The 1153433-nt window shown below is 37.9% G+C and overlaps 2 protein-coding genes, 1 non-coding gene and 2 pseudogenes across 3 annotated transcripts; 4 read left to right on the top strand and 1 right to left on the bottom strand.

Moving 5' to 3' along the window:
- Positions 1-205912: 205912 nt before the first annotated feature.
- Positions 205913-701428, top strand: FBXL17 (F-box and leucine rich repeat protein 17). The gene is made up of 9 exons (XM_047090120.1): positions 205913-207262; positions 226664-226786; positions 231049-231306; positions 251383-251514; positions 358386-358493; positions 383911-384041; positions 538050-538126; positions 680011-680153; positions 699384-701428. Exons 1-9 carry the CDS (start codon positions 206279-206281, stop codon positions 699522-699524), a joined length of 2097 nt encoding a protein of 698 aa, XP_046946076.1. The 5' UTR covers positions 205913-206278; the 3' UTR covers positions 699525-701428.
- On the bottom strand, positions 503258-503364 carry LOC124523003 (U6 spliceosomal RNA). The gene has a single exon (XR_006964891.1). It is a non-coding gene; the product is annotated as a U6 spliceosomal RNA (small nuclear RNA).
- A 132246-nt stretch (positions 701429-833674) lies between the features above and the next one.
- LOC124509994 (H/ACA ribonucleoprotein complex subunit 1-like) lies at positions 833675-834336 on the top strand (annotated as a pseudogene).
- Positions 834337-858682: 24346 nt separating this feature from the next.
- On the top strand, positions 858683-859314 carry LOC124509988 (high mobility group protein B2-like; annotated as a pseudogene).
- A 22559-nt stretch (positions 859315-881873) lies between these two features.
- EFNA5 (ephrin A5) lies at positions 881874-1152488 on the top strand. Its single transcript, XM_047072681.1, has 5 exons — positions 881874-881998; positions 1108393-1108685; positions 1146606-1146671; positions 1147089-1147169; positions 1152367-1152488. The coding sequence occupies exons 1-5, from the start codon at positions 881874-881876 to the stop codon at positions 1152486-1152488; spliced, it is 687 nt and encodes a 228-aa protein (XP_046928637.1).
- Positions 1152489-1153433: the final 945 nt, after the last annotated feature.

The raw sequence follows: 1153433 nt of genomic DNA, 5'->3' as shown, positions 1-1153433 counted from the left end.
TCTATTTTATAGATTGAGGTAATCAGACATTAGATTCTGAATTCATCTCCTTGCCTCTAGGCACTTAGGCTATACTTTGTTGTCAGATCAGTTGCCCTAAGTCATAATTTTCACTATGTCACTTCCCCTTATCCAAATATTCAACAACTTGCCTTTGCTTGCATGATTAAATCTAGGTTTCTCCATGCGACAGGTATTGCTGTCTGCAGTGTATTTTAATGTACCTACTTTTATAGCCTTAGCTTTTGCCTTCTAGGGCCAGAAGACTCTCAGCCTGCACCTTCTTTTAATTGGAAAGCACTTTGCTACTCTAGGTCTCAGTTACCGAATCTATAAAATGAGAGTTTTGAGTCGATCAGTGGTTCCTAGGTGTTTTGGAAAAAAAAATTTGAAGACTGACATAGGGTTGCCAGAGTTTTAGTCCATGACTGATTAATTCTGATATTCATATAGTCTATTTTAATAGAATTGTGTTGCAAATAAAGTAAACAACATAAATAACAAGAAAAAACTGAATAGAATTAACTATATAAAAAGTTCAGTTTATTACTTTTACTGTTTTCATTTCACCATGGACTGTATACACTGTTAAGCCCTGGTTCTTAGATCAGCATTTGAGACCAATGGATGACTCTTCCTACTCAAACTGAAGCCTTAGACCAGGGGCATCATATCACCTGGAAGCTTGTTGGAAGTGCTAAATTCAGAGTCTACATTTTAAAATGATCCACACGTGATTTGTATATACATTAAAGTGTGAGAAGTCTTAGACCAGATGCTCTCCAGCAGGAACATTCTCTGTTACCTATGATTCTCTTATATGGACTTGGCTGCCAAACCATGACTTGCCCTGTGACTTGCATCAAGCTAATCTTATACTTTTCTTCCATATTTCTTACTGCTCAGCCCCCTCCCTGCCCTTTTACCTGTTCTTCAATGTCTGGCTCAGCTCTCATCTTTGTTTCTCTGTGTGTGACTTTAGGCAAGCTGATTTTCCAACCCAATTCACAACTGCCTCAGAAATATCTATTTCATAAGGCTGGTGAAAGATTAAATGAGCTAATATTTGTAAACTTTGTACCACAGTGCTGGCCATAACAGTCCCTCAATGAGGAGGAACTGCTATTGTTGCTGTCTTTGTCCTTACTGTAACTAGCAATACTAGTGTACCAAACAGGCAAAATGCCCTGCCCCGTAGAACTTACTTCCTAGCAGGTACTGCCGAATTAATGTTTGTTGGATACCGGAGTCACATCTTGATTTGCCAGGCAGTCACTCATCAGCTCAGTGGGTCCTGAAGATTGCCAGAGAGCTCGCTGTGAGATTTTTGTATGCTTATGAAATTTACCATATTATGTGTTACACTGTAAGTATTCATGTCTTTGTTTTTCACTTGTTAACCTCTTAAATGCCTTGCTTCTATGAACAGTCCCTTGGCACTTGATACACAGTGGGTATGCTTAGTGGATAGAAGAATTTTAGAAAGTTCTCAGCTCTCTTTATCCTTCTAGTGTGAGGCTGCTGTAGTCAGTGCAGTTCAAGCAGCCATTTTAGAAAAAGGTGTTCCTAGCTCCAATCAGACACTGTTCTCTGAATTCTCCTGTTTGTCCCAGCTGTTTAACATGGACATCTCTATTTCTAGCCTCACTGTCTTTAAGTTGCCTTGTCACTGATGCTGATGACTTCATGGAGAACTTCTAGCTTGAAAAACATAATGCCAACCACAGGCTGGTCCTGAGTGCATAGGTTTTTGTCCACTACAGATTATTACAACACACATTCATTCTCTCCGACTTTCTGATGTGGCCTTTCCTGTAGTTCACATGACTATCATTAAGAAAAAAAGATCTTGGAAAATTTTGGTTTAAATATAAAAACTATCACTAAAGCAATTTCAGGGAAATAAAGAACTGTCTTATCATTCCTTTTGGCCTTGTCTGCCCCATGATCTAATTGATATCCATTCTTTTTCAATTAAATCACCACTTGTTTTGGCCAATCCAAGACAGTTCGTTGTCTTTCTACTGCCTGTTTGGTAAGGTCAGGGCTGGTGTTTCTGTGCATTAGTTTCCTGAAACCAGGTCAACACGAGCAGAGGGGACTTGGAAACCGAGGTTGTCTGGTTCCCTGGAATAGCCTAAAATCACCCTTCCAACTGCAAATGCCTTCCTCACTAAAGTTTCATCATCAATTTGCCGATACGCTTCTCTTTCTCTAACAAGCCCCAGTAAAGCCGTATCCCTTATTCAAAACACCCATGTTCTCTACATCCTCAAATTCGCCATCTAAATCTAAGATGCTTGGGGAGATCATTAATTCAGACATTTGACTGAACAGAGCCCTTTATCCCATTTCCCCCCAAACAGCAAGCTATGCTAAGTGCAGGGTAGGAAAACTCAATAACTCATGGCAAAGGCATTCATTTTACTTTTAAATTTCAATCACCAGGGTGAAGGGTCAAAAAAGGCCATGACAGAAATTCTTACAGAAGAAAATCCCCCTGTTGCCCTGAAGCCAGTCATCTTCCGATTGAATAAATCATTACATTCTGTGGAACGTCAGCTTCAGCTATGATCAGAGTGCCAAAGAGAAGGGCTTTCTTTAGGGCTTTCTTTTCTTTCTGCCTATTTATTTTGGTCAGGCTGACAGATGAACAGCCTTTTCAAAACAGGAAGATTCATTAAAGACTCGTTCCTACACATGCACTTGGTGCTGGCCTGGTCCCACTGTAGGAATGAGGAATCTGCATTGCTGTGCATGGTCCCCACAGTAGCATACGCAGACCTCCTGGTCCCCTGCAAGGATATGGTGGCTATCCACATCCTCCTGCTTCACTCCTTTTGGTGAGATGCCACAATATTTAAAAGAGAAGGAGGAAATAGACTTTGACTCTAATCTGCAGCAAATGGACAGGGAGAAAGTCCTGCCTTTTGCCTCTCTCCCAGATGGCACCATTTCCTTTTCATCACCTATCTTCCCAGCTGCCCTGTACACCTGAGCTCATAACCCTCTCCCCCAGTACTCTGAGACTTCCACTGAAACTTCCAATGAAACCACACAAGAAACCAGAGAGACTGCTCACTCCCTGCTTCATGAATGCTCTTGCCTATTCTCTCCTTTCTGCCTCCTGGGATTACCTTGGTGCTTCCCAAAGTTTGGACTTGGCTCTGCTTCTGCATTTTGCTGAGACTTCGCTTCCCAGATGCCCAATAAAATCTCTACTGGGAGCACCACTTATCCTCAAACTCAGCACTGACAAGCTAAACTAGATTCATTCCCAGATAAGTTCTCCTCCTGACACCCCTGTTTCTCCAGTTGACTAGGTTTGAAAACAACAGTTATCTTCGATACCTCATTTTCTCTTCCAAAGAATGAAGCCAATAACCAATTGGTATGACTTAAAAATGTCTCTTGAATCCACTGCCTTTCAAACATCAGGGCCACATTTCTAGTTCATACCCTTATTTTCTTCAGACATTTACCACTGGCTCCTCTCATCTCTCATCTCACTTGCAGTCACTCCTAACTCTTCCTTGCCCTCCATCCTGTGAACAGCTCATTCTGGAACAGCTCTAATCCTGGTGCTTTTCTGCATAAAAACGTTTAGGGGCCCTCCATTGCTGAATCAGGTGCATGTTCTTCAGACTGGTTTCAGAGCCCCCAAAATATGGCCCCAAGATAGGACATCTGTAATTTTTCCTACCCAATAGGCAGTTCTTTTTTGGTAGATGCCTTTAAGTTTCCTTTGGGGTTTCCCTCCTCCCTAATCCATATGGTTTGGCTGGCACTGATCCCTCTTCTTTGGCTCTAGAAGTGGACATGTGACTTATCCTCCAAAACACAGTAAATAGTTCTGGGAGAGGCAGAAATAACTTAAATTGGAACAATGAGTCTCTATTCTGAGGCTTTTGCCTAAACATTTGAGAAAGAGAAACTCATTTTGTGTTGACACTGCTAGGAGTAACAATGATAAAAGATTGGAGCTGCCAGGAGTTAACAAGCATAACATGATAATGAAGTCAACAGAGAGAAAAGAAGTGGCATTTAGAGAGCAAGATGGGAGTCCCTGGATCTAGCTTTGATTGAAGCCAGAGCATCCCCTGGCCTCTCCAGTGATGTGGGACAGTGCATGTCTTTCTGAGTTTGTCCGGTTTTATTTATGCTGCAGTGACCTTCAATCTAAAGAATTCTGACCAGGGGCGCCTGGGTGGCTCAGTGGGTTAAGCGTCCGACTTCGGCTCAGGTCATGATCTCACAGTTTGTGAGTTCAAGCCCTATGTCGGGCGCTATGCTGACAGCTCAGAGCCTGGAGCCTGCTTCAAATTCTATGTCTCCCTCTCTCTCTGCCCCTCCCCTGCTCACGCTCTGTCTCCATCTGTCTCAAAAATAAATAAAACATTTAAAAAAATTAAACATAAAAATAAGAAAAATTAAAGAATTCTGACCAATGCAGCTTCCACTTATCCTTTTGAATGTTTTCTCCTCCTCTTCTACAGCTATGCTGAACTATTGGTCTTGCTTCAAAGTATAATGATTTTACATATTTGTGCTTTTGCTTGTGCTGTTCTATTTGGAACACTGCAGCCATCTATCTCCACCAGTCCAATCTTTTAAGGTCTCTTTCAGATGTTAACTCCCATCTGATGTCTTTTCTTCCCTTCAGCCCCATAGGGTCTTGCCCCCATTTGAATCCCCCCACTGCCACGGAGCCTTCTGTGCCATTAAACACTTAACATCCTTCACCAGTGACCCACATTAGATGCACAATAAACTCATATGAATTAAATCAAACTAAAAAAGAGGGGGCTTCCTACATAGAAATGAAGTCAATACTTGTTGAGTTGAATTGACTTTATGTCCTGAGGAAAATAACAGGAAATAGTTTATCCTTTCTACATTACACATGGCTTTAGTTTCTTCCAGCAGATAGGTAGACATTTTCACTGCTACTTCCTTAACCACACATGCCACTATAAACTATAATTTTGCAGCATAAAAGCACTTTAGTTTGAACGTGTGGGAAGCAGTAGTCCTTCTGGTTACAGAAAGGAATTTTATTTACTTTAATACTGGGTGCTTCCTTTGACATAGAGATTTTGTTGTTCTTTTGTTGGTGTCACCATTGTTTTGGTGTTTGGGATGTATTTTTCTCAAATTCAATATTGTGGATTTATTTCACTAATAATATCAGTATTTCTGAGGCTTTTGTATTGCTTTCTCCTTCAGAGTACTGCAATTCTTTGAGCCTTGTTGGTTTTACTACAGCCCTATTTGAAATGAATGTTTTAGTTGCATTTGGTGTTTATATAATACCTGCCAGTTGATCTTCTGCATGATTTTTAGCTCCTCTCTGGAAGAGGAAAGTAACTACACCATAGTCTGGCAGAAGAGGGGCTCTTTCTATAAATGTTAACTGACTGGTTAAACACGAAAAATCCAATCCAACGCCTTGAATCTCTTGTCTATGTGATGCCAAAGACCCACTTTTTTCCCCTTAAGTTAAAATAGTTACCTTGATGTCACATAAATACAACTTATGGAACCAGACTTTGAATTCAAAAGAAATCTTAGGACTGAAATCCAGGCCTTTCTTTCCCTCACTGCCATAGGCTCCATCCCCTTGAAGAGCTGCTTTACAGTTAAGTGAGGAAAAAAAAAAAACCCTCAATTTATGTTTGTCTTGGTAAGCAGCTTAGAAAGGAAACTCTAGATGGTCTATGCTCTTGTCCATATTCGGCTCATAATATCACTGGGAAATGTTTTTCTTATGAACACTGAAACATGGGGAACTTGTAAGTTTGGGGTTTCTATGTATGTGATGTGAGTGTCTGAACTAAAATGTTTACTGTTTCTACCTGATTTTACAAGCAATACATATTCACTGTTAAAAAACAAGGCCACAATGAAATACCATTTTATAACTGCTTTATGGGCAAAATTTAAGGAATCTAACATTCTGTGTATTGGGAAGGTGTAGATAAAGAACATCTTTCGTATGTTGCAAGTAGGAGTGCAAATTGGTTCCGCTACTTTGGAAAATAATTTGGCATTATCTTGTATAGTTGAACACTCACATACCCTATGGCATGAAACTATACTTTGTATATACCCAAAGGAATATGCACCAGGAGTTCTATACAAGAATGTTTATAGCAACCTTATAACAGCAATAAACAAACACACAAACAAAAACTGGAAACAACTAAAATACCCAGAAGCAAGGAAGTGTACAAATTATTGAATATTATACAACAGTGAAAATGAATGAATTATAACTACATGTAGAGTATATATGAATCTTGTAACATACTGTTAAATTAAAAAAGCAAATCTTAGAAGACTGCATACAATATTTTACTCTTTTAGCAAAGTTCAAAAACAATTAACATTTTGTTTAACCATACATTCACACAATGAATAAGAAAAGCAAGACAATGATAAACCCCAACTTTGAAAAACTTGTTATTTCTGGCAGTAAGGCAAGAGCATACTATGGGGAGGAATACATGGGAGAATCAAATAATTGTTAATGTTCGAATTCTTGGATTGTGTGATAGTTTGTGGGTATTTACTACCAAGAAATAAAATTAAACAGGGCTACGAATGGACCAATGATGGTAGTGTGCCATTAACCAAGATTTAAGGTGAATTCAATTCTGTGCATCAGAAGTCCAGAGTTAAGAAACAAAGGACAACAAAGATGAAAAGGAAAAACATGTCACTTGAAACTTTTCATTTTTCGATAGTGGGAAACTCAACTGCAGTGGCTTAAACAAGAATGAGATTCCTTATCTCTTCCTGCACTGATATTCGGGTGTATAGGACTTTCATTTTTATGAAAGGCTAAAGCCTAAGATGCATGCTGACCAAGGCTGTCCTCTTTTAAAAGGATTTGCCGTTGGGGCGCCTGGGTGGCGCAGTCGGTTAAGCGTCCGACTTCAGCCAGGTCACGATCTCGGTTAAGCGTCCGACTTCAGCCAGGTCACGATCTCACGGTCCGTGAGTTCGAGCCCCGCATCAGGCTCTGGGCTGATGGCTCAGAGCCTGGAGCCTGTTTCCGATTCTGTGTCTCCCTCGCTCTGTCCCTCCCCCGTTCATGCTCTGTCTCTCTCTGTCCCAAAAATAAATAAACGTTGAAAAAAAAATTTTTTTTTAAACAAAAAAAAATAATAAAAAATAAAATAAAATAAAAGGATTTGCCGAAGCCCCATCTAGCTTCTGTTGGCTTCATTCATTTACTTTTTATCTTTGCTTTTACTGTTCCTGCTGCTTCCCACCACCTTCTCTCTACTTTCCTTCTCTCTTCTACGTGGCTTCTATTTATTGCCCCTTATTGCTTCTGAGTATTCACAACTTCAGTGTCTTACCTTCTCTCTTTGTGCATTTCACTTTGTTCCCAAAATGAATGGTTCGTTCTAATGCCGTTAAGTTCAGAACTCCTTGAGAGAGACCTATTTAGCCAAAGCTCACCTGTTGGCCCCCTAAAGTGTCTCCAGTCAGGTTTATTGATTGGCTACCCTGCTTCATTCCCCTAAGGCATTATGCACCAGCAAGGCCCCTTTAGGGATGATCTCTCTGAAAAGGGTTGTAGGCATGGCAGACATTCCAAAGCTTGACCCATCAATGACAAGCCAGCTCATAATGTATAGCTGACATATACGGTCAACAATATGGTCCTAGAAGAGCATACAAATGGTAAAGGAGAGGGTGGATTTCTACATTGTTGTGGTATTGGGAAATGTTATGAACTCTTTTTAGAGAAATGTGTAAAGGATTCTTGAAGGAGATTTTTTTTTTTTTTGAAAGAGGAAAAGAAAGGATGAGTCTCACATATTATTATGGGTTTATCCCTCTTCTGGTATCTTTACTGTCATTTCTATGGGACACTGGAAAGGAGAAATAAATACAGGTTTTCAGTCAACCTCCTGAACCAGAAACCAGCTTCCGCATTTTGATGAGCTTAGTTCATTTCAACATCACCTGCATCCTTGAAAACAATATATTTTCACAAAATAACCCTTCTTACTGCTCTGGTATAATGAACAGGAAACTTTTAAAAAGGTGAATTTTGGGAAAGGCAAAGTCCAAACACTACTGCCGACAACCGAGTCAATGGGCTAATTTGTGGTCTCACTATATGGGGAAGAATTCATCCCTTGGCAGCTTTGCTGTGACTGACCATCAGTGGGTTTTTCCTGATCTACTTTGCACTTGGGAAAGAAATGCAGACTAATTTCTAGAAGGCTGAATCGTATTTTCAGGATGGGCTGGAGTGGGCAAGAAAAACCTAGAAACTCAGCTCAGCCAGCAAGAGGTATTTGTTGTCTTGTTAACTATCTTACTGTTATCTTTTTTTTTTTTAAGTCAGCAGTTGGTATTGAAGGCATTATAACACAATTACAGAGAAAACAGCAGCAAATTCCTCAAAACAAAAAAATAGTAATGAATGTAAATGCTTTTTGCCTCATCTCTTACTGACATTCTTCTTTTCCTCAGTGGTTTAATAGACTGTACTAAATCATCTACACGTGTTCAGCTGGTTCCTGCTCTAGAGGATCAGATACACTTGGAGGGAAATTAGCAAGAGTAAATATTTAGCCTTTGGCTGTGAGATGGGAATTTAATCTGAGTGAAGATTGTGACCCATTTGAGATTTAAATACATGATCTTGCCTCTAACCCATGGACCCTATATGGGGAAAAATCAAACAGTCCACCAGAAGTACTTATCTACATACATATTTATTTACTATTTTCTGTGGTGTGTTCAGTATTGTGGCATGTGTTAAAGATGGAGGAGTGGTATGGGATCAGCAATCAAAATGCAGAAACACCATTTATTAATTGGCAATCTACTTGGGTAGATAAAATATGAAGCAAATTGTAAGGTAGAATGCCAGTGGTTCTCTGCCTTAACTATCCACTGGAATCACCTAGGGGGCTTTTAACACTACTAGTGCTGAGGGGCACCTAGGTGGCTCAGTCAGTTAAGTATCCAACTTTAATTTGCATCATGATCTCATGGTTTGTGGTTTGAGCCCTGTGTAGGGCTCTGTGCTGATGGCGTGGATCCTACTTGGGATTCTCTCTCCCTCTCTCTCTCTGCCCCTCCCCCACTTGCTCGCTCTCTCTCTCTCACTCTGTCTCAAAATAAATACGTAAACTTAAAAAAAAATACCAATGCTGAGTCCTACCTCCAGAGAACTTCATTATATGATGTACTTAGTATATAGTAAAGAATTTGTCCGGTGAGGACTACAAGTCCTAGTGCTTGTTTTCAACATTAGTAGCATATTTAGAATCACTTGGAAGACTTTTAAAAGCCCATGAACCCAACTCAATAACATGAGGATCTCTGGGTATGGGACCCAGTCATTAGTATAACTTAAAGTTCTTGAAGGCTGAAAGCCATATCCTTAGAGAAATTCATAGCAAGAGAAAAAAAAACTAATGTCTGGTACAGTGAAGAAGATCCCACAAAGAAGGGCATAAGATGCTTTGACACAGAAGGGAGCAGACTTTTATGTGGGAATAAACATGGGCAAAGGCACAGAACTGGGACAGAGGCTGGTGGGAACCCAGAACACAAGCTAGACAACAGTGAAGGCTTTTGTTTGAGAAGAGTGAAAATACATTTTGAAAGACAAGGTGAATTGAAAGAGGGATTTTTTAAAGTTTATTTATTTTTGAGAGAGAGAGAACACAGGCATGAACAGGCGAGGAGCAGAGAATGAGGGAGAGAGACAGAGAATCCCAAGTAGGCTCCACAATGTCAGCACGGAGACTGATCTGGGGCTGGAACTCATGAACCATGAAATTATGACATGAGCTGAAATCAAGAGTCAGATGTTTAACCGACTGAGCCACCTGGGTGTCCCAAAAGATGGATTTAAAAGTCACACTGCACACTTATTAAAATGATGAAAACCCTAAACACTGGCAACACACCAAATCCTGGTGAGGATGTGGAACGACAGAAACTCTCATTCACTGCTGCTGGGAATGCAAAGTGGGATAGCTGCTTTGGAAGACATTTGGGCAATTTCTTACAAAAAAAAACCCAGGACATTCTTATACATTTCAGCAATCGTGCTTCTTAGGAGGCACCCAAATGAGATGAAAACTTATGTCCACACAAAAGCCTACACACAGATGTTTATAGCAGCTTTATTCATAATTGTGGAAACTTGGAAGTGACCAAGATGTCCCTTGGTAGGTGAATGGATAAATAAACTGTGGTACATCCAGACAATGAATTCAGCACTAAAAAGGACAAAAAGACATGGAAAAAACTTGAATGCACATCACTAAGTGGAAAAAGCCAATTTAGAAAGGCTGCATGATATAGGATTCCAGCTATATGACATTCTGGAAAAGGCAAAACTATGGACAGAGTAAAAGGATTAGTGGTAGCCAGGGATCGGGGAGGAAACAAGGGATGAATAGGCAGAGTACAAAGGATTTTTAGGGCAGTGAAACTATTCTATATGCTACCACATTGGTGGGTATATGTCATTGTACGTTTGTCAAAACCCAAAGAATGTGCAGCATCATGAATGAACTATGGACTTTGGGTGATAACGCATCAATGTAGGCTCATCGATTTTAACAAATCACCACTTCCATGCAGGAGGTTGATAGTGGGGAGCCTGTGCATGTGTGAGGTCAAGGAGTGTATGGGAACACTTTATAATCCCTGCTGAATTTTTGCTGTGGTCCTAAAACTCTAAAAAAATAGTCTATTTTTAAAAGTGGGGGAAACAAGTCAGGATGAAGAGTTGAAAATTTAGACCGGAAATAGCAGGGTGCTCTTGTATTTCTTGAGCAGGGAACGATGTGGTAAGAATGATGTTTTAAAAATACTTTTGTCACAGTGTATAGAGTAGATCAAAACAGCAAGACACTATGACAACAATATAAATGCAGAATGATGAGAGAGGGTTGAAGATCTGGTGATGATCTGAGACTCAATGGGAAGGAAGCCTTAATGTTGACACCTCGTCATCTTGAGTCCTGTGGTTCTCTTTTCATTATGTGATAAATAAAAGCGGTGTTGAGGCTATCTAAAAGGGAAAGGGAAGAGTATGAAAGAAAAGTTGAAATGTGTCCGAGGCTCTGAAAAATCTGTGCTTCAGAATGAGGCTGGAAGGCGGCATATGGAAAGCACTTGAGTACATTAAAAAGCCACCATGTGAATTATTTTAAAAATCTAATTTGCAAAGGCCATTGGCATTGCTTGGGTGCATTTGTAAATCAGGCAGTCGCTAAGTCATCTTGAACAGCTAAAGCTATAATTTCCATGAAAAGGCTCAAAATATTAAAACATTAATTGAAAAAGAGCACTTTGAAAATCCTGTTTGCAGAGTTCATTCAGCTGGGCAGGATAGGGTCAGGCTACTTTTTCATCTGTAGGATAGGCTAAGCCTTTTTGCATGATTGCCCTGGAAAACAAATCCTTCATATTGTAAATGAATGACTCCTTGGTCAGTTTGCTTTATTAAAGTCTATTGCAGTCCTTTTTATTTATTAAGCTCTCGGTTTCTAGTAAACTCTCAAACTTGAATATAAAATGTCCCGTGTTATTTAATCTGCTAGCTATTGTTTATCCCCTTGTCTCATGAAGCCAGGGCTGGCAGACTCAGCTTTTATTATAATGGCTGTAAAGTGTCTGTGGCATCTGTGATGGGGATAAGCCTGGCAGGACAGGGGTCTGCTGTTCCCTGCTCTTCTCCTGTGGGCTAGCAGGTGGGCACAGATGCTCCCCTAGCGCTCCCTCCCCAACAGCTCCTGCCAAACCTTAGATCACCTTTACAGAACAGAGGGTAACTCAATGTCAGCACCTCACACAGGCTAATCTTCCCTCTGAGGCAGTTGACAAAAGCTGCTGAGAACAGAAGATTGACTCTGGGCTCCTTCTCTGAAGGTCCTTGCTGTTTCAAGGTCAGGTAGGTAATGCACATAGTGTCTTAATTAGGGCAGACGCTACAAAGTCTGGAAGGGAATAGAAAAAAAGGAAAGGAGAACTATATGCTTATTCCAATCCAGGTACTTTACATTAGCATAGTTTATGCTCTTACCATCTTAGGAGAAAAGAAATATTATTTCCCTCATTTTATAGGTGAAAAAAAAAGGAAGGTATAAAGAAATAACCAGGAAGCAGGGCAGGCATGCAGATAAGAAGTTAGTAGTAAAAAAAAAAAAAAAAAAAAAAAAAAAGTTATTAGTAAGCAGCAGAGCTGCGGGGGTAAATCCAGGCCCGTCCAACTTCAGACCCTGAGTACTTTTCACTCCACTAACTCTTGTCTTGGTTTTGTTGCCAGGTCCGCCTGGACCCGCCAGTACTCTGCACCTCCTGTCTGTGTGGCCCATTCCTGCATTGCTTCTGAGATCCTTGCCTGAATGGCAGAGCCCCAGGGCTCACCCATGGAAAGTTACTTCTCTGTAGCTCCCAGACTGCAGGTCAGCTGGGAAGTCCACATTCTTGTCACACACACATCAATTTTGTCACTGGTAGGATTAATTTAGCTCATTAAGCACCTTCGCATTAGGCCTGTGGCTTAAGTGACGTGTCAAAATTTGATGACTACTATTTTATGAATTACACTGATGTGCTGCTTCTTTGATCCCTTTTCATAGCCCATGTGATGGCCATCTGGACACCTCCTTCTCTTGGAGTTTTTGGGATGGCAGCCAAAGCAAGTACAGAATGCTGAACAGATCAATATAGTTAAGCGCATTACCATAATCCACAGACATTAAAACGTCAATACCTCATCCCCCTGACAAAGCCTATATCAAACAGAAGGCTCGATGGCACAATAGATAGATTCATGAGGCTTTCACCTCTGGGAATGGGTTTCAACACGGCTTAGGTCACTTGAAAAAGATGAGTTTCATGGTGTTAACTTTGCCAAACTTTGTTTATTGGCATTTGGGCTCCGATCACAATCCAATCACATGGGCAGCTTTCCTTTACAAAGGGGACACTCTCCACGCTTTCATCAAACACAGGAATTCATTTGAGCTCTGTGTGACCAGTATCCTGTTCTATTAAAAACACTTATAAACATTAGACTGTGAAGCTTCACATATAACCATATCAATATGTTACACCAAGACGTGAAGAATTTTAAAACTCAATGAATATTTCTCAGGCACTTAACTTATGTGCCCAGCACTGTTCTAGGTGCTGGAGGTGTAGGAGGGGTATACAACAGACTAGGGGCTTCCTCTACAGAATTTATGTTGTGGCTGGGGAGACAGACAAGTAAACAAATAGATAAAGTAATTTCAAGTAACTATAGATGCCATGAAGAAAGCAGACCTGGAAATGTAAAGTGGGGTGGTGAGCTGAGTCCAATATATGGAGAGAATAGCCATGAAGAAGTTTGGAAGTTACAGGAGAAGCATCCTAGGTAGAACAGTAAGTGCAATGCCCTGAGGCAAGAATGAGCTTAATTCATGTAAGGAAAAGAAATAAGGCCAACAGGGACCTCAAAGTCAACCTGAAGTTGGCATGGGTTAGATCATGCAGAGCCTTCCTTGACATGATGAAGGACTTGGGGAGTCACTCGAGGATTCAAAGTAGTGAAGTGACATAGTTTTAATTTCATTTTTTATTTTAATATTTGTTATTAGTATTAATCATGATTCATTTTTTAGATACAAATTATTCTGGCTATGGCAGTGGTTTTCAACATGGGTGATTTTTCCCCCTAGGGGACATTTGTCAACGTGTGGAGATACTCTTTGGTCATCACAACTGGTGAGTGCTGCTGACATCTAGTGGGAAGCTGCTAAACATCCCATAATGCCCAGGACAGCCCCCACAGCAAACAGTCTAAAATATCAGTGGTGCTGTGTTTGAGAACCCCTGAACTATGGTATGGAGAATAGATCATTCAGGAATGGGGAAGAGTGGAAGCAGAAGGCTGGGGCAGGAACCAAGGAGAAATTATGGTTATTTGGACTAAACTGTCAGTGGCAAGGTAAAGTGACTCAAGATATATTTTGGAGATAGAGTTGATAGGACCTACTGATAAATTGGCTGTAGGAAGTAAAGGAAAAAGGAGTCAAGGATGACTCCTCATGTTTTCACTCTGAGCAAATGGGTAGACAATACAGTCATTTACCAAGATGGGACAGAATAGGCAAGGAATGGGTTGAGAGGGGAGAGATCAAGAATTTTATTTTGGGCACATTAAATGTAAGACCTGTTAGACTTCTCAGTGGAGATTCATTAATACATGAACCTGAAACTAAAGGTAGGGATCAGTTATTGAGCATGTAGATAATAGTTAAGGCCATGGGACTGGAGAGGGTGGCTAAGAGGAACAGAGAGGAGACTGCTGATCTCTCCAATATTTAGGGGCTGAACTGAAAAGGAAGATCCAGCAGTGAGCACTGAGAAAGAGGTGTTAGGGGAGCACCTGGGTGGCTCAGTTGGTTAAGTGTCCAACTTCATCTCAGGTCATGATCTCGCAGTTTGTGAGTTCAAGCCCCACCTCAGGCTCTCTGCTGTCAGCATAGAGCCTGCTTCCAATCCTCTGCCCCTCTGTCTGTCCCTCCCTCCTCTCTCTATTAAAAATAAATAAACATTAAGAGAGAGAGAGAGAGAGAGAGAGAGAGAGAGAGAGATGTTAGGGAAGCAAAAGGGAAACCAGGCGAATGCACTATCCTCAAAAATAAGGAAGGAAAGGGTTTGCAGAATGGAGCCATCATCTATGCTGAATGTTTCAGAGAGGTCACATACAACAAGAGAGAAAAAAAAAAGACCTTGAATTTGGCTGGCTCTATTTGGCCAACAAAGTAGACATGGCAGATATTGTGCCCTGACTGGTGTGGGTTGCAGAGAGCTTGTTCAGAAGATATAATCAAACAATATGAATTCTTTCACTAAATATTGCTAAAAAGAGGAAAGAAATGGGATGGTGACAGAATTCCAATTGCACAGCAACAAAGAAGTGTCTTCTTCTTAATAGAATCCTTTCTTTATAAGTCACAATGTGTTACATTTACTTATGAAATTCACCAGTAATCATTTAAACAACTAATTTCATTATTTCCTAGGCATTGGTATATAACGTGCATTTTATCAACAGTGGAACTCTATTTTATGAATGAAACTAAAATAAAACATCCCGGAGCCACTGAACGAGCTTCAGAACAGTAATTATTTTAAGAATGTAGTTAGAAAACGACCACATAAAGTTCATTTAATTGAAACAACAAACTTTCGTGCACCAGTCAGTAAGGGGGTAAACTTGTCCTCCCAGCAAGTTCTTTCTCCTGAACCTGAAATTATAGCAAGATTTTCATCTTGGCACCGTCACTTCTTAGTTCTCTAAGTTGCTTCATCTCTGGACACACAAGATTCCTCATTTATAAAACAGTAGAGGTTTGGGCGGAGATTAAATGAAATAAAACATGCAAATTGTGTGTGTCCTGCAGGCATTAAAAATCCATCTTCTCACTTCTTTCTGGCACCTTCACTCCAGTACTTTCTGACTTTCTTTACATGGCAGTGCTGGTCATCATGGGGAGTTCTGTTTTTTTCCCCACATCTCTCTTATGATGTCTTCCCACCTCGGCTAGCACACAGTCCAGAATGCAATGGAATTTGATACACTTGCTGCCTATTACCCTGAAGCATCTATATGATGTTAACACCGTAGCAAGATTTGTTTCCGTGGTTTCTGTATTTCAGTGTATGAAACATTGTGGATTACCAAATACGTAAGCTATGATGACTTCAGAGTGAGAACTCCACCAAATTGTTGGTTCAGAGTTTAGATACAGTCAGGACCATAAGATACAGCCAGGACCTAAATTATCCAACCACAAACAGAAGATTTTTCTAAGAATGAAAAAAAAAAAGACCAAAAATCATAATAACTTAAATTATTTATATAAGTAGAAGTGAGAAAAAAGCCTCTTCAAATTAAAAAAAAAATTGCTACTGCCCTAAATTGAGATTTTTGAAAAGAACTTATTTGTTGATTAAATTCTTATCAAAGATGGGGAATGCTAGGAGGAATCCATAAAGACAAGGAAATTGTAATAATGAAATCTTTGTATAATTTAAGCAAAGCAATCAGTTCCCATACACCAAACCACAGGCTCTAGAGTTCACCAGTTCAGAAGAATGGCATATTCACAAATGTATCATTAGGATGGGCTGAAGGTTTCTGGGTTTGTTTTTTAGACAATGCTGGGAATATCTGCCAAAGAGTGTTCATCCTTTTGTGCTTCCAATAAATGGATGCTGATAGTTCACTCCAAATCCCCAGACTTTTTTTTCCAACCATGGTATTTTGGAAATTTCTTTTATTTCTGAGTTGCCTAGACTTTCTCCTGTCTCTGTGCATACATTTAGGGAATTTTGATGTGAATGTCTCAATGACTGCCTTATTTTTAACTTATTTATGGGCAATTCCTAAGTTCTATCTAGTATTCAACTAATTTAAATGAATGAAAGACATCATTAAGTCATGAACTGTCATTGGAAGAAAGGTGATAAAGACAGAGGCCCATGTTTTCCTCAGCAAAGTCTATAACTAGTCAATGGTCATCTAGATCCCCATTTGACCCTCTAAAGATCTAGAACTGAATATCCAACTAGGGAGCCCATGCTGATCCCGATCTATTTGAATGGCTCTACATCTATCCTCTGAATCCACACAGAAACAAACTAATTTCCTTTTCTAGGCAGGCATTGCCCATAACACAACCCAGCTCTGCCTAGTACAGAGTGAGGGATAGGGAGTTCAGGGGATGAGAAGGAGCTGCTTGAGAGGGTAGGTAACCAGGTACAAAGAGAAGAACTCTTGCTTAGTCTGTGAGAAGAGCATAGGTGAATGGGGGTGGTAGGAGTAGACAATGCCTTCTGTTAATGTTAAATACTTTTCAGGTCATAGTTTGAACCCTGTGCACAGACTGAAGGATGCATGCCATTTTAGCCCCAGTTAACAAGTGATTTTCACACTTTTGTCCCTTCCAGTCTCAAATCCCCCACTACCGCTCTGCATTTCTTACATTGGAGCCTAAACATCCCAGAACAGCATCTCTGTGAATATTCTGAGATGTGCCTAATGGAGGGAGGATAATGTCCTTGGGTTAGGGTAAAGACTGTTTTGGAGATACTGACCTATGTTCAGCAGCCTTCCTAGGGCAGTTTCCACAATGAATGAATCCTATCTTTAAACATGGAGCTCACTTGGGCTTTTGAAATGTGAAGTCAGTGCCAAGTAGGACCAATCAGAGTCTGGTGTAATTTCTGCCATGCAAATCTCTTTTATGTAAATTGTGTCTTAGGGAGCTTCCAAACGCATACAGGTGGGGAGTGATTACAGAAAGCCCATAATTCTTCTCATATTATTAGCATCTTCAGTGCAAGAATTCTGACAGAGACACTAATGATGAAGCAGCCAAAAAGGAAATTAAGAAAACAATCCCATTTAAAATTGCATAAAAAATAATAAGATATCTAGGAAAAATTTAACCAAAGAAGTGAAAGACATGTACTCTGAAAACTATAAAACACTGATGAAAGAAACTGAAGATAATATAAAGAAATGTAAAGACATTCCATGCACAAGGATTTGAAGAACAAATGTTGTTAAAATGTCTATACTTCCCAAAGCAATCTACAGATTTAATGCAATCTCTATCAAAATACCAACAGCATTTTTCATAGAACTAGAACAAATAATCCTAAAATTTGTATGGAACCACAAAAGACCTCAAATAGCCAAAGCAATCTTGAAAAAGAAAAACAAAACTGGATGTATTCCAGACTTCCAGTTATATTACAAAGATGTATTAAGTATGGTTCGACACAAAAATAAACACATAGATCAATGAAACAGAATAGAAAACCCAGAAATAAACCCACAATTATATGGTAAATTAATCTTGGACAAAGGAAGAAAGAATATGCAATGGGAAAAAGTCTCTTCATAAATGGTGCTGGGAAAACTAGACAGCTACATGCAAAAGAATGAAATTGGACCATTTTCTTACACCATACACAAAAATAAACTCAAAATGGATCAAGGACCTAAATGTGAGACCTGACCATACAAATCCTAGAAGACACCATAGGCAGTAATTTCTCTGACATCAGCTGAAGCAACATTTTTCTAGATATGTCTCCCGAGGCAAGGGAAATAAAAGCAAAAATAAACTATTAGTACTATATCAAAAAAAAAAAAAAACAAAAAAAAACTTGTGCACAGCAAAGGAAGCAATCAATAAAACTAAAAGGCAACTGATGGAATGGGAAAAGATATTTGCAAATGACATATCAGATAAAAGTTCAGTACCCAAAATCTATAAAGAACTTACCAAACTCAACACCCAAATAATCAAATAATTGGGTGAAGAAAAACAAATAATCCAGTGAAGAAATGGGCAACAGACATGAATAGACACTTTTCCAAAGAAGACACCCAGATGGCTAATAGACATGAAAAAATCACTCATCATCAGGGAACTACGAACCAAAACCACAATGAGATAACACCTCACACCAGTCAGAATGGCTAAATTGAACAACTCAGGAAACAACAGATGTTGACAAGGATGTAGGGAAAGGGGAACCATTTTGCACTGTTGGTGGGAATTCAAATTGGTTCAGCCAATCTGGAAAACAGTATGGAGGTTCCTCAAAAAATTAAAAATAGAACTACCCTATGACCCAGCAATTGTGCTACTGGGAATTTATCCAAAGGATACAAAAATGCTGATTTGAAGGGGCACATGCACCCCAATGTTTATAGCAGCTCTATCAACAATAGCCATATTATAGAAAGAGCTCAATGTCCATTAACTGATGAATGGATTAAGAAGATGTGGTATATATATATACAATGGAATACTACTCCGCAACGAAAAAGAATGGAATTTTGCCATTTGCAACAACGTGGATGGAACTTGAGGGTATTATGCTAAGTGAAATAAATCAGAGAAAGACAGATATCATATGACTTCACTCATATTGGAATTTGAGAAACTCAACAGATGAACATAGGGGAAGGGAAGGAAAAATTAGATAACAGAGAGGGAGGCAAACCACAAGGGACTATTAAATATAAACAGGGTTGCTAGAGGGGAATGTGGTAGGGGGTATGAGTTAAATGGGGGATGGACGTTAAGGAGGGTACTTTTCAGGATGAGCACTGGTAGTCATATGTAAGACACAATCACTGGGTTCTACTGAAGACAAGACTACATTGTATGTTATCTAACTTGAATTTAAATAAAAAAGAAATCTTACCATTTGCAACAATGTGGATGGAGCTAGAGAGTATAATGCTAAGTGAAATAATTCAGAGAAAGACAAAGAGCATATGATTTCACTCACATGTGGAATTTAAGAAACAAAACAAATGAGCAAAGGAGAAAAATGAGAGAGACAAACCAAGAAACAGACTCTTAGCTCCAGAGAATAAACTGATGGTTACCAGAGGGGAGGTGCATGGAGGAGATGGGTGAAATAGGTGATGGGAATTAAAGAGAACACTTACCACAATGAGCACTGAGTAATGTACAGAATTGTTGAGTCACTATACTGTACACCCAAAACTAATATAACACTGTAGGTTAACAATACTGGAATTAAAATGAAAAACTCAACAACAACAAAAAGGACTTCTGATATAGAAAAGCTCCAAAAGTTCTAAGACTATTCATTCTTCAGGGGATGCTTCTCCATTTTTGGTCGTATTTTATTTCCCTTAGTATTATTCTATCTGCCTTGGCATCATTTTACTTTCTTAAAAAACTTTTTTAAGCTTCATGTGGTGTGGATGAATCTTTAGCCTTGGGGTAAAAGTCAATTCATAGCAATGTAGCAGTATCCAGTGATTCTCAGGATTGTCCTACTTGAGACAGGTTAAACTGTTCAACAGGTTAAAACTGTTTCCAGATCCCCACATTATCAGTTATATCCATTGATTGAAAAACCGCATAATGACAGAAGCAGACGCACTTGAACAGAGCATAGTAGCAACTGAACAAGTTCACTAGTTTTCAAGACAGTACAAATACATGTCATATTAATCCTACACTTTTCAGGAAGTGCTTAGTGTGCTATAAGAATGAGTCAATCTTTTAATACGGTGGCTGCTCAGGAGTCTGCCTCCATCCTTTCCTCATACTTCCCCACCTCCCCAAGAAGAGTTCCTTAAAGCCCTGATACCTTTGTTAAGCAGTGTGCCAACTCATAACACTCATTGGTTTTGCCCAGAATGCAAGATAACTCTTCTGGCTTGACCTGATTAGATCCTAAGTTAAAACCATAGAATGGTGCTAGGGGGCAGTAGAAATCATCTAGTTTTACCACCTTAATTCCCCAATAAGTAACCTAAGGCCAAGGCATTGGAGTGGCTAGCATAGGGCATGGAGAGTAGGACAGAACCAGGTCTTTCTGGTGCCCAGTCCCTGCCTCTGTCTTATATATAGAAGAGCCAGGCCTGCATCCTAAGCATTGGCTACTCCCTAAGGCCTGAAGATTCTCCAGTGTGTCAGGTTGTGTCCTGCTTTCAGCACTCTACTCATATAACTCCTCTCGCCCACAATCTATTTCTCTCCACAATTATCTGGCAGAAATGTGGTGCATTTTCAAGACTTGGCAGAGTAGAATCTTCCCATGAAGCATCTTTAGACCCTCTCAAGTCAAATAAGACACTTTTTTTGTGCTTCTACCGTAGAAAGAATAATGATAATGGCTAACATTTACTGAGCATTTACCATGTGCCAGTAATGTTATAAATTATATATCACTCAATTCTTATAACATCCTATGCCATAGGAACTATTACTTGTCTCCAGGATGAAAATGAGAAAACTGAAATTCAGAGAGATTAAGTAATTTTTAAGAAGTGCCTACAAGTGAGATGCCTCACTGGCCGCGTGAGTTAAGTATCCACACGCTTAAGTACTGTGCTATCAACAGTTGTTGAGGCACATCACCCATAACATGGGAGTGTACTTATGTTTGACATAGGTCTTTCTTTCCCACTAGACTGTAAACCCCACAGGGCTTGTGTTTTGACTTTTTTTGTCTCCATACCTAGCAGTTTCTGGCAGAGAGTAAGTTGTCAATAAACATTTGCTGAATGAATGCATGGAGGAAAGAATCATTTTTCATCAGGGGTTCTTAAAGTGCAGTTCCAAAACAGTCCGTGCACAATGGTTTATAAATGAGAGGCCCAGACTAGTGATTTTTTGCCTGAATAATGACTTCCCCAAATAGACACTACAGATTGTTGGCAAAAATGTCAGATACTTAAAAGGCTTTATATAGTAGCACAATCGAATACCTCTATAGGTCATTATGAGAATTTCAGATTTCTCTCTCTTCTTTTCTTGCTAAGGAAGAAAGGGGAGCAAGAGAGGAAGCAGGGAACAGTGGGAGTAGTGTCAGAGTGGAGGCCAAGAGAGACAGCCCCCACTTTCTGCTCTGTAGTCACTTAGCTTCCTGAGAAATGCTGGCGTGGGAGATAGCCATAAAAACAGCTCTTTCCAGTTTTAAAAAAGATATGCTTTTACATGCTCTCTAAGGCCTTTTAAAAGCAAATATTCTGGGATTCTAAAATTCACCTCTAAATTTCACCATGGCCCCCAGGTGGATCCAAAATTCAAGTCATAGGAAAAATCTTGGTTACTTTAGAATTCTTCAAAGTACGTATTTTCCATTGTACAGTTTTGAAGCTGCTTTTAAAAGACAGAAAATGAAAATTTAGAAAATGAAACTAAACCTATGCTTCTTTCCCAAGGGCAGAGCCTTCAAATATTTTGTGTTTGTGGTGCTGAGGACCAAAGATGCTCTCACCTATAAATGGTCATCAGCCAACAAGAGCTGAAGACACGCCGTGACCCCGAGCTAACCCTCCAGCCCAGCTTGGTCTGCCTGTCTGTCAAATGCAGGGTGGGAGCTCATCAAAGGTCTCTTCCAAGGCAAATGTTCCATGATTTCACACACTCCTGAAATCAACTCGTGATCTCCCTTTACAACACCAGCAAGGGAGGGCATCAGATCAAAACCCCCTGCCAAATATGGCCTTTTGTAGCAACATGGATGGAACTGAAGAGTGTTATGCTAAGTGAAATAAGTCATACAGAGAAGGACAGATTCCATATGTTTTCACTCCTATGTGGATCCTGAGAAACTTAACAGAAGACCATGGGGGAGGGGAAGAAAGAAAAATGGTTGAGAGGGAGGGAGCCAAAACATAAGAGATGCCTAAAAACTGAGAACAAACTGAGGGTTTATGGGGGGTGGGAGGGAGGGGTGGTGATGGGCGTTGAGGAGGGCACCTGTTGGGATGAGCACTGGGTATTGTATGGAAACCAATTTGACAATAAATTTCATAATAAAAAAAAAGCAAAAAAAACACAAAAAACAATCCCCCCCCGCCCCCCGCACCACATACCACTCCTTCTTCCACCGCCTTTCTATTAATGCTGTAGCTTTGGTCACAGCCATTATCTCTCCATGACTATTGGAAGTTCAAAGTCACTTACTTCTTTCTTTTGACTTTGATTCTCCTCATCCCCCACCCCGCCTACAATTTTTCTGGATGACTGGGAATTATCTGAGAACATGCCAATACTCACTTATGTCATCTTCTAGACACAAATCTTGAGATTCATACCCATTTCCTACCATAAGAGAAATACAGTATATATGCATTTAAAATACGACTTTCTTTGGAAAAAAAATCCTTAATTTCACAAATAGTTTATTTGGTGCAAAATTTGAAATTATCTTGAGTTTTTAGTTCTCGTGATTTTCTCATTAAATATATTTTGCTTTAAAAAAACACAGTAACAAAAAATTTAGTATTTGTAATTAATACTAAATGGTCAATAAATGACCATTATTTAATAAAAGAGGCTATGACATTTTCCAGTGCTTAGCTATGAAGCTCTCAGCATGCAAGTCCCTGATAGATATTTTTGAACAACTCACATAAGCTATTCTTAATATCATAAGCTTCCTTTTATCCTCTACCACTTTCTTTTTTAAACCTGTTAGATATATTCACAGAATATCACATTTTCCTCACAAGCTGTTTTAATTTGCATTTTTCTCAATGACTAATCTGACATGCCAGATAGGAGATTCTTATTTTTTTCCAACTTAGGAAATGCTACCAAAGTATTTTGTTTTGTTTTTGTAAATTCTGAGAAATCTAGCAATAATAGACAAGAAATAAAGAGTCCAATGTCTGCATGTTCTTGTTCTCAAGATGGTCATATTTTTGAGATTATCCTTTCTGCAAAATGGCAGTCCACGTTTCCTTTTCAGAAAGTCATAAAAGTGTTGCCAGAATCAATATTTTAAATTCTTGTGTTGGTTTCAGACAGCAGGATTCACAGTGGTAATACCGTATACCATGTGTTTCTATTTGAAATTATCTGAGTTTCTTATTTGTAGTTATGCTGCAAGATGGTGTGATTCTGAGTTTTCTTTTCTCCCAAAGATTTTATTGCCTTATTTTTTAGAAGAATGAATTTTCTTATTTCTAAGACATTGAGAAACGATTCCATTTCTCCATATTTGTACCAAGAAGAAGGAAGCAGTTATCCATTTCCATTTCTTCTGTGTCATATTAGTTGCCAGGAGAATCCTCCTTGTACTTTCAGTGGCCATTTGTCTCCCAGTTATTTATAGTCAACTAATGATCACTCTTCCGGAACTTTGTCTGTGTTCCACATGTTTGGTTGGAATAAGGCAGTCAGTTGGCAAGAAAGCTCAATGAGGAAACCCCTCAAAAACTGTCTTGAGGATTTTCCATGTTTATTGTTGGTTAGAAATAGGACTCAGGAAGCACTCATTCTGTACTCATCACCAGTAACAATCAGAGATTTACAATAAATGGAGAATCCCCATGTGAATGGTAGTTAAGTTCCTAAATGTATGTGATTGCACTTTTGCCATTGGCGTTTACATACCTTAAGTAAATCTTGCATCTGAAAGATAAGATGATTCTTCTAGAAAATTCTCATGACTGTGGCTGAAGAAACCACAAAGTTCAAAGGGGAGCCAAGAGTTGAGGCTGAGGGATAGCAAAGACTTAGAAACAGAGGCTATTTCAGTTTGCAGAAGGAATGGGACAAGTAAATGGCCTGACCTACTGGTGGCTTTACTTTTGAAAGAGTCATAACGGTTTCTTGAGAAGTTAGGCACAAAGACCTCAGACTGAGAATAGGGGTGACATAGAGGTTAAACAGACATCCCCAGACTAAGAGAAATGAGTAAAAATCATTTCTAAGGCTGGAGAATTCAAGACTAGTCCATCCATTCAGTAGCATTTATTGAGGATTTATTGTATGTAAGTCACCAATTATGTTACTATGCACACTCACCTCACTACTAAACAGAATGTTCCCCTGTCCCCTTCTCTTAGGAGTTGCTCCTCACTCGTCTCACGGTCATGAGATCGAGCCCTGTGTTGGGCTCTGTGCTGACAGCGTGGAGCCTGCTTGGGCTTCTCTCTCTTCTCTCTCTCTCTCTCTCTCTCTCTCTGCCTCTCCCTCACTTGTTTTCTCTCTCTCTCTCTCTCAAAATAAATAAACTTAAAAAAAGGAAGTATATACTTTCTGCTTTGTAATTGTACAAGCCCTCTTAAGCCTCAGCTTGCCTTTTTATTTTAGAATCATATTGAAGACCACATGGCATTCTAACCTACTGAATTTTTCTTACCAGGTTTTCTAATGCTATAGACTCAGTAGGCACATGGTCACAATTCCTATATTTAACTAATTGTTTTGCTATCACATGACAATGACTGCCAATTTGTAATGGTGTGTTCACTGCCTTCTACCCAGTTTCCAGTCAGCAAGTCTCACTTTTTATAGTCTGTTATTTTCAACACCTTATTTCTGGGAACAAATTCTGTTCCCGTTAAGATATATTTGGTTGGGATGTATCTGGGTGGTTCAGTTGGTTAAGTGTTCGCCTCTCAATTTTACCTCAGGTCACGATCTCACCGTTAGTGTGTTTGAATCCCACATCGGGCTTTTATCTTTTATGTCAAATAAACATATATTTGACATAAAAGATAAATTTGGTTGGAGGTAACGCAACATGCTGGACGGCTTAAACATCAAAAGTAATTTATTGGCTCATGTAATAAACAGTTTGGAGGTAATGTAGGCTTCAAGCATGGTTTGATCAGGGCTCTGGCCCCATTTCTCTGTGGTGCTTGGCTCTGCCCTCCTCTTTGTGTTAGTTTGGTCTTAGGTTGTCTTCCCTAATGGTAGTGAAATGGCTGCCAATGGCTACCAAGACTACGTGTTTCTTGTTTACAAATAATAAATTTCTCTCTAACTTTCACATCTTTTCTGTCACACAATAGAGAGAAGCTTTGGTTCACAATTAAGTTGTAGTTAATCATTTCCACATCTTCATGTACTAACTCAACAGGTACTCCTGACAAAATGTAATCCCATCACCAAATAAGGAGATAGGAGATCTCAGTCCACTCACCTATTTTCACAAGCATTTTATTTCATGACACTTCATGTTAAGCAGATTTTCTCTTACCAGACTCTAAGACCCATTTAAATTTTCCTCTTGCTCTTGAAAAGGACAATTTTCCTTATTTCCAAATTGATGTCTGAGAGCAAAGAGGACATATGGTTTTTGGTAAAACTGGAAAGTCTTTGGGAAAGAAGTTGTCCCAGGATAGAACACTCTTTTATGCTACTTTTTCCTTTCTGATCCACTCCTGCTCTTAGAGGTGTCAGTAGAAAGAGGAACAAGTCACCCTAAAGACACATATCTTTGGGATGATGTTACCACCTTACACATACACCCTGGAATTTAGATATCTGGCTGCAGTGAGATCTGCTCCTTCACTTCTATGCCAACTCTGCAGAGGGTCCCGCGTCCCTACTTTGTACCCAGCACATCTGTATTTTAGAATCAGCTCTTGTTGTTCTATTCCTTTTCACTAAGGCATAGGCAAACATATTATGGTCTCCAAATAGATTCAAACCACTTTCTTAAGAGCAGACTCAAGTATTAGATGTTCATGTGTAATATGGGTTTACTTAGAACATCCAACCACATGTTCAACTACAAAGGAAATCAGATTAGAGGAAGATGTAGTCAAAGTGGTACTTAGTAATCTCCCAAGGCCAGGGTCCAACACTCTGACTCTGTGTCTGTGAAATGTATAGAGGTGTACCAAAGAAGGCCTGAGGGAAGTCAGGAGGAAATGCATTGTCCGTCTTAAGAGAATTTCTGATAAATTCTAAAAGAGCAGAAAGGAATTTGGAAATTTGGAAAACACCACACAAATAGCCCAGAAGTTGTAGCAAACAATATATTTGGTGGTTCAAGTTCACAACTCTCTCTCTCAAAATGCCATTATTTGGGACCCTACATGGAGTTAGGCCCTACAATCCATCCTTTCCCCATCACAATGCCCTTCTTGATTTAGATATCAAAACCAAGCAGAATACAGTCTGACACCACCTTGGATACGACAATGGATAAAAGATTATGCCATCCACTCCTGGATTGGATAGAGCTGGAGTTCCGTTAGTGGACAATCCATCTAAATCATTCAAGGCTCTTGTGCTATGGCACCTTCGATGTCTCAGGACAGCTCTCACTCCTCTCCCAGATATCTCTCCTATTTCCCAAGCAGCTCAAATGCCCAGCAATTCAACCATGTGATAAATACAAATTAAACTTTTGGCTGTCCCCAACTTTATTATGAACACCTGGGGGGAGCCAATTTAAGGGAATAAGCATTCAAGGGAAGACATAGCTATTTTGTTACCATTGTGCACAAAAACAGGTGGATGCAAATTCCTCACTTTATTGCTTTGTTTGGTTTGCTTCATTTCCTCCCATCAAGACCTTCTCTCTCTTTCTATAACCTGTTTTGTATTCTGCTGGTAGATCTAGTTCCTCCTCAACACAGAAAGAAAGCTAAATTGTTTTGAGATAAAAATGTCATCTGCCTCCCTCAAAATGGGAAATTCAATCATACAAATGACTGTACAAATGACTGTGGAGGCTGGTTCTCCATTTCCAATGTGGTGTCACTTAGAATGAGATGTCCTTCAGCAGCTGTTGTGCATTATTATGGAGGCTGAAAGCCCATTCCTCCAATCACAGCAAAGGACACCCAAAGCTGCTGCTCCCTCCCTCAAACAAATCACTCCAGGCTGCAAATCTTAATTGTCAACAGCAACCAAGAGAGCAGACTGCACTGGGGAAATCCAGTGCACCCAGCTTGGAGTATGGGCCAGAAACACAAATAGGAGCAGAGACTTGCTGTGTAGCCTGGAGACACATAAGTACCTCTTCCAACTGTGACATTCTTTGTCAGGTGAAGGTATAGAGGGCCTGAGAGCCCCAAGAGGGGAAGGGGCCACAAAGCTCGGTAACACGTCAGCTGGCTTCAACCAGATTTCCACTCCTTCATTCCGACTAAATATTCCCTTGGGACTATTGCTCTTCTCTGTTTGATAGTGTTCTTTAGGCAAACTCAGAACATGTTTTTTTAAAAAAAGTGTTTATGTTAATTTATTTTTGAGAGAGAGAGAGTGAGACAGAGACAGAGGGGGAGGGCCAGAGAGATGGAGACACAGAATCAGAAGCAAGCTCCAGGCTTTGAACTGTCAGCACAGAGCCCGACACGGGGCTTGAACCACGGACCATGAGAACATAACCTGAGTGGAAGTCAGATGCCCAAATGAGCCACCCAGGTGCCCAAATTCAGAACATATTTTAAAGATCCTCCCTGTTGATGGGGGGTGGGAGGGAGAGGAGGGTAGGTGATGGGTATTGAAGAGGGCATCTTTTGGGATGAGCACTGGGTGTTGTACGGAAACCAATTTGACAATAAATTTCATATATTAAAAAATAAATAAATAAAGATCCTCCCTTTCAGTAGATGCAGTTTAAAGACAACTTTAGTTTTTGAAATACCCGTATTATACAGCCTCATGATTAGAAGGAAAAGGGCTCATTATTAAAGACGTCTGCTGGGCACCTGGGTGGCTCAGTCGGTTGAGCGTCCAACTTCGGCTCAGGTCATGATCTTGAGGTCTGCGGGTTCAGGCCCCACATCAGGCTCTGTGCTGACAGCTCAGAGCCTGGAGCCTGCTTCAGATTCTGTGTCTCCCTCTCTCTCTGCCCCTAACTAACTCGCATTCTGTCTCTGTCTCTCTCAGAAACAAATAAACATAAAAAAAAATAAAATAAACATGTCTGCCAAGGAACAGTCAATAGAGATCTACAACCAGTTCATTCTAATATGCCCAGATAACTGTTAACCCCACCAAGAATGGGAGCAATAAATTAAATGCACTAGTTGGTATCCACAAAAATGGTGACAGGAAGGGAAATACTTGTGTGCATATTTGGGGCCAGGCCTCAGTGTAAGGGATTTTCATGTGCATTATCTCCTATAGTTCTAGAAAACACTGTTAGATAAAATTATAACTTCCATTTTTACAGGTAAGAATAGTGAAGTTGACAATATTTAAATCGGCCAAGTTTCTACACAGAGAGTGAGTGAACTAGAATCTGACCTGTCTAGCTCTATGCTCTTTTCATTACATATTTCAATTTTGGGCATATGACTTCAAGAAAGCAGATTTAAGTAAACCTTTCCCACTGTGGGCCTGATCAATTTTAAGAATAAGTCCTATATGGGAATATTGCTTCTGGGAGGAGTAAATTACTCATACCTCAAGTAATAAAACTTTCTCTCCTGTTTTTCCATCTCTAAAACCTTCTCTTCCCTTTTCCTATTTGCATAAGCATGGGGATTTACAATAGCATAAAAACAGTAATTCTATGAGAAATGTAATTATATTCCTCTAAAAAAGTGGCCGCCTAGGGGAATCCATATAATTCTTTCCCTCATCAAAAGTTACCCTTCCAAAAAAAAAAAATACAAAACAAACAAGCAAACAAAATGATAGGAACACACACACACACACACACACACACACACACACACACACGCAAATTCTACATGTGTCTCCTAGCCTGGCCTGGTAAACTCCTTACAGAAAGAAATCATTGGTCTGAGACTTCATCATGAATTGAGGAACTCACATTGGAAATGAATGGTAGCTTGGCTGACTTAGACACTGCTCAAATTGCTGGCGGTGGATCTGAGGGTTTATCTTGAGGGAGCCCAGGGTTTAGAGAGACAAGGGAAGCCAGCCAACACTCTGCAGGAGAAATGCAGGACCGGGTCAGAGGTAGGAGTGAAGCTGAAAGTATAGAGCCAAGAGGTTAGAGTCTGGTGGAAGCAGAGATCTAAGTACAAGAAGGACAGAACAAGAGTGAGGACAATCACGGGACACCTGGGTGGCTCAGTGGGTTCAGCATCCAACTGTTGGTTTTGGTTTAGGTCATGATTTCACAGTTTCATGAGTTCAAGCCTTGCATCAGGCTCTGCACTGGTAGCATGGAGCCTACTTGGGATTCTATCTCTCTCCCTCTCTCTCAGCCCTCTGCCACTCACACTGTCTCTGTCTCTCTCAAAATAAATAAACTTTAAAAAAAAAAAGAGTGAGGACGATCACCATGAACAGCGTTGAAGAATACGTAAAACTTTTCACTTTGGGATGGCTCAATTTTTAAAGTATACCGCACGTAAGATGGGTAATATGTGGTAGATAGGACAAGTACCTAAAATGGAGACTCACAAAAATGATCCATAAAATACATGTGGGTTTTATTGTTGTTATTATCATATTACCTTAGGTCAGCAAGGTTTCCAATCTCAACAACAGCTCCATTCTTTCCCCTGGAGAATACATTTGTCCTTTTCCTTTCTGTGAGGATAATCTTCCTGATGCACACAGGTCATTGTGCTTCAATGTTACATATTTTCTTACCTCCCTTTTCTTGCCATGTTTTCTATCATCTACATTATTCCAAATGTGACTTGCATGGTTTTACATTTCCTACTGAGTTGTACAATCATTCATGTGCCTCCTTCTCACAAAGTTCCCTGAAAAAAGATTTATAGTCTCTGGAAACAGTGAATTATTACCTGTAAAGTAAAATTGAGACACTCAGAACATCAGCATGGAGATAATTCTCTAGCCATGGAGCCCATGGAAACCTGTCTTATACAAATATTCCATTTTAGTGTTACACAAAGAATAATCTAGTACATAAAGAGTCCCCCTAGAAGTTAAGTAAGCACTATTATAAACTTGTTTTGCAACACCTATGTAAGGGACATTGTGATTCAATATTGAATAATAAAACATTGAAATACAAAACATTGTGGAGCCTGCTGTTATGCTCAAAATAAAACTGACCCAATTCTTATTTTTTTATAGAAACCTAGCTTATTTTAATGTTTATTTTTGAGAGAGAGACAAGCACAAGCAAGGGAGGGGGAGAGAAAGAGGGAGACATGGAATCTGAAACAGGCTCCAGGCTCTGAGCTGTCAGCACAGAGTCCCACGCGGGGCTCAAACTCATGAACTCATGTGAGATCATGACCTGTGCCGAAGTCACTTAACTGACTGAGTCACCCAGGCACACCCACAATTCTTTTTTTTTTTAATTTTTTTTTTTTTGAGAGAGAGTACAAGCGGGGGAGGGGCAGAGAGAGAGGGGTACAGAGAATCAAAACAGGCTGTCAGAGCAGAGCCCAACATGGGGCTCAAACTCAGGAACCCCGAGATCATGATCTCAGTTGAAGTTGTATGCTTAACCAACTGAGCCACCCAGGCACCCCAACACTGATGCAATTCTTAAGTTAAAACTTGGAAAGTAGATTGTTACCACCTGGAGGTGGACTCAGGTTGGAATGGGAACCCTCTCAAAGTGTTTGCCTGACTCTGCACCCCTCCCTAGAGAAGAGTAGCTCTTATCTTTCCTTGGCCAATGCACTCATACTCTGTCAAGATGAAAAAAAAGTTCTTCAGATACATGTACCCTGAAAGGAATATTCTTGAAGCAGAGGAACGGTATGTCCATCCTTCTATTCCCTCTACGTACACTTCTTCAGAGCATCAGAGAGGCGCCAAGACCTTGAGCTCTGCAATCAGGTTGATTCCAGCAAGTCTCTGAACCAACTTTAAGTCCCATTTGGGGCAGAAATCGAGAGAGTGTTATTTTCTGCCCTCCAAAGCTCTGGAGCATGCTTTGATAGAATGTTTCAAATCAATACAATGCAAGTCACACTCTAAAGTTCTTGAGGATTAAAATGTGCCTGAGAACAGGTTGCCAGCATATTGAGCCAGAATTCAAAAATTTCTTCTTTTGAATACAGAAAACCTCCTGAGGTCTCTTCACTACATCACCACACAGTCTCCTTTAGAGGGTTCACAGTTGGGCTGGTTAAAAGCAACTCTGAACGCTATCACCCCTATTATATCTGCTTTGAGGGTGAAAGATTCTTCTAACTTAGTATTTGTTGTGTTTGCAGATCTTTTTTGGTCTCTTACGATTTGGAAATGGGAATGCACAGCTGCAGAGTGGCAATCAAAGTGGGGGAGGTGATCATTTACATTCTAACACACAGAGATTTCCTAGTCAAGGTTACTTATAAATCAAATAGACGTCATTTCATAAACACCCCCTAACAACTGTACTCCATTACCAAAATGGGAAGCAGTGCTGTTAATGGGTATCTAAGGACTGAAATCAATTTAACTTACAGGCACTCAGCTGCTACAACAGTTGTGAACATATCTGAATTTTAATAAACGCTGATTAGTATTAATATCATACAAGACTTTAAATGTGGCTGGCATGAAATTCTCAATCTAATGAACAGAGAAGCCTGTTGACAAAGATACATTCTCTATTCCCTTGTCTAAAGAAATTTTCCATAGGTTTGACAGTATTACCATCAGTTTCACAAAGATATCATGGCATTTAGTTAGTGTTTGATACTGTAACACTCTCATGAAAAGAGAGTAACTACAAGACTCACATGTCATTCAGAGACAACATGGAAATGATACAGAGCAAACCCAGGAGCAGCAAGTGGAATGTGAAAATTAGGACGAAAGACAGTGAAGATATGCAGGCCGTGATGACACAGAACAGCTGGGGAGTGAGGGCCTGCTCCTTAGAGAAGAAGCTGACAGCAGCCATGACCTGCATGAGGAGTGATAATGCTGGGACATGGCTCCACTTTTGTTTCCTTTCAACAGGAGTGTAAAGGAGCAAAATGAAGGGAAGTGTAACCTATCAATTGGAATTGCAAACATGTTTGATTTTAGCAAGTTTCATGTGAACTCTGAGCTCTGATTTCTTTCTATTTTCTCACTCATCATTGTTTGCCTTGACTACCCTGGGATGTAAGAAAACTGGACTCAGAGTGGATAGTTAATTGTTAGAATAGTATGAATCAGTGGGTTTTATTTGAATAATATCTATTGTCTAGGATATTTATATATATTTTAATGGATATATTGAAGTATAATTGACAAATAAAAATGATATATATCGAAAGTGTACTCCTTGATGTTTTAACATATGTATACATTGTGAAATTTTCACCACAATCAAAGTAAGTAACATATCCATCACTTCACATAGTTACCATACTTTTCTTTGTCTTTTTATTAATGATGAGAACACTTAGGCACATTTCACACGTACAATACACTATTGTTAACTATGGTCATCATGCTCTACGGTAGGTCTTCAGGGCTCATTCATCACAAAGGTGACACTGCAGTGAGATGGAGGAAAGGATTCTCTTTTCAATAACTGGTGCCAGGTAAAATGGATATCAATATGGAAGAAAAAAAAAGAATATGTAACCCCTCCCCCACTATATACAAAAAGAAAATTCTAAGAGGGCTGCAGATTCAAACATGAAAGGTACAAGTTTCCTTTTTTTTTTTTTTTTGAGAGAGAGCGAGTGGAGGAGAAGGGCAGAGAGAGACAGAGAGACAGAGAGAGACAGAGAATCTTAAGCAGGTTCCACGTTCAGCACAGAGCCCAATGTGGGGCTCAGTCCCACGACCCTGGGATCATGACCTGAGCTGAAATCAAGAGTCAGCTGCTCAACTGAGCCACCTAGGTGCCTCACCTTTGCTTTATATGGGTTTCTGGGGTCCTAATGACACACTGTTTCTTTATCTGGGTGCTATTATACAGGTATGCTCAGTTTGTAAAACTGCATGCAACTGCGCACTTACAATTTGTTTACTTCTCTGTAATAAATGTTATACATCTGTTAGAGCAGTTATACTTCAATAAGAAGTTTTAAAAATCAAGTAACATCTGAACTTAAATGTTAACGGGTCCTTACTCTCTCTTACAACCCGCAGAAAAGTTGAAAAATTGTTAATACCATAAGCACACATATAATGTACACCTATATTCACCAGTTGTCAAAATTTTACATTTGTTTTCTCCCTCCCTCCCTCTCTCTTTCTGTCCACCCACATACATATCCACTTTAATTGAACCAGTTAAGAGTAAATTGTACCATTTTAACTGAACCAGTTACGAGTAAATTGTAGACGTGACTACATTTCACTTCTAAATTCTTCACTGTGGATCTCCTAAGAACAAGGACATGACCACAACAGCACTACATAACCACATTCTATTCTCATATTTTAAAAAGTGTCTTATGTAAATTAAGTGTTCATACTTTCCCAATTGTCTCAGTAATGTTGTACAGTTTTTGTTGTTGTTGTTGTTTTTGTGTTTTTGAAGAGCCAGACTCCTAACAATTAGTTGTCAAGTCTCTTCAGGGGCAGTTGCTCTCTTCCTCCCTGCCTGCCCCAGGAGGGAGGCTTTCTACCGTCTCTACCTTGCCCTTGGTCTCTGCAGGCACTCGTGGCATCTGTGAGATGGACTGGAAGTGTTAGGACAGCCCTTGTGTTTGAAACTCCCAGAGGCCACGTGTTGTTAAGCTTGCTCACCCTCAACGTTCAGCAATTCATTAAAGCTTTGATCTCACTTGTAGAGTTAAACTCACTTGTAGAGTCACCCCATCTTCCCTGTGTCCTGCCCCAGGCAAACCAGTGTTCCTGTACCTTCTCTTCCTGGAGGTACCCATTTTTTCCCCTTAGATTTCACAATAGGTGGATGCACTGAAAAACTTAGCTTAGTCTGTTATCCAGTCTGTGGTTGAAGTTTCTCTGGATGTATCATTACCTTTAAAGTTGTTGTGTTGTTGTTATTGTTGTTGCTGTTGGTGGCGGTGGTGGTTTTGTGTGGGTATGTGTGTGTGTGTATATGTTTGAGGCTATTTTTTTCCTCCATTTTTGTCCTATCTGCTTTCTATATTCTGGGAATTTCCCATCTTTTTTTTATATATGTTGATAGCATGATTTGTAGATTTGCTTTCTTGTGCTGCTGAAGATTTATTCACAGTAAAATATATTTTCTATTGCTAAAAGGAATTTGAGCTAGGAAGAGAGAGGTAAATGCATGTGCTCAATCCATTGTTTTGCTCTCATTTCTATTTTGATTCTTTTAACTTTACATCAAGATTTCTTGCAATTAGGGCCAACTGTGTACAAGCAGATGATTTCATCAACTCTCAAGTTGTTATACCCACCCCTTCACTCTCCTAAGTTTTGTTCTTCCCTCTTTTGCTCCCTAAATAAAGAGAACAGAGAGAAGGCAGTTATGAAAATCATATACCACTTTTGCTTCTGTGTTCACCCATTGTGGGAAAAAGTTGATTTTGGTTAAAATTTCTCCCTAAAATGAAGGCCCTGCAGTATTAGATTTCCTCCCCACCTGAATACCCAATGCGTGGATAACAGAAGCACTGTCATAACCTTCAAATAACTGGAACATTTTGATGAAATGGGCTTATTCAATAAGCCATCAAAAGCACAAAGGAAATGGAATCAAGTTGATAACCTCTTTTAGGGAACTAAGATGGAAGTGGATGGCACAACCTCAGAGACAATAATGATATTTCCTAATTGGACTACAGAGTGCAGAATGTCTTATCAACAGATAATATGGCATAGTGCAGCCCATAATTAAAGGGAAAGATTTTAAAGAAGCAGATTTTGAAAGGGACATAAAAGTATTTACATCAAACGACACATACAACTTATAAATATATACAAATATATACACAAGTTGCTTGTCCAACTCACAGAACAAGACAGTCAGATTTGAACTAAATTTCCAGTAGAATTGTGCGCTAAATGCATACGAGAGACCAGAGCATAAATTCAAGCCCTGAGAGAGTAATAGTAACTGACATACAGGACAGAGGAGAGCTGTTTTACATGTTCTCTCAGCAGAAAGTATAGTAAAGGGAATTGGAGGGATAAATGTTTCAAAGAAAGCTAAGTCTTGCAAAATGGACCAGGTGAAAAGAGTATTAATTCTAATATACAAGGCAAGCATTCAAGGGTGAAGGACTAGAGATTGTAATCCATCCTTCTCTCTGCCAGATTGAGTGCCATCCATACCATGCCAGGAAAACATTCTATTTAGGGCCATGAACTCAGTGGAAAATTGAGTAGCATCTATAAATTCTATTCACTCCCTTTTCCAGATCATTAAAGGCATTAAACTAGACCAGACCCAACACAGACCCTTGCAACACCCGACTACACATCGCCCTAGAGTTAATTATGCTATCATTAATCATTTGCCCATTGTTTATAATCACCCAAGCATTTTTAATAGAACTAGATTCTTATTCAAGTCTGTTTTAAATTAATTTTGCCAATGAAATTTGGAGGGCTAACATACAATGATCAGTTGACACCTACATCCATCAATTATGCAGCATTCTCTCTTTTCCTCCTTGGGAATTTTTTTTGGTAGGATGTGCCCTCCCCACAGATCTAAGCTTTATGTTAGACATAGCTCCACTGTGCTCTACTTGTTTACAATTTTTCTCTTTCAATATCTGCACCATAACTTTTTAATCTGTTGACATAAGAACAACCAGATGATAGTGACTCGAATCACACTTGTTTCTTAAAAACTGATTACACGTCTGTTTTGTTTTATATTCATTTTTCCACCTACTACATTCCTGTCTTCATTTTCAGCAATATGTCCTAGTTCTCCATGGAAGTGATCAGTTCGTATATTTCTTTAACACCATTTAGGTCCTTTTATGCTTGGATGTGTGTCACATCATTGTCACTTTGGATTTATTAAATAAATGTCTTATACTCTTTTCAGACTGCATTTTGAAAAGGGTTATTTTTCATATTTTTTCCACAGACTTCAAAAACAGTCCATATCTTCCCTTTATACATCTGTGCATTAATTACTGGTTTTATTTTTCTGGACTCTATTCTTTTCCAGCTCTTTGTCTTTTTCTCTATTTTTAACTAATAAAACCTAATTTTAAATGCATATATTTTAGAATCAAACAGCTCTACAAAGTTTGTAATGAAAGAGAATACTCTTCCATCCCCACCCCAGCATTTACTTCTCGAAGAAACAACAGATTTGATCTCAGCTAAATATTTTGGTATTTATCTCCATGACTTGAAATAATGTACTTGAATTTCTACCATTGATTTTTATTTTAGACATTATGTAATGTCTTCCCATTATGGAAGATGGAAGTTTTACTCCTTTTCCTCCCGTGTTCCTACCATACATGTGTTACCTTTCCTTTATCTTATACTTCGGATATGATTATATCATAATTTTAATTAGACTAATATCAGTTTATTTTATTATGATTATGTAAAAGTTAGGTCTAGGAGAAATAAATGGTAAAGTCTGATGATTTATTCTTTCCTGTACAACTTTTTGTTTTCTCTGGAATTAACAATTGTCTTTGTTTTCTTGATTTTTTATTTACTTTTCACTAATTCATCCCCTGACTTCTCATCAGTTGTCAAAAGCTCCTCTCAAGACTGTCAGATTCATTAGCATTACCTCCATTTTCTCTTCCTAATAAAGGGCCTTACAGAGCCTCTGACTTCTTCCAGTCTGGAATGGTAGCACACCAGGTCTGATGGACAACTCTCATCCTGGGATTCCCCCCATTGGTTCACTCTCCTGGTCTCTTTGTCCTGGGTTTTTCTCTTTCTTGACTTAATCTCCAAGAGTCTTGAAAATACATAAATGGTAGGTGATGTTTTGAGGAAGCTGCATGTTTGAAGTTGCTTTATATTGCCCTAACACATTGTTGGCTGGGAACATAAATCTAAATTGGGACCGGTTTCTTTCAGATTGTTTGAGGCCCCCTATTCTATCAGCTTCTAGCTTTCAATGTTGCTGTTGAGAAGTCTGAAGCATTCTGATTCTAGCTTCTTTAGTATTTGATCAATTTTTTCCCTTTCTCTTTGTTTCTTTTTGTGCCCTGTGTTCTGAAATTTCACAGTGATGAATCTCAGTATAGTTCTTTTTTCATCCATTGTGCTATATACTTGGGGCACCCTTTCAATCTAGAAATTAAGTTGTGTAATTCTAGGAATTTCCTCCTCAATTACTTCATTGATGATTTCTTCCTTTGTATTTTTCTTTCTTTCCTCTTTCTGGAATTCCAATTATTTGAATATTAAACTTAATGTGCTTTTCATTTTCTCCTGTCTTAGTTTCCATCTTTTTGTTCCTCTGCTCTACTTTCTGGAATAGTTCCTTAATTTTATCTTTCAATCCTTCTATTGAGGTATTCACTTTTGCTATATTTTCAGTTTCTAATAGGTTTTCAGTTTCTAGTATTTTTTAAATGTTTATTTATTTTTGAGGTGGGGGGAGGAGCAGAGAGAGAGGGAGACAGAGGATCTGAAGCAGTCTCTGTGCTAATCAGGGCTCAAACTCATGAACTATGAGATCATGACCTGAGCTGAAGTTGGACGCTTAACTGCCTGAGCCACCCAGGCATTCCAGTTTCTAGTATTTTTAAAAATAAATTTAGTTCTATTAGAACCTTAATCCTGTTTTCAAATTTGCATTACCTTTTGTTATGTAAGCCTATTTTTCCAACATTTTAATCCAAAGATTTCAAATATACACAAATGGTGAAAGAGTAGAGTGATAATAATCATACACACACTACCCAAATTCAGTAATTATATACCATCCAAATACAATAATTTGTTAACATTTTACTACCTTTGTTTTTATCTATGTCTACATATGTATATATGTATATTTTGCTAAGACATTTGAAAATCAATTGCAGATACCATGTTACTTCACCCCTAAATTCTTTCATGGATACAATGTGATCAGTTTATCCTCATTTGCTATTGATTTTCCTAGGTTTTTAAAAATGTTTTATTTATTTTTTGAGAGGAAGGAGGAGGACAGAGGATCCCAAGTGGGTTCCATGCTGACAGGCTGATAGCATCAAGTCCATGTGGGGCTCGAACTCACAAAACATGAGATCATGACCTGAGCCAAAGTCCGATGCCCAACCAACTGAGCCAGCCAGGTGCCCAGTTGTCCTAGTTTTTAAACTGAATGCCCTGTGTCTTGAGAACCCCGCTCAGGACAGTCGATCATCCTCAGTAACTCATAGTGATGACATTCTCCTACATAATCATAAAACCATTATCAAACCTAAGAAAATTGGCAGAAATTCTATATCATCTTCATTCCACTCTACATTCGAATTTATCCACTTGTCTTTATAATATATATGTGTATGTTTATGCGTTTGTGTATGTGCATGTGTGTGTATATTAAGCTCTCTACCCTCTGCTTCTCTGACATTAACTTTTTAAGAAATCAAATGAGTTGTCTTCTAGAATAATGCCTCATTACATTTTTGGATTTTCCTGATTGTTCTTGATGTCATTTAGTTGATTCTCTGTCAACATTATATTCTGCATACAGGCAGTAAGGATTAAACTTTGATTGGGCTGAGGTTAAATGTTTGGTGTGAATACTCTATATGTTATACTATATACCTCAGAATGAATCACATCAGGAAGCACAAAATGTCACGGTTCCCCGCTATCAGTAATAATAGGTTTGAAATCTCAGGTAAGGTGATGATCACCAGATATCTCCATTGGAAATGCATGTTATCTCCTTTGCAATTAACAAATAATCCGTGGAATAATATTTTAGGACCCTTAATATATTCTGCTCCTCACAACTTTTCATCTCATGATTTTAGCATTCATTGATGATTTTTACTGGTAATATTATTTCAAATGGGACCACAAAATCGTGATTTTTCTATTTCACTCATTCCATATTTATTAGCTGATGTTGTTCTGTAATAAAGAACTTTCTCTAAACTGGGGATAAACAATAGTTTCTCTTAAAAAGAACTAGTAAGTCTTTGCTTTTTTCTCTTTCAATCCCAATTTTCAGAATAAGGAATGGTGCTATTGGCCCTCCAAAGGTAGCAAATAGGATCTTTCCCCTTCATCCCCAATCAATGAGGGGTAATAGGTTTTTTGTTGTTGTTAATATAACAGATTTTATAATTTTGTTTTATATATAATACAACAGATTTTTTTTATTTTAGAGAGAGAGAGAGAGAGTGGGGAAGAAGGGCAGAAGGAGAAAGAGAGAGAATCTTAAGCAGGCTCCACACTCAGTGCAGAGCCCAACATGGTGTTTGAGCCCATGATGCTGTGCAAAAAATCTCTTTAATTTCAATAAACATATATATGGATCATTTTTTATTTTTATAGGTTTTTTAATTTTTATTTTTTTATTTTTAGAGACAGTGCAAGCAGGGACAAAGGGGGAGAGAGAGAATCTCAAGCAGGCTCCACACTCAGTGGAAGAGCCCAGGACAGGGCTTGATCCCATGACCTGGGATCATGACCTGAGCCAAAGTTAAGAGCTGGATGCTGAACCAACTGAGCCACCTAGGTGCCCCTATATGGATCATTTTAAATGACAACATAGTGCTTCATTGTGCAACTAAAACAAAATCTGATCAGTCTTCTATGATTACAATTTTAAAGGCACTATTATCCTCTCCACTTGCCTATTTTTTTTTCATTTATTTTTATTGAATATCCAAACAGATTTTTGATTAGACAAAACTTGAAAATTTTCTTTAGAAAAAACAGAAACCCAAAAAGGCAAAAGACATACAATTAAATTATTAAAATTAACATTTTTACATTTTACTTTTCCATGGAAGCTCTAACAAGTTTGAACATGGACCGGAATTCTATCAAAGAGAAGTGATATCACAGCATTGATATCAAACAGCCTGTGTCCTGACTGGTATTTTAAAAAAAGATGGAGCCAAACAGCAGCTCTCTAAGTCTCCTAGCTTTGGCAGAAGAGTGTGTTTCTAGAAGCCAGATTTTAAAACTTGGATACTAATTATCCATAATGAAGATCCTTCTTTTGTAAGTCATATGTTTCATAAGTGCTTTACTAAAATGTCTTCAACCCTAAAATTAATTTTGTCTTTAACTTTCTTTTCAGTTAACCTTAATCCAGTTATGGGAAATTGGACTCAGGTAAGTATGGATGGTAATAGAATTGTTTATTTTTCTTTTTTAGCTCACTTATCTCATTATTAAGCTTTTAAGTATAATGGATACTAACAGCTCAGTGTTTGGCCAAATTGCTTATTCCAGATGAACTGGATATTCAGGGTTATTTTTATTTAGGAGGAAAAATGGCAGAGGAAAGCATGTGGTCAAAAAGAATGACAGAACGATGAGCCTAATGAAAGGGTTGGCTGGATGTTCTCCAGTATCTCTTTAAAATGAGATTCCTTGACCCAGTTATCTAAGAGAAAATTTAGAACTTCCCCCCCCCCAAATCCTCACTTACAAAATTGACTTGGATATTCCATCTGTAGGATTAATATTTTGAAACAAATTCATTCCCTTAGTCATCCCCAATGAATTGTGTTTAACCTGACTTAGAGCAGGGAATTAATTCTGAGTTATAGTAAATGTATTTTGAAATTTCTAAGTGTGTGGAAGTAAAGCTCTGTTCAAGAGCATGCCAGTTACTTAAAATATTAAGAAAGGGTGATTCTGATTTTTCTTCTGATGTTCTTCCACCCTGATTTTGTATATTGGTCTTTTTCATTCATGGTCAACTCTTTGACCCACCAATGAGCCAACTTAGGATCCTAGACTTTTCTGGAAAGATTTACTAGTGGTTCTTTCTTTCTTTCTTCCTTTTTCTTTTCTTTCTTTCTTTCTTTCTTTCTTTCTTTCTTTCTTTCTTTCTCTTTCTTCTTTTCTTTTCTTTTCTTTTCTTTTCTTTTTTCTTTCTTTCAGTACATAAAGATTTGCAGTGGGAAGTTCTTTCTTCCCCCATGTTGAGGCAGCATGTTGAGGTTGCTAAGTGACTGGGCAAGGAAATTACATTCATATTCATCATATGCCTGCACTTCTCTGCCTACATGAATTGAAAGATTGGTATCACGAAGAGGTTTATTGTCGGCATCTTCACCATCTGCATGCTTTTCACACTCTTGCTGATTGCTTTTCTCAGCTTCACATTTCAGCCTTCATTTCACATTGGCAATGCAAAGATATGAGTCACTGTGGCTTAACAGTTTGAATAATGGCCCCTCAAATAGGATCTCTGGGCACTCTGCTTAAGCAGGGGCTTTCCTTGCCACAATGGACATAAAGCCTATGCCCTCTGTAAAGTGAGGAGAACAGTTTTAAAAAGAGAGGTTAGATTTAGTATCTCGGTTGTCCTCTTTGAACTGGGGTTGACTTCATAAGAAGAATGTTCTTGGCCTGGTGGTCTGTGAGTCAGGGCGGCTTTGCTGTCATTTTGAAAAATTCAATTGAGTTTAATACCAAGTGTTTAATTCAACACATTGACTGACTTCTCAATCTGTCCTAGGCACGATGTGGGCATAGACATGAGTCTCTGCCATATGTTCATTCAGCTGACCAGGTGAACTCTTGCCTAAGTTAGAGACTTCTCTAGCTGTCCTTTTTCTCATTCATGGCTGTCTTGGGGACAGTGAGATGGCCTATAGGAGCTGTTGGGAAGTCCTGGGGGACAAATAAAAAGGATGTATAAGTCAGACAATAGATAATTAACTTGGCTCACTTTTCAAAATGTTTTCCACTATTTCTGGAGCAGGGGAGCAATTATCCAAGTTCTTTCATCTGAAAGCTCTAGTGCTCCACATTTATGGTATTCATGGGAGTCCAGACTGTTCCTGAAGTTACACTACATCAATGTCACTTGCAGTTAAACAATTTTACACATAACTAGTCCTTTCTTCCTCAGATCCTGTCATTTTGCATGCAGATAATTTCTATGGGAAACATGTGCCATATTCAAAATCAGCTTTCAGCCTTCATAAGTCCTATATGTACATTTCTGACGAGCAAGTGTCACTTCTCCAGAATTTGCAAATATCACAAAGGCATAACATTTTCTTCCAAAATGCACCTTTTGAGCATACTTTGGCACATATTCTGAAAAAAGATTTGAAATATGCTCTTTATTCAACTGACATTGGGAGGAAGTTGTCCAACAAATACATTATTCTCTATTTCTTTTTTGTATAATGTACAAGTCAGAGCCTCACTGGGGCATCTTTCTTTCCATTTTGATTGATCCATCTAATTTGCACTTTGGCTTAGTGGTTACTGAATCAGCCCAGCAACCATTGCCCGGCATCATATACTCTTTTCATAAAAGCTAGTGTCAAAAATGCACTTGTTTTTGTTTGTACCCAAATGTATAGAATGGAATCATTATATTTTACATCTGAAACTAATATAACACTGTGTTTTAATTATACTTGAACAAAAAAAGAAGAATCACATATAACTCTGTTCTTATTATGATACTATTTTAAAGGGCACTTTAAAAATTTGGGGGTATATATCTACAACTTACAGATTTCATTTGATTTCTAAATTTTATAGAAATCTCTATTCTCTGACTTAATGATACCAAGCCCATTCTTTAACATGCTTTACCTAATCAGGAAATAAGCCCCATGTTTTCACCTAACCAAAGGAGAATCACTTCTTTAAGTGACTATGCCACTCATGACTGAGCAAAGCAACTTTTTCAGCACTATTTTAAAATTAACAAACAACTTCTTAAATGAATATTCATGGTTCAAGCAAAGTCAATGGAAATGAAAATGTGAGAAATGTGCCTCCACTATCTTGACACCCAAACAAATAAAACTTTGAGTTCCTTTCCAGTTTTTATTCATACACATTGGCAAATTTGTCATAGTTACCAAGTGTAAACAAAATCTTATGCTCTGTTTTTCATGTAATGTTTCATAATAGTTTTCCTTCATGTTGAATGGTCTTCAAAAACTTAAATCATAATGACTACACAGTATCCCCAACAGTTCACTTTGAAAAATGCATAGAAAAGCCAATACAAAAGCCCACATCATTTCTCCCAATCATGCCTAAATACACATGAGAAATCTGAATGGAAGTGGTTATCAAAAAAAAAAAAATACACTTTTTTCCCTAGTGACAATTTCCCTAGTCACAGTTCTCCCTAATGTCAGGGAAGTTCTTCTCCCTGCTCATCTGTGGCTGTTTCAAAACATATCTACAAAATCTTTGACACTCCTCCTTTCAGAAGATGGAATCTAATTCTCCTCTCCTTGATTATAGGCAGGACTCACTTCTAACAACATGTGGTAGAAATAATGCTCTGTGACTTCTGCTTGGTCTTTCAGGATGCTTGCCATTGAAAACCAGTCACCACCATGTTGTAAGGAAACCCAAACTATATAGAGAGGCCACACGTGGGCCTATGGGCCTACAACCTCAGCTAGGTCTTCAGCCAATAGCCAGGATCATCCACTAAACATGTGAATAAATAACCTTCAGAAGACTCTAGCTGGTGAGTTTCAAACCTTGCACCTGAAGCTGTGAAGATTGTGGAGCAGAGACAGGTCATCTACACTCACAGAAACCATGAGAGATAATAAATGATTATTATTGTTCTAGTGCAGGCCTCTTCAGTGAGCCTGAAACAGAAAAACACTTAACTTCCCCCTGGTAGATGTGCTCAGACTTTCAGAAACTTTGTGTTGACCTCTCTTTCAGGAGTCAGGACAAGAAAAAAAAAAACAAAAAAAAAACAACGCACTATTTGGCTTTTTGTTTCTTAGCAAATCATCATTTTGTTCAGTTGATTGTTCATAACTCTTTTGGTTACAAGTTTCAGAAAATTCAACCCCAAAGTAGTTTACACAAACAAAGGAAATTATTGTTTCTTGTGTCTGAAAGGTCCAATGCAGATCTGGCTTTAGAAACAGCTATATGAAGAAAATGAAATGGGATAAGAGTGCACTTAACATGGTGAGCACTGAGTAATGTGTAGAACTGTTGAATCACTACCTTGTACACATGAAACTAATATAACACTGTATGTTAGCTATTCTGTAATTAAAAAAGAGAGAGAAGCAATGCCATTGGAACCTAGTGTGTCTCCAACTTTTTGTGGCTCTGCTCTTGTCCCTGTTTCTTCATTCTTAGCTTCTAGATGGTGACAAGACGGCAAAAATAATTACAGGCCACCCATCTTCCAGGTGCAAGTCTTAACAGAAAAAAAAATGTACCTCCCTGTCACACAAGTCAGCACAAAGTCTGATTACATTTCAGCAGCTCTGATTGTGTGTGTGTGTGTGTGTGTGTGTGTGTGTGTGTGTGTCCACCTCTGAACCCGTTACTATAAATTTCGGAATGTGCAGTGCTAACCGAGTCACCTGAACTTCTGTGTGGCACATGAAATGGAAATTGAGAAGATGATTCTGAGAAGAAATCAGGATGTAGTACCAGAGAAGGACAGAGAGGTAGGTAGAAATAACTGCACAGTAAAGTTAAATAAAATGAACATAACAAATAGGGCAATGAATAAACTGAAATTTTCTAAGACATACTAGCAAAACACCTTCTTTCCTCCTGCCTCCTTTAACCCAATGAACAAGTACAGAGAGTGTACTGTCCACTGAGGTGGTTTAGAATTCCATTTCTAAAGACTACATTTTCCATCAAGTTTTCAAAGCTGTTTACAAAAAGTGTTATTCTACTACTTCTGATTTTAAATCCATTAAGCACTTATAAATATCTAAAAAGACTACATTTTTCACACAAAAGCTTATTTACCCACTATGTATACAGCACTGTTAAAGAAAACTGCATGCATTTAACAATGGTTATAATCTGATGTATCTTCTAAATATAACCATTTTGGCCTTATAACATTCCCTCCTCACTTCCCTATCTTTTCCACCAATCCAGTAGACAAGCATAGGCATGTGTAATGCTTAGAGGTGATGCAACAAATTTATATCCAAAAGCCATTTACAAAAGACAAGCTTTTCTCTGAATTTCAAGACAAAAGGTACAAAATGTGCTAATTTTACTACTTTGTCATATACTGGTAAGCTCTTTAACATCTAGAGACTAGACATTGCAATATCAGGATTTGTTTGTTCATTAGTTAAACTATATACAGCCAAAAAAATGCACATAACATACAGAAAAACAGTTTTGTTGGGAATGTTGATGAAAACATTAGCCTATTAACTTTTGAAATTCGTTCCTTCCCACTTCCTTCAAACCATTGAACCAGTTCAAATAGTAGTACAATGCTCACACAGGTGATTTAACAATTTCATTCCCAAAAGACAATATTTCCTATGAGTTTTAGCAAAAAAAAATTTACAAAGTGCTACTTTACTACCTCCTCTACATTTAACATGCATCCAGTATTTCTACTAGATGTTTCAAATAAAGACTTCATCTGCCAACTGAATACACAGCAGTCTTGAATAAACCACACACATGTAATGACAATTATTATATGAAAATGTCTTCAAAATGTGAACATTCTGGCCTAAAATCCTTCCTTTCTCTCCCTCTTCCACTAACCCAGGGGACTGTAATGCTCAAATTTTCAGAAGACAATCTTTCCTTGGAATTTTAGCACAAATTTTTCAAAATGTGTTAGTTTACTAACTCTACTTTTCTCATAGACTGGCAACCTCTTTTAACATCTAGAAAGGCTGGATATTATAAATTACAACTCAATTGTCTATTTTATACACTATATATCCTGTAGAGTAATAAAAAATGCACAGACATAAGGAACAATGGTTAATTTTGCCCCATTATAAACACAGTGGAATAGTGGTCTCTGCATTTCCTCTCCCTCACCAGAACAGTGCACAAATACAATTTTCCTGCTTAAAGAGATATTTTCTCTATCCCCCCAAAACAATATTGCATGTGAATTTTAGTAAAAATATATTGACAAAATGTGAGATTTTATAATCTCTATTTTCAACACATATCAGGCACTTCAGAACATCTAGAAAGATAAGATATTTAATAAAGCACTCAGCACCATCAACTATATATACAGTGGTGAGGAACATGCACACACAAAACAATGATTATAATATGAAAATGTCTTCCAAATGTGACCAGTCTGGCAAAGAATCTGTTTCTTTTCTTTTCTTTTTTCTTTTCTTTTCTTTTCTTTTCTTTTCTTTTCTTTTCTTTTCTTTTTTTTCTTTTCTTTTCTTTTCTTTCTTTTCTTTTCTTTTCTATTTATTTATTTGTTTGTTTATTTAATTATTTATTTCAATATATGCAATTTATTGTCAAATTGGTTTCCATACAACACCCAGTGCTCATCCCAAGAGGTGCCCTCCTCAATACCCACCCTCCCCTCCCTCCCACCCCCCATCAACCCTCACTTTGTTCTGTTTTTAAGAGTCTCTTATACTTTGGCTCTATCCCACTCTAACCTCTTTTTTTTTCCTTCCCCTCCCCCATGGGTTTCTGTTAAGTTTCTCAAGATCTACCTAAGAGTGAAAACATATGGTATCTGTCTTTCTCTGTGTGGCTTATTTCACTTAGCACAACACTCTCCAGTTCCATCCACATTGCTACAAAGGGCCATATTTCATTCTTTCTCATTGACACGTAGTACTCCATTGTGTATATAAACCAGAATTTCTTTATCCATTCATCAGGTGATGGACATTTAGGCTCTTTCCATAATTTGGCTATTGTTGAGAGTGCTGCTATAAACATTGGGGTACAAGTGCCCCTATGCATCAGTACTCTTGGATAAATTCCTAGCAGTGCTATTGCTGGGTCATAGGGTAGGTCTATTTTTAATTTTTTGAGGAACCTCCATACTGTTTTCCAGAGTGGCTGCACCAGTTTGCATTCCCACCAACAGTGCAAGAGGGTTCCCGTTTCTCCACATCCTCTCCAGCATCTATAGTCTCCTGATTTGTTCATTTTGGCCACTCTGACTGGTGTGAGGTGATATCTGAGTGTGGTTTTGATTTGTATTTCCCTGATGAGGAGCGACGTTGAGCATCTTTTCATGTGCCTGTTGGCCATGCAGATGTCTTCTTCAGAGAAGTGTCTATTCATGTTTTCTGCCCATTTCTTCACTGGGTTATTTGTTTTTCGGGTGTGGAGTTTGGTGAGCTCTTTATAGATTTTGGATACTAGCCCTTTGTCTGATATGTCATTTGCAAATATCTTTTCCCATTCCATTGGCTGACTTTTAGTTTTGTTGATTGTTTCCTTTGCTGTGCAGAAGCTTTTTATCTTCATGAGGTCCCAATAGTTCATTTTTGCTTTTAATTCCCTTGTCTTTGGGGATGTGTCAAGTAAGAAATTGCTGCAGCTGAGGTCAGAGAGGTCTTTTCCTGCTTTCTCCTCTAGGGTTTTGATGGTTTCCTGGCTCACATTCATGTCCTTTATCCATTTTGAGTTAGTTTTTGTGAATGGTGTGAGAAAGTGGTCTAGTTTCAACCTTCTGCATGTTGCTGTCCAGTTCTCCCAGCACCATTTGTTAAAGAGACTGTCTTTTTTCCATTAGATATTCTTTCCTGCTTTGTCAAAGATTAGTTGGCCATACGTTTGTGGGTCTAGTTCTGGGGTTTCTATTCTATTCCATTGGTCTATGTGTCAGTTTGTGTACCAATACCATGCTGTCTTGATGATTACAGCTTTGTAGTAGAGGCTAAAGTCTGGGATTGTGATGCCTCCTGCTTTGGTCTTCTTCTTCAAAATTACTTTGGCTATTCAGGGCCTTCTGTGGTTCCGTATGAATTTTAGGATTGTTGTTTAAATCCTTTTTGATCAGTTCGCAAGCTCTTGTTATTTCCTGGAAATTCTTTTGAGGGGAATTCTTCCGTTTCGTCATTTTGGATAGTCCCTGGGGTGGTGCGGAACTGCATGGCACTTCCCCTGTGCTGTCTTGAATACCTTGAGTTGGTGGGTGGGGCCGCAGTCAGACCTGATGTCTGCCCCCAGCCCACTGCTGGGGCCACAGTCAGACTGGTGTGTACCTTCTCTTCCCCTCTCCTAGGGGCGGGATTCACTGTGGGGTGGCGTGGCCCGTCTGGGCTACTTGCACACTGCCAGGCTTGTGGTGCTGGGGATGTGGCGTATTAGCTGGGGTTGATAGGCAAGGTGCACAGGGGCGGGAGGGGCAGGATCAGCTAGCTTATCCTTTGGTGACCTGCTTCAGGAGGAGTCCTGTGGCACCAGGAGAGAGTCACACCCGCCGATGGAGGGATGGATCCGCAGAAGCACAGCGTTGGGTGTTCGCGCGGTGCAAGCAAGTTCCCTGGCAGGGACTGGTTCCCTTTGGGATTTTGGCCGGGAGATGGGCGAGGGAGATGGTGCTGGCGAGCGCCTTTGTTCCCCGCCAAGCTGAGCTCTGTCGTCCAGGGCTCATCAACTCTCCCTCCCGTTGTCCTCCAGCCTTCCTGCTCTCTGAGCAGAGCTGTTAACTTATAACCTTCCAGATGTTAAGTCCTGCTTGCTGTCCGAACACACTCTGTCTGGCCCCTCCACTTTTGCAAGCCAGACTTGGGGTCTCTGCTTGGCCAGCGGGCTGCCCCTCCGCCCCGGCTCCCTCCCGCCAGTCCGTGTGTAGCGCGCACCGCCTCTCCGCCCTTCCTACCCTCTTCCATGGGCCTCTCGTCTGTGCTTGGCTCCGGAGACTCCATTATGCTAGTCTTCTGGCAGTTTTCTGGGTTATTTAGGCAGGTGTAGGTGGAATCTAAGTGATCGGCAGGATGCGGTGAGCCCAGCGTCCTCCTACGCCGCCATCTTCCCAACCAAATTCGTTTCTTTTCGTTTTATACAACATAAACAGCTAACTCTCCTCTGTCACTCTTTCCTTGATATTTCTAGTCTTATCATACAACCTGCTTATGGCCAACATCATCAATTATCAGTGATGTTGAGACTAACTGTCTGATTCTGTGCTTACTTCCCCTTCCCAATTCTTGGCCGTTATTTGCTGTGATAGTATTAACCTAGTGGCCCTTCTGCAAGGCTTCACTTTTTTGGTCCCAGACTAAATCCCAACTTTGGATATAACATCCCAGTAGAAATCTTTACAGACTTTAAATTTCCCTAAATCTTAGCCAACATGCTTGTATAGTTTGCTTTTTTACAAGTTGAGGCTGAATTCCAGCGTAAATATAGAATTGGTTAGTCCTTTTGAAGGCCACCCTAATTGGATTTGATTTGAAGATTCATATTATAAAACTCACTCAACCAGACCTTTTAGTCTCTGATCCATAGAAGGATGAGAGGAAGTCAGAAGTGTAAATTCAATGACACTTTTTATTTTAACAGCAAGAAAACTGAAAAGCAATCTGAGAATTGGAAATCTATTTTCTTCATCACATGTAAACTTTTAAGAATCTGCTGTACATGACTAAATTTTTATTTGCAACATTATATAATTCAATTCACTAGAGTATTTAAAAGAGAAAAGTGGTCTAATATTAATTTTCAATCATTTATAATGAAAAAAATTCTATATTATAACTTTGTGAGTCAAAACAAACAAGTCTTTTATTTTCTTTAAAGGCTTTTCTGTGTTTTGTAATTACACTAAACAAATTTTCTACCCCTTCCCCCATTTTGAGAATTGTTTACTAACTAGCTAAGGAATTTATTATGTATAAACATAAGTGACATGATATTTTACAAGTATCAACCTATCTCTGAAATGCAAATATATTTTGCTCAGTACAGTGATACAAATATGACTATAGATTCAAGAGTAGAAAGAGGCTTACACTTATATACGTAATTCTTTGGAAATTGCATAAAATGCAATCACAGAAATGTGTTTATAATATTTACTTTTCTTTGTAGTTACATTTTAAAAATACATATTTTCCCAAAAAGTTTTCTGTACAAATTTGACCATTTTAATTATTAAATCTCTGCTTTCAGAAGACTGTTCCTTCATCAGCTATGTGCAGAAACCAAAAGAACCCTGAATTAGATAAATGGAGGCTATGGAGCTAACAAAAAGAAAAGCATATTTACACTCCGATCAATAATTACCTGATGCTATTTATGCCTCATGAAACTAGAGAAAGGGTTCAGCTCTAGAAACAGTGACCTCTTTCACTTATCAGTTAGCAAAACCAGAGAAGGATTCTAAATTGAATGTAATTCTGTATATTAAGGATGATTGGGCCAACCCAGCAGTCCAGTCTCTGGATAAACATATGTCCCTTTAGTCACATAGGTGTTTGCTTCTGGATTGCTACACGAAAAGGAAAGAAATTTCTATCTAATTTAAGCCACTGTATTTTGGGATCTCTTTGTTACCACAGCTTAACCTATGTCCTAACTGATGGAACAACCCAGAAAACCTCACCTACTGTGAGAACCAGCATAATCATCATCATTATCTTTGTCCTCATGATATAATATTTGCTATCACCTGATGTATCTACTAATACACTGCTCATGTCAAGATGATTTTATTTAAAAAATCAACATTAACAGCATACACTGTAATGCATGCAATACAATACACGGTGCAGGTTACAATGGTAAATGTGCACCCTGAACAGCATTTTTGTGCTGAGTAACGTGCATGTGCAGATTTCACATCTCTTCACTAAAGACTGGAGTGTCGGAGAGGAGGTGACGTGCCCCCGGATCCTTTGAAAAAGGCCAGAATGTGATTGGGAAATGAAAATGGAGAGATGTGGCTAAAGTGTGGAACCACAAGTTCTATCTCTCTTAGAAACACATTTGCTGCTAAGTAATTGGTACTAAATATATCTTTAGACTAAAATGGACAGTTTCAGTAAAACTTGCAGGCAAACATAGCACCCACAGAGGGCAAAAAGGCAGAGGAATAACATGCATCATCCAATTTGTGCCTGTAGGTAAAATCCATCACCTGTTCAGACTGCTGGGGATCAGGCCTCTTCTCTGCCACTCCTCACACTCCGGGCAGCTGCAGGCTGACAGGAGCTCCTGGCAGTGAAGTTGTCTTTAAATTTCTCTGCTATTACAATTCCATTTCCAAGGATTTTTAGTGCAGCAATGGAATATATTAGTATACTTGTATTATTCACTAGTCCTGCTTAGCTACACACAAAAGAGTTTACACTGGATTCAGAGCAATGTCTCTGGGTCTTAGAAGTTTCATAGATGCATGTATTCCTTTGTACAGTTTGGAAAAGAGGCCAATGTGAGAATTTCTCCTTGGAAGAGAAAACAGCCTCGAGCATCTGAGACCTTCCTGCCACAATTTTACCCTCTCCTGAGAAGCTCCAAATCTCCTCTCCAAATGTATATGTATGTATATGTATAGAGGATTTTGCCTTTCATGCCTGAATACACGGGGCATGTACTGCTGGAAATCCCTGAAAAAAAAAAAACCAGACTTAATTAATACAGGAATGTGCCTGAAAACACTCATATAGGGACAAATCAAATGACTCTAACTTTCTAAAACAGCAAACTGAATGCCTCCTGCACACAGATGTTGAAAATAGAACTTATTCATTTTAAATGCTCACATTTACAATTCACATTAGTGAAATTATCATATTCCATCAAGGTCACTGAAATTAGCATTACGGTGACCTCTCTATTGTGTCTCATCAATCATTCAATATATTAAGTCACTCTTGAGAGCCAGGCCCTGTGACAGGTCCAGGTCGCCATGTGAGGAATGCCTTCCCATTTATACCGTAAAATCATCTCTTACTCCATGGTAGGAGTTGGCTGGACCTAAAGAATAATGACAATTCATCCTTGCTTTTACAAAATCTATTGGATAGCTGAGGAGCAAGATACAAACATGACAAGTGTAACACTTTTTCAGAGATTTCAAAGCCCAAATTAATTAACTGCTAAATAGAATGAGTGGTGTAAAAAATTAGTCAAATTCCCAAACCTGAACAACCTCTAAAGGCATTGCCAGCCCCTCCGCCAAAGGAGAATGCTTGGGTGAAGCGAAGTTCTAACCCTCCTGCTCGATCTCAGAGCTCAGACACAGAGCAGCAGTCCCCTACAAGTGGTGGGGGGAAAGTAGTTCCGGCTCAACCATCTGAGGAAGGACCAGCAAGGACAGATGAAAGCAAAGTAGATGGGGTGAGTGTCCCAAAAGGCCAAAGTGGGCACTCCAGCCATGGTCCAGGACACGGAGGGAACAAAGACCACTGGAAGGGGTCAGATAGGAAAGATGGCAAAAAGCATCAAGACTCCCGATCTGCAGATAAGCCAAAGAACCTGAAGAAAGTACAGCTTCCAAGTTCAGTTCTGCAAGCAAGTATGCTGCTCTCTCCATTGATGGCGAAGATGAGAACGAGGGAGAAGATTACACCGAATAGACCTCTGCATCCTGTGCTTCCTCCTAGTCTCTCCACCCTGGAACATTCGAGAGCAAATCAAACCTCTGTCCAGACAAGACAATAAAACTCACCATCTCCTGGAGACCTTTCTTAACTTTAAAAAAAAAAAAAAAAACAAAAAAACAAAATGAAATGAAATTCTTTTGCATGCTGCTGCAGCCTTTAAAGTATTGAACTAACTGGAGAATCGCCAGTGTAGCCAGAGAGAAAGAGACGGACAGCTTTTAATGGAAAAGTTGTGCATTTTTACGACACATGCAGTTGCCTGTGTGATTAGTGCCTGCGGGCTTCCATTTAGCAAAATGGCAGTGACAGTGATGCAGTGTCTGGATCTGGTTGGGCAGTAGGACAGGGTTAAGGAAGAGTGAGATTTCTACCTTTTCGTTCTTAATATCCTATTGTGGCACATATGAATTCTCAAACATTACCTGAATAAATTTTCCATCCTTGGAAAAAAAAAATTAGTCAAATTCTTAACAAAGCACCCAGCTGGTGGCCAAGAAGGACTTTCTAGTTATTGTCTCACCTAATCTTCTCCACAACCTCTTAAGTATTATCCCCATTGTGGAAAACAGAGTAATTTGATCAAATTCATGCGATGAGTAAGTGAGGGGTCTGGGACTGGAATCAGACCTGTCTCCATCAATGACTTGAATTTAGAGGACCAATTAGACTCTCAGGGAGAAGTGACATGACCTATGCCAAGTCTTAGAGGAGGGCATATTTGGCCAAAAGAAGAACAAGGGCTTTCAGAGTTAGCATCTGAGGTAATTGGGAGCCTCAGGCTTGCCTGCCTACCCAGGAGATGCCTCAAATCCCAGGAGTGGTTACTTCTTCCTTTTGTTAGAGCATACAGTGCGCTAAGCAGTTGTCTGTACTATACTCATTTCCCACGTTTATATTTGCTTTCTCTTTCACTGGTGGTCTGAACGTATGAGTTAGTTTTGGGGACAGAAAAAGCCGCATTCTATCATTCAAATTAAATGCCTTCAGGTTTTTTTTTTTTTTTTTCTGTAGAAGGGCATCTGGATATTAGCATTTCCAATTGTGCCTAGGAGTCAAGAAGCAGATAAACACATTGAAAAGTTGACTTTTCATTATGTCCTTGAGCAGATCATTGCCATGAAAACTTTAGTCCAATTACGGTTTATGCTGCAGACCTAAGGTTCCAATAAAGCTACTAAATTTGTAAAGAAGATTCTGTTTTAAACCTGCTGGAAATTTCAAGCTGGTATCTCCTAGGGTTTCCAAGATACAGTTGTCTCCAAATTGGCCCTTTGTGTTGTGCCCTAGGGCAGCACAGCAGTGTTGCAATTGTGTCTAATTAACCTCCTGCTAAACACAAAATGTCAGAAAGGCAAATCACCAAGCTACAGCAAGATGCTGGGCTGTTGTTATTTTCAACAAGGGTAGAACTAGCTGTTTTAGGTTTGAGGCAACTACTCAGAAATTTGGCAGGATATTAGCACTTAGTATTAGGGTATTTGCATGTCAAAGATGAGATTTGAATAGGCCTTAACTTTGAGGAGGTTACGTTTTAAAACAAGTAGCTAAGAAAGACAAAGATTATTATAGATGAATATTAATTTAGAGGAGATTTTGTAACTAAGTTTGGTTGCATTCAAAATTCTGTTCTCTGCATAACTCAAGGTGACTATCATATATCGCAACTGAAATTTTTCTTTCTTTTTTAAAAATTTTAATTTTTATTTACTTTTTGAGAGAAAAAGAGAGACAGATACAGAGTACGAGTGGAGGAGGGGCAGGGAGAGAAGGAGACACAGAATCTGAAGCAGGCTCCAGGCTCTGATGCAGGACTTGAACCCACGGACCGTGAGATCATGACCTGAGCCCAAGTCAGATGCTTAACTGAGTGAGTCACCCAGGTGCCCTTGGAACTTTTTCTTTATTTAATAATGTAGGTAAACAGGTGGGGAAAGCAAAAGACTTGCATTGCAATTCAGCTGCTGTAGGCTAAACTATGCTTCAGCAACAGCTCCAAAACCACTGTAGTCTTAAATACCGAAGTTTTTTCTTCTTTTCTTTTCTTTTCTTTTTTTTTGGGGGGGGGTAATCTCTACACCCAACATAGGGCTCAAACTTACAACCTGGAAATCAAGAGTTGCACACTCCACCAACTGAACCAGCCAGGCACTCCTCCCCCAAAGTTTTATTTTTCAACAGCGCTCCATGTCCACTTGCTCAGCTGGGACCCAGTTTGCAGGAGGTTATATCTCTGTACTACCACAACTGCCAACTTGTTTTCTATTGTTGTATATCAAATTACTACAAATTTAGCAGCTTAAAACAGTACACACAAGAGTCTTGTAGGTTCTTTGGGTCAAAAATTCAGACATGGCTTAACTGGGTTATTGGCTTCTCGGTCTCTCACAGGACTGTAATTAAAACGTTAGCCAAGGCTAGGACTCTCATCTGAAAGCTTGAATGGGGACAGATTCACTTCCTCACTCATGTGATTTTTGGGAGGATTTAGTACCTTGCACATGGTTGGAATGGGGGCCTCAGTTCCTTGTCATGTCAGCCTCACCACAGAGCAACTCAAAACATAGCAGCTTGTTTCACTAAAGCCAGGAAGGAAGCGAATGTGCTAGCAAGACAAATCTACAATCTAATAAATATAATAATGGAAATGACTTCCCACCACCTTTGCTATATTCTATTTGTTAGTATCAAGTTACCAGAACAGCCTATACTCAAGAGGAGGGGACTGCACAAGGACACAGGATGTGAGGATCAGTGGGGGTCATCTTGGAGTCTGTCCACCACACAGTAAGACAAAAAACAAAAAACCAAAACCAAAAACAAAAACTAGTTAACATAAGGGGCCATGCACTGGCTCTTAAAGATACATCACCTCCACTACTTTCATCAGCCATATCAAGTCAAATGGCCATATCTGCTTTGGGAGAGGAGGCATGCAATCCCACTACATGCTTAGAAAGAGGAGAAACAAAACATTTGCCAATAGCCCCAATGACAACCACATTTTGTCTATGCAATAAAATCACTTTGGTCTCTGTAGGCCAATTCACCAATTACAAAAAGATCAGTGCATAAAATAACAAATTTAAAAAAATAATAAAAAAAGAAAATTATACCATCACACCATTGTCTTAACTTGGGTTCTAAAAGCAGACTCCGAGATAAGAAAAAGTATAAGTAGTTTATTTTAGAAGTGATGGTGTGAGGACGTGAGAGAGGCAGGGAAAAAAGCTAAAAAAAGAGGTGTGTGTGTGTGTGTGTGTGTGTGTGTGTGTGTGTGTGTGTGATAACAGTGGCTACTGTGGCAAATTGGGGCTCAAACCTTCTGAAAATATTTCTAATGAAATAAAATTCTGGAGACATTTTCAGGAGGCCTGGCTTCCAGGTCCAACATATTATTCTTTAAAGCTAAGACCTCTTGAATCTTATTTTCTTCATCTGTAAAATTGAGGAAATTTGCTCCAAAACTTTTTTTTAGCTCTTGTAAAAATAATTTACTTCTGACTCATATATGTCATGTTATTTAATATGAAATCTGCTTTACTCTGGTGCCTTTGATTGTTTCTGTCACATTAGGGAGAAACTGAAGTTCCACCGTTCCAGGTACTATGCTAGACACCTCTGGGGAGACATATGAGTAAGAATCCTAACATCCCTCCTCAGAAAAGCTTTTAGTCATATAGGAGAGACAGACATGTACACCTTAATTCCTCCCCCTTATCCTCTTTCTCCTTTCTCTTAATATCACCCATGTCTGTACTTGGTATTCAGACGAAATATGTGCAGCAAAAGATGCAATAAAGTGCTATGCTATTTCTCTATTTATCTTCATTATCTCCAGAGAGAAAAGATGCCAACGTGAAAATCAATGACAGGTTAACTGTCCCTTTCTCCTCACAAAGGAAACGTCTTAGATGGTTTCTTAGAAAAATTCAGACTTGGATTCCTTTCTGATTTCCTTTAAATGAAAATTAGCATAGAGAACTGAATTACAAATAAAATGCAGCGCCACAGGCAAGTTTGGACAAACCCAAAAACCAGTTCCAGCGTTAGAGAATTTCTGCATGTTGCAGGCAATGGATGAAACAGAGGGAAAGCGACTGTGTCCTCACACCCTATGCCTCTCCTCATGAGATGCTCAGTGTTTCCCAGGGCCAGGATTCCAGATGTTGAAGTCTTGAGAGTGGCCTGCTGAGCAGAGGTTCTCAAGAGATTGGTACCTCCATCTAGGGTATGGTTGCAGATTTAGTAAGTAAAAATACAGGATGCCTAGTTAATGTGAATTTCAGAGAAACAGTTATTTTTATAGTGAGAGCACGTCCCAAATATTTCACGAGACATATTTATACTGAAAAATATTTTGTTGTTTCTCTGAAATTCAAATATAACAAGGCATCCTGGATTGAATCTGGCAACTCTACTCTAGGGAGCTTTTCCAAAATTTGTGGAGGGAAATATTTTCATCACAGTGATGAAGGAGGGAGTAGGGATGCTGGATATTGTTCATGTGCTAAACAATCTTACATAATAGAAAACTGTCTCATAGCCACATGACTTTTGAATATCCCACTGGACACTCATGAAAACAAAGTAAGTTGGGATGGTTTTAATGTATAATGAGTTTAACATGCAATGGAATGTTAAAAATAAGAGTGCAACAACTATGTATATTAAGGGATAATTTTACTTTTTGTTCAGTATGTTACTAATGGCAATCCATCATCCCAGAAAACCATATCACCCGTGGCAACAGAGTTTGTGGAATTTGAGTCACCAATATATCACCTCTGAATCACTGGTGGCTGTCACCATCACAGTGCTTCTATGTGTATGTGTGTACAAGGATGTGATTCTTCACTATTTTTGCAGTATTATTGAGTGCAAGTTCTTATATGTTAAAATACTGTGCCATAAATTATTTCCTTCTATTTCTCTTTTACATTAAAATTAGGGCATTATATATTTTATTCAAAATATTTGCAAAGATAGATTATGTTACCTATGAATTTCATCTCAGGACAGTAAGGGGGTTTGGGTCCGATTGGACCAATACTCACTGCTGGAGGAACCTGGGACCTAGACTTGTCTACCGTGACACTTGGGTAGGCTCCGGCACAAAAAAGAACTTTGGAGGAAGAAGGACTCTAAAATTTTCAAAGGAAAATCAAAACAGCATGATTATGCAAACACACTGCAACCTCTTCACCTCCTCCTTTCTCATCTAAATCCTTCCAAGAAACAGAAATTCAATCTTGATTCTGCTTTAAATTTTTAAATGTTATTTTTTCCTCTAAGCTTTGGGACAAAAACTGCATCATTGCATGTTGGATGTATTTCTTTGCATTAACCAAAATTATGTTTTATGAATCCTAATAGATCTAAATGGAAAAGAAATCAACCCCTGAGGCTATTCATGGTTTATTAATACTAATACTTCCGTCAGCATAAGGAATGATAGTGTTGATTTGGCTTTTAAAAAATCTATTTCTTAGTGAACACAGTGTCTAACCAAATAGAAGACAGACCTAGATCCTGCAGATATCTAAACATAATTATTACAATTCACATTCTAGGCTATTAAGCAATTTGTCTGGCAATTAACTTTCTATACAGTTCCTTGAACCACTGTTATCATAATAAATAGCATTTCGATATAATCAATGTTGGGGATGCTATGAGACTGTCCTCAGGAGAAGGGAAAAAATGGATGCTGGTGACAAAGAGGAAGGACAGAGATGAGCCTGGGTGTTCTGGATATCAACTGCTGTGTAATAAAGTCCTCCTGAAATCAGTGGCTTAAAACAACATCCAATTTAATTATATCTCATAATTTGGGGGGTTAGGAATTCAAGTAAGGCTCAGTGGGGCAATTCTTCTGTTCCATGAGATATCCACTGGAGTCACTTGGGTATTTAACTGGAATTGGTCTGAATGGTTCAGGATAGCTTCCTTCACAGTCTCAATGCCTTGACAAGGAGAGCTAGAAACATGAGCTAAGCTGGACCCTTGTCCTCTCCGTGTGATCTTTTCTGGAGAGTAATTGGGTTGCTTACATGGTGGCTAAGATGCAGGAGTGTTTCCTATGAAGCAGAAGTAGCTGATCTTTTAGGGCCTTGACTCAGAAACTAGTGCAGTGTCATTTCTGCTGTACTCTACTGTTGCCATTAACAGACAGTGCACAAATTCAGAGCGAAGGAAAATTGACCTCACCTCTCAATGGGAAAAGGATCAAAGAATTTGTGGCCACTTAACGTACCAGATTTGAAGGGAAAAAGAAGATAAGCTGGTTGATGGGCACACATTACACCACCACAAGATGCAAAGCACCATGTCATTCAAGAAAGACATTGTAAAAAGAGACAGAGGGAAATGGCATAGCACAAAATAAACAATAAGGTCAGCAGAGGTGCTGCTCACTGTGGTTCTGAAGAAGTCTGACAACAGTTTAAATTTACAATGTTGTGAGAGATTACAGCATCACGTGACATTATATCATACTAGCTAACACAGAAAAGTACAACAGGTTCATATTTTGAAATATTGTATGATGGATATTTTATTCCTGTAAGATTACTTCTCTAAAGGCCCTCTTCAGAGTAAGGGAAGAGTACAGCAAAGATAAAAGATTTAATGTTCCTACTTGGACTTCCAAATTAAGTTCATGAAGTCCATTTCATGTAAGAATGTAAAAGAGTCGGGTGGTTTAGAGTAAGTAGAACTTGCAGTTTTAAATGAGTCTGAACTTAGTGGAATCAAACAATAGAGGCTATAAACTAGACCACAGAGTAGTACGGATAAAGATGTGATTGTTTTGTCAAGAACTGGGGACGTGTTATGCTCCTTGTACTTTTTATATGCGAATCCTATGGACATAAAGCATCTGGGAATTCTTTATTGATACAACCAGATCAACAACCAGAATAGGACTGCAGAGTCTGTCCCTCACACCGATCCCCCAGACTTCTCAATGAGAGCCATGGAATCTTTTAACTTAGGTGTGTGGGGCAGGGGCAGAGAATAATGGATTTTCTCCATTTATACACAGGAAAGAAGCTGCCACCTCTATGTCCTTCCCCAAATAAAAGATGAAAAGAAAGAAATTTAAAAACTTCTGATCCTTTGAGAATGGAAAGGATGCTGGGTTCTCACTCTATTTGGATTGTAAATAAAATCTCTCCAGGAGTCAAAAAGCCTGGTGTGTTCCAACCTAGAGAGGTCCTGGTTTTTCATCTCTTTTTATACATAAATTCCTAGGAGCTAATCTAAGTGCCTATCTCAGGATGTTTGGATTTGGAGGAGATAAGAGAAGTTGTATTATCCTTTCAGATCAGAACAATTAGCTACATCATTAGAAAAACAAATGGCTACAGATCTAATCCTTATGGCATGTGAAAATGCATCCAGGGGAAGTGAAAGCCAGTATTCTCTATCTTTGTATCTTTCACATTTGTCTGTCTCAGGCGACTGGAGCTTTTTGCAGGAGCACTGAGGAATCCAGAGAAGTTTCATTTCCCCACAATGATATAACAGCGGTTTCCTGACATATAGAATGTTAATAAAAACACTTGCTAGTCTAGGGGTACAAGTGGAAGTTGAAAAGTCACACATATTTAGAAGTGGCAAGACTAGGATATATATGGTGTCCAAGTTGATCATTTTTATTGCTTTTAGCTACAAGTACAAGTGACATAATCACAATGACTTACGTAAGTAGGGGATTATTTTTCCCCTCTAACAAGAAGTTTGAAGGTAAGTAATTCATCAACGTTCCAGACTTCTCCTGGCATCCGATTGCCATGTTAGCCTATGGCTGGTCAGTTACAAGGTGAGTACTCTACCTCCTGTCATCATGGATGCACTTCAATAATTAAGAAGGAGAAAAGTCAAAGGTACATATCAGCTTTTTAAGTTTTTTCAAGTTCTAGAAACAATACCTTCGGAGAGGCCTATCCAGTTATATCCATTTATATCTTTTTTTCCCCATTTATACCTTATTGCCCATCCCTAGTGAAAGGGAACTTGAAAAGGTGAATATTGACACTAACCACATTGGTATCCTGAACAAAACTGGGTTTCTTTTAGCAAGAAAGACAAGATGAAAAGCTATCAGAACAGCAACGAGCAATGTTTCCCATCCCCTGGGCCTCAGGCTAAGGAAGGAACATAAGACTACAAAAATCCCAGGTAACTTGGGAGTAGGCTGAACATAGAGAAGGTCTCTGCTCCACTTGCTGTCTGGATCTGTGAAAGGAGACTTCCTCTCAATGTGCTGGCATTGTCACAGGGTGGATGGAGTGGAGTAGGAAGGCAGGGGTGGTATGTTTAAGCAGGGAAATGACCTAAGAACAATACGGTGGTTATCCAGAAGTTCATGCATCCTTTATATGGCACTGAGAAGGGCCATAAGGGACAGAGGAATAAAAGAAGTCCCAGTCAGGGGCACCTGGGTGGCTCAGTCAGTTGAGCGTCCGACTTCAGCTCAGGTCATGATCTCACAGCTCCTGGGTTCGAGCCCCACGTCAGGCTCTGTGCTGACAGCTCAACACAGACTCAGGCTCTGTGCTGACAGCCTGCTTCGGATTCTGTGTCTCCCTCTGTCTCTGTCCCTCCCATGCTTGTGCTCTGTCTCTCTCTGTGTCTCAAAAATGAATAAATGTAAAAAAAAAAATTTTTTTTTTAAAGAAGTCCCAATTAGGGTGAGAAGGATGCAGAAGACATGGATCCCCTCACCAGAGGCTCTGGCAGGGACAATAAACATCAGAATCATATTTCTGTCCAAGATCCCCAACCAGATACATCAGCAACAGATAGAGTGCTTCAGAGGTAGATCCCTAAAAAGCCAATGGCAGCTGCTGAAGAGCTGAGGCTGGCCCGTAGACCAGACATGCTACCCCGACATAACAGTACAGAGTGGCGAATGGAAGGAAAGGTTACAAACTTTGAATTGTGTGCCTCTAAATCCTGAATTGAATATAATTAACTGAGAGGCTAAATTTTCAACTGAATGTGACTAAATTATGTCCAATCTGCAAAATCAAGATCATCTTTCCCTCTACAGTGAGTGGGGATAGGATAGAGTCCCGAGTTAGTTTAATTAAATCACGGAGATATAAAAACGTTGCACTTATAAAAGTTACACTTAAGTTACACTTACGTCATATATAAATTTAAAATCTACGGTCATAGGTAGAGTTATGATTATGGCATAAAAATTATTGAAAGTTAGAAATTGTGTTTGGCCATTTCTGATAGCAAAGTGTAATGATTAAGCTAATTCCTTTATTCAAGGCACAAACAATAACTGAGTCTTCTTTGAAGACTTCATGCTGGTGGCTTGAGCCTTCATGCTGGTGGCTTGATTTTAACCACCACAGTGGAGGCACAGACTGTCTCTGGGGCTCTCTGAGCATGAGACAGGAGGCTCTGCAAAGGTGAGTGAAGCAATATTCAGGTTCTGAGTAGGAAGACCCTTGTGGGGTGTGAGTCAGGCTGAGGAAATCTCAGCAGTTTGGGGTAAGTTTGGGAGATAGTCCACCCGAAGACAAAAGAAGAAATAGAATGTTTCTCAGAGCATGGTCATCACTGGGGAATTTGTAAGAAATTCTCAGAAGGAAGTATTAGGAGAGGGAGATGATAAGATAATAATAGTAGTAATAATAATCACAAATACTTATAACCGCTATTATTGGCTATGAATTTCTACTCTTTGGGAAACATGAAAAATAGTTATCTTCAATTCTCACAACAATTCTTGCAAGGTAAGTATTTTTATCCCCAATTTTGCATATAAGGAGACAGACTCAGAGAGATCAAGGCACTTTCCTAGGATTACACAGTCAGTAATAGGGTTGAAACCCAGGTCAGCAGCCCAACACCAAAGCACTGCTCTTTTCACTGTGTTGTGCCTACTGCACACAACCAGGGAAACAGTCTTTGGCCATTTACCCAAACCCTCCCATTCTGAAAATGGGGAGAGGTTGTTCAAGACAAGCAGTGGGGTTTTGCCCCTTGTCCTGAGATATCCTACCTCCCATTCCTGCCAAAAAGGGAGTGGCTGAAGGTCCCCATGCTTACATCTGAGTTTCAAATCAACAAAATCTGGGTGTGTAAGTAGGAGGAATAGGATCTTCAACAGTTTCATGTTCAACAAAAGACTCCTGATTCCTAAAAGATGCAGTCTTCCAGGGTAAACACAGTGAACTTTCTGGAATTCATAACCAATTACATATGAATTTGGGATTTTTCCATTACATTCTTTGAGCTACTCCCTCTTAACTTCATAACAAGTGATGTCACCCCTGGGGGGCCACCAGGAAGCAGAGGGATTTCATGTGTCTTAAATCTGTATCTAGACTGCAATGGTATAACTAAGTCACATTACAGTATTTGCAAATATTCAACTCATTGTTTTCTTTGGATCACTGAAGCGCAGCATTAAAATAATCCAAATTTCATTTTTTGGTTTATTTCCCAGAATAGAACTCATTATGTCCAGAGCCTTATGGGTCTCTTTAGGAAGACAAGGGCAGATCTCATTCTCCTCATCACAAAGGAAAACAACAATTGAAGATAACCTGTGGCTTGCATCTCTTATATCTAACTTCCTCCTTTGGTCCAAATTTCTAAGGGTTCCCTAGGGTGAAAAGATAGGGGAGCTTGGATGGAAAGGAGAGAATGACAGTTCAGGATGAGAAAGTTTGTCACTAGTTGACCGTATGCAAGAGGATCCAAAGCTTGTGAACTGATCTTCCAAATATTCTGTGCTTTTCATATAGAATGAAAATAGAAAATATGTGATATTTATTGACATGTTTCAGCAATTAAATTTAAAACTTTGTGTCAAGAGGCTCTTAACTGAAGTTATATATAACTTAGCCCACACTTACATGTCCAATGACATGGATTTATGATGGGATAATGTCATCTCTTGTGTTGCCCACAAGATCCTTAAAGGTGATCCTGCAAGAAGTGGGGACTAAGCCCAAAATGTCAGAATCAAGGTTGGGCATGATTTCACAATAGGACAAGGTACAGAGTTTTAGGGGGTGAGCACACCTGGCCTTGATCTGAATTGGATCTGGCAGATGAGGTTTACAGAAAGAATTTCTGGAGGAGACTAAGGAAAATTAGGCTTGCTAGGCCAAGATCCTAGCCAAGTGTTGGAATACAGCATGGGGTGGCCACAAGGAACAGATTCCACTCCCCTGGAAAAGAGAATGAAAATAACTAGGTGGGGCTTGGGTTAGGGTTCTCGTACAGTAGGACAGAATACATTCAGAAACCAAAGCAAAAGCCAAGTTATAAATTATATAAGCACACTATCAGGTGACATCTGTAGCTGGGTAAGTCCAAGAATGCCTGGAGGTTTCCCCTAGGTACCACAGGTCATGCCACAGGCAGGAAGGGGGCATTTAACAGGTTCATGAAGTTGATTCATGGATGGTGAACAACAAGGCTGCCTCATTCCACAACTTTCATGGGGCATGTGAAGGGCCTCGCTTGGCTAACTATCCAGTGGCCAGGACTCAAAGACAGTACAAATGGCATCCACTGGAGTGTTCCATGCAGTGGCTGAGTGTCAAATATTCACTCTGCACATTTATGGTCTTTAGAACTGTTAGCATGGTATACAGATAGAACAGAAGATACTGACCACAAATTTCTATTTATTTGTGCATATCTTAGACTGATTTAGAAATAATTCTAAAATATCTTGCTCTAAGTTGAACAGAGCATATTGCTGAATGTGAAGATCCAGAGAAACAATTCAGTTGAAGCAAAATTTACTGGTTAGAAGTAAGGACCAAAGATTTTTTGAACCACAGATTTTTGAATACCAAAGTGCTTTGACTCTGATAGTTAGATTTATTTGTACAAGTTGCTCACATGAATCTTTTAACAAGGGAGAAATTTTTAACAAGGGAGATGAACAAGAGCTAAGCTGTGAAGCTAAGGAGGCTGAAATTTGAACCCACAACATTTCCTTGTCAGAGACCACAACATCTGGCTAGTGGAGCACATTTATATCCCTCCATTGCTGTGTCTTCAGGGTATGCCTGTCCATAACTCCACTCTACATTTTTTTATGTTTTATTTTTTTATGTGAGTCCAAACTCACCCCCACTCAGACTAGAATATGATAAATGACAACCTGAAGAATTGTAAAGATATGCCCCAAAAATAATTCTCACTCAGATTTTTTTCTGGCATCTTGTTTGGTCCAGTGTCTGAAGCTGTGATTGATGAAAGCTGGGCGCAATGGCACAAAGCTGGAGTCGTGATCACTCAATGTTCCTTCACCTGAGAAAATAAATCAAGAGGAATAGCACCATGTAGCAGGGAAGTGAGGTATCCTAGAGCTATTTCTGTGGCAGGCAGGGGGAACAAGTCATAGTCTCCCACAGAGCTTGAGTCTCTCAACTTCATTTCCATAATCAGGTTAGCTACTTTTCAAAGATGCACTATGACACTCATATGGAGGGAAAGCTCATGTTTCTTGGCTCAGCCTAATATGCTGACAGTGAAAAGGTGAGGAAGGCACTTCCCCTCTTTTTTTCCCTTAGTGAATTGAAAGGCACTTTGAAAATATATTTAGTGTCTCTGAACATTTCTGGGCTCACTGCTGGTAGCATTTACAGAAGCCACCTGGTGATACAGAAGCCTCACTCTCAAAAGCGAGCTTGAGATGAGTGAAAATAATGATCTAAATATTCTCTCCTAACTTGGGTGAGAAGGGAGCTGAGATGACAGGGGATCCCAGTTACCTAGCACTCCTTCTGATGCCTTCCTCTCCCTCTGTACCCTTCCAATCTATCACCTAGCCCTACCGAGGTTTCCTTCTGAATATCTCTTGAACCCATCTGTTATTTCCATCTCCACCACTGAAACCTGGTCTTCAGTTCTTATCGGGACACACACACACACACACACACACACACACACACACACTGCACTAATCTATGGTCTCCTTCCTCCAGTTTTGTGTTCTCACAGTCCATTCCCCACACGGTAACCAGAGGTGTTTTTACAACATCAATCACTTATGCCACTCTCCTGAATCAAACTCTTTTATTGGCTTCCTTTCACACTCCAAATAAAATCCAAATTCCTCTAACCACAGTTTTAGGCTCTCAGTTATTTGACTTCTGCATCTTTCTCCATTTTCATTTCCTACAACTTTCTCCTCATTCATAGTGCTCCAAACACACTGACCTTCATCCACTTCCTCCTACCTTGCGCTTTCTTCTTACTCTTTCTAGAATGTGCTTCCTCCTGATCTTGGTTCTTCGGTACCACTTGGATAATCAGATTAAACATGGATGCTATACAGAGTTATTTCTCACAACGAATAGATTTTCACTCCCTGCCAAATCTGTAATGTTTTGTAGGTTACTGAATCATTTACCCATTTATTGTTAACCTCCAACAGACTATAGGATCCATGAGAACAGGTATCTCACCCTTGCACCTAGTAGTAACTGGCAGGTGGTTACGCACTCAATAAGTATTTATTAAGTGGAATGGACTGAATAAATGAAGGAATGACATTCTGGCTGTAACCCCTAACTCCCAGTTGCTGAGTCATTGTTCCAGCTAATTGGCTGGCCTGCTTCCCAATATTATATTATCTTGCTTTCCTCTGGTTTATAGGCACCCCAAGAGACACTTTGATATATCAGTCACCTTTTGACCAATTGCGCTTTGACTGATTCTGCTTGTCTCAGTGAGCTATGCCTATGTATGGGCTCTGACAATGAATACCAATGACCCTAATGTAGTTTCACTAGCTAACAGGGATAAAGGATGGTATGATGGATTAAAGATTGGCACAAATTCACTGACCTTCCTCCCTGGTATATGTTCAGGAATATATGTCTGCTCCCCTTGAATCTGGTGTGTTCTGTGACTGCTTTGACTGATAGGATGGGTTGGAAGTGGTGCCGTGCCAGTATGGGGTCCAGGCCTTATGAGACTGGTAGCTCATACTTCCTGACTCTAGGAACACACTCTCTTAGGGTCTTGAGTCACCATGTAAGAAGTTCAATTACCCTGTGGAGAAACCATGTAGACAGCCCTCAAACTATAAAAAAAGGGAGAGGGGCCTGGCTGAGCCCAGACATCAGTCAATACAAATAAGGCAACAGACACATGAATTAATCCATCTTGGACTTTCCAAATCTAAACAACCACTAGCTGAATACAACTGAGTGACCCTAATCAGGGCTCCATGAGGCAGAAGAGTTACTTACCTGAACACTGTCCAAATTCCTAGCCTACAAATTTTGAGCTTAATGAAATGACTATTGTTACAAGGCATCATAGGTATTTTTTGGTTTATTTATTTATTTTGAGAAAGAGATAGAGAGAGATAGTATGTGTATGTGAGCAGGGGAGGGGCAGAGAGAGAGGGAGAGAGAGAAATCCCAAGCAGGCTCCGCACCGTCAGCGCAGAGCCTAATGCCAGGCTTGATCTCACAAATCATGAGTTCATGACCTGAGACGAGAAATCAAGAGTAGGACTCTCAACTGACTGAGCCACCCAGGCACCCCTATTGTAAGTCATCATGTTTTAGGTGGTTTGTTAAGTGAGAGGATGGGTGACAGGATAAGCAAGTAGACTGAGTTTTATCCTTCAAAGAAGGCATGATCCTCTACTCCTTTGAAAAAGATACTTGTTATCAGTCAGTAATATGGAACAAATTAATCATAATCAATATTTGGGAGGGAGTGTGATATATGATGACTTCTCAGGTTCAGAAGAAGATTCCTGTGTGTTTTCTAGGATGCAAATCTAAACCACAGCAATATCAAGACTATCTTATCAGGACAACTGATAAATGAAAAAAACTGTCATAATATTCAATTTAATTCTAACTCAATTTTCCGCCAGGCCTATCTGATGAGTCTACCCAAACAGGATGTGATATAGTAATTATAGGTGCACTTTAGCATATTCTGACACAGGATTTGATTGCAATTTCTAGATTGAGGATATACAGCACTCTCAGAAATGAATCTAAAAACCTTCCAGCACTCTCTACCAACTATCTACTAACCCCATTAACAGCAGATAAGAGAGTATATCCAACGATTTTTCTTGCAGATTCCAGACTTTCTTAAGATTGTCTGAATCTGATATGCACTAGATTACAGTTTCTGTCTGTTTTAATCACTGATGTATCTCCAGCATGTAAAACAGGGACTGAAACATTGTAGGAGTTCAATAAATACTATTAATAAAATAAATCATTGAATTAGAAAAAAAATAAAAGAGGCACTTCTGAGCTGAGGTGGTCACTCCATAAAAGTATCAGATTGGGGCACCTGGGTAGTTCAGTTGGTTAAGCATCCAACTTTGTTTTGGTTCAGGTCATGATTTCATGGTTCATGAGTTCAAGCTCCACATGCGGCTCTGTGCTGACAGTGTGGAGCCTGCTTCGAATTGTCTCTCTCCGCTTCTCTCTCTCTCTCTCTCTCTCAAAATAAATAAATAAGCTTAAAAAAATTTTTAATAATAAAAAAATAAATAAAAGTATCAGATCACCAGCATTTCTTTAGGACCTCAAGCATGCCCAAGTGCTATTCAGAAGATTATGACACCAAAATATTTCATTATAGGGGCGCCCGGGGGGCTCAGTCGGTTAAGCGTCCGACTTCAGCTCAGGTCACGATCTCGCGGTCCGTGAATTGGAGCCCGCGTCAGGCTCTGGGCTGATGGCTCAGAGCCTGGAGCCTGCTTCCCATTCTGTGTCTCCCTCTCTCTCTGCCCCTCCCCCATTCATGCTCTGTCTCTCTCTGTCCCTAAAATAAATAAACGTTAAAAAAAAATTAAAAAAAATATTTCATTATAAAAGCTTTACAGTATATTTTATAATATTTAAGAGAGAAAAAAGAGGAATGAAGAATAACATAACTGAAATTCATGTACTACTCCCACCCAGCTTTAGAGACAATTATATTATCAAAATTGTTCCAATTTACCTAGGGTGGCCCTTTGTAGGTGCCTTCTCCACCCTGCCCTGCAATATTACCACTATACTTAATTTGGTGTTCATTAATCTCTTTATACATGTATGTATGTACACGGAATCTAAAGCAGGCTCCAGGCTCTGAGCCATCAGCACAGAGCCTGATGCAGGGCTCAAACTTATGAACGCAAGATCATGACGTGAGCCAAAGTCAGACGCTTAACTGACTGAGCCACCCAGGCACCCCTCTTTTTACATATTTTATACATAGGCACACACACATATGTAATATATACATACATATGTGTGTATATATATATACATATATATATACATATATATACATATATATATACATATATATATACATATATATATACATATATATGTATATATATACATATATATTACATATATATAATCTCTCATATATACAATCTCTTTATAATAATGGTATTATGTAGATAAGTATCTTTAAGTGCTAATAGATAGTATTGTTCCATGTCTTAAATTGTGTTACCTAACTATATGAATCCTTCTGCAATTTGTGTAAGTCTATGTTTAAGAGTTCATCCTTCTAGAAGTTCTGCACATTTACATAGCACAGATACATTTACATAGCACATTTACATAGCACAGATACAGACAGACATACCATATATGCTACTTTGTGACCTTGTTTTTATCTTTATGGTCTTTCATTCTAAAATAATTCACAAAACAAAAATATAACAAACTGAGGTGGCCATACCCCAAGAGGTAAAAAACACTGCACATATACTAGAAGTGTCCTTTTTTCAGTGCATTCACTTCCTTCACTCTCCCTCTTATCCTCCTCCCATAGGCAGAATTTGGTCTTTATATTTATATCTCCCTCCCCCAAATATCTAATACAAGTTTTTATTTTTAAAAACTTTATCTATCATCCTCTTCTAGAAAGAAAAAGAAAAATACTGACTTTTTGAGGGTCTGGACTTCATGTAGGTATGTGAGTTCCAGCTCCCCACGTGGAAAGGGTCCTATGCCTAGTCTTAGATCCCCACACAGCCTCTCCTCTCTTGATTTTTCAAGACTTGAGATGCCCCAGGGCGGCCTGTGGACATCACTACCCAGGGGCTTCTCTCTCTCCATTTTTGACACTTGTAGATTTCTACTGTTTTATTGTGAGCTCATGTATACAGTTTAAAGATGTATATTTGACCTTATGCAGCATTTCAAGGTGCTTATAGCAGGAGAGTTTTTCAGAACATCTAATCTGCCAAATTTCTGGAAGTAAAAGTTATGAAAGTAATTCCTCAATATTCTAAATATATTGTAGGCAGCACAAGCATACAGTCATTTCCCATAAGACTGTCACAATTTAAATAGCTGACAAATATTTACAAAACACGTGCTAGGTTTTTTAAGTTTATTTATTTATTTTGAGAGAGAGAGAGAGAAAGAGAGAGAGAATGAGAGCATGCATGCACATGAGTGAGCAGGGGAGGGGTAGAGAGAGGGAGGGAGAGAGAGAATCCCAAGCAGATTCTGTACTGTCAGTGTGGAGCCCAAAGTGGGGCTCAATCCCATGAACTATGAGATCAAATTGGACACTTAACTGACTTAGCCACCCAGGTTCCCCACTTACTAGATTTTTTAAAGACATGTATCAATTTCATCTAAATAACTCACTTTGTTTCAATGTGAATATCTTATATGATCATTTTTGTTTACATAAACATATTTTTAATTTTTTTAAATAGAGAATAACCACACATGCCTAATAGGTTAAAAAAAACTAACCAATTTTTCCTTCATTAGTATAAAAACAAAGGGAAATATTTCAGAGGCAATAAGTAGTTAAAAAGCAAAAGAAGAGAACAATCTCCAAAGTGGTTAGGCCAGGCTTAGTGAGAGGGAACATTCGTGAACTGGGTCGACTAACACAGATAGAAGGAGGGGTCCGATGTCTGGAAAGGGGGGGGGTTAGTGATGACAACATAAGCAAGTGTAACTCTTAGTCAATGCTAATGGAAAAAAGAACTCTGCAATACCTGGGAAGTCTTGTTCTGGAACTGCATATAGCACATCAAGTAGACTATTATTCTATCTGAAGTTATGATTATGATTGCTTTTTATTGGTTGTATAAGGTGGTTTTTATTTTGCTTTGATACTTTCTGTATTTAAAAATTCTTCCTGAGTTAGTAAATATCCTAGCTATCTTCCATTTGTCCCTTTGTCATTATCTAGCCTTCTCTGCCCTGTTCTGGAGGGTCCCTGGAGGCTGATGCATGGTCACAATGATCTCTTTTGGACCCTTGACTTTCGGTTGAGTTTAACCAATGAGAGGCACCAGGACGGGGCTAGAGGGTAGAAAGAGAATGAGTCAGATTACTTGCTCCCCCAGCACGTTCCCTGACAGGTAGTCATGGATTATCTGTCTCCTTCTAACCAAAGCCACATATTTCTATACAGTTACTATCTCCTTATAACGGTGACTCTTCCCCCACCTGCCCCATCAGACATCAGGTGGTCCCAGTATCGTTACTACTAGCCCCATGAGCCATTAACACTGCCTATAACTTTATTAACCTCTCTTCAAATTATCCAACTTGATTTTATCATCTAATTTATGAAGGAACTTTGCATGATATCCAGGGATAATTTTGGTGTGACGTGAGACTGAAGAGATAGGTAGGGAAACTAATATGATCAGATTTTTTTTTTTTTGAAAGATTTCTCTGGGAGAAGGCTGGGAAGATGGTGGAGTAGTAGGGCCCTAAACTTACCTCATACGACAGATATAACTAGATAACACTCACATCACCATAAATAACCCCAAAAATGACCCAAAGATTGGCAGAACCAACTCTACAACTAAAAAAAGGAGAGAGGAGGCCACATTAAAGAATGTAGTAAGGCAGAGATGTGGCTTGAGAGCTAAACAGACTATCTGTGGTCAGGAGGGAGTTGGTGGCGCAGAGAAGGGTGAGAAAATTTTAACTCATCATTTCCCCATTTTATCATTCAGTCTTTTTGCGGTAGCACTGTTTAAATATAATATGCCATAGAGTATTTTGGGGGAAAGACACTATAATTTTGAAAGAGGAAAACATTTTTTTCCTTAGCCTTTGTGAGGTAAATGGGTCTTAAAGGAATAAAATGACTATCACACCAGCAAGCCCACAAAGAGAAGACAGATTCCCATAACACTTTATTTTGAAAGTGAGAGAGACCAAATTTCATGAGTTCTTAAAACCAGTGGGACCTAGACCCTGGAATTTTAAAAATCAGTGGCCCAACTCTTGGAGAGCCCAGAGGATGTTAGGAAGCTGATAAACAAACCAGATGGGTGGTTCTTTAAAATTTTTTTCATGCACATTACAATATGATGAGGCACATATTCATTCCTTCATTCATTCCTTCATTCCACAAATGCTTATGATTAATATTTATGATCATCCACTATATGGCAGGCAGAGCTCTAGATAGTGGAGATATAAGCAAGAGTAGAGAAAACCCTGCCCTCGTGGAAGTATCATTCTAGTGTGAGAATGTAGCATTGAACTTGAGCTTTTAACACATCTTGAAAGGTGTTTGTAAAATAAACCTCCAGATGTGAGTTATGAGCTCCTACCAGTGTATGTTAACTCTTGACCTCATGGACTTGGTTTTGAATCCCCAGCTCTGTAAGCCCTTCCTTCCTCAATGTACTTGAACCTTAGCTTTCTGACATGGAATTATCACTCTGGATGTCAACATTTTGAGGTAGCTTTAGCAGAGCAATCTGCTGTAGCTCTTGACTGACAGCACCTATCTCTGACATCTCATATGGATGCATCCTAGATCTTCAGAGGGCAGGGTGGGGGTGAGCTGGTAGTGCTGAAGCAAGTATTCAGAAAGAATGAGTCCTACACAGCAGCAACAGTTAACAGCACATTGTGAGGATCTAAAAAATATTCATTTTATTAGTGTTATCAGCTACTTCCAACAAAATAAAGACATTAAATTGTTAATTGAGGGGTTGGATCAGCTGCAAAGGATGAGGGGACCCTGGCCAACTAGGGTCAGTGGAGAGGAAGGAGTAAGCTGGGAACACAGGTTGTGCTTGCTTGCCCGACAACCAAGAATGGTCTCCCAGCTCTACAACTTATTGAAGTTACCTCTCTAAAATTTCTCATACATAAAACAGACATGATAATGGCACCTAACTTATAGTGTTGTTGTGAAGATTAGCATAAACACATATAGAGCACTTAGAATAGCACCCTGGCATACAGTAAAAGCTCAATAAACATTAGCTATAATTATTTTTTAAGTCATAGGCTGTGTTGAAGAGGGAGTGTGCTACAGTTGTAGTTTGGTCAGAAGTACAAGCATCACCAAGTGATGGCAGATGACTCTCCATATTGTTACTGCCTCCTACTGGAATGGATTCCAAATGGGGTGGAACTGCATGTAAGGACAATTGTTTGAAGTAACTCGTGGGAGAGAAGAAAAACAAACAAGGAAATGAGTTACTGCCTGAAAAAGATAATTTGATACCTTTCCTAATAATTAATCCTAAAATTGTTATGATACTATAGTTTAATATTTCTCTGGCTAATCCTCCATGTGGTATTAATAATTGTCTTCCAACTTGTCTTAAATTATCCTTGGAAGCTATATTGCTTCTAGAAACTGCATTATACATTACAACCATCTGGAGTAATTATAAAACACACTGATGCCTAGGAGTTGGTTCAGTTATTTTCTCATAGGATCTGGACATCTGCATTTTTTTTTAAATGGCTCAGACGATTTCAGTGTGCAGCTAGGGCTAAGAACTTCTATCTTAGAAGATAGTTCCAGAATCAAACCAGTGGTTATCAAAAACTTTTTTCTCACAACTGCTAGCTCTGAGCACTTCAGCATGATGAATAATTACTGGGACTGGCCCTTTTTCTAACACTCTACTAATTTCTAATTTCCCTTTCTTCCACTAAACAAAAGGAGAAAGGGAAAAGAAAAACTTCATTCAACCAAAGTTTGTATCTTCATTCAACCAATATTTATTGGGCATTTGCTACAGAACAAGCATTTGTTGGGTTCTAAGGATCTAGTGATGAATAGTGTAGATTTCACAGACTGGTAAAGGACTGTTTGGTCTAGTACATTGCTTAGCCAATAGCCTCACATCTTACGTATGTGAAGTTCAAAGTGCAACCCTTATCTGGTTAAAATTAATCTGGGAATTCTTTATATAGATTTATATATAAAAAAAAGATTTTTTTTAATCCTTATTTATTTTTGAGAGAGAGAGAGTGAGCAGGAGAGGGGAAGAGACGGTGACACAGAATCCACAACAGACTCCAGGCTCTGAGCCCTCAGCACAGAGCCCGACACAGGGCTTGAACTCACAGACCATGAGATCCTGACCTGAGCTGAAGTCAGATGCTTAACTGACTGAGCCACCCAGGCACCCCTATAAATCTTTTTTCTTTAATTTTTTATTGTGGTAAAATACACATATCATAAAATGCTACCATCATAACCATTTTTAAGGGCACGATTCAGTAGTATTAAGTATTATAATATTAATAGTGTCATATTGCCGTGTACCCATCACCACCATCCATATCCAGCTCTTTTAATCTTGCAAAATTGAAACTCAATCCCCATTAAACAATAACTTCCTAACTTTCATCCCTCTAGCTGCTGACAACCACCATTCTACTTTCTGTCTCTGTGATTACGACTATCTGATACCTCATATAAGTGGGTTCATATGGTATTTGTCTTTTTGTGACTGCCTTATTTCACTTAGCATGTCTTCAAGTTCCATTCATACTATAGCACATCAGAATCTCCTTCCTTTTTAAGGTTGAATAATATTCCATTATATGTGTATTCCACATTTTCCTTCTCTACTCATCTGTCAATGAACACGTGGGTTTCTTCCATGTCTTAGCTATTGTGAATAATGTTTCTAGGAACACGGATATACAAATGTCTCTTTGAGATCCTACTTACAATTATTTTTTGTATACACCCAGATGTGGGATTGCTGGATTGTATGGCAATTCTATTTTTAATTTCTAGAGGAACCACTTTACTGCTTCCCACAGTGGTTGCATTGTTTTACATTCCCACCAACAGTGTGCAAGTGTTCCAATTTCTCCGCATTCTCACCAACACTGTTATTTTAAGGTTTTGTTTTGTTTTGTTTGTTATAGTAGCCATCCCAGTAACAGATGTGAAGTGATATCTCAGTGTAGTCTTGATTTGCATTTCCCTGATGATTAGTGATATTAAGGATCTTTTCATGGGCTTCTTGCCCACTCCTATATCTTTTGTGGAGAAATGTCTATTCAAGGCCTTTTTAAAATCTGATTGTTTGTTCTTTGTTGCTGTTGTTGAGCTTTAGGAGTTCTCCATATATTCTCAATATTGATCCCTTATCAGATGCATGATGTGCAAATATTTTGTTTCATTCAGCAGGTTGCTTTCCACTCTGTTGATCGTGCCCAATGATGTACAGGTTTTTAATTTTGATGAAGTGCAACCTATTTTTTCTTTTGTGGCCTATACCTTTGGTGTCATATCCAAGACCTCATTGCCAAATCCAGTGTCGTGAAGATTTTTCCCCATGTTTTTTTTTTTCCTAAGAGTTTTATAGTTTTAGCTTTTACATTTAGGCTTTTGGTCCATTTAAAATTAATTTTTGTATATGCTGTAAGGCAAGGGTCCAACTTCATTGTTTTGCATGTGGATATCCAGTTTTCCCAGCACCATTTGTTGAAAAGACTACTGAACAAATAGTCTTGCCATTCCTGTCAAAAATAATTGGATTATATTTGCAAAAATTTATTTCTGAGCTTTATATTCTATTCCATTGGTCTATAGGTCTGTCTTTATGCCTGTTCTTCAGATGAAATTTTAATAAGGGAAAGATAACGATACTTTCTGTAAAAAATCAAAGGAGGCATCGGAGCTATAGAAATATGGGCCAATATTTTATTTTTAGCCTGGCAACACTCAAGCCAGATATACCTATTATAACCCAGCTTCTAGCCACCTCCAGCCAACCTTGTGTTGGTTTCTTTAGAAGGAACAGAAGCAACAGAAATAGCAGCATATAACCTTTGATGATCTCTTCTCATTGTCCCTCTTCCTGCATGCTTATGTGGTCCCTGCTTTGCTCTGTCTTCCCCCAATTCCAACAGACAGGCTGAGATGAAGGACAGACTTTTATTTCCAGGTTTTGAACTTACTTTATGTGAAGTAAATTAACAAACCTGGTTGTCAGTCATTTATACTTCAGTGTAAAATACAGAATGCTGATACTCTGGGATACTTAGAGACCAATGAAATGTAGAAACATCTTAGCTGACATGTACTTCATTGTAGAGTCAGAACTATAAAACCTAGATATCCATTCAGTGTTTTCTTCACCCTTGCCTCTTCATGGTGGAGACAAGAGTGGGTGTTTTTGTAGAAGTGGGGTCAAGGATCCTCAATGATTTAGGCTGAGTTCTGAATACTAACAGTGTGGGTACAAACAAGGAAGACAGGGATGAAAAGCATTGCCTGCTTTTGTACTGTGCTGAGATCTAGCTCTTGATCAAATTTGACTAAGAGATATTTTAGTCAAATTTTGGATATTTTGAAATACTGAACTCGCCTCAAAAAAAGCTGATGTGTGCCCCTTCCTAGTGAAGTTTTGCAAGATACTCTAAGCTCTTCAAAGCACATATACAGAGCACATATCTGAATATCCAGTGAGGATAACGCTATTCTTGTCCTGGGGTTGAAAAGAGGATTTCTCGCTCATGATATCACATTCTGCTTGTTACAAAAAAAGAGAGGTGAAATTGTCTCACAGCTGGCAAAGCTCTTTCCTAATCTATAAAAATTCTTCCATGCATTATGGCTTCTAGCTATTCTCTTAATCTCTGTAGCCTTGATTTTCTGATTTCTTCATTTTTACAGGGAAGTCTTATTATACAAAGGACATCACCCATGATGGGAGTTTAAAATATTGCTATGCAAGAAAGGAGTCTTTGGTGTGTTTGATATGTAAAGCAAGCAAGAAAAAAAAAAAACCTAAATTTACAAAGTTGATACATTTTCTCCATGATTCCCCAGGGGCTCAGCCAAAGCCAAAAATCAAAATGATCAAATTTAGTCTGGAACACACTGTACTGCTACAGATTACTTGTACTTCCTGCAGTTGGAGCTCTTCTGTTCCTCATTTGCGATTTTCATGGGCTACCAAGCTGATATAAATTTGGGCATTTCTAAAATCCAGATTGGGTGTGAAGATTTCTTATTAAAAATTAAGTTAAAATGGGAAGACAAAACATAATTGAACCAATCTGAGATTATGGTTGGATTGTATTTGTTCAAAGAGTTCCGTTATCAGTCTTAACAGCCATTAGTAATGGTTTGAGGTCAAACTTCATGCATGCCTTTTAAAATCAAGATATTTTAAAGAGGCCTTTTTGATGCTGTGTGTTCAGCCTTGAAATTATTTGCTTGGATGTTGCTGCCACAGGCTCTCAGTGATGTACTTGAAGAGAAGTTTCAATGGACAATCATTTAGAACATTTAGAATACTCAGAGGAAATGAGCATTTGAATGAATCATTGACCCAAACAAGAAAAGCTTCTATGGTATTTAAAATGCTTCAGAAATCCTAAAATAATTAGTAGCAAATCTGAGTACAGTGGAACATCCCTAAATCTTGCTCTAAGAGCAAGTGATGAATCACTCTTCTGGGGCCCATCTAAAATTAATATTCTTCAAGCCAATCTCTATTGTACTTACTGTAGGGATGTTTTACTTATCAGAAAAGAATATGAGTAGGCTGGTATTAAAATGTGCAATGTAGCCAGAAAAAAAATCATTATTCCTTACAATTTTCTGTTTTATAAAATACACCATGTTGATAACACTATCCAAACAATTCCACTAAATAATGAAAATTAAAATGTTAATTGTCGATAGTCTCTAATCTGTCCAAAATGGTTTATCTGTTTGACTTATTTTGGCATTTTTTCTTGGAATTAACATGTCCATGAATGCTGAAAGTGTTGTATTTCTTGATCTGGATGGTAGGTACATGAGTGTCTTCACTTTTCTTTTAAAAAATCACTACTTTAAGTATGTTTTGTGTGTGTGCTATACCTCAATAAATTGTTTAATACTTGCTGTAAAAACGTCTACAATAATACACTTGGAAAAAATATTCTCAGTTTATATCAAAGACCAAGGGTTAATTTTCCTAATTATATATAAACCTTCTAAAATAAAAAAAAAGGAGGGGCACCTGGGTGGCTCAGTGGGTTAAGCGCCTGACTTCGGCTCAGGTCATGACCTTACTGTTTGTGGGTGTGAGCCCTGGGTGGGGCCGTGTACTGATAGTTTGGAGCCTGGAGCCTGCTTTGGATTCTGCATCTCCCTCTCTCTCTGCCCCCGGCCCCCCATTCTCACTCTGTCTTTCTCTCTATCTCTCAAAATTGAATAAACATTTAAAAAATAATAAAATAAAATAAAATAAAATAAAATAAAATAGGGAAAGATCCAAAACCCAAGGAAAAAGGTTGTGCAAAGGATATGAACTTAGTGTTCACAGAAAAAAAAAGAAATACAAGTGGATCTTAAACATATAAGATAATGTTAAATCTCATTTAGAACAAGAGAAATGCAAATAAGACTTTATTGAAACAGCACTTTGTGTTTACTAGCTTGTCAAAAGTCAGAAAAGGCTGGGGTGCCTGGGTGGATCAGTTGGTTAAGCATCCAAATTTGGCTCAGGTCATGATCTCACAGTTCGTGAGCTGGAGACCAGCTTCAGGCTCCACACTGACAGTGCAAAGCCTGCGTGGGATTCTCTCTCTCTCTCTCTCTCTCTCTCTCTCTCTGCCCGTTGCTCACGTGTGACTCTAAGAAAGGAAAGGAGGGAGGGAGGGAGAGAGTGAGGGAGAGAAAAAAGAGAGAAAGAAAGAAAGAAAGAAAGAAAGAAAGAAAGAAAGAAAGAGAATTATCCTAAAAATGAAAAAAACAAAAAGGTTCATCACACTCTGTGGTAAGATCAAGGAGATCAACAGACATACTTCTCTACTGTAGAGAAATGCAAACTGGTAACATTTTCATAGAGGACAATTTGATGGTATCTGTCATATTTACAAATGGATTTTTTTGCCATAGCAACTCCACTTCTAAATATTTAACCTACAGTTATGTTTAAGCATGTGCAAAGTGACACATATACAAGAATATTAATGGCAGCATTGCTTACAAGAGCAGAAGATGGAAAGCAACCTAAACATCTCTCAGTAGACTGGAGGTACAGTCACACAATGAAATATTCTCAACCCCAGAAAAGAATGGGAATGTTCTTTGTGAGTTGATATAGAAGGATCTCCAAGAACTACTGTGGGTAAAATAAAAACAAGTTGTGGATAGTGTGTACAGTATACTATCATTCACCCACGAGAGAGACAGTATGTATTAATATTTTCATGTATATTCACAAAATATGCTTGGAAAGATATACAAGAAAGTCCCACCATTGCTCAGAGAGGGGAACTGGGTGGTTTGGGAACAGAAACTCAAGGAGGACATTCACTATATGGCCTTTTACATCTTCCGAACATTGAACGTATTGTTTCGAAAATACATTTTTTATTTTAAACAAGGATACATTTTTTAAAATATGCCCATGAATTTCTTCCTTTAAGTGTTACTAAAATGCCTTAAAGATTGGAATAGATAAGAAGCACTATAGGTGCACAAACTGATCTCATCCTGCTTTAAAGGATCAGTGGGAGATGTAATTAATGTATGGGGCACAATTATGTGAAAATTCCAGAGATTCTGTTTTGTTTTGTACTGTATGCTGATTTTTAGAAACTGTTCAGACTTCTAATGAGGTGTTTCTCATCAGTCAAATTACCAAAAGACTACTAAATAGGTAAAAATTGTGGTAGGGAATTATGTAGTCTCTTTCAATATTAGTTTCATTAGTCTAAGAAATCCAAGAAATCAGTTAAAGAATGTAGATGCTCTAATTCAATATTCTAACTCAATCCAGTATTATTCTAATTTGAATTCTAATTGAATATTCTAATTCAATCTTATATTTATTAAAATATTGCTTATCTTTCTGAAGAATGCCCTTTACAGAATGCCCTAAATAGAAGCCATAAGACACAAGAAAAGACAGTCTTGGTATTAAGACAACCAGCTTGCTGGGTTGGTGTCATGTCTTATTTTGTGTTCAGCAGGTATCTAACACTCTGAAAATAATCAAAACTGGTTTTGGAAGTTAATTATCAAATGGTGGGGCTATACAGTCAATCTGAGTGACTGTGCCAATATAATTTATTAAAGTAGTTAGAAAAAAATCAAAGCACATGTTGCAATGGCCTTGACTGCTCTATGGTGGTAAGATAAATGCTTAGGAAAATTATTTAAATTTCTCATACCATTAGGGTAGAGAGATCACTTTATAGTGATTATATTTGGTTTTCTACATGGAAAAAAAAACTAAACAGATAATTATCAGTTGGTGTTCCTGCTGTCGAAGACAAGGCATTTATTGAAGGCCTTTCTGCACCAGGCACTTAAGTTTGGCTGAGTAATTTTTATAGCTACATGAGGTAGGTTTAGTTATCTACCTTTTGAGACAAGGAAGCAAAGACACAGAGATTGTACATTTAGGAGTGATGGACCTAGCATTAAAACCAATCTCTGGCCAATAGGATGGACCAATATTCTTCTACCACAGTACTTTTATGTAAAAACTACTTACTGCCCATATTTTAATTTTGCCAGCTGACCTGTATAGCACTTTCCCCTTCTCTAGCACAGGACTGAGTCTAGAGCTGGGAAACTGCATGCAATCACCATGCCTCTTTAGCCTCTTTTAATCTAAAACATCTCCACAACCTTTCTCTCGTTTACAACATTGACATTTTTATTTTTAAAAATTTTAAATGTTTATTTATTTTTGAGATGGAGAGACACAGGGTGTGAGCAGGGGAGGGGCAGAGACAGAGGGAGAAACAGAATCTGAAGCAGGATCCAGGCTCCAAGCTGTCAGCACAGAGCCTGATGCAGGGCTCAAACTCACAAACCGTGAGATCATGACCCGAGCTGATATTGGACTTAATTGGCTGAGCCACCCAGGCACCCCAACAGCATTGGCATATTTAAAGAATACTGTTGCTCTGTATACTTTTCTTTTTACATAGAAAGTTTCTCTTTCTGTGTTTGTCTGATGTTCCCTATTGATCAGATTAAGGTTTTGTACTCATGGGTGGAGTACTACACAGGACAGCAATGTTGTATTCTTAAAGCATATCATTGGGATGCACACAATGTGCATCTGTCCCTCACTGATGATCTTAATATGATCACCTGGTCAAGGTGTTGTCCAATTTTCCCACTCTGTAATTACTGGATTTTTTCCTCAGTTGCAACCAATAAGTGGTCTGTGGGGAGATACTTTAAGACTATGAAAATATCCTGCTTTTCCCTAAACTTTCCTCCTAAGTTTAACATGCATTGATGATTCTTATATGATTTAGTCTTTACCATTATGGTTGCAAGTGATAATTTCCTAAATCCAACATTCAGTCTACATTTACCAGTAAGGCCCAGTCATTCTACTTGAAGTAAGAGAAGTCATCTATCTACCTACCTATCAATCATCAGTAAGAATTCATAAGTTCATATTTTTCAATCATTGATGGCTTATTTTATTTAATTAGATGTTCAAATGGTCACAGATTTGGTGGTAGATCCTAGTGACATTTCCCTATCATGTGTTTTAGTATTTCTTTACTTTCTGGAGTAACAAAAGATGTTCTTGTATCATCTTGTACCTACTTGCTCCAATTCCAGAATCAGCTATTTATCTAAGAAGCTCTAGTTGTTTTTATTGACAATAATGTTAGAGACCAAAATCTGGATGCTAGGTATGCTGACTGCTACCGGCATGCCTTTACTTCTTAGCTCCTTCAGTAGACAGAGCTAGGCAATATATGTATGTGTATTCACATATACATACACATACATACAAACAAATAGACATACAGATATATACACATATTTTATGATACCCAGCTTCCAAGATGGCCCCCAACAATCCCTGTCTCTAAGTTTCGTGAGAAGTTTGGTCTGAGTGACCAACAGGACATGGCAGAATTGAGGATATGTCACTCTGAGATCAGGTTATTAAAGACACTGTGGCTTCCATTTTGATTTTCCTCTCTCCCTCTCCCTCTCTTTACTGTCTCTGAGAAAAGTCTGATGCCCTGTAAGCAGCATATGGAGAAGCCCACAGAATGAACAACTGAAGCTTTCTGCCAACAATCCTATGAGTAGGCCTGGAAGTGGATCCCCTAGCCTTAATCAGCCTTGAAGAGGACTGCAGCCTCGTGAGAGACAATGAGTCAGAACCACCCAGGTAAGTTATTCCTGCATTCCTAACCCACAGAAACTATAAACAATGATTGTTGTCTTAAGCTGCTAAACTTTAGGATAGTTGTAGGGCTATAGATTAATATATGCATACACACATACACACTTTAGAAATCATGAGTATATACTGGTATTTCCAATTCCAATCCCTTCTCACATTCCACAGTTGTGTGTCCCTTCTTCCTCATCAAGAACTCTTGCTTCTGCAATCCCTATCAAAATAACACCAGCATTATTCACAGAGCTAGAACAAACAATCCTAAAATTTGTATAGAACCACAAAAGACCCTGAATAGCCAAAGCAATCTTGAAAAAGAAAACCAAAGCAGGAGGCATCATAATCCTGGACTTCAAGCTGTATTACAAAGCTGTAATCATAAACACAGTATGGCACTGGCACAAAAACACTCAAATCAATGGAAGGAATAGAAAACCCAGAAATGGATCCACAAACGTATGGCCAACTGATCTTTGACAAAGCAGGAAAGAATATCCAATGGAATAAAGACAGTCTCTTCAGCAAATGGTGCTGGGAAAACTGGACAGCAACATGCAGAAAAACAAACCTGGACAACTTTCTTACACCCTACACAAAAATAAACTCAAAATGGATGAAACACCTAAATGTGAGACAGGAAGCCATCAAAATCCTCAAGGAGAAAGCAAGCAAAAACCTTTTGAACCTCAGCTGCAGTAATTTCTTACTCAACACGTCCCCAGAGGCAAGGGAAACAAAAGCAAAAATGAACTATTGGGACCTCATCAAGATAAAAAGCTTCCGCACAGCGAAGGAAACAATTAGCAAAACTAAAAGGCCACAGACAGAATGGGAGAAGATACTTGCAAATGACATATCAGATAAAGGATTACTATCCCAAATCTATAAAGAACATACCAAACTCAATACCCAAAAAACAAATAGTCCAGTGAAGAAATGGGCAAAAGACATGAATAGACACTTTTCCAAAGAAGACATCCAGATGGCCAACAGACACATGAAAAGATGCTCAACATCAGTCATCATCAGGGAAATATAAATCAAAACCACAATGAGATACCACCTTACACCTGTCAGAGTGGCTAACATTAGCAACTCGGGAAACAACAGATGTTGGTGAAGATGCAGAGAAAGAGGCACTCTTTTGCACTTCTGGTGGGAATGCAAACTGGTGGAGCCACTCTGGAAAAACAATATGCAGTTTCCTCAAAAAATTAAAAATAGAACTACCCTACAACTCAGCAACTGCATTACTAGGTATTTATCCTTGGGATACAGGCGTGCTGTTTCGAAGGGGCACATGCACCCTCATGTTTATAGCAACACTATCAACAATAGCCAAAGTATGGAAAGAGCCCAAATGTCCATCGACAGATGAATGGACAAATATATATATATACATACACACACACACACACACACACACACACACACACACACACACACACAATGGAGTATTACTCAGCAATCAAAAAGAATGAAATCTTGCCATTTGCAACTATGTGGATGGAACTAGAGGGTATTATGCTAAGCAAAATTAGTCAGAGAAAGACAAATATATGACTTCACTCATATCAGGACTTTAAGATACAAAACAGATGAACATAAGGGAAGGGACGCAAAAATAATATAAAAACAGGGAGGGGCACAAAACATAAGAGACTCTTAGATATAGGGAACAAATAGAGGGTTGCTGGAGGGATCGTGGGAGGGGGGATGGGCTAAATGGGTAAGGGGCATTAAGGAATCTACTCCTGAAACCATTGTTGCACTATATGCTAACTAACTTGGATGTAAATTAAAAAATAAAAAATTAAAAAATTAAAAAAAGAACTCTTGCTTCCAACATCAACATATTTACTCATTAGCTTAATCCTATTAGGCATCCAAAGTCCTCTCAGAACTTTTTGCCATACCATGACATAAATACACCTACTTAAAAGTGATCATAGGGGTGCCTGGCTGGCTCTGTCAGAAGAACACGTGACTCCTGATTTTGCAGTTGTGAGTTGAGTCTCACGTTGGGTGTAAACATTCATTACTTAAAAATAAAAAGTCTTAAAAAAAGAAGTGATCATGGCCTGTTTGCAATTCTTCCCCTTTTCCAGCCTTTCCCTACTCCAAACTGAGGGTATACAGGGAAATTCCATGTGCATAAGTTATTTGTATCACTTCTTTTTTGATTTCTTTGTTTTCTCTTCCTGAGTATGGTTCTGGTATTTATTTGAGGTAAAATCAGAATAAGTTCTTTCAGTTTTAAGGTTTTTTCCCTGTTCTCATACTTACTGATTTAGTTTTACTTTTGAATATATAAGATATTAACATGCCTTGGAAAGCCAAAACTATATAAAAAGTTACACTCAGAGAAGTATTACTCTCACATGTATCCTTTCCACACTATGCCCCCACACCCACACCTTATGGGTCACCATTAAAAAAAATTGGTTTCTTGTTTATCATTTCTGATCTTTTTTACTTTGTAATAACAAGATGCAAGTATGATTTTTTATTGTCTTTTCTTTTGCACATACCTATATAATTTCATAGAGATTGTTCTCATTCTTTTTACAGTTGTATAGTGCCCCCATTTTATGTACCATAGTTTATGTTGGAATATTTAGGCAGTTTCCAATATTGTGTAATTATAAATAATGCTGAAGTAAATAACCTATGCATACATATTTTTATTTATTTTTATTTTTTAATTTAAATATAATTTATTGTCAAGTTAGCTAACATATAGGGTATATAGTGTGTGTGCTTTTGGCTTCAGGAGTAGATTCTCATGATTCATTGCTTCCATACAACACCCAGTGCTTATCCCAACAAGTGCCCTCCTCAATGCCCATCACCCATTTTCCCCTCTCTCCAACCACCCCACCCCCATCAATCCTCAGCTTGTTCTCTGTATTTAAGAATCTCTTATGGTTTGCCTCCCTCTCTGAAACTTTGCCTCCCTCTCCTTCCCTTCCCTCATAGTCTTCTGTTAAGTTTCTCAAATTCCACATGAGTGAAAACATAGTCTTTTCTGACTGACTTATATCACTTAGCATAATACTCTCCAGTTCCATCCACATTTTTGCAAATGACAAGATTTCATTTCTCATTGCAAAGTACTATTTCATTGTATATATAAACCACATCTTCTTTATCCATTCATCAGTTGATGGACATTTGGGCTCTTCCCATAATTTGGCTATTGTTGAAAGTGCTGCTATAAACATTGGGGTACTTCTGTATCCTTTGGATAAATTCCTACTAGTGCTATTCCTCAGTCGTAGAGCAATTCTATTTTTAATTTTTTGAGGAATCTCCACACTGTTTTCCAGAGTGCCTGCACCAGTTTGCATTCCCACCAACAGTGTGAGAGGGTTCCTGTTTCTCCACATCCTCACCAACATCTGTTGTTTCCTGAGTTGTTAATGTTGTAGTGACACCTGTCACTCCGACAGGTGTGAGGTGGTATCTCATTGTGGTTTTCATTTGTATTTCCTGATGATGACTGATGTTGAGAATATTTTTATGTGTCTGTTGGCCATCTGGATGTCTTCTTTGGAAAAGTGTCTTCTCATGTATTTTGCCCATTTCGTCATTGGAATTTGTTTTTCAGGAGTTGAGTTTGGTAAGTTCTTTATAGATTTGGGATAGTAATCCTTTATTTGATATGTCATTTGCAAGTATCTTCTCCCATTCTGTCTATTGCCTTTTAGTTTTGTTGATTGTTTCCTCTGCTGTGCAGAAGCTTTTTATCTTGATGAGGTCCCAAAAGTTCATTTTTGCTTTTGCTTCCCTTACCTCCGGAATTGTGTTGAGTAAGAAGTCGCTGCAGCTGAGGTCAAAGTGGTTGTTGCCTATTTTCTCCTCTATGGTTTTGATGGCTTCCTGACTCACATTCAGGTGTTTCATCCATTTTGAGTTTGTTTTTGTGTAGTGTTTAAGAAAGTGGTCCAGTTTCATTTTTCTGCATGTTGCTATCCAGTTCTCCCAGCACCATTTGCTAAGGAGAATGTCTTTTTTCCATTGGATATTCTTTCCTGCTTTGTCAAAGATTAGTTGGCCATACATTTGTGGGTCCAATTCTTGGTTCTCTATTCTATTCCACTAGTCTATGTGTCTGTTTTTGTGCCAGTACCATACTGTCTTGATGATTACAGCTTTGTAGTAGAGGCAAAAGTCCGGGATTGTGATGCCTCCTGCTTTGGTTTTCTTTTTCAGGATTTCTTTGGCTATTCAGGGTCTTTTGTGGTTCCATACAAATTTTAGGGTGGTTTGTTCTAGTTCTGAGAAGAATGCCAGTGCAATTTTGATTGGGATTGCATTGAATGTATAGACTGCTTTGGGTAGTATTGACATTTTAACAATATTTGTTCTTCCAATCCATGAGCATGGTATGTTTTTCCATTCCTTTGTGTCTTCTTCAATTGCTTTCATAAGTTTTCTATAGTTTTCAGCATAGAGATTTTTTACATCTTTAGTTAGGTTTATTCCTAGGTATTTTATAGTTCTTGGTGCAATTGTAAATGGGATCGGTTTCTCGATTTCTTTTCCTGTTGCTTCATTATTGGTGTATAGAAATGCAACTGATTTCTGTACATTAATTTTATAGCCTGTGACTGTAGCTGAGTTCATGTATCAGTTCCAGCAGCTTTTGGGTGCAGTCTTTCAGGTTTTCTTTTTCTTTTTTAACGTTTTATTTATTTTTTGAGACAGGGAGAGACAGAGCATGAACAGGGGAGGGTCAGAGAGAGGGAGACACAGAATCTGAAACAGGCTCCAGGCTCTGAGCTGTCAGCACAGAGCCCGACGCGGGGCTCGAACTCAAGGACCTCGAGATCATGACCTGAGCTGAAGTCAGAAGCTTAACCGACTGAGCCACCCAGGCGCCCCAGTCTTTTAGGTTTTCCATGTAGAGTATCATGTTATCTGCAAAAAGTGAAAGTTTAACTTCTTTGCCAATTTGGATGTCTTTTTATTTCATTTTGTTGTCTGACTGCTAAGACTAGGACTTCCAACAGTATGTTAAACAACAGTGGTGACAGTGGACATCCCTGTCATGTTCCTGGTCTCGGGGGAAAGCTCTCAGTTTTTTCTCATTGAGGATGATATTAAATGTCGGCTTTTCATATATGGCTTTAATGATATTAAGGTATGTTCCTTCTATCCCAACTTTCTTGAGGGTTTTCATTAATAAAGTATGCTATATTTTGTCAAATGCTTTTTCTGATCTATTGACAGGATCATTTGGTTCTTATCCTTTCTTCTATTAATGTGATATATCACACTGATTAATTTGTGAATATTGAACCAGCCCTGCATCCCAGGAATGAATCCCACTTGATCATGGTGAATAATTCTTTTAATATACTGATTTGCCAGTATCTTGTTGAGAATTTGTGCATCCATGTTCATCAGGGATATTGGCCTGTAATTCTTTTTTGTGGGATCTCTGTCTTTAGGAATCAAGGTAATGCTAGCTTCATAGAATGAGTCTGAAGCTTTCCTTCCATCTCTATTTTCTGAAATAGCTTGAGAAGGATAGGTATTTACTCTGCTTTAAATGTCTGGTAGAATTCCCCTGGAAAGCCATCTGGCCCAGGACCCTTATTTGTTGGGAGATTTTTGATAACTGATACAATTTCTTCCCTGGTTATGGGTCTATTCAAATTTTTTATTTCTTCCCATTTGAGTTTTGGTAGTGTGTGGGTGTCTAGGAATTTGTCCCATTCTACCAGGTTGTCCAGTTGTTGGCATATCATTTTTCGTAGTATTCTCTAATACTTGTTTGTATTTCTGTGGTATTGGTTTGATCTCTCCTCTTTCATTCGTGATTTTATCTATTTGGGTTCTCTCTCTTTTCTCTTTAAGAAGTCTGGTTAGGGGTTTATCATTTTTGGTTATTCTTTCAAAAAACGAGCTCTTACATTCATTGATCTCTTTTATTGTTTTTTTTTTTTTTTTAATTCTATAGTGTTTATTTCTGCTCTGATCCTTATTATTTCTCTTCTCCTGCTGGCTTTGGGGTTTCTTGCTGTTCTGCTTCTACTTTCTTTAGGTGTGAGGTTAGGTTTTGTATTTGGGATTTTTCTTGTTTCTTGAGATAGGCCTGGATTGCAAAGTATTTTCCCCTTAGGACTGCCTTTGTTGCATCCCAAAGGGTCTGGACTGTCATATTTTCATTTTCATTTGCTCTCAAATATTTTTTAATTTTTCTTTTGTTTAATTGCCTGGTTGACCCATTCATTCTTTAGTAGGATGTTTTTTAACCTCCATGCATTTGGAGGCTTTCCAAATATTTTCTTGTGGTTGATTTCAAGTTTCATAGTGTTGTGATCTGAAAATTATGCATACATATTTTTAAATTGTTGGAGGTGTATCTTTAGGAGAGATTCCTAGAAGTGAGATTTCTAGTCCAAGGATAAATGAATGCGTAATTTTGTTTGACATTGCCAAACTCACTTCCATTTTGAATTCCAATCAGAAATATATGAAAGTGCCTATTTTCCCACAGACTTATCAACAGAAAGTACCATCCAACTTTTGAATTTTAGCCATTCTGTTGAGAAATGCTGTCTCAGTGTAGCTTTATTTTGTATTTATCTGATTATGAGTAATGTTGAACATCTTTATAAATATTAAAGAGCCAGTTTTATATCTATCTTTATGAATTGTCTGTTTACTTTTTTTTTAATTTTTTTAAGTGTTTATTTTTGAGAGAGATAGAGAGAGACAGAGTGTGAGCTGGGGAAGAGGCAAAGAGAGGGAGACACAGAATCCAAAGCAGGCTCCAGACTCTGATCTGCCAGCACAGAGTCTAACACAGGGCTTGAACTCACAAGCCTTGAGATCATGACCTGAGCCGAAGTCTGATGCCTAACTGACTGAGCCACCCAGACACCCCATGAATTGTCTGTTTACTTCTTTTGCTCAATTTTATCTATCAAGCCCTTTATCTTTTTTTCTTAATTTTTAAAAGTTCTTTATATATTAAGGATATTAGCCCTTCACCTGTGGTATATATTGCAATTTTTCCCCACAATTTGATAACTGTCTTTTGAATTTGCTTATAGTGTGTTTTGCCATGCAGTTTTTAAATTTTATGTCATCCAGTCTATCAATGTTTTCTTTTTATTGCCTCTGGACTTAAATTCCACTTAACTCAACTTTTCTCCACAGAGCAATTCACCTTTGTTTTAATACCTGTATTATTTTTTTACATTTATATCTCTGATCTATTTTTTTTTTTTATTTATTTTTGAAGGAGAGAGAGACAGAGCATGAGTTGGGGAGGAGCAGAGAGAGAGGGAGACACAGAATTTGAAGCAGGCTCCAGGCTCTAAGCTGTCAGCACACAGCCTGATGCAGGACTCGAACTCACAAACTATAAGATCATGACCTGAGCCAAAGTCGGACGCTTAATCGACTGAGACACCCAGGCACCCCAGATCTCTGATCTATTTAAAAGTTTATATATATATATGTTTGACTCAGTGATCTGAGATACCACCTTAATCATACACTATTATTTTTATATATTTGGTTCTATTTCTGGACTTTGTATCTACCCCACTGACCTCTTTATCCTTGTACCAATACCACACTGTTTTGATTATAAAAGCTTTTGGAGTATGTTTTAATTGCTGGTAGTGCTTGTCCCCTCTCAGAAATGTTACTTTTCAGTATTTTCCAAACTATTCTTTTGTGTTCATTTTTCCACATAAATCTTGCAACAAACTTATTTGGCTTCACTTAAAAAAAAAACTTGCTGGATCATGATGGGCTCTGTGCTGACAGCATGGAGCGTGCTTGGGATTATCTCTCTCTACTTCTCACTCTGCCCCTTCCATGCACATTCTCTCTCTCTCTCTGTCTCAAAATAAATAAATAAACTTAAAAAAATTGCTGGAATTTTTGTTGGGGTAATACAACACATATATATTAATTTAGTGGAGAACTGATATCTTGATAATGTTTAGAAGTTCTAACCAAGAACAAGGGTTTTTTTTTTTTTTAATGTTCACATCTACTTTTTGTTTCTCAGCAGTGTTTTATAATTTTTTTCATATAAGTTGCAGTAGGCATAAAAACGGCCTCCCAAAGATGCCTACATCCTAATCTTCAGAACTTGTGAAGATTTTACATTAAATGACAAAAGGAGAATTAAGATAGCAGATGAAATTAAGGTTACTAATCAGCTGATCTTAAAATAGGGAGATTATCCTGAATTATCTGGATGGGCACAACATAATCACACCAGAGGGAGAAAGAGAGAGAGAGGGAGGGAAGGAAAGAGGGAGAGATTCTGAAGTGCACAAATGTGGAAGGGAGAGGCAGAAGGGTCAATGTCAGAGTGACATGGTATGAGAAAGAATCAACCAATGGCTGGCTTTGAAGGTGGAAGTTGGCTATAAGCCAAGGTATGCAAGCAGCATCAAAAACAAAAAAGGCAAGAATCGGGGCGCCTGGGTGGCTCAGTCGGTTAAGCGGCCGACTTCGGCTCAGGTCATGATCTCACGGTCCGTGAGTTTGAGCCCCGCGTCGGGCTCTGTGCTGACAGCTCAGAGCCTGGAGCCTGTTTCAGATTCTGTGTCTCCCTCTCTCTGACCCTCCCCCATTCATGCTCTGTCTCTGTCTCAAAAATAAATAAACGTTAACAAAAAATTAAAAAAAAAAAAGGCAAGAACCATTCTCCCAAAGCCTCTCCAGAAATCAATTCAGCTCTGTAGATACCTTGATTATAGTCCATTTCTCACTGTTTTGGACTCTGAACTTACAGATCTGTGAAATAATAAATATGTAATTCTTACACCACTTAATTTATTGTAATTTGCCATGGCAGCAATAGGAAACTAATACATAAATTCTTAACATTTCTTGTTAGGTTTACTCCTAAATATTTTCTATTTTTTGCTATTATTGTGGATAGGGCTTTTCTGATTTATCTTGTAACTAGTTCTTATGCCTGTTTATAAGTTCTATTTATTTTTGCATGTTAATTGTATATGTCACTTCCTTTCCATGCTCTTTGTTTGTTGGTTTCATCATGAATCTCAAGAATTTTTCAGGTATACTACCATGTAACCTGAAAACAGAGATAGTTTTCTTTTTCTTTTTGTACTTATACCTCTAATTATTTTCTCCGGTCTAATTATATTGGCTAATGCCTCCAGAATAATGCTAAATAGTGCAGTGTTATACACGGAATGTTTGTGTCCCTCTAAAATTCGCATGTTGAAACTCTAAACCCCAAATATAATGACATTTGGAGATGGGGCTTTAGGAAGGTAATTAGAATTAAATGAGGTCATAAGAGTGGACCCCCCCATGAATGGGATTAGTGCCCTTATGAGAATCATGACTCATAACGTTGAGCCTTTGAAAAGTAAATATGTAGTCAAGACAAACTCTTGTTTAAAAACTCAGGATGGGGGCACCTGGTTGGCTCAGTCAGAAGAGCATCTGACTCTTGATCTTGGGGTCGAGAGTCTCAGCCCACGTTGGGTGTAGAGATTACTTAAATAAATAAAACTTCAAAAAATAAAATAAGTAGTACATAAATATAAATAAATAAAAATAAAAACTCAGGATTTTTAATCTCTCAGATCCTCATCTTAAGTCACTATGTTCTCTTTTTACCTTTTTACATCTTTTTTGTCTTTTTATCTTACAGTAAAATTGAACTTTTATTCATTTGGTATATAGTTCTATGGCTTCTAACTTATGGATAGATTTGGGTAACCACCATCATTATCAGAATATAGAGCAGTTTCATCACCCAAAAAACTCTTTGATGCTAACCCTTTATAGTCATTACTTTCTTTTTATTTATTTATTTATTTATTTTTTCCTAAAGTAATCTCTATGTTCAATGTGGGACTTAAACTCTTGAGCCTAAGATCAAGAGTCACTTGCTCTTCTTGACTAAGCCAGCCAGGCACCCAATTACTTTCTTTTTAAATGAAATAAATATCTACATAAAGATTCAATTTTTTAGCCTATACCTTCATTTACAAATATGTATCCTTTTAATTATTCCTTCATAGATAATATATCAGTGTTCTATTGCTACATAACAAAATACCACAAAAATTAATAATTTAAAGCAATAGCCTTTTATTATCTCAGTTTCTTCGGAGCTGGACTTTGGGTACGAATTACCTAGATTTTCTACTCAGGGTCTCACCAGAATGAAATTAAGATGTCAGCAAGAGATGGGGTCTCATGTAATGTCTGGGTCCTCTTCCCAACATCATTCAGGTTGATAGCAGAATTAAGTTCCTTGCAGTTGTGGGATCAAGGACCTCAGCTACTAGAAGACCACCTTTCACTATGGGCAGTTGACAACATGACTGTTTTCTTCTTCCTTGAGATTAACAGCAAGGAATCTGCTGTTGCTTCTTGTCTCTTTCAGGGCCCACTTGACTAGGTCTGGCCCACCTATGATAATCTCCCTTTTGATTAAGTCACAGTCAAACTTTAAGGAACTTAATTGCATCTATAATATCTCTTTTGCCAGATAACATAATCACAACAGTGACATCCATCATTTTTACAGGTTCAGACCACACTCAAGAGAGAAAATTATACAGAGTTTGCTCACCAGGGTGTAGGAATCTTAAGGTCATCTTAGAATTCTACCATAGATACCACAGATATATATATATATATTTTTTTAACTTAAAATACTCTATTTTTCTTTCGTTGTAGTACACTGAAGTGACTACAGAAGCTGGGCAGGTGACATAAATGAGTAACCTGTTACGATGTTTCAAAGGGACACATGCACCCCAATGTTTATAGCAGCACTCTCAACAATAGCCAAATATGGAAGGAGCCCAAATGTCCATCAATGGATAAATGGATAAAGAAGATGTGGTATATATATACAATGGAGTATTACTCGGCAATCCAAAAGAATGAAATCTTGCCATTTGCAGCTACGTGGATGGAACTAGAGGGTATTATGCTAAGCAAAATTAGTCAGAGAAAGACAAATATCATATGACTTCATTCATATGAGGACTTTAAGAGACAAAACAGATGAACATAATGGAAGGGAAGCAAAAATAATTTAAAAACAGGGAGGGGCATGAAACATAAGAGACTCTTAAATATGGAGAAAAAACAGAGGGTTACTGGAGGGGTTGTGGGAGGGGAGATGGACTAAATGGGTAACGGGCATTAACAAATCTACTCCTGAAATCATTGTTGCACTATATGATGACTTGAATGTAAATTTAAAAAAATAAATTAAAAAAAAACGAGTAACCTGTTGTGACAAATGATACAGCCATGCTCTGCTGAGCTGGGGGTGGGAAGGGAGGGAGTAGGTAGCTATTTACTCCCAAGCAAATGTCAGTCAAGCACATAGATAACTACTGCCAGATCACCTTTTTCAAGAGATGTCACAAATTTGAATTTGTACACATGATCTGCCATTTTAAAAAATTTAGGACACTAGATCAAATTTTAAAAGAAATATTGTGTGGGATGAACAACTCCTAATTAGGAATGCATTCAGACTATTAGTTTATAGAACTATGTTATAGTGACTTCATGATCATATAAGTAAAATAACTGAGGTTAAGAGACCTGCCCAAACATCACTAAAGTACTTAATGTCAGGGTTTAAATTAGAACTCAATTCTTGTGGGCCCTAGCACTCCCTTTATCTTAAGTAATCATTGAACTTGTTCCACTGTTATGTATTCAAATAACCCACTTGAAATTCACAGTGCTTTGAAGAGGCTGATCACTTCTCAAGACATTCACCTTTCAAACTAAACATTTCTAATAATTTTCCTTTCCTTTTATCTCAAAATCAAATACCAAAAGGCAGATTTTTATTCATGGTTCCTCTATTAAGACAAGGTATAATTTATCAAGTATTTGTAACACTTTGAGTATTGCTTTTGGAAAAAACATCTGCCAAGAGATAAATGATGTGATATCTGGATAAACAGTTGCCTGCAACTTGAGAAGCAAAGATTCTTCTCAATTAATTTATATCACATTAGACATTTGTGTCAAGTGGGTGCTTCATGGAATTTGACATCAGGACAAATATTATTAATAATAAATCTATCTTTCAGGTATATTGTAAAGTATAATTAGCTACTATCTGAAGAGTACTTTGTATGCAGAAATTGCTTTATAAATCCCAGGTATGATTTCTCATTAATAACCTTGAATGCATTTGACATTAGTCAAATGTGAATTAATTTGACATGAAAATTGCCTATGACCCATGAGTGGTTATAAATGATATAATTATACAATACAGTATTATTAACTACCATTGCCATGCTGTAAACGTGCTAAAAGAGTAAATCTTAAAAGTTCTTATCACAGGAAAAAACAAATCTGTAATGACATACAGTGATGGATATTAACTAGACTTATTGTGGTGATCATTTCATAATATATACAAATATCGAATTATTATGTTGTATCTCTGAAACTAATATAATGTTGTGCATCAATTATACCTCAATAAAAATTTTAAAAAATAAATGACATATTGTGAAACTCAATAATTCTAACCAAGTAAGAAAGAATAAATAGTGGAAATAAATATAAGGTTTTGGGAAACAGCTAAACACTATACCAAAAACAATTTTGAAAACTCAAGGAAAATTGTTGCACAGAACAATAAAAAAAATTGTGGGGGGAAACAGTAAGATTTAGCTATTTGACTATTACTTTTGATTAAAATGAGATTCTCTTCTTTTTTAGAATTAAACATTTGACTTCATGTGAAAACCCCAAAGGAATCAAAGACTCATAAAAACATCCCAGGTATTACAGACAGGCATTTTTTATTACTGAGCTGAAGAAGAGCTCCTTTCTGAACCATTGCCCAGTAGCTATGAATTGAAATTACTGCTGTTAGAATTTATATGACTCAATAATAAAAAGATAAATAAGCCAATTTAAAAATGGGCAAAAGATCTACATAGACATTTCTCCAAAGAAGACATACAAGTGGCCAATAAGCACATGAAAAGATGATCAATATCATTAAGTCATTAAGGAAATGCAAAATTTTTTCAATTTTTTTTTTTAAGTAATCTCTACAACCCAACGTGGGGCTTAAACCCACAACCTCACTATCAAGAGCTGCATGCTTCACTGAGTGAGCCAGCCAGGTGCCCCCAAGGAAATGCAAATTTAAATCACAATGAGATACCCACTAGGATGGCTAGAATCAAATCATCAGGTAATAACAAGTGTTGGCAAGATATGGAGAAATTGAAACCTTCATACACTGCTGGTGGGAATGTAAAGTGATGTAGCTACTTTGGAAAATAGTCTGATGTTTTCCCCAAAAGTTAGATATAGAACACACTTCATACCTACTAGGATGGCTATAATTTTTTAAATGATAATCACAGGTGTGTGTGAGGGGTAATCATAAATCACAGGCAGGAATATAAAATGGTAGAGCCACTATGGAAAACAGGTTGGTGATTCTTCAAAAAGTTAGACATAAAATTATCGTATGAACCAGTAACTTCACTCCCAGATGTTTACTCAAAAGCATTGAAATGGACACCTGGGTGGCTCAGTTAAGTGGCCAACTTGGTTTCAGCTCAGGTCATGATCTCATGGTTTCTTGTGTTTGAGCTCCGTGTCGGGCTTTGAGCTGACAGCACCGAGTCTGATCGGGATTCTCTCTCCCCATCTCTCTGCCCCTCTCCCATTTGCACTGTCTCTGTCTCTCTCAAAATAAATAAATAAACATTTTTTTTAAGCACTGAAAGAAGGAACTCAAATACTCATGTACCGATTTAAAAAAAATTTTTTTAATGTTTATTAATCTTTGACAGAGACAGAGACAGAGTCCGAGTGGGGAAGGTCAGAGAGAGAGGGACCTACAGAATCTGAACCAGGCTCCAGACTCAGAGCTGTCAGCACAGAACCTGACATGGGGCTCAAACTCACAAACCGGGAGATCATGACCTGAGCCAAGGTCACACCCTTAACCTACTGACCCACCCAGGCAGCCCTCATACCAATGTTTATTGCAGCATTGTTCACAGTAGCCAAAGGTGGGAATGACCCCAAGTATCCATCAACAGATGAACTGATAAGCAAAATGAGGTATATATACTCACAATAAAATATTATTCAGTTATAAAAATGAAGTTCTGATATATGCTTCAACATTAATAAATTTTGAACACATTATCTAAGCCAGGCATACAAAGACAAATACTATATGATTCCAAATATATGAGGTACCTAGAATAGGCAAATTCATAGAGACAGCAATTAGAATAGAGGTTGTCAGGGGATGGGGAGGGGAACTGGGAATTATTACTTAACAGAGTTTCAATTTAAGGTGATGAAAAGTTCTTGTGGTGATGGTTGCCTAACACTGTATTAATGTATGAATGTAATTATGTCACTGAATCCTATAAAAATCATTAAAATGGCAAATTTTATGGTTTACATATATATATTACGGTGTGTGTGTGTATGTATATATATATATATATATATGACCACAATTTTTAAAAATTAATAATGTAACATACCAAAAACTTGGCTTGTATATTTTAAATGGATGAATTTGTGTCATGTGAATAATATTCCAACAAATCTATTTTTAAAATTTTTTTTTTTTTCAATGTTTATTTATTTTTGGGACAGAGAGAGACAGAGCATGAATGGGGGAGGGGGCAGAGAGAGAGGGAGACACAGAATCGGAAACAGGCTCCAGGCTCTGAGCCATCAGCCCAGAGCCTGACGCGGGGCTCGAACTCACGGACCGCGAGATCGTGACCTGGCTGAAGTCGGACGCTTAACCGACTGCGCCACCCAGGCGCCCCAACAAATCTATTTTTAAAACCTATTGCTGGGGCACCTGGGTGCCTCAGTCGGTTAAGTGGCCATCTTGGTTTTGACTCAGGTAATGATCTCATGGTTAATGGGTTCAAGCCCTACGTAGGGCTCTGTGCCGACAGCTCAGAGCCTGAAGCCTGCTTCGGATTCTGGGTCTCCCTCTCTGCTTCTCCCCTGCTCATGCTTTGTCTCCCTCTCTCAGAAATAAATAATTTTTTTTAAAGTAAAACTGCTTAAGCCCCAAATACTCCTCAAATATCATTTACACACATGCACCCAAAAAAATATATTTGCATATGGTACCCGTGATCCCAAGCAAGCTTTCCTGAACACTGCTTGTCCATTCCGAGTTAATTCCATGCTTTTCCTTCATAGTGCTTATCACAGTTGACATTCGTTCCACTACTAGATTCCTAGCTCCATGAGAGTAGGGATCCAGTTTGTTTGCAATTCACTACTGCTTTATAGTGGCTAACACATAATTGGTGTTGAAAAAATGAATGACTGGGTTTGCATGAATAGCTGTGGGTCTTATCAGTTGATAAAGTAACCTTGCAAAATCTATGAGTTGACAGCACACAAAAAAAGTTTATATAAGGCAGTGAATAGCACATTTCTTCAAAACTGCCTTAGGAGTGCACCCCAAGACACCTATCTACAAGCACACTAAAAACATGTGCGTCTAGTAAAGGAAGGTTTACCCAACTGTGATTTGAAAGGTGGTGCAAGGGTTTCACTACCAAATGGTTAGGATGCTGTTTTATATTTGGATAAAAGATTCATTTATACATTTATGTGAAAATTGAATTTGGCAGATCGAATATTAAGAGAAACCTTAAATTCTAGAAATAAACAAAAACAGTTGCTAGTATGAGAAGAAAGCTACCAAAAAGAAGTCAAGAGATCTGATTTGTTTAAAGAAATGACATTTCAGGTAGCAAAACACTTAAAAAGAGGGACTTGAGAGGAAAACAGACTTTAGAGTGAAGAGGTCTGAAGAACAGTAAAGCAAGAGCAAAGGGCAGACTCAAACTGAAATTGGGAAAATATTCCTGGAGCTAATTATGGTCAGAAAGTGGAACCATTTTCCTAAAGAGGTAATTATAGCAAACCCAATAGCAACATTCAAATGGAAATTAAATGTTTATGGAAAATGTGGTATTCATTTTTCTGATACAAGAAGTTCTACTAGCTGACTCATGAATTCATTACCCTCTTCCATATTCTTTCATGCTTTTGCTTCCTAAGAAGTTTTCCATTTTATCTGAGCTTGGGTCTGATGAGTGTTTTACAATTGTGTGCTTAGTCAGCATTTTATATTTTACAGGAGGTACTTATCTGAATGCCATATTTAAAATTTCATCTAAAGGCTAGGCCAGTGAAGTTCATACAGTATGATTTTCTCAGCTTGGGTTCAGTGCAAGAAGCTCTATTTTAGGCCAAAATCTCTCAATCTAAGTGACATTGTCAATGAGTAAAATACTTAAATCTCTTATTCAAACATTTAACGTTCTATAGAAATATGATACACATATATTTCAAGATACAAATTGGGATTTCCTGTTCAACAGAAAATTTAGAACAAGTGCTTTTCTCCTCTCTTTCCCTAGACCCCAATAATATAGTAAAGGAATAAACCTAGTGAAAGATGATAACTACACTTATTATGGTAAGCACTACATAATGTATGGAATTGTCAGATCACTATGTTGAACATAATATAACAATGTATGCCAACTATACTTCACTTTAAAAAAAGGAAGAAATCCCTATCACATCAAGGGAGGAGAGATTTTGAGAAATTTCTGGAAGATAAAAAGAGGGACGCAGATAATATGGGAAGGTAGGAACCAAAAAGAGAGGGGTTGATAGACCAGCTTTCTCCTGAACAGCTCCACCTGGCAGTCTCCTTCCCCTGCTCTCCACCTTTCTGTCCAGGTTACTCAGAAGTTATTCCCAGGCAAAATCACGGGGACCTTCTCTTAAGAATTTAGTGAACTGCCTGAGGAGAATTAGAGTTATTAGGGTAGCTTAATAACTGCAGCCATTACTGTTTTGACATTTGGGGCCAACACAGCCTTATGGCCAGCTGCCTCCTAGCCTCTACCCACCATGTCTACACAACTCCCGGTCAGCCATTCTGATGAGGCTACAGAACAGATGGAAAAACAGCACAGGCACTCTAAACCAGTTATCTGGAACAATCAACACAGTCAAACATCACAGACATAGGAAGAAAACCATCAGCATGGAGGATATAGAAAAAAGAAACTGTATAAACAAAACAAAAATCCTATGAAAATGGAACCAACCATTAGAAGAAATGTCTTTGAGTAAAAATGAACAGACTCAAGACAGTAAACAGCAAAAGGGGAAGAGACGATGTTTGTGACATGATAAAAAAAAGTTTCCTCCTTCAAGAAGAAAAAATTATAAACTTCAGAAAAAAACAAACTATAAAATTCATGGTCCAAATAAGCAAACTAAATTATGGCTAGATTTAATGTAAAATATTAAAAGAGAATTCATGTGGGAACATTTTTTACAGGAATATTAGTCTTTGAGTGACCCAGAGGTCATGACATTAGGACCCAGCACACTCCTTTTCTATTCAATGGACCATATTTTACACAATGAAAAATGTAAATATTCTCATCTAATATAGTAGGAGTCAAGAAAAACTTTATTTTTAAAAAGTTTTTAAGAAAAATTTTAAATAAATATTCTAAAAGAAATACAAGGGGAAATATTTAAATAAATATTTAAATATTCAAATGTAACCAAAAGAACTAAAGTAATAATTATCAAAAATTGGAATAAGTAGAAAATAAGCTAAGGAAAAGAACTTATCTAAGTCCTTATCTTTCAAGGCAGGCAGTACAGACAATCATGTAACTGACAAATAAGAATGAGTATTATGGGTATATTTAGTGGCATGGAAACAATTACGGAGTTGGGGGCAGAGAGAGGACATTTAATTGGTTGCTTCTTTGGAAAAAATAGGCTTAGGTATCGTTACTTTTCATTATAAACCTTTATACAACTTTTCTTTTTTGGTGTTCTCGTTGCTACATAAATATACTGCTTAGATAAAAATTAAACCTGAGGGGAGGGGCCAAGATGGTGGAACAGCATGGAAGTTTTTGTGTGTCTTATGTCCATGAAATATAGCCAGACCAACACTAAACCATCCTGCACACCTAGAAAACTGATCTGAGGATTAACACAACAGTCTGCACAACCCGAACCACAGAATTCAGCAGGTATATGGTGCAGAGAGGTGAACTGGGGGAGAGAGAAGCCACGGAGGGCAGGGAGCCGCTTTTGCATGCAGAGAGAGGATGGAGACGGGGTGGGGGGAAGAATATGGAAAGGCACCCCCCTCAAGAGCAGCTGGAGAGAAAGTGGAAAAGTGGAAACAGCCCCAGGGACTGAACTAAAAAGGGAGATAGGAGAAAGGAGAGGGTTTAAATTCCATTAAGACTATAAAAAGGGTGAGCACAGAGTCTGAAACTCTGCAGCTCAATACCTGGCAGTGCTCTGGTGGGAAGGGCGAATCCCCAGGAGCAGAGTGGAGTCTGGGGTTCTTCAGGCCACATGGAGACAGGCAGTTCCCCTGCTGGAGGACACCTGGTAGAGGCTGTGTGGGTGCCCCAAAGGCAAGGCCCCAGTGGACCCGGGAGAACAACCACATTTACCGGTGCTGGAACAAGGCTGTTAAGGGTGAAACCTGGTTCCAGATATGTGTTGTGATTTTCCATAATCCCTGAAACACTTTGCTACACTATCTTGCGAACTTTTTCTGGGGTGGGCTGGCACCCAGCTGCAGTCTCTAGGCATCAGCAGCAGCACAGTCCTGCAAACGTTCCTGGGTGCAGCCAGCACCTGGACATTGCTCAGTGAGACCCTCCTGCAGGGGAGGGCAGAATGGGTAAAAGCTGCGGTCCCTCAGAAGTGGGAGTCAGGAAGAACAGCCTCGTCTGGGACAGAACTCAGGAGGGAGGTGCTGCCTGGGTTATGGTCACGGATTGTGTAAAAGCAGGAAGTGGATAGAGGTTAAAGACAAAGGATGGGTGTGCAATTGCTGACCGGGGAGAACAGAGTTCTGATTAACTAGAGACTGGGAAGCTGGGTGATGCCATTTTCACTGCTCCTGCACATGTGCAAACGCACCTATGAGGGCCACAGCAATCAACCCCAGGAAGCTAAGCAGCGCCATCTAGTGGAGAATGGAGCCATTACACTAAGCCCTGCCCAACTGGGCCAACTTCGCTCTTCAGGAACACAAGTCTCTCCGCTTGGCTAGTTTATGGACTACAAAGTGCTTCATAGTTTGACTTCAGGGTAAAACGAAGTAATTTCAGTCATATTTCAGTCTGTTCACAGGTCCATCTTTTCAATTTTCTTTCTTTTCCTTTTTCCTTTTCTCTTTTTTCTCTTTTTCATTTCTTTTTCTTCAATACAGAAAGAGAAAAAATTCATTTTTTTAAATTTTATTAAAAATATTCTTTAATTTTTTTTACTATATTTTTTACTTTTGTGTAAATTTTTTCAAATTCTATTTTACTTCCATCATTTCATTTTAGTCTCCCTCAGTGTATTCATGTTTTCAAATTTTCAAACTATTTCTTTTTTTTTCTTTTCCCTTTTTTCTCTAATCTATCAATCCCCTTTCAACATCCAGACCAAAACATACCTAGGATCTAACATCATTTATTCAATTTTTTTGGTGTGTGTTTGTTTTTAACTTTTTCATTTTAATATTTTTTAATTTTATTTTTTTACTTTAATTTTTTTACCTCATTAATTCCTTTTCTCCCTTCAAAATGACAAAACGAAGGAATTCACCCCAAAAGAAAGAACAGGAAGAAACGACAGCCAGGGACTTAACCAACACAGATACGAGCAAGATGTCTGAACCAGAATTTAGAATCACCATAATAAGAATATTAGCTGGAGTCAAAAATAGATTAGAATCCATTTCTGTGGAGATAAAAGAAGTAAAAGCTACTCAGGATGAAATGAAAAATGCTATAACTGAGCTGCAACCTCGAATGGATGCCACAGCAGCAAGGATGGATAAGGCACAGAGAATCAACGATATAGAGGACAAACTTATGGAGAATAATGAAGCAGAAAAAAGAGGGAGATTAAGGCAAAAGAACATAATTTAAGAATTAGAGAAATCAGTGACTCACTAAAAAGGAACAACATCAGAATCATAGGGGTCCCAGAAGAGGAAGAGAGAGAAATAGGGGTAGAAGGGTTATGTGAGCAAATCATAGAGGAAAACTTTCTTAACCTGGGGAAAAACACAAGCATCAAAATTCAGGAAGCACAAAAAAAGGACTCCCATTAGATTCAACAAAAACTGACCATCAACAAAGCATATCATAGTCAAATTCACAAAATACTCAGACAAGGAGAGAATCATGAAAGCAGCAAGGGAAAAAAAGTCCTTAACCTGCAAGGGAAGACAGATCACGTTTGCAGCAGACCTATCCACAGCAACTTGGCAGGCCAGCAGTGGTAGGATATATTCAATGTACTGAATCAGAAACATATGCAGCCAAGAATTCTTTATCCAGCAAGGCTGTAATTCAAAATAGAAGGACAGATAAAAAGTTTCCCAAACAAAAATTAAAGGAGTTTGTGACCACTAAACCAGCCCTGCAAGAAATTTTAAGGGGGACTCTCTGAGGGGAGAAGAGATGAAAAAAAAAAAAAAAACACAACAACAAGAAATAAATAAAGACCAAAAGCAGCAAAGACTAGAAAGGATCAGAGAACACCACCAGAAACTCCATTCTACAAGCAACATAATGGCAATAAATCCATATCTTTCAGTACTCACTCTAAATGTCAATGGACTAAATACGCCAATCAAAAGACATAGGGTAACAGAACGCATAAGAAAACAAGATCCGTCTATATGCTGTTTACAAGAGACCCACTTTAGACCTAAAGACACCTTCAGATTGAAAGTAACGGGATGGAGAACCATCTATCATGCTAATGGTCAACAAAAGAAAGCTGGAGTAGCCATACTTATATCAGACAATCTAGACTTTAAAGACTGTATCAAGAGATGAAGAAGGACATTATATCATAATTAAAGGGCCTATCCACAAAGAAGACCTAACAATTGTAAACATTTATGCACCAAATGTGAGAGCATCCAAATATATAAATCAATTAATCACAAGCATAAAGAAAGTCATTGGTAGTAATACCATAATAGTAGGAGACTTCAACACCCCACTCACAGCACTGGACAGATAATCTAATCAAAAAATCAACAAGGAAACAATGGCTTTGAATGACACATTGAACCAGATGGACTTAACAGATATATTCAGAACATTTCATCCTAAAGCAGTAGAATATACATTCTTCTCCAGTGCACATGAAACGTTCTCCAGAATAGACCACATACTGGGACACAAATCAGTCCTGAACAAGTACAAAAAGATCAAGATCATACCGTGCATATTTTCAGACCATAACACTATGAAACTCAAAATCAACCACAAGAAAAAGTTGGGAAAGGTAACAGTTACTTGGAGACTAAAGAACATCCTACTAAAGAATGAATGGGCTAACCAAGAAGTTAAAGAGGAAATTAAAAAGTTCATGGAAGCCTATGAAAATGATAACACCACAACCCAAAACCTCTGGGATGCAGGAACAGCGGTGATAAGAGATATCTAGAAATCCAGGCCTTCCTACAGAAGGAAGAAAGATCTCAGATACACAACCTAACCTTACGCCTTAAAGAGCTGGAAAAAGAACAGCAAATAAAACCCCAAACCAGCAGAAGACAGGAAATAATAAAGATTAGAGCAGAAATTAGTGCTATCGAAACCAAAAAAAACAGTAGAACAGATCAATGAAAACAGATGCTGGTTCTTTGAAAGAATTAACAAAATTGGTAAACCACTAGCCAGTTTGATCAAAAAGAAAAAGGAAAGGACCTAAATAAATAAAATAAAATAAAAAATGAAAGAGGAGAGATCACAACCAACACAGCAGAAATACAAACAATAATAAGAGAATATTATGAGCAATTATATGCCAACAAAATGGGCAATCTGGAAGAAATGGACAAATTCCTAGAAACATATACACCAACAAAACTGAAACAGGAAGAAATAGAAACTTTGAACAGACCCATAACTAGTAAGGAAATTGAATTAGTAATCAAAAATCTGCAAAAACAAGAGTCCAGGGCCAGATGGCTTTCCAGGGGAATTCTATCAAATATTTAAGGAAGAGTTAACACCTACTCTCTTGAAACTGTCCCAAAACATAGAAATGGAAGGAAAACTTCCAAACTCTTTCTATGAAGCCAGCATTACCTTGATTCCAAAACCAGACAGAGAGCCCACTAAAAAGGAGAACTACAGACCAAGTTCCCTGATGAACATGGATGTAAAAATCCTCAACAAGATATTAGCCAACCGCATCCAACAATACATTAAAAAAATTATTCACCATGACCAAGTGGGATTTATACTTGGGATGCAGGGCTGGGTCAATGTCTGCAAAACAATCAATGTGATTCATCACATCAATAAAAGAAAGGACAAGAACCATATGATCCTCTCCATAGATGCAGAGAAAACACTTGACAAATACAGCATCCTTTCTTGATAAAAACCCTCAAGAAAGTAGGGATAGAAGGATCATACCTTGAGATCATAAAAGCCATATACAAAAGACCCAACGCTAATATCTTCCTCAATGGGGAAAACTGAGAGCTTTCACCCTAAGGTCAGGAACAAGAGTGGTGTTCACTCTCGCCACTGTTATTCAACATAGTATTGGAAGTCTTAGCCTCTGCAATCAGACAACACAAAGAAATAAAAGGCATCCAAATCAGCCAGGAGGAGGTCAAACTTTCACTCTTCGCAGATTAACATGATACTCTATATGGAAAACCCTAAAGATTCCACCAAAAAACTGCTAGAACTGATTCATGAATTCAGCCAAGTTGCAGGATATAAAATCGACACACAGAAATCGATTGCATTCCTATACACCAACAATGAAGCAGCAGAAAGAGAAACCAAGGAATCGATCCCATTTACAAGTGCACCCAAACCATAAAATACCTAGGAATAAATCTAACCAAAGAGGTGAAAAATCTAGACACTGAAAAGTATAGAAAGCTGATGAAAAAAAATTGAGGATGACACACAATAAAGGAAAAAGATTCTATGCTCCTGGATAGGAAGAACAAATATTGTTAAAATGTTGATACTACCCAAAGCAATCTACATATTCAATGCAATCCCTATCAAAATAACACCAGCATTCTTCACAGAGCTAGAACAAATAATCCTAAAATTTGTATGGAACCAGTAAAGACCCCAAATCGCCAAAGCAATCTTGAAAAAGAAAACCAAAGAAGGAGGCATCAAAATCCCGGACTTTAAGCTATACTACAAAGCTGTAATCATTAAGACAGTATGGTACTGGCACAAGAACAGACAGATCAATGGAACAGAACAGAAAACCCAGAAATGGACCCACAAACGTATGGCCAATGAATCTTTGACAAAGCAGGAAAGAATATCCAATGGAATAAGGACAGTCTCTTCAGCAAGTGGTGCTGGGAAAACTGGACAGCGACATGCAGAAGAATGACCCTGGACCACTTTCTTACACCATACACAAACATAAACTCAAAATGGATGAAAGACCTAAATGTAAGACAGGAAGCCATCAAAACCTCGAGGAGAAAGCAGACAAAAACCTCTTTGATCTTGCCCACAGCAACGTCTTACTCAACATGTCTCTGGAGGCAAGGGAAACAAAAGCAAAAATGAACTACTGGGATCTCATCAAAATAAAAAGCTTCTGCACAGCGAAGGAAACAATCAGCAGAACTAAAAGGCAACCAGAAGAATGGGAGAAGACATTTGCAAACGACATATCAGATAAAGGGTTAATATCCAAAATCTATAAAGAACTTATCAAACTCAACACCCCAAAAACAAATAATCGAATGAAGAAATGGGGAAAAGAGATGAATAGACACTTCTCCAAAGAAGACATCCAGATGGCCAAACAACACGTGAAAAGATGCTCAATTTCACTCATCATCAGGGAAATACAAATCAAAACCACAATGAGATACCACCCTACACCTGTCAGAATGGCTAACATTAACAACTCAGGCAACAACAGATGTTGGTGAGGATGCAAAAAAAGAGGATCTCTTTTGCACTGTTGGTGGGAATGCAAACTGGTGCAGCCACTCTGGAAAACAGTGTGGAGGTTCCTCAATAAATTAAAAATAGAGCTACCCTATGACCCAGCAATTGCCCTACTAAGTATTTATCCAAGGGATACAGGTATGCTATTTCGAAGGGGCATATGCACCCCCATGTTTATAGCAGCACTATCAATAATAATCAAAGTATGGAAATAGCCCAAATGTCCACCGATGGATGAATGGATAAAGAAAATGTGGTATATATATACAATGGAGTATTATTCAGCAATGAAAAACAATGAAATCTTGCCATTTGCAACTATGTGGATGGAACTAGAGGGTATTATGCTAAGCAAAATCAGTCAGAGAAAGACAAATATCATATGACTTCACTCATATGAGGACTTTAAGATACAGAACAGATAAACATAAGGGAAGGGAAGCAAAAGTAATATAAAAACAGAGAGGGGGGCAAAACATAAGAGACTTTTATTATGGAGAACAAACAGAGGGTACTGGAGGGGTTGTGGGAGGGGAGATGGGCTAAATGGGTAAGGGGCATTAAGGAATCTACTCCTGAAATCATTGTTGCACTATACGCTAATTTGGATGTAAATTTAAAAAAAATAAAATTAAAACAAATAGCAAAAGGTTGTTGACCAAAATGGAAAAAAAATTAAATCCGAAATTGTTTTTCTGAAATTCAGGAAGGAAATAGATTTGAACCATCATGTTCTTATTCATGACAATGTTAAGTGTTCCAGTTACCTGGGGAAAATGAAATAACCTAACACATTTATTAGGGCTTTCTAGGGTTAACCCTTAGAAAGATCAAACATGTCCTTAGTACTTGAAAAAATGTTAAAAAACAACCAAAAAAAATCATCCCAGGACAACTATGATATTTGGAAAAAGATATAGCTACTGCTTCAGTACAAGATGAGGCCACTGCTAGAGCAGAAGAAACCTGGGAAGGTAATGGCCATTGTGGATGGAAGGGATATCAGGAAACCATCAGGTGGGATTGTCCATCCTAAGGCAACAGAGGCCAGAGAAGGCAGGGACCTCACACTGTATAACAAAGAGCAATGGGACTGCTCTTTTACACAACTTGGTCAGGAAGCTCCCTCACATAAGTTAACATTTGAACAAAGACCTGATCAAAATGAGGGAGCAAGTCATAAAGATACCTAAAGGAAGGAAATTTCAGACAGGGAAATCAGCAAGGGTAAAGGCCCTGGGTTGGAAATCTCATTTAATGCAAAACTTCTCCTTCAATATCTCAAAGGTGTTTCTAACTTAGTATATTCCAAACTAGACTACTTTTCCCTCAAACCAGTCCTCTTCCTGCACTTGAAACCTTGGTAAACAGCACAAACATATAGCCACTAGTGCAAAACAGGAACCTAGCAAACATCACAGATAAGGGTTTCTTCCTGTCCACAACATCTAATGCATCTAGTGCATCTGGTGGACAACCTTGCTAGTCCACAGCATTCTCACCATTAGCAAGGACTCTTGCAGCAGCTTCTCCATGGTCTCCATCCTGTGTGATCTGACTCTGGTGACCTCTCCATTTGCATCTAGCACATCCTCACCTTTGCTCTCTGCACTCCATTCACAATGGCTTTCTTTCAGATCTGGGAACACTATTTCTTCTGCCTCAGGTCTTTGGCATCGGTTAACTACCACCTCCTGTGGCCATCCCTTCAGTGACCTGTATTTTATCAAATCTTTAGATTTTATTTCAAATGTCACTTCCTCAAGAAGAACTTTCCTGATTGGGTCAGGCCCTGATTCTATCAATTCTTATGCTTTTCCTTCCTCATCAATCTCTTAAATTCTCCGATGGAAGGAAGAGTGTTTATTTTGCTTATATCCTCAGCACTTACAATAGTGCCTGGCATATAATAGGTCTTCAGTAAAGTTGACCTTTCTTTTTCAAGCCCCTGGCTCTACATCACTTCCTGGCACTTCCCTCGTAACCTCTAACTTCCTTTTAAACTAAAGGGACAGGACAAGCCACACCAGACTTCTCCCTAGTCAGTGAGAAGGTCACCATTTCTAAAATGGAGGTAAAGGGCAGAAACATGTTTGCCTCTCCTATGTCAGCCAAACAGGATCTTGCACTGTCCCACCCATTCTTTGATCACCCTCTGCACCACTGTTCTGCAGACCGGAGGTGGTAAGCATGGGCCAAAGAGAAGACAGTTCTCTCTGGTAAGCAAACCCCAAACAATGGTGCCTGACAGCCTGGTTCACTGATAGAAGACCACTACTGAGGCAAAACTTTCAGCTCCAAAGACAAAGCTCCCATGCCCTGTAGAATTGGGGATAACAGGTACAAGAGGCCATTCAGAAGTTTTTTAAATAACTGCAACAATACTTAATATTTATTGGGCATTTGGCATGAGATAGGCACTGAGATAAGCATTTTAAACATATTACCTTATTTAATCCTGTCAGCAGCCTGGGAGCTAGGAACTACTATTTTAACCATTTTACAAATTAGAAACACACTGAGTAAAGTCCAGTAATTTGCCTTAATCTCACAGCTAAACAATTGGCGGAACCAACTTTCCAGGAAAAACAACTGTGTTATACAGCATGGTTAGCAACATGGACCTTCTAATGGTAAAAGTGGTGTAAATGACTACAATTTGCCAAAGCCTGGATGTTAACTAGGCAGTCAAGAGAAACTATTAGGCAATTTTCTAGCAAACATAGACTCATGCTACCTTCTTTTTAAGTCACAAACTCAGTATCTTTGCCTTAGATATATTTGTGGTTGTATTTATTCCAAAATTACATATATGATCATAATATACACGATTTTATACATGCTAGGGGCTTCTGTAAGAATTATTCCACGTCACAGAAGCTGTAAATGTGTTAGAGAGGAAATGGATTCTAATATGTTCCATTACTGAAGAGTTTCTGTCTTATAGTCTTCAGGTCAACTAGCCCTACAGTTGCATCAATACTGGACCATTTTGATTGGGTTGGTTTCAAGCACCGTATCCGTGTACTACAATTGCTAAAATTCCCAACTGTGGGTGTGTGCAACATGGTGGAAAATGTCTCCCTACCCCCCAACTATGAAATGGCCCCATAGCTAGTCCCTGCCACTCCCAGGTTTCAGTAGTTTTCAGTCAATGTGGTCCTGGGCAGCACAGAGAAGTAGAAGAGTCCCCACAGGGGATTCTACAGAACAGAATTTAACCTTTCGCTTCTCTATTTTTTTCTAGTTTTGTGTTCCATATATGCTCTACCTTCAAGTAACAAGGGAGGTCTGCCCCATGCCTTTAACTTTATATAGACGGTGCCCTCTCCTGGCTGCCAAGGGTATGACATATAGAGCTAAATCACTTCTTAACTCTACCCCCAAAATGCCCAAAGAATTTAGAGAACTAGCTGACAAATCAACAGAATTACAGTTGGCCCATGAACAACACAGCATTTGGGGCACTAACATCCCCCCTCCTTGTGCAGACAAAAATCCATTTTGACTTCCCCCAAATTTACTTACCTGCTAATAGCCTACTGTTGACACAAAGCCTTACCAAAAGCATAACTGATTAACACATATTTTGTATGTTATATGTAATATATACTGTATTCTTACAATAAAGTAAGCTAAAAAAAAAAGAAAATATTATTAAGAAAACCATAGGGGGGGTGCCTGGGTGGCTCAGTTGGTTAAGTGTCCTACTCTTGATTTTGGCTCAGGTCATGGTCTCAGTTCCAGAGTTCAAGCCCTGTGTTGGGCTCTGTGCTGTCAGCAAAGAGCCTGCTTGGGATACTCCTCCCTCTAACTCTGCTCCTCCCCCATGCACATTTGTGCATACATGTGCACATTGTCCCTCAAAATAAATAAACTTTTTAAAAAAAGCTTCCTTAAAAGAAAGGAAATCATAGGAAAATAAATTTATAGTGATGTACTGTATTTATCAAAAAAATCCATATGTAAGTGGATCCACACAGTTCATAAAGGGTCAACTGTATTTACTGGTTGCAAGGAATTACACTAGGATTGGCATACCATACAATGCAATAAAAATACTTTTAAAAAATCTGAAAGCTTCCTGCCACGTGGTTTGTGAGTACAAACTATTATTATGAAAATAGTTCACCTTTGCTCTATAAATGAGAGAGTAAAAACTCCAAACCATTTGTATCAAACAAGGATCTGACAATTAAGTCTTTGTCAGACCAAAAAAATGAAAATGCATTTCATAGGCTCTGGAGCCAGCCAGCAGGTTGGGGTCTGAACCTGGCTCTGTCATTTATCATCTGAGTGACTTTGGGCAAGTTACTTTACCTGTATGAGGTTCAAATTCCATAGGGATCACATACACTACCTACCTACCTCACAGAGTTTATTGTACAGGTTAGATTTAAGAACATAGTGACATAAAGGACTTAGTACAGTCCCTAGCACTTATTAAATGCTCAACAAATGGCAGCAATTATTATGATATTGACAATGATATAAAGCAATGATCTCCAAATATCTTTGATTATTCACTTCTATCAGAAAAAATTTTTTGAATAGTGTATCTCCAACATATATATATATATATATATATATATATATATATATCTTTATAAATTATATCCACATACACCAATGTGTTAAAATAGAACTGTCTGCAGGATGCAACACAGTATTTCTATTTATAGACACAATTACAAATAAAAGTTCTATTTTCTTTCCACATCCCAGTGAACTGTGTTGTGACACTCCTAGTGTGTGTGCACCCTACTGGAGACTACTGATCTAAAGGCCCAAAATAAAAGGCTTTTCCCAGAGCATCTAGGTCCAAGTTCAAGATCATATTTCTCCTCCATAACCTCTTACCACCCCTCTCTCTAAATTTATCTTCCACAAAATATAAGTCCTATAGACCACGTGGGAGCTTGCTTTCTGCCTCTCCCGTAAGCCACATTCACTGTACTTGATGACTCAGCTCACGTCCAACCTATACCCCAACACCTGGCTTAGTAGTCCGTCCTGTCTATTGTTAGTTCCAGATGAATATGTGTGCTATCTCGATCTCTACTTGGTTTATATTTCTACACATCTTATCTCTCCAGCAATAAGACCTGAAGACAGGAACCATGTCTTAGGCTTCTGGTGATCTCTGATGCCGGTGAATATATCTTCAAAATACCTACCTGTTGAAACATTGACATGCAACTTACTTTTATTTTTTAAAAATATTACACTGGCTTCCTTGTCTAAAAGTGTGTTCTACCACATAAACTAATCATAAAAATTGAAGTTTCTTGCTACATGTTATTCAAACCTACTTCTTAAAATTAAACTATCTTAGAGGTGAAAAGAACTATCTTATTTTTCAAATGTGAAAACCAAGACTTGGAGATTAAGTGAACTCATTTGTTAAAGACATTTTCCAAAGGAAATTTTCAGAGTTCAAGATAGTTCTTAGTTCATCAGAATAAAAATATTTGGAGTGGATGGGGAGAGAATTTAGACATTCCTTTTATAGTTTGGTTCAAATGAGATCCTTCAGGACAGGAGAGCCTCTTTCTGTCTTCCTTGTCTCTGCACCTCATTTGTCTACAGCTTTAGGTTTTTTTTTTAATGTTGTACAAAAGCACGAGGCTTTTAAAATCTGTCAAAAAAAAAAAAAGTGGCCCTTGTTACAGAAGGTACCCTGAGAATTGAACATAAGCAGTACTAGGCAGTTAGATGACCTAACTATAAGATGATGACTATCGAATAGAGAAAATCAATTGCCTTTTTTTCCCTGCTCAGAAAGTGCCCTGTAGGGGATAGATAAGTGCAGGCTGTAAATAGTTTATTACTCCGGAGTTCTTCCTAATGGCAGGCAGCACTGAAGCTGACAAGGTAACAAGTAGTCACTCAGCCAAAGGTCACTTTCCGTAGCCCAGCAGCCTTCCCACTTGGAAATGCAATCTGGATCTAATGTTGATTTGAAAGGAGAGGTCATTATACCACCCAGCTCCAGGCATCAACTTTCTAAAGGTTTTTAAATTGTGCTTCTTTTAAAAATGAACTCAAACCTGTGATATTTGTGCTTTATTGCTAGTGAAAAGACCTGATTACCGTGGTCAGCTTAACTGCTTTTATTGAGAAGTGGAAGCCAAGGAGTGGAAAATAAATCTTGTGGCTCTGTGTAGGAAGTCTGAAATAAAATTCATCACTCCAGTTAGCTTTCAGAAATAAGAAGAATGAGGATGGGGCTCTGGTTTCTTTTGATTACAACTGTCTGTACAAGTGGATTGGGAGACTGTGTGGGGTCTGAAGGCTGCTGCCCTGGAGAAGGTCACTGGGATCCCTGAGCAGAAGGGAAGGACCTCCAGACAACACTGACTCTTGCACAGTAGCAAAAAATCAGTTCTGAGTCACCCTGCACTGGGCAGGAAGACTAGAATATACAGACAAGTAGATTTACATTTAAAGCCTCCCTGCCCCCACTCACTCCTCAAATATGCCTACCCTTGAGGGTAACCTAAGTAATTCTACTGGGAAAGGGAAGTAGAATCTACATTTAAGGATGTAATTTTTATTTCCATTCAGGGACAGCATTCTTTCACCTCTAGCTTTACTGGCATTAGTGGTGCTGCCACAGCCAGTTCAATTTCAGTCATTTGACAATGATTTGGGTTTGGCTGTTTGGGACCAACTAGCTCCAAGTTGAATAATGCTGATTATTACATATGATATGTTTTCTCTAATATGCCCTGTTTAATCTCTTATACTATCTATATTCACAAATTGTGTAACACCTACTTGAATATATCTCCCATACCTGTGAGTCTTCACAGCTACTCTTTTTTAAAGAAAAATTTTTATGTTTATTATTTATTTTTGGGACACAGAGCGTGACTGGAGGAGGTGCAGAGAGAGAGGGAGACACAGAATCCAAAGCAGGCTCCAGAATCCAAAGCAGGCAGAGAGAGAGGGAGACACAGAATCCAAAGCAGGCTCCAGGCTCCAAGCTGTCAGCACAGAGCCCGACACCAGGCTTGAGCCCTTGAACTGTGAGATCATGACCTGAGCTGAAGTCAGATGCTTAACCAATTGAGCCACCCAGATGCTCCTTCACAGCTACTCTTTTTTTTTCAATATATGAAGTTTATTGTCAAATTGGTTTCCATACAACACCCAATGCTCATCCCAACAGGTGCCCTCCTCAATACCCATCACCCACCCTGCCCTCCCTCCCACCCCCCATTGACCCCTCAGTTTGTTCTCAGTTTTTAAAATTCTCTTATGCTTTGGCTCTCTCCCACTCTAACCTCTTTTTTTTTTTTCCTTCCCCTCCCCCATGGGTTTCTGTTAAGTTTCTCAGGATCCACATAAGAGTGAAAACATGGTCTCTGTCTTTCTCTGTATGACTTCTTTCACTTAGCATAACACTCTCCAGTTCCATCCACGTTGCTACAAAAGGCCATATTTCGTTCTTTCTCATTGCCACGTAGTATTCCATTGTGTATATAAACCATAATTTCTTTTTTTTTTTTTAAATTTTTTTTTTCCAACGTTTTTATTTATTTTTGGGACAGAGAGAGACAGAGCATGAACGGGGGAGGGGCAGAGAGAGAGGGAGACACAGAATCGGAAACAGGCTCCAGGCTCTGAGCCATCAGCCCAGAGCCCGACGCGGGGCTCGAACTCACGGACCGCGAGATCGTGACCTGGCTGAAGTCGGACGCCCAACCGACTGCGCCACCCAGGCGCCCCTATAAACCATAATTTCTTTATCCATTCGTCAGTTGATGGACATTTAGGCTCTTTCCATAATTTGGCTATTGTTGAGAGTGCTTCTATAAACATTGGAGTTCAAGTGCCCCTATGCATCAGTACTCCTGTATCTCTTGGGTAAATTCCTAGCAGTGCTACTACTGGGTCATAGGATAGGTCTATTTTTAATTTTCTGAGGAACCTCCACACTGTTTTCCAGACACAGCTACTCTTAAAACAGAGGTGGACTGGAGTGCCTGAGTGACTCAATCAGTTAAGTGTCTGGCTCTTGATTTTGGCTTAGGTCATGATTTTGGTTTTGGTCATGAGCCCTGTGTGGGGCTCTGTGCTGACAGCACAGAGCCTGTTTGTGATTCTGTCTCTCTCCCTCTCTCCCTGCCCCTTCTCTGCTCTCTCTCTCTCAAAAATATATAAACTTAAAAAAAATCAGGGTTGGGCTAACTGCTTATTTCATAATTCAGCCCATACTACCTGAGGGAGGAAAATGGCTCAACCTCAAAATACATGCATTTCCATGGTTTACATTCTGAAACTTAACTGGGCAGATTATTCAGCATATCCAATAATTTCTTTTGGAATTTTTCTGATTATGTGAATACACTTCAGAGGTAAGTTATATGAACTAGCTTGGATTTGCGTGCTGATCTTGTAATAACTCCATTGGCCAAAATACACCAGCCATAATTATTTCAGGTGGCCAGCCCCTACTTGTCCCTTGCTGCAGCAACACAGCTTTGTCTTGAGGACATCACTATCATCTCCACTCCTCAGAAGTGCACCGTTACAGGCCATTTTGAAGTGCGTCAAGTTGAAATCAGAGCTGCAGTTTCTAGGTCTCCATGAAGAAAATGCATTCCTCAGTTTTAAGCTGACTAAAATGAACACAGAATTGGTTTTGTTTCGAGGAGAGTGAATGTATTCACAGCAACTTATGGATTAATAAAACCATAAGTTTTATTATGGGAGAAATAAATAAATTTCTTTGGGAGTTTTCTTTGGGAGAAACTGCCACAAAAATGACAGCAGCTTTATATGGGTGTTATAAAAAGGGATACGCCTCAATAAGAAAACCAGAAAGGCTCTAATAACTGAAGTATCAAATGCATGGAAGGACAACCCTCAAAAGAGTAAATTTAGCCAGTAAGCAAACCTGGAGAAATGTTCACTCCTACCAGTAACCCAATGAATGCAAATTTGAAAAAGAAGATATTGTTTTCATCGCTTAAATCAGCAAAAAAATTAAATTAAATTAAAATAACCAATGCTGCTGAAGAGGCAATCTGTCACTCTGATGCAAGCGACCACATTTTAATTGGCTCATCCCTTTAAAGAACATTTGACAATAAGCAGTGAGAATGTTAAAACTACCTATTTTTGGTTCAATAGTTCCTAAGAAGATAATCTAAAATGAATAAAAGAATCTCATGCATAAAGACATTCATTTCAAAATTATTTATGTTACCAAAAATTTGAAATAACCTCAGTAGTCAAAAATAGGAAAATGTTAAACAAATGGCATATTAGATAGCCATAAATTAATGCTATCACGAATATTTATTCACACCTAAAAAATATTTATGGCCTTCTGGTCAGTATGACAGTTTTGAGCTTGTGAAATATTTCTCCTCTGCTTCAAATACATTAAAATTTCACTTAAAAGTTAAAAAATTTTTCGGGCCCTGTGCTGACAGCTCAGAGCCTGGAGCCTGCTTCAGATTCTGTGTCTCCCTCTCTCTGCCCCTTCCCCTCTCATGCTCTGTCTCTCAAAAATGAATAAACGTTTTAAAATAAAAAAAAAAGTTAAAAAATTTTTAATATATAAATAATCTCAATTAAAAAGACTTTTAAAGCCTCAATACACAAGCTGAACAGCAAACTAAATACATTCTAAAAAGAAGTAATGAATTGGGAGACAGATCCAGGAATCTCACTGAGAATTCAAAAGCAACATAAAGAGATGGAAAAATATGAAAGAAATAATAAGAGACATGGGGAACAGAAAGATCAGTCCATTATCTAACTGAAGTTTCAGGATAAAGAATAGAGAGAATGGGGAGAGGCAATATTTAAATTTAAAAAATGGTTTAGATTCTTCCAACTGTAAAGAGACATGAGGTCACAAAAGGGGCACCCTGCGTCCTGAGGACAGTAAAACCAATGCACATCTAACCACATCATAATGAAGTTGAGAATATTAAAATCACAGAGAAAATCCTAAAAACTACCAGAGATAAGTCAGATTATCTACAAAAGAACAATAATGGGCTTGGGTAACTCGCCTCTGAAGTGTCTCCACATAATAAAGAAAAAATCCCAAAAATGTTACCAGAAATGCTAAAGCCCTTCACCCATAGTTGGGTTTTTCAACATTGCTTATCTGTATCTATTTCTATTTCTATAGAAATATTATTATATTTCTATCTAATTTTATACCCTACTGCCTTACTGTATCCTGTCAGTGTTGTTATAGTTTTTTATTTGTTTCTTTGGTGTTTTCTAGGTATAAAATGTATATAATGATGTACATATGATACTGTAATGTTTACAATTATATCACCTAGAAATAACAATGCTTTTATGTCCTTTTTACCAATGCTCATTCATTTGGTTTCTTGGACTTATCTAAGTGCGTTGACCAGAATTTCTGGAACAATATTAATAGGGACATCCTTGTCTTGCTTGTCACTTTATTGACTACTTCCAGTATACAATGTTCAATTAACATGATGTCACTTGAGGGTAGAGATGAATTCTTCCTTAACATGATAAAACATATCTATTGATTCCCACTTTACTTATTATTTAATAAAGAATTGATGTTGAGTATTATTAAATATATTTTCAGCATCTATAAAGATGATCACATAAGTTTACATTTTGAGTAATATGATAAATATTATTAGTTTTTTCTGATGTTAAATTATTCTTATACTTCTAGATAAAATGCCATTTGGTAATGATTTATTATCCTTTTAATGTGCTGCTGAGTTTTGTTTATTAATGTTTTATTTAATGTATTACATAGTCATAAGACTGATCTGTCATTTTCTGTTGTTGTGGGGTTTTTGCTGTCATATTTGGATTCTGGTATCAATGTTTGCTCATTTTATAAAAAGGATCTGGAAGCTTTAGTCCTTCTTCTATGTTCTGTAACAATTTACACAGCATTGGAACTCTGACTTTTAGGAGCTAAATAAAATGCGCCTGTGAGAACATTTGGACCTAATGATGTTTTGGGGTTGCTTTCTGACAACTTCCCATACTTCTTCTCTGCTAATTCCTGTTTGCATTTTCAAATCTCTTCTAAGATCAGTTTTGCTAGTTTAATTTTTTCTATGAAATTAAACATTTTATTTTTTATATTAATTGATATCACTGATAATAATATCAACATTATATATATTACATATATAAATAAAATCTCAAACTTACAAAACACTTATAAAGTGTTTATCTTTTCCATAAACCCTTTGAGTGTAACCTGTTGGCATGATACATCATTATCCCAAATATTAGTGTCATTTTCCTACAAACAAGGAAAGTCCCCATTCTAACCAAAATGCAAGCATCAAATTCAGGAAAGTAACACTGGTATATCACCACCATCTTATCATCAAACTTCATTTAGGTTTCACCCATTGTACCCAAAATGTCCTTTACAGCCAAATGATCTAGCCCAGAATCATGTGTTCCATTTAGTTATCACATCCCTTTGGTGTGGAAAGAGACTCATTCTTTCAGTGACTTTCATGATCTTGTTGCTTTAAAACATTACAGACCAGGGGCGCCTGGGTGGCGCAGTCGGTTAAGCGTCCGACTTCAGCCAGGTCACGATCTCGCGGTCCGTGAGTTCGAGCCCCGCGTCGGGCTCTGGGCTGATGGCTCAGAGCCTGGAGCCTGTTTCCCATTCTGTGTCTCCCTCTCTCTCTGCCCCTCCCCCGTTCATGCTCTGTCTCTCTCTGTCCCAAAAATAAATAAACGTTGAAAAAAAAAAAAACATTACAGACCAGTTATTTTGTAAAATGCCCCTCAATTTAGGTTTGTCTAATGTTTCCTTATGATTAAATTAGGGTTAAGTGCCTTTGGTAGGAATAGCACAGAAGTGATGAGGAAAAAATATTGATTTTGGGATCAAATTTATCACTTTTTTATTGTCTCTAGATTTTGAGTAATTAGAAAGCTTTCCCCATACTAAGATTAAAGATGTATTCACCCATGTTTTCTTTGTACTTAAATTGTTAGAATATTACACTTAGATCTCTGATGAACTTGAAGTTTATTCTTGGGTATATTGTGATATTTCATTTTATCTTTTCCCAGATGGCTACCCAAGTCCATCTTTGACCCAGTGATTTGAGATATACCTTTACCATATACTGGATTTGTGTAGGAACTTGGATCTCTGTCTGGGCTTTCTATTCTGTTCTACTTCTCTGTCTATTCATATACCAGTATGACATTGCTTTAATTATAGGAACTTTGGGGGCGCCTGGGTGGCGCAGTCGGTTAAGCGTCCGACTTCAGCCAGGTCACGATCTCGCGGTCCGTGGGTTCGAGCCCCGCGTCGGGCTCTGGGCTGATGGCTCAGAGCCTGGAGCCTGTTTCCGATTCTGTGTCTCCCTCTCTCTCTGCCCCTCGCCCGTTCATGCTCTGTCTCTCTCTGTCCCAAAAATAAATAAACGTTGAAAAAAAAATTATAGGAACTTTGTATTATGTTTTAATGCTTGGTAAGAGTAGTCCTTCCTCATTTAGTGGTTTTTTTTTTTTTTTTTTGGTTGTTTGTTTTGTTTTTTGGTCCTGGCAACTCTTATATGTTGGTTTTCCACAGAAACTTTAGGATCAACTTTTCTACCCCTATATTAAAGACTGGTGGTGTTTTTATTGGAGTTGCATCATATTAATAAATTCATGTAGTGAGACTGTCTTAAGTTTTCCTATTCAAGAATAGAGGATATACTTTGCATCTCTTCAAGTCCATGTTTGTGTCTTTCAGAAGTGTTTTAAAGTTTACTTCACATAGGTTTTGAACGTTTCTTTATTTTTGGTTTGTTTTGTTTAGAGAGAAAGAGAGAGCATGAGCCAGGAAGAGGGGCAGAGAGAGAGAGAGAGAGAGAGAGAGAGAGAGAATCTTAAGTAGGCTCCATGCTTAAGAGCCCAATGTGGGGCCGGATCCCACAACCCTGGAATCATGACCTGAGATGAAATCAAGAGTCGGATGTTCAACTGACTGAGCACCACCCAGATGCCCCAAGATTTTAGATACTTCTAAACTTTATTCTTAAATATCTGCTGCTATTATAAAGGGGTTGTTCTCTATTTTATGAAGACCTCTTTATTTTGAAACAAGGCAAAACTGCTTCACCTTTACAGTTCCCTTTCCTTCTTCTCCTACCTAATATAAATTGCGTACTCCATAAGTCATCCCTCCTAGGCACAGGGACATCACATCTGGTCTATGTAGGTGGTGCACTAGCTGTCTCCAGAGCATAGCAGGCACCTGTAATCTATGGCCATATGCCAAGGCCTTGCCAAGAAGCCAACAATATTACCTATGATATCCATATAGAAAAGATATAGTAAGGTCTGTAGAATATGACTTGTCACAGAATTACGTCTGACAATGTCTAAAACATTAGTCACTTCCAGGGGCGCCTGGGTGGCGCAGTCGGTTAAGCGTCCGACTTCAGCCAGGTCACGATCTCGCGGTCCATGAGTTCGAGCCCCGCGTCAGGCTCTGGGCGGATGGCTCGGAGCCTGGGGCCTGTTTCGGATTCTGTGTCTCCCTCTCTCTCTCTGCCCCTCCCCCGTTCATGCTCTGTCTCTCTCTGTCCCAAAAATAAAATAAAAAACGTTGAAAAAAAAATTAAAAAAAAAAAACATTAGTCACTTTTGTTCTCTGAAAAGCTCATCTAAACAGTTATAATTAATTATTTCATTATATGTCCATCTACCTTTGATCTGAATCCCTCTTTGAGAGGCATAATGCTTTAGTTATTTATGAATTAACAGTACGTGGCACATAACACTAGTTACTCAATAAATGCTTATAGACCCAATAAATGAATGAGTAAATTATGTCTATCATAAACACACCTTACCCTCTTTAAGACATAGATGTTGCCTCTTCCCAGGGTTTTATTTTCTCTCCCATGCAAATTTAAAATTGGGAACTTTTTTCCTCAGAGTAAGAGAATATAGCATTTTATCCTACTACATTATAAAATGTGATTATTTCTCCCGAAAGTAGGTCTCAGAGTGTGTTAGGTCCTCCCAGTGCTTCTCCTCAGTAGTCACCTGAGTGTGTCAGAGGCACTTGATCCCTTACAAGCACTTCACATGTTTTCAGACATCATGGTTTGTAGATTTGCTGTCACTATCAAAACTCCTCAAGCTAGGCAAGAAGGATTCCTCTCTAGGTATAAAGGCCAAGGACATTAAGCAAGAGTCCTTACTGAGGACTGAAACCCACTGACTGAGCACAACCAAATCTCTCACTCTAGTTTTGACCCCATCTAAAATCCGAAATTGAACTCACAGAGATTTTTTAAAGCTTCAGAAGAATACACTGCTTTCTGACATTTTCCTGGTTTTCTTCTCCAGGCAAGGTTGTTCTATCTCAATCTAAAAGCCATTCGATTTGGTAAATCTCTTCACAAATAGAAAAAAAAAAAAAAATCCCATACCTTTTATAAGCACATAGCAGTTTTCTTCCAAGAATCTTCAAGTAGTAAGCAAACAAAAGCAATATTAGAAATGATGATAAGAGGAAGTAGATGTTACCACTGAATTGCTTCTCCAGTTGAGAAAGTATTACATGAGAAGCTAAAGCAAAAAATATCAAAGACAAAGGAAAGAACTTCAGAATCTGATCAAAGTCTCTCAAGTATGTGCCATCAATCTTTCAGAATCAATATCCTAATGGTCATTTGTCTCAATGGGCTTCAGTTTTCAAAGTGTAGGAGTGGGAAACATGGGGGTGGGGAGGGATTGATTGTGATATGACTAAGGCCAGCTTGCTGAGGAGGGGCCAAGCAGGTGGTAGATCTTCAACTCTTCTGATTAGTTGGGGAAAGCCAGTGCTTCTCATGAAGCATGAGGAAGGAACATTACCACAATAACCCTTGAGACAGAAAGGAGAGGAGAGCATTCCACTTTGTGCTATGAGAAAATGCACTTGAAATGGCAAGACAGGACACACCTACAAAAAACAGTAGAAGATATGCCACTAGTGGCTAGATCCAGACTGAGGGCAACTAAACAGCAGCCTCTTTGTCATTCTTGTCCCTGAAAATATATTGTTATCTCCTGTCTTCTATCAAAAGGGTTTTTAAGAAATGTCAATTGAAAGAGTTGGTAGGAATGAATCTTCATCCTTATAATTTGGGAGAGAATATTACATTTTAGATTTCCTAAATCAATATTATCTTTGTTCATATTTTTTTAATGTTTATTTATTTGAGAGACAGAGTGCATACACAGAGAGAGAGGGAGAGGGAGAATCCCAAGCAGACTCTGTGCTTCAGCACACAGCCCAAGGCAGGGCTCAATCCCACAAACCTGGGAGATCATCACCCGAGCCAAAATCAAGAGTTGGATGCTTTACCGGCTGATCCACCCAGGCAGTTCATATTAAATACAATTAAATCACTGAAATTATCTCCAAATATTAGGGTGTAGGTTTCCTGTTATTTCAGAAAACAAAAAAGCAAAAAACGGTAGACAAGTTAACAGGTGATCTGAGCAGAGACATGCATTTGGGTATATAATTAATTCTACAACCACTATTGGATCTAAATATGCCTTCTTAGTTCAAAAATGCATAAAGCAAGGTTAAAAAAAATCATTTTCTGCAATCTGTGTTAAATCTTCCCATGTTTCAAAATGTAGAACCTAAAACTTTTCTTCGGATCCAGGCCACGTGTCTTTTTGAGAGATACGTGGGACTCATTTTATTGGGACTCATTTTACTCTGACGGAGGTTTACACAGTCTGTGATCACTAGAGGCTTAAAGGCATTTAAACTTATTATTTTCTAATTGCCTGAGAATCTAATTAAGTCTTGATCATATGATTAAAGGTTATCATCACCTCAATACTAAAATCAGGATTTTGAATGTTATAGTTCTATTCATATGTCTTAGTTAACTGAAAAATAATTTCATCCAGTTGTCTTCTAAATTATTGCAGCCATTCTTTTGACTTTCCCTATAGCAACAGAACTCAGGATATCACAGGGAGAATGGCCATTTTCTCTGCTTTGATTAACTTTATTTTTAGGAGTGCAAAACAATAAGTAACTGAGTCTACTTTAACATACATAAAAGTACCACGAGTTTTCAAATAAGCTTTATAAGGGATCCATACCTACTTCTCCCTAACTTGAAAACAAGCAGAAAACAAACAAGAAAATCAAAAAAAAAAATCTGGATTTAAAAGCCCTGTGGCAACTGGGAATCAGCAAAAATTGAACAGATTATCTATGGCTAAATTCATATTATGATTATTATGGTCAACAACTCACATTAAATTGTTTCTATTTACCATTATATAGCTCATATTCTTAGCTGTAGGGAAACAGCCAAACCACCTTTGCCAACTTTAGAGACTTGTGACTTAGGTTCAGTTTCACTGTATGGTATAGCCAGAGCTCCTATGATCAACAGCAATAACAAGAATGTTCTCTTGTAATAAATATTAGCAAAGGGTGTGTATATTTCTGCTCTTCAGATGACTGTGTCAATTTAATCCAATTTTAGTTCAAAGAGTCATTCATCTCTGGTTCTGCATCAGAGAAAAAATTACTTTATTTGATTAACTGTGAGGACTGGGAAGAAGTCTTCCATATATCTTAATATTCAATTCTAATGCATTCATTAGGAAGAAACAATTCCATAACCTCAAGTAAATCGTCTCAAATTGGAATGGTCAAAACAAAAATGCTAATAACCAAATAGAATTTAGTGTGTTACATAAGCATGTGCAATCATCTAAATTAAAACTAATCACTTTGTATCAGAAGCAGTAATAAAAGCCAAGTTCTGCCTCATTGTTCTCCAGCGAAGCATGAATAATTCATGACTCAGGTAAGCTTCCCACCTCTTCTGTGTCTTCCACAAGATTTTACCAGTTTTATTATTCAGACTGTGTCTCTTTAGAGCACTTCAGCCATGTCAGAATTGAAATGATACTAGGCATCACACCTTCTGATGTTACTATTTGTAGATCTGTTCTTAGGCCTTGATCCAAAGCCGAGTTTGACCAGGTCTTCCTGGACAAAGCAAAATCCCAGAATTTAGCCTTGCTTCAGGACTTCCCACTCTCCCTGAACCTGCCCTGATTCCTCTCCATAGTCTCCAACACTCTCCCTGAATTAAAAATCTTTTCTGGTATCCGGTCCCACCGTGTCTCTCCAGGAAGCTGCTTATAGTGGAAAATTTAAATTATCCTGTTTTATAGCCAAAAACTCTTAATAGCACTTTTTACTTCACAATAAATGCACCCACCAATAGTGTCACCACTTTTGCACATCACATTTATGCATTCAGCAAACATTTACTGAGTTCCTACGGTGGGTGATATGCTAAAGTCAGAAAAAGACTCAAGCTCTGCCTCCATGGGGGAACAAATATGGTGGACCAAATGTTAAAACAGCGGTGCTAAGAGGTACTAACTCACATGAACAGGAGACGTAGAGAAGGATTCCCAGAGAAAGACACTTCCACCTATTCTTAAAGGATGAGCAGGAGTACCTAGGTGGTTGCAGAGGAGGGAGAATAAGGGAAAGAACTCCAGCAGGAAGGGATGAACACCTACAAAGGTGGAAAGTTGAGGACAAGAAACAGATTCCAGGGGGTTCCAACGTCAGTTCCAAAGTCAGGTCCCAAAGTCAGTCTGGATGAGCAAAGCTGGCTCAGGGCAGAGCAGCAAAAACTGGGAGGCAGTGAGCTGACTGGAGAATGCAGGCCACTTCGAAGGCACCAGCCTACAGTGGCCATGTGGGATTGCAGGCCCAGAGAGGCCAGAGGCAGCCAGGAATTTGGATGTTTATGTAATATCTTAAACTTTTTCACTGTCAGCAACTTTTTTTTTAATACCACTCAGTAGGTGAAATCAAACATATTATGTATTTTGTGGTAGGCTGAATAATGGCCCCTAAGATATTCAGATGCTAATCGCTGGAACCTTAAATATGTTACCTTATGTGGCAAGAGGGACTCTGCAGATGTGATTAAATTAAGGACCTTGAGATGTGGAGATCATCCTGGATTCTTTGAGCGGACCCTAAATGTAGTATCAAGTGTCCTTAGAACAGGGGGAAATGGGGAGATTTGGATTACAGATGAGAAGTAGGAGAGGAGATGATGGAAGCATGAAGCAGGAGTGATGTGAGGAAGGGGTCAGGAGCCAAAGAATGCAGGCAGTCTCAGAAGCTAGAAAAGGCAAGAAAATGGATTCTCTCCCAAAGCCTCCAGAAGGAACCAACCTTGTAACACCTTAAATTTATCCCAGTGAAACTGATCTCAAATGTGTGGACTCTAGAACTAGAAAATAATTAATCTGTGTTATTTTAAGCCACCAAGTTCATAGCAGTTTGCTACAACAGCCACAGGAAAATAATAGATCTTCCAACCTGATTCAGCTCTTTGAGTTGTCCATGGCATGTGTGTTTGTGTGCCCAGCTTGACATTAGACTATAGAGGTGGCCTGGTCCAAGCTCTTGGTATTCTACCTGCTACCCCATTTGGAAACATTTGTTTATGTGTCATTCTACCCTATTAGATACTGTGAATTCACCAGAGACAGGGACTGCCTCTCACTCTCTCTGTGTTTCCATTGCCTAGCAGAGCGCTTGGCACATATTCTTTGCTTCTCAATAAATAAAAGGCAAGGTAAAAAGGGAGGCTGGAGCCAAATCACCAAGGTCTTATTTTTACCATGCCAAGAAATTTGAATTTTATATTGAAGGAGATGGGGAACTAATAAAATATTTTAAGCATAGGAAGGACATGATGGTTTTGCTTCTTAGAAACTGACAATACCTTAAGGACAATTTAGAAAGGACAACTGAAAACAGGAGATTGGTTAGAAAGCTGTTGCAGTAACACAGGAATCCTGTAAAGCAAGACTAAGTTAGTAGCAGTAGGGATATAAAGAAAATTGATCACATATTGGGGTTTAAATTGATGGGACTTAAAGACTGGTTCAGGGCCGCCTGGCTGACTTAGTCAATAGAGCATGTGACCCCTGATCTCAGGGTCATGAGTTCAAGTCCCACACTGGCCACAGAGCTTACTTAAAAAATTTTTTTGTTAATAAAAAATAAAGACTGGTTCAATATTGTAAGACAGAAAAGGAGAAGTCTTAATTGACTCTCAGGTTTGTAGTGGCAAAAGTAAGGTGTAAAAGGAGAAGTATAGGAAAGAAAATGAAATCAGCTTTGACAGGTTGAGATTATAGTGCCCATGGGACATCAAAATGGAACTATTCAGTTGATTATATTTTCTTGAGTTTACAAGGGCAGTTTGAGGTATAGATAGAGATTCTATCTATCAACAATAGTTGAAGCTATGAGTTGTGATGACATGACTTACAGGATGTGCATACATCAAGAGAAAAAGAGAGAAGGATAGAAGAGAAAGGAGAAGGGGTGAAGCTCAAGACTAGTGGCATTTAAGAGAAAAATACAGAAGAGTATCTCTTAAAGGAAATAAAGGACAAATAATCAGAGAAAGGAAGAAAAGTCCAAAGAAAGACAAGTTACTGAAACCAAGGGTATGAAAAAACCAAAAACAGCGATGTGGTTATCAGGGTCAAACACAGAGAATAACTGAGATTTTAAGACTGAAATTTGTTTAAGAAATTTAGCAACTACAAGAATATAAATTTCCTTAGCAAAAGAAATTTCAGTGGTATGACAAGATGAGGGCATCAGGCAGAATCAGACTGCAGTGGACCAACTAGTAAATGAAAAGGCAGGAGTATGAATACAGTGAGCAGAGATGGCGAGATCAGCTCTAGATACACATTGCAATTAAATTGGTAGGTTTCTTGGGGAAAACTGAAGAGGTTTCTGCCTTATTAATTCTATTTTGTCTGTAAAGTGGGAGTCAAGATCCTTTCTTTTTTTTTTTATTTTATTTTTTCAACGTTTTTTATTTTTTATTTTTGGGACAGAGAGAGACAGAGCATGAACGGGGGAGGGGCAGAGAGAGAGGGAGACACAGAATCGGAAGCAGGCTCCAGGCTCCGAGCCATCAGCCCAGAGCCTGACGCGGGGCTCGAACTCACGGACCTCGAGATCGTGACCTGGCTGAAGTCGGACGTTTAACCGACTGCGCCACCCAGGCGCCCCTATCCTTTCTTGAGAGCAATGATGAGTTAGAAGATATGAAGGGAGGGGCGGTTGTGTGGTTCTTCTCCATGGCTGGTACAGTGAAAACAAGGACCAAAGCGTTAAGAGTATCTGTAGATCATGGATCTCTGCCAGAAGGAAGAAGTGGACCCAGAACCAAGCTGATGGCCTGAGAAACAATGAAGGGATTAAGAGACAGGATATTAGGGGATAAGGCAGTAAGAGAACCAAAATGATAGGATGTCCTAGTCATATAAGAACACTTAGGGGTCTAGTGTTTAAGTGGGGTCCAATCTAGTTCAAGGATCAGCCATGGAGCAGGTGACTAAGTGGGAGGTGGCAAAAGTTCTTAGAGACACAGAGGGTAGGAATCCTAAGGCAAACATAATGCTAATAGAATAGATAGATACTGATGTCACACAGAAGGACTTCAGGTAAGGAATAATGCAACCATTTGATGAAGTAATATAAAGCCCCACTCTGCCTCAGGTACTGCATTAAGTGATGGGTCAGACCCTACATGAACTAAAAGAGTGTACAATATTGTTCAGAGTAAAAGTGGTAAATAAATATATCCCATTTAATATGTGATAAATAGTAATTGATATGGAATACCCACCTAACTGTAGTGGGCATACAAAGGAGAAGGTGTAGTCAACAACTTGGCAAGTTCAGAGAAGACTTCACCAAGAATGTAATACTTGCCAGAGTTACTAGAAAAAGTTACATTAGGAAGTAAATAGCTGACAATGATAAAGAGGAGTAAAGGGCAGCCAGTCCTAATGACATGCAAGTGAAGAGCCGCAGGCACCAAAAGTCTGCAACACAGAAATAACATCTCCCCTCCATATCTCTGGCTGCCCTAAGTGCCACCTAAACTATTCAGCACACCACTGCCACACCTATTGGCCTCAAATACTACTTTCAAGACTTCGGTTTCCTTCTTACATCTTTCCATTTCTTTCCAGTTCCTTCACCAGTTCCTTTTTAAAGTGAACAGTCTCAATTCTTATATCACAGAGAAACAAATGTGAAAAACATTTGTTTTACTTGCCCAACATCCCCATCCCAACAGTATTTCCCACTACTTACCTATCAAGTACTTCTGCAATGTGTCACCTGCTTCCCGTCTTTCTCATTCATGAACGCTCATGCTCATCCCATGTTCTCCACGTGTGTTCCCTGTCTGTAATATTTCTCCCAGTTTTCCCATCTAAATTAGTTCATTTCTCCTGGCCTAGGTGAAGTTCCATGACTCCCATGATGCCTTTCCTTGACCATCTCTGAATTAGTTTACTATGTATTATAGCCTTTAGAACTGTGCTGTCTCCTCATATTCTCTAACAGTTCACATGTGCTAGACCTATCTTTTCAAATAAGGTTCCTGAGGACAGAGACCTTGCTTTATACCCCTAGTGGTTTGTAGAGTGTCGAATACACATCAGTACCAAACTAATATGGTAGTAAGTACCTGAGTCAGATCTCATTTTTTAATTCAAGATTTGTTCCTCATACTGAATTCTTTTTATTTGTGAAATGAAGAACCTGTACCCTAATCACTCAGATCCCTTTCACCTGCTGCAATCTGAGTCTAACAAATGCTAATTATTTTATTTGATCAGAAGCTGTGATAGTACACATCAAGAATATCACATGGGCGCCTGGGTAGCTCAGACAGTTAAACGTCTGACTTTGGCTCAGGTCATGATCTCATGGTTCATGAGTTCGAGCCCCATGTTGGGCTCTGTGCTGACAGCTCAGAGCCTGGAGCCTGCTTCAGATTCTGTGTCTCCCTCTCTCTCTGCCCCTTCCCTGCTCATGCTCCATCTCTCTGTCTCTCAAAAATGAATGTTAAAAAAAAATTTAAAAAAAGAATATCACATTGCTTTGATTCTAAGATTCTATCACATAGCATGCACCATATTTAAAAGGAAAGTAAATATATTTCAATGTACACTTTAATTCTAAGAGTCAAGTTTAATAAATAATTATTAAATTCATTCAGCAAATATTTATTGAGTACCCATTACATGTCAGGCATAATTCTAGGCTCTATAGGACCTTGTAGTATATAAAGCAGACAAGGTCTCTGCTCTCTTGGAGCTTATATTCTAGTAGAAACAGACACTAAATAAACATATAATATCAGGTATGCTATGTCACTTACATGTCACTCAGTGCTATGGAGAAAAATAAAGCCTAGAAAAAGGATGCAGAGACATGGGGTTTGTTATAGATGAGGTAGTCATCTTAATTTTAACATCACACAGTAAAGATATGGGTATTCTTGTAGACATGGACACAGGTATGTATAGCTATAAACAGATACAGCTATGGATACATAGATAAGTACAGATGTCAATGTTCTAGACACAGCACTATGTGCCATGTAATGAGCTTAAGTGTATCATGCTCACAAGCTTATTTAATCTTTCCAACAATCCTTTGAAATGTACTCTCCCATTTTACAAATGAAAAAAAAAAAAACACCTCATATTCAGAGAGTAACATGTCCAAAGTCACTCAGAAAGTGTCAGTACTGGAAACCATACTGAATTTGCAACATACTGATTTTCTTGCACAAAAATATTTTAAATTAGAATGGGAAGAAAAACCATCATGTATTCTGATTGCCAGGAAAAGAAATGTATTTTCGTTTTAGGGACACCTGGGTGGCTCAGTTGGTTTAGTGTCTCACTCTTGATTTCGGCTCAGGTCATGATCTCACAGTTCATGAGTTCAGGCCCCCATTGGGGTCTGCGTTAGGAGGGCGGAGCCTGCTTGAGACCCTCTTTCTCCCTTCTCTCTGCCCCTCCCCAGTTCATGCTCTCTTTCACTCTCTCTCAGAATAAACTTTAAATAATGTATTTTTGTTTTAAATATGTCTTTGGCTTTGTTGGTTAATCATCTGACTTCAGCTCAGATCATGATCTCACAGTTCGTGTGTTTGAGCCCCACATTAGGGGCTCTACCATCAGTGCAGAGCCCACTTCAGATCTTCTGTCCCCTCCTTCTCTGCTCCTCCCCTGCTTGCACACTCTCTCTCTCTCAAAAGTAAATAAAATTTTTTTAAATACATAAATATGCCTTAAAAGGTCAGAGGTCTTTTGTGTATTTAAGAATTGTGATGGATTATATCACCATAAAAGCCAATATTATATCACCATAAAAGCCAATATTATATCACCATAAAAGCCAAAACACAGCTGAATATGAAGAAAATTCCAAGTTACATGGTTATACAAAAAACAAAGTTGTAAAAATGTAATATATCATGCTGCCATTTATACATAAAAGTGGACCATTTTCCTTATTTGTGTATATATGCACAATATATCTCCCAAGATTAAAAAAAAAAAATGTTGGTAACAGTGGTTACCCTAGACATGAGTAAGGAGACTTCCTTTTTACTAGTATATAACTCTTAAAATTTTTTCATGTGCATGTGTTGCTTATTTACAAATAAAGCTTTAAATTTTTAAATGGGATAATTGATGTCAATAGGACACCCAAAATTGCAGATAGAATAATCTTGTACAAAGAGATCCTTTTCTTAACAAAACATAAAAATTTTCCACAAGAGAGCTTTCATTAATGTATAGCCACACTGAAAATTGATGTTATGATAAGCTTGGCCTACTGTATGATTGTTGAACCACATTCCTCTATAAGCAAAGAATAAATGAACAATTGGAAAATAGCCAGAAAGTAGAAAGTGACAACATAAACAATCTAAGCACTGTAAAGTTTTTTTTTCCATCAGACATCTAAAGAGTGATAAGAGCTCAAAAGGTACTTGTAAGTATTCGAGAATAAAAATTTAGATTATTTTTCAAACCTTTCCTCCTATATAACATTTTCCCTTGCAACTTCCAAATATCCACCAAGATTACAAAGGAACAAGTCTTTCACAAGAAAGTCGTGGGAAATAAAAATGAGAATATCAGGGTTCTCTTTGTATAAAATTACAAGAATGCCAAATGCCAGCATTATCTGGTTACTTAATGTATTTTAAATGTAAATGGTTACTTAATGTATTTTAAATGTAAAATAAGTTTACACTAATCCTTTGCCCTTTTGAGTCATGAAATGTAAGTTTTTAGCTATAACGGGTATAGCAAAACGTTTTACCTAATTCAAATTCATGCCTCTGCATTGAAAAAGGAGGCGGAGTCCAGGGTACCTCAGTATAATCTATTGGGAATTTAGACCTGTAATTAGCTACCTTTGGTATCATCACTTGCTGTTCAATATCACTGCAACTGAGAAAGCATTTATCTGGCAATAAAAAGCTTTTTATATGTTATATGTGTCAGCTTTGTGTAGTTAGTCAGATCTGTAATTAACTCTCCTTTATAAGCTTTGTAGAAGAATGTAGGAGTACGGGTAGTGAAATCGTGGCAGGTTGATGCCCTGTGTCATTTTGTGGACTAGTTATGGTGCCAAAAAAAGAAAGGGGCCGAGTCAACACCAATTGGAACACAGCATCACAGAGATCTTTAATTTCTAGGATTATTTAGAAATAAATAATGATGGTATGACATACATTGACCCTGAATCTCTAGAATTGTGGGCACTTTGCTTCAAAATTTTATTCGCAGTGGTGAGGTTGCCACTCAAGTTTTCTTCCTTCCTGACAGGGCAGGTGGATCACTGAGATGGCTGCCTACACTGAAAAAACAGTGTACATATTTAAAGCAGAAATTTCATCAGCATAAAACTAACTGGGCAGAAATGAGGCTCTTTTGACCTTACCATCATTAGCATCTTGTAACCAAACAACTCAGATACCTTTGAATCCTTTGCTGGGTCCCATGAATTATTAAGTGGAGAGTCTGATGGCTTGCCCAATTAATGATATACATTTTATTTCCAGGAAGGATTTATTCATCTCTAATAAGTGTTTACCATGTTGTGAGATTAAAAAAATAATAAAACACTTGGAATTTGGTCAAGAAAACCTACAGGATTTATGTGACTCATTAATAAGTAGAGTAAAATAACCTTCATCTTGAATGTAAAAAAAATAAGTACAGCAAATTTTCCATTAGAGTCGTTTCAAAATGGAGAAGAAACATAATGGAAAAGATTCCCTTTGACAAAATATAAACATTGAGATGGGAATAACAATTACAAAAATTACCTATATAACTAGATATATAAAGGGTCCATGACAAGAGAGTGTATCAGTCATATATGTGAACCATATACTGGAGACAAGAAATCCTCTCATTTGAAAAAAGTGCCAGAAACCATCCAATGTCTACAAGTGGACCTGGTGTCTCACCTTCTGTGCATGCAACCAGATTTTTCGAACCCGTTTCCTTTAAAGCCTTGCACACATATACATGAGTGATTAAGTAATCATTTTTTCCCATCCATTCTGATGTAGCAAGACAACATTCAGACTCCTTTACACAAAGAAGGCTTGTGCCAGGAGAAGTAAAGATATATACAAAGAAGGGCAAACAATTTTGCTCAAATCACTAGCCTTCCTGTGTTGCTCCATCATCCCTGACTGAATAGACGTACCAGACATAAGACAAGATAATGGGAAGAATATAAAAGAGATAATAATATTCTTTCCTTCTGAAGAATCTTCCTACTGAAGAAGGAACATACATTTGTTCAGAGCAGATAAGAGCATACTCAAAGACAGTATTTGATCAGCTTCCCAATGGGAAAAACTATGCAGTTACAGGCAATTAAAAGGATGAGAAGGTAGGAAAATTTGCCTTAACTCAAACCAACAGTTTAAATATTACGTATAGGTAAAAGCAAGCAAGGGATATCCAGGAAACAATGAAGCCATGTCACAGATAGGTAGAGAAGGGAAAGGGGTCAATTTAGAAGAATAAGACATACAAAATAGAGACTCTAGATATGTTCCTTTTGACATTAAATACTCTCTTGACATTAAATACTTGGAAGGTTTGAGCAAGGTAATAACCAAGTGAAAATAACTTATGTACAAGTATAGAGCTTAGCTATATAAAAAGTCCCCAAAATTTTTTTTTTAATTTATTTATTCTTTTTAAGTAGGCTCCAGGCTCAATGTGGAGCTCCAATTCAAGATTCTGAGATCAAGAGTCGCATGGTCCTCTAAATGAGCTAGCCTGATGTCCCTGAAATTTTTAATTTGTTATAAAAGCATATTACTTAACCAAAAGTTACATCCTCATCTGGACATGGCTGAGAACATTCGAAGTAAGTAACAGGAGCCTTTAAATATCCAGGGGGTACAAATCACAAACCAATACACTAAGGTTACCCCATTCACCATTGGAAAACTGACTTTCACTCAGAGCTTGTTCACTCTTATTTTAGAAAGGATCTAACTCCCCTCCCCATTGCAGATTAGAAGCAAGAAATTAAAAAGGGTAGCTTCTAGATTCAGGCATTCTCACAGTTGTAATAATTGATGGTTGGCAGTGAGACAATGAAGGAAGCAGAAAAAGTATTAAAAATAGTTATTAATTGAGAGATGTGGGTATTTACTGAGGTCAATTACCTCAGTAAAACAAAAATCTTCATTAAATCATTTGAATGCTTTATTTTCATTCTCTAATAATTTTGTTCCTGTAACAGCATGAAGCAGTTCAAGCCAACCAATAATGATCTAAAAATGTACCAAAAAGCCAACCTTTCTCTGACTTTCTGACCAATTTTAAATGTTAGTTACATCCTTTTATTTAGTTTCCCATTATAACATGTGACTGCACTCACACTAGACATTTACAATATTTGCTCAAAGAGAGCTGAAAGAAGGCTACTGTCCAATTGCAATATCTTCCTTGTAATGCTGTAATCACGTTTTTGCAAGGAAATAACAAATTTTTAAATAACAGTGTTTAAAGGCATACATGGTCTAAGAAAATGTCTCTTTTTTACCAGGCAGAGTTCTTGCCAACACAGTTCTCTTCTCATTGATTTCATATCATACAAACTGGTGTAAGTGAACATATAAAAATGGAAATTGCTTCAAGGCTGAATGCAACCCTGATAAAGCAGTCATACTTTGTTGCATTTCTATATTAACCATTAACCCACAAGAAACTGAAAACATGCTAAAGTGTAGCCCAGGGTCTCTCTTTGTACCTTGGGCTGCCAGACTCCTGTCCAAACGTGTCAGGAAACACAGATGAGGATGGAATCATCGTGTACAAATCCAGAGTTCCTTTCTGGCACCACATGTTGTAATGCCTAGAAACAAGGGGGGAATAATAATCATAGCAATGTATTTTGACTACTTATTATGCCCAGGTACTGTTCTAAGCTTGTTCCTTAAATTAACCCATTTAATTTTTTTTTTAAAAGCACTATTAGACAGGATTATTAGATCTAAGTACAAGGCAAATGTGGCTGAGTGATTGAGTAACTTGACCATGATCACAAAGCTGGAAAGCAGAGCCTAAATTCCAAAGCATGTCTATCACATGGAAACTCTTAGGTACCTCAACTGAAATTTCCTCTTCTACTGATTAATTACTACACCTTTCAACCAAATACTAAGATTTGTTTTATGATTATAGAGTTGACAAGATGACACAGCACCAATATTTCCCTAATTATTGCTATCTGTCACTCTAGTTTTACAAAAAGGGTAAAGGACAGCAAAGCAGAATTCTAAAACACAACATGAGCAACCTAGAGTACACTTTTTGCTCTACAGGAAAATGTCAACAACTCACTTTGTGGCCCCCTCCTCAATATTAACAGAAGTCTTCATTGTAACTGTTTGCATCCTTGTTAAGGCAAATATAGGCATATCATGCTCTTGAGATTTGGTGTATGGTTTCACCATTGCGTTATTCAGGATTCTTTCAATTGCAAAAGGCAAAAACCAACTCAACTAACCTAAGCTACCATAATATTAAGGGTTCACTACTGGCTTCACATGAAGCTAGATCTAGGTACTCAAGCGGTGTAGTTTGTATATCCTCCATCCACCCCCCAGCTTGGCCTACCCCATGCTGCCTTCATTTTCAGGCTGGCTCAAGTAGTGGCAAAATGGCCAGAAGAAGGTATAGGCTTAGCAACCCCAAAAAACAAAAGAGAGTTTCTCTTTACCACTGGTTCCAGCAGAAAGTCTCAAACTGATATTTACAACGGTGACTGGCCTGCCTGGATCACATAAACTGCCTCTGAACTAGTCTCTAGGCCACGGCATATACTGCTCTCAACTTCCATGCACCAACCACTGGCTCTAGAGGCAGGTTCAACTCCAGCTGAACCAAAGGCCTCAACTGAATCAATGAAAGAGTTGAGAATCAACTCAACAATCTCCTATAGTTCCCTATAGGAGAATATTTTTACCCCGATATAGGGAAACAGATGCTGAGTACAGATAAGCCACAAATGTCCATTATTTCTTTCCTGGCATGCCAGAACAAGTTGCCATCTTGTCATCACTTTAAGCAGATTTTGAGTTCAAAATGACTTCCTGATAATGGACTAACTTGTACTGAGTCAAACAAGAGCAAGCTGAAGAACATTAACAAGGTTTCACTGAATCATATCAATGCAGATGTGTAGACACAGCAGTAGCAGCAGAAAACTTAGGCAACTATAGCAGTCATAGATGGTGGGGCTAATTTGGGCAAAGGCAACCTTTAGCAGAGAGGGCAAAGAGGCACTGCTAGTAAAGTACTTTGCCACATCACAGTCAACAGGTCAAACTCACATGATAACGTTTACTGTGAAAGTAACTGCAAATAATATATGCATCAGACTTTGTAGTTTTGCAAATAGGCAGAGAACAATGTTGTCAGCAGTAATATCTTTAATGCCGAGAATGCTATTTGGAAATAAAATAGGAAAGAACTTCAATATTCTCCTGCACACAAAAGTTACCCTAATTTAATCCAATTTGTCATGCTACACAGGTTTCCATTCATTGCTGTTACCCAATTTAAATAGTTCTCTTTTAAATATATTGTGTTAAGAAGTTTCATTTGGAAGAAGAAGGAGAAGAAGGAGAAGAGGAAGAAGCGGAAGAACTTGTTTCATTTGTAAGTCAGTGTTTTTAAAATTTGAGTCCATTTTCCCATTGAAAATGTATAAGAAATGGAGACTGGGTTCCAATGCTAGACCACTAGTATCAATCAAGTAATCTGTATGTGCTTAATATAGAGCCTAGCACACTGCAAACACTTCACAGATTATAGATGTTATTATTTGTTATAATATGGTAAGCATGAACAAAACGATCACAATGGTTTTTTAAAATACTAAGAGTTAAGCCAATGAGTATTTACAAAAATGACAGGAACACTCAGTTACTATGAAAAAATAAGCCATTTGTTTTAATTCCCAATTCCATTTCATATAAGAAGGCATTTAGGGGTGTCTGGGTGGCTCAGTCAGTTAAGCATTCAACTCTTGATTTCAGCTCAGATCATGATCTCAAGGTTCATGGGATCAAGCCCCTCTCTGAGCTAACTGTGCAAAGCCTGCTTGGGTTTCTCAATCTCTCTCTCTCTCTCTCAAAATAAATAAATAAACATTTTTTTAAAAAGATGGTATTTAATATATTTCAGCTTAATAAATGTTTATTATTGCAAAAAAAAGAAGTAGGGAATTATCTTAATATGTTTCAGAACAGAATACTATTTAAATTATGATATAATTAAATTTTGGGATTCTATGTAGCTGCAAAACTGAATTAAATATTTTGAGTACAACTAGATCCATACAGCTGGGAATATTTAATGAATTGCTTTTTATTTACCAAGAACTTTTCATAATTTCTCCTTCCACATGCTTACATCCGATGAAATTCCATTTATAAATTGAGGACACGGTATATTGCTATTACCAAAAAAAGAACTGTAATAGGGACACAGCCATAATTGAATTTACATCTTAATTATTTACACTCTTCTCTTTGCAGCCTGAATATTCTATGCCTCAGAGCTGTTTTGCAGACAAAATATCATCCAGGATTAGTAACGCAGATACTCTTTTGACATAAGTGACAAGTTCTTTTGGGTAACTCACATAATGTCTCAGTAAAATTTACTTCATTTAAGAATTAATTCCACAGATCTATTATAGGATAATCTGATGCTAATTTTGACATTTTTAAATTACTTAAATACTAAAGATACCTAACTGCTATCATTTATCTGACCATTTTTGTTTTAGGACGATTTGGGAGAGAATTTTTTCAATCAGAAGTCCTTAGAAAAAAAATAAATGTAGATAACCATGGGTGCCTAAAAAAAATTTAATGAGTTAGTGTCAATAAGACTGCCTCACTAGGGTTTAGACTTCTACTTTCCAAGTATCTGGCTTACTGCTACCTATAAAAGAGATAAAATAGAGATACCAGATTGACTGAACTTTGCTTCATTTTTTTTCATTCACTCAGTAACTAGTTCTGGAGCACCTATAATGTGTCAGGCATATTTCTAGGTTCTAAAAGGAGACAGGAGTAAATAAGACAAAGTTCCAATCCTCCAAGGAACTTAATTCTGCTTGAGAAAGACAAAAAATAAATTATTAGGTAGTATTATTCCTCCAATGAAGAAAAATAAAGAGGATAAGGACAAGGTTGGGGAGAGAAGGATAGTGATCAGGGAAGTCCTTTCTGAAGAACTGACACTTGAAACTCAAATAAGAAAGTAAGCCATGCAAAAATTAGAGTGCAAAGGCCCTGCGATGCACAAATCTCACTGTGTTACAGAACAGCAAGACCATGGTAGCTAGAACAAAGTGAAAAGGTCAGAGGGAAAATGATAAAAGATGAAGTCACAGAAGTGGGAAGAGCCAGACCCTACAGAGCATGCAGGTCACAGTAAGGAGTTTGCGTTTACTTTAATTGCAATGGGAAGCCATAGGATGGTTGGGAATAAGTGACAGGACAGGAAGTCCGGAAAAGAGGCTCTAAGGAGGCAAGGAGACCATTTCAATCTGGGCAAGGTATGACACTATTGCACTATTAAAATATTGACTCTATACTGCCTAATATCCAAGATGAAAATAAAATTGTTTCTGTGCAAGTGCCATGTTGGGAACAGAAAAATCAGCCATTTAGCTGAAGCGGAACAGATGCAGCTAGAATAAAATACCTGTTTCTATAATGACTGTAGAGAAACTGCTCACCTGAAGGCTTACCTGAAGTACCAATTTACAGAGGTTCTTTGTGGATGGATGCTAAATTAGAGAAGAGTGTAAAAGGTCAGAATATTCTGAAGTACATATAACACCTTATCTCCCACCCCCTCCTCCTGTGACAACCTGGCTTCTGCGTGTTGTTATGAATAGAAAAGCACGATGGGCACTACAGGCAATAAACAGCTTCTTCCAAAGTAAAATGCTGCCATCTTGAGGTTTCCAGAGAACAAAAATAATGTGAAAAACCAAACAAAAAAACCCTGTGTCTATTTGTTGTTTCTATATGCAAGGTATTCGATTTGGGGGAAAAAAATCATAAAGGCCATTAATTTAAAAGAATCAACAAGTCATCTAACCAGTCTCATGCTCTTGCTTGCTTGATTCAACCTGTGCTCTATAGTGGGCCTTAAATTCATTGTAGGTAGAGGGTATGTTTGGATTTTTTTTCTCCTCTGTAGCAGCTAACACTAGCCCTAGTACCTTTTCAAATGATAAATCTTCTGCATCCCTTTCATGATCTGGACCTATTCAGGTTTTTTATTTATTCAATTTTGGTAATTTATATTCTTCTACAAAAACATCAATTTCCCAGATTTTTAAATTGTCATAGAGTTGTACATAATATTCTTCCATAAAAGTGTGAGTCTCTCGTCTACCCATGGTTATGTATTATTTTTAATCATTAGTGTTACATCTTTTTTACTTTCTCATTTATTGTAGAATTTTGAGCAGAAAAAAATGACAAACTTGGGACCATTTAGGAAATAGCTATCTCATCTCTAATTAGTAATAACTGGAATCTGAACCAAAGAAAACCAGATTTAAAGGATCCTGCAAAACAAATAAGCAGGAACTGGTGACTACTGATATCTGTTTATAAGGAAAAGGTTAACATGATGTTGCAGTTTCTAGCCTAGGATGATAACCAAAAGGGGAGAATAATGATTTCCCCTGAGGACATCTGAATTTCAGGTGATGGAAGGATAGCCTTGTGAAAAAGTCCAATCAGTTTGGAGCTGTAAATACAAATCAAAGCTAGGGATTATAGCTGAAGCTGTGACAATGCATAGATCAGATGGAAAAAATTATACAGGGAGAGAAAAAAGTGAGTGTATTAAAATGTCAATAATTAAGAGTTTTTTCTAAAGACTTACACTTTTGGGCAGCTGAATAAAATCAGAGAGCATATTAGAGAAGCCAAAAAGGTCAAGAATTTTAAGGAAGAGGTTTAAAAAAAGCACAGCACAAAAGATGCAACAGACTAAAATGATAAAGATTTGACTACACAGAAAGAAAAACTTTAATGTGGAACAAAGTACCATCAATAACCACATTAAAATTTTGTTTTTATATAAAAAAAAACTATTTCTAACATGCCTGACCAGTCATAGGACTAATTTCCCTAATACATGAGCACTTAAAAATCAATAAGAAAGCCATAAAAGAATAAACTGATAAACTGAACTTTAACAAAACTAAAACATTTGCTCTGTGAAAGGCTCTATTAAGAAGATGAGGGGGCACTACCGGTGACTAAGTGTCCGACTCTTAATATCCCTTCAGGTCATGATCTCAAGTTCACAGGATCAAGCCCCACTTGGGGCTCTGTGGTGACAGCGAGGAGACTACTTGGGATTCTCTCTCACCCTCTCTCTTTGCCCCTCTCCTGCTTTCCTTCTCTCTCTGTCCACATGCAAGTGCACACGCGCACACTCTCTCTCAAAATACGTAAGTAAACTTTTTTTTTTTTTTTTAAAGGTGAGAGGCAGCTAGGTGGCTCAGTCAGCTAAGCATCTGACTCTTGATTTCAGCTCAGGTCATGATCTCACAATTGTGAGACTGAGCCCCACGCTGGGCTTTGTGCTGACAGTGCAGAGCCTGCTTGAGATTCTCTCTCCTGCTCTCTCTGCCCCTCCCCCACTTGCTTACGTGCTCCCCCGCAAGATAAATAAATGAACAAACAAAACAAAAAAAGAAGATGAAAAAACAAGCTGCAGACAAGAGAAAAATAGTTGCAAACAACCTACCTGACAGGGAATTTCATCTGGAATTTATAAAGAATTCTCAGATCTCAATAGCAAAAACAAATAAACAACTCAATAATGAACAACTCTAAAAGACATGGGTAAACAGATATTTTACCCAAGATGAATTATGAATGGTAACTAAGAAAGATGAAAAGATGTTCAGCATTATTAACGGTTAAGGAAATGCAAATTAAAACCACAATGAGGTATCATTATACACCTATCAGAATGTCTAAAATAAAAATTATTGATAACACCAAATACTGGCAAGTATGCAGAGAAACTACATTAGTCATACTTTACTGGTGAGATGTAAAATGGTACAGCCACTCTGAAAAATAACTTGGCAGTTTCTTATAAAACTAAATATGCATCTGCTATACTACTACCCAGTAGTCACACTTGTAGAAAATTATCCCAGAGAAATGAAAACTTACATTCACACAAACACCTGTGCATGAATGTTCATATCAACTTCATTCACTACTGTCAAAACTGGAAACAACCCAAATGTCCTTCAGTGGATGGATGGTTACAGAAACCTTGGTATATCCATATAATGGAATTCTAGTCAGAAGTAAAAAGGATAAACTATTGATGCAAACAACTTGGATGGATCTCAGGGTCATTATGCTTAGTAAAAATGCCAATCTCAAATGGTTACATACTGTACATTTGTGCTTGTATACATTCTTAAAATGACGAAACTATAGAGATGGAGAACAGATCGGTGGTTGCTAGGGGACAAGGATGAGTGTGGGAACAACTACAAATTGGAAAGTCCTTTTCAGAGATAAGAGTTCTATCTTGATTATGGTTGTGGTTACACAAATCTACATATGAGATAAAACCGCATAATATTTTATATGCACAGAGGAATAAAAATGGAATAAAGTCTGTAATCAAGTTAACAATTTTGTGCCAGTATCAGTTTCCTGGTTTTCATATTGCACTACAGCTATATAAAATGTGATCAATGGGATAAATTGGGTGAGGGGTTCACAGGGCTTTGTGTGCTGTTTTAGCAATTTTGTAGGAGTCTATAATTGTTTTAAAACAAAGATTTTTTTAAGTTATGAGGAAATATGTTATTGCCTGGAATGAAGGACTTCTAAATATGGAAAATTGCTTTTAACCTTAGTTAGATGGTATATGCAACTGTTTTTGCAATGTTTCATTATTGAATATGTGAAAATAAATTAAAAGAGGAAAAATATCACTATGAAAGTGACACATCAATAGGAAAATAAGCAAAGAACTAGAACAGACCTTTCAGCAAAAGACACACAAAATGGTCAAAAAACATGTGAAAAATGATCAAGCCCATTCCTTATCAAAGAAATACTAGTTAAAATCAGACATCATCTTTGCCTTTCACATTAGCAAAAATGTTAAAGGAATCTGTGTGACTATAGGGAAATAGGGATCTACGTCCTTGGAACATTTTTGGAAGGCAATCTGGAAATATTTACTAAATTTTTAAGAGTTTTTTTTTAACCTAATAAACTTTTTAAAAGTTTATTCATTTACTTAGAGAGAGAGAGAGAGAGAGAGAGAGCATGCACAAGTGGGGGAGGGACAGAGAGGGAGACAGAATCCCAAGCAGGCTCTCCACTGTCAGCACAGAGCCCAACACAGGACTAGCGATCCTACCAGCCGTGAGATCATGACTTGAGCTCAAACCGAAGAGTCTGTATGCTTACCCAACTGAGTCATCCAGACAGCCCTGTGGTCGTTTTTTTGTAATGCTACTATTCTTCTCAAGAATTTATCTAACAGGGGTGCCTGGGTGGCTCAGTTGGTTAGGCATCCACCTCTTGATTTCGGCTCAGGTCATGATCTCAGAATTGTGAGATCCAGTGCTGCCTCTGGCTTGGTACTGGGTATGGAGGCAACTTAAAAATCTCCCTCTTCCTCTGCCCCTCTCCCACTCATGTACACCACACAGGCATGCTCTCTCTCTCAAAAAAAAAAAAAAAAAAAAAAGAATTTACCTAATAGAAACAGAGACTGTTCAAAGATCTATGTACACGGATGATCATTGTAGTGTTTATCACAGAAGATTTTTACAAACATTTACAAACATAAATATCCAACAATAAGGGATTGTTTGAAAGTTAAGATATGGCCATACAATGAAATATAATAGGGCATTCAATTAATGCTATTTACCAATAACCTATTATTTGTTCTAGTTGCTTTATAGATATTAACTCAGATAACTATCACAGCATCCCTATAAGGTAGATACTATCATATCTCCATTTTTCAGGTGGAAAAAAATGAACTATAAACAGTTGAAATATCTCACCCAAGATACTCAGCTAGATGTAAGTAGTCCTGGCTTTACACAGTAATGTAGGATCATACAATGACCATAATCAATAAGAAAATAATTGATATAAAGTTTTTTAATCAAAATATTAAAAATACTCATGCTGTCTATTATAAATGCACAGAAAATAATACAAATAATACTTAATACACTCCAATTTATTTTTTAATTTTTTAATGTTTATTTATATTTGAGAGAGAGAGAGAGAGAGAGAGAGAGAGAGAGAGAGACAGCACAAGAGGGGGCGGGGTGGAGAGGAGACAGAATCCACAGCAGGCTCCAGGCTCTAAACTGTCAGCACAGAGCCCAACTCTGGGCTCAAACTCATGAACTGTGAGATCATGACCTGAGTGGAAGTCAGATGCTTAACCGACTGAGCCACCAAGGCATCCGTGTAACGTCATTTTTTAAGTTTGGATAACTTTCCAATATTTTATCCTTAATGCTTTCAATATTGTGAAATATTTCTCATGGTTTCTGTGCTGTGAAGTTTTTGTAAGTGTTACTTCTTCTGGGATATCTTCCTCCCTTCCTTCACAAGCACTTTCTTCATTTATGTCAATGCACCCTCACTGAGTTCCTTGGCTGCATATCTAGGGTCTCTCACATAGCCGCAATGTTAACATTCCCCTGGTCAGTCATTCCTTCTAGAAATTCTACTCGAATTTCACTTTCAGCACTATTGCTTTTTGTTTCTTTGCTGCCCTTTCATCTTTTTTAGCCAATTCTTTCTTTTTTGTACCCATTTTTCCAAAATGTCACATAGGTTTATCAATGGGAAACATGGAAGCAACATAACTATGTGTTTTATTGAGGCACCTGGGTGGCTCAGTTTGTTAAACATCCCACTTCAGTTCAGGTCATGATCTCATGGTTCATGAGTTCACGCCGTGTGTCGGGCTCTGTGCTGACAGCTCAGAGCCTGGAGCCTGCTTCTCTCTCTATTCCTGTGTCTCTATTCCTCCCCTGCTCATACTCTCTCTTTCTCTCTCTCAAAAATAAATAAATATTAAAAAAAATATGTGCTTTATTGTGTGTGTGTGAATTGGTAACAGATGTACAATGACCAATCATCAACAGATTTTGAAAGAAGTGATGTGATTGGTGACTGATCATAATATATATCTATTTTTACATACAGATGTGTGGTTTGAAGAGCTAGCAGCAACATTTTGTTCTTTATGCAATTATTCACATGGTAAGTGAAATATGAATTGTGTTGTTGAGTCTGGTATTTTTTTAACAAAACCATAGCAACTGAAATTCACGCAAAGAAAGAACTGACTGCAATAGCTTAGCCAGAATTTGAAGACTAGCAGTATGACACCAGAACATTTTCTCTTAACGACTAGGCAATAATACCTCTTAGAAAAGAAATGGTAGGTATATTAAAACTTTGAAATATGTCATTACAGTAGAAAAGAATTGCTAACATATAATATGATCTGATATTTGAAAAAATAAGTTGCAAAAATAGTCATTTGTGTGTGTATTAACATATTTAAAAAATCTGTAGAAATATTTACCAAACTGTTGATAGCAGTAATTATCTAAAGGTTGGGGTGCAGAGTCTGAGAACTTTATCTTTTATATTATATATTCTCTCTACACAGAGCCAGCATGAAATACGAAGACAATGAAAGGGAGAAGGACAAAAGAGGAGGAAGTGATGGAGGAGGAGACTGCTGTCAATATTGGGGACTGCGCAATGCAAGTAAGACCAGGCTTGTGACACTGAGAAATTGCCCTCATAAATCCTCTCGTCTCTCCTCCTCTTTCAGTCCCTCTCCTGTCTAATATGCTCAGGTATCTCTCGTCTTCGTTAAAAATTAAAAAATTCCTTTACCCTGTGGATTCCTCGAGTTCCCATTCTTGTTTTTGTTTGTTTCTATTCTTTTCATGGCCCACGTCTCAGATGCACACACTTTTTCTTCCCTATTTCCTCTTGCCCAGCGCTTCCCATCATGTCATAACCCCGTTCCCAGAACAATATCAATGTTGAAATTGTTCTCTCAAAGGTCAGCAAGGGGAGCAAAACAACCTCCTTCCCACTGCCACCCCCACCAAACCTGGTGCAGACATGGCCCGAGCAACCTTCGGGAACACGGAGCTAAGTACGCTGCGCTCTGCGAGCTGTTCTGGTGAGACCAACCCTCCAAGCAGAGGCCGCCAGTCACCGGGGAACAAGCAAGTCCCCATCTCTACACCGGAAACAGGAACTCTGAAGGGGACAGAGAGGCGGCAGCGGTTGCACAAACTGAGGAGTCGGGTCTGCACAGAGGATTTCGGCGTTGCTGCAGGACCCGGATGCTGTAAACGGCTGGTGTGCGTGCAGGAGCGAGATGGCCCACTGCAGGCTAAAAACGGGGATACCCCCCCGCTTCTGTCCTCCACCACAGTCATTGCAGGATGGGATGTGATTTTATAAAGAAGTCAGCAATGTTTCCTTAGAAAATGACGCCTTTATTACCAAATTCAGTGGACTATTCTTACCCTCTTTCCCAACATACATTATTACCACGAGGTAATCACAATACCTGTGTAATGCCCCAGAATTTACACAGGTGAGAACCTGACTCACCTTCCCCTCTGATGGAAGGAATAAAGGAAAAACCTGGTATCCGAAAACCCCTTTGCTGTGGCTTCACGTGCTTTTCTGCCTCATCCAAAGCAGCCCAGAGTGGCAGCCTCATGGGGCTGTGGCCAGCAGAAAGGGAGAGAGAAAGTCCTAGTAGCTGCAGCCACGGATTCTCCCCTCTTCCACACCAGTCGTCTGTCCTTTGATCAGGGATGGGCGTGAGGCCCTCCTGGCTGTGCAGGACAGAAAAGGATGGATCCAGAGAAGGGGCTTAGATCTCAGCAAAGGCCATTTACCACAGAGCCAAGGATTCAGGCAGTGATCTTGGGGAGGCCAGGTACCCCAAACCTAACCCAAAGTCCTGTGGTGCCTGGTCCCAAAGCAATAAATCCCATGCTGCTCTGCGGACCCCCTTCCTTCTCAGTGGACATAGAGCACATTCCAGAACCAGGAGTGATGTCACAGCCAAATATATTTGGACTCTGTGGGGATGGGGGAACAACTCTAGAAGAGAATTAAGTGTCACTAGGACCCTGGGATGGTAGTGAGAGAAGAAAGAGCTTCATGGGAATGGGATTTTCCCCTCATCTCTTTACATACCTGGCTCCTTCCTCTCAGGCCTCAGCTCATAAGTCACCTCCTCACTGAGGCCCTCCAAGCGCACCCAGACAAGGCCCACTCTCCTCTAACTCCTCAATAGTCCTGGTTATTACCTTCTTTAGGTTCTGACAATAATAAAAATAAAATTTCTTTCACTTTTTTATTGCCCTCTCTCCCAAGTCATAAGTTCCACAAGAAGGGATCATGTCTGCCTTTTTCCCTGTCTTAGTTTGGTTTACCCTCAAAATTGAAAAATATTTAGTGACGGGGAGGTAAGCCCAGGCAACACTAGAAGGGAGGGAACAGGGAAGAGAGACAGGGAAGGGAGGAAAAACAATAAAGAAAGCCTCAATGAGCAGGTCAACACTGGGAGGCAAAATGGACCTCAGTCCTCCAACTGTAAGGAGACTGGGGCATTTACCAAACATCTGCTGGGACCCACTGGTGAAGGAGCCTGTCAGAGGTGTTATCACATCTCTGAGCACATGCACAGGCCTGGCAAACACACTTAGCAGAGAAACTTAAGCAGCCATCAGCCTCTGTAGGAACTTGTGTGCCAGCAGCCTCCAGAGAACACTGGGCAGACACGGGCCAGGCAAGAACAGTGTAGACTAGGCCTGTTCCCAGATAGCCTCAGTTCCCAGATCAGGCTCTGGCACCTGGTGTGTGCTCCATAAATTACAGCTGAATAAACAGAAGATTGATACATGAATGAATAAAAATGAGGATGAATGGGATTCCAGTAATGATAATGTCAGGACTGTTTTTTTTTTCTTTCTTTCTTGGTGTTGGCCTTAATTTTGACCCAATTCCTAGATCTTTACATTCTCCTTCTGCCAGGTTGAGAAAGATTTATCAGATTTCTCCTGCCATGTGCATTTTCCTTCTCTTCCTCCTCGCCTTCCTGGTCAGTGATTCATACACCTTCCTCAGAGGTGTTTTCTTATGCTCATTCCACTGTCAGAAAAAAAGCACTTTATGATTGACTTCATTCCTGCTCACTTTTCAATGAGAAAAATATTACTAGGTTTCTTGGAAATAAATATAACATTACTTTATTGATCCAGTTTTCCTGGTATGTAAGCTATTGCCTATAAATTAGTTGGCCTACTTTTAGAAGTTGCATTAATTCTTTTGGGCCAATTGAGTACACTTTAGTGCACAAACAGCAAGAAAAGTTAAATTTACAACATTGCACACTGCAACTATTAATCTAGATCAACACATACTAGGGACCACTTTTTCCTTTCCCTCTTTTTATATCGTTTTCGTCTGCACTATGAATAGGGCATCTTGTCCTGGGCAAAGAAATATTATATCTTCAGGTTTTCAAATACTTGATTAAAATATTTTAATTTGATTTAAATCTTTATATTTAAATCAAGATAAAATAAATCTTGATATTTAAATCAAGATAAAATCTTGATAGTAAAAATCTTTTAAGCTTAAATTAAATTGTTGATGTACACATTCTTTTTGTTTTTCTCCCACATCTCTTGGTTTACATGAGCTTGGCTTAATTCTTTTATGTAACAAACGCTCTGTGAGAGTGAACTTTCTTTATATAAGCAGTAACAATGAATTTGAAGTTATCAAACACATTTGATTATGTTTCTAATTGTTTTCTGTAGGGCCTTGCTCTTATTTGTCATAATCAATTGTTTTTTTCTTGCTTCATGGTGACTTGCTATAATACTGAATAATAAATGCAACTTTCCTGGCCAAGGTCATCTAAATAATACTACATGAACTTAAAATTAGTAAATAAACTCACATCTCTTTATTGTTCCTCTTATGGTTAATTTTATGTGTTAAATTGGCTTGATCATGGTACCCTCGTTTTTGATCAAGCGCCAATCCAGATATTATGATTAGCATTTAAATCAACAGACTCTGAGTAAAGCAGATTACCTTCTGTAACAAGTTCCATCCAATGAGTTGAAGGCCTTAAAGAAAAAAGTAAGGGCCCCAAGAAGAAGGAATTCTGCTAGTATATTGCCTTGAGATGTGGGACTGCAGCATCAACTCAATCCCTGGGTCTCCAGCCTGTCATTCCATCCTGCAGATTTCAAACTTGCCAGAACCCACAACTCTATAAGCCAATTCCTTAAAGAAAATCTCTCTCCCTCTCTACATATAAATATATATATATGTACATATATATATGTACATATATATGTGTGTGTGTATATATATACATAAATATATAAATATAAATACATAAATATAAATACATAAATATATATATGTATGTGTGTGTGTGTGTGTGTGTATATATATATATATGCAGTTCCTAAATTGCAAAAAAAGTAAATCTTCAGAGGAAAGTCCTATACGAATTTTTGTATGTTTGGAAGAATTGTTTCCTTGTTTCACCTCCATCCTTCCAGTCATCATGTTGAGTATTAAGGGCACAAAGAAGAAAAGTCATGGGCACTGTTCTGAAGTTACAATATGATATGATGATAGCAGAGATATAAGGGATGCACAGACATATTCAAGGAGATAAGCACTACCCAATGCCAGGAGAAGCTGAGGTGGCTTGACAGAAATGTTTCAGTTAAGCTGGATCTTGAGAGATTAGTAGGAGTTGACTAACTGGTATAGGAAAAAGATCTTCTAGACAGGTTTAATATTTGATTCAAAAATATGACAGCTACCTGTTGTATTCATTAATCCACTCAGCAAATATTTATTGACTGTATGTTTTATGCTAGAGATGGTTTTTGTCCCCAATTTTAACTCCTATTTTTACATCTCCCTTTCCAGGCTAGGAAAAACCCATCATATTTATCCTCCTAGATGGCTGTCTCTCATAGTTCAGCTCCCATCACATCCTATAGCAGATGTTGGCAATAAAATGTTGAGCAAAAACAAGCAAATAAAAAAGGAATGCTTAGGATTCACTTTAACAAGCAATGACAGAAATCCCCAAATAACAATGACGTTAGCATGATAGAATTTTATTTTTCTCTCACCAAAATGTCTAGATCTATGATCTAGGGTTGGAATGATAGCATTAGGCTTCTTCTACCTCACTACTCTGTCAACCTCATCATGCAGCTATCACTTAATTCGAAATGGCTGCCCTAGCTCCAATTGTCTTGTCTACATTAAACCAATAGGAAGGAGAAAAGGAAGAAGAGATGAGCACTAATCTTCTCTTTACAGACACTTCTGGAAGTCACATATATCACTTCTACCAAAATCCCATTTCCCAGAACTTAGTTATACAACTACAACTAGTCTTCATTAGTGGCAGCCGTATACCCAGATAAAAATTGAAGAAGGAAAGGAAAAAAAAAAAAAAGAGGTTAGAGTGGGAGAGAGCCAAAGCATAAGAGACTGTTAAAAACTGAGAACAAACTGAGGGTTGATGGGGGGTGGGAGGGAGGGGCGGGTGGGTGATGGGTATTGAGGAGGGCACCTTTTGGGATGAGCACTGGGTGTTGTATGGAAACCAATTTGTCAATAAATTTCATATATAAAAAAAATAAATAAATAAAAAATATATATATATTAAAAAAAAATTTCATATATTGAAAAAAAAACTGAAGAACGAAAGATAAATATTCAGAGACGATGGACTGTGTTGCAGAAGGGAGAGAATCAGAATGAATATTATTCTGAACACTACACCCTTAGGCTGAAAAACAGAGTTGATAAACAGAAGTTAATTGTTGTTCTAATGTCTTTTAAAATCTCCACTATATTAGGGTGCCTGGGTGGCTGAGTTGGTTAAGCATGTGACTTAGGCTCGGGTCATGATCTCACAGTTCATTGGTTCAAGCCCCACATCGAGTTCTGTGCTGACAGCTCAGAGTCTAGAGCCTATTTCCAATTCTGTCTCTCCCTCTCTCTCTGCTCCTCTCCTGCTTGCAGCCTGCCTCTCTCCCTCTCTCAAAAATAAATAAACATTTAAAAAATTTTAATCTCCACTATATAATTTCATTGTTTTAATGATAGTCATTTAAAGCTAGTTGTTTAGAAGAAAAATGTACTTGAATTTCTCCAAAAATCAGGAAACGAATTTACAATTTCTGCATGAGTTAATTGATCAGTGGATAAGATAATTGGTTTTGTAAAGGTGAGTCCCTACCCAAAAGGTATATCCTCTTTCTTATTTTGAATCCTTTATATGATACATGGGAGAGGAAATCACAAACACTGAAAACTCAAAACAGAAGTCAACAGCATGGTTTCTCACTAGTAGCAAAAGCCTGAAAGATTTTTAATTATTGTATTAAACATATCTATGTGGCTGCCATGGAGGCACACTGTCCATTCTTCCCTTTCAGAGAACCTGCCATGAGGAGCATTATTGATGGACACACCTCTGGATTCTTGGTTCAAGACCAGATAGCCTCTGACTGTTCCTAGCCAATGGCTGAACACAGTGAAAGTATGAGAGATGTAACCTGTGAATTTCCAATCCTGGTCCTCAAGGATCCCTTCAGTTTCTGCTCTCATTTTCACATGCCAACAACACATGAAGAAGCCAAGGCATTCTCCTTGAAAATGAGAGACTATATGAAGAGAGCGGCTCAGTCAGTAGCTGACACTAACTGCCAGACCTATAAGGACATCTTGAACCATCTAGTGCCAAATTGCCATGTGACTTGCAACTACATGAATAATTCCAGGCAAGACCTGCAGAAAAACTGCCTTTGAGTCCAACACACATTGCTGACCCACAGGAACATGCGCAAATAAAACGGTTGCTCTAATAAGCTACTAAATTTTGGAGCAGTATGTTAAGGATCAAGAGGTAACTGATACACACCTAAAATATAAGGTATATCGTGGCTGAGGATTAAATATATCTATACATACATATACATACACATATATACATATATAAGGCAAATACTAACAAGATTCAAGTCCAACTTTCTACATTAAACAAATTAGATTTCAAGACGAAAGCCATTATCAGAGTTAAAGAGCGTCAACATAATTCTAAATTGTATACACCTAGTAAAATGGTCTCAAAGTATATAAAACAGAAAAAAAGCAAAAAATGGAACTACAAGAAGAAACAGATACGTCTATAGTCGACACAACTGCCATCAGTGACTAAAATAGATCAAGAAGACCCCCAAAAAAATGAGCTTTGAGGAGATTGGAATACACAGTTAAAAAGCTGGATTTAATTAACATATAAAGACCCTTATGCTCTGCGGTAGGAAGAATTTTAGCTTGTGCAGGGCCCGTGGATATGATGGGATAGTTACATCCTTGATTACACTATGTTATACAGGACTCCATCTTTTCAGACTGGAAAGAGATTCTCCTCCTGGCTTCAAAAAATGTAACCTCCTGTGTGTGAAAGGACCACATGGCTAGAACCAGAGGGGGCTCCAGGAGCTGAGAGCCACCCCTGGCCAACAGCCAAGAGCCAACAAAAAATATGAGGGCCTGTTTTATAACGACAAGGAATCGAAGACTACCAACAATCTGAATGCATTTGGAAGAAGATCCTGGGCTGCAGATGAAATCATTGCTGATAGATACTTTGATTTCAGTCTTGTGACACCCTGAGCAGAGAACCCATGCTCAGACTTGTGACTTACAGAAACTGCGCAATAATAAAAATGGATGTCATTTTAAGTCTCTAAGATTGTATTAATCTTAGCTAATATACACTCAACCATTAGAAAAGCATATTCTTCTCAACCTCACATGCAGTATTTATTAAAATTGATCACAAACAAGATCTCAGGGATAGTTTCCGCAAGTTTTAAATAACTGATGTCACATGAACTATATTCTTTGATCCCAGTATAATTAAAACAACAATCTGTCCATGAATTTCAGGGAATCCAGAAGGTTTCAGTGTCCAAATATAGCCTAAAAGTGCTAAGAGGGCTGGCTATACATGAGCAGGAGCCCCAGGTCAGGAGAAAGAGGCCACCATGAATGGAAATGTTGGATGCAAGGACAAATGATTGTGATGGTGGACTCTGCAGTGGTCCCTGTGCCCAAATAGCTCACAAGAAGCTAAGGACTAGCTTCCCTTCTGTAGTCGCCGGTCTGGGGCAGCAGAGTAGACACTTGGCAGCAAGACCATCAATGACTCTGAGGATGCTTTTCTCCCTACCATTCAAAGTCAAGGGGCGCCTGGGTGGCGCAGTCGGTTAAGCGTCCGACTTCAGCCAGGTCACGATCTCGCGGTCCGTGAGTTCGAGCCCCGCGTCAGGCTCTGGGCTGATGGCTCAGAGCCTGGAGCCTGTTTCCGATTCTGTGTCTCCCTCTCTCTCTGCCCCTCGCCCGTTCATGCTCTGTCTCTCTCTGTCCCAAAAATAAATAAACGTTGAAAAAAAAAAAAGTTTTCAAAGTCAAGAAAGCCTGCCAAACACCTAACATTATCTGGAAAGAAGCAGGTGAGAAGGAAGAGAAATCAAACACTGAGCACTAAGCCTAAAGAGGGTGTGCCTGGCTGGCTCAGTTGGTTGAGTGTCCCACTTGGGCTCCAGTCATGATCTTGCTGCTGGTGGGTTTGAGCCCTGCATCTGGCTCTGTGCTGACAGCTCAGAGCCTGGAGCACGCTCTAAGATTCTAGACGGATTCTGTCTCCATCTTTCTGCCCCTTCCCTGCTCAGGTTCTGTCCCCCCTCCCTCTCAAATATAAATAAAGCATTAAAAAAAAAGCCCAAAGAGAATAAACATCCTCAAAAGACAATTAAAGTGGAAACAGATACTACTGAGATACTATCAACCGATAAGTTTAAAATTTATTTTCCCTGCTATCAGCACAGACGACTTGTGAGGTATTTTTTTTCATTCCTGAGAGGAGTATAATTAAGAATTTTTTAGGGGTGCGTGGGTGACTCAGTCAGTTGAGTGTATGACTCTTGGTTTGGCTCAGGTAATGGTCTCATAGTTCATGGGTATGAGCCCCACTGCTTGGGATTCTTTCTCTCCCTCTCTCTGTCCCTCCCCCGCTCTCTCTTTCTCTCTCTCTCAAAATAAATAAACTTTTTTTAAAAAGATTTTTTTAACACACCACACAAAATTTTCTTTAAAACTCATTTAAGGGGCGTCTGGGTGGCTCAGTCGGTTAAGCGTCTGACTTCAGCTTGGGTGAAGTCTCGCGGTTCGTGAGTTCAAGCCCCATGTTGGGCTCTGTGCTGACAGCTCGGAGCCTGGAGCCTGCTTCGGATTCTGTGTCTCCCTCTCTCTCTCTGCTCTTCCCCCACTCATGCTCTGTCTCTCTCCCCTTGAAAAATAAATAAACATTAAAAAAAACTCATTTAAAAGATCAGTATTTAAATTATAATATATCATCTTCCAGCGGGTGTCTGTTAGACCTATCTCCATACTAGGATCTCAAACTCAAGTGCTTAACAAGGACCAGGCATATAACATAAATGAATGAAGCAGACTAAGTTTACAAGAATAGGATATGGTGGAGTCTTTGGTAACCTGAAGAACATGTACCCCAAGTCAAAGGATCTCAGATTCTGTAGCTTGGTTCTTGGCAGTGGGCCATCATTTTGTCTATTCCATAATATGCAATATGCATGCATATTTGTTATCTCTAATACATCGTGATCAAACTAGATCATAGTTAAACATTTTTATATCTGTTTCCCCTACTGTGAGACATTCCAAATGCTAGAACAGTTTCCTATTAATCTTTAAATCCCCAGGATATACCTTTAGCATACAGTAAGCCTGCAATAAATACTTGTGGTAGAAATCATGAATGAATAACTAAATGACCAGGGGCTCATAGCAGCAAATCATCCAGATCAATGCATTAAATGAATGATGGCAAGAGTAATCAAATCACAGACATGAACATGAGGCACCTCACAAAGTTCTGCCTCTCTGTGGTGTGACATGCAAACAGCTGACAGCTCTCTGCTTAATGACAGTCTGCAACCTGAGATTCTAGAAGCTCAGTGTTTGGAAAGGCACTAATTTCTTTCATTTTTAATTAGGTGACCAGTGATTAGATTATTATTGCTAGAGACAAGCTGATTAAGAAGTCACTGACAAGTCATTTGTCCTCCTCCAAAGGCTGTCACAAGGATACATTTACATAATGACAGCTTCCCAGATGGGAGCTCTACTCTCAGCTAGTGTCACTTCTGGCAATAAATGCCAGTCCCTCACTATTTGGGACTTCAGTAAATTTTTCCAAGCAGGCAGTTTTCTAGAGGAAATTCTTACGGAAAAAACTTAGGAATGGAAATGTACTGAAAGAGGATTTGCTAAGGCTTCTAGGTTTCTCCCTCTAGGTCTCTTTTTCCTAGAAAGTAAGTTTCTTAAGGTGGTGATGATAGGGTGGTGGAGGAAGGGGAGGGATCATCAGTTCTGTCTTAGGAAGAACCCTTTGGGGAATTAGTTAAAAGAGTATCACCTTAAAGGGGCAGGGAGGTGTAGGGGAGTGAGTGATTGGGGTGTGTGTTGTGTGTGTGTGTGTGTGTGTGTGTGTGTGTGTGTGGCTGGGGTAGGAGTTGGAGAGTTGGAGAGCAGGGAGTGAGTAGAAGGTTCTCTCTTAAATATTGTTGTATTTGAAAAGCAGAGGGGTGCCTGGGTGGCTCAGTTTGTTGAGCATCCAACTCTTGATTTCAGTTCAGGTCATGATCCCAGGGTTGTGGGATTGAGCCCCATGTTGGGCTCCACACTGAGCATGAAGCCTGCTTAGGATTCTCTCTCTCTCTCTCTCTCTCTCTCTCTCTCTCTCACACACACACACACACTCTCTCTCTCTCTCTCTCTCTCTCTCAAAAATAAAATAAATAAATAAAAAGAAAAGCCAAAAAACTTCACTTGATAAATTTTTCAAACTAGAGCAGCCCAAAGCCTCTATCTAGGTTGCTTTGTTACTTTTTTTTTTCTTCTCATTTTCAAAAGCCTTTCAAGGCTTATTGTGTTTCTCCATTTTTACATAAACAGTTGATTACATTCATTAAATGAAACATTCAATGGGATAAGACAAAGAGAGGGAGAGAGAGCAAGAGAGAATTCCACCTCTGATTATTTCAGATTAGTGAAGCCTCAGTTAATTTCTAAACGGAATGCCATTAATCAAGTCCCTAAGCTGAATCTCAAAAAAGACAAACAGAAAAACTGAACTTCAAACGCAACCTTCAAAATGGCTGAAAATGTACGAGAAACTAGCTTGTTTGGAGTAAGTGTTCCAAATTAAAGAAAATTCTAATTATGTAAAATAAAGCAAATTGTTTTTTCAGTGTTGCCAGCCAGGGATTGCTCTGAACTACTTAATGATATTCTACCCCCGCGTCTGAAATTTTCTGAAATAGGTGAAACATTTTTCATGCATTTTTTTTTTACATTATTAACTTGTTTGGTAAATTTATTTTTTCCCGTAAGAGATGATGATGCTCAGTAGAGTGCCCAAATTGTGGCAGTACATCAAGATAAAAAAGGGTACATTCCAAAAACATAAGGAGTTCAATATCAGAAAATCTAACGCAGTTCACCACCTTAACAGATTAAAAGGAAAAAAAAACATAACACTGATAATTTTTTGCTCATAAACTTGTAATTTGGGCTGGATTCGGTAGATACGCTTCACTTCTGCTTCATACAACTTTTGTTGGGGTGGCTGGACTGAGGCTAGCAATTCAGCTTCCAGGTGAGCTCATTATAGGGCCAGCAAGTTGGTACTTGCTATTGTCTGGAAGGCTAGTTGGAATTTTTAGGGGAGCCTCAGTTCCTTTCCACAGGGCTGCTTGAGCTCTCCCCCATGAGCTGGATTCCACAAGCAAGTGTTCTAAAAGACCTGGGTGGAAGCGGCAAGGCTTCTTAGGAGTTAGCCTTGGACATCCCAGAATGTCATGCCCACTGCATTCTATTCTTCAAGCAAGTCTCTTAGGCAAGCCTAGCTAGATGCAAGGGGAGGGGACTACATAGTCTGGTTTGGGGGTGCCAGCTTTTATAGGAGTTGTATGAGAACTAGCTGCTTGCAGCTGGGGATAATGGAGACTGTGGAAAGGCATAGGACCCCCTATTCCAGGGGACAGAAGTCACTGATCCCATGGGAAGCTGAACCTGGGTGCAGTCACTCAGTTGGCAGAGAAAGTAAGCTGGATTCTGGTTAGCTTGTTGACCAGATGACTCACAGTTAGTACCACAGTGAGAATTTTAGCTATTCCTCCCACTGCCCTTCCGTCTATTTGCCTATTTGCATCCATTGTTCTGGACACTTCTTGGTCCCCTTCAATCAGAAAGCTCACACTCTTCAGTTTTTTACTGATTCAGTTCTGTTTTCTCTTCTTGAAGTTCCTATTATTTGGACATTGGATTCCCTAGACTATTCCTCTAATTTTCTTATCTTTTCATTTCTATTTTTCATCTCTTTATATATTTGTTATGCTTACAGAGAGATTGCCTCAATTTCATCTCCTAATGTTCTGGTTTTTTCCCACTGCTATAATGTTTTTAATTTCCAATCTTCTTTCTTTTTTTGTTCTTTATAAAAATTTTAGTATCATATTGTTGTTTCATAGTTACAACATTCTATCTCCCTAAGAATATTAAAAAAATAGTTTTGGTTTGGGGTTTGGTTTAGTTTCGTTTTGTTTTTAAGTTTTTTTCTACCTAGATGGCTTCTGTTTCTTCCAACTTGCTGTTTTGTTTTCTGTTTTGTCCTTATTTTCTTTGTTAGCTTTCCTCATATGCCCGGAAATCCTTGGCAGCCTGCCCTTCATTAAGAATAGGAAACTAATAAAAATGAACTATTGGGACCTAATCATAATAAAAAGCTTCTGCACAGCAAAGGAAACAATCGGCAAAACTAAAAGGCAACAAGAAGAATGGGAGAAGATATTTGCAAACTACATAACAGATAAAGAATTAGTATCCAAAATCTATAAAGAACTTATCACACTGAACACCTAACAAATAATCCAGTGAAGAAATGGACAAAAGACATGAATAGACACTTCTCCAAAGAAGACATCCAGATGGCCAACTGACACATCAAAAAATGCTCAACATCACTCATCATCAGGGAAATACAAATCAAAATCACAATGAGATACCACCTCACACCTGTCAGAATGGCTGACATTAACAACTCAGGTAACAACAGATGTTGGCGAGGATGCGGATAAAGAGGATCTCTTTTGTACAGTTGGTGGCAATGCAAACTGGTGCAGCCACTCTGGAAAACAGTATGGAGGTTCCTCAAAAAATTAAAAATAATGGGTATTGAGGAGGGCACCTTTTGGGATGAGCACTGGGTGTTGTATGGAAACCAATTTGACAATAAACTTCATATGTTGAAAAAAATAAAAATAAAAAAATAAACGTAAAAAAAAATTAAAAATAGAGCTACCCTATGACCCAGCAATTGCACTACTAGGTATTTATCCAAGGGATACAGGTATGCTATTTCGAAGGGGCACATGCACCCCAATGTTTCTGGCAGCACTATCAACAATAGCCAAAGTTTGGAAGGAGCCCAAATGTCTATCGATGGATGAATGGATAAAGAAGATGTGGTATATATATACAATGGAGTATTATTCAGCAATCAAAAAGAATGAAATCTTGCCGTTTGCAACTATGTGGATGGAACTAGAGAGTATTATGCTAAACAAAAGTAGTCTGTCAGAGAAAGACAAATATCATATGACTTCACTCATATCAGGACTTTAAGATACAAAACAGATGAACACAAGGGAAGGGAAGCAAAAATAATATAAAAACAGGGAGGGGGACAAAACAAAGAGACTCATAAATATGGAGAACAAACAGAGAGTTGCTGGAGGGGTTGTGGGAGGGGGGATGGGTAAGGGGCATTAAGGAATCTACTCCTGAAATCATTGTTGCACTATATGCTAACTTGGATGTAAATGAAAAAAATAAATTAAATAAAATGGTAAAACACACACACACACACACACACACACAAGAATGCTGAAGAATGATTCTGCTAATGACAGATATGTTAAAAAAAAAAGAAGACTATTCAATTGAAAAAAAAGAATAGGAAACTAAAAAGAGGTTTTGGGCATGTGAATGAGACCTATCAACTATGGGCTTCTCTTTATCTGGACAGGCCATTTGTTAGGAAAGCCCTGGTGTTGATATATTTAGATATTTCCTCTTTGCCTAGTCATATTTCTAAGAATATTTTGACACTGACTGGAGAGTGAGAGTCTAGCTGACTCTTCTGGAGGCCACATAAGGGATGATGGCTAGAGGGTTCTGCATTCAACACTAGGCATATGGCCACCCATTCTCCTTGTTTTTAGTATTGTAGCCATGTTCCCTCAACTGTGTTTAAAATGCCCCTTCCCATCACCTCCAGGGCACTGATCCTGTTTTACACTTTCCAGAATTAAACCTCTAATCCTCTACGTGGATGGACAATGGACAGTTTACCCAGAGTGACAGAGAGAAGGAGGAAATTTTAAAATCCAACCATTTCTCGAACAGCATTCACCCATATTTGTTATTATAGCATGACTCCAATACACACATACCCATAAATGGATACACTTCACATGCAGTTCCAAATGCACCTGGCACTAACAGTTCCTGAACTTCTTCAAGACTCTGGAGTAAATTGTGAATTGTATTTATTCGCAGCCTCTAGGCTGTTAGCTTGAGATCTGGTCTTCTAGTTAATTTGCCCTCAACCACTAGCTTTCCACCTTACAAAATTCTGTTGTCACCACATTGAGGGGCTTTGATTATTGAAAATATACCTTGTGTGTAGTTTTAATATGGTTTGGGTAAGGAATTAAATTAGATGCACCATCTTATCCCAGTCAGTATTTTTTGTGGTTGTTTGTTTTGAGTATAGTTGACACACAGTGTTGGATTCGTTTCAGGTGTACATCAAAGTGATTCAATAAATTTATTATGCTGTGTTGACCACAAGGGTAGCTACCATCTGTCCCCATACATCTCTGTGACAATATCATTGTCATATTCTTTTCGGCATCTTAACCTAGCAGTGTTAATAGTTTTAATAGCAAATTTTATATTTTTTTTCTTCTAGCTGCTGAGCAGTGTTTAAGTGTGTTCCCTACTAGAACAAGTGAGTAGGCAAGACTGACACAAAAATAATCAAGCCTGTAAGCTGAGGTGTAAAGCTTTCTAATGTATAACCACACTTGTAAAATTACTCTAAAATGGCTAGCTACTCTATATTCTATAGTGTCCTAACATCTACAAATTTTTTAAAGTCGATTGGTATATAAAAGTTTACCGGATGGCATAGCAATAGGTCCCAGAGTCAGACTTCAGAAGAGTTTAAAAATCAGACCTTGAAGAGTTAATGGAATTCTTCTAAGACTCAGTTTGTTCAACTCTAAAAAAGAAATGATGAGTGTGGACCTTATAGGTTTATTGAGAGAATTAAAGGAGTGAAAACATAAAAATGGCTTTGGATAGTGCCTGGTATCCAATGATTACACAATAAATGTCAGGAATTAGAATTGAAATGCAATTTAATATATTGACATTAATTTGTTTTTAAATGTGCAGATCCTTAAGATAACTTTTGTATAACATTTATGAAATTAAATAATCCTACATAACATTGAAAAGAGTGATCTTCAAAAAGTTAACACTTGGTATTTCCTTAACAGGAAAATTCAAGACATTTATAAGAATTTCCAGTTTGTACTTAATCATTTCTGCCAAAACTTAGGAGAAAATGATACTTTAAATTTCCACCATAATTGTGCTAGCATAAATTAAAACTAGGAAGCAGCCACTGTATATGTCAATTTAATAAAACCAGTATATAATTAACAACAAGCTAAGCTCCATGAAATAATTTCTTCATTCCTTAGCTGACACATGTTTTAAAGAATTACCTCTTTCTTTTGATAATTAAAGCCAATCAGGAAGGGATTCTTTTTGTTTTGTCTTTCTAGTACCAAAATGAATTCCCTTTTATGGCTTATTGCTTAATTAGAGGATATAAGGCTTCTCTGCTGATAAAAATATTTCACCACTCAAAAACCAGCATTGCAGTTAACTTTTCTGTATAGACACTAATTGAAATATGGCATGGAGCAAGACTGACACCTGGTGGTCATATGAGTTCATCACACTTAATTATTCCTTGGAATTATTTCATTTAAGGCCCCCCTTTATATATATATATATATATATGAAATTTATTGACAAATTGGTTTCCATACAACACCCAGTGCTCATCCCAAAAGGTGCCCTCCTCAATACCCATCACCCATCCTCCCCTCCCTCCCACCCCCCATCAACCCTCAGTTTGTTCTCAGTTTTTAACAGTCTCTTATGCTTTGGCTCTCTCCCACTCTAACCTCTTTTTTTTTTTTCCTTCCCCTCCCCCATGGGTTCCTGTTAAGTTTCTCAGGATCCACATAAGAGTGAAACCATATGGTATCTGTCTTTCTCTGTATGGCTTATTTCACTTAGCATCACACTCTCCAGTTCCATCCACGTTGCTACAAAAGGCCATATTTCATTTTTTCTCATTGCCACGTAGTATTCCATTGTGTATATAAACCACAACTTCTTTATCCATTCATCAGTTGATGGACATTTAGGCTCTATGGCCAACAGGCACATGAAAAGATGTTCAGCGTCGCTCCTTATCAGGGAAATACAAATCAAAACCACACTCAGGTATCACCTCACGCCAGTCAGAGTGGCCAAAATGAACAAATCAGGAGACTATAGATGCTGGAGAGGATGTGGAGAAACGGGAACCCTCTTGCACTGTTGGTGGGAATGCAAATTGGTGCAGCCGCTCTGGAAAGCAGTGTGGAGGTTCCTCAGAAAATTAAAAATAGACCTACCCTATGACCCAGCAATAGCACTGCTAGGAATTTATCCAAGGGATACAGGAGTACTGATGCATAGGGGCACTTGTACCCCAATGTTCATAGCAGCACTGTCAACAATAGCCAAATTATGGTAAGGCCCCTTTTTATTAAAAAATAAAGGGCGGAACAGCATTGAAGCTTTTTGTGTGTCTCGCATCCGTGAAGTACAGCCAGACCAACACTAAACCATCCTACACACCTAGGAAACCGATCGGAAGATTAACACAACAGTCTGCACAACCTGAACCACAGAATTCAGTAGGTACGCGACACTAAGAGCTGAACTTGGGGAGCAAGAAGCCCCGAAAGGAAGGGAACCCCTTTTGTGGGCGGAGAGAGGACAGAAACTGGGGGGGGGGGGAGCATACAGGAAAAGCACCCTTCCCCAAAAGCAGCTGGAGAGAAAGTGGAAAATTGGAAACAGCTGCAGGGACCAAACTAAAAACGGAGAAATGAGAAAGGAGAGGGTTTAAATTCCGTTAAGACTGTAAACAAGGGGAGCGCAAAGGCTGCAACTCCACAGCTCCATACCTGGCGGTGCTCTGATGGGAAAGGTGAATCCCCAGGAACAGAGTGGGGTCCGGGAGGTTCTCGGGCCACACTGGGAAAAGCGGTTCCACTGCTGGAAGGACACTTGGTAGAGACTGTTGAAGCCACCTGGTCCCAGCAGACCCTGGAAGGCAGCCACATTCGCTGGTGCTGGGGCAAGGTTGTTGAGGGTGAAGCCTGGTGCCAGATGCGTGTTGCAATTTTCCATGGTCCCTGAAACGCTGAGGCTACACTGTCTCACGATTTTTTGGGGGGACAGGCTGGCACCTGGCTGCAGTCTCGGGGCACTAGCAACAGCAGGATCCAGCAGGCATTCCTGGGTGCAGCCGATATTCGGCTATTGCTCATTCGGCCATCGCTGGGTGAGACCCTCCCACAGAGGGGCGGAGGGGGTCAAAGCCGCAGTCCTTTGAAGTAAGGGGCCGGGGAAAACAGCTGCATCTGAGACAAAACTTGGGAGACAGGTACTGCCTGGGGCCTGGTCACAGAGAGTGGAAAAGTGGGGAGTGGACGAGAGCTGAAGACAGAGGACCGGTGTGTGACTGCTGATCCAGGAGAACAGACTGGGTGGCTGGGTAGCGCCATTTTTCAGCGCTCCCGTGCATGCGTATGCGCACCGAAGAGCACCGCAACAATTCATCCCAGTAGGCCAACAGCGCCATCTAGGGGAGAGCGGAGCTGTTACACCGAGCCCTGCCCAACTGGGCCAACTTCGCTCTTCAAGAACACAAACCTCACCGCTGGCTTGTGTGGACTATAAAGAGCTACATGGACTGACCTCTAGGGGAAAACAAAGCAATTTCAGTCCTTCTTCAATCTGTTAGCAGGTTCATCTCTTCAATTTTTTTCTTTCTCTTTCTCTTTTACAATTCTTTTCTTTTTCTTGAATATAGAAAGAGAAAAAACTCATCTTTATTTACAATTTTTATTAAAAATATCTGTCTTTGGGGCGCCTGGGTGGCGCAGTCGGTTAAGCGTCCGACTTCAGCCAGGTCACGATCTCGCGGTCCGTGAGTTCGAGCCCCGCGTCGGGCTCTGGGCTGATGGCTCGGAGCCTGGAGCCTGTTTCCGATTCTGTGTCTCCCTCTCTCTCTGCCCCTCCCCCGTTCATGCTCTGTCTCTCTCTGTCCCAAAAATAAATAAACGTTGAAAAAACTGAAAAAAAAAAAATATCTGTCTTTAATTTTTTTTTTTAATTTTTTTTCAACGTTTATTTATTTTTGGGACAGAGAGAGACAGAGCATGAACGGGGGAGGGGCAGAGAGAGAGGGAGACACAGAATCGGAAACAGGCTCCAGGCTCCGAGCCATCAGCCCAGAGCCCGACGCGGGGCTCGAACTCACGGACCGCGAGATCGTGACCTGGCTGAAGTCGGACGCTTAACCGACTGCGCCACCCAGGCGCCCCTGTCTTTAATTTTTATTACTGTATTTTTTACTTTTGTGTAAATTTTTTCAAATTCTACTTTACTTCCATCATTTTATTTTAGTCTACTTCAGTGTAGTCACCTTTTAAAATTTTCAAACAATTTCCTTTTTTTCTTTTTCTTTTTTTCTCTTTTTCATTTCTTTTCTTTTTCTTGAATGCAGAAAGAGAAAAACTTCATTTTTACTTTCAATTTCTTTTAAAAATATTTTTATTTAATTTTTATTACTATATTTTTTGCTTTTATGTAATTTTTTTCAAATTCTATCTTACTCCCATCACTTTATTTCAGTCTACTACAGTGTATTCATTTTTCAAATTTTCAAATGATTTTTTTGTCTTTTCCTTTTTTCTTTTTTCTATCTTTTTTCTCTTTTTCATTTCTTTTCTTTTTTTCTGAAATACAGAAAATGAAAAAATTCATATTTCTTTTTAATTTTTATTAAAAATATTTTTCTATGATTTTTTTCTACTATATTCTCTACTTTTCATGTATTTTAGTCTACTTTAGTGTATTCATTTTTCCAAATTCTCAAACAATTTCCTTTTTTTTCCTCTCCCCCCACCTTTTTTTTTGTTTGCTTGCTTATTTGTTTGTTTCTCTAATCTGTCAAACCACTTTCTACACCCAGACCAAAACACACCTAGGATCTAGCATCATCTATTCGATTTTTGTGTGGGTGTGTTTTTAATTTTTAATTTTAATATTTTTTAATTTTAATTTTTTTAATTTCAATTTTTCTACCTCATTAATTCCTTTTCTCCCTTCAAAATGACAAAACGAAGGATTTCACCCCAAAAGAAGGAGTATGAAGAAACGACAGCCAGGGATTTAACCAACACAGACACAAGCAAGATGTCTGAACCAGAATTTAGAATCACGATAATAAGAATACTAGCTGGAGTCGAAAATAGATTAGAATCCCTTTCTGCAGAGATAAAAGAAGTAAAAAATAGCCAGAATGAAATTTAAAAAGTTATAACTGCGCTGCAATCATGGATGGATGCAGCAGTGGCAAGGATGGACAAGGCAGAACAGAGAATCAGCGATATAGAGGAAAAACTTATAGAGAATAACAAAGCAGAGAAAAAGAGAGAGATTAAGGCAAAAGAGCAGAATTCAAGAATTAGAGAAATCAGTAACTCATTAAAAAGGAACAACATCAGAATCATAGGGGTCCCAGAGGAGGAAGAGAGAGAAATATGGGTACAAGGGTTATGTGAGCAAATCATAGCAGAAAACTTTCCTAACCTGGGGAAAGACACAGACATCAAAATCCAGGAAGCACAGAGGACTCCCATTAGATTCAACAAAAACCGACCATCAACAAGGCATATCATGGTCAAATTCACAAAATACTGAGACAAGGAGAGAATCATGAAAGCAGCAAGGGAAAAAAAGTCCCTAACCTACAAGGGAAGACAGATAAGGTTTGCAGCAGACCTATCCACAGAAACTTGGCAGGTCAGAAAGGAGTGGCGGGATATATTCAGTGTGCTGAATCAGAAAAATATGCAGCCAAGAATTCTTTATCCAGCAAGGCTGTCATTCAAAATGGAAAGAGAGATAAAAAGTTTCCCAAACAAACAAAAATTAAAGGAGTTTGTGACCACTAAACCAGCCCTGCAAGAAATATTAAGGGGAACTCTCTGAGGGGAGAAAAGATGAAAATATAAATAAATAAATAAATAAATAAATAAATAAATAAATAAATAAATACCAAAAACAACAAAAGATTAAAAAGGAGCAGAGACCACCAGAAACTCCAACTCTACAAGCATCATAATGGCAATAAATTCATATCTTTCAGTACTCACTCTAAACGTCAATGGACTCGGTGCTCCAATTAAAAGACATAGAGTAACAGAACGGATAAGAAAACAAGACCCATCTATATGCTGTTTACAAGAGACCCACTTTAGACCTAAAAACACCTACAGATTGAAAATAAGGGGATGGAGAACCATCTGTCATGCTAATGGTCAACAAAAGAAAGCTGGAGTAACCATACTTATATCAGACAATCTAGACTTTAAAATAAAGACTGTATCAAGAGATGCAGAAGGGCATTACATCATAATCAATGCGTCTATCCACCACAAAGACCTAACAATTGTAAAGATTTATGCACCAAATAAGAGAGCACCCAAATATATAAATCAATTAATCACAAACATCAAGAAACTCATAGATAGTAATACCATAATAGTAGGAGACTTCAACACCCCACTCACAGCAATGGACAGATCATCTAATCAAAAAATCAGCCAGGAAACAATGGCTTTGAATGACACATTGGACCAGATGGACTTAACAGATATATTCAGAACATTTCACCCTAAAGCAGCAGAATATACATTCTTCTCCAGTGCACTTGGAACGTTCTCCAGAATAGACCATATACTGGGACACAAATCAGCCCTAGTAAGTACAAAAAAGATCGAGATCATACCATGCATATTTTCAGACCACAATGCTATTAAACTTGAAATCAACCACAAGAAGAAATTTGGAAAGGTAACAAATACTTGGAGACTGAAGAACATCCTACTAAAGAATGAATGGGCTAACCAAGCAGTTAAAGAAGAAATTAAAAAGTATATGGAAGTCAATGAAAATGATAGCACCACAACCCAAAACCTCTGGGATGCAGAAAAGGCGGTCATAAGAGGAAAGTATATAGCAATCCAGGCCTTCCTAAAGAAGGAAGAAAGATCTCAGATACACAACCTAACCTAACCCCTTAAAGAGCTGGAAAAAGAACAGCAAATAAAACCCCAAACCAGCAGAAGACAGGAAATAATAAAGATTAGAGCAAAAATTAATGCTATCAAAACCAAAAAGACAGTAGAACAGATCAATGAAACCAGAAGCTGGTTCTTTGAAAGAATTAACAAAATTGATAAACCACTTCTTTTGATCAAGAAGAAAAAGGAAAGGACCCAAATAAGTAAAATCAAGAATGAAAGAGAAGAAATCACAACCAACACAACAGAAATAAAAACAATAATAAGAGAATATTATGAGCAATTATATGCCAATAAAATGGACAATCTGGAAGAAATGGACATATTCCTAGAAACATATACACTACCAAAACTGAAACAGGAAGAAATAGAAACTTTGAACAGACCCATAACTAGTAAGGAAATTGAATAAGTAATCAAAAATCTGCCAAAAAACAAGAGTCCAGGGCCAGATGGCTTTCCAGAGGAATTCTACCAAATATTTAAGGAAGAGTTAACACCTATTCTCTTGAAACTGTTTCAAAAAATAGAAATGGAAGGAAAACTCCCAAACTCTTTCTATGAAGCCAGCATCACCCTGATTCCAAAACCAGACAGAGACCCCACTAAAAAGGACAACTATAGACCAATTTCCCTGATGAACATGGATGCAAAAATGCTCAACAAGATATTAGCCAACCGCAGCCAACAATACATTAAAAAAATTATTCACCACGACCAAGTAGGATTTATACCTGGGATGCAAGTCTTGTTCAATATCCACAAAACAATTAACATGATTCATCACATCAATAAAAGAAAGGACAAGAACCATATGATCCTCTCAATAGATGCAGAGAAAGCATTTGACAAAATACAGCATCCTTTCTTGATAAAAACCCTCAAGAAAGTAGGGATAGTAGGATCATACCTCGAGATGATAAAAGTCTTATACGAGCGACCCAATGCTAATATCATCCTCAATGGGGAAAAACTGAGAGCTTTCCCCCTAAGGTCAGGAACGAGACAGGGATGTCCACTCTCACCACTGTTATTCGACATAGTATTGGAAGTCTTAGTGTCTGCAATCAGACAACACAAAGAAATAAAAGGCATCCAAATCAGCCAAGAAGAGGTCAAACTTTCACTCTTGCAGATGACATGATACTCTATATGGAAAACCCTAAAGATTCCACCAAAAAAACTGCTAGAACTGATTCATGAATTCAGCAAAATTGCAGGATATAAAATCAATGCACAGAAATTGGTTGCATTCTTATACACCAACAATGAAGCAACAGAAAAGGAAATCAAGGAATCGATCCCATTTATACTTGTACCAAAAACCATAAAATACCTAGGAATAAATCTAACCAAAGAGGTGAAAAATCTATACCCTGAAAACTATAGAAAGCTGATGAAAGAAATTGAAAAAGACACAAAGAAACGGAAAAATATTCCATGCTCCTGGATAGGAAGAACAAATATTGTTAAAATGTCGATACTACCCAAAGCAGTCTACATATTCAACGTGATCCCTATCAAAGTAACACCAGCATTCTTCACAGAGCTAGAACAAATAATCTTAAAATTTGTATGGAACCAGAAAAGACCCCGAAGAGCCAAAGCAATCTTGAAAAAGAAAACCAAAGCAGGAGACATCACAATCCCAGACTTCAAGCTATACTACAAAGCTGTAATCATCAAGACAGTATGGTACTGGCACAAAAACAGACACTCAGGTCAATGGAACGGAATAGAAAACCTGGAAATGGACTCACAGACATATGACCAACTAATCTTTGACAAAGCAGGAAAGAATATCCAATGGAATAAAGACAGTCTCTTCAGCAAATGGTGCTGGGAAAACTGGACAGCGACATGCAGAAGAATGACCCTGGACCACTTTCTTACACCATACACAAAAATAAACTCAAAGTGGATGAAAGACCTCAATGTAAGACAGGAAGCCATTAAAATCCTTGAGGAGAAAGCAGGCAAAAACCTCTTTGATCTTGCCTGCAGCAATTTCTTACTCAACACGTCTCCGGAGGCAAGGGAAACAAAAGCAAAAATGAACTACTGGGACCTCATCAAAATAAAAAGGACAGCGAAGGAAACAATCAGCAAAACTAAAAGACAACCGACAGAATGGGAGAAGATATTTGCAAATGACATATCAGATAAAGGGTTAGTATCCAAAATGTACAAAGAACTTATCAAACTCAACACCAAAAAACAAATAATCCAGTGAAGAAATGGGCAAAAGACATGAATAGACACTTCTCCGAAGAAGACATCCAGATGGCCAACTAACACATCAAAAAATGCTCAACATCACTCATCATCAGGGAAATACAAATAAAAACCACAATGAGATCCCACCTCACACCTGTCAGAATGGCTCACATTAACAACTCAGGTAACAACAGATGTTGGCAAGGATGCGGAGAAAGAGGATCTCTTTTGCATTGTTGGTGGCAATGCAAGCTGGTGCAGCCACTCTGGAAAACAGTATGGAGGTTCCTCAAAAAACTAAAAATAGAACTACCCTACGACCCAGCAATTGCACTACTAGGCATTTATCCACAGGATACAGGTGTGCTGTTTCGAAGGGACACATGCACCCCCATGTTTATAGCAGCACTATCAACAATAGTCAAAGTATGGAAAGAGCCCAAATGTCCATCGATGGATGAATGGATAAAGAAGATGATATATATATATATATATATATATATATATATATATATATATACACACACACACATACACACACAATGGAGTATTACTCGGCAATCAAAAAGAATGAAATCTTGCCATTTGCAACTACGTGGATGGAACTGGAGGGTATTATGCTAAGTGAAATTAGAGAAGGACAAAAATCATATGACTTCATTCATATGAGGACTTTAGGAGACAAAACAGATGAACATAAGGCAAGGGAAACAAAAATAATATAAAAACAGGGAGGGGGACAAAACAAAGAGACTCATAAATATGGAGAACAAACAGAGGGTTGATGGAGGGGTTGTGGGAGGGGGAATGGGCTAAATGGATAAGGGGCATTAAGGAATCTACTGAAATCATTGCTTTACTATATACTAACTAATTTGGATGTAAATTTTAAAAAGTAAAAAATAAAGTGAAATCAAAAATAAATAAAATAAAATTCAAAAAATATATAATAATAATAATAATAATAATAATAATAATAATAATAACTGGGGCACCTGGGTGGCTCAGTTGGTTAAGCATCTGACTTAGGCTCAGGTCATGATCTCGTGGTTTGTGAGTTTGAGCCCCACATCAGGCTCTGTGCTGACAGCTCAGAGCCTGGAGCCTGCTTCAGATTCTGTGTCTCCCCTCTCTCTGCCCCTTCCATGCTCATGCTCTGTCTCTCTCTCAATAATAAATAAATGTTAAAAAAAAAAAGGCAAAACATGTAAAAGATTATGAAAGTAGTAAGAGATTTGCTGTACAATGAAAATCAGCTAGGGAATATTTTGAACTTCAAAAGCACAAAAAATGGCAATTAGATACATCTTGTTTCATTGGTAGGAGAGGTGAAACTTGCTTTTTATGCTTTTTGTAGCATAAAGCATTCTTCTGAATGTTTCTTCTGAAACTATATGGGGATTTTACAGAAGATTCCTCCCGTAAATGAATTTAAAAGAATTCAAAACAAAAAAAATCCAACAACAAATAAAAGCAAAGTATACAGACAATATCATCAATACTAAACAAAGGGAACATATCTGATCTTGTCTACAAACTTCGTGTGGCATCAATAATGAATAATTCAATTTAGAGCACAGTAAATGTAAATACCAAAGTCAAAGAGGGCTTCCTTTGTGGGAAGGTCAAGATGGTAGTGTAGGATATTGTAAAACAAACAAACAAAAACTTCTGTCCAGTTCAGGAATACCAGAACTGAGGACAGTAGCATACTAAGAAAAAGATACAGACTATGTTCTGTGAAGTCCTCTAGCCAACCTTCCAACATAGAAGCTAGAAGAGAAACCAAACAAGAGAGGCTTTCCCCTAGATACAACACAAAGTGGGAGAGAGATGGGGGTAATTCCCAGGGACCACTATCTCGAACTTGAGTGATAGTGGCAAATAAAGGCAGATAAGTGCAGGGATATAGGTACAGCCACACACACTCTCTGTGTCTCTCTTTCTCTCTCTCTCTCTCTCTCACACACACACACACACACACACACACACACACACACGACAAAAAATATTGTAACTGTTCACCAAAGTGTTTCACTCTCCTGAAGAGAAGAGCAAAACCCTGAAGGTAACATATCCTCATACTTGGTTAGGAAATATCACTATCTCAACTCAGCTAGCCTTGGGTGCAGGAATTTCAACAGAATTATGAGGAAAGAGAGAGCAGAAATATATTTCCCCGAATGCGATTGACTATAGATGTAGCTTCCTTCCCATCCATCTCATACAGCTGCATAATTGAACAGATAATACAAACCAACATATCTAGTCTTCTGGCTGCAGGTGAAGACTCAAAATAGTACCCAAGGAAATAAGAAAGAAAGTCAAAAGGAAGCCATATATGGTATTAGGAGGGTAAATCATAATCCTGAATAAACTATTCTGATTCAAAGTTGAGAATAAAAGAGATAATCTTTAACGATGCAAAGTGCTATGCTATGCAAAGTGTAGCAAAAGGAAAAAAGAAAGTGAGTACTAGCATCCAAAGAGCATACTCTTGAAGAAGCTTATTCCAATAAATAGAAAAAAATAGAAAACAATGCTTAAAAATGTCAGAGAAAATTTGACATAAAAGAATAAAATAGTGGCATCTGGATGGCTCAGTCAGTTAAGAATCCAACACTTCGTTTCTGCTCAGGTCATGATCTCACAGTTCATGGGCTCAAGCCCTGTGTTGGGCTCTGCACTGACAGTGCAGATCCTGCTTGGGATTCTCTCTCCCTCTCTCTTTGCTCCACCCCCCTCTCAAAGTAAATAATAAAATAAACTTTAAAAAAGTTTTTTTAAAAAGAATAAAATAAAAATACAGTGAAGTGTTTTAGGAGAAAATGATGGCATTACAGGACGTCCAATTCATTAGGAGTAGATATTACCTTACAGTAAAGTGAACCAATGACATTGAGACACATTTAAGATATCCACACAAAGCAGAGGAAAAAGACAAAAAGAGGAATCCCTTTTTTTAGGAAAGAAAAAGAGATACAAAAAAATATAACAGAAAGGTACAAAAGAAAGACAGTAGAAAGCCAAATATAGGGGCATCTGGGTGGCTCAGTTGGTTAAGCATCAGACTCTTGATTTTGGCTCAGGTCATGATCTCGCAGTTCATGAGTTCAAGCTGGGCTTAGGACTCTCTGCTGTCCAAGGAGGAGCCCGCTTGGGATCCTTTGTCCCCATCCTTCCCTGCTTGTGCTCTCTCTGTCTCTCTCAAAATACATAAACTTTATAAATCAATCAATCAGTCAATAAAATATTTAAAAAGAAATTCACTGACTCCAGACACAGATTTTTGTAGGGGCATATTGTCCTTTGAAAGGGAGTGAGTGATCCCTCCCCTCAATGCTATCCCAGCCAAGTTTGTCCCCTCATTGGGGGCCTTGGAGAGGAATTTTTGTGCTCAGCTCTTTCCATTTTTCATACACAGACCTCTCCCAGCGTTTATCTTAGGCCAGTGATACTGAGGTGGGACCAGGTTCTGGTTTTGGTCTCTTCATAATGTCAGAACCATGCCTGCCTTTCACTACATGGAACAATCCACAAGGTAAGCAGCATTTTTATTTTTAATTCTTAAAACACGAAAGGTCTGATTATTAATTACCCTTTCCCTAAGCCATCCTCCCGCCATCCTCCTGCTACTTTTGTCACTCTGTATGCAGCAAGGATGGTCGGTCCCCATCCCCCTGCTACTTTTGTCACTCTGTATGCAGCAAGGATGGTCGGTCCCCATCCCCCGTCCCCTCAGCCCCATGTGTTTACTTGCATCTGCTGTGAACAGCTTCCAGCATGGCAGGGTGCCCACCCTCAGTGCCTGGGCTCACTTCTCTGCCTGAGAGCTTTGTATGGCACAGAAAGAGCTTACTCCTGGCCAGCAGGTGTAACTGGCAGTATAGGGGAGTTGCAGCCCCTGAGGGGCAAAGCAGAGAGGAAGGAAGTAGATAATTAAATGCTCCATCCTTCCTCCCTCCAGACTAAAACTCAGTGGTATTTTCCAAGCATTTACTCAGAAGGCTCTGCCAGGCCTGAGCCCCAGTTCTCCTGGTGGTGGCAGGCTCCTTAACGCACTCTTAATGACTGTCCACTTTTACTCTTCTCACTGTCACCCTGTCTCGCGTTTACCACTTTCTGCCTTGTGCTTCTTGAGATCACCTTCCAAATAAAACCACTTGCACCCAAACTGTCACAGAGTTATATTTATTGATATAGAAACATGTTCTCAAGTTATTCGGAACTGAAAAGAAAGCATATTAGAAAGCAATAGCACCAGTTCCTAGCAATCATGGGCTGTGGTGTCTTCCCCTACAAATGTGGTGCTGAAGCTAGGGAGAGGTTGGTTTGTCCCAGTGCTAACCTCCAAGTTGTGGGAAGCACATTGGTCATGGAGAATGTGCCTGGAGGGGATACCTTTGTGGAAGAGAGGGGAATGTGTAGGTTAGAGGAAATGAAGGCTAGATGCCAGGAACAACCATGGGCTGGGGAGGGCTTCCTTATTTCCTCCCTTTTTTCTCCCCACATTTCCCAGACAAGCCCAATGGATATTGCAACGCATTGTGTAGCAGCCCCATCCAAGTGCCAGCTGGGGATGTTGGGTCACTTTGGCTTGTGCAAGAACTCAGCTACAGGCCAGAGCTGATAAGGGTCATGTAGGCTTGTATTCTCCCATCTCACCCCCTTTCTATGTCATCATAGAAATAGGTATCCACCTCCACCCCCTCTACCCCCAATAACCATGGGCTAGGCAGTTATAATAAAGGGAGGCAGCCTCTCTTCTCTGAGCAGTATTCCTAGGAGATAAGTGAGTGGTCGAGCCCAGATTGCTTTATTCCTCAACACAGCACCACGCCTAACTAATTTGGATGGCACAAACTAGGGCCTACATTTGTACCTCTCCCCAGCTAAACATTTTCAGTCAAGGGAATCAGGCCCCAAGGAATATAAAATACTAAGAGGGGAGCTCTGAAAAGTGCAAACACTGTAAACAAGATTACTTTCATAATTTAAAAAATTAGAAAAAGGAATTATAAGACCCACTTCACATATTATTATGACGAAGTCAAAATGCGTGGCGAGGACTGCCCAGGTATAAAGTTCTGTGCCAGCGTAACAGGAGGGGTACAGAGCACAGTGGAGGTGGAGTTTGAATGTTTGGAAGGGGGAAGATAAGGGAGGGTCCCTAATTGCTTCCATTTTCTTTATGAAGTAAGGGATGAGGTCATTACTTAGAGCAAAGAGGAAGGTTTTGGGGGTTTGAGCGGATGCAGAGGGGAACCAGGTAGGTTGGAAGTTTAGAAATAGCCTCATAGAGCAAGACAGTGAACTGCCCAGACAAATAAATCCAGCAGGTTTGAGGCCAATAATCACGAGTTTGTAGTGGGTATAATCTCTGTTGTGTGACTTCTGTCATCAATGTTCAGTTGTACTTTTGCAGACATGAACAGAGTGGGTAGTTAGGTTTATCCAAGACAAAGGTTTTGCCAGACATGGGATGAAAAGATAAAAGGACATAGTTTAGAGAATGGCAAAAGGCAAGGCGTTATTAAAACAATAAACCACTGAAGTTAAGCTGGATAAAAGGAAATGTAGAAAAACGGCTGGCCAAGAGGGAGATGTGGAGAGGCTAGGACTACGTTTATCTTTATGCATTTCCATCTTTACAGATTTCCTACAACTCGCTGGATGAATCATTCTTCTTTTAAGAAAGTGAGGCTTTTATTTTATTCTTTATACTTTGCACGTTATATACTCTTGTTGATGTTTAATTTTTTTAATGTTTATTTAGTTTTGAGAGCCAGACAGCGCACACACAAGCAGGGGAGCAGCAGAGAGAGAGAGAGAGAGAGAGAGAGAGAGAGAGAGAGGCAGACAGACAGAGGATCTGAAGAGGGCTCTGCACTGACAGCAGAGAGCCAGACACGGGCTCGAACTCACTAACCATGAGATCATGACCTGAGCCGAAGGTGGATGCTTAACTGAGCTAACCAGGTGCCCCAACGTTTAATTTTAACTGCCAAATATTTTATAAAAAGAAAATGCAGAGGCAAATTACAAGGTTTCTCTAGTAAATATCTTCACAAGGCAGATTATGTAGTTAAACCTTTTGCTTTACAACTGATGACACCCATGCTTTGTTTCTTTTTTTTTTTTTAATTTTTTTTTTAACGTTTATTTATTTTTGAGACAGAGAGAGACAGAGCATGAACGGGGGAGGGTCAGAGAGAGGGAGACACAGAATCCGAAACAGGCTCCAGGCTCCAAGCTGTCAGCACAGAGCCCGAGGCGGGGCTTGAACTCACGGACTGTGAGATCATGACCTGAGTCGAAGTCGGCCGCTCAACAAACTGAGCCACCCAGGCGCCCCCATGCTTTGTTTCTTAAATGAAGGTTTTCCTTTTCTTCTGAAGACAATAATCATCCTTAGTTGATAATAGATTAGAAATTCTGTATCTTCAGGTGCCAGTTCTTAAGTAGCTTCCAGTTGGGGCAAGAATTTAGTTGCAGGTAAAATGGACAAAATGAATGTGATATTCCTTTTGAGAGCCTTGCAGATCACATGGTCACCATTTTCTAGGGGCTTTTCTTCACCGTGCCAAGTACAACCCGAATCACGCCAACAAACTCTCCCACTGCTGTGGTCTGTCCAGCAAGGCCAGGTGGAGTCATATGACTGTCCAGGTGATATCAAAATATAAATGACAACTTGGCATAACCCTGGGGCCACAGGGGAAAACTTCATAGACATTTGCCAAACCCCATGTGGATAACTTCAACTTCAGCCAATGCAGCATCTGTGAAGACAGCCAACCAAATCTGGGGCTTCATGTGATTCTGCAGATTAACAACACATTGGAGTCTAATCAGTGTCTTACTGTCATCTAGTGACCGTTAATGGAAATGCAGACCCTAAAACTCCCTGAAAGCCTGCAGAACATGGGATGGCTCTGGGTTGGAGTTGGCCAAAAGAGAAATAGGAAAGAGATCTAGAAAGTAGAAGTGAAGCAGCAGCCATTGCTCTCTGAAGGTCACTGTGGTTAGAGACCATGTAAGAGACGGACATAGAGGTGGGATCCAGTTTGTACTCATTCTTTCTGGCCCCAGTTCCCAGTCTTGCCCTACAGCTGGCAGTTCTGACCAATAGCAAAAGTTCACCAATTGTTTACTGTGAACTCAGAGATGTCAGCCAAGAAGAGGGAAGAGCTTTCCAGGGACTTCAATACCAGCTTTTCAGGGGCTCATATTAGCAGCTGCATGTGCCTGGCTTCCCATAAGCTCTGACTTGTCCACCTGTGCCAGTGCTTCAGAACCACTGTCCTTTTCCCTGATCTTCCAGTATTGGGGACATCTTTACTGGCACAGCCCTTCTCCTAATTGTGTACTGTCCAACTCCTATAATAAATCCTTATTTCGTATACTCATAGTGGTTCTGCTTCCCTGAATGAACTTCATTGAAACACTCCCTCTCCCATAATCCATGACAGCAGAAAAGATGTCCTGTACCCCACCTGTTTCCCTGCAAAATTCAGCCCCAAATGCAAATCCCAGAAGGTTACATCCTATTGGTAGAATCTCATTCATGTTTGCATTCAAGCAAACAAGGAAATCGGGACATGTGTGGCTTTGTCTTGCTTTTAAGTATTAAAATGTGGAGATAGTGTTTGTCAGGGGCCTGTTTGAAGAAGATGACACCCTTAAACAGGGTAATATGACAACACTTTAAGACATGGGTAGGATTTAAGGAAAGTAGGTAGAGGTTGGCAGTTATTGGCCTGAGAAATTAGTAAAGGGAGCAGATAAAACAAGCAGAAGGGAAATGGAAGGGGCATCTGACAGAAGCTGGGGCCTTCCACAGAGGCACACAGCTAACCACATCTACCTATCAAGGACAAAGATGCTGACCACTTTCTCTTCCTGCCCTCTAGACCTCCTCTGGGGTCTGTATGATTACCGCAAGTGCCTTTGCTCATGCTATTGCCTACACTTCTCTGTATAGTTAATTTCTGAACACCCTTTTGACTTTACAACATCTATTACTTCCATCACAAAGAAAAAGTAATTTGCTCTTTCTGCTAGAAAAAGACTTTTCTATATTTTCAGCAAAATCTTTAAAATCCATGTTGAAAATATTTTAAGGCCTTTATAATAGTGATTCTTGATTTTGAGATTTCACTTTATTGTAGACCAATAGGTTGGTAAATTAAAAGCAATTAATTAGAAAAATAAATAAAAATAAAAGCAAATAAAATACAAGCCAAAATATTTTACCATTAAATTCTATAGCACAAAATTATTCTGTCAAATTGGCCATAACAGTTTCTTAATACATATCCTCCATTCTGTGCTACCATTGGTCCTCTACCTCTGCTATGTCCACGAGAATAATTTGAAAGAATCGCCTCTGAATATTTTTTTTAAATAGTGTAAATTCTCTATACCAGACCAACTAAATCAAAATCTCTGGAAGGTGAGGACTGGCATATACATTTCATTTTTAATTCCCCTATGTGATTCTAATATGAGACTATGGTTGGGAATCAATTACCCAGACTGATAAGTTAGCTAAAAAGAGAAACTGAATCTTCTTTGTATTTGCATAGTATAAAGCCTAGGATGGGTTTGTTTTTTAATACCATATTAATTTATTTACAAAACATTTACATTAAAAACCCTCTCCTCTAAATGTATAGCTTTAAATACTACACTACATTTAGAAAACCTGTCATTTTGCAAAAATAGTTTCTTCAATACTCTTTTTTCTTTCTCCAGTATTTTCCCCCTCTGAAGTAGTTTATCTTAATTATTGAAGGCGCTGGGGAATTAATTATTTAGGAAATCTTGAACAATGGCTCTTCTTCTTTCTCTTCTTTTTCTTTCTTTTTTCTTTTTTTTGGGAAAAATTTTTTAAAGTAATTACTTCTGTGAACTTTTCATCCAACGCTGATGCCTCTTATCTTTCTAGCAGCCTGGCCTAAAAATGTCAGGTTGGTATAATCCATATCCTTAAACATCTCAGTAGATTTTTACATGAATTTACTCATTTTTTCCCACTAAATGTATTCTCTTTGTGTTGTCTTTGTGTTGTCCTCTCTTTATTTTGCACCTGGGCTTTTTTCTTTTCTTTTCTTGGAAGTTTTCATGGAGCTTGTCTATTTTCCCTACAAATATTCTTACTTACTCATAGTCTTAAAAGACCTAAGACTGTATGTTTTTAAGTAAGTTCTACCATTTTCTTCATTTGAGTTGTAAAAGGAGATTTTAAAGTGGAGCAAACAAGCCTAACTAAAAGAGTCTTTTTTTAAAACTAGGTTAAGGAGGCCATAAGGGAGGTGGAATTTATTCAAGTCCTCATCAGGGAAACCATGAACTTAAAAAAACAACTTTTCAGCCAGCTGTAGGTCCTCAGCCCGGACTTAACTTCCTCCTCATCAAGACACCTTAGTGATCTGCATTCTTCCCTTCAAAAGGAACCAGTGCCAGTGTTTTAAGAAGTTTCAGTCTCTCATTTGCATATTAATCCAACCAATCCCAGTTAACCTGGTTTTAATCCCTGATCATAGAGGGCCTGAATGAGGACTATACTAGTAGTCTTTTACCTGTATAACTCTGCCCCCTCCTTTTCTTCCCCGAACATGATCCAGGTTTCTACCTGAATCTCTGTCTCCTAAATTGCAAATCTAATTGCCCAAATAAATGCCTATTTGCTTAAATTTTCAGTGAATTCTTTCTTGATCAATGGAGCTTTAAACATTCTGAAGAGTCTTTGTGAAAGCTTTAGGGGTTCTGGAAAATTAGGAGAATTTTTAAAAGACGTTCCTCTTTCTTTGCCAAATTTATATTCTTAAAGACCTTGGTAGATTTTTCTAAATGAGAGGCTTCAGAGTAATTTGATTTTTTTTTCTTTCTCGGTATTTTCTTTCTTGTCTGCCTGACCATAAGGACGTAAGTTGAAAATTCCAAAGGAGGCCCTGGGGAATACTTTAGGAGGCTGTCCCGGAAACTACTTCTTTCTCTTCTACTTAATAGAAGTTTTTTTCCTTCCTCTGAGCTAGAAAGAGGTTTTTTAATGAAGGGTTTTCCCCTCCTAGTAGCCTAGTTTAAAAAGTGAGGGTGAATTTCTTAAACATGAAAATTTTCTGGGTCTCACAGCTTCTTTTTCACTTTTAACAGTTACTGGCTTCTTGTGAGAGATCTGCTTTAGTAAATCTCAAAGGCACTAGGGAATTAATTATTGAAGAAGTTTTGCATGAAGCTGTAGTCTTCGTTTCCACTTCAAATACCCTGTTCTTTCTCCAAGCCTTAAGACATGAGGTGGTGTTCTCTGATGAAGAACGACATCATGTAATGAGAATTGACTCAACCTGGTGCTGCCTTGTGGTTGTGAAATTGAGGGATAGATGAAAGAACACAGGTTTTAGAGTCAGAATACAGAGTTCAAGTTTTTTGTCACTACCCCCTGTTAACTGTGTATTTGTAATTGATTTGCTTGGTTTCTCTCAACCTTATTTCCTTTATCTGCTGAAGAGGGGATTATATCTACTCCCTCAAGAGATGTCAGGAGAATTAAATTTGATGATATACATAAAAGTGCCAAACACTGGACTTGGCATCTAGGAACGTGTCCAGAGGAGAAGTAATCAGATCCTGATACCGAAGAGAGTTGATCAGGTAGCTGCGGTATTGATTGGTGGGAACAGAGAATATCAAACAAGCCAGTTCCTTTGACTACTTTCATGCCTATAAAAGTCTTGTTACATGTTTTCTCCAACATGGTGGTTTTCATTCCTGGCTACCCATAAGAATCACTTAAGGAACTTGAAAAAAACAATTGGTGGGGGGGGGGTGCAGTGAAAAATGAAATCAGAACTTTGGAGGCGGCAGGCAAAGATATCTGTTTTAATGTGTGAGTCAGGATTAAGAATCAATGAACTAAGTAATTTTATACTAAGGAAAGATATAGTGAATTCAATAATAATTGTCTAATTGGAGCGCTTGGATGGCTCAGTTGGTTAAGTGTCCAACTCCTGATTTTGGCTCAGGTCATGATCTCATGGGTCATGAGATCGAGCATCACATGGGCTCTGCACTTACAGTGTGGAGGCTGCTTGGGATTCTCTCTCTCTTTCTCTCTCTCCTAGAATAAATAAACTTAAAAAAATAATTGTCTAATCATTAACAAAAAGACATGTCAAAGACTGGGAGAAAGTATTTGCACAACACAAATCTGTGTTTATCCAGAATTTACAAAGAACTCTTACCACTGAGTAGTAAGAAGACAAACAATTCAATTAAGAAGTGAGCAAAAGAGGGTGCCTGGGTGGCTCAGTTGGTTAAGCATCCGACTTCGGCTCAGGTCATGATCTCGCGGTCCGTGTGTTCGAGCCCTGTGTCGGGCTCTGTGCTGACAGCTCAGAGCCTGGACCCTGCTTCAGATTCTGTGTCTCCCTCTCTCTCTGACCCTCCCCCATTCATGCTGTCTCTCCCTGTCTCAAAAATTAATAAATGTTAAAAAAAATTAAAGAAGTGAGCAAAAGATATGAGCAAATAACTTGATTAATCATTTTTTAAAATTTTCTCTATTTTGTGATGTTTTGACATCTTACAAAGCTTGCTAGTGTGGGAGAGACTGACCCTCCCAGGACTAGCCAATTCTTTCAGAGGGCAAAGACTGGGCTGGGAGCACATCTTCTTATGCACACCAGTCACTCCCAAATCAATAGTCCCAACCAGCTCCTTGTCTAACTCTCACACCCCAAGCCAATGTTTTCCCTGCCTTAAACTATCCCAGGGCCAGGTACAGACAACCAGAGACCACCTCTATAGATCTGGGGCTGCAATTATTCAAACTAGGCAGTCCTAAACTGTTACTCTGCCCAAGAAAACCCCAATAAAGCTGATTTCCACTTGCCTTCTGTTTTGCCCAATCTCAAATGGAGGGGCAGGAAGGGGGTAGATTTAGTAGATGGCATTAGGGCTGCTCTGTGGGAAAATTGCAAAATAGTTGTGCGTGTTTGGGTTCTTCAGCAACCTCTTTGTGCTGTCTCCAAATTTCCCAAGGTCTTCCCCTCTCCCAGTCTTCCTGCTCTCCCGGCAGTGACCAAGTGCCCCTCCCAGTTCTCTAGGCCAATTGTTTTCAAAAGTTTTGAAATAAATATGGAAATCTGTGTACCCTCTTGCCCATTTTTAAGTTAACAGCTAAAATGTTATCATACATTTAAATGTTTATTGCTTGTTGATGGAAGATACCGAATATTAAATATTTTATTTATTTATTTAAAAAATGTTTTTTATGTTTATTTATTTCTGAGACAGAGAGAGACAGCATGAGTGGGGGAGGGACAGAGAGAGACGGAGACACAGAATCTGAAGCAGACTCCAGGCTCTGAGCTATCAGCACAGAGCCCGACGCAGGGCTCGAACTCACAAACTGTGAGATCGTGACCTGAGCCGAAGTTGGTCGCTCAACCGACTGAGTCACCCAGGCGCACCTTAAATATTTTATAAGATTAAATTGATGATTGATTATAATTGGAATCAATGAATGAAGATAAGATTTGATGAAACAGGTCTAAACTACCTTTTTGAATAAGCATATTCCACCTAAAGAAGTGATATTACATTTTTATCTGTGGGTTTTATCCAATATACCTCAAAATTTTGGTAGCTTCACAAAGCATGCCATTTCTGTTTAAAAGAATAAGAATCATTATCCACACTTCCTTTCCTATTGTGAATTCAATGCCTCAACATGGGTCAAACACCCTATTTCTCAGAACTTCACCTTCTTTTTAAAAAAGATTTTATTTTTAAGTACTCTCTACACCCAACGTGGGGCTTGAATTCACAACTCTGAGATCGAGAGTCACATGCTCTACTGACTGACCCAGCTAGGGGCCCCTCAGAACTTCACCTTTAAAAGAAAGGCATATAAGATACATATGCCTTAATTAATAATTGACAGGGGTTTCCTTGAACAAAAACTTGAATATTTCTTTGTTTGGCTCCTCAGAAGTATTTACATTTCAGAGCCAAGCACTGTAGTAAGATTTGAGATGGAGAGGAAGATAGGCATGCTATCCTTGTATAACAATGGGGAGTTGGCCATTTCAGGGAGCTCAATTTTGGAAAAACATAAGGATATTGATATCCTGTAAAACTATTCATGTAAATGCACGTACTTGAAAGTTTTCAGCTATAACCATCGTATGCATACCTATTGTTATCTTTCAAAACTTAACTCTATTTTAAACTTTATATTTATGGAATAAAAAGATTCATCTGTTTAAAGAAACTTCAGGTATCATGAATTGATAGTGAAAGTCTTTGGGAATGTGCTGTTGCTGGGTGAACTGGGGAGTCCCTGAACCCTGGGGCCTTGATGCAGCCAAACTACAAGGCATCACCCAAGGTTTTTGGTCCACAAGAATGAATTCAAGGAGACAAAACAGAGCAGATGGATGAGTAACACAAGTGGGAAAGTTTATTAAAGCAAAAAGTCCACTCTTGAGATATGAGGAGAGCCGGTGAGTTCTAAAGAAAGAGTTGGGCACCCTGGGGGTTGGGTTTCTATCTTTTATTGACAGTTTTTAACTAGGGTGCAGAATACTTTTTACTTGGGGTGGAAAGCAGGGTTTCCTGCTTTTTCTTCCTAATTTGGTCAAGGGTTTCCTGTCATGGTGTCTGTCATCTTGGGCCTGTCTGGTTAGATCTAACCTCTTCTGGGGTACTGCATGGACAGACCTCTGACTTTCGTGATAGCTGGCCATGACATCCTCCTTGCTGACCTCCAGCTATCTTGTTAGGACCTAATTAACTGCCTACTCTAACAGCACTGAAACTTGTCCATCACCCTGGAAATTACTCAGTGATGGTAGCCATCTATTGCCTAAAGTCCACTCTGGCATTAGATTCTTGAGAAAAATCCACATTTACAGCTTTATTTCTGGATATACCCTATGTTTTACTTCTGAGCTATTAAAACATAGGTATCTTTTTCAGATTACTTACGAAATCTATATATGTTTTCCTATTTTATATATAATCTTATATATTTCTGGCTATAAAGACTTAATATTGTATTCACCTAAGAAGATTTCAGTACATTTTCAAGTATGTTTGTCTTAAATATATAAACGCATTAGTCAAGAGATTTCAAATGGAATTAATTTTCCTCTTTCTGCCAAATTAATAAAAACCTAATTATTATAATAAGTTATGGTTGAGTCAGTTATAATAAGTTATAACTATGACCTGTGGGCCAAATCTGGGCCAACACATATGTCCGTATGGCCCATGAGCTAAGAATGGTTTCTACATTTTTAAATGTGTGGGGGGAAAATCAGAAGAAAAACAGCATTTCCTGATACACAAAAATTATATGAAATTCAAATTTCAGTGTCTATGAAGTTTTACTGGTGTTCCACATCCTTCTATCCACGGGTGCTTATGCACTACAAAAGCAAAGTTGAGTAGTTGCAACAGAAACTACATGGAACTAAATGTCTATAATATTTATTATCTGGTCCTTTACAGAAAATGTTTGCTGATCTCTACATCAGATTATTATCAAACAATTAAAAGTCTGCTCCAGGGTAGAAATAAAATGGTGTACAGATTGAGTTGATTTTCAGCATTTGTCCTTTTTTAAAGGAGAGAAATCCACCTGGAAATGGAATTCTGCGTAGTGGTTTTCCACACCATTCAGAATGAAGTCCAAAGTTATTATCATGGTTAAGAAGGTCATTCATGATATTGCTCTTACCTACCACTGTAACTTTTACTATACTCTGCCTTTAGTCACTCTGATTTAGTCATACTGTCTCCTTGCTGTTCTGGGATTCACACCTCGGGGCCTTTGCATTTACTGGACTCTCCATTCCCTCCCACCAACAGATAACAGCATAGCCTACTTACATATTGCATTCCTTGCTCTGTTCAAGTGTTACTTAATCTAGAGGCTATCCATAACCACCTTATCTAAAATAGCTCTCAGCCCCCAACATACATACTCTTTTTTCTACAATCTAAGTTCCCTGGGAGCAGGTACATTAAGAAAGTTTTATTCAGCACTATCTTCGAAGTGTTCAATTCTGAGTAGATGCTCAAACTATTTGCTGATTGAACGAATAAATGATCACCCAAACTGTATATATGTGAGTTACTAAATCAAACAGAGATTCATCTAAAATTCTGCAAGTTCCGTTGAAAAAATATATGCATGTGTTTGTGTACTACTCTGCTTGGTTAATCAAAGGATTTAAGGCAGAAAAAAAAATGAGTAAAATATCTGGGAACTGTGAAGACATTTGAGGATAAAACTCAATGACTGTTGGCCAGACCCCACAAACCTATGATACCAGTAGACCCTCAGAAGCCAGTAAGAGAAGATCCATGGTGTGCCAGAGAAGAGGCAGTTTCCAGCTGGGCTGGAGAAGAACACGGTGATTAAGAACCTGCAGACCTTGTGTTAGGTAAGGCCTCTCACTCTTAATTGCTCATTAACCTTTTAAAAGGTCTGTGGTGCAGACCTTTTTACAGATAAGGAAATTGACTCCAGGAGAAGTAACCTGCCTTAACTTTCTCCTACTTTCTTATGCACAGAAATTAGTGGGTTTATAAATGGTAGGATTACCAAATGGAAAAACAAAAACAAACAAACAAAAAACAAGTACATTGGTGAAATGTACTTTGGTGAAAATCATATAAAATTTAAGTGAATATATAGTGAAATTTCGCTTTATTGGAATTCTACCAAGCAGAAAATGTGGATAAAGGGGACTAAGGACTGACGTTATAATTTTCCTAATGATTCACCATAAAAGACAGGGAAATGGGTGGGATTTGCTGAAAACTGATAGCTGGCCTGGAGCAAGGAAGCGAATGGAGGAGATAAATGAGAAGTGTGAAGAGTTCATTTCTAAAGGATTAGTGGTAGTATCCGTCTTACTTAGCATCTTTATAAATGACCTGGTGGAGGCTCTATCAGAGAATTAATGGATTTAAATAGACTTTTCCTTTGCATAGCAGGAAAGGTATAGATTAGAGATAGCCATCATTGAGATGTTAATGAATCCTATCTCCATCTGAGGGATTTGGATAGCTGCCTTTAAACCAATTAAATGCACTATTACCATCCCAAAGAGGGTGTGTGTGTGTGTGTGTGTGTGTGTGTGTGTGTGTGTGTGTGTGTTGGGGGTAGTAGGGGAAGTACCCACTGACTGAAGTACTGACTAACTGACTGAAGGTAGAATCAAAATGGAAAAATTTTGGAAGGCAAGGGGCCAGAGTGAGTTTTGGGTTACACAAACTATTAGTATTTTTCCAAGAAGTAACTGAAACCTCTCCTAGGAAATTCTGACACTATCACCACCAATCACAAGAACAAAACTTCTTTTCCTACTCTTACGTACAACTGTGGGGTTGATACAGGTGGAAGATTGTGTACTTTTTATAATTGTTAATTGTGACAAATAGGATTTTTGAAGGGTCACTAAATTCACTGAAAAGCTGTGGGTAGTTGTGTGATAGCAGCTGAGAGAGCATAAAAATACTAACCTGGGAAGAGTAGAGAAATCAGGATATCGAGTGAGGAGAACAGTGACTTTTGTCTGGCAGGTTATGCCAGTCAAGATCTGCTAAGGTTTGCCTATCTATTGCTGATTCCTTAGGTGTAATTCCAGACTTTACATAACCTGGATTTAAATTACCTTTCCCAGGTTATCTTTCATTCCAGCCTTAGACCACCAATAGGCAGCATTGATGTGCGTCTCACTAACAAATGTTAATTGTTGTCATTATCAGTATCATCCTTTAAAACCCCTTCAGCTACCCTATTCTGAAGAAGTCTTTTCAAAAGATCTCTCTCACTCCCTCATTGGGATTAGTTGATCCTTTTTTTTCCGGCCTTCTGAAAGACTTGTTTTACTCCTCATCCTCAGTATTCCTTTTATTCTGTCTCTTTCCTAGCTAATTGTTTATTCCTGGCTGCTCCCCCTTGTTAGTTCTTCAAATGAGGGAATCTTATCATATTCAACTTCAAAATTTGCCATGTATATCCTTAAGATTTCTACCAGATGTATAAAAAGAGGAAACCTATTTTAGTGTCTTTCAAAGATACAATTGATATCTTACAAGCTTTGAGGATCATTTAAAAGATTTGGGCAATGGTGGATATTGTTTATGACTTTTTGACACAGCTGGGGTGAGTCATTAACTCCCGTCAGAGGCAAATGAGAGCAAATGAGAAAAATTTGTTAATGCTATGGCTTTGACATATACCTTTGGCACTTCCTCAAAATATTCTTAGAAATTCCGTTTGGAGAAAGGAAAGTGATGAGAGCTAGAAATGAATTCTAGCTGTCTGAAGATAGCAGATCATAAAATTAGGGATTGAAAAGATGGTAAAATGAATACTAATCTTTATTGATTGCTTTCTCTCAAAAATGACAATAATGAGAATCTTTTCTAAGATACCACCAGTCCTCACTTCTTTCTTTTCTTGTGTTTCCTTAATTAATGAAAATCAAATACATAAATTTCCTCACATAATTTCTCTCTCAACCATTGTTAAAGAAAATCAAAATCAATAACACTTGTTAAAGATGGTAAGGCAGACTTTATTCAGGACCATCAAGTCAGGTGTAGGGGCCACTGCAATGGGATCTTATAGTGAGCAACGGAGAGCTTGGGCTCCACTCCAAATACAGCACAGGCCGGTGGCAATTTATAGCTGGGAGGCAGAATGGAGGTCCATGAATGAAAAATTACTAAGGAAACATCAGAGGTGAGGGTGATTCTGGCTAAACCAACCTAACGGGATTCTTGCTGAAGACAGGCCAGGGTGATCAGATATCACGGGGGGGGGGGGGGGGGGGGGGTTGGGAGTAGGTACAGGATGGTGAACTTGATCAGATATCAGGGGCGATCAGATACGCAGAGTAGGGGGTTCTTGTTAAACTAATGGAGTTCTTGCTACAACTAGATTTTACAAGGAAGTACACAGATAGGCCTAGGAAAAGGTTCAGGAGCCTGACTAAAGTTTAGTGAAGTGAAGAAGCTGTGTTGCCATAATCGGCAGGAGAAAATTTTCCAATAGCTTAAAAATAGACATACATAGTAAGTTTCAATAAACTCCAAAATGTTAAAAATGCCAGGAGATGAAACAATGTGAAAATAAAAATAATATTAAATACTGTAACATTGAATTTTTAATTATTTAAAAGATTTTTTAGATGTTTATTTGTTTTTGAGAGACAGAGAGTGAGACAGAACACGAGAAGGGGAGGAGCAGAGAGAGAAGGAGACACAGAATCTGAAGCAGGCTCCAGGCTCTGAGCAAGCATTCAGCACACAGCCCAACATGGGGCTCAAACCCATGAACCTTGAGACTGTGACCTGAGCCGAAGTCAGAAGCTTAACTGACTGAGCCACCCAGGTGTCCAAAGTTTTAACCCTTTTTTTAAACTAAAAATAAAAAATATTACAAAATTAATCTAAATCACCACCTTAAAATATCTACTTTTGTTTTAAGTAGATAAAAAACTTCATGACAATTCCCCTACCTTCTACAGAATGGGAAACATACCACCGTAGCATTTTGTCACCACAAGATGACTTGCACCATGACTTAGTCATTTACCTAGTGATCACTGTCCCCTTCAAAGAACACACAATTCCAGGTTTCTAAACATGCCTTTTACCTAAGACCCACCAATATACCTGGGCTGCTGCTGACCTCGCCTTTACTTCCCTGACCACTAGAGATCATATAACCTTTGCTGTGAACTTGTCTGTGAAGCCAGAAATTCTGAAGGTCGAGAACAGTCCGGTTTGGACTGCCTATGTGTTTGCCCCACATCAAAAACTTGTTCCCTATAAACCATCTGAAGAATTTTCACTTCATTTTGCTACCCATTAAAAAAGAGTTTGAATTAGAGATTTCACGGAGGACAAGCATCATTACTATTGTTTCTTTTAACATATCCGCACTTTGGGGCAGGCAAGGTGTACAGATAGGGTTAAGAGCTTCTTGTAAAGTATTTCGTTTGTAGTGGTTTTTCCAAAAGTTAACAGAGACAAAGTAGATGGAGCCAAAGGGGAATGGGACTGATGTTAAGGGAGGAGAAGGATGGAGAAAGGAAAGGGTAGATCTCACTGAGCTGACTCTATGAGGATACTGGGGAAGAGGCATGCTGAGAGGTGGGAGAAAATCTGTCGGGAAAGAGTACAGAAGACTTCGAAAAGAGGCGTAAGAGATTACTGGGGGTTATATGGAATGCTGGGTGTTTTCTAGCCTAATCTTCCTTGTTATCTACATCTTTTGTTGTCTCAGAGCTATCTTATTGCTCTGTTAGTTGTAGTAAGCAGATAATAATATGATGGGGTTCAGAACACACTAACCCTAAACGTGGCAACTTGCATATTGAAAATTTTAAGCTCAGTTTGAGGAAACAGTGGAAGCAGAAATGTATCTTTGTCTTTCCCTTCCATGGCCTCTCTCACTGAAGTAGGTCATAAGACCCTCTTTTGAGAAGTGCCCTCCCTATACACAGAAGAAAGGAATTATCCTTCTCTCCAAGACAGAGGGACACCAAGAGGAATCTAAACAAGCAGGCCTTGCTTGGTTTCCCATATATGACACCTACCATTTATTACTCTCTGTCCTATCTTATTTCTCCATGACTGTTCACTTTTCATCAGATCTAGCATACAAACACTCAGGCTTAACCACTTCTTTAGGTCTTCATTTCCTTAAGAAGCCTCCCTTGTCATGTAAATCTAATAGTAAATTAACTCACAATTTTTTCCTGCTAATCTGTCTTTGTCAGTTTAATTTTCAGACCCAGTCAGGCACCTAAACTTGTAGAAGGAAACTTCTTTCCTCTTCGAAAAAACAAATAATTCTTCTTTATAGAAACACAAGTGAAGTTTTGCTACTGGTAATGTGATTGATTATTGCCCTGTGAATGTTACCCAGTCTTGATCTCTTACCAAATTCATTTCAGTGTATCTGATTGCCTATACATTTGGCTGCTCTCTGATTTCTCCTTTGACTTTTTTTTAACACCGTCCTGATTCTCTCATTGATTAATGGGTTGTAGAAAATCTTTGGCACGTGTTCATGTTACATTTGATTGACAACTGTGATTTTCCTTGTACAAAATTTTAAAGTTCAAAAGTTTAAGAGCTCATCCTCCAAGATGCCCAATGGCTTTACCTGACAGAGTCAGGGAACACGCACCATGGAGAAGCGTATCTCAAAAGCAGCCCCAGCAAAATGCTGTGGCTCCCATAGGTGAATACCAAACAACCACAAAACTAACTTTGCTGACTTTTTCCCTCATTGGCGTATACAGACGGATCAGGGCACTTATGGGAAAAATGAATGGTTTTTGGAAAGATAAATCAGCAATAGACAGGAGAAAAACTTCTCTGTTAAATGGTAATGTAGAGGTTCCTCATCTTTGGTGATAAGAGTCAGTCTTACCTGTTTGCTTCCAGGGATGGAATTTATGACAATTGGGTTCCCTTAAGTTTCAGAGAGGTTCTGCTTTTAGGCAGATAAGGAATTCAGAAACTCAAATGCCTTCTGCTCAAAGTAATTTTTATGCCACATTTTTATGCCATTTTTATGCCCTTTATGTACATTTTATTTTACTTGGATTTGTTTTTTTCCTAAGCTACAGTTTCATTAATCAAATAAGCTGACATCACTTCTACATGATTAGAATTTTTTAAGTGTAAATATTGTTTAACTAAGTTAAGTCCTTATTCTGACAAACTTTTAATTTCAACAGTAATTTTGTATTCCAGTATGTCACCTTCAAGATAATTTCCAAGATCTTAAGGTAACTTAAAACCTTGGACTCTTATTAAAGTTTATTTATTTATTTTGAGAGAGGGAGGGAGGGGGGAGAGAGAGAGAGAGAGAGAGAGAGAGTACATGAGTGGGGGAGGATCAGAGAAAGAGGGAGAGATAAAATCCAAACAGTCTCCATGCTGCTAGCGCAGAGCCCTATGTGGAGCTTGAACTCATGAACCTGAGATCATGCATGACCTGAGCCAATATTAAGAGTCAGATGCTTAATGACTGAGCCACCCAAGCGCCCCACTGGGAGGTATTTTGAAGATGTGATTAACACGTGATTTTAAACAACTGAGCCACCCAGGTGCCCCTAAATTGAGTAATTAATAGATAAGCATCATTCAACACCAGGACAATTTCTAGATAAACCAGAATACTGAATCATTGATTATGAAGCAAAGTTTGAACTTTATCTACTTCTCATCCTAGGTCATATGCTACAAAGAGGCTATATCTTTCATTCATGTTAATGAAGTGTTCCTTTTTGCATCTTAACAAGGTATAAAAGAGATGTATGTTGTAGAAGTTGTGTTATATGTGTTCACATGCTAGTTGCTCAAATGATGGTGTATGACAGACAGTTAAACAATTGATCCCTGTTGGGAGAGAAACTTTTCCTGTACTCACTAATGCTCATTTCATAGGGACATGCAAATTAACTAAAAATAGACAAACAGGAGAAAAGACAAAGTTTATTTACATACTCTCACAGAAGTCACCAGTAATGAATAACTCACTGAATAGCCAGAGGTAACTGTTTATATACCAGCTTCACAAAGAGATAGGTTTAGGGCTTCAACTGGAAACCATGGAAGGTTCTATTGGTCTTTATTATGCTAATGAACAGATAATTTTGCACTTCCCAGTGGTAAGGACCAATCTTCTTCCAAATGAGAAAATCTCTCAGAGAGGTCAATGGCAGCTATATTTAGGGGAGAACAGTAAAACCTTGGTTTGTGAGCATAATTCATTACAGAAGCATGCTTGTAATCCAAAGCACTTGTATATCAAAGCGAATTTCAAGAACCTTTGGCTCAGTTGTAATCATGTGATGTTCATGTACCACTTGTATTGCAAGACATCATTCATTTATCAAGTCAAAATCTATTAGAAATGTTTGCTCATCTTGTAGAACACTCAATGGAACAAGTTATTCGCAATCCAAGGTTTTACTGTTTCTGCTTCAGTTTAAATGTTTCCTTCTGTGGCTGCTGATTGGTCAGATGTTTGAAACTTAAAGTAATTTTAATTGCTTCACCCCATACCATCATTTTTCTCTTTGAAATAAAAGCCAATTTCTTTTTTTTAAGTTACAATTTTTTTTATTAAATTTTTTTAATGTTTATTTTTTGAGAGAGACAGAGACAGGGTGTGAGCGGGAGAGGGGCAGAGAGAGAGCGGGAGACACAGAATCCAAAGCAGGCTCCAGGCTCTGAGCTGTCAGCACAGAGCCTGATGCGGGGCTCAAACTCACAAGCTATGAGATCACGACCTGAGCCAAAGTCAGGCACCTAACTGACTGAGCCACCCAAGCACCCCTAAAGTTATAATTACTAGGAGTGGTTGAGACCATAATAGGGGCAAGAATGACAGAGAAATAAAATTATGTGTTTTTGTTTTTCAAAGAAAAAGAGTAGGGTTTTTTCCCTTAAGAAAGGTAATTTTGGGGACATCTAGGTGGCTCAGTCATTTGTGTCTGACTTTTGATTTTTGTTCAGGTCATGATCTTATAGTTGAGGGATCAAGCCCTGTGTTAGGCTCCCCACTGGGAGTGCAGCCTGCTTAAGATCTTCTCTCTCCTCTCCCTCTGCTCCTGCTTCAGTCACTCTCTTTGTCTCTCTCTAAAATAAATAAAAATAAATAAAATCTTTTTAAAACAAGGCAATTTTTAAAAAATCTCAATATTCCTTTACACTTAAGAAGTATTGAGGACTCCAGAGCTTTTGTTTATGTGAGAAATGTAAAAAATATTTATATTTTGAATCTTTGGAAAACAGCAATATCATATGAACCTATTGCATGTTAAAATAAATAACATTTTAATAAAAAATAACTGTTTTCTAAAACCAAAAAATTCAAGAGGAATGGCATTGTTTTACATTATTGGGAACCTCTTAAATGTCTGACTTACTAGAAAATGGCTGGATTCTCATACCTGCTACTGAATTTAATCTGCTGTGATATCACACTCTGTACTGTACAGTTGTGAGAGAATAAGAATGAAAGGGGCAAATAATAGCTTAATATTATTACGAAAATAGTCTTGACTTGGTGCATCCTCTAAAAGAGTTTTAGGAACCAGGGTGCCTGGGTGCCTCAGTCAGTTAGTCATTTGACTCTTGATTTCGGGTCACATCATGGTCTCATGGGTTGTCGGTTTGAGCCCTGCATCGGGTTCTGCGCTGGCAGCTCAGAGCCTGCTTGGGATTCTCTTTCCCTCTTTTTCTGCCCCTCCCCCAGCTTGTTCCCTCTTTCTCTATCTCTCTCTCTCAAAATAAATAAACTTAAAAAAAAACAGTTTTAGGGACCCTACGGGTCCTGAGACCATACTCTGCCCTAGCCATGGACTTAATGTTTGTGTCCTCCCAAAGTTCGTAAGTTGAAACCTAATCCCCAATGTGATGGTATTAGGAGGTGAGGCTTTTTGGAAGTGATTGGGTCATAAAGGTGAAGCTTTCATGAATGGGTTTAGTGCTCTCATAAAATGGACCCCAGAAAGCTCTCTTACCCCCTTCCAGCCGTGTAATGACACTACAGTTAGCTGTCTATGAATCAAGAAGAGGGTTGTCACCAGACACTAAATCTGCCAGTGCCTTTATCTTGGACTTCCTAGCCTCCAGAGTTGTGACAAATACATGTTTGTTATTTAAGCTGCTCAGGCCATGGTACTTTGTTACAACGGCCCAAATGAACTAAGATAATCCTTAAGAAAAGGGTCAATTTATTCTAGAATATAAAATAAAATAATAGAGAAGACTCATAAAGGGAATTTTATTTTCTTTGGTTTTATAATACTTCAGTCTGAAAGAGGCTATAAAATATGTTAAATTTTAGCAAAGATAACTCAGTTTTAATAGCTTACTTCCTTGGTTGACTGATTAATAACTATCATTTATAAGATGAAAGCTCACTCTTTATCTTTTATGTTATCTGACTACATAGGAAAGATTCTGTGGCTTATCAGAATAATTTTATTTGTGCTTTAAGTTGATTTTGTGTTCGTGATTAAGAAAAGAAAAAAGAACAGTCTTTCCACTTTTGAAAGAACTAAAGTTCTTTTTTTTTTTTTAATTTATTTTGGGAGAGAGAGCATGCATACCCACACATGGAGGGAGGGGCAAAGAGGGAGGGAGAAAGAGAATCCCAAGCAGCCTCTACTGTGGTTGTTAACTCAGAGCTCAATTCGGAGCTCCTACCCACGAACGGTGAGATCTTGAACAGAAACGAAGAGTCGGAATCTTACCTGAGTCACCAAGGCACCCCTGAAAGAGCTAAAGTTCTTTACAATCATATTAACCTTCTAGGTTTACCTTAAAAATCTTTTATTGTCACTTTGATTAAATAAGTAACTAAGTATTGTTTTTCAGCAACCCTTGATCCTGCCTTAAGTATCTACAGATCCTCTGACAAGTGTTTTGAAATTGCCTTCCCCAGGGGTGCCTGGGTGGCTCAGTTGGTTTGGCGTCAGACTTGGGCTCAGATCACGATCTCGTGGTTTGTGAGTTCAAGCTCTGCATCAGGCTCTTTGCTGTCAGAGTGGAGCCTAGTTGGGATCCTCTGTCTCCCTCTCGCTGTCCCTCCCCCAGGCTCTCCCTTACTCTCTCAGAAATAAACATTAAAAATAAATAGCCTTCCTCAAAGCAGAACCCTAATTTCATAAATAAGTAAACAAACAAGTAAATAAACATTTCAGGATAACTTTTATACCTGTATCTTTGAGATTTTCAAAGGATCCCAAGAAAAATATCACAAAGACTTGCTTTCTTATTTTATAAAAAGAGAGATGCTACAAATAATTAGGTTTGTTTGAAATGTTCTTATTGTGAGAAGTGGATGGGAAGAGTTGTCAGATCAGAAGAGATGTTCATCTTCTCTAGCATAGATTTGTATAGACAAATGTTATTATATGTTTTCAGAGCTTGCATGCTTTATGGGACATCCCCAGAGGTTTGTTAGTGTCCTTGCTGTATATAATATTTTTAGTTTCGGGGGAAATCAGAATACAATTCATGAAATAGTTATGCAGTGCACCCCAATAGAGAATTTTACTTTCTTCCATTCTGAAATTATTGGGTGCAGTAATAAATGAACCATAGCCATTGAGGCTCTGTAATCTACACATAGGTTCATTTGTGTAGCTTTGAAGCTTGCCTGAGGGCCAATTGCCTGGAATTTATGATTTGGGAATGGTACTTATTAAATGAGCGAGGATAGGTCATTTTAATGGAAAACAAAAGTTGACAAATGATAAGAATAAGTTCACTTACTGGGAGGCCAGAAACCTTAGCCTCCCAGGTTTTGGGGACCTCAGAAATGAGGAAATCATAAGCACTACAGAATAAATCTGGTGGAGAGAGGTTTTGAGATTTGATTTCTTTTTTTTAATGTTTATTTTATTTTTGAGAGAGAGAGAGAGAGAGAGACCATGAGCAGGATAGGGACAGAGAGAGAGGGAGAGAGAAACCCAAGCAAGCTCTGTGCTGTTGGTGCAGAGCCTGATGCCAGGCTTGAACCCATGAACCGTGATTGTGACCTGAGCTGAAATCCATAGTCGGACACCAAACCCACTGAGTCACCCAGGTGCCCCTTGACACTTGATTTCTTATCCTTAGGATAGTCAATAATAGGAGCTTTTAAAATTCCAATCTAAGATTCTTTATGAAATCTCCCAATCAGAAGTTTGTTTTGTGGTCTTAAAGCTTAGTGCTTAAGTTGGAATAGCAGCCTCAAGGCAGGTGATATAGTCGGTTAATAACTGTTGTTTATAAACTTTTCTCAGTAGTCAGTAATAAATAATTTAAGCCTTCAATAGGGCTAGGATCAGGGTGAGGCAAGTGAGACGTAGCAGTGTTTTGCCAAGCCATATTGGAACCTGAGGCAAATGGGAAAATCAGTAATACTCATCCTGTCATTGTTTAAAATTTTGACATTTGGGTGGTTTTTTTTTGCATTCCTTTTGATTTTTAAAAATATTGCATTAAGGGGCGCCTGGGTGGCGCAGTCGGTTAAGCATCCGACTTCAGCCAGGTCACAATCTCGTGGTCCGTGAGTTCGAGCCCCGCGTCAGGCTCTGGGCTGATGGTTCAGAGCCTGGAGCCTGTTTCCGATTCTGTGTCTCCCTCTCTCTCTGCCCCTCCCCCGTTCATGCTCTGTCTCTCTCTGTCCCAAAAATAAATAAACGTTGAAAAAAAATTTAAAAAAAAATTGCATCAAAGTATAATTCATTCATTGTTCATTACTAGTTTTTTTTTTTTTAGGTTTATTTATTTTTTTTATTAATCTCTACACCCAACATGAGGCTCAAACTCATGATTCCAAGATCAAGAGTTGCATGCCTTTCTGACTAAGCCATCCAGGTGCTTCTTTTCATTACTTCGTTCTTGGTGCCCCCTTAAATCTCGTGCCCAAGGCACCTCAATTGTTTCATCCTAGCTCTGGCCTTGTTTTGTGGACCTGTGACAACTTTTCAGCTCTGCCATTATCTAGAGAAAGCAGCCACAAACAATATGTAGATGAATGAGCACAGTTGTATTCCAATAAATCGTTAATTATGAAGACCAAAATTTGATTTTCACATAATTTTCATGTATCACAAAAAAGTTATGTATCTTTTGATGCTATTCAACCCTTTAAAAATGTAAAAATTATCTTTAGCTCCAGGAGGTACAAAAACAGGCTTTAGGCTGAAATCAGCCCACAGGTTGTAGCTTGCTGTGTTAAAAAAAACAAAAAATTTCAAGTGAGTACATTTGAAGATCAAATTGGCTTTATTCAACAATTCATGAATCAGGCAGCATCCCATCTAGCAAACAGAAAGCAGCTCTGAACAGCTGAACAGAATGGAAGACTTTTACAGGCAGAAAGAGGCAGGGACAAGAAAATAGCGGATTACCTCATCTTTCTTTGGGGGACAGGGGTCTATATGGTGGATTACCTCATTGATGTTGACCAGGAAATTCCAGATATGCTGGTTTAAGATAACATTCCTAGGAGAAGTTGAAATTGCAGTTAGGTTAGGTATAAGTCTCCCATCGGTGATGTGGGTTTAGCATTCCATTTTGGGTTTGCTGTTGTTTTTTTTTTTTAACAGCTAACTCCTGCCTTTGCTTCAACTATGTAAACAATGAAGCCAAACCTAATAAAACCAATCTTTTTGTGTGATTAAGAGTAATCTTTGAAATTATCATTCTCAGAAGAAGAGACTGTCCAGAAAGATTGTGAAAGACTTTGAAATAACAAAAGAAAAAGTATCTTTGAGTGTCCTATGAAATGCCAGGTGTTGTCTAGCCCACTCTTCCTCATTATTTGTATCGTTCATTGTGTCTGAGTCTTTACCACTGTTAGTTATAGTAAATTACTTCACTATTTCCCTGTGAATTTTGATCTTTTTTTCCATGTATTAACAAATTCATTTTAGCACTCCTGAATGCCTCTATTTGCATCTTGCCTTCCCAATCTTTTTGAACTGGCCTTTTATACTTCTCTAGTTTCGTCAATAACTTAGTTAAAACATTTTTTAACACATGCTTATTTTATTTTTGTACAACATATTCATGATATTATCTTTAAAGAAAAAGTATCTTTAGCAACAGGTTTAGCAACAGTAAGACAAACATAACTTACTATTAAAGTCCAGTTCCATACCCAGGTAAAGTGAGGATAGCTCTTGGATATTCTATTCATTCAACACTTACTGATTGGCAGAATGTTGGGGATATAAACATGAATAAGGAAATCCAGTTCCTTCCTCTTAGAGTTCACAATCTAGTGAACCTACTGGTCTTTCCTATTGATTTATTCATTCACTCACTCTCTCATACTATAGATATTTAGTGAAGCCTTCTATTAGCATTATAGCTCCATCATGCTTGGCATTCATGTCTTACCAATGTGCTTAACAACGTTGCTATGGGGGAAATGTTATGTGTTGTACATTCCAAGCAACTTCTGTTGATTAAATAAAAACATTGGTAACATTTCTACGGCTTTCTCAAACAGAAGAGGAAAAGGTCCTACTTTCATAATTTTGTCTCACTACAAGATTAGTAACAATTTACAAATGAATTTTCAACTACGCTGTTGCATTGGAAATTGCCTATATCATTCATGGATTGCATATCCTTTTCCAATGATACCGTTATTCCTGAAAAGATTTCTCGAAATTCTTAAGATTGCTTTGAAATGTAGAAGTGCTCTCTTATGAGTACTTAAATATAGATATTCATTGATTTTAGGAGGATTTGGTTTTACAAAGAGTCAAAAGTCTTTTGGAAAGAATTATAATCTCATTGTGCAGATGTGAAATTAAGGATCAAAAATAAGGTTTTAGATGACTTCCTCTCTACCTCCTTTCCACCTTGAGTCTTTTACCACAAAAGTAGAGATCGCCTAAAAGACTTTCAGCATTTTAAAGTGTATAAAGTGTTAAGTATAGAGTACTAAATAAAATTTCTACTTGGGTACTTCCAATTTCTGCTTCTTCATCTCATTTACCAGTAGGTACCTCTACCTACGTTATCATGTGTATCAACACCAAATTATTTAGGAACTTATAAAGATAGATCTATATACACTAATCACACACATATTTTTAAGACCTACAATCGTGCAATATATATTTTTCTAGAATTTTCCTTTTAATCATAACCACTGTGGACATTTGGTATATAATAATGGCTATTTTATTTTATTTTATTTTATTTTATTTTATTTTATTTTAAGCAGTCTCTACACCCAACTTGGGGGCTTGAATTTACAACTTTGAGATTAAGGATTGCATGCTCTACTGACTGAGCCAGACAGGCGCCCCAATAATGGTAGTATTTTAGATCAGACTGTTATCACTAAGAAGACATTTTTCTGATAAGCACAACTCAGGTCAACAGATTCCTCACCTAGTTTTGAAAATGATCAGTATTTGGGGTGCCTGGGTGGCTCAGCTGGTTAAGCCTTTGACTATAGCTTAGATCATGATCTCACCGTTTGTGAGTTCAAGGGCCATGTTGGGCTCTGTGCTAACAGCTCAGAGCCTGAAGCCTGCTTAAGATTCTGTGTCTACCTCTCTCTCTGCTCCTCCCCTGCTCGTGCTCTGTCTCTCTCTCAAAAAATAAACAAACATTAAAAAAAAAAAAGATCAGCATTTGTCATGTCTCCCTTCCCCCTTTTTTATAATACCATTTGAAAGTAAGTTATAAATATCATATTTTACCTTAAATATTTTAGTATGAGTCTCTTAACAAAAAAGGCATTCTTCTATATAATCATATTCTTTTAATGCCTAAGAAAATTAACAATAATTATATAATATCATCTAAAACCCAGTCTATATTCAAAAATTCCATATGTACAAAGATAATTTTCTTAGTTGTTTTGTTACATTATTTTAAACCAGAATCCATTCTAGGTTCATATATTTTATTTGGTATTTTTCTTTCTTCAGTCTATTTAAATATAGTTCAGATACCCTACTTTTTGTTTTTATAATATTGAATTTTTGAAGAGTCTAGGTTAGATGTCTCACAAATTAATGTCCTATGTTCCTCATTTTAAAGTTAAGTTTAATGAGATATAATTTATGCAGTGTAAATTTCATCTTTTTTAGTGGTTAGTTCTGTGAGTTTTGACAAATGCTTTTAGTCCTGTAAGCACCACCACAATCAAGTTATAGAATACTGCTAACTCCCCCCAAAGTTCCATTCCAGTAACCATGGCTCTATTTTCTGTCCCTACAGTTTTGCCTTTTTGGGAAAGTAATATAAATGGAATCGTATGCTATGTAGCATTTCGAGTCTAACTTCTTTCACTTAGCAAGATGTGTTTGAGATTTATCCATTGTTGTGGATATAACACAATGTATCCATTCACCAGTGGAAAAATGAGTTGTGTGCAGATTTTAACAACTATAAATAAAGCTACTATAAATATTTGCATACAGGCTTTTGTGTAAACATACATTTTTATTTCTCTTTGGTGAATACCTAGGACTAAGATTGCTAGATCATATGGTAACTGTGTGTTTAATTTTATAAGAAACTGGCAGCATGTTTTCCAAAGTGGCTACCATTTTGCATTTCTACCATCAGTACATGAAAGTTTTACATTTTCCCCATCTTTGCCAACACTTGCTAGATCAATCTTTTTAATTTTAGCCATTCTAGTAGTAGGTGTGTGTGATGATACCGCATTATGAGTTCAATTTAAATTACTTTAATGATTTTGAGGTCTATGTCTCAGGGACAGGAATTGATAGTTTCTGGACTGTGTGCCTTTGGAAAGACCCCACCAAAATGTTAAAGTCATTTCTCTATTGTCTTTTTTGTTTTCTCCTTTCAAGTTTTCTCTCTTTTGGCTGAGATTATAAACCCAGCCCCAATGCCTATCTCAGTCTAGTCATAAGGCTGCAAGAATTTTTCCAACCCTGAAAACTCTTACTTGCTTATATGTATCAGTTTCTGTACAAAATGAAGAGACTGAGTTAACGTTAGAAATTGTTTGGTATTTCTTGAAAATTATTTTTGATGGTAGCATAATACACAAGGAGAAGCCTTCTCTCTCTTTCTCGCTCTTTCACACATATACATTCCCATATACCTCCAGTAGTCTAAAAACTGATGGCTTCCCAGGCTCATATTTTATTTTATTTAATTTTTTTAAAGTTTTTATTTATTTTAGTAATCTCTACAAAATTTGGGATTCAAACTCATAATCCCGAGACTAAGAGTTACATGCTCCCATTACTGAGCCAACCAGGTACCCCCCTATTTTATTTTAGAAACCATTATTCCTCCATTAACCCACTCTTCAAAATGTCCATTCAGAGTAATCATTATCCAACTTGATCTTAGCAAATATTTCCTATAATGTGCCTGAAAAGGATTGTTAATTTTCTTCATAGACTCTTCTCCAAAACTACATCTCTAAGAAGAGACTATGAAGCAAATCTCAATATTGTTGAGGTATAGTCTGGAATAGCAAGGCATAGTCAGAAATGAGACAGACATTTCAGGGGTGGTGGGAGGCTGGTTGTTATGAAAGTAGATGAAACAGCATGAAATAGGCAATACAATTTAAACTAGGTCTTAGGGTTAATTTCCCTTAGAATTAGAGTTTCTCCTGGAATAACAAACTTTCTTGTAATTCTTTATAGATTCTAGTCACTTTCTACTGGCTATGTGTTTCACATACCTTTTTGGTGAAGATCCTAACACATTTTGGTGGCCCTAAGACTTCTAAAGTAAATTTTCTTCTTCTTCTTTTTTTTTAATTTATAAGAATGTGTACAGGGTTGGTGACTGAAGAACTATTATCCTTTCAAAATTGACATGGAAAGTGACTATCTTAATTTTAGAAATAGTTCCTCTAGGTCTACAGCCCTTAAAAATGGCATCTATCACTATCTGCACTTGTTACCTGTCAGTAGGCCAGCAGTGAAACACCTTTGATGTACAGTCTAATAAAGATTCAAATTATTCAAGCTAGACCTAATTCATTTATGTTTAGGGCTGTCAATTTTTACAAACATGGAAGAAAACAGAGTAAATATGTTTATATATCAGGGAAAATCACTGGGAAAACAATAGGAACTGGGAAGAAGCCCTGACTTCCCAACACACACACACACACACACACACACACATACACACACACACTCTTCCAGAAAATAAGACTGCAATTAATATACAAGGTGATGGGGAGAGGAAAAGAAGTCACAAAGGACAGTATGCTTCCTAAAAGAGTGGTTCTCAAGCTTTTGGGATCAGTTCTCTTGGCGGTGACAAAAGACCCTGACATCCACATTTTACACACACCCATTTTTCAGATGGGGGTAGGAGAGGGGACTCAAAAGCAAGCGTTACTGACCAAGCACATCTAAAAAAGATTATGTTTATGTTTGCTTTAACAACTGCGTTATAGACAACATAATTTTTAGTCCCTCTACTTGGATCTTAACATGTAGTTAGTAGAAAATAATGGACCCCAAACTGGACTGATGCATTTGCATTATCACATACTGTGAGCATAATGGACAAAGACACTAAACTAACAAACTAAATTTAAAATGATTAAAAAATGTAATACATAATTAAATAGCAAGTAGAACAGAAGTGAAACCCAATGCTACTTAATATAACAAAGGTGATATATTAATGAAGTGTCCTTCCAGAAAGTTGAGGGAATTTATGTAATTTATGAGGTTAAAGAGATTTCCAAATCATTCTTCCATTGCTTTCACACATGGGTATGACCCTAACTGTCTATTTTTAGAGAAGAAAAATAACTTAAAAAAATACTTTCATCCTGGGGCACCTAAGTGGCTCAGTTGTTTAAGTGGCCTAATCTTGATCTCAGCTCAGGTCTTGATCTCAAAATCATGAGTTCATGCCCTGTGTTGGGCTCCACTTAATTAACACCTACTTAAAAAAAAAAAGTACTTTTATCCCTTTCTATATCCAAGGCATATTATTCATTCCCTGAGACAAAGAACAATGTCTCAACACTTGGCTAAGGAGGCAACATAAACTTCCCCCAATCCAGGGATTAATACAGCCAGCAGTATGGGAATATCAGAGGAGAGGTGAGTTTGACCCCCACATCACCACTCCTGCCACCCTTCCTCTGTCCTCAACCTGTGCCAGGAAGGCATTACACATGTAACTTGAATGTTTTTTTTTAGTCCCTTCAGTTTGTGGATGCTGGTTATGAATGGGAATGGGCTAGGAAGAGGCAACCTGCGGCAAATAATCAGACTTGGAAGTGAAGCAAACAAGGCCAGAGCACTGACATTCAGTTGATTGTTGTACTGATGCCTACAAATTGTTAACATGTGGAATTGTGGCTTGCCATTTCTGAGTAATTAAAAGTAATTTTAATTATCTGGCCTTTCTTTGTTTATTGTGAGCAAGTAGGTAACTGTTTTAAAATTATATAATAAGAACTTTTAAACTTAAGAGGATAATATAAAATTTGTTAGGGAAACACATGTAACTCAATTGTTTTATCTAAAGTTCCTGTCTTGGCAGTAGAAAATGAGAAAATATCAATTACAATATAGAATGTAGCTGGACACAGAATTGAGGAAGTATAAATGGAAGAACATCTTTGTGGTGTATTAAGTAGAAGATAAATATGTGATTCTTAAGCAAAAGAGAGAAAGAAAACTAAAGCCCCAGCTTTGCCTCAATTATTACTTTAATTCATATAAAGGTGGGAGAACAAGGAATTCACTGTATTAAGTCCTGGTTGGTTGCTTTCATGACCCTGAATGAATCTTTGAAGAGGTATGAATTGTTTGCTTTCTCCTGGTACACTATCTTAAGTCTTGGTTTCCAGAGGACTATGTTTGCTGGCTGAATACATTTCCTATTCCCACAACAACAAGTTACCACAAATGGAGTATTTAAGACAGCACTTGTTTATTATTTCATAGTTACGTACATCAGAAGTTTTGGCAAGGGGCCAACTGGATTCTCTGCTCAGGTTCTTACAAGGCTGAAATCAAGGTGTCAGTGGGCCTGTGTTCCTTCTGCAGCTCAGGATCTTCTTCTAAGCTTACGTATTTGTTGGCATAATTCAGGATTCTACAGGACTGAGGCCTGGCCTTCTTGCTGGCCATCAACCAGGGCTACTTAGTTCCTCGGGGCCACATAGTCCTCTCCACAACATGGGAGTTGGGTTCTTCAAGGCCAATAGTAAAGCGTCTGTTGCTGCTTTGAATCTCTCTGACTTCTCCTTGACTCTGAATTCTAGACTTACTTTTATTTTTATTTTTTTTTTCAACGTGTATTTATTTTTGGGACAGAGAGAGACAGAGCATGAACGGGGGAGGGGCAGAGAGAGAGGGAGACACAGAATCGGAAGCAGGCTCCAGGCTCTGAGCCATCAGCCCAGAGCCCGACGCGGGGCTCGAACTCACGGACGGCGAGATCGTGACCTGAGCTGAAGTCGGACGCTTAACCAGCTGCGCCACCCAGGCGCCCCTAGACTTACTTTTAAAGAGTTTACCTGATTACACCATACCTACTCAAAATACTCTCTCTTTAAAATGCAACTGATGGGGCGCCTGGGTGGCGCAGTCGGTTAAGCGTCCGACTTCAGCTCAGGTCACGATCTCGCCGTCCGTGAGTTCGAGCCCCGCGTCGGGCTCTGGGCTGATGGCTCAGAGCCTGGAGCCTGCTTCCGATTCTGTGTCTCCCTCTCTCTCTGCCCCTCCCCCGTTCATGCTCTGTCTCTCTCTGTCCCAAAAAAATAAATAAAAAACGTTAAAAAAAATAAAATGCAACTGAGTAGCATCTGTAGGAGCTGGCGACTCAGGAGTAAACTTAATTTGGGAGTAGGGCTTAATTCTATGTAGGCAACAGTCAACCAATGCTGAAACACTGCAACTGCAGACTGCGGTAGCTGCTGTGAGGGAAATGAACAATGTACTGTGACAGAACAACTAGGGAAGAGCTCTTGTGACAGGTGATATCTGGGCTGAGACCCAGAAGATGAGCATCAATCAGTCATGAGATGAGCTGAGGGAAGAACAGTGCAGGCAGCAGCTGAACTTTTTTTTTTTTTTCTTTTTTTTAAATAAGCTCTATGCCCAACATGGGGCTTCAATCATGACCCTGAGATCAAGAGTGGTATGCTCTACTGACTGCATCAGCCAGGCGCCCCAGCAGCAGCTGAACTTTAATATCATGTCTGAAACAAACTATGGAAGAGTACAGATTGTCCTCCTGGGAGTTCTCCAAAAGCTTGTTTTCTCTATTATCTTTGACTTTGAGTATTTGAAAAGCCGATCTGTGTATTATCTTTGTTTTTGAGTAGTTCAAAAAGAAGGCCAATAAGGAATTAAATTTATTGAACGCTTAGGGTGCTGTATGCTTTTTCCACGCATAAAAGAAGGTGTTCTCCTAAAGAGTGTTCTTTTAGGTCATCTGTTGACCATACCACAATCAGTGGGATCAATAGCATGTTACTTGTGTTCTACTTGTATCCCTGGAGCTATAGGATGTTGTAGCTATTTACAACAACCATCATTACCCAAATGCAAGCATTAAAGCATTTTATACAAAAGTGTCTTCTTATAGGCAAATGTGAATTTCAAAGTAGGTACATTCTTGGTCAGCAAAGAAGAAAGAAAAGGCTTTAAATGAAAAGCTGTCCTTTCAACATTTTTTAAATGTTGAATTTTAAATCTATATACTGGCTTTTTTAAATCTATATACTGGCTTTCAGTGTGATTCTATGTCATAACACGTTTACCCTAGGTAAGAGCTTTATTCAAATATGAAAATATTTTATATTATAGAACTATTTCACAATTATTTATACATTAATAAAATAACTTAAATATACAAGTCACTATTTCGGTGTTCTTCATTCCCTCCCTATACATCATCCCCCCTTCTCTACCTTATTCATAAATTACAAAACCCAGAAAACTCCACATAAGAAATAATTTTCAATCCTACCCCTACTTCATTCTCCCCACAATGATTGCCTTAATTTATGCTTTTAAGTTCTCTCCATTGATCTTTTGAACAATCTTAACTAGTCTTCCTAAGAGCCTCTTCCTTCTCTAGCCCTTCTTTTATACAGTTACCAGATTATGCTCCTAAAAACTGAACAAAGTTCCTGTCCTCATGGAGTTTACATTCTAGTGGAAGGGACTGAAAGTAAAAAAAGAAAAAAAAAGTCAAAATAAACATGTGATATTGAATGTAAAGAAAATAGAATTAGGGTAAAAGGAAAGATTAAAGGAGGGAGTGATTCAGTTTTAATGGGATGTAACTGACATATAGCACTATAAATTCAGAGTGTGTGCATCAAGAGGGAGTAATTTTAGGTAGGGTTGTGACCTTTGATTATAACAAATGTTAATGACCTTCAGCCAATGTCAGCAGGAATACACCCATAGTCAAACCAAGTTGGGTTTATTGATTTGTCACAAGGACACAGTATAACAAGAGGAACTGTGGAGAATCTCAGTAAAACGGTGTTGTAAAAGATATATTATAACTGGGCTTGTGTTAGGTGATTCTAGAAAGGTTCAAGGCTTTCCTCTGGATTGGCTGCTGTCAGGAAGCAGAGGTAATTCTATGACGGAATATTTTATTTTATTTTTTAAAATATTTTGAATGTTTATTTATTTTTGAGACGGAGAGAGAGAGAGAGAGAGAGAGAGAGAGAGAGAGAGAGAGAGAGAGAATGAGCGGGGGAGGGGCAGAGAGAGAGAGGACACAGAATGTGAAGCAGGCTCCAGGCTCTGAGCTGTCAGCACAGAGCCTGACGCGGGGCTCAAACTCAGGAACCGTGAGATCGTGACCTGAGCCGAAGTCGGACGCTTAACTGACTGAGCCACCCAGGCGCCCCTGATGGAATATTTTAATAACTGTTTTCTAGTAGGAAGAATAGAGCAAGGGTAGGTTGTAATAGGTCAAGAAACAGGTCATTTATATTAACCAGAAATGCTTGGTCATTTTTGTGGTTTGAAGAATGTTCTTGTATTTGCTTTGTTTAGACAGAATTATAGAGGAGACTTTTCTTTTTTTAATTTATTTTTAGTTTTAGAGAGGTCATCATAGAGCCTGACATGGGGCTTGAACTCACAAACTGTTAAGATCATGCCCTAAGTCGAAGTCAGACGCTTAACCAATTGAGCTATCCAGGAGGGGTCTTATATTGGGCCTATTATGGTTACAGAGTGGCCATGACTGATATTGATGTTTTGTAAGATTGTTTACGTTCAACAGAACACTCAGACCTAGCTGAGAATGCCAGAGACACCAAGGCCTAGCTAAGAGTTCCAAGCCAGCTTCTGGTTGTTCCGAAGCTGCTTTTATTTTTCTAACAAAACCATCAAGTGTTACAATTGTTTCTAAGTTGCTACTTACAACTCTTACTCATAACTGTTTCCTGAATATTTATCAGTGTTATTATTTAGGATACTTAGTTCTAAAACTCATCACAGCTCTGATGACCACAGCAGTAGCTTACTTAATCATTACTAAAATACACAAGATTGCTACATGCTGTGGTAAAGAGAAAAACAGCCACCTGTTTGTGGTTGAATGCCTCTGGAATTGGAAGAATTAGTTCTGTGAATTTCAGAAACCCTTTCAACAATTTCAGTCACTTGCCTCATATTCTGAAAGCTAAGAAGTTGGAGTTAGATTATATGTGCAGTTCTGATAGATCTGCATGGTGTCAAGCTGGGTAGTGATCACGTGGGGAGCTTGTTAAAATCAGGTAGAGATTTGAGGGCCCCAAGTCGAAAAACTGATTTAGCCTAAGTTTGGGACATTTATCCACGTTTTTTTGTTTTTTTTTCCTTTCTTTTTAATTACTGAGTAGTATTCCATCAAATTAGTGTACTAGCTTATTTATCCATTCTCTACTGATGGACCTCAGGATTGTTTACAGATTTTGCTGATCATGAATGAAACTGCTATGAATATTTTTGTGCAGGTATTTTTGTGCATATAGGCTTTTATATTTGAGTAAATACGGGAGTGGAATTGTTATGTCATAGTGCATGTTTAATTAATAGGGAACTAATGGGTCCATAATCTTGACATTAAGTAATATAAGATTTAGAACATCAACTTTTGTTCAGAGTGCAGCTTGGTAGAGATCCCAAAGGACCTGTAGTTACAAGGCCTCAGGCAACCCCTGTCACCCCTTAATTCTCCTCCTCAGTATTGGACCTCTGGAGCCAGAGAAGATTCCTATACAGTCCCAGAGGAATGAAAGCTGTGTGTATAACATCTGCAGAAACGTAGTTTGGGCAGTGACTTCTGATAGTGATACGTAAAAACCCTCCGACAAGTATTTGCCTCTAGGATCCCAGGGATTCCACCTGGCTGTGATCAAGCTCAGAAATGGAGATCCCTGAGTGCTGGAAGGTCTAAAATAAGTCATTCTTGACAAAGAGGCTGTTATTAGCAAAGGTTGGATGGTATGTTTGAGCAAAGGCTGGGGGAGGTTGGCCACAGGGGTGGGAGTCACACAGACTCAGACCATGGTCTCTACACTGATTGGCCTTGAATCTTGAAATATTTGCTTCCTCAGTTTTCTCAAGTTATCCTTAGCAGCTTTTAAAAACACCTGCCACTTTGCCTCCACTCTTCAGCAGGTAAGCAAGCTCCACTTAAAAGGAAAATAGAGACTATGTGACAGGAACTTTCTCACTTTCATATCTCCCTATCTGTAGCCATTTTTTATGTATCTTTCCCTATTCCTCCCAATCAGTGAAGATGATACTCCTCCTAAGATACTCTGCCATTCCACCATCTCAGGGGCCTTGCTGGCTTATCTCCTCCTTATACTGACGCATTCCCATCATTTAAGCCTCTTCGAATTTGTCCCTCGTGAAACCTAACCTTCTCTCAATACTAGGTACTGCTCTCATCATTGTCCTACTTCTCGGATCCCATTACACTCAAACCTTGTAAATGGCTGTCTGCAAAGCCTATTCCCTCTTTCTCTTGGGGATCATCAGGGTCCGTTCAGAACGCTTTGTCCTATAGTAGGCACTGCACATTTTCAAGGTATACGATGGATGGTCGATGGGACTCCAGGAGTGCAGACGATTGTCCTCTGTAGCTTGTAGTCTGGAATGCCGGATGACTCACTCGGTTGGGAAACTTTGTATCTTTTTGGCGTGCAAAAGTAACGTGATAAACGCTTTCACTTTGAAATAAAGTTATGAACTCTGCAGTTGGCCACAAGCAACAAGTATAAACACAAGAGAAATACACAGCGGTTGCGGCACCACTAATTAGCCACTCACGTGAGAACACAGGGGCACACCACCCAAGGGCCACGCATCTAGTACTGCACCGGAGAGGCTACCAGGGAGCCAAGTGGGCTTCCGGCGGAACCCTGTTTACAGCTCCTTAGTGGTCTCGGTATCCGAGTCTGGGGGAGGGGGTGAGGGGAAGAGCGCAGCGGCTCCCGGCCAATGGCAGTTCTTGAACTTACACCTACAGACGTCAGCAAACGGATGTCACACAGCTGGCTCGGAAGCGTCTCCTCCCGCCTCAGAAAAGAGGCGTGGGCCCAGCGGCCTCCGCGAAACCTTGGGCGAGGCAGGGAGGGGCGCGCGCCGCTCCCCGAGAACCCCGCGCGCCAGCCGGTCCGCTTCTTCCCAGCAGTCCCTGCCTAGCGGCCGTCCCCGGTGAGCAGCCGGGCGCCCGCGCGCCCGCCCCGAGCGCGCCGCCGCCGCCGCCAGCTCCGCCCCCTCCTCGAGCGGGCCGCGCGCTCCTGCGGCTCCGAGCAGTGTCGCGGGCGCGCGCGCCGCCGGCGGAGCCGCAGTTAAAATGGTCCGAGCGGGACCTCGCGTTCCCCCCGCCGCCGCACTGACTGACTGAGCCGGCGAACCAGGCTTGGACTGGTCGCCCAGCCGGCAGGCTCGCTCCCTCCGTCGCGTCCCCAAAGCTCGCGCCCATCGTTCTCCCGGCTTCCCGGGGCAAAGCATGTAGCCCCCGTCGGGCGCCCGGGCGGCCCGCAGCTGACGCCCACCCCCCACCGTCGCGTGTGTGCCCGTGTGTGCGTGTGTGTGCGCAGGGCGGGCGACCCCGCAGCGGGCCTGAGGCCGAGCCAGAGAGCGGCCTGCCCCGCTGCCGGAGCTCGCCTTTCGGGGCCTCCTTACTTCCCTGTCCCGGTCCCCCTCCTCGGGGCCTTCTATATGGGCCACCTTCTCTCGAAGGAGCCGCGTAACCGCCCGAACCAGAAGAGGCCTCGCTGTTGCAGCTGGTGCCGCCGCCGCCGCCCTCTCCTCAGGCTGCCCCGCCGGACCCCGGCCAAGGCGCCCCCCCAGCCGGCGGCGCCCCGGAGCCGGGACTGCTTCTTCCGCGGGCCCTGCATGCTCTGCTTCATCGTGCACAGCCCCGGCGCGCCCGCCCCCGCCGGCCCAGAGGAGGAGCCGCCGCTCTCGCCGCCGCCGCGGGACGGGGCCTACGCCGCGGCCGCCTCCTCCCAGCACCTGGCGCGGCGCTACGCGGCCCTGGCTGCCGAGGACTGCGCTGCCGCCGCCCGCCGCTTCCTGCTATCCTCTGCCGCCGCCGCCGCCGCCGCCGCCGCCTCGGCCTCGTCGCCCGCCTCCTGCTGCAAAGAGCTGGGGCTGGCCGCGGCCGCCGCCTGGGAGCAGCAGGGCCGGAGCCTCTTCTTGGCCAGCGTGGGGCCCGTGCGCTTCCTGGGGCCGCCCGCTGCCGTGCAACTCTTCCGGGGGCCGCCGCCGCCGGCCGAGCCCCCTACGCCCCCAGAGATGGTGTGTAAGCGGAAGGGGGCCGGGGTCCCCGCCTGTACCCCGTGTAAGCAGCCCCGCTGCGGCGGTGGGGGCTGCGGCGGCGGCGGCGGCGGCGGTGGCGGGCCTGCCGGGGGAGGCGCCTCGCCGCCGCGGCCCCCCGACGCCGGCTGCTGCCAGGGCCCCGAGCAGCCACCGCAGCCTCTCTGCCCCCCGTCCTCCTCTCCCACTTCCGAAGGTACCCCCACAGAGGCCGGCGGGGACGCCGTCCGAGCGGGGGGCACCGCCCCCTCGCCCGCCCAGCAGCAGCGTGAATGCGGCGACGCGGACTGTCAGGAGCCCCCCGAAAACCCCTGCGACTGTCACAGGGATCCACCCCCCGAAACCCCAGACATCAACCAGCTGCCGCCATCCATCCTGCTCAAGGTGGGTCTGGGCGAGTGGCGCAGGGATGCGTGCTTTCCCCCAACCCCGGCCCCCGCCTCGGAGGTTTTCTCTCTCCTCCCCCTGAGCGTGGAGGAGGGGGTTCCCTGATAGCCAGAGAAGTCCGAAGGGGAGATTGGAAAGCCAATGGGGAAGATGCTTATGGCCTGCTCTTTTGAAGTAGAAAAACTTGGAGTCTCGTCAGTGGTTTTTAATAGTTTGGGTTTGTTACAACAATTCAGGATTCGTCTGTTATTCCCAGTGGTTTAGAAATTATTCGTAGACGTTCTGCGAAATATTTATCACTTGAAGCAATTTACATTTACTGGTAAAGATTTCGTCTATTAGTTTTTGACAGTATTCAAACCGTACTTTCCGACTCGGTAGCTAACTAGTTGAGGTCAGTTACGATGACCTTTAATTGAACATTTACTATGGTCAGGCAGTATGCCAGAGCTTTATATACATACCTCATTTAATCCTCCAATTAACGCTATGAAATATTAACCGCACTTTATACACGAAGACACTGATACTGCAAAATAGTAACTCAGGCAGAGGTGGTCTTTGCTTTGTGGAGCTTAGAGTCTAGCGAGGCTTGAAGAGTTTGACTTGTCCAAGGTCACACACACAAAGTAAGGGCACATCTGGGGGAATTTAGGCCTTTTGGACTTGAAAACCCTGTGATTTATTCTATGTTTTGTTGCATTCCTACATTTTAACCCTTATATAGAAGCATACAGTTTGCCAGAAAGTAGAGACAAATGTATTTTTCATGGGGGAATAGGTGAGTGGAGAAGAGGTGGGTGTCCTCTGGGAGACTACAGGACACTTTCAACTACTAAGTTAAATTTGCACTTTTGTTAATGCTAGTTGAGAAATTTAAGTGACAAAGTTAGTTTTAAGTTACTGCTAGCAAGTTATTTTTTCCTCATTTCCCAGCCCCTTCCTGGAACTTAATAAATATAAACCTTTTTCACTGTGGGTGATATTTAAGACTAAGATATTTAAGATACTTAGTCAAAAATAACCTAGATAAGAATTTGGCGACTTTTATTGTTACTGAAGTAACTGTCTTCAGTTACAGTGTTACTGCCACCAATATACTTTTCTGATTAGACCTTTTGAACATTTATAATCCTGTGTGTTAAGATTTGTTTTACTGTAATGTTCTTGTAACTGATACAGCAAAAGAATGGGAAAGCATAACCTGTTCTTGAGTCAAAATGTAATGATTTAACTCTTAAGGAGTTGTACTTGTTGGAGGAGTAATTGCCTCCTCTGTGTTGAGGGTGTGCATTTTAGGGCAGAGCGAATTTTCTTGAGTCCTTTTAAATCAGTAATGACAAAATATCAACAAATACTTGGTATAGAAGTTTGATTACTCTTGTTACTTGGTCAGTAAGACTGTTTAAAAGCAAACCAAGGGGCGCCTGGGTGGCGCAGTCGGTTAAGCGTCCGACTTCAGCCAGGTCACGATCTCGCGGTCCGTGAGTTCGAGCCCCGCGTCAGGCTCTGGGCTGATGGCTCGGAGCCTGGAGTCTGTTTCCGATTCTGTGTCTCCCTCTCTCTCTGCCCCTCCCCTGTTCATGCTCTGTCTCTCTCTGTCCCAAAAATAAATAAACGTTGAAAAAAAAAATTAAAAAAAAAAAATAAAACCAAAACAAAACCCAGGTACTTTCTACCCAAATCATAATTTCAGGAGGTAGAGAACATTTTAATTAAAAAAAAAAGTACATGGTCTTATAATAAAGAAAATTTGTATAGAATAAATTTTGCTAGAATAGAATATCTACAAAACATTTTTTTTTCATATTTGTGTGTGGACTGTTGAGAACTTGGTGTAAGGGATATTTGAGAATTTTACCTACTGGATTTGCCTTACACATGTTGGGTAGATTTCCTTGTTAATAGAAACGTGAATAAAGATTCTTCGTGTGGATCTCATGGTCTTAGTGGTATTCGGCACAAAGGAAGTTGGGACTGTTGGAGTATTGGAAATAGAGGTTTTTCAGTGTTTACTAATCCATTCCAACTTTTAGGGATAAGGCTTTTGGGAGCAGAGGCTCTGTCAACATATATTTTGTTTCTTGCTCTATCTCCTTCCCTAAGTGCAGTGGCTGGTGTGAAGTAGCTCTTAGTAAATATTTATCCACAAATGAATGGACAGGTGTTCAGGATGTCTAGGCTGATACTGTGGGTGACTGTGCCATGCCACTAAGCAGTCTCTAAGAAATGTTTATGTCCTGACTTGAGTTGTTTTGAGTCTCAATAAAAGCCATGTGATGGTGAAAAGGTTTTGGCTCTGTTTCTGGTAAGAACTGGAGGTGTTTGGCCTGGAGAAAAGAAGACTTTGGGAGCTATTACAATGTTTTATAGTACAAGAAGAATTGTTGGGTAGAGAAGTACAAATCCATCACCTCTATTGGAAACATTCTTAGAAAGCATGCCCTTCTTCCCTAATAGTGGGTCAGTAGCCTTTATGATTGTGTTGCTGTATCTTTGTACCAGAAGTTACTATAGTTGTAAAGGGGATGTGGAGGAGGGAGAGTTTGGGAGAGAAATGTAAGGAAATGTGATTTAAAGGTTGCTTTTAAGGGATTGTTTCCAGGTAAAAGTTTCTCCAGACAAACAGAAAAGGAGAAACACTCAATTTTTTTTATGGTGCTTCATAGGGCAGATTTTTGGCTCAATATCAACAAGATTTTCTTTTTAAATTTTATTTTTATGTAACTTGCCTTAAAATATTAACACAGGTAAGGCAAAAGTTTGCTTAGGTGCACCCCTACCCTCCCATCTAGTTTCCTATCCAGAGGTAACTGACCACTCTTACCAGTTTAGGTTGTACTTCTAGAACTGCTTCTAGAACAGTAGCTTAAAGTACTTAACATGAAATCAGATTTAAAATTTAGTTTCTCAGTCACAATTGCCATACTGGACTATACAGATCAGAACATTTCATCATTGAAGAAAGAACTGTGTAAGCCTTCATAGGTGTTTTGTTTTGTTTTGTTGTTGATAAATGGCACCAAATTGTGCATGCTCTGCTTTTTTTCTTTTTGTTAACAGTATGGTTTGGAAGTCTTTCTTTCCTAGTGAGCAGTGTATATGTTTTCTTTTATTGTTTTCTTTTTTTTTTTTAAAGTTTATTTTACTTATTTTTTTAAGATTTATTTATTTTGAGAAAGAGTATGAGCAGGGGAGGGAGAGGCCATCTCAAGCAGTGTTTAAGCTATTGGCACAGAGCCCGATGCTGGGCTCAAACTTAGAAACTGTGAGATTTTGACCTGAGTGGAAACCAAGAGTCGGATGCTTATCTGACTGAGCCACTCAGGTGCCCCTAAAGTTTAAGTAATCTCTACACCCAGCCTGAGGCTCAGATTCAAAACCCTGAGATCAACAGCCATATACTCCATTGACTGAGCCAGCCAGGTACCGTTTCATTATTTTTAACTGCTGCATAGTATTCCATACTGTTATACTGTATTTCTCTACTATTGAATGTTTCCAACCTATTGCCCCTGCATACAATGTTAATACATGTTTTCTGTGCACATAGAGTCCTTTTTTTTTTTTAAGGTAGCTTTCAAGAAGTGAAATTTTAGGATTGAAGAATGTATATATTTGGAATTAAAAAGTCCTTTCTAACAATAAGAACTGTGTGAAAATGTCCTGAAATAATGAGCCTCACCGAAAATCATAATTACGTAATTTCAGAACAGAAAGGGGTCTTTGAGATCATCTGGTTACTCCCCACTTCTGCATGAAAAAACAGGCATGGAGAAGTGAAATGGCTTCCCCAAGACATTTTAGATAATGAAAGGCAGACACTGGGCTGAAACCCCTCTCACTGTGTCCAGGTCTAGAGATATTTTCAGTATATTGTGAAAGAGGGTCTGAGTAATCTTCTTTCAGAGATTTTTATGAAAGAGATTCCTGAATTGGGGATGGCACGGAGGAGCTTACACCAGAAGACTGTAAGCTCTTATGAGTCAGAGGCTAATTTTATAATTGGGTCTGTAGGGTTGAATTGTGGCCTGTAAATATAAGCAATTTGAGAAGTAGGGAATGACTCTTGAAAGGTCAACTGTGGGAATAGCTTTTTGTTAGTACTTATGCCTGTTATAGTTGATATTTGACTGGTTGATGGATTGCTTTGAATCAAATAAGGTAGCTTCAGTCTCTGGTACCTGTTGCCTTCAGAACTTAAAGCAATTCTGCCTTCTGATATCACAGTTAGGTTTTTTTGTTTGTTTATTTGTTTGTTTTTCAAATAGGCTCCACACCCAATGTGGGGCTTGAACTGAGGACTTTGAGATCAAGAGTCAGATGCTTGGAGATCAAGAGTCAGATGGACTGAGTCAGCTAGGCACCCCCAACAATTAGATTTTTATATTGTGGAACCACTATGCAACAGTTTTACCAAATGATAGCTGTGAAATACTTTTCTTCAAGTAGTTACTATTTGAGTGACTGCGTATTTTGAGATCTATATTTAAGGCTTAGAGACTTTGTGTGCTTTATATTTAGATATTTTGCTTTGTGTCAGCAGACCTGTTTCTTTACAAAGGAAATGAGGTGAGAGATCCAAAGTCTATTACCACCATTAGAAAACTGCCTCACCATGTACGCACCCCTGATAATGTGTCATTAGGTATTAAATCTTTGCTTTTACAGCTTTATTACCAACAGGTTGCTTTAGTGATTGAGGAAGAATTTTGTAAGAGAAATGTGTTTTGGGGGAAGGCTTATGTACTTGCTATTTTTTTCCAGATATGAAAATAAGGATGAAAACAATGGAAGTGGGAGTCAAACAAAAGAAGTAATATCACTTTTCAAAGCTTTGAATGTAGATTACTAGTGAGTAAGAGAAACTAAATTAATATGTAACATTTCATGAATGCTTGACTTAAGCCTTCAGTACCAGATTACCTCTAGAAGGTATGTCTCTGCAGTTCTATGGATGATTTTAGTCAGCTCTGAAATGGAATGTTGTGAGGAAGTCAGGTTCAAGATTTTTCTTTGCTGAAGAATGCCAGATAATCTTGATTAACTTAATCAGGCATAAAAGGTGAGATTTGTTTTCTTCTTATCTTGAGAAGTCTATAAATTTTGGTGCCTTGTGATGAGTAGCTGTTAAGATGATAACCCTGAGCCAAATTTTTCTGCTAACCCTGGAATACCAAGTCCTATAAATGATAGGGAATATGAGAAGGTAAGTGAAGGCATATTTGGAAGTATTTAATTTAGCATAATAATTTCCTAAAAATTGTTTAATTTTAGCTAAATATCTTATTTTATGCTTGTCCGGAGTCTTGCCCAAGTCTTGGCCAGTTTGGAGTCAAGTGGTGTGCTAAGTGCATCTACGTGGAGAAAGAAGCTAGAATAGTGTTGAGTGATGGTTACATGCATACATTTATATGTAAATTCTCTAGTTCTGTCCATATGAGAGGGCCTTAGAGCAGCAATACCCAGTAACAATGTATGCACTTAGCATCCATATCTTAGCTTCTAAAAAACATTCTCTACTAAAAGGAATCTGTGCTCTTGGAGAAATGGCTGATTACAGAGCTGATACGAAGAAAGTACAAGATGAGCCTAGAACATTTTGTGCCAGAACACAATGAAGAGCTCAAAGGATAATAGATATGTGTCAGAAGGACACATTGTTTCATAGTATTTCCTTCCAAAATACTTAAAAAGAAAAGTTTTGTATTTTATTGAATTCTGTGACTGACTTTAGAACTCATTCTTGTGTAAATTTCGTAATACTTTGCTATAGAGTAGCACTCTGTAGTAATAGTTGGGATTTTGTAAGTTTGCTGTGCCTTAAATTTTAATCACTAAATTGTGAGAAATTATTTTAAATTATAGATTAGAAAATAGTTTTCGAGTCTGTGACTTCTGTGTGGCTATGTAGTTAGAAAAGTACCAGAAATGTTTTGTGTCTCTGTTTTTCCAAATGGTGCTTTATTCAAGAGACTGCTTAATAAATGTTGCTTTCAAGCTTTTGGCAGGTAATGCAAGTAGAACATGTAAGAGGCAAGGTACGATACACATGGCAAAAAAAAATGGAAAAGACCAGAAAAGTTGAATATGGTTGAAATGGTTCATGTTGAGAAGATTACAAAGAGGGAATCTATCTGAATCTTTAGAATATTACCTGCTTTGTTTCTGACTATAACATGTGATTGTTGTGTGTATGTGTGTATGTTTTCTCAATAGGAATCAAAGGTTCTGGGAAGAAAAATGATGGAATGATAGAAATACAGAGCTCATGGACTGTTAAAAAAAAAAAACACAGCTCTATTGATATTTAATTTACCCAATTTAAGTATACACTTTGAGTTTAGGAAGTATGTAGAGTTGTACAACCATCATTATAATTGAGTTTTATAACACCTCAAATAGTTCCCTTATGCTGCTTTGCGGTCAATTTTTGCTCATAAGGGGTATGAGCAACTAGGGAGCTCAGGCAACCACTGATCTGCTTTCTGCCTATATAGTTTCCCTTTTCTAGAAATTTCATGTAAATAGCATCATACACTATGTAGTCAAGAATATTGTGTTGTATCTTTAATATCGCTGTCTCTCTCATGACACCTAGCGTAGTCCCTGCCACAAAAGGAGCCCATATAAAATAGCTGCACAGATTTACTTCTTTTCAGGTATTTAAAAAAAAGTTTTTAAATGTTTATTTTTGAGAGGGAGAGAGGGAGACAGAGCATGAGTGGGGGACAAAGGCAGAGAGAGAGGGAGACACAGAATCTGAAGCAGGGTCCAGACTCTGAGCTGTCAGCACAGAGCCTGATACAGGCCTTGAACTCACAAACCACAAGATCATGACCTAAGCCGAAGTCAGATGCTTAATTGACTGAGCTACCCAGGCGCCCCAGTCTTTTCAAGTATTTCTATAACTTGCATGCTACCTGCCTAGTCATAAACTTTTGCAGTAATATTTGATAGCAGATAAGACCTCTTTATCAAGAAATAAAATGGCCAAGTGTAAGTGTTGGCTTGGTTGATTTTCAAGTACTCTAAGGTTCTGTGGGGTAGGTATGACCAAGTGCTAAGCAACAGTGCTTTCTCTTGAAGTTTCTTCGGTGTGAAGTCTTTGAAATCTTATACTGATGCCCTGCTTAAAAACAGAATCTTTTTTCTTTTTTTTAAATTTTAATGTTTATTTATTTTAGGGGGGGAGGGGGAGAAGGAGGGGCAGAAAAAAGAGAGGGAGACACAAAATCTGAAGCTGGCTCCAGGCTCTGAGCTGTCAGCACAGAGCCTCACCCAGGGCTCAAACTCACCAACTGGGAGATCATGACCTGAGCTGAAGTCAGATGCTTAACCAACTAAGCCACACAGGTGCCCCTAAAAATAGAATCTTTTAAAGATTAGAAATATTTGGCTATCACCTTGTGGTGATTAGTTCAGATTATATCTGTAATATGACTTGTACCTTTTCTGGTAATTCATATTTAAAAAAATTTTTTTTTAAAGTTTGTTTATTTTTGGGACAGAGAGAGACAGAGCATGAATGGGGGAGGGTCAGAGAGAGAAGGAGACACAGAATCTGAAACGGGCTCCAGGCTCCGAGCTGTCAGCACAGAGCCCGATGCGGGGCTCCAACTCACGGACCGCGAGATCATGACCTGAGCCGAAGTCGGACGCTCAACCGACTGAGCCACCCAGGCGCCCCTGGTAATTCATATTTTAGTTGTGTTTTCCAGATTCACCACCAAAGATCAAGAATATTGTTTTCAATCCAGGTCCTGTTTAGAAGTCACTGCTATTTTCTAGTAGCCATTCCCCTCGTATTCTTTTTAGTAACGGAATCTACCATGTTCTAGTGGCACATAATCACCTAATTAGAAACTGTTTCTCAGCCTTTCTTCTACATAGGTGTAGCTATGTGATTAAATGTTAGGTGATAAGATGTAAGTGGAAGTATTGTCCACTTTTATGGTATTCTTAGTCATACCATAAAAGTAGCTGTTTGTCTTTTGCTTCTTCCGTTTTTCAGGGCTAGACCACCTGGATTATAAGAGTAAGCCATTTTCCACTCTGTAGATGAGGGCAGTGAGGGAAGAGCAACAAGGTACAAGATGATGGATCCCTGGATCTTCTACATCCTTAGAATACCTACACCTCCTTAGTTTGGATTTCTGTTATGTTCAAGCTATTGCTAACAGGCCTGTGGTAAAGTAAGCAATTTCCTGGCTTGTTGCAAGTAACATCCAAGTTTTTTTTCCAATGTTATTTTTTCCCTTTGTAGTTTCCTTTATTCAACAAAAATGTTTCTGGTCAGTCCTTTACTGACCTGTGGTCTCTTTATTCAAAGCAACCTTTGGGGGCACCTGGGTGGCTCAGTCGGTTGAGTGTCCGACTTCAGCTCAGGTCATGATCTCTCACTCTGTGAGTTCGGGCCCCGCGTTGGGCTCTGTGCTGAGAGCCTGGAGCCTGCTTCGGATTCTGGGTCTATCTCTCTGCCCCTCCCCCACTCATGCTGTCTCTTTCTCTCTCTCTCTCTCTCTCTCTCTCTGTGTCAAAAATAAATAAACATTAAAAAAATTTTTTAAAAACAACCTTCGAAATACTCTTTCTTTTAAGTCTTAAATTATCCAAAGATAATTTGGAAATGCCTTTGACTATATAATCTTAAAGCCAGTGAATGCATCTCATGTCTTAATGTCTCCAGCAGAAACCTGGGTACATACACACAAATGTTGGTTAAATGAGTTAAGATAATTTGGGAAAGAGGTAGTTACTTTTTCAGGAGTTAAGATATGGGAGAGAGAGCATTTTAATGACAAGAACAGGAAAATTTTTATTTTAATTACCTATTTTTATGTAACAAATTATCCCACTGCTTAGCAGTTTAAAACCACAAACATTTATTATTTCATATTTTCTGTGGGATAATAATCCCTGTGAGATTGAGATGGGTCCCTTTGGTCAAGGGTCTCTTATGAGGCTGTAATCAAGGTGTTGGCTGGATCTGCTCAACTGCGGCTCCAGAATTCCTGTCCAAGCTTATTTGTGAAATTCTTGGCAGGCCTCAGGTCCGCATTGGCTGTTGGCTAGATGCTTAAGTTCCTTGCCATGCCCTGTGGCTTCTCCATAGAGATAATAGCAACATGGCAGCCCACTTCTTCCAGAGCAACAGATCCTAGAACACCCAAAAATGGAAGCATTTTTTTAACTTCATCTTGGAAGTAACATCCTGTCACTTCTGCCATACTCTGTTCGTTATAAGTGAGTCATTAAATCCAGCTCACACTCAAGGAGAGGATTACACAAGTGTAAATATCAGGAGGTGAGCTCATTGGGGACCATTGTGCAGGTTGCCTACCACAAACAATATGCAAAGATCTATTAAGTATGCGTTGGCATATCAGCTTAGTGTTTTTACTTTTTTACTCATACCCATCTTTCCTAGTACTGGTTTTATCTACACTTCACCTGCTTATTAAATTTCCTTTCAGCTGGATAACTAAGACTCATGTAGCTCCACCTAGATTTAGTCAATTATCTGTGGATTAGAACAATCATCTCACTTTTACAAAAGAGAAAACTAATGTTCAAGGAAGGTACAAACCAAATTCAGACATATTTATTTTTGTAAACTTTATTTTGAGAGAGAGCATGCAGGGAGTGGGGGTGTGGGCAGGCCGATGAGGGGCAGGGGAGCGTTGAATGAGTGAGTGAGTGAGAGAGAGAGAGGAAGAAAGAGAAGGGAAGTGAGAGAGGATCCCAGGCAGGCTCTGCACTGGTCAGCACAGAGCCTGATACGGGGCTTGAACTCACAAACTGGAACTGTGAGATCATGACCTGAACTGAAATCAAGAATCAGATACTTAACAGACTGAAACACCCAGGCACCCCCAAAGTCAGATGTATTTTAAACAAGGTGCTTTTTGGTTCCACTGACCATGTTCCACATATCTTCTACTTGTTAAGGGACAAATTAGCCCTTTAAAACCACATAAGTCCTTTAACCTTAAACAAATGATCTACTTTCCCAGAATCTTTATTTCTCATTTTATAAAATGGGGAAGGTGAGCATAAAAAACATCCACAAGAGAGGGACTTCCAGCTATGGCTGCATGAAGAGTTTGGTGACTGCTCTCCACAAAAATAAAGTAAAACTAGGTAAAATTGTCTGAAACTGTTTGGGCTATGGAAATTTGGCAGGCAAAAATTCAGAAGCACTTATTTTTAGGAAAACAGCTGGAGCTTTTAAGAACGGTTGATATCTACAGCATTCTTGCATGAAGACCCCTACTGTGTGCCCCACCTCTCCCCAGTTTCTGTGGCAAGAATGAAAGTTTGGGAAACCAGCGGCCCTGCTGGTTTGTGGCAGCAAGTGAAAACATGTATTTGTCAACTTAAAGTGATGAACTTGATGGGAAACAGGGAAAACTCACATTATTTGCAAGTGTGAGATTGTGGTGCTAATTGGGATGCGTGGGGGACCAGCCAGGTTTTTAACAGGCAGACCTTGGAATTGAGAATACCATAAAGGGATAAGTTCTCCATGTATCCCTGGTGAAACTATGCACATGTGCTGGGGACACCTGAAAGTGTCTAGCAGAAAGCAGGGGCCAAGGCAAACTTGAGAACTGGCCAAGGCTTGAATGTGCCCTTCCCATCCCACACACAGATTGAAGAGCAGGTTTGAAATGTGTGAGCATACCTTTGCCCAGATAACTAGCTGAAAACTAAGCTATGCAGATAAAGGGTAACCTCCTTAGGAAGCCATAGTGAGAAAAAAAAAAAAGGTAAGTATTAAAACCTGAGCAGAGACGTTGACACTGCAGGAGACATAGATCCCACTCTTTAAGGCCAGGGAAATTAAAAAATTCTGGGGGTGACTGGCAGGCTCAGTCATTAGAACATATGACTTGATTTCAGGGTTGTGATTTCAAGTCCCTTTTTGGGTGTAGAGGTTACTTTAAACATAAAATCTTTCAAAAATTCTGAAAAATTCCAGAGTTGGTATATTTTTGATAATAAGTTATCTAAAATGTCTTGTTTTTAACAAAAAGCCAGGAGACATGTCAAGAGACAGAAAAACGTGACCTATACTGAGAGAAAAGAGTGCAGTTAATAGAAAATACCTGAGTGGACTCAAATATTAGACTTAAAAGATAAAAACTTCAAAATGCTATTATAAACATGTTAAAAGAATAGAAGGAAACATTTTCAAATGATAGCAGAATATGATGATACTGACCCGACAAATGGTGACTCTCAATAGAAGGAAATGGAATCTATAAAAAAGTATTTTATTTTTTTAGTATTATAAATGGAAATGTTTTCATTTTTGAATTATTCATTGTTAATATGTGGAAATACTTGCTTATTAGCTCTAAATTATTTGTGTGTTTTTTAGGATTTTTTAAATATATAAGATCATGATATCTGTGACTAGAGAACACCTTAGTTCTTCCTTTCCTGGATACCTTTCATTTCTTTTTCGTGCATAGTTGCCCAGGCCAGAATCTCTAGTACAATGGAGACAGCAGACAGCCTTGTCTTGTTCTTTAGCTCAGGAAAAACCTTTCATCTTTCATCATTAAGTATAATGTTAGCTGTAGGTTTTTAATAGATGTGCCATCTATCAAGTTAAGGAAGATTCCTTTTATTTATAGTTTTATGAGTATTTTTATCAAGAAGGGGTATTGGATTTTGTCAAGTGCTTTTGTGTATCTGTTGTCTGTTGAGATGGTCATTAAAAAACCCCCTTCATTACATCTAAAACGGTGAGAGGAAAATTGCACTGTATCTAAACGGAACAATATTTTCAAAGGATCCATAGCTTCAAAAATAATGGATTTAAAAATTTTTTTTTTTTCAACGTTTATTTATTTTTGGGACAGAGAGAGACAGAGCATGAACGGGGGAGGGGCAGAGAGAGAGGGAGACACAGAATCGGAAACAGGCTCCAGGCTCTGAGCCATCAGCCCAGAGCCCGACGCGGGGCTCGAACTCGCGGACCGCGAGATCGTGACCTGGCTGAAGTCGGACGCCTAACCGACTGCGCCACCCAGGCGCCCCAAAAATAATGGATTTTAGAGGATATTGGACCAACATCTTTACAGTGATGAGTGGGAAAAAAAAAACACACACACACACACACACACAAAAAGCCCCTAAACTATCAACCCAGAATTCTATATACAATCAACAATTGTCTCAGGAAAAAAGAAACAATGATATTATATCATGAATAAAACCTGAGAAAATGTTCATCAACTCATTTGAGCTGCAAGAAATTCTAAAAGATGTATTTTAGTTTGAAAAGCAATGAAACAAATGGAGACTTGTATATTCAAAAAGGAATGCAAACCATCAAAAATGCTGTTGTGTCTGCCTTCTTGATCTAGGGGAGGAGGGTAGAATTCATAGGTATTAAAAATAAAAATTTATACAGAAAACCCCCCTTCATTTCAGTAATATGGTTCATTAAGTGGATTTATTTTTTACATTTTGGATCACTTTTGCATTTCTGTGATAAATCCTACTTGGCCATGGTATATAATACTTTTAATATGTACTGGTATAAGTTTGCTGATATTTTGTTGAAGATTTTTGCATCTGTTTTCATAAAAGACATTGGTCTGTAGTTTTTTCGTGATGTCTTTGTTTGGCTTTGGTATCTGACTCCATAGAATGAGTTAGGAAATGTTCCCTCATCCTCCAATTTGGAAGAATTTAAGGATTAGTATTAGTTCTTGTTCAGATGTATCACTAATTATGCCCTCTGTTCCTTGGCATTTCTTTGTTGGAAGTTTTTTGATTACTGATTTAATATTTTTACTTTTTATTCAGATTTTCTCTTTCTTCTTGAGTCAGTTTTATTATTATTATTTTTTTTTTGAGTTTGTATGCTTCTAGGAATTTGTCCATTTCATCTAGGTTGTTTAGTTGCCATAGGATTCTATAATTCTGTTTCTGCAAGGTTGGCAATGATGTCTATTTTTTTTTAATGGTTATTTTTGAGAGAGAACGAGAGTGTGTATGCATTAGTAGGGGAGGGGCAAAGAGAGAGAGGGACAGAGAATCTGAAGTGGGTTCCATGCTGATATCAGACAGCCTAATGCAGGGCTCGAACTCAAGAATCTCGAGATCATGACTTGAGCCCAAGCCAGATGCTTAACTGACTGAGCCATCCAGGTACCCCGATATCTCTATTTTCATTCATATTTTAGTAATTTGAGTGTTCTCTCTTTTTAATCTGCTGAAGGCTTGTTAATTTTGTTGATATTTCCAAAGGGACTTATGTTTTCTTTGTTTCTATTGTTTTTCTAGTCTATATTTCATTTACATTTGCTCTGATTTTTATTTTCTTCCTTCTCCTTGGCCTATATTTAGTTTTCTTCTCCTTTTGTAGTTCTGTAAGGTGGAAGGTTAGGTAGGTTATTGGTTTGAGATCTTTATTCTTTTTAATACAGTTATTTACAGTTATATTCCTTAAATTGTGGGATGTTGGGAGCACATGGCTGGCTCAGTTGGTAGAGCATGAACCTCTTCATCTCAGGGTTGTAAATTCCAGTCCTATGTTGGGTGGGAGAGATTACTTAAAAGTAAAATCTTTAGGGGTGCCTGAGTAGCTCATTAGGGTGAGTGTCCAACTCTTGATTCCGGCTGAGGTTGTGATCTTGTAGTTTGTGAGATCGAGTCCCATGTCGAGTGTGGAGCCTGCTTGGATTCTCTCTCTTTCTTTCTCTCTGCCTTTCCCCTATATGCTCTCTGTTTCTCTCAAAATAAGTAAACGTTAAAAAAAAATCTAAGAAAAAATAAATTTTGGGATATTGTGTTTTTGTTTTCATTGATCTTAAAGTACTTTTTACTTTTCCGTGTGATTTTTTAAAATTGTTTTCAAATGTGTTGTTTAATTTCCACATATTTCTATATTTCCTTTTGTTACTAATTTCTAATGTCATTCCGTTGTGGTCGGAAAAGATATTTTGTGTGATTTCAGTCTTTTAAAATTTATTGAGATTTGATTTGTGGCTAACATATGGCTTATCTATGTGCACTTGAGAAGAAAGTGTATTCTGCTGTTGTTGGGTGGAGTGCTGTATAAATATATCTGTTAGGCCTAGTTGGTTTAAGCGTTAACATTTTCAGTTTCCTCATTTATCTTGTGTCTGGTTGTTTTATCTGTTATTAAAATGGGGGTTTGGTGTTTCTCTTGTAGAACTATTTTTCCCTTCAACTCTTCAATCAGTTTTTGATTGATCTATTTTGGACTTCTGTTACATGTACATATTTAATTGTTATATCGTTTTAGTGGATTAACCTTTTATCATTCTGTAAATTTTTTTGGTCTCGTAACAATTTTTGTCTTAAAGTCTATTTTGTCTGACATTAATGGGGACACTGCAGTTCTCTTTTGGTTACTATTTGAATAGAATACGTTTTTCCATCTTTTTAATCCATTTATGTCCTGGGGTCTAAAGTCAGTCTCGTATAGACAGTATGTAATTTTATCGTCTTTATTGTTATTATTATTCTTTAATATTTTAATGTTTATTTTTGAGATAGAAACACAGGGAAACAGGGGAGGGGCAGAGAGAATGAGACACAGAATCTGAAGCAGGTCCAGGCTCTGAGCTGTTAGCACAGAGCACAAAATGGGACTCAAACCCATGAATGGTGAGATCATGACCTGAGTTGAAGTTGGATGTTCAACCAACTTAGCCACCTGGGCACCCCTTGATCATCTTTATGTTCCATTCTTTCATTCTCTGTTTCTGAATTGGAGAGTTTAATGTTTTTATATTTGATGTAATTACTGATAAGGAAAGATTTCTGCATTTTTCTTGTTTTCTGTCTTATACTTTTTGTTCATCAATTTCTCCATTGCCCTTTTTATGAAATATTTTAAGTGTAGTATTTTGATTCCCTTCTCTTTTCTTCTATGTATGTATATTTAGTTAGTTCCTTAATATTTGCTCTGGTGGATATAAGCATCATAATTTATAACAACCTAGTTTGAATTAATACTGTTTTGTTGGTCTTGAGCCTGTCTATGGTAGTACATTATGTCAGAAATGTCTGCAGTGTTCACTCAGGCACACATTACTCATGGCATACTCCACAGACATTTCACCAACCAGGGCCCCCGTTTATTGCTGGGCCAGCTCTGCTGGTTCTTATTATGATATATATAGCATGCCAAGGACCATGTAGCCAGGTTGAGAGCAGAGAGAAAGAGAAAGCAGACTTGGGGCTCAGCCTTTATTAGGGTCCAGTTGTGGAGTGTCTAGGGTTTTGCTCATTCACTCTATTGGCTAATTTAAAGCAGAAAGGCAGGAATTAGGGCCTGAGGAAGGAGAAAATAGGGTCACTCATGTAGTCAGTTATTTAGGTTACCTGGGGTTTTCTGACAGAACTTCACAGATGGGGCAGCCTCATTGCTTATGTGGTGGTTTTTCTAGTAGCTGTGTCATACAGCTGGCAATATGTTTATTCAAGATAAATGTTTTTTGAAATGGATATCATAGCGATCAAAAGCTTAATGTTAGACCCACTACAATAAAAAAATCTTACTGTCACCAAACTATGGAAAGAGCCCAAGTGTCCACTGACTGATGAATGGATAAAGAAGATGTGGTATATATACACAATGGATTATTACTGAGCCATCAAAAAGAATGAAATCTTGGCATTTGCAACAATGTATGGAGCTGGAGTATATTATGCTAAGTGAAATAAGTCAAAGGAAGACAAATATCATAGGATTTCACTCATGTGGAATTTAACAAACAAAACATGAACTTATGAGAAGGGGGAGAAGAGAGAGAAACGATAAAAGACTGTTAACTATAGAGAACAAACTGAGGGTTGATGGAACTTGGTGGGGGATGGACTAAATGGGTGATGGGCATTAAGGAGGGCTCTTGTATTGAGCACTGGGTATTATATGTAAGTGATGAATCATTAAATTCTATTTCAGAAACCATATTACACTGTATGTTAACTGAATAGAATTTAAATACAAATTTGAAAAAAAACATTATTGTTAGACACTTAACCTACAAATATAAATACCATGGTTTCAATGATATATAAAAACTTTGTTTCTATATTTATGTACTTCCTGTCATATATTTTTATGTGTTTTGTGCCCAGCAACATAGATTTATAATTATTATTTTACATATTTTTTTTTATTTTTTTATTTTTGAGAGAGAGAGAGAGAGAGAGAGAGAGAGTATGAGTGAGTGAGGGGCAGAGAGAGAGGGGGAGAGAGAGAGAGAGAGAAAGAGAGAGAGAGAGAGAGACACTACTCATGAGGGGCAGAGAGAGAGAGAATCCCAAAGTGAGGCTTGAGCTCATGAACCAGGAGATCGTGACCTGAGCCAAAGTGGAATGCTTACCCGACTGAGCCACCCAGACGCCCTTGTAGTTTTCTTCTCAATCATGTACAAAATAAAAGGGGTACAAGTCCAAAATACATTAGTTATAAATTTTATATTTACCTACATAAACACCTATCTTTACTGTTTTTTTTTTTTTTTTAACGTTTATTAATTTTTGAGACAGAGACAGAGCATGAATGGGGGAAGGTCAGAGAGAGAGGGAAACACAGAATCTGAAACAGGCTCCAGGCTCTGAGCTGTCAGCACAGAGCCCGACGCGGGGCTCGAACTCATGGACCGCGAGATCATGACCTGAGCCGAAGTCAGACGCCCAACCGACTGAGCCACCCAGGCGCCCCACTGTTGTTTTTTATTTCTGCATGTGATTTCAAGCTGCTGGCTTATGCTCTTTCATTTAAGTCTGAAGAGCTCCCTCTAGCATTTCTTACACTCAGGTTTACTAGTGACATACTCCCTCAGTTTTTATTTATCTGGAAATATTTTTTTTAATATATTTTTTTAAACATTTATTTTTGAGAGGCAGAGAGAGACAAGAGAATGAGCAGGGAAGGGGCAGAGACAGAGGGAGACACAAAACCTGAAGCAGGCTCCAGGCTCTGAGCTGTCAGCACAGAGCCTGATGCGGGGCTCGAACCCATGATCAGATCATGACCTGAGCTGAAGTCAGTTGCTGAGTCACCCAGGTGCCCATCTGGGAATATTTTAATTTCTCCATTATTTTTGAAGAATAGTTTTGCCAGATATACAGAGTTCTTGCTTAACAGTTTTCCTTTCAGCACTTTAAATATGTCATCCCATTGCCTTGTGGCAAAAAAGGTAGTGAGGATTCCTTGCACACTCTTTGGTCCACAGAGTTCTCTTTGCTGGTTCTTCTGGCCAGAAAAATGGTTTTACTTTCAGAGTTTTAGGTGTCTACACAGCTGCCACATTGCAGCTCTGTGACTTAGGCTGTATTGGGACATGGCCAACAGAGAGAGAAAAGAAAAGGGACAGGAAAGAAAACCCAAAATGAAGGTTCTCACATTTTCTGTCTCACATTCTGTCCAGAAAGATGGTTTTATCTCTGTAGTTTAGTTGTGTCTTATGTACAATTCTGCACAGGGTCCATCCTATTCCATGATGGGAGAAAAAACAAAAAAACTCAGTAAACTCCTTCCTATTACTGACTATTCTTTAAGTTTTGGCTCACTTCCCCAATCCATCTGTTACTAACATTTATTTATTTGTTTGATGTTTATTTTGAGAGCATGAGTTTGAGTCTAATGTTTATTGAGAGAGCATGGGGGAGGGGCAGAGAGAGGGGGAGAGAATTCCAAGCAGTCTCTGTGATATCAGTGCAGAGTTGGATTCAGGGCCCAGTCTCCCTAACTGTGATATCATGACCCAGCTGAAATCAAAAGTCAGATGCTTAACCATCTGAGCCATCCAGGCACCCAACTTTTTATTTATTTTTAATGTTTAAAAACTTTTTAAAAAGATTTTATTTTTAATCTCTATGCCTCCTGTGGGGTTCAAACTCACAACCCCAAGATCAAGAGTTGTGAGCTCTACTGACTGAGCCAGCCAGGTGCCCCTATTTACTAACCTTTTGGAGTCCTGAGTTAATTGCTTTTAGTATGTTGTCCATAGGTTTTAGTTGTCATGAGTGGGAGTGAGAGACTGTAGTGGGCTTAACGTCATCTTTGCTGGTGATTCTTACACACATTTTTTATTTCTCAGTAGACCCTTGGAAAAAGAATGGTAGTTGTGAAGAGAAGGTAGTTATTTTCCCCAGGCTTAAGATTTAAATATAGTAGAGATTCTAGCTGAGATGTCTACAACTTTTGCCTGCCCAGAGGCTTACCACTTTAGGTCATAGTAATGATAGGAATCATTTATATACTATTTACTCTGTTCCAGATACTGTTTCCAAAACTTTAAACTCCTTTAGTCCTCACAATAACTCTATCAGGTCAATACTATATTATCCCCATTTTATTTTATTTATCATTGTTATTATTTTTAATGTTTATTTTTGAGAGAGAATGAGAGCAGGGGAGGGGCAGAAGAGAGGGGGACAGAGGATCTGAAGTGGGCTCCATGCTGACAGCAGAGAGCCCAATGTGGGGCTCAGAATCATGAATGGTGAGATCATGACCTGAGATGAGGTCAGCCACCCAGGCAATCCTTATTATCCCCATTTTAAAGATAAATTGAGGTACAGAGAGAGTAAGTAATTTGTCCAAGGTTGCATGGATAATAAATGGTGGAGCCATGATTTAAACCCAGCATAAGACAATTTAGTGTTAGAGCACATGTTCTGGTTAAAATTTTTACTTATGTGTTATGGAAATTATCATATACAAACCAAAGTAGAAAATACTGTAATGAACCCGCCCTCCACCGTGTATCTTCAACCAGTTTTATTAGTTTTCAGTATTCTGCCTTTCTTGTTTTATTTTTCACTAACTTTTTTTTGTTTTTGATAAGGTATCTGAAAGCAAATTCTAGATATCATTTTATTTATAAACACTGAAGTATATATCTAAAATGCATAATACTTTTATAAAACGTAACCACAGTATGAATATAACTACAATATAATCAAAGCTTAAAAAGTGAATAATAATTTTCTGATTTCTAATATCTTGTGTTCAGTTTTATCTGATTGTCTCAGAAGAACCTTCTTATAGTTGGTTCAGTTCAGGATCCCAATATGGTCCACACATTGTATTTATAGATACATACCTTAATTGTAAAAATTTTAATACTGGCAAACACACATTTTCTCTCTCTAGAGAGAAATCCCCCTGCTCTCACACCCACTCTTTTTACATAGAAGGTAATGTTAACACACATTCTTAACTCTCATACCCTCTTTAGGCTGTCCCTAATGATGACTTTTCTAATAATGGCCACTTGTATTCAAGATGGTTTTCTGTTTTAAAAGTTAATTTTTTCTAATTAACAAAAACCTGCTCCTGTGCTTTTGAAGTATTTAGCACATATTATATGGTTCCTTTTTTATTTACAGATATTTTCCAATTTATCCCTGGATGAGCGTTGCCTTTCTGCCTCGTTGGTTTGCAAGTACTGGCGTGACCTTTGTTTAGATTTCCAGTTTTGGAAGCAGCTGGATCTTAGTAGTCGTCAGCAGGTATGGAATCTAATTCTAAGAAACACCTTGGCCTACTCAACAAATATCTTTATTTCTCTTCAGAAATCATTTCTTTCATGTTGGAGTTTTTCAAGATAGTTCGAATGACTGTAACTTATAATTCCATGCTTCAGTAATTTTTTTGTGTGAATTTACGTTATAGCTAGGTTCTTGTGGTGAAGAAGATATTTAATGTGGATTGGTAATTTTGGGTTGCTTCTTAATCCTTTTGTCTAAGTCTTCTTTGTCTTCTCCCTTTTTTCATTACGTTTAAAGAAAGTTATTAAGCTTTCCCCCCCTTTTTGTAGGAATTATATCATGAATTTTAGTTTAGTAGTAGAACATGATGGCATATGTTTATATAGTACTGCTGATATGCCATGTACTGTTCTCTGGGCTTTACACATACTAAAGCATTTGAATCTTGTAACAACGTTTTGAGTTGATACTATTATTATACCTTTTAATGTGTTATTATTATACTATTAATTATAGTATCTTTACACTGTTGTTATAGGTGAATAGTATAAGAATTTTTTTTAAATTTTTTTGTTAAAGATTTTAGTTTATTTTGAGTGACAGAGTGAGAGTGTGTGTGTGTGAGACAGAGAGAGAGATCGGGGCAGGGGCAGAGAGCGAGGAAGAGAGAGAATCCCAAGCAGGCTCTGCACTGTCAGTGCAGAACTCCATGTGGGGCTCAATCCTATGAACCGTGAGATCATGACCTGAGCTGAAACAGAGTCAGACACTTAACTGACTGACCCACCCAGGTGCCCCAATAGTTTAAGCATTCTCACACTACTGTTATAGATGAATAAATAGAAGCAAAATGGGCTAAGATATCTTGTTTTTATTTTCCTTTTGATTAATTTTCTAATCTTCCCTATTGCCTGGCTGCCCAATGTGTTCATATGGTGGCATAAGTTAGGAAAAAAGGTGGAGTTAATAGTGCTTATTGCATACAATTTGTTGGACTTGTTGTTTTTTTCTTTTGGACTTGGACTTGATTGTTAGAACTTCTTTTGGACTTGATTGTTAGAACTTGGCATTGAAATGCATAAAAATATTCAATAAGAATAGGATTTTATTGGAGTAGTGAACCTGTTCTAAATCCATGATACTGTTGGGTACTGGTGTGCTGCCACATGTTTAACAACTCCTTTCAAAAACAAACAAATAGAAAGCTGTGATTTGTAATATTTGCTAGTTTTTGTGGTGCATATGCTGCCACGATGGCCTATTTCAGGCTACGGATGTGATATCACTGAATGCGGTGATGTCCCTGATTTGGAAAGAGGTACACATTGCAGGCTCTTGTGAGTTGGTACAAGCCAACTGCATGCAGCATACCACTAGTAGTTTACGTGGGGTGTGTGTGTGTGTATCACTCGTTCACTTTAAACAAAATAAGCAAATCCTGGACATTTATGTGTAAGTTTTCTTTTTGTTTTTCTGCCTCATTGGTTAGAAGCTGAAATAATTACAGAGTTAGTCATTTCCCTGCCTGGGTCCATGAAATTTGTGTCCAGGGAGAATAGTGAGTATTTAGTTATTGTGGCTGGTAGAGTGGAAAGAAGTAATGTGAAATAATCCATTGGCTCTTTAGTACTCTTGGATATCTGAGCTGTTTGTTACAAACTCAGGCTAAGAATAGCTTTACCCTTCTATTGGTAGTTATGTCTGGAGATGAAAAAAGAAGAAAAGATAAAAGGAGAGCTATGTCCAGGTTTTAACTTTGAAGGTAACTGTCTGTATTTATGCTTTTTCCAGGGAGCATAAAGGTAGTTTCAGCCTTGTCTCTTACTTTTAGTGCTCCTCAGCACTGCAGTTCTTTACTTCTGTTCTAAATTTCGTCATGTGCATCTTCTTTGACCATTATTTGTACTCAAGGAACTTGAATAATATTAACCCTCTTTTTCTTTTTTATTTATGTTTACTTATTTTTTATTGAAGTATACTTTTACAGGTGTACAACATAGTGATATGACAACTCTATACGTAATGCTGTGCTCATCCCAAGTGTAGCTGCCATCTCTCACTGTACAAGGCTATTACCACACCATTCACTATACTCCCTATGCTGTACCTTTCATCCCTGTGACTTATTCCATGATTGGGTATAGAATATGTACAGGTTGATTTTTTAAAAATTATGTTTAAAATTCAGACGGCCATGTGAGTTTTTTACCACATGAATTCTAAGGTTACTCATACTTAGCTTTGAGGTATTTTTTTTATATAAATTAAAACAAATTTTGTTTAACATTTTTTAATTTATTTTTTTGAGAGACAGAGACAGAGTGCGAGCAGGGGAGGGGCAGAGAGAGAGGGAGACACAGAATCTGAAGCAGGTTCCAGTCTGAGCTGTCAACACAGAGCCTGATATGGGGCCTGAACCCATGAACCCTGAGATTATGATCTGAGTTGAGTTGGACACTTAAAGCACCTCTAGCTTTGAGGGTTTTTTTGATAAAAGGTATTTGATATGGACATTTGTATGTAATCTTGGATTGTTCATAAACAAAATGATGTATTTTATATATATATATATATATATATATATATATATATATATATATATGGTATTCTGATAGAAGTAGTAAAGGGACACCTGTTTGGCTTGGTGTCCTACTTCAGCTCACGTCATGATTCTACATCTGTGAGTTCTAGCCCTGTGTTAGGCTCTGTGCTGATACTCACAGCCTGGAGCCTTCTTCAGATTCTATGTCTACCTGTCTCTCTGCCCCTCCCTCACTCATGCTATGTCTCTTGTTGTGTCTCAAAAATGAATAAACGTTAATTTTTTTTTTTTTTTAAAGGGGCACCTGGGTGTCTCAGTTGGTTAAGTGGTGACTTCAGCTCAGGTCATGATCTCGCCATTCCCAAGTTCGAGTCCCACATCGGTCCCTATGATAACAGTTCAGAGCCTGGAGCCTGTTTCAGAGTCTGTCTTCCTCTCTCTCTGCCCTTTCCCCACTTGTACTCTGTGTGTCTCTTTCTCTCTCTCTCTTACAAAAATAAATGTATATTAAAAAAATAAAAAATAAATTTTAAATAAAAAAGTAGTAAAACAATTAAAATTTATATTTTGTGATAGGGATCATCTAATACAAGGTATAATAAGTTACAATTCATATAATGTGATGACTGATACACACTGTTTGCTGGGTTAAAAATAGAAAACAAAGCAATTAAAATCTCAGTATAATTTTGTGTATTCAAACTTTTTCAAAGTTTAACTTTGAAAGTTAAAGTAACTTTCCTGATAAGGATAGATCTTAGGCTTTCAACGAAAATTAACACATATATTTTTGCTTGGTGTTTTTCCATACCACTTCTGACACCAGATGTGTGGAGTTTTTTTCATTCTAAAAAATTCTCTGATAATAACTGGGTATCTAACAATTCAGTGCAATTCTGACACCAACTCCTGGGGTTAATGCAGACCTCACCGATTATGGGCTTTAGTCCTATAAGACTGTCCCCTCTTCATACACCCCTCACGAGTCCCAGGAGTCACCAGTAGTTCTCACTGACCAGCTGTGACTTCAGGAGTTCCCTCTAGTCTTTCCTCAGGTTTGAATAATTTGCTAAAATGACTTACAGAACTCAGGAAAATACTTTTACTGGTTTATTGTAAAGGATACAACTCAGGACTGGCCAAATGGAAAAGATGCCTAGGGCAAAGTACGGGGGGTGGAGAAGATGTGGAGCTTCCATAGAGTCTGTGGGCCTGTCCCCCTCCTGGCTCCTTAAGGTGTTTGCCAACCTAGAAGCTCTTCAATTTTCATTGTTGAAAAGTTTTTCTAACCTAGTCTCTAGCTCCTGTACCCTCCCAGGAAGTCAGGGGTTGAGGCTGACAGTTACCACTTTCTAATCACATGGTTTTTGGTTTTTCTGGTGACCAGACCTCATCCTAAAGGTATCATCTAGGGGCCCCAGTTTAAGTCATTTCATTAGTATAAACTCAGGTGTGGTCAAAAGGGGCTTGTTATGAATAACAAAGGACACTCCTATCAGGAAATTTCAAGAGTTGTGGAGGCTCTGTTCTAGGAATTAGAAACAAAGACTAAGTATGCATTTTATACTATACCACAGTTCTTGTTATGCTTTAATATTCAATAAGAAGGTTTTCTTTTGATTGTGGTTTTCATACTGTAATCTAATTATTACTTATTTATTGGGGGAAAGCTTAATAAAAGAATAGAAAGTAAGTTTCTACTTTTAGCAAAAGTTTAAACTTTTTTTTTTTTTCCTCCTAGGTCACTGATGAATTATTGGAAAAAATTGCATCAAGAAGTCAGAATATAATTGAAATCAACATTTCTGATTGTCGCAGTATGTCTGATACAGGCGTATGTGTTCTAGCATTTAAGTGTCCTGGACTTCTTAGGTATACAGCCTACAGGTGTAAACAGCTTTCTGACACTTCTATTATTGCGGTTGCCTCTCATTGTCCTTTACTTCAGAAAGTTCATGTAGGCAACCAGGACAAACTTACTGATGAAGGACTCAAACAGGTAAATATTAGCATCTATAAAATGGTTTTACTCTGATTAACTCAAAATGTTTGCTTGAAGCTACACTTTAACACATTATTATATGTTAAAAATAATGCTCAGAGACTAAAATAAGCCATCTTGTTTTTTGTACCCATGAGTGGTTGGTTCAGTAAAATTGATAAATAACTTTGGTGTGTTTTGTAGTGAGTGCCTGAACTTCTGGGACAAGCCATTTTATTTATTTTTTTGTTAGTTAAATTTTATACCAAATTTGGCTTTAGGTTCCAATAGTATGCATTTTGGGTTAGTATGAGGTTTTAAAAATTGACTTTTAATTCCCCTTTTACATTACTAGATGATATGCTTATGTGCTTTAAAATACATATTTTAAAGCATAAATGAAAGTCCAAATTAAGGAGTGTAGAATGAAGTAAAAGCTGCTCATTACCCATATTTGGAACAATAATTGGATTAAAATACTATATTTTATCTTTGATGCACTTCCTTTGGAAATGCCATTTAAAATTTTTTTGTCTCAGAGTAGATTATTCATTCATGAGTATTGAATGGATTCTATGTGCCAGGCTCTAGATTTGTGAATATTGTGAATATTTAGTAATGTTTCCAGTTTTGTACTAGGTACTTACTGTATTTTAACATGTAACCCTTGAAGTAACTTTGTGAAATAGTTGGTATTAAACTCATTTTGTAAAGGGAGAAATTAAAGGTTAGAAAGATTAATTAACTCACTTAATGTTTAGCAAGTGGTGGAACTGGGGTTTAAAGCTTAGATTCTCCAAAATCTCTTCCATCTTTTGACTTTCCCACTCCAAAAGACTTTGAATAAGGGGGCCTGCTCTGTGAGGGCAGAGGCCCTGCACGTTTCCCACTCCAGCTACGGTTTTCTTGACAAACATTTTTGAAAGAAAGAGTGAATTAATAATTTCATTCAAGAACTTGTCAGGATTAAAGTTTAAATTTAGAAGTGGGGTGTAGTCCTGACACTTCCCAGTAAAAGCAGAATATTGGCAAAGTCCTAGATTTAAATCTGATCTGAAATGAACTTAGAAGAAGGTCGCTAAATTTAAACATTACATATGAATTAATTGAAAGCTCAGTATTAGAAGGAATTTGGGGAGATTCTATCTTAAGCAGTACTGGGTGTGTCAATCTAATTTATGTATTAAAAATGCTAAAATGTATAAGGGAGACTGTTCTGTCTGCAAAGGCAAATTGTGCAATAACACCGTTATTTGTTTTAATATCTGTCCCGATCATTTCTGCTATATATATGATCACCCACTAGTGGAATGAAGTTCTTATATGTATTAGAACAAATTAATCTTTAACAGGAAATTATAAATTTTGTTGACATGGCATGATTTTTTTTGTGATAGAAACCTGTTGGCAAATTATACTTTATAATGAGACATTTATAGAGGTCTGTGTATTTATAAAGTTGACTAAATCTGTTGTATTTTTAAACATGATATAATATGAATAGTTGAGCAGACTGTTAAGGGTGTTTGTGGTAAGAATAAGATCATAACTATGATTGAAATAGAGGGAAAATAAAAAGTCCTTTAAGGAACAAGAGTTAATATGCCAATCAAGTACCGTGAATTTATCTAACCTCTACAACTTCTCTAGAATGTAAGATATCTTGGAACCTATAAATTTATGATTAGATGTTTGCTTCAGATTTTCATGGCTCTTTTTTAAATACATATATTTTTAATTTTTAGAAAGAGAGTGCACGGGAGTGGGGGAAAAGGGCAGAAGGAGAGAGAGAATCTTAAGCAGGCTCCATTCTCAGCCCAGAGCCTGGCAAAGGATCTCACAAATGGATCTCACAACCATGAGAGATCATGACCTGAGCTGGAATCAGAAGCTTAACCAACTGAGCCACCCAGGTGCCCCATAGGCAAATATTTTAAATCAATTTTTGGAAACATGCTCAAAGAGCTAGTGGAAAGTATGGACAAACAACTAAACGTTTTAGAAACTAAAAGAATTCTAGAAAATGATGTATCAAAAAATTGAGATAGTAATAAAGATCTAGAAATTATCAAAAGGAACTAAATTGTAATTCTGGAGCTAAAAAGTACAATAACTGATATTAAAAAATTTTCTAGAGGGATGCAGCATCAGATAGGGGTAGGCAGGAAAGAATGAGTGAACCTGGAGATGAAACAAAGTGAATTATTGTGTCTGAGAAGAAAAAGAAAAAAAGAATGAGGAAAAGTGAATAGAGCCTGAAGGACCTGTGGGATATCACTAAGGAGAACAACATTTGCATTATGATTGTCCCAAAAGGAGAAGGGAGAGAGAAAGAGAAAGAATATTTGGAGAAATAATTACTAAAACGTACCAAATTTGATGTGAAAAACATGAATCTGTATATCCAAGAAACTCAATGAACTCCAGGCAGATTAATTTCAAAGAAGCCTACAATGAGACACATGATAGTATGATTGTCAAAAGCCACAGACAAATAGAGAATCTTGAAAGCAGCAACAAGAGTAGTGTCTCTTAGCATACAAGGGATCTTTAATAAGATTAACAATTGATTTTTCATGCAAAACCTTGGAACCAGAAAGCAGTGTGCTGATGTAAGTTCTGACAGAGAAAATATCAAACAATTTGATATTTGACAAAACTATTCTTTAAGTATGAAGTCAACATTAAGATATTCTCAGGTAAACAAAAAGTGAGGGAAGGGGCACCTGGTTGGCTCAGTCAGTGGAGTATGTGACTCTTAATCTTGGGTCTGTAGATTTGGGCCCAAAATTAGATATTTTAAGTAATATCTAATTACTTAAAAAAAAAAATCTTCAAAAAAAAAAAAAGGAATTCATCATTAGTAAATCTGCTTTACATGAAATGCTAAAAAGAGCATGATAGCTATATACGTAAATATAAAAGATAGTTTTACTTCACTTTTGGTTTGTAACTCCTCATTTTTTTCTATGTGATTGAAGAAAAGCAAATGTATAGAATGAAGATTATAAATCTATGTTAATGGGCACGTAATGTGTAAAAGTGTAATCTATGATAATACTGTAAGTAGAAGGAGTAGACACATAGCACTATCATGTATACTGTTGACACTATGTTGGTATTGTTCAAATTATGCTATTATAAGTTTATGATGTTAATTGTAGTCTCCATGGTAACCATTAAGAAAATAACTGAAATATGTGTAGGAAAGTAATGGGAAGAGAATCAAATGGTATACTGCATAAAATCTATTAAATACAAAAAATGTGGTAATGGAGGAATTGAGGAACAAAAAACATTTAAGACCTACAGTAAGCAAATAGTTTCTAAATGGCAGAAGTAAATCCTTCCTTGCCAGTAGTTACTTTATTTTTTTTTTTAATTTTTAAAGTTTATTTTATTTTGAGAGAGAGAGAGCACGGGAGGGACAGAGAGCAGTGGGGAGAGAAAGAGTCCCACCACCAGCTCAGAACCTGATGGGCTTGAACACACAAACTGTGAGATCATGAACTAATCTGAAACCAAGAGTCAGACACTTCACCCACCAAGCCACCCAGGCGCCCCTATCAGTAGTTACTTTAAGTTAAATAGATTAATTGGAGCACCTGGCAGGCTCAGTCAGTAGGGCATGTGACTTTTTTTTTTTTTAAGATGTTAAGTAATCTCTACACCAAATGTGGGGCTTGAATTCATAACCTCAAGATCAAGAGTCACATGCTCTTCCGACTGAGCCAGCCAGGTGCCCTAAGCAAGCAGTTCTAACTTTTTTTTTTTTTTAACGTTCATTTTTTTTTTTAAGTTTATTTATTCTGAGAGACACAGACACAGTGCAAGCAGGGGAGGGACAGAGAGAGGGAGCAAGAGAGAGAATCCCAAGTAGACTCCACACCACCAGCTCAAAGCCTAATGTGGGGCTTAAACTCATGAACTGTGAGATCACGATCTGAGCTGAAACCAAGAGTCAGACGCCTAACTGACTAAGCCACCCATGCAACCCAAATAAATGTTCATTTATTTTTGGGAGATAGAGAGTGCGAGCAGGGAAGGGACAGAGAGCAACAGAGGATCTGAAGCAGGCTGTGTGCTGAAAGCAGCAAGCCCAATGCAGGGCTTGAACTCATGAACTGTGAGATCATGGCCTGAGCCGAAGTCAGCTGCTTAACCAACTGAGCCACCCTGGTGCCCCTAAGCATGCAACTCTTGATCTTATAGTCATGACTTCAAGCCCCACATTGGGTGTGGAGTCTACTTAAAAACAAGTTAGATTATACTGTAAAAGACAAAGATTGGCAGAATGGATAAGAAGATAACTGTACCTATCATGTCTATAAGAGACTCATTTTTTGATAGAGACAGAATGAAGTTGAAAGTAAAGGATGGAAAAAAGATACTCCATTCATTCCCACCAACAGTGTGAGAGGGTTATCCTTTCTCTGCATCTTTGCTCACATTTGTTGTTGCCTGTGTTGTTAATCTGAGCCATTCTGACAGGTGGGAGGCGGTATCTTATTTTGGTTTTTATTTGTATTTTCCTGATGATGAGTGATGTTGAGCATTTTTTCATGTGTCTGTTAGCCATTTGTATGTATTCTCTGGAAAGCTCATGGGGTGGGGGTTTCTCAGAAAGTTAAAACTAGAATTACTCTATGACCCAACAATTGCACTACTAGGTATTTATCCAAAGAATACAAAAATACTGGTTCAGAGGGGCATATGCACCCATGTTTATAGCAGCACTATCAACAATAGCCAAATTATGGAAAGAACCTAAATGTCCATCAACTGATGGATACATGTGTGACACACATGTATAATGGAATATTATTCAGCCATCGTTTCATTCAAAACGAATGAAATCTTGTCATTTGCAACAATGTGGATGGAACTAGAGAGTATTGTGCTAAGTGAAATGAGTCAGAGAAAGGCAAATACCACGTGATTTTGCTCAGATGTACAGTTTAAGAAACAAAACAGATGAGCATAGGGGAAAGAAGGAAAAATAAGATAGAAACAGAGAGGGAAGCAGAATATAAGAGACTTTATAGAGGACAGACTGAGGGTTGCTGGAGGAGAGGTGGGTGGAGGTATAGGCTGAATGGGTGATGGGCATTAAGGAGGACACTTGTTGGGATGAGCACTCAGTGTTACATGTAAGTGATGAATCCCTAAATTCTACTGATATCAATACTACACTATATGTTAACTAACTTGAATTTAAGTAAAAAAAAAAAAAAAGATATTCTGTTCAAATGCTAATAACCAAAGATGGTTGGAGTAGCTATATTATCATCAGAAAAAAATCAATTTTAAGTCAAACAAGCTTATAGTAGACACTGAAGCTCATTATATATTGATGAGTTTCAATTTCTCAGGAAGATAGAACATTTATAAGCATATATATACTTAATAACAGAGCTCCTAAATATAGGAAACAAAAGTGGAAAGGTTTGAAGGGAGAGATAGGTAATTCTCCATTAATAATTAGAAACTTTAATACTGCACTTCAGTGATGGCTACAACAACCAGACCGAAGATCAACGAAGAAATGGAGGACCTGAACAGTGCTATAAACCAATTATACCTAACAGACATATATAATACACTCTACAATAGAATATATATGCTTTTCAAGTACACATGAAACATTTTCAAGATTAGACCACAAACAAGTCTTAGTAAGTTGAAAAGATTGAAATCATGCAAGTTTCTTCTGTGATCACAGTGAAACAAATCTAGAAATCAGTAACAAAAGGAAAATTCGAAAATGTATGAATATGTGGAAGTTAAGCAACACACTCTTGTACAGCCATTGGGTTATAGAGGAAATGATAAGGGAATTGGAAAATACCTTGAAATGAATGAAAATTAAGACACAATACACAAAAAGTTATGGGATGCAACAAAAGTAATGCTCAGAGGGAATTTCATGGCTGTGAAAGCTTACATTACAAAGAAAGAAAAATCTGAAATTAGTAACCTAAATGTACACCTGAAGGAGCTTGAAAAAGAAGTTAGCAGAAGGGAGGAAATAATGATCTGAGATAAATGAAGCAGAAAACAGAAAACTAGTTTTTCTGAAAATACTAACAAAAATGACAAATCTTTGAGTAAGAAAACAAAGAAGACTCAACTCACTAAATCAGAAATTTAAGCATGAACATTCCCACCAACTTTATAGAAATAATAACAGTTCTACAAGAAAATTAAGAGCAACAATACACCAACAAACTGGGTGGCCTAGATGAAATGGGCAAATTCCTAGAAATACACAAATGGCAAAAACTGATTGAAGAAGAAGTAGAAAATCTTCTACAACAAGTAAGGAGATTGAACCTGTAATAAAAATCCTCTCCAAAAAGAAAAGACAGAAACCAGATGGCTTCCCTCATGAATTTCCTCAAACATATAAAGAATTATTACCGTTCCTTCTTAAACTTTTCCAAAATATTTAAGAAGCAGCAAACAGTACTTCCTAACTCCTATGAGACCAACATTAGCCTGATTTTGAAGCCAAAGACACTTCCAGAGAAGACAATTACAGAACAGTATCCTTGATAAGTATAAATGCAAAAAAATGTCAAAAAAATAGCAAGCAGAAGCCAGAAACATATTAAAAGGACTATGTATTATGACCAAGTGTGATTTATTCCTTGATTGCAAAGGTGGCTCAATCAAGCCACTGATGAAAGTCAATCAGTGTACTATATCACATAACTAGAATGGAGGAAGAACTCACATAATCATCTTACTTGGTGTAGAAAATGCATTTGGTGATTCTAGTATCTTTCCATGTTAAAAGCACGCAATAAACTAGGAATGGAAGGACACTTCCTCAACGTAATAAAGGCCATATATATCAAAACTATTGTTTATATCATACTCAATGGTGAATGACTGAAAAATTTTCCCTTAAGTTCAGGAATGAAACCACGATGCCCACTTTTGCTTTTTCTCTTCAACATTGTACTGGAAATTCCAGCCAGAGTAATTAGGCAAGAGAAAGAAATAAAAGCCTTCAAAATTGGAAAAGAAGAAGTAAAACTATCTCAGTTTGCATGGTTTTATATAGGCACACCTCAGAGATACTGCAGGTTCGGTTCTAGACCACCACAGTAGAGCAAATTACAATAAAGCAAGTCAAATGAATTTGAGTTCCCAGTGGATATAAAAGTTATGCTTATGCTAATTGTAATTTATTAAGTGTGCAATAGCACTATGTCTAAAACAATAATGTACATTTCTTAATTAAAAAATACTTTATTGCTAAAAAATGCTAGCCATCATCTGAGCTTTCAGGGAGTCATAATCTTTTTGCTGATTGCCTTGGGGTTGTTGGCTGCTGACCGATCAGAGTGGTGGTTGCTTAAAGTTGGGGTGGCTCTGGCAGTTCTCTTAAGAAACCACTTTCTTCATCCATAAGAAGCAACTCTTCATCTGTTAATGTTTTATCATCAGATTGCAGCAATTCAGTCACATCTTCAGGCTCCACTTCTGATTCGAGTTCTCTTGCTATTTCTACCACATCTGCAGTTACTTCCTCCGCTTAAGTCTTGAACCCTCAGAGTCATCCATGAGGGTTGGAATCAACTTCCTCCAAACTCCCATTAATGTAAATATTTTGACTTTTTCGCATGAATCAGGAATGTTCTTAATGATGTTTAGAATGGTGAATCTTTTCTGGAAGATTTTTTTTTTAATTTTTTTTTTTAAACAAGCTTTTTGCCCAGTGTGGGGCTGAACTCATGGTCCTGAGACCAAGAATCACAAGGAGAGTGGGGGAAATGGAAAACAACTAGTTGGTGGAGCAGTCAGAACACATGTACCATTTATCAATTAAGTCTGCCGTTTTATATGGGTATGGTTACATTGGAGTTCAATGATCACAGATCACCATACCAAGTATAATAATAATGAATATGTTTGAAATATGGTGAATTTTACCCAAATGTGACACAGAGACATAAGATGAGAAAATGCTGTTGAAAAAATGGTGCTGATAGACTTGCTCAATACAGGGTTGTAAATTTGTTAAAAAATAACTGTGAAGTACAATAAGATGAAGTACAATAAAATGAGCTCTGACTGTATATAGAGTAGACCCTAAAAAAACTCTTCCCAAAACTGTTTGAGCTAATAAAAGTATTCAGTGAAGTTCTAGGATACAAAATCAGTGTGCAAAAATTAGTTGCATTTCTGCAAACTAGCAGTGAAAAATCCAAGGAAGAAATTAAGAAAATAATTGCGTTTACCATAGCTTCACAAATAAAATATTAAGGAGCAAATTTAGCAAAGCACATGCAAGACTTACACACTGAAAACTACAAAACAGGTTAGAAAGAAACTAAAAAACACCTAATAAATGGAAAGACATCTTGAGTTCCTGAATTGGAAGACGGTATTTTTAAGAGGATAATACTACCCTACCCAAAATGATCTACAGATTTAATGTAATCCCCATTAAAATTCCACTGGTGGTTTTGCAGAAATTAAAAAAACTCATTATATAATTCATAAGGAATTTTAAAGGACCCAGAACAGCCACAACATTTTTGAATAGGAAGAACAAAGTTGGAGGAGTCCTACTTCTCAATTTTAAAACTTCTTATGAAGGTATAGTCATCGAAACAGTGTGATACTTAGTGGAAGAACAGATGTATAGAAAAATGGAATAGAATTATGAGTCCAGTAAACCCTCACATCTTTAGTCAATTGATTTTTTACCATAATGCCAAGACCATTCAGTGGGGGAAAGAACACTTTTCCAAAAAAAAGTGCTGGTAAAATTGGATGTCCACATACAAAAGAAAGAAATTTGATTATTTATACCATATACAGAAATTAAATGGGTCAGGGACCTGAATTTAAGAGCCAAAACTATAACATTCTGAAGAAGGGATAGGTGTATATCTTTAGGTCTTTGGAGTTGGTAATGATTTCTTAAATACGACACCAAAAAGGCAGGCAACAAATGTAAAAAAACAGATAAACTGGACTTGATTAAAATTAAAAACTTTCGTGTTTCTAAGGACATTATCAAGAGAGTGAACCGGCAACCCACAAAATATGAGAAAATATTTGCAAATCGTGTATCTGAAAAGGGTTTAATATGTAGACTATATAGAGGACTATTACAGCTCAACATCAACAGAAGCCCTCCCCAAAACTCAGTTGACAGGCAAAATGCTTGAATAGACCTTACCAAAGAGGAGATACAAATGGCCAAGAAGCACATGAGAAGATGCTTAACATCATTAGCTGCTAGAGAATTGCAAATCAAAACCACAATGAGATACCAGTTTATACCTATTCTCATGTAAATAAGCCCAAACCCACAAAACGAAATAACGCAGTGTGGCTTTGTGTATTTGGAGAAACTGGAACTTTGTACATTGCTGGTTAGGAATATAAAATGGTGTGCCTCGTGTGGAAAACAGTTTGGTGGTTCTTCAAAAGATTGAATACGGGGTTAACATATGACTCAGCAATTCTGCCCTCAAAATATACCCCAGATAATTGAAAAAGATGACTTAAGTAGATACTTGTTTATTAGTTTTTGTAGCATTATTCATAATAGTCAAGGTGTGGAAACAACCCAATGTCTATTAAGAGATGAATGAGTAAACAGAAAATATATATGCATAATGGAATATTATTTAGCCATGTAATAGCATGAGATGCTGATACATGTTACTTAGTGCATGAATGAACCTTGAAAATATATGCAAAGTTAAGTAGGCTAGATACAAAGAACAAATATAGTATGATTATACTTATATAAAATACCCAGAATAGAAAAATTCACAGAGATGTAATGTAAACAGGAGTTTTCAGGGGCTAGGGGAAGTCAGGAATGGGGACTTTTTGCTAAATGTGTAGAGCGTTGGGGTGCCTGGGTGGCTCAGTCGGTTAAGCATCTGACTTCGGCTCAGGTCATGATCTCATCAGGTCATGATCTCACTGTTCCCGAGTTCGAGCCCCGTGTCAGACTCTATCCTGGCAGCTCAGAGCCTGGAGCCTGTTTCAGATTCTGTTTCTCCCTTTCTGTCTCTGCCCTTCCCCTGCTCATGCTCTGTCTCTCTCTCTCAAAAATAAACATTAAAAAAAAATCAATAGGTAGAGTGTTTGGAGTGATAAAGTTTTGGAAGGAGGCATGGTGATGGTTGCTTAACACTGTGAATGTAATTAATGTCACTAAATTGTATATCTAAATATGACTAAAATGGCAATTTTTATGTTCTATACATTTTATCACAGTAAAGGAAAAAAGTAAAATATCTAATTGTTTTTAGATTCAAAATTTCTGTAAGATAAAGGAAAATGTCAGTCTCCCCTAATCTATCTTTACATGTTCCAATGATGTTCAGTCAGTTAGGGAATGAACAGGTGTATATTGAGCATGTACTATGTGTCAGGCACTGTTTATATATTCTAACTACATGTTCATATTAAATTTCTCTTTTGATTCACATCTATTCTGAGATGAGGAAGCAGTTATAGAGGGATTGTAAGTTCTTTATCTGAGGTTGAAGTAGTAAATGATAGGACTGACTCATATCCTGGGGTGTCTAGAATTCATACTAAATCTACTCAGTTCATTCCCTCCACTTTACAGATGACATGACACACATTTTACCCTCATAATGGTGATTGATGTTTAATAATAAGACTGAAAAACTAGAGATCTTGAAAAACCTTTTTTGGCAAAATGTGTTGTGTTTAGTTAAAGGATATTTTAGGTATTCTTTCTACATTAGCATCACAATTGGCAAAAGGAAGTAAATGTATATTGGGTTCTTTTTATATATGTTACACAATTTAATCTTCACAACAAAACTGAGGTGGTATTTCAAGATGAAAAATGGAATCTCTTGTAAGTTATTTGCCCAGGTTCACATAGCTAGGAAGGTATGGAGCTAATATTCTCTTTCAATTTTTTGATCTCTGAATCATGTGATAACTAGAAATGTAGAGCTTTTATATAAATGTCAAGAGGCTTTTTTTTTCAGGAAATTCATCTGTATAGCATTTCTAAAACATTCCTTTCCCATGGATCCTAATGAATAGTTTTCTAATAGCTTCCTTCTTTACCCATTAATAATGATTAATAATGATATACAACATTTATTAAGCACTTTTATTTGCCTTGCAGTATGCTAATTAACATTTCTATGTGCAGTGTCATTTTTAATCTTCTCAGCAACTCTGTGAGGTATAGGTAGGCATTATTATAATTCATTATAAGCCTGATGATGGGCCTGAGAATGGAAGTTGGTCAGTTAACTGAAAATCAATTAAATTAAGGAATCACAAAAATCAGTGTGTGTCATAAACATTTTAATTAAAAAGCAATATAAATGTAATTCATTCATGAGTCTTTTCATATAGGGTTAAGGCCTTTTTCTTGAGTTAGAAATGGCTATACTTTTGACTTTCTTTGGTTCAACTATTAGAATGGTGTCACCTTCATGATTTTCAGTTGTTTTTTCATTTAAGTGATACAGGAACTTAAAACTACTAACAGAGGAATATGAGTGCATCTTAATTTAGAATATGATCTTTCCTGTACAGCTCTTCTTACCATGGGATTGCATTCAATGAACCTGTTGTAAATTGAAAATACCCTGTCAAAAATGCATTTAGTATACATAATTTACCTGACATCACAGCCTAGCTGACCTTAAACTTGCTCAGAACCCTTACACTAGCTTACATTTGGGCAAAATCATGTAACACAAAATTTATTTTATAATAAAGTGTCAGATATCTCATGTAATTTATTGAATACTGTATGAAAGTGAAAAATAGAATGTATGGGTGCAGAATGATTTTAAGTGTACAGGTTGTTTACTGTCATGATTACATGGCTGGCTGGGAATTGCAGTTCCCCGCTCATGCCCAGCATCATGAGAATGTATCTTACTGCATATTGCCAACCTAGAAAAGGATCAAAGTTCAAAATTTGAAGAATAGTTTCTGCTGAATGTATATTGCTTTGGCACCATCTTAAAGTAAAGAGATCATAAGGCAAACCATCCTAGGTTGGACCATATGGTTGTCTTACCCAAAACTAATATGACAGCAGCTTTTTATGGCTTCCTTTCATTGAATGCAAACATTCAACCTAGTTTTTATAGCTACAGCTTTCTTTTTTCCTTCTCATTGAAGTCAGTTTATTTATTTTTCTTAATGCAATTGTGTTATAAAAATTACAATTAGAAAAAACAGATTTGGGAACAAGCATCCCTGCCTCTTGGCAGTTTTTTCTCTCAAGTTTTGTTGACATTTGCTATTTCAATGTGTTCCTTTTTTTCATTGTGATAAAATATACATAACATTTACCATTTTAATCATTTTGAAGCATATAAATCAGTGGCATTAAGAATAGAATATTGTGTGATTATCACCAATATCTATTTCTAGAACTTTTTCATCATTCCAATGAGTAACTCCATACCAGTTAAACATTTACTTTCTATTCCTCCTTTTTCCCTCATGCCCTAGTAAGCTCTGTTTTGAGTCTATGAATTCTAGGCCTATTCTAGCTGTCTCCTGTAAGTGGAATCATGCAACAGTAAATATTTTGTGTCTGGCTTGTGTTTTCAAGGTTCATGTATGTTGTAGCATATAATAGAGTTTCATTCCTTTTCATGGCTGAATAATTTTCCGTTGTATGTATAAACTACATTTTTTCTTTTCATCTGTTGATGGACACTTAATAGCTTTCTATGTTTTAAAAATGAAGTTGAAAAAGTTTTAATCACAGTATTTTCTTAGTTGAAACATTAGTCGTGTTTTTTGGTGTGTTTTGGTGTTGAAATAGCATTTTTGATATGGATTGAGTTTTATTCACTGTTCTCATTTGCATGTGGATAATAATTACAGCAGTGACACATTGGGAATGGAAAGTAGAAGGAATAACTTTCCTTTTCTAGTGAAGGCAGCATATTTTAAAAATATTTTCTTAATACTGATTTTGAGCAACTTTCATGTGACATTGGAAGACCTAATCTTGTTTTTATCCCACACCAGTTTTGTGGTTTCAGTTGTCTAAATTCATTGTCCGTTGAAGTATATTCTTCCTAAGGTGTTTTTTTTTTAATTATAAAAATAACCTGGTAATAACAGATGGCTTCTTAAAACAAATTCTCTTTTATAAATGCTCAAGGGTAGTATGCAATATTTTAATTAAAATTTGAGATGCTAGGAAAATCACCTCCCAACATTTTACAGAAAAATTTGAAAAATACCTTTGGATGTTTTAGAGCAAATTTGTGAATAATCTTGAATAATTATTATAAAGAAGAAGAGAATTAATCAAGGGCAATCTATTTTCTGTTATATTTGTTTACTTCAGTCCATTTGTACTCCTGATTACTGTCACATGTGAAAATGAACCATGGCTTCATGGGTGGATGGAGTAGCTTCTTTTTAGGTGATGGAGTGACCAGCAGCATGCTTTTCATTAAACACTTTCCTTCAGGGTTGACTGCTGAGTGCCTTTTATATATTATTGTTCTTCCTGAGTTAGAGAGAGGTCTTCTATTACTATTTATCTGATTTTTACCTTTCATGGGTAGCCAGATATTGAACTGATGTTGATAAAAATTCAGAACTTCTCTTTTAAAAAAATTTTCTTTCTTTATTTTGAAAGAGAGAGACAGACACATACACACATGCAAGTGGGTGAAGGGCTGAGAGAGAGGGAGAGAGAATCCTAAGCAGGCTCAGAGCTATTGGCTTGGAGCCTGATGTGGGGCTTGAACTCACAAACTGTGAGATCATGACCTGAGGGAAAACCAAGAGTTGGACGCTTTAACCGACTGAGCCACCCAGGCGCCCCAAAATTCAGAACTTCTTAAATGATAAACTTGGGTTCTATATCTTAGGTTACTAAGACCATTTACTTGAGTGAAGAGTGAGAGTTAGGATTGCACCTGACATGGGTGCCAGGTTCAAGTAGAAATAAAGGGCAGGTTGAATGAAAATGGAGAGGTGTGGTTGGAGGTAAAATTCCCCAAGGTTAATAATCTCCATTACCTAGGAAGGCCTTCAGGCAGCAGTTTTCCAGTATCCAGCCAAGGTAAGTATTGATATTCATCTAGTCAACATCAACCAGATAGGTATTCTTACCTGGTGATGAGTAGTTATCATTTCACAGTGTTCTTTGGTAAGGTGGGAAGTAATATGGAGATAATTTTGAGATGTTTGTAGATCCTTTAGGTGTTGATTTTTGCTGGGATAAGAATAATGGGGGTAGATTATTTACTTGATATAGGAGGAGATGGATTATAATTTAGTGTTTCCTACCCTAGCATTGGTTCTGGTAGAGGTGTCTTCTAGTGGGTTTCTGCTCTGGCAAGTTGTTTTTCTGTGTCCACCTTTTTGTCTCTCCAGTTTTGGAGACACTGGTTTTTCTTGTAACCTCATTTCTGTAAGAAGAGTTACTGATTTTTCAGTTAAGCTTTTTCCTTTCTTGTTAGTATGGAGTGGTGACTTCTTTAAAAAATTTTTAAAAATTCTTTATTTTTGAGATTGAGACAGAGTGTGAGCAGGGAAGGGGCACAGAGAGAGGGAGACACAGAATCCGAAGCAGGCTCCAGGCTCCAAGCTGTCATCACAGAGCCCAATGCGGGGCTCAAATTCACGAACCATGAGATCGTGACCTGAGATGAAGTTGGATGCTCAACCGACTAAGCCACCCAGGTGCCCCTGGAGTGGTGACTTCTAAATTCCTTACCTGCTGGACTAGAAACTGCAGGTTAATTTTTTTTAAAGGCATTACTATTACTGGATGATGATTTTGATCTTGTTTATACTCAGTCATATGCTTTAATATGGTAGATTAGTGAAAAGTCCAGCGTCTTTAACTTAAATAATCTAGAATAGTCCCTATACTGGGGCTTGGTTCTTACTCCATAGTACCACCTTTTCCATGTCTCATCTGAAAGCCAGTGTTCTTATCAAGATCTCTCCATTTTGGTAGGGCCAGAGCTTTAATATTTCTAGCACTCTCTTTCTGAATAGAGAATTCTGTTTTTAGACGAGTTGTATACAACTTCTGTAGTTATTAGATAGAGGACTAATTGTATGAAATTTAGGGAATCGTGACAGGGCTATTCATATAGGTTGATGCCCTCTCAATGTTTTCCTATGGACAGTGGACAAGATGATTGCAGCATTGAGAGATCTGAACAACATTAACATAACTGGGAAATATATTGGGTAAAATGATTGACTCTCCGGTGATTGGATGGTCTGGAACCTTAGGATACTTACGGTTGGGAAAATGATGATTAGTTCAAATAAGTACTGATGGAAATGCAGTCTTGCCTATCATGTCCAGTGATGATGTTTAAAACAGAACATCAGTTTCTGCAGTGAGACTAAATGACAGTAATTATCCCCTGAGGCACTCTTTTTTGATAAGTTTCTGAGGCTCTCCTGCTGCTGATGTCTCTTGAAGCCCTTGTTGCTTCTACTTCTATGGAAAGTCACTTGTTTTTATATAAAACCAAAAGACACTTGATAAGTCAAAATACCAGGTGATCAGCTTCAAACTCTTTTGCAGGCTGCAGCAGTGTGACTTACGTGTGTTGACATGAGATTCTACCAACCTGTTCATACAAACTAATGTCTACATTCCTACCAGAGACCTCATTCACTCCTTCTGTATAGACTCCTCTGTATTTTTTCAGTGGTCCTGGTTGGTGCACTAAGTGTTGAGGCCTCTTTACTTCCTAGGATCTGAACAAATTAACAAGAGAAGGTAATAGGGACAGAGGAAAAATATCAAGTCAACTTTATTACTCAGAAAGGCTAGATTGGAGAATATTGCTTAAAATGGAGCAGAATGGGCTTGTTAACTCTGGAGGTTGGCCAGCAGACCCACTCATCATCAACTCAGCCACACCAGCAGAGTGGCCTTGCAAATATAGAAGTGCATGCTTGTTTGCTGTGGGCAGTTTGTTTCCAGGGGGAAGAAGGATAGAGATGAGCTGAACATATTCAGTGTATTAAACAGAAACTAGTCAGTGGAGAGATAAGGAATTAGACTAATTGAACTTTCTCCAGAAGAAGGAAGCATTACTCTTCTAAGCCTATCTGTATTTTCTTGATTTATCCATTTTAGACCATCTAGGCAGATTCCTTGCTATGGAAGATGAGAATTTAGCTTACTTATCCTTTCCGGTCTCCTATTCACTCATCCTCCCAACATAATTCTTCCATAATTTTGATTAAGTATTTGGTATTTACATTTTATAATTACATACCTGCCTTTTTTCTCTATAGAATTTTGTGGTTCTTGAAATTAATCTTCTCATCCCATTTAGTTTACTGACTTTTTATGATTTTTTAAATGTTTTTATTTTATTTTTGAGAGAGAGAGAGAGACAGAGAGACACAGAGCACGAGTGGGGGAGGGGCAGACAATCCAAAGCAGGCTCCAGGCTCCGAACTGTCAGCCCAATGTGGGGCTCAGACTCACAAACTGAGATCAAGACCTGAGCCGAAGTCAGACACTCAACTGACTGAGCCACCCAGGCACCCCATTTACTGAGTTTTATAGTCTTATCGTGAATGGAGTCAAAAGCTTTTCCACAGTTGCATTAGTATATCTATATGTAGATACTTAGTTAATATATATCTTCATATAGCAGATTTGCCTGGCATAGTCTGTAGGGTTCACATTGGACTTCTTGTATACAAGTGCTCTTGCGTTAGTGGTCATCAAAGTATCTTAACCTTCACCATTATCCTTCAGGTTTTCCTGATCTTGTGGTTGTATTAGATATCCTGTTACCTAGATGTTATATCTTCTTTCTCTTGGTGTATTCTTGTTTTGTAGAGCACAGATTTTAGTAGCTTCCTGATAAAGAATATATAGGAGGTAAATCTTTTGAGAACTTGCGTGTCTGAAGATGTCTCCTTTTTATACTCATACTTAATTTATAGTCTCAATCCTGAGCATAGGATTCTAGGTTTGAAATACTTGTCCTTGAGAATTTGATGGCATTGCTCTATTGCTTTCTTTCAGTGTTGTCATTAAGAAGTTTGATGCCTTTTTAATAGCAGTCTTTTATATGAAATATGTCACTGGAAGTCTGTAGAATCTTTTTTTTTTTATACCCTTTAATTCTGACATTTTATGGAGATTTGCCTTGTCATTGGTCTGTTTTTGTCATTTGTGCTGGACATGTGAATGTGCTTTTTCAGTCCAGAAGTCCCTATCTTTTAATCCTGGAACATCTTACAGAATTCTTTATTTGAATTTCTTCATTTTCACCTTAGAAACTTTCATGTCATCCCCACATTTTCTGGAGTATGCTTTTGCTTTGAGCTATGCATGGTGTACCTCAGTCCAAAAACCCTGTGTTTTACTTACTCCAGTCTTTTGCTATTGTGAGAGAGTGGGCAAGATCAGGCTGTGCAGTCATGGGTAGGTGATCTGAGTGGTTAACCACTTCTTAAATACACTTTAAAGAATTCTGGTGTTTTTAATGCCATCCTTGCCCTCAATGCCAGACATATGTGAGCCTATGAGGAGTTTTGTAGTGATATCAAGTTGATTTTCCATCTTCCCTGCTGTTGGCTTTGGATTAGCTTTCTTAGGTGTAAGTAATGTGCCATTATACATTTGTTCTAGAAATATATGTGCCTCTTTTATGCATTATAAGATCTGGTTGTGAATGTAATGAATACTGATGAACAGAAATGGAATTTCATGATAGCTGCAACAGCAGTGATATTATAAGAAATTGTCTTTGATTTCCATTGTTTACAAAATCACATGTACTGCTAAACTATTGTGATTTTTTGTTTACATTAATAAGTGAAGTAAAGGCTAGAGTTCATTTAGAGGATAGTATGAAAATAAAAATGTACTCTTTTTTTTTCTCATCTGCTTTCCTGGAATCCCTGAAGTCTACCTGTGGACTCAATTTAGAATTCCTGGATTAACTGGATATGAGAACATAATCATGGTTTCCTATATTCATCCATTTTTCAAAGAGGCTTCTTTACATATATGTATCATCCTTTTCATTCATTCAGCGAATATTTACTCAGTATCAGCTGAGTTAAGCAGAAGACACTGGGCACCAGGGATAGTTAACAGGAAAACTTCTGTCTTTGTGGAACTTCCATTTCTAGTTGAATATGTAATTGTTTATAGTGTGGTCTAGATGAAAATAACATAATTTAACTATGTATCCCTGGAAAATAATGGAATTCGCATGTCTTTGTTATGTCATTACTTTACTTGAAACAGAACTTTAAAGTTTTTTTAAATTACTAAAGTAACATTTATTTTTAAAAAGATGTGAGAAGATTGATAGGCAGAAAAGAAAAAAAAATGCACCATTAAAACCTTGGTGTACATTTCAGTCTTTTTTTTTTTTTAACATTTTTTAAAAAAATGTTTTTATTTTTGGGAGAGAGAGAGAGTGTGTGAGCAGGGGAGGGGCAGAGAGAGAGGGAGGCAGAGGATCCAAAGTTGGATGCTTAACTGATTGAACCACCCAGGTGCCCCCACTCTCTTTTCTATACACATATACACATAGGTATATTTAAATGTGCATAATTTGTTTACAGAAATTCAATTGGATTATATTTTAAAAACATATAAAATTTTAATTTTTGTCAAGTGTTTACTTCAATTTTAATGGCTGTACAATATTCAGTTTTATGAAAACACTTATTTGTATCTTTAGGTTGTTTTCTCTATTTTACTATTTAAAAAAATCCCATTTGCTAATTGCTTGTAGCTAAAATTTACCAAAAACTTTTATTTAATTGTTCCATCAGTTTATTATGAAAAAATTTATATTAATGGAAAATTTGAAAGAATTTTACAGTGAATGCCCATATACCCACTATCTGGATTGTATAATTAACATCTTTTTTATATGTTTTAAAAGTTTTATGTTAATTCCAGTTAGTTAACATACAGCATTTTATTAGTTTCAGGTGTACAATATAGTAATTCAGCAGTTTCATACATTACCCTATGCTCATCATGACAAGTGCACTCCCTAACTCCCTAATCCCCATCACCATTTAACCCACCACCCTATAATTAACATTTTAGTATGCTTACTTTATCATATAATCTATCTAATTATCTATCCCTCTGTCATTAATTTTTTTGCAAATATTTATAAGCTGAGTTGTACATTTTTCAGTTACACAAATTTTTTTCATTTATGCTAGGTTCCCCTCCAAGGAAACTTTTCAGTACTAATTTTCACTCTTACCAGTGGTATATCATGACACTTTGAATCTTTGCTGACACTGAGTTTTATTATTTAATGTAATTTTTTAGATAATTTTTGATGTATAAGTTGTTACTAAAGGAGATTGCTTATTTTAACTCTAAAATGACTCCATTCATATGTAGTACTCATGAAACAGCATTCATTTATAGTTTGATCATCTACACTATGGCTTTTGAAAGGAAATGTATATAATTTGTTCTCTGTGATACTTGATGGTTTTAATGGGAACATTGTACCTGTTTGGTAACTAAGGTACAGTTGGAATTTCAATCAGGAAATAGTCCTTTTGTTTTCAGTTTATGCAGTACAGTGTGTAAATAAGTACTCTAAAATATTACCTACAGCATATTTAGACTTTTTATTTTTTCCCAGGGTAATGAGCCAGTGGAGGGAAATGATTCATTGGGGTCGTCAGGAGTAGAAGTAGATCTAATGAATTAAATATTCTTTCACTCATTAGACCTTTGCCTTGCTTCTTGGAACTTTGTTTTATTCCTTGTAACTGGGCTCCACCAGTGTAACAATATAATTGACTCAAGAGAAATACATATGTGATTTTGAGGTGTTAAGAAATCTGGACGCCTTAGGTGGGCATATAGTATGAGGTAGTTGAAGCAGGGAAGTAATTAGCAGATGAAAAGGCTTACACAATACTATCTTAAGTTATAGATCGCCTACATTCTACTTTATTTTAAAAGTAGTTTATAAGCAGTTAATTTAACTTTGGTATGGCTATTTAAAAAAATTATATGGAAATTCCACTAGAAATATGTTATCTTTGTTATTTTCTGAGCATTCAGCTAAATCTCTTTGTTTACAGCTGGGCTCAAAGTGCAGAGAACTCAAAGATATTCATTTCGGCCAATGTTACAAGATCTCAGATGAAGGCATGATCGTCATAGCTAAGGGCTGTCTGAAATTACAAAGAATATACATGCAGGAAAACAAATTAGTAAGTACTTGTTATAATCTTCATTTTTAAAAATTTTGTTTCTAACCTTTGATATCTTTATAACTTATACAATTTTATCTGCTTCTTTTGATGGTTTAGAGGCAAATACTACTTAAAAACAAGAATCCTCTCAAAACAATGGTTTTATAAATTGATCCTATAACTCTGTAGGTACTTGTATGTGGTACTTGTGTGTTAAAAATTCCTCATTAGCATGTGCTAATAGGTTTTTGTCTAAATTCTGGCAATTAATTAACTCAGGTAAATTGGAAAAAAATAAAATTTAGTTGCTAAACATAAGTCTGTGGTGGTTGTTCCTTTTGATTTCCTAGGGATTGGAATAATTCTAGGTAGTTAGATTTTTTTTTTTTTTATGGTTCAGAAAGATGTGTATGTGTGAACTAAAGCTTTTCACTTAGTGTGGTGAAAAATGAGATTCAGTAAACTGAGGCAGATAATCTTTTTAGTTATATAGATTTTATATTTTAATGACATACATGTGTAACTCATTCATACTTAATATATATATTTACAGCTGTTTATTTTCTTTTATTGAGATGTAATTCACCTGCCATAAAATTTACTCTTTGAAAGTATTGCGACTTAATGGTTTTTAGTATATTCACAAAGTTGTGTAGTCATCATCACTAATTCTAGAACAGTTTCATTACCCCCAAAGAAAGTCTGCTAATAAGTTGTCACTCTCCATTTCCCCCTTCCTCCAGCCCCTGGGACCTGGTAATCTACTTTATGTCTCTGTGGATTTGCCTGTTCTAGGCATTTTATACAAATGGAATCACACAGTATGTGGTATATTGTATTTGTCTTCTTGGACATAGCATAATGTTTTCAAGGTTCATTCATGTAGTAGCAAATATCAGAGCTTCAGTTTTTTTAGTGGTTGAATAATACTCCAAACCTTTACAATTTTGATTTGATGGGTGCTTAGTAAAAGTTAACAGAACAGGTTATCATTAGGGAGGTACTAGTAGATTTCTCAAGGTTGAGAAATCGTGTACTTTAAAATGTAGGCAAGGTGGTACTGAATATGTTGCATATTTTCAAAGGAGACCTGCTCTTAATTGTATTCCCCAAATAAAGGGATCTTTTTGTTGCTTCTTGGGATTAGTTTACAATATTTGATAAATGTGTCTCATAAATTAATGTAAGTTTTAAAAGGTCTCTAGAACCATCAGCACTTCAAATGAGATAATGTACTTTAAAACAAGATTCCAGTTAGAAAAATCAAAACACTATAAGTTAAAAGGAAATGCTTTTATCACCACATAGAATTATATTTTCCTCTGAAATTATATAGTAAAAATCCTCCACATTTCTCTTTACATTTATTACAAGTTTAATAATCTCTCTTAAAGCAGTATGATCTTATAGAATGAATAAGGTTTTCTGGGTCAGAGAGGGTGAATTTTTTAAACCTGGTGTACAACCACTTGTGATTCTAGGGAAATTGCTCTATGAACCTCTTCTGCAGAGAGGGTTACTAATACCTGTTTTCTTGCAGGTTGTATCTCTGAGGATTAAATGGCATAATGTCCTTACGTTGTCTAGTACAAACTCTGACCCATAAGAGACACTAAAACTAGTAATTTTTATGAAATCCTGTCTGTATTTGTTGTCTTTTGGTTTACAGTTTACATTCAAGAGAAATGAAAGGATGGTAAACCCAACTTGAGATTTTTATATTCTTCACATATTGGGAATATTTGTTGGGAGATTAATATTTGTTTCCTTGTTGAGTAAACACAGAGAAACATTTTTCTTAACACATTAACATTTTTAGTCCGTGGTTCCCCAGAGGAACTAATTGTATATGTTCTGAAGTTTCTACTTACATTCACATTTGTTTTTCCTTATTATTGTGGTTCATTAAAAAGATGATATACTTAAATGATAAGGAAATCAATTTTGTATGTCGTGCTATTCAGTAAACATTTGATTTCATTGGAAATTTGAAGTAATTTTGCTAAATCTTAAAGTTCGGTTCAATAAAGTTCCTTCAATTTAAAGTTCTAGAAAAGGAATCTTAGAATCGTTTGAGCTCTTCATACTGGACAGTTGAATTATTATCTATCCTCCCATAGGAGCTACACCTTGTTGTTTTAGAATTTATGGAACAATGAGAAATATTTGAATCCTTTCAAAGCTATAATTTTAAGTAGTTCAGGTTTTTTCACTCTGAGAACTGTTATTATTAGTCTTTTAACAAGAAATATTTTAAATGGGGTGAGTAGAAATAATAGCAGTCTGGCTAAAGGCAAATTATATTTATATACTTTTATATTTTTATGCAGTATATATTTATAAAAATATTTATACTCCATATGTAATTACAGGTAGGAAATATCACTAAACATCACTAAATAAGACAGATTTTGTAAGTTAACAACTAATAGAGATATTTAGGAGAATGCTGTGTCTGAAAGGATGCCAACAGAATTTGACCTGTGCAGATACCGATCATTAATGAAATTGTTTTGCTAATCTCTTATTAAATTGAATCATCTCAAAAGAGTATTAGAATTTTGTTTATAGTCTAAAAATAGTCATAGCATAGTGTTTCTTTAAAAGTGTAAACTTTGCTGCCTTTAAAATATCAAATTGTTTTTATATATTGGCAGTATTTGGGTATACATTTTTTTTTCATATTGTATCTTGGCCTTTAGATGGCAGCATTGTCTTTGTATATTTCAGTGACATCGCTTTTGTGTCCTTGATGTAACTATAAAGGTAGAATGCTTATACATAGTTTCTGCAGGTATTATGGTTTGTTTTCAATTTTTGTTCTTTAGGTGGTTTTAATGGGAAAATTTCTTAAAATAATTTGAAATATTAGTTATATTTAGAAGTTAAAAGATGAACTTGCTATTTTACACAAAGTAGAAAGATATTTGAACATTCTTATTTGTGGGACTGATTTAAGTAAGATAAACTTTAGGGAAGGATTCCTGTGTTTATCAGAGCGAGTTTTATTCCGGTGGAAAATGAGGACAATGACTTTACATTTTAAGACTCAGTGAGTTATGGTGAGGCAAAGAATTGAGGACTTCCATGTAAAATTTTACTCAAAAGAGATTTCTGTTTTACTTCTTTTTGAGTGATACAGATGCCATGCTCCTATATGACATGTTTTGTATTTGCTATACAACTGTGGTATAGATTTCAGAAATAGATTTGAGGAATGCAACTATAGTGAGGTTCTAGCATATTGTGTACAACTATCTCCCTTCTTCTAGTGATAGCTTTTGTATCTCTTCTGTGCAGTACTGGCTACAAAGTTATTTTTTAATCCATACTTACTTAAATGTACAGTTATTGATGATCTAGACACCTCTTTAAATGTATTCTCTCTGCTTCTTTACTCTTGTTGCTCCAGATTCCTCTTCTTTACTCTTTGGACAGAGAAGCTCTTTGGGCAGCTTCTTACTTAGTTGTGACAAGATCAGATGGATTACCTGTCAATTGTCATCCAACCTGATGCTTTAAAGTACTAAGATTTTATAATTTATTTAGAAAATAGCTTCTATGTGAAGTCTGAGGGTCAGTATATTTTATTTAGATCTATATGTGTTGTGTTTATTTGGTCTATTTTTTTAACACCTTCTATTCTATAGAGTTGGGTTGTGATCTAGTATAGGGTGTCTCAATTACCAAGAGAGTAGTAATGTATTATGAATAGATTTTAGAAAGTTTTAGGGAAGTGATAAATGTTTCCTGGTTAAAACTTGATGTCCTGAGAGTTAATTGTGAACTTTTATTTTTTTTCAATCTCCTGGTGAATTATTATTTTATTAGTTTTATAATTATATGGCATAGAGTTCTTTGACTGCTACCATAATTTTTTAATAATGTTTTTATTTTTTCATTTTATAATTTTTTGGAGGCTTACATGTATGAAGTAGGATATAAATTCACCTCTTCAGACCTCCTTCTTGTAGCCTGGAAGCATTTCAAGGGGTGATTGAGGCAAATGCCCTATTTGAGTTGAACAAAACTCAGTTCATACCTTGATCCTAAGGTTTCTCAGTCATGTGACTTGGGTTAGTTACCTTAATTTTTGTACTTTCATTTCTTTGTTTGCAGAAAGGATATAATGCTACCTCAGATGTGTTCTTATGAGTATTAAAGAGATTAAATGAGATTAAGAGGTAAAGTAGCAAATGTGTTTTATGGTCCCCAAAATAGGAAGTCTTCTGTAAAGTTTACTTTACTTCCTCTTCCTTCCAGAGTTTACTTTCTGGAATCTACCAATTTGAATTAAGACTATCATCTACTATATTCTGATTTCACACCTATTCACAGTTTAATTCCTGATTGCTGCTTGCTGTGATTTGAGGTTGTTGCAGCAGCTAAGTGAATACACTGGTAACCATGTTATCATCAACTGGAGTATGTGAGGTAAACATTTTCGTCCGAATTTAAATAGCAGTAGCTAATTCAGCATTTATATTAAGGCTTGCGTTTCCTGACTCTTTGCTTTTCAACTTAGAGTTAATATATTAAGGGATTTGGTTCCCCTTTTACCCCCAACACCCCACTACATTTCTTATATCTTATTTCTGAAATACTCCTTGTGAAACAAGTTTACTTGTAATCCCAGACTTAAATAATTTATATTTGTGAGGGATTCCCTTTTCAAAATACTCATTTCAACTTCCAGGTCTCTTACAGTAGATACTTGCCTTCATTGTCCTTTCCCCTCTTAATGGATGAGGCATTTACTTACATCCAGAGTGGTACTTACTTTCCAGTAGACATGGTGCATGAATGTGGCACTCTAAAATAGGTGACCTAAAGATACTGGGCTTTATCTTATTATTGAATGCTACATTTCAGGATTTTGCTGTCACTTGTTAAATTTAAAAATATTTGATAGTTAGGTTTTTCTTTTTGTATTTATAATGTGCCAGGCAGTGTGCAGTTTTACATAAGTAGTCCTCAAAACCATCATATGAGGTAGTTTATTTTTATTCTATTTTACAGATGAGGAAATTGAGACCTAGAGAGGTTAAGTAACGACAAACAGGTGTCAGGGTTAAGATTCTAACCCAGATCTGTTAGAATCCCAAACCTTTGTCCTCAAGCCCTTTCATGGACACATCACAGATGGAGCTAATAATCTATTTGCCTTTTAACCATACAGTAATTTCTAAAAGACATTTTCCCCCTTTAAAACACTTGCTGACAGGTACTTTGAGACATCAAAGAAAGAAATTATTATCATGAGCAGAAGATCTTTTTGCTAGGATGATAACTGATTTCAGGGGAAGTACCAATGGAGACATATTGAAATCTTTTCTAGAAAATGAGTAAACTTATCAAAGAAGAAAGGCGTTTCAAGATGGCATTTAATTTTCATCTTAATCCTGTATGAATATGATCATAGTTAACTTTAATAGAATTGCACTATTTATGCAAAAATTTTTTACTTGCAAAAGCATAGTAGTTTATTTTAGTTTTTTTGTGAAATTTGGATTCAGAAGCTAAATACCATTTTATTTTTGTCCAGTAGATTTAATAGAATTTGAATAAGTCAATGAACTGATTACCTTCTATTCTGTTCCTTAATATTGTTTCAGATGTTCATTCGGTTCATTTAATATTTGACTAGCGTGTGCCAGGCTCTGTGAGAAGTATTGAGAAATTAAGGTTTATTGCTAAAGGGAGGAGATTCCTGTCTAGTTATAAGTGCTGTGGAAATACCAATGACAAAAGTAGTTTGTAAATTGTACTATAAGTAGTAGGTGACAGTTGAGCTGAGTCTTGAATGAGATATAGTGCTGTGATATTATGATGCAGGTAACCATTTTTGTTGGGGTATTTGCATTTGTGAGAGACAGCACTAACAAAGACAAGGCACTGGGAAAATATGTGGAATGTTTAATATGTGGTGGGTGTTAAAGTAAGATTAGTTTTACAGGCAGGGTGGTGGGTGAAGTGTTGATATTTGGGTTTGTAAAGGAGGATAGGGATCAGGATGAGACTTCTGAACATTATGCTAAAGGAATTTGTATGTCTCGAGGTAATAGGGACTATAGCATGGGGTTTCAGCAAATGTGAAATGCGATCAGGTTTTGAGGTCTTGTATTATTTTTTTATTTTGAGAAACTGAAAAATATAGAATAATAAAAAGTAATAACATCTATATGCCCATCATCTAGACATTGACAGTTGCTAAACATTTTGTTCAATTTGCTTCTTTTTTGAGTTAATAAAATAAATAAACTTTGAGCCTCTGTTGTCTTGTACCCCATGTCATTCCCACTGTCTCCTAGAGACAACTACTATGATGACCTAAAATGCTTTAAAAAAAAAAAAAACTTTAATAGACATAATTGGTACCATGAATGATATAGTATTGTTTAGTTTGTAGTCACATATAGTTTATATCTGATATTGTATTGTTAAATATCTGTTCTTACAAATTATCAGCCAACAATTTGCATTTTTACTTTTAAACTTACTTATTTTTTAGTTTTTTAAAATATAATGTATTGTTAATTTAGCTAACATACATTTTATATAGTGTGGCATTTTTACTTTTTTAAGTTGTTTTTGAGATCTAGTGATAATATGTAATTCATTCTTTGTAACTCTTAGTGTTCTATATAGATATGTATATCCTGTTTATCCATTCCTTACTGAAGGACTCTTGTATTGCTTCCAGTGTTTTACTGTTACAGGTATTGCTGCAGTAAAATCCTTATGTAAGTCTCCTGCGCTTATGTATAAGAATTTCTCTAGGGTCTGTACCTAGAAATGTAATTATAGGGAGCTAAGAAATGTAGATTTTCCAATTTTTACTAGATCATGCCAAATTGCTCTTCAGGAGTAATTAAAATCATGCTTTGCAGGTTTATCTTGCTGATGGATTATGAACTCTTTTGAGGGCAGGGAGTATCTACTTATTCTTTTATCCATCATCCCTCATTGTGCACGTAATAGACATTCAGTAAGTGTTGGCTTAGTGACAAATGGGTTCCTACTGAATTGAACATGCTTTTAAAATGTATTTTTCCAGGGGTGCCTGGGTGGCTCAGTCAGTTAAGTTAACTGAAGTTAACTGAAACTTCACTTTCAGTTAAGTGTCTGACTCTTGATTTTGGCTCAGGTCGTTATCTTGCGGTTCGTAGATTTGAGCCCCATGAGCCTGCTTGGGAGTCTCTCTCTGCTCTTCCCCTGCTCATGCTCTCTCTCAAAAATAAATAAATAAACTTTAAAATGTATTTTTTCAAGTATTTTGGCGATGTACTTTAAAAAGAAGATAGATTTACGTATGTAAATAAAAGCTTGAAAAATAACTTACAGATTCAGAGTCAGTAGTTTTCTGACTTTTTAAAATCTTTTTTCATGTTTATTTATTTTGAGAGAGAGAGAGAGAGAGAGAGAGAGAGAGAGAGGGAGAGAGAATCCCAAGCAGGGTCCACACTGTCAGCACAGAGCCTGACATGGAATTCGATCTCATGAACTGCGGGATCATGACCCTAGCCAAAACCAACAGTCAGATTCTTAACCAAATGAGCCATCCAGCCTCCTCTGACTTTTCAAATAAGTAAATTTCTTTGATCTAGTTACTGTATTAATGATGCCATTCTTTGTGTATCAAATTTATCCAGCCATTGTCATTAAGCACTCAAGAGGTATTTTCTAGGATGGTGGATTTTTAACAACATGCAGTTTTGAGCAACAACTAGAATATGATTTGTATTCTTGTCAGAATTATGTGGACTTGTATTGTTAATAAAATTGGTTTTATTTTCTCAATGGTATTTGAAGGACCAATTTTAATTAAAAGCAAAAGTTATTTGGCATCCAAATAACTTGAAAACCAAAGTTAAAAGATTATTTGGTATATTTTTCAATCTGAAGAATATAATGAACTCATTATATATTCTTTGCTAAAGCTTATCCTGTGTCTTTTTAATCTATTGGTATCTTTCTCGTGTGGATATCTTTTTTTATGCTTTTTTTAAAAATTATTTTTTTCTCTTTCTAAAAATTAAAGGAATTTCTATTAAGTTTTGTTTTAATTCCACTGTAGTTGGCATACAATGTTATATGTATGATGTATAACATACAGGTGTATGATATAGTGATTCAACAATTCAGTACATTACCCAGTGCCATCATGATAAGTGTACTTCTTTGGGTATCTTTATCAGGTATTTTGGTAAGAACATAAATGAATTGTATTATGTCATTTGGAAGGTATAAAAAACCATAAAGTGTGTGTGTGTGTGTGTGTTTGTGTGTGTGTGTGTGTGTGTGAGTGTGTTTTCTTCTGTGTACCAGTGTGACACAGAGGCAGGCAGTGACTTGGATAATAACTAAATAATTTTTCTTTGGGATTTAGTAATTTTTTTTACCCAGCATATTTACTTGCCTAATTGTATTAGTTTAGTAGTATTAAAATTAGTTCACAAACTTGGGACTTACGACTGATGATAGGAGATGCTCAAATGCAAAAAGCATCTCAGGAGGAAGCTAGCCTATTATTAAGAACTCCAATACAGATACCCAGTGTTGACAATGCAGAATTTATTATGGTTAAAAATAGGAGACTCCAAGTGGTATTTACATATTCTTAGAAAAAAATTTGGGGTGATATTCTAGATTGCTAAAAATATCCAACTTGTTTTGGTTTAAAATTTATAGTTGGTAGGTTATTTCTAGTATTGCGGTTCTTTTGCTGATGTTATTTCACTTATATATTTTATACTTTAGATCTTGCTTTTTCTTTAAAGATGTAATTTTTGTTTACTTTTCTTTTGGCACTGCATATTTTAAAAAATCAGAAAGATTTGGAGCAAATCAAATTATCTCTCAGCTATAAGTGTGAAAGTGCTGTCTAGGGCTTTGTGCTCAAGTGTTGGTAACAGGAGATATTGGATTGAGATAAAGAGCCTAGTCATCAGACTTAGCAAATAGAAATTTTATAGTGTTGGATGGCATTGGGATGCTGGGAGTACATTAATTCTGTCATTTGTGAGCACATATTCTTCAGCTACCTTTCTAGACTGTCAGTCACCAAGTAAGATGTATTGCTTGGATCTAGGGAGAAGTTTTGCCTTATGTGTTTCTTTTTCCACAGTAATGAGGTGCTAGGGTCTTAGGATATCCAAGACTTAATCCCATTTATTATTTTAGTCGTTAAGCTTAAGGGGAAAAGAATTAGTGTTTTTGTTTTGGTTTTTTAGGTTTGCCCTTCTGAATATCATTAGTTGAGTCTGGCTACCAGGTGACAGGATGCATCTTTCCTAGCATTTTCTTACAGCTGTTATCAAAAAGATAAGTTGCCATGAAAGTGTTATGCTACTTGGGCTTTCACCAGTGATTCTTCTTCAGTCAAAAGGTGTACAGGTTGTGCTTCTGTCTAGGTAACTTGTGTGGTGAGTACTGTTCCTATTTCTGTTACATACTTTGCTTATTCATATTGCGTAGATTGTCTTCCTTTGTTGTCTTTCTTGAAGTTTTTGATAAAAGTCTAAACATGGAGTTGCCTCCTGGGTGGAAGGATGGATTGTCCTGAGAGTGTTGGAGTAAATTCTTTGCCTTGGACTGTGTCTTCTGGTTTTTAGTAGTTGAGAACTTGAAAAGCCAGATGAAGTCTGTACTATTTTGATATTTACTCACTTTTTAAACTCTCTTATTGCATCTTATTTATGTAGCCATATCAAATTTAGGTCGCAGAAAAGATCAACATGGTATTTTTCTTTAGTAGTTACTGTACTTCACTATTTTTGGTTTCTAAAATATAATAGAAGTAGATTACTTCAGAAGAGTTCTTGGGGTAGAAAATTTATAGTGTCTGTTGCCAGGTTTTTATGGGACTGACTGTTTCTGATTTAAGCGTAAAATCTAGGTGTTTATCATTCACTCTAAGATGATATATACATGGATACATTAAGAATATGTAATTCAAAGAAAAATAGTTATAAATCAGAGTCCTTCTAGTTGAACTACATTTGGGCGATGAGTAAATCTTTTATTTTTTTCTTTTTGAACATGTCTTTGTAAAAATAAAGAGGAAGGCATTTATTTATATTCAGTGTTCTTAAAATGCCTATCTGAATACCTACAGATTGTAAAATTATTTGCATGATGTTATGCTAGCCCTTCATTTTGACTCATCAGAGAACATGATAGAATTAGGTTAAGTTTTGATTTGTAGATTCTCTGAATGGGGAGTCAAAATGTATTTCTATGACTTTTCACTAAGTTGATGTTAACTTTAAATATTGGCATATAATTTGAATAGCTTAATATGTCATATGTTTTAAGTTGTTGCAGGACATAGTTTTGTACACACATGTACATACCCCTCTACCGCTGATCTATTAATAAATATTTTTCTCATTATATATAATTGTAGGCAGTTCTATTACATAATCTAATATACATTCCATAAATTAAAGTTGTTTTAGGCTTATGAATGAAGAGCTTAATGGAAAACAGTGTGAAAGGTATACCACTGAATTCAGTCATGACCTAAGACATTTCCGTAGATTGACCTTTTGTTTTTCACATCCACAACCCAGGAATGCTCTTGATAAAATACTATTTATCATTTCAGAAAATCTGTAATGGCTTCCTTCACAGGTTTCTCTAGTTACTAGTCTCTATTCTCATTATATTCTCAACTTGTTCATTTACTCTTCTTTTTCTGCTATCATCTTCTAATATTTGTTCAATACCTTCAAGCTCAGCTAAATATTTTTTGTCAAATTTTCTTTAGGAATTCCACATTTATTACTTTCCCATATACTATCAGCTTTTCCTGTACTTTATAATTTTTTTCTTAATCCATTGATACCTTGTTGTAGGTTTCAAGGTTTCAGTTTAGTCATGTAAGGTCTTTGTAAATGGGGATGATAATGTCTTTTTTAAAACATGTAGTTAAGTATCAGACTACATCTGCCAATGTTTTGGCTATTTAAATAGATATTAGAAGTTCTTAAAAATTAAAGATCTTCTATGTAAAAATTGTAAAGTTTTTGAAAATGACTGCTAATGAAGATGAAACATTTTATACTCAAGTCTTTTTGATTTAGTTCTGGAAAAATTACTTTTGTGACAGGAAGGAAAGCTATTAAAAATTAACATTTTCAATGAAACACATGTCAGTAACTTTAAAGATGATTATTTATACTTTGGTATGTACACATAGCCTAGCTTGTGGTACATAAATTTTTATTAACAAGTGAATTGGTGAAATAAGCTTTATTCTGCAGCAGTGTCAACTGATTCTTCATTAATGTTTATACCAGAAGAATGGCAGTGACAGCTTGAGGAAGTGCAACCCCAGAGAAGTCTACCCTCTTCAAGAATTAAGTAGTTTTTAGGAAATGATTTCTTAAAAGTGAACGTTGAACTTGTGTCTTTAAAATCTTTTTATTGTAAATGGCATTTCTTGATTTACATCTTGTTGAGAATATTTGACTTTAGTGCTTCCACCTATGCATTTTTTCCTGCTTTCTGACAACTGTAACAAAAATCTCTCCAAGACTGCTAAGAATTGTGTTTTTTTTTTCTTTTGTCAAACTTTAATCACTTGGATGTTCAGGAGATGAAAGTTACCAAGTTGTTTCTGTGGATGAGTTTGTTTAGATGAGTTTGATTTTGTTGCTACAATTAGAGATAGATAAAGTGTAATATTTGATGCATATCTTGGTTGCTTGATACTAGCTAAATGCACCAAATAAATCTGGTGTTAAGTTTAGTTAGAACACTGATACTGCATGCTTTGAGGGTAATATACTGTGCAGAAATGACACTGACATGTATTCTTTTAAAAATACTTCCTGTAAAAGTCATAGTTCTTACTTTCATAAATTGATTCCATTTATATTAGTATCTTTTTGTTCTTTAAAATGTTCTAATGGTTTTGTAGAATCAAAAATTGGGGAAAGAATACCCAGAAAGGAGCGTAAATAGGCATCTGACTAGAATAATCAATGCAATTTGTTTCTTTCTTTTCTTGGAGGAGTAAGTGCCATTTGGAAGACTTAAGGAAAAAAATGGGCAAGTATTTGTTCAACCAACTGTATTTTAACCTTGGATTGTGTTTTTTCATTCTGGAAGTGATATTTCTTTCTAGTACACCTAGATGGCTTTTGACTGTAAAGTAAGTCCAAGCATATAGGAATCCTCTTTTTTTCATATATATATATATATATATATATATATATATATTTCATCTTTTTTATATATATATATATTTCATCTTTTTCATATATTAAAGTCTATATAAACCAGTTACATTTTTTAATGTACTTTATATTATAATTTTTTTTATTACAGTCAAGGCAGTTTTGTTTTTTTTTAAAGATAAAGTACTTGTGCTGATTGTGGATCAGTGTAAGACTAGGAGGTATTTCCATATAGTCTTTTCCATAGTGGTGAATCATTTTCATTCTACTGTCTGCATTTCCCTTCTACTGTCTGCATTTCCCTAGTGTCACAGGTTAATTCTTCAGATGTTTGTGCTTTTCCCTTTTCTTTCTATTAAAGCATACCTTACTTTACCTGTTGTGGAAAGTAACTTCTTTCAGTTATTACAGCCAACTTGTAATCACCTCAGTGCTTACCTCCCATTCTTGAGATTCTATATTTGTACATGTCTAAGGTTAATTATTCATTTGTCTTAATACATTATATATATTAAAGGTACATTAGATTTGTTTGCATGTCTTATTGATAATGCACTTCCTTCTTCTGACCCTACTTATTAAAGTAAGAAAAGTCCTGTTTCTTAAGCAAAAATGGTAATGACTTAACCTTGAAAGTGACCTTAGAAGGCTCCCAAACCTACTTCCTACAAATTCCTTTAGTGCATGCCTGATAATGAGTTGTCCATCAATGTGCATCTGTGTCGAGAGGGTGATTTATTGATAAATATTCAAGAACTCATGCAATATTTTAATGACAGTTTAAAAATTATTAATAATATTCCAAAGTGATATTTGACCAGATTTTTCTTATTTCTAGCATTTAGGTTATTAATTAATGCCCTTTTTAAAAAAGAGGTTACATAAACTTAGCACATTATTTAAACAAGACTAGAGAAGCTTATTCTCACATCAAATTAGTCTGAAAATCTGTAATTTAACAATTGAAATCATCACCTTTTGTGATATGTGCATTGTTTTAGGAGACCTTTCCTTTTTTCGGTGGTGTATGGCAATACCCACTAAGTTAGTGGTTCCCGTAAAACTTCTGTGGTTTCATTTACTATTAACATGCTCTTTGACAGCTGGCCTTTACTAATCTCACACCATGGGCTTGAAACTTTTTCCTTAAAGCTTTATAGTTGAATTACAATACATTGTGTCCTTTATTTTCTCCTGGAAAAGGATTTAAACAAACTTTCTATTGCACTTGTTGAATATGTATTTCATAGTAACCACCATGAAGTTTGCAGCATTTAAGAAGATGAAGAAGCAAAGATAAAAGATACACATTCAAGAAGGCTTGGTTTCACAGTTGCTGCATAATCCTTTCTGCTGTCATTGGTACCCTAACCCTGTACCTACCAGAACAAAAGAAACTGAATTGGAAATTGTGGGAGCTGGGGAACATTCAGTTGGCAGCCCATCGCATGGCCCATAGGCGTTGTCAGGTCTCAGTTTGATGCCCTTTATTCTTTCTGACAGATGTGAGGTAGGGTCTATGAGGGGGAAGTCATTACTAGAGAGAGGGCAGTGTCAGATCAAAAGTAACCAGTGATCAAACAAGGTAAAGGGCTGTGGAAAATAGGCTCTCTTTCTGGCCTCAACACCTGCCTGATCACTGAAGGGAATAGTCCTTATGTGTCAGGGAAAGTTGATTTTCTTTGATGTACAGTGAATTAGAAGTCGGAATGGAAGCTTAACTGGAGTACAGAAGATTTTTACTTCCTAGTTCTTGGGCAATTTGGGTGTTTAAATTTTTTACTTTAATTGTCTAGAAGTTAGAGAAGTCATTCTCTTCTAAATATTAAAGCTTACCCATACTAACTTTGTTAACATTATATATTTAGAGGTAAGTACTAATAAACAAGCAAGTTTCAGTACAGTATAGAACAGGCTTTAGAAGTTACCAAATTCTTCTTTTCAGTATTGAATTACAACTTTACGCAGAGCATTTGTATGATTATGACAGTGAATACAAAGTGGATAGTGCTAAGCTTGTCACATAGTAGGTCCCTTCATTGCATAATTTTGGAATTTATCTAAGTCATTTCAAATGAGTTTGAATTAATTCTTTCTCCTTAAGTGCTTATTATTATATTTTCTCTTCAGATAACGCTTTCTAATCAAGTCAATTAAAAGAAAATTTAAAGAGAATCTTGTTGGGGTTTTCTATGTATGGTTCTTTTTTCCATACATATGTTTAATGCATATGACTAAAGTCTAGAAGAAGGATGCTATTTTTATCTTTCATTAGCTTGCTGTGGTGATAGATTGACAATTGAGACCTATTTCTAAAAATTTCATTTATGGTGTTTTCCTTTATATTAATAGCCAAGATTTAACCTTTACTAGTTCTTTACTGTCTCAACTTTTGGTATTTTAAATACTGCTGAATTTCATTCAGTTCATAAGCAATTAAAAGTCATTTTGTCCTCAAATTCTAGCAGTAAGAATGTATTAGAAATTGTTGATTTTCCAGTAAGAAGAATAAAGAGTCTTAGTGCCTCTGCCTTTTAAAAGTGATTTTTGGGGCGCCTGGGTGGCGCAGTCGGTTAAGCGTCCGACTTCAGCCAGGTCATGATCTCGCGGTCCGTGAGTTCGAGCCCCGCGTCAGGCTCTGGGCTGATGGCTCAGAGCCTGGAGCCTGTTTCCGGTTCTGTGTCTCCCTCTCTCTCTGCCCCTCCCCCGTTCATGCTCTGTCTCTCTCTGTCCCAAAAATAAATAAACGTTGAAAAAAAAAAAAAATTTAAAAGTGATTTTTAACCTAATAACTTGTCTGGCTCTACATCTTTGCATGAACTCTTACATTTGTTTTTGATACTATTAGGTAACCTAAATCTTCCTCTTTTGTATATTTAGATCTATAAAGAAATATAAAACATGATATACATTATGTTGTATTACCTTCATATTAAATTAATATTTGGCTTCTAGATTACTGTTAATAATAAATATATTTTATGCTTGAGAAATTTCAGAATAATGTATTTGAGCATACTGCTAACTACTGATATTTCTGATTTGGCTTTTAAACAAACTTTGCTCATAAATAATCATAAATATGTTTGTTTAGGGTTTTCTTAAGGTAGTTTGACTTAGGAGTTTTTTTTGTTGTTGTTGTTTTTTAATTTTTTTTTTTAACGTTTATTTATTTTTGAGACAGAGAGAGACAGAGCATGAACGGGGGAGGGGCAGAGAGAGAGGGAGACACAGAACCGGAAACAGGCTCCAGGCTCTGAGCCATCAGCCCAGAGCCTGACGCGGGGCTCAAACTCACGGACCGTGAGATCGTGACCTGGCTGAAGTCGGACACTTAACCGACTGCGCCACCCAGGCGCCCCTGACTTAGGAGTTTTTATGTTGACATTGAATAAGATGCATTTTAATTTTTTTATTTGATTTATTTTCTTTGAAGTAAAATGTGTTATAAATTAAGATTCTCTATTTCTGAAGCTTTATGAAATTTAAAAAATCTTAATAAAGATACATCACACATCTAAATACAATTAGACTCATCTTTTTTTACTTTCTTTTATTATATAAATTTCAGGTATATAGCATTATAACTTCTAACATGTTTGCCCTGAACAGCCTCTGAAGGACCTCAAATTGAAACCAATATGGTTATATTACTCTGATTAAAGGAGGAGAATAATTTTGGCTTGGGTCTTGGTTCTTTGAGAACATTTCTCCAGTCTGCCCTTCAGTCTGAATATTTGCAAAATGGATTTGAGTTTGCCAATATTTTAATACTGTTAGGAAGAAACATTTGTAAAAGGTAAATTTCTATAAGGAAATTCCAGTTTTTCAAAATGGACTTCAGTATAAAATTTTGCTAGTCATAATCTTTGGTTTTATAGCATGCTATCATTAGTCCATGCATGCTCTTATTTCCTTATAAAAGCCAATTTATCTAAAAATTATTTAACATTTACTCAAGAACTTATTCCTCTAAGAATAGCATATTACCAGTAACTTTCAACCACCCATGTATTCCTCCTTTCTCTCATCTCTGACTCCCCTTCAGAGGTAGCCAGAAGTAACCACTATCCTGAATTTTATGTTAATAATTTTTCCCATTTTGTTACATATGTATATGTGCCTAAACAATAAGTAGTTCAGTTTTTACGTGTTTCTTTAAATTTAAATTTTAATTTATCATTTTTAAAAATATTTATTTATTTTTGAGATAGAGACAGTGCGAATGGGGGAGGGTCAGAGAGAGAGGGAGACACACAATCTGAAGCAGACGCCAGGCTCTGAGCTGGCAGCACAGAGCCTGATGTGGGACTCGAACTCTCGTACCGGGACATCATGACCTGAGCCAAAGTTGGATGCTTAATAACTGAGCCACCAGGGTGCTACTTTTTTTTTTTAAGTACATTTCTAAAGGGGCCATTGAACTGGTAAAAACAGTACTTTCTCAGATATTTCAATGCATTATTTAAAAGTAATGTAATTTAGTCAATTAATATAAGGAAATATTTCTGAACTTAAACTTGATACTATTTAAAGTAAATCTAATTTGTGAGATAGTCTCTGCTGTATTTTCATTTTAGATCTTTTGATTGTACAGTATCTGTATGTTGGTCCCTTGCAATTTGAATCTTCCATTTATAAATTATAAATAAAGAGGATGAAGCCTTTTCTTTCTCAGTTTTGGTTTATAACAATTGTAGCAATTTCTATGACTTGTTGTACAGTTTAGAAAAATTCCTCTTTGGGGGCTCCTGAGTGGCTCAGTTGTGGGTAAGCCTCCAACTTCGGCTCGGGTCATCATTTCACGGCTTGTGAGTTGGAGTCCTGTGTCGGGCTCTCTGTTGACAGCTCAGAGCCTGGAGCCTGCTTCAGATTCTGTGTCTCCCTCCCTCTCTCTCTCTCTCCCTCTCTCTCTCTCTCTGTCTCTGCCCCTCCCTGCTCATGCTCTGTGTCTCTTTCTCTCTCAAAAATGAATAAACATTAAAAAAAAAAAAAAAGAAAAGTTCCTCTTTTTGGTGATAGAAATAGTTGATCAGGAATAGCTAAATAATTACCAGTTTGGTATGGAAGTAAGTGGATTTTAAGCTTACCAAATGACCTTTATGTTTTACTTAGTTTAATGTATCATTAGTAATATAATAAATACAACCATTGCCATTTTCCTAAGGATAAAATGATTGAGCTGAATTTCTTTGATTGCTAGATATACAATTGATCTAAAAACAGCTTTTGGTGGTGGGGGGGGGGTTGTGTAGAGAAAGCTACATTAAATATTTAGGTTGGTTTTTAAGACTTCCTATGATTTCAGAGCTACTAATTTGCAGAAAAGTGTTTTTTTGTTTTTTGTTTTCCTCTCTCAGCATAGTTCATTAGATTGGTTGGTAATTCAGTATTGGTCTGGTATACAAGTTTTGGTGAAATCAAATCAAATAGCATATTTGCTTGACTACAGGTGATTTTACTCTAGTTTCTATTTTTTTAACTGTAGTCCTTGTAAAATAAAAATCAATATTCATATTGTCTTCATGTTTTTGGTAATCCTTTGGGAATACAGTTGATAATACATAAGAATAGTCAATATTCAGAATGGCTAATGATTTGCAAATATATTGACTGAGCTAATTAATATTACTGGAGATCAAATTAGCACATTTCAACTTTGATTAGCACAGATTTTTTTTTCCTCTTGAGCAAGTTATGATCAATCACATTTACAAGAATGTAGAATATACATTTTTGTACCAGTCTTCATTTGCAGGAGACTTTTGATCTAAGTGGAAAACTCATGCACATCCCTTTGTGTGTGTGTAAATATGTGTGTATGCATGCAAGCATACATGTATTTGTATATGTATGTATTTATAAAATAAAGTTGGTAAAGTGATTTCAGTTAATGTAATTTGAATTTAAAAGGGAGATTTTTTTGTTTCCTTCTTTATACTGATGAACTATGCTTTTTTGCTCTATTATGGTGTCCAAGAGGTCCATATTGAATGTTGGTTCATCTTTTCTCTCCAAAATATATTTTGGTGAGATTGCTTATGAATGATAAATACAATTGGCAGAAAGTATGTAGGTTGTAGTTTGAGAAGCTACACTTAGTTCATTCCATTGAGCTTTATTCGCTGTTTTGTAATGTATGGTACATCTGAAGAAGCAAAATAATACTCCCTTGCATGCTTTTTTTTTTTTTTAAGTTTATTTATCAGAGAACGTGAGCGGGGGAGGGCAGAGAGAGATTCCAAGCAGGCTTCCCACTATCAGTGCAGAGCCCCACGTGGGGCTCAGACTCACGATCCCTGAGATCCTGACCTGAGCCTAAATCAAGAGTCTGAATGCTTAACCGACTGAGCCACCCAGGCACCCTACCCTTTCATGCTTTTTAAAAGTGTCAAATAGTTTTCTAAAGATATAATGATATAGTTCCTTGTTTTTTCTTAATTTAATCTAAAAAGTTATCACATGGTTTATAGTGGTCATTAAATACATTGATTTAGGGTTTGGGAGAATAGAAGCTAAGGTTAGAGGTAGAGATTGAGAGTGGAGTGACATTGTATGCTCTAGTAAATGATATTGAAAACGTGGAAATAAGTGATGCTGCAGTTTTAGGTGATATAATTGTGTAAAATAATTTTCCTTGACTTCTTTATGGTTATTAGCTACATGGATCAATTACTTTTTTTTATAAGGTCAATATTTTACCATTCACTCATTCATTTTAAGCATTTCTTGAGTACTAACTACATATACAGCACCATGTTTCTAGACCCATTTGTCTAGCGTGCCAACTCACTTTCTAGTAACTTTTAAGGATTATGAGAAATTTCTTCCTATCTTGTATTTATCTATGAAAGAGCCTGATGTAGAACGTAGTAATACCCCCTGTCAAAGCCATTGCTCTAGAGCCTGGACTCTTAAACTTTCATATATTGAATACTACATTTTAAGAGTAAGAATCTGAAAATTATGGAATGTAGATAATATTTTATTTGCTAATAACTTAATAATAATAACCCTGAAGTTATTTCATGTCTATTTCATCTTTACTAAGATGAAATATTTTGAAAATTAAAACTAAAGGAGATATTATTAAATAGCATAAAACATGATATTATAATGACTTGGTCTTTTTTTTTAACTTAAAATTTTTTTTTAAATTGAAGTTTCTATTAGCTGTTTATCAGAAGTTTTACTTAAAAAAATTTTTTTTTTCAACGTTTATTTATTTTTGGGACAGAGAGAGACAGAGCATGAACGGGGAAGGGGCAGAGAGAGAGGGAGACACAATCGGAAACAGGCTCCAGGCTCTGAGCCATCAGCCCAGAGCCTGACGCGGGGCTCGAACCCATGGACCGCGAGATCGTGACCTGGCTGAAGTCGGACGCTTAACCGACTGCGCCACCCAGGCGCCCCAGAAGTTTTACTTTTAAAGACTTGCTTCATTGAGCCATAGGAGTACTTGGGTAGTGTATGCGTTGTAATACTTAAAGAATTAAATATAATGAATTGAGTTTTGGCATTATTCCGCTGAACTGAATTTTAATTATTATTAGGATATTTAAGGGACATTGTTAACTATATCACAAAGAATCTTCCCTTATGAGAATTTTCAGCTAAATATTCCCTCTGGTCATAGTACTATGGAAAGCTAGACTTCTGAGCAATTATTTTCCTTTATTATTTTATTACTGTGAATTTTATAAAGGACATTTTGGTTTCCTTTCATGCTTTAGTGTGGCATCTTAGATATCAAGAAACAAGTTAGTAATTCATCTAGGACAAAACATTCACAACTTCCGTCTTTTATTGTAGAGTGACTTTTATTTTAACCCTTAATTTCCCTTGCCTCAGTTTTCTTCTGCTTTTTTTTCCTGTAGGGTTTATTTACATGAATTGCCTCAATTCTTTTTTGGAAAGGGGAGGAATAGATCTTAATACAAACAGAAGTACTTACATAAGCACATTTTAACTTTAAAATACATTCTTTGAATAGGCAGTTGTGGTATAATGGGAAACGCTTTGGAGCTTGAATTAGGAAGATACAGGTTTAAATATTACCTGTATCCTTTAGTTGAGTAACCTTGAGTGAGTGCTTCTGAGGTGGTTTTTTCATTTGTAGCATGAATGAAAATATTGTCTCAGGTAGTTTATGTTCAAGTGGTAGTCTCATGTTAAGTGATCAGTAAGATTTTTCCTTCAGAAATTTATCTGTCAAGCTGTTGTTATATATCAAAAGCTAACCATAATAAAAAAATATTTGGGAGGATTTTACATAATACTGGGAAATATAAGAAAATAGACCTAAATAACCCTTACTATTGTAAAAAAAATACATGTGCATGGTTATGAAATTCTAATATAGAAAAGTAGAAAATGAAAAGTGAAAAACTTTGCTAATCCTTCTGGTGATTATTTTCAGTCAACTTTTAATGCATATACCAATATGTATACATATGTCTTTACTTAAAAAATTATACTACATATTCTGTTCTACAGCACTTCATTTTTGCTGGGCACTTCTTTTCTTTTTTCCCCCTATAACAAATGATAAAGCCACAACTTTCAGTGGTTTTCATTAGAAAAATGTATCTTCCTATGTGCCTTTTTATGATATTTTGCTGATAATTTTAATAAAACCCAGAAGCATGTCTTTTCTACATATGGTCCTTTATCTCCATTCCTCATGTTTTTATTTTTTCTTTTAAATAGTGACCATATCTGCTGGAATGTTTTTGAGACCATCAAATAGTTTAACACCTGGAGGCAGAGATACTAGAATAAACAAGGTGCTTTAAAAAATATTTGATACTCTATACTTAGTCATATCATTAAGGAACATATTTTTTTTTTGTGAAAAGTAACTGATCCTTTTCTTTGGGCCAGACCAACGGACATTGTGACAGACCTCTTGATGTTTTATCAAGAGTTATGCAGAAAGGTAGCTTTTGTGTCAGACAGATAGAAATTCCAGTTCTAGCATTACCAGTTTGTAAGTTATAGATTCCTTCTTAAGCACTTAAATATTTTGGAGATTTGATTCTCTGTTTATAAATTGGAGATGATATAATATACTTTGGGCATTGAGAAAATTAAATGGACTGAGATATGGTATATGTAAATTGTCCAACAAAACATCTTGGCATCATGAAATAATAGCTTCCCCTCTTTTCTTGTTAACTTCCCAACTGCCATATCTCTTCTCTCTCTTCATAACCAAAGGAAATTAGGAAGGAAGTCATTGCTAGAGCTTGCTAATAGTGAACACTTTTGTTTTTTAGCAACTTAGAAAGGGGGAGAAGTAACTGATGGTTGCTTTATGTATTTGAGAGAGTTCAGTGAACCTTTCATCTTGTGGTGAATTTCTGGAAGAGTGATCTTTGACCTCTAGTGTTTGCTTGATATTTTCAAAACTCCACCTATGCTTCTTACTAGTTTTTTTTTTTTAATTTTTATATTTTTTGAAGTTTTAATTTAAATTCTAGTTAGTTAACATATAGTGTAGTATTGGTTTCAGGAATAGAATTTAGTGATTCATCAATACATTTAACACCCAATGCTCATCACAACAAGTGCCCTCCTTAGTACCCATCACCCATTTAGCTTATTCCCTATCCAACTCCCCTTCCAAGCCTTCAGTTTGTTTGCTATAGTTAAGAGTCTCTTATGGTTTGCTTCCCTCTCTTTTTTTCCCCTTCCCCTATGTTCATCTGTTTTGTTTCTTATATTCCACATATAAGTGAAATCAGTGGTACTTAGCTTTCTTTGATTGACTTATTTCACTTAGTATAATGCACTCCAGTTCCATCCAAGTTGTTGCAAATGGCGAGATTGTATTCTTTTTGATAGCTGAGTAATATTCCATTGTATATATACCACATCTTCTTTATCTGTCGTCAGTGAATGGACATTTGGGCTCTTTCAGTAGCTTGGCTATTATAATGCTGCTGTAAACATTGGGGTGCATGTGCCCCTTCAAAGTAAATTTTGTATCTTTTGGGTAAATAGCTAGTAGTGCAATTGCTGAGTTGTAGTGTAATTCTATATTTAACTTTTTGAGGGACCTCCATACTGTTTTCCACCATGGCTAAATCAGTTTGCATTCCTACCAACACTGTATCAGTGTCCCCCTTTCTCCACATCCCTGCCAACATCTATTGTTTCCTCTCTTGTTAATTTTAGCCGTTCTGACAGGTTTGGAATGGTATCTCATTGTGGTTTGGATTTGTATTTCCCTGATGATGAGTGATGTTGAGATCTTTTCATGTGTCTGTTTGGCATCTGTATATATTTTTTGGAAAAATATCTATTTGTGTCTTCTGCCCATTTCTTAGCTGGATTATTATTTTTTTGGGGGGGGTGTTGAATTGGTAAGTTCTTTATAGATTTTGGATACTAACCCTTTATCCTATATGTCATTTGCAAGTATCTTCTCCCATTCTGTAGGTTGTCTTTTGTGTTGTTGATTGTTTCCTTCAATTTGCAGAAGCTTTTATTGTGATGAAGTCCCAATAATTCATTTTAGCTTTTGTCTCCCTTGCCTCTGGAGATATGTCTTATAAGAACGTGCTGGTCGAGGTCAAAGAAGTTGCTCTCTGTGTTCTCCTCTAGGGTTTTGATGGTTTCCTGTCTTACATTTAGGTCTTTCATTCATTTTGAATTTATTTTTGTGTTTGGTATAAGAAGGTTACTAGTTTTATATTTTGTACTCCTAGTAACTTATGTACAGTGGTTATTCTGGTTGATTTTTTTTTTCTATCATTTTCTTATCTATTTGTTTATTTACTTACTACTTATTTATTTTTGGGAGAGTACAAGGCAGGGAGGGGTAGGGAGAAGGGGACAGAGGGTCCAAAGCAGTTTCTATGCTGACGGGCTGATAGCAGAGCCCGATGTGGGGCTCCAACTCAAGAACCGGCTCATGACCTGAGCTGAAGTTGGACGATCAACCAACTGAGTCACCCAGGCACCCCGTGTTCCTATAATTTTTTTTTTGTCTTGAATGCTCATTCTCAGAAGTTAAATTCTCTTACTTTTTAATGGGGAATATTGAAATCATTAAGTATGAGCTACCTCATATCATCTATAATTCATTTGATTGCAAGTAACAGAAAACCTGACTCACCTTGCTCAATTAAGTTTATTCATTTATTCATAACTATGTAGATGTAGTTAGACTTTAGGGTTGATTTGATTCAGTGTCTTTGACAGTTTATTTATAGAACTGGTTCTTTTGGACTCTTAGTTTTATGCTTTGTTGTCATCTTTCATCTAAATCTGAATCCACTTGTAGTTCAAAGATGGTTGACAACAATTCCTAAGTATATTTTGTGTGTATATCATCATTAATTCATTTTGATTGGTGAGAATGTTGTACTCAATTTGATGCTTGGTACAGAATGTAAACATGCAACAATTTGTTTATCTTCTCATCTGTTAACAGACATTTTGGTTATTTATAATTTTTTAAAATGATTTTCTTGAAGTTTATTTATTTTGAGAGAGAGAGTGTGCATGCATGTGCACGTCTGAGGTTGAGGGAGGGGCAGAGGGAAAAGAGAGAGAAACACAAGCAGACTCTGCACTGTCAGCATGGAGCCCAATGTGGGGCTCGATCTTATGAACTGTGAGATAATGACCTGAACCAAAATTAAGAGTTGGATGCTAATCGAATGAGCCACCCAGGTACCCTGGCTATTTACAATTTTTTAACTGTTATGTATAAAGCTGCTATGAACATTCATGAATAACTCTTTGAGTGGACAAAGGCTTTCATTTGTCTTTGGTAAAGGCCTAGGATTCATATAACTGGGTTGGATATTAAGTGTTTGTTTAAATTTTACCTTATGAGAAATTGCCAGAGAGTTTAACAAGGTGGTTGTGTGTTTCCAACAATGTTTGGTAGCTCTGTTTGACTATATCTTCATCAACAAGTGGTAATGTCAGACTTTTTAATTTTAGAAATTCTAAATGGGTGTGTAATGGTACCTTACTGTGTTTTACATTTTTTCCCTTCATGTCTAATGATACTGAACTCCTTTTTATGTGCATATTAGCCATTCTTGTATTTTCTTTTGTGAAGTATCTGTGCAAATATTTTGCCTATTTATTTATTTATTTTACAAATTTCGTTGTCTTACTGAGTTGTAAGAGTTTTTTATATGTTTTGGATACAGGTTATTGTGTCAAATATATGCACTGTGTTTACTTTGTGTCTTTCCTTTTCATTTCCGTTCATTTTCTTTTGAAGAGCAGAAGATTTTAATTTTGATGAAGTCAAATTTGTCTTTTTTTTCCTCAGTGGTAAGTGGTAAGATAGAGCCACCCAGGCGCCCCTATCCATTCGTTTTTTAAATGACACTTGGGTTGCCTCCATGTTTTAGTTATTGTGAATAATGCTTATATGAATATGGGTATACAGATATCTTTTCAAGACCCCTACTTTTCAGTTCTTTTGGGTATGTAACCAGAAGTGAAATTGCTGGATCATATGGTAAATTTTATTTTTAATATTTTGAGGAACTGCCATTTGCTTTTCCACAGCAGCTACACCATTTTCATTTCCACCAACATTGCAAAACAGTTCCAGTTTCTATGCATCCTTGCCAAAACTGTTGTTTTGGTTATATTGGTAGTAGCCATCCTGATGGGTGTCACATGTCATCTTATTGTGGTTTTGATTTGTATTTCTCTCATGATTAGTGATGTTAAGCATCTTTTCATGTGCTTGTTGGCCACTTGTATATCTTTGGAAAAATGTCTATTTAAGTCCTTTGCCATTTTTAAATTGGGTCATTTTGTTGCTATTGTTGAGTTCTTTGAGTTCCTTATATATTCTGGATATTAACAACCCCTTAGTAGAAATTAATATGGTTCACATATATTTTGTCCCATTCCATAGGTTGCCTTTCACTTTGTTGATTATATCCTCCAATGCACAGACATTTTAAATTTTGATAGAGTTCAGTTCATCTGTTTTTACTTTTATTTCCTGTGCTTTTGATGTCATATCCAAAAAATTATTACCAAATCCACTGTCATGAAGCTTTTCTTTTTTGTTTTTTTTCAAAGAGTTTTGTAGTTTTAGTTCTGTGTTTAGGACTTCGATCCATTTTAGTTAATTTTTGTATATGGTGAAAGTAAGGGTCCAGCTTCATTTTTTTTTTTTTTTTCCACACGGATGTCCAATTTTCCCAGCACCATTTGCTAAAGAGATTTACTCCACTGAATGGTCTTACCACCCTTGTTGTGAAAATCATTTAACTTACATATGTGAGAATTTATTTCTGGGCTTTGTATTCTGTTTGTATGTCTGTCTTTATGCCAGTATCATACTTTTGATTACTGTAGCTTTATAATAAATTCTGGAATGAGGAAGGGTGAGAGCTTTAACTTTGTTCTTTTTCAAGATTGTTTTGACTATTCAGGGTTCCTTGAGATTCCATATATGCTTTAGGATAGATTTTTTGTTTGTTTCTGAAGAAAGTGCCATTGGGATTTTTACAGGGAATATATTAAATCTCTAGATCACTTTGGGTGGTAGTGACATTTTAACATAATTGAATTTTTCAATCCATGAACATGGGGTTTCTTTCCATTTATTTATATCTTTAATTTCTTTTAGCAATATTTTGTAGTTTTCATTATACGGGTCTTTGACCTCCTTGGTTAAGTTTATTCCTAAATGCTTTATTCTTTTAGATGCTATTATATGTGGGATTGTTTTCTTAATTTTCTTGATTTGTTTATTTTTAGTGTAGAGAAATAACAACTGATTTTTGTATGTTGGTTATATGTCTTGTAACTTTATTCTAAAAGTTTTTTTTTGGTGTATTCTGCGGGTTATTTTATATATAAGATCATACAATCTATGAACAGGGATAATTTTACTTCTTGCTTTCCAATTTGGATGCTTCTCCCCTACCCCAAACCCAATTGCTCTGGTTGTGACTTCCAGTACATATTAAATAGAAATGGCAAAAAAGGGCATCCTTGCTTTGTTCCTAATCTTAGAAGGAAAGCTTTTACTCTTTCACCATTGAATATGATGTTAGCTGTGGGCCTTTTCTATCACTTGTTACTGAGTAGTATTGGTCACATTCCGTAATAAAGAGTACTGTTTCTAGCTATAAACTAGTTTTGCTGTATTGGCATTAAATAAAGTTTTGGAGTTTTGTTTTTTTGTTTTTTTTTTTGTTTTTTTTTTTGTTTTTTTTTAGCAGGCTTGCATACATTAAGTTCCCAAGTAATATTTTTTTATTCTGTGTGTGTGTGTGTGTGTGTGTGTGTGTGTGTGAATATACACATATTAAATAGGCTCCACACCCAATAGGGAGCCTAGTGCGGGGCTTGAACTTATGACCTTGAGATCAAGACCTGAGCTTAGTCAAGAACTGCTTAACGGACTGAGCCACCGAGGCATCCCCTCAAGTAATATTTTTAATGACAGTATAGGCATTGATATGGCACTTGCTACTTTATCATCCTGTTTGGAAACATGTATTAAATAAATTGATGGCAATATTACAAATGATTTGAGAGAACTAAAGTCTTAGTTTTTCCCACTCATATTTGGCAAAGTCACCACTTTTTTGGAAAGGTTACTGCTTCAAAAATAAAATTCTTTTTAAAAATACATACCCCAGGAAATCTTGCTCCCTATGTGTAACCAGTGTTTATGAAAATATGAGAAAGTAGAAGCCTATATTCTTATATATTTTTTATACAAAAAGTAGTTAGTATTTACAAAAAGGGAGGTATGCTAGTTACAGAAATGTTAAATTACCATGTGTATTATATTTCACAGATTTCTCATAACAGTTACATAACATATCACTCATTTTTTCTCTCCTCTTCTGTAACTAGTATATAGTAGTTTATTATTTGGAGATAGCATAATTCATTCAGCATGTGATTCTTAGATGCTTAGGGTGTATCCATTCTTGCTATTACAAGAATTTTCAGATTAGTTACACATACATTATTTTGTACAAATATAAGATTCTCAGAGTGGGATTGTTAGGTCAGAGGGTGCAGACACCTGTGATTTTGGTAGATACTATCAGATTTTCTTTTCTGGGGGTTGTGTCATTTTGTATTCCTATAAGTAGTGGAAATGGAGTTAGAGTGCTTGTTTCCCACAGCCTTGTCCATAGTATGTCTTCAGTATATTAGGTTTTTGCCATTTTGATAGGCAAGAAATGGTATCTTACTTAGTTTTGATTTGTATTTCCCTCTTTAAAAGTCTGTTTGGGCATCTTTTCATATGTTTAAAGACCATTGGGATTTCTTTTTCTGTGATTATTCATCCATGGCTCATTTTGCTACCAAGTTGCAGATCTTTCTCTTACGTATTCCTAGGCAGTTGTTATTTATTCAAGATATTAGTTTCTTGTATGTGATTAGAGTTCTAAATATTTTTTCCCAGTTTGTCATTTCACTTTAGCCTTGCCCGTAGCACTTTTACCATGCAGAAGTTTTTTATTTTATTTTTATTTTTTTAAGTTACATTTATCACCTTTCCTTTTTTGGCCTCTAAAGTTTGTTTTATAGTTAGAAAGGCAGAAACAGTACTTTCTGAATGGACTGGAATAGCCTCAGGTAATAGGAACATTAGCAACATAAATTGTACAACTGGTGGTGTGGCAGAGACATTGGAACATTTTTAGGGCAACAGTATGCAGATGTATTCTTACATAATAGCATTCAACACCAGTCTACATTTCTACAAACCAGAGGCCATTTTTTAATGTGAAAGAAGTAGGGAAAGGATGTCTAACCATTATTCTTTAAATCTGCACCAACAAAAGACATGCACTTAATTTTATCAGCGCTTGAGAAGAAGCCTCTTTATCCACTCATCTGTCCTCAAAGAAGCAGAATAAATATTTCAGAAGTTGTGACTGTATCTCTAGTTAGAGTCACTGATATCAATGTCTTGTAATTCAGTGCTTTACTGATAATGTATTCAGTAATTAAAGATTTGAAATGTTAGTATTGTTATAGATTTAAACATAACACAACAAATGCATGCATACCCATATGACAGGTAAGTAGTAGTAACGATATTAATAATAATGTTTTTATAAGCAAAAATTATAGGCAACATGAAAATTATTTTCATATTATTGAATACATACCCTTAGGACACCCCTGCTAAGTGAACTATTTGGTGATTATTTAATTTTAGATATCTATTATAAAGCTTTGTTTGCAGATAGGCATTAAACCTGTGCTTTTCCTTTAAATAAATTTTTATAATTCTTCTCAAATTAAAATAAGCATGATCTATAAATTGTTAAAAGTTAATCTGTTTTTAAAAACACTGTTTGAAAGTAGTCTACTCAAACAAGATTGTTGAAAATCAAGTTTTTAAGGCTTTGGGAATTATTTTATCTATTTTTTTTAGTTGCAAAATCTGGGGTTTTCATTTTTGAATAATGTAGTAATTACATATTTAGTAGTCGATATTCTTATTAGTTGGAGCAAAAATTGTGGGAAGCATAAAACAGTTTAGCTTTCCCTCAGATTTAAATGTTTAAATAAAATTAAAAATTTTCAAGACATTTAGAGTCTTAGCTTATAAAGACTTTATTTGAAACATTTTTGAGTTCAATAGACTTGTGAAAGAGATTGGATTATTATAGCCCAATTATGCTTTTAGTTCTCTTTTCTAGACAAGAGAGAAGAAATCAAAAAAAATTTTTGGATGCTTTCCAAGAGCTCTATGTGTGTGCATGAGAAGTTATAATCACTTGATTCGAGTCTGAGTTTTATTGGACAGGCTTGCTGGTGGGTTAAAATCCCCTCATCCTCTCCCAGATGGTAACTGCCTTGTTTATCTTCCCTTAAAAACAGTAAGAATTTGTTTTTTATAGCTATCTCAGACCTGGTGACATAGGTCACTTTGGCTTCATATGCTGCTGGCTTAAAGAAAGAATGAAATATGAAAAGACAAAAAGAAGGGCATAAAAGAAGGTAAGGAAAGGAATACTGTTCAAGGTAAAAGAACAGGAAAACATTGAGGATTAAAAATGATGAAATAAGTTCAAAGTAGTAAGGAGAGATAAGTATAGAGTGCTAAATGTTCTAAAGAAAGGTCTTATTATCATGTCAGAAAATGATTTTTGAGCTAAGAGAGTAGATATTTTTTAAAGAATATATTATCAAAATTGAGTACTTTTTAATGATGTATAAACAGCATTCAATGCCAATAGGTCACTTTTGGATCTTAGGGAACAGTTTTGGATCATGTTTGATAAACTTATTTTTCACTGCACACATTTCAGATACACTTATTTGAGGAAAAATATTGCTGTTCACTTTTTGGTAGTATCTAGCTTGGATTCCAGAGGTAATTATTCTAGGTTGTATATTAATAGTTGCACATTTGCAAATAGCTAATTTAAAAAGTGAAAGTTATCAAAAATTTAAATTGCTTTTCTGAGATAATTTTATCCAACTAAAATAATTACTTTTAGATTATTGATTTTTGTCTATTTAAAATATATTAGGGATGTTTATAACTATTTTCAAAATTATTTTGCATTTAAGAAATATTAATATAATGCTGCTATGAAAACATTGAAATCTTCATATTATTTCAGATGTCTTATAAAGTAAATTCTGCTGAAAAAGTTAAGTAACTCAAGTTGTCTCATTGTGAATACTTTCTGCATTGCAGTGCACAGATAAAATTCATTAGATATAACCTCTCCACAATGGTAGTTGTTTGTCCTAACCAAATTAGAAATGCTTTAATCCAAGAAATATGATATTTAATTTTGTTTTATTTTAGGAGTAATGCCACACTGTTAATTTTACTATCAAAGAAAATTTCAGAGAAAGTACATATTAATGTATTTAAAAATCTCTTAATGGGAATGGTGATTTTTTTTCCTGTTGCTAACTCTGCTCATGCTGTACTTAGATGATCAATTTCAAGAATGAGATTGATAATATAATTTTAACACTATTACATGGAAGAAAAAATGAAGTGGAATGGCTTATTTAAAATACTTCGTTTGTTGTCTGTATATGTAGAATAAAAACATTGGAAGGCAAGCACTGTTTGTCCCCACCTTGTGTCTCTAAGGGGGAGTAGACAAAGCAGAATGTTCCAGCTGTGTCACATCAAGCATAGTCAGTCATGGTTGGGTTTGGCCTTGCTTTGGGGATGTGCTATAACTTATTTTTTAAATGAATATTTAATTTCTGCTGTGGGTTTTAAAACAGTAGTGTTAAAAACCTTTTAATAATTAATTGCAATTGCCCTATCACAAATATGATGGATGTTAGACAGTTGTTTTCATAACCATTACTTGTTTGGCTTATGGTTTTAATGCCATGGATGAGAATGTTAAACATTTCATTCTGAGAGCAGTTGTATTGTATCTTTATCTTGTGTGCTGTTGATTCCATATACTTTAAATTCTAAGTCTCTCATGCCTATGATATATTGGGCTACTGTTTTCTGTTTATGATTGCATACAGTGCTCAGAAAGGCTTAATTAAACACAGTTTTGATGAGGAAGAACTAAAATAATATCTCATATTTGAAAATATCATATACAAATAGTAAAAGTAACCAAATGCTGTCAGTTTTTAAAACCAGTTTTCACTTCTTGCCTCAGAAATGTCAGGGCCTCTTTGCTTGTTGGTTATTGAAGAACATTGTTTTCTATATACTCTTTTTAAAACAATATTGGATTGTTTGGGATTTATTTAAAAATAAAAATAAAAATGATTGCAAAGATATTAACACATAGCACCGTATAATAGGAGTTTGGTAAATACTTTTGCTTGATATTTGTGCAACTTACTGTTTTGGTAAAGCTGTAGGAAGGGTGAAAACCTGCTAAGACATTAAGTTACTGGATGTGGTATTGCTCTGCTTTTGAACATGATATATGAGTATGTACCTCATTACTATTATTTTAAAATAGGTCATCTTTTCTTGTTTGTGTTGGTCTTTTTCTCAATATTAGAGAACCTAACATTCATTTGTTAGGAAGGAAAAACGTTCACAGTTTTTATAGCTGTCTATTAATTAGTATGTTATTTTGTTGTATGTACAGGCAATGAAATGTTTTGTGAATTGTTTCACGAAAGTCATTTTAGACAAGAACCATATATTTAATTTTGTTATTTAATGATCTATTAAAGATTTTATTTTGGAAAATACAGTCCCAGTAAAAACAGTTAAGTTTCATGTGATTATTTGTTTGCTAATACATAGACTGATAGATAGGATACATACATAAAATGCTTTTGCCTTTAAATCACTGGATATGTAAGGTGCATATACTTTTATACTAAAATTACTGTTCCATTTGATTGCTGAAATTCTTTACAGGTTTTGGGATAGATATTTAATATTGCTTTACGATAACATTTTTAATATGACTAAGTGTTATGTGGATACTGGCATATTTTTTTTAATGAATTTGACATGTTAAGATGTATGGAAATGCTTTCTTATTGTACTTAATTAAGGTGATTAATCTTCAATGTAACATATATTAATTTTTATACCAAAATACTTAAGAGTGTTTTCTTTAGCAGATTGCAGGAAAATTATTGTTATCATTAAAAGTGCTCGTTAAAAGTTATGACTAAGGTTTTGGTAGTATGATTGTAACAAATAAATGAATATACATAGGTTTAGTTTTTGGAGAACTAATATGTCAACTTCACATGTTTTTAAAAACTTTTTAATCGAAAATATAATACAGGAAATTAACATTTAGCAACATACCTGTTTCACTTAATACCTGATGGGACTTGATAGAAAAATAACTCAGAACTAGAAATTGAGATGATTTGTATGATTGGTAATTATTACTGTAAAGAATTTTAAATGTGATGGTTTTAATACATACACAAATTAAGTTGTAAAAACCTAAAATGGAACAATGTATATTGGCTCCATATCACAAGTGGTATTTTGTGTGATTAGTTGGGTTTACAATAACTTACAAGATTGCTAATAGTTTAATGATTTGGTGTGATTTAGTGATTACTGATCTCTAAAATATCAATAGTATAATTTCCATTTTGTGTTTATTCTATGGTATCTAATGGCGTGCAGTTATTTAATTCATTTGTTTATTGTATTTACAACATGGCCTTGCTGTTTAAAAATGACTACTTGATAGGCAAGGCTAAACTATATGGAATCTAGTTTGTTTAATAATGAGTGGGCATCATTCAACACGAGAAATCAGTGTTATCTTCTAAATGTGAAGATGTTTCTCACTTTTTTGTTTTGATATTTTAATGTTAAAAATTTTACAGTTCATATTTAAAGATAGCTATCATTTATGTATATATGTTATATATATGTTATGTATATATGTATATGTATATATATGTATATATATATGTATATATATATATGTTATGTATATATGTTATATATATGTATAAACTTTTGAATACCTGCCGTATAAAAGGTTCTACACAATGATGACTAGTGCTTGTGTTGTGAAAGGTAGGATTTTATTCATCATCTATTAAGTGTCTTGTAGGTTTAACTTGTGATCTATGACAAAAGAAATTTGTTGTTACAGGGAGTTATTTCATGAGAAATTAGAACTTGATTTTGCCTTATGAAAATGGGTTACATTTCAAATACAATTCTAGTACGTGTTGGTAATCTTTTAAAAATGTGTTTCTCTTGTAAGTATTTTAATCATAGTAGATCATCTTTTTTTCTTCTTTAAAGAGTTTAGAGGGTCAGGTAAGCAGGATGGGTTTTACTGAAGTCTTAATCTTTCCTAAGGGTAGAGTTTCATTGAGTTCATATTATGTCATTTTTCATGAATCATAATACATCCCATTTGGGATAGATCTGTGTGGAACTTTTTTTAAAGAGTCTCATTACTGACGACCCTTGTTAAATAGATGTCAAGAGATGGCCTCATCAGCAAGGTGTGTGTGTTTACAGGGCAGCATTGTGGTCAGACATTAGTTATATATTGTGTCCATTTTGGGACATTTAAAAATGAAGGCTATTTACTTATTGGACTTACTCTATATATCAAAGATAAATGTTTCCTATTATCCATTCTAAAATATTCTGTAGAGTTACAACGTGTTAATTTGTTTTTAAATACCCTCTGTATTTTAAAATATTGGAAGATGTTAGATTTATATCCTAATTGAATTATCAAATGATATACATTAGCAAGCAGAATTTTAATTGTAGTTGAAGAGTCTTTGAGTTTTTATGGGAATGTGGTGCCGAATTAAATATGTTTGATGCCTGGTTGCTTGAAGTGTTTTTCTTTTTTTTTTCTTTTTTTTTATTATTTTTTTGAAGCGTTTTTCTTTTTTGACAACTTTCATATTTTTGGAAGAAAAATACTGAGAGAAAACTGTTATCAGGTTTAATTAAAATTATGTAAGTTTGGGGTGATATTTAGTGTGCTATTTCACTTTTTTGATATAAGAAAACTATTTTGAAATATAGTACATTTAAAGTTTATTGACTGTAACATTACTAAAATTATATATAACTTTTCACCTCACCATTCAGATGCACAAAAGTTAAATTATAAAGGGGAGAATCTTCCCGATCTTACTAAGGTATTTCTGTTTTTAACAACAGATTCAAAATAAGTAAAACCAAAAATAGGTCGCTCAAGCACATTTTCTTCTTACTTCTCTAGATCTTATAAGCTCTAGATAGATTCTAAAGAAGATACATTACAATTTTTTTGAATGTATTTTTCTTTTTTGCTTCAATAATAATGTGACCTTACTGATATGCTCTTTTCCTAAGTTTTGATTATTTTTGCTTTCTAATGAGCTGCATTTTTGCAACCTTGTTACTTGATCAGTTTAAAAAAAATATTCATCTATCATTCTTAAGTGATTTTTAGAGATAGTTGTCATATTGAACATAATGATGTATTACATGGCACTTATATTTTTCTTCATAAAACTAAATAAAATGGAAAAACTTTTTAAAATAGGAAAATAAGACAATAAATGGTCTTAATATTTCAATGGGTTATAAAATTCACCTATTAAATTGCTGTTATGATACCTGTCCTACTTAGGATGTAAGATTATAGACTAAAACAAGATTAGAGCTTTTAAAGGATTTTATAAGCTATAAGTGTTATACAAATATATTATTACTCCAGATGTTAGGACTCCAGAGATTTTCTTGCCTTATTTTAGAATGATGAAATGAAATAAACATATTTTATCACTTTTATAAGTAGTAATTTCAGAAACTGAATGTTATTTTTTGCTTTTTTGTGGGGGCTAATATCTAGGTTGTATAGACAGACCATTTAACTTTCTAATACTATATTAATCTGAATTAAATTTGTAATGTGGAAGAAGAAATACTCAGATTAAAAACAAAATTTAGGATTAAAGTTAATAATATCAATTTGTGCTTTGTTAATTATAATATCAAATGTGCCAGTCATTATAGTAGAACATTAAATTATAAATTATTTCCCTTGTGCTATTTTTCTGAGTTCACTTATGGGAAAATCTTAGCAATTTGCTGTTTCACACCAAATTATAAATTGAATCTTTTTAAACATAGTTTAAAAACTTCTTGACTATACCATTTCAATACTGGCTGACAGTGTAAAGTTTATGGTTATTTTTAAGAGTATTTTTGAAGTCATCGATTTTTTCTCTTTACCACAGTTCAGGGGAATATATTCAGAAGACTGTAGAAAAATGTTAGTGTTTAAGGTTACTCAGTTACTTATTAAATATTAGTAGTATTTTAAGGAAAATGTTTTAAATACGGTCTTTTTTTTGGTTTCATTTTAGGTGTTTAAATTGTTGTATTTTGAAATAATTTCAAAGTAGAAGTGTTACAAAAATAGTACAAAGAACTCCTATACCCTTTGCCTAGAATTATTCATTTTTAGCATTTTGCCACCAAATACGGTATTTCCCATTATCCTCTATTTTGACTGTGAATGCATTTTTCATTATGGTAACTATTCATAGTACTATGATTTTTATTTCTAGATCTTTTATTATCAGAACCTTCTTCACATAGTTTTGGTAAAATTTTTATTATGAAGTTACTATATTGGATGTTCAAAAAATAGTTTTAGATATATTTGGGACTGAGGCATTAAATACAGTGTGCAGAATTATAAATGGTGATATGAACCTAAATATTTTACAGAATCTGTTGTGTTCATTTTCACTGAGGCTGATGAGTGAAATGATAGCTCTTATCTTAGTAGCGGGTACAGGAATAATGGAAATACAGTAATATATAAATATAAACAATTGAAGATAATTACCAAACTCAATACTAGACTGTTTCATCCTTCTTTTGCTGAGGTCTAACTCTTGCTGAAATGTAAATGAGCTGAATAGTTTAGTATAGCTACTAAGGTTATATTTTGCAGTTGTTAGCTTGCTATAAATGAATGACAGAACTAGGTCTGTCTGTTTTAATTCCTTCCTCACTAACACAGTGATGTACTTCCATGTAGCAAAAGGTAGAGTTAGCATTAAATGGCCTTAAGCTTCTGCTTTTTGAAGATACATGGCCCATTGTTTTCACATTGAAATATCTGCTTTCAAAGCATGTTTATCCAGTCTGGGTGCACAAGTTTGGAAGTAAATGTAGGTGTTTGGTAGGGCTTATTCCAGAAGAGTTGTGATCCCAGTTACTTACCTGAATAGAATGGCTTATACATACACTGGTGGTGTTAGAAGAATTATTATCAGGTAGCAAGTTGGGAGAGGTGAATTCTTCTTTCTAACACCTTGCAATTGTCTAATTTATGCACCATTTGAAAACAAAATTCTCCTGTCTATTCAATGGGTAAGAAGTGAAGAAGAACTGAAAGTGGAAGTTGGAAGGACAAATAAAGTAGTATGAGCATTGGATAGTTGTTGAATCTTTAGCAACTGAGATTTGGCTGTATGTAAATGTTCACTTCCACTTAAAAATATGACAGAAACAATCAGTTGGACTTTGTTAATTGATTCAATTTAAATTCAGTTGTATTTCATACAAGTAACTTTGGTCTGACCTGAAAACAGGAAATCGATGACTGCCATTAGCTTATTATGGTGGAATGCGGGAAGAGTATGCTGTAACTACTGGTATGACTAGGCACTAACTTAGAGATTGTCAGTATTGGGCATTTTAATTAGAAGGTCCTGAAAAAAAGAATATATATTTGTGAATGTTATATAGAATAACATATATTTGTGTTTCCTCAGAATAGTGAAAAATTTACATACTTGTATTTTTAAGGATAGAAATGATTTTACTCTATTAAAGTACTTTTTAAGTAACAAATTCAGGATTAGAATAGCAGGCTTATTTTCCTTAAGTTTTACAGGGCTCTTCAACTGAAACTTAGGTTTATAAAAGTTAGGGTTTTTTGCTCACACTTTGGCATTTGTGCAGTGTCGTAACATGTGTGACTGCTTAAATAGAAGATACGTGTGAAATTACTCTCATCCCACTGTTGGGTTGCCTTCCAGCAATGGCTTGTACTGCTATAATCAGGCAATCTGCTACTCAGGATATTTAAGTTTAGAAAAAGGAGATTCTATTTTTTTTTTTTTAAATAGGAATAAGGGAACTTGCTTTTCTACATGGAAAGGTTGCCATACTAGCTATGATTGCATCAGAAGTAGAGGTAGTTCATGACCTACAAATGAGCAGTTTCCAGCATTGAATTTTTAAAGATGTGCTTTTTTTTAAGGAGTTGAGTGGAACTAGGAACACCTTTTCCTAGGAGTGTTTTATGTAATGTGTTTCTAAGCTAGTCTATGTAGCATTTCCTATGAACTATAATACTGCTGCGATTATGAGGCCTAGCTGCTTTTGATAAGAATATTTCTATAGAAAAATATCTTCAGAGCACTAGGTTAGTAGATTCAGAGGACACATTTCTGTCTTTTCATGATGACTCCAAAGACCTGGACAGGAACTTCAGCAGTGAGCTAGCTGGGGGCACAGAAGTAGGTGTTAGAATCTGGGGAACAGGTTTTTTACTTTGGAAGCTAAAGGGTCTGACTAGAACTCTTCCATTGAAAATACCTAGAACACACTCATTATTTCCTGGCATTGGGCCTTCATCTCTTCTCTTCTTAGGTTCATTACTAGCCTCTTGTTATCATCCACTCTTTTTGTAACTAGGATTTTTTTTTCCTTTCTTCAACTAAGACACAAAATAGTGTTAGTATTCCCTTCTCTTTTCCTATCATCAGAGCAAGTCTTCTATCTTTTTGAGGTTTTCTAAGAGTTTATACAAATAACAGAGATTTGGAGAAGGAATAAAAAACACTTAGGGAAAGCTCAGTCGAAGGACAGATAGCAGTGGTGGATATTTGGGGATTCAGAAACCAAAAGTCATTTTCTGTATAGACTTCATTGTTGCATCTCCAAGGGAGATCATGAAAAGAATTAGTGTTAAAAATGTATGTGAAGGAAGGGTAGGTAGGTTAACTTTTTTGCAATGGGGAACTGAAAGTAGAATGCGATCATTTCAGTGGTGCTTACCTTTCCCTTATTTCCATTTCCTCTTTAGTCCCAAATTTAATTTGTGTTGACCTGGTCCTGACTTGTTCCCTGCTTGAAGCCAGAATGGTGATGGCTGGAGTTTTCTGAAGAAGTTTGCCGACAGTTTGGCTAGGAGAGGAAAGGAGATTAAATCTCTACAGGCAGCAGCAGATAGTGAAGGAAAATTATCTGTGGATTTTCAGTCTTGGGCCATGTAGGACATGTGTAAGTAGGTGATGCTTGCAAGTCACATACTGCTTTTTGTTTAAAGCAAAAGAAGCCTATGTTCCACACTTTGATGTTAAATAATGATGTAATGGTTATTTAATAGGGCAGTGGTAGAGGGCCCTGCAAGAAAATTAAGTAAGTATTCTAACATACATAATTTATTGATTCATCAGTAGATATAGCTCTAAATTGATTTTTTTTTGAGACAATTTAAAAAAATACCTTAAGAGTTCTAAGGGAATTTTTTTTAATGTAAGAAACTTGCTAAAGTTTCAAATGATACACGTTGCAACCATAGTTAGGTTATTTATTGAAGCTACACAGTTTAAATGGGCAATTTCTGACGTAATTAAACATTGTGGGATATAGATAGTCTAAGAGGATTATTAAATGAAAACAGGGTGGGTAAATTTGGAGTAGAGGATTTTAAAAAAAATGATTTCTTAGAGTAAAACAGTTTTTAAGTTTGGTAATAGGGAGCTACTTGGGTAGAAAAGGAATAGTTAGTTCATATATTATGGGTCAGGGTAAATGAATAGTGTGGAAAGTGCTTCTTTCTTAACCTCACTGTCCTTTTGCAGCTACTGGAAACGGTAGTCCACTCACAAATTTTACCTGTTTTGTGAGACCTTGCAGTTTTAAAACTGTGATCTTCTATAGGATATCCTATTTCAGAACATCCTGGTGATGGTTAGGAAGGCCTGAATAATTCTCAAACAATTATTTAAAAGTAGCTCTTAGTGCACAGAAATTCACCTGCCCTGAAAGACCTTAAATATTTAATTTATAGAATGATACTTTGCATTTGATAGAAATTTTAAATTTTAGAAAAACTTTTTAGTGATTTTTAACTGTCAGACTTATCCTAAATAGAATAGTTTTCGTTTGAATTATTAGATATGGAGTATTATTTTAAACATAAACAGATGAGAAGAGGTAGAGAATCCTTTTATTTCTTTATTTTGCTTTTTTAAATTACAAAATCAGTACATCGTCATTAAGGAAAGCTTGAAAAACACAAAGCCAAAATGGCAGAAATCACAAATCACCCAGAACCCAAAGACAAATCAATCACTGTTTATACCTGAATGAATATTGTCAGGATTTTTCTATGTAAATATAATTTGTATTTTCCAAAAAATGTTATGTTTTATATATGACTTCACTAATTAATATATTTTAAATGTTATCCTATAACAAGAAGTAATTTGGGAGAACATCTACAGAAGAGTTTACACCATAGACTAGATAACTAAAGGTCACTTATTTAAATTTAAACCTTTTTCAACCTTTCTAAAATACTTTGTTAAAGAGAATATATTAAGATAGACTTTTCTGGTTGGTTGAGGGTCATCACTATAACTATCAATACACTCAGGGTCAATCGAGAGGTATAAGAGTACTTGACTTGATAGTCAGTGGCCCCAGACCATTATTTTTTAGGTTTCATGATGGATACCTAAAAACAATGTGTTCAGTACAAAAGAGAGGGATAGTGTAATAACCAATAAATGACAGTGATTGAAGTAGACATAATCATGACAGTGAATTAATATATTTAATGGCATGGAACAATTACTAGTGTCAGTACTTTGGGTTTTTTGTATACCAACTAGTGAGAATGAGAGAAGAGAGAGAGTATGAAGGTTCAAGTTCTCTTTTATGTAAGACTTTCAAATTGCACATAACTTAAAATACTATGATTCAACACTCTGTGGACATCATGATGGAAAAATGGCAGCCTTATTCTTTATACTGAGAATGATAAAGTACTTGACAGACCCACAGTGAAAGGCCCCTTTATTTAAAAGAAGTAAGAGTCTGGCTAGATAACTTGCTCCAAGGTAAGTAATAATACTTAACATGTGAATCCAGCACTCTGTGATATACTTTACCTATTTTAACTAGTTTAATTTTCATACCATCTCTATGAGGTAGGTAATATTATGTCCATTTTTCATATGAGGAGACTTGAAGCACAGAGAAATGAAAGCTAGTAAGTTTCAGGGCCAAACTTAGAATCTGGACACTATCTCATTAAAATCCATGTGCTTAACCACTGCTTTGTGCTGCCTCTGTTACAGCAAATAAGGCCTAATGTTGTTTTAGGCATAAAAGTAGTAAAAATTCCTCTTGGAGACCTGTATCCTTTAGTAATTTATATTAAATGTATAACCACTATTGTGTCCTTCTCATTCATTTCATAGCATTACAAAATTAAATCTCTAGGCCTACTTGAGACACTGGGAAGTATGTTTTCCCTATATCTAAATGCTCATAGGATAATAACAATAATAAATATACTTACATGTTTTTCAAGAAAATGTATAAAAATTTACCCCCAAAGTAAAAAGATCCTTTAAAAATATACAAATTCATGTATCTCCATTAATGTAGACAATTATGAATAAGATTTAAAAATTCCAGTGTAATGGCCCTTAGATATCAGAGTCTGCTCTGAGTACTACAGTGGTACTTTTAGATCAGTTTTACTTTGCTAGTAAAGGCTCAAGCAGTAGGTTTTGATATAAATGTAGTAGATCCAAACTGTCAGGTTTGGTTGTTGTTGTTGTTGTTGTTGTTGTTGTTGTTGTTGTTGTTTTAAATAGGAATGGAAGTGAGCAGATGTATTAAACAGTAAAGGTCAATTTTTTTTTTTAAGTTTATTTATTTATTTTGAAAGAGAGCTGAAGGGGCAGAGAGAGGCAGAGAGAGACAATACCAAGCAAGCGCCATACTATCAGTATGGAGCCTGATGCGTGGTTTGAGCTCACGAACCGCAAGATCATGACCTGAGCCGAAATAAAGTGTCAGACGCTCAACTCACTGAACCACCCAGGTGTACCAAGATCAATATTGTTTTGAGAAACTTTAGTTTCAGAACTAGATAGGTAAATGTATGGATGTTTCTTTCTGTGGAGATTGCTCAACACTGTTGGAAAAGGACCCTTAGCAACTGCTTGAGTATTGACTCCAACTACCTCCTGTAAACGGAGACTGCTAAATAATTCTTAGTCTTATTCTCTTTCTGTATAAACCTTTATTTTCAGTTCAAACTGAGTAATGCTCAAAGCTCAGTTGGACTGAACTCATAATCTTATCTATCTCTTTGAATCTATTTTTCTTTTGAGTTCTTGTTCTTGGGTAAAATCCTTCAATGTTTGTTTCCGTAGAGATTCCACATTCCTTAGAATGGTTAGCAGTATCCCTCTTGGCTTGACTTCCACTTAGCAAATCTTGCTCCTACTATGCCCTTACAAACCTACCGTGCCTTAGCTGAATTCACGTGTAGTTTTCTGAACATGATGTTCACACTTACTTTCCTGCTCAAATTTCTCTTTCCCCTCTTTTCCATCAGGCTCATCTTTTAAGACTTGTTGGTTTATGACAGCTTTATCAGGTAGGTATTCTTATCTCTACATTTTTCATATGAGGAAATTAAAGCTTAGAAAGTTTATCTTTCTCAAGAACTGATCAAATTCCTGCCTTAGAAATTAGAAATTGGGAAAATGAATCAATTCCTCATAGAAAAATTTTATTGTAGACATACAGTAGAGAATCAGTTCCTAATGGAAAAACTTTATTTTTATTTTATCATAGAGCAAGATCAGGAAGAGATCTCCCTCCACACAGGGGAAGGAAATTGTTTTTTTTTTTTTATTATGTATGAGGCTGAGATTGAAGGTGATGGAAAGGAAATAATTGAATATGAGGGGTTGAAACACCATGTGAGGAGAGAGGGTAAGGGCTCTCTTGGTGGCTAGGTCTTTTCATTCTTGTGTTGATAACTGTAAGAGACTTCCTTTCTCTGGAGTTCATTTGAATTGATTTTTGGTTCTTTGTGACCTAAAGGTCCAAATTAAAGCAGACCTGTATATTTGCATATATTTGCTAGCTTAGTTTCAATTAAGTAGAGGAAATCTTGACTGAAAAGTGATTATATTCCAGAAGTGTATTTATGAATTTGATTGGAATGTAGAAAATGGTTTCTCATGAAAACAATTATAAGTGATAATTATATTCTTTAGTTAGTTCATATAGGTTATATCAGGTTGAACTACTATATATTATTATGTAATAAAAATAGATAACACTATTGAAATATGTTTATTAAAGTAAAGTCAGTGATTCAAATGAAGACTAAAATAGTTTTTCTCAAATGCTGGTACCTGAAGAAAAGCAGACTTAATTAAAGAAGTATAGGGTAGTAGATATAAATTTACATGACAGTTTTGGCTGCTTCATATTTATTTAAAACAACTGTATTGAAGGTGTTTAGTATCCATGACAGATAATTTGTGTTTAAAACTGTAATGAAATGAGAAAGGATGGAGATATATTTCTTTGGTCTGTGAAAGATAGAGGGAAAGGAACATGATACATGATCCCTACCTCCTATGTTAAAAGCATTATTTGTGGGCACCAAATTTCTGTTCATTGGTTCTCAAACTCTTCGGTCTGTGGACCACTTTATACTCTTAAAAGTTATTCAGGACACCAACGAATTTTTGTTTATGTTGTTATGTCTATTGATATTTTTTGTACTTGAAATTAAAAAAGAAATATTGAATATAGAAACATACATTCCATTAGTCATCAGAGTGATTATGTTATCACAAGATCATATAGTGTCTGAGAAACTCCACTCTATACTCAGAAAATGAGAGTAGAAAAGGCATTTAACCTGTTAGCCATATTATTAAAATAGTTTTGACTTTATAGCTATCCTGATCAGGTCCTGAGTGAGAAACCCTGGATCAAACTTTGAAGACTGCTCCTGTAGTTATAGTAATTCTGTTTTGAAACTCTTTATTTGAAATGGGAGAAGACTTTAGTCTTCTAAAGTTGATGCAAGAAATAAACCATTTTCAGAATGTGTATATTTTATGTTGAGCAAACTCATCACTCTTAAATTCAGTTATTTTACATAATGAAAGAAAACAATTTGAGTTGACTTTGTATTTAGTTTTAGATTGGAAGACCAAAATATGAAGAAAAAAAGAGATGTATAGTGTTGATTGTAGGTGTGTGTGTGTGTGTGTGTGTGTGTGTGTGTGTGTGTGTTGGGGAGAAGTGTTTTGGTCAAATGGAATTGAGCTGGTACTGGAAATGTGATCTCTGTGGCTCATCTAATGGTGGTCATTTTGCTCTGTTTTTAGCCATACATTGTGGTTCACTATATGGCTGTTACTTGAGTCCTATACCAGGTAATTTAGAGACCACAGTTAGTAAAGGGAGTATATTTTCAAACATTCTTATATATGAAAGAATCTCATGATCTTTCTGAGCCTTAGGAAGGATGTTTATATTAAGACTTAAGCACTTTGTGTTGTTACTAACACTAGCTGGATTTGAACCAGGGACTTTAATGTAATGGTGAAGCTGTACAATTTGGTGTACAACTGTTTTTTAAAAAAAGAAAATTTTTTAACATTTATTCATTTTTGAAAGGGAGAGAGAGACAAAGCACAAATGGGTGAGGGGCAGAGAGAGAGGGAGACACAGAAACAGAAGCAGGCTCCAGGCTCTGAGCTGTCAGCACAGAACCCAACGCAGGGCTCGAACTCTCAGACCGTGAGATCATGACCTGAGCTGAAACCGACTGAGCCACCCAGACACCCCTACAACTGTTTTTTTAAAAAGTCGGTAGTATTTGCCCCTTATATATTAGGTACTCTATTTAGTAAGTGCATGCAAATCACCTTTTTTTTCCCCTTTACATTGAGTTACATGTTAACTTAATTGTAACATTTTTGGCTGAGAGGAATTCTGTGCCTTCCTTTTAAGTAATCTGCACCCCATCTGGGGCTTGAACTACGACCCTGGTTTCAGGAGTCACATGCTCTACTGATTGAGCCAGCCAGGCATCTCAATTCTGTGGGTTTTTTATAAAATAAAAAAAATTATTTTGAACTGTGAATTATCACCAGTTTTTCATTCAGCATAGGTTTTTCTTAAAAAAAAAAAAAAACAAAAACAAATTATATCTACATACGAATTCCATAGAGTACATTGCAAAAAAATCTATTAGTGTGTATGTATATATATAAGGGCCATATGCCAATGTCTGTAAAACACTTTGAATTAAAATATCCCACAAATTACAAACATACTATTCCTTAAAATATTTAAATATAGTAAATATCACTTAAATTGAAATACTGCATATATTTCCTAAATGGTTCAATTAGGTTTAGGCGTTTTGATGAGGAAAATTATTATCTTAATTATAGTTGCTTCTTTAGAAGAAAGTTTTCAGGTTTTGTGTGTAGAATTACGTTTTCTAAGTATCTTAATTTTTCAGTGCCTCTCTGAGGCCTAGGCAATGATGAGCTAATTCACTTTTTTAAAAGGGCTAATTTGGAAGTGATTATTTCTTCAGGCTAAAGATTTGTTTGGAGAGTCTTGTAACAACTTAACTGAGTAGAGTCAGGAAGCAATCTGGATTTCTAACTTTCTTTTTGAGACTCTGTTTGAAGTAATTATTCCAAAAACAAAGATGAACCCTCCACTCACTTTTTTTAGGGAAATTACTCAATGACATTGTATTGATATAATTCATTTTTGAAGTATTTTTGACTAGTGATGACTTTATATTCATTTAGGAGTAATCATTAGACTATCTTTGTCTATTTTAGTGTAAACTTTTGTTTTTCCTTGGATGTGTCAATTTAGTTACATTGATGACATCTGTATTTTCAGCTAAATTAGCCTTGACCAACTGCTTTATTGATTGGTCCAAATTTGTGGCATGTTTTTCAGAAAGACTTATGATGGGTTGGCGCACAGAAATGTCATATTTCAATCACGACATGAGAAATGGTTGGATTGCCTGTCCTACTAGGAGGTATTCTTAAAATTAGTTATCCTGTTATATCAATACTTATATCTCCCATTAAGAATGAGAAATATTTAGATTTTGTTATTACCAGTTTATTTATAAATTCATAGAAATTATCATTCGAGGAATTAATGTGCCAAACTTCTTTGGATTCTGAATTTTTTACTCTTCTTCTAAATAGGAAAATATGTCTCTGAGTAAATAATAACCTACTCTGTTGATACTGATAACTTATAATTGATATAATTGACTATAACTGGTAACTCCATTTATGCTGATAACTGTAATTTTCCAGGTATAATGAAGCTTTATCACTTAGCATCGATGCAAGAATAAGTATTATTTCTCCAGCTTTTAATTTTTTTCTTAAGAGTAGATCTACAGAATTACAAATAAAAACAAAAATATAAAACTTACCTGAATTAAATTTCCATTATATAAAGATAGTAGTTAACATAGTATTTAAATCTTTGTCCATGAGAAATGTGACTTCAAGTGCTGTGTAAGAAAAATGTCAGAATCTTGCAGCATAGGTAAACTGTAGTAACTGTGTGCTAAAAGAAATGTTGTAAAATTACTGGCTTAAAATTGTTTTGTAATTCAGATGGTGCCAACAGTTCTTCATGAAAAGGTGACTTGTTTTAAAAATTGCATTTATTAATATGCATTTTAAAGCTTTTAAACTCATTTTAGGTTTTTATCACTTAATTTATCTATATAAATATGTGCCTCCTCCATTTTGAGAGTAGTTGATAGAAAACCGAGCAACAAAATAAAGCCAAAGGTCTCAGAATTAACAAGTGGTAGAAATAACAACTCAGAGATCCTTGAGTTTTATTTGTACTGTTTCTTACATTCAGTAGACAAAAATGCAGTGAAAAGCTATAATTAAAATTCTACAGTGGTTACTTTATGAATCAGTTTCATTTCATAGAAAAAACCTTTAGTAGGTATGTTGCTTTTTATTATGTTCATGTATACATATACTTTACTACAGTCTATAATCTAATTATAGACCATATTTTAAGCTATTATTTTAAACTATAAACATATTTAAACATACATATATTCTTTGATATTCATTTTATTTTCCTAACTGTGATCTTTAATTATAAATCATTTTGAGTCAACAACATTTTGGAACTAGCAGAGCTCTACCCTTATATATATAAAACAATTCCATGTAGGCCTTCATTATATAAATTCTAGGTAATAAAAATGTAGCCAAAAATACACATCTTTATTTTTTTCCTTTCTCTTTGTTGCTGTGTGTGTGTGTGTGTGTGTGTGTGTGTGTGTGTGTAAAAGAAGCTAAGTGACTTATTTCATACTAATGAATAATTTTTAGGTCTAGGAGCTGCCCTCTAGGTTTTCTCAAATTGCTACCATAGCAAAATAAAACTAAGTAAAACTCCATAGAATGAATACATCTTTTCTGTATATAGAACATTGTTAAACATATTTACTTTACAGTAAAAATCTCCATATGGAGATAATTAAGTAATATAAAAGAATCAGGTCTTTTATAGCCATTAATTTTTAACAACTGCCCTATAATACAGTAGGTAATTTGGTCTGCACATTTAATTAAAACCATTATCTTTCTTTTTGGACACATTTATTGTACAATTCCGAAAGTAGTACATGAAAAAAATTGTGAATCTATTTGTCTCTAAATTAGGCCACTTTGAACAAGTAGGGGAAAGAGAGTGTGTCTCTGTGTAAAGAATTATTCATTTTAGATTTTTGAATAGTAAAGTGTATATAAAATTATTTTAGTTATGTCACTAAAATTTCTTGAGCCAGAGATATAAAAATGAAACCATGTACTCTAATCATTAGCAGAACCAGTGATTAGTTTAAAACATTTTTTGAAAATTTCAAATGAGAGTCTGAAATGTAACCATTTATTTCTGGCTTTAGAAACTATAGATTGTACAAACTTGGAACTGTAATCAAAATTCCCTGTGAGAATGGACACATTACTTTTGAGCTCTAAGAAATTCATTTTCTGAAACCTTTAAGTTTAGGGTCTAAATTTGCACATTTAGGTTCATTTACCCATCATTTTAGATGTTCTGGGAAGAAATATCTAATGATTTTTCCATGACATCTACCCTTTTTTTCAGATTCTCGACTGACATTTTATCGTGTTATTGTGTTCCACGCTATTTAGTTCCTTCTGGAGCCTTCCGAATTTCACATGCACTACTTTCATCAGCTCCTGCAGAGTGGATAACTTACCTAGGGACCCAGGTCTTGCTGGACAAGCAGGCAATTGTGAACAGGGACAGACTGGCCTTTTTTTTTTTTTTTGACTTAAATTTTTATATTTTTTGCGTTTTAAAGTATAGATACTCATTTTGGCAATTTATTGAAAAGTAAAAGCCAGTGAGTTTTCTGTAGGAAATACATATCTTTATCTGAAGTGGAAAGATTGTGTAGAAGTGAGCCTAACTACCTGCTGGCTTTTCTTTCCATATTCAGTAACTTTTACATTGTAACTGAAACATTTTTCTATCTCTAAACTAAGTATATCTTTGTTTTCTGGTACATATTTCTGTAATGTAAACATGCTTGTGTAGATATGAAGAAAACAATGAGAAGCTGTTCTGTATGCACAAAATATGGTGTCTTGTGGGGGTTTACTAAGGAGTAGAAGGGAGGGATTTATTTGAGGAGCTTTAACCTAGTTGCAAACTGGGAATTTATCTTGTATATCATAAAGGTATAATTCTGCCATCAGTTTAAAAGAAAAACAAGATTTTGGTAGACTCGACTAAATGACTTTAACAATGTTAGAGAATTCTAAAAACTGGTATAAATCAGACTGCTGTAGAATAGCAGCAAAAAATTGGGGCTACTTTTTCGATGTGTACTCATTATAATTAGGTGTCTCTATTGGCAGTTAGGTAACAGGAAAATTTGATATGTTGTATTTTAATGAAATAATGGCACTTTATAAAACTGAAAGTTAATTTTAAATATTGTTTAGCTCAGCCAGCCAGAATTTTGATGTGGATGTGGAAGAAAAGAGTCACCTTATAAAGTGCAAGAATAAATATATATATTTTTAAATGCTAAAGTATAAAGTTTAAATTTTTTTGCTGCTTTTTGAAAATATGTAAGAACTAAATTAGGTTTTTGATTAATGACTAGTTAATAACAGGGAATAAATAAGCATGATTCTAAAAATCAAATAGAAGGAATTAGGAATTGTTAAGACTTATGACGCTTTAAAATTCTGTATGAGAAAATAGTGTATTATCAAGGGATGAATTGTGTTTTGTGTTGATCTGGAGCTTTGCTATTTTTAAAAATTTATTTCTATTTTCTGCAATTATAACATTGTTTCCCATCTCTCAGACTGAATTTGAACTGATTTCTTCTTAACACCATTAAGCAACTTAGTAATCAGTGGCATTTAATTTTTGTAAAGCAAAACTTAGGGCTTTGGGTGCTTCCAATAGAACTAAAAAGCCATTGAAATTGTTTTGTTTGGATTTTAGTTTAAATCTGTGTCTATCCTGCTTTATAGCTCCCCCTTTGACTAATAGATTAGCAGTGCCTTTTTCTGTGCACAGGTTTTATGCAAAAAAGTAAATTTTCTTAATGTCTTCTATCCTTCTTTTTGACATTCAGTAGCCAAATACTTTTTGCCTTATCTTTACATTAAGTAGCAAGAACAGTGTAGCTTGAATAGATTAAAGATTATTGTGTTGGAGTATTTTTTATCATATAATGCTATTAGCTTTTGCAGAATTTCTGTAGTACTCTGTTTCTCCCATTAGAAGAAGAAAGAATTAGTTGTATAATAGATAAATTTCAAATTGTATAATAGAAGCCCTAATTGGGTATTTGTGGAAATGCAAGACTGAAATTGTTTTATCATTCTTCTGGTAAGAAGTAAAAGCATTGCTTTTGGTGAGAATGGCACTTAGAGTTAGAATTCAGCCAGACAATTGGGGCTTCAACTCTTTTTACGAATAGAGTATAATGGCCTATAGAAACCTAAATTTTCAGAAATATACTGATGTCTGGCTTAGCTGAATTTCTTAGTTTTGTTTGTTTGTTTTTGTTTTTAAAGCTCTCTTTCCAGCAAAGGATAGAATGTTAAATACTTAGAATTCTGAAGCATGATTTGGTATAAAATGACCTAAAATTATTTTTTAATTTATAATAAATACTGGGTTAATTTTTTAAAGTATATTTCTGAGTTGTTTAACATTTTTTTGCAGTATTCAATGTTAATTTTGAAAAGAAATGTTTCAGCAAAATTTTAAAACTGTTTTAGCACTCTTCTGTAGATGAATGGGCAGTCAGTGTCAGTCTTAAAATTCTTTTGCAAGGTAACCAAAATTATTTTTCTCTGTGCAGTAGAAACAGTTAAAATAATGTTTATGCACTGGGTTTTCTCCTGATGTTTGAGTTTTTAAAATTGCCACATAGTCTGAAAATGATTTCATTGTGCTGGAAATGCTTTGGGGAAGATTTATTTTTTTGTAAGTGGAAATTGAGCACCACCTGTTGGTCAAACATATGTATTTTCATTTGTGATTTCAGCAAAAATATTTTGTTGTTAAGTAATTACATTTCTTAACAACAGAGGTCTTATATAATTCTGTCACAGTATAGATTTATGTCTAAAAACTCTATTTCATAAAGTTCACCCGACTGCCTTTATTATTACAGATTATAAAATGATCCACTTTTATCGTCTTTACTGTATAAGTAAGATATACTGTATAAGTAAGTTTTCCTAACTTTATTGCTATATTCTGCTGAATTATATGTTACCCTCTTAAGAAAGTGGATGGTCTTAACCCTCTGTGTACCTATTAAGTTATTAAAAGAAATAATTATTTTATTTGCCTTATGTGGAAACTATCAAATTGAGGAAGAACAGTTTGACGTTTCCTATGTTATCTATGCATTAGCTGAATGCTGCTGGATTTAATGTTTTAGAAAAAGAAATCCTTTTCTATTTGTTTTTCTTTCTTAGTTACAGTCTGAAGTAAAAAGAAAGTAAGAATTCTTACACTAGAAAAAGCAATTACTGTTTTTATTGCAGCTTTTAAAATAATTTTACACTGTCATGCTGAATGTTTTATTTTGCTTGAAATGGATACTTATAACTCAAGTAGACATTAATAAAGCAAATTACTAATTTTAAAATGTTAATTTTAATAATTGATATGAATACGAATGTTAATAAAACTACTCAGAGCAAAGCAAAAAAGGTCTGAAGTGACATTTGATACTCTCAGAGATGTGAAAACTATATTTTCATTAAGACTAGTTGCAGAAGGCAACTGTGGTACTTCTTTCACTACTGACATCAAAGTGAGTGCTACAGCTGTATCAAAGTCTTAACCCCTCATACATTAATAATGTACAGTAAATAAATCAGTCCTTTTGGGTTTTAGGGAGGTTGATCTTTTTATTTTAGGTTATACTTTCCAAGAAGAAATTCCATGCTTAGTGTTAGATGTATTTTTGCCAAGAAAACAGTATAAATACAGCCAAAAGAAATGTTTAAGAAATTTACGTTGGTATTTTATATATCATAACTGAAAGTAACTGACTTTTTATATAAAAATTAAGACTAGTAGTGTCAGTTATATTAGATTATTTCAAATCATGAATCATACCCCAATTCCCCTCAACTCCTGTTGCTTTTTCGTATATCCCTTTAATGTTATCACTTCTTGCTAGTTTTCCAAGCTAGAAACTTCAGAGTCAGTCCTGTCTCCTCTTCCCCATCAAACTCAGTTTCTAAGCACTGGCAAAGACTCTTCATTCTCTTCTCCATACTGCTGCTCTGCTTCAATCTTCCTCATTCCTCTATTTCCGGTAGCTACCTAATTTTATTGTTTTTAATCTCTTTTCTATTTCACCTTATCTTCAATAGCACTGAGACATTTTTTGTTTTGTTTTTCTACTAAAACACTTGGCTGGTCATATTAAAATTATTCTTTAGATCTCAATTGCCTCCTATGCAATCAAATCTAAATTCCTTCAGATGGCATTTTACTGGGACCTTAGAATCAGGTTCCAATCTATTGCCTTACTTTTTCCTCTTCCCTTTCCCACCCATTGAAACCAAATGTCCTCTCCTTTGTGAACAGTCTTTTGAAGAATTTAATTATACTAATTTGAGCTCTACCAGCAATTGGATCATATTACTAGAAGGTCTTTTGTTACTGAAAGAGTTGTTAGTTTATACTGGTATAAATAGTTATGAAGTCCCTGAAACCAATGACTATGTGGTTTTGTTTGTTTGTTTGAATTTTGAATTTTAAGTCCCAGGCATAGTCCTTGGCACGTAAGAGGCTATAAACTTAAAGAGTTTGTCTACTTTGTCTCCTAGAGCAATTTACTTAATTACTCAGTCCCTAAATGTATTTACATGTGTAATGTGCTTAGAACAGTGCCTGATACATAATAAAGGCTCAATAAATGTTAACATTTAAAAAACAAAATAAACCATTTAATATATTCAAAATTGGGGGAAGTACACAAATTTGAAGCAATTATTTAAAGATGCTTTTGTAGTAAAATATCACATTTTGAAGCTAATTTAAAATCTTGACTATATGAAAACCATTGTAACTGAGTAATGAATGGTTTAAAGTTTTAGTGAGTTTGCTCTTTAGAGTTTAATAAAATATGTGTACATATACAAATAACTGCTTAATCTTGTCTTAAAGTTGTCATATTATGTTAATATCACTCTAAACTGTTTACCAAAATGTTTTTTACAGCTACAGAGAAATATTGTTAAGAAGATAAATAAAAAAAATTGACACCTTTTTTTTTTTTAGGTAGACTTTTAAATTAAAAGATGAAGGCCTAGGATAGGTTCCCCCCACCTCCAAAGTCTGGATTATAGTAATATTAGTAGAAGGTTTTAAAAGACAACTGTGGAATGTTTGAAATAAGTCATTCTATCACAAGGCTTATGGCAGAAATAGACTTCCTTGTGACTTGACAGTCTTAGCTTTCCTAGTGTTTTTGGTTGTTTGTTTGTTTTTACTTTCTTCCATCCTTAATGACTTGATGAATTTCCTCATCATTTCCAGCCAAGTTCAAAGTAAATATTTCCCTGGTTTTCTTCCCATGGTTTTAGAGGGAGGATAGATGGGTACATAAGGAAATGTCAATTTTTTTATAATATATGATGTTATAGTTAAATTTTATTTCTTTAGTTAGAAATCTTTATTTACCATTTGGCATTGGGAGATAAAGGTTAAAAACATCCATTGGGAAATAGACCTCCGAATCTAGACAGTTCTCCTCAAAAATTCATAAAAGCATTCATAATGAATGAGAATCACTGAGTAATGTTAATATTAGCTTAGATTGTAAACGCAAGGTATTTTTAAGGAGTTTACAACTTCTTGGAATTATAAAAGGTGTTTTTTCAGACAGTGGGGTAAAAAGAAATTTGATTCTTTGTGGGGTTGGATCTTATATTTTGTAATCTAGTATCATTAACATATTGCATAACTTTAAAATATCTTTGTATGTATCATTTTCTTTCTGTGAATGCTTATGTTGGAAACAAGTATACCTTTGACAGTCTGTGTTTAATATTATGTGTGTCTGCTTTGAATTTTTTTCTTTTTTGATTGACATACATTACTCCTGAGTGAGATGCTTACTGTTGATAATATTCTTAAATAATTTGTGCAGTCTACAATTAATAATTTAACTGCAAATGGCTTTCTGTTGAATCTTTGTATGTTATTTCATCTTATGATTATAAAAGATGCCATAATTTAGTAAATTAATTTATTTGGGGAATTTAAACATTCAAGGATGAATACAGTCTGAAGACTTATAATCTTGAATTTTATTTTATTGTTTAGTAAATCGTATATTATTCCCTAAGAGTTGTGTATTCAGAATAACATAGGGATGTTAAAACTTAGAAGAAACAAATATTTTAAAATTATTTTCTAGGAATAGAATGATACATCTTTCCTTACTTGAAAATACCTTTTAATTATTGATTTAGTTTTCAGAGTTTTGTTTAGATCAGAAAGCTTTCAGTATTTCTTAAATGAATAAACCACTTAACATTAGCGTGAAATATTTCAATTTTATATTTTTATATTCAATATATAACCCATATTAATATGTAGCATTTCACTTTATAATGAAAATTTCTCATTGTAAGATGTAACTGTTATTCCTACCAAGAAATATTTTAATTTTAAAATATCAGTGATGACAATATTTTCAAAATAATAAGCTAATAGAAATACAATGTGTATTCAACAAATACTTCGGTGTCTAATAAACACTATGATTTAAGTTGGGGTATTTCTTTTTTTTAATTTTTTTAAATGTTTATTTATTTTAAAGACAGAGGGAGACAGAGCGTGAGCAGGGGAAGGGCAGAGAGAGAGAGAGATGCAGAATCTGAAACAGGCTCCAGGCTCTGAGCTGTCAGCAAAGAGCCTAATGTGCGGCTTGAACTCACAAACCGTGAGATCATGACCTGAGCCAAAGTCAGACGCTTAGCCGACTTAGCCACCCAGGCACCCCTAAGTTGGGGTATTTCTTAATGAAATATTATTTAGGAAGAGAAAAACATAATAGAGAATTAAAATGCAGTGTTACAAGTGCTATAAGAAGGGGTACAAAAGGAACTTAGAGCAGTGCTTAAGTCTTTTTAAGGATTCAGGGAAGGTTTTTGTGAGATTATTTTGCTTCAGCTCATTTACAAGGATTGAAGAATATTTCCAGGTGGTATTAGAAAATAAAGAAGGGGTTTGAGGTTGAGGGAGCAGTATGTGCAGAGGTGTGGGGACATTTAGAGAGCAGGGCTTGAAAGAGGGGGCTGTGGACCATGAGGCTGACTAGAGATATAGTCTATAAAACTTCTTGGGATGTTATGCTAATAATTTTGGATATTATCCTGGAGGCATTGGTGAGGCATTAAAGAATTTTAACCAGGAGAGGAACATGTACCCATTTACATGTTGAAAGATTATTCTGGTCATACTATGGAGGATGAGGGAAGAAAGGGCAATTTAGGAAATTACTGCAGTACAGGAAAGAGAGTGCCTGAACTAAATGGCAGTGAGAGTAGAAAAGGAGGGTATTAAGGAGAGAGAGTCAGCCAGCAGGTCTTGATGATTAATTGGTTGTTGAGATTCACAATGTTTTGTTTGTTTGTTTGTTTGTTTTGAGTACTCAAGGACAGGTATCTAGTTTGAACTACTACCAGTGACATTGGGACTAATGGAAAGAGGACATAGTTTTGAGATAGGGTTGGACTTTAGTAGTAAGCATGCCATTTTTGAGATGTGAGAGAATGCTAGCTTAGGTACGTCCAAAGATCTGGAGCCCAAGAGATAGAAATTTGGAAGTTAGCCAAACTGGTCCCCAACTCATTTTGTTGATTTTGTTTTTTAGCTTGTTAATGACTCTCTAAGAAAAACAGCAAAAGAGTAAGGAGAATTTAGAAATTGGGTCAGAGAAATTTTGGGAAAAGAAATGTCTGTGTATAGTCTATTTTGGATTTTAAGGGAACTATCTGGGATTTGTTTCTCCTGCCAGTAAATTCAGTTCCCTGCCACCATCTATCTCATGTGATCAGTGAAGTTGTCTTAAGGGAAAGGAGAGTGGATAATGACCCAGCTGTTCTGGATACCTACAAATTTAGGGGATGCCTAACTTTTTAGTGTACATTTAACTCATGTGGGCACAATATCTGCTTTTTTGTTGTTGTTGTATGTGTCAGTGTTTCTTTCAGTTGGTATGGCAAATGGGGAGTTGACAGAATAAAATCACTAAAGTGAGCAAGAATAATTGTTTTGATGCCATTATTTATTTCAAAATTGCAGAAGTAGATCTAATCCAGTATTTAATCCAACATTTTATATGTATTGTATATAATTTTGGATGCTATGTTATTTCCAGGACAGTTTATATCTGTGCTTTAGTTATTTTAAATGAAGTTGCATATGAGTTATGAATCTTTTATTTGGACTTTTGAAGTTGCAGTATTTTGTGTATCATGGAAATATTTTTGTTAATTTTTAAATTGTGATATGTATAAACATAGGAAAACAAGATTAAACATATTGTATTGTCTTATATACTTGAGATTGCTAAATATTCCATAAATTTACCGAACATAACTTAAACACCATTTATAATAACAGATCCCAAAAATAAATACCAGGGACTAAATTCAACAAAAGATGTACAAGACCTCTATGGAAAAAATTACCCAACTTTATTGAAAGATGTAAGATCTAAATAAATGGAGATACCACGTTTTTGGATGGGAATACAAGAATAGAAATTCTCCCCAAATGAAACCATTAAGTTCAATACAATTTTGATCGAAATCCCAACTAGTATCTTTTTTCAGCATTAGCGTAGATGGCCTACCTCGCCCAGCATGGTTTGCGCGCATATGCAAATAACCTTGCATTTCGAATGGGTGCTCTGCGCATGCGCAAACGCCCTTTCGCCACGAGGGGGCGCTGTGTGCATTCGCGAACAGCCTTCCTGCCTCAGGGGTGGTGTGCTTAGACAGTCTGATTTAAAAATTGACATAGAAGAGCGTCAAGAAGAGCGAATTGGTTTTGAAGTACAGTATGGGTGGACTCATCCTAGCAGATATCAAATTTATACTTTGCCACATAAAACAACAGTAAATTAGCTAGAATGATAATGACACAGGTAAACAAACTGATGGAACAGTCTACCTGTTCCATCCTTATATTTCCATCCAGGAAAAATCATCCTTATTTCCTGACTCCTCTTTGTATGCAACTATATGCCAGCCAACCCGAACTATACATGCCAACATCATGCTGGGAATTGCAACACTGTGCCTTGGGTATTGCCACTCTCTACAGAATTCCCTTCATCCATATATATTGTACTTTACTGAATCTAAAATGCATTATTATTTTATATACCACTAAAAAAAAGTTGCCAATTGAACTGACACATCATCATTGCTGGATATGTTGTTTCAGAGATGTTAAAACATGAAAATATGTGTCTTAGGATCTTTGGAACATGGTATTTAAAATGCCAGTGTCTCCAGAAAAAATATTCCCTGGTTTCTCTTATCTGAAGTAAGTTCTCTCACTAAGAATTTGCAGAGCATTTATTTGTGTCTTTTTGTGAAAATTTTACAACAGATGTGTACAAAGCCTTTTCCTCTCAGATTTCCCATTTCTCAGTGTAGGTATCATCAACAGTAATTCTAAAAGGACTGAACGTTAACAAATATTGAGGACCTACTGTATGTCCCATGGTAGTTGCTTTAAGGGTATTGTCTTGATCTTTAGGCAGCTCTGCAAGGCAATTACTGTTATCCAAATTTTTGCATAGGAAACAAGCTTGGAGTTTAAGATTGCAAAACCAGGATTGGATCCCCAGACTGCTTGACTTCAAAGCCATGACATACCACATCACACTGCATTTCTGCCTCTCTGCTTCCCTTACCCTGATTACAGTGAGCTAGCTGATTGCAGAAACCATGTGTTTTGTATCTCTGTATTCCCCATATCTTGTTATTTATTCCTTAAACCTACTAGGTGGATGTGTAAAATTAGAGGAGATTAAGGCACCTCTTCAATAATTCTTTAAATATTTGTTCAATGTTTATTTCTGTGTGGGATCACACAGGGTAGGTGTTAATTGAGGCTATTTTTTTGACACCACTAATAGATTAAATAGTAGATGCCACTTCTTAATTCAATGAACTTTGGAACATTTTGGAAAAATAATTTCAAGTAAGAATTTATATTTTCATGACAGAAAAATTGAAACGTGAGTAAAAAAGATTAATAACACATATTTTGGAAGAATATACTATGTACCAAGCACTTCACATGCATTATCTCAGTCCGCAAAGTAACATAATCATAATCATCAGTACTATAGTTATCTTTATTTTGTTACATGAGAAGACTCAGGCAACCAGCTGGTAAGTCAGTTAGTCCACCATGTCATTGCTAGTAAGAAGAAGAGTTACAGTTCGCCTAACAATGGCTACACTCCTCACTGTCTGTTTTGGTTGTTTGCTTTTAAACTTCAGTAGTGAACTCAACAGTTTGAAATTTTCCTTTTTTTTTTTTTGCCCAATACTCTTTTTGAGATTTTGTCAGTATTGATTCATGTAGCTCCACTTCAATTAATTTAAAATTTTTCAAAAACCAGTAAGTGTACTTAGTTTAAAAAGTCAAAGTATGTTAGGCTTAGAGTGAAAGATGGATACCTCTCTCTCCATTCCTTACTCCTTCTCACAGAGACAACTGCTTTTCATATATATATAAAAAAATGTTTATTTACTTATTTAGAGAGAGAGAGCATGCGTGAGCATGAGCAGAGGAGGAGCAGGGAGTGAGGTAGAGAGAGAGAATCTCAAGGAGTTTCCACGCTCAACATGGAGCTCCATCACTCGACCCTGGGATTATGACCTGAGTCTTATCAAATCAAGAGTTGGATACTTAACTGACTAAATCACCCAGGCACCCCTGCTCTCAACTTTTGGTGCTCTTTTTTCCCCCTTTATTTACTTCTATATCTGCCCCCTCCCCCACCCCCCATTGACTCTGGTATTTCCTGACTTTTCAATTTTAATTATGTCTTTCTACTGTGAAAGACAATGATTTAGCATTTCCAACCCCCCCCCCGCCCCCACACCATTTTGTTTTCTTTTTTTTTCTCTTCTCATTTTTTGTTGTATTTACATCACATTATTATAACTGTAAATATTTACAACAGAGCTATGTAAAGTTCTATGTTCACTTTTTTTCTCTTTTGTGAATTTTTTGAGTTGTTAACTTCCCCCCCACCATTTTCTTAGTTTTCATTGTACAAATTACTAATTCTTACCTTAAATTCTGAGCAAAACAGAACTCATCTCAATATGATCAAATTAATAACATAATTAGTATTTGTTTGTTTTTTTCTTAGAGACATTCTTTCTGGAGCCCTAAGCCCTCCTTCAATTCAGATTTCTTTAAAAAAATTTTTTTTAATGTTTTTTTTTATTTTTGAGAGAGAGAGGGAGACAGAGCGTGAGCAGGGGAGGGTCAGAGAGAGAGGGAAACACAGAATCCAAAGCAGGCTCCAGACTCTTAGCTGTCCGCACAGAGCTTGATTCAGGGCTGGAACCCACAAGCTGTGAGATCATGACCTGAGCCGAAGTCAGACGTCTAACCAACTGAGCCACCCAGGCGCCCCAATTAAGATTTGTTTTGTCTCTTTTCTGTGTTAGAGCCCTGTTTTTCCTGGTATCTGTATTTTTCTCTAACTTGTTTTAATTCTTCAATTTTAATTCCTCTAATAGTGTTTTGAGGAAGAATGCAGGGAGGTTACATTTTCCCCCCTGGAGAATTTAAAGTGATACATTGATGTGGAGTTAATTCTTCTGTAACTACAATAAAATCTGATATTTTTTTCAAACTGCCCAATAGTAAAAACAAATTGTTTCTTCTCCTATAATTAAATAATTTAGGAGGAAAAATATGGTGAACTGTTACCTTGTTGAAACTTTCCCCTCCAGTTTACTACTGTCAAAGACTTCAGGTTGAATTTAAAAAATGATGAAGCACATGAAGATTTAGAGAAAGCATGGTTAATATAACTCCTTATATAAAAGAGGTAATGTCAGTTGTAAAGAGTGTCATGGCTCTGTTTTCATTGATATAATGGCATTTACTTTAAATAATTCTTGATTTAAATGAAAACATCTAAATTGTAGTGTTTAAAAGCAATTATAATCTAATTTCCATATAAAGATGTCCAAGATACAATCTAAATATAGGTTAAGTGGGAAAAAAAGTCTTTTATAATTGCCTATGGAAAAAATTAGGCAGAGTATGCACGTTGGTTTATCTTTTATGTTTTTTAAGTGGAAGCTTTCTGTTTCTGACATTGCAGAGAAGCCTTTTCACATAAATAACCTCCCATAAATCATCTCAAAATGTCTAAGTAAGGGCCTGCATAATAATTTTTTTCTTGAGTAGTCTGCAAATGACATCTCAGTCATTAACTACTTTAGGATAAAAGCATTTTGCTAACATTGAGCTTCACTCAAAATTCTTAACTTGTTTAGATTGGCATATGCTGTTTATAGTATTGTATTTGACTTATTTGTTAGATGTCTTTTTTTTTTTTCCTTAGTAAGAAATTTTACTGTTAGTTAGCTTGTCAGACATCATTATAAATAGGGGGATAAAAATCTTGGTGGTAGATTGCAGTGTTTTATAGTGAGCATTATTGATCCATAAAGACTTACAGTATATTATTCTAAGGTTGTCATTGCTAGAAAGGACTGAGGAAGGATTAAGGAACTACATTGACAGAAGTCATCATTTTAATGACAGGCAATTTAGTTTGAGGTAACTGAAGCAGGGAAAAATGCAATCAATCATCACAGCAAGCATTTTCACAAATGTTTACCAGTCTATAATGAATGTTGTGTAGATCATCAAGGTCATTTGATAGCTTCTCTGAAAGTATTCATATTATAACAAAGCAATTCTAGTATTTTAAATAAACTACTGTGTCCAATTCCTAAAGTTCTGTGGTACAATGAAGTTGTGAAATACAAAGTTTTAAAAGGTTAGGAAACATGAAAAAAAAGTCCAGCTAATTCATTAAGCATTTTATTTCATCCTTGGAATTAGGCATATTGTTTTCTCGCCAGTGATAGTTTACTCAAGTGTTTGGCTAAGGAATACACATAAAAGATAATTTGATATTGGATCACATTCACTTTATTGTTAATTGTTTTCAAGTTTTAATACAGTGTTAAAAATTTTATGTTTAACAACTCTTCAAATTGTTTTCTCTGGATTATCATGAGGGGGAAATCTACATATAAATTCCCTTCTACCCAGATTCCCCATCCAATTAGTTCTGGGATAGTACATGAGGAGGACTGCTGAGTTAGGAGAGTAGTGCTGGTGAAGAAAGTGAGGGTAAATGTTGCTCACTGGTTGAGAAAGCTTTAGAGGTAGTTTCGGGTTCAAATTTAGGCTCTGTCTTTTGCTGGATGGGTGATCTAATTTAGAGGAATAAATACCGTGTTTTGCCCCTGCAGAATGAGAATAATAATAATACCTTGCCAATGTGGTGGTTGTGAAGATTAATCTCATAGCTTTTGTAGGAGACTTACAGTTCTGGACACAAAGTAGCATTTCAAAGATGTTTAGTTTACTTCTTCACTTCTCCTGTATGAGAACAAAGATAATAAAACAGTTGGTCTCTAAAATGCCAGTATTGGTAGGTAGAAGGGAGGCATGGTTATTATTTTACATTTGAATGAAAATATACTCAAGATTTAGTCACAAAAGGCTTACCATAGTCCAAGGTTATTAGAAAGTAAAAATTGTGGCTTAAAAAATTGTTTTAGTGATTTCATGTAATTGTTTTGATTTAAATTACTATGTATCTCCCTCTGCCCCCTCACCCCATACAAAACAAAAACCTGGATTAGCTTTTTGACCAAATGATTTGTTGGAGTCTTGTGTCCTAGGCACTACCTCAGTCAACTAGAACTATCACTGTAGTTATATGGTGAAGGAAATACCCTTGTCATCTACTTTATAAGTTACACATTTGCATTTCATTCAGCATTCATGGTAAGTAATCTTAAAGGTCATTAATTTCTGTCTTTCTATCTATCTATCTATCTGGAATTCTGAGCAAGTTGATAGCTGTGGAGGGAGTGTTCATTTTGTTGAGGAGCTCTGGTTTTGGGGTTGTACAGACCTGGATTTTAATTGTGAGTCAGTCACTTACCTTGTGTGGACTTAAGTAGTAGTTATTTAACCTCTCTGCTTCTCAGTTTCCTTATATAGGAATAGGATATTCCTAATTATATCCTTAATTAGGATACTAATAGTAATGACATTTGTGGTTCTGTTTTTAATTAAATAAGATAGTATATGTATTTTGAAAAAGAACAAAGCTGGAGGATCACACTTCCTGATTTCAAAGTATATTAAAAACCATAGTAGTCAAAGCAGTATAGTAGTATCATAAAAACAGACACATAGGTCAGTACAACAGAACAGAGAGCCCAGAAATAAACCCCACATGTATGGTCAATTAATTTATGACAAACCAAGAATGTACAATGGAGAAAGGATAGTCTCTTCAGTAAGTGGCATTGGGAAAACTGGACCCCTATCTTACATGATGCACAACAATTAACTCAAAATGGGTTAAAAACTTGAACATATAACCCAAACCATAGCGTTCCTAGAAGTAAACATAAATGGTAAGCTCCTTGACATCAGCCTGGGCAATGATTTTTTTGGATTTGATGCCAAAAGCAAAAGGCAACAAAAGCAAAAAATAAGTGGAACTACATCAAACTATACAAAGCTTATATAAACGAAGGAAACCATCAACAGAATGAAAAGGCAGCCTACTGAATGGGAGAAAATATTTGCAAATCATATACAGTAAAACCTTGGATTGTGAGTAACTTGTTCTGTGAAGTGTTCCTCAAGACAGGCAAACGTTTCTTTTTTTTTTTTTTCAATATATGAAATTTATTGTCAAATTGGTTTCCAGAGGCAAACGTTTCTAATAAATTTTAACTTGATAAGTGAGCTGTCTTGCAATGTGAATAGTATGTGACTCTGAATGTCACATGATCACAACTGAGCCATTGGTTGGTTCTTCCATCTCTCTTGGTCACTTGCTTGCTGGCTTGCTTTGGGATTGTGGGAGATCAGCAACACAGTGTTACATTTCTGCAAATACTCAAAAGGAGACAAAAGCAGGTTCATTGGATAGGTTCCTTGTTAAAGTTGCCTGAAAAGAAAAAGATTCCAGTCAGCCAATAGATAGCAGTGATTCCGTTAGTGATAGTGATAGTCCTGCGCAAAATCCTCCTCTCTCTTGTCTCCCTTACACCAGCCATGAACGTTTTCAAAGGTAAGTGCAGGTTAATTTATTTATTTCTTTATATTTTGGGTTTTCTTTATTATTTTGTATTATATTACAGTAATATAATCATTTTTATATGAATATTTTGGGGTTGTGGCATGAATCATCTGAGTTTCCATTATTTTTTTAAAAATTTTTTTGATGTTTATTTATTTTTGACAGAGAGAGAGAGGGAGAGAATGAGTGGGGAAGGGGCAGAGAGAGGGAGACACAGAATCTGAAACAGACTCCAGGCTCCACGCTGACAGCAGTGAGCCTGATACGGGGCTCAAACTCAGAGACAGCAAGATCATGACCTGAGCCGAAGTTGGGCGCTCAACCGACTGAGCCACCCAGGCGCCCCTGAGTTTCCATGATTTCTTATGGGGAAATTCACTTTGATATAAAGTGCTTTGGATTACAAGCATGTTTCTGGAACAAATTATGCTCCCAAACCAAGGTTTTACTGTATCTAATAAGGGGTTAATAGCCAAAATATATAAAGAACTCCTACAACTGCATAGCAAAATAACAATCTGATTAAAAAATGGGCAGAGAATCTGAATGGACATTTTCCAAAGAAGTCGTACAGATGACCAACAGTTTCATGAAAAGGTAGTCAACATCACTGGTTGCCAGGGAAGTGCAGATCAAAACCACAGTGAGATAACATCTCACCCCTTTTAGAATGGCTATTCTAAAGAAACAAGAGATAATAGGTGTTGGTGAGGATGTGGAGAAAAGGTACCTCTTGCACTGCTGGTGGGAATATAAATTGGTGCAGCCAGTATGGAGATTCTCAAAAACTTAAGCATAGAACTACCATATGATCTAGCAATTTCACTTCTGGGTATTTATCTGAAGGAAATGAAAAAGCTGACTTGAAAAGATACATGCAACCTTCATGTTCTTTGCAGCCATTCGTGATAAGACCTGGAAGTAACTTCAGTGTCTTACCAGTGACTGAATGGATAAAGAAAATGTGTTATATATACCATTGACCCTTGAAAACTCAGGAGCTAGGGATGCCAAATCTCTGTGCATTTGAAAATACATGTATACTTTTTAACTTCTCCTAAACCTTAACAGCTAATAGCCTACTGTTGATTTGATAGCAAATAGTTGATTAACACATATTTTGTATATGTATTATATACTGCATTCCTAAAGTAAGCTAGAGGAAAAAAATGTTAAAATCATAAGAGAAAATACATTTATAAAACTATATTGTATTTATTGAAAAAAAATCTGCATTTAAGTGGACCTATAAAGTTCAAAGCCATGTTATTCAGGGTCAGCTGTGTGTATATATATGTGTGTGTACGTATACACACAGTGGAATATTACTCAACTGTACAGAAGAAATCTTGCCATTTATGACAACATGGATGGACTTTGAGGGCAATATGTTAAATGAAATAAGTCAGGCAGAGAAAGACAAATAACATACGATCTTACTTACATGTAGACTCTAAAAAAAACAAAAACAAAAAACTCAGCCACCTCATAGATGTAGAGACTAGATTGGCAGTTAGGAGAAGTGGGTAAAGGTGGTCAAAAGGAGCAAACTTCCAGTTATAAAATAAGTCATGGAGTGCAATGTATAGCATGGTGACTATCGTTAACACTACTGCATTATATTTTTGAAAGTTGCTAAGAGAGTGGATCTTAAAAGATCTTATTATAAGAAAAATTTATAAATATATGTGGTGATGGGGGCACCTGGGTGGCTCAGTGGATTAAGTGTCTGACTCTTGATACTGACTCAGGTCGTGATCTCAGAGTCATGAGATTGAACCCTGTGTCCATGCTAAACATGGAGCCTGCTTGGGATACTGTCCCTCTGTCTCTCCTCCTGTCACTTGTGTGCATGCTAGCACTCTCTCTCTCTCTCTCTCTCTTTCAGAACAAACAAACAAAATATATGTGGTGATGGATGTTAACTAGACTGGTTGGTGATCATTTCACATATATACAAATAGTTGAATCATTATGTTGTATACCTGAAATCAATAAAATGGTATATGTTAGTTATATCTCAATTAAAAAAGATGACACATGTAAAAGTCCTAATATACACAGAGTATCTATTGTTAACTGTTAATTATAATTATGGTTTTCATACCATACTCTGGATTAATTTACTTTTATATACATGTCCACATGTATAAAAAATAACTATTTATAATGTAACTTTTTACAGTTAAGTCACTAATCATACATAATACATTTCTGACAAAGAGAGTATTAGTTTTATTGTGAGTGAAGTAAGAGACCCTGTTACTTGTAAAGTGTGGGGTAATTTGATATAAAAGTCATAGCATTTATTGGTTGCTTTGTATATGTCCCACACTATGCTAGTATATTAGTTCATTTAATCCTCACTATGACCCTGTGAGGTCCATGTTGTTATCAGCCACATTTTATGGATGAAGAAACCGAGACACATTAATTTGCTCAAAGTCACGTAGGTGGTAAGTGGGGGAGCCAGAGATCCTTGTTTTGAAGATCTTTGAAGAGTTCTTACTTTCACTTCCTCTTTAGTTCTCTTACCAAGTACTTGGAAGGTGTTTTCCAACTGGGTGAAAGGAACTCCATGAAATATTAAGATGTCACAAATAAGATAGATCCATGGCAAAACCTTGCATTTATAATTGAGTCTCCCTGAGCAGGTTATTTTATAGTTGTTATAGTTTGTAGTTTTTTGGCAGATATAGCCAACTCAAAGCATGTACCAGTCCATAAATATATTCTCATGAAGTTGCCTATAATAATAATTTCCTTCATGGTAAAGACTCATCTTTCACAATGTGTGCATTGTAGCACCTTCCAATATTTTCTCTAGCGTTTGATCCTGTGTTGTGATGAATAAAGAGTACTTCTATGGCTTTAACAGGTGTCAGGGGCTCATTAGCAATTTTAAGCTGTTTTGTGCTATCCACGCCTATGCGCATGTGTGGGTGCTACCTACCACCTGCTAGATTCCTGAATGGGTGGGGGAGGAACAGAAAAAGCATAAGAGAGTCCAGACTTATTCCATGGAGTTAGTCTTGGGTTTGGAGCAACCTCTCTCCTTTTCATTTTTCCTTAACCTCAGTAGTGAACCTTTTCTAGTTGAGGTTGGCCTGGAATTGAGAAGGCCCTTAATAAAAATGTGATAAATTAATATAAGTAAATGGGTGAAATGAATTTTCTCATCACGATCAAACAGATATTAGGTGGAAAGTGGGAGGAGAAGCAGCTGCCACATGTGGATGTGACTGGGACATTTTAGGATATTAGAGAAGATAGACCTTTAACAGACAGGGGAGAAAGCTCCAATTTGAATTGTTCATTTCAGTGGTTCATGAGGAACAATGAGCCCATCAGGTGTCATGATTTCTATTATAATTTGCTTCGTTATTAGATATTGATTTTCATTATTTATGTTCTTTGCTGTTGCTATTCTTATTTTTCTTTTTTTACATCATCCTTATTTACCAAATCATTTGTCTTCATCATTTCTACTACTTGCTTGGATGTAATTATTGGGAAGGGGTGTGTGTGCATGTGCCCACCAGGGGTAAGGGAAGGGGAGAGGAGACAGAATAGGATGTTTACCAAGAATTACACTTTTGGGGTGAATTTCAGTAATCTGTTATTCTTTAAGTAATTTTCCTCCTGGTAATATTGAAAGGGGATATGGGAGGAATAATTTAATAAAATATTGTTAACATAGAAGTGTATGTAAACTTTGTACTGAGAAAAGAAATTTTAAATGGGATTTAGTTTCAAGATTTATGGCTAATGAATGTTCTGTTGCTTTGGTTTTAATAGATAAATTTCCTTAGAAACGTGTGCTTTTTCAAACAAGGAATCTAAAGCTCTACTCTTTTTCATTTTATATAAATGGCTGTTAAATGCATGACTTAGCTGCATTTGGAAATGAGCTAGGGAGGCACCCTCTTTTCAGCTGAACACTGGAATGGAGTGTAAAGAAATCCATCACTTCTTCATAGGGCTCTACAGACATTGAGAGTTTTTCTTATTTAAGGTTCCTTTTTATTCTTAAGTGTTTCTACTGTTTTTAAGAATCTAACCCTTTGTCTAGTAACATGCCTGGCATCCCTCCTTTTTACCTCCCATGGATGTGGTTTTTTTTTTTAATTTTTAATGTTTTTAAATTTATTTTTGAGAGAGAGAGCGCACACGCGCATGGGCATGCGCGAGCATGAATGGGGGAGGGACAGAGAAAGAACAAGACAGAATCCTAAGCAGGCCCCAGGCTCTGAGCTGTCAGCACAGAGTCTGATGCGGAGCTCAAACTCAAGAACTGTAAGATCATGACCTGAGCTGAAGTCGGACGCTTTAACCGACTGAGCCACCCGGGCGCCCCTCCCATGGATGTCTTATAGATGATTGGAGATAATAAAAATTGTCTTTCAATCTACATGTTTCAAAACTTAGTTTCAGAGTTGTTGAGGAGACTTTTTCGCTTTGGATACTTGGTATTGCTGCTGTTTTTGGTTTTGTCAGGATTCACCTAGTCTCTCAGTACCTAGTCTCTCAGGCTACAGCCACAATACTTCACACGGATATTTGTAGTAATAGTAGGGGGAAGTGCGTTTCAGGGCAGTACCAATATTTTCTTTGGTATTTCAAGTAATAAATTAACGTGATAGGAAAACCTCATCTAAAAGATTTCGGTTAATATTCTTTATTCTTTGAATGTATATTTTATGCCAGTGCTGTCTTAGGTGCTGGAGTTTCAGAGATAACCAATGCATAGTCTTCTTTTTTTGGAAGATCTCTGGGTTGTAGAAGAGGGGTAGAGAGGGTGAGGAGGAGATCCAGTAATTGTATTTTCATATCCTTGCCTTACCTCAGATTGCTACAAGTGTGGGGAATCAAGATTCTTCTGTGCACCAGCCTTATGATCATGTGGGGCCAGTGCTGATGTAAAAAGTATATAAAATGGGGATGCCTGGCTGGTCTAGCCCGTGGAACATGAGACTCTTGATTTCAGACTAGTGAGTTCAAGTCCCATGTTGGGTGGGGAGATTACTGAAAATAAAAAATAAAAAAATCAACCTGCATTGAAAAAATAAAGTAAATAAAAATGAAGGAATTTGGTGGAGGAGGCACAAACAGGCAGAGCACAGAGGATTTTTGTCAGTGAAAATACTCTGTATGACACATAATTATGGATATATGCCATTATACATTTTCCAAACCTATAGAATGTATAGCACCAAGAGTGAACCATATTGTGAAATATTATGACTTTGGTCATTGTAAGTTCACCAGTTGTTAACAAACTTACCCTTCTGGTGGAGGATGTTGATAAAGGAGGAGGCTATGCATGTATGGGGACAGGAGATATATGGGAAATATTTCCACCTTCCCCTCAATTAGCTGTGAACCGAAAACTGCTCCTAAAAAGATTTTTTTTTTTTTAAGATTTTATATTTAAGTAATGTCTACACCCACCGTGGGGCTTGAACTCACAACCCTGAGATCAAGAGTTGCATGCTCCACCACCTGAGTCAGCCAGGTGACCCCAAAACAGAAATTCTTCATTAAAAAAATGAAGGAATCCACACATTTCTTCATCTGTCTCCAGTAACTAAGCTTGATGGAGTTAGCCCTGTTGTGTACATTCTTCTCATTAAATTCTTCAGATTATTCCCGTCTTGGATTATTTTGAGATAATGGTCTCAGTACTTTTGCTGTGATGATGGATCTCATCTAAGTTATAGATTGAAAACTTTCATAACACTATAAGGAAATAATACATTCCAAGGTAATTCCTATAGTCAATTTTAAAGTCCTTTAATTAAAAACCTATAAAAAAGAGTATAACATGTCATAAGTGATATCTACCTTTTTTGAGTAGTGTTTATATATCTTTAAAGAAAATGAGTTTCTCCCCTCTGACTTTTTTTCAGGGGTTGAATTCTAGCTTTTTAGTTTGATACGTAAATCCAGCATAGTTCTGATTGAACAGTTTATCGGGGAAGGAGTGAAGAATCAGGCTTTCTGCAGTAACTGAAGTATTGTGCCAAGTGGCTGATGCATCTCGGAAGAAAAACATGAGAATTTATATAATCTAAAGTTCTGGTCCTTTTCTGATAACGTTGAACCAGAGCCGTTTCATAGTTACAGATTTGCTTTTAAACCTTACACTTTGAGATAAAATACTTTGAAAGTAAAAAGAGAAAAGTGCTGGGTGAAGTTAGTATAAAAGACATGGCACATATATGCATGTGTGCATACACACACCCCCTACTCCATTAAAATTATTGCTTTTTTGGAATAAAATGAAAATAGAAATGTCATTTACTCATGATTTATTCATGAGCTGCTTATCCAGTTTATGGATCATCCAGACACTTTATTTCTCTTTCTTCTCCTGGCCCATCAGCTGCCTACTCATAAACCTCTAGTTTTTCTTTCTCATTACCAACTCTACTAGAGGGTGGGATGTGTCTGGCCACACAGCAATTTAAATTAGCCAACTTTGTTCCTTGTTGACAGTGATCAAACTAAGAACGAGAACTAGTTGAGACTTGTCTTTGATATATAGTTGTTTATGCTGTTCCTATTTATTATTATAAGGGATAAATGAAAGTTGACTTTCTTAAATTTTTTTTTTTTTTTTTTTTTAGAGAGAGCGTGAGCAGGGAGAGGGGCAGAGGGAAAGAGAGAATCTTAAGCTCCACGTTCAGCGCAGAGCCTGGCACGGGGCTTGATTCCAGAACCCTGGGATCATGACCTTAGCCAAAATCAAGAATTGGATGCTCAACTGACTGAGCCACCCAAGAACTCAGAAATTTGGCTTTTTAAATAATAAAATTCAGAAAATGTAGTTGAAACAACATGATCATTAATTTTTCATAACATCCTACAGGTAGGTCTCCACTGTAACACTGTATGTTACTTCCTCAGATAGGCTTTCCCTGATTTAACCCAGCCTAATAAAGCATACTTACTCACTGTTATCCTCTTATCCGACCTTATCCGTCTTCATAGGACATATTTAATTCATCTGTCCACCTGTGTATTGTCTTTTGGTTTATATTACAAGTGCTGTGGAGGTAGTTGGTCTTACTCTAGCATAGTGCCTGCTTCAGAGTAGGCACAAAATATTTGTTAAATAAACCATAGACAAAGGAAGCAATTTTCTCTGTGCTATAGAAATAAAAAGTAACAATTAAAGATAATAATTTACCAAGGTTAAATTACTCCTAGTGGGGGTAGGATTAAGTAACACCCTGAAACTTAACAATGCATATCTTAAGTGTTGACAATTTACATAAGTAAGAATTTCCAACTACCTAAATTTGTTAATCTGTGTATAAACTAGAAGTGAAATAATTTGTAATTATGTATCATTTCATAATGGAGTTTTTTGACTTTCAGTCCAGTAATAAAAATTTGGTCTATTTTATAAATATGTTCTAAAGCATATCTTGGAAATACTGCTTTTGCTATGTTTGGAGAATTCTGTATATAGCTCTTTCAGAAACTCTAGATTTTCTGTTATATGTTAACTGAGAAGTTTATTGAAAAAAGTAATCTCAAATATTGAGATTGGTGTGTGTAAATTTAGGAATAATAGTAAGGGTAAACATTTTAGAAAATGCACTTACAGACTTCACAGTATTTTCAAAGTGGCATTTGCAAGTGTTGTTTAACAAACCTTTAGTCCATACAATCCAGAAAAATAAAATTAGGTGTACACATTATGCAGGATTTTCCACAAATACTTTGAACATTTAGATGTAAACAGTTTTTGTTTGATATTTGGCTTATGTAACATAACGCAACATATACAAAGTATTGATAATAGAATTAATTTTTCTTAGTTCAAGTTCTTACTTTTATTTAGAGAAATTGGTTCTGTAATGCCAACTAGTTTAGGGATTCCCTACATAGTTACTACTACTCTGTTGTGGGAAAATCCTGAAAACATTATGCTAGTTAAAAATTTTTCCTAGTATAGTGTTAACTACCTTTAATAGTAAAAAACTGTTTTTTAATAATTTTTGTGAGAACTGTAATTAGTTGCAATTTATTATGCTGTAGAATAAATCTACATTTCCCAATCATTAGAGTTATTAAAAATTATTTCCCAGTATTCAAACATTAAAGTTAGTAATGTTACTGTTAGTAGTTGCACCTTACGTAAAGCTACAGTGTGAAATTTCAAGGAAATCTTGCTTCATATTTTTAAGTCTTGAAAAGATTCTTGTAGTATCTATATTTCAACTCTACCACACTCTCATCTGTCACATTCTAAAATTTGGAAAATTGAAGGAATTGGAATTAGTTCACCTGTGTGAGAGAAAGCCAAAGGACATTTAAGTATTTCTGTATATGAAGAGAAGTATATTACATTTCTGTAGAAGTTAAACTTAATTGCAGTCTTGAACCTTGCTATTCAAAGTATGATTTGAGGACCAGCAGCACTTTAAGGTTTGTTAGAGATTATAGGATCTCAGGCCCCCCATCAGGCTCAGCCGTGTTAGAATCTGCATTTTAACAAGATGTGATGTGTATGCACATTAAAGTTTGAGGTGCCCTGGTTTAGAATAAGCTGGTCAAATAAAAATGAAAACAGGACCTGACTTTAGGGTGGTGAATATTGTTTTTCAGAGATTTAGATATTTAATAATAGCACAAGTTCCATAAGTCTTGCTGGGAGTAGGCGTGTTACTGTTTATGTGAGCCCTGAGAACAGTGGTTGCTTCAGTTATCTCTTGTAAATGGTACAAGATTGACAAAAGTCAGTGGAGCTTTGAGAAATCACAAGTAGGATCTTTTCACTGTGTGCTGGTGTTTTCCATTAAATCTTTATTATAAAATAGTATTAGGTTGAACATACTCTAGATATAGTAAATGGGAATAGTTGAGAAGAGTAAGTAGTTTTGGGAATAATGGCTTCTGGCTCTGTCACTTGGAAATATATTGGGTCAGGGATGCCTGGGTGGCTCAGTTGGTTCAGTGGTCAAAATTGGCTCAGGTCATGATCTTGTGGTTCGTGAGTTCGAGTCCCGTGTCCGGCTCTGTGCTAACAGCTCAGAGCCTGGAGCCCACTTTAGATTCCATGTCTCCCTCTCTCTCTACCCCTCCCCCGCTTGTGCTCTGTCTCTCCCACTGTCAAAAATAAATAATAAAACATTTTTAAAAAATGTATTGGGTCAGTTGTCTAGATTTAAGAATTGTATCAGGATCACTGAATATCAAAATGAAAGTCCTTTCCTGAAGATGAGTACCAATAGTTTTGTTTTGTTCTTTTCCCTGATTACGTAGAATGATAAATCAGTATTTTAGGAAATCAGAGAACAACTGCCTGGGGTTAGTCATATCATCAAAGCAACTAAAAGGGCAATGAAATAGTAAGTGTCCAAACATGAAAAACAGAAAAGATCTTTCAATGTAGACAAATCATTGATTAAAACAAAATTCTAAATTATTCTATTGCTTTTCCTACAATAGAGTTTTGTGTTCTTGATAGTATTAATTCATCTAATAGTTTTTGAATATAGAACTAATCCATGGATCATGGATAAAAGAAATATGGCTTTGGCCCTATCTCAATGTCAATAAAAGTTGAAAATATATTCTCAACTGTTGTTATAATTCTTCACAATTTTTTTTATGTTTACTAATATTACATAGCATTAGGAAATGTAAACTAGGGAAATAGAAAATCGACTGGTGGTGTTCCTGACTGGCTCCGTCAGTAGAATATGTGACTTTTTTTTTAATGTCTATTTATGTAGGGATGCCTGGGTGGCCTAGTGAGTTAAGTGCCTGACTCTTGATTGAGACTCTTGAGAGTGAGGGAGGGAGGGAGGGCGCAGACAGCACTGAGCCTGTTTGGCATTCTTTCTTCTGCTCCTCCCTTGCTTGTGTCCTTTCTTTTTCTCTCTCCCTCTCTCAAAATAAATAATTGAGGGAGAGAGAGAGCGAGTGAGGGAGGGACAGAGAATTAGAATAGAATCCCAAGCAGGCTCCGTGCTGTCCGTGCAGAGCCCAACATGGGACTCGATCCCAGCAACAGTGAGATCATGACCTGAGCCAAAATCAAGAGTCAGACGCTTAACCAACTGATCCACCCAGGTGCCCGAATGTGTGACTCTTGATCCTGTGATTCACAGCAATGATGGGTGTAGAGATTGTGAGTTTAAACCCCATGTTTGGTATAGAGATTACTTAAAAAAATCTTAACAGAAAATAAAAGACTGGTTTATTCATCTTTCATGGATATTTGAAGAGTTATGATTGGTACTTTCATACTAGTAGATTTGTTCTACTGAAGTTACTGTCATGGATCAGTAAAGCTGGCAGAGCTTAACTTGTCTTTTCTTTCAGCCTTGAACCTTTTTTTAACAAATGAAAATCTATTTAGAAAGTCTTCCATATGAAAATCTTGCATACTTCGTAATTCACTTCAGTGTCAGAAAATTTTAACTTATTTTGAATTGGAATCACTTCATTTTCATTTTAACCCTATTTATTCCTATAAGTTTATAAACACTGAGCCAAAGAAGCAGCACAGAGACAGGGACTAATTTGTTATCTTTGTGTAATGATTCATAAATTTGGCTTAATATTTTTTTCTATTCATCACTGGTTTTCCCCTTATGTTTTGATCATTTGGGACAGAGCACCTGACCCATTGAATGTTGTGAGTGCTCTTAAATTATAGAGACCAAACTAGGACAAGAGTACCCGTTGTCTTTCTGACTCAGTTGGGACCAAACAAGTTACTGAAAAGAAATGTGTTAATGGAAAAAAGCTGTAGACATTCTTTAAAACAAATACTCCACATTATATACTGAATGTTTCTTTCCATTTTGGGTAGTGTGTTCAAATCAAGATAATTTTCTCTTTCTCCATAATTATGGTTTTGAAGAATTAATTAAGTGTTATGAACACTTTGACAATCTGGTGAAGACTATGGAAACTTTCTCAGGATAAAGTTAAAATACAAAGATATGTGAAAATACATAGATGTGTATTTTTTAATGTATTAAATAATAATATTGGCTAATAACTGATAATTTTGAAACCGTAATGAACATCAATGCCATTTCAAGATATCTGCAATAACTATAATATAATGTGGAAAGAACCATGATTTCTGTTGGTGATAACCACTGTATTTTGTTGCCTATATTCATAACTGAAGTAAGTGCTAGGTAGAGGAAAGTGAAAGTAAAATGTTATAGGGAAAGTAAATAAGTTACTGAATATAAAAATGTAATTTATTTTTCCATCCAAATGTACATATCCATTAGAGGTAACAGACTCTATGGCAAGAACCCTTTATCCAACAACTTTCCTGAACTCTTTTATTTGGAACCTTAAAAAAATGTCCCCCCTGCCCCAGGTGGATATTTATATCATCTAAAAATAATGGTTTTTTCCCTTCCTTTCCAAGCTTGACACGTTTCCTTTTCTTTTCTATTTTATTTTGACCATGACCTCTAGAACTGAATTTAAGAGCGGTGATGCTAGTAGTCTCCTTTCTTTCGTTCTCAATCTTAAAGATTCTTCATTAAATATAATGTTTCCTGTAGGTTTTTGCTATACGAGTATTCTTGGCTATCCAAGATTGCTTGGAGCCTGAATTTAAATAGTTGATGGTAGAGCAAGGAGATCTCAATTAATTGGTTATATATGGTTTATGACTTTTGAGTAGTGAGTGGTGAGAAGTAAGATAATGAGGAAAATTTAAAACTGAAAATGTATTTGAATTGATTTTGTTACTGAGTTTCACTGGTAGGGGTGCAGCTAAGTTCAGATGGGACAGTATCCCTGTATAGTTTATACCAACCTGAAGAAGTTCTTTTCCATTAAAAAAAAATCACGAATAAGTAATTTAATAAGTAATTTAATAAAAATTTACTTTATCAAGTATTTTCCTGTATTAATTGATATAATCATATGATATTGAACTGCCTTTGCATTATAGAATACCTCATGATGTCATTATGTATTATCATTTTTTAATATAATTGTAGATTCAGTTAGCTAACATTTTATTTAGAGATTCTTTTTGGTTTATTTTCTCTGTATTTAACTCATAAGTGAAATGGGCCTTTTTTTTTTTTCTTATAATATCTGATTTTAGAATCAAGATTCCATTAATAGCTTCTGAAATTGAACTGGGAATTTTCACCCTTCCTATTTGCTGGTACAACTCATATTAGAAAGTCATTATTAAAACCCCCCTTTTTTGGGTTTTGGTCTTGTGAGAGTGAGTGGAGTTTTGACTATTTCAAATTATTTCATGATATTTGGCATATTCATGGTCTTCATTTCTTCTTTTGCTAATTCTGGTATGTTATATTTTTCTAGGAATTTATCCACTTCATCTCAATATTAAACTTTGTTATACCACTTTAAAAAAATCTAGCATTTGATACTCCCCCTTTTCATTCTGTATTTTGCTTCTTTGTTCCACATCCCAACCTCACACCTATTTTTGATGAAAAGATTGTCAATATTTGTTAATATTCTTAATCCATGAAAAGCAATCTTTGTTATGTTGATATTTTGATTGGTATTTTGTTGATTTCTATTATTTATTATTTCCTAGCTTCTTGTTCTTGTTAATGTTATATCTTTGCTTCTTGTTTTTGTTTAGAGTTTTTGTTCTCAGTTGTGAGTATTCTTTGTTTTCCCCTTTTCTTTGTGTTTATTTTATAGGACAATAACAGTAAGATATTTGATAACCCTTATAATCCTGTGTATTTTCATTTTTTTCCTGATTTTTTTGTTTGTTTGCTTGTTTTAAGTTTCTTTATATTTTAATAATCTCTACACCCAGAGTGGTGCTCAAACTCATGACCCTGAGATCATGAGTCCCACGATCAGCCTACTGAGCCAGGCAGGCACCCCTGTTTGTTTTTAATTTGGGTACCTTCTCTAAGAGTGTTCTCAGTTTGGGTTTTTGTGAGGCAAACTGTCTGATCCATTGTATGCCTGAGTGATTTTTATTCTGCCCTACCTTTGAGAAATAATTTGGCTTGATATAAAACTCTAGAGTGAATATTACTTAAACATTTTAAAATGTTACTATATTATATTGTATCTAGTGTTGTTCCAAAAATTTATCTCCTTTCTCTCTGGAAGCTTTAGGAATTTTGTCTTTTTCTCTTTGGTCTCAAATTTATCCATGGTGTGTTATGGTATAGAGTCTTTATTTGTTCTTTTAAAGACTCTGATCATTTGGAGATATTTCATCTTTCTTTAGTTCTGGAACATTTATTTTAATTATTCCTTCAGAAATTTTCAGTGTTTCTCTCTACTTCCCTCTCTCCACCATTTTTCTGGGGATTCCTGTTATCTGGCTGTTCACATCTGCTTCCATCTATTGGCCTCCCTTTTGTGTTGTTATATCTTATCCTTTTGTATTGTCTTTTAGGAAGAATCTCCAATCTGATTTTCTAAGTCGTAGTTCATTCTTAGTGGTATCCATCCTGCTATTTATTTCCTCTATTGTATTTTCTATTACAGCTGCTATATTATATATATATATATATATATATATATATATATATATATATATACTCACATATATATTAAGTGTCTTTTTAAAAAATGTTTATTTTGAGAGAGAGAGAGAGCAAGTGGGGGAAGGGAAGAAAGAGAGAGGAAGAGAGAATCTTAAGCAGGCTCTGCTCTTTCAGTGCAGAGCTCTATGTGGGGCTTGAACTCAGGAAATCGTTAGATCATTACCTGAGTCAAAATCAAGGGTTGGAGGGTTAACCGACTGAGCTACCCAGGCAATACCCCTATACCAATATTTTAAATTATTTTTAATGATTTCTTATTTATGACTCACATTGCTGATATCTTTCTTTATTGCCATCGCTATATTGTATTTGTTTTAAATTATTAATATAACTATTCCAATAATTCTGCTTTAGTAGATACGTAAAACTCCTCCAGAAGATCATAAGAGAGTCCAAATTTTTAATTATGTAGGTGCAAGAATGTGTGATGTTGATATTGATAAAATAACTAGAGGAAGCCTGTGCAGTTTGCCATCCAGGATTTCTGGGTCTTGGGCTGACAGCCCATTCTGTCCTGGTCCTTGCTGTGGTTTGGTGCCCCCTACTGGCCATTGCCTCTTCTGGCTAAAATTTCCATGGGCACAATTTAGTTTTCTTTTGTGAGCTGCAAGGCAGCAGCAGCAAATATAATTTTAAGTTAATTGTCTTTCATTTTGTGGGGCCGATTGGAATGATTAGTCTGGGAAAAATAGGGGAGTATAGGAACCCACTCTCTCCCTCCCTGCTTCTAGGAATGGTGTTGCTCGGCATGGATTTGTCTTCCCCTTCACTCCTATCTCCCATTCTTTCCTTACTCATCCCAGAGAGGTAAGTCAATCTTAGATGTTTAGATTTGTGTATTTACTTAATTATGGATGTCCTTCATAGTTGTCCAAGTATCTAGATTTCTAGATCTAATCTTGTTCCTAGGATATAATCACTATGTTTCTTAATATGAATTGGGAAGGGCTGACGGCCAGCCTCTTGTGGTTGTTAATCCGGCATTGAACTACAGGCACCACCGACTTCCTGTTGATCACTCATTGCCTCTTTTCTGCCTAGAAGTTTCATCCCCACCTCACAAGAACTTTTAAACTGCCCCATATTACCTTGCTGACATTAACGACCAGCTACCTACTGCCCAGTTTCTATGATATGGTGAAGGTGAATGCTTTGCTTATCTCAGAGGAGAGGCAGGGGTAGAAATGAAAAGTTTTCCAACAGCCTGTTTCCTTCCAACATAGGCTCCAGGAGTCTGACTCTAACATAGTTTTTTGTTTTTGTTTGTCTGCTTTTCTTCTTCTTTTTTTTTAAGTTCCATGTAACTACTTCCTTCATCAAGCTATGGTTTTGCCCAGGATTGATTGTTGTGGAAGAAGTCAGTAGTAGAGGGAGTTTGCTATCTTGATAGGAACAAGAAAATATATTACCTTATAGGTAACCACGAAGCAAATTTTTTCTTAGCCTAGGTTAAAAAACAATTAGTCTCAAGTTGGTAAATTTAAAAATGGTATTTTATTGCATTGCCTTCTGGTATTTATATTTTGATTTCACTAGCTATTGAAAAAATTTTCTTTTAGGGTACTCTGTATCCTCATATGATTCTGTCACTTTGGGAATTCCTTTTGCCTTTTGTTTGGCTTTGTATTTTTTATATCTCATATTATCACATCTTCGACACTGAGAAATTGAACATGCCCTGGATTCTTGGAAGGTGTCACATTTTTTAGCAACAACATTTTTACAGAGCTCTTTCACATATATTAATTGTATTCATTTATAACTGACATTGTGTGGAGGAAACTGTAAGGCTCAGAGAGGTCAGGTTTTTGGACACAATGACACAAATGGCAAGGCAAGAAACCTTGGACCAGCTTCAGTTCCATGGCTCTGTCTGCTACACTACAACTACACTGGGAGTTTTTTTCATATTGGAATCCTCTGATTTCTTTGAAAATTATTCTTTATTCTTTTTTTGTGGAGAAATGAGTTTCACAGTTTTTGCCGCTTAGAAACTTTTAAGTTAAAGATTTTCTCAAACCCACATATTCTATATTGACAGGCATTTTTGATGGGTTGTGCTGTATTTCTTTTAAAAACCAACATACTTGCTTTGTACCTGACTTTTCTCCTAGATCAAATCTCTTCAATTCCCGATTTTCACAGCTTGAAAAACAGTGTTGTTTGTGTTGGAGAAAGAAATTTCTCCAATTCAAATTATGCTGAGAAAATAGCTGATAGCAGCCAAGGACTTCTTGTTGGTGGGGGGCACCTGCCACTTTTGAATCATAGAAACTGGTTATTTAAATGGAAATTGTGTAATTGTTTTCATTATGATCTATAGACTGCCTTGGAAATATGTAGTCTCTGGATTTAGCCTCTCACAGGTTTTTTTTTTTTTTTATGTTTAGTTTTTCTCTTGATTACTGGCATCTAATTTGTGTCATTGGAATTTCTTTTAAATTCTTTGTTATTACTCTAGGACTATATCTAGAGTAGACTCTTTGTTGATTAGTTTTCTACTACCTAGATTATAGGATCCTACAGTGTTTTAGCAAAAAAGAAGTTAAAGGTCATCCAGCCTGACTTCCTTGATTATATCTGAGCAAATGGAAAGATTAAATGACTTGGCCAAAGTCATCTTACAAATAAGGGCTTAAGCCTCCCCAGAGCTCAGGTTTTTTGACTCCAACTCTGGTTCTTTAAACTATACCACTTAATCTCCTTAATGAATGGTACAGAGAAAGTTTGTATTTTTTATTTGAATCTGTTTCTCTTGTAGGGGATCTCACATTTTTTTTTCTTTTCAACAACTGACTACTTCTTTGCTACTTATTTTTTCCCCCAACATGTGAAAGTGTAGAAAGAAAAAAGAGAGCTAACATTATTAAGTCCCTTCTCCATTGATGCTCTGTGTTAGCCTGCTTGACCTGCCATACAAAATACCATAGACTGGGTGGCTTAAACAATAGAAATCTATTTTCTCACACTTCTGGGGTCTGGAAAGTCTAAGATGTAGTTCATTGTCTGGTGAAAGCTTTCTTGACAGCTACTTCTGCTGTGTCTTCACCTGGTGGGGGAGGGGGATAGAGGGGGAGGGAGAGAGAAAGGGAAGGGAAGGTGGAGGGAGAGGGATGGGGGAGGAAGACAGAGAGAGAGAGAGAGAGAGAGAGAGAGAGAGAGAGAGAGAGAGATCTCTTTCCCTTTCCTCGCCTTGCCTCGCCTCGGCTAGCCTCGCCTTGCCTCGCCTCTCCTCTCCCCTCCCTTTTCTTTTCTTTTTTCCTTTCTTTCATCTCTTTCTCTTCTTATAAGGCCATAGTCTGGTCCCATAAGGGCCCCACCCTTATGACCCTATTTGACCTGAATTAATTCCTAAAGACCCTATCTCCAGATGCTGTCACTTGGGGATTAGGGCTTCAACATATGAATTTTTGAGGAACACAAAACAATCCATAGCATGCTTTGTGTATCATAACCCTGTGAAGTAGCTAGCATCCCTTAGAGCTGCTGACATGCCTGCCTTATAATTCTTAATGGATCACTGTTAAGGTCTGAGGAGATAGCAGATTGATGTAAGCACAATTTCTTCCACAACCTTTGATAAAGCACACACAGTTTCATAGGATTGTTCCCAATTCCCTAATTCAGGCAAGGACAGGGTTTTCCTTCAGAAAGTTATTATATGTGGGGCGCCTGGGTGGGTTAGTCGGTTAAGCGTTCGACTTCAGCTCAGGTCATGATCTCACACTCCATGAGTTCTAGCCTCACGTCGGGCTCTGTGCTGACAGCTCAGAGCCTGGAGCCTGCTTCGGATTCTGTGTCTCCCTCTCTCTCTGCCCCTCCCCTGCTCATGCTGTCTCTCTCTGTCTCAAAAATAAATTTAAAAAAACATATAAAAATTAATGTAAAAAGTTATATGTGTATGATTAGTTTAAGATCATTTTACCCATTTAAATCGCTGTTTAAATCTTAGTGGAAGTCATTATCAGGTCATGATTGAGTGCACATGTGCACATTCTTTGGTATGAGAATTCCTAGATTTGAATCCTTGTTTGGCCACTGAGTGTCTGTAAACTTGGAGAGGGTGTTTGTCACTCTGCCTCAGCTCATTGGTAAGGTGGACAAAATTACCTCTCAGCTGCTGACACTGAGGAATAAAGGAGTCAGTGCCTCCTGAATAGTAAATATTCAGTTAATAATGATTATTATCATCTTATTTTGCTACTCCTCCTGACTCTTGGGGCCCAAATGACTAGCTTATTTACTCTCTGTAGTAGACCTAAAAAGTTCTCCCTTTGTCCCTTAAGGCCTTGGTAGATTTCAATTAATTCTGTATTGTGTCTTGGAAGGGTAAATAATTATAGGCTATTTTATCCAGTTTTTTTTTTATTCTTAAATTATGCTAGTGGTAGAGACATCAGGAATCATAATATCCCAACAATTCCTGCTTTAAAAAAAATTTAATGTATATTTATTTTTGAGAGGACGAGCCGGGGAAGGGCAGAGAGAGAGGGAGACACGGAATCTGAATCAGGCTCCAGCCTCTGAACTGTCAGCACAGAGCCCGATGTGGGGCTTGAACCCACAAACTTTGAGATCGTGACCTGAAGTGAAGGTGGATGCTTAACAGACTGAGCCAGCCAGGCACTCCTGTTTTATAGATGAGGAAACTGAGTCTCAGGCTGAGCCAGAATTCTCTGTCAGGCCTCTCTGCCCCCATATCTTGTGCTGTTTCAATTACAGTTCATTAAAAACACTTCAGCACTTTCAAATGATATCTGATTAGTGTGAAGTTTGTAACATTTGAAATATCTGAAACTCGTATAAAGCCCAGGTAATTTGTTACCCAGACATAACAGAATCCTGTTCAGTGAAACAAGAAGTTGGTGACTAAAATACTGTTAAGAACAAATTAAATATTTGTGGTGCTTCTAAAAATGCCAAAGGGCCACAACAGTCATAATGCACATCAAACTAGTGGACATAATGAACATTCAAATAATCATCTGAAAGAACTGAAAATCCTTATTACCTTTTGGAAAGGAGAAATGAGGGTGGGGGTGGGGGAGAGAGGTCTGCAATTTTTTTTTTTTTAATAAACCTTCTGAAGTTATTTGCTAATTCAAGACAGATACATATATAATTTTAATAAAATGAAGCTAGAAATAAAGAATAAACAAACTTTTGCCCAATCATAAATATTTTGACTTTAAGTTAGCTGATGTTTTGTTTGAATGTCGAGATAAGCATTGATTTTCTTTAGAAGGCATCATAGTTAATTAATTTGCCCAATATTAACTGAATGCCTGCAATGTGCTAGGCATAGCAGGGGATATAAATGTAAATTAGACAATAATCCTTGCTTCCAAGGAAGTTGTGATCTAGTCAGAGATGAGATATATGCAAATAACCTAAATGGAAGATAGTACAGAATACCTACCAGCAGAGCAGGCTTTCCTGAGCCTTGTTGATTCTGAGCTTTGCCTCAGGCCTTGGGGTAACAATATAGCTCACATTTCTAGTGATATTGGCCTTGTTTGTGATTTGCAGACTTGGTTTAATTCTAGGTCTTCATCTGTTTCCAGTCTTGGTGATCTTGGCCCTTTTTTTCTCATGGCTTCTTAGCATTTTTTTTTTTTTTTTTTTGAGTGGACTTTACCTAGGAAGACACTTGCTCAGAGAAATCCAGTAGGCAGGATGTCTTCATCAGTTGCTCCATTTTCATTTCAAATTTTACTCTTAGACGAGAGCAGATGTTTCTTTATTTGTCAGTATGTTTTTTGAGTACCTATAATGGCAGAGGTAAAGGTAATTGAAAGGTTGTTTATAATATATGAGATAAGAACAAGACACCCTCTCAGATTTCCTTCCAGACCAGTCCTTTGAGTCAGAAATTCTTCTAACTGAAAGGGTTAGAATCCAGAAATTGGGTTTTACAGATGAGAAAACAGCCCTAGGGAGGTTTAATGGTTTACTTAAGGGCAGGGAGCTGGTTATTTTTGGAGTCAACAGAGGGGCCAGTATTCAAAGTTTTTGCTAAAATTTGTACATGTTTATCATGTGCCTGTTTTGTTTTGTTTTGTTTTTGCTAAGCACTTTTATATAGATTTCCATTCTATCACAAGATCTCTGTGTTTTTATTTCTGCCCCTCCCCAGTGACCAGATTAAAAAATGTGGAATCTGTTTTTAGTAACACCTTCAAATCTGAGTTTTCCCAAATGATTTATCTAAGGTTGCTTTGTTAGAAAGATGCTTTAGAAAAAAGGATGTGTTGTTTATAACAAAACCTTGGAAAAGTTTGCATCATTTTGGGTTTTAAGACCCTTGTTATTTGATTTACAACCAATTTAAAGTAATATAATCTGTGTAAACAAATTTAATGTGTGGAAATAAGTTAACCTGTCTGACATGTTAGAAATAGCATCCTAGGAACTGGAACTAGATCACATAGTGGGCCTGATCAGTCTTTTATGAGCACAAACCCAGAGGACTGCTTGGAGTTGGGACTAAATATGAACCCAACATAGTTCTGTTATATTCCCTCAAACCTTTTGTGGGAAAATAGGAAGTAAGAAAACCTTGCTACTGAATTAAAAGTCAATTTTTGGATTGTGTTGAAGAAAAAAAAAACCCAACACACCTGAAACCTATTCTTTCTCTTTTATGAATTTGCTTTTGAATCTGCCTAAATGTAGGGATTCGTGGTAGATATTAAAAAATCCTATCAATTTCTAAGTTTCTGATTTTAGAAAATACTACAAAGAAAAGATTATAGGAACAACCAAATGAAAAAGTTAAAATCTATTTTACAATGTATATATATTAAAATACTCTGGGGGCGCCTGGGTGGCTCAGTTGGTTAAGCGGCCGACTTCAGCTCAGGTCATGATCTTGCGGTCTGTGAGTTCGAGCCCCGCGTCGGGCTCTCTGCTGACAGCTCAGAGCCTGGAACCTGTTTCAGATTCTGTGTCTCCCTCTCTCTCTGACACTCCCCCTGTTCATACTCTGTCTTTCTCTGTCTCAAAAATAAATAAACGTTAAAAAAAATTAAAAAAATAAAATACTCTTCATGTTAAGCCTTCAGGACACTGGAACATACTTCTTTTTATTTATAAAATAATTATCTTCTGCCACAATTATGTTCTGCCTTAATGTTCTTCATGATTTTAGAAAAAATATATCTCTGTTTGCCAGAGAATAAACGATAAATGTATGTTGAGATATGTGTATATGGACCTTTCTTTAAGATTGATTACATAATCTCTTTGATGGAGATATTGCTCAACACTCTGTTCCATTAAGTTGTACAAGTTCTTTGTGCACTCACAGAAGCCACATTAATTATCTCACATAGCAGAGATGAGTGAGTAAAGCATCATATTTCGTATGCAGATTGTACAGTGCTCCACTGCAATAAATCTCATAGCTGAGTAGCATATGTGTAGCCAATTCGAGGAGGAGGACATTAGAGTTAATTTAAACATTGATACTAAATGGTTTTCTGAAGAGCATAATGCAGTACCTCTGAAAGCCCTAATGGAGGGAAAAGCAGAGGGTAGGGCTGTCCTTTGTTCTCTGTTCTCACCATTATAATTTATCTCACCTTTGTGGGATAAAAGTATATTTTTGTGAAATTATAGCTTATCTTAAATTATTAAATCTTATTTTTACAAATTATCATATTGTATCTTTCCTTGGAATACAATTAAATAAGAATCTGTCACTCTTCAATATTATAGAATTGATGCTTGAGAAATTAGAGGCATTTATGATTTCCATTTTCTCTCTGTTTGATTCACCCTTTGGGAATAACTGATGTCTTTAGGATGTCTTGATGATTATTTTGTGTCCTTACTGGATCTTCAAACTTAGTCACATCAGTGATTTAAACAGTGGAAGAAAGGAAAGCATGGGGGACAGAGTTTTCTCTCTAGGTGGGTATTGAATTAGGGAAGAAGCTATGTATAGGCAGAGAATTTTAGACATTAGTAATTGGTGTCTTGTGTCTTCTGAAACATAAGAGAATATGTAATTTAGCCAACTCAAGCTCAACTGGGGAAATGGACTTGAATATGTTACAATTTTTTTTAAACTTTATTCCTCTTTCTCTTTTAGAAGCACAGTTTACTGTTTAAGAGCTATTTTACTAGTAAGTTTCTCATTTACCAGTAAGTTTTTTTTTTAATGTAATGTACCTTGAAACTCTTTTAATTTGGAGTTTTAAATGTTATAAAAAGTATTCTTGTCTTGTTTCCATGAGTACAAAAATGCAAATTTACCTAAGCATACCTATATTGTGGGAAAAGGTGGTTTCACATTTATTAGTGCTTGTATCTGGATACTTCTTTACAAATTCTAAATTACTTTAATTACTTCTTAAAGTGTAGCTACTTCTAATTATCCCTATGACTACTGCTAGGTGTTAGAACCAAGGAGGATGGGCCAAGTAGGGGGGGTCATCTGGTGGCAAGATCCGATATACTTTATTCATTTTCTCTTGTAAAGAAAACAAAAAAAAAAAATAGGAAGGAATTAGTGGAGTAGCTCTCTATCAATCACTATGTCTACATCTCAGCAACATAAGGTTGAATGAAAAGATGAAAGCAAATTGTAGAAGGATATATATACAATATATGATTTATATAGATAATAAAACCTGTAAAACACCACTTATGTGATGGTGGAATATTATTTGGCTTTATAAAGTGCTTATACAATGTGGAGAAATGTGTGTTGTGTATAACAGAGTAGAAAATTGTCTATGATTATAGCTCCAGGGAAGTGGCTGTATAATGTGTTTACTGTTCTGCATCCTTCTGTTTGTAACTTGCTTGTCCTGTAGTTTTGCCAGCTTCTTTTGGCTCAGTGTCAAAGAATCTTGTGAATTTACAAAAGCAGATATTAGCTTGTATCAGAATAATAAAGTCTGGCTGGGGGAAGATTTCTATTAAACTGTTTTTCTATTTATCTCAGAAAGAATCAGGCATTTATTGAGTAGTTGCTATATATCAAGCTCCAAACTAAAGGGATCAGACTTGATTTTCTTGTTCTCACTAAACAAGATAATAATAATAACTGAAAACAGCCATCTTTGAATAAACATATGAGATTTGCATCCTTATTAATAATGAAGAAACCCTAAATGAGAACAATGTTGTTATCTTTTTTACTTTGGAGGTTGGTGAAAGTGAGAAGTATGATAATTCTCACTAGAGTCAAGGATGTGCAGGAAGGGGTATTCTCTTCAGTAGCTCGTATCAGTCAGTGTAGTCTGTCTGGAAGACAGTGTAGCAAAATCTCTCAAAATTAAAAAGGCACATATTCTTGGATCCAGGAGTCACACTCTAAGGAGCGACTGCCGATACCTTGCACATGCTTTTTAAATTGTACTTATAAATAAGGATATTCACAGAAGTATTGTTTGCAATAATAATACAAAATAAATAACAAAATGGGAGACAACTTAGATATCCATCAGTATAGGATTGGTTAAATAAATTTGTATTTTCACATGATAGAATACGGTGCAGTGATTAAGATAGACCTCTGCTTGTTGAGATAGAAGGGTCTCTAAGATACTGTAAGTGAAAAAAGAAAGCTGCAGAGCAGTGTATCAAGTACGAAACTGTCATTTTATAAAATTAAAAGGAAAAATAAACAAGTACATATACTATACACAAGCATATACATCGAACAATTTTTTTTATAAGCGATTATAAGAAATCTTAAGAATAACTTTTGGGTGATGAAAATGAAGAGGAGAAGGCTTTTACTTTTCATTTTGTACCTTTAATTACACTTTATATTTTTTAAACTAAGATGTGTTAATGTAATGTTTTTTAAAATGGCTATAGGATTTACCTCAGATTTTCTGTCTCCTCACCCTCCACCCTCATTCCTCCTTTAATGATAAAATGACACAAGCTACAACAAGGAAACAAACAAAAATCAGCAAGCGACTGAGGGGTTATATAAAACACAAAAACAATTATGTTTTCAGTGAGCAGAGACGGTGAAAAACACCCTTCAAAATAGGTCATTATTAATAGTTATTTATTGTCTTGTTAGTTTAAAACATGATGCAAAGGTCAGGACAGTAATGGCTAAAGCCAATTGGTCATTAACTGTGGTAATCATTGACCTTAAAAAGGAGAATTGGTCTTCTAAATGATTTTCAGAAGTTGTTAATAACTGTATTTGAAGATTAGCAGTTATATTGTGATGGTGACAAGCGTGCCAAAAGACATTGGCCCCATTCGTATGACAAATTATGTTTTTGGTGTGTAATTTGCAATAGTATTCGTCAAAATTATTCATTCTTTCTAAAAGGAAAAAATTGATTGGTAGCAGTCACAGTGCCAAGGTTAGCATTTTAATGGTGCTGAAACATCTAAATTTCCTGGCTTTTAAACCTTTTAAAAACCTTTGAAGAGATTTATATGGCGTCTTAGATATCTAACAGTTCTTAAAAAATAATAAGGTCACTTTTTTCTTGCATGCGAAAAATGTATTTTCCTAGATGTAGATGAGAGTTGTCAGCTTTCCTTAACTGTTTTTGCAATCTCTTTATTCATTGGGGTTTACTTTTGGGTAAAGGAAAGAGAAGGTGGTTTCCCTGCTCTAATGTGGTGGCTCTGGTGGGATTTTCCCTGCACTCATATTTTGTTAGTATAGGAACGTGTCTCATTATGGGCAGGTGACCTCTAATAGCATGTTCTAGAAAATACGGGTCTTAGCTCTGCACTGCTCCTCAGGGCATCTTGCTTGGAGTAGTGGATTATGAATGGAGGTGAGAGTATTTCTGAATACAGGAGAGCAGTGCTCCATTTTCTTTCTGTATATGTTGCATTCCTGTGCAAGTTGATGACCTTACAAAAGGTAGCAGATCTTCACTCTTCAAATAAGTTAAATGTAGGGGCACCTGGGTGGCTCACTCAGTTAAGTGTCTGAAATTGGCTCAGGTCATGATTTCACAGCTCTTGGGTTTGAGCCCCGGGTCGGGCCCTGTGCTAACAGCTCGGAACCTGATGCCTACTTCGGATTCTGTGTCTCCCTCTCTCTCTGCTCCTCCCCTGATTGCACTCTGTCTCTCTCTGTCTCTCAAAAATAAACATTAAAAAAATTTAAAAAACCGCAAATAAGTGAAATACAGAGTTCTCCTAACATGCAACAAAATATGCATGGTGCTGTATGTAATACTGATTAGATATGTTTCTGTAAATTAACATGCTGGTACAGAATAAAACAGTATATTTTATACTGTTTGGCCAGATCATAAGTAGAATCAGCTTTCATTTTTAACCCTTTGTTCCTACCATAGTTAAAAATAATGTTCAGGATTTTCTCTAAGTCAGGTGCCTTCCTGGCTTGTTGCGTCCCTTTGTAGCAGAGAGAGAGAGACTGAAATCCTCCTTCTTAAAGCTGTAAGCGGGGGTGGGGGTGGGGGTGGGGGGGGGTGGGGGGTGTAAAGTATGCTCAGTCATTACAGTGCAGGATCAGGAAGGAGTTAGGTCTCTAGGCCAGGAAATCAAGATCATGTGTCCATTTGCTGGTTGAGAGAGGGAAGGGAATGGGAAATGGAGATTGCAGTGGGCTTCTTGGTTGAATCTGGCTTTGAATTATTCTCAGCCTCCTCCTGCTTTAATGTTTTTATGTCAAATATAATTTAGAAAACTCAAGAGAAGGAAAATCTAGTGTATTAATCTATATTTTAACTTTTTCTCTTGCTCCTCTGTACTTTCCAATGTTCTGAGATTCTTTCTTTTAGTATTTCCTTTCATTTCAAGAACTTCCTCTTGTTCTTTAGAGTAAGTCTGCTGGCAACAAAGTTTGTTAAGTTTCTCTTTATCTGTGAGTGTCTTGATTTCCAGTTCATTCTTAAAGGATATTTTTGCTTGTTCCGGGATTCTGGCTTGCATTTCTTTTCTCAGCATTTGAACAATATTGTCCCATTTGCCTCTGGTGTCTATGGTTTCTGTTGAGAAACCTATTGTAATATTGAATTGTTTTTTGAATTCCACAATAGATTTAGCTGCTTTCAAGATTTTGTTTGGTCTTTAATGTTTAGGAGTTTGATTATGATACATCTTAGCATTTTTTTTTTTTTTGGTCCTGTTTGGGGTTCACTCATCTTCTTGAATTTGTAGGTTTATTTCTTTAACTAATTTTTTTAAGTAGCTAAATTCTCTGGATTATTTTTTGCCTTATATATCCCTGACTGGGTGCTGGAGAAGCCAGCAATCTGGAAACGTCAATGAGCACAGACAAAAAACAAACAAACGAAAAACCCCTAAGAAAATGGCCTCAGGAAAACTCTGCTGTCTTACTGTTTCTGGTCAAAGGATCAGAGTCTGAATGTGTTTGTTTTATATATGATGCCCAGGGTTTTTGCTGTACTTAGGAGGAAGAGTAGAATAGTTCATCCTATTCTGGAACCACAGTGCTAGCTTGAATGTTAATCCCTGACACCTGATGGGTAGGAATCATGTCCCTTCCTAGCTTTGTCAGAAGCCATGAGCACTCCAAAGATGTTTAGAAGGCAGTAAAAGTTAAGTGGCATGAATAAAAATTAAAATATGCTCAAAACTTTTTAAAAATAAAATTTGAATATCATAAATTTATATACATTAATTTTAAGGGCACAGTGTGTTAAAAATTTCAAATCTGAGGTTAGAATGAATCTGATATTAACAGAAAAAAATTTAATTATAATATCTTATATTTTTATGTGAGTGACCTTATTTATGAAAAAGCCTTAATCTTATCTTAAATGAAGATAAATGAAAGATAAATGAATCTTAAATGAAGATAGTCTTATCTTCATTTTACAGAAGGCAAAACTGGGGTAAGAAGATTCAGTAATGTATCCAAGGTGGCCACAGTGCTGCCTAGGGCAGAGCTGAATTTGATACCTGGATGTTTTCATTCTTTCCATATACTTTGTATATTTACATCTCTAGGCCCTTGAGCCTCTTATTTTGTTGTGGTCCTTCCTTACCTCCATGCCTGGAATGATCTTTTAAAGGTCTTTCCTTTTGCAACTTTTATGATACCATTTGGTCCCTTTACACATTTATAAAACAAATTGCTTTGTCTTCTGTGATCCCAAAGCAATTTTGCAAAACTGTTTTAGCATTTGTCTCATGTTATTATGGGTATTTGTGTATATTACCCTCCACTACCGCTGCACACACATACGTGTTAGACTGACCCTTTACATAGTTGATGACAAACTTTTATTAACTGAATTAAGATTAAAATCTGACTCCCAGCTAGGGACTTACTTTCCTATGTGGCATTGCATTCTCTGAATATAATGAAGTATACAGTGTTGGGTAGGTACAAATTGCCCAAGATTTTAAGAGACCAAGCCTCTTCACCTAACTAAACCAAAAGCCTGATTGAACAAAGATGTTCGTTTTGATGCTTTAGTGGTTGGTTTTCTTTATGAAATTGTGGAAACTTAGGTTTTACTCCAGATTAACATATAATATTTTCTATCTTTTGCCAAATTAACAGATTCGTTTGAAAGCAATTACATTGAGCTTGTATTATACTTGGGTCCTTTACATGCATTATCTCTTAATTCTCACTACAACTTGATGGGGGCAAATACTATAGTCGCTCTACTTAAGATGACAATATTGGAATTTGGACAGATTAAGTATGTGGCTGGTATGTGGTAAATTAGTATTTCAAATCCAATTTTTGTGACTCCAGATCCAAGTCTTAACCATCTGAAGTTGTAGAGATGCTGTTCACCCATTTCTTTTTATATACATGCTTATATGCATAGTGTTTGCCAGTGTCTGGTGTGTGCATTTTGAAAACAGGAAGAAGTGGGAAAGATCTATGGTCAGAGGACTAAGGAAAGGGGCAAGTTGTATGTCATCTCTTCCTCATTCAACACCTTGTACTTGGTTTTAATTTCTGTGGTTACAGGGAAGGGGCCTGAAGCTATATGAGAGACAGACATTGTGAGGTAGTCGGCCCCAACAGAAAAGCTTTGGTGATTCAGGTGAAGGGGGTTGGCAAAAGTCATGGAGGACTGATTCCCCTGGTTCCATTGGTTCTACTTCTGCTGAGATTCCAGGAATGGAATCTCAGGAGCTGCGGGAGATCACCCTGTGACACTGGGGTGGTCATGAGAGCCAGGACAAACCTGCAGCTCTGTTGAGAGGCTGTGCTGTAACAGACATGGAGCAACAGGAGCCAGAGCAGGAGGAGCAGAACAGGTCAGCACCTTATGGGAATAGCATCTAACAGATGGGCATTTGGGCAGGAGTGAGGCATTACTCCGGACACCTCACAAATGACTGTGGAGAAAATTTAGAGTTGCTAATTTCCATGCATCAGGCAACTGGGAAATTTTAGCTCCCTAATTAGGTCATGAAAAGCAAATTTGACCCTATTTTATAGTCCCATATGAGTGAGGTCTGGGATACATTTGATTTATATTGTTTTCAGACAAACTACAGGTGAGAAGCTGTGTGATACAAGCATATTATCACTATGTTGCTGAAGCGGTTTGCTTTGTGAATCCCTGGAATGCATCCCTCCACTAAACATCACATATTTCTGTACATTGGAAGTATCTTTTAATACTGAGTTCTAGCGTATATCTTGTTTTGTAATCTAGCTGTATGTTGGAAAATTTTCCTATTTGTATTTTGGTTCTAAATTAGTGAATTGACTATATAGTATTCTTCTTGTTCCTTAATAATTTTTAAAAATTTACATGTTTTTACTATATAGGAAAAAGATATAAGCAGATTCTTAAAAACTTGGCTTTGGTCTATGCAAGCAAAGTGTACTTAGATGTATTATATATTGCTTTATAGTATATTTTCTTCTTCTTTTTTTTAAGTTTATTTATTTTGAGAGAGAGAGAGCGAGCAAGCAGGGGAGGGGTAGAGAGAGGGAGAGATAGAATCCCAAGCAGGTTCTGTGCTGTCAGCACAAAGCCCGACATGGGGCTCAAACTCACAAACCGTGAGATCATGATCTGAGCCAAGATCAAGAGTCGGATGCTTAACCAACAGAGCAACCCAGTATATTTTCTTCTTATTGTGTAGTTTATAGAAGCAATTTTAGAAGAATAAAGGCCATTGGGGCACCTGGCTGCCTCAGTCAGTAGAGAATACAACTCTTGATCTCGGAGTTGTGAGTTTGAGCCCCACGTTGGGTATAGAGATTACTTAAAAATAAACTCTTAAAAAAATAAAGGCCAGGGAGAAGTATAGTACTAATTTACATTTAATATTTTAAAACTTAAAATAACTTATGTTCTATTTTTTCCAATTTCTAAGAAAATTTATGTTTTTTCTTAAATTTTCCTAAATTGGAGAATTTAGAAAAAGAATAAAGTTTAAAAAGCCCTCTCCTGTGCTTTTTCCTTTATTAGCAGTTTTCTTTTATGACTATAAGAGTAAAAATATTGATGTAGAACTTTGGAGAATGAGAAAAGCATAAAGAAAATTAAAATCACACTTAGATAATCCCACCCCAAAGAGGTAGTTAACATTTTATTTTTCAGTTTTTTCTCTCTGCATATATACCTAATAGAATCATATTTCTACTACTAATAATTATATATTCTGCTTTTTCATTTACATTATATTTTCCTACTTCATTAAATATTTTAAGAAATCCGATTTTTCCTGGCCATGTAGCACTCTATCAAAAATATATGCCATCATTCAACCATTTTAATACATTTGGGAGCTTTTAGTTTTTTCATTACTACAGATAGTGCTGCAGTGAGCATTCTGGTCCACAAATCTGTCTGCTTCTCTGCTTAGCCTGTTGTATAGAGGTCCCCAGAAGTGTTCTTCCTGGGTTAAAATGTGTAAACATCTTTAAGACTTTACACTGTAGTTTAAATAAATGTAAATGAAATCATCTAGCATAGTACCTGGCGAATAGGCACTCAAATACTGACTTTTTTCTTAACAGTAGAAATTCTGCATTTTATTTGTTGTTTCGTCCTCATTGATCATTGATTTTCCACTACCTGCCTTTCCAGGATTTTTTTAAAAAAAGTAAATTGTATAGCCAAAGTGGGGCTCGATCTTGTGACCCTGAAATCAAGAGTTGCATACTCTACCTACCAAGGTAGCAAGTTGCCCCTCCTGGATTTCTTTTATTCATTCGTTCGTCTATTCAGTAGATGTTTATTGAGCACCTACTATCTGTCAGGCCCTGTGCTACTGGTACATGTTAACTTGGACTTGGGGAAAGCATCATGGAAATACTTGAAAACTTCCTTGACCCCTATACCTAGAGAAATGAATCAGTTCTTGATCTTGTACAACATGAGCTCTCCCCTTCTGAGCTTCTAATTAAAAAAAAAAAAATGAAGTGAAACAGATTTATACAATTGACATTTTAATTTTTTTCTGCCAGAATTGACAAAGAAAATGCCTCCTTTGCATTCATGTTACTTAGCATGACTTCTTTTGTGAAGGTTAAGTGTGTGTACCAAGTGGACTAGGTCAAGGGTGGGTAATGGACTCACCATCTTACTTCCAATTATTGTGGGAACCTTATTAAACGAGGTGGGATTTCATAAGCTGTTTGAAATGTAAGAAAGAACATTTAGTGAGCTATGAATGTATTTGTCTGACATGATGAAAAATGTATAACCTAATTTTAGGTTTTGTTTTTTGATGATAGGTTTTCTTGTTTAAAGAATGTTAACGTGAATATGTAAGAAATGTTCTATATTCATACATTAGGGTGTTTGTACTCTTTTTTTTAAAACAAGTCATTATTGTCTTTCATTTATGATTAAAACACAGATTGTTAAGGCTTTATACCTTGGTAGATTTTATTCATCCTGGGAAGCATTTTCTCCTGTTAAAATATTAAAGCCTAATCTGAAATATTTTCACAAACACAAGTGACTTTTTGAAGGTTGTGCTCTTGCTTCTGTGCATTGTCTTTTTGCATATTATATATCAGCCTCTCAGAGAGGGGTGTGTTCTTTGTTGCTATAGAATATTGTACATTCAAATGAAGTCCACTTATATATTCATGACTTAAACACCTTTGTAGAAACCTTCCTTATAAACACAGGTGAAAAAAAATTTGCTATTCTACTTATTACCCAGCACCTTGTATATTTAAAAGCTTGTTACAAAGCCTCATTTTGGGTGTGTATACTTTGTTGTGCCTTACAAAGTCTTTAACAACAGTAGGAATATGCTGTCAAACCTAAGTGCTTAGAGTAGAATAATTTGTCAAGTGAGAACATTAATAATAGAATCAATGTACCCAAACAAAATAAAGTTATTTGGGTTATTTCCTTTTATTACTTATTATTTAAAATGTATTGCAAAATACAGGTAAACCTGTTGTGTACAGTTAAACTTGTTACTGATATTTTACCACCCAAAGACTCATTTAACTTGTGTTTTTTTTCCCTTCGATACCAAACTTCAGACTGGTGGACATGTATAGACTAGAACAGTTTAGGTATTGGTATTTCTATTTATAATGACTTGGTGGTGGATAGGTGGGACATATTATAACAGAGAGTTTCATTAAGTGCCGATTTACATTCTAGCAAGTATAATGATAGCAATAAAATTAACTTAGTATAGTAATGTTGTAGCTCCAAGGAATTGGGGAAAGGAAATGTGTACATTGAGTAGTGGCTAAATTTTTTGAGCACTTTGCATGGTAGGTGTGTAGCACACGTCTCTTGGAATGCTCATAAGAATTCCATTAGGTTCATATCTTATTTTCACACTTTTTGGATAATAAATAACTTCCCTAAAGTGACACAGCTAGAGAGAGGTGGATCTGGATTGCAACCCGGGCAGTCTGGGCTCACTGATTTCTTAGACAGCCGTATAATACTGCTATTTCTTTTTGAGATAAATAAAAAATGTAATATCACTGATTTGAAATTGTTGCAATAATTATATTTAAAAAGCTTTCATGCCACATTATGACCAGCCACTTATGAAAATGTATGACAGTGGCCATAAAAGATGCAGAAGAAACATGAGGAAAAGGAAAGGAAGGACCCAGAGAAAGGAGGTGAGGTGAGGTGACCGATTGAAAGGGGAGAGGACAACAAACGGAGAGGGATTCTGGCAGAGGTTGAGGAAGGAAGCAGAGAATGCTAGTTACATAGGTAAGGAAAGAACCAGAGACAGCTTAGAAGTCTAAGTAAAATTACTTTTTTCATGGCTGGCTTTTCCCTTGCTTTGTGAGTTTCAGCGTGCCTTTTGGAATACTGACTTTTCTGCAATTCACAGTTCTTTCACTCTTCTTTGTGTGTTAGCCTTCTGGGACTTAATTTCATTTCATCCTTTATGATGAAACTTCATTCAAAGTTGGATGATTCAGAATTCAAGTTGTATATATTCTTTTTTTTCCTATTTTCTTACATAACTCATGATACACATCTGCATAATGAAATTTTGGTAAGTGATCTGTCTGATGGATTTAATTTAGTCTTCAATCATACTCTTGTGAATTTCTCTTTTATACTTTTGAAATGAATCCTCAAACTAGCCATATCTGTTAATTTAAAGGTTTTATTTACAAACAAAGTTTGACAGAATAGAAGAGACTTTAAGAGAATGAAACTTTTTTTTTTTGTGATATGACCAAAGAATGAATTATATGTTTATGAAACAACTACTTTATTTTCAATTATGTATACTTATTACTTAATTGATTCCAAATTTAGTGCTCAAATAGATTATTTGGTTTTATTTTAAGTACCTTACTGATTATTTTGCAATGAAAAGAGCACTGGGCTGATATGTAAACTTGGACAGGTTACTTTATCTATTTCTTTATTTGTAAAATTGAAATCACACCTGCCTGTTTATCTTACTGGGTGAGTATACAAATGTGTATGTGTACTAGAAAATACCTTGTAGATATTGTTGCTAAATACACCTATGGTTGTTACATTAGTATATTGCTTTTAGATTCCCCTTTCCATTACTTAAAAGATGAGCAGATACAGAATAGACTAATTCTTCTGTTTCATTTAGATTATCCAAATATTGAATTTCAATAAACTAAAGCAGTATTAGTCAAAGAAACTTGGTCAGCAAATTGCAAGGAAGTGGTTAAGTCATACCCAGCCTATCATACATCTTTTTAATAGGGAAAAATATCTATGCCATTAGTTCTGGACCAATGTCTTTCCCTTTCACAAGACTTTTAATGCATAACTTATAAATCTCTTTATCAGCCAATCTGACTTTTCCAAACCCAGACTAACATTAAGCAAGATAGAATGAGTAAAAATCAGGGAAGGTCAAATAAGCAATCAAATGATCAGATTCTCATTGGACACTAATGGAATTTTAGACTTTTAGAAAATGATTAGTTATGAATTTCAATGCCCTGTTGACAAAGGGTCAGTTTTTGTAAAATTATGGTAAAATCTTAATGAGATTTTTAAATCACTGTGTTGGATTATTATCTGCATAAAAAACGATACATAGTTCATATTAAGTCTCACATGAACATTTTTACTGAAAAGATAATGGTATTATGGCTATGATTTTTTAAAGAGCCTTATCTTTTAGAGATCTTTTGAAATACTTGCTGATAATTGTGATGTTTTAGAAGTAGGTGGGGCTATTGATGAAACAAGGTTGGCCATGAATTAGCAATTATTGAAACTCGGTGATTGGCAAACGGAGGTTTATTTTACTGTTTTGTCTACTATTGTAAATTGTTGATATTTTTTATAATAAAAATAGGTGGGTGGGAGGATGGGTAAAATAGGTGAAGGAGATTAAGGGGATTAAGAGATACAAATTGCCAGTTATAAAGTAAATAGGTCACGAAGATGAGAAGTACAGCATAGGGAATATAGTAATAATATTGTTATAATGTGGTATGGTGACAGAGGATAACTACATTTATCGTGGTGAGCATTGAGTGATATATAGAACTGTTGAATCACTATGTTGTATACTTGGAACTGGTCTAACATTGTAAACTATAGTTCAATAGTAAAAAAAAACCTTAACATTAAATTTTAGTACTTTGTGTTTCTGATATACTTAGTGAAATAATTGTGTCATGCTAATTTAAAGTCAGAGTTGTACTGGCAAATGTGAAGTCTTAAAAAATCCTTGTCTTTTTCATGATCTATAAAATCAGGGGAGCCGGTCTGGCTCAGTTGGTAGAGCGTGCAACCCTTGATCTTGCGGTGGTGAGTTCGAGCCCCACATTGGGTGTAGAGATTGCTTAAAAATAAAAATTTTAAAAGTTAATATTTTTTATAGCTCTCTATTAAAAAGATATCAGACATGTAATTAAGACTCAGCTTAAAGTGTTTGGGAAAAACCTTATTTGTAACAAGTATAATTTTTAGTCATATTTTTGGTTCCTTTCCATGTGAACTACCTAAGTATGGCATATATAGAAAATAATAATTCAATGACTATATTAATAGAGTGAACACAATTGTAACAAATGTTTAACATTTGTCCTTCTCACTAAATTGTAAACTCCATGAAGTCAGTCTGTAGGTCTTAATCATTGTGTGGAACACAGTGTGTAGAATATAACATGTGCTCAGTAAATATTGTGTGGTCATGGTTTAAGAGAAAACTATGTTTAAATAATCTGCCTTTAGATTTCATTTAAAAATGTATTAAAGGGGCGCCTGGGTGGCGCAGTCGGTTAAGCGTCCATCTTCAGCCAGGTCACGATCTCGCGGTCCGGGAGTTCGAGCCCCGCGTCAGGCTCTGGGCTGATGGCTCGGAGCCTGGAGCCTGTTTCCGATTCTGTGTCTCCCTCTCTCTCTGCCCCTCCCCCGTTCATGCTCTGTCTCTCTCTGTCCCAAAAATAAATAAAAAACGTTGAAAAAAAATTAAAAAAAATAAAAATGTATTAAAGATACGAAATTATTATTAAATGAAGAGCCCAGTGATGAAGGTCTTACTGAAATGATTTATAAAGCAAAGCTATACTAAGTGTTTGTCTTCGTAATTAGGTATTTCCTTTAATGTGACAAGTGCCATTCTTTGCTGTTTTTTTTGCAATACTGTGTCAAAGGAGAAAGCTTTCTAATGCATTAATTGTGAGTGTACCTACTGCACTCTGTTGAAAGGTATAATATAGGAAAGCAAAGGAAGATGGAAATGAAATAGTTTTTGTAGATTTTCAAGATTTGAATGAACAAAAGGAGACATTTTATTCTGTTCTGATTTTTTTAATATTTATTTTTGAGAGAGAGAGAGAGAGAGAGAGAGAGAGACTGAGCATGAGTGGGGGAGAGGCAAAGGGAAGGGAGACAGAATTTGAAGCAGCCTCCAGGCTCTGAGCTGTCAGGACAGAGCCCAATACAGGGCTTGAACTCATAAACAAGATCATGCCCTGAGCCAAAGTTGGTCACTTAACCGACTGAGCCACCCGGGCACCCCTATTGTGTTCCATTTTTAAAGCTCCTATAAGTATAATGTATAGTCACTGGGTATTTAAATAAAATTTATTCCATTTGGGATTTTATCATTATAGTACTTGACATATTCTTTGTCAGTTGTCAGATGTGGGTGCTTACTGATTGTGGCATGTGTCTAGGCCTAACTGAGGTAACCTGTGGTGTGGTATTCTGCTGTTTCCTAGGGGGCATGGACCCTGCTGTGGTGATAGCCTTCTGGCCTGCTTCTCTGAGGCCAAAATCTCCCTTTGGCTGGTTCTGTGTGTACCTGCTGGACTTTGAAGTACAACTCTCCCTTCACCTTTCTCTTAGAGCCTTTAATTAATGGCTCTGTTAGTCATGGGCCTGCGGTATGTGTTAGCTTTGCATTTCATACATTGCCAATAGGATAGATACCCTCATTATCAAGTCATAAGTATCCTGTCTGTTTTTCAGCCCTCCGTAATCTGGTTACGTCTTCCATCTTGGCTTCAGATCTAATCAGAAGGCCTTGGGAAACTGAACTCCACTAAATTGGGATGCAGTATACAGACTGAAATATTCCCAGGAAGCTTTCTGATAGTTGTGGGAGCTAGATCTGTTCCTATTACAACCTGTAGCTTCTGTTCTTAGAGGCAGGGACTGTACCTTATCTTCATGCTGCATTAGTGCTTAACATGAGGTGGTATGACTATAATAGGTACTCAAATATTTGGTGATTGAAAGGGGCTTAAGAAACTGAGCAACCCTGAGTGAAATAAGCCCTTCCTTAAAAACACTGTAAGTGTGTCTTTATTTCTAAAGATATTGCTGATTTAGTAGACTCGGGTAGTCATTTACTACTGGGGTCACTTTTCTTTCTTAAACTTATAATTCATTCAAATGATTATTACCAAATGGTTATTACTCAGACAACCAAACTCTTTTCCACCTGGCTTTTGTCCAGAATCCATAAGGCTTTTCTTCTCTGGTGAATCTTGTAAACTGGAACACGTGGCAATATTTTGCCCTTTGGTTATAATGTTCAGTTAGAACCCAACCTAAGCAGATTGCTTTATGCTGGCTTTATTTTGCATTCAGAAGATGAGGGCACTCTACAGGCCCACTGACCACTCTGGCTGTAAGAGATGAAAAAAATAATTAAAGGTTAGCATTCCTCCTGAAAAATTCCCTAGGAAGTAGGTTGACTATGCCCTTGATCCTTGTTATTCTTTTTTCCTGGAGATAGAAAGAAGGCTTTGAATTGGTTCTGAGGTCTTGAGTGAGATTAGATAGTCATGCCAATAATTTCCCCACCTTAGTTTTCCAGTCCATTCCAGAATCGAAGTGCTGCTGTTGCTTTCTTTGAAAATCCTGTCCTTCACTTCATGACGCCGTTTGTCTCATTCTTAGACTCTTGGAACAAATAAGACCAACAATTCACATTTTCTTGGCATTAGAAGGATTTGTTTTTCAATACTGGGCCAACAAGCCATTAACATGCACCAAAACAGTAGTTTGTTCATTTTTATTTTTGGAACTTCTGTTGTGTGCCAGGTCCTGTGCCCAGCACTGAGGATACAGTTGTGAATGGGATAGATGGGGAGACCATCACATAGTGAACAAGGAGAGAGGACGGTGGGATGAAAGGAGATATAAGAGACAGGAAGGAGGCAGATCATGTATGGCTTTGTAGGTTATAGAAGGAGTTTGGATCTCATTCTTAGAGTAATTGGTACCAGTGGAAGATTTTGAATAGCAGACTGACATCTGATTTTTAAAATCACTTTTTTTTTTGAAAGATCACTGTGGCTTGATGGGTGGAAAACAGATAGGCGGAATCAAGGGCAGGCAGAAAGAGGTCCAGTGTGCAGGATATTGAAAATGTGCAGGAGAGGGCTGGCACATCGTGGACCATGGTGGTCTATTGTGGCAGTAGAGGTGGCAAAGAGATAACCCTGAAGTGTACCCAAGATCATCTTAAATACTAATATTTGAAAGTTGTAGTTAGCTATGGTTTTTAGATTTAGTAATAGGATTGTTTCTGTCTTGTCATTTGCAATGACATGGATGCAGCTAGAAAGTATTATACTAAAGTCAGTCAGAGAAAGACAAATACCATATGATTTCACTCATATGCGGAATTAAAGAAACAAATAATCAGGGGCCACTGGGTGGCTCAGTCTGTTAAGCCTCCGACTTCAGCTTAGGCCATGATCTCACTGTTCCTGAGTTCGAGCCCCGTGTCTGACTCTGTGCTGATAGCTTAGAGCCTGGACCCTGCTTTGGATTCTGTGTCTCCCTGTCTCTCTGCCCCTCCTCTTCTCATGCTCTCTGTTTCTGTCTGTCTGTGTCTTTTTTATCTGATCATTTGTTTCTTTTATCTTTATTTTTAAAAAATTTTTTAATGTTTATTTTTGAGAGAGAGAGAGAGAGAAACCAAGAAACAGACTCTTAACTAAAGACAACAAAATGATAGTTACCAGAGGAGAAGGAGATGGTTAAATAGGTGTGCACTTGTCATAATGAGCATCAGGTGTTGTATGTAAGTGTTGAACCACTAAATTGTACACCTGAAACTAATATTACACTGTATGTAAACTAACTGGAATTTAAATAAAATTTTTTTTAAAGACTGCAAAAATAGGGCTATTTCTGGATGGATTCTATAAGAATCAAGGAAACTTGTTAAAAGTGTGTATTTCTGGGTCCTGGATTAGTAGTTTTGGGATGAAGTTTAGGAAAAACATTGAAGTTTTCTGAGCAAGGTCAAGAAATAATTTTATATTATTTAGTGCATTCATGTACTATTTAGTACACTCGTACGTTCTATAATGCCAGCAGCATAAACGTATCGAAAGGTTGCTCTACCTTTTTAGAGTCACTACAAATTCCTTTCATTCCCAGATATGCTAACAATCATTCCCCAAAGTTAATCTTTCAGCTCAGATTACAAAAATCCCTTTCATTGAATCTATCTTATTCTGATAAAGATAGATCTCTCCTCCCAAGTTCCAAGAAAACTTTTAAGTGTTAAAATAAGAATAAATTGCATCTAAAAATAAGGTAAAACCAGAGAGACAAACCATGAGAGACTCTTAAGTACATCGAACAAACTGAGGGTTGCTTGCGGGGTGTTAGGTAGGGAGATGGGCTAAATGGGTTATAGGCATTAGGGAGAGCACCCAGGATGAGCACTGGGTGTTATATGTAAGTGATGAATCACTAAATTCGATTCCTGAAGTCATTATTACACTATATGTTACCCTGTCACTCTGCTTCTTTGGGGCTGAAGGGAAGGCCTTGACTTAGCTCTTGCATTTGAGTGAGATTAGCACCATGAAATGAATCACAGACACTCCTTACCACCAATGCTTTTTCTTGTTGTAACACTAAATGGATCTGCATCCTCTTTATGCAGATGTAGAAGTGTAGCTTGGCTTTTAGAATGCCAGTTTAGGGATAGGGTTCTAGTTTGCATAAGGTAAAGAGCATGGGTCTCAAAACCTAAAAGACTAAAGTGTAAGCCCCACTTTGCCACCTTCTAGCTGTGTAATTTTGAGGAAGTCAATTTCTAATAGGCTTATGTTAGGGGCCTATGAAATGGAAATTATGATGCTTCTTAAAGCTCTTATGAAGATCCCAGATGATGCATAGAGAAGACTTAGTTTGGCATATGGTAATGCCTTAGTAAATATGGCCATTTATTATTATCTAGCTGTTTTATTACCTACTCCCTCTTCAACTCTTTGGCTGCTAGTACCCCTAATCTTGGTTTAGTGTGAGCTGTGTCAAGAGATGAAAACACAATCCAAAAGCACATTTATAAACATTTACTCACCAAGCAAAATTGGTGACCCTGTACTGTCTATCTTCTGCTCTTTCTATTCCAGACAAGAGTTTTTCAGTCATATATGGCCATTTCTGCCACAGTGGCTATTACACTTCCCCTGTATTAGAATTTTCTAGGCCAATTCTTTCTTTTTTTATTTTTTAATGTTTTAAGTATTTATTTTTGAGTGAGAGATACAGAGTGTGAGTGTGGGAGGGGCAGAGAGAGAAGGAGACACAGAATCTGAAGCAGGCTCCAGGCTCTGAGCTATCAGCACAGAGCCCAACGTGGGGCTGGAATTAACCAGCTGTAAGATCATGACCTGAGCCGAATTTGGACACTTAACTGACTGAGCCACCCAGGTGCCCCATAAGCCCATTATTTCTACCTCCTGAAGATGTTTCTCTCTTGTCTCTACAATTAGATCTCAGAAGAAATATATCTGATTGAGTGTAGTTCCTAAGAGCTTATGAGAACCAACATCTTTTTCCTTTGTCCCTTTGTACCCTGGTTTTCATTTCTGGTTTTCATTTACTTCTAGGTTAGCCACTGGAGAAGGCCCTCTTACGATTCACAAACTAAGGGACACCTGGGTGGCTCATTAGGTTAAGCATCTGCCTCTTGATTTCAGCTTGTGAGTTTGAGCCCCTTATTGGGCTCTGTGCTGAGAGTGTGGAGCCTGCTTGGGATTCTCTCTCTCTCTCTCTCTCTCTCTCTCTCTCTCTCTCTCTCTGGTCCTCCCCCTCCCCCGCTTGTGCTCTCTCTCAAAATAAATAACTTTAAATAAAGATTCACAGATTGAAGCTCTACTAGAATCTTTGTGCATGTTTGTATTATTCAGGCTTTTCATGGTTCTCTCAACTCTGAAGACATACACTCCTTGCCATCATTGCTTTTTCTCATTGTAACACTAAATGGACCTGCATCCTCTTTATGCAGATATAAAAGTGTAGCCTGGCTTTTAGAATGCCAGTTTAGGGATATGGTCCTTCTCTAACTCTGCCATGTGAAGAGATAATGCTATTGAATCTGAGGTTCATCTTCCTCTTTCTCTCCATCACAGCTTTGACTCAAAGATTAAAATCTGCTTTGTAAGCTGATCTCATTCTTCCCTTATTTTTTGTTGCTTCTTTCCAAAACCTGAGCTACATTTCTGTTTGCATGGTAATTCCTATGTGCTGCCTGGTTTCCCACAGTCTTTGAGTTAGTGTGATCCTTCAAGGCCAACGATTCCAGGTTGGAGCTTTTTATCATTCCTGCATTAATAATAGAAAGGAAAGAACCATACAATCCTCTCGATAGATGCAGAAAAAGCATTTGACAAAATACAGAATCCATTTTTGTAAAAACCCTCACACAGTAGGGATAGATGGAATATGCCTCAACATCATAAAGGCCATATATGGAAGACCCACAGCTAATATCATCCTCAATGGGGAAAACCTGAGAGCTTTTCCCCTAAGGTCAGGAACATGACACGGATGTCCACTCTCACCACTGTTGTTCAACATCATACTGGAAGTTCCAGCCTCAGCACACAGACAACAAAAAGAAATATAAGACGTCCAAATTAGCAAGGAAGAAGTCAAACTTTCACTCTTCACAGATGACATGATACTCTACGTGGAAAACCCAAAGACTCCACCAAAAAATTGCTAGACTGATAACATGAATTCAGCAAATTCACAGGATGTAAAATCAACATACAGAAATCTGTGGCATTTCTATACACCAAGAATGAAGCACCAGAAAGAGTGATCAAGGAATCGATTCCATTTACAATTGCACCAAAACCATAAGATACTTAGGAATAAACCTCACCAAAGAGGTAAAAGATCTGTACTCTGGAAACCACAGTATGTAATTTTTTAAACAAATGGTGGTAGGACAGTTGGATATTTATATGCAAGAAAGTGAATATTTACCTTACTTGGCGCTGTTCACAAAAATTAACTCCTAGAGCACAATAGACCTAAAGGTTAGAGCTAAGACCACTATTAAGAAAATGAAAAGACCAGGCATAGAATGGAAGGAAATATTTATGAAACAAATATCTGATAAAGGACTTGTGTCTGGAGTATATAAAGCACTTTTAAACTTAGACAACAAACCAGTTTTTAAAATGTGTAAAAAATGAAACTTACATGACTCAGCAACTCTACTTCTAGATATTTATCCAAGAGAAATGAAAATATATGTCCATACAAAGTATTATATGTGAATGATCACAGCATGATTATTTATCAAAGCCCAAACTGGAGACAATTCAAATATTTATTATCAGGTGAATACAGTGGAGTTCTGCTCAGCAATAAAATGAGCCAACGACTGATCCATGTAGCAAGGGTGAACCTCCAAAACATTATGCTAGTGAAAGAAGATAGAAACCAAAGACTACTTATGGTATAATTGTTTATATGGAATTTCTAGAAGAGGCAAACTATAGAGATAGAAAGCAAGACCAATGGGTGCTTAAGGGTGGGAGCTGTGATTGCCTGCATATGGGCAAAAAGGATGAAGGGCATGTTGGGGATGGTGCAGTGGAGGCACTTTAAAAGGATTGTGGTGGGGCATCTGGGTGGCCAGTGGGTTAAACGTCCCACTCTTGGTTTTGGCTCAGGTCATGACCTTGCGATTTTGGGAATTTAAGCCCCACGTGGGGCTCTGTGCTGGCAGCAGAAGCCTGCTTGGAATCTCTCGCTCTCTCCCCCTCTTTCTGCCCCTCCCCCACTTGCACCGTCTCTCTTTCAAAATAAACTTAAAAAAATTTTTTTTAACTGCATTGTGGTGATGGTTGCACAACTGTATAAGCTTACTAAGACTCAATAAACTATATCATAAAATGAGTGAATTTTATGGTATATAAACTATACCCCAATAAATCTGTTTAAATAATTCTCCATAGCACTTGGTTTATGAGATAACTACCCAGTTTTTGCTCCCCTCTCCCCAAGAAGATGTCATAGCTCCTTGTCCCTTCAGTAGTATTTCTCAAGCTTTAAGGTACATGAGAATCACCTGGGGGGGGGGGGGAGATGCTATTTAGCTGGCTCAGTTGGTAAAGCATGAGACTCTTGATCTTGAGATTGTGATTTTGAGCCCCACATTGGGTGTACAGATTATTTAAATAAATAGTAAAACAAACAAATAAACAAGGAATCACCTGGAGATCTTACTAAACTGTAGATTAGGATTCAGTAGGTCTGTGATGGGGTCTGAGATTTTGCATTTTTAACAACCTCCAAGTTGATGCCAGTGCTGTTGGCCACATTTTGAATGAAAGGCTTTTGAACTTGTTCAAAACTCAGGCTGCATGTTAGACTCTCTCTGGGTTGGGGGGGTAGCTTTTAGAATAAAATTAAGGCATATCTCCACCAGAAATTAAATCAGGAAACTCTTCAGGTAATTCTGATGTGCAGTCAGGCTGAGAACCTTAACAAAATGGGATTCTTTTTACCATAATGGTTCAATAATGTTCTACCAATGTCTCCCTCACTCTCGTCCCACAGTTTAGCCCAAAACTTAGAGCCCCCAAATTATGATCAGAATGTCTTGGAATAAGTAGGAGGGTAAGCCAGCAGGCTTTGACTACACTTTTTTTTTTTGAATTATTTTCTTACACATGTCAACCCCTTAGTCCTGGCTAAGAACTAGAATACAGAAGAAAGGGGAGCCTGGGATGATTATGATGATAATAGCTAAAATGTGTTAAGCAATTACAATGAACCATGTCCTGTTCAAAACATTTTATATGCATTTATCTAGCCTCATATTTTACCCTGTGAGCTAGGTACTGTTATTTTCTCTGTGTTATAGAAGGAACAAAGTATAGAGACATGAAATGACTTGCTTAAAATCACACAGCTAATAAGTGGTCCACCTGGGATTTGAAAAGAGTTAGGCAGACTACTGGGTCCCAGAGAAGCTGATACTCACCAGTACCTGCTGCTTGCAGTCTATACTTATTTCTGCCTGAAACAAGTGAGATATTTAACCCCAAATTTCTAACATATCTTCTATTCTTTGGAATGGAGCCAGACCCTGCCCAAATCTTCAAGGCCCTTTGATTAGTCTCCTAAAACATTCCCAAGTGTAGTTAAGAGTGTTTCTATATCCCAAGGACTTACTCTGGTCTTGCTTGACTTATAGGACTCTGTTGGTGCTGGAGGCTCCTCTGAGTTCTCTTGTTCTGATTGCTTGAGCTGAACGAGGAAGACCCGCAAACCAAATTTTTAATACTCTTTTTTCTTCTCTCTGCAAGATTTAACACCTTGGACCTGAGCTTTCTTGTGTCCTTAATCCTTATCTGAGTTCCTCTCCCCTCCTTGAAGATGGAGGTAGGAAAGGCTAGATGTTAGAGTGAGATTGGGCAGGGTATTTAACCACCTGACCATATGTATTTAACCTATGTTAACCCCTACCCTCTTTTTAAAAAATAGAAATTGGTTTCCATTGAGGCTTCAGGCGATTTTAGTGCTTGAAACATTCTTTGTTAACATAATGTTTTTTAGAAAGCTGAGTGTCAGGAAGGCCCATTTTTAATTTATGAATGGCACCCTTAGCCTTAATATGCTAAAGCATACTTTACTTTTGAGTGCAGAATTAATCTTTTATCAGATGTACCATGGATGCTGTTGGTTTCATTATTTTAGGAAAATGTTCTTGTGATTGTTTTAGAATTAATGCTACCCACATACCTTTATTTTCCAATATCTATTCAGAATAGATAAGGAAGATACAAAGTGTCACCCATATTAAAGCTAATGCAAAAGAGATTTGTCACTGCTGTTTGAAAAACTAACAAAGGTGTTTAACTTGTTGATCTCATCTTGACTGTGAAGAAAATGAAACTGAAATTAAGCCTATGGTAGAGAATATTTGGACCTTCTTTTATAAACTACCACTTTGTGGAACAGTGAAGAGAATTTTAGCACAATTACAAGAGGATAATTTTATACACTGAAATTTTCTGGAGGTGGGGGAAGACAAAAAAGGAATTTCACTTTGCCCTTTGTTTAAAGCAGGGCCAGGTGGAAATGTCAAAAGTTGTCAAGGTAACTTCTTGGCAGCACTTGGGCCTCAAGCTTTTACATGCCTAGGAGTCACTCAGGGGCTTATTAAAAATAGGGATTCTTGGGCCTCACCCTTTTGGCTCTGAATATTTAATGAACTCCTCAGGGAATTCTAATATGTATTACATTAGTCAGGGTTTTCTTGAGAAACAGAATCCGTATGAGAGAGAGAGAGAGAGAGAGAAAATGTGTGTGTGTGTGTGTGTGTGTTTCTATAAAGAGATTATTGTAAGGAATTGGCTTACACATTTATGGAAGCCAAGAAGTTCTAAAACCTGAGGTCACAATCTGGAGACACAGAAAAGCTGATGATATGGTTCTAATCTGAGTCCAAAGGCATAAGAATCAGTAGAGTCAACAGTGTAAGTTCTAGTCCAAGTTTGAATCTGAAGGTAGGAGACTGATGTCTCAGCTTGAAGATAGCCAGGTAGAGAGAGAAAGAGCGAGAGTGAGAACAAAAGAGCTAGAGTGAGAGAGAGTGAGCCAAGTCTCCCTTACTCAGCTTTTTTGTTACATTCAGAACTCCAGTGGGTTAGATGAGGCCCACTCACATTGGGGAGGACAGTCTGCTTTACTCAGTACACCATCTCAAATGTTAATCTCATCACAAATATCCTCACAGACATACCCAGAACACTGTTTAACCAAATATTTTGGTGCCCCATTGTATAGCCATGTTGACACATAAAATTAATCATCACACCACCCTAATTTAAAGAATTTGAAGCAGCGAGGGGCAAAGTCAGATTCCTTGAAAGAAACACTTGAAGGTAGAAACCTTATAAAGAGACCATTGTTGTCTTTTAGGAACCAGTTATATAATTTCCATGATAAAAAATGTTCAGACCAGGCAAATCCATAGAGGTGGAAAGTTGCCAAGAATTGAGGGCAACTCTTTTGGGGGTGATAAGCATGTTCTAGGGTTAGATGGGTGCACAATTGTGAATATGCTAAAAACCACTGAACGGTACCCTTTGAAAGGGTGAATGTTATAGTGTGTGGATTATATGTCAATAGAAAATATGTATATTGAGAGAGATTGTTAGGAAGAAGTGGTGATGGAGAGTGTTGACATCTTGGGTGCCTGGCTGGTTCAGTCAGAAGAGCATGTGCCTCTTGATCTTGGGGTTGTGAGTTCAGGCCCCATGTTGGGTGTAGAGATTACTTGAAAAAGAAATAAAGTTAAAAAAACCCACAGGAGATATTGCTGTATGTTTGTAAACAGATTAAAATGAGCCAACGGAAAGGGAAATATTAATGACACGAGGTAGGGCAGAGGGAATTTGCAGGAGCCAAATCTTTAAACTCGCTGGGATGCCACTTTGAATAACTTTATTCGTGTCCCTTCCCTAGGTAACAGATCAGTCAGTGAAAGCATTTGCTGAGCACTGTCCTGAACTTCAGTACGTTGGCTTCATGGGTTGTTCGGTTACTTCTAAAGGAGTCATTCACCTAACCAAGGTAGGTTCTGTGGCTGCATCTCCTTAGCCTTTCTGTCATTCATATCAGCACCCTAGCATTGGTAAATGTATTTGAGTGAGGAACAGTCAGACCATTACAGGAGTGTACTAGGATTGGGGTGCCTGGGTGGCTCAGTTGGTTAAGCATCAGACTTCGACTCAGATCATGATCTTGCGGCTCCTGAGTTTGAGGCCCGCATCAGGCTCTGTTTTGACAGGTCGGAACCTGGAACCTGCTTCACATTCTGTGTCTCCCTCTCTCTGCCCCTCCCCTGCTCACACTCTGTGTGTCTCTCTCTCAAAAGTAAACAAACATTAAAAAAAAAAATAAAAGTGTACTAGGATTTGGTATTTGAGATCAGTTTAAAGCAACAATACAAAATCTGTCCTTTCTTAAATGGAACATTCATTTAAACAAGAAAGCTTACTTTCTTGCTTTTTCATTGCCAATGACTATGAGATAAATATATGCATTAAAGAAACTGATCTAACAAAAATTATTTAAATGTTAATTTATTGCATTTGGCTTTTAGGAAGTACATATGTCTCATGCATATGATTAAGCTGAAAATGTAAGGTGAAAAGAGAGGTGAATTTATGTCAAAAATTAACCTTCTAGGAGAGTTCACTTTTATACCAAATATATAAAATATCATATTTTGGCAATGATGAAAATGCCAGTTCCTTTGTAATCTCTCACTTATGTGTCATCTTTACTCCAGAGCTTTAAAATAATTAGGAGCTAATCCTTACATGTGTGTAATGAAGAATGGATGACTATAAAATTTACCTGTGTATTATCTGAAATTTGTCATTGGATAGATTTCAGCTGCATCATATTATACTTAGGATAATGGGTATGAGTCCTTGCCTTTCCCACTTTGTAGTTGAGTAACGTTTTCATTCACCTTTCCTTCATTTCACTACTCTTAGGAAACTGTTGTGTCAGCAGCACAATGTTGAAATAAACCGGTTGAGATCCCAGGTTTCTTAGGGCTTGGTCTCTTCAGGTCTCTTTAAGCTTACAGTTTAGTGGGAAATAATCTTTTTCTTTTCTTTCTAGGAAGAGAGCAAATGATAATGAGTTACGTGGGACTCTCCAATAAAGGCACAGGGGATAGGTGCCTGGGCTCTGTTGTTTGCTTGAGTTTGAATCTTGTCTCTGGCACTTATTAGCTGAGTAGACAAATATTTTTCGGGGTATTAATTGAAATAATACATGCAAGGTGCTTGCCTCAGTGTCAAAATTGCAGTAAATGCTAAGCTAATGTTACTCCTAGTATTAAAATGGATTTTGTTATATCTAAGTTGCTTGAAAATCAGAGCAAACTTTGAGAGAAGAATATCAAATCACTGTTTTGGTCTGGTGTGTCTGAAACAGATCCTGTGATTGTCCTGTGTCTTAAATGACTGATAACTGACCAACTTTAATTGTTTTTTGAGGATCAGAGACTAAAGCTGGTGGAGAGGAAAAACACATCATTCTCAATTATTGTTCTATCAGAATATCTTAGTGTAACCAAGACCATACATGACCATAATTTTTATTCATTTCCTATAACCTTGGCCTGGAACATCTTGGTGGATGAATGTTTTTCTAGTCACATCTAATGTTGTTTATAGTGTAGAGTAGAAATGCCTTTGGATGAACAGATTGTGCACAACAAGTGTTATAATGACCATATGTGGGATTTTTATGATCGCTAGAAATTGTACTCATTAAAGACAAAACAAGACTTATTAGATCAGTAAGTGCTTCCCTGAGCATTTTGAGATGGCCAAAAATTATGGTACACTGGTACTTAAAAGATCAGAATTACTCTCAGTGACAAAATAGCAGCTATAGCAAATAGCAAATGTCTGCGTTGGAAGGCTGAATTTGCTGAGAATGTTCTTCTGAAGATTATAGGCCAGAATTGGTGGTTTGGACTGTCAGTAGTTTGGATCTACTGGATTAATATCAAAGCCAGTCCACAGACTTTTGAGGATCATTCTTTGTTGGTCAATAAAGTCTTTTGCTCTGATGAGAAGACTGGTTGGTGGTATAATATTGCTTATTTTCCTGGATTCAAATAAAGGCAAGATAGAATTTTAAGCATGCATAGCTTCTCTAAAGCTATTTTAATTGTTTTTATCTCTTGAATACTAAGGGTAGAAATCATGTTTTAGGGGCACCTGGGTGGCTCAGTTGGTTGAGCGTCTGACTTCCGCTCAGGTCATGATCTCACAGCTCGTGAGTTTGAGCCCCACATGGGGCTCTGTGCTGACAGCTCGGAGCCTGGAGCCTGCTTCAGATTCTGTGTCTCCCTCTCTTTCTGCCCCTAACCCACTCACATCCTGTCTCTGTCTCTCTCAAAAATAAACAAACATTAAAAAAAATTAAAAAAGAACTCAGGTTTTAATAAAATAAAAGCTTTTGGGTTAAAATATTTGCATTCTGACAGTTTTCATACTCAGATATTGCACAAAATGTAATTTACATTCACAAAATGTTTATAAATATATAAATGCTCCGAGGAAGTTGTGTTACCCTTCTTATCATCGTGGTATATAATTTTTAAATTAATGATTTAAGAGATGTGAGATGCAGAGTGTTGAGAGCTATTGTTGTAAATATGTTTAAGTTTATATGGTTTAGAAATTCTTTCCAATATATTACTTTTCTAAGTCTCTGGCTCTCAGTTTGCTAAAAGAGGCAAATGACATAAAACCTCCATGATTTAGTTTCCTGTCTATGAAGAGATGTGTCTAAATTAGATGATCTATCTTTAGAGTTTTTTGTACCCAGAAGAACCTATGCATTTAAAAGTAATTGACCTATGGGGCCCCTGGGTGGCTTAGTCGGTTAAGAGTCCTACTCGATTTCGGTCAGGTCTTGATCTCATGGTTCTTGAGATTGAGTCCTGTGTCAGGCACTGTGCTGGCAGTGCAGAGTCTGCTTGAGATTGTCTCTCCCTCTCTCTCTGCTCCCCCCTCTCCTGTGCACATGCTTGTTCTCTCTCTCTTAAATAAATAAATTTAAAAACAGAATCATTAACCTAGAAGGGACTATGAGGGGGGGTTTCCCTGAAACTAAGAAACCAAATTAATAATTTAGAAAGGAAAATTGGGGATTTGTTACACCAAGGGCAAGAAGACAGAAGATTTGGAATAGGTGCAAAAATATTGATATCCTATTACTATGGTTCATTGGGCTCAATTTTACTTTGATGCTCTCAGCCTTGACTAGACTGTTACTCATTTTGCAATATTTATTGACGAAATACCCTTAGTCTTCAGATAAATTCTGCTAATATCAAATAATCTTAGAGTAGGAGGTCTTCCTTCTAGGCTCCTATGATTGCAAATTAGAGTCCAGAAATAGCTAAGACTGAATGCAGCCAAGTTGAGAAGATAAAGTCAGGTTAACTAGGCTGTGTTTGGAAACATTGAGACCCATATTTAAGAAGCAATAATAAGAACTTTTGAGGTCTCCATTTAACAGTTGAGAATCTTAGTGACGTGTCGTATGTGACAGAATTGAGTCTTCTCCAACACAGGTATGTTTGTTCTTTCACTGCAATGTATCTGTTTATAAATATAAAATATTTCTATATTGTTTCCCTCCTACTCTTCAAAAACAGATTTAGCAAATGCAAATATGTAATTAACCCCTAGCGTCTAGATGGTGGTGCCTAAATATCATTTGCCACTGAATGAACTAATAGAAACACATCAAAAGGACCCAAAGTAAACATGAAATGGTTCCCAGTGGCCTAAGTTGGCTTACTTTGAATATCAAAAAGGAAAATGGCTGCAATGGGTTAAAGCAAACCAAATGTACAAAAATCTTGAATTCATAATGATACATAAAAAACAGAATAAAATGATTTATTTTTCTAGCTAAGATGGAGCAATAGGGACCAGATTTACTCTTTTTCTTGAAATATCCCCCAAACCAGGCAAAATATATGTAACAGTAGTCTTCAAGACACTGGCTGTCAGACAACTAAGGACAGTGGTCCCTGAGATATGAGAAGCAAGAGGAATCCTATGATTGCTTCCATCTAATGCATTGAAAGAATTTCCAGCACATAGCACAGGGTGGGCATGGGCGGGGGGGGTGGGTAACCCAGGCAAAACTCAGCAGACACTTTTGAGTTAAGACAGAACAGGAAGTCCAGGGAGACCAAGGCAGCCAGAGTTCAGAGGACAGACCACCAGAGTGGAGAGAACCCCATAGAGAACTCATAGGGAATCCCAGAGGTCTGTAAATGATCTCTTTTGCACACCCAATCCTAAATAACCCATGAGTACAGAAGAAATCAAAAGAGAAATTAGCAAGTATTTTTAACTGAATGAGAATGAAAACACAACAGTGATGATTTAGTGTGATCCTGCTAAATTACCCTTTAGGTAAAATTAAATAGCACTAAACACCTATATAAGAAAAAAAAGAGCATCTGAATTTGGTGACTTTCTACGTTATAAACTTTTACCTTATGAAACTTAAGAAGAGCAAATTAAACTCAAAGTAAGCAGAAGAAAGGAAATAGTAAAGATCAAAGTGGAAGTCAATGAAATGGAAAACAAAAATAAAAGAAAAATCATTGAAATTAAAAACTGGTTCTATGATAAAATAGATCAAATTGATAAATCTCTACTTAAACTGATTAAGAAAAGGAGAGACAGAGAGACAAAGACAAGACACAACTTGCCAATATCATGTCATAACTACAATTCTACAGATGTTAAAAGGATAACAAAGGAATTTTGTATGTGTTTATGCCTATAAATTTAATAAATTAATGAAATGAAAAATTCATTTGAAAGACAGATTACCAAAGCACACTCAAGAAGTACATAATCTGAATATCTCTGTATCTGTTAAAGAAATTGCATTTGTAGTTAAGAACCTTCCCTCCAATAATACTCCAGGCCCAAATTGCTTTACTGGTGAATTCTACCAAATATTTGTTATATTTAAAAACTTTGAGGCACTTGGCTGGCTCAGTTGGTGGAGGCTGCATCTGTTGATCTCCGGGTCATGAGTTCACACCTCATGCTGGGTGTAGAACTTAAAAAATAAATAAACAATCTAACTAAAAAACTTTATCAGTAAGAGATACACATGAGTATTTACTGGTAACACAGTGTTTAGGCATTTGGTTTGAAGTATTTCAAAGAAGATAAAAAGAAGAAAACGTAGATTGGCCGATGAAAAATGGCAAACTATAGATAATTGAGCTAGATTATAGGACATGGAGGTTTATTACCTTATCCTCATTACTGTTGTTTGAATTTGAAAATTTCCATAATAATAAAAAAAGCTTTTAAGAGGTCAAAAATTTAAAAATGTTGATATTAATGTCACATGATAAAATCACACCATTCAGTATCATACTTTTTAAGAATGCATACGAACATGGGAAGTGTTCAAGATAATAATTAACAATAATTTATATTAGCATATAATATTAATTTAAAAATCAGTTGAACAGATAGATCTATGGAGTCTGAAATGTCAAAGTGACAAGTTATTTTTACCTGTAGTTGGAGTACAAACTTCAGAAATGCTGTGGGTTCGTGAATTTAATGCTGCAGATCCATTGTAAGTTTACATCAGATCAGCTAAAATGATTTTAATCTTTTATTAGGTCTACCTTTAAATATCTACTAACGGGGGCACCTGTGTGGCCCACCAAGCGTCGACTCTTGGTTTTGGCTCAGGTCGTGATCTCACGGTTCATGAACTTGAGCCCCATGTTGGGGCTCCATGCTGACAGCACAGAGCCTACTTGGGATTCTCTCTCCCTCTCTCTCTGACCCTCCCCTGTTTGGGTGCATGTGTGTACCCACGCTCTCTCTCAAATAAATAAACTTTAAAAAAAAATTAAAAAATAAATTACTACTATGGAAGGTGGGGAAGAATTTTTGACAAAAAGTTCACTTTTATTATATACCATGTAAAAAATTCATATTTGTCATAACTTAAAGGTAGATGTATTTTTTAGATTGCTGATATATTTTAAAGTTATGTGTGTTGATATTATTTTAAAATATGAATATAGTAAGATTACTAAATATTATAAAGCTGTGAGTATTAATTAGTTAATAATATAATTCTGATGCTACATTAGGTCTTATTGTTGCTTTAGTTATTCAGTTTATAAACATGACCTGAATTCTTGGGATATGTCAGGTATGGTTTTGGTTGAAGTTTTTAATGTTTGTTTCTGTTTTTAAACAGAATTTTTTGGGCAAGGTAACAGACAACTAAACAAAATGCCCAAACTTCTGATATTTTTTTGGACCATAATCACATTTAAAGAATTTAAAAAAAAACCACGTATTTTAAAAGTGCTTATGGTTGAAAGTATGAAATGTTTTCTAAAGAAAAACAAAATTGATTTTTTTCAGTCAATTTAACTTAAGTAACTGAAAGAATGTTCATTCATGCAACTAACTCAATTTTTGTCTTCCCTTTCTTGTGTATCCAGAGACTAGAAATGAAAGATGAACTTTCTTGCCTTTTAAATTTCCAAACAACTGATCAGTTTAGAGTACTTTATTCTACAGTTAGAATAAAATGTTTTGCTGCCTTAAGGATGATGTTGCTGTTTAGTTATAGATTATCATTTCATTTTTTTCTAAGTAATTATAGTAGTTGAGTGTTATTTTGAGATATGGAAAAATACATGTTCTTAAATTCATTCAGCTCTAAAATATTTTGTAGTAAGTATGAGCCAGTGAGTATTATGAAGATGTGTTTGTTAGATGACCATGCTTTGGTTCTATTTAGCCTCCAGAGTTAGGAGTTGAGCCCAAAACCTGAATGTTGAAAATATTGGCGATGATTATCTAGATCTGGTGTGATCCATTAATTGATTTTTTTTTTTTTTTAGAAGTTTGCAATGGACAGCAAACCACTTATTGCTGTCATCAAAGCTGATGGTATGATGACCAATTGTATGACCTGGGGCAAATCACCTAATTTCTTTGCCTCAATTTCCTCATCTATAAAATAAGGATAATAATAGCGTCTACCTGCTGCTTGGGTTGTAGAGGAAGTGTGCTTGGGCTGTAACTAAAGTAGTCAAAAAATAAAATAAATAAAGTAATGAGAAAAATATTCATCCTGGTGTCCAAAAGTTCCTGGTAACTCTTTAGTCCTAATCTACTCCTATTCTTTCATTAAAATAAAAATGTAAAATAAATTTTCATGAAAATAAATCTTATTTAAAATCTTTATGATCCTTTTATTTCTATCTCAGTGCCAATACTGAATCTTAAGATTAATAACCATATGTGTGCTCTTCATTGTTTTGTTTTGTTCTCTTCCTTTCCCTGCCAACACCCTTATGGGTAAGTTCATGCACTGAACAACTAAAATAGTATTTTTAATAAAATTATTAAAAAATTCTTACTGCAGCAGTACACTGAATCAGAATATACTCTTGTACCTTATTATTATTGCACAAATTAGTGACTTTGATTTTTACTTTGCTAAATTAGTATAGGCAGTATCTACATAAGCTATGGCAATTTATCACATTTAGTTTTTTATTCTGTTAAATCAGTAACACCTGTCCAATGAGGTTACTCTTTTTATATTTTATAACCCTGTTGCTCACATTCTAGTTGTAATATATATTTGTTTGTGCTACCTTTTCATTTCAACAACTACAGTGGCAGGATGTATCAATGTGACACGAGTAAAATAAATGAATTCATCTTTCAAATGACTCCATTTGTGAAAGTCCTAACAAGTAAAATGAACAGATGAGTTTCTTTGTTATATCTATCCTTTGATAAAATGGTTGCTTCAGGCTTTAATATAAATATATAATATAAAATGAAGAAAGTAGGCAATCTTTTTTGAAAGGGTCTTTCTTGGATCTTGGCTTTTATATTTTAAATATTGTTTTACATTGCTTATATTATCCTCATTTTACCCCTTGACTTTATATCACATACTTCTTATTCATAAATTGTGGTTTTGAGGCAGATATTCTTATATTCGTATGAAAAAGGATTTCAACTTTATTTATCAGGTCTCTAACACATGAGGTCAGTCTTTATCTAAGAAAGATTAGGAGATGTTGCTTTCATGCTTTCTTAGACTTTCAAATTCGTTCACACTGTTTTGTGAGAGAAATTTTATTTAAGGAACAGTGTGAGTCTACTTCACTCAGTCTTGTGGTTTATACATAAATTGTAATATTAGACATGGATGGGGCCCCAACAGAACAGACTGCCGGAATTAGAGAAACCATATTTGGGGCCTAATGAGAATAAATTATAATGAAACTTAATGAGGAAATATATTACTGGGAAAAAATAAAGTAAGCAGATCTCATTTATTAATTTAAAATAAACATTTATTGAGAATTAGAGCTAAATAGAAACCAAATTTATTTAAGGGACATAGTCAATTATATAAAACCATTGATAGTTATATTCACTTAATAGCTTTGAATGATTATACAATATTTACCAGCGTTTTATTTTTAATTAATTTAACTGTGTACTTAAGTACTAATTTCATTGCACCTGGGCAGATCTTGTTAGCCACAGGGAAGTGCCTATGTATGAACATATTATATTCATTCACACACATAGTGAAACATGGTACACACCCACACCATGCCAATCATTAATCATTACTCAGAAACCAAATAACCAGATTTTTCTTTACAATTTTGCTTAATATCATATGATGTTTATAATGATGAAGGGGCTCCTGGATACTGAAAGGAAGATAAATTATGTTGTGCCTTTTTTATAGTCGCATTCTTGGACAATAGGGAATTCATTTCCATAGTAACTCTCTGTTAGTCAAAAGCTAATTTATTTATGTGACAGTAGAGGTATGTGTTCTGAAATTTTAGCTTGAATCCTCAGTATTTAACCAGAATTTGAGCCAACATATTTTTACTCATTATTTTCCATAATTCTTTTTGGAATAAAGTTTGGTTCTGAGCTGCTTCTTCTCCAGACACCCTGGCCCAATAATAGAGGCCAATCGAGTCCATTGACTAAAGGCAATTGAGCTTCTCACATGTTTGCTATCCAGCCCAGAGGTATCACAGGCATTTACACAAAAGCTGTTGATCACACTGTATTTACAAAACCTTTAGGAATATAGCTGCTTCCCCTCCTGTAGACTTCCCTGCAATTGATTGTATCCTAGTGGGATGATTGGCCATCAACATTTTTTTTTTCCCAAGAGAAAGCTTTCCACTAGAGGAAATGCTTGGTTATTTCTCTTTTATATTCACTAGAGGAAATGGTTGGTTATTATGTTTGATCAGAGGTACTTTTTCAACATACAATTGGCTATCAATCTTGGATCTTTAAAAATGAAACAATACCCCCGTGCCTGAGAAGGCAGCACAAGTGATGACTTTTACAGGTCTCATCTAGCTGGAAAAGAAAACAAAGTTGGTTAGCACTGCGTTTCTCAGGCAAGTTGCAGGAATACTCTGGCAGTTAGGCTTCTGGGTTGTTATAGAGAACTCCCATTAGATTGACTACTTTTTTCTTATTTTTGGAAACTGGATCTCCTAACCCTCTCCTTTTACTTTGTTCTCACCCCTAGGTCTGTTAGTCCTCAGATCCTTTTTTTCTCTCTAAGCTATGTGCTTCTGCATCACAGAGGGCTTCATTCTCCAGGCTGCATTCAGTGGGAGGCAGCTAGGCCAAAGGAAGTGAGAAACTAGTGTATTTCTCTCCCTCCCTCTCTGTCTCAGGTAACATTACTGGCGACAGCTTTATTTCCTCCATGGTTCTAGCCCTGGACAGATTCCCCTGCAGCTCCAGCTTGTATTGGATGGCCATAGTGCATGGATTCCAGTAACACTGACCCGTCCTTTTGTCCTTCCCTCCTTGGGTGCATGTTCTTCCTGCTGTTGCAAAATCTCTGGCTTACACTAGCCTCTCCAGTTTTTCTTCTCAGCCTCTGCTTCACCAGAATAACCAATTTCCTTAATGAAATTCCCTTCGTGTAATTTTAATAAATACTTATAGTGGTTTCTGTTTTCCTGTTTGACCCTAATGCATCTTTCTTTCTGCATCATTCCATGTTTCTTACATGAGACCCCCTTTAAGAGAGTAGAACCAATAATTATTTCCTCTCAGAGGATCTTGTAATGGTGGCGATCAAAGCAGAAAGCAGAGAATTGCACATAATGTAAGATTTAAGTTATTCTTGACCCTTCCTAAAATTATCACTACCTGTACTTCTGCTCTGGATCTAGACAAGCTATAGCTAGAGAGATAGAGACAGCTAGCTATGTGACAGTTAAAAACAATGAAGCTACAAGGCCATGGTGAGTCCCCAAAATAGGATGATGGACTAGCTGCTTAATTCTCAAAAGATAGTTTGTATACATGCTCCTAGAAAGACAAAATTTAAATGTTTTCTCAGTGCTATAATCTATAATGTCCATTCATAGAGGAAAATTTGAAGAAAAATATTTGACTAAATAAGAAGTTGTGAACTAGTTATCTGAGTTATTGGTTATTAGTCACTAGTTAATTTAAGTTACATCTTAGATGGTTTTGACTGATAATTTAAAAATAACATGCTATCATGTCCACTTCTGTTTATTTTTTCATTTTCAAAAATCTTGGTCATGCTTTTTTTTACTGATATGAGAGGGCATAAGTGACTCAGAGTACATATTATTAAAGTAAACCATAATTTGATATTAAAGCTATACCTTAGATGTACACTGGCTATTTTATTTTAAATTCATCTCGGTTGAAGCCTTTTACTCATAGATGGACAAAATAGGTTGAGAGAGTAGCATTACAGATGGATAGTTCTTTGTATCAGAATGTGATACTTTAACATATAAGGCAAAGTTATAAAATTTTTGCAGCTTACTTTGGAAAAACTTGTATTTTCTATTTAATGATAATGTAATTTCATGATCTATATTATTTAATTACCATTTTTTTAAGTTTATTTATTTATTTTGAGACAGAGTGTGTGTGTGAATGGGGCAGGTACAGAAGGAGGTACAGAGGTACAGAGGGAGAGAGAATCTCAAGCAGTCTCCGCACTTCGAGTGCAGAGCCTGGTGCGGGGCTCGAACCCATGAACCGTGAAATCATGACCTGAGCCAAAATGAAGAGTCGGAAGCCACCGACTGAGCCATCCAGGAGTCCCATGATTACCGTTTCTTACTGATAACCGATATACTGCCTGTAGCATAGATATTAACTTTGATATTTAGATCATTCACTTTTAGCTCTTGAGTGCCATTAGCAGAGTGAGGAACTAAAGTTTACCAATTTCAAATTTAAATATATTTTAACCAAATGCTGTTGCTTCTCAAAATGGTTATTATAGAACAAAGGTAAAACAATTGAAATCTGATTTAGTGTTTGGAGAGTTCCTGACTTGGATTTTGAGTACACATCTTTACATGCCCTTTAAAAAGTTTGAGTCTTCTAAGATTTTTCTCATGTGGAAAGTGTTCATTCTTTCATTATCATAGGTGATTGGGGCACTTGGATAGTACCATGAACAATTAAATCAAGTACATTGCCAGAAATGAAGACTGTGGAAGAAATAGCATTTTTTCCCAACTTACATCTTGATTTCTTTTCGGATGGATTCAGTGACTCCTTTCTCGCTAGTAGTGGTGATCCAATTGATTAATTGTAAGTTTGTTAGTATCAGATATGTCTTCCAACTAGAAGGAATATTTGGGGTTTTATTTGGGTACTGTAAGGGGGAGTGTAGAAAGAAGTATGACATATGTGTTTTGGAATGTTTCTCCTCATAAAAATGGCTTTGAGATTGAGAGGAGAGAATGCTGCTGATGGATGCCTAGGTGAGCTGTTTTCTCCCTTGGTGACTCAGGGTGCTCCAGACTTATAGGGCAAACCTCAGAGAGAAGCTGCATGTACCTGTTGACAGAGGCCCCATGCTGTTCCGCCATGTGTGTTAGGAAGTCTTTTTCTGGTGGCATGGAAGGCGGAACACTGGTCGGTGGCCCCGCTGGTGGTTATTCTGGGCACCAACGTTTTTTTGGTTCACACTCCCTGAAACAGTACCTGCTCACAGAATAGGAAGAATCATTTCTGAAATTAAGATTTAAGCACTTTTCCCTCTGAGCTGTGGCTTTAGGCTGAGGCCCAGAAATGAGAGTGTAAGGCTATGAGATTTTCGATGTGAAGGTGAGTCCCAGTTGCATATTCTAAATTGGGAAGAAAGAAAAAAAACAGACATTTTATTTTACAGAGTAGGTACAACATTTCGGTAACATTTCTGGAATGCCAAAAAAATATATATGTCAGAATACTTTTTTAAGTTAAAACGCATTAATGGCATCCTTTTGTTTTTCAGCTGCATACATTTAAAAATAAAGACTGGAATGATAAGACTTTTGCCTGAGTAGCATGTGATCAAGAGGTCAACGTACAAGTTGCTTGGCTTGGATATGACAAGCTTTTGTCCTGGGCTAAGTTTCATTTATTTTCCTACTTTAAAAAATTAGGTCATGAAACTTTTATTTGGAAGGTACCTCCCAAACTTCTGACACACTGAAGTGTGGTATATGATGCCAGTCACTGAGATAGGTTCCAAATTCCATGGACTGTCTTTTGTTTTTATAATAGATCTCGGACCTTGTTGCAAAGAAATGAAGGACAAGTACCCAACCAGTCCCGTTAGATGAAATAATCTCTCCTTGTTTGCATTCACATTTGACTTAATTTGCCCTTAGTTTATTTAAGCTTTGATTTTTTTTTTCCTATGTGAGTGAAACAGTGTGAACATTTTATTTTTTTAATTGAGGAGAAGTTCTGTTTCTTAGCTCCTGCTGGGTAAAAAAGTGACAGGGCTGCTTAGTGCTGCTAACTTTAAGTGCTGTTTGTAGTTTGTTATGAGCTCCAGAAATCTTATGTGGAGAAAAGAAAGGGATCTGGTGGAAAGAAAAGTCCTAGAAAAAAGTCAATTAGAGACTGCTGCCTGCCAGAGTACAAGATGAGGAGCAGAGCATCCATTCTGAATTGGTACACCAAGACACAGAAATCCAATTAACAAATTCACATTTCTGCAGCAGAAGACAGTGATTACAATTTTGGTGAATTCTTCAGAATTCCTGCCACACACATCAAAATGCTGACAATTTACAGAGGCTTGAAAAAAAAGAAAAACTGTTCTTCACTTTAAAAACAAATATGTAAATAGAGAACTGATTGTGCTTCTTGTTCTAAAATGACCTTTAATTGTGTGGAATAAGATTTTTTTTCTTATTTAATACTTACGTCTTAGTGAACTTTATGTTCACTAATGTTCAAAAATATCATTTTTAAAAACACGTAGCTTCAGAGCCTTAGATCCTGCATTTGATAGAGTTAGAGGGACAGATACCTGATTTCTGGAAATGTAAATAAATGAAAATATCTTTAAAGTTTTGACCCTAATTTCAGATTTACTCAGTCAGCAAGAGCATTTAATGAATTGAGTTTGATGCACCTAATACCGTGTAAGGCACTGGTGACATGAAGGTGAATAGCCATGGCCCTGACCTATAGTAGCTTGCCTTTGACTCTAGTGGGAGGAACACTTACTAGACCAAACTGTAGAGCAGCGTGTTGAAGGCCCTGGTGGGAGAATGACCACCATCAGTGGGTGTACGTAGGGCAGTCTCTGACTCTGACAGTGGGCATCCCAGATGATTTTACAGAGGATGTGCCCTGGAGCTGTGAAGGCTGAATTATGCTTTGATGGGAAATGAAGCCAGCCTGTCACTGCCCCAAGGTGGCTCAGCCCCATTAATTGCTGTTAATGCATTTAAAAATTTTTTTAGGGGCGCCTGGGTGGCGCAGTCGGTTAAGCGTCCGACTTCAGCCAGGTCACGATCTCGCGGTCCGTGAGTTCGAGCCCCGCGTCGGGCTCTGGGCTGATGGCTCGGAGCCTGGAGCCTGTTTCTGATTCTGTGTCTCCCTCTCTCTCTGCCCCTCCCCCGTTCATGCTCTGTCTCTCTCTGTCCCAAAAATAAATAAACGTTGAAAAAAAATTTTTTTTAGAATCAGATTAGCCGACTATGTATTATATTCTATTACTATGCTTATGTATGCTTGGATATTAATTTAATCAATCAATTAATTTTTTTTCCCCTCACTGTTAATTGTACCCTACTATCATTGTATCCGGCTAACCCAACGAATTTAATCAATTGTAAGTGCCATTTGTGTGCTGATGACTTCCAAATTTTCTTGACATCTTTTCTTGGCCATCTAATGGGCATCTCAGGCATAGCATATTCAAAATCAAACTCTTTTCCTATCCGCTACCAAACCATCTTAGTTAATTGGAGCAATACCTTCCAGGAGCTCAAATCAAAAACCTTAGAATCGTCCTTGATTCTTCTTTTTCTCTCATGCTCCATAATCCATTTGTCAAAAAATTCTGTTGATTCTTCTTTCAAATATATCCAGAATCTGATATTCATACCACCTCTAGCTGCTATCACTGTGGACCAAGTCAGATATTGATTGACTACATTAATTCAGTATAGTCTCTCTCTGCTTCTACCTTTGCTTCTCTTATAGACTCACGCAGAAGCTAGAAGATCATTTAAAAATGTAAGTTAGATCATGTCATACTCCTACACAAAACCCTCCAGTGGCTTCCCAAATTCCTCAGAGTAAAGGCTAAAATCCTTACCTTGTCCTACAAGGTTTCATACAGTCTGCCTGTCTTCACTCACCTTTTGGCTATGTCTCCTGTTAGTTTTCTTTCTGTTCACTCTGCTGCAATACCTCTGGCTCCCCATTCCAAAATGCTCCTCCTGTTCCCATCCCAGGGTCTTCGCACTAAGTCTGGGCCCAGACATCAACATGTTTTGTGTGCTTCCTCGCCTCCTTCAAATCTGTGCTCAATGATCATCTTTTCAATGAGATCATCTTTGACTGCCTATTTAAAATCATACCCCATCTCATCCCTTCCCTCCACTGTTTTCCATCTGCCTTGCCTTGTTTTATTTTTTTCTATAGTACTTTTTTTTATATAGGACTTTTAACATACTATATAATTTACTTACTTATTTATTTTTCTCCTCACTTTTTTCCAAGTAGGAATATAAGCACCCTATGGACAGGGTTTTTTTGTCTGCTGTGTTCACTGTTGTATTTTTAGCAACTAGAATAGTGTCTGGTCCATGATAGGTGCCCAATAAATAGTTATTGATCATATGAATAATATCTTATGCATTCTTTTTTTAAAATTTTTTAATGTTTATTTTTGAGAGAGAGAGAGAGAGAGAGCGAGCATGAGCGGGGGAGGAGCAGAAAGAGAGGGAGACACAGAATCTGAAGCAGGCTCCATGCTCCAAGCTGTCAGCACAGAGCCCAACGCGGGGATTGAACGCATAAACGGTGAGATCATGACCTGAGCTGAGGTTGGACGCTTAACCAACTGAGCCACCCAGGTGCCCCTCTTCTGCATTCTTTATTTGAGTGATTGAAGAGGCTGAGCTTTATGAATTAGTTTTACACTTTCAGGATTTAAACCTCAATAGCTCTGTATTAGAGAAGTGGTTCCCAATTTAGGCTGCAGTCAGCTGGGTATCTTTTTCAGAAATACTAATGACTGGCCTTACCTCAAGTCAGTGAATCAGAATGCCTAAGGATGGGGCCTCGTTATCAGTATTTTTTTAGAAGTTCCCCATGTGATCCTAATGTGCAGCCAAGTTAGAGTCAGGTGTTGAGGAGACATTTAAGTAAGTATGCACAAATGAATGAAAATTCACAACTATCCAGATATGGACCAGCTCAAGCATTAAGACTGGATGGCAAATGTTTGGGGTGAAAGATTGTTCCTGAGCAGAAGAGCCTGGGAAGGGCTGGTTGAGTAGGAGGGGAGGTGGAGGGGAAGTGAAAGAGTTGGGAAAGACAAAGAGGGGTCTCCCAGGTACTTGTAGCAGGAAGGGAAGGTTGGACCCTGGTCCCTTGGCAGCTGCTGCCAATTGATGGTTCCTGTCTAAAGGGCATAGTTAATATTGGAGACTGTCTGGTTAATAATTTGTGTTAGGCAAGTAGATTGTATTTCCAATACTCACTAATTTTTACTCTCTCTGAAGTAATTGAGAAGGTTTTGTGGAGAAGTTGAGGTAGGAACTAGGCAGTTGAATAAGTGGCAGGGAGAGAAGAAGACACACTTCCAAGTTATCTGCATAAAAAGAGTGAAGTGAGAGCAATTTTAAAGTAATGAGCACAGCTCTTTGAGTACATTGAGACTAGCCTCTCAAAATTTGGGGAAAGAGATTTCAGCTAGCTTAACAGATTTCAGAAAATGGCAGTAATAGTGAAGGGCTTTGATAGGCAAGTTCTGGGGTTCTTTTTTGCAGTTGAAATATTTTTGTTTCCTAAAAGTTTCAGAGAAGGTGAGAGATACGGTCAGAGTTATTTAAGGAAGATTAATCTGGCTGGTGATGTGCCAATAAGGAGTTAGAAGGTACAGCTCTGAGACACAGTGCAGTAAAGTGTGCTAGAAAGCAAAACAGGATGTGAATAAAATGGCAAAAAATGTCAGATCTAGTAGGAGAATGGCAGAGTGAAACAGACCTTGGATTTGGAAATAATGCAAAGAAACAGCAGCCCAGTGTGATTAAGAAGGCAGTGGATGGAAGGAATACATAAAATGTCAGAGAATTAACATAGTAGCTACTGTGTGTGTGACAGCATTCAATACCCTGAAAGTCCTGTTTTCGTGGTTAGATTTAGAAATTTTTATTGTCGATGCCAGGATCTCAGGCTGTTTAAACGCTTTCAGTTACATCCTGAGGTTCTTGGTTCTGTGAGGTGCTGGGAAGGTTTCACCTGATTTCCTAAATGTAGCTTATCTAGCTTTTATTACCATTTCTATACTTGAGTGCAAGCCTTAACCAAGCTGAGATTCAGAGCTAGTTGATGAGCAGAAGGGATGCCGCTCATTCTCTCTTGTCCAACCAAATCCTCTAAATGTAGATATCAGACCCTGTCAAGATGTAGAAGCCATCCTATGCTCAGGGACAGAAATTCCCTCTCTGCCCCTTTCCTTCCCATTCCCAGCAATCTTAATTTTTCCCCTCCCCCCACTTTTTTTCCTGTTTTTCCCATGCAAGACCTGTGCTACAACTCCTTTCCTTTATTTCTTGTGTCTCCCTCCCTGTTGCTAATAGGAGACTCTTCCCCAGAGAAACTGTCTTTCTCTGATCCTTCTGTCTCCCTGTGCCTCTGCTCTCTCCCATGACCTCCATCTTGGCAGATGAGTATGTGGTGCTGATCTGCAGCCCCAGTAACCCTGATATCACAAGGCAGCCTGTCTTAACCCTTGACTTTGCTCCCTAAAGATTATGACTGATTGCTTTGAAACCCAGTCCCAATAAAACCAACATCTGTAGGGCTGGTAAGAAGTAATTTAGGACTGGTTGGCCTTTGAACATATTAAACTATGCAGAAGTCTTTATTCTTTTTAAAAATTATTACCTCCAATTGGCTTCATCTGAATTATCCTTGTTAGCCTGAATTGATGGAACATCCCTGCTGCCGCTGCCAAGGTCCCGTGAGTCCTCTTATGTTGGTTCATCCACCATAGTCAATTTGCACAATTGAGGATTTTGTTTAATTTTTTACTTTTCCAGAGTCTTACGAGAACTTGGAAGCCATTTGAGGTCTTTTTATAAACCTTCAAGACTGTTTCCTAGGTAACATTTTAGTGTCTCATTTTATACTTAAGTACATACATGGCCATACCAATCATTGACTAATTTTAGTCTTTAACCTAAATTAGTTACAAGTAATATTTTTTCTCAATAAAAGCAAAATTAAACTGAAAGTTGATTACCTGTAGTCTACATTCTGACTTGGGCTTCTCTTAAAATACCTTACTACACGTTTAAGAATTGGAGTGACGGGTTTAGAAGATCTTGGTTGTAAACTTTGTTTATTCAGATCCTCAGTGATTTGTATAACCCAGCTACCAGTGAATTTATAAGGAAAGTAAGTTTAATTAAAATGCCAGTTTCCTAAATGTAATTATTTGTTTTATACTATGAAGGATTATTTTAGGTAGCTTTTTATGAAACACTTGAGGGCACTATTATGAAATTCCCATAGCAAGGGAAGGAATGTGATAAATTTGACAGAGCTGTTTGTGGAGTTTTCAATAAAAAGTCCTCAGTACGTGTCTTGTAATAATGCTGGTTTCCAGGAATTAGCCTTCTGAAACTGCCTTTGGATACTGTTGTATTTCATGCTGAACTGGCCAAAATAGTCATAGGGAAGACCACATGAGCATAGTCAATGACTGTCAGCTCATAATAAAATGAGCCTTAATTGGATCCGAGAGTAAAATGCTCTTTTCAAGATCTCAGAATGCTACATGTGATAGCCAAAGTAAACTTGTTTCCCCATGTATGAGTTTGAGCTCCATTGTAAGAGTAAGAAATGTTCCATTTATGGACAATAAACAGGGAGGCATCAGCCACAGGTGGTGGGCCAGTGTCATCATTTGACCTGCCCTGCAGTGAGGAATGGTCCTGGATGCAGGATTTCTAAAAGCTAAAGAATCAACCAACTAAAATTAGAGGTTTTATTACATAGAGATAGTTTTTGGAATTGTTACTTCTTACTATTCCATTAATTTTAGAAGATATCTTTGGATTTTCTTAAGTCTATAAAATAATTTAGATTTGCTAACATCTCTCTCCCTGTTATCTGTTCCTTAATAAGTTATTCAAACATATTTGGTCCTCAGTTATGTTCCGTAATGTGAGGGGACTGAACAGCATAAACAGCTTTAAATTTTCTTCTTTACACAACTTTATTACAGACTCCTTCTATGTCCTGGTTGATGAAGTGATTTTTCTTTTGTATCTTGGCCAAATGTACCTAACATACATAGTTCACCTTTTTAACCATTTTTAAGCGTACACTTCTGTGGTACCAAGTACATTCACACTGTTCTGTTATGATAAAGATAATTTACAGCGAAGGAACCTAAGAGATAGGTAAGAATTCACATAGAAACTTTGTCTCAGAAGCTGTGGTAGACTCCAAAATATACATGTGTAGGAAATATTTATGTGACTGGGTAAAAATTTTATGAATTTGTGTCTTCCTAGGGACTATAATAAAGAATAATTGGAAATAAAGTGATGCTGTATATGTATTATACATGGCTATATTTAATAGTTCACATATGCATACGGTTACACATAGCAAAATTCATCCTTAACACTCAGGTTTAATAGTCATGCTTCAAAGTATTTTCTAGCATCTCTATGGGTCCATTTTGTGTATTTCTGATTTTGCTGTGGTACAGATATGTCAGGACATAAGCCCAGCAAGCCATCCAGCACCTGCAATTCAAAGAGGCTATTTGTTTCTTTATGCATTTCCAGAACAGTATATACTTAACAGTAGTACAGACTTTCGGGTGTTCACACCTAAAGGAACTAGGAAAAGAAAAAAGTTCGAAGGTAGTAGAAAGAAGGAAATAATAAAGATTAGAGCAGAGATAAATGGAATAGAGAGTAAAAAAAAAAAAAAAAACAAAAGAAAATGTCAATGAAACCAACATCTGGTTCATTGAAAAGATAAACACAATCGATGAACTTTTAGTCAGACTTATCAAGAAAAAAAGAGAGGCCTCAAATAATATCAGAAATGAAGAAGGAGAAATAACAACTGACACTATAGAAACATAAAGGAATATAAGAGAATATTATATATAAAAAAACTATATGCCAACAGATATATAACCTAGAAGAAATGGATACATTTCTGGAAACATACAATCCAAAACTGAATCAGGAAGAAGTAGAAAATTTGAATAGACCAATTACTAGTAATGAAGTTGAATCAATAATCAAAAAACTCCCAACAAATAAAAGTCCAGGATCAGGTGGCTTCATAGGTAAATTCTACCAAACATTTAAAGAAGAGATCTTACCATTTGTGACAACATGGATGGAACTAGAGGGTATAGTGCTGGGTGAAATTAGTCAGAGAAAGACAAATACCATCTGATATCACTTATATGTAGAATCTAAAAACCAAAACAAATGAACAAACAAACAAAAACAAACTCTTAAATGCAGAGAACAAACAAGTAGTTGCCAAAGGGAAATTGGGCATGTGTTGCGGGGTGGCGATAGTTGAAATAGATAAAGGAGATTAAGAGGTGCAAACTTCTAGATGTAAAATAAATAAGTCATGGAGATGAAAAGTCCAGGAATATAGTCAAAAATAACATAGTGTGGTGACAGATGGTGACTATACTTTTGTCGTGAACCTTGCGTAAAGAATTGTTGAATCAGTATGTCGTACACCTAAAACGAATGTAGTATTGTATGTTAATTATAATTCAGTTTAAATATACAAAAACATATCCTGTAAAGAAAACTAACTATAAAAATAATGTGGTTTAAGAAAATGGTTATTTTTTATATAGGAAATACAAGTATAGGATACATTACTAAGAGGAGCTTTAATAATAAGAGTATCAAATGTAACAGTGACTAATCCTTGATATGTACAAGTTCATCTTTGCCTAACTGAGAACAAGAGAACTTGACCAAAGAAACAATTAGCTACTTTTTTTAGTCCCTGTACAAATTCTTGTGAAAAATAAAAGATTTGTGAAAGTAAAAAGACAGGTCCTTACACTATTAAGATATTTATAGGAAATGTGACTGTTTACAAAATACAAATTGAGGGGGCACCTGGGTGGCTCAGTCGGCTGAGTGTCTGACCAGCTCAGGTCATGATCTCGTGGTTCATGAGTTATGGGGCTCACTGCTGTTGGTCTTTCAACCAGAGCTCAGTTCGGATCCTCTGTACTCCCCTCTTTCTTCCTTCCCTTACTTGCACTCTCTCTCCCAAAAAAATAAACAAAAAATTTAAAGAAATACAAATTGAGTAAAACCCAGGGGATATGCAAACATTTTCATGAAGCAATTCTAATAAATTCATCTTTCCGTGAGTGAGGATTGGTTTGAAAAATTTAACAAGACCTCCCCTCACTACAGTATGGAGCTAACAGGAGTGGCCAATTTGAGTTGCCTATTTTCCCAGGAAGTATTTTCTTGGCCTTTGAAGATACACCTAGAGGAGAAGGCTGAATGGACCACGCATCTCCTTCTATGCCTTTGTGAGCATATACATCTAAAGGAGGGAAGTGGGCCTCAGTGTTTAAGGTGGTTAAAGATATTACCCTTGTCTTAAGAGAAACTTGGCTTCTTTTCAAAGATAGAGAACCCTGAAGCTGTTCTGTATTAATTTTCTATTGCTGCATAACAAATTAACACCAATTTAGAACCTAAAACAATGTACATTTCCAAGGGTCAGGAGTCTAGACACTCCAATGTGGCCTTTTTTCCAGTGTTTCACAAGGCCATAATCAAGGTCTCAACTGGGGATGCATTTCTTCCTAGAACTTGGATCCTCTTACAAGCTCATGTAGTTGTTGGCAGAATTCAATTCCCTATAGTTGTAGTAATGAGGTCCCCATCATCTTGCTGGCCTTCATGCAGGGATTTCTCTCAGTTCCTATAGGCTTCTTGCAGTTCCTCTCACAATATGGCTGAGTAATGAATGCTTCAAGACCAGCAGGAGAATGTCTCTGACCTCTAGACCATTAGTGTAGACCCTGACTAGGTCAGCCCCATCCAGGATATGGTCTTTTTTGATTAATTCAGTGTCAACTGGTCAGGCATCTTAATTACTGATGCAAAATCCCTTCAGCTTCACCTTATAAGGAAGATACCCCCATTATATTCACAGATCCTATTCACACACAGGGTCAGAATTATACCAGGGCCTAGATCATTGGGTTATTTTAGCATTCTTCCTACCATACTTGTTTATTTTCTCACTGTGTTTCTCAGGGTCAGGAGGTAGGGGCAAGATCTTTGCTCTCAGCTGCTTTCAGATTATCAATCTTCTACCCTCATGAAAAATAATAACAATAAATATAATTAATAAAACACTGAGACTTTGAAACCTGTGCCATTTGGTGTTTGTTGTCTCCCATTTTACTGCTATCTTTTATACTCCTGGCGTCTCCTGCTCCTTCATAGAGATATTGGATGCCAAAGATTTCGGCACTTGACTCACAGCCTTCCATTTTGTTCCATGCCCAACTGTTACTCTGAATGACTTCAGTTTCTGTGCCCATCACATAGAGATATGTCAGAAAGAAAACATAATAAGGAACATATGTATTAGCCCTTTGATTCCTTATTAGAATTTTAGTAATATCAGAAAGACTATAAAAACTTAGGGGAGGCCTGCATGGCTCAGTCACTTGAGCGTCTGACTTTTGATTTCAACTCAGGTGATGGTTCAAGCACCATATCAGGCTCTGCACGAACAGCATGGAGCCTACTTGGGATTGTTTCTCCTTCTTCCTCTGCTCCTCCCCCATCTTAAAAATTAATAAACATTTTTTTTAACTTAAAAAAACATACTTTGCTGTTTGTTTTGTATTTTATGTATTTGTTTTTTGTTCCTGTAGATACTTCGAAAAGTTTTGATCATTGTTGTTTTATTTAATGCCAGTCTGCCTTATATATAAGGGGCAAAGGATAAGGATCAGGAGTCACGTTTGAGGCAGAATGTTAGAGCCTGAGCAGCTCATCTCTGGGCCCTGGGCTTGGTATTGGATTCTCGTCATCAGAGAGAGGAATGAGGAGAACCTTGGGGAAGGCGAAACAGGGAGGCTGCCCTGATTCTGACTGGTGAGCTATCTGGAGCTACTGAAGTAGTTAGAACAGTCTGTTTTATTTTAACAAAGTGAGTGCATTCCCTCTGTACTTTGGTTGCCAAGTACCGATCATATTCTGTTGTTGGTAAGGCTCTGAGACCATGGTAACTTGAGTAGGAACTTTGTTAGAACCCATTCCTCCCTCTCTCCCTCTCTCTCTCTTTCTTTCTTTCTTTCTTTCTTTCTTTCTTTCTTTCTTTCTTTCTTTCTTTCTTTCTTTCTTTTCCTTCCTTCCTTCCTTCCTTCCTTCCTTCCTTCCTTCCTTCCTTCCTTCCTTCTAAATGTTTATTTATTTCAAGAGAAAGGGCAGTGAGGGGCAGAGAGAATGGGAGAGAGAGAATTCCAAGCAGGTTCCGCTCTGCCAGCTCAGAGCCCGATGCAGGGCTCAAACCCACGAACTGTGAGATCATGACCAGAGCCAAAATCAAGAGTCAGATGCTTAACCAGCCGAGCTGCCCAGGTGCCCCTGAATCCATTTCTTCTTTCCTGGTTCTGCCTCCATTCTGGAGTGTTGTCCTGAGTCTCACTTTGGATTGGTGGCTTTGATTATCTGACCCTATAGGCTGATTATAGAGACATTTTCCTAAATCTTTTTATGAATCTTCAGAATGCAGCCCTTAGTGTACAGAAGCTTGCTGTCTCAATTAGAAAGAATGTACCTACTGTTGTGGACATTTTCATATTTCCTCTCTCTTAGCTATCTCTGTTTCTTTCCTCAGTTCTGCAGCATATATCAGGGAGCAGTGAGTAGTTGCTCTGTGTGAACCTTCTCTGTGTCACTACTTCCTTTGTGAGCTGAGGTGGAAAAGAGGGTTTGAGTGCTGCCTAGTGGACTCAGTTCTGTAGAGCTGCTCTGCCCAGCATTGTAGCCACTAGCCACATACATATATAAAAAGTAAATGTAAATTAAACAAAATTAAATAAGATAAAAATTCAGGTCCTCCCTCACATTGGTGACATTTTAAGTGCTCAGTAGCTGCATGTGACTATGGTTACCATATTGGGCAGCAACGATATAGAATATCTCCATCATCAGAAAGTTCTCTGGGACCGTGCTGTTTTAGAGCATTTCTTTCCCTGTAGCCTGACAACAGTGGAGATTCCAGTGTCTTAGGTTGTCTTGGGATTGAAGCTCAATGAACCTTTGGGTGGAACTTGACTGTCTCATTCCTCTGAGGCCTTTGGGTTGGGTTACACCTGCAGGTCAGCTTCCTGAAGGACTAACCTGATCCCTTTACGGAAGGATTTGAGGGTAAGCATAGAGAAGACTGGCCAGTTCTGGGAAAGCTCCCTCACAGTGCTAGAAATGCCCTATACTCATTTTCTACTGCTGACATAAAAATTACCGCACACTGAATAGCATAAAATAGCACAAATGTACTATCCCATAGCTGCATAAGTCAGAAGTACAACACGGGTCTCACCAGGCTAAAATCAAGGTGTTGGCTGGATCGTGTTCCCTTCTAGCAGCTTAAGGGGATGGATGATCTGTTTTCTTGCTCCTTCAGGTTTTTGATGGAATTCAGTTAAGGTTGTAGATCTGAAGTCCCTATTTCTTACTGGCTTTCAGCTCAGGGCTGTTCCAGTTTCTAGAGGATGCCCACAATCCTTAGCTCCTAGTTCTCTTTCTCCATACTCAAAGCCAATAAAGGCATGTTGAATCCCTTTCACAATTCTAATGTCTCCTACACCACCTTCCATTACATCTCTCTGACTTTAGCTGGGAAAGGTGGTCTGCATATAAAGGCTCATGTAATTAGATTGGGCCTACCCTGTTAATCCAGGATAATCTCTCCATCTCAGAATCCATAACTTTAATCACATCTGCAAAGTCTCATTTGCCAGGTAAGTAACATATTAGGGCTTAGACATATTTGGAAGGGGTGCTACTTGGTTTATCACTTGCATCCAGAATAATTCTTTACGTGTTATTAAGCAAAAATACCTTATTTGATTTGTAGCTTCTTTGAAGAGGATGATTTCCATCTTTGGTTAAATGATATTATTAATTTTCTTTGGAGACTAAACATCAGGGGAAGACAAACCTCAGGAAAGGAGGAGAGAAAAGGGAGAAATGGGGAAGGTGACACCTGGAGAAAAATCTTTACTTAAACAGCATTTTATATTGCTTTCCACTTGGTAAAACACACTACATGTAATAGTTCTATTTGGAGTTTATTGATAAAATATCACCAGAGTATCTCCGAATTAACCACTTACTCATATCTCATCTTTTAAAAAGTGCAAAAACCTATACAAAAGTGGTGTTATAATCCTGAAGATAAATATCTGAAATTGAACAATGTTAGAATAATCTTACTAAACTGTAGGTACTTAATGTGATGTGTTTAACAGCTTTCCCATGTATTATGTTGCTATTTTTGATTCTTATGAAATGTCAATAAAATCTATTTGATTTTAATATTTATTGCCATTCATATATATATATATATATATATATTGCCATTCATATATATATATACTTCTCTATTCATTTCTAATTTAGTACATAAAATATTATATGAATGAGTTTAACTTGATTAGACTGTTATCTATTTTCAGTATCATACAGTGTGATACTCTACTTTGTAATAAACTATATAAATTTTGAGAATGAATGTAGCATTTATCTTTCTCATCTTTCACTTTTTTTTTTTTATCTCATTAGCTACGAAATCTTTCCAGCTTGGACCTACGTCATATCACTGAACTGGATAATGAAACCGTGATGGAAATTGTCAAGAGGTGCAAAAATCTTAGCTCTCTCAATCTCTGCCTGAACTGGATCATAAATGACAGGTAACCATTGTAACATCTTGAAAACAGTTTTCCAGAGGGAAACATGTGTTCTACTGACCAAATACTAATTATCATTATAACAAGGCATGACAATTTTAAGGAAAATTTAATGTAGCCATGCCTTTTGAAATAGATATGTTTAAGATTTGAAAACCATCTAGACGTATACTTTTAATCCATCCACTGCTTATATTTACAACAAGGTTTTATGCGTTTTGATTCAAATGTTTGCCTAAACAGTTATAACAGCAGTCTATTGAATTTTTCTTTGTCACCCATCCAGGATATATTGTTTGTTACTTTAATATTTTTGCAACTTTTGTGCTTGATTTACTGTTCACTTATCAAGGAGAATGATTCTAAGAAATGATTTCAAATATTATGCATTCAGGTCCTTTCTCAAGGATGACATTTTGTTCTCTGCATCAATATAATTAGTTTTAAAAATGGAAGTCACGTGATGGACAGTTTAATACATAGTGTCAAAATGTATAAAATGGGTAGTTTTCTTCTTGTAAGCAATGATAAACCCATTTTTCTTTGAACTATTGCATGAAAGAAAATTAGATGGAGGAGCCCTTGAGAGTAGACTTCTTTATAATGAAATCAGATGTGGAGTAGGACTATTCCGGTGCTAATGATTAATGTAGGTAGGTTCTGAAATACAGACAAGAGACAAGATGTTGGTCCAGTAACTTTGAGGGATAAATTTTGTTTTTGTTTTTTTTTAAAGATAAGCCACCAAAAATATTTTGCTTTCATAATAGAAAGTACTATTTCAGTTAAAATTAGTACCTATTTAAATTTAAATACTTTTGCATAAATAGGATTTATTAAGTTTGTGTCAGATAATGTTTTAAATCAAAATACTTTTCCCCTCCTCTTTTAATTTTGTACTTAAAATTAAAGTTACATGGACTCCATTTTCCCCCATTATGGTAAGTTCTAGTGACAGTTTTGTAACTTAACCCGCATTATCCTTACAGTTATGTGATAGCCTTTGACTTGACTCTTTCTTAGTAAAATTTTTCTTGAAAAATTTTCCAATCCAGATCACATGGTCATCATTTATAAAAGGTATTTATTGTTTTTGAGTAATAGTTTCCATATAGGGTATATTGAAACCTACAGAAAATTGATAAAAATGTTTTTAAAAAAATTCTTCTTTATAATCAACATTCTTCTACAGTCAATTTTATGACATCTTAAAATAATCTTTTAAGTGTTTCTCATAACATCTAATAAGATAAAGTGCATAAAGAAACATCCTGTGATGTTTTGCTTTAGTTTAATATTGAGATAAACTACTTAGTAATACAACGAATTGAAAGGAAAAAACTGTTTCTTCAACAAAATGATTATGAAAATGATTTCCTTTTATTCCACAACAATTTTCTGTGTAGCTGACATATGTGGAAGAATCAGTAATTAAAGAATACAGAGGTAAATAAGAAGCAGCCCATGTATAATTAGAAAGGTTGTCTTCTAAGTAAACATTTTGCTTAGGTTTATATCATTTAAATAAAGATATTTAGGGATTTCTAATCATCTGGCTCTTCAAATGCATATTTAGTCCTAACTGGATATTTACAAATGAGAACATGGGCACCCCTCACTTTGCCTTTCCTTTCCTTTCCTTTCCTTTGTTAGGCTCCATCTTTTCAAAGCTCTTGCTATTTCAATAATTTTTTTTCCTACTTAACTGTAATGGTTATTTGGTATTTGATCCTAAATATATGTACTGTAGAGATTTATTTGCAAGGAATGAAAGTGTATTTTTATGTTTTTAATGGAAAAGTTTGGATTAATTGAGAAAACATGCATTTTAATGAGGGTGAGCGGTAGAGTTTTAAAAATCAGACTCTTTTAGGTTTTAATTACACTACTTGCACTTATCCTGTGTACTGTAATAGAAGTTTCAAACATTAAAACCCACTTTGCAGTATCATCTAAATTACTCATCTCATTGTTCTTACCATACTCTATCACTAAGCTAAGTAATATTCGTAATTATATTGGTATAAATCTAGGACTTCTCGTCAGACTTAATTATAATTTCAGCACTTAGCCAAGATGGGTTAGTAACCTTTCATATAGAGGGCAGTGGAATGCAGTAATGCATTTAGCCTATCAATTAGCGTCTGTTTTACATTTGTTCATTATTATTATCCTCTAGTAAATCAGGAAGCATTTATTAACCCCCTACTAAATACTTGGTACTGTGTCTCTGACTGTAGGGCACTGAGTCCCTCGTGCTCTCAAAGGTTGCTCTCTTTAGGTGACATAAGACTTAATGAGTGAGATAGATAATAGTGAGCCTTGTAAGGAGAGAAGGGAGGAAAGTAACCTTTACTACCCAGGTAATTGATAGGCACTTTATACATGTTCTCTTTTAATTCTTTCAGATCTTTTGTTTAGTGGAAGGTCATACTATTCCTATTAAATTTAGACCTTTGTATGATTTTTCTTTAGCTTTTCCAGCAGATGTATTTTTCCATCATTGCTGCATTAAAAACTGGGTGAGGACAAATGAGAAAAAGCACATGGTGGCTAATGAGTCAATTTTCCATTTCATAGTTGGGATTCACACACAACTGACATTAATATGTAAATTTCTTAATTTTTAAAAGGACCCTCATTATTTTCTTTTCTAATAAAAGTATAATAGAAACTTTAGATGTTGTTTTATATGTAGTACATCTGAAAAGGATCTATGTTTAATGCTTCTAGCCTTAAGAAAGGAATCCTTACATGAAGATAAACTTTGATATTCAGAACTTTACACATAAGATTTATCTTGAACTTAAAAATTCTTATCTGTAAGGTTTCTTTTGAAGTTCAAAAACTTAAAATATGTAGTAATTGAAGGTCTTTATTGTTATGCTCTTGGTATCTTTTAGCATTTTTTGGTTCTTCTATCGATGTGTGTGACTAAGACATGCTGTTCTTTATCTTTGTTTTTCTAAAAGCACTTTTTGTGTTTAGAGAGTTAAACAGCATGATATTTTCTTGTATTCAGAAGGATGGTCTAGTAGTCATTTGACATTTACCATTGCTTTTGAATACAAATAAAATCCAAGTGGTTTATGAAAAGAGGACACTATTTCTATCAGTGACTTAAATTAAACGTCTGGTTGTTATATCTACCCTACTCTCTCTGACTCTAAGTTTAGTGAAATGTTTATTTGTATTTGATATAAATCTTTTGTTATTTCACATCCAATTTGGTCTTCTTCGTTTTTGTATGTTTGGCACAGAGTCTAAAAGCAGCATGCTTTGGATATAACAAACTGATTTGTAAAAAACTGAACGGTTCTGAGCATCTTTAGTGATAGCTTATAATGGCTCTTTTGTTCCTTTTTGCCAAGAAGAATTAAATGAAATCTACTTGATTTTAATAGATCTTTACAAAAACTATTTAAAATTTTAAAATTGGTTATTAAAGACGTAATAAATCTCCCATTTTCAGTTTTTAACATTAGTCTTGAAAAAAGTTCAATCGCATGATATGTATACCCATTATCAAATATATGATCCACTCATTAACAGTTGACCATGCTTGCTAATGAATTAGGATAACAATATAAGAGAAATGAAAATTTCTCTAGCATCTATCAGCTAAAGTCACAAAACATAATAAATACCAGGTTGGTTGTTAAAGTAAGTTATGTTGCCAACCAGTTGAACTTGCCTAGCTAGCGATTTATGTTTTGAATTTGCAGTTAAAAAAATTGAATGTATTAAATTTGTTGAACATTAGTAACTGAGAACACTTTCTTTAAGGAGTTAATTGTGCTGTGTGAATCTGCTATTCATGTAAAGGAGTTAATTGTGCTGTGTGAATCTTCTATTCATGTCTATTCTATCAATGGACATTCTAAAATTTGGAGAATTTTAAATCTTAGACTATTGTGACCGATTTCTTTCAAACATAAAATAGCATCTATAATATGTTAACATTTCACTTTATATGTCCTAGTGTTTAGAATAGTAATTATGGATAGTTTCTCTTTAAATGACACTTTTAAATAAGTTGAAGCTGCAAACTGGTGGTCTACAGCTGAGTCCAGTCCATAAAGCTGCTTTGTTTGGCCTATAAAATATTTAAAAAGTTGAACTGGTTGCCAACACTTTAAAAATTGGAATAGTTTACATAAAAATTATGAAGTTGGGCTCTCTGTTGGAAATTTGCAGATCTAGCAACATTGGACTCAATCTTTCTGGGAAGACAAATAGGCTATTCTCTCTGGCGATTCTCCAGTCCTCCACCATTCCTACCAGGTGTGGTACTTTTGTCCTTTTTTTTTGTATTATCTGTCTATCCCCAGTCTACAAGCTGAAAAATCAAGAATGTAGAGGTTTTTAAAGGGTATTTCTTATTTCAAAACAAATCGTTCTTTTTAAGTCCAGTCTGACAAACTATATTAACAGACAATAGAGAGTTAATTGGTCTACTTAAATTAGTTCTTCATTATTTTAGGCATCAGAGCTTTGGCCAAAGGGTAGAAGTTGCAGCAAGAGACAGAATTCAGCTTAAAATTAGCTAAACACTTTAATTTCATCCACTGCCATCCAAAATGGACGCTTCCACTCAGTGTTCAAACAAGAGTGTTCTAAAAAAAGTTTCCTGAATTACAAAGAGAGCTGAGCTAGTTTATTAAATTCCCTCCAACTTCAAGGCTGTGATTTAAAGTTACTTATTTTAAAATGAAATGAATTTATTTTCAGTGCTCAGTATTTGAATCTTGATTTCTTTGTTTATAGCATTGAGAAAAATCTTAATACTATTCTTTCTCCTCTTCTTCTGTGGGTAGCCCTATTTAGTCTTCTAGGTGTACTTAGGTTGAAGTTGTAGAATGACAGATTACTCCACCACCCCTTTGAGGGAGACTGACAGCGCCCTGGCTCATGGAAAACTCAATGAGGCTTTCTATAAAGATTTTTCTAACTCCCTTGATCTTCTCTGGATGTTTATTCTGTTTCTTCTTTCAAATTTCCGTTGATTCAATAAAAAACGGTGACATTTAGAAATAAAGTTCAGAGAGGATTTGAGCAGGTGTTGGTGATATAAACTATTTGCTGAGTGCCCATTGTGTTTTATTTCTAAGAATTGTTTTGTGAGCATATGCTATATATTGTATTTATAAGTGTTCGAGGACTGGGTGGATAATCTACCATCTTCCTGTGAATGTCATGTCACAGTGGACTTAGAATTTTATTTCATTTCAATCCCCTAATATTACTTAATTCTCCTAGAGACTGAGGTTTAAAGATTGCCCAGGGGGGACAAACCTATCCATTAAATCCAGCAGGCATAGTTGAATTTGAGTTTGAGAATATTTTGTTTTCTATTAAAGTTAAGTGGTCTGGAGGAGAGGAATACTTTTCACCTTGGAGTATTGAGTGGTGTGAAGTTTGAACAATTTTGTCTTATAAAAGTCTGAAAACTTGGAAATAAAGAGGCAGCAAAAATAACACTGACTATTGAAGCAACGCTGTGGTGGCATTTACAGCAGCACTGCCCTGCGTGTGTAGAGTATGTGGAGCACTCCGTCTGCATACTTTTGGTGCCTAATATTGTGGCTGGGATGGTCAGCTCCAGCTTTTGTGCAACTGAATTTTAGCATATTTTTGTAATCTGAATAATCTTGTATGCTTTCTCTGATATTCATATTTTTTGCAAAAAGAATAAGAAATGTTTTATTGAGTTCCGAGGGAGTTCTAGGGACAGAACGGAGTCTTTCTGAGCTAGTGACACTTGTTTAAGCTTGGCATATTTTTTGACACTCTCTTTTATATTCACAATTATTTGTAAGACCGTCCCTAAAAGAATAGTATGATATTAGAGTAACTACTATTCAGATGCTCAAGCTATCTGTAAATATGTCTTCTGTGTCCTTCTATCTATTAGACCATCTTTTTAAAACTGTGATTGGTTCTTGTAATGTTAGAGAGGCCAGAGGGTATAATATTTTCTCCCTTTTGTTTTTTGGACCAAGGATAATGAAGATAGCTAATAATAGCTATCATTTATTATAGTTTGTGCCATACACTGTGCTAAGTGTTTACACACAGTGTTTCATTTGTCTTTACAACAGCCCTGAGGAAGAAATTAACCCCGTTTTCAAATGAAAAGATTAAGGTCCAGAGAGGTTAGATAGCTCACAAGTAGTAAGTGGTAGAACATATTAAAATGAATCCATATTAAAATGAATTCATTTTAATATGTTTTCAAAGTCTAAGCTCTAACCACGAGGGGCTCATGTTCTCCCAGTACCTCGTTCTGCCTCAGACCTGGAGTGACCTAGTGTTCTCATTTGCTAGAACATTTCCAGCCCATTCTTGTTATTTTGAAATTCTGTCAGGTTTAGCATTTGTGCTTCACTGTTCCCTTCTGTGGTCCAAAGTGTCCTGGTGTGTGTGATAAATTATATGGTCATCCTATCTCAGGCATCATGCTGTGCTTGATCACTCTAAACATCATCAGAATGCTACCTTCTCTTTTCCCTTCGGGATATTTGATAGGTGACAAGTTTTGGATATCTTACTGTGTACATAAAGTGGATTTACAAAACAGCTAATTTTGTAATGAAGAGCAAATTTTCCCCACTGGCTTTATTTGTAAATACTCTTCATTTCATACTAAGTTCCTTGAGGAGAAGTAGAAAGTCTTGCCCATTTTTGTGTCTTGTACGACACCTCGTTCATAGTTGGTATCAACAGGAATTTCACAAATGAAATTTGAATAAGGATTTATTTAAGCATGTGCTGACACACATTTGTTTTTACAGATATTTCATTATCTATAAAAGCTCCCTCACAGTTGTAGCAAATACTTAACCATTGCAGAGTAAAGGAGAATACTGGGTGTATATTTTGAGTAAGTTGTCTCTGGGTTAAAAAGAAGGAAGTTCATTGAATGTCTCAGTACCTTTGACAAAAAATAATTGCTATAACTAGTCTGTACCGGTTTCCCCGTATATGTGATTTTTCACAAAACTGATGATATTTTTGTACAAAAGGCAAAGTCTCTGATAAAATGATTTGTGCATCTATCCTCAGATGACATTTTTAGTGCATTCAAATGAAAGGAACTTTTTCATTGTTTGGTACATAGTGATACTGGATATTTGTTCTTTTAGTACATCTAGTGGCTAAGTCTCATTTTTAAGGAAATGTTAATTGATATATGTTCAAAAGTATTTAACCTAACAAAATCACTTGAAAGGAAAATCTGTATGAGATGTATATGTCTCAGTTTGCTTTAATTTTTAACTGCATTTCTGAAGATAGGATGGAAGCTGGATTTGATGTGGATGAGTTTGTCTTATTGATTCTCCATGTTCACATTATTTTGTCTTACAGAATAATGTGAATTTTTATGGTAGTTCTGACATGTAATGGCAACTTTAAATTTCTGCTTTGTGTGTGGTTCCTATTGTGTGATAAATACATAAGTAAAGATTTCTGTAAATAATAATTAACAGAGCTACCATACAAGTGTATCACTAGCTTTCCTGGATGTGGTACTCTAAACACTGCTATTGCTTTTGTGTTTTTCAGGCAATATAAATGTAAGTAAACATACATTAATCATTCAGTTTGGGGGACTAAAAAAAAACATATGTCTTGCATAGTATAAAATCCGAATTCATGATCAGATTATGGGAAGAATGGGATGTGTTTTATGCGATGATAGATGCAGTGCTATATGCTCATGGATTTAGAGGCTTCCTAACCTCAAACCTGCTTTAAAATTCCCAACAGTGAAGAAAATCTTCATTTATTGACAAAATGGTAATCGTTTATTGATTGCTCGGACAAACTTAGGACCATCCCTCCCTTCTCCATTTCCCCCAGGAGTTGTCTTTTTCTTAATCCCCAACCAGAAATGGTAATTAAAATAACGCACTGTTGTCAAAATTTTTGAATGTATGATAAATGAAGCCTAGTAAATAGTGAAAATATGAGAAAGGTGATTAAATCTGACAATTTTCCTGTAAAAGGCTTGAGATGATAAATATCTCCTGTGATTAGTTATTAATTTAGTGCAAGGGATTTGCATCAGCCTAAAATATTTTATGAACTGTGGCATAAAGAAATATTTTAGCAGATAGGTACACACATGTTTAACCAGAGGAGAAATTGCTGGAATTTGATTGGTAATAATTAAAAATGGCAGACCTGACACATATGTGCCTGGGCTATTTTCTGTGTGACAGTCCTTTCAGAAATTAAGAAAGAGGACACGAAGACGTGGAGACATGAAGAATGACAGAGTACTTGCAGCTTGAACCCTTTGCTTCGTGAAAACAGAAAGGTTTTAGGTATATTATTCCCCAGCTGATAAAATATTTAATTTAAAGTAGTATCAAATAACTCCTCACTTCCTGAAGCCAAAAGATCAGACTTGTTTCATTAACAGTTATGGTTGCACTACTGATGATTTCCCTTAAATTGAATGTGAATTTCTTTATATTTAAAGAAAAGAAGAAATGATGATGGTGGTTGTAATGAAGTGCTGTATCGTGTTACTGTCTGGCTGAATCCACAGCAGTCACTCTGTTGGTGGCGTAGATCATTTTGTGGCTGCATAATGTTTTGTGTATGAGTTTCTCTCCTGGTAAGGAGGACCTGTGTCTTCATCTTGGGTCCCCTGCCCCCATCGCAGCACCCCTAGCATCTCGTGTAGGGCCCAGCTCAGAGAAGCCATTTAATACCTGCATGGTGCAAGAATTATAAATTCTGCTTTTGTAGGATGTATAAATCTGCCTTTAAATTTGGCTTGAACTCTGGCTGAAATCCAGGCGGTTGGTTCAAATGCCCTCTTTCTTCCAGATTTATTTATTTCTGAATAAAGTTGAAACTTCATAAGGTGAGGATTTAATGTCATTGTCTGGATTCGGATAGAGCTTGCTTTATGTATTGCATGCTATTTATCTGAAACTCGTAGCCTCATTTTTTGAACAATAAATAGGATTTTAATGTTGAATCCTTGGGTTTGCCCTTTTAATAGGGTCTTTGGAATACTTCTAAATGAAGAACCAGAAACTTCACTTGCCTTTCATATGTAATGATACCTTGTGTTAATTGAAAAGATGCAAAGGAGACAGTTACAGCTTTTTTCTGCTTCTTGGTGAGAAAAGTATGACTGTCTGAGGGAAAAAAAAACACACAGTTTTGTTCTTAACTCGTCTTGTAGCACTTTTAAGTTCTGTTCTTTAAAGTATGTTTAATATTTGGTTAATTGCTACCATGAACCTAAACATACTGATTAAGGCCAGGTTCACATTAGAACAATTATCTGGTTAATTGCTCTGGTGCAAAAATAGGCTAAAAAATCATCAGAACATCAAGTTGTGAAAGCACTGGCAGGAGTTTCAAAACCACCAAGCATACCTACTGCAAATCACATCAGCAAAGCAATTAATTTAGGCTAATTGCTTTTCTGTTTGTTCAAGATGCACTTTGGAACTGTCTTTTGAAATCGTGGCAATTAAGATTAGTAAGCAGTATAATTAAAGAATGTTAGAATAGTCACTATTTTTCAAAAGTGGTAACTATTCCATACGAACCTATATAGTGTATCTATCACTCGTGTAGGGCTGCGAAATAATTAAAGCAAAATAAGAGTGTTTTAGATATTTACAAGATTTCCTACAAAAATAAATTGAGAAGTAGATTACCTGTACAGGAGCTGTAGCATGGGGTTATCTTTAATCTTTAATTATCAGTTAGGATTATCTAATTTCAATATGCATGCTAAGTTGCCTTGTTCACATAGGAGAAGAAATACCTAGCCACCGAAGATGGCACCGGCTAGTGATATTTCCTCTAGCCGAATGTGTATTTGGCTTCTCATGTGGCTTCTCATAAAGTAATCAGGATTTTTAATGTCTTAAAAACCAGATTAGGCACACTTCATGTTATTGAAGTTTTCCATTATTGAGTATTATAATTTTGGCAGCATCAATTTGTCTAAAATTGAAAACTACTTGAGTTTCCAACTGTTTCTCTATGAAGCTATGTTGTAACAGATTCTCAGCTGAAAAAAAAATGGCAAGTTTAGGAATGAGTTCTTCTTTGGAAAATGTAGAAATGTCAGTGGGGGAATTAGCCATTACCCGACCCCTCCTCTGCTCACCATATTGTCAAACAGCAAGTAGCTCTTTCTTTCACCTCTCTCCTTCCATAAGGAGCAATTCTTACCATTCAGTGTGTTTGGTGGCATATCCTGCCCCATGAAATTCTCCAAAACAAACAGATTTTATTGTATTAAGGACTGTGGCTCAAGATAAATCTTGCAGAGACACACATCTTAAAGAAAGTCTTGGTAGCAGTTATCATTTTGTGACTTTCCGAGGCTGTGATAAGAAATTTAGAAAGATATTCATTAAAATGAGATTTGACACAATAATTTAAAGATAAGTTTCAAGTTTTGCTTGGCATTATACTTTCTGTTGGATGAAAGATATAAAAATTGTTTTCTTAATTTATTTCTTTTTATTTTATTTCTCCTGAATTCAGGATGAATAGCTAGCTGACTGTATCACAAAACTAAATTTTTCTCTAATGATCATTTTCATGGAGAAGAACAAATGTGTATATACTTTTTACAGTGATAGATTTTTCTTTATTTTCTTTTACACATTTCGTAGTCTCTAGAAGTACTTCATACTCCATCCCAATTTCTTGGTGATGCTGTTTGTTGTGGAATCTTTAGTTAGACAGTTGCTTGTTGAAGGTAAAGCCATCAAGTCAGATGAAAATAAATGTATTGATTAATTCAATAGAAACGTGCTGAGGAGCTTTAGACGAGAAAAGCAACCAAAGAAACTTACATGATGATATCAGTCACTGGGACTGGTTGTTGGGTATCTTTTGAAATCTTTCATTGAAGCAGCAGAAGAAATGTTTGGTGGAAAACTCAACCTAGTACTTCTTGGCCTTCTACAAACTTGGATTCTACAATTATTTAAATAATAAGAATTTAAATAATTCTACAATTATTTAAATAATAAGAATTTAAATAATTCTACAATTATTTAAAGTTGTAAGAATTTGTCACTATTTTGCACCCTTCAGAAGATTGCAAATTACAGCCATAACTTTTTCCCATCCCTGTATGCATGCCTTTGTGCAGTGTGATGCTGCCTAGCCTCCCATCCATAGGTAGCATCCATTTCCCTATCCTTCTGCATCTAGGCAGGCTTTGTGACTTTTTCTAACCAATAGTATATAGTGGAAATTATGTTCTGAGGCTTCCAAGCTTTGGCTTAAGAGACCTAGCAACTTCTGTTCTCGCCTTTCTGGAATGCTGCCATCACCTGAAGAAGCCCAGGCCAGTCTCTTGAAGATGAGAGACCACATGGAGATGGAGGGCAAGCCAACAGCAAGGATCACCTGTCATATATGTGAACAGGGCCACCAAGACTAGCCTTAGTCAAGCCTTTGGATTCCTGCAGTCCTGTATAGTGAATGAGACCAGGAGAACTACTCAGCTAAGCCCAGTCCAAATTGCTGGCCCATGGAGTAGTGAGCAGATAAGCGCTGTTTTTTTTGTTGTTGTTTGTTTGTTTTGTTTTGTTTTGTTTTGTTTTGTTTTGTTTTGTTTTTTTAATTTTTTCTTTTTTTTAATGTTTATTTATTTATTTTTTTGAGACAGAGAGAGGCAGAGCATGAACGGGGGAGGGTCAGAGAGAGAGGGAGACACAGAATCGGAAGCAGGCTCCAGGCTCTGGGCCATCATCAGCCCAGAGCCCGACGCGGGGCTCGAACTCACGGACCGTGAGAGCGTGACCTGAGCTGAAGTCGGACGCTTAACCGACTGAGCCACCCAGGCGCCCCTGTTTTGTTTTTTTAAGCTACTAAGTTTTGGTGTAGTTTGTTATACAGCAGTTAATTACAGAGATTTTATAGCAACTCTGTGTTGAGAATTTTATATTGTTAGGTAAGGTACCAAGAGTGTTTTAGTTATTATCTTATTTCATCATCACATTAACTCTATGACATAGGTATCATTATACCCTGTTTTATAGATGAACTAAGATGAAACTCACAGAGGTAAAGTATCTTGCTGACGATCACAGCTAGTAAATGCAGAGTCAGGATTGAATGTAGATATGTCTGACCTCAATCCCATCTATCAAACTGCCTCCAACAGCTTATTCTGAGTTTAAAAATATAGTTGGTTGCCATAAGCAGTTAAATCTACCAGTGGAGTCTATTGAATCGAAGTGCTAGCTAAATAGCATTATAATAAAATAAATATCATTGAATGAAATAAATATTACAATAAAATAACATCCATTTGCAGTTTCTCATGATACTATTTAATCTTGAGTATTCATCTAAAAGATGCGTGGGAAAAAAGACAGCTCTACTGGTGTCATACGAGCTTTGAGTCTGAAGGGAACAGTGTGAATATAGATTTAAAAATACATAAATATAAGGTCTCAATTTTATGCATACAGTTGAGACTTGAACAGTGTGGGGGTTAGGAGTGCTGACCCCCTGCACATCTGATAATTGGCGTGTGTACTTTTGACTCCCCCAAATATAACTGCTAATAGCCTGCCATTGACTGGGAGCCTTATAGATCGTAAGAAGTCAGTTAACACAATTTGTCTATGTTGTATGTATTATATACTGTCTTGTTATAATAAAGTAAGCCAGAGAAAAGAAAATATTACTTTAAAACTCATAAGGAAGAGAAAATACATTTATAGTACTGTATTGTATTTATTTAAAAAATCTGTGTAAAAAACAGACCATTGTGGTTCAAATCTGGTTGTTCAGTGGTCAATTCCTATAGTAAAAACAATTTTAGGTGTTTTATAGTTTTAATAGTGTATTCTGTTTTAGTCAATTGTCACATTAGGGAGAAATGAAAAGGAAGAGACCCTCTCTTAGAAGGAAGTGTTGTGGCTGGAGCTTAATCACCATATTTTTACCTTCAGCATTTGTGTCTTCTAATAATAAGTCTTACAAGGACATAGCTTCTAGGGCATATGTAAGTAATGGCACTTAATACCTACCACAAAAATCCCACAAATACAAGCGAGGATCTTTTCATTTTTGAAATGCTTTTATTGTTAGTTTTAAGTATCACCTTAATAACTATACATCAATAAACCAGTTAATAGTAGTAGTTGATTTTGACATATGTATCAGTGCTCATCTTATCATTTACCATAACAGCACACTAATCGGACCTGCCTCAGGGTTTTATTGCCTGTTAAATAAAGTCTGGGAGCATTTCCTCCATGATTTATTACAGTATTTTGAGAACTGGTTTCGTTTGGGAAAAGCAGTTTCCATTTGTTTTCCTTCTAACTTGAATTTAAGCTGAATTCTTATTTTTGGTTTTGCTTAATCTCTTCTTTCAACCAGTAAATCACCGGTGTTTTTTACTATTTTGATATTTTATTGTATTACATGAACATGAACAAATATTTTGCTTTGTGTGAATATATATCTAGAAAATCTTACTTGATGTTTGGGGAGAGAAGAGAGAGAGAAGTTGCGTTTTTGTCTACTAGTTTTAATTTACACTCAGATGGTTTATACATTTCTTAGAATGTTACATTGATAGCAGCATAGGTATTGAAACTGTATCTAGACATTGTGACCTTTCCGTGTTCCTGGGCTCCTAACCGGAAGTTCAGTAAATCTGTGTTGATTGATTACATGGCAATCAGACCATAAGTTTGTGTTCAAGGTAATAGGAAAAAAAAAAAAAAAAAAAAAAAAAAGAACTGCTCAAATTGGTCCAGAAATAGAGCAAGTCAAAATAAGTCATTCAAAATAGTAAACTTCATTTAATGGGTATAGACATAACCTTTAAAAACACTTGCAGAGTTAAAGAGATTCTAACTGAAGAGTTAAAGAGACACTAACTGAATTCTCTAACAGAGAGTGGTGGTTTGTGTGTGAGGTATGTGGAGACAATTTTCGTCTAACTGACAACATGTTAACCTTACTGGAATAAGAAAACTGAATGAAGAAGGTGGAGTAGGGGGAAGAAAAACCCAGAAGAAACATGATACCCTTGTGACAGCCATTTATTGGGAAAAGGGATGACAAAATGTGTCAAGACAATGCCCTGGCTTCATTAAATTGAATAATCAATTTGGAAAAAAAAAAAAAAGAGTTGTGTTGCATAACATTTCTTTCTGCAGATTTATAGACATTTATGGGATAACTGTCTTTGAAAAATATATATTACTTACCATACAGTTAATATTTTGCTCATTATAGTCTTACTGAAATTAGAAATGTTTAGTAGTTTATGTCTTTAAAGAGATGTCCATCTTCTTTTTGGTTCCGAGATTTTTCTTCACAAGTTTATTCTCAGTATGGAGACATCATTATATTACAGAAGCGCTTTTTGGGGGGTGATGTCTCTTGGCAGACATCCATCTCCAAGTAGAATGTAACAGTGAAGCTTGTAAGAGGCAGAGAAGTAGAAAGTAGCACCAAGGAGGCCCTGACAGATATTTAGACATCCACACAGACATTGCTGCTACTGGAAGGTCCTCTCCCATTTTGAAAATGTAGCTATTTAGGAAGGGACAAGGTCACAGTAACTTCACAGTGTTACACCCCTGTTGATTCTTGTATGCACATTTATTTTACTTGTGATTCTTTTTCCATTGACAGTGTTTTTCTAATGTTTACTTTGAATGGTTGCATTTATCTTCACTAACTTGTCACTAAGTGTATTTCAGTCCACTAAGTTAGTTCTGTATGTGCATATTGCATTTGACAAAGTTTTTAGAATTTGTGATGATCCACACTGATGGGCTTGGGAGTGTATATGAGAGAAACATGGGATAATAGTTGGTAGCAAGAAATTCCAATGCGCACCTCTCTCTGCTTTGTTAACACTCATATTAGCATTCATTTGCTTCATTGTTGGGAGGATAGGTGTCCTGTGAGCATTTAGTTAGAACAAACTGCCTAAAATTAAATTTGGACTGTGGGTAATCTTCAGAACAGTTTATCCTCAGGCAGGTAATCAAAAGTGTAAATGTGTTATTTTGAAGGTTCTATTAAAGCTTTATTTAAAAGTGCCAATCATATGCAGATGAAAATTCCAGACTAGAAAAAAATATATTCTGATCATCAGTAATGAACTGTAATCATTAAAAAAAAATTTTTTTAAGTTTGTTTATTTGTTTTGAGACAGAAATCACAGGGGAGGGGCAGAAAGAGACGGAGAGAGAGCGAATCCCAAGCAGGCTCCACACTGTCAGCACAGAACCTGCTATGGGGCCTGAACCCACAAACTGTGACCTGAGCTGAAACCAAGAGTTGGACCCTCAACCAACTGAGCCATCCAAGAGCCCCATGAATTGCAGTCATTGACTTCGATAATCTCAACTGACTGAGCCATCCAGGAGCCCCACTGATTGTAATCACTGATTTCAATAATCACATTTGAAGCTAGGTACATTTTTTTTTTAATTTAATTTAATGAATTTATTTTTTAAACTAGGTCCATTTAGAAAAAAATCCAAAATCTTAGTGTAAAATAATTTTCTCAATAAAATCATGTATACACATATATATATTTATATAAATTTCAGAACGGTAAACCTATCCAACTGGATTGTTTAATTTTAAGTATTTTTACAAGTGAAACTTACTTCCAAAGACTGTAAAATGGGACAATCAACAACTTTTGACTTTCTATCTTAAGGGCAACAAGGAGGAAATTTTTGTTCAGTTTCTATTTAATTTTCTGTGACTGTTTATGACATTCACAAATTATGTCATTCATTTTGACATGCAAATGAGAAAACGAGTGACTTTGGGATTCAGATCTAAAGAGCTCTCACAGGTGCTCAGACATGTTGCCTCCATCTATTGCCTATTCTCATCCCTCCCAGAAAAAATAGCATGATTTCTAAAGGAGACGTAGTTTTTCTACAAGCCTCCATAAAAGGGGTCTTTATTCTCCTTTCTGATCCATTAGAGAGCACTGGACTCTCAGGTAATTCTTCCCCTTTGATTTGTGTCTTCTTTTATTTAAAGCTGTGGTCTATTTTTTGTTGCTGTAGTCACTGATGACATTTTCTCAGGTAGTTTTTTCCCCCTTTAACTTGGATCTTCTTTCGTTCCTTAAATCTGTAGAATATTTTCTTTTATTGTTGTCAGTGTCACTGATGACATTTTCATCTGATTCTTGACATATTTATTTTATAATATATGGCATTGTATGGAGTTTTTTGGTCAGTGACATTTTGGCAAACACTTGCCTGTGGCTACCAGAGAAGGTCAGTTAGAAATAAATTACTCTTGAAAGGCTTCTCTGCAATACTAACGAATAGGGGCTTGCAGTGGGAGTTGAGAGTCTGGGGCCCTTTGTGTTCTTGTTTTTCTGTTATTCCAAACTTTTGTCATTGAGTCAGTCACTGTATGTGTAACCTTGGTAAACTTATTTAAGTTCTCTTTTATAAGATTGGGGTAATGAGAACCTACCTTAGTGGAATGTTTGGAGGCTTAATCATGTTTCGAAAGCACCTTGAGTATGAATCATTAGTTCATTATTAGAATGGTGGCTTGGGTGGTACCAGTTATGACTGATGCTTCATCACCATTATAGCCTGATAGTTTCCTTCAAATTGACAATGGACATCTTAAGTCATATGGTTTTTAAGATAGTAGCAGACTCTTGAAGGTTACTTAATTGCTTATCGTATAGTAACACTGAAGTGTTTGCAATTTTTACAATTATCTGAAGAAAATAAGACAATTAGAGTGTACTAATTGTTATATATTTTCACAAACGAGTTTTCAGATTAAATGGACAAAGTACATTCAGATTCAGAAGTAGAGATTTAAAAAGAAACACAACAGTGTCTCCTTATATTGCCATAAAATAATTTATATATATAGCTACTTACCTTTGTGAAATGTTTTTCACTCACAGCTTTTATCCAAATGTATTTTAAGGAGTTACACCTTTCAAAAGATACTTTAACATTACACACACACACACACACACACACACACACACACACACACACATACATGCATGATGTGGGTAATGAGAGATTATGTGAAATTCAATATATTCTATGAAGCAGGGCTTTTAATTTCTAATTTCTAGTTCAGTTGAGAAAATGTAATGACTGAAAATTAAGAAAAATTAACTATTTACTTTGAATGTTTGTATGTTATTCTGAATTTAATATATTCCAAGAGTCACAGGATTTGATTTGGAAGTAGTTTCAGCCTTCTGTGCTCCTGAGCTCCTGGCTCTTCATCCATTGCATATATTCTCTCTCTGTGTTTCTCTCTCTCTCTCTTTCATTCCATCTTCGTACCACCTTTTCTTTCATCTATCATCTGGGTCTATTTAGTTAACATACAAAATCATACTCTGACTATATGACACTCAAAATGCTTCTTATAACTACAAGATCAGTTTCTTAAAGTGTTTTTAAAATCAGGTTATTTATTATTGATTTAAAAAAAACTGTGATACACCCTCCTAACTTTAGAGCTTGGACAGGTCTATGAGAGGTTTTAAAATCCAGAGAAGTCTCCGGAGTGTGTGTTTTGCGGGAGTGGAGCAGGGAGGACATAGTGGGCTGCCAAAGGGCAAACCGCTGGAGGGAAGACATTGCACATGCTGATTTCCCTTTGCTCTGTCTCGCTCTGTTTTTCCAGCCCTGTGGCTTGCAGGTTTATTAAAATGCTAATGATGTTTATTCTGCTTTTATTGGCAGCTCTCCAGATTTGATTATTGATATATCTGAATAACAGTGGAATGCAACATCAAAGTCTCACTTGACTATTCCTTAGATTTTTGTCAGTAGACAGATAAATACTGCAATGTCAGATAGATCATATAGACTTTTTTTTTTATCTGTATAAATGTGAAATGTTATAAATGAACTGTCAGCTGTTTGGAAATGAACTTTTATTGGGATGGAGAGGGTCTCCTGGGGGCTCCTTTCTTAGGAGAGTATACTATCCCACTCTCTGAGGAACAATCATATTTCCAAAAACAAGTTATCTGAGTGGGTTTGTGGGTTTGCACTGTTGTTCTCATTTTCCAGACTTTGATATTTCACATCCTTCACAAACAAATTCAAGTGTATACTAACAAACTGCAGAATAATCCAGGGCCTGGGTGGTGCAGTTGGTTAAGCGACTGACGCTTGATTTCGGCTCAGGTCATGATCTCATGATTTGTGAGATCAAGTCCTGTGTTGGGCTCTATGCTGACAGGGTGGAGCCTGCTTGGGATTCTCTCTCTCCCTCTCTTTGCTCCTCTTTCTTTCTTTTACCCTCTCTCTGTCTCTCAAAATAAATGAATAGACATTAACAAAAAGAATAATCTGGGGTGCCTGGGTGGCTCAGTCGGTTGAGTGTCTGACTTTGGCTCAGGTCATGATCTCACAGTTTGTTAGTTCGAGCCCCCCCTGTCAGGCTCTGTGCTGACAGCTCATAGCCTGGAGACTGCTTCAGAATCTGCGTTTCCCTCTCTCTCTGCTCCTCCCCCACTCACACTCTGTTTCTCTCTCAAAAATAAATAAACATAAACAAACAAAAAAAATAATCCACTTGTGACTAGCAAGGGATAGAGGAGTTGTCCTTTTCATATCTGTTCTTTCTGAAAATTTACACCACAAACCATTAGAAATGAAAAGAACTTCTGAGAATACCCCATGTAACTCCTTCATTGTGCAGTTCTGAAACAGGTGCAGAGATCATCTGTAACTTGTCAAGCTTTACTCAGCTTGCTGGTGGTGAAGGTGGTGCCTGAATGCTGCTTCCTCTTGACTCATACATAGGCTGCTGCATCCCGCTTTGCTTGAGCTCCTTTCTCATTGTTCTTATTAGCTGGCCACTTATTTGCCACCAACACTTATTTTCTTTCATGGCCTACAATGTGTCTCTGGATTGTAGGCTCTTGTAATTCTTGTATGCTCCTTTGAATGACAAAATAACACACACACTTAAGTAAATTTTTAGTAAATATTTTTAAAACAGTGAGACAACCTAAATTACTGCCATTCAGACATTTATACTGTTTACATTTTGATGAACATCTTTTCAGATGTACACATATGTATGTGTACTCCCCCTACTTCCTTTTGGAATTTCATTGTGCATTCTGTTTTGCAATCTGTGTCTGAAAGTCAACAGTGTACTATGGATTTATTTTTGGTTTAATGAATATAGATTTATGTCACCATTTTTTATGGTTTCATGTGTTTCAGCACAATGTATTTATACAATTTCTTATTGGTAGACATTCAGCTATTTCCACTTTTTATTCCTATAAATAACTGTAAAGTAAACATTCTTATACCTGTATATTTGTACACTTTTATTTTTGTCCTTAAGGTTAAATTCTTCAGTGGGAATTTCCGCATCTAAGTGAATACATACCTAAATTTCTTATACATCGTGCTTAACTCCCTGTAGAATATGTAAGTCTGGATCCCCGCAGAAGAGTGTCTGTTTCTCCATATCTACCAATTCTTGATGCTCTCACAACTGTTTTGGAGCATTTAAAAATGACTTTAAGGTTTAATAGCTGAAAAAATAACTTGTAATAAATTATGTAGCCACAAGTGTATTTTCTACTAAGAGACAGTGTAGCATAGTGGTTATAAGCACAGGCTCTGGGGCCACACAGTCTGGATTTATACCTGGCTCTGCCACTTCCTACACATTTGTCATTAGGCAAGTTACTTAACCTCTCTTATTTTCTTATCTGTAAACTTGGGATTCCAGTAATATTTACTTAGGAAGTTTTTGTACGATTTAAATGTGATTATACATGTAAAGTACTCAGAAAAGTTTCTGGCACATAGTTAATTACTCAACATATGCCAGCTAGAATAAGAATTATTATTACTGTCAGCCAGTGAGCATTCAATTTCTATCTACAGTGTGTAGCATATAGTATACGGTGCTGGAATGTGCAGTTTGAAAAAAAACCATGAGACATTGTCACAGTGATCAAAAACATTCACCATATACTAGAAGAAATAAGACATAAATAAATGAAAAGTTACAAATGTAAGTTAAATATAACAACACAAAACTGCATCATAAGAACAGACTTGGGCTAAAACATTACGAGTTACCAAATATGTGATATATTCATGCAACAGGACCCTCTTAGAGTACTTGGAAAGGCAATAGTGAAGTTTGCTCTCTGTTTTGTATTCTTATTTTGCACCTTGACCAAAACTTTTTGTAATGTAGGGTGATCGTATGTCTCAATTGGTGTAGCATGGTCCTGATTTATGTCTGGCTTAATGTCATGGTTGGATGATAAATGATACGGTTGCCCTGTTGCCAGTTGATATCTTCTTTCTGTGGTTGTCATTGTGATGACGATGTGATGTTAAATTCTTGTTGTAGCCTGGGAGTTCTTTTGACTATTTGTAGTCAAAATATAGTTCTTTTGACTATCATTGCTCATTTGTTCTCTTTTTCATTTCATGGTTTAACTTAGGAGACAGTCTTGTTTCTAGGTGCTCAGGGGAAAGCTCATTCTTACCTATCATGTACTGCTTAAAATGTTAGGAGGGAAACCACGGAAAACTTTTATTGCCAGGTTTTAGATGATTCAGCATGTTGTATTGAGGTAGCAATTGAGATTTTATTTCTCTAAAACCAAAGGGAGAAATATTTCAGGGTGAATAATGGCAGTTGGGTGGAAAATTTTAGATTTATAAATAAAACAAATCCACTCTTTCTTAGAGTTCTAACATATTATTTTGCACAGAAGTGTGCTTGTAATGCTGAACACTCTTTGGAGCAATGGATAGTTCTCCATATCTTCAGTACAGATTTTTAAAAATGTTTTAATGTCCTGCATTGTTGACATCTTAGCCCATTTCCCAATATTTGATTGTCAGTTGAACCTTCTTATCTGCTATCCTTGTCATTGATGTCACAGTAATACATTGAAAGGATTGAGAGTTTAGTTTTTGCATGATGAATAAATGGTAAGGAAGAGGATAGAGGAACAGAGATTGACTGTATGATGAGCCTTGGCAAAAATGAAATATTTTAAGCTCTTTCATTATAACTGTCTCTTAATTAGATATTATCAAATGTTAGAGGAAAATTCTTGTCACATCTGGATTTATTATGTAGGAAATTCATGCTCTGAATCATAACAGGCCTAGATGACTTTTTTCTGATGATAGTATTGTAATATTAGTGTTTGATTTGGCACAATTTGTATTCCTTTTTTTCTTTTGGACCATTTATTTTGTGCCTGGCATTGTGCTTAGTACTGGCAATACATAATTAACTAAGAAATGGGTCTGTGCCCTGGGGTCAGGAAAAGGGCTAATAAAACCAGTGACTGGGGCGCCTGGGTGGCTCAGTCGGTTAAGCATCCGACTTCGGCTCAGGTCATGATCTCGCGGTCTGTGGGTTCGAGCCCCGCTTTGGGCTCTGTGCTGACAGCTCAGAGCCTGGAGCCTGTTTCAGCTTCTGTGTCTCCCTCTTTCTCTGACCCTCCCCTGTTCATGCTCTCTCTCTCTCTCTGTCTCAAAAATAAATGTTAAAAAAAAATTAAAAAAAAAACAACCAGTGACTAGCCACAGGGTTTTAAAAACATCCTTGGACATTATTACAAAATAACAGCAGAAACCACTAATGCTTACTTAGTCATTGTTCTAACTACTTTCTGTGTATTAAACCCCTAATAATGCTGTCTGTCAGGTTGATATTGTTATTATTGCCTTTTTTTTTTTTTTTTTTGAGAGAGAGAGAGAGAGCGCACGCACAAGTGAGCAGGGGAGCCAGAGGGCGGGGGAGTGGGGGAAGAATCTTAAGCAGGCTCCATGCTTAGCGTGGAGCCTGGGATCATGACCTGAGCCGAAATCAAGAGTCAGAAGCTTAACTGACCGGGCCACCAAGGTGCCCCATTATTGCCATTTTTCAAGTGAGTGAACCAAGGCACAAGAGATTAGGTTGTCCAATGTCGCACAGGTAGAATACAGCATTCTATCCCAAGTGAATTCTTTTGAGAAGCATTCTTCACATGTGTCTGCTTTGTGTTTGAAAAGCATTATAAGAAGTAATTACTTGTGTAATCCAAGAGTATGTAAGGGAAAATTACTGTATGATATCACTTATTCTTCATTTATTCATTTATCAGCTATTTGTTGAGCACTTACCAGGACTAGGCATTTAGGATAGGGCCGTGAGCAGAACCATTTGTGTTCCCTGCCTTCACAGAGTTTATAGTTTAGTAATCCTTGCCTCTGATATAGTCAAGGGATTTCTGGATAATTGTATAATACTTCTGTTACTTTTCATTTTCATCATTTCTACTCACTCCTTTTAACTCTGCTGAGCACACTCTGAAGCCTTGTTTGCTATTCCTATAATTGGCAAAATTAATGGTCTCCAGTTTGCATGTGTGGATAGTTTTTAATTACTATACACTGCACTTTCCTATCACCTGGATTTTCAAATATTGTACAGTGACTTCAATAAACTGCCTTTCATATGCCAAATTTCATTATTCTAGCTGACAAAAGATGGTACCTGGCTCTCATGTAGATTTTCTAACTTATTTTCAGTGACACATAGGGATATACTGTTTAAAATTCCTATTCCAACTGTATTTCTTTTTACATGTAGAGAAAATGAGTAACTTTTTACTGTCCTAATGGGAAAGTAATCCTGAGTCTTGAGTTGGTTCATCATTGCCCAGTGGTGTGATTATTTGCCAGCTACCGCAGCTGGTAGGGAAGAGTCTGGCTTGTGTGGAAGCCTTGAGATGCCAGCGGCTAGCCACTTGCAGCAAGAACTGACCCACTGGTTGACTTGCATTGGTTTTTTTTGTTTTGTTTTGTTTTGTTTTTTTCCAACACGCCATGATTTTCTCCCCAGGGTCTCTCACACAGGTGATCACTGAAGCACAATCTTGGCTGATGAAAAAGACATCTGGCATCTTTCCTCCAGGGACCTCGTGTTTCCCACTGTGGAGTCTTGAAGGGTTGAGGGCTGACTGACCTTTTCTGGAGGCCCAGAAACAGGGTGGAGAAAAGGGTGGTTGCTTTCAGGTAGGGGATACTGCTTGCTTCACAGCCTGAGTCATGAGTCCTCTGGTATGACTGGCAGCTGACTTCTCTCCAGGGCCCCAGTCAAGGTTCTTACCTTCCTGTGGAATCAAGTAGGCCCAAGGAAGGCCTGCCTGCCTGGACCACAATTAGGGATTTTTATCATTATTATTTTTAGATCACTGGGACTCAACTTTTCCACTCCTACCCTTCTTACAACTGTCTCAAATAATATCCTTAATTCAGGTTTCTGACTTTTTTCTTTTTGTTTTTACTTTTTTTTTTTTTTTTTAAACCATGAGGCTCAAACTCAGGATTCTGAGGTCAAGAGTCACATGCTCTACTGATTGGGCCAACCAAACACCCCTTATCATTCAAACTTGTTTCTGGTACTAGTTTTTGCCCTCAAGTAGGGGGATTGCCTCTATGTATATGAAAAGGACTTTTCCTCTGGGATTTTTGTCCTTAATTCAGATGTTAAACTAAACATAGAATATAATTTGTGAAAACCCTTTTCTTATTGATAACTCATTTTTCCCCCAGTAGAATGCCAATCCCATTTTTACTCTGCATCCTCAAAGCTAGTGACTGAGAGCTTTCTTCCTCTACTCTTTATTTCAGAAGTAAGTAGTGGTTTGTCTAATTACTGTACTGTAGTTACAATTATAGAGAAAAGGTCAGTGTAGTCATTGCCAATTAAAGTAGGAAAAAAGCTGCATTTATAACCACTAAGAGCCATTATGTCAATTTAATGCTGTTCATCAGTGTGTAACCCATTTTCTAGGATATATAAATCTAATCTTGGTATTATAGTACACTCACCCTATTAAAGGCCTTTGGTACTGCAGAGAAGAGATTATTGCAAGCAACTTGTATTAATTGTGCATCCTTTCACTCATAGATTTTAGGATCTGGATTTTGTAAAACCCAGTCACCATAATGAGTAGAAATAGGCACTCCAAGTCACTGGTTGATTCTTTTATTTTTAGGTATTGGACAAAAAGTAAAATAATCTGTTGAGATTTAGGTGTTCTTACTTTTTTTCAGTGACTGTTTCAGGGATATACTATTTAACTAAAATTCTCATTGTGGTTGTGTTTTATTTTATATATGAGGAAAATGTATAAACTTTTACTATCCTAATGAGAAAATATTTCTGGGATCTAAGTTGATTTATCATTGCTCTTTTCACTTTTATATCTTCATGTAGTATTTATGGATTTTTAACAAGACATCATGGATTTAGTACAAGTTAAGAAAATATAATAGAAAATGAAATATTAGTGTTAATTTCACCCCTTATGAAAAGTCTGAAAATACTTCTCAATATATCTTTATATGCTATGTAGGATGTGTCACATTTCACCAGATTTATACAAATTGGAAAGGTTGTCTTCCTAAGTAATCCTTTTACTTCAGTAGTTTTTTTAAATCAAATTGCATAGTGTTTGGAACAATGAAAAAGGGGGTGGGAAAGTTGAGTTTGTCCAGCTTAGACTTGTGAGGGATATAAGAACATACCTACCACTTGATACTCTAGAGTAGATTTCTGTATTCAGGGTGTTTGTGATATTAGGGTAAGCACATTTTGATCTTTATTCTCTGAGTCCTTTATAAATCCAAAAGATGAATTGCTGATTGAAATACCACTATTTACTTTATAGGAACCTATTACTTTGGTTCCCTTTTCTTTTTTGAGTAGGGTTCAAGCTGTACTTTTGGGCCTTTGAAGCTTCCCATTGCTGTATTTGCCTGTTCTAGTGTCTTCTATCCTCAAGAGAAAATGTAAGGCTGAGTAAACTTATCAAGGCCTTCTTTTCTAGTTTTAGATTTCAGATGCTATTGTCTTGAACTTCCTAATCTGAATATGTCATGGTTGAGTACATTAAAAGTTTTTTTTAAGAAAGATCAAGGTTGAATTCACTGGTTATTGAGTCTTTATAGACTGTTCCTAAAACTCCATAGAGCACAATAAACATGATCTTTAAAATAAAAAAGGGTTGGGGTGCCTGGGTGGCTCAGTCAGTTAAGTGTCTGACTCTTGGTTTCAGCTCACGTCATGATCTCATGTTTCTGAGTTCAAACCCTGCATTGGGCTCCATGCTGACACTGCAGAGCCTGCTTGGGATTCTCTCTCTCCCTCTTTCTCTGCCCCTCTCCTGTTTCTCTCTCTCTCTCTCTCTCTCTTCCTCCCTCCCTCAAAATAAATAAGTAAACTTTAAAATAAAATAAAATAAGATAAGATAAAATAGTGTTGGATTGAGTTTTGTTACATTTTCTCTTTTAAAAAAAGAACCTTCCTGTAAGAGATACTTGGGCTATTTCCCTGGCTAGATCTTCCTAAAACATACTTTCCTAGTGACTTAGAGTTGTAGAATATTTGTTGACAGAATGTATTTTAATAACTCTGTTGCACAGCAAAATGAATTATTTGGAATGGAAAAGAATTTTGGAAAAAAATCATTCCCCCTTCCATTTGTTTATTTTAAAAAACTTATCCAGTTATTTCACATTTCTATGTTGTCCTTAGCTTACTATTTTTTTCTACTTTGTTCAGTGCCATTCATAGGAGTGCATGAAGTGAAAAATCAAATACTACACGATGCATATTATCAGATGGTGGATGTTTGCATATCTAACAGCTAGATCTAACTCTGTGTTTTAATTCATTATATAAAGTGAATTACTGAAACTCTTGTTTTTTATTTGAATAAAAAAACTCTTGTTTTTTATTTGATCATTTCAAGAATGATTAAAAATAAAAGTATATAACTTAAGAGATTTTAAATTTAGCCCTTTGTATAACTAATACTGATCCTCACTATTTTAATTTCCTTATTTTTTGGTGTCTGTTTGTCATGCATAAGAGCTAACTTGTATATTAGAATCAAATTATTATTCTTGGAACTTCAGAATAGAGCAGGAGTATAATTCCTACTATTATTTTTGTTTTTGTTTCTTATTTGACGTGTAAAGCTAGATGTATACTTTAAGAAAAACTTCATTTAGACAGAATCATAAAATGATTCCTAAAACTTGTCTGTATGAAAATTGTTGAAAACTTGATATCAAGTGCTTTTATAACAACACATTTATAATTTCTCTAAGTAAGGAAAAATAAACAATAGAGGTTGATTTAGAGTAAGATGGTAAAATACCAGCAAGCTTTGATACTTTCTGTACTCCAGAAATTTTTGAATCCTTAAGTTGTGAAAAAAAAGACATCTATTCTTTTTTATACTTCAATATAGTATATCTAGGATATACAAATAGGATTTTGTAGCTAGGACAACATTAATGTACGTGTCTCTGGAAATTATTTATTGATATCAAGTACACAGATTTTGTTTCTAGGTTGAATATATTTACATTTTATATTCCATAGAGTATTTTGTCCTCTCAGTTAACTTCAAGAACTCAAGAACTCTCTCTCTCTCTCTCTCTCTCTCTCTCTCTCTATATATATATATATATATATATATATATATATATATTGTTTTTTGTGGAATATATATATTCTCTATCTTAAAATCTTATTTTTTTAATGCTTATGCCCCATACATACACATACATACTGAGAAACTATTAGGCATTTATTCTAACACTGTGCTAAGTGCTGGGCACAAAAAGGTAAATAAATAATGTGATTTCTTGTGTTAAGTTGCTCACAGGTGTCAATAAGTAGAAAGGCAGATTTATGAATCAACAGCTATAGTATGATATGATGCTTATTATGATAGAAGTTATGAGAAGCAAAAAAAAACCCAAAACAAACAAAAAAACCTTAACAGGATTATAGCAAATATTCATCCTAAATTTTAATAGTCTCTGGTGGATAAGGCTGTACACAACTAACCAGGACTATATATAAGTTGCTTCTTTAAAATTAAAATTAAGTTTTAATCAGTGCCCCATTTTTTACAAAAGGTAGTCTCTTTATTTATAATCCTGTAGTAGTAGTTTCTTGACTCTAGTTTTGTCTTCTTTCAGAGCAGTCTGGGAAGATTATGGTCCTGCCTGATTTCTTTAGGCAGGTCTCTTCAGGGCTAATGGCTGGGCAAATCTCCAGGTTTCCTCTTTATACCCCTTTTATTCATGTTCTTCCACATCACTCTTTGGTCTCTTTTGTCATGTCTCCTTCCCACTCACCCCCATTTCTTTCATTTCATCTTTGAGATGATCTGTAATCCTTTTCACACCATTTTTTTTTCTTTCCTGTCTTGAGTTTACCTATCTCTAGTTCTATATTTTCCCTTTCTCTTGTCTGTCTTCCACCCTTCCCTTTTGAAGTTAATCTTGTCTTCCAAATCAAGTGTTCACACCTTGGGTGTTTGGTGGTGCATGGAACATAGTCAAGTTCGCCCCTTGCTACTGACATCATGCTGACATTCACCTGACGGTCCAGTTAGCAGGTTTGACAAGTGGGTCTTTGGAATGTGTTGAAGTCCCTACACAGCCCGGGGAAGAAAGTACTGCCTGCAAGGGAAACTTTTGCAAGTTGACTGAGCCATGGACACCAAGGTAATACACATGGACCTCAGTGTCAAAGTTGTTTGAGCATTTTGGACTTTAAAAAACAATTTTAAACATATTTTTACATAATAATTGATCCTCTGTCAGCAGTCCTGACAACAGTGAAAGTGAGTGTTCTTGTGAATTTTACCCTTTACTCAGAGGATAAAACTTTGTTTTCAAGACAGCAAGCTAGTCCTTGATATTTTTTCAGTGAAATTATCCAACTCTTAGTCACAGATGTCACAGTCCCTGGACCAAGTGCTATTCCATTGAATGGTGGGGTTACCGCCTGTTAGATTGGAAAGATGTTGGCTTCCACAATAAAACAATGCTTTATCTTAAAATCTTATTTCTCTAATGCTTATGCCCGATAAGGCATTTTCAGAAATATTAAGTTTCTTGAGCCTGTCCACTCTGTAAGGTATGTAGGGCAAATGATATTAAAATATTGAGTGGAAATAGTGAAGTTACACAGAAGTAATTTATCAGTGTTAGTCACCTAGTTGGTGCTAAAATTGTATTTGAATTCAGTTCAGTGCCTTGTGTCACAATGCTGCCTATTTGTTGAATAGTAGTTTCACAATAATAAAATAGAAATTTCTTATTTAGATCCGTATTTCATGATTCACGTTGTATACTACCTACCACTTTAGGATTGCAAAAAAAAATACAGGATGCCCAGTTCAATTTGAATTTCAGATAAAAAACAACAAGTATGTTTTAGTAGAAATATATCTCATGCAATGTTTGTATTTATATTTGCTAACTGTGGGCTCTACTCCACTTCTAAGGTTGTTTCCCTAATTCTAGTTCCCACCCCATTCCTGCTCCCAAACAGGAAGCTCTGGTCTCTTTGAATTCTAGGGTTTTTGTTTTCTCTCTATGGTACGTTGTATTTCATTTTACATTTTTGTAAAACTGACTCTCCATTTCTTTGAGACTGAAATCTAGAATAGAGGAATTTAGTTTTAGACATTTTGGTGCTTCGCCTATTGAAAGAATGAATCCTTGGGGCGCCTGGGTGGCGCAGTCGGTTAAGCGTCCGACTTCAGCCAGGTCACGATCTCGCGGTCCGTGAGTTCGAGCCCCGCGTCGGGCTCTGGGCTGATGGCTCGGAGCCTAGAGCCTGTTTCCGATTCTGTGTCTCCCTCTCTCTCTGCCCCTCGCCCGTTCATGCTCTGTCTCTCTCTGTCTCAAAAATAAATAAACGTTGAAAAAAAAAAAAAAAGAAAGAAAGAATGAATCCCTACTGAACCACATTAGAGCCTAAGGCATAATTATTAAAAAAATGTGTGCCCTTGTAAGTACTTATCAAAATATCCTCCCATATTTTGCATCAAGTGGAAAAAGCTCTCTAACAAAATTATGATTATATATAAAAGACATATTGCTTAATGTGTTGGACACCTTTCTCAACCCTTATAAATAAACCTTCCTGGCAGGAAACAGCCTCCTGGACTGGGAAATGCCACCTGATGGTAAATATCTGTTCCTGTTATACAGTAATTCAGGGTCATCAAACAAACAACGACCTGTCTTTGTTTATTAACATTTTGCTATTTTGTTTATCATGGATTTTTGCATTATTTTTATTTTTCAAAAATATTGTACTAAACTATTAATTATCTTGATTACTGAGTATTTTCAGTGCCTCTTTAAATCTTGTGCTTCTGGTTAAATCTTTTGGGGGGAATGCAAGGGGTTATTTTATTTGAGTATCAGCTTATATTTTTATATGTTAGTCAGCAATACATTTAGGTTCATAGATGACTCTGAAAATAACATCTTTCGAACTCATCAAATCTAATCCTCTTTTTCATAGAGGAAGAAATGATCACAGTAGCAAAGTTCAGACTAGAGTTCCTTGCTCACTGTGGTTTCTGCTGGTCAGTTAAGCTCCCTTGTGGGAGAATGCATAATTTAAATCAAACTTTTTTTTTTTTTATCTTTGGTATTAAAGTTCATGAGAATAAAGAATGTCATTGGAGCATATCGGTGTTCATTATTGGAGGTGTCAATGCACATTGTTCATCCCTAGATTACTTACTTAAAAAGTCTGCAGGTTTTTCTAGAGGAAAAAATATCAAGTGGAAAAATAGGTGTCTTTATTAAAATTGCTTTTCCATTTTGCATAATGGAAAGCTCAGTTTTGATTTTTATGGGTAACATTTGAGCCTAGGTCACAGTTACTTTCTGAAAAAGTTCTACTATTGTAATTGTATGTCTTAGCAAAGTTTCTTGTAGGTGTCTACAGATGGCTATGCTCTTCCTGTGCTTGCCCTCTTGACTTCTGATTTGGGAATTAAGATTTTGATAGAAACCTTATTTCACCTTCCTGTGTAGCTTGATTCATTAGAGCTGATAAAGTAAGATCCATAGCAAATACAGAACACTAAAGATATGACAGACAGCCTGGTACAAGTCTTTTAGGAGACAAGCTAAGAGCTTGATTGACAGATTGTCCTGTAATTTTGTGAAGCAAAGACAATTTTCTTTATTAACCAATGAGACAGACGGGCTCAAATTTGATGGGTTTAGTTTAGTTCTGCTTGTGTATGGATGATTTTTTTTTTCTTTTTATAGAAGGTAAGGCCAGCAAATAGACTAGAGTTTGTTCAGTATGAGCGATGAGACAACTACTGTGTAAAAAACTATATTTGAAGCTCTTATTAAAAGAAATTTCATAAGATTTAGAAAGGGGAAAAAAGGGAGGGGCTCTTTATACTGAGGACTTCAACAGACCATTACGCTAAAACTATAGGCCTCACAAAAGGACCTTATGGTGTGTTACTTAAGCAGGCATTCTGAGGACAGATTGGTTAATATAGCAACATAAGGAATGAGGGGCCCACGTGAAAATTAAGGTTGTCATATTCATCAGTGATGCGAAAGTCATTGTATGGAAAATTGTTGGGGAAAAAATAGTTTTATAATTACTAATTGTGAAGGGTAAATTATTGTGAAGGGCAAATGTACCTTTACAGTGGTAAAATCCAGCAGACTCTACTTTAATCGAGTGATCAATCATTACTGCCAATAGTGGAGAAAATGGCATTATGTACCTTCATTTGGGATCCTTTGGGAAGTACAGTATATCTTGCCAAAAATGCTTAAGCTGAATTTAATCACAAAGTAGTAAGACAAATTGAGATTACAGGACATCCAGAAAACAATTGACATGGACTCCCTAAAAATGTAGCTTAATGAAAGGCAAGAGTAAAAGTTAAAGAAACATGACAATTAAATGTAATGAATAATCCATCATTTGATCCCGGATTGAAAAAAACTTTTGTTAAGAACATGAGTGGGACGGGGCGCCTGGGTGGCTCAGTCGGTTAAGCATCCGACTTCAGCTCAGGTCACGATCTCGCGGTCCGTGAGTTCGAGCCCCTCGTCGGGCTCTGGGCTGATGGCTCAGAGCCTGGAGCCTGCTTCCGATTTTGTGTCTCCCTCTCTCTCTGTCCCTCCCCCATTCATGCTCTGTCTCTCTCTGTCTCAAAAATAAATAAACGTTAAAAAAATAAAAATAAAAAAAAAGAACATGATTGGGACAAATGGAGGTAGACTGTATTAGAGAAACATGATTGTATCAAAGTTAAATTTCTTGAGTGTGAGAAGATACTGTTATTTAATAGGAGAAAGTCCTGGTTCTAAGGAGATATGTTTATAGTATTTATAGATAAAGTATTTATAGATAAAATGTTTTAGTATTTGAAATTTACTTTAAATGATTCTGCAAAGGAAAAAATATATATTTTGAGAGAGCAATAGAGCAAATTTGGTGACATGTTAACAATTGATAAATCTAGGTGAAAGTTTTATAGGTATACATTTTCTTCTTTCGTCTTTTCAGCATGTTTGCAAATTTTCAAAAGTAAAAGCCAAAATCAAACAAGTAAGCTTCAGATCCCTAATTAATACAGGATTAAAATTTAAGGGGAAATCTCCCACGAGTTCCCTTCATTGGACTGTATGCCTTGGAGTTAGGGGCAGAAAAATAATCAAAGTAATGAGGATTGTTTTTAAAACACAAGTCATATGGTACATGAAAAAACACTTAGAGAATATGGGATATTTAAAAAGATTTTTTTTTAATGTTTGTTTATTTTTGAGAGAAAGAGACACAGAGTACGAGTGGGGAAGGGGCAGAGAGAGAGGGAGACAGAATCCAAAACAGCCTCCAGGCTCTGAGCTGTCTTCAGCACAGAGCCCGACATGGGTCTCAAACTCACGAACCCTACAATCGTGACCTATGCCACAGTCCTACGCTTAACCGACTGAGCCACCCAGGTGTCAAGAATATGGGATATTTTGAAGTTAGGGCTTTTTTCTAATTATAATAAATTAATGGATAATTAACTTGGACTTTAGTATGAGAAGAAATGCCTGTGACTAACTGAAAGTACCAAGAGTATGGACTGTGGTTAGCATCTGTTGGTAACCCTGGGGGATGGTATTTGGAATACAAAGCGGCTGCCCCTGGCACCGACTATCCAGAGACTCATGTGCCAAGGGTAGGAAATGAAGTTAGAACCAGCTCCCAGCTCCTTTATGCTTCACACATGCTTGACACACTAAAAAAGTGGAAAAAATTTGTAGCTATGACGTACCTCAGATGACAATTTCTCTTAATGTTTATATGTGACGATTATTCACGTTCACTTATTTAGTTGTTCTATTTCAGTTAATAAAAGTCTCCTCCTTCTCCATTAAAGCCTGTGGAATGTACATCATTAAATGACTTGCCCTAAGGCCAAAGTAGGTTGAGCATGGTGGTGGCATGGTTCATTCTGAGCCTAGACCTTCCAACTCAGCAGTCAGTATGTCTTCTGTGTACCTCCTCAGAGAAATTGTTGCAAGGTTTAAATGAGATCATGTGTGTGAAAAGGGTAGAGAAATTTAAATGTTTACTCCATACATAATTCAGGTATTTTTAAATTGAATGTTTATTTTGAAGGCTATAAGGACAGTGAATCCTACCCTTCGAATTTATAGGTTGTTGAATGAGATATGGAATGTTTGCAAATCATGGTTATCCTACAAGCTACACCGTGGTACATGCCACAAAACAATGGTGGTAAGAGAACAGGCTTTGAAGTCACATAAGTAGAACCCTATCATTTGCCATATACTATGTAACCTTGACAAAGTGACCTGAATCTTGGTTTTATCATGAGCAAAGTGAGAAACTCCCTCTTCACTTACGAGTCATGAGGAGCGATAATGTCCTACAATAGCACAGTGACTGACTCACAGTTAGCACTTCATAGATAATAATAATGATATCTTTGTGACCCTATTCTATATTTTCTCCAGAACCTATAGCATCAACTGCCGCTTGATGGCAGCTCTCAGAATTATATATGTTGATGTAGAGGTTGAAATTACTTGATGTTTTGTGCCCTTCGAAAACTCCCTGAGATAATAATCTCTAATCTGTGGGTGCACTTAATTTATCTATTTTATTTTGTATATTTGGATAGTTTCCAATTTTTGGGTCTTATGAGCAATGTTGCTCATGTGAATGTTCTCATGCATGTCTCTGAAGCACATATGCAAAAGTTTCTTGAGGTCATATACCTCAAGAATTGTAGGATTGTGCCTTTTCCCAATGGGATGCCAAACTGGTTTTCAAAGTGGTTGAATAATTTTACACTCAAAGCAGCAGTAGATGAGGGTCCCTTTGCCTCATATTCTCACAAATGCTTGTGAAACCAACTTCTTAATTATTGCTTGAACTAGTAAAGTTTAAAAAGAAATCTCATTGTAGTTTAATTTGCATTTTCTGGATTAGATAGCATGCTTTTCAATTTATTTAGTTCTCTTCTAATGTCCTACAATAAGATTTTATAATGTTCTGCATCAAGAACTGGTACATAGTTTGTTAATTATTCCTAGATATGGTATTGCTGCTGTAAATGGTATTTTTAAAAAAGTTTTGTAACTCTTACAGGTATATAGAAATACAGTGGACTTTTTACTGTTGATTTTTATATTCAGCAACTTTACTGTCCTCTCTTATTATCTTATCTGTTAGATTCTTTGGTGTTTTCTACATAGACAGTCACAACATTTATAAATGATGGCAGTTTTGTTTCTTACCTGTTGCTATGTAACTCTTTTTCCTTTGGGCTTTGTTACTAGAGTCTTACAAGTTTAGAATGTCGGTATATTTCTGTTGAAGAGAATGTTTTATTATTCTATCATGATGCTCTTTTTCTCTTTTAATGCTTTTAACGTCAGGTATCTTTTGTCTGATATTAATATAGCTGATTGGCTTTCTTTTTACGTAGTTTAATTTTAGCTGCTGAGTTATTTGCATTTGTGTGACTTCTAATATAGATCTTTCTTGACTTACAGTGGAGTTATGTCCTGATAAACTCATCTTAAGATAAATTTATATTATATTGAAAATGCATTTAATACACCTAACCTGCTGAACATCATAGCTTAGCTTAGCCTGCCTTAAATGTGCTCAGAACATTCACATTAGCCTACAGTTGGGCAAAATCATCTAACAAAAAACCTATTTTATAATAAAGTGTTGAATGCTTCAAGTAATTCATTGAGTACTATACTGAAAGTGAAAAATAGAATGGCTGTGTGGTGCAGAGTGGTTTTAAGTTTTGTGCCCTTAAGGGTTGTTTAGCCTTGTGATCACTTGGCTGACTGGGAGCTGTGGCTACCACACCCAGAGTCATGAGAGAGTGTTATATCCCATATCACTAGCCTGGGAAGAGATCAATATTCTAAATTTGAAGTACGGTTTCTACTAAACGGGTATCATTACACCATTGTAAAGTTGAAAAATCATGAATTAAACTGTTGTAAGTTGGAGACTGTCCATATTTTGGATATTTTGGACCAAGTTATTATATTTTTTAAGCTTTTTTAAAAACTGTATTTTGAGAGAAAGAGAAAGAGCATGAGCAGGGAAGGGCAGAGAGAGAGGAAGAGAGAATCTCAAGCAGGCTCCACACTGTGAGCACAGAGCCTGACTCGGGGCTCAAACTCCCAAACTGAGATAGATTATGACCTGAGCTGAAATCAAGAGTTGGACGCTTAACCGACTAAGCCACCCAGGCACCCCTGATAAAGTTATATTTTTTATTTTTTTCTCTCTCCCAGCCTTTCCCCCATCTCCTTTTGTCTTCTTTTGGATTCACTGACCTTTCCCCCCTGCCCTGGGTTTGTACTTTTAATGGTTACCATACCTATTTTTTTTTAATTTTTTTTAACGTTTATTTATTTTTGAGACAGAGAGAGACAGAGCATGAACGGGGGAGGGTCAGAGAGAGAGAGACACAGAATCCGAAACAGGCTCCAGGCTCTGAGCTGTCAGCACAGAGCCCAACGTGGGGCTCGAACTCATGGACTACAAGATCACGACCTGAGCTGAAGTCGGACGCTTAACCGACTGAGCCACCCAGGCGCCCCTACCATACCTATTTTAATATGCATAATTAACAAGGTATAAAGGTAATCAATATGTAATTTTTTGTCAAACTTAACCTTTCCCTCCCATCAGAAATTATTGTTTTATAAAATTGATGTTTATTTAGATTTATAATATATTTACTAATATTTTCCATTAACCTTGTTTTTTTGCATTTCTCTCTCTCTGGGATCATTTTCCTTCCTCCTTTAAAGTATTCTGTAGAATTTGCTTTGATGAGAAGCTCTTTCAGTTTTTGTTCTTCTGAATATGTCTTAACTTCTTCATTTTTCTTTTGGAAGATTGGTTGAGTGTTGAATTCTAGTTTATAAGTTATTTTACTTCAGCTCAATAAAGATATTATTTTAGTGCCCTCTGGCATTCTTTGTTGCTGTTAACAAGTCATTTTAGGTCCAATTAATATTTCTTTGTAGATGATCAGTCTTTACATTCTGGCAGGTTTGAACATCTCCTCTTTGTCTTTCTTTCTTTTTTTTTTTTAATGTTTATTTATTTTTGAAAGAGAGAGAGACAGAAGGAGGGACAGAGAGAGAGGGAGACGAAGGATCTGAAGTGGGCTCTGAGTTGACAGCAGAGAGCCCTATGCGGGCCTGGAACTCACGAACCTGTGAGATCATGACCTGAGCCAAAGTCGGACATCCAACTGACTGAGCCACACAGGCGCCCCTCCTCTTTGTTTTTCATATAGTGTGATTTCATGATGTATTGAGGTTCAGTTTTCTTTTTATTGTGCTTGTAATTCATTGAGCTCTTTAAGTCCGAGGATTGGTGTTTATCAGCTGCCAAACACCTTTGCCATTATCTCTTTGAAAATTTTCACTTTCCCACATGCTGTGTGTTTCTCTGGAGTTTTGATTACATATGTGTTGCTTCCTCCTATTTAACTCCTACTCCATATCTCTTTACCTCTCCTTGTGTCCATCTGTTTGTGCTCCATTCTGGATAATTTCCTCAGATTTATCTTGAACTATGTTGGTCTTGATTTTGATAGTCTCTAAATTACAAAAAAAAAAAAAAAATACAGTCAAGGCAACTGAGATTTAGTACTATATTCAATAAAATGTTAAGCATGAAAGTGAATTAACTTGCTCTTGTCTCCATAGCTTACTCCAGTAGAATAATCACACAGTCCTATAGAAAAGTGAAAAAATTACATTTCTTGCATAAATAATTATGTGGATTGAGATTTTTATTTATTGTATCTAAAATTATTTTCTACTTTCACAAAAATCTCGTATGTCACTTCTTAATTTGAAAAGCAAGTCAACAGAACCAGGGCTAACTTCAAGGTTTTCTTTCTTTCTTTTTTATTTTTTTTTAAATCTTTTTTACATCTTTTACCTTTTGTCTGTCATCTGTATCAAATTTTTCTAATGTGAGTTTAAAAGAAATCTTTTACTTTTTAAAGTCCTGCTTCAGCTAGAGCTGAATTTTTCTCTTTTTTTCTTCTCATTATCAGTGAACACTTATGTTTATTTGAATTTGAATTGATGAACAATTTGATACTCCTTTTAAAAATTCAATTAAATTTCAAGTAGGCATGTAATGAACAAAACAGAAAGGTCCTTTAAAGGAAATAAAAACCGTGGCCATAGATTTTATTTTAAAGAAAGTTCTTTTAAAGGGGAGAAAAAAACTTTAAAATAACAACACAATAATTACACATTGTTAAAAATTATATGAAAGTATATATACATATTTAAGAGACAGAAATAAGCCTTCAAAAAATGTAAATAGTTTAACAATACCCAAAAAAGGAATATCTGTAAAAAAAAAAAAGTAACTCTGTAGAGGGGCAGCTGGGTGGCTCAGTAATTTGAGCAGCAGACTCTTGATTTTGTCTCAGGTCATGATCCCAGGGTCCTGGGCAGAGCCCTGTGGTCGGCTCTGCCCTGAGCATGGAGGCTGCTTAAGATTTTCTCTCTCTCCAAAAAAAAAAAAAAAAAATAACTCTATAAAACATAAATGAAAAATAGGATTTGATAAATTATTAATGTTTTGTATTTTATTTTGAAAAGGTAAGAATGTAATTGTTTTCTTTTTTCTGTGCGGAAAGGTCATCAAAATTGTGTTCCTGCCAGTTTTCTCCTAAGCACAATATTTGCTACTGATGGTTTGGTGGGGGAGAGCAAGTGGAGAGTGAGAGAAGAGGATGTTGTTACGTTAGTAGATTCTTACTCTGCTCCCAGTTCGTGCTTCATGTGGAAACCTCTGAGTTTATAATCGTTTTTCTAGCCTTTGCTAGATAGGATCTCAGCTAGGTAGATTCTTTTCTGCTTGAACCTGTTTGGGGGTCTCTAGCCTACACTACCAGTGCACCCACCCCAGGACACAACATTTCTGAATTTATAGCTCCTCCTCTTGTGGGGAAATTTTAGATAGATTGTTGATTGATGGCGTAAACCACATAGCTTAAGTCTGTAAGACTTTTGAAACTTAAAAACCAGGTCATTGCAACTTAAAAGCCTGGGTTTGTGAAACTCAAAGAAGAGTTTGCTTCTTGTTTTCCTCAGATCCCTTCTCTAAGACTGTGCAGATTGTCCTAGCCACTTGGACTAGGGGAAGGACATGGCATACTAGCACCTAAGCTGGAAGGGAAAACTTTTGGTGTGTCCTACTTTAGTGATAATGAAACAGAAAGTAACCCCAGAGTTAATTTAGAGGCCATGAATTAAGATAATCCTCATGTAAATAAGAGGATTTGAAAATCCTTTTTTATGTTAAAGAGTGACAATTTAATTCAGATTCTAAGATTCTGCTTTGGCAGTGAGAGGCTTAATAGCTTATGTTTACTCTTAGTATCTTTGTGCATTTTTCTATCAGTCTTGATAGAGATTAACTCTAATTTGTAAGGTTTTTGTTTGTTTGCTTGTTTGTTTTTAATTAAGGTAACCAAGAGGTTGTCATCATCCTATATTCTAGAAGGGTTTTTTCTCTGTCCTTTAAAAAGACCCTTTGGAAACTTACTGAGGCGCCTAAAGTTCTAATTTCAAATAAGTCTTTAAAACTGACCTTTCTGTTATTTAGTATAATTCTCTTTATTTAATAATTCACTTTCTTTATTTGCAGAACTCAGTCTAAAAATATAACCTGTTTCATATCCTTGACTTCCCCACAGTAATAAACATTGTAAGACGCTTTTTAACGTTTGTGTTTTTAAATGAAAGTGAGTGGAGAATGAAGGAAATTGTGAGTTAGTATGTGTTTAATGTAGTATGTGTTTAATGAGGGAAATTTTTAAGTAGGCTGGTTTGGTGAGGCGATAAAATGGAATTTGTCTCGACCTATCTGACATTGGATTATACAAACTTCAAAGTTCTGTCTAGCGCTAACACTTCTGAGAGAGGGGATCTGAGATGCTGGTGTCCTTGAAGAATCGAGTTCTGCTTGTTGCCACGTGATCCCTACTCATTTACTTTTATGAAGTTGATTGTTTTGTTCTTGATGTATTTATTCTACAAGTATTTCTTAATGCACGATGACAGAAGTAGAAAATGATCTGTCAAGTAAACTTCATGCATACTTTTTAAGTCACAAATTATGTTTCTCAATTCATCATTGGCAAGTGCCATAAGCTAGAATACATCAAAGTATATGGAAAATTGGGTCCTGTTTTACCATTTAAAAAAAAAAGCTTTGTGAAACTCTGATAATGAAGCAACTGTTTTCTGTATTTAGTGCTATTAATTTCTTGGTTCTGGTGGGTTTGGGCTGAAAGTCAGTAATTCTAAAACAATGTGTTTAAAATGTTACTGTGCTTCTCATCACATTTACATTTTTAAATATAGAAAAGTTTGCAAAATTATCAGTCTGTGAGTGTAACCAAATTACTTGAATATTAAACATGTTTATTTTCAATATATATGGAGATTCAGTCATGGGCCCTGTTTTACTAGTTTCTCCAGGTAAAATAGGCCAACTAAAAGATTTTGTCAGTTTCATTCCTATTATGATTTAATTTAGTTTGAGAATTTCTGTAGATTGTATGTGTTAAAGAAGTTTCTGATAAGAAAAAGTATGCAAAATCTATTAGACATACTGTATGAGCAATGTTTATGAAATAGTTTAAAATATATTGGCAGTACAGAATTACTAGGTACAGTTTTTTGCCTACAGCAGTTGACTATCAAATGATTAGAATTGTTGGAATGCTTGGTATATCTTTGAAAGAGAAATCTGCAAAAGTCCGTATCTACCCTTGGCAAGTTGCCAATCCATGTATTATGCCATTTTAATACAATTTTATTCTCATATCAGATTTTTAAATATTTTTAGCTGTGGGAAATTGCTTTCTCCAGTTGACAAATGATTAAATGAGGTCTCTTTCATGTTAGAAATAATTCCAGTATATTTATATGGGTCCATGACAGTACATAAATGTGAGCCAAATAATTTAATGTTTATCATATCCTTTTAGGTTCATATAGGATTAGCTCATTAAACACCTTTTAAGAATCACCTTCCCTCATAGCACATGCATTAGCTCGTGGAGGGCATTGGAGTATAATCAAATGTATTAGATTACATTAATCTAGTGAAGTAGTCAGTTTCCTTTTTCTGAGAAATGGTTTGAATAAAAAACTTTTATTTAACTTTTGATTATTTTCAATTTGGTCTAAGTCTGTCAGAAATACCAAAGAATTATAAAACTAAAGAGAGGTTTCCAAAGGCGTCACACATCCTTGGTGCTACTATGACTTTAGAAACATGAGTTGCTAGTTGATTTTTTAAAAGCTGCAAATGAAAAGATGTTACAACATTTCTCTATAATTCTTCAGTCATAAGTTCTTTCCATTAGCTCAGTTGTTTTTTTTTTTTGTTTGTTTTTTTGTTTTTGTTTTTGTTTTGTTTTTGTTTTTTTTAATTAAGATCTCTTTGCTAGCTTCCTGGGACACAAATTCAAGAATTAAAGAATGTGAGTTGTGTTTTTCCTGCCAAAATAAGGTCTTCCCCCAGTTTCACATGGAGGCATATTGCAGAAGCACCCACAGGCAGGATGTGTGTCCATTTAAGAAGGAAGCTTGCGTATATTCTGTTTTCATGAAAAATGTAAGGTCACAGGTGTAAAGAGCGATAGAAACACCTTCACTTCAAGTAAGGGGCTCAAAGAAGGTTTACTGGATGTGATTTTGTTAGGGCTGTTGGGCTTCAAAATATATTTAAATATTCACATACATGAATGAGGATGGAGGGATTTTTGATGCAGATGTTGGCACAAGCAGAGGCAGGAGAGAGCAGGGTCTAGTCAGAAGGCCAAGTATTTCGTATGACCGAATGTCTGTTGTAGAAAGTCTGGGCATGAAGGGATGCTTGTTTGCATTTGAAATCCTTTATAAAACACTGTAGCAATGAATAAATAAATTAATGGCATGTTCTTCTTATGAATATGTGAATGCTCTTCTTCTGTTAAGACACGCTAGTAGTCTGTATTTGTTTAATATCTGAATAATTCTACATGGCAATACTTGCAACATCAGAAATTTCTTTTTTTAGCATTGGAATTCATCATATAAGTACTTTTTACAGTTAAAAGAAATCTTGCCCGCCTTCCTCATCAATACATTTTTTTCCTGTGTTTTTCCTTGTTTCCAATTAGTTCTTAAATGCAATAATTAGTATTACTTATGTATGCTCCAGGGGAAAAAATCAGTTAACAAATTGATATTTATTTATAAACAGACAGCATTTTTTGGACAGAGATGTTCTTGTGATTGCTGGAGAACTGCTGCTTTGAGTTGATTTAAGGAAATAATAAGGAGCATCTGGAAATTCAAGCCCAACTGATTTACCACTTACTGTATCATTTTTGGGTCTGTACAGATTTAGCTCATTAAACACCTTTCAAGAATTTCCTTTTCTGGAAGCAGAGTGGGAAAAAATTCCCTAACCAGTCTTTGAAAAATTACTGTTTGCAAAAAAGATTACCGGGGAAGCAAAATGTTGAATTCAAAATAATTATCATTAGAAGCATAGCCTCTTATAGTTTCTAAAGTGCCAGTGCTAATATGATAAGAATAGATGGGGAGGAAGGGGAGAATATTTTAAGTGTAGACAAATTAATGTCAACTAAAGTGAGTTAGAATGTGTTTGTATTTTTGTGTTTGTACAATGCTCATCTTCTTACTCATCCTTGACACTTACTCAGCCACGTGAAACGTAGGCTTTTGTGTTCCAGACATTTAAAGATAAATGTTACAGTCTCTACTCTGGAGGAGTTAACATTCTAGTAGGAGAAACAAACTTTTAAACAAATAAGTTAAAGTGCATGAAATGAATGGAAAATACATGAAAGGTATCCCAGAGAGCAGGTGAATCAACTTAGCCAGGGATGGCAGTAGTTAGGTCACATTTCTGACCTTCTGATGCTTTATAGAGGTGTGATGCCCAGACACTAAATGCTTCATAGAGGTGTAATGTCTTGAAGCATGAGGGGAATTTTTCTACTGGGACCCTGGCGGAATGAAGTATCCATGTGTGCAAGCCTGGAGGCATAAGACAACATGTACTCTGATATTGCTAGAATGTCTGGCTTAAGGGTAAGGGTGGGTAGAAAGGGATTGTGGAGAAGCAAACAAGGATCAAGTAGGTCATGTAGTGACTTGGATGCCAAATTGAGGTATTTGAAAATTTCTTCAAATGTTCCTCATTGCCTTTAGATTAATTAGGGGTGTAACCTGATCAGATCTGCCTTTAGAAGTAGAACTCATAGGTGTATGGAAGGAGAAAAGTAATCAGAAAGAGAAAAGATTGGTGCCCTTATTTTCATTGAAAAACTATTGATTGGTTCCTACAGTGGCTTGAGCATGATTTGAAACTCTGGGGTCACAAAGCAAAGAAAACCTGAACTGGTCCTGCTCACAGAATAGCAGGCAAACAGGCATTTCGACAAAATAGAATATAGTGTGGAAAGGTCTACAGTCAGAGCCGTCATTTTGATAAAAGGAAAAGAAATGTGGGGCGCCTGGGTGGCTCAGTCGGTTAAGCGGCCGACTTCGGCTCAGGTCATGATCTCGCGGTTCGTGAGTTCGAGCCCCGCGTCGGGCTCTGTGCTGACAGCTCGGAGCCTGGAGCCTGTTTCGAATTCTGTGTCTCCTTCTCTCTGACCCTCCCCCGTTCATGCTCCGTCTCTCTCTGTCTCAAAAATAAATAGACGTTAAAAAAATTTTTTTTAAATAAATAAAAAAAAAAAAAAAAAAAAGGAAAGAAATGTGAGAAACTGCCAGGTCTGTATGTGTGTTGGTAGAGGGTCAGAGGAGGGAATTCAAAGATGGTTTACACTGGACCTAAAACCTGGAAGCTGAGTAGAATTTTGTCAAGGAGATTCTGCCAGGTAAATAAGTCACTTTGGGCAGACTGAATTAGGCCATAGCAGGAAATAGACATAGATTACTGATTCTAGAGTATAAAGGGTAGGAGATGAAACAAGAGAGGTAGACAGGGGCCACCTAAGTGGAGGAGTGATGTCATCACATTTCTATGTCAGGACAAATAGAAGTTTAAGATCAGGATTCAGGATTATTGATGTAGGGAGACAATTTGGGTGGTCCAGGCAAGAGATGACAATGTCTAGGCTTAAGGCAGGGTTAGGGAGGAAGTATTAGGGGAAATACATTAAAAAATTAGGAGGTTGGGGGCGCCTGGGTGGCGCAGTCGGTTAAGCGTCCGACTTCAGCCAGGTCACGATCTCGCGGTCCGTGAGTTCGAGCCCCGCGTCAGGCTCTGGGCTGATGGCTCGGAGCCTGGAGCCTGTTTCCGATTCTGTGTCTCCCTCTCTCTCTGCCCTCCCCCGTTCATGCTCTGTCTCTCTCTGTCCCAAAAATAAATAAACGTTAAAAAAAAAAAATTAGGAGGTTGGTTTAATGAGTTTTGGTATCTGGTGTGATGTGGGGAGGGAGAAAAGGGATGATTCAAGTTTCTTGTGTGTGTAATTGGGTGGTGCCATTCACAGAATAAGGTGGGGTATCCTTGAGTTTATACCTACTTGGCTATTGAATCTAGGCAGTAGAACTTGGGAAATAAATCTGAGCCAGGTATTAGGAGATATCAATATTTGGTGGCTGTTAAAACCTTGGGTTGTGGATGTGCTCTCTTGAGAGTACCGTAATGTAAGGTTCCAGATTTAACCTCAGTGAATACCATTGGTTAACGAGTGGGTAGAGGATGCTGATGCCCCAGAGAGAGAGAATGAACAAGGGTTATCCGAAAAATAGGCAAGTTGTTGTTACTTGAAACCAAAGGAAGAGAGGTGTCAGATGCTTCTTGAAGCATGTCAGATGTTACTTGAAACCAAAGGAAGAGGGAGGTATCAGATGCTTCAGCGGTAGGTATGAAGTTGAGGACTGAGGAAAGACCTTTGGATTAAACATTTCAGAGGATCTTGCTGATTCTAGTGAAAGCTGTTTTAGCAAAGAAGTGGTAGGTGAAAAACCCCAGATTATAGTGGATTGAGGAGTTTTGTGTGCTTTTTTAAGGTGGGTGACACTTGAGTATGTTTGGCAGAGGAGGCAAAGGAAAGAAGAGAAGGAGAGAGATATAAGTAAAAGGGGGTGGTTCATGAAGTGAGGTCTCAGAGGAATTCAAGGGACCGGTTAGGAATACGAGAAGTCAGGAGGAATTAACCTTGAGAAGAAAGACCTCTGAGAAGAGAGGGTGGATGCTGATTAAACAGTCATAGGGTTTGTGGAGTATAAGAAATTGAAAGAGTGCAACTTGATGGCCCCTCATTGTTCTTTGAAGCCAAACAAGTTCTGAGATAAAAGCCTGAGGAAAGGAGGGAGTTGGGTAGGCCCCTGGGGACAGGAGCTAACATTTGGAAGAGCTGCTGAGGCAGAGGGAGCTGACCAGCAGAATGTAGAATTGCTGAGTGGTTGTGCGAGCTTGGAAACCATAAATTTGTAGTGGCATCAGTCCAACATGATTGTTGTATTTCCTCCAGCAGAACTCAACAGCCCAGTTATGAAAACTCAAAAAATGTTGATTGAAACTGAATCTGGAGATTCTGTGAACCAAGGATGGCATAAGACAGCTATCAAATTCCATGAATTCAAATTTGTAGATTTCAGAGTAGACTGAATAATTCTGTGAATTCTAAAATTAACAAATGTTGTATCTTGGGTCCTAAGTAGACATAATTTGTTTTCCACTTAGTGTTTCCTATTCAGGAATATCCTCAGTTACTTAAACACTGTGCATCATCACCACGCATGCCACCCTCCTCCCCCACTCCCCCAAGGATGTGATCTTAATTCTAAGTCCAGTGCCTATTTTATACCTGGAACTTTCCTTATTTCAGTCAGATCATTTCATCTGAGTATTAAAAATTTCTACATTGGTCACGTAAGAATAAGAGTTTATGTCTGGATGAGTGATGTCCCTTGAAGGGAGTTAAATGCTTATTACCAAATGAATTAGTAAATCTAAGACACTTTTTACCTCAAAGTCTAGCTCTTATGTGGCCCTCTCCTTAAAATCTGTCTCAGGTTTTTCCCCCTTTTGGACAAATAACCTGATCTCCTCTACCTGCCTTTTCTTACAGCCTTTTTTCCATACCTTTTCCATACAGCAGTTGTCACAGAATTTCATGACTTTTTCTGTATATTTTTGAATTCCATGAATACAGGGACTGAGTCTTACTCATCTCTGTATTTATTTCCTGTGTCTCCTTATTGCCTGGCCCAAATTAGACACTGAATCAGCAGTAAGTAAATAATAAGTACGTGAATAAAAAGTAATAATAAATGTATGAATAACTTATTACTTCTTCAGTATAGAAGCGATGAGTGAGAGAAAGGAAGAATAAAACTTTGTGATTCTAATTTCTTTCTACCTCTTTTCCCCACTGCAGTATCATCTGGTTTACCTGTAACCAATTCAAGAAGAGGTGTTTACTTATCTGTTTGATATCAGACCCAATTATTCTGGGCATTGGAATGGAGAAAAGCATAAAATCCATATACAATCCAAAAGCCCAAAGTCTTACCAAAGTTACTGATGGGCAAAAGAAAATTGAGAGTTGTAAATTTTCTCTTTTCTTTTCTATGCTTAAAATTCTATAAATAATGCATATTTTTAACAAAGCCAGTGAAAAATTAGCCAGACATATTAGGGAGAAAAAGAAAATGGGAAGAAGTAAAGGTTTTCTAAAAATGTCAGTAATCTTGAGGTTTGCAGTCTAAAACATATTCTCTTTGCTTGACCTTGTTTTGCTTATAAGACTGCCCCAATTAGCTTGAGTCTGTTTTTAAAATAACTTTGGACAAATTATTGAACAGTATTATCTTGCCAATAATCTTTTCCTTTTGATTTAGAATTTTTAAGTCATCTTGGTATCATAAAAGATGTTACTTCTGAAAACTTCTATGGGAAGTTACAAAAAATAGGCACAAAAATTCTAGAAAAATAAGGCAGCTTAAAATTCAAGTAGGAAGCAGTTATAAATAGTTTTAATAGCTCTGGGGCTTTTGTCTTAGAAGTGTTGTACCCAGGGGCCTGGCTGGCTGTCAGTAGAGGACGTGACTCTTGATCTTGGGAACAGGAGTTTGAGCCCCATGTTGGATAAAGAGATTACCTAAAAATAATCTCTTAAAAAAAAAAAAAGTGTTACACCCATATCATCAATAGGCTTCGTATATATCATGCCTTTTTTTTTTTTTTTTTTTTTTTTTTTTACAGAAAAACTATAGAAAACAGAAGGTTTATTTACATAGTATTTAGGTATAGGCCCTTTTGACAAAGTGACATTCACTAATGACATGAAGGCAATTTGATACCCCATTTTTTTGTTGTTGTTGTTGACTTGATATCCCACGGAAACTAATGACAATCTCTCTAAGGTTTTCTAATCTTTATTTTTTAAATTAAATTTACATTTTAATAAATGACCTGTTTTGTTTCATGTATATGTGGGCAAATAATATAGTGTTAAAATTTCCATTATTGATGTTAGATTCTATGCTGGTATTTTTGTATATAGTGCATCTCTTAATAACTCATCTGATTTTCACTGGACCAAGAGTTAAATGTGATGCTCCTCTTTTTCCCATCATTTGAAGTTTTAGTTCAACAGATATTATACAAAATAAATGTATAAGTGGTCACATTAGACTATTTATTATGAGGAAGAGGGGCACGGCTAAGATTCCTGTCCAGAAATTTTGGTTATCAAACTGTCTTCATGACTTTCACTGCAAATAGATAATTTACAAGTCTAGTGCATTTTATGAAGCAGATAATTGTCGGGCAGTGATAAGCTGGAGGATAATTAAGTACTCTCGTCAGTGGGCAGTTATCATCTACAGCAGCTTTTTCAAAAGTGGCAATGCCACTTTACTCTCATGCCTGATTACTAGCAGGTGATCCAATCATGCTAGTTTTTAAAAACACAGAGGTTATTAGTGATGTTCCTGATTTTGTGAATGTGGGTGGTGGGGAGATAAGGAGCAACATGTCACAGTGTGGAGGCAAAGAACAGGGAGGGGGCTTTTCCAAGTAATGCAAAAGAGAGAGCAGTGTCTGATCCTTGTACCCTCCCCCCCACCCCCCCACAGCCTCAGGTTGCCAACATGTGCTATATATCATGCACAGATAACCAATTTCTACAGAGTTAGAATGAAATAAAGTATACTTAAAAGAGATCATACTGAATGTACACTGAGTTACATTTTAGGATTTTTCCCTATTTCACAATTAACATTATGATGTTCATCATAGAGGAAATGTATTTATCTCCTAGGAAATTCCAGTTAATGGCAACTTTTACAATTCTAAGGTTACTATCTAATTTCTGAGGACTCTGGGTTTTTTTTACTTTTTTTTAATCGTTATTTATTTTTGAGAGAGAGAGAGAGAGAGCGCGAGTGGAGGAGGAACAGAGAGAGGGAGACACAGAATCCGAAGCAGGCTGCAGGCTCCAAGCTGTCAGCACAGAGCCCGATGCTGGGCTCAAACTCACAAACTGTGAGGTCTTGACCTGAGCTGAAGTCAGATGCTTAACCGACTGAGCCACCCAGGCGCCCCCTGAGGGTTCTGGTTTTAAATCTTTTTGTCCTTTGCTTAAAAAACTGGATGATGTTATCTGATTATTGAAAAGTTTCTTAGAAATTAAAGTATATGTTACTATATATATACATATAGTACATGTATATGTATATGTATGTATGTTATATAGTAACATGTATAAAATTTTAGGTTATAGCTTTAAAGTAATCAATACATTGAAGCTGGATTTCAAAATAATCTGGATTATTCCTGGATTCATTAACTTTTTTTGCTGTATTAAGAAAAACTAGAATAATCAAAACAGATTTTCAGGATAACTTAGAAACATGAGGTTCCCTCTGAGTTTAGACCACATACCTAATAATAGTCACTTCTAGAAAATTCTGTAATTACCAAGCACTCTTAAGTTTTTGATAGGTTGGGCTCTCTGCACACTGCAAATTTATTATGATTTTCGATGTTTTTTCCCCCCGAAGGATCAATTTTATATATCAGTGTGTGTGTGTGTGTGTGTGTGTGTGTATTTTTTTTTTTTTTTTAACGTGAGCAGAGTGCTACCAAATTGTGTTTGCATGGATTGGCTACAGTACTTTTTATAGCCACTTCTTTGGCCATAGTGTTTCATTCTGTATTGCTCAAATGGGCAAGAAAAACTAGTTATGTCCACAGCCCAAAGAAATACCATTGTTTAAACTTGATTATAGCATACCAAGAAACATGTTACTGAAACTTGCTATCACTATAACTTAGTGGTTATAACTTAGGTTTTGAATTTGATATTTGAATACTTAATTTTTTACATGCAGCAAGCTTAAAATACATTAGCCCATTTTCCCTTTTGTGAGAATGAATGAAACTTATTCAGAGGAAATGAATGATTTAAGAAGCATTAATCAACTTGGGATGACCACTGGGTGTTGTATGCAAGCCAATTTGACAATAAATTATATTAAAATAAATAAATAAATAAAGTGATTAATTAAAAAAAAAGAAACATTATTCAATAGTAGTTTGACTTAGTTCTGGAGTTAAGTTTATAAATAGGTAAATTTAAGAGGTTTAACCTATCTGCAATATTTTTCTTTTTCATATATACAACACACATGTATACATATATTTTGAGGTGAAAACAAAATGTTTTCTTCAAAAGTAATCCTACTTATGTTGAAACAGAAACCATTGTTGCTCATTGATGATTCAAATACCCTTTATTCTCAAGGTGCCTACAAAGACCTACGTTGGAGGCATTGACAAGTAGATGCTGTAAGAGGATAAGGTGAATGTTTTACAACTTTACAATGTTTTGCCCCTTTCCTGCTGCCTCATAAAATATTCATCTAATTAATTAATTTTTTTTAAGGTGTTATTTTTAAGCAATCTATACAACCAACATGGGGCTTGAACTCATGACCCTGAGATCATGAGTTGCGTGCCCTCCCGACTGAGGCGGCCAGGTGCCCCCAGATGCCACAATTAAGATAAAGATCCTTTTAGCCCCCTTTCTTCTCTGGTTTTGTCAAAATTCCATGTGTAACATAAGTTCCTTACTGTTTAAATAGAAAGAAATTTTTACGAGTATAAAAATTGTGAAGGAGAATTGACAGTGGAGAATCTAGATTTGTTCATTTCACTACTGATGAGTATTTAAGGCATTAGTGAAGGACTGAATCTCTTACAAACATGGTTTGAATCTCAAGGATGTGTGAAGTTAACCAAGGCCATTTTCTCATCAAAATCCGGATGCTTGCATAATTCTTACCCTTTTGAATGTCAGGGTACTATTACCAGGAACAAAAGCAGCATACTGTGAGTAAGCTTCTCTTGACTCGTACCTTCAACCCTACTCCTTATTGAAACCATCCCCTTTAAACATGAAGGAGCTGTATCAAGGAGTGATTTATGGGGGTCTTAGCTCTTCTCAGAACCACCACCAGTTTTCTCCCTCTAAGAGCTATGCTGAATGAACAGATAAAAGCTTTGGGGCAGTTATGTGAACACACGGGTAAGATGATTTCTGTGGATGCTCCTTCTCCCATCTGATTGACGCCACCCCCACCCCCCCGGTCCCTTCTCTAATGAAACTCTGAAGCTGCCATTAAAGACAATAGACTATATTAGATAGATGGTTGCTAACCTTTTTAACTCTCTGATCGCAAAGCATTTTCTTAGACGATAAGAAATAGCAGTAATATTTTCTACCTAAACATGGAATGACAAAAAAAAATCATTTAGATGTTGTTGTGATTATTAAAATACAAACTCATTAAACACTTCACTAAGTTCCTAGCAGCTTTATTTGTCAATAAGGAAGAGAAAGAAAAGGACATGCAATGCAGGTTTAACATGCAGCAGAATGGAGGGTAAGGAATCATAATCTGAGGATTTCTACAGAAGAAACTGCCAACCTGTGGGAGACTTTGGGAGCTAGGAGGCTGTTGGAATTAGGATTGGAAATCAGTGGATACATCCATATTTCACATGTCTTACACATATGTATGATTTTCAAATCGACTCCTTCATGGAGAACTTGCAGTATTTACTGTTGTCATAATGTTAGTCCCCTGTGGTGCCTCTGCATATACCGTGTGCTTTTCTTTTTCTTTTTCTTTTTTTGTGCTTTTCTTTTTTTCACTATCCTTTGCCAGACACTCCTTGGAAAGAGAACTCTGTTATTATCCCAGAAAGAGTGGCTACAGTTTGGTTACATGGTTTGAGGAAAAAAGCAGTTACATTTTTTATTTGTCATTTTCTGAAATTACATCTATCTGTTATTTTAAAACTTACGGGTAGATACACAAGTATGCCCCAGTTTAAGAAAAACTTGATATATTCAATTATAAACTGAAAAATGAGACAAAGTTAAGATGGGATTATTTTCATTATAGAATGATTTCTGAAAACAAAAAAGAAGAGTCACTCTTTGGATCCCCTGGTACATTTTCTATGTTTCTTACCACATATATATTCATATATTTGCTTTCAACTCAAATTTTGAGGGCTTTTTTTCCTTACATATAATTTCCCTCAGTGGGTTATTATAGTCATATATAGCAAGTACTAAAGTTGTTTGCTATTGGACTGATCAAAAATTTGTTCTTTATTATTTTGTGCCATTTTTGAAGAAATTAAAGCTAGGTCTTTGGGCTTTTCTAAGTAATGATTATATATCTTCAAAACAGCTAATAAGGACAGCCAGTGTTCAGCCTCACTTTACTTGTAGTGCTTAAATTTGTAGTATTGGAACAGTAGAAGTGATTTTAAAATACAAATTCTTCAAAGTATATTAGTAGGTATTAGTAGGGCAGTAGTAGTAGGGTATTACTGAGCACCTACTATGTTTTGGACTTCTGTTAAGCCTTTTACAGATGCCACCTCATTTGACTCTCATTTTAACTGGGAAGGAAAAGAGAGCATTTTAAATACATTCAAGATTTTCAACTGGTAAGAATAGATATAGAATCCAAGCTGAGATGTTTGACTACAAAGCCAAAATGTTTTTTCACTCCTTTCTTCTATCTTATCTTTCCCTTCTTTTGATTTGCTACATACAGGCCACCCTTCTTTCCTTCCTTTCCTCTCACCCCTCCATTTTTTTCTTCTTCTCTTCCAACAAATCTCTGTATACTGTCTGGATTCCTGACACTGTGGTTGGCATGAGGAATTCAATGTGGCTTGTCCTTGGGGGGTTTAAAGTTCAGTCTCCAGAATGGGCTGCTCATTCGTACTCTGAATGAGTGAATGAAAAAATGAATGAATGGAGAAAACAAAATAGAAACTTTAGATTTCTTTCGTAGCTCTGAATAGCTTATTATTGCTATTAGTAAATAAGACTAAATTGTCAGATAGAATTCAAATGCATAACCTATTAGGAAATATTTAAATTCGGTGTACTAAAATCTCAATGGTGGCCACTTCCTTCAGGCATAGTATCATTTGGTGACCCCTCAAAGAAAAAGCTAAACTTAATATAAAAATTTTTAGTTGTATGGGCAATCTGAAAGAGGATAGTTCAGAGAGGAAATAGTTTATGAGAGAAGGTTAAAATTTACCTTAAAAATTTAAGACTTTTTGGGGTGCCTGGGTGGGTCAATCAGTTAAGCATCCAACCCTTGATTTCTGCTCAGGTTATGATCTCGCAGTTGGTGAGTTCCAACCCCACATCGGGCTTTGTGCTGACAGTGTGGAATCTGCTTGAGATTCTCTCTTTCTCTGTCTCTCTCTCTCGTGCTCTCTCTTTCTTCCTCTCTCTCTCTCAAAAATAGATAAATGTTAAAATTTTTTTCAGAATTTTTAATGTTTTCTTCTTTCATCCCTTTATTGGTAGTGGTTTTTAAATTGTAATCATAGTGCTTATGCAGTTTCACTGTTTGCCTCCATGTTTCTGCAGGATTTTCAGAGTGATCATATTAATGACTAGATTGCTACCAGTTGTGCCTCTGAGTAGATATTTACTGCATTTTATGTAACCATTTCCATTTTCCTCTTTGAAGGAATAATTTATTTTATTATTTTTTTCTTTTTTTCTTTTGAAGATATTTATTTTATTTTTTGTATTTTAACTTGATTTATTTATTTATTTTTTAAAATTTACATCCAAATTAGTTAGCATATAGTGCAACAATGATTTCAGGAGTAGATTCCTTAGTCCCCTTACCCATTTAGCCCATCCCCCCTCCCACAACCCCTCCAGTAACCCTCAGTTTGTTCTCCATATTTATGAGTCTCTTCTGTTTTGTCCCCCTCCCTGTTTTTATATTCTTTTTGTTTCCCTTCCCTTATGTTCATCTGTTTTGTCTCTTAACGTCCTCATATGAGTGAAGTCATATGATTTTTGTCTTTCTCTGACTGACTAATTTCACTTAGCATAATACTCTCCAGTTCTATCCATGTAGTTGCAAGTGGCACAATTTCATTCTTTTTTATTGCCAAGTAATACTCCATTGTATATATATACTACATCTTCTTTATCCATTCATCCATCGATAGACATTTGGGCTTTTTCCCTACTTTGGCTGTTGTTGATAGTACTGTTATAAACATGGGGGTGCATGTGTCCCTTCGAAACAGCACACCTGTATCCCTTGGATAAATGCCTAGTAGTGCAATTGCTGGGTTGTAGGGTAGTTCTATTTTTAGTTTTTTGAGGAACCTCCAAACTGTTTTCCAGAGTGGCTGCACCAGCTTGTATTCCTAGGAATAATTTATTAAGCTTATTTCTAGTTTTTCCCACTGCTTTTAATACTGCAGGCAACCCCTTTATGCATATAACATTCCTTTCTCTTGGTTCCACGTTTATGTGGTGGGTTTGAGGTAAACTAATGCAGGATATCCAAATGGAGATGTTCTATTCACATTTGGGATTACAGAGTGTTGGTGAGATCTGGCTAAGTAAGCTTAAATGGTTTGTGGTGATGTTTACGCAGACTGTCCTGAGAATCAGAATACTTCTTGTTCTGTAAGACAATTGTTATTAGTTAAATGACATGTTTGTTAAGAAGAGGTAATAATGAAGGTAAAGGTGTGTTGCAGACCATGGTTTACTTGAATGAAAGTCTACTGAAATGTAAACTTTTAAATTTGCCAATCAAATCAATTAGAAAATCCTTCTAGTAATTCTTAAAGAAAAAAATATTATTTATACAAGTTTTGAATATTTGTTACAAACATAACATGTTATAAAAAGCAAAAAAAAATGTTATTCATTTATACAAAACACATCCAAATAGGGGGGTCTGACTGGCTCGGACCATAGAGCATATGACTCTTGATCTCTGGATTGTGAGTCCAAGCCCCATGTTGGGTGTAGAGTTTACATAAAAAAACAACACACACCCAAGTAATATTCCTAGGTGAAGTGTTCACTTTGGCCAATATCTGTTAATAGGCATAAATATTAGTGTATTAACTAATTAGGGTTTTCCATTATTTTGTATTTAGCATTAATAACAGCTCAGAGATTTTAGTCTAATATGGTCATTGTTATCTGTATATAAGAGATAACTTGAGTTTTCAGAGCCACATGTGAATTGTTCACATTTTTGCATTTCTTAAAGGGGACTACCTTCAGTCAAAGTTAATATAAAATAATTCTTTGGAGAAAACACATGATTATACTTCTAATAGAATACTAGTTTGAGTATGGTTGTACATGTAAATTAGTGTGCCAATTTCTCTAAATAACTAAAAGGATTTTATGAAAAAAATCACTAAAATTCAGCCTTGACATTTATTGAGATAATTTTAGAAATTACAAGAGAAAAATAGAGGTTATAATGGAACCATAATTACAATAGCTATATGATAATTAGCATTCATAATTATAATAAATACTATAATAATTATTTCTGTCTTACTAACCAGTCCATGTTCTAAATTCCCTCTGTAGTAAGAATTTATATTTTGATGAAAATATGGTCTCTTGCTGCTCTGAGAATGTAAGAGAATTCACAGTGGTGATTAGCTTGTGAGGAGTATATTCTCTCTCCCACTTTTTTTCCTAATGGAATGTTTTATTAGGATTTTCCTTCAAAGGTGTGGATTCTCATTATTAAAACCAATAGTGCCCATGTAAGTGGTCTTTCTATGGAAGCATCTGCCTCACTACAATTTTAAATCATTCATAGTCATCCTATTAATGAGGACTCTGGGGGTCTCTTCATTTGTGATTTTGGTACCTGAATTCTTGGGCTGCTTGCAAATCTTTCACAAATCACACTTAGAGCAAAATATTGTTACCAAACAGTCATGGATTTATTTATAATAGAATTCAGAACTTCCAATGGTGAATAGTCAAGGAAACACATTTATTATTTAAGATTCATTAGATGCTTAAGGAACCTTTTAATGTAACCAGGAAGTAATAATTTACTGGTGTCAGAAATAACTTGAACCAAGAAGTTTGTGTCAGAATAGACATAAAACAGGAGTAGATCTAAACCTGCAAAATTGTTCCTATTCCTGCCTGAAATATGTTATTTATTTCAGTAGCAGAGTCAAGAATTGCATAGAGATTTATGTGGATAGTATGTCTCTTGAGTTTTGCTGTTTTTCTAAAATTTGAAGGTTTAGAAAGATTGCAAAATCTGGAATAATAAAAAATATTGCTTAGTCTATTTTCATTCTCAGAAACAAAATCTAAGTAAGAAATAAATGAAAAATGAGAACTGGAACTTAAAGTCAGTCTTTTCGGTGAGGTCATAACAATACTGAGCTATTAATGAATTTGTAAGAACCATCCTAAACTTAGCACACCTGGCGAGTGTGGTTGTGGCCATCTTTGAGTACATAAATTTCATTATGAAGTTAGAACACAACCGACAGTGAATGTAAAGTTTAAAAAAAAAAACAAGGTGGGATATTAAAATGGATTTTTTTTAACCCTTTAAACCCTAGAAGTTGATAAATATGCCTTTAAAAAGGCGGCAATAGAAAAGAATTGGTTTGGGAAATTTGCAGCATATAGAAAAAGAGACTTTATAAATTTAACCAGCTGGAGTAAAATCTTGAACAGATAGCCTTTTTTTCTTTTATCCATATAGATTGAATCCGTGTATAATATCAGCCTTTGGTATCCTATCCATAGGATTGACACATAATCATTTCAGTGTAGTTTTAAGGACCTCTCCCCAAATTATATTACTACTTGCAGGTATTTATGAATATTTTTACTTTTTTATTTTTTTCTTTTTTTCTTTCCCATGCCCACCCACTAGGTGAGATATGTGATTTTTTGCCAGTTTTAAGGTTTGCAACTCTTAGGTTAGAATGGCAAGTTCACATGTGTATATGAGAGAAAGAGAAATTTTCCTTTTCTCATTTATTTTCTATTCCAAGTCTCACTTTTGATGTCATGAAACCTTTTTAGTGTTTGTTTTCTCACCTATAATAAAAATTACATTTCAAAAATCAGTTATATTTATTATTATGTAAATGGTTATATAAAAATGTATGACACGGTCTGGATGGGAACATGAAAAATACAAATAATTTACATATAATTATCCTTCCTTTAAAACAAGTTTTCTTCTGTTAAAATATTATTTTAATAAACAAAATCATGAAATATAGAATTGTTTATATAGACTTACCAGAACTTGTATAAATTCTTACATTTATACTGGTCATTTTTATTAGATTGTTAAGTATGTGTGATTAAAAGACATAGTTTATTTAGATAACAGACTATGAAGCAGACTGTTAAAAAAAAAACCTCTCTGAAAAAAAAGGTAATTTAACATTATTTTAAATTTAAAGGATCTGAGTATACCAGCCAGTAATTATTTTCATTTATTTTGAAGAATTCTTGTTCTAGTCAGGCTTTAGAATAGATTTAGCCATCTACCATGGTAATGAATTACTGCTTTAAGGAATACTATTTGATATATTCTCAGGAGTTACGTAACTACCATGACATATTTTTACTCAGTAATTTTCATCTCAGTAGAGACATATTTAAATAAGTAATGTTATTCAAAACTGTTCGTGAAGTCTTTTGACTCCTTTTCACTGTTTAGAAAATATTAAGGTTAAAACTGCAAAGTGATTGAAGCTAAATGGGAGCCTACTTTGATTATAAAGGAAAATGATATTCAATTAGACAATTTCATACCTGTGAGACTTTTCAACAGATAGTGGTAGGTTGTCTATTTTAAGAGCATAAATCAGACTGCAAATGGATTCCTTGGAAATATGTATGCAACCCTGCTCGAAGATGCATCCCCTTAATTTACAATACTGTCATCCTATGACTGACAACTAGTGAATACATTGCATTGATTTCATAATACCTGACACCCTATACAACTGCAGAACAAATTGGTAAAATCCTACTTTGTGAAAAGATGGTGCTAAAAGAGCCTTTCTTTTGGTTTTCTCTTTCTTAACTCATGTGCTCCGTCAGGAGGTAATATAGGTAGATTGATTGCTTACAGTTGAAAGAAAATACTTAAATTCAGATTTTCTGCTAACAATAATCAAGACTTGAGAGCATTTTTAAGTCAATCTATTTGATGCAATTCTCTGGGAATGCAATTTTCAGTAGCAATTGGTATCACATCTACTTAAAAATCACATCAACCAGAAAATTCCATTTAAATAGCTAGATGGGGAAATGAATTTCTACATACTGTGAACATAAATGTAATAATTGAACTTGGTTTAGCTTGTTTTTATATTGCAGATATTTAAATATCCAGATGTTCCTGCTGAAATTATATATCATATTGAAAAGTTTATTTTCCTTACCGTTGGCATTATCTGCAGAAATTATACATTGGTAGCTGTACTCCCCGGCGTATCCCAGTTGCATTCTTTAGCTAGTGTTCTGCGATCTATATCTCATTAAAATTTTAAAGTGCTTGAAAAAAATTGTGCTATGGATCTTCACATAATTTTTAACTGTGCTTTGTAGACCCTTGTTGGTTTTGGTATTTTAATCAGCTATCATGACAGGCCATCAGAAGTGCTGAATTAAAGGAAGTTTTCTTGGCTGTTGTTTTTATCATCGAGTTTCCGTGTGCCACAGGGCAAGGCATAATAAGGTGATAAGTTATTGTCGGTATCTTAACCCTTTCACTTGTCATCTGTTTCATAGCCTTCTTTCTTATTGTAATAGCATTTTTAATATTGAAGCTGGGCCAGGCTCAATGACTAAGGTATCCCCAGTAGCACTACTGACTGTTAATGTTAGACGAAACAATACCAGAAATGAAGAGCATAAAACATTGACCTTCATCACAGGAGAAATCCAGGGAAAGCAGAGTTATGACGGCAATGATTGAATTTTCTGGTTAATGGAAGGTTATGGAGGAATTCTTAATAATTGATAAGTAGAAAAAGCAGAAAAACAAATTGTTTCATAAAAACTCACAACTCTAATTAAAAAACCTTATGTGGGATTGTTATCGAAACATTTTTCAGTGTTTCAGTGAATTTTCCACATAGCGTATTTAAAAATCAACTTTTAATTGATGCTTGTTTTTTAGTAGTTTGATTTAATTAAAAGAAATTGGTATTAGGGAAGAAGTGTTTTTTTTTTTTAATGCTGAAAACTGTGATCTCTAGTTCATAGTTCTAGTTCTAGTACATAGAGTTCTAGTACATAGAGTTGTTTGAAGCAGAATTTTAAAAATATATTGAAGATTTTTTTGTTGTTGTTGGAAAAATGGCCTGCTACAGAATTTCCTCCTTCCTAGTTTCTTATGTTTTTAAGCACCTCTTCTCATCATCTAACACTAAAGCACCTCCCTTTCTCCAGGGGAACAAATGTGTGTCAATAACCTTTGAAACTCAAAGTCCTATTAGTTATGCTGACTCTGCAGCTCACTTATATGAGTGGAGGGAGCAGTGATGGCAGTTTTGAAAAGGGAATCAAGATGCATGACCCCCTGGAGCTGCACAGCTTTTCGACACTGTTTTCCTTCCTATGGTGTTTTGGACAGGACAATGACAGCAGTTTGGTATTCATCATCATTGTAGTTGAGTATCAGAATTTGACACTGTGGTCTCACCATTGCCTCACTTGTTCTATCGTGAGGATAATAGGCAATTTGAAAGCTCTTTCTACAAAGACATACATATCTGAATCTTCCAAATCTGTAATTATATTTAGACAAAAATGACTTTTTAAATTTCCAATTGATATCTTTCTTCTTATTCCTATTGGCACAAGCCAAACCACCACCACCACAAAGCACAATATAGAGAAGCAAAGACAATATTGAAATTGTATTGATTTGAGGATTTTAGATACCTAAAGGCTTCTGGTGGCTTTAAATAGAATCTGTCTGATGATGTTTGTAATACTGTCTTCACTGACCACAGAGATGTTTTCTTCTCTTCTTTGACCCTCAATGACTCTTTTCCCCACAAATGTGTCTTTCAGTGAACTAAGGAATAAACCAAACCTGGTGATCTAAAATGTGCCTTGTAAAGTCAGCAAGTATTTTCATCTGCCCCTTCTTTGAGAAAATATGCCTTTAGCTGACCCATACTACATGTTTGCTCTAAGAATCAATGATACACACACACACACACACACACACGTGCGCGTGCGCATTTGTGTGTGTGTGTGTGTGTGTGTGTGTGTGTGTGTAAAACAAATTATAACTATGATAAAAATACAAACTGGCAGTTTCTCATAGGGTCTTAACTGTCTAGAATGTTAATAAACTCATTTTTAATCTGAAGTAAAAATAGTCTGATTTGAATTATGAAAATTTCAGGTTTAGTACTTTAGCAGATAAATTTAAAAAAAATACTTCATGGCTTAACAAAAGAAACTGAATCTTAAATGAAAAGAGAGAGAAGTGAGTAAACCTTAGCTAATTTTACCTACAAAACCTCCAAAATAGTTTTTAAGAAAATGTGCCCTTGGGCTGATATCTCAAATGCCAGGTTCTAGGCGAGGGCCCATTTTTTTTTTTCTTACCTGATTTTTAAACTGATCAAATTAGAGGCTAAATTATGCTCTCTATTTTAGTTAAGCCATGTGCTATTAGCAGGGAACCTAGGACTATCTCTGGTCGACAGCTGACCAGAAACTACTTGCCTCTGCATCTCTCATAACTGCACATGATTGCTCTAGAGAAAACTCTCAAAAGCTCCATTCCATCAGAGCAATCTAAAATTAAGGAGTTGAGAAATAGAATTTTTACACTTGTGGGCTTTCAGAATTTTTGTTGACTCTTTGGGCCCTTTGGACTATGAGAATATACAGGTGTTGTGTTTCACTTGGTTACATTTCTCAGGAAAATAGAAGAACATGTATAGCTAAGGAAAGGTTTTCTGGTTGCTTCTGGGGTTTGGATATTATTTGAATGACAATAGCAGAAATTCATCTAACTTAAAAAGAATCCCCTCGCTCCCCTACACAAACTGTAAAATAGTTCTAGTAACACCATAAAAATTATATGCAAATGTCTGCCAAAATATCCATTAACATAGCCTACCAAAGCTATCACTGTTGATAAACTACCTGCCATTTTTAAAAGGTTTCATAGAATTCCATTAGCTAACCGCCCCCCCCTCAAAGATTCCTATAGTTACTCATAGATATAAATTTTGAATATCTCATTCAGGAAGTTCTTACTTCTGTCTAACTTATATTGTAATTGATGTTAGGTCTTACTCATTTTGTTCAGTTTTGACTCTGATCTAATTTTACTGATTTTTCTGGAACTTTCATGAAACTTTCAAATTTGTCTAGTTTATTTTTATTTACACTTATCTTGTTGTCTCTGTGAATAGTATGTGCAGAAACACAGGAAAGTCTCCGGTGATTACAATCCCTTCTTTATGTTGCATTAATTTCTTTTCTTGTATGTTCCATAGATATCTATATCTGTGATTTTAATTGTATTCCTTTTTAAAAGTAAAATGCAGGATTTTGTGGCTTCTAGTACCTTGATAACAAGGAAAAGTATTATTAACCAGGTATCCAACCCATAGCCCTTTTCGTTGGTAATTAGATAATTTCAGGTATGGTTTAGTTGGACATGGAGTTTTCTACTTCGGATATTACCCTAGTCGTTTTACTTTCTCAAAAAGAGGATATTTGATTGCAGTTAAATTGTGAAGTTCTAAAGCTATGTTAGCTAAATTTTTTACTATGTCAGCAAGCAGAATATTGTTTGCACTTCTTTGCTTTTTAAATGCTGCTCAGGGAGCTGCGTAAGTTATAATTGATGCACAGAAGAGATTTCGAATTTTGTATGCCTATAAATTGGCACTGCTACATAGACTAGAAAGATGAGATTGGAGAAGTTATTTTCCCGTGAGAATGATACAAATTACTGTCAAACTGTTTATGCTTGCTGTAAAAATATTTTCAATGTACAGGTATTTGCTTACTAGCTGGGTAGCACTCTTATTAAAGTAGAATAACATTTTAAGCCAAAGTGAAATGTTTTCAGTAGTATTGTATATTTTTGTAATAGGCCAATTTAGTCATTTCAGGGCTTAAATACCTATAATTATGTTTGTTCTTTAAAATGCTGATAAATTTGCTTAAATTTGAAGTTTAAAAAATTTAAGGTACCGTAGAGTTTATCTGGTCCAGCCTTTTTATCTTCCATAGGAAGAAACTGAGGCCTAAGGAGTTAAGGAATATATGCCAAGGTCAGAGACCTAGAAATTTGCATGAATGAAACTAAAATTAAGTTTTCTTTCATTACTTACTTTGGTTCTTTTCCGACCTACTTCCTACCTTAGGGAATTGCTATGCTTAGTATATGTTTATTCCAGGAATATGAATGCCTCTTCTTCTTATCAGCTTAATTTAACTTCCAGATGACCTGAAATTTGCAGTGGTTTAGATGAATTTGTAGAACTTACTTGAAGTTGGGTAAAACTTTAAAACCATAGAACAAAGTAAGCACAGGCAAATCCACTGTTTATCTCACCTTGTCAAGGCAGTTTAGTGATGTCAACAACGGGAGTCTGATTTTTTTTTACCCCAAATAAATTGGCAGTCACTGACTCAAACTTAGTACATCCTTTAATATAATCTCAAAAAGAATACTAGCAGGTAGGTGCTGTGTCATTGGGACTCAGGCGAGAAACTTACAGCCTGAGGTTACGTGGGAAATTGCAATTCTTCATTTTGTGAGTGGCTTCTCCTAATAATAATGTGATGTGTTTTGTATATGAAGATATTGATTTTGACTGACCATTTCAGAGTGTAGTTTCTTGGTTTTGCTTCCCCTTTACCCATGAGCAGAATCTAGGAAATCTCATGCTTTGCAGTATTTTTTTTTCTCTATTGGTATATAGAAGAGACACGGGAATAGGGAGCATCAGCTAATGAAAGGCGACAACGAGGCGACAGTTTGAGGTGTGTTGAAATAGGATGAAAACTAGGCTTTGCTTTCACTCAGACAGCTATTTTTTTTTTCTTTCATTCTGGAAAGTAAGCTCTAAGGGAAAGACTTCATGATATGTCTCTACTAAGAATTCAATAATACAAAAACACCAGGATGTAATTTGTTTACCTTAAAGTTATCAAATGGAAATGTACACATAGTAGCAGAATGTATCTATGCCCACAGTGATATTGAAGATTTATCTTTAGGAATTGGCGTGCATACTTAATTGCTAATCTTTAGGTAGCATCCTTGGATTACTTTAAGAGTTGCTTGAAGTTGCTTGATGTTACTTTTCAGAGCTTTGCCTGTGGAGAGGAGAATAAAGAGGTGAGGCTGAGGGAAATTAACAGGCTAATGCACTTCTCCTTAGAGAAAGCTATATTAAAAATAGAGACACTTGAGTAATTCCTACAGAATCTTGACTTTCCTGTGGAAGATTTTGCCAAAACTGTGTGGTGGCGATTAAAAAAAGAAAAAGGCAAAAGCTCAACCAAGTACATACGTGTACAAAGCAGCATCACCACAAAAACACCCTTTTCCTAAAAGATCCAGCATGGTAAAGTAGGAAATCTATGCAGCTAAGGAATAAGGAGTAAAAGTCAGGCTAGAGATGAGAAATAATAATGTTTGCATCCCTCAGCCCAGGTTAAGGTCGTGTGTTGGCCGTATCAAAAGCACATGCTCTCGTGAACTAAATGTTGGACTATTGAATGTGTGAGCCCCACCAATAATCAGGGGGTAACCGTGGGAGCATGCTGTCTTCTTGCACGTACTTTTCCGAAATACCGTAGGAATGAGAACACACCACGGGAAGAAGCCGGGCAATGCTGTCTGAGCAGCTCCTCGTGGGCATTTTCTGTAAAGCCTTTTGCTGACAAATAATGCAGCAGACACTATTGAGAGTCATTTGCGTTTGCCTCACTGACTTTGAGTATATGTTACTCAAAGGCCTTGTTTCTGTAGGAATACAAAATTGGCATATAGTTCTAAAGTCCTATAATGTTGATTTTTTAGTTTTAGATATTTGTCCTTAGAGGTTATTTGTTTCTTGCCTCCTGTATGTGTGTACCTCCTGTTTGTGGTAATAAAGGTTAGGTCCACATTTTAAGGGCAATTCATTAGTGGAATTATTAGAAGATATTACAAATATTTAACTTTACATATTCTAACAATGTACTTAATTTATGATACCTTCCCCCAAAATTAAAATCATTGCTTTGTGAAATACGGCATAGTGGTTTATATTATGAACTCAGGAGCCAGACTGTCTGAACTTAAATACTGGCTCTGTTATTTATTAGCTTTGTGACTTATTAACAAATTATTTAACCTCTGTGTGCTTCAGTTTCCTCATGTTTAAAATGGAGGAAATGATGGTATATACTTCATAGGATTTTTATGAGGACCAAATATATATATTTATGCATGTACATGTGTATGAATATGCATATGCGTATATATATGTATTATATATAACTTGGTATTTTATTTTATGTTATACAAATTATATAAAAAATTATATATAGCATAGATACTACTTATCCGGTACATAATAAGTTCTTCAAAAGAGTTTGCTGTTGCTGTTGTTGGTATTTTCATTCTGAAGGCCCAATATAGTGTCAACATTTGGCTTGTAATTTAGAAAATAGTATTTTAATACTTTCACAGATGTTTTTACTATTTATTAATTTGATTCCACTCTCTTCCAGTGCATGGAATTAGAGTATTACTTATCCAAAATAATTTAAAATGTTTAGGCTGAATTATCATAATACCAAGTGTAGTAGTAATAAAGTGTTACTTTTCAGGGACTTTAAAAATAACATGAAGAAAACATTTAAATTGTAACCACATTTTTGTATGCATTAGATTTATGTAGCCTTTTCCTTTTGTATAATGAACAGTTATACATTAAAATATGCATAGCCTCATTCATATGAGTTAGAAATATTTCTTTTCTTCTTTTCTGTTTTTGTCAAGCCTTTGTTTATGTGGGGAGTATACATGTGTGTCTATCTATTATCACTTTATATATTCCATTGCCAAAAAACATTAACATTTTATTAATGTTGTAGCCTATTTACTTGGAAAGTATGTAAAGTGACAGACTAAATCTGAAACCCCTTTATCCTTTTGAGCTTTTGCCTAATACAAAGAACATAATAATCATGGTGGTAAGGATAGACCCATTCATTCAATTAATCAACAAGTTAAAATTTGAACTATTCTAGGCTGTAGGATACATCAGTGAAAGTTTTGGGTCAGAATTAAACTAACACATTTTTTTTTCATGGTCATAATTGTTGATAACATCCAGATACATATTCAGGTCACTGAGTTCTTCTTTACCTGTGTTATGTAGTTCAAATGGTTTTTTATTCTCTTCCATAAAATACCTTAGATATTGTATGCAGTATCTCTTACAAAGGGGAGATTAACCACAATGGGATTGTTCATAGAACTTCCATCTTGACATGAGCCACTGTTTTCATCAAGTTTGAATAAGTGGTCCCTGCTACCTGATTTAAAATAGTTTTATTTAGCCCGTGGACCATCCTCTTTGTTCCAGTAGGCCTAGGAGCTGGGATTGGGGAATTTTCGGCCCCACAGGGAATTTGTGTTCCTCCTAGTAAAGATAAGTTACTTCTCTCAAGTCAATTTCTCTTTAGCACCTTGCTTTTGGAATGGGATGAAGGGTAGATGAATGTTAATTGTAAAGGCAACACGAATAGCACAAATGCAGCATATGTTAACACTATAGCATTTCAATGGTGAATGCACCATATGGAGCAAGGCTAATGCCAGGGCCTGATCAGGCAGTGCCCTGGAGCCGGTGGATGGCTCATCAGATACCACTATTTCCACGGCCACCTTCTCTATTTTGTAAAGTTCTATACCACGGAAATCTACACAGGGTAATCTTTTTAAAATCTGGTTCTCTGGAATTATTTGAAAATGTAGAGAAATGATCAGGAATTGTTGTTCTTGTTATGATGTAAGGGGACAAATAAATATCAAAATGAGTCGACCATGCTGGCCTGTATTCTCATTACATAGAAACTTCTGCAAAGTATCTAATGCGTGTTAACAAGTTACTATACAGCCAACTCCTCATTAGAGTACTAGATGTACTTATTTAATTTTCTGGCAAAAATATGAATGCTACAATTTTATTAATCCTTAAGGTCTACATTCCAGAACTTTCTTCATTGAGTTTTGGAGAGATGGAAAACACATTCTTTCCAAAGTTGAGGCTCCTGATTTTCACAGTGTTAACAATGGGCCCTATTATGCTGCTTCCAACTGAGCAAGGCTAGGAAGAACTTCACAGCTGGCTGGGCACCTGACATGCCCAAGGCAGGTACTCTGACCTGCTCATATAGCCCCGGTTCCTCCTGGGGAGAATAGCAGTTTCCATTCCCTGAAGTGCCTAATTTATTCCAGGCTATGAATAGAATGAGCTTGTTGACTTGGGACTAGTGGCATTCCCCTTGCACAACCTCAGGACATGATTATCCATGCCAGGGTCAGGTGGGAGCTTCCCTTCTGACCCTGCGCAGTCCTCACCCTGAGCACTTAACAAGAGTGATAAGAGGCTATTGGAATGTCACATTCTTTCACATTTATTTGTATTTTTAATAAGGTATGGACATCTTTTGCTTTTATCTGAGCCTGACTTTATAGTAACTTGATTAACAAAAGGGATGTTAACCCAGTGAGTTGTTAGATGAATGATATTAATACATGAAAATCATAATCCTGGAATATTGCCTTTTAGAACACATGTGTTCTTTGAGTTTATAATGTATGCAGAGCACTATACTAGGTTCTATCTGCGACAACAAAAATATAACAGGAAACAATGTTTCTGTTCCTGAGGCAAGAAAAACCTAGAGATACGGAGAAATTGAGAAATGAATGGAAGAAAACATATGAATGAATCAAATCGTACATACTGTGATCTAACCAAATACCTAAGTTATATTTAAACATAAAGGACACATCACAGAGAGAAGGTGACTAGGAAAGGTTTCTTGTAGATAGTAAATTGTACTAGAAGTCCTAGAATATTTCAGTAGGGTCCAAAAGAATGGAAGGCTAGCTGTCATGAGTAGTTTTTGGCCGGTAGGGTAAATTGTGTCTTCTTAGCTGGAGCTGCATCTCTCCTAAGAGTAACTTCTACTTAGTGGTTGTTCAGTAAATATTTGTTGAATTGAATCAGTTTTCTCCTTAAGGGAATAGAGACTGAGGTCTCTGACACTATCAGCAGAGTCAGCACAGGACCTCCAGATTCTCATATCCTTCAGGCATAAGGATTTCTGACCAAGAGAGACCCACATGAAAACTAAGGTATTTGAAACTTTAGTATATTTTGTGCTTTAGTTGTAGAAGACAGAAGGAGACATTTACGATTTATTATTGGCCAGGAAAAGAAAAGAAAAGAGAAGAGAGGGGAGGGGAAAGGACTAGAAGGGAAGGAAAGAAAATCAGTTGAGGGAATAGATGGAGGATGGGAGATAAGGATTTCTGCTCGAGTTTCGAAGAGGGTTATTAGAACAAGGCAAAGAAGGAAATGATCACATTGCAAACTTAGGATTTTAAAAACTTATTTTAGAGATACTGACTCAATGTAGGTAGTGTAGTAGATAATTAAAAACATATTTTAAATACCTAGAAAATAATCCATGCCACCTCAGTCTTAGTGGGCAAGGCAGTGATGTAAAGCAAATAATTGCAGCAGTTTGAAATGAGTGCCTTTTACATATTTGAATAAAGTGCAGTGAATTAGCCCAGACTGGGAAGTATGCAAAGGGCAGGGGAGGCTCCCTGAGGAGGAGACATTTCACTTGAGTCTTAATGAATGAGGTAGGAGTTTTTTGGAAGAAGGAATAATAGTAAGGGCACTCCAAACAGAGAAAGCCTCATGTGAAAACATTTAGAGATTTGGAGGGACATGGCAGATACTAGGGAGTGTAAGAAGTTGCAAGTGTCTAGAACACAGGGTTACGTGTGGCGGTCATAATGAGAGGAAAGTCTAAGTAGGTAAACAGGAGACAGAGCATGAGGGATAGTGATATCATACTGAGAATTTAAAAAATTATTGTGTATAGATTATGGGGAGGCATTGAATGTACCAAAAAGCCAAAGAGTTATATAAAGTAGATTAGAGGGCAGTCAGAAGCAGGGAGACGTGATAGAAGACTATTGCCAAGGTCCAGGAGAAATTGTAGACATCCTGAACATCAGTAGTAAAAAGCAGAATGGAAAGGAAAGGATAAATTTGAGAGTCATTATGAGTGTTCCAAGTCTTAGTGATATGAAGGCTTGAGGGACTAGAGATGTCCCTTAGGAATACCTAAAAAGTTTCATCCCAATCCAAAGATGGAAGTCAAACTGAAGATAAAGATTTTGAAGCCACCAGGATGTAGATGATAGTGAAAATCATGCATATGGATGGGGCTTAAAGAAAAGAGAAGGCTCGTGTATAATACTCAGGAAAGCACAAACACTGGTTGTGGACCCTGACAATAAATATATGAACATTATCCCATTTCATTAAGGCAACCTACCTGCCAACTGTTGTGTGATAGTACCAAATAATGGAAACCTTGATCTCCTATAACTGCTCTTTGATTCCTTATGGTTCCAGTATTCTGACAAAGAAGAATCCTTGAAGGAGTTTTTCACAACTATCTAGTATAGGGTTTCCCAAACTCTGTTCCGTGGAGCACCTTCTGCAATTCTGCAAGATGTTAAAATGCATTAAATGAACTTTCACGTTGAAAAAAGCAAAAGTGAAACATTACTTTATTCCAGGACTTCTTAAAACCTTTAAGAATGTACACTAGAAATTTCTAGGGGAAGGGAGAAAGTTGATAGCTTCTTCCTGAGCTTCTCTTTCTTTTTTTAAAAAATGTTTATTTTTGAGAGAGAGATAGAGAGTGAGTGAGTGGGGGAGGGGGCACAGAGAGAGGGAGACACAGAATTTGAAGCAGGCTCTAGGCTCTGAGCTGTCAGCACAGAGACTAACACGGGGCTTGAACCCACGAACTGTGAGATCATGACCTGAGCTGCAGACACTTAACCAACTGAGCCACTCAGGTGCCCCCTGAGCTTTTCTCATTTTAAGCAACAGGCCTTTCTCTTCATGCATTAAGTATTGATATCTCAAGGTATTGAAAAAAATGCTTATCGCTTGATTGGGGAAATTAATGTCATCTTCATACAGTCATTTGGGCTTTTAATCTTTGAGAGTTTCTTATATTTGAAAGGAAAACTCATATTCCTTGCATTTTTAATTATTATTCATTTTTTTAAGTTTGAAATCTTAAACCTAAGTTTTATAAGCCTTTAAGCTCAATTTAAACACCTTGTCATTTTAGGGGTGCCTGGGTGGCTCAGTCAGTTAAGCGTCTGACTTTGGCTCAGGTCATGATCTCCGTGGTCCATGAGTTCAAGCCCCTGTGTCGGTCTCTGTGCTGATAGCTCAGAGGCTGGAGCCTGCTTCGGATTCTGTGTCTCCCTCTCTCTCTGGCCCTCCTCTGCTCACACTGTCTGTCTCCATCTCTCAAAAATAAATAAACGTTAAAAATTTTTTTTAATCTTGTCATTTTAAAATTTAGTAATTTAGGGGTGCCTACCTGGCTCACTTGGAAGAGCTTAGGACTCTTGATCTCGGGGTCATGAGTTCAAACCCCACGTTGGGTATAGAGCTACTTAAATAAATAAGACTTACTAAAAAAAATAAAACTTAGTAATTTTAGTTTAGATTTAAATACTCACTTTCATGTGTACCTTGATTAATGATCAATTAATTAGCTTATAAGTTTGGCAAATTCTAAACATTTTACACCATTTTTAAACTTGATTAAATTCCTGTAAACATTTCAAACTTTAACCTCTAATATACTTAATTTTCTCAAGCATTTTAAACTTCTAGCAAGATAGCCTTAGAGATCTTCCAGAAATCTTCCTGAGCCCTTAAATACAATTTACAAATTGAAAGCTTATCATATATGTCAGTCAATTAGTTTTTCAAACACTGTGTATAAACTTAGTCAAACTATCCTTAAATATTTCTAATGAAAATCTCAAGTTTACCATTAGTCAACTTCTCTTAAGTATTTTAAATAAAAGTCGCAAGCCTAAAATGACAGCTTTCCTAAGATGTCAGAATCCCTTAAATGTTTCAGACACCCTAACTATCAAACAAAACATTCCTAACCCTAACAAAAGTATGATTTTTAAAATTGTTTTGATCTACCTCATGATTTTTGTATGTGCCCCTTCTCTTTTTGGGGTTGTAGAGTCACATACATGATGAAATATGTGAAAGAGTAAGTGTCTGAGCCTTGCTGAAGCTAAGGACTCAGGGTTGTTGGCCTAACTGGAAATGAAAAACCTGAGTGTTCATTGCAGGATGGATCTCTCTAAGCTGCTTGAACAGAGTGATGAGATTTTTTTGTGCCCATAACTTCTTCTGTAAAATGCGTTATGCATCCTTCATCCCTTATTCTTTATTTTAACCTCTTCTACTGTTGTTAATTACCTAGTCGAATTGCTGATATTCTTTACCCCCTTGTGGCTTGCTGGTAATCTCTCATGATCTGGCTTAGTTCTCACTTACTTCCTATTTTGCTTCCCCGTCTTTCTCATAGAGCTGCCTTCTGGAGTCATTTTATTGCTGTCCGGCTGCAGGCCTTCCCACCTCCCACACTGTGTGCTTCCTTGACTTTTAGGACTTCTCTTTCTTCTTTCTGTTTTCTTTCTGGTTCACTACATTCCTTCAAAGGAGATTTTATTCACAGTCCTCTTTATTTCAAAATTTTTGTTCTATCTTTTTTCAAGCCAGGACCATTTTAGTAAAATTTCTAAACAAACCGATGTTTGTTTGTTTGTTTGTTTATTTATTTTTAAAATATAATTTATTGTCAAATTGGTTTCCATACAACACCCAGTGCTCATCCCAACAGGTGCCCTCCTCAATGCCCATCATCCACTTTCCCCTCTCTCCCACCCCCCATCAACACTCAGTTTGTTCTCAGTATTTAAGAGTCTCTTATGGTTTGCCTCCTTCCCTCTCTGTAACTTTTTCCCCCCTCTGTAACTTTTTCCCCCTCCCCCTCCCCCATGATCTTCTGTTAAGTTTCTCAGGGTCCACACATGAGTAAAAACATATGGTATCTGTGTTTCTCTGTCTGACTTATTTATTTCACTTAGCATAATACTCTCCAGTTCCATCCACGTTGCTACAAATGGCTAGATTTCATTTTTTCTCATTGCCAAGTAGTATTCCATTGTATATATAAACCACATCTTCTTTATCCATTTGTCAGTTGGTAGACATGTAGGCTCTTTCCATAATTTGGCTATTATTGAAAGTGCTGCTATAAACATTGGGGTACAAGTGCCCCTATGCATCAGCACTCCTGTATCCCTTGGGTAAATTCCTAGCAGTGCTATTGCTGGGTCATAGGGCGGATCTATTTTTAATTTTTTGAGGAACCTCCACACTGTTTTCCAGAGCGATTCCACCAGTTTGCATTCCCACCAACAGTGCAAGAGGGTTCCCGTTTCTTCACATCCTTGCCAGCATCTATAGTCTCCTGATTTGTTCATTTTAGCCACTCTGACCAGCATGAGGTGGTATCTCGGTGTGGTTTTGATTTGTATTTCCCTGATGAGGAGTGACATTGAGCATCTTTTCATGTGCCTGTTGGCCATCTGGATGTCTTCTTTAGAGAAATGTTTTCTGCCCATTTCTTCACTGGATTATTTGTTTTTTGGGTGTGGAGTTTGGTGAGTTCTTTATAGATTTTGGATACTAACCCTTTATCCGATATGTCATTTGTCAGTTGCATTTTTATACACCAATAATGAAGCAACAGAAAGAGAATAAAAAAACTTATCCCATTCATAATTGCACCAAGAATCATAAAATACCTAGGAATAAATCTAACCAAAGATGTAAAAGATCTGTATGCTGAAAACTATAGAAAGCTTATGAAGGAAATTGAAGAAGATACAAAGAAATGGAAAAACATTCCATGCTCATGGATTGGAAGAATAAATATTGTTAAAATGTCACTACCCAAAGCAATCTACACATTCAGTGCAATCCAAATAAAAATTGCACCAGCATTCTTCTCAAAGCTAGAACAAGCAATCCTAAAATTTGTATGGAACCACAAAAGACCCCGAACAGCCAAAGTAATATTGAAGAAGAAAACCAAAGTGGGAGTCATCACAATCCCAGACTTTAGCCTCTACTACAAAGCTGTAATCATCAGTGTAGTGTGGTATTGGCACAAAAACAGATACATAGACCAATGGAATAGAATAGAGACTCTAGAATTGGACCCACAAATGGATGGCCAACTAATCTTTGACAAAGCAGGAAAGAATATCCAATGGAAAAAAGACAGTCTCTTTAACAAATGGTGCTGGGAGAACTGGACAGCAACATGGAGAAGGTTGAAACTAGACCACTTTCTTACACCATTCACAAAAATAAACTCTAAATGGATGAAGGATCTGAATGTGAGACAGGAAACCATCAAAACCCTAGAGGAGAAAGCAGGAAAAAACCTTCTGACCTCAGCCATGGCAATTTCTTACTCGACACATCTCTAAAGGCAAGGGAATTAAAAAGCAAAAATGAACTATTGACACCTTATCAAGATAAAAGCTTCTGCACTGCAAAGGAAACAATCAACAAAACTAAAAGGCAACCAATGGAATGGGAAAAGATATTTGTAAACCTATGTTTATATAGCTCAAAAACAAGCAAAGAAACAAAAAACAGTCATGGAAGGTGGCCAAACTGTGTTATGTTATTTAATTTCGGTGTGATTGTGTTTATTTTAATCCCTTTGAGCCTTGGTCATGTCAGCTTGTTTTTTTTTTTTTTTTAAATGTTTATTTTTGAGACAGAGACAAAGCATGAGCAGGGGAGGGGCAGAGAGAGAGTGAGGGAGACAGAATCTGAAGCAGACTCCAGGCTCTGAGCTGTTGGCACAGAGCCCAATGCGGGGCTCAAACTCATCAACTGCGAGATCATGACCTGAGCCAAAGTCAGACCCTCAACCCACTGAGCCACCCAGGTGCCCCTCATGTCAGCTTTTTAAACTTTTTAAACTTAGTCTTACCTGACTGAGGACAGGGTCCAAATGAGGCAGTATTTTGGATTTTTTTTCTTTCATTTCCTTTTTTTAATTTTTTTTTTGAGAGAGAGAGAGAGAGGGGGGCAGAGAGAGAAAGGGGGACAGACGATCCGAAGTGGGCTCTGTGCTGACAGCATTGAGCCCAATGTAAGGTCTCAAACCCACAAACTGCAAGACCACGATGTGGGTGGAAGTCGGATGCTTAACCCACTGAGCCAACTAGGCACCCCACCTTCTCTTTCATTTCTGATGGCTCCAATTCTTGTTCCTTTTCTTCTTGCTCAGTTGCTTACTACTAACGTGGTCTATGTATGTGGTCATTTTCTAGAACTACTCAGAGAAATAACTTTTTCAATTTTGAAATAGTTGCAATAATTTAAAAATTGAGAGATTTAAATTCTTTTCTTTTTTCCTAAAAATTGGAAGACGTGGAAATACCATATCTGCATTCCCACTTCTCCCCAGGCAACTTGAGCTGAATATTCATTACCACCTCTGGATGGATGGGTCTGTGCTTTCCAGTTTGCCCTAGTCCCCACCACACTCTTCTTGTAATGAAGCAAGCCTATGAGCTATACCAAAAAACAAGTCTAAAAAGTGAGGCAGTGTAGAAGTTAAGGATTAATGTTTATGTATGTGATGGTATGTGCATTTTAAAGAAAAAAATTTAATTTACTATAAAGACATTTTATATACCAGAATCAGCATGAATATATATTAAATTTTCACACGTAAAAAACTTAGTTTAAAAATCAATGAGGGGTGCCTGGGTGGCTCAGTCTGGTTAAGTATCTGACATTTGCTCAGGTCATGATCTCATGGTTTGTGGATTTGAGCCCTGTGTCAGGCTCTGTGCTGACAGCTCCGAGGCTGGAGCCTCCTTCAGATTCTTTCTTTCTGTCTGTCTGTCTGTCTGTCTCTTTGCCCCTACCCCGCTTGTGCGCTCTATCTCTGTCTCTCTTTCACTCTCTCTCAAAAATAAATAAACGTTAAAAAATCCAATGAATAAAAGCCCATGTTTTTCCTGTTTTTGTTTTGTTTCCCCACTAGTAAGAACTTTCTGATTTTACCATGGGTTCTTGGAAGGGGCAAATAGTTTTGTTTGCATAACTTGAATACTTACTGTTCTATCAGATTATTGCACCTGCACGTATATTTCCTAATGATTATTCCTCAGTTTTTTCTAATATGTCTTGAATTTGCCCAATTGTCGTGTGATTGATGCATTCTTTTAGAAAATTGCTTGGGGACTGTGATCTTGTATACACTGAAAAGAGTGCATACCATATTGAAATGGCTGCGTTTTTCAGACTGCATTTTTATATAGGATTAGAGGCACTCTATTAATATTCCAGATAAGAAAAGAAATCTGCAACATGTTTGTCATTTACCTTGGTTCTCTGGACTTAGGACATGAAATTCTATCCAGCAGCTTGAGAGCAATATTAAAAAATGATGTAGCATCACAAGTCAATGATAAATATGTTCACCCTAAGAATTTAAATTGTGGTGAGTAGATGCAGCAGTGTGATTAGCATTCAGTGGCCTATCTCTAATTCCCTTTTCAGGCATTTAAAAGTCAACCAAGCTTGAAACATTTTGCAATGTGCCAAGCATTTGTGTGCTCCATTCAGTATCAGGGTAAAATTTGCCCATTTGAATGTCTTTCTGATATACATAGTTTGAAAAACAAATGTCCACAGATACGAATATAAAAGTCACTTGATATCCTACACCATCACAAACAAAGAATGTGGGGCTACTGAACATACAACAACTTTATTCCTCATTATTGTCTATAAAATTATTTTCTTGCCTAATTTGTTTCAATCAGACATTTAGTGATGTGTACCTAATTGTCTTTCAATAATAATAACACTCAATTAATATAAATGATGATTTATGCTTGATGTCATACTGAATTTATAGTAATTTGGAAGCCAGAGACAACAACTTATAGGGAATTGAATGAAATGAATTCACTAAGACACTAACAAATCAAAAGTATTTTAAGAGTAAACACATCGTTACCATGCACAATAAATCTATAAACAATTGGGAAGTTCTAGGAGTTGGAGTATATACAATCTATACATGTTATAATCACAAAGTGGCATATAAACTGTTTTGGGGGAAGGTGTTTTCTAGTTTTTTTATTATGGATAATGATGATCAAGGTCAGCTTTATGACCTTCATGTATAACACTATCGTGTAATCCAAAGAGTTGTTGCCACAATTCTTTTTCTATAACTGAAAGAATGTAAAGGATTATTGTTTAAATAATTTACAAAAGTATTAGAAGGTTCTTCCCTATGCTCAAGTTCTAAAAGAAATGGAAGAAATTTAAACGATGTTTCATAATTATTTGTGCCTTAATTCTGTTTACTTTTTCTTTTGAAAAACCAGTTTTCTGAAGAATAGCTTACACAGCTACATCCCTAGCTTGCTTATTTCAGGTGTAGTCTTCAGGAGTTATCTCAAGGCAGAAGGACATAGTGTGTAGAGAGATTCTGGGGACAGACTTTTCAGTTTCTCAATGTTAACAAAAATTCAACTGAGTAAGTTTTAAAGATCAAATCAGCTTTACTAATTGATTCATGAATGTGGCAGTATACCATCTAGCAAGCAGAGGAGAATTCCAAAGGGCTACAGAAAAGGAAAGGTTTTTAAAGGTAGAGAGGGAGCGGAGAAAAGGAAATTATGAGCAAAGCATCCATTGTTTTAGACAAGGTCGCCCTCCTAAGGGGAACAGAGGCGGTTTATCAGTAAATTTCCTGGTGCTGACCAGGAAATTAAGTCTTGGTTTACTGACTTGGGACCTTAACCTAAGTGATGTCTTTGGGCCTGTGTTTTTCTTTTTAACAAACAAGAAAAGATGATTTTAAAATAGGCATCCCTAAAATTGGATTATTTTAATGTGAAGTGTGTTCACTTGTAAGGGGATATTTCTCAGAGACTCATCCATTTTTGATGGTGTTTTGGTGTCTGCTTGAGAGTCCCTTAGTTTTCCTGCCTCTGAGAAAGACATCGCAGAAGTATTTTTTTCTTTCCATGTGCCAGTATTTATTACTTATTGGATTGATTCATATATATTACCCCTGTTCATAATTCCTCTCATTCTTTATGTATTCAAAGCCAAATTTAAGAAGATAGAATTTTCCCAACACATGATTTTATATTATCTGCAATGGTTAAATGACTTCGTTCTATATTCACAGATACCAGCTTTAGTCATTTTAAAACTACTATGACTATTAGTAACAAATACTCATTGTTTAAATTTTGACTATATTAGGAATAAACTGGCCTATATATGGGACCTAGATTAGGGCAATGCAGCAATATTTTTCTGATTATCAGAGTGATATAGCATACTAATTTGATACTAATAAACACTCAATCACCCCTACTCTAATAAAAGATGGTATGTTGTTCCTCTCCATCCTTCCCATCTTTCCTCCTTCATCTACAACCTTGTAAAGGACAGTCATGCTATCATACACACCATTATATCCCATTGCCTCACCCAATAGCTGGCATATAGCAGATACTCAGTAAGTGCGTGTAAATGAATGAGTGAATAAGTCTGACATTGGAGGTGACTAGTGGAGATAATCCATAGTTTTAAAAATAGGTAACCAGAACTAGAAGGGATGGAATATGTGAGAAGGGATTTGTCTCATCCCTTCTCCTGTGCTTCTTCTCCAATACACCCATTCCAAGAGTAGGATGACATATGTGTGTCTTGCTTATTTAGCCTAAGGGACTCAGTGACTGGAAAGTATTTAAAATTGCTGATGAAAACAATATTAAGTTTTTGGGTTTTTTTTCTTTATATATATATATAGAGAGAGAGAGTGTGTGTGCATGAGCAGGGTAGAGGGGCAGAGGGAGAGAAAATCTTAAATGAGATCCACACTTAGTGCAGAGCCCATTGTGGGGCTTGATTCCATGACCCTGGGGTCATGACCTGAGCCGAAAACAAGAGTCTAGACACTCAACCAACTGAGCCACCCAGGCGCACCAAGACAATATTAAGGTCTTAATCTTAAAATCAAAGATTATCTTCTCAGGTAAAGAGACTGAGATCCGGCCACATTAGGCATATGCTCTTGAGGTCTTCAGACAGAGGCAGAGACCAGATGGGAGTACATGTCTCCTGATGTCCTACCCACACCTCCTCTATGACACCAACACATCTGGAGGATAGAGATCTAGATTAGAGTGAAAGTATGAGAAAGAGAGGGTGAGGTATTAAGAAAATCTAGATCGCATTCAACTGGATTACTGTATGCTATGTAATTTTAGAAGAGTAACTATTTACTTGCAAATGGGGGTGCAATGACGAGAAATATTAGAAAGAATGATTAAGACTATGAATATCAGATTAAGAGAAAGTTTGGAACCAACGGGCTGTGACATACCCCTACTTTACCCTTATTTTAGAGTTCAAATATCAGAGGAAATCAGAGGAAGAAGTTAAAGATTTATGGAAATATGAAATTTTTAAAATGTGGAATATTTTGACCTTAAAGCATATCAGCATATTATTTTATCTCCAGAAGTTCAATTTGGATCTTTTTTTACATTTTTCAGTTCTTTCACGCTGATGCTTCTCTTCTCCCTTCTGAGCAATGATACATTTATAACGCTGATTAAATATCCTTCTTCACTAATGCTATCATCTATGTCATTACTTTGTCTATTTCTGTTGATTGATTGTTCTCTTGGGTTATGGGATATATTTTGTTGTTTCTTTTCATGACTAGTAATTTTGATTGGATGCCGGACATCGTGAATATGAATTTGTCGAGTACTAGGTTTTTTGTATTCCTTTAAATATTTCTGGATTTTGTCCTGGGATGCAATTAAGTTACTTGGACACAGTTTGATCATTTGTGGCTTGCTTTTAAGCTTTGTTAGGTGCATCCAGAACAACCATTAGCCAAGGGAAATTTTGGCTACAGCAGTGAGGCATTGCCCTTCTGAGGCCTTGACTTGATGCCCTATATATAGATTAGGAGCTCTTTCTATCCTGGCTCTTGGAAAACTCAAATATTTCCAGGCCTTTGTGAGCTCCAGAGATTGTCCCAGTTGCTTCTTAATGATGATTCTTTCTCTAGCCTCAGTAGCTTTCTTTTATGCACAGTCAGACCAGTACTCATACAAATACTTGACCAGACTCCTGTGTATATTTCCAGAGCTTGCTCATTTGCTCTTTTTATGCAGCTCCTTCCTTTTTGGCACTCTGTCCAGCAGACTCTGGCCACCTTGGTGTTTCACAACTCTGAACTCTGTCTCCTGAACTGAGCACTGCTGTTGTGCTCTGTCTGGGATCTCCTGCCCCATGCATCATGCTGGAAACTCTCTAGGCAGGAGTGTTTTACGTGTAGGGCTTACCTGTTTTCTTTCCCTTCTCTCAGAGATCACTGTCCTGCATTGCCTGTTTAATGTATGAATACCAGTTTTGTTTGTTTGTTTGTTTATATATGTTGTCTAGCGTAGTAGTTTTCTGAGGTAGGAGGGTAAATCTGGTTTCTTTTCTCATCATGGCTAGAAGCAGAAGTTACAGAATCCACTGAAACTTTATTGTTATAACATTTAAAAATATTTAACATGAATTTAATTTATTTAAGATTTTTGATCATCTGATCAGAAGCCTGAAGTCAGAATTTTTAGTCAGTTCAAGATAGGTTTTAGGACCTTATGAATTTGTGACACAGAACTGTAACATGAGTCATGCAGTGGTTTCTCCATGAACAATGCCTGACCTTCTGTAAACTGAAGAGCTGGGACTAAGTAATCAATCCATTTGGCAAATATTCATTGAGAGTTCATTATGTGATCGGATTTTGTCAGTCACGGAGAATGCAGAAATGAATAAAGCATGATCCCATAGCCTAGTGGAGAAAGCTGGCGTGTATGATTTTATACATTGACTGAATGATTATGAGAATGGGGAAGACTCTTCCTGAGAGATCAGAAGGTCTTAGAACACTTTGTGATTGCTGGATGTAACATATAATTAGATCTTGCACAGAGTAGCACTCAATAAATGCTTGTGGATGAAGGATGCTGCAAATCCTTCAGAAGCATATTCTGCTCAGAAATGTTAACTTGTTTATTTCTTAGTTCTCTAGAAAAGACAGTTTAAGTAAATACACACTAGGAATATGATAATACATGTTTTAAGAAAAAATCTAACTTGGTTTAGCTAGTACTGTCATGGATATTATGTATTGATAATTTCAAAGAGTTTAAATACAACATTGACATCTAAGTTCTGCAGACCTGCTTTGTTTCTAATTGTCATATCAAACAGTCGAAAAGTACCCATTCAGTCAAACCTTCGTTTTTAACTGCTGCTCCCCCTTTTTTGGCTATTCCTGTTCGTATTTTGAAAAGCAGTGTCTGCAGATAGTTATTTATATGTATGAATTCACTGGTTCATTCTAGTGCGAAATAGGTCATTCTGGAACAGTGAGAAATGTGATTGCTGAATTTCAAGCAGTTTTTGCTGCTCAGCTGGATCGTAGAAAAAGAAAGGGGGTCAGGCCAGCACTTGTTGAAGATTTCTTGTTGCCATTGTCCTCATGAAAGAGGCTTGATGCTGGTGAATACGGACTCTTCAGTACTGGCTGAGAGGGGTAAGGAGGCTTAGATCCCAGGTTTAGTAACTATTATGATATTTTATTTGAACCACTAATTAGGATCAAGGAAATGCATAAAATGCCATCCTAATTAAAATGTGTGGGGCTTTTTTGTGTTAAAAAAATTAAGGTACAGCAAATGGCTGTGTGATATTTTTCAGGCACAGAATTGCTTTTTTTTCCCCTTTCTCAAAGCATGCCAGTGTACTAAAAAGAAAGAAAGAAAGAAAGCCGCAGTAGGATTGGCAAGTGATGATTCTCGTCAAAAATAACAAATTCTTATATAGTAAAATAAAGAATACTTAGAAAATATTCCACATTACTCAGCATTTGAAAATTGAAATCATTCTAAGCCTTCTTTTCATCTGTGTGGAAAGTAGGACTCTAAACAGGAAACTATTTTTAAGAAGTCAACTTTATTTACAAACTTGATAAAGGGTCCATTAATTAAAATCTAATTCCTACAGTCAGATAGCATTTTTGCTTATGATACATGTATGAATTCATTAATTTCTTTTTCTTTTTTTAATGGCATAGCTGATTATAATAGACTGTGGTTATTTCTATTAATGTCCAGTTAAGAAATCTCAGGAATCCAATATTTGGAAATATATATCTTAGTCCATTTCAGTTGTTAATATAAATAAATATCTGGCATTCCTGAAGAATTTGCTTCAAATTAAACTCAAAGAGACAATCTAAGAGATTAATTCAAAATTATACTTCAAGTTCTTCTGGGGTGTTCTTGAATCCACAGATCTTTTTCGTATCCATTTTAAGGTGAGTGAGAACAAGTGCTCACAGAACAGTGAGAGGTTGGTAAGGCAGGCCCGGGAACCAGGGTGAGATGGGGGTACACCCATCCTATCCAGGAGCTGTGAGACGAACAGGGGTCACACTTTAGCGTCTGTAAGTTATGATGTTAATTGCTTTATTGGTCTGTAAGCTAGAAGAGAGTAACAGCATTTGACTCTGTCATATGACAGACTTAAAATTTTTTTTTTATTTGAATATAGTTGACACACCATGTTCTATTGGTTTCAGGTGTACAACATAGTGATTCAACTTCTCTATACCTTATGTTATGCATATAACAGACTTTTAAAAGAAAATCTTTATTATGCAGAAAAGAATTCTTTCTCTGACTTTGACAGAATGGATGTATCTCGTGCCCCTCTTCCCCCAACTTTTTTTTTTAAATGAAAGGAAATATAAATCTTTGTAAAACCAGTTTGAATTTTGAAATCTTTGTGGTAACTATTACCTCAGTAGAAGAAGATTATGCTTTAAAAATAATAAAAATTAGAAATGAAAAATCACTCTAAATAATAATTATGGCTCCAACATAGTTGTAAATTATAACAATAGTGTAAACATATTAGGATACATCCTCAAGGTTACATCTATTTTCCCTCAACTTTACTGAGGGATAATTGACAAAGTATATAATGTGATACAAAGTATACAATGTGATAATTTGATATACATATTCACTGAGAAATGATTACCAAGATCAAGATAATTAACACATCTATCCCCTAACATAAATAATGTTTTATGTATGTGTGTATGGTGAGAATGCTTAAGCAACATTATATTTAACAATTTTTGAATCAGTTTAGGGCAAGGACAATGCCTTATTAATCTTTGGACCTCACATAATGCTTAATACTCCTCAAAGAGCATATATGCTCATGTGGAATTTTTTTTTTAAATAATTGAGTGGTTAATATTGATCTAAATAGGAAAGTATAATGAAAACATACTTAGTTTTATTTTATACTTTACCTTTAAGTTTGGAGGTACATAATGTCAACTTTTAAAGTAAAATTCTTATTAGAGCCTAATATTATTTTTCGGGTAAATTAATTAAAATATATATACGTGCATGACACACTCATACATTCACATTGAGAAATTTTATGTTACTATATTTTAACTTGTTATCAGTTCCATTCAGTTCTTCTTCCATTTCTTTTTAAATTTATTTATTTTAATTTGCATCCAAATTAGTTAGCATATAGTGCAACAATGATTTCAGGAGTAGATTCCTTAATGCCCCTTACCCATTTAGCCTTTCCCCCTCCACAACTCCTCCAGTAAACCTCTGTTTGTTCTCCATATTTAAGAGTCTCTTAATGAGACTCTCTTAATATGTCCCCCTCCCTGTTTTTATATTATTTTTTCTTCCCTTCCCTTATGTTCATCTATTTTGTATCTTAAAGTCCTCATATGAGTGAAGTCATATGGTATTTGTCTCTCTCTGACTGACTAATTTCACTTAGCATAATACCCTCTAGTTCCATCCATGTAGTTGGAAATGGCAAGATTTCACTCTTTTTGATTTCTGAGTAATACTCCATTGTGTATATATACCACATCTTCTTTATCCATTTGTCCATTAATGGACATTTGGGCTCTTTCCCTACTTTGGCTATTGTTGATAGTGCTGCTATAAACATTGGGGTGCATGTGCCCCTTCAAAATAGCATACCTGTATCCCTTGGATAAATACCTAGTAGTGCAATTGCTGGGTCGTAGGGTAGCTCTATTTTTAATTTTTTGAGGAACCTCCATATTGTTTTCCAGAGTGACTGCATCAGTTTGCATTCCCACCAGCAGTGCAAAAGAGATCCTCTTTCTCCATATCTCGCCAACATCTGTTGTTGCCTGAGTTGTTAATGTTAGCCATTCTGACAGCTGTGAGGTGGTATCTCATGGTGGTTTTGATCTGTATTTCCCTCATGGTGAGTGATGTTGAGCATTTTTTGATGTGTCGGTTGGCCATCTGGATGTCTTCTTTGGAGAAGTTCTATTCATGTCTTTTGCCCATTTCTTCACTGGATTATTTGTTTTTTGGGTGTTGAGTTTGATAAGTTCTTTGTAGATTTTGGATACCAAGCCTTTATGTGGTATGTTGTTTGCAAATATCTTTTCCCATTCCATTGGTTGCCTTTTAGTTTTGCTGATTGTTTCCTTTGCTGTGCAGAAGCTTTTTATTTTGATGAGGTCCCAATAGTTCATTTTTGCTTTTGTTCCTCTTGCCTCCGGAGATGTGTTGAGTAAGAAGTTGCTGTGGCCGAGGTCACAAAGGTTGCTGCCTGTTTTCTCCTCGAGGATTTTGATGGCTTCCTGTCTTACATTTAGGTCTTTCATCCATTTTGAGTTTATTTTTGTGTATGGTGTAAGAAAGTGGTCCAGGTTCATTTTTCTGCTTGTCGCTGTCCAGTTTTCCCAGCACCACTTGCTGAAAAGACCTGTCTTTATTCCATTGGATATTATTTCCTGCTTTGTCAAAGACTAGTTGGCCATACATTTGTGGGTCCATTTCTGGGTTCTCTATTCTGTTCCATTGATCTGAGTGTCTGTTTTTTGTGCCAGTACCATACTTTCTTGATGATTACAGCTTTGTAGTACAGCTTGAAGTCCATCTTACCCCATCTTCTATGGTAGAGGAAGGGGGGCAGTGTATTAATGTATTTGTTGTATAAAAAGTGATTAGATAAAAGGTAGTATTCCTAATATCATAAAGTGTTTTAATCATATATTGCCCTTCTATTGGTATATATTGCTTATATTAAGAATATACAATAAAAGAATATGGATCATAAAACGGCATGTTTGGGAATCCTGGGAATTGGAGCTCTGGCAAGTATTACATTCTATTACCCTTTGTCCTATCTTTTGCAAATCTCATGTGTTTCTCTGTCTGCTCTCCTTTCTGCTTTCCTAATAGGTCTTTGTCTGAGGGTGTGAGTCTTTTGGCCCCCCGGGGAATGAGATCTAATGGGTGTGCTTTCCCCCAATTTGTCTTGTTTTAAGTAAGGACACTGGTTATGTAAGGTGTGTTCTACTTAGTGCTGAAAAAAATGGAGATGAACAATTTTTTTATATATAATGGGAAAGCCAAAGGAAATTTTAAAACCCTTTAGTAATAGCTACTCATGTCTTTATTCAAATATATAGCTCAATCCTAACCTGATTGTATTTAAACACAATAACTTCATTCATTCATAAATCCATCTATCCATCCTTCAGAATTACTAGATGCTCAGCCCTAAGGGCACTAAGATGATTGCTGTATCTGAAGAGCTGATGATATTTCATAGTTTTCTAAGCACTTTCACTGAGACTCATCTGATTGTTTATTCATTTATTCAACAAATACTTGCTGAGCTCCCTATTCTTGGCACTGGAGTTACAACAGTGAACATAACAGACCCTGCCTTCGTGGAGTTACATTCTAGTAGGAGGGATGGAAAATGAACAAGTCAAAATGCTCTTTACATCAGATAGTGATAAGACAAGTGTAAGAGTTTCAGTGGATGTGCCTGTTATTGTTTGTGGTGGTGAGGATGTGCCTCATCAAGGAGCTGGCACTGGAGCAGAGACTTAAACCAGGACCACATTTGTATGTTTGAGAAACAGAGAGGAGGGCAGTGTAGCCAGAGCAAACTCAGTAAAGGAAGGAGGGGTGGTAGGAAATAAGATTGGAGTGCTAGCCGGCAGGCAGATTGTGTTGGGCCTCATAGGTCATGTGAAGGGGTCTGAATTTTAGATATGATGGAAAGTTGTTGGAAGGTTTGAATGAGAGAATGGTATGATCTCATTTATGTTTTAATTTTTTTTAACATTTATTTATTTTTGAGAGACCGAGAGAGAGCATAGGTAGGGGAGGGGCAGAAAGAGAGGGAGATACAGAATCCAATGCAGGCTCCAGTCTCCAAGCTGTCAGCACAGAGCCCAATGTGGGCTCAAACTCATGGACCTTGAGATCATGACGTGAGCCAAAGTTGAGCCACCCAGTGCCCCTCATTTATGGTGTAAAAGAATCATGCTGGCTGATGAGTTGAGAATACACAGCAAGGAAAGGATGGAAGCAGAGAAATTAGTTAGGCAGTATTAGCTTACATGAGATCTGATGGTGGTGGGGGCCTGGATGATAGCAGTGGAGATTGTGGCAAGTGGTCGGATAGAGTGTGCATTCTAAGGCTACAGCCTGGCTTGGGAACTAAAGAGAAGAGTAGAGAATGGCTTGTCTTGACCTCTCTTGGTACCTACACCAACCCTATGCAGCTGTTCCACATTGCAGCTAAGGAATGGAGTTTCCAAGGTGCTATTTATAGTTAGCCCTTAAGTAACTCCAGATTAAGGGTACCAGTCTCCTGCACAGTCAGAAATCTGCATATAACTAATAGCCTACTGTCAACTGGAAGTCTTACTGATAACATTAACAGTTGATTAGTCGATTCACATATATTTTGTATGCTAGGTGTATTATATAGTGTACTCTTACAATAAAGTAAGCTAGAGAAAAGGAAATGTTATTAAGAAAGTCATAAGGAAGAGAAAATACACTTATAGTACTGTGGGAAAAAAAAAATCTGTATACAAGTGGGCCCACAGAGTTCAAACCTGTGTTGTTCCAGGGTCAAATGTACTTTCCCAAGCCGCCTTCTGTTTCAGACCCTAGGCTAGCTCAGAAAAAAAAATGTTTAACTCTTTTTCTAATCCATCGTTTTTTCCATTTCCTCCTATTCAGGAAACTAAGACCATTCTGCATTTAAATAAGGAGGTAATATTGTGGATATCAACATTACAAATATAATGAACACATTATTTTATCACTGTGAAGATTACAGAAATTTTCATTTTTTTTTGAAACACACTCAAGATTTTAGATCAATTTCTTTAAGATTGTTTCCTCCCTTCTATTACATGCAACCATTTCCAAGTAGTATAGCAATGAGTGACTAACAGCCATGTAAAATTTTAGAGGAATACTTAGAAAGGACTCTTACAGAGCAGAGACAGAATAGAAAATAGAGGCAATAAATGCATAGCGAAAAGGAACATTGGGAATTTAAAATGAGTTTCTGTGGAGACTTTCTTTGCTGCATACTGTTCTCTCTCTAGTGATGGACCCAACATCTGTTCTCTCTGATATGGACCCACAGAGCAAAAGGTGACTCAGTGGTTTCAGTTGAGTAGGTGAAATAGGGAACACAGGTAATAGTCCAGCTCCTTGCCCTGTGCTCTGTCAGCCCAGATGCTCAGCTGGGATAAGGCTGACCCTGGTGCAAGCTGTAAATAAATTAAGGGACTGCAGATTTTTCCTGTTTTCATTATTAAGGAATTAGTTAACTCTTAGGCTGTGCTTATGTTGTATTATGTACATGGTACTGATCAAAGTGCTTTATGTATATTAATTCATTTAATCCTCAACAGCTTGCAAGGAAGTTACTATTATTTTACCATTTTAAGATGAGGAACCTGACCCCCCAGGGAGGTCAAGTGACTTACCTTGGGTTTATAGAATTAGAGCTAATGAATAGCACAGCCAGGATTAGAACCCAGGAAGTCTGGCTCTGCTGCTCTGCTCTTACTCTTTACACCATACATCTCACAAGGAATAAGTACATGTGTTGGATCAAATGAAACGGGAAAATGTTCCTTACATTTCATAGTACAGATTTTCAAGTTTTAGAAAAACAAAAAGGGATGTAAGCTTAGGAAAAAAATGTTGCCTAGGGTATAATTAATCAGTTTCAATAAAAACAGTATCAAAATAAGAGGCTTTGGGGGCAGACATCCATTAGAAGGATACATGTCATTGAAGAGAGATGAGCTGAATGAAAAGGTGGGAAGGACTTACATGAGTCAGTCCTAAGAAAATGGGTGCCCATCCTGACCCGTCAAAGTCCTCATGGCTCCCGAGGCATATTTACTTTATGTACGTGTCCTCTCTCCCTTTAAAAGTATTTTTCACTTTATCTCTCTCTCCATATTCCATTCAAATGAAGTATTTTCCAAAGATAGTTTGATTCTGTAATTCACCTTCCTCATGTCTTTAAGACTGGTGAATGACAACAGTGAGGTTTCCCTTATAGGAGGCTGTTGAAATGATGTTTTCCAACTATAAAGGAAGCTGAATTATAAAATAAAATACTGCCTAATCAGAGTTGGAAATCCTTCATTTCGCTATGTCAGTTAACAACAACAACAAAAAACCCACAGTTGTGTTTAAAAGTCAGACATTATTAAGAAAGATACTGTATGTGTGTGTGTGTGTGTATATATATGTATATTTTTCTGTTTCTTTCAATTTTTCACCTCTTTAAAAATTTTTTTTAAGGTTTATTTATTTTTGAGAGAAAGACAGACAGACCATGAGTGGGGTAAGGGCAGAGAGAGAGGGAGACACAGAATCCGAAGCAGGCACCAGGCTCCATGCTGTCAGCACAGAGCCTGATGCGGGGCTCGAACTCAAGAACCGCAAGATCATGACCTGAGCTGAAGTCAGACACCCAACTGACTGAGACACCCAACCGACTGAGCCACCCAGGCACCCCTAATTTTTCACCTCTTTTTAAGATAACAGTTTACATAGATGTATTTCACATACCGTAAAATCCAGCATCTTAAAGTGTGCAATCCAGTGGTGTTTGCTATATTCACAGGTTGTGCAACCATCACCAAATCTAATTTTAGGATATTTTAATCAACCTAAAAAGAAACACTGTTACCAGTAGCAGTCACTCCCCATTATCCCCTTCTTCCAGCCCTTGGCAACCAGTCTACTTTCTGTTGCTATAGATTTACCTGGATATTTCATATCAGTGGAATACTATATAACATGTGCCCTTTGTGTCTGGTGTCTGTAACTTAACACATTTTTTTCAGTGTTCTTCCAGGTTTTGGCATTTATCTGTACTTCATTCCTATTTATTGGAAATATTATTCCGTTGTATGGATATGCCATATTTTGTCCATCCATTCATTAGTTGATGGACATTTGAGTTCTATTTTTTGGGGCGGGGCTCTTATGAGTAATGCTATTATGAACATTTGTGTACAAGTTTTTATGTGGGCATATATTTTCATTTCCCTTGGAGATTATATATATATATCTGTCCACCTAGGAGTAGAAGGGCTGGGTCATATGGTACTTTATGTATAATATTTTCAAGGAACTCCAGACTCATTTCCAAAGTGGCTATACCATTTTACCAGCACTATATAAGGGTTCTAATTTTTCTGTGTTTTGGCCAATACTTGTTATCTGTCTTTTAACTTTCATTTCCTTTAATTTTCATATTTAGACGAACTAGAATCCTGTCCTGCTTGGTTGTTTTATACTTAGTTCTCCTGCCACATACTATGGTGCAGTTGTTAGCTGTGGTGTAAAACGAACACTAAACTTAGACAAATTGGCTTCTAGATCCAGTTGATTACTTCTTACCCAGCCTGAGTGACCTTGAGTAGGTCAATCAGTTCACTCCTGAGAGCCTCAGTCTTCCACTGTTTCAAGTAGGATTAATTCCCCACTTTCCAACAATGGTCTAATAAAATAATATGTAGAATTAATTTGCAAATTATAGAGCATCAGATTCTTCTTGCTGTTCCTTCTTGTCACCATCTCTTTTACTCTCTGCTTGATACTTGTTTCTTAAGTAAATAGAGGGAGATATTAAGTATTTTTGCTTTAAAGACCTTTTTCTAATACAGTATAAACTCTAAAAATAAGTTTCTTTCCTCCCATCGTTATTGTTGATTAACTTTAGAAGTAGTTGTATTAGCACACATGTTGAAAGCAAAGTTTGTCTCTGTCCTATTCATTTTGGGAAGAATTTTATAACTTGTCGAGGATAAGAAATGAAGCACATAATCGATAACATACACAAAAATTAAGAGTTGAAGTAGCTCTCTCTCTCTAACATTTTAAGCTTTTTCCCACAATTGCTCTATTTATGTTTGTAACTTGGATATGTATCCAAAGAAAGCTATGTTTTCTCCTTTACCCTTTTTGTAGTTAAGGCAACTTTCAGAAACACATGTAAGATCTAGTTAGTGGCTTAATAACAACATCAGGTCAAAGCCTTTGATGACAGCCTTTTTTTTTTTAAAGTTTATTTATTTATTTTGAGAGAGAGAGAGAGAGAGAGAGAGAGTGTGTGTGTGGGTGTGTGTGCGCGCGCGCAAGAGGAGGAGGAGTAGAGAGAGAGGGAGAGAGAGAATCCCAATCAGGCTCCACACTATCAGCCCAAGCCCAGTGTGGGGCTCGATCCCACAACCCTCGGATCAGGACCTGAGCCAAAATCAAGAGTCAGACGCTTAACAGACTGAGCCACACAGGCACCCCAACAGCCCAACTTTTCTCCTGCAGTTTTACCTGAATCATCTTCTGAAACCACATTGGCATAATTATCATCTTTTGCGAGTGCCAAAACTTTGCTCCCACAGTGCTTTGAGCTTTCTCTGCCACCAGCCTGGCCCATCATTCCCTGCCTGTTCTTCAAGGTTCATTCGTGTTCTGCCTTTTTCAAGAAGCCTTCTCTTCTCTTTACTCATATGAACCATTTTATTTATTGTCAGTTCTTTGTTAATACAAATAGCAATTCATACTTTAAAAAATCTGGCATATCCAAACTATGTGAAGAAAAAGGTGAAATCCTTTCTACTCCCAGAGTTCTCTGTATGTATACTCCTGGTCATTTTTAATATATAGCCAAATACATTTTTAACAGAAGTGGAAACATCCTATTCATTTTGTTTTGTCACACTTGTTCTGTCATAAAACTATGAATCATTTATTACATTCATTGAATGAATCTTTTACTCTTTCATCTGTTTTTATTTAATTTTCGCATGTGTGTTAGCCTTACTCTTCCAACTAAAATAAGAAGCTTCTTGGAGGACAGAGGCTGTATTTTCAGCTTTTGTTCTTCCCCATCATGCACAGAGGTCTGTCTTCTAGGAGATACTAAAGATCGTAGATTGAGTTGGACGTTTTGAGCCTGTATCTCAGTGTGATCTTCTGTAAATTCAGGAGAATCCTTAGAGGATTGATTAATTTCTTTATTTTCATTGTAGATAATCTTTCTAACGAAAACAACACTTAGAAATGCAGTGAAATTAATATTTGGGTGAGGGAAGACAATAAAATTGATGAAGGGAATTTGAGAAAGTCCAGCACAGGCTGGTGTCTGGCACAGTTTGCTTTGTGGAAGAAGGAAAAGGATAGCAGCTAGAGGGGAATAGAAAGGGAAAATCGACAAAAACCCAAAGAACAACTTGTTGTCGACTGAGAAAAAAAGGTGAATAGAGGGAGACTTCTTGAGAAGTAAAATAGTCAATACAAACACTGTGGAAGAGACCACCCTACTGCCCCCCAAAATACGTATTCCATCAAAATAAAAAGGTATAAGCTTTGCAGTAAATGAAAGAGCAAATACCTTATTGGCTGGAAACATTTGAAAAATAAAATGCTTTACTGCAGAAGTGTATGAGATTGCTTAATAAAATACATGACATGACATAAAAAAATCAAAGTTAATCTTCTCACAGCTTTTTCCTTTGCTTTCGATGCTCATAATCATCTGTTGACCAGTGTTATATTTTATTTTTTTCTTCAAGTAGATGAGTAGTGTTTTATACTAAAGGTTTACATTGAAGGTACCAGTGATGGGATCGCTGACCAAGCGATCATTTAAACAACAACAAAGATAACCAGTGTACTGTTTTTGAGGCAGAGGCAATAGCCCAGCCTTATGCTTTTTTTCTAATGAACTCTTCTTGAATTTGAAAATTCTTCATGCCACTGGAAAGCAAAGTGGCTGCAGCCTAAAACCCTATGCTGGAGCAACTTTTCTGAAGTTTTAGAAGTTGGATTACTGAATACAGGTTACCTTCTCCATAATTGTATAAAGCTGATGAAATGGGTGTCTTTTGCTCTGACTGCTTTCTAAATTCCAGCCAAGTGAATTCACAGCTGCTGGTTTTAAGCAGAGTAAGGACAGATAAACTGGCTCACATAAAATAAAACCTTTAAAGACAGAAAAATTAAATAGTCCCACAGCTTCACAAGGTGTTATACATATTTGCAAAGCACCCAGTAATTCTGATGGCAAATATCTTTTTCTCCCCCTCTGATTGGCTTCACTGTAGTGCTTATAGCATATTTACCTTTTCCTATTAGTCAATATCACCTCTTTTATTTAGTCTCTCAACTCTGACTTTACATTGTTTGGAATAGTAAATGTTATTGGCAGAAAAAAATTTCACGAGAGAATTGCTTTGTCATAAGAGCCTCAGTCTTGTAAAAGGTATGATTTAAATATTTCTTCTGCCAGGAACCGTTTAGACAATTAATTAAGCGTTGGTGAAACACAGGAAAAACTATGCCTGTGTCCTGTTTGCAGAAATGTTTTGTCAGGAAGGTTTTTTGTCTTCCTTTTTTTGTTGTTGAGCCGCATGTACACCGGTGAACTTAAATGAGAGCAAAACCAAAGACAGGGCCAACAGTGCGACAGTTGCTTTTGGACTGGAGCATTCCTGATCAAGGGCGGACTTAGCTGAAAAGGAAAGAGTCCTACCATCACACACTCCAAATTCCAAGTAACAATGTAGGCATTATTTCCATTTTACACATAAGGAATCTGTGGCTCAGAAAGATTAAATAATTTGCCCAAGGTCCCAATTAGTGTTGAAATCAGGAATAGAACTCAGGTATGTCTGATGCAAAATTCTGTCCCTTTAATCATCACACTTAGGATTTTGTTTCCTCAATTCTAAAAGTTTGGTAGAAAAAAAAGCCACTTTCAGTCAGAGGGGATTGAAACTTGTAATAAATTATTTTCCTAATCTGAGACTGAAAACTAGTTTAGGACTAAAACTTTTACTACTTAAAAATAGTACATGTTACAAGTTTGTTTCATTTTCGGGTTAGAATCTCTGATGTCCCCGAATCTCTCCATATCCCATTTTCATGAATCTCATTCTCTAGAGACAAAAACCCTTTAAGTCTGTAATGGCCACCTCTTCGTGGGAGGTAGGGGTAGCGGTGTGGTAGACTGTATTTAATCCTTGTTCCTTGAGGACAGGCTGCCCAAACTGATTCACTTCATCTCATTTGAGTCCCAGCTGCTCAGGAGCTCAGCTACCCTGGGAACTGGTGAACCCCTTCACACAGGTTTCTGTCACATACACCATTTTCTCAAGAGCTTTTTGCTTCTGTGATGTCTATTTTGAAAATTTTGCAAGTATATCTTTAGCATTTCTCCCAACTGAAGTGGCATCCTTTATACATTCCGTTTTATATTTTTAGTGGTTTTGAATAATTTTGTTAGTTAAAATAAAAGCAACGGATTAGTGTAGGTGATGATTAAAAGTTGCTACTTGTTGTCCGGTTTCCCTGCCCGAGTGCCGTTGCAAGCGTAGGAGATGATAGGTTGGGAAATCACTATTATAAAGTACATTTTAAAATGACTAATTATAAACATTTTCTCCTTTTTGTGTCAGTTAATGTTAAAATACAGGAGAGAGGTAACTCAATTTAGTTCAAAAGCCATTTTCTAAATGAGAATTAGCTGGGAACAGTGTTACATTAATAGACACTGCCAGCGGCTGGATTCTGCATACAAAACACTTGTTCATGTTTTCCTTGAACCCCTTTGATTAGGCCTAGCACTAAGTTTATACTGAATGGGCTCAGTCTGGTCCTTGGCAAGCATCAGAGAGTAATGAATAGTGGAACATCGAAAGGCTTAAATGTCCTGGCACAGGCCCTGTGTCAGTATGATGAGCTAACCATTGCATTGTTCAATGAGAAGGCCTTGTGTCCTTTGGAAATAAAATCTTGGCCTGTGGACAGAGGTCTATGTACACACATTGAATTTCTGTCTTCCTGCTATGCTATTCCATTCATAATTAAACTTTGAAAGAGAAGTTCTGAAGAGGTTCTTGAATGCCTCTCCTCCTAGCATGCCCAGAAACAAGTGGCTGATGTAAAAATGACATAGCCCAACGCTTTTATTTGATAGCTCTCCGAAATTCACATCAAAGACCTGAAGAACAAACTCTTTAAACTAGAGAGCAGTGTGGACATTCACTGTTTTCTCTTCCATAAAATGTCTTCCCTCTTAAAGCTGGGGTAATTTACCACAGATTTTTGCTATGGAATTTCTGATGTTCTGATCTTTTATGTTTACAGCTCCATCTGTATTTGTACTGAAATGTCTAAATTTGTCTCAGTACATCTAAATTCTAAGAATGAATTGATCTTCTTCTGAGTATTTTCGCCTTGAAAGCAAAGAAAGGAAGAAAAATTAAGCCCTAGTGATTGGTTAAAACTATGACCTTATAACTTGCTTTTCCATTCTAATTTTTATTCTTAAAAACAGAACAAAAATTCTGTAATCAGAGCCTGCCAGAAAGTACCTGAAGAAGCCAGAATAGAAACTTATTTTAGCTGTTTTAAAACTGGTTCGGATTTTCTAAATTATTGAGGAGAGTCTCCTAACAAGCCCTTTTAAAGCATCTTTTAGTTCTGGGTTATAAAACCAGGCTCCTAGTATGGTATAAATAGCTAAATGAAACCATCAAAAAGCTGTGGTATATAAATATTAAAAATCTGAGCATCTATTAGAAATATATTTTGAGGGGTGCCTGGCTGGCTCAGTCGGTTAAGCGTCTGACTTCAGCTCAGGTCATGATCTTGTGGTTCGTGGGTTCGAGCCCCGCATTGGGCTCTGTGCTGACAGCTCAAAGCCTGGAGCCTGCTTCAGATTCTGTGTCTCCCTTTCTCTCTGTCCCTCCCCTGCTCATACTCTGTCTCTTTCTCAAAAAAATAAACATTAAAAAATTTTAAAACATATATATTTTGAAATACTTACAAATATAATAACAATTTCTCAGATGTGCTTAAAAAACAATTTTGAAGTGGACACGGAAGTTGGGGACAAGTTAGGTCAGTGTATAAATGACTTAAGATCGGCTATGAGTTGGTCATTGTTGACCGGGGGCAGTACATACATGAATGTTCACTATACTATTTCCTCTACTTTTTTACATGGTTTTAATGGTTTATTATGAAATTTTTCATAATATAAAGTTAAACAATAATTTCTTGTGGTTCAGAATGGTTTCATGGAATGAAATGTCCTCCTGGTAAAGAAATTCAAAATGTAAAATACCTTTAAAAACTTTAAAAATTTTTGTGATATTCAAATAACCCTATGATACATAAATAACTTTTCCTTCAGTGACTGTTTTTAGAATGCTAATGGTAGATATAGATATAAAAATCATACTATAAATAGTATCTTAACTGAAATGCAAAGGTCCTTGACATAATTAGAATAGTTTAATTTGTCTCTAATATAGGTTATACACAGATGAACAATCTTCTAAAACCCTGCTATATTGTAATACAAGCAGTAAGCACATACCAGGCATAATCCACTCTCCATAAAGTAATTAAGAAAATGGTACATTTTTATGGTTAAGACTTACCATACTGTTGTGGACATGGAAAAGGTTTGGTTAATAGAGTCTCAGCTAACAGAATGAAAGATGTTCTGTGTACCAAAGGTAATTGATAAGTATGTTAATGTCTATTTTTGTCATATAATAAACTATTTTATACTTCATTTTTCTTTGGCTTAGTTTAACCACTAATCAACTACATTAGAGTTCAGTTTTTAAAACTATGTTTATAGGGGCACCTGAGTGGCTCAGTCGGATAGGCGTCTGACTTCAGCTCAGGTCATGATCTCAAGGTTTGTGAGTTCAAGCCCTGCATGGGGTTCTCTGCTGTCTGTGGAGGAGTCCACTTGGGATCCTCTGTCCCTCTCTTTTTCTATGTCTTCCTCGTTTGCACGTGTGGGCCCATGCTCTCTCTCTCAAAAATAAACATTAAAAAAAATCCTATGTATATAGTATTGTCTAGTTGGAGAATAAGCATATCTTGGTGAATTCCCAGTGGGAAAGCTTTAATCCAATGAGGCTGTTAATTTTGGTGTCAGAGGCAAAGCAAACATCAGGTAGATGCCGATGACTCAAGTAAGCATGATTTGTCTTTGATGACTTTTTTGCTGTGGTGCTCCTCTTCATATTTGCTTGAGTAAAATATTTTAAGAGTCTAGGTAACTGGTCCTCTGTTCTCTAAACTCTGAATAATGCTACATCCTTCATGTATTCATATTTACAATCTTTTATTTCCTCTTTATTAAAATAAGTTATTATCTTGGAGGCGCCTGGGTGGCTCATTCATTTAAACATCCACCTTTGGCTCAGGTCATGATCTCATGGTTTGTGGGTTCAAGCCCCACGTTGGACTGTGTGCTGACAGCTCAGAGCATGGAGCCTGCTTCAGATTCTATGTCTCCTTCTCTCTCTGTTCCTCCCCAGCTCATGCTCTGTCTTGGTCTGTCTCAAGAATAAACACATGTTAAAAAATAAAAAATAAATTAAAAAAATTTTAAAATATGTTATTATTTTTTTCAGTTTGGAATGTTTGGTAACATTCTGTTCAAGAGGGATTTTAAAAAAATAGTAGTTTCTGGGGCAAGTTAACTCCAAATTAAAATGAACAGGAGGCAAATGCTCTCAGATTGAAGACTTGATTTTTTTTAAATGCATCTGTGATATCACTGTGGACTTTTTCTTTAATTTTTTTAATGTTTATTTATTTTTGAGAGAGAGACAGAGCATAAGCAGGGGAGGGGAGGAGAGAGAGGGAGACACAGAATCTGGAGCAGGCTTCAGGCTCAGAGCCTGATGTGGGGATAGAACTCATGAACGGTGAGATCATGACCTGAGCTGAAGTCAGATGCTTAACTGACTGAGCCACCCAGGCGCCCCTCACTGTGGATTTTTATAAACAGGTATTAAAAATGTCTGTAGTACCTGACAGTCTAGATGAAATTTCTGGTCCTTAAAGAGTACAATCAATCATCAAATATTTATTGAAGATACGCTGAAGTAACTATGTGCTCATTCATCTGACCATGCACTTGTGCATGTACTCATTCAACTAATGTTTATTAGTTCCTAGTAAGAGTTTACTAAGTGTGTAAGAGATCCAGCGGTGAATAAGATAGGCAAGTTCCTTGCTTTCATGAAGCTTTTGTTTTAGGATTTGTGGGTAGGTGAATAAGAAACTGATCAGATAGTATAAAATGTTTTTCCGGGAGTTAGAGTGGCATGAGAGAAATGTTGGGTGGTCAGAGAGGGCACCTATGCAGATTTAATGTTTAAACTGAGATCTGAATGGCACAGAGCCAATTTTGCAGAAGTGAGTTGCTTAGTTCTTTGTGTTAAAAACTAAATCTTAAAGCTCTCCCTCACTTTCATAGTGGTAGGGTTTTATCCAAATAATAGGTATACTTTGATTCTACTTGACCAATCACTGGACTGGTTAAAATGTTCCACAGAAGTGCATTGAATCCACACCACTGCCTCATTCAATAACACATTGTAAGCCCTTCTCTCTAACTTCCAATGCAAAACTCAAAACAGGATGCTTATGTTTGGCGTGTTTCTCTTGGCCTTACAGCCATTGCTGTGGGGCCTTCCCTCTCCCCCAGAACTTCATACTGCTTTCTGGTTGCTCAGAAACCTCCTTATTTCCTGATATTTTTCTTCCATGTGTCTGACCATCCAGGTACATTGTTGGTACTGCCTAAACCCTCACACCCAAAATAAGGGAAATCTAATTTGTTTTCTTCTGTCTGCTTGATGCCAAACTCTTGTTCTTCCAGAGGGTACTCCTGGATAATCTAATGTCCAGATCTGAGCCAATATGTGAATGTTAGAAAGCTTGACTACCTTCTCCTCTGTCACTCACTCCACTCCCCCGAGCTATCATGCTCTCTCCCTTCAGGGCAACATAAGCACATTTTCTGGTGGTCCTTTGGGACAAGGTCCACAACTTTGGTGGTAATTTTGGACTGCTACCAAAGGCATTATGGAGATAATGAGTCTTGTAACACTAAGGTTGTCCTATGTGGGTAACTGTCTAAATTAAGTACTATTCCTGCTCATGTCTGAAAAGCACTGTATTTTCCACTTGGACAGTAACAATGTTATCAATAATGAATTAATGGCTTCCTACTGAGCTGAAAAGATCACTTTGCTAATGTTTCATGTGTAAGATCTCCATGCCTAAATAAATTATTGTTTCAGTACCTATACAACAGGATGACCAACATTTAAAAACAAAATCAGATAGGATATTTTGTATTGCAGTAATCAATCACACTTTTTTCACTCCCTTAACTTTATGATATTGCTAACAAGCATAACAGTTTTAGAACACTAAGTCTATATTGAGGAAGATAAGTAGATTGATATGGTAATCATGCTGTTTAAACAGACCCAGAACATTTTCAGCTCTTTAGAATTTTAAACTTAAAAAAAAATAAGTTTATATTTTTAAAGTTATGTTTTGGCATAGATAGCATGTCCATGTCCGGCATTGATTTTACCTGTCTAGGATATTGATTTATCAGTTTTTCTTATTTCTAAGAAGACAGTTCTCTTCATAAAATTCCCTAGTTCTTTTCAAACAATTGAATTTGTGTCATTTTGTTCTGACATCTGACTTAAAGGTGAAAACTCTATGAATGATGCCATTTATCATCACATCAGCCCTTATTGTGAATAAAATGTAACTATATTTGCCATTTGTTACCTCTGGCTTGATATTAACAGTGATGAATGATACAGAAAAGTTCCTAACGTATAATGTGTTCCTAACACAACACGTATTATTAAGATTTGTTGAAGTAACAGGAAAAGCTTCTCAGTTGTCAGGAAATTATCAAGTCAGATGCTAGATAGCATTTTGTTAATGTGAATAGAATAGCTACTCAGTTGATTTTTTCAATATAGTATATGGGGTTAAGGCTGGAAGAAACTTCTGTTCTCTAATTTCTTTGTTAATAGCTTACTAAAATAACGTATTTAAATTTTACATAGCTTGTTTTCCCGCATAATGGGCATAAATACCATCCCCTCTTTTTCTTTCTAACAGTATGGTAAAGGTTAAATAAACACCACATATTAAGTGAGAAAGCATCTGAGGTTTCCACTGATTTCTGTTCCCCGTTCTTTCTTCATTTTCATACTATAGGTAAACAACTTTGCCATCTGATGGTATTTATACAAGTTGCTTAGAGATAAAAAGTAGGATTCTGAGCACATGTAAAACACTATTAATAGGAAGAAAAATACAAGTCCTCCTGTCCCTCAAGGGTAAACATACAACGTGCTGTGATTTTTAAATGAATGTTATAAATAACACATTTGCCTTCTATAAAGACTCACTTATATATAAAATAGAAAAACTAAATATATCACTTAACATATGTGGCCAGAGAAGCAGGTTTTTTTTTTTTTCCTCAGTGTGATGATTGGTCGCATTGCTTCCCTATCTGTTTTGAAATGCTCTGATAAAATGCATAAGAAATAGGCAGGCCTAGCTAAACCTTAGGTTGATTTTTCATAAGAGATCACTCACTGATTTACTTAGTTGTACCCTTGTTTCTGTCAATTTTGATGAGAGCCTTTCAAACTTTAGGTTTTATCATTTTCACTTTGCTTCAGTTTCCATAGGTTCCTAATCATAGCAAATCATATAATAATTAGTCCCCAGAAATGGTTTAGAACAGTAACATCTTTAGAGCAGAATATGACAGCCCATACAGATTTTGTAAGTAATCCATTTTCAACTGCAAAAAGCTCTTTCTCTCATAAAACAATAGCACACTTGCAGCTTTTGTTTGTGTTATTTAACCATAAGACCCATTTTTATACATGAATGAGAAACTTCTAAATATTTATTGTTCACATGAACATGCAAAATGGAGTTGAGGAATAGTTTTGGTATTCTCTAAAGATAAAGGAGAGAAAGAGAATGAATGAGTAGGGAGAGGCTCCCTTGGTTTTTCTGCAAATCGCACATGCTGTTTACCCAGTGTTATACGCTTGTCCTGCTGGCATTTGCATGATGGAAACTTGATCATATAATAGTTGCTTCTGTCTCTTAGAATCGCTGAGTTTACCAGGGTTTGGACAGCTTCCTGGATGTAAGATACACAGAGATACATAATTAATTTTAACCATTTTATCAGAAAGATGATTTCATAACTTGTTTGTGTGGAAGAGCTTGTCCCTCGTGTCTTGCCCTTGCTTCTTGATGAACTAACTGGTCACAGGGAGCTTAATTTGCACAAAATAATGACTGAAAAAGCACACCCTGCTAAGTGCCACTGATTGTGTTTTATACCTGTGTTCTAGTAATCATTTTAAGTTTCTGGGCCCAGGGGTCTTGACTGTGCAGCCTTTAGAGAGCATACTATGTGCAAGTACAGATTTTGATGTTTAAACCATTGGCTTTATGCTATGTTGGCACACTGAGTGTTCAAAGAACTACAAAGGGGAATATGGACATCTAAAATTAAGGATTATAGTACATGCAGATGTGTTCTGGCTCTAGCATCCTGAATCTGTGGCTTTCTAAGTACTTGATGGCTTTGATTTTTTAAACATCGTGCTCCTTTCTTTCCACATTATCATACATTTACATTACATCTTGAAATAAAGTTAGGCATTAGAATAAAACATAGACACCCTACTGAGTTAAAGATTTTAAATCTTATTCTATTGTCCTTACCCTTAGACAGATCCACCCACTTAACTCTCAGGTCTGCATATAATCATTGCAAATATAAATGCAGTAAAATTACTAAATCAAAAGATGTTAAAAACTGTCAGTGTAGGATTGTGAACTTGAATGGGGAGTAAAGGAAATTATTCTAGGATGCTAAGACGCTAAACACTGTATGATATAATATTTTTTCATTGGTGACCCCTAGGGAATATCTGGCAGTGTAAATTGCCTTTTCAGCTTTTGGATACATTTCAAGATGAATTCCTTATTAGAAATTCAAAGCAAATCTTCTTTAGTAATCATTTTAATGCTCCCCATCAGTGGATTCACCTTTGCTTCCTCATAAAGTTTTGCTCTTTCTTAGTAAATTACTGGCAAAATGCTGTGGGGCGTGGTGAAGGACTGAGTTTTCTTATAAAACTCACAAGGGCAGTAGTTCCAGGGGAAGGAAGATAGTAACTGTGCTAAACTACTGCATTTAATTTTTTTAAAGTAGACTAAGATTTTAAGTGGGATTATTATCATAAAAGTTGACTATGCCATGTAAAATACGAAAAAAAAAAAGGAATCTTTTCAACAGTGGAATATTTTAACAAATTATAAAATTTTAACAATTTTAACAAATTATAAAAACCAAATTTTAAATGAGTCTCCCTAAAAGGATACCTGGAAGTATGCCTGACCAGTGGTACTGGGGAGGAGTATGTGTGTGAAGAGGTCTGTGTGTGTGAGGTTAAAAATGTAATTATTAAATACTTTATCATTTGTCTAAGTAAATGGTTTAGAAATGTTTTATTTTGCTCTCCATTGCTGATTCTCCACATAATTATCTCACAGATTGATTATATACTTATTTAGTTTGGGAATTGAAGAGAACATACTCTAATTAAATTCCTCAATTCATAGTCTTTTCTTTCTTTAAAACAAAACAAAAGTGATCAAGTTTTCTAAAATATGTAATACATCTTAACAGTATGCACAAATCCACTAGTTACTGCTTGTTTTCATTTTCTTCCCTTTGGGAAATATTCATCCCTCAGGTATGTAATTGAAAAGACCTGTTTGTGTACTTATGTAGGGGAAAGCCTTTAATGAGATGTTTAAATGTTTCTTGGCAATGAAAAGAAAATAATTCCAAATTCTGTAAATTTCGTATTTATATAAATACAGACCCACTCAGCTCCAGCCTCACCCTCTAGATTTTCAAGACCAATGCTTTGTCTCATTTAGCTATCGTCATTGTGAATACCTACCTCTCTCTGGCGTGTGACAGTCATTAGGAAGAGTTCAGATAGCCTGGTCCAAGTGTACAAGGTAGAGGCTTTGTAGAGGTTCTCTGATTTTTCATTGCAAAAAAAGACACTGATTAATTTTTGTTGGCACATTCAAATAAATTTTAGTTTGTAAAGTAATATATGGAACTAATTGTGTCCAGAGTCACACTTTTTTTCCAGCCTAGCAGATTGCAAAGCTAATGCCAGAGTATAAACGTAGGAGGGGCATTGTGTTTTCTGGACAGGAGAGTTTGACACATAAATTAACAAAAGAAAACAAGTTGTTACAGATTTTTTTTTTGCTTTTACTAAAACTAAATATTTCATTTTGCTACCCACATATATTCTGATCTGTAATATAAGGATTAGAGTTTATTAAAAATTTACAAGAATTTTTATATGCACCTCAGTTTAACTGAAATGCATTTAAACAAAATGTACAACTGAAGAATTCACAAATTATGTTAACAATTCACATGCATAAGCAGTAGTTCATTTCTTGGGGACCTGCTGTGTGCTAAGCCCTGTTTTAGGGGAGTACGTGGGATACAGGCTTTGTGTGTAAGGAGTGAAGAGTTAGCATAAAGAGTGGGAGAAAACGCATAAGGCCTGATGCCTGTCCTCAAGGACAGCCTGATCCTAGAAGGAGCAAGGTTTATATAAAACAAAAAGCAGAGCAGCAAATAATAAGAATATGCAATAAAGTGTCAAAGTGGGTAGCATATTAAAGGAAAAATACAGGCTTCCCTTCCCAAGTGAAGTTTTATGCAAAATGCCAACACAGAAGACAGAGAAATGTGGGTTTTTTTGTGCTCTGATTTTGTTGTACAAGTTCAGGTGTATATGATATTTACTCAAGAAAATATTTAAAAAGCAAGGGTATTTAAATGAACCAAAGAATTTAAATAAGTAGCAAAGGGGTTGGCTCATAGTAAGGACTCGATAAATGTTAATTACTCTTGTGATTGCTATTAGTTTTAAATTATATGCTTTGGATAGCAGTTGCAATACAATGTTAGCCTCAGCTTTCAATTCTTTTCTGTATTTTGTTCAGGTTGCACATTTCAGAGAAAAATCTTGACTCACACAGATAAATAGTTTTACATGGTAAGGTTTTGTTTGGTTTTAATAGTTTGCTTTGCTGATGTCACCTTATGATAGTCTTCAGTTAAATCAAGATGGCAAGAGAAGAAATTCCTTTAAGCAGACTCCCCTCCCCGCACTGGAGCAAAAAAGAAAACTTGGTGGCACAAGTTAATTCATTGGTTATTTTAGTATATAAAGAAGAGAGAGAGAGAGAGAGAGAGAGAGAGAGTTGTGTGTTGTGTTAATGTGTTACAACCTACAAAATAGAACCAGACATTTGAAAATCCCTTAAGAAACCCTCATGTGATATAAACTTAGTAAGGCATGCGGTTTTGAGAACCCCCTAGTGTATCTTACAAGACCCAGGTCAGCAAACTACAGCCCATCGGTCAAATCACCTCACTGCTTGTGAGCTAAAATTGGCCCAAGAGCTAAAAGTGGCTTTTTATGTTTTCACATGTTGGAAAAATAAATATGAAGAATTTATCATCATGTGAAAATTTTTGAGGCTGAACCACCAGTACTTGATGATGGATTTGGATGTGGGGAGACAGCGAACTAGAGGGAGATGTCACTAAGGCTATTTGGTTCTGGTTTTTCATTATAGGATGAACCGTAGCACCATTCCCTGAGATAGGCAACTTGGGAGAATGGCGGTTAGGAGTTTAGTCTTTGGCATGTGGAACTGGAGGTGCTTTTGAGGCATTTATCTGAAGTGTTCTGTGAGTGGTCTGTGTATGAGTGGATTATGTGTATCTCTGGATGGATGCTGCTTTAGAACCATGGTATGGTGTGGACACTAAGGATTGCTTATAGAATGAGAGGGGGCTAAGGTCCTTGGACCAAGCTTGAAGTGATGTCTTTTCATGACTGCACGGAAGGGAATGAGCCTGGAAAGTGTACAGGAAAAGGAGAAAGGTGAGAGGGAAGCCAAGAGTGTTATGTGGTAGATGTTCGAGAGAATTGCCAACGGAGTGATAATACTTCAGAAAATTAAGTCTGTAGGAAAGGATTAACGAGTGTCCATGGGGTTGTGCTGTGAATGTCTTTGGTGTCTAGAGCAAGAAATGTTTTGATGAGGCAATGAGGATAGAATCCCTAAATTGGGGTTGTTTTATCGAAGTTGTTTATATCTTTATATTAGTTTTAAAGAAAACCTTCATTCCCAGGTGTGATCTTTTTATTGTTCAATTGATCTCTTATAATGGCAGTTAATTAAAAAAATAGGATTCACTTAAAAGAAATTTGCTTCACAGCAAGTTTTGATTGAAAACATCTATTTGCCATCACCTAAATACTTAAATCTTACCCAGATTGTACATCAAATCCCCTTTAATAAAAAACAGCAATAATGAGAAAAAAGGTTATCATTGCAACATTCAGAGTGACTAAAAAAAGCAAAACTGGTGACTCATGGGAAATATCACATTGCTCATAGCCTTGTCGATTTTAAGTAGGTTCCCAGCTAACTTAATAGTATTAATCCAATTTATTAAATAATGCCTTTCTCCCTTATGAAGATTTCTTCTACATGTGCCTGAAGGAATTTGTATTATCAAAGAAAGTTTGGAAAATGAGAGGCTGAGGTGGGACAGAAGAGAATCTATGTTGTACATTTTGTAGAGATTTGGTGAGGATTTTCCTCATATGGTTTCACATATATACTTGTTTTTATGCTCTTGTCTTACTTTGTTAACAATATGTTGTAATGCTCACTTGGATAGAGACCGTGTCTGTCACTGTGGGGTTCTTTGGCTGCAGGCACTGAGATGGAGGTCAGGGTCTAAGGTGTGTATTAGGGATCAAGCCTTGTGAAAGGAAGCATGCAGGAAGGCTTGGGCTGAGGGAAAATTCAAACTGATGCAGCCATAGGAAGGTCTTGGCCAGCCCTGCAGGGAGTTCCGGAGTCAGCATTTTCTGTCCAGGTGTCCTGCTTAGGGCTGAATGGGTGGCTCTTGATGTCTCCCCCCCCCCCCCCCCCCGCCCCCTGCTCAGCCACCGTCGCAGACTGCTGCTTAGGCGAAGTGGCTGTCTACAGGGAGGTCGACCCTGTGGCAGAGGCCAGCATCTGAGTCTGGTGCTGCCGATGCCCCAAACTTGGCAGCAAGCCGTTGCTGGAAGGAGGATCTGAGCAGCTCATTTGTCTCTAACGTTACTGTCATGTAATTTCCCACATGTTTGAATCGAATGCTTTATATATACTTATATTGGTTTGAATTCTTTGTTATAAGCAGCTACAGTCACTTCGGTCAGAAACTTCATTGGCTCATGCAAACAGAGACCCAGAGGTCAGGTGGCCTTCCCAGTTTCCTTAATCCAGCAGCTCCAGCTCCATTCTCTGGGATTCTCTTTGCTGTCTTCAGCATACCACAGGCTCTTCCCTCTGGTTGACCTCTGGTAGTAGCAGGCAGCCAAGGCCAGGGACCTGTGTCTGCATACCACCCAGGCCAGAGCTGGAAGGAGTATCATGTATGTGCTAGGAGAGCTCAGGCATAGTCCCGGGACCACTCTGCCTGAATGCAGGAGCATAGTCCAGTGGCAGAGGTAGAGAAGATGCTGAGAGACTTAGCTGTGGTCTGTTCCTGGGGCCAAAGAGAAAAGAAAAATGAATAAAACTGACATACAGGAATTGTAAGTGTTAAAATATTTATCCACTTAACAAGTTCCTAGTCCCATTTGGGACACCTATTGTATAGATAGGAAGTAGACTCTATAAAAAATTTCATTTTCTTGGAGGTTTTATTGGAGTTTTTACAAAAATATCAGCATTTGATTTCTCTGCCTTTACTAAGTGGTTGAGATTGCAGACTGACACTTATTAATTATACCAGATTTCTGGTTTTAATTAGAGAATGTCTTCTGAGACTAAACCTTTTTACCATTAGGCTGTTTGAAACCTGTGAGATAAAAAGGGAGAGTTCTTTCAGAAAATTATTTACATGATTTTAATTAATGATTATAATCTCCATGGTCATTTTTGCAAAAGAGCATTTAATCCCTTAACCAGTTTTCATGATTTGCATTTTGCAAAAACATGTCGGCCCTGCAGGCTTATTATCTGAGTTGTATTTTTTTCCAGATGAAACTTATTTTGGGTGAGTTTTATTTTGCTACTGCTCCGAGCCCCGTTTCATACCTTAACACCTGTTTCTCATGCAGAGCAAACCGATTGGTAGAAAAGTAAAGTTTGCTTCCTTTTGCCAAGACAGAACATAGCCCTTGGCAAGGTTACCTTTGAAAACAGTTTTTCATGCAGAGACCGTATACAAGTAGCATTGCTGTTGCCAAGATCCTCTGACTAATGAAGGGTCGGAGAGATGGTGTATTCTTTCTCATTGCTTGCGGCACGTATATGTAGCATTTCTTCTGAGAAAAGGCACTCTAGCGTTTCAAACAGAAGCTAGAAGTTTAACCTTCCAGGAGGAAGGTCAGTGTTAGTTTTTATTGATAACACAGAAGAAAGCCACTTTATAAGAATATGAAAGATAAATTCTTTGCTAAGTAGAAACGATTAAACACAGTGAGTTTTCCACCTTTCTTATGAAAATCAGTCTGAGACTATTTTCCATTTGCAAAGTTGCTTTTTTTTCCCCTTTCTTCGCTGTCAGTCAGATCCTTTACATGGATGATACTAAGCACTGGTCTCCAAATTATGGAAATTTGGTCAGGACTCAAGGTCCAGGTCCCAATATATGACTGCCTGCTCTGTTTTGTTTGGTGCAGTTACGTTTTTTATATTTTTGTTCATGTGTAATCTTATTTTATGAGAACATTTACATTTCCAGTATGCTTTAAGCTAAGTATAGTCTAATGGTTTCATAAACAATGAGACTGATGCTTTGTTTCACAAATGGGAAAATCCTAGAGAGTAATGTTTTGTGAGTACTTGTGGAACTGGGGAAGGAATGGAAAATGTTTATTCCTGTGTGCATGATCAAAGTAGCTGTTACCTTAAGGTATGTGTGTGCGTGCGTGCGTGTGTGTTTTCTGAGGTAAAAGTGAAGGAAAAGCCACGGAGAGGGGTGTTTTTTGCTTTATTTTCCTCTTCCCAAAACAGTCATTTGGTGGATGTTTTCTACCATTTAAAGATTTTTCACATTTTATACCTTCTTAAACATTATTATAAGATTATATTTTTCATTGTATCCCCCCCACCTTCAGTCATGGGCAAAGACAAATTAATGCATTAATTCCATAAAATTTTGGCAATACTGATGTATAATGTTGCTTCCTAAACAAATCCAAATAGCTGACTTACAAGTGCAATATTTCTGTAAATAACAAATTTTATTATCCAGATATTGCTGAAAGGCTCCACTTCCTGCTAGGTATTGCAAGAATTCAGCTATTTTCACTTTTGCTCCACAGTCTTTTCTTAATACTTTTGACCAAAGATGATCCAGTCATAGCATAGTTCAATCTGTTTATCAAAGGTTGGAAATAAATTTTGCAAAGGGTACTGGAGAGAACAACAATGCTATTATATGATATTTTTGTTTTCATTATTATTATTATTCTGATGTTTTGCTAACAGGAATTTGTAGATCACTTTGGGTTGTCACGGGGGTTCGTGTTCTTAGAGCACATTGCAGAATATGAAGGAGTATTTCTGCAACTGGAGATAAGAAAATGTGACATAAGTAGAAGAGATTGCTGTTAATGTGGAATTTTGTCTACTGTGAGACAGAAGCAGCAAGTCAGGTGTCTCCTTGTACACCTGTCTTTGGTTGGAAATTTTTAGAGTAACAAGGAGAACAACTACCATATATTGAGTACTTACTATGTGTCAGGTACTATTCTAGGCACTTACCAATAATATTTTTTTTTCAACGTTTTTATTTATTTTTGGGACAGAGAGAGACAGAGCATGAACGGGGGAGGGGCAGAGAGAGAGGGAGACACAGAATCGGAAACAGGCTCCAGGCCCCGAGCCATCAGCCCAGAGCCTGACGCGCGGCTCGAACTCATGGACCGCGAGATCGTGACCTGGCTGAAGTCGGATGCTCAACCGACTGCGCCACCCAGGCGCCCCAGGCACTTACCAATAATATTAAGTAGTTTAATTTTCATGACAATGCTATGAGGTTTCTTGCCATTTTAGAAATGAGAAACTAGACATCTACCATTAGGAAGTGATGAAGGTGAGATTTGAACCACGCAATGTGAGCCTACAGAACATGATGAAACCACTGTCTTTCTACGTTACAGCAATAGTGTTTTGGTACCAGAGGAAATTTTGGGAAATCCTCTATCACCCTCCTCATTTTACAGATGTCTCCATATTTAAATATGTAACCGGCTCTGAGACACTGAGTATATTTCCCAGGGTCAGATGGTACGGATAGAGGTAGAATACAGTTAAGCCTGTGTGCTTCTGGTTTCAGGTTTTCTCATCCTCTGGGGCTCTTCCCTGGTAATACTGGAGATGTGTTATACCAGGAAGCCTCTTTCCTCAAGCTGTATCTAGAATTGAGAGTGGCCTTAAGCTTTTTCTTCTTGATGATGTTACAGCCCAGAGGGTGCTGAAGTTTAAGCAGGTAGAGTGGAAAGTTAGTTGGAGAGGAGAGAAAAGGAAGGGAGGTTGGGTACAGATGGAACAGGGCCTGGGGGAATGACTTGGACATTATTTGCCAGGCAAAGCTTGAGTACTATCTGAACATAGGATTATAAGGAGACCCTGTGACTGCGTATGGTTTTTTATCTTAGAGAAGGCAGTCTTAGCAGGCAGGGCCCTAACTTACCAAAATGCAAAGGTTGTGTTGCATGGGCATTTGGTATGTGACTCTGCTGAGTCCAGACTTTGTCTCTACTAACCAAGTGGATGATTTCTTCTTAGAATAATGGGAAGTGCAAACCCTTGTTGAAATTTAAGAATTGTTTCCCCATGGCAATTTGTTTGGAGACTTCTAATGCCAGAAGAAAATTCTTTTACTACAGACAGGAGTAATCCTTAGGCCAGATCATTATCCTTTTTACTTCTATGAGAAAAATAAGTTTTAACTGTAGTTAAGCTTTTATTTTCATTTTATTTTTTTCAAGTTTTTGTTTAAGTTCCAGTTAGTTAACATACAGCATAATATTAGAACTTGGTGATTCATCACTTACATACAACACCAGTGCTCATCAGAACAAGTGCCCTCTTTAAAAACCGTCACCCATTTAACCCATCCCCCTGCCAGTTTGTTTTCCATGGTTAAAAGTCTGTTTTCTGCTTTGCCTCACTTTTCCCCCCTATATTTACCTGTTTTGTTTCTGAAATTCCACACATGAGTGAAATTATATGGTATTTGCCTTTCTGTAACTGATTATTTCAATTAGCATTATACGCTCTGCCTCCATCCACATCATTGCAAATGGCAAGATTTCATTTTTAATGGGTATGTAATATTACATTGTGTATATACACCACATCTTCCTTGTCCATTCATCTGTTGATGGACATTTGCTCTCTTTCCACAATTTGGGTATTGTTGATAATGCTGCTATAAACATTGAGATGCATGTATCGTTTTGAATCAGTTTTTTTTTATCCTTTGGATAAATAACTAGCAGTGCAGTTACTGGGTCATAGTGTAGTTCTATTTTTAACTTTTTGAGTAACCTCCATACTGTTTTCCAGAGTGGCCGCACCAGTGCACTCCTACCAACAGTGTAAGAGGGTTCCCCTTTCTGTGCATCCTCCCCATCACCTGTTGTTTCTTTTTTGTTAATTTTAGTCATTCTGACAGGTGTGAGTGATATCTCATTGTATTTTGATTTGTATTTCCCTGATGATGAGTGATGTTGAGCATCTTTTCATGTGTCTGTTGGCCATCTGTAGGTCTTCTTTAGAAAAATGTCTACTGGGGCACCTGGGTGGCTCAGTTGGTTGAGCAACTGACTTCAGCTCAGGTCATGATCTTGCAGTTTGTGAGTTCTCTGTGCTGACAGCTCAGATCCTGGAGCCTGCTTCGGATTCTGTGTCTCCCCCTCTCTCTGCCCCTCCCCTGCTCATGCTCTGTGTGTGTGTCTCTCTCTCTCAATAATAAATAAATGTTAAAAAAATAAAAAAGAAAAAAAAGAAAAATGTCTACTCATGTCTTCTGCCCATTTTCAGGGAGAGAATCTCAAGCCAGCTTCACCCTTAGCACAGAGCCCTACGCAGGGCTCAATCACACAACCCTGGGATCATGACCTGAGCTCGAAATCCAGAGTTGGATGCTTAACTGACTGAACCACCCACCCAGGCACCCAGCCACCCATTTTTAAACTGGATTGTTTGTTTTTTGGGTGTTGAATTTGATTAAGTTCTTTATATTTTACGTTCTTTATATTTTAGATGCTAGCCTTTATCAGAAATGCCATTTGCAAATACCTTCTCCCATTCTGAAGTTTGCCTTTTAGTTTTGTTGGTTGTTTCCTTCTCTGTGCAGAAGCTTTTAATCTTGATGAAGTCCCAATAGTTTGTTTTTGTTTCCCCACAGGGTTTTATTTTTAAAAGCATGCTTCAATAAGTTAAATTTATCTGGTTTTAATTTTTCTCTAAGATACTTACTTTAAATCCTATTTATTCATTTCCATGAGCCATATGTCCAGTGTCACAAGGATGCACTGAATAAATCAAGTGCCTGCAGACAGTAGATGGTGGTGTTCGATCCTGTACAAAGTGCTGTGTAATATAGAAATACTATGCTTAATATCTGCCTCCCTGCCTTGTTTCTTAATTGGATCAGTGCTCTAGGGGGCATTAGGTTGAACTGAACAACAATGTAGAAACAACATTGCATTCCTGAAGCCAAGTCAATTAATCACACAATGCATTTCAAAGGAGTTACTTCTAAGTAATTGTTGTGTAAATTAGGCCCATTGCAATTGCTGGGTAGTAAACAGGAGACAAGCCAGCTTTATGCAACCTAAGATACATCACAAATTTGCCATTTCTAACCCCCCTGTGAGATAATCCTTAAAACCTCATTGCTTGCACCCACAAAATAACCATACAGTTTTTTATAACCACGTTGGTTATGTTTTCCCAGTGAGCCTATAATTACACATTTAACTTTTTCAAACAGAGGTTAATAATGATGGGATTTTTGATTTTGAGGTTATTTTATTTTTCTCTAATGACTTTCTCTGGTTCTTGTATAGTATAGGGGATTAAAATACAGGTAAAGAATGTCTTCTCTTTAACAGCACTGAAATTCCACCCTGTACCTTTCATCACATCAAACAACATGAAATATATTATTTATATTTTATTATTAATCAGGAATCGGCGATTATATCTTGAGACTTCCTGTTTCAGGAATATACCCAAAATTCTATAAAGGACCCTCACAGAGAGAGTTTCAAGATCACTCTGCCCTGTTATACAAATTATTTTTCAGCAAAATAGTCAAGATACTCAGTAAAAGTTTCCCACTGGTCTCTTTGGGAAGCACCCAGCTTTCTAAAAGTAAGCATACCCAGGAAGTACAATTCCTGCTGGACCAGGACTAGCCATGTGACTTTTGCTGTTCACATTCCACCATCTTCCCCAAAATCAGATATGTTTGGCTTTGAACCTCTAAGGTCGTGTTCCTGAGAGTGATTTTTCTGGATCAACTGTAAATATAGCTCAAGCTCACTAGTCCAGCACAAAGAATGAGAGAGTGTGAGCCCAGAGCTTCCTCAGCCATGGTTCTGCATTGTCGACAAAATGATTCTGAGAGAATGAAGTCAATTTAGAGAGAGAAGTGGAAAAAGACACAGAGAGGGTGATGGGCATTGAGGAAGGCATCTGTTGGGATGAACACTGGGTGCTGAAACCAATTTGACAATAAATTATATTAGAAAAAAAAGGAAAAAGACAGAAAGGGACTTCATTATCTCTACTTTCAGTTATTCCTGAATGTACCTTACTTTTGTGTGGAACCCAATTTATTGGCATTTCATACAACCTACTTCTTTTTTTCACATTTTTATTTAAATTCTGGTTAGTTAACATATAGTGTAACATTGTTTTCAGGAGTAGAATTTAGTGATTCATCACGTACATGTAACACCCAGTGTTCAACACCCAACAAGTGCCCTCCTTAATACCCATCATCCATTTAGCCCATCCCCCTGCCCACCTCCCTCCATTAACCCTCCTTTTGTTTTCTATCCTAAAGAGTCTCTTATGGTTTGTTTCTTTCTTTCTGTCTCTCTCTTTTTCCCCCTTTTCATATGTTCATCTGTTTTGTTTCTTAGATTCCACATATGAGTGAAATCATATGGCATTGTCTTTCTCTGCCTGACTTATTTCACTTAGCAAAATACACTCTAGCTCCATTCACATCATTGCAAATGGCAAGATTTATTTCCTTTTGATGACTGAGTAATATTCATATATATATATATACACATATACATATATATGATAATATGTACATATACATACATAACTACATACTGCATCTTCTTTGTCCATTCATCAGTCAGTGGACATTTTGGCTCTTTCCATAATTTGGCTATTATTGATAAGGCTGCTATAAACATTGGGGTACATGTTCCCCTTCGAATTTGTATTTTTGTATCCTTTGGGTAAATACCTGGTAGTGCAATTGCTGGATCATGGGGTAGTTCTATTTTTAACTTTTTGAGGAACCTCCAGACTGTTTTCTGGAGTGACTGCATCGTTCCCACCAGCAGTGTAAGCGGTTTCCTCTTTCTCTGCATTCTTGCCAACACCTGTTGTTTCTTGTGTTGTTAATTTTAACCATTCTGACAGGGCATCCAGCCTACTTCTTTTTTCTTTTCTTTTCCTTTATTTTATTTTATTTTATTTTATTTTATTTTATTTTATTTTATTTTTTTAATTTACATCCAAGTTAGTTAGCATATAGTGCAACAATGGTTTCAGGAGTAGATTCCTTAATGCCCCTTACCTACAACCCTCCCACAACCCCTCCAGTAACCCTCAGTTTGTTCTCCATATTTATGAGTCTCTTCTGTTTTGTACCCCTCCCTGTTTTTATATTATTTTTGCTTCCCTTCCCTTGTGTTCATCTGTTCTGTGTCTTAAAGTCCTCATATGAGTGAAGTCATATGATATTTGTCTCTCTCTGACTAATTTCGCTTAGCATAATACCCCATAGTTCCATCCACGTGGTTGCAAATGGCAAGATTTCATTCTTTTTGATTTCTGAGTAATACTCCATTGTATATATATACCACATCTTCTGTATCCATTCATCCATCTTTGGACATTTGGGCTCTTTCCCTGCTTTGGCTATTGTTGATAGTGCTGCATAAACATTGGGGTGCATGTGCCCCTTCGAAACAGCACACCTGTATCCCTTGGATAAATACCTAGTAGTGCAATTGCTGGGTTGTAGGGTAGTTCTATTTTTAATTTTTTGAGGAACCTCCCTACTGTTTTCCAGAGTAGCTGCACCAGTGTTTATTCCCACCAGCAGTGAAAAAGAGATCCTCTTTCTCTGCATCCAGCCTACTTCTGAGTTTCTTTCACATTGAACAAGAGAGACCTGCTCAGTTATGTACCTCTCCCTAAGGCTTTAACAGCACCTTCACAAACATTTGTGATGGCCCTCACCATATTACTTGGTATTTGTTTGTCTGTTTCTGTGAGGAAAGGTACTGTCTTCATTATTACTTAGCAACAAGTCCATCAGTTAATGGATAACAGGTAAATATTGGATGAAGAGTGAATGAATGAGCACCCATATAGCTTTCAGTGTCTCACCCTTTTTCTGGCAAGAAAATGATAAAAATCTACTTGGTTTTGCATGATATGGTTATTATATGACTTATTACAAAACATGTATAGAAACTGTGAAAAGATTTTCGTATTAATTTTTCCAGTAGTATTTTCATTACCATAGAATTGTAATACTGTACCCTCCTTTTTTTTACTTCTCTCCTAGCTAAATATAGTTAAATTCTGGAGCCTGTTTCATGAGATTGACCTAATCCTCAGTAAGAATTTATATCTATGTCAGTCTAAGTATAGAAAATGCATTATAAATATAGTGCTGAATGCTTTCCATAGTAAGAGCCTTCTTGTGTGGGATTTAGAGGGAAACTTGCTTATGATGTAAAGCCTCCGTATTGTTTAGTCATCATCATCTCCTAAGCCTTCAGGTAGAGCAGGTTAATTACTTATTTATTTTTCAATTTTGGTTATCTTTCATTTCCTCATGTGTAATATTTTTCATGATAGGTTTTGACTTCAATTTACGTCCCTACACATAATACTTTATAACTGGTAGTAATTACATTCACAAGTAACATTTTCTTTCATTTTACTTGTGTCTCAAGTCTTCACAGCTGCTACAAAAAGTAAGGTGGTAATAACTATTTAAAATACTGTTCTCTTCACCCCTTGTACTCATTTTAGGTCTTAATTTCAAAGCCAATGTAGTTCAATCTTTACCCATTAAGTGTAGTTTGTCCTATATTTGGTGCTTTTCAATGTAGGAATATATACACAGAATTTTTCATTTTTCGTTTTATCCTCTTTACTCTGCCATTTAACCAGCTATTACCATGAAATATCGTTAAAATATTGCCTTACTGGCCTTCTAACTCTTGTAACTTGACGACTAAAAGTGTTCTTCCTGAAGCAAAAATATGTGTAAGTGAAAGCAGGCTATCATTAAATAAGCATATGTATTTCAATAATTTTATGGACATGAGCCTATATACCTTTATCTTTTTCACTTAAGATGAGGTCCTTTTATTTGTTTAGCTCCCTAACATCTTTCCACTAAAAGCAACATATTTCATGTTGAGAGAGATGCTGAGTGCCCCTTAGCTTGGCTCTAGACGTCTCAAATGTTTCTAATGCAAAAGAGTTAATTAGGGATGAGTTAGAAAGTGTTATTAGTGGTTGGGATCAAGATATGGCTGAGGACTTCCATGTCATACCTTCTGGGAGAGTTTCTGCAGATCATGACTGTGTAACTGTTTTTGACTTGCTGTTGGTCGTACTTGATTTGTAGTAATAGCTCTCTCATTTATACAATGTATTGTGAGAGTTTGGGGTGTTAATAAGATTTTTTAAAACTCATTAGATTTTTTTCAAATGAGCTGTCTAAAGCTTTATCTAGGTTAAAGTATAAGGAGATAAAGATGATGAACGGGTTTCAGAGAAGTTGAATCTCAAAGTGTATGTAGAGATGTGTTGAGGGCATAAAGATTAAGAATAAAGCTCAGGGCCTGGGATGCATTTGGGAGTCATTCAGGCAGAGTCATGTACCCATCACTTGCAATAGATAAGGTCACTCCATTCAAGGGAGCTGAGGAAACATCTCCAACATTGTGTTAGGAAACTCAGAATAATCAGGAAGATAGGAAAAGAACCAATCTGATGGCTGCCCGGGAGAAGACAGTTTCATCAATGAGTTTTGGCAGATCCGGACATTGTGGAAGTTGTGTTAAGATGAGATTCTGTTCTAGATTTTTGATTTAGGAAATTCTGTGATAGGCAATTTTACTGGAGTTGTACTCTAAAATGTAGGGAAGAGAAACTGAATTAGAATGTACCAAGGAGTAAATGAAAGAGAAACAGAAGGGACAGCAAGTGTAAATGATTTGGCCTGTAACCACGAAGGGCAGGAACATGTGTGACGATGATTTCACAGTAAAGTAGAATAAGGGAAGTTCCTTTTAGAATTTGAGAAACACAGAGGCATCGAGAGGCTGACTAAGGTTGGGACAGAAGAATAAGAGAGAAAAAATGGTCAAGTCTAGAATGAGTAGGTAAGGTTGACCACCAATTTCAGTGTTTGGGGATCTCTGTCACACCCAGCAGTACTCTGACACCAGCTGGATGTCCTGCAGTTCAACTCAATTCTGATACCAGTTACCCAGAGATAACATCAGATCCCATAGATGAGGGGCTCAGTCTACTTCACATGCCAGGTGCATGCCCAGCTGTTACCAGTGCTTCTGATCAACTGGCTGTAACTTGGAGATTCCAACAACCCCCTTCTTGGGTTTGATTAATTTGCTAGAGCAGCTCGCAGAACTCAGAGAAACATTTTATTTACTAGATTATTGGTTTATTATAGAAGGATATAACTCTGGATATATAAAAGCAGATAATAGCCAGATGGAAGAGAAGCAGAGGGCAGGGTCTCGGGAAAGGGCAAGGAGCTTCCATGCTATCCCTGAATGGCTATCCCCAAAAGCTTCATGTGTTCACCAACCCTGAAGCTCTCCAAACCCCATACTTTTAGGTTTTTATGGAGTCTTCATTACATAGGCATGATTGATTAAACCATTGGCCACTGGGAATTGATTAAAATTTCAGCCTCTTTCCCCTTCCAGGGGTGTGGTGGGGCAATGACAGAAAGTTACAGCCCTCCAATCACAGGGCTGGTTCTCCTAGCAGCCAGACCCTTCCTTGGGCACAGGACCAAAAACCACCTCATTAACATAACAAAAGACACCTTTATCTCCCTCATCACTTAGGATATTCCCCAAGGGTTTTAGGAGCTCTGTGATAGAAAGAAGGAGGAAGACCACATACGTATTTATTATATTTATTATAAATCACGGTATCACAAAGGGACTGAAGAGATTAGGCTTGGAAAGGAGTAGAGCTACTTCCTCTGTGACATCAAAGCAAGTTGAGAAGAGGACTGAATGACTCTCCCCACCCACCTACTCACAGGGGTTGTGGATGAGGAAGGTGACTTGGAATCAGATTTGTGTCAGTTTAGATCTAGCTTGAGACTGGACAGAGAGGAACCCATGCAGTTTGCTGAAGTCACCTTCACAACTGGAAATGCCAGGAGTGAGATGCAGTTTTCCATCTAATTTCAAGCCTATGCGTGAGATACGTGACACAAATGGAATTTTGTTTTTCCAGCGTTACTGAGTCTTGAAGCAGGTCGTTCCTGTTACAGATTGTGCTCCATTGCCTTTCACCTGAAAACTTCATACAGATATACTTCATTTGAGTATAGTAGGATCATGAAATTCTTAGTGTCTACATTTCTACTTTCAAAACAGGATATTAAAATGTGTGTTTTGGCAACAAAGCCAAGTTACACTTTGGGAATTTCAGGGAGACTGAATTTGTCCCAGCAGTGCCACCTAAGATGCTATTGCCATTTGTATCTCAGTAGCACATAATGTTTCACACATTGATTTTTTTGTTTTGATCTCAAGATGCTTTGGATTCTGATTAGCTCAGACAGCTCTTTCTCCATCAAGAAACTGTATTTCGTTGGTTTAAAAAGAAAGTATTATGTCAGTGCCTTATCCACTTCATGTGCAAAATTACCAAAATTTTTTTTTATTTTTTTAAGGATTCACTTTTATTTACACCAAAGTGTTTCCTTAAGCTCCTGCTGCAAATTAAAATTGCATTTCTCAGTGTTAGTTACATGGTAGTGGCTATTATGGGTTTGGGCCTCTCTGTTTTAGAAGGTCTTTATGCTTTGCTGCACTCTGGAACTATACAGCCCTAAATTACCTTAATCTCACTAGTCCAGATAATAAGGATCAGAGTTAGTAAAAACTGTCCAAAGCAAACTATATATTTTTAATTAAGTGACATTAATTTGGATATCTTTATATCTATGTTTTCAAAAATGCTGAGATCCTTGCAATTGAGGTTTGGTTTACCCTAATGAGTTTACACTAATGAGTACTGGTTTGATTTATGCAATAGAAACAACAGCAGGAAAGCAGATACATCTTGTGAGATGGGTTCGAAGCATTTGTAGTGATGAAGTGTACCCTTGCGAAATAAACCCTGTCGGTGACTTAAAAACAGTGTAATTTTTCAGTTTTCATTTTATGGCAATTTCTTTCTTCATGCTATCATGAAAAGCTCTTTGCATTTGCTAGCATGAGAGATAAGATTTTTAGTAATAGGGAAGACCTGTTAAGAGTATCTTTAAAAGTTACTGTCTCTGAACTTAACAGGAGTGTTCAAAGATAGCCACACTTCATGGAGATGAATGTAATCCTGAAGAAAACCATCGTTAACCTGCTCAGAGCCTTGTGATTGGATGTGTTATTGAATCTTTTGCCAAATTTGGCTTTGCAGGACCTGACTGAGTATAAATGGAATGACAAAGTGAATATATTAATTTATGCTGAGATTTTCCAACATTGGTAGATTCATATACAAATCTGTTATTTGGAGAAATACTTGTACTTAATCTGCTGTTTTAATGCATAATATTTTAATTTGAAATATATGCTATATGTCCAAAGAAACCTCTTAGGACAGCAATAAAGGAAGAATCAAGCAACTAACATAGATGGGTAATTCTCTTTGTAAGAATATTCTATACAGATTAGTTTTGTTATTTGACCACTGGAGGGCTTCAAAATAATTATAGCTAGTAATCTAGAATATAAAATGAAAAAAAAATCAGTTATCAATACTATAGAACTTGATTTCAGGCATCTGCATAAGGAAGGTTTTGAAATTAGAAAGATATATGCAAAGAGTCGTCAGCTCTCATTTCTTCCTCCAGCTACGTGGGGGCGTGACACCCTTCAAACCACCCCCACCCCCCCAAAAAAAAATAAGACTCCTTTCTTTACTGACCAGTCCAAGGTGGGTAGTGAGGGTGCAGGAAAAATAATCTTCCTTTTCTCCATGATCAGTAAGAAGTTAAATTTACCTCTGTGATACCCCGACCTACAGGTTATAAAATCCAGCTTTTTAATGAGGATAATTTTCTTTGTGACTTTGTCCTATGAGCCCTTATTTTCTATGTATGCATACTGCTGGCATGATGCATATACAAAAGCACATTAGCAGAGATAACAGAAAATTATCCTTTAAAACTGATTTTCCCTTTTTCTTTCTTTACACACAGACATCACTCATATTCCTTATCTTCTTTGACTTAAAAAAAGGTATGTCCTTAAGGTTTCTATTTTCAGAATAAATAAGCATTCTTGAATAGCCAAACTGTTAAAATTAAGTCCTTAAATCCTTAATATCTCCCCCTTTAAAATACAAAATCACTCGTTAAATGTAGGTATAGCATAGCACAGGGAGGAAAAGCAAATGATGTTATAGCTGCAGTAAACATGATTCATTTGTACATTTTAGGACATCTTCTCCGTGTCAATTTTTCATATTTCTCTTCTACTCCCTAAGTAACAAAATGTCACATGAAAGGATCAAAATATTCCTTGCTGTAGATCATGGTGTGTATGTGTGGTGTGTGTGTAAAATATCACACTCACACCTTCAGGCGTTTGTTTTAAGAAGAAATCTAATGATCTTATTTTCAGCGGAATCAGATGTTCTTGAAATATTTTCTTACATCCTTTCAAGGCCGAGAGTATTTCAGTTGCCCCATTAGTTAGCACCAATGTACAAGTTTGCTTTTTGGGTTTTTTGTTGTTTTGGTGTGGGTTTTTTTGTTTGTTTTTTGTTTTGTTTTGTTTTATTTTGTTTTTTTGGTTAAAACTGTCAGTGTTTGCACTGTGAATGCTATTTTCCAGGCATTCATTGCTCAGCATAGACTGTAAATATTCGTTTTGGACTAACACTTGTCAGAAAAAGTCTGTGAGCAATTAGGAGTATTTGTATTTTATTTGTATAAAGAGAACTTTTTTTGTGTGCTGTGCTTTAACAAAAGCATCATTGGCTCAAAGTATTTCACGGTGTTTTCATGATAGTTGACTTTAGATATTTTGGTAGAGTAAGCATGTCAAAACATTTAACTGCAAATTGAATGCTATATGTGTATTTTAATTGCTATACATTTTTAAATGAGACATGTTAGATCACAGAGGCAGGAATTAGCAACTTTATGATATTTTCACATGTTGAATGAAACATAAAGGATTTAAGAAGTAATATCAAAGTGTCTGTTTTCTTCAAGTACTCTAGGCTTTCTGAAAATATGAGGAAATGGGAAATGTCAACACATGAAGTAAAATAAGTGAGGTACTAGAGCAGCTGTTATCTGTCAATAAATGTCCAAGCATAATTGCCAGTAAAGAAGACTGCAATTTGAGAACACGTGCTGATACATGATTGGAATCTCACCACGTGATCTGTTAGATGATAAAGTGTATTTCAGAATACTGTGCTCGCCTGTTAACTTAGAATCGGTCATATTTTTATTTTTCTACAAACAGTGACAAATATTTATGAATGTACACTAAATCTGGACTTCCTGACCCACTGTTGGTTCAGTTTCCATTCTTGTGTTAAGGTGTACTCGGCTCTGGGTGGTAGGAAACTGTGGAGGAGCACATCCCAGTCGGTAGAGCCTTCAGGTTTACAACTTTCCCTCCGTTCCTTAAGAAATCAAACACAAAATTATAAACAAAAAACTTGAATTCTAAATGTGCAGTAGTCTTAGTCATAGTTAAAATATCATACAAAAAATTTATGAGAACATATGACCAGGCAAATACAACGCAAGGATTGCTCCCAGGCCTTAGAAGGGCTCATGGAACGTAGAGGCCCTTAAGCTCGAAGATTACAGAAACTAATTTTCTAGTGATTATAATTATTCCTTTAAGTTTTCACTTTCTAGTCACATAAAAAAGTATTTTTTCTTATTTTACCACTTACTTTAGGAGTGCCTTTGCATGTTTTAACTGAAACTTGAATGTTATAGTCAATTCATTTAATCAGTATTCAGTGAATGATCATTTATTGAGCTGCTAATATTTATGAGATTTGGTGCCTGCTAATAGGAATGCAATGATATATATGGTCCTGGATGGAAGGTTTTAAAAAGTACACATATAACAATGTAATCATAAGAGTTAGGTATTGTCTATTTTACATGACTCAGACAGACTGTCTAGTTAGTGTATAGCCCCCCCACATTCTTATGATAACAAGTTTTTCTGTTATTTAAATTATTACTGATATCCACCACTTTCCTTTTAGAATACCTTTTCAATGAGATATAATCTAGTTATGTCTTTTAGGACATCTATTTAAAACATAGTCTAGATTCAGAGTTATATGATACCATGACCTTGCTTTATTGTACATCTAAGAAGAAAATTAATAATTTATTTTTTTTAGAAGATAAACTAAATAATCCATTTGTAAAATTTATTTTTGCTTTAAATGCTTATTTAGATTTTACACTTATATGCTCAGTGCTTATTTTCAAGATCCAGTGCTTTATTTAATGTAAGATATAATTATCTCATTTACTTCCATATATAAATCAGAAAACCATACTGTAAAGGCATATATGTTGTGTTTTGAATAACTGAGAATAAAAGTGAGAAATTCTTTTTTTTTTTTAAAACATATAACACTTCAGTTTAATTGCTTATAAAGATATTTCCATCACTCTTTTCTACGTATATTTAAAAGAGGAATAAGAGTCATACGCTGAATTATTCATGCTTGCCTGAAATATGAGTGAAGTCTCATATTGGATTTTGGACCTTCTATTACTTTTTAAGTTTTTCCTTGCCACTGCCTTAAATTCTTTGTATTTGCATGGTTCTTAATCCAAAAGTAAATGACATAGTTTTTTTTTTTTTTTTAATTTTTTTTTTTCAACGTTTATTTATTTTGGGGACAGAGAGAGACAGAGCATGAACGGGGGAGGGGCAGAGAGAGAGGGAGACACAGAATCGGAAACAGGCTCCAGGCTCTGAGCCATCAGCCCAGACCCTGACGCGGGGCTCGAACTCCCGGACCGCGAGATAGTGACCTGGCTGAAGTCGGACGCTTAACCAACTGCGCCACCCAGGCGCCCCTTTTTATATATATATATATATATATATATGAAATTTATTGACAAATTGGTTTCCATACAACACCCAGTGCTCATCCCAAAAGGTGCCCTCCTCAATACCCATCACCCACCCTCCCCTCCCTCCCACCCCCCATCAACCCTCAGTTTGTTCTCAGTTTTTAACAGTCTCTTATGCTTTGGCTCTCTCCCACTCTAACGTCTTTTTTTTTTTTTTTTCCTTCCCCTCCCCCCATGGGTTCCTGTTGAGTTTCTCAGGATCCACATAAGAGTGAAACCATATGGTATCTGTCTTAAAAGTGAGAAATTCTTAAATCCTACTTCAGGTAAACAGTGTAATTATAAAACAGGTGATAGCCTTGTGAAAATATCCAAGTTTATAAAGCAGATAATAAAATGGAGAAAAATTGCAGTTGTTCACCTTCCAAAATGATACATAATGAAAAGAACACTTTAAAGTTTTGACACTGGCCTCAAATTTTAGATACAAATTATACACTTGAAACCTGCTTTATTCAGGAAAATTCATATATAGTTAATTTAAAAGATTGCATTATAGTTCCCAAGAATTATACAGTTGTTTGAAGTCACTTTAGAATGGAGATTATAATTACTATGATCAATGCTTTTTTTTTAATTAAATATAATTTATTGTCAGATTGTTTTCCATACAACACCCAGTGCTCATCCCAGCAGGTGCCCTCCGCAATGTCCATCATCCACTTTCCCCTCTCCCCCAACCCCCATCAACCCTCAGTTTGTTCTTAGTATTTAAGAGTCTCTTATGGTTTGCCTCCCTCCCTCTCTGTAACTTTTTTTCTTTCTCCCCTTCCCCTCCCCTAGTGTCTTCTGTTAAGTTTCTCAGGATCCACATATGAGTGAAAACATATGGTATCTGTCTTTCTCTGCCTGACTTATTTCACTTAGCATAATACCCTCCAGTTCCATCCACGTTGCTGCTAATGGCAGGATTTCCTTCTTTCTCATTGCCAAGTAGTATTCCATTGTACATATAAAAAAAACATGGAAGCTTCACGAATTTCCGTGTCATCCTTGTGCAGGGGCCATGCTAATCTTCTCTGTACTGTTCCGGTTTTAGTATATGTGCTGCCGAAGCAAGCACTATGATCAATGCTTTTATTTTAAGTATGTGATACGATGGTGGGGTCATGTACATGTATGCATGAGACCAGGCCAAGTATATATGCCAAATTACTACCACTACTACTGCTGCTTCTTCTCCTTCTTCCTCTTCATCCTCCTCCCCCTCCTCCTCTTCCTCCTCCTCCTCTTCTTCTTCTTCTTCTTCTTCTTCTTCTTCTTCTTCTGAGAGAGGGAGGGAGGGAGGGAGAGAGAGAGAGAGAGAGAGAGAGAAAGAGAGAATGGGGGGGCAAAGATGGGAGGAGAGAGAATCTCAGGCAGGTTCCACACCTAGTGTGGAGCCTGTTGTGGGGCTCAGTCTAATGACCATGAGATCACGATCTGAGCTGAAATCAAGAGTTGGAATCAAATCAGTCGCACAACAAACTGAGCCACCTGGGTACCCCTATATGCCAAACTTCTTTTTTTTTTTTAATTTTTATTTATTTTTGAGAGAGAGAGACTGAGCAGGGGAGGGGCAAAGAGGGAGGGAGACACCGAATCCAAGCAGGTTCCAGGCTCTGATCTGTCAACACAGCCTGACACGTGGCTCAAACTCATGGACTGCAAGATCATGACCTGAGCTGAAGTCAGACACTTAACTGACTGAGACACCCAGGCGCCTTCTTAAGTAAAAAAAGATTTAAAAGATAATCTATATATTTAACTTACCTGTTACATAAATTAATATTAATGGTTATTATGTCTTAGAGATTTAAAATGCTTCTTTCATTGGCCAACACAGTGACTTAGTTAATAACAAACAGTAGTAGTTTGCAGACTTTGAGTGATTTCTAAGATTTCATAACCCTCCTTATAATCAATTTCATGATGTCCCCCAGGAAAAGCATTTTGAGTTTCAGAGCCTAGGTCTGCCCAGTTTCTCTTCCATTCTTTCCCTTCTTAGCATTTGGAAGACGTTCTCATCAGCAACGGTATAAAGTAAAAATCCCTGCCAGGAACCTGACTTTCAGTAGTTCTCTGTCTCCTTATGAAGCCATTCGTTCCTCAGGTACTGTCCATTTTTTCTTTGGTAGCCCTTCCTTTCTCATATGAGATGTATTGGTAACCATAGGATTTCTAGCTCAAGTCCTGGTGGTTTTATTTCATTTTTCTCATTTTTTTTCTTTTTCCTTTTTCTTTTTTTTCCTCATCACCTCTTCCTTGAGAGGAATTTTGCCCTACAATTTGAAGGCTACTGGAAAGAAGGACTCTTTTAAAACTGAGATTTAAAATCCTTTCTTTCAGGTTCAATCCAAGTAGTTTTCTTGTTTTCCTATCTAGGGATAGGAATCAAACATATACCTTGAATTATTAGCTTCGAGAGTAAGAGGTTAACTAGAAGCAGAATTTATTAATTTTGAATTGTCTTCCTCCTCTGTAAAAATTCATAGTAAATCATTCTATAGTCACAACATGGAAAGGGTCAATTGCTACATTGTGTTTTCGAATTTCAAGTTTTTACCATTATAAAATATGAGAAAGTACTTGGCAATACTTTCCAAATAAAAAATGTGTATACCTTTTGACCTGGAATTCTACTTTGAGGTACTTATCTAACAAATAACCATGTGTGTAAAATAATATTTAAGGATGCTTACTGTATGTGTTATTTGTATGTACAATGTAAAACTAACAAGTTCTATATGAGAAGTTTAAAAGTAAAATGCATCTTTCTTTTAGGCATTATACATTTTCATTAGGATTAAAAGAATGATCTCAGATGGTCTAGGCCTCTTAAAAGCTGAAATTAGTTTCTAGTCAAAGATACCTAGAGAGGTATATAGTCCAACTATGTAAGTAATTTATAAGCATGTTTTTTTATTCAGGTTAAAAAAAAAGAACTGAAAGATCACTGGGAAATTACCATCAGACTTTCTGGTCCCACTAATATTGGAGGTTGATTTAGATATTTCTCCTGCAGAACTTGTCTTGATAAGTAGATACATCTCAGGGGATAAAGTCCAAGTATTTAACTGTCAAAGACAGAAAAAGAGTAAGTAAAGAAAAGCCCAAGACACCAGTAGAAGGAGAACTAAATTTATCTAAGACATAGTTAGAGGACAAAAACACAATCAGGGTAGCTCTACAAAAAAAACAAATAACAAAAAACAAAAAACAAAACAAAATAACAACAACAAAATAAAAACACACAAAAAAACAAAAACAAAACAGACGGAAGTTGGTAAAATGTCCAAAGAAAAGTTCTCCCAATGATCTTGTGACTCAGCTATTAAAAAAGAAAAAAAAAAAAAAAGAGTGAAATGCAGAAACAGCATGTATGCAATGCTATTTATGGGAGACAAACTATATATATACACATACATATGAATATGTATATATATAACTTACCCATGTATATATACACATACACACATATGGTGTATATTTGTAAATGCATAGGTTATCTGTGGAAGGCTATTCATGAAATTGCTAAAGGGTAGATAGCTAGCCTCCAAGGAGAGAAACAGGGCATTTAGGGATAGAAGAGTGGGGGAGTCTGACTTCATTTTCACTGTCTTACAGCTGTATCATTTAAATGTAATCTCTCTTAAAATATATATCTAAAAATAGATAGGATGTTTAAAATTAAAAGTAAAAAGAAGCAGGCCAGGTGAGAACCTTTGATGGAAGAAAGGTGCGGGAAGGAAGACTGCCCCAAACTGTTAAGCCCAGGAACCCTGAAATAAGAACACCAAGCCCTTTAGGTCTAACTGTCCATCTCACAAACTCTGACCTGTAAGTTTCCATGTGGGGGAGAATGCACCCATCTGACCAGGCCAGGGAGTCCGCTTGCATTTCAGAAAGGTGTCATTTTAAATTGGTAAGGTAGCATTATAGGAGTTGAGTTTTCATGAGTGTATCCCAGATAGACTTCTCAGTTTCCCTAAAAGCACAAAATCATTCCTGGAGTACTGAGGACTAGGTCCCAACTTTGCCGACCCAGGTGAAGTGTCATCCTCAAGAGGCCTGCCATGCCTCCGCTGGGCACCCACCCATAGATGCCATGTCTGCTCTGTGACTGTTGGAGGGCTGGGTGCACATGTTGTTTGCCACCCATCAGGATCTCCCTTGCCCTGAAGTTTAGTTTTTATTTCATAGACTAAAATGAGCTCAGATTCCAAGAGAAGTAGGAAAATGAGTGCTCATTATCTACATTAGAAATTGTGAAGTTATTTCTCAGAAAGTGAAACTTGATGGACCCATAAAAGAATATTATCTGTGTGGAGAATACTTCAGAGTAGAATAAAGAGCATGGTAAGTGATTGACTGACATAAATATAGGTGTGCCTGCAATATATATTAATAAACAGGGCCGTAATATTAGGGACCAGAAGCAATCTATTTCATATTTAAAATATCAAGTAAAAACTATCTCCACAATTATGAATATTTAAACAGTATTATTGCTTCTCAATATATAACACATGCAAACATACCACATCATTTTTATTGCCAAAAAGGAAAAAATAATTAAAACTATAAAAAGCTGTTCTTAGTGTCATTTTAATGTCTTTGTTATTGCCATTTATCTCTGAGAGATAATATGAAAAAGAAAGTGAGAAATAATGCATCAGTAGATGATAAATTTTATTCATAGCAAACTGTTTTAAAAAAATCACTGTTGCTTTTTATGCAAGCGAATGACAGGGAAAACAAGAAAGACATATCTGTTATAAATGCCTGTTTCATATTTACATCATTTTAAAAGCAAGGGTTTGCTTCTTCCATCAACTTTTCAATTTAGTTTGATTTTTGTCTTACCTATTTTCTTAAACTTAGGAAAGAATTTTATTCATTTCAATGAATGCATGCATGAAGGAATTTCCAATACATGGTTGCATTGTGGGTACACATACAGATCATTCACTCACGACTGTGACAGATTAGGAATATAGTTCAAAGACTGGGCTTCTTATCTCCTCAAGTGAAAACAGTAGAATGAGAGGCCGTGAAGGTAGGGGATTGACAGTTCAGGTCTTTAAAAGCCACATTAAACTAAGATTACTGAATGGCCTATGCTTTGTACTGAACCTCACCTCAGGCTTGCTTGCAAATGAGACAGAAGGCTAAATTCTTGAATAGCTGACTAGGAGAAATGATGATGCCTCTCTAGGTTTAGATAACCAATTCATTGCAGCATCTCCTTTTCTCAGAGTGTTCCAAATAAGACCATCACCATCATTTCTCAAGCCATTGGGGAACAGTCTGTAGGACAAATGACAAAGTTCTGGGGAATGTCAACTTTCCATTGTGATGGATAAAGCAATTTTTTGAAATGAAAAAATGAACTTTGAATAAAACAGAAATGCATGCTTTGGGTGTAAAATGTTTCTTGACATACTAACTGAAAAGAGTGTGATATAACATTGTGTCTCCAACAGTGTATGAAATAAAAGAGAGAAACACCCACACATACACAAACACAAAAAGCTACATTATTAGAAAACAATAAGAGGAAATATATAAGCAGTGACTGGTGACTGCATTAGACTCATAGGATTATTTTTTTTTCTCTTTTTATTTTCCTGAACTCTAACTTTTCTTTTATGAACCTGTATTGCTTACATAATAATGAGGTGAAAAGAAAGCCCTGTCCTTTGGAAATGTAGTAATTTTATGTTTTTATGTTTTTGCAGTCACTCCTTTGTGCAATCTTAATATTCTATAAATTTGTATGTTATAACGTCAAAAAGAAAAAGTGAGAAAGGAAAATAAGCCATAGACAATTTAGAATAAATACCAGAAGAATATTTAATAAATGGCTATTGCCCCCCTCCAAAATGTTGGCATGAAAATTGCGTTAGCATCTTAAATCCTAGATTGAGAATACTAGGTTCATTAGGCTAGGGAGTTTATCTATTTAATATGTTCCCTAGAACATAGAATCCAGCTTACTCCCAGCTGTTGAATAGTTTGTGATTCTTATTTGTGGCTCACTTTGGGGATTCTCCTCTCATTCCTTTCTTTTTCATCCTTGGTAGAATTGCCAACTTTGTTGTTAGAAAAGTTTGTGTTCTTTTTAATTGATACCTATACTTTTAAAAATATGAATTTTATATAGCTGGATTTCTAGCTTTATGTTGTATAGCCCTCGTATCCATGGCCACATAAGTATGATGTCTGTATGCTAATATGCTTACTTAATCTTTAATACATTATATTTTAATAATATAGGAATGCCAAGCTACGGAAGAGCAAATGAAAAGGTCATTTTTTATTCATGTACTACTGAATGTACCTTCTGCTTGTAGCTCATTATACATGCAGTTGAGCCCAATTTTTTAAAAGTGGAAAGCATACCAAATTAAACCACAAGTTTCACAACTGATGTTCCTTTTGTAAAAGGAGTGCTCTCCATCTTTTCAATTTTATTTATTCTGACTGCTTGTTACTCATTTGTGCTTCTCTCTTCTCTGTTATAGTCAGAATTTCTAATCCCATTTCAAGCAGAAGGCTGCCACTTTTCATCAGAGAAGAGGCAATAAACACGCATCACGCTTATATATGCGGGCTTTCATCTGGGGAGCTCAAAGTGTTTTATGCATAAGTAGCATTTCCCCTGGCTTTTTTTTTTTTAAGTAGGAAAAATAAAGTCTAGAGAGCTTAAATGACTGAAGGAGGCCCACACCTGCAACAATGGAAGTCGTGATTTTAATTAAATATATAATCTATGAAAGTATTCAGGATTCCTTGACCTGGATATCAATTTATATGCAATGTTTGAAGAGTAACAAAATTGTGGAGAGTAAAAATTAATACTAGCACACTCTTGTCAGTTAGGGGAAATGGTAACATAACAAAAATGAGCTCTAATGTAGAGTAACTTCATAAACTTGACTAATTCATTTAATGCCTTTAAATATCGAGATTATAAAAAGAACTCAATGGGAAAGGAAAAGTCTTTTTAGGGTCGGGCTTTTCAGTGTTACTAGGGTTGAAAGGGTCAAAGAAAGAGCAACCTCTGTATGGGGTCTAGTAGGGCAGCAGGAAAGGCCAGTCTCCAGAATTAGCCCCCTTCATTTAATCAATCTCACTCTTTCTTCCTCCGTCTTTCCCTCTCCCTCTCCCTCCTATCTTTCCTCCCCTACCTCCCCCACCTTTTCTTTTTTTTTCTTTTTTTTTCTTTTTTTGCCAAAGACATAAATGATCTCAGTGGTACAATTCAAAAGCGCGAGTAAGAGATTGACAGAAAATAGGGAATTAATAATAATAATAATAATAATAATAATAATAATAAAAGACCATCTTATTTTGAGTATGTCTAGACTTAAGTCTGTGGTTTTCAACCTGCCTTGCACTGGGTCTGTGGGCAGGGCCTTGGGGAGGACTTAGAAGGTCTTTTGCCACCTCCACTTTTGGTGATGGTGGTGTTGTGCAGACTTGGTTTAATATGTGTGGGGGTGGCGGTGAAAGTGGGGGGAGTTTGACTTACATTGAGAAGGAAGGCATAGGATGTGAAGGCGAGGATGGAACGAGAAAAATTAAAACCAAAGAAGGCTGTGTCTTTGAGAGAGTGATGGGTGAATTTAGAGATTTAAATGTAGAAGTCAGAGGTCGTTGCTTTCTGTGATGAATGAGTGTTTGGGAAGGTAGTTTTCTGAAAAGGATTTTCAGAAGTGTAACTAATAGTGAGAGTCGAGTGGCTAAGGTACTAATCTGTAAGAGATTATTGAATTTGTTGGCATGTGACACATTCTGTCTGGTGAAAAAAATAGGCTAAAAAGTGCTGTGTGTTCCATAAACTCTTATTAGAGATGGGTGGCTGAGAGCTTAGTATATCAAATAATGGATTGGGTGAACACCAAAGGGACGTCCATGTGATCTCACTATATCTCTCTGCCATTTATAATGCAAACCAGATTAATTTCCTAAGTAATATAGTTACTGAATTAATTCTAAGAAAAACTTTAATTTCCATCTAACTGAAAAATGGCATGAAGTAGAATTTACTAATACCAGTCAATATATTTTTTAGCTGTGCAATGTCTCTATATACACATATTTGGGTATAGTGATATTTAGGTAAAATGTAGATATATACTTAGCAAATAGTAGTACATATATACTGACGATTTCCTCCTGAGTTCCAAGGTATATATATTTATTTCCCCTGTGTAGAGTGTAAAATCACTCCCTATGTAGATATGATGAAAAGCACTTGATCCCCCCCCCCCGCAAATTATCCTTATAAAATTTAGAAATACTCTCGAGTGTCATAAATGCCTGTCAATATAGTAGTTGGGGGAAAATTGTGGGTATGTTAGTCTAGAAACAAATATCTAAGATGTCAGACACCTGCCTGATATTCCCACTGCAAACATTTCATGCTCAAAATTGCAACCTGACCATGATGTTTGTGATGGTTCCTCTGGAGAACAAAGCAGCATAGCAAAAAAGCAGAACAACAGCATCCTGAGGCAATATTTTTCAGTGCCCGTAGCTACTCCTGCTTAGCCTGGTGGCTCTGGACCAGATCTGCAGAGAATGCCAGGGAAGTGCTGGATAAAAAGCTTCTGACACGTCCTCCTGCTAAGGCACCATGGCCAAATCCGATGAGGAGAGGCCACCACTCATTGGCAGTGCAGCCACTTTCCAGGGTCCAGTGATGTGGGAGCAGGTCCTCAATCCCTCTAGGCTCTTGCTTCTTCATATGTAAATGAAAGGATGATAAAACCCTTAAGGCCCTGCCAGATTTAATATCCAGAGATTATGCCATTTAGCCTCATCTGCCCTGGAGCTAGTCTTTGTCTATACCTTTAGAAAATGCACTATAGGTCTGTACCTAGTGGATAATGTACTAAATAAATATTCCTCTATGTAGTAATTATTGTAAAAAGGAAAAAAAAAAGCATAGTGTAGATTATTATTACAGTCAAGTTTGAAATATCAGAAGTTGTTCCCCAGAACAATTTACACTTGGGAAAATACTTGGTCAAGTCAAGTGAAATGGGCCTGCAATACTGTTCAGAGCTTTTTCTGTGCTTATATGCATTGTGACCCAAATCAGTTTTTTCATCTGATTTGAACGAAGTCTGTCTTTTTTGTTTGGAAAGTCTCTGCATTCTGGCAAACAATGTTTTTGGCTCTTGTCAGTATTCAGCTAAATAAACATCAAATATAGTGAGTGTTTTTCTTCCTAAAGTCTGCCCTTTTCCTAGCTTACTTTTGTCTCCAGAGACAACTTTTGTGGAAGTATCTCAAAGCATTAGGCTAGGACTTCAGTTTTAGGAAGAGGTGTAGAAATATCGGAATAGTAAGAAGCTACAGACCTGGCCCAGATTTACCTGGTGTTTTGAGTTCCATTCCCCTCCCTTTTCTCATATAAGAAAGTGTCCGTGTAGATAACTAGTAGGGAAGGAGTGCATATCATAGATTCTGAATTATTTCTAGCTTTAAGTTTATTCTCTTAGAGAAAAAGCACACACTTTGTAATCATAATCATGCCAACCTCAGTTTAAATCTGCCACTTACTGGATATAACAGTAAGGCTGTGCTCCTATTTCTGAATTTGGAAAATGGAAAATGGTAGAATGGAGTAATATATCACAGAATTAAATAGGTAAATATTTGGCAAATTACCAGCTATTGAATGCTCACTAATGTTACTGGCCTTAATTCTTTCATTATCTAGCAGAGAGGTCCTAGATATAGGAACTAGTAACCTGGTCTCATTCCTTTACTAACTTATTACTATCACAACATATTATATTGTTGCCCCCAGGACTTAATATCCCTACAACTCAGTCCTCGCAATTATCAAATGAAAATAAAACCACATACACAGTGTTTTCAAGTATAAACTAAGATAATAGATGTATAATTAATTTCAGTTTTTTAAGATTTTATTTTTTTAAGTAATCTACACACAACATTGGGCTCAAACCCACACTCCCAAGATCAAGAGTCACATGCTCCACCAACTGAGTCAGTCAGGTGCCCCTATTTGAAAAGATTTTTAAAGTACCAATTAATAATGCCATTTTTTAGTAGCAGTAAAATTATTATTGACTATTACTCTGACAGTGGAACCTTTTTGTTGCCAGTGAAATATCTATTGTAATGAGATTGCTGAAAGTTTAAGCATACTATTTTAACAAAATCCCTTTGGACAGATTTAACAAAAAGTACTGAGCCTCTTGTTTTCCATCTTACTAGGAAGGTTTATATACTTTTAAACATTTGTATACAAGTTCTTTCATCTTCAACAGCACAACTGTAAAAGATTTAGAGTTTTTGAAGATTATGCATTTAATTTTTGCTAAATTGTATATAGATCAAATCCATGCATCCAAAAGCCTCCAAAAAGAGAATTTATACAGCCTGGGGAGATGGAGTTAAAAATTTATAAGTCTTTGGGAACTTTAAATGAGAAAGACGTTAAAAAAATGTGTTTTTGAGACACTTAAAACTACATTTTAGAACTATGGGAAACTAACTCTTGGTAAATTCTTAACATGAAAAGAATTTCTTGTTGAAATTTTCATAATGAAACTTATGATGTTAATTTCTTCTATTACATTAAAGACACACCATTATGAAAATTATTAATTTCACAATGCGAAGATACTATTGGCATTGATATTTTGTACAAGTTATCTTAAAGCATTTTGTTTTGAAAGTTTATTTCTGATGTGAAATTTTAATAGTTTAGTACAAAACAAAATTTTTTAAAACAAATTTAAATTTTATTTTGAGACATATGTTTATCTTACATTATGTCAAACATTTTTTTTTCCTAAGTTTTTCATTTGTATATCTGATCTCTTGAATAGACTTTGGGTTTTGAAGGCATTTGCAAAATGCTTTTGGGTGGTTGATAGCTTACCTGTCTTTTTTGATAAATCTCCATTTCCTTACTGGATATTTAGGAGAGAGATCTAGATTCCTCTGGGATATGTCTCTAAAGCCCTGGATGCTTATTCTGTCTATTGCAGCCATCTATTCATAATTCACTTTCCAAGTGTCAATAGTTAGATGGGCATTCTGTAATTTCCTGTAGGAGTTAAGTGTGTAGACAGAAAAAGTCTTAAAATTGTATTGTTGAGAAAATATTTCAAAACATGTAAATCATTGGTAACATTGTGTTCCATCTAAGATATGCTTAAATCGGTAAAGATCATAGGCCAGGTGTCTATTTTCATGCCATAAATGATGACAAAGAGTGCTTCATAGATGTTTTTATAGGAGTTTATTGTAGACCATGTGAGTCCATAAATTTCTGTATGCTAAGTTCCATCTCTGGGCACAGCACTATATCAAAACCATGGCATGAGAAATCTCTTCTGCTTAACACCTAGTCGTGAAATTTGATTAAACATGAGCCTCCTGTATTGGAAAGAGGAACATTCTCATGCCAATAATTTTAATATTTAATAATAAAATACTAAAGATTTAACTTTTTAAAATCTTTTTAATTTTTAAAAAAATTTTTAATGTTTATTTTTGAGAGAGAAAGAGCACAAGTTGGGGAGGGTCAGGGAGAGAGGGAGATAGAGAATCTGAAGCAGGCTCCAGGCTCTGAGCTGTCAGCACAGAGCCCAATGTGGGGCTCAAACTTAGGAACTGTGAGACCATGACCTGAGCTGAAGTCGGACGCTTAACCAACTGAGCCACTCAGATGCCCCCTAAAGATGTAATTTAATTTAAATTTAGTAAGAAAATACTAAAGAAAAAAAACCCTTAAAATATTTTACAAATACATATTTTCTGATTTAGAAGTATTAATAATGGCTAACAACTGAAATAATAATTGAGTGCTTATGATTATGAATCACTGTATGTGTATTATACCATTTATCTTCACAATAATCCTGTGAAGCCATTATCTCCATTTTATTGTTAAGGTCATAGACCATAGAGGTTAAATAATCTGGTTCATGGTCATACATCACAAGACAAAACCATGTGTGAACCTAGACCTCTGATTCCAAGTTCTGTGCTATAATGCTCCATATCTACTGATACATTGTTACAAATTTTATAGTTGCTTTATTGCCCCAAATATCTAAACCAAATCACTCCTACATTACCAAATCTGCACTCTACCTTTATATTCTTACATATTTAATGTCTGATAGTCAACTTTCATGATAAAAATCTCATGCCCACAAAACCTCAGAAATTATCTCCTTATTCCTACAAATCTTTTGGTAATTAATGTTTTGAAAGAAAGATATTAAATCTAAACCAATTTAAGAATATGGAAGAGGGGCGCCTGGGTGGCTCAGTCAGTTGCGCGGCTGACTTCAGCTCAGGTCATGATCTCGCTGTCCGTGAGTTTGAGCCCCGCGTCGTGCTTTGTGCCGACAGCTCGGCGCCTGGAGCCTGTTTCGGATTCTGTGTCTCCCTCTCTCTGACCCTCCCCCGTTCATGCTCTGTCTCTCTCTGTCTCAAAAATAAATAAACATTAAAAAAATTAAAAAAAAAGAATATGGAAGAAATATTAAAAAGCTGTAATATAGAAGTGTCCATGTTATTCATTCTGCTTTGTGACTTTATTTGTGACATATTCTTATTTGTGACTGTTTCTTGAAATCTTGACATGTCAAGGAAAATATGTATCATCCTATTACATGTGTGCATCTGGATACCATAATTTTATTTAACCTATTCTACTTATGTTTGCAGTAATAGAATTTCTGTGTCATAGGACACAGTCACTGAAAGTTTTCTTAGTTTTGTTCATCCTATATCACTAGGATCCAGAATATCCCTAGGCCATGTATGGCGGTCCTTAAGTATATAAAATGAAGGGATGAATAATACCAGACTACATTCCAGAATGATGTTGATAATTTATGCTCCTGCCACATGTGTATCTGTTTCCCCATATCCTTCCCACAGCCAGATATGAAAGTTGACAACTAAGTCCACATTGTCTTTTTATAAATAAACTGCCTTTTGAGTGAGTCTAGAAGCTCCAAATGATCAAAACTCATAGCGGCAGCTGTGTTTGGGGTGGCTCCTAGACAGCAGTCATAATATCCACTGCAGTTTTAAAAGGCAGTGTCAGATTTCTAAATGCTTATTCATAATTCAAGATTTTATTATACCTAAATATGTAATTCTTATCATTTTGAAAGTTTGGTTTAGAGAAACTAAAATATAAAGTTTTCTATTTTGTTTCCCAAGATGTAAAGTAATATCTTCACCATTTTTACTATTTTTAAATAAAGTACCAAACAATGTCATTTTTAAATTTATGATGATGAGGAATTCTGGCATGGGGCTTTAGGCACTTATTATGTATTCATTTTATGCTGATTTGCTGCATTGTCATGTTTTCCAACAGCTTTGAGATAGGGGCTATAATTAAATCAAAACTATAGCAAAATATATTTTACTGAGATAATTTTTTTTTCTATTTTCAGTATATTAGAACATACAGCTAGGATTTGGGGTAGCTTTCTGTGATTATTGTCCCCAAAGTGTATGAATAAACCTCAAAATTAATTAGTACTGATATTCCACTGTACAAATGAAGACTGATAATTTTTAACAGGAAAAAATATTTTAATTCTGGTGCTTTATTATAGTGACTTTGAATATCTTACATAACTTGGCTTTTGGAAAGGAAGCTTATTTTAAGCATTTGTTTTCCTTTTAGAGCAAAGTCATCATCTCATTGTCTTATAACTAGCTAAAATGAACATTTACTTTCATTTTAAGCTACTGCCAATTCTTTTGTTAAGTAAGCAGAATATAAATAAATAACTTGTCATTTTCTAAGTCTAGTTGATATCAATACATTTTACTGTGTATTTTATCTTTGGTCAAATGCAAAACACAGCTTTTTGCAATTTAGAAAGACCCCCAACTTCTGATTTATAGAGGCCATAGTTGTGGTAATATGATCTTCATTCTAAAACTATAAACATCATATCATTTTCTCAATCTATACCACTTTAATCTGATATTATGAATCAATCAATTAACTTAAATAGTAGAAATAATATTTGGGACAGGATTTAAAACAGAAGTAATCTATGGATTCCATTAAGTTAAAAAGGGGGTCCAAAACATTTATTAAAGAACAACAAAACAAACTTGTAACTCAGTAGAAACTCTTCTTTTCTGCCCTTATGGGGATTAGTATTTGTTTATTTCAAGAGTTAAGGGGGAGGTAGGGATTGTAAAATAAAATATTAAAGTAGTTTGTATCATTTAAAATTCTATAAATGCCCACTTATTCACCAGTGTTCTGCTGAAGGACCAAGACCTTTTATTTGTACAAGAGCGTTCTGATGGGTGTTTCATATCATCTCACCTCTGCCAACCCCAATTGCATCATCAGGGATCTCCAGTTTTCAGTACATTAAAGTGGAATGTGCACTAAGATACTTCTTAGCACTAAGAAGCAATATAAGTACAAACCTTCTAAATTTTAGACTTTCCCCTAAACTTTTAAGATTATCTCACACTAATTCAAAAGCATTTTTAGTGAGTTACTTTTATCAGATATATGCAAAGCATTCGACGTAGTTTTATAAAAATAATTATCTCTTTTTCACTTTTACATTTAATTTATTATAACATTTAGTTAAGTTGCACAATTAGAAGAACAAATATGGATAGCATAAAGAGATTTTAGGGTAAACACATTAAACTACCATATGATAAATTTTAAAAATTTAAAGTTTATCATGGAAAGTTTCAAACATATATAAGTGTAGAATCAAAAAATGAACTCTTATGTACCCATCACCCAAATTAAACAATTACCAACATTTTGCTGTTCTTATTCATCAATTGATTTCCCTCTAACTTTTTTTTTTCCTGGAGTCTTTTAAATTAAATCCTGGGCAAATACTTATTTGTAAATTCTTTTTTTTAATGTTTATTTTATTTTTGAGAGAGAGAGAGAGAAAGAGAGATAGAGTGTGAGCAGGGGAGGGGCAGAGAGAGAGGGAGACACAGGACCTGAAGCAAGCTCCAGGCTGTGAGCTGTCAGCATAGACCCTGACTTAGGGCCGAACTCATGAAGGACAAGATCATGACCTGAGCCGAAGTTGACGCTTAAACCAACTGAGTCACCCAGGTACTCCCCTCATTTGTAAATTCTTCGGTTATCTCTAATGAATGAAGATTTTTATTTATTTTTAAAATTTTTTTTTAACATTTATTCATTTCTGAGAGACAGAGAGAGACAGAGCATGAGCAGGGAAGGGGCAGAGAGAGGGAGTAACAAAATCTGAAGCAGGCTCCAGGCTCCGAGGTGTCAGCACAGAGCCCAACGTGGGACTTGAACCCACAAACCGTAAGATCATGACCTCAGCCGAAGTCAGATGTTTAACCGACTGAGCCACCCAGGTGCCCCCCACCTTTTTTTTTAATAATTTTTTTTACATTTATTTATTTTTGAGACAGAGAGAGACAGAGCATGAACAGGGGAGGGGCAGAGAGAGAGGGAGACACAGAATCTGAAGCAGGCTCCAGCACAGAGCTCATGTGGGGCTTGAACCCATGAACTGTGAGATCATGACCTGAGCTGAAGTCAAGACACTTAACCAACTGAGCCACCCAGGCACCCCGATGAATGGAGATTTTTAAGTGTACACATACAATACTATTATTACAGCTAACAAGCAACACTAATTTCTTTAAAGTCTTTTTTCAGCTTATTTGTTTAAATTAGGATCTAAACTAGGTTACATGTTGCATTGGGTTGATACATGTTTTAGTTTCTTTTGGTGAATAATACCCCCACCTCCTACATTTGCATGTCATTTATTTGTTGAAGATCATGAATTGTTTGTCCTACAAATTTCTTACATTGTAGAATTTAGCTGATTGTCTTCTTATGGTGTCATACAATATGTTTTGCTACTTGCCCATCCCCCATATTGCCTATGAATTGATAGGTAAATTAGAAGCTTGATTAAATTGAGGTTTCTGGTTTTTCAGCAATATACTGGATAGGTAGTACCAGATATGTCTTAATTAAATCAGGAGGTGCATCACATCTAGAGATAATAGAAATTTTAAATAAAGTAACAATAGCTAAGATATGTATCATTTAATATGTGCAAGGTAGAATTCTAAACAACTTACATATATTATTTTAATCTTTACAAAATCCTTTTGAAGTGAATGTTATTTACCCCACTGCACAGTTAAGCAGAGTAAAGCACAGGGAGGTTTAGTAACAGACCAGATTTGGTCTGGTCCCTGGCTCTCAGACTGCGAAATTTGTGCTCCATAGCACTCTGCCATTCTGCCTCTTGAAAGCACTGACATTTCCAAATTACACTAAAAAGAAATGTGTTCCAGATCCTTCTAGTAAACATACCGTCTTAATTCTGTAAGCAAATAAATGTTAAAGGGTATATATTTTAAATAAAAAGTACTTTTGAACTATGTTGTTTACCTCATCTTCCTTCTTTGAAAATAATACCTTGTAAACCATATTTATTTTCTTGCTGTGATATTTACTCTCACATTGACAAATTGTGGTATTTTCTTTGTCCTGAAGTAGAACTTGTCATGGAAAGTGAATTTACTTCCCTCAGGTAAATATTTCCTTTCCAAGATCAAGAAGTGTAAGATGAGCTCCTTGAAATTAATAGCAATTTATAATTTTCAGTAGCCGTCACATTTTTTAAGAGTTTATTACAGTTTTTGTTCCTTCTTTTGCTTACCTAAAAATGAATATTATAGCGTCTTCTGAATCATTTTGGCTTATCTAGTGTAGAAGATAAGTCTACTAGGAATTCAGCAGAGCCCACTTCATGTTTCTAGTACATGTTCTTATCCTATTATTATACTTTTAACTTTATGGATTTCCATATACAGTTTTTCTCCTTTTAAATCCCTTTACATTTTGTTATTACATGCTTTTTATCCTTTATGGTAGCCAGAGTTTTCATAGATATTTCTCCTCATAACTACAAATTATCTAGTCCTTCTGCTTAAAAATAATGTCCTACTTTGTTGATATATTCTCTTTTTTTAAAGTTTGTATTTATTTATTTTGAGAGAGAGAGAGAGAGCTTGTGCATGCTGGGGAGGGGCAGAGAGAGAGGGAGAGAGAGAATCCCGAGAAAGGACCCCAACACGGGCTCGATACCACAAACTGGGAGATAGTGACCTGAACCTAGATCAAGAGTTGGACACTCAACTAACTGGGCCACCTAGGTGCCCCTTATTGACATATTCTTAATAAAAGTGATGTATTTAGTCCTTTTATTTAGAATTCTAAGTATATACAAGGGCATGACTTGTCAGCACCAATCCTTCACTCATTTCATTCAACAAACCTGTCCTGAGCATCACATCACAGATGAGTAAAACATGGACCCTGCATGAGGTCAGAACTAGAAGTCAGGTCAGGATGATGAGCTATATACTTCATACAGTGGTCACAGCAGAGGAGAAGGAAAACCACGGGTCAGGAGCAACAGTCAGTCTGAGAAGAGACCAGCACTTGGGTCTGAATTAAGGGTTTTAAACCAATGTGGATGAATATACATGGTATTTTCAGGAGTTGCAAACCTAAATGCCCATAAAAGCCAGACAAAGAATGTACACGAGTAAAGTAGATCAAATGTATTCATTAGGGAATGGTGGGGACTGTTACAACTAAAGAGCACATGTCTGATCTAAAAGCATTCATATTCAAATGTTTGTTTAAAACACAGACTCAGCCATATAAAATGTGGCTGGACTCTATATCTATGGCTGTGGTAAGATCTAAATATATTAAAAGGCATAGTGTTTTGAGAAAACATCTAGGTAATAAATGTGTTCAGTGCACCAAGTCAGACAGTTATGCAAAATATAAGTGCCAGAAGTCATTCTTAGTTTTCAATCTACACTGAAAGAAATAGGTGGTGAACAAAATTTGAACAAAAAAAAAGTGGCGGAATCATTGTAGTCCATAAAATGGGGGGATAGAGTGTTCGCAGTGAAGTAGCAGTCATTATAAGATCAGGCATTCTACTAGATTATTGTTAAGCAGACCAAGTGCATGCTTAGTGTATCAGCACCACGGGGACAACATAAACAATCTGGGGGGAAAAAAGAAAACAACTTTGATCTTCCTTTTATAAATTGTACAGTTTAGTGGATTTTTTAATTGTTATGCAATTACAGGTGAGAGAGAAACCATGTGGTGTTTTTTGTTTGTCGAGGACTTCATGGCTTCTGCTCATCTTTATCTGGCCTGGATAAGGCAATAAAATTTAAGATTCCAAGAATAGAGGGGCTAGGTGTTTGGCTGAAGACCAGACTCAGGGTGACTGGGTATGGGTGTTAGAAGCTGGGGTCAATAAGGGTGACCCAGTCTGGTTAAGCATCCGACTTTGGCTGACTTCGGCTCAGGTCATGATCTCACAGTTGGTGAGTTTGAGCTCTGTGTCGGGCTCTGTGCTGACAGCTCGGAGCCTGGAGCCTGATTTAGCTTCTGTGTCTCCCTTTTCTCTTTATACTCCTCCCCTGCACTTGAGCTCCTCTTTCTCTCTCTTTTTCTCTCAAAAATAAATAAACATTAAAAAAAAAAAAAAAGAAGTTAGGCTCAATAACAAATATGGCCCTGTACTAATATATGAATACACAGCCCGATGCCCATTAAGACTTCTTTCTCCCCCAAATAATTCTGAATGCCTCTTTATAATTAATGTTTGATATTGGTTGTACTATCTGTTAAGAGAGATTTCCAAACTTAAAGATTTCAGTTCTGTATTAATTTTTGCAGTAAACATGCATTTATTTTTCCTTGCAGGGATTTATAGACATTGATTCTAATCAGTGTTTAAAGTTCACTTTAAAAAGAATTAGACTGAATGTTTTGAAAGTTATATGGGATAATTGAATAATGTAGAAGTATAAAATGACTTTTAAAAGCTTCCACACAGTTAATAACTTTGCAATTATTTCTTAGTGGTTTCCATTTTTAAATATTGATATTATGAAAAATAATACAGTAGTTCATAGAATTCTTACTGTAGTTTTACATAATTGTGAAATAAAGGTATCTTTTTCCCTCACTGAATACCAGACTTTGATCATGTAAGGTTTTTAGTAATATGCTTAAAGTTATTAATATCTTCAAGTTATCTTTATATTATGTATCAGAAGGCTCTTTCAGATGTAGCTGAAATCCTCAAATATGTGCTTGGCACATCTTTGTATGGCTTACTACGAACTTTTATATGTCTCGAGCCTTAATTGAATACTTTAAAAGATTCATGACTATTTCCCTCCTTGATCCTATTTGGAAGCCATGTTTACAGAATTCTTTAAGTACCTGATGTTTAGTTGCTTTACCCAAATCATCTAGATCAGAGGTGAATCATTGTATGTAAGACATAAATAAAATTTACAATGGAGTGGAAAAAGATAAACTGTCAGGTTAAATTTTCTTTGATCTTTTCTTTTTCTGTGTTCACATATGATTATAGAAAAACATTGACTTTATCTCTTCAGCAGTACTAAGCATCTTAATGTTCACTTGAAATTTTCTGTATGTTTCAGTTAAGATTTTTATTTTATATATATTATATGTAGCTATGAAAATCAGTGGACTGCAAGTTTCTTAAAATTGGCCATTTTGCTTAAATAATTATAAATAGTAAAAGAAAGGAAAATCATTTGTTTTTATCCCCAGTAATTGAAGAAAATTCTGAGAGATCCACGGTATCCAACTTTTACTATTTGCTGACGAATGCCAAAGTCCTAATCTAGTTTCTGGCTATATATTTTTTTACAATGTTCTTGGTAATAGAATAAGCAGCCTACTTTGTAAGTCACAACATTCTATAATGTCTTCCACCAAATACTGATTTAGGTTATAAACCTTAAATGATGAAAAGCTTGGTGGTTATAGAGGAGATCATAGTTTGGAGCTGATTTTAAATTAGTTTGTAACTTCTAGTTCAACTTACGAGAGATAATGTGGAAAGCAACATATAAGGTAACATTGAGGGCTATATGAAATGACTAAGACTTCTTTCCTAAAATTATCTGATTACTGTTAGTTACACTGCCTGGGATAAAGATGATAAAAGAAATGGAATTAGCCATGAAGATGTCCCAAAGACCTAGCAGATGGAATGTTGCATCTGGGCCAAAAAGCTATTACAAAGAGTCTATACCAAGCTTTGTCTGTATAATGAGTAAATCCATATCATATATATGTACTTTTAATGTTGTGTGCATTAAAAAATTATGGAAATACAAAGATAAAGTTTAAAATATTGATCCGTTTCCAAATATAGTTTGTCATTGTGTAAGTATTTTCTTAAAAGATAAAAAGAGTAGGGGCATCTGGCTGGCTCAGTTGGAAGAGCATCTGACTCTTGATCTTCGGGTTGGGAGTTTAAGCCCCACACTGGGTGTAGAGATTGCTAAAATAAATAAACTCAAAAAACAGATATAAAAAATTTAATTATTATCGTGATAGAACATTTATGTTTTTTAATGTTTAGTCTTCATTACATACTCACCAGAATGTTTAGATGTCTGATAACATCAACAGGTGAGGACAGGAAGCAACTACAACTCTCAAAAGTGTTTGTGGCAATGTAAAATGGTACTACAACTTTGGAAGGAGATTTGTCAGTTTCTTCTAAAACTAATCATCTACTAAATACATACTGCTAATACTCTATGACGCAGCAATTCCAATCCTAGGTTTTTACCTATGAGAAATGAAAGCATATATCTACAAAAAGATTGTACAGCAATGTTCCTAGAAGCACTATTGTTCACAGTTGCCCCGAATCTGCAAACAGTTCACATGCCCTTCCAGAGAAGAATGGATAAAGAAACTTGGTATATTAATATAATGGAATGCCTCTTGTCAATTGTAAGTTACAATCAGGAAGAACTACTGAAATATGAAACAACATAATGAATCTCAAACCTTTATGCTATGTAAAAAAAAAAAGCCTTACACAAAAGAGTACATACTGTATGTTCTATTTTTATGAAGGTTTAGAACAATCAAAACTAAGCTATGGTAAAATAAAATAACAAAACATCTACAACTATAGTTGCCTTTTTGGGTGGGTATGAGCAATGACTGACTAAAAGGGGGCATGTGGGAAGTTGGTGGGGTGCTACAAATAATCTTGATAGCAGTTCAAGGTAGACAGATGTGTGCTTTTGTCAAAACTGATTGCATTTAAGATTTATGCATTTCACAGTAGGTAAATCTTACTTTAAAAAAAAAAAAGAACATTGAACTCTAGTTAATGATGTATATGCTGAAGTGGCTAGGAGTGAAATGTTTGCAGTTACTTTAAGATGCACCAAAAAATAAGTTAAATTGATGATAGATACCTGGATGGATAGAGAAATAGATGGATGGATACATGTGACATAAAGCACATGTAGAAAATGTTAATTATAGAATTTAGGTGGTGGATAATGGGTTTTCACTGAACAATTCTTTCAACTTTTTGTATGTTTGCAAATTTCTGTAATAAAATGTTGGGGGGGAATGATTGTTTATTCTAAAAAAGACATACCTTTTTTGGAATTTATTCTAATTCAGGCTTTAGATATGGTTACATTCTTTAAAGTTTTCCTTTTTTGTCCCTTTCACAAATTAAAATTTTGTCTTATCCAGTAACATCATCATAATTGCACTTAGCTTGTTACCTTTATAAATCACATTCCTTGGTGCCACATGTATAATGGTTAGTTTAATAACATTTATTAGGCTTTGGATTCATTTCCTATTGGTACTATAACAAATTATCACAAATTTAGTAGCTTAAAAACAAAGATGCCAGAATACCTGGCCTCCTAGTCAGGCTTTCCCTGTCACCCACTGAATGGCCTGGGCTGAGTCCTCTCCTGGCATCAGCTGCAAGCATGAACAAAGATAGGTGTCGACATTCCAGCGCGCTCTACTTCCCCTTCACCACGTCCTTCCAGCTAAAAGTTAGCCCGTTGGCAGAATGGCCTGAACAAGAAAAACCAGCCATCCCACGTGCAATATTTTTGGTGGTTTCAGTGATATTTCCTTAGAAAATGCAAAAATGGAAGAATTCAGAAACTTGAATTTCAGTCGAAGTCTTTCCAAAATAGCACCCAGTCATAGCAGATTTCTAAAAAGAAACCAAACTCACGGTGTAAAACAGTCCCGAAATTAAAGGCCCATGTGGGGAGTGGGCCACCGCCGCCTGGAAGCCCAGGGCCAACCCCGCGCCCACGAAGCAGGCTCGGAGGGAAATCAGCAGCAGGAAACCGGAGGTGGAACCTGACCTCTGATGGATGGTTTTGCAAGACGGCAAGCAGACCCACCCGGGAGTACAGAGGCACTTCCTTCACACAACACAGACAAACCCCCCAGAGACAAGCCCGGGGAAACTCGCCGAGAGCGGGTGGGGCAGGAGGGTTCTCAAGAACAGAGAGGCACATTCTGGAAAGAGAGGAAGTTTACAATACCCAAAGACAAAGAACCTACTAGAAAACTGGATGTTCCAGACAGTAACGAGGAGGAAATGAAAGAGTTGCTGGGAAGCTTCATGGAATCTTCTAGAAAAAAAAGAAGCACACTCCATCCAATCATAGTTTTTCCTCAGCACCACAGCCAGCAAGCAAGAACGGGTAAAACTCTTCCGGTAGGATCGGATCCCAGCCTAACGGAGAGCCCTTTCCGCCGGAAGCCGTTCCGGGGTGTCGAGTCGGCCGCCCTGGCAGTCGGCAGGCAGCGCCTTGTCAGCCGCTCTCGGCTTCTGAGCTCGCTCCCCCCACACTCGCGCCTCGGGACACACAGCCTCCCGCCGCCAGCGTCGCTTCCTCTCCTGCTCCCAGTTTGTACCCTCAACGTCGGGGGAGGAGCCAGTGAGGCCTGCTCGGGCGCTCTCAGAAGCCACCGCGGCCGGGCGGACCGCTCGCATTGCTCTGAGGGTCACAGGGTGTTGCCACAGGGGCGACCGGGCAGCGCACGCTGCTCCCTCAGCTTCCTGACCTCGGGGGGTTGAGGGGCCAAGTCAGACTTTTGTTCTGTCTTTAAACTCTTCCTATGGCAACCCTGACCAATTACAGAGCAATACCCCCAAAACTAACTTCTGGAGCCACCTACAGCAGAAAGGCAAGTCAGTTTACTTTTTGTAGAAGAGAAATTTGCCTCCTTTCCTTTTAAAATTCTCAAAAGGAAACAAATCTCTAACCAGGCACAGTTAAACGTGTCTGTTATTTCCAAAAGAAAGGACAAATCAACAAACACCCCACAAATATTTACCCTCTCATGACTGTGGAAGACAAACATCCAAAATCAGTTGCGTTGGGCCGAAGTCAAGGTGTCAGCCTCCTTCTGAAGGCTCTAGGAAGGAATCCATTCTTCCTCTTTTCAGCTTCTGGTGGCTACCAGCATTCCTTGGCTTGTGGCCAAATCACTGCTGTCTCCACCTGTCCTCACCCTCTGTGTCACTTCTCCGTCTGCCTCTCTTAGAAGTACACTAGGTATTGTTTGAAGAGCCTCATCAGATAATCCGGGAGAACCTCCCCCTGCAAAGACCCTTTTTTCCACATAAGGTTACGTTTATAGGGGCACCTGGGTGTCTGAGTCAGTTAAACAGGGGGCTTCAGCTCAGGTCATGATCTCACGGTTTGTGGGTTAGGGCCCTCATGGGGCTCCCTACTGTCAGCACAGATCCCGCTTCAGATCCTCTGTCCCCCATCTCTCTCTGTCCCCTCCCCTCCCCCCCCCAAAAAATAAATAAACATTTAGGGGTGCCTGGATGGCTCAGTCCCTTAAGCCTCCAACTTCGGCTCTGGTCATGATCTCCAGGTTCGTGGGTTCAAGCCCCACGTGGGGCTCTGTGCTGACAGCTCAGAGCCTGAAGTCTACCTCTCTCTCTTTCCCCCTCCCTCCCTCTTGCTGTCTCTCTCTCTCTGTCTGTCAAAAATGAATAAATATTTAAAAATTAAACATAAAAAAAGAACCTAAATGTAAAAAAAATGTAAAAATGTAAATGTATAAATGTAAAAAAACCTACATTTATAGGTTCCATGGAATAAGAATTGTTATCTTTGGGGGCCATTTTTCAGCCTACCACAGGTGTTTTTTTATGTGCCAAGTTCTGTGCTAGGGCCTAAATAATATTAATTAACATTTAATTGCTTACTGTGTACCAGGTGCTATCCTATGTGTTTTATGTTAATTTTTTTATTAAGAAAAAATTTGATTTAGCATGAACTTATTGAACCATACATTTCTTTCTTGCATATGCCAACTATTAAAGCCCCAGAGTGCTAGTTTTCTGAGAAATGTATGTTAGGAAATTCTATTCTATTCTAAATAACCCTGTCTTATTTGTGTGGAGGATGTTAAAGTTGACAAGATTGTGAATCCCCCTTGGGAAGAGGCTTGGCTTATCCATCTTTGTATCCATATAGTTAGGGGCATAGTAAGGGTTAGTAAATGTTTGTTGAATAACTAAAAGCATCTTTGCAGACATTATGAAATGTAACCTTTATAAAATCCTTGGAGGCAGATATCGTAATTTCCATTTTACAGAAAAGATTTAGAAATCTTTTTGTTCATTTGGGAATGTTTTTGTTTGATTTGGGAATGTTGAACCCCATTCCCAACACTAGGACAGTGGATGCACCCATATACACACACTCACATATGATGATGACAGTCTGAGCATCTGAAACATATTTCCAGTATCTGTAACTGATTGATTTTGTATATGAAACATTAAAATTTAGCAAAATTCCGATGTAACTAAATCTATTTTATTATTATACTGTTATTAATCATGTATAATATAGTTTTAATTTTTAAATTTTTTGAATGGCCAGTTTCTCATGGGTTAAGTCCATAGTGGTATTAAGAAATGAGAGGACATTTTCTAAATGATGCAGAATATTTTGATACTTTTTTTTGAAACGTTAGCCTTTACCCAGAACTGCTTCAGGCATATCTAGTCTTTTTGTAGGTTCTTTTGAACATTAGATTTTTAAAAAATCATTGATATTATGAATCTTAGAAATAATCCTACTTTCCTCTTTACTTTGGTTCCTTGAAAGCTTATTCCAAAATCTTAACCCACTTGCAGAGGCTTTTCAGCACTGAATCGTATGAATCCCTTCAGGGTGAGTATACCCCTGACATTATTTTACTATCCGTATTTCTTACCTTTCTTGCCTCAAATATTTTCTTTATAATTTTGTATGCATTTCTAGTGGAAAAAACCTGAATGTAAGTAAACAAAATAAATTCAAGTCCCCTACTAATGATGAAATAAATGAATATATTTTTATATATTCATTATTACATATATATGTTATTTATAACAAGAATCATTACACATGTTATATGTAATGTAGTATGTTACATATTTGTATTGTTACATGTTATATATATTGTTTTCTTCTTTTTCCTCTTTATAATACTCTTTTCACAATCTTAACTGAAGCCACTAGTTTGACTAGTACATCCCTGAGTTTATATCACATTCTCTGACTTGCTTATACTATTATTACTCTTTATATTTTCATTCACCTTTTTAAAAGTTTGATGTGTCATTGAATTGCCATTATTTTCCCCAAAGCCCCAAATTTTGCTAAATGGCCTAAGTGTGTTTTGTTTCTGAGGACTACGTATTTACCTTTCAATAAAAGATCACAAAAAGGAATTTGTGCTCTAATTTTATTTTTTAATACAATTCTGTCATTACCAGGAAAGGACTCATGATACTTTCAGGACCCATACAAGCACAAAACTGATCATCAGATTCCAAGCACATTTACCTGACATTCCTTTCAAACACCTGGCATTGCTCTTGCCTCTTTATTCCACTAATTACTTTTAAAAACAGTAAACTCTCTTCTCAACTCTCAATCTTGCTTTTTCTCAGAATAGCAGAATGAATTCCTTTATTTAGTTGGGTACTTGAGAGAAGTGTTTTTTTTTTTGTTTTTTGTTTTTTTTTTTATGCAGAGCAGGAATGTTAATACTGTTACTCCATTTTGCTACATGGTTTGTTGCTTATGCAGACAGAACTGTAACTATAATCAACAGTAGAGCATTGAGAAATATGCCAGAGATGTGCCGTTCATTTTGATATAACTTTAGAATAACATAAACTGAGTACTGGGTTTGGGAGTGTTGCTTGTTCTTGCTGTCAGACATGATGTTGCCTGCAAGGTACCCACTGTCTGAAACAAATGGTGAAATGATTCTTCCTTCCCCATGTTTTTGCAACTTTCTGCAAGGAGAAATTGGGCAATGCTTCCCTCCATGGTTTCTATCAGTCTTACACACTGGTTTCATTAGCTTTCCACCACTCTCCCTAGGAGCAGAAATGTGTTTCCCCTTCATAGGGAATAGACCGATGACTAGTCCAAGCAGAGCAACCTGGATTTTAGTGATTATGATATTTCAGAGTCAAGACTGCTAAAATTTGTACTAAGTGCATTTATAACAATTATGTGTTTGCTCATTTAATGATAGTATTGGTAAGGGAAAATGTATTTCTTAAGAATTACATTTATAGGGGCGCCTGGGTGGCTCAGTCAGTTAAATGTTTGACTTCAGCTCAGGTCACGATCTCGTGGTTCGTGGGTTCGGGCGAGCCCCATGTGGGGCTCTGTGCTGACAGCTCAGAGCCTGAAGCCTGCTTCTGGTTCTGTGTCTCACTCTCTGTCTGCCCCTCCGTCCCCTCAAAAAAATAAATAAAAACTTTTTAAAAAGTAGTTACAACAAAAGAATTACATTCAAAAATGTATACACACATGCACATATATATTATATACTCTTCTGAATATAAATTAAATGGTTGATGATCAAGTCTTTTCATTGATGGATAGAGGTAAGAGAGAATCCTCTGGAAGTGTATTTTATAGGCAAATGAACTTTATATTAGGAATCATTGAATCGGCCTGGTAGCCAGAAAAGCTAAGTAAGATTCAATAGCCTTTCCCTGGAATTTCTGAAATTCATTCTGTTGTATTTACTTAAATATTATTTAAGAAGAAAATTTGGAGGACTTTGTTTCTATATCCTTCAGATAGATAAAAATTAACTGAAACCAGCCATTATTCTTTTGTTGGGATTTACAAAATATAAACTGCATACTTTTCATAAGAGAATTCTTGGTCAATGCCCCTTATTGTCATTTGTAGAAATATGTGGCTGTTTTCTTTCTTTTTTTTTTTTTTTGGAAAAAGAAATGTAATTGTTATTTCTTTTTTAAAGTGAAAAAGTTATCTTTTTGTGTAACTACAATGTAGCAGAACAATTAAGCATGACCCAATGCTTCCCTTTCCCATAAGTGTTAGAGCAAAGATTATTTTACCTCTGACATGAACATTAATATGTAATGATATGGGAGAAAACAAGAATAAAGCAGTGGCAGTTTCAGAGCTTTGGAATAGGTTTTTATGAATTCAGCAGCAATGATCCTTAAGCCTCAAAGGGTTCAGAGTTCAGTCTAGCCAAGTATTAGTAAAGTCAAATGTATGTAATGTCTCTGCCTTCATCAAGTCTGTGTGAGCTTTCCGTTTTCTTCTTTGTGGATGAGTATGCAGGTTATTTTGTTCCCAGTGCCCTCCCTTTTCCAGCTCCTTAATCTAGAACTCACTCCTTTCCCTTTCTTTTTTCAGAACCTGACAAGAGGCCTTCACTATGCTTTTCTCCCAATTGCAGAATTAATTATTTTTGTGTAATCACTACTGAAAATCACCTGTAAAAATTCTTTTGTTGGCTTTTGCTAAAGCCAGAAATTTTCCAAGCTTAAAAATTTAATGACAAAGTACAGGCTTCCTGAGTATGAATACTTGAAGCGTAGGGGAAACATTTGGAGTGGAGAACATTGACCTCCTTTCTTTGTGTTTTATTACAGCTATCTAATTATAAGCTTTCAAAGAAATCAAATTAGGTGCCCTCTTCATTGCATGTTAAAATAAATAATCTATTTTTTTCTTATCACTAAAACCATTTCTCAAGCAAAATTTTGAATGATACATTTGGATGTTTAAAATCACTGTTAGCCAGAGTGAAACCATTCTTTTGACTTTTATAAATTGTCTTTACCTGCTGTGTTTTATAGTCTTCTGAGAATTTGGCTGATCCAAAAAGAGATTTTGTGCTTTCCCAAGTGAGAAGGAAACCTTTTGTCAGCATCTTGTCTGAGTTAACTCCTTGGCTATGCAGGTCATGGGAGGTCTATGTTAAACATCAGTCTTTGGCTCTATCACAGAACTAGTATTGAAGCACAGGCCAGCTCCCAGAGTACAGAGGTTAAAGAGGCAATTAGTCACTACAAAGCCGACTTGTGGTGTCTTCTGGTAAGGAAGTACTTAACTCCTTCCTGAATGATGCCTGAAATCTCATCTTCTGGGTGCTTTTATATTCCAGTAAAATAATTCAGTCTTAGCCATTTTAAATCAAAGGTGAGCACGAAGTATATGATGTCCATTAGATTGAGACTTTCTTATCTACTTACAGCAGTTAGGGTAAATGGGGTAGGAATGGGCAGGGAGATTATTATCAATTATATGTGGAATAGTCCACCTCAGTTTCATTTTAGTTGTTTGGAAGCCTAAAAATCTCTTCTAGCTTTAACATTAAAGTTTTTCTTTATTATTGGTGGTGGTAGTGGGGTGTGGTGTGGAGCTTGCCAGAATCTTGCATCACTTTTTTTCAGAAGGGGAGTGGCTTCTGATGAATTACAATTCACTAAAATGGACCATAGCTTTATATGTTTTTATATTCCTGAGTCTTTTTTTAAGGGCCTGGGCTTTTGCTTCCACACAATAAATTTTTGTAACATGTAGAATAATAAAATCTTCTCTCTTGTCCTTTGTCTAAAAATATGCCAGAAAACCATAGAAGTAGCACCAGTCTTAACAGTATCAACATTGTGCAGTGCCGTATTCCCCCAGAGATGTTGGTAATAAATTGATGGAACCCCAAAAAGTTTAAAGGAAGAGGAGGTTTTTTAACTTTTCCTGTTTCAAAGTAACTATGTTTTCCCCCATTGAGGAATGAATACAATGCTGAATTAGAAAGTCTTGCCTTTACATTTCTTCCTCCTTTCTTTCTAGGATTTCCTTTAGTCCTGAAATATAACTGTTTTCAATGATATGTTTGTGTTTTTTTTGCTCCTAGGTGGGAACATTATTATTAACAATAACAAAAATAAACAACAGTTGATTTATCAAGGTTATAAGTATTATGTCCATCATTTTATAATAATGTGGCTTTCTGATTATATCTTTTAATGTTTCTAACACATAGTTTGCACTCAATAAAGCATGGTTGAAATAAATAAATAAATAAATAAATAAATAAATAAATAAATAAGTAAAAAATAAATAAAAGCGTTGGATCTTTTTTCTGTTTCTTGCATATTTTGAGGAATGCTCAGACTAAGCTCAAGTTGTTAAATAATGATTTAGTGTAGTTGTGGTAAAAGGATGGGACAATGGCTAAAATTAAAAACAAGACTTTGGATAAATGTATCTGAAATATTAAAGCCAAATCCATGTTTGTCACAAATTTGTTGGTTTAAGCTCCCTTTGGGGAAACCTTTAACCATCTTGTTTCTTAGTAGCTTAAAGAAGATGTACATTTTTAAAATAGTACAGGCTTCATTCTTTCCAAAAAACATTTTTAAAATACTCTGAGAAACATCCAAATTATATTAAAACATATTTTACTATATAAATGAAGAAGCAAAATATTTCAGTTAGAGCTGATTTGTAATGGTCATTCCTAAATATATTGGAAAATATTATTTTGTTGTCGTGTACTCCTTTTTCAGCACTGACTCCTACTAGCTTTCCAGTTGGGAAGCCTACCTAATGTTAGAGATGCTTACGGAAAGGCTGGTCCAGAAGGATCAGCAATGACAACATCTGCTCTGCCTCCTCAAAGGTGTCTAAAGGTGCAAACCCCTAGGACTTAGGTTTCAATAACATTTCAATTTATAGGTCACTTATTGTAGTAGGTACTTACTGTAATAAGTCTACTTACTGTACTACTTACTGTAGTAAGTCTCTCTTCCACTATCCATGTGACAAAATGGGCATCAGTTCTCTACTGTTTTAAGTAGCAAACGCCTAAATTAATCTTAGGTCCACTAATCAGATATCGGCTTTCCAGAGAATAACGTTTCATATGTGAGAACTTAATGAGTGTCCCACAATAACTATTGTTAACTGGTGGAGCTGGTGACATTTTGCATGTCACTGCTAGTCTTTGCCCCTGTGGTATATTAAGAACATGCTCTGAGCAAATGCTTTTAGCATTTTCATTGCAAGTCAACCTTTAAAAAAAAATATCTTATGGTGAACATGTCTACTATGAGAATATCTTCGGAAGTTTACATGAGAAAATAGACTTGCATATTTTTTGGTATCATGTTGTAAATGGAATAGACTAGAAGAATGTTTACACAAAAGTGTATCATAAAATACAAAGCACACTCAGCATATCATTTTGATGCTGTTGTGTCTTTCATTTGTCATGTGTAGTTGTTTAAGTTAAATACAACAATAACTACTGCATACCATTTCTGTGAGGTTAAGGTGTCCTATTACTAGAAAAAGTAACTGTAAATGGAATGTTTATAGATGAAATTATAGTGATATGTAATAAGGAGAAATGTACTATTATTAATAGATTATTGGGTCGATTTGTCTTATACATGTTTACCTGTAAATGTGTCTTTTTTTTGTAAATAGAAATCGTTTATATAGGACATTTTCTGAAAGCAAGATACACCTGTAAATCATGCCAATTCATTTGCTGCACTGGGATTGGATTATTCTTCAGTAAAACTCAATTGGAGGATTTAGAAAAATCAATCAAATATCATTATTCTTTCCATAAGATGCCAAATTGTGTTTTGGTGACCTCTGCTATCATTTAAATGACCTGAAGTCAGGATGAGCTTTTGTAGCACAGAATTGGAGTAAGTTTGCTCTGTTGTTGCTCTCCTTAGATCTTGTAAATCCTTTTTATTCCTTTTTCATTTGTATGTGTCTGTGAGTTGCAGCTTCTTATGCTTTTATAAGCTATATAGCATAGGGTGGCTTATTGGCTTGCTCAGTTTCAAGAAATGATGAAAATGAAGTTCTATTCCTTAAACCCCCCAATAGATCACTTTTACAATGTGTTTGCATTTCAGGAGTTTTAAAGTTTGATCTCCATGTTTATTCAACCTTAAACATACCTAGCTCCCCATTGTACTTATTTGCCAATTACTTTACAGCACTTTTCATACTTTTTGTTTTAAATCTGTGGGGTTGTTTTTGTCTTGTTGCATTTTTTCCTCTCCTTGAAGTTATATCTATTATTCAAATCTAAAAGTGACTTAGGAAAGAACATCCTAAAGTTTATTTAGAAATTCACCAAGCCACATACTAATGCATCTCTAATGGGGACATTTCTTTCCACACCTCTAAGGTGATTGAGCCTGTCCTTTAAAGTGAGATTTGCAAACCAGTGTCTGGCAGCTCCAATTAGCTTCTTTTGGGTTTGAAGCACATCACAAACAGTAACAAGGTCTCCTAGGACACTCCTCTTGCAAGCAATGTAGTCATATTTCCTCATTAGTTCTTTTCAATTGTCACTAATGCCATGTTCTAGCTTTTGAGTAGGAGACAAAAAACATAAAAATTTGGTATGTATGTAGAATGGGCCATTGTTTTCCATAATTCAAGGCTCTTTTGAATTCCTTTGATAGTTTTGAAGCTTACACAGCTTAATTCATTAACCTTTACCCTTCACATAAATCAGGTGATTAGGAATCTATTGCTAAGGAGACAGATTTTCCCTCCACTGAAACTAAGTAAATGCTTTTTCTTCTGAAAAAAAAAAAATCCTCTATAGCTGACAAAAGTAACCTTTTTGTTGCTTTTCGAATTTCATCAGATGTTTCAGGTGCATTTTAAAACATTATCAAAAGCAAGTGAGCATAACATTGCATTATTATAAATAATAATTCTGGATGCTTTGGATACTTTGGAGCACGTTTTCTGTCACATTTTGGAATTCTAAAAGAGTTTATATGTATATATGTATGTATACACACACACATATGTACTCAACAGCTGTTACTCAAGAATTTACAGTGGTTGCAAATTTTAAATTTTTTTCAGAACCCTGCCAAAGCATAAAAGAAGAAAATAATTTGAGGGGAGGCAATTCAGAAGAAACTAAAATATATTGATCCTAGAACATTTGATTTGGATAAATTGTTCATATAGGCCCTCATGTTTATAGAGAATGGTAATACAGGCTTTCAAAGGAGCTAGGTGGTTCTGTGGGTCCATGGACGTGAGAATAGGGTATATTTTGCCAGATTTTTTATTTCTTCTTGTTAAGATATGTCTCACTTTATTTCTCAGAATTTAGGGAAAAGTTTAGCAGACTTGTGTTGGATATGTTTTTATTTGATAATCTGAAGTTTTCCTTTACACCCTTCCTTTACACCCTTCTGATAATCTGAAGTTTTCCTTCTACACCCCATGCTTGTCCCCACCATCCCTAAAGACAAACCTCAGAACGATATTCTGAGGTTTGTCTTTAGGGATGGTGGGGACAAGCATGGGGTGTAGAATGGGTAAAAATTGAATTCTAGATTCTGAGTTTAGGGACTCATGGCTTGTCCCTCAGGACAAAACTATAATTTATTACTGAAATTAATGGATATCCTCCTATGCATTATCTGTGAATAGGAGAGGGGATGGAGAAACAAAGGTTTTAAATGTGGTCCTTGTTTCTCTCGCTCTCCTTAAAGATTATCACTTTACAAACATTTCTTTTTTATTGCTACCATTTAAAAACTGACCCTTAAAAATTATATAAGTACCTGTAGTCAAAAGTTTCAATAACTGCTACGTTTTACCACCTTGTTTGTTGCCTGCATAGTGCTATACAGTGAACTGGGAAATGCTGTAATGTTAATACACTAAAGGTCAGACTAGAGCCAAGACTCGAAACAGAATTATTTAGAGTAAATGTGGTCCACAGACTATAGTGTTATGTTCACATACTTCCTGTAAATACATACTGTAATGGACTCTAAAAGTTTCAGGAGGAAAGGACAGTCACCATGCAGGTGTCTGTCTCATCATGACCTGCTGTCACTGCAGGCTGCCTAGGAAACTAGACCTGGACTAATCCCTGGATTTCAGGCACTAGCCAGTTGATGTGGGGTTCCATTTCCATCAATTTGCAGTAACAAGACAATACAAACTGTTTCCACTTTCAACTCTCAAAACAACAGGTATTTTAGCTACTTATTTGAAACACTCAATTTTGCGTAATATCGTGTTAAGAGTTTCAGCCTACATTCACAGAACTTGGGGTTCCTTGCTTCAAATATCACACCTTGGAATGATGTGATACTTACATTAAAAAAATTAAGTTTTGCCACACATCTTCCAAGGAATTTTTTTTTTTCTCTCCATGAATTTTTATTCAAGGAGTACCTCTGTGTTGTGTGTAACTTCTAGTACACTGGCTGTGATTACAGGGTAATTAAAAGTGTTTGGAAAACCTCATGCAGCTGAACTTTTAAAAACAGCAAAAATCCTAGGTGATACTTTGTAAAAGCAAAGTGCTTTTCTCTTATATTTCTTTTCTCCTTTTCTGTCTAAAAGATATTTACTGCTTTCTTCTTAATCATGTGTTATCTCTTGGCTGTCGCCTCTTGAATAAGCTAAATTTACTTGCCATATCTATTCATGATAACTTTCCTCTGACACGCAGTGGGGAAACCTGATGCTCATGGCCTTTCATCAGTTTTTCAAGAGTTTTCATCCAGTGATTGATTATCTTATTTTATGTGAATACTGGTTCTTGTTGCCTATGAAATAGCATTTGATCTGGCTTATACAGTGAAATCAATTTGTGTTATTTGCTCTTTGTAGTTTGCTCTGTGTGTCTTTAATGTTCCTATGTGCTTGTGGCATATCTTATAAAGAATCAAGTGACAGGAACACAGATAGGATATTGCATCTGGTTAGAGTTTTTTCACAATCAAATGTAAAATCAGGCATTTTGGACTATTTGGAAAGAGCATGAGAATAAAATAAATGACACAAACATTTCTGTACTAATTTATTTTATTTTGTAGTAGTCATACAGAATAGTGCATCTGTTAAACTTTTTTGGTAGGTGCTAGAGGAGGACAATGAAACGTACTTTTGGCATGAGAGAAGGTAGTCATTTCTTTTAATTTAAGGGTTTTGTATTTATCTAGGGTCTTTATTTTTATCCTTCGCATGTGAAAATTCATTTTTAAAGTTGTAAATAAAACATAGTTGTTGCCTGTAATGTTTCATCTCCTTTTGCCCTTCCTTTTTTATGAGTTTATTCAAATATTACATTAAAGCCAAATGACATGGAATTAGATTTAAAATTTTCCCTTCATAATAAGCTCTATCAATGGTAATTGCATTGTATTGCTGTTTTTAAGTTTTCTGTTGTAGCCATGGAATAACTTCTCTGTTTTTGTCATAAATCGTTTTTTTTAAAAAAGCCAAAAACAATGTTTATTCATTTATTCTGAGGAACTTTGAAATGTTTATCATTTCATTAAAACAACATTCTATAAAAATATCTTAAAGGAAAAAGTATGTCTTCTTTATAACTAATTTAACCTTCAGTAATGAATTATGTGAAGTAAAATCATATAAATTTTTCTGACATTTTATGAAGATTCCTACAAATAAGCCAGACAGCAAATAAAATATCTGCAAGGCAGAGATGGATACTCAGTAATTTTTTGATGGATTATACACACAGGTATCAAATTACTTGATCCTTACTTCCTAGAAAAGGTTAATGACTCTTTTTGCTTTTACCCTTTTACTTAACTGTTATTTATAAAGATTAAAACAGGGACTACATTGAAGGATGCATATTCCTACATTTCAGTATGACTGTACAGGTTTTTCTGATATTATGGGAGACTGAGCCACAAAACGAATGGCGTTGTTAATCATTATTTTTAAAGTTCATTCAGTTCTTTACCACGTGTTCCGCTATAGCTATTAGAGCTGAGTGCACCATTCAAAAACCTTTTAACTTAAATGAAACCAGATAAGACTTTAAATCTTACATATCTTTATATTACATATCTATCTATATTATTATATCTATGCAATAATTCACTTAAAATATTAAGAATTAAACATTTTAAAGTAATAGATTTTAAGGTTCTTATGTGTTCAGATTTTTCTTTCATCTATAATTAATGTTATAGATTTTAAAAATATTTCTGATTTTTGTGGAATAAAGCACACAAAAATGTATATTTTAGTGTTATCAAACTCCATCATTAATAATTGAACCAAGAGCCCATCCATCTATATTCTAGTTTCATTATAATTGTTATATATCGTTTTATTATGTAAATGACATGTTCTTTATATAGCCTGTGTTTACTAATCTGTTACTAAATGTGACATTACTTTTACAGAACCGTCTCTTTTTCATCACTTTGGTTTTAAAATATACACTAGTCATAAATGTATTTAATCAAAGTCATTTAGGTATTACTACACTTGCGTTTAAAGCAGAGAATATAACACTTTTTCCTGACACACTTGAAAGAAGTTTGTTGAGAGAAGAGAGCTGTGGCATTCATCAAATGCTGACCTCTTCCTGTTACAGTCATGGCCAGACTCTTGCTAATTTAACTTGAAACGCATTAGTGTAACTCACCACTTTTTATGTGTGTGTTTCAGGTGTGTGGAGGTCATTGCAAAGGAAGGACAAAACCTGAAAGAGCTGTATTTGGTGTCCTGTAAAATCACAGATTATGGTATGTAATGAGTCCTTGTCCTATTCCTTTTTCTAGAATTAAAAAGTTACAAAATCTTTGAAAACTTTTTAAAAGAAATCAAGAGCTACTGTCTCATAGAGACTGCTCATCTTATGATGTCTGATGATACCAAAGTAAATTAAGAAATCATGAGACGAGGGCCCAGAGTAAAATGAACATGCAGTGTCAATTTTTCACCACATGCAATCACACACTATGTGCATATGCACACATACACACTCACATTGGATTAAAAAGTATGTCTAAAAAAGCTGTCCAGTGAAAATAAGCATGAGCATAATTTAATATTTGATATAATAATAAGTATAACTAAAAAGTTATTACTTGAGTTAATATGCTTAATTTAATGTCATGTCAAATACATTCCCTGCTGACACCCCAAATGGCATGCTACTTAATGCTTTAAATTTCTTAAAGCATTGGAAACTTCCACACGTAGATATGTAAAAAGTAAAGGGTATACATTTGGATGCAAGATTTTAAATTACCTTAATTTTCAGTATCTTTCTAAAGTGGAGAAGAGCAAGTTGTTTTAGAAAAAAATGAAAAGTACGAAATCATCTCATTGGAGTAATAAAAGAGTAACCTAGCCTTTTCTTTTTTGTTCACATTTATATATTTTTTCTTATTAATTTGTATATTTAATCTAAATATAGAGTTTTAAGCAGATATTTGGCATTATGGGAGACTGAAATGGTTTTCTTTCCTCTTTTCTGATTTTTTAATTTGTTCATTTAAATTTGAGAATATGCTTCCTACCTTGAGGGAAACTAATAATTCATCAAGTTTTTTTATTGTTAACTCTGACATATGCTAATAAATGACTCCAATCCTAGGATGTCATGCTGACCATCTGTCCTGGGTTGGAGAGTTGTATTTTATTGGCTACTAAATTCAGCCTTTAGAAAAATTCTATGCAGCTATAATAAAAAATAACATAAAACAAGATTTGGCTTAAAATAATGCTAATTTCTTTTCAGAGTTTGTTTTTTATAATGGTAAATGAGCCTTATGTTGATTTATTCATAATGTTTTTGGGTTGTTGGTTTTTGTTTTGTTTTATTTTTCTTACTTATACCAGGCAAAAGGAGTGTTTTGATAGGTTTTTCTTTTCTTATAGTTTGTTTTCTGGTTTGGCATATTAGATTGCCCCTTAGATACAGTAATTCTAAAATCTTCAATATCTCCCTATTGTCTAGACCTTAGAGAGTTCTCTCTGTCCAACCCAGGGCATATACTCAATACCTAGGGACTTGTTAATCAGCTAATATATTCATTCATTCCAAACTCTTTACTTAGCATTCAAGCTCCTTTACTCTTAGTCTCCTACCTGCCCCTCCAATATAATTTTATATATTTCTCTCCTTTACCTATTCAGTGCCAATGTCAGGTTGCTAATTGCCACTAGAGCTATGGATTAAGTTCCTTAGAATGAACTCTTCAAGGTCCTACAGTGGAAAATATTGCTAAAATGACACTCTGTCCCAGCACCTAAGTTAGCAAGTGCAAAGAAATGATTCAGAAGATACAGAGAGGAAAAAAATCTTTGGACTTGAGACTTGATCAAGTTCAAGCTTTGTTCTTTATCTGTTCTTTGGCCATAGAGAAGTTCCTTCACATCTCTGAGGCTCAGTGTCCTCATTTTTAAAAATGGGGAATTCATGTCTGATTCATATTTATGTACCTGGTACCAGGTCTAATGATTAGCATTGAAAAATGTTGCTTTCCTATATAGGAGGTGGAGAGGGAAAAATTTTTATACAAAATTCTTCTACCCTTTTTCCTTTCCTGGGTTTTGGAAGAGGTTTTTATTGTTAGTGTTGCTGTTGTCTGTTGTTATTATTTATTGCTATTGTTTATTGAAATTATCATGTTTTGGTGTTTAGAAATTTTAGAATTTTTTTCTTCCAGTGAGGTGAAAACTATGTTAAAACCTTGCCAATATGATTTACATTTATTCATATCTCTGAATTATTTAAGTCGGTGGATTTCTGCACATTAGGATCACCTGGGGAATTTCTAAAGCATACTGATTCCTGAGTCTTATTCAGGAGTAATTAAATCAGAATTTCTGTGAGGTGGGGTCCAGGCAAAGGTTTTATAAAACCTTCCCTAAATGATGTTATATCAGCCAAAGTTGAGTCCATCTGAAAGCACCAGAGATGGACAGTTAGGGGACTTCCTTGCCATGTTGATGAGAAATCTGTCACAATATTTCCAGTATCTTAGTTCCTTCAGCGTTAAGCTCTCTGTCTCACCTCATCTCTCTTCCATCTTTCCTGAGGTTTTAGGTATTCAAAGGGTTAATGGTGAAAGTCAGTGTTCATCTATTGATTCTGTTCTTCAAAATGTTGGGGCACAATTGAGGAGGAGGGGTAAAGGTCGATAGTTTATGCGATTGTACTATAATTGCTATTTGATTATAAAATTAAAACAAATCATTGAAAGTTCAGATCCGTTCATCTCTTTTTCCCTGGTAACATGCTGATAACACATGAATAATTTTTGTCAGAAAGACAGCAAAAGGATTATCCTTTGTTAACCAGAGAAACAGTGTGTTATTGGAGGTAAGTGCTCTGCTGGGGGAGGCTGGCTGTGATCCCTTGCTCTGTGTTAATTATAAATTTTGGGGTGGAAAAACAGATGCCTATTTTCTTCTTTAGCTGGATAAGTAGAGATATATTCCATAGAACTTTTAGATTATTAAGGCTACTTAAAATTGTGAAATTTGATGCACACCTGATACTGAGGGAGTTTCATCCTTTAAGAGACTCCTCCATAATTCTGCTTCCTATTGCTTTACTCATATTCGAGCTAGTTAGTCTCATCCTCATCTCCTCCCTCTGTGATGCTGTGTTTGTACATGCTTTCATTATAGTATCCCAAGATTTTTGAAGTTTTTTGCAGAATGCATTGATTCAGAAACAGCAGCCCGCCTGGCGTATCATTTGTAATTTTTGTCAAGATTCTCACAGATGTTGAATGCGGTAATATAGTACTTAGCAACACCTGGCCAGGCTGTTATGAAGTTATGTTCATTTTAATTGATGTATGATATAGTCGTCATGAAGAAAACTATCATTCTAATAGGCTTCTTATTCCCATATTGAACATAGATCTTTATGGTAAAGGATGGCAATTATAAACAAATCAATAATTCAGGCACAGCTAAATGGAAAATATAGTCTTGGGAAATTGCTCCCTGAAGAGAAATCTAATATCGTCACTCTTCTTTCCCTGAACAAATAAATGTTGTGTAGGCAGTATCGTGGGGGGAAAAACCCTCAAACTTAGGAGTCAGAGAGTTAGGTTAGAATCCAGCTTTGCTTCTACTTTTCTTTATGACCTTGAGCAAGTTACTTAACCTCCTAGTTTTGTCATCTATTAAGCACATAATAAAATGTACCATAAAAGGTAGCGAATATGAATATAAAACATCTGCGTTGTACCTAGTGGCATAAGTGGGTATTCATTCATTAGCAGTTCTTAAAATAATAGAATCATCTCTTTCTCTGAAGAAGAATCGGCTCTCCTCCTCCTCCTCTTCCTCCTAGTGTGGCTTTCCTGTCTGTGGGAATCATGATCTAGAAGTTTGACCTGTACTTGCTTCATTGACTTACATACCTAAGCTATGTCAACCACATTCTTATTAGTAGGGAATAAAGGGAAAGATGCAGCAGAAAGTTTAAAATCTTTCGTTTGCCTCCCTAGTTTTTTCCTCATCTCTTCTTCATTTTTGTTTGGATAATTTTCTCCTGGCTCCCCTTATGCTTTCTTTTGTTCCTATAAGAATTTGTCAGCTGATAGTTTTTAACCTACTTTCTGCTTACCTTCAAACGCTTTTCTGTTCAAAGTTCTCTGGAAAATTGTATCCCTGGGATTAAAAGGAATACGAGGAGTAGAAAGTCATGTGTATCCTTCAAGCCTGTGGGCATCAGAGCCAGTCTGTCTTGGAGTGCATGGCACAGAGCATGTGGTGGGATGAATGGGATGGATGAATAAAGCACTTACCTCCCCTAGCATTTCCAGTGAGTTTTACCAGTGTGGCCCTATGTCAGGGAGCAGTTGTAAAAAGGGCCCTGTTTTCTTTCTGGGTTGTTATCACATTTCCTTTGACCTTAGCACTCCTAAGGGCCCTAGAAATACACTCTAGAGGATATCTTTTTGCTTTCCCTCTCAAGTTGTCAAATAACCTTTAATTAAAGAGGACTGTAAACACTTAACTCTGACATCGATATTTGGGGCCTACAAGGTCACTGACAACCCACAGGGTCATTCTGTGCTGTTCCACAGGCTCCTCTGTCTCTCCCACAGGCCCTGGGGCTACTCTTTCAGCACAGTCTTTGGTTACCCCTTCTTCTGCTTGCCATTGGTCTTCTGCCTGATTTGGGACTTTTAAACCTAACCTCAAGGCTTGCCACAAAAGCTTTTGGATTGCTCTGAGCAAAAGGTCTCCCAAGTGAAGGAGGTCACTATTCCCATGGTGATCATTTCAGATGTCATTTCAGTTGGCCTGCTGCACAGAAGACGTGATACGTATTTATTCTGTCAGCAGATTGATTCAGCACCTACTATGTGATGTGTTCCATGCTACGTGCAAGACATATATAGTTTCTGTATTCCTGGAGATTTCATTCTGATGGGATTGAGAGGACAGGGCTAACTTGCTCATTTAAAAAAAAGGAAAAAAAAAAAAAAGTAATGCATCTTCTTCCAGACAGGAAGAATGGCAGGGAGTGGCCTGCTGACATTAATCTGTGCTTTGGTGTAATCCACGCCTCACCCCAGCCTTGTTGAACTTTGAACATTATTGAAAGATTTATAGGTTGTGCATTCCCTACCTCTTCTTGAGATACCAGATCTCTTCAGCTGTTTGTTAACTCAAATTGGGATCCTGGATGCATTATCAAAACAAGTATGCACGCTGAAGAGACAAAAAGAAACCCTGACAAGTATTCTGGATTACACTCGTATCAAGAGGGCTTCATCTTTTCTTGTCAAACCAACACTGATAAAGTATTCAAGAAAAAGTCTCATACCAAAAATAATTTTGCTCTTTTTTATATTACTTTATTTTTCATATTATTAGGTATGCATTACATACAATGATATTCCACTTAAAATTAAATCTCTGGTTTTTCCTTTTACATTTTGTTTCATTTTCAAATTGTATTTCAAAGTGTTCCAAGATTGTTGGGTAAGATTCAGCTCCCTTTGTCAGCAGGAATAACTCTAATAGTTGTAAAGTGACAGAGAAGAACTTTAGAAAATACATTTGCAAGTCAAAAAGAATGTCTTATTGTTTACTGTTGATTATTCATGCTTTCTTTCCATTCTATCATTTAAATATAGATAGCTTTTATTGTTTCTAACAAAATAGTACTAAATTGCTAAATCTTCTATTGTTGCAAATTTCCCTTGTTTATGTGTCCATCTTGAAAGTTACTTCTTTTCACTTCTAATTCTCTATTTCTATTCCTGAAGTTCCTCACTGCTAGATTGATATACCTACTGTTGTACTTAGCAAATATTATATTCATTTTTTTCTTCTCAGTAATTGTCGTAATTTCTCACCAAACATTTGGTATTTAATTGCAATTTTTTCTGAATGTTTTTCTTTACTCAACAGCAAAGAAATTGTTGACTTCCTTCCCTATTTCCTAGGTCATCCTAAGACTGCATCTACATAACCTTGAAGTAAAAGGCTGAGCAGTAACAATGCTTATCACTCTGCCTTGACCTAACAGACTACAGAATCTCAAATCTATTGAGAAGGACTAAAGACGTTTCTTCAAGCTAATGCTCCCATAACCAATTCACAGGCCCGCTTTAGCTTCATTAATATAAGAAGTTTTTTTTTTTAATTAAGAAACCTTTAACCTACATTAGCAAGACAAATGGACCAATTTCTATTTGCTTGCTCCTAAACTTTCTTATACCTCCAGATGCATGTATGTTGTTGCTCTAAATTAATTAGTTTTTTTATAAATAAATACTAAATTTCTATATTTAACTGAATCATTAACTAAAATATTCACTTTCCAACTTTCCTCAATTACTTCTAACATTTCTAAAATGTAGCATTTAATTTTAATTTTAATTAGCTGTTTTTAACATTAATCTTATAAAGGAGGCCTATTATAGATAAAGAAATTTGTCCCAAATCACACACTTTTGAGAGTATGCATTCTAAGCATTTGTTTTCCCTGTAGTATGCTGTATTATTATTGAATTTTTATTATTACCAGTGACAACTAGATCTAAAGGGGACTACAGTGAACACCAAGATAATTGCAATAATACTATGTTTCCAGTATCCTACATGAGAAACAATTTCCTAGTGTTTAAAACTTGAAAATAGGTGCCTTGAATAGTAGTGAGTTCTCTATTACAAGAATTATTCAAGCTGAGGGGCACCTGGCTGGCCCAGTCAGTGGAGCATGCTACTCTTGATCTTGGGGTTGTGGTTTGGAGCCCCACATTGACTGTAAAGATCACTTTTAAAATTTTTTAAAAAAAGAATTATTCAAGCTGAGATAATCTCTTTAGGAGAATGTGGAAAGATGGAAGCATTGAGTAAGGAATTGACCTATATGATGTTTAAATTCCTTCTAATCCTGCGATTTATTCTGGACTGGTTTTATGTTTTGTTTCATTCCGCAGATGTTTACTGTATAACTGCTGGCTGGGTGCTGTGGAGGATACCGAGTTGGATAGGAAGTTTACTCTTTAACATTGAGAAGGAAGATAGAAACAGTGAAAAGTTTTTTAACAGATTAAACAATATGATGAGGTCAAAGAAAAAAAATAAGCCCTATGAGATATAGGGTTTTGAGGGGCCAATCATCAGGGATTGAAATCACTGGGGAAGCGTCTGTAATGGAAGAGGCATGGGAGGACAGAGATGAGAAGGAAGGGCATTTGAGGTAGTACAGCCCTAGGAAAGGCTCAGAGCAAGAACAGGTGTCTGAATGGATGAGTTTGTATGCGTTGGTTAATCTAAAGAAAGAACAGAAATCATCCAAAGTGATTACGTGCACACACGGGCAAATTTTGAAGAAACCTTATGAAAATATTCTAGTTGAAAATTCAGGGTAAGTTCCAACTTTCATCTCAACTTTTCCTGTCTTATTCACCATTCCCATGGTAACAACTTCACTTAACATATATAAAAGGAAACACTACTTTGGGTTCTAACTACTAATCAAGTATCCAGTTCAATTGAAAGAAATCTAATGTAAACTTTCATGACAATAATCATAATGATAGAATAGTTAACATTTTTTGGGTGTTTTCTGTAGGCATTATTTAACCCCCTTAATGCCCCACTTTAGATAGTACTGTTAATATTCAGGCCTACAGATGTAGAAACTGAGGCCTAGAAAGGCTCAGGTTCACATAGTTTGTTAAGTAGTGGTATGATAAGGATTTAATAGTAAGTCAGTCTCTTGTATAATCACTCATAGGTCAGTGATGTGCTTAAAAGTATTTATTACTAAGAAAGCTTTGCTAGATTTTCCCAGTTGTCAGAGCTTAAGAAATGTGACTGAATTGCACGCCACCATGTTTGTCCATCTGTGGACAAACACTGTCACAAAGCTACCCTGTAAGATCTAATTATATAGTTACAGAACTTAATAGGTTTAATGTGCTTATTCACCATAAGTTTGTTATGCCAGCACCAAATATCAGTTGCATGCTGTGATTAAACATTCCCTAGCCAGAAGACGGAGACTCTCATTGATGTTCAATGTGTAATCATGTATTCAACAAATATTTTCTTAATAATTTCAACACTATATATAATTCTTCATAAGTAAAAAATTTTTCTTACATCTCCTACCTAAATTATTCTCCAGAATTGGCACTTGGGTGGCTCAGTCGGTTAAGCATCTGACTTCAGCCCAGCTCATCATCTCATAGTTCATGAGTTCAAGCCCTGCGTGGGGCTCCTGCTGTCAGCACAGAGCTTGCTTTGGATCCTCTGTGTCCTTTCTCTCTCTCTGCCCCTCCCCTGCTCCCTCTCTCTCTCCCTCTCTCTCGTTCTCTCAAAATAAATAAGCACTAAAAAAAATTTAATTTTCCCCCAAATTTATGAAGGAAGCAGAAATATTATTGCTCTTTTTTAGTAGAGGAGAAAGTTGAGCCCAGACAGGTTTTAATTAATTAGCAAATCTGGAACTAAAATCTCCTACTTCAAATCATTTACTGGATTATGTGCAGATAACTCCTCAAATGTCTCTGTTTTTCATATACAAATGATTTTTTTCATTGAAACAGTCTTTAAAAGCAATTTTAGCCAATACTAAATGACCTAATTTCATAGCAACTTTTTAAAAGTACAGTTATTTCTAGAGATAAGCAGTCATACGGTTCTCAAAAACATAAGCAGTTGTGCTCCTCTTTAAGTTCATCTCCCTTGAACCTGAGCCCAGAGGTTCCTGGGGCCTCAGTGTCATCACCTGTCTCAGGTGCCCCTTCCTTTCCTTCCCTTAGGAGAGCCTCTTCCAAGAATGTTCTCAGAAAAGTCAGAATGGACTCTCTCTTCGGTGTGGCTTTGCACTCTACCTCCTCTACGCCCTTTAATTTTAGAGCTCCCCATTTTCTGAGATATGAAAAGGAGGAGTAGAAAGGGAGAAAAAAAAATAAGGCCTGCATCTCTTCCTTCTAAAGCATCAAACCACATCTCCTCCACTTGCAAGCATTCTCTAGGGTTTCACCCTCCCTTTGAAATGATTTTACTCTCCCCAGCTGATGTTTGACTAAATCTTTTTTCATTATTTGCTGACTAATTACCTACTTAAGATACTTGGCATCTGATTTATTTTAAAGCAAAACAAAAACATTTATTATGTTTCCCCTTAGAAAGTGGTAGCACTTACAATAAAATATAAATTGAACATTAAAATAATTGATTTTACTGCATGCATGTCTGTCACTAGTTAGGCTCACATCATTATGTCCACTAACACTGACAGGATTGAGCTTTACAGACTTTATAGAAGGTCTTTCTCTTTTCTTTTTTTAGCAGCGCTTCCTTATAGTAATAGCAACTTTCCATGATCAACTTTTTGGTCTACCTGCGTTCAATTTATATAGGAAAGAAAAGACTAATACATGACTTTTTCTCTTTATTTACTACCTTTCCTCTCTTTATGTTTCCATCATCCTCCAAAGGTGCCAGTGAAGAGTTGTTGTTGTTGAATTATCATTATAAACTCAGCAATCCCTTACAGTCAGTTTGTCCTATCTTTGGTAATGGAAGCTTCAAGTTGGTTCCCATGTGCCTTTGATATAGACTGATTACGTCAGATACAACAGGCTTCGTGCATTTCATATTAGAGATGTGGCATCAGCTGCTTTTCTAAAGAGCTCTGGTTCTTTGAGTGAATTAGGCTCTTTTTTTTTTAATTTAGAAAATTTCATCTTTTAAAATCTGTTGCGCTCTGAATCTTATGTCACCATATTAGACTATTATTGTTTTCTTTTGTTCCTCCAGCTTAAAACTTATTCTGTATTTCATCACAAGTCCAACCTTCCCATTACAACTCAGCAATTCAGCCCCTGAGTTTTAAAGCATCCTCATTTAGAGATTCCCAACACACTAGAAATTTCTAGTTCCTTGTATCCAACACTCTCTTCATCTTACCTGCATGTTCTGCTTTTGGAGAAGTTAGAGGTGGGAATTAGAAGGGAGAAGTAATTTTACATTTTAGCTACTCCAGCTTTTTGGAGTTTCCTTCTGATTTTGTTTATGATTTGTTTGCTGCATTTGTTTTAAGTTAAGTGTAAAATTAGACCTCTTGGATCCATTTGGAAGTAAGTAGAAAATTGTTCAAACTGTATGGTCTTCTATAATCTCATTCAGGGCCTTCATACTTTCTTGTCTTACCGTGAAAAATACGTTTTGCATTTAAAATGCTTGTTGGACTCTCACTAAATTGATTTTATCACTTACCAGAATAACCAGGAGTTGATGCTGCTCTGGTTCAACTTCTCCTTCGGTGTATAGGTAAGAAATACATCTGTCAGTGACCTGCTCAGGAGTAGAAAACTGATGGATTTCCTTGCTACAGAATGGTCACCATTCTTCTTGGGGTAGCAGATGCCAATCTTCCCATGCTCATCAAATCCCACATGTTGCTTTTATTATCTATGGAATAAGGGGTTAGTGGTGCTTCTGTCTCGTATCTTTGGGAGTAAGAGAACCAAAGAGATTCTCTTGATGATTGATTTCACCTTAGATAGTTACTAAATGGAACTTTCTCCTGAGGGAAAAAGGTAGTTTTGTTAATTTCCTAATTTGGTAAATCCAGTGTACTTTTAAATATTAAAGTGTTCATTTTAACGCTTATCCTAAAACATTTCCTTGGGTTTATAAGACTCAGTCACCTAAAATTTATCTGTCAAATATGTTCCTTTTCTTGGGTTTATCTGCATGACATTAAATAAATAGTTTGAACTTTTCAACTTTTCAAACAATTGTGTGGAGTTGACGTGGCTGATCCAGCCTGTGTGTGTCTGTGTGCAATGTGTGCTGAGTACCTGAAAGCGACTTGTCTTTCATTACGAATGACTGAATGTGGGCAGAGAAAAGGAGATTTTAAAAATTGGAAATAAGAAGTAAACAAAAGAAAATTCTGTCTGTCTTCAGTGAGTTAGGGTAGGTTTCTATTTGTTATATAATGTATCCTTTCAAAATGAACGACCTTTATACTGATAGAATGTAAAACTTGCTTACCATGATACTTTTATGTGGCAAATCATTCTTAGAGGAAAAAAAAATTAGTAGAAACTAGCTGAGTACTGTCTGATGATTGAATGACGACTTTTAATCATCTGTCTCTCTTTCTTAGATGAAATTTCCCACTTTTTCCCTTCCTACTATCTCTTTCTTCACATTTATGTCTAGGAGCTTCTCCAAGAAAGCAGTTTTGCTTTGAAGATATTGTATTTCCTCTCAGAAAGGATTCTTCTGTTCTTTTAGATTTAAAATCACAATAATACCCTGGTAGGCTCCATCCCCTTCCCTGCCCTCTGTCTGAGAATCTCTCTGAAGTCAGCCTTGGAAAGTCAGATTTGGAGATTAGAAGTCCAGAGATGCTTCTCTGGTGTACTGAGGACAAGACCGGCGTGCGTGAAGCAGCTCATGACCAAGCTGAAATCATCCAGCATGACATTCTGAATGTGCTTGAGGAGAATATATTTGAAATTTTAAATCACGTATATCCTATAGTAACCAAACACTTCTTTCAAATGAATGAGAATAATATATATATTTTTTATACATATATATATATATATATACATATATAATAGCATACAATTGAAGCCAATTTTGAACAGCAATAAGGAACTTAACATTTCAGCTCTACAAAATAAACGAAGAGTTTGAAATTCAATCAGTCCTATTTTATGTTGAGGCAAATGTACTTGGCTTTTTCTGAGAATCATACCTTCTGCTCTGGTTTACATAAGAAATCACATGAAATCCTTTAAAGCATTCGTTTTCAACTTTGCCATCACAACACACCTTGCAATCAAGGTTTGGAAAGGATTTATTTTCTAAAGAATTATAAATTAGAACAAATTTAGTAATTTCTTCTTTTCACTCACTTGGATTCTGGCAAAATTTTCTTGAGCAGCAGAAGGAGGGGTGAGTTTAGGAAGCATATTGAAATTTGCGCATAATTTATGGGTTCTTTGTTGTCACAGCTTTTGGCATGTGGTACTTACCAGTATACTGTTATTAATTATTTACATGCTTGTGACATGTGTTATTATGAAAGCCAGTCACCTCCTCCCCATACGCATATCCCTCCAAATTTCTGTTGTGTTCTTACTTCAACAACGTTTTGGGGCTAGAGCACATTTAGGGAATGCACACGAGTATGTGCTATACGTGTCAGTATTACCCATTATACTCATCATTCTCTGGAGGAAAACACAGATTCTAGAGCTGGGGGCCAATGAGGACAATGGGACACCAAACAGCACAAACCTGAAGAAAGATCCTCTCCTCTACACACACAAAGGCTCAAAAGGCTATGCCTTTCCACAGTATGCTGGTTTTCTTGTGCCACTCATACTTCATCCTTTTGCTAGATTGTTGATCTGAAACTTACTCTACTCATTCGGATTTATGAAAAAATACAGTTTTTAAATTCCTCTTCCAGGAAGTGGTCTTTATTTTTAATAGATTATATAGCATATACTTTTACATTTGTTATTTTAAGATACAACGTTTAAATTAGACACCTACTATAATTTCTTATGGTTTCCTGGATATGGCAAGGCTCTTGAAAACATCTTTTTATATGCAGTGGGCTCTACAAATATTTACCTCTGTTTTTCAACTTTAGGAAACCAGTTGAAAATTGTAGAATTAGACTTCGGGGCTGTGTAGTGTGTTTTCCGACTATTGCAAATCTATCTAAATCTACAACCTGCTAGGAAAGATCGAATCCCTTCTAGCTTGTGATTGTAATAAATGATTTGTGTGGACTTGAGTCTGTCTCACAAATGCATTTATTATTTCTGAACCAAGCTTCTGTTCTGTGCCAGGCAGGTTTCTAACTGTGCGTGTTCAGTCCACTGATTGACTGACTGAGGGCCAAATTATTCTCACTAACACATACTCAGTTCCCAACTACTACAGAAAAGATGGACTCCAGGGCCAAAATTGGACCCTCACTAACAAAGCTTGCTTTCTGCCACTAGTAATACTTACACAATGAATGAAAATTCAGTGACCTATATTCTTCCATTTAAATCCTTAAAATTTAAATTAAAACTTTGTCAACAGTAATTCTAACCATACTGAGGCAAAGAGAGTGTTCCCTGCAATCTGGCAGCACTAAATGTAATTCATAACTATCAAAAATCCGTTTTCTCTGCATAACTTTAAAGAACGCTCCTGATGTCTTGAAAATTCCATGCAATTTTCTTTAAAAGTTGGTTTGGAATGCCACTGTGCATCTTGAAGCCCACATACAGTGAGTTAAATTACAGCAATAGCATATTTCTCAAGCACCATATAGTTGCAAATCCTTTATCCTGAAGTACATAGTGAAGGATTTTCTCCTTGAACAGTAAAGGAAGTTGAACTTTGGGGTTGTTTCAATTTAACACATGATGTGCTGCACACTTAAAGCTGTGTTTTGCCTTTCTTACTTTTTCTTCTTTATTCATCCCCACTTTCTGTAAAAGGAATTAAGTATATAATTCTGATTATAAAACTGGATCCGTATTATCACTTTTCTCAAAGCATCATTTCCCCACACTGCCGTATGTAAGTACTTACTTTTCAGGGGGTTAATCTAAATGCAGAGTAGAAGCCTGTTTATTCTTCACCACCATTTCTATCACTTCTTTATAACCACTGCTGGTCTCCTCTGACTCAGTAAATGGCATTGCTGTTCACCGTGTTATTCTAGCCGAAAGTTAGGTGTCCCTGATGCTTCACTCTTCTTTATACCTCTCATCACATCCACTAATAAGCCAGGGCAGCTCCATCCTTGAAATATATCTCAAATAAAGCCAGCTCCACTCATAACTGCACTGGCTACTTAATTGTATTTCCTATTTGTCATCTTACCTTACCATCTGTTTATCATAGAGCAACTACAATGAACCTTCTAAAAAAATTCTTAAATGAAAGAACCAATACAAATATTATTAAAATTAATTTGTCTGTGACTTTAGCATTATGCTGTTTGTCCTGGGTTATAGACCTAAAACCATAAGAAACACAAAAAATTAAACATTCGGATGTTTTGCCCGCATTCAACTGAACATTTAGACTTTTAGCCATCGTAGACCACCATTGGCACAGTTTATTCAGAAGGATGAGGATGGGAACCTTCTCTTGCCAGAGGACAGTCCTCTTCTCTAGGAGGCCTTGCACCAGTCCATCACACAGCTCACCCAGCAGTCAGGGAAGTATTTTCTTTCACCACCAGATGAAAGTTCAAATGCAAGGAGATGAGATCCACATGGTGTGGGTGTGGGCACTGCCCTGGCTTAGAAATTTCATACCCCCATGAACGAATGTCTCTTGTAATGGTCAATAGGCACAGCATCTAGCATCCCTGAAAGTTACATGAATCCTTGCAAGAATGACTGCACTAAAGAAATCCAAAGCCGTGGTGTCCCCATCAGGTATTTATAGTTCTCTTAAACCACTCAGATGCTGTCTACCAATTAGCTGCCATTGTTACTGTAAGCAATGTTGCCTAGTAACATAGTTAATGTACCGTTTGAGAGGAACAGATCTAGGAAGTTAACCAAAGGTCAACTTCTCATTCAGAAAGGGACAAGCTTGTTAGCTCTCTAGTCACTGTAGGATTTTTAAGTCAGTGTTAGATTTTACCTTAATTTTATTTTTCTTATTTTTTTTCTTTCAAGTTTTTATTTAAATTCTAGTTAGTTAGCATATAGTGTATGTAGTATTGGTTTCAGGAGTAAAATTTAGTGATTCATCAGTTACATGTAACACCCAGTGCTCATCATAACAAGTGCCCTCCTTAATGCCCATCACCCATTTGGCCCATCTCCCTGCCCCACCTCCCCTACAACAACCCTCAGTTTGTTCTCTATAGTTAAGAGTCTCTTATGGTTTGCCTCCGTCTCTCTTTTTTTTTCTTCCTTCCTCTATGTTCATCTGTTTGGTTTCTTAAATTCCATATATGAGTGAAATCATGTGGTATTTGTCTTTGACCTATTTTGCTTAGCATAATATACTCAAGCTGTATGCACGACATTGCAAATGGCAAAATACCATTCTTTTTTGATGGCTGAGTAATATTCATTCATATATGTATACACACATCACATCTTCTTTATCCATTCATCAGTCAATGCACATTTGGGCTCTTTCCATAATTTGGCTATTGTTGATAATGCCGCTATAAACATCCAGGTGCATGTATATCTTCAAATCAATATTTTTGTATCCTTTGGACGAATACGTAGTAGTGCAGTTGCTGGGTCGTGGGGTAGTTCTATTTTTAACTTTTTGAGGAAGCTCCTTACTGGTTTCCAGAGTAGCCACACCAGTTTGCATTCCCACCAACAGCGTAGGAGGGTTCCCCTTTCTCTGCACCCGTGCCAGCATCTATTGTTTCTTGTTTTGTTAATTTTAGCCATTCTGACAGGTATGAGGTAATATCTATTCATGGCTTTGATTTGCATTTCTCTGATAATAAGTGATGTTGAGTATCTTTTCATATTAGACTTGGCCTTAAATTTAACATTATGTTATATTAGAGGGCAGACATTTAACTACCATATTTCTTGCTTTCTCTGCCTGGCACTGTATTTTGTTTTTGGTTTTAAAGAAACAGACATTTTACTCCTAAAATTGAGGTGAAAGGAGTAAGCCATTTGACAGGATGGTACTGCTGTGTTTACACCCCTCTGTTCCAGCCTCTGGACCACTCTGGATTAGCTAGGCCTGGCCTCACTGGGGATTCTGAAACCTTAGACATGGTCTAGACTTAGCGGCAGGTACAAGCACTTTTAAATTTCCATTTTGTTTTTACATGGGAGGGAAAGCCTAGCCAACACCAGGCAGCAAAATCACCTAGAATATTGCTTATGCCTAATGTATCAGTCTGGTCCCAAATGACACAACTAAACAGGAAGAAAAAAGTCATTGAAAATTTGCCACTGTAGCAATATACTTGGTACTGTTGGGAAGACCTGTAAACTGGCACCTAGTATCCCCTACCCAGCACTGTATTCTTGGGGAAAAAAGCTGTCAGTTTTGTAAACCTCTTTCAAAACCGTTGTTGCTGTTATTAAATCTTTTGGGGCTTGGGGAATGGGATGAGGAGTCCAGACTGGAAACTTCTAGTTAATACAATTATTAGTGGGAAAATTTTGCAAGAATGTGTTATATAATGTGCTACAAATTCCATCTAGAAATATTTCCAACTAGCTTTATTATGGCTTCTGAAATTATGGAAGACAGAAATTTCATCCTATAGGATTGGGCTAAAAGATTATCAGGCTTGAGAGCCATAGCAGCCATCAGAAAATGTTGATGTCTATGAAGCCCCTACTTTTTACAGAGGAAGAAACGGAGCCAAAACCAAGCTGTCCTCTTTCCCCAGCTGGAGGCCTTTTTCTCCTACAGACCATAAGACTTCCCACCTCCCACTGTCAGCCTTCTTTGGGAGACCTACTAGGCTTACCTTTCCTCAGAATTGCAATGGGGGGTAGAAAATATATTGATTACTCAAGTAAGTCATGTTATGTGATAAAAGGGTATTATTTCTTTGTGTACTGATTTTAGAAATGTTCTTTATTAACTTCTTATATACATTAAGAAAATAATATATAATTTCTTACCTGATAGCTTCGATTAGGCAGGATAACATTGTTGTTAGTTTATTCAAGAATGGGGAACATTGTATTCACGAACAAAGATGTGTGGTGGGCCTTCTATGCAGAAATGTTTTAAAAATATAAGATCACATTTTAGGGTACCCAATTCTTGAGTGATATGTAGCTATGTACATAATATTTTAAAATTATACTTATTTTCTTTCAGTATTTTGAAGATATTATTCCGCTATCTTCTGGCTTCTATTATATTGAGAGAGCTGACAGTCATCATCCCTTTTTAGTGATTCCTTTTTTCTTTGGAATGCTGATAATATCCTTTTTTTTTTTTCCTTTTAGCGTTCTGCAGTTTTTCTGACAGCTCTACTTATATATTTATTATTATTTACCATGCTTAGACTTTGTAGAGAATCCTGGATCTAAGGACTCGGTTCTTTAATCAGTTTGGGGAAAGTTTCAATTATTAAGTTCTCAAACATTACCTTTCCTCCATTACCTCTATGCTGTTTTCCTGGAGATTTAATTAATTTAATTTAGTTTATCATATATTAGACTTTCTTGTCTGTTAAACTCTCTTTTATATTATCCTTCCATGGGTTATAAAAGATTCTGTCTTCAGATCTGTCTTCCAATTAATTAATTTTTTCTTCAGCTCTGTCTAATTGTCTCTTTAAGTGTCTGTTGCATTTTGAATTTGGATAATCATGGTTTTGATTTGTAGAAATTCTGATTCATTTTCATATAGTCTTTATTTGTTCATGTTTTCAGTTTCCTTTTTATTTCTCAAACATTTTAAATATACATTTATTACATTTATGATCTTGTAATCTAAAATCTGAACTCCTTTGGGACTTAGTCTTGTTTTTGTTTTGTGTTTTAAATGTGAGCTCTGATTTGAGCTTTATCTGTAGAACTCCAGTGGGACTTGGGCTACTGGATGTGCCTCCAAAAATCTGTGTTTGCTTCCATCAGGAGCTCTGGGGCACTACCTTTTTGGACAGGTGAGTTTGAGTTTATTACTTGGGTAGAGGTTTCCAAGAGCGGTATTAAAGGGTAATTCACAGTCCAAATTTATGTGAAGGATGGTTTAGGACTTTAATTCTCAGAGGAGTTCATTTTTCCCCCTTCAGGCCTACATGGCCATTAAACTCAGGCTACCAAGATTAACAAGTCTCTTCCAGGTAATTGTGGCATTCTTCCTTAATTTGGGAGTCCTTAAATTTTTCACATTCTTTTTAGGAAGACTTTATTTATATAACATAAAATTCACCCATTTTAAGTGCACAGTTAAATTATTTTAGTAAATTAACAATTGTATGACTATCACCAAAATCCAGTTTTAGAGTATTTCTACCACCCCAGTAAGATCCTCTTGTCTGTTTACAGTTAATCTCTCTTCCCATATCCAACTTTAGGCAACTGCTATTCTAGTTTCTATCTATATACATTTGCCTTGTCTGGACAGTTCATATAAATAGAATCATAAAAGGTGTGGTGTTCTGCATCTTCCTCTTTCACTTGGCATTATGTTTTTGATATTCATTTATGTTGTGGCATATCTCAATGTTTTATTCCTTTTTACTGCTGTATAGTATCCCATTGCATGGATATGCCGTATTTTGTTTTGTTTTGTTTTGTTTTGTTTTGTTTTTTGGATATGCCATATTTTGTTTATCTGTTTATCAGTTAATGGACATTTGAGTTGTTTCTAAATTTTCGCTATTATGAATAATCCTGCTATGAACACTCTCATGCAAGTCTTTGTATGAGCGCATGTTTTTGTTTTTGTTTTTTATATTGAGTGGATGGTTATAAGAAGAATTGCTGAGTTGTATGGTAAATTTTTGCTTGCTTTCTTACAAAGTCAGCTGTGTATTTTGAGAAATGCTTATTAAATTTCATCCAGCATTTCTAGCTACTTTGTAGTAAAAAGATTTTTTTTTTGTATATCTGGAGCTTAACAGTATTTGAAAGAGAAGCTTTTTATTTGGGTTTTTAATCTACAATTTAATAACAGAAATTTGTGAGTTGAAATTTTTGACATTTGAAAATATCCACTTGCAAGACAGTGATCATATCTGTGTGTGTATCTTTCCTTCTACTCTCTCCCTCTGTGTGTATCTCTCTCTCTCTCTCTCTCTCTGTAGTTATTATAGTCATCAAAGGCCCTTAATAACACAGGAGGAAGACACCAATAGAATGTCAAATGTATTAGGCACAAGATATTTTTGTTTATTTGTCATTTGTTTTAGTTTTTATTCTAGGACACAGGGAGCTGCCTTCCCCAAAGAAGTGAATTTCTCTTATGCCCTGTCAGCCAAAGAATTCAGTTGAAAGAAATACGCTTTTAATTTATTCAAATGTCCAAATCCAGATTACTTAAATTCTACTTTTGTTATTAGAATGAGCATTGACTTAAAAAGTTGTAATGATAAAGTCATTTAATTCGAAATTAATTCCATTTCAGAGACTTGGTTTGTACCTGTGCTTTCATTAAAAACATAAAAACATCCCCACTTAAACCATCCTTATTTCTCTGTTTGGGGTCTTCTTTTCTCTAAAGTGGACCACAATTAGTAAGTAGTTACAGTTGTTATATATAAAAAAATATTGTACAACTAGCAAAGTCTACCACCATATGTGAAGATAATTTTTCTTCCCTCCACCCTTAGGTTATTTAGGGCTATGAGGACAACATTCTGATATTGTTAGTTGCTTTGAGGTTTTATATTTTCAGATCAGCTTAATGATTTTGTGCATCACCTATTTTATAATTTCATGTGTCTGTGGTAGATGGAAGGGGGCACAAGTATTTTGGATTACCCGTCACCTATAAGCACTTTGCGATTCAGGGGCTTGTGTTATATTCCACCTAGTAGAGGAAATTACTTCACTAGCCAAATGCTTTAAAATAATTTATTGTGCTATGTTTCTCTTTTTCTATACAACAAAATCATTTTTGCAAGATCTTTCTAAATGGATATTGTTTTTGTTCATGGAAAATTTCAAGATCATAAGGTTGATTTAAATGCTTTTAACCAATCACTTATCATTAATGCAGTGAATCATCAGGGAGATGCTGAGAGCAATTTAAGGTTCTGGTATATGATACTCTCTAGTGAGATTTTATTGTCTTGAGATCCTGGCGTATCTATCTTAATAGAAAGTTGAAGATAGAGTTTTTACTCAGTGTATGGATTACATTAGTATAGGATGTTTATGAAATACACTCTTCCATCAAGTATATGAATTAAATTTTAGCAGCAGTCAGATATCTGTTGTCATTTCTAAAATATTGTTATTGTGCTTTTGAGTGTGCCATTTAAAAAAGAGACTTTATTTTTCTTGGTAGAATCTCTGAAGCAAGCAACAAAAAAGATGATTAACATATAGATGTAAGTAGAATTCTGCCTTTAGAAGGAAGGAATCTGTCCTCATGTCTTCCCACGTATTTGCCATTACCTACTATAACCACTTCCTTCTGTTTCCGCCCTCGCCTGAGGAAGCCTCAGCAGTAAGTGTACAAGAAGCTTCTGGTTAGACCAGAAGTCAGCCTTATCTTTGAGGTTGTCAGGGTGATGTTGTTTTTGTTATTATTATTCCCATATGCACACAAAATAATAAAGCAGCTTTCATTTATAGGTCATAATAGAAGCTCATTTATAGCAGATCTTGAAGGGGGGGAGCATTATCACCAATTACAGATAAGTAAATGGAGACCAAGGAAAGTTCTGTAATTTGCCTGAGGTTATTCAGCTAGAATGCAAATCTAAATGTATCCAATTTTAAAACTCATTCAGGTAACCTATATTCCCCGGCTACCCTGACTGATTTTTTTGGTTTGGAAGATGCCTGGTTTCTGCCCACCTTGTCTCATCTTTCATTATCTCCTTCTTGTTTGTTCTTAATGGGTACCCCATTTTATCCTATTTCTTTGCCTTGACAGTGGTATATGAATGCATTTTCACTTTCGAAACTATTGAGTAGTTTATGCTCAAGCACCAGAGAACATGAATATTCACGTTTCCATTCATTCAATCAACCAACAAGTGTTTGTTGAGTATCTATTATGTGTAAGGTACTCTACAAGATATTTTAGGAAGCATGAAGATTCAGATAAATCTGCTTTTGCCTTTGAGCTCCTTAAGAGCACAGTCTAAGAAATATAAGAATGAAGGGAAGAACAGAAAGAAACACCTAAAGGAGTTGGAAGTCATGGACTTTAGGAAGTAGGGCTTGAAAATGAGAAAGTGTACAACATGAGACTGCTGGTTGTAGTATTTAACTTTTTTTTGGAAACAATATACATGTATTGTTCTGATAAAAGTAAAAACAAAAGGAAACAAATTTCAAAAAGAAAAGCATTCCAAACTGGTAGAACAGTAGGGATGTTGGTCATATTTGTAGGAAAGCACTAGATGCTTCAAAAACATGAGAGTCTTATGTGGGTCATACCTAAGATGAAGGGAAAAAGTGAATATTTATTGGAGATCCAGTTCATGTCTGTCACTCTCCTAGATCTAGGGGCACAAAGGTATAATGTCAAGATGCTTGTCTTCATCTCCTCCTTCACAAACTGATCTTCAGTGGGGCAACAGCCCTGTACAATATAATGTGATAAGTGTGATATATGAAGATATCAATATATCAGATACCCGAAGGGTATAGAAAAGGCCATCCCAAGTCATCTGGGAATATCACTAAAGGCAAGGGGAGATCACCACCAGACCAGGAGGAGACAGGGGGCAGCAGAGCTCCTGAGCAAGCTTGGCATAATTGGGAAGGGCAAAGCATTTGCTAGTGGTGGAAAATTCTCAGAGATGAGAGTGGAAAGAGGTTTGGAGTGAGATGTTGGCAAGCTTTAACTCTGAAGAATTTAGACTTTATGCTATAAATGTTGGGAGTTGTTGGAGGTGTTTGAGGAGGAAAGTGACAAAATCCAATTAATCTTCCAAACCAGAACTCTAGCAGTGGTGTGGAGGATGGGTTGCACTGAGAAGAGACCAGTGAAGAGACAAATAAATAAGGAAGACATTGGAATAGTCTGGGAAAGAGATGACAAGTCTCAGGTTTCTCAGAGCTTTTGCTTTTGCTTTTGACTTCCTGACCTTGTAAACAAACAAACACACACACACACACACACACACACACACACACACACACATACATACACACACACATTGAAATCTGGTATTCTAGTGACATCTATGTCATTAAATATATTTAGAATTTACATTTAAAATAGATACTTAGAATTAAGTTCTTTAAATCATATCTCTGTAGATCACTGTCTTAAAGATCAAAAACGTTTTGGGTGACAATGTAATAACATGCTAAATACCTACTGCATAATATCACATGAACATCTGTGACTCAGGAAGCAGTTGGCAAATATAATTCTTAATGAAGTTCAACTCCTCTTATTTGAGTTGAAGAGAGTATTTCTCATGTATATCACTTGCTTGAATGTCACATATCTTTGATTCTCATTCTAGGCCAGCATTGTCTAATAGAAATGTAATGCAAGCCACAAATGTGTACTACATATGTAATTTCAAATTTTCTATAAGTGCATTGAAAAAAGTGAAAAGAAATTGATGAAATTCATTTTAATAATGTATTTTATATAACAAAACATATCCAAAATATCATTATTTCAGCACATAACTAATTAAAAACATTACTACTTAGGTATTTTCCATTCTCTTTTTTATATTAAGTCTTTGAAATCTTAATTCCGATGATCCACATTTCAAGTGCTCAACAGCCATGTATGGCTAGTCGCTACTGTATTGCAGTACAGCTCTAGATTGGCCATCCTTTTTTTTTTAAGTTTATTTATTTATTTTGAGAGAGATAGAGACAGCCCAAGTAGGGGAGGGGCAGAGAGAGAGCGAGGGAGAGAGAATCCCATGCAGGCTCTGCACTGCCAGCACAGAGCTCGATGTGGGGCTCTAACTCACAAACTGTGGGATCATGATCTGAGCCAAAACCAAGAGTCAGATGCTTAACTGACTGAGCCACCCAGGTGCCCCATAGGTTAGCCATTTTTAGTGTAAAACTCCATTTTCGGATTCATTCTAAATTTAGTAACATGAGAAAAATGGATGTCAGTTTGACTTTTGTTTTCTTTTGGTTTTTTTTTTCCCCTTTGTGGCAATGATGCAACCAGTCACTGAACATGGATTTCATTTATTTTATTGCCTTGTTGATTCAGGGTGTTAATTCATCCATGTAGTTAATAGACCTTAAGTTTACCGCCTTCTTCATCTTTCTGAAGCTTTTTCCTGCCTTTTATAATCTCATCCTTTTGTTCTCAGCTGTAGGATAATTTATAAATAAAGACTGTTCATCTGACATCCTGGAAGGTAGACTGGAACAAATCAGAAATAAAAAGGAACCCATATCCTTCACAACTCCTTGCCCTCTTCTATTGAAATCTGTCTTATTTGATATGATAATGAATGCTTGAAATTATTTTCAAGATGCCATCTCCTTAATACTCTTGAGTAATGAGTAGCCAGGAGCACCGTTCTCTTATAGACACCTGGAGGGGTCATGGAAGACCATGTGGAGTAGATCCCCTGTAGAGGACATACACTGTACATTTCTGGACTGTGGTTTATGATGAACCCCTGCAGATGATGACATTTCAGTAGAATACCAGAATTCAGCATTTCACTGTGACATGTAAGTTGGGAGGGAACAAGAAGACTAGCTGTGAGTATTTTGTTAGTAATTTAACATTTATCAGATCCCTTAGTCTTCTCATTACAGACCTTCAATACCTCTATTACTGTTGTTGTACCGATAAGAAAATAGGCTGAGAGTATTTGCAAATGTTGCCTAAGGATACAAAGTAATGCTAGAGATAGGATTTATTTATTTTTTATTTATTTATTTTTTCAATATATGAAATTTATTGTCAAATTGGTTTCCATACAACACCCAGTGCTCTTCCCAAAACGTGCCCTCCTCAATACCCATCACCCACCCTCCCCTTCCTCCCACCCCCCATCAACCCTCAGTTTGTTCTCAGTTTTTAAGAGTCTCTTATGCTTTGGATCTCTCCCACTCTAACCTCTTTTTTTTTTTTTCCTTCCCTCCTCCATGGGTTTCTGTTAAGTTTCTCAGGATCCACATAAGAGTGAAAACATATGGTATCTGTCTTTCTCTGTATGGCTTATTTCACTTAGCCTCACACTCTCCAGTTCCATCCACGTTGCTACAAAGGGCCATATTTCGTTCTTTCTCTCTCGTTGCCATGTAGTACTCCATTGTGTATATAAACCACAATTTCTTTATCCATTCATCAGTTGATGGACATTTAGGCTCTTTCCATAATTTGGCTATTGTTGAGAGTGCTGCTATAAACATTGGGGTACAAGTGCCCCTATGCATCAGTACTCCTGTATCCCTTGGGTAAATTCCTAGCAGTGCTATTGCTGGGTCATAGGGTAGGTCTATTTTTAATTTTCTGAGGAACCTCCACACTGCTTTCCAGAGTGGCTGCACCGATTTGCATTCCCACCAACAGTGCAAGAGGGTTCCCGTTTCTCCACATCCTCTCCAGCATCTATAGTCTCCTGATTTGTTCATTTTGGCCATAGAGATAGGATTTAAACCCAGATTTCTCTGCCCTAAATCTGGTATCCTTTCCACCACAATATGCTGTCCACTTAGATATAATTGTTCATCCTTGAGTGTTCAGTGGAACATGGGGCAGAGGAACCAGAAGATAGTTTCTAGTCCCTGTGCTACTATTAACAGGGTGTCTGAGCACGTGCAGATTCATTATTGACATCTATCTCTGGCAATGTACAAGGAGTAGTGGAGTTAGTCATGCAACCCATTTTCTAGAAGAGGTACCATGGTGAAGTACAGTCTTCCCTGTCCTTCAGAATCACCATCTGCTTGAAGGTAGATAGAGGCTCTAATATTTTGGAGTCAAGCAGCCTCTGTATTCAGAACCCAATATTGGTTTTTAATATCTCTGTGAAGACTGACAAATTATTTAGTCTCTCTGTGATTCTAAATTTTTTCATCTGTGAATTGGACTGCTGGAAAGATTCAATGAGAAAATGTGGTACATGGAAGTTGTCCTTTCTTTACTTTTCCCATCAGAAAAAAATGAGTTGCATTCATAAAACACATCTTACATAAAAGTTAAGCTCCTAGTGCCAGAGGATTCTAGAGAAGGAAAAAGATCATTGGGAGCTGGGGCGTGATCAAAGATTTCAGAGAGGATGAATGTCAGATTGGTAGAGGAACGAAGGAACGATTTGGGCAGGCAAACTGGGCAATACAGAGAGCAGTATCATAGGAACAAAGGGGAAAACAGATATGCTATATATGAGAATATTCAGAATTGGTAAAGATTTTGAGCATTTTAACCTTGTTGAAGTTATTGAGCTTTTGGTCATAAGCTAACCTTAAAATTAAGTAGCTTCCTCTGCCTGAGTGTCTAATTATGTCTAAATAAATAAATCTGTTATAGCGAGCTGTCTCTTCCACGCTCAGCTATCCTGTGTACTTCACCAGAGGCCGATTTCAGGTTTTGTTTGATGTCTGCATTTTTTTCATTTTCAATGTTCCATGACTAGAAACTTCACCTTCTTTTAGGATAATAGCTTTGTGTCTTTTATTAGGTTTCATAGAATTCATTTAAATGTTCATTGACCTAATACTATTTGGGTATTACATATTATTTATCTGATAATATTATTAAATTAAACTTTCAGTGAGACCACACTACTTGAATATCTTACTGTACATTTCATATCATTTTTCAAAAATAAGATCTATTTTATTTTTCAATAATAAGATCTATTTTAAAGATCTTGAATAATTTATAAAAGCCCTCAGAAATTTGAGTTCATCAGGCTTTTGGTTACATTGATGCACATATGTACAAACTTTTATGGAACATGCTACTTTTTTTTACTCCTTAAAAGTAAGGGAAATTTTGTAGTCTCTAAAAAAGGCCTGTTAGAATTGATGAAGAATATATCTTTGTTTTTCGGTTCTTTTGGTTTACCTGATAGAGATAGTTTAAATATCCTATACTAAAAGAGTTCATTTAGCCATCTTTACTCCTAATGGAGGCTAAGTCACATCCAAAATTATTCCGAATTGCTCAAAGGAGCATATATTTTAAATAAATCAGGTTAAATAAGAAATAATTGCCTTGTACAGCACTGAAATTAAAAGAACCGCTTCTATATATATATTTGTGTGTGTGTGTATATTTACGAATGTGAAAATATGTACTGATATATAAAAATATAAACAAAAATGGTGTAATATCCTTTTAATTCATTTTCTACTTAAAAATCTTTTAAGTATAGGGACACCTGGGTGGCTCAGTCGGTTGAGCGTCCGACTTCGGCTCAGGTCATGATCTCGCGGTCTGTGGGTTCCAGCCCCGCGTCAGGCTCTGGGCTGATGGCTCGGAGCCTGGAGCCTGTTTCCGATTCTGTGTCTCCCTCTCTCTCTGCCCCTCCCCTGCTCATGCTCTGTCTCTCTCTGTCTCAGAAATAAGTAAACATTAAATTTTTTTTAATTTGTAAGTATAATATAAAGAAACATGCACATATATTGTAAGTTCAGTAAATCTTCACGAAGTGAATATACCCTGTAACCAGCATTCAGATCAAAAAGCATTTCCACCACACTACAATCCTCACTCCTCCTGACCCTTTCCAGTGATTACCCTACCCCAAGGGTAATCAGTATCATTACTTCTAATAGGACAGATTAATTTTTCCTCCTTTTCTGCAAGAGCATTTTTCTTTAAATAAATGTAGCATTATAGAAGTCTCTAAAATTTATTGTTTATTGTCTTGTATGTTTTATTTTAAATATGTAATTTCATTGCTGTCTTCAGCCTGAAGATAAACTAGTTTTAAATTAATTACCTGTGGCCTAAAAGGGAGGGAGGGAGATTTATAATCTGTGCATATGTGGGTACCTGCACGCACATGCACATACACACACACACACACACACACACACACACACACACACAATAAGATTTTGCCCTATCACAAATTCATCTGACTTAAAGCACTACAATAGCAAGAAAACACTATTTCAATGATTTCTTTTTAACATTTGGAATTACTTAGCATCGAAATGGAGGATTTTCTTTTTAAAAACAATTTTTGGATACCATGTCACTAATCTTTATTGGAAGTAGTTTTGAAATCTTCCAGAATAGTCAGAAAAAACAATCCAGCTTTTGAATCAGTGTTTATTCTATTTATGAATCAGTGTTATTGTGTCTCTTCCAATTCTTCTTTAGTAAGATACAATTTTTACCTTTAAAATTTGTTTTTAAATATGTAGAATTAACCATAAGGATGATTTCAATGTGATTTTAACATAATACTGAAAATCACTACTAGCTCTTCAAACTCTGCACCACAGTCCTGACTAGGACACTAATGGGAACATGTATTCTTGAACTAAAAGATGTTAGTTTGAAGTGAGCTTGATCTGGTGGGATGGGCTGTGTTCAAAAATTGGTTGACTGTGGAATTCTCAGATACAAATTTTGATTTACCACCACATTTTGTTTTAGTACTGCCATGACTTTACTCTTTAGGATAACATCATGATACAAAGGATTATGATTTGAAGGAAGGTTTGAATACACATTATATTAAAGGAAGACATTACATGTAAAAATGAAACACCCTAGGAAAAATATATATTAGATTAAAAAGGAAAACATAAGAAATTGTCCTATTTATGCGGGCCTTGGTTTTTAGATACATGAAAAGCATCTATGTAGACTATTTGTTGCTTAGTCAAATGAATGTAAAAGTGGAATGAAAAAGTTGAGCTTTCCTGATATATGAAAAATGTTGAGAAAACCACATGTATTTAATAGCTTTGTTCAGAACATAGTTGCAAATGTGTGTTTAATAAATCCCTGCATCTCTAATTTCTTACCTGATGGTCTATTTTAATAGAGTCTCAGATTACCCATCTAAAATACACATGTGTGAAGAATGATCATTCATCACCTTTAGTATGCCTGTTTAAGAGAACCTTTATTTTCTGGGCAAGCTATAAAAGCATTAAAACATAAGAGAAAAAATTTTATGAATGAAAAAAGTACAAGAGATATGCATTTAAAAAGAACACAAAATCAAATTATTCAGATGCTGGATAATGGCTTGACTAAATGCCCTCTGCCCGCCCTGCCCCCTGCCCCCATCCAATGATCTGCCATGCTATTTGGAATTTGCTTTAAAACAATCCAGTCAGTGTGTCCATTAGGGTAGGGAGAGTAGGTAGGGGTGTTTACAAAAACAGTTTTGCGAATGGGTTAATTAATTATTGAAGCTAGGTGATGGATGGATACATGGAAGTTCATTGTACTATTTTTTCTACTTTTGTGTATGTTGGAAATTTTTCATGATAAAAAGTTTTAAAAATTTGTCCCCCAAAGTACATTTGGAACTGATATGAATAATTCTTCCATTCTCAATGTGCCATCAGTTACCATTTACATTATGTAGAGGGACAAAGAGGAAAATCTGCTTAGTAAAGGCAAGATTTTTAACATGAAAAAAATGATAGATATTCGCAGAGTCATGGCCTTGTTTATACATCTTTTTCAAGGACAATAGTTTTGGGATTTGTGTTCCAGTCTCAAGGAGACAAAGTATTCTTATCTGATGTGCACTAATAGAAAATTTCATTAGTGTCTGTATTTAATGATATTGTACTTTTCATGTTAGGTTGGATATTTGTGATATGTTCCCAGAGTGGGAAATTAGTTCCTTTCCAGTCTGACTAAATCTATTGGTCATTGAACTGTACAAAGAGATGTACTACTTCCTAATTCTTGTTTGGTGTAAGGAAACTCTTAGTATTACATGGTATTATACTGTCTAGATGGTCCTATACCTGCCCCAACTTTATATCTTTAAATGTCAGTGTGTGGGTTTGTGTGTGTGTGTGTGTGTGTGTGTGTGTGTGTGTGTGTGTGTGTCTAATTTTTATCCCAGTATTTTTAGATGCAAATAAGTGAGGTCCTGTTTCATCACCCCTCTCACTTCATCTGGAAGAAATTCTGATTTAGGCAGGTAGGTTTTATTTCACTAAATACCATGATTAAATCTCCTTACCCTAAGCACTGGAATGAATGCTTGGATATGTGTTTTATGTAGGGTACCCCTGAAAATAAATTATGTTGACTCTTCATTTTTCTAAGCTGATGAAAGGATATTGTAAAAAAGCAGATAAACCATGCAGGATTGTTTTTCTCCCAGCACAAGTAGTATCTAAATACCAAAAAGAGAAAGAGATAAAGTAGTAAGAGAAACTTAGATATGAAAGAGCAGTCTTCAGGTTATTTCTGGGGGAGTGGATGAAGATTACATAGTACATCTGTCACTTTGGAATTTAATTTTTTAATCTTATCTATAATTTGGCTTCATTAGTAGTTGGGATGTGTACCCCAAGTTATGTTTGTGTCTTCACTCAGTGCTGTAATGCAGAGTCAGAGCTCATATAACTTCTACTGGTAATGACAATGGCATATCTTAGCTTTGAAGCACAGAAATCACATCCAGTTTTGCTATAAACTGCTCAGAAGGAAACTGTTGAACTAGGCCCATGGTCCGCAGGTCTGACTACACCTTAGAATCAGGTGGGCGTGCTTTATTAAAATACCAGTGTCAGGTCTCACCCTAGACTGGTAAAACCACAGTCTCTGTGGAAGTTGGGGGCTGCATGATAATTCTAAATATCAAACTGAGGTGAGTACATCCTACCCTGGTACTCTCTTCAAATACTCTGGGCAGCTCTGGGAGTGGGGAAACTACAAGTGATCATCCTTCTATCAGACCTACTAAATCTGACTCTTGCCAAGGGTAGGGTGAGATTTAGGGGTGGTGAGCAGAGCTCTGTGGTTTTTTGTTAATGTTATTTAGTAGTTCTCTGGTGAGTTTTATGATTGGTTATATTTAGATATCACTGCTTCAAAGAACCCTATGTTCTTTTAAATCAAAACAAGGTAAATTAGAAAAAAAATACATCTTCTATGGGCATATGCATGATACTTCCCAGGCCTCCAGGACCATAGACCATAAAACCTCAGCACTGTTCCTTGATCTCAGCCTTTTACACTCTTGTCTCTGCTTTCAGAAGGCCCATTTACCAGAGTGCCTGGGTGGCTCAGTCAGTGGAGCGTCTGACTTCGGCTCAGGTCATGATCTTGCGGTTTGTGAGTTCAACCCCATGTCGGGCTTTGTGTTGACAGCTCAGAGCCTGGAGCCTGCTTCAGATTCTGTCTCCCTCTCTCTGCCCCTCCCATGCTTGCACTCTGTCTCTCTCTGTCTCTCTCAAATAAATAAACGTTTTTAAAAAATTAGAAAAAAAAAAGCCCATTTACCTGCTCCATCTGTTCTCATACACAGCCATGATAGCTGTGTAGTCATGTTAAACAAACCAGACGCTTTTAGAAAACAAGACCCCATGTTTGAAGACAGGTATAAGGAACTGAGGAGAAAGGTTGGGATCCTTTATGTTTTGGGCCTCCATTTATCTGTCATCACGTACACTTCAATTCATTCTCATGAAGTCTTATTAGCTAATATTATCATTTAAAAAAATCATTTGTTAGTAAATCAAGCTTGAAGTATAAAGTTGGGCCTCTTTAAATATACAAAAGATTTTAGCCTGGTCTTATTCTGAAAGTTGATGTTTGTTATAAAGATAAAATGTTAGATTGGTATTAAGACGGTACTTTACGTCAAGAATCATGTTTCAGACAAATTCTAGAGTCCCAAAGAAGATGAAGACTCATGGGCGCCTGGGTGGCTCAGTTGGTTAAGCGTCCGACTTCGGCTCAGGTCATGATCTTGCGGTCCATGAGTTCGAGCCCTGCATTGGGCTTTGTGCTGACAGTTCAGAGCCTGGAGCCTGTTTCAGATTCTGTGTCTCCCTTGCTCTCTGACCCTCCCCCCGTTCATGCTCTGTCTCTCTCTGTCTCAAAAATAAATAAACATTAAAAAAAATTAAAAAAAAAAAAAGGAAGATGAAGACTCGGTACCATAAGACAGGTTCCTTGGGGGCAGGGACCTTATCTTTCATGTGCATATTGTGTCCTCCCTTGCTAGCTGCTTGCCAAGTAAGACTAGCATTATCAATATTTATTATATTAAAAAATTATCAATAATAGTAACTAATGTTTATTGAGCTCTTGTTTTATGTCAGGTCTATTTTAAGAGTTTCCACATTTGTTAACTTAATCAGTTCTTACAACAACCCTACTAGAGACTTATTATTATTATCCCCAAATTACAGATGAGAAAAGTAAGACACAAAGAAATTCATATCCAAAGTTCTGCAGTTTTTTCAGTGATCGAGCTAGAATTCAAATTATAGAGACTAATTCTAGAGTTTGCACCCTGAATCATTACTCACTTGATAATTAATTGTTGAATGAAGAAATGATAATGAAAATCTTTGGCCCCAAACCTAACACAGAACTCTAATAAAAAAAATAATAAATAGGGGCAACTGGATGGCTCAGTCAGTTGAGCATCTGACTCTTGATTTCTCCTTAGGTTATCATTCCATGGTTGTGGGATCGAGCCCCACATCAAGTTCCGTGCTGAGCCTTGAGCCTCCTTGAGATTCTGTCTTTCTCTCTTTCTCTTTCCCTTTGCCCCTCTCCCCTACTTGTGCTCATGCTCTCTCTCTCAAAAAAAAAAAAAAAAAACAAAAAACATGGAGTGCTCCTTTCATCTAAGAACAAACCAAGCGGGTTTCTGCCCCCAAACACCAGTCCTTAGAATTAGTAACCACGTTGAAACAAAAAGGCACGATCATCTGCACCTCTCACTCCTGGGGCAATAGCTCCAGTTTTGTCTGTCCATGCTGGAGGAAAAGGGATGATGGGGAAGATGCTGAGTGGAACCTCACAGAAGGATGCTGGAAGAAGGCAACCACCATACTAGGTACAGAAAAGCTCTTACCTCTTTTGAGAATTTCATCCCTAGAACTTGTTGTTCAATTGCCATGCTAGAATCCAACTTGAAGTCCACACTCTTCCTCCATGGAGAGAAATGTGGAGGAGTTAGGGGAGGAACAGAAAGAAACTTCAAAGCTCCCTCCTGGAGCCCCGTAATTATGGCCTTTTTGAGTAAAGATCCATAAACAGTTCCAACAGGGAGATCCTAGTGGAGAAATTAAGTTAATTCAGGGAGTCACATATGTCCTTATATCTTTCTGGAAATATTAGCAACTCCAAATACATCAAATACACCCTTATTTAGATGTTCAGATGAGAACATTCTATGGGCAAATAGACATGATATGAGGTTAAATAGCCATTAGGGATTATCCTCTTTCTTATTCAGTCTAGTCAAAAGGTGGCTTCTTTGCACAAAATTCTTTCTTTGCCAAATTTCATTGTTGTCTAAGAGAAAATTTAGCTTGGGGTTAAATTCCAGGTGGGTGGTTACCTACATTAGGCTAAATAAAAGATCAGATTATCATGCTCTTTTTTATTAATGAATCATCTTTATTTGTTTTTAATTTTTAACATTTATTTATTTATTATTTTTGAGAGACAGAGAGAGACAGAGCATGAATGGGAGAGGGCCAGAGAGAGAGAAAGGGAGACAATCCAAAGCAGGCTCCCGGCTCCAAGCTGTCAGCACAGAGCCCAACGTGGGGGTTAAACTCACAACTGTGAGATCATGACCTGAACTGAAGGCAGACGCCTAACCAACTGAGCCACCCAGGTGCCCCATAATTAATGAATCATTTTTAAACTAATGGATCAAAACATTCAAATGTGCTGTCATATCTAGATGACTAATTTTATTTTAATCAATTTAATCTAATCAATATTCTCATTTTAAAACTAAATACTCAAATTTGGTCTATTTTCAATAGTCTAGGTTTATTTGTGATTGATGTATCATTCATATATAATAAATGATCTTTAACTGTATTGCTCTACTTTTTATAAAATCATTTGTTTGGATTCACAAGAATACCACTCCTAAAACTGAACTACCTAGAAAGAGAACTTTATTTGTTTTTTTTTGTTTGTTTGTTTTTAATAAACTTTTTACATTTTATTTATTTTTAATTTTTTTTTCAACGTTTATTTATTTTTGGGACAGAGAGAGACAGAGCATGAACGGGGGAGGGGCAGAGAGAGAGGGAGACACAGAATCGGAAACAGGCTCCAGGCTCTGAGCCATCAGCCCAGAGTCCGACGCGGGGCTCGAACTCACGGACCGCGAGATCGTGACCTGGCTGAAGTCGGGCGCTTAACCGACTGCGCCACCCAGGCGCCCCAAGAGAACTTTATTTGTAACAGCCTATATATTCAACTCATATCAACTTTTCAGTGCTCTAAAGGTATTGATTGTGCTTATGAAAGCATTAGCACCCTGTATGACATCTTCAAAAAAATGATTGAAAAAAATTTTTAATTGCGAAAGCAGAGGAAAAGTGTTTGACCAGTAAGTTCTCAGATTAATCTGTTTCTGCAGCAGAAAAAGTGGTAATGAGTTGAAAGGTGATATCTTGCTAGACTCCTGGATATAGAGTTACTTGGTTTCAAACTAATCATGGATTTCAGGATATTGTAGTTGTATTACACACAGGATATATTATGGGGCAGATTGTGAATTTTATGTCATTTGATCCTTATTTTTAAAAACTATTTTTATTTGATAAAAGAAGAAATATATTAAAATTGGCCCTATGCACTAAAGAAAATCTGGTGATACCACTTGTTTGTATTGATGATGTTTAGTTCTTATCATTAGATTTTTTTGTTATCAAGTATATACACACACACACATACACACACATATATATACATACACACACAGAAATTCCAGCGGTATTCTCTTGTAGCCAATATTTATACAAGAGAATCAAATGAACTTAGAAAATAATTCTTTCAATCATCAGCATCAATTTAATTTCACCTAATACATCCACGATGAATTAAACACTGTCAAAGTATTGTCTTTTATCATTAAGGTGGGTATAGACTTAATCATTGCTTGGCCTGACCACAGCTTCTTATTCATTCCCAAGAATGCTCAAAACCCATTTCTCCCTTTTCTCATTCTCACCCATGGTTCAGAGCATCTATTCAACATGTGCTAAATTATGCTAAATTTCTTGGCTTTGAATACCTTTATTGTAAATATTGTTTAAAAACAATAAACAAGATGCCCACTGAAGGCAGGTTTTATTTTCTGGACACACAGTATGCAAAGAGCCTGAGCAGGCATTGAGCCAAGGCACTACTACTGTCTTACTAGAAGTGTGTCTTGAGCTACTGAATTTACATGAGCCTTTTTCCTAATCTGAAAATAAATTCATGACTTTAGGAAGGAGGTCATGAGAGAACTTGTACAAAGCACCACGTCTATTAGGTTTGATTCAATAATTGTCCTTATTCTTTTATTTTACGTTTTATTTTATTTCATTTCATTTTATTTTTAAGTTTATTTGTTTTGAGAGAAAGGGAGAGAGAGTGAGCATGTGTGTGAGGGAACAGGGGAGAGGCAGAGAGAGAGAAAGAGAGAGAGAGAGAATCCTAAGCACTGCACTGACAGTGCAGAGCCTGATGCTGGGCTCAAAAACACGAGTGAGATCATGACCTGAGCGGAAACCAAGAGTCAGATACTTAACCACCTGAGCCCACCCAGGCACCTTGCTATTATTCTTTTAAAATACAAATTTTGTTTTAACCCCAGCACAGGAGAAATGACCATTATGAATCTAAAGGGTTTTTCTGTGCATGTATTTTTTTTTTTAAGAAAAGAGGAGTGTTGGCTAACACATTAAGCAGTAACAGTTGTAAATAGCTGAAAATCTACAGTACTTATGTGTTTTTTGGCTCTTATATATCACTTTAAAATATTTGTTTTCTTAATACCACCTTTTCTGTTTTTAATAATTAAAGACTATAAAGATAAAATATCTAAAATACATGAACTGTAATATACTTCTAAGTTCCCACTCCTGTGTTTCCCTACGTCTTCTCAAAGGAGCAAATCTTCTCCAGTCACCTTTTTATAAAGCAGTTGATCAAAAATGTGTTAAAGTTTCAATAATCTGACTTTTCATGTCTGAGTTTATTAGTAATTTTCAATTTAGGATATCAATAAATTTGTATAGACTTAAAAATTTTGCTCAGCCAGATCAACATAGTTTCCCCACAATTGATCTTACAAGTAACAAAATTATGACATTTGTTAGATATTTACATCCTCAGATCTGATTCTTGGAATGTATTATTAATTTTTGAGTGACTGATAATTTTTGAAATTGTCATTATATATAGGGCTGCACTGTTGTAAATGTGTCACTCTATTAACTAAAGCACTTAGTGTGTTAATATGTAATATGTTTTCTTAGTGAGAATGACTACCAAGTTGTCAAAATAATTCTGATATAATTTGATTTGAAAGACTATTTTACTTAAACTTACCTTAAGTGACATGATTAGGTCTGTTTTAAACAGTTTACTGGATTTCACTATGTATCCTTGTTACATTGAAAAGTATATCAAGATATGATATGGAGACTTGAATTCTTTTGCTATAAATGCAGATACTTATTGCAACATTATTCACATTGCAAATAAAAGGATAAATATGTATAAATTAGTGTCAAATTTGTGTTACATTGTTCTAACATTTGAGTAGACTGTTTTTTTACTTATGTTTAATCTAATACTTTTCCTTAGCATTAAAAAAAGGTTAATTTGAGAGCATTTACATCTTTTGTGATTTGAGGTTAAACATGCCAACAAAAAAAGTCCCTATTAAAATTAATCCTTTCTTTCTGGTTTCCTTATATCACATTAGTTATGGTCGATTTGACAAGGCAAGAAGAGGATTTATCAGTATAAAGAGCATATATCTATATGAGACATTGAAATATTTACTCTAGCTACAGATATATTTTATCTCATATATTTATTATGGTTCCTGTGTAGAGTAGATTTGATACTGATGATTCAGTAGATTATATTTCTAGTCTGAAAAGTAAATTTGTTTCAGCCACATTAGATAATATAACCTTCCAAAGTTGCTAGGTTTCATGTTTTTAAAATGTTTTTATCATGGAAAATTTCAAATGTTAACCAAAGTTTCTACAGAAAACTGTAATGAAAGCCTGTGTATGTAGTACCCAACTTCAGTAGTTGAATAGACAGCTAAACTGGTTCTGTCTGTAGTCTCACCTTCTCTGCTCTCTTCCCGCATACTGAATTAGTTGGAAGCAAATTCAAGAGACATTATGGTATGTTTATAATTAGTAATTTGTAGGATATTTCATCATTTAATTTGGTCTGTGTTTAATATTCGGCTCTATTTTGGCTGGCTGCAGACTGATAGATGGTTGACCATTTACCTCTACGTAATAATTAACATCATGTTATTGTTTTCAGACAAGTGGAAGACATTAAGAGTTCTTTTTGGGATTGGTTGCCATAGTTTAACACCAGATCACTCTGACATGTATAAATCATAATAAAAGTGGAAACAGATATGTGGATATAGATGGCCTGATAAAATGCCTGAAGTTACTTTATGTTTCTCAGCAATATGGCAAAAGTGAGAAAAACAAGAGACCAATTTAAGGAAGTCCATTTATGGCAGCCTGAAAACACACATCACAGGCACAAAGAGAATAGATATCAAACTCTGACAAGCTTTCAGCGGAAAAGCCAGGATGTTCTCTGAGGTAATCCTGGAATAGCTACACAGTCTGCACCACCTCCACTGAACTTTTAGCTTTCTCTTGAGACACTTGGCAACATGCCATATCAGCCTGATGCCAGCAGTACAAGGACTAATCATCCTTAGACGTGGCATGCTCTGAAGGTGCATATAATTCTTTCAAAAACTGAAATAGGATCACAAGACTGAGGCATCTATTTCCAATTAATTTGGTCACAGGAGTTTATCTGTCATCTTTGTTCTGTCACAGCAGTTTGTGGTAAACCTGCTTCACATGGATTATCAAATATTAAGAACAGTGGATTGCAGAATTTTCCCCCCAGTCAATTCCTATTTTGTCACTTCTGGTTTAAAGTAGATGAAACTAGCCATGGGTTTAAAAATGAACTTGACATTTTCAAACTTCCATGAAAAGGAATTGGTCAAACTTCTGGCACGATGACATAGTAGGTTATCGTATATACCATACTAATTCATTCTGATTTTCTCCACAAGGTTAGTATAAAGTTTTTATTCTAGAAAAGTATATGCAACTTTAGCAGCAAAAATACTTTCTTCCTTTTGCCCAGAAATGCATATATGAGAATGGTGTGCATAAAATCCTTATTGCGTGCTAAATAAAATGGATACTAGTTTTGTGAATAGTATCTCTCAATATTTAAATAGCTTATCTACCTTAAAAGCATAACAAATGATTTTCCCCTCTATGGTCATATAATTCCAGTGCAAAACAGGTAGGAATTTGGATGCCATGATAACCAGTTTTTAATTTTTATCTGATTTTGATTCAATTGTTTTAGGCTATTTTGGTTGCAAGAGCAAAGGGAAAGGTCATTAGAAGGATACAGTGTATGTTGTAGCTAGGAGGTAACAGGAACTCATGGTCATCTGGGAACTGAAGTTATATGGCTGGCTTCTTACACTCTGAAACCAGACCCAGAGTACCTCTGCAGACCTCACCATATGAGGGACTAGACCTTTGTTAATATTGTCATTCCAACCATATGTACTCATTAGTTAATATACTGTGTCTGAGTTTTGTAAAAATGAGACTTAAGAATGGAGCACCTTGGTGGCTTAGTCAGTTAAGCCTCTGACTGTTGATTTGGGCTCAGTCATGATCTCGAGGTTGTGAGATCCAGCCCTGTGTCGGACTCCTTGCTGAGCGTGGAGCCTACTTGGGAGACTCTCTCTCTCCCTCTCTCTCTCTCTGCTCTTCCCCCACTCATGCACTCTCTCTATCTTTCCCTCTCTCTTCCAAAATAAATAAATAAACTTATTTAAAAAATAAGACTTAAGTATAACTTATATTACAAATTTCTAAAATTAAATAACTTGAAATTTATATGACTTGAAGGGAGATGGAAATGGGACCGTGACTCCTTGAAAGTGTTTTAAATATCTAAGCTTGCCCTCATAATAGCTCTAGGAAGTTAATGTCGTTATTCCCAGGTGACTTGTGCAAATTTGATGCAACTAGCTCATGGGGGGAAAGCCGAGAATCAGAAACCTCACGTATACAAACCCCCAAGGCTGTGCTTGCTCACTAGACCACATAGTCTGCCTGTGATGAAATTAATAAGAATTTTCAAAATTGCTAATGTTTGAGGGGCATGATTGGCAACTCCATTTTCCCCCTTTTGGACCTTAATCTTTTTACTTCGAAACAGGTTAAACCAATCCAGAACACCCCTCTGACCTTTTCCCTCATCATGTATTCCTTCTTCCTGTCTCTCCTTCTACTTATGTTATTCTCCATGCTACTCAAACCCTTCTATTTTTCTTTCTGATGAGTCTCAACACTCGCGGGGTGTGATACATCCACACAAAAGAACATAGGGAACATGACACCAGGTCAGTTTCCAGTCCTGCCTGGACTCTGCCCTCCTCCCTTGGCTTAACTCTTCTGACATTCCTACTGTTTGAAGACCTACTTTAGAATGGACCTTAGGGGCTGTAGTTTTATCCCCTGAATTTCTGGTAAATTCATCTTTGTTTCGTGGGGAAAGGTTTCCCATGCATCATATTCACCTCTCCCTTTGCCATCTCTGTATTGGTTTTGTTTATCAACTTCATGCACTGTTATTCAAAAGGCAAAGAGGGCTGCCACTGCGCATCCCAGGTACAGGGCGGCCAGGTTTCTTCCAGAGGAAACAGCAGGGCAACAGCCAAGCCTTGGAAAGGAAATGACATCAAAGAGAAGCCATCATGTCTGCTCCTGATGAAGGTGTATTGGACTTTTATGAGTAAAAAGGAGAGAACAGACACTCAGAAGGAGCAAATGAGCCAGGAAAAGGAAGGGAATGCTTCCATAACAACAGAGGTTGCTGATAACCAAACAGCCAACTTCCTCAGTTTTCTTCTGAGAGTAGCCTCCTAGGTGTATTCCCCATGGCCCAAAGTGGCTGTGCGCATGAGGGGAGCACTGTGGTCATCCGGGCCAGGAAACATGAAAACCACTCCTTTTGTTCCCTACCATGAGTCTTGATTGTAATGGAAATCCTGCCAGACCCTTAATTATGAAAGTACAACAGGGCATTAATATAATTCATCACCTGTTAGAAGGAGCACTTGTGGGCTATTTACTAGAAATCTATTAAATATGACATGAAGACAGATTGCACTCCATTTCTTAACATGACATTATAATCAGGATATATGCTCGGTAAAATGGTTTATAGAACCCTTGTCTGTGAGTCCTATCAATTAACCTAAAATCTGCATAAATGAAGTGTAGCCAGGCAGCGCCCTGAGCAAATGGATGCATTCTTTCTCTGGTTCTCTGCAGAGGAAAGTTTCATTTTGAAATATCAGTTGTTGTTTTCATAGCAAGTTCATTGCCATGTATTATATTCATCAGTGCACCAAGTGAAAGGATTATAAAACAGAGTACTCACTTCATAGTTGTGTTACTGAATGTTGAAGAATTTGTTTCTGTATGAACCTGGTACATTTCCTTGACATCCTAATATAAAAATCTTTTGTATAGATAAGGTCAATATTGATGGCCTAGTACTGTAATCCTGTAAAGTATGCCCTGATGTACCTTCAAGTACAAATATCCTTTTAAGCTTTTCTGCTTACAAATGAAAGAAAATTCATTTATGTATTATCTGCAGTTAAAGATGAGAATTTTTATTCTCATCTTTATAGCAGTTAAAGATGAGAATCTCTCTGGCTTTAAGTGGAGAGTAAGTATTCTCAAATGTATTTTATTTACCTTTGTGCTCAGGATTCATCCTTGCCTTTTTTTTTTTCCACCTAAAAATATTATGTGAAACTCTTCTCATTATCCTTATAGTTATGACCCCACTCAGTATTACTCTAAACTTATATTAGAAATGTTAGACAGTAAACAAGCAGCCATGTTTGACATTGTCTTAATCAGGCTTAGTTCAGATCTCTTTGTTCATTTCTCTGATAAGGTCACATGTACATATAGCTTTATCCATAGAGAGGCATTGTGTTTTGGCTGCGATGAAGGGAAATAGTGGAAGAGGGCAACCAACATGAAATAAAAAGTCATCTAGGCATGGCTGTAGAATAAATATTTGGTTTTACTTACTATGTTTATTCATTGGTTTCTCTCTCCTTCACATGCCAACAAGAATGTCAAGGAGAATATTTTCCTTGTATTCTGTCCCCTGCCCTGGTGCCATATTGTGTTATGCTTTAAAACAGAAGCTGCCACTGCCGACCCAGATTTCTTTAAAGAGAACACGCTCTCTTCAGGCCAGAATAGAGCAAGTGTTCGTTAGACCAGTGGGACCCTGCAGGCTGAATGGAGGGGGTAGGGGATGACCTTGTTAGTTCTTCTTTCACCATTCCCTGCCCTGACTGAGCAGCTTTCCACCTCTACTCTTTCTGTTATGCTTCTAGCAAGAGTTGCTTTCCTCTGCCTGTGGAGACAGAGAAGAGCTCTAAGCCAGGCTGTGGTCACTCCTTGTAAACATCTTTTTAGGTATATCCATGAGTGGCACAAAGGTGCAGAAACTGTAAAGAAAAAACATCGTTATGATGACATTAGGATTCTGGCTAGCGAAACCTTTGACTATGAATGGGATGATCAGGTCCACAGAACTCATTTTCACCCCCAGGTCTTCTTTTATTTCACCATATGTCCTACGTCTCTACAACATGAACTCCTATGCAAGCCAAGCCAGGCTGCTTCTCACTCTGCCATAAGCATTTTATCCTCAATCCAGTCTCTGTGACCCTGGCCATGCCCCAGATGCCCTCCCTTTTCCCCTCATGACTGTATCTCATCTCCTCTATGAATTATCAGTTCCTTAATGACAGTCAAGCACTTACTCACTTTTGTATCTCTCCCAGAATTTATTACAGGAGATTTTACTAAGGAGAGATAGTAAACATCTATTGAGGTAACAAAATGTTGTGTTATTAAGTAAAATTTCTGTGTAGTTTTAGGTCTACAATATCTGTAGAATTAAGGTCAAGGGTTTGTGAGAGCATGAAAACGCATTTACATTTAAAGCTATTCTTAACTATTTTTAAATCTCTTTGTACATCTTCAACATAAGTAAACAGGATATGTTTCTTGAAATCTAAAGGCATGAAAATAATCCTTTCATTGTGTTCTTGTGTATCACATGCATCCAAAATTAATGTTCTCTGAGGGATAGTTCAGGGTTCATGATGAATACTTGTTAAAACGAACAATATAAGTCCTAGTTAGCTGTTAGCCCCAAAATAGAAATGGTCATTATCAATAATCATGTGCCCATAATAGATTCTTACTCTTTTGGAGGAGACCCTGATGTTTGCTGCCTCATTTCCAGAAGGGGCTTGTGAGAGAATCAGTGCCTGGAGTCACAGCTGTCACACTTTGGAGTCTCGGGAAGGCATGCTGGGTTGGAAAACCAGCTTTCCAAAGGGTCAAGGAAGCAGAAACTGATTTCTCACACACCATTACACAGTTTAACTAACATAACAAATGCCAAATAATTGCTGGCACTAATGGGTAGGTGGATGTTTACTTTGTGTGGTTACCATGGATTCTGTTAGCATTGATGGGCCTGCGGTGATTGAGAGGCTGCAAATTTAAGGAAATAGCAATGATATGATTAGTTTGACTCAATAATTTGAAAAGGGTTTATTTATCTGAAAGACAATTAAAACTGTCTTACTATGCTCAACTTGCTTTGATTTAATATATTGTCCTCTCCTATGGGAGTTGTTTCAGTACTTTATAATTCTATTTAATCCAAGTGTTTGTGTGTGTGTGTGTGTGTGTGTGTGTATAACCTTATTAGATGTATATAAATGTTTTTTGAACTATTGAGTTTACTGATTTATGCATCAAATCTGTTGAGTTCTTAATGTGTGTCATACATTGGAATAACCTTCACATATGTTATCCTGTTTAATTTTATTAGATATAATCATGCCCACTTTACAGATTCGAAAACAGAGGTGGGAGGAGGTTAAGTAACTTGTTAATGATACCACCCTCATAAGTAGTAGGCCAAGGGTTTAAACCCCATTGGGTCCCCGAGTCTGTGCCTCGACTCAGTGTGTTCTTCCCTATCCAGCAGCAGCAGCAGCAGCAGCAGAATTACTGGAAACTTGTTAGAAATGCAGATTCTCGGTCCCCACCACAGCCTGAATGAATCCAGAACTCTGGGGGTGGGGCTCAGCAATCTGTATTTTAACAAGCCCTCCAGTTGATTCTGATGATGCTGAAGTTTGAGAATCATCAAGCTCCACTATTCTCAAAGCGTAAGTTCCCAGCCAGGTTTACCAGCCTGCATCTGCCTCAGCTCCACCCCGCCCTCCACAAGCCCCCAGCCCATCCTTTAATAACTTGCTATGTTTAATGAATCCAACCGTACAAGGAATATTGCCTAAGTTTATTGAAAGAAGAAACTACGTATAAGGTTTCTCTTGAACAAGTACTTTAATCATTATCTGATGAAAATTAGAAACTTTCTGCCCAGACAAATAGGTTTGTCCAGACACATATGCAGGTTCATGTAGAATTTGTTAATCATGTTTCTTTGGAGCCAATCCATGGGATATCCCTGTCACTCAGGTGAAGACTCTCAGGTAGTGGCTATCAAAATTTGTCAAGGTGGGGCACCTGAGTGGCTTGTTCGGTTGAGTGTCTGACTTCGGCTCAGGTCATGATCTCACAGTGAGTTCGAGCCCCACGTCAGGCTCTGTGCTGACAGCTCAGAGCCTGAAGCCTGCTTTTGATTCTGTGTGTGTGTGTGTGTGTGTGTGTGTGTGTGTGTGTGTGTGTCTGCCCCTGCCCCACTTGCACTCTCTCTTTCCCAAAAATAAACATTAAAAAAAAGAAAGATTTGTCAAGGTAATATCCAAGGCCCACAAATGCCCTTCATAGCAACAATAATACTCAGTTCATCTCTGTTCTTTAGTATTTTTTCTTAAAGAAAAAAAAAATCTGACCTGTGACATTTAATTGTCTATGTGTGAACTTAAGCACAGCTAACCTTCTCTGAGCCACAGTCTTTTTTTCTCTATAAACTTAGGGGTATAAACTCTCTCTATACTCTCGCTCTCTTCTCTATAAACTGTGGGATCATTGAAAATTTAGCAGTAATAAATTTAAAGCTCCTAGCAATACAGCAGGATACTCTTAAATTGTGTATGTGTGTGTGTGTATTCCTTATCATTTGAAAAATACAGAATATTACAAAGAAAATCAGTGATAACCCCTAAATAAATGATAACGTAGAGATAACCCACTTGCCTCTCATTTCTAAAACGGCATTTGGAATATGCACAGTTTAGTAAATCCCACTTTTACTAAACACTTTATTATGATTCTTTGTCAACCTGCTTAGGAAGAATTATGTCCAATGAATAATTTAGTGTAATATACAAATAGGACTTAATCCCTGCCTGCCTACACCCAGCTATATATTCTTTGTCCTATAATAGTGGCAGGGATGCACATTTTTTACTTTTAAACTTGTACTTAAATAGCAAACACCCTCGAAATTTCCAGCCCTCTTCTCCAGCCAATTCCCAGTGATAATGACCTTGGAAAGAGGGAAAAGAGTGGAGGCGAATATTGGCTTAAAATGTCTCTTATTCTTCTATGAGAATACACTCAAAGTACATTCTAGTACTTACAATACCTGCTCCTCTCTCCCCACCGCCACAAGACTAGAATCACTTGTTTTATAGCTTGAGACCTCAGTTTAAACACTATTTATTTATATTGAAATCTGTTCCATGATCTCTTTTATTGTCTCACCCTTTCTTTCCCTCTAATTGCTTGCTATTACATGAGATGTCTCAAAAAGAGTAAAAAAAAAGTTTTTAAAGCATTTTTAAAAAATGAAATGTGCTCCATTTTCTACTCATAACTTATCTCCTGTATTGTTTCTTTACTGTTGTCTGGAACAAGCTATCCCCAAATAGAGGGAGAGCACAAACTACACAATCACAAGAAATCATGGGCAGACCTGTCCTGCCTCAGACCCTGCCACTAGTGTCACCCCCACCTAGACTCTGAGTTTACACATTGTTGAGACCTGAGAGGAAAAGGGTAGGGTCTTTTTTTTCGTCATTTTTATCCAGCATCTAGTACTGAGTAAAATTAATCCAATAACACTTTGTTGACTCACTATTATGAATTTGCTTCACATAGCCTGAATGATTCAAATATCTTTTTTCCCTGTATTTCAGACATTCTTATATCAACTTCAGTAATTGGTTCGAGGGAAATCTAGCAATGTGAGGAAAAATTGCAGATAGAGAATCTTAGGTTTTTCTGCTTCCTTAATGCCTAAAATATTCTTTATACTTGTAACCAGTGGAGATAAGATAGACTTTTAAAATAAAGTCATGATTCTTCCAAGTGATTGTATATCAACCCTGAGAGAAGTCAGCGTACATCATATATAACATCTGGAGATTTATGATCCCTTGGAGAATGCTAACAGAAATCTTCCAATCTTCTCAGAATTGTATTTGGGTTTTAAACTTTTTTTTTAATATTAGCATCTTTTTATCTGTCTGTAAAAATGATAGCTATTCATAGTCAAGCATTTGAAAACCACAGAAATAGTAGGGGGAAAAATTGCCATCACCAGGAATTCAAACATACAAACATAACCTTTCTAACTTCTGTTGAATTTCCTGCTACCATATCCACATTTGTTGGATGTATTATTAAACAAAGGGCTGGCATAAACTATTATTTATGTTAATTTTGATATTATAAAGTGATTTTACAGCATGCCCACTATTGGTATAATTATCTTTATGTTGGAATATTAAACATTTCCCCTGTGAAGCTTTGTTACCTGTTTTAGGTCAACCATCTTTAAATTTCTTTTCTGAAAAATCCACTTTAACTAAAGTAGGAAAATCAGAACAATCTGATTGTTGAGCAAGACTCCTAGCTGAACCTTACAAATGGAATCTTTGATATTATTTATAAGCCTGTTATCTCAAAAACTCTATCATCTGTAATAAAAATGAACTGTCAAATTTACATCTAGATTGATTCAGATTCCATGCATCTTTTATCTTTTGATTTCTAGAATTCTTTGTGTGTTACTGAAGAAAACAGTAAGTTCATTCTGCATGTTCAGTTCATGAGTCAAATTCTATTAATCCTAATGCCATTACAATTAAAGAAAAACCCACTATAATAAAAAAGTATCCAAATCTCAGGCAATGACACATTTTTTTTTCAAATACTCTTTAATGTAGTAGATTGTGCCCAAGCAAATAAAAAACATGTATCCATTTTTAATCTTGAATACTATATAAAATTTTAAAGCACAAATATCAAATAGTATTTTTGTAAGAATACATTGTAAGCTCATGGGATGTTAGAAATGAAATTATATTTTATGATATTATTTCTTTATATGACCTGTTTACTTGACCTTGGACTTAATCCCATTAATTAAACATATTTCAAGAACTGTAATGAAAAACAAGATTACTGAAGGTAAGTAAATTTCCAGAAGTTTTTGGCAAGTCTTCTAAATTGATAGATTTGTGTCACCCATCTTGTCTTGTCCTGGGTGTGCTAATGAGCAGTCAAAGCCAATACATGAAGAAAGGGAAGGAAGAGGAGGAGAAGTATTTGAGCATGTTTATTGGCAATCCATAGCTTAATGACTAGACACTGAATATCTGTGAATTGATTTTATAAAAGAGCGTATTTTAAGAATGAGGATTTTCTTAAGTTCTTTACTCCCAGAACAAAATAATCTTACTATATTTTTAGGACGCTTGTCTAGAGAAGGCTTTTGATATAAATAAATGATGCATTAACATTATATGCAGACAGAGTGTATATGCCAGCAGAAAACTAAATGGGGGAAAATTGTATGTTTATACAATACAATTCCAAGGTCAGTTCACTCTTTGCTGAATGCACAGCTCAGATTTTTTTCTTCTTTTTCATATATGTTCCTTTTTCTGTTAACAGAAGATATCCCTTTATCAAACATTCCATAAATCTGATTCTACTGAGAGAGTTTTTTGTAATTTTCCCTTGACCCATTTCTGTGCAGTTTTGAAAACATCTAACAGCTGCACAAAACAACCTAGTAGCCTAAAATAACAAAATAGCTGAACGTGGAGCTAAAAGAAGTAAGTAAGTAAGGTTCTATATCGCAATCAAATTTCCAGTCAATAGTTATTTTTGATGAACTGACTAAACACTGCTCCTTAAGGACATTGTTGTTAATTGTCTCTAAGTGTATTGTTTATGACTTTTGGAAATGGTTGCGATAGTGACAAAAATGTTGTCTGATGGAAATTTCTCTAGGATCAAATATTTTTTGAGTGGAAATTAAATTTACTTATCTAGTTTAAAATTACCAATGAAGAAAGCCTTTACAACCATTAAGACATAATTGCTTTGCTCTTTTTTGTTTAAATGTGTACAGTATTTGGTTTGAAGTTTAGGAAGTAATGGAATCCTTTTAGTGAATATATTTAATTTTAAAGTTACTTTTCACTAGTTTTTGCCTTTCCGTACAGTTACGCAGTAAATATTTTGTTGAGTCATTCAGCAACTTGATCTCAAGACAGTATGACTATCACAATCACTTAGATTGTTCAGGTCCCTATATTTAGCTTCTTATATTGACTTAAAAATCTTTTTACTTTTTATATTTTAAATAGTTAATTAATTGTTGATTTACTTTTAAGTTCCACAGTGACAATAACCAAAGGAGACCACCATTTTAAAATCTTGGTTATAGGTGGGGCGCCTGGGTGGCGCAGTCGGTTAAGCGTCCGACTTCAGCCAGGTCACGATCTCACGGTCCGTGAGTTCGAGCCCCGCGTCAGGCTCTGGGCTGATGGCTCGGAGCCTGGAGCCTGTTTCCGATTCTGTGTCTCCCTCTCTCTCTGCCCCTCCCCCGTTCATGCTCTGTCTCTCTCTGTCCCAAAAATAAATAAAAAACGTTGAAAAAAAAATTAAAAAAAAAATCTTGGTTATAGGGGTGCCTGGCTCTTGATCCTGGGGTGGTGAGTTCAAGCCCCACGTTGGGCAAAGAGCCTATTTAATAAATAAACAAACAAACAAACCTTGGTTATAATTTTATCTTTTTGTTTTTCGAATGGGAAAGCTACCCAAACTGATATAATTTCCTTCTGTGATGAAATATTAACCTATACAGACTAAAGGAAAGCAATGTGATGGAGTAATTATCTATTTGTGATCACCTTTAATTCTACCCCATATACTGCTACCCATTTACCCATTATCATTAAATAAGAAGATTATGTCTAAATAGATCCCATCACAATTAGGTACATATGCTTTTTTTAAATTAATTTTTTAAAATTTTATTTAGGCTGTTACCCTCTAAAGTCCTTATCATAAGCCATAGGGGTCCGTTAATTGGAGATCTTCAGGATTCAGTCCTGGTGCCTATGTTAGATTCCATTCTGCATTTCATTATTTCTTGGGTGACAGAATGAAAAGCATACTGATTAAGTTTGGAGATTACACTAAGCTAACAGGAGGTTACAAACATTTGGAAAGCTAGAACTAGAATTCGAAATGATCTTAATAAATTATATAAATCACATTTCAAAAAATGGAACAAATTCAAGGTTATATTCTGAGAGAAGAAAGTAAACAACACTATCAGCAGAGGGAGGAAGATTATCCAAGCACAGCAATGACAAGAAAAGGACTGTGAGCTCAAGGTGAGTCAGCAGAGTAGTGCCCAGCCTAAAACAAGATTACAAAGGCCAGCTTTGCTCTGCAAAAGACATGTTTAGCTCCTTCATGGTCTGGGCTACAGAAAATTAAGGTGAGGCACACACGGAATGTGCTTCGCAACTCAGAGCCCAAGTTCAGCAAGCTGGTGGGAACAGACACAGAGGGTGTCGCATGTGCTCAGGGCACCTTTGAACAGCTGTTCACAAGGAGAGTTTGGGTGTCAGGATCTCTTCAGACACCACCCATTCAGAGAGTGCATGTAGACTAAGAGGCACAGGGAGGTGATAAGAGCTGGTTGGCTTTTAGCAAAGCATGCTATAAAACTCGTATGATACTGGGATTTGGGGAGTTAGGAAATAATCCTTTGTTATGTTTGGTGTTGTATGAGCTTTTATTAAACTATTTTGTCGACTTTGAAAAAGAACTGTGAAAATTGGGAAAGGTCTGTAGAAGAACAACAGAAATGCTTAATGGGATGTAAAATAGGTCATGTGGGGAAAGATTAAAGGAGTTCCGTTGCTTAGCCAGGAAAATAGAAAGCTAAGAGATGACTTAATAACTGTCTTATAGTATACAGAGGTTTATAATAAGAATGCTGACCAGTTCTCCATCGTTACAGAATAAAGAACAAAAGAAAATTAGCTTAAAGTAGCAAGGGAGAGCTTGCTTTTACATTGGTAGGGATTTCTTGATTATAAAATATCATTAAGCATTGTCTAAGGCTACCAAGAGACATAATACAATCTTTGAAGGTGTTTAAAATGGAATAAGCCTTCCTGGCTGGAAAGCTTTACAGTTAACCTGCTTGATGGGGGAACTGAGGCAGACCCCTCTTGAGGAATTTAACTGTTCTCTCGTGGTTATAAAATGTCATAGTCCTCTTCCTTTCTTATGCATCTATAAATACAAATTCACAATATTTATATTAAGACTTTATTTGACACATTCAAGAAATGGCTTTGCTTCCCATTTTCTTGTCTCTAAACAAGTATACTTCTCGTTTTCTGTTTTCTGTCATTTATTCAACAGTGTCTATTGAGTGCCTGTTCTGTGAAAAGCACTATGCTCAAGGCTGTGAGTAATACAAATAACTGGACATTCCTTTATTCTTCCTTCACAAACATCTTCTGGGCACCTCCCCTGCGCTAGACACTATGCTACATGCTCAGAATCCAAACACATGTGCAAAGACAGCTCTAAAGAGCTCACAGTGCGGTGAATGAGAATAATAAGTAAACAGAGTTGCAGTGTGATGCGATGAGGCCTGTGCCAAAGGAGTGAGCAGGCAGCTTTGAAACACATGGCACAGAGTGGGTGCATCTAATACAGATTGAGGTGGTTGTGGAAGTTGGGAAGGTTGTGCTGGAGGATATGACATCTGAGCCAAATCAAGGTGCGATGGGAGGGGAGCCCTGTGTGCCTTAAAATTCCAAGAGGACTACCCTATGTGAACTGATTGTTTCTGCTTAGCAAGACACATAAAAACATTTGTTTCATTTTATCAGCTAAAATGATATTGATTCTGCCCTCTGCCCTTTCTTTGGTCTGGAATAAAGCAATGAATCTGATTTACAGTCAGTTCTGTTTTAAGGTGACATGCATGTTTCTAGATTCATCATGCTGCACAGAACATTATAGCTTAGGGTTAGGAAAGGGGGTTAGAGACAAACATGAAAAAACTTCATCAGAGATGTACAAACAGATAGGAACCTAATAAAAAATGGCAGTGCAGTTTTACACATGTTAGTTAAGGAATACATACTAATACTACAGTGCTACTTAGATACTATAAGAAATACGGCAGTGTCCCATGAAAAAGACCTGGAGTTTACTTGTGGAAGTCAGAGTCAGAGGGTAAAGTCGTGGAAGGGGATAATCTAAAATCTGATGGGAAGTTGTGACAGCAGATGGGCATGAATGTGGCTCATTACTGCGTCACAACACAGGAAGTGAAATGAGAAGTTCGAGATGTGTGCTTATGTGTGATTTGTAAATTTCTCCACAATTCAGTTCAGCTGGGTGCAGTTTTCTGTGCTCACCTAGCATTTCTCACCAAGAACTCCACATAAGCAAATGCAAAATTCACATTATGCTCAGAGTGTTCCCTAATATACCAGTCCTCTTGGAACAGATTTTTTATTTTAAAATGAGTGTTATTGCGAACGGACGGTATATGGTTGCAGATTAAGTTCATAATTTTTTTATTATATCTCCTGAAATTTCAAGTATCATTTATTTAGATTCTACTGGGAATATCAGCATTCCTCATAAATTTTGTTTTCTGCTCAATTAATGCTAATACAGAGACTTCCGTTTCTTCCCCAAACAACATTTCCTCTAGGCTTCTGTAACAGGGGAGCATCCACAGGGAACTTGGAAAAACAGGTGAAGGCCATGCGAGTACAAATACTGTCTTGCAGTCTGAGCCCCCATGTTTGCAACAACCGCTGGGGAGATGCAATAACAAGGACAGGAGGTCTTTTCTTTCATTCTGGTAAGGTAAATGGCCAAAACTGCAAAGGAAAGATCTCAGGACACTGGGGTTTTGACCAAAGATCAGTCTCCACTACCAGGCATGCAGAGACAGTGATGCATATAGGGATCCAAGTGCTTCATTTTCATAGGGAGCCAGTAGGTCCAAAGAACTGGCCTTTACTTTCTGCTTTCTGCTTTCTAGAGTGGACTTAGATTCAGGCCTAGGGGGAGAGGAAAATCCCACTGGAGGAAGTTATAGTTAATGGGCAGTGGAGGTAGCATCTGGGAAGGTGGGTCAGGCAGTGTCCCTCAGTGGGCCCCTGTCTCCTTTTGAAGTATTCCCCCTCCCCATAAAAAATATTAACAGAATGCTTTTCACCTATGCAATGTGGTGGTTTTTTTTTTTTTTCCACCTAATTCAAGTAGTTCCTGAAAGAAAAGCAGCTCTGTTATGCTATCCAAGGTGGGGGAGAAAAGACCATTTTGGACTTGGATTTGGTAGTGGAGAGAGTCATCACAGGCACTTCATAGTGTTCTTGATGTAGTCAGAGTCCTCTTGGTCATGCTTAGCCCCCCATTTGCAGGCCTAGAGAGAAGGAAGATTCCATCTGCCCACCCCTCACTCCCAGGTTAAACAGCTCCTGCATAAAAATTGGGAGCTGAAGGGTTAAATTACACCAGATGATAAAATCCTTACATGGCCTCAAGCAAACATTCAGCTGACAAAAATGTTATTGTATGTTCTCTCTTGAAAGCTTTAAGATATGCTTGGGTTAATTAGATTTCCAAATATGCAAATATGCCCTAGTGAGGTTTTTCTGAAATGCACCATTTTAAAATTATGTAGCATGGCATTAGTGTTCAAAATACTGAATTGTAAGACTTAGCCTGAATAGCTTACTAACATATCATATAAATTCATAATTGATCAAACCCATTTATTCCCCACTGTCCACATTATACTGTTCAAATTGGGTTAGAAAGTTTTATGGAAATTAGGTTCTCTAGCATGCTTTGGGGAAGATCAAGGAGTAGTTTAAATTACAGTGGTAGTTCTTCAAAAAATGCCAATTCACTTGTCTGATATCAGTGTTTCCAGTGTGCTCAGGTTAGGGAACATGATACTTCTATAGCCCTGAGACTGGATCACCTGAAGGAAATTAGAACACAAACTTTGATCTTAAAGGAAAAAAGTGTTTCAGCAAGGGCATCTGAAATGATTTCATTTTGTTGACCTGCTTGTGCCAGTAAATAACTGTACGATTTTGACTTCTGAGTCACTTATGTTTTGAAATACTAGATTTTCCTTTAAGAACGTAATTCATTCAGGTGTTCTATAGACATAGTTTTCTGGTTAACTGAAATGTTAGTTCTGTGATAGTTAAAAATAATATTTCCTGGAAACCTTTATAAAATGGGTCATAGCCTTCAATGCTTTATTAAATAATGCCTGCTGAAGCCTACTAAACACAAGCCAGTAATTTCTGGATAGCTCAGGTATGCTATGCCCATAGGCCCCAGTGAGTTATGGGAAGCTGTTTATCCACACTTTTAATGAGCTAGATTCTACCGTCAACAAACTTTTCTTTAAAGGGCCAGATATTAATATTTTAAGTTTTGCAGGCCATGTGGTGTCTGTTACTGCTACTCAGCTCTGGCACTGCCCTGTGAAAGCAGCTATAGAAAATATACAGTGAATGAACATAGCTGATTTCTGTTAAAACTTTGTCACTGAACAAAAGCAGCAGTTGAATTTGGCCTGCAGGCTGTGGTTTGACAACCTCTGACCTCAGCCACCATCTTTCTTGAATCATTTTTTAGAAGTTCATCATGGTCATTTGTCTGTGTTTTTGATGTTCTTGTGTTCCTTCTTTTGGCAATATCTCATCTCTTTCTGTTTATTGCTGTTGATGTGCTTTGGTGTACAAGGAGAAAAAAACTGACTTGTTAGAATTGTACCTAGAATAAGAGTCACTGGACTCCCAAGGGAGGGGCCCTAGGCTTTCTAGTAGGGAAAGCACACAGTGCATTTACTTTGGCTTTTCTTCTCCATGCTTGCTCAGAGGCCATTTTTATTTATTTCTAGATTCTTGACCAAATTGTTAATGTGTAAAATAAGTTTTATGTTAAAATAATTTTGTTGTGGTTCAATGGGCTTTTATAACTCTACATCAAATTCACTTAAAAGTTGGTTGAATGGGTTTTTATAAGTAGACATCAAATTCGCTTAAAAGTAACAACAAATTTTTCAACTACATTTTCATGGGCATAGTTTAGTGTGTCTCGTCCGGTGTTTTCCATATTTATGACTAGTTATCAAGAGTAACAGATGTGTCTACTCAAAAAGAAGAGACTAAATTGCCTTTCAAACAAGAAGAAATTGCCCTGCCCTCACCATGATCAGTCTACTGTAATATTTTGTGCTTACTCTAGATTTACTTTATTCATGTAACCAAACTTTGTTTTTGAGTTATTGGGAACTTTTCAGCCTGCACACAGAACTGAGTTGTTGAAAACCCTCGATCTGGGTTCAAATCGTAGCTCTATCGCCTATAGCTATGTGATGTAAGGCAAGTTGATTAACTTTCCTGAGCCTCAGCTCCTTCATCTATAAAATCTATAAAATAGGTACAGGGATACCTACCTGAGAGCATAGTTGTTCCATTTCTTTGATGTTTTTGTCTTTATTAATCCTCCTCTTTTTCTTCCTTTCCTCCAGTGACACTCAAATCAACTATAGGTTTAACTCTTGATGTGTCATTTTAGTTACACTATCCTAGCAAGGCTCTTTTTTCTTTCCAGTTCATCAGTGAAGGAGGTAATACCTGAGATTAAAATAATTTCTCTCACTTTAAAATAGGTGGTCACAGTGATACCTGCCATACAGGGAGTGAGGATTTGTAACATAAAAAGCCACATCATGATACAGAAAATGTTATTTTATCATTTTTGCTTTTATATTATTAGATAATCTAGGTCTTACCTACATCTACTTCGGGGTGCATGCTCAGCAAAATATTGAAAAGTTTGTATTACACAGGTCCTAAAATAAAGTCTGCCAGCTCAAGGAGAAGGTGATAAGTTTAACTGTCGACATTGGTCTAGTTCTTCCATGATTGCACTTCCAGGAATTTCTAGAGATTTAATTCTATTATTTAATTTTCTAGTTAATTTCCTAAGCATCAACTGTCCAACAATTATGTCTTTGATCTCCATGGTATACACAATTTAAAACTGTGCCAAAAAAAAAATCTAAACTCACAGGGACCCCAATAATGACACGAATGGTATAGTTGATGGAAACAGCCCTGGTGGGTAATTAGGCAAATCATCAGTACCCAGAGCAAGTTGCTCAACTCCAGGCAAGAGTTGTTCCATCTTTAAAATAAAGAGGACTTTTAGGTTTACGATGACAGAATAAAAACATTTCTGTACCCTACTCTTGAAAATCACCCCAAAACTAGAAAAAAAAAAGAAGCACACACATAAAGTTCAATTGTGGTTAAAGTAGTAGGAGTTCACCCTAGCCCAAGAATGCAGTTGTGAAGCTAGAAATAAATGGAAGAATGAGAAATGATTGGGATAATGAAAAATCTTTGGGAGGAGATATTGGTGATGGTTGCATAATAGTTTAATCGTTGCCATTGAATTGTGCATTTAAAATAGGTAAAATGGCAAGTTTTTAATATATATTTTACCACAATAAATATTTTAAAAAATAAGTTATTTACTAGAGAGAATTTACTAGAGAGGACAAACAAAAACACTTACAAGTTGAAAGTACCAAAGAACAGCTAGCCAATCTGCTTCTCAGAAAGGGCTCAGAAATTTCTAGTAATAGAAGGTGAGGGTACTGAAAACGGATTGCTTGAAAAGGTATACAAGTTGCAGCTAGAGCTCCTGATCTTCCTTTCCCCCACATCTCCTCTGTGCCTAGTCAGATGACCTGGCCACTTCTATCCAGGCAGGAGATTAAGCTGTCAGGGAGACTGAATCAGAGAGTCTCAGGCCTCAGAGACTTCAGGGACTGAAGACCATGAGGGACCACATTGAAAACACAAGTGGAAGTCTACTACTAAATATGAGGTCTTCTTCCAGATGAGCCCCAGAATACAGATAGTCAGGGGTTATCCCTGTGAGCTATCTCACTAGAGAAGTCCTAGGTGATTTAAAACTATGGAGGTCAGTTGGCTCCATAGCTCAGGGGTTAGAGCACGGGTTTTGTAAAACTATGGAGGTGAAGAGCCAAAGCAATGACTGAAAGAGTTGATAGTCATTTCCTTTGGAGAGGAGGAGAAGAGGAGATGGGATAAATATCCCTAAGGGTATTTTTTTCTTTTTTTATTGGCATGTACTTAACATACAGTGTTACATTAGTTTCAGGTATACAATATAATGATTCACTAATTCCGTGCATTATTCAGGGCTCATCGTGATCAATGTACTCTTGATCCCCTTTATCTTTTTTACCCCTCCCCCCCCCCACCTTCCCTCTGTGTCAACCACCAGTTAGTTTTCTGTATTTAAGCATCTGGGGTTTTTTTGTTTCTCTTTAGTCACTCTTAAGTTTTTAACAGACCTTTTACTTGATTTCCAAACTATATGCATGTAATACTTCAGTTTTTTAGATGATTAAAATAAATTTAAAAGACATAAAACAAGGGACAATTTCTAAGAGCACATCTTGCTTTTATTTGTTTCGGTCATATTCAGGCACGATGTCCTTGACTACTCTTTCTAGATTCTTCACTTTTTTCTGCAAGGAAAAGAAATTCACCAAAATAGCCATTTCTAAGGAGTGCTAATTGGTGTCATCATATTTTATGTGTAGTGTGTGTTTCTACTTAGATACATTATTTTTCCCTCTGGTAATTTTGTGTCTGTGCACTAGACTATGTCTACTTCAAGATCACTAATTTGGTCCTAATTCAGAATGTCTAATAGTATCATCAGAGTTGGGCGTAGTTTCATTTATAATTTTTTTCTGAGGAAACCATTTACTAAGTAACGGAATAGGGTATGTTTAAAAACATATTTGGGGGAGGAACATCCTATCCACTATCCAGCCGCTTTGAATTTGCATAGAAAATGTATGCTAATTTCAGAGGGTCTTATCTATACCTTAGAGAAGATCTGGGATTTTTTATTTTGCAGTATCTTATTTCCGTATAGAGCTATCTCATTGCCCTACTCACTAATAGGCTTATATTTTAATTCGTTTTTATGAATCTAAACAAATGAGTTGAGTTTAGTAGACATTGTTATAATAGGTATTTTTCAGCAGACTACTGCAGTTGATTTATGCAGTTCTTTATGTTTGCTCCCATGAAAAGACCATTTTCATCTTTTGTTTTTATTTTCCAAACATACAAGGGTCACTAAACCTCTTTAGAAATTGCTTTTGAATAGTCATTCTTTGTTTGGAAAAACTACAGTATATTCCTTAAGTGAAATTCAATCAACTACTTTTATGGTAACTGGGCTTAAAAGACATCAGTGAAAATACCCACACAAGCTCTTAAGATCAAGGCATTTGTTTTAGCTGACTTTAGTATGTACTTATCCATTGTGCATCAAATAATGAGCAAAATAGCCAGACTTCTAATAAGCAAGTACAATATAGACAAAAGAGAACACTGATTTAAGGTCCTAGTGTCAAATGCGGTAAAACACTCTGTTTATAGCAGGTCAGGCTTGGGTTTACAATTAGCACTAATTACTGAGAAAAAAATCAAAACCTCAGCTTTAAGGAAGGACACTTTTCACTGCAAGATCAAAGGCAGTCTCTGCAGAATAGGGAAGCCTCTACCACTTAATTGCACTGAAGTGCTAATTGGATTGTAAGGAACTTTCATGAGTTCCTCCAATTAGCCAGCCATCTCTGACGAAATCCGAAAAGAAGAGATTATGAGTTCTTAGAGCTTTTGTCTATGTGGTTGCCATTTGTATACCTGAGTGAATGTAGCCTTGCCTTCTTTTTATGCAAATCGAGGTCTTGGGGGTCTCAGTTATTAGCTTCCTATAAATAGCCTTGAAGGTAAAGCTATCTGTGCTAATGATAATGGAACAACATTTAATGGAACTATCATTTTTACTAAGATACTTCATTTAAATTATGAGAGTTGGGGGTAGCTTCTTGGCTCAGGATTGTCATCGTGCAGTTAGGATCCAGTTAGGATATTGGTATTACATTTGATATTTGTATTACATTTAAGTACTCTTCACTTTGGGTAATTTTATGAAAGGAATAGATAATAAACAACTTCACAGTGTTTATTCTCCAAGTAATAATTTTTATCCCTGAGAATTATTCATGGCTCTAATTGTGCTTTGCCCATGCACTGCCTCCCCTGTGATTTTTATTGTTGTTGTTTGATCATATAAGGCGGCAGCAAATCTGCCAGCTCACCACATGAAAGCTTATATGACAAAGTGATCTCTTTGGGCAAAATTATCCATTTGGATAAAGAAAATGGGAACCTTTGCCTGATGCCAGGTTGTCCCTACACAAAGTGAAATAAAAAATTGTCAGCCGTGTGGTAAGTTCACCTGTGTGTGTTAGACTGGGACTATAATAAATCTTAAAAAGCTCTTACTGACATAAAAGCTATTCTACTTTATTCATATTCCTCAAACTTTGTTTATTTGGACATTTGCCTAGGTGATAAGTGTGCTAGGTCTCTTTTGTACCAGCAAAGGAAATCAAACTTAAGCATTTACTCAGAATTTTTAGATGTTATAAATTATCTGATGATTAGCCTCATTAACTAGAAAAGAATCTACTTACCACAGTTTACTTTCTGTTACCCAAACCCTAGGGTGAGTTTCTGAATAATAAAATTGTTGACTTGCCTCTGCAAAATTTGAGCACAGTTCTTCCTCAACTTGCAGTAGGGTTATGTCTCAGTAAACCTATTCTAAGATGAAAATACCATAAGTCAAAAATACATGTACGTTTTTTTAGGTTTCTATTTATTTTGGGAGAGAGAGAGCCTGGGGGAGAGGCAGAGAAAGAGAGAGAGAGAGAATTTCAAGCAGGCCCTACACTGTCAGTGTAGAGCCCCATGTAGGGCTTGAACCCACAAACTGTGAGATCATGACCTGAGCCCAGGTCAAGAGTTCGATGCTCAACTGACTGATCCACCCAGGCGCCCCAGCTGAAAATATATTTAATACACCTAACCTACTGAACATCATAGCTTGGCCTAGCCTTCCTTAAATGTGTTCAGAACACTTATATTAGCTTACAGTTGGATAAAATCATCTAAGACACAGTCTGTTTTATAAGAAAGTGTTGAATGTCTTGCATAGTTTATTGAATACTGTACCAAAAATGAAAAGCAGAATGGCTGTATGAATGCAGAGTGGTTATAAGTCTATGGGTTGTTTATCCTCGTGATCACATGACTGGGAGCTGTGGCCGCCACTGCCCACCATCAGAAGAGTATTTACCACCCATCACTGGCCCAGGAAAAGATCACAATTCAAAATTCGAAGTACAGTTTCTACTGAGTATGTATTGCTTTTGAACTGTTGTAAAGTTGAAAAATCCTAAATTGAACAGTTGTTAAGTTGGGGACTGTCTGTATGCTAACAATGGCAGAACAACTGACTGTCACAGAGAAGTAACATGATTTTCTGTGCTCCCAGAGTTAAATGTGTTTCATGCTCAGTTTTTGTACTTTATAATGAATGGAGGGCTTATGGTAATAATGGCACCAGTATGTATATCGTTGATTTTATTAGGCATTTTGTATACTTTATCCCTCTTAGAATGACACTCAAAGAAAAAGAAGTGCTATCTTCACTTTCTAGGTAAAGAAAACTAAAGTTTGGAAAGGTTCAGTAACACAGCTATTAAGTAACACAGCAACTGACTAGAGAAGTCAGGATTAAAATCCAGTTTTTTCTGACTTCAAAGCCTTTGCTCCCAGTTCATTGAAATTAATGGCAAAATGGCAAAAAGATCCTTTCTCTTATGTTTAGTCTTAGCACCTTGTATATTTCTTATATAGGACTTACAGTTTATATGTTGTTTCGTTTAATTTCTCATTCCACATTTTAGAAATAATGTACTATGTCTGTCTTATTCATCAGTGCCTAAAAAGTTGTCTGGCCCATAGTAGGCCCTCAATGAAAAGGTGGATGGGTGTACCAGTACCTAAGCCATAGGCTTCTAACTTGAAGTTAATGCTTTAAGTATTCTGGTAAAGTCCTGGAGTTTATAAAATATTTGTAGTTTAATAAAAGATCAGGGTTCTGGAATCCTACAAATATTAAGAAGAAAATATTCTTTAATAGTGTATGATTTTCTTTCCCAAATAATATATATATATATATATGTATATATATATATATATATATATATATTTCCCTATCATGAACAGATACTTGCTGTTACAAATTTAAAAACCACCCTAAAGGAGGATGGATTTTGTACTATGAAATTATTCAGATAGCTTTTTAGAACTAGATTATTGGGTGGCATGCATTGTTTAAAATAACTGTCTTTTTTTTTTAATTTTTTATTGTTTATTTTTGAGAAAGATAGAGTACGAGTGGGGGAGGGGCAGAGAAAGAAGGAGACACAGAATCTGAAGCAGTCTCCAGGATCTGAGCTGTCAGCACAGAGCCTGACACGGGGCTCGAACCCATGAGCCATGACATCATGACTTGAGCCCAAGTCAGACACTTAATCAACCGAGTCACCTAGCACCCCAACTGTCTTCTTTATGAAATTTTATTCTTTTGCCAAATTCAGACATTATCTACAAGGAGGCCTATATGGACCTTGAAATTAATGAAGTCATTAAAAAATTTTATCAGCTATGTAAATTTATTGATAACCACTACTCTTTTCTAATTTACCAAGAAAATAATTAGCTTATGGTTAGACGCATTTTTTAAAAAAATAAAATGAGAAGTTGTTCATTAAAAAAAAACCTGATACATGCTCAGTTATTAGTTTCAAAGAACCTGGCTCATAGATAACTTTTAAAGTGCATTTAAGAGTATGAGAAACAGGCATTTAAGATGCAAGGTGATAGCAATAACTTTTACATGATGATCTTCAAATTTTGCTTGTAAATGATTTTTGTTATCCTAATAGTATATATTCCTTATCTGTAAAATGCGAATAATATCAGTATCAAAGAGCATGTGTGGTATGTTGTGTAGAGGGCCTGCTGGAGTAAATGGTCAATAATTGGTAGCTATTTATACAGTGGACTGTTTATAGTCACAGTGAAGGCATGGGTTATTAACTAATGTTGTTAATGCTGATTTACACTATATAAAAAGTTTTGTACTGTAAATCCTAACTTACGTAATGTATATTTTATATATTTTACATCACATATAATATATACAGTAGTTTCCCCTCATCTGCAGTTTCACTTTCTATGGTTTCAATTCCTATGGCCAGCCATTGTCCAGGAGCATATGGCCTTCCTCTGATGTATCATCAGAAGGTCAGTAATAATGTCCTACATCACAATGCCTGCATCATTCACCTCAATCCATCCCGTCACGTAGGCATCTTATCATCTCACATCATCACGAAAAGAAGGGCGAATATAGGACAATAAGATTTTTTCAGAGAGAGAGGCCACATTCACATAACTTTTATTATCGTATGTTGTTATAATTTTTCTATTTTATTTTTAGTTATTGTTGATCTCTTACTGTACTTAATTTCTAAATTAAACTTTATTATAGGTATGTAAGTATAGGGAAAACATAGTGTATTTAGGATTGGGTACTATCCTTGGTTTCAAGCATCCACTGGGGGGTCTTGGAACATATCCCCCACAGAAAAGGGGGGACCCTACTATACATAACTTTATATATATTTTAATTTTTTTGTAAAATATGCAAAACAAAAAATTTGCTATTTTAGTCATTTTTAAGTGTACAATTCATTGACATTAAGTATATTCACAGTGTTGTGCAGCCAACATCATCATCCATTTAAAGAACTTTCCAAACAGAAACAGTGTAAATATTTTATTTTTAAAGACTGAGACAACAAAAAATGCATTTAACAGATCTGTGGTGAAAATTTATTGAATTCACCCTTTTCATTCCAAGGGCATTTCACTCTTTTCTAAGTCACATTTACCATAAGGAATTAATGAATAAAAGTTATCATTATAAAAATCTTGATCTTCTCTTCCCCAGACTCCCCAGAACCGATCCCCGATCCTTTGCTCCCTCCCACCTAACCCCACATACATAAACCCCAACCCATGATTACTTGAAGTTAAAAAGTTTAGCTGAGAAATCAGTGCAACTGAGATAGTCTCCCATCTCTAAATGAAAGCATTCTCAAACCAGGTGTCTTTCAAGAAATGCATATTTACCAAGAAAAACATTTTCTGTTAGTTCTGTTTAATCCACATTGTTCCAGGTTTTGATTTTGTTTGAACCATGAGTCTGAATCACCTATGACTATTTCCGCTGTCTTTGCTCCACCCTCTTGGTGCCCATTCCCTACCGCATTACCTTGGTTCATCTGAAGTTGACTGCACTCGAGTGTCCTATGTCTATGTTTCTTGTACGTATTGCCTATTTCACCTTATGTGTCCCTCCCTGGCTTGGACTCCACTTCTTTGCAGACAGGCTGGTTCTTACTAGCACTTTGTGCTAAGCTCAGACTTCACCTTTTCAAGGAAACCTTCTCTGGCACTCAGCCTACCTGCATCTCCTCTGCACACCCATAACTTCCTATTTTTATACTGTGGTATGGAGCCTGCATCCCACTCTTGTGAGAATTAAAACTTACCATCCTTCTTTCCCTCTACATTGGGAACTCCCTAAAGCTTGGGATTGTGACTTCAAACTTTTGTATTCCTCTGTCCTGGCACAGTACATGGCACAGAGGAAGCAGTCAGTAAATAGTTACTGAATGTTACCATATTAGAATATTTCCAATTGTAGCCAACCTGTCAGACCCAAGAACAATGGGTTGCTATATTTTCAGTCTATCAGAAACCTTTGGGGGTTACTCTAAAGAAGAAAGTTGATGAATGAGCAACTATGCATGTCAGGAGACTTAGGACAAGCTGAATCCCAGAACCATGGATAAATGAGCAAGCTCCAGCCCACATGAAAATCAATGTATTCAGAGGAGCAAAAATAAAAAGGAATTGAAAACCAACAGGAACCACAAAATTCTCCAAATTTGCCTTCTACCCATATCATTCCTGTTCTTGATTAATCTGAATATCAGTTTCCACAACAGAATAAGGCCCTGGGACTTGTGTGTCACGTGAAAAGGAAGGTACACAGATTAATTTTAGTCATTGAGAACAGATCTACTGAAACATTCCCTGCAGTAAGTATGGATTTTATTACAAAGTGCTGAATAAACCTCCCAGAGCCTTTCTTGCTTTTGTGAGACCATGTTAGTTCCAGAGACAAAGAAAGAAAGAAAGAAAGAAAGAAAGAAAGAAAGAAAGAAAGAAAGAAAGAAAGAAAGAAAGAAAGAAAGAAAGAAAGAAAGAAAAGAAAAACCCACAGTATAAAAGAAACAGGGAACTAAGAGGCCATTTCTAGCCGCAACCTTAGCAAACCACTTTAAGCTCTATTCTGCTTCAATCAAGACCACATTGGAAGGGACCTGAAACTGTTTTTAGTAATAAACAGCAGACATAGATCCCATGTTATAAATTCACATAACTTTGTATGTTGGGGATATAAACATTTTTGCATAATAAAAGCTACTGCTATTAAAATATACCATAAGATGGAGTGATTAACATGCTTTTACAGTGTGAGTGTTGAAATGTACCAAGCAAATAAGCTAGTGAATTTGATGAGTGAATGAAAGGAGATATAAGGGTATTGATTAGACCCATGTGAAAGGCAGGTGAGACACATCACAAAATGTATACAGAAATAAAATTTATCTTGATACTAAAGATGTGCCTGTGTGCGTATAAGTGCTTGTATGTGTGATTATATAGCGGCCCCGTATATTAAATAATGATCATGGCTCAAAACGCTTTAATTTCTTGTGTAACTGAATAAAAGTAAGTTGAAAATACATGAGGTTCTTCTAAATGATTCCTGAACATTCTTCTTTATATGAAGTGGTTTTTGTACTCTGCTAAACCCAGGGTTCTGTGATTGATAATTTCAACCATCAGCATCCCAAACTTAGGTTAATAACCGGCCCTGAATGCAGAGGGCCCCCACCTATGAGGAGAACAATCCTATGGCCCAAGCACTCATCGGAAACATCATGGGGTATTGTGCATGTAAGAGAAGGCCCTTTGATGTAAGCACCAAGGCTGTTACCATGGAGACCACATGATTCAAGTCACTTCCTGATGCTAAAGCACCTGATCTTCGTGTCTCCACTAATTTCCACAGAACCTTGACCATACCTGACATTTTAAACTATAATATGACAGAATTTATTTTAAGAAAATGTGTGATTACCCATCATTCATAAAACTGAAGATGCAAAATTTTGAAAGATGTACAATAACCCCTATAAAATTTAGAACTTGATACAATTTTTCCTTCACTTTCTATGTCTTAGCTTTAGGACAAGATTATTTTACATGTAATTTTGAAAGTTATCCGTTTAATTTAGATACCTCTGAGAAAGCAGAGGTCTGTCCAATGTAAGGAGAGTGGTTCATGGGTGTTAGCTGGCAGCCACATTAAGTGGGAAGAGACCCGGACTAGAAGAAGAGCCTATTGTTCAGGGGTATGCCAGGAGCACGCACAGGAGTGTTCATTTTAGAGCCCTTGCGCTGTTCCTCAGAGCTTGAATGATCTCCAAACCTCTATTACATTTGCATTAAACATAGGCTGCCGATGAACAGGTCACAGCTTGGGCATGAGCAGTGGTCACTGAAGGAGCAGCTATTGAGGGATGGAAGGACACTGATAACTTTTCATGTGGGCATGAGGAAGGAGCTCTTAAAGTATTTTTTGAGGTGTACAAAATGCAACATGCTGTAGTTCACATCTTTAGATAAAATGAAGAACATCATAAGTTCTAATGTGTCATGTTGTTTTTACTGAACTCAGTAGTTAAGTAAGATCAATTTGAAATATAATTAAAGAGGAAATGGATGATTTAAAAAAAAGGAGCCTATAAGACAGAGGAGCACATAACAAGTATCTCTACATCAAACGGCTAAGTCATTTGTGTTTTCCTGCTTTTTAAGGACAAGTTAATTTTGACTGGAATTACTGCAGAGGAATAAATAATTTAGGCTTTTCTTTCTTCACAAGAGGATGTAGGAAAAGTATGTGAGATGTCGATTCTCAAATTTTGAGCTGGCTGGCGCTAGTGTAGATGATTGTGAGATCAGTACGGTGTACCTTTAGTTCTCAGAGTAAAGATTTTATGTTAGTCAGTAGGAGTCTTAAAGCCAAATACGGGGAAATATTGATGGTCAGTGAGAAGAGAGGAGATATTTAAACTTACGGACAGCTACAGGAACAGTTCTATATCTCTCTGTGCTTTGAACAACTGACAAAAAAAGAATCTGGGCTATCTTTTCTCCTATTTTTACTCATGATTCACTTTTTTTTCCCCCAAGCCACTCCATTTCTATGCACCATAGTTGACTGAGTCATACGGGAGGTAATTATGCTTTCTACCTGTATTACATTGTACTATTTCCACTTAGATCTTTTCTCTACCACATCGACAGTTACAAATTCACAGGGACACAGGGCCTTGAGGCTTGCACAGGATGGTTGGTTCAGAAACTGCTGTTTAAGGATGCATTCTACATGTTGATGTACATCGCCCCGTAGAATCAACTAGGTCATCTTTTTTTTTTAATTTTTTAAAAATGTTTATTTATTTTTGAGACAGAGAGAGACAGAGCATGGGGGAGGGTCAGAGAGAGCGGGAGACACAGAATCTGAAGCAGGCTCCAGGATCTGAGCTGTCAGCACAGAGCCCAGCGCGGGGCTTGAACTCACACATGACCTGAGCCGAAATCGGACGCTCAACCAACTGAGCCACCCAGGTGCCCTAACTAGGTCATCTTAAAACTGTTAAGTGAAAATGGGAAATGGGGGTTCATTTTTAAACATTTCTGGTTTTTTCTCAATCCAACTGAATCACTAGGAAGTTTCTACCACAATTATGTTTTAAATAATCACCAGCTATATGCTCTGTTGTCAAAGTACAATTAAGAGTGCTTACTTACTTTTGTTATACATGTACATAAGTGTGTGCTTATGCTGTGTTTGGACATACAAAGCAGCTTAGGTTGTACTTGAGATAATATGGACAGAGAGCTACACAGCTTGTTAGATGGAGACATGGAATATACCCCAACTTGAGGAATCTAATATCTCCAATGCATTAAAGTCTTTGGGAAGCTCCAACAAATGACATGTAACATTTTCTTCACTAAAATATCAGTTTTAAGGATAGTCCTTTTTAAGTAACGTATTTCTAAATGTATATTCTAAACAGGAATTAAAGATTTTCTTCTTCCTGGGTGATTCTTTTTTTTTTTTTTTTTTTGGTAATTTGGCCTGAAGCCATTTTTTCTAACCAATGAAAAAATCTTGTTTCCTTTCTCTCCTTTCCAGTGTTAGAACTGTTTATTAGCATGTTACTTCCTGATCACACTAATTGGCTGAGTGTGGTGGAACAGTTGGTGGAACCAGATGCTGTTTACAACCACTCTTCCTGGGTCTCTATCTCCATTATCCTCACCTGGATTACTTATAAAGCCAGTGCCCTTTGTCGTTTTGGATGTATACTTCTGGTATAAGGATTCTTAATCAGTGACACTAGAAGGTTGAGAAAGCACAAAGGAAAGAAAGGAATAATCAAGAAGTGACTATATTAAGCAAAGCAGTGAAACCATGTAAATTTAAAATTAAAGAAATCAATCTCACGGTCCTGAAGGTGACAAATTATGTCATAATTTTAAATGTGAAATATATGCAAATTCACTTGCTACCTTCTCAACACTATAGGTTCTTAGATTTGGGCACAGAGAAAATGCAAAAATTTACTTTTGTTTTGGAACCATTTCTTTTCAGTGCTTTTCTTGACTTTGCCCTTAATTATCCAATAAACAGTCTCTTTTCTACCCATTCCCACAAAATTAACCTTGGGAAGTATTTGTAAAACTTCTTAGGGTTTCATCAAATCACCATGGCTTGGATAGTTAGGAGCACACAACCCCAAAATAGTCCATTTCTTTATTGGCTGCTGTTTTGAGGTAAATTCTGTGAACCAGCTGCACAACAAGTTAATTGTCACTGTGGGGATTGAACTAATAATGCTATCTTTGAGAGCCTCCCGTATGCCAGACTCTTAACACAAATTTTCTTGAATCCCCAGAGCATCTCTATGATGTACTAAGAGCTTTATTTTCAAGATTTTGAGAGTTCAATAACTTGCAGAATGTTATATTATAAAGGGAAGAACAAGAGTTGGAGCCTTCAGTCTACCTGACATCTCTGATCACTGCACCTTATGCCTTTGGAAAGAAAGCTAGAAATCACCTGTAGCACGCTATACACAAGTGAAGTGGCTACTACAGCAGTAGTTCTGAAACCTTATGGTGCAAAATAATCACACAGGGAGCACTGTAATACTGCAAGCTTTTTGCCATACTTGCAGATTCTAGGAATCTGATTTTTTTTTAGTGTTTATTTATTTTTGAGAGAGAGAGAGAGAGAGTGGGGGAGGGGCAGAGAGAGAGGGAGACACAGAATCCGAAGCAGGCTGCAGGCTCCAGGCTCTGAGTTGTCAGCACAGAGCCTAACACGAGGCTTGAACCCATAAACTGCAAGATCATGACGTGAGCCAAATAACCAGTGGAGCCACCCAGGTGCTCCTAGGAATCTGAATTTTTAACAAGTACCCTGGATAATTCTGATACAGTTTTTCACATTGTGATTCGCTTTTCTTTTTTTTTTTTAATGTTTATTTATTTTTGAGAGAGACAGAGACAGAATGCAAGTGCGTTAGAGGCAGAGAGAGGGAGACACAGAATCCGAAGCAGGCTCCAGGCTCTGAGCCGTCAGCACAGAGCCCGATGTGGGGCTCGAACCCACAGAGCTGTGAGATCATGACCTGAGCCAAAGTCAAGCGCTCAACCGACTGAGCCACCCAGGCGCCCCAGTGAATTGCTTTTCTAAAGGCATTACCAAAATTAACCGTATGTATCTATTCATCCATTCATCATGTGTATATACATCTGGAAGAGTTTCTATAATAATCTTTACTTGAAGGAAAAAGAAATCAACTTCTCTTGCCACAGGATGGTTAAGTTGTTGATGGCTTTAATGTCAACCCCTTCACAATCTAAGCATTCCTTCTCTGCCCACTTTCTTCTTCCCAAGAAAACTGAAGCCATTGGTTTGCTTTCTTCAGATTAATTCAAGAGGTCATTGGTTTTGAGTTAGTCATTCCAAGTAATGCTAAAGATGTTTTCATTTTGATGGGATCACAATTGTATTTAAGATTGATATCTATTAGTATTTTGAGGAATCTTTCTTTTGACACACTTAGCCACAGACATTGATTTTAATTAGTGAGCACAACTTAATTCTACAAGATTTTTGGGAGGTGGGCTGTTCTGAAACCAGATGTAAGAGTAGGCTGCCTTGAGAGCCCGTGTCTCTGAGCTACTAAGGAATTGGGGGGAAATAGGTGCAGCAACACTTTTTTTGTTATAAGACAAATTTTTAATTTAAAAAATTAGTTTTCCATAAGCCAGTACATTTTTCATGGAGAAAGGCGGTTGCTGACACTCCCTAAAGTGCTGCAACATTTTGCTAATTTAAAAAAGGTCTGCTTCAGATCGATTGCGACCTTATCAATAGGATGATCTCATTCATCTCCTTCGGAGACTCCTGTCACTGGGAGCTGCGCTGGCTCTGAGCTGCCTCTACTCTGATTGCAAAATCAACATTAAAGAGGGTTTCAGAATCAGTTTGTGGCAAACTGAAGCATTTTTGTGATCTTTCTTAGTTATTAGTTTTTAAAAGTGGAACGTCTTTGTAATCTTTCTTAGTTATTTGTTTTTAAAAAATCACATACTCGTGCTGCTGGTATTATCCATTCTAATTTTTTTTTTTCCTCTACAGACTAGGTTAGTCAGGTGCAAGAGAGAATGATTTTGTGAAATGTATTGAATTTGTGGCTCTTTTGGACAAGTATTTCCTCCTACTTAATGCATTAATTTTGTTGATATAAACGGCTATTATTTATTGGAAATAAAATATCAAACAAATATATATCAACAAATATAACAAATTTTATTTTCAAATTAACAAATATCAACAAATATAATAAAAAAATGAAACTCCTTATAGTTTACTAGTTGTCAAGATTTACTTGTGAGAAATGGCTTTGTAATTAAAAAAAAAAAATCTTTCCTTGAAGTTGCATAAAATTTAGAGAGTCAGTTTTCAAAATGCATTCTGTGTTCCATACTTAACATATCTAAAGTCTATCAGTAAATTAATGAGATTAAATTTCCCGTGTGGCTTCTGGAGTAAATCTCTGGCTTTAAAGTCTATTTTGTATCAGAGCAGTCGTTGCACAATCTATAGTCAGTTCCTTGAGCCTAATTTTATAGATAATAATAAAAATGAGAAAGTTTTCCATAATTACCCTTCTTCCACTTCTTTTCTGTTTTCCACATTTATTAATTTTGTGCTAACCATTTCAGCTTTCTGATTCTAGTTTATCTCAATTTCCCTTCTTTCCTGTGATCAAAACCATTTTCTCTCCATCTGCTATCTTTTCATTCATCTCTCCTTTTAAAATCTGTTTCCTCTCCTGTAGACTCATGAATATGCCATGGTATGTCAACTTTCTTTGACTAATTAGGAAGGGGAAAATAATTCTTTACTTTTGAGGTTGTCATTCTCCTGTGTACCAGTCTGAACAATTAAATCATCTGTCTTTGCCTGCTAGTGATTCCCCAAGTTAGATGTGGGAAATTGGAATGGGATGTTTTCCTTCTGAGCACCCCTGCACTCTGTAACAGTGCACCTTCCATCGCCCTGCAGCCTGAGTGACTGCTATTCAGTGCACAAGTCAGCCTATTTTCTGAACTGATCTTTCCTAATGAGACAGCCCTGACCTCTTAAAGCTGTTGCTATTTTAAATTATTTTTGTGTGTTTCAAATATGTGTCAGGAAAAATATTTATTTAAATGCCCCCATTTTGGTAATATCCATAATACTTGATAGAGTTATTTTATATCCATTTTATTTTGTGCCTGTTATTTACCTTCTGCTCACTTGGAAATCCTATATTAAATAAGATGCTCTTCTAAGAGAAATATTTATTCAGAACTCAGTTTCTTTGTTTTAATATTCAAAACTATCAGATAATACTTTTAAGCATCTTATTCATATTTTAGAGATATGTCAGCCAATAACAAGTTACAAAGAAATATGATTCAATAATGAGGATTTATTAAGTACCTACTATATGCATGAACTTTTCTAGGTCTTATGAGAAATGCAAAAAAGTTTATTAAAGTTTGGTAATTAGTGACAGTAAGATATATGACTAAGTATCAAAATAATTGGTAAACTCGGGCAATGCTCTACGATTTCAGAGGAAAGAGAAATCAGTGTAAGTTGATGACCTTGGAAAGCTTGGTTGAAGAGCTAGTACTCACACTTGTCCTTGAAAGATGGGTATATTTCTATATAATCTCTGTACCAAAGATCTCTTATTAATTATATTTAGCAGATTAAAGGAAGGAGTCAATAGTGATCTAAAGATTCCTGCTAGGATACCCTGGAGAGTGAAATATGATTAGTAAAAAAGATGTCATGGGATCTGGCTTGGGGCAGAAGGTCAACAATCTGGTTTTGGACATTTTAAATGTGATATCCAGTAAGAAGGTAGAAATACATTAGATCAAATGAGACACCAAGGCTAAAAATGGATGCAGTATTGTATAGTTAGAGAGCAGACAACTGGAGTTGGCAGAGACCTATGTTCTACTGCCCTCCCTGATGCCAACTAGGTGGGTAGGTTTAGTCAAGTGACTTCATGGCTTCCATATTCCATTTCTTATGTATAAAATAAGAGAGTCCTGAGATTCCTTACATTTTAACATTTCATAAAGAAACATTCCAACTTGCCCACATAGAAGCCATAGTTGAATGCATAAAGGACACTGACCTTTGAGAAAAGAGGATACTTACTGAGAGTGAAGGAGGAGGGCTGAGTCTGGAGGAACACAGCAGTTTCAAATTGGAAAATGAGGTAGAAAGAAATGTGTTGTCAGGGGGCAGATGATAGGGTTAAGGAGAAGAGATGACCAGCATGTGAGATGACAGAGAGCTTAGGCAGAGTAAGTAAGGAGAATTACGGAAGGAGTGACAGTTCATGTCTCCTGACTATCTGTCCAGTCTTTGTGTCTGATGAGACAGACATTGTGCTGTGGCACCAGAGTAGTGTTTCTTAGAAGGTTATAATCACAAATCACAAGACATACATATGGATTTCACCTTGTTATATCAATTGAATATTTATATATTATGCATCAGGAAAGTCAAATTAACTTATTGCCTGTTCTAAGAAAAGCTGGACCTCTTTAGGCTAAATCAGATTCACACACCCAGTATAGTTAAGTCTAAATATGTTTTAATAGCCCATTTATGCCATTTAAATAGTTTGAACAACCTCAGTTTCATCTCTTATTACTTATTCCAGGTCCAAGTTTTGGAAACAGGCCAATATTTTAAACAAAACTACTGAACACATCATTTGATTGTCTATGCTATTTGATGATATAGTAAAAGACACGTTCTAGAACCCAAACTTTGACATACATCAGAAAACTGTAATTCATAGAGCTCCTCAAAGGCCTAATAGTCCTTTTTGCACAATCTTTCAGTAAAAAAACAATTGTATTAAAATACTCATCATTTCTAACCAACTCTGTGACTGGAGTCTCCAAATATCTAATAATGCTGTTTATCCTCCGACATGTTACTAAGATAGTTGCAGTAATGTTGGTGGCAGATGTGGAAAACTGCCAACACCTAAAATATCCTGAGTTTTAAGACTGTGAGCAATGCAGGGGCACGTGAGTGGCTCAGTTGGTTAAGAGTCCAGCTTCGGCTCAGGTCATGATCTCATGGCTCATGGGTTCAAGACCCTGTTGGGCTGTGTGCTGTGACAGCTCAGAGCCTGGAATTCAATTCTGTCTCTCTCTCTCTCTCTCTCTCTCTCTCTCTCTCTCTCTCGCTCTCTGCCCCTCTCCTGTTCGCACTCTGTTTCTCTCTCAAAAATAAATAACACTAAAAAAAAAAGACTATTAGCAATGTAAAAAAATCCAATTTTTATCCTATCCGAAGAGATAAAATCATATAAAGGTCATTACAGAAGAATGCAAGGAGTAAATGTAAAAATGTTTGAAAAAGAGGAGCCATCAATGATTTTATGTTTTGACACTTAAATTGGCAGATATATTCTTACATATACCAACTGACTAAAAGTAAAAAGGAGTTTGCTTTTTTTTTTTTAAACATATGTGTATTCCTGTCCTTGAGTTTTTACAAGTGTTAAAGTAGTCAAGATTTTAAGAAACGTGTTGGGCTAAAACCAGGCAAGAAATATTAATTCTAATCAGTGTTTATTCTCATGAGAATTTATCGTTTTGGGGGAAAAAGTTTTAGCCATTACAAGAAAAATGCCAAAAAGCCAATTAGATTTTTCTCTAAGTACTTTAGACAAGCACAGGTTATTTGTATTCACCCCATAGAGCACTATGTGGGAAACTTTTGTTGCTATCTTTGATCTATGAAAAGTGACTACGCTGGGCTTTTTCTCTGGCTTCCCTTACCTCATACTTCTAGGCAGCTTTCATCATTAAAATGTACTTGGTGCAGTTTTTAGCACCACTATGTACTAACTGCTTTATTCATTATTTAATTTAATCCTCACAATTGTTTTTCATTTTTGCAAAGGAAAAATGGAGACTTAACTGAAATAAGTTGCCCAGCGTCAGAGGTTCGTCAATGGCAGAGCCAGGATTCCAAGCCTATTTGCTTAACTCTCATATGTAATGCGTCCTTTTTTCTTGGCCGTCTACTCCAGACACCATGTTTGTGCCAGGGATGTGAAGATGAGAAAGACTTTCTTTCTGATCTCATGGCACTCAGGCTGGTAGAGTAAGGTCATTGCCCTTTCCTGTGTGGTTCACCTGGCAGCACCAGGCCTGCCAGTGGCTGCCAGGCTGAGTGCTCCCTCCAGGTATCAAGTGACATCAGCTAGAGCCCCTGTTCTCACAGAAGCCACAGGCAGTTTTCTATCTTAACTCCAAGGTGGCTATTGTCTAATACAAGTTCTTGCTGTAACACTCCCAAGTATTTTCCAAGTCTTCTGGTATTCTCTCAACAGAAAAATCGGGAAGAAATGTTGCACAAGAATAAAGCAGGAATATTACTTATAGGAATTGAAAATGTGTTTCTGCAGTGTAAGTCAGAACTGACAGGCACATAGAGCCCTGAGCCCGAGCCTGTAATGAGACTTCCTTTTTTCCAGCACCCTGTGACCCACTGCATGACTGGTCCATTATGACAGCAGCAGCAACCACTGTGCTCAGCTCACCACATGAGGACAACCTTTCCAGTGTGTGCCTGCCATTTATTGGGACATTAGTGGACAGCCATCCTCCAGATGCCCAGCCGTGACTGTCACACAAAGAAAACATTAGTTTTCTTGGATGTTGCTATTATAATTTGAAAATTAGTTTTGCCTTCATGGCTGCATCACATTTGGAATCTCTCTTTGATGTTGTTATTAGTTTGGCTCATGGTGTTCATGATAACTGTCACACATTAATCACGTCCATCACGTGATTCTTAATTTGCTCCATTATGACAAATGGATTTAGACACAAACTTGCAATTACCTATTTTGAGGTTAATAGCAGATTTGGGGTTGTAATTGGTTCCCAAATATTCAATTTAGGGAAATTATTTCTCACCCAGCTCTAAAACATGTTCTAAATGAGCAAATTGTATTTTTTACTGTCACTGCAAATTGTGCCAGATGAGACCATCTGAGACATTTGAGCATAGTAATACACCCAGAAGTTTTTATCAGAACAGATATCTGTGCATTCTGTGGGGTGTTTTGCTCTTTGTCATTATCTCATTTATCCACCCCATTTTTATCTGGATCTCAAAATACTCCAAAAAATTTTACTTTATTAACTCTCTCCTTATGGGGAATATTGTGTAGTAATTCTATTTTCAGAATGTTACCAGTCTTAATAATTACCTACAATTACCATTTTTTAATCTAATGGCAAGAAGAAGATATTTGTAAAGGTTGCTATACCTTTTGGTTTTTTCTCTTGGATCTCTTTCTTAAGTATTGTATATTTTAAATGATTGCATATCTAAAACCATCCCAATAATTCTCCTTATGAATAAGCACAGGAATATCTAATAGGGTCCTTTTTGATTACAGAGACTTTTTTTTGCAGAGTTTGTATAGATTAACGTTTCCCTTCTGCTGCAGCTATGTCTCCTACCTATGAATTCCTGTATATCTCCAGGAATTGGTACACATTCATCTATTCCAGTAAAATTTCCTTTTCTGACAGATCTTAGTAATAGGAAATTATAGGCACATGGGATGCCAGTTAACAAGTGACTGCAAAAAGGGGTGAGAGATGGAAACACGGGAATTACAGGTGGAAACATTCAGAAATCAGCTGGTTTAGAAGTTGTGTAGCATGGAGGCTAAGAGTCCAAATTCTGGACTTAAGCAGCCTGTACTTGACTCCTGTTTCAACTGTTTTCTGTTGGACTATAGGCAAGTCACTTAACCTGTATCAACTTTCTCATCGGCAAAATGATGGTATCTATCTCACAGAGTTATTGTGAGGATTAAGTGAGTAATTTTGTAAAGCTCTTAACACATCATTAAGTGCTTAGTAAATATTATCTATTACCCTCTCTTGTCCAAAAAAGAAATTCTTTCCTCATGGTCCTTAGAAGATGATCATTCAGCCTGTGCTTAAAACTTTTCCTGTGAAGAGCCATTTGTTACTCCTCTAAGTATTTTCCTCCTATTTTTTGAGTAGTCCTAATAAGGAAAATTCAGGTCTTCTTCCTTGTGACTTCTATACTTTGGGTCTAACTCTGCTCATTAAGACCTATGTAATGTGTTTTCTATAAAAAGACTTTTCAAATATTTGAAATATCTCATCCATCCTCTCTGTCAGGTCTTTCCTTCCCCAGGCTAATTACCTTGGTTCTCTTAACTATCTCATACATTGTTTGCAGGCCCTTTACCTTCCTACTTGTCCTAAATTCATCCTTAAGTCACATGTGAATCCTGCTATTATAATATAGTGCCTAGAATAAAACCGAGTGTTACCTGACCAGTGCAAAATGTGGCTTCTCTTGCTTTAGTTCTAAATAGTATCATGGTCTAATATTTCTTTAGATTGTTTTCTGTGTGTGCATTGGGATAGGGAAGCAGCCTGGAAACCACCAGGGTCTTTTCTCTTACATGCTTGCAGTCACCTAAAATTCATAAGGTCTTTTTCCATGAACTGTGAAATGCCCTAAGCCATTTTTAGTGCTATTGATATTTTAACCCAAGTGTAAGACTTTATATAGTTTAGTTAAATGTAGTAATCTCCTTGTTGGCATAGCAATGAGAAAAGGGTGTATAGTGGGAGAAGTCCTAGAAAGAGTTTACTAGTTTTTTTGAGGTGCCTAGCCTAGTATCATACACACAGTGGATGTTCTCTGAGTCTGCTGAGTGTAAAATATTCAGATAGTTAACACTCACTGAGTGCTTGCTGTGTATCAAGAAGTGTCATAAGCACTTTACAGGAAGGTTCTGCTCTTTAGCTGCATTTGATAGCATAAAAATTATAATGTAAAGAGAGATTCCATAACTTGATCAAGCTCATATAGATTGATAATGATGGAAAGGTGGACAGGAAACAAATCCTACATGCTTGAAAGCTAGGGAAGGAGTGTATATTTGATTTGCAAGCCATCAATATGACACTGAAGAGTGTTTCCTGGGGAGTGGTGCAGCCAGGTATGGGCTTTAAAAAGTTGCTTTGGCTACTCTGTGGAGGGAGACGAAGATGGCCCGAGGGCAGAGAGGTCACCTCAAGACTTTTAAAGGTTAGACAAGAGATGGGTGGGTGGGCAAGGGAGCTGTGGAGAAGTGTATAGTTCAAGGTCTCTTATGGAGGTTGAGTCAAGATTTAGTGGTTGGTTGGACTTGTTGCCAAGGGAAAGGAGAACTCTGAGGTGACTCCCACAAGATGACAGTGGTGATTAAAAATACAAATTAGTTAAGGAGAACTAGTTACTTAGATGATTATGTGCTCAGAAAATATCTTAGTGGGTGCTAAACGAATGGATGCTATATGTTAAAGTTAAAAATAAGATACTACTTTCAAAAGGTTTACTTCTCTATTACATCATATCCTTAAAAAATTTATATAAGACAATGCCCTTATGAGAAAATGAAGACTGTTTTATAGCCATAATACCTCTCTCTCTGGGAGAGAATGCCTTTTTCCCATGAGGAAAGTTGGCAGGCAACAATTCCCATTTGTTCCTTTATGTTTCCGATCTTTTTAGTCGTCTCTGATATATTTCTATGAGATTAAATCATGGGTACATGTGTCCAAACACATCTGTTCTGTTCAGAGCATGTTTGAAACGTTTAGGTAGGAGAAGGAACAGAGCTAGAAGGAGGTAGAATAAAATTTTTTTTTAAAAAAAGGAAAGTCATAGAATTTTAGCTCTGTGATAAGCCTTATAGATAATGTCTACTAAATTGCTCATTTTTGAGTTGAGGAAGTAAGGACCAGAGAAGGTATTCTTCCAATCCAGCCTGGGAGTCTTAGGTCCTCAGTCTAGAGATTTCTCAATGGTCATGAATTTTCTTAAAGCCATCATCTAGAACCCTGCGCTTCAGAAAGGAGCTGTAGAGGAATAAAACAAATTTAAAGTTGAGCAAGAAAACAAATTTAAATTTAAGGAAGAAATAGCTTCCATCTGAGTGGCGACAGTGATCGTAACAGAAAAATACATCAGCAAGAACTTCACATTTTTGGGATCAGCAGGTGAGATGGGTGAGAAGAGAGGAGAAAGAAGCTTAGCATAGATACCCTAGTGAGAATCAGCAGCACAGGGTCAAGGTCAGCCAAACAAGTCAGGATAATGAGAGCCAGTAAGCATCAGGAGCTAGGGCTCAAGGTATGACATGCTTGCCAAGTGGGCTGGCAGGCATATTCCAGACACCAAAAGGAACCTGAGCACCTCATAGCCCAGGCAAAGCCTGCACCATGTTACCTGCCAGAGCTTAGAGAGCTTTACTTAATTGCAAAAAGCAGTAGGCATTAAGCACCTGAACTCTGGAGTGAAAATGAAAGTCTTAGTACATGAGAGGCTGAGCTCTTGAAATTTGGGTCTATAGCATTGCCAAGGTAATGGCTATTGTATTCCACCTGTCAGGCCCTGACCATCACCATCCTTTTCTGGTAAGTCTATGAAAAAGTCGTGCAGGCATGAAAAGAAGCTGGAACTGGAGTTCATTGAGAGAAGAAACTGAGAAAAACGATGTATCTTTCATAATAGAGGAGGTATAAAAATGTATATAGTGAAAAGTCACCTTCCGAATCATGTCACCTGCTCTGCCCAGTACCCATTCCTGCTAACAGTTAACTGCTGTTTGGGTTTATCCTCTGTGGGTATTTTTCTGCATATGTGAGCCAAACAAATACAATATTCTTGTTTCCCTTCTTTTTTTATAAAGTGGCTCTGTATTATACATTCTGTTTTGTACCTCACTATTTTCATTTGATAAATAAGAACTGTCATGATACAGAGACATCTCAAGTCCATAATGTATCCAGGGGCTCCTGTCCTTAATGAAGGTTTCAAGATACATAGTTGTGATTCAAGCTTAAGTAAGATTGACAAAAGTAATAATACTGGAATGTTGGATATTGTGCTTGAGAATCCCTCTGTTTAATTACACTCTGTGTCTGTGGTTGTAGCCGCTAGGGTACGGACCCAACTGCTCTAACCCTGTCACTGGCCAATAGACAATACTGACTGAGTTATTCCTGCCATTTCCTACTTGTAAATGGGAGAGGGTTAGACTGGCCAACCTTTAAATTCTAATTCTAGGACTGAAAACCCTGTTTGAGTAGTTTAAAATCTCACCAGTTTATGAGATATTCCCATGTTCAGGGACTGGAATATGTCTGGCTGTTAGATTTATATTTTGGAGGTAGATGTTATGGCAACTTCCTTCAACAATAATGGTCTTCAAAGTGATTGACTTTTTAAATTGTGAAAATTCCAGGTATTCAGAAAAGCATAGAGAATAGTATAGAAACATCAATACACCTTAGCTTAAAAAAACAAATGATTACAGATGCAATTAAAGTCCCTAATTACATGCCTTCCTTCCTCCTCCAAAAGTAACCACTCTCCTGATTTTAGTATTTATCATTCTCACACACATCTATGTACTTTTGCTTCATTTGTATGTATCCCTGAACAATATAATTGATTGTTCCTTTGCAGGTTTTAAATTTTTATATGTGTGTTTTTTTAATACATACATATTCTGCTTCTCACTTTTTTTTTGGTTATTATTCAGCATTATACCTCCAGGATTTATCCACGTTGGTATATGTGTCTTAATTCATTCATTTTTCCATTCTGTAAACAGCCCCAACTTAATTTTCCACTCTTCAGTTGAAGGACATTTAGGTGATTTTTCTCTTTTCTGTTACAAACAGTGCTGCAATGAATATCCTTCTGTGGGTGTGTGTATCTTTGTGTCTAAGAATAAATGTAGGAGTGCATCTTTAGCTTTATTAGATACTGCCAATTTGCTCTCAAAGTTGTGCTAATTTACACTCCTACCACCAGGTATAACATTTCTCATTGCTCAGTATCCCTGCCAACACTTGGTGTTGCAGATTTTTTTAATGTTTGCCAATGTGATTGGTGTGAGATGATATCTCATTATGACTTTAATTTGTATTTGCTTGACTTATGATGAGGTAGAGAATCTTTAGGAATGTTTATTGGAACTTCAAGTCCAATCTTATTTTGGATTGCCTGTTCATATCTTTTTCCCCCTGTTTTAGGAGATTGCTTTTATCTTACTGGTTTACAGTCATTCTTAGGGCATCTAGATGTTCATCTTTTGTCAGTTGTATGCTTTGCAAATACCTTCTTTAAATCTACAATCTGACTTGAGTTTATGTATGGTATCTTCATGAACAAGTTTTTAATTTTAATGGAGTTGAATTTATCATCTTTTGCTTTGTTTCTTCTATTTTGTCTTTTAGAGCCCTTCCCCATCCAAAATTTTGGAAGATCATTTTCTCCGAAAAGTTGTAATGTGTTTTTATACCTAGGTCTGTTATCTACCTGAATCCAATTTTTTTTTTTAATGTAGCTAACCACTTATTGGGTATTCCATCCTTTACACAGTGTCATTTCATTAAACAAAAAATATGTTCTGGACCACAGAGTGTTCCCATCAAAGTTAACAGCCTAAATAGAAGTATTTCTTTCAAGATGGCTGCCTTCACTGAAAATATTTTTGAAATTTCTCTTTTTTTAATTACATTCTTTTTTAAATGTTTATTTATTTTTGAGAGGGAGGGAGGGGGGAAGGGAGAGAGAGAGAGAGAGAGAGAGAGAGAGAACAAGTTGGGGAGTGGACAGAAGATCTGAAGCAGGCTCTGCGCTGACAGCAGTGAGCCCGATGCAGGGCCCAAACTCAAAAACTGTGAGAGTGCCCCATTTTTTTAAATAACTTTTTTAAGTTTATTTATTTATTTTGAGAGAGTCAGAAGCACAAGCAGGGGAGGGACAGGGAGAGACACAGAGACAGAGACAGAGAGAGGGAGAGAGAGAATCCCAAGTAGGCTCCATGTGATCACACAGAGCCTGATGTGGGGCTCGAACTCACGAACCATGAGATCATGACCTGAGCTGAAGTCAGATGCTTAACCTACTGAGCCCCCCAGGTGCCCTGAGAGTGTCCTTTTTTAAAATTGCATTCAAAGCCTGCTGTAAACTATTTATTACCTACCATCATTGGCAGACATTTTTCCCTTTAAGGTCAGATTTCATTTAGAATAAACTTGGTGATGAAGCTGGATAGTGACTTTTTATTTAACTTGAAACGAGATATGACTTCAAACTCCTAAAATTCTTTTCCTTGTATGAATATAAAGGGATTCTGAAGGCAGGCATCTAGGAGAAATTCTCAAACTATTTTGAAATAACAGTAGCCTCAATATAAATAGCAGCGTAAAATCTTCATTATGTTCATTTGAAAGTTTAATCCTGTTAAGTTTAAGCCAATTTCTTATAACTTAGCTAGGCAACCGTATCTGTAGATAGATGCATGAATGAAATACCAAGAGATGAATGCGAATAGAACAATATGTTAAGTGTTAGGAAATAAAGAAGATGTGTATGTGCAAGTCACCTTCAAGATCAGGAGTTTATTTAGTGGGCCAGAAATACTGTATTTGGGAACTATAGTTTGGTCCCTCACTACCAAATGTAGCCACAAAAATCTTTTAAGCATGGAAGCAGTGTGATCAGATTTATACTTTTAATCAAACTCATGCTGGCAATAGTGAACTTTCTCTATAAAGGGCCAGATTGTAAATAATTTAGGTTTTGTGAGCCACGTGGTCTCTCTCTCCACTGTAGCATGAAAGCAGCCATAGAGAATACATAAATGAATGAGTGTGGCTGTGTTCTGATTAAACTTCATATACAGCAACAGGCAGAAGGCAGGAGCCAGCCCTTGGTCATAGTTTCCTGACCACTGAATAGGAGACAGATTGAGGAGAGGATGTAGCAGAGATGGGAAGATCGCCTAGAATGATTGGGCTGGATTTGGTGGTGGGGGTGGGGGGGGAAGAAAGGAAACGGAAAAAAAAGACTGGATGGAGAAAAAGGGATGACTGAGTAAATGTTGCAGAAATACTTGGCAGAACTGGTGGTGTTCTGGAATGGAGAGGGGCTGGTATTGAGGTGAAAATGATGGTGGGATCTATCTCTGGGAAGCCTTAAATGTCCGTGGAGATCCCGTCACCTCTTTTTTGAACTCTCCAGGAGAACAGTCTTGGTTTGGGCTTTTGTTTTTGTTTTTTAGAGCCTGCTTTATATGATTTGATGGACCATGGTGGTAGGGAAAGGCCTAGTGAGGGAATGTTAGACACCCTGTGGATAATTATGCAAGCTCAGCATATTTGCTGGTATTGCTACTTTAGCCTTATGCCAAGAGGTAGAAAATTCCACATGGGAACATCTGTGTACAGTGGACTTCTATGGGCAGTGACCATCATGGCATCTCTAAGTTGGCAACAGACATTTTCACAAGGAGATGCATCCTTTTGCCACTTGAGAGCCAGCTGTCAGAACCACTAAGGGACAGTAGTTCAACAACAGAACTTTCAGTCATGACAGTCTCTGAATAAGGCCTAAAAAAATCTCTCTTCTTCTCTTCTTACAGTTGAAATAGTTGAGCTGTATTCTGCCACTTGAGCTCTTTGGGGGGAAAGGATGTGTGCAAGATGCTAAATTAGGTTCCACTTGAATCTTTAGTTCTGTTGACACTGAAAGGTTCTTCTTATCTTTTGAAATGTGAGTGCTAAGTTGAAGACAGTGAAGAATTTCTCTTTCTCTATCTCTAACATGGGATCAGGATTACATCCATGCTCAGCCACCAAGTCTTGTGTTAATGGAACTAAAACTCTCTGGGGAAGCATCCCAAACCTACTTAATGTTCCCAAGCACTAAAGTTTGCATTAGGACTTTTACATTAGGTGAGGTATCTATAAAAACGCATGCTTGCAACTAGGTCCCTGGTGGCTTCACATTGGAGGAAACTCTGGAGCATCTATCATTCTACCCAAGAACTAGAATAACTTTCACTGCTGCAGGTACTTCCATTACATAACTCAGTTGAGAGTGTTCTGCAATTGCCATGGCAGAGCTTAGCCATGATTCCATAGAATAATGTAAAGATAAAAAGGATTTTTACCTATTTTTACCCAAGATACGTTGGTAGGAGATTTGAGGAAAAGGTTTTTAAGATGAGCATGTGACTTTCTTTGTACCCCTTAAATGTCATGGCTTTTCCACACCGTTTCCTCATCTAGTGCTATAACTTAACACATTCTGGCCCACATCTTGCCAGCAGACCCTTACCTTCAGCATGCAATCACAAGCAAAAGTGTTTTGTTTTTAATTTTCACTTTATTTAGCAACAATTTTGTGAGACATTGTTTAGATTTGTATCTTAGGTGGAATCTTCTGGATTGGTGGTTATGTTTTGCTGCTTGTGTGGCAAATATTTAATGAAAGTCAATTTTTTTATAAATTAGACACTGGAAGCCAAGAAACATGATTCTCAGCCTAGCCTGCATATTTGAATCACCTAGGGAGCTTTTTAAAATACTGATGCCTAGGCCCTGCCCCATATCCTTAGAATTCGATTCTTTGGGAGTGAAGTCAGGGCTCCAGTAGTTCTTTGAAAGATCCCCTGATGATTCTAATATGCAGCCAGGTTTGTGAACCACTGCCTTTTAAAATGGAAATCCTACTGCGCGCCTCGACACTTTATAACTTTTGTGAACAGAAAACAGCCTAACTCCTTAGTATTTAAGATCCTTCATAGAATGGCTTCGCTACTTGTCCAGTAAGCTCATGCTAGTCTGCTGTATACACCCTCTAACTACACCACTTTTTTCTGGTTCTATTTAGGTGTAATTGACATACAACACTATATAAGTATATGGTGTGCAGCATAATGATTTACATATATTGTGAAATGATTACCACAGTTATACTCCGTTTTCTCAAATAGGCGGTCCTACCTCCATCTCCATGTGTTCAAAAATTTTTTGGAGAAGAGACCCTATCATTGCCCACCAAAGTTTTCCCATTTCTTAAGATGCCCCTTAGGCATCAGCACCCTTACTTAGCAAGCCTTTTCTGGTTCTCTTGGGTGAGGTTTTCTTCCCTCTGCACTGTGTATCCTTATCACCTTGCAGGCGCTCAGTTGTCTGATGTATCACTATTTATTTATATGCTCCCCTCCTCTAAAACACTGAGGTTATTGAGGATTGGGTCCATGTTTTACTATTCTTTGTACTATTATACAGGGCCTAGAACATAATGAGTACTCAACCTATGAATAAATGAAATTTATTCTAAAAACTCATGGGGAGCAATAGCATGGGTTCCAGAGTCAGACAGCCTGGGTTCATGTGATAGCCCTGCCACATACTAGCTTTGTAACCTTGTGCAAGTTATTTAATATTTCTGAGCCTCAATTTCATTATCCATTAAGTGGGAATAATATTATTTGCTACTTAAGCTTGTGAGAATTAAATGGGATACTGTTTATAAAGTGGTTAGTATAGTACCTAGTGCATGGTAAGCATTAAATATTCACTGGTATTATTCTTACTGCCTCCTCATTGATTTCCATATGGATGTAACTGTAAGTACTATGTGGGATAGTGATAGAGCAGGAAACAGGTGAAACGTGGTCTGTGAAGTTTGGATTCATCTGGTGTAGGTTGGTTGAACCCTCTTGCCCTTTCTTTCAAGGTCTTATTGGCTGGCTTGGAGAAGGGAGTAGACAGAGCTCCATGGAATCGACTGTTAGAATACTTTGTGAGTTTTTAGGGTTTGAACTCAGGACCCTGAGGTCAACAGTCGCATGCTCTACCAACTGAGCCAGGCCCTTGATAGGATACTTTGAAAGACAAACAGAGGATCCTGGATTTGTAAAAGATATGCTATAGCAAGAGAGTGAAACAACTGAGATTACATATGAACAGAATTATTCTATACAATTTTACATGATTAGAAATAGGAAATACTGGAAACAGGGTAACCCCTCTCCCCCAAACTGACATGAAATAATGAGAATCTACCAAGGGTAGACACTGACTATGAATTTCTGACTCTAAGGCAGAAATAAAAAATTGTATACACACTGATACTTTATGGCTACAGTCATCTGCCCAGAGGCATTTATTGAAATCAGATCATCACAGCCCTTCCTGATCCCTGGTATGAGACTGGAGATTCCAGTAGTTAGAAGGTTAGAAGAAGAAGAGGATGGGGAACAAAGACAGAGAGTAATCAAAGAATCAGATCATTTATTTACTCTTTCTCATGTTGCATGCCCTAGAAGCATGAGGATTATCAGGGTCTGATATATATGCAAAATCACCATTGTGATGACTGAAAATTACCGTGAGTTCAACCTTAAATAATGTAGCTATAAACATCATTACTACATTTTTTACTACATTTTACTTGTAGGTAAAATTAAAATGACGTATTATGTTCCATAGCACAATACTTGGTCTGTCATCTGTACTCAGTAACTATAAACTGTTGTTAATCTCATGAGATTGATGCAGATGATTGATGATAATTATCCATGACTCATTCGTCAGTAGGAGAAAATCCTCTACTTTTAGAGTATACTTAGGAACATTGGTTGGGATAATATATTGAAATTCATGCTAAGGTTTCTTTGACCCAAATTTAAACAATAATACTACCTTGATACTCGAGCGTGGGGATTTTATTATTATAGAAAGAAGTTCCTAGGTCCTAGAAAAGCAGTATTGTGAATAATAGGGATTACTTTGAACTGATTTTAAAACAATTCTTTTCAAATTTAATTCCTGTAAATATTTCAGAATCCACAGAAGAGATAACAACCAAAGGATAAAAAAGGGCCACTATTATTCAGGTATAAAAGTGAAGCATATGGCTGTTTTCCAGAAGACATGTTTATGGTAATATAACATATGGGTAACATATGGAGAAAATCAAGTTGGAAGCCCTCTGGAAATTAGACTAATATATCACCACTAAGCAGATGTAAATTGCAGTGCCTTAGTTACCTACTGACGTGACTATCTCTCTTAGAATTAAAGGAGCTTTTCAATAGCTGAAATCCTTTGGACGTATGTTTACATACAGTGTATTTATTTATATCCTTAGTGTTTAAAGATAATGCTACTGCTTCTGACTACCATTCGTGACAATTGATGTGGCTAAAAGACAGAGAAGTGACTAATAACCCTTGTCACCCTAGATTCACAGAAACTAGTGACTTTGATGGCTAGGACCATGTTTTCCCACAGTTTTTCTCAGTGTGAGCTGTCCCATTTCTTGATTACTGGTAACCAGATTCATCTCATCTTCCCTGTTTTCCCAGGATTTTTTTTTTTTTTTTAAACAGTGAGGCTGTATCATTTTGAATGCTACTTCACTGGGTTCTTTAAAGAATTTCTAACACTCGTCCAGCTTACGTTAATCCCATTTCAGGTCACCATAAAGCAGTTGTTTTCATGTCTAATCGGCAGGCTTGCATAATCCACAAGAAGCCTGTTGTCAAGTGCACTTCTTCAAGCTGGTAAATTTGTTGCAGTCTGGGAATGTGATATTTGTGCTTCTCTCTCATTGCTTACTAGGAGCTTAAGTATTACTCACAGGTGATGCTGATGAAATTGCGCAGATAATCCGATGTGGTCAGTTCAGGTCTCTAGCCACGTACTAGAAGGTTGGACATTCGTCACTTTGATCTTGACCCTGTTGCTACAGTGAGTGCGCTCCCTGTCTGCCTGACACAAAGGTCATGCTGGCCTTCTTGATTTGATTTTCTACTCTGTCAGTCAGCACACCATTAGGCAGAGTGCTGCCAGTGACCCCTGTAATCTCAATATTGGCAGTGAGCAGTATGTGGGGTTCTGCTGATGGGGACAAGTACGTGATCTTATGGTGGAATTCAATTCAGCATCTATGTATTGCACATCTTCCATTCACCTAGAAACATACAAGGTGCCACAGGATAGAAAGAAATACAGGCACAGTTTCTACCTTCAAGAAGCTTACATTATTTTTGTGTGATGATAAAAGTCCATCTCATGATTTGGAGGGACAGACAAGAAATGATATTGGAGGTCAGTAAGCTTTTCAGTGTTTTGGCCACTGGACTTATTCTGCAGAAAGACCTATAACCATGAGCTGTCTTTCTCTGTATGCATTTTGAAAGCTCCCATGTCAGCCTACAGCAGCAGCCCTTGAATAACTATCTCACGGGCTTTTAATGATATACCGAGCTGTTAAGTGGTGTTTCCCAGAAGACAAAAATCAGTCTAACACAGGCTTTTGGGCCCTTTATTCTACTCTCAGAGAATCACTGCGCACAATAGATTGAATAAGACGGGCTGATTTGCATCCCTGCTTCACCAGTTGGTGACTGAGCATCTCAGCCTATTTATGTTCAGATGATTATTGGATGTTTCACATGCGTCCTATAATATGTTTTTATCACTAAGTTAATTCATACCCTTTTGTGTTTACAAATGAGAATATAGAATTTTTGCTTAATAATAAGATTTGTTACTCAAGTTTTATCTTGACTTTTTTTTTTTTAATTCAGGAAACACTTTCCTATGCTGACATTGGCCATTGTGGTTTTATTCTCAGCCATTTTTCTTATCCATGGTTATTTTCAGTGATGAATTGTTTAATTTTTTTCCTCTTTGAGTTTCTTTAACTGCTAGTTAAACTCTTGCCAACCTGCTTAATATAATATAAAAAAGTAAGTGCTAAAGACAAGTTCATGGTGGATAAAGCTGATCATCTTGTTTCTGTTGTAATTTATAACCTGCAGGGTTTACCAATGTAAATATTTAAGAAAGTAGTCTTGCCACCCAGCCTCATATTTACACGTGGGATTTACTGGTCCAATGTTAGGTCAAAAGTCAATATAAAACAGGAGTGGAGGCTCTGATGTCTTGTCCCTTGGAAATGTTTTCTGAAAATTCCACAAGCAGATCACTGTACTGTGAAAATAATGGGCTGCTTAGCACATCTCCAGACTTCACCTACATAGGGGCCTTTGTGTAACACATCAGTCATCTTTCTAATGTAGAGTCATCAACAGTTTTGAATTCAAGAAAAGTAGGACAAAAGAATACTTGTTAGATCTGCCAAGGTGGAAGATGACACAAGGAAGGGGAGGAGGAATACTTAGCCAGAAGGCAAAAGAAAAGTAGCAAACTTAAGAGGATTCTCAGCCTTTGGGAATAATTTTAGAAAAAATAAATAGTAAATTAAGTGACTTACAAGCTTTTTTGACCCCACTCAACAGTAAGTTGAATAATCTTGCCACACGAAACAAATAAATCTTAGGAAGGAATTTATACTTTGACTTCGTAAGCTATTAAGAATTTGCGCAGATTTGAGAATATAAAATAGACAGTGATGTAAACGTCAAAGCTACAGGATGCCTTGGTGAGAAACTGCATTTGAAAAATCAAGTTCATTTTCAAACTCATCTAATAGTGCAATTTAATGCAAACTAAAAGGAAATTATCAGCACAACTTTTTTATGGCTATCATACTTCTAGTAATAACATAAAGAAATAAGATTTCTTGGGAACAGATGGCATATAGCAAAGTGGCTGGTATGAAATATAGTATTATTAATATCTGGGTGTTAACAATATGGTGGCATGTTATAAGTTGAAAAGAGAATTCCCAATTAAGTTCCTGTGTTACTTGACTCTTATCTATAGCAGTCTCTACAGCACTACTCAGGTTCTCCAGGATTTTTTGAGCTTGCCAACAATTCTCCTAATTGATTAGCTGGTAGCATGTGCTTCCCTGCCTTTCCCCACCCTCTCAGGTTGCTATGGTGATAGAATCTTAGCTTCCCCTCCTTTGCTTCTTCCCCTGCTCTGACTTATTTGTAGAGTGAGATCTTGTGAACCTGTTGGGCAAACTAGTGGTGGCATTTCTATTCATATGTGTTACCTAACATTCCTTTTTGGGTTAGTAGAAGGAAAGTGGCCTTTCATGCCAGCTAACATGCTTACCTTTTGTAAAAGTGTCTAAGAAAAAAAATGATGTAATTCTACTTTATAAAGCTTTTGTCTCATCATTACTTCTAAAACACTAGAGTATAAAATATTTTTAAGGTAAACCCTGAAAGCTCATTTACCTTCTTTCTTAAAGACTCCTAACAATCACTGTGAAAAGTGTTCTGTTAACGCTGACAACACTTTTGAGAGGAGTGTGTGTGTGTGTGTGTGTGTGTGTGTGTGTGCCTTTTATTTTAAAGTTGTTTTGAGAATCAAGAGCATTGTTTTGTTTGCTTTAGTATGGTTTTTACAGAGAAGCTAAGGCAAGTCAGTAATATTTATATACCTTTTCTATAGTCTCCTGCTAATGTAAAAAGGACAGCAATTACTTTCAAATCAATTCCTCAGAGTCCTTGATTTTTGAAGGCAGCTATTCACACATAACAACCAGAGAGTCTAATCTAGGCATTCTTTGCATGTTCTGTGAGGAAATACACATTTAAGTAATATATAAAAATACCACTTTTTATTTAAATGGCATATTGTGTGTAAAAAGTACAGTAAAACAAAACACATCATCTTACTATTCTACTGACCATTCTTTACTGTAGACAGATGACAATAACTCCTTAGAACAATTCATTTCACAGGCCACCTGACTTGAAGTCCACATTTTTGGAACCCATTTTACTTCCAGTCATGAGAGCACTGTGCTTTAGGGTGACATTTGGCACCTACCTTTTTAACATGACTTTATGTACTTCTACAAGTACATAAATGTGATAAAATGTGTGTAAGTAGGGCAGTAGTTCAAAATGCATTCCTGTGCTTTTATAGGAAATACAGTACATAGTAAGAGAATCAAGCTCCTAGACTCCTGCCGTCAGGGCCCAATCTGAAATGCACTCATGGTGACAGCTAGAAATCTGCCTCTCCACCCACCTCTCCCCAGTAAGGGACATGTTTCAGAACTGGTAACCAGAGTCACTCTGCAAATAAAGAGCACACAGTGAAAGAATGAGAAGAAAATGAAATTAAGAAAACAAAATAGGAAAGAAAGTAAAAACAAACAAAAAAACCCACCCCATCTTTAACATTGGGAGCATGTACCTAATTTCAAAAAGAAAAAACACCTTTGGTGAAGTTTATCCTGCTTCAAAAGAAGTTTTCAGGCTTGACTAAATTTTCAATAATTTTGACATAGGGATAATAATTTTAAAATATTTTTTTAAATATTACAGTATCATGTGATCTGCTTATCTGCTATGTGATCATCTGCTTATTCTGTCATACTGACTATTTTGAAATTAAGAAAATAATTCATTTAATTTATATAAAATCCTCATTTAATGTATTGGGTGACAGTCAAAGAATGATTCACTAGAATTTTTCTCTTTGAAATCTGAAGAACAGTATATATATGTCTTCAGAATAAGCCTGTAAATTCCATACTATTTCATACCTTAAGTAAGAAAACTGAGACTTCTTTTAAAGTGATCCAGCTAAGGTCATCTATCTGGATCTCAGACTTGTATCTTCTGATTCAAAATCCTGTCCTTTCCTTACATCTGTCTCCTCCTGTCTTCTGATACTATTCATTTACCCCTTTCAAACCATCTCTGTCTCCATTTTTGCTCTCATAATAACCATAACCTTATACCCAATTTCTAGAATTCCTATTTATATCCACAATCAACACTGAACTAGACATCCTGTGTATTTCTTAGCAGGCTCCTTACTATTGGTGGTGATAGATTTTTCAGGCTTAGAGTAATTTGGATTCTAAACACTGTTTTAGAGAGAGTTATGGGGTCCCCCCCCTTTGCTGTTCTTTCCAGTTTCTCTTTAAACTTAACAGATATCTCTTATTTTGAAATAAATCATGTTCAATTTGAATATTTTAAGATTGTCTTTGATTCTTAAAAATCTTTTCACCATATGCTAAAGAAGAAAAAAGACTGTCTTATTTTGAAATAAATCATGTTCAATTCGAATATTTTAGGATTGTCTTTGATTCTTAAAAATCTTTTTGCCATATGCTAAAGGAGAAAAAAGACTGTCTTAGTTCAATGACTTGAGATACGATAATGCTTTTAAAACAAATCAAATTTGTTTTATTAAATATATTTGGGGTTGAGAGTTCAGTAGACAACAGTCAGCACTTTATTTCAAGCCGCTTAATGGAATTGCATAAAATAGATCAAGTAGGAGAAAGTGCTTTCCTATTCTTCACAATAATTCCACCTGCTGCTAGCCACATGCAGGTCATTAAAATATCCAGTTTCGTTGTATTCTTAGAAAGTTTTAAACATAAATGTATTCCTTAAATGTAGCTCTTTCCCCCCAAAAAACTAGTATTTGCCAATATTACTATTCAAAAGATATATTATACCAATGAAAATATTCCATTAGTTGTTTCATAAAATCATATAATAAACTTTGTATTCTCATGAACAGTTAGTTCATTCAGTGAAAATTTATTGATGCCCATGAGATGCCAGGTAATGTGCAAAGTGCTGAAGGAGACATTAAAAAGTGCTAGATAAAAATCCTTCTGCAAAGGAGGAAAGACTAGACCGGTGGCTTTGAGCATGTGTGCCTCTTTCCATCAGCATCCACATCACCTGCCAAATTGGTTAAAAATGCAGATCCCTGGACCCCACCCCAGACTTACTGATTCATAATCTGTAGGTAGGACCCAGGAAGATGCACTTTTAAACAAGTTATTCAGTGATTGTGAGGCTCATTAATTTGAGAGGCACCTGTGTATCAAGAATATAGATAGACACAGAAAGAAATTAGTGTAACACTAAGTGATAATTACTCTAGTGATATTGGCGTTGATAAATGCTTGATTTAAATTTATGTTTATAATGAATGTAAAATGTAAACATATGACCTATCACATGGAGTGAGCACATGGATAAATATTTATCTAGAATTCCATGCCTCAGATGCCTTTATATTTTCACAGAAATTAACTAAACATATTGGTCTAGAGATTCTGTTTTAAACTAGAAGTGTCATAATGAAGTCATGTTTGGAAGGAGTAAGAATAAAATAGAAAGATACCTGTTTAAATTACTCAATTAAAAAAATTCTCTTTAACTTGAATAGCTCAAAAATATTAAAGAGGTCTTGGCTTCTTACATATTTCATAGCAAAAGCAGGATCAAGTGGCTCTACTTGAGGCTAACCCTACTGCCTGGTCTGCTTAGATGTGCAACTGGGAGTCTCAGAAGTATCCATCACTTAGTTTTACTGTTTGGTTCAGTTCAACTAACTGCTCAGCTCAACCACAAGTGGCGGTTCACAAAGGCTAGCCACATGGGCTGTATATATAGCCCCAAGGAGAAATGTCCTTATTTACTTTTTACTCAGCACGAAAAAGTGATAGCGCTAAATTCCAAAAGATGCTTAACAATCAATAGGAAATGTCAAGGTAGAAATTATTGACAAACTAGTGTAAATAAAGCTTTTTTTAAAAAAAGGATATAACTTTCCAGTATTTATTAGTAAGGTGTGAATTTCTAAAATCATTCACCTTTTATAGATAAGCTTGCAGTAACAGTTTGAACTGTAGGTCACAGTTTCATATAAACAGGTAACACAGTGAAGTGAAATATAAAACAACACTAGGATGCTGCTAGATCTCCTCTTCACCTCAGTTTTTTCTCTTGTGTTTATTCATTTAACAAGTGATTACTGAGTGGCAATGCCAGGTGCTCTCCTAGCCACTGGGCTGCAGCCTAGAATAAGCACACATAATCCTGCCCAACACTTGGCATTTGTATACTGGTTGGAGAGTGGTCCATAACAACATGAACAAACCAATTAACAAAATTGTTCTTAAGGAAATTTACAGGACTCTGTTACACAAAAGAACAGGGTGGGGGTCCAACCTGACAGAATTATCAGAGAAGACTACTCTTAGAAGGAAATATCTAAACCCCAAGATGAGAAAGGGGCAGGATAAAGAAACTAAGGAAACAATAGCCACAGAGGCCCTGCAGAGGGAGAGAAGGTGGTGAGTTGAAGGAACTGACAGAATTCCAACACAACCCAGAAAATAGGGACAATGTACAGAGGAAGTCAGATAGGTAGGTGGACTATCCTATATAGGCAGTGGCAGTGTGCTTGGGTTGTATTCTAAATGCAATGAGAAGCCATTGAAGAGTATTATGCAAAGCAGTGCTATCAGAAATACTGTTTACAAAGTTTTCTTTGGCTACTGTGTACAGAATTAATGGAGGGTGGTGGTGGAAAGATGACCAGTTTGGCCACTCTTGCTGTGGTCTAAGGAGAGATGATGGTAAGAATAGAGATGGACAAAAGTGAAGGGATTCAAAGTATATTTTAGAGGCAGAATAAATGGACTTTGCTGATGGAAAGTACATGAAGTTTTTAAGAGTATTATTTTCAGAAAGGATATATATAAAATCCAGACTAAATAGGTGTAGAAATGTAAGGAAATGGGGAAAGAAAATTTCACAGCTGCTAGCTCCCATTCCTTTTCCACCCTATGCTGCATCCTCTTTGGGGAAGTCATAACAAAAACATTTTGCCTTTGCGTACACTGATGGGGGAGGAGATGGAGTGAGCCTTTCTCTCTTTGATTCCTCCCACAGAGATCTGTAAGCATTATGTAGTCCTCTAATTGTATCAGCAAATGTTTCTTGGAGCCATTGTGTTTCATAGGTATCTGATTCCAACTCCTATTTTTGCCTCTTATGCCATGTCCATATTTTTAATAAATCAACATTTTAGATTGAGAGTAAAATCCAAGAAAATTTGCCACAGTGTTTAGAATCTCTAAAAATAAGAAAAAAATACGTATTTAAAATATTTTCACTTTTACTAGCATACACTTACATACCCATCGTAGTTAAAATGTTGTTTTCATAATAATTTAATACGTTTTTCCATTAAGTAGTAGTAAAAGTAATTTTATAGCATTTAGGTTAATTTATCAGATTTAATAATGCCAAACAAATGCAGCTCATTTTAAGTAATGAGACTAGAGTAGGAAAAGAAGCATCAGGAAAAATCGGAAACCACAGAATAATTAGATTTAGGCTTTCAAAAGCTCTTGACTCCATATCCTCCACCCTACCTCAAAAGAAATAAAAGACAAGCCATTTAAAAATAAATTCTTTTCTGAAGACTTTTCTTATTGTGTCTGTTTAGTCTTCACAGTTTTCAATATTGACAGAGAGTTTCTTTTCACCACCAATATGGCAAGTTCCTTTGAGGTGGAGAGAGATTTCACCTTTCATTGCCTTGTGTTATTTCCCCTCTACTGAACTATGTAAAGAAAGGTAAATGGTAAAATGGCAGTGCACGAGATGGAGAGCCTTAGATTATTCACTCCTGCACAAGGAGATTGTTTTCTTTTTTTCTGGTGTCAGTGTGCATTTGGGGGGGAAAAATCTGCTTTAGCAAGAAATTCTTCTTCCAGAGAGGTAATTAGGAAATACATAACTTCTGTTTTAAGAGCACGTCTTCTACAAACGGCTGCATGCACTTACAGTGATGATTGCATAATCATAGGCAGGCCTACAGCTAAATAACAGATGAAATAACTTTATTCGGAAGATTAGGGATACATGCCTTTTGCTCACATAGTAATAATATGTTAGGTATTAATCCAGTTAAAACCACTACCTCCTCCTCTTTAGACACTGTCCTTCCCATAAAGTAAAAATTTGAAGCTATTGAGCAGTGAATGAAATATGCAAAGTGTATGCCTTCCTTAAGCCCAAGCATATAAGATCCTTTAAGAAAAAGAAGTAATTGTTGAGTTTCTGTACGTAAAATTAAAATGTAATTTTATTTTTAAATGCAGTATAGCTTCTTCAAAAGGAATATCTAGCACACATTTTGGGAGGTCATCTTTGCTGACTTGTTTAAAAATCAAAGTAGCTTTTTGTCTCTTAGAACAAATCCTACAGCCAAACTCTCTTAAGTAAATAAAGGTTTAAAAGAATAAATGTTTCACAACTAAGGATGTGATGGATTGCTACTGTATATGTATTTTCCTGCAAAGCTAGTCAAAGGCTTTTTTTCTCCCACTACCTCTTTAATCTTAGTGAAAAGCTTTCCTTAGAGCTTCAGCAGGCCCCATAGGAGCCCTATTTTCTCTTTATGTGTTTCTGCACGCTGCTTCTCTTTACCAGACTTTAAGATATACCCACGTTTCCTACACCAGTGCTCGCAGAGCAGTCATATTTTCTCATATTAATTATTATTTAGAATTTCCTTTGTCATGGTTGAGAGGAACTGTCCCAGAATTTCTTTTCCCAGGGTAACCTTAATGTGTTTAAAAGCTCTGAGGATGAATGGTAAGAAATTAGTCATTTTATAATATTGTTTGCCATCCTTAAAATATTTGGATACTTGATATCTAAGTGCCAAATGAGGTCAGTTATAAGAACAGGTGAATTTAAAAGAGTAATTGCTAACATGATATGAAAAAAAGCAGTGTGCCACCTCCTTCATTCTTGCTCCTTAACTTCTTGGAAGACATGTAGGATACCAATCAGTAAGTTTCAAGAGAAAAGGTGGCGTATGTTGGGTGTTAATTTCTCATAATTTTTTTTTTTATTGAAAGTTTTGGTCCCTTATAAAGAACGCTTATGTAAAGTTAAAGAACCTTTTCTTCAGAAGAAAATTACTATGTTAGTGAAAAGTATGACCTTGTGATAGATAAAATGCTTTTTTATATCGAGTTTTATTTACTAGAGAATCATTGTGTGTTTACAGTTAAAGTCTTATGAGAACTTATTAACTGGAGAAATTCTTTTCTGTATGTTTTGGTTTCCACATTTGGTTCATAATCTTTTATATAAAAGGAAGCAATTGTTCTTAGCTATTGGACAGATGGGATGCTCAAGAAACAGACTTTAAAAGCTTTCCAAAGACTCTCACTCACGTGCTCCTCTACAAAATCATGGGTAACGGAAGTCGATAGTACGAGGTACCATTGCACTTCTTCCTCCTGTAGCGAATTGCCTAGAGCATGCATTGTGGCTCTGAGCCATAATTTAAATATTGCTATTATGTAATGTAGTTACAGTTCTTATTATTAGAGGTCGTTTATTATTTACAGCATGTCAGTTTGTCATGGCTAGTTCACCCAAATAGATTAACCTTTAACATTTTAAATATTTGAAGAGAAATTGATTTAGCATTTATTTTTCTAGGGAGTGTTTTTATTAAGTCATAGGACTTTAGGGGCATTATTTTAATAACCACTAAGACCTGTTCTATAGATCACTTTAAGTTTAGCTTATTTTTTAATTGCTCATTCACCTGTGCAATTTATAATTGTTTTTAGATACATCATTTAAATTGTTTTGTTGTCTTCACATGTTTAATTAGCAATTTTATTGTGCTGTGTTTTCAAACAAAATTCAAGTCAAGAGTCCAAAAACAAATAGGTTTCCAGTTGATGGGCTAGCAACATCATTAACTTATTAAAAAAAGGTATAGATAGCTCAAAAATGTGCATTAGCAACTGAAAAGAATTTTTTTTCTTGACGTACTGAATGTTCCTAATTTATTTTGAGGCAGAAAATAAATATTGCCACTAATATCACCTCTACCTGCTTCCCTCCATATTAGTTTCTTTTTTTTTTTCATGATAATGATGATGATGATGATAAAAGGGAGCCACTCTCTTCTTCACCTAGCATAGGCAGGCTAGTTATTCTGCCTTTCTAACTTTTGACCTGAGAAATGGCTATTGATCAAGGGATTGTGACACACGTTAATCACCAAATTGAATGTTGCAATACTCTTACCATACATATACAAGGGCAGACGCATGAATTTGCTTATTCAGAAGACACCAGGAGAAAGAGTAGGGAAGGATACAGGCAGCCAGAAAGATTATGACCACTATAATCAATAAATGAAGATACAAGAAATGCAGATTTTATGTGTGTGACAACGATGTTAGCAACCCCACATATAACTTAATCTCTCTGCAAGCCTAGAGCAAATAAATATTTATTAACTGGACTCCTTAGTCCTCTTCCTCATCTAGGCCATCCTCTAGGATAGCGTGGCGTTAAAGGCTTGAACTCTGGAATCATCTCTGCAGTTTACAGCTACAGAACCGTTGGCAAGTTACCTACCTTTTCTTTTCTTTTCTTTTCTTTTCTTTTCTTTTCTTTTCTTTTCTTTTCCTTTCTCTTCTCTTCTCTTATTTTCTTTTCCTTTCTTTTCTTTTCTCTTCTTTTCTTTTCTTTTCTTTTAAGTTTATTTTATTTGTTTTGAGAGAGGGGTTGGGGACAGAGAGAGGAGACAGAGAGTCCCAAACAGGCTCCACACGGTCAGCATGGAGTCCAATATGGGGTTTGAACTCACAAACTGTGAGATCGTGACCTAAGCCAAGGCTAAGAGTCAGGTGCTTAATTGACTGAGCCACCCAAGCACCCCAAGTAACTTACTTTTCTAAGTCACTGTTACATCATCTGTAAAATGGGATTTAGGCAACAGGTATTTAATGAATGCAAAGAGCTAAGGCTCAACAGTGAACCAGATAGTCTATTCCTTCAATAGTATCCACCTCACAAGGCTGTTGAGAAAGTCAATAGGATATAAAGTTTGATACAGTGCATGACATAGATGTGTTCAGTTGTTAGATGCTTTCTTCATCATTATGTATGACACATATTATGTACAAAGTACTACATTGTTTTAAGAAATGCACAAAAAAAGGTCTGTTTTGGGCCTATTCTTTAGCATTAATAGTCTGTTTGCATATTTAAGATGTAGATTACTTTAGGTTGTAATTCTTGAGAGACTCTGAGGCAAGGATTTGAATGCAAGTAGCTTATTTCGGAGGCTATCCCAAGAAGCACTGGTAAGGGAGTAGAGATAGAAAACGGGGCAGGAAGGGAATGCCATTAGAGGATACATTAATGAACACATTACAGCAGTAGGCAGCTGAGACTGTCCCACTTGGGGGGGTCTCTGGAAGATGACATAGGGAATGCCTCTGAGTTGTCTCCCCAAGGGGAAAAGAAACTGGGGTATTTTTCAACCCTTGCCTTTTTGTCATTGGCCAAGGGCTGTTTCTGGGGAGTTAATTCCATAGCATTTCCATCCAGCACCATGTGCAGTCCAGGCATGTTCTGGGGCCAGAGATGCTCTCAGCAATCACAGGTGCTTGCAACAGGAAGCCCTTGGCCTTTTCAGAAACTATGATTTTGAAGGGATCTGGGAGGGCACCAATAGCATTTGCTACATAGCTCTTCACCCAAAAACCACAATATAAGACTATATGTGGCGAGCTCAAAATACGTAGAAACATGAGAGGCGGGTACAAACACTAGATTTATAATTCCTTTTTCAGAATAAGGGTGGGAGCATTAGTATGGAAACACAACACCTGACTTATATAAAGGAAATGTACTTGAGCATTTTTCTTTCTAAAAGCATCACAAGTAATTGTTTGGCACTGGGGAACGTTTCAGAATGGTCACCATGTTTTGATCAGGTCTTTTATCAAATTAGAACTTAATTACCTAACATCTATATGAAAAAAAATCAATCTTTTTTTTTTTCTTAGTTGCTGAATCACTTGGACACTCCAAAGTAAATTGAATCTTTACATCAATTTTCCAGGAAAAGAAACGATAAAATCTTTGTCCTTGAGGTTCCACTTGACAGGGTCAGAAGCAATTCTTCCATTGTATTATACCATAACACAAATCAGAAAATGCAAAGATTTCAGAATCGCTCTATTTCACATATTATCTTTGTAGCTTTCCTCTGCAGCAGAGCAAGGGTGTTATTAGGCACAAGAAATTTTGTTGAATTCTTAAATTGGTCTCAAGAACTTTGTGATGGATGGTTTACCCAATTTAAAACAGATCATCGGGTGAAATTGCTTTTAGGTTAAAAGGAGGGTTCTTCAGACTCTTTTTAGGGCAGATCCTTTCAATTACTTGGTTAAGTCCAGAATTGCTAAACTGTAAAGTATGAAGACTCTGGGTACATTGGTGGTGAATATGATAAAAAGAGAATGCCAGAAGGAGAATAGAGCAGCCTCAAGGCCAAACTTTGTCTGCTTGAAGGTTTTACAGGGAGTAAGGACTGGCCTGACGACTTATTTATCTTTGTTCAATCCAGCTTATTCTGAGTAATCTAAACCTTAATTAATGATTATTAATTTGACATGAAGCTCAATGCAAATGCCTAGATACCATCTGGAGCATTTTACCCAGTTTCATGAAATAAATATTTGTCTAATAAGACTCCTCATACCCAACTAGAAATGTATGTGGCTCCTTGCCATGAAGCTCAGCTTTTAGTGGAACCTAAACCACATAAATGCAGACAAATAAAAAATATTATATGTACTTCTTTCATATTTTTGGTATTTCCTGGTGAAAGTTATAAACTGACGTCTCAAAGGAACATGCTCTCAAAAGTCGAGTCTCACTGAGCTCAGATGTTACCTCCTCAGGTAGAACTTCCCTGGTTATTCCATTTAAAATGGTCCCTCATCCTGGCCCCTCACCTCCATCCCCTCACTATTTAATTTTCTTCAGCACACTCATCACTATCATGTGTTCTTTCTTTACTTTTTCATGTTCCTTTATTTGTTTATGTGTTTGACTTCTCGCACTGGAATGTTACTGCCATGGAGGAAGAGAATTTATCAGTCTTATTCATTGTGATATCCCAATGTCAAGGGCAGTGCTTCCCATAGAGTAGGCACTCAATAAATTTTTGTTGAATGAATCAATGAAAGAGTGGATATTAAGAATCCTGTGTCCTTGAAAATAAATGTAGCATATCAAGTACCCTAGTGTTTTAGGGAAGAATCTTAACTCTTTGTAGCTTAAAAAATTGCATTTAATTTCACTGCAGCAATAATGTAAAATCTGACAAAGAGGCAGCCTCTCAGTAGAATCTTGAGCTGTTGAGCACAGATTTGCTGACAAGGGAACAGTAGATGCAGGGATTGGGTGGCCAGAAGGTCAGTGTGCCAGGCAGCTGTGGAACTGTATTTGGAAAGTACCAGGGACTTAAGACAATGTGAATCAGCAAAGAAACAGGAGGGATCAAAGGCTCAGTAAATCCCCACCTTCTCAGGGCTCAGGCACCTGAGGCATCCCCTGGTTATAGGGGCCTTCTTACTGAGACCAGGAATAAAGGAAAATGCCATAATAGGCCACCAGAGGAATGGACGAGCTGAGTCTATTTGAGGTAAACACACTATGGGACTTTAGAGCAATCCAGTCTTTCCTTTCCTGAAAAGATAAGCCATTTATTCTTTTAACAAATATTTATCAAGGACCTCCTGTGGACTAGCACTATTTAGACTCCAGCCTTCATCGTCTCTTCCTTCTCTGGCCCCCAACACACTTGCGTACCCATTGCTACAGAGACACTTTGCTTTTGGTTTTATTATTTATTGGCCTTTTGTGTAAAATTTGGTTTGGAGAAAGGGCTTTGCCACTGTAACAAGGCCAGCAAGCCTTCTTTTCACACCTTGTTAACACTAGTAGAGAGTGTTTTAGGTATAGGTAGAATATACCTATTCCAAAACACAGAATGAATCCCACTAAAATACTCCCTTCTGCCCTCCCAAGAAGTTCGGAAGTGTTCAAGTTTACTCTTGGGATCGCATCATTTATGTGCAGGCCTGTTTTTCTTCAAAGGTACCAGGTGACCCTGTGCCTTTTGGGCAATTGAGATTGAAAGTTAGGTTTCTGCTATTGTATTAAACTAACTCTGGTTTCTTATTTGACTGAAATATGAAAAAGCAAGGATTTTTGGATTGCTTCTGTTATATTTCCCCAGATGTGAGTGTGACAGGAAATTTTTATTTTAAAACAATACCGTGATCCGTGTACTTACTGACAGAAGACATTGGCTTAAAAGAAAAAAAAGAAAAGAAAGGAAAAGACAATGTCAATCTGAAAGAAATTGGGTGCAGCCAGACTGTTAAACAGACAAGTCAATTGCTGAAGATATCTCATCCTCATTCATTGAGCTCTCGGGGAGAGTTTTATTAACCTACTGTGTTTTCAGGGTCTATACAGTCTTCTGCCCAGTGGGCCATTACCCAGTGGGATTGAACCGGGTGAGATCCTTGCATAGACTCAACATCTTCTTAACAAAAATGAAAACAATATCATATTGCCTTTGAATCTGTTTGAGGGGAGAAATATTTTTAGGGAAAAAAAAGATAATTGAAAAGCTCTGTATTCATCTCTCTGTGCCCTAGGACATTGATTTTTCAGACGTTGTAATGTATTACATGGTGAAAGAGTCCCATGGACTTTCATACATATTAGTGACTCCAGTGCCCACAGCACACACTGCAAACTTTTCACATTCAGAGATTCAGCATGCCTTGTGGTATTTCTGTCTGACCTCAATCCATTTTGGAAATAAAATGTTCCATACACTAAGGGAAAGAAAGTCTTAAGGGCCTCTCTCTAGCTTTCCTGCCATCCCTTGGTAGCTGTGTAGGGAAGCCAGTGGCAGGCATTCTTGCTCAGAATCTGCCTGGTGATACCCAGGTCTCTGCCAAGGGCTTTAGGATCCATCTTTCACTCTTCTGTTTCCCAGCAGTACCATCTGCCCATGTGGTCACAGGAAATATGAGCTTTGTATTCAGCAGGTGCTCTGTAGATATTAAAATTGAATTGAATCAGGACTTAGTAAATCCAAGCCAAATCAGGTTTGAGTTGTGTGAACTATATCTTCACTGGAAAGCAAGAGGTAGAGGGAGGAGTAGCAGTGACAGCAGAGGAGAGAGAAATCAAGTCTTCTTCAATTTCAGGCTTCAATAGAGGCCTTCAATAGAGGCTCAAGCACAATAAGAGAAGAGATCTCCTTTATGTATAGATTGAGGAGGGAGTGTCTCCCTCTCCCATCCCAGGTTGTGACTGTCCCTGCACAAATCTCTGACCCATGCTTGATTTCTATTAGCAGATGCTTCTCTCCTGATCTTACCTCTCAGTCACCCAGCTTCCTGGCCAAGAGCATGGGTGTGAAGCAGTGTGCATCCTGGGCCCCCTTCCTGGGTCACAGGAGACTGCCCCATACACCTTAACCCCTCACGAGGGATGCCTGAGTGTTGGTCTGTTCACCCTGGCTGCTCCCACAGCCCCTTCCAAGTTTTCATTATCCATAATGACAGCCAGCTTAGATTTAACTCCTCAAGTTCTATGTGTTGTGTTTTGTGTAAGAAGCATGAAAATTTTGGGGCACGTGGGTGGCTCAGTCAGTTAAGCGTCTGACTTCGGCTCAGGTCATGATCTCGCGGTCTGTGGGTTCGAGCCCCGCGTCGGGCTCTGTGCTGACAGCTCAGAGCCTGGAGCCTGTTTCAGATTCTGTGTCTCCCTCTTCCTCTGACCCTCCCCTGTTCATACTCTCTCTCTCTCTCTGTCTCAAAAATAAATAAATGTTAAAAAAAATTAAAAAAAAAAAAGAAGCATGAAAATTTTGGCGTGCTGCCTCCATTTTCTCCATTCTCTTCTATGACCAGCCCTTTCCTTCATGCCATGCTACCTGCTATGCCTTGCCCTTTGCCACACTGCTTCTCAGTTGCATTGCTTTCTGCTAAGAAAAATTCATTAGAAGAGCTGATCGATGCCAAGTTTTGTGTTGTTGATATCTTAATACTTTATGTGAAAATAGTGGCATAATATGGGAATGTATATGAACTTTGGAATATACATGCCCAGCTACTGCTCTCTGCATCCTATATGGTCCATAAAATGGAGGCAAGGGAGGTATGAAGCAAGTTTCATTTGGGAAGCAAGCACTTCTAGGCCAAAATCAGAAACGTTAGTCAAAAGGCAGGGTTACATACTCAGAATTTTCAAAGACTAGCACCGAACCCCTCCTAAAACTTTACATAAAACCCTACCAAAGGATATTCTGAACTGAAATCTGAGAAGTTCAAGTTTATCATTTATGATAAAAAATTCCTCATGCCCTACCAGTCCTCTTGTGACTGTTTATTAATAAACAGTATTGTTATAAACGGGCGTGTCCCTGAAAATGGACCCTGACATCAAATAAATATGTGTGCGCCTATAGACTTGCATAATTTTTTAAATTGGTTTGTTTTTAAAGCAGAATAAAAGGAAAATAAGTCTTTGCCAACTGTGTCTTTATTTATTCTTTTTATGTGTTTGGCATGTAAATACAAAAAAAGTTCTCTTTACATTTCTGAAACACTAATTTTGAACACTATTGCTCTTGGTAAACTTAGCACACGTTTTCTTTTACAACTAGTATGATGAAAAGAATTCAGGGATGTTCAGCTTTACAGAATTCCTGAATAAACCTCATGGACTCTAATATAGTCACTGTGCTAAGAGTATGTGGATAATTTTATGACTAGGCTGGAAATAAAAATTCAATGACCACCTCCTTCATTCCCATTTACATTTGAAACCTCCTATTCAACTTGTTGTGCCATGTCAAATAAACAATATAATGCTGTTTTTACTCAGTTTATTGTAATGTTCGTTTTTAAATATTTTATCCTCTGAATTTTCATGTGACTATATCCTGTGGCTCTGTAGTATATATAATAGCATGTATTTTTTTTCAACAAGGAATAAACAAAGAAGTGCTATGAAAATAGAAACGAATTGTAAACCATGGTCCTGACATAAGAAACTTAGTTCCTAGTGGGATTGTGGGGCAATTTTCATGGCTTTTAAAGGAAAGGAGAAACTTGTAGTGGTGATAAATTATACCACGGGGACCTCTTAAACACTTAGCCTTGCCGAACATTAAACCTGTCTCTTCAACAGGTTTATTGCAGGATTAGGCACTTCCTGGAGAAAGATTCACTCTGCCTTTGGCATTGATGTAAATTTGGTTTCTGCTAGATTTATAAAAGGTGCTATACAGAAGTCATTCAATTTTCTCAAAAGTTCACTTCAGGATTTGAGATGTGGATGCCATTGTCCTTAAAGTGGACCATCTAAAAAATTTTCCCAGATTCATACTGAGCCAGGTTGTTCTAATCCTTTGTAGTACTTCATATATGCCTAAACATTATATTAACTCTTTCTGGCCACCAGAATTGTGCTGATTAAGTGACAAAGTCAGTGGTGCTAAGACTTGTGAACCATATGTTAAGATTCATATACACACTTTAGACGTGAATGTGGCAGGCCCAGTCACTTCAGCTCTCAAATTGCAGATTTGTCAAACAGAACCAGCATGTCATTTAAAAATATCTAATGGCTGAAGAGTCAGGACACTAAATAACTTTGCTTTTTTTGTTGAAGTTTTTGAATATGCATTTTGCAACTTGTAGTGTAAAACTGGATCTTAAAAAGTTGCTTGGTTGCACTCTTTAGCCATCATTCACTTATTCTTTAAGTATTTATTGAGCACTGTACCCCAGGTTTGTCCTAGGGCAACTGTAAGCAAAGCAGTGAAGAAAACAGGCAAAAATCCTTGCCCTCTTCGGAGTGGAGGAGGTTACATTCTAATGTAACTAAATCAATAGAATCAGCTAATAAGTGATACGGAGACAGATAAAGCAGATCAAGGGGGATAGGAGAGCGTGGGAAGAAGTGTCATTTTAACAAAAGGAGTGAAGGAAGGCCTCACTGAGAAGGAAACTGTAAAAGAAAGATCTGAAAGAAGTGAGAGTGGAGCCCATGAGGTTTTGGGGGGAGGGAGGATTGAGCATATCCGGGTAAAGGGAACAGTAGGTGCAAAGGTCACCAAGTTGGGAGGATGGTTCATTTGTTGGTAGAACAGTGATGAGAGCGGTGTGGCTGGAGTGGAGTGAGCAAGATGGGGAGAAGTAAAGAGATGAAGACCAGGAGGTAAAGGAGGCCAGAGCATATAAAGCCTTTATGGCAATACTCTGAGTGAGGTAAGAGCCCTTACAACTGGCTGATGTACAGAGGAGGGACTTGAGCTGATTCACTTCATTTTTTTAAGGTTTTATTTATTTATTTTGAGAGAGAGAGAGAGAGAGAGAGAGAGAGCATGAGAGGGGGAGATTGAATCCCAAGCAGGCTCCCTGCTGCCAGTGCAGAGCCCAGTGCGGGGCTTGAACTCACGAACTGAACCATGAGATCATCACCTGAGCCAGATCAAGAGTGGGAGCCATCCAGGCACCCTGAGCTGATTCACTTTGAAAGAATTCCTTTGGCCATTCATAAGAATAGATCCTAGGGAGACAAAGGCAGATGAAGAGGGATGGGTCAGGAGGCTGTCACAATCACTGGTAATCGAGGCAAGAGAGGAAATTGCCTTGGACCCAGGGTAGTACAAGAGGTGGGGAGAATCCGTTGGATTCTGGATCATTGGAAGGCAGAGCCAACAGCACTTGCTACTGGATCAATTAAGGCTGTGAGACCAAGAGAGGAGTCAAGACTGCCAGTCTTATAATCCCAATTACTTGCTAAGGTAATAGCCAAAACAAGAAATCCCATCTCCCTCTTTTCAGGACCCTATATATTTTTTCTTCTTACTGACTGTGAAAACCTGTTTCTTTGTCTTTAAGAAGACTAAAGTGATACAAGAAGTATTTGTTGCAGAGTCAACAAAGTTTCACTAGGGGGTAACATAAAATAGACCTGCTACTTGAAAATTAAGTTAACAAATACCACCCCTCTAACACAGCCCCTCCCCCAGTAAGGCAAGCAAAGAGAGGGTCAAGTTTGAAATATAAGTGGAACTAAAACAAGAGCTCATGCATGACTTCCCTGGATCAAGACACAAAATCCAGAGGAGGGCTGAGCAAAGATTGGTTGATAGAGTTAATCACTCAGCAAGGCAAAGTGCTGTTAAATCAACAAAGGAATATGACACATTCCTTGCCTTTGAGGAGCTTAAAGTCTATTGAAAGCACTTGCCTTCCATGACTTAGTGGAGCGCCAGGATTTTATCTATATAATTTGCAGAGATACATGTCAGTAATGAAACTGTTACAAATAAACGTATAGAGATACTAAATATAGATTCATATAGATATTTCAATGTATGGTCTTTTATGTGTGTATAGGCCAGCAGTATAGGTATGTGGCTACAAACTTACTCGTATCCTTGTTCCAAATTTTAGTATTCAGAACGTGTTTGGTCACTGTGATGAGTAAAAGCAATAGTAAACTTGAGAGTCCATTAAAAAGTTCACTTTGGAAACTTAATACCCAAATAAATGAGAATATATTCAGCAAGATTTCTTGAAGAAAATCTCTGTGCATTGCATAACAGGTATTAAAATCTCAGCAACTCTCCCAAAGGTGCCCAGAGTTCCCAGCCAGCTCCAAAAAGGTGTCCGTGGCTGTGTTACAGCTCTCCAAGGAAGCTGGAGAGCAGTTGTGTGCTATTCTCAGTCACTTCCGGCTTTGCCCCCTTTTGTGCCCTCCTCAGCCTGGCAAGGGAGATCTGCCTCTCCTTCGGAGGAGGCCCCCCTTGCTCTGACTCCTCTCCCACCAGGGAGCCGAGGAACAGCTTGCTTTCCTAAGCATCAGTGGTTGCGCTTCTCCCCTGGCTGAAAGGCTTCTACAGGAAGCAATGAGGGGACACAAAGCTGGCAAACCAAAGTGAGAAAGACACAAGACCTTGGCTGAGGGTCATCATTCTTGTATCTGTGTTCCTCAGTCTGCCCTGCAGAAGATATACTCACTAAACCTATTTGTTTGTTTTTAATTTTTCTGGTGAAATTTTGTTGCTTTTTAACTCCTATAAGTTCTTGAGCTATTCCTCCCCTCCCCAGTTCTAAGCTTCCTTTAACGTGTTTTGGAATAAGCCGAAATGAAACAAAATTGTACATTCTAAATCAAGCTCTTAAGACGGAACTGAGTTCATTGATTAAATATGAAAGAGAGCATCTTTAGCAAAACGAAAGCCAGGCTTTTAAGTCTTCACTGAACACTGGTTGATCTTACCACCGTCTTGGCACTAGTTTCCTCATACAGTTTTGCATATCAGGTGTTTACAGACTAAATAGTAGATGAGCTTCAAGTACACTATGTCATTTAATGTCAATGAGCTAACCCTGTTTATTCGGCTCTGTGCTTAGCAATTGAAATAATCTGCATCGAAGTGCTCAGTATGCTACAATTAAGAAGCGTGCTTGTGGAAGGCACACTCTTGGTTCATTTTTTAAAAAGACCATCTGTTTCTTGGTGTGCCACTTGTACAGGTTTTCCTTTCATCTTTCACCTTCTTAAAAAAAAATCCACAGCTTTCTAAAGCTTCCGATACTATTTCATATCGGGCTTTATAGAATGCTCATTCTCTGGATTTTCAGCTGTGGTTTTACTAGCATTCTCACAAGAACATTTTAAACCCTCAGGAATCTTAGAAATTGGAATAGGAAAATAGGAAGCCCTCCCCCACCCTGTATCTGTTCCCTTCTGGTGAGCTGACAGTTCCTGTCGGCAACTGGTAATGATACTACTTGTAATAGGGGCAGTGGTGGTGGCGGTAATCTATTAATATTTGCAAGTTAACAAGGTAAAATATATTTAAGGTTTATATATATTCAAGAAACTTTTACTCGTTTCTTTGAAGTGCCCTTAGGAAAGGATAGAAATGCCCTGACAGGCTGTGGAATAGGAAATCCTAAATAGGATTCTTCGACCAAAAGTTGCTATGTCTTAGTGGCATACCTTTGATCACGCTCAAAGACTAAATTTTTAGCATGTTGACAAAACAGTTTCTCATTCTGAGTATTTGTGATTCAGAAAACAAACTTCTTTAACCACATATTTTTAAGACATTTTCGTATTCAGTCTGAAGGTGAAGTGTGTACATTATTTTGTGGGAAATGAACAAGATAAAGGGAAGAGGTAAAATATTCTTCAGTTAAATAGCACATTTTATGCCCAGCAGCCACGGGAAATAGGTTAGCTTATTTAAGTTTATTTCCTAATGTAAGAAAGAAGAAAGATGTTTGTATAGCCTGTGCTTTGGAATAAAAATAGCAAATTTTAGACTTGACTTCATTTAAAATGATTAAACATAATGCCTATTTACTGCTGAATTTCTTGGAGGAAAGAACAGTCTTGTCAGAATTGTATATTCCCAAACTTCTTTACTTGGTGTCATTTTTATCTCATGAAACTACATTTAAAAAGGGAAGTAGGAAGTGAGGCAGCTTTAAGGAAAATCACAATGTCAGAAAAGAGATTGGGGGAAGTGAGATAACCTTACGCACCCCTGTGTTCCCCTGAGATGTGGAGAAGGTGGGGTTTTATGGTGACGTCAGCCTCAACTAAGAGCCTTCCCAACCTCTGTGGTATGTTTTGTTTTAGACTTTAAAAGCATGACCTTAAACATGTTTAGGTGGTCTTCCATTTTATAAAACCTTGTGAAAACAACGGATTGATTATTATAGTCCCAAACCAGCTAGTCTTTATTGACTAAATGTGTACATAATACCTGGGATCTGGACTTTGTGTTTACCACACCATCTCCACTGCCCGGCAGGGCTTAGGTGAGGTCTGTGCTACACAGAAGATATTTAAGCAACCAGTTTAGGTTCTCATTAGACTGCCCATCACAAGAAGAAAAATCTATTGTTTGGAGCAAAGAAAGTATCAAGTGAGCCTTTATATAGTGAGAGAAAATACCTGGAAAGCGATGAGGTGAGAAATCCAGAGGTGCCTATTGGTAAGCGTGGAGATCTGGCACCAAGCATCCTTTGCTGGCAGATGTGTAAAGGTCTCTGAACCAATAGATGTCAGCCTGATTGAACACAGACGGGAGACAGCAGGAGCTAGCAATAACGATGAAATGTTTGGGAAGTCAAGTTTGGATTAAGGTATTTGGTTCTAGCCGTTGAACAAGGCAGCGGACACGGCTGGAGTAAACACAGCTCTCCTGTTTAGCTATTGATTTATTATCAGCACCAAAATTACTTTTATTTTTACATGCAAAAAGGTACATTCAGGTTCTAAAATTATATGTCCCAAGACTAGATGACGCAAGAACAATGTGGCTCACTGTACATTTCTTAGAAGCTAAGGGGGGAAAATCTCATTACTTTCATAAGTTCTTACAGAAAAGACTGTTGTATATTTTTCCAGACTATTGGTGGAGATTTTTCTTAACATATAAAGAATAAACCATTCCCCTACCCCAGCCCCTACACAATCTGGGAAACCGCTCTTATGAAATAGCAGTTCTCTAAAATAAAAACACCAAAGACATATTAACTAGGCTTCTTTTTTCTTTTTATTGTTGGCATTGAATACAAATCAACATTAAATCTGAGACCATTTTTAGTGTCAGATTCCCAGATCTAAAATAGGGTATACAAATAAAAAAAATTGGCAAAAATGTTTTACTTATGTTTTATGCAGCTTGTAATGGTTGAGACTCTTCATTTAGAATTCAAACATCCCCCTCCGTATTCCATATGGAATAAATTTTAGGAAGTGCCAAAAATAATGAAGGGATGCTTGGGTCTAAGCAAATAATATATTTTAAATTTTCAATTACAGTAAGAAACTAGTTTTTTCTATACACAAAAGATAGTTTATTAGCCTCTCCATCAAAGACCAAAATGTATTTCGGCGTTCTATCTATATTTTTAAAACACTTAATCAAACAAATGAAATACTTTCAGTTAGGAATCTTTTGGTTGCAATTAATAAAAATACAAACTTAACTGATCTAAACAAAATAGGAGGGGTGAATTTGATTGGCTCATGGAACTGGAGAGGTAGTTCTAGTTACACACAGGGTTTGGACCAGCAGTTCCAGGCTCTCAGCCTCCAGCTCTGTATTTCTGTAGCTCTTTCCACTCTGCCTCCCTCAATGTATTGGTGTTGTCCTTAGGCCAACCCTCCTTGTGGTAACAAAAAGGGCTATAGTGGTTCTAGACCTAAGACATCATAGTACTGTCCCAAGGGAGGAAAAAGTCTGTCCCAGCACTCCCAGCAAGAAGCCCTGGGATTTACTCTGGGGGGATTGACTAATGTCAAATGTTCACTAATCACTTTGGCCAGGTAGATGGGATTCACAAGTGTGCTTTAGCTCTTCAAAGCCTTAGCTCCAGAGTTGAAGATACGTTGAATTCCATCTAGGTACAGCTAAGAATTGGGGGATGGGTTAATTCTTAAAGGAAAATCTGAGTGTTTTTAGAACAAGGGAAAGAGGATGGAGACCAAATAATTAGGAGGCAGCCAGTGAATATCTTTTGCAACTGTATACCTAAAAAGAGTAGTGTCTTCCAGGCCTAGGCTTAAATTGGTTGGGAAAAGTTTATCTTGCCCATCATCTCTTTTACCTCTCAAAAGACAATGCAATTCCCTTATGTGGGTGTTTTCAGTAGGGACATTGCAATCTTGTTTCAAAATGTTAATTTAGGAGGGGTGTGATCCACAGACATAAGTGGTCACTTCCCCATTGATTCTAGTACCTCAGGTGCCCACCTCAGTTGACCAAACTCTGGTTTGAACACTGTTCTGGTTTCAACAAACTGCATGTAGGATTTAGAGAAAAGCTAGATTCAACAGGAAGCATTTTACCAGATTTCCTACTAAATCTATAATGAAATATTCCTGTAGAATGCTGAACTTTCATATGATGGACTTATGGTTGCATTTTATATTCATGTCATTGTGTGAAGTGCTTCTTGTGTGGAAAAAAACAAAAACAAAAAACCTCACAGAATGAAATCGCAAGTTTTTCCCCTCTATTTTTTTCTGTTTCTCTGAATAAGCTCATCCAAATATGTTCATTTCAGTCCTGTGTGGCACATGGTCTTACATGTTTTTAGCAGCCCTAAATTGCCCCGGTTGGCCCTAACTTGGATTTGCATTTCCACCCCCAACTGTCCGTATTTTCAGAATGAGCAGTGATACTGTTGCCCTTAGCAGATAGCATCCTCCTGTGCTGAGTTTATGATGCCAAGCCCTGAATGCTCTCCTTAGACATACATAAGGAGAGGAGTCTAAGGATTAGAATGTGGCCTTTCATCCCTACCAGCCTGCACCCCTCTTCTCCAGGGTGGGGTGCAGTGAAGAGATCCTGGATCTGCATCACTGAAGGTTCCACAATTCTTAAGGCAGCTCTAAAGCTTTTGTACCCAAGTAGGGTCCCCAGAGGATCAAGGGAACCATCATCAGCATCACCACCATCTCTTCATGGTTCTTCTTTTCCTTTGCTCCTATCCCAGAGAAAATGTTTCTCTCAACCCAGTGATCTGCGCATGTGCTTCTCTCGTCCCATGTCCTCTGCTCAGCTCCGAGACTTGACATCGTTTCTATACCTCCACTTCTGCCTACTCAGAATGCAATGAAGGCAGCTTGCCAAACCCCTCCAATCTGCCGGTCCCACAAAAATGTCACCATCTCTTTCTCCTTCATAGCTGCTGTCCTGTAGTCATTCAGAGTCCATACCAGCTTCCTCAGCTTTTGCCCTGACCCACCCATACAAGCACACATCCTCCTAAAGTTTCTAATAATTCAATAAATATTTATTGTGAGGTATTGTGTGAAAAGACAAAATGGTGTGTTAAGATACAAAATAAATTCAATATAGTCACTGCTTTTAAACCACCTAACAATCTTATGATAGTTGTTTCCCACCTAGTCAAGCCACTGAAACTCTCTCTCTAAAAGGGTCCCAGGGCTTGCCTACACATCAGACATAAAGTCTTCCTTAAGTCCTTAAAGTACACCTCTTTATAACATTTGATTCCTTGGGCAAGTATGAAAAGTAAGTGGCAAAGCAGGAACTTGAACCCGAGCCTTTTGGGCCAAATTGTGAACTTTATTATTACATTTTAACTGCACTGATAATACATGGATACTTTGTCCTTTAAAAACTTGTATAATGTTGCAGGTAAATACCTTTTAGCCACCACCCTACTTCCCAAGTGGAAAACACTGTAATATGTGTAGTTCTTTTAGGCTATCTTTATATATATTCATATGTGTATGTATTCATCAAAAACATGTAGTATTGTATTTATTTTTTTATGTAAAGGAATTCTAGTGTAAACATCTTTTAACAACATGCCTCTTCATTCAACAATATTGTTTTGAGATTCATCTGTATCGATACATTTTTTTAACCACTTTGTGAACTCCATGAAATGAATATACCATATTTTTTTTAAAAAAAAAATTTTAACGTTTATTTTTGAGACAGAGACAGAGCATGAACGGGGGAGGGGCAGAGAGAGAGGGAGACACAGAATCTGAAGCAGGCTCCAGGCTCTGAGCCATCAGCCCAGAGCCCAACGCGAGGCTCGAACTCACGGACCACGAGATCGTGACCTGAGCTGAAGTCAGACGCTTAACCGACTGAGCCACCCAGGCGCCGGAATATACCATATTTTATTCATCTCCCTTTTTGAAGAACGTTAAGTTCCTTTTTTCATGCTTTCACTATTACAGATTCCTCAGTGGCCCTCCTTGTGCATAGTGATGCAATGTATTTTGCTGGTTAAATCCCAGCTCTTGACTTACTAGCTACGGGACCTTGGATGAGTTACCCAAACAATCTAAGCTTCATTCTCCTCATCATAGAGTTGTTTTAAGGATTAGATGGGTTTAGATATGCAAGGTGCTGAGTTACAGGCTTGGCACCTAGTAAGCGCTCCATAAAGTGAGCTGTTAGTATCGTAAATGTCTGGATCCTAAGTTGTACTCATTTTCAGTTTAATTGGTACTTCCAAATTGCTCTTTAAAGTGGTCACATTGATTTATAATTCCCTGAGCAGTATAAGAGAGTGTTCATTTTCCTTACTCCTCCTAACACATTATATCATCAAACCTTTTTATTTGCTGTTCTGTCCAATAAGAAATGTCCCCTAAGTGATATTTTAATTTGAATGTTCCTAATTATAAATGAAGATGAATACTTTTTATGTGTTTCTTAGCCAGTTTTATTTCCCCTCTAAATTATTTGTAGCCCTAGTACAGTTTTCTATTTTTGTAGGCTTTTGCCAAGTTTTAAAAAATGTATTCTGGATACCAGTCCTTTGTTACGTGCTGCAAGTGTTTTCTCTCGATCTGCCACTTACTTCCCTTAGCTTAAAGTATCTTTGTCTTTAAAAAGATGGAATTTTATAGGGCCACACTTATCAATCTATTCTTTTATGTGCTTTAGGCTCTGACAGTTGAGATTTGAATCCTAGCTCTGCCACTTACCGACTCTGAGGTCTTAGACAACTTACATAACCTCTTGATGCCTTCATTTTCTCAGCTGTAAAATGAGGATAATAATAACATGTACTTTATAGGTTGTCATGAGGTATAGGAATTAATACATGTAAAGTGCCAGCCACAGAGCTGACATAGTGTGTTTTCTGTTATTAAGTCCTGCCCCAACCCAGAGTCCAAAAAATATTCTTCCATAGTATTTAGTAATTATTTTAGTTTTCTTCTAAAGTTCAGGTCTTTAATCCACCTGGAATTTATTTTATAGATGAGGTTGGGATCTACATATTTTTATATAAGGATCGTGAATTGTCTCCAGAATCATCTATTGATATCTTTTCGCCCCTGATTTGATACGGTGCTTCTCTCATAAACAACATTTCCATGTATTGGGGCCTATTTCTGGGATCTCTTCTATTTGTCTATCCCCTCGCCAGTACAATACTGTTTTCATTATTGTAACTTTTTTTTTTTTAATTTTTTCTTTCAACGTTTATTTATTTTTGGGACAGAGAGAGACAGAGCAACAGAACGGGGGAAGGGCAGAGAGAGAGGGAGACACAGAATCGGAAACAGGCTCCAGGCTCCGAGCCATCAGCCCAGAGCCTGACTCGGGGCTCGAACTCCCGGACCGCGAGATCGTGACCTGGCTGAAGTCGGACGCTTAACCGACTGCGCCACCCAGGCGCCCCTCATTATTGTAAATTTATGTTGTGACTGGACATCCGGTAGATTTATCCTCCCTGAATTCTTTTTCAAAATTGTCTTCCCTATTCTTACACAGTATTCTTCCATAGTAATATTATAACCAATTTCTTAAATTTCACTTAAAAACTATGTTGGTATACATTCAGTGTATAGATTTTTCTGCAGTGAATTTTCCCATCCATAAATTGGACAAAGCTCTCCATTTCTGGTCTTCTTTTATGCCCTCTACTAAAGTTTTACAATTTTCTCTACAAAGCTATTTCACATTTTTTAAAGTTTATTCCTGTATACCTTTTTTTTTTTATTACTATTATCAGTGAGATCTTTTTCTTTTAAATTTTAACTGGTTGTTGTTACTAAATTTGAATGCATTTGGTTTTGTGGATCTTGTAACTGGCTCACTTACTAAATTTTCTTAGTATTTAAAAACAGGTTTTTTTTAAATGTTTTTTCATTTTTTGAGAGAGAGATTGAGACAGAGCATGAGTGGGGGAGGGGAAGAGACCAAGGGAGACACAGAATCTGAGGCAGGCTCCAGGCTCTGAGCTGTCAGCACAGAGCCCCACATGGGGCTCGAACCTACTAAATGCGAGATTGTGACCTGAGCACAAGTCGGACTCTTAACCGACTGAGCCACCCTGGTACCCCAAACTTTCTTAGTGTTTTTTAAAGTTTGTTAGTTTGAGTCTCTTGTAATCGTAATTTGTGAAACTCCTGATTATCTTTGTCTCCTAATATTTTGCCTCATATAGCTTCTTTTTTTTTTTAAGTTTATTTATTTACTTAGAGAGACCAAATGCATGAGCAGAGGAGGGGCAGAGAGAGAGGGAGAGAGGGAAAATCCAAAGCAGGCTCTGTGCTGTCAGTGTGGAGCCCTATGTGGGGCTCGATCCCATGAACCATGAGATCATGACCTGAGCTGAAATCAAGAGTCAGATGTTTAACCAGCTAAGCCCCCCAGGTGCCCTGCCTCATATATCTTATTTTATTGCCATTTTCTAGGACCATGAATGTCCTGGATTCTAGGAATATCAGAGATGTCTCTGGCATGTTTCTGGCTCTAATGGACACTTACACTTTTACCCCTTCCAGTCTGATGCTTGCTTGCTGTGGGTTTCAGAGAAACACTCTTTCTTGAGCCTGTATCATACTACACTGGTTCTTATTTTGCACATTGGAAGACTGAAACAATGAGCCTTAGAAGTCTGTGTCAGCCTTCTTCATCTGTGAAGTGGAAGTCCTTGTAGTTTTACTTGTAATTTTCCACTGATTAAGTTTTGAGGAATGTAAGATTTTTTAATTAATTTTTATTTGCTTCTCTCTTTGTTTTCAAAAGAGTCAGGCCCGATTCTATTATTTTTCTTTCTGTAATGGTTACTTTCTTGAATTCTTTGAATAGTTTGTCTCTTAATCCCCCATGGCCAGGCCTTCACCCAGTCTAGATAACTTCTCTTCCTACGAGCAAATGACGTTGAAGATTCTAACTGCATTGATGTGAGTGGCTTATGCTGAGGTCACTTTAGTTCAATGTGTGTAGCTGTCCAAGAATAATTTAGTGTCTTTACTTTTCTAAGGAAGGAGTATTCTTAGAATGCAACCAATATATATTCTACATATTAAGCCATTAGGCATCAATTTTTGTAATGTAATTGTAAACATATGTGTTTACCTTGTTCAAAATTGACTTTCATCCCCAAGATGGTTAGACCTCCTTGAAGTAGAGGCCAGTTCTGGTCTGGTCCCAGCACCTGGAGCATGAGGCTTACGGAATTCTGCCTGGGATTATTTGGGAGAAGCTACATTAACATAGGTTAACTTTAACATCCTTCCCATCTTTATATGCACCTTTCCACTTGCCTCTATTATCCCTGCATTCGTGCTTTATATTTTATTTAAAGTCTCAGAATTCATTGGGCAAGGAAGTGAAGGGGATGCTGCCATTTGTATTATGTTTTCCTGAACAATCCCTGAGGCAAAAGGCCTTAATTAGTGAGAAAAGTAAGATTTTGCTACTTAAGCTTATGAAGCAGGATAGGCTGGCGAAATGTTTTAGTGCAGGAGGAAAATGTTTCAAAGGCCTGCAAAGCTAATAGCTATTCTTTGTATTTCCATCATTCACACAGTTGCTTAAGGATTTTGAAGACGATTTCATTCAATCACCTTCCTAAAGTTCCAATGTGCTCATTAGGCAAGGCAGCTAATTATGGTTTAAAGCTCTGTTAGTCTAAAGAATATTCAAGTTATGTGTAGCCACTGAGCAATAAACATTGTTCACATACAGTAGGTATCATTATTGAAACTAATTTGACAGTCTTGAAGCACTATGCACAAATTGTGGTTCTTTCCATGGAAACTTGGCGCAATTGTTGTGAAGTACTCAGGACCCACTTAAAGGAGTTAATAATGAGACTTCAAAATGGTCTGCCTGGAAATACTACTTCACTGTATTTTTACTCGCTCTACATTGGTTTATAGTACAGAATTCTGTTTAATTTTGTTCATTTTCCCCTCAGAATCTCAATATACGTTGCTGTACACATCTGTTTATGTTCATTTAAGTGCACAAGTGGGATTGTCACAAGTTTGGTTAATCATAATTAACATGGGGCAGAGTTTATCACTGTGGCCACTTGCCATGCTGCAGCCAGCAAAAGTGTGTGTCAGCACAGCAAGAAGAATCATTTCAGAAGGAGATCACTGTCATGGATTTATAAGTGTAAGGCTGTTGGGGGCTTTCAGTACAGTTCAGCTTCCGAGACTAGCACTTACGACCTTCCCAGGAAGACCATACGTTGATGCCCGTTGTTTCTCTCCATAGATTCATGTGTTCTGATATGATCAGGTCATCACTGATATGATTGTTGAACTGCATGCTGCCATGTGCATTCCTTACCCAGAGCCTTTGCTTCCCCTACCCCATTTCTTTTTTTTTTTTTTTTTTTTAACATTCATTTCATTTTGAGACAGAGAGAGGCAGAGCATGAATGGGAGAGGGTCAGAGAGAGGGAGACACAGAATCCGAAACGGGCTCCAGGCTCTGGGCTGTCAGCACAGAGCCCGACGCGGGGCTCGAACTCACAGACTGCGAGATCATGACCTGAGCCAAAGTCGGCCGCTTAACCGACTGAGCCACCCAGGCGCCCCAATCACCTACCCCATTTCTAGAATGCCCCCTCATCCCTTCCCAGTCCACAGTGTCATGGCTCAGCTTACAGCCCACTTCTACAAGAGTCTTTCCTGACTACCCTAACACACATGGTATTCTCCCTATTTTTGAACACATGGCTCTTTATAGGGAATTAATTTTATACAGATTTTTGGTTATGTTTCTCAGTTTTCATATATATCATTTTCTCTAATGAGGGCTCCAGGTTCATTTAAATTTTAGTATTTGGACATTTTGGCTTAAAAAGAACATATTTTTGGGGTGTCTGGGTGGCTTAGTGAGTTAAGCATCCTAGTCTTGGTTTCGGCTCAGGTCACGATCTTGTTGTTGGTGAGTTCGAGCCCTCCATCAGGCTCTGCGCTGACAGCATGGAGCCTGCTTGGAATTCTCTGTCTCCCTCTCTCTCTGCCTTTCCCCTGCTCTCTCTCAAAATAAATAAATAAATAAAACTTAAAAAAAAAAAGAATATATTTTCTATCAGTATCCCACCCAATTCATTCTTTCATATTGCAGTGCCTAAGAACTGTGCCTGGAACCTAATAGATACTTAGATAGTTGTTGAATAAATGAATAGATTTCTCTTCATGCAGAAGGCAATATTCGAGTATTGGTGAAATTAGCAAATAAATCTCCTTATAAGTAACCAAAATAGTGATAATTAGTTATTAGCATATTACTAAGTAAAGGGAATACCAAGTAGAATCCTGTGCATTATTTGTTTGCTTGGTTGATTCCTTTTGTGTGTGTGTGTGTTTTGCTTTGCTTTGAAGAGGGATTAGTTTGCAGCCATCCTGAGCTGGGATTACACAGGTGTTGAGTACTGAGTTTATATGTACATTCAGTAGCCTGTGGCTACTGCATAATTTCATTCACAATGAACAAAGAACATCTATAAAGTAATGTTACTAATCTTTAACCAGCATACTAGAACTTCCCTATTTAGATCACTGTCATCTCCTTCAAATTAGTCATCTTTTGAAAGTATTCCTTATTCATTACACTGTAGTCACACTTCATAGATCTTTATAAGGTAAATGTGTGAAGTGTAAATGGATGATATGGTCAAGGAGAGGTAGAGGACAAGAGGGTAGGAGGGTGCAAATTAGCTATTAGTATTTTGCTCCATTTATCAAAGAATTGCTGTACATGTCATGGGGGTTTTATCTATTTTACTAAAAATTAATTGTGACTCAAAAGTTGACTATATTTCTCAGTCTGACTGGGAAATATCTGCCTTGTATCCATGCAGAATGGAGACTGCTTGAGATGTACACCTAACTGAAAGAAAATTAAGTTTAATGTGACAGTAGTATTATAGGTTACCAAATATTGCATAGCGTTTATGACCGTGTAATTTCTTTGTCTTGTTCAGACTTTTTAAATGAGAGGATAGCCCATTCCTTAGTTGTTTTTTAATCTCTTTGGTTACTTTAGTTTACTATTTATAACAATTCGTATTTAATAGACCTGTTCATAGGCATGTTCTCGCCACCCAAATTCTTTTGCCTTCTTTCCTTTCCAAGTTGTTTCTAATTATTTAGTGTTCTGAGGTGAGATGGACAGTCAATGGACCATGTGCTAGAGCTCCAGTCCCGGCCCTACCTCTTATTAACTATGGAACTTAAGTTGTAGTTGTTCAGCCTCATTTGGAGTATAGCCTCCTCATTTATATAATACCATTAGCATCTATGTCATGAGAATGGGATGAAGACTAATTGAGGAAATGTATATAAAAGCACTTACCAGATAGCACATGGTCGTAAACCATTCCTCCTTTCATGATTATTATATTATTCATAGTCTCTTTGGTGGACACTATATTGTTTTCTCTTTTATTTTCCCTTTATTTAAAATGGTTTTTACCAATTTTGCTGTAGTATATGAAGCTTAAAGTAATAATTTCCAGGTATATCTTATTTACATTTAGCAATGCTAACTAGAACACATCTTGAATAGTTGTGACGTTTAAAGAGTGTGGTTTCAAAAAATATGAATTAGTAAAAATGATTCTCACTCTTTGACTGGCTTGTCATCTAGTTTCCAAGAAAAGGTCAAAATGTACATTTGGATCTAGGGAATTTAACCAGATTTGCTAAACTTCCTGGAAAAAAAAAAGTTTGCTTTAGGCATGTAGTCTGCCTCTCTTCCTTTTCAGTTCATTTGGGCATCATATTAGATTGGTTCCCAGCGTGGCCATGCCCTTATATTCTTGCTGAGTTTGACTGCAGTCCCATACTTCATTCTCAAGAAATGTTGCCCAGAGGCACGAAGGTAGACCCACAAATTACCACAGGAGGCCACAGCTGCCTGAGGTAGATGAGGCCCAGAGTAAATATGAAACATATACAGTTTATTAAAAGGTAGGTCTTCACCCCAAAATATGATACGAAATTCCATTATAAAAATAATTCCAAATGGATAAAAGCTTAAAAATGACATTTTAGTATAGGTGAGTTATAGCCTCGTCTATATATCCAAAAAGAAGAAATGTGTGTGTGTGTGTGTATACATATATACATATATATGTATGTTTATATATATACACACACATAAATATATACATACATATACATACATGTATATACATAGGCACACACATATATTGTGATGGTATGTTCAGGTTTACCTGTCACTGGCCACATTTAACTACAAATGTCTGCAGTTGTCTGTATTTGATCTATTTAAAGGTCTCATTTTCATAGTTTATACTAAGTAATAGGTATACACCATTTCACAAATAGTAAACAAATATTAACATAGAAGTCTGAGGAAGTGTTCCACACACCTTGGGGTTTTTTAGGGGGGTCGTTTGGTTTTTTTTTTAATGTTTATTTATTTTTGAGAGAGTGTGTGCATGCTGGTGTTAAGTGGTGGGGGTGGGACAGAGAAAGCAGGAGGCTGAGAATCCTAAGCAAGCTTGCACTGTCAGCATTGAGCTCAAAGTGGGGCTCGAACCCACAAACTATGAGATCATGACCTGAGCTGAAATCGATTCAAGAGGCTTACCTGACTGAGGCAACCAGGGGCCCCTCCACGCACCTTGTTTTAAGAGTACTCTTGTTTGATAATCAAAAGTAGAGCCTGTGAGAAATCAAAGCAAAAGGAATTTATCAGAATAATGTTGGATAAAGTCTTCAGTTTGGGATAAACTCTTTTGATTTTATTTTATTTTACTTAACATTTATTTATTTTTTGAGAGACAGAGCAAGACAGAGCACAAGTGGGGGAGGTGCAGAGAGAGAGGGAGACACAAAATCCAAAGCAGGCTCCAGGCTCAGAGCTGTCAGCACAGAGCCCAACGCGGGGCCGGAACACATGGACCTCGAGACCATGACCTGAGCGGAAGTCAGCTGCTCAACTGAGCCACCCAGGCGCCCCTGGGATAAACTCTTTTTAGAAATATATTAAGTATCTTGTAAGCAGAAAATCTTTAAGAAGACACAGAAACGGGGGCGCCTGGGTGGCTCAGTGGGTTAAGCATCTCACTTCCGCTCAGGTCATGATCTCACAGTCTGTGAGTTCGAGCCCTGCATCGGGTTCTGTGCTGACAGCTCAGAGCCTGGAATCTGCTTCATATTCTGTGTCTCCCTCTCTCTCTGCCCCTCCCCTGCTCATGCTCTGTCTCTCTCTGTCTCAAAAATAAATAAAAACATTTTTAAAAATTTTTAAAAAAAGACACACTAAAGATCGTTTTATATGGAAGAAGGATAGGTTTTGTGTTAATGATTATTTAGTGAAAAGCTGTTTTTTACATAAACAATTAGTTACTACACATTAAATTGAAGTATTTTTCATCTACTGTAAATTTTTAGACTATAGAGCAGTAACTTTTAAACTACTATCTTAAGCATTGTTGCCCTTTTATCATTAAATCTGATGAAGAGCCACAGTATATTTAGCTTAAAAAAAAAAAATGTTGAGCTGCCCTGTTTGGATTGGAAGCAGGTACCAGGGATCTGACTTACTTAGAGTTTCCCTTTTCTCTTCTCTCTCTGCTGCTGTTTTTCATCCTCTTCCTCCTTCTGCTCCACCCCTGGAATTGGTGTAGTATCTGGAAGTACTTCAGCAGAATTCAAGGTTCTTTAGCAGTCTGCTGGAAGTCTAATAACAATTCAGCTTATGTTAAATTCATAGAAGTGACATAAGCATTGAAATTGTAGCTGTTGTTATTGTTTTGTACCTTTAATCCTTTAGGACTTTATTTAGGGAAAATACACTTGGTTTTTGCTATGATATTTGATTATTGGCATAAGTAAACACTCCCTTAAGAACCTAAGTAAAGAGATGCCTGGGTGACTCAGTTTGTTAAGCGTCTGTCTTCAGTTCAGGTCATGCATGATCTCACGGTTCGTGTGTTTGAACCCTGTGTTGGGCTGTGTGCTGACAGCTCAGAGCCTGGAGCCTGCTTCAGATTCTGTGTCTCCCTCTCTCTCTGTTCCTTTCCTGCTCACGCTCTGTCTCTTTCTCTCAAAAATAAAATAAACAAAAAAAAATTTTTTTAAACAAGAACCTAAGTAAATAGGCCCAGCTTTATTGTCAGTGGGTGTTACTTACCTGCCACGAAATAGACTTATCTAGTAGTTATTATGCCCCTGCCTTTGGGTTCAAGCCCCAAATTAGCATGTGCAAGTTAAGAAGGTGGTTTTTCATCTTTTTAAACAGCTTGATATGACTAGAAACTAGAGAGTGAACATATCGGAAAGCTTTCTTTATGTGAAGCCTAGATTGAAGTGGGGGTGAGACTGGAGGCAGGGAAACCAGTTAGACTGGGTCACTGGTTAGCAAGAGATGATGAGGATCCAAATTAGAATAGAGGCTTTTGAGATGGAGAGATTGGGGAAGACTGAAGAGCTGTTCAAGAGACAGAATCAGTCCTAGGTTACTGATTGAATATGAAGGCCAAGGAAGAGGAAAAGCAAAGGATGACCCTCCCGGCTCTGATCTGGGCAACTTATTGGTGCCATCACCTGATAAGGAATAGGAAGAATGAGAGGTTTGGAGTCAAGAATGCTGAGTTTATTTTTAGACATGTTGCATTTGAGTACCTCTGGAAAATTTAGGGGAACCCCCAGATGCAAAAATGCACTGGAGCTCTGGAGAGGTATGGAGGCTTAGAGTCATTAATGCTTTGGAAGTTCATTCTTTTATAGTGAATAAACTGATTATAAAAGTCACAATGTTACTCTTACAAATGTGTGCTTATAAATGCATTGGAGAAATTTGCCCTTGTAGTCTTTGGATCATATGACCAAGGCTTCCCTCCTACCAACTCTTGACATGGTATCCTGATGGCCTCAGGAAATCTGTTCTGGGGGAATGAATAGGAACAGTGCAAAATTGCTTCTGAAGTTGCAACAGTAAAGCTCAAGTCATGGTGCGAAAGCAAATGTCCAACCATTTTGCACTTTGTGGTATGATGGTTTCTATTTTTCCTGGTTAATATTGATATTATTATTTTCCGCTTAAGCAAATGGTAAAAACTCTTACAGTTAAGGTACTGTCTTCTCCCTTTTCCCCTTAGTTTTGCCTACACCTGTCATCAGGTTCCCCCACCACATAAGAATACAGACTTTGGGACCAGCTGGACCTGGTTGTGAATCCTAACTTTGTTGTTAACGAGCTGCGTGGCTTTGGATAGCTCATTCTACCAGCATCTGCTTAGTTTTCTTTGCTGTGATATAAGACTCATGCTAATATTACTTATTAGGTTGAATCATTTGCAATTGCTGGTATTTGGTCTACCAAAATAGCAATTTCATGGGGTTCAAACTAATACTGTGCAACCGTATAGTGAGGCTGAAATACTGTGTTTAATCTACCTTGAAGGTGCTCAGTAAATAATTTTTTCAATAATTATTATGTGACTGGCTACTGCTGCCACTATAAATGTACCTCAATTAACTATATGCAATGATAGTTTCTTTCTAAATTTAAATTCTTTGAAATATCAAGGAAAACTAAAATTGCTTAAGTTGAAAATCTGAAGTGTTAGGGGGAATGTCTCACTAAAAGTTCTGTGAAATGGGAAATATTTTCCAGAAGTTTGTTGCCTAAATCTTTTTCTTTAAACTTCGATTATAAATGGAGTTACAAAGACAAAATCAAAACTACTTAATGGTTTTCATTTTTATATATAAAGGTTGATGAAATAGGTTGAAGGAAAGTTCTTCAGCCTCATAAATTACTGAGATAAAACACAGATTTCTGTTCTCTTCACTTTTTGTTCAGGCAATGCCATGAATGATGATTTTTATTAAACTACAGTAAAATTTCAATTGTCTGGAGATCAATTACCAACCAACTTCAACTAGAACACAAACCAGAAGCCTGCAAGTTATCATAAAAAAAAACCACTTTGTGCAATTAAAATAGATACCACAAAGTACATGCATAAAATCTCTTACTTTTGTTTTTAAATTTCCATAATAAGAACTTTTAAAAAATAAATAAAGGCAGATGAGAAGAAAGTATGAGAAGATATTTTTAGATGGTTTTTAAGAGTGCATCATCTTCAGATAGCTTTCTACTTTATGGAAGGAAGAAAATAGACTGTGAGTTACCATGCTTTTTGCTTGGGTGCTGAAAGATAATCCTAACCTAGCTGTTTGAAATCTCACAGTGTGGGATGCCTGGGTGGCGCAGTCGGTTAAGCGTCCGACTTCAGCCAGGTCACGATCTCGCGGTCCGTGAGTTCGATCCCCGTGTCAGGATCTGGGCTGATGGCTCAGAGCCTGGACCCTGTTTCCACTTCTGTGTCTCCCTCTCTCTCTGCCCCTCCCCTGTTCATGCTCTGTCTCTCTCTGTCCCAAAAATAAATAAACGTTGAAAAAAAAAAAAAAAGAAATCTCACAGTGTTAACGATTTTGACTACAACTCCTACCCTAAATGGGGGATGCTGTGATAGGGTTAGAGTGCATGGCACTATTCTGCTTGCCAGTCTCTCTTACATTCCTAATTGCATTAGTACTGCATCAATAGTAAATATTTCTTTAAAACCCATACTGTGATGTCACGTTGAAATCAATAAATTAAATTAAAATTAAGTTATTTTCAAAGAAACCTCTTGTCCTTTACTCCTGTAGAGCCCATTCATTCCAACTTTATATACTGTTGTGATACGTGGGATTATCTGATTTCTCAAGCTGTCCAACAATCTAAGGAGGCACTGAAAAATAGCTATGACAACAGGGAAGAGAGAAATACGTAGAAAGACCTAAAACCACACAGCATAGTATGAGACCAACGAGAGCAGAGATTCTACAGTTGTGCTTAATAGGCCATATTCATCTCACAGATATGTTTTGTTTAGCTCCCATTAGGTTGATCTGCACAGTGTTTTTTGTTGTTTTTTTTTTTCAGTTGCTAACACTTAAGTAACAGATTCACATTCTAAAAAATTGATTTCAAGCCTCTCTTAAAGATTGAAGATCCAGCAGCACTGATTTACATTCCTAAAAGGCATTAGCTCTTGGCAGTTCCGATTGACTGCAGTGTATGGGGTATCTATCCAGTTTGCCAACCCTCCACCATTTAGGGAGGCCATTTTGATCTTCACAATCGCCACTCAGCCCCACTGTCTCCCCAGCACTGAGGCTTCGTGCTGGCTGCCACTTATCTTTGCATATATGTATTTTTAACAGTCTGGTTTAAAAGAAACTGAGCAAAATATTTGTGACATCTGAGTCTCCATCAAAGGGAGGAATGGGGGGAAACAGGCTTTGTGGGCTGAGTGGTGTAGAAAGAAAGGGAACAACTACATTTTTTTTTAAGGAGGAAAAGAATATTTCTGTGTGTAATATGCAAACAGAGTGTGTCAAATAATGTAATAAAGCAACTTTGTTCATTTAGTTTACCTACATCACCCTTTAGGCATGTGGGCTTACTAAAGAGCCCTTCTATAATTCTGTGCCTGGCCTATTATAGTAGAGTAAAGTCATGATAACCAAGGAAAAGTTTGACTAGATACAATAAATGCTATTTTAAAAGATAAAGAAATCTGTAAAAATTTTCCAGAACTATTTTTCTCCAAAATAGTTAAAATAAGAATCATTTGGTATATAAATGTTGAACCATATAGAATTGCCATATTTAATAATTTTTGACCCATAAATATGGCAACTTCACATCAATTAATTTGTTGTAAAGTAGTAAATGTCTGCTACCTCTTTATTTTATATGGAACTCTCTTTCCCACAATTCCATATTAATGAGAGAGTACTTTATCTGCGTTAATAAAATTCATAATATGCTAAAGAACAGTTACAGATATTATATGAATCTTATTAAAACATACAGTACCATGCCTGATTACAGTCTGAAATACAGCTTATGTTCATGGATATGATAATATACTCTGAATGTTATGACTGAAAATATTTTGTAGTAGATAAGCCCTTCATTAGGAGAGGATAGTAGCTTTACAAATCTTCTAATCCCCTGAGATGTAATGCTGTCTTGGGAGAGGCTTTCTCTATTTAGCATCTAATAAAAATGTTCTAGAAACTAACTACATTCCACTTTGTTGGTTCCCCTCTATGAGTGCTACTTTCTGCTTTTATAGGGTTCATCTTAAAAAGAAATCATTACCTGAAATTCAGTAGATTTTGTAAGAAGCTTCAATAACTGCGAAGCGTTTAACTTAAATAGAAGCTTTGGGGGATGTAATTTTATTTAAAATCTTTCATTTCCTGGCATCTGAACAGTTCTTAAAAGTAATTTATTTAGTGCACACAAATAATTTTTAGTCGCATAGTGGTTACTACATTCTGTATACATATCTAAAAAAAAAAAAGAAATGCAATGATTAGTAAATAGAGAATTATCTTACCTGATATTCTTTAGTTAGAACATTTTTTTTTGTTGAAAGCATAAAATTCTAGAGAACTAAAATGTGTAAATTCTGCTTTTTAACTTTTAAAGCTATTATCGCTGAGGATAAATTGCATTTCTTAAACTAATAATAGTTTGTTTATAACTGTATATATAAATATTTATGATATTACCGATTTGAGGGAAATGTCACTCACAGGCTACTTTTTTGAAGACATCTTTCTCTTTGGACCTGAAAAAAAGTTGGCTGAATTTAATGACTATTGCATATATTGGCATATATTGTGGATAGATGATGCAATGAAGTGAATGGAAGCACAATACTATTTCATTAAGATTTGCTACAATTAACCAAGTGGAATTCTATCTCTAAAAAGATGCACTGAGCAAGTCATGCTAATACACTTATGTTAGCAAAAATGGTTTCTTTACTGAAAATATTCTTTTGCATAAAATACCAGGTGTTTACTTACTTGTTTTCAAATATCTTAAAATAAAAACATTTCATCTATTAAGGTGTTGGTGAAACCAGAAAAAGTGTTTCAAATATATTAGGAAGGGAACAGCCAAATTACAGAAACTATTCCTTGAGAATATATGGAGAATTTTCCAGCATCTGGGATTTAATTTCAGATGTTGTTTAACTCAGTGGTAAATACAGTATTCCACTTGATAAAATAGTTAAAGTGCATCCCAATAGATGTTTTTTAAACAAGCTATTAACCATATGGATTAATGTAAATTTAAAGCAGAGTAATATTAAATACGGAGAAAATAATAGGTCAGGGGCCAGGAATAACTGAAAAGATATTATTGTTTAATTAGAAGGTTTACTTACATTTTCCAGGATATACTGCTCACCCTTGATGCTGAGTTGTCCTGCTTTTACTGTGCCTTTAATAGACTGGGTATATAACACATACACATGTAAAGAAACTGACCTTTCCTTTAATGATATATTTCATTCAAGCTCAGAGGAAGCAACTTTTAATGAATGCCTAAAACGGGGAACAATTAGGAAAGACCATACCTTTCCCATGATTTTTCTCACCAATTAAAATAGCCAACAGACCACGTGCATTAATCTTTTTGTTGTAAAATCTTGCTAAAACGATGTTAAAGGGAATTTTTTAGACAAAGAAAATAGGAAAGGAGATAAGAAAGGATGAGAGATGTCAACACATTATTAGAAATCAGAAATAAGAAGGAGTGCTAACCATCTTAACAAAAGCAGGGGAATTCACAACCCAAATGTTTTTAGAGAGGGACTCCACAACAGGTGAGCTTGTTGGCCTGCAGAACCCTGGCAAGGCTTAGCCTTCAGAGGCATTAGGTACTCTAGAAACCCCAAGTGATATGGTCAAAGATCCTTAGATGGCCAGACTGTTGAGAAAAGCATCCAACATAGAAGAGAGATATTAAAACAAACAGAGAAATTAGGCTAAGAGAAAACAGAGGCAATGCAGATAGCAGAAGAAGACTTCAAAAACTGTAAGTACTATTCTCAGAAATAAGAAGAGCACTTCCTTCCTTGACAAAGAAGAGGCTGCTATGAAAGAAAGGACCTGAGTTTCCAGATTGAATGGGCCCACCAAATATCCAGCACCATGTATAAAAATAGATTTACATGAAGGCAAATCATCTTGAAAATTTAGATTGCCAAGGATGAAAAGGGGATTCTAAAAGTTTCCTAAGAAGGTAGGATCGATGTTTCCGATAAAAAGTAAGAGTGACACCAAATCTCTTAAAAGCTATATGGATGGTAACCATTTTGCACTATTTTAAGTATATCAAATCAACACATTGTATGCATTAAGCTTACACAATGTTCTATGTCAGTTATATCTCAATAAAGCTGGAGAAAAAAGCAATATGGGAAGCTAGAAAACAATGAGCCAGTGCCTTCACAACTAAGGAGAAATGGTTTTCAATCTAGACTTCTATACAATGCCCAACAATTAATTGTGAGAGTAAAATAAAGGTGATTTTAGGCATTTAAGGACTCAAATTTTGTCTCCCACTAACCCTTTAAAAAATGTGTTTCATCACAAAAATGAATAAGCATGGTAAGGAGAAGACATTGGACCCATAGGAGAGCTGAAAGAGGAAATCTTACAAGCAGGAGTTTGAAGGACGTCAGAAGAGAGGGCATGGAGACAGGATGGTGTAGTTGGGTAATGGAACTATTCAGTTGATTTATTTTTTTGAGCTTTTGGAAAAATATGGATGGGGATTTGAACTATTTGTAGGAACATTTAAAAAATACAAAAGATGAGGAGCACCTGGATGGCTGTTAGTTAAGTGTCTGACTCTTGATTTTGGCTCAGGTCCTGATCTCACAATCCTGAGACAGAGCCCTGCATTGGGCTCCATGATGAGTGTGGAGCCTATTTGGGATTCTCTCTCTCCTTCTCTCTCTCTGTCCCTCCCCTGCTCATGCTTTCTCTCTCACTCTCTCAAAATAAATAAATAAATAACATTAAAAATGTATGTAATTTATTCTCCCTATCGCACTGAAAGCAAGGACAAGGACTCTGTTTTACTCATCTTTTTATCTCGCTTGTTATTTTGTGTGTAGTAATCATAAAATAAATATTAGCCAAATTAGTCTACAGTTTAAGAATTCTCTTTTGTCAACATTATTGATTCAAACCTCACAATTCTTAAAAAAATTTGGGGGGATACCTGTGATTAACATGTAATAGGTATATCCCATTTAGAAAGGGATAGCGACAATTCATTGATTCAAGCCATGAATCTCTATGCCCATGTAGAGTCCCAATTTTACATCCCAAAAGTGTTGAGTAAGAGGTCACCAAAGGAGAAACCATGTTGATGAGCCATCACCATCTTCTGCCACTTTGCTTTGGAACAGAAGAGACTTCCAGAAGCAAAATGGGTGAAATAGGGAGAGAAGAAGAAGGTGCTAAAATTAAACACAAAAATGGTTCAAATGGTTTTGTTATTAGTAACACGTAACATCTTAAACATAGAAATCCGAGAGAAGAACAGGTATGTCAGGATAAAGGAAATAACAGACATGTGGTGAGGATACTGGACCCAAAGATTCTTAGTTAGTTCCAACTTATTACTCACCTCCCCATATTGCACACAGATAGCCAGCCACAGGTAATCAAAGAAGAATTTGAAAGGAACAAACATAAGACCATTTACAGCGTCTGTACCTAGCATTTTATTTGAGTGCATCATTTACAAGGGAGGGGGGGAGGAACAAGTGAAGCCAACAGAACAAGAGTGAAACACGTGGATCCTGCATCTAAAGAGTTCTAAATCTACAACAATCAAGAGTGTCCTCCATGTTCTAGGAAAATAAATCACTGCAGAATAATAAAGACACTCCCTGATAAATACATTGATCCTAAGAAATAAAGGAGGAATCATATAGCTTTCAGACATTAAAAAAGACACGTATAAAGGGGAAGAAATCAGATTGGACTTAGTTTCTCCACAACAACACTGAAACACCTGTATATAAAGCTCTGAAGGTAAAAAATAAGTATGCCCCCAAATTTAATACTTAGCCATGTTGTTCCTTAAACATAAGCCAAACAGTCTTTCAAGCATTCAGAACTTAGGGAATATATGATGAATCTTTCTAAAAAAAAAACACAAACAAACTACTTATAGATAGTATCTAGTCACCCAAAAGATTAATCAAAAAAAGACCTCAGGAATGAAAAAAGAAAAATCATGAAGGAACTCATGGTATTTAATCCACCTAATACAGAACCAGAGCAAAACAACCAAGAGACTTGTGGTTGCTAAAGCAGGTGGGAACACTGAAACCTGACAATGTAAAAATAATAATAGAGGTGATGAATATGAAAGGAAGAAGAAAGAGGTAGAAATGCCTACCAGTTTTCTTATTTTTTTTTTCTAGAAGGGAGTTGATAGATTTTTGTCTGAGGTAAAGTATAGAATCTTTTAAATGACTCCAAATTCTTCATATTTTCATACATTTTGTTCTGAATTTATGTAGACTCTTTTAAGAATTATCTTGGTAAAGAAATATTTTACCAAAGTTCTATGATTCTTTTTCAATTCAATTTCTTTACTTTGGTTAAATTCAAGTAAAAACAAATTAAATACTTTTTTAAAGCATGCATAATTATTTCCAAGATTTCTGAAATTATTTTTCTCTTTCTTGTGCTCTGTCTATATGTGGAAGAAGGTGCTGGAAGAATGGTTACCAAGTATTAGTGATGGTATTTCTGGATAATGGGATTTGGGATAATTTTAGAGTGTTATTGTACTTTCCTTCATTGATTTAACTTTTACAGTAACTTGAACCATTTTTGTGCAAACAATAGAGTTATTATTTGAAAAATTTAAAAAGATATCGTGGAACTAAATAGAGTTATTTTAATTCTCCCAAGAGTGAGTACAGATATGTTAGTAACATCTACCAACAAAACCAATGTTTATTTACGGAGCCATGTTTCTATTTTCTGCTGGTGTGACTCTTTCAGCAGGGCATTGTTGAGAATCTGTCTGGGTTTTTTGTTATTGTAGAAAAAAACTGAGTTGTCATGCACATAGTTTTCTGTATGAGTTAAGATTCTTTGGTTGCAAGTTATAGAAACCAACAGAGACTACTTTAAGTGAAAACAAAACCCAGAACAAAAGCAAAGAAATTATTGGAAGAAGATGGGGTAACTCCCAGAATCAGGCTGTGGGAAAGATAAGAACATGGGATCTCTAGATAGCTGGGACTAATGAGAGTCTCTTTCAGTAACCTCCCCCAGGATGGGTGTCTCCAGCTGTTTTACTTCTTAAGTCATTCTGGGCAGAAATCACATACTAGGAAGTGAGTATGCTTATAGTCGGATTTGGGACACATGCCCACCTGCATGTTGGAGAAGGGGAGGGAACCTTTGATTACAGTCCCCATGGTGCACCTTTGGAAAGGAAAATTAAGGGTTTGTTACCAGGAAGTGGGAATGGAAGCCGGGCATGTGAAAACTTCCCATGCCCCCTGTCTTTGCCTCACTTTAAACTGGCAGGGAGGTGAGCTTCTCTCCCACTCGGTATACCCCTAGAGGAATTAGCTGATTTAGTTTCTTTATCAGATCTGTTCCTTCATTCCTTTCAAAGTAATTACAGGCTGCTTCTTCCCTGTCTCATGACACTGATTATTAGCTAAAGCTAATTCATCAGCTAGATATAGGTGAAACACCTTTAGCTATCTTTCAGGAAAAGCTTAGTAAATTATTTGTCATTCTCCAACCCAAGAAATATTCTCCCTGTAAGTAAAAGTTTATTAGATACCGTGAGAGGTCTTGGGGTTCAGCCATTTTCTGTCCCAACTATAATTAGAAAGCTAGACAAATTATATCAACTCCTAGGGAAAAATCCACACACATACTCTTTTTAATAAATCCAATTTACTCTATTTGCTTGGTATTAACAACTGTTAATGTTATGTCCAAATTCCCTTCCTTCCTCTTTGAAAAGAACTATATCGCTACAGCCAGTACATACAAATGGATAGTTAATTACTCGGCACAGAGGGTTATGTGATTCATCACTGCAATGTGGAAGTGAATGTTGCCAATTGTCAGCTTTTTCCAAACTACATAGTGTTATATGGTTTATGTCCCAATCAATGGTGGCAAAGCTCCAGATAGAAATACTACCTAGATGTCAGGGACTCATTAAACTGATCAGTCTGTAAGTCCTTCGTCAGTGATTTCCAAACCTGGCTATGCATCAAAATCACTTGGTGACATTAAAAAATAGGAAAGAAAAAGATACAGCTTCCTGATATCCACCCCCAAAGCCACTGAATCAGAATATTCTGTGTTGGATCAGGGACAAATTCAGGATTTTTCAGGACCTGAGGTTTAAACAATTTGAGATCTCTCTTAAAGAAAAGAATACAAAAGCATCTTGCTTTTACAGAATTTTACAAAAATACATTACCCTATGAGTACATTTCTGTGAACCAGGACCTTGTGAAGGTCCATGTAAATGTTGGACCTTCAGAAGGCCCTTCAGTAGCTTTAAGATAAGTCTACCTGTGAATTAGGGCCTAAGAATAATATATGTATATACGTCTGTTTCTGTGTCTCCCTGCCTGTGTGAGCATTTGCTCTAGTGTGAGAACTGGGATTTCTTCTTCCCCCTGGAAGACAAAAAGAATATAGAAAGTTTAGTGTTCCCTGAATTTTAATCTGGTTCTCCACTAAACTTTTTTTTGATGTTTGTTTATTTATTTTAAAAGAGAGAGTGACCTCTCACGTGTGCATGACCAGGGGATGGGCAGAGAGGGAGGGAGGGAGAGAGAATCCTAAGCAGGCTCCTCACTGTCAGCACAGAGCCCAATATGGGGCTCTATCTATGGAATCATGAGATCATTCCCTGAGCCAAAATCCTGAGTTGGGCACTTAACCAACTGAACCACCCAGGCACCCCATAAACTTGAAAAACTCAAATTGAAATGTTTTGAATTTCATGTTTTTATTTCCTTTTCCCTTCTTATGGCAGAAAGATCCATAAGCAAGTTTTTGCCAGTATCTAAGCTAATCTATGGTCTGGACAACGGCCCCTGAGTAATAACTGCTGTGGTTATAGTTAAGGAGGAGTAAATGAACTTACCTTTTTGTATTTAATTTTAGTTTGCAAATAGCTTTATGCTTTTTTCACAGGATTTCATGATTTTTAGGTATTGAATTTTGGTACCAGTCAATGTGTTTGTTTGCCTTGACGAGCAAGGTTAGAGAGAAACCCCACTTTCAGAAAGGTTAAGTTCTGGGACACCTGGGTGGCTCAATTGGTTAAGCATCTGACTTTGGCTCAAGTTATGATCTCACAGTTTGTGGGTTTGAGCCCTGCTGACAGCTTGGAGCCTGGAGCCTGCTTCAAGTTCTGTGTCTTCATCTCTCTCTTCACCTCTCCTGCTCACTCTCTCTCTGTCTCAAAAGTAAAATGAGGGGCACCTGGGTGGCGCAGTCGGTTAAGCGTCCGACTTCAGCCAGGTCACGATCTCGCGGTCCGTGAGTTCGAGCCCCGCGTCAGGCTCTGGGCTGATGGCTCAGAGCCTGGAGCCTGCTTCTGATTCTGTGTCTCCCTCTCTCTCTGCCCCTCCCCCGTTCATGCTCTGTCTCTCTCTGTCCCAAAAATAAATAAACGTTGAAAAAAAAATTAAAAAAAAAAAAAGTAAAATGAAACATTAAAAAAAAATGTCAAGTTTGTCCCTTTACTCTGGTAAAACTAAGAAATCTATCTAGTTCCTCTTTTTAAAAACCGATTTTTTGGTAAAGTAAAACATGCCTAGTGTTAGAAAAAAAATTAAGTTTGTTTGTGTGTTTGTTTGTTTAAGAGAGAGAGAGCATGCCCAAGAGAGAGCAGGGGAGGGACAGAGAGAGAGAGAGAGAGAATGAATCCTTAGCAGGCTCTGTGCTGTCAGCACAGAGTCCGGTGTGGGGCTCGAACTCATGAATTATGAGATCATAACCTGAACTGCAACCAAGAGTCAGATGCTTAACCAACTGAGACACCTAGGTAGCCCACACTCTTGAAAATTTTTAAATGCAGAGACATATAGGGGGAAATGTTTATCACCTATAATCTCCTCAAAGGTACCTACAAACATCATAGTGATTAATATACTGTAGCTACTCAGTAAATACTTTTAGAATAAAAGAATGAATATGAACTCTAGAGAATGCAAACAAGACCCCTTTCTAAGTTGTTTTTCCCTAAGTGCTTTTAATTGTGATATCTAAGATGTACATATTTAAATGAACATATATTGAACACTAACAAGTAAAGGCCCTATGCTAGATAATGATGATATAAAGATGAATAAAGGTGGTCTTTGCCCCTCTCAGAGTTTATATCCAAGAGAAGAAACTGATATATTCCTACTAGTGCAAGAACACTTAGACACACAAGGACCCAAGGAACAGCTATGTAAAATTCCATGCAGGAAATGTCTCTCAAATCTAAGTGTCGAAAAGAAAAGATTTCTTTTCTCTTAATACCCTGACTCTTCTCCTTCTCTTACTCCACACCCAGTCCATCAGCAAATACTGTTGGGTCTCTCTACTGTAGTCTAGTTCAACTCCTCCCCATTTCTGTTACATAGCCCTTGGCCAAGCCACTATCACTTCTTGTCTAGATCATTGCAGTGGCCTCCTTTACTGGTCTCCTTGCTTCTGCTCTTGCCTCTTACAGCCTGTCTTCAACCCAGAAGCCAGAGAAAGTTTAAATTAGATCATATCACTCCTCTGCCCCAAATTCTCCAGTGGTTTCTGATTTCATTTAGAGGGAAAGCCAATGTCGTTAAAATGATCTATGAGATGATTTTGACCACCCCCTTTTCCATTAACTCTCCCCAATCTCCTCTCCACTACTCACCACCTTGCTCTTTTGCTCACTCTAAAACAAACCAGCAACCTTCCTGCCTCATGGCCTTGGCATTAGGTGTTCTCTGAACATAATGCCTTTCCCTTAGATATCTGTATGGCTTGTTCCCTCACCTCTTCAGATCTTTGCTCAGATGTCATTTTCTCTGTGAGGCCTTCCATGGTTGCCCTAATTAAAATTGTAGCACTCCCACCTCTAGGCCCTGCTGAATTTTTCTCAGAAGCCTAATCACCACCTGAAAACCTAGGTATTCTAATTATTTATTTGTATTCCAAATACAAGCCTCACAAGGGCAGGGATTTGCTCTCTTTATGCTCAGTTCCTGAAACATTCCCTGGTGCTTAGGAGGCACTTGATTAGTATTTGTTTAAAGAAGGAAGAGATGATATATTCACTCTGCTGACATCCTCGTGTGTTCTTCCCTCTTCCTTCGGTTTCCTTCCCTTCAATGTCAAGATATTTTTACAATGCCTGTTGGGCAGTCTGGTAACACATATGTTGTCACCAACCTTGGTATCTCTCAAGTGGTAGTTGCTGCCGTGGCATCCGGCTCTGCTTCACGTGGGGTCAGATAAATATTTGTATCTGATGCCTGCTTGATACTGATGCTCCATCTTTATGGCAGTCTGGAAACTCCAGCTCAGAAAGGCGGACAAGGCAGATCTGTGTCAGAAACACTAATATACTTTTCCATATCCATGAACCAACATATTGAAGCCCAGAATTCACTTCTCATAAAGTGAGGAAATCTAATATAATGTCAGAATTTTTAAAAATATGCATAATTCTTTGATAAGTAATATATGTATTTATGCAGGCTAGCTAGAATAAAAAAGAATCATTGAACCAGGGACTTTAAGGTTCTCAGCTAATGTTAAGATTAGTAAGGCTTTTTTTTTTTCTTCCTCATCTTGGATTCCAAAATTTAATAAGGGGATTATCAAGGGAACCTAACATTCCTCTCAGAGGGTTGGTTTCCACCAAAAACAGCACCACTGAAAACCAGAGCAGTGGATCAGATTCCTGTTAAATGAAGGTTAGTTCTAAATATGCCTTTTGTTTATTACGTTTTCAGAAGTCACATACTCAAAAATAGTTTCTACCTACCCAATGTGATTTGTGTCTTTCTGCTATTAAAAATAATTTGGAAAGCATAAAAAATAAAAAATACTTATCCTTGCTTCTGATGAACTTAAAAAATTCTTTAAAAAATTCTTCATGTGAACTCTTACTTTCCACGAACTTGCTAATCTCCTAGGAAGGAAAGCAGGTGCAGCCTATAAATAATGTTGTATTTCCATTTCAGGATGTATAGGGCAGGAGAGTCTTTTCCCCGAAAGGTCAGGGGCCACAGCCAGCTTCTTCCCTTTGTCAGATAAGACTTGCATGTTGCTGTTCTGAACTCAGTAAGAAGAGTTCTGTAAAATGAATGCCCTTACATAAAGTGTCTTGAAAATTCTACCATAATTCAACATTTTCACTCCAATGTTATCCACCACAATTTTTGTATTATATTTATTTTTCACTTGATTGTAAGAGATTTAGAGTTCCTAAATAAAGCATACTCCACAGTCTTTGAAATTCCACAAATAAATGAGCATTTGGAAAGTTTTCTATAACTGTAAATTTTTTTAATTTACTCTCTTATTTTAAGAAACTTGAAGATTTTTTTCGTGTCTCCAGAGGCTAGACTAGTTTATTTTACTGGTACATTCCCTCAAATTATGTGGAAAATGATCTGTCGTCTAGAAACAGATATTTTGCTATTCTTTGCTAGGTAGTCTAATAATAGAAAACTTACGTGCCTCTCCTTCTTCATCAATTTAATAGATACTTACTGAGTGCTTGAAAGGATAAAGGCACATAATATTATGCTGGGATTTTTTTTTTAATTTTTTTTAAACGTTTATTTATTTTTGAGACAGAGAGAGACAGAGCATGAACAGGGGGAGGGGCAGAGAGAGAGGGAGTCACAGAATCTGAAACAGGCTCCAGGCTCTGAGTGGTCAGCACAGAGCCCGATGCGGGGCTTGAACTCACAGACCGTGAGATCATGACCTGAGCCGAAGTCGGATGCTTCACCGACCGAGCCACCCAGGCGCCCCTGTTATGCTGGGATTTTAAAGCAGTGTATGACACCATGGAAAGATGCACAACATCATTAGTCCTTAGGGAAATGAAAATTATAACCCCCAATAAGGTAGCACCTCACACCCACCAGAATGGCTATGATCAGAAAGACAGGTACCACTAAGTACTGGCAAGGATGTAGAGACACTGGAATCTTCACACATTACTGGTAGGAATGTAAATGTTATCGCCACTTTGGAAATGAGAATGAACAAACTATTCATACCCTTAACAATGTGGATGGATCTCATTAACATAACAGACTGCTGAAAAACCAGAAATAAGAGTACTGGGTGTTTGACTCTATATATTTGAAGTCCAAACACAAGAATACTAATCTGTGTGGTTAGAAGTCAGGTTAGTAGCTATTCTTAGTGGCAGAATAACAGTGACTGGAGTTGGGGACGAGTGAGCTTCAGGGGTTATGGTCATGCCCTGTCTCTCAATCTAGAGAGTGTTACATAGCTGGGTTAACTTTGTCAAAATTCATCAAATTGTACCCTTAGGATTTGTGCAATATTCTGCATGCATGTTATACTTCCAAAAAATTCACTGAAGCTGTAAAAAATGAGTGACACTTGATTTTCAGAGACTTAGAGGTCCTAGAAAAGCATTCTCTACATTTGCTGCTTCAAAGACTTTACAATCTAGTAGGAAGACAGGTGTTTGATAAATAATTCTAATATGAAACAAACTCTGATAAGTGCTGTATTAGAAATATAAATAAGTGCAATGAACTAAAGGAAAATATTTACTAAAAAGGACAACCTGGAAAAATAGCATATGGTCACTGTCAGGTTTACTACATAATAGGAGGAATATGGGGCACCTGGATGGCTCAGTTGGTTGAGCTTCCGACTTCGCCTCAGATCATGATCTCGCAGTTGTGGGTTTGAGCGCCGCATCGAGCTCCGTGCTAACAGCACAGAGCCTGGAGCCTGCTTCTGATTCTGTGTCTCCTTCTCTCTGCCCCTACCCACTCGTGCTCTTTCTGTCTCTCAAAAATAAAAATAAACATGAAAAAAAATGATAGGAGGAATTTAATAGTAATATATCAAAATGGAAGGAAAGGATATAAATTAGAAATACAGAAGTTAAAAAGTATTGGATTGTGTACAAGAAGTCACTACTGTTTGAGAGACAAAGTTGTATTAAAATATCAGAACACAAAGCTACTTATATCCTTGAAAATTAGTTCTTTTGTTTTTAGTTGACTGACTTTGCCCGAGTTACAGGTTATTCTGTTCAAGTGGTTCTCAGCCCTGGCTGCACATCGGGATCACGGGAGTTTTTATGGCTTCTCCTGAGTCAGAATCTCCAGGGGTGGGACTCAGGCATCTGTACTTTTTCTAGGCACCTGTGATTCTCCTGAACTGGCAGGGCTAGGAACCACTGCTATAGTCCCTGCAGGGTGGAGGGAGCCTTCCCAGAGACTATCACACAACAACGAATGTCTCTGAAAGTGTCATTTCTTTGTTTTGGGGGCTTCTGTGGCATCTACAAAGAAGAGTGCTTTTCATATTTATCTCTTTGTATCCATGCCAAGAAATTTCTTTGCAAATCCTTTTTTCCAAGTATTACATGAAAGATGTTAATCCCACTGTTAAATTTTAACCCTAGTTCTTTCAAGCACCAGGGCATTTCTTCTGATTGTATTGCAGGTACATAGATCCATAGCAGAAAATAGAACTGGAAAGGACAAAATGGCACATGCAGGTTACTTGTTAATGCACTCGTGTGACTAATCTTCCTCCTATGAAGAAAAAAATGTATTTTTAGTTGTAACATTTATATATCAGATTGTTCGCTGTGAAAGTAATACCTGCTTTCACTTAGAAAATTTTAGTTCTCTCCTTAGTTCATTCACTTGTTGTCTGTTACTAGCTTATCTACGCTTTTAAAATCTTTATTTTCAAATACTGTTTTTAAGATTTTATTTTTGAGTAATCTCTAAACCCAGTGTGGGGCTCGAACTCACATCCCCAAGATCAAGAGTTGCATGCTCTACTGACTGAGCCAGACAGACACCCCAAAATACTTTTAGAATTCAGAAAAGTTGCAAAACTAGTAGACAGTTCACATAATACCCTTCACCTAGCTACCTCTAGTGTGATCAACTCCTATAACCATAGTATAATTATCAAACCAGGAAATTAACATTGAAGCAATAAGATAACTAAGTTATAGATCTTATTTGAATTTCACCAGTTTTCCTCCTAATTTTCTTGTCTATTCCAGGATCCAATCCAGGATCTCACAGTATATCTGCTTGTCCTGTCTCCTTAGTCTCCTCCTATCTCTGATGCTTCCTCATTCTTTTCTTATATTTCCTTACCCTTACCCTCTAGACCTGTAGAATGTTTTTCAGCTTAGGTTTGTGTGATGTTTGGATTGAGATTATTTTGGCAAGAATACTGAAGAAGTGATCAGGTGGTACATGTGATGTCTGTATGTGTTATTACTGGTGATGTTAACCTTGGTCATTTGGTTAAGGTGATGGCTGCTGGGTCTCTCCACTGTGATGTTGGTAATTATACTGACTTCCCTTTGCAGTTGATAAATATCTTTGGCACTATGCTATTATTCTGTTTCTCCCAAAACTTTCACCCACTGATTTTAGCATCCATTTGTGAACTTGGACTGCAACAGTTACTACTGCGGTCTTTGCCTAATGATGTTTTTGTATTTCCCCCATTCTTTCCAAATTGATTCATTGGAATTTTTCTGTAAGGAAGAGTTGTCCTTCCTTGACTGTATATCCATCTTCTATCTTTCTACCTCTATGAATATGGATTTGTGGATGCTTATTTGGTTTTCTCAAGTATAGTCCAATACACTCATTTATTTTGAGATTCACATTGTTCCAGCTGTGGCCATTGGCAGCTTCTTCTGAATGGATCCTGTGTCCTTTTGTATGCCCTCACTCTTTTAAGCACCTGTTTTTTCTGATATCACAAGATGTTTCAGACTTATCTTGTATTTCCCTGCCCCAGTGCAGGAATCAACCATTTCTATAAGAAGACTTAATTCTTTTTATTAGAGAATGATATTTATAAATCAAGATCTGGGTGCCTGTACATCACTGCTACTAGAGTGCCATTGCTCCTAGTCTCTCTCAGCTGAAAAGATAGGGAATATATGCATGTATACTAACCCATGCATGCACATACATCATATTTATTAGTTATTTCTATATCTGTGTATCTGTTATGAACCAACAGTTCATTCTAGTACCTCTGATTCCAAATCAATACCACAGGGTTTATTATAAGCCTCTCCCCTTTTCTTATTTATAACTTCTTTCTCTGACAGTAAAAAGACTGGCTCTCATCATTTACAATCCTAGATTACACATAAAGTAGTTACTGAATTGCTACCTCATAGCCCTGTGAGAAATAGAATTACTAACTGGAATACAATGTTTGCTGACAGTTCTTTTTGGATTTCACCTTACAATATCCTGCCAAAATAATGTTTTCCAAAGTGACTGAATTCTTAATTCCCATCCTCTTCTGTGTGGTTATTTTATTTGTCTGGGTCACGCTCTTCATTTGTAATACAGTTAGCTTCATTTGTTACTGTTTGTATTCTACTTCCCATTCCCCTACATCCTTGTTAGTTTTAATTTTTTTCTTATTTTGGGAGGTATGTAAAACATTACTATGATTCACAGTCAAAGTTATATTCAAAGAGATACTCCAGGAAGTGTCCCTCCCTCCTCACATCCCCACCTCCACATTCTATGCCCCTTCCTTCCTCCCCTTTCCCACCAACCCCGTATACTTAACAGTCTCTGTATTTCCTGGTTTCTCTCTCCCATATTCCTTTTTCACAAAGGAGCAGATTTGTGTTTTTTTTTAATTGTATTCTCTTTTATATGGTGATAGCACACCATATAAATTCTTGCACCTTTACTTTTTTCACTGAATGATTTAAAAGTTCCTAGTATTATTAAAAGTATCTTTTTCAAAAAGTATATTTCCAGGGTATATTCCTGGAAATGGAATTTCTTTTTTTTAATTTTTTAATGTTTATTTATTTTTGAGAGAGTGAGAGATGGAGCACAACCAGAGGGAGGGCAGAGAGAGAGGGAGACACAGAATCTGAAGCAGGCTCCAGGCTCTGAGCTGTCAGCACAGAGCCTGACACAGGGCTCAAAATCACAAACCGCGAGATTATGACCTGAGCTGAAGGCAGATGCTTGACCCACTGAGCCACCCAGGCACCCCTGGAAATGGAATTTCTTAGTCAAAATTTAATATATATGTGCTCATGGTTTTCACTTTCTCTGTCTATGGAAATGCCTTTTAGGGGGTTAATGTATTTTCTTGATAATGATATAAGTTACTGGATTATAGCTTTTAACTTGTGTAATTTTTTTTAGAATTTAACTATTTTTGCTAGTTGTACTTAGCACATAAAAACGTATATTCAAACTGCATTGAGATTAGGAATTAGTCTTGCATAATTTATCTCTTTTCAAGGCTCAATAAATATCATTGTAATGTGTCAACAGCCCCTAGTGAAGGTAGTAATCACACATTACATTTGCAGCCCTATCATCCCAGGTGCAATCTACAAGTTCATGATCACCAATAGAGAGTAGGCAGTTCAGGAGCTCTAGCAGTGACATAATGACTAAATACTTATATAATGCTCTCATTTTCCCAGAGCATTTTATTTTTCAAAACTCTTTAAAGTCTTTTCATTTTATATCAACTGCACCACTGTAGAATGCTTTGGGAAAATATCACATAAATCATGACATTTATGTAGTGCCAAGCCCCTTACATGTATTATGTCATTTGAACCTCAGACCAACCCCGTGAAGTAAGCAGGACATATAGTCAACATCCCCATTGTCCAAGTGAGGAAGCTGAGACTCAGAAAAGTGAAATATCCTGAAGTCAGACATCTACTAAGTAGTGAGCCTGGAAATGAACTTGAGACTGTACCACACTACAAGTGTCATGGTTAGCTTGTGAAGAACAATGAAAAAATATTCAAAGGTAGGATATAGTCACAAAGATGTAAATTGTTCTGTATATTCTGGAATTTACAGATTCTGGTGGACCGTGTTTTATGGTCACCGTGTTTTACTTGGCTCCCTGCAAGCTGTAATGGTTAAGTCCTGAATGGTGGTAAAGGGGAAAAATACATTCTGTATACATGCAGACTCCTCAACCACCCGTGTGCTGCTATGGTAGAACCAACACTGGCCTTGGAGCCAAACTATCTCGGTGTGCACCTTGGTTTTGCCACTTAGTAGGGGTGGGGCCTGGCTGAAGTATTTAACTTCAGTTTTCTACCATAAAATGAGTATTGTTTTTGCAGGGCTATTGGACAGATTAAAAGTAACTTCATCAGGAAGACTCTCCCTAGTGCCCACCCCCTGCCCCCCCTCCCCCTCAAGTGTTATTCCTAAAGTAATCAGTCAATTTCCTTCAGGACATTTGTTACAATTTAGATTTATATATGGTGGTGTGTTTATTTGCTTCACACCTGTCTCTCCTACTAGAATGTAAGTTGAAGGACATCAAGGACTCTGCTTGTTTTTGCTACTCTGTGTCTCTTATACCTACTGAAGTGTCATTAATCATTGAATAAATATTTCTAAAATAAATCCTGCCACTTCTTGGCCTTGTTTTTATTTCAGCTGCACAGAATGGCCTACAGCTGCCCTACCCTTTCACATCTCTCTATGCTTACATATGCTGTTTCCTTAGCCCAACATACTTGCCCAAGCTCCTTTGTTCTCCTAGAGAATCCTTACTCATCCCTCAAGACCTCGCTCAGCTCTTCCATGAGAGCTCCTATGATTTCTCTTCTCCCTTGAAGAGTGAGGGGCTCCGGTGCCCCCTTGGCATGCTTCTGTAGTAGACCCAAACCATATTCCAGTCATTGGTACGTTCCACTAATACTTTTAAGAACTACCTCCGTACCAGGCACAGGCTAGGGGCTGGGCATACAGCAGTGAATAGGAGCTGTCATACTTATGGGAGAGATGGGCTACAACAAAGTAGCCAACAAAGTAACCAAACAAATTAATAATAGCATTTCCAGTAGTGGCAAATGATAGAGTGATCCATTTTGAGAAGCTGACCTTTGACTTGAGATCTGAGAAGCGAGAATGAGATAGGAATGGGAAGAGAGGGGGGATGAGCATTGTATTGTCACTATTTACTTGGGTGTTCCTCATTTCCACCCCACTCAGCTGGCCTCTGAGTTCTGAATCTTTCTGTCCCCAGCACCTAGCACAGGCCCCTCATGTCACACCCACGGTTCCACTTCCACACGCCAGTGGTGCAGCATGTTAGAACTGCCTGGTGACTGGCCCCATGGTTCTGACTTAGTAGATCTCATGTGCAGCCGGGACTGAGAGCCTAATTCTCAGCCTATTATCCCTCACTTAGTGTCTTGTGACAGGGAAGGTCATTCAGTCTTTCTGTGACTCAGTTTTCTGATCTTTAAAATGGAAATAATAACAAAACTTCATAGGGTTTCTGAGAGGATTTAATGAAATAATATGCCTAAAATTCCTAGCCCAGTGCCTAGCCCATGGATAGTCAATAGACATTAGACAAAATGCTCTAGAGCAAGTACTCAGGAGGTGTTTGCTGAATAAATGAACAAGTTAAGGAATAATAAAGTTCAGTTCTTACTTTACGGTATAGAGCCATGTCAAAACAAACATAGAATGCCCTGATTTATCTTCAGTTGTCTTGTTTACTGCTTATTTTAATTTGGACAAGAAAGGAAAAAAAGGGAAATAATAAACACCGGTGTTCTTAGCAGTTAGAATCAAAAGCTATTGACTCTTCATTTGCTTATAAAGCAGCTTCTAAAAAACTTCTCAGATAATTATTTTTATGTTTTTCTGTCCGGGCAGGGCTTTCATGTTCTAGCCTCAAACCTAAATAAAAGTACATATCTACCAACCTGGGGCCTTCTGCAACTTATGATTTGTCATCTTCTGAAATTACAGTTTGAAATTGAAAGAAATTTCTTTTATGTATATTCTACTTCAGTCATCATAGGAGATCCTTAGGATAGCATAACTAGTGAAATTATGATGGTGCCAGAGATCATGGCTTTCTTAGGGCAGGGACACCGATGGGATTAACCCGGGATATTACTTCTACGCACAAAATATCATTCAGACCACTTGGCAAACCTTTGGCAAAACCCCCTCTACCCTGCTCCACTTCCTTGAAAACTAAATGTCAAACTAGCGGGGCACCTGGGTGGCTCAGTCGGTTAAGCATCTGACTTGATTTCGGCTCAGGTCATGATCTCATGGTTTGTGAGTTCAAGCCCTGTGTCAAGCTCTGAGCTGACAGTGTGGAGCCTGGGTGGAATTCTCTCTCTCCCACTCTCTCTTTTCTCTCACCTCTGCTTGTGCTGTCTCTTTCTAAGTAAATTAAAAAAAAATAACAAATGTCGAAGTAGGTGGGCAAAGGTGAAAGCATGAACAAATTCGTGGCATGAGGAATTTCTAGGAAAAAAAAATTTGTGTCCTTCATCGCATTTTCACTGGAAGACACTGATATGATGGGTGTTTTTGTAAACCTTAAATATCAGGCTACTTAGGAGTGCTTTGATACTTGAATCATAGGCATGAATTTTCTAGTAAAAAAAATATTACTGAGGTAATTGGCAAAGAGATTTTGCCAAGTTCTTTTCTGTGAGCTGTAAGAGTTAACATTTATTTACGTGAGTAATTCACTCTGCTCTTATCAATCTAGTCAATTGGAAAATATCATCCGCCTTTAATGTCACAGAAATCAACTCATCCTATCTTAGAATGAGGAAATAATTAGCAAACAATTTCTCTGTCCTTTTTAAAATGTGTGGCATTGTTTTCAGGGTTTTCTTTTACAAACCAATGCACCATGAACTTATTCTGGCTGGAGGTATTGAAATCTGTTTTTCTGCTCCACAAATGTAGAGGTGTGCATGTCTATCAAGTCAGAAGTCCGTAGCAAAGAGCCACCTTCACTGATTGGTCGCTCTGACAGGGTGCTGGGTAATGGAGCAGTGATAAGTGGTGCACATCGTAGATTATGGGATAAGCATCTGCCCTTTAGTAGTGATCCAATGCTAAACAGTCAAGAAGACTAGAGATACTGATAGTTTTCAGATGACAGGCTTCATTTTATATGTTAATAGAAGGAAGACTTCTGATAATGGTGAGGAAATTCAGCATAACAAATGCATTCCCTTTACCACACTGTAGCATGGCACCAATTAAGTTCAACTGTATGTATAATGTACTCTTAATTCCTAACAGTCCCAAGAAGGACTAATGTGAAAAATATTATATAGTCTTACATTTTACAGATCGTGAACAGCTGGAAAAAATTATGCCAATCGGTAAAGAAATTTATATGCGGTATAATACACCTCAAAATGGTGCTTACATGGATTTTTCTTTTAAAAAATTTATTAAAGTTATCTTGGGTAAAGTTTAGTTTCTACTCAGCATTTTCTGTAACATTATATATATAATTCATTTTAATTTATTCCTTCTGCAGATATGAATGTTTGAAAGTACAGGTAACCTTGTAATGAGTAAAACTGATAAGAAGCTGTGTTCCAATGAAAGGGGAATTATGGAATGATTATTCACTTTGTGAAAGGGTTTGTCATAGAGCAAGCTTTCCTAAAGCATTTCAAATTTAATTTCGTTTACAAAACATTCATTTACACACAACATTTCAGGAACAAATTTACTGAGGAAATGAGAGAAATAGTCATAATAAGATAGAGATCCCATACACTGCTAACATTTATGCTTGCTTTCTCTCTTTCTGTCCCTCTCTGCAGCACTGATAGCCATTGGCCGGTACAGCATGACAATAGAGACTGTGGATGTTGGATGGTGTAAAGAAATTACAGATCAAGGAGCCACCCTGATTGCGCAGAGCAGCAAATCTCTAAGATATTTGGGACTGATGAGATGTGATAAAGTAAGAGTTACCTATCAAGTTTGTAGTTAATAGCTTTCTATCATATTCTCTCTCTCTCTCCCCCTATATGTATGTATGTGTACGTGCACATACATGTACTGTTACAGTTATGCATTGCAAGATGCCTGGTTTTCTAAACTAATCTGAGGTTATTTTTGCATTTTTCTATTTAAAAATGAATTTTGTGCTTATGCAGAAAGGAAAAGCAATCATATGCACAAATTATATTTGGCCTCCTGTCCCTAAGTCCACGGACCAAAATTAAAAGTGTTTGCACATCACACAGCAATGTGCAGGGTCTAACGGTAAAATTCTTTTCTGGATTCCAAGTTTCCTGCAACAGTAAGGTGGAAAGAACAGTGCCAAACTGGTTTTTCACAATTTGAAGTGTGTGGTTTCAGTGCTCAACATGTATGTATTGTGGCCATCTGGGGGCAAGAAAGGGCCAGTGAGGGAATATTATGTGGGAATTTGTGCCTTTCTGCACTTAAGATGTCACTTTTAGTACATGATGAGAAATGGTCCCAGAGGTCCCACTGAAGGTGTGTGGCGCTGGCCAGAGATGTGAGTGTGAGTTTGGGAAATTGTGCCACGTTTAATATGGGGCCCTTGAAGACTACGAAGGAAAATGATAAAAATCTGTATTGATCACCAAGTACTACCGAGATGCTTCCATGTTTCCCCTGTAAGTCTAAGAAGTGGTTATTTGTGCTATGAACAGGAGAAAATGGAGACTTAGTGAGACCAGACCCTGGCCTGAGGCCAGTCATCCAAGATTTTACCGCAGGTCTCCAGGGTCTGGGCCCAGTGCCCGTGGCACACCCTGGGTGCCGTCTCCAGGCACGGGGTCTGCCCCCTGGGAACAGATCCACCTCAGACACTTGCTCAGAAAGTGCTAGCATCTTATAATAATTTACACATGTGTGCTACTTTTGCAACTGGTGATTAGGGACAGATCTAGCAAAAGAGAGTGAAACTAAATATATATGTCTCTCAAAGGACATGCATTTTCTAAATGTACCAAATTTGGGGGCCAATAGAAGAATGGCCCAAATCCTTTGTGTGCTTTTGTCATTTTTGTTAATTGACCTAGTTCTTTTCTCCAAATGCTTTAAATGCTTTAAAATCCCAGCTTATACTAGGCCTTTGCCAGTTAGTTATGTTTAGAGAGATTTTACTATATATTCTCAGCCCAGCCTAAAAAGCTGGCTGACTTTGTTACTAAGCAACAGCACTTAGACCCAGGGGTTGCAAGTCTCCCTCAGATTTCACTACTAACTAACCTAATGCTGCTACTAACCCTTTCACTTTAAAATGACTCCTCTGAGGGGCATCTGGCTGGCTCAGTCAGTGGAGCATGTGACTCTTGATCTCACAAGAGTTGTGAGTTCGAGACCCATGTTGGGTTAAGAGATTACTTAAAAAATAAAATCTTTTTGGGGCGCCTGGGTGGCGCAGTCGGTTAAGCGTCCGACTTCAGCCAGGTCACGATCTCGCGGTCCGTGAGTTCGAGCCCCGCGTCGGGCTCTGGGCTGATGGCTCAGAGCCTGGAGCCTGTTTCCGATTCTGTGTCTCCCTCTCTCTCTGCCCCTCCCCCGTTCATGCTCTGTCTCTCTCTGTCCCAAAAATAAATAAACGTTGAAAAAAAAATTTTTTTTTAAAAATAAATAAAATAAAATCTTTTTTTTTTTAAAGACTTCTTTTAAAACAAGTTAAAGAATCTACAGTAGGCGGAGTATTCTAGAAACGCTAAACAATGACAGCAGCTTTGCTCAATGTCTGCCAGAAGAAACTGCTACTACCTGGGTACTACCTGAACCAAGGACGCCAAAATGTATGCGTTCAAAACGGATCTGTATATCCACAAGCACTCTTAGAAATTACCATATTTCTAGTCTGTACTCCTTAGATTTGTTGAGGTCAGCTCCACCTTCAGAGATGAATGGTAAAAGTTTATGTTCCAGTTAGTACAGGAGAAGATTATTTCCGACATATTTGCTGACCAGCATTTTGCTTATTTTAAGTTAAGGAAAGGATCCTTTTCTACCCAGACGCAAATTAGTCCAAAATGGGATGGGGAGGCTGTTCTGATTAGTGGGCTCCCTGAGAGAGCGTTAGTCCTTTCCTCTGGCGGCCTCTGAATCCTGTCTCCAACCACTGAACTGCTCTGAGAGCCTCTGGCTCCAGCACCATGCTGTCTGCCCATAGCCTGCTGTGGTGCGGCCCAGCCCAGAGGATGCTGGGGCCAGCCTTACTGCCTGGCGTCCTTAGGCTTAGGGCAGCTCAGAACCAGACACAAGAGGTTCTGTGAGGACAGAAGAAGTTTCCAAGCCACCCACAAAGTGCAAATAAAGCCTTGCACATAATCGCTTGTTTGTTGATTTAGTTGGATGGTAACCTAGAGTAAGTAGCTACTCAGCTTTCAAAATTTGTGTTATGCAATCTGTCTCCAGATTTTAAATTTTTATCAAGACTCAAAGTAACAATGTGAGTAACAAAGAGGTTAATAGTTGAGGGCATGGGTTCAGAGGCCAGAGTTAGGTTCACATCTGGGCTCTGCTCTTAGTAGTGTTATCTTGGGCAGTTACTCAGTGCCTCTGTTTCCTCATTTGTAAAATGAAGATAATGATAGTACCTGTCTTGTAGAGTTCTGTGAGCATTTAAATGAATGAACATATACCAAGCCCTTAGAATAATCATGTTTGTTATATATAAAATACTCAGTTCTACTGATTATTCTTATCATCAATGTCATATTAACCTGTGTTTTGATATTTGAAATTTCCAAATGAGAAAAAATTGTACTGCCTGCTATCTGATTTTGAAAGGAAATTAGACAGGAAAAAATAAACTAAGATTAGAAAAGATGCTGCCCTTTTACTTTTTCCTCAGTTAAAATTAAGGTTATTATTTTCTATACTAAGATGTCAAAATTACATTTTTTTTTTACATACTCGACAAAGGAAAACTAATGCCTCCATAGGACAATCTGTATTTAGAATCAACTTACTAACCAGGGTGTAGGGATAAAGAAAGATTTGCAGGGTGAGAAAAGGCTGAATTGAAGAGAAGACAATTCAAATAGGCAGGGAAACAAAAAGAGAGTAATAAGAAAATAGTGGAGAAAAATAAGAATAGAAATAGAAAACACAGAGAAATCATGATCAGCATATGGACATGAAGACCCACGATTTATCTCAAGGTGAGCATCTGTGCCAACCAATAATTGAAGAACAAAACTATTTGGGTCTATCACTCTTCTCTCTGTCCCTTAACCAAATCTGCTAACCGTTAATAAGTCATCAATTTGAGCTCTTCCCCTTTCTGCACACCAACTGGATCCAAAGGAGGAGCAAGAAACCTCAATGGTCTACACCATTAACCCCCTTGTCAGGAATATTGTCACTGGGATCCCTGCGCTGGGGGAAAGATGGGGTTTGTGATGTCTTTGTGTCCCGGGCTTGTGATCTGCGATCCTATAGTTCTGCGAAATAGTGAAGGCAGTTATATTTTCTTTCACACACAGCCAGTTTCATTTGGGGCCACTTATATTTAATTTGGAAGCTATACTTTACCGAACTTGAGCTTTTTTCCTCACTTGGGCTTTTGAGGAATTGAAAGAATGACGAAATGCATTGCATTTGTTGTAGGAAAAGGTGTTTTCCTCCGTCTCCCTGTTCTTTCTCTCTCTCATTTGGTAAACAAAGAACAGATGAGAAACATTCACCATATTCTTAGCAGATAAAAGCAACATACGCTTAGACTGTCAGACAACTTGTTTGGCTACAACATTGGTGACTTGTAGGGAGGAGTCCTCCAGCCATTCCACAAATGCAGCATTCCCTGAACACTTGTAAAACTAGGAAGTGCGTTAAGAAGCCCGTGTTTGAGTAGCTGTTCCGATTGCTGGATGGATAAGCATGTTAGAGGCATTACTTTGAGTTTTAAAGCCGACGCCACTTAATCTCCTAAACTTCAGTGCATTGTAAGAACCAAGAGAAGAAAACGCTGTGTGAGACGGCTTTGATGAATTGGGGTGAACTTATATTCTTAAAGACTGTTCAAAGGCTTACTTGACCTTGGGAATTAGAGTTGACCCAAAATCACCTATCAACTTAACACGCATTTATTTGGTGATTTAGTTAAAACTGCTTGTATAATCAACGGGACTCTCTAATAAGAGTGATATGTTTACTCTGCTTTCCACAATTATAGACAGTAGGTGGTTTTGGTCAGAGAATATTTTCACAACCTTAGAATAGAATATTCTGTAGAATTCTAGAGTCCATATAGATCTGTTTCTTCTCATAATAGGATATTTTCCTCATTTCTTACAAGGCCATTTGGATGGAGAACAAAACTGAAAAGGACAAAAAAAAATCATGGGAAAGCTGTAGGGCAAATGGAAACGCAATGTTCAAGGTTAATGAAAAATGTTTGGGGTAACAGGGTTGATGAGAAGGGAGGGAGCCCAGTGGCATGGCATTGGCTGAGAAACCAGACCTCGCCAGAGGCAGCCTGGCTGGTTTGGGAAACCTCGGTGATAAAAAGTCGTGGTGGAAACCTCTGCAGTGTGTGTTAATACAGAAGTTCGGAGACAGAGGGCCTGAATTATGAGCAGCGAATAACATCATAAATGTAGCAATTCTCAAATGCCAAACCCTTGTGAAAAGCAGTTGGATGAAGAAATGCTGGAGCTTTTAAAAGCTCCCTTTCACTTTCTTTCTTTCTTTCTTTCTTTTTTTTTTAAACTTCATGCAGAACTAATTTTACACACTGTTCATTTGATTTGAAAATGCCAGCGTCTGGGGTATCATTAAAGAGCGTTATTGAGGGAGCCACTCTTGGCAAAGATTTGGCTTAAAAAGCCTATTTGTTCTTATGTCCCTGGAGAGTTGTAGATAGGAAGGAGAAAGTGTACCTCGATTTACCTAACGCCGCCCCTCTGCCTAGGCCGGGACCAGGTAGCTGCCCTTTTGTTGGGAGGAGGCTCCTTCTCCTTGGCCTCTAGAGGCGCCAGGAGGGTTGTGGGGGCCACATTACTGAAGGAATAGACGCAAATAGATTTTGAAAGGTCCACCCCAATGTCCTATGACCAAAGCCTCTTGGAATTTCTTTGATTTCTAGTTGACATAAATTAGAATTACACAGGCGTGAAGAGTCCGCCCAGAAAAGATCAGAGAGGCTTCTGGGGGAGGAGAAGCCTCTGTGTGATCCTATTGATTATCCAGCTGCCTTCAGGCCAGGGGCCTCTGCGAGGCTGACTATTATTGATCCACACCATGGAAATAATCGAATTAATTCATTTCTCATCAAACTACCATTGCCAAGACCTTTCTCCTCACCTGCTCCAATTCCTGAAGTACTTAGTCGAGGAGTGAAATAGATGATTTCTTTCAATAAGAAATGATTTCTTCAGGTCATAAGAAATTCTTGTTTTCACACAGAGTTCCTCATTTAAATGGTAGGGAGATTTAATCAAATCAATAAGAAGCCAACCCAGAAAGCAAGTAATAGAAACCAGTCATCTCTTTAAAGCCAGAAATCTACTTTACAGCCTTCAAATATCAAGGGCCAAGTTTTGTGTGCCCAATTTAATGTAAAAATATTCAGGAAAAATTGACCACTGCATTTTTCAGGAAGTAATTATGGTAAGAGAAAGCCTCAACAACCTAAATATTTCTGTGGAGAAAATGGAGTTTTTATCAGCTTGTTTAGGAATCAGGAGCAGGAAAGCCCTATGGGGAAAATAATATAGGACTCTGTAACTAATACACAGAACTAACTGGAAAAATCAGTTTAAAGGAAAAATAATTTGTGGGGCGCTGTGTCCAGGACTGTTTGGGTAGCAATTCAGCCATGAAACAAAGTGTGTACCTGCAGGGACTCCCCTCTTCCCTGCCATTCATGCACAGCTGTTTCCAGATTGCCCATAGCCAAAACTGAGAATTGAAAATTTATGCCTTATCAAAGAAAATAAAGTGAAAAAACAAAACGAAACAAACCGTCCTGTGCTGATAAGGTGGGAGTGGTCTTGCCTGTGTTAGACTGTGCAGCCCAAGGCCTAGGCGACATAACCATTGCCCTGACAGCCCGTAGTCATGTGCTCAGAGGGAGAGGGAAGATGAAAAATGGTGACAGCATGGCTGGGACTCTAAAATCTGAACTGAAGTCCTTCGCTTGAAGTATCAGCATCTTGTTCCTTTTGCTGATAAAACAGTTTCTCCAGGTGATTTTCGCATAGGAACACTTTAAAACACATTTTTACAACCCTCTCCTGATTATTCCTGGTAATTGAAACAGAAAAACACATCAGCTGAAATTCAGAGGTTACCTCACAACCGCACTGTGGCGAAGCGCTCCCATCTCCTCTTCTGCCAATCCTGGGCACCTGAAAAGCCTTCCCTGTATTTAAGCATTAAAGCAAGAAACACAGCATGGAGCTTTTATGGCAAAGGTTAAACTGGTAAGCACTGGTGTCAAACTGCTGGGTTTTTAAATTCTACCTACTTCACTTGACTGCCTGTGGACTTTGGACAGCTTAATCTCTAAAAGCCTCAGTTTCACCATCTGAAAAATTGGGATGTATTTACTCCATAGGGTTGTCATGAGACTAAATGAGGTATTGCAATAAAGCACTTAGCCCAAAGTCATGCACGCTGCAAGCCCTCAGTAAATGTCCACTACTAGTGCTATTATATTTATTCATATATACGTATCTGTTCTAGAATCTGGTCTGTGATATTCAACCATGACATGAACTACCTGGCTCATGATATTGTAGCCATGAATAGAAATTCACATGCGAAGATCTTACAGAGAAACACCAGGCCCCGAGACTTAGCAATTCTCAGAAACAAATAGAATCTATTTTTATCATAGCTAAAATTCATTAAGTAACAATTCCACTTATTATAAAGGAAGAAGGAACTCAGAGACCAATAGGTCTCAGTCCTTTGGGGTAAACAGAGTAAAGACTTGCCAAGTTAGAAGGCCACTCAGTGTGAAGGCTGGGACTTGTTTGGTTTGCTTCTTCAGGAAAATCGACATCAACCTAGAACGCTTTAAGGGAGAGTGCTGTAAGGAGCTGCTTATATTTTGCTCACTTCTATTATGGGAATGATGTATGAATTTTTTTTTTTTTTTTTAGAAAGGAGGAAGCAGAGGGCCTACTGTTCCCCAAATGCTGGAGGAATAGAATGTTATGTTGGAGTTTGCCTGAAGGCACCAGGGAGCGTCATTGCTTTGTAGTAAATAATCTCCTTGGAACTTTGATTTGGCTTAAGTAATTATATGAAAGAATTAGATTGCAGGATCATATTATTTTTCTAATTTAGAAACAGAAAAGGTAACAGCAGTTTCTTAACAGGGTTCAGATTAGATCCCAGAACTCCTAAGCACCTGACTTCACAGAATAGAAACAAAGACAGCCCACAGTGGCTCAGGAGACTGAGGGACTCCTTGGGAAGGAACAGGCTCAGCCCGCACATGAAACCTGGCCATCCAGCAGCAGGTTTGCAGTGAAAGTTTTATTTGGCAAGTGGTTTTTCAAGAAAAAACCCAAACTCCTTCCCCTCTCCCAATTTTTATCTATTTTATCCATTTATTCAAGAAATATTTGTTGAGTGTGCTTGTTGGGTTCCAGTCACGGTGATAGGAGACGGGTCAGAAAAAACAGCAAACAAGGCAGTTCCTACCCCATAGGTAGGGGAGTCTCCTAGGGGAGACAGGCCAGCAAATGGGCAATTACAATGCAGTAAGACTGCAAATTAATTTTTGAAAGTGGTACCCCAAAGTATATTTCTTCTGCATGAAGAACCTTGCTTTGACCCCACAACTTCTTTCAGCTGCATTCCTCTACAGTTCTATTTTCTGCCACTCTCCTATTAAACTCCTTTCTGCAAAGGATAGACTATGAACAGTCATCCTTCCTTTTTCACCACTCCTTACAGTCTTACTTCCATCCTCATCACGCCACTGAGTCTGTTCAACATCACCAGTGACTTCCTTGTCACCACATGCAGCAGCCACTTCTCTGTCCACAATTGGTCTCATCCCTTAGCAACTGCACGCATATGGTAACCATGCCCTCTTTCATGAGAACGCTTTTCTCTTGCCTTCAATGTCACCACAATCCTGGCTTTTCTATCTCCATCTCCTGTACTGCCTCTCTCATCTGTAAAGAGGGAATAAAAATAACACCCATCCCATAGACTATGGAGAGAATTAAATGAGTTAATGCATGTAAACTTCCTTACATGAAGCAAGCAAGGACCATTTGCAAGCAAGAACCATGTGGTGGTGAATTCCTACCTTCTTCATCCCCATCACTCTCCTCCTCACTAGGTTGTAAGATCCATGGATTTCTCCTTCTGTTATATTGCCAGACCCAGCCATAGGGGCTGATACATAACAGTTACCTAAAAAATATGTATTGGATGATGGATGAATGGATTGTGTTTCTTATCTGCATTCTGTGTAGCTCCAAGGTTCTGAGGAGGTTCCTCAGAGTCTCTGGGAATAACAGAGCAGCTAAGAGGGCAGGGTGCCTGGTCCTTACCATCTAACTGACTTCAGCCAGAACAACCCCACTTTTATTGCTTTGTTTATTTAGTTTACTTATTTGGTTTGTGTATTTATTTATTATTCTGGTTTGCAGAAGTATTGTACAGCTAAAAGCAAGTTTGAAAAACATTAGATCCCACTTCCTCCTGATAATTTTATAGATTATAAGAAGTAGCTGGACAGAGGGAAATTAGAAAGGTAACACCTTGGATTTAACACCAGCTTCCTGTAGCTGGGGAATTCTGAGTGTAACTGAAAGCCCCTGGGGTTCAGGACAGTCACAGACTGAGTTCAGGCATCTGCTGTGTGATTGGGCTCAGCATCCTTCTGAGCCTAACCCTGGAATTCTCTGATTTATGTAGAGTCTCTCTTCTGAAAACCAGAAATACCACTTGTTTTCAGGCTTTTTAATCTACAGATTTACAGATCACTTTTAAAAAAATTTTTTTTTTCAACATTTATTTTTTTCTGGGAGAGAGACAGAGCATGAACGGGGGAGGGGCAGAGAGAGAGGGAGACACAGAATCGGAAACAGGCTCCAGACCCTGAGCCATCAGCCCAGAGCCCGACGCGGGGCTCGAACTCCCAGACCGCGAGATCGTGACCTGGCTGAAGTCGGACGCTTAACCGACTGCGCCACCCAGGCGCCCCAAGATCACTTTTATGCAGAATAAATTTTTGTTGGTAATAAATTTGTTTTAGGAAACAGGTCAAATCCATAAATTCTACCTGATGGCAAATGCCATTTTAGAAAGATATTTTTTTTTTGGTCAGGTGTCCACTGGTGATTACCACTGCCCCAGGCTTTCTGTAAGAAAATAAAAACTGAAATCAAGAAAGCCATTAAGCGTACAAGAAGACATTTTTAGTTCTGAGAGTTTTCTTTCTCGATTGTGTTTTTTAGCTTAACTTTGTGAGTTTAATTTAGAAACACCCAGATGTGTTCTATAAATACGTTGTACTTACCGCTCAGTTAGTGACTACATTAATTATCTTATTAAGGGCCCAGTTTTTCTCAAATAGTCGATCTTTTGCTGAACCATTTAGAGAATTGCAGATGACTCACCAAGTAGCTATCTCCATCCTGATGTCCCACACAGGTCCGCTTTGGTTCTCATCTGTACCGCACATGCAAATCTATACTAAAAAATGTATGCATTTGTGCGCTAGGTCAATTCCATGGCCAGCGGTCAGTGGCCTCAGAGTGGCCTATGCAAGGCTCTGCATAGAGCTTACACTTGACTTGAAACATCCTTCTTGGTGAAGGATTGCTTGGATAAACGGAATGAAAATGTCACTAATTTCTCTCTGACAGTCTGGTTGTTGGACTCCTGTCACACTAATCTCTAATTAGAGGCTTCAGGTTGGCGAGCCCCGATTCTCACTTAACACTGCAGGCGTTTCTGTGATCTTCATCCTCCCAGGTTCTTTGCTGCTTCCTCACTGTGCTAATTCAAGTGAATAGAAAGCAATGCTAGTGTTAACAGGCTACCCACATCTCATGAAAAAGAGACAGCATGAAGCCAGGCCTGTTGTGATATTGACAGAGCATAGCACTTCCAATCATTGCAGATTCTGAAATGGAATGACTGCATTTGACAAAGTTGACTGAATTTATGAGCCTGCCTCTGTCAGGTTCATTGCATTCTCAGTATCTGTCTCTTTCCATGCTTTGGGACTTTTAGATGAGTGTTTTGCCACCCAAGAGTAATATTTCTTACCTCTTTCTATTAAAAAAAAAATCCATCCTTGAAGGCCTCAGGGAGGTTCATGCATGAAGCATAGTGCATTGTGGGTGGCCTGTAGACACCTGACTCCCATATGTAACAGGTAGCTTTTAGTCTCCAATAAAATGATCAATTTTTCTTCTTAAAATTATATTAAATACTTAGTCGTGCGTGCCCTGTCCTTCACCTTATGGGTGGTCCCTTGAGGAAGCACTACATCCATCCATGTATAGCTGGGTTTAGGGGAATCTTCCCTTCCATTAGCTATTGGAAAACTCAGGAGGTGGCCTCCTTGGGCTGTGCCCAACTAGAGATCCAAGACCAATGGTGACAGACAGGAAGCCAGTCTGTTTTTACCACATTCAAAGAATATACCTTTTGTTTCAGGTAGGGGTGAGTATTTGTAAAAAGATGGGCCAATAAGCTGTAGGAGCAACCATTTGTTTTCTCCATAACCCCTGACTCAGTTTAATAGGGCAGCGTGGGAGGCAAGTGCTTACTTGTTGTCTTCCGATAATCTTAGTTCAGACTTTGCCTTCAGATTCCCAGGAGCAGAAATCACCTGTGCCCTCTGGGAACTTCACAGCTGAAAGCTTTAACCTAGTGGGTCTCAGCCCAAGCTGCACATTGGAATCTCCTGGAGGGTTGGGGGGTGGGTACTTTAAAAAACACTGGTGCCTGGGTCCCACATCCCCAAGATGCAGGTACAGTTAGTCTGGGATATGACCTGGGCACTGGGGTTTTTAAAAGATCCCCAGGTGATTCTAGTGAGCAATTATGCTGAGATCCACTGTATTCTTATTTGTGTTCTTGTTTGCAGACACAGTTTAACTCATCCCACGTCAATAAATGTTTATCAAACATTTGTTATGTCTGAGTTGCTGTGGGGTTTGTGGTGAAGGGCCTTGGCTTGACTAAGAGAGACAGAGGGAAGGAAAGGAATGCGAAGTTGACTGTTGAGTAGAGACAAAGAGCAGGTGCTTTGGCTCACACGTAGAATCATTTTCACAGCTCTCACCAGTCTGGGAAAGACCCTTAATCTTCATTGTGGGCTCTGCCTGCAGCCTGTTCATGCATACTGAGCTACTGCTGTATCCTCCTCCAGACTTCTGGAAAGCTTAGCCTTGCTGCTGAAGAGAAAGAGTGTGAAGAGAATGAAGTAAGAGACTGTAAAAGTCCCTCCAAATTTTTGGTGTCCTGGACCTCCCTGTTCTAACGTAGGGAAACATAGGTAAGACATGGTATGTCACCCAAGCAGGGACATGAGAAATCCCTCTGCAAAGGGAAGAAAATAGAATCCCCAAAGAGAGCCTGCTGCATGTTGTTGGCTGTGCAGGGTCCTGGGAAAACCAATGTATCATCTGCTGTTTTATTCTTTTCTTAGTGTCCTATTTAAAATATTTTAAACTGCACTTAGATGACTCATCTCATTTACATGCAAAGTTGACATATTACTAGAATTCACATTACCCTTATTTTATCCATTTTAATATGTGCCCATCTCGGGGCCAGTGGGCACTTGCTTAAAGAGCAATTGGGCCTGTTTTGAATATGCATTGTCTGAGATGACTTTTGCTACACCTTGTGAATGCCGGGTTCCACTGATAGCCAGTACAGTTTCCCAGAGAGCCAGGAAACTCAGAGAGAAGCAGATTCCGGAGGCGTATTGCCCGACAGACAACACTCTGCCTCTGGGCCGCCAGGAGTCAGCCTCTGGGGCTGTTAGCAGTGAGTGACATTGCCCAGGGAGTCTGTGAAGAATGACAGACCAGTGTGAGGGCAAGAGCCCTGAATTAGGAGAGAGTAGTTGAATGTGCTCTTTGCAGCCCCTTCACAGATGTACTGTGGGTTCCTTACTTTTCCCACCTGAAGATAGGGGGATCCATTTTCTTCACTCCCCTTTCCTCAGAATGGAGCTATGTGAAGCAAGAACTACTGAAGTTATACACTTGAGTTTGCTACATGAGCTGGAGAAACATTACCTTACAAAGCTTACAAAGTAAGGGACAGGTTAGTGGTTTATTCTGGCTCATGAATGGGTTTCCTTTCTTCCCTGAATAATATGTGTGTATTTAACAAATGTGTACACAGGCTGATGCTTCCCTGTCCAGAAGTTCAATTAAATATTCCTTCTTTTGGAAAGCCTTTTCCAGCTCTCCTGGAAAAGGTCAGGTGCCTCTGTCCACAGCAATCTGCACTTCCCCTAGAAATCAATCCTCAAGCTTTGCTGTTGCTGGTATAATTGTCCATTTTCCTTGCTCCAAAGGGTCAAGAACCTTGTCTGTCAAGTTGGCCATTCTACCTCTGTCTGGGACACAGAAAAACGTGTTGATGGGCGGGAGACTGGAGAAAAAGCAATGCCTGTTTATGTCATGGGCAGTTGCCCTGCCAGAAGGTCCCTTGTTAGTCCTGCAGCTTCATCATGTTTCTATCATGTTTCAAAGTCTCATGCAACCACAGCTGCACCATGGAATATTCCACAAGCAAAGTGAGATCTATTATAATTTACATTCCCACAGAGCAGCCATTTTGAAGACATTGTAAAGGACTTTGAAATGTGCTTATATGTAAATTGAAATCATTTTTTGTACCATAGATGGAAAAGGAATGTCAGTGAACAGTTTACTGGCCAGGTGATCAGCTAGGCCACAGTATGGCACTTCCTGTGTCTCGCTGTTACCTGTGTGCCAAGGCAACATGGCACAGTGCAGAGAACATCTTTGCTTAGGGGTCCTGGATTCAAATGCTAGCTTCTATTTACAAGGTACATGACCCTGTGTGAAATACTAATCCTCTCTGAGCCACAGTTCATGTGAAATAAGGAGTATTAATGCGTATATGCCTGGAAAATAGTAGATGTTCATTGAATACTTTTCCCATTCCCTCCTTGCTAGAGTGGAGGCATACTTTCGTTTTGCCTTTATTGGTCATTATGGTGAAGAATTAACAAATTATGTTCAACTTTTTGCCAAAGTAAACCATGCTGAAGAGAAGAAATGTGTTTGATTTATCCCCTACCACACAAGTGCCTTATTCTGATGAGCACAGTGTTTCTCAGTGGGGGGCGTAGGACAATTTGGTTTGAAGAATTCTTCCTTGCCCAGGACTGTACTGTGAGTTGCAGTATTATTTTCATGCTATCTGGGACAACAAATGCCACACGTCACTGTGATGACAACACCAACGATAGCAACAAAAAGTTCCTCGGACTTCCATTTGCCCCCCAGGGAGCAGTAAAGGCAGGTAGAATTTCTGAAGCCCAAGAAATTGGGTAGCATTATTTTGAGGTAGCATCATTTTGAGTCAGGGGATCTGCCCACAGTTCCCCTTCTGCCTCCAGATAACTGTGACATGAGAAGGCACGTTAAATGTCAGAAAATTTCAGAATCTTCTGTGGGGCCCACCTGGGCCTGCCGCCCTGAGCAGGGCACTGACGCTGGAAGCAGAAGTGGGTTTTTGCAACGTTTTGGAAACAAGCTCATATCTAGTGACCAGTAATGTGTTTCTCAGTGTTATCCATCCAGTCTAGTGTGTCACTGATCTCCAGTAAGGAAGGCTGCCCTCATTTAACTCCAGTATGGCCTAGCTTTTCCTTAGTACTGTCTGACAGCAGAATGACCCAGCAGAAATTACTGAACCACCAGCATGAGCTACTTTGGTGTCCTGTGCCAAATTATTGGAAACCCGAGGGGAGGTGCATCTGGAAAGAGGCTCCCGGTGATGTCGGTTGGAAAGGAGAGTAACACAGAGAATCGCCTTAGGTATGAACTTCAAAGGATGAAAGGAGTTTGGAGCTGCCATAATGCCCAGACTTTAGAGACTGCTACCCCTGTAGTGGGAACAGTCTGGGAACAAGGTGAGGTTATGTCCACTGTTTCTGATGCAGAACTAATTCGTGCTTTTGTGTTTACTCTGTACCTGTTCATTGAACAACTACTACATTAATTTAGCCAGCAAATATTTATTGAGTAGTTACTAGGTGCTAGGCATTCTATAGGTGCCAGAGATGTGGCAGTGAACAAAACCAACAAAAACTCTTATCTCATGAGCTCATAATCTAATGGGGGCGAGAATATGCCAGCCAGTGTGCAAAGGACTGAAAACAAAGAGATGACTCAAATACTCTTTGCTGTCAAGAAACACAGTCTAGCAATAGCGTAATACATTTTAATGTTATTGATATTTTCAGTAGTGGTCACCTTTGCGTGGAAACTTTCTCCATTTAAAAAAAATGATTTTTTTAAAAAGTGATTTTAAGTGGTTTATTATATTCATGAATGTGAGTTTCATACACTCAGGTGTCAAATATTTCCCCCCTCACAAGAAATGTGTCCTATTTTAAAACATGAGACAAAGAGGAAATAATAATCACTTCACATAAATGTTTTTTTCTGAAAATTTTATCAGAAATAGCATTTTTTGAATGGTAGGTATCATTGGGGAGATACTTCAGATTTGGGCTTGCACTTAGCTGGAACTTTCTGGGGAAAGTATTGATAAGGTGAAGGAATGAGTGTGATGGTCTAGAGAAATTGTTTGAACTGAATCTCCGAAGCTCGAAGAGTCTCTTCTCATCCTTCCATAGTAGTAACAGGAAGAGAATGAAACTATGGTATGATTTACCTTAATTAGCATAGCAATTTACCTCACATTTTCAAAAAGTGCTAATAGATGTTAACTCAAAATAGATTAAAATACCAGACAAATTGCTACTACCTTGAAAAGAGTTATAATAATTTTGAAAATGTAAATTATGGTTATGCAGTCTTTGGAGAGAACTATAAAATCCAATCTTTCTTATATTTAAAAAATAACCTGTGGTACACACTTTTTTTTTCCTTTAATCACAGTAATTTCTTCAAATGACACCACTGCATATTTCTTTAGGAAGATAGGCTGCATTTTTCAAATCTCAAGTGTAATATAGGAGTTGCCGTTGATGGTTTTCAGCAAGAGGAAAAGAAATTGAATACAGAAAACCAGGGATCATGGAGAAATGTAAAAAAATTAATCTATGTTCCCTTTTTATATTACACACATTTTATGAGTTGGAACAGAGAATTGTTCCTTTCATTCTAGCAAGTGGAGTTGTGCATGACAAAATGTCTGCAGAAATGTGTATGTAGGCGTAACAATTTAAAATGCTTTGGACCCTCCTGGTGTCTAACGCTGAACTTTTTCTCTAAGGCACCAAAGTGCTTATGGATTCTATACAAAGAGGTGAGCATAATTTGTACTTCTGAGGAGTAAATGAAAATAACTTTAGTATAAAATTTGTCACACTGTATCGCCAGGAGACACTATAAGTAAAAGATAGAAACTTCCCTAGTGGGAACACATGTATTTCCCCTGAATAGCTTCTACCCAACAAAGCTCTAAAATGGAATATTTGCATTTTCCCCTTTGCTTTGTTTTCTAGAATTTACAGAGCACAGTTAGCAAAAAGATTACTTAGAAGACATATTATATCCACAGAGGATTGCTGGTTTAATTCAACTATACAAAACCAAGTTACTGTCTATTCTTGCCCATAACCTTTGAAAGCCAGAGACCTGACATACTCTGTATTCTCAGCTATGGGTATACCTTACTTTAAGCAACTGAAATAGGTAAATTGAATTTTGGTAAATCAAAGTATATATACAATATTGGCAGAGAAAATCAGTTAACCTGACCGTGGATGCCTTTACCAAAGTGAATAATTATCCCCTAATTTATATACTTCATAAATTTATGTTTATATATCAGGTTTGCTTAAGGTAAATTGTATCTCTCTTCCCACAAAACAGTTACCACATAGAAATATTTTTTTTCTGTGTTTAAAAATTGGATCTCCAAAACAGATTGCCTGTCAATCCCTAGGTATCGGACTTTGTGCAAGCCCACATGTAGATCAGAAAAGAGGCAGCACAGAAGACAGTGCCCATCTTTACAGTGGGTTTAAATGTTTTCTCTTCTCGGTTTTCTGATATCCGTTTTCCTGGTCATTGTTCCTTGAATACTGAGTGGTCAGGACTTTCTCCCCTTGCCATGCATCCTGTCTGACCAAATGACTTCAGTTCTTTCTTAATGAGACCTGCATCCTTATGGGTTTGTTTATGACAGAAGGGAGGAAGGTAACCTAACAGCAAAGTGGGGAACATCAGGTAAAGAAAAGGGAGGATTTTCTGAAAGTAGATATTTAAAACCTGCACTGTTCCATTAAGGAAAGTTCTAGAATCACCTCCAGAGACCAATAAGGTAGAATAGACTCTTCCTGTATATGATGTATGTTTTAAAGCTTACTTCTCACCCTATGATTATTTTATTTTGAACACTACAACTAATGATACCAAGGTTCACTTCTGAAATATCTCAGAAATTGAACAATATGGAGCATCACGACAGAGAATCGGTCACCCTAGCGTATCGTTAATTAACTCATGCACCTAATAACCATTTACCAAGTGCCTGCTCTAATAATAAGAGCTACCATTTGGGGACCTTTTTAAGTCAGTCACAGTGTTAAGCATATCATTACACTTAAGCCTTACAACAATCCTGTTACTTTTAAGTAGTTTTATCCTGTGTGTATAGTTGAGGAAACTAAATCTTAAAGAAGTAAAGTGAAACGAGGGTTCAAACCTGTTTCTGGTTGACTCTCAAGTCCATGGTATGAACCACAGTTGCCATTTTTCTTCTCTACGTTGCACACAGCTTGACAGCCTTAAAGGTAAGAGACAGTCTCTGGTCCCCAGAGGCTCTTCTTATGCAGGTGGAAGCCATAGGCAAGTAAAGAGATGATTATACAGTGAGAGTGCTTAAATAAAAGAAAGAACCATGCAGGGTGCCCACCACAGGTGCACAGAGAAGGGGGTACCTAACCCTACCTTTCTGGGAGATAGGCTTGCTTCGGGAAGGCTTCTTGAAGGAGGGGATTCCTGAGCCAAATAAGAGTTCCTCAGGGAATTGGTCTTTGTGTGATTAGTATTTAATGTCTGGTTTTGCCTTGCTCTTGAGTTTCCATTTCTTACTTGCCTTTTGGTATTTTTTTTTTATCATTCTGTCACTAATAACTAGGCCTGACTTGTGGGTACAAAAACGATCATGGCTCTTGTGGATTGTACATTGGGGCAGGAGAAACAGATATTAAATTAAGTAATTATAAACTAACTTTATAAGTGTTATGAAGACAAAGTGGGCAATGTTAGAAGAGTAAATTACCTAAAAGCCTTACCTAATTTGGGGTGGGGGGGAGCAGGGATAGGGCAGTGAAATGACATTGGGGAAATGACACTGAAGCTAAGAACTCAAGAGTAAGTAGGAAGTAGGCATGAAGAGAGGGCTTTTAGGGGGAAGTGGGTTAAAAAGTATTCCAGGTAAAGAGAATAACATGTGCAAAGACCCTGAGGCCAGAAAGAACTTGGACAGTTTGATTATCTGGTATTAAGTCAGGTGACTGGAGTATCAAAAATACACTACCGAGATACATAGAGACAGATGGCGCATGGCCTTCTTAAGTGTACTGTCTTAGGCTGCCTCAACCCAAGCAAAACTCAGATCATAAATTTAAATTAAAAAAATTAAAAATGTTGCATAAGAATCCTCTTAAGGCCATCAATTCATATTCTCAACTCTAATTTGTATGTCAGTTTTTCTTTTTTACTTTAAATAATTTTCTTCTTGGTTTTGAAAACAATGTTATGCATCATAACTATCACAAAAAGAATTAACTACATGGTTTGGTTGAATTTGGAGTGAAAGTTGATTTAATACAAGCAAGTCTTGAATAGAGAGGTGTTCTGACAGATTAAGTATCATCAGTGCAATGTTGAAATATCAATTCTCAATTTAAAAAAAAAAGATTATATATAACAGTTTTCCAAATCACCCAGAAAACATCATGTTATCTCAGAAAAGTGTAGACGACTGAATGTCATGGTCGTCATACTTCTAAGCAGGCTTTCAAAGCAAAAAGCAAGGGTTTGATGTTGTTTTAGGCATTTCTTGGTGGTCCTGATCTTTTTCAAGAATGGACAGACATGGAGAGGGAGCACAAAATTATGTATCATAAGCACCTTCTTTCAGACCAGCTTACTCAGTATAAATGAAATATTGATGCATTTGAAAATGCCCAAGTGTTCAATAAAGATTTTAAATAAAGCTACCTAAAAGTTGTGGTTCTTAGGTTAATCATTTATTTATCTAAAGGATGAAGGAAGCTGTCTACTTCTGTGATATGAACTGCAATCAGCTTAAAAATAATTGACAAATTAATCCCTTCACAGCACAGCAATTGTAAAGGTGTTAGTTTTAATTAGGCCTGTCTGATTGCCTTGTCTAATCAAGAATCAAGGTGGTATCTTTGATGGTTAAGGTCTATTGGGGCCATCCCTGACCTGCCAGCCATGTATGTTTTAATTATTGATTCCTCACATTTCAGCCCTTTTCACAAAGGGACTTGAAGTTTGCAATGCCTTAACATTTAAAGGGAAGAAAAATAAACATTTCCCCCAACACTTCCATCTAGATTCCTGTGGATCCTCTCTACCACTCTACAGTTTTGTCCTAAAAAAGCTGTCAGGTTGATGATGTAGCTAAATGCACATTAGAATGCTATCTCCCTGCTGCCTCTCCTCCCAGGCACGAGCTTTTCAGTGGGCATTGTTAAGATCTCAACAAGTCGCTATCATTTATGCTTCTAGAAAACACATTTGATTTCTTGATATCCTATGTCTTCTTTAAAAAATCCCTGAGGGTGAATGTAGTACTCAGGAAATCGGGAAGGTCAGGCAAAAAGGGACACATACCTTCTCACAGAACACTGGCTCACATTGCTGATGGGGAATGAGGTGAGAGTTCCTGTTACCACCATTAGCACGTCAGTCAGAGGACACGGGCAGTGGGCGGTCTCAGCCATCCCGTCCTGTGCTTGACGATGGCTCTTCTTTGGTTGCAGGTCAATGAAGTGACAGTGGAGCAGCTGGTGCAGCAGTACCCCCACATCACCTTCAGCACCGTGCTGCAGGACTGCAAGAGGACCTTGGAGAGAGCCTATCAGATGGGCTGGACCCCCAACATGTCTGCTGCCTCCTCCTAACACTCCTGCCCCCTCGTAGGTCCACTCGGATCAGTCAGCAGGGCGGAGAAGAGCAGGAGATTTGGGACAGGCGATCCCTTGGAAGGGTTTTAACTGTTCCACGTGTACGGGTGTACCCGAGTGTGTATATTTGTGTCTTGTTTGCATACTGCATAGCATAAGCGCAATTGCTATTTGTTCCCAGGTGAGCTGGGGTTCTTTTTTTTTTTTTCCTTAAAAATTAAAGATTTCAAAAGCCACACACACCTTTTAGTTTTTAAGTTCAAAGACTTGTTTCTCTAAAAAATTTTTCTTCCTGTAGAACCAAAAAAACATCGGTCTATTATTTTGAGCTTCTAACTACTGCCTCTTGAAGATGCCCCAAAATAAATGCAACTGTCTTGCCTTTTGATGGCATAGAATCCTGCACTTCTGATGATCACCAGACCAGAAGTGATGTTGCACTAATTGGAAACCAGGAAACCAGTACCCTGCAAAATTTCAAGCACATACACACATATACGTTCTTACACTCCTTCATAAACATGCACACGTGCGTGCATACACAACTCCAGGGCAGTTTCTTTCTAGACCATTTCTGACACGGGCCTTCCTCCAGGTCACTGAGGAAACATGTCATCCACTGTGGCTCTGCCTAACTCACTGTATCCACAGATGGTCAACTTGCTATCTGGAGATGATGTAGGGACTAGAGAGAATTAAGCCTTCTGTGAAGTTTTTATATGGAGGCAACGATCTGAACTCCCCTGGCCAGCTCACAAAAGTTAATTATTCATTATTTTGCAAATGTGTTCTGTTGAGTCCTGAATATTTCAGTGAAGTTTTGTGTTAACGTTGTGTTAGCTTTTATTTCATGGATAGTAACTGGTCCAGATATATTTTAATGATATTTGGAGCTAACCTTAGCATTCTCCACATTAAAGGCACCAATGTAATTAATAGTGCGCAGTTATTTAAAAACAACCCTACCGATCATTTAATTATTTTTTTTTGTTAATTTTGGTAATTATGAACGTGTATTTCTGAAATTTGGAGGTAGTCACATAAATAGAAAATTAATGAGTGAGATATAAGTAGACAATCTTCCTATTACTTTCTTTTTTTCTTTTTTTTTTCTTTGCTTTGCTTTGAGCTTTAGAACAGGTTTTATGGATATATGCATGTTATTTTTGAATAGTTCTTGTGCTACTGCAAAGATCTATTGCTGGTTAATGTATGAGTTAAGAGGAAAAATTAGAAAGTCTTCTCATTAAGATTTTGTTTACAACTTGTCAGAAATAAGCATTTCTTTGTTTAAAGATTGCCAGCTTTCAGTTAAGACAATATCGATAAGTAAATGAATATGTGTTTTGATTTCACACATCTTTACAATTAATTCATAGTAGGGACTCAGGCTCAAGTAAACTTGCCTGTGTCTAGATTTATAATCAAGACCACAGGGAGCCTTTTTAAGCTAAAGAGTGATCATCTTTCACAGTAGAGCTAGATACAAAACCCTGACTTGTGAGTTTGCTATTTATTCTCCCCCAATGTGGACATAACTGGTTTTTTTTTTGGTCTTTAACAGATATACTAAGGTTTGAGTTTCACTTTCTGTAAGCCCCAATATGGCTAAAATGATACTAGCTGTAAGAAACAAAATATAGCTTTACATTCAAATACTATTCACTTATTTATAAAGACTCCTTTTTTGTAAACACTGTTTCCTTTGATTACGTCAACATGTTTCTGATGTGGCATTGTTTTGCTTTTAATCCCAATCAGTTAAGAAAATCTACTTAGTAAGCACCAAGGGTATTTTTTCCATCACTAGATAGATTACTAATTTAATTTGAAAGGAATACAATTTGTGTAAGATTAAAAACTGTTTATTATTAATAAAAGAGTTCGTCTTGCACATCAAATAGTATCGTTTTCATATTCATTTCCCCACCACTGAAAAATATTTTAATTCACAATGTTTTAACTGGTTTTTAATCCAAAACTAATTTATAAGACAGTATGTATAGAAATAGTAGCTTGAGTGAATAAGCAAAAGTTTAATTTTTATATACGTCACACTATATTTTAAATAGTTAAAAAAAAAAAGAAGGGAGAGCCATTGATGATATGGATGGTGCCATTTCAGTTCAAAGTTGTCATCTTTAGAGTGTTACAGTTTGCTTGTCAAATGGTTTCAGAAGTGTAAAATTGATTTTTTTTATAATGTTGCGTTGTTTGAATCTCAAATACAGCACTATAACATGCTTTAGCTTGGGGGTGGGGTGGGGTGGGGAACTTGCACTTATTCTTTAAGATGTTGACTAATCCAGAAAGCCTGATGCAACATAAACCTGGAAAACTGCTTTGGTATATTTGTAGAAATCTGTAGAAACATCATATCCAGCCTCAAAGCATTAATCTCAAAAAAAACAACCAGAAAAAAAAAAAAAAAAAAAGCATCACCTTGAGTGATCCTGTGATGGTTGTTGAATGTGTTCTCATTAGATGCTTTGAAATGAGGCTTAAAATGATTTCTGGGCAATATAGTTTCTTGTTTTGCTTAGAATGTCATAAATATATGTGAACACGTTTAATGCAGGGCTTTGTATCCTCTCCAAAATGTCAACAGTATTTTCAGAATAAAGACTATGAAATATATTGCTGTAGTGAAAAATTCTGGTCCTTTGTCTTTAATGTCTTTTTGAGTGGATAAAGGAAATTCACCCAGTTTGTAGTTTCTATATTTCCGTGAATCTTTTGACCTTGCAATGGGTTGCAATAAAAGAGAAACAAAATACTTTGTCTTTTGTTTTATTTTAGAGATAATAAATGGCCTCCCTATTGCTGGTTGGGTGTGATGCATGCAGCGGTCCACGTCCTTGTGTGTTTCACTCCTGACTTTATGTTGGTTTGACTAACCAGGATAATGAACAAGACTGGGTTTAGGAGGTTCTAATTTGGCCAGTGATTACTGAGATAGATTAAAACCTTAAGGGTTTAAACAAGTGGTTTGTTTAAAATCCCATTCCCTAAACAGTCATTCATTTGCTTTGCCATTTATTCCATTTTTCAAAAGTAAACAGTTAAATTTATTGAGTAAAAAACATGTACCCAGCACTGGTCATTTAAAGATAAATAAGACTTATTCCCATCCTTGTTGCTCATAGCCTAGCAAGGAGACATTCTTGAAAACTAGCAATGGCAGTGGAGTACAATAGGTGTAATAATAGGCATAATTAGAGGGCACACATGAGACAGAGTAGCAGCTTTGGAGAGGAAGAACTTCACAGAAGAGGTACTTCTAATGAGGGCTGAAGGAATAACAGGAATTTACAAACTTAGTGTGGGGAAGGAAGGGAGAGCAAACCTAGAAGATGGAAAAGTATGTGCAAAGTCATGCAGGAATGAGACAGCAAGGCAAGTTCAGGGTGTAGCCAAGTTGAGGTAGGTAGCTGGGTAGGTAGGTAGACGGCCAAGTGAAATAGAAAAGTATGTTCTGTAGGGTCAGAGAGTAGAAAAAGCCTCTACAGAAAAACCAAGCCTAATCATAAACTTTTCACGGACTACTAAAGAGATTGGACTTGTAGGGAGGGAAGATCGTTTCCACTAGAAAAGTCTTGCCCTAAATTCTTTCAACAAGTAGAAATTTAAATGCAGGACTTCTATTTCTGGCAATATGTTAGAATGAAGATCCTGAAAGATTTTCTGCTATGTAACCTCTGAAATTTTTCAGTAAAATAATTTTAAACCCTTTTACCTTTAGAAAAAAATTTAAGTTTATTCATTTATTTTGAGAGAGAGAGAAAACACATGTGCACACAAGTGTGGAAGGGAGGAGGTGGGGAGAGGGACAGACAGAGAGAGATGGGCAGAGAAAGAGGGAGAGAGAATCCCAAGCAGGCTCCACACTGTTAGTGCATAGCCCGACCCATAGCCCAACACCGGGCTAGAACTCACAAACCCTGAGATCATGAGTGGGACGCTTAAACGAACTAAGCCACCCAGACACCCCTTTTTAAACCTTTTTAAATGACTAGCTGTGCCTGCAAGAAAGCAAAAGGAACCCCTTGTGACCAGGAACAGAGTAGGGACATCCATCAAGAACAGGGGTCAGCAAACTATGGCCCCAGGCCAAACCTGGCCTGATGTATATTTTTGTAAATAAAGTTTTATTGGAACACAACTACACACATTTGTTTATGTCTTATCTGTAGCTGCTCTTGTGCTACAACAGCAGAGTTGAGTGACTGTGGCAAAGACCGTGCAATCTGTGTTCTAGAAAATCCTCTGGGTGATTGTGATGCTTGCTAAAACTTTTATCTCTAGAGAAGCTTGGAAACTTGCAAAATCTGGGAGACTATACTGATCATTGCAGCCTAGAGAATGTGTATAAAACTTTGGGCCTGTGGATAATTGGGACACAAATCAAGAGTTCACCTCACATAAAACCAGGATCCCTGAAAGGCAACATCCTTTTACAAATAGTGAACTAAAATAAAACAAAACAAAAATTGAAGATGCAAATAGTCATTTTCAGCCTTGGCTAGTCTCGAGTTATTTTGTTTTTTTTTTTTTAAGGTTTTCTTGAAAATTAATAGCCACTGGCTACCATTCACATGGTTTAGTACCTGAATCTACAGTACTTGCATAGTTTGTGTTGCTTATTTGTATTTTAAAAGGATTCATTACAGGAATGCTCATTGCCTGACAAAAGCAAACAAAAATCATCCTTTGAGAAAGGTACCCTTAATCCAGTCCTTAAAAGAACCCCCCCCCCAAATAGAGTGGCAACTAATTTAAACTCACAGTCTAAAATCACAGAGAAGTTTTAAAGAATTTTTTTTTTTTTTAAAGCGGGGGGCGCCTGGGTGGCTCAGTGGATTAAGCATCCAACTTCAGCTCAGGTCATGATCTCACGGCTTGTGAGTTCGAGCCCCGCATCAGGCTCTGTGCTGACAGCTCAGAGCCTGGAGCCTCTTCAGATTCTGTGTCTTTCTCTCTCTCTCTGCCCCTCCCCCGCTCACACACACACACACACACACACACACACTCTCTCTCTCTTTCTCTCTCTCTCTCTCTCAAAAATAAACATTAAAAAAAAATTTAAATCACAGAGAACAGAAAATAAACCAACACTAGTTGCTAGTCAACAGAAAAGAAAAAACAAACACACATCTGCAAAGGCGTCAATATTAAATTTTCAAGTCCATAATACAAAAAGTTTTGATACACTTAAAGATATAAAAAAGTTATTTAAAACACATATAAGAAAAAAGCTATCCAAAAAATGAACAGATACATTCTTAAAAGAGCTAAATAGAATTTTTAGAAATCAAAATGTAATAATTGAAATTAAGGGGGCGCCTGAGTGGCTCAGTCGGTTGAGCGGCTGACTTCGGCTCAGGTCACGATCTCACGGTTTGTGTGTTCGAGCCCCACATCGGGCTCTGTGCTGACAGCTCAGAGCCTGGAGCCTGCTTCTGAGTCTGTGTCTCCCTCTCTCTCTGCCCCTCCCCCACTCATGCTCTGTCTCTCTCTGTCACAGAAATAAACATTAAAAATTAAAAACAAAAAAGAAATTAAGATGGAAGGCTTGAATAGTAGTGGTATTCAGCCAAAGGGGGAATTTGCAAACTGAAAGGTAGATCTGAGTAAAGTGAAACAGAAGTTAAAGAAAAGACATTTTTTTCTTTTGTATGGATAATTTCCGTGTGGAAGACTGAGAGATTAAGACACGTGGATATAGTATGAGACTTTTCCAAACAATCTCTCTAATCTCACAGAAGAAAAAATAAGATAGGATACAGGCAAACCAGAAGAGACTTTTAAATACAGAGAACACTCTGAGGGTTGTTGGGTGGGGGGATGGACTAAATGGGGGATGGGCATTAAGGAGGGCACCTGTTGGGATGTGCCCTAGGTGTTATATGTAAGTGATGAATCACTAAATTCTACTCCTGAAACCATTATTACACTATATGTTAACTAACTTGGATTTAAGTAAAATTTAAAAATTAAAAAAAAAGATAGTGGAGTTTCCATTTTTTAGAGAAGAAAAAAAATTTTTGGAGAAGATCGAAGTCTCAGTTTTGGATGAGTTGATTTTGAGATGCTTATTAGACATTCAGTGAGTATGTTGAGTATGCAGTCAGATACGGAAGGTCAGCTCAGAAGAGGGACTTATCGGTGGCATTTAAAACCATGTATGCACCTGTCTGTAACCATCATACTTGGTCATCACCCATTAATTTAGCTGGAAAGAGGTCTAAGGACTGTGTCCGGGCATGCTAGATTTGGAAGACTGGAAGAGCAAGGAAATTGAGGTGGAATAACCTGAAAGGTAGGAAGAAAACCTAAAGTGTGTTCTATCCTAGAATCAAGTGAAAACAAGCAAAATTAAGTAAGCTGTTATTTAGGGACACACATGTATTTATAAAAAGGAGGAAAGATAAAGGTAACAACTGCCAAATTTCAGAGTGGTGGTTACCTCTGTGGGGAGCAGACAGTGGGTTGGGATTATAGGACCTCACAAAGGGACTTCAAAAGAATCTGTAGATTCTATTTTATAAGTTGAAGGTGGCTTCAGAGTATTTGTTTTATTAATCTGCTTCATAATGTATGTTTATGTAAAAAAATATTTTGTATCAAATATCTTATTAACTTTTAAAGGAAAAGTGTTGTATACCTTGTTTAAAATGATTGATTATCAAGAATTGTGAGGTTCCCTCCTGGTTTGGTAGTGGAGGTTAGCTCCGTGTGAAGCAGGGTTTACACAATCCCGTGTCTAAATGGTGGCAGAGGTGGGGAACACAGTAACTCACCCTTCTCTTCTGCACTGAGAGCATAGTGTTGTCCAACTTCCTGGTTTCTAGCCAACTGTCGTTGGAATTGTGAGCAGAACAGCTGTCCAAGTGGCGGTGAGGCAGCTATGGGATTTCTTGCGGCCTGTCATGTCATTACCACAGGAATCGAAGGACCACCACACTGTTTTGTAAAACAGTGGGGGACCCTTTCATTATCACTTCATTTTTAATTACACAGATAAATCTGATATCAAACCTTTTAGAGATACAGAGACTTGTCTGATAATGTGATAACCTATCGCTGAAACGAGCAGTTTTAAGGTCAAGTCTATCTGCTTCATTATATGAATAAACCACAGTTGATTTACCCATATTACCAGTGGTGGATTTTAGGTTGCTTTCTGTTTGGGGCATCATGCTTCTAAAAATTATTTCTAGTTTCTTGATATATTTTGTAGTTATAAATGCAGCAATATAGCTCCCTCAGTCCCTGAAATGCAACCATCTCCAGAAAATAAACTTGAGCACAGTAAAATCATCTCTGTAACAACTCCAAATAGCATCCCCCTTTTTATGATTCTTCTTGGATAATAAAACTATGTATGGATGCCATCAGTCCAAGAAAAGAGAAACACCCAAAGGGCAAGTGTTTGTTTTGGCTCTTGTATTCACCACGTGATAGATGTTTCTTGTACTTTTCCCCGTTTGGGATCACTTGAGAGATCTGGACATGAGAGGCATTAACATTGAGTGACCTGGGAATGCCTACCGAGACAGGCTGACGGGCACTCACTCAGATTCTTTCTCCAGCCTTAAATCTCCCAGTGGTGTGTCTGTGGCCCTGTGTGTGTGTGTGTGTGTGTGTGTGCGCGCGCGCATGCATGTACACACACATGTGCTCATATGTAACATCCAGTCATAAATGATGCCTACTGACGGCAGTCTGTTCAATCTTCTGTTCTTTGAAGTTTTTAGTGATTAACATAACGAAAGATGAAAAAGTAGTGCCTAAAGAAGGGCTTTTTAAGAAGTGCTATAAAAATATATGCTGCCTTGATGGTCCTCGGTGGCTAATAACAAGGGTAATTTTTACAAATAATGCTAAAATAAATGGAGAAATCTCAGCAAACTTGATTTTGTTAATAGAAATCATTTTATGGTATTTTAAGGAACATCTTGCAACTGAGTCACTTACTGGCTAAAGTGGGGGAGAAAAGACATCTTGATAATTGGATTTCAATAAAGCTTTTATTAATGTTTTTTTGATTCCAAATCAAAAGTTGAATTACTATACGGGGTTCATGGATGTGGAGAGGCAAATACTGGGAAGTACACTTATAGATAACTTAAATAATTTGGCTTAATGTGAAATTAAGTGGCACCCCTCTTTATTAGATAACTTAAGACGACTGCCTTCCCTCAAATGTATACTAATGAATGTGTGGTCCACTTCTCTACTCTTCTCCCTGCTGTTGAATGTTACTGTTCCTGTTTCTTCTTAGCTCTACTTCACTCTAATCATTAACCAAACAGTCTAAGAAAATTAGTGATCAGAATCTTCATGCCTGTAAGGATTAACTACATATTTGAAACTGATCCCCAAACATAGAAAACACTCAGTGTTTTAAAACGTTTTGCTGTGAATACAACAGAATATAACACATTCACGTAATACAGTTGTGAACTAAGTTCCACTTAAGTCAAGAAATAGAGCATGACTGGCACCCTAGAAGCCCTCACCAAAAGTACCCCCTCCCTGGCCCATGCATCACCCTGTCTCCAGATGCAACCACTCTCCTGGACTCTATGCAAATCATTTTCTTGTTATTTTTGCTGTATTACCTGTATGCATCCTTAAAGATATGGGTGCTTGGGTGGCTTAGTCGGTTAAGTGTCCGACTTCAGCTCAGGTCATGGTCTCGCAGTTGTGGGTTCAAACCCCACATCAGGCTCTGTGCTGACAACTCAGAGGCTGGAGCCTGCTTCAGATGTTGTGTCTCCCTCTCTCTGCCCCTCTCCCACTCATTCTCTTTCTCTCTCTCTCTCTCTCCCTCTCTCTCTCTCTCTCACACACACACACACGCACACACACACAAATAAACATTAAAAAAAACTTTAAAAAATATAGTTTGGTTTTGCCTGGTTTTGAACTTTGCATGAAAGAATCATATTGTGTGTATTGTTTTGTGACTTTCTTTTTTATTTGATAGTGTTTCTAGGATCCATCCATTTTATTGCGTGTAACTCTAGTTTATATGGTTTTATTGCTACTTAATATTCTGTTGTGTGGACGCACTACTATTTATCCATCCTGCTATTGAAAAGCATTTGGCTTGTTTCCAGTTTGGGACAATTACAAATCCTGCTGCCAAAACCAATCTTGTACAAGTGTCATAGTGCACATAAGCACACATCTCCAGATACAGACATAGGAGAGGAAGTGCTACTATTTGCCTATCTTCAATTTTATTAGATGATACCACACCATTTTCCAAATTGGGTGAGCCAGTTCACATATCCATCAGCAGAGTATGGAAGTGCTTGGTGATCACTTATTTCCTTCTGATTGCCATGTAGTGATATCTTATCATGGTTTTAGTCTGCATTCTCCAGAATATTTAAAAAGCTGGGTACCATTTCACATGTTTATTGGCCACTTAGGAAACAATGATTGTAAAGATCTTTAAACCATTTCAGAGAAAAGAAAGCACATAGGAAAGGGCTGAGAGGGTTGCCACAGTTTCACTGTGGATTATAGCTGTTGGGGCAAAAGCGATGCAAAGAGGGCAAGGAAGGTGAGGGACCCTGAAAGAGGTTTATAGATTAAAAAAACAAAGCTTTACCTTCCTGTGACTTTATTACATCTTGATGTATGGAAGGAGGCCATTATCTTGGATTTAAATGAGAAGTTACAGGGATCTGAACAGTGCCTTAATGCAAGGTTATATGGTTATTGTGACGATGTAATTAAATTAAATATGATGTAAACCAATCAAATAAGAATGGGAAAAAGAGAGTGTCACTTCTCTGCTATGAAAACAAAGTTGAGTGCTTTGGAAATTGAGATGAAAGGAAAAGCACACACACACAAAAATCTTTCAAGTCAGTTACAGAGCTCACAAGATGTGAGAGCTCACAAATGTGGGAAAAATTATAAAAACCTAGAAGGAGTTTGCATTTAGATTGCTTCCACAATGAATTTAATTTCTTATTCCATTTTAAAGAAATTGACACTAGAAATCATAAATGGTATGTTATGGTGATGGTTTATACAAGAATGACAATGTAGAACACAAATGGCCTTGGCCATTGAATGTGTATGTGTGTGTCTTATATTAGTATAAATTTGTATATAAGTTATGTGTGTTTATATATGTGTTTTATATTTATATAGATGTGTATATATGTTTTATATTAAAATACTGAAAAGATATATGAACGTATATATGTTTAAATGATATTTAAATAAACTTTTTCAATTAAGTAGCTAACTAGCTGTCCTAAATTTGCTAATAAGAGGGCTTTTACTTGACCTGCTTAAACCAAAACAGATATCCAACTGATGAGAAATCATGTTTTAAAAATACCATTTTTTCAAGTGAAGTGTAGTTCATCTACAATAAAATACATATATATTAAGGTACAGTTCTCTGCATTGTGACAAAGGTGTAGACTTTTGTAACAAGCCCACAAACAAGCTATATAATTTATAAAAAAAAACAATATATATAATGTATATGTGTGTTTGTGTATACATATACACATATGTGTGTATATGCTACCCCAGAAATTTCCTCAATCCTCTCACCCTACCACAGGCAACCATTGTTCTGATTTCTATTCCCTATTCTGTTTGCCTCTTATTGAACATCTTATAAATGGAATCATACAGTATATATCCTTTGGGTATAATGTCTTTCCCTCACATAATTGTTTTTGAGATTTATCCACACTGTTATATGTATCAATCATTGCTGAGTCCATTGTATGAATATACCACATTTTTTAATCCATTCTGTTGAAATTTGTTACCAGTTTTTGACTACTATTTATAATGCAGCTGTAAATAACTTTGTACAACTCTTCTTATGGGGTATATTCCTAGGAGTCAAATTTCTTGGGTAACTACCTAGGAGTGGAATTGCTGAGTGATAGAATATGTATATGAACATAGACCTTGTGAAAAACTGTTTTCTAGAGTGGTTATACCATTTTCCACCACCACCACTACCGATGAATGAGAGTTCCTATTACTCCACATCCTGACATTTGATGTTGTCAGTGTTTTAAATTTAACCATGTTAAGGGTCCATTAGAACTTTAATTGGGATTTTATTTCAAAGTCTGGATAGGGGCGCCTGGGTGGCTCAGTCATTAAACATCTGACCCTTGATTTCATCTCACGGTTTGTGAGATTCTTTCTGTCTCCCTCTCTCCCTGCCCATCCCCAACTCCTGTGTGTGTGTGTGTGTGTGTGCACGTGCACACACACACACATGCACACTTTCTCTCAAAATAAATAAACTTAAAAAAAAAGTCTGGATGAATTTAAGGATAATTGACTTATCAACAATACTGAGCCTCCTAGTCCATAAACATATTTCTCCATTTATTAAACTTTAATTATTCTCAATGTTTTGTAGCTTTAAGAATAGAGGTCTTGTACTGCTTTTATTAAAATCATTCCTATGTATTTTACATACTTTGATGTTATTATAAATGGAATTTAAATTTTTTATTTTTAATTTTTTTTAATGTTTATTTATTTTAGAGAGAGAGAGAGACAGAACATGAGCAGGGGAGGGGCAGAGAGAGAGGGAGACATAGAATCCGAAGCAGGCTCCAGGCTCTGAGCTGTCAGCACAGAGCCCGACGCAGGGTTCGAACTCACAAATCATGAGATCATGACCTGAGCCGAAGCCGGATGCCCAACCGACTGAGCCACCCAGGTGCCCCTAAATTTTTTATTTTTAAATTGTTTGCTACTAGTATATAGAATTGTAGTTTACTTTTATCTATTGTCTTGCATCTAACAACCTTGCTAAACTTACTTATTACATCTTAGTTGTTTTGCAGATTCCTAGGATTTTTTTTAGTCCAAAATATCATAATAATAAGGATAGTGCTTATTTCTTACTAATATTTATGCCTTTTATTTATTTTGTCTTGATTTATTGCACTGGCTTATGAGCCCCAGTTGAATATTGAATAGACCTGGTGAGAGCTGACATCCTTGTTCCTGATCTGAGGGGGAAAGCATTTAGTCATTCACAATTATGTTCTTAGCTATAAGGTTCTGTAGATGACCTCCATAAGGTTGTCAAGATTCACTTCTATTTTTAGTTCCTGAGAGTTTTTATTGCAAACAAGTGTTGAATTTTGTCAAATGTTTTTCTTAATCTTTTAATATCTACCCTCATATTTATTATTTCTGGTGATCCTCATTACATAAAGTAATGACTTATTTTCTTCTAATATCATTTTTCTTTATCCTGAAGAAATTCCTTTTAAATTAATTATATAATCATATAGATTCTCACATTTATTTTTATCTGTTATATTATGACCTTGTAATATTTCTTTATTTTCTGAAAGACTATGTAAAATTGGTATTATTTGTTTCTTACATGGTTGAAAGAACTCTCCAGTGAAATCATAGGGCCTATAGTTTCTCTGTGAGGTTTTCCATTTTTTTCTTTTCTCTTGTGTCAGCATAACACAAGGGATTTTTTCTTCATTGCATCTGAGTTATAGAATTTATTGTCATAAAATCGTCCATAGTCGCTTGTTAGTTTTTTTTCATGTTTGTAGGATCTATAATGATACCTCTTTTCCATCCTGCTATTAGTGACTTGTGTTTTCTCTCTAACTCTCTCTCATGAGTTCAAGGTCATCAACGAATAATCTAACTGCCTAAAGGAAAAAAAGTTAAAAGTCAACACAGGAAGATAACAGAAGACAGAAACTCTGCAACATATGATCTACAAGATCCTGCGTATAATAAAAATAACTAAAAGGTATGTTCAGGAGAAGGAAAAGCTGACTCACACTCAAGAAAAAAAATTAGTCGAAATAGACCTGATACGATCCAGATATTGGAGTTAGCAGGCAAGAACTTTAAAGAAACTATTATAAATATGCCCTAGTACTTTGAGAAAAAAAAATGATCATAATGAGTGAACAGATGGGGAATCTTAGCAGAGAAATGGAAACTATATTTTAAAAAATGGAAATTCTAGAACTGAAAAGTACAATATCTGAAATAGAAAATTCATTGAATATGGGTTTAAGAGCAAATGTGAGTTGGCAGAAGAGTCACTGGGTGTGAATATATAGCAATAGAAATGATGTAATCTGAAGAATGGAAAGCAAAAAAGCTAAGGGAAGAAAAAAGAACAAAGCCTCAGTGGCCTGTGGTACAAGTACCCTAATACATGTGCAAATCCCAGACAAAGAAAAAAAAAGAAAAGAATAGGAGAGGAAAAAATATTTTAAAAAAATAATAGCCAAGTCCCTCTAACTTGGAGGGACTTAGACTCCAAACGCTTTCTTGCCTGTGTTGGCAGAGCTGAAATGCCTTTTTAATCTTTCCAGCCTTCCAATTGTGGCTTTTACTGGGGTCTTCCCCATGCAGGCACACAACAGAACTCTGCCAAGGATTGTCGGAGAGTTTGTATGCAGGTTCTGATGGTGTCTTTTATTTCCAGAATGTCCCCGCTCAATGTCCCATCTCTTGGAGGCTTCTCTGAGCCTTCAAGTCTATAGATAGCAGCTTTCTGCTCAGGTTCCAACCATCTTGGTACCATGACAACTGGGGAGTGCCCTCAGGGGAAAAGCCATGTAAAGGTGGGGCTCACCCAAGTGAGTGTGGTTCCTTTCTTTAAATGGCTGAATTCCCTTTAATAGTTGCTTACTTTAGGGTGTTCTCCTGTGACGTCAAGAGGTTTGTTTTTGTTTTTGTTTCTACCCCCAGAGTTTAATTGTTTTCTGTGCAACGGTTAGTCCAAGACAAACTGATCTACCACTCCCAGAACCATAACTCCTAATGTTTTGATTTTAAGAAAGCCAAATGTAGACATGCCACAGGGGTGCTTTTAATGCTATATACACACTGTCCAGTGGCAGAGACCACTCATTGCCTCCAAAGACCCATGTTCTCTTTCTTCCTCAGGAATAGAACCCTAATTTGATGTGGAGTCACCTTTCCCACTGTCCCTTGAGGCAATATAAGTTCTGGCTGGTGAGATATATGAAGAAATTGTTGGAAATTTGTGGAAGCCTCCTTAAAAGAGAAAAAGACAGCAAAACAAAGACCCTTTGCCCTTTATCTTTCTTCTCATCTTCCAGCATGTAGTGTGGACATAATGGTTGGAATTTCAGCATCCATCTTGGGTCATGAATTGACAATAGGAAGATGGAACAAAAAGTTAAGAGTGGGGGTCCCTAATTTCTGGGGAGTTACCACAGCAGATCTGCCTACCACCAATCTTTTTTCAAATGAGTGAAATATAAATTTTTATCCTATTTCAGCCATTGTTGGTGGTAGTTGATGCTAATCCTAACTGATCTAGGTCCAGTGAAGCCCTCATATAATTAAGGCACCAATAAATACAAGCATACCTATTGTATAGGATTTTTGTCAGGGAAAAGAAGTAAGTGCAGTGGAAAGGTCATTAACCTGCAAACTAGGAGCCCTGAATTCTAGTCCTGCGTCTTCCAACTATAGCTACATATTTTTGAGCAAGTCTCCCTCTGCAAGCCACAATTTCCTCATCTATGAAAGTCTCTCATTAAGTTAAATGGACCCTAATCTTTCTCCCCCCATTCCGCTGAACTCTACACGATATAAGTCACGTTTTTGCTATTTTATTTTTTTTTAATTTTTTTTAACATGTATTTATTTTTGAGACAGAGAGAGAGCATGAACGGGGGAGGGTCAGAGAGAGGGAGACACAGAATCCAAAGCAGGCTCCAGGCTCTGAGCTGTCAGCACAGCGCCCGATGCGGGGCTCGAACTCATGGACCGCGAGATCATGACCTGAGCCGAAGTCGGCTGCTTAACCGACTGAGCCACCCAGGCGCCCCACGTTTTTGCTATTTTAAAGAGTTTTAGAGATTTCATATATTTTCCCCTTTAATTTGATCATGAATCTTCACTTCCAAACAACACCCTCTTTCTCCTTGAGTTTCCAAGAAACTTTGGTGATCAAAATCAAAGAATCCATGTTCCCATTGATCTTAGTCTGCTGACCTTATGTTTGGAATGGAAAGAATAAATTTTTTCAGTGTACCTCTCTGCTCACAAATATTTCCCTAATTTTTTAAGAGGCTAGAACCAGTCAGTGGTACAAATCAAACAAATAAAACACATTTTCAACAGTGCTGAGGCTCAGAACTGTTGCTGAGACGATGAAATGGTTTTATTTTCTAGATGACTATTTTTCAAACTAGAAATATGTTTTGCATCAGTGATGTGTTAAGGTCAAGTCAAGAAAAGAGACAATATGTCCCATGTCACGGAGACCAGGATAATGAGAGTGTTCTCTGGGAGCTGGCTCAGAGGCTGTTCATTTCACCGGCAAAAGGTTATACCAGACAGATTGTTTCTCATTTGATGTCTTAAATTAAACTGCTGACATGACCTGCCTCAAAGTAAGAAACATACGTGTTTGCCAAACAGACCCTAAAGAAAATCCCTGTTTGAGAGAGTTGGTTTCTTTGGCCGCAGCCTTCGAGGCGTTTCTGTTTTTAAGGTGTGCTTAGCAATTGAACCAGGTTTTCCACTGCAGAACAACTTCTAAAGTGTTCTTCAGGGAAGCTGGTGGATCTGAGGCTTGGTGGCTGGTCAGAGTGCTGTGGGGTTTATAATTTAGAAATATCACACATTCAAGATGCTCATGAGATCAAAGATGAATTACTGAGATTAGAAAATTATTTATACAGGATTCGTTTTGATTATTCTCCTCCTTTCTGTCCCTGCCTCACCCTCTTCTATGGCCATCTCCGCCCACTACCCAATCTGAGCTAAAGGAACGCCAGATTTCGTGGAAGACGGTCCCCAGACAGGTCACATCAGCACCACAGGCCCTATCCCAGGCATCAGAATCTGCATTTGCACAAGATCCCCAGATAATTCAGAAGTCCTGGTCCATACATGTCAAATAAGATTAGGCAAGAGTGATGTGCCAGGCATTGTTCTAGGTTGGGAGGATATAGCAGTAAATATAATAGACAAATCCTTCTTGCGTTGACTCCACATTGTGGTGGGGGAGGAAGAGAGATCAGTAAACAGCAGACAAGGAAGTATTAGTATTTCTGAGTGTCATAAGTTTGGGGGCAGGGAAAGGGGAGAGAGGTGCTGATGTGGAGTGAGGTTCCTACTTATAAATGGTGATCAGGGAAACCTTCAATGAAAGGGTGAAATCTGAACAGAGATGTAACGGAAATAAGAGAGAGGACCAGTGGGTGAGTGATCGGAGGAACTGAATCCAGTGTGACCTCCCTCTCTCAATGGAGGACAACATTTTGCAAGCTATTCAAACTTCCTGGTCCTTGGCCTCCTCATCTGTCAAGCAAAAGTAAAAATACTCACGACAAATTTGTGGGTGATTTCGAGGATCAGATGTGACGCATATATGCATGCACAAGCGCCATTAACCCTGTTGGCCGGGGTCCAGGCTCCTTGGTCCTTGGCCTGTGACTCACAGGGGTCCAAACTGGTGGAATTCACAGTTGCAAATGGAAGCATAAAGAGTTAAGCTTTGCACAGTTACTCTACTGGAAGTCTTCCCTGAGTGCCATACACAAGCTTGGACCTCACTTCCCAGAACAGAGGCACCTCCACATAACGTCCCCTCACTGACCTCCTATCTGACATGCTCCCTACACCTCTTCCTTGTCACAGTCTCACCTCCATGCACAGATCTTTAATATCTGCTCACCTCTGACGTCTCCGTATCATCTTCTTCCCAGGGATTGGTCCTTCCCCAGAGTGAGGCCACTTCTACTTTCCTCTGGCAGGGAGTGTTCTCTCAACCCAGTAGCTTTTGCCAAGTCTACATATCCTCTTCATTTCCATTCATTTGAGGCTGTACAATGTGTAGCATCTGTCTGCTTTGTGGAGCCTGGAGCTACAGTGTAAACCCTCTTCTATGACTTAAACTTGAAGTGCTCAGTCCTGGGTGCTGGGTCAGCAGATAAAGGGACAGTAGAACTGACCCACCGGTGAGGTCCCCCACCGATGTGATGATGCTTGATGGAAGAAAGCCCGAGCCAAGCGCTGTGCTGCAGTTTACCTTGTGGCATTTATTCCTCACTAACAATAAGTTCTTTCCGGTTAATTTGAGAGAATGTCTGTATTTGGTGTTTCTGTAATTTTATTTTGTGTTTCAGTTGAGTAAGTGTTGCTGAATATCCGTAGAATGTGTGATAATTTTTTTTGTAAAAAACTCAATAAAAGAAACATTAGCATAGGAAAATATTTTATGTTGTGTAAAACGCTTGGCTGAGGAAATGTTTTAATGCATTATATCAAAATGCTACAGACGCTCAGCAGCTAGATTACAGGAGTGTTTGGCACTGAAGGAGACCCAACTCAGCCTTGCCAGGTTGGGAAAAGGGCACTGGGGGAGGCCTGGATCAGGAAAAGAATTGAGTATCAAAGGGTTCTCCTCAACTGGCTCAGCATTCATTCAAGCACCTTCAGGGCAGAGCACTGTTCTAGGCTCTTGGGAAGGCATATTGATGAAAAATACAAACACCCTATCCGCCTGTGGATTACAAGCTAGAGATGGTCTGGGTATAAGCATTCATTCAGTTGGCCCATCTTTATGGGAGTAACTGTGAGCAAAGCACTGTGTGGGATGCCGGGAAATAAAGATAAAAATAAAGATATAAAAATAAAAGATATAAAAATAAAGATGTGGACTCTGCCCTGGGTTCTAGCTGGGGTGAGGAAACGAGTTGTCATTAAAAGTGTCAAGTGCGGTGAGTGGTAGATTTTGACATTAATGATTTTATATCTTATTTTTGAACCCAGCACCTTGCAACACTTGACATCCCCGTTTAACTGGCTTTGGTTCGTAGAATTTTGGTGCCTTACAGTGCGAAAAAGATCATGCTTCCCTTCTCCTTGTTCATGCTGCCAATTTTCACCACAATGCCCTTCACACCCCCTCGTGTCTGTCTTTTTATCTGACCTCATGGGCACCTCACCTAGTAAATAAACACATGTGCACTGAATGAATTGGGCCTGCTGTGTGTTTACCGAATTTTATCCTAGTATTTCTCTCCATTTAACACACATGTGGTCTTCCGACCTCAATCACAACTTGAGCCGCCCCAAATCCACAGTACGGAAAGAAGTTTAATAATACCATTCCCACCACCTAGGAGGACATACAGCCCTATATTCAGACTTCAGTTTCAAGTCTCAAGGGTTTCCTTGCAGAGGCTGTATTCAGACTTCGGTTTCAAGACTCAAGGGTTTCCTTGCAGAATCCAGACCACAGACATCATACGCGTTTTGTTTCTTTGAAAACATTTCATTTTGAATGGTTGAGACATTTACCACCAACCCCTAGTATTCTCTGTCACCTTTTATCTTGCCTGACGGCAAGCTGCATATGCTTGAGCTATCATTCAGCAACTCAACCTATCTTCATACATCTTGGGTCTGAGTTTTCAGGGACCTGTAGACTGTTGCAGCTCTAAGTCCTACCATTCTTATTCCGTGAAATTTAGCACTGCAAAAACCTCTGCTCCCAGATCATCGGAGAAAAAAAGCTGAACATCTTCACTCACATCTAAAAGGTTGCCGATCCCCTGACCTAGAAAACACAATAGTCATTGAGAAAATGTTGGCAGAAGTATCATAAAGGAGGCTGAGGATATTGGAACCTTAATACCCTGCCATCGAGGCTTTAAAAAAAGAATTCAGTGACTTAAAAGCACAGTTTTTTTTCACTTTGCATAAAAATAGTCTAACATTGGAGTAAAAAAAATAGGAAGTGTATCAATTTTTAATAAATACAAGCCACAAAATAAATTTAATAAATTATAAATGATAAAATTATTGAAAAATTAAATATTAAACATTCCCACATAAAAATGTAGAACATTTATTAATTAGGGAGCATTTTCAGAGTAATACTTGCACTTTAAATTGGTCTTAACTTTTTAAACATGCAATGTTGTAGGCCTATAGAAAATGCCTCACTATATTCGCATGGCTGGTCACACCAGAAAAAATGATGCACTTGATCAGTTTCCTGCAGGATGGTCATCGGGTGGAGGGCACAAGATGGTTAGGGATAGGGTGGGAAATAGGACCAGTGGTGGGATTCCTGGGACTGGCATTTATGGAGCCCAGTAAGAGATATCTCTTTTCCTGTTTGGATTTCCAAATTCAGTAGTCCCCATTTATCAGCACTTTTGCTCTCCTGTTTCAGGTGCCTGTGGTCAACTGCAGTCAGAAGCAGATGATCCTTTTTCTGGCGAATCATCTGAAGGTCAATAGTAGCCTAACTCTACATCATTACCTGCGTCATTCACCTCCCACCCCATCACATAGGCATTTTATCATCTCACATCATCACAAGAAGAAGGGTGAGTACAATACAGTAAGATATTTTGAGAGGCCACATTCATATAACTTTATTACAGATTACTGTTAAGATTGTTCTATTTTTGTTATTAGTTATTGTTGCTAACCTCTTACTCTGCCTAATGCATAAGTTAAACTTTATCGCAGGTACATGTGTATAGGATTTGGTGCTATCCACGGTTTTAGGCAGGTCCCAGAGCATATCCTCTGCAGTTAAGGGGGACTACTGTACAAGGAAGAGCAACCATCCTGTGAACACTTCCAGCAAAAATTTGGAAGGAAAGTCCACACAGACATGTCTGGTTCTCTTCCTGGAGGCTATAGGGAAATTCCCAACCCAGATGTTCTTATTCTGGGTTTTGGATGAAAAAAGATGAGGGAGAAAAGACAATGAAAGAGAGTATTTGGGGAGGGAAAGCTTTCCGTTTTCTTTTCCTTAGACCATTGTGGGTTTTTTTTTCTTTTTACCTCCTAAATTATACACAGTCTTTCTCTGGGCCCTCCCGGTCATCTTCCCCCTCCTACAATGGGAAAATAAAGGGTTGAGTTTGTAGAACCCATGCAACAGGAACCACGGCGTGGCTTCAGTCCTGCAATGCCACAGACCTGTTCGTGAGGTCTCTGAGTTGCCTAAGGAGAACTGGGTGTTAGACTTGGACACATGCTGGGCAGATTCCCTTTCATGGAGGGTCCTCCAGGCCGGCCATAGGGAGGGAGTGAAGCTAGCAGCCAGCCTTCAGCCATCGGCAACTTCAGCATCAGCCTCAGCTGCAGAAGGCATTTGGCTGGTCACGTTCTTCCAGGGAAGCTTGTGTGAGACTCTCTAGATAACACTTATTCCAGAGCATTCTGCCAGGTTGGCCAAAGCTTTGTCAGGCCTGCATCACAGATCACCTTCTTCCTTGGACCAATCCTTTCTCTCCCCCTTCTCTTTATAGGTATTAATACTTAATAAATATCATGGTCCCCAAATTGCCTCAGGAACTGCTTCTGGGGAATCAGCCTTTCAATACTGAGAGAAGTCTAAGATAGCAGGGGGTGATAAGATAGAGCTTTAAAGCCAAACCACTTACCACTTCACTGGCAATTAGGGCCCATTTTCGGGCACCAGGTGGTGGTCCTTTTGTTAAAACTCCCCTCAGTGGTGGATTGCTATGGCATATTGGTGGAAGGGAATTTACTAGTGACAACTATATGTGAGGCACCTGAAACTTATGATGGTGTGGACAGAAAGATAACAGGATTAGGGGACTACTGCTAAGTATCGATGATGCTCCAAGGAAAGATCACAAACAACTGAAGGCAAGAAATAGGTAACCGAAAGCCAGAGGTGAAAGCCTAGGGCCTCTTTGCTTGCACACAGTGAAGCTCTCCTCTCCTCTAGCTAGAGAGTGCAGCAAGCCAAGGACCAAGCCCAGGACTTCAAGTCAGACTGGATGAACCAACCAAGAAAGATCTGTTAACCCAAGGTCAGGGTTTTCCTGGCGGGGAAACGTAGGACCTTGACAAATGAACATCTGAGCAGATGCCCTCAAAGAAGCTATGGTATCCCCACGTGACCATGGTATCCATGGGTTGATCATATATATTCCACACTGCCCAGAAGGATATAATATATACATTGAACCAAAAGCCTTTGTAGGGCATTATGTCCCTACAACACTATGCTTCCAATAGGAAGAATTCATGTGTCTAGGAACCAAGGCATAGGGATAGGAGTGGACCCCACTCCCAACGACCCACTAGGGAACATTGTGCTTCATGTCCCTGCAACCCAAAGATGTCCCAAAGGAGATAGACTTCCTCTAGGGGACACAGCAAGGGTCCCATTAAATTCTAACTATAGCTACTGCCTAAGCATTATAGGATCCTTGTATGCAGGGAGAGGTAGGCAAGATGAATTATGGAGATAAGTGACCCTGGTCATCAGGGGCAGGTGGGCTTCTATTATAATGTGGAAACAGGGAGGACTATGTGTGGAACCAGATGGGTGCCACTTTTTATGCCTTACCTAATTCTCACTCTAAATAGACAGAATTAACAATGCCATTAGAGAAAGATATAATGATCCGTGGAGAGGGTGGTCTGGGTCCAGCCACCAAGGTTAGCAGAGGTGGTACGTGAGGGTGACTGGAAGATAAGAAAATAAACATCGCTGTGGACCCTGAAAATACTTGCCTTGCTCAGACAACCACACTGGGAGTGTAATTACTCACTGATTTCCCCTTTTTAAAAGAGGTTCATGGGAACCCTGGAGGAGCTGCTCCCTGAACACATATGGAGAATTAGATCCAAGCAGCTCAACGGGTGGACTGTGGTGGACACTGAGATGTGCCTCCCAGATCCCCTTCAGGGAAGGACTTGCTGCTGTACTGTGGGAGTGCGGCAGACACAGCTCCAGCCATCAGTTTCGTCATGGTCAGCCTCAGCTGCGGAGGGTGCCTTGCTTGTGATCATGCTCTTTCCAAGGCAGCTCTCATTTGGAGACTGAGCAAGAGGAGCAGTATGAAGGCCTGGGCATTACAGTCCAACACTGTATCTTCTGAAGGGCAGTACTCACACCGGGGTGGCTGAGCATTGTCGTTTTACTTGTTCCTCTGTCTAATTCCACCTTATCTGCTTTCCATTCACAGCTATTATTCCCTAAAGAAAATCTTGTACCCCAAATTCTATATAAGCATCTGCTTTGGGACAGTTCATTCCATAATTGGAATTTCCAGCTCTGAGAGGATTGTTGGCCCCAGAGCCAGGAATCAAGGGACAGAAAGACTGCCTTCCAGTCCTCATGATGGGTGCTCAGGAAGCCATCTTGCAGGTAAGAGACTGTCCTGAAACACTCACTGGTTAGGAGTGGTCAAAACAAGGCTGTAATGTGGCCAGTAGAGAGTTAAAGAAAAACCCTAATCCACCTCTAGGCATCAGTCTAGACCTCACAGAGCAAAGCCATTTCAGGGCTTGATGAATACTTGGCTGTGAAGGTTTGGAGCTTATAGGACAGGCACAGACCGCTGTGATGAGAAGCCAGCATTGGACACAGATGTGGTGGGCAGAGTGGGGTCTAGAAGAGAAGGTGATGAGAAGCTGCAGGGGATCTGCAGATCACAGTGGCATTCAACTGTATTCAAGTGGCCTCTTGATTTTTCTGGTTCACCTCCCTGCCCAGCCATCCTGTCTCTTCTTCATGGCAGGGACTATGTGTCATTCCCTGTAGCTATGGCAGTACCCAGCACAAAGCCTATACACAGGAGACATATTTGTAGAAGGACTAAACTGAAAGTAGCCAACAAAGAGGCCCTATGGCTCAGACAACCTTCAGCTTTCCAGCACTACCTTAAAAGATTCAGTGTGGCCTTCTGGAGGTGGTCAGTAATAAAAGCAGCACCAGTGATCACTGGGGTGATTTGCAGGAAATTTGGAGTTCCAGCAAATCCTTGTACAGCTTCAGTTAAAACTACGGTGTTCCTTTGTTTTGTTTTGTTTCCCATGACTGGCATGACCTAAAAACTAAATGCTATATTTGTTTATCACATGGATAGATGGATGGATGGATGGATGGATGGATGGGTGGATGGATAGATGGATGGATGGAGTCAAAGAAAGATACAGAGAGAAAGAGACAGGCAGATAACCTCTTCTGCAATGTATCAGTTAAGATGCTTTTGGCTGCAAATAAGAGAAAATCTGGCTGAAAGTGGCATAAAAATGAGATGTTGATTATCTCACATAAGAAGTCTGGTGACAGGCTCTTCCAGGTTTAATTTTGTGGTTCAATGACATTGTCAAGGGCCCATTTGCTTTGTTTTTATGTGTTAGCATTCTCCTCTGACTTGAGTTGATCCACTCTGTCCCCTCATGGTTACAAGATGGCAGCAGCATCTCCAAGTGTAATATCCTCACCAAATAGTCTCCAGAAACTGTTCCTTCTTGCATTTATGTCTATTTCTCAAGAGCAAGAAAAGCTGCATCGGTCATGATAAAATAGATTATATATTGTAGTCACAAACAAACCTCCAAATGTTAATGGCTTAAGACAATACTAGTACACTGCTTGCTCATGCTCCATGTCTTGCACAGATTTGCTAACTCACTGTAAAGGATCCACGCTAACTGAGGCTCTCATCTTAAAAAGAACTTCAGATGTTGCAATGACAGGGGAAGAGAAGGTTGGAAAGTGTAGCTCCTGCTGTTAAATCTTTTGGCCTGAAGTGACACATGTAACTTCCTCCTAGATTTCATTGGCCAGAACTCTACCAAGTCCCTGCCTCACTTCAAGGAAATAGGGAAGCACAATTTACCATGTATGTCTAGTAGAGGAGAACCAGATAATAGTGAACGTTAGCTATGTCTTCCAAAGACAGCTTTCCCCCAGAAGCCCCAAGTCTTTTATAGCTCTTTGTCTCGAATTGGGTCACATGGTTATGGCTAAATGAAAACCTCATTCAGGGAGAATGGATCACTATCAATACTCTGGTGCAAAGAAACATTTGTGCCAGCAAGTCAGGAAGGGGGTTGATCTGAGTAGGCAAACACCAGTACCCTCTGCATGCTATAAATGGACTTACTTGGCAATATCTGTAAGTCTATTAAAAAGGTCCTTCATAAGAGGATTTGATTCTAGATCTAGAAAATAATGCCTCCATGAGTTAGCACCTTGCTCACTGACAATTCTTTAATCACCATGGGAGGGTCAGACCAAAACAGATCCTGCGACAGGTACCGTTAAGGATTTTGCCTTCATCCTCCAACAGCTTTGAGAGATGAATGGTGGACTTCAGACAATAAGAAAAGCTTAGTTTGCTAGTTTTCCCAGAAAAATTAATTCAAACAAACAACCAAACAAAAAGTCTTTGAAAGAAGCCAATGAGTTCTTTTATTCAGAGTTAATGAGGGACGGTTGAATTCTTTTAGTTTCTTCCTTCTCCCTTTTCTCTCTACCCATCTATCCCACTCATAAAATAAAGCTACATAAAGTGCCATTGCCCTATTTTGCCATGGTTTGGGGCCTCACATGTTTGTGATTCTGTGGCAGCATGGGGGCAGTTTAGTGAATGGTTGAAAGGGGAGGGGGAGAATTACAGCAGATGGTTGAAATTCCAGAAAAGTCAGTCATAGCACCCCTGCTAAGACTAAAATTGCTCTATTTCTGGGTAGGTCCAAACCTGGAAGTTTTTTACCTACATAGCCTCCTTGAAAGGAAAAGCCGAGGGTTGAAAGAGGAGTCCAAACCTATAGTGCTGACTTGATCCCAACCCCAAAACAGGCATGTGGGGTGTGTGTGTGTGTGTGTGTGTGTGTGTGTGAGACATATGGCAATTTAAAACAGTTAAACATATGAAGAATGTTTTTCATTCACAGATGGTTAAAAAAAAAAGGCATTTATTTTTTCATGTAACACATTCTCGGGGTTTGGAGCCAACCACCTCCAGGGAGGGTCACAAATCCACTCAGTGCCCCTGACAACTCAGGTTTATGTTTGAAGGTCTGCTTCAGCTGAAAGATGAGTAAAACTGTGGTTAAGTCCGACGTTCCCTGGTGGCTCTGGGGCCTAGGGGCACTGATTATTTCAACAAGTCTCTATGAAAAAGTCCAATTCGGAACATTTGCTTCAGATGGATTCACCTGTTCAAGGCAGGCGAAGGAACAAGATTTATCCACTGAGCTAAATCCTTCCCATGGCACTTACCTGGCAACATTTACCTGGCGACAGCTCTTCAGGAGGGGCTTCTGGGGCTGTAAAGAGAGGGATAGAGGTGGCTTTCCTATGGCAACCACATTCTCCAGTGAATAAAGTATTGCTACTTGCCAAGGTTTTCTCCTGCTGCTATGAAAGCAAATTGTGATCCAGAGTGTCCAATCAGGGCACCAAATCTCTGCACTACTTGCAAAGGCAATTATTCCACTGGGGCTTTTGACGGTGGGAAAAGAGAATTAATTAAGTCTCATTGTAAAATTAAGTAGCATAACTATATATTTTAGAATGAGTGCAATTATGCCTTATCTTAGAGTGTTGTAAATTCTTTGTAACTATGATGTATTATTAGAAATTTTTTTAGAATTGTAGAACTCAACGGTCTTTAGAGATCACGTAATGAAGCAACTTCCTTTTTGTAAGGATGAAAACAAACCCAGAGCAGTTATGTGACAGACTAGAGCCTATAAGTCTCCTGACTTAAAATCTAGTATTCTTTTTTGTTTGACTTGCATTTCGCACAGAGATAAAGTCTAATGCAGGTGAAAATAGCAGGTGGTCAAAATGGTCTCTGAAAATCTCTTAGAAGGGCACTGTGCTGCAAACAAGCACCTGTCTTCCACTGAGTCCAACACAACCAAGTTTTCCTTCAGAGTAGATCTTTGTTTCTCAAGTTGTGCACCAAATGAAGCAGTGGGTTGGGGCTTAGAGGCTATATTGTGTAGAAAACGGGTCTTTAAAGTCAAGGATCACAATCTGTAAAGATGTTTGCTGCAATAAATGACACCTACAGTTGAGACCAACTCATGGATGAAGAGTGTTCCTAGGCAGTGAATGAAAGGGAACACTGGGATCTCTGAAGTGTTCTCTCTGTGACCTCTTACCTGCCTGGTGCTTTACCCTGTGAAGTTTAACCTCCCTGAAATCTAAATTTTGTCTCCTCAACTTAGCCTGCTGCAGGTGATTTGGGACTCCCCTGTCCCTGGGTTGGAACCTGGAGACTCTCTTCGGACATAGGCTGTGGCAACCACAGGCTCACCTTGGAGTTCTCCAGAGAACCAGAACCAACAGGATATATAATATATGATATATATGATTTATTATAAAGAATTGGATCCAGTGATTATGGAGGCTGACAAGTCCTAAGATTTGTGGTCGGCAAGCTGAAGACCCAGGAAAGCAGATGGTGTAATTTTAGTCTGAGATCCAGAAAGAGCCAGTGTTTCAGTTTGAGTATGAAAACAGGAAAAAAATGATATCCCAGCCCAAAGGCAATCGGGAAGAAGGAGTTCTTTCTTACTCATGGGAGCCTTTTTGTTCTATTCAGGCCTTTAACTGATTGCATGAGGCCCACCCACACTAGGCAGGGCAATCTGCTTTATCCAGTCTACTGCATATGGTTCATACATTTATACCATCCAGAAACACCCTCACAGACACATCTAGAGTAGGGTTTGACCAAATATCTGGGTACCATGTGACCCAGTCAAGTTCACATATAAAGTTAACCGTCACCGCTGTTCTATCTGCTTTTGTCCAATGTATAAACATTTTTCCTTCAAACATTTCTTCTGTCTATTGTTATTTAAGGTGAGAGAATACATTTAGTTTTATTTAACTCTATCTTAACTGAAAGTGGAAGTGGGGCAGATGCATCATTATTTTGAAGGACGCTGTCACATTTCCTCCCTTGGGAGTTTCCCATTTCATCTTCTGAATCAGCAATGGCTACGTGCTCCTCTTTCCCTGCCCCTCTAGTAGAATGTGTTGTCTGACTTCAGGATTATTGTTTGTCTCATGGAAAGAAATGGCATCTCTGGATATTTTTAATTTGCTTTTCTCTTGTAATGAGTGACACTGATCATTTTGATGTATATTTGGCATTTGTGTTTCTTTTTCTACAGTTTTTTTTCATGTTATTTGTTCATTATTCTATGTTGGATTCTATCTTCTTTTCTAGGGGTTCTTTTTATAGAGAAATTAGCGCTTTGTCTGTATATGAGTTGCAACTATTTTTTTTTTCTCTTTTACTTTCTTTATGCTACTTTTGCATGGAGAACTTTGTTTATTTTTAATGTGGCTGAATTTATCAATCTCTTTCATTATGGATTCTGAATTTTCAGTCATAATTAGAAAGGGCTTTCCTACAGCAAGATTCTCCCACGTTTCCTTCTGGTATTTTTGTGTTTCATTTTTCACATGTAAAGAATTAATCTTTGTATATAGTATAAAGTATGGATCCAATTTTATCGCTCAGCACATGACACTCAGTGTTCCCAATGTCTGGTATAAAAAGTCAGTCTTTAGCATATACTAAATTCTATATGTATACGTATTTTATTTTTCTTCTATAATATCTATTCTGTCTAAAGGTCTTTTTATCTGGCAACACCAGTGTTTAAATATTGGAACTTTTTATTAGTATCTACTAGAATTGGTCTCTAAAAATCCCTGCTCTGGCCAATTATTTTTCAGAGGTTTCCAGGTTATTTTGATTATTTGTTTTTTCCATCTGAACTTTAAATTCAGCTCATTTGTTTAGGTCTAGGAAAGAACTAGAGTACTTTTACTGAGCTCATGTTAAATTTATAACTTAATTTAAGGAGAATTGAGATATTCATGATGAAAAGACTTTTTGGTCAAGAACCTTTTGGGTCCTTCATTTGTAAAAGGTCCAAGGAGATCCTGCTGGTTTTCAACCACTGCCCTCCCCACCCAGACTCAGCTGTCAGCTCTGCTAGGCAGACATTAGGACTGTCTTTTACACGAAGCTTAAATAACCCAGAAAGCCAGAGCTGGAGAAGGCCATGTGTTTTGGTGGCAGTTCCACCTCCATCATTGTTAATAATGTGGAACATATAAGATCTCCCCATTGATGGATTATCCTAAATGACACCTCCGCATGGCACAGCAGAGCCATGTCATTACTTTTGGATAAGACCGGCCCCGTGGAAAATGATGAAGTGATCAACTTGGCAACTTCACGTTTCACATTTTTCATCGTTCTCCCCCACACAGCATCCCCTTCCTCCCCAAGGCACAACGGCAGCTACCAATAATAGTCCCAGGCTTCCTCCTTTTTCCTCTTCTCAAAAGCCATCCTTGGAAAAGAATCTGATATCAGTCATTTACACCTCAATGTGAACTTCCTTCTAGCAGTGGAAAGAAAGATTGCATTTACTTAAAAGAGTTTTGTGTACCTGGGAGCAACTGGAGGAGGCAGGAGCCTTCCACATGTCCCTGAAATATTACCAGATAGATCTGTACCTTCAAAGGCCCTACTCTCGGGTTTCAGAGGACCCTGCAGACCCCAAGAGATGCTCTTGTCATCTTCTTTCCCATGCTCTGAGAGGGATCCTGAGACGACACAATTGATTTCGTTGTGACCACACGTTATAGGGAGGCTGTCCAGAAGGAATATATTTCCCTTATCTGCCAGGCCTTCTAGTGTGCATCCGGGATAAGGGAACTCCTCTGAAAGCCAGAAATGGTACGATTAGAAGCAAAAATATGAAGTGCATTACATGCAACTTCTCTTACAACACGTGCAAAGTAATCAATCTTAACCTCTGGCAGCCACACCAGGGAGTCTGTCTTTCCCTTTTTATTTATTGACTTGCCCTTGGCCAGGCCTTAACATATTTGTGTTTGTCGTTCCAAGGCTTTTGCTTAAAATTCAGCCAGTCCTGTTTCCTTCCTGGGATGTAGATGGCTCATCTGTCAGCTGCCTTCAGTATTAGTGACCAACACCCATACCATATTGTAAAATAAAGCCTGCTTTATCATGATTTAGCGACATGGAGTCTTTTCGGCTCAGCCATTCGGTGTTTTAACGAGCAGAGAGGCTCCCTTTGGACTCAGGCTCTTTGTGGCTCCAGTTGGAGGGTCTGAGGCCACAGCTCCTCGGGGGGCTGCCTTCTGGGGGCACCACCATTGCTCGGGACCTGGCAAGGAAGCCCTGAGGCTCCTCGGGCTCCATTCTCCACTGCTACTGCTTTGGAATCGGAAACTTTGTGCCCGTCTCTAAATACTGCATTTGAACAGTTGAAAAACCCAGAGCTTCACCCTCAGGAGTGAGGGGAGCCTTTGGAACAAATGTGAAAGGGATGTGAGCTCACTGAAGTTCCTGCATGTGAGGCGCTCAGAGTGGAGGACTGCACTTCATTTTTAAACACCTCGGCAGTTACTCTGCTTCAAGAACTAACTGCAGCGCACGGTATTAAAGGCCCCAATTCCCTCTGACATGCCTTCTTTTCTCTCAGCTTCAAAACTTAGACAGAGCTGGAGATGAGACTCGGGAAGAGAGCGGGGAGGGTGTGCCTCCGACCGCAGGAGACGTTGTTGCCCCATCCGCGTTCCGGCTACTCCTTCTCAGGCTTCTTCTCTCACCTGCTCTTGTCTCTCAGGCGGGCTCTCCAGTTTCATCTCAGGACTTTTTATGAGGGCTTCAGTGAGACTGCACATCACAAATCAGGTGTGTGAGGATTTATTTTTCTTTAACTCTGCTTAATTTTAGATTAAGCCCTGGCTCTGCTGAGGTGGAGGAAATTTACCCTCCATTAATCTAAGGTCCCCTCTTGCCATTCTCCAGGGGGTGGCATCTGGGGGCCAGGGATCCTCAGAGGGTACAGAGTGGCAGGTGGAAAGAGGTGGGGGGGGTGCTTTTGGTGTTTGGAGTGTCTGCCACCCAAGTCTCTACTTAGGAGTCCATATTTGGTCCTTTGCTCCTGTTCACCTGGACCCGTGGGGTCAAATATCTCTCTCCACTGTTCAGTGCCATGATTGATGTTAGAGCCATCATTTTGCTGTTTTCATGCCACGTGCCATTCTGAAAGCTGAAAATCTCTGCAAGGCCATCATAGGCCCGCCCTGTCTACCTAGATTCACTGTACTGCCATTTCATCCCTCTGGGAAAGGGCACAGGTGCTCTCTGGTCTCAGGTTTGGGAAAGCACCTTGCTTCTCCTCCCTGGGGCCTCAGCCCAGGAGACAGGGCCAAAAGACCCTTGTGTCCAGGAGCCACCACCATCTATATTCTATGGATTCCTCCCTGTCTCTCTTCCATTTTCTCCAGCTCAGGGAATTTTTTTCTGGTCTGAGGAGTTACGGGTAAAGAGGAATACTTTTCTACATTTTCTCCCTCAAATCCATAGCTCTCAAACTTTTTGTCACTTTTTCTCCTTAGGACACGCAAGAGCCCAGGATTTTGGATGACAAAAGCCAGGAATGTAATTTTGATTTCCACTTTGTGTAGCATCCTTCCCTTGAAGCAATGAGCATAAAGTGGCCCAGCTGCTTGAATGGGTACAAAATCCATTGATTAAAGTTTCAGAAGTATTATTCTGCCACAAGGATAAAATAGCTTAATAAACAAAAATCTCTCAGAGGGTCCCTCTGATGAAGCTCCTAATGACTGCTTGCTAAAGGGCGAAGCATAGCAGTGTATCGGGATGAAGGCCCTGGGCAAACTCAATTGAATTTTGGCACTAGTTTTTCAAATGTGACTGCTTTTTGGCACACTAACGTTTGTTCCTGCTTTCTGAAATAGTTGTGTTCTAACGTCCTTGCTTAAGCAAAGGACTGCAGACACTCTCTAAGACCATATTACCAATATGGTGATGAACACTAGGACTCTTTCTAGCATTATCTGTCTTGTTCCCTGCCTGGTATATCCTGAGGTCAAAATGCATATGAAAGTGGAGAATGTATCCCTCAGTAAGATTCTGCTCTCTCTTCTCTAGCATTTCTTCTAAGTATTTTCCTTTACATTTTTCCCATTTAGAATTCAATAGTTTCTTTAATAAGTGAGCAAATTTGTAACAGACACTCTTTTTTTTACATGCTTAATTTTTCAGTGTATTGTCAGATAAGCTTCAAGTAAATGGAACTCATTCAGACAGTCTTTTTAAATTATGAGTCCTTTTGCATATTTTGGCATCAGGGATCCCATTTTAAAAGGAATATTTATTTTTATTGATTGTACCAATTAGCAATTTTAAAAAAATTACAAATTTTTAAATGGCCTGTGTTAAGAAACATGAAAACAAAGTTATTTTGAAATTCCTAAAGGTAGCACAGGAAAAATTGCTGTTGAGCTCAATATTCAGTGGTATGCATATAAAGACATAAATCCACACAATACAAGAACACCTATAAGAGTACAGATATGTACTCAAGAGTGGGATAATATAGAGATGAAAAGTGAGTGGATCATACAGGAAAAAGAGATTAGTGCCTCACAGGGAATAAAAGACTAAATTAGCATATAAGGTGTGCCTGCTGTGTGCCTGGTACTTCTCAAGCCTGTGGTGTAAACATTATTGCTCTGCTCCACTGTGCAGAGAAGGAAACCAAGGCTCAGAAGGGTTAGGTAGCTTGCCCAAGGTTACATGTCCACTCAGCAACAGAGCTTGGCTTTGAATCTAGGTCTGTGGGACTCCACGATATCCTCTTCATGATCGCTGACCACCAGCTGTGGTCAGTCCCGTGCCCACAGAGTGGCAACGGAGATGTCTGGACATACCCACCTTGCGTGTTTTATACTTCTGGAAATCCGTGCCAAAGGATTAGCTAGAAGGAATACAATAAAAGGAGATAGCCAACTATGTGTCCTTATACTATATGCATTTCATACACTGAAATAAGGTTGGCTACAACAAATCTTGGAAGATACTGATTTGATCAGTGCCATCTTTCAAGATACGATCTTGGTCTTTGGCAAGAACTACACTATTTTTGCAATCCATCGAGTGGTGACAGGAGTTCACTTCACACCATCACAAATTTCCCACGAGACCTAACAAAAGCTTGCAGCTTGGGAACATGTGGGAAAGTGCAATATGCTACTCACAAAGTAAAAGTAATATGTCACCGTTATATGGTACAGTAATAAACTATGTGTGTAGTATAAGTGAAATGGAGCTGGGTGGAGGGGGCGGGAGTTAGTCTGCATACAGAAGGTGTATTGTGAACTTAGAAACAGCGGGAGATACTGCATTTCTCAACAGATTCACCTCCGACACTCAGTCTAGCAATTTGTGGTGTAAATGCCTCTGTTTCTTTATCCTCAGCCCAGAACTGGAATTCAGGCATTTTCATTTTGAAGTCAGTTTTTACAAGTATCAATCATTTGATGACACCTTTGATCCCTCAGAAAGAAAGAAAGTCTACTTAAGTCTGATTTTCTTGAAGAGCTCATCTTTTGCATAAAATGCTTGATAAAATATGCAACCCATGTACAACTAATGTCTTAATGACTGTCTTGAGATTTCTCTTTCACTCTAACATTTAAGAAACAAACAAAAAAATTGGATGATCCATGTCTAAATCAAATCGGACCAGTTTCCTTTTACTTTTATTTTTTCTTATTTTAGCAGCAGCTCCTTTCTCTCTTTTTAAAGTAATCAGTATATTGATTTTGAAACCTGAACATCAAAAGAGAAAAAATGTTAAGGATGGTCATTATCTAGAAATGGCACCAACTGGTAAACCTAGTAATTTATGGTTCACCCATTGCTCATCCACCGCCAATAAAAACCACTTCAGGATAAATTCGTCCTTCTCCAAGAGCATTTATTCTTTGAAGATACAAGGAAGAAATCAAATATACCAGGAACACTGGAAAGTTCTAGGTAATCATTTTACTTCTAATTTTAATTAAAATTCAATTCTTTAATGCAATAGCTTATATGACCGCAGAGATATTCGGAGACAGTCTCAGGTAGAAGGAAGAACCTGGGTTCTTGCATCAGGAGGTTCCCAGGCCTACACACACCACTTCCTAACTAGGTGATCCCTACCAAGTCACATGGTCTCACCGAACCTGGTTTCTTAATTCATAAAAATTGACATCAATAAGCTTCTGAACTCATGGGATCAAATGAAGTAATATTTGAAAGTCTTTTCTATACTCTGATAGTACAGACTTTTAAAAAGTAGGGAACTCATATCTCACATGGTTTACACTTACAACAGTGCAGTTTCCTTTAACTGCACGTTTCTTTGGCATCATGAGGAATTTCAACCACATTAGGAGTTAAACAAGCTTTCATATGCCTAGGCATGTAAGAACCATTGCAAAATTTTTTTTTTCAGAGAAATAAATGTGAATCAATTCCCAATCAAACAATAAGCCCCCCCACTTGTCTTTTTAAATAAAACCTACTTGTTAGTTGGGGAGTCACCTATTTTATTCTGCTCAGTGCTACCTGGAGTACAGGGCCCTTCCATGCAGGAACTGTAAAGGACTCACTATTCCATAAGTTTGTTGACAGTAGGGACCATTTCTGTGTATCTAGCACATAGTACAGTGTTTGGCACAGAGAGGATTCAGTGAGTTGGTTGAACTCAATTGTTGAGCACAATGGAATAGGGATAACAGATGTGTATATATTGTTTGGCAACCCTCTTGGAGCTTCTCGGGTGTAATCTGAAACTGGCCCCTGTACTCAGAGGGCAGGGAGAGGCCAAGGAAAGGGGCAGGCCTCTTCAGGTCGGTAGGTGGCAATTTTAATAAGAAAAGGGAACTTACACACAAGGCCTGTCTTGGGTAGGAGCAAGATGACTAAATCCTTGCACCTGCCTGTCAAATCTGAAAGCTTACAGACACCTTAACCAGGTTCAGTCATGTATACTATGCAGGTGTTCTGAACACCACATCACTATCTCAAGGCTATGTCCTTGGAGCAGTCTCTGGGAGTGGGAAAGGCAAGTGGAACCCACATTCCAAGGACAGGGAAGGGGAAGAGGAGCCTTGGATTGCCTGCAGCCAGCTCATGGGTCAACCAGCAGTCATGTCTCTTCAATGACCTTCCTCAACACTGTAACAGTACAGTAAAGTGAGGGAGTAGGCCAGGAGCTGACAGGTATGAACAGAGACTTCCTGCCTGGAGATAGCAGCGATCACCCAAGGCAACAAGGCCAGTGGTGGGAGCATGTCTGTAATTTGAGAGTAAAATTCTCCCTCTGTGAGCTTGTGTATACATTTTTATTTGTGTAAATGTATGTATAAATAGATGATGGGAATTTTGATGGCTAGCTACACATGCAGGTCCATTTAAGTGACATAAAATCTGTTTATTAAAAACAATCAAGACCTCTTCCTTTCTCTAGTTGTGAAAGTTTATCTACTTTGTCTTTTCATTCTGACTTTCCAATTTGGCTTTTCAATTAAAATCTAATTTTACTTATTTTATCATCTTATTAGAGCTCATAAATATATTTTTAGAAAGAAACAAGTTATAGATAAAGAAAAAAGCCAGTCTGTTTGTAAATATATTAGTGTGTTTCATTTCATTCAGATGCCTGCCTGGTCTGAATTAGGCTATAATGGGGCCAAACACTGAGCTTAGCGTTGGTTTCATGGGGGAAAAGCCAAGTAGTCAATTTTAATTACTTGTTGCCATATCCTTAAACAATGCACCAAGCGTGGAAATGTTCAAAATATCTTTCCTTCTGTCTGATTTCACTTTAGTCAATCCAAATTTGGCATCACTGCTTTCTGAAATATTTTTGATTTTAGAGCAGTTGGTGATTTTAATAATTTAGTATAGAGGAGAGAATGAAGAGAAAGAAATTGGAACTTAAAGCACAATGGCAAAAAAAGTTAATTTAAAGTGATGTTTGGTTAAAAAAAAACGGTTCCTTTTGCAATGCTGTTGTGTAATTGAACGGATTAAGGGAACTGACGGGAACTTCACGGGTGTCTCAGTGGAGGTCTCTGAGGTCAGCCCTTAGCTCTGGTGCCTCACGTTAAACAAGTTTGTCAATTTTCCATCAGATTGATTTTTCTCACAGGTCTGAAGGCCTTGTCTTATTTCGCCTTATTTCCACAGGGGTTCTTAGCATTGCAAACTTCCATTTACTTTTGTTTCAAATTGTGAAAAGTGGTTTTTATCTCTGAGAGATCATCAAAGAAGAAACCTCTGGAATCGGAATACCCCATTTAATATGTGGACCATGTTGGTTGTCTACCACTTTCTTTCATTATTTGTTTTCTACTGGAATGAATCACCCTTTAAGGATAATCATGTTTATCTAGTTTACCTGGAGTTGTCTTTTGCATTTGATTTTTTTACTTACAACAGAGGTTTTGGAAAAGATCGGGTAAGTTTCCCCTTTCAAGACAAGTTGTTTAAGTGACTACGGAGAGATTCCAGATAGACCCCTGGGAAAACAGAGGCTTGCTAATATTTAAGAGTTGATCTACCTGGCCCAATGACATCTTTAAGAACTCAAGCACTGAGTAAAGAAGCTATTTCTTAGCTCTTAATTTTTAGTTCCTTTGTGATAAATATTGGATCTCTCAGGGTTTCTTTTTTTCATTTTTTTTAAAGTCGTGTTCTGTTAGTTCCAAAAAAGAAAAATCACTTTTACTCCAATTAAAAAAAAAAATCTCCTTAAAATGACTTTTAGTCTTATGACTTCCTTTTGAGTTTTTTGGAAAGCATATAAGAAAAAAAAACACATTTACATAAGCAGAATCAATTATGTCTTTCATTGCTGTCCTTACACGTGCTTGACTATTTCTTATTTAAATAGGAAACCACAAAAAATACAGACATCATGCATTTCTGTTTTCTTAAACTTTCTAACATTGTCTTCTCATACATGGTCTCATTTGCTCCTCCCAACCTGCTGTGAATTAGGAAGAATGGGTATTGCCAATCCCCATTCACAGATGGCATGAGTATGTCCTCCCCTAAGACATACCAATAAATGCAGAGTTGGATCTAGAACTCAGGTCTTCAGACTCTTCAGCCTATACCTCTTCTACTGCATCCTACCACTTGAAAGAGCTTGTCAAAGACTATGGATCCTTCAAATTGATACCCTGGCAATTTTTTTTAATGCAAATGGTTTCTTCATCCTCAACACTACAATCACTTCATTAATTATTGGGGAAAATCTTTTCATTTCCAGACTTTTCACAAATAGTTACCACTGAATAAATGAACCCTGCTCTGTCTCTTACCTGTTAATTTATTAGTTGTTTTCATATTAATACCTAGGACCAATCTTAGAAGGAAGCAAAACAGGTATCCAGAATGTCTGAAATTCCACTATTATAACATTTATTTCTTTGCCTACTTTTGTCCCCATTGGAAATGCAAATAATTCTCCGAGGATCGTGAAATGTTAATTGAAATTGTACTACATGCTATTCTCTGTGGTTATAGATATGAGTAAAAATGACATGTACTGAACTCTTAGTACCACCAGCCACTGTGCTGAGTACCTTCCACATACCTCATTGAACTATAAAACAACCCTATAGGTAGGTTCTTTTATCATCCTCATTTTACAGATTTGGAAATTGAGACTTAGGTTTAAAAGCTTGTTCAAGGCTCACTGCTAAGTGAAGAGGTAAGGTCAGGATTTTTAACGCCATCAGCCTGGCTCCCAACTCTTTGCTTTTAATGATCATGCTCTAGGAATCAAGTTTCCTGCCTGTGAGTAATTTGTGTTCTAGTCAGAGACACTACGATGTGATAGGAGCAAAAACTGTGGGACCACAGAGGAGGGAGTGCCTTAGTTTGCCTGTAACAGAGAAGGCTTTCCAGGGAGGAAGATCAGAGCCTGGGGCCTGAAGGATGGGTAGCAGTTTTCCAGGAGAAAGAGGAGAAAGGTGGAGAGGGCATTCCAGGCAGAAGGAACAGCCAAGACAAAATAGAAGAACATAAAATATGTGGTGTGCTTGGGAATTTGCCGGTAATTTGGTGTCATTGGAGCAGAGACATTTAGAGTGGTAGCACTAACAGAAAATAGGTTGAAAAGCTGCAGGTAAACGCCAAATTACAAAGGAGCTAGGATGTTCTGTGCTGGATTTTTAGAATTTTTCTTCTAGAGCAATAAGGATCCATAAAATATTTTTAATAAGGTGAGTATGATTGGATTTGTGGTAAGAAAATGCAGTATGGAGCAAGGATACCATTTATTCAACTGTTATAATACCCTAGAAAACACAGGACTGGCTATATTGGTTATCTAATATATATTGTTTTTAGCTACCAAATGTAGTAGCTTAAAACAATAAACATTTATTATTTTACATTTTCTGTGGGTCAGGAATCCAGACACGGATTTCTGGGTGTTTCTGACTCAGGGTCTCTCACAGGGTACAATCAAGGTGTCACCTGAGACTGCATTCTTCTCAAGCTTGACTGAGACTGAAGACTTCTTCAGAGGGATCCATGCCTAGGCTCACGCACATAGCTGTTGTGAGGTCTCAGACAACCCACTTACACGGTCAATTATGTGGCTATGGCAGGCCTCAGGTTCTCATTGGTTGTTGGCTAAGATATCAGTTCTTTGCCACATGGGCCTCCCCACAGAGCTACTCACAGCATGGCAGCTTGTTTCCCCTTAGAGCAAGGGCTCTAAGAAAAAGAGAGTGTGAACAAAGGAGAGACAGGATGAGGGAGCAAGAGAGGGCAAGCAACACAAATGCCAGAGGTTTTGGGGAACCTAAACCCACCATTAATGTCCTATAAATTTTGTTACATTCTGTGTGTTGGAAGCACGTTGCCAGACCCAGTCTATTGCAGAGGAGGGGATTGCACAAGGGCATGAATACCAAGAGGCCGGATCAGGATCATTGGCTGCCATTTTAGGGGATGCCTGCCATACCAGCTTTTTAGGATGTTGATTTTGAATGGCTTATGGGGCCTTAAAATGCTGATGTCAGTTGGGTGGTTGAAAATTGAGGTTTAAAGTTGAGATGGAAAGTTGGATCAAACTATAAATGTGTGTGAAGCAGGTTTTTTTTTTTTTTTTTTTTTTAGATAGTTCTGTGGCAGCTGTGTTTGAATATGGGGCACACCATAGATACATTCTCATTTACTTAGTAAATATTCTAGCACCCTCTGGTTGTAAGATGCCATGCTAGGCCTTCAGATAATAATTTGGTGTACTGCTCTTCTATTTCTTAACGGGACTCAACCCCTTGTGGTCTTGTAGTAATTAAAGACTTTGTAGTGGCATGAAAATATGAGGTGGCAAGCCCACATACCCTCCTGTTCCATATTTTCACCATAAGCATCTTTGCTGTAGACATCTTTGCTGCAAGCATTTTCACCGCACACATTTTCGCCGCATAACTAAGTGGCCATAAGGCAATTTTGCTGTAAAAAGATAAAAAAATAACTGGTTGACAGTTTGGTTTGACAGTTTGGTTTCATTTCTCCATTGACACAGAACTTCGATTTTATATTATATAAATCTCAGCCCTTATGATGGTCTATACACTGGTGCAGAGTTTTGATCCTATGCTTCCCATAGAACTTCGGAATATCCATCAATGGACATGTAACAACATGCCAAGAACAAAGAGCAGTGGAGAAAGCTTTCAACAGGCAATACAAAGGTCAATTGCAAATATATATCCTAATATTTGGAAACTGACTCTGAATGAAGGAAGAAATTTTAGTAAAAATAGAAAAAGTGCAATGTTGAGCAAGATGAATCAACAACCAAAAGAAAGTATAATACTATGAACGAAAGACTTAGAAGACAAGTGCTTAGGTACAATTCACAAAATAAAATCAGTTATTTGCACAGTATTGCCTGAAACTACACACATTTTAAATGTAATCAAATGACTGTATTTTGCAATAAAGTTTTTAAAATTCTGTTATTCATTTTTCATGTTTCATTATATTCTTTTTAATGAATGTCCACCTTTTATTTTTTTGTGATTTTCTTTTACAGCAAAATTGCCTTACAGCCAATTGGTTATGTGGTAAAAATGCTTCCGGTGAAAATGCTTGAGGCAAAGATGCTTACAGAGAAACTACTTAGAACCCCTCTTGTAGTATTGCCTAAACATGTTGAGGGGGAAGGCTGGGCACTGGGAGTGATGACCTTGCCACATGCAGCAGCTCATATAACCAGTCCACATGAAGGGCCAGCCTAAGGGAAGGCAATGCTCAGATACAACTGAACAATACCATGTGTAAGCTGATTTAAACGAACATCCTGGAATGCTAACCTGACTAGGATAAGGAAGCCAAACCCATTGCTGCCTTCATTTCAGTGAACTCAGAATAAATTATTTTGCAAGAACCACAACTAGAGTATGGCAGAGTTCACAGTCTGCAAGTCCAAATAGCACTGATAAGTGCATTTTCTGTTTGTGTTTACTCAAAGTGGATTATGTATCTTAAAAAAAAAAAAAAAGATCATTTAAGGCCACTTTCTAGATAGTTTAAGAAGGTTAAATCTGATTATAACAGACATCATTACAATGATAACTACCTATATAACAGAGGTCTAATGCCCAAATGATGACATACTTCTTGCAAACAATATTCAATATTCAAAACAATTAGTGTCTTAAAGTTTGTTGAAATTGGATTTTACTTATATCCAGATAATTAAGACAAGTCAGTAGTTTTCCTGAAATCTCCAGATAATTGCTTCACTTACCCCCTTGGGGTATATGTGAATAGCTGAATCCCCATGCAACTTAAGGAAGAGTCCCCCGTGTCTCAGAGAAGTTGTATGTACCTCACACTTTGGTACAGGATCCAGTTCATTATTCGAGAAGGAAAGTACAGCAATCTGAGATAATTAAATGCCTAGTCTGTCAACACTCAATGTGATACATTAACACAGGAGAAAATACGTGAATTAAAACTTTCTGGAGAGATGTATGACTAAAGCTGTACATGGCCAAGCTTTTGGGAAAAAATATTGCTACATCCAGGGAAGTAATATCACTGTTCTACCCAAATATGACTCAGGTCCTTTCATGTTGCTAATTTAATTTCTATCCTGTTAAGTTCTTCTTTATTTCCCCACTCAAGACTGCTGCATTGTGTGGCACGGAATGGAGCCATGGCTCCAGTTGGGAAGTAGAAGCCTTATCTGTGGAGTGCTCTCCACCACGACCTCTTCTTTGGTTTCATGGAACCATCTAGTTGTTTAGCCTACCTTCTTCTAATCTTTACTCTTCTTTCTTCATGTACCTCTTCATCCAACTTAACTTGCAACATATCGATCGTTGAGGTTATTGTTAGGACCAGTGTTCTGAATCATTCATGTCTCACAATAATCTAGAAAGCAGTAAAAGCTCATATCTCACAGGTCTCCACATATTTACAGCACTAGTGTATTTGGAATATTTGAACTGAGAACATGATCCGACTTGATATATGAGTATCATAATCATACCTTATATTTTAAAAGCATTTAAAATTTTTTCTAAGCCTTCAATTGTATATATACATAATATGTATATTTAAATATATATTAAAATTTTATTATGTTTAAGATTTTATATATTTAAACATATATAATAAATATATATTTAAATGTTCATTGATACACAAGGCAAGTATTACTGAGTTTATATTTTAAATGAAGAGATGGTCACAGAAAGCTGCGTCATTTATCTAAGTTCAGACACGTTTGGTGACAGGACTGTGATGATATATTATTCCTTTCCAAGGAAACTGGTGAAAATAAATTCACAATACCTCTCCTCCCTGTTTTCATCAGTCAGAGCAGCAAACATAAGCTCCATAGTGAATGGATTCTCAACAAACTCAGATCTTCATATCCTGCTGAATTGCTCCATCACCATTTTCTTCCTTGCTCCTGACCCAGCTCCCCAGTCCCCACCTGCTACCAACAAAACTTCTACTTTGCTGTCTGGAATTGCCATATTCCACCCCCCCCTCCCCACCAGCCCACAGGTATATAATCATTTCTCAGAGTGCTCTCATTAACTCTCTTCTCAAGGAGGACCTTCCCCAAGGATTTTGCATCTCCTCACCCCTTTCAAGATCTGGCTGTTAATTCTCTCCCATCTAGTATGCCTCAAGGCTAGCAGGAAGGCTGAGTCAGTACTCTCTGCTTTCTGCTGCTACACCTTAACTGTGATTCCCCTGCCTTCTTTCCCTCCATGCCAGTTCTTTTGTGAATTATACCACTCAGTGCTACCACCCTGTTCTTTCTCCAACTGACCCGTGAGTTCCTCTACTTTATCTTTCTTCAGTTTTTTTTGTTAATTTTTTTAACGTTTATTCATTTTTGAGAGACAGAGACAGAGAATGAGCGGAGAAGGGGCAGAGAGAGGGGGAGACACAGAATCCCAAGCAGGTTCCAGGCTCCGAGCCATCAGTGCAGAGCCCGATGTGGGGCTCGAACTCACGAACCCTGAGATCATGACCTGAGCCGAAGTTGGACGCTCAACCGACTGAGCCACCCAGGTGCCCCTCTTCAGTTTTTTTTTTTTTATGCCAGCTTAGACTCCTTGGTATATCTTTTAAAAAATAACATTCTTTCAAGTACCCTCAACTCTCTAATACCTCTATGTTTTCCTTCATAATGCCTTTCCTGACCCTCTGAGCCCAAAGATACAGTTCACTGCTGAACTTCCCTATCAGCATCACTGCTTACAACTACCACCACTACCACCATTACTACCAACGTTCACTGACTACTCCCTCTACTACTGCCACCATCCGCCATTTAACTGGGTGGATACTCTGCGCCAGCCCTGTGCTAAGTTCTTCGTATGAATTATCTTTTCAAATGTTCACAACAACCCTGTGAAGTAGGTAATATTATCCCCATATTACAGTCTTGGATTTAGCAAGACTTACTGCCTGTAGTACTTAGTGTGCACTTAACGTGAATTTTTAATACAGTGGCCCACGCTCAATAGCTCAATGAGTTGTCATCAATGAAGGTGACTTCAAAGTTCAATGAAGGGCAACTCATTTCTAGGAGGATCAATTATATACCAGGTCTATACCAGACACAGGAGATACAATAAGCAAAACAAATAATTGTTCTTCCAAAATTTATGGTAGCCTGGTAAAGACAGATAATTAGGCATGCAATTGAAATCAGGCAGCCCATATTTTAGGGGCCAGGACAAGATGACAAATAAACACCCGCATACCATATGCTGAAATATTTAAAGCTAATAAGCTGTTAAAATATGTTCTATTTCCCTTCCTTGACAAATATATTTCATAGAGACAAAATTGAAAAATATAGGTAAAATTATAGCCTTTATATGATCTAAAGTTGGCAAAATGTCAAAAATGACTGAATTAATTGTTATTGCATATGTCTGAGTGTTCCGTTGATGAGCTGAAGGTGTTTGAATGAATAACAAAATAAAGATATACATAATTCATAAACTATCATATATTTATGTCATAAAAATTTTTCATTCATTTTAACAAAATCATTAATTAAGATGTTTTAGGTAACATTTTCATATAATTTGTGTTCTATTAAGAGTAACGTCTAAATATCTTAAAACATTAAGATATATTATTAGCTTATATAAAAATGTGAAAAATTTATTTTCATTAAAATGCAAATGAAAGTAAAACTTTAACAAAGTTAAAATTGTTTTATATTTTTAAAATAATTTTTCTTTTAACAGAAGGCAGTGTTATGATTGCCCAGGTCTGGAAAGGGGAGAGCAAGGGGAATTATTGTTGAAAGGATATAGAGGTTCTGCTTTGCAAGATGAAAATGTTCTAAAGATCTGTTGTACAACAAAAGGCATATAGTAACACTATTATACACTTAAAAATGACGAAGATGATAAATTTTATGTGATGTGTTTTTACAATAAAAATATTTTTCTTTTAAAATATTCAAAATAACCTATTAAAATTAAAAAGCACTATACAAATTATGATAATTTATCATTTTAATAATTATAAAATAAACATTCAAAAGCTAGGTTTTACAAATCAAAGCCACAATGAGATACCACCTTACAGAATGGCTAAAATTAACAACTCAGGAAACAACAGATGTTGGCAAGGATGTGGAGAAAGGGGAACTCTCTTGCACTGTTGGTGGGAATACAAACTGGTGCAGCCACTCTGGAAAACAGTGTGCAGTTTTGTCAAAAAATTAAAAATAGAACTACCCTATGACCCAGCAATTGCACTACTGGGAATTTATCCAAAGGACATGAAAATGCTGATTGAAAGGGGCACATTTACCCCAATGTTTATGCCAGTGCTATCAACAATAGCCAATTCTTGGCTAACAACAATAGCCAATGTCCATCAACTGATGAATGGATTAAGAAGATGTGGTATATATATATATATATACACATATATATATACATACATATATATGTATATACATATATATGTGTATATATATATGTATATTATATATACATATATATATACACACATATACATATGTATATATATATATATATGATGGAATACTACACAACAATGGAAAAGCATGAAATCTTGCCATTTGCAAGAACGTGGATGGAAGTGGAGGCTATTATGCTAAGCAAAATAAGTTAGAGAAAGACAGATATCACATGATTTCACTTACATGTGGAATTTGAGAAACGTAATAGATGATCTTAGGGGAAAGGAAGGAAAAATAAGGTAAAAACAGAGAGGGAGGCAAACCATAAGAGACTCTTAAATACAGAGAACAAACTGAGGGTTGAGGGGGTGGGGAGAATTGGTGATAGGCATTCAGGAGGACACTTTTTGGGATGAGCACTGGGTGTTACACGTAAGTGATGAACCACTGGATTCTACTCCTGAAGCCAAGACTACACTGTATGTTAACTAACTTGAGAATAAAAAAACAAAAATAAAAAAATAAAAGCTAGATTTTTAAGTTTTTAAACATAAATCTTATCACATAGTCTCATTGGAAAAAAAAAAAAACAAACTATTTGCAACCCTACTCTTAAATTCCCACCTACCTGTCAATGTAAAGCATCAGTATCATGTTCATTCATGTTACATATAGACCCATGTGTACATACAAATTTCAGAGTAATACACATCGGCAGCCATGTGTAAGTGTTGTGAATGCCATACTCATGTGTGAGTACCTTGTAATTCCCAGTTGGAGTAAGAAGAGAAGCAAGCAAACAGATACTTGACACCATTGGGAAATGGTGCTTTGTTATGTAAGAATTCATTGCATTCAAGATTTGTGAGAGGATGAATTTGACAGGTTAGTTTGTCATTTCTCTCACCTAAGTGCTTCCACTGTTGAATTCCTCTTTGTATTCTGGGGCAGAAGCCACCCCCATCATCTCCCACCTAACCATAGACCTCCATGGAATTCGGATGTGGTCGCCTTTTGTTTTGAGGACCTAAGACAATCTTCGCTGGGGCTTAACAATATTATTCAGGAGAATAGATGTTTCAGAATGCAGATAGGGGGCACCTGTGTGGCTCAGTCGGTTGAGCATCAGACTTCGGCTCAGGTCAGGATCTCGCAGTCCGTGAGTTTGAGCCCCGCGTCAGGCTCTGTGCTGACAGCTCAGAGCCTGGAGCCTGCTTGGGATTCTGTGTCTCCCTCTCTCTCTGACCCTCCCCCATTCATGCTCTGTCTCTCTCTGTCTCAAAAATAAGTAAATTTTAAACAAAAAAATTTTTTTTAAAGAATGCAGATAGCCTGGGGCACATGGGTATCTCAGTTGGTTAAGCATCCGACTTCAGCTCAGGTCGTGATCTCGAGGTTTGTGAGTTCAAGACCCGCATCAGGCTCTGTGCTGACACCTCAGAGCCTGGAGCCTGCTTTGGATTCTGTGTCTCCCTCTCTCTCTACCCCTTCTCCACTTGTGCTCTGTCTCTATCTGTCTCTCAAAAACAAACAAATTAAAAAATTAAAAAAAAAAAAAGAATGCAGATAGCCAACCATGTGCTAACATTGAACTTTGGATCTCAAATGGCAGAAAGGGCCACAGAACTGCGTAGTAAATAAAGTTTAGCATCTGTTGGCTTTCTCCATGTCCAGAGCTCCTTTCTTTACTTCCCTCAGCTCTGGGGGTTTTGCACTTTCCGCTCACTACTCGCTGTGGCTCCCTCTCTTGTGAAGGCCATATGTTTTCTCCCTTTCCTGTTACTTTCCCTTCACTCTCCTCACAATAGAATTTCTGCTACTTCTGGTACAAAACTGGTAGTTAACCTGTGATTTTTTCTTTCCTGAATGGTGTAATAAACACCACTTTTCCTAAGAATAGACAACATAACAAGTTCCTTCCCAGATTACCTTTTGAGTTTGGTTGATGTCTTCTGGATTCAGTGACTTTTCCCCAAAGATCAACTTTAATAACCAGTATATAGGTCACTGGGGCCTACAACAGGGAGGGACATATTTTGGGGAAGATGGGTGTACTGAATATTTCTAAAGCATTTGTTATAAAAAAAAAATGCCACAATCACGATTTCTATTTTCCTAATTCCAATATTTTTAATTCACTTAACTAATTCTATTCCACTTTTGCATTATATTGAGTCCAATGTAATCTAATTTTCAAAGGTCAAATTGCTATTACTTTTCACATCCCTTAAGGAAGCTCCCTGTGTTTGATATTCCTTCGTACTTAACCGTTGATCCTTCAGAGATGTGAGGAAGTCAGGAAACTGGCTGGGTGTCTGATCCTACTCTACATTCTGATCAACGAATTTAATAAATTACACTTTGAACAAGCCCAGACCATCACAAGTCACATGTTCTTTAAAGTCAGGCTTTTTATGGAACACTGCCTTCTATGCTAGTGTCCTTACATGACAGCAATAGTGGTATTAGTGACTGTTGAAAATGCCATTTAAGGATGGCAAGAAAACTAAAAACCTTTATGAAAGGTAATGAAAGTTAATTTCCACAGACACTTTTCAAAGCTAAATGCTTGAGACACCTTACATTTTTCTCATAATTCTAAAAATAATTAGATCACAATGTGGATTAATTTCTTGTCACATTTAATTTTTTAGACAAAAGCTGTTGTTCAGTTGAGCACCAATAATAATAATAATAATCCCCAAATGAAACCATTCAAACATTGTTGCCCCATTTTCTCCCCCTGGCGTTTTTCTTTAAGAAAATAAAGGTTAGGTCCCCTAGATTTTGGACTGCAGACTGAGATGGGATTTTTAGTTTGGTTCCTTATATCTTAAAAAAAGTCATTAAATAATCAAATTGTTGATTAAGAAAGAAAATCTCACATTAACTCCTTACGATATTATAAGTAATGGATCTGACTGTTCAAAGGATCTCATTTTCAAGAGTCAAAAATGGAAAAAAATGTACAGGTAGTATCTTAGCAGCCATAATGAGTTATTAACCCAGAATTCCGTGATTGCCAAGATGTTGAACTCTACATTTAGAAAGATCAAGGTTCTGCTCCCAACACCACCATTCACTCCCTGACAACATCCAATAATTACAGTCACTCCTCTGAGCCTTGGTTTCTTCATCTGTAAACTTCAGATACTAATACCTAATCACCAGATGAGCATCAAACGAGACAATAAGTAGAGAGCACTTAACAGGTTCAGTTCACTGAAGAAAACTACTCTGATGAAGCCAGCTTGACTTTCAGGACATTACAAAATATTGTTCAGTTGGTATCAAATTAATACTTAGAAGTAATGAAATAGCTTTGACATAGAGAAAGTCTCAGACTTGCAGGATACCATCCAAATCCCAGGCTCTGAGGGGTCACGGGCCACTTCAGATTTAACCATGTGATGACAATCTTTGTGAGTCTTGCCTTCTGTATTTCCCAGAAACTCCGTGACCCTTGAATCCCCAGCCACCTGGCCTCTCACCTGTTGTGCCAAGGCTCCCAAGAACAGGGCTTAGGTCAGGGGTGACAGTAGGAAAGGCTTTGTAAGGAGCTGGAGGCACCTGCTCCCTCTGGGACACCTGAGGAAACATTCAACAGCTTGAATACAGCAATGCACAGCTGGGGAGACCAGTCCAAGTGGGTGGGCAGCATCTGTTAAGGAAGACCAGCCTCACTCACAGGCTAAAATACTCTCGAAACAGCTGAGATGGAGGCAAGCTAGTGGTGAAGCCAGAATTCCAGGCCTCTTCCGCAGAAACGGACGAGTGGATTTCTGTATGCCCCCACCACTTTATCTGACACTTTCTCTGCTTCCCCCTCGCTGGGCCACTCTGCTTTCCTCTTCAGCCACCAGGCCTACCTGGTGGCCTGTCCTAGCCCATGCAAGGTGGTAATGCACAGACTCTAAAGTCAGATGGCCAGAGTTCAGCCCCAGCTCTGCTACTCATTAACATTGGTAAGTTACTCAATCCTTTGATTCTCCATTCACTCATCTGTAAGATGGGGTCAATTAATATTATTTATTTCAAGAGTGGTTGTTGAAGGTTAAATTGTATAATATAAACTTCTCAATAAATATCAGCTCCTATAATCTTTTAAGAAATCGTTATTTCCTGAATGCAAGGCAGGTGCTAGCAGTCGGAAATTCGGTGGAAAAGAAAGCCATTCTGCTGACTGTCCTCTAGAAAGGAACGTACATCAATAAATAATCGTACAAGGACAATGGAGTTGTGAAGAAAAGATACATGGTGTGATGAAAATATATAATGAAGGGCTGGAAAAGCCTTCCCTGATAATGTGGCAAATTGGCTGACCTCTGAAGAGGGCATTGCCAGCTTCTGCCCAGCCCTGTCTACCTGCCCTCTGCCTGGGCCCCACCAGCACTTCAGGATGTGTCTGTGCTCCCCCTTCACAGTGATCTCTGTTCTATCTGCCCTTGGGCCTTTGCCTTGCCCATGAAAGAGCCAAATAGTGTTTAGGTGTTTGTTAACACAGGAGGGAGTCCTGGGCCAACATTAGCTGTGGCAGAGATTATGTCCAGTCTGTGAAGGGTCCCTCAGTGGCAGGCATGTCTACGCATTTACAGTGAAATGTGTGGGTATTTTGGGAAACTTATCTTGAAGACTCCCTAATAGGAGATTTAAACTATGAGAGATTTAAACATTCAGGTCCACCCATGTTAAGTAGACAAGAAAATGGAAGGATTCTTCAGGTGACAATCGAGATCTGTTTGTTCACTATTTCCTAGACCTGCCACAACTATACATTGTCTCCTACCTGACCTCCTGCTGTCCGTATAGACTAGACTGCCTTGTATCCTCTCTGTAGACCCCCACAATGCTCTTTCCCAAAAGCAAAATTGACCACTCCACCTTCTACAACATCTACTGGCCCTCTACTTGTGTGGCTGTGTCACCAGCCCAGGGGCTGATCAAGACCAGGAGATGCCTCTTTGCATCACCTGCCTGGCACATAGTGGCACTCAATTAATTCCTGTAAAATGACTTGAGTCCCTTTGGCCATCCCTGCAGCTCTGATACCACGTGAAGTAGTGCCTGAGTTTTTATAAATGTCAACAGTATTTAGGAAGAAAACACTTCTATTTTATCACCTCCTTATTACATATTGGCTTCCAAATCTTTCTTTTACATATTTTCCTTATTCTAAATCCTACCTTCAGTTTGAACTCAGGATATATTCTTAGTACTTTGTAAACTTTAATAATAATGCATTTTATTATATATTTATTTGCCCGAAAACGATCCTCAAATATGTACATGTATAGAGGCATAGCAGATACCCACAGATATTTATAATGTTTGACTCACTCCAGAATGATTCCTGGGATTTTTGCTGGGTCAGCCATCTGGCTCCTGTACTATAGGCTGTCGGGAGTCTCACTGCGGTGTCTCCCAACCTTCCATCCCCTCGTTTAGTTGGGTGACAGCTTGCTTCTGTGGTCAAATCCAGCCCTCACCTCCTTGAGTCCTTTTCGCACCCAAGTCAATCCCTGGGTAGTTATAGTGGACATAGCTGAGGGGGTGGCCACATGTCAGAGGTGGAGGGTACAGAGGGGAGAAGGAGGAAAAGGGAGAGCTCCCAGCTGCATGACTGTCAGGGGCTTCTGGTGGGGGAATCTGATGGAGTCAGGAGGTGAGAGGAGGACCAGCTGCTTAGCAGCTATTTATAAGACTGTCATATGGGGAAGTGTGTCTGGCCGGCAGAAGCAAAGGGGGGTGGCGGACTGAACTGGCTCCTTATTTAGCTTTATGACACACACGCAGCCCAACTGTGAGAACCCACTCTGTGTGGAGACACCTGGTCAAATCTGCCACTGCCAGACGGTGGGAAAGAACATTGACATTTCTCAATGGGATTGAAAAATGGTAGAGCAATTGAATTTTCAGCCAGAGCAATAAACTTTTTTTCTGTTTTCTTTTCCTTCTTTGCTCAATCACGTGGGCCTCCCATCACATGGACTGATGTTATCCCCAACCCCCGGCACCCAGGAGTCCAGGCCCCCAGCCTGATAGTAATGCAGCGCTAGTCCGGAAAGAACGGAAGCAGAGTTCGACTCTTCTTTAAGCTGGGCAGGAGCAATCAAAGTCTGGGGGTTTTCACAAAACCAGCTAAGCAGCAGGAAAGAGTGTCAGTTGGTCTCCTGGAGTGGAGGGAGGTTAATAATGTGGTGCATTTGGGTCCGTTTGGGGACCAATGTTATTTAATGTGTTTATTATTGATTTGAAGGAACAAGTAGATAGTACGTTAGTGAAGGCTGTGGAGGGCACTAAGTTATTTCACTTAGTAAACACCCAGAGAGTTGTGGAGAATTCAGGAAGGATTTTCCATGGAGTTAAAGAAATTAGAAATGAAAACGTCTTGTTAGATGATGTACTCCATCCCAGTGGGCCAGCACAGAATCGTTGCCGACAATAGAAAATATTTCCAAGAGTTTAATTCAACCTCAATTTTTAAATGCCTTGAGTGTGCTCACTGTCCCCTCGGAATATGGAAGTTCTGTCTCTTCCCTAATGCCTGTCTCAAATTTTTCTTTTTAAATTCCTCTTCTACACCTCACAGTTATTCCATAGGGCTGAGTGTTCTTTGTGGCTTCTCAGGATTTCTCTTTCTGTACAACATAATAAAAGCAGACCATTAGCATTCCTCCTAGCCAATTCTGCTCCAAAGTAATTCTTTTATCTTTTTTAAAACCATTTTGTCATTTCATTCAGTCTTCCAAGTTCCCAAATCCTGGCAACTGCCTCACCTCCAAAGTTCCTTTTCAGGTCCCCAAAGTAGTCTGGTCCCAAGCCTAGCCGGTTATCCTGGTGGCTTCATCTCTGGTTCCCGCCCAGGGAGAAGAAAATTATGTAAATGTTATACAGACATGTATTTATACAAATACCTATTTGTATATCCAATGGCCTGTGGTTGAAACTCAAAGTCCTAAAAACCAAGCGAATACATTGGAAACTCTTCTCCACCTTGCCATCTAGGCTTACAACCAGCATTCTCGAGTTCCAAGTATCCATCTAGCTCTAACCACTTATACTTCAGCTTACTATCCCCCAGTGAACCGCTTTGCAGTTTTCAATTCCCAGAACAGGGAGTTCTGGGCTCCAGGGCAGCTGCATGGAGCGTATTTTGTTATTTACAATATTCTTGACCATGCTGAGACATGGAGCAGCTTGATGAGAGACGGCTCTTTAAATAAATGTAAAGTTTTTTGTTTAAATTGATACTTCTCATCCTGATTGCTTAACTGCATCAATAACATGGGTAAACATGATTTGAGGATTAATTGTAATATATGTCCAGCCAAGACAATGGCGGAGGCTTCAACTTTGTACCCAATTTCAATTATTTTTCTTCGTCCTGTTGGTATTGTCTTCCTATTTGCATCTCACCTGCAGTCATGGCTAAGTACTTCTTGACCTCCTAGCTCCAGTGTAGATATGGAAGAGATGGCAGTGGAGAAGCTGCATAGAAAAAAAAAAAAATCTCCTTGCAGGTTTGTTGTTACATTAGAGGAATTTTATAATACTTCCACTCTAGCAAAACAGGCTTCTGTGTGGAGGTCTCCTTACATTGCCTATTCTTGTCTGGGAGGAAATATGGTTCTCCCAGCCCCAGATAAATACTCAAGGGATCATAGAATGTTAGAGCCGGAGAGATAGATCTTAAAGGTCATTTTAATTAGCCCCTGCATTTCTAGATGCTGGAATGGAGAAGCACAGAGTTTAAGCTCTTTGTTTGAATGCATGAGACGACTCCAGCAACTCATCTTTAAGTGGGAAAAATATTTAACAAATGTAAATAAAAGAACTCCCACTTTTGATGTGGCTACGGTATGCCACCAAGTAGAACGTGCAAGCTGGTGTAAAGTGTGTAAAGTGTGCAAGCAGGTGTAAAGTGTGTAGCTCAGCCCCATTATGTCTCTTATCAACAGTTGATTATTCTCTCCCTGGAAATGTACCTTCTCAGCCCAAGTGGTCAGGTGCAGTTTTTAGAAGGACCCAAGAAGCTTTGGGAGAAGAATAGGGTGCTAGCCCAGCCAGCCAGCTCAGCCTAATCAACCGTGGTAATCACGAGGCGACATATGTCATAGATCATTCTCACATCGAAAACGCATAGAATTCAAAAGCCACTGTCAAAAGCAAATCTATTTATGGGTTAATAATAGAAAATGAGCAACCTCTTATCTTCTGAAGTAGTTCCCAGTCTCCATTTCAACATCTGTTTCTGTAGGATACTGTAGCGGATGCTGTGGCATGTCACCCAGATGCCCTTTCAAGACTAAGGGTCTCATTCCTCCTCCTAGTGGGACTGCGGGTGGAGGTGGTAGCTGATGGCTGTCAGCTGATCCACTCCAGGAATTGGCCCCGAGCTGGAGCGAGCTGCCTTGCCCCAAATCACATCCCTGCCAGGGAGGCGCCAATGACTAGTCCATTTCACTCCCAAAGATGGCTTATCCCGAGAGCACGCCTCAGTAAACTTCCTACATGCTCCTTCTTGGAGCGTGCTCCCTTGGGAACCCGACCTAACATAGATATATAGGACAGGTATTATTATTGCCACTATAAAAATAAAGAACTGGAAGCTCAGAGCACACTCTTCTTTCATAGCACTCATATATTTTATTGTGTAATTATATTCACTTCCACTCCAGTCAGAGACCTTCAGAATTACTGAAACACTTTCTCAAAATGCTTATGCCCAGGTCATATCCTGGAAATGCTTCCAGCTCTATTAAGTCTGGGATGGGGTCTTCACTGATTAATTGTATGTTGAAGCTCCCCTGGCAACTCTGAGGGATATCTCTGTTTGAGAACACCTAGGTAGAAGGATCCAGTATTTCTTAGTCATTATTTTCCTCCAATAACACTTACAACAACGCCTGGCATATGGCAGCACTCAATAAATGTTAAATTAATGAATGAATTCCCTAAAGTCATAGACGGATTCATAACAAAGGCCTAGGACTCCTGGCCCATGGCTTTCACTGCTGGAGGTATTTAAGGGAAAAAAAAAAAAAAACTTTCTTAGCAATATCTTAATCATCACTCCTCTGGCAATTGTTTATTTAACTTCTTAAAATTCCTTTCAGCAATGGCAACAAAAATAAAGCCACAAAAAAAAAAAAGCTGTATGCTAATAGGCTCTCTTAATAATTTTACCACCGAATTATATTGTACACTCTCCACTGTCATCCCCCACTCCAGAGTCATCTGGGCTAGAAAGATGATAGATACACAGATTAGTCTCTGGTCGTAATGAACACATCCATTATAAAAGCAATAGTAACTGCAACAGGGATTATGTGCTTGGCGAAAACATCTCCAGTGTCTTGTAAACACCTCAGCCTTCTGGCAGCCCCCCTGTGGGCCTATTTACTGCCTCTACAATGCAAGGTAGCTACTGTCTAATTATACACAACTGGCTTGGTTAATCCTGTATAATAATAATTAAAAACAATTCATATTTTTTTCTTTTACTCTCTTTATTAACTTTAAACTTTTAAAAGCCTCAGAGGTCCCTGTAGAATCAAAAGCTTATTAAAATATCAAGACATGCGAGCCTTTTCAAGTGCATATTATTACATTTGTTTTTGTTAACATGACAAGGCCCAGAAGAAACTCAGCAGACTTCTGTAGATCAAAACAAAGGCGATGTGAGAGAAACTGGAGTAATGTCACCCATAGCCATACAGCAAACAGCAGGCCCCACAGGACTGCCCTCAGCAGCAGCCCGGATGGGCAGGACAACATTAAGGGAGAAAGAACATAGCCAGGGGGGAACTGCCCCACCTTGACTGCTTTCTCAGGTAGGCCTGCCTAGGCTCTGGGGGCTTTTGGCTGCTTTGGTTACCTGGCCCACGGGGTCCCAGTATCAGATGCATCCTTTCGACAGGAGGGGTTGAGAGAGGGCAGGGAAAGGAGGGGAAGGTGCTGTTCCAGGCTGTAGGCTGCTTGGATACTCAAAAGGGGACAAATGAAGGAGCTGGCTGCTTGGCTTACAGGGAAATAAAGGAGTCTTACACACATAAACCCACATGCACATTCTGGAAACGCACACAATGGACACTCCAAGCCTCTCCATGGGCCTTGGGTAAAGAAGGGCCTTCCAGGCCACTTATTTGAGGCTACCCATCCTTGATTCCTTTCCCTTTTTGGAAACTCTCTTTGCTTTATTCCACTTCCTTCTAGGCTTGGGAGGAGGGGAATCGGGCTGAGTTGTGTACATGGTGTGATTGGGCTTCTGGCCTCCTTCAGGGGACCACAGGCCCTTGGATCAGCCTAGGTAAAGACTAGTTAGTAATTCCCAAAGTGGATTCTTCTCGTTCCCTAATCACAAAAGGAACCCACATATTCGATGGAGTATTAGAGCTTTAGAGTGAAAGGGTTGCAGTGGTAAAGAAAGGAAAGATTCCCTTGCTTATCCATACCAACTAATTAGTGCTAAGTAATTTTAATTGGTCTCAAGAAGCAGAGGAGAGTGTGAATCCACATAGGCCACACACAGGCAATTACTATTCTGAGCAGAGAAGTAACATTATCTATTGAGCACCTTCCGGGGTCAGGCATGGCGCCAGGTGTTTCATACATATGTAACCTCCCGTTTGAGGTAGGGAACTGTGTGTTACTCAAATGAAAGTACCTAGAACAGCAACTACACTTTATACATATTTATCAAATGGATTAACTCATAATCCTCACAGTGGCTTTGTTTGAGACATTACTATCCCCATTTGGCAGATGTGGAAAGTGCAGCTCAGACATTTGCCTGAATTCTTACTTCAGACACTCTCCTCCACTGGCTTTCAGGTCTCCACACTCTAGGTTTCCATCCTACCCCTCGTTCACCCGTTCCTCCTCTTCTTCCTCATTTCTTAATTTTGGAGTATTTTCTTCTCTAAATTTACTCCCTTGGTGACCCCACTGAGGCTTGAAATACTGGTAACTCCCTCACTTATATTTCCTCCCCATACATCCCCTCACACTCCAGACTTGTCTATCCAACTGCCATTCAGCATCTCTCATCTCAGCTTGGAGGTCTATTGGATATTTCAATCTTAACATGTTGAAAATCACACGCCTGATTCTTTCCCACCAAATTGACTTCAGGTACACCCTCCCCAACTCCGTGATGGCAACTCCACCCTTCCTGTTGCTCAGGCCAAAAACAATGGCACCATCCCTGGCTCCTGTCTTTCTCTAGTAACCTATCCACCCTCTGTCTTCAAAATATATTTAATTTGGTACTTCCTGTCAGTCCTCCAACATTGACACCCAGGTCTGAGCCTTCCATATCGCTTGCTTGAATTATTGCAACAGCTGACTGGGCTCACTGCCTTCAGCCTTGCCCCCTGACACTGAAGCTATATCATGCCACTCCTTTGCTCAAAATCCTAAAATTCACACCATTTAGCTCAGAGTAAAAAGATAAATAAATTCAAAATCCTTCAACAACCTACAAAACCCAACATGACCTCCTACCTCCCTCACTTGCAGAACCTCAGCTTTTATTTATTTATTTATTTATTTATTTATTTATTTTTTATTTATTTTGAGAGTGGGGGAGGAGGGGCAGAGAGACAAGGAGAGAAAGAATCACAAGCAGACTCCACACTGTCAGCACAGAGTCCAATACAGGGCTAGACCCCACAACCATGAGATCATGATCTGAGCCTAAATCAAGAGTGGGATGCTTAGCCAACAGAGCCATTCAGGTGCCCCCAGAAACTCATCGTTTTAAATTCTCCCCTCACTCCTTGAACTCTAGCCATCTTGTCTCCCACCTTTGTTCTGGCTGTTTCCTCTGCCTAAAGCTACCTCCAGAAATTTGCCAGCTAACATGCTTTAAATCTTTGTACAGATCATACTTCCTCAATGAAGCGTATAGGATATTGTGGCTTGTCAATGAGATAAATACAGAAACTTAGAATGTGTAGGAATTTTTATAGCAACTTGACATTGGCCTGACACCCATGCATATGGTCTCTTGACCATGGGCTAGGTCAGTCCAGGTATTGTTGCTGTGCAACATGAGTCACGTGTGGTGTGAGCTTGCTCACGGGTCACGGGCAGTAGAACCGTGCACCGGTCTGCAATACACTGGAAGGTACAAAGCTGCTTCCTTGTCACAGTAAGTTTGAGAACTGGATGTTCTAGAGAGCGTGTGGGCACTGAGGAGATTGTTTTATGTTAAATTGGGACTTGGAGGTTGCGGAAGAATTCTCTCTATTGTCTCCAGCCGACCTGACGCTTTGAAGCTCCTGCAAGTTCATTTCTCCTTTCTTCTCTCATGTTACCCAGAACCTGTATTCCCTTTTCCCCCCCAGAAGTTTGTATGTGATCCACTCAGTTAACTTGGAGAGAGAAGGCAGAGAGGTAGAGCTAGAGACAAAGAACACAGCTGCTGATCTTGACAGCTGCTGCTTCTGTTACTGAAACTGGGAATTAACTGAATTGGAGAGACTGGATAGAATTAGCAAGCCGTGGGATGTATCTGCTGGGAATTGGCTTTCTTCAAGCTGGTCAGAATGAGAATTTGGGAGGAGGGCTGGAAAGGGAAGGCCTCTGGAGACCCTATAGGGGAGCACTCACTCTGGTTCAGCTGGAGCTGGAGTTGGCTCTCCCCTGAGTCCAGGGGAATCAGTTTCCCCAGCTTTGCCCCCTTCTCAGAATCATCACCCATGTTCCTCCACAGCAGACATTTTCCTCCTTTTCTTTCTATCACCTGTGGTAAAGTAGTTATCTTGATCAGGGAAGCATGAAGGGCTCTGACATTTTAATTATCATCTGTCTCCTTGAACAACAAGAATAAGAGGGAAAACAAATCCCTTAAGAGTTACCTGCTGGAGGGTTTTGCCAGGTCTCCTTTTACTCTACCTTCTGTATAGTTAAGCGGGATCTAGGCTGTGAGTTATGGAAACGGGGACTATGAAAATGCAGAGCTGTGTGTGGCCCACAGTGTGGAGCTGAGGAGGACCCCGGGGGCCTAGGTGTGGAGTGGTATGAAGAGGCTCATTACTGAATGCTTCTATGGATCACAAGCGAGTTTCATAATTTCTCTTTGACTCTGTTTCCTAATCTAAAAGTGGGGCTAATACCAATATCACTCGATAGATGTGAGGATTAAATGTATGCACAAAATATACATAAGGCCCTTAGCACAGAGGCAGATGCCTTACAAGTGATGCTCAGACAGTAGGCAGTGGTAGCAGGTGCTTTCAGTGAGTTATGTCTGTGTGAATTTTATCAATTTCTGGACATCTTTTACTCTCTGGCTCCCTCAGTGTGCCAGGCAGAATAAGCTCCCCTTCCCCTCCCAAGAAGTCTACACCCTAATCCATGAAACCTGGGAATTTGTTGTGTTACTTGGCAAAGGGGAATTAAGGTTGAGTATGGAATTAAGATTGTTGGGGTGCCTGGGTGGCTCAGTTGATTATGTGTCCGACTTCGGTTCAGGTCATGATCTCGTGTTCCGTGAGTTTGAGCCCTGCGTCAGGCTCTGTGCTGACAGCTCAGAGCCTGGAGCCTGCTTCAGATTCTGTGTCTCCCTCTCTCTCTGCGCCCCCCACCCCCCATCCCCCCTTGCTGCTCACACTCTGTCTCTCTCTCAAAAATAAATACACACAAAAAAAATTAAAAAAAAAAAAGATTGTTAATCAGCTGATTTAGCGTGGATTATCCAGGTGGGCCCAATGTAATCACAAGGGTCACAAGGGAAGGGGGCAGCATAAGAGAAGGCCAGGGTGACGCAATGTGTGGACTCAAACCCCCTGTTGCTGGAGATGGAAGAAAGAGGCCAGGAAGCAAGGAAGGAAGGCAGTCTCAAGAGGCTGCAAAAATCAAGGAAAGGGATTCTTCCTAGAACCTCCGGAAGGAATGCGATCCTGCCAACACCTTGGGTTTAGCCCCATGAAATCCATTCCAAATTTCTGACCTCCAGAACTGTAAGATAATAAATTTGCGTTGCTTTAAGCCACTATATTTGTGGTCATTTGTTACAACAGCAATAGAAAACTAAAACACATCTCACCCTGTCTGGTGTTTATAGAACTGCACAAAGGCCAGGTTCTTATGCCCTAGTCAGTGAACATTCAGCATGTGCTCACAGAGCTCCTGCTATGCTTGTAGCATTGTGGTAGGGCCATAGGGAGAATGGAAGGAATACAGGACTCTCTCTGCTAGGTCTTACCTTCTCCTGAGTGGACAAAATAGGCAGGTATATGTGAAATTTATGGTACAAAGCAGTAAAAGAACTACAGGACAGAAGGAGGGCTTCACTATGGAGATAAGGAGTGTGAAGGTCTGGCTAGTATCTGAATATACCACAGGCGGGACATTCATCTGAAAGAATACATGTCTCGTCATATACATGGGAAAGAATGAGGCTGCTTGGACTTTCTGCCTTTATGATGGGCAGAGGTAGACAATGGGTAGGAGAGAGGTGTGTCAACTCCATTGCTTCTTAGCTGACAACCTCAGGATATGTCATTTTATCCTCTTCATCTATAAAATGTGGAATATACCCAGAGCAATTTTATAAGGATTAACTAGACATGACCCATGCAAGTACTTTGTAAACTATAAGGAATACATACAAATAAGCTTTCTGCCTCTAATCTCTTCTGTAAAAGTTGGTCGCCTATGTCCAACTGGCATCCTCAATAGTTATGCATAAAAGCTAATGTAAGCAACCTCTGGCTTCGTCCACAAACTGTCAGATAAAGACTTAGGGGTGCTGTTGGGAAATTGTTAATTACAAATAAATAGCTCCTCTCCTATAGCCAGGAAACACTGTGAACACCAGGACAGGGCAGCTACTAGAAGAGCACTCCTGGGAAGTAGAAAGCATTTGCTCTGGATCATGAAGTAAGCAATGCACAGCACATGGTGGGAAAAGGCAGGACTTTCATGATCCCGTCTAGGGATGAGACTGACTTCATGAATGCTGGGACTTGAGGAGAGCATTCACCATACATAAAAGCTCTCCAGGGGGTAAGGGTGTACTGATACTGAGCAGCAGGGTTGTTCTTGACAAGGAAGTACAGATAAATCCCCAGGGCCTGGACTCCAAGGCAGTGTCTTGTCTGACAGCCATTTTTATTTCTTCCCTATTCTGAGATGGTACAGTTGTTCAGGCCGTCAGTTACCCTTGGACACTCCCAGTAGTTGCAGAGCTCCCCACAAGGTCATCAGGAGGAACAAATGAGCCTACAGAAGAGTTTTGCAAACTGGAAAGCCATGTCTATCAAAAGGTGGATCCAGACCAGCAGCATCACCTTTAGAAATGCGAATTTCCAGCTTCCACCCCACACCACTGAGTCAGAAACTCTGGGGTGGCACCCAGTACTGTGTCTCACGAAGCCTTTCAGGGATGCTGGTGCCTGCTACTGTGTTAGCACCCCTGCTGTCCAGTTACAGCATTACTTCTTTTCCAACAGTTTCCTGGCACCGCTGCCCCTCTACCTTGGAATGTAGGACTCTTTCCTCTGGGCTCCCTGTGAGAGAACCAAGAGCCCCAGTTGTACCACTGAAAGTTTTGTGCATAAACCTCTTCATTTGGAAGATCAAGGTCGTTGGTCTTCCCAGAAGGGACTTCATTTTTTTTTAAGTTTATTTATTTATTTCGAGAAAGAGAGAGAGAGGGAAGAGAGACTCTCAAGCAGACTCCACACTGTCAGTGTAGAGCCCAATGCAGGGCATGAGATCATGACCTGGGCCGAAACCAAGAGTCAGACGCTCAACTACTTGGCCCCCAGTCCCCCACTTCATGATCTCCTTAATTAAATATGAATATGGCCCTTATCTTATTTCATCTTGTATCTCTTCATGGCTTTGGGGAATGTGCTTATCCTAGTGTTCCTGCGAAGCCAAGAGAGTAGGGACTATATACTAACCCTGGGCAGCAAACACATTAAGCCGTCATTGTAAAGCACAATGACAGAGATATGTGCGGGGCCCTGTGGGCATGAAGACACCAGCCCTGGACTTCAGAGGAGTAGGGAAGGCCTCAAGGAAATGAGGACACCTAAGACCAGGTAGGATGTTGCAAGCTGAAGGGTATTGGGTTACGTATTCTCTAAGGTTAGAGTCAATTCAAATGCCTACAGGTGTGAGGAAGGAAACAGGTGAGTGAAACAGGCAAGGTATGAGGCTTTACAGACAGAACGTGAGCTGTCGAGTCTAAAGAGGGCAGGGCTCTTCTGATGCTGCCTCACATTTCCTGGTAGGAATGCATGCTCTGTGGCCAGGTTGTCCAATTTTGCAATAGGAGGCAGAACTTCTGATTATTTTCCAGCAGATGTCTTTCCCCACCCGCACTCCTGCCCCCATGGCTTCAGTACCTGCCTCATTGACACTGGTTAAAGGATTGGTATGGTATTTTACAGAGCCTCTAGTAGGATTTACTCTGACATCACAAGGATTTGGGGAAGTACGGTGGATTTCATAGCCAAGGGACCGTGAGTATCCCAATTCTCTTTACCACTTTTGATAATGATAGTTCACTTCTTGATTGTGGCAAACTATACAATGATTTCTGTGATCCTGAGAGATGTATAAGTGATAGATATGCTTAATTTTAATATATGAATATAAGGATGAAGACTGTTAAGAGCATTCTTTTCCAAGCAACAGTATATATTAAAGGGTGACACTGTCACTAAGCTTAAAGTTGGAGCTATTGCTGAGGGAATTTTTTTCAAATTTTCACCTTTAATCTTTCTTTGTTTTTGAAGTGACATTTTGAGAGAGTTAAGATTTGTTCTAAAATGTACCTTGCATACACACACACTCACATATTTGCACTTGTATATGAAAAGATCATGGGGTCTGTTTACCTGAGATTATTTTTTACTCTCTGTTATTTTGATTGTCTTGTCTTGCAATCCAAGGAAACACTCAACAGCTTATGTATCTTGAGTGATTAAAACGACTTCATAATAGAAATCATACAATTTTAACACTGATGGCTGTGAATACTAATTAATTTCTGAAAAGAAGTATGAATATTTTTGTTAGAAAAATATTACAAAAGCATGTTTATCCCCATGAAAATTTTAGACTATGTTTTTTGAAATATGAGTCAGAAGTCATGTGAGGCTTATGAAGATAAAAGAGTTCTTTAAATTCTGGTCTGTTTATTTTTTTCTCAGCTAAATTGCTTCTCTACAGAGAACATTACTGACAAAAAGGTGAAAATAGGCCAAGAAGCACCACGGAAATGAATAAAAGCCCTAGAGTGCCCTTCTTAACAGAAGGTATCCACTATGTGTCCAGGATATTCAAAAGTGAATGAATCCGGTGTTGTATAAAACGGTCCCATGCAATATTTAACTTCATGAGAATGTCTGCATAGCAAATATTTTCTGGTTATTTTAGTGAAATTGTCACTCATGCAACAGCTTTGAACTAGTTAACTCCTGGGTAGAAGAAATGCAATTTATTTTGAAATACAGGGAAAAGAAATTAAAAAAAAAAAAAAGCCAAAGCAGTTGTAAGCCACATTTACTTCTTTCTGGTTTTGAAAGATTTTTCAGCTTTTTAAGAAAAGAGAATTAGCACAAAGTATTTCCTGGGCATCTCTTAAGGTTGAAAACTGAAGAAAATTGAAATAATGGCCCCTGTGTTTGGCTTCCTTCCTCCATAACTGAAAACTCTTCCATATGTTTGCTGTCTTACCCCTCCTCATCCCCCACTCAATCTCTTTTTGATTTCCGGGATGGCTGATCATGTTTTCCTGTTTCTCTGTTTGGCTGCTATTGTTTGAGAGCAGCAGGACATCCACAGGAATGGCTCTCTGAGGACCCAGAATATCTCTATTCTTTGGGCTGTTTGTCCCCGTGTCAGTACTACAACACTAAGAATTTAGGGGGCTCAAATCATTTACAAGGGTACAAAGTACATTTTGTCATTTGCATCCTGAGGTCCAAATCTTTCTTCAGATTGCAAATGAACCAACAAAACAAAACAAAACACAATTCTTTTAGCTGTGGTCAGTAACAAATGTGACACAGAGCAAGGAGATAACACCAGACCCTTTCGGGGCCGGACCTCTGCAAGGTCACTAGTTCCTATTAACAATAATGCATTGACTCTTGCCCCTTTGGACTCAGAAAAATGGACATGCTACTTGGGCCATAGCTCAGACTTAGGTATAGGGACTTGATCATGCCTGAGCACCTGGCTCAAATTAGAGCTTGTTAAGGGGCATCTGGGAACCACATTGAAAGGACTTGCCTCATACCAGGGATGATTTAATGCTTATTTCACCCCAAATCAGGACATGCATTAGAATTTGTGTGTGTGTTTGAGAGATGGAGAGCACGAGCAAGAGGGGGAGAGGGGCAGAGAGAGAGAGAGCGCATCTTGAGCACACTCCACACTCATCACACTCATTTCAGAGCCTGAGGCAGGGCTCAATCCCACAATCTTGGGATCATGACCTGAGTCAAAATCAAGAGTCAGAGGCTCAACCAATGGAGCAACCCAGGCACCCCTAGAATTTTTTAAGTTTATTTTTATTTATTTTGAGAGAGAGAGACAGAGAGAGGGAGGGAGGGAGGGAGGCGGGGGGGGGGGGAGAGAATCACAAGCAGGCTCTGCACTGGCAATGCAGAGCCCAATGCTGCAGGGCTTGAACTCACGAACCATGAGGTCACAACCTGAGCTGAAACCAAGAGTCTGATGCTTAACCGACTAAGCTACCCAGGCACCGCTCCCCTAGAATTTTTAAAAAAAATTTTATTTTTATTTTTATTCCAGTATAATTAACATATAGTGTTATTAGTTTCAGGTATACAATATAGTGATTCAACAATTCCATACATCACCCAGTGCTCATCACAAGTGCACTCTTTAATCCCCATCACCTATTTCACCCATCCCCCTATGCACCTCCCCTCTGGTAACCATCAGGTTATTCTCCAGAGTTAAGGACATGTGTGGGAATTTAAAACCCTATCAAATTCTCTATATAAGCTCTTTTGTGAGGGCAACGACCATACCTAAAACATCACATGCCCAATGCATTCCACACTCAAGGTTAATTCATACAACTAAAAGTCAACTTTTTTTTTAATGTTTAATGTTTTTTTTAAACATTTAAAATTTTAAAACATTAAAAAAAATTTTAACATTTATTCAGTTTTGAGAGAGAGAGGCAGAGTGAAAGCAGGGGAGGATCAGAGAGACAGGGAGACACAGAATCTGAAGCAGTCTCCCAGCACAGACCCCAATGCAGGGCTAGAACTCACAAACCATGAGATCATGACCTGAACCGAAGTTGGCTGTTTAACCAGCCGAGCCACCCAGGCACCCTTAAAAGCAAACTGTTTAAATGATAGACTCCAGGGTTTTTTGTACCTATTGTCTATGAACTCCAGTTAGTTAGTTAGTTTATTTATTTATTGAGAGAGAAATTGCATGTGAGTGAGAGAGAGGCAGAGAGAGAGAATCTTAAGCAGTCTCCATGCTCAGTGCAGAGCACAGTCCCATGACTCTGGGATCATGATGAAATCAAGAGTTGGATGCTCACCTGACTGAGCCAACCAGGTGTCCCTAGTTAGTTGATTTTATTATCTCCACTGTACTCATCTATGATCTTAGATTTGGTATTGCCCTTCCTCTACTTAAAGCTGTGCTCTTCAGGAGTGGTATGGAATCAGTCGTTTCTACCATAGTGAGAATTTAAAGCATGTGTATAGCTTCTCCCAGTTGTTTTTATTTATCAGTAATAATAAGTTAAGCATGCAGAGAAAATTTTCAGTGATATGAAGGTCTAACACTCAAACAGGACTTTAAGTGAACTTAGGTCAGTCATAAGCATTTTAGTTTTCTGCCCCATCCATTCTCAGTTAGGGGCCTGACATCTTCCTCTGTTGATGGAATAACCTTGAGTGGCCAGTCATTAGCATGATGGCCCTCTTGCTGTTTCTACCTAACCATTTAGAAACTCTATGCTACTTCCAACATCCTTCCATAGAAATCTTCTCCCTTGCAATGTACAAATTAGGTAATTGGTCTTCAAAAGCATAGAATAAAACTTAAAGAGGCCTGAAGGTCAGGGAGCTAAGATTCACAAATCGCCTTTTCTCCCTTTATAACATGTGGGTTGCCATACCATGCCATGGTGATGGGAGGATGGGAATTTGGAAAAGACCAGGAGATGCAAAAAAAATTTTTGTGATGTCTCCTCCTGAGTCCAGCCTGGGCCAAGATTATTGCTTGATCTCATTTTGTGGTGAAAGGTGGTCAGTAAACACACTTGGATTCTTTGTCTTATCATCTCTGCTTTCTCTGTGCTACCCTGAGAACTTAATAGGGCCTAGTGCTGCCAGGGGGTTAGTGCTTCTATGGTTTACACGTCAAATCTCATTTTAAATAGTTAAATGAAAGACTGTTGGAATTTCAAGCCTTCTCAAGTATATGGATGATTCTGGTAAGAGTCATGCAGGAGTGTGCTTGACATTGTATCATATAACAAGTAAGGTAGACCTTGTTGCTCCATCCTTGCGATCCATAGCAAAAGGAGATAGAGAACAGAATGAGTCTTTCCTTGTCTTTTTCTAATAAGTGCAGAAATAAAGCCTTTGAGATATTTTTCATTGATTCAGTGCTCTCATTTGAGGGCCACATATCTCTTATGCAGAGAGATAGCCAGAACCCCCAGTCACCATCTCATTGACAATTTGAATATAGACACTCCAGGTTCACAAGGGAAACTCTAAGCAAATGCACATGTTTCATGACTAGAGGAATTTGATCCCAGAGGCCTCCATGGAACCCCTGACCGTGGAGAGCTGGAGGGCCCAAGGTCTATGGCTCAAGTTATTACTTAGAACCTCATACCTGTGTTGGTCATCCAGGTATTACTAGTCACAGGTCAATAAAAGGCAGAAAATAGTAGACTCAACAGCAAGATAGTAGTCTTCTTCCTAAAGTCTAGAGTATGTGGCCTCTGCCACCCACTCCTTGGGTTCTGATACCTGAAGCCCCACTTATATCCACTAGGTTCTTTACAAGGGAGGAAGGGAGAGAAGTAATCTTTGTCACAAGCTGGAAGAAGTCTGGCTTGTCTCATCATACCAACTGTGTGAGAGGAGACAGAGGGACCCAGGGAGAAAGACAAATGTTTTTAGAGAAAAACCCAAAAAGGGTATTTGTATGTACAAATGAGCTTTAAACTTCTTTGTCTCCTTGAGTGTCCCACACCCCAGAGTCTAATGTCCTGGTAGCATCTTTGGCCTTGACCTATATCAATGACCCTCTTGGTCCTCAAAACTCCTTCTGGACCAGGGCATTTTCACAACCCCTGATGCCTACATGGTCCAGGCAAGTAATGTCAACATATACCATGTAGGGACTTGGGGGAGTGGGTGGCTGTAATGGGAATAGCCATTCAGTTTTAGCTGATGGTTATCATGAGAAAATGCAATGCCAGATATTCCAATTTTTAAAGTGAAGCTAGGAATTCAGATTTTTATTTGTATCTCTTATTCTTAGGATGCTAGTTCCATTTTATTTTTATTTTTTTTAATGTTTATTTATTTATTTTTTTATATATATGAAATTTATTGACAAATTGGTTTCCATACAACACCCAGTGCTCATCCCAAAAGGTGCCCTCCTCAATACCCATCACCCACCCTCCCCTCCCTCCCACCCCCCATCAACCCTCAGTTTGTTCTCAGTTTTTAACAGTCTCTTATGCTTTGGCTCTCTCCCACTCTAACCTCTTTTTTTTTTTTTCCTTCCCCTCCCCCATGGGTTCCTGTTAAGTTTCATTTTAAAAAGCAAAAAACAAAACAAAATAAAAACAAAACACTTTATAACAGATACAGGCAGATGGCCAGTTACCAATTTCTACCCTGAAGCTTAGACATTAAAGCAACACTATCCAAGAGTCTGGGTGGCTCAGTTGGTTAAGTGTCTGACTCTTGATTTTAGCTCAGGTCATGATCTCATGGTTCATGAGGTTGAACCCTGTGTCTGGCTTTGTGCTGACAGCATGGAGCCTGCTTGGAATTCTCTCTCTACCTCTCTCTCTCTCTCTCTGCCCCTCCCCCCCTCAAAATAAATAAATAAACATTAAAAAAACACCATTCAACATTGATCATAATAAATATTACATGAAAAAGTAAGTTTGGGAAATTCAAGACAGAGTGTATTGCTAACACATGGTGAAGGCTGTGCAGTAGCTTATACTTCAGGACACTCAAGCATAACTAAAGCAGAGGATAGTCTAGATTATATATAGAATCTAACTGCTTCTTCCTACCTTGGTTTAAGCTGCCATCATCTCTTGCTTAGATCATTGTAATAATCTCCTAAATCATCTCTCTGTGTCTATAATTGTCCCTTAGCTCAATTCTGTAAGCAGAGAGATCTTTTCAAAACATGTCAGATCATGTATCTCCTCTGCTTAAAACACTACTATGGTTCCCATTTCACCTAGACCCAACGCCAAAAGGCCTTATTATTGCCCAAAAGGTCCTTGGTATTCTGGGCCCATTCTTCTCTGACTTCATTTTCTTCTCCTCTTTCTCTTGCTCCTTCTGCTCATGCACCTCCCAAATTAGGGCTTTTGCTGGCTGTTCCCACTGACTTAAATTCTCTTCCCTCTAATATCCATTTGCTCCCTGTAATGTAGAAGCCTGCCCTGATCACTCAATTTGAAATTGTCATTCACTCCTACCCTGGCACTCTCTATCCTCTTTACTCTGCTTTGCTTTTTCTCTTTATCCATAGTACATATCCCTTCCATTGTAATATATAACTTGTTATGTTTATTGGTTATTGGTTATTATTTTCCATTGGAATATAAGCCCCATAAGGGCAAGAATATTTATTTCTTCTCACTGATAGATCTCCAGTACATAATCAGTGCTTGCACAAAGCATTGTGGGAACACTCACTATATTTTTATTGTGAATTAACTAATGAATGGAATTATGTGGATATGGAAACATATCTTTGCGGAAGTCCCATTGGTCTAACAGATCGTAGTGCCGTAAATAATAATAGGTGCAGCCTGAGGCCAGTTGTGTGGCTGGATTGAATCTGGAGATTTGGTGACTCTTGAATGTGTCAAGGACCATACATGATGAGTGCCGAGAGAAAACAACAGGCTTCTTGAGTTTTGCTTCCATGAAGGGGCTATGTGAGCATCCGAGCCTGGAAGAGCTTGGTCTGAAACAGTGTACAAGGAACAGAGCCTCTTAGCACATAGTATGCTTGCACTGCCTCTTTGAAATCTGGTTGATGATGACATCTCCTTGGCAAAAACTCAGTCTCCACGGTCCTGACTAATGTTCCGTTAAGACCTTGAGGTAGCAAAACCATTTCTCCTAGGAGCTCGGTTTGAGCACCGGCAGAAAGACAGGCAATCTATCCCTGTGTGCTGGCAACTGGCCTCTCTTCAACATCTGTTCCTTTTAGTTTTCCTATTACCACACACATGCCAATTAATTTTTAACTGCATTAACATATACTTCCTGCCACATCACCCACCCTCCCTGCTCTTTTCTTGGTGAGCTTCCTTCAGACCTACTCTCAGAAGATGGAACGTTCTCAAGGCATGATCCCAAGTGAACTTTACTGAGAGAGTTGATGTATCGGTGGAATCTTATTTCAGCCTCTACCCACTACACATTTTTAAATAAAAACTGCACACAGCACAAGACAATACATAGCTTACTGGCAGGACTTTTAACTTGAAAACATGAATTGCTTACCATTGCAAGGAGGGCTTACCCCTGACTAAAATTCTCCTATCACCTATCCAACCTAGTCCCACCTAGAAAAAGCCTGTGATTGATAACTACTTGAGGAAGAGTTTGAAAGCCAGCCAGAGGCTAGAAAGCTCAGGAAAGGAATTTTCAAGGAGCTGACACGTGAGGATAGTAGACAGAACTTAGTTACCTTGATGTCTGAGAGGACAGCTTTCAGCCACTGGAGCTCCTGAGAGTTAGGAAAAGAAGCAGATTGAATCACTTTAGTGGCCAAATGGGAGAGGAGGTGAAGAGCTTCAAGACTGGCCTGGCTGGGTCTTTCAGTTAGACTGGTCTCACATTCTCTGCAGTTTGGGTCACATTTAGTCCTCCCTCCAGGCCTTTGCTCACTTGAGTTCACTTTGTTCACCTGCCAACCCGATTCCGTTCATCTCAAAAGCCAGCCACATGCCGCCCTCTTTTGTGGACTCTTCCTGATCTCCCTCATCTGATAAATCCAACTTCTGGAGCTTGCCTTGAATCCTTAGTCTCTTTGCCATACAGCTTAATGTTCTAGTGTGTTATTTCATACATATCGATTATTTCTCCTACTACCTTATCAAATAATATCCTCCATAATATAATGCTATTACAATAATGTTAAGGTGAGGGCGCCTCAGAGAGATCCAGGCTATCCAGGACAGCCTGATATTAAGGACTTGGGGTACGGTTTCAGTGTGTAGAATAACAATATCCACAGAGAAGATGTGTACCCAAGTGATTCACAAGATGATCCACTCAATTAAGGAAAAACCATATTAGAACTTCTATTTACATTTACTTTTCAATTTCATCATTTTAAGATTTCTATTGTGTAACTTATCATACATGCATTATTTTAGTGAAGTGCACATGATTTATAAATAAGTTAATACACATAAATTAGAGTGGCTAGGTCAAAGTTATATTAAAAAGGTGTGTGCACTCAAAAAAATCTTTGAGATTACTGGCATAAAAGTCCAAATAGAAAAATAAACATCTGGATCTGTCTACATATTCCTGAATAAAACAAAAAGAGATCATCTGACTTTAGAAGGAAACAAATTGATGTACTTATCACCAATCATATATTGTATGATAAATACAGTATAACTCCAAACCATTTGTACTTCTTGCTATGATAAGTACTATGGCTTTTGAGAAATCTTTCCTTTTAAAATTGTTGGTTCTGGGGCACCTGGGTGGCTCAGTCAGTTAAGCCTCTGACTTCGGCTCAGGTTGTGATCTCAGGGTTTGTGAGTTCCAGCCCCAGGTGGGGCTCTGTGCTGACAGCTCAGCACCTGGAGCCTGCTTTGGATTCTGTGTCTCCGTCTCTCTCTGTCCCTCCCCTGCTTGTGCTCTGTCTCTCTCTCCCTCAAAAATAAATAAACCTTCAAAAAATGTGTTGGTTTTGAGATTCTAAAATAGAGCAGATTATTGATATTTATGAGTTGTGGGACCAGAAATAGCAAATATTAATCTTTGTAAAGCGGTAATCAATAAGTTTAAACTGGATGGATCCTCTCAGGTCCTTAATTGCTAAATAATGCTTTCTGGCTATGAGAGTGGGGTAAAGGAGAGGGTTAATTACCAGGCCTGAGATGTTCAAACCCTTCATGTTCAGAAGAAAACTGGCCCTTGACTGGCTCTGGGAAATAACTTCTAAATCCTTGGAATATCCTGCTTGATAACAATGCCTTTTTATACCTGGGGCCTTGGGCCACCCCAATACTTTATGTTAATGATGTAACTGATGGTGATGGCCTTGGGCCATGTTGTATCATTGTGACCTTGGGAAGGGTGGGATTACCCCATGCCCACATTACCACACAATGGACATCACAGCTCAGATAAGTTTCCCTGGTTGGCAATACTCTGTACATGTTGTTACACATTATTACTGGGAGAAATAAGCATTGTCTGTAAACTCAACTGAGAGAGGATAACTGGAAACTTGTGCCTGCCCTATACTCCTTTTCCTGATTTTAATATGTGTTCACTATAATAAGCTGTAAGTAAAACAGCTTTTCTGTGTTCTGAGTCATTTTAGTGAATCATTGAATCTGAGGGTAGTCTTGGGGAACTCTAGCACAGTGGTGAGAGTATCTATGACGTAAATCATAATCTATCATGTGATCTTATTGCATGGAACAGGAACATGATGCTCAGAAGAGTGAAGTGACTTGCCCAAGGTTGCACAGCTGGGGAATAACAGAGGGAAGAATCCAAATCCAGGAGTGTCAGATACTGAAATTTGTATTCAGATTTCCTGCAGTCAAATACCAGTTCTGCCACTTACTGGCTGTGTGACTTTGTCCAAATGACTTAATGTTTCTGTGGCTTCAGTTGCTTCCTCTGTAAAGCAGGGATGATAAAAACAGCCTCAAAGGGCTGTTGCAGTTGGTGAGGATAATGAGATAGTGCATGTAAAGATATTTGGAAGAGTGCCTGGCATATGGTAAACACTTAGCAGTTATTAGTTTATGTAATTATGATGATGAAAGCAGTACTTGAGACTAGATTTATTCCAAACTGAAGAAACAGGCCACTAACTGTGTGTGTATATGTGCCAGTATATACATTTCAGCTATTCCCAAATCTCAGCCCTGCTGCTCCTCTACACAATCATTTGCTTCATGTGGTTTTTTTTTGGTCCAGATTGATCCTATCAAACTAAAGAGAAAGACCTAGGTTCTACACCCTTTCTCTCATGTTGTTGCTTCCGTTGCCAAAGGCAGCCATCTTTACCTTAGGCTAAATTTGGTGGTGATGGCTGAGCAGGGAGACAGAATCTCAGTTCTTTTCACTCTCCCTTCCCCTCCCCCTCTCCCTTCTCCTCCCCTTCTCTCTCTCTCTTTCTCTCTCTCTCTCTCTCTCTCTCTCCTCCTTCTTCTCCTTCTTTTGTATAATTGATCTATAACACTGTATTAGTTTTAGGTACACCACATAATTGGATATTTGTATATATTTCAAAATGATCACCACAGTAAGTCTAGTTTACATCTGTTACCTCACGGTTACAAGTTTTTTTCCTTGAGATTAGGACTTTTTTTTTTTTAATGTTTCTAATGTTTATTTTTTTGAGAGAGAGAGAGAGACAGAGAGACAGAGACAGAGTATGAGCAGGGAAGGGTCACAGAGAGAGGAAGACACAGAATCTGAAGCAGGCTCTAGGCTCTGAGCTGTCAGCACAGACCCCCAGGTAAGGCTGGAACTCATAGACCATGAGATCATGACCTGAGTCGAAGTCAGACACTTAACTAAGTCACCCAGGCACTGCAGAACTTTCAAGATATACTCTCTTAGCAACTTCCAAATATGTAACAAATTATTATTAACTATGGTCACCACACTGTATATTATATCCATGTGTTTTAATTATTTTGTAACTGGAAGTTTGTAGCTTTTGACCACCATCACTCATTTTTCCCATCTCCTACACTCCACCCTTGACAACCACCAAAATGTTCTTTGTACCTATGAGCTTGGTTTGTTGTTGTTTTAAAATTCTGCACATAAGTGAGACCATTATATCAGTATTGGCTTTCTCTGTTTGACTTATTTCTCTTATCATAATGCTGTCAGGGTCCATCCGTGTTGTTGCAAATGGCAGCATTTCATTCTTTTTTATGGCTGAATAGTATTCCACACACATATATCACATCTTTTTTATTCATCCATCCCTCACTGGATATTTGGGTTGCGTGGCTATTGAAAATATACTGCAGACTCATCAAAACATGAGAGGCATATATATTTTCAAATTAGTGGTTAGTTTTCTTTGGATGAATACCCAGAAGTAGAATTGCATATGATAGTTCTATTTTGATTTTTTTTGAGGAATGTCCTACTGGTTTCCATAGTGAATATACCAATTTACATTCCAACCAATATTTCACAAGAGTTCCTTTTTTCCCCATATCCTCACTAGCACATGTTATTTCTTGGCTTTTTGATAATAGCCATTCTAACAGGTATGAGGTGACATCTCACTGAGATTTTGATTTGCATTTCCCCATTAGTGATATAGAACATCTTTTCATGTGTACCTTTTGGCCATCTATATGTCTTCTTTAGAAAATGTCTATTCAGATCTTCTGCTCATTTTTAAATTGAATTGTTTATGATTTTTTTGTCATTGAGTAGTAGGAGTTCTTTATATATTTTGGATGTTAACCCCTTATCAGATATATGATTTACAAATACTTTCTCCCATTTCAGTAGGTTGCCTTTTCATGTCATTGATGGTTTCTTTTTTTGTGCATAAGCTTGCTAGTTTGATGTAGTCCCACCTGTTTATTTTTGCTATTGTTGTCTCTGCTTTTGGAGTTAGAGTCAAAAACACATTGCCAAGACCAGTATCAAGAAACTTACCACTTATATTTTCTTCTAGGAGTTTTATGGTTTCACATATTATATTCAAGTCTTTAATGCATTTTGAGTTAATTTTCGTGTGAAGTATAAGATAGTGGTCAAGTTTCCTTCTTTCGCATGTGGCTATCAAGTTTTCCCAGCACCATTTATTGAAGAAACTTCTTTCTCTGTTGGATATTCTTGGCTCCTTTGTCATAAATTAATTGTCCATATATGCATGGGTTCACTTCTGAGCTCTCCATTTTGTTCCATTCATCTCTTTTTTATACCAGTACCACACTGTTTTGATTACTGTTTTGAAATCAGGGAGTACATCATGAATCTCCAGCTTTGTTCTTTCTCAGATTTGCTTTGGCTATCAGGGATCTATGGTAGTCCCATACAAATTTTTAGGACTGTTTGTTTTATTTCTGTGAATAATACCACTGGACTATTAATAGGGATTGCACTGAATTTGTAGATTGCTTTGTGTAGTATGGGCTGCTTAACACTATTATTTCTTCCAAATCAAGAGCATGGAATGTATTTCCACTTATTTGTCCCTTCTTCAATTTCTTTCATCAATGTCTTAGTGTTTAAGTGTACAGGTCTTTTACCTCCTTGGTTAAATTTATTCCAAAGTATTTTAGTATTTTTTATGTAATTATAAATGGATTTCTTTTCTTAAGTTTTCTTTTTAATAGTTTGTTATCAGTGCATAGAAATACAACTGATTTGGGTATATTATTTTGTATTTCACAACTTTACTAAATTTATTTATTAGTTCTAACAGGTTTTTTTGGTGGGAACTTTTGGGTTTTCTAAATGTAATATGTCATCTACAAATAGTCTAAGTTTTACTTCTTCCTTTCCAATTTGGGTGCTTTTATTTCTTTTTCTTGCCTAATTGTTCTGGTTAGGACTTTCCAATACTATGTTGAATAAAAAAGGTGAAAGTGGGCATCCTTTTCTTGTTCCTGGTGTTCAAGGAAATGCTTTCAGCTTTTTGCCATTGAGTATGATGTTAGCTATAGGCTTGCCATATATGGTTTTTATTATGTTGAGGCACCTCTATTCCCCCTTCATTGAGAGTTTTTATCATAAATGGATATTGAATCTTGTGAAATGCTTTTCTACATTTATTGAGATGATCATAGGATTTTTATCTTTCATTTTGTTAAAGTGATGTTATATTGATTGATATATAGATGTTGAACAATTCTTGCATCCCTCAAATAAATCCCACTTGATCATAGTGTATGATCCTTCTAATGTACTATTGATTTTGGTTTGCTAATAATTTGTTGAGGATTTTTGCATCTGTTTTTATCAAGGATATTGGCTTGTAATTTTCTTTCCTTGTAGTGTCCTTATTTGGTTTGAGGATCAGGGTAATGTTGGCCTTGTAAAATGAGTTTGGAAGTGTTCCCTCATCTTGCATTTTATGGAGGAGTTTCAGAAGGATTGGTATTAATTCTTTGATTTTTTTTTTTTTTTTTTTTTTGGCATAATTCACCAGTGAAGCTGTCTGGTCCTGAAATCTTCTTTCTTGGGAGGTTTTTGGTTTTATTTTGTTTTGTTTTGTTTTATTATTACTGATTCAGTCTTTTTACTAGTAATTTGCCTATTCAGATTTTCTATTTCTTCATGATTCACTCTTGTAAGGTTGTATGTTTCTAGGAATTTGTCTATTTTTCTCTAGGTTGTTCAATTTGTTGGCATAGAATTGTTCATAGTAGTCTCTTATAATCCTTTGTATTTCTGTGGTATCAGTTGTAACTTCTTCTCTTTCATTTATGATTGTATTTTCCTGAGCCCTTTCTTTTTTTTATGGTGACTCTGGCTAAAGGTGTGTCAATTTTGTCTTTTCAAAGAACCAGCTCTTGTTTCATTGATCTTTTCTATTGTCTTTGTGGTCTCTATTTCATTTATTTCCACTCTGATCTTTGTTATTTACTGCCTTATAAGTTTGGGATTTATTTATTTTTCTTTTTGGAGTTTCTTCAGGTATAGGGTTAGGTCATTTGAGATTTTTTTTTTTTTAAGTAGTCATTTATCACTATGAACTTCCCTCTTAGAGCTGCTCTCACTGCATCTCATAAATTATGGCATGTTGTATATCTATTTTCATGTATCGCAAAGTATTTTTTCTTATTTCTCTGTTGATTTCTTTATTGACCCATTGCTTGTTAAGAATCTAAGTTGTTGATGGTGTTCTTGAGCTGCCAAATTCTTGGATCCTGTCCTACTTTTAGATTTCCTTTCATAAAGATAATACATTACATTGTTATGTAGTCACTTTGACTTAGGGATTTTTGTTTGTTTGTTTATAACTTACAACAGAAAGCATCTTAACTAATACAGCCCAACCCCCTTGGTTGATTTTCAGCTTTGCTACTCTGTCTTGGAAACTCTAAAGATAACATTCTCTTCCCTTCAGTCAACTAGGATTCTTCAGTTGTAGGAAAGAGAAAATCAGTTCAGTCTTACTTGATCATCATATGGTTCCATTGTTTCATATAACAGAATATTCCTGAGATAGAATGAACCCTAAGTGTGATATGATGGGAACTCTGGTTCCATTCCTCTATCTTTTTTCCCAGCTCTATCTTTCTCTTTTTATTAGCTTCATGTTCAGCTGGACTTGCAAGCTAACTAAGTGGGTGATTCTATGTCACCCTTCCAGCAGCCATTTCCCACCGCTTCACACCTCTACACTAGATGGAAATTTACTTTTGGTTAGTGTGTAATAGAGATCCTCTGATCTCAGAGATCAAGGTTCTGAATCTGGTTTAAAAGGTAGCTGTGTAACCCAGTCCTTGCTTCAGGGGTGTTTGAGAATGAAACTTTTTCTCCTGATAGGAGGAAGGCATATGAGGAAAATGATGCTTTGTGCTTTGTGCTCCCTCTGCCCCCTGCTGCTGACTACAAATGCATAAGAATGGATCTGCTGCAATAATATGACAAAGTGAATTATGGACTTGTTGCCGAAAAACCATTGAACTTAAGCCAACAAACTCTCATCTCTGATGTATTTTTTTAACAGTAACCAATTACTTTAATTGGGCATTTTGGTTACTTTTAGCCAAAAGTATTCTTTTTTTTTTAATTTTTTTTAATGTTTATTTTTGAGACAGAGAGAGACAGAGCATGAATGGGGGAGGGTCAGAGAGAGGGAGACACAGAATCTGAAACAGGCTCCAGGCTCCGAGCTGTCAGCACAGAGCCCGACGCGGGGCTCGAACTCACGGACCGCGAGATCATGACCTGAGCTGAAGTCAGCTGCCCAACCGACTGAGCCACCCAGGCGCCCCTAGCCAAAAGTATTCTTGACTAATGTGTCCTACTGGCAGCAACCAGAGTTACATGCTTCCTTTACATCCAAGGGAAGAGAACTCACCTCTAACTATACCTAATGACTAAAAGTCCTAAACCTCATTCTGATTGAACCACCCATGCACCAATCACTATGGCACTGGGGATGACACACCCCTGATTGCCTTAGTCTGAAACGGAGTCAATCTCTATCAAGCCAAAAGTGTGTGTGGGAAGGGGGGGATATAATGATTTGTAGGACTAAACCACAATATCCACACACCTCAAATCACATAAGCAAGTATTAATAAGCACTGTGGTGACATGGAGGTGTACCACTTAGATGTTTCTTCAAAAGATCTTTGGGTGGACATATATTCAGCTGATGGCCTCCAACTTTGGCACCTGTGGGCCCACCTTGGTGTTTGTACTAAGGCGGAAGTATTAGATTCAGGCCATTCCTGCTCAGCGAGGGATTCCTGTACTGTTAGTCTCACTCTTGAACTCCACATTGGCCAGGCTGAGACTTTCACAGAACAGCGCTGTATCCTAAGGCTGCTCTTAACTGATTCTTTTTCCTTCTCCTGTCAAAAAGGCCAGACCTACTATTCTTTTTCCTTCTCCTACAAAAAGGCCAGACTATTGGTCTGAAGAACTCCCCACCTACTCCTGATCTTCTGCCACTTACTCTGCACAGGCATTTCCCCCAATAAATCTATTGCATATCTATTTCTTTCATTGCCCAAGATGCAAGCATCTACTGGATAGTTCAATGCTACACATGTTTGAGCACATAATTGTCCTGGGAGTGAGTGCCTCTCTCCTGAGAGTGAGTGCCCCTTGACGGCCTCATTTGCATCCCTAGTCCCAGCCCTGCAACAGAGTAAATAACTCAGACTTTCAGGCTAGACAGTCTTGATCACAACTGCTCAACTCTGTTGTTACAGAACAAAAACAACCATAGACAATATGCAAACAAGTGGGTATGACCATGTTCCAAAAAAACTTTATTTACAAAAACAGGCAACATCCCAATGGGGCCTGTTGGCCAAAATTTGTTAACTCCTAAGACAAAGGATTGATTGGAGGTAAAGGGAAAATAGAGTCAATTAAAATGTTCAAATGAAAAATAATGATGAGCTGATGATGATAAAGAAAACAAAAAGGAAACAGTTTTTACTTTCTTCATATTATAAAATTCATACATATTAATTTTTAAGAAGTGGAATTTGTAGGAAAATGCAAAGAAAAAAAATCAGCCATAAAATCATGAGCCATTTTTTATGTGATTTCACCTTTCAATAATTTTCAAATTTTCAATAACTTTCAGTAATATTGCAAATTCTCTGTAATTGTGTATTATTTTACTCAATATTAATATATCATTAACATGTCCTCATACCAAAGATCTTGGAAGAATTATTTCTGATGGCTGTACAATATTCAACTGTGTATTCTGTAATTTACTTAGTTTTCCTTTATTGATATGTTTAAGATTGATTTTAGTACCTCAACAGAATGGGAACTTGGAGATTAATAAGATCTGTTTTCATTTTTTTTTTAATATATTTTGAAACGATTTTACAGTCCCCAATATTTGGGAAAAGTTTTGGAGGTCATGACCTTTTTGGGAAGTCACAATAACATTAACATCTCCAAAATCTTGAGAATTCTGTAATAAAAGGTGAAAACTCCTTACCTTATTTTAACCCAGAATTTCTCAAATACACTTGCTTCTTAAATCATGCCTCCCTTTATTCTGGCTGAAGACATGTTGTATCCTCCAGGACTCAAGGAAAACACTTTGGAAAAAACTGCTACAGGGATTTTCATTGCAAAATGAAATTAGAAGGAAAGCGGTATTAGCACAATGCAGTTCTATTAAAAGTTCAAATGACATGATGGCTTTAATAGGTAAGCTTTCTGGAAGATAATCAATGGCTGTGAATATAATGTACTTATTTTTCTTCTGTTATTTCTAAAGAACGTTTTTTTATTGAAATTAGGGAAGGGATTAAAAATATGTCAGATAGAGATTATAGATGGCCACTGAACTGAGGCAAGAAACGAATTTATGAATCCTGCCACAATTGCAGTCTCAAAGTAAATGAAAGAGTTAGAACTTGTCGGTTTAAGAGTTATAGATTTCCATAGTTAGAAGCAAATGATAAATGATGAGCATCGATAGGATAATTTCGGCATGGAACATAACAGCTGAATATTATTTATATTTTATTATATATCAAGGGTATTGCAGTGTTAAAATTTCATCTCGAAATATAAATCTAAAGACATATTAATCTGCACCTGTATTTCTGAAATAGTAAAATCCTCAAATGAAATTGGTACTTGGCACATTTGTCAGTTCATTGATACTCTTGTCATTTTGTGGAAACAGAGAAAAGAGAAAGAACATTTTCTATTTTACAAGGAGTTATGCTTCATATTTTTCATGAACTTATATTAGCAAGAACCAATTGAAGATTCTTTTGTTGGGTATAGTGATTTCAGCAGCTGTCTGTGAAAGAAAATTAGTATTTTATAGCCAGTGACAAAAATTAAGTCTGCATTTCTAAACACAGGAGACTATAAAACATCAGCAGTGCCATTACAAGAAGGCCAACTCTGGTCTATATCCTATTTAAAAAAAAACTTCAGACTGTCATTTAGGAAGATGAGGGTGGGGAAGGGTATAATAAAGAGTCTGAATTAAATATCATAAGACTTGCAAGTGGAACCCAAACCTCATATAACATCTCTAGTTTTAAAACTACCACCTTTACTCAGTCCGTTGAGCATCTGACTCTTGATTTGGCCTCAAGTCATGATCCCAGGGTCATGGGATGGAGCCCTGCATCAGGGTTCCTGCTGAGCATGAAGCCTGCTTAAGATTCTCTCTTTCTCTCCCTCTGCCCCTCTCTCCCACTTACATTTTTTTCTCTCTCTAAAATAGATAGATAGATAGATAGATAGATAGATAGATAGATAAAAGTAGCCACTTTTACGATTAAAAGTTCAAAAGGAAAAATAAATAAAATTAGAGAATTACTTAGTCTTAACCTCTATAGATCTTGCCCTTGCCCTCGATTATTAAACGAGAAATGATAAACAGGAAAACCATGTGCATGTTTTACAAATAATCCTCGTTCATATTTGTATATATGCATATAGATGCCCCTTTGGTTTCTACTTCAGCAAAATGTCTATGTAGAAGATGTTTCCCAGGATTGCTGGTTGATTAGTGTCATAGCAGCAAACTCTCTGATGTGATCTCTGCTAAGTACGGAATGCCCAGTAATAGTTAAATCTGCTATAATAGACATTCCATTAGCCTTACTAACTCATTGCCTAAGCTCTTTCAAGACTGAAATTCTGATCCCATTTACATTTTATTAGCAGTAAGTTGAGCTTGGCTGCAGCATATATACATTTATGATTTCAGTTTATTAATCTTATTCTAGATCGTGTTTTCCAAGTATTTATTTTCTGTGTAAAGTCCTCCTTCCTCTGATTGGACCAGATCAGCATTTCTAAAAGTCACAAGGGAGTTTTCGGCTTATTATAGAAATAGGTATTATAAATTGTCTAAGTATTTTTTAAGAAAAAAGGAAGCATCTACATTGAAAAATTGATCATGGACTCTTCTGTCCTGTCTCTTCCATTGCTCTTCCTTTACCTCAGTGCCATCCGGTAATATTTGAGTGTGGGCCATTGGGTCTCTGACTCCCCATTCCCCGTGTCAAAAGCACATGCCATTGGTCTTTCCTTTCTCAGAAGGAGTAAAGTGTTTCTTTCAATATCATACACCTATATGGGGCTGGTACTATAATCTCCTGGAGTAAAGTTTACTTTCAAAAGAGCCGTAAATTCATGCCTTTTAGTAATGCAACTGATCTCAAATATACAAAACTAATGGAATATTGATACTGTTTTTCTAAATTAAAATTACATTTCTGTAGACTCCCGGTATGAACAGAGCAGCATGGGTCACCATTGTCTCTCTTTCCTCCATATAAAAGCGAAAGTAAATGAAGAAATTTAAGTGAACATCCTTTTCAGTAAGAAGATAGGAGACAGGTATAATCAATAAATTCTAAGATAACATATGAGGGGCATAAAGCTTCTAGAGAAAACATAGCAAAATATCTGTATTACACCAGAACAAGAAAAGATTTCATAGACAGGACACAGAAAACAATAAGTATAAAAGAAAAAAATAATGAATTAGACTTCTTCAAAGTCAAAACTTTTGCTCATTTAATCACACTGTTAAACAAATAGGCAAACCACACACAGGGAGAAAATATTTGCCTTAGATATACTTGGCAAAGTGCTTGTATTCAAAATATGTAAAGAGCATCTATAGTTCAATAACAAAATACCAAATAATCCTATAAAAATGGATATACCCAAAGTTAGCTAAACTGCAAAGTCTTAGGGCACAGTCTTCCACAAGATCACTCTCACTTCTGACACCAATTTCAAGTTTGGTGGGGGGTGGTTCCAAAACCACCTTCATGTTCAATAATTCTCTGGAGTATTCACAGAACTTACCAAAAGCTATTACACTCTCGGTTACAATTTATTATAGAAAAAAAATACAGAAAATTAGTCAAAGAAAGAGACTGCTAGGGCAGAGTCTGGGTTGGTCCCCAATTTGAGATTTCTATTGTCCCCAAGATACTTTACCCTCCCAGCATTGATGTTTGACGGTATATACAGAATACTGCCAATTTGGAAAGCTCATCTAAAGTTTGGGATCCATACTTTTTTTTTTTTATTTTTTTTTTATTTTATTTTTTATTTTTTATTTTTGGGACAGAGAGAGACAGAGCATGAACGGGGGAGGGGCAGAGAGAGAGGGAGACACAGAATCGGAAACAGGCTCCAGGCTCTGAGCCATCAGCCCAGAGCCCGACGCGGGGCTCGAACTCACAGACTGCGAGATCGTGACCTGGCTGAAGTCGGACGCTTAACCGACTGCGCCACCCAGGCGCCCCGGATCCATACTTTTTAATGGGAATTCATTACATAGGCATGATTGATTGATTGATTGATTGCCTACATGGTTGATCTCAGCCTATAGGTGAACTGACTCCACATGACCCAAAGCACCCAGCCTCCATTCATAAGGTTGATCTTTCGGTGGCCAGCACCCATGCCCTAAACAAAAGTATAACATAAATTACTTCCCAGAAAACAAGCACAAAGGCCAGAACTTTCCTTGGCAACTTTTTTACTACAAATGGCAAAGGGACCCTCTGCCAAGGAAGATATGTGATTGATTAATATGTACACCAAATATTGCTCAAATCAGTAGTCATCAGGGAAATGCAAATTAACACTGCAGATACCACTACAGTCCACTAAAATGGACAAAATGAAAATGATTTGACACTGTGAAGTATTGTTGAGAATGTGGACCAAATAGAATTCTCATACGTTTCCTATGCAGATGTAAAATTGTAGAAAACTTTGTGATAAAGTTAAAAATACTTATGGCCCAACATTCCACTGCTAGGTCTTTACTCCAAATTAATAAATGTGTTTTTCTATGAAAATATGTGTACAAGAGTTTTCATGCCAGCTTTAGTCATAATAGTGAAACCTAGGTAACAACCGAAATTTCCATTAACAATGGATAAATGGCTTCAGGTTTATTCTTACAATACAACACCAATCCTCAATAAAAAAGAATAAACTGCTGTCTTACCCAGAAGTTTAATGGATCTTAAACAATTTATGCTGAGTAAAAGAAGCCAAATACAGAAAGATTCCATAGTGTATGATTCCATTTATACAAATCATAGGACTGGCAAAGCTAATCTATGGTGATAAAAATCAGAATAGTGGTTGACATATAAGACAATGGGGTGGAAGAAAGTAGTGACTGACAGGGAAGAAACTCAAAGAAACTTTCTGGTACGATGGAAATGTCCCATAACTTGGTAAAGGTGAGGGTTACAAGGTATAAGGCATAAGCAGTTGTGAACTCGTCAGCTTGAACATTTAAGATTTGTGCATTTCATTGAATGTAAATTACACCTCAGTTTTAAATCCACTTTCTGAAAGTGAGACTCATGCAGAAAAAGGCAAGCTATACCGTCTTTGTTTGGAGTGATGGATGGGAGCTGTGTGTAGCCTTCTGCTGGACCAGGGAGATCACAATATAGAAATGCAAAAACTACAGGAAGATATGAGCCAATGGAGAGATGAAATGACTTGGCAGAACTAAAAGAGGAAGTAGACAAAAAAAACAAAACTGTCATAAAAATAAAAATAAAATTGGAAGGATTCCGAGGAAGGAAAGACAATAAAGAGAATATAAATTAGTAATGTGTCAGGGCGGGGGGGGGGGGGACCTGGAAATGTTAAGAGTTAAAAAGCATTTGGAAAGAAAAATTATAGGTAAAGATAGATATAGGAGATAAGTGAAGGAGATCCACTATCCACATATTTATAATTCACAAAATTATAAGAATCAATAATGGAAAAAGAAATAATTCTATAATTCAATGTTTTTACCATTATAAAAGCATCCCGAACTCTATAAATTGAGTGGGCATCCTGTGTACCAGAGAAAATTGAGCCAAATGGCTCAAAAGAAACTTAGCGTTAGAAAGAAATAGAGACTGTTTCTAAGTATGGGGACCATTGAGCTGAGGATGCCTTGTAAGAAAAGACAAGCTCTTCCTCTCAGATAAAATGGATGTTACACACCCCTACATAATAGCATAATAGTGTATCATTTCTCAAGGTGCTAAACAGCAGAGTGTTGGGGCTAGCTTATACCTGCTCCCAAGAGCCAATTGTTAGAGGCAGGAAATTTTGAGACCTGGTTTTTAAATCATTGATAGCCTGAAATTAGCCATTGTGAGAATATTTACACCATGTAATTGGTAAACACTACTAATCAGGGCACTTTCCATCCCTCACTGGTTTAGCAGCACATCCCTAGTTAGAAGTATCTGTTTTTGTTTCTTCTAGTTATGTCCTTATTCACTGTTCTGGAGGTGCCCACAACTTAGCCTGGTGTTTGCAGGTTTCATATGGTAGCTGGGGAACATTTTGCAATATTGAATAACTAATGTTACTACTAAATTTGCGTACCTGTAGGTATCTTATATTGAACATTGAATGTTAGGATTGCATATATTTAACTTTTGTGAAACTAATGAAATTTCAAAAAGTAAATTAGAAAGTTAACATTATTTTTTAAAGTTTACTTAAAATTTTTATGTTCAGTGATGATAATTTATATTTAGCCTTTTAATTTGAATATATAATTTTAACATTGTAGAAGAAAATTAACTTCCTTGAGAAATATTTGAAAACTAAATATAAATAAATTTTATGTTTGATTTAAAGTTTTGATGCAAATGTATTCAGATTTCATATTTGATTACTATTTCCTTTCACATTTAACACCAGATCATTTTTGGCAATAGAACAAAAATTATGTGAAAACCTTAATTATTACAATATATTTTTGTTCATGGTTGCTAGAGGCTGGGGAAGTGGGAAATGGGGAGTAAGGACTTAGTAGCTGTGGGGCTTTTTGTGGGGGGTCATAAAAGTGTATTACAACTATATAGGAGGGTGGTTGCACATTGAGAATGCACGGCCACTGAATCGTTCACTTTAAAATGGTTAATTTTATGTTATGTGGATTTCACCTAAATAAAATTTTTAAGAAATAAATAAAACAACATAATGTTGCTGAAAGGAAGGCAAGAAAAAAATTTTAGGAGATAAATATATAATAATTTATGAATTATGAATGTCTTATTTTATTATTTATTCAAACAGCAGCATATCAACAAAACATCCAGACATGTGCAAGAGTAACTGAATTCTGTCATTTTTTAAACTATTTTTCAGACTCTTAGTCATATAAGAACTATGTCTTTTTATATATTACTCAATGTTGTTGTTATGAACATTTATTTGTCAGGATAGAAGAATAAACATTTTATTGAGCGTGCTAACCTCAATCAGTGTAACCTTTCAGACATACAGTGTAACTTTTCAATATTTAGATATATAATATGTTGGCCTGGATTTGTGCTCCCGCCTGAGACCCTACCCACCAGTGGTAGGGATGGGCCTGTTCTACAGCATGTGAAGCATCAAAAGACAGTGCAAGGAACAAAGACCTGGGAAGTTCTAGAAGCAGGAGAGACTGTTAGATAACAGAAGATACTTACAAAGTGCAATTTTGGAGTAAATGGTGAAATTCTCAATTATGGATTAACTTTTCAGTCTGATTTCCATAAACTTAATGTGCTTGATTCATTTAGTGATGTTTCAGAAGACAATTTACACAGAGGAGAGTATTTTAGAAGTTTATTACATCAGCAATATCATTGCAAAGGACTTTGCCAGTCTCTTAGAAGAAAATATTATGATAGATGGAATGTCTGAATATCAGTACTTAAAATAGGTGATTGTTTATCCATCAGTAAATAGAGATTTACCTAACCACTGATATTTTTAAGGATATTCAATAAGATAGAGTTGGAGAAAAACAATTCAATAAGATAGAGTTGGGAAGGTTTGTACCTTAAATTAAGACACACAACAGAGCAAAGAGCTAAATAGCATATGGCTGCCATAGAAAAGCTAAATGATCACTTGGTAAATTTTATCTAGAGTTCTTGGTGCTATATAGAACTGTACCTTAAAATGGCATTCACCAGGATGACTTTCCACCCCCTGTCATTGCGCCCAGTTTTGTCATTTTGAAATAACACGATAAAATCCTCTGGTAGCCCCAACTACAAATAATTGTTATTCTCAGTCCTTTACAAAACATCAGAGAACTGCAAACATTTCGAAGGTCAGGGAAGTGACCTCAATTTGTGTGTGTGTGTGTGTGTGTGTGTGTGTGTGCTCACTCTCAGCACTCAGGACTCCAGCTGTATTGAGGGCTAATGTCACATTACAATTCGAGGAGGGTCTGATTGACAATACTGCATGATAGACCATCCAAAAAATTAATCTGTGTTGGAAACAGTGAGATGCCCTCAAGACACTTAGTCAGTTGGCTCTTTTTCACTTTTTCTTAGAGATAGTAAGGATTACAGTGATTCTCCTCAGTCCTTGAGAAAGGAGAGCACACAGACATCAGAACAGCAACTTATGTCTGTATTTTCAGCAGGTCAGCCATCTGATCTGGGAGCTTTAGTTTTCTTTGCAATCGTACTGAAATGTCAGTTTTGTCAAAAGATAGCATCATATCTACGCCGAATGTCTAGGTGGTGGGGCTGTGCTGGGCTTTGGCGACATTATCTATGATGATGGAAGAGCCTGAAAGGTGATCACAGAGGCATTGTTGCTGTGTCCAAAGCATCTTCCTTTGTCAGCTCTTCAGAAACTCCTTCGTAACCATGGAGTTCGAAATCATCTTTCATGTGAAACATTTCAAAATGTCACATTACAATTGTTATTCTTCCAGAGAGGGTTGCATTTTCATGGAGTAAAAAGAGCAAAGAGGAGAAGTGCTTTTGAATGTAAACTCTGAGAAGGCAGAGACCAATCCTTCCTCATGATCTGATAGCTATTTTAGTTCTCAAAGAGGCATAGAAAGATCCAAGCTTAGGCATGAAATAACTTTTAACTTCCTGTACCCTAAATGATTGGAACGGCCTTGACGGTGAAATCTCACCTGAAACCTTCATGCCTCCTGTTTAGTTTCTCTGTTCCCTCCAACCTGCAGCTACACTCCACATTCTTTGACTCCATCAGTGACCTTTGTAATCAAAGGATAAACTGAGTCTTAGCATCAAACCAAAGTCGCAACTCCCCCCTCCTCCTACCAACTCTGAGACACGGGAGAACGACAACCTTGCCTTAACTTGTCTCTTGCAAAACACAAAGGAAAATACCTTTGCGAGGAGAAAAAAAAAAATCTACCTATATATATATGAACTATAGCAATAGACTGTCAAAAAGAGCACATGACAGGTGAGGGTTCATTCATTTCAACCCTGAAAGATCAGAGGGATGATAGAGAACAGATCTTGAACATAATCACTTTGGGTTGCAAGAGAGACCTTAAACTCTGCCATTGGAGTTGTGCCCTGTCTTGAAGAGAAAGATCACAGCTCTTTCACTTAGTAAGAGATAAAAATACCCTGGTGTAGAAGAGCGAGGCCTAAGAGCTATCATTTCCCCTCTGACTTCTGCTTGCTGCAGTCTGCTGAAAGATGTTACGGCTGACCGACCCTCAAAAATAGACACTGTGATGGTGATATATTGTGGCCCTTGAAGAATTTAATTGTCAAATTGACATTTATCAAAAGCTTTAGTGCGTTTGAAAGATAAATTGTGCAAGTTTGGTCAGATCAAAGAGCCCTGTTCTTCTCCATTCATAGTGCAGGCAGCTTCCGCAGGCGAGTCATGTGTGAAAAATGATCCCCTTCCAGGCCCACCCCTTTAAGCACTGCACTGGTGACAGATAATCACAAATTTAAATGGTAGCCTCCTCTTCAGAAAGTTCTTAAAATAATGGAGAACCCATTGAGACCATTTGTATTTGAAAGGAGTGCTAAATAATTTAGTGTTCGAGAGCAGGATGCGCTGTGCTGGGCAGATAAATGATGAAACCCCAGCACAGACTCTCTTCAGCAGTTGCCACACTAATTACAGATCAATTACTTCCCAGTTGTTTGCAACCTTATCAAAGAATGGTAAATTTACTGAGAGCAAAGTGTGATAAGATGACTTTTCATTATTACAGTAGATTTGTTGAAACAGCTCTGACACTGAGATTAATAAGAACTCTCCCAGAGGTAATAGGATCCGTGAGCATATAGGGAGAATTTAAGAGCTGAAAACCGGATGCTAGACGCTATCATAAAAACCCTTCCTCTCATTAATGGTTATCATGAGTGTGTTCATAATGCAGAAATAAGGCAGGGAAAGGATCCATTCACTGAAAGTTGCCTAAAACAATGTAGGTCTTTACTCCCAAAGAGGCATGCTGAAAATCAAAGGAAAGTAAAAGCATTTGGGTTTGGAAGCAAGAGAAGAATGTGGTGTGTGTGTGTGTGTGTGTGTGTGTGTGTGTGTGTGTGTTTTAGCTGGATTCCATTTTCATTAAGACAATCCCAAAGAGATAGTCTGTCCAATGTCACTATAAAAGAAAGTGTCAACGTTTTTGAGGTGGATGTCAGTGGAATTACTAAAGAACTGAGACCAATAAAGATTTGGGGTGGCTTCTAGGGTCACACATAGCAACATCCCTCCTGGGAGAAAAGCCCGGGAGGAAAAATGAAGGGTTCATAGAGGCCAGAGAATCTTTCAAAATTTGAATAAGTAATGTATAATGTTCTTCACACAGTGCACAGTAGTTATGGAACCCTATTTTTGTTTTGTTTTTTTTTTAACTGAGAAGTAACTCATTGAGGAACACTTCCACTGGGTTAATTTTAACACCAGTGTGCCAGTCTACTAACATTTTAGAAGCCGTCTCCACACCTCCTGGTAACCCCAAGTCTAATGGGCACTTGGAACTCTTGTAGACTTGTATATTCAAATTTGCAAGCTATTGCTATTTTAAATGCATGCTCTGGTCACAAGAATCTGTGGGAAATGATGAGAAACTTCCACCGTGACTTGGGTAACTAGAGTAAGATTTCAAGTTCCAATGGAAATGGATGAAGAGAGAAGCTGGGAAGCTAGAGCCAGCTTTTAAGGAATGGGCAGGATTTTATAAGACATTTTAATAAAGTCTTCCATATTTTTTTCCTGTCTTTTCAAGGAAATATGAAACCATAGAGTAAAGGTCATATCTCTTTGTAAAATTGAAAACTAGTCAGGAAAGGGAAGAACCAGGGGCTGTGAGGCACCATTTAGTGGTAGGATGTTGACCCTCACCCGTGTTGAGTGTTGCTGATAGGAGGATGAACTAAATATGGTTTACCAGAAAGTGATGTTCACCTGAACTTCTTAGGAGTTCTAGTTTACCAAGTTCTATAGTTATCCTTATTTTTTGAGTGGATCCAAATAGGTTAACTAAATCCCAAGGACAGAAAATAATTCCTCCCAGATTGCCTTCAGAACAAAATTTGAAGCCTTGTTATAGATTTTCAATGCCAGTGATTCTGTTCCTTCAAGGATAAGCCATGTTGAGTTTGAAGACTTTTCAAATACAACCAAGAAAATTGGGAAAGAGGCCAGGGAGAGAGTATGTAATATTTACTTTGGATAAATGAAGGGAAAGATGATAATGACTGGGGAAAGATAATATGAACTTGGTCTATTTCAAATTTAATTCTTATACCTGCAGACTTAATTCTTACACATCCCTATGGAAAGGTCTTGGGAATGATTGCCAACCAATCAGTACATTTTTCTGAGCCACGGAGACCAAGAAATCAAGATGAAAAGTAAGTCAATGTGGCATCAATAGTAATGTTTGTTTTGTGCATTCATTTTGTGTGTTTTTGCCACTACAAAGGAATAAAGCAAAAAACTATACAAGAATAATAAAATATCTTCTTTAAAATTTTTCGTTAGCCAAGAAATCTAAAACAAATATTTGTATTCTCTTCTACTCAATGGGCTATTTGTAAGGTGATAATAGAGAAGAGAAAGCTCAGAAAAGCCTCTGAAAACCACACAATTGTATTTCCAGCCCAAATTTCTCTCCTCTGCCTCAATCCTCTCTGCCTTTCCCATCTCTCTTCCTACTTACTGAATTTGATCTATTTCACTCTTGGTGGTTACTTGGACATAGGAGCATACTGCTTTCTTTACACATTCTTGTTGTAAATTTGTTTTCCTTCATTTTAAAAATCGGGCTGGGAAAACTCTGGTGTGTGTATGTGTAAGTTGCTATTACACAAAGGGGAGAGGAGAGGAAGGGAGCTGCCGTGGTATATGAATTACACATGTTGAGAATATTTAGCATGGACTGTCTTGAAGCAGATGTGTTTGATGTATTCAAACACGTGCATATTCAAAAATCACGAGAGGTGTTGGGAAAGCTGATCAGTTCTCTGCATACTTCCTGCCCAGAATGTCAGAACAAAGGATCACTTGATGAAATTGAAGGGCAGAGATTTATGAGGGAAGGGGGTACAAAATGAAAGGAAATTCCACTTCACATTACATTCATTCAACCTTCTGAATCTGCTTCCATGGAAATCCCTGACTTAATACTGTGGTTGGATTTTAATAAGGTTAATTTTCTGACCGATTGTACCACTCATACAAGCTTTTGCTGAGATTATGATAAAAAATAAGAAAATCTCTTGCTTTGGGTTGTAAACCATCCTCAGAATGATTAACTTGATTCTATGCGTAGTGTTGGCAGAGTTATTCGAGGGAAGAGTGGGATTTTTTTTCCCCTCCTCAGAAGCATGCTTTGGGATCATCATTGCACTGGATGAACGTTTGCTTCAGAAAATCCTGTTTATGTCAGCCTGAAATCCACTTTGTTGAATCCATTTTGATGTTAGCTGCCATTTTCTAAAGCATTAGGGCCAGCCCCATTTTAAACATTTATACTTTGTTTCCATGATAAAAATAATATGTGATCATTAAAGAAAATGCAGAAAAATAAGGAAAGAGGGAGAAAAAGTACTATCACTTAGTTGTAGCTACTTTTAACTTTTCAATACATTTTTGTCCATTCCTGTATTTCCTCTACAAAGGATTTGTTTTCCTTTTTTTTTTTTCCTTGTTGGTTGGATGGCTTGTATAATATATAATCATGCTTATTTAGAATTTTGCATCTTGCCCTTCTGACTACATTTTAGTAGAAGTATTTTCTACAGTATTGCATAATCTTTATAATCATTGCAATAGTTGTATAACATTGCACTGATATCATAAACTGTGGCTTACTTAACCATTCCACTATTATTGGCTATTGAACGTGTTTTCTATTTTTTACTATTGTTTAGAATTGTTTCCTTGGAATAGTGGTGTGACCAAGTCAAAGAACATGAATATTTTAAAAGATCTCATTAATTTGGAATGCTAGTAATTAGAAAAAAATAGATTGATAGGTTTGTTTGATTCCATGTTTCAATATTCAAATAGTAAGGCACCTCTTTAAGTAGGAGAGGAATAAAGACATCAGTTGTAAGACATTTTGAGTAAACTAATGTCTGCTTGTGTTAAAGATGGGACCTGAGATCTATATCGTGTTTCAATGACCTTAATGGCTACCATTCCAAGCCAAATGGCCGTCATGTCTATGGGCCATCAGCTTTCAGACTGGTTTGTTGACTCTTGTTATCAAACTTTGTCATTTTTACAAAGAACATTTTCAAGTTCCTTTTGTGAAAAACATCTACAGTTGCTGCACTGAAGCTTCCTGATGGTATTTTTCTTTCACTACTTATGTAAAATTGAATTTGCTTTCTTTTGCCTCTTAGGTGACAGAATAAACTCACCCAGGCACACTCAAGGGCACATCTGCTAAGTCAAACAAAAGGAGTTGGGTGGATTTCAGAAAGAATATTTTAGGTGGGGTGGGGAGGGGGGTAGGGAGCAGGGGAAAGGGGAAGAATTTAGATCATCTTAAGTGGATTTAAAAAAAAAAAGATAATTAGACCACTTTGAGATCTCTCACCCACAATTGCCCTGGCCTGAGCGCCTTTGTCAAAGAAAAAAACATTCCACCAGGGAGGCACAGGGCAGGCACTGTGGCAATGAGTACTACTGTAGCCCTGTAGCCTGGGGGGGTCCCCTTATATTATCACAGCAGTAGAACCAAGAGGTCAAAATGCCACTTTCTCTCTATGGCAAGTATGGGACTGTCCTCATTCTGCCCTGCCCTGAGGCCCACCTTTTGCCCTTGGTGTGCTTACACTTGTGCTAGGGTGTTAGGTCAGTGCCAGCTGTGTCACACAGCTTCCTGTCAGGAAGGAGATGGGGAGGGGGATGTCAAGGATTGTAAGTAAAGCTAAAGCGATGGGTGTCCTCTACCAGGGGGCTTTTACGAGAGAAAAATGAGGCCATACTTGAAGGAAGCCTGTAGGCAAGTTTCATTAGTCCAGTTTGGTAAATTTGTTAATAAATTGCCAACCTTTAAAAATTGGGCACATTCACATGAAAATTTAGGTTTTTTATTTCTCATTAAGAAATCAAAAGTGGGGGCACCTCAGTGGTTCAGTTAGTTAAGCATCCAACACTTGATTTTGGCTCAGGTGATAGTCTCACCATTTGTGGGTTCAAGCTCCACGTCAGACTCTGTGCTGACAGTATGGAGCTTGCTTGGAATTCTTGCCCTGTCTCTCAGCCCCTCCCCTGCTCACTCACTCTCTCTCTCAAAATAAATAAATAAGCTTAAAAAAAAAAAAGAAAGGAAATCAAAAGTTAATACTAGATGGCACTTCCATAAAGTAGTACTCTGAGAAGCAACTACCCGCCCCCCGCCCCTGCCCAGAGCATGTGCCCTGGCCCCTAGGCACCTGAAATGGTGACCTTCAAGATGCAAGAGCATGCCTAGGAAGAAATGTGGAGTATGAGATCCTAAATCAAGAGTGACACTCATCATCAGGGAAATACAAATCAAGGCCACACTGAGATACCACCTCACATGGGCCAGAGTGGCTAAAATGAACAAATCGGGAAACGACAGATGCTGGCAAAGATGTGGAGAAACAGGAACCCTCTTGCACTGTTGGTGGGAATGCAAACTGGTGAGCCGCTCTGGAAAACAGTGTGGACATTCCTCAAGGAATTAAAAACAGATCTACCCTATGACTCAGCAATACCACTACTAGGAATTTGCCCAAGGGATACAGGAGTGCTGATGCATAGGGGCACATGTACCCCAATGTTCACAGCAGCACTTTCAACAATAGCCAAATTATGGAAAGAGCCCAAATGTCCATCAACTGATGAAGGGATAAAGAAGATGTGGTTTATATATACAATGGAATACTACCTGGCAATGAGAAAGAATGAAATCTGGCCATTTGCAGAAACATGGATGGAACTGGAAGGTATTATGCTGAGTGAAATAAGTCAGTCAGAGGACAGATATCATATGTTTTCACTCATATGTGGATCTTGTGAAACTAAACAGAAGACCATGGGGAAAGGAAAGGGGACAAACAAATAGATACAAACAGAGAGGAAGGGAGGCAAACCACAAGAGACTATCAAATACAGAGCATAAACTAAAGGTGGATGGGGGAGTGGGGGACAGGGAAAATGGGTGATGGGCATTGAGGAGGGCACTTGTTGGGATGAGCACTGGGTGTTGTGTGTAAGCCAATTTGACCATAAATTATATTCATTAAAAAAAAGAGTGACAGGGCGCTTTCAGCCTGGGTGGCTCAGTCGGTTGGGCGTCCTACTTCAGCTCAGGTCATGATCTCACAGTTTGTGAGTTTGAGCCCCACGTCGGGCTCTGTGCTGACAGCTCAGAGCCTACAACCGGCTTTGGATTCTGTGTCTCTCCCTCTTTCTCTGTCCCTCCCCCTCTCACACTCTGTCTCTCTGTCTCTCTCTCAAAAATAAATATGAAAAAAAATTTGAAAAAGAGTGACAATATATTGCCTTTCTCATGGATCCCATGGTCTTTTTGTTAGGGGTCAGTGTTACTGGCTGCTCTAACCCTTTGACCATAATAACACTCTCCAGAGCTGTTTGCACTTACCAATACAGATTTCTCGTTGTTTACCTGCCCAATCACATACAACAATCCTACTGATATGAACAATGGACATGGTTTCACATCATCTTAAAAGAACAGCATAGGAACTTCCCTTTTTCATTAACTGAAATTCTGTGAAATGTTTTGCCCATTGCATTAGTGTGATAAAAACCCAGTCACTAAAAGCTGATGTCTACAAGAAACTACTGACCATGGTTAATTAACCCTGGGGAGTAAAACTGAGGTCTACATTGGGAAGAATTGCTTCCCATCACATCACATTTTCCAGTGAATTGATTTTTTTCCCCAGCATGTAAAGGTGTAATTTTCATTTACAAGAAGTGAATGTTCATTTTTATTTAGTTAATCATTTTAATATTTTTTAAAGTTTATTTATTTTGAGAGAGACAGAGTGCATGCAGGGGAGAGGCAGGGAGAGAGAGAGAGAGGGAGAGAGAATCCCAATCCGATGTGGGGCTTGAAATCACAAAACTGGGATCATGATCTGAACTGAAATCAAGAGACATTTAACTGACTGAGCCACGCAGGTGCCCCTCAAATGTTAATTTTTAGATAACATATGATGACATGGGAGAGTGGGTTTAATGTTGAATAAAAAATCAGAGTACAATATCATGTATACAGCAGGATTCCAACTTTATAAAAATGGCATTTAATATGCATATGAAAAGTCTAAAAGGGAATAGTTCATAGTGTTAATCGTGATTATCTTTAAGTGGTGAGATACAAGTAAATTTTCTTCCTTAAAGTCTGTTTTGATTATTATTTGGGGGCTGGGACTATTTTGTCCAGGAGAATGATATTCTAGAAACTCTTATAATTATACAAATTGAAGTAGCATTCTAAAATCTTTCTTTAGAAGATACCAGTTGTTAGTATAATGAGGCTATGCTCTATATTGGTGAAATTAAGCATTCATATCAGATACTTAAGTATAGCTATTTGTTTCTCCCCCTATAATAAAAGGAATCGCACCTCCTTTTATATTTCCAGGTCCAATATGGGGTCAGCCCATTTCACAGACAACACAGCTTAGGAAATGCCAGGAAACAGGAATGAGAAGGGTAGACAGTACATCTGATATACTTTTGCCTGTGATGACTTTTTAGCTAAATAGTAATTGTATCTCACTCTTTCCCTTCTGGGTTTCAAGGGAGAGGGATACATAAGCATGGCAAAGGGAGCTGAACATAATTCATTCATTAGTATGGAAGGTAAAGTCTGTCTTCTCTCTTTATTGCTTGTGCCATGTGACTAAGCAAGCATCTCCAACAATAAAGTGAGAAACTGGGAAGCATTTTACGATAAGAATTTTACCAAAGTGTGGGCAGTCTTATACAGAAACACATAGACACTGCATTAATAGATTAGTTTTTCATTTTGAACTCATTAATAAATATTAAGTACTATTTATTAACAGGACAACCAGACCTGAGATTTTTAAAAGTTAACGTCAAATTTAACAATATCCATTGATATTCATGGGCAGAGATGTCAAAGGTGAGAGTGTTCCAAAACTTTTCACTGATTTATTTATTTTACCAAGAAAAAGCACTGCTTTGGATCAAAGTTAAGTTAATTACCAGAATGTATTTAGACATCCCTAAACAGAGGCTGGGATCTTTATAAACATCCTTTGCATTCTTGTCTGGAAATGAAACAGGGATACACCATTTAGAAGCCCATGTAAATTATTCCTACTAAATCACTGAGCAAGTTTGAAATGACTTTACAGCAACGTTTGTCCCTCAGGTATCAACTGTGTCTGGGTGCCCACAGAGCTCTGAGTGCCTGATTGGCCCTCTCAGTTCCCTGCCTGGCTTCATCTCTTTCTTAGCCCCTACTTCAAAAGCAGATGATAAAGGCCATTCTCTCAGGCATATTTTCTAGCTGCAACTATTAACTTTTTCTTCTCATTCTTTTTTGCAATTAGAAAAAAAAAAACAACACAGAGTTCTTTTCCCAAATCATTGCTTCCTTCCGGCTACAGATGGGGCCATCTGCTCACTCTCCATTTCGACAGAGGTGGGAAAGAGGCAGCCATTGTGTTTTCTGCCCCATGACCTCTCATCCTTGTGTCCTTGCAAGGACACCCCAGAAACACACTTGTCACATTTTAAGTGAGTGAGTGGGTGGAAACTGAGAATTAGAAATTTCCTACCTTTTTTTTCTAATCAAGGAGGGTCTGTTTTGTCAGTCCCCCTCCGGTGGAGAAGGTGTTTGGGTTTGACAAGTGTCTCTCTTTGTGGCGGGGAGGCCCAGGGTGGTGTGAAGACAGACAGAGAGGGACCAGAGCTGGCTTGTTCCTTCGTTAATTCAATGACCACGAAAAGTAAACTTTCCTGACACAGTTTTGTGGTTCACTGCTTTCATTCCCCCTGTCCTCCCTGAGCACAGAACAACTTTTAACTTTACCTCCGTAATTAGCCGGCCTCAGACAGCTGAAATTTAAATCCCTCTGAGAGGTGGTAAAAACATTTTAAAGAGCTATGACAAAAACTGTTAGCCTGTACCACATTTTTACAAACCTCTGAAATCCCTTCTTTTTCTTTCAAAATTCTTCCACTTTGAATTAGAAGAAACCTTGGCAGAGTAATAAATACTTAATTCTCGATAGACGGTTCCTAAATTGCTCAGGCCAACTTGTAAGTAATCCAGCCTACAAAGAAAAATGAACTACCCTATCCGTTTACTGTGCCCGTTAACAATCTAATTCCTAGAAACATCACACTTTCAAAACTTTACCCTAAAAATCTATTGCTCTCAGGCAAAATGCCAGTCACCCTATTAAAAATCCTGAAAAACGGATTGGTGATCAAGACAAAAACCACACTCGACATTAGGGGCTAGCATCTGACTTTCCATTTACTCCACAGGCAAAGACTGGCTTCTGATGCAATCCATCAACCGTGCTTTAAATGAACTGGTATAACACTGGTGACTTTCAAAATCACTAAGAAAGCCAACTTTGGAGAGAATTTACCGAGTAATGAACCCCCATGGATTTCTCCACAACTCTATTCTTCTTCCTCCGAAGCTCATCTCCTGGATCTCTTTCCCTAAATCAGTTCCCAGCACCCCAGGGCTCTCTATTAATCCTTCATCTGGCTCTATCACCCCCTGCTTCAGACCTATTGCTTCTCCCTCCCTATTGCTGCCAAGCTCCCAGCCTCCCCCACCTCTCTTGAAACATACCCAAGATTCCTGCCACTCTCTTGATACAAACTACTAATCTGAGACACCAATCCTAATTCAAGTTCTAGGAGAGCGTCCGAAAGAGTCTGCTAGTGTTCTCTGTCTTCAAGAGTCTCCTAGAGAGGATACCCTGTCTTTACCTAAATCCTAGAAATGAGTCTAATAGTAGAGATTCTTTACCAGTCCAATCACAAGAAGAAGGCGGCTGCCGATTTCTCCCATGCAGTGGGCTGGCCCTGGCTATAAGTATATGTGTGGGAAATTGAACTGAAGTTAGTAAACCTAGTATTTACCCTGACCTAAAATTATTTACTTGGAGGTCTTGTTGATGCTTCTTTTCTGTCATGCTTTATAAACACAGTTCTCTAAACTTATTTATGCTTTTCCTTTCTCAGCTACAAGAACTGTTCTCAATGCACTCTCACTCCACACAGGTGTGTCATGATCAGTTGTGAGATGTCACAAGAAATTTGTTACCAGTAATAGTTTTCTTGGAGCCTGCAAAGTATTTGGTTTCTTTTTCTAAGAAGAGAGTTTTCCAAGCTATAGCAACCCTCTCACGGTCTTGTAACAGCTAGAATAACCCTGACAGTGCCCTTGAGAGTGTGTTGCACATGTGAAAGTCATCTTCCATGGATGAGAAGGAGGAAAACATGATGATAAACTCTGCACTACAGCATTACACCCAGTAATTGAATATAAGGGAGATTACTGGATCACTTATTCCAGTGGGCTCCTATTCAGTTAAACCATATGCCCAGAAGAGCAAGGCAGACAATTCACAGGAAAGAATAGGGCACCACGGTGACTTTGTGACCCAGAGAACACACCGGGTCAAAAAGGGCAGTAGCTCCTCTGGTCTGGGTGAGAGCTGCCGTGAGAGAAAGAGAGTCTGATATTGCCAGCACTCCCAATTTTTCCAAAGAAATAGAAATGCAAATTTTAATGTGGGATATCTCCGTTCATAAATGTAAATATCTATGTAAAATGTAAAGCTTAATTCACAATTTGTAAAACTCTGTTTGGGCCAAATGATATGCAACCAGCCAGGTTGGTCTGCAGGCCACAGTTTGCAATCTCTGGATTAAACAAAACGTTAACGAGCAAGGTTCAGCATTTGAAGATGAGTATGACCCAGTTCCTAATTGCAAGGAACCGATCAGGAAGAGAGGGAAAGCGTGAGACTTGGGTAGCTTAAGCAAAGCATGGTAAACTGCTTTAGGAGAAGCACAAAGTACCATTTAGCCAGGAAGCAGAGCAAACAGAGTTGGGAGAGCTCGTGTCAAATATCAAAATTTGTCTGCAACTTTGGCTTCTCACAAGGGCCAAGAGAAGTCAGCACCTGAGCCCTCCCCCAGTAGAGAAACCTCCTCCAATAGATCCAGACTCTACTCGGTGCTCTTAGAGCCAATATGAGCCTCTCAGGTGCTTTGTGGATACAGTCCCATGTGCATAAGGGTTATACATGGATGGCATATTATGCAGAGCACGCAAAAGGCCTCTTCATCCAGGCAGTTGGAACCCCATGGCAGGATGCTCGGCTTGGCCAGCAGATTACAGGATAGATTTCATCCCCCGGCCATGCCTTTGGCTGGGTGCCCTTTTGCAGGACAAAAAATGCAAGACACATTTACCAAGCAGCCCAGTTTCTTATCAACCTAGGTGTGCATCTCCAGATGTGCTTTTTTGGAGCCTGGTAAAATGTAGACTGTGTTGAAAATGATTTTCCTGCACCGTCCTACCTGCCGTGTAGATGGAAATCAGGAGCCCTTGGGATGTGGAGCTATTTAAAAATAAATGTGGCATATGTAACCATAGCAAGCGATTATATCAATTCTAAATGGACTTTGCCCTAAGAAAAATAAAAAGCCAAGCTTTGGGGTTTTATTTCATTTACCAAAACCCAAGTGAATTGAGCATGATTGAAGTGCCTGTGTTTGGCTGGGCTCCTCTATGTAATGCTGGCTTGTTGGACTGGTTTGAGTGGACCCAGCTGTAAAACTAAGAAGCCCCTCTGGACACAATCTCTTCCCAGATGCCAAAAATACCTCCTCTTTGAGAAGCTGGAGGAATAATTCTGCTCCAACAATAGGACATTCTTTCTTCTTGAAGGTTTTATTTTTTCAGGGAATAGGAATGGAGCAGGAGGTTATTCTCTGCCACAAGGCAATGCCCAGAGCAGGGACAGAGTCCTAACCTAGTTAGGAGACTGGGAATTTGATCCAGCATCCCAGAGAGAAAGTTGTTCTATTTTTCTCTTTAGACACAGCACCGTTGTCCCTATGGTACATTTAACGTGTGTGTGTGCGTTTGTGTGCGTGTGTGTGTGAGTGTGTGTGTGTGTGTGTGTGTGTGTGTGTGTGAGTGTGTGAGTGTTGCCAGATGGGGACGAGAATCACTAAAATTCTTGGAACCAGACTTTGTTTTTATTTCTGAGGGCATCTCACTCACCGAGTTCTTTCAAAAACCCCAGTGCTGAAATATTTCACCAAGCCACATTATAGCAACGTGGATTATGCTGCGGGAGGCATGTACATTCTCTTCCTACACACTGCTCTGGGGATTGTTGTGTGGCTGCAATCTCTTATGGAAGCCTACCCCTCCTTTATTTCTCTTTCAGGGTGTACTCAGCAGTTCTCCCACACAACCTTGTAAAGCGGATGTCTCCCAGTTTTATTTTAGCTCACCACTTAGTTTGAAACTCTTGCTTCTTGATTCAATTTGAGCAACTGTGAGAGTTCAGATTGAAACAAAACAAAAAAGCATTACCTCTCTGTCTGATGTTGACTTTCAAATTGGCTAGAGGGCTCCTGGGATTAAACAGAAGATGTGTGGTATCTTCTTGTAAGGATCATTTTTTTTCCTTTCTTTTTAATAGAAAATTTCTGACTGAGACAGAGGCCAAGAGAGTCTGTTGAAAAATCAGAACATCTCATGTGGCTATTCCAATGGAAAATAAAAAAGAAATGCAAATCGCACACAGCGTACCTCCGTCCCTATGCAGGAACCGTGAACTTAGGAGTCTGGGAGTAGCAACTTGCCTCACTGGGGATCTGGAGTAATTAAACGGAATGTTGCAAAACCTAACTCGGAATGGATTTAAGCATCACTGGGGACATGCAACCCCTTCTTTGGGAAGAAGGTGAAAATATGCATCCTGATGGCAAACAGGAAAGCTTTTCATTTGACTCTGTACTTATTTATAGCATTTGCTACTTTCTGTCACATTTGAGCTTATCTTCCTTATTCTAGCCATAAGGAAGCAATGTTATAGCTTGTTATGTCAAAGTTGTGGAGGAAGTACGTACCTAGCTGAAGAAAGCATGTCGTTATTTTTCATAATTATTTCAGAAATGTCATTTCTGATACCATCCAGTCTTTTGTAACTATGAGGAGAAAATTGAATAACCGCCCATTTCCCGAGAACCACTTTAAAAAGTTTGCAGTCAATTTTTTCAGATGGCCATGAAACAATTCAATGATATGGGTAAGCTTGCAGGATGATAGGAGAGCCATTACACGTAATCAGGAAAAAAATATGATGGTGTATACAGGCAGACTGTTTCACATAGTTCAGTTAGTTTAGGTTAAGAAATGTTTTCTCTCAGGAAATGCCTCTAAACCAGGGCTACATTTTATTTAATGATGTGGAAAAATTCCACAAAATATCCTTATGAGAAATGTATTTAATTTTCTCTTTTTAAGCCAGTCAGCAAGTAAAGTGAGCTGCATATTGCTTGCATTACTAACACCGCCTGGCAGAGAACAGTGAAATATGCCTGGTCATGCACATTCAGAGGTAATGTTAGTTGGGAGCACTTGGTATGGCTGCTTAGCACTTTCCAGAAACTGATTGACTTCAGCTGCTGGAAATTTCTGCCGGGATATTGACAGATGTTGAAACCCAGAGTAAACTCCCCTTGCCTTTTTCTGTCCCTAGGTACAGAGGAATAAACAGATGTGCATCTTAGCATCACGAAACAAGAGCCTCACCTTCCCCGGGCTCTAATGACGGCACTGAAGAGCATTTATGCCCTGATCTAAAAGAGCAGTTATCAACCTTGGCATCATCAGGGTAGGTGGGGGGAATAAGAAGGCTCAGAAAATGGGACTGTTCTCTAAATGTGCACCTTTATTCCCTCCCACCCTGGCCACTATCCTAACTCGATTGATCTTTTTTAGAAGGTTTAATTATGAACAGGTCACATTCTGTCCTTCCCTGGATCATTTGGTTTCTCTCTCTGACCTTTGGTGGAGGTGGGCTTGCTCTACTCTGCTCTATAACACTGCAAAGGAGTAATGACATTCTCAAAATATGTGGGATTCAGTTATGAAAACCACTGAGTTGACAGTGATAAAACAGTGTGCTAAATTATCTTTTCCCTGTATATTTACAATTTGTAAACTCTAATTTTTACTCCAGGTAAAAAGCAAACGGTAAAGATAGGCTGATTTTTGATAGAGGCAAATGTGATAGAAAATTCTTGGTGCAAAATGAAATGTATCTGATTTGAGGTTTCCTTTCTTATTTGACCTTCACTCTTGCTTCCAGCTCAAGGCTACTTGCTTGAACACTACAAAGAGAATGTGTGTTTTTCAGAAGTCAGATATGCAAAGGGAGAATTGTATTGGCAGGGCTGTTTAGACATTTTAATTCAATTAAAGCGGTCACAGGGTAGTGTTTTCTATAGAATCAACTTCTCCAAATTTTAAATATGTACACTGTCTGAAGTTCATATGTGATCAGCAAATTAATAGAAGATGTATATACTAACTAAGGATATGAGCACAATAAAACAGTAGTCCTTGACCTTGGCCAAGACATTAATCATAACTATTTATATTTACCCCTACAAGGTTATTGCTGGGAGTTTGCAGTGTGCTAATAGCTCTTATGGAGGATGTCAGCTATCAGTTAAAAATGAAGTTTTATTGTTACAGAGGACGAGATTCTGCCCTCCAGACTGTTGATTGACACTAGGCCCTGGGTAAATTTTGGGGTATAAGATAGGCACAGTCACTTGAAGCCAAATGTCTGTCTGACTTTATCTTAATCCAATGGGAACAGAAAGGAACCAGTGTCCTGCAACACTGCATATCATCTCTTTGACCTGGAGACAGATGTTATCTCATGCTTAATAGAGGTTATTTTACACAACACTTTCAGTTCCCTGGGAAATATAAATATCCTATGGCTTTTGATAGCTTCAAATTACCTATAAGAGGACTTGAGAGGGGCACCTGGGTGGCTCAGTCATCTGGGTGTCCGACTTTGGCTCAGGTCATGATCTCGCGGTCCGTGAGTTCGAGCCCAGCATCGGACTCTGTGCTGACAGCTCGGAGCCTGGAGCCTGCTTCAGATCTGTGTCTCCCTCTCTCTCTCTGCCCCTCCCCTGCTAATGCTCTGTCTCTATCTCTCAAAAAATAAATAAATGTTTTAAAAAATTGTAAAAAAAAGAGAGCTTGATAGAAAATGTCTTATACTTGTGGAGAAAAATATAATTAATGATCATAAGATATATACCTCCATGATTTTTTTACTGTAATCTTTGACACAGTATTCTATATTTTAGCTCTATGCAAAGTGAGGTATTAGTTTATATTTTTATTAACTTTTTTGGTTATTAATTTCATAGTGTCCTTTTTCTTCCTTAATACAGGTAAAAATGAGGAGTTGCCCAGATTTCATTTAGAGCTTAAATAGCTCAATAACATCTCTATTAATTTTTCTCTATTCTAATATAAAATCATGCTAGACTGTTCAATTTCATACCATGTATTGGATTATCCATCTTACAGTCTCTATTTGGAGTCTTATTTGAGAGTGGTTGCCTTAACGCTTATTATACTTGGCTATCCTAAATCTTTTTGAGTAAAGCCACCATGATTAATTATACTCTTAAAGATAAATATTTTAAGAGATGTTTTAATATTGGCATATTATAGTTATTTGTCTCAACCATCTTTCTGATTATAGAAAGAATACATATTCATAATAGAAAATTGGGGGGGAAACAGAAAAATATAAATCACTTTTAGAAAGTAATGTTGGATTAGTTATATTCTCCCCATTTTGTACTTCCCCAGAAAGAATTTAAATTGAATATTGATTTCATTTTTTGCTTCAGAATATATCAAGGTTATAACTGCATATTGGTTCAATTAGTCTTTGAAGTAAGTGTTTTAGAATTCAGGAGGCTCAGAGTTTTTGAGTTTCTTATATCTCCTGAGGACAAAACACCTTTGTAATTTCCAGAAATAATCCCTCTGTACTAACAGATGATGGGACCCAATTCTCAAACCTTTATTCAAGAAAAAACTCCCAGTGGAGCCCAATGTTTAGGTAAGAACGCAGCATTGAGGCTGTATTTTATGTCCTGACCAATGCTATGGCCATTCACATGTGAGTCCTCCTGGGACCCCACAATGAATACCATCTGGCTTTGGAGAGTTGAAACACTCACATGTCTTAAGTGCTACGTAATGACTTCCTGGAAGACTTTATTCTCCATGAACATTTCACAAAAAATGAATACAGGGGACATTTTTGTTTTACTTTAAACTTCTTTTGCTGAAACTTCATCTCTTGAATTCTCGCTTTGTATCATATTCTTTGTGAAATTTATCTTTAGCAACAGAATTTTTCATCCAGCTTCTAAACTATAATATGTAGTTTTCAAAAGGTTCTCAACAATCTATCTTTTGTGCTGTTTATCTACCCCATCGCATCTGAACTTAACATATGTATAATACCACAATGACTATAATTAGAGCCAGGTAGGTTTTTACCTTTTACATTATATTTTATTTTAAAGAATTTTTGTGTTTTTTTTTCTGAAGAAATCATTTCTCTACTTTATCACACAGGGATTGCTCTTTCTTGACTTTACACTTTACGTTTCAAAAGTATAGTGACCTTCAGTGCCTTTAACTCAACATGTTTATACAACCTCAAGGCTGATTCTAGGCTGCTGAGTGTTTTTTATATGTGTGTTTTGCTTTGGTTTCTTCTCTGTACTAAATTTGCCCATAGGGCTGCTGCTACTGACCACGCCAAAAGGTGTAGAATTGTAGACTCTCATTCACTATTGAAAGGCTTCCCTTAGGTTCATTTTGCACAGTGGCTCTTAATCTTTTGTATTTTTTGTTTAACCAATGTGACTATACTATAAATTCCTTGAAGGCGGGGACTGTAGTTTATTAATATGAATCTAAATATTTGCAGTGCCTAGACAGTGCCCGACATATGGAGTACTCATAAGTATTGAATAAAAGACTGAATGAGCGTCCCTTGACCTTACCATGATGCGAAATACTCTTTCTCAAGCTGACTTTTATTAGTTTATGGTAATGTATTTGTCATCTACAGACAGTTTTAAAGATATTAAAATTGCAGAAGCAGTTTTGGGAGTGAGCTTTAGTGCTTTTGCTAAGGCAAAACAGAAAATATTTCCATTTAGAATGTAGAAGTAGTCATGATGCTGTTTGCTACAAGTGGAAATAGAGACTGCAGAGAATAAACTCTTTACAGTTGTTCTGAAATCCTGTGGTGCCCTGCACTACTTCTCCAGCCCACAAGTGGCATGTAGCTGAAATCCATCAATCCTTTGCCATTGTCCTCCTACCACAGACAATTCCTGATTAACTTTAGAATATTTGCATTAGATCGTGCTGTGGATGTGTTGCAGACCTGTGGAAGAGATAAATTTTGAAATTAACAAAAACTGTCACCAGTTTCTAGGAGAGGCTTGTGATGTCACTGGGGTCACCACTAGACCAGGAACCATTGTAGAGATTTTGACAACCATCATCTTTTTGTGCTTGCCTTTTTTTTTTTTTTTTAATCTACCAGTAATAACAGTGCTGGCTTATCAGGAAGATAAAATGATGAATTGATGTCAATGTACTTTAAAATGTACAAAACACCCAAAAAATATTGTTATCAGATAGGTTTACTCTGGTAATCTCACCCAGCCATCAGTTCCATGGAGCAGCCAAGGATGGGGAGAAATGCATGGTAGTCATTTTCTCTTAGATCTCAGGGTGTGTGGACAGAGAAGGGCCTAGGCCTTACCATGAGTATGAGTCATTTTGTTGAAGGGATCTCAGCCTCAAAAATTCCCCAAATTCCTATAAATTAAAGTTTAGATAAGAAAGATCTGATGGGGCACCTGGTGGCTCAGTCTGTTGAGCATCCATCTTCGGCTCAGGTCATGATCTCGTGGTTCGTGAGTTCAGGCCCCACATCGGGCTCTGTGCTGACAACTCAGAGCCTGGAGCCTGCTTCAGATTCTGTGTCTCCCTCTCTCTCTGCCTCTCCCCTGCTCGCTCTCTTTCTCAAAAAATAAACATTAAAAAAATGTTTTTTTAAAGAAAGATCTTTCTACAACAAACAAAAGCAAACACAACAAAACAAAAAACTCCTGAGAAGGATGCGAGGACTATGCAATGGAACTATCCTTTCTCCCTGTATAACTAGTCCCTTTTGATAAGAAAGACACTGTGAGGTGATGCTGGGGATTGTGTGGCACGTCTTCTTCCCTGGAATCCTCAGTGGATCTGAGCGTGATCCTGGGCCAGCAGCGTTGACATCACCTGAGGTCTTACTAAAAAATTCAAATTATTGGGTTTACCCACACATACTATATCAGTTACTCAGGGAATAGGACCCAGCAATCTGTGTTTTAACAAGCAATCCAGCAGATTCCAATGCACCCTAGTTGAAAACTAGTGGTTTAAATCAGGGAGAAGTATAGAAGCTGATCATCCCAAACCCCATAACTATATCCATATTTGGTGAATAGTCTCATATTTGGTGAAAATACCATATTTCAGTCCCCAAGTGAAAGTTAAAAAGACATGGCCTGAAATTCCCCAAATAGTCTTTGAAGCTTCTAGCCTATCATGTTGTTCCTTCTGCCTTTTTTTTTATCTCCCTTGTTGGCATTGACAACTCCTATTTACCCTTTAAAGTCCTGTTCAAATGACATTGCCTGTTTGAAAATTTTCCTGACTTCTCTCCTTCCTTTCCCAAAATCTATATAATAGAGTTATTTGTACTGCCTCTATATGAATTTTGTCATTACTACTTTTGAGAACTATAGATATTGCTCTACATTTTTCCTCCTTGGCCTCATTTTCTTGATCCTCTTCCTCAGCTAACCCCTAAAAGTGTCAGTAACCGTAGGGCTCTCTCTTTTGTTCTCTCCCTGGACAGTCTTTCATTGGCATGGCTTCAACACCATCATTTAGTTGATGAGTTTAAAACCCATATCTCTAGGGGCACCTGGGTGGCTCAGTTGAGTGTCTGACCTCAGCTCAGGTCATGATCTCGTGATCAGTGAGTTCAAGCCCCGCGTTGGGCTCTGTGCTGACAACTCAGAGCCTGGAGCCTGCTTTGCATACTGTCTCCCTCACTCTCTGCTCTTCCCCCCCATCACGCTCTGTTCTCTCTGTCTCTGAAAAATGAATAAATGTTAAAAAAAAGTTTTTTAAATAAAAAATAAAATAAAATCCATATCTCTAACTTTCACCTATTCTCTGAGTTCTAGACCCATACTAATGCCACGTTAACATCTTCACCTCAGAGAACAACAGTGAACCTCAAAGTCAACATGTTCATGTGGCGTGAAACATCTTTTCTCACCCCCTGCACCAACCCCTCGTTTGCTTCATCTCTATTTTCTCTCAGAGGTTGTCACTGCCATTCACTCTGTGAACAATGCCAGAAATCTGGGAGCCATCTTAGTCTCCTTCCTTGCCCTCTCCCCCAATATCTTATTGTCACCTACTGTCATTTTATAGACCTTATCCTGTTTTTTTTAATTAAATTTATTTATTTATTTTTAATTTACATCCAAGTTAGCACATAGTGCAATAATGATTTTAGGAGTAGGTTCCAGTGATTCATCCCCTATGTATAATACCCAGTGCTCATCCCAACAAGTGTCTTCCTTAATGCCCCTTACCCATTTAGCCCATCCCCCACCACCCACAACCCCTCCAACAACCCTTAGTTTGTTCTGTATATTTAAGAGTCTCTTATGTTTTGTCCCCCTCCCTGTTGTTATATTATTTTTGCTTCCCTTCCCTTATGTTCATCGATTTTGTATCTTAAATTCCACATTTGAGTGAAGTCGTATGATATTTGTCTTTCTCTGACTCACTAATTTTGCTTAGCATAATACCCTCCAGTTCCATCCACATTGTGGCAAATGGCAAGATTTCATTCTTTTTGATTGCCGAGTAACACTCCATTATGTATATACATTATACATAAAGATGTGAGATATATCTATCTATCTATCTATCTATCTATCTATCTATATCTATATATATCTATCTATATCTATATCTATCTATATATCTATCTATATCTATATATATATCTATCTCACATCTTCATCCATTCATCTGTTGATGGACATATCCTGTTAAATCTCTCACAAAAATACTGGAATAGTGTCCTAACTGGTCTCCTAGGCTGAAGTTAGTTCCTACCCCTATGCCTACAATTTACCCTGTTCACTTCAGGCAGAGAGGTCATTCTAAAATGTAAATCTGATTTTAGCACTGCCCTGCTTAAAACCTTCATGGCTCCATATTCTATATTCAACAGGAGAAGGACAAAACTCACTCAACTGGGTCTTGGCAACCCATTCAGCCTTAAACTTTTTCCCAACACTGTATTATGAAAATTTTCAAACATATAGAAAAGTTGAAAGAATTTTACAGTGAATACTCACATACCCTCTACCTAGATTACACCATTAATATTTTACTATACCTACTTTATCACACAACAGTCCATCTATCCATCCCTCAATGCATCTATCAATCCATCTTACTTTTAGAAGAATTTCAAAGACAGTTCAAGCATCAGTATACTTCTTCCCAAACATTTCAGCATGCATGTCATTAGCTAAGTTTCATTATTTGAGGTAAAATTTACATATAATGAAATGCACAAATCTTAAGTAAACATTCTCCGAGTTTTGACAAATGTGTATATTTGTTTAACACAAGCCCTATCCCAATATAGAACATTAGCAACACTGAAGAAAGTTACCACATTCCCCTTCCCAGTACACTGTTTCCCCCTCAGGCACCCAGTTTTCTGACATTTTCCACCATATATTAGTTTGCCTTTTCTAAAACTTCTGAAAGTGGAATCTTTGTATAAGGCTTCTTTCCCTCAGCCTTGTTTTTGATGCATTCAAAATTGATTGTTGTACATAACCAATATAGTTTTCCCTCTTTTAATTGCTGAGTAGTATTCCATTGTATGAATAGAGCAGAGTTTATTTCTACATTATCCTGTTGATGAACTGTTTCCAGTTTTTAGCTATTATGAATAAATCCATGAACATTACCATATATATGCCTTTGTGATCACATGCTTTAATTTCTTTTATTAAATGCCTAGGAGTGGAATTTCTATAGACATAAAGTAGCTCATACCTACTCCAGGTTCTACCATTTGTTGCTCCTACCAATACCTTATAAGAGTTCTAATTAGTCTACATCTTTGTCAACTTTTGATGTTGTCTCTTTTTAACTTTAGCATTCCTTGTGGGTGTGTAATGGTATTTCATTGCAATTTTAATTGCATTTCTCTAATGACTAATGACATTAAGCATTTTTTTCATGTAGTTTTGGCTATTCCTATATCTTCTTTTGCAAAGTGTCTTCACATCTTTTTCCCCCTTTCTTATTTTTTTTTAAATTTTTTTTTCAACGTTTTTATTTATTTTTGGGACAGAGAGAGACAGAGCATGAATGGGGGAGGGGCAGAGAGAGAGGGAGACACAGAATCGGAAACAGGCTCCAGGCTCCAAGCCATCAGCCCAGAGCCCGACGCGGGGCTCGAACTCACGGACCGTGAGATCGTGACCTGGCTGAAGTCGGACGTTTAACCGACTGCGCCACCCAGGCGCCCCTCCCCCTTTCTTATTAAGTTATAGTAGTAGAAGTTCTTTACATGCTGAATACCAGTCTTTTGCCAGATATATGCTTTGCAAATATTTTCTCTCAGTCTTCAGTGTGCCTATACCAGTGTCCTCTGATGAGAGAATTTTCCATTTGAGGAAGTTGAATTAATTTTTTTTCTTTCATGGTTAGTGTTTTTTTTTTTTTGTCCTATCTAAAAAAAAAATTAACCTGCCCCCAAAGCATGATATTTTCCTATCTTTGAAACACTTTCTCTTAAAAGTTTATGATGTTAGCTTTTACGTTTAAGTCTATAATCCATCTTGAATTAATTTATGTGTATAATGTGAGGTAGGGGTCATGTTCACCCTTTTTCCATATGGTTATCCAATTTGTTGATATTTATTTCCTTTTATTTATTGTACAATTTATTGATGAGAATTGCCTTTTCCTATTGGATTACTTTGGCATCTTGTCAAAAACCAAATTCCCACCTAAGTGGGAGTCTACCACTGTGCTCTCTATTCTGTTCCATTGCTCTGCTAGTCTTTATGCCAGTATCACATTGTCTTGATTGCTGTAGCTTCCCAGAATATCGTAAGTCCTCCAACTTTGTTCTTCTTTTTCAAGACTGTTGCGAATATTCAAAGTCTTTTGCATTTCCATATAAATTTTAGGATCAGCTTGTCAATTTCAAGAAAGCCTGCTCACTGAGCCTTAACTTTTGATGTGCCACACTCCATCTCCACTGTCCCTACAGACTAGAGAGAGTAAAGAAACTGCCTTCTTTAATAAACTCTTAGCTATATTGGGCTTTAGCCAAGGGACAGAAGTTTTAAAATACTATATTTAAGGTTTGTTCTTAATTCTAGGGAAAAAATTCCTCTTTCCATTCTGACAAAATGCATATGTCTCCATTTCAATTTTACAATGAATATTTTTCTACAAGGACAGGGAAAGGAATGCACCTAAATCCTGTGCTATACTTTATTTTACCCTTGGAAAAAAAGGATTTTCCCATTTCATCACCAGACAATTGTTTCTCCGGGATCTCTTTTAAAAGGATTATAGATTTGAGTTTAGCTGATCTTCACTCTCTTCCTTCTCTTCTTTTTCATCATTTTCACCCTTATCATTACCAGCATCACAGCTGACATTTATTGAGCCCTTCCTCTGTGCCCCAACCCTATGCTAAGGGCTTAGTTCAGGTCTCATTTAAACTTTACATCAACCGCATATAGTCGGCCTTGTTATTGTGCTCACTTCAAAGGCAAGGAAACTAAAGCTCACTGAGGTGAAGGACTTTCTCAAGGTCCAACAGATTGTTAGTGGTGGTGCTAGGGCTCAAACTCAAATTCTTCTTACTCCAAAGGCTGACATTTTTGGCATCTTTACTAAATCTATACAATGGTACTTCCTTTGTCCATCCTAGCATATTTTAAAACTTTTATCATTATGGTTGCTGTTTCTGTATAAGGCATACCCTGAAATCTTCAGATACTCCTCCAACTTCTGTAATTATGCCGTGCTGAAGACATCTGGGAAACAAAGTCGGTTCAGTTGGTTTTGCATTACAAGGGGTTTTATAGCCAAAGTAATTTAACCTTCCCCTCTTCTCTTCACAGTGGTAAACTATTTTCATAGTGTCAAAGGATTCCTTTATACATCATGTATGTCTCATTCCAGTACTAAGCTATCTTTATGTATAACTCAAAGTAAAGCTTGTCATGCCCCACTGATTTCTATCACCCAAACGTTGCTGAAATTCCAATTATGATGACTCTTTCTGACTCAGCCATATAAATTCAACCCTATGATTTGGATTTTTTAATTTCACAATTAGTGTAGAGATAGTCATTAATATATTTTTGTATTAAGCTACACATAACACTTCGTACTGAACTCTTTGTTTTGCTAAGAGTGGAACATATGCTTCATTATCCTTGCTCCTGAGAATCTAAACTTTCCTTAAAAAAAGAAATATATATGCACACACACACAAACTCATACATACACGTACATACAAACTCTAATAAAGCCACACAGGTAGCATTCTGTGCTTTCTAACTGACTCTCAAGTGGGGAATTGAAATCTTACCAGGTGTCTATATTGATATACAATAAGTGCTGCCAAAATCAGAATGATGATCTCTTCACTTGATATAAACAGAGAAGAGTTAAAGGATTCACACACTGGGATCCTTGAGAAAATGCCTTTTTCTGAAGATGTATGGTAGAGGAAGAAAGAAACAATGACCTAGAGGAAAATATACTTTGTTTATTAACCACTGGCTACAAATAGACCCCCTATCACAAATTAATCAGATGGTGAGAAATACATTTATAGCTCAAATTGAACATGAATACATTAGTTGGTATAAATACTGTTTTGAAGATTTGAAATTAAAAACAGGAATTTTTTCCTATATCCATTCATTTTTTTAAACAGACACCATATTTGTAAGCTTAATGGCTTTGGTTGAAAGCCTAATGAAAAAAAGTTGGTTCATTCTCAGTTTAATTTTATAAAGATCACATAATAATGGTGACAGGTGGAGCCACATGGGGGTGGAGGCAAATTGGTCTTCTGTCCCAGACGTCAAAGACGTGCTGCAGACATCAGGGAAATGTCTCATGGTTGGGAAAGGTACGGAAACTCAGCAGGCTGGTCTTTGATACCTAGGGCTTTCATTTTTAATTAAAGAACAGAACTCTGGTGAAAAGTCATCATATCGTCCTATCTTATATAGGGCTTGGATGATAGCTCTGTAAAGGAAATGATTGGGAATATGCCTAATATAGTATCTAAAAGGTTCTACATATCTAACAAAACAATAAACAGTAACATTTATTGAACATCATCTCACTACTGCTCATATCTCTGTGAAGGAGGCACAACTGTTATCTCCACTTTGCGGATGAGAAAACTGCTTCTTAGAGCAGCTGAGTAACTTCTCCAGGGTCACAAAGCTAGGAAGTACGTGGCCTAGGAGAAATAACCAGAATATCATTCTGAAGACTGTGCACTCACCCACAACGCCATATTCTGAGAACCTTTCTTCCTTTCTAGAGGATAGATTATATTCCTAAATTTTTAATATACTGTGAGATAGAATCACTTCTTTCTCCATATGTATGGCCTCATTGAAATAAAAACCCTAAATGAGCCTTATCTCCAGTATCTTTTCTTCCAGCCATGGTACCACCCTGACCCCAGTGCGGAAAGATGTCTCTTCTTCCTTTCTTTGACCATATGCTATCATACCCCACAATTCTCCCAACTTTAGAGTCTGGAGACTCTTCCTAATGTCTCTTTGCAATAGCCCAAAACATTTGTTCTCCTCTGAGTAGGAACATGAAACAGCTGCTCACTGTCACTCATATAATAGTTTTTTCAGACACTCACAAACTAATTGCTAACATTTCCTGCCCCTACCTTTTCTTTTCTGAGTCAAATAATTTGCCCTCCTCATTCTCTTTGTCCTCCTCCTCCTCCTCCTTCATTTATAAATTACTTCCACATAGAGCCTATTTCCAAAATTGCTAATCATTTTTGTTCCGGTCCTCCAGACTCTTTCAGCATCTGGATGTTCAGTGGGTGTCATGAAGACATTGCCATACAGTTCTAAAATTATGGCATCTGGGAAAAATTTTAAACATGTCCACAGGAATAGTTTCTGTTGTTTTACAAATTACAGGCAAAACATTAAAGAAAATTATGGTTTTCCCAGTTCTCAGATGGTGTTTTGTCTAAACTAATGCAAGATAAGAAAGGTAGAGTAGTTTATATTGTTTTCCCTATATAGGAAAGATGTAGTCATTTTGGAAAAGTGTTATGCTCTCTAAATTTAATAATTATTCACATTTGTGCATCTGAATTTATAATATGAGGGTTGCCAATAAGCTATAGAAATTTAGAGGAAAAGAAGTTACCATTTAAAGGAACCAGGCAAGGCTTCACAGAGGTAGCATTTGTGATGGATCTTAAAGAATAAGTAGTACTATGACATAAAGATCTCGTAAGGAAGAGAAGTTCAAAGTGAAAAAAACAGCATAAATGGGGTGCCTGGATGGCTCAGTTGGTTAAGCGTCTGACTTCGGCTCAGGTCACGATCTCGGGGTTTGTGGGTTTGAGCCCCGCATCGGGCTCTGTGCTAACTGCTCAGAGCCTGTAGCCTGTTTCGATTCTGTGTCTCCTTCTCTCTCTCTGCCCCTCTCCCACTCATACTCTGTCTCTGTCTCTCTTTCAAAAATAAACATTAAATTTTTTTTTAAATAAAGAAAAAACAGCATAAGCAAAATGAAAGTATTTTGTTTGCAAAAGAGGAAACGGCTTCATTTTGTGTCATCCACTTTGGTTGGTACATCAAGAAACAAGCAATAAGGCTGGAAATGGATATGGGACTAGATTATTTAAGATATTTAAGCAAAGTTGAGTTTCCTTTAAGAAAATAATTGTGGCAGTGGAACACATGATGGATAGAGAGATTGTCAGTAGGGGGAACAGTTTTGAAATTGATGCAATTATAACAGGACTGATATGTATTGAGAACTTATCATGTGCCCAGGAGAGAGTCAGGAATATAAAGTGTAACATGAAAAGGCTAAGGGTCCAAGAAAATGAAAAATAAGAAAAGACCTTTGGATTTGATGATTAGAAGATCATTGACTAACTTTGAGTGGAAAGTTATCTGGAGAATGGAGAAAAATGAATACAGATTGGTCAACAGAAATGAAGCAAAGGAAAGCAACATGATGGCAACTTGAAGGTCAAGGAATGTTTTCTTGTTAGTTTTGTAGAACGTGAGACTTAAACTTTATGGAGTAATATCAGGGAGATAGTAGAAACACATTAAAGATTCAAAATAAATGTAATTCCCAAAGCCAATAAAAAAATGTGACAAAGATTAAGGCATGGTCTTGACAAGCCTAAGAGGGACTTCCTTCTGAGATGACAACAAAAAGGGAGTAAAAGAATCAAATTATGGAGAGATTTTGAGGTCAACAAGGGAGAAGTTGAGGGAGCTCATATTGTCTTACATTAATACTTTTAGTTAAATGTATGGGGAGTCACCTGTGGGGGTGATAGGAATAAATGGAGCCTAGATTTTAAGCGATAAAGAAGATTTGGTATAAGCTCCATGGAAAAGCAATAAAGAACAGTTAAGAAATCAATTGCCAAGCAGCAGTGAGTGCCTAGCCAGGAAGGGTGAATAGCACATATGCATAATGAGCACTTGTAGGATATTCAATGCAATGACAGCAAAACATCTGATAATTCTTCATTTGCTTTGATGGTAATTTCATCTCTCTGATATAGAGGAATTGGCAAAGGAATTAGTAATCCCTTCTTAATTCTGATCAACAGGAACAGTGATTACTTCACCTGAAAGTATATAGCATAGTTGGACAGATAGCCTGACTGTTAGACAAGTCAATGTCTAAAAAGTTCCATGAGCTCAGCAATATATGAATACAAGAAGACAGAAAGGGCACATAGCCATGGTAAATGTAAAAGAGAAGTATAAATCTATTTTAAAACTGGCCCAAAAGACCTAACTAAGAATATATCTGGGGAGACGTGACTTAACAGAAGGTTAAGTTAAATGATTTCAGGGAATTGACATATATCCCTTATATATTACTGATGTGGTGTAGCCAACATGAACTTGGACTGCATTACTAAAAGTAGCAGGCAGAACAAAGCACAACCACCCTATTGGATTGAGTTTTGTTTACCATATTCAAATGATATTCAATATCACTCATCTATTGTCTTGGATTTTTGAAATAGTCCTCAAAGACCATGAATGATAGATGAGGTACCAAGTTCACTTCTGTAGGACATACGAAGAGACCATAAGTCCAGTTTGGTCAGCATTACCCTGTCACCCATTCGACAGAAGATGAAAGAGAGAAACATAATCTGCTCCTTAAACCAAGAAAGGGAGGCTTCAAGAGAACTGGGCACGTATCTCCTGAAGCTTAGCACACAGAAATACTCACACCCTCATCTCCCCATGAGTCTGAAATGGACAGTTTAGGGGCAGGCACCTATGAGGAGTATGGCAGTGAGGAGATAATGTTGGGAAGGAACTCTATTGCTGCTAGCTATAGGGAAAATGTAGTATCCTGGTGTTTATTTGTGGGCTCAGCTCAGCAGGAAAACACAGACCTGGAGGTACAATGTGCCCAGAAACCTAGGGCATAACCTGGTTTTAAGCGACCAGCCAGAAGAGAGGAACCACTTTTAGATCAGTGCTTCTCAAACTTTAGCTTGCATTAGACTCACCCGGAGGGCTTATTAAAACAGATTCCTGGGCCATACTTCTAGAAATTCTGATTCCTTAGGATGGAGTGGCCCCAAAATGTTATTTTTAACAAGTTCCCAGGTGATAATAAGTTCATCATTTGTGGATCACACTTTTGAGAAGCACCGATTTAGAAGTCGCCAGCAAGGCATCTCAGAGGATCATGTGAAAGCACCACATAAGAGAAAGCATAAGCTTTGCATGTCCATTATGACTAGAAGCCATCAACAGATATAACTGCACCAGCCAGTAGTCTTTTCTCCCCCAGCATAACCCTGGAGTGGTGAGAAACAGCAGCTAGTAGGAAGGGGGAAGGACAATAAGATAATAAAGGAGACAACCATATTCTGTCCCCCAACTCCGGGTTTCAAAGACTGGGTCAGATCTGAGCAGGAGCACAGCATAATCTCTTCTGGACATATATTTGGAATTTTGACTAAACTGGAGTAGATTGGACTCGAGTTACAGAGTTATTAGATTTTTAATGCCAAAAGGGACTAATATTATTTCCCAAAGTAGAAAACCTGTGGTTTCTGTTTCAGATTTTGCACACTGATGGAAAAGAACTGGTTTGGGAAGAACAGACACAAGAATAAACTTAATTGAGGCAAGCTTGTTTAATCAGCCAATTACACATGTCTTAAGAATGGTATTTCTTAAACGCTTAGCAAATCCGGTGAAGCACAGCCAGGACAACAGGGCGCTGGAAACCTCACCAGAGAAACACCAATGCAAGGCGATAGGGAGCTTTAATTTAGAAAAGATTGAGGAGGCATAATGAGTCACTTCAAGTATTAACGGGCCATCTTGTCAAGGATGTGTTAGACTTCCGTGTGGTGGCAGAGGCCCCAATTCACTTAAGTTAGTGGAAGTTAAGACAGGAGTCTGCTTGGGTTCCATGTAAGGAAGACATAACAATTAAAGCCATGTTACTCACACTAAGTGGTGGACACTTGACTAGAATGCTGAAGAGTTTTACACCTGGCGGAGGGAAGTTCTGGAGGAACTCTCAGTGCATCAGCTCTACAGCAACATTTTGCAGCAGGTATGGTGAAAGGTGGGTTGCGGGTCATCAGGACCCCCTTGGCTCTCTGGCTCTGCTTCCCTCCACATACTTCAGCTGAGACTGCCTGGGGCTCCAGGACAGCTCCTAAAGTAGCCTGGAGGTGACTCAGCGTTCCAATGAGGGCAATTGCTCACGCATGGTTTTAGTCCCTCTTAGTTGAAATTTAGAAAGTGGGCCTTTGTAATCAGACCTTTCTAAGGCAAACTTACAAACCAGTCAGGATGACTGGATGCTGCCTGGTGTCCAAGCTCAGCCCTACTCTTGCCATTCCTCTCCCTGCCCTGCCCAGCCAGGCACCCTGTTGAAATAACTGACCGTGGTGTCTAGGTGTGATGAGAAACCAGAGAAGTCAGGGACAGGATGAGTCTGACAGGAGTCCTTGACACATGGAGAGTCAAAGCGCAGAAGGGAAACTAGAAAGATGGGGAGCAATGCAATGACAGAGGTGGAAGGAAGAGAGGGTGATATGATATTGCCTCTGTGAAATGCAGAAGTATGTTTGTTAGGCCTGTTTATATGATCACAGACAAGAACAGTTATGATAGTTATGCCTGTCAAAATTCTGAGCAGACAGAAAGGCATTGTGTCTCTATTCCAAATGTTGACATAATCATGTAATAATCTGGGATCAAGAAGTTCCTAATCCTCCATCTAAAATAGCTTCCAAATGTCCACAGGGGTGCAGAAAAATATTAGTGGGGTCAGCTGACCACAGGTAAGTGATTGTGACAGCTGCAGGCCTTAGCATTTACTTAGTGAAACAATGGCTTTTAGACAATGTCTTTCCAATTTGTTTTCAACATTGCAGCCGGAGTGCTCCTTTCAAAACACAGATCTGATCATGTCACCAACCTCTTTAAAACCCTTGAATGGCTTCCCACTGTTCTTAGAATAAAGACCAAATCATTAACTAGGAACTGCTCGGCTAGGCCGCTGTCGGGGTTGAGCTTGGGGGTGGGGTCCTCCTTTCGGTATGCTCTTCTCTGGGTCTCCACTGCTCCCCTCCCCCCCACCCCGCTTTCTCAGTTAGCTTTAACTCAACCTTATTCTTTAGATCTCAGCTCAAATAGCCCTTTCTGCACCCCTACCTGGGCTCCTTTGTTCTTTGCTTTTTACAGGACTCCACTCTTTTCTTTTAAAGCACTTATCTCAGTTTGTAATTATACATTCATCAGTGCCATTATTTGTGTACTGTCCCCCCCCATCCCCTTGGCCTCCCAGGTCCATGAGTGAGAAAGGTCTCTTTTTGTTCACCATCTTGTCCTAGAGCCTAACATTGTGCCTGGCTCATGGGAGGCCCTCAATGCCTTTTTTGATGACTGAGTAAAAGGACTGCCTAAATTGTGCCTTCCTTCCAAAATTTTGAATTCTATAAAGGGAGGAAAGTGTTAACCAGACATCAGAACAAAATTCTTAGTAATATTTCCTCTGCTTCCATGCAGTGATTTATTTTAAAATGCAGAACCCTATGAGCTCTAATCTTCCTTTATATTATGTAGAAATCAGTTCATCAAAATAACCCTCTAACTCTACCTGGTATTCTCATTTATTCCCCATTTTCTCTGGAATGAATTTAAGTCGTCTTTCTTAGGGTTCATCTTCTTTTGGGAACTTGTATAGAGAACATTTTATTTTAGGTTAATTCAGTTGAGATTTTATTTAAAGGCACCCTAAGTTACAGACATTGACAGGTAAATGTTTATGAAAAGATAATATATATACACCCTGTATGTGTGTATGTCTATCAATCCATCTAAAAATATGTGTTTTTGTGACTTGAAATAGAAAAGATTGGATTTAGGTAAGGAAATCATTACAGTGTCGAAGTTTCCACCCCCAGACTCTTACCCTCTCCAGCTAAATTCTGCAGGATTTGGTGGAATAAGCAGGCAGTCGTGATTTCCTGATGACTGACTGAGGGACATGTTACTTCCCCTCCTAATGAAATCCTCAAATAGTGAGTCATAATGCCAGAGGCGCTGTTCTCCAAGATTCCATCTCTGCCTATTTCTAATCCAAATGCTGAAAAGAGCACAAGTCTAGATCCAGCCCTTTAGATCTCTGTGTGGGACTGAAGCATACATTTCCTGTCCAACTTCTCATTTTCTTTCTGCAGCAGAACTGACTTCCACTGGGCAGGAGTGGTCAACTTTGATGACCATGATGGTAACAGAAAATAAAGAATTGATTGTTATTTGCTGGCTATGCCATGGTGGTGAATGTCTCTTTCAGAAAGCCACAAAAATGGGCATTTACTCAGTCATGAAAGAGCCCAAGCCACATGATCTAGACAAACAACCTCCACTATGACTATCCATAAATGGCAACATCTTATAGAAATCTGGTTATTTCCTTTAAAGTATCGATCTATCTGCCCCTCAGGAAAGATATTTTCCTAAGTTACATGGAAAGAGAAAACTATCTTTTGTTTTATTCTACAGCACCATCTAAGTTATTGTCATGTTTCTCACCATACTTTTAGTGCCAAATTTCTTAAAGAATGAGTCTACAAGCCCTGTCTCCTTTTCTTCACCACCTATTTTTTCCTGAACTCCTTGCTTGTTCTCCCACTAAATGACTAAATCACTTCTCACAAAGATTCAAGAAACCTACTCTAGGGGCGCTTGGGTGGCTCAGTCGATTGGGCGTCTGACTTCGGCACAGGTCATGATCTCACAATTTGTGAGTTTGAGCCCCATGTTGGGCTCCATGCTGACAGCTGAGAGCCTGGAGCCTGCTTCGGATTCTGTGTCTCCTTCTCTCTCTGCCCCTCCCCCACTTGTGCTCTGTCTCTATCAAAAATAAATAAAATATTAAAAAAAAAGAAACCTACTCTAATCACTTTTTAATATTAGTTTCCTAACAATCATAGGGAGTTGCCCATTCTCATTCTATCCTCCTTAATGCTTCTAGTTTCACTGACCCCAACTTTACCCTGAAGCTTCAAGAATAGTGCTCTGAGGAGATTCTCTTCTTCCTCATGAGATAACTTTCTGGATTTTAGCTGTCTGTGCCCAAATGCCATCCAACTCCAAGACCCAGCCTTGTCTTGGTTTCCTTTCTCTTTCTTTCAGCTCTCATCCGTCTTCACGTTTTCAATTATCACCTTTCACAAGTGAATCCCCAAATTTTCTTCCCTAGCACTTAAATCTTTTTTTCAGAGCTTCCACCTCACAGCTTGATCATCTGGTTAAATATCTCTTTTAATGACTATCTTGGAACACTTCCTATCATGTTCCCGGTTTCCAATTCCCATCTCTCCAAATCAATGCTTTGCCCTCACTGAGACATGACGGCTCATGCTTGCATTTGACTTCTCCTTTCCACACAATCTCTATATGCAATCAGTTACTAAAGTCTTCTCTTTTTTTAATTTTAATTTTTATTCAAATGTGATTAACATACAGTAATATATTAGTTTCAGGTGTACAATATAGTGATTCAACAATTGTATACATTGTTCAGTGCTCATCATGGTAAGTGTACTCTTAATCCTCTTTGCCTCTTTTACCCATCTCTCCACCCACCTTTCCTCTGGTAATGATCAGTTTGTTCTCTATATTTAAGAGTCTGTTTTTTGTTTTTTTGGGTTTTTTTGTCTTTTTCTCATCACTTGTTTCTTAAATTCCACATATTAGTGAAATCATATGGTATTTTTCTTTCTCTGACGTATTATAGCATTACATCCTCAAGGTCCATCCATGTTGTTACAAATGGCAAGACTTCATTCTTTTTTATGAATGAGTAATATTCCATTGTGTGTGTGTATATATGTGTGTGTGTGTGTGTGTGTGTGTGTACATATATATGTATATATCACATCTTATTTATCCATCCATCTATTGATGGACACTTGGGTTACTTCCATATCTTGGCTATTGTAAATAATGCAGCAGTAAACATAGGGGTGCATATATCTTTTTGAATCAGTGTTTTCATTTTCTCTGGGTAAATACCAAGTAGTGAAATAACTGGATATATGGTAGTTCTACTGTTAATTTTGGGGGGAACCTCCACACTGTTTTCCACAGTGGCTGTATTAACGTGCATTACCACCAATGCACGATAGTTCCTTTTTTCCACATCTTTGCCAACATTTGTTATTTCTTGCATTTTTTATTTTAGCCATTCTGACCTGTGTGAGGTGCTATCTCATGGTGGTTTGATTTGCATTTTTTATTTGCATTTTGTTGAGCATCTTTTCATGTGTCTTTTGGCCATCTGTATGTCTTCTTTGGAAAAATTTTCTATTAAGTCCCTCTGCCTATTTTTTAACTGGATTATTTGCTTTTTGGTGCTGAGTTGTATCAGTTTGTTGTGTATTTTAGATATTAACCCCTTATCAAATATATTATTGGCAAATATCTTCTCCCATTCAGCAGGTTATCATTTTGTTTTGTTGATGGTTTCCTTCACTGTGCAAAAGCTCTTTTACTTTGTGTAGTCCCAGTACTTTAAAATTTTGCTTTTGTTTCTCTTGCCAAAGGAGATATATCTAGAAAAATGTTTCTTCAGCTGATGTCAAAGAGATACCACCTATGTTTGCTTCTAGGAATTTTATTGTTTCAAGTCTCAGATTGAGGTCTTTAGTCCATTTTGAGTTTATTTTTGTGTATAGTTTAAGAGAGTTGTCCAGTTTCATTCTTTTCCATGTATCTGTCCAGTTTTCCCAATACTATTTGTTGAGGAGACTGTCTTTTTCCCATTATATATTCTTGTCTCTTTTGTCATAGATTAATTGACCATATAATCATGGGTTTGTTTCTGGGCTCTCTATTCTGTTCCACTGATCTATATGTCTATTTTTGTGCCAGTACCATTTTGTCTTGATTACTAAAGTCTTGTAGTATATCTTGAAGTCTGGGATTGTGCAATTGCCAGGTTTGTCCTTCTTTTTCAAGATTTCTTTGGCTATTTGGGGTCTTTGGTGATTCCACACAAATTTTAGTATTATTTGTTATATTTCTGTGAAAAATACTGTTGGTATTTTGATACGGATTGCGTTAAGGCTATAGATTGCTTTGTAAAGTATGGACATTTTAGCAATATTGGTTCTCTCCCACCATGAGCATGGGATATCTTTCCATTTGTTTGTGCCATTTTCAATTTCTTTTATCAATGTTTTATAGTTTCAGAGTATAGATTTTTCACCTCCTTAGTTAAGTTTATTCCTAGGTATTTTATTATTTTGGTGCAGTTATAAATGGGATTGTTTTCTTAATTTCTGTTTCTGCTACTTCATTATTAGTGTAGAAATGCAACAGATTTTTGTGAATTAATTTTGTATCCTGCGACTTTACTGAATTCATTTATCAGTCCTAGTAGCTTTTCGGTGGCGTCTTTGCTGTTTTCTATATATAGTATTATGTCATTTGCAAGTAGTACAAGTTTTGCTGTTAATGAGGTTTAAAGTCCTCTATTATTATATTACTATCAATTTCTCCCTTTATATCTGTGAATAGGTGCTTTATGTATTTGGGTGTTCCATGTTTGGTGCATAAATATTTACAATTGTTACATCTTTTTGTTGAAGTGTTCTTTTGTGATTATGCAGTATCCTTCTTTGTCTCTTGTTACAGCCTTTGTTTTAAATGTTGAAAAACATTTAAAAAATTAAAAAAAGGGGCACCTGGGTGGCTCAGTTGGTCGAGCATCCAACTTTGACTCAGGTCACGATCTCACAGTTCATGAGTTCAAGCCTCACACTGGGCTCACAGCTGTCAGTGCACAGCCCACTTTGGATCCTCTGTCCCCCTCTCTCTGCTCCTCCCCCTCCCCCTTGTGCTCTCTCAAAAATAAAAAATAAAAATAAGAGATAAAACAATAAAGTCTATTTTGTCTTCAGGGAGCCTGGGTGCCTCAGTTGGTTGAGAGTCTAGCTCTTGGTTTCAGCTCAGGTCATGATATCACAATTCGTGAGTTGGAGCCCTGCATTGGCTCTGCGCGGACAGTGCAGAGCCTGCTGGAATACTTGTTCTCTCCCTCTTTCTCTACTTCTCCCCCTTTCTCTCTCTCTCTCTCTCTCTCAAAATATAAATAAGTGAACTTAAAAATAAATAAATAAATAAGTCTATTTTGTCTGATAAAAGTATTGCTATCCCAGCTTTCTCTTTCCTTCCATTTACATGAGAAATGTTTCTCCTTCCCTTCACTTTCAATCTGCATGTGTCTTTAGGCCTGCAATGAGTGTCTTGTATGCAGCATTTAGATAGGTCTTGCTTTTGTATCCATTCAGTCACCCTATGTCTTTTGGTTGGAGTATTTAGTCCTTTTACATTCAAAGTAATTTTTGATGGGTAGGTACATATTGCCATTTTGTTACTTATTTAATGGTTGTTTTTGTAGCTTTTCTCTGTTCCTTTTTTTTCCCCTTACCCTCATCTCTTACAGTTTGATGTATTTTGTTAGTGATATGCTTAGATTCCTTGCTTTTGTTTTTTTGCATATCTATTACAGGTTTTTGATTTGTGGTTACCATTAGGTTTATATATAAAATCCTATGCATATTGCAGTCTATATTAAGTTGTTGGTCACTTAAGTTTGAAACCATTCTAAAAGTACTAAATTTTTACTCCCTCCCTCAATGTTGTATGTATATGATGTCATATTTTACATCTTTTTATTTGGTGAATCCCTTGACTGATTTTTATAGATATAATTAATTTTACTGCTTTTGTGCTTTAGCCTCTGTACTGGTTTTTATAAATGATTAATCTACTACTTTTACTATGTTTGGATATACCTGTGAAATTTTTTCCCTTCCTAATTTTCTTACTATTGGTTGTGGCCTTTTCTTTCCGCTCAAAGAATCCCTTTAACATTTCTAGTAAGGCTAGCTTAGGGTGATGAACTTCTTTAACTTTGTTTGTCTGGGAAACTCTTCATCTCTCCTTGTTGTGAATTGTAGCCTTGCCAGATAAAGTATTCTTGCTTGCAGGTTTTTTCTCTCAACACTTTGAGACATCATGTCATTCCCTTCTGGCCTACAAAGTTTCTGCTAAAAAATCAGCTGATAGTTTTATGGGGTTTCTCTTGTATGTCACGGTTTTCTTTTCTCTTGCTGCTTTTAAAATTCTCTCTTTATCACTATGTTTTGCCATTTTGGTTATTATTATTGCCTTGGTGTGGACCTCCTTGGGTTGATTTCTATGGGGGGTGCTTTCTGTGCCTCCTGGATCTGGATGTCTGTTTCCTTTCACACATTAGGAAATTTTCAGCTATTGTTTCTTCAATAAAATTTTCTGCTCCCTCTTCTCTCTTCTCCTTCTGGGATTCCTATAATGCAAATGTTATTAACTTGATGATGTTCCTGAATTCCTTAACCTATTCTCATTTTTCATTATTCTCTTTATTTTTGCCATTAAGCTTGGTTGCTTTCCATTACTCAGTCTTCCAGTTCCCTGATCCCTTCTTCTGTCTCCTCTAGTCTACTATTTATTCCCTCTAGTGTATTTTTAATTTCAGTTATTGAGTTTGCCTCTGATAGGTTCTTTTTTATATTTTCTATCTCTTTATTGAATGTCTCACTGAGATTTTCCACTCTTTTCTCAAGTCCAGTGTCTTTATAACCATTACTTTGAATTCTCTATCAGGTATATTGCTTATCTCTGTTTCATTTAGTTCTTTTGCTGTGATTTTGTTCTTTCATTTGGGAAATATTTCTATGTCTCCTAATTTTGTCTAACTCTTTGTGTTTGTTTCCATGTATTAGGAAAGCCAGCTATGTCTCCTGATCTTGAAAGTAGTAGCCTTATGAAGAAGAGGTCCTTCAGTGCACTGTAGTACAACCCCTTTTCACTAAAACCTGGTGCTTCAGTGATGTCTCCTGTGTGTGTTTCATGCACCTGACTACTGTGATTGAACTGTGTTTGCTTTTAGTGCAGCTGGCTGCAATGACCCTCTTTGCCTGTTGTGAGCAGGGTTTAGTCCCTGTGCTATTAAGGGGCCAGTCTGGGGCCACCATGGCCTTGTAGTTGGGTCAGACCAGACACCTTCCCTCAGCCTGTTTACAAGACCTGCAACTGCACTTAACTGTAGGGCACTTTCCCTGCATTGTCAGTGGAGAGGCTTTTGTTAGTGGGCAGGGTGTGCAGTCAGATCAGATGTCGGCCTCCCAATCTACTGCTGGTAATGCAGTCAAACTGATGTATATGAATATCTTCCCCTCTTCCCAAGGCAAGAGTACTTTGGAGTGGGGCTGGTCACTGTTGGAGCTGCTTGCAGAATGAGACCTGTAGCATCCCTTTGGAGGGACTCTTGCCCAGTGGGGTAGGCCTGATGGTGTAGATCTGCAGGAGGACACAGGGGCATGACACACGGTGTTAACAAGCTATTTTGAGAGTGTTGGTGCTATTTCCCACAAATGTCTGGATACCTGGGCTGGGTATAAGGGAGGAAATGGCATCTGCCAATCTTCTGTTCTTGAAGATGACTTCTGAAGATATTTGCCCCTCCAGGGCACATTAGGATTAGTAAATAAATCTTCTTCTCGTATACCCCAGGTGATTTTCAAATTGCTGCTTCTATGCTGTATCTCAGAGGAGTTGTTTGTTATGCTGGCTCTTTTGGGGCAGGGACTCAGTTTTCTATCACCCTCAAGCTCTCCCAGAGGTAAGTCTGCTGATTTGTAAAGTTCCCACTGTTAAGACCCAATGATTGTAAAAACTCACAAAGTTAAGCTCATCTGGTTTTCAAAGCCAGATGTTATGGACATTCATCTTCCCAAGGCAGGTCCCCCATTACTGCGGTGCTTGCTCCTATCCCTCCTCTGTGCTTATGATGTCCTTCCCACTTGTGGTTAGTTTGGTTCCCAACCAGGACTTCATCCTTCCTATTGTTTTCAGTGTGGCTTCCTCTCTATCATTAACTATGGAGAGTCTGTTTTGTCAGCTTTTTGTTCATTTTCTGGGTTAGTTGCCCTAATGTAACTGTTGTCTAGGTGTATCCGTGGGAAAAAGTGGGTTAGGATCCTCCCACTCTGCCATCTTCCCAGGCTTAAGGTCTCCTTTATATGCCTCTAATGTCTGTTCTGCTTCCCATGTCCATGCCACCACTAAGGTCCAGAATCATTGACATCATGTCTGGATTTTGGCAATAGACTTCTAACTGGTTTCCCAACAATGCCTTCTCCACTCCAAGCCATCCTATACCCATTTACCAGAAGAATCATTTAACCACCTGAAAGCATCATTGTCTATAAGGAAAATTCCAAATATCCAGGTGTGGCAGGAAAACACCTTGATATATTAATTAAGAGAGGTTCCCCAGTCCATTTTCTTCCTCCCCATTCCAAAAAGGCATCCCAGCCTTTTGGCTCTCTTCTTCCTTAGTAGAGAGGTTTGTACTAACTGGTGCCGACAAGGCACTTCCTTAAAACCTGAATTCCCTGAAGACTTTGAAGGTAGCTAGAGGGGACAGAGGGTGATTGCTTCAGATTTATAAAAGGACTTCAAGTTTGCTGAGATAGGGAAGAGAGTGTTTACTCAACTGCAATGGCCCATAAGAGGCAAGACTTCAAAAGCAATGGCTTTAAGCTCTATCTTGGCAGTGAAACCATGTTCACAGTAAAGATTCCCGTATGCCATTGTGTCTGAAACAGCAGGGAGTCATAAGACTTCAAGGGACTATTATGAGCTCAGTAAATAAGAATGGTTAGCATATTCAGACTAGAATAGACAATATAGATTCGATCCCTTTTTTCTAGGATCCAGAGAAGCTTCCTAGACTCTGATATGATCCAGGAATGGGAAATAGCAAAATAATGACTGAAATGGATTTTCCTCTGAGCTTAGTAAAAGCATGCTCAGAGTGAAATCTAATTTAGAACAAGATTCAACCCTCTATTCTGCATCCAAGGCTCTGAAATCTGCATGCCTTCAGTCATTCACTCAATAAAAATATACTCTGTGTTTCTTACACTGCCTGAGAACAAAAAGGGAAAATAGAATACTTTCTGTCCTTTAGTCATAATAGCGGGAGAAATAAGCAAATTCCCTCCTCTTTTCTCTTCTTGAAGGAAGCCTCCCCATGCCTTCCCTGATCTTGGTAAAATCCCCATATACACATTTTTAATAGCATGTGTTATCTGTGATAAGTGCTCCTGAGGAGATGTAGTTTTACATTTATTTGAGTGTAAATAATTATGCCAACTCCAATAGACTGTAAGTTCTATGAGGGCAAAGGCTATGTCAGTATTTGAGCAATGAATGTTTGGAGGAGATGATGTCTATAGTGAATACTTCCTTTTACCACATTAAGAACTTCTACGCTGCTCCTCACAATTTCTGCCAGAGTCCCATAGATTTTTTTTGATATCTTGAGAACATGTCAATATATTTTTGCCTCTAAACTGTTCCTTTACCATTCTCTCCAAACTGAATTCCAGCATTGGCAACACCATACCTATCACTCCTAAGAGATTTACAGTTTCAGTTATCTATATCTATATAATTATCCTATCTCTCCAATTGGTCTGTAAGCCTCTCAGCTGACAGAACTATATTTTATACTAGCCAAAAGTGAGGCACACTTAATTGTTGCTCATTCAGAGACCCTTTGCTTTCCATATTTCATGAACAGGAAGAGATTGTATTCTCTGTGAGAGGCATCTCCGAGGGCTGTTCAGTGCACAGACTGAAAGGCTATATGATGACATGGCAGCCCTAATTAATCCACACTTGAATGAATACAGTCCAAAGTAGGACAACTGAAATAAAGATCTTTCACATCTTTGTGATGTTCATTACCCTATAACTAATAGTAATGGATTCATTTCAACAAATGTTTTTTGAGCTTCTACTATGTGCCAGGAACACATCTAGGTAACTGAGATACATCCATGAATAAAGCAGAGATCCCTTTTTCCCTGGAGCTTACAGTCTAGTGGGAGAAACATATAATAAACCATAAGCACTACAATTATTAAAATTAGAAGATAGTTCTACAGGAGAAAAAGAAGAGCAAAGGATAAGTGTTTGATAAAAGTTAATCTCCTGCCTGCAGGTGTAGTTTAGTTCTTGTCATTGTAAAAAGTAAGGTCAAACTCAGGTAGGTCCTCAAAAGTCAGGTCAGGGTCTTAATAAATTGCCATTTAAAAGACTCAGGAAGACCAAAAACAATTCAGAAGCTCACTTGGAATTAGTTGTTGACCACTACTAGGGCAATCAGGCAGGGAAATGTTCGATGATAACATTAAGAAATTGCAGCTATAGCACAATAATATTCACTTTGTAACCAAGTTAATTAACATTAATATGATTATTTTTATTTTAGTGATAATAATAGCAAATATTTTTGAGAGCCTACTGTAGACCAGACTTTGTGCTTAGCTTTTCTTACATTATCACTGTTATGTTCACAACCATTTATTAGCATGGTCTATTATTACTTTCATTTTACAGATAGAGAACTGGAGACTTTATATAAGTTGCCTAGGGTAACACAAATGGTATATGATGGGGTCACGATGTAGAGATCGCAGCCTAACTCCAAAGTCATACTGTCAACCACCTGCTCTATAGCCTCATGCTGATGAGAGATTAAAGAATCAGCCACAGGGAGGTTTAAGTACTGAAAGAATCTACACGTGTGAACTGATGAGTATAGGAAACTCCACTGATGAATGCAACTAAAATGTAGAGCTTTAGTTTCTATCAGGCAGCGAAGGACATAGGAGAAAAGAAATGCTCAAAAGCAAAGGCATTGAAGATACCAAGACCAGAGCCATAAAACAAATACAAGACTCTTCGTTCAGTTGTTTCACAGCTTGGGTTGAGTGTCTCTTGTTCAGATACACCTAGAAGGTTTGGCACTGATCAGTAGGAATGTTTGTTAATCTTAGCATATAATTGTTCATAGCTATTTTTCTTAACTTATTTTAATTCGTTTGACTTAAACCTTAATGCTGTAGTTACAGTTTATTCAAAACATACTCTATAATTTTTTAAGACACTTGCTTTCCTGCTTCTAAATACAGTATATGTTTTCACTTTTATTGGGTTGTCTAATTTTCCAATATGTTTTATTCTCCAAGTGATCTTTTTCATATGAAGGAATCATCTTATTCCATGGCTGTTTCTGATGGACAGTTTGGGCTGCCCTCCAATTGCTGATTATCTTGTTAGAGGTCATCTGAAGTTATGTGGAACATCTCATTGGCCATCCCCTGAGCAGTGCCCTGATGGAATCTCTAGAAAAATACACATCCAGTTCCATAAAGCACATAGTTTTCACTTATCAAGAGTTTTCCCCAGTGGTTTCCTTTATCCAGAGACAGATCCTACCACATATCTGAATCATGACTTTTTCATTGATATCATGTGAATGTATGTTAGCTGAGGCCAAAAGGTAACACTGTAATTTTCTTCACAGTTCAATTCAAAGTTCCAAGAAATCTTCCTTAGTTAACTCCACTACTTAGAATATCTTCATCTAGCTTGATAAATATCACAGAGTGATCTTGACTGTTTAGCTCTCATGTCTGCTTGAATATCTTCTAAATAATACACCTCTTGAAGACTGGAACTGTGTCTTTACCTTTTTTGTCTCTAGCTTTCTCATTACACTTCTGTACTTAAGTGTTCAGTGGAAACTTGTGGAGCAGAAGATAGCAGAGCTGATCTTTTGAATTGCAAAGGACAATCTTGCATCTGGATGGTTTTGTGTAAATCTGGTACAGATGGTCATCTCAAGGCCCTGTTAGTTTCAGAACTCTATAGTCTCCATTTCTCCCATGTATCTAGAACATAGAGAACACTAATAGCCTCAAAGTGCTCAGAAATCAGCTTTAGCAGTAGCAATGCAGCCAACTAGATATTTTTTTTATTCCAAAGTAGTAGCTATTGATCGTTTGGCCTCAAATAAAATACAGATTTTAAGGAGATTCCTTGCTAAGTTTTGCTCATTTTTATTTGTGCCAAATGAAAACTTTCCAAGAATGTTCATTTAGAATCTAGAAAGATTTATTAAGTATATATGTTTTAGTGTCAGAAAAATTAAATTCCAAAGAAAATCATTCATTATATAATATAGAAAAAGAACAACTCTAAAGACAAAAGTCAACTGTATTTGAACAAATTATCCATTCATGTTGGGCTCTGTCTCCCTACTCTTCATTAAGAATTTATCAATTTCTTAGAAGGAAAACCTACTATACAGTGACTCCATATCAATATTTAATGTAATAGTGCCTGGAGCACTGGATTGACTTTCTTATTGTGAAAATGGGAAAGGAAATTAAGACTCTGCCCTATTTTCTAATGGCAAGACCCTCGGATAAATTACAATTTTGTTGTTGTTCTTTACATCCTAGGAGTGATAATGATCAGATTCTTTGTGTTCATTGATATGTTCTTGCTAGTTTCATTTTGTCAGACTTAACTGCAGCATTTAATGTTATCGATCAGACTGAAAAGTGCTAAGATGTCCTAACACTCCCATGGTTATATGGCCTGGCTGTAGCTTGTCCAAAAAAAAAAAAAGTAATTTGTTGGTCTTCTCCACTGGGTTCCTGACCTTAAATATCCACTGTTCTCCTTGCTTTTATTTTTACATCTAGTATATTCAGTAAAAGTGTAATACATTCCTGATAACTGGCAATACTCTTGATATTTCTTTGCTGCTTGCCTATCTACCGTTCAGTGTGAGATATACTGTCCAGGTATGGACTTCGGTATAACATCAAGTTCACACAAAAGCAGGACATTCTACAAAATAAGAACAGGATAAGGACAGATATTACCCAATATGTATAGAGGCATATAGTTCAGGCCAAGGCCATCTTGTATTGTTTGAGGTGGTCAAGTAGAAGTACATGAGAAAGCTGTCTGGCAATCAGACCTGAACCATCCTCATTTAATCATTGAGTCTGGTTGCAAATGATTCTAGATCAATTCCATGATATAAAAATTTCCAAGATTTTCTCCTCCAAAAGCATCCTTTAAAGTGTCTTCTAAGGGTGTTTTCTCCAATGTTTACCACTGAACTTTCTCATTAGCAGGTTTGTACTACATGACTGAGACTTATCCGTGGATTTGAATGTCGTCAGAACATAGAAAATTAAGTGTCTGGAAAAGTGCCTTGGTGAGAAGGTGAGAAACCAATTAGACCATTAAATGCATTTGGAGAATCCATCTAATAGTAGATCCAACTAATAATAGCTTCTAATAGTTATATTAAAGCCAATTCTTATAGCTTTCAACCCTGGCATTTTGTTTTGCTTTAAGACCACTATATTCCGGATCATGTATTACCATTGCCATCCAAATGAATCAGGACCAAGAAATTATCTCTTTATAGCAGAACAGCTCACCACAAAGTGCATACATGATATCCCCATCCTTCATTGTAGATGACTCTCTTGCCCAGATTTCTGTGGTGAGTGGGTTTGTAATCAGTTGGCCAGCTGCAGAATGGAGAACACTTATTACTCATCCCTATAGAAATAAACTTTTGATGACACATTATTTATCCAAGCGGAGCATTGCTTCCAACTGCATAATAATTATCTATATGCATACATATAGATAAATAAAATAGCTGGGTATATAAATGTAGATATAATGTGAATGATCCTTGAACTATGGATAACAGTACGTTCAGGAGATACTTTCTGGAACAATAAGATTAAGAGATACCACAGAGAAGTAAAACATTTTTCTTAGGTATAGAAAATATCCATTTGTTTGTCTTTTGATAGCATTGCTATCTTTGAGGTTTTCTCAGTTCATGTAATTTGGTTGGAGCAACTTCAAGGGGCCCAGGACTGGCCACCCAGATCATCACATCTTCCTGGGTTTGGTTTAGAAATGGGTTCATGATCCTGTCAGAGACAATGAGACTCAGTTCTAGGATGCTAGAGGAATCATTGGGACAAAAACTCTCTAGCTGATGGTAGACATTTTGATTCTAGGAGTGGAGAGATGGCATAAGAATGAAGGCAACACAGAGGATGGCAGAGGGAACCAGTGTTCTGATGGCATAGAATGTACAGAGGTGAACCTATAAATGATCTCTTTTGCCTAATCTAATTTAAATTGAAATTCTGTCATTTGAAACTGAAGTAGAATTGAATAATACATGGGTTTACTCATCAGGTAGGTAAAGGAAATGCTGCACAATGTGTTAGTATTTCAACAAGGAATCTGACAGTGTTTTTCAGGAAATCCTTGTGGATAACATACAGAAATGTGGAGTGGATGCAAGCACAGTCAGGTGACTTCATCAATAATTGAAGAGCCATGTCCAAGAATGCTAATTCCATGTCAACCTGAAGGAAATTTTATAGTGGTGTGCCTCGGGGTTCTTGCCTGGCCCTGTCCTTTTTGACATATTTATCAAAGGTTTGGATGAGCACACTGATGGCCTTCCTATCAAATTCTACAGATGACAAGATGATTGGAGCACTAGATAGTATGTTGGATAACAGAGACAAGTTTCCAAAACTCTTCATAAGCTAGAGCATCAGAATGGAATTTTAAAAAGAACAAATGTAGAATCTTTGAATTAGATCCAAAAACTAATTATACAAATAACTGGGTAACACTAGAAGCTTAGTTAAGTGTAATTTCAAAATGGATCAGCAATGCGATACAGCTGTCTAAATAAATAAATAAGTAAATAAAGCTACATTAGATTGCATAAATAGGACACAACAGTGATGGAGGCAGATGTCATATTGAATCATAGTTAGGCTGGTAGGGAAGAAGCATAAAGAGCCAAAGGAACTAAAGTTTTCAAATATTTCTACCTGAATATCTAATGATCTGCCCCAATGTGCCAAATTATGTAAGCAGAAAGGACAAAAATTACCAATGGGAACATTCACAGCCCTTTTTCTGCTCCCACTTGTTATTTGGATATTCTAATTCCCCCTTCCCAAGAAGGAAGAGTTGGTTTTTCTCCAGGAGAGAAGTTGAGTTATGCTACCTAATAAAATAGGCAAGGAGGATAAAGAGAGGAAGAGACAGGAAAGCCAATGGGCACATACACTAAGAAAGAGTTTGGGCATGTTTATTTTTTTTTTTTTTAATTTTTTTTTCAACGTTTATTTATTTTTGGGACAGAGAGAGACAGAGCATGAACGGGGGAGGGGCAGAGAGAGAGGGAGACACAGAATCGGAAACAGGCTCCAGGCTCTGAGCCATCAGCCCAGAGCCTGACGCGGGGCTCGAACTCACAGACCGCGAGATCGTGACCTGGCTGAAGTCGGACGCTTAACCGACTGCGCCACCCAGGCGCCCCTATTTGGGCATGTTTAAAGATAGAGGAGTTCCAGAACACTTTTAAGGTGTAAGAGAATAGAGAAAAAAGAAAGGAAGGGGAATTTTTTGGATTATAGTAACCACTCAAGTACATATAAAACCAAAATGCATCTCTACTATAATTACCCAGCTTTTGGTATGATTTCTGGCTCTGTAAGTATTATTAGGATTTCTCATATATTTCCTTCTCAGCCAGGTCCTGCCTCCTCCCCATCCTCTACCACAGGCATATAAAAGCCTTATGGGAAAGCCTACCACATTCCTAACCAAGAATGTATAATAGTGGATTTCATACCACAATATGATTGGGTCTGGAAGTAGACAAGGCTAATTTCTTTCAATGTTACTAATCAACATAGTATTGGAAGTTTTGGCTAGTATAATCAGACAATTAAAATAAGGGGAATAAAATCTGGAAGGGAGAAGAGAAAATTGCCATTGTTTATAGATTATATAATAATTTACATTCAAGTACAAGAGAAGTTACAAACTCTGAAAATTATTAAGGGAGTTCAAGGTCAGCAAGTTTGAGCAATAAAAATATCATTAAACAAAGACAAATAGCATTCCTTTATATCAGCAATAACCAATTAGAAAATGCAATAGAAAATAAAACATTATTTACAGTAACCCAAAAGCTAAAAACTATGAGCTGGCCTAATGGTCTTTATAGAGGAAATTTTAAAATTCTATTAAAAGAAGAGATTTGAATAAATGGAAAGCCACACTACATAAACAGATGCAATATCTTTACAATTTAAAGATACAGATTTCCACAAACTGATCTACAAATTCAATACAATTCCAATAAAAGTTTCAGCAGAATATTTTGGGAAAACTGGATAAAATTGCTTCTTAAATGAATATGGGAAATTAAAGGCCCATAAACAACTAAGACAATCTTGTGAACGAAAGAATCTAGTGTGTCCCTCACTAGAGGAATAATATGATAGAGTACTTGCCTAAGATGGAATAATATGCAGTGTCAAAAGAAAAATGAATTAGATCTTCATATAGTAGCATGGGTGGATCTCACAATGGTATATACATATAATGGAATACTTTTAAAAAGAGGAAAATTCTGCGATGTGTGACAACATGGATGAACCTGAGCATATTATGCTGAGTGAAATAAGGCAGTCATAGAAAGACAAATACTGCATGATTCCATTTCTATGAGATATCCAAAATAGTCGGGATCATAGAATCAAAGAGTAGAATGGTGGTTGCCAGGACTGGGGGAAGAGGAAAATGGGGAGTTACCGACCAATAGGCATAAAGTTTTAGTTAAGCAAGATGAGTAACCTCTAGAGATCCAGCATACAACATCATACCTAGAGTCAATGATGTATTATACACTTAGTTTAAGAAGGTAGATCTCACAGTAAAATAAAATATACTGCTAAGTGAAATAAATGTGGTTTATAGCAAAGTAACAATTGTGTAAATTTCTAAAAAATTTTCACACATACCAAACAATATTTTTTACAGATATACATATATACACATAAACAAATGTTTAGAAGGTAGATGGGAAATATTCACAATCCAAACAAAAGATTGGGGGATCTATGAAAGGACAGGAACTGGGATCAGAGACGAAGATGAAGGAAAAGAATACATTAAAAGGAGGGGAACTGCATGGGCCAATTAAATGCTAAGAACTAGGGAGCATAATTAACTCCATTCTGTATAGGCAAAGACCAAAAAAAAAAAAAAAAAAGGGTGGGGGCAAGTGGGGGAAAAAAGACTACTTAAAGGATACCAACTTAGGATCTCCTTTTCCATAAAGCATTTAAATGAGGTTTCATTATCCAGATTTCAGGCAGTGGCTACTTTTAAATGATCTATGGAGGAAGTAGCCTTTTGCTCTTGAGGTCCTAAGGTTCAAACTGTCTACACATCAAAAGAAATCAACTTACTTTATAAATTATGCATTCTTTCTTCCTTTCATATGTCTATCCATCTAGTTATATCCTAAAGCATAATCATTTATACAGTGCCATAGTATATAAAACATTTTCATGTGAACTATACCATTTTTTTAGAACTATACCATTTGATTGTCACAAAAATATAGTATTAAAGGTGAGTTAGGTATTATTATTATTATTATTATTATTATTATTAGTTTCTCCTTTTATAGATTATAAAAGCTCATATTTTGCCCAGGTCACATTAGTGGAAAGGGCCAGAGCCAGGAAGGAATCCAGATTAAGTGACATAAAATCTCCTGATGTTTCCACTGAATCCATTCTACAGAGGTGAATGTGCCCAATATGCCATTTCCCTTAATCATGAACATCTCTGGGAGGAAGGAAATATTACACAATGAAGAAACTGTAGTTCAGAATGTTTTACCCAAAATCTGGCAATTTATAGTTGCAGGAGCCAAGACTCAAACTCTGTTTCTGTGCCTTAATCATCGAAAGGCCAACATTGAAACAACATCCGACCAAAGGTCTCTACAAAATGGGCTTCTTAAAAATACAGAAGCAAATGTTAAAAAATTTACTAGCGGTTCTGAGTCCTTTTGAGGGCCCACTGAGCCCTCCAGAGGCTCTGGCAGTCTCTAAAATCCAGCTTTGGTTTGCAAGGAAATGCTGCAGGCAGTAGAGCCGACCTCACCACCAGAGCCACCTCCAGGTTGACCTGTTAAAGGTCACCCAGCTCTCTGCTCTGAGAGCCCAAAATCAAGGATGATGTCCCCCCCCCCCCACACCTATATTGTGATTGAGCAAGTTTAATGGACAGGCAGGAGTTCAGACAGAATGTGTGCTAGTTCCTCTATTGTTACAACATCCCTGACAGGTCAGTGAAGGCTCCTAAGTAAGTGTTAACTCCTTAAACAGTATTGGAAGGTCTGTAACCAAACTCAGGAACTGTGGTTCTCAGCCCTAGTTGTGCAATAGAATCACCTGAGAAATTTACAAAAACACTGATGCCTTTACCCAGTGGACTGGTTAATTCAAAATCTCTTGAGAGTAGAATCCATGTATCAGAACTTTGTTTAAAATCTCCCTGGTTGGTGATAAACATGTTCTGTAATTAGATAGTGGTGATGGTTGTGCAACTTTGTGAATAAGAACTACTGACTTGTACACTTTAACAGGGTAATGTTTACGGTGTGTCAATTATACCTCAATTAAAAAAAATACTTTCTCAGTTTATTCTAAAGTATAGCCTGGGCTGAGAACCACCATGAGACTGGACAGTGTCTTCCAATCTGGGCTGTACATTGGTATTTGCTGCGGAACTTTAAAAAACACTGAAGCCTAGGGGCACCTGCGGGGGGCTCAGTCAGTTAAGGGTCAGACTTTGGTTCAGGTCATGATCTTGACGGTCGTTTGTTTGAGCTCTGCATTGGGCTCTATGCTGACAGCTCAGAGCCTGGACCCTGCTTCAGATTCTGTGTCTCCCTCTCTCTCTCTGCCCCTCTCCCGCTCACACTCTCAAAAATAAAAACAAACAAACAAAATACTGGAGCCTAGTCATGACCACTGTAGATTCTGATGTTATTGGTCTGGGTGATAATCTTGGCATCAGGAGTTTAAAAACTTCCTAAGGTGATAGCAATGTGCAACAGGTTGAGACACTGGTCTAGAATAGTGACCCTCCACCTGGGCTCCTCTGGGAACCTGGGAACTTGTTAGAAATGCAAATTCTTAGTCCCACCCTAGACCTACTGAATCAGAAACTCTAGGTCTAGTCCCACCCTAGACCTACTGAATCAGAATATAGCAGCCTATAGTTTAACAAGCCCTTCAGGTGATTCTGATACTGGCTGCAGTTTGAGAACCACCGCTCTAGCCCTCAAGGAAATTGCATTCCAATCCAGTTATTATCCTTAAATTTCCCTAATCCCTAAATATTTCTGGAGGACCTATTCCAGATGTAGGAAACCTTTTCATACCTAGCACCATGCTACACAACTGCGACTGAAGGTCTAGCTGGAGAGTGACTCACTTGGAACTAATCAGGAAGAGGAAGCCATGTAAGACGTGGGGTTATAACTTTTCTCTTACGCGAGACTGTTAATTTCAGGCAGGTGAGCTGCGGTAGGGAGCAGGAGGATCTGGAAGGAAGGAGTTGTGGCGTCAAGAGTTCACTGCTTGCGGAGGGAGGAGGTTCTAACCCGGGGCGATGAGGCTGGTAGAGCAAACAGGTCTTTTCCAGGCGGAGGTTGTAGAAGCTTTAATGGAGGTGGCGGCTTCATTCATAGCAGCCGCTACAACCTTCCCGGATGGAGGCAGTAATTTCAAAAGCGATGGTGGCAGAGGAGGATTTGGACAAGGAAGTGGCCACGGACGGTTGAACAAAGGCCAAGACCAACGATCTCCAGAACATGTAGTTTTATTAGGAGCGTACCTGTATCCCTGTGGAGATGACATAGTTTTTAAATGTACTGCAGACAAAAATAAGGTGCTTTACTTCAGCGCTCCAGTTTATTTAGAGAGCAAAGAACAGATTAGTAAAGTGGATGACATATGTGGACAATTTAGAGATTTTTTTTCCGTTAAATTGTCAGAAAATATGAAGGCACTTTCCTTTAAAAACCTGCAGAATTTCACATGAACCCAAATAAACTGCTCCCACTGCAGAGGTTTTTACCTCGACCTCCAGGTGAGAAGGGACCTCCAAGAGGTGGTGGCAGGAGGAAGAGGTGGAGGAGGCCCAGTGGGCGGAGGGGCGGTTTCAGACGCGCAAGAGGAGGTGGAGATGGAGGCTTCAGAGGAGGAAGGGGGGTCGTGGTTCTGACGGAAAGGACATTCAGCGTAACAGTTCAGGAGAAACTTCCTGCATGATCTGCTTCTATGGATCAGAAACTTGTTTCTTGAGCAAGTCTTGAAGAACTGGTCATTTTATGACAGTGGAACTAAAATGTCAATGCATGCAAAAGTAAGTGAAAAAAATAGGCAATTTTGCTCTAAAAGAGTGTGAACAAGTGTTCTGTATAATGCTTGGAACTCTGTGGATGCTTAATAAATGGACAATTTTCATTTGAAATATTAAAAAAAAAGGAGTTAATTTCAGTTCTCACACCAAATCCTCGAGATTAGAATTACAAAATACTACCTACGTGGCCTGTTATTCCTTTACTTCATTCATTTTGAAACTCAAAATACATTGTGTAACCTCAAATCCTTCCTTTGTCTTAGCCTTTTTAAGCCAGTGATTCTCTTTCTTCGTTTTGATCAATAAATGATTTCTGCAGCCATTTGAGAACGATGTTGCTTTGACATTTTAGAAAATGCATTGTTTAGAATTTTTTTTCTAAGTTTGTAATGAAAAATCTAGATTTAAATCTGTATTGAAGGTTTTGAGATAATTTTTTTCTATCTGCCAGCCCACAGTTGTGTTGTATGTTACTGCATCATTAATTATAGACTTTTAATGAAGCAGGTTTCCCTAGATTTTCAGCATTTGTGGGAATATCTCTTAACAGTATTGATCTAAAATCAGTCTTTGAAGAAATGGCCTACTTTTTTGTCCGATGTTAGGTCACTTTGATATAACAAGGTTGCTAATCATTTATCCCCCTGACACTAATTATTCCCAAATTACAAATAGAAGACTCCGAACCTGTTGTTAAGGCTAGTTTATTTGGGAGCATTACAGTACCACACACACATACACACCTCTCTCCAGGCTCATTAACACAGGGATGACACAGCAGTATTTCTGGGGCCTGAATTGTGACCACACTTTCATTTGAATAGAGAGATAAGCTGCAAAACCAAGACTTGTGTCCTTGAAATTTTAGTGCCTTAAAATTGGTTCTAAGGCCTGTCAACATCAGAATGTAGTTTTATGTAACTTTATCTGCCTCTTATGCTCTCCCAAATAAGAGAATTTCAACTCATTCTGCCAGACATATGCCTCAGGCCCTGAGTACTATCCCATTCCCGTTGGGGCCTTGCACTGGTACCCCATCACCATGGTGACATTCAGACATCCCTCAAGAGGCCTGCGCAGGTGAGTCCATGCATGGAGCTCATTATCCCACAGCGCCAGAAGAGAGAGTAATGCATAGAAGAGTCGTTGGAGATCATGGAAGATAAGTAAAAGATAGTTATTAGGACCATTTATGGTAATTTTTTAGAGGACAGACGATTAAGTAAAATCAGAAAAGCATGAGGTTGAAAATAATTGGAAGGTCAGTAAATTGGGTATGAAGGAAATACTCTCCAGTGAAGAATGAGTCTTGAAACATCATATAGTCATTTCTATAAATTTATTGGGAATTACTTTAAAAAAATCATGTGTGAAAAATTTCTCAGTGAACTAGTAGAATCTTTCTGCCTTAGAGACCCTGGGAAGTCCTTTTAAATGTGTCCTCACTAGTTCTCAGGATTCCCTCAGTCTTGAAAATCAATTTCTATTCCTTCTCCATGGAGTTGATTGTCCAAATATTATTGGTAACATTTTTTGAAAATTATAATCACACATAGTGACTGATCCATTATCCTTCATTCATAACATATCAATAATCTCCCAAAGTAGATAATTATATCATTATATACAACAGGATCTCTGAATATAACAGGTATGGTTAGAAGGAGGCACAGACAAGATGACAGCAAAAGGTCTGCTCAGGGATGAACACTTTTTTTCATTTTTTTTTTTTTTTAGTTTTATTTCTGAGAGAGAGACAGAGAATACATGAGTGGGGGAGGGGCAGAGAGAGAGGGAAACATAGAATTCAAAGCAGGGTCCAGGTTCTGACCTGTCATCACAGTGCCTGACCTGGGACTCGAACTTACAGACCACTAGATCATGATCTGAGCCAATGTTGGACACTTAACCTACTGAGCCACCCAGGCGCCCCAGGGATGAATACCTTTAAAAAAATTGCCTAGTTCTTCATAAAGATTACCACCTGAAGATAATCGGAAAATATACCTGATAGCACATATTTTGCTTTGTTTTTCTTCTGGTACTTGAATTACTCCTTCTATAATAATAAAAAAAAAAGTCACATTGGAAAACAATTCAATATATAACCAATCTAAACACAATGTATTATGCATTAGCATTAAAGTGAAATTACATATAGTTTTATACTCATGATAGCCTAAATAAAAGAGATTAATAAAATAATTGTTAACATACATTCTTTTTAGAGTGTTAGTGGAAATATCAAGAAACTATTTTTAAGACAGTTAATAAAATATTTTTCTCTCTAAAAATCATGTGGATTATATGCAAATATGAAATGGAAATCTTTTATATTAATGGAAGAGGGTGTATACTAACCCTCAAGTAGCACAAGAAGAGAATTTCTCTGTATTTTTACCATGAAAAGAACTTTTGACTCAAGGCTCAAAAAATAAGAGCCCTAGTGGTATTAATGATTCCAAATGCAATTGAATAAAACCATCTGTCTCTAGTTTTCACAGATAATTCAGTGTGTGGAGAAGATCTAACTTTTGGTGTAAAAATTGCTGTGTTTTCTGAAACCGCACTTTTTTAATTAATTAACTTTTTTAGAGCAGTTGTAGGTACACAGCAAAACTGAGCAGAAAGTACAGAGTTCGAGTAAACATTCTGCAGCCTACCTCACACTGTACAACTTCCCCTTCTGTTGACATCCTCCACCAGCATAGAACATTTATTACAACTGTTGGAATTACATTCACACATCATTATCACCTAAAGTCCATAGTCTAGGGTTCACTCTTGGTGATATACATTCTATGGGTTTGGACAAGTGTATAACGACATGTGTCCATTGTAGTACCAGACAGAGTAGTTTCACTGCCCTAAAAATCCTCTGTTCGTGGCCTATTCATTCTTCTCCCTAACCCCTGGAACTATTAATCTTTTTACTGCCTCCATAGTTTTGTTGTCTCTTCCACAAGTCAGGCACACAGTTGGAATCATATATAAGGCAGCCTTTTCAGACTAGTGTTTTTCATTTAGTAATAGACTTTAAAGTTTCACTCATGTCTTTTTGTAACTTGATGGCTTATTTCTTTTCAATTCTGAATAATTAATTTTCACTTGTCTGGATGTACCACAGTTTACTTATCCATTCACCTGCTGACAGATATCATGAATGCTTCCAGGTTTTGATAATTCTAAAGAAAGCTGCTGTAAACATCCACATGCAAGTTTTTGTGTGAATGTAAGTTTTGAGTTCATTTGGGTAAATACCAAAGGGAGTAATTACTGGATCATATGGTAAAGTATGTTTAGTTTCTTAAGAAACTGCCAAATTGTCTTCCAAAGTGACTGTACCGTTTTATATTCCCACCAGCAATGAGTGAGATTTCCTGTTGCTTCACATCATTGTCAACATTTGGTGCTGTCAGTGTTCCAGATTTTGGCCAAGCCAGTAACTATGTAGTGATATGTTATTATTTTATTTTGAATTGTTACTGATTTTAGTGGGAAAACTTTGAGTTTCTCATCATTAGGTATAATGTTAGCTATAGATTTTTTTTCTAAGATATTCCTTATCAAGTTGAGGAAGTTCTCCCTCTATTTTTAGTTTCCTGAGAATCTTTATCATGCATGAGTACTGGATTTTGTCAAATGCTTTTTCTGCAGCTATTACTATGACCATGTGATTTTTCTTCTTTAGCCTGTTGATATAATATATTACATCAATTAATTTTTGAATTGTTGAACCAACCCTGCATACCTGATATAAATCCCACTTGATCATGGTGTATAGTTCTTTTTATACACTGTTGATTTTGATTTGTTGATATTTTGTTGAAAACTTTTACATTTATGTTCAAGATATTGGTCTATAGTTTTCTTGCAATGGTTTGTCTGGTTTTGGTATTAGCGTAATGCTGGACTCATAGAGTAAGTTAAGAAGTATTCTACCTGTTTTTATCTTTTGAAGAAATTGTAGAGAATTACTATATTTTATTCCTTAAATGTGTGGTATAATTTACCAGCAAGTCCATCTGGTCCTGGTGCTTTCTGTTTCAGAAGGTTAATTATGGATTCAATTTCTTTAATAAATATAGGTCCATTTAGATTGTCTATATCTGCTAAGTTTTAGTAGATTGTGTCTTTCAAGGAATGGGGCTGCATTTCATCTAGGTTATTAAATTTGTGTTCATAGAGTTGTTCACAGTATTTCTTTATTATCCTTTTAATGTCCATGGGATCCATAGTGATGTAACCTCTTTCATTTCTGGTATTAGTTATTTGTGTCTCATCTCTTTTTTTCTTAGCATGGTTTAGAGGCTTATAAATTTTAATGATCTTTTCAAAGAAGCAGCTTTTGGTTTTGTTGATTTTCTGTATTTTCTGTTTTCAATTTCATTGATTTCTGCTCTATTTTTTTTTTCTTTTGCTCACTTTGGATTTAATTTACTCTGTTTTCTAGTTTCCTAAAATGGGAACTTAGATTATAAGTTCTAGGGGTGCCTGGGTGGCTCAGTTGGTTAAGCCTCCAACTCTTGATCTCAGCTCAGGTCATGATCTCGTGGTTTGTGAGTTCAAACCCCACGTCAGGTTTTGCACTGACAGCACAGAGCCTGCTTGGGATTCTGTCTTTCCCTCTCCCTGCTCCTCCCCAGCTTGCTCTCTCGCTGTCTCTGTCTCTTTCTCAAAATAAATAAACTTAAAAAAAGATTTTTTTTAAGGTTCCAAGAGGTTTTAAGATATTTTTTTATAGGTTCCAAATCTTTCTTCTTTTCTAATACATGCATTCAATGAATGCTAAATTTCCCCCTTAGCCCTGCTTTCACTGTATCCCACGAATTTTGATAGCCTGTCTTTAATTTATATTTAGTTAAAAATATTTTTAAATTGGGGCACCTGGGTGGCTCAGGCAGTTAAGCATCTGACTTCAACTCAGGTCATATTCTGGTGGTTCATGGTTTCGAGGCTTGCATCAGGCTGTGGGCTGACAGTGTGGAGCCTGCTTGGGATTCTCTCTCTTTCCCACTGTCTCTGCCCCTCCCCTGCTGTCTCTCTCAAAATAAGTAAATAAACTTAAAAAAATATTTTTAAATTTATCTTGATATTTCTTTTTGAAGTATGTTTTATTTAGATGTGTGTTGTTTAACCTCCAAATACTTTGGAATTTTCCAGTTATCTTTCTGTTGTTGATTTCTAGTTTAATTTCATTGTGGTCTGAGAGCGACATTATATAATTTCTCTTCTTTTAAATTGGTTAAGGTATAGTTTATGGCACAGAATATGGTTTCTCTTCATGAATATTCCATGCAAACTTGCAAAAAAATGTGTAAATATCTGCTGTTGGATAAAGTAGTCTATAGATGTCAATCATATTGAGTTGATTCATGGCTCTGTTGATTTTGACCATATCCTTACTGATTTTCTGCCTGATAGATCTGTCCATTTCATTCAGAGTGGTGTTAAAGTCGCCAGCTACAATAGGGATTCATCTATTTCTCCCTACAGTTCTTTCACTTTTTATCTCATGTATTTTGATGCTCTGTTGTTAGGTACATTCACATTATGAATTACTATGTCTTCTTGGAGGTATTAATGCCAGTGTCATACTAGTGTCCCTCTTTATCCCTAATAATTTCCCTTGCTTGGAATCTGTCCTGACATTAACATAACTACTCCTACTTCCTTCTGACTAGTGTATATTTTTCTTCATTCCTTCACTTTTAATCTATATGTGTCTTTATATTTAAAGTGGGTTTTTAGGGGCGCCTGGGTGGCGCAGTCGGTTAAGCGTCCTACTTCAGCCAGGTCGCGATCTCGCGGTCCGTGAGTTCGAGCCCCGCGTCAGGGTCTGGGCTGATGGCTCAGAGCCTGGAGCCTGCTTCAGATTCTGTGTCTCCCTCTCTCTCTGCCCCTCCCCCGTTCATGCTCTGTCTCTCTCTGTCCCAAAAATAAATAAACGTTGAAAAAAAAATAAATAAAGTGGGTTTTCTATAAACAATATATAGCTGGGTAGTGTTTTATATTCATTCTGGCAATCTTTGTCTTTTATTAGTTAGTGGATTTAAACCACTAACGTTCAAAGTGATTATTGATATGACTGGATTACTATCTACCATGTTTGCTACTGTTTTCTATGTGTTGCCTTTGTTCTTTGTTCCAATTTTTTTTTCCCATACCTTTTCTGCCTTCTATGGTTTTAACTGAGCATTTGATATGATTCTATTTTCTTTCCTTTCTTATCATATGAATTATATTTTAAAAAAATTTTAGTGATTACTCTGGAATTCACAATATATATTTGCAACTAAGGCGAATGTACCTTTAAACAAAACTATACTGCTTCATGAGTAGTGTGAATACCCTATAATAACAAAATATTCCTAATATCTCCCTCCTCTCTCTTGTTTTACTTCTGTCACTCATTTCACTTATACATAAGCATACACAAGCACATGATACATATATAATTATATATATATATATATATATCCCAGAATGAACTATTATTAGATCAATTAAGAATGAGAAAAACTAAACTTTTTATTTTACTTTCACTTATTCTTCCCCAGAGCTCTTCCTTTCTTAAGTCGATCCAAGTTTCCAACCTTTATCATTTTTCTTCTCTATGAAAAACTTCTTTTAACCTTTCTTGCAAGGTAGGTCGACTGGAAAAAAAAAGTCTTTAATTTTTGTTTACTTAAGAAAGTCTTATTTTTCCTTCAGCTTTGAAAGATACTTACACAGGATACAGAATTCTAGGTTGTTGGGTTATTTTTTTCTCTCAGCAGTTAATATTTAACTCCATTCTCTTCTTGCTTGCATAGTTTTTTGAGAAGTTGGATGTAATTCTTATCTTTACTCTTCTGTAGGTAAGGTGTTTTTTTTCCTCTTGTTTCTTTCAAGATTTTTTCTTTACCTTTGACTTTCTGGAGTTTGAAAAATATATCCCTAGGTGTAGGGGTTTTTTTTTTGTAATTATTCTTCTTGATATCTCTGAGTTTCCTGGATCTATGGTTTGGTGTCTGACATTTTTAGGGAAATTTTTAGTCATTATTGCATCTTTTCCTTTTTCTCTTTCTTCTTGCTCTGATAGTCCCATTATGCATATCTTATACCTTTTTTTAGTTGTCCTGCAGTCCTTGGATATTCTGCTTTATTTCAGTCTTGTTTGTCTTTGCTGCTCAGTTATAAAAGTTTCTACTGTAATGTCCTCAAGCTCAGAGATTCTTTCCTCAGCCATGTCCAGTCTACTAATGAGCCTATTAAAGGTGTTCTTCCATTTCTGATACACTTTTTGATCTCTAGCATTTTAAAAATTCTGTCTTAGAATTTCCATCTCTTTGCTTATATTATCTTTTTTTGCATATTGTCTACTTTTTTTCATTAAAGCCTTTAACATATTATTCATGGTTTTAAAAAAACTCCTTTCCAGTAATTTCAGCATTCTTGACATGTCTTACTCTGGTTCTGATGCTAGTTCAGTCTCATCAGGCTTGCTTTTTGATCTTTTAGAATGACTCGTATTTTTTGTTGTTGTTGACTGGTGAACATGATGTGCTGGAAAAAAGGAGTTGCAGTAAATAGGCTTAAATAATATAATGTAAGGCATGGGGAGGGGGAAGCATTTTATAGTCCTTAAGACCTATTAGATCTTAACCTTTGGTGAGTCTCTTTCTTGGACTCTGTACTTCACGAGTGTTTCAGTCTTTCTCCTTCTCTCTCTCTCTCTCTCTATCTCTCTCTCTTTCTTTCTCTCTCCCCTCCTATTGTGGAACAGGATAGCTAGATGGGGCTGGAGTTAGATATTTCCCTTCTCCCAGATAGGTTAGGCTCTGATAATACCCTAGCAGGTTAGGGTCTGATAAAATAGTTTCTCCAGAGGACAGGTTACATTAAGAATAACAGAATGTTTTGTTGTGTTTCAAAATGGTTACCTTTCCCCTTTCCCTACCAGAAGCACAAGGGGATTTTGCTCTGATATTCATTATAAGGACCTGATAAAACTCCTACAGATACAAAACCAAATTGTTGTACCACCTATGATTGGGTTCCCTGGAGTTTTTAACTCAATGACTTGCCCCACTGAGCCTCTATGAAGCCTCCATGTAATTCATGAATTACGGTTTAGGTTTTACTACCCTGGCATTGGTTTTGCTGAGGTTTCTGTTAATGAGTTTCTGCTCCAATAAGTTGAGATTCTCTGACCTTCCTGTCTGTCTCTCCAATTTGGGGGTCAGTAGTTTGCCTTATAATCTTACTTCTGTCACAGATAGGAAATAGGAAAGAAGAAAGAGGTGATGGGTCCCAAGCAAATCTCAAACCTAGCAAGGCAAATTCCATTTGTTAGATGTTCTGGGTCAAGACTAATCCCCTTTGGCTACATGCCCCCCCCTCTAGGTCCACTGGGAGCCCTGCCTTCTGAAACCAACAGGGAAGCAGCCCTGGCCATGGGCCTATGGTGGGAATGGAAGCTCTGTGACCTCTGAATTGCCTTAGGGTCATTCTTCCTTTATTTGAAGAATAGTGCCCATTCAGAGCCCAAAAGCTCTATGGTCACATCATGTAGAATCCACAAAATCTGACAGCCTCCCTTCATTCTGTCTCACTTTATCTGTCCCCTTTGTTCAAACTGGCAATGACTCTGCTGGTATATTCCCATGTCTCTCCCTGGCTTCTGCTGAAATGTCCAATTAAGTCCACAAGTTGCATTCATAATCTCTTTTATCAAATTGTTGTTCAGCCACACCTTCAGTGTTCTCTTTGAGCAACGTTTCTCATTTTTTGCCATATGGATAGGGTGAGAATTTTCCAAATCATCAAAGTCTGGATTTTCTTTTGCTTAATAATTCTGTCTTCAATTCACTTCTTTTTCTCTCATCTTATTATAAGCACTCAGGAAAAACCAAGTTATTACTTCAAAACTTTGCTTAGAAATCTCCAAAGCTAAATATTCAGTTCCTGTACTCACAATTTCTACCTTCCACAAAACACTAGAACACAATTCAGGTAAGTTATCTGCCACTCTATACAAAATTCACCTTTCTTCCAGTTTCCAATAACCTGGTCCTCATTCCTGTCTGAGATTTCACCAGAATGAACGCCTGTAATATCTCTCTTCCTACCAACATTCTGTTTCTAGAAATCTAGGCTTTTATTAGCATACGTTCCCAAACTCCTCCAGCCTCTTATCTATTACCCAATTCCAAAGCCATATTCACATTTTTAGGTATTTCTTGTAGCAACACCTCTTTTCTCAGTACCACAGTATGTCTTAATAAGCTCAGGCTGCCATAACAAAACAGCATACACTGAGTGATTTAAAGAATAGAAATTTAGGGGTGCCTGGCTGGCTTGGTTGGTAGAGTTTACAACTCTTGATATCAGGATTGTGAGTTTAAGCCCCGTGTTGGGTGTAGAGCTTACTTAAAAATAATAATAACAAAGAACAGATATTTAATTTTTCACAATTCTAGAGGCTGGGAAGTCCAAGATCAAGGTATTGGCCAATTTGCTTTGTGGTGAGCCTCTCTTCCTGGCTTTTAGACAGCTTCCTTCTCATTGTGCTCTCACATGGCTGGGAGAGACAAAAGGGAGGAAGGGAGTGGAAAGGAGGAGGAAAGACAGGGAAGAGGGAGGGAGAGGGGAAGGAGGAAAGGATAGGGGGAGAGAGAGAGAGAGAGAGAGAGCCTGCTCAAGTGCTCGAGGCCATCCAAGGAGCATTTGCCCAAGCACAGTGTTATTTCCAGTGAGTCATTTTAGGACACTGATCCTATTGGATCAGCGCCCCACCCCTTTGACCTCATTTAACATTAATTCCTTCTTATAGGTCTTGTCTTTAAATGCAGTCACACTGGAGGTTAGGGCTTCAACATATGAATGGCTTAGGGAGGGCACAGGATTCAGTCCACAGCAGTGGGGTTTTGACCTTGGCTCTTTTCTTTTCTATGTGTATATTAGCAGTTGACAACCTTCATTATTATTATAATCACTAGTGAAAGTTTGTTTTTACAAATCCTGATTCCCAGGCTATAGGCAAACCAATTAAATCAGATTCTCTAGGGAGGAAAATTAGACAGTAATAATTTTTAGAGCTTTTCAAGTGATTCCATTATGTAGCCAAGGTTGAGAGGCTATAGTGTCTTTGGGTGATCTCATTCATCTAGTAGGTTTAATTACCATCCATAGCAGTGGCTGTAAATTACAATTACCTGGGACTCTTGCACATTCTTTTTAAATCAGTGCTTGTACCCCCCACTGTCAAGGCTTCACTAAGCCTGAGGTAGAGGAGGACCTGCATGGGTCTTTTTCAAAGCTCCTCATGTGATTCTAACTGACCCATTGACTGTTAACTCTGCAGTGACATATCTCTAGTCCAGATCTTTCCCCTGAAAGATCTTTTATGTCCAATTTCCTCTAAACTGTACCATTAAATGTAATATGTGTATTCCAATCATTTAGTAAATCCCCTTTGCTCCAAGCTCCTCATGAAGACACTCACCTTTGGGTCATCTTTGGCTACCCCCATTTCTGTGGATACGAGGAATAATTGCTCACCAAGTCCTGTGAATTCATCCTCCTAATGAATTCAAAATTTGTCTACTTGTCTTTATCCCAATACCATTATTCAATTATCTCAAAATTATTGCAACAGTTTCCATATATATATATATATACACACATATATATATTTTTTAAAAATTTTTTTCTTAATGTTTTACTTATTTTTATTTTTTTATGTTTATTTACTTTTGAGAGTGAGAGAGACAAACCATGAGTGGGAGATGGGCAGAGAGAGAGGGAGACACAGAGTCCAAAGCAGGTTCCAGGCTCTGAGCTGTCAGCACAGAACCCGATGCAGGGCTCAAACTGACAGACCATGAGATCATGGCCTGAGCCAAAGTCGGCCGCTTAACTGACTGAGCCATCCAGGTGTCCCTATATTTTATTTATTTTTGAGAGAAAGAGAGCATCACTGGAGGAGAAGCGAGAGAGAGAGACAGAGAGAGAGAAAGAGAGAGAGAGATAGATGCAGAATCTGAAGCAGGCTCTAGGCTCTGAGCTGTCAGCACAGAGCCTGACATGGGGCTTGAACTCAGAGACCCCAAGATGATGACCTGAGCCGAAGTCGGATACTTAACTGACTGAGCCACTCAGGTGCCCCTGCAACAGTTTCTTAACTAGTCATCCATCCTCTAGACTTGCGCAGTCTTAGAAAAAAACTAAATTTGATTACTCACCCCCAACCCATTCCCTAAAACCCTTTAATAACACTTCCTTGTCTTAAAGGTCAAGTCCAAAGCTCCAACCTATAAGATTGTTGCTGATCTTGTCCTATCTATCTTCACCCCTCCCCTCTTCCTGTTTATCGTCTTTCCTGTGTTCTAGGAAGTAGGATGTTATCTTTCTAAGGGATACATAAGAATTTGGAGGATAGAATAGTGTATATTTTGAAAAGCCTGTAACTTTTTGATATATATTCCCTCATCCCTCTCCATATCTTTTTGTGGAAATCACTGCTCTAAGCCATAACTCCTTGGGGACAGAAATCATATAACTGATCAGAACATCTTGCTTATCACATTACTTGGCATAATCAGCAAGATATTGTGAATGTTGAAACATAAATACACGAATAAATGAATGGCTGATTGAATGAATGTATCTACTGTAGTTGTGGAAAGCAGTTACCAAATATATTAGAAATGTGTTTGAAATAAGAACAAGTAGGCACTGAATGAGAACCTGAGGAACTCTCTAATAAGTAAAATGAGTTACTGTTAGTGCATGAATTTTCTGGCATAATTTGGCTGCTAAGAGTTCTGATTTGCTTCATTTCTGACAATTGCCTATATAAGGTTAAAATGTGGGTGAGTAGAAGTCATGTTTTAAGAAAAACCTTTTTATTTTTAAATAATTAGACTCACGGGAAATGGCAGAATTAATATACAGGGTCCAATGAACCCTTCACCCAGTTTCTCACAGTAGTGACATCTTATATAGCTGTAGTACAATATCAAAACCAGAAAACTGACCTGATTACAATACTAGTGAAGACTGTAGACTTTGTTCCATTGTCGCCGGTTTTTATATGTACTTATTTGTGTGTGTGTGTATGTGTGTGTGTGTGTGTGTGTGTTGTTCCATGCAGTTTTATCCCATGTAAAGATTTCTGTAACTAGTACCACATCAAAATACAAAACTGTTTCAGCAACACAAAGGAACTCCCTTATGCTATCCCTTTATTAGTCACACCCACCTCCACCCCATCCCCTGACAACCATTAATCTCCATAGTTTGTCATGGTAAGGATGTTCTATTAATAGAATCATAAAGTATATAACCTTTTGAGATTGGCTTTTTTTCTCCTTAGCATAATACCCTTGAGATAAATCCAAATAGTTGCATGTAATACTGTTTTTTAAATCAGAAAATGCGAAAGAGATACAAATTGAGTTCTGAAATTTGGATAAAACTTCTTTTATCTGAAATGCATTGAGATGAATCTTTTAAAAGGCATCTGGGTTTACTCATCTTAGTTAATGATTAAAAGTACATTTTAAGGGGCGCCTGGGTGGCGCAGTCGGTTAAGCGTCCGACTTCAGCCAGGTCACGATCTCGCGGTCCGGGAGTTCGAGCCCCGCGTCCGGCTCTGGGCTGATGGCTCGGAGCCTGGAGCCTGTTTCCGATTCTGTGTCTCCCTCTCTCTCTGCCCCTCCCCCGTTCATGCTCTGTCTCTCTCTGTCCCAAAAAAAAAAATAAATAAAAACATTGAAAAAAAAATTAAAAAAAAAAAAAGTACATTTTAAAATTCAGGTGAGCTTATTTTTACATTTTTGGAGAAATATTAATGACTGTTTCAGATATCATTTGGAAAGCTATATAAACTCAGATTGTGCAGTTTTGAAATTATGCTCTGCAACTTGATGCATAGATTTAATATAACAATTCACAAGGTAAACTCAATTTGCCATTGCTACCAACTACGAAAAGCCAGTAAGTATTTTATTGACTGTTAAATTTGGTGAAATACCATTCTGGCAAGACTGATTTAGGAACTTATTTGATCTGAAGAAACTTTTCTTGATTTCCCGATTCCTGAAAATTTTTCTTGTCTGCCATAACCTCTTATTATTGTCACCTCTCTACAAAATGCTATCATGGTTTTCATATTCAAATGCATTTTCGATGTTATTCATATTTTTCAGCTACTGACAGCTATCAGTCTTGTGACAGGTAGCATTTATGATAATATACTCACAAATTGTTTGAAAGAAAAGAAAAGTGAGTGATTTATGTCTTGGGTTTAAGAGGTTAAATTTTATTTTATTGTAATAAGACACTTCAAGACAGACTTAGCTTTGCTGCTGTGAGCCTACTAGAGTTATTATGCCACATTGAGCAAAAGCTTTTATCCATGTTTAGCCAAAAGACTTATTCATTCTGCAAAAGAAAGATTTCCATCGTGGTTTGAAGAATTAACTTCTGAGTAGATTTTTGAGAGAACCTTTATCTTGTTAATGCTCTGCTTACATAATACAAACATATGGGAAACTCCCCAAAATACATCTCATCCACAAGAACCATTTTATTCCAGTCTTCTTCCCCTTCTAGATTTGCCAATGCCATTGTCAGCTATGCTTTTCAAATGTAGCCATCCTTATGGTAGTACAGGTTGTCAATTCCTTTGACCCTGTTCTTCCACTTACCTTTCCACTCATAAATGTTACTTCATGCAAACGTGCATAATTTGTCAAACAAAGAAAAGCAACACCAAAAGAGAAAAAGCATTTAGACATTATTTATCTTAATAGCTTTAACTTATTAAAGCTCTTACATATTAAGAAAAAAAAGAAGAAGGTGCCTGGGTGGTTGAGTCATTAAGCATCTGACTTGGGTTCAGGTCATGATCTCACAGATGGTGAGTCAGGTCCCACATCAGGTGAGCATGAGCCCCACTTTGGATAAAAACACAAGCCCTGGGTGAGCCCCACTTCTCTCTCTCTCTCTCTCTCTCTCTGCCCCTCGGTCACTTGCACACGCACACTCTCTGTCTAAAAAAAAAAACAAAGAGAGAGAGAGAGAAAGAAAAAGAAGAAAAAATCCTAACATGAGGAAACTTGGGGAAAATATCATGAATGGGCAACTCAGAAAAGAGGAAAACAAAAATGCTGATAATCACTTGAAGAGATGTTCAACGATGTTATAAGCAGAAATTCAAACTTAAAAAGTAGTGTTAATTTTTTTCCCTTTTGATTGTTGAAGGTTTTATAAAAATGGGCATTTCCAGATTTGGCTAGGACTCAATGAAAAAGACACTTCACTCAGTGCCTAATGTGAATGTAAATTTAGATAACATTTCTAAAAGGCAATTTGGCAATAAGAATCAGATGCCTTAAAAATGTACAAATGTTTTATGTTATTATCATAATTTGTAGCACTGATAATATTTTTAAATTCAAACAAACTAAATGTTCAACAAAAAGATAATGATAAATAAATCATGGGCCATCTATATGATGACATATTATGAATTAAAAAAAATATATAGGAAGATGACCACAATATGTTTACATGAAAAAAAGGCTCAAGCTTATATGTATAATATGATCTCAGCCTTGTCCCCCAAAATGTATTTATGGTGAAAGAGAAAGATAAAAGACTAAGAATTTTAACTGAGTATCAATAGTGCTTATCTCTGTGCAGAATAGTCACGGTTGATTTTTCTATTTGTGTCTTACAGTATTATCCAAATTTTCTACAATGTATGTGATTTATCTAAGGAAATGGGAAAGCAGAAATTATTTTGCAGTGATCACATACAATATTCTAAAATGGATAAAACAGAGGCTTACATGATAAAAAAGTACTGTGATATATCAAAAGAACTGTGTGGAACTATTCCCACCTGTCTCTAACTGTTTTGTTGTGTTTTAACCACTAGGGACCATATTTATTATTCTCTTTCTCTCAGATAGATCTCACGTTTTGAAATGTTTCATCTACCAAATAAAATTAAGTAAAGGTTAATTCATGTGTCTTCTCAGTTTTCTTCAAAAAATTATCGTTGCCGATCATATTTCATGAGGAAATAGTTGTTACCAAGATGAGTTGACATAAATAAATAATCTCATACACACACACACACAGAAGTGTTGCAGTCACTGAACAGCCTTGTTACAGAATATGCCCAGGTTCTTCCCAGGATTAGACTGAAATTATGGAAGGCAAGGACCATTGTGGCCTCAATGAGCACATTTGCCTAGAATGACTAAGTTGTTTAAACATCTTTTAACTTTTATTGACTATCTCCCAATTGTTTGTTGTTTTCTAGATAATTTCCTTAACTTTATTTTCTATGGAATTTTTACCTTTTACTTATTTTTTTTCTCAAAGACTATTTCTTGTTCTCTGTTGTTTTTTTTTTCTTAAGTTTTTTGTTTGTGTTTAATTCCTGCTTTCTATTTCATAGATGAATATATCCTCCTAACTCTCCGGAAAAAATGTAGTCTGTTTTGTTTCATTTTGTTCTGTTTTAGAGATTTTCTTCAAATGTGTCATGATCTTAGATGACACTTTTTTTAAAAAAAAAACTTTCACATTTTTGTCATTGAGAATAATGTGTATTCAGTAATGTGCGCTGATATTAAATGTACAACTTGATGAATTTTTACAAGTACGAATTCATGTAACTAACACATGGTCATGGTATAGAGCATTTTCAGTACCACAGATAAGACTCCCCTGACTGCTAATTCTAACTACTAATACCATAGGTACTTTGTACTGTATTTGAACTTCATATAAATTGAATGATGCAGTATGTATGTTTTTATATCTGCATTTTACCAAAAATATTACCTGTGAGGTTTATTGATTTTGTTCCAAATAGTAGTAATTTATTCTTCTTTTAAAACTTTTTAAATAACTGTTTACTATTCTACCATATATTTTACTACAGTTTTTAAATCCATTTTCTCACAAATATGTATTTTGATTATTTCCAATTTGAGGCTACTGTGAATAAAGCTTCTATGAATATTCTTTTACATGTATTTTGGTAGACATATAAACCCACTGCTTTGGCATATATGCCTAGGAGTAAAATTGCTGACTTGTAGAATAGGTATGTATTTAGCTTTAGTAGGTACTACAAAACAGTTTTCCCAACTGGTTGCATCAATTTATACTTGTGTCAACAAGTTCAACAAGTTCAAATTGCTCATAATCCTTACCAAAATTTGATAGAATTAGTCTTTTTGTTTTTTAATGTGTATTTATTGTTTTTGAGAGAGAGAGAGAGATAGTGGGGGTGGGGGCAGAGAGCAAGGAGACAGAGAATCCCAAGCAGGCTCCATGCTGTTAGCACAGAGCCCCATGCAGGGCTTGAGCTCACAAACCCTGAGATCGTGACCTGGGCCGAAATCAAGAGTCAGATGCTTAAGCGACTAAGCCACCCGGACACCACTTATATAGTCAGTCTTTTTAATGTAAGCCATTTTGGTGGTTTTACAGTGATTCCCCATTGTCATTTTAAGTTACACATCCCTGGTGACTGGTGATACTGAATGTTTTTTCCTATGTTTATTAGATATTTGGATATGTGCTTTTGTGATGTTTGTTTCTAAGTTTTCACTTAATTTTTACATTAGGTTGTCTTTTATTTGTTTGAAGGTTTTTTGCATGCTCTTGTAAGTATTTTGTCAGATATCCGTATACAGATATATTCTTCCTGTTTGTGTCTTTATCTTTCACTCTCTTAATGGTGTTTCTTGATGAATCAAGTTCCTTAATTTTGATGAATTCTAATAGATCAATCTGTTTTTTTTTTTTTTTTGGATTAAGGCCTTTTGTGCCTTTTAAGATATCTTTGCTACTATAAGTTCATGAATATATTTTTGTTTCACTTTTAAAAGCTTAATTGTGGGGCGCCTGGGTAGCTCAGTCGGTTAGGCGACCGACTTTGGCTCAGGTCATGATCTCACCGTCTGGGTTCAAGCCCCGCATCAGGCTCTGTGCTGACAGCTCAGAGCCTGGAACCTGTTTCAGATTCTGTGTCTCCTTCTTTCTCTGACCCTCCCCTGTTCATGCTCTCTCTCTGTCTCAAAAATAAATAAATGTTAAAAAAAAATTAAAAATAATAAAAATAAAAAAAATTTTTACAAAAAGCTTAATTATTTTAAATTTAGGTCTGTAATCCACCTTTAATTAATTTTGTGTGTGGTATTAGGTAGGAGTCAATGTTCAGTTTTTTTTCCCACATGGGTATTCAAACAAAATTGTTTTCAGTGTCCATTGGTCTTCTGCACATACTGTGCTGCACTCAGTCAAAAATGAGACACTGAGGTGCCTGGGTGGCTCATTTGGTTAAGTATATGACTCTTGAGTTCTGGTCAGGTCATGATCTCATGGTTCATGAGCTTGAGCTCTGCATTGGTCTCTGACAGCATGGAGCCTGCTTGGGATTCTCTCTCTCCCTTTCTCTCTCTGCCCCTCCCCCACACATGCATTCTTTCTCTCTCAAAATAAATAAGCTTTTATTTATTTTATTGTTTTATTTTATTTTTTTGAGAGAGAGAAAGTACATGGGGGAGTGGCAGAGGGAAAGAAAAAGAGGATCTTAAGCAGGCTCCACTTGGGGCTGTATGTAATGATCATGAGATCATGACCTGTGCCGAAATCAAGAGTTGGATGCTTAACCAACTGAGCCACCCAGGCACCCCTCAAAATAAATAAAATTTTTAAAAAATGAGAACACTAAAAAGCAAGGGAAAAGCGACCTATTAGCAAGAGATAAGACAGTCAACAGAAACAAACATCAAGAGTGATGCAGTAAAATCTGACTGTAAGCTCTCCGTATATGGGTGGGATTGTAGACAGGCACCACTGTGTGATATTGGGTGACTATCTGGCTTTTTCATGGGAACCTACAACGTTAGTTATTGTATTTTTTCAAGGACATTCAGTTTCTGCCTTTAAGAATCCTTCAATCTTCTGACCTAGTTGGATGTTTAAAATCTCCTTTTACTTGGAAAAGTAAAGGGGAGCCAGTGTTCTAAGTGTTTTCTCTCTAGTCTTTCAACCAGTCAATAGGCTTTGGTGGGTCAGTTTGTCTTGCTTGTCATTGATCTTCCCCTGTGCACAGTTGTGGAAGTTAGATCCTCTGGCTTTATCTGCTAGTTTCTACCACTTAACAGCTTTCTTATGAGCCCACTCTGCCTCAGAGTCATCACCTGTTAAATGGAGAGAATAATGCTACTTACCTCACAGTGTTGTTGTGAGAGTTAACTGAATTAAATTATGTGAAGCTTTTACAATAATGCTTAGCACATGATAAGTGCTTGAAAATCGTTAGCTATTATTAGCTTTCACTGTTCAACTCATTCAGTTACCATACATTTACTTTCATCTTCCAAAAAATGTGTAGACATGTCTCTTTAGCTACTGTCTTCTCTCACATTCTCTTTGTTCTTTTAAATATCTTTGTTGTAATCTTTACAAGATTTATGGAGGAATTTGATGTAAAAACATGTTCAATCCACATATTTAACTGAAATTCACCCAACTACAAGTTTAAAATTTTAAATTGCTGCACAGACTCCCTTTATAATTTTTTAGACCACAACTGTGTAATCACTGAGCTAGATGAGTCTAGCTCAAAGATTTCCAGCTCTAAGATTCTTTCCAGCTCAAAAATTTTTATGAATTGATGAGATTAAAAAAAAAACCCATGCCCATGAAAATACTGAATTCTGTCTTTCTAAAGAAACCTCAAATCACTTTTGTTTACATTTTTTTGTTTACATTTTGTTTACATTTTTTACATTTATGTTTACATTTTTTTTCTCCTTTTCTGGGATACCTATCTTCCTACCTGATTGGACATTGGTTGGTTGATTGACAGGTGTGAAAAACACTTCAGGGAAGCTCTTTGGAAAGGACATGGAAAGCTATATACATTCCTTGATCAAATTTAAATACCCTTAAGCAACCTCCATTAACCTTGAACACCCCAAGCTGTTCCCTCAGGCTCTACAACTTACTCAATGCTCAAACCAAATATGGTCTAAGAATGAGCCCATCCACAAAAAAATATGAGTCACTATTGTTTCAATGAGTGCAAAAAAATGTGGACAAAATAATTTCTATAAATATATTTATGGCATCAGTACCAAACTGTTTATCTCTGTGATATACACTGAATAAGCTATAGTAAACACTATAAGATCATATGATTTTACCTATGCACAATAAATACAATATTCGGAAAGTGACATAACATTTATTGTTTGCTGCTCCTGTATCAGTTAAAAGCAATTGATAATTGTTTTTATCAACTAGTGACCTAAAACTTAGGGGTCTTTTCATTAATTTTTCTCATAAACATATTGCAGCTTTGTAATATTTTCTAATTGTGTATATGTGAGCACATGTATGATGCGTATATGTTTGTGTGTATATATACACATATTTAAGGGGGGGTAGGGAGGAAGAGGGAGAGATTAGTCTATCCCAAAAGATCCAGACTCAGCTGGGTTTGATTATTTAAATGTAGATTGTACCCATTTAAAATTAAATTCAAGTAATTTTAAGGTGGACTGGGGAAATACAAAGCAGAATAATGGAAATAAGGCAAAAAATATATATAGGGGGCCTCCCCTAGTAGTTAGCTATTTTAGACTGTGAAATGATATCCCAGGAGAAGTCGAGAAGCCTCCATCACTTGAATCATTTAAAATTGGACTAGACTAAGCTCGGGAGAATATACCATTGGGAGTAATCATGCTTTGACAGAGAAAGACTGAGAGATCTTTTTCAATTCTAATTGCCATGATCCTGTGTAATTCAATTTGAAATGGCCTTGCTATTCTAATTCACAAAGATCCTATTTTTACTAACTCTTTCTTTTTCATAATCCTGGTTCTGATATCACTACTCCCTTAAAAGGAAAAAGAGACCCTCAAACTTGATTCCCAAGTATTCATTGAATTACACTCTTTATTTCCTTTTTTTTTTTTTTTTTTTCCCCTCCAGACAGGCTGTTTTGCAGACTCAGGCACTGCACTCAGGGCTGGGCAGACAGTGATTATCATCACCCTCTGCTTTCATCCATTAGAGCTGGGCGTTAGCAGGTAAGGGTAAGGGCTGACAGAGAGGTTTTCAAAACTGGTCAGCATAAATGCTTCCAGGAGGCCAATTCAGGATAATCTATTGAAATATGGATCAGAAATATTGCCAGCCAAGGCTGAATATCTCTATCTGTGGCATTTAAGCCAAAGCAATAGAATGCTTTCATGGGGGAAAAATAACAAAAGCCATAATTACATGTGGAGAATTGTCTGTTCACATCGTTTGGGGGTTAATTTTGTCAAATGGTTGCCATTCTGTCTGGGTCCAGCATCTGTCTCAGCCACTTTATTTGTTTTGAGATGCTTCAGGGGTAAGGTCCCTGGAGACTTGAGTCCAGGAGGCCTCTGGTTTCCAGGAGCCAATTTGTGACAAGATCAAAGGGGTCTATAGTCCCAGGAGCCTGAGTTACACTTTGGAATTTACAGGTATACCTCGTTTTACACACACTTCCATGTTTGAAATGTATTAGAAAGTAAATTTTAGTGAATTGAATATTTTATTAACTCACTCATACTTTCAATTGGTAGTGGCCTCTGATTATTTAATTAATGGCCAAAATTAAAGTGGAACCATGCAATGAATCTTTATAAGCCAAGAATGCTTTTGGGATAGAGCTATCAGTGTTTTATGGCATTTCATTCCCATGTAAGTTTTATTCAACAATTTAAGAAATAGAGACCTAAAACCAAAATCAAAAAACCAAAACCAAAACAAACCCAAAGCTCTGAAAATTTGAAGTAAAAATTCCAAACATTCCCAAGACAGTAATTATAATTTCTTAAAATTCAAACACATATGTAGGGAATATTTGAATTATAGAGTGATAAAAATTTCCCACTGTACCTTACTAACACCAATTCTTTATTCTGAAATATTTCAGACATACAGAAAGATATAAGTAGTAATATAATAAATATTCATTACTCATCACTCAGATTTTCTTTATTGTTAAAAAAATACACAGATACATACAGTTGAAGAATGTTTAACTCCCCTCCCTGTTGTTATTTCCCTTCTCCTCGCTCCAAAATAACTCCTATCCTGAAGTAGGAATACACCCTGCCCATCTATTATCTATAATTTTACTACATGTATATGAATCCATAATTGACATGTAGTATTTTAAGTTCTATCCATATTGATGCATGTAGATCTAGGTTTAGATAAATTTAACAGGTATGGAAGTTCCATCATTATTTACTTATCCATCCCTCTAATATGTATGTATGTGGCTTCCAATCTTCCACTACTATAGACTCCACAGCATGCCTTCTTATGTACAACTCTTCAAGTTTCTTTGAAGTTTATAACAAAATTGGAGTTTCTGGGTCTAAAACACATGCATCTTCAGCTTTTCTAGATGCTACCAGATTGCTCTCCAAATTTATAACCTTATCAACAATAACAGTCAAATTAATTGGTCTTTCCTTTATGCTTTTTACTTTCTGAGCTTGGTTTCAGAACTCCTTCCCTCTACAAATGATAAAAAGGTATTTATTGTGTTCACATTTATGTCTTGAATTCACTTAGAATTTTTTTTGAAGTATGAGAGGTAGTTTTATGGTTTTCCATATGGATGGTGAAGCTACTTACAATGCTTGCTGGTTTTTAAGGTCACCTCTGCATGCACTGAAGTCTGATGTAAGATTAGGTGTTTCCATTCTTTGATAGTCTGGCTTCTTTTCCATTCATTGAGATGTTGCTCTTCCCCTAACACCACATTTTTTAAAAATGTATTTATTTATTTTGGAAGAGAGAGAACGTGCACATGAGAGTGGCCGGGGGGGGGGGGGGGAGGGCGGCGGGGAGGGGTGGGCAGGGTGGGGCAGAGAGGAAGAGAAAGAGGATCCCAAGCAGGCTCCTACCTACCAGCACAGACCCTGACTAGGGGCTGAAACCCTGAGATCATGACCTGAGTCGAAATCAAGAGTTTTGAAACCAAGAGCTCATCTGACTGAGCCACCCAGGCACCCCTAACACCACATTATTTTAGTTGATATAGTGCTACATTAATCATGATAGCTGATGGAGCAAATCTTTGTTTCTTTCTTCTTCTTCAAATTTGTCTTGGCTATCTTTGGACTTTTGTGCACTTATATGAATTTCATAATCAGTTTTTAGAAAATCTTTAAAATGATAAAGTGGTAATTAAAATGTGTAATATAATCTATTCTTATATCAAATCACTAAATCTAATTTATTGCTCATTAGTCAATATTAATGATATCCTGCCATGTCCTGACACTTAACTTCTTTGAAAAATAAGCTTATTATGTTCCCTTTCTTCTACAAATAACTACTATCTTTTGATTTCAGTAATTTTCATGCCATTTTCATTCTCCGAACTCATGGGCCTCTTAATATCCATTCCTGCACCAACTTAACAGATTCATTCAGTCCTTCCTGGTGTCCTGTTGTGAGACTGGCTTTGTAAATGTACTTCTTTGTCTATCTTAGTCCTCCTCTGCCTGTTTCCCATTCTGATACATACTACAAAGAGCTTGAGGAGCAGCTGTTTTCCTGGTTTAATCATGTCACTTTTATGCCCAAGAACTTAAACTCTTATTTGCCATAGGTCTTGAGTGACCCTCAGAGACCGCACATCCAATTTCACCGATGAACACTGAAATCCCAGAGAGGGTTTGGTCTGCCCAGAGTCACAGAGTTAATCAGGAGAGGAATTGAGACTTTAAGGTAAAACTTAGTCTAGAACACAGGTCTTCTGACTCCTGAACTGATTCTCTCTACATTTTGCTCTCCTCTACTGAACCTTCAGATATTATTTCCTAAATGGTGTCAACACCGCATTGATTTTATTTCATATAAATCCCCCAAAGGAACTTCCCTTTCTTAGTCTTACCTCAAATTGTGACTTGTTCCTTCCTACTGCTTTGGAAATACAAACTTTTACATGAAATCAAATCTCTTTACTTTCCACAGAGCTATATCTAGCCTTCTTGGAAACATGTACCTTCTTCAGGGTACATAACTTTGTTATCCTTATTCGTTGTCCTAACCATGATGATAAAACCACCACTTATTACATACTTACCATGGATCTACCTCCTAAAAGACATGACATCACCTTGCTTTGCTCCACAGATTCAGGATTTGAAAGCCACAGAGGTGAAGTAACATGCCCAGGCTTACACAACGTGGAGTAGAACCCTAGTCTTTAGCAGTCCAGAGTCTGTGAGTTTACCACTTTGTTCTGTGCCTCCTAACACTAAGAATTCGACACTTTTTGGCTTACTCTAGCTTACTCTTGAGTTCAGTTGCATTTACCCTTAGATGCGTTGTGTATATTCTTAATGTTTGTGATAAATGTAAGTTCTTACCTTCCAACTAGACTCTATATCCTCTGAATACAGGATTATTAAGATTTTCTTTAGATTGCCCTCTTCCTTCAGAGCATCTGGTATGAAGCTCTGCTCTGGGCCCTCCTGTGACTAGTGAGTGTCCCTCTCACAATCATCCAAGAGACTTCCATGTTGAAAAATCTCCCATTATGGCAGAGACTAAAACTGGAACCAATAATTTTTATGACAGGGTGAATAGAATGCCACTGATAAAACATATTTACTATATATTTTAGCACAATGACTTGTTTGCTGTTACATGGATAAAGTCCATGAAAAAGCTCTCTGATTCCTCGTTACTTATAGTTTCCCTAGCCAATATTATATGCTGTTAATTGGAAACAAATTTAGCCTATCGTGTAAAATGCATTATAAACAATTCTGAGTGGATTTTACTTTAAAAGTGACTTTGTGAGAAGAACACATAAAATCACATGAAATTACCGAGATGAAGAAGATGTTTAAATATAATTCAGTTTGAGGCCCACTGTTCACAATGCTCATATAGTATTTTCCACGAGTTGGAATTAGAGCGCTCTGTGGCCAGGCTTGGACAAGGAAGAAAACTTTTTCCTCTCTCTACTTCATCTCGAACAATCATCTTGTAGCAGTGAATAAGCGGGGCTCAGATAAATTTTCAAAAGTCCTAATTAAGGGGGATGTGGTCCATGGCAGGACTTGGAGAACTCTGCCAAACAAGAGGCTGAGGATGGCATTAGTGATAAACCAGAGCCTCTGTGGATCCTGCCCCTCCACGGGAAAAGCCACCACCTGGTAGATGCTGTCTGTCACCATAGGTAAAGGAGACCCTAACAAGCTGCTGGACAGGATGTCCTCAGATGCCTTTTTCATACAGATCTACCGGGAAGAGCACAGGAAGAAACATCCAGACTCTTCTATCAATCTCACCAAATTCTCCAAGAAATGTTCAGAGAGATGGAAGACCATGTCTGCAAAGGAAAAGTCGAAATTTGAAGGTATGGTAAAAAGTGACAAAGCTCGCTCACAGATGAAAAATTGTGTTTCTCCCAAAAGGTGACAAGAAAGGAAAGAAAGAAGATCCCAATGCTCCTGAAAGGTCTCCGTCTGCTTTCTTATTGTTTTGTTCTGAACATCATCCAAAGATCAAAAGTGAACACTGTGTTTTATCCATTGGGGATACTGCAAAAAAATGGGGTGTAATGTGGTCTGAACAGTCAGCCAAAGAAGGTAAGCAACTATATGACCTGAGAGCAGCTAAAGCTAAAGGAGAAATATGAAAAGGAAATTGCTGCATTTCGTGCCAAGGGCAAAAGTGAAACAGGAAAGAGGGGCCTTGGCAGACCAACAGGTTCAAAGAAAAATGAACCAGAGGATGAGGAGGAAGAGGAGGAAAAAGATGAAGAGGATGAGGAAGAAGATGAAGAATAAATGACTATCCTGTAATGATATGTGTGGAGTGTGTGCTCAGGGAACTGTTTTGCTAAGAATGTAAATTCCAGTGTGGCTCAATATTAGCTTCGGTATAAAAACCATACAGATTTTATTAATTTCTTGACTTGTGTGTTGTAGCACAGCAAACTTGTAGGAATTAATATCAATAGTAAATTTGGGTTTTTTTTTTAGGATGTTGCATTTTGTGGTTTAAATTTTTTTTTTTTTTAATTTGAGGCGGGGGGTGGGGGCAGTGGACACAGAGACAGAATCTTAAGCAGGCTCCATACTCAGCACACAGCCCAACATAGGGCTTGATCCCACAAGCCTAGGATTGTGACCTGAACCCAAATCAAGAGTCAGACCTTCAACTAACCACCCAGGTGCCCCTACATTTTAAAAAAAAAAATTTGTAATAAAATTATATATATTATATTTTTTAAAGGCCTAATTAAAAGATACTTACAGAATTGTAATGTTGTTGGGCTTTTTATTATAAAATGTATTAAATGGGCTTCTAAAAATTAATAGACTTTATTTTTTAGAGAAGTTTAATGTTTATAGGGGCAACGAGTAGAAAGTTCCCCTATAACCGCCTCCACTCACACCCCTGTCCCAGATTCCCCAATCATTAACATCTTGCATTAGTGTAATACATATGTTATTGATGAGTCAGTATTGACACATTATTGTTAGAGTCTATAGCTTACATTAGTGTTCATTCTCTGTATTGTACCTTCCATGGATTTTGGCAAAATGACACGTGTCCATCATCACAGTATCATCGAAACAGATTTTAAGCTAACAAAATATAAAAAGAAGACTAGAAGATACCATTTTGAAATATTTAACTGGTGAAACAAGTTAAGTAAACTGAAACTCAACCAAAAAGTTAGTGAACTTATTCTTTATAGGTCCTACCAGACAGAAAAGCAATAGAGTAAAAATTAAGCAGTCTTTTCTTTGAAAATTGTAGTTATTTTGACAAACAGCGCCGTCAAAACAGCAAATGTGAACACCACATACTCTAGCTCATTCTCTTTCGTGTACTGTTCTCAAGGTTTGGTGTGAATACTTCATAGTTAAAGTATGTCTTCCCTCGAGGATCGCATAGCCATTTAATTTCTGCTCTGGCATTTGGCCTACTGTGTTTGTAAGGTTCTATTGAGAAATGGAATTGATGATTTCTTCCATAACCACAAAGAAAAATTGAAAGTTACTGATTTCAAACCACTATTATAACCTTTCATGTTTTTCTGGAAAAACGTTTTCTTTCCAAAATGGAAAAGAAAAAAAAAAAAAAAAAAGAATTCCCTATTAAATGTCTAACCATTCGGTATCAACCCATCTTTCACAATGTTGAAATTTCACCTCAGTCTTGGCCAGAGGAAGGCTGGAGTTCCCCATCTGTAGTTTGGAATCTACTAGATGTTGCTGACTAGCCTGATAGATCTCTATTAGGTTCCTGCTTGTGGAGGCATTATTGTCAAGGAAAAGAGTGGATTTCACATCCAGGGCTGACCCAGTTTGCCCCCCAGAGCAACTTTCTTGTCAGTATAGACTCACTGCTCTTGTCTCAAAGACTTCCCTCCCCAACCTCTACGGTCCCCTTGAGGACTTACATGAAGTCAGCACTGATACTTTTCCCACTCTTTCCAGTTGTGTGAAGACCATTGTAAGACTTTTTTTGGAGAATCAAAATCCAAGTTGTGATGTACAGAATTTCGTCTAGAGCAATGGTTCTCAAGTGGGGGCAAATTTGGTCCCCAGGAGATATCTAACAATATCTGGAGAGATACTTTTCGATTGTTTCAGACGGGGGCTGGGGAGGGTACTGCTGGCATCTAGGAGGTAGAGGCCAGGGATGCTGCTAAGAAGCCTGCAGTGCACAGGGCAGCCTTCCACATCAAAAGATTAATTGACGCTAAATGTCAGTAGTACTGAGGCTGAGAAATTATGCTCCAGAGTTTTAGTCACACAGCCATCTTTGCCATTCCAGGTTGAAATACTTTGCATTTCAAAGTATTGCATTTGTTGAAATATTAAAACATTACATCTTGACTTTTTAAAAAGTTAATGTCCAGTAATAGTGGAAAATAATGTGTTTTTTTTTTATTATTACCTTGCTCAAGAATAAAGCAACCACATTTGTAAAGTAGAAAACCTTAGTTGTCACTCAAAATGCAAACTGTCATAAGGGACAAGAGATTAACTGATTCTACTGCCAACTTTTATAGTGTCATTATTTTCCCCTCTAACTACCTCCTTAATATCTTTGCTGACGAAGATGTTTTAAAATGGAAGACAATTAGAGGCTTTTTGTTTATGAAAAATGAAGTGTTCAGGCACAAAAGCATGCACAGTGGACCTCTTATAGAATGTTTAAAATCTCCTTTCATTAAAAGATGCTCTTAAGTGGCCATTTGTCACCTAATAGGAATTCCTGTTGTTGCAACTGTTGTTTTTATGCATAAACACCAGCATCTGTAGATTTCCAGGATATCCTTTACAATTTCACACCCTTTAATTTCATGTTGGGTTGACTTAGATGATTTTTCCCTCTTAAAATCACATTATGCAAAAGTTTATCTGAGAATACACTAGAAAAGCCATTGTAAACCTGCAGTCAGAGAACTAGATCCTAGGCACAGATGAGTTCTGTTTAGCCAGGATAGAATTTAATTTAGATTTTTAAAAATCAGTTGTCAATATTTAAAAAATGAACAGACTGCTCGCAAGAATCTGGATATCTCTTTTTTCTTAAAAAAAGAAAAGAGCATTTGGGACCAGTATTCCTCCATGGCAATAGTTCACTGCAGGAGAATGGCAGCTGGACACTTTTGCCAGGGCAGGCTCACACCAGCTTGCTCTATTCCTGCCCAGCTTGCTTCACTCAGTCACCCAGCCAGGCTGCCCCCAGTGTCCTTTGAATTTGCAACCCCTGCTCCATTACAAATGAGTTCTGCAGGTACAAACATTTGGTGGTTAGTAGAACCCAGTCTTTGGCTCATCAACCAATTTAGCAACTTATATTTGAAGGAAGATGGAGAGCTGAGGCAGTTCAGGAGGGTGCTAGGAAATGTGATGAAGAGAATGCAGAGCTTGAGCTGTGACTGAATGGAAGGAGAAGGGAGGGTCATGAAACGAACAGTACCTGAGACTGAAAACAGATTCACTTCCTCGGATCAGGCCCTGCCAAGAAATCTTCTGGACTTTGGTGAGAAGAGGGCAATCCAGGTAGTAAACATAAAGAAAAATCAAGGACTTTATGGCTACATCAGAAGCTCTTTGTCATTAAATTGGACTGTGTATCATCTTTGCCACAAGCGGTAGCTTCTAGTCCTGGCCCGTGTTCTTGAGGAATCACTAGAATTAGAAACAGAATCCAGGATATAGAATCCAGGAAGAGCTCTAGGAGTCGGTCCAAGGAGGGAGGATTATAATGTGCAAAAATTAGGACACAAGCAAAGCAAAGGTAGAGGGAAAAGCAAGCTTATGACCAAAACCCAAGGAGTATCAGATATGGCATTATGATCCAAAGTGTGGGGTCAAGCCAGAAGAAAGGTCAGGATAGGGAAGATGTAGGAAGAGGACAGTTTCTGTCCTCTGTGTTCCTTTGTGCAAAGTCTGTGATTTGGATGAATCTAGAAGACCCATGGGGCCCCTCATTCTTCTATCTGTAGTAGTCCGAGGTTCATGCGTTAGTGAGTTTCCATTTCTTTGGGAGCATGGTGTTTGATAGACATTTCTTTCTAGTCATTCAAGGTCTGGAGAAAAGCAAGGGGTGGTCTGACCACACAGAACATGGGGTTACTTCCCTCTCTCCCTGCCCCCAAATAGGACAAACAAGATAAAATCTTTAAGCTGTAGTCTACAAATGTGAAGGTGAAGGTGAAGGTGAAAAAATTCTTGGGGCTAGAGGGAGGGGGGAGAATGAGGAAATGTATTGTTTGGAGGGTGTTTAAGCCTTATCTGATGCAAGAGAAAGAAAGGACTGGAAAGAAAGACATTTGAGGAAGGAAGAGACTAAAAGAACATTCGAATTGTTGCTGGAAGGGTTCTCAGGAAATACTACCTGGGCTGGGCTTTTCCTGTTCAATAAGTGTAGAGGGACCATATAATTTACCATCCAAATCTAGGTTCTTCCAAGAGTGAATGAGGAAACTATTGGAAAATTTTCCAAGACACCGGCAAAATCTGAGAGGAAGTAAGGAACCTCCCTTCAGCTTCAGGGCCCCAGGCTACTGACTACTAGGCCCATGACTGAACCTACAGTGTTGGGATGTAGAAAGTGGAGACTCAAGCTTGGTTAGGATGAAGGAGAGAGTGCTTCAGAATCACCCAGGGACTTAAAAAAAATTACAGATGCCCAGAAATTCAATTTTAATTATTATGGATTGGGCCTAAACAAGGGTGGGTTTTTTTTGTTTGTTTTTTTGTTTTTTGTTTTTTGTTTTTTTTTAAAGCTGCATGGTGATTCTAATGTGCTACCAACCCGGAACGCAACATTTTTTCCCAGGCTTCTAGGTGACCATACCTTCTCCTCCCTCTCCCCAGTATTTGCCTATGCTGACAAGATGGAGAGAGCACCCTGAAACTAGGACATTTCCCCCCCTGCTTCCACTGCTCCCCCAGCCCCAATTCTGGGGCAGGAGGAGGTATGGGCTGCAGTAAAGTGAGCTTGTGTATTTAAGCTGAGAATGTGTATTTCTTGCCAGGAATAATTGAATATTAAAAAAAAAAAAGAAAGAAAGAAAAACAGAACAAAACCTGAACAAAACTTGTGAACCAGGTCTATTTCAGCTCTTGGCATCCCAAACTTGAAGACGGAAGAAGTCGTGCTTGGCTTAGTGCTTTATCACTACCTAGAGCCATACAGACACATTCAATATGTTGGTTGCTGTGCCTATTTAGTGTTTGGAGATGGCAACATCGAATCTATCCTCAGACCCTCAGATTTTTCATTTAACCCACATTTATGGAGCAAATGTTGGGGCAAGGCACTAGAAACCACCACAGCTGCAGCTGTGCTACAAAGGAACCCACAGACTTCACTTTCAGGACAGTTGCTGAAGTAATACATGGAACCCAGAGAAAGCCAGGCTGCTTTGAACTGTTAAAAGATAAACTGAGGCATATTAAAAACTGTAAGAGTTTGAGTAGAAATCGATTGGAGTGAGGCAGGGCTGAACCAGAGGTGGTTAGGAGCAAGCACCCTGTGGCAGGAGTTCAGGAAAGACTTTTATAAAGAAATTACAGAAGCGGGGCACCTGGGGAGCTCAGTTGGTTAATCATGGGAACCTTGGTTTCGCTCAGGTCATGATCTGGCAGTTCAGTTCATAGGTTCAAGCTCCCATGGGGCTCTGTATAGACCGCGCTGAGCCTGCGGGGGATCCTTGCTCTCCCTCTCCCACTGCCCGTCCCCTCCCTCAAAATAAATAAATAAGCGTTAAAAAAAAAAAAAAAAAAAGAAATTGTAGACGCAAAGAAAGGAAATTATTTGATTAGCTATAGCTTCATGTCTGGTTGGTTGGTTGTGATCAGTGGTCCTTAGCGTTTTGATTTCCTTTGAGGCATTTACAGGCTTAGGTTCTTGGTTGCTTTGGTAGGCCGCTGGGGCTTTAGAACCATATCCATCTAGCAGCCTCCTTGTTTAATTAATTTAACAGAACTGCTCTCACCACAGTGTCAGTGGTTACACAGCCAGTAGAAACACCAGTCGAATAGGCAAGAATTAATGAAAAGCATTTTAAATCCTCATTTCAGCCTCTCAGAAAATCACCAGGGGATTATATAACCCTCGGCCAGGCTTCTCTCTTTACTGGTAAAATCTCAGGACCGCATCCCTTATCAATAGCCCAGTATTTCAATTTCATCTCACATCTCAATACTTAGTGCGGTTCACCAAGGTAACTGTTCTCTCTTTCCTTTCTCTCTCTCTCCACTCCCCCAAACTCTGCTTCCCAACTCCCTCTTGGAAGCCTTTAATTCTCTCCTCCTCCTCCTTTCTGGGAGCCTTTGCTGGGGCCAGGGCTCCTTTTCCTTTAAGATGTAAATCCAGCAGCTCAGCTCAGATTCTAATCAGCACGACAAAAGGCCAGGCCTGAAGCTGTCTGAGCCGCAAGACTCCTTCCTCTTGGAGCCTGGGGGTGGAAGAGGAGGGGGGAATGCTGTGACTGCTCAAAAATGAACATATTTGCTCTGCATATTTGTATGTAAACGTATTTACATATACATATATACAAGCATAATTACATGGAGGGTCCTAAATAGGTGTTATGAAGTATTGTGGAAGGATTCAGGAATCATTTTGTGTGAGAATGATATGTATGATACAGAAATATATGCCAGTGGTTCTAAATTAATTTTTGTTACCGAACACATTTACAGTATATTAAAAAATGAAAGTTTTGCCAAAGGAACTAAAAATGCCTTTTAATATCCCACTACTGTTAATTTTCACAGTCACGGAACAGAAATTATTGTTTCTCATTCTAATTAGGGTCAGATGTGGCGAGGTATGTACACATTCTTTGAAAGAAAATTAAAACATAATATCTTTACAGGTCCAAAAATATAATGTAAATATAGAAGTTTGCAAAAATTTTTCTTGTTGGTATTCATTATTAGGCTGAGTATTCCTCAATACACTGGATTGTTTTATCACTGTAACTCTAGCACCTAGTATGTTGCCTAAAATAAGAGAGGTGGTCATTATAAATAATACAAGCTGGCATTTAATGAACATTTGCTAAGTGCTGGGCATTGTGCTATAAGCACTGAATCTCAGTCTCTTAGATTTTCTGCCATTGGTGTTATGCATAGAAAGGACTTTTCAACTGTAACATCTTTTAAGGCTTATATCTTTTAATTCTCCAAGATTCTTTTTCTTTTTTCTTCCTTCCTCCCTCTGTCCCTCCCCCCTCTTTCCTTCCCTCCTTCCCATTCATCTTCCTCTCTTGTTGTAAATATTTAGATCAATGTTGCCCAATAAAAACATAGTGCTATCCGCAAATGCGAGCAATGCAATTTTTTTTAAAGATTTTATTTTTATTTTCAATTGTATTATGTATTTTTGAGAGAGAGAGAGAGAGCTAGAGCAGAGTAGGGGCAGAAAGAGAGGGAGACAGAGATCTGAAGTAAGCTGTGTGCTGACAGCAGCCAGCCCGAAGCGGGGCTCAAACCCACGAACTGTGAGATCATGACCTGATCCTAAGTCGGCACCTCAACCGACCGAGCCACCCAGGCACCCCTGTGAGCAACACAATTTTAATTTTCCTAGTAGCTACATTAAAAACGTAAAGAGAAGGAGATGAAATTCATTTTAATAGTATATTTTATGTAACCCAGTATATACAAATATTATCATTTCAATGGGTAATCAATATGCAAAAAATTTAATGAGATATTTTGGAATCTTTTCTTTTAACTGAGTTTTCAAGATCTGGAGTATATTTTACATATTAATATATCTCCACATAAAATAGCATATTTCAAGTACTCAATTGCCACATGGGGTTAATGGTTATTGTATTGGACAACACAGTTTTAGGCCATGTGAGTTAGAGATAGAAATTACCAACCAGTCACTCCAACCCTTTTTCTGAATAATCCACCTTTTCCCTACTTATATCCAAAATGACTTTTATTCGATAAGCGTCCCACTTCGGCTCAGGTCATGATCTCACAGTTCGTGGGTTTGAGCCCCGCATAGGCTCTGTGTTGACAGCTCAGAGCCTGGGGCCTGCTCTAGATTCTGTCTCTCTCTCTCTCTCTGTCCCTCCCCTGTTCATGTTCTGTCTCTCTTTCTCTCAAAAATAAACAAACATGAAAAAAAATTCAAAAATGACTTTCATTTATATCCTGACATCTTGTATATATGCACAGCACTCAATACACGTGGTAGAATGAGTGAATGATAGGATGACATGATTTATTTTAGAAGGATAAGATATTAAAGAACTTCATTGGAGGGGAGGACTTAACATTAATGACACCCACAGAACTGGACACATGTTGAATCCCTGATGTTAGCCCAGTTACTTGATAAACATGATCTTGTGTACTGCTCACAGCATATTTTATAAGATTGCTACGATCAGACTCACTTTTACAAAGAAATTGAGGCTTAGCAATGTTAGGAACTTGCTCGAGGTTATCGAGGTTACAATCATAGTAAATTGCAGGGCCAGATTTGTAACTACATTTGTCTGAGTCCACACTGACCCCTTCACCATGCCATACTGACTTTATAGATAAGACCATCAGGCTAAAGAAACAGCAGAGTCTGTGTTTAAAAAAAAACACCATTGCTTACCATAGCTGTTGAAATTTTCTCTCTCATTTCACTAGAGAGAATAGTTTAGTATAGAGTAGCAAATATTTTTTCATTTCCACAAGTTTGTCTATTTGTTTCCAGGATATTTACTGGAAAGTCATTTGGAAAATTATTTTATTCCTTTAAAGAGTGCAGGAGAGAGAATATATAACTTATATTTTGTGGTTTGAAGCTTATGTGATTAAATAGTACACAAAGATATTAATAGTGGAACCAAGATACCAGTATCATTATATTCCTTTCTGAACCTCCTCTAAGTACCAGAAAAAGTCCTCTTTAGATTGAGGTTACAAATTAGGATGCTAAATTAGGTGAGTAAGACTCTTCCTTACTTATTCTATAAGGTAAGCTGCTTGTTGAAAGTCAGAAAATAATGCATTCCTGTGCATATGTAATTGTACAGATAATTGCCTCTATCATTTAAAAATATCATTTGCCAAAATGGTGTCTATGATTAATTATGTACATTTATCATTGAGTCAACTGGGGTACATTATAAAATCCTTTCCCTAAGCTCATGCATCTTTCCTCCCTTCTTGTTTTTTTCAGTGTAAGTTATTTAGTAATTCAAATTTTTTTGTTATTCGTTAAGCCATAATTCACCTGCACAGGAACCAGCAACCAAATTGCCCTCTGGCTGCAGGGGGCTTGTTTCTTGACTTGTGACATCAGGGAACAAGGATGATGTTTAAAATCTTCCTTCTTGTTTCTTGGATGCTTCTAAAACAAAAATCCTGGGAGAAGGATCATTTATTGATATTAAATCTCTCCATTACCATGTCCTTAGCCTGAAACCATGTGGTGTTGGGCTTCAAAGTCAGGTGCTACTAACGAAAGAAAAAAAAATAATTAATTTAAAAATAAGAAAGTATATAGTAATCCTGAAATCCTGACATATAGAACTTATCTAATATACATATGATGTAATTAATGATAATAGCAACTGTTTGAGAACAGATTCCATCTTTAACGTGAGGCCTTCTGATGGTCTCTCTGTTTCTGCTCCGCCTTGGATTCTTAGCAAAACATCCAGACGGATCGGATCCTGTTGTAGTCTTATTTGTTAAAGCTTAGCAGTCCTACTTCCCAGAGTAGGAAAGATGGTTGCTGTCAGCCCTGAATCTATATCTGCATAATTCAAAATCCCCAAAGAAGCCTTCTTAATCCCAATTCCATTTACAAATCTAGCAAGAACCCTGATTGTTTGATTGACCCTATACTGGTGATAGGGGTGTAGTGTTGATGTAGCATGCTATATTATTTGTGGCAGTGGATAGCTTCATCAGGATCAGAAGGATGAGAGAAGGAGAGTTTCTCCAAAGAAAGGATTTTAGGCAAGTGGGCAGTATGAGTCCACTGTGGAACCCAACACTTTTATTGCTTTCTTGTCATTTGAAAAGACTGTATTTTAAGCTCCATGAAGGCAGGGACCAACTCTGTCTTGCTAACTACTGCATCCTCAAGATATAGAACATTATTATTAGATGCTTAATAAATTTATGAATGAATGAATGAATGTCAAGCTACACGGGAGGCAAATTATTAAGTTTGTTTGGTGATCTCAAAGCAAAGGAGGACATTATGTGGGTTAAATGGTGTTGTGGGGAGACAACTGGGGGGAGCCCTTTGGATTTACCTGCCAACCCCTACCCCCATCACTACTTGGGGATTAGAACTGCTAATATGCCTCAGTTCATTTCATTTCCTTTGTTCCATTTTTGACTGGCTCCCTTTGAGGTTGGTGTATTCCTTCTTTAGAAATGGAGAAACCTTAAGTTAGGTCTGGCTCTAGGTAACACGTTGTTCCTTAAGGTTAGTTTTATATATTTTTGCTGGGGTTTGTTGTACGGAGCTTCTCTTCTTCAAACTTTCAAGGGAAATCTTTCATTTCTGAATCCATTAGAGGCCCTTGACTTCCTCCCTCTTATACCCACTGCCTGTGTATAACTCTGAGATCTGGTTCTTCACGGAAACCACGCAAGAAAACACAGTGTCAGTACTGGTATGGTATTTTCTTTTTTTTTTTTTTTTTTTAATTTTTTTTTTCAACGTTTATTTATTTTTGGGACAGAGAGAGACAGAGCATGAACGGGGGAGGGGCAGAGAGAGAGGGAGACACAGAATCGGAAACAGGCTCCAGGCTCTGAGCCATCAGCCCAGAGCCCGACGCGGGGCTCGAACTCCCGGACCGCGAGATCGTGACCTGGCTGAAGTCGGACGCTTAACCGACTGCGCCACCCAGGCGCCCCAGGTATGGTATTTTCATTCATTCATTCATTCCATATATATTAACAGAGTCTACTATGTGCTGGGTACAATGCTGAGCTCTGGAGAGGTGATCCTGAACAATTGGACTAGAAGAGGAAGCAGACATAATGCCACACAAATACATGATTTAAATCAGGAGACAGGTAGTACAACGGAAAGAAACTCAGTGCCGTGTAGGTATATGGAGGAATCCTCCTCTATTCTACGTGATCTGAAGAGCTTTCCCCAAGGAAGTGACATCTGAGCTGAGATTTGAAGGATGAATACAAGTTAAACTGGTGGGAGCCTAAATGTTTCGGGCAAAGGGGACAGCATAAGCAAAGACCCAGAGACAGGGAAAGGCATGGCTTCTTCAAGGACATGGGAGAAGGTCAGAGTAGCTGGAGTTAGTGAGTGTGAGGAGGGTTCTATGAGATGAGGTTAGAGAGGAAGGGAGGCATCAGCTTATGCAGGGTTTGATAGACATATTGATAATTTTATCTTTATTTTGTGAGGCATGTGAAGCCTTTAAGTGGTGGAGGTTGACATCTGTTTCTCTGTGGAATAGATCACTCTAACTGCAGAACGAGGCAGGTATTGGACAGGGCTAAGAATGGGTGGCCGAGACCAGTTAGAAGCCAACATGATACAGAAATGAGAAATTAGGAAACTAATTTTTGCATTCTTCACGGAATATTGAGTCCTCTGCTTTATCAAGTCTGTCAGCTAGCAGTTCTCATTTGGGAACTGATGATGGGCTGTATCCTGACTGTGGCATGCTAGAGACCAGTAGTGCCAGGAAAAGGGTATATTGAATGAACAGATACACTTCTGGGGCTTGCTGGTTTGGAGGTATTGGAGTACAGTCATGTAGAAAAGTAAATGAGAAGGCTGGGAGTGTGGGTCTGATGATGGAAAGCATTAGAACCTAAAGCTAAGGCTTGGGAGACTTCCATAAAGAGACTGTCATAGGAGCTGAGAGTATGAATGCAATTATTAAAGATTATGTTAGGGAAGAAGGAAAAAACTGCTAAGGAAAACACCTATATTTAGGAATGGATAGTCATTCCACAAATACTAAGTATTCACTATGTGCCTGGCATTGGGCTGTGACTCATAGTTGACAGCCAGAAGAATATAGTTGGAGATGAAAAAAGAGGATTCTGAAAACATGGAATAACAACAAAGGATAAGAAAGTCTCAGGAAGGAAGGGTGGTCAATGGTTTGGTTTCTGTGGAGGATGAAAATACAATGAATGCTGAAAAGACAACTTTGGGTTTGTGGATTAGTCTCCACCCTACATGGTGCACATTATAAAGCTGGGCTAGTAACCAGACTTAGAGGGAGCACACCTAAGGGACCTTGACAAAGCCCTCCTCCCACTTAGAACTTTACAGGAAGATAAGACTCGATATATACAATTTCACTTTGTATCTCACTTCCTTGAAACACATCTATTCTATCTACCGAAAGAGCTGTGCTTCCCCTGCCCTTGCCATGGCTGTCAGCCAAAAGCAGAGATGTTGTAATTTGAGGTTGACAGCGAGATGACCCTTACAGGGTCACTACAGCTTCTGTCTCGTGGCAGATCCTCCTGCTGAAATATGGAGGTGCCATGATGTTAAATCAATAGTCGTGAGTGATGTGGAGATTTGAGATGAAGCTAGTCATAGCTTCCTTTGATTTTACCTTTTCATTTTTCCTGCTGGGCACCATGTTCTTAGAAGAAGAATGATTTACCTCCAGGCAAATCATCTGCTCAGGTTTGCTCTTCTAACCAAATGGCATTATCTTAAGAGGATCAGAAGGGCCTGAATGTGAATTGTGTTCATTTAGGGTCCCAGGTTAAGTTTTTGGTAAGAGAAGAAGAAGAAGAAGAAGAAGAAGAAGAAGAATCTCTATGAAATTTGTAAAGTAGGAGAAAGAAACATTCCCGTTAGAAATATTTGGGAAATTCTGATTGCCAATTACAGATTTAACACCAAGTACCTCAGTAATGGAAATCAAAGTTGTAAAAGAATAACATATACTTGGGCTGAATAGCATTCAAAATTTTATTTCCAATAATTTAAGAAGAAGATGTAGCTGTTATATATTGCTGTATAACAAACCACCCCAAAATTTTTTGGCTTAAAACAAGAACCATTTGTTCAGAACATGATTCTGTGAGTTGGCAGTATAGGCTGGGCTCAGCTGTACAGTTCTTCTAGCCTCAGCTGGGAATTTCTCATGCATCTGCTGGCAGCTGCCAATCAGTTAGATAGCTCTGATTCTGGGGATTGGTAGGGACCATGCCGGTAAAGGAGCTACGTGTCTCTAATCAACGAGAAGGCTAGCTTTGGCTTGTCCACATGGTAATTAGGCAGGGTTCCTAGATAAAGTGTGGAAAATTGAATGCCTCTTGAGGCATGGTTCAAAACTGGCAAAACATTGTTCTGCTACATTCTGTTAGCCAAATCAAGCCACAGGGTCAGCTCAGATTCAAGGAGTAGAAAAACAGACTCCATCTATTGATGGGAAAGGTGAACTACAAAGTTATATTGTAACAGGGCAAGAACATTGGCCATTTTGCTGTCCACCACAGATGATGCATCATTTTTATCCTCTTTGTTTTACATATAGGTAGATAAAATGTACCATATACAAACAATACCTTTGGAAAGAGAAATATTTTCATTTTTTTGCCTTGATGGAAGTTTCAAACTAGAACCTATCTCAAAGCAACCAGTTAGGATGAGATTGTAGTAATTGAATATTTTTGGCTTCACTTTTGTTTCTGTAACTGTAAAGAAAATCCTCACGTTTTCAGTGGCTGTTACTCTAGGTCTGTGTGACACAACCAATCCCAGACAAAACAGAACTTCTTACTGGAAAGGAACACTACCTAGGTGTTGGCCTGGTAATCTTGTATAAAGATTTTACAATTGCCATGGGGAAAAGGGCATTTACTTGACAAATGGCACTATTTCTATTTTTGTCTGCCCAATTTTAAATTTCTTCTTTAAAAATTTTTTTTTGAATGTTTATTTATTTTTGACAGAGAGAGAGAGAGAGAGAGACAGAGCATGAGTAGGGGAGGGGCAGAGAGAGAGGGAGACACAGAATCCGGAGCAGGCTCCAGGCCCTGAGCTGTCAGCCCAGAGCCCGACGCGGGGCTCAAACTCACAGACCTTGAGATCATGACCCGAGCCAAAGTCGGACGCTCAACTGACTGAGCCCCCTAGGCGCCCCGAAGTTTCTTCTTATTAAAATTGCAAATTCAGGTCCCTTAATAAACTGAACAAATTAAATACATAACTGGAAGATGCACATTTCAACACTTCACTTTTTAATATGTAGACATCTTATGGATGCAAGGGCATTTCATGGAAAGAGAGTCTTAAAATTACTTTGTATGCGTATAGAGAAAATAAAACTTTTTTGATATCTTGGCTCAAACTGAATAGGATCTCACTTAATAGCCCATGTAGTACTTTAAGATGATTTATTATTATGCTAATATTGTAATGTAATATTTATTAAGCATTGGAAGTGTGCAGAATACTAGATAGTCCACATAAAAAGATCCAGGTGGATTTCAAGGAAAAGGGCTAAGAAATGCACTCTCCTAATCCACAGGAAAAGAGAGCAATTCAGAATCTAGCTGGCCAATAAATCCTATTTAATTTAGTAGACAGCATATGCCAAAAAAAAAAAAAAAAAAGGTAGACTAACAGAAATGGAGAATGATCATCTCTGATTAGAAGGCCATCATTTTAAGAGCACACTTTCCTCCCCAGACTTGAGTTTAGAAATGACCAATTCAGTTAGATATTTCTCATTTAAAAGAAGTTTTGGCCAATAATCCTCTGCATTATCATCTGACATTCTAAGATCCTAAGTTATAGTGGTTCCTATGGTGACCAGCTTTATAACTATTAAATGCTTTTAAAGAATTGTACCTTAACTGTAACTTTACAACATCACAATAAAATTTATAATGTTGGCATAAGGTATTTGGAAGTCTCAGAATAGAGTTATAAATTTGCTGTAAAAGGACACTTTTCTCCTAAAATTAATAGTATATTTTAAAAGATTATTTCTAAGGTGGCCAAGAGAAGCAAAAACAAAACAAAACAAAAACCACAAAAAAACAAAACAAAAACAAAACAAAAAACCTCCTGACACAATTCTTTAGGTGACTACAAAGCAAAATCCACATTCCAAAATATGAGGACCCAAATCCCTCCACTTTTATCTGAAAAAATGCATATAATTTGAGGAAAGAGTTTCTTAATTTGCCATAATTCTACACTTTGCTTTGCTCAGCCAGTTTAGATCTGGAAGGGGGAAAAGTAAGGCCCAAGCTAAAAAGGGGCTTAGAGACAGCATTTCCTATTTTATGAAATCATATTCACTGACTAAGGGTTATATCTTTTACTTGTATTTAAACACAATTCTCCCAGAAGTTGACAAAAGTCTTGGGTGAAAATTGATTAAAAAACAAGTTGTCTCTCTTTATCTATATTTACATGCTTCTATATATGCTATACATATATATGAAATAAACAATAAAGGTACTTTAGCTTCTTTTGAGTCTCTAAACAAGTAAAAGAATATAACAATGCATACTTACTTGCTTTTTGGATGATGGTAGATGGGGCTGATGGGATGAACATATCCTAATTATCAGTGTGAATACAGAGAAAAAGCACAGATTAACTTTGTTTCTGAATAGGTTATTTGTATTATTTTTATTTAAATAAAGCTATGCTATAGATGTCTATGATTGCCATTGTAATAAAATATGAATACAAACTTTTTTTGGTGATATACATTCATTGTCATGTATATTCATTTAAGCAAAGAATGTGGTATTATTTAACAATTCACAAAGAACGTTTTAGGACAGTATACTTTATGCTGGTTGATGGATTTGATTTGTAAAATGTAGATACATTTTATTTTGTGATTTTTATTTAAAAATTCGAAGGGGGGAAATACAGGAGAGTGAAAGGTACACACAGTTCAAATAGTAAAGACACCACAAAAATTTCCTCCGGGAATAAAATCACCTACAATTTCAGCTTTATGGTTGAAAATCGGTCACATAACTCTATGGTATACAGAGTGAAGTTTAGATAACAAAAAGTGATGTGGAAATTGGTTGAATCTAGTTCTTGTTTGCTTCTTTTTAAATTACATGTAAGCACATACTCATTTGTGATATGCAGGAATATAACACATATTTACATATGTGTCTAATTATATAGTTTAGTTGTTTATCAAAATGACTGCCCAAACTTCTGTATGTTTAAAAAGTTGGCTAGGTGGATCTTATTTAACCTATGTTTTGAAACAGGCAAAACAACAACAGTTCATAAATAAAAAAATTTTTAAATGCCTTTTTAAGAATATTGCAGCAACTTGTAAAACTGCTTCTACTTATCCTGAGACTTTAAGAGAAGGGATGCTATGAAACAAACTCCAGGAAGCACCAGCAAAGTAAAGAAAGAATGAGGAAAAGTGGAAAATTCATGATAGAAGTTGGTCACAAGACGAAAGGTAGAGACGCGACACTCTAGCAGACAGCTTTTTTGTTTTGTTTTGTTTTGTTTTGTTCTATTTTTTTTTCCTTTTAGGTTGTACACAGAAGAGACACCTAGATTAGAAATAGAAAAGGAGCATTTCCGTAGGTCTCCAAGGAGAGAGAAGCTAGCAAGTAGTTATTTCTAAAGATTCTGAGAAACTGGTTATAAAAAGGTGTGAGGAGGGGCAAAGTCTTTATTAAGTAACTTCAGTGTACAGGCAGGATAACTGGGTGACAGTATGGTGATAGAACCTGGGTTTCTTGGGGCTTTGGAATGAATCCTCAATGTTCTAGGATGTTAAATAGCAGGGTTAGCTTAATTACCATTATGTTAGTCATCTGTTAGAAATTTTTGTGTCTAATTGTTATTTCCTTAATCTTTATTCTTGAGTTTATTTCCTTTATTATATCTTCTGGGGGTCAGTTCTAACTTACTGTATTAAGCAAGAGTTGCTTAGTCTGTGGACTGTGGGGTTTGTTTTTTTTTTTAATTTTTTTTTTAATGTTTATTTCTGTGACAGAGAGAGACAGAGCATGAGTGGGGGAGGGGCAGAGAGAGAGGGAGACACAGACTCAGAAGCAGGCTCCAGGCTCTGAGCTGTCAGCACAGAGCCCGATGCGGGGCTCGAACTCACGGACCGCGAGATCATGACCTGAGCTGAAGTCGGATGCTTAACCGACTGAGCCACCCAGGCGCCCCTGTGGACTGTGGGGTTTGATTTACCAGCTTGTTTTGTTTATTCATCTGGACACTTGACCCAGCAGAACTCTACTTCAACCAAACTAGTCCAAGAAAGATAAACCCATATCATCTTGGAGATGGCATTCTCTTTCCTGCCATGTGAAAACTATTTTATTATTATTTTTAATGTTTATTTATTTTTGAGAGAGAGACAGAGCATGAGCAGGGAAGGGGCAGAGAGAGAGGGAGACACAGAATCCAAAGCAGGCTCCAGGCTCTGAACTGTAAGCTCAGAGCCTGACATGGGGTGTGCACTCAGGAACCGTGATCATGACCTGAGCTGAAGTCAGATGCTTAACTCACTGAGCCACCCAGGTGCCTGTGAAAGGTTCACTTCATTTGAATAGAGAGGATCATAAAGTTCAGTTCTCTAAAATATCAACATTCTTGCCTTGATGGTTAGTTGAAACATTTTAGACAAATAAGTATAGAACTTACTTTCTGCCTGAAATCCTAAAGTAGTTAAGGTAAAAATAAATTACCTGGTTCAGTGATTCTCAGTTCTCTATGCTCCTTAGAATTCCTTGGAGAGCTTCTAAAAATTACAGAAAAGTGGGAACAGGAAGTGAGGCCCTGATGGTGTTCTTTTTAAAAAAGCTCCCTAGGTGACTCTAATTTGTAGCCAAGATTAGAACACCAATCTAGATAGTTCAAGGCCAAAATAATGAATAAATACATAAACAAGCATGTAAATAAATCCACCCGTTTGTATTTTGAGATGTAATGATACTTGCTTGCTATTTGTCTTAAAACCACCAGTACATTTGGTTGCCTGTAGCTGTAAATTCAAACATTTTAAGATTGCAGTTAAATCCTCTTACAGTCCATTCTTAACAGACTTTTCAGGTCTCAGCTCCTTACAACCCCATTCAAGTCTTGTTAATGCAAAGCTTTTGGAACACTCGCTACCCTTTTATTCCTCCAGGTATTTCACTTGCTGTTTTCTTTCTGTCATAACTCAACCTTCTTCTACACTTGGCAGAATGCTATTTACCTGATTAAGCCTGATTAAGAGTCATTGCCACTGTAACACTGGGGTGATCATAATATGGCTATTTTATACAATACTGATTTGTATAAATTCAAATCACTTAAATATTTCCCTGAAGAGACAAAGTCAAATTGTCCAGCGATGAATGTATGGTCTTCAAAGTCCAGCTCTTCAAAGTCCTTCTATCTAAGTATGTATCTATCACATTGCTGCTTAGTTACTCCAATAACAATAATTACTTAGGTATATCATCCCAGAAGGAGGCATTTGTTTTATGAATTATTTTACAGAGACATTTGAGTTATATTCTGAAACAGTTGTAAATTCCAGTATCTTTTATTCCAACTCCTTGAATCATTTTAAGACCATAACGTATGATTTTTTTTTCTGTTTAAAATTGGATTATCCAGACTTTAAGCAAATTAGAGATATTGAAAATATTAGGACATCTACGTTCTTTTGATATGTTGAATTTTCACATTTGCAGTATGAGTTTCAAATAGAAATAACTGGATATAATTTCTTTTTCTTTAGTCCTTTGGCTTTGACACCACAGGAAGCCAGCTTGCTAACTCCCTGATACCTGATATTTCCCTGACTAAAAAGACTTTCTGATGAGGATCAGCATTTTCCCCAAGACAGGAGTGTGAATTCTCTTCTTCCTAAAGCTACACATGTCCCTTAAAAGAGTCCAGAACATTTCCTGCAAAACTGCCTCAGTCATCTGAGCACTTAGTACAGCTCCTTCAGAAAGGCTAAGAGATGCATCATCCCTGCAAAGGAAAAAAACAAATGCACCATAAAACAGGCCAAGAACTTGAACATCAGCAAGATTACAGATGGGGGGGGGCATGAGGGGGTTTTGTAAATAAATTTTTAAATAAAAATTTGATTTAAAAACTAACTGCTTATCCTTCAATCTACTGGCTTTGGTTTTCCAACTTCTTTCTCACTCCTGGAGTTTTTGTGAAATATAGAAATGGCAGACAAACATTTGTGTTAATACGCCGAATTTTCTTCTTTTTTTTAATTAGGAAGGTGGTTGGTTTGTTGGGGTGGTCTGTCACGAAGTCTATAATTACACAGGGTGCAATTTATACCTAGTCATAAATAGAGGAATTACTTTCCTAGGAAAATTTCAGGATCTTTTCAGGTAGGAAAAATTTCTGCAACTGAGAAACGACTCAACTTTTAGGCAAGAGCTCATTACGTCCAGGAAGTTCCATGCCGATGTGAGCTGTTGCTTTCTCTTCAAGTCGTTACTGATCTTGACCCCAGTTTCTCCATGGAACTCAATCCGGGCTGAGCTGCAGGCAATACCCCCGCTGGGTGCGGACTTCAGGCCCACCACTGGAGGGCGTCTGGACGCTTCCAAACAGCTTCGAAGCGCCTGGCAAGTCTGAGTTAGAAAACTGTAAAGACAGAAGGGAGGACGTGATATTTGATTTTATTGGGCTAATAAGTAAAGGGAGAAACAGGAAGGTTTGAAAGCAAAACTAAACTGCTTGCTTTCTTGGGATCAGCCCTTCCCACAGAGGCAGCAAACTCCCTAGAGAGCAGGAGGGAATAATACCATGAAGGCCCGAGCCCTCGGAGCCCCGCAAGGGCAAGTCTCCAGGGTTTGGTGCCCCAGAGCGCCGGGCTCCGGGCTGTCTTCCCGGGCGCTAGAGGACAGGAGGACGCGTCCCGAAGCGCCGGGGACTATCTCTCTGTCAAGCGATCGTACTTCGGTGGCCGCCGGGGACCAAGGCGCTGCAACCTGCTCTAGAGGTCCGGGAACGGGAGGCCTTTTCCAATAATAAAGCAACTCCTATCCCGACCTCCGATTCTTCCCGCATAGGGTTCGTTCAAAGACTTTATCCTTCGGGGAGTGGGCAGCGAAGCAACCTCGGGGTTGAAATGCAAAAGGTGTAAGGTATTTCTGATGGACTCCCCTGCCGCATTCATTTCCTTCCTTCTGAAGGATCGCATTGAATTGTAATCACTTTATACTGTGATTCTCTCAATAAAAAAAAAATTAAAAATTAAAAAAAAACAACAAACGTGTTTTCAGAGCATCACTGTAAAGAAAAGTCTTGCTTCCTGTTCGTGAACCTTTAAGTCCCTGGTAGGAAGAGGCGAGTTGAAAGGCACCTGAGAGAAGCTCAGGTTTCCAAGATAACCCAGCGCCGGGTAATGCACGTTGTGAACAGGGCAGAGATTTACAAGAACACGTATTCATTAAGGCTCCCTGCCAGTCTGTCTGCTGGGACTTCATGTCACCTGCGGGGCCTGGGAGACAGATTTTGGCTCGCCGGCTACAGGGTGGGAACCGGTCCCATTGTAACTGAAAGCCCTCACTCTCAGGTAAAAAGATGTCAAATCATTCCTCAGCCCAGACGGAATTCAGCATCCAAAGGGTTACGCGCGGCTGCTGGGTTCGGGCGGAGGAGAGGGCGCCTCGGCACTCCCAGTAATTCAATTAGTCAGGTTTCTGGAAGGTGGGGCCGGGGAGGGGGATAGGAGGCGTGGGGAAGGGAGGAGATTAAGAAAACGCCTCTTTCTCGTGGAACAAACCAATCCTGTTGGAGTGAAGAGAGAGGAAAAAACCTCGACCTGTAAGCAAACAGCAGGCCGTTCCCTGACTGGCTGCTCCAGCCACCCACCCCACCCCCCGCTTTCCAAGTAAACTGCTTGGGGAGGGAAGGGAAAAAAAAAAAAAAAAAAAAGCAGCCCACATGACCCGGGCCGCGGCGGCAGCAGCGCTGGCTGGGCGCGGGCTGGCGGCGCCTCCCCCTGCTAGGTCCGGAGCTCACACCCGAGCTCGCGCCGCCCGCCTGCCCCGTGCCCTGCGCTACACGCCTGGGCGTCCCCCCCCCCATCACCGCGCCGCCCACGTCCACGTTCACGCGCGCGGCCTTGCGCTCCGGTGCGGCGGCGGCGGCGGCGGCGGCTGCTGCTGCTGCTGCTGCTTCTGCTGCTGCGGCTGGGTCGCCTCTGCTGTCGGCTTTACACGCAGGTCATTAACGAGGGGGCGTGCCCGAGAAGATTTTTCCCATAAAGCATTTTCTCTTTCTCTCTCTCTCTCTCTTTTTTTTTTTTTTTCTCTTTTGCAAAACTGACTTTTACCTCTTTCCACTTCTCGCCAGTCATTTCAATCCCTCCCGGGCTGTTCGTGCTGTTGCTGCTGCTGCTGCACTCAAGTTTATTTTCCCGCCTGGTAGAGGTTTTAGGATTCGGTTGGTGGTTTTCACCTCTTGTTGCTGCTGTGCCCAAGGAGGGAAAGAGGAGCAGCTGCAGGAGGATCGGGAAGGTTTTCTGATGTAGTCAGCGGGGAGGTGCCACTCGCTCCTGCGATCTCTCTTTTCTTCCTCTTTTCCCATTTCAAACTGATTGATGCATCTCTACAAGTTGTCGGGCTTGGGGCCGGACCGGTCGGAGTCGCAGGGACATTTCTGAGCGCTCACCCGAGGCTCTTGGCACGGCGTCTGGGGGCTCAGTCTAGCTCCCAGAAGGCGATCGGAGACTGACATCAGCCCATCCAGGAGTTGGAGGGATTCATTTAAAAGTGATTGTTTTCCCCTCTCGCTCTCCAGCCTAACAGTTGGGTTGGCGTCGTCCTGCAGGCTTGGGCTTCCCAGCTCCGTCTGGCCGGCTGGTTCGTAACCTCTGCTCTTCATTCACTCTGGTGCACCCACACCCGGCCAAAAAAAAAAAAGCACGCGCGAGAAATCCCCGAGGCTCCGCCAGTGCCCGGGGTGTCGTCTCCCGCCGCCGCAGTCCGACTCCGCCGGGGGACCTGCCGGAAGACACGAAGAGCTAAACTTTTCTTCGAGGTTTGCAAGGCAAGACCGCTCCTCGCCAGCTTAGCTGCCGCTTACCCAGTTCCAGGACGCCGGCGGGGCTGGGTTTGTGGCTTCGAATCCCCACCCTTCTCGGCGCACCGCCCCGAACCCGCAGCACCTACGACTCCTCCGAGATTTCCAGGGGTCTCCCGATTAAGGCACACAGAAGGAGGGGGAAGGGGTTTCTCACACTCCAAGGCCACAGGCGCGAAGCCCTCCATCCACACGGAGCCTTCCTCCTGCAGTTTCTCACCGGCCGCCAAAGTAACTTGGAGCGAAGCGGGGCGCAGTGCGAGGGCCCTGGGCGGCGGCGGAGCCGTGCGCAGCCCGCGGCGCCGACACTGAGCCGGGCCCGGCGGGCCAGTGTATGTCTCCCCGCGGCCGCGGCGCGCAACTCCCGGTGACTGTGCAGCGTGCGCCGCCGCCTGCCCCAACCCGCGGTGCCGCCGCCCGGCCCGGCGCGCACCTCCTTCTCCCGGGGTGACCGGCCTGCCGCCGCCGCTGAGACACAGCTTGGCACCCCTTCCCCCGCCCTCGCCGCCGCCACCACACACACGCATGCTTCTCTCCATCTTGTGATTCCTTTTTTCCTCCTGAACCCTCCAGTGGGGGTGCGAGTTTGTCTTTACCCCTTCCCCACCCTCCCCCCCCACCTCCACCGTCTTCTCGTTCTCCTTCCCCTCCCCAGCTTGGTGTGCGCCTCTTTCTTTTCTCGCCACTCTTCATTCTTATTTATTCATATTTATTTGGCTCCTGCTCTCTTTCTCCCCTTCCCTCCCTCCCTCCGGATCCCTGCTCTTTCCCCGGAGTGGCTTGTCGGGGGCTCCGCCGCTGGCCAGGCGTGATGTTGCACGTGGAGATGTTGACGCTGGTGTTTCTGGTGCTCTGGATGTGTGTGTTCAGCCAGGACCCAGGCTCCAAGGCCGTCGCCGACCGCTACGCCGTCTACTGGAACAGCAGCAACCCCAGGTAAGGTAATAGAGGGAGCGCAGAGCCGGGGATACTCGGGCCTCGGCGCCCTGCGGAAGAGCGGCGGTGGCGGCGGGGACCCGCGCGCACCAGCTGCAGGCGGCGCGCACTCTCGGAGCCTGCGTCGCCCGGGCGCTGATGGCTTTCGAGGAGCCCACAGGAAGCGCACCCGTCGCGCCTCTCTTTGTTAAGCTGCCTCAGAGACGCCGGGAGTCCCTGGGAGTCCCCGGGGCTGCCCAGACCCGCTGCCTCTGCAGAGCGCGGGGAGACTCGGAAAAGGCGGGAGCTGGGGAGTCGAGACTTCTCCGCTTCCTCACCGGGGCAAGCCGGCCAGCATCTCGATCCGGGCGTAGCGCCTGGGCACTGGGAGCCTCGGGTACGAGCCACCAAGAGTTCCCGCGTGGATCGTGGGTGCACAGGGGGACTGCAGGCAGAACCTTCCAAACATCCCTAAAGTTTTTTTTTGTTTTGTTTTGTTTTTTTAATTTTTCTTCCCTTTCTCGGTTTGTTCAGAGAGCGCACGGGCTGGGGGATGAGAGGGGGGTTGGGGAGCGGAAGCTTTAGGCTTTTATTTTCCTCTTTAACTGCAAGGCAATCATCTGGCCCCTGGGCCACTGTTGGCCCGGCGCGCCTGGCAGTGGAGAGGATTCTCCCACCTCCTCACCCCCCATGGGCTCAAGGTGCCAGAAAGTTTGATCTAATGCCGGGTTACGTCATTTGTGCGGAGCGAGCTGCTGGAGTTGGCGGAGACGGGAGGTGGGAGCTCTTAGTCCACGGCCTGGCGGTGTGCAGCCGGAGGAACACGCGCAATTACCTGGAACCGTTTTGTGGGCATCCCCGAAGCCTGCCGGGTACGCGGGAGGCTAGAGGTGGGCGCCCGGGCGCGCCCTAGCGCGCCTGCTGGACCCTGGCCACCAGCAGACGTCCCTTGCTCGGGGATTCTAGAAGTGGGGAGGGGTGAGGGCTGTCCTGAGTGCCGGGCGAACCTCTCCGGATCCAGAGCAGCTCCGAGCCCTACTTTCTCCCCGGCCTGTGGGCAGCAGTCGGCCTCGCTGGGCCCATAATGCTCTGCCTCTCTGGGACGGAGGCCAGCTTCCAGGTGCGGGCTGGTTTCGGTGCCTGCCTAAGAGGGAAATAGCATCGGTTACACCTAAAATCCCAGGTTTTCCCTTGGGCTGGAGTGGAAGTTGGGAGGAGAGAGGCGGGAGGTCGAGGGGATAGTTTTTGGTTGCTGAGCGCCCAGCGCGCATGGGGAGAGGGGGCTGGCTGGCGCCTCCGGTTCTTCCTACCTCCCGGCGGCCTTGTCCGTCGGCCTCCCGCCTTCCCCCCTTATGCAGACATGGGAGGGATTCCTCGCTTGAAGTAATGTCAGCTCAGATGAAGATGGGCAGATTTCCCCATAAGCGGTCTACCGGTGGCCGAGAGTCCCCCACCTCCTGCTACTTCAGGAAAGATAGTTACACCCAGGTAGCCCAAATCCTAAATTAAACCGCCTGGCAGAAGTGGAGACATCCCTGAAAGTTTGGTTAAAAAAAAAAAAAGCCTCATGGAGGTGGGTGGTGGGATGGGAAGCTATTTCTTCTTTGACATGCCACTTACCACTAGTAGAAAAAGAAAGAGAAGCCATCCTGCCAGCCTTTTATTAAAGCTGACAAGACAAATAGAGCAAGCTTTCCAGTTGTGATGGTGTTAAAAGCAAGTCTCATTATGTTGGTTGGTTTTATTCCCCCCTGGGCTTTATTAAACAGCATATATGAAATAGAGGAATTTATATTTCTAAACTTCAGCGCCTTATTAAATAAAACAGCAGTGAAATTGGTGAGTTGAATGTGGGGCATTTTGTGCTTAGTTGTCTTCTTTCCCACTCCAAACTTCACAGTGTGATCTTTTCCCCATAGTGTTAATTTATTTGGATACTTGGGTGTTCCAGTCATCCTAGGCTAAAACAGAAGGAATCAGAAGCACCCCCACGTACCCCTCCTTCTTAACCTGTCAAGCTAGTCTGAGTTAGTTTGAGGACATTTTATCTTAGGTTATCTCTGTTTTATGCTTTTGATACTGTTGTTTGGTTTGAGATTAGCACATTGATTTTTGTCACAGGTCATGTTTTTTAATAGATTTGCCCTGCCTGTAGAAAACTCTGCTCAGGATGCCATGGTGGCTTTGAACCTGCCCAGACAAAGTTAATCTGTAGAATTTTAAAACACCAAGGGTATTCTCAAGTCAGTATTCTAATTTGAGGCTTGTGGAAATTCCTTTTTATTTGATCATTGTCATTTTCATAATGTTCAAAAGAAAGAATGATGTACCCCCTGCCCAAGAGATTCATGTCTAACTTTAGTATTCTTAGGGGTTTGTGGGTACATTTATCTTCATATGTTGTCACAGTAAAACTTATTTAAAAAAATAACATAATTGTAAAAGTAGGGACTGATAGGCAGACTTACCTCGGAAATGTTGAAGAAGATGGTGTTGTGTTTTTTTTTTTTTTTTGATGTATTAAGATAATTCAGCTTGGATGTAATTTAAAAAGAGCCAGTGCAAAATAACTAACTTAAAATAAACACAGTTTATCTCATAAGATAGTGAAGAAACATTTTAGAAAATTTGCAGGGGTTTACTAAATTTTATAAATTCATTTTACATTTTACATTTATTTTAATTTATTTTCAATAATAATGTTATCGTTTTGGAAAGTAACCATGCCGTGCCTTCTGATTTTATACAAATCCAATTTTTTAGGATTGGCTAAACTAATAAGATCAGAAGATTTAATCCTTTGGAAAAAAGCTGAAAACTTTAATTGTAACTTCCATACATTTAAAAAATATTTTTTTCTTAGATAAGAAAAGTTCGGTAGACACTTAAGCTGATAATAAGGGATACTTTGGTAAAATGAAGTAAATATATTTTAGCCTATACTAATGGACTTAAATTTGAAACTATGTTTAAATACAATTAGAAATTAAGTATTACATCTTGATCACAGGGTTTAAATATCTTATATTGTAACTTGTGTAATCCTAGGAGTTTATTGTTTTGAGCTTATTGAGTTTATTGAGTTTATTGTTTTCGTAATTGACTCCATTGCTACCACAAGCATCCATAGATCTAGATTAACAGAGGAAAAAAAATATTAAAAGTGCTTGATCAGATAGTCTTACTGTTAGAATCTATCATCCTAGGTATTCGCTTCTGGAAAGGGGATATTCAATTTTCAAATGCTGATAACTTTTTAGTTGCTAGTATTTATTGGGTGGCGGGCCAAAAACTGATTTTATGTTTTGAATTGGCACAAATCTCTGAAATAGCCACTGAGAACTATCAATCTGATTAGAAATATATGATAACATTTGCCTAAATGCATCGTCCATATTTTAAAAATCTAGAAAGTTGTCTACATTTCACCTAAATAGTGAGAGTAATAGAGTGATCCTGTTAATGTTATGCTGAATTCTGAATCAGCATGGTACTAAGTAACTTTGAGTAATGAAATTCCAAATCATGGAGAATATAACTATTTGTCTTTAATTTCTTTAAGAATGTAAAAAGCTTTTAAGTAACTTTTAAAGAGACTTTCAGTAATAAAACTTTATTTACATTCTCCTGTAGCAGCTACGCTTATAAAGATAGAGATGACTCCATATAAGAACATGCCTCTTAATCTGAAGAGTGCTATAAACAGTTTGGTGCTTCCAATGAGAATATTCTTTTAAATATTGTGTGTATATTGAAAAGTTATTGGTTTCTTTTGACCAGTTGCCAAAATGATGATAGGATAATTAAACATGTCTCCTACTGGTTGGCGTTTATTGATGGAATAGTGAAATAATACCAGCATACTTTTAAGAATACTGATTCTCCTCACTTAGTGCTTTGCTTCTGTTAGGTTCTGAGTATCACTAATTTAAAGTGTTATACTTTGATGGGAAAAAATATCTCTGTAATTCACCTGGGATACACTAAATTTTAACCTAATCGTATGTTTTCTTTGGACTTTTAAAATTCTTGTAGGGACCTGTAAATTAAACATTTCATGTTAGAGTAGCAGGTAATTGACACCATTTAGTTTTGTTAACATGTAATCTTGGAGTTGTGAAAGTGATGTGAATTCTCTGTCAGTACTCCAAAACCTATCTGGCTTACAGATCATATGTATGCAGCGAAGTAGAGAGAGCTAGTAACATTTTATTTCCTAATCATAATCCCTCGGCTATTTCTTTGCCTTTCAAAATAAAACTGGTTTTATTTTTCAAAATCTGAGCCATCAACGTTTTATTATATGTCGACCAGTGTCCCAGCACTGTGCCTTTTCCACCGACACATAAATGAAATCAGTTTGATTTAAATCTAAGATTTTGTTTTGAGGAAAGATGGAAAGTTGATCCTGGTTTTGAATGAATTTTATCACCAAACTTGTAAAGGATTAACTTTATTTTCAAAATTTTAAATGTTTAAATACTATTTTATATGTTAGAAACATAAAAGTTCTTCAAGTAAAATATTATTTAGAATCTTTTAACTTTATTAACTCTGAGCTTCAATGTGGTGTATCACTTTATTAGATATAATTGGGTAATTTTATTATTTTTATATTTATATCAGAATTTATGTGGACATCTGTATAAAAATGAAGCAGTATGACAGAGATTTATATCACATGTTTTTACTCTGACCCATTTGTAGGAGACCTGAAGTGAATCCTTTCCCTCTCCCCCCCTTTTTTTTTTACTTTACAAATTATTATAAGACAAATATGCTTTTTGTTTTTGTCCACTTTTCCAAAAGAGTTTGAAAGCAAAATTAACTATTGAGACAATTGTTCTATCCATTTTATGCATTATGTTATATATTCAAAACATGCTTTCAGAAATAGTCAACTGTCTTTTGTTTTTTAGGTAACTGGAACATCAGTGCTATTTGAGGCACGCTTGGCTGTACAGTCTAGTTTGGCATTTCCAGCATGATACCAAGGTCAATAAACTCCCTGTGATTAAAAGAACCAGAGAGAGCCTTCAGTTGTTCATTACTCCCTGTTAGTTGATTTTAGTGGTATTAACTAAACCATTGGCTCACCGAAGGAATATCTTGTTGCCACGTGTGTTCTGGCTGATAATCATTAGCTGTGGAGGCTTCCACCTTTGAAGGCGGAGGATCAGGTTTGGAAGGAGCCCTTAGTTGTTTGGGGCAAATTAACCTTGTGAATTTCTTGCCATTTAATCTTGCAAGATGCCTTCTGAACAGGCATTACGTTGCATTCTGTCCACTGGCCTGATTTCCTGTTGGATAGGGACAGATAACGATGAGCGCCTTCTTTTCTCCCCTGTTGCTATGAACCAAGCAAGCTACCAGCTTCATGCTGGGCCAAGAAAATGAATGAATACAATTAGTCCTTCAGGAGTCCTGGCCTTCACAAGCTGGGGAGAAGTATATGCTAAAAGAATGTAACTCTGAGAAAGAGAATACATTAAAATATAAAATGAGCAAAACATAAGAAATGTTAAGAACAGAATTATATATGTGGGTAGCATTTATCTATTGTTTAGTGTTTTTTTTCCCAATATAAATGATCTGCTTTTTAAAAAGATGCCATTCAAGACTTTTCATTTTTGTATTTGTTCTGAATAACTTTCAGTAGCAAAAAGGATTTTAAAGTCTATATTTATTTTTAGTAATGAACCAGTCTGTGTTGACAGACTCCACATTATCAATATTCTTTTCAGAAATAGTATACAAACTATTAAAATAGCAGCTTTGATCAGAAATATTCTTGTTGAAAAGGAAGACTGTATGTCCCTAAGTACAGTGAGGAAGGCCCCTACCACTTACCCAGGATATTCAGACAGGATAAGTCTTCCGAACTGAGAAAAAATTGCCTTTTGATCATTTGAAGGATAACACCTTCATGTTCAGGTATAAAAACCTCTAAGAGTAGTATAAGAAATGAGGTGTTAATATTCAGTTTTAGTAATTTGTCTTATGATGGTGGTCTTAGACAGCTAAACATCCATACATTACTGTCTCTTTTAAATACCTGATTTATATTATTAGATTTATATTTTCATTTGCTTCTCAACCTATATCCTGAGCTGTTTGGTAGAAAAGTTTCTTGTGATTAATTTGAACTTCCAGTGTTTCTGAATGGGATATTACTCACGACTAGAAGATCTATTTCCTCTTAAATTTGTCTGCATTTATGTCTTCAAACTTTAGTCAGTCATAAACAAGGCAGCGCAAAGACAAGAGAACCACTTAGTTCAAAATATCGAAGTAATAATGTGGGGTTTTTTGGTACTATAATTATTATGCATAGTTTGATGGTGAATGAAAAAAAGTTCCCTGTATCTTAGTATCCTTGATAATCTATACTCCTTGTTGTCCTTTGAAGGATTTATTGGAAACTACTGAAATCTGTGCACTGTTTTGCAATCTGAAATGTGTGTGGATATAAACTCTTGGTTTTGAGGCTTCTGAGTATAGTTTTCCAACAGCCAAAGATTTCAATAAAAACATTATTTTAAGGTAGTGGAAACTCCTACTTAAGTTAGCTAGTTGCTGAGAGACAGAGTATACCACAGTGATGGTTACCTCAGCTTTCATTGAGGTAGAATTCTATCATTTTCAATAAGGAAAAATAAACCTTTGTCATCTTTAGAAACATCCTTCATACAATTGACAGTTGACAGGTGGAAGAAAATGTTACTGTCAGGTCTTATTTTCCACTCAAGTGAGAAATAAAAATAGTTTTGAGTGATTTTTAAGAAAATCTATTTAAAAATTATTTCAAAATGTAAGAGGATGCTTTTAATATTTATAATGTATGTCATAGAATTAATCTGCCATTTGCTTCAGGGAAGGTCAGCAAAGTACGATTCAAGGAGAGACTCCTAACAACTAAGTTCCTAGGGTATTTACTTTGAAAAGTACCATACAGTTATTGTGTTTATAGCAGGATATCACCAGACATTTTGGGATGGCATTCTTTAAGAGATGTAAAAATACATCACTATTATTCCTATCATTCCTTATCAAGTGACCTGATTTCCATGACTGATGATCATGATTCTGCTATGAAGTATAAGTGGGAATTTTGGTCATGTGATACCTCTGTGTTTATGCTTTGGACAATTATGTAATTGGCACACAAAAATTAAACCTTTTTAAAAAATTGCTATTAATAATTTTAAATAACTGCACAGTGTAATCTGTAGGTGTCCATGTGGAAATGCGTGAATACATGTTTGGAGAGTAGAAAAAAATATAACTAAGTTTTTGTTCCCTGATTTAGAAAGGCTAGGTTTTTGGCTTTCGGTTAAATCAGCGGGTTTTTTTTTTTTTTTTTTTTTCTTCTTCTTAGAAGCAGCCATCTTGTTTTAAGACCGATTTTATTTCTTTCATGAAAATGGTCTGGAAATGAATATGGACGATAGAAAAGGACTAAACCACTTGATAATAATTTTGGTAGGGCTCTACATTTAAAGCTCTATCAAGTTTTTTGTGAGCTCTTTAAAATGTTATCTTCTTATGTTTAGTTGGAAAAAAAAGGATGGTTTAATTTAGTAATAATACATTTTAAGCCCAGATATATTTTAACGTTAAATGTTGGGCTGTACCATGTTTACATATGTATTTTTCTCTTGAAGCTTATAGTTTATTATTAATTTCAAAGAAATATATTAATAGCCACTATGGTCACCTTCCCCATCCTGATTTCCTTTTTTTATTTTTATTTTTTAATTATTCCAAGTAGTCCTTTTTATGTCAGCCAACATTTTTTTCCCCCAAATGTTCAGCGGTACCAAGAATCTTTCTCTAGTAAGAGGTACTGATAAAAATATAGGTATCTTTAAAAATGAAACATTTGGGGTGCTTTCAGAAACATTATATGAAATCAGAGCCCTTTTGTCCCTGAAATATAGGTGTTCACTCTCTCATTTCTAAACCATTCTTATGGGTTCTCATAGAAAATTATATTGGAAGTAAACTCATATTTGTTATTAAAATGTGAGAATGTATCAACTGAGTCTGCTGTATTTTCCACCACGTTTTGTATTTTTGGATACATTTGGAAGAACATGTGGCCTAGTAAAGTTTACCAAAAATTTATACTAAACTTCTTGCTACTGCATCTGTTTGATGATGTCTGGGAACATTATTCCCATGAACTGCAGTAAAAACAGAACTTCCTTAAGATTAATTTCAAAGTAACCTGACTCAGTCAGTCTGATTAAACTGGGCACAGATTGAAAACTACTTATGTCACAGATTGCCTCAGTTCATTAGAAGTAGGATTTTTGGTGATTGCAGATGCAATATAAAGGCAATAAATAAAATGCATGTTTTAAGAACGGGTATACATCTCATGGACTTCTTATTGAAGTCCAGGTATAAGTTGACAGTTTTTGTACTGAAAAACTTTCGTCTGATATCCATCATCCATTTTTTGTTGTTGTTTTTTGGCTGATGGAGAAGACTAGAATAACTGAGTGTCGAAAGTGACCTTTTTGTTTTAAATGGACTAACAAAAAGTTTTGTTTTTTCTTGTTGCTTCTAAGCTGTCAGAGTGTTCATTCTGAGTCTTATTAGTGACTTATTTATTTATGTAGAGAGTACAGTTAACATTTAGCTCTTGCTTCTTATTGTGAAAATACATATAAGGAGCATATTTTGTCATGTTAAAATGCAATTTTGTGGTTTGAATAAAATCAAGTCCAGGCTTCTTTTGGTTGGATAATTATAATGCGAGTTGTGATCTAGATTTTGATGGTGGTAGACATGACACTTGATGTTTCATGTTCCATAGAGACCAGTGGGATATATGACTTTGTCGTATTTACTGAACTGTAAGAATGTATAGGGGGCTTAACCTCTTGGTTAAGTTTTTATAGTATCTCATTTTATGGAAACAAATGGGGATGGAAAGAAAAGGAAAACTATTCTAAATATGGGGAAATGTTCCTTTTTGTTTAACAATTAGGTTAAACAAAGTGAGAGCAAATGAGCCTGGTTCCCCTTCTATTGTTTCAGGGCAAGAAAATACAGACAGATGTCGGAATGTGGAAGCTGTGACCTCTGACCCACACAGCATGGCCACTGCCATGGCACACAAGTGTCCTGAGCCACCGTGGTAGCAGGATGCTGTTTTGAAGTGACTGACACTTTGAGATGGAGAACCTGAGACTGATTCTGTAGCTATTTGCAGGTCTCTGAAGTATCAGTCTTTTTAGCTTCAGTTTTAAGTTCCTTCCCTTACCTTTTTTGAAAAATGTTTCTTTGTTTGGCTCAGACAGCTTTTGTGACTTCCGGATGGGTTCTGTATTCCTGTAGCCACTGTCAGCCTTTGCCTCCCAATAAATTTATTCATCCGGCTGGGATAACGGAGGAGGCTCAGATGTATGGCTCTGTAGCACCAAAGTGTTGGTCTACTTAATTTAACTAATATATGTATTTTAAAGACAGATGAAAGGGTGGTTTTATTAAAGGCCTTTTCTTTTACTTTCTGTTCTGTAGTCTTGCCAGTAACCCTTGGGTTCAGACAGACCATTAATGTTTTAGATACTGTGGCATTCAGTGTTTCTTCATATATTTGTTTACTCTTACTGCCTCAATAAACTTTTATGCCTATTTCAGTAGTTTTCTGGCGGGGGCTCCATTTATTAAAATTTAGTGACCCAGCACTAAGAGGGGTACAGTTCAAATAGTGGTGCTTCTGACAGGGTTTTGTGTCAAACTGGAGAAAATAATAGGGAAATGAAAGCTGCCAAAATGTGTCTCCCAATTACTAATTAATCAGGCGAGAAAAGACCTCAGTGACAGATCTGGTGTCCGCCATGACAGCAACTGGGGGGATGCTTTATCTTAAATACTGTATAGAACAAATTAAAGTAAGCCTCAAGGAATGGAGCACCCAGATATTTGATTTCACAAGTGCTAATATAATTCTGTTAAAAGCAAAGCAAAAAGCAAAATTTGAAACTGAATCCTGTACTCTTTACTGATAGTATCAAAACAAAGCTATTCTGAAGAGTATTTCCTTTATTAATAAGCAATGCTTTTATTCTTATTAATATTTGAGTATAGATATGGTAGTATTCTTGGTTTTAGTATTGGTATATCATTTTATATTTACTGTTGATAGAGACTCAGGGAACAATTTAAAAATTTTCCATCATATGCCTGTCATCACTATTTTGCACGTGAATGCAACCGAAGAACAAATATATGTTGTTGTTTTTTTTCCTCCCCTGCAAATATATGTTTTTGCTGTCTCAGAGGTTCCCTTCTCTTTTGGCAATGTGCCCACTATGGTTGCTGGACCCATAATTAAATGCCTGTTATTAGTGTATTTTTTCCATAGCATTTACAACATAAAAAGGAAAGGGTCTTGTATGGAACTATAGCTGTCAGGGGAACAATGAAAACTAATTACACACTCTGCTATCACCATTGTCAACTATACTCTTGGGAAAACAAAAACATGACAGAGTGTGTGTGTTGGGAGGGGTGCCTATACATATAGGATATTCCATATGAGTATAATATGTATGGGGTCAGTCACATATCTGGTGACTTAACTTGAAACTCTGGCTTCTCTGAAGCCAAAAAAAAAAAAAAAAAAAGGCATAAAGGACAATCTAATTCGGCTAATTGAAGAGAAACAAAGCATTCTTTATTGGGAAGGGAGTCCTTCCTTTAGTATCCTGACTTTATTATATGGACTGAGAGAACCAGCAATAATTTTGACTCTGAATATCTCATTATTTTGAGTTTTATTTTGGAATGGCCTTGCTAGTGATACATCTATGCTATTAACATATCTGATTATGTCTTACAGTTACCTCTTTTACAAATGGTACAGATAGCTCTAGATTTTTGTGTTGATATCTGGTTATTTGAGGACTAATCACTTTGTTTATTATGTAGATCTCTCTGTCACAGTCTTTCCCTTTTGATGGCTTTGGCCATTTCACTATTTCTGGGCCTGTCCTATTGGTATGTGGAATCGAGAAGGAAACTAAAACTAAAAAATGACATTTCTGAAACTTACAGCAGCTCTGGTGTGAGATTTGGTAAGAAAAGACTTTGAGGCTATTATATAACATGAGGTTTTGGAATCAATTTTGGATTTCAACCATCCATGCCATCCCTGCTCTCTGGTACCATGTGGAATTAGGAGTTGGCCATATATAATGTTTTCCATTACTATTTTGGTTCCTTGGGTGAATTCTCTGTAGTGTATTTAAAATCAAAGCCAAATGGGTGAATTTAGGAATTACATATTGATTTTAACTTATTTTTTCCAAAGCTTTGTGTTAAAGCAAAATAATAGCTAATATCTAACAGTAATAACATATTCCTGTATTGAATATCTGAAAGCTATAATTGATAAAATATTTATTGAGTGATATGTGCATGCACTGGGAGGCACACAGCAGCTTCAGAAATGAAGACAGCATCTATACCCTGAGGGAACTTGCAAGTTTTGTGCAGTTACAATTTTATATTTAAAACCACAGTACAGAGTAGAAAGTACTATAAAAAGTGTTCACATATGGATTTACTAAGCAAATATTTATTGAGTGTCCACTGTAGGCCAGGTATTGTTCTTGTACTGGAGATACCACAGTAAACAGTGTGAACAGCCTCCCTGCATCAGCAATTTCTAGATCACTGCTTCTCACACTCTAATTGCATGCAGATCCTCTGTGGAGGTCTTGTTGAAATACAGATTTTGATTCAGTAGATTTGGGGCAGGCCCCAATAGTCTGCATTTCTAGCAAGCTCCAGGTGTTATGATGCATTCGGCCTGTGCACCACAGTTTGGGCAGGAAGGTTCTAGATAAGTGAGTGGGGAGAGAGATTACTTCTGGCTCCACATCAGAGTCTCTTGGTTGTATTTGCCCTGAACTTCCTAGATAGCTCTATAATTTTTCAAATGGCTTAGAATTTGCATAAGTGAAAGTTATTTGTCTTAAGGCCTAGTAGTCCTCATTTTTAGCCACTTTCTCCTAAATCTCAAATAAAATAGTTTTTTATATTGAGGTTTATGCAGCATTAAGAATCCACCACTGACAAAAGTAATAGGCCAAAGGTTTTGTTGAAAGTTTGGCTTAGACAGATTCTACTGGAGTGAAAATACTGCCTTGATCCAAAAAGTTTTAGGAGGATCCTGTCATAAACGTCTAAGGATATTTATTTGCAAACCCTCCCCAGATGTATTTTATGTGGCAATGCCAGATTACACCTCAGAAACAGATTTTTAACACTTTCCAATTTAAATTGGTATGCTTAAGTGAACCCAAAATGTTCATTTTACATTCAGCATAGACGATGACTAATAGTATCTCTGCTTCCACTGGCTGGGTTTGTTGTGGGTGGCTTTCAGGAGCCCATACTTCCAATGGAGTTATAAAAGACTTGGGGGAAAATTCCTCCCCGCTCTAAAATTCTCTCATGCTAGTGTCCCTTGTGAGAAATCTTTGTTCCTCTGCAGTCCAGGTAGTCTGTAAGCATGCTTCCACTTTTTTCAAAGTATATGTATCATTTGATTTGCAAAACAAATATCATGTGATGCTTATATTAACAAATAAAGGATGGAACTAGTTAAATTCAGATTACTCTGCCTGCTTATCTTTTTTTGTTCTTCACTCTGTGTGTAAATACAATATTACTAATCTCCTCGGTGAACTTTAAAGTCTTTGAAAGCACCAGCGAGTAAACTGACTTAACTGAAATATACCTCTATGGAACGATAAAAAGAAAGATGGAACTGTTTGTACTGTAAATCAGCTATATTTCAATAAAAACAAACCCCCCCCAAAAAGAGGGAGAGGATGGCAAACACTCTTAATTCAAGTATCCTTTTACTTTTGTAACAATTTTTACCAACATTTTTAAGTTATTTATCAAATAGAAGCAAATCATTTTTAAATCCTTGATAAACTGAATTTAATTGTTGAGTAGCATTTTATAAGAACTATGACTCTTATGAAGAATAGTAAATACAGACATTATGGTTTTGTTTTTCATAGTTTTATGCTTTTGCTCACCATGGTGTAATATAAGTAAGCCTTCCAAGACAATGACTTTGAGGTGACATCTGTTTAGTTACTAGTTTTATGATTCTCATACATATAGGAATCTGAGAATCTTCTGTGACCATGTATGAACTTGTGTGTTTCCTAAAAATGAAGTATGCTATGTGCCTGGAAGATGATTACATTTGGAAATAGGGTATCTTCACTGGTTGAAATGAAGTCATTCGCATACCCCTGAAGAGTGGTTTTGTTCAAAATGAGTTGATACCCTTAAGATTTAGGTCGTGGCTGTGCTCGGGTGAGGTAGAAGATGCTGAGTAGTTCTAATTACTGTTCTTACCTTTCATAAAAAAGGAAAATAAATACATTGAAGAGTTTTGGTTTTTTTTTTAACTCAGAGTTACTAACAGTGATTTGTCATCAGATTAATAGGTTGTAATCAAGTTCTTAGGAACACTGATATATTTACATTTTGACTGCATAAAGTAAAAGCGATGAATTCATGTCCTTTTGTTTTGTTTTGAGTTTTTATCATAGCAGCTCTTTTGGATACAGCTTTAAATGGGTTTGGGTGGTGTTGTATAGGGAAGGGCTCGGAGAGTGAGGTATTTAAAAACCTACCAGCCGATGATCCTTCAGTTGTCTTTGTTAATATTTTTTTGGGTTTTGTTTCCGATCTTGTTAAATTAAATTTCGGCTCTAGTGGATTCATACGTACGCCATTTGTAGTGATGAAGCTGGGCCTCAAGTCCTTCACTCTAGGAAAGAAACGGGCATAATAAAAATAATGTCTTCCTCAGACTTGTGAAAATTTAAGGGAAAGGATATCTGTGAAGGGACTTTGAAAACGGAGTTCTAAAAAGAACAGAGAATGAGGAGGCCACTTCAGTTTGTACTGGTGCATCATTATAATGCTCTATGTTCTCGTAAGTGGTGTAGAAAATACAAATGAAAACTTATTTTCAGAGCATCATGGAGGAGTTGACTTTTTAAAAGATAGTTTGAGTTGTGAGTTGTATCTTATGTTTTAGGCTTCATCTTGTGATTTCTACAAGAGTAATAAGATGCAAATAGTGACATGCTAGAGGCATGTCTGCCAGGCCCTTCTTCCCAGAAGGGAATTTTGGATCTCCTCCGTAACATTGGTCAAGTTTATTTTTAATGCCCACTCGTCTCCTCTCTGTCTCTTCCATGTTGCTTCCTCTTGCCTTTTAAAACCCTAATATTCTGCTTTGGACTTCACAGGTATAATGAGATATCTCCATCTCAAAGGAGAAATTAATGAATACCGACACCCTCTTGGAGAATGCCTGTATTGCCAATGAGGAGCTTGTTGAAACAAATCAGTTCCTGTCTGGGGCTGTTCCTTACAGGCAGCCCGGCTATCCCTGGGATCCTTGGGTTCTTCTGAATCCTGCTGCCAGAAGAACAGGGTTTAGCCTCTTGACGCCTCTGTGCTTAAAAAACTTCTGTTATCGACTGCTTTTAAACTTAGCACATATTAATTATACACACAATGATGTTAGGAACATAAATAGATCATAACAACATCTAGCTGAGAAAGGAAACAGAATTTGTCAAGGAACACATATTTTAATGCATTGAAACCTGAGTAACCCATTACTGTCAAAGGGCCACTTTTCTGTAGCATTGTCTGGTGGTTATTCAAAGCAGGTTTTACTTCATATGTTTATAGTTATTTAGGAGAATAGCGAATGTGCCTGTTACTTGTTTTAAAATTGCAATCATATACTTACATGATTATTTTATAATGATGTTTTACTCCTGAAGGTATAAACCTCACTTATGCCAAAAAAACAAAATAGTAATTTATAAGGAAAATTATCAATGATCCTATATGCTGTGCCCAGAAATTTAGTGACAACTGAGGGCAGGACTTGGTAAGTAGCAATAAAAGTAAAAATATTGAATAAAAAATTATCTGAAAGAGCACTGATAACTGTGCATAACTGATTTTCCTTAAAAATACAGTTTTCTAATATTTAGAATTGCTGAGCTCACCAGAATGCTAGACTGACCTTTGTTACTTTTGTATCATTTCATTTCATTGTACGATATCTTTTGTCCTACTTAGTTAGAAGTTACGATTTATCAAGGGAATGAGCTTTCTATGTGTTTATTTCAAGTGTAAAATGTTGTAATTTCATGTTCCTTGGATTCAGCTTCTGATTAATGATTGATGGTTACAATCCCTCCCTTGTTCAGGCTTCCTTTCTTGGCAAAAGGGTACTTACGAAGTTTAAATTTTGATGACTTACTTATTGATGCTTTGCATTGAAAAAATAATTCCTTATACTCTTATAAACTGGTTCAAAAATATCGGCTAGTGACTTCATCTCAGCTAGGCTGAGTCGGTATATTCTTTCCAGGAGTGCATATTGATTGATCAAATTGAATGTATGGCAATCCAGTAATTCCTTAAGATGTTGAAGTGATTGGATTGAGTTGCATTTTATTATTTAGCTTTTATTAATACAGTAAATAAGGTAGTAAAGATTAGAGCTGAACATATTCCAATACATTTGATGAATTTAGACAAACATAATTGAACAAGACAATCCTAGTATACCTAATGTGTTACCTCATACTTTTTGGAGGAGGGGTGGTTTGAATTCTCTTTATTCTCTTTGTGAAATACCAAATTATGTCAATGTATTTTACATGTTCAGTATATAGATGAGGGTGATGACTTTTTTATTTGAATGGAATAATGAGCTTTATAATTGGTTACAGTAGACGACTATGAATTTCTTTCCTCAGGTATCTAACTGGAATTTTTAGTATTTTACATGGCCTTAATCATTTTAGTAAAATTTCCCAAATGTCACTTCCGGTTAGTTTTACTACAATTGACTTTTTTTTTTTAAATTCAGCCAACTAGGCAAATATAATACTATTTACAGTTAAATAGTTTTATTTTTAATTAAGTGAGTGTCTCTACATTTATCTCAACAAAAGGCCGTGTAAATCCATGGGCAAATTCCGTTGAGTCTGATGTAGTATCACAGCCAACCCTCCACCCTTCCCGCCCGTCTCCTACTTGACATCCTGGAGTAAGCCACTTTCACTAGGGGGAAAGTGACTTGTTTTTCCACTTATCTTTTCAAAGCCATAGACCAGCCCTCCCGATACTGCCCAGACAGCAGTTATTGTATGGAAATACCATATGGTATCTACCGTACCATACTCTTAGTTCACAGTGTTTGATAACCACAGCTTCATTTGAGGACACGCTCGCATTGGTAGTATACGTAAGATCTGCTTTGGAAGTCGGTCAAGGAGTGCGGACTAACCGTTACCTACGGTCCTTGCATTGCCGTTCCAGGCAGAGCAGGCACACATTGGCAAGCTTGGGTGCTTGATAGGATCAGACCTGTGCTGGCAAGACCTCCAGGGGTCACGTTAAGTGGATTTGCACTTTTAAGACTGCAGTCATCAGTGTCAGAAGACGATTGGTTTTTCTTGTTATAAATTGCTAATTAGTATTGAAAGTTTAACCTGTTTCGTTGAACTGCATCCCTTATTTTCTCTGAGAAAGTGGTTTGGATAATAATCTATTTACTCTCTCTCTCTACCAACTCCACTACCCCCTCTCTCCCCTGTGTTAAAATAAAATCTAGAAACCTCCGGAGACCCCCCACTGTTGAGTTCTGCTTGGAAGGAGCTTTAAAACTGTGGCTCCAAACTGAAGTAAATATTGACTGGGTCTGGGGCTGAGGCCTGCTCAAAGCCTCCCATTGTTCCTCCTTAGCACCCCAGAGCCAGGCCCAAGTGCGCATGTGTTAGGAGGAGAAGAAAGCCTGCGGAGGGAAATTAAGCGGGCCCACAGCTGAACTCGTAAATGCGCGCCGTATAGAGGAAAGGAAAGACGACTACAAAGCCAGCAGGGGCTTATGCTGGGTTACAGAGAATTTGAGAGACTGAAGTGCAGAAACACTCTGCCCTGGCTGTTTCAGAGAAGTTTAAGGTACATGAAGCGGTTTGTCTTGGTGGGTTCGTCATCCCGTCTCCGAGTGAAACCTTCATGCCAGCGATGCTGTCTTCTCAAGGGCAAATGAAACGTCGCATTTTGGTGGACTTGAAAGAAAGATAAGGGGTAAACCTGGATTCCAGAATAATCCTCCTCCCTCCCTGATACCTGTTCTCATGCTTCTGTCAGCCTTTCCTCCTTCAGCTGTCATGTCAGATTACACACTCTCTTGGGTCTCCTAAGTGCTTCAGCATCGCCCCCCTCCCCCGGGGGTATCAGATGGGTGAGGGAGAACCATATGCCATCTGAAATGAAAGTTCTGAAGTTCTGAAGAGGAGCTGTTCTTACCATATGAAATTTTTTTAACTTTTTTTGGGGGGGTGGGGAGAGAAAATTAAGTCATTTAAATATGGAACAGATTCCCTTGTTTAAAGTGGAGTACTTTGAGTAAAAGCTGCCTGTATTTTTACCATTCAATTCAAGTACCCAAACAAACAGCTGGCTGACTTATGTTTTAGTGGAAACCACCCCATACATTTACTAGCTGGAAAAGTAAACATCCTTAAAAAGAAATCCTCATGTGTCCTGACTGCAAAGTGTTTTTTAATAAATATACAGTAAAACCAATAGCGTATTTGAATTGTTATTCATTTTGACTGATATTGTAAGCATCCCTTCATCTTAAATGCCTAGTCGTCTGTGATATTTGATGTGAACATGTCAGTGCTAAAGACCACATGCAGGCAAATGCCAAGACAATTAGAAAAATTCATTAATTGTGAAGGCAGTGATCAAAATGTTCTGCTTCACTCAGGCTACTACTAATGAACAACCAAACAATGTCACAATAAAGCGTGGAATGCTATGGACAGAGAGAAAGTACATCCGTTCAGGGGTAAAAGGAACTACTTCCTATAAGAAGAATAACTTAGTCTTTGGATGATGGTTATGATTCTAATAGAGATGAGGGGAAGTAATAGAAGAATACTACAGAGATCCATAGCAACAGGAGTAAACACATGCTGGCTATAACCTTGTAGATAGGTTTGGGGGGATGCACAGAAAGTAGTTTATTCAGAGTGAAGGGGATCTGATGAAGGTATGTGAGGTGAAAAGGTGTGTTAGCCATGTTTTAGGGTGTCATTGTTAAGCTGTGTTTCTAATATCAAGAGGTAAGGTCATTCCGATGAATTACTCTTTATAGTGGATGAATTAACAGGGTTCTCATATGTATTATACTTGTTCTACACTATTGTGTATCTTAGCCACTGTTGAATTGCTTTATAAATAGTACTGAATAGGGGTAAATGCTGAAGTTCTTCAAATTAGGCTTGCTTTATAAGTGGTTAGGTAGTAGGGTGGTAGAAATCAGGGCAATTTTAATATTTCCAGATAGAATTTGGGGGTGCTGTATTGTATTTGCATTCTCAATTGTTCCACTGGTTCATGGACTGAGCAGTTGTTTTCAAACTTTTTTTTTTTTTTTTTTTTTTTTTTAGTTTATTTGTTTTGAGGGAGAGAGAGGGAGAGAGAATTCCAAGCAGGCTCTGCTCCATCAGCACAGAGCCCATCGCTGGACTCGATCTCACAAACCTCGAGATCAGGACCTGAGCCCAAGTCAAGAGGCGATTGCTTAACCAAATGAGCCACCCAGGCGCCCTCAGGCTTCTTTTTAAACCAAAAACCACATTGTTCGTAAAAATCATTAGCAGAAACCTAATACGTAAAACAGGAAAAAAAAAAAAAAAAAAAAAAAAAAAAAGGCAAGCAGAAACCACCGAACAAGCATCAGGCTGTATTTAGGAGAGCTTGGACTTGGGGCTCTGCCCACCTCTCTTCAACCTTCTGAGAGGCCTGTGAGGACCCTCGTATGGCTGTTTGGAATCAGATTTTCCAAACCCCTGAATGCCTCGGTAGCTACTCGGAGGCGAGTAGGAATGATTCACTTTTGCTTTGCTAGGCCACAGAAGTACTTGAGTTCCCCTCTACAAATGGAAGCCTTTCTGAATAGCTTCAGTTTATTGAGCACTTATTGTATACCATTACAGAGTTCACATTCCTTATCATTTATTTAATCCTGGCAACAGCTTTTATGAGGGAGGTATAATGATCGTTGTTTTACAGATGAGAAAACAGAGTTTTATACGCTTTGAACTTGGCCAATTAAGTGACCTTTGACCGCTTAGGCAGGCTATGTGGAGTGAGGACACACTTTGTCTAACAGAATTCAGTGAAATGTTAAAAGGTGACGTTGGGGCAGAATTTCCAAGGAGGCACAGTGGCGAGGAATGATAGAGGATTGTATGTATGCTAATCTAAAAAGAGGGTTAAAAATGCACACTGAAACATTCCTCCCTGTAGAGCATGTAATCAGTTGAGGTAGCAAACCACAACTTTGCACTCACACCAGATAATCAGTACAGCCAGGGGTTAAATGTTCTGTGGATTGTTGTTGTTTTTTGTTTTTTGTTTTTTTTTTTGGAGCTAATTGTGAGGCCACATGTATATACGGTGTGTATTATATGTGAAGAATAATCAGACTGCTAGGTGGTTCACATGCCAGCTGGCCTTCCTCCTCAGCATTCAGGTATGCCTGATTCCGGAGGGCTGGCCAAGGGATAGAGCTATTTTTGAAAAATTTCAGAAGAAATTCTGAATATTCCTTAAATAAAGTTTCAGAGTTTAACAATCATATGGTCAGGAAATTTTCCCCTATACTTAATCTCAATTCCTGCTCTTTCAGTCAGGTTTGGTTTGCATAATAACGATACGGATTTACTTACAGATTTTGAATGCAACTCTGCCTACTTCACAGTAAACACATTTTCAGCAAGAAATAAGTGTTTTTTAAGCTATGGGGAGCAGTATGTGAACGCTTAAATGGACTCTGTGTTCTTTTGCGTCACAAATCTTCCCCCCCCAACCCACCCTTCATCTCGTTTCCCTTCCTGTGGCTTCCTTCCGGCACAGGAGTTTCTGCCCTATTGCTTAACAGCCAGTAAATTATTCCTGATTAGTTTCAAAGACAAAAGTCTCCCGATAGGATGTGGGTGGATCAGATTCCCACCTAATCTCCAGAAGAACAACATGCAGGGGAAAGAAAGACTTCTGGCACCTTATCCATTACGGACATCTGCTTTGTTAGACTCACCCAGGTCTTTTAGTTGAAACGTGTGCCTGGACATGTTAGGTGCTTTCATCTGTCGTGCACAGCCCTTTGTGCCTCTGCAGCGGAAGTTGTCGCCCCTCCTTCCACTTCAGTTGTTTGTATGAATAATGTTGGTATGTGGATAATAGTGTAGCTTGTGTACACTGTCTGCAGCTTTGGGTATGTTCTGTTGCCATTGCTAGATCATAAGATTCTTGGGGTCAAGGATCAGGTTTGCATGCAGAAACACTATACACAAGAGCTGGACCGTGATGGTTAAGAGTCTGGGCAGGTTCTGGGTACCGTTCTCAGCTCCTACACTTACTAGGTGCCGTCAGTGGTCCTGGACAAGTTCTTGACCTTTCCCTGCTTCGTCTTCCTCGTCTTAGATGAGACTAATAATGTATTCGTCCGATAGGCTTACTGTGGAGATTAAGTGATGTGTTACGTGAGAACGATGCCTGGAACGTAGTATGTGGCTATTAAAATGTTAACTAGTAATACTGCTGAACGAATTTCTGTATTTTTTCATTATCTTTTTATGTACAAAAGAATTTTATAATGATACAGAAATGGGTCAACGGGAGAGCATTGACTGACTGTGGTGTTGGGGTGACCTAGGTTCTGATGCCAACTCTTTTCTCTAACCCTGTTTCCACTTCTGTAAAATAGTGTGCATGTATAATCAGTGGTGATTGGTGAGAAAGTACTCACATGTAAAATGCCTGGTTTATAATAATCCCTCAGTGTTATCTAGGTATTATTATTATTGTTCTGATTAATTTGGAGAATTAATCATTTGAGTATTAATCTGTAGATGTATTGCTTGCCCATAGATTTCCTTAATTCATTTCGTTTTCTTGCCTGCCTATTGCCAAATGTTTTGGTAATCTAATTGAACTCATATGTTAATTGTGTGAAAATTCTCCTTTCTGATTTTGTCTGTTTGACAGATGAAGTAATATCTTAAAACACACACGTACACGCACACACCCCAAGCCCTGGAGTCAGGTGATATGGATGTCATTTTTTGTTTTCTACCCACTAGATATTTGACCTTAAGCAAATCACCGAATGCTCTGGGACTCTGTTATTCATCTTTATAACAAAGTGATTGGATTAGTTGATCTCTTAAGCTAGAGCATCTGACTTGAGGGTCTGAGATGTGTCGAGGCTTTGACACTACTTAACTGTTTGACCTTGGGCAAGTCACTTAAGCTTGGTCAAGCTGAGTTTCCTCATCTGTGAAATAAGAGGATTGTTGTCCTCTGGGAGGTTATTTTCAACTTTCCATGAATCTTTTTTGGTCGCCAAATTCCTTAGTTAAAGCATACAGTTTATTCACCCACCTGTCCTCAGTTTTTATCAGTGCAGTGGAACTAATACATATGTATCTTATAATATGTATAAATTTTTGAAGAGAACACACAGGTTATATTGCTTTTTTACCTTCAAACATGACTTACAGTTTTTTTTTAAGTGTTTTTTCTGCTATTTCTGAACATTATTTCAAGGATTTATCTGGACAAACATGCTGAGGTTACAGTGAAGCAGTAAGAGAAATAATGCATGACAGGTATATAACTACCCATACCAGCCGGCCAGTCTCATCCAAGTTGATGAGTCCAATCCTGAAATTTAATATAGGGAGATCTGACTGAATCGTGTCTGTTGAAACTCCCAATTTAGTTTGGTTCTAAAAATTCAGAAGAGTTAAAAAAAAAAAGAGAAACTGTTTCATAAGAAGAGAAAGAAGAACCTAGGATAAAAATTGTTTTTAAGTTCACAGCTCTAAGATTTATCATAAATTGATATACTTAAACTTTGGTTTTTATTTGTTTTTCCTTTGTCTTTAGGAGGAAATACGAAGTAGAATGGGGGGACTTTAGAAAATTGGGTAAATGTATAAGTAATAGAACACAGCATACAATTATACAATATAAATCTTTATCATAAGTTATATAAATAGGAATTCACTGTCACAGTCCTTTTTTTATATAGCTCATCTAATTTTGCATATTGATTTTGTATATGATTATTAAAAATGGTATCATCATGGTAGACTCTGTAATATGAAATTAACATTTCAAAAGTTACTTTAATAACCATTATAAACATAAGTGGACAAGACACACTGAATCTTTCAAATGAGTTTAAGATGCCAGCTCATTATACAAGCAAGAGTGATTCAGTCAGAAAATCAATTAAATTTTTAACAAGTTATTAAATGCATGTGCATCAAGATTATGGTAAACGTAGAGATAGGTAAATACATAGTAATAAGTAATTATTACCCGACTCACCTGTTTTATGCCCTCCTTGCATGGGACAGACCTGCTTACAGAGAAAAAATTGTCTCATTTGTTTGGAAACGCCTGACCCACTTCAGGGTCTATTTTCTCAGCAGTTTGTAGTCAAATTATTCTTAATCAGTTTCATGGGTAGATTGGACTGGATTCACCCCATTTCCTGTGGCACTGTGGGTTTTCAGCGGACTAATCACAATCACAGAGCACAAAGATGTGTCCTCTTAGAGGTGAGGTCTTGGTCTCATCCAAGTAGATTGATCTGTGAGCCGCTGCCATTACCGACAGTGGGATATGTGTTTGCCAGTGTGTTTCTGCATTTGGTAATTTGTTGGACATGAACTTAATGTTTTTCACTTCCTTGGTCGCTAATGAAAGCAGTCTGACTAAATTTAAGAATGCAAGTTTAACTTTTGTGGAATCTGGTTTTGTTTGTTTTTGTTTTTGTTTTTTCCATTAGCTTGTACTTGTGTCATCTTTGACTTTTGGTTATCAGAATGAATATTAAAGTAGATTTATTTTGTTAATATTCATTTCCAGTTAACAATATAGTTATGTGTATTGAGATACATTTTTAAAATAAGAGCTCGTTGTTAGAACAATGCTATTTATGGGACTGTGATTTTAAATTGTTTCTTTTGTACAGATTTTGGGTTACTATTAATCTGATAGTTGTACCTATGGCACAATTGTGAGATGCTGAAGAAAATGTATTTATAGCAGTTGTATTCTTACACTGAAAAGGTTGTCTGCTTCCTAGGTGTCCAGAATTGTATAAGATAGAAATTCATCGGTATTAGTTAACATGCAAAACAGATAATTTTATTTAAATACATACATAAGCTGCATTTTATCTTTCCTGCTAATTATCTTATCTACTATGCCATTTGCTTGTATTTAATATGTTGTTATCAGAGTAATAACGTCACCAAGATCCTATGTGGGGAAAAAAATCTAATTTGTACTATAGGGCTCTTATTATGCATATTATAACTATCCTATATATTTAACTTAAACATGCTTGTTAGCTGCCTACGGTGTGCTGGTAGAAATATTCAAAAGTCCCCATTTCAGTGGAATTTATATAATAAAATTACTATGTTCGGAGGAACTTGGAGAACTGATTTCCAATGTGGATACTTTACACACACAAAATCCTACATGATGAAGCTTTTTCACTAAGATTTTTTTTCACATTTCTTTGGAATGAAGGAAATTCCATTTTAAGAACCATGTTCGGTAACAGTACCCACTGGCACTAAGTAACAGTATTCCCCCCATCTCCAAGTAAATACTTTATTTCTCAGAAGCAGTGGTTTTGAGGTTCTCTCAACAGCTACCTCTTTCAAAATGACACGTACAACGTGAATGAATATGCGTGACCCGTCCTGTTTCTGTGTTTACAAGGAGACCCAAGAACTTAAGTAGATTTTGTAAAAGGAAGAATTAGCACCAACATGTTTATTTAGGGGTCTTCTCCCCGTTACCCTGTGGTATCCTTCAATAACAACTAACCCACTTCACTAAAGTTACACCAAAAACATTGTAATTGCTTTGGGGTCAGGGTCACACCTTATTAATCTGTGTTTACTGTAGTTAGCATACTGCTTGACACATAGTAGGCACTTTGTAGAATTTTTCAAGTATCAAAATGATAATGCCATTACACATATAGTATTTGTTTAGATTCTGCTCACCTTGTATTTCGTAGAAAGGGGCTCTGCTTTAGTTAACCCATTTTTTATTTGGTAATTGTCAGCCACAGCTAACCTATGATTATTCTTCACAGAAGTGTAAATAGATCCCTATTCCTTGTTTTTCTCAGCTGATTGTTTGGTCTCAGCCTTTTAGATATTTGAAGAGATGGATTGATGATGGCAAAACAGGTGACAGGCTTTTGGCCACAGAGAATGTGTGGTCAGATGAGTTTGGCTTTTTTAATGTACTGAATCCTCCATATTTATGTAGAGGAAACATTAATAGCTAAATAGTTGATTTGGTCAAAGCTTAGGATGAGTCTTTCATGGTGCTTAGGTATTTATTTATTACTGTATTTATTTAGATGTATCAAGAATTACATCTTTAAAAATGCCTAACACTTGAAATATTTGGGGGTGGTTTTGTAAAGACTTGATGACTTTAAATATATGCAATGTCCATATCATAAGAGTAAAAGAGAAAAACTTCCCCCCAAATCCTTTTGAAGTGAGATTCGGACAAAAATATTTATTTGGCTTGCTGTTTTAGGGCAAATTTAATGATATAACCAGACTATAAAACTTGGTCCAATATATTGTGGGCAGATTAGTTAAGAGGGTAGTAAAAACTCTGTCACATATATCCAAAGACTTGAGAGAAATTTGGGCAGTGTTGTTAACATGTGAATAGTGAATTTAGGGGGACTTTTAAACAAAATTTCATGAATGGTAGTGTAGATTTAATTTATTCAGCTGGGAAAAATGCTTTGGATAAAATACAAATTAACAAGTTAGTGTTACGCAGGTTAAAGATGGCTAAGAAAATACAAGTCCTACGAGGCAGACTTACTCATCTTTCTATCCCCTTGTTTGGAGCTTGTCACTTAACAGATATTGCATAATTTTATGGGTTTTTTTTTTTTTTCTGGATGAATTTAACTCGTACTTGAACAGTTGAAAACATTTGCAAGTCATGATGTTTTATATAATTGATGATGTTGTCATCTCTAAAAGTAAACGGTTTTTAAAAATTTGTTGAGGAAATTTGTATATGAACTCCTGAGCATTTGCTGTGTGTTAGGTACTGACTAGGTAACTAACAAAAATATTTTTGATGACAGACTAAACAGTTATTGAATAAATAACCGAATTTATCTGCTTGTTTGGATAACACTGCTTTTTCCCTTTAATGAAGCTTTCTCTATAGGCTAAGTTTTGTTCATTAATTTGTGTAAATAATTTTGGGAATGAAGCAAAATATTCTCGTACTTTTTTCCTAAATGTTTCTTTTTCTTTCCTTTTATTTGTAAGTGAGCACTAAACTTTTTCCAAAGGGTACTAGAAGATGACAAGTTTTTCTGACGATACTATGTTTTTCTGACGAATCTGAGCCCAGGTGACTATTTCTCTCTAATGGAGGATGACAACTATGGATTTAAGAAGTCATCCCCCTTATTGTGTCCAGCACAAAAACCTTCTGCCTGCATCTTTCAGCTTGTATCACCACTTCTAAAGGATCCATGGACAAACTGCTGAATTTTTATTAATCAGCTTAACTTAATGAGATGAAAAGACCTTTTCAAAAGAATGAAGAAGGGAGAGACAGATACTGAGAGCTACTCTAATTCTTTTCCATGAAAAAACCATTTTCTTCCTAGATATTTAGGGAAGACGTATTCAGTCCCGTTTCCAGGTAATTCATCTAGCTCGTCTTTCTAATTTTCACACATTCACAGACTTTCTCTTGCCATGTGCTGCTTTTACTATTATTATTTTTTAAAGCAAGCAGACAGCTATAAAGGAGAATTAATGAGAGTTGAGGGGGGGGAAATACCTTTGGGAAAGGAGGCAGGAAAGCTTAAGCTGATAAAACATGACTCTTTTTTGATGGGGGCTCTGTTTGGATAACTTGCCCTTGTCTAAATTCGTCTCTCTTCCCGTCCTTCCTGTTCCCCCCCCCTTTTTCCTCCCCCCTCTCTTGTCAAGCCTACTTCATAAACGGTAGCAGCTGGAGATCTTTTAGTGGCATTCAGGGATTACTTCCCTTCGGGGTTTTAATAAGCCATGATGCTTGAAACACAGTAAAGACGCTTCTGGAGACAATCACCATTCAGGCTGAGGACCGTGGTCCCTTTCAGGTCCCAGATGGTTGTGTCCAGGAGGTACCCCAGGATGCGAGGGGCATAGTAGATCACTGTAAGGGGGAGTCCATGGGTCCCAAAGAGTAGACTGGGAAGAAAGCGGAGGGATGGATTTCTGTGTAGTCAAGAGAGGATACTCTCCATGATTGCTCAACCCACTTAACTCATGCTCCCTTAAATCACTGGAACTGATTCTGTGACCAACCAGGGGTGCCACCACTTAAGTCATAAGGTCTAAAGCTTATCAGAACCCCTGTGGTAGGGAGTCCCTCATGGTAGGGGTGGGCACTAATATGGCAAGAGAACCTCATTCATTAGATCTCCTGAGACCTCATTTAAAGAGATGAGCCTGGGGTGCCTGGGTGGCTCTGTTGGCCAAACCTCCAACTCTTGGTTTCGGCTCAAGTCATGATCTCACAACTTGTGGGTTTGAGCCCCGCATTGGGCTCTGTGCTGGCAGCACAGAGGCTGCTTCAGGTTCTCTCTCTACCCCTTCCCTGGTCTCTCTCCCAAAAATAAATAAATAAACTTAAAAAAAAAATTAAAGAGATGAACCTGTTGGAAGTCAGGTGGTACAGAGTACCTCAGAATTAGAAGAGAAAATAATGTGTCATTGTTCCTTAATTCTTTTTGGAAGCTGCCTAGTAGTGTTCTTATATTATCTAATCATTTGTCCCAATATGTGTCTTTTAAAATTTGGTTTTTAGAGTGAATCAGGAAAACCGTATAAGGATGGTGCCACATGGGTTGTCTTCAAGTTTATCTAATCTAGTGTTTTGCTTTGAGGTGGGGTAGGTAGGAGGCAAAATGACATTTTAGATGTCACACAGAACATAGCTCTGTCTTCTAATCTATGATTTCTGAGATTTTTCTCCCTCCTACTCTCCCCTATGGAATTCTGGGATTAAAATGGTCCCTGGGATTTCTAGAAAAATCCCAGTGTTCTAAGGAAAACTGTGCCCACTCTCCCAACCTTGTTTTCTTTTTATTTTGCACATGCTAATTTTCCTTCTCTCTCCATATAACATTTGAGAAAATTAAAGGCACATTCATTTCAGAGGACGTTAGGCCTGCCTTGATTATGCGACCGACATTCTGTAAAGGTCGCCTGGGTTCTAGGGAGAGAACCCCTGTTTCAGAGGGTTGGGAATCACTCCACTCTCAATATTCCTTGGCCTTTTTAACACAAGTGGCTAAATTATGTCCTTAGGTAGATTTCTGGACACAGGAAGTAAGATTGATTAGGATTTTACTAAAGCGTTGAGTGATGACAATAGAAGGTGCCTCTCATAATGCCATCTGGTTAGGCCAGGTCCAGTCTGCTTTGTGTATACTTAATCCAGTTCATGGCTTTTAGACAGTGTCCTTCTCTGACAGTTTCAGCTGGGGAAAGCAAGAGTGTGGGCAGTTTTAGGCTAGTCATTGGGGGTTGAACATAGGCTCAATGTAGAGTTGCAATATTAAGAAACAGCTGTTCTTTGTCTGGGTGGACAGTCATTGATTTTTAAATACTTGGGTCTCCTGATGGCATAAAAACCCATTTGTGCCTCTTTAGATTAAGGTTAATTTTTGTGGTAGTGGAGTGCAGATGCAGTGAACAGATGCTGCATACTTGCTTTGGCTTTTATACATACTCTGTACTTTAAAATAAAATTTAATTAAAAATAAAATGCATCATTAGGTCATAAAAAGAAAAGAAAAAAAAATCCCTGAATAGATTGTATTGCATCAAATAAAATCACGGTCTCAGCAAACATGGGGAGTTGATATATTAATAACGTTCATAGGTAAAAGTGAACTGTCTCTCCTTGATTAGCTTTTTATTTTTCTACCCCCATAGTTCTTAGTTTACCATGATCCTGTAAAATAGCCTGAAACTGTGGTAACCATTTTCAGACAGTTACAAGGATTGGAAATTGTTGTTTATTTATTTTCTCCAACAAAATGAACGTCACAGTTTCCGAAGTGTGTGTTTTTTTTTTAAATTATACATAAATTTTATTTTGTGTATACACAAATACAAATAGGTATGTATGTCAGGCTGCTAAAATCCACACTCAGAAAGTGACTGTGGTATCACTCTCTCAGGTGTGTTCCCCACCAGCTCCCCTAGATCATCTTCCGGGGAAGAAGGGACAGCCAGGTTGTCTGGGAAGTTTGTGATTGACCTTGCATGTGGCAACATTCTCATTTGTCTTTCAAAGTATCTGTATAGTGGTTACCTCTGTGGTTAGGAAATCATTTGTAGTTTAGAGTTGTAATGCTGGGAGACAGTCCGCTCACCTGCAGATAATGTTTCATTAGCCTCTTTCAAATTGACAGGGCTGGCTGCTTCCATGTATTCCTCTGGTGAAGCTGAAAGACCGCTCTGTTTGTTTTCTACTTTCTTGTTACAGGTCACTTTCAGTAAGGATTCTCCCCTCAGGCCTTATTAAAGTAACAACCAGATAAACAAACAAACTACACTTCTAAATCAGGAAGAAGGAAGATGGGACTTGATATTGCTGAATCACATTGGTTTTATTTTTATTATGAACTTGTTTTCAGTAGAGAAGTAGCATCACATTACAGAAATATTTACACATAATTCTACAACTCATGTTGGGATATTTCCATTTGAGCTTTTCTCATATGCTTGACTATTAATTAATTGAATGAGTCTGACCCTTTTTCCCTTAACCTCATATAGTAAATATCTTCTCATATTGCTGGAAGCAGCCTGTGTAGTACTGAAAGCTATTCTTGTTAACGGCTGCATAAATTTTTATTAAGCTTAACCATCACTTACTTAACCAATACTTTTCTACCCCGTTCCATGGCACTCCAGCTTAATGACAAATAGTACATACTAACTATCTCCCACTCCAGGTTTCTGTTATAGGTATATTTGGGAAATACTGGATTAAAGAAATGACATTAAGTCTGAGTCAGTGCTTGTAATATATGAATAATCATGAATAGTTCAAGAAGGAGAAATCCAGTTACATGTGGCATATTCCAAACCTGCTTACTATTTAAAAATACTGAATTACTATTTCTTATTATTAGACACATATATCACCTCTGGGTTTGCATAATATAAATGGCACATAAATAACTCAAGAAAAATTTTCTGTCTTAAAGCTTTTGTCACGTTTTGGTTTTTCTCTAGGATAGAGTAGTAGGATCATTGGGTCAAACAGCATAAACATTGTATTAATTCTTGGTAGTAGTGTCAGATTGCTTTATAGTTTCATTATACTCTTAATCAGAACTGGGTATTTTTTGTTGTTGTTGTTTAAGGCTCTCATTTAATGAACAAGAAAGAGCCATTGTTTTGACATACATTTCTTTGATGATCAATAAGTGAGGTGAGGTGCTTGTTTATTTATTTGTTCAGTGTTTCTAAAGACACTAATAACTGGTAAAGTTTGCCCTTATTAACCTGTGCCATTAGAATGAAAGTGTTGCTGCTGGCTCCCACTGTGCTGGATCGGGCCCTTTGCTGAGTGAGCGCTTACTATGTTCGTAGTCTGCATGGCGGTCTTGAAATAAGAAATCATTTACATAGCTCTTACTTTGCATCAGTCTCTTTTCAAGCACTGTGGATATGTTAAGTCCTATAATTTCTATAGTGAGGTAGTTTCCATTATTGTCACCTTCATTTTACAGATGAGGAAATAAAGACATAGATTGAATATATTGATGAAGGTTACTTGGTTAGCAAATGGCAGAACTGGGATTATAAACCCCCACAGACTGTAGCTTTTACCATTTCTCTCTGCAGCCTCTGCTACGGCTATTATTTAAACCGCTATGTGTCCTATTATTAATCTTACCAAGTGAATACTGCTGCCCATTGCTACCATTGTCTTTTTTTAAAGTTTTTTTTTAATGTTTATTTATTTTTGATAGAGAGAGACAGACTGTGAGTGAGGGAGAAGTAGAGAGAGAGGGAGACACAGAATCTGAAGCAGGCTCCAGGCTCTGAGCTGTCAACACAGAGCCCGACATGGGGCACGAACCCATGAACAGTGGGATCATGACCCAAGCCGAAGTCGGCCACCCAACCCAGGCACCTCTATCGCTGCCATTTTCAAAGCAGTAATATTCTAGAAAGTGTCAATTATGTCCTGTATGTTAAATCCCAATGTATGCGTGTTATTCTTCTGTATGTGAGGATATGGGCTGGAGAAAAGTGGGAGACTGTTAAATTCCCCAAGTAACATGTTGTGCTTTCAAAGAAACACCTTTGTAACTGAAGCCTGGATTCTTAGTACCTGCAGACCTGCATTGTTGAGTCTCTGCTTCTATAGTATTCTGGGATTCAGCTTATGTATCTTTGATAAGATTTGGTGTATAGATTGGATGGTGGGAGCCCCTAAAGGCAGTTTTATGATTAAAAGTAACTGAAATGCAAAAAAAAAAAAAAAAAAAGACCTAAAAAAGTAAACTGTTAGCTTGTTTTTTTTCCTCTCTCTGGACTTTAAAATTTTAAACTGGATACACACATGAGTATATTTATATGTATCTCATTAGGTATCATGTATATCTCATATTTGTCTTCTATGTTGAGGATTATCCACCAAAAATAACTTGTTCATCTGTATTTTTAAATTCAATAACTCATACTTGAAAAGCAGAAAAAAAAAACAAAACTTTGCAGTGCTGTGAATATTTGGTCTTGAACCTTTCTAATAATATGCTTTCTCCCTCTGAAGCATTATTCATCCCCTGTTAGCATTCTCCCATGAATTGAGAGTTAGGTCTGTGATTTTCTTGACAGATGCTGGAAGCAGGATGGAGTCACAGGACCTCTCTTGTCATTCTAAATATTATAGACTGAAAGGACTTATTTTAACTAGAAATCTTTTTTGGGGTGGATTAGGGATTGGAGAGAATATGGCAATAATTTTGTTTTTTCCAGACTTTTGATTCCCCTTATGATTCCATAAAGGTTTTATTTTTATTTATTTTATTACTTTGTTTTCTTTTGGTTATGGTTTAACAAAAGGAAAGTGACCAATAATGAACTTATTTACTGTCGTTGGCTTTACATAAGAAATTTAAGCCTCCCACATAAAATTTAGGGATAGAATCTTTGCTTAGTTCAGCATTTAGGTATTTGTTGTGGTCATTACTGGCCTCAAGAAAATAAAATAAACAAAAGCAGGCAAATTTTAGAAAGATTTATAGTAGGATGTTCTTATAAAACCAGAAAGTTTAAAATATGGTTGATTTAAACCAGAAATGCTTGCTTTGCTCTCAAATATTTATAAAATGTTAAATACTTCTCATGCTTTTTTTCTGATGGTTTACAGATTATTGCCCTGTGTCAGTATTATCATGCCCACTCCCCTGCCAGAACTTAATAACCTTCGCTGCTGATTATTATGGGACCGTGTTTGCCCACATTTCCCTTTCCTTTCTAGATAGTTTTCATGGAGTTTGGCTTTTAAATTTTCTAGTAGGAGTCGTGTCATGCAAGAGACGAAGGTTATGCCATCCATATTAGAGAACTTGATCTTAACTTCTCAAGCAAGAATTGGATAAGCTTCTAAGTTATGTTAGCTGTAATAAATAATGTAACTTGATAGAGAAACTTTTCTTGAAACAATATCTTGAAGTAAACTGATAAATAAATCCTTTATATCAGATTTTCCATTTTATGGACAACTTGAGGGAGGGTACCGGATGAAACTTAAATGTCATTTAGTTGAAACTCGTCTTGGCTTTCTGAAATTTCTCACAGTTTTAGATCTTTAATCGATAAAGGATGAGATGAAGCACTTCTTTGTATTGAATTTGAACCTGCTTTGTACTTTGGGCTCCATGAAAAGTTAAATTCTGTTCGCCATATTTGCAAGCAAGGTGTGTAGGAAAACTTTTACGTGTACATGGGTGGGGAAGGGATTGAGGTCATGACATCTTGGTTCAAGGGTTCATTTATTTCCCCTCATTTAACGGTAATGTTTATCTGGAATGTGTTTTGAGAGAGTCATCTAGGTCAGAAATATATATCCAAAGTATATACACACACATATGTAAAATGTGTTTTCATGGTAGTTTTATTACTAGCATTAGTTAAGACCATGTGGACTGCTTCTGTCTGAAACTATGATTTCAGAATCGTAGTTTTGCATGAAGGTTATCTAATGTGATAGCTTACACAACACATTTAAGCCAAAAGTTTTAAAGTCATAGGAAGAAAACAGAAGAAAAGGGGGATGATATTTAAAGCATTGATATTTTTAATATTTACAGCAATGTCTCCTACATTTAATTGTCCCTGAGAAGTTTCGTTTGCTCACAGTCTAGGCAAACTAGCATGACCTTGTGGCGTGTCGGCTCACTCATGAGACTGTCCATCCTACGATGGATGTGGTTACTAACCTGGACCTCACTAGCCAGTGTGTCTGCACAGAACTGAATTGATACATCTACATTTCTTAATGAGGAGTTTGGTCTTAAATGTAGTGAACCCTCTCACTGTGAGGCTGTCTGTTACCTAAGGCTCAAAATCTATCATAATTACCATTTCTCTTAAACACCCATCATTAAGGAGTGCACAAAACGCTTGCCTTAAAAGGATACTTTCATGGAGATTGCTTCTTGGGTATGTGTCAGCACAAATGAAATCCCTGGGGTTAAGAAAAAAGAAGCACTTACACAATGAAAAGTGGTGAAAATCTACAAATTCAAATGCTGCCGACTGAAAGGCAGTTAATGGGTTGCATGTTGGTACAACCACAGAGGCAGCTAGCTCTGTGCCCTGCTGAACTGTTGGGGATGATTTCTTTCATTGGTGGCGGGTTGACATTGAAAAGCAGGAACCCATTACGTGAGAAATATCTTGTTTTGCCTAGACAAGAATATATATCCAACTTTGGGCTACAAATTATAAGGAGTTGGCTCAAACCAGAAAATAAAATAAAAACGTTCGTACATTAAAATAAAAACTCTGCATCATGATTTATTGACTTTGGCCATATCAATTTGCTAAATCATATGGATGCGATTTGAGAAGAATGTTATTTTAAGAAGTTTTGCTCCCCTTTAATTTGACATGACTAAACCTGAAGCCTTCTGGAAACCACAGTTCAAAATGGTTTTTGCCCCTAGAGTTTTCATCAATTTGCATTTAGAAATGTAATATTAGCTCTCATGTAGACTAAGGATTAATTTTGGAATATTTCTAGATAATGGGAGCCTCATTCCAAAAATGAAGTTGAGTATCATTTGACATGAATTAAGTGCTGTTCTCCTGAATTTCATGTATTTTAAGGTTGGCTTTTGATTTATCAACGTCCTTACTGGAACCTAGTTTTGTTCCTTCCCCTGTACTCTTTCATAGACTACTGTGATTATTCTATCCTTTTCAAGCATTGAAATGTCGCATTATGCTTTGGTAGTTACCTGATTTTTTTTTTTTTTTTCAGATTGAAATTGTTTTTGTTTAGGTGTACACCATTAGAGACCCAGTTTACAATTTAGATGGCCTATGGCAGAAGAGGAATAATATCTTCCTGGCACTTGGACACAGTCCGTGTTACTGAGTTTTGAGCTTTCCAGAGCATTGTGGGGAGAATACTTGTTTTCTTTGCACTCTTTGAACATATAAAAGATTCTTCTCAGCCGTGAATTTTCAAATTACAATTTAAAAAGTAGCACACTAATAGAGATATTTGGGGTGTTTCTGAATCACAGTTGAGAGGTGGGGAGGGTCATTTAAAAAAAAAATGTTAGACCACGAATCCCTACATCTATTAATCTCCAGCCAGCCCCCAATTATACTTTACCACCAGATGTATAGAACTCTGTAGTAAAGAGCACTCCAGGTCTGGATTTTAGTCAGGTTTGAGTAACTTTGCATGAAAACAGTGTGGCTTTTTTCTTAAAATCATTGTGTTTGCAATTGTTTACCTTTTTCTGGAAGGTAAAGATGCCAAAGACATCTACACTATTGTTCCCTGCACTTCCTGGGCTGCGTCTGGTGCTAACAATCCACGTCATTTATTAGGATCTGTGTCTTTTACAATTCTTAATCACTTTTAGCAAGTGATTACCTTTGTGAACAGGGCATTGGTTTTGTCCCTTTCCTCCCAGTGGACAGTGAACAGGAAGGTTCACTGGTGAGTGTATTGTCCGCTCTCTCCACACTGGTCATTGTGTGCATTTGAATCTTCAGTGCGAGTCACATGCCCCCGGCCTCCTATCAGTGGTAAAAGGAACATGGCACGCAGGTGTTTAAATTATTTATCATCATAATCGGCCTTTATGTTACACTGCCTTGCCAGGCCTCTGTTATTCTAGTGCATAATTGATGGTGCTCAGAAGTGGAAAAGTTAGAAAAGCGGAAGTAATATGCCACAGCAGCGCAGGGAGGCGGTGGGGGCTCCACCGGCTGGGCTGAGTGGGAGCGGGGCCACTGCCCATCACCGAGGACGCCTCTCAAGTTTGGGGCTTACTTGGCGTCTGGTCAGGAAATTTTTCCTTTTTTGCTTTTTCCATGCAGAGAGGAACAGGAAAGGGGGAAAGAGTCAGCACATCAGATTTCTGCAGGCTAATTGTATGTTGGTCCTGGCTCTTGAGTAGAGCTGGCTGGTTTACATGTAATTCATCATGAAAAACACATTTATTATGTTTTTGGAGGAGGAGTTCACTTCAGAAAAGGACCCTGAATCTTGGCCTGATTGGTATTGAGATTAAGAAACGGCTTACAAATAATGAAAGCAGGAAGAGATTTTTCAAAAGCAGAGTGCACGTAAAAAAATGAACTCAATTTAGACTATTAAAGGACCTTTCTTTCTGGTTATACCTCAGTGTACATTTATTGGAAAGCAAGGAATGGAAAATACTCTAAAAGTGCACTTGTAACGAGAGTGAACTTAGTGCAGGTTTCAATGCAAATAAAGAGACATGAAATACTGAACTTTGAGGTGAATTCTAAAATGTAATCTTGGCCCAATTAATTTGGTATTTTTTAACTTAATTTAAATAAAATATTTTTTGGGTATATGAGTAGATTAAGAAGATATTTTCAAAGGATGTCTTCAACAACCATATTGGAGATTCCCTATGGTGGGTTAAAAGGTGTGCTACGCATAGTGTTATTTCTATCCCAGGGGAATGTTCGTTTGAGACACCCTCCAGATTTTCTGCTGTAGGCTTATTAAGGAGAGGGGAAAAGATGGGTGAAGGAAGTGTTTCCTGGATAAAATTTGGTGGGCTCTTGCGTGTACTGGAGATGGAAGGACATGGAGCACTCAGTTAATTATGAAAGAATGTTCTTCAATGAGGGTAATAAGGATGCAGAGAACAACAAAGAAGAGGGGGAAAGGACACTGGAGGGAAGGCTAAACAAGAAGGTAGAGAATAGTGTGCTTAAAATGAGGGGAAAAGTAGATAGTCCACAAGATGGGGCTTGCAGGTGTAATGAAGAGAGAGAGGAAAGATCCAATATTTGCTAGTCTTACTCATGTACTGTGTCTGTATTTTCCCCAAAGTATTAGAATTTTGTGTATTTTTGCAAGCATGCCAAGGTTTTTTGGACGGGCATCGTTTACAAGTGAAATATGTCAGAGGAGAGAAAAAATACACTGGAGAAGGAAGTAGTGGAGAGTGAGTGAGACCAAGAGGAGAAGGGAAGACTGGAATAAAACAAGAAGAGCTAAGGGAGATGGGGAAAAAAGACAGGTCCTTGAGAGAAGAGAAAGCAAAGAGGAGAGAAAGGAGAAAGACAAGAGTGAATGAAACAGGCAGTTGTTTGTACCGTGTTACCCCTCACGTCACCCTATCTGTTCTTCCTTCTCTCAGCCTTGTGCTGGGCACTGGTGGCTGGGAGACTTAGGTATTGGGGCCAGTGCCTCTCCAAGGCCTCCTGGGAGCTGGTGCAGGGCTCCCTTTCAAGAGGCTTGTTCCTTTTTCCTTTAGGAACTGGCCTCCAGCCCATTATAATGTAGGAAGAAAATCAGAGTGATACCTAAGAAATTTCAAATAAATGCAAAACATCCAAATGCATGTATTACTTTGTGAAATCTGATCCTGACTAAAGGTTTGAAAAGCCCTTCTGATAACTTTATTTTTCCTCTTCTTTTTTTCTTTAAGGGAGTCAGTTCTTTTTTCATTTGAAGATGGTTAAAATATTTTGTGGTATAGAGATAATTTAAGAGGTTGTAAATAACTATTTGTCTTTAGTTTTTGTTAGAAGATATACATCTTTGCATCACCAAATTATACTTCACTTCTATAAAAAAGTAGGTATAAAATAAACATTTGGTAGGAATTACTTATTTCATATCCATCAGTGTTCTATAGGAAGAATTGTTTTCATGTAAAATAGTAGTTTTTTGGTGTCCAAGAAAACTATATTTGCAAGGTGCATGTATACAATTACACTCTTTTAATTTTACTATAGGCAAAAGTTATATATATGTCTGTACTATGTACGTATATATGTACACTTTATACACATGTATATTTACATATTTATACGTGTATTATGTTCTATGTATTATGTATTGTATAAGTATATATAGAAGTACACATATAGAAGTATAAATATGTATATGAATTCACATATATGCCTGTATATATTCCATATTTCCATTTGGAAAGTATAAAGTTTATATATATTTTTACATACAGTTTTGTACTTTTTTCTCTGGCCTATTGTTTTAGATGCAGAATATTTAGAATTGTTGACTTTATTTAAAACAACTATAAGTAGAATTTGCTTAAGTGTCACAATTTTTGATTGACTATAGACTCACAAAGTTTTATTTATATTAAAGTAGTAGGTAATAACATGCACATAGTAATTTTCAAACAGTACAGAAGCAGTTCAAAGTTATGAAATGAAAATGTCTCCTTTCTTTTTACCCCTGTTCCTTTCACCAGAGGCAAATAAGTGAGACTTTAAGAAAATCATTGAGGATACCTAAAACCCACACTTTCAGATAATATGCTAGTCCTTCTGCATTTTCTTCTCTGTATGCAGAAAATAAAATAACTATATAAGATGGCTTGTCCATCCTTATTTCTAAAACATGATTCATTTTTTAGTATTGTGTAATTAATCAGGAGTGTTGTCATTATCTTTTCCAGACCTCAAAAATACGACCTCCCTTTGTCCTAAATAAGGACTACTCTTTTCACAGACCTCAAAAGACTAAGGGACAGCTTAAATGGGACTCACATCCATTTTATTTCAGCATCATATTTCATCTTTGAGTTACATTGTAATTTTGTTTTCAGTTGCCATTACTCATTGTCAATGTAATATTTAGTATTTATCAAAGGTTCTCTGGGTACAATATGGTGTGACATTTTCAATAATGTATAGATTAGCTGCTTTTCCAGACCATGAATAGCTTGTAGTCTAAATAGCAAACAAAAAGAAATACTTTCAGTATTATATATGCCTACTGACAAATTTTCATAATGAGTAGATTTGGGAAAGTAGAGCAAGAGGTACTGAATTTATACAAAGCATTTCTTTGAGTTGCTTTGTGTTTTGAGTTTCATTTTATATGTGAATACGTTTTTGAGACTATACCTAACGTGAACTTTCTAAAGTACTACAATATGCATAACTTAATAAGCCTATTACTTTGTTTTTAAAATCAAAATTTCCTGGATCTGGTAATACACAGCATTTGATTCATGTAAGACTTTTTAAGAGTCATCATGACATGCTGGCTTATTTAGAATTTAGAGTGTAAGCTCTAGAACTAATTACCTGCCACTTACTGACAGTGCAGTCTTAGGCAAGTTCTTTAACTTTTTGGTGCATCATTTTTTCCTATCTGTAAAATAGGAATGATAACAGTGCTTACCTCACAGTGTTATCTTACAGATGACATTGAGTTAATGTATGTGAAGTGCTTAGTTTCGTGCATGGCACATCGTAAGAAATTAATAAGTACTCATTTTTATTTTTTGACTGGTGGATTACTGTAGATTTAGCCTAGTTAATCTTGATGCTTCATTGTAATGTGTTCTCATTGAGCAATGACATATATTTTGAAATTAATATGGTATAGCTCTGATGGTGAAAATAAATGTATTTCATAAATTGACAGTGAGCAGTACTAATGAATAGGACTTAAATTTTCCTCTAGTAAAAACAAATGTTTGCAGCTTGTGTAAACATCATTGTGGTAATGGAAGTTGAAATTCATCATAATATAAAATACATGATTCGATAAATGAAACACTACAATTAAATGTATAAATATATTTACAGCTGAGAATTGGTGACTTATGACACAGAAACAATAGCTTAATGCTCTTTAACTGCTAATGTGTTCTCATGTTACGTAGCATCCTCAGTTATTTTTGCTGTGTGTTGTAAATGACCAGGCACTATTTAATGAAACCTTGGCTTGCATTCAGTTGAGGCAGAAGGTAACTCTGATACAGGCATTTGCATGCTAAACGTTCCCTCGGTGACAATTCCTCAGGTGATAAAGGGGCTAATAACATTTATTATTATATCTGTGTGGGGAAAATGAATGTTTCATCCCCATTTGTTGGAAGAAGAGAGATGAGAGCTCAAATCAGTTCCTCCAGGTCCTCTAATATCTCTCTTTAGTGCTATTTTTATATTAACTTCACCAAAGTTAAACAGAAAAAATGAAAGGTAGAAATAAATCACCTAAATATTACTATAACAAAAAGACTGAAAAGGGGGTACACATCTATTCTTTAATAGAAAAAAGCAACAGTTAATGAAATAACAGGAATCATTACAGCATATTTGATGATGCTATATAATATCCAATATTAGCCATGATGAGCGTCATCTCAGGACTGTTTACAAATAAGGACGGCTTGTGAATTGGGTTCACAGCTTTGGACTCAGGAGGCAGGAGGAATGGTCTGGATGTGAGGCAGAGGGTTAACTTATCCTCTCTGTTCTTAGTAAGGACCAGGATTCAGGGCTCCATCAACTATGATGGTCAAGGAAATGCTGTTAAGAAATATTTTCTCTGAAGTCAAAAAATCAAAACCAAATCCAAATCCCCATATGTTGAAAGTCATGCCGAAACTGCCTGAGTTGAATACATGTGTTCTTTGAGGCTGTTATTACTATGTATGTAAACACCAGAGAGATGTTTGATCAGAACCAAGTACCCAGTATGGGCTTTTGCACCAACAAAGCTGCTATCCATGGTATACGTATCTCATTAGCAAATTTATGGAAAATGTACAGTGTACTCTTCTGTTTCTTAGCATAACAACTTGTGCATTTTAATTGGGTGGTTCTGCTTTTACTAAAGTTATTAACAATCATTTGTGTATAGTAACACATATTAATTGGACTAGGGCTTCTGTTTCATTCCAGGACCTCTGTACAGCCAGCGCTTAGTTGCATAACACTGCTAATCAATTCATAAGATCTTACTTCAATAATGAGTGATCATCTGTCACGGAAGACCGAAAACAGGCTTGTGATGCATGAATTTATCAATTGTTTTAAGCTGGCAAAGAAATTCCCTTTCACTGTGTTTGTAAACTGTAGTATTGAGATACTCATAGAGGTTATATTTGATCTCCTATATATTGTAATTTAAGAAACCCAACTTAACGATGTACAGCTGAATTGTACATTTTATTAAAATTTGAAAATCATGGTAACAAGACAGGGATTTCTGAGTTATAATCAATAAGACTAATTTAATTTAGAGGTAGCTGAGGAGAAAGACGAAAATCAAGTACTGTAGTTTGAATTATGGAAAGTGTCACATTTAATTTCACAATTGGTTCTGGTGTGTTTGGGGATTTAGAATAATTTTATACCTTAACATTCAATCTTTATTTTACAGTGAATAAGCTAATTTTAGATGACTGCTCAACCTGTGTCTGCTTGCTATTATGGGATATTAGCTTTGGAATAATCTGGTAATTCTTACTTAACACCAATTAATAAGGAATTAAAATTACAATTTTAGATGTGAACAAAGTGTTTCAAATTATCATATTACGTAGTTTATATAAATTGGTGTTAGTGACGGGAAAGAAGAAGCATGCTGCCTGAAGATTTTTTTCACTTGTCTTGATTCTGCTTTGTACATACATATTGGAAGAAACTGGCTAATTGTGGACTTAACGATCATGCTAACTTACTGGTGGTTGCTAGATATGGAAATGCACGTGAGACAGTATCAAAACACCTCACCTGTCAAATTGGAGCGTATTCAGCCAAGCTACTTAAAGTCAGAACGACCAACTAAATTCAATCGACTGAGTCAAACAACTGGGTATATTCAGGCAAAGAAAAAAAAAGAGCTCCCTTGTTACAATCTCTGAGTAGAATTAAAAAAAAAATGTTTATTTATGTATTTAGAGAGAAAGAGAGAGAGAGAGCACGCATACGGGGAAGATGGAGGGATAGAGAGAGAGAGAGGAAGAGAGAGAATTCCAAGCAGGATCCACACTGTCACTTCAGAGCCCCATGCAGGGCTCGATCTCATGGACTGTGCATGAGATCACAAACTGAGCCAAAATCAAGAGTTGGACGCTTAACCGACTGAGCCGCTCAGGTGCCCCAACCCTGAATAGAATTTTTAAAATTCATTACTGCAGCGTTAAGTTTGGAAGTTGTTTTGGTGACAGTGTTTCTTCTCTCAATTGACAAATCTGTCAGCCATATTTAGATGGGTCGGCCTCGTGCATGCTATATCTGAACACAGAAAGTTTATGGAAACATTACAATGAGCCCGATAAAAATCATTGAAATTGCTTTTGAACTGTTTGTCTGGGACTATATTCAGTAGTTGGCAAGTGAACCTTTATGGGTAAAATATAATCTTTGTGAAAGCTGTATTTTTTCCCTTTAAATAGTGTTATTCAGAAAGGAAGTTTAAAAGGTAAACAACCAACACGTTACATATAGCAGCCACCGGTTTCTCTGGGAGTATCACAGACGTCACATATATATAGGAATCCTATAAAGTGAATTAGGTAAGATTATTTGTGACTTTGGTGGGGTCATTTTCAAAATGACTGCTCTTTTGAGGTGAAATTAATTCCATGACTTAACTTTCATATAGGAAAACTATTTCTGCTGCAGAAATTCACCACGAAGTTGTTGAAATTTGTGGAGAGAATATTTTTAGTCAACAAAGTTAGTAAAAATGATGTGCAGGATTTGGCAAAGAAATGCAGACAGTTGTGCTGGGACTTGGGGACCACATGTCTAGAAGGCGAGGGGAAAAAATACCTTGACTTTTAAGCGAAGCTTAAACCAAATAAGTGATCTACATTATATTGGTAAAAATTATGTTATCAGCTCAATTAGTATATTTTGCTTAATGCACTGGTCGCTAAAACTTTTGAATTTTTGTTAAATATGCAATCATATAGTGTTTAGTGAAAAAATGAAAACTGACGGTTGCATAGTGTTGTTGGTTATCTGCTTGGATTGTTTTAAGGAAAACATGGGAAGGGTGTTTCTTACACAAGTGGGAATGCTAAACTTTCACCCAACTTTTGTCGTTGTAACTTAGTCTGTGGTCACTGTCAGCCTCAAGTTAATATTCCCTTTTATAACATTGGTTATTGTTCCAGTTTTATTAAAAGTAGGATGAGTGGCTTGACAAAATTGAGGTAGCTATTTGTGGTATTGTAAAATCCAGTTACACTGGATACACAGGCCTTATCTCTTTAGTTATTTGTGGAGCAAAAGAAATTCCATTTTATGGAAAGTTGGATGAAGTTAGGAGAGTCTCCCACTTGTGTACTGGGAAAAAATTCTACACTTTTTGGTTTCATTTTGCTGATGTTCTTTGAATGGGGGGAGGTGCATTGGAAACATTACAACCCTATTCAAAGAAATGAATTTTTAAAATCCTACAAGATTTTACCAAAAACTTCTTCCTTGTCATTTGTGGGTGACTGGAGAAAGAATTAACACATTCTTATGATCATAAAGGATTTCTCTGCTTTTGTAATTTATAGCATTGACAAAATAGTGAAGTAAGTGACTGCCTTCCCTTTAGCAAATGTTTTTGCAAGTAATAAGGCAAAATTACAAACGATAAATTATTGTAGTGGTGGCTGTTCACCAGCCTGCCCACCCATTCGTGCGGTACAGTACTTCATGGAAAGTTATGTTTAATGTCACTTAATGAGTCTTTAGAACTGGTGTGCTCTCAGACACTTTGATGGGCTGTTAAATTTACAAATGTTCTAGGGCTATAAATTATCATTAAATGTTAGGAGAGAAAGAGACGAGTTTTTCTATGCATTTCACATGATTTATTTATACATCTAAACCAGGAAGCTGAAAATAGGTGAGGATTTGGTGCTTCTGTTTACATTTTGGAATTTAATCTGAACTTGGTACAGTTCTGGATTTAGATAAGAGAGAACTTGACATGAAAGCAAATGTAAACCTTTACTAAGTAGCTTTACATGATGGTTAAAGGAAAGTGATTTTCAGTTAGGTTCAGTGTTGAGCAAATCATAGGACCCAAGTAGTAAGGTTTTAACTACATTATTCAGAGGAGAATGACCTTAAACTTTACCAGTGTCCTCCTTCTTTTCTTCCTTCTCCCTCTCCCATCACCTCACTGCTCATTAGCACTTTCACTGGCACCCCCTAGATGAAATGAAAGTGAGTAAAACACATCTGGAGAAGCACTACTATGTGGTGGTTAGGAGGAATACCTTGGATTTAGAAAGTTCTGGGCTTGGATGCTAGCAGGACTGTGCAGTGGTTAGAACTGCCTTGATTGAGTCAATTCTGACTTGATTACTAACGTGTGGGACTCTGAAATCAATTACCCAAACTCAATACACCTTCATTTTCCAAGAAGTAAAAATCAAATGGTAATATTGAGTGTTGTTATAGAGATATAGAGACTGAATTAGAGAATGAATATGAAATGATTTGCCTACCACAGTAGCTTAATGGAGGTATTAGGTAAGTTGTAGTTAGTATGATTCACAATGGCCGTAACGCTCTAGTCATCAGATTCAACTTCTGGGCTCCAGGATAGAAAAAGGAATGAAGAGGAGCATATCCTCCCACATCTGCTGTGTCACATTGGCCATTACTTAATCATTTATCTGCAGGGAGGGCCCAGCCTATAACATGAAGGGTTTTGTTTGTTTTCAGGCAGCCATGCATTTAGATAAAAATGGGGCAATACAGGGATTCAGTAGAAGTTCTGGAAACAATATCAAATCAAGGGAAAGTCATGTACAGGAGGACGTTCTTATCTCCAATAACCTGTGTGCGTCTATCTCCAATACCAGACTCTCTTCACTCTAAAAACAGCTCATCTAAAACCAAACTCATATTAACTTGCTTTTTCTTTTATATTAAGATCAACTCAGATCTACCAAAATGGTACGTGTGACATCCTCTTCTCTTTTCTCTTTCTTCTTTTTTTTTTTTTTTAATGTTTATTTATTATTGAGAGATGGAGAGAGACAGAGCACAAGCATGGGAGGGGCAGAGAGAGGAGGAGACACAGAATCTGAAGCAGGCTCCAGGCTCTTCGCTGTCAGCATAAAGCCCGATGCAGGACTCAAACCCACAAACTGTGAAATCATGACCTGAGCTGAAGTCAGACACTTAACCGACTGAGCCACCCAGGCATCCCTCTTTCCTCTTTCTTATCCCCATTTTAATAATGATGATGATAGTTATAGTGTTTTTAGTAATTCTCATTTAACCCTCATTACCAACCAATGCATTAGGTATTATTCCTGTTTGACAGATAAGAAAACAGATTGGGAAGTAACTCCCTCAGGGTCATGCAGGCGTGCAGCCAAGCAGATATATTCAGTCTTTCCAGTTCCAAAACACATTCTCTAAAAACCTTGGTGTTCCTTGGCTTTCTACACATAATCAGTTTTTTAATTTTGTTAATTTAAAAACTTGACCTTAGCCAGGCCACATTGTTTTAGTTGGGTTCTTTTGGTTGAGAAGACGAAAGTAGTAAGTTTGGGCACTAGTGTTTCTTTTTACCTTGAATTAGGCACTCATCCCTAGTGTGATGAGTGACCTCCCCTAGGTAGAGAGTAGGCCAGTCCTGCTTCCTGGGACAAGAACCCTTGTCAGTGATTCAAGGGATGGAAGCAGAAGCTTGGGAGCACAGAACCTTATTTCCGAACCATGGAACCTTGCTTGTGGTGGATTCTTAATGTCCTTTTGTCTTTACTTCTTGCCCCCAATCCATTTTCTGCTAGATTTTTCTGCTAAAGTTTTCTTTTGCCAGCCTGTCTGGCTAACTTGTCTGGTTATTTTTTGAGAACACGAATCTGATCACATCTTTCTTTCCCTTTTTGTTGTTGTTATGTGTGTGCATGTGTGTTTCTAATTGGGGTAAAATTGACATTTAGTCTGATCACATCTTTCTTACCCTTTTTGTTGTTGTTATGTGTGTGCATGTGTGTTTTTAATTGGGGTAAAATTGACATTTAGTATTACATTAGTTTCAGGTGTAAAACATAATGATTTAATATTTGTATATATTGCAAAATGATCACCACAGTAAGTCTGGTTAACATCATCACCATAGATTGTTACAAAATTGTTTTCTTATGATAACAACTCTTAAGATCTGCTCTCTTAGCAACTTTCAGGTACACACTACAGTATCATTAACTGTAGTCTGCACACTGCACATTGACATTCCCAGGACTTACTTATCGTATTACTGGAAGAGTGTACCTTTTGATCCCCTTCACCCCTTTTGCCCAACCCAAACCCTGCCTCTGGCAACTGCCAATTATTGACGAGCTTTTTTTTTTTTTCAATGCCACATGTAAGTGAGATCATATGGTATTTATTTTCTTTATCCATTCATCCATCAGTGGACACTTAGGTTGTTTCCCTGTCTTGGGTGATGCTGTGGTGAACATGGGGGATCACATCTTTCTTTTGCTTAGTAACCTTTGACTGTTCCACATTTCCTGTAGGATGACTCTTTACCTTCTAGCCCCATCTTCTCATATTAATGTTACCATTGCTTTCCCACTATTTTCTAGACATTCCACGTTACTTTCGTTTCTCTTAAAGTTTCATACTTTCTCACCTCCTTTCAAACATTGTGATCCAAATCTGGAATGTTCTTACCCCTCTTCTCCATGTTATTCATGTTTATTCTTCACGTCTCCAGGCCATAGTAGTAGTCATTCTGCTTCCATGCACCTAAAATTTTATAGACAAAACTATTATTGTACTGATCATTTTAGTTTCTCTCTCTCTCTCCTTTGCCTGTAAGTTAATAGTAAGGACTTTCTTTGTCTGTTTTTCCCCACTCTGTTTCCTTAATCAAGCATGGTAATGGGCACATAGTTCATGCTCAATAAATGCTTACTGAAGAATATATATCCTGAAAGAGCCAACTCTTGGAATATAGTGGAATAAGAGGCTTTTGCAGGGATGTATTATGTAACAGTATGTTACATTTGCCCAATATAGTGAAAAATACATTTGACTTTGCTCCTTTGAAAAGGAAAAAGATTGTGAAGCCATGCTGAAAATACAGAACACATATTAAGTCAGAAAAATGTATTTTTTAAGTATATCTTTTAACTGACTTGGCACCTGTTTCATTTGGGAGACAGTATGTATAGACTTAGGCATTAGAAATAATTTTTACCTTTCAGTGTATAACACTCATAAATATGTAGTTGTATGATCCATTTAAAATAAGTACTTTTAGAGTATTTGGTAATTTACAGTACCAATATTGACAGATTGTCGTTGCATTGGTATGAAAGTAAATGAAACGTGGCCAGCACAATTAGGAGTTGCCCAAATGGGGATCTTTTTTGTTTTTAAGAAAATGGAGAGATGCCACGTGTTAGAGATTTTGCCACTGTTCTTTATTGTTGCAGATTGGTGCAACTTCATTTATAAATGAAAATCAGATGCAGGTTGACAGCGCTGGAGTTGTTAGATTACGTGGAAGGGATATGTCTGAATGAGGCACTCTGCATCTCCTGTATGAGCTGCTCATTGGGGTTTGCAATTGTCAGACTACAGTGCTCCTACAGAGATCTACAGCCATTCAGTGCCCTCAGGCTGATTTCTTTTGGAGATCTATTTACAAATGGGAAATTGGAGGAGTCAGAGTTTTGTAGCCAGAGGTAGAAACGTGAGTCTTGGCTCTGTGTAGTGCCTTTTGTACAACTGATTAAGTTGTTTCTTTTTTTATCCACAGTTTGCAGAATATGATCGTATAAGTGTGCATCTAGGGGGGATGGTGGTGGTGATAAAAGACACAGGAAAGTCCAGCTCATGTAGAAATCATAAAGGAGCCTGATGTATATTAGAATTCACCTGCTTGTGTGTTAATTTGCTTTTTTGCATTTATTCTTATTTGCCAAGGCATAGGCATGGCAAGGCAAGATGGAGTGCAGGGTCCAGTAGAGGCATATCATGGAACGTATTCTGCTCAGTCTTGGGTTTCTTAACATTTTCGCTCGATGCTGTTGGTTCATTCACTCATTCGACACACATTTATAAAAATACTGAACTGGTGCAAGGCACAGTGGGAATATGAAGAGAAATGAAGCTGGGCACGTCTTGAAGAGCAAGTCGCGTGATTTTCATAAGCAGACATACTAAAACATACCTTAATCCTTTTAATCTTAGTGGACATTTTCCAGGTTATATGTTTCATTAATTAGATAGTCAGGCATTTTATAACATTCTTGTCAGAGACTCAAGTGGCATGTCATACATTTCCTCTTGTTGCGTGTAGTAGTTTTCTCCAAAATAGGAGACAAAAGTGTTTTTTCCCTCCTCGTTCTAACTTGGACTCTAAAACTTTGGTGTGCTAAAACTGTCAGGAAAACTGTGCCTATCCTGTCATCGCCAAACCTGACATTTCTGAAGATTATGCCAAATGTATTTTCTGACACATTTCAGTTGATTCAAGCTGAGAGGTACTTCTTATCTTTTGATTTGTCAGTCTACTGGCCTGAGGAATATAGCTACAGTCCCCGGGAATCATATGACACGCGGAAGCTGAATCACCGTGTTCAAGTGCTGTCAATTAGTGTTTGGAAATGGAGGCAAAAAAACCAGTGCATGAGAATGTCACCAGTTCATATAATGAATTTTGTTTAAAATGAATTTCCTGCTCACACATTTTCTTACCGATATGAAGTAACTGAAATACATCAAGATTTTATTCGAATTAGCACTGAAAGCTTCAAGTGTTCCTTCTGTGGTTTTACTTGTTTAAGAGACAGAAAATTTTCTGACAGGATTAAATATGAAATCTTTGAATTGCGTATGTATCACACACACAAAGATACACACACAAAGATGTACCTAGGGTGGGCTTGGCACGTAGTAGGAACTCAGCAAATCTGTTTAATGAGTGAAGGAAGGATTGTAGGTAGTGTGCTGGGGGAGATTTATATATATCTTTTTTCTTCTTGAAATGCCTGATTTTTAATATAAATATTTAACATGTTCACCTATTTTACATGGATGTTTTTCTGTATGGCAGAAAATTAAACTGCATTTTGTTTTCACTTCTTTTTGAATTTCACTGAACCCCAGCCAAGCACTTGGGTGCTCACCCTGCGTTATGCATCTCATAGTCCTACTGGAGACGGCAGAAAGGAAGAATGGTACTAATTTTAGTAGTGGTTTTCAATTCTTCTTCTTTATTTATGAACAAAGGCAAACTCTTTGAGACAACCTTGTCTTCATTGGGAGGTGTTTTTTTTTCTTTCTATTTTACTTTCTTTGCCTCTTGTCATAGTAAGATCTGAAGCTGCCGATCATAGCTGGGCAAGTTGTGAGCACGGGGTGGTGCTGGAGGTGACTCTCGAACTGCTTCTCTGATTAGGAGGTAAACTTCCCTAGAGCAGAAAACCTATTTTATTGATTTTAGCATTTCTCCCAGTTTCTGGTGCAGCGACCGGTATCTGGTTGGTGGCGAACAAATGTTTCTTAAATGGAACCTTAACCTTGATGTTTGAAGGAATAAGGAACCCTGCTCCACAGCCATTTTCTCTATGTGTGTGTGTGTGTGTGTGTGTGTGTGTGTGTGTGTGTGGTGTATGTGTAAGAAAGACAGAGAAAGAGGGAGGGAAAGATGGAGAGAAGGAGGGAGGGATGGTCACTTTCTTATGGGTTGAAATATAATGGTACAGTAGGACGGGCAGTAGTAGTATCAGCTGAGTCAGGGTTAGTTTTCCATGTGTTAAAGGTGGAGAGATGCAGTGTGCAAAACCCTTTAGATTTGGCTCTTGGTGATCTTTCCATAAAAGTACATTTAGGGGCGCCTGGAGGCTCAGTCTGTTAAGCGTCTGACTCTTGATTTCAGCTCAATCTCACAGTTTGTGTTTGAGTGCCACATCTGTCTCTGCACTGACAGTGCGGAACCTGTTTGGGATTCTCTCTCTCCCCCCTTCTTTTTCTGCCCCTCCCCCACTTGCGTGCGCGCACGTGTCCGCGCGCGCGCTCTCTCTCTCAAAATAAATACACAATGGAATACTATGTGGCAATGAGAAAAAATGAAATATGGCCTTTTGTAGCAACGTGGATGGAACTGGAGAGTGTGATGCTAAGTGAAATAAGCCATACAGAGAAAGACAGATACCATATGGTTTCACTCTTATGTGGATCCTGAGAAACTTAACAGGAACCCATGGGGGAGGGGAAGGAAAAAAAAAAAAGAGGTTAGAGTGGGAGAGAGCCAAAGCATAAGAGACTGTTAAAAACTGAGAACAAACTGAGGGTTGATGGGGGGTGGGAGGGAGGGGCGGGTGGGTGATGGGTATTGAGGAGGGCACCTTTTGGGATGAGCACTGGGTGTTGTATGGAAACCAATTTGTCAATAAACTTCATATAAAAAATAAATAAATAAATAAACTCAAACAAAAACTACATTGATAAGGCATCAGAGTTTCCTCCGCAAGACCACTGATGTGCCTTCTGCCCCTGGATGTTAAGATCAGGCAAAGGGGTAGAAATTGATCCCTTATTTGGCTTCCAGAAGAGAATCAAATTGTGAGGTCTGGCTATTCTCACATATAGTCGAAAGTACCCAAACTCATCCAAATTAATATTTGGATTTTTTTTAATTTAAGTTTTGTTTGTTGAGTAAAATGAATTGGCTCCTAACAGTTTTCTTAGTGGTATTTTCCAGAACCACAAGTTGGAATGAACATAGTGGCTCTTTATGTAAAGAAACCTTTATTGGTGCGACTGATCAACATGTTCAGATATTTCTTAATTGGCAAGGTATTTTCTATTAGCAACTGAAATGTGACTCTTCTTTCTTCCTTGTTTAAAAAAAAAAACATAAGGCTTGGAGCTTTTTTACTTCCTTATTTTTATTTTTTTAAGTGAGTGTTTGTGGACTTTATTCATCTATATCTCCTGCACTGCATTAGCTCCCAGTTACCCACATGTGGTTTATTCAGCCTTGGGAATTATCTGCAGAAATTTGTCAAATCCCAGGCTGCTCTCTGCTATCCTCATTTGTATGAATTATGTTAGTGTCATCAGTGTGTGCTGCGTTACATCAGCCTAAACCAAGCATAGCTGGGAAGGCAAATCAACCCATCCCCTCTACATTACATTCTAAGGCAAAATATTCATCGTTTTTGTCAATCTTTTTCCCTTTGGGATCATTCTACCTATTATTAACACTGTTGACTATGAATTATATGCACTCTGATTAAAGGTAAAACACCACATAATATGAAATCTTATAATTCACTTTAAATCTCCAAACTTCCTTAGTGAAATTAAATCCTTTGATCAAAGATGCTATCTAGAAAAGTTGGATTGAACTTGACTTAGTGGTTTCAATATAATGCTTATTAAATCCAAACATAGTTTTCTCTAATTACTTTTCTAACCCCGTACTTAAATAAAATACTTGATATGTAAGTGGCAAATAACTTGAAGACTTTGTTTGTTTGTTTTAGATATTAACCATCTTTGGGCTTTAACCATGCTCTATCTTTCTTATTCTATGTAAATAAGATAAGGTGTGTCCAGTTTCTGACCCATTCAGTGCAAAAAATAGTCTGTGGCATAATTGGGGAGAGAGGAGAAAAGATAGAAGGAGACACCCCCTTGTACTGATTATATCTCCAACTGGCGGAGGTTACTGATCATGGGATAGGAGAGTTTTTAGTGAGATTTTAAGAGAAGTCAGCTTTTAGAGTGTAAGACAATTTTGGGGGCTGATTTTTTTTTTTCCGTCTGCTCTCTAGAAACCAGAGAGAAAAGGATGCATAATGGGATGCTGTACTTGTGCATTTCGGCAAAGATCTAATCTTTTTGAATTCATTGCTTGTGAGTTATTATTTCTAATCACACGCTTGATTGACTCCAGCTAAATGACTGTCTGACTGCAAAGGCAGGGGTGTTAAATCCAAAACCGTAAGTGCGCATTTTAACTGAAAATAGGGATCATCATGGAATGCCTTCTCAATCAGTAGTGCCTGACACCCCCTCCCCGAGCGTATTTTTAAATAGACGTTTTCTTGCATCCTCATGTAGGAATAGAGCATCACAGAGCATGATTGAGCTCCAAGAGAGAAGATTGAAACCCTGGAGGGGATATCAAAATGATAAAAACTAAGGCTCCACTGGTGCCACAATGAGTGTAGTTAATATGCCACGTTAGTCTGACAAGCCAGTCAGGTGCCCCTTAAAACTTGAGATTACCTTGTCATTTTCAGGATTAAAAAAAAAAAAAAAAAGGAAGAAAAAGAGGTTAGTGGTAATATTTTTTAGAAGCAGGACTTGGCTATTTCTCTCAGTGCTTTTTTGCATGAAAATCCAGTAGATACCTGATTTTCTCTTGGCGGTTCACATAGGTATTTTTCAACATTAAAATATTGCGGCTCCTAAATGATTTGTTTTCCCTCAAAATAGAACAAGATAAAGTAAAAATCCCACATTGAAAAAGAAAGCAGCAATAAAAGCTGAGCTGTCCCTTCACATAGGGTTTGGTTTTGTTTTTCTGTATCACTTAAAAACAAAGTTGTTAGGGAGTGGTTTGAACATTTAAATATACTGTTCATAGTGTTATCACTTCCTAATAAGATTTGTTGGTTATATTACTGGGATTTGTGCCTTTTTTGCTTTAATATCACACAAAATATTCAGTAGTGGTTTCTGGATTTTTGAGAGAGAATGTTTACACAATTAAGAATCTTACAGGAAATTCATGTGACCGTGTCTGCGTGGCTTTCCTGAAAGCTAAAATAACCATTGATCTTTACTAGAGAAAAGGACCTTATGTAGAGTCAGCTGCAGGTACTCAAAGATTGTGTGTGTGTTGCCTTCACAATAAGGCAGAATTATAAATGAACACATGATAAATGGTCTGAACATCTTTCTGCCTGGGAGAAAGCCAGTGAAAGTTAAGGGTTTCCACATATGACTAGCTTTTTTTTTTATCAGTATATTTCAGCAGCAGCTTAAAAAGAATTGCACATTTTACATTGGATAAATTCTATACAATGTGAGCTTCTTTAAACACTGCCTGATTTTGTGAAACTTCTTCAAATGTTAACAGTGTCAACCCCACGTTAATATGTTAAGTATTCAGTATTTTATAGTTTAAAAATAAAATTTTTATTTTATCTGAACATCACAAAGCTTCCATCTGGAAGACCCATCCAGTTCTATCTCGTGCCGAGGGAGGAGATTGAAGTTGCTGTGAATCAGTTCCAGCAAGAAGCATTATCTGCATAATTAGCGCAGCGATGATACTGTGGGGGATGTGGATTATGTGTGTAAACTATACAGGGTGTGATAGTTGGGTGTTAATCTTTTTATGAAGGTCATTGGACGGCGAGTAGGAACAGGTGCGAGGACGACTACGAGTTCTCTAAGGATCAAAAGGTTAGATAAACTGCTTTTAGGATTTATGCAGGGTAGTGATTTTCATGTCAGTTTAATTACCCTTATGTTTTACAAGACTGTCAGTCAGGGTGCCTTAGAAATCTTAAGGAATTGGAGGTCCTGAAAAATTTTGAGGTCTTTTCTGATTGGCTTTATTTGATAATCACTCTTTTCATGATGACCTTAGTTGAAATGAAGAGTTGTTAGGACTACAAGGCCTCCTTTAGTGTCAGAAGAAGATTTAATCAGGACTCTATCATCCAGTGAGAAAAATGCCTTTCATTCTCTTTTCATTTATTTGAAATTGCTTAGTGATTCAGGAATCTCTTATTGGGGTCATTACTTTGATTTTTAACTTAGCAATGTAACTCTTGAAAATGCTTTATGTAAATGATTTCATTCAGGGTGCACTGTGTTTAAAAAGCTATCAATCAGTTGAAAATTGTTTTTAATTTATTTCACTGTAGAGGCATGATCTGTCAGGAAGAAATAGAGAGAGAACAGAAGTTCATACAGCAAGGGTCATGCTGTGCCATCCAATCACCAATTTATAATGGATTTTCAGAGTTTTCTTCCTTTTTAGGAAACTTGAAACATCTTGAAGATTATGTTTATTTTAATTTGGTGGTAGTAATTACAGTGGCCACATTACAGTTAATAACTTGCACGCCATTTCTTCAACCCCAAAGGCATGAAAATAAAAGAAACTTACATGATATTAAAAAATACCCTCAGCAATTTTTCCAGGCCCGTTATTTTTATAAAACACTTGAGATTTTATTTTTATTAGTATGAGACACTTAGAAATGAGTAACTAGCAAATAAACTTAGTGATATAATTCAAGTTTATATTGCTCAGTTAATAAAATGAACAAAATCACAGCTTTTCCAAGGTTTACCTTCATCTTTCTTTCTTTTCTCTCTTATCATAAAAGAAAATGGTTAAAGTTACAGAGTTTCAAGTCTTTTAGGAAATTATCTTTCGTTGTTTGTGTCACTTTATCACGATTTGTAGATGATGGAGCAAATTTTTGTGGCTGTTGCCAAAGCAGCAAGTCTTTCTGAAATTTTATTTGGACACAATTTGTTTTGCCCCTATTTTGCCACTGAGTTTGGATGTCCTGGAAGGTTATTTCCTTTAACTTGTATTCATCTAAGAGGATTCTGGGATCTTATTGCAGATTTTACAGTCTGATAAACAGAAAATGTATTCTCGTAGTGGCTCTCTTCCGTTCTCAGCAGTTCATTAAGTAGGCTTCCCCTGTATTAATAAAGTGACTGACAGGAATATCACAACCAGGGCCTTTATGCTGGAGAGCTGCTCACAGCTTTGTTCCAGATCTTCACTGTGCATTGCAGTCAGTGATTCTCTTTGCATCTATATCCTGATTAAACAAAGAGCATGCTCTCCTTGATAACTCTTTAATACTAATTCTGTGTGGGCCTCAAACAGCTACCAAGTAGGCTTTCAGGTCCAATCAAGGTAAATATTTTGGATGAGTTTTTTTTTTTTTTTAATGTTTATTTTCGAGAGATAGAGACATAGCCCAAGAGGGGGAGGAGCAGAGAGAGAGGGAGACACAGCATCCGAAGCAGGCTCCAGGCTCTGAGCTGTCAGCACACAGCCCGATGCGGGGCTTGAACTCACGAACCATGAGATCATGACCTGAGCTGAAGTCGGACGCTTACCGACTGAGCCACCCAGGTGCCCCAAGTTTGTTTTTTTTTTTTTTTTTTTTTATGTTTCAAAGTCTATTTTGAAAAGAGAATTTTCACTTTCGTGGCCAACTTTTTTGTTTGCTTGGGCTGTTGATGAATGCAGGTTCTGATAACATACAGGCTTTCCTGGTTGTAAGAGACCAGAGTCTATTAAGATGGCCTTATTAGACATTCTTCAATGATTCATGTATTTTCCTGATTCCATACAATTTCATTGAGCTATTACAATATAACTCATTATACATGGCATGGAAGTTACAATTAAACAAGTTTCATATTTACCAGTAAAATTTAACTTCCTAAGAAACACCAGAAATGATTAAGAGAAATAATAGTTCTGGTCTGAGATAATTTTCATGCAGGTGCTAGTATCTAACACCTACCATAGCAAAAAACAGTTTGACGTTCCCTACTGAATGAAGATATTAAAGAAATGTAAATTTTATGTGAAAATTCTTTGTTAACCTGAGAAAAGTGGATGTATTTGAAGGATACCTATTAATCATCCCTAACTCCCCACCTCCTATCCTGTGTTAATGTTATGTTACTCTGTTGTCAAAATTGTTGCATAGCTGAGTACAGAAGCAGTTAGCCATTCAGTTTCTTTAAATGAAATTTAGCAGAGAAAATGATTTGAAATCACTACACCTTGCATGTTAATGTAGTCCTTGGTTGCTGCTAAAGTGCTTTTTGTTACTAATCAGGTCAGATTCAGGCTGCATTTGACTAGCTAGTTAAATTCCTTTCCAAGGCTAAAAATGCCTATCTCAGCCCTGGCCTGCTAGTTCGCCAGTATTTATCTTTGGAACCAGTGGAAAGGTCAGTGTGAAGGGGCCCCTGGGTGGCTCAGTTGGTTAAGCATCTGACTCTTGATTTTGGCTCGGGTCACCATCTCAGGGTTTGTGGGATCGAGCCCCGCATTGGGCTCTGTGCTGACAGAGCGAGCCTGCTTGGGATTCTCTTTCTCCCACTTTCTCTGCCCCTCCCCTGCTCGCTGGCTCTCTCTCAAAATAAATAAAATAAACATTTAAAAGAGAGAGAGAGAGAGAGAGAGATGACTATAGCATCACAAACCCATATTCTCCTTGAAAAGAAAGAAATTGTAAATTCATGCTCTGTGACCTGTTCTGTTCACATATCTGCACTTAGTACCTAGAATCCTTAAATCAAACAAACCAACCAACCCCAAAGAAATAGCCTTCTGGACATTAGTGTCTGTCAAGGAAATAGAATAAAGAAAACCCTCTCGTATTTACATACAAAATTTGAATGATCGTTGATGTGACTTCAACCTTCTTTTCCTACATAGAGGGCCAAACTTTAAGTCAAAGCTTGAGCAAATTGTTCTTTTTTGTCTTCCATGGAATTTTTACAGACTTAGGCTTTTGTAGGTAATGCAAGATTTTTCATAGCCAAAAAGCATATGCTAATACAGCATTTGGTTCATTGTGGGTTAAGATCTCTACTAACGTTTCATTTGTACCTACTGATTGAATATAAAACTATTTTAAACGCTCTCTTTTGTGATACGATTTTTGTAGTGCTTCCTTAAACTATGGCATTTCCAGCTTGGTTTTTATGTCATTATTTCTGCCTGTGGACTCTGGCCTCGTATGTGTGGTGGAGTGATAAAGCTGTGTTGCTAGGCAGAGTTCTGCCAGGCAGTTCATGCTGGGCTTCATATCTGTCATTGCCCCACTTTCATGTTTCTATGAGGATGGAAATGAGTTGAGACAGAATATCATTGGGAATAGGCGCATAGTTAAGTGCCCAGGTCTCCTGATTCTCCATTGAGTCATCATGAGTGTCTCTGAACAGCGCCAGCGGTATTCTTGGCACGCGAGGCTCAGCGGGAATAACACTGAAATAGCAAAGATCGAAACCTGCGTTGCTGGAATATTCTCTGCTTGCTGTATGACCTTTTTGGTCTCTCACCTTTGAATATGTGCCTATGTCTCAGTGCCGCTACAGAAGGATCAGGGCTCCCATAAAAAGTGCCGGGGAGACTGCAGGAGAGATGTGAATAAAATGAGCAGTTGGTGACACAATTGTGTTAGTTTATTTTCAGTGTTCATGGAATTTGTATCAGAAACATGGGACTTGGACACCAATAAGCATTGAAAAAGAATCAAAGGGTAATTTTAGTTTTTCAATAGCCATATTGAAGAAAGAAAGGATTTAAAAAAGACATTTTTTTGTGACGATCCAATGATAGCATGACAATTCTGTAAAAGTAGGGTGGCCCCAAATTGTCTGCGTTCTCAAAGACAAGTATCGTGGTGTGTCTTAGTAGTTGACAAAAATAACTCATTTGCTTTTTCACATAAAGTGTTTGGTGTTATGTGTAGATATAAATTAACAAGATCTTGCGATTGAAGTTCTATGTGTTTATTAGGCTCTTCAAAATGTCTGCCAGGCTGTGGAGCCTCATAAAGGGAGGCGGGTGCTGTGTGAGGCTGGTCTGCTCAGCATTTCTCTGTAAATGCTCCTCTCATGATATGCCTGAAAACCTTCAATATTGTAATAATGCTAATAAAAATGGAAAACTCTGAATTCTTCATAGATGCATAAAGAAGTGTAATTTCTCTGTGACCTGAATAACTCTTCAAATCGCTGCCCTGGCCCTTTGAAAGAAGGCAGCTCTCCTATACTGCTTTGTGTTTCTTTGAACATCTTGCTATCTGACTATTTTAAGGATGGAAATAATAGGAGAGAATTTAACTCAGGGTTATACTTTGAAGGACAGGTGGTATTCCCTCCCACCCCCACCCCTGCCCTGCAATTTTCCCCCTTCCCATTCTGTTGAACATTACTATCTAGCCTAGCTTCTTAAATGAGAGGTGATCTTGTTGATGAATAAAATTAAATGATAATACCATTTTTCACTTATTCAGACTCTTCCACCTTTTGGTTTTGTCCCTTTGAGAATCGTAAATTGGATTTGTTATCGCGACCTTTCAAGAGGCACGGCTCAGTCATCCTATTTTAATTGTCGGCCGGCAGGGGCCCAGTGGCTGGAGTGCTAAGGTGGAAGGCGGAAGGGCTGGATATATTTGGAGGACTGTGGCTTTGGGAAGCAGGTAAATTTGGGGAGAACTAATTCTAACCACGATCTGTTCATTCTGCCTGATGCTACTGGCGGGATGGTGGACGCGGGGTGAGGCTTCCGCAGTAGTACAGCCTCTGAGCCCCAAATGGGCTCTAGGGTGACTTTGCTCCCCCCGCTTTGCATGGGTCAGCATCTGGGACGCTTGCTGTGTTGTAAGCCGTCTCCTGCTTAGGAATTATTTTTCTCACTGTGACGTGGGTCTACCACTCCTGCCACTAATGTTAATAGCCAGGGGAGAAAGATCAAAGGAGGCCAAGCCCGAGGAAAACGGGAGGAGGGCAGCCTGGGCTGGCACGGCAGACAGTTAGTTTTAATGACTAGTTTTATAGGTAATTTTAGTAATGACAGATTTCGGTTGTTGCTGAAATGAATGGAAATTATTGATAGTAAATTTTCATTGTTTTTGTTTCTTTGTGTGATATTGAATGCTGGCGTAAAAATCGTGCGCAGCCATAAACGGTAACAACCAAGTGCATTTTATTAGAAATTTAGAGAGGACACCCTTTTAATTACACTGTGTAATTTTAGTTGGTCTCCTTCCAATTTCCTTCTTACCTAATTTAACAGCCACTTGATTATTTGAGATTTCTTTCTTTTATAAATTAGTGTAGCTGCATATAGATGTGTGTGGAATGTGTAAAATCCATGTTTCACAAGAAGAAATATACTCAGGACATGCTGCGTGAAGAAGACGACAGGGAAGTTTTGTAGTGCCCATTCGCTGGGCATATCGCCATTAAAAAGCACTGTTTAGGGTTAATTTAAAAAGCCTAGAGCCCTCCAAATTCTAGTCAAGTGTTCTGTTGGCTGGGTGTTTGGACGAAGTCTTCCTTTAGCTTCTGGAATCAGCCGAGCCCCGAGCGGCCTACTCGTGGCCATAGTTAGCGCCATGGTGGATGAGGGAGGAGGGCCGTGGCCACCCCGGGCTCTGCTGCGGCAGTGTGCAGGGCTGTGCAGGCCAGTGGTGGAGAGGCTGTGTCTCGCCCAGCAGCAGGGGGGGTCACGCCCGGCCAGGAGGTTGAGGTTGCCTCCCTTCCCGCTTCTCCACTGAGAGCTGGGATATGCTTTGTGTGTGCCAGGCCTCGGAGCCTCCATCTCGGGAGCCCCGCTGCTCGCGGCCTCCCGGAACGGTGACACGCAGGGGACAAAGAGAACCTTTTGCAAAGAGCGTATTCAGCTGAAATAGGCAGGCAGAAAGACCTGCGTGTGTGGGACACAGCATCTGAAAGTAGTGTCCATGAGCGAGAGGGGAGCCTAGGGTCTGAGCAGTGTATTTCCACAGTGAATGAGGCTTACTGTTTTAGATTGTGTATAAAGCCGTGGGCCACAGCACGGGAATCTGGCTTTGTTTTGTCGCTCGATGGTTAGTTAGATCGAGTCTCTTAATACAGTCGCTCAGGAGGGGCGCCAGTGGGAATCGCAGAATGGGTGAGGAAATGCCGAGTGGTGTGGGGACCGAACTGAGAGGCACATGTTCTGAGTGGCAAACGACAACAAGACACCGAGAGGCCAGCATCAGTTTTTGAAGCCCTTGTTTCAGTGAGAGTTCCACATTTCTCTGTTACCACCCCTGCTTCGGAATGAGCGAATGAGCTGCAGCAGCAGTGAGGTACCTGGTGCCAGCCCTCTTCAGATAAAAACTGGTGTGTGTTCCTTTTGGTGTTGCTGAATGCTGTTTTCCTCCTACGGCACTGAATTAAAAAAAACAAACTCAGTGAAATTTGTGAGCAGATGGCTAGGAGATAGCTTGGACCACCGGGTTCTGACAGCTTTTCTGCATTTCACTGTGAAGCTGGTGGCTTCAGTCGGGGGCAAGACGGAGGCATGTCAGGGAGACCAGTCCACCAAGTGGGATGGAATAGGTTTGTCTGGTCCAGGTCCTTCTTTAGATGTGGGCCACGTGTGGTAAGCTTTGACCCTGAAGATTTATTCATGTTTCATTTTCTTCTCTCCTGTGTCCTCACCCTGACTCTTCCCCTCAGCCCACCCCCGACTTTGTTGAGAGGAGAAGAAAAATAAGATACACTTTGAATTTTCAGCCGAAAAGATACAAGTTCAGCTGCCCAATATCATAGTCTCTGTCATGATGAGTATTGATTTAAAATGTAGCACCAGATTTTTTCTGATTGTTTGTAATATAGGTTAGTAAAACCTGAAATCCATGGGGGAAAAAATCATTAGTTTTAAACATGTGTACATTAAATGGCCAGCAAGTAAAACAGACTGTATTATCTTAAACAAGTTTTTTAAAGATATTGATTAGCTGGGCTCAAACTCTACTGCAAATGTTAGGAGGTGGAGAAAAAATACACGCAATGCCATCCTTAGAAGACACTGGATTAGGCCGCTCACTGTTTTATTTAAGTGTGTGTTAGTCCGCTTCCTTCCGCACAGGTGGGAGGATATCGCCGACCTCTCCCATATTTTATCCTAATGTGTTGAAATACGTTATTAGTCCTAGCAGTCTGGTTCAGAGATGTTTTCATTTGAACTTATGGACAATGGCTTTTAGGACATACACTTCATCTTGGTTTTTCATGCAGTGGGAAATTTTTAACATTTTAAACTTAGCTTTAAAACTCAGGGCTAGTGACAGGATGACTATATTGACGACTTTGTCTCAAATTGGTATTTGTTATTGACATATTAGATCTCTTTACCTTTAAGAAAGATTAGAGAAACAAAGAAAACAATCCACTGAGGATACAGATTTATGAAAGAAGAGGTAAGAAGCATTTAAATAAGAAACTGAAAATGGAAAGAAAAAGTTTAGGACTTTTCCCAGCATCAGCAAACTCCAGAAGAAACCGTTTCTTATTTCTTGATCTGTAAAGTCTAGATTTAAAAGACATTAAAGTGCACTGTGCCTGGGGGGGGGAGGGGAAGAGGTGGGAACTAATATTTAAGAGTGCCTATCATTGCTATGTAGTGATAGTATTCGGTGGCCCTGTGATGCAGGAATTATCATCTTGATCTTATGGAAGGAGAAAACTGAGGTTTTGGAAATATATGTAGCTTGCCAGAGTAACACAAGCCAGTATGTATTTCAGGTAAAAAATTCTGCCACACCACATTACTGGCTGTCTGTGTGTCTGTTGTGTGTGTGTGTTGTACATGCATATGTGTGTCTATGATCAGGGTAGAGTAGCAGAGACTGAAGCATCAAAGCAATTAAAAACAAAACAAGAAGATGGATACATGGATGGATGAGAGGAAGGAAAGAAGGAATAAAAGTCTCTCTTTGTGAATCAAGTGGATTCATTGACTCATTCACCCAGTGGGGAGAGAAAAGCTACTTTGACAGTTAAGACCAATGCTGTGCTAGTCTGTTCTTTATTCTGCATTAAAATTTTGGGTGTAAATGAATCATAGTAGCCAGAGAAAAGTCAATTTTGATGGGTGTTTATTATGTTACAGGTGATCATACTAGAGTTTGGGAAAGTAAAAGGATTTTTGTAAAGTTAAGTGTAATGTGGCTTAATTGCATTAGGCATTTGCAACAGCTATTTTTCTGAGTACATAAAAGTGTTAGATTTGCTGTGTTGGAGTAGCTCGAGCATTGGGTGGAGGGCTAGCTAGCTTGTGCTGCGTTGATGTGCAGCATGTGGGCTGTGTTGTTTACTATGCACAAGTCTGGTCTTCTGCTGTTGTCTCTGTTTTTGATCACCTTCTCGCCTTGAAGTGACCTGAGTGATATTATATAGGAAACAGGAGTTTTATTAAAATGGGAGTAATACTCCATCCCTGGGAAAACCATTTTATTCAGTGCCAAGAGAAATAGAAATACTTCCCTTCCCCCTGCTTCCTCTCAGTTGCCCATATTGGCTTTACAAGGAGGGAAGAAAGCCCGTTATTGAGGACAATATTGAAGGGAAGAGAGGTCAGGGCGGGCAGGGGAAAGGGAGGTTCTTGTAAGAACAATACATTCTCTGTGTTATTTTAAATAGTATGTGACATTAATTCTCAGTTAAAGCGGAAAGTCAAAGCCTCTTGAAATATGTATGGATCAACAGAACTACTTTTGCACCCAAGAAAGGAGAAAGGTGCTGGCAGTGAGCCATATTGAAATCTTGGGCTGAGAATTTGAAGGTGGAATTGGGGGGAAGTGCAGAGGTCACAACAGCAACAGGATGTACCAATTGCAGATGGGTAGGTCATCCCCGAATCTCTCCTTCGCTCAGGTTTATTGCTCCTGTAGGGTTTCTCTTAGTTATCATGACCGCTATCTGCTAGCAGTGCAATTTTCTGCTGTATTACTGTATTTAGATAAGAGAGGATTTTGAAAAATTATCAAATAAAGGCTTACAGCAGTTTACCTCATTCTCCTCGCAGGTAACTTTTGTCTCTAACGTGCTGAATTATGGTCTCCAGCTTCATGTACAGTCTAGAGAGCTGATCCTTTTCGTTGGGTCATACACATGCTTTCCTTCCTAATACCCATAAGAGGCTTTGGGGTGAAGGAGAAGAACATAAACACAGAAACCACATCCTAACAGCTGCCTCTAGTTAGCTCTGTTTTAGCCCCTAGCTTTTAAATCTTAACAGCGGCACCTAATTTGTCCCACATGGCTTTCCTCCCGATGGAGCTGCTGTCCCTTTCCCTGCTGTGCTGTTTGAGCGAAAGCAAACAGTTGGGAAGAATCAGCTAGTTCTACTAGGTTAGGTTCCCTGTCATTAGGTGGCTGGTTTGCAGGTGCCCATGAATAGGAAGGAGATACCATCTGTAGTTGGGAGAGACTTAGAACCAAGTCTGAACCCATGTCGGTGACAGTGGACCTACCAAAATATCCTCCAGTTAAGCACTGCATGAAACTAGTTGACCAAATAAATGAGACTGTGAGCCACAGAGTGGACTACTGTGATTTGAGTGGTTTTGACCTAGAATGGCATACGAGAATGATCTAGAGTGTTTAAAAAATTCACACGCACGCCCAAATCTTTCCCCGTCTGTTCGTCTTCTATTTTAACAACCCTGGGAGTGAGGAGTGTAGACTTAAACAGGTTTGTGTTCCAACATGTCTTCAGGGGAAGTGGGTTTCAACTTGCACTATTATATTCATTTTTTAAAGTTCTAGATTATTTTTTTGTGGTGATTTATTCATGTCTCCATTCTCTCTTCCATGCTTTTTTTTTTTTTTTTTTTTTTTTTTTTTAATACAGTGAGGCCAAAACCAGATGCTTCTAGGGCAGGCAGAATACTAAATTAAGTTATTTCCTTCACTGAAACTAGTGTTCTGTTTCTGTCTTCCAGCTCCTGTTTATTTCTTATTGCTGCTGAGAAGACATGAAATTCACACAGCCAATGGCTTTTTCTTGTGACTTTTAAAAAATGAAATTAGTCCAGTTAAAAAAAAAAAAGTTAATGTTAGTGACAGGGAACAGTTGTTTTCTTATATTTAGCTCTCGAATAATGACTTCTTCAAGATTTATTGATTATCTGAATTTTATTGCATATGTGCAGAACACTACTGGTTCATGTCCTTTAAGATGTGAGAAATGTATGTACTTCACCTTGAAAAAGGAGTACCTGATTTAGTCGTACAGAATCACCTTGTTCTGATGATTCTGCTATAGAACTGATAAGTCTTTTTGTAAGGTAAGGAATAAACCTATCACAGCTTGCTTTCAAAGGTCATTGTCTCTTGCAAAGCAGATTAGCTCACTTTGTTCTATGAGCAGGAATCATGCTGCAGCTCTGTAAAACTATACATATGAAGTAAATTTCTGCTATCGTTTTGATTGTTCTTGTAAAAGAAATTTCATGCCTACCAGTTTTCACTTGCTAGCATAAGTCACAACTCCTCACGGGTAGAGTGGCATGGCAGGAAGACAAGAACGGTGTCGATAGTATGTTTCCACTTTTAACGTTTCTCTGCTCTTAACAAAGGCATTTTACTGAGCATGGGAAACGTGTCTAAAAACACTGATGACAGATTTGGTGAACGAATATTTTTGATGTTGTTGAGGCCAGTAGTTAGTAGGTGAGTCACAGCAGTAATTGAAATGACTGACTTACGTTTTATGGAAGTAAATGACTGAAATGGAACCTTTCCTTTGGTGCGTGTATCGTGCGGAAGGAGAGCGCTGTTCTCCTGAGGTATGGCCTATTAATCTGTGTTAAGTAGAAGTCCTCATGTAACAGAGACAGTGATTTATCCTATTGCTTAGAAAAGCCTGTAAATTTATGTGGAAGTAAGGGATAAAAATTGCCAAGATGCTTTCTTGAAGAATCATAATTAATTCCGTGTATTCTTTTCCTTCTAAACTAAAAATGGAATTGGGAGTGTTTGGCCTTGGGAGGAGGTGGGGGTTCTACTAAAAAGAATAGTGACTCTTAGTTACACCTGAACTACAACCTTCCTTAGGGTAACTGATTCATCTGGAGTATGCAGGAAAGAGAAGCTCTGCCTAAATCTGCTTAATCCTTTAAACAATGAAACAGTTATAACTGCTCTCCTTGCAAATGGTTCTAAAATGTCACAGTCATTACCAGACATCGTCCGGTAGAGTATGGTGAGTTTTCTCAATGAACCAGGACCCTGATTAAGAACACCAGTTATTGAACTCTTTGGTAATATTGGAATGTACTTGGGAGCCTTTGAGGTCTGTAGGTTTAGCCTGACTTTTTTATGATTTTTCCCAGATGGCTGGTTCTTTTGCCTCCTGCCAATGTCTAGGGATTTTTAGCCCCAAAGCCCAACCGCCTCTGGTCACTGTGCTCTTCTAACTAGTTTTTTTTTTTTTTCTTTCTTTCTTTCTTTTTGCTCCCTTTTGATAATTTCTATTCTATTTTGATAATTTCTGTTCTCCTTTTAACTACTGGAAGCCTGCTCTGACTTCCAGAATCCCAAATTGTTTTTTCTTTCCTTTCTCTGTTTATAATCTGGGAGAAATGTGAGGATTTCTGGTTGAATCCAGATAAGAATTACTGTGTAATTACACCAGATGATTAGTCCTGTCCCTATCCCCGACCTGTGAAGTGTTTGGTAGGGAGGAGGAACAGGGCTGGCCACTTTCCTGATAAAGTACACGGGCTTTGCAATGGCTGTGTTCATTTAGTTTGAATGTTCTTTGTTTTGTTTCTGATGTTATGGATTTCATGACTGAATTTTGACTGCCAAACGAGAAGCAATTCCACTTTCCCTTCTAAAGACTCCAACTTCTTAGTCTCTTGGCCATTTCTCTTCCTTGGAATGGTGATTTGTTAGGACTATGCATCCACATACATTAACAGGCCTGCTTAGAAGTAATGAAGTCCCATATCCAGCCCACTAACCCCTCAACAATATTTGGAATTACAGACATTTAAGGAAAGGCCGGGTTGTCGATAGTTAAGTGTCTGTCGATTTTCCAAATTTAACTCCTGTATTAAATAGAGACTGTGAAAGGTCTCCTCATATTGAACATGTCTTTGCTTTGAATTCCGTTAATAATGTGCACATTTCCTGAGTGATCATAAATTCTCATCCCTTCTTTGCTTCTTTTGAGCTCACATCTCTTTCCCAAGATTAACTGGAGTGTTAAATTCAGAGTAATGCTCATTGTAAGTATTCAGTAAATTAAGGAAATTTAAATACATGCATTAAGGCTAGAAAGGGAAAAATAATTAGTTCCCGGAAAGCTGTGAATGACTCTATCCACACATATAGGTTTTTGAGAAAACATCGAATGTGTTTAATGAATGTTTTGGCACACAGAGTTTATTGTTTCATTGAGTTATCACCGTGTGGTCACATCCTCAGGACTCCAGGTTACCCCCACACATTATCTAGGTTTTTTCCTCCTAGTTTCTTTAAAGGTATCAACCCAAAGTAAAAGGAGAAAACATGAAAACATAAAGAGCTTAGGGTACCTGGCACAGTATCTAGCAACTAGTTAAGTGTACAATTCAGGGACTGTCCCTTAGGAAAGGTTCTTCATGTCAGTTGTGGGCAGTCTTTTCTGTATTTAAATCTTACCACCTCTTCTTTTAAAAAGATGCTCCTTGCCTTATCCTCCTAATCAACAGAGAAGTTTTTCTTGTTATTTTGCAGTCTTCTGGAGATTAAATGATACAGGTTTCTTAACCTCATTAACTTTTATATACTTGATTCATTTGGGTAGATTTTTCGGTGACATGTATTTCTTCAGTCCTGAGAAGATGGTACAGCCCAAAGGAATGGTGAGCAGAGACTGGTAGGGAATTACCTGTGCTCCTCTAATGCTCTGCTTTGTGGTTTATTTATTCTCCTTTGAGATTTCCCATCATGCCTGCCAGTGGACCTAACAGCCGAGACGGAGGTGGGATTGCATTGTGGGTTCTTTGCTCACCACTGGGGCCAAAAGATTGTAGACAAAGATTCCCTCCCTAAAAAACGATCCTTGTCTCTAGTAGTAATATATTGTGAATGTATTTCATATGAAACAATCTAAAATTGTTTTTTTTAAAAAAAATTTTAATGTTTATTCATCTTTGAGAGACAGAGAAAGACAGAGTGGGAGGGGGGGACGGACAGAGAGAGAGGGCAACACAGAATCTGAAGCAGGCTCCAGGCTCTGAACTGTCAGCACAGAGCCCAGCGAGGGGCTTGAACTCATGCACTGCGAGATCATGACCTGAGCTGAAGTCACATGCTTAAGCAACTGAGCCACCTAGCCACCCTTAAAGGTCTTTTTTTTTTTTTTTTTATGTTTATTTATTTTTGAGAGAGAGAGAGAGAGTGAGCATAGGCCAGGGAGGAGCAGAGAGAGAAGTAGACACAGAATCTGAAGCAGGCTCCAGGCCCTGAGCTGTCAGCACAGAGCCTGATGAGGGCTCAAACTCATGGACCATGAGATCATGACCCGAGCCGAAGTTGGACACTTAACTGACTGAGCCACCCAGGTGCCCCCCTAAAGTTCTGTAGAAGTTAATTTTAGATTCATCCCAAACCTCCTCTAGGGGTAATGGGTTCTCCAAATTTGCCACATACTTTATAAAGACTGCTTGTTTGAATTTCTCGGGTTTACTGGGTTTGAAGGTAACAAGACCTTGATCACTGCTTTTTCTCAGCTTGCATTCTTGAGGGTCTGTCCCTATCTCTATCACTGTGGTATCTCTCCTTTCAGTTGTCTCCAGCTCTTAGGGTGGTAGGATCCAGATTTGAGACGGAATACCAGGTGTAAACATACTTTCGGTTCGTACATTAAGTGGGAAACATTTTAATACTTTAGCTGATTACCTCCATTTGTTGTTGGCCCTTGGGCTACAGCAGTATATTGGGTTGTAGTCTTTAGTGAATAGTCATCAGTGGTCAGCAGTTCCTCTTCTTGGGTTGTAACTGACACCTTGTAGCCCATTGATCATCCTCCAAGTGTAATTTATATTCATTTCCCTTAAATGCATGCCATTACAGTTGCCCGCATTTCAGCTCTGTGCCACTGTTCTGTCTCTTCACATAGCCCTGTGAAATCTTACTGCAATTCATCTCTTGTCAACTTGGCGTTCATTTCCCTTTTGTCACCTTCAAACCCTGGCTCACATTCACTTCCTCTGGGAAGTAGCCCGTGATTAACCCTGACTGACACTGATCACTCATACTCATCACCCAGATGACAAGGGACTTCAGCATCCAAGTTCTTCTGTCATTCCGGGTTTTGTTGTAATTATTTCTTGAGTCTGCTTCATATTCCTTTTGACTGGGTTTGGAAGGTATTCAAGAGATCGGTGAGAGTCCTGAAGGGAAGCTGCTGCTTTGGACTATAGCTGATACTCTCAGGTTTTTTTCCAGGTATGTTCCTAGAGGCAGCCGCCATTACACCCTTGGAGATGTGTGTCTGCAAATGAGAACTCTCACTGGAGTCTTTATAGCAAAGTCACTGCAGTAAGATTTTTTCTGGAAACACACAATGGAATTACTCTTCTGTCCTCATCAAATCTTCTATGTGTTGTCATGTGCTCTGTAGGCAGCCACTTTTCCTTAAATATTTGATAGGTCCTTCTAGGCTGCAGTGCTATTTACAGTTACTACATATTGTCAAAAATTTTCCATCAATTTCATAAACATTTTTTATTGAAGTATGGTTGACTATCAATTTTTAATTGTCTGTAGAACTTCTATTTTATTTTACTTTTTAATGATTCATACATTCAGGAGGTTCAAAAATACAACATGGTATAAAAGAGATATATATTGAAAAACCTTGCCTTCCACTGCTGTCTTCATTCCCCTGTTCCCACTATCCCCTACAGAGAACCTCCTGTATTCGTTTTTTGAATATTCTATTTTTGTGCAAATACTACAAGCACATCCAAATATCTATATTTAAATCCCCACATTCTTTCTCAAAGCATCTTCTATTCAGAGCATATTATATACTCTGTTCTGTACCTTGCTTTTTAAATTGGAGATCTTTCTGTATCAGTGCATAGAAAACTTCGTCATTATTCTTTATAACTTTATACCATTTTATTGTGTAGATGTGCTGTAGTTTATTTAGGTGGTCCCTAGTGAGGGACCCTTGGGTTGTTTTCAGTATTTCACTATATAAATAGTGCTGTAGTGAATAACCTTGTACACACATTATTTCAAATACATACCTACTGATTTTTATCCTGTTTCCTTGCCCATTTCCTTGTAGACCTTGTAAGCCACTGTTAAACTGAGTAAGCATGATGTTTTTATCTGCTTTAATGTATCCACAATACTTCCTGACGTAGGGAAGCAGTGTTTTGAACTGTAGGATGCCTCCAGTCCAGACTTCTTGTGTTTTTTTGAGTCTTAATTCTGGCCTCTTTGGGCATCTTTAACTCAGTGAAGTGAGCTAAAAGACCGTGAACATAATTCAGAAGAAGCACTCCATATTCAAATGAATTTAAAGAGTTCACCTTTGCGGTATTTTGCCATACAAGGGAATATTAAAAATTTTAATTAAATTGTTGGCTACCTAAAGGAAAATAACCCAAAACTGTTATATTGGAGTTTAAGAGTAGAGAATTTAAATGTCACCGGATGAGCAACAAATTAGTGTCATAAGTATAATGGTCAGACAGGATTCATAATTCCAGTTCTGAATTCTGACTGTAAACTTTTCAAGTGAATAATTTTGTTTTATTCTCCAGTCTTTCTTTTTTGCTATATTTCCTATCACATCTAGTTTTACACAAAGAGTCTGTGGTCCATTATGAGTCTTGATTTTTGTATATTTAAAGCATAACGAGTCTTTCCCCAGAATTTAATTTCCTCTATTCATAGATGAATTCAGTTTCTTGCTTATCATCTGTCCTTTTGGGATCATTTACTATCCCACTCAGTTTGGTATCAGAACCGGACATTATGGATAAGATGTGAGAAATGCAGAACCCAGGGCAGGATTCCAGGTAAGGAAAATTACTTACCTCCTCCGATTTCTCACCTATAAAATGTAAAGTGACACTGTGTCTCTCCTCCATGTTACTAAGAGGTGGGTAGTGATGAGGGATGTGAAGTACTTAGCATGGTGTCTGACATGTTCCAGGTACTCATAAACAGTAGAAATAGTAGATGTTCTACATTATCTCCTACATATGTCACTTCACGAATTTCTATTGTCTTTGAGGACTCAAGGGTTATTGTAAATGGTTGAATAAAGTATTTGATCGTTAATGATTTTCTCATTCAAAACTAGGAAAATGACTATAGAAGTTGTTAGAGATCTATGTTAGCATGATATAATCATTTGTTCTCTGCAGTTTGTTTAATACTTCTCCATTTTGCTGGCAGTTCATTAGGAATTCTGTTGGGAGATGCACTTCTATCAGCACATTATCAGCAGCTGAAGAATTTTCAGTTTTCTGCTCACTCAGTGGTTGTAAAAATTGAATATATATCGCTTCCCCTTTATCATGTTGAAAATCTCTGGTTCATGGTCTGTTGAAATTCATCTTGTTATATTCAAAATGCATCTCCTGGAAGCAGCAACAATGCACAAGGCTTGAGTACACTTAATTCTCAGTGTTTTTGTTTCAATTCCTTTTCTACACTTTTTACTTGGAGATATTTTGTTTTAATCTTCTCTTCCCCCTCTTCTCTAGCCAAGTTTTTTGTTTGTGAAAAGTAATATTTTTCCAAGCTATGTTCTGTGTGATACAATATGGCTGTGTTTCAAGATGTTCTTCAGCTCTTGCATCCAGCTACTGATTCAGTTCTCTGAAAAAACTAGATGATGTTTGTGGTGATGGGTCAGTGCCAGTGGAAGGAAATAATTTTGCGGAAGATGAATCCATTTCCAAGTAATGTTGGCTGAGTAGAAGCTTACATTGGAATTTGTTAGGTTGTTTGATAGAAACCAAATTTGACCAAGATGAGGCTGTATACATTATCTGTCTTTGCGTACTCTTGTATACCTTATGCTGTGTGTGTGTGTGTGTGTGTGTGTGTGTATGCATACATAGAATATAATTTCATTTTGATAGTTAATTTTAGGTTTAAAAAAAGTTTAAAATAGTATCTGTTACTTCTCTCACTGAATTCTTTTTTGGTTGGTGGTGTAAGAAGTATTTGAAATCAAATTTGAAAATAACGAGCTGTTTTCTAAAATAATTTTTTTGTGCCTGGCTGTTTAATTGTATTATCTTGTTTAATCATTGTGCTTCCTGAAAGAAGTATTATTAACCCCAATTTACAGGTAAGGAAATAAGCTCAGAGAAGTTAAGTAACTTATTCAAGGCCACACAGTCATTAAGTACCAGAGCTAGATGCTGGGTCTTGGAGTCTTAGGGGTTCTGATCTACCTGATCCAATTTCTTTCTTAATATAGATTTATTTATAGTGAGCAAAAGCAGGAGAGGGGGAAGGAGAGGCAGGGGGTGGGGGAGAGAGACAGGAAGAGAATCATAAGTAGGCTCCACACCCAGTGCAGAGCCCGACATGGGGCTCCATCTCACAACTGTGAGATCTTGAACCTGAGCTGAAATCAAGAGTCGGATGCTTAACCTACATGAGCCACCCAGGTACCCCTACCTGATCCAGTTTTTGATTGACTTTTTTGTCTAAGTGAAATGCCAGGGAGAGTTCACTTTAGGACTTACTTTTTTGTTGATTTTTCTCAGAATATAAAATCTCTGTGGTGACAAAAATAGAAGCCTCGGTATTTTCCCTTTGTCTATTTTGGACCGGAGAGGGTGGAGGAGTGTGGTCAAACCTGCTAATTCCATATGACTCCTATTGCTTTGGGGATTAAGAAATTTCAATTTTACAAGTTGAATAACTTTTCAGCCATTTTGAGGCCAGAGATAAAGGTGGGCTCCCTTCCAAATCACAGAAATTATCATTGATAGTTAATAAAAAAGCAAAGAACATTTGTTACCACTTTTGACTAAGGAAATTACATTTTCTTCTAACCAAATAGTTATAAGTAAAATTGTAGCTTTACTTCTTACCCTTGGATTTTATTTCTCAATCTTGTTTTGACAAGCAATAATGGAAAGGCAGAAGTATTTTCTCCCAGACAACTTAAGAAAAATAAATATTTGGAGCCTTTTGATTATCACCTGGTAGGAATAGAAGTCTTTTTGCTGATCACCACCTAGCAACGTAAGTGCTTTTTTCCCCCACTTTTACTTTTTAAGGTTTACATATCATTTTCTATCAATAGGTGTCATTTATTGAATATGCATGTACCAGACACTTTGAAGTACTAATTTTACCTCCATTTTAGAAATGAGGGAGTGGGGGGTTGCAAGGCTTAATTATCTTGCCTGTGGCACACAGCTGGCACTAGCAAAGCTGGGGATGAAATCTCAGTTTGTCCAAGTCGGAATCTTGTGCTTCTGATCCCCGTGCTGTGGTGGTGACAGTGAGTGGGGTGGGTGTTACTTATGGCTTTGTAGGGAGGCCACCCAAATGTGAACCCTTCTCTAAAAAAGTTTCGTAATTTCTGAGAAATTATAAAGTTGAGCTCGTAGCAAATTAAGCGTATCTTTCCCTTTCTCAGCTTCCCAAAAATGAGTTATTGCTTCTTTTTCTGTAAAGGGTATTTATTGAATAATGGATTTAAAAGGGTACATGGCAGTATTTAACAACTAGACTTCATGTTAATGGTATTTTTAAGCTTTATATGGTAGGGTGAAGTGGTGTTAATTATTGGGGTTTGGTGCAGGCTTATATCAAACATATTCATTTCATAATGAGGCCCCAGTCATACAGTGAGTCCTGCCTTTACAGAGAAGTTCCTTTGTAAGGTACGACTGATTTTACTTTCTCCTAGTAAGACAGATTGATAATTTTTCAGTATTAATTAGGTTCTGTCTGCTCATCCTGCCTTCCACTCTAAAGGTTATACCTCTTAGCGTATTCATAAGCCAACCCAACAGTGTAATCGAAGTCAAAAAAGAAAAAAAAAAATGTAAACCAGAGGTTCGGTGTTGGTATTGAGAATGTACTTTTTTGGCTACTAAACAGGGGGACCAGTGACTTCACTTTCTTCTTCTTCTCGATTTTCTTTGATCCCATTTTGTTTCTTCTTGTAATCCAGCCATATGCCGCAAATTACACAAAGTTCAACTATCTGATATGAGATACAGTAATAAAAGAAGTGACCCACCCACTCACCACCATTTTGGCCAGAAGGCTCCTTCAGGATGCAGGTCACGAAAATGAGCAATGGAAAAGGCCTAAATGTCATCCGTATTTGGGAGTAATGATTTGTATTCCATTCTTTTCTGTTTTCCTAATCTCAAGCCAGGCGCCTCACCATCTATAGCGTAGTGTGGGGACTGCCATTTGCCGAGGCCGGCAGCAGGGCATGTCTGTGGCACGTTGTGTGAGGGGAAGGATGAGAAAATGGTTGGAAGAAAGCAGGCCCTGACTGTGTAGCTAAAAATATGAATAAATGAAGTTCCACACCGCAAATTGAGTAAAATTTGATGATAGGGGATTACTGGAACATTTTATTAACTTGGGTTTTGCTTTAAAAAATTAACTTTTGAAAAAAATTGAATCTCTGAGCTTATATGTAAGGGTTTGGCTTGTGGATGGTGGTGATTACAGCAGCTGGCACAGATATCCAAACCCCTTGCTGTCACACCCTGCAGTGACCATGCTCATTTTTTCCTCTCTCCTCCTGCCCCGCCTGCCTTCCTGCTTTCCTGCTCTTGGCCCCATGCCTCTCAGTAACGCCACCAGATAGCCCTTCTTTTTACCCCTCATTATAAGCCTGGGGTAGCTTTGATGACTCATCCAGTTACAACATTATTTAGAAGGTAATTACCGATGTGTCAGCATACATAATCTTTAACCGTGCACCTTACCTTCTAAATTGGTCTCTGATAAAAGAACTTCACAATCTTCAAAACCCATCATGGAGGTTGGCATTTTCAGTGTAGGTGAAGCAGGTTGTATCAACGAAGCAAAAATACCCACACTTGCAGTATTATTTGAAAAAAGGGTTTATTTTTTCCAGTTCACGTTTAATTGTTCGAAGAGCCAGTAATGAAAAGCAATGAGAAGACAAGCACACACCTTGTGTTGTTTTACCTCTTACTAATCACATAACTATTTTATTAGAATCAAGTATTCTCCAGTAGGCAGAATGTAATTCTAATTTAGTAGCTTTAAAAAAAAAAAACCCTCGATTATAAATAACTGAAGGAGTTATCAGGTGGAAAGAGGGTGATAGCTAGGTGAGGAAAGGAATTTGATATGAGCCATCCTGGGAAACCGAGGGTAGGTTTATAACTACTTAGTGGGGAGGGGGCCCTTTTGTCATAACATCCCATCTTTTCCTCTTTTTCTTTTTTTTTTTTTAATGTTTTTTTGGACTTTTTAAAAGTGTTTTATTATTTATTTTTGAGAGAGAGAGAGAGAGTGCACGCAAGCGGTGGAGGGGCAAAAGGAGAGGGAGAGAGAGAGAATCCCAACCTAGCTCGACACCCATCGCAGAACCTGACTTCGGCCCCCGATCTCGCAGACCATGAGATCATGACCTCAGCTGAAGTCTGACGTTTAACCAGCTGAGCCACCCAGATGTCCCTCCTCTGCCTTTTTCTTTTCAGTTCGCATTTCCTTTCTGATTCCGTTGCCTTTTTCAATTTAATCATCCAAGATGTGTGGTTCTCACTACTAGCTGCACATTTAGAACCTCCTTGGGGAAAGGGGAGCGAGTGCCAGGACCCCACCCTCGGAGAGTGTGATTTAATTTGAGTCAGGTGAGGCCTGAGTGTTGGTGGTTTTAAAAGCTCCCCAGGTGTTTCTAATGTGCGCTAGAATTGAGAACCTCCACTGTGGAGGTTTAAAAATCTCTGACAAAACGGGGCATGCCTTAAGAACCACAGAGGAGGTTGGATTTTAAGTCAAAAGCAGTGCAGTTTCCCCCATCGTGGTCTTGGCATTCTTGACAGAATTAGAGTAATCAAGCAGATTGGCTGGAAATCTCGTCTCCTTCCAGAGAGAGCAGATTTGTTCTCCTGGTGCACAGCCACGGAATGGCTCGATGTTGAAGTCCGGTCCTGTGCTGGGAAGGCGCTGCCTTCTGGAAACAGTCTGGCCTTGTTTTCACAGTCCCGGATGGATGACTGATAGCACGGAGTGCACGTACTGGCCCAGTACCCCGTTGGGTATCTTCTCCCAATCGTGGGTTCACTCAGCTGCTCTCAGAGGTGTTTCAAAATAGGTGCTAATGTACATCCTCGGACAGCAAGGAATTACACAGAGAAGTAGGAGCATGAACAGAGATCACGTGTTACAACTTCTGGAGGTTAGTTTCTCACATCCCTTTTACGATCTTTTGCTGTCGCTTTTGTGAAACATTAAATTTGACCGATTTTGTTTCCTTGATGTTTTCTCATGGCTTCTCAGAAAAATGGGTCAAAAGAAGCTTAGTTTTTCCCATTTCTGCTATGGCTGGTGAGTCAGACTTCTTCACAGAAAAAATGGCAGAGGTCTCCCTAGTTTGTCATTTTGGTAGGGAAATTAGGAAGTGTGTTGGTTCAGTTATAGTCACGCATTTAATTTCACCTCCCTAGCCATGCACGGTGCCCCAGCAAGCACTGCTCACTGAGGCAAATTCCTTCGTGTTGAAAAGGTTCTATTCTGGCTCTGGGGTCGTGTCCATCTAACCGCCGCGGGATGAGTCTGTCTCCGCAGCTCTTCGGTGGCAGTGTTCTGACTAGGGTCTGGTGCTCCCCTGACCTGTACTGAGTAAGTGTAAAGTCATTTGAAAGAAATTGTTGTTCTGCCTCATTTCCTCTACATCAAGACGAGCAAGCAGGTTTGGGTGTGGTCAGCATTACAGATTAAAAGAATGAGAGATTCCTAGAGTATTTAAAGCCTGTCCATTTTACAGATAACTATGCAGTATTGGGCTTAGCTTTCCTCAAGAATGGGGGCTGTGTTTGCATTTATCAACAGACTTCTTGGTCAGATTTGTGTACCAAATGTGTGTTGTGATTTAGTGGAGACTGAACATTGGTGGAATTGAAGTTTCCTGTCTACAAACTAGTTTTTAATTGTCAGAAACTACTTTGAAAAAGTACTTTAGTACTTCTATGTAATTGAAAGTAGGAAAAGTAACTGCTTTGAGAAGTAGACTGGAATATATTTTGGGCTTGTCTATTCTGCTGTTTTTAAAGTTTAATTCTTCATTGACTCATTCAATAGATCTTTATTAAGCACCTGCCATGTGTTAAACTTCTTGATCTATTTCAGGTGTCTCAAACTCAAATGCCAATAAAGGCCAAGTGGGCAACACAAATAAGTGATGAAGATAGGGTGCTGCAGAAAGAAAGGGGGACTGTCATCTGGAGAGGACAGGCCCTACCTCAAGGGGCAGCTGTTATTCAGCTCTATGGCAGGGTATGAATATTAATTAGTATTGCCAGATGTTACCATACTTCTATGAGAAACTAGTAATCTAGATTTTTAGGTTAATTCAATACTGACTTTTAAGTCTTGACTCAAATGAAAAAACAAACGAACAAACAAAAAAACCTGCACCAGCCAAGTAAAGCATGTGTATAGGCTGAGGACTTTTTGTGACCTTTGATCTTTGTAGTTCTGTCCCTGTTCCCCATTCTCCCTCAAACACATGGAAACTATTTGAACAGAGTAGCTTGCTTTTAAATATAATTTCAGCACTGAGAATTACATGTCAAGTAATTAAAAATCATTGAAACAACAGATGGTAATAAAATATGCACAGTGATAGATTCACTCCACACAGACACTCCCCTCTTGACCCACCCACACAACTGTTAAAATTTTTGGATTAAGAACCAAACTGGTTACAAGTGTCTGTGATTATTGGTGTGGAAAATGCTCATCAATATGGGCACATAAACTATCTCAATGACTAAACGAGTTCTGGTCCCATTATTTCTCAAAACACTCTCAGAAAGCAGTTGTGGTTGCAGTGAGCCTGGTCCAGCCTTATGGCCCTGGAACATGGGAGATTGTTGCCTTATGTGTCCACGCCACTTGTAGGATAACATCATGCCGTGACTAGAGCTCTCAGATCACTGACATTTGACACACAACTATAAATCCTCCTCCCTCGGGATGAACGTCTTTGGAAGCATTTCAAGAATGTCATTCTCCTAAGGTTGTGGTTTGGAGGGTAGCGTTTGGAGCTCTAGGAAGGAGCTACCACTGCAGGAAAGAAGAGGAGTTATGCCTGTTGCTTTTAGCATTTTTATGAAAGCCTTTTATAGACTTGCTTAGTCATTTGCACTTACCCTCTTAATTGTTTTTGTAGAAGCCATTTTTGTTGTGCAGGTGAGGAAACCAAGATCTGGAAACCTGATTTGTCTCTCCAATATCTCTGTCTCTAAGGAGATACCGACATCATTAAGGCATGTCTGGGGATCCCTCCTGTTGGAGCAGACTATCACGCTGATATGTGTAAACTGGCGTGTGCAAAGCTGTGAACTTGAGGGAGCCAGGCCATGAAGAATGAATGGCTATATTCCCAGATTTTATATAAATACTGGCCGGCCATATATTTGTGTAAGAGAAGGAAATATGGCAATTCATTATCAAGAGAAGGCAGGAGCATTGAAGAAGTTCTTTTCTGGGCAGGGTTTATGGAGGGAGAAATTTAGGAATCAGGAAGTAAATTAGGATTTAGGAATCTGAGAGAGAACAACCCAAGTCACTTAGCAAGGGGTCAAGTGCAAGCCAACAGATGCCTTAGTACCTAAGACAATTCTTTCAGAGAAGAAACCCCTCTCTTCCTTTGGGATCGACATCAAAAACATAGGTAGACCGTAAACAAAGAGTGTTAAAGGGTGATCTCTTCTGGGCTTGATTTTTTTTTTTTTTTTTAAGTGCTCATTTTTGATAGAGGATGAGTGGGGTAGGGGCAGAAAGAAAGAGGGACAGAGGATCTGGAGCAGGCTCTGTGCTGACAACAGTGAAACCAATGTGGGGCTCGAACTTATGAACCGTGAGATCATGACCTGAGCTGAAGTTGGATGCTTAACTCACCGAGCCACCCAGGTGCCCCTGGACCTTTTTTTCTTTTTTCTTTTTCTTTTTCTTTTTCTTTCTTTTTTTTTTTTAAGATAATGATAAAATAACCAAGATACAGGCAAATGGCCTCCTTTTTATTTCAGGTCCCATTTGGAAGATGTTCCACTTACTAGTTTTGTACCTCTTTGCAGAAGAAATTCCACATAGTTCAACTTGATTTCACCACTTAAAAATACGTACTATGGGGAAGAATATTTACTCACTTTACTGGTGTGTGTCTAGGTTTATAATTTTTCATCTTGGGGAGGCTGCCTGACTTGCTTGGATATTGGGGGGGACTTAATTATATCTTTTTCCTCCTACTAGTTCTAGGTCTTTCAGTCGCTTTGCTTTTCACAATCTGAATTGTGAAGAGGATCTGGGGATTCAACTCAGATGACTGCTTTTTGTTGTTTAAGCAGCTTTGGGCATAGTCTGTGAGAAAGTGAAATCTGTTGATTATATTTAGAGTTTGTGACTATCTGTAGACTTAATTCATTCGTCCTGCCCCTCCTTGTCAAACATAATTCATTTGGGTTAATGTGCCTAAATTCATGACCATCTGCAGAGCTCTTCTCTGAGTGCATTCTCTTTGCCCCGCATTTGCAGCCTATTGAAACGGCAAGTCTGCAGGCTGTCTCGAGGCTAGGTTTCACTCTCCCAGTGCCACATACTTGGTAGGAGCTTTGGAAAAACAGTCAATGTCAGTGCCAGGGACTGTTGGAAATCTTTTTTAGAGCAAGTTGAGGACCCTTGGTACCTTTCATAGAAGCCAGAGTGGTGTGCATGCTTTTCACTTTGCACTGCAGCCAGAGCACCTGTTCAGTGAGAGGAATCAGCTAAATTACTAGACGTAATTGATGTTTGTGCAAAACATAGAACATTTGTTTTTCTCTCCTTGTGGTTAATGCTCAGCTTGATAATTTAAATGAGGCTTTTCCCTGTCTTTGCATCTCCATGTTCTAATACATGTATTTTTTTTTCCCTTTAGCCTTTGTCTCCTGGGCACTAACAGTTGTTAAATGTGTCTTAGGGAGGATAATATATTTAGGGAACAATTTCCATTCAAGATTGTAGTGCTACCTGGCCTCTTTAAACAACCCAAGCAATGCAGATCTGATACAGTTATCTTCCCCAAATTGAGTCATTTTCAAGTGTATGCATGCAATCTATAGTTCTTAATAATCTCTCTGCTTTAGAGCATAAACTGGGCTATGAACAAGGATGGCCTGATGTAACTCGCTCCCCTGTAAACATGGCTTGAGCGGAATCAGCCAATTTCAAGGCAGATTAGTGTCAGTGCAGAGAGCCCAGGATAAATAGGTGACAAACATCACTTGAAGAAAAGAAAAATCACGAGAAGACTCTTGTCTGGGACATGAGGATACAGTTGAGGTGGCCAGAATGGGCCCCCCAGCTCGGTGTTGTAACGGTGGAGCAGCATGCCAAAGGGCCTAGTGGCTGCCTCGTTGGTTTGTTTTTAATGAAAATAAAATCTGGTTGTCTTCAAGGCTAATTGTGACCACATAGGCAGCAAGTCGAACTTGAACACTCTTCCCAGACAGTGTTTGTCTGACTAATTTCTTGCCAACCCAGATTTTTAAATGAGCTACCACATGAGCCACGAGCCATGAAAAAAGGTCACTGCGAGTGCAGAGTTTCATCCTTGCACATGCTCCGTAGCCCTGTCTGTCCAGTTTTGATGACTTTGTGCTGTGCGTGTTGGTTCGCAGCCTGATGCCTGGCACCATAGGTCCCGTAGTCATTAGTTTACTGACTTCTCTTAGCATCTCCTGCTGCCAAGATTGTTTTTCTGCTTGTTACAGCTTGGTGGCCCTGGAAGAGAGAAACAGTCATCATACCTTAAAATGGTAGGTTGCAAAGGCAAGGAGAAAAGGGATGACATTGTCTTGATGGTATAGAGCATAAACACTGTTAAATAGACAGCTGGAAGTGTAAATTCTTGATTTTCATGCCTCTGAAAACCTTGCATATTATTTCTGCTATCTTCCTCCCTCCCGTTTTTCCCCCCAGCACACAAGTAGGTCAAGAAGTCTTCTGAGAGTCCTGAAATAACTTTCAGGTTTCTTTGGAGGCCAAGAGGCTTCTACTTTGACTACTTGCCTAATTTTCCATCAAAAAAAGGAGATGAGGACAAGCAGAGAACGACAAGTGCCTGGTTTGGTTAAGCATGTTACCCAGTATTTGTCTGTTTCATATATGTCAATCATTTACGTGGCTATTGAATGCTCTTATGATTTTACTTAGAAAATTAGCCTGTGTTCCCTAATATTCCCTTGCCTTCTATATTTTGGTAAGACACGGGTGAAAATAAATGTGATCTCTAAGAGATGTGATATATCCATTTCATCCACATTGACCTACAGCTCTGAAAATGTTTGGTAAGAAATAATCTGGTGGATGCTTCTGTGTCCATGTAAGGTTACACCTAGTCATCTCTGAAAGGCAGTGGTTAACTCTTAAAATTATTTTTCCAGAAATAGAGACGCTGCAGTGTTCTTAGGTAATGTACTGATACGCTTAAAAGCTAAAACTTCTAAAGACAAAATTGTTTCTAATTTTGAATATAAATTCTTCGCTTAAAATACCTAATTTTTAAAGAAGTGTTCTTGGCTCCCTTTCTGAACTGAGAGGCTTCACTTTAAAGCATAGGTGTGTTTGTTTAAGATAGGTGCATTTCTATGAATATAAAACCATTGAAGCTATTTTCCCATTGAATTGTATCATAAAACTGAAAAACACATTCAGACCACTCCCTGAATTTAATATGTATACATTAATGGATAATAATTATTTGGGAGGGGGCAGGATGGTAAAAATAGTCATCAATGATGGGGCGCCTGGGTGGCTCAGTTGGTTAAGCATCCGACTTCAGCTCAGGTCACGATCTCGTGGTCCGTGAGTTCGAGCCCCGCATTGGGCTCTGGGCTGATGGCTCAGAGCCTGGAGCCTGCTTCCGATTCTGTGTCTCCCTCTCTTTCTGCCCCTCCCCCGTTCATGCTCTGTCTCTCTCTGTCTCAAAAATAAATAAACATTAAAAAAAATTAAAAAAAAAAAGTCATCAATGCCCTAGGGATGCCTGGAATACAGTAGCACTAGGTACATTCTCGTGGGCTAGGTGCATGGGTAGAGCAGTGTGTTCCACATTTTTACATTCTATTCATGGTTCTAAGCCCTTCTTCAATGTCCTGCTTTTAGCTCTTCTTTATAAGACAGATTTATGAGGTCTGCTGTTTCATTTTACTCAATAGCCTTAATTAGGGCTAGAGGTGTATTTGTTTACAATCTTTTGTTTAGGTCTTTATAGGAAAGGCTAGCTTATTTTTGCTGATTTCTAGGTATGAGATGCCTTTAAAAACCATTACTGTGAGCAATTATTTCCATAATTGCAGATCTTTATGTAGTGAGTTTTATTTAGGCAGGCTCTATTCTTAATTAAGCATGATTGAATAAAACAAAAATACCTGAATTTGAGCAATTCCATGAGTCAAGCAAAAAATTCAGAAACAAAAGGAAACACTGTAAACACAATATTTGTTCAGTCCAATGGCATGGGAAGTCACATTTAAAAAACTGTACCCACTCCAGCATTAGTTTGATGGGGATTTTGATGTCAGTCTGATTTTTCTCTTTGAGTGATCTGCTTTACATGGGAGTCTTCATTTCAGCAGTTTTACTTACCATGCTACCCAAAGCGTTAAACATACCAGAGAACTGATCTGCTCCCAAAATGTAATTTCATTTTATGCCATAGAATATCTTTCACTGATTTATTGCCATCCAGATGTTCTTAGGCGACTTAACTTCTCGTCACAGTTGTGAGATATTTAGGGCTAGTTGGTGCCATGGCCACTGTCTCAACCTCTCTCATGGAGAAGAGAATTATCCTTTCCATATTTGGGGATTGATTTGATTTTAAAGGATTCACTAGCTCCATAAAATCTGCCCCCTCTCCCCTGCTTTGTAGTTCGTTCACCTATCTTGGGTACTGGATGTGATATCAGGTCTCGTGTCATTGACCCCAATTTCATATGAAACTGTTCGTTGTATTTGCAATTTTCAGGAACGAAAAAAGATGCTATTGATAGATATTTCTATTTTTACATATGGTCTGACATTATTTAGAATCTATCAGTATCCTAACTTGGTGACTGAATTACCATTCTTTAGTTTGGAAGACTTTATATTTCCAGATCCCAAACTTCTTTCCTACTCGAACTGGCTGTTGGTGCTGTTAGAAATGGGAATAATTGGAGGGTATGAGGTAAATCCTTTTTGCCCTCTGTCTGATACAACAGGAATGAGCCAGTTGCTTGGGTGCAACTGTGAAAGGGCCCTTGACTTTCATATTTTATACAAGTTAACTTAGAATTTTCATTGGGTAGTTTGTAGTATAGGTGAGAAGCAGGAAATTGTACCCACCACCTATTGCCATGGATATTGTGTGAAACTGTTCTTCAAATCCTATCCTGTTTTTTCCCACTTTCATTGGAGGATGACTTCCGCCGGACCAGGGAATTCTTTATCTGATCTTCTTTCCTACGTGTTACTATCATGACTGCTTTGGCCACCTTCTCACCATTATGACCACTTCTGCTCTGCCTCACAATAATTGAGTGCCTCCATTGTGTCAGGTTCCTTCTTAGATTCTTGATATACGGCCTTGTCGTATTCTAATAGTGGCTTGGTTCATTCTTCCATTCTGCAAATATTGAGTACCTACCAGAGAGTAGGAAACTCATCTAAGGTCCAGTAGTTAGCAAGCAAGAGCAACTATGAAAATTGCTGATGAGTAACTTGCTATCAATAAGTACTAGCAAATGCTGTCTGTTGGGAAGGAAAACCAAACAGAGATGTTCACTGTCCCATTAAATTTCTTAATGGTTGAGTTTCATACTACTTGAGGAGAGACTGGCCATGTTTAGAAGGTGAGGAAAGACTTAAGTTATATTTGAAGTAAAAATGTTCAGGTATTGCATTTAAAGGTAAATAATTCAGGGACTATATAAATTTCAGGGAAAATACAGCCAGCCACCTGGACTGTGCCTTGGGTTGCTTCTTTTCCCAAAAGGACTGAATTGTAGGTAGGGAGTTCTACTATGAGGTCATCAAAAAGGCTCATTTTCAGTGACCCTGACTGCTTGGGGTTAGAGATCATTGGTATAGGTGAATATGGTGACTACTGGATTCCAGTCACCTTGAGAGGTTGAGATTGCTTCAGAAAACAACTCAAGCAGTGCTCTTGGCTTACTGCCCAATTTGTTGGTCTCTTAAGGACAGAGTTCTGTTTGGTAGACTGCCTAAGGGGATTCTGATTGGTTCTGTGGGGAAAGTCCTGGTATTCCCAGAGCAGCCTGGAACTCCACAGTATTCCCATGGAGCTAATTGGAACCTTTGGGAGTGTTTGCATGTGTTCCTTCCCTAGAGCTGTGTAACTCCTCATGGACATTGAGGCTGCTTGGATCCATGATGGGTCCTCCTGTGGAACTGTGACCAGAGTAGGACCTGCATCTCTCCTCTGAGGTGTGCAGCTTAGTGGCCACCAGATCTGTCTGTGTTTGACCTGCATCTATCACACCTGGTTAGCTGTATCTTCCAGAGTTGGTGGTTAAAAGAATGAAAATACTCAATTTATCTGTACCTTATTGAATCATCAAACAAAAGCCATCCTCTATTTTAATTACATAAGATCTGTCTTCTCCCAAATAAAGTACTTGTTGGCAATAAGCAGTTTTTGCGTCTGCCTAATAAGGTACAAGCTGATTTCCCATGGCAGTGCTGATGTCCCACTTACTGATGCTTTTTCTCCCTTGTGTCCATTTTGCCTTTGCTCTCCAGCCATACTGTGACCCAGCATGGCCTTCAGGGAGCAGGTGCTCTGAAGAGGCAGATTCAGTCCTACAGAGTGCCCTTCCTGTTCTTAACAAGCAACAATCATTTCCGTCAAAGCTCTCATTCATTGGAAAGACATCTGAAGAAGCAAGTTCACATTAAAAAGGAAATTATACCCCTCATATTCCCATTGCCTTGCCAATGCCTGGTACAAGGCTGTGCACAATTAATATTTTTATATCCAAATTAGTGTTCCATTAAAACCTGATATTTTCATTTTTTCCTTTTTTAGGTTCTTAATATGAATCAGAATTTTTGACCAAATTTATTTCTACTTCATTTTGAGTTGTTTTAAACTTAGCCAAATTTTGTACATTCTCTTAGGCTGTTATGTTTTGGGGGTGAGGGTCACTCTTAGGACAAGGAGTGCCAATTTACCTTAAACTAGCTTCTTACTTTTTCTCAGAAAACACTTAGTTATGAGACTCTTGGATCTTTGCTTACCTGAATTTTACAGGATTAAAATTCTTAATCCTGGTTCTTTATTACTAGTTGATCTATATAAATGTTATATACATGACCTTGTTTTTAAACTTTAGAAAATGTCCCGTTGTTTTCCTATAGGAGGGAATTAAAATTTTTCATCAGGGAAACTTAGGACTCCTGTTGTTTTAACCTTTGAGCCACAAGGAATCCTACTAACTAGATTATAGTTATTTACAGCTGTTTCCTTGAAAAGCTAATCTTCTATTCATCTGTTGTTGGAGATGGAATGTGGAATTTATTGACATTGATCCAGGCAGAGAGTAGAAGAGGAGAGGAACAGAAAGAGCGGGGGAGGGGGTGGGGGAGGAGTTGCTTAGGTATATTCCTAAATATTATACTCTAGAGCTTATAGCAGAATTCCTTGGATAATTACTTCTCATTGCTTCGGTTGAGCAACATCAAAACATTTCTGGCTTACCTTTCTTAACTAAGGGTATGTAATGTACAAGTCTTAAAGTCTTCAGGAAGCGTATATTCTGCGCTCTAAACATTTATTAAGTTAAATGCTATTTGTAACATTCAGTTTTACATATGCTTCAGTGAACAAAACATCATCCCAGTCCCAAATGAGCTTAAATTCTTGTGCAGGTAAGTTGAAGTATTCATAAATACAAGTAGTTTTCAAATACCTGTTCAAATACCTGTTCAATCCACCAAAATGTATTGAGTACCTGCTGTATGCCAGACTGGGGACTAGGTGGGATGCTCTAGCATGTCACAAGCACAAAACCCTATACTAATTAAGTGGTGAAAATGGACTTGGAAGTAATACTGTATGACACTGTGAGAGCTATGACCAATCTGTGTTTGAAAAAGTCTTCAGTTTGTCTTTTTCATACCCATCTTCCACTTATAAATGATTAATTTATACTCCGGTACCTAAAGTGAGACTTTTGGGCCACCGGGGTTGTCAAGGTACATGTAAAAAGTGATTCTTTTTTCTCCCTTTCTTGGAAGAGACGAAATTCGAGGTGCTTTCATCTCTGAATTTTTTTTTAACTTGTTTGCATTGACCTTGGCTGACATAAATGATCTAAGGAGAATCCACAACATGCCACTTACATCCTTTTCTGAGTATCGAGCAAAGATGTTTTGGCTGCTAAAATGATACAAGAGTTCTGGTTCTCCTGAGGCACTGGGACAGCAAGTTTGTCTCTTAAGATAGAAAAGGATCTGTTTTGCCTGCGCTAGGGACCTGGACTCTACTCTCTGTTCCTATTTACACACGAAGGCAGGCAGCTGTACAAGTGGAACTTGAGTCTAAATCACAGGGTGCTATAACATATGAAACTTGAATGTGGCAACTGTTACTGTCTGCAGTAGAGAACTGTCTGGGGAAATTCAATCCCATCCTTGGACCTGGCAGTGGAGGCTCCAGCAGCAGTGGGCCACCAGCATAGATGACTTTGGAACTGATTTTAAACAGTTTGCATTGGAACTGAAGTATAATTCTGTCCTGCAGTTTAATCAGATATTCAAGGTGCTCTTGACTAGTGGAATTTTTTACTGTTTTTGGCTGTTACCATCCCTAAAGGCACAGTTGCTCTGTTATTTCTTCATGTGTCTCAGGGGTAAAGGACCAGGATAATGAATAATCTCTCAGGATCATATCACAGGGGAATGAAACTTTAGCAGGTGGGGAAGGAGGTAGACTAAGTTATTTCTAAAGCCTCTTTTCAGTACTGCCTATGAAACAGTTTACCCCGTATTCATTTCTTCCAAGGTGAAAAAATGTGGTGTCCTGGAAGCCATTAATGGAATTCTGGCAGATGAGCATGCTGGGAGGAAGGAGCTGGGCCCGAGTTACATGGGCTGGCTGGCTCTATTGCTCACAGCCTGAATTGCTCAATTTTAGCTGGATTTTGCTATAACTGTACTAAGATCTATTTTGTACACAAACACACATCTTAAAAATGTCTTGTTTGAAGTCATTTTCCAGTTATACCCTAGAGCACAAATTTACAGTAAAAATTATTAATATACTGGCACAGTGCTGAGATTAGGAAATTCCCTAGGCTTTTTTTTTTTTTTTCAATACACTGATCTTAAGGTCAGAGATTTGTACTATTTGGAAGGTAACAAATAGACCAGAACAGCCAAACTTTTGGGCGTACACAGCTAATGGAATAGCACAACATAAGTGTGTGTGTGCTTCTTTCTCTCCCGCTCCCTCGCTCCCGCTCCCTCGCTCCCGCTCCCTCGCTCCCGCTCCCTCGCTCCCGCTCCCTCGCTCCCGCTCCCTCGCTCCCGCTCCCTCGCTCCCGCTCCCTCGCTCCCGCTCCCTCGCTCCCGCTCCCTCGCTCTCTCCCTCTCTCCCTCCCTCTCTCTCTCTTTTTCCAGGAAGGGGTGTGCGTTATGGGTTCTGTCCACCTTTGTGCCTTGTGGTTGCTCACCCCAGTTTTTCATCATTTCAGATAATCATAAAAAGACGATGTGGGCAAGGATAAATAAACAGCAGGACAAAATGAGTTAAGGTATAGACCCTGTTCTCATGCAAATGTCTTTAATTTTTAAATTCAAAGATAGAAGTTGGTTTACTAAATCACTGCTCTCTAAATGGAACACTCCTCCCTGTGTTCGTGTGGTCTTGTCAGAGATTTAACTTGTAGAATTAAGTATCTTCAATTGCAGTGGCAGTTGGTAACTGAAAGGAGCTCTTTAAATTGTAATTTCTGTGTAGCTATATAGACTTGTCAAGTACCTTCAGAAGTGTGATTATGCTAGTCCTCTAATATACCTTTCTGAGGGCTTGAATTATTGTTGAAGTCCTCATCAAAGGCATAGAAAATCGGTCTTGAGGGTCCAGGCACTGCTATAGACAACGGCAAACTGTTAGGAGATTTATGGATAAAGACTTTTATTAAAAATATTCTGAGTTGTGGTTGATTAAACATGCTACCTCTTCTGTAGTTGAAACACTGTAAACAACTGCGGAGAGTTGGATTGACTAATAAGTGAAATTGCTGAATGACACAAAGGTCAGAAGCACAGCTCACGCTGTGAAATCTGGAGTATGTGGAAGTTCTGCTAGAAGTGAATCAAGGGCGCAGCCTCTTTGGTGGATGAAAGCATTTTAACTGAACAGTTAATTCATGATGCTTTTTTTTTTTTTTTTTGGAACTGGAATTACCAAGTCCTATTGCTAATGTCTGCTAAGAGGAGGAAGAAAAAAAGAGTGGCAGTATTTTCTGTGGCTTTTACATTTTTTTTCTATTCTGCATAGAACGATTTTATTTAAGGATTTCATTTATTTTATTTATTTATTTATTTATTTATTTATTTATTTATTTATTTATTTATTTATTTTAAGGCCAAGTCACATATAGTATAGGATGCTTGGGGCTTCTTGTTTGTTGTATGGGTCTGAAGAGAACACAGTAGCATGGGGAGAAAAAAAAAAAAAGAATTCCACAGCAGACCTGAAGTAGAATGCTGGTTCAGCCGCTAGCTATTTAACCTTGGGCAATAATAATGATTATGGTAATGGCCACTATTTATTACTTATTCTGTGTCAGGCTCTTTGCATACATTTTATCCAATTCTCTTAGCCGCGGAAGGTTGTACCTTGCTCAGTATCTATAGTTGCTTAATGGAGGAGTCACAATTCCAATCCAGCTGTGTTTGTCTCTAAAATGCATGTTCTTTCTTGTGTATCAAGATTACTTAAGCATTTTGCACTTTAATATCCACATATATAAAATAGTGACAATGTTAATACTTCTAGAATTGTTGGGTAGAGAGGTTATGTAGAGTTCATGGCATCCAAGAGGCACACAGAAAGTGGCATTTCTGATCAGAGCCACAGTATGATTTATGTAGCCCCAAGCACTTTTGTCTTCATGGGCCTGTTCCTTCATAAAAAAAAAAAAAATACTAAAAATTCTGTCTTATGACTGTACTCCTAAAGAGGAGTATAATCAAAGCTGGATTTTAGTTTTGCTTTTATTTTAAACGAAATGAAAACACTGCGTGGGCCCTAGGCACTGGGCCTACTGTGCCCCATTATAAGTCGGCGGATAGCATCACAGGCTCACTCTCAGCCTCAGAGCAATGGCTTTGTCTTTGGTGGATCGTGTTGCCATTATGTCCTTTCACTGAAATGTGAATTCTCCTCAGCAAGTGTGTATGGGTGAGGGTGTATATGCAGGGAAGGAAAATCTGTCGTCATTGGTATTAGCTGGACAGATGTTCATAACAATGGATGCTTATAAGGATGGCTCTTAACTGATTAGTCTGGCTTACACCATTTATCATTTTTTTTTTCTGGTATTTGACATATCTTAGAACTTTCAGACCACTTGTATTAATACCGAAAGCTATTTATAGAAAAGTCTGGAGTAGTTTCTACCTTTTTTTTTTCTCTCTCTCTACTGATTAGAACTGGCAGCTGGTTTTGGCCTCACATGGACCCCTCTGAGTCCTCTCTAGGCTGGAAGCTGATTCCAGGGCAGCATCTTTTTGCCTGGTACCCCTCAAATCCACAACCCAAAACTGATTACAATCAGCATTTCTCAACATTCAGAATGAAACTCAGGGTTACTTCAGACTTCATGGATTTGCGCCCAGTCCACATGTACAACCAGTTTGACTCATAACTAGTTTAATGCCTTGGTGTTTGGCTGGCTTAGCTTACAAACTTCTCTAGGAGAGGCCTTCTTTTGCATCTTCTCAACACCCAGGGATTTAATAAATTCTTGTCGACTGAATGAAGGAATGAGTGGTTAGCAAAGAACCAGTCAGTTGTGTCAAAGGTGCCAATTTGACTGTGTTTAGACTCAATCCATTAAAAAAAAAAAAAAAATCAGCTATTTGGGTAAGGTCCCTACTCTGTCTCCAAAGTTCAGAATTTGAGGGAAACCTTTTATAATCTTACCAGGATCCAGGCTGTGTTCTTTGATCAGTTAAGGGAAAAAATACCAACTGTCAGGCATAACCCAACATTTTGGGAAGGCTTCCACAGTGATGTCTGAACCCCAGTGCTCCAAAAAGGTTTTATCCCTCCTGTGGATGGCAGACAATATGCTTGCTGATGCAGCCGGTGATATAATTAAACTTTTGACCACATGCATGACTTTAAGCGAAAAAGTGGCTAAAGCTCTGTGTCTAACGTGATTGAAGGGTGGAATCCGATGCTGAGGCTCCCCCAACTAATCTCTCCTTTCAGAGTTCTCTAGAAACAGCCCTTCTGGGGGTCCAGAGTTTACAATAAGACCCTTTTATACTTAAAATGTCAGCAGAACACTAAGACCAGCTCTTCCCGATACACGAAGGGGTAAGCCTATCCATTCTTTACTCTTGACATTTGGTCTAATTCTATCTCAGATAAGTGGGTATTGGATGTAATCCAGCTGGAGTGGGGCATCCTAAAATTTCCCGGTTTCTGTGTTCCGTTAGGATCCATCCCTTACTGTTAAAACTTCACAGGGTTTTCTCTGTCTGAAAAGGGAACGTAGCTCGTCTTTTTTTGGCCTGCAGTAGTATCTGATATTTAGATTTCGTAGGAACTATGAAATGTTGTTCATAGACAAAACAGCCCAGCTGAGAAACTGACTTCATCTGGGAATGGCAGATTTCCCCTTTTCCCAGGCTCCTTTCTCAAGCAAGGTTTGAGTTTTACATTCACAATCGACTTGTTTTGGAGTGACCAGGTGGCTGGAGCACCTCTACAAACCTCCCCGGGGCCTGAGGAAATCTGTATTGGCATTTATGTTGGTCATTTTGCAGGTGAAAGGTATTTTGATTTACATTTCACAATCTGATCTGCTGCCAGCCAAGGGTGAAAAACTGGTGCAACTCACCACTGGGTCTTTTTGAACCAAGAGTGAAATCTATAGACTTACTATTCGCCTAAATGCTCTGACTCAAGCTTAGCTAGATGGGCAGGTTGAAACAGGGTTCTGTGTTTTGGACCAGAGATAACCCTGGAATGCTGATCTATGGAGTGAGGGAAGTTTATGTGCGCGGTGACTTGACTATCACTTGGTGGATTAGAGGAAAGGTTTCATCTCACTTAAGTACTGTATAGTCTAAGCAGTTCTCCTGAGATTCTAAAGGAAGGAGGCTTAGTGTTTGAGTTAAATAACACCAAGGCAAGTTTCTCTGTTCATGTTCCCTCATCTTCACAAACTAAAGAATTTTGAGATTAACAGCCTTATAAGAGCCTTTATAAACAACCGTTGTATTTTCCCATCGCTCAAGTCTACTCCAACTTGATAGGTAAACAGATTGTTCATTGATAAAGTCATATATACAGACTTTATTTTCATGGGTAAGCTTAGGGTCAGGAAAATATCTGAATTAGTCTTTCTGAAGACAATTGAAAGAAATGTCAGCATAGTTCCTGATGATGTATTTTTAATGTAATTCTTTTGTATTTGGCATGATTCAAAATTGATTTTATGAATAAGGCTGCAGATTAACCTTTCTGTAACAGGCTGGAAAAATGATCACTTGAAAACATCGTGCCCCCTAATAGCATTCTTTGTAGCAATCAGAGATAATCTGCTTGTGTTCAGTCAAGTTATTAGCTCATTTCCTTAAGCCGTTTCCTAAACATATTATCTGATTGCCAGGATGGTCCCACTTATTGGATTGAGGGATAGTTCCTTTACTGGATGTAACTTTTCTCAGTTAAAAAAAAAAAAAAATAGGATACTGACCATAGAAATGGACATTCTGTTAGAATGCTGTGGTAAGAACAGGAAACTAGAAAACATTATTTGAAAAGAACCCATTTTGTACCATGCAGTGCCTTTGGAGAACCAAACATTTGTTTTAGATGAGTTCTGGGCTGTCGTCATTTTGGACAGGTATTCTTGGGTGAGTGTTTAACATGATCATTTAAATTACTGTTTGCCTGGCATTTCTTCCTTAAGGAAATGAGGCAGTTCACAGAAAAGAAATTAAATAAATCTCTTCTTTTTATTGCCTTTGAGATTTCCATGAAAACTTTTATTTCTGGGGACCGCTAAGTATATTTGCTATCGGCAAAAGCTAATGTTCTCTTAACTAAATGATTTTGGAAACTGGTGGAAGTAGGTCATGCTAAATAGTGGGGATCCTAGACGTGTGTCTTTTTTCTTTTTGATGTCCTCTTCCCTGACACATTGCATTTTTACTAACACTTGTCATTTCTCGGGTCCAGTTTTCCTAGTGGGTTGTAAAGTCCTTGATGCTAGGGACCATGTGCTGTAAGCTACTTGTTTTCATTGTGCATAGTAGGTTTAAAAAGGAGTATTTTCTAGTTTTTAGGATCTCACAGATCATGACTAACTTACATGGGAGGAAAAAAATCCAGGTAAAATTTACCACAATGTCACCAACTTGTGAAAATATTAATAGAAATAATAAACTCTACATAACAAGTGTCTCAACAACTTTATGAAGTAGAGGGTTAAAAGAAGTTTACACATGTTTGAAAGATTCCTAGAAAACAGTTTTTTTTTCTTTGGAAAATATAGTATGTGTCCTGGCAACCTCAGAACAAGCCAGACATTTTGAGGAGGTATCTAGTTAGCTTTCTGGACTTTAAATGCAGCTGAATGTTCTTAAAATTTTTACTGGGGTCAGTCTGTTTATAAAATAAGATTTTTTTTCTGGTTATTCAAGATGACTTCTATCTGTTGGGGGAAGAATTTCTTAGAGCTTAAGAGCTGGTTTTCACCCCTCGGATCTTTTTGATTAACTGCTATATTTATACCTCCAGAAAGGGACCAAAGAAAAATTCTGTTTTTATTCTTTGTTGCATTTGAAGAATTAATGGCAAAGAACATCATGCATTGTAGGAAATGATTTTTCATGTTAGCATAGCAAAGCGGAGCAAGTGCCCTCTGCTGTGGCTTTTTACCATATTAGACAGGGATGTCCTTCAACGTCTTTGGTGATGATGGGCATAAATCAAATTGAGAACAGTGGTATGTAGTGAATTTAGCACAACTGCATTTTTTAATATGTAAGTAGGCTTAGGTTTTTATCTCCCTTATCTTAAGCCCCGTCAAGATCAAACTCAAGCAAGCATTCACATCCACAATTGAATCTCACCAGCCTTTTTCTTTAAGTTAACATTAGTTCAAACTCTCCCCACTGCTTCTGTCAATAGATCTTTTAAAGGCAGGCATTAGAGTTAAGTTTGCCTTAGTCTTTTTCCCCCCTTCCACAGCTTCAAGCCCAAGGGCTTCTTTTAATAGGCATTAGTTAAGGCCCAGAATTGAGTAGACATTTGTGAAGGAGACTTGAAGTTTGGAACAGAATTGGCCTTTATAGTTTTTCCATGGGGGGAAAAAAATCTTCTTAGGAGAATAAAGGCTGCCTACTAATCTGCTACCATCTGGAGAATGGAGAAGCCAGAGGTTGTTGGCACTAGGTCACATCCCTTATGTAAACTGTCAAATTCTTTTCATATTAATGGCATATTGAGCTTAATCTAAAGGGGTTTGGTATCAGTCAGAGGTTATTTGTTGATTTTTTTTTTTTTTGGCAAGGGAGGGGTCTTAGTATTGTTACAATATGAGAAAAGGACAGTATCCAAAAACAGAAGTTTAGATTCATAAGGCACTTTCCCTCATACTTACATGTCACTTATCATTTAGTGATGTTTGATGCCATGATAAAAATCCACAGAATTCTTCCAAGCAACTTTTTTGTACCAGACCGTATTGGGAAAAGTTTGAATAGGTCTCAAATTCACTAAGAAGGCCAGTTGATAGCTATCATGCTTATCCCCACACGTGAAATAAAGCAAGCATGATCCTACAATTCTGTTTTTTTCTTAAAGATTTTGTACATATGTGCATTAGAGTATAAATATAGATGTGTATTTTTGTGCTTTAGGGTATAAGAGAATAGCTAAAATCCTACCAAGCCTAATGAGGCTCCTGCTATCTGAGTGGTAAAGAATAAAAATCTTACATTTTGATTATGAAACCTTCAGCCTCCTTGGACATGGGGCCAAACAGATGGCACATGTCTTGACAGTTCATTCAAAGCAGAGGCTTATTCCCCAAACTGGTAGGGATTGATTTTGTTCATTCTAAAACTGCTCTGTTCTCCCCTCTTATAAATAAGAATAGAATAGACCCACACACTCACTGTCAGACCTTTTGATAGGTAAAAGTTGAACTGTGTAAACCACAGCATGGAAGCTCAAATAATCATGTTATTCCTGGGGATGGACGTCTATGGTACAAGCTAAAAAAAAAAAAAAAAAAAAAAAAAAAAACAAGTGGTTTTCACCTGGACAGCCGTTTGGTTGCGTCAGTGATATGAAGAAATGTAACCTAAAAATTTCAGCAAGGATGATTAAATAAAGAACAAGCCCTGAGATTTCTAGCTTTTGGAAATTATTTTTAAATTCTGAAATGAGAGCATTTGTCCTTGGGGCCTGTGTGCCACTGGCATTTCTTACCCCCCTGGTTTCATATGTAAACCAGAAAATGAAAACCAAACCAAATGACCCAAAGGAGATGAAGCATGTTTGTTTTGCCCATTATATTTCTCTGCTCACGCCTAGATGCCTTGCCTTCTCTGTCCCCTGTGTTTGAAGTTGAGAGCTGGGAACAGACAGGAGATTGAGGTCCCAGGGAGAAGCTAAGTTCAGCCTGAGCTGGTGAACTCTCTGAGACTAAGGGCAGATAACGTGAGCTAAAGATACTCATGTATGACATTTGTGCCAGTAGGGGAGAGACCCTCTGGGCCTTTATAAACAGGTTTCTCTTTGGTTGTCTTAGCTGATGGAGCCTAGCTGAACGTCTTGGCAGTGTTCCTTAAGTAAGCATCTCCAATTGATGACAGTGGGAATGAGCTTACACAGAAGCCCGCATTACATAGGATTTTCTGCTGAAGACATTGGATGCTATGATTTTTGAGGGCAATCATTTTAGGGGGCAGTGAGCTGATACTATAAAACAACAGGGTGATTTTGTAAGAGCTTAACAGAAAAAGAAATGGAAAAGAACTGGATGAAAAGGAAGGGAAGTAAAAACTTGGGAGGGACATGAAAATGTGTGTGTGCATGGTAGTATCATGTACAAGAGAAACAATGGGAGTGCAAAACTGATTTTAGTCTTCTATTTTGTTGGCAGTAAGTTCTGACCTAATGTTGGAATGCATTTTAATCAAGCGCTACAGCGTCCTAGGCTAAGGATTGAAATAATTACTATTAAGAATGTCCTGATAAACTCTTGCCTTTAAAAGGGTAGGCAGGATTTCCTCCAGTGAAAAAGCGGGGTATATGCAAGTGACTTAAGAATCTTTTTATGGTCCCTTTTGTGTCCCCCCTCCTCCCTAACTTTCTCAACTTCTCACATGCAAAATAGCAATCAGGTTTGTATTCATTCTTTTCAGCCTGCTTGGAATCTATCTGACTGCACAGAACCGTGACTGGACAAAGATTGTGGCTTTGGGCAGTGACTGTGCTATGACAGGACCTTTTGCTCCCATTGTGTGCCTTACAAGAGACTCTCTTTGCCTGAGTTCCTTGCCCCTTCCTGGCCTCCTCCAAAGGGATTTGCAGGCTGTCTGGAGCTGGACCAAGAGGCGGAGTTCGGCCCAGCTGCCAGCAGGGGGTGCCCTTGCCAGATAAGAACAGGTTTGTCTGTGCCAGAGCCGCTCAAATCAGGTTCTCTGCCTGTCTGGCCTTTTCAGTCAATTTGGCCCCAGATTCGACCCCAGAAGCATTTTATTTTGCCCTCTCAGGTCCTGGCCCACACCTGTATGACTGTGCTGTCCACATTGCTGCTTTCAATTTCTTTTTGTTGTTAACAGTAGGCTGTGCTTTGCTATAGCTGCTGTCTGGTCACCTTTTACTTAGAAATTGGAGAGTGGTTTTCTTTCCCTCTCCCTGTATCTCAGGTCAAGTTGAAGGGCACAGTCACCTGCGGGGAACAGGACCAAGTGTGTTCATTGAGCATTTTGCTGTTTTACATGACCTAGCCATAAAGGAATGTCTATGGGAAAGGAGAAACCTGTTTCATAACACAGTTGCAGAGCTTTGTTTTCTCTCATCAGGGTGACAGCCCTTTGGTTTCTGCCAGTGGGTATGCAGCGGGAAGGTGGGGAAACTGGATCATGAAAATTCCACGGGCTGGTGATTGCTCATTCTTTAGCCTTGTAGCCGGGAGGATACTGTCTGGTTCCCAGGGTGGCTCAGCACAGTATTTAAATCAGAGAGCCCAAACCTATGTGATCAGCATCTTACTCTTAAAAAAAAAAAAAAAAAAAAAAAAAAAAAGGAAGACCCTTGGCAATTTTTAAGCAGCTTCAGCGTGGTCTGGTGGTAGGGGGTGATTGGAGGAAGTGTTTTGTTTCTTAAATCTTGGATTCAGTGTACTTGTTGACTGTGCTGTGCTGGATAATACTTTCCCCAGACAGCGAGCCATCTGCGCAGGGGAAGTTCACAGCACACACCCGGGGCTCATTACCACAATGTGGTGCTTCATTACTGAGCCTTTCCTTGAATGCCTGAGACACTAGGTTCCTGTGCCCTCTGCCCCACATTGGATTACAAGCTGCCCCGACGCTGGAGCGATTCCCACTCTGGCTGGGGCAGACACGAGAGCAGAAACCCTACAGCAGGTGCCGATGCTTTGGATGTCCTTTTGTGCAGGCACCCGAGCAGTCTTCCCTACTCGCTCACTCACTGCCCCCCAACCCCTGCTGCTCCGTGTTCCCAATTCTTGGATGAGTTATCAGGCTGCTGCAAATACTGATGCACTGTCTTTGGCATTAAAAAAAAAAAAAAAAAAAAAAAAAAAAAGGCCACGCAACAGGTACCCCAAGGGAGGAATTTGAAATTATTGAGCTCAAATCTTAGTTGCCTTTCAAAAGTCTGTGTGCAGTGAGTCTATTTTGGCTTATTTTTAGTTGAAGCTAGTTATTTAATGGCATCAGTTTTCTTTGTTTTCAAGCCCCTTGTAAGTAACTCCATGGTATTTCAACTTTGTAAGGACATAGAGTCAAAGCTCTTTACTCTCTATTGGGTCTTACTTTGCTCACATAAATTCACCTGTTTAAGCAAGTCGTATGCAAAATAGGGTTCTGAAGTTGAATTTTTTTGAGAAACTGACCTTTTTTTGTCCTCTCTCCCTACTGTTAACAAAGTCATTTTATTCCTGTCCCCCCAGCTCCTTTTTCATTTTAAAAGTCATCTTTGGAAACTGTCTTTCCCACTGCCTCATTGTTCATGAATTATATTGTGAATCCATTTGGACACCGACCAGGAACTTGGTATAATTGCTCACATGCAAGTAAAAGCTTTCTCTGTGTATTAATTAGTTGATACAAGGGATTAAGATGATTACATGAAAGGCATTGCTGCTTCTCTCTGAATAGTTAGACCAAGGTAGGTGCCAAGGCATCATTTGATCCCATTTGCTCAGCATGTTCCCTTGATAAAGGCACAGAATTTGAACAGCGAGGTTTCCTGAGGCAGCAGAATATGGGGATCATTTGGATTCACTGTTTCTGTTGATGTGAAATGTGGGATATTAATCAAGGCTAATTACATGCACTGGGTTTGGAACAAACTGAAGGCCAGTTCAGGGCATGGTTCTCCATGTAATTACCGACTTTAAGGTACCAGGGTAATTACCAGAAATTAGAGGTCCTTCCTTTATGGGTCTTGCCTCTTAGAAAGTGGAAACAGTTTCTTTAGCCATTAGGAGGTAGCTTTCTGCTCAGAGTTTGCGTTAAACCGATACAACTAGCTTTTAAATAGGTCTTGATTATGTTACGTCAACTTTCTGGAGTTAGGGCAAGAATCCAGGTGACTCTGGCCTATTTTTCTCCCTGTCCAAGATCTTTTAATGTTTGAATTCAGTGTGAGAATTACTATATACTTGGTTAGGGAGGGGGATTTAATAGTTCATTGTCCTTCTCTAACAGACCATTTCCTCTAGTAATGTATTCTTTTAAAAAGGTCCTCAGCAATAGTTTCTGTTCATAAGTTTAATACCACCCTTTTTACTCAAACAGTAGTGGTTAGTTGCTTCACAGTGTATAAGTCTCTGGGAGTGAAGCTGTCACCTTTTTGTTTTTTGTGCTTTTTTGGGGGGAGGGGAGGAAGGTGTTTGGAGGTGCCTAGCATCTTGAAGGGCCCTTCCTAGAGGGCTGGAATACCCACCATTGGAGACCATTTCAATGCAGTGAGGGCTCACCTCCAGTATAGCAGACTCCCAACGGCTAGATCTTTGTTCCCTGGGATCTCCAGCAATTATGGCATAGGTACATGGCCTACACTCACCAATCTGATGTCTCTGCCTGGGACTTGAAGTCTGGGGAGAGGGACCAAAGAATCATGGACATTTGAGAGCTCCTTCCCTTGCCACTGGCCTTCAGGGTTTGCTGATGGGGGTGTAGGTGTGGCTGTGGGACCTTGAGTCCAACAGCTCAGCAGACAGTATGCAGGAGTACCCAGAGCTATTAGCTTCCATGGCTGCCTTCTTAGGTTTGGGCCCATTTCCTTCCAATCCTCTAGTGGAGTTTTTGAGAGAGTCTGTTTACTTTTCTGTGTTGTTGTTTTTTTTTTTTTTTTCTTTTCTTTAAAAACAAACGTTTATTTTGAGAGAGAAAGGGAGAGCATGCCAGCAGGGGAGGGATGCAGAGAGAACAGGAGAGAATCCCAAGCAGGTTCCATGCTCCATGCTGAGCCCGACACAGGGCTCAATCTTACAAACCAACCATGAAGTCGTGACCTTAGCCGAAATCAAGAGTCAGACACTTAACTGAACCACCCAGGCACCCCAAGAGAGTCCATTTTCTTATCGGAGATAGCATTTCTGCTTAAGTTCACCAGAGTTGGCTTCTGTTCTGACTGTATGCCCATCTTGGAGTTAATAGGCTAATATGTTAATGTTCATATGTAGAGATACCTGTGCTACTGTACAACATATGCACCCTATGTATGTATATGTGCATGTGTTTGTTAGGAGCTCAGGGAGAGGACTTGGTCTCCAGGCTGAAAAGAATCAGGATGGGAGAAATTAATGAGAAGTCATAATTTTGGCTGTCCTGACATTATACTTTGTACGGACTCTCAGTACCAGTTGCCATCACAGATCCGCTGAATCTAGGAGCTGAGATAGATTTATAAAAATATGCAGGGCTTCTGATAATTTTATGGAACTTACAGAACTGAAGTTTTGTTTTTGGAAAAGATACACTTTATATCATCAAATTTTTAAATATTTTTCAAGTAGTCCATTTCATCACAAGCCTCAAAGTAGCAAACTCTTCAGTCTTATTTATGTTGGCACTTCTGATTCTTTCACGTGTTGCAATTTATGTGTTTTCCATCTGGGGCAACCTTGCTCAGAGGCACTTGGGCACATTCAAGACCTGAGTCTGAGGATGGGCAGTGGAAGAAGGGGAATGATTGCATCTCTAAGCTGAGGCAGTTAAGAACCGCAGCTGTTGGGTGCCCCGTGGTTTCTTTCTTTCCTTAGTTTTTACCCTTTAATTGTTGTCAGTATAGTACCTCTTGTGGACATTATTCTGCCATTCTGTCCCCTTTGCTGCCTGTCTCAGTGTCCCCTCTGTAGGACTTCACAGGCTTTGCCCCAGCCAGTTGTCTCCCACCTGCCTTTCCTGGCTCTCTCATGGGCTGTTCTCTCCCTGTGATCTTTGGCTTTTCTTTTTGTCTCTTGCATTTCTTCCAATCCCCCACAGGAAGGTGCATGTACATAGGCAAAGGAGTATATGTATGTTTGTTTAAAGCTTGAATGTAAATGTTAGAAACAACAAAAACACTCTTCAGTCTACACCACATGCTGCCTTGCCTAAGAGCACATACTTGGAGTGCCCAGGCCTTAATTTCCAAGGGTGCCACACGCCTTAATTTCCAAGGGTAGCCTAGAAATTGCACATAGACCACAACCTAGGTTTTCCCTTGCCTGTTCTTCGTGGAGCCTGGTTATTGGCATTTTAAGGTGAATGGTTCTGTTTCCCTTGTGCGATTAAAGAAAATGCTTCTAGAACTTCTGTGGGAATGTCTACCCTGTGTCTTCCCTTTCGTAGGAGCTTTGGGTGTCTTGGTTTCAGGCATCCCAGCCTGGGACGGGAGTGGGGTGCTTGGTCACAAACTCCATTTACCTGGCATGGTGTTCTCTCACCTTTCCGGAATAGGCAGATGATTGTTCAGGTCCTAGGGCCTGAGCATGTGTACTTAGAGCAAGAGGGTAAGCCCAAGGTCCTAGAAGTAAATGGCAGAAATGGAAGAAGCTAGGGTTGTTAAGTTTTTATTTTTTTCTCTCATTATTCCCTGCAGACTCCCCTGTATATTCTTTAAAAAAAAAAAAAAAAAAACCTGATACATGTTGTTTTTCTCCCCTGAATTTTTAAAGATTTATTTCGTCTTTGGCAATATAAGAAAGGAAGTGGAATTTGGTCTGTGGGGACTTCTTTGTATGGAATATCAGTGACATCATGGAATGACCAGCGTCCTGCTTTTTATGAAAGGACACACGGCAGGTTGTGATACACATAGGACAACCCTTTCTCACCCTGCCTACTTCAGATAACCCGTATCTTGTTGTAAGTTCTTTTAAACATTTTGTAAAAGTTCAAGTAGCCATAGAATAAAATTCTGTGGACTTTTAAAAAGCCAGTATTAACCAATCAGATTCGAATGAGAACTTACAAAAGGAAACTGTCGTAGGAAGTTTAGTGTGGACACTAAATTTTTTGCTATTATTATTTTTTAAGGATTAGCTAAGATTAATTAAGGAAATTACAACGGATTGCATTTAGGGATGCGCTTGGACGTATTTACTGCATAGTAGGAATAAGGGATTTGGTCACTATTCCATTCCTGAATACTTTCACACTTTTGTAAACATAACTGGAAGTGATCCAAAGCTTAAAACTCAAACGATATTGCAGCCAGTTTTGATTGTCTTCTGCTTTTACTATGGTTGATAAAAGTTGACTGATAGAATTTGAAGGGAAGCCAAGAGTCTCTTTTGGTATGTGTGTGATGTCTGGAAAGCTGCGGTAGTTTCGGGCGCTCCCTCTTGTGCACATCTACGTATGTGTGACTAGGAATGCAGCGTTTAGGTATTTGCATTTTACATGTTTTAAAGTATCTTAACAAAAGCATTGGAGATGATAGCTAGGTTTTGTTTTGCCTTTTTTTTTTTTTTTTGAAACTAAACTATTTTATTGTGTTTGATTCCAAGCTGCTTTTAGCAAGCTGGAAACCATCTCCACTGACCTCGCCTTTTCCTTTACGTTTGAACTTTCCTGGCAGAAATGGCTTGTCGATAGAGTCCAAGCTAGTTCATTCCCTTTGTGTGCAGAGAATTAGACACATGAATGCCACAAATTAATCAAATGTAAGTCTAGAATAGAAGGCTCTCACCCAGTAACATGACTGTGAAAGCCGCTTTGAATAAGAGGGAAAGGACCCATCAAATATACATGAAAAATAGTGAGTTTATGAAGGCCCAGGGATTGTTGGGCTTGACTAGACCTGCATGCCACCACTCAGGGGGGGCAGGAGCAGAGGGTGGGAGTGAGAGGACCACCAGCCCTGAGGTGGGGTTTTCTTTTTTAAATGATCTTCTTCAATTGAGAGGAGCTTCTGGGAATATCAATGAGCCCCTTGCTGAGACGGGGTTGGAGGTCAGAGTGCAGGGCCAGCTGCCAGCCTTCCTGAGGGACAATAGCAAAGCCCTTCTGTACATACGACAAAAGGATATTTCCAAATAGTGTTTTTAGACAATGAATGAAACAGCAGTTAAATTAAAATATGCAGCATCATGTAAAATTAACCTTTTCGCCACCTCCTCTTTCTTAGAGTTGAAAGTTGGTGCTGCTCTTCTTTTCCCCTGATGTCCCTCAACTACTTTAATGATTTAGCCACTTAGGCTATAAAAAAAAACCATGCCCCCTTTAATACTTGGAAAAGAATGTGATAAAGGGAAAAGTTTCCTTTTGGTATTTTGGTGTTTAATAGACCTAGCTAATGCTTCTGTAAATTGGGAGAAAAATACCTGTTTCTAGAGGGACATAAATTATGTATTAGATGTAACAAGTTTTCTTGCATAAATGATGAAAACATAATGTAGCAATATAGTAATGTGATTGAATTAAACTTGTACGCACAGGTATTATTTCCCAGAGAAACGTAAAAAATCAAAAGCTGACCTATGAAAGTGTTAAGGAGAATTAACCAAGTATTTATGCTAAGATGCTCCAAATCTGGATTTGATATCAGTGTAATTTATGTAAACATACACAGAGATGAAATGTGGGAACTCCTAATATTAATGTAAAAACAAAATGAAAACTTGGCTTTTAAGTCCCATAACATAGCTACACGTACTATTTTCCTGACTGTCTTGATAAAATTGAAAGTTACCCATAAAAATACTACTCTGTGGTCTTGCAGTCCTTATTTTTTTTGTTCCTGGTGTGGTTTAAATTTCATATGATGTTTATTTTCTCAAAATTCTCTTCGTCCTCACCCTGAAACCACAGAAGGTTTTCAGTGGAAGGGAGAGTATTGTATCACACTTCCTGGTTGGTGCCAATTAGTTCCAGTGTGGACTTTGTTTGTGGCTTTCTGCTGGAATGATACCATATTATTGGTCTTCACGTTGGCCAGAACAGTTCCAGTTTTCCATCTTCTAGCACCAAACCCCTGAAAAAGGTCACATACAGCTCAGCCAGTGGCCAAGCACACATGCTGGGGGATGGTGTGTGTGGTTTTTTGGGAGGATGACGAAGAGTAGCAAGTGTGGGCTTTTAATGTTCAATCCTTACAGTCATTGTGGAACTCCTCCAGCCAAAGATCTGATTCTTAGATCAGATGGTGAGAGGAAATGAGTGCTAGATACTTAGTATCATGCATCCTGAGCTCATTAATAAGGCTAAGCCTGATAAAGGACCCTTGAAAAGAAGGGAAGAGGCTAAGGATAAGGGCAAGAGGCCCTACAGAGAGCTGCCTGAGTCATTACTGATGGTACTGTCAGAAGACTTGAGTTACACTGTCATCTGATGGAGAGTAGTAGATCGGAAAACGAATAGCAAATCAATTAAGAATATCCCAACTGTGGTTTGGGCCTACAAACATTCATGGGGTACCTACGTTATGACTTTGGGTGTACAACATGGTTTATAGCCTAAAAATGGAAATGGGACAAGTACCACTATCATTCATTAAAGCAGGACTAATATAATTAACACTATCAAATATAGATCACATGCTGTTGGGATTTAAAGAAAGAGAAGTCTCATGGTGGGGAAGTCAGGAAAGATTTCTTAGCAGCAATGGGTATGAAATGTTAGCATTTTGAAATTCAGAATGGAGGCAAGATTAGGAGTCAAGACAGAGAGAGAGAAGAAGGTCTGCCTTTAACCATAATTTGTCAGCCCAATTTGCCTGGATCATGTTCTGGAAAAAAATTTACGCAGGAGACTTGGGCAAATAGACCCAGCTGCTCAAGGCTGGGAAGCATCAGGTCGTGCAACGTGTCCCTATTCCACCCCCTCTCTCCAGGATGTAATCCTTTGGGAACACAGTGGTTGAGATTGTCTGACTAGTGGGTGATGGATGTAAACAAGGGCCCATTGAGGAAGTGCTTGGACAAAAGTCCCAGAATTGTTTGCACCAGGAATGGAGTGCGGAGCTCTGCTGACTTTGAGTGATGATTTGAGAATTGCTCTTTAGACAGACTAATCTTGTAGGGAGACCCCAGACATAAGAAAAGCCTTCTTACGAGGCCACTGCAGTAGTGCGAGATGGAGGGATGGGAGTTTGGATACAAGTGAGAAAGGAGAGGATACCAGGTGTCCCAAGACTTGGAACAGGAGGCATCTGGCCACAGTCAGGGGCACAGAAGGAGCAGGTGATGACAGGCACATTTTAAGGATGGAGTTGGGGATGGGGGTGTTAGGAGAAAAATCAGATTTCATTTGGGATAGAAAGCTGGGGATGAGGTGTTAGTATGGAATTACTCAAAAATTGAAAATAAGAGATCTCTTGTAAAATGATTTTATCACAAAGAGAATGAACAGTTAACAAAGCCCTGTTTCTCCAAAGGACCCTGAATCTGTTTTTTTTCACAAGGAGTTGGGTACATTTTTATGAGAGCATTTGAGTCCATCTCATGACCTCATCACACGGTTGCAGAGCCAGAGGGAGGATTATTTTCATATCTCGCCCACTTTCTTGTTGGTTTGTGAATCCACTGAAAATGAAGCCTTTCCCCTCACATTTTACAACTCAAACAGTCAGCCCAGTAATTTAATGCTGGTTCTTCCAATATAAATATTACATTATGAGTTTAATTTCCCATTATTACCACAAGAAATTATCTGGATGCTAAGAATAATTCGGCTTTATAAGGTCATATACCAGTGTATTCTTTCCAAACCAAAACATAAAAAATACAAAGGGAAGCTCTTTCAATTTTATTTCTTGTACCAGATTAAAAGTTTCTTGATGGAAGAGTCAGCCTTCTGCACAGCGTGTGCTCACCGAAGGTTGTTGTCACTGTGGTCTAGTGAGTTTAGGTTTGGAAAATGTTTTCTTTTTACTATTTCTTCCTTTTTAAAAAAATACTGATGCTCATTTACTTCCTGTAGAATCTGTTCTTGAAGCGTAATTCCAGTTTTTTGTTATCCACAGCACCAGCACACACCATTTAGACTGTATTCCAACTTTGATTTCAAGTCAAAATCTGTTACGGAAAGTGTGTGTGTGTGTGTGTGTGTGTGTGTGTGAGAGAGAGAGAGAGAGAGAAAGAGACAAAGACGTACATATGCAGTGACACATAGAGACACACAGCAAGAGACAAGGGACCAACACAGAGATACAGAAAGAAACACAGAGACAGACATACAGAGACACACAGAGAGACAGACACACACAAAAACAGACACCCAGAGACTGAGAGACACAGACAGAGAGACAGAGACATACAAATACCAAGCTAGAGACACACACACACACACACACACACCTGGAGACAGAGAGAGAGAGACACACACACACACACATACGGACACAGAGGAGACACACACAGAGACAAAGAGACATACACATGAAGCCTGAGAGAGAGAAGAGACGCACACCCGGAGACAGATACACACACGGGAAGAGAGAGACACACACATGGAGACAGAGAGAGAGAGAGAGAGAGAGAGAGAGAGACATAGGGAGACAGAGTGAGAGAGAGAGAGACACCTACATATAGACGACAGAGAGACAGGGTGGGAGGAAAGAGCTCCATGGAATGATAAATGAAAATCTAAAAAGGCGGGCTTTGTTTCACTGGTATTAATTTGGTAAATTATCCATAATTTATTAGCACTTGTAAACATTGTGGCAAATTTTTTTGCCTTGTCAGTAATGAATTGTTCCATCATTAATTTTGTCAAGGGATCAAGAAGCAGCACTGCTGAGCTCCAAAAAAACTAGCTGCGTGTGGTTAGGTCTCAAGTGCTTGTGTGGTTTATGTAATTCAGCACTGAGTTCCCGGGACTGTTTACCGTTTCCTGACCTGGGAACACCTTCCTCACCAGTGGCCAGGCCACAACTGCCGTGGATGGCAGGATACACAGACCTGGGGTGGGGGGTGGGGAAGGAGGCTGTGTGGTCCACCTGCCTCGGGTTCCTTGTATTTTGCTTTGCCACCATTCTGGGCCTTGTGAGTTAAATCTTTATCCTGGGGAGAAGACTGGCTGAGGTATTAGTATATATTTTGATATCTTCACTTATTTCTAAGTTTATTTTGAAGCAGTAGATGCAAATTTCTAAAGTCAGTTAAAGTAAAGATTCTAAAAGACTTCAGAAATTTAGATGAGAATATTTCAGGGAGAATTTAGTGGAGGAATTCAGATCTATTTAAGCATTAAATATGACTTTTGGTTTCCTGGTAGCTGTGGGAAAAGAGAAACCTGATCATTGATATACTTGTCATTTTCTCAAGACCAAAAGGTATTTGTCACATGGCTCCTAATATAAATGGGACCAGGTAGGATATGGAGTTTACTTGGAATTTTGTAAATTGCCTTTTATGCCTCTTTCTTATTAATGATGCTCTAAAGCTTTGAATTATAATTTAGAGAAGACACTGGGTCTTAATTGGGTTATCTGGTCTTAAAACGGATGGAGTTTAGGGAACCTGGACAAGTGAACAGGGATTCTATCCCTGTGCTGCCTCCCTTTACTATCTAATGCTTCACCTGTTTTCCATGGGAGTAGTTAATAGGCAGTTAAGTTATCATAGGGTTTAAAGCTGTTACTCTCTATTGGTTGAAGAAAGGGCACCATACTTTAGGAACCTGATCTAGAGGTAGCCCTCCCATACATACCTGCAGGCCTGAAGGCTAGCCTTGCAGTAATGGCTGACTCCGGACTCCGCTGTCCTCTCAGGGAGCCTGGCTTCAGGAGCTGGCCAAGCAAGCAGCTGTTAGGGTGGGTGAGGGTCTTCCCTGAGTATTGTATGGAGAGTGGTTGGGGTCTGGGGCAAGGAGAGGAGCCCGATTGGAATCCAGCCCCTATTTTGACAGGTGAGGAATCCGATATGCAAGGGCATTAGGTCACATATCCATGTCACCCATGCAGGTAGGAGCATCCATGAAACTAGAATGTATAAAAATAGATCCCTTGACTTTTTTCTGGGCAGCCGAAAGTTGAGCCACCTTCCAAACAGCAGCGGGGAGATGGCTCAAGTCGTTGAGTGGAAAGGACAGGTGGGTAATGTTAAAAGTGTGAGTATGTGATTAATCAAAAGATAAGAACAGTATTTTTGCTTACATCTTTCTTTATAAAGAGCCAAACTGACCTGCTCTTAATGACGGAGACTACATAGTAAGTAAACAGAAGAGGTAATTTCTTGCTTAAGGAATCAGGTAACCATTTCTTCTCCCTGTCGCTCTCTACTTGATATTATTTGAAAAGCTTTTATTGGCCTGTTATTTATAACAGTATAGCCAATGACTATATTTAAGTAAAAGTTGAAAATCTTTCATATATTGGTTGGTAAGCATTAGATAAAATTAGAAGTTGAAAGTAATTCATTCTTTTTTGAATGTAAAAGTGATCTTTTAAAAATAAACTTTCAGCATAAGACACTTGAATTTTCAATGTTGTAACATTTGAGAAAATAGAGTATCTAGTTTTATATAACTACTCTAATACTCAGAATACCAAAGTGTTTTACAGTAACGCGTTTGAGATGGGATCCAATATGAATATATTATCCTCACAGCGAGTCTGTTCCTTCAGTCAGTTTCAGAACACATATTAAGCAAAGGATATATATGCACAGTCCTTGTTTCAAAGTATATTCATGTTCTCAGATTTGGGGGGAACTTAAATGTAATCTTGTCTTTGATCGAATTTGAAGTTAGCATTCTATCATGAATTACCTCCTGGGAGAGAGAAAAAAGTGAGGTGGGGGGCCTGTAGAGAGTGCTCTGTACAAACATCATTGTTGTCAACAGCAATTCATGCATTCCGTCCTGTTACTCTGTCAGTAAAGAGAGAGTTAGGACCTTTTCAGAAGAGTCACAGTAAATGATCAGAAAATAAATTCTCAGCAGAAGTCACTGTGAAGAAGACTTTGGGAGAAAGTGGGACTGTGCATGACTGGTATAAAAAAAGGAGGGGGGAGTATCAGGGAGGAGGGTCATCCACTGGGGGCAGGGAGAAGGTGTGCAGCTCTGGGAATCATCTGGCCCAGCCCTGGCCATTTGTGATCCCTGTGATTCACTGCACCTTTGTCTGTGTCAACTCTTTCAACTGTTAAGATTATCCCTAACCTCTTTTCTTGCCATTCTGCCCTTTAAAGACCCATCTGGCTTTAGAATTCTCATCATGGGTACTTCCAATGTTTTGCTTACACATGAAAGTACCAGAGCGTGTACAAGGGAAAAACAATCTCATATCAACCAACTTTTTTGTGTTCTCTTTCTTTAGGTTCTACCTAGATTCTTCTCCATAAATATTTCCCATTTAGAAAGTAATGACATCAAGGGAAAACTATACCCTTAAACATACTTGGCTTTCATTGTTGCATAATAAGGGAGTCTAAATTGGACGGTTCTCATCAATGAAAGGACAAAAAGTAAGTTAGTCAAGACAATTAGGTCACAGCATTTGACCATTGTGTCTTAACCTTTCCTTTGTCCTTATCTGCTAAAGCTTTGGCCTTAATATGGACAAAGAGCAATTTAAATCTCTTTCCATTCCTATCCTTTTTCTTAGAGCAGCTTCAAATCTAAACCTCTAATAAAGAAAGGGATAATAAAATAGCACAGAAAGTATAATGGGAATTATATTGACTCTCATAGAAGTTTTGTAAGAGAAATACATTCTCTCTCCTCCGCTCTGTAATAACATAATCATGGTAAGATTTCTACTTTGCTAGACTCAGGACTATTTGGAAATCTTTAATGAATATAATCAGGTAGTAAGCATTTAAAAATGACAATTTCCTGAAAGCCAGGAAATTATTTGCTTAGTGTAAAATGCAAAAGAGAAAGGAAAAAGGAATAAAAGCTGGTTATATGTATATTTTAAACAGCATAATCCATGTATGATGGAGTTCAGGAGTACGGGTTGAGAACTATTAGCCTTATCTTTGCATCTTGCAGTATAAACTTGGGCAGGTCACTTAATCTCTTTCGGGCTCACATTTTTTCAGTCACAAAATAATGAGAATAGCAAGCATTTACATTGACCATGTGTCTGGCACGTTATAGTCTAAACACTTTATATTTGATCACTTAATTCCTCCAGGAACACTGTAGGGTAGGTACTGTCATATCATTGCAGTTTACTTTACATTGCATAACATTTCAATGAATATTTGAACCCAAGTTTCTTAGACTGGAAATCTGTTAGGAACCACTGTATTTGATTGCCTTGTTATTAGATCATTATTGTAAGAAGCCAAATATTTCAATTATTCAAAGGTGAACACATATCTAAACAAATGTAGTAGTAACAAAACTTGATATGCAAACTGTTTTGTTTTTATTTATTTTTTATTTTTTTTCCACGTTTTTTATTTATTTTTGGGACAGAGAGAGACAAAGCATGAACGGGGGAGGGGCAGAGAGAGAGGGAGACACAGAATCGGAAACAGGCTCCAGGCTCCGAGCCATCAGCCCAGAGCCTGACGCGGGGCTCGAACTCACGGAACGCAAGATCGTGACCTGGCTGAAGTCGGACGCTTAACCGACTGCGCCACCCAGGCGCCCCAACAAACTGTTTTGTTTTTAAAGGAACTCTGAGAAAGTTCATTTACTATTTTATTTGGTAGGCAAAAGATTTCATACCAGTGGTAGAAGTTCTTTTCTTTATCCCCGTTGCACAGAGAACCACAGCACACAGAGAGAAGTCCGAGCAGAATACAGGGAGAATTTCACAACTCACCAGCACTGAATTCACTTCTGTGTGTATTGGCTGACAAATACCATGATTCAGATAGGAGAAAGCAAAATAACTTTTACCATATTGCTCTAGGCAGCACAGCTTCTGAGCTCCTGTCAGGTCAGCCACTGGGCGGCATAATTCTTGAGATGGCACTTGATCCAGACTCATGCTAGGATGTGTGCTGCCTGGTCTTCATCCTTGCCTCTCCCACCCCTTCTCCTTTGGCAGACACTTATTGGGCACCTATCGCATCCCAGTCACTGTGCTAGGGACCAGGGCTAAAATGTGACAGACACCAACCATGGCCGCTGCCCTCATGTGGCTGACTGTTCAGTAGGGAGGTAGACATTATGGAAATCATCACATAAAATTCTAGGTATACTGAGATTAGTAAAGGAAAGAGAGGTAGGTGGTGACAGGATGGGGGGGTGGGGGGGGTTTGGCACAGGAGCCTTGAAGTTTGGGCTTAAGCAGTCAGTTGATTTCTTCCTGTGTCACCACCTTGATGGGACTTGTCTCCCACACAGTAGATAATTTAAGATCGATGAGATGTGCTGAATAGGTTTAAATAAGATAAAAATTTTGATCAAAAAATGTCTTCCTGTGGATTTTCATCAGTGGAATGTGAAATGGAATGATGAATTAGCTTCATGAGGACATGGGTTCAGGTAACTTCCTCTTGCTGCAGACAGACCACTGAGTTTGAGAAATTTATTTAAGATTGTTCTGGGCAAGGGAACAGAATTCCAGGTACAATAGAAAATGTGAATTTTACTTGGGGCTCTGTCACCTCGTAACTTGTGTGGTCTTTGGTCTTATGGTAAAAAATCTATAGGTCTCTTAAGACAATTAAGAAAAGAGGTATACATACAGTTTACCCAGTGCCCGGTACATAGTAAATACTGGTTCAATTTAGTTCTCTTTGTAACTAGTTGGTGTGGGAGAAACCACAGTGGGTGAGACACTGTACATACCAGATTTTGATAGACACAGAATGTTTATCCACAAAAAAGGCAGTTTGTGTTACATGTGGGCCAAAGAGAGGCTGTTGGGTTGACTTACTAAATAGGCAGTAAGTGGTGTAGAGGTTCAAGAAGGGAATATTCTAGAGGAGAATAGAGGCATGGTGAAGAAAGAACATAAGTGTGTCTAGTAACAAAGACTGAGTTGTTTGATTTCCTCGAATGCTTGATCTTCATAGGGAGGGTTGAGTGGTAAGCTGGATGGTGATACTGAACAAGGGCCAAAACATTAACCCGGTACCCCAAAGGAAGCTTTCTTTCCTTTCCCAGCCTCCGGAATGGAAGATGAGAAACGACAGGAAAGAAAGCTAGTATTAACTCTTTTCTTGAAATGGAGCTTTGCACTATGTTGGTATCTTAAGAAGAAATTCCTTTCCTTATTTTAAGCTTGAGATTTCATGAGGAGGAATTGTAAGATCAGAGGAGTTGTGTATACTCCCATTATAGAATGTGTGTATCTCACATCTAACTTGAAGCTATTAGCCATTCTTGGCATTCCTTCCTTCTGTCACAGGTTAATTAAACTCATGTGTGGTCAGCACTTACCTTATACAGCAGAGTGTTTAACATTGGGTTTAAGATGATTAGATGAGAAGTAAACCAGTAAGAATTTAAATCGATGACTTTAAGACTCAATTGCTGTAGAATGAAATATTGACTTTCAATCTGTTGAAAATATGAGACCATCTCTGCTCCCTTTCTATACACACAGTGACATATAATCATGGACACAAAGGGACTAGGAAAACCTTGAACATGGGTAACTGCACAAACAGGATTACAAAGCTACACATTGACTGACCAAACAGATTAATGGGTGATGTATATCTGGCTATCTCAAGGTTCGGAAGGTGTACCAGAGCAAGATAATGAAATTGCCTGTCAGGTAATCTGATTTGAGAATTCCAGTCATCTGTGAACTGGTGTGTGGGCTAATAAGCCAAGAGTTTGCCAAGACTCATGATTTTTTAAGCTGCCCTACACTGTACATCTGTCTCTGCAGGATATGTTAGACAAAGTGTCCTGCACAGAGCAAGAGGTGGGGGATGCAGAGGAGGGCCCAAGTGACAGAATGACTAAGGCCCAGCAGCAGACTGAGCTGAACATTTCTCAGTTGTTGAGAGCTCAGTAGAGGAATGCCCAACTGCTCTGCAGACAGCACGGTGACCCCAGCACCTCGCGGCTGGCAGAAGCTGCTGTTGCAGAATCGAACAACAAGTGTCCCTTCCAAGGTGTGCGGAGTGTAGGCGTTAGTCTTGACCTTGGCAAATAGTAGCGTTTGGATCTTGGCCAAGATAGCTAATTTTTCTGAGACTCAGTTTTCCTACCTGCAACATGTAGATAATAATGCCTAGCTCATGGGTTGTTGGGATTAAAACTCATCTCCCAGGATTTGGCACATGATAATTGGGAGGCATAATCAAAGGATTAAATAAATTGAGGACGCTGTGCCCATCATTGATGTTTTTCTGTGCCTATCAATTAGTTTCTTCCACTACCTTTTTTTCTGAAATGATTATAATTGTTCCCCTCTCTTCCACTTAATGTTTCTATGAGGATAAATAGGGAAACCTCACAATTACTTACCATTAGTATGTTTTTGTTTTATTAGGATCTTACATGTGTTATGCAAATATTAATTGCTCCCATATCGGTGACATAGAAAAATCGCCAGCAGTAATACTTCTTCTATTTTGGGTACAAGATTCAACTGGAACATCAAAATGGGAGGTTTCTAAAAAAGATGCTCAAAGCTTTAATTATTTTTCTTTCTAATACAAATGAGATGCATGCTTTTAATATACATCTGTTTATATTCTGTAGTAATTAATTTCTCCCTTTTGTAATTTGTTAACCTTGAAATATTTTATAGGAAAAAGACTGGAATGCCTCAATAAATGAGTGGTTATTGTCAGGACCACTTTAAACAGGGCTAACAAATTATAGGGTGACCAGCTGGCTTTCTGGACATTAATTGCAGCTTGGCTTTTCTTTGAAATAAGTCTTTATTCTGCATACAGAATACATTATAAAATTATTCTGTCTTTTAAAGGAATTACTTCTGAACTCTTAAATGCTGGTATTTTTCTTTTTTTACAAAGTATCAGAAGAGGTATTTTCACATCCCAGGTAAAATAGTAATTAAAAAAAACCCTGCAAATATGGACAGAAAATACAATAATGTGTGGAAGAACCTTGTGGGTGTAGGATTGTTTTTGTTTTTATTAAAAAAGCATTCAATGCTTTTTCACTGACTATAAAAAATTACTCCCACAGAATGATTGTAGTGTATATATAATTTAGAAAAAAACGTTAATATTGAGTATACTTCATTTAGTAAAAGGAAAACCATTAAAAAAATCAACTTCTCTGTTATGCATTTAGTGAATTCTATAGAATTCGCTTGGATCTCGAAGAAAATACATTAATGTCACTAGCAATGGCCACAATGTATAGTGTTCTGCCAGATAATTGCCCTACCACTAGGAGAAGGCAGTGTGTGTTAGGCCAACAAGAACTTCTGTGCAAGGTCAAGGTCTCCTCTGAATGTTGAAACTACTGTACCTTGGGGAGAGGTAAAATGGAAATGGTTTCTTCCCTTTAGGGATATAAAATCTAATGGATGAGTTTACGTGCTCTGGGGTTACTATGGACTTGACCTTTTGGGGTAGATGACAGTCATCAAGCTTAGAAAGCAGGAGGCAACAGGGCATTGGTGGAGCAGGCATGCGATCCTTCCTGGCTTCCATCTTTCCCCTTCCTGTGTCAGATCATCTTCTTCCCTGAGGCTACAGCTGGGCCACTGGCAATTGCAGGGCCAGCATTTCATGCTCAGCCCATCCTGGTGCTGGCTGTGCCTGCCCACAGATTAATAAGGTCTCTGGGGAAACCAGGCAGATGTCTTAGGTTTCCGGGTATTTAGTTGAGTTGGATCAGTAGAAATTCTTTTTCTTTCCCCATCACTCCTTCTTTCTTGGAGTATTTATATTGCCTCGTGGTCAGGATTTCCCTTCTGGAGGGAGATTTATATCTAAAACTTAATTCCTTAGAGGAGAGCTGTAATAATAAAATAACTAGTTGCACTTACTTATCCTTTGATACTTTACAAAGTGCCCTCACACACGTTGTCTCTTTTATACCCCAAACTAATTCTCAGAGGGAAATTATTATCACCCTAATGTCATACCTTCTAGAAATTGTTGCCAAAAGCGATAGAGCCAGAAACTGGACCCTGAACTGCTTTTCCAAAACATGGGTTAGTCTTTTTCAATTCTCCGTCTGTAGATAGTTATCTACAATATCTGCACATGGGCAACATCAAAACATACCTTATTAAAAATAGAAACACTGTATGATCCAGTAATTCCACTGCTGTATATTTACCCAAAGAAAGCAAGAACATGAATTTGAAAAGATACCTGCATCCCTATGTTGGTTGCAGCATTATTTACAATAGGCAAGATAGGGAAGCAACCCAAGGGTCCATCCATAAATGAATGGATAAAGAAGATATGGTATATATGTATATGGAATATTACTCGGCCTTAAAAAATAATAAAATCTTGTCACCTGTGACAACATGGATGGACCTAAAGGGTATTATGCTAAATAAAATAAGTCAGAGAAAGACAAATACCATGATGTCACTTATAAGTGGAATATAAAAAACAAAACAAATGGGTAAACAAAACCTAGTCTTTTCTGGGTTTTAAAAATCTTTATCACTTTGGCTTTGTAAAATAGAGTTTCATGAAAAGAACTGCATGATAGGGTGAAGCCCATTGATAGGAATGGTTTTTGGACTGATCTAAGTTGAGCTACCAGCATTGTTAACAGTGCTTAGTCCTAACGAAACTCTACACGTAGTTTAATCAGTGGAAGAATGGTTAACGGTAAGAATGATTAACATTAGGTCTGGGAGCCAGCACTCTCAGCTGGGTCTATTAATTTTCAGCTTTCTTCTCTCATATGTTACCCAGCCTTTTTTCTGCCTCAATTTCCTCCTCTTCAGTGGAGATGATAATAGTGCTTCTCTTCTGGGTCACTTAAAGATCAAATGATTTAACACATGCCTAGAACAATGCCTGCCTCATAATCAGCCTTCAGTTAATATTGGCAGTTATTATAATCACTCGTAGTATCATTACTGTAGCTTTTCCCCCCTTTCATTTTCCTACTATCCTTTCCCAGAAAGCTGGTAAGTGAAAACCTCTTGGGCATTTCCCCATTTTTTCCCAGCAGAACTTACCAAAGACCATGAGAACACCAGTCAGTGTTGGGGCCATAGTAAGTGGCCAGGATTGCATATCGCTCTCAGAGCCATAGTAAAAACAGTCATTTTTTTAAAATAGTAGATATATTTGGCAGTATTAAAAAAAAGTTGAGATCTTAATTTAAAAAATCAATAATAATGGAATAACCCTGTATGGTGGTAGATGATAGCAACTCTTACGATGATGAGCGTTTTGTAAAGTGTGCAAATGCTAATCACTATGGTGCACGCTTGAATATAATTTATGTCAACTATACTTGAATTATAAAAAGACATTAAAGAAAGATTGCCCTGAAAGTACACTTATGGCTGAATATGTTGGTCACAGGAGCATAGTGGGGATTCTTTCAGCTTTGTAAAATCCAGCAGGTTTTTCTTTTAAATTTTTCTTAAAGTTTATTTCTCTCACTCTCTCAAAATAAATAGAGTGCAGGAAAGGGGCAGAGAGAGAGAGAGAGAGAAAATCCCAAGTAGGCTCTGCGGTGACAGCGAAGAACCCAACATGGGGCTCGATCCCATGAACCTTGAGAACATGACTTGAGTGGAGATTAAGAGTTGGATGCTTAACTGAGTCACCCAGGCACTCCTAGCAGGCTTTTTTTTTTTTTCACTTTAAAAAATTTTTCATTTTATTTTTAAAAAGTATTTATTTATTTATTTATTTATTTATTTATTTATTTATTTATTTTTATTTTTTTAATGTTTATTTTTGAGACAGAGACAGCAGAGCATGAATGGGGGAGGGTCAGAGAGAGAGGGAGACACAGAATCCGAAGCAGGCTCCAGGCTCTGAGCTGTCAGCACAGAGCCTGACGCGGGGCTCGGAACCCACGAACTGTGAGATCATGACCTGAGCCGAAGTCGGAGGCTCAACCGACTGAGCCACCCAGGTGCCCCTAAAAAAAATATTTTAATGTTTATTTATTTTTGTGAGAGAGAGAGAGATACAGAGCTACAGAGTGCGAGCAGTGGAGGGGCAGAGAGAGGAAGACACAAAATCCAAAGCAGGCTCCAGGCTCCGACCTGTCAGCACAGAGCCTAACACAGGGCTCGAATCCACAAGCTGTGAGATCATGACCCAAGCCAAAGTTGGCCGCCTAACCAACTGAGCCACCAAGTGCCCCTAAATGTTATATATTTTTTAAGCTTACATATTTGGTTTGTAGCTCCTTTTCAGAGTTAAAAGATTTATCATGTCTTAGAAGACTTATCAGCACATGTTTTGTTGAAATTAAGGAAATTTTAAAATTTCTTCTGACAGGATAGTAGAGAGAGGGAATGAATCAATACTACAGAAGAGTAAAATGACCTTCATTGCCACTTTGATAATCTTATCTCGTAAGTACCATCTGGTGGAGAATATGGAGATTTGTAGGGAGTGGGGAAAGTAGATCAGAAGGAGTCCTTGTCTCTAAGTCCAGATGCAGGCGCGTGGTCTCTGCTCCTCCCTGCTGCTGCTGCTCTAAGCGAGATCCACATCAGGCTTCAGTTTCCTTGCTGACCAAAGGGAAACAGTCAAACATATCATGACTATAGAAGACTATAGTGACAATCAAATGAGTTACACATCAAACTACTTCGAAAATCATAAAGCATTTCAGAGGCGGCAGAGTGTGATGCTTCTGAGCAGCACTTGGCAAACTGCACTTTATGGATTACTTGTGGCAGAGTGTGTGTGTTCCACAAAGCTGCAAGTATTTACTCTGTGGCCCTTCAAAAAAACACAAAAAACAAAACAAACCAAAACAAAAAGCCTGGCAGACTCCTGGTCTAGAGCATGGACTCTAATGCCAGTTGGTCTGGGTTTCAGTCCTATCTGTGCCATCTCCTGCCCCTTGGACTGGTGAATTAACCTTTTGTATCTCCATCTCTGGACGTGTAACAAGAAGATGGTAGTACCAATGGCATAGGATGGCCAAGACTGTGAAATGAGTTCACTCATATAATTATACACATAATAAAGCTCTTAGGGCCTTGCCTGGCATTTACTAAGTTCTATGTGAGGTTTACGTGATACTGTTAAAGTGGTCTGGCTAATGTAAGGTACTGTTGGATTAAATGACACTTTTTATAGGATTCTAATTCTAGAACATCTGATATTTACATTCTAAAACTTGTAAAATTGCTAAATTGACAGTTACAGAAACTGACCATTTCCTTTCGACCCAGAGGAATACTACCTGGAATACTATAGTATTCTCTCTAGAATGCCCAAATACTGGTATGGCCCAGAAAAGTTCTCAAACTATGGAAGTCGCATTGCCAATTACGAATGGCATTTGAGGTGGCTTCAGCTGACCCTGGGCTCCCTTTTGCTGGTGGACAACTTGCAATAAAACTGCAAAGTTTGGTATTCTGTTTGGGTCAGCATCTAATAGAATGTATACATTTTATTTCAAAATAAAAATTGCAAAAATTGCAAGTGCCTTATAATTAAGGTGTATCACATGGATTTTATCCTTTAGCTCTCAGAGTAGTACTGCAAGGTATGTGGATTGTTTTCCCCCATTTGAGAAATGAAGGGAGAAATTGAAGCCCAAACAGAAAAGCCAATTTGCCTAAAATGTAGATGATAAGCACGTATTGACTCTCATCTACAACACCATTAAAGACGAATAAACTCCCATTTCCTATGGTCCTATTCCAACACCGCTTCTTAATACATGAGGAAACTCTGATAGATAGTGTAAATGGTAACCTCTGATTAAGTATCAGTTAATTCAATGGCATTAAAAAACATTCTGAATTAAGTTTTTAAAATATTTCTATGTTACATTAATGTTTAACATCTATGAGAGTATTGCTGAGAAGAGTTATGTGTAAGGCCCAGCAGTTTTGTGTGCCCACCAGAAATCAGAGCTCATCTAAAAACATCTCTGCAGGGGCGCCTGGGTGGCGCAGTCGGTTAAGCGTCCGACTTCAGCCAGGTCACGATCTCGCGGTCCGTGAGTTCGAGCCCCGCGTCGGGCTCTGGGCTGATGGCTCAGAGCCTGGAGCCTGTTTCCGATTCTGTGTCTCCCTCTCTCTCTGCCCCTCCCCCGTTCATGCTCTGTCTCTCTCTGTCCCAAAAATAAATAAACGTTGAAAAAAAAAAGAAAAAAAAAAAAAAAAAAAAAAAAAACATCTCTGCATGTAGTGGAACTGTGGGAGAGCACTTGGCTGGCACCAAGAGTGATTTTAGAGTATTCTTTGCTAATGTCTTTTCTGCTTGAAGAAGACCTGTAACAAGCAGTCCCCTACTCGAGTGCAGCGTGCCTTCCCAAGAATGTGTCTAAGAGGCAGAAGTCTAAATGCTGGAAGGTAGACATGTTCCTTAGCAGGACTGACTTCCATTTCCAGAGAGCCACAAGTACTAAGCAATCCCTGTTGACATTTGAGAAAGGCATGGTTTCTGCTTGTGTGGGGGCAGCCCTGTGAATGCTGAGAATCGTCACTGTGTATGGGGCCTACAAAAGTGGCTGCTTGCTCCTCATAACTGGAGAGAAGAGGGCCCAGGCTGGTCACACCTTAGTCTGCAAGGCCCACGCCAAGTCAGGGAGTCTACAGGACCACCACTTTCTTTTATGCCCATGGGAAACCTGGGACCCATCATGTTTCAGATGACGTCTGAAAAGATCTAAGTGTGCAGAAGACACTAAAAGATTTGGTTGCTCAAAGTAGATGAACACGAAATACGATAGTGTAGGCCCATCTGTTCATGAAAACCTCAGTTTACTCCTAGGGACTCGATGCTTATCTGTTACTTTCTGTCTGCTCCAGGAGACTGGAAAGCTGCCTTCTATTAGCTCTGTGAGTTTGGCAATTATGACCATCCACATTCTCACCTGTAAAATGCAGGTAATTCTTGACTTGCTTTGACTTAAAGACTTTGTGAAGATCAAATGAAATAATGTTTGTTTTATCTTAATAGAAGGATTATGGCATGTAATTCTCTCCTGATTAATTACCAGGCAGATGGAGATTGATAAGGTACCTATATACTTGAAAACCTCAGTCCTTTTGACCACTGTTAATTGTTAGTCAAAAAGAAAATAGGCATTACTGAAACTATCATGTAAACCAAATACCATTTGGGCTTTTTTTTGTTTCTCTAAAAGGTATCAGTATGACTATTTTAGGAAACAGGATTTTTGGCAAGCTTTGAATGATTTTTTTTTTTTTTTTTTTTGCTCTCCTTGAGTATAGAAAAATAGCCAATCTGCAAAAAAGTGTTAGGCACAAGTATGTATGTTTTCCCACTCAGTGTATGAATTCTGTCGTTTTACGTAGCCACTATGGGCTTGGAAATATTTTACCTTATCTGAAGCAAATTCTCTCAAGGACTTTTTGGCTGGATCTCTACAAAATTCTGCTTTGCACTGTTGAACTTGGTGGAATACTAGTTTTACCACCACAATCCATTAAAGCCAACACACTGTTGAAAGATTGCCTCATATAGACGAGGAAATGGACAGGTGGACTTACATTTTGCACATCTGGTCCTAGAACAAAGGCCTGATTCAACAGATAGTCAGCATCAGTGTCTTTACCTCTGCTACAGACTTTATAGCCTCTCACATCAGCTATAAATCTCAGCACTGGGTTATTTATGTGACAGTGTCTTGTAGCCCATGGTGTAACAGGAATCAAAGCAAGTATTTCCCAAATAATGAATTTTACCTGTTATCTTTTCAGAAACGTATTCTCCCTACAAAACAAACAAACAAACAAAACAAAAACGGTGGTCTGAAGGTGTATCTGCAACATTTCTTTAGTTTTGGTTGTTGATCTTGTGAAAATACTACTCATCTTCTGTTAAGTATGAGGCAAAATTGTAGAAAAAAATAGATTTTGATCATTAATGGTGGCATTGTGTATGTGATATCCAATTTTCCCATACAAGTCCAAGTGTGGGAAAAGAAGGGATTGTTTTACAAGTCCATTGTTTCATAAAGTTTATGTTGGTTCTAAACTTCAAAGAATTAAAATGAAAGAAAACATGGCTAGCTTTTTGCCCCAACTAAAATAATGAATTGCATTCTGAGGTTTAAGTTTGACTCTAATTTCAACTATGCTAGCTATGTTTTCTTGGGTAGGTTAGTTTGCCTCTGTCTTCCTCATTTTCCTGATTGTAAAATCAAACTGTAGAGTGCTTGATTTTTGTGGCTCTGAACTTAGGCAAACATCACGGAATTTTATGGAGACTGTCTTAGGAACTTGCAGCCTACTACATAAATAATTAACCACTTTCTCTGTAATGGAATGCTGTTTTAGGGTATGATTTTTGTTTGTTTGTTCAAAAAAAAAAGTGATTCCATCCAAGCCAAAGCACTTACTTTAAGTGGATTCTTTTCAACTATCCTACCAAAATTATATTACCACGAAATTTATAGAGGGGAAAAAAAACCCACAATTACACAGTCACATCTTGTAATCATTCACAATTAGTACACATCATCAGAAAATGCTGTGTTTTTTTTTTATGGCTAAAAATCACAGGCGACTTCATGTGAATATGTAATCCATTTAATCTTTTTTAATGTTCTGCAGCCAATTCAACCAAAAATGTCCTGCCAAGGGTAAACACTAATTCTGTATTTATTTGCACAGCATGCGTTGGTTTCATGCTGTAGGCGTCTATTTCTTTGAACAACATCAATATCTTGCCCTAACATTACAAACTGTAAACGGAAAACCCTTGACCATGGGAGCTTTGTTGTGAGAAGGTTTGGAGGATGCTATGTGACCCATCACACCTGTATCCTGATTCCAGAGGTTTCTGTTTTAGGGGAGGGCCAGTGTCACTAAAGGAAAACTGCAAATCCATCTTGAGCCTCCTTTAGAAAGTCAGATCTCTCACGAAGATGGAATATGAACTTTCAGTTCAGGCATCTCTGAGAAAGTGCCTTGCCCAAACAGCCTTCCTCTAGGGCCCTAAAGGAAGCTGTATCTTCTTAGCTTTTTTTTTTTTTTTTTTTTTTAACTGCATTCCAATTTTAAGCCAGGCCAGTATGGTACAGTATGTCCATGATCTATGTGTACAGTAGGAGAATGAAGCCACAGTAAGTAATACAAAAAGCCACTTCTTCTGAGGATTGATTAAAACAATCCACTTGTAGTTGCTTGGTTGGCAGCTTGAGCTTGTCTCTGTGACTTCTTCTCTACCTCTTGCTTCCATCCATCATTCCAGAGAGCATAGAAGGAGTATATATATAGTGCCCTGTGCTTGCTTAGGCCTTAGCAAATATCAATTCATCACCAACTTGACTTTGAAAGGGACCATTCATTGGCATGTTAGAACATTACAATTTACCCAGTGTTCCCTGGTGCCAAAGGAGTCACGTGACCGGATCCGAAAACAAAAAGAATTCCACAATATGTTCTTGGAGTTATTAATAAAAATAACTGCTGGTTGACAGGAAAGGCATCTGGCAGATTTAAGATGCAGCGCCACAGTATTTTGTTTAAAAAAAAAAAAAAATCTTCCCTACATCAGGGATGAATGTGTGTGTGTGTGTGTGTGTGTGTGTGTGTGTTATGCACCAGAAAAAATCTCCAACCCTGACAAGCCATTGATGAGGTGTTTTCAGTCTTCACTAGCTTCCTATTTCATTGCTCTGTCATTGAGCCCTTGTAATACTGCAATGAATAAATGTAATCAAAGCAATTGGCTGCCTGAGATCTTTTTTAATGCACTGCTTCGGACGCGGTACATATGCCGTGCAAATAAATACAAAATTAGTGTTCCTGTTGGAAGCGTTTGGTGAGAATGAGTGATTTGTCTTGCTTATGAAAGGTGCATACATTTCCGCTCATAGTTGTTTATCAGCCGGCCTCTTTCTGCTTATGGATTCAGAGATGGAATTCATCATTTGTCAGCGCACGAGCAGATGTGCTGGAGACGACCAGATTGATCCGTGAGGATGAGCAGAGCAGCCATGTTAGTGCTAGAGGGCAGCCCCTACAAATTGTTATCTCTGAGACTGTTGCCTACTAGCTCTTTTCTCTACTGTGGGACAAGAAGTAAGGCTGCCTTTCTTTACCTAGTGCTACCATGTTTGAAAACATAGCCATTTGGGGAGATCTTAATGAAATGGAAAACCACCTCAGTCTCTCAGTGTAGTTAAATCTCCTGAAAATCCATTTGCCCAAAGGTCCGCTCTCTCTTTCCTGATCAGTAAATACATGATGTTAAATTTGAATTCAAAACAAAACACAAATGTCAGGATTGCAGAAGTGTCCTCTGCTCTGTTTCATACTGTTACAGACAGAATTTTTTGTCTTAGTTCACGGAAGTCATTTCCGCAGGGACAGCATCAGGAGAGACAAGAGACAGTGTTTTACTTGGAGAAAACGAATGGCTTTCCAAAAGTTTGACTTGCTTTCAGTTCGTCACAAGGCCTGTTGAAGCTGAGTTGGTTACAGAGCCGTCAAAGGGTCTTCTTGCAACAAAACTCCTTTACGCTTGTGTACTGGTGAAAATTACTGTCTGATGTCAGCAGATTGAAGAGCTGAATACAAGCTGCTGAGGAGCTCCATGTGGCTTTCCAACCGCAGGTTCTTGACCCTGGCCTGGAGTAATTAACCATCTAGGAGCCACATAGTCCGCCAAGGGCATCTGGGGGAGAAAATGCATCTTCATTCTTAATGAATGCATGCAAGTGTAGAAGCAGAGCTGGTTTACCCCTGAGACGGGGTTAGGACTGATGTGCCAAAACCCAGGTGGGGCCAAAATGTTATCACTGTGCTTCTGTGGCCTCTGTTTCGCTCCCTCAGTCTGTCCCTGAATATTTTCCTTCGGGTGATTTCTTTTTAATCAGATTGGTAGAAAAACAATTTCATACTCAATATACCCAACGTATAAGACCATCGGAAATACTGCATGTGTTTTTGAAAATGTGGCCCGTAGCCCTGGACGCAGCTGGCTTACAGCCGATGTTACTGAACCAACACTAAGGCCTTCGGCCAAGCCCTGATACCGTGACAGGCAAGCAATGTTTGTGAAAGATGGGGCTTTGATGAATTAAGGAAAGTAAAGGATTCAGTGTGTGACTTTTACTTCCACTGTTAGTGGAGACCTGGGCAGGGCTTCAGTAGGGAGAGAAGAAAACATGTGTTTTCACTTGTCATTCACCGTTTAGAAGTTGTCAGTCATGCTTGTCATTAGTGATATTTTTATAAGTCACATGGCTTCAAAGACCACATCAAGGATGGAGAGGTGGACGGTAATACCTAAAATGATGGGTAGACATTTTGTGAATTGAAGAACAATCAGATGGTAATAGTCTTTTAGGGTTTATCACGTAACTGAAAAAGTTCGTCAGTTTTGTTTTCGTTTTTGTTTTTTTTTTTTACCATAGATTTATTTAGCAGTTAAAATGTGCCATGTGTTGTGCTAAGCATTGGAGGTAAGCTGTGAAAAAGACACTCTCTGCTCTCAAGACCTTCAGGCCGCATGGCAAATAGATTAATAACTCTGGTACTCGGGGAGCGCTGTAACAGGAATGTTCCAAGAGTGCTGAGGAGGGAATGGTTGATTCTGTGGGACCAGCCCCTGCTCTTATCCTTTCTCATTGTTGGTGTAGGCTCGGAAGATCATTTTTAGAGCTTATAAGGATTTATTACTTGCTTTTTCCAATTGCTGCTTTTATGTGATTGGAAGTTCAGAGATGCATCTTCACTCACACACAGCACACAACCACTAAGAGCCAACTTGCTCCAGGGGTCTGATACCCCTCAGAGGTCACCCCTAGCAGAACCATCCTTGTTCTGCTCAGTTCTTTCAGGGACTCAGGGACATCATGGACACAAAGTGACGGCTCTCAGATGCTCTGTGCAGGGCCCTCAAAGAGATTTTCAAAACCCACTGTGGGGCTGAGCCCCAGCATGTATTTGGGTGTTTTATTCAGCAAATGCTGCATCTCTGCCATCGAGCTGTCATTGAAACTGTCTGATTGAACACCAGCAAGTGCTCTCTAGGAGGGAGATCCTTATTGCCCATTTTCTCTGTTTCCTAAATGATCTTAATTGCTTGGGTAAAGAGGCATCCATTCTAAATCTCCCTCCCACCAGGACGGATTCACACAGTAACAAGGTTTAGATTACCCCAAATGTCAGGACCCCCACAGTTATAATGGGCTTCCCTCCAGGGCCCACCTGACAGGCTTCTTCTCTCTCAAATACCTGTACTGCCCGGAACTCAGAGCCTCTTGGACTGTACCCTGATTTCCTGTCCCCTTTGGGGAGCGACCCAGAGCCAGTCGCTGTGCCTTTGACTTTTTTGTTGTATTTTTCAGAAGGAATGGGATACTTACATGGTAAGCATTTTTAACCTCCTCTTAAAGACCTATTAAACATTGAAATATATAACTGATAGCCTCACCAAAGATAATATTTAGGATATGATACTTATAGTTGTAGTTTATGATTTGGCTTCATGGCTTCTGAAAAGTTGGAGATCATAAGGGAAAAAACAATTATACTTTGGAGTGTTCACCACTTTGTTACTCTCCCTGAATTCTGTGTTCTTCATCTCTTTGAGTCTATCATATTCCCAGATGATGTCCTCAGAAAATTTTGTGCACGTTCTCTATAAAAGTTTATTTAATCGTTAAGTAAATGTAAAAAAGCCAAATTAAAAAGAACACTGAAAATGAAACGTTTGAGTTACTTGCCCCTGCCAGGATGTTCTTTGTGTGAATTTCTAGGTAAGAAAAATAACTTCCCCCTCATTTCCATCAAGCCATGAGAAAGAGTTAGGGGTAGAATAGCATTGTCATATTTGAAAAAGGAGATGATTGACAGTGTCACTTAAATTCAAATGTCTCCTTAAAATAAATGTAAAAGGGCCTTTGAAGAAGTTGCTTTGAAAACCTCTTTTTTTCCCTTCTTTTAACTTGGAGTCCTCAACTTCTTTTCCCTTCTACTTTGTTCTTTGAGACTGAGAGGTAAAGGTGGCTCTTAGCAGAGGAGAGGCTCCAGGAATGTATCTCACATGTGTCAGAAATTGTGGAACTGTTGCTGGGGAGCCCTGGCCAGGAAGGGCTTAGGGCTGACCTGTGGGTGTTTCCTGCCACCCTCTTCCATTTCTTGGGAGCACAGGCTTGGGGGTGCTACCACACCGTGTAGCAATAGTGTGAAATAAATAAGTGGGCCTGGTCTTAGGTCACTGCTTCTGTTCTCACTTGTGACCATCCATCTGCTGTCTGAGCATTTGCAGCCTAGCAGTTCAGGATAGAAACAGTGAAGTCTTGAATGTGCTACCTGTTAGGTTATGAGGCAAACACGTTTACTTCCTCTTAGGTGATTAAAAATACTTCCAAGAACTGAACTACTATGTATTGCAAATGTTTAGAAGTGCATTCATTAGCCTGGATGCTGGGAAAGCTGATAGGCATCTCTCTAAATACCAACTAGAGTTTCTGGATACTTGGTGTCATAACATGCCATGAGGCATGAGTGAGGCCAACTGATAACCGGGTGAAGCGCTTTTTCTCCTCCTTCTGGTACACCCATTAGTCATATTTGCCAACAGAAAAGGTGAGGCCCTCTGTGTCTCCCACACCCCCACCCCTGCTTTTGCACGAACACAGATATAAAAAGTAAAGCAAGGTGGGTAGTTTATGAGCAGCCTGAATGCAAGCAGCAAATTCTGTTTGTTGTACTTGAAAACCAGAGTTCATCATTTCTATTTTCAAAGGACAGACCCTCAGTAACCATGTTCTCTCATTGCCATCTTTACTAATTTCCTATCAGCTGTGCTTGTCCCTTCCACCAGAAGTTTCTTGCTGTGCCACTAAGGACTAGAGAGAATGCAGCTCTTTTCAGAGTTCACTTGACATTCTTTTTGGTAGTTTGCTTTCTGTAAGGTTCTGAGAGTTGGGGGTTCTCGTTTCTGGTTCAAGACTGTAACTTTTTATAAGTAATCTTAGGATATTAAAAACTTTTAAGTTAGGCAACATTTAAGAAGACTTGGTGTGTTGGTGTATTTTTTTTTCCCCTTAAAATGTGGTCACCATTGTGTGCCCAGATCCTTGAGCATACGGGAAATTGAAGGCTTGGGTGGAATCAGATTTTCACAGGATGTTAGTATGTTTTTGGAAAGTTAATTTTTCTGGAAGAATTTCCAGTGTTAAATTTTTTTCCTATCTCATCTGCTTGAGAACATGTGACTTAGAAGGATGCTCACTCTATCCTATAACAACAGCAATTAAAAAAAAAAAGGATGATGTATCTACCAAATGTTTGTAATACAAAAATAATTTGGATGTCTGCAGATCTCAATAGAATAGAGAGAATGATTCAAATGTTAGTTGACCTGTTTGTTTGTCTAGGTCAACCATGAAAATTCCCCATGTGTAATTCAGTCAAGTTCCCGAAGAACATCTCTTATTTTTTTTCTTATTCACTGTTCAAGTACAAAATCTATAGAGTTGGCTTCTGGCTCCTTAGAAAATTTTTTTCCTCGTTACAGTTTTGGGCTTGAGGTTGAGGTTTCCTGCCTGTGTGTGTGTGTGTGTGTGTGTGTGTGTGTGTGTGTGTGTGTGTGGATTATGAGACATAATGATATAGGCCTCTCTATACCATGTATAACCAATGCCAGTTTCACGTCAATGTTGTATTAGTGAGAGAAAATTGACCATATCAACTCTATCCCATGTTTGTTATTCCTTCATAAATAGTTCGTGGAGTAGCTTTGTGGTAACTTTTGTTGCTACTTTTGGAGTTGAAGACTCTTAAATACATTTTTCTGAGCATGATGTTTATCATTTGTAACCTATTTGTAAGGTTCTAATGAGTTACAAGTAAAATAAAAATTCATACATTATTGTTGGTTGTGCTTTGGTACATTAACATTCAATATTTTCTGTCTATCATGAAAACTTTGATTTTGTTGTTCTTTCTATATAGTTGTGATCATGTTGGGAACATAATTCTGTCTTAATTTTTCTCCATACTATAATTATATGTGTCATTAAAATACTTATGTAAAAGTTTTTTTCTTGATTAAAACTTATAAACAACTATTTTTCCATATTTTATTCATTTCCTTAGGACAGATTCCTGGAATTGGACTTTTCTTGGTCAAAATCTATGAACACTTGAAGATTTTGAGTGTATATTGCCTAATTGCTTTTAATAAATCTTACAAATTTATAGTCCTAAAGCATCTGAAAGTACTGAATGATGTTTTCATCAGCTTTAATAATTTGTAGCAAAAGTGACTTTCCATATCTTTGATTACCTCACTAAGGAAGAGGATTTTCATGTGTTTTTTACATTTGCATTATTTCTTCAGTCTGCTCATATTCTTTGCAGTGATGTTTTCATAAACTTAGGGCAAAAAGGTTGTGGCCAATCAACTTCTTTGAGTGACATCATTTCATTTCAATAAGCCTTTTTTTCCTTTTTTAATAGGTGAAGGAATAAACAGGATTTTTTTTATAGTAGTAGACTGTTACATAAACGGGTTTTGTCACACATTCTCAATCTGGTTTTAGATGATACATCAGAATGACTACTTTGTGTTTCTTTTGTCTTGACCGTGTATTTTCATTACAAGTATAATTATATATGTTTGTAAAACGTAAAGAGTAGCACGCCCTTCGTGTTTTTCTTGTCTGCTTTTTGACTCTTGCCTCCGCCCCCAACTCTCCTCTAGGATAGATCATCTCCTCCCTTGGGTCCATCTGTCTGGTCATCTGTCTAAGGATTTAGCATTCTCTCACCCTCTTGGAATCATCCATGGCTAAAGAAAAGCTGATGAGCATTTCTGCATGAAAGGCAGACTTAGCGCCTTAACAATCTCTATGTGTAGCCTGCAGCAAGAAGCCATTGGCTAAGGTGTGATTTCAAAGGCCACATCCAGAAGTCTGTTCTGACCTCGAGCTCTGGCATTAATGCTTCTTTCAGGGATACCCCTCCCCCCTGTCTCTTTTAACCAGAGTTTTCCTCCAGTGGTATGTGGACTGGTTTGAATCCTTTTAAGAGCTTTCAGAGTCCGGTGTTTTCCTCCTTCCCCCTTTAAATCTCACTTTCCTTCCAGACACTGCCTCCACACCTGTGGTGGTCATGGATTAAGTACATTACCAGCAACCAGGCCAAGTTTAGTGTTTTCCATTGCTCTCCCTTCTCTCGTGTTCAGAGAAGCAGGGGATCCCTTGTGGTTACAAAACTAGGAGTAGCTCTTCACATTGCACTCCCTTTCAAACTGGTATGGTTCTTCTTAACACTATAAATTAAATTAGCACATGTGGCCCTAAAACAGCCGAGGCATGGAAGGCATGATCATCTTTCTGGGAAAATGATCAGGGCCACATTCAAAGAACCCAGTGTCTCCCAGGCATCTCCGAAAGACATGTATGTCGGTGTGTCATGACCTTTCTGGGCACAAATGGGACTTTAAAGATTGCCTTTTCAGTAGTGTACCCAGTGTACATGCAGTATATTACAGCTTAAAAGTTGTGAAGGTTGTGGCACTGGATTTTGTTCCGATGTGTGCACTTGTCAATTATATAAACCAGAAATGCAGAAACCATATCAAAGCAAGGCAGCCTTAACAAAGGAGAGAAATTGAGTGTCTCAAAGGAACTACTACATAGGAAGGTATACATTCTTGCACCAGTCCCTTACACCCAGACTCAGACGTTCAACGATGTCACTGCAGCTGAGTCGGGACTGATGGAATATAAAATTATGAGTATAACGTAAAGTAACTATTTAATTTCTTGAGACTTCTATTACTGCTCTTCATTCCTGGTAAGTTTGTAACTCCTGCCTTACACAGTTCCTACACCAAGTAGACCCTGTGCAGTGTGTCAGATGAGTTTACTGAATACATGTTACTCATGTGATACTTTACACTGTTGGCTTGTGGTGCTAACTGGCCAGGACTACCATCCCAGCATCCAGCATATCTAAATCCCATCTTCTGTATGGTGGCTGCACTTATGCTCCGGCCATTCTTTTTATTTATTTTTTGAATGTTTATTTATTTTTGAGAGAGAGAAACAGAGAGAGAGAGAGAGAGAGACAAAATCTGAAGCAGGCTCCAGGCTCTGAGCTGTCAGCACAGAGCCTGACACGGGGCTTGAACCCATGAACTGTGAGATCACGACCTGACCCGAAGTTGGATGCTTAACTGAGTGAGCCACCCAGGAGCCCCACTGCTCCAGCCATTCTTAAGTTCCTTATTCACATGATACTTAATTTGAGCATCTACATTTTTGTGTCTGTACTTAACAAGAGTGTAAACTGGTAGAGAATAAAAACTATACTTTGTACTTCTCAGAACACAAGCATTATCTTGCACATAGTAGAGGTTCACCAAATACCTCAATGATGAATTTATTATTATTTTTTTTTAAGAAAGTGGTTTTGAATGGATAACTCGGAGAGAAGAATCCAGGTGCTCCCTATAGTCAGTGAATTTGGCTGTAGTGGTGAAATTTTCTTGGCTTTAAATCATATACTAAGTGAAAATTGGTGATGCATACTTTGTGGAATTACTTTTATTGGGAACTTTCAAAATTGACTATAATGAGAGACATTATCCTAAAGAGCTTCTGCCTCTCCTCTTCTTGCTTATTTAACTTGATCCATCCTTTTAAGACTCAGCCCAGGGTTCACCTTTTTTTAAAAAAAGCCTTCCCCATCTTTCTAATCTCAATCTGCTCCTTCTTTGGGGTGCTAGAGAACAGCTGACCTTCCATCATTTATTTAGTGTTTGCAAATACTGCAGTGCATTATATTCCAATCATTTTATCTGGCTTCCTTCCATAACTAGATTGCAGCCTCCTTTGAGGTCTCAGGACCCTAGTTTAATCCTTTTGCATACAACCCAGTAATTAGCATGATGTTTGTCCCTGGATTTAGGAAAAGCATTTAGAAACTTCGTTTACATTCTCTGTTACCTATAACTGTGTGAACTGAACGAATGACTCTACCTCTCTGAACCTAAGCTTTGTCATTAGTAAAGTAATTATAGTCTTTCACAAAATTATCATGAATATTAAATAAGATTACAGATGGGCAAATGTTTCAAAATTGTAAACCAATACATCAAGGGAAAAAAAAAAAAACGTTGTTGTCATTTGTTAAAACAAAAAAACGATTCTTATCCCACTGAATGAATATAAGTTCCTTGAGGGAACATTCGATGTTCTCTGTATCCCCAAACTGAGAATCATTGCCTGGAACATAACGCTGGAAAGTAGATGTGTTTTGTTTTGGGGGGGATGACATATTGGTAGGCTGATGGAAAGATTTTGGAGCTTCTGTTTTTCATATTTCTCATAAATACTTTCTGACTTCAGAATTTGGACATGTTGTCTGTCTTCATTTCAAGGTTGGTATGTGGACTGTCTATTAGAAAAAATAGATTTTTATTAACAATATACATGACCATAAGCAATATAACCATGTAGTTGAGTGGCTTGTGGTAGGAAATGAAGGAAAAGGTTTAAAAGAAGTTGTAACTCTTTGTCAGTTATTTTCTACCCTAGTTACATATTACAATCACCTGAGTTGCCCAAATTTCAGCTACTTGGTCTTTACCCTGATTAAATGAGGATTTCTTTTCTGCATAGAGAGTCAGCCGATTGTTGGTATAGGTGCACAGAATGAAATGAGCCGGTTATTTGAAGATTTCCATGCGTTGTCATTTGATGTCTTACTATTAAAATACTTGCTTTTCTGGCAGTATGGATATTGCAAAGGAATCAAAGAGGGAGAGTGGAACAACTATATGGTGTCCTGTGAGTCTAGAATTTCAGTGAATACTCGTTCATATATGGTCATTTTGTGCTCAGTGTGCAGACTTGCTCAAGCAGTGGTCGGTTGACGCTATTGATGAGGGTTAGGTTAGTGAGTAGAGCAATGTGGAAAATGCTAAGGAGTCAGAGGAGAAGATGGGGTGCAGTGTGCCTTGAAAGAGCAAAGAAAGGCTTCAGAGGATGAAATAGGAACTTCGCAGGTAGATAAGACATTGGGTGAGGAATTGTGGCTGTTGGCAAAACAAGCAATGTTGGTAGCATTTCTTCTAGACTTTACACATAGTAGTTGTTGCGTAAATATTAATTGTGAGTAATGATAATAATCTTTGTGATGAAAATTGTTAACGCTTTAGTCCAAAAAAAACTCACAAGAGATAACTGTCATTGAGTAAGAGAATGGACCAGACACTATGCATATTCTTTGCATATGACACATTTTCTTTGCATATGACTTTTCCAAATCTGGAAGTTTGTTTTTTTAGCTAGTAAAAGTTATTTGTGCTGCTATAAGAGAACTTGGTATTTCAGCCTAAATTTAAGAAGGTCAGGTTTCTCTTTTCTTATTTTATTCTTGACTCCATTTATTCTGTATTGTTCCTTGAGATCCTCACAGTCTTAGTAAGGGTACACAGGCTCTTATATTGTAAGACAGTGACATTGAAGTTGTTCAGTATTATTTATCATCTGATACTATTGGTAAATTAGTTTGTTTTTAAACTCTACATGGTGTTGTTTGTTTGTTAGGTGGGGGCCATTAGGCCTCCAGTCTCTTTTCTCCTGTATCTCCATGTAGTCATTGTATACCTGGTACATATGAGGTTATTTTTCATTTCTAAGTCTGTGGTCCTCTATCTACCTACCCACCCACCCCTATTGAATGTCACTGTGCTGTTAGCTCCTCTCCTGGACAATACAGATTATTATCCGCTATTTATACCCTAGGTATGAGAGAGAGCTAAATAAAATGGATTGTAATATTTTTTCCCCTTTTTCTCAGAAAAGCATACATGTAGGAGGGTATATATATATTTTTTTCAGAAAACATAGAAAGTAATTTTTACAAAAAAATGGAATATTTTCCTTAGTGACAAACTTGCATTATATGTTTATTTATTTTTCATGAAAGAAACTCACATTTTCTATAATCAGGCTCCCTTTGAAGCTATACGGCTCTACTTTCTATCAATTTTGTTTTCCTTCAGAACATCATTTGGTTGGTAAGTTTCCTAGTGTCCTGTTTAGCTGTCAGATTTTGATAAGCTTTCTGGGGAGCTCACATACACTGTTCATGTCACCCCAATTCAGTGCTGTTTTCCTTATCTACGGTCTACCAGAAGTAACTTGGGGTTAAGGTTTGGCACTTCCTCCTGGTGTTTTGGCTTTGACACTGCAAACCTATCACAAAGCTGATATAACATGTATACAAACAGCTAGAGACATTAGTAGAATCTTGTCAGCTACAAAGCAGGAAAGCCTCTAAAATGTGAAAAGGAGAAAATTGTGCAGAGTGTATTTATGATAGCATGCTTGAGTCTATCAGTGAAACCACAACTGGTATCATGTATTAAAAAATGAACCAGATTTAGATTTTTTATCATCGTTTGCTTTCCAACACTAGCTGTAAAATTAATTAATAGCTCATGCAGTTTGCATGTGTTGAACTCTCTTAGCTCATGTGCTTACATGGAAACACTCACCCACATACACAGAAGGAAAGAGGCCTCCAGTAATGTTCCTTACATAAGAGAGATGGTATCAGACCGCTTAGAGTTTATGTATCCTCAAACTCTATTTATGGGGAAAGTCAAGATCTTGAAGTATTTGCTGCTCCCAGGTTTAATTGGCTTTATCTGCTGTTATCATAACAACCTTATCTCTGCAGACAGTTGCATGGATAATATTTGGAGATCAGAATTCAAGCCCAGACACACAGTGTCATCTAGCAATTAAATGTTATTTGATAGTTCTCTGTGTGGCTCAGGTGTTGGGGAGCTCCTGCCTCTGGTTGACAGTCTTTATAGCATCATAAAATGGTTCTCAGGGGAAATCCGGATATGGAAAGCTTTCCGAATAGAAATGGCTAGAAAAGCCAGGGTGAAGTGTGGTTCAGGCTCTTGTGGTGGTTCCAGTCATTGACTGTTGCCTAATGACTCTGCAGTTCAGGTTTGAGAGATGTTTAATTATTTCTGTTATTGCATTTTGGTGAAAGGATAAAGAAGCTGTCTAGCTCCTTGACACGGATGCTGATGTGTATTTTGGGGGAGTCCATTAAGTGGATCAACTTTGCTCTCCACATGCCCAATTTAATCCCTTCCATGAGAACTACATAAAACATACTCTATATGGGAGAATTCTTGATGGATGTTTAACTGCATAGATCTAATTAGATGCAGAGCAAGACTTTCCCCAAATGATTAACTGGCAAGATTAGGTAGACCTTCCTTTGTTTTGTTGGGATTTGGGCTTTCCTCCTGTAATATTCCTTTTTGTCTCTTAAAATGAGATTCTGAAAGAAGGAATGGAGGCAAAGCAAGCACTTGACACAGCTAAGGTTTGAAGAGCATTATAGTTATTCTTTTGGGCTTTTCCAGGAGTGGATTACCTGTTTAACTTCCTGTGGCCTGTATGGGGGAGATAGGGAGAAGCCCGAGTCAGGCTTCTCTGTAGGTGAAGCACTAAAGTGTTTTGCTCATTATATGTTTTAATTGCTCAGTGGTGCCTGGAATGTAGATTAACTCTCTAACACCTGAGAAAAAGAGTCCCCCTTCATAGGGAGAGCAGTGAAGATGAGAGACAATAGGATGACAAATGAGATGGCTAAGTGGAGCCCTGATCAATAGAGAGTGCTGTCCATTTGGGTAATGGACATCCCTGTCATCTCAGCTGTTAAAGAATTCAGCAGAGATGAGTCCCCAAAGGTCTGCAAAGTATAAGGCATCCAATACAGGAAACATTACCACCTCCCTTCCCCAACCCCAATAAATAAAAAGGTGCATCTCAGGAGCTCACTCTTTAGCTGCAGTAAGCTGTCATGCATAGAATTTATTGTACTCTATTTTCAAAAATCTGTGCACAAAGCAGAAAGACAACCTGGAGACTGAGGGGTGGGGGTGGGGATGGTCTTTGTTTCCTCAGACCTTAACAGTGGTGTGAACACCTTAGGTAATCTTGTGTGTGGCAAGGAGAAAAGTCCTCTGCTTTAAAATTATGAGGTTGTTCAAATTGCTCTTTTAAAATGTTCTCCCCTCCACCTGGCAATTTAAAGCCAGCATATTTGGCAACCAGGAAGCTTGACGAATTGCTTTTGTCAGACAGCCATATGGCAGATGGGGTGGAGGTCACTGTGGTGCCCAGCCTTCTTCACTCAGATTAGTGCCATTCGTCCACACGTCCAATTCTGACAGAGGAGCGTTCATGGTTTTTCCTGTCTAAATAACTTCAATATGGTCAATCTCTACTTCTTAGAGGCTCCATGCTTCTTCTATCCCATGTTACATCGTGGAGGCCGGATGGAGGCTATTTCTTCATCTGTCTTGCCACTACTCATTTAACCCAGCTAGTTCCCAAAGGGATTGCTGTAACCATGGCGGCCAGACTTCCTGCTGGAATGTGCATGTGAGGATTTCCGGGCGGTTGTGAAGAGGAGTGCCGTTTCACTGGGCAGTCAGGTGTGGGTCATTAATTTTCAGTGCTGTTGTTTAACTATTAATGAGGTCATGGCCCCAGGGCAAGACTGACTTTACCTATCAGATGTCTCCCATCTCCCAGCAGGCCATTCACCTTTAGTCAGAGCTCTCCACTAATAATTGTCCCGGGCAGCGTTCACACGCCATTGCCTCATCTCTTAACCTCAGCTTCTTCTAGATAAGAAATAATTCCTCCTGCCCATCTCCCCAGTCATCCATCTTCAGTAGGGCCCATAAAACAAAGCCGTTCCCATTTTCCATTAACCTCTATGTCCTGAAACTTAGAGGCGTATATACTTTCTCTTCTTCCTCAGCAAGAGGCATCTATTAGCCATCATTTTCAGGAGGCCTTAAATTATGCAGAAAAGGCAGGCCTCACCCTCGTTGACCTAGCCACCTACCTTACCTTTTATTTCTCTCCTATTTACCATTAGAGTTGATAATTTGTAGAACTCAGTAAAGTAATTCACAACTGTCAGCATCTTTATTATATTGCAGCCAGCAGCAGAAATAGTAACCTGAAGGGATATCTACTAAATCAAGATTTCTGTAGCATAAGCAGTGTAAATGAATTCCTGCACATTACATTATTATTTTTATAATGTCTTTATTAAAAAGGAAAGGAGAGGATGCCTATTTAGAACAAGTACAGCGCCTCCAAAGACTAATAGAAGCTTGGGGTTGGGGGGAAGGAAAAAAAAAAGGCACATTAAATGTCCTGAGCTCCAGCTCCTGCCCATTTGGAATTGCTTCCATGTCCTCAGCAGGTCAGCAGTTGGCCTCTACTTGGCCGTGATCTCACCAGCAGCCAAGGGGGTAATTCCTCCTGCTGCTTCATCCTCCTCTTGTTCTCTAAAGCACCAATGAAAGCGATCTATTCTATACACAGCCCTTCAGGTATTAGAGAGTAGGCATCGTGTTTCCTCACATAGTCTCCTTCCAACCTAAACATTTCCATTTTTTTCAGCCATTCCTCATCGATCATGCTACCTGCAGACCCACCATCCTGTCTGCCCCTTTCATTTGTCAGTAGAGGTTTACAAAGGGGTGTCACAAGCCCTGCAGCAGTATGTGATCTGGCTGTGTAAAGGTGAAGGTGTCAGTCGCGTCTCTTGACTCAGACTCTAGGATTTAGGGCACAGCCCTGTCTCTCTGGTTCATGGTGAGCTTGCAGTTAACCAAAATCCCGCAGGCTAATTCATATGAACTTGACTTAAGGTAGAGACTCCCCTCCCTTTTAGCTCTTAGGTAGTTGACTTTTGTGAATCTGAATGAAGGATTATTATTTTTTTTTAAAAAGGTCTTTATCAAAGAGCATCTTGTCTAATTACAAATTTGTTCTCTTTTATAGCTTTGATTTATAGGCAGATTTAATTTAAAAAATCTCTTTAGAAAGTGATGCAACTGTACTAGTAAAATATACAAATAAGGCAAAAGGAAAGTCTTTACCTGAGAGTCCATGCACAGCTCCTGGTAAAGCACTACCAGGGCCAGCTGCTTTTTATCAGTGCATCCTGTGTGCCAGTCCTAGTGTGGAACAGTATAACACATTATTTCTCATCCTTAAAACAAAAGTACAAGGCGGATATTGTTGTTTCCCCCTTTACAGGTGTGGGAACCAGCCTGAGAGATTAAGTGACTTAAATGAGATTATGACTCTAGAAAGGGGCATGAACAGGATTTGAGCCCAGATCTCTCTGTCTCTCTTGTCATTCTGCCTTGGTGTCAGTGTTAAAATGTGTGCATTAATTTGCTTTTTAAGATAAGTTCCCATATTCCTCACTATTTGCCGTAGGCCCTTCAAAACCACAGCAGGTCAATGGAAAGGAGACCAAGAACAAAAGATTCCTGTACTAGAAATAATTTTACGTCATATATTTTCTATGGTAGTTATTCAGACGTTTTACAAAGGCTTTGGTTCTCTTACCTTCCCACGTATGGTTGAATTGCACCCCCTAAACCACTTGAAATTTGGTGTGACTATGTTCCATTCAGTTCTGTTATAAAAAAAACTACTGCCTACCGATAGGTCATGATCCACAGTTTGAAAAGCCTAGAACATACCTCATCCATCCATCTATAACAATTTATTATATATGATAATGTAATCCCTTTAAACCTAAATCTGTGTATATAACAAAAATACTAAATTTCCTTGGCAATATTTTTGACCATGGCAACATCGCTGAGAGAAATGCTAAACACTCAATTTTCAAATGGTTTTTATTGTTGTATTTAGGAAGAATATTCCAGCTGTGAGAAGATGGAGAGAGAAAATTAATGAACTATTAATGCAACCAGGGATAGAAGTGCATGGAAGTTAACTAGAGGGTTTCTTAGTTTTGAGACCATCACTTTAGATTTGTATTACAGGGGTGCCTGGGTGCCTCAGTTGGTTAAGCATCCGACTTCGGCTCAGGTCATGGTCTCACAGCTCGTGGGTTCGAGCCCCACATTGGGCTCTGTGCTGACAGCTCAGAGCCTGGAGCCTGCTTTGGATTCTGTGTTTCCCTCTCTCTCTGCCCCTCACCCACTCATGTTCTGTTTCTGTCTGTCTCAAAAATAAATAAACATTAAAAAAAATTAGACTTGTATTACATCCCTAATACTGCCATAGTTGGAGTGCTCAAGCAAGTTTCATGTTTCCATTTTTATTAAATTCTGAGTTTTGCCTTTTTTTTTTTTTAAGATGGACTTTGAAGAGCACTTAGGAGATCCTCTGAGTAAATTAAATTGATGTTGATTGCGATAGCAATAAAACAAAAACAAAAACAAACAAGCCTCCCAAATTGTTTCCTAATCATGTGTAAGCTGTGTGTCTCTAGCTCAGTAAAGCCATTGTTATTCTTCTCTTAATAACTAACATCCCACAGAATAAGTCTTAAAGGACCAGAGGTCCTCTTGCTGGCTTAGTTTCAACATTGAGGTCTGTAAGTGAGGAAAGATGTTTTCCTGTGTCATCCCAGTCAGTTGCCACATCAGCCCTGTGGGGTGAGCAGGGTGGGTACTTCCCATCTTATAGATGACTAAGCTGACAATTCCCTCTGGCCTTTCTGTAAATCACCAGCTCTGTGTCAATTTAGAGATGAGACTCTGTGTTAACAAGAGGGACAACACGGCTTCCTCTGGTCCATCCACCAGGCTTTGTTTCCTGAAAGTCACTTTATTTCCTGGTTCCTGAAATAACATCTGCGGAGACTGTTGTGAACAACATTTACTTTATGGCGTGGAAACTGTAGAATCTTTCATGTTCTGTGGTGGAGGAGAAGACTGGGAATCCTACTTGGCTGCCTGATGGGGCCATTGTCAGTCCTTACCTGACCTTTCTTATATCCTGCACAGTGCTCCATCTTAATTTTCACGTCTGGTAAATGAGGTGATTATGAAAACTCCCCACGCGCCACAAATGGTGGTTGTCCCTCTGAAATAAGATCATGTACTCGAGAATACCCCAAAAAGGTAAATTAATTTTATCAATATAGTGGTATTGAAATTATTATTTTCCCTCCTTCCATTCTCCTACCACACACACACATCTAGAAGAATCTTAGTCTTTTTAGAAGAAAATAAAGTTTATCTCAATAACCATAAGAACATGAAATGTTTGGTTTTTCTAGTTCTTAAACAAAAATGTAAGGCTGTATGTACTTTTAGGCCAGAAACTTGGAGGGGCGGGGGGAAGGGCACAAATAATTTTCCCCCACACAAAAGCATCTTCTCCTGGTTTACATAGAAGAAGATAAAATGGAAAGTGGGTATTTCCTAGTTAGTTCAGTTGTTTATTCTATATCCACAATGTAACTACATGTGGTACCTATATTCATTATATTGAAAGAATAGCATAGGTAGTCTCTTCCTTACTACCTTAAACTACTTGTCATAAGTTGTAGACTTTTCTAAAGGCTTGACATGTTTTCTTGTCACTCTAAGCTATTATACTACTATAATTGAAGAAACTAGAATTGTACTTACAGTTTCTCCTCATACTCCTCTTTCTACCAGAACACCTTATGATTTAGGAGTTTGCAAGCATCCCTGATCATTTTGGGATCACTTGCTACTCCACTGATTTAGTTGTTAGGATAAAATAATGTACTTTCACATTCAGAAGTAAATCCTATTCTATTATTCTCTATGCACTTTTCACTTGGGGAACTATTTAATCAGAGAATCTATTTATAATCCATGACTGACGATAAAAGCACACATAAAGATGATTTCTAGAAAGGCAGAACTCCTGGAGCTTCCGCCTTCTGGAATACTGCAGAGCAACCCATGACAGAGGGTGTCCATGTTGAGATCCAGCCAAGTCTGGGCTGTTGGCTTTGTCCTGTCAGAGTGAGCAAAAATCCCGTGTAAAGCTCAGCACTAGTTCAGGAAGACTGTTTCTATGGGAAGCTTATGTTGGAATGAATTGATGCAGAGAAAATGCAACTGCGGCTGTAGACTCACGGTGCTACAACCAAAATCAGGCTGCTTCTTCTGAGCCTTTGCATCTTTTAGGTGAAACCTACTGTTACTGCAAAACAAACAAACAACAACAACAGAAAAACACCACTGTCCTCATCTTAAAATCAGTCTAGATTCTAGAATCATTCTGGCATGATACAAGTTCTTTATCCTTTTAACTTCCTGGATAAACTGAATAATAACTTTCAGTTGTTTTCTGTGATCCTGTATTGATGGTTAGAAGCAAATTAGTATCAGGTCTTTTGATCGACTCTTTTGGGCAGTTTCTGGTCTTTTTGAATGTCCATTATAAAGAGCTTCTGCAGGGCAATATAAATTTGATTGCTAATGAAACAAAAGCATTAAGAGAAAATTCAGTATTTTAGGTTTTAGGAAATACTGAGCATTTTAGGAAAATCTGAGCATTTTGTATTGCTTCACATCTAAGTGAAGTGGGCATTGCCTAAAAAAAAAAAAAACCTTGAAATATTCACATTAACATGTAAATAGGGGAAAAGGAGATAAAGTGACATATATTGAATATGCCACATACACCATATTCATATCCATGGTGTATCTGCTATCCACATATCTACTGTGTGCCAAGAACTGTGCTTTCTCGCATACATTTCCTCCTTAATCTTATAATCTCATAACCCTCGCAAATTGTAATATAACTATCTCCGTTTTTACGTAAGAAATGGAGGCTGAGAGAGGTTAACTAACTTTTCCGTCTGAGGTCCCATAGACAATGCTGGATAGGAAAGAAAATGCCTTCAGAGCATCTCCCACATCAAAGCTCATGTTCTTTTCCCTTACACAGTGCTATTACTCTAAGGTTTTTCAATATAATTCAGAAGTGCAATTTGTGTAGGACACACATGTACATGCCTAATCTACATTAACAGCATTAATATAATTAAAACCTGTGAGCTTATACACTATTTCTTATGAATTTATTTACTACAATTGAAATTTCTAGCATGACCTCCTAGGAGTGTGAAGCAACTATTCCAGAAGCTAGTAAAGATGTCACATGGCATCAGTACAGGCAAAGATAGATCAATACAGATAACATGAAGTCTGGTCTGCATTTCTGGATTTTCTGCTGGTTCACTGCAGGCCTGAGAGGTTGCCAAGTGAAGTTACCCCTCCTTGGTTTGAAATAGGGGGTCCAATTGTACCTCATTTACAAAATCCCCAGCTTGGCTTTTAGTGAAGCAACATAATTTCAAAGTTCTTCTCTCCCTTCCTGATATCATCAATATCATTAGAGCTGCAATTAGTTAAGGTCACATTAACGAAGTGAATAGTGGATGGTGTGTAAATTACATAAAATACCCTTTGTTTTTCACCTACCTTAGGCTGTTGTTGCATTTTTAACATGCTCAGACACTTGTCTGTTTTGAGACCGTTTGTGCTCGACTGTGACTCACTCAGCCTGTGCTCTGGGCCTTCTTCTGACCTGGCAAACAAGTGTTTTGCCATTATTAATATCCCTTCCCACCTACTGAGTAATTATTCCTACTGGGACGGCTGGTGCCAAGAATGGCCTTGAGGTAATATCCAGTGAATTTCGTGCTCACAGAGCTGGTCTGCCGGGAACACAGGTGAGGAGCTTCCAGTTAAAGAGTCCCTCATGGTGATTGTAAGTTACAGAGTGCAAGGGCTCACTGACTTCATCGACAGTAAGGTTTGGCATGGGCAGAAAGAGGTTAAGCAGTATTATTTTGGTTGATTAACTAGATGAATTACAAAACAGAAGAACCCACACCTGATTGATTTTCAAGATTGAAACCACTGGCATTAAAAAAGAAGCTTTTATTTAATCACTACTGTTTTGTGCAACCTTAAAGATACTCAGAAACCAGTCAGTTACCATAAGTTGCCACACGATTTAATTATTTCTTGTTAGAAGAGTGAAAGGAATTGGAAGAAAGGAGATATTATCTGCTCTTGTTAATTGCAAGTGGTAATCCACAGTCTGCTTTTGCTACCTGCCATTCTTCCCTACCAACCAAATGGGAAAGCAGCCATGCATTGCTCATCTGCATAAGGAGAAGGAAACTTGCTTTGTTACTACAAAGGGATTTATTTCAATAAAGAAATGGAGTGAAGGGATGACAGATAAGTGCACTTAAAATTTCTGAGCATTACAGCAAGCTTGTAGAATTTGGGTACTAAATATGATCTCCGTATTCTCTGTGAATGATTGAGCCTCATGGTCAAACTGATGTTGTGCCTGGAACCATAATCCTCTCTTTATGCCACCTCATTGCTTCTTAGCAGGCAGGAGGCACAAACTCATTGCTGATTCTATCACTGTCCACCTGCTGGCCCCCTTGTGAACCGGAGTTTTTGAGTGATGTAGCCTTTTGGGTATTTGCACAAAAGGCCAGGCACATTTGTGAACTGTGTGCCGGCTGCAAAGCAGTGGGACAGCAAAAGTCTTCAACACATCTTAGATGGTTTTGCACTTAAACAAATGAAAGACACACAAACTGAAAATCTGAGACTGTTTCTAAAAAAATAAGGGCAAGACACATTTTCACTTTCCAACTGATTGATAATCATGGCCATTTCCTAACTCTAGATAATAGTAAGTTAGCTGCCCTTCCAGGGGGCCTGGGGTATGTAAACCATTTCTAAAGCAAAGATAAGAACAAACCAAAAAAAAAAAAAAAAAAAAAAAAAAAAGGTGGGGGTGGGAGGACACAATATTTGAGGCTGTGTAAAGATTTCCCATTGTTTGGTATATTAAATATATATTATTTATTATAAAAAGAAACAACACTGATGGAGCTTAATAACATTTACTTGATAAGCCGTTTTGTCTCATTTGTTGTCTCTTGGAATCTGTATCGGTGGAAATTAAATGCTCTTTAAATTCAGTGAGCCCTGTTGAGGTGTTGGGAATACTCTTCTGTTAAAAAGGCAGGATCCCTGCCCTCCTGGAGCTTCATTTGGGGGCAAGGGATACATATAAACAATCTTCAAATGAATGAATGTACAAGAGAATTGGAAATAGTGGTGATTTGAATACAAAAATAAAACCCAAGGATGTGAGAGCAGAAAACTGAGAAAGAGCCAAAGGACGCAGGTTTGAGTGGCTTTGTGGGGCAGAGTCCTCAATGACCTGGGGATGTTTTTGTTTTTTGTTTTTTTAATTTTTTTAACGTTTTATTTATTTTTGAGACAGGGAGAGACAGAGCATGAACAGGGGAGGGTCAGAGAGAGGGAGACACAGAATCCGAAACAGGCTCCAGGCTCTGAGCTGTCAGCACAGAGCCCGATGCGGGGCTTGAACTCACGGACCGTGAGATCATGACCTGAGCCGAAGTCGGCTGCTTAACTGACTGAGCCACCCAGGTGCCCCTGACCTGGGGATGTTTTAAAGGAGTCTTTATATCCTCTTGTACCACAAAATATGATGGTGGACCATAAAGTATGTGTGTATGTGTTTCAGAGATACACATACCATTATTATTATTATTTTTTCAAGTTTTTTCTATTTTGAGAGAGAGTGTGGGGAAGGGGCAGAGAGAGAGAATGAGAAAATCCCAAGCAGGCTCTGCACTGTCAGACAGAAGCCCAATGTGGGGCTCGAACTCACAAACTCTGAGATCATGACCTGAGCCGAAGTCAGCCGCTTAACTGACTGAGCCACCCAGGTGCCCTGCCCCCAGTTATTTTTAAACAAATAAGCATGCTGTTGGGATTAACAAAATACAATCTCATATAAAAATGTTACCTCCATAAAAAAACAAAACAAACAAATAAAAACCAAGTTACCTCCTTTAGGGTAGTTTTTGTCATTTTGCATTCGTTGGTGTTGAAATAAAAGAAACACAACTGCTTTCATCTAGGGGTGGCCATTCTTGAAAAGATCAGGCACCAGTGCTGTATTTGGTAGTTTTTGGTGGATGCATTTCTGCTGCACGTGGATGACTGGCCCACCCTTCTAGAAGAACAAGAGAGCATAGACTAACATTATGTCTAATGATAAAATGGCATGCATTCATATTCCCCTTAGATTCAGATCCTATTACACTTACCTGATAATTAATATTTATGGGCTAAATTTAAGAGAGTGGGAGCTTAGAAAATAAATAAAGGTGTTTTATTCAATATGATTCATTTAAATATTGTGTATAACTGTATGACCAGGATATGAATAACTACTAAGTACCCTGAGCTATCACTGTAAAGATAATTTTTAAAAGAAACAGCAGAAACATTTTGATCTGTAGTCATTAGTATCAATTCACTGTGCTTTGGGCACACCTGAATGGTACTTAGCAGGCAGAAACATGATCTCACACATTCCTGAAAACTTGCTAATTATGGTTTGAAGGCCAGCTTTTCTAGTACTGTACCTGTTTCTAAGAGGAAAATCTTAAGATGACAGAATTACTCAGTCCAATCCGACAAATAGTTTACTGAGTCTTGTAAAAAACTCACTTGGAGTCTTCATCTGCCTACCAAGTAAAAGACAGAGTTGACTTAGACCCACTTGAGCATGGGTACCAATAGCTACTCACCATTTTGTACTTACCCTCTTGAGAATACTATCATCATGAGTGTACAAACCGAGACCGTAAAACTTACCACGTGCGTAGGCTTTTTTGTACATGTTCAGTTTTAAAGTATTTTCATTTCATACCTGGGACAGTTTAGTATTTTGAGTTTTGAAGTAACTGGCTCCGTGGATTCTTTATTAAGAAGGCTTTATTGTATTAAGAACAAAGGCCTTGCCCTTTTCTCCCTGGCGTTGATTTGTTGCATTTATAAAGCTTTCAGTGACAAGCCAGATGTGGTATGCAAACAGACCCCACCAGCAAGTATGGCAGGAGCAAACCTGGAGTACAGTACATGAGAACAGCTTTTGTTATAGTAGAGTGACACGGTGATTTATGAAGTGTCAAACCCTCCTGCCTTTGAAGAATTCCGGCCTTCACATCTGTCTTTCATGTTTATTTCAGTTGTCCTGGTGACACACTGTCCCGCAAGCCCTGGAATGGCTGTGTGGACCTTGTGGCAAATGACTGGAGGGTCGTTTCCCCCTTTTTAAGAAGGGAGACAAAGCAATGAATGAGAAACCGTGAGAGAATGGGAAAATGAGTCCCTGTGCTCTGTCACTGTGGCTGCACTTGAGCACGCCTCATGGGGCCAGCACGGTGCTTAGAGTTCAAAGGGGAAAAGAAGCTTTCCTTCACAGGTGTTTCAGTTATGGGGGTCTCAGAATGAAAATGTTTTAACAACCCTTTCTTAAAATTATTTTTTAAGGGAAAATATTCAAATACACTCACGTAAGCCAAGTTGAAATTTTTTTAACTCAAATTATCTTTCGAATACTTGCTTTTTAGCTTATCTGTGGTGTTCCATTAGATGTGTAACTTTGTATTTTTTTCTGCAGTACGTGTTTTTTAAGGGGAACGTATCACTCAGTACCCCAAAGAAAGAACACTCAATTGGAGGATTTTGGAAAAGAAAACACTCTTTTTTAAAGATCTCTGTGTATTTTTCCCCTTAGAACTTTGACACCCTGCATGTCTGTTTATTGTTTTAATATCCTATAGAAACTCTGAACAGGGCTTTCTACAGGATGAAGTAGATTAAGTGAAAAGTTTTCCAAGGATTAAGTTAGGAAAAACCTGGTGTAACCTTGTCAAGACAAGATTATTTTTATCCTTTGCCTCAAGGAATGGCTTGAGTTTTCAGGTGAAAGAGTCACAAAAAGGAAAATTTCCAATTTTGTAAAAAATCTACATTTCAGCATATATATTCCAGTAGTTTTAATTGATATGCTATGAAGCAGAATCAGCAAATGGACCATGATTCTACTTACCAGGCTTTGACTGGTAAAATGAGGGTTTTTTGATGGTTAAAAATTTGTGTGGGCAGCAGCCGATAGGTGGTCTCATTAATAAGTGGAAGTCTAGCACAGTGACAAGAAAATACAAGTTTTGATGGCAGCTGTCTCTGTGTACCTCAAAGAATGACATCTTCCTTGGCTGAAGCCACATTCATTAAACTAATTTAATAACCTATCATGGAAATAGTTTTATTCTCTATAAGCACATAACCCGAACATCGTTATATCAAATGAAGCTGGCTGGATGTTCTTGTTAAATTTGGGATCTTCAAGTGTAAGGACCTTGGGAATAATTCACATGATTCCTCTCAATGACTGGAAATGTAGAAAATACTTTTCATTGAGTTTCTAGGAATTCAAGTAAGACAAGGAGATAAAGTTGGCTTTGTGATTTAAGGCTGTGGTTTTTTGCCTTTCGGACATGCCTAATGAAATTAACATTGCCACACGTTACAGAAACCAGTGTTGCTTTTCTCAAAATGTCTGGAGCTTCAGCAGCTCATAAGGACGCTTTTGGGAGTTGGGGTTACTGAAGTGTACCTAATGGAAATGGCTACAGGGTGCCTTGCCTTTGGCAAAGGAAGATCCTTGCCCTGGGAATTTTTAGTTTTCTTTTTTTGGCATAGTGTACCTCAGCTTCCCAATGGGTACTAATTAACTGGGAATGTCATTTGCAATCCTTGAACATCCTTCCGCCCACCAGCCCCCCAGGCTTTGCCTCTTACATTGTTCTCCTTAGTAGCTGCCCTTCTATTAACCATGGTTGGGACTCCAGAGCTCTCCTCTCAAGAGATGCGTGTGCATTATCAACCCTCCTCCCAACACCAAAATCCTGTCAATCACACTGACCTCCAGGGGCCTCCAGCAAGCCTGGTAAACAAGGGACCCATGTCTGCAATGGCTTTTTATTCACTTTTTTTTTTTTTTTTTTTTGGAGTGGGGCTTTCTAATTACTTGGTTGTGTATGCAAACACTGAAGGGGTATTAGGCGCATCAAGTGGGGCTCTGCTTTTATTAGGAAACGCTTTTATTTTCTAAATAGAATATGTCAAACATATTCTTTCCTTTTTAGACAGTTAACCTTTCATCTCTCCTGTAGCAGAAATTCCAGTCTCTGGGGCTTGCTAATTTTGTATTTGAAATATTCTAAAGCAGAAGGAAAATGCTGTTTACAGTGCCTTCATTAAAAAGCTTTTAATCATGTTTTGTTGCTGCATATATAGTTTGTATCCCTGCTGGGTACACTTCATTGCATGAGAAAAATACAGTATTTTTAAAAGACCCACCAATAAACCCAACCCAATTGTACTTTGACCCTGACAATTGAGTAGACAAAGTACTTCTATAGTGTTCACACTTACTAGATTATAATGAAAATGTGAGCTCAGTAGATCCTCAGGAATGTGTTTCTGAGTGGCTTCCAACCTTCCGATTTTTGAAAAAATCTTTTTATATCGCCCGCTTCATTTTTTTCTCACACATTTTCACATACATTAATAGTACCGCTTATAACATGACTTGTCATAGAAGATGATTCAGACATCAAGCAGTTTGATTCGTGTGCAGTGGTTCCCAATTTTTCTCATATCTTTGCATACACAGAAAAGTATAATATTTATAGTACACACTGGAAGAGGCTAAAGGCAATAATGATCACAAACACTCCAGAAGTGTCTGACAGCTTAAGTGTTTTTCAAATACTGAATTTAGTATTTACAACAATTCCGTGAGATAGGTGCTATTATTATTTGTGTTACAGTTGAGGAAACCATAGCATGGCAAGTGCCTTAAAGTGACTGGCCCTGAAGTCACAGAACCAACCAGTAAGTGATCTCCCCCAGCTGAGCTCAGGCAGTCTGGCCCAGAGGTCTGCCTGTACCTGTGCTGTACACGACACCGCTCAAACCCTCTTACGGCTCATCATGAACACACGGGAGTGGGGAAGAGAATAGAAGCCATAGTTTGCATGATGGACACATCATTTCTTCTCATCTCTCCCTCTACACCATAAATTGGAAGTTTTTATATATCCTGGAGTATGTTGCCCCTCATTCTTGTCTTAAATCAGCCTTGTTGAGACGTAATTTACATACCATAAAATTCAAGGGTTTTAAATGTGTAATTCAATACATTTTGGTATATTTACAGAGTCATACAATCTAATCGCCACAGTCTAATTTCGTAACGTTTCCATCATCCTAATAAGAGGCTTTGTGCCTATTCACAGTCATTCCCCCTTCCAACCCCAGCCCCAGGCAACCTCTAATCTACTTTCTCTCACTAAATACTTGCCTTTTTTGCACATGTCATATTAATGGAACCATACAACACATGTTCTTTTTTGTCTGACTTCTTTCATCATGTTTTTGAGGTTCTAGATAATGAACTTTTATGTATGTAAAATGTTTCATTATTTTCAGACCTCTTTGGAATGTCTTCTAAAGCTGCCCCCATGGGAGTGCAGAGGTCCTGGTTTTACTAAATGTTGTAGTTTATAGCTGTAACACCAGGTCTAGGTGGCCATACTGGAACTCGGAAGTTAACCATTGAGGGAGACATCACCACCACCACCACCACCACCATCGTGAGCCTTCCAGATCATTAAGGGTTTAGATATGGGCTTCATGCTATTTACAACCTCTTTTCACGGCTGCATATGTACTGGGTCATCTAGGCAGTTTGAGACGAACAAAAGCAGTTAACACTGTGAAGGTAATAGACTGAAGCCATCATTTCTTATATTAAAAGGTAAAACGCTTGTTTAATTAACAGGTTAGCAGAACAACAGGTTTTAGGGAGCATTGGGTAGCTGTATCATTCCATTCCTAGAGGTTTTATCTTTCTTTTCTTTCTTTCTTTCTTTCTTTCTTTCTTTCTTTCTTTCTTTCTTTCTCTTCTTTCTCTTCTTCTTTCTTTCTTTCTTTTCTTTCTTTCTTTCTTTTTCTTTCTTTCTTTCTCTTTCTTTCTTTCTTTCTTTCCTTTCTTTCCTTTCTTTCTTTCTTTCTTTCCTGAGTTTTGAGAATTACAATTGCTCTCTTAATTCCTATATATTCTAGCTGCTTAACAGACAAGACTCAACAGTGTCTAGGACTGTAAGTCATTTGAATTGTAAGGATACATAACACAACATAAAGGGTAATTCAACAAATGGATGATATAACAAGCTACATAATGAAATCAGCTTTGTTCATTTTAAAACTACTTTGCAATGATTTTTGGTCGCCCTGTCTTGGGTTTTCCTGTATACAGTGTATCTCAAAGATGGATAAAGACCTCTGGGGTATGAGCACCAGTAGGACCACGTTATGAGATTAGGACGTACCCAGAGTTCTATATTATAATTCGCTGATTATATTTGCAGAGTCCAGGACTTGAGTAGATAAAATAGAGCACTTAGAAAGCCACTGCCCACATCTTGCTCCCAGGTGAAAAGGAGAATCACATTTTAGGTTGCCTGTTATTTGGGAAGATGCCCTTTTCAAGAAATAGTAAATTACCATTCAAAAATTACTTATTCTTGAACACCTCTTAGGAGCCAGGCATGGCCCTATCGGTAGGACCTTGAGCTAGTTGACGTGCGCTGTGCAGCCCAAAGTGAGGGCCATAGCAGAGCCGTCTGAATTTCATGGTCAGGAAAGTTTTTTCTGATGAAGTGAAATCCGGTGAGCCAGAGTAGTCCAGGAATATGTAAGCCTTGCTGATTTCTGGGGAAAGGCACTTACTTGCAGGTGGAGGGAATAGTGAAATGAAGTGCTCTGTGGCTACTGCATGTTCCTGGCATGGCTGGGGTGAGGCAGCTGTAAGGGGAGGCTGGGGTAGGAGATTGCAGGCGTAGGCAGGTAGGTCAGGCAGGTCCTCCCAGGACCACTGTGGAGACTCAGGCTTTCACTCTGAATGAGGCAGCGTCCAGGGAGGGATCAGAGCATTTCTCTCCCCCATGTGAAGAATAATGGGCTTGTTGTTTTGTTTTGTTTTGTTTTGTTTTGTTTTGTTTTGTTTTGTTTGTGCTTGCCCATAAAAATGGTTGACACATTCCTGTTTTTTAGGGTTACCTCTGGCCACTGGACAGATGGTTCCCTTCTTATGGAAAAAATCTCCCCTTTTATGTCTCTCTTGAGGTTGTTAGAGAAGTTTGAATTAAACACAAACATTTCACAAATCCTCCTATTCCAGGTGGGCTGATGTGAACCCTGCCTACCACTAAAAGGGGGAAATCACTTCACATGAAACAGTAAACCTTTTCTTTCCCTTTGCATTCTTCTAGAGGCACCAAAGCACACAAATGCTTTGTTTCAGATTGTGTACGTGGGATTTTCTTTAGGATGGATCTCTGTTGAATTCCCAAGTGAATAGTCCAATCTGTATTTAGTCTCAATCCTGACCAAAAAGGAAACCTCCCCCTGATGGGGGCCTGGTCTCAGTGCTGTTTTCTTTAGCCCTGAGACATCAGGGGTGTTGATGACTTGGTGCTGGGAGAGAAAGGAAGGTTGCTTGGGGTTTTATGAAGTAGTAAGAAACAGCTAAACTTGGGGACAGGGATGTCATTGAGCATGACAGACACAGCAAAAACCAGGAATGTGTCCTCTTTTGTTGTTTTTGTTAAGGCAGTGTGAGGTTTGTTATTTCTGCCCCCACAGTCCTGGCTGTTTTTGTGTTCAGCACAGATGTTCAGGAAACGAATTCTAGTGCCAGCACCTGTGCGGCACTGACCCAGGCCTGCTTTGGAACATCCTCTACTCTTACTGTACTTCCGAGATCAGCTTACATGTGACACTTACTCCCTCTCCCCTCTGCTCATCCACCCATGGCTATCCACCCAGCCTTTCTGTCCCTCCATCTGAGTTTTTGGAATTAAAAGGAAAACAATACAGAGCACAGCATCCTGGTGACAGGTCTGTTTTTAATGGACAGGTACCACTTGCATCTCTGTTAAGAAGCATCTTACAAATCCACAAGCGCAGTTTTGCAGGCTTGCAAGAAGCTGGTGCCCCACAGCACCCGTCATGTAGAATAAATAAATGAACAGTTGATTTCAGTGGGGCGTCAGTGTCCTATTTTTAGAATACCATGTTTTCTTCCAGGGCTGTTCAGGTAGTTCTCATTTTAAAACTCTTAACATCTGCCCAGCATACGGCTTCTGACATCTGGCTTCCGCTTGCTATACAGTAGGGACACTTGGACTAATTTCCCCATCTTTGCAATGGGACAGTGCTTGTTTCTGGAATGCACTAAAAGGGGGCAGGGGCAGGTAGCAAATGATAGGAAAGCATATTGGAAACAAAATGCACAGAACCAACATGCTCATCACATTTTATTATTCGTTGAGCTCCCAAGTAAGTGTTTCCTTGTAAGTCTCAACAGACATTTTATTTTGATCGAGTTTAACACTCTCCTCTTGGCTCAGAAGGGTACTAAGCTGCCTCTCTGGAAAAAGCATCCTCCCTTTTTCCCAGTCCAGGATTTGTGACTATATTTGTGCTTAAGCACAGCAGCTGGACCTGGCTCGTGGTTGAGGGATTTGTGCCTCAGAGGCAGGATCTTGAGGCAAGGTGAGAGAGCACATATCACCCTGGGTGGGTGAGGGTCCCCAGCCGGGGCCAGTCTCCTGTCCTCTCTTCAGGTCCTGGTTTGGCTCCCAGCTGCTGTGGATACAAATGGCCACTAGCGAGGGGGCAGAGCCCCTCCGAGGAGAAACAGCCCAAAGGAGAGACTTAATGAAAACTAGCTCACCTGACGACTTCTTCACCAAAAACATAGATTTACATTCACAGTTGATTTTCCCTACAGCAATTTTAGGTCTTCACAGAGTTTCACAATTATTTTTATTATTTAGTAAGCAACCCATGTGGAGGTAGTTCAGAATGAACAACCTGAGGTGTAAAAGAGGTTAAGTGAGGGGCGCCTGGGTGGCGCAGTCGGTTAAGCATCTGACTTCAGCCAGGTCACGATCTCGCGGTCTGTGAGTTCGAGCCCCGCGTCAGGCTCTGGGCTGATGGCTCGGAGCCTGGAGCCTGTTTCCGATTCTGTGTCTCCCTCTCTCTGCCTCTCCCCCGTTCATGCTCTGTCTCTCTCTCTGTCCCAAAAATAAATAAGTGTTGAAAAAAAAAAAATTAAAAAAAAAAAAAAAGAGGTTAAGTGATGTATTCAGAAACAGTGGTTGGCAGGGTTACCTTTTAATTTCTAACATTTTTGGCGATCACTACAGTAAGAAGGAGCTGTCCCCCCTAGAGTTAAGGTCTCGTATATACTTGGGCGAAAATACCTCCATGTTTGCGTTGCTTTGACAAAACTTTACCCCATTGCTCCATTTTAATGGGAGCAATGATACACAGTCTGCACAACGTCCTTAACTTCTTAACCTGAGTGAGCTATTTGAGCTTTGTGCCTTCTGGTGCTCTCTGCATGATGGGCCTACAAGAGCCTTAAGCTTCTGGAGAAGATAGAAAACAAGGAAGAGTGTTGACTTCAGACTATGTGAAGAATAAACCAGGCTTTTTCCCCCCTCTGCTTGCAAATCAGTTGCTTCTACCTAGACTGTTAGAGCACTTTACACCCTACTGAGGAGGCTACGTGGGGTTCTTGAACCATAGAGCGTGGATTGATTGACAGCCGCTGTCTTCAACTACAACAGAGATGGAGTGAGCATTTATACAAACTCAGTGGGGTGGGACTTCCCTGTTGAATACTGCTTGATGTCTTTTCAGCCAAATGCCATTTACATCTGCCCACCATTTGAAATCTCCTTTGACTTTCTTCTTCTTACAAAAGGAAGTAAAGCAAGTGCTGTGGCTGCCACAGATAGCATCATGGCATTTTCTTCATTTTCTCAAAATGCACCTTTTGGGTGTTTTGTCCTCAAGAGCTTAAGGAAAGTGGGTCTTTTCAAATGAAAATTTTGTAAAGTCTTACGATGATGTAAACTAATGAAAATTTTGGAAAGTGCATTGTGAGTGGATGGGGCTATGATTGCTTCTTCACCCTTTGAACAAACCATGTGTCCTCATCACCTGTTTGTGAGCCACACTAGAGGCTGTTCCATTTGGTGGTTGTTTCTGAAGAAAGTAACATACGCATGCATGGATAGGTGGTAACTGTATTTTTGTGAGTTTTTTCTTTAAGTTTATTTTGAGAGAGACAGTTCCAGGTGGGGTGAGGGACAGACAGAGAGAGAGGAAGAGAGAGAGGGTCTCAAGCAGGCTCCTTGCTGACAGCAAGGAGCCTGATGTGGGGTTCGAATTCACAAACTGTGAGATCATGACTTGAGCCAAAGACAGACACTTAACCGACTGAGCCACTCAGGTTCCCTGAGTTTGTTTTTAATGGACAGTTTTTTTTTTTTTTTAAATTTTTTTTCAACGTTTATTTATTTTTGGGACAGAGAGAGACAGAGCATGAACGGGGGAGGGGCAGAGAGAGAGGGAGACACAGAATCGGAAACAGGCTCCAGGCTCTGAGCCATCAGCCCAGAGCCCGACGCGGGGCTCGAACTCACGGACCGCGAGATCGTGACCTGGCTGAAGTCGGACGCTTAACCGACTGTGCCACCCAGGCGCCCCTTAATGGACAGTTTTGATGTAAAGAGGCAGCTCTGGTAAGGATGAATTTAGAGCTGTGCTACCAGACTGTTACGGTAGTGTATAGATTTAAATTTAAATTAAAGGAATTTTGTGCTTTATTGTCTGAGGTTGGACTGTCACATTTTATAAATGGATAAGCATAGGAAGTCAGTACAGCAAAATACATATTAAAAGCAAAAGTTTATTTTGGGGGCACCTGGGTGCCCAGTTGGTTCAGTTGGTTGAGCGGCCAACTTGAGCTCAGGTCATGATCTCGCAGTTTGTGAGTTTGAGCCCCGCGTCAGACTCTGTGCTGATAGCTTGGAGCCGGGAGCCGGCTTCGGATTCTGTGTCTCCTCCTCTCTATTTGTTCCTCCCCTGCTCACACTCTGTATCTCTCTCTCTCTCCCTCTCTGTCTCTCTCTCTCTCTCTCAAAAATAAATAAATATTAAAATTAAAAGCAAATGGTTTTTTGCAACGATTAAATCATTTACTTTAAGAGTTCAAAACATCAACATCATTTTTGATATCAGCATCATTTTTTCAAACTGTGTGAGAGGATTATATCCAGGCATGTGGTTATGTTGAAATAATTATGTAATCATTGTGATGACCATGTAGCCTACATGGTTGAACTTACCAATTAGTCTAAAATTTTGAGTATCTAAGAATATTCTGTATCAAGAAGAGGTTTCTGTTTCTGACAAATTCCTGACTGGATGGTTCATTGTCATTCTTGTCTTTATATGTAATTTTGGAAAACCTGATCACGGCTCTTTTTGGACACCATGTTAAAGCTTGCATCTGGGGAGGTTTATAAGAAATTTGGGCAATTCTGGTCTTCAGCACCTTTTCAAAATAACTATGCAGTTTTGAAATCATGATGTTTCAGTGACTCGTTTTGTAAACCCTGACCCAGTCTTTGCAGTTTATTTATTCATCCATTTATTCAAGAAAACTTATTAAGCACTCACTTGTCATTAACATTTAATAATTTCTGATAGCTACCATTTAAAGTGTTCACATTGTAACATACAGTGAAGTGGTGATCACATAGCATATTGTTAATAACTAATGGCCTCACCATTACCATGAATTATTCAGTCATTAACCATTTAGAGTGCCTATTATGTGTCATTCAATACAGAAGATATTTAGTGAGCACCTACTCTGTGTCAAGAACTCTTCTAGGGTCTAGGGATATAGGAACAAGTATAACATGCAAAAATTTTTGGCCCACTGAAGACACATTCCACTGTTTATGAATTATATTTTAAAATCATTTGATAACTGCACCAATATAAGTTTGTGTTTTTTTAATGAACATAGAAAAAGTTGACACCATGTTTATTCTTGTATGTTCTTTTAAATGAAAAGAACTAGCAGCTGTTAGAGTCTGAAAGGATTACCTAAAGAAATCTAGTCTTAGGTGTTAAAGGGATACAAAATTTTTTAGGCAAAATTGCATCAAAGACTGACATGTCCTGCTAGTCAATAATGTAAGTGACACAAATTCTGATTAGCTCAAGAGCAAAGTAAATACATTGATAGCACTTTGTCCAAATACAATTTTAAAACATTGAAGCTTGCTCCTAGGTAATTTAGACTACAAGATTCCAAATATCCATTTAATTGAAAAAGTATTAATATCAGAATGATTATAGCATATAATGAAGAAATACTACAAGATAAACACATGAATGAATGATTTAATGAAATGTTTTAAGTAGTGGAGAACCTAATTCCTTGATGATACTGGAAATGAGAAAACAACTTACTAAAAATAAATATTGAAACACCTTTAAGTAAAATGAAGTATAGAGATTTTTTTCTCATCAATAAAAAAACCGGATTTATTATTGTGCATACTTGTATTACTAGCGTTTTGTATGCTATTTGCAGTTGGAAAATAGTGTTGCGTTTACTTTGAATGTTAACCCTAGGTTTTAAGAATTTGCTGGTTGTGGCGCCTGGGTGGCTCAGTCAGTTGAGCGTCCGACTTTGGCTCAGGTCATGATCTCGCGGTCTGTGAGTTTGAGCCCCACGTCAGGTTCTGTGCTGACTGCTCAGAGCCTGGAGCCTGTTTCGGATTCTCTGTCTTCCTCTCTGTCTGACCCTCCCCTGTTCATGCTCTGTCTCTCTCGGTCTCAAAAAATAAATAAACGGTAAAAAAAAAAAAAAAAAAACCTTAAAAAAAAAATTTGCTAGTTAAGGCTATTGCTTTATGCCTCAATGCCCAAAGATGATTAGAAAAATAGCAAAATTGACCTTGATATTTCAGCTCTTGCCACTTTGATAGCCAGAATGCCATTCCGAACATTTGTCAGCAAATTATGTATTTGAGGTTGGCGTAATATAGATGATGCCCAGGCTTATGTTTAAAAAGCATACCAAGGGGGGCAGCTGGGTGGCTCAGTTGGTTGGGCATCTGACTTCGGCTCAGGTCATGATCTTGTGGTTTGTGAGTTCGTTGGGCTTTCTGCTGTCAGCTTGGAACCCGCTTCAGATCCTTGGATCTTCTGTCTCCCTCTCTCTGCCTCTCTCCCGCTTGTGCGTGTGTTCTTTCTCTCTCTCTCAAAAATAAATAAACATTAAAAAACAAAAATTGAAAGCATTCCAAGGAACTGAAGAAACTGTGTAGCATAAGACATATATGGAAATAGTACTTTATACCTAACAACTCTGTGATATCCATAGCATGTGTGTTTGTGTGTGTGTGTGTGTGAGTATCCACACTTAAGTACTTAATTACCCAGAGAGCTGCTTCCGTAATCTGGTGACCTTGTGCATGAGAACCTATGAGGTTCACGTGGTATCTGTGGTCACTGAAGGTGGATGCTTTGAACATAAAGACTGGAATTTTTTCAGTTATATTCTAAGAAGCCATCCGTCTGCACTTCACTTGGCTCATGGTTCCACAGAGAGCAGAAAGATAAAGTGCAAGCTTAGTTCAGTGGGAGGAGGGAGGCGATCTGATTTGGCCAAAGGCATTATACTGTGAAGTTCCAAAGATGATGGGAAAGATTCCTTTCTCATGGGTAACTCCCCACATTTTTTCCTGTGAGATAACATAATGCCCTGAAGAAAAGTTGTTTTTTTTTTCCTTCAAGATCCTTATCCTTACACTGGTTAGATTCCATCTTGTCTCCTTTCCTAGAGATTTCCGAGGCATTCCAAAGCCCACAGCTGGTCAGTCTGGCTCATTCTCCAGAGCAGCACCGTCCAGCAGAAATAGAATGTGAATTACATATGTAATTTTAAATTTCCTCACAGTTAAAAAATTTTTTAAACCAGAAAAAAAAAGGTGAAACAATTTTTGTACTTGGCCACCCAATCAAAATAAAAACAATATTAATAAGTTTTATATTTTTTATAATACTTCTTCAAAATCTGGGGTGTATTTTATAATGGCAACAGATCGCAGAGACTGTGAACATCCAGAGAGTAGGGCTTGCCTTGGCATCTTATTTACCTTCCTCTACCTCTGCATTGTCTGGTTAAGGTCCTTAACTAATGGATGAGAATGAATGAATGCTCCATTTTCATTGGCTCTGTTGTTTTAAGCTTTTAAAGTTCGTGTAGATATTCCTAAAGGGTTAAGATTTGTTTTGTGCCAAAATATACCAGGAATTCTTTTTATAGTATAGTCACATTTACAGCTATAAGAGGTGGCGCAGGCAGAGCTGTTAGGAGATAAAGGTTTATAATCGGTATTATGGTACCAACCCTCTGTGTGACTTAAGGCTTGATTGCTTAAAGTCTCTGGTCCTCTCAATCTCATGATCTGTAAAATGCTGTGGGATGAGGTTACTTCTAATGTCCTTTCCCGTTCTGATTGTGTAATTTGTGTTTGAACAAATGCATTTTTTCTTTTGACAGATAATATTATAGAAGAATAATAGCTCTCCTTTGCTGACCTTTGCAAACAACCTGCGACAATTTTTATGAATTTCTTTTATATTCCATATTCTGCTCATTTTCAAAAATTGAGATTATTATCCCCAAACATGATGGCATTGTTTTTGTATCCTTAGCACAGAAGATCATAAGGTGGCAATGAATGTTAAATGAATTTGTACTTGCACTAAAACATTAGTTTTACATTAAAAGCATTAGTTACAGTTTGCTTGGTGGTTGGGGTATTTCAGCAAGTAGTGAACGCTTCAGCTGCTTTTTTTCTTACTGAAGAAATTCTGAGTGGATTTCAGCCTTAAACTAGATATTGCATATTTTTCTTCCATCACCTTTAACTTTCCTGCAACTCAAAATGTTTGTGTTTTTTTGTTTGTTTGTTTGTTTGATTGATTTTTCTATCTTGCTCTTCTGGTCATGTCATTCCCTTGCTTGAAACTCCTCAGTGTTCAAAGAATACCTGTGAGCCTCCTTAGCTTGGCATTAAAGGGACTGGCTGCTCAGTCTAGCCTGCCTTCTTCGCTCTTCCTTGCACGAGTCCTCCATGAATCACCATTCTAATTGCAGATTGGTCTGCCCATCCCATCTACACGTGTCTCAGGCAATCCTTTCTCTCTGCCCTTGCCCCTCTTCTTCTGCCCCTCAGACTGCCTCTCCTCTCCTCCAGTTACCAGGATCATTCCCAGCCTTTAAGGCCAGACAGAGTGAGAGTCCTGTCTTCACCCCAATCCATAATTTAGCAACCTGTGCTGAAATAACCCTTACTCTTACTTGTCATGATCACATGTTGCCTTTAACCAACACAAACATTTATTCCAATAAAGTTTGGACTCTTCCTTCTATTATTTTGCAGTGTTCTAAGGACAGGTTGATCTTTTATTTACTGCCCTATTGGATGCTGGATTCCAGGTCAGGCCCCAGACATAAAAAGGGCAAATTGGTAAGCAAGTAGTTACAATGACGTGGTAAGTGCAAAAATCAGACTATATGCAGGGCACCTTGATGGACCAGAGGAGGGAGTAGACAACTGTTAACTTAGAGAAATCTGGGGAGGGTCCATGGGCTGATGATTCCTAAGCTGGGAGTCATTTAAGGCAATGGGAACTGCCCTAATAAAGCATGACTGCCAGAGAGCATGGAGTGTTTGCTGTGCTTCCTTCATGGTCCTCCTTTCCCGCAGTGTGGTGTAGTGATGGAGTGTGCAGACTGGAGTCAGATGGGCTGGGTTCCAATCTTGGCTCTGTCACTTAGCTCCATCAACTTGAGCATGTAGTTTAGTCATTTTGTGCTTCTATTCCATTCTCAAATGGAATGTGGGGATGAAGGTAATTTTCTTTGGAGAAAGCTAGAAAAAGAGTAAAAGGAAGGAGGAGGGGGTTTTAGATGAGTTAAATTCAAAGAATTGAGAATAGAAAGTCCTTAACTCTTGGTTATTTTTGTATCTCTTACTATTGATTCTTACAGTGCCATGTACATAGAAGGTATTCCATGAATATTTACTGAATGATTACACGTTGCCACCAATCAATGAGTTATATTCATACCCTTTGTCTATTATGGAAGCATACTTTTTGTGGTGATACCTCTCAGTGATGTGACCTCTCAGTGCTACATTACTTGTTGGAGGGTATGGGAGGGATGTGTGTGTGTGTCGATGATATATGCTGGGTTCATTTTGGCTCACTAGGGGAAATTTTCCAATTCTGAGATCAATGACCTGAAACTTCTTCTCTGCTGTGATTTCCAGCTGCCTAGATTTCTGATACCGCATGCCATAGGCAGTGTTTGCAGATTGGTTGTATGGAGAATCAGTACGCAGTGCACCTTACAGTGGCACGTCTTTTGTGTAGGACTGTTTCTTCTCTAATGAAATGTGTAAGAAATTAATAACATGGGCATGTCATGACGCTCTCCTAAGTCATTTTAACTTAAATCATTTGTATTATTTAAAATTGCCTTTCATATATTGAACAATTTTTTTTTATCCTCACAGATATACATTGCCTACTGCTTCACAAATTATAAACTATGAATATTTACTCAGTATATAAAAGTCCCTCCTCTTAAAATTGATAGCATTTTTGCCTTTAACTGAGATTAGTGCCAACTCCTTATTAGGGGCTTTTTCTTTACAGGACTGGTCTTTTGTTATTAATGTCACAGTGGTTCTTGAGAACAAATTGCATTAAAAACACAGAAAACAAAGAGCTACTTTTTAGTATGTGAAGCAGTTTACTGAAGCAATAATTGAATAATAAATATGACAATATTTATAGAGCCATAAATTTACTAATAATTGTATGGTAGGCTTTCTGTTATAGCTATATTTTTGAAGGATTTTAAAATAAAATAGTAAGAATTATTCCTAAAGATGAAAATTCAGCATGTACTAGAATGGTAATGAAAATCATTATAGTTATACTTCCACAAATATGTGCCAGACCTTTTAGACTTGGTGTCTACATAGGTTTCATCGGTACTTTTTTCTGGGCTGTGACCAAACACCTTGGGGATGGATGGGTAGGGAGCCTGTTCCACTGATTTTACAGATGGATAAACTGAATGATTTGCTCACAGTTATGCAGTTATTAGACATCAGTATCTGTTTTGTACATTAGATTATTCTGCTCAAGATGTTTATTCGTATAAGCATATATAATATTAGTACTTTGGTAATCCATTTTTGATTTCTATACAGTATGAGAGGATAGCAAACAAAGTTCTCTATACAGAGGGTACATATTTTAGTAAGGTGGGTCTAGCACCTAACTTTGCTTTAAAAAAATTTTTTTTTAATCTTTTTATTTATTTTTGAGACAGAGAGAGACAGAGCATGAGCAGGGGAGAGGGCAGAGAGAGAGGGAGACACAGAATCTGAGGCAGGCTCCAGGCTCTGAGCTGTCAGCACAGAGCCCGACCCAGGACTCAAACCCATGGACTATGAGATCATGACCTGAGCTGAAGTTGGACGCTCAACTGGCTGAGCCACCCAGGTGCCCCTAGCACCTAACTTTTCATCACGTATCACTACAAATGTGTCCTCCTTGAGAGTAGAGATACATTTTGTCAAATTCATTAATGGATGCATTTAACAAAAAAAGTTAGTTTCATTTTAAAACCTCCACCTTTTAAAACAATTATGTTAAAATATACTTTCACTATTATTAGTCTGTAATGCAAACCTGAATAATGAAGCCCTTATTCAGATAATTTTTCAAATATTCCCTCCCCAAATAGTTTCATCCTGCCACAAGAAAGACCTTTCTTTGGGGATTCCTTTTCTGCATGGTAGAGAGTTCCTTACAACAAAAATACTAAAAGAAACCAGAAAGCTGTTCAGACACTTCTCCTATAACTGATGTTTAAAAATGTTAGTCTGACTGATGCATGAAAATGAAATTTTTCATAATGTGACACTTGAAATCATGAAGAATGAGGAAAATTGTCTGATTATTGGTTTAAAAATAGTTTCATGCATGCTGTCTGCAATTTTTAGATTTTTTTTATATGGGTAAACAAGTTTTTCTACTGATAAATATTAATGATTATGAGGATAATTTTCAAGTGATTGCTGATAGTTTGAGTTAAAAATGGCCTTACCTTTTAAGACCTTATTTCTTTAGAACTTAAGTGTCTTTACATATTTTGCCTCATTTATTTTTACAGCGTCCTTATACAGTGATATGCATGGGTGGCACAGTTGTTACTATATAGGTAGTGAAATCCAGGCATAGATTAAATGATTTACTCTTAATTTTATGCTGTCCTTTTTTCAGGCAGTTTCTAAGGCTTTCCAGTGCTGTTACTCTGAGCAGTGCATAATTCAACACCGTGAAGAATGCTGGGAGCAGACTTGAGAACACCAGTGCTCTGATTAAGATCATTCAGAGCCCTTAATGACCCTTACCTTCTGAGGCAAGCATGGTGTTGACATTTTACTGATACTAAAATGAAGGCATCGGAACTGAGCAAAACATATTCAAAATACCGGATAGAGTTTCCTTCACTACACATCTGATAGAGGCAGATGACTTCATTAGCTGGTGATGATTGTACCCTTTCTGAACACTGTGAGAGTAAGGGCAGACAATCCTGCATGGTAGACAAAAGGTTTTTGGAAATAGATGACCTGATAGTAAATAGTGAAGTTCGCATCAGAGACTTCTCCCCACGCTGGCCCTTTCCCAACGTGCTGTGACACATTTTGAGCTCTTCCATTTTAGTCTCCATTATCCACCACCCCAGTTCTCAATTCAATTTCAGACTCGGGCAAAAGCCTGTAATTCTATTTGTTTTGGGTAAATTTAGCAAGCTGCTCCTGATTACACCTTAGCCAGAGACCATCTGTTGACTGGCGTGCCTCTCGGAGGAGTGGTTTCTGTAGGCGATGAATGGGAAGAGGATTGGAACCCGCTGCTATTAGTAAGCAGATGCACCATATCAGGGATAGTCCTTCCCGCCTTTCAATCTGCCAGCTCTCTATATTGATGGAGTGTCGTATGCCTGCGAGTCCTTCCATCCTGAGGCAATGAGAAGTGCTCTCCTAGGGGCCATTTATCAAGTGCTTCTACTGGCATTTGATGGAAAGGAATTTAGAAGTCATAGTTTGATACACTTAAAGCATGGCCACATTCTCCCTTGCATGCTCCGAGTACGTATGTATGTGTGTATTTTTCTCAACCCCGTGTACATGCTTTTCAGCAGCTATAGTCATGTGCTGTCAAAAGCCCCACAGACCAAACAACAGGATACAGCTGTGCTCCGTAATGTGATGCGTAAACCTCCTCAGTGTCAAGCTCACGATTCTTTAAAGCACTGCTTCCTCTCCTGAAATTATTGCCGGTTCATTTGCATCAGATGGGGAAGATGTGCTAGATAAATTTAGAATGTTGAGGAACAGTTTCGATGCTGACTGCACTATGATGAGGGTTCTTTCTAAATGATGATGGTATCGTTAGCTCATGGCTAAGAGGAGCCTGGTCTAAACACCGCAGAGACAGCAGCTTCCTGTTGCAGCGAGGCATGAGGGGAAATGGATAAAATGAACATAAATTAGCTTCATCTCGTTTTCTGAAAGGATCGGAGAAGGAAGGTGAGGGAAGGAGGCAGTAGATTGCCAGGGTGCTTGAAAACTGCAATTAGATCAGTGAGATGAGAGCATCGTTTTCTGCCCTGTGTTGGGGGGAGACGGAGGGATGCCTGGGTGCTAACCACTCAGTTGGCATCATTAACCGGCTTCTGTAGGAGATGCCCAGGGTCCTCTTAGAAACCCATCACACGAGGTATTCCTCATTGAGTTCAGCTTCTAAGTTGGGAGGGAGGTTCAGAATTGTATCTGAGCTGCAGTACTTTTCTTTAAGGCAAGAAAGAAGTTAAATCTGATAAAATCTCACAGCATACCAGATCCACTACATTTTTCACCTAGTTGTGACCTATCGTTTTGACATAATGGCTTTTTTTCTTTTGTTTCTTAGTGCCATGAATTAAAGTGGGGGATTTTCTCCACCCCCATCTCTCACCTGCAAAATCAGCACTCTTTAATTCAGGTTATAAAAATCACTGCAGGTCCAACAAAGTGAGGGTTGAGATACCACAACAGAAATGTAGTCTGGAGATGTATCTTAAATTTTAGTAAATAAATAATGACTGTGGTAAAATACTACTACACTTAAAAATATTTTAAATAGTGAATATGCAAGTACAGAAATATTTTAAAGGATTAAGATCACCAATCTTAAAAGAGAAAAAGTCATTTCCGGGAATTTCTTTGCTAATCAGGGCAATTTGATTCATGGCTACTGAACTGATGAATGTGAAGCTGATTTAATAAGCTATAATATTTGCATTTACATGTCATCTCTGATAGAATAGGATATAATGTGTTTAAAATGCAGATCATTGCCAAACTATGTAACAATTGTTACACAAATAGGATAAGAGGCTTAATTTCCAGATAAAGGCTATATTTTGCTGATATCATAGTTGATATTATGAAAGCAGTAAGAAATACCCTGAATGAGCAAAGAAATCCTTTTAAAACACATCTAGGAATCATACAGTTGATTCACTTTCTGCGAATGAGGCTTAATCTATACGAATAAATTGTTGTAACAAGGGTCTTTGGGCTTTAGGAAATGACACTTGATGTATGCTGTAGAAGGCTTGTAGAAATCATCTCAAGCTAGTTTATATTGTGTATAAATATCTCTTTACCTAACCTGGTACAGGCTCCAACACAGGAAGCATAAAAACTAAGGTGACATCAGGTATAAATAAATAATAAGAGTTGGAAACTATAGCTGACTCTAGTGTGACTTCTCCCACTGGTTCATACGTTTCTTCCTGTAGGCTCCAGGATGAATGATCCTGGCTAGAATGTTCCTAGGAAACACTTTTCTTAAATATTTTTCAGGCTCTTGCTGTGTGAAGAAATAGAGTCAAGGTGATTTAAGGGCAAGGCAAATATCCCTTAAAGACCTTTGTCATAATATAGCTCTTTATCATATTTGAACATATGCTTGGTTGCCTGCAGTGTCTCATGTTCCAGTCAGGGTAGAACAGGCTAATTTTTAAGGGACGTGATTCAGTGGCACAAATAGGGAGAGAAATAAGACTAACAGGTATGTGTGCAAGACGGACCGGGAAGAAGGTAAGAGGTAAGACAACCACACCCTATGAGGAATGTGCCAGGTAGACACAAGGCCAGGCTAACAGTGAGTCTTGTCTCTTCTTGTCTGGAGGAAATTGAGTTCAGTTCAGTCAATAGTGAGGCACTGTGGAAGAGACAAGTATGTGATGTATCTCTGCTTTGTAGTAAGCCTATAGAGGGACTAGGCTTATTCTGGCGAAATCATTCAAGAAGACTTGGCACTGTAGTGCTATGGTGAGAAGAATATGCAAAGCCACAAATGCATTCTGTAGGGGATAGAATTGTAAGGAGGATAGACTAGATCAGCCTTCGTGACCTGCAGATTATGGTTACTGACAAATGTGCGTTAGCTTTGCCTCATCACAGATGATAAACAAAGCCCCATAGTACAAATTAGGACTAGGGATCAGTTTCTAGATGGAGAGGATATTGCAGTGGTCTCCTTGGATGGGGGCATCTGCTTTGAGAGAGCAGCATTTGGGAGAATTAGAAAGAGTGAGAAAGAAAAGCTGTAACTGCAGCTTTAGTGAGAAAATTGTCGATGCCAAGTCACAACTGCCTTGTGCTCTGGGTTCCTTCCTGCAGACTGCAGGATGACGCCTGCGCAATCCGCTGCAGAACTGGGCCCACGACCCGTGGGCTTTCTCCTGCTGGCCCCTCTCAGATACTCCAGTTGGTGTTGCCAGCTTTACAGTCTCCATGGGCCTATTTACCTTGGTAATTTGCACCTGATGCATTTATATTGGTAATTTTTTTCTTCCTGGAACCCTGGGATCTCATTTATTCACTAGTGCAATAAAGTGTTGGAGTGAAAATCCTCCCCTAAAGCAAGGAGGGGAAGAATTGTTTAGGGAAAATAACAACCATGCTAACTGCGACTCTAATTAAAACCTTGAAAGGAGCCTTGTTCTTATTTAGGGGTGGCTAATACCTGCGTCTCTGTACATAGAGGCCAAAGTTAGCCCATCTACAGCATCACTGCTAACTTTGGGTTGTTGTTGTTGTTGTCGTTTTTAATCCACTGTCAATATGTTTTTGTTTCCAAACAAAACAATAACAGCCCTGGGATTGAAACACAAGAATTCTTTGGCCACAGCTTGCAAAAACCATGCTTGGTTGTGTGTGTAGGGAAAATTACTTTGAATAACAAAAGCACAAACAAGAATTGATAGAATAATAAGCAATTAAGGTGGATTAACAACAGTTGCTGAATTCCAGCTGTTGGCTGCAGATGCAGCCTGGCTCCCTAATTCAAACTGTTTGAAACCCATTGCTATTCAGAGACCAGAAAGGAGAGAAGTGTGCTCATGGCTTTGCCTGTAACAAGGGTAGCTTTCTTGGTGTGTTTCATGGGGGATTTAAGTATCTAGGGTGTGTTTTACTTTTTCCTGATTCGTGAAGATACCACACATCTTGCTCTGCCTTCTGTTACTTCGATATCTTCCTATTTAGTTTTTGGTATCCTTTTTGATTTCAAATGACTAACCAAAATCTATGTGCTTGCTCTTTGGTTATGGCATATTGAAACAAAGAGAAGACAGCAAAGTATGTGCTCATCTCTGTTTCCAGTGGGAAAGAGGAGCTCACAGTAAGAGAAATGACAGATTCCTTTGGCTGCTATAAATAATTATCTGGATTGTTTCCTGGGCTAGCAGCTAGGCCACATTCTGAAACTCCTTAAGGAAGACAGTCTCATGTAATTATAGGTTCCAGCACATAACCCTGGGAAACTGTATGAACAGGTAATTTACGGGGTAATCACCATATGCAGTCAGTCCCCTGAAGCCTTACCACAGTGTGTTTTATTGCCATCAAACCTAGGTCCTCGGGAAGGCTTTGTTATCAGTGATCAGGATGGACCCTCTCACAGTAATGGCCAGGGGTTTGAGTTGCAGGGCCAGCCTCATGGAAACCAGTGCATCACACAGGGCCCCGTATTCAGAACTTGGTTTAATTAAGGCTTTGCTGTTGCCATCTCCAGATTCTTACTTTTATCTTTGAACCAGTGTTTTGTAAGTGGAATACGTGTGTGAGTGAAGGGGTGTATTAAAAAATGTGCATTTGCCTAAAGTGGCGATGCCCCGTAAACACAGACTGTGATGGTGTGAGTTGAAGGAGACTCCAGGTGAGTACAAGGTGAGCATGTTATAGAAGCAGCCCATTTCCATAGCATGTTGGTAGAATATGCATGCATCAAAGAATGAAAGTATAACAGGTGAGCTAGGTTCAGTGGAGTTAGCTTCACGAAGTGTTCTTAATTCTATAGTAAGAACACAACAGGTGTGTGTATGTAGACTGCATGTTACAGGTTGTATTGTTTGATGATTCCACATACAAGTCAAGAGCTCATATATTTGCATTTAAACCTATCATTATACCATATGAAGGTGAATGGTAAGATCCATGCCAATAATTAAATATTTTAATTTTTCTTTATTTAGAACAACATTAAATAGCAAATAAACAACATCATGAGAACTTGAGAGAGAAACCATGCAAGAAAGGAAAAGGCTTTATATTCTAGTGCCCTTAATGGCACTTTTTCCTGCTTTTTGAACAGGGGGTCTTTTGGGTTCGTACCATGCCCTGCAAATTATGTGGTGGGCCCCACTCAGATGGTCTCTAGTCTCACATTTAACTGGGTCAAATTGAAGAGGCTGCTAAGATCTCCTAATGCTCCCCAGGTAGCATTAGAGACACAGACACACCAAACAGACATACATCTGTGCCTTCTTTAGAGTCTTAGCTGATGCAAAGGAATGACCTGCCAGGTTCCCATTTAATTAGATCTCACCATACTTCAAAGTTTCTACCTGTTCAAAGAAACTTTGGCAGACTTTGTGTTCAGGCAGCAGACCTTTTCATGACTGTTATTTTCTCCAGTGATGTGTGAGGGTCTTTTTACCTTCTAGATGTGGTTACCAGAAAGAGGAGTTTTGTACCAGCCTAGTAACATTATAAAATACCTCTCCCTGCCAGGGTGTCTGCCTCTGACCGTCTCCTGACTTCTCGTTTTTGGCAGAATGTGTTCTTGTTCCTGCAAATGAATTAGGAGGTGTGGGCGTGTTGACTTATCTGCCCTCGTGAATGTCAATGGTTGTCTGATGAACTAGTGCCTGCTACCACAGACAGAAATACTGCCAGACTAATGCCTCACTCATGATAGATAACCGCGTAAGCCAATATACCACTCTCATCCAAGGCAACTTACTAACCAGCTTCTAGATCCAGATTGTGTTGATAAATGAAAGCAACCTCAGGGAGCTGGTATAAAACCACAAGTGCCTACTTTGGGCCAGTGGAAGAGCTGATCAAGGGGAAGGCAGACAGCCATTCCAGAGGAGTCCAGGGGACATCGTCTCCCAAAGGTTAGCATAAAGCCAGAAGTCTAAAAGCAAAATGACTTGCTTGTGGAAGACAACCACATGGAGTGTCTACTTGATTCTTTTATAAAACTAATATTCAGGATCGATAATAGCCTGGGGTGAGAAGGAGAAGCTAAAAGTCCTACCCCCAATCCGGTTTTGTCATAGGTTTGCTGAGCTACATTTCTCTTCTGGCATGTTCCTCGCTAGGAATTGGTGGGAAGTTGCCGTTATTCCTCAAGTACATTCTGTTGCTTAGCAAGCCCAAAACTGTTGTCTTCAGCAGGAGTCGGCAACATTTCCCCAAGAAAGGCATGTTTGTCTTTTCCACTACAAATCTGTTTTTGTGAGAGCAGGAAGGAAGAGTGAGGTAGGGCCTACCTGTTGTATAGGTAGGATTGTGTTAGGGACTTCACAACCTCTCCTTAGGTTAAATTATCATCCTCTGTTGAAATACAAGCAGCCTAAAATGGAAAAACTCACCAAGACCTTACCTCTCAGAAACCTGATATGAACTAGATCCTTTCATCATATCTGTGGCAAAGAACTGTGGGATTTGTTTTGTTTTTAAAATTAATTTGGGAGTGAGGGGGGGAATATGTTGAGGTTGTAGGAAGGAAAGAAGAGAGGTGGACAACCAGTCGGGAGGTCAAATTCGTGGTCTCATCTCGGAACAGTACTTTTCTCCTGCCTAAATTCACCCAGCAGTCAGTCAGCACCAGGCCAGGGGGCCTCTTTATACCAAAGGCCATGGGTATAAGAAGAACCTGGCTTCCAACAATGACTGGAAATGTGTTTTTTAATGTTGCTACTTTTTAAATTCCTTTTTGAAGGAGAAGAGTGGCCAAGGTGTTTCAGTCTACTTGATAACACATGTTATTTGTCATACCTGCTCATATTCTTCTCCAGTATCTGAAACAAGACTTGGCATGTTCTAGAAATTGAATAAATATTTGCTAAAAAATGAATAATATTAATATGTAAGGAATTGATGGGTGTTTCTGGCTGGAGTCAGACATCAAAAAAAAAAAAGATTGAGGTAAAAGTTAAAGAGGTTGTTTTATACTTTGTTTCTAGTCATTTTAAGAGAATTTAACTTTTTGCAAAATAGTGTTTACAATGCAGAGTCTAGAGCCTGATTACCTGGATTTCAGTCATGTGACCTTGGGTAAATGTCTGTACCTCAGTTTCTTCATCTATGAAACGAGGATCATAATCATATGAAGCCCATGGGTTGTTTTGAATATCAAATGAGTTGATACATGTAAAGCGCTTGGCCTGTGTTCAGTAAACATACACTATTTTATTCTGAAGGCAACATATATCAGTTTTGGCTAAAGGAGCCAGAAAAAAGTTCCAATAACTCATGGTGAAGTTTGTGCAGGTTGTTTGGAAAGTTAATGTGTTTGCACACAAACGTCCCTTAAAAGTACAAGTTAATATTATCCTGCCACGGAGCAGTTTACAATCTAAATAAGTACAGTACAAGTATGACTTTGGTTTCCCAGAATCTTGGTATTTACCTGGTTTTTCTTCTTGAAAAAGGAATTTAGGCCTTGGAGCCATTCCACTTAGGCAGCTTCCTTTCATAGCCTGCCCAACGGGTGGGTCAGAATGTGATGAGTCTTCATGGGGCCTGGTTGAACACAAACGAGGTGTGGGAAGCACTGGCAATTACCTCACACACTCAGCTTGGAGTCCTTTAATTTTTCTTATCAGTAATTCACTTTAGATAACAACTCTAGAGATAAAATAGGCCTTAGGGGTTGGCTGAAGGGAGGGAGAACAAAGGTTTTATTGGTGTTTTATCTCCTGTTTACTAAAAAGTGTTTGGTTGTAAAAGATAAAGACAAAGCTATTGTGTCTGCTCCAGAAAATGAACAAATAAAAGTAATTATTGCAGAGGGACATTAGTAACAAATAGGACATAGTTACTTTTCCCTAGTTGGTGGCTTCAAATCTTGACTCCATTATTTTTTAGCATTTTTTGGCTCTCCAGTTGAAAATCAAACACAAGAACAGGCCTTAGGCTAATTTCCTTGCCAGGCTGAAACTAAGGGACCTCGCTGATCAGCCTAATTTTGTCTACGAAGACCACAAAGAGGTGGCTTTTTCCTCTAATGGGATCCTAGTGTATGAGAATGATGTGGGAAAGCACATTCAGGAAGGTTCTTGGGTCATCTTGAAGCGAAGACGATGATCACAATAGATAGAGGAAATAATATGTATTTGCTTGAAATGCTGAATATTCTTCAAGAATACCTTAGAGAGGAAAATAGCATGCTTTGCTTTTAAAACACATTATCTCTTTTTTTAAATGTCTAACTTTTATAATACTGAAGTAGGTAATGATCTTTCTAGCTGAATAGTAATCATAATAAAAGGATGACATATGACTCTTCCTTAATAGTGTCTATCCAAGTGCAGCGTTTTAGGTAAAAAGTCTTTGAAGCATTTTTACAAAATCGGTTGTGAATATTGTATTGGTTTGTTTTTTAAGAATTTTTAAAAAATGTATGTAACTTTACAACACTGGGTGATTTCCTTTAAATGTAGTTTTGTAGGTTTTTTGTTTTGATTTATTCCTTTAAAGTTACAATTGTCTTTATTTTTTGAGTGTGAGTTCATGACATGGTACAAAATTCAAAAGCCATAAAAGGGTCCACAGTGAAAAATAAGTCTCTTTCTCACTCCTGTTCTCCACCTATCCAGTTCCTCTCTCAAGTGGCAACTTTTGTTCATAGGTTTTGTGGGTACAGATACAAAAACATAAAAATTGCAGACTACCCTTATTCTGGTCCCCAGGAAGAAAGAAAGGCCATAGTGGAAACTTTCTGCATCCCCACTTGAGAAGATGCTAGACTTGAGTCCTGTTGCTTGGAGCATATGCCACCTCATAATTTTTAATATGCCCACAGAAAGAGTCTTGTCCTCCAACCACTACACTGGAGGCCGTCTGACTGGACCATATAAGACCCAGCATGTGTCCTGTTCCCAATGGTGACAAAGCCAAGAGCCCCTGAATATTTGATATTCTGATAACACTTGTGCTTCCTAATTCATAAATGATGTCAAGATATGGTATGAATGAGAATAAATGTTAAAACCTGATTTCAAGCAGCCATGAAGTCCATTTTGCTCTCTTGGAGCTGGATTTTAAGATCATTGAGTAAAAGGGTTAATGAAATCGCATTCTATTTTGAAATGTGTAATGAATAACATCTCTGAAAGGGAACATGACACTGTCAGAATGGTTAAGATAATGTCATGTTTGAGTTTGGGTAACTGGAGTGAATACCGTTTCTTGTCCTCAGTGAATGGTGGCTCAGCAAGGAAAGATGAACTGAGCATCCACTGTAATGCACTGGCTGTGTGTGTGCACATGTAGACGTCTTGACCTGTATCAGCTTCCTTCACCTATGTAGTGACAGACACGAGTCAAATGTAGTTCCCCCCTTCCCTCAACCGCTGGGAACTCCCGTGTCTGATGGAGTCTGGAGTATAGGTTGTGGCCAGCCTCAGGCCATGGGTGAAGTGAAGGTAGCATCCTCCCCATTGGCAGTTAAGTGCAGCAGAGCAAGTGTGCAAGAAACGCTTGGCTTCCTCTGAAATAAAGTGATGACTTTTTGGAAGGTCTAATTCAATTCATGGAGAAAGAATAATTGTTCTGTTGAAAGTGTGAGTGGATGAGTTTAAAAAATAGATATACTGTGAAGGCATGGTCCTTGCCGTGGACATATCCTTTTCTCCTTTTGTCACAAAGTATTTGAAAAACTGATCATGTTCAGTTGCAGGAATGAAAACATTGATATTGAACCTTGTGGGTGGCAGGTGATAGTCGTAACAACCAAGAAGTGCTCAGAAACTTCAGGCAATGAAGTAAGTTTTAGTTACCTTCTAAGTTTACATTTGAATGATACTGCTTCAGCTATCCTTTTAAGATCCACCCAAGGCCAATTTAGATCTGTGAACTATTGTTTAAATTTTGTTTAGTTCAGTATATGAGCTTACTATAGATTAAATGACATATTGAATGTGTGAGTAACAATGGTAATGTTAAAGTTACTGATAATATATTGTATACCTTGAGTTCTGTTCCCAATACATCATCTTCCTTGGAAGATTTAAGACTGATTCCCTCAGTTTCAAGTATTAGACAATCTCTTAAGAGAGATAGTCTCTTTTTCCCTCTTAATATGTCTTTTAAGGATATAATTCCACCAGGTAATTGTGTGTGTGTGTGTATGTGTGTGCATTTGTGTGTGCGTATTTGTGTGTGTATCTGCTTAAGAAGAAGAAGCTCAAAATAAAACCAGGTATGGATTCTAAATGGAGTTTGGTTTTTGACTTGAGAAATATAAAATAATTAGATGCCTGTAGGACTACATGTTGACAGCCATAGCTTTCAAAAATTTGTTTCAACAAGAAGCCCCTACAAACCCTGTCTGATAGTGAATAACCAGGGATATTTGGGCAACCAAACACCATAGAAGAAACAGGCACATCATTCTTTGACCTCACACATCATCTTAGCCTTTGGGGAGTAAGTGAAAAAGGTCAACGTGAAACAGACAGTAAATCCAAATAGACTTTTGAGTAAGCCTTGGAAGCAACAGTGCCTTGCACAATGTAAGTAATTTGTAAATATTAAATGAAGGAAGAAATGAATGAATCAATTAACAAGTAAAAATTTAACCACATCTCAAGATAGGGGATAAAATTTGCATGTAGCAATTAGTATTTTTAGCTGCTTGTAGCTATAGTACATTCTCTTTTGTTTGTCCCATTGCCGATTTAGAAGCTACATCTTCAGCACTGAGCTCATCTAGTCCATGGGGAAAACACACCTTCCTCCCAACATTTGGGAGGTAATATATACCACTATTTTTTCCTGGATCCCAGGCTCAAAAGATTCATTTATATAAGAAATCCTGAAGGTGGACAATTGGACTATTAGACTCTTAGATTTCTATTTCCACATTTCCATAGGCACTACCCCCTTTAAATCCATTTCCTATCTGATGTTGTATATAATACAATAGCCTGTTGGCTGGTTTCTCCAACCTTGCAGCATAGGGAGTAATTTTTCTAGTATTAAATTCAGCAAATATTTGTTGGCACCTGTTATACAAACACTGTGCTTGTTGCTATAGGGGATACAAATATGATTAAGGCACAGCCCCTGTTTTCAAGGAGCTTTTACAGTCAAAGGGGGAATAAGAGTGGTACAAACATAGCTGTCACTCAAGGCACAAGGTGCTATGAGGCTGAACAAAACTCTAATCATTTCTCTGTTCAAGAAGTTATAATGACTCCCTATCACGTTTTGAATCAAATAAAAAATTCCCAGTCTTCATAATTTGACACCATCCTAGCCGCTTAAATTTATGTTTTACTACTATCCAACAGACCTCCCTGCTCCTGTCTTCTGCCTAATACCGTCATGAACACATCCATTCACACATTCCTTCCTTCCTTTACTCATTCATTATTTCAGCAAATATCAACTGCTTGTCAGATGCTGTGCTAAGTACTCTGGGGGAAACAAAAATGAATCAGTCCCTGCCGTGAGCAACTCTCCATCTAGTGGGAGGAGACAGAGACAAGGAACGGTGTGTTGTGTTACAACAGAATGCACCACGTGCTGAGAGAACACAGAGGAGATGAAGGCCTGGTGGAGGAAGGGAACCTTGCCAGAAGTTGATTAGGCGCTCACCAAGGAGAAGAGGGAGGGGAGAGCATTATAGACAGAAACAGTAGGAAGCAGTTCATGTAGGCACAGGAGAATGGAAAATGTGGCTCCATCCGGAAGCTGGTAGCAGGAATATAGCAGGGGAGCTAGTGGGCAAAAACAGCACTGGCGAAATCTGGGAGGCAGATTATCATGGGCCTTGACTCCTGTGCCAAGGAGTTCTTTATTTTTGTGTGTCAGGGAAATCCACCTGGATCTTTCAACACCTGTATGAATGGATGTGGGTCTTAGAATGCCCTGGCAGCAGCGTAGAGGATTTGATTGAGAGACGCTGGAGGCAAGAGTGTTCAAATAGTCCCAGCCGGAGGGGAAAAGGCAATGAGGAGATCCTAAAGTCATTTTCAGTGTCACTTCCCCTACATCTTCCCTGCGTTGGTCCACATCTACCTTTCAGGACAGGGTAGGTTGCGCTGCAGTAACAAACAGCCCGGGATCTCAGAGGCATCGCAAGGTTATTTCTTACTGCAGGTGTTCTCCATGCTGAGATTCAGTGATCCATTCAGCGATCACAGCCTCAGTGAGGCTGCTTCAGAATTGTGGCTTTGTCATCTCAACACCTGCTTCCATGCTGGAGAACATGAAGGTGTTGCTTCAGTCCCCAAGTGACTTGCCTCCCTTTTGCTCACAGCTCTGCCCAACTATAAGGTGGGGAGGGTGTTACAACACTCGCGTGTGCTCCAAAGAACATGGGTATGTGTGGACGCTACAGACCCCTGCCACTCCATCATTTATTGTCTTTTTTCTTTTTTAATTTCCTCAGGATTTCTGTATATTACCTGATACACTTGGTACTATTTAATAATGAATCTGCTTAGAATCCTCTACTAATTTCTTATAGGTGTGTCTTGTTTCTCTAGCTGCCTGAACCTGGTAAGTTCTCCAGGATGCGTTTGTGTCATCTACGGCTGTTTACTTTTACGGCCTCTCGTGGGTCCTGACACTGAAGGACAAGCCCGGAAGCTAAGCGGGTGCTTGTGAAAACACATTGGGTTGAATTTGGCAGGTTTGACTTTTTTCTGTCTGGGCCTCGGTACTTTTTTACACACCCACTCAGGAATCACCTGATTCGTTTTTGTTTCAGATTTCATGTCCATCAGATGATTGGAGTTTGATTTGAACTAAAATGAATCAGTGGAGGTTGGAGTCTGTTTTACTGTAAAGCCTTTAATGTCATTTTGCCTGTGGGACCCTCATTTCTCGTCCCGGCCTAACAAAAAATTGCACAGCATTTACCCTGAATGTGGCATTGCCTTGGCACATTTTAAAGGTGAATGTGAAAGTTTAAGGGCATCTAAATATGCCATCCTCTATTCAGCATCCAGTTGGCGAGGTTCAATAGAAAACAAATCAATTGCTGTCCCCTGTTGAAAATAAGCACACAAAGATCTCGCTTAAAAAAGGAGTATCGCAAAATGAATTCATATGCTGGGGAAGGTGAGGTTGAGACCCATGGAGCACTTTATCTGAAACAGTGTTTGCTTACCCAGACTGCACATTTCATCCTTTCTTGATCAATCTTTTTGACTTTTTCTTGCCTACTAAGCCTGACTTTTAAAATAAGTGAGAGTCAGTGAAGCACACCCTGCTTCCGATGAGTTCCCCATAGAATAAAGACAGAATAAGTGAGTATCTGTAGCTTTTGAGCATAATCCATAGGAAAGAGGTATGGCAATAATTATTTTTGACCCAACTAAAAAAGCTAACAGATCAATTCACTCTTTCTCAAGGACCAGTTCTACCGCACACATTTTATGCCCTGAAAAAAGGAGAGATCCATTCAGTAGTAACAGGGCTGGCTGCTGCTCGGTCATCCTGCAAACGTGAAACACTTACATTATACGAGCACACCTCAGGGGGTTACTTGTTGGCTTCCATGTCTGCATGAGAGTTTGCTAATGTGAAGAGTATGTATAGTCCTGCTTTCTTTTCTACGTTGAATTTGCATTTGGATGTTTTTCATCCTTCATGGCTAAGAGGGAAACTTCTGTTCTCTAGTCATTTCTGCCTCAAGGCTGCTGCAAGTAGAAGCTGGTCCGAAGTAGCCATGGAGCATAGATGCAGAAGAGGGATTTGAGTAGAAGTGCAAGGGAAAAGAACAGGGTGAGGAACTCAAACCCTCTTCTCAGATGTTTATTTCCCACTGTTTTGCTTTTTTTCTTCTACCTCGTCATTCCATTCCTCCTGAAGTTTTTGTCCCTGTCTTTCCCATCTTCTTTTTCTACTTGTTCATTCTCCTTGGTGCCTTTATTTTTCAGATATATGTCCTCTTCTGTGCATACCTCCATTGCTTCTGTGTATACTTCCTTCGCTTGCACACACTGCTGTCTCAAATGCAGAATGGTCCTAACCGTCACGACAGTAATGGCTCGTCATCTTCCCTGCATCCTACCTAGTTGCCCTGGGCTTCAGGTGCCCCATCTCTGATCTTTAACCACCATCCCATTTATTTTTTTTTTAATTTTTTTTTCAACGTTTTTTATTTATTTTTGGGACAGAGAGAGACAGAGCATGAATGGGGGAGGGGCAGAGAGAGAGGGAGACACAGAATCGGAAACAGGCTCCAGGCTCCGAGCCATCAGCTCAGAGCCTGACGCGGGGCTCGAACTCACGGACCGCAAGATCGTGACCTGGCTGAAGTCGGACGCTTAACCGACTGCGCCACCCAGGCGCCCCATAACCACCATCCCATTTAATTACAGGTGACCCTTGAACAACTTGTGGTTAGGGGTGCCAACCTCCTCCCCCTGCATAGTCGAAAATCCACCTATAACTTTTGACTCCCCCAAAACTTTAATAGTTACTATTGACCAGAAGCCTTGCCAATAGCATGAACAGTTGATTCATACCTCTTGTACATGTTATGTGTAATATATACTGTAAATTCGTACAATAAAGGAAGCTAAAGAAAAGAATATGCTATTAAAAAAAAAACAAAAAGAAGAGGAAAGTACTTTTATTGTACTGCATTGAAAAAAAAAAATCCATGTGTCTGTGGACCCGGGCAATTCAGACTCCTCTTCTTCAAAGGTCAACTGTATGTCACCTGAGGTCATAAATCAGGGAAGTGGCAGAGCTGGGTTTCCTAATAGTCTTACTCTGGTGCTGAAGCTCTGAGAGTAGAATCGTGGCACAATTACCTAGTTTGTGTCATTGACTCATGTATCTTAGACTTAGAAGAATCCTCAGGAGAACATCTGGTGCCACTGGAGCATTTTGACAAGTCCCTCCATGTCCCCTGTGTCTACATGCACGTCTGTTGCATTGGATTCATTTAAAACATCCCTATCAGTTCTGAATCAGATCCTCAACATGATCTGGAGACCGTGCAGTGAGAGAGACGTTGCTCCTGTGTTCTCGTTGCTGAAAGCTGGCAACTTCTTACGCTGACTCTGTTAGTAGTGGAAGCAACGGTTTGGAAAACCAGGCATCCCCTCTCAATGTGGGCACCTACTCCATTATTCTCAGAAGATTCAAGACCATTAACCTTGGTGGGGGAGCAGAGAGAGCTCCTGAGCTCAGCTTGATATAGATGCTAAAGGTGTTGCAGAGTCGCAGCTGTGTTTCCTGTTTTGCACTAATTAGGAGTTACCATGAATCTGTTTGACAATTAAGGACAGAGTGAACTTTAAGGCAGATCGGTACCCTGGGACAGTAAAGAGTTCTCAGGCAAGCAAAATAAAAATTTGCCCCTAGTACTGTGCTTTACCGAAACCATAACATCTCTTTAATGATGTGGATTCGAAGTATAAATAAAAGTCTGGAGTGGGTTTTCTGGCACTTGTAAAGGGTCTTGCTCAGAGATCGACGCTATGTCAAATCGTTAGTACTGCACATGGTTTTGTATCACCCACCAGATGAGTGATTATTTCAACATTAGCCTTAACCAGTTCTTGAAGTTCAGTTGCCTACTTTCTGACTAATATATCATAGCCACAGAAGCTTAGCAATTAAATAGCTTTCTAGAACAGGAAAGCACCAAAAGGTTTAGTTTCTCTTAAAAGTCATACTTGATGAGCCATATTTTAAGATAAAACTTTCCCAGGTTAAAGTTTCTGTACTTTCTTGATTCTCCACCCCCACAACTAATTTGTGCAGACATGTATCTATTTCCATTCACTTGGGTTTAGGTCATGAGGGCCCTTAAATCATGTTCCTTCAGTGGGCCGTAAAAATTCCTGAGGGGAGATTTCACAGGACTCTGTTCTTTAAGGGACCTGATGCTTAGTTTCAGGCAAGGCACGGATTGCCTTGTCATCAACCAGGATCTGAGAAAGAGACAGCAGCCTAGATGTGACTTATAGCCAGGATTCAGGCAGATGTGCAGGGTTCAGGAAAAATCTGCGTGCCACGAGGTGTGGTTGACAACTGTAAATATAATTAAGCCAGGTGGATTCCATGACAACAAAGAGGATTAGGGTTTGGGTGGATCTCCTAGACCATTGAGACCTATGTGAATGGATGTCAATTTATTTATATCCCTTCTCCCCAGGAAGAAACAACAACAACAACAACAACAACAACAACAACAACAACAACATAGTTTGATGTCTAAATAAAGTAATCTCTAGAAAGAAAGGGGAGATTATATTTGTTAAACTGTATAAAAAAATCAGAAGATAATATGGCTTTGTTCACAGTATTACATAAAGAAGATTAAAGACGAGGAACAAGCTGCTTAAACACTGTAAACTAATTAGTTCTACGAATTGTTTTCCCGAGGTTCATGAGATATGAAACATTGGCACCAGTGCGTGAAATACACTCTGCCTCAGTGCCCTTTTCAATTTATTTTTCTGTTCGTGTCATATGTATATAAAAAAAGAGCAGCCAAAAAGAAAGAGGTTACAGAGGGAGACCAAAACCTGTCAGATGATTGAGGCTGACATTTTGTCATCTTAAGCCTGGCGCGGGAGGGTCCTCCTCTAATACCCTGTATAAATACCAGCTTCATTTTCTGCCATCATAGACTACATTGCACAAATGATGTCATGACAAGGCCCAGAGGAATCCCTGCTGCTGCTCCGAGCACTCTGGCAGCCCCCACAGTGGTCAGGACCAATTCAGTGGATGCATCTTTAATTTGTTTCCCAGGAGTTGGGTCCTTCCCTAGAGCAGGCTGGGAGGACCCAGAGTGAGGGTGGGGTGGGGCACCTGTCACGCTCCACTTCTCATGCCCTGGTTCAAAAAGAGATTTACTGTTTGCTTGTCCTAAAGACGCATGTTTTCTGAGTGGAGGACCAGCCAAGACTCTGTTTTTATTTCCCAAATAACAGATAACTATATTTATTTAATGGAGACTAGAATAGTAAGCTTTTCTTTTTCTAATGTAGCACATTTTATCTTTTTGCAGATTTAACTTAGAAATATGTTATTAAGAGAGGAGGTGAACTCTGATGTAACTCTGAGTCTCCATCATCTCTTTTCTGCCTCTCTTCATGTGTCCCAAAACCAGGAGCATTCCTGCTCCCTCCCATAAGCATTCCCAGGTCGTAGAATGGGTCACTACTTCCTGTGCTCTCAGAGAACCAGGTATAAAATGTTAAAATTCAACTGAGTAAATTGAAAGATCAAATGGGTTTTTTTCAATGATTCATGAATCAGGCAGCATCCCATCTAGCAAATAGAAAGGAGTTCCAATGAACTGAACAAAATGGGGAACCTTTATTGGCCGAAGGGGACGGAGGCAAGGAAAGAGCAGATCACCTCATCTTTCTTTAGGGGGTGGAAGGAGTCCATCAGGTGGATTTCTTCACTGGTGCTGACCTGGAAATTCCAGATGGACTGGTTTAAGATGGCTGTCATTCCTAGGAGAGATTGGAACTGCAATTATGTTAGGTATCAGTCTTGGTTTGGTGGTGTGGGTTTAGCACATGTGACTCTATTTTTAGCCTGTTGTCTTTTTTTTTTCTTTTTTAACAAAAACTAGACATAAAAATACCATCTTCTTTCTTTTTATTTCATCATCAAACTTCTTAAAGGCACACTTGTTACTATCTCTTCCTCACTGGATGCTGGCCAGCCCTAGGGAGAAAGCTGTCTCAGCAGTAACTGAAGACATCTTTATTATCAGATCCACTGATCTCAGTTTTCCTTGAGCCGGTTGTCACCCCCACCCCACTCTGTCATTCAATGTGTAGCTTATCTTCTCCCTCTTTGAAACTCTTCTGAATCCAGGAAGGCTATAGGGCTTCCTTATTTACAGCTGGACACTTCTCAGGCCTTATTCCTGGCTTTTGCCTCTTAGCAAGAAATGCAAACTCCTTGCTGCCTGCTGCATATCTCTTAGGTCTGTTTTGTTCACTGTTGTATCCTAGATTCTAGAACAGTACCTGCCGTGTAGTAGGAATTCAACAAATATATGCTGAATGAATTAAACGCATGACTCTTCAGGATGTCCCCCATCAGCTCCTCAAACTCGACAAGTCTGTCACCACACCTACTTCTCTTGTCTGCCCAGGTGACTTCTTCTCATTTGGTCCTGTCTTTTGGGGCCATCTCTCCTCCTTCCTTTGATTCAGATTTCAGTCATTTCCAAGTTCTCCTTTCTGCTCACTTCCAAGCAGTCACCCGTCCTGTGAGGTCAGCTTCCCCACTGTCCCTCCCCCCTCACCAGGCCTTTGTGCATAGCCAGAAATTGGTCTTTCCTGGACTGCTCACTCCAAGAATCTTTCTCCCCACTCTGTTCATCAGAATTGCTTTCCCAGTCACAAATCTGAATACACTGGTAAGCATAAGATCACTTCTTGTCATAACAGAGTCAAGATGGCTCATGATTAATGGCATCCAAAGCTCCTTTCAATCTGGCCCTTTATTCCATCTCAGTTCACTCTTTACTTCTGGGTCCTCCCATTCAGGCTCAGTCTTCTCAATTTCTCAGCAGTCGGGTTCTTTTTTAATTGTGGTTTCTGAGAATGTCCCCATGAAGCTCTTCTTTAAGGCTTTGTTGGCCTTTTATGCTTCTCCCTTTTTTGTCAAAGGGAACCAGGTATTCATATAACGGGTTTATTAGACCCTTCTTCCCCAGTCAAAAGCTTTGGAGGGAAGAATCTGTATCCTTAGTCTTAATATTCATCATACATGGAGCACCTGGGTGACTCAGTCGGTTCAGCATCCGACTCTTGATCTTGGCTCAGGTCATGATCTCATGGTTCGTGATTTCAAGCCTCACACCGGGCTCTGCACTGATAGTGCAGAGCCTATTTGGGTTCTCTCTCTCTCTCTCTCTCTCTCTCCCTCCCTCCCTCTCTCCCTCTCTCTCTCTCTCTCCCTCCCTCCCTCTCTCTCTCTCTCCCTCCCTCCCTCTCTCTCTCCCTCTCTCCCTCTCTCCCTCTCCCTCTCTCCGTCTCTCCCTCTCCCTCCCTTTCTCTCTACCCTCCCCCCAAAAGTAAATAAATAAACTTAAAAATGTGTCTATCATATAGTACCTAGGACATACCTTTATATGTAGCCTGGTGCATTACATTAAAAACAATTAAATTCTAACCCTTATTATATTCTACCATAAATTATAGTTGAAATTTGATAATTGGCATTAAACTCCTTAGGAACACAGAGCATCTCTGATACATCTTTGTACCATTTCATAGGACAAGATGTAAGTTCACACAGATGGGATTGAATTTTATTTTAAATAAAAAGAGTGAATGTTGATTGGATAAAAATGCAGACAGTTCTAACAATATGTTGATTTATAGAAAAATAATTTGAGCATTAGAGTACATTTCATTAAACAAACAAATCAAAATAGTAGTCATGTTAGCTTTTACAATTTCACAAAAGCCTTGTATGTATGAAGCATATCTGTAGGGCACTTTGGACAGGGAAATAAGTATTACTCTATTTTCTAATAACATTAAAAACCTGATATAAGCAAGCAGGTTTTAGTAATCGCACTGTAGCATTCAATCAGTACTCTTTCAGTTCTCTGGAAACCCTATTTCCTTTATCTTGTTTTTCAAAATATATTGGTATACTTTTTTTTTTTCCTATTACTTTAAGATAGTGTGCAAACCAAGAATGAGGATTCTGGAATCAGATTATCTGAGACTTAGTTTCCTTATCTGTAAGATGGGGACATCTGTAATGATCCTACCCCATCAGGATGTTGTGAAGATTTGAGATAGCACAATAAAACCCTTTGTAGACTGTCTAGCACATACTCAGTGTATGTTAGAAAATATTATGTTTTTGCTTTAATTGGGATTTCTGTAGGGAGAGAGTATGTAGTTGATGGGGAAACCTCTGAAGAGAAGCCTCATGGACCTCCTGGTGCGTTCTGATTCATGAACAACAGTGGTAGTGAGTGATTCCCTAGAACACTTAAGTCTCCTGTAACCTCTAAACCCTCTGGTGACAGTGAATCACTTTTTATCCTGAATAAGGATAGCTATAACTTAGGATTTTTTTAATGTTTTCATTTATTGAGGTCAGTGCATTTGTGTCGAACAATTGAAATCTGACAAGAAAAATCAAGGGTAGCCTGGGCACTGCTCAATTATTACTCTGACCAGATTTTAATTAGCACCAGATGTAGAAGGAAGTGCTATTTTTATTATCCATTGCCATGCACTTGCTTACGTATTTACCCTGGGGTGAGAGGCATTTTATTAATTAATTTTGTTGGCAACCAAGAAATAATTTTGACTTCTGAATTGTAAGTTGCAAACTTCTTTAAGCACTAATAACCATCTTAAAAAATGAGCAATGCTATTTATATTTACTCAGGATGAACAAATCTCTACAAACTAGAGTAATTCATTAAGATGAGGTCATTAGCCTTAACTTTTGTTTGCAATATTATTTCAGACCCCATCACTTAACAAATTATTTTCATTAGAATTAAAATTACTTTCTTTAAGGCATTTTTCATCTTTATGGAGGTATAATTGACAGAATTGTAAGATATTTAAAGTGTACATGTGATGATTTGAATCCTTTTCATCGATATGAATTGTCAACATGTATTTGCATCTCTTTTAGTATAGTCTGCCTTTCAGATTGAAAGGTGAGCATTGCTTAATTATGTTTTGGGAGCAGCCTTAGAGAAGTATAAAAACTTCATAAATAAAATGAAAGTTACATTTTGGAAAGCAGACTAATGAAGTATGAACCTGTCTAATGGCAACAGTAAATGGGGGCATGAAAAAAGTTCAATCTTTTAGAAAAATAATTAAATACTAAGAGACTTCTATTGGTTCCAGAAGTAAACTCAGGTGACCCTGTCTTATTCATTTAGACTGATGAGCTCTGGTTGGTATGTTTATTCCTTTGCCCCTGCCACTTTTCAGCATTTTTTACTTGCTGTCTAGAAGTTTGCAACTTTCATGCTGTATATTTTTTCCTGTCTGACTTTTATGACTTCCCCCATAAAATGTATTGGTTGTCTGAGTCTCACAAATCCTAAACTACTTAATGGCTGTGGCTGCATCCATTATGCTGTTCTGTGTGTTTGTGTGTTTTTTCCCAGACATCTGTGTAGATATCTTCTGAAATTTACAAAACCTTTGTAACTAATCCCATAGGTTGACCTGAGCAGGGGCAGTGTTTGTTGCTGCTAATTACACAGTGCAAACCTTTGGGAAATAGGCCCTTTGTTAATGATGAATTTGAGCAAGCAACTAAACATTCCCGAATAATGCTGAGAATATTATTGGCCTAGGTCTTTATGCCTGAAGATCCCCTGCCTGCCTCTTCTTTCTCTGTGGATGTCTGGCCACTGTGCTTGATGTGCATATTAATTGCTAGATGAGGAAGAGAAGCAAGGAGGTTTCTTTGGCAACAGGGTGTAACAAACAGCTGTGTGATGAGGCACATGTGGATTATTAGGTAGGACATAATGAGTAGTATTTCTATCATGGCATTATATATCTGTCAGGTTTTTTGTTTTGTTTTTTTTTTGTTTTTTTTTTTTGGTCAGGCTTTAGTCTTCCTAGGGCTTGAAAACCTGTTCCTATATCACGGTGGTTATCACGAAAAATGGCCAGAAATCCCACTGCTACCAATCAGTTATGCTGCCTCTAAATATCAGCCTCTGATTGATAGCTTGTTAAAGTGAATTTCAAAACCAAGGGGGAACTCTCTTTACAGTAGGTATGTATTTGATTTAGGGGGTATCGATTTGCATAATTTAGCAAATAAAGCACTATATAATTAAAGATCTAGAGACATTTACTCTTACCTAAATATTAAAAAAAAATTATATTCCTATATTGTGGCCTAGATTAGTCACATAAGAACCATCTTATGAAAAGGAAGCAGTTCAGGTAGAAAGTTAGTCAAGCCACACCCTTAGACACCTTTCACCAGGTGGCTTGATTATTACTATCAGGTCCACCCAAAAGAAAGTAGGATTATATAGAGAAATAAATAAATAACCAAAAGACACTTGAAAAAACAAAAGAATGTAATAAATGTAATTGCCAGAGATTCTTTTACAATTACAAATATGATATCGACAGTTTTCAAGAGCAGTAATACCTTATATAAAGAAAGACCTTTTCCCACCTGCCCTTTCCTACTCTTTTAGTCTACACATGAACTTTTTAGGTGTAGATCTGCACCTGTAGACAGCCCGGAAAGGTTAGGGTTTCTCCAGATGATACTCTGTTATTGCTTAGTTTACAACATTACAAATTATCTGATCTGTTTTAGAAGAAGAAGCCTTAAGATACATACAAAAACACTTGCATTTAATACCAACATTATGTTTAGTATCTCATATATATGTAGACTATTCGCTCAGTTTCTCCTCTTACCAAGAAAAACTTTCTTGATAAGGTGGTAGCCTCCCTTCTGAAACTGTGTGATACATTGTGTTTCACTTTTTGTTTCAGCCACTTGGAAGCTCAGCTAGGTTTTGCGTTCAGTTGCCATTCAGTCGCCATTCAGTCTCTCCTGTTCGTGCTGCTGTGCCACCTGGCGCACCACCTGGCACACAGTAATACTTGCTCAAGAAACAGTCGTAGCCTTTTTGCATTATAAATAATTGCCTATTTTATATTTGTTGTGTTTTTATTTTTGTTTTGTTTTGTTTTTGTCTTTAAGTTGTCTAAGGCTTAATGGTTTCTTCATGGCTGATACTTAGCTATGAACCATATCAAATCGTTTTGTGAAGGAGTCAAGATATAATAATAAACATGGAGAGAACATGCCTCTGCTACACAGTAACAACATGGTTTGGATGTTTCTTTGAGTGAGAGGGGAGAGGGACAGAATAAACATTTTTTAAAGCAACTAAATGGACTAAGAATAAAATAGTTATTTAGGAAGTTAGAGTAAAAAAAAAATCCTGACACATAAAATTTCCAAAAACTGGACTTGATGAAAAGGTAATGAAGTTTCCCACCCCCCACCCCCAAGGATTCTACTCAGATATTTTCCTTGAACTGGTCTTTTTTTTTTTTTTTTTTATGGTTTACTAAACCAGAGGGGAGAAACAGCAGGAATAGCAGAATCTGTTTCAAAACTCTCAACAAGCCAGTTGATGGCTTTGTTTATCAGTAAAACAGCACTGGATCCCTTCGCTAGGGAGTTAGGAAAATAGAGACTTGTGAAGGTTTACATATTTTCATTGTAAGTTGTGTACTCTGTTTTCCTCTCAAGAGTGTAGTTCCTTAAAAACTCTCAAGCTACCCTGATATCTTCCATCCATGTTTTATTGATTTTCAAACTCTACCATTTCAGACAGGTGCCATGCTGTGAAAAAACATGAACACACTTTGAAATTCACTCTTGTAAAATATTTCGACATTAGACATTGTAAAGGATCTGTAAAGTGTTGATATTAATTAACAACATCCCTTTGCTCCAGAAACCATTCAGCCTAGGCATTTTGAGACTCTGAAGTACTGTAATCTCAAAGAGAAGATTCCAAAGGGCTTTCTCACTTTGGGGTGGTCAAAGTGGGATGTTCTCGTGGGAAATATGTAATAAGGTTGTGGATACCCTAGACAAATCTATCTTCAGATGCAGAAGTCTTTGGCAAGGTTATAGTGTTGTTCACATAGGCCTTGAGCAGCCTTAAAAATTATAGTGGCCTTTCAGGCTCTGTGCCCCTTTTAGCAATACAGCAGATTAAAATAACTTCTGATACCCTTTGAAAATACTGTGCTGCTGAAAGCCTCGAAAGCTCCTGGTATTTGCCTCCCAGGACCCTCACCAAATCCTTTGACGTGGACCGGAGTGGCATTTTGTTTTTCTTGAGTTTCTTGGAAAGTTCAGGTAAGCCACCATCCTCCATCAGAAACCTTCTGTAGTTTCCTGTGCCAAGTTTTCCTAGGGCGTTCCTGAGCACTGCAAACCATCTGCCGTTTCACACTTAGCTAGCTAAGGTCAGTGATACTGAGAGCTGGGTAAGTGTGAAGTGCATGAGATGATTAGCCATCTCACAAGGGTGGGGTGAGGTTACACCAGGACCTGTTTGAAAAGATCGTGTGTGTTACTTCACAAAGGCAAATTAATTATTAACATTTAATACCGTATAAGTTACAGGAAGAAAACAGGACTATTTGTTCACCACGCCACTGTGACACCTTGGCTCAACAGGGAACGTGTTATAAATGCCACAGGTAGTAACTTGAGGATATATGCTTCAGTGGCGTGTAAGTAGTCATTCCGCGGTCAGGTAAACATCTTAGCCCTGAAGTTTACTTAGTAAGGTGTAGTCCTAGTGTATAAGCAGGAAGTCACCTCGTTGCGCAATCACTACCTTAGCACTAGGGCAGAAGTCTTGTAATAGACCATGCTTTTTCTGGAAATTTAATAACCCTTGAGTGGTTGTAGCATGGACAGTTATGAGTTGCCATAATTTTGTCCTTTCTTACAGTGGCTTTAAATAGTCACCCAACTCCATCGTCTTTGATCGTCATGGCTTCTCCTTACGCCTCCCACTAATAGGTCAGCCAGCATCATTCTGGAACAATTGCCAGTCTGCCCTCTGTCTTCAGGCGGAGTGACCCTCGGCTGGAGCACAGTGGCCCAACATCAGTAATTTTCCTTCCACAGCAGATTTATTAAGATTAAAGTGCTGGTCCTTCTATTAGCCAACATTTGATAGCAACAGGCCTGGCACCTTGTAACAAAGTCGGTAGCCTAGAGATAGGCTTTCCAGCACGTTAAAGCCATCCCGGGACACTGTAGGTGGGAGAATTGCAGGTGAGCCCTTCATTCCTCATTGCCAGTGCCAAGATGTATGGTTACACGATAACACCTTCCTGTATTGTATTAGTCATGCTTGTAGGAAAACTCAGCAAGGGTTTCTGATCCTTTGGGGAGTTTTTACATTCAAAATTGGAATTCAGACTGTCTGAAATCCTTGAAAACTCTATTCCGGCTGTTCTGTGCTGATGAATATTTCTTAAAGTAGAAGACAATCTGTAAAATATTATTGATTACGTGGCAAACTCTGCGAAGTGACAGAGACAGAGGTTCTTTTGCAGGGGATGCAGGCTTATGTGGTTGCTGCAGCCAGGCACGTACCTCAAATTAGGCCTGGTGTACAAACTACCCTCAGGGCCCTGCAAAGGAGGGACCCTAAGGAAGGGGATGGCTGCTCGCCCATTCTGCCAGAATGTTTCCAGAATATGGAATAATGAAGAATATGGAACCAATGATGCCACATGTTCTAATTTTTCACAAGAAGGCAGAAGTATGTACTTTTGTATGGAATCTTGGGATTTCTAAATATTGGTTCTCATTTCTCTGAAGAAACACTCTGCTGGCCAAAACTTACACATAGGGAGAAGAAACTGGCCCATAGGCCACCAGGCCATCATCTTTATGGAGATTTATGTGTAAGCCATGATAGTGGGTATATTAATTACATCAATGTTAAAAGTCACATGAAGATATCATGATTAATAAATTAGAATATCAAATCAAAACATGGTCTGGAGCTGGAAGAGTGTGTCATGATATGACATCCACCCCCTACCAAATTATAGATGATTAAGCTAACTGTATTTTCAGATTTATGGAGCTTTGAGTATTGGGTCTCTCGTAACCACAACTCTTGAGTCTGGGCATAGTTCTATCCCTCTCTATAGTGAGCTATAGTTAACACTAACACAAGACAGCATCCCTCGTATACAGCCTGTGTATCATTGGTGAAAACATGTAGCTCCTCTCAGTGTATGTATGCAAAGCAGACTCCACGGAATCCAGTGGAATATGTGAGAAGCTGGCTGCTATCATTTTGGCGAATTTAAGAATGATATCAACAAAGGGATGACTAAAAGAAATACTTTAAAGACTCATATTCCACTAACTTCACTAGAGCCAGACTGCTTAAAAACCAGGCCTGGAATGCAGTATTTGGGAATGATGTGGCTTTCTTAAGCCAAGATTTGAGATACGTAGAGTGTCAGTTCTAGAGACAAAGTTTCAAAGTGTCAGCTGTACAAAGGCTACAACTTCAAACACCCTGTGTCCCTGAGCTCCATCAGTAACAACATCTTGGAAGAGGGCAGAGTTGTTTGTAGGAAAACAGTGGTCAGGGTCCTCGGAATGAATGTGAGCAACCCTTCAAGGTAGTGCAAAGGTGAATAAAGGGTTCAAGCAGGTGCTGGGGATTGGTGTGGAGGGGGCTCCATTTATAGTGTTGAGATTCCTGCAAGGGCTAAGAATATCAAAGGTTTATTCAAATATCCTTCAGCCCTTTCATCAGCTCGACATTTGCATCCCTTGGTCCTACCAGCTTTATTTCAGCAGTGAGTATGCTCAGATGACTGAGCCAGCTCACTTTACTGATTGCTATCTGCTTGTCATTCTACCCTCTTACCTCCCACGTGAGTTGTACCTTTTTGGTGCAAATCAGCTGCCAGGGCTAGCCTGGCTTGATCTCTGTGCTGCAGATGTCTCTAATTAACTCGATTGAGACAGGTCCATGGGATCCTGTTACACAGTCTGACAAATCCCAGTGTCCTGGGAGGCACTGTCCCTTCACCTGCCGCATACTTCTTGCTGATGTCCTTTGGGCAAAGTTTATGATGGGCTCAAGTCTTCAAGTGCCCATGTTTTTAACATGAAAACTGGAGTGTTGATGGTTGCTAATGAAGAACCAGGAATGTAAAAATTGCTTCATGCTCTCCTTTAGGTTCTGAGAAAAAAATCTCAAGGGATCGTTAACTTCAGGTGTTTTAACAGTCAAAAAATTAAATTTTTTTATAATTAATAATACTATTAGTGTTATTATTTGTAGTATCTGGGAGAAACATGGTCTTAACCTATTACAAACATAGACCCTTAAATGACCATTGTGAGATAGTGATAAAACACATAATAAAACAAGTGTTTGGAAGGACTGGCTTGACTAGTTCCGAGATCTGCAAGATGTCCAATTACTGAGGTGAAACTAGCCCCAAGCACTGTAAAGATGGAATTGGTGTTTATTTCTTTCAACATCCACATTTATTCTTGTTTTTCTGGAGTCATAAATTACTAACTTATATTTTATATTTTGTGTGTATGGTTTTCTGCATGTGCGTATGTGTTTTCTATGAATAGCTATAGCTTTTTCTACAGTTTCTAGAACTTTTATTTTTCAGCCCAGACAGGGCTATTTATTTTTACTTTCATAGTTAGTTATATTGTTTACTATATAAGCTTACTAACGTATTAGTAGAAGTGGTTCATTATCAGTTATCCAGGCTACACTGTTCAGTTAGAGGACTGATGTTTCTATCCTCAGTGACTAGCATGAACTTGTAGACTATGTAGCCCAAAAGAGAAGATGGAGACATGGTCCTTATCGATGCCAAGGAATATGAATGAAGTGCAATTGAGACCATGCCCTGAATTTAGCGCAGCTAATCTCTATAAACACATGTTTCACATGTAATAATGTTCTCAGTCCTTTTGGATCTCAGAAAAGGGAGAGTTCTTTGTGGACTATGAAGGTGGTAAAAGCTTTATAGAAGAGCCTAGCCACTGAAAAAAAGCCCAGGGGAAGAGTGAGGGAATTGAGGGAAAAGGACGAATCAACAGAGGGCTGGAGGTGGGAGGTGGCAGGGCAGGAGAGAAGACCAGGTTGACAGAAGAGTCCTGGGAGTTAAAGTTGGAAAGGTACTAAAACGTGGAGTATGTGAAGGACCAAGCATGAGTTCGATTTGCTTTCACAGAATAGGGAGTCACTGGGGGCGCCTGGGTGGCTCAGTCGGTTAAGCATTCGACTTCGGCCCATGTCATTATCTCACAGTCTGTGAGTTCGAGGCCCGCATCGGCTCTGTGCTGACAGCCTGGAGCCTGGAGCCTGCTTCAGGTTCTTTGTCTCCCTCTCTCTGATCCTCCCCTGTTCATGCTCTGTCTCTCTCTGTCTCAAAAATAAAGAAACATTAAAAAAAAATTAAAAGAGAAAAAAAAAAAGAACAGGGAGTCGTTGGTGTTCTTCATCTGGGAAGTCCTAATGAACTAGGAGAGGAGAACAGAGCAGGAAAAGGGAGTCTGCTGGGAAATGAGAACAGTAACTCACACATGGGATAGTAAGTCCTGGATGAACTTGCCGTGTTAGAATACACTCTGATGTCTCTGTGCAAGAGAGTGAAAAAGGAAATCTTCAGAGTTTGTTAATAGATGGGCTTATACTGAAGGAAAGAGACCAAAACCAAAAAAGCCCCCTTTCCACTGATTTCATTTTATGATTCTTCTTGTGGACAAGCCCATCAGAAAATAGAGACTAGAGAAGTGAAATTTCAAAAAAGTCATTTCATCTATTATTAATAATCTTTGGTGAATGAAAAGGGAGAAGGATTTATGGATGGTTGAAGGAAGGACTGCTAAAATCGAAGTTTGTTGTGGAATTTGGAGGCACATTTTAAACTTCCATCTCTGCATCATTAAGGGAAAACATTAGAAATTGACTGATTCTATCAGCTGCTCTGTGTAGTTCTCCAATCTTAATCAAATAAGACTGAGACAGGCATTAATGGTTTATCTGCTATCATACCTCTCTCTCTGGTCAAGTCTCAGTGCTGACATGCATATGGTAATTGGAGATTAGTCATTTCCTGGGTTACACTTCATCATCCTTAGAAGCCATACAATGATGATTGGATGTCATTTACTTTGGGTCCAGCTGGGAAGCTTAAAATGGCATCTATGACTATTCGGATAAGCCTTGTTCAGGACTGTGTGACAGCCCCGAGAGCAGCAAGTTAGGGTCCCAGGAACCCCACTACAGCCATTTTACAGGAACAAAAGCAGACGGCCAGAGAGAGAGAGAGAGAGTGCTTGCATTTGCGCCGGATGGGCTTATCCTTACAGGGAAGGAGAGGCTCCTCCAGCTGTAGGTGTGTTTCTGAGTTTCAGAGCCCCTCTTGATGAATTTTAGACTGAGAATCTCATTCTCCTAGAACTATCACTTGAGAATCAGAGTAATTATTTCCTATTGGCCTTTGTGGAATACAGTTATAATTGCATTACTGTTAACGGTGTTCGCATTAACACTTAATTGTTAATGTCCTCCTAATTTGGAGGAAATCATCACCTCTTCATATTTCATTGCCAGAAAGAGTTGTTAAACTCAAAGAGGATAATTTGAAGCTTCTAAATGGAGAAACAAGAAAAGATGCTAGAATTCCGAGGCAGAATCTGTAGAATGACTTCTCTTCCCGGTGTTTGTGTGTGCCTCTGTCTACTTTTAAGGTATCACACATCTACTTCATTTGGAGGTTAAGCCACAATGCATATGGGATCTCTGGAAAGTAACAAGGATTCCTGTGTGGTAACAAGAAACGACTCTGGGGTTCATGATAGGAAAAGGGCAGTAACTTTCTCTCATAGCTGACATCCTGTTTGAGTGTTGAAAGACACATTAACAAGAAAAGAAAGACGCCACTGTGACAAGGTCAGCCAGACAGTGGTGGGCTACAAGCCTTGACTTTCAGATGATTGTTAACATCTTCCTTTACAATATACTGAACTGCCTGTTGTTCACAACCACCCAATTCCTGTCTTAGCTCCGCAGCAGGAAACTGAAATATTTTGAGAAGTCTTTATTCGGGCCTGGCACGGGGCGGGGGCAACTGAGAGAAGGAGGAAATACCAGAATTATATCAATCTTAGAATCTGTTAAGGGAAATATTGTTTGGGGCATCTGATGGTGCATTTTCATTTGAACGTAGGATGGGCACCTCTGTGACACTGGTTTGGAAAGAACTTTTTTAGGGTCTGGAAGGAGGAGTAGCGGCCACGTGGATGTTGGACCTGTGAAGTCAGGGCCTGGCACTTGATTTAATGTTCTGTTGCTGCCATCTTGAAATTCTTAGTAATTCTTGACAAAAGGGTCTTAGGTTTCTTTTTGCACTGGGCCCTGTGTATTGTGTAGTGGGTCCTGCTGAGCACAATGAACGTGGTTTGAATTTCACCAAGCGTGCTGGAAGCCTGATTCTCTTCAACCACCCATAAGTAATTAAATTCTGTACTCTTATCAACACACAAACTGGTTTGACAACATTGCAAGCTTGTTCCTTTAAAAAAAAAAAAGTCATTTAGTTAAGTAGCTGTATTTCCTAGTACTTAAGGGATGCCAAATAACCTGTTTGACCTCATTTTGTTTTGTTTTTACTTTTCAACTAGGCATTACTGTATCCTATGTAGGCTATGAATTCATGTTGAAATATGAAGGATTAATTAAGAGGAGTTTCCTAAACTATAAGCTTAAATGTATGTTTCAAACAAACAAACAAAAACCTGTTGAAGTTGGTGGAATACCAAAAATACCAAAAATGGTGAGGTTTCAACTCACACCTTGGGGCACATTCCTTGATTTCTACCGGTGTGATTGTTTAGCCCTGGAAGATTTCAAAAGCACATTCTAAAGAAGGTCACCTGGCTCTGGGTACAGCCCAGAATGGACCTTTACTGATTCCTGCTGGCAGGGCCCTAGTTCTTATCAAGTTATGCACTGACGAGTGAGGACTGACTCCATTCATTTTGTTTTGCTCTGTGACTCATTAGCTTTATTTCGCATAAACACCCTTCCCTCCCAAGTACAATCTAAAAAGTTCTGTCATTAAGAGCAATTTTGTTTTTCTGCCTGAGGGAGACTGTTTTCAACAAAATATGTGCATTTTGACAATGTGAGCCTTGCCCATTTAAAGCTGTAAGTATAATTTCTTTTTTATTGGGTGATAAACTTTCTTTCTGACAAAACAAAGGACAGTCAAGATTTCTTCCCTTTTAAAAAATTGTGATTTTGCATTTCTTTACACATGTTTTAAAGCACATTTTATATAACTCTGCTTTTAAAAAAGAAAGTTATATGGCTTTGTGTATTAACAATTCTACAAAGATGTCAGTGGTGTTGAGCATTAAATGAAGCATAAATAGGTCACGAAAAGAACTAAATGCTGTGTTGCATCTCAAAATTTGGCTTTAAATGTTTTCCTTCCTATAATTAGAGTAGGATTATGAATTTACTGAAAAAAAAAAAAAAGCCCTTCAGCCTGATCTTGATGTCAAGATGTGTGTATGCATCCATACGTTAGTTACTTTTCCTGATTATTTTTGGTCTGCTGTGCAAAGGAAAGGACTTTGGACAGTGGATCACACGGCTCTCTTTCCTGCTGCTGCCTGGGAAAGGGAGCACACTAGCATTTCCGTGCCCTGCCTCAGGGTCTGGCCGCCATTAGTTCTCAGAGCTGGCTTTTCCTTCTGGTTCTCAATCTTAGGTTTTACTTCGTGGTCAGTAAAGCCAAAACATAAAGCTGCCTTATGAACAGGCTATGAGACATTGTTTCCCCAAATCTGGTCATCCATGTGCCACTTTCAGAATTTTTGCTACGTGCATGTATCGTCTATGCTAGAATTTACTTAATATATATGTTTTTAATAGAGACTAAGATTTTTTTACCTAATTGTTTTCTATGGAAGTTTTATGTCCTCCTAAACATCGATTTGTCATGAATAATATTACTTCCCATAAGTAAGCAGACATAGCTGTACTTTCTGTTTGTTAAAAGTAGAGATTAGCCATTGTTAGAGAAGTGTTAAAGACCTGTTAGCACCATACTGAGATTTTCTCCTTGACGACTTGAAAGAGGGTTCATACAGGAATAATTTTCCTATTATGTGATCCATTGTTTGTTAATGCTATATCTATGTATCACCTGTAGTTCTCATAATACTGCTAGAGGTCTAGATCATTTGCTTTGAAAATACTGCCTCAAGTGATGAGATTTGATGGATGCTGAGAGGGCCCCTCACTTGTCATGTTGTCTCAGATTCCACCATTATAATCATTCCTTTAGATTTATATTTCGATTTTGTTCAGTAATTACCTATTTAAATGTAAATTGCTCTGTAACCTCTTAGTAGTCTTCTAAAGATTGGTTTTCCTTATTAAGACTAAGGCTCCACCAAAGAAGGGCACAGGCTAGAGATCCAGACTGTGCAAGAATGAAAGACTTGCAATGAACTTCGGGTTGGAATTTCTTGTAAGGTATCTCTCTGTGCCCAGCAGTCTTGCTTGTCTCCCCCTGACTCCGGCTGTCACACCTGTACAAGACTGGGCTCAAGTGCCAAGACCTCTGCACCTTCCCTAGCAGTCTACCCCAAAGGTTGGCGGCTCTGTGCATCTTGCTGGCAGACCCCCCCACACACACACTGATTTGTATCATGGCCAGTGGTGAGCTTGCCTTATCTCCTCTATGAGACACCAAGGGAGTGGCTTTTGAACAGAAGACCTGACTTCACTGACTGTGACAGAAACAAGAAAAGGCAAGTGTCACAAAGCAAGTGTTTCTAAGTTGATTTCGCAAGAATATTCCTGATGCAACACAGCTGGGAAGGGTAGCGTTCCACTCACCCAAATTAGGCTCAATGACATCAGCTGTGTGCCTGTGTGTGTGTGATTCATTAAAACAGGCAGGCACGGAGGCTTGCAGAGGTGTGGGAGGCGGGGAGGGATTTCGGGACAGAGAAACCATTTCTATCGTTTCAGCACTGGTGCCCAGCTCTGCTTGAGTTATTTTTCTCCAAGTCTAGCTGACTGGCTGGAATATGAGGACAGGGAGGATAAAGTATTATCTCTGCAAAGCATAGCAGTGACTCAGCATTTAATACCTGCACCTTTGACACAGACCATGGCTTAACACGATTTATGAGCTGTTCATTGTCTCTGAATCCACAGTGGAATTTTGGTGTCAGAGCGAAACATGGGTAGTGCAAGGATGGACTGTTGGAGCAAAGGGAGCCATCTCTAAATACCTCAGGCACCACCTGTAGAATCACGGTGTCATGACGAGTGCTTTGGAGTCAGAAATACCTGGGGTCGAATCCCAGGCCAGCACTTAGAAGCTGGTGACTTGTGCGAGTTAGCCTCCTTGCAAGCTGGAGGGGGCCGTGAGGGATCGGTTCTTACCTCCGGTGTTGCTGGGTCTACACCATGGAGCACACCGTGCAGTCTGACCACCAGCAGTCATGAAGCCTAGCTTACTCCCCCTCTCGTTTTTTTCATGAGGATCTCAGGCTCTGTTTGCTTAGATTGTGTGTAGATCTTTGAGAGACCCCCCCCCTTGTTTCTGGTGTACTGAGACACCACACCAATACATTTAAAATGAGGGAACATTTCTGCAAACAAACTGGAACAGCCAGAGATGGAGAGAAAGAGGATCATTATTACCATTCATTACATTTTTAATGCCGCTCTGATGGATTTGCTTGGGAATAAAACCTCTGGTAATTATCTAGCTACCTATTTATTTGATGTTCATTTGTGTTGGACTTAAGTTCTCACAAGCTAACTACCATAATTTCCTGAATGCCATCGTGGCTTCACGGTTGTGTCAGCTCACGCTCTCTGAGGCAGAGCCCCATATTTATGTGATATCCTTGGAGTAGAACAGGAGAACCTTGGTGTTGTACCCTAGTAAGAGAAGTCCACAGTTCATTTTGCAGATTCACCTGGTCATGTTAATTCTTCTGGTGTTCTACCTGTGTTGTGACAGAGCGAGATCTAAGAAATAGAAAGAAATGACATGGGGTTGTGATTTTAGGCAGCCATCAGCCATGGTCTTTACAGGCTTAACTGTTGAGGTTCACTCCTTCCAGGTATGCAAGAATAGATGGCCTTGGGGAGGGACTTGGAAGGCACTGAAGGTGAAGTCTGCTGTATTTTAAGTCATAATTTAGGTCACATTTGGAAAGGGGGGGGGAAGCTCTCCTATCGCTGTTGGTGACCATTGGCCTAAGGAAAAAGCAGTGGTTCAGAAACTTGCCTTGAATTATTTTTCTTTAAAAAAAAAATCTCAGAATGGAAAGTTTGGGTCACAGGTGTAAACCCTTAGGCCCTGCTTCCTCAGTGAGCTCAGTGCTGGTCTCAAGGACAAAAAAAAAAAAAAAAAAAAAAGAGAGAGAGAGAGAGAAAAGAAGTTTTGCATTAAAAACAGATTTGCCTCTCCAGGCAGAGAAACGGCTACAAACGCGGTCTCTGTCAGGACCTGGAGTCAGGAGGGAGAGTTGGAAACAGTAGCTATGGACTTGAGGTGTTTATTTTCTCCTCTTCTCTTTCCTGGCATGATGAATTTTGCTCATGGATTTGGTTTTGCTTCAGAGTTCTTTCTGTGTGATAAGTGAAGGTTAGCTACTTGGGGACTGGTAGTTAATTTGAGCCTATGGGCAACTCCCCTCTTGCCTGGGATTCTATTTGTAACATTCTGCTCTGTGGGTTTAACTAAACTGTCAGGATGGCAGAGGGCTGAGTTATTCGAGTTCACTGTAGAAAGCTCAGGCAGGAAATGAAACTGTTCAGCACCCCAGAGAAAGGAGTTGCAGCAGGGAAGGAGAACGTCTGGGCCCAGAATCCTCTGTAATGCTTTGTTTCTCTGGAAAATTATGTGCAGAATTTCTCCCCCTTGTCCCCTGAGGATGTGCAGACAATAGATTTTGAAGCAGCATCGCCTCCGTGTTTTGCTCCCACCTTTGCTAGAGCACAGCATTGCTCTAGTCTACCCTGAGGTAGGGGCGGCTTGGATGCTGTTTCATCTTCATCAGAAGGCATCCCAGGGCATGAGTTGTGACAGGGGTGACAAAGAGCATGGGGACAGGCTGAGACACATCCCTAGAGGACAATACAGTGGACAGAAACTCCTCTTGGCTCTCGAAGTCAGACACGCTGATACGCTGGCTCTGGGGCTGACCTGAAGCCAGCCCAGTCTCAAAGGTGAGGCGATCAGGACAGGGATGCCGAAGTTATGTCCCTGCCTCCTGTTTAAACCTGATAAAGTTCCTGTTGTCCCCTCTCTCTCTAATCATTGCTTCTGGTTCAGAGATTGATATTACAACTTCCTGAAAGCTCTCCTGAGCTTTAACATTATTATATTCTTAATGCTTTCAACCCATTTCCCTTGCTGCTCTCATACAGAGAAAACCTCGATCCAGTGTGAGGTTTGCTACATGCAGCATGCTCACAATCAGCACTTCGATGTACTGGGGCAGGTGTGGCTTCACGCCTTTGATGTCACATCAGCAAATTCAGCTCATCCCCACAGGAAGCAAAGTGGTACAGACTTTATGGAAAGAGAAGATATGGAAGTGTAACGAAGGATACAGAAAAGCCCAATCTTAATGAATTTTAAGTTGATTATAAGAGAATTCTCCTAGCTAGAACTCCTGCAAATTAATTAAAGCAGTATTTTTTTTTAAGTTTATTTATTTTGAGAGAGAGCGTGCGCACGTGTGAGCAAGTGGGGGAGAGGCAGAGAGACAGAGACGGAGAGACTGAGAGATGGAGAGAATCTCAAGCAGGCTCTCAGTGCAGAGCCTGACTTGGGACTCGAACCCATGAACCATGAGATCTTGACCTGAGCCGAAATGAAGAGTCAGATGGTTAACTGACTGAGCCACCCAGGCACCCTTCAAGCGGTAGTTACAATTTTTTTGTACCCTGAGTTTATCACTTGTTGATGATCCAAATTCTTCTAAGCCTTCTAACAGATTTTAATTTTTGATCTCTCAAATGTCTCAGTTGTTTTTTCCTAAGTGTCATAATTCTTCTCACTGAATCTCAGTGCTTTGTTACATGCACACGCTCATACATTCATAGCCTGCCACAAATGTTTGTTGGGGAAATCTTGGAAGATGTCCTGAAAATAGCTGGGTGTGGTAACTTAGCTTTTTAATTCTAACGTTACTTTTCTGATTGTAAGAGAAATTCATTGTCATTGAAGAAAACTAGAAATATATATTTTTATGGGCACATGGCTGGCTCAGTTAGAAGAGCATGCAACCCTTGACCCTTGATCCCAAGGTCATGAGTTCTAGCCCCATGTTGGGTGTAGAGGTTACTTAGAGTAAAAAATAAGTAAGTAAGTAAGTAAGTAAATAAATAGTATGCTCATAGGGGTGCCTGGGTGACTCAGGTCATGATCTCACAGTTGGGGTATGGGTACTTGTGTTGGGCTCTGCATTAAGCATGGAGCCTGCTTGGGATTCTCTCTCTCTCTCTCTCTCTCTCTCTCTCTCTCTCTCTCCCTCCCTCCCTCCCTCCCCCTCTCCCTCTGTCCCTCCACATTCCTCTCTCTCTCTCTCTCTCTTTCAAAATAAATAAATAAACATTTTTTAAAAAGGATGCTGATAAAAATAAACTTTATTCCTAACACTGCCATTGAGACTGTTGATTTTCTTATACAGAGCTTAAGATACATATGTGTGAATATGTTAACATGACCAAAATTATTTTATGTATTATAATCTGCTTTTTCATGTAGCAACATGACAGACATTTATTTGCTAGATCAGTGACCAAACTGAACCTTCTCAACATATTTTGAGAAAGATTATGGTTATATTTTGGAGCAAAATAAACAATATGCCACCTTAGCATTAAGGAATGTAGGGCTAGAGCCCTTCAACTGCTCCCTCCTCTCATCTCATTTCAGCACCCTCTCTTCACAGATAAGGAAACGGAGCCCTGGACAGTGTCTGACATATGCAGGGTCACACTGGAAGTTGATGACAGAAAAAGGACTGAAACCCAAGGCCCCTGCATCACAGCTAGCTGTGTGTTCTCTCCAGTACAAACCGTTGCCCTGTGTCTTACTTTCCATGCGTGAACGAACTTTAGGTTCATGAACCTTTTGAATCTTAGCACAAAAAAAGGCATGAACCACGCCTACAATGGATGTGGTAGCAGAGGGAAGAAGGATACAAACTTGGTTGCTTATTGGGCAGGTGGTCACGCTTCTCAGTTATAGGAAGCAGCCATTCTGGGTAATTCTGTCCCTCACAGCAGGACACAGCTTTATATTTGCAAAGTGTTTTCATCTCTGTTCTCAGTTTTTGGTAATTAGAAAGATTGGTAGGGATGGTGTTTCCAAAATTAGTGACTTACATGCTGGGTCTCAAGAACATATTAGCTGCATGTGAAGCTCTAGGTCTGACTTATAGTTTGGACTTGCAGCCAGTTAGTATGGAGCTTCCTGCATTGTGAGTGTATATTGTGGGACAAAGTTTCTATCTGAAATGGTGATACCCCGTCCTCAAAATAGCATTTGTCCCATTTGTTTGCTTGATTTCTCAACATAAAATAAAGATCTCAATCCTGAAACTGTTTATATGAGCAGAAAACATTTCTCTCTCTCTCTCTTTTTTCCCATCGCCCAGCTTTCCTTCTCTTTCTCCCTCTCTGGGTTTTCCTTTCTGCAAACCCCCTCCCTCACTGTGTCCTCCTTGACTCATTCTGAAGTCCCTCACTCTTCACTCTTTGCTGTAGAGATGAAAACTGTGTGTGTTTTAGGACCCCGGAGCTCCAGAATAGGTGTGTGTGTGTGTGTGTGTGTGTGTGTGTGTGTGTGTGTCTCCTGGCATTTTCAGGATCCCTGCAGCGATCCCAGGGCCTAACCACACACTCCGCAGAAAGAACATTCTGAAGAGTTGCAGGAAATAATTGATCAAGAGGTTGCTCTGTGCAGGGCACACTGGAATTTAGCTAATGTGTAGCCTGAAGCAGAAAGTGTCTCACTGCTTTCAAGGCCCTTTGAAAACATGTACAAGTATTTGGTGAGAACTTCAGAACTCAGTTAAGCTGTCTTTGATTCCAAAGATATCCCTAGGGCCAAGTGAATAAATTACAGATGCTTTAAAAAAAATTTTTTTTTTACTTAATGCCTATATTAAATAATTGATTTTTTATGAACCAATGTGACTAAATATGTTAATCAAGTTATCGCTGAAATTGCCTAATTTCCCCCATATATATATATATATATATATAGATAGATAGATAGATAGATCTGTATTTAAAGAGGTAATAACAGAATCCTTTGTTATTCTAAGCCACACTGAATCTGTAAGGTGTTGCTGGTCCATTTAGTTGAGTGTTTCTTCACCTCCCTCCCCGTACACTCTTGCCTAGATGACAACTTGTAGAAAGGGTCTTTTTCTCTGTATTTAATATCTGGCACATAGGGCCTCTCTTTAGGGGTGTATCGACTGGATTCACAAAGATGCTATTTGGGGCTTGAACTCAGTGACTTACTAAGTGGTACCTTTGTACCCTTAAAGAATTCTGTTGAATAGCTTTCTCTCTACTTTGAGGCAAGTTCAATCTCTACATCTGTACACTTTGTCCTTGTTTCATCTGACAATTGCATAGAACTACATGTTGTAATTATGGGTATTTTAACCCATGCTTTTACGTTCCATCACTTTCTCTTTTCAGAAAACCTTAACCTTCCTTGTTCTCTTTTATTTTTAAACTTCAAGGTCTCCTGGAACCTGGGAATTGGGAGAAACGTTAGGAGTCATGTAGTCTGGTTCCTACTTCTTTCATTTAAATGGGCAAGTGGTGGAATTTGAAATTTCCTTACTTTGAAGACCCAGGGGATTACTGGGAAAGTTTTCAGAGATGCTGGACTTGGGCCTGAGGTGGTCACTGCTCCCTTTGGGTTTTGACACCCACACCCACCATATTTACATGACAAATGTGGAACGAATGCAGAGAATCCTTTTGTTTTTTTCCTCAGAATATCCTAGGATATTTCTAAAGGAGGGGTTAATGGGAAGCTCATTTTCTCTTGTTTTAATGACTTAGCTATATTCCTCTAACAGTCCTAGACACCCATACAGAGACAAAGACGCAGCTATCCTTAGGGAATTTGAAATTGATTAGCATCTCTGATGAGCCTTCCAGCTTTATGGTAATGTGGGTATCATTTTCTCTTCCGCCTCCTTCTCCTCCCCTTTATCCTCCTCCTCCTCCTTTTTTGGTTAAGTGAGAGGAAGTAGGTCAGTTCTCTGCCAGTTTCAGGTTTTGCTACATTTAAAATTAAAAAGGGTCTGAGTTTGCTAAATAAAAACTTACTTTTAACCAAAAAAGTAAAGAAACAGTTGATACCTTCTCTTAAGAATGAGACTTTATTCAGTCAAGTTTTCGATAAATCAGTTACACTGATATGCTTGCCGTGTGACAGACTGCCACTAAAGCTCATTATTCATACATGTCTGTGTGATGTTACCAAATCAATTTGTGCTGTATCCATTTTGCACTCATGGATAGTTCACGGTCCCTTATGAGCAGAAATAGTCAGCAGGCGATAATAGAAGACAAGGAACATAAATGGATGGGGCCCATAATCCTTTCCTCCGACTCTGGGTCCATTTTTAACATTCATTTTTAGTAGGTTTTTTTTGTTTTTTTGTTTGTTTGTTTGTGTTTTGTTTTTTTTTTTTTTGGTTTTTTTTGTTTGTTTGTTTTTAGTTCTGGTGTCATCAATATGAGGATGGCATCAGCAAAATCAAAAAGCAGATACTTTACAAACCTTTACAAACAATTCTGCTTTATTTCTAATACAGATTGTTAACCAAGGGGACAGAAAGGGTCTCTGTGCCTTCTGATTAACAGAGCAGACCATTCCTGCATGCGGTTCTTTATTGGCTCTAGTAGCCATCTGTGTGGCACAGTAGTCTTTCCTAATTCAAAAAACAGCATGAAACCAGAAAAGCTAAAGCTGCACTCAGAATGTTATCTTTTCAGTAGCTAAACAATCCTAAGGACAAGCATTTGAGTTAGTGAAACAGCAGAAGAAAAAATATGAAATGAGGTGGCACCGCTCGTAGCTGCCAATGTCTCGTAGGTTCTGGTATCTGTTGGAGCTGGAGTTGGAGTTGTGGCCATTACCGTAGACCCCAGAGAAGCAGCTGCAGGGCCCATTGTCAGCCCATGTCTCCCCGTGTGACATGCCAATGGTGTGGTCCCGCTGAGGAAGTGGGGTGAACTCACCCGGCACACTTGGAGCTCAGAACTTTCTTCACCCTGTGACATTGCTTGACAACTCAATTCTGACCACTCCCACCTATGTTTGTGCACTGATGATCTTCCTGTGGAAGACCATATCCACCTCACGGGGTGTGTGTTCAGGTCTTCTGCCCTCGTAGAGCTAGCTCCAGGAGATGATTTTTGCAACATTGTCCTGGAACTCCCTCTGCTCTGAGCTCTGTCATTAATAAACTTGGTAATTTTACCCAGTGACTCAACCTCTCAGGGTGTCCCTTGCTCAGCTATAAAGCAATGGGAATAGAATGAGTGACCTCCAAGGCATTCTTGACCTCAGCCTTCTATTTGCCTGTAGTTCTAGACTTTCCTTGTTCCTGGAAGCATTTCAATTTTTTTTTTTTTTTTGATGTCCTGTGCATTAAAAAACAACAAAAAACCCCAGGTGTTTTAGTTGATGGTTGAAGTCCTAAAATGAAATGCTGATTTGAAAAGTAAATTTAAAGGAAGAGATGCCGCTTAGGTCAAAGAACAAAGACTTTTCAGATGAGCATTTACCAAAAAGTATATTTTGATTTCATGGTAAAAATCAAGAGTATGTCTAGAGAGCTTTTATAAGAATCTAACCTGTAAAACCAAAGGTCTGAAATGTATTTATTGAAATATCAGTAAGATCCTGAAGTTTCCAAAGAAAACTTAAAATGATTTTGTTTTTTTTTCCCTGATGTACAACGAATGATGGAAGTTTCTGTTGCACACACCACAGAGGCAGTAACACAAAACAAAACTTGCCGAAAAGCTCACTCTTCATAGAGAGTCCTGGTCCCTTTAACAAATGTTTGAAATGGGGTTGTGAAGCGGAAGGGAGTTCAGGGCTTAGTTTCTCTCATGATTGCAGCAAATCATTCATGATACTGACCTGCGCTAAGGTTTTCCAGCACTCTCTTTTCTGCGTCACAAAATTGCTGTAATAAAGTATTTATTTATAACCATGGCTTATCGTCTGCTTCCCAAAAGGCATAAGTGGTCCATGCTCCTGTTCCTCACCTCTCTGCCCTTTATTTTCCTCATGCTGTCCGCCCTGCCTAGATGGCCTCTGCTAACTTGAGATAACACTTGTTCAAATTTGACCTAGGAAGACTTTTCTTATCTCCAAGGATATATTTTGGATCCTATCTTTACGTCTCAAAATATAATTGCAAGTCACTCTGACTAGGATGATTTCTGGGAGCACAGGGAGTCATCTTATTTATCTTACTACCTCACGTCCAATGTGACACCTAGCAGATAGGTAAAGTTCAGTGAAGGCTTTTGAATGACTAACAAAGGCTTATCGCATGAGACCATTCTAATAATTGTTGTTGTTGTTGTTGTTGTTAGATGTAAAGAGGTGAAGGGGAAGACAAACATGTCAAAGGTAATATCTTACTCTCTTGGGGCATTGAATTTAGCTCTAAGCTGTCTGGCAGCCAAGACCAATGATAAACAGAATGCGGCCAAAATACAGTAGAAAGCAGCGTGGTTGGGAGGGAGCAGCAGGGATTTGGAGGGGGAGAGAAAGAGATTTGAATCCAGGTTTGCTATTTACTAGTAACCTTGGGCAAATTCTAGAATCTCTCTTCATCTCATTCTCGCACCTGCAACACCTACTTTATCAAGTTGTGCTGCGGAGTCAATGAGTTAATGTATGTGAAGTGAATGTACTTGCTCATATTTCAGAAGATCACTATGGTTTTTCTGTTGCTGTTTTGAATGAATTGACTTTACTTTTTTAGAGCAGTTAACTGTTGGAGTTTTAAGTTGAATATGGAATTAATAGGATCAGAAGCCAAGTAAATGTCTTTGTCTGTAACAACTATTTGAAAGAAAAACAACTTTTTCTATCACCTCTATGGAGGACAATATTAAGTGGCAAATGAACTTTCTTTGGGTGAAGAAACTTGAGACCATAATAAGACAGCAGTAAAAGTCAAAACAGGGGAAGTCATGAAAGATGTGTTTCTTTCAACTTGGAATTCAGAATTTCCACATTTGTGTCTGTTATAAAACAAAAGACAAGGGGGTGTAGTTGGCAAGTGGAATTGAGTGCATCACTGGGGCTGTTCATTGGAAGGTAGGCTGGAGAGCCTGTGATTTTGTGGGCCCCATGGACCCTGGGTGAAGAGGAAAGAGTGCAGAGGTTTCTGGACCTGCCAATGAGGGGACTCCCCAACCAGAAAACCACAGGGGGTGTGAAAATAAGCAGTATATGAGGGCCAAGCCACTGCCCATTCGGGGTCATGCAGACTGTTAGGAAACTCTCTGAATTATAGGTAGCATTTGTTCTTAAAGCAAATGGATTTCCAAACCCCGCACAGAGTTTTTGCAGGGCGATGGTGGACATGGGGAAAGCTAGGGCAGCCAGGGAGCTAATGTGGACAGGAGGTGAGCAGTGAGGAAGCAAGAGTGGTGAGGGATCAGCCCCCATCCGAAGCCGCATTGAGACTGGATTGATTTGCTGGGACAAGAGCGGCGTGTTCAACTGACACAAATATCCCAATCACTGGCACCGTTGCATCAGCACGTGGTTTCAGAACATGTCTTCTTAAAATGGAATGTTTTTCAGCTCTCTAGAGGCTTTGCAAGATCTGAAAAGATTTTGCTTCTGTTTGCTGGCTGCTACACATGCCACTTTTTACATCTTTACCTAGATGGAAAGCACTGTAACCTGCTGCTTTGCACGTTCAAACAAGCCCTCTTGGAGAGATGACTGCAGGAACAGCTGGCTTCCTCAGGAGCTGATGTGCACTGCCCCGATGTTACCTAAACAGCCGTCACTTACATTTTTCCTTCCTTCAGTGCTTAAGCAAGTTTCAGCATGTTAGAAAAGAAGTATGTGGGAAATGGCCTAGAGCACTGGGATAAAAATATCTGTCACACCCTAGTTAGGGGAGGTTAAATTAACTTGAGGTTGTAAATATGGACACCTTCTGTTAGGAGCTGAACCACACACTCAGCACCCGAGAGCTCTTACTCAGCCCTCCTCATGCGGAATATAGAAGTGAAGCTGTTCACGGGGTTCCCAATTTTTTTTTTTCAGTTAAGGGTTCGAAATTAAAATGACAGTTAATATGTCTACTGTATATTATGCCTACCCAAACTAACACGGTGTTAGTCACACAGTAGCAGAGTACGGAGCATTTCTAGTCTGTGGATTGCGTCTCTACAGGAAGTCCTCAAAATCAGAAGTTGGGCTGTACCCAGTCAGGGCACTACTGCATTAAAGTTGTTCTGAACATATGCTAATGCTAACTGGACCAAAGTGTTAGTTTTACAGATCATTGTGATGCTTGTGAAAAAGAGTGATTCACACTGAGTAAAGTGGAGAGCAGTATCTATTAAGAGCTTTACTAGTAAAGAAACAGAGGCATTTTGGGTGTCTTATATTACAAGCCTGTGTGTTTGTCCTAGCAGAGAGATGGAATCACGATAGATTAAAGACAGAGAGTGAAGAACTTTCCATCCTATTCTGATACAGTATTTTAAATAATTTATTTGATAAAAGCAATGCCTGCTTCTGATATATATGTATAGGATGACTGATCTCCTCTCGGTTAAAGACTTTCAAGGAAAATGCTGGTCTGTTTTGAACATCACATATTCATGAGTTCCCCGTGTGGTTGGTTAGTAAATCCTTATCCCACAAAGAATTTTAAAAATGTACCAGCTTAAGGAGGTCAGAGGCTAACGCATGGAGGTGTTTAATGCACATTTTTTTTCTATCTCACTAATAGACTGTTGACATGGGTCTTTTGTGAATTCCCTGGTTGACTAAATATGTTCATGATCTGAATGAGGGGAGGAGCAGAGACTGCTCAGATTTCAGGATATAAGGTTTTGTTTAATTTCAGTCAGTCAGTTGTTGATGGCAAGTACACCAGATGAAATGCATCCTCAGAATGAGCTCCGAGATCTTCGGTTCCATGTGTATAAATCATCTTGCCTGCCACAACACCACATCCTACAAACCCCGTTGACACTGACAGGGACCAGATGTGTAAAGCCGTGGCAAAGACATTCGGTTTGGACATCAGCTAAGTGACAGTTACATTCAGAAGCACCCGTTGAGGGGTTGAGATTTTGTCGAGTCCATCAGGTAGATGGAAATCTGCATTTAATGTTATCACATGTCTTTAAACACTTAACTAAGGATAAAACCACCCCTGACCATAGAATTGAGCTTAAAATAACCTTGTTTTAGCTCTTCAGACTTAAATGTTTCTTGCTCGCTCGCTCGCTCGCTCCCTCTAGTTTTCTCACACCGTCTCATTTTTGTAGCCACAATGTGAAGAGAGTTTAAAAAGTAAAACATACATTTATAAAACAGGTGTAAAGTATTTTTTCCTGGAATGTTTTCTGCCTTATTCTATCCCTGCCCATCTTTGAGGATACTGAACATGATAAATTTGTGAGCAAATAAAGATATACATAATACATTTTATATTCTTATTCTAACACAACAACCTTAAATTTACTATGGGTACTGAAAATGCTAGTATTTCCATGTTACAAAATTTCCCTAAATTTTTACTTTTAAGAGTGTAATAACTTCTGGAAGTTTTCTGTTTCTAAAGCTTGAGGTTTAAAAATTTCTAACTATTGTAAGAACAATAGTTGATGTAGATTACCGTTCTAAGTACAGAATTCTTTGCACAAAGGTAATGAGAGGCCGAAGTCATTTTAATGTAAAATTGAAAGAAGCAGAAGATCACAAAGTAGGCTCCGCATGATGAAGTGGTTTTAATGTAGCATTTTGGGTGATTACATGTTTATTCTTCATCTTATTTAAAAAATATATAGCTATATTTGTATACATCTTATCGATATGTAGATAAAATAAGTAGAAGCTGTTAAGGAAAAGGTTTTATTTATCTTAAAAACAATTTCTCATTGAGTGTAGCATAAACTCTCTCAAAATAACTACTCAGAAGGGGGTTATGGAATCGCATGACTTCAGTTTTCAATCTTCAGAATTTCAGTGGTAAAATAGGAATACAGTTTTACTTTTAGAAAGCCTGAATATTGGCATTTGCTTTAGTTTCTATAAAAGCAATTGCAAAGTGACAGAAGGAAAATGTTTGCACTAATTATGAAGGGAATTATTGCTTTTGTTCATATTGGAACCCCTTTAATGTTTGAAGAGTGGGTTAATGGTGGTGCGTCTTCATTCAGCTGTGCCTCCATCACACACACACACACACACACACACACACACACACACACACACCCCTCAGTTGGCATTTTTGCCTACAGTCTGTTGAGAGCTGATTATAGTTCTAATCAAAACTGTCACAATCAGGGGAGACAATTAGCCAGGTTAGACCTCTGCTGATTTTGCATGTGGCCCTTAGCATCCGATGGCCTTGAGGACCCTTGAATCATATCAACAAGTTTTCAATAATACCTGCTCAGCTCCACCTGCAGCTGCTGGGGTCTGCCTTTCATCTCTGGATTTGCTTGAGTTTGTGAGTTCCTGTTTATTTTAAATTGAGACCACAAGGTATTGAAATTTTCAAAAGTGGAAACTTGGCAGCCCTCATTGCTAAGGCCATTTTTAAATCCCCTAGTCAATAGCTCCAAAAATCATGAAATCAATTACCTATAAATAGATTTCCATTTGTTTCTGTACTTATGCACTTGTGGAACACAATTTATAGAGTTTGTATCCTATGTAAAATGCATGTCGATGCAGTACGGGAGACAGAATCCCATGTATTAATAGGCCTAGAATATTTTAAGGCTTACTTAAATCAGAATGACATAAAACACATTTGGCAATATTACACTTAGATTTTGTTTTCAAGGGAAATAAATTTTGTTCTGAATAGATTTATTTGTTATATTAGTCTGGTCATTGTCTGATTTTACCAGATGCTAGAAACTTTTTAATCAAAAAAGCAATGTCTTTTTTCTCTTTTTAAAGACTTTTTAAAGTAATCTCTACACCCAGTGTGGGGCTTGAATTTATAACCCTGAGATTGAGTTGCGTGCTCTACCAACTGAGCCCACGTGGTGCCCCCCCAAAAAGCAATGCCTTTTAGACACTCCTTTAATATCTACAATGTCTAAATAGCCTTCATATCTTTCTAATTGAGCATTATTCCAGTTTTAGACCTCAAGTCTAGAACATAACTATGCTCCAGGATTTTGTAGTCAAATATATGCCATTCATTTCAATATCCAGTTTAAATGGTATATTATCATTTAGAAGTGTCTTCAGAATGAAGCTAGAAAAAAGAAAAAAGGAAAAAAAAAAAAAGAATGAAGCTAGAAAATCAAATAGAGATTTTTTTTAACATTGTGAGACTTGCTACTTTTATATAAGGATACAATATTCGTATAAATTTTTTAAAAAGAATAAAGGAAAATCAGATAAGCATTCTTTTGTGGTTATTTGAAAGATTAAGGTATTTTACTAAAATATTAATTTTATGTCTTTGTGTTAGGTCTTTGTGTGTATTCATATCTCAGTGTTCATGAGTTAGCCCATATAAATGCACTATAATTCTTATATTTAGCTAATGACTCTAACAGGGAAGATCAATTAGAAAATGATTCTTTAAGCATTTAATACATAAGAGACTATCATTTGTTTTATATAAAGATTTTTCTTTCATCATAGTTCTGATCATTAAATGAAAATGAGGGTTCAAAAATTGAAGCAATTTTTATAAGCACATGTCACCTTCGTGAGTCTGACATTTCTTAAGCGGGTCTGGGCATGGGTAATTTATATGATTTCTCTATGCATATATTTATTCACTCATTTAAGCTTTCATTCTCAATAGTGAAATTTAAATAAGTGAAGTCATTAATTCATCTTCATTCTTTCTATATAAATAAATCTACAAATATATGTAATCAATATGTGTTTATATTTGTAGATTTATTTATGTAGAAAGAATGTATACTATATATATATACACTATATATACTATTATATGCTACTACATACTATACAATATGATTCTCATATATTTCTTCTCCACCTCCAAAACTGTAAAGCAGTTGATTTCTCCGAGTGTATTTTTAAGGTTTCTTTTTCTTTACATGTCACAAAATTAAAAATACTTGTTGGCTTTACTTGTGATTCATTTTTGCCGTTTATAGCTTGAACAATCTTGCATGTTTTTTTGCTATACACATATGCAGAGACAGCTAATACAAACCAAAGTAGCTGATTTATCCAGTTGCTCTATGGGCAATTAAACCAGGAGTATTATCTCAGCAGGAATAAGTGGGCAAATTACACATGTGAAGTAAATGGGTCTTTGACGCTTGAGCACATAGGTATTACTGTACAAGAGGCTACGTTAAGATTCCTGTAGAGATCAATGGGGGTTTATTGATGAACACCAGAGAATAGAGAAGTGATGTCATAAACTTTTAATAGTCTAATAAACTATATTTAAGGTTTTCCATCTTGGTGAGTTCTGTAGCTTTTATGCAATAGAATAGTGTGATCCTCTACGCATTGTGAAGAGAGCTCTCTGACTTCCCAGGGGATTAACCCTAAGGGATCAAATGCCAAGGCCACGCCACTCTCGGTTTCCTGCAGTTGTCTAAAGAAAATGAAAAGCCAGATTACCTTTGTTCTCTTTAAAAAAAGTAACAAATGAGAAAGCATTGTGGCCTTTTAAATATTACTTATGAGTTGCGACATATCAGCAAAATGCTCTTATCCTGGTTGGTTTGAGTGGTCTCTGGTTGACCTCTGCAAAAGTATATAATTTTAGAATTCTAAACACCCCCAGTGTGTCTTACAAAACAGAGTCCAGTTCATGTGAAATAATGAATACTTTGTTGGAGGATTTAGTAGATGAACCACATACATTCAGTGCCCCGGTGTTCACCCTTCGCCCTCTAATTGCTCAGTGTTTAATGCTTTTATCATTTATAAGCAAATTTAAGGGGCAAAAGTAGAAAAAAATTTGAGTTACTGAGGAATACCTTCGGGCATTAGGCTGTCATGAATGTTATGGATGAATTACAGCTTTGAACATGCTTGAAGAATCAGGAGGAGAAACTATTTAGTCAGCAAAACTAGTTTAGGAAGATGAGGAGCAGGAGAGTGGCAGAAGGCAGTTCACAATTGAAGACCTGTGACTTAATTTACATCAAGTCACAATTAAGCTGATAGCACAGGTTTTCCAGGAAGTCAAGATGTCACTGTCATCCAGAGAAGCCAAGAACTTTGCCTTTGGAATCCTAAACCCAAATATACAGAGGTCCCAAGGTGCTTAAAAAAAATTTGTTTCAGTGAATCAGAATGACCAAAAAACCCACATTTTTTTGTCTGGCATATCCCATTGTCTCCCTTAGAACCCCCCCTCCTTCCTCCTAATTCTAAACTTGAGGCATATAAAGTATTTCAAGACTTTCTGTCATAGGTAATCCAAATTTATTGCCAAAAATAACAGATCATTTGAAAGGACATGATTTGCCTCACCTCTGGGACCCGCAGGCCTATCTACCATGCATAACAACAAAACATTTATGTCAGCATATCCTTCATCAGAGAACCAAAAGGGAAAGTTAGAAAAATAAAAGAAATGACCTCCATCTGCTTAACATATTGTCAACAGTTTTGGAGAGAGACAAAATCTTAAATTACCCCTGCACTTAAGGCACCTAATTACCTTCCAAAAGACTTTGGAAGAGAGGAAGTTTTATCTGTCCAGAGAGGGTAATACAGATGGTTTTTTTTCTCTCGTTTTTAGTAGGAGGGAACAGGTGTAAAACAATTTTGATTAAGTGCACGTTATATATTTATATCCCTGTAACAGGGATGTTGGAAGCCAGAGAGCTCCTCAAGGACTTCAGGTGTTACGAGATTCCATGAAACCGTTTCAGAAGATACTCGGTGGGGGGGGATTTCTCAACAGTGACCTCACTGATTTTTCTCATCATTTTGCTTGTCATTTCCTGTTGTGCGGCTTAGGCCCTTGGTAGGGTTGAAAGCAGGTGTGGGGGGGTAAATGATCATGTGATAAACTGTACCTATAGCTTCTCTTGTAGCTTTTCATCAATGGTGACGTTTCTGTCAGTTGTCACCACCTAAAAGATCTCTGGTTCTGCCACTTTCTGTGTGGGAAGAGTGGAATCCTTTTCATGATTTTGGTCATATTTTTGCCCTTGGCAGCTTTCCACATCACATGCTAGATCCTCATGGTCATGACCTCCTCGTGTCCCCTGGGTGCTAGGTGTTGTACCAGCTTCGAGTGTGTGGTTAGAGCTGCTCCTCGCCCCGCTGAAATGGGTGTAATGAATGGGATCTGGAGTGGAATTGGGTGTCGTCTTAGTGTTCTACCAAGTCTTAGCATTCAATATCTGAACTAATTCAAACACCAAATCTGTATCACCTGTCCTGCGTGATCCCTGTGCTGAACTGAAAGAGCATTGTAGAACCTTGAGGACATCTAGTATTCCACTTAATTATTTTAAAAAGTGAGGTACAAAGAGATTAAGTAACCTGACCAATTCACACCACATTTAATGCAAAGACTATATTGCAACCCAGATCTCTTAACTTCACATTCATTGTTCTTTCAGCTGCTCTACTTGAACTTGTAACACATTTGGTCATACTCATGCATTGCAAAAACAGTGAACAAATGTTAGCGATTTCTTTTCAACCTCTTCTGATGTTTCTGCCTGTTGCTTTTCTCTTGTTCCTGACCTTTTTTTAAAATCCCACAAATGCTCTACTTCAGACTCTTCGTGTCTAGGCAATCATCAGAAACTGAAGTGAAGAGCTTGCATCTGACTTTTCTTGTTTCCACAACACAGAGTACTTTGCAGGGAGTAGGGTCTCTGCAGATAGTTGCTGACTGGCTGGAGAAGTGAAGGTACTGTTGTCAGTCACGGGAAGTAAGGAGTCCTCTGCTGCCGCCTGAGATGTCTGTGTGTAAATGTTGGCTTGGTCTGTTGCGGTGGAGTCCTTGGGATCTTCCTCCTCGAGACTTTCTCCCCACGCATTCTGTCTCCTCCAGGGCTAAGAGAACCATCATTTAAAAATACAAACCCACTCATGTTCTGCACCTTCTTAAAACTCTTCTTTGGTTCTCAATTGCCTGCCCAACTCCTTTCTCCAAATAAAGTTTTCGCTTCCCTTGGCAACCTCATTTGCCCTTTCAACAAACTCTTTGTTTTCAAGCCTTCTGGGGTTTTTGCCCTTCACTCTTTCCTCGAAAGCCTACTCTCCCCTTCTCTTGGGATAATTCTGTTCATCTTCCAAGACCTGGCTCCCCATGAGGTCTTCCTGAACTCTTCGAAAGTCTGTTCCTATTCCCTATTTTCCACAGTATTTGGTCCACATTTCTCTTCTGACATTGATCATGTTTTATTGCACTGATTTGTTTGTGAGCCTGCCTCCCCCTCTAGATTGTCAGTTTTTGTAGGTCGGGACTATGTCTTGGTTCATTTTTGTTCCTCCACCTTCAAGTACAATGCCTGAGTTACAGGAAGCCATCAAAGCACTGAATGAATTAATTAACGAAGAGAGGCAGGGCATAAATATGTGAAAAGTCAATCAAATTAAGAAAGAATGGAAGGTCAATCTAATATCATATTGCTCAAGTGAAGTGTAATTTTAAAGTTTAAGTTAAAATAGACCTTCTTGTAGAGAAATGTCATTTATTCTAATGCATTGTGATGACAATCGGCAGAGCTGATCTCAGCGGAATTGGGAAGCTCAAGTATTTCTCCAGTATTTCACCCTGTACCCCTGTCATTCTGTCTGGTGTCTGCTTCCTGAACCCTCTTCTCCAGACCCTGCAGACCACTTCCTCTTTCTCATCAAAATTTACCCACCATATGCCTTAGTCTCTCGAGGATCTTAACTCTGCAAGGTGACAGGTATTAATGACTCAGAAAAATGAAAATACGTTCATGCATTAGCTGGCAAGTATGATTTCTCTTCTAGACAAAATAACACTTTACACATATTTAAGAACTGAAATTCACTTTTGAGAGGACATTTCTGTTTAAAGATGGCTTTTGTGTCCTAGAAATCATACTAAAATGGCAACTGCCCATCTCTTCTCAGTGTATTTATATATCCAACATACTTACAAAGGGCACCTGAGTTGTCTTTGGGGCTGCATAGACAGTCTCTCCAAAGAGTCAGCATGTTCTCATCCCCCATTTCTATAAACTTATTATTTGTTTTAACATTTATTCAGTTTTGAGAGATAGAAACAGTGTGAGCAGGGTAGGGGGACAGAGAGAGAGGGAGACACAGAATCCGAAGCAGCCTCCAGGCTCTGAGCTGTCAGCACAGCCTGGCATGGGGCTCAAACCCACAAACCGTGAGATCATAACCTGAGCTGAAGTCCGAAGCTTAACCGACTGAGCCACCCAGGCACTCCTCTATAAACTTTTTGAAAATCACTGTTCATTACTTTGTAAACAAAACTTTGGTATAATTACACTTTACCTACTCGAGGTGTTGCAATGATTATCACAATTTTTATTTCTAGACGTCTTTGAGATTCTTCAGATATTTTTCAAAGTAGTAAAATTCTTTGTCTTTGGTCAAAAAATATTCTTAGTTATGTAACTAATATAATTGTACATATTCCTCTTCCCTATACTATTTGTCAAGCACTGTCCAAGCATGTTCCATTCAATCCTTGTTTACTCATATAATTCATTCATGTAATCCTAAATAATGTCCAAAGAGTTATTATTCAGATGTTACAAATGAGGAAACTGAGGCATGGAAAGGTAAAGTAACTTGCCAAGGTTACACAGTTAGTAGAAACAGATCCCAGATTTGAAACCAGGCAGGTGGCTCTCAATCCTTTTCTCTTGACCTCTTTCCTGTGCTGGCAGCCACACCAATAAGGTAGTAGTTTCCTCTCAGTTATCAGTTGGATGCCTGCAAAGTCTGGGAAATGAAGATAAAGTTGAAATATCTTTAATCAACTCTGATTTCCTTGATAACCACCAGACATTAGCAAACTTTACAAACCATATGTGCTGAAAAAGCCAGGTGCCACGAGGAGGATTAGAAATGAAATTTTCTTTCCACTCTGATTTCCACTTTTTATTAGTGACACCTCCCAAGTGGTTCAGAGAATGCCTATTAGTGTTTCTGGACATCTTGTACGATTTGCAACCATCCTTAGAGAGGTCTAGGTGGCTGAACTCCACACCTGCCAGGTGTCCCTCTGCCCCTGTCGAACATCCCTGCCTGAGCAATTCTAGAATGCTCAATAAGCTGAGAAGTCTCCCTGTTCATAGACTCAACATCTTGTGATTTCTCCATTGTCACATCCATGGTGTCGGTAATTGTCCCGGAGGAGGACGACAGCAGCTTCTCACTGGGCTTTCGCATATCCCCTCTTCCTTTTTGGACATAGGTAAATCAGCGAAGTGAAAACAGGAAGAGATAGTTATAAATCCTTCAATAGAGCACATGTGTGCTTTGCACACGGTGGATTAAAATACTCTTTGGGTTTTAAGAATCATCTCTCATAATGGCAACGTTTGTACTCTTTTGTCTTATCAAAAGCTTTTGGATGACTTTATATTTAAACAAGTGATTTTATCCTTAGTCCCAAAACTCAGATTAGATTTGTTTATTTGAACCCATAAACATAAGGCATTTAGACTAACAAATATTGAAAAATATGTGGTAGTATATACATATATATATGTATATATACATATATATGTATATATATATATACATCCCTGTCATTATATATATAATATATATATATTTATTATATATATATATATAATATATAATAAAAGATATATATATATATATTTTTTTTTTCCCTCCAGAATGAAGCACTCAAAAAAAGCCCTTTTTGAGACTGGGAGCAAATAAACAGCAAACCACTTCTGAAAAATCATTCCTCTGGGGATTTAGCCCTTTTGCTAGTTTTCACAGGAAAGGCTATTCTACTTCGAAGCCTGACTGTCTTACACGCGTGGATACAGAAAAGGAGAGCCATTCCTGCCCTGCGTACGGCAGCTGTGCTTGCTTAAGGTTTTATAATCTGTAATCTCAAATTGCGCTTCTATTTTAACTTTAGCATGCCTACAGTAGCACAGGATGCTTTTCAAATGTTCAGACATGACTCCTTAAAATTGAAAAGAGAAGTTGTTCCAGTGAGTATTCTCATCTTCTCAGAGACTCTCCCTCTGATGTGATAACGTGAAGTACTTTTTCGTGGCACCCATAATTTCCACTTATGCTGTTTAGCTTATGCAAACTGTTAAATAGGGCTGTAGATGTAAGAGCATATGAAGATCTGTACAGATTTTGTGTGGCTTTGCATTATTGTTTAGTCAGCGAGGATTCTAATGGAGTGCCGGGGATGAGACAACAAGAATCTAATCAATAGTCACAAAAAGCAAATGAACTTGCATAAATTAGCACTCTAATAGGAAAAGATAAATGCATGTACTTTTCCATCTTTCAAGCAATACACGTTATTGAAAGAGGTCTAACAGACACCGCCTTGATTTATTTTTACCTTTTTTTCAAGGGTGCTGGAACTAGAAAATGCAAGTAAATTGAGCATTCAAGGTGGCTGCTGGGAACCACTGAAATCAGATCAGTGTATCAAATACATTATGTAGAATTCAGCATGTTATGTCCACATGGATGACATTGTCATTATTGTTGCTCATAACAGTATAAATAACAAAGCTCTCCAGAGGAAGGTTTGTTCCGTGACCAGGGTTTGTCTTGGAGAAAGCAGTCTCTGCTCCTGACACTCAGGCCTTTTCAGTGTACTCCACTGTACATTTACGCCATATCCACTAAGCAAACGGCAGGAAGTGTTTGTCAGATGTAGAGTGGCTGGGTGCCGAGGACCTGGGCAGGCACAGATCAGCCGCCACTGTAGCATCATACGGTAACTTCATTAAGCATCACCAGTGGCGGTCAAGGAATTCTCAGGGAGTGAGATCAGCAGCGTGCTTTCTCATTACACCAATGCTACTCTGTTGGGGGTAGGGTGGGGTGGGGTGTGCTGGCTCGGGCACAAATGTCAGAAGGTAGCGAGTGTCTGGCACTACAGCTTCTAGCCACAGTAAATAATTAGTAACATCCAAGAACTTTCTCTACCACTTCTTCCATTCCTTCCAACTCTTGGTTTACTGTTTCTGTCTTGGGAAAGGAACTGGGTATACAAGGGGCTGCCAAGTAACCTTCACTGCCTTGGCTAAAAGGCAGAAATACCCGCCATGGCTTTGCTGTCTCACTCGGGCAGCTTCAGGCCGGCACAGCAACCTGATCGTTTGTGTTCCTGGCTGAAGAAGAAATACCCTACTGGCTTCATAATGGCGCTTCTCAAAGAGCTCACCTATAGATGGGAGAAATCTGCACTCCAGGGAAAATTGGATATCCTCTTTCGTGATATTAGGGAATACTCTGGTTTGAAGTAGGCACTTTTTAAGATATGTGTAAAATTCACAATGTTACCTTTTTTTTTTCTTTTTTTTAAGCACCTAGAGAACTTTCGCTCTTTGGGAAGTCTTCTAGAAATTCTATTTTAGGGGAAATACCATCTGTATTGTTGGAAAAGAAAGAAGAATTAATTTGTCAGTGTTGTTTTGATCTCAATCCAGAAAGCCAAAAAGAGTTTAAAAAAAAAAATGTCTGTTGAGTATCGGCATTTCTTATCTTTTTCTTTGCATATTTTAAAAATAGGTCTTTCCTTAGCTCTCTTCCATTATGGTTAACTGTAATCAGTACTTTATGGTTATATCATATAGCTTTGTTTCATTAGGGCAATGAAAATGGTATTGAACAATAGCAATATAACGTGGGGAAACAGTTTGTAATTCGGTTGGAAATTGCTAATGCCGTAGACAGTCAGTAATACAATCAGCTTGACTTCCCTAGGAAAACTTGAGCTAAATTTCCTCTATTTTTCTTTTAAATCTTCTTATAAAGTGGGGGTGAGGAAGATTCTCTGATCAACACTGGAAAGCTGGGTCCCCCTGCGTAGAGAATTTCTTTATGCATTGAATTTTGAATGACATCTACAGGTCCTGGGAAGAGCTACTATTTAAGACTCAAACTTTCCCTGGAGATTTTTTTAAAAGAGACTAGATAATTAACAGTCCTGAAAGGAAACAGCTGGAAGAGATGGTGCCTCAAAGTCCCTTCCACTGGTGTCTCTCTCTATCGTTTTGATGCAGAAGCAGTGTTCCTGTGAAATTATTATCAAGTATTATGTACCAAGGGAAAACTAGAGGCCATCTCTTTACAAGCCTATGTCATGCATGCTGTGTGCATTCAGGAATTTATAATCACTGTAGGTTAAGACTGGTCCACAGTAGTGGTGTCTAGGAGTACAAAAGTAAATAACCTGGTGTTTGTAAGGAGTGGTAAGTTAGGATTTTCTCTCTCTTGACTCTAGTAACTGTATCATGGTTGTTGTTGAGTCAAAACCCATTATAGAAAGTTTTATGTGAGAAGAATTCTTAGATTCAATAGCACACATAAATATTTAGCTGCAAATACAATGCTGAGAATTCCACTTTTAATTCCATGAGTGCTTGGGCACGCTGGCTTACACTATGCCATTTAGCAAAAAAGGAGCAATGTGTTTAAACTTCAGATTCCCTATAAATTTTTCTAGTTATTAGAACCGATAGAGCTTCCTCTTAGGTGATATAAATTTTTAAATATCTTAATTGTCTCACAGAGAATAGCAATATTTCATATTTCCAGACATGTCCAAACATCTCTGACGTCTTTAGAGAGATCAATTATATCTCGAAGCCACCACCTTGATTTAAAAAATAAACAAAAATACATTTAATACTCTACCAGGAAGTGCTACTGTGCATATGTAAATTTATAATTTATTCCTTCAGCTTTTATCCTAGAAACTTGTATTCAAACTAAAAAAAAAAAAAAGGGTTAAAAGAAGCCTTTCCCATGATTCCTAATTTCCAGTTAATTTCCTGTAGTGGCTTAGAATACTTGGTAACTTCTTAGGATTCCAAACCCCGTGGAGGTGTGTGTAAGCCTCAGGTCATGTCCCAGTCATGTGGTCAACGCAGTGCCAGCGCAGCTTTATTGCCGCACAAGCAAAAGGAGAAGGCGTTTCTGCAACCTGGACACCGTCCTTCCTTCCGCCAGCCTTGCATATGGGGGCTGCTTCAGGGCGGGGTTCACAGCGCCAAGGCTTGCCTCCTTGACCAGTGTGTATCACGTGTTTCCTTCTCTACTTGTGTTTGTAAAACCATAGTAACGAGCACTTTCAGTGACCAAGACTTAGGCTTTTCATTTAATGACTGGGATTCCTAAAACATCCTTGGGTGGGTCTTAGCTGTGATGAGTCTCTTCTCAGCTACAGAGTGTTCTGAGACAGAAAATCTGGAGTATATCAACATGAATTCCTGGTTTGCCTACATCTTTGCTTCCCACAGATAGGGTTGAAAAGTATGCTGTGTGTTTGTGGAATGGGGGAAAAAGTGTCTTTTAGAATACAAAATGGGCTAAGACTTTGAGTATCTGGCATACACTGAGTAGGTACCTATATATTGAATTAAAACATCAATAATCAATAAATGAAACTGTCCTGTTTTGTAAATAAAGTGATCAGTGAGCTATAATGCCATTTCTAGATCCAGTTTCGATGCTGAGTCTCAGGCTCATTTAACAGCCCCTCTGTGTTTCATACGAGGTTTGCTGTTTTCCTGACTAGCTCATCCACACTGAGTTTGTAACTTAACAGCAACTTGCATTCTCGCTCTCTCTTTTGGACTTGAACAGTGTGAAGGGCAATAAAATGTTAATGTGCATGTCAAAGAAACTTCGGGATCTAGGACTGCACTACCCAGCACTGAAGAAAGCCAATTGTGACCCTGTCCTCTCAAGGCTCATGATGCTGAGTTGTCACCCAGCATGAAGTGCCCGTTATCACCCTCTTAGTTCATCATCTTTGTGTCTTGGCATTAACCATCCCTCTGAAACCTCACAGTCCCTGCAAGCGGCTGATTCAGAGCTTGTAGCAGGACCAAACATTCTGAAAGTTCAAGAGGAGGGTCATGTGCATTGGCTTTGAACTGTAGTTCTCTTCCAAGGTAGACATTTTAAAAGGGAGCTTATTAAAATGAAAGGGGAAGGGGAAAGGCAACAACTCTATTCTCTGCCACGGAGATAGATAAGCATTTAAGTAGGTAGAGATATTATGGCACTTGAGAATCCCCTAAAGTGCTTAGATTTATTTCTCAGAAATAAATGGTGAATTGTTTATTTCTTTCTCCCCTTTATGTTTCCTTGGGATAGAGCAATTAGTTTCTTATTTTTTATGATTGCATTATTCTTGCATATATCTTTCTGTGGTCCAGGCTATAAAAGTAAATAGAGGATCCAGCTGTATGAATGAATATCCTTTTAATGAGTGTGGGAGGAAATAATAATACTAAGTAGTGCAAAACCATTTTTATGTGATGAACCAAAGTACCTTTGTTCCTAGGCTCCCCAGTCTTAAGCCACAGGCCACCAGTAAATGTGTGCATAAAATGACAGTTTTATGTATTCTGGTGTTAACAAAGGTACCTCGTGGTTGGTGTTGTCCCCAGAATGCACTTAACAGGATTTTTGAAAGGCGGGTGGCATATTCTGTTTTAATTTCCAGGGTCGAGGAAGGGTAAAATAGAGTCTGTGACTTTTCTGTAACACCCTTCATTCTATCTTTGGGTGAAAGCCTTGCTGAAACAGTGAGATAACACAGTTGCTGGGTGATAATACAGTCGTTTTCATGGTGCTGTGAGTTAATTTCAGAGGTGAAACTATCCTTGCTTAGGAAAATGAGGTGCCTTCTCCCCTCAGACCGGCCATTTGCTTGGAACAGCAAATGGATATTGAGTGTCTCCTGTGTGCAGGGTACCGTGGGGCTGCCGGCATTGGCTCCCTTCCCCCCCTCCCCTCCCCGACGCCCTTCCTTCCCAGCCATTGTTACCTTGTTCTTCATCAGTGTTTTGGGTTTTTTGGTTGTAATTCAGTACCATCCCACCCCAAACCCTTCCGTTAATTAAACTTTAAACTACCTGTATAAGTTTGCTCAGGCTGCCATGACAGAATACCAGAAACTTGTTGACTTGAACAACAGAAATTTATTCTCGTGGTTCTGGAGGCTGGAATCCCAGGTCGAGCCCCAGCAGGCCAGTTTCTGGTAAGAGCACTGTTCATAGCTTGCAGAGGCAGGGGTCAGGGGGCACTCATTTTAGAAGGACGCTAATCCTGTTGGGTCAAGGCCCCACCCTTATGGCCTCATTTAACCTCGATTGCCTCCATAAAGGGCCTATCTCCAAACATAGGCTCACGTCAGAGGTTGCAACTTCAACATATGAATCAGGGTAGGGCACCCAATGGAGGGAAAAAAATCCTAAAATTGAGGAGCATACCATGGCTTGAACTTTGTACCAGTTACTGAACTTTTAACCTGACACCCTGCACCTCCTCCATCTAGCAGTGGCACATGTGAACTCATTCCGATGATCGCAGGGGAGAGCTGGGAAGTCCCAGGATAAAGCCAAATGAAGAATCTGAGGTCCCATTTGCCTTCCCACCTGCCAACAGGGACCTGGAATATTTAGTAGAGGGATGAAAGAACAGATTACTAACTCCCAGAAAAGCCCAAGATAATGGATTGGTCCTAGTCTTCCCTGGCAAGGATTTGAGTCACTATTTGGCAGCTTTGAGGTGACTCTGGTCAGTTCCTGAGAAAGCTGCTTTCCTTTCCTGACCCTGGCTTGAGTGGCAGAGACCAGACGTTCTGGTAGGAGGGGCACCGTCTGTACCCCCCATGACTCCTGCTAACTGGAGCAAACCCTGGGCACATCCCAGCCCGGTCTAGGCCTGACCTGAGCAGAAGGGAGCCTCAGAAGCAACAGACCCTCTGGACTGCTAGCTCATGGTTGCTGGGACACAGCTCAGAGCAGAACAGTGGTTGGTGGAGGCTGAAAGGGAGCCTTGGATGTTGCTGCCAATGTGATAGGCGGTTGCAGGATTTTGTGAAGCAGTCTGATGAACCCTCTCAAATAGAGGCACCTAATGCTGCTCAGCTGTGTAATTGGGATGGAAATGGGCCAATGAGAGGCGACAGTTTGTGCTTAACCTTTTGGGAGTCTTGTTCCAGGAGACTGTGTGTGGGGGGAAAAAAGAAGCATTACAAATAATAAGCTTCTCCGCCTGATTTGTAATGAATTAGTAATAAATGGCCTAGCGCTCTACGAAAGTCTGACGATTACAGAGCAGCTAAGTGCACGGGACCACATCTTATTTTGATCAGCTGTAGCATAGCAAAGACATGTAATTATCATAATCTAACAATTAGCCTGGCATCACTTTCCAGTGTTTAATTACCCCGATAAATGGTAATTGAATAGAGGACTTAATGACAAGAGAGAAACTTTCATTCTGCCTTAGGTGCTTAAGTTGTCTACTCGGCTGGGCATAATTTTCTAGCATTGCTTGAACCGCGGTCCTGATTATAATTTTCCTTTTTGCAGCCGGCCATTATTTTGTTTTCTGATCTTGACCCTTGCGTATAATATTACGTAGCTCTTCTCAGAATTTAGTACTGGGACCCAGGACACAGAAGGAGAGTACGGGGCACTTTACCCAGTTCTGTTCTTAAGCATTGCCTGAAATATCCTTCAGATACAGTTTCCTTCTTTGGACATGTGTCAAGTCACTGCCATGTGCAAACACTGTGCTATGTGCTGGGGGTACAGAGATGATGAAACACCAGCACTATCTCCAAGGAGCTCTCTCTCTAAAAAAAGGTCTGTATAAAAATACAGTAATGATCATTATTTCTGTTACAGCGATTTGCTCTCAGCATGGACCCGGTTGCCTTCTAAATCTATGTATTGAGCTTGAGTGACTGCACGACCTTTCATGACCATGCCCACCACCTCACCTCTAATGGCTCACCTCCAGATCTCTATTCTCTTACCTTAGGTTCTTCTCTGGTTCCAGATTGGTATCCACTTGCTCACAGGGTTATAACCAACCAAATGAAAGTAACTGCTTCTCCCATGCCAATTTGCATAGGGCCAGCAACAATGTTTGCTTTGCATCCTAAAGCTTTATATGAAACACTATTATTATTAGTGTTTTGCCCTAGTATTACCAAATATATGCCTCCTCTTGCAGTGTGCAGATCAAGCATAGAAGAAGGTGTTATTTCCTTTCTTTCTTACTGGCTTGTTTTTTGTTTGTCTAACAATAAGTTTATAAGAGAGATTAATTCCTTGCCACAGAGGTCTTGGGTCCCCCACCCAGAATTTTTGAAAAGTCAGGGCCAGATTTCAGACTTTGATGGTAAAATGTCCCGTAAGTTATGATCAAGACAGAAGACAAATATTTATTTCACTGTTCGCATATCGGGACTTAAGAACCACTAAACCGTTATTTGAATTGGTTAACAGAAATGACATTTATTATAGCTCTTTGGTTATTGTTAATTAGTGTTAATTACTCTTAAAACTGGGAGTAGCCTGAAATTCCACTGGGTAACTCCATCCCCATAAGATACAAAGGGGCTACCTGTATGTAAGCAGTTTGGCAGGTGGCTTATTTGTTTGATTGACTCCTGCATCCCCTGAACAGAATCAGTTTGTTTAATCCTGTTCTCCTAGGACAGCGTCTGGATAACCTGTTCACTGATTTCCTGCATCTGCTTTTGGACCCGTGTTTATGTGGCAGGTGCTCTGTTCTGTGCGCCTGACATGATGTAAAACTCTGGATAACTTAGGGCACGAAGGGCAGCTTTGTCAGGAAGCCCCAGACCAGCAGGAGTTGAGAAAGAGCCTGTTTTGCTTTGTGGAAGTGACCTCTGTTAGGACATAATCTGTGATTCTTTATTTTAATTTACTCCCTTTTGGAAAGCCATTTTAGTGATCTGCAGTGTGTTGGGTGTGTGGGACTCTGCCTGGTTAATTCTTTGGCTGACTTAGCCTGTTGATGTTGACACATTCTTACTCCATGCGTGAGGCCGCTCTGGGGGCTTAGAAGCAATTAGACTGTCACCCAAAGCTCCCAGTCCCTTCCTGAAGGCAAGTCTTGTTTAGGCTCTGCCAATTTAATGCTTTGTTTCCTTTGGAGCTCCTCAGTCAAGCTAATAAAACAAGCTCCAAATGAGTTAAAACACTGGAAGAGAGAAGATTTTGTGGGCCTTGTACTTGAAACAGGTGTTACTCTTGGGAGATACCAATTGTAAAAAGTCATTCAGACTGATGTGACTTGTAGCAGAAAAGCAACAAACAAAAGCTAGTTGAGGTTTTGTGAAATTTTTAAACCGCTTGCTGTTAAAGCACATGTACGCCCACGTACACATGTGGAAAGAAAAAAGGTGACAGGTTACTGTACTAAAGCACTAATGAATTCCAAATATCTGGCCACGCAAATTACATCTTATTCCCATCACCAGCAGTTACTGAATTCAAGGCAAAGCTCTTATGCTGCAGAATTTATAATTACCAAAACATGCATGCATAAGAACTTTATTGGAATTGATATTAATGGATAGATAGAACACCAGCGCCGGGTTCTAACTATTTTGTCAGTATCTTGTGCTCCGTTGGATTCAAGTGTATGTGTTATGGCATACAGTGCTTTAACTGCAAAAATAAGTAAGAAACGTTTCTGAAATTCATCCTTGAATATTTTTTAGCCTGTAAATCTCCATTTCTCTGGGAATTTTAGTTGGGATTAGTATGTTCTAGAGCCTGGAAGAGTGGATTGGACTGCCTGAAATGTGTTTTGGTCATCAAACCTCATTCATACTTACTTCATTGAGCCTTAGCAGCTGGCCTGGTAGTGGTGAAACTGTGCAGGACTCCGTCTCAGAGCCAAAAATGAAGGTCAGTTACCAATGCATGTGGATGACAGACATGTTTCAGCCCGTGAGAGAAAGAAGACATTAAAAACCAGCAAAACAAATCTTGCTTCAGCCCCCAGGTGCTATTATTCATCTACCCTAAGTTTGATTTGCTGTTTGTATTTCATGCTCTAACCTCTGCAGGAAAACAAAACAAAACAAAAAGAGCATCTTCAGACTCAGGATATGAAAGCCATAAGGCTTGCATTCTGTGCTGAGAGAATAACAGAAGGAGACAAGGAGAGACATGTTTGCGACAGAGACTGCCATCCTGCCCATCTCCTCGCGAAACGTGTTTATAAACCAAACCCCATGTCTGTCGAGGGCCCATTAGGACTTCCAGGACAAATGAGAAATTCTTCTGGTTAAGAAGAGACATCTTACTCTGAAATTAGCCTTTAAATCAATAAGAGTAGAGTCAAAAGACCGTGCTGCCAAGATATATTCACTCTAGATTTAGTTCAAAATTTGGGAGGAACCCTAAGCTGATAAATTTCCTTAATCTTTGACCATAAATCATATCCTTCTTTTACATTTCAATTTCAGAATGTAATACATTAAGTTGCCTTGTAATTAAAGAAGTGACATTGTAGTTCTGTTCAAATAGGAACATTAAGACAATCACCCCTTTGACAGATTAAAATGCATTTAAAATGTAATAATCAACTATCCAGTTCATGAGAAATAACATTTTCATTACTGAATCCTTTAAAACACTACATGAAAGGGGGATAAAAGTGTCTCACAGCTTCCTAACCTCTAATAACTACTCTGTCTCCCTTCAGAAATGCTGTTTCTATATTTATGGAGTGAAGAAACTTCACTCAGGAGCTGCTTGATAAAATACCTCAGTACATATTTCCCTGGAAGCAGGCTCTCTGCTGTGCCAGCAACATATGCTAAAGGCCAATTTAGAATGTTTTAAATATGCACCATACCCTTCCTTTTCCAGTTACTAAAATGAAATGCATCTTGGCTTTAGCAGATGAGGAAGGAGGGAGACGAGGCACACCGCAGGGGAAAGGGGCTAAAGAGGAGCTCAAAGAAGGATGGTTACCGTGCTGCTCCTTTGCAGCCCGAAACCCGGGGCGCTGCCCACGTGCCCTTCGCGGTTAGCCCTCCCAGCTGTCAGTATCCACAGTACACGAGCATATGGGGCAGAGGAGGACGTAAGGTCAATGGCATGAGGAACCATCCACTGAGAAAGAAAGCTAGGGCACATCTACTTACCAGAGTGGAGAGGAACCAAGGACCGCGTCACAGTAAGTGGAGGCCTTCCATTTGAAGTTGGTAAAGGACCAGAGTATTCAAGTACTAGATGGCACTTCTTTCAGTCTGCAGATGAATTCTTTGGTTAGAACGAGGGAAGTCTTCATGGTTCTTGCTGACTCTGGTCAGGAAGCAATGTTTGGTCCCTGTCTGGGGACAAAGCCGGGGCACTGTTGATAACTTAAATGAAAAGGCAAATTGTTGACTGTTCCTTATCTGTGTCTTTATTTCGTTTGAGTCCAAGTCACGAATCACTCTCTGTAGACGAGTTAAATAAGGAGAGGGATATTAACAATAGTGTTAAAGGTATAATCAAAACTACGGTTAGCTGTGGCATGTCATCAGGTAAACACTGAAGATAAACACTGAAGACAAACTAAGACACACATGTCTGCAAATAGACCTTCTAGTTGAAATCCCAACTTCAGTTGTTACTTTTGCTATCAATAGCTGTGAAATGTGCTTTTTATATCCAACCTTTCAGGCAGCTTCTGGGACACCAAGACCTACCATAAAATGCATAATTCATGTTTAGTAATTGAGTTGATAAAAAAAGAACTAGTTGCCATACTGAATTTTCCTTCTTTTAATTAACTAGAATGACCCTTTCATTATATATATGTCACATATGACATATATATGTGACATATATATGACATATATATATATATATATATATATATATGACATTGATTCTTAACCAGCCTACTGTCCAATTTTGGCAAATGTATATAATGTATTCTTGCCACAACAGGGTATATATATATTGTATATTAAGTGGAACACTGGCCCTGTAGCAGTGCAACTCAGTGGAGAACAAGGACTGTCTTTCTATGCATACAAGATGTTTCCTGGCATTTGAGACTTTTGTATTATGAGAACACAGGGCAGTAATCATATTACTCAAACGCAATCACTTTTCTAAGTGTGGTAGCGGTGCATGCTTTTACATTGTAAGCCACTGTGATAATTTAGTAGAGATTGTATTGTAATTATTGCTGGCTTGTTGGTGTGGAGCCAGAAATTCTTACGCTTCATAATATGCAATGATTTCAGAGAGGAAGAGCACCACAGATAGAGTGGATGGAATTAAAGAAAAGGAATAAAGGGGAGACCTTTACAAGAAAATTTCCAAGAAATTTACCAGTGCGTTTAAAGTGGCAGCCGTGCCGCCCATGACATTTGTAAATATTGTCATGTGGAATCATTCTTCCTAGGTTTGAATTTGCTCTTTTAATAGGAACTAAAGTTCATGAAAGCTGTTTCCTGATGGGGGGAAAAAGATGCCTTTATGTCAGCAGCTACTGAGCTTAATAGCACTTTCTTCTGTGAAAGAACAGACTGGTATACACGGGTCAGGAGCTAACCCTGCGATCTGAGATGTATTCTGGATGCTGACACACCCTTCAGTTTAGGAGTTTGGGACCAATAGAGTGGGGAGGGAGCAGGGCCAGCACACCTTGCAGCAGACTTCCCTAGAAGATCAATGTAAACATAAGGGAACGCAATGGCACCAAAACCCTTAAAAGGGCTCCTTCAGGTCAGGGGAATTACAACAACTGGTAAAACTTTGGAACCATTGCATTTAGCAGGAAAGAGAATTTACTTCAGGGCCAGATAAGATATGGGTTGAAATCCTAACTCTGCTGCTTATTTCCTGTTGGGGGGGGGGGGAATGAACTAAGAGGATAACAACCTGAGTGTCATTTCCTCATTGTTCAAATAAAACTAATTATAACTACCTAATAAGGATTTCATATGACAACACATGTAAAGCCATAACACAGCATATCCTGGATGCAGCAAGTGTTTGTTGCATCAGTGAATGAAGGAGAGAACTGAAACCCCATCAAGAATTAGAACTGCCTTTCTGGGGGAATAAAGGTTTGACCTAAGAACTTGACTTGAGCAATTTACTCTCTCTGGAAGTAGAATAATAAAGAACTTCAGTTCTGAGTGAGGTCTCAATGCTTGGGCTTGACTTCTGCCTCCACGTTTTACTAGTTGGGTGACAGTGAGCACACTGCTTAACTTCTCCATCTCAGTATCCTCATTTTTAAGCGGGAGTACCAATACTATAGTGTTCTTTAGGATTTATGATGGAGATTAAATCGAGATAATGAATATAACATAATAAACAATTATATTAGCCATACATATGTGCCTTTTCACAGTAAGGCCCAAAAAGAATGGTCCAGTACTACTTTGTAGCCAAAGAGCATGATTTGGGGTAATATCTATCCCTATCTAACCCTAAACTTTTCTTTAGATTGTACTTGGGTATATTATAGAAATGCCTTTTATGAGTTTTTGTTTATTGATGTTTTTATATTTATATTGTCCATTTGGGGGAAAATTACATTATTAAACTAATTTATACAAATTGAAGATGTGAAACAGAAGCATAAGTTGATTCTATGGTGACTCATCATCTTTGTCATGTGGATAGAGGGGTAGAACTACTAACCGCTGGGGTGATCACATACTCAAAATAGGCTCCACAGTGATTCATTGAACACCCCACACAGAGTATAATGTCATCAGAAAGGGAAAAGGTCAACCCAGTATAAAATGTGTCTTCAATCTCATGGCTTGTTTTATTGAAACTTAAGCAGCATTAACAGGGAGAAAAGTTGGAAAAGGGAAAGTAAACTCAGGGCATCAAAAAAATCAGACAATTTGTAGAATAAAGCAATAAACAAATGAGTCTGGACAGTGGCAGTTTTAATTTTTTTTTCCCTACACTTTTAAGCAGTGTCAGGTGCTAGTAGAAGCTCAAATGAGTGACACTTAGGGAAAGGAAAAACTTCCCCCTTGAATGTCTTTAAAATCTATAATAATAATATAATAATATAAAGTGCATCTGGGCATTGCCTCCTGCTGCATTTCTTGCCTGGCTCTCAGCCAGAACTGTCAGGCTACTTTGAGTGCTGATGATTCATATCCCAGCACCCTTTTATCTGAACGTTGCAGTGTCTTTTCTTTGTACTTTGGCAGTGATGTTACCTTGATGTTCAGAAATCTTTTAAAAGCAACACAGGCTTTCCTTGCATCTTGACAAATCATCGTCTGCCAGTAATGAAGAAAGAGTAAACCTAGTTCCGTGATCATTGTAAATATAAAGAAATGAATACTTCCAAGTGGTTTTTTTTTTAAATGTTTATGCATTTTGAGACCCTCTAACAGAAAAAGTGATCTGATCATCTTTCCTTATTCTCCTCGTATAAATCAGCATGCTGCTTTTCAAAAGCATTGATCAAATGGAAGTTTCTGTGGATCATTTGATATGTGAGGACAGAATGTAGGATTTTTATATTATTTTTAAAAAGGGACACGGGGATTATCGTTGGTGTTGTCGTATGCACTTACTGATGTTGCTTAAGAGTTAGTATTGTGTTAGTTATCGATTTTAATATGCTTTAATATATCCTGATAATAGTGCTGCACATTCACATGGTGCTTTTTAGATGTTTCATCATTGGAGACTTGAAGCAGTTGTGTGAGGTTAGCGAGGCAGATTCTCATTATTGTTCCAGTTCACATATGAGGAAACTGAGGGTCAGACGGTTTATGACTCCCCCACCCTACCAGCAGCAATCCAGTCCTTAAATTGAGGTCTACTCACTAAAATGAGTAGTGTCCACTTTGATCACGTTGCATTTTAGAAAGGAATCTCAGCTTCTTCAATGAATGTGTAGTATCCGGAGTGAAGGTGGTAGTATATCTCCTGGGCTGAATGCTGGTCAAAACAGCCTGTCGGAGGTGTCTGTTGTGTTTGGGGGCTACATTTTAAGGGGACACTGGGAAACTAGAGAGCATAAGGAGAGTTGAGAATCTAGAATGTGAGGAGCCTGGGAACAGAAATAACCAAACAAGTCAGGATTTTCACGTAGTGAGAAAGGAAGATACAGAGACCTAGTTGACACGTCCAAATGTTTTATGGAGTGCCTGGTAGAAGAGGAATTAGATTTGTTCTTGGCGATGTCAAGCAGTGGGAGTAGGATCACTGGATAGAAATTACACAGAAGCAGATTGATGCTCCATATACGAGGAAACTGGCTAAAATGTAGGTGTGTCCAAAAATGGAGTAGACCAGCTCACTGACATGTTTACACTGAGACCATCTGACTTGAAGACTACATGGCTTGATGGGTGCTTGTCTTTCAGCTTGTCTTTCAGCAGTAACATAGTTTTATGATGAATCTTCTAAGGCCTCAGAGAATTTCCTCACTAGCTAAAAACAGAGGGGTTTTGTAGACTTTTCTGTGCTGACTTTAGAAAGCGGTATACGTAACAATTCCTGTTTCACACATCATTAGTTCCTGAGAAATCTCTTCATCCAATCGGGAAAGACATATTAGTTAACACAAATACGCAAAATTTTTGTAAGGTAAGAGTTGAAACAGACAGTGCAGTGTGTAAGGTGAGGTGCGTGTGTGTGTGTGTGTTATTTTAACTATTTCAGGATGGAAGTGGTCCTGGGTTTGCTGTGTTCATCTGGGTCGTCAGTCCAGCCCTAGGACACAACCTATAAAGTTAAAAGAAATGGAGGGGAAGGGGAGGAAAATGATTTGATTTAGCTGGTTTTCATTTTCTTAATATAGAAAGGGATGGGGCATCAAAAAAGATCAGCTGAAATGAGTTTGTGACGTAAGCAGATTCACTAATGGAAACAGCTGATTAGGACCTGAAGTCACCATTCCTGGTCGAGCTCAGTCACTCACTGCTTTGACATTATGCCTTAGATTTTTACTTCCCTCTAATGGGGAAGTGTCCTAGGACTTTTCTTTCCAACCTTTATTTATTTTTTTTTTCAACGTTTATTTATTTTTGGGACAGAGAGAGACAGAGCATGAACGGGGGAGGGGCAGAGAGAGAGGGAGACACAGAATCGGAAACAGGCTCCAGGCTCTGAGCCATCCGCCCAGAGCCTGACGCGGGGCTCGAACTCACGGACCGCGAGATCGTGACCTGGCTGAAGTCGGCCGCTTAACCGACTGTGCCACCCAGGCGCCCCTCCAACCTTTAAATTTTATGGTCCTAATTCTCTCAGTTTGATAACTCTAGTTCTCTACATTTGCATAGAAAATTGAGAATGGTCGCAATTATAGCAAAACCAATTCAGTCGTTCATTTGTTCTTTAAATGACTTATTCATTCATTCAAAAACACTCATCAAATGAAACACTATTTTGAAATATCAAAACTTTGCTTCAGTATATGTGATTTTAAGAATGAAAGGAAAACAGCAAGTCAGTATCTTAACTACTTAAGATGAATGTGAAGAGTTCCATTTTCAGCGTGTTTTGAAACAAACGTAATAGAATTCCTCTGTAAAATTGTTGTTGCTTGTATTTGGAATAGAAACATATCCTGAATCATAATGGGCTGCAATAAAAACTTATTATAATAAATCTCTTAGCACCAGCATGATTAAAGTTATTCCACCACTGATTCCAAGCAGAAAGTCTTTTCCTTATGAATAACCTCATCTTTCTCTTCTTCTTCCAACAGATTCCAGAGGGGTGACTACCACATCGACGTCTGTATCAATGACTACCTGGATGTTTTCTGCCCTCACTATGAGGACTCGGTCCCAGAAGATAAGACTGAGCGTTATGTCCTCTACATGGTGAACTTTGATGGCTACAGTGCCTGTGACCATACTTCCAAGGGGTTCAAGAGATGGGAATGTAACCGGCCTCACTCTCCAAATGGACCACTGAAGTTCTCTGAAAAATTCCAGCTCTTCACACCCTTTTCTCTAGGATTTGAATTCAGGCCAGGCCGGGAATATTTCTACATCTGTGAGTATATCAAGATTTATTGTGTTGTAGGGCAGCTACAAGAACCCAGACTAATTTTTTACCCATGTTTCAGAGAATTGCAGAGAGTTGGACTCTGCATTACAGATGTCTCCTTGTAAATGCATACATCAGGATCCCTAGATACATTAGCTGGGAATTGAGAGCACAAATTAGATTAAAGACACAGCTCCTCTCCCCCTATGAAATTGCGTGTCAGCCTGTTCAGTGAACCACTGCTGACTTGTATTTCTTTTAAATGAAAATTGCTAGGACTTCTCCAAAGCTGAGGAAAATAAAAAGAGATTCCTGAAAAAAAAAAATTAAAGGAAATAATTAAATTTACATAGCTTGGAGTCATTGGATTTCTTATTCAGGTGTCAGCAATATCCTTTCAATCATCCACACTTGCAGTGGAGAAAGCCAAAACTCCTGCAAATGTCAGTATGCTGGCGATAAATACTATCTTTGCACCAAGGAGAAAAGACAATTATTAAGAGCAGCTGTGTCTTTAAACAGGAAAAAGCGTGGAGAGTATCTAGAAAGTTCCAAAGGAACTGGTATAAGTGAGTTTCCCACCTGTGCCTCTGTCCTGAGAGCTCTAAAAGTTTCTCAAGCTGACCTCTGTAGTTTTCATCTTTCCGTGGTCTTGGTTCTTGTCCACAATGGACACCATCACTTCTTCAGGCATCGTACTAGTCATATATGCTAAGTAAAGGCTTCTCATACTTCACTGTGCATAAGTCATCTGGGCATCTTGGTATAAGGCAGATCTGATTGAGGTGGTCTGCCACGGGGACTGAGATTCCATATTTATAAAGCTCCAATGTGACGTGATGCTACTGGTCTGTGAACCACTCTGAGTTAGTATGCTTACAAGTAATAATTTAGTCAGCATGCTGTATGTATGGACTTGACTAGTGTCACATATTGAAACTATCTGGCCTTTTCCAAGTATTTTCAGTATCAGCTGAAGGAGTTAAACGTTTCTTGTTCAAAAGTACATTTATTGAACAACTTATCGTGGCTCAGAAATGTTGGGGGATGCAAGATCGAAAGACACTCCTGTCCTGAAGGAGTGACCATCTGCTGGGGAGTAGTTGTAAACAGGCAGTTGCTGTATGAAGGTAAATGCAGGCAGCAGTGGGTACATGGGTACATGTAACTCACGTGCTTGAAAGAATCCAGAAGTGTGGCTGCACATAGCGTGTAGAGATCTAGGCAATACTACCCAGGATGCTTGGCATTGACTTTTCACCACTCTTTGCCAGACAAACAAGACAAAAACATTACTGTTTTTTCGACTCGTTTCTTCAACCTGAATGTCCCCACAGACCCTTCACCCACATGGTTTTTTCAGTCTGCAAGGATTTCTAGTTTCTCTTCTCCAGAAAACAGAATTTTATAATGAGCTGGATTTCACCACCATACACGGGCACTCCCACTTATATTGAGATTGAATTTAAAAAGGAAATTGAACAGTACCAGTTTTATTATTTCAGTACATATTTTGGTCATTAGTCATGAGAAAACACGTAAAAGGCTTGATACTATCTCACATTCGATCCATAAAATAAGAAAAGGAATATTGGAGTCCCACGGATGGAGGAAACACTGGCAGCCAGTGAATTCATACATTCTCAGGCAGCAGGCTCTTGCCTTTTCCTGATTTTTTACTTTGTGAAAGAATCTCATTCAGCAAATGGAAAAAAGGAAAGAGGAAGACTTAACTGGCAGGATGGCAATCATTAATTGCCTACTTCTAAAATACCCTACTGATGAAAGAGGAACTTACTGCCATTTCCAAAATTTACACATTGATTTCTCAGATTAAAACACAACAACAAAAACCAAAACTAAATTGAGAGCACTGAGATAGGAAACATACCAGCTAACTAGTTGATTGCATGATTATTAGAAATTATAGAATCCATTGAGGTTCATAAGCAAGATGTTATTATTCAAATATACCCATAGTGCTTATGACTGGTTTTTCCTCATTTGTGGTTAAATTCAATATTTCACTAAAAATCATTATGTGTCTTCTATAACATTCATTTAACGGAGTCATTTAACTGTCAAGGGCTCCTGTCAAAGTAATTGTTCCAAAATGCTTCAAAATATCAAGAGCTTTTTGCTGTTCAGCTGAGTTTAACCTGAATTACTTTTTTTAATGAAAGGTAAAATAGCACAAAATTAGCAGCAAAGAGATGTTCATTTATAAGAAGCACACTGGCCTCGTAGTCAGTTAAATTGAATTTTCAACCATGTTTTAGAACCACAAGAGCATGCTTCCCTGTCTTTTTTAGTAGTGAAAGTGTTTCCTTTCTTCACTGCCAAGAGCAGGAGCGGCAGAGCTAACACGGATGTCATACAGACGTTTAATCTACTGTGGTCATAATTAAACTAAAGGATTCTTAGGGGACAATTGGCCCTCAGTTGAATTTTCCTCTCTCCTAATATGCATGGAATGAACAAGATGATTGGGAAATGGCTCTTTTCACACTTATTACCTTACAAGAAACTCTGTTGCCCATCTCGGGAACAAGCCTGACTACCCACCGGTCAGTTTTCTAGAATGTTCTTCCCTGGATCGGGGTTATATTTCAGATCCTCCAGGGCTTAAAATCTCTAACAAGTTTTCCAAAGGGAAAAAGAAAGCTGTAGCCTTTTGGCAGTCCTGCTTTAGGGTGCTAGAGGGAGGGTTGAGTGTAGTGGTGAGAACCAAAATTCAGATATACTTGGCCTTGGGGGGAAGAAAAGAGCATGTGTTTCATACTAGGATATCTACTCATCACTTACTCAGAGAAGACACAATTCAGAACATTCCTATCAAGTTCTACTTTATCCTCAGTAACATTTCTTTCTTTCTTAATGTCTGTGAGTTATACAAAATCAAGAAAATAGAGTAGTTGGAAGTATATGAAATTTCCTGCTTACTCTAGAAATAAAATGTCCTTCACTGTCCTAAATCCTTTATTTGTCCCAAGACTGACTCTATGCTATGTCCTCCTTTCCTTGGGAATAGGCAGTATTATGAAGTTATTACAGTGGCTAATTATGCGAAGGCAGACTGAGCCCATTCTGGAATATGACAAATACTGTTTTTAATCTACAGAAGTTATTTTGGTAAGAGATTGGCATACTAAAGTAATTACAGAAAGTCAGTGGTCTTTCTATCCATGATAGATTTGCAGAACTGCCAGTCAATAGATTATGGCGATAGTCATTTATATAGACTTCCTAAGGCAAAGAGTTATTTTAGAAACTTCAGAAGTATTCATTTTAAAAATGATTCTCATAAATATTAACCTAATGAGAACAAGTTTGAAAAAAGTTTTGCTGCTGTTATTTTTAAATCAGAAGAAGCAAAGGGAAATAAGTTAAATAAGGCATTTTAAGTTATTTTTGTAAGTCAGTAAGACACTAATTTTGAAAGTTCCCTTTTGTACAGTAAGGAAAACTGAGTCCTGGCCATTCTCTTGGCCTAACTAACTGTATGATCTTGGGTAAATCATTCAATCTCTCTGAATTTCTAATTCCACGGCTGCAAAATAATGTAGTTGGAATGGATGATTTTTAACATTCCTTGGAGCTCTAATATCCTAATCTTACTATATTTTATCTAAGGATCTGTACATCACTGTAAGAAATAACCCCTATAAAATGTCTCAGCCCAATGCCTTACTTAGTAGGTGTTCAGTAAATGCCAGTTAAAGGAGTATCTGTAGGGGAAATCCAGGCTGGAGACACGTATTAGCATTATTGAACTTGTTCACCCCTGCCAACCTATCCAAGTCACCATCAGCTGTGGTTTCAACTAGTGCAGCAGGCTCTTGCTTTCCCCACTCATGTTGCTGCTCTGTCAGAGCCCTCCAGAGTGACTTTCTACCTCAGCAAGACAAAAATCCTGAGTCTCCAGCCTGACCAACAAGGTCCTCCATGGCAGGCACCCTTCTCGTCCCCACCCTCGCCTCTTGGACTTCTTGTGCTCTCGCTGCGCCTGATGGTCTCCACTCCAGCCCCCACCACCACCACCACACCCACCCCCTCCCTCCTTCCTGTCTAGTGCCCTCCCCCAGGCTCCATAGGAGGGCCTTGGCACTTTATCTTCTCTCTGCCTGGGGTTCTTATTGCCCCAGCAATCACATCCCTTACTCTCACTTTCTTTAGGTCTGCACTAAAAAAAAAAAAAACAAAAACAAACAAACAAAAAAAACAACTCCTTTATCAGAGAGGCATTCTGATCTCCCTATATAAAGATAACATCTCTATAATTCTCTACATTCTTACCCTGCTTTATTTTCCCTCAAGCACTCCTCACGCCTGACATTATGTACTTATGGTTGTTTGTTCATGGCTATGCCTGCTCTGTGCCCTGCATTACATTGTTTGGCACATAGTAGATGTTCAGTAAGTAAAGGTCACCACTGTTTACAGAGCACTTACTCTATTCCAAGCACTGTTCTAAACCCCTGCAGTTCTCAGAAAAGCACGATGAGATACTGTTCTTCTTTCCCATTTTATAGCCAAAAAAACAGAGGCACAGAGAAGTTAGGTAACTTGAGAAAGGTTCACACAGATAAGAAGTGACTGATCTGAGAGGAAATTCAGTGAATAAACAACTAAAAGGAAGGAGAGATAAAGTCCTAGGTCTCATATGCTTAAAAAGCAAAAACATACTTTACTTTGTATTTTTTTAAAGGTTAAAATCAGTGAGCCTTACTGTTGAGAGAATTTTACTGTATAAACTCTGCTGGAAATCCCAACTCAGATAGTTGCAAGATAGATTTTTTGAATACATGTATGCATTTTCTGCTCTCCAAAGAATACTCATCCATTTCCAAATAATATTTCAGCTGTATCTTCCCAGATGGGTGACCCTTTTAATACGATAACTTTCTGACCCAGCATTTGGGTCAAATAAATTCTTATTAAATCCAGTGAATATTCAGCCTCTAGACTGAATCATGCATGATTGCACACTTAATTTAGAAATGAGTGAGTTTCTTTTTTTTTTTTTTTTAATTTTATTTATTTGGAGAGAGAGTGAGCAGGGAGGGACAGAGAGAGGCGGAGAGAGAGAGAGAATCCCAAGCAGGCTCCACACCATCAGGGTGGAGTCTGACTAAGGGCTTGATCTCAGGAACCATGAGATCATGACCTGAGCCAAAACCGAGAGTTGGACACTTAACCAACTGAGCCACCGAGGCACCCCAGGAATGCATGAGTTTTAATGCAAGACCTACAGTAAAGAAGACAAATGTTATTTTCTGAAAATGATACTAAAAAGGGAAAGAAATCTTCTAGCATTTGTCACATCTAAGGTACAGTTGATTGTCTTTAAAAGAAGATACTCCGAGTAAAAGATGATTTATAGTCACAGCACCAGACAGAATCCAGGAGTTTCTGAGAGGTTATTTGGGAACACACTCTTCCTAAACTCACTGGCAAGTAAACTTGTACATGCGTATTGTTTTTGTCGTAAGCCTTCATACTGATAGGGTTATAGAAGTGCAGAGCTTACAAAGGCCATTTCTTTGAAGTTAGAATCCTGAAAACATCAATGAAAAGAACAATCAGGGAGCTGAAGACTCTCGCTCCAGTCTTTTTGGTGTACACATTTTTCAAAATTAAAAAGAAAATCATGGGGACAGTCTATGTTACTATGGGCATCATTCTTAAACCCACAGTTTATAACTCCTTGAATGCAGGTGGTAAACTGTTAATTCTTTGCTTTATGTGCTTTAGTTAAAAGTTTACAGCCTCAAGCTATGAGGCAGTTTTAATGTGCACTACACAATTTTTAAAACTGACAATATGGGGCGCCTGGGTGGCTCAGTCCATTAAGCGTCTGACTTCAGCTCAGGTCGTGATCTCACGGTCCGGTCCGTGGGTTCGAGCCCCGCATCGGGCTCTGTGCTGACCGCTCAGAGCCTGGAGCCTGTTTTGGATTCTGTGTCTCCCTCTCTCTGACCCTCCCCCATTCATGCTCTGTCTCTCTCTGTCTCAAAAATAAATAAATGTTAAAAAAAAAAATTAAAAAAAAAACCTGACAATATAAGTAACCTAAATTCTGATATCTTAAAGGAGTGATCAAGGTCAGCTTCAGAAATCATTTGATTGTACAGTACAGTTATTGACAGTCCTTTTAAAAGATAAAAGAATATTCAGTAAATCCAGAGAATATTAACATAAAGTCCTTCACTTGCCAAGTGGATATGTTCCAAAAGCTTATTTGCAGGTCAGGTATTTGGAACGTAGAGTAATAGTATCTCTAGAAGTGTTGCTAAAATCAAGCAAACTCTCCATAATGTGGAGAATCTGCTTAACCATAGTATTGATTTAAAACTGTGTATTTTTGGTAAGAAATAGAAAATAGCACCTAGAATGGTGTTCAATAAATATTTGTTGAATGAATAAATGCCATATTAGTAAACCAAGGACAAAAAAAACCAATTTTTTTTCCTTACATGATAACGTATGAGAAAAACAGATAAATTGGAAGCTGTAGGTTTTACTGAACCCACTGTCGCAATTCCCTGGTTTGTTTCTTTTTTCTTTCCTTTTCTTTCCTCGTTCTTTCTTTCTTTCTTTCTTTCTTTCTTTCGAGAGGGAGACAGACAGAATGAAAGTGGGGGAGGGGCAAAGAGAGAGGGAGACACAGAATCTGAAGCAGGCCCCAGGCTCTGAGCTGTCAGCACAGAGCCCGGCATGGCTCTCGAACCCATGAATTGCGAGACCGTGACCTGAGCCAAAGTTGGAAGCTTAACAGACTGAGCCACCCAGGCTCTCCACAACTTTTTTTAAAAAGTTTATTTATTTTCAGAGAGACAGAGCATGAGCCGAGGAGAGGCAGAGAGAGAGAGGGAGAGAGAATCCCGAGCAGGCTCTGAGCCGACAGTGTGCATTGCGGGGCTTGAACTCCCCACACCATGAGGTCATAACCTGAGACAAAATCAAGTCTGACGCTTAACCAACTGAGCCCCCAGGCACCCTTCCCTGGCTTCTTAATAATGTTTTTTGATCATATGATGAGGATACCTCAAAGGGGAGAGTAGAACATGGTTTTAAAAGAAAAAGGCACAGACTGGTAAATGCAGTCTTGCCCTTGAATCTTCGTATACTCCTAGTAGCCATGTGTCTGTGGGTAACTAAGCCTCACTTTCTGCATCTGTAAGACGGGTTTATAATAATAGTTTATCATCACAGTCTTTCTTATTTCCAAGGCTAAAATAAATATTCTTAAAGGATCAGTTGACCACCAAAAAAATGATTTCCACAATCCACGTCCAAAAATTTGTATGCCCTTTGAAAAGTTACTGCACCTTGAACAGCCCTCATTGATACTTAAGTAAAAATTTTCACAAGTGCCTAGGAGAGATTCACATTTTAAGTCTGTGCCCTGTATTCTGAAGGAGCATTATGCTAGGATTACATATGCCTAAGGAAGTCTTCATTCCCCTTTGGATATCCAGTCTTTCAGCAGCTTACCTTAGTAATGGACATTAAGAATTATTTTGGTCCTGTCAGTTCACAACAATCTGCCTTTTTTCTGAGTTGTTCTTACTGAAATACAAGAGTGTCAAAATGGCACATTTATCAAAGCAGGAGGTAATCTTTTTCATCTTTCTTAGTCTTTACTCTTGCAGGGGAGGTGACCTGTAAGTACCATGTTCTTTCTTAAAATGAACAACTCAATATTTGCTTCAATGTGTGTGTGTGTGTGTGTGCGCGCGCACATTTTGCTTTTATTATTAAAAACTGGTTTTTATTACTAGAGCCTTATTTTAGCATTAAATACCATAGCATATACTTCAGCTGAGATTCAAGGGGTTTATAACTGGAATTTTCAGGACTGTGGTCGAATACTAGTTCACCTCTTATAATTTTTTTAATATGTAAACCCAAAACTTAGTAGTGAGAAAGGCATATTTATATTAATACAGAAAGGAGTTGAAGGGCAGTGTTAGGAAATTGACACATTTTAATATTTGCTAAAGTGGAAAAGCATGAATGTGGCACAAACATCAAATGGTAATTGTTCATATACAGAGTATATCCTAGTCACTAAAATCGATTTTATTCTGTTTTGTTTTTTTTAATTTTGGTTTTTTTGAACATCCAGTGAGTGGAATAGTTGCTCTCCACTTGGACACTGGAAGTTCATCTAGAACACATCAGATTTGTGTCTGAAAACAGTTGTTCTGTTTCTTTTGTGTACTTCAGTGGTCTTTAGTGAACCTGCAAGAATGCACCTTTTTATTTAAAGAATGAGTTCAGAGAATTGTGTCTGTTTCAAGTTGTCCCTAGCCATCTTTTTGGAAAGCATGAATGGATTTCAAGGGCTCTTAAATGAAGGTTAAATAAAGAACATAAAAGAGGATATTGAGAGACTTCAGGATATTTTTCTATGTTAATTGTGCGTTTCTCTCACGAAAACGGTTGTTTATTGCCAGGTGCCCTGTTAACCTTCTGAACAAGAATGCTTGGCATCAGCTCAGGCCTGGTTGCATTGTGGATGCTTGACCCATGTTTCACATAGTCTGAGTAGAACCAAAGGTGGAGGGGGCAATTAATAGGAGCATAGGATGTTTTAAAGCAATTTATTATTTTTAAAAAGTTGGCAGTATTATTTGGTCAGGTGGGGAGGATTTTTAAAAGAAACGCATGTCCTGGTAAATGACTTGCCTAAAAGATGAAGCACTGTTAGAATCAGAGAAATGAATGCCAGGTCTGTGGAAAAGGAAGCTGGAACTAACATCCCTGCTTAATAGGTTTTGACTTTGGGAGTCGCCTTAAAGTTCGCAAAGGGAGCTTAAAAGCTGTTGAATAATTGGGGCTTGATGGGAATTCATGGTATAAGCAGTAAGACACTAAAGACTCGTAAGGACTCTTTGCATTGTTTGAAGTTTTCAAAGGCTGTGACACTCAGATAAGAAGTTCAAAAACAATAACTTTTATTTGTGCTTCTTTCAAGAATTTAAAATGCTATTACGAGACTGAGGGAACATGGAGAGTCTGACCTCCTAAGGGGGAGGAAGGAACTATGCCACCTTTTGCTTCCTTTTACCACACTGAGACTAAATGCCGAAATGGAACAAATGAAAGGATTTGGGGTTTTTTGTTGTTTTTTGTTTGTTTGTTTTTAATCCCTAAATGTCAAAAGTGGCCACATCTCCCAGAGAAATAATGTACCTGATTAATTGTGTAATTTCTCAGGATAGCAGTAATTCTCAGCCTTACAAACATGTAATGTACTAATTTGGTCGCAGAGTTAACTGAAAACAGTTTAATGAGCTGCTGTGTTGTGTGTATGTGCAGCGTTACATAGAGCAGATGCCAGGAGAAATGGAAATAACACGCCAGTGACACTTGGAATAACAGTGTTTATACTTCATTGACTCTGGGTTGTCAGCATGCTATTCTCTGTGTTTCCCTTAGTAACTTATTAAGGCGACTGAACTCCAGTGTGATGATGTCTAAGTGTCATTTGTTGTAAATTACACAAGCACGCACACACCAAACGTGCTTAGTCAATCTTCAGGGAAAAAAATATATAATACTTTCTCATACGGACGACCAAAATGTTATCCAGGAGACATGCACACAGAGCGAAAGGTGAATCTCGGACCAAGGTGCATGCTGGAAGAGCCAGATTTTGGCCTTTCGTCAGAAGAAATACTGTTTCTACAGATTTTCCCACTCATCTGTTCTTGCTCTATTTTAACAGAACGGTCATGTAACTCTTGGTTTGAAAGTTGTCATACAGCCTCACAGCAGGCTTATATTATCTACAGAGTTCTTTATGAGGAAATATAAATCACCACAAATGAGACTTTTCACAGCCAGAGATATGTAGAAATTTGTGTCAGTGCTTTGCTGGCTTGCTAAAAAATATCTCTAGGCTCCAAAGTGTTCTCAGAGCTCATCCCCCCCGCTCCCTACCCTTTTGGGAAGCAATTCTCAAAACTTGAGATTTATGGTTCAGAGAGCTGATAGTGGCTATAAAGTTTTCTATTTTCTCTTTTCTTTAATATTAATGCAGGGAACGAGGCATTATCATTCATTATTTTAGTTCATGAGTATCCTGTGGGCTTGAAATACAGTTTCTTGGGGATATGGCTTACCTCTGTTTAACAGGGGAAATGTGTGGACTTCGGCAACAGGCTTCCTTTACCATCGAATATTTTTAGGCAGTTGGTAGAAAATTCATATTAGGAACAGAACTTCAGTATATATGCCACATCCAGGTTTGGTTTTAAAATTTAAAGCTTTACAAAATATTAATTCATTCTGAGCCCCAGAAGTGAAATATCACAAATTGGAGAATAGCCAGCCAGTGTATTATTGTCAGAAATTGAAATACTATCTTCTCATTGTACTATTTTCAGAGATGTACAGTATTTCCAGCTAGTTTGATCTACAGTAAGGTTAGCTAAGTTTTAGTTTATAGTTAACAGTCCCTTTTCTACCCCAGATCTTTAAAACCAAATCATGTCTCTGAGTCATTAATAGAGAATATACACTGTTTTTAATTTAAACTTGCCCAGTTTTTATTAGCTCCAATGTCTAGTTTCTAATGTGAATTTGCTTTTTCTAATTTTTTTTTACAAAAATTTTTTCAAGTTAATTTTTGCCTTAAGTACATTATCACAGGCTCTGACTAAATCTGAATGGATGCTGTTTCCCTGTGTGTTTTAACAGTTTCAGTGGGCCCTCAACTTTGAATTTAGAACTTCTTGCTTTATTTTCAACCTAAGTTTTAAAGAACAAATCTAAACAAGGAGCGTAAAATTGAAGCCAAAAATATGAATAGGCAGTTTATTTTTAACTTTTAATAGATTGCTTAAAGGTCTTGCTTATATTTTGGGCAGTTGATTCCATTTCGAGACCATATAATGAATATTGCAATGAATTCAATGAAGTTTAGTTCAGAGCAATTATTATTGTAGAAGCAGCCTTTTGCTAAAGGCTTACTCATACCTTGACTGACAGGTAGGAGTTCTGATAATCATAATTACAGTGATTTAGCATTTATTGCGAGCTTACTATGTGCCAGGCACTAGACTTGTTTTCCCTTTTTGTATCCTCATCCGTAAGATGTAGGTACTGTTATTATCCCCATTGTATAGATGAGGAAACAGGCTGAGTGAGGTTAAGTAACTTGCCTGAGATCCTGTCATTAGTAATAGAGTCAGGGTTCAGACCCTCTTAGACTCCCAAGTCTCAGCTCTTTATTCACTTAATTCATAATACATATTTTAAAAGAACTTAAAATGAGACTGAGTTCAAGCATCCCTAGCAAGTCTTTACATAAGTCCTACTGACATGAAGGCAAACCCAGTTCTAAAAATGGCTCATGTGACCTATAGAGGGATGTTTTCATGTCAGCATACATACTAGAGCCATATGTGTTTTCAAAACAAAGTAGAGCACTATCGAGTGGCTTGTGGGGTCAGAACATGAATACAGAATCAACTGTGTCATTCACCCTCCCTACTTCAATTGTGATGAAAACATGTAATGATTAGCAAGACTATTGAAAGTGTATGTCTCTTTGGTACTCTGAGTCATTTTTCAGAGGCTTAAATCTGATTAACAGAATCAATAGCACAGCGTAGGCATTGGTGGATATCTTGCAAAGCCTTGTGACCAACTGTGTCAACATCTCAGCTTGTTAATATGACGTGTTGGGGACTGCTTTACCTTGTTTGTAAGCGGCACAGCAGCAGCGAATTACTGTGTCCATTATTAGTACCAGTTGTGCTTGATGCTGTTATTTTAAAATCCACCAGTTTTTCACAAATCTGGAGTTTTAGAACACATTTTTGCACATCCAAGAAAAAGGAGTAGAGATTCTACGAGGAGAAGGGCTGCCTGGAGAATTAATAACATCTTTAGAACGAAGTTCAGAAATCGCGGCACCCGTGGGCAGCTCCAGGGTTTCAAACGGCAAGGGTGTGGCACCGGTTCATGGGGGCACTTGCCAGGGATGGGGCGACCACCCAGCAGCGCACCAGAGAACGAGCCTCACGTGGACTTCCTCCCTCACCTGCCTCTCCTCTGCTGATAAGGAAATCAGAACAGCCAGACTCCTGGCATCAATGAAAAGACAAGTCCGACTGGAACGGGAAGTATTTGAAAAATACCACTGGATAGATTGGGCCAGATCAGGGAGGGCCATTACTTCTGTTCAGAGGAATTTAGAACTTATCTGGAAGGCAATAGGGAGTAGCATGTTTTTGAAGGGGAAACTCATTTGGGCCTTATCATATAAATACATTGAAATAATTTACCTTAGGGCTAGATGCTAGCCGCTTATATAATCATAGCTATCAGAGAGTGGCCACTTATCCATCCCCACACATTTATAGATCTTGTCTTATCCATACTTTATCCCAACTGTGTGTTAGGCACTGTTACAGTTCTCATTTTACCGGTGAGGAAACTGAAGCACAGAAAGGTCAAATAACTTGTCGGAAACTACATGGCTCATGAGTGGTGGAGCCCAGGGTTGAGTTGAGCCAAAGGGATTCTGACTCCACTGTTCATGCTTTTAGCCCTTTTCCATATATGACAAGTGATGTTCGGAAGCTCATTCCATAAAAAGTACCAGTACTTGAGGAGAAATTGTTCTAAATATTAATACCCTTTACTTGAATTTCTGTTGTTTCTATATTGTCTTCTGTGTCCATTCAGCTTCTCTGCCATAGGTGCAGAGTTTTAATTTTTTTTTTTTTGCATCAGCTTTTATGATGTTTTTATTAAGTAGAATTGCTACATAAATAACATTTTCTGGGTTATTTAATCAAATAACAGAATTTCTGACCTTTTGATAGGATGTGTTTACCATTTTAGAAGATTTATTGCAGCTGTTTTCTTGAAATATTTATATTCAGAAACGCTATATAAAACCATTCATTAAACTCTACATGGGCTGTTGGTACATGTTCATCATTAAATTTGTGGCTACAGAACAATCTACAATGGTCATAGAAGGAGACACCTCAGTATTATTATTTTCTCATTAGCCAACCCATCAGTACTTGCTGAACTGTGTGTAGCCATCAGGCCAATGTTGCAGACAACCTAATGTGACAATAGAAAATACTCAATGTGGGGCACCTGGGTGGCTCAGTCCATTGGGCATCTGACTTAGACTCAGGTCATGATCTCGCATCTCGTGGATTCGAGCCCTGCGTTGGGCTCTGTGCTGACAGCTGGGAGCCTGGAACCTGCTTCTGATTCTGTGTCTCCCTCTCTCTCTGCCCACCCCCCACTAGTGCTCTGTCTCTCTGTCTCTCTCTCTCAAAAATAAATAAACGTTGAAAAAATTAAAAAAAAAAAAAAAGAAAGCACTCAATGTAATCTTGCTCCTCCAAGAGCTCACAGTTGAATGTGAGAAAAACATACCCATGAAAATGACAGCAAAGAGAAACAAAGTAAATTCCAAGATTGACACTGTCCACAAAAAAGAGAGAGGACAGCTTCAGGGGGAAGACCTCATGACATGCTGACTTGAGGAGCAAGGTGAAATTCAGGTCTCAGGGCTTAAGACACTATCCTGACTTTAGTGACAGGACTAAAAATACAGCTTCTTGGAATCCACTTCCAGAAAGTCCGATTCATTAAATTTTATGAGATTGCTATAGGGATCTTCATTTTTAACAAGCTCTCCAGCAGTTTCTCCTGCAGGTGATATTCATTCCACACTCTGGGAACACTGGCTTAAAGGGTGGGAGGAGATGGGTCTGAATTCAAGACAAGAAAGAAGCAGGGACTGGAAGATTTGAGTAAATGGAACCGCAGCATTGGTGTGGAGAAGAGACAGTCTTTGTTATGTGAGGGTGCGTACAACCCAGGGAGCTCTGATGACAGAGAGACCAAGCTAGTCTAAGAATAAAGACTCAAATAGACCAAGATTCTGGGAGGCAGCTCATTCAGTTGTCATACAAATACTTCCTTCTGCTCCACTAAACAAACTATCTCATTTGCTTCATCTATAAATAAGATTTTCTTTTACCCTACTGATGCAAACAAGAACCAGGTGACTCTTTGGGGTTTTTGTATTTCTCATACAATTTTTTTTTTAATTTCTGTATACAATTTTCATTATAAAATGAATTCCTTTTAGTGGTAAATGGTGTAAGTGGGGTAAGAATCAGAAAGCCACATACAAATAGAGAAGAAGTAGGCATGATATCAAGCAGTAAGAAATACCCATTTTGGATCAACAGTTCAGAAGGAAAATGTGTGCTTGGGGAGAAAGGACAGAATAGTGAGTAGTTCCTGTAATATTCTAATTACATAATACAGGGTTTTGGTTTTGGAAGGTACATTGAAGAAGTGGGGGCTGCCTATTGTCCATGACCTTTCGTGCTTGTCAGTTTATGTTTTCTTCTCCCTGATGTTTAGTTGGAGTCTGATGAAAAAAGGAGTATATCTAAATGAAGCCGTGATTCGGTTATGATTAAAGGTCAACAGTGATGTATATTTAATCACTATTTACTACTTATATATTGGGTTAGACAGCAGTCAGGTTTTTAACTGTATAATATGTCCTGATTCCTAGAAAATAAGACCATAATTTGATATGTTCCTTTTTAAATATTAGTAAGTATAGAAAAGTAGATGAGACAAGAATGAGGAGAATTGGGTCTTAACTCCATTACTTTCTAGGTGTGTTAATTTGGGCAGGGGGCTTCAACCCATACCTCAAGCTGCCCATTTATAAATGAGTTAGAGTGCTAGTTTAATAAATGGTATTCTTAATATTGATATTTGAAAGGCAATTAGTTACTTTCCTAGTTTCTGTCAAAATTAATGGTAGCTTCCATGACAAATTTTTATGGGTACTTTGAATTATACATTTGCATGTGTCAAAAATAGTTCCTATCATCAACTAGTTTGAAATACACTGGTGGTCAGAAATAGCTTACTGTCATTTACTCACAAGGGCATTTTTCACAGTCTCTTTGCAGAATCAAATATGATCAAAATATATTGTCAGCTCACTGTGGTTTATGTAGAATGTCCTACAGTGGTGAAGATGCAGAAATACCAGTCTACCACTTAGAGAACCATTCTGTGGGTCACATCCAAGACCACAGTGGTCAGTTGATTTCATACAAATATTTTCCAGGGCTAACTGGAAAGTAGCATTGCCGTTGACAGGTTTTCTGCACCTGTTTTTTTGCGCAATGGAGTCTCGTACCTGAGAAACATGGAAAAATGTTCCTTTCCTAAATTGAAAAACTCAGCTGTAGTCTAAATGAAATGGGATAAATTATCTTTTTCACAATTATCCATTAAAGGGAGAATTAGAATTAATATTAATCACAGATGTTTCATCAAGTTTTATTATCAACCAGATTGACTGCCAAAGTGCTTTCTGGAAGACATTTTCTCTCCCTCCCCCACCTGCTACTGAGAACAAACTGTTATTATGGGTCCTTAGATAAAGATTAATGGTTTTGGCAATTCATTTGAGGAAATCTGTATTTTACTGTACACTCCAGTTCAAGGCATTTCTGAAAAGCGAGGCTTGTCATTTCCCTGATAGAATTTACACAATGAAGACACGAGAAAGTAGGATTCTTTCTAGCATCAGAAACTGATTAATTAATACACAGCCCGAGATTAATATCGCCAAACCCATATACGTATATTTAATTGTGGCACCTTGTTTATAGATAAAATACGCAAAATGCCTATTTAATCCAGCTATTTTAGCAGCTGTATTTTACCCATCACACTTAAGTTACTTTAATATTACTTGCAATTTCTATATCCTGTCTTTCTGGGATAATTCATTACCAACTGTGTGACCCTCATATAATTATGAATACTCGGTGATGCTTCCTCCATTTGCAAAGTACACCACAGATGAGGACTATATATTCATTAAGGTTCTCAACTTGTAAACAGTATTTATCAGTTTCTAGCTAAATTAAGCAAAAACAGAGGAACTTTCTCCCTAGTAGAGAGATTGATGTGTTTAACTGAAGACCTCAGGATGAACAGTAACCAAGGCAATGCTGCAGATCCAGAACCTAGAAACAAGTGGGTAATTAGAATGACCTTGTCAAGACCCAGCCATTCTACTTTCTCATCTCTAACATGTCTCCCTTCCTTGTGTCACTGTACTTGGGATTCCAGTTCCTGGCAGAAGGAATTTGGTTGGCACAGATAGCTATCCTTTGAAAGGAATAAAGAGCACCTTGATTGACAAGCCCGCCAAGACTGCATGAAATCAGGAAAGGGGAGCTCTTCGAAGTTTTCTTGGTGATGGTTTGGTTTTGAGCCTAAGGCAGATGGGCATTGATGCTGAATAGGCAGAAACAACCACTGACCAAAACAAAGGTATCTTTCATTGTTGAACAGTAGTGGAGAATATGTAGAATTGTTCAAAACAAATAGAAAACCTATGTAGCAAATCCTTTATGTGCAACTACGGCAGAGCATCAATTTAACATTTATATTTCTAGTTTGTTGTACAGTAATATTTTACCTTTGTTTAGTACTTTTGCACGCTTTACCATGTTCCAACAAATTAAAGAAAGTGACTCATTTTTCAGTTAGGATTTCTCTGACATTCCTTTGCTTTTCTTTATTTTAATGGAAAAAAGCAAAAACTCCAGACAAATAATGGAAAATACCCTATGTGCTGATTTACAGCTTCCTTTCATTGACATCAGCAGGATTTAAGAAATGCGAAGTGGAATGGGTTAAGTACCATTATGGCTGTGTCCAACTCTAGTCAGATATGGGATCAGTCAGGTAACTGAGTCTGCTTTCAAAATGAAGGAGTTGGGGCGCCTGGGTGGCTCAGTCGGTTGGGCGTCCGACTTCAGCTCAGGTCATGATCTCACCGTCCGTGAGTTCGAGCCCCACGTCAGGCTGTGTGCTGACAGCTCAGAGCCTGGAGCCTGCTTCGGATTCTGTGTGTGTGTGTGTGTGTGTGTGTGTGTCTCTCTCTCTCTCTGCCCCTCCCCTGCTCATGCTCTGTCTCTCTCTGTCTCAAAAATAAATAAACGTTAAAAAAAATTAAAAAAAAAAAAAAGGAAGGAGTTGATCTAGATTGGCGGTCCCAAGGATCAAGAAATTTAAGATGTTCTAATATCTGATATCAAGTTTATGTTTGGGAAATTCTGGGTTGAAGTCAATTTTTTCCCCTTCTTTGGAAGGGAAGGTGAGACTTCTTGGGGTGTTAAATGCCCCCATGCATTGCAACTCTCCATAGGGAGAGATATCTTTTGCTCACCAAACTTATTAGACTTAGGAACCTCTCTTTCACTGGAACATCTGGAGGGACCTGGTTTCCATGGAAGGAGGTTAGATTATTTATAAAACCCCACTCAGCTTTAAAACATACTAAGTATATGCTTCTCCTAGTCATGACATGTGGAATCTATTTTAATACCTTTCATCATCCAGCCCTTTCTATGTACTTAGTGTATCAGACTTTCTGTATAGTTGAATCCACATCCTTGCATCTAATCCTCCATTGAGGTGAGCAACAAATACAGACCAGTCGTCTCTTCCTTCAAGGATTCATGTATTTGTGGTGAAATACACCACCTTATTCCTCTGTCTATTCTTAGGAAAGCTGTTTGAAATTTTGAAAATAAATTTTGTCACTTTTCTGAAGCCTTATTTTAAATATAGATCCCAAACATTACGACAACACTTGATCAGATCTGGTAAAGAAGTAGACCTGTGTGACACAAGTTCAGTTTGCAGCTTAGGTGGGTTTTGTTTTTCCTGAGATACACCTGTGCTTAGTCTCTGCTATTCTGTTCTTCATTGATTGCCTTGAACTCGATCCCACTTTATTTTTTTTTTAATTTTTTTTTTAACGTTTATTTATTTTTGGGACAGAGAGAGACAGAGCATGAACGGGGGAGGGGCAGAGAGAGGGGAAGACACAGAATCGGAAACAGGCTCCAGGCTCTGAGCCATCCGCCCAGAGCCTGACGCGGGGCTCGAACTCACGGACCGCGAGATCGTGACCTGAGCTGAAGTCGGACGCTTAACCGACTGCGCCACCCAGGCACCCCTCGATCCCACTTTAAAGTACCATTTCACTAGCTGTCTTCAAGAGCTAGTTACTCCATCCAAATAATTTACTCATAAGCCTAGTCTCAGATCTATCTCGAGTCCCTTGATGAAAATTAAGTAACACCCGGAAAGTGACTAAGCCGGGGGCTAGCGGATGGAAGGCATTCCCTAACATGCCTTCAAAGTTGGTGCTGAGCATTGTTAGTCTAACTTTTTGTAACGCATCATTAGGCAGTTTTGCACTTCCCAGTACTATGTCGTAATCTTTTCATGTGGTATCTTACTGTTCTGCAAAAGGCGTCATGCCATCTACATGGCTGCTCCACTACGTTGTCCCCTGTGCAACCTCATGAGTCCTTCTGCCCCCCCACAGACTTGTGTGGAAAGTGCCCTTGGTGCTTTAAATCATTAACTTCTGTTTGCCGGGTCCAAAGCGTAACCAAAGCCTTTGATATCTTTGGAAGCTACTCTAGGATGTAGCTATATGGGAGCTTCCTACACCTATAACCCAAAAACAAAAAGTGAAACGTAGTCCCTACCTCCATTGGTTTAGTTCCTAGAGTGAACATAGCATAGGTATTCAATACATGGTTTTTAATTTCCTCCTGTCTGGTACTCCCTTCGATTAGCAAGTGTATCCAGATTGCCAAAAGGCCCTAATTGAATCTGCCCTTTCAGGCTTTTAACGTCTTTGTGCCTAAGTTTGATGTAGAATTTAGCACATTGGACTAGGTCCTTGAGTTTACAATTGATGGAACCACCCCATCCCATTCAGAGCCTCCAACCCCTGTCTAACAAACTCCTTGCTTCTTTTTTCAGAACAATGATGACAATTTCAAATTTTGTACCTTTCTCTCTAAAATGTAATGTCCTGAGGGCAGGGACTGTGTATCTCTTCTTTCTTATTGTAAACAAAGTGTGAAAGAAGGAAGGGAAGGGGAGAATAGGTGAAGGATTGAACTATCTACCTCTGCGAGAATCCAAGGGATTCCAGTGGAGACCACAGGCTTTGACAGGGAGGATTCCTGCTTTATGGCATTTTTGATCTATGCATATTTAAAGAAAATGACAAGGCAGATGATGCTAAGTATTTTTAAAATTCTGCTTTCTATTCTAGAGGAACTTTTCAACTGAAATGGGGTAGATAGAAATAATTGGTGTTGATTTTATCCCCTTGAGGAAATCTGAACAGGTCTGTATCATTTTAAACAAGCATGACGTACGAAAATTAGGATTTTACAAAAGATAAATTGCAGAGTGATCATTCCATTTACAGAAGAGGAATTCTTTTCAATAGGCCTAGAGCATTTTTAAATGATCTGACTTCTAAAAATCCGGTTTACGTTTACTTTTCAGAATCAAATTGGTCGCAAGGGGCAAAAGTAGTTGGAAATTTTCAAAAGATAGCTGTAGCTGAGTGGGAAGAACATTTCTTTGGGAGTGCAATGAAATTCTTAATGCCTGAGAACTGAGATAAAACTTTATATACCTCTTCCTTACTAATATGGTGGCGAGGTGGGGTGTTGGGGGTGTATGTTGTATTGCTGAGGGTGGGTTGTGACAATAGCTCTGGCCTTGACTGGAGTTGTACATGTAAAAAACAGTACTACACTGTACAGAGAATAGGGGCTGGTAGCTACTTATGAGAAATAACAGTTCTATAACTTCATTAGTTTTTCAAATTAGTATCACAGACAGCTCCCACTTTTCACCACTGTGCTTTCTGGAAATAGAATCATAAAGCAGAGAGTTGTAAAGTGCCTCCCATTTTCCTCCAGGAGTAATATCTTAATTGAGGCTGTGTCTCTGACCATATATTTGAGAAAAAATAAATCATAACTATGACCGACCCAATGTCAGAGGCAAAGATGCAGTGGCCATAACCTTCCACAGTTATTTAAAATAGTAAAATTATACTCTTTTCTATAAAAGGGATATAAACGTATTATACACATTGATTTTACATGCTCTCTAAAGAATATGTTCAGCAAATAAAAAGTTCAACTAAACTATTTCATAAATTTTAGCAGCAGTAGCTATACTATAAATTCATTAAATATTTAATTCCTAATAATTTGGTTCTTTGTATTTAAGAGGAGCTTTGGGGATGATTTCTTTGCCCTAGTTCTGTCCAAGGTAGTTTGAGTGAACACTTTCCTTGTGATGAATGTCTCTGGGCCACAGCAGCCTATTCAACATCCTTTTCCCAAGTACAGTAAACTTTGCTTGGGTTACTTGAGCCCTCTGAAATGCTAAAGTTCAGGTTTCTAAACCTGTAAAATGAGAAGACTGAACTAGGTTGTCCCCCAGGTTCACAACCATGAGTTTTGTGATTCAGTGATTTAAGCTGGAGGTCGGTGTAAGGATGCAAGAGTGCTTGATGTTTAGCTATTGACAGATGGTGATGAGACGTGTCTCCAGGTCCGAGTTACCCGCTCATGCATTTCCAGGCGAATCGAGGCTGCTGCTCAGCATTACTCCAAATAAAGGCCACCGACAAAAACCTGACCTCCTTCTCGGACTTAATGCTTGGCTGATATTTTGCTGTCATCTGCCTTTACCCTTCACAAGAATGCCTTGAAAACAAGCACCGGGTTATTAGTAGAAGCTTTTTCAAAAGTACTTTAAAATCATTTTGCTTTATACAAATATGTTTTAGTGCATCTTAATTGAATGTGGGGGGAAAAACCACTCTATCTTGAAAAATAAGCCACTTATTCACATTTATAGCAGGCTTAAGGACCTACTTATATTGCAGGAAGCTCACATGCCTACTCCGTTACTGGCTTTTATATTTTACTTTTTCTCCTCCAACCTTGTGATTTTGTACGCATTTATAGTAGATCAGTAAGCAAACAAGCATTTGTGGGGGCGACCTTGTCTTTCATCTGTTATCCTTTCTTTCCTTCTTTCATTCAACAGATATTATTGAGTGTCACAGTGCTGAACAGATAGTATTTAAGATTCTGTGTACGCAGTAGAGGAAAAAAATAGGCAAAAAACCCCTTGCTTTAACAGACCCTACACTCTGCTGGGGAGCCAGGGAGTGCAGATGGGGATAAACAGGGAAATAAATAAATATTAAATATGTCAGGTAGTTGACAAATGCTGTGATGGAAAAAAAAAACACAGGAGAATAGAGAATATAAAAGTGGAGAAATTGCTATTTTATATGTAAGAATATATAAATATATTTAAATATACTTACAGGATTATCCATCTACATAATTATAGTATAGGGCAAGATATCTATGTATAATAGAGAAGTAGGTAGAGGGAGAGAGAGGTAAATCAGGGAAGGTCTTTCTAATAGTTAACACTTGAAGAGGGGCCTAAAAGAAGTGAGGAAACAAGCCATGCGTCTATCTGGCCAAAGGGCTGTCCAGGTAGAGGGAACAGAAAAACAGCAAGGGCTTGGGGAGAATTTTGTGCCTGCATGGTTGGAGAACTCTGTAACTGTGTGTCAGTGTGTGTGATGGATTGGGAGGCAGGGTCATGGTTGACCACAGTAAGAATCCAGGATTTTCATCAGAGCAACATGGGAGCTGTTGGAGGCTTTTGAGCAGAGGCGTGACATGATCTGACTTAGGTTCTACCAGGATCACTCTGGACTCCGGTCCACATGTCTGGAGTGGAGCAGAATCCTTTATTTCTCCGGCTGGATGGGATCCTCTGGATGTGGTCTGTAAAGGGAAGTGCTTTTGAAAAATAGATGGTGTAGGAAATGTTACATATGCTGTTGAGTAGACAGTGGATCAAATACCTACATTGTGAGAGAGAAAAAAAAATAGAAAGATACAAAGTCGTTCTTGGTGGACCTTATCAATGAACTCCTATCCTTATTGAACTTAAGGTAAAAATTAGGGAATCTGCTGCATCTGTTATTTTTCTGAGGCATCAGGAAAGTCCACTGACTCTGTCTCTATGTAAATAGGCAGGTGGCTTTGGGCTCAGCAGGCCCCGCCCCCAGACGGAGCCCTCTCAGTTGGGTCTTGGATAAGAGGAGGTTCTGCTTTATATGTTAATGTTGGTTCTTATGCCACCATGTTGTCAGCATGTTCTCCAGGCCAAGACTAAGGCACCACAGGGGTGGGAACAGGCACAAACTGCCTGAATCCCCAGGGATGCCATGGGGTCAGAGACAACAGTGCCAGGCTGAGAAATCTCTCCTTGCACCAGGGAGCGTGTACTAAGAATGCAGCCAATTTTCCTAGGTTTCTTTTTGGAACATTTGGTTACTATGTTTTGTTTCGTATTTTCTCCTACAGTGGTGCATATGGGTACTTAGAAGCACATCAGTTATAGTAATATAATATTAAAAGGCTTTTTCTTGATATGCACCTGATTAGGAACTATGCATAGGGCATGTCCCTGCAGGCACAACCTCCACTTGGTTTTCTTACTGAAACCTCTTGCAAATGCTTAAGATTACACAGTCAAGTTCTACCAAGTTTTAACCTACTCCCAGATTTTTTTGGAAGGACTTTTAAGAGCTTCTGGGAAATTATGCAACAAATATTTGAAGTAGGGCAGTCATGAAGAAAAGTATGATTTATACTATAAACTGAGGTTGTATAGTTCTGGCATCAGAAAGACTTGGATTTGAATATCCGTTCTGCCATACAGTCGTTACGTATGTCCTCAGCTAACTACTGATCCCAGTAAGCCTCAGTTTCCTCGTCTCTAAACTTAAGATAATAATACCTGCCTTGCAGAACTGTTCTGAGGATTAAATTTAATAAACCTGGCATAGTGCCTGGTGTGTAGAAAGAGTAGATAAATGGTAGCTATTATAATAATATTAGTAGTATGCATCCTGAAGTGAAGTTCCCTCCCACCAAGCTCCGTATCAATTAAGAAATAATTTCATGTTTCTAATTTATTTGGTCAAGTTAAATAGAGAAAAAGAAACATTATGGAGAAATAATATTCTAGAGTAATTGGTGCCAAAAGAATCCTAAAATAAAAATATAGGTCTTGTTATTAATCCCTTACAACAATCATTTGTAACCATTCCGCGACAGATTTATTGACTACGGCATCCATTTAGAAATGCTAAACTAATGAGGACTTGGCCATTAGTTGTGATAATGGTCTATCATTTTGAGCTTGAACCATGTGTACTTATTTGGACTCTTTTCAAAATAATAAATTATTTCAAACTCATTTCTTTTCTTGAAAATGTCCTTATAATTTAGGTCATGCTTTGGATTATGTGAGTGGTATTCCTGTAATCCATCATCCAAAATAAACTGTGATTCTGGGCTATTTTAAGATTGAGAAACTTCAAACATTTTTTTTTTTTTCAGAAATTGCATAAAGGGGCAACAGAGGCTCCTCAAGCCTCTAATTTATCTTTTTCTGCCTGTGCTTGATTGTTATTCCATATTAAGGTTATTTTCCTTTTAAAGTAGCTCTGCACAAAGAGAATATACTGCTAAATACTATTGCAAGGGAATGTTTACAGATGCAAATGACTTCTATTTAAGGAGCTCGTGATTAAAACTTGAAAGAATGTGGCACTAGAAAGCATGTGAATAACCTTTGAAAAATCTCACAATAGAACTGAATATGGGATATTTATAATCTAGGATTACAGCTATAAGGGTGTGTGTGAATACGCATGTTCAATATGTTGCAGAGGACCTCAAACTGAAACTTGTTAATTTTACTTTTCTTTAATTTAGATAAATTAGCTGTTTGATTATTGAGAAACTGTAATGCAGAATGAACTAGAAGGCCAGTGCAGAACACTAGAAGGAACTAGTATTACATTTGCCTGCAACAAGTATGCCAGATGGTTTCCAGAATTCCGTCTTTCTGATAAAGACAAGATATCTTTTTGATAAGTTCTTCACTGGGCCATTTCAATCTTCCATAGTTGCTTTGAGGCTCGAAGTGTATTTCATTATTTCTTTTTCTTTTTTTTTTTTTTATTGCTCACAGAGCAGGCTGCTAATAAAATCAGAAAAAAAGCTGTGATCATTGGCAGACCTATTTTTTCAATCTATTCATACCCAGAGAAGATCTGCCCTTTGGTTTCTTGTCGTAAAGACTGACCTTCTGGGGTCATCCAAGAGATCAGTCCAAGTCGTGTGTCTCATTTTGGTGGAAATCATGTCTTTCACCCTTGGGTGTACTGGGCAGTCCGGCTCCTGCCCTCCGTCTGGGTTCTGGGGAACGGTCTGGCTCAGGCCCTGGCTGTAGAGAAATAATGAACATGTCACGCGCGTCTCGAGTTTTCCAGTCTCTGGCACAGCTGTGGCACTTTCCCCCCCTGCTGCGAGGCACAGCACGCTGGCCATTTGTTGGCAAGTTCATATTTCACACTGCAGGGAATTGAAATGATTGAACAGACAGAAGAAGAGTTTTATTTGCAGTAGCCTACGTATCCCCAGACTCTGATTTGGCATAAAACATCTGCTTCATGATCTGCTTCAAGGCCAGTTCCTTTCCTCCAACAAAGGTTACGACTTCAGGCAAGCTGTGCTTCCACTGGCAGGAGGAAATTTGCCCGAAGACTTGATTGAGTCAGAATCAAAGCATCCTGCCACAGAATTTCTTTTTTCAATTATCTTCGAAGAGGCAGCCAGACTTTAAATGTATCAGTATAATAAATGTAATGAAATAAGGCAGACACTCCTTTCCCCGTGTTGCTGTGGAGGGGAGGTGCACACCCAGTCCTGCATCCTCTCCGAGAAGCCTGTGAGACTCACCTACCTATCTGTCAACACACACATCTTGGCAAGAACACATTGTAGGTATGGCCTTTGGATGTGTTTCAGCCCATTGGCATGATAAATAGGCACAAGCACTGGATTTACCTGCCGCATTCACGTCTTTCTGATTATAAAAGCAAATGGGCATGATGCTGAATGTAATTATTACTATTTTTCATAGGGAGGAAGCATCATATAGCCTTTGTTTTGTGGCATGGTCCTAATTACTAATTATATTTACCCGCATGATTTTGTTGTGCATGGTCATATTTTTTGTTCAAGACAGTCCTTGCTAGCCTTACAGACATACACACAAAATTAAATCCTGGCATTTTATTATGCTAGAGCAATTAGATGCCATCCTCGTAATGAGAAACATGACATCTTCATCGTTCTCCTTTATATTTTCATGTTGTTTTAAACCAGACATTTACCAGAACTGAATACAGTCTTTCTCCTACACACACACACACACACACACACACACACACACACCTAATTGAATATCTGCATATCTCCAAGGAGTCCTGTGGGTGAAACCATGTATTCATCTTCTTTAGTTCTTAGGCCACTTTGGTTTAAGAGTAAGAACTGTTGCTTTTATGAAGTGCCTTTTTCTATAAAGTCAAAACCTCACAGCAGTGCACAGAAAGCCAATGGTATAAAGGAGCTAAGTAGAGTCTTTAATAGAGAGAGCTGGGTTGTAAGTGTTTTTGTTCCTACGGAGCAGATAGATTTGGCTCCATCTGTTCCATATTCATAACAAAGGAGCGCACTTACAGGAGGGCCAACTTCCCCGGAGCCGCCTGGTAATGATCTTTTCACCAGAATGAAAGCATCTGAACCCAGTGGCTTGGCCCCACGAAAAGCAGCTAGCAGGATTGCCCGTCAGAACCCCGATTTTCTCGTAACTCAGGTAGACATAAATTTTCCCAAAATATGGAATGAAAAAAAAATTCAACTGATTTCTCATCTCCCTGCTGCACTGTGTTGTTAGGAAGCTCAAAATGTACGAATATAACCTTCTCCTTCCACAACCACAAAAGATTTGTAATTAGATTGTATGAGGGGAAGTTTGCACTTAAGTATCTGAAGATATCACAGGGGAAGAGGCTATTCTTCAAACTTTTAAGTTGTTTCTATTCAGATTTTCTAATCTTTTTAAAACTGGGGTTAATGAATAGAAATATGAGTTATACCAAATAAGGAAAAACCCCTGTTGAGTTTTGTAATTAGCAAACTTCAAAGTCAATTTCAACTGAGACCTCTTAGATTAAAAAGATAAGTTGACCCAAGAGTACGTACTTTCTCTTCAACTAAGCAGAAGAAAAATAGAATGAATTTTTTTGCCCAAAATGCTAAGCTATACAAAAAATCTTCCTATTTATATGACATGTAGAGTCAGCATCAAAATGTAAATGATTCCTTAAAACTTAAATAGCACACTGGTATTAATATCATAGCTAGTGGCTAGAACGCTTGTATTTATATGCTGGCTTCACAGATTTCTTAAGAAATGGAAACATATTTTGAAGTACGGTAATCCTTTTCTCCATTCTGTGTACTTTTCAAATACTAGAAGCTCCTAAAAAATACATCATTGATATATTTAATATACTTCATGTTAAAGTTATAATTGTGATTTATTAAAACTTTTATTGTGCATCTTGGTGCCATCTGTGCATTATCTCCTTGCTAAACTAGGGTTTCTGGCAAATCAAACAGTAAACAAATCTCTCAAAAAGTTTGCTGTGGCAATAAAGCGGACAAAGTTTTCATCTAGCCATGAAATTGCTCTGTATTTTAGCAAGAGAAATATAAAAGTAATATTCACAGAGTGGAAAACCTAGCCAATCAGTCTGTGAAGATCTCCGATTTCTACAACACCTTGGTTCTGTTGGTTATATTGTGTAATATATGGACCTTAGTATTTTTGGCTTATTTGGTTTTTAATTCATTCACTTACTCATTCCTTCAAAAATACTTTCTGTGCGCCTACTTTATACCAAGCAAAGGTTGGTTTTGGAAACACGGTGATGTGTTAGGTTTTAGAAACACGGTGATGTATTAAAAAATGGTTACTGCACCTGCAGCATACAGTTTAATTGGGAAATAGACAATAAACCAGGAAACAAACAAATCTCTAACTGCCAATTACGCTAGCACGTATAAAAGGAGCTAGATGCAGTGACAGAGAAAAAGAGAGAATAAGGCTTTCAATCAGGTGGGTGGTCATGGAAAGCCTCTTTAGGGCGGCAGTATTTGAGCCATGGCCTGAAAGCAAGTATCAAGTATATTTTTGGTGCACAGAGGATAGTTTATGTCCATAGGAAGGTCTATTTAAAGGGTTAGTTTGGATTTCAAATTTGATATTTGACTTATTAAGATAACACATTTTTAAAATGTTTCAATTTTCAAATTTAGCCTATTCACATTCGTTTACACATCATCTTATTATTCTATATATAAGACTTGGAAATTTAAATATTTGGTTCCATTTACAAACTCGGTTAATTAAACTCCTTTAACCAATTAAAAATAAATAAAAAGTAAAGAGAATATATTGTATCTCCAGTGAAGTACAATTAACACACGGGGTAATATTAGTTGCCAGCATACAGTATATTGAGTAAACAATTCTACACATTAGTCACTGCTCACCATGAGAAGTCTTTCCTTTTTAAGTACTTGAATTGTGGGACTGTAAAACCCTCCCAGGTATTTAAGTAATTCTTATAGTAATTGAAACTGAAAAATATGTTTTAATTCTGGTAAATGTTTTAAAACTCTATGTAACCTAGGATGTCATTAGTCAAAAATATAAAGCAGTTGCTCCATTACATATTTTAAATTGGACTGACATGTCTGACCAGTTACTCTGAATGGCCAAAGTCGTCATACGCTTTGAAAGCATTAAGGTTCCGCATTCTCAGGTGCTTTTTTTTAACACACAAAGAATACTCGCTCTGTGATTTGATTCTCTTAAAAACACCTATGCTTAGTTTTTAAACTCAGCCGTATCCCCTAACACAATTTTGGGATTACTCTCTCATGTAGTGTTTGAGGTACCTTAACTTGCCAGACCGTCTTAATGACTAGAGGATTTCAGGCAGGATGGCTTCACTCTTCACCTCTGATTATGATGCCCCAGTGTCACTTTTCTATCCTTAAGCGTGAGGTCACCGGATCCTCCCATCACCTTGCCTTTGTTCTCCTATTTACTGGTGGGGCCTGCAGCTCCACACAGACTGATCATTTCATGAGATTCTGCACATCTTTGGCTCCTAAAGATGCGCACATTCCTTTCATTTCCATCTTATCACCTCAACCACACACTGCAGACATGAAAAATAATACCTCCTTGAATTTTGTATATCTCCCCAGGTTTTGACTATTAGGTCACAGTTTCCAAGATCATTTCCTAAGAAGACAGCAGAGACAGGGAGGAGCCTTCCAAGAAAAGAGATCTTTCTTTCTTTCTTTCTTTCTTTCTTTCTTTCTTTCTTTCTTTCATTTCCTTGACCCCTCTCTCCATTTTCTTTTTTATTCTAATCCCGAGTTTTCGTTCATGTTTGGTCAACAGCTCGACAGATTCTTGTGGCCTGTAGACTCCTTCTCCAAATCCTTCTGGAAAACATGTTACACACAAAGCAGTGGATTCACAGGCACTGAGGACCCAGCAGGTCTCCTTCTGTAGGGAACTCCCAATCCGAGCAGCAGAGACACAGGGTAACAGCTCTGAGACAAAACAGAATGGGTTAGGTACTATTACCTGATAGAAACAGATCCATGGAAGAAGCCAGAAGAGGATTTTCCTGTTGGAAGAATGGGGAACTATCTCAAGGGGCTGGAGAGAGCTGGGATTTCTGAGAGGCAAAGGAAAAGTCATATGAGACTTGGGAGCCAGGGAGGTTCTGGGAGAGAATATTGTTGGGACTAGCTATTAATGTGGATTAAAGCAGGGAGGAGGGGGAGAGTTAAAGAAAGAAATTGAAGTTGGGGCCAACTGTGAAAGACTGGCTAATGTGCTGCCCTGCAGTGCACAGCCATGAACTTTCCTGGAAATGGTCCTAGTTAGAGACAACCAGAGCAAACCAGCATTTGGTTCTTAGCCTTAGCTTTGATTTTATTTGCTCTGTCAACGTTGAAATCTTCATCAAGGAAAGCATTCTGGGTGTGAAACGAAATGTACAGTCCTGGTACCTAAATGACTTCCTCTTTGGGGGAATCTAGCCTTCTAAAGAGAGAACATTCATTTGTTCAGGCCTCTGGGGTTCCATGGGGCTTGGCTACCCTTGCCCAGAGACTTACCTTAGCTCCAGAAATGGCAGACATTGCGAGAACGTAGCCTCCTGGCCAAGAAAAACAAAGACATAATTGACATGTGTAAATAGATATTTACCCAAATAGGATGCAAAAGAATATCAAATTCGGGTGCAGGAACCTTTCTCATGAACTGGTGTGGGCGTGGCGGCAGGCTGCCTCCCCTCTGGGCTGCGGTCCTTGAGCACCAGGGCTCCCTCCACTCTGTCTCTGTGCCCAGCAGCAAAGGCGGTCTCCATGCCTGGCCTCCTAACTGCTCTGTGGGAGCTACGTCCTCGTCTTTGGTCGGCATCTCTCTAATACAATAGCACGGTCACACTCTTAACATGGATTGAAGAACTCAGAGAATCTTAGCATGATTTTCAAAAGGAACAGGTCATCCAGTGCCCTTTGTAATTTTCTGAACTCTCACCCCAAAGCGCACTTACTCATATAAGCCCCTTTACCCCCCATGTCCACATCAAAACTATGGTAGAATACAGTTTTTCTAATTTAGGCTACAAGTAAAAGGTCACACGTGTCCCCCTGGTTTTCCTTATGACTAAGAACTTTGTCACAACTATCCATAACCCGACCCCTCCCCTTCCTGTAAATGTATGCTCAGAACTAGGGACTACTTGCTGAGGGAAATCCAAGTGCAGAAGGAGTGGTAAGGGCAGAACTCATTCTGTCAATCTGTGGAATAGTGACCTGATATTCTAGATCTAAAGAGATCTGTCACCTGCATTTCTAAGTGCAAGCTAACAGCCTACCGCTCCTCTAGAGGAGGTCATACTTATTTTTTTTCCATAGGGAGACAGAGGCCCACTTAGGTTAAGCAGCTGACTGAAAGGCACCACAGAAGCCAGAACAGGTGAACCAGGAAAAAAATTGAGATCATCATTGTGCGTGTGCTGAACCACTAAACCATGCCCATTCCAAGGTCCCTCACTCGGGAAGATCAGGATGATAGTGGTTATGGAAACTGCAAAGAAATAATAGCTTTTTTCCCGGAGCTTCTTTGAATTGTATTAACTTGATGACTTATTACTGTCTTGCTGCCTTTGTGCTATATGATACACTGTTCCTGCTAAATACTGTATAAATGAGGAATGGAATTTGTGGCTCTCATTGCTTACCAGTTAACAGAAACTCCAATAACAGATCATAGAGGTGCCATAGAGAGCCTGTGGAGAAGGAATAATATACATAGTTCCTCTCTGGGATTCTAGGAATTCTGCCTTTTGTCTAAGTTTTTGTTTTTGTTATTACCTTTATTATGTGGCTTCTAGCTGAAGAAGAGTTTTTGTTAAGTGAGTCATTCTGCTTATTTGTTTTCTTTTTGTCAGATTATACTTCTCTGGTACAGCAGGCAAAATTCATCAAAATCAACACAAACAAGAGAGAGAGAACTATCTGACCTTAATGACCTGGGACAGTCATTTCAGTAGTGTGGCCTCAGGCTAGTCCAGGTCTCAGAAAATAGTTACAATACAATTTGTAATAGGAAACTTACTTTTCCTGTTAAAATATGTCCTGTCCGTTGATTTTTTTTTTTTTTAAAGTAAAATATCCAGGAAGGAACTTAAAACTCTGAACATGAGGTAATACAGTTAACAATTAAAATACTATCTAAATATTATCTCGCTTTCTGTGCCTATGTGGACTGGATTTTTCCAGTCACATCATGGAAGGAGATACGTTTAAGCTGACTTCATTTTTTCTTAAAAAGAACTAGAAAATTCTTCCTGTATAGAGGATAATTTAAAAGCATTCTCTAAAATCCAGGTTACTTTTTGGTCATGCCTTAATAGATACCAAAGTATATGAGACAGACCCTACCCTTTTGAGTAGCAGTAGGAATAAGTTCATTGTCATTGAGCTTTAAAAGGCAAGTAAAAGTCTGCCCACCCTTGAAATAAATCTGTACAAAAGCATGATAATGTCCTGTTTGTTTTCCTAGAAATCAGTGGCAAGAAACTTGTCCTCAGCCATTTATTTGAGGTTGCAAAGAAAAAATAATTGATCTTCTGAGGCTTAGCTCCTGGAATTTAAATACTACTTAAGTTAGCATTTGCAGTGAGAATTTGGCCTAAGGGGGTGGAGAGCTAGGGAAAGGGGGGCAATGGGTGTGATGGGTGGTACCTTCTATTTTCTCTTTTGTCTGAGGCTGCACAGCTGGAACTAATTTCACTTCCCTCTCCCTGAACTTTACTCTAATTATTTGTCCCTGTTACAGTTCCCTGGTGTTGAAACACAAGTTTTAGCTCTTGGAGTACATTGCTCTACCCTTACTATACAGTGGGAAACACCCCTCTTCCTTTTCTAGTTTTTTTTTTAAAAAGACACATCCCTAGAGGCCTATCAGAGATTCTAGTATTTACATGATATTTTAAGTTTCTTCAAGGTTCCTACCTCTACTTAGTAACCTCTTTTCCAAGTGTTACATCTGGGGCTTTGACCTTAACCTGCCAATGATTTAAGTCTTGAAACACCACTGGCTGGGAAGGATAAAAGGTATGGGCAAATGTAGCCAGCTCCTGTGGTTGCTCTTAGGATAGAAGTTTAATAAACCTGGGGCCAAGAGCAGGTTATTAAAACATGTGAGTTTTAAACCTCAAAAGGTAAAATGGCGAAATGTATTCCATCGTAACTGGTCATTTTGTTCTTAATATGAAAATTAGGTGTTGTGCTGCCTTTTAAAAAAGGGCAGATGGCCAGTTGCAATTGTTGCTGGGATATTCTTTCCTAACAAGAGGCCTAACTTTTAAGACTTTTTCTTGGTCTGGTAACCATTTTCCAAAAAGTCCATATGGCTTTTGTTAATCTCTATCCTACACCCACCACTTCTTCTGTTCCCTACCTCCATGCACAGATACAAAATGGATTTTGATTCATTAAATTCTGGAAGACATTTCCAGTAGTACTGTTTATTTAAGTGAGCTTTACTTTTTCAGCATTTATTGCGAAAGGAATATTAATGCTTAATTCTGCTGTCGCCTGGTCTAATTTGCATGTATCTGTGTTGTATGTTAAACTACATGAAAACCTGCAGAGAAAAGACTAGGTTCTGCTAACAACTAATAGCCTATCTCTTCTTCTGACTTGCACAAATTGAGAACTATTGCCTGTGGCAAACATAATGGAAAACTGCATTTTTAATGCTCCCACACACACTCATTTCTTTAAAAGGAAGAAGAAAGTGGCTGACTGTTCTTAAAAATACAACTTCTCGAGGTACCCAGATTGACAAGGGACACAGTAAAGGAGAAGGATTTTGGCTTTTAGAATTAAGATTTGGGGATGAATAAGGTTAGGCAGAGATATTAATGTTGACTGATGAGTACAGTATTGGACCTAAAAATGTGGAGAAAGAAAATACCAGAGTATATCACCCTATCTGCTAAGCTTCTGGTTCTTCACAAAAAAGGATGTTTGCTGCCTTGATTACTTTTAGTTGCTTGAAATCTCAAAATGTTTGTTTTTAATTTAATAGCCTGTGTATAAGATAATTGATACAAGCTTTTTGATACGAAGAGAATTTTAACTTATTATTACAGTCCTTTTAGTTTACATTTGTTTTTTAACATTATTCATTTTTGAGGGAGAGACACAGAGTGCCAGCAGGGGAGGGGCAGAGAGAGGGGAGACACAGAATTTGAAGGGGGTTCCAGGCTCTGGGCTGTCAGCACAGAGCCTGATACGGGGCTCAAACTCATGAACTGTGAGATCATGACCTGAGCTAAAGTCGGACACTCAACCCATTGAGCCACGTAGGCGCCCCTTAGTTCACGTGTTTTTAAGCTCATCTGTACATGCTATTTCTCCTGTTTGAGGAAGGGCATTCTGTCTTATGATTTAAGTTTACATTTTGTATCAAAGCTCCTTTTAGTTCACCCAGCAATTTGGAGTTAAAGTGAGACATGATAATTGCACAGAAAAGCACAGGTTGGCTGCATTAGCGAAAACAAACTAAGTGGCATGGGCAGGAAAATGAAAAACCGTTTTTAAGGGCTGGAGTGAAAACAAATAGATACATCTTGTAGTATTTCTTCAACAGCAGTTTATAATTACTTCTCTTCAAGGCATATTTTAAGTGGACTTGTAACAGTAGCTTGAAAAGTAACTAGGAAGGGATCTAGTTGTTTAGACTTGGGAGCCGCATAAGGCAGGAGCTGCCCTGTGGAAACGGGCATGGTGGTTTTCCAGAGAGGAGACCCCAGTGCCTTAGCTTTTAAGGTCTTACTCAAGTCGGCCATGGGAAGCTTTTGGTAGCACAAAGTTGTTTTTATATAGCACTGTATCAGTTAGCTGTTGAGTTACAAATTGCCCCCAAATTTGGGGCCAAGACATTTAATATTCACAGTTTCTGTGGATGAGTGATCCAGAAGTAGCTTAGCTGGGTCCTCTGGGTATGGGTCTCCCACAAGATAACAATCATTTAAAGGTTCAGTTGAGAAGGATTCACTCTCTAGTTCCTCATCAGATTGTTGGCTGATTGCGTTCCTTGCACACTCTTGCTGGAGGTCTCCCTCAGTCCCTTGCCACTGGGCCTCTGCATTGAGATTCTCACACTACAGCACCTTGCTTCATGAGCAAGAGAAACAGTGCTGGCAAGAAAGTCGTCATGGTCTTTTGCAACACACTCACAGAAATGACATCCTATCACATTTCCTGTATTCTACTCGTTAGAAGCAAAAACAGCTAGGTTCAGCCCGCTCTCAAGTGAGAATAATTGGAGCCAGGTCACAAGCTACCTGTGAAAAGCATGGTGCCATTATACTGTTTGCCATGTCCACCTGATAAGCCTGTAGTGAGTTGCGATGTGAATACTGTTACATTTACAACGCTAAATCTTCTAGAAGTACTGATTTGGGGGCACTGAATGTGGTCCCCTTTGTGTATCAGATTGGCTGATAAGTGCTGAGCTGAGCTGACCCCAGGAGACCCAGGAAACAGGTTTTCAGGAATGGCTGGAGTTGGGGCCCCTGTCTGAGGTCATGGAACAGACTGAGGATATGCAGCCTTCATGGCCTTATTAGCATGATACTCTAAACACAGAAGACCCTCAGATTATATTTCATTACGTGTTGTATGATTTTGATTGTTTTTTTGCAGATCAGTAGGGGGAAAGAACCCTGTGGTTTGATTTATAAAGTTTCTATTAAGATCAGGGAATGAGAGGTTGTACTTGTTTTAATGGTCCCCTACCCCTATTCCCAGCTTCCAGACTCCAAATGTGCATTTTCAGCAATAAACCGAATAAAAGGATATGAATGTGGATTATGTGACAAATGTTTGAGACAGGAGTTGCATTTATATTTTAGTTTGACCAAGTCTGTTAGAAAATCCATGTATGTTCATGGGAAGAGTTCAGGTCTAGCTATTCTTCATCTGTTGCTGGTTAAGACTTAATTTTGGTTGCTAAAGCTCCACTGTGGCAACTCAGGGAGGAAATGTGTTCTGTTTTTGTTTTTGTGTCTTTAGCGTTGATTCGTTTTTGAAAGAGAGCAGGAGAGGAGCAGAGAGAGAGAGAGAGGGAACCAGTGAGCCCCATGCGGGGCTCAAACTCATGACCTGAGCCAAGTTGACCGGTCAACTGACTGAGCCACCCAGGCGCCCCAAGGGAGGAACTGTTTTAATTCTTTTGTCCCATATCCTGTTGATTGGCTTCTGTAGGCGATAAAATTCCCTCTGATAAACACGTCTGGGACAGCTTCCCACTCCTAGACCAAGCTAAGTCCATGCCTAAAGCTTTGCTGGCAATTCACACAGACCTCCGTTATCACACCGTGGTTCATATTCATGTGGTTCATATTTATGTCCCCGGCTGGAATAAGCACCCACACAAGGAGAGGGACAGTGTGTCTTACATACCTTTGTACCCCTAGTACCTAACAGGGAAGCAGACACATAGTAGGAATTTTAAAGCATTTGAATGGATGGATGAAGCTGTTAGTAATTATCATCGGTTTTCAAATGTTGACTATTAATTTTCTAAGGAAAGGAGGATATGGAGTTACAGATTTTATTTTAATGAAGATAGTGTTGGCCATTATAAACTGTCATAGCTCTAGAATTATCAGGATTAACACTACCTACCTCCTGAGACAAGTCAGGCACAGTTTCAGCTTTTACTCCCTTGTGTCCATGTGCAACTCCTTTTGGCTCATAATTGATCCCGAGAGGATTTTCTTTATAACTTCACTTGTGTGACGGTTACATTTTTCAATTCCTCTGTTATTTGGTGTTCTTAGTGTTCAGTCCACTGCTTTTTGTTTACTTGTGACTGGTGAAGCACTTTTTAGATTACCTTTTAGTCTTCAAATATTCATAATTAATAGTGTGTTTTGCACATAGTATAAAGGCATCCTACATTTGTCATCTGGGGAGTATGGGGTTAAGAAACCTGGAACATAACATGGAATAAAGCCGGACTCCTGCTTCTTAAAATCTTACATGAAAAGTTTTTAGGCTTTTTGGTTTTGTTTCTCTGTGGGGTGAGCAAGGAACCCAAAGTTATCGCTGACCTGGAATGTCCTCCATTTTCAGGTTAGCTTGTAAGGGTTAAGAACTGATTGCATGAGTTCAGGTCAGAGGTTGCAGAGGTAGCTGATTTAATGTCATCTGCGTTGTGTACTCATGTTATATGTTTTTATTCTTTGTTCATCAATTTTTCTCAGGATTAGAGTGTAATTAATAGTTATAGTATAACGTGTGGGTCACATGATTGTTACAGCTTTTCTGGTGATGGGAGAGGAGGATGTGATGGAGAAGTTAGATCGGAAAAGAGGTTTTTGTTTTAAGTACATTATGTGTTTTTTAAGTGTTATATCCTTAATTCACAGAAGAGTGTAGCAGCCTGTAGCTAAGGCCAACTGTCCATCTCTCAGAGCTGGTGAGAGATCGCTCTTCAGTTTTTCCCAGACAGCTTATCATCTGTTGCTGTTTGGTTATTCCTGTGTGCCCTACAATGATTTTTCTGTCCTGAATATACAGGATTTCTCTGACATATAAATCTGAAAGACCTGTACCAACTCCCAGAAAGTGCCCCCACTAAAATAATTAAACACTTGATCCTGCCGCAAGCCTACTGTGTCTTGCAGGATCTTTGGTTCAGTCCGTTCTTGCATGTGGCAGATCAAGTTCACAAAGCTTGCAGTGAGTTGATCTCAGCTCCAAAGTCCATAAAATGGCCGTGTAAATATCCACGTGTCACCTTTTCACACCACCTCTCATGAATAAGATATAAACCATCTCAAGAACCCATGGTTTTTCTAATGAATTGGAGTCACCTATGCGGACTGTATTTGTGACATGCACATGTGCAGTTGGGGTCCAGAGGAAGGACACCATTTCCTGGATCAAACCACAGAGTGCAAATATTGTGCCCTAAATAACACACTAGTTACTGTAAATGTCAGTAGAGGGAGTTTTTCCGACTTTGATTTAATGAAAGCTTACAGCAAAGCCAGCTGTTAGCACTTCTTAACTGCTTGTCAGAGGGGAGAAGGGGAGAGACAAAAACCTCTTTTCTGTATACTTTAGTCTTAGAATTAAGAGTTTTCAACAGGTGCTGAATAGTGACACTAGGGGTCCTTTACAGCTTGATGTCTTTTAGGTGGTGAATTTATACGTTCTCCAGCACATGGATCTGGAGTTACTGGAGGAGACTGGTGTAAAATTAGTTTGGAGTTTGCATCTTGAATCCCCTCACCTATGCACTAAGCGTTTTCAATTTCTGGGCTCCCATGAGGAATCAAAATAAAAAATAAAGGAGAGAGAAGGCATATCAAACACTGGTCCTGACTTTGTCACTGAGGGCATTACCAAATAACCGTAAGCCATGTGAGTTTTAATTGCTGTCATCTGCATTTTCTGAAGAAACCACTTGAAGCAAACACACAGGGAGGAAAGTATGCAGCACTCGTTTGTGTAATTTCTGTCATTTCTAGAATGCATTAGTGAACATATGAGATTGTTAAGGGTCTTACCGCCCTTGGAAATCCCTTTGACATTATGCTGTGTGTACTGAGGGGAGATAATCTTTCCAATGCAGAGAAAGTTTACAGTCTTATTATCTTGAAGAGGAGAAGAAAGTTTCTTCCTCAAATGAATTATAACTTGAAACATGTTGTCATGTTTTGGTAAGCCCGCTTTATTACTTCCATCCTTCTCTGTGGCAAAATTCTTAAAATAAATGTACCATTGCACCAGTGTGCTTTCTCAATAGCATATTGTACTTATAATAGCATGATGGAAGTTGCTGGGCTCGGTTTAGTCATATAGAATGCAGAGCCAAGTTCTGAGTAAAACCTCTAATTGAATTACCTGCAAAGCACTGACAGACAGGCTTTCAGGACAGACAAAGCTTTGCTTTCCCCAGCAAAAATAGGTCATGTTTAAGTTGGCCTTGTAACTATTTGTTACTGGTTTTTGCCAGCACTTTCACCTTGGGCCCCTTTTCCTGCAGGAGATGCGGAGGAGCTCTATGAAGGCCGGAGGGCTCAAGCATTATCTTCTTATTTTAAAGAAAATTGATAACAGATAAAGTTAAACGGAAGAGCCTTTGAAATAAAAATCCAAAGTATTTTCCTGTAGATTACCAACATTCTTGCATGAGTCCTTACTGTATTGAAAAGAAAAGATAGGGATGGGAAAGTAGCTCTTTCTAGCAGTCTCCATCAATCTGAAAAGTATTTTTGTTTTAACTTCTGGGAAAAAGTAGAGTATGCTCCTGTTGTTGAGGAAACAGTTTCTTGTAGACCATTTGCATTTGAAAATGAAGAATAATGTGTTGTTGTTCTCTCCTTTCTCTCTCATTTTGTCTTATCCACAGCCTCTGCAATCCCAGATAATGGAAGAAGGTCCTGTCTAAAGCTCAAAGTCTTTGTGAGACCAACAAGTAAGTTGACTAGAATGAGCTTCAGAGGGTGGCTTCATTGCGCATGCTTTATTGTGTGGTCTGGTTCACGGCGGTAAAACTTTTTTTTTTTTTTTTTTTTTACTGTTAAATCCTGTGTGGTATCTGTTTTGTATATCAACATCCATGTTTTAGTTTTCATCAAATTTTTTCTCATCATTCTTCATGATGCTTTTATTTTTAAGTACACAGCAGTTGCTAACTTGTTGTTTCTTAGACTGTTGTACGTGCACAGCAAATGGGAACAATATTGGCATTTGGACACATGCCATTGATTGTAAAACGATCTCTACATAAATTAAAGGAAAAAAATAGAGAGAAAGAAAAAAAAAGAAAGAAATGGGAGTTTAAGGGTGTCTTCACTAACATATTTGGCTGTTATCTCTATTTTTGTTATAGATAGCTGTATGAAAACTATAGGTGTTCATGATCGTGTTTTCGATGTTAACGACAAAGTAGAAAATTCATTAGAACCAGCAGGTTAGTATGCTTAGAGAATCTCTTTTAACAAATGCATCTCTCTCTGGTGCTTCCGTACTTTTTTTCCTTTCTTCTTCTCCGCATGTTTGCACGTTATAGTTGCTCTGCTTTTTGCTCATTGCTAGCAATGCTAATATTACTTATATTCTACTTCATTCTCCAGTATCTTCGTGTAATGCATGTTAGATAAAATATGACCTTTCTTTTTTGGACATGGGTTTGATGTAATGCAGTATCTTAATATAGAAGCCCCATCAGAATGCTAAAATCTCACTACTTTTTACCATATCCTCCGAGCATGCTGGTGAATCACTGTGAATATTAATGGATCTGTTTTCATTTAAGACAGAAAAAAATTCTATCGTGTATGCTTATAAATTTTTTTACATTATTTCCAAATCTATGGATGAAAGTAATCAAGACTGTTACACAAAATCGCAGCTAATTCAACATATTTCATTTTCTCTAGCAATTCACGTGCAGTCATTGAACTGATCGAAAGACCTTCATTTCAAATATTATTTGTGCTATTGTTATCAGTAGCAATTGGTCTGGAGAAGTATAATCATGTTGCCCAACACAAATCACACACTTGTGGCTCCTCCAAATTTATGTCATCGACCCAGTGCAATGTGATCCTTGATGGCTGAGGCAAAATAAGTATTAAGGATACATTTTTTCTACTGCTGATCTCCACACACCCAAACTTTCCTGTCACTGAAGAAAAATAAAACCCACAGAAGCACTCATCAAAGTATTTACACTGTAACTACACTGTAGCGTATTGAGTATAAAATGGTGCTGTATACTATCCATTTGGTTATAAATGTAACTAGACTGATTTGGACGGATAGGAGTCCTGTATCCACTGTGCAGTGAGGACTGTACCTTGATGCCCCCATATGCCTACCTTCCTGTGGTTTCCTCTCTTTGTCCTACTTGGCTTGAGATCTTGACTGGTTTCCTCACCCAACTCTCACAAAACTCTCAAAGCTTAATGGAATTAAAATTATTTCTTCTTCACAGAAAGATGGGAGCCCCCCTCCCGCCCCACCTTGTGTGAACAGAGACTTTTTTTTTCATCTATTTATAGTGGAACTTCTCTTTTTTTATGGTCCTAGAAATTAAAGCGTTGTGTAGTCCACTTTCTCTTTGGAATATTGTTACTAGGACAGTCAGTGAGCCTTAGGGAAACTTACCCTGAGTAAATGTGGTGCCTCAGGACATAAAACAGCTTTCACATTAAGAGTCAGGTTTTCTTCCCCAAGCATTCTTGTTTTTCTAAGGCAGGCATCTTACCCCAGCACAAATGGGAGGTGTGTACAAGAAAGCTCTGAGAGGCCTTCTTGGCTCCCCAGGGATCAGTTAGCTGCTTTAGAAAGTTGCAAGGAATGAATGCCGATGCAGAGACATTTTAATTGTGTCCTGGAAATCTGGAAGCATTACTGTGGCTTTTCATGGTATGAGACTCCTCACAAGCTTGCGGACTTGGTCCCTCATAGGATGTATGAGTTAGAGGGGCTGTCTCCTAAGGACCACAAAGTCTACACTCTTCCCTTGATAACTGAGACTTGCCCAGGCTGCATCACTAGTTTGAGACTGATCCAAATTTAATGTTCAGATTTCTCAACTCCTATCCCAACGTGAATGTAAAAGTAGGATTTGCTTACCGTCAGTAGAAACATAGATGTTCATAAAGAGAACTTTACTCTTTTGCATTTCTTAGTAAGTCAGGTGTAGAATGACCAGCAGAGTCAGGCATAAGTTGTAACCATAAGTTATTCTGAATTAGGATTTTTTTTAATGCATATTGTGGCAGATGTAGGCATATCTTTCCAATAATCTTTTTTCCAGGTAAATTCCATTGCCTATCAAGAGAGCAAGAGACTATTTAGAAATAATAGATTGTGTGTTCTTCTCTGGTAACCAGTAGCTACACTGAGGACTGCTCTGCATTAGGAAAATTACCTTTGAATTCAAATAATGGTAAAATGCAAGATATTAAGATGCATTCATACGTGAGCATATTTCACGGTCTTTGGGAAACAGGTTTTTTCACTGAGCATTTAAAATCCATGATGGCCCCCAAACCTACGCACATATAACTGATGGAAGTTTGAAGTTTAACAGAATGTGGTGTGTGTGAGTGCATACGTTGGAGAGTGGAAATGCGGGTGCACACGTATAGGGATCTGTGCAAGAAAAGCTCGTGGAGTCAGTTGTGACTGTATTTAAGGGCTTTCTGGTGAGCATCTTCACTAAAAAAGTTATGACAAGGTTGAGCTACCATCACTGGCTATATGAATGCAGTAATAACTTTGAGTAGTTCATCTTATTCCTCATAAACTTCAGTCAGACTTGTGGCTTTGCACCACTGTGTTGAATGTCTGAGTATAGACCTAGACTTTATGAATGCAGAAAGCCTGAAAGGATCCCACTGCATGTTCTCGGTAATGTGTACTAATTCACCTGTCTTTGGAATGTATTTGTCTTTTTTGTTTGCTTGCACACTCTGCCTGCCAGTTTCCTATCATCAGGGATACAGGATGATCTCAGGGCAGACATATGCCACATAATATGCTCCAAAATATTGCTCGTGTTTTCTCAATTAACCATTGAAACCCTCATATTGTAGAATCCTGGTAGGCAGGAGGCAAGGCTTGATTTGGTTTCAGAGGAGGAATATTTTCTGCTTTTAAGCTACACTCACCATTATGAGTGTTAGAAATTCTCTGATGTTTAGATGTGATTTCTATTGGGATAGATTTTGCTTAAGAATCCTTCCTTAGAATTTTGGAATTGCTCAGATTTACCCAAATGACAGCCAGTTTTTCATCTTGCTGCGCAGGGGCCATGGAATCTTCCAACAGTGAGGCCCTGCTATAATCAAAGGATGGTTTGTAGAATCCCGAGCCAGGACCAGCCTGTTACAGAGAGAAGAGAAGAACCATCATGCCCTAAAGGGACAGATTTTCCCCTTTGAGTGCAAAGTGGCACTTCCTGGTTAGTTGTTTAGAAAAGGGTTACTTCCAAATAATCGATCCACAATTAGAAGACTGAAATGTACATGTAACCTCATGCTTCACTTGTAGGTAAAACAAAAGCTTTCCTCCTCTCAATGTCCGCAAGGTCATTCACCCTGTCTTGTGCTGCCTGGAGCACTGGCTAGACCTTGCGGAGCATCTTGGAGGAACAGGGAGGGCAACTGTCCTTTCAGTGCATGCTGAGTACCTGTATATTACCTAAGTACCTTTTATCAGTACACATCCACACTTCACAAGGAAGAGGGTTGGGAAACATGGTAGTGAAAACACGATGGAGAAGAACCCAACAGCTGATGTAATTTCAGGTGTATAAATATAAACGGTATCTCAAAATGAAATCTGGAAGCCTCAGGGTTTCTGGTTGGTACAAATTAAACCTGAAGTACTCTCTATTGTTCTGATGGACAACACATCAATGCTCCTGAAGTGATCTGGATTTTAATTTCAGGGCCATTCAGGGCACTTATGTCTAAGTCCTGCTCACTACATATTTAATACATTTGCAAGGCTGACAGAAGAACAGAGGAGAAGAGACCGCAAGTCGTTGGCTGCACCATGTGGGGCTTTATATTTTTTTCCTCTGTATCCATTTAACTTCCCATTCTTGCTTCCTAACCTTCTCTGGTCTTTTAAGCCAAGAGCCACTCCACGCAGGTTTGCTGAGGTCCAGGAAAGGGGAGCAGACGTGACACAGAGATGCAGGAGCTTCTACGTGAGGACAGGCTCAGGTGCTAAGAGCACTGCAGGGCAGAGCCTGGACACTGCCAGGATCTATTGCCTAGTTCAGAGTGGCAATGAACGTGATGAGCGGGAACGGCCTACCTGAGCGTGTCTGAAGCAGGGCCAGCCTGTGAGCCTGAAAAGTGGTCATTGCAGGACCAAGAATAGGGAGTGTGACGGTGATGATACCTAGTGAAAAAGAAAGCATCCTCATTGCGACTTGTGACAATCTACAGGAGTTTGAATTAACAGTCCATTAAGGGGTTGTACGTGGGTCCTGCCGGGATATTTAGGAATTATCCTTTGAGGTCTACAAAACTGACCCAAATTACTAGAGTCTCAATTGGAGTGAATACAAGATGACAGTCTCTGCACTCTTACAGGAAGGCCCCCTGATGCTGAAATAAAATCTACAGCTGAACCCCTCCCCCCCACCTTGGCCCCAAGAACGTGTAATTCAGAGAACATGTAGTCTAAAAGCACAAGTTAAGCCAGGAGGAAGGAAGAAGACCAAAACTGGAGCAGAGCATGGCTCCCAGGCAGGCCTCCAATCTATCTTTGGGTACTAATTGCTGCAAAGTTCCTGTTTCAAAGTTAAGCCTGTTAATCATGCAGATCAGGAAGGCTATCCAAAGTCAGAGGCAGCCTCGTAGAACACTTTATAGCTAAATAAAAGAAGCTTACCTCACTTAATCCATTTTATTTAGAGGAAAATTTGCATCCACGCCGATAATTTATGTGCCAAGCTTCAGCCTGATAAAAATAAAAACAGTCAAGTTCAAGTAATTTAATCCTGGAGATACAGGGTTTGTAATGGAAATAGCACCATAATTGATTCCCAATTGTAGGCAAACTAGTGGGCACCATTTATTGAGGTTTAGTGGGCATTATGTGTAGTTAATTTAAATGCGGTTTTGGCATTTAATTTTTCTTATCTGACAATTCACGTAGGTAACCAACAACCAGGCATTCAACACTAATCCTCTGAAACAGCTAGAAAGCAGGAAACGGGCAGCCCATTCTGGTCAACCACCAACATGCCAATATAACTACAGCCTCCCCTGCCAAACATGTTACTTGCTTCTCCGTGGCATCTTGGGTTTAAAAGGTGCATTCAGGTATCTCAGCTTTGTGCAAGGTGTGTTAGTGAGCAAACCAAAGGAGATCACATGCCAGAGGTTACAGTCTGTGTACAATTTTTCCCCTCACTCTTTAAGGAAAGTAATAATATTGCTGAAAAAGTCCAATTTTCTCTGCTTCTCCTTTGTTTGCTGTAAATAATGAGTGATTATGCAGACATGAAAGTCAATGGTGGCACAAGGTTCATTACCCTACTTTGCAGAGGGTGGCGAGGTCTGTTAACAGCAGGCTGCTGCAAGAGAGTTATTAAGGATGTGAAATCTCATTGGAATGTGTGCTTTCTATTTGAACAGATGACACCGTACATGAGTCAGCCGAGCCATCCCGCGGTGAGAACGCGGCACAAACACCAAGGATACCCAGCCGCCTTTTGGCAATCCTACTGTTCCTCCTGGCGATGCTTTTGACGTTATAGCACAGTCTCCTCCCGTCACCTGTCACAGAAAACATCAGGGTCTTGGAACACCAGAGATCCACCTAACTGCTCATCCTAAGAAGGGACTTGTTATTGGTTTTTTGGCAGATGTCAGATTTTTGTTTTCTTTCTTTCAGCCTGAATTCTAAGCAACAACTTGGGGCCAGGAGGGGCTAAAGTAGTGGCTGCTCCCCTACCCCATCCCACCCCTAGCCCTTGCCCTTGACTTTCTCTCACCCCTTCCAAGTTAAATGGACTCCAGATGAAAATGCCAAATTGTCACAGTGACACCAGTGGTCGTCAGCTCCTGTGCATTCTCCTCTCAGAGCCCACCTCCGTTAGCGTCCTGTGTCAGCGGTATACGGACAAGGAAGAATAGTGGCAGATGCAGCCAGGAACGGCAAGGCCCAGGAGGGTTGTGCTCTCCCATACAATATTTATGCCTTCTCATTCAGGACTGTAAGCTGATCGTGCGGGGCATCGTGTCACCGTGTCGAGTCCAGAGGGGAGGTATTAAGAATAGATATAATATTACACCCTTTCCTCTAGGAGTACATAAATGAACAGGCTTCTAAAAGGTTGAGACACTGGGGGTTTTTTTGTTTTGTTTTGTTTTAAGATGACTGTCTTAAAGCATTCTTGACGGCAAAACTTGTGCTCCATGAAAGAAGCCTTTTTTTCTAGAAAGCAGGTCGGGTGCGGGAATGCTAGCACAGAGCAAGTGTGAGAACAGAGAAAATTAGGTTTGGTGGGGGTGTGTATGTGTGAGTGCCTCTAATTTTTTTGGTGACTGGGCAATGCACACCAGATTTTTTTTTTCCTTTGAATACAGATCACCATGGTGCTACAATTTTTTTTTTTTTTTAAAGAAACTCAAAGAGGCATTTTTATGAATAAAGTGACCTTCCCCAAGGCTGACAAGCCAGGGTTGATGAGTGTATAATG

This window comes from Lynx rufus, unplaced genomic scaffold (assembly GCF_022079265.1).
Source record: "Lynx rufus isolate CCGP_SWC_20201006 ecotype Redwood Valley unplaced genomic scaffold, mLynRuf1.p SCAF_1, whole genome shotgun sequence".
NCBI lineage: Eukaryota > Metazoa > Chordata > Mammalia > Carnivora > Felidae > Lynx > Lynx rufus.
This window is presented reverse-complemented; position numbering and strand designations above follow the sequence as displayed.

Excerpts from the sequence above, each read along its gene's own strand:
- FBXL17 (XM_047090120.1), top strand. The coding sequence starts at position 206,279 with ATGGGCCACCTTCTCTCGAAGGAGCCGCGTAACCGCCCGAACCAGAAG. Across the intron at positions 251,515-358,385 it reads ACATGCAGGAAAACAAATTA|GTAACAGATCAGTCAGTGAA; the intron begins GTAAGTACTTGT and ends TCCCTTCCCTAG. Across the intron at positions 680,154-699,383 it reads GACTGATGAGATGTGATAAA|GTCAATGAAGTGACAGTGGA; the intron begins GTAAGAGTTACC and ends CTTTGGTTGCAG.
- EFNA5 (XM_047072681.1), top strand. The coding sequence starts at position 881,874 with ATGTTGCACGTGGAGATGTTGACGCTGGTGTTTCTGGTGCTCTGGATG. Across the intron at positions 881,999-1,108,392 it reads TGGAACAGCAGCAACCCCAG|ATTCCAGAGGGGTGACTACC; the intron begins GTAAGGTAATAG and ends TTCTTCCAACAG. Across the intron at positions 1,146,672-1,147,088 it reads AGTCTTTGTGAGACCAACAA|ATAGCTGTATGAAAACTATA; the intron begins GTAAGTTGACTA and ends TTTTTGTTATAG.